The sequence below is a fragment of the Mirounga angustirostris genome, unplaced genomic scaffold (genome assembly GCF_029215605.1).
Source record: "Mirounga angustirostris isolate CCGP_5_RB_7025 unplaced genomic scaffold, mMirAng1.0.hap1 SCAF_8, whole genome shotgun sequence".
Lineage (NCBI taxonomy): Eukaryota > Metazoa > Chordata > Mammalia > Carnivora > Phocidae > Mirounga > Mirounga angustirostris.
In genome coordinates, this window is record NW_026991716.1 from 87,285,796 (window position 1) to 88,439,228 (window position 1,153,433).

At 35.2% G+C, this 1,153,433-nt stretch overlaps 2 protein-coding genes and 4 pseudogenes across 7 annotated transcripts; 5 read left to right on the top strand and 1 right to left on the bottom strand.

Moving 5' to 3' along the window:
* Positions 1-23,678: 23,678 nt before the first annotated feature.
* LOC123841850 (small ribosomal subunit protein eS19-like) lies at positions 23,679-24,296 on the top strand (annotated as a pseudogene).
* A 68,944-nt stretch (positions 24,297-93,240) lies between these two features.
* LOC123837050 (NADH dehydrogenase [ubiquinone] 1 alpha subcomplex subunit 5-like) lies at positions 93,241-93,900 on the bottom strand (annotated as a pseudogene).
* Positions 93,901-98,646: 4,746 nt separating this feature from the next.
* Positions 98,647-767,234, top strand: GRIK2 (glutamate ionotropic receptor kainate type subunit 2). Of its 6 annotated transcripts, none has more exons than XM_064597923.1 (18): positions 98,647-98,777; positions 104,789-105,193; positions 340,640-340,807; positions 345,343-345,600; positions 386,046-386,227; positions 400,160-400,213; positions 403,512-403,685; positions 495,574-495,717; positions 498,613-498,720; positions 519,909-520,022; positions 555,511-555,717; positions 596,122-596,345; positions 630,369-630,487; positions 634,380-634,597; positions 731,357-731,582; positions 753,952-754,202; positions 764,193-764,327; positions 766,678-767,234. In XM_064597923.1, exons 2-17 carry the CDS (start codon positions 105,079-105,081, stop codon positions 764,310-764,312), a joined length of 2,682 nt encoding a protein of 893 aa, XP_064453993.1. In that variant the 5' UTR covers positions 98,647-98,777; positions 104,789-105,078; the 3' UTR covers positions 764,313-764,327; positions 766,678-767,234. The 6 variants fall into 6 exon arrangements, with proteins under 6 accessions (XP_064453993.1, XP_064453992.1, XP_064453991.1 ...); XM_064597922.1 differs by lacking the exon at positions 98,647-98,777 and adding an exon at positions 99,294-99,549 and having other exon boundaries at positions 764,193-764,331; positions 766,678-766,806; XM_064597921.1 differs by lacking the exon at positions 98,647-98,777 and adding an exon at positions 99,295-99,549.
* On the top strand, positions 311,855-312,758 carry LOC123837122 (malate dehydrogenase, mitochondrial-like; annotated as a pseudogene).
* LOC123836285 (small ribosomal subunit protein eS27-like) lies at positions 372,132-372,520 on the top strand. Its single transcript, XM_045865229.3, has one exon. It carries the CDS (start codon positions 372,185-372,187, stop codon positions 372,437-372,439), a length of 255 nt encoding a protein of 84 aa, XP_045721185.1. The 5' UTR covers positions 372,132-372,184; the 3' UTR covers positions 372,440-372,520.
* A 221,484-nt stretch (positions 767,235-988,718) lies between the features above and the next one.
* Positions 988,719-1,012,359, top strand: LOC123836480 (nucleophosmin-like; annotated as a pseudogene).
* Positions 1,012,360-1,153,433: the final 141,074 nt, after the last annotated feature.

Here is a 1,153,433-nt window from a genome sequence, read left to right on the forward strand (position 1 = left end):
AAGGGATTGTTCTTTCATATTTATATCTTTCCCATATTTTTGGATTTCTAAAATCTATTAATCTATAATGAATATAAGTCTAATTGAGAAAGATTTGAAACCAATGTTTCCAAAATTCTCTAGGTCCTGGCACTATATACCATATGTGGGCATGCATTTTTCTTCTGGAGAGGATACATAATTTTAGCTAATTCTTAAAGTTCCCCAAGATGAAAATAAACAGGCTTACTTAAGGGTCTAAAAATCAAGATCTTAACTTCAACTCATACGAGGAAGAAGTGTGATTAGACTTTTAAATGAACTTGAAATAATTCATGTATAATTGATATCACTACTTTTCTTCCTTACTCTGCCTGGTTGGTATTAACATTACATTTTATTAAGTCACTGATCATATTCAACAAGACTTTATATTTGTGGACTGCCTTCCCACAATATTGGCTATTTCATAGTGATTTTGAATGCAGCTCTACTTAAATTTGTTTTTTGAAGAAAACTTTTGTTTTTTTCAAAGAACAAAGTCAGAAACAGGAAAATGGGAGCTTCTGGCAGTGTAGAGGCGAAGTGTGTAATTTTCTAGCCATTCAGCTGCCACCTGCCCTGCCACCAGAGATTCAGTCTAATTATATTCGCTGATCTGAGCCAGCCACAGAAAGAGACATGATGTATGTGAAAGGGGAGGTTCCTTGAAGAGTTAAAGCAATCTTTCTTTAAAAGCTGGTTCTGTTTTTGCCTTGATGCATGCTTTAACTGCTTCTTCCTGCCCACGGTGTAAACCCAGATTCCATAGAAGTAGGTGACAGAGTGGAAGCTGAAGGTACTATCATTAATCATGAGGAAGTCTAATTTTTCTAGCCTTCGGTTCCACCAAATGACAGGGTGATTTTTACTTTTCTCTTCCAGAATCCTAATGTGCTGGATGATATTTAGGCTTCACACTCTCCTCAAAGTATCTGGATGTCATTCTAACAAATGACCAAGTCTTCTGTAAGATGCCAGGGTTTGGGTGGTGGACACATCTGGCTTTTTTTCTTTCTTTTCAGTGAAAGGGAAAGCTTACTAAACTCTCACCTGCCCAGGTGTTATGGGGTCAGTGTTCTCGTTGATGCTGATGCTATGGAATCAAGGTGTGATTTTCCATTTCTGAATGTCGAAGGCTCCCATGGTGATCAACTTATCTGACATAGATATAGGTACTGCATGTTTATCTTGGTAACTTTTCAACTACTTTTCTCACTCAATATTTTAATTTGCATAGATATAATATCAGGAGGGAGATGTATCCGTAATCAGTTATGACTTTTGAAGCTCTTTTTTATTCAAAATCTAGGCAAATGTGATTAATAAAAGTGCCTCTCAAGTTGCAGGCATGGAGCAGGCCTTTTTAGTGAAGCCAGAATGGCCAAGTTCATATCTTTGTTTAATGTCCAAGTGTCTCTTGGGACAAATGATGGTGTCATTGCTTTAGAAAACAATGCCATCCTTTGGATTAAGTTTTAAAACTTCTTTATTACTAGGAAAATTTAATTTACTTGCTAAATACCTAATTTTCAAGTTTAAGGCTCGAATTGTTCCAATATAGAGACTTCAGTCAAAAGTCACTACAGCTTACTTCTGTCTCTTTTCATCATGCTGACTTAAATAAATCTTTTTCCTCAAAGTATTTCTCACCTCCCCGCCACACACTATTTTCCTAAAGTACATTGATTAAATAAATATAACTTGTTATATGTTTTATAAGAATACTTTAATAGTAAAATCTGGGGATGTGGTGGGCAGTGTTGGATGGTGTATCTGTCTTTTAATACCATGTAACAAATTACCAAACACTTACTGGCTTTGGAATGAGCACCCATTTATTAGCTTCTAGTTCTGTAGGTCAGAAGTCCAACACAGCGTGGCTATGCTCAGAGTCTCTCAAGGCTGAGATCAAGACAGCAGCTGAATTGAGTTCCTGCCTGGAGGCGCTGGGGGAAAAACAATCTTCTAAACTCATTCTTGTTACTGGCGGAACTCACTTCCTGTGAGGTTATAGCCTAAGGTCTCCACTTTCTTGCTTGCTGTTAGCTGGGGCCACTCTAAACTCCTAGAGGTTGCCACATTCCTTATCACGTGGCCTCCTCCATCATCCCAAAAGCAAAGGTGTATTGCATTCTCCTTGGTTTCTTTATCGCTGACATCTAGACTCCTCTTTAAAGAGGCTATGTGATTAGGTCAAAGACCACCCAGATAATCTCCTTTTTTTAAAGTCAGATTACTTGGGTCCTTAATTTCCTCTGTAAAAATCCCTTCCTAGAAGTACCTCTATTAGAGTTTGATAGTATAACCGAGAGGTTTCTATATACTAGAGGCTGTATACGAGAATGGCGGGTGGGGGGGCACATTCGAACTTTGCCTACCACCGAGAGCTAACCTGTCAGCCACTGTGAATCCCCTTCTCCTAGACCACATCAATACAGAAGGTGGAGAGCTGCTGCATACTGCTTTTCAGCCTCCTTTCCGGGGAGGGTGACTAACTGACCAAGGAAGCATTAAGAGGAGATTCCCTGGAAGGCTCCTGAGAAACCTTTTGCTCCGAAGAAATGCGTTAAAACATTTCTAACTGATGTAAGGAGAAAGGGTGAATTAACACGTATGAGTAGTAACTAAGTACCTGCCATGGGGTGAGAGGTTGTGTATTTTATTTCACTAATCTTCACAATAATTCTGTTAAATAGGAACTAGTATTACCCTGGTCCAGAGTTCTCCTGTCACAGAGACTACAAGTGCCAGAATAGGATTTCAAGACAAATCTATCTAGCTCCAAGTACCCATGTTTACTTCACGGCATTATGCTGCATCTCTTAAAGGTTAAATCCTGAGGACCTTCTTACTGCTTCATCATAATAAATTTGGTATTTTTGTGCTTATAGATACAGAACAATATTATATTCAGAAACCCTCTGCTGTGGATTGAACTGTATCTCTCCCAAATTTGTATGTTGAAGCCCTAAGTCCCAATATGATGGTATTTGGAGACGGGGCCCTTGGGACACCTTTAGGTTTAGATGAGGTCACGAGGGCAGGATCCTCATGATAAAATTGGTGTCCCTCTAAGAAGAGACACCAGAGAGAGTTCTCTCTCTCTCTCCTTCTCCTCCTCCTACTGCAGCTACAGCTCTCTCCTACTTCTTTTCTCTCCCTCCCACCCCCCCACCCCCAGCCCTGCTTTGTGAGGACACAATGAGAAGGTGGCAGTTTGTAAGCCAGGATGAAAGCTCTCAGCAGAACCCAACCATGCTGGCACACTGATCTCAGACTCCCAGCCTCCAGAAATGTGAGAAAAATTTCTGTTGTTTATGCCATCCAGTCTCTGGTATTTTGTTATGGTGGTCTGGATAGCCTAAGGCAGTGATATCTGCCAGGTTCTGCTTCTCCTAAACCAAGTTCCCTAAAGCCCAACCTAAAGTCTGGATATGGTAGATGTCGACCATAGTCTTCAATCTTTGCAGACTTCCAGGCTTTTATCTTTGCTTCACAGCCAGATGCATTTAAATCTTTTACTAGGTGCAGAAGAAATTGCTGAAGGCAAGAAAACATATTTAGATATCTATCCTTCCTGAAAATACATCTGCTTGGGGACTACCCTCTCAAGTTTGTCCCTTAGAGAGCTTTCTACCCATTGTGGGCATTTCAGAAAGATTGTAATTCACTTCTGTAAAATCCTGATCTCTGCCTCTTAGACCACTCTATTATTCCTATTTCATAGAAGGAAAGATCCTTGGGGTTGTGAAACTGCAATCTGGATCTTGAACTTATCATAGCTCCTGTCACCCATGAGCTATATCCTCAGGAGACACCCCAGCAATGTGCATTCACATTTTCACTAGCTAGAGCATTGAACTCCAATACCTATCTTATCTTTTATCCAATGAAGCTGGACTAAATCACAAGTGAGCCTCATCAACACTTTTACCTCCATTACATAATGGCCCAGCCTAAAGGCAGAAAAAGCCTTTTCTCTTTCCACTAAATATGCGTATGATTTTGCCCTTAGTTTCCACTCTAAAATCAGGAAGAAAAAAAATGGGAAAGAGACAAGGGGAACTTCATCTCACATGGGTTGCACTGCCCTAATTGTGTCTCCTGCCTTTAACCCCACCCTGGTCCCAGAAGGCTTCTTCAGTAGAAGGTACCCTTATCCCATCTTCCTTCTTACCCTCCTCAACTCCATTTTAAATCGAAGTGAATAGGGAGAGCTCGTGAGAGAAAAACGGAAATAAGCACCCCCCACCAAAAGAGTGGTTTCATTCAAGTTCAATGTATAATTCCATTTACTACAAGCTGCACTTTCCTACAATCTGGCTTCATTGTCTCCTTAGAACTACATTCGGCCATTTCTCCAAGAGGAACGCAAGTGTGGAAGTGAGGAGTAAAAATCTGAGCTCCCACTTCTACAATGATTTTCAAAATCTTAAGCCACATAACCTTTTATTCTAATAAAAGTTTACATGGGATCCTATTTATGTAAATCTAATAAGTTCAGAGATTCTCTGGTTGAATTGAGGAGTAGGAGACACCCTAGATATTGGAGCACTGTGGGCAACAACTGACTTAGAGGTTAGGAGATGTGGGCAGTATCTCCTGATCCAGGTCCATGCCCTTACAACGCAGATAGAAAACGGGCCATTTAACTTTTGTCTTACTCACTTTGGTAGAGTTGACTACATGCCATGTAAAGGGAGAAGCTAAGTCCTGTTGAGCTGGTGGGTGAAACTTTTCCCCTCTGCATAGAATTTCTTCATTCAGGAGCTTCTCTGGTATTCAGACACTCCTGGCCTGCTTCAGTCATCGGTGAAGGAAAAAAAGAGAAGTGTGAGACACTCCAAGTAGGCTGCAGTTCCTCCCTAGAAGGTATTCTCCTGCATACTATAAGGAGAACCAAACTCAAAGCCTTCTATTAGGATCAGAACTTTAGAAAGTCTGACTGCAAGTTTCTTAAGGTTGCAGAGCTTTTCCTGGTATGCAGGGCAGAGGATAGAGACCAGTGTTAACTGCTGAGTCCCCGTCCAGGTTTCTTTTACAACCTCTGAGGATCTGTTGATTTTCTCACTACCAGTTCTGTTCTTGCATCTGAGTAATTGGGGGCAGAGGCTGACCCCACTGTTGTATAAAAGTAACTGATGACAGGCAAGTTGGCCCTTTGTGTTGCTCAGGTATAGAAAGTCCTCTATTTCATACTACATCATAAATTATCTACCTACAGGCAGGTTCTGTCTTTCCCCATTTCAGTTAAAGTTCATGGAGTTTGATGCATGGGTTTAGTATGGGATTAATTCCAAAGTCATGAACTTAGACCTTCTTACACATGGTATTCTGTTTATGGCATTTTGTATTAAGATCGAATCTGATTAGAACATAGATACGTCTCCAGAGGTAGTGGTTGCAGAAGCAGTTCTCCAACACGTGTCTCAATTACCACTAAGCCATCTCCTTACAAAGTTCTGTTGTGGACTGTTTTTGCTTTGCCCTTTTGATTGTTATTTATTTAACTTTGAGTTTCATGCTACTTTATATTTAACAAGTCACATATAAAAAAAAATAAGCAAAAACAACTATGTGAAAATATACCACCAGTAAAGGAATGGGCACTCATTTAGAGTTGTAAATTCGAGAATACATAGATTGGAGCTAGTATTTATTTGAACTTCTATCACTGAAGAACCCACAATGAAGAACCAATTGCTAAAACAACTCCCTAACATGGAGCTGAATCTCAATTGTATTACCTGGCAAACAATATATTTTTATTGCATATACTATGCTAACAGTATAAAGAACACTGCACTAGAAACTGAACTCTTGAGGGGCACCTGGGTGGCTCAGTCAGTTGAGCATCTGGTTCTTGATTTCGGCTCAGGTCATGATCTCAGGGTCGTGAAATCGAGCCCTGCCTCACCTCTCTGTCCTGAGTGGAGTCTGCTTAAGATTCTTTCTCTCCCTCTCCCTCTGCCCCTTCCCCTTGCTCTGCTTGTGCACTCTCTTGTGCTCTCTCTCTCTCTCTCTCAAATAAATAAATAAAAGTGAAATCTTAGGGGAAAAAAAAGCAACTATTCCATGGTACCTTTTTCCAAGGCCACGATTCATAATTCCTAGGAATATAGCCTAGTTCTGACTAGACCCAGCTGTTTTACAAGATGCCCCTCCCACTGTAGCTGTTGACTCTAAGCCTAATCCCTATGTCTGGTTAGATAATTGGTGTGCTAGTTACTTTTATGCTCATCATTATGGTTTTGTGGACACACTGAAAAGAAGAAACTATTTGGGCCCCAAACCTGTAATCACAGACATGCTTGTTGCATGTAGACTCTAGGAATTTGAAATGTCCAAGTACATTCCAGGTATAGGAATCAACAGAAAATTAGAACTTTGGAGGTTACCTGGGAGATGTTTCTTTCTATTTGAACTGCTCTAACTCTGATGGGAATATTAAAGTCCTCAAAACAGAAAGTAAATCCACTAATAAATTGGAATTTTCAATTTGTATATGGACAATCTAGTTTTATATACTAAAGAGATTATAAATTTAGTTAGAATGTTCTATGAAATGCAATAGTTGGTGACAGCAGAAGATGAGTAATGGGCAAGGAAAGCATGTCTGCCAAGAAGTAACCAAAATAGACAGACAGAAAAGGAAATGCATGTTGCAAGGATTTAGGGACCCATAAGGAGAGATCTGCAGAAACTCCAAGGGCCTTCAAGGTCATAATGACCCAGGACAGAAGGAGAAAGTAGAAATAACTTATTCTAGATTGCAAGTCCTCTGTGGCATGAGGGAAAGGAGGAGTGAGAAGGAAGCAAAAAGGAAAGCTATGAAGTAATTACATACATCCACTAGTGGAATAACTGCTAGAAAAGCAAAGTACCGAAACGGGCTACATGTGGGCAGTGAGGCAGCCCAGTATTGGGCTTATGGTTTAAGTAAAATATCTCTGGATCCTATCTTTGTGCTCTTTACTTACCAGAAGTCCTTCAGCAAGTAGGTTCGCCATTGGAACCACCAGTGTTTTTTACCTATAAAATAGAGGTAAAAATGGTACCTTAACTTATAGGTTTATTTGAAGATTAAATGTTAATGTATATAAAGTGCTTCACATAGTACTTGGCCCGTGTAAATGTTCTATATATGTGGATCAATATTTATTAATAATCATTCTAACTAATTCTTCTAAACTTTGAGATCGATCCTATATCAAGGTATGGTAGTTGTCTGATATGGGACCCTCTACAAATAGTCTCAAGTTCAGTGTCAGTGTTACTGCAGAGTCTGCTTACGTCATTCTGTTCATTCAGGCATATATTCATGCAATTGATATTTACTGGCTCTCTGCTCTCAAGGGACTTCTATTCTAGTAGGGGATATTATAACAAACAAGAAATATATCAATAAACAATATAATTTTAGAGAACAATGGGTACTATGAAGAAAAATCCAGTGCAGGAACCAAGGGTGGCTGTGATAGAGAGACTGTGCCAGATAGTGTGGTCAGGGAAGGCCTTTCTCAGCAGGTGGCATTTGGACAGAAATCTGAATGAGGAGATGGAGATGTCACTGGAAGATATCTTAGGAAAACATCCAGGTAGAAGAAACGGTAGAGATAAAAGCAGAGAGGTAAGAGAGAGTTTAGTATATTTGAATTTCAGGGGATCAGAATCAATACTGGTGTCTCTAGACTATAGAGAACATGAATGTTTCTGGGATGAGAAGGGGCCGGTAAGTCCCAGAGGGCAGGTCACTGAGGCCCTGAAAAGCTGTGGTGAGAGGTTTGGATGGTTTCTATTCAGTTGCCTAAGTAACATTGCTGCTTAGTCTCCTCAGATGCAACTCAAACTGGGCATTATCTTTAAACAAGCCTTTAACAATATTTTTTTGGGGGGGGGTGAAAACTGGAATACCATTGTTGTTTTGACATATGATCGTCATTATTTTATTTAGTGCTTTTCAACAACCTACTATATTAAAAGGTAACAAATTTAGAAGCATTACTAGTTTTCCAGAATCCATATTGATCTCTCCCAAGTGGCCCAATGCCTCAGTCTCTGCACCTTTGAAACCGGCCGCTGCCTCTGCTGTTCATCATGCACACAGATCATCTGGGGTTTACACTTGAGTGGCAGACATAGATCTGAGTTAGCCCCTAGTGCCAGAAGGATTTCTGTTATTAACAAGATACCTCAATTCAGTTTCAGACATTCTCCTGACCTCCCCAAAGTGAGTTTAACCTATATGTTCTGATCCCAAGAATCCAAATCCAAAAATTCATTCTAAAGGAACACTTACATGCCATAGTAAAGAAGTATAATGATGAAAAAAAAAGCATTATTCTGTAGACCAGAAGAGCCCAAATGTGAACTTAAAATGTGAACTTAAAAGTCACTGCGTTCACTTTGTATCCAGAGGCCTTGTGATCCACCCTTTAGGAGTCCTTTTGACTGAGATGCAGGACTTCAGTTTGGGCCCTTGTAAGAGACAGTAATACTCTTTCTCATAAAAATTTCTGAATCCAGCTTCAAGTTTTTCACCTTGGTCCTCCAGGATTAGTAACTCCTTAACTCCGAGAAGCCTATCTCTAAGCCAAGGACATCATTCCTTCTCATTCAACACAAATGTACTTGGTACATGCTATGTGCCAGGTACTGTTAGATGTTCAGGTCATAGCACTTAACAATCCAGACACAGACCTGGTTGTTTCTGCAGTGAAGCAAGCGGGAGATTTTCAAAGATCAGGAAAGTTCAGAGTGCTATGAGAGCACACAGTAGCATATCCAACATAGACAGGATGTCTATTCTGGGATCTATATGAGGAATAGGATTTAGCCACATGCAGGGTATTGTTTTGGGAGGGAGCTAAAATTGAGGAGAGATTGTATAATTCTGTGTTGATGACTATAAATCTCTTTGTATATTATTTGAGGAATTATGTTTTTTCTTCTTTCTTTTTTTTAATGAGGGTTATTTAGATAAAGGTAAAACAATCTACAAAGTGACTGGGAGTCAACTTCTTCATTTTCTTCTGTAAAGTTACCCTCAAGATCTCAAAGGGCTTATGGTAGATTGTATTTTGGCCCCGATTGTTTACCACTCTCATATCTATGGTTTTTTCCATGTGACATTGTTGTTTTCCCCACTAAAGGTAGAGAGAACTCCCTATCTTGACTTTGTGCTCAACTGTGTGACTTGCTTGGGCCAATGGGATGTTGAAAGAAATGCAAACAAAATCTTGAAACGATTGAGCTTGCCTTCTTGTACTTTTGCTATCACTGTGAGAAAAGCCTCCACTGGATAAATGCTGCCTATACAACCTGAGCTCCACATGTACAGAGCTGACTTAATCCCTCCCACAACGAGGTAATAAGTCTAGACACAATAAAAATTTGAAGCAAAGATATCCACAGTAGCCAATTTAGCCACAGTCGGTCAGCAAACCCCTACACAGATACCTGAGTAAGAATAAATGATTGTTGTTTTAAGCCAATGAATTTTGAGTGATTTGTTACACAGCATCATATGGTAATAGCTGACTGATGCAGACACCAAGTGCTAAAAAGTTGGCACCAATGACAGTCTTACATTTCAGTGTTAGGATTCCTGACTTACTCTTCTTTTCTGTCAGGAACAGCATTTGCTAGTTTGTCTCCTGATTTCCCAATACTTGTGGCTGAACCCACCCTATCCCCAGTGACAACAACTTCTTCACATGTACCTTTTATGATTGCCCTTTGCCCAGATAACAGCATGAGTGAATAGGCCCCCTAGGTCATTAATTGAATCTTGTGCATTACTGCTATTCACTTGTCCTCCCTAAGACCTATCCTCCCTATGGATTTGGACCTACCTTCCAGTTCCACTTCTTCCATTGTTCCTAGAAGAAATTATTTGAAATCTTGCGCCCAAGGTATGCAATGGAGGTTGTGCTAGAAACTGGAAATGTATAAGTAACTAAAACAATCTTACTCTCAAAGTATTCATAACCTAGTTGTTGTGTGCTGAATTGTGTCTCCCCTAAATTCCTATGTTGAAGTCCTAACCTTAGAATGTGACTATATTTGGGGAGAGGGTCTTTAAAGAGTTAATTAAATTAAAATGAGGTAATTAGGGTGGGCCCGAATCCAATATGATTGGTGTACTTGTAAGAAAAATTAGGATGTTGACATGTACGGAGAGAAAACTATATGAAAACACAGGGAGAAGGTGGCCATCTAAAAGGCAAAGAGAGGGAACTCATTAAAATCAACCCTGCTGAAACCTTGATCTCTGACTTTTGGCCTCCAGAACTATAAGAAAATTAATTTTTGTTGTTTAAACCACCCAGTCTGTGAGACTTTGTTATGGCAGCCATCACGAACCAACACTCTAATCAAGGAGATAAACTAGGAGAGTGCATTAAAAAAAAAAAAAAAAAAAGTCATGCTCAAAACACTATGCAAACACAAAGGAGGTATTTTGGGGAGATGGTGAAAAAGAGGAAGAGGAGAAATCTTTATAGAGATGGTAACATTTTGAATTTTGATTGATGAATAAGATGGTATTAAGTCAAAAAGTAGAAGAAAAATATTTCAAAGAGTGGAAAGCATATGCAAATATAGGAAAACAGGCTACCTCATGGTATGTTTAGGTAAATGCAAATTATTTGAAAGAGTTGGAAATGTGAAGAGATTAGCAGAAATGACTCCTGCAGACATCTTATACAGATAGTTCATACTTAAAGAGAGCATGCACTCTTCCCCTAGAACATATGTTACCTACCATATAAAATAATTTTTGTAGCAAAAGAGGGATTTCTTCATATTCTATTCCAGTTGGACCCCTGGTGTCAAATTGGGTTAGATTGAAAATATCTTGACAGCTTGATTCCAATATCTAGCTGCAAATCTTTTGGAGGGAGATTGATATTCCTGAATTTCTATCAATGTATTCTTCCCACTGCATAATCATTTGCACCAAATGTTCTTCCATTTTATAGGCTATCTAACTAGCTCCCAAAGATAAAGCTCTGAAGTGGTTACACAGAGGTTGTAAAATCAGAAAACCTGGGTACCATTTATAATCAAACTGAATTAGAGTTGTTGGTTGTGTTGTTTTTGGTTTTGTTTTGGTTTTGTTTTGTTTTCTCTCACTCTTTCTCTTTTAGAAGGGCTGAGAATCTGTGATTGTTTGGGATATACAGATGAGGCTAAGAAGAGCAGCTAAAGCACTGAGCCCGTAGAAGAAGGAAGATGAGTGAATTTTTCTTATTGGGCTTTTCTCCAGAAAGAGTCATCTGGCGAGTTGGCAAATACAAACTCAGACAGCCTTGTGCCAGATGTGCACGGCTGCTGTTGGGCCATCTGCAGCTTGCTTTCGTGCCATACGCCACTTTAACATTTGGTTGACTGGGGTATCAGAGGAGAAACTCACAGTGCAATTGTTTTTGCGTGATTCTTGTAAATTTAATCAGAAAAAAATGAACTGATCCCCCGCTAGGCTAGGCAGTGAGTGCAGTGTAGTGGATGCAAAAATGAGTACTGCTAGGTTTGCTTAGGAACAACCTTGGAATATACTGTAGGAAAATAAGTGACAGAGTAGTGCTATGCTCCTGAATCTTTGGTGGCCTTGTTCAGTCATCTCTGAGGCAATCCTTTGTTTTTTTTCTTTTTCTCTCTTAATTTGTTCCATTTAACTTGTCCCCTTGTCTATGAACACCAACCCTACTACTCCAGATAAAAACCTAGCCAATGACTTACTCTTTATTAAAAATGGGCTGTAGTTGTAGTTTTATGTTTCTGAGCTGTTAGCCTACTTGGCACAGTACATTAGCAAAAAACAGATTGCAGTGCAATTTGAATTCCATAGGCTATATAATAATACCATGGATGGGTATAAGCAGAGGAAAAACGGATTATGGTATGCTTACATTCCATACCCAGAAAATAGTTCCTTGTTTTTCAACCCCATTTTTTCCAAGGCTGTCTGCCATTACTGACCATGTATAAACATGTTTGCTTTTTTGCCAATTTGGAGTCTAGTTGAGGCTGAATTTCAGTCAACACTTTTCTGAATCAAAGCCTAGAGTTTTGATTAAGCTAACAAATGACTATACTTCTTAACTGAAGTGGTCATGACACTCTGCTATTTCCTGCAGCTGGTATTCTTATTTTGGATATAGCCTGTGTATACACCAAAGCAGTGTGTAAACCAGTAGCATGCCTACAATGAGAGAGGGTGGCCTGTACTTTTTAAAGATTCTGTGAATAATATTATATTATTATGTTAAAGTTTGCATGGACTAAGTAAACCCAGGAGGCCCTAAAGGTATATGAATAGTTGACATAAGGGGAAGAAATTTAGAGGAAGTAGCATGGACAATGTATTAAGACCTATATTATTTAACTGGAGCTAATTTAATGTCTTAGCTCTCTTTTAGGGATTTTTTTCTGTTTTAATAAATGTTGTTGGTGACTTAAACCTTGTGAAATGATTGCAGTTTGTAATGTTTAGCATATTCGTATTGGTCTAAACTGCCAATGATGTGAAATTATATTTTAAACTTTAAAATGATCACCAAAAGTCCCTCTTACATGTTTTGGCATTTAAATTTTAAGTTGAGAGCTATTCTGTGACATCCAGATGGACTGGTTCTATAAGAAAAATTGGGGGTTTATAGATCATGATCCTAACCTAGGATGGTGAAGGGGTTCTCCATTAGTGGCCAACTTCATATTCCTCACCTAAAAAATTAGTAGGCTGGCGTAATTCACACCTAAGGTCCAATTTAGCTCTTAGAGATTATGATTATCACTTGCAGTATTTGGTTTTCCATCCCCTGGCTATCTTCTCTAACACAGAAAATTAAGACCAGATTATATGTAAAGGTCAGCATTATCCATGGAGAATTGAGGGGAAATATGAGAGACCATTGCTGTGGTTTGAATATATTCCAGGAAGTGTGCTAGATGCTCTCCACATACTATTTCTATAATCCCCTTGGCATACATATTAGAGTTAGTTTTTGGATGAAACCATATGAAATTGCCCTCTTTCTGGATCAAAAACTGTCAAATATCAGCAATTTTATATGGGTTATCCTAAATGTTATCCTCTCTATTTCACAAATCAAAACACTGAGGCCTAGAGAAGGTAAGTAACTTGGCCAGGTCCTTAGTTACTAAGTGCCCACCTGGGATTTAAACCCAGTTCACACTTTCAAATACAATATAAAACACTACTTCTATAAACTAGCTAAACATAGCTTGTTATTAAGTATTTCTATTTGCATGTAAATAATACCCTAAAACCTTTTCATCTTGTAAAATTGAAACTTCATACCCCGTGAACAGCAACTTTCTAGTTTCTTAAGAGTGTTATTTTGTTGTTGTTTGTGCATACTTAGTTTGACTTATCTATGATTAGCAGATGTTGGGTACAGTTTCACGGGGTAAGCAAAGCAGGCAGGCTCTAAATGGCTAAAAATAAGCTTGTTTGGGTTATATTTAAAGCCACTGCAGGTGTAAGAACTTAAGTTTGGCCGGCTTTGGCATAAAAATCCTAACCTGCTGTGAAGAAGTAAACAGCATAAAAGCCATTATGCGGGGGCCATCACTGGTCCTTTATACAGCACTGTGTCATCCAGGTAAGTAGCTGTGGGGAAGGAAACAGGGCAGTGCCTCTGCTGAGGAAATAACAGTTGCCTTCAGTGATCACTGTGCTGCCAGGGGGCAAAGAAGAAAGGACACTTCTCAGAAGTCAGGAGCAGTCCCTTTTATAGCTGCATGTCTATTCTCTCGGGATCCTATGAGGTGAGGACTACGCCCTTATTCACTCACCACCGGTTATGTGCCATGCTTGTTGCTGGACGATTTACCTAACGAGAACTATTCTTGGCACATAGCAGGTACTCAACAAATCATTTTTGAATGAATAAATCATCTTTAATATTCGCAACAATATTAGGAGGTAGATATTGTTACCTTTGTGTCACAGATTAGGGGCCCACTTTCCCATATTAGTTATTTTTGGTGGGCATTTGAGATACGATAGCTGTATTTTATTTTATTTATTTATTTTTTTAAAGATTTTATTTATTTATTTGACAGAGAGAGAAATAGCGAGAGCAGGAACACAAGCAGGGGGAGTGGGAGAGGGAGAAGCAGGCTTCCTGCCGAGCAGGGAGCCCTATGTGGGACTCGATCCCAGGACCCTGGGATCATGACCTGAGCCGAAGGCAGACGCTTAACGACTGAGCCACCCAGGCGCCCGAGATACGATAGCTGTATTTTAACAGTTCTTTGTCAAAAGTTAATGTGCAGCATATAGAATAGAAAAAGTAGAAGATTTCTTGTAAGAAATATTGTGTGCTGGGGCACATTTGTCCCACTAAAAATATAATTTGAAAAGATTTTAGGCTATTATTTATATGCAAATAGAAATAGCTAACAATAAACCACTTTTATCTAACTAATAGAAACAGCTTATAGTATTTAAAAGTGTGGACTGGGGGATACCTGGGTGGCTCAGTCGGTTAAGCGTCTGTCTTCAGCTCAGCTCAGGTCATGGTCCCAGGGTCCTGAGATCGAGTCCCGCATCGGGCTCCCTGCTCAGCGGGGAGCCTGCTTCTCCCTCTGCCTGCCGCTCCCCCTGCTGTGCTCTCTCTCTCTCTCTCTCTCTCTGATAAATAAATAAATAAAATCTTTTTGTGTGGACTAGGTTTAAATCCTAGGTTGGCTACTTTGGTGTCTCCCTACTGCAAACAGGTGAGCACTGACATAGAAGCACATGATGAGAAGGTGATATTTGTTTAAGTTGATGGCAAAAAAAGAAGACTGAGCCCTCTATACACAATCAACTCAGAAAAGCTAATTATTAATATGCTCCAAACCCGGCTTTGAGTGTCAGTCCTCACTTGCACCCATTATTCAAGCAGGTAACACTGTGTTGTGGAAAAGTCACGAATTTTGGAGTGAGACCTGAATTTGAATCCTGATTTGTCACAAAGTAGACAAATAATCTCTTGCATCTTCAGTATCAGAACCTGGAAAATGGGACCAATAAGATACATCTCATAGTGTAGTTTTCAGAATAAAATAGAAGAATACCTCTAAAACACTTAACAGAGGATTTGGCTCATATTTAAATGCTTAATAAATATTAGTTTCTGTCCCTACTTTTTGAGCCTACATTTTCTACATCAAGGCTTTCCTTGTTGCTTATTTTACTATGATTTTGCTAGCATATAAATGTTCAGAGTGGAAGTAGTCGAATACAGTGATTTGTTTCTTCTTATCTCCCTTCCCTTTTCTCAGGCATGGTCCTAGAAATGTGTTTAGTTTTACAATGTCCTCAGAGGCCATGATGTCCAGCAATAGATGATTTGGGATGATGGGTTATTCTTCTCACTGAAAAATACAACACAAGCTGTAAAACAAACAAACAAGCAAAAACAAACAATAAACTGGCATGGAGGAAGAGAGGTCCATGCATGTGGGGACCCAGAAATTCCGATCTTCCTTCATGTGACATAATAGGTTGTATTGGGGATGAGTAAGGAGCTGGGCACAAGATGAGGGGCTTTCTCCTAGTGAAAATATGCTCCCTGTGAGAAGGTGTGATGAGGTAGAGCTTATGGCTCTGAAAGAATATTTGCCATATATCCTTATCCTCTGTTAGAAAGTATTTGTAATATGAGTAATATTAATATTTATTCATTTGGAGAAATGTTTTGTTCTCTGTTTTTATATTTCTGGATGATACATTTATTTTTTCTCTTTGAAAGTTCTAATGACCATCTGCAGTACTGGGAAGTAGAGAAGTTATTATGACAGCTATGCTTCAGATTTGGTTAAGATTACTGGTAAATTGCATGCATTAGCTTTTAAAAATGTGGGGCAGATTCTAAACACCTATATACTAGCTTTTAAAACAAAATGTGTCCCTCTTAAATGCTGGGAAGTTCTCAAAAAAGAAAAGAACATAAAATCTGTTCAGCATGTTTTTTGAGACTATTTTTCAGCACGTAAAATCCTAACTTCACTAATTAACTTTGTTTGAAACAGAACCGTGTTTTTTGTTTCCAGTAGTTCGCTTCCTTCATCCTAACCACTCTACAGACACTAACACTAATGACCAACACATATTCTTCTGGAAATGTTTTTCTTCCCTAACTTGGGTTTCCTATCCTAGAATGACTGTTTTTCTATTCTTTAATTCTTTTTCTTTATATTTTCTTTGTTCTTTTTTTCTCCTGCAAAAATGTATCTTTCTGTTCTTAGTTCCATTCTTTCTATATTCTTTGTGCTTTAGTGAGCTCACATATTCCCATGACTTCAATGATGATTCCTAAGTATGTGATTTTCAAATATCACTCTCAAATGGCAACCATGCCTACAAGTTCTGTTTCACATTCCAACCCTTTGATCGACAACATCCCAGAAGTTCTAGTGGTACCACAATGACATCATTCCAATTTTTTGATACTAACATTAAGAAATAAAGCTAAGAATCTCAATTCCACATTTGATTCCTCCTATTCCCACTCTATTTTTGGTAATTTGGTTACCAGATTCTGTCAAAACTTTTAATCACTTCTTCCTTTTCATTACAACCATTATACCATATTTCATCAATTCTAAAATACATATTTGTTCAAATGGTAACATTTCTGAAACTGGAATATGTCCTACAATCAGTGATGTATTAGGATTGTGTCATAGTTTAATTAGCAGTCCTTTCTGTTCTTTGATTTTAGTAAATAGACTAATGATGCATCTTACAACTGATGGTGTCTTACATTTGATGTTCTGCTTTATGTTAAACTCCTAATTGCCACACTCTGATTTTGGTAATTGTTTTTTCAAGCTCCAGGTATTCCTTTCATTATTACCAGAATATTTTTCTTTAAGTATAATTCTGATCAATCCTTGTCTTGGGCAAGAACATTTGTTTATCCCCATTTGTAATTATATAAATCCAAATTCTGTGTCTTATCATTTAGAGCCCTCCTATAGTTTTATCTCTCACATCTCTCCTAAAATTTCCCACTCCAGGGGCGCCTGGTGGCTCAGTTGGTTAAGCGTCTGGCTTGATTTTAGCTCCGGTCATGATCTGGGATCAAGCCCCACCTCAGTCTCTGTGCTCAGCGTGGAGTCTGCTTGAAGTTCTCTCTCTCCCTCTCTTTCTCTCTCTCTCTCTGCCCCTCCCTCTGCTCTCACCACCCCCTCTCTCAAAAATAAGTAAATAAATTAATTAATCTTAAAATTTTTTTCTCACTCCATGTACAAACTGGTATAGCTGTCAAATACACCCTGTAATTTCTTACCTCTGTTCCTTTGCTGAGAGCAGTGTTCTGCTTCAAACGCTACATTCTTCATCCCATTTGTTGATAACCTACCTATGAATAAAGGAATTTTAAATGTCATTAACTCCATGAAGCCTTACTGATATACCCAACCTCTATGGATTCCTTCTCACTCATGAAAGGTAGTATTATTATTCCCATCTAATGAAGAGTTGAGAAATTAGAGGGTTGTCACACAAGTGCCAGAACAAGTGATAAAGTCAGAATTTGAACCCAGATCTGGCTTACTTGAAATAATACATTCTTTAGTTATACGTGAAGTGTAAGGAAAGAGCTGTGGAGAACAACTAGGAAGAGAAGTTCAAGCCTCTGCTCTTTTGTTGTAGAAGTAGAAACCTAGAAATAACTTTATTTAACCTTCATATCTACTTGTAATGAAATAACCTAAGATCTTCTATTTTCTTTTTTATTTTTTTATTGTTATGTTAATCCCCATACATTACATCATTAGATTTAGATGTAGTGTTCCATGATTCATTGTTTGTGCATAACACCCAGTGCTCCATGCAGAACGTGCCCTCCTCAATACCCATCACCAGGCCAACCCAACCTCCCACCCCCCTCCCCTCTAGAACCCTCAGTCCGTTTTTCAGAGTCCATCTTCTCATGGTTTGTCTACCCCTCCGATTTCCCCCCCTTCATTCTTCCCCTCCTGCTACCTTCTTCTTTTTTTTTTTTTTCTCTTAACATATATTGCATTATTTGTTTCAGAGGTACAGATCTGGGATTCAACAGTCTTGCACAATTCACAGCATTTACCAGAGCACATACCCTCCCCAGTGTCTATCACCCAGTCACCCCATCCCTCCCATCCCACGCCCCACTCCAGCAACCCTCAGTTTGTTTCCTGAGATTAAGAATTCCTCATATCAGTGAGATCATATGATACATGTCTTTCTCTGTTTGACTTAGATCTTCTATTTTCAACTGGGTGATTTATCATTTATCATGAGGAGAACTTAGAACCCCCAGATTTAATGTATTTTACATATCTGGACACAGCACCATAGTTACCCACATAGTATAGAAAACTACATTCAACAATGTTGCCCACCGTAGGCTTTGCTAATTAAAAAGTAAAATAAGAATTAAAGGACACATTAGGGGTGCCTGGGTGGCTCAGTCATTAAGCGTCTGCCTTCAGCTCAGGTCATGATCCCAGGGTCCTGAGATCGAGTCCCGCAACAGGCTCCCTGCTCAGCAGGAAGCCTGCTTCTCCCTCTCCCACCACTCTGCTTGTGTTCCCTCTCTCGCTGTGTCTCTCTCTGTCAAATAAATAAATAAAATCTTTAAAAAAAATTAAAGGACACATTAAAAGGATAAAATGACAACATAATGGAAATAAGAAATTAGATATGGATATACATACATACAAACCTATACAAAGGATAAAAGTGTACAATGTACAACTCCATTTTTCCATAGGAATAAATAGGACCATTTGAATTGAAACAAACAGTGGGTTTCCTATATGTCTGTATTCATCCAGTTTCTCCAGAGAAGCAGAACCAATAGTATATATATAGATATATATAGAAAGAAGTTTATTATGAAGGATTAGCTCAAATGATTATGGAGGCTGAGAAGCCCATGATCTGCCCCCTGCAAGCCGGAGGCCCAGGAAAGTATTGTTGTAGTTATAGTGCAAATTCAAAAGCCTGAGAACCTGGTGCACGAATTTCTAAGGGCAGGAGAAGATAGGTGTCCCAGTTCAAGCAAGAGCACAAATTCACCGTCCCTCTGCCTTTTTTGTTCCACTCCAGCAAGTGAACAAATTTACCCTTCCTCTGCCTTTTTGTTCTACTCAGGCCCTCAACAGCTTGGATAATGCCCACTCACATTGGTAAAGGCAATCTTTTTCACTCAGTCCAGACCCTTGTGGGCACACCCAGAAATAATATTTTGCCAGCTATCTGGGCATCGCTTAGACCAATCAGGTTGACACACAAAATTAACCACCACAATCTCTACAGAGAAATGAGGTACTATTTAAAGATCTCTGAAAGAGAATGCCTCAGACCAATTTCTCTGTCTTATGCTAAAAGCTTGGCCCTCTTTTATTTTTTATTTACAGATTTTATTTATTTGAAAGAGAAAGTGGGGAGGAAAAGGGAGGAAGAGTCTTAAGCAGACTCCACGCTGAGCGCGGAGCCTGATGCAAGGCTCGATCTCATGACCCTGAGAACCTGACCCTGAGATAACAACCTGAACAAAACTAAGAGTCAGATGCTTAAGTGGCTGCACCACGTAGGCTCCCCAAAGCTTGGCCCTCTTATGTTCAACTTCACAATTATGTGTGGGGAAAAGAAATCAATGAGCATCATTCAGGATGAGCTAAGTACTTTGCATGCAAACATTCAAACCCAAAGTCCAGAATCTACCCCCTTATAGAACTTCCTCAATAAAATCTCCCATTGCAAACCCAGTGCCTTACATAAAATCCATCACTCACATACAGAATCACCACCAATTCCAATATAAAGAATCAGCTTTCACTTTTAAAAAATCAATTTAATTGAAGTATTTTATGTGAAAAACCTCCATTGTAAGCATTCCGTGAATGTTGACAAACATAGCCATTATCACAATATAGCTTTTTGTCATCTCAAGAGGTTTTCTTCTGCTCCTTTACTGTCAATCCCCACCCCCACTCTGACCCCAGACAACAACTGACCTAATTTCTGTCACTGTAGATTAAATGTTCCTATACTCAGACTTTCATGGGAATGGAATCATATAGTATTTATTCTCTTATATCTGGATTTTTTGCTCAACATACTGCTTTTTAGGATTCAGTTATGTTGTTGCATGGTAATCAGTAGCTAGTTTTTCTTGCTGAGTACATCCATTGTAGGTATTACCACAATATCCTTACCCATTCACTGATTGATGGACAACATCTAGGTTATTCTAACATTTTGGTTATTATGAATAAAGCTGTATAATAATATAATATGTACCTATATATATATAATATATTATATATATATTATTTGTGTGTGTGCACGTCCATGCATTTGTGTGTGTTTAAATCAACCAATCATCACTATATTGTATATCTAAAGTAATGTTACACTGTATTTTAACTAACTAGAATTTAAGTAAAAACTTAAAAAAGTAAATTGGCCAATCTGTAGCTAGCCTTTTTATTTTCTTAACTGTGTCTTTTGAAAGGTCAAAGATTTTAATTTTGATTAAGTCCAATTATTGATTTTTCTTTTGTGATATAAGAAATATTTGCCTATCCCAAGTCCACAGATATTTTCTCCTCTCTTTCTTCTAGAATTTTTAAAAGCTTAGGTTTTATGTTTATAGCTATTTTAGTTAGTTTCCATGTATATTGTGACATAAAGATTGAGGTTCCTATCTTTCTATATGGTTATCTGGTTTTCCATTACTATTTGTTAACTAGTATCCGTTCCCTATTAAATTACCTTGGCCCCCTTTAATTCGAAATCATTTTGTGTTATATCAATGAATGCATTTCTGTATTCTGTTACATTATTCTATATATTTATTCTTATGCCAATACCACATTATCTTAATTATTCTACTTTTAAAGTTAAGTCCTCAACTTTGAACTTGTTATATAACCCATTAACAACTCTTTGTGTATAGACCTGCCACTGCCAGTCTATCCGCTTCTTGATTACCAGAGTTAACTTTGGACAGGACACTCCAGGGTTTGGCTTTTAGAGGTCCTTTCTTTTCAATGCAAATTTTAGAGTCAGCTTGCCAAGTTCTATAATGATGCTTCTGAGGTTTTGATTGATTTTATGTTGACTATATAGGTCAATTTGGGTAGAAATTACATCTTAACAATATTATGTCTTGATCCATGAATATGACATACCTTCCTATCAATTTATTTTTTATTTTATTTTTTTTAAAGATTTTATTTATTTATTTATATGACAGAGAGAGAGACAGCGAGAGAGGGAACACAAGCAAGGAGAGTGGGAGAGGGAGAAGCAGGCTCCCGGCTGAGCAAGGAGCCCGATGCGGGACTCGATCCCAGGACCCTGGGATCATGACCTGAGCCGAAGGCAGACGCTTAACGACTGAGCCACCCAGGCGCCCACCTTCCTATCAATTTAGATCATTAATTTCTCTCAGCAATATTCTGCAGTTTATAGTGTACAGATCTGGCATGTATTTTATTAAATTTATCCCTAATTATCTCATGTTAGAATACAGTTAAAGTGGTAATTATTACAATTTCAAGTTCTAATTTTTCATTGTCAAAGTACAAATGCAATTGATTTTTTATAGTCTCCTTGTATTCTGTGGACTTGCGAGTCTGCTTAAAATGATGAGTCTTTTGTAGATTCTCTAGGGTTTTCAATGTACATGATCATGATAATGTTGTCTTAGAGTAAGAACAGTTTTTTTCCATTTTTCCTGGTATCTCTCCTCACCTTTTGTTCCTTTCCTTATTTTCTTGTTTGCCTTATTTCCCTGGCTACAACTTCCTTTGCGTTGTGGAATAGAGCGGCTGTGAATGAACATTCTCTTTTTCCCCCCAAATTTGGGGAAAAAGTTTTTCATCTTTAATCATTGAAGATGATGTTAGATGTAGGTATTTTGTGCATACCATTTATTAGATTGAAGAAGTTCATTTCTATTACTAATTTATAAGTGAATATCAAATTTTGTGAAATGCTTTCTTTCACATGTATTGAGATCATCATGTAGTCTCCTCCTTTGTTAATATGTTGAACTACCTTTGACTGATTTTCAGATCTTGAACCAACCATTGATTCCTGAAAAAATAGATGGTCATGGTATAAAAATCTTTTTTAGAGATTGTTGGATTTGACTTTATAATATTTTGCTGAGGGCTTTTGTGTCTCTATTCATAAGAAATTCTTGTAATGTCTGTGTCTTATTTTGGTATCAGGGCAATGATAGTTTTATAAAAAACAAAAATGTCCATACTTCTACTTCCTGAAGGATTTTCTGTAGTTTTTGTATTATTTCTTCCTGTAATGATTGATGGAATTCACTATTGAAGCTATTCAGGCCTGGGATTTTCTTTATTATAGCTATAAATTGAAATGCTTTAATACTTTCAAGTCATCTCAGATTTTCTATTTTTTTCTTGCACCACTTTAGATTTTTTATCTTTCAAGTAGTTTGTCTACTTGATCTGAGTTGCCAAATCTATTGGCATAAATATACTCCTGGTATTTATTATTCTTTTATTACCTATAGTGATAATCCCTCTTTTTACACTTGAGGTAGGTAACTTTGCACTCTCTGTCTCTGTCTCTCTCTAGATGTCTCTCGGTGTGTCTTAGTATGCCTAGAGTTGATCAATTTTATCTTTTTTTTTAAACAGCTTTTGGCTTTATGATTTTTCCCTTTATTTATTTTTTTACTTCACTGAATTCAAGATTCAAAATATACAAAATACAATATGATATAGACAGAATTGTGTTGGTAGAAGGAGGCTTTAATTTATTTCTCAGGAAATTATGAATTAAAGGGTGAAAAATAAAGAGAGGTATAGAACTAAATATTAGTGTTATATTTAATTGGGTATAAATAGATAAATATCAAACTCTTTAAAGAAAACAGCATACACCTTCTTTTAAGGCGCTTATAGTACATTAGAAAAATGGCTACATATCATGCACATCAAAAACTAAACAAATATTTAAAAGTAGAAAGAGTAAAAGCAGTATTTTCTGCTCAGAGGTAAATAAAACTAGAAAATAAAAATCCTGTCCCCTGAAAATTAAGAACTGATTAAAAAAAAAATTAACAGTTAAAAAAAAGGGGGGGCACCTGGGTGGTTCAGTGGGTTGAGCATCTGCCTTTGGCTCAGGTCATGATCCCAGGGTCCTGGGATCGAACCCCACCTCGGGCTCCCTGCTCAGCAGAGAGTCTGCTTCTCCCTCTGTTCCTCCCCCTGCTCATGCTCTCTTTCTCTCTCTTTAAAAATTAAAAAAAAAAAAAAATCTTTAAAAAACAACAACAAACTTATGATTGAAGGAGCTCCTAACCAAAAATTAAGAATATTTAGAAAATAATAATTATATCTCTACCTAGCAGAACCAGTTGTATCCAGCTAAAATAGTATTCAGAGAAAATACATATACTTAAGAACCTGGATAAGTAAACCAGTAAGGATAAAACAAAACACCGAACTATATTATAAAAACAAGAAAGAATTGGTTAAATGAAAGCAGAAGAAAGGAAGTGACAAAAAAGACTGAAAACTGAATAACAAAAAATGCCATAACTAAACAAACTCAAGAGCTGCTTTACTAAAAACAACGGTATCAATAACGTGAAATGAAGACAAGGCAAGGGTCCCCTGGCGGGCAGCGCAGAGGCTGCAGGATGCGTGGAGTTTCTGTAGAAGACGCGAAGCCGCGGGAGCTCGTCCGGGCTGTGGCAGAACTTCCTCAAAAAGTCTGGGAAGCTGGAGGTTCCCTGAATGGGTGGGCACTGTCAAACTGGCCAAGCGCAAAGGGCTTGCTCGCTGTGATGAAAACTGGTTCTACGCACGAGCTGCTTCCAGAGCACCACACGGGGACCTCTGGGGCAGCGCCTCCCAGGGACGCCTCCGGGACCAAGACCTGCGGGGCACGTCCGAGAAACGGGGTTCTGACCAGCCACTTCAGCAGGGGCTCCAAGAGCCTGGCCCACAGGGTCCTCCAAGCCCTAGAGAGGCTGAAAGTGGTGGGAAAATACCAGGGTGGGGGCTGCAAACTGACAACTCAGGGACAGAGGGATCTGGACAGACTCACTGGACGGGTGGCAGTTGCCAACAAGAAGCATTAGAACACATGCTGGGGTAATAAATTGCCTCATCATAATCCTGAAAAAGAAAAAGAAAAAAGACAATAAAAGAGATAACATTTAGCTAAGCCAATCAATAAATAAGAATAAAGAAATAACCAGAACTTTGGAGGAAATTAGAGTCATAAGAAACCATAATGAATATGAGATTCTGTATGAAAATATGAATATAATTTATAAGTATAAATTTTTTAAAATGAATTTAGAAAGATGGAAATTCTAAACAAACAAATTACCATGATAGAAAGAAAGAAAGTTATTGAAGAACTTTATGACAAAATGTATCAGGATAAGATATATTACATGTGACTTCTACTGGATCATCAAATAAAAATACTTTTTTAAAAGATTTTATTTATTTATTTGACAGAGAGAAAGAGCACAAGTAAAGGAAGTGGCAGATGGAGAGGGAGAGAGAGAAGCAGACTCCCTGCTCAGCAGGGAGCCAGACGCGAGGGCTTGATCCCCCCGAAAGCAGATGCTTAACTGACTGAGCACCCAGGCACACCAATAAAAATACTTTTAAATGCTACAAACTCTTCCTCAGCCTGGAATGAAGAGTTGTGATTGGAGGTTCAATCACAAAGCAAGTTTTTTCTTGTCTCCTACTGTCCTCTGAAATTTGCTTAGTGGGCCTTTCTTTTTCTTTCTTTCTTTCGTTCTTTCTTTCTTTCTTTCTCTCTCTCTCTCTCTCTCTCTCTCTTTCCTTCCTTCCTTCCTTCCTTCCTTCCTTCCTTCCTTCCTTCCTTCCTTCCCTCCCTCCCTCCCTCCCTCCCTCCCTCCCTCCTTCCTTCCTTCCTTTCTTCCTTCATTCCTTCCTTCTTTCCTTCCTTCCTTTCTTTCCTGCCTTCCTTCCTTTCCCTTTTTCTTTCTTATCTCTGTCCATGGAGTAGTTCCATGACTTTCCTGGTCACACTGAAATAATAAAATACTGCATTAATTTAGCAATTAGAATGTCCACTTTTAAGTTGAATCAATATTCTGATTTTCTTCTATTCCCCTCTCCTTAAGAAAGGACTTACTGGAAAAACAGAGATTTTTCCAAAGAAGACATCCAAATGGCCAATAGACACATGAAAAAGTACTCAACATCGCTCGGCATCAGGGAAATCCAAATCAAAACCTCAATGAGATACCACCTCACACCAGTCAGAATGGCTAAAATTAACAAGTCAGGAAATGACAGATGTTGGCGGGGATGCGGAGAAAGGGGAACCCTCCTACACTGTTGGTGGGAATGCAAGCTGGTGCAGCCACTCTGGAAAACAGTAGGGAGGTTCCTCAAAAAGTTGAAAATAGAGCTACCCTATGACCCAGCAATTGCACTACTGGGTATTTACCCCAAAGATACAAATGTAGGGATCTGAAGGGGTACATGCACCCCAATGTTTATAGCAGCAATGTCCATAATAGCCAAACTATGGAAAGAGCCAAGATGTCCATCTACAGATGAATAGATAAAGAAGATGTGGTATATATGTACAATGGAATATTATGCAGCCATCAAAAAAAGAAATCTTGCCATTTGCAACAACGTGAATAAAACTAGAGGGTATTATGCTAAGCGAAATAAGTCAATCAGAGAAAGACATGTATCATATGATCTCACTGATATGAGGCATTCTTTTTTTTTATTTATTTATTCATGAGAGACAGAGAGAGAGAGAGAGAGGCAGAGGGAGAAGCAGGCTCCCAAGGAGCAGGGAGCCCGATGCAGGACTCGATCCCAGGACTCTGGGATCATGACCTGAGCCGAAGGCAGACGTTTAACCATCTGAGCCACCCAGGAGCCCCAATATGAGGCATTCTTAATCTCAGGAAACAAACTGAGGGTTGCTTGAGTGGTGGGGGGTGGGAGGGATGGGGTAGCTGGGTGATAGACATTGGGGAGGGTATGTGCTATGGTGAGCGCTGTGAATTGTGTAAGACTGCTGAATCACAGACCTGTATCTCTGAAACAAATAATACATTATATGTTAAAAAAAGAGAGAGAGAGAGAGAGAGAGAGAGAGAAGATAGTAGGAAGGGAAAAATAAAGGGCAGGAATCGGAGGGGGAGATGAACCATGAGAGAAGATGGACTCTGAGAAACAAACTGAGGGTTCTAGAAGGGAGGGCGTGGGGGGATGGGTTAGCCTGGTGATGGGTATTAAAGAGGGCACGTATTGAATGGAGCACTGGGTGTTATATGCAAACAATGAATCATGGAACACTACATCTAAATAAATAAATAAATAAATAAATAGGAAAAAAAGAACATTAAAAAAAAGGGCTTACTGCTGATAGAAACAGGTAGGCAATGATGAGGAGGTCAGCGTCTTTCTATTGTAGTTGATTTCAGGCCATTAAATATTTGCAAGTTCTTCTGAGTGTTATGTCTTACTACTCACTTTGGTAGTTCTTTGTCTCTCACCTTAGTGTCTTAGCCAAAATTTCTATTGTTAACACTGTGACATAAAAATGATTCAATAAAATTCACTAAATGAATAATTCCAATGAGAGAAATCATAAAATTATTTGTGAAAAATGAAAAATGCCTCTGATAAAATTCAGTATCTATTTAAATATTTTTAACAAAGTAGAATTGGAATGATAATTTCTTAGCTTGATAAAATATATCTATCTCAACCCTCAAACCAGTGCAATAATTAAAGTGTGGTGGTGTCCACTATCACCACTATTACTTAATGTAGTCTGGAGTTATCAGTCTCAACAATTAGAAGAGAGAAAGAAATGAGAGATATAAAGTTGGAAAGCAAAAGATAAAATGATTATTTTTCTCAACAAATGATATAATATACCTGGAAGATCCAAAGAATCAAATCTAAGAAAATCAATGATGTTGCTGTGGGTTGTTCTATAAAAAATAATAACCAAAAATCAATGATCCTTTTATGTAGTTACACAAAAACCAATTTGAAAATATAATTGAGAAAAAAGGATGAAATAACAGAAGTGCAATATTTAGAAACAAACTTGTAAGAAATATGAAAGATATACACAAAGAAAGCTCTAACGTGCTAATACCCAAAAGTATCACTGAAAAAAGAAAAAGCATTTTCTATTCTTGAGTGAGAAAACATATCATAAAAACATAATATTCTCTAATCCTGAAAAATTAATTTGATCTCAATAAAAATACTAATAAGTGTTTTTCAGAACTAAATAATCTGATTCTAAGTTTTATGTGGAAAAAAGAGTAGCAATAAATTGCTTATATTACAGATATTGGAACAGTATAAATACTACAGAATTTAAAACAGCAACTGCTTGGATAGGCAAGTAGATCAATGGAACTAAATTGAGAATCCAGAAAAAGATACAATTTATTAATAAAGGATTTCGGCATCTGATATAAATCATATTATATTCTAATGGTGAGTAGATGAATTATTCAGCAAATAAGGATGAAACAGCTAAATGGGTACTAAAATTCAAAGACTTAAATTAAAAAGTGAAAGCATAAATATACATGAAGAAATCATGAAAGACAAAAAACTTGTTCTTGGAGAGAAATAGTTTTTCTAGAGATAATATAAAATACTTAAACTATAAAAGAAAAGATGTGTAACTTCACATAAAAATAAAATATGAGAAGATAAAATGAGAAAAAATAAATACAATTGACAAAGGATGGGTATTTGGATTATATATAGCTTTCCCAAAAATAAATTTTAGAAAAAGGCCAGTAATCCAACAAATGTGAGATGAGACCATGAAGAAATAGTATATAGAAGGGAAAATACAAATTACTGTTAAGTGTATAAAAAGAGTCTAAACTTCACAATAAAAGATAAGAAAACTGAAAGTACAAAGAAAATGTTCATGTATAAGATTGTCAGAGATATTGAATTAAGTTGATGCTCTGTTGGTGAAGGTGCAGGGAAATAAACACTCAAAGGTATTGGTGGAAATGTAAATTGGTATAATTCTGTGGAGGGCAATTTGTAATATCTATCAAAATGAAAAAAATACACATATGCTTTCACCACCAATATTGCTTCTAGAAATTCATCCTAAAGGGCCACTCACACAGGTAGAAAATAATCTATGCATAAGGATATTTACTTCACTGATATTTACAACTGCGAAAAGGGTGGAAATAAGCTAATTTTCCAACAATAAGGCACTACTTAATTTAATTACACATATTCATGTGGCCTTTAAGAAAGATGAGGAAGTTTTATATGTATTGATATAGAATGATCTCTAGAAGTTGCTATTATATTATGTAATCATGTAATAGTATGACAAAACTGAAACCTACTGAACACTGCAAATAATGCCACGTTATTCATGGTGAATGAGAGGCTACTTTTCTCTGTATGGCCTTTTGCACATTCTGAATTTTGTAGGATTTGAATTTTGCAACATGTGATTAATTATATCTGTTCAAAAGCATTTAACTTAAATCTATTAAAAATAAAGAACCCTGATGATGATGATGTTGATGATAGCTACCATATATTGAATTCCTCAAAGAGGGGCTTTTATATATTATTGTACGGATTTATATTTATTTGAGAGTGAGAGTGCTCACATCCTCGAGCAGTGGAGGGGGAAGGGCAGAGGGAGAAGCAGACTCCGCTGAGATTGGAGCCTGAGGCAGAGCCCTAGGCGGCTCAATCTCATGACCCTGACCCTAAGATCATGACCTCAGACGCTCAACCAACTGAGCCACACAGGCGCCCCATATTATCTTTTATATATTATCAATTTTCATAGTGACTATTTAAGACCCATTATATAATTCCCATTTTAAAGATAAGGAAACTGAGGCTCAGAGGGGCTAATTAATGTGCTCAATATTATAGAATTAATAGCTTACTTACCATCTGGAAATCAGTTATGTCTAACTTCAAAACCAGAGATATCCAAGATTTGGCTAAGTTCAACTAATCATCACATTTAACTAAGTTTAAATAGATGTTAACCATTTCTTTTCCTCATTAAGCCACATAGCACAACTTTTTCTTTTTAAGTGCCAAGTTTGATATAAATTAGCTAAGTTTATTACTATAGTTTGTGATTTTATGTACTTAATCTTGTTCTTTTGAAAGATCCAATTAAGATTACATAAAGGTTTACAACAGTCCTGTTGTGTAAAGTTTCAACATTCCAACAACAAACTAGATAAACATTTTGCCAATCACTAATTAAAAAGCTGGCTCTAAGTACAATAACCTGGAGTCAGTTTGCATTCACATTTCTATTAAAGGCTAATGAATACACAGCTAAACTAATTTAGTCAAATTGTTCCTTCATTGTGTTCAAAGTTAAAACTAACAATTCAGCTTTAGCCCTGAGTCTTTTAAATTATTTTTTCCTCCCCTATTGAGTAAAAGTCTAATTAAAAGCTTTTAGTCTTTCACATTGTGCAGGCTGCTAAGTGATATTGTTTAGTCTGCAGGGATTCAATTATTACTCAGCTTTAAAATATACATTTCTACAAGGATTTTTTTTAACCTACTTTGCCTGGAAGGTTTTGCGTTCTAAAATTTAATTTGATAACAAGATTACTAAATTGTGAAACAAAGAAAAATTACCTTTGGTGTGAGATTTTATGTATATTTGCATTTGGTGTGCAGTTTTAACTCAGCCCTAAGACTTAACGACTTACTCTAAATTTCAAGTCAGGTGGCGTGGAGATGTAAAAAGTATCCCAAATACTATATAGCAAGTGTGAGTTTAACTCTACATCTTCATAAACAGAGACTGCTTATATAATTTGTAGGGCCTGGTACAAAATGACAACGTGGGGTCTCTTGTGCAAAAACTAAGAATTTCAATATGGCTGCATCAGAGCATCAAACCAAGCACAAAGCCTTTCTGACTACAAGGCCCTGTGTGGTTGTCCAGGCTGTGTGCTTATGAAGCCAGCCGTGCTCACAAGTGTCAAGTGTAGAAATCTCACATTATGTTACTATTACTTTTTAAATTAAAATGACTCTCCAAATCCCGTTCTACTAGACTGACAGACGTGTTCCCACTTTTAAGCCTCCTGGCTTAGAGGTCTGAGGGCCTTACAAACACCGAAGGCTCTTGGTCTTCATCTGCTATGATTGCCACCGAAAAGCTTCAAGTTTAAGGCCACTATTTTGCCTCTGTTGCTGAAGCAACCTGGAATGCTGGACTGGAATTTTGTGCCTAGCAGTCAACTTTTCTAGCTACATAACATTTATAATCCAAATCAATACATTTTGAGAGTAAAGAGTGTCCGCACTGACCTAACTGGCCTGAAATGGGCCTGCCCAAGAGAGCTGGGAGGCATCGTCATCCTCATGCAGGCACTTAGTCCTCAAGTCTCCAGGTCTCCGGGGCCATGGAGGACTGGGATGGGATTTCCACCCTTAGCAGAACCTGCACACTTCCAGCCTCTCTGTGGGCTTGGGGAGACTCTCCTCTGTGCAACCTGACAAGTAAAACCCGGGCATAGAAAAGAATCAATTTAAATGAGTTTGAACTGCCTATTATTTTCTTCCATTTCTGCTTCCAATGATTCAAAGATTGTCTCTCATTTTGGTTCTTCTAGCTATTTATTTTCCCAGACAGAGAATTGGCTATAGGTAGCCAGAATGTTTAAATACTACAAAACAAAACAAAACCACCACCACAACAAAAAGTGCTAGTATTATGAAAGAATGGAATTTTTTAAGTGTTATTTTTTTCATGTAACAAATGTATGAACATAAAAACAAACTAAAAAATGTGAAAATATTTTTGAAGGACGTGTTTCTTAAAAAAAAATTTCCATTTCCCCGTTTTCTAAAAACATGTACGCTGTCTATAATAGATTTGTTCTTTTGTTATGCAGGGCTATCACATTAATTAGAGTAGAGCAGTTAAAAACATATGCACTAAAGCTAATGGGCCTGGATTCGAATCCTTGCTTAGCTGTGAGATCTTGGATAAGTCACTTAAACTCTCTGTGTCTCAGGGTCTTCATCTGTAAAATGGGAATACTAATAGTTCCACATCATAGTGTTATGGTGAGCATTACATGCTAATATATATTTAAAGTAATTTAAACATCATTAGTCAATATGTGTGAATAACTATAATTAATATATTACACTTGGTAAAATAACTCATGAACATCTGTGCCTCCAATAAATGACCCAATTTTGAGTTTCTAAGACTGCTTTAAAATAAAAACCATGTGTCAGTATTTCAAAGATCAGATACCTCTCGTACTATCCTAATGTGTCCACCTCCTTTCCCCACACCACAGAGTCGACTCAGAGTAAAACGGAGGTGTTATCCTAATAGTAAAGTGAATACATTTTATTATATGGCTGTTCTAGACCTTGATTTGAGTTGGTTGAAGTGTTTTGTTTTGGGGGCACCTGGGTGGCTCAGTCATTAAGTGTCTGCCTTCAGCTCAGGTCATGATCCCAGGATCCTGGGATGGAGCCACCAAGTCAGACTCCCTGCTCAGCGGGGAGTCTTCTTCTCCCTCTCCCTCTGCCTCTCCCCCCACTCATTCTTTCTCTCTCTCTCTCTCTCAAATAAATAGATAAAATCTTAAAAAAAAAAGGAAATGTTTTGTTTTGTTTTCTTTGCTTCACTCCAATGCTCGATCATGCTCTTAGTAATTGAGAGGGCTAATAATGGGCCACTAGTTAAGTGGTCATTACAATAGCTCACAAATTTATTGTGAAGATGAAATAATATATTGTATATGAAAAAATTTAAAAGAAAAAAGAAAAAAATTTTAATAGATACTATAGTGATACATACATTGAGGGTTTTATTGTTGCTGATTTACATGCTAATATTATTGGATGTAGGACCTAAGGAATATTAAACTTATATGTAATATTCATTGCAATCATGAAAATTCTAATGGAATTTTTCACAGAAATAGAAAAAAATAATCGTAATTTTTGTACAGAATCACAAAAGACTGAATAGCCAAAGCCATCTTGAGAAAAAACAAAGCTAGAGGCATCACACTTCCTGACTTCAAACCATAATACAAAGCTATAATAATCAAAACAGTATGGTATTGGCATAAAAACAGATACATAGATCAGTGGAACAGTATAGAAATCCCAGATATAAACTCTTTCATATATCCTCAATTGACTTTTGACAAAGGAGCCAACAATATACAATGGGGTAAGGACAGTCTCTTTAATAGATAGTGTTGAGAAAATTGGACAGTCATATGCATAAGAAAACGACTGGACCACTATCTTACTTCATACACAAAAATTAACTCAAAATGGATGAAAGACTCAAATATAAGACCTGAAACCGTAAAACTCTTAGAAGAAAATATAGGGAGTAAGCAATTTAACATTGGTCTTGGCAATGATTTCTCTGGATTCGATACAAAAAGCAAAGGCAACACAAGCAAAAACATCTAAGTGGGATTACATCAAACTAAAAAAACTTTTGCATAGCAAAGGAAACCATTAACAAAATGAAAAGCAAACTTTGGAATGGAAGAAAATATTTGCAAACCATATATCCAGTAAGGGTTAATACCCAGATTATATAAGGGACTTATACAATTTAACAACAGAAAAATAAACCAGTTTTAAAAAGGCCAAGGACCTGAAGAGACATTTTTTTGAAGAAGGCATTCAGATGGCCAACAGGTACATGACAGGGTGCTCAGCATCACTAATCATTAGGAAAATCAAAACCACAATGAGATATTGCCTCACACTTGTTAGCAAATGCAGGTGAGGATGTGGAGGAAAGGGAAGACTTATGTACTGTTTATGAGAATGTAAACTGCTACAACCACTGTGGGAAAACAGCATAGAGGTTCTTTAAGAAATTAAAAATGGAACTAATATATGATCCAGCAATCCTACTTCTGGGTATAGCCAAAAGAAATGATACTGGGATCTCAAAGAGGTATCTGTACTTCTGTGTTCATAGCAGCATTACTCACAGTAGCCAAGGTATGAAAACAACCTAAGTGTCTGTCATCAGATAAATGGATAAAGAAAATGTGGTATAAATGGAATATTATTCAGCCTTTAAAAAGAAAAAAATACTGTTAATTGTAACATGGATGATCCCAGAGGGCATTATGCTAAGTGAAATAAATCAGGCAGAGAAATACCATTCTGCATGTGAGATCTTAAAAAAAAAAAAAAAAGTCAAATTCATAGAAACAGAGAGTAGAAATGTGGTTGCCAGGGGCTAAGGGGAGGGGAAATAAGGTGAGGTTGGTAAAAGGGTACAAACTTTCAAATGTAAGATGAATAAGGTCTGAGGATCTAATGTGTAACATGGTGACTGCAGTTGATAACATTGTACTGTCTAACTGAAATTTACTAAGACAGTAGAACTTAAGAAAAAAAAGGTGAGGGGCTCCTGGGTGGCTCAGTCGATTAAGTGTCTGCCTTAGGCTCAGGTCGTGATCTCAGGGCCCTGGGATCAATCTCTGCTTCTTCTTCTCCCTCTGCCTCTGCCTCTCCCCCTGCTTATGCTCTCTCTCTCTGTCAAATAAATAAATAAAATCTTAAAAAAAAAGAAAAAAGAAAGAAGAAAAGGTCAATATGTGAGGTGATGGATGTGTTAATTAACTCAGTGAAGGGGATCATTTCACAATATATACACATATCAAATCATCACATTTTACCTTTTAAGTATCTTACAATTTTATTTGTTAGTCATACCTCAGTAAAGCCAGGGGCGGGGGGAGCTGATTTCTCTCCTACAATTCCTAAATCCAGTTTTCCGTATGTAAGCTTTGTCTGGGGAGAGTGCTCCAAACCTCATGTAAAAAGGCTGTGCCAAGAGAAGAATAAGAGATTGTGCAGCTTTGGGAAGCTGAGCCCTGTAACACTGAAGGTGGAGACAGATATTCAAGCTGGTTTCACTGTGTCTTCTTGACTGAAAAAAAAAAAAAAAAAAGCTCTTAAGGCTAAAATTAAAATCCTTAAAAATATTTTTATGGTATAGATGTGACCCAAGTATTGGATATTTTATAATGAACTTCATTATGAATATTTCTTACTTATTTGATCGTCCTGTTTTTCATGAGATTGAGCGTTTAAAAGATTTTTCCCCATGTGACCAGATTCTCTTGACCCTCGTTGACATCATTCAAATATAAACTAAAGTTATATCTTAGAAATTGCCAAGTCAGAGAAATCAGGATAATTGGAAATTCTATGAAATAACTTCAGTTGCTTCCCCCTGACCCCCTCCTTTTCTCTGTTCAGCTTCCTTGACCCAGCCTCTCAATCTCTTACTCAGTTTTTCTTCAAACACCCAAATGATACGAAGGAAACCAGACATTCCTAATTATAGTGTGCATACAATTTACAATCTTATTCAACCAGTTTATATTAGCATAATGGATTCTGTAAAGACCCTGTCACCTCCCCCCCCCCCTCACCGGCGCCCCCCCCCCCCAGCCAGAGAGGAGCGCTCTCCCCTGTGGTTGGCAGGTCCTTAGACAACAGCTTACACAACCTTGCTTTCAATGTTAATCACTCAAGTTTCTCATTTAAAGCTTGTAATGGTAGTAATTAGGTAAAAATGACTTTATTGTAATAGTTTCCCTATCATTGCCAACGTTACCTTAACCAAATTTTCACAGAAAAGGAGAAACAGAGAATCTTCAATTTACGCTTACTGGAACTTTTTTTTGCACAACCTTTGTTTCCACTTCAATGAGATGCACATTCAGATGGAAACCTTTAGGGAATAGTTAATGGCCAAAATGAATTTCCCTTAATACCCCCACTAAATTGTCAACTTGCTAGCAGAAGACTATCTCAATAACAGCTAAATTAGAAGTGTAATTGAATGAGATGTGAGTACAGAAGAACAAACTGGTGAAACTTTCTATTTAAACTCAATTTTCAATAGTCTGCCGAGTCCTTAAGTCTTCAGAGCTATCAGTTTGGTTAAAAAAAAAAAATAAAGATCATATTCATGATTGTCTGGTTCATTTTCATTTACCACTTCAGTCCCTTAAGAGAACTATGTTTTAAACAATCCCTGTTTTCCTACCAGCCTAGTGGTCTCTGGCTTTTCCTTAATTGCCTTCTCAAAGTACATTCCTCCACTGGAGGAAGTCATGGCACCATTTGGGGATCTGAGATACTTTCGAGTCCACAGTAATGATGTCAGAGGGGAAGTCTTCATGAATATAAGCACATTTTTCCTGAACCACTCTCCCACTATCTCTCTCTCTCTCTCAATTAGTTTGCAATCTGGAAGGGCCTAGAAAATTTCTATCAGCTCACTGAGGGTCCAGTGAAGTTAATGAGGGAATGAGGTTCTGGTTCCAGCCAGAGGCAGAGCTGACACCACAGCCCAGACCTCTACCACTCTCCTCATTAAGCCACCTGTCAGGTGACTAATTGTTAATTTTATATCTCTACTTCCATGAGTTTTAGCTTTTCTTATTGTTCCTTCTCTATGCTTTTGTTCATTTCTTCTTTAACCCCCTGAGGCTGATTGTTTCTTATTTCACTTAAATTCATATTGCTGTTTTATCTTCGTTTTTTTCTCTTTCAAGACTTTTGGCTCTTCCATTTCCAAATACCTGCCGAGTGAATGAATGAATGGAATGAAATGACATCAGGATAGCTGTGGTAGTGCAGTGTCTAGGAATATGTATATAATGCTCTTTGGGCTGGTACTTTCTTAGATGGTGCTCAGTTTTACATCGGTTGAAGGGTAAACTATGAGTACTTCTTAACATTTTCTTTTATTAAACTGAAAGCTGTTTTCAAGTTGTGCAAAATCACAAGTTGCTCCTGTAAGCCACAAAATTAATGGCTTAAAACGACACAAATTCATTATCTCACAGTGGTATAAGTCAGATGACTGAGTGGGTTCAGCTTGGTCCTCTGCTCTGGGTCTCGCAAAGCTGTAATAAAGGTGTTGGCCCGCTGAATTCTTATTGAGATGCTCTCAGGAAGAATCTGCTTTCGGGTTCATTCAGGTTGTTGGTAGAATTCAGGTCTGTGGGACTGTAGAGGTGAGGTACCCATTTCTTTGATCAATGTCAGCAGGAGCCTCCCTAAGCTCCTTAAGGCTGCCTGAACTCCTTGTTACCCTTTCATCTTCAAGCTGGGAACTACATGTCCAGTACTTCTCACACTTTGAATTTCTGACTTCTCTTCTGCCTCAGCCAGAGAAAATTTCCTGTTTTTACCGGCTGGTATAATTGGCTTGAGCCCACCTAGATAACCCAGAATAATCTACCTATTCAAGAGTCTGTACCTTAATTACCTCTAAATTTCTTTTGCCACACATGGGGCTCCTGAGTGGCTCAATCGGTTAAGCATCTGCCTTTGGCTCAGTTCATGAGCTCAGGGTTCTGGGATGGAGCCCTGTGTCCAACTCCCTGCTCACTGGGGAGCCTGCTACTCCCTCTCCCTCTGCCCTTTCCCCCTGCCATTCTTTCTCTCAAATAAATTAAAAAAAAAAAATCTTAAAAAAAATAAATTTCTTTTGCCACACAGTGTAACATTTCCTTATGTTCCAGGAATCAAGATAGGGACATCTTTGGGGGACCATTCTGCCTACCACAGTCTCCAAATCAGAATTCTCATAAGGAATTCTGATCAAGAATTTTTAATTCCCATGCCATCGTGAATAATAAGCAGAATTAATAATTAGCAGTAATTAGCACCACTGAAAGCATGGAATTTTAAAAATCTTGTCAATAATCTAGAATCTTTTGTGAAAATAATATGAATGAGTTTTTAAAATTTGCATACACTATGGTTCACTTTGTGTTGTGAAATGCATGTCAAGTATCCACTATTAAAGTATATGCAGAATAGTTTCACCTATGTGCTTCATTTATTTATCCCTACCCCATCTTCCTGAACCCTTAACAACCACTGATCTTTTTACTCTCTCTGTAGTTTTGCTTTTTCCAAAATGTCATATAGTTGGAATAATATGATATGTAGACATTTCACTTAACAATAAACACTCAAGTTTTCTTCCTATACTTTAACTGATTGACAGTCCATTTCTTTTTATTACTGAATAATATTCCATTGTAGAACTACATCACACTTTCTTTATTCATTCACCTATTTAAGGACATCTTGATTGCTTCAGGTTTTTGGTGATTATAAATACAGCTGCTATAGACACTCGTGCACAGCTTTTGCTTTGTTTTGTTTTGTTTTGGACATAGTGTTTAATTCAATTGTGTAAATACCCAGGAGCATGATTGTTGGATTGTATGAGGAGACTGTTTAATTTTGTAAGAAACTGCCATCTGTCCCCCAAATTGGTTGTACCAATTCATAGTCCCACCAGCAATAAATAAAAGTTTCTATGGCTCTGTGTTCTTGCTAGGATCTGGTATTTCAGTTTTTTTGGATTTTAGCCATTATAATAGGTGTGTAATGATATCTTATTGTTGTTTTGATTTACATTTCCCTAATGACAAATGGTGTTGATCATCTTTTCATATGCTTATTTTCCATTTGTGTTTCTTTTTTGTTGAGGTGTCTATTCAAATCTTTTACCATTTTTAATTTTGGGGGGGGCGGTAGTTAAGAGTTTTTGAATTTTTTGAGTAGAAATCTTTTATCAGATAATGTGTTTTGCAAGTATTTTCTCCTAGTCTGTGACTTATCCTTTTATTCTCTTAACAATGTGTTTTGCAGAGCAGAAGTTTTATTTTATTAAAATACGATATCAATTTTTCTTTCATGGATCCTACTTTTGGTGTTGTATCTATAAACTTATCACCAAACCCAAGGTCACCTAGCTTCCTCCTATGTTTTCTCTAGATGTTTTACAGTTTTCATATTACATGTAGGACTGTTTTTACATTTACATTTTGACTTTATATGTAAAGTGTAAGGGCTATGTCCAGATTCTTTGTGCACATAGATGTCCAATTAAATTGTCCCAGCACCATTTATTGAGAAAACTATCCTTTCTCCATTGAATTTCCTTTGCTCCTTTGTCATGAATTAGTGTGACTATATTTGTGTGGGTCTGTTTATGGGCTTTCTATTATCTTCCATTGTTTAATATATCTTTCTTTCTTTCTTTCTTTCTTTCTTTCTTTCTTTCTTTCTTTCTTTCTTTCTTTCTTTCTTTCTTTTTCTTTCTTTCTTCCTTCCTTCCTTCCTTCCTTCCTTCCTTCCTTCCTTCCTTCCTTCCTTCCTTCCTTCCTTTCTTTCTTTCTTTCTTTCTTTCTTTCTTTCTTTCTTTCTTTCTTTCTTTCTTTCTTTTTTACTTTGCTAATACCATACTGTCTTGAACTTTGTAGCTTTACAGTACATTTTGAGATCTGGTAATATCAATTTTCCAATTTTTACTCCTTCAGTATCATGTTGACTATTCTGCATTTTGTGCCTTTCATATAAACTTTATAATCACTTTAGCAATCTCCACAAAATCACTTGCTGGGATTTTGATTAGATTGCAATGAATCTATTGATCAATTTGAAAAGAATGACATTTTAATGATACTGAGTCTTCTAACCATGAACAAATCCATTTGTTTAAACTTTCTTTGATTTCTTTCATCAGAGTTGTGTGGCTTTCTGCATATAGATCCTGCACATATTTTCTTTTTAGATTTATACAGAAGTATTTAATCTTTTTGGTGTTCATTTAAATGGTATTGTTTTAAATTTAAAATCCTAATTATTGGGGCACTTGGGTGGCTCAGTCTGTTGAGCGTCCAACTCTTGGTTTCAGCTCAGGTCATGATCTCAGGGTCATAGGATCAAGCCCCGCCTCAGACTCTGGTCAACACGGAATCTGCATGAGATTCTCTCTCCCACTTCCTCACCCTCTGCCGCTCTCCCTGCTCACTGACGCTCTCTTGCTCTCTCACTCTTTCTCAAATAAATAAATAAATAAAATCCTTAAAAATTCTAATTATTCTTTGCTGGCATAAAGGAAAACAATTGATTTTTATGTATTTACCTTATATCATTTGACAATAGAATTGCTTGTTAATTTCAGGAGGTTTTTTTGTTGATTCTTTAGAATTTTCTACATAGATAGTCATGCCATCTCCAAAGATAGATTTTTTTCTTCCTAGTATTTACACATTTGATTTTTCTTGTCTTATTTACTATTTATGATTTATAGTCTGATATCAAATAGCAGTAGTGAGAGGGGACATTTTTGCTTTTCTCCCAATCTCAGAGGGAAAACATCCAGTTTCTCACAAATAGATATGATTTTAAGTTTAGGTATTTTTGGCAAATATTCTCTATCAAGCTGAGGAAATTTCCCTTTATTCCTAGTTTGCTGAGAGTTTTTATTACAGATAGGTTTGGATATTGTCAGATGCTCTTCCTATATCAATTATGATCATGCGATTTTTTCCTATTTAGCCTAATGATGTGGTAAATACATTCATTGATTTTCTAATGTTGAACCCAGCCTTGCAAACCAGGAATAAATCCCACCTGGTTGTCATTATAATTGGTGATTAGATTTTAATATGTTGAGGATTTTTGTATCTTTGTTCATAAGAGATATTTGGCTATAGTTATTCTTTCTGGTAATGCTTTTGGTTTTTGGTTTGGGTTTTGCATTAATATATTTTTTATTGTGACAAAATATGCATAACATAATATTGATCATATTAACCACTGAAGTGTACATTTCAGTGAAATTAAATACATTCCTAATATTGTATAACCATCACCAGTATCTATAAAAACTTTTCATCATCCCTGAAAAATATTTCTGTACTCATTAAGCAATAGCCTTCCCCTCCTTCCTCTCACCAGCCCTGGCAGCCTCTATTCCACTCTGTGTTTCTATAAGTTTATCTATTCTTGGTACCTCATCTGTGTACTCTGTCATTTTATGTACACTATTTGCTCTGCTTCTGGTGAATTTTGCTGGGCATAATGTTTTCAAAGTCCATCCATGTTAAAGAATATATCAAAAAGTCATTCTTTATGGCTGAATAATATTTCACTATTCAATATTTCATTATACAGTATATAAGAGCACATTTTGTTTCCCATTATCTGTTGATGGACCCTTGAGTTGTTTGCACATTTTAGCTATTTTGAATAATGCTGCTATAAGTATTTGTGTACAAATCAAGATCCTTATTTCAGTTCTTTTGGGTGTATATCTAGGAGTAGAACTGCTAAGTCACATGGTATTTCTATATATTACCTTTTGAAAAACCACTGTTTTTGACGGTGGATGCATGATTTTACATTCTCACCAATAGTGCACAAATGTTCCAATTTCTCCATATGCTCACCAATATTTGTTATTTTCTGTTTGTTTAATTATAACCATCCTAATATATATGAAGTGGTTTCTGATTGTGGTTTTGATTTGTAGTCCCCTAATAACTAATGATGTTGAGCATCTTTTCATGTACTTGTGGCCATATGCTTTGGAAAATGTCTACTCAAGTTCTTTGCCCATTTTTGAATTGAGTTGCTTGTGTTGTTGTTTTTAGGACTTGTTTATATATTCTGGATATCAATCCCTTATCAGATATAGAATTTGCAAATACTTTCTCCCATTCAGTAAATTGTCTTTTATCTTCTTGATAGTATTCTTTGATACACAAAAATTCTTAATTTTGGTGAAGTCCAGTTTATCTATTTTTTCTTTTGTTGCCTGTACTTTTTGGTGTCATATCCTTGAAGTCATTGCCAAACCTGACACCATGAAGATTTCTTCCAGTGTTTTCCTGTAAGAACTTTATAGTTTTAGCTCCTAAAGTCAGGTCATTTATAGTTTGAGGTAATTTTTGTGTATGGTGTTAGTTAAGGATCCAATTTCTTTCTTTTGCATATGGATATCCAGTTTAGCTACCACCATTTGTTGAAAAGATTGTCCTTTTCCCATTGAATGGTCTTGGCACTCTTGTCAAAAATCAATTGACCATATATGTGGCGGTTTACTTCTGGGCTCTCTATTCAATTCTGTTGGTTCATATGTCTATCCTTATGCCAGTGCCATACTCTCTTGATTATGATGGCTTTGTAGGTAAATGTCAAAATTGGGAAATGTGAATCCTCTAACTCCAAACTTTATTTTTCTTTTTCAAGATTGTTTTGGCTATTTGGAATTCTTTTCAATTCCATATGAACTTGATGATCAGTTCTTATCCATAAATCTGTTTCTAAGAAAAAAAAAATACATCAATTAATCCATTTGCCTATTGAAGAGATTCTAGTAAGATATTACCCACTAAAAATTAACAGCAATGGATTGTACTACTATATAAATACATCAATCAGTAACTCTTTCATCTAAATAAGAAAACATCCCATTCTGGACAAAAGTAAATGACCTGAAACACTCAACAACTATTGCTGCCTAAGAAGGATTTTGTCTCTAACTACAATTTCAAATCATTCATATACTTTTGCTGTTCTCAAACTTGGTAACACATAAGAACCACCTGACAAGCTTTTAAGAAAAGTATGCAACCCCTCTCTCAATAATGGATGGATCAACTAGAGAGCAGTAAAGAAAAAGGTGACTTGAACAACAGCAACAAAATAAAACCACTAGATAGACCTAACAGACATATATAGGACACTTTAGCCAACAACAGCAGAAAAGACATGCATTTTTTTTAAAGAGTATATTTATTTATTTGAGAGAGAGAGAGAGCACACGCACAAGTGGGGAGAGAGGTGGAGGGGGAGGGAAAAGGAGAGAATCTCAAGCAGACTCGGTGCTGAGCACAGAGCACACCACTTGCTTCAATCTCAAGAGCCAATCATGACCTGAGCCAAAACCAAGAGTCCGATGCTCAACCAACTAGCCACCTAGGAACCCCCAGAATAGACATTCTTTTTTTTTTTTTTAAGATTTTATTTATTTGCGAGAGAGAGAATGAGAGACAGAGAGCATGAGAGGGAGGAGGGTCAGAGGGAGAAGCAGACTCTCCACTGAGCAGGGACCCTGGTGCAGGACTCGATCCCGGGACTCCAGGATCATGACCTGAGCCGAAGGCAGTCGCTTAACTGACTGAGCCACCCAGATGACCCAGAATAGACATTCTTAAGTGCACATGGAACATTCTCTAGGATAGACCATATGTTAGGCCACAAAAAAGTCTTAATAAATTTTAAAAGATTGAAATTATACAAAGTATCTTTTCTGACCACAAATAAAGTTAGAAATCAATAACTAATGGGAAACAGGAAAGTCACGAATATATGGAATTAAACAAGCAAAAGGTCAAAAAAATTATAAGGAAAATTAGACCAAAAGGTCAAAAAAGAAATCATAAGGAAAATTAGGAAATATTTAGAGATAAATGAAAATAAAATACAACATCTTGGTATGTCTCTTAGGTCTCAGTTTACCATTTAGAAACCTAAAATTTTCTTCATGTTAAAAATGAAAGAGTAGGGGGGCACCTGGTGGCTCAGCTGGTTAAGCGGCTGCCATCTGCTCAGGTCATGATCCAAAGGTCCTGGGATCGAGTCCCACATCAGGCTCCTTGCTCAGCAGGAAACCTGCTTATCCCTCTACCTGCTGCATGCTTCTCCCTCTGCCCACTACTCCCCCTACTTGTGCTCACTCACTCTCTCTCTGATTAAAAAAAAAAAAAAATGAAAGAGTAGGTATTTTAGCTGTCAAAGACTAAGTTCTTACTTGCAAAGATGAAACTAAAGATATATGGATTAATGTATGGATTAATTAGTGGATTGTTCTCCAAAAAAATGATTTCATTTTATTGTTATATCTCATCAGCCTAGAACAGAACTCTAAAATTGGTATTAAATATCTATCATAGATTCTCTGGGCTCTCTGACTCATGAAAGAAATATTGGCATTTTAAACATATATGGCTAACCCCTTGAATAAGAATTCTGGTTCTTTCATGGCTAATCTTTCAATCAACAGGAAATTATATTTCTAAATATTCAGTACAATTATTCAACCCTCAATATAAATCGAAGAAGGTGAAAAGAGTGCACATTTGCAGTCTAGGAAATACGATGAATTGGGTAAGAAAAGTTCATGTATTAAGTGAGGAAATGTAATAAAATATCAATATTCAATTTCTTTCTATTGATTAGGTCTTAATTTTAGGAAATGTTTAATAAAACTTTTATTTACTTTTATAATTAGCAAATCAGTCACCTGAAAGATGAGGTAGTATATATTTTTTTAAATAACAATAATTTGAAAAAGTAATACTTTTTGGTTCATTTTACAATCTGCTTGTATGTCTTAACTTAAGCCTGGAATATTATTTTATGTAATGAATGATCAGTTATGTTCAGACAAATTTAAATACAGCTGAAGGCTGGAAGAGAGCATATTCTGGAATGGGACTAAAATGTGCATTTCATGGTGGACTTTGGGACCTGAGGGTTTAGAGAAAGGGACATGAGCAAAGGTCAGTAACTGGAACAGATCATATTGTTGACACCAGTTAGAAAGTAGCTATCATAGTAAAGTCTGAGAGCAAGGAATAATAGTCAGAAATAGATCTGTATCTGGGACAATAGGGCCAGAGGTATGGACAGGGTTAGGGATAGATTCTGAAGTTTGAATACACTGAATGAAGTATGGTTGGAAATGTTGATAGGCCGATCAAGATTTGATAGGCATAGGAAATATTAATAATCCAAGATCACAAATATTTGCACCTAAATTTTCTAAGAGTTTTACACTTTGAGAAAGCCATTCCTGGGTTGTGAAACTTGTAAGAGGCTGGGGGAAGAGTTACATCTCAAAGGTGCAGAGAAAGAATTTACAGTTATAAGTTATATAAAGTAAATGCTCTAAGTAAGGGATGTCAGGAGACTACAGGGATGCAGAAGCCTGTCTAAAGTTTAGGGAGGCTGAGCGAAGTGTTAAGACCATCTTGGTCATAATTCCAACTCTTTTTTTGGTTACAGGTCTATTCAGATTCTGTATTCCTTTTTGAGTCATGTTGATAGTTTGTGTCTTTCTAAGAACTTGTCCATCTTATCTAGATTATCTAAATTTTAGAATACAATTGTTCATTTTATTACCTTATTCTTTTCATTTCCTGATTTATTTTAGGAAATAGGATAAAGTTGGTCCCTATTTCTCTCAAAGCACAAGTTGATATATTTTTAATGACTGATTTGTTTGTTTTATTCATGTTTCTCCTTCATTTTGACTCAGTTTTAGTAAGTTCTTTTTCGAGAAAACTATTTTGTTCAGTTTCACATTTATCAACATTAAGTCATTAATAGTATTGTTTACACTTAAATTTTTTTGCTTTTTCTGTAGTTATGACACTTCTATTAATACTGTCTTTTCTTAATAAATCTTATCATAAATTTGTTCATTTCCTTAGGCTTTTTTTTAAAAAAAAGCTATATTTTGGGTCCATTAATTCTATTTTATCTTTATTTTCTATTTTATGGTGTTTCGCATCATATTTATTTCATTTTGTATATGTTCTTTGAATTTAGTCTATTGTAATTTTTCTAACTTTATAACTGTAACCCTTAACTTAATAATTTTCATTCTAACTTGTTTTTCTAAGTAGTTAGGTGATCAGTAACCCTTTAAGGAACACTTCCATTCCACACTATGTTTTTGCTATGTTGTAAGTTTATTATCATTCTTTTTCAGATATTGTCTAATTTCCAGTACAATTTCTTTCCTTTTTTGCTCATAAATTATGTAAGACTGTTGTTATTTTTTAATTTACAGTGTCTTGCTCATCTGATACTTGTTATTCACTCATTCATCTAAGTTCATTCCTCCTGTGCAAGTTTCTCCTCCCTACAGAATTAGATCTCCTACTTCTTCTGCACACATCAGTCTCCTAGTCATCTTTGTGATTTCTCCAGTTTAAGTAGTTTTGCACAGATGTTAAGACCTGTGTCCATATGCAAACTCTTTCTTATCTTCCACTGTGCCTCAGTGCTTGATTTCCTCTCCTCTCTCCAATCTATTTGGTTACTGGGTTCCAATATTCCCATTCTTATTCCACATGTTCTCCCATGGGCATAAGGTTATTTCTTCTGACTGCCTAAATCTCAGCCCCACTCTTTTTCTTCCCTTTGTACCAATGAACAGTCCCAGGATGCCCTACCAATAGAGAGGAGATTGGCTTGTCAGAGGTCAGCTATTATCAACTTTCCAGGAATTTTCCAGTTCTGTAGATTTCTCTTTTAACAGCTCTTATCATCTTTCTTTTTAAGTTTTTATTTAAATTCCAGTTAGTTAACATACAGTGTAATATTAGATTCGGGTGTACAATTTAGTGATTCAGCACTTACATACAATATCCAGTGCTCATCACAACTGCACTCCTAATCCCCATCACCTATTTCACCCATGCCCCTACCCACCTCCTCTCTCATAGCCATCGTAACTGTCCTCATAGTGTTGCTTATCCAGCCTATGGAGTGAGAAGCAGTGACTCTCTTAATTTTTTCCTTTGTCTTAGCTAAATACTGAGTGGAATGCTGAACAGTGATCCCTGTTCTTGACTTCTTTTCCCATCTTCAAAGTATTTAATATTTAAGGGCAATTGAGGTTTATTTTCATCAAGTCCTAAAAAAAGGCATGTATTAGATGCATTGTGTCTTCTGTTCACAGGTAAAAGAATCATATTATCACATTTAAAAAATTTAGTTGGGGCGCCTGGGTGGCTCAGTCGTTAAGCGTCTACCTTCAGCTTAGGTCATGATCCCAGGGTTCTGGGATCTGCTCTGCCCCTGCTTGTGTTCCCTCTCTCGCTGTGTCTCTCTCTGTCAAGTAAATAAATAAAATCTTCTAAAAAAAAATAAATAATAAAAGAATTTAGTTATATCTATTTGAATGATCATCTTGGGGAAAAAAATAAAACGCTAGTCCGTGATTACTTTACTTCAGCAAGCTCAAATAATTCTGCTGCCAAAAGGTTTTAAATTTTACTCCTAATTAGAGACCATATGCTGAAAAATAACTCTCACAGAGCAAGGTCTGTGAGACTTCCCTTTTGTTCAATATCAACCTATTGGGTTTTCCTCCAGACTTCCTCACCCACAGAAGAGGTATTGATTTATCTCTTGCCATGTGTGTATGGTTACCCAAGACACCACCTTGGCAAGAGAGCTGAGGACAATTCTGGGTTATAATTTAGCTCTATTCTACCCCAAATTCCATTGACTCCCTCTAGGAGTATATTTTCAATGGTCTGCAAACAAAGCAACTGGAAAATGCATCTGCATCTTTGTTACTGAAACTTAATGTGTGATAAACAGTGAAACTATAGTTAGTTGGTATGGTCACCCACTATTGTTACTTGTTATATAGAATTCGGTTCTACTGTGCAGGTTTGGAGTGGATTCTGGTCAGCCACATGCCTGTTCCTTGTTAGTGACAACTACATTTAACACAGAGGTCCTAATCTGTGAGTAGAATACAGGTTTTCACTTTCAGTCAGACAGACTCACAGAAGCTTTTGGCCTTTATTCCATATTCTTTGTCTTGGTATAGCTCAATCTCTAAACCCTCAAAGTCAGGACCTGGGTAAATAAGGAATTACAGAGCATGGTCAGCAAAGGCTAAGGTGAAGCTCACACTAGACTATTTTCAGGTTCTTACAATCTGTTCACTGTCTACCCAGAACTCTAGGAAACACAGAAGGCTGTGGATGAGTTGGGCTGGGAATCCAATTATCAATGAGCCTCTCCTGATTTTCCTGGCTTTCCTCAACTATACATTTATAAAATAGAATTAGATTATTAAGCAGTTTAGTTATCTAGGAACAGGTTTTTTTTAAAGATTTTATTTATTTATTTGAGAGAGAAAGAGAATGCACAAGGAAAGGAGGGGGAGGGGTAGATGGAGGGGGAGGGGAGACAGGAGAAGCAGACTCCTTGCTGATCAGGGAGCCCCATGTGGGGCTTGATGTCAGGACTCTGAGATCATGACCTGAGCCAAAGGCAGACACTTAACTGACTAAGCCACCCAGAAACCTCCTGGGAATAGTTCTTCACAGAGCTAAGGTTACTGCTAAGCCTCCAATAATTTTTATTTCTTTATAATTGGCAGGGCATTGACAACTGGTGTTAGCTGGTAACTTTCCAGCACTGATGCTCATTCTGTACTTGAACACTCTGTGCCCAACATATTTGAGAAAAGTTGGGAAGAAATTGGAACTGGTAATTTCAAGTTTATCCTCTAACACTCTTCAGTAGTTTAAGAACTGGTTATTCATGTTTATTCTAAGTTCTGCAGAAAATGATTATTTCATATAATTAAAGCAATACTTCTGGCTAATATGGATCCCTAATTACCTTTTTTTGTTAATCAATGCAAAGTGGAAGTTGTCCCTGAAATACCTTGGACTTTACTTTTAAATTGATAGAATCCCACAGATCATAGGACATAAGATCTTTGTGCTTGAAAAGCATAGGTATTTTCCCAATTATTTTGGAGTAGAGAGGAAAGAGAGAGGGAGACTGGATGAAGATAATGGAAAGGGAGAAAGATTGTGTGTGTGTGAGAGAGAGAGAGAGATAGGTGGGGGAGAGGGCAGACAGAGAGATTGGATTCCAGGAGACTGGAGAAAAGAACAAAAGTAGCAAAGTTCCAAGACTACGTGATTCTTAGTCCCTAAGAGTGGCCCAGGTAGGGGGGCAAAGACCTCCAAGTCTGCATAGCTTCTGAGTCTGCTGGACGCTGAGCACAGGGACTCACGGCTTCCACCTGTGACCAGTGAAAAGCAAGGCTGCCAGATCTGAATGGGCCACACCCCCTGGGAAAAAGAGGTTTCAAAGATGAGCCAGGAGCAGTCCCTGGAGAGGACTGTGGGAAGCCCTGGTACTATGTAAGTTGCTGGAAACTTTGCGTATCGGGGGGGGGGGGGGGGGGGGAGAAAAACAGCAAAAAAAAAGAATAGAGATATTGATCAAAATTTAGTTGATTTAAAGAAAAAAAAAAAAGAGAAATGCTCCAGTTTTTGCATACTTGAGATCTTCATCAAGATTCATATCTGCTAAAGAATGGTAAAATTTATATACTAGAAATGAGCACAGAAACTGCTGACACTAGTATCTTTATAAAATTAGGCCTACTTGGTTATTGGCCGGCGATAAGTGACTTGTCAATTCATAAAATGTATTCCTCAACCTCCTGGTATTTTAGTTAGCCCTGAATATCATTGATGACACAAATAAGTCTTTGTTTTGTCAGTTACATTCAAATTTCATTAAAATTTCTCTATCCTTATCCACCATTTTGGGAATCAACTTGGCAATATCTATTAAGATTGAAAATGCAGAAGAACAAAAACACCCATGAACCAACAATATTGATTTATGCATATACTCTAGAGAAATACTTGAATATATGCAGAGGAGATAGATACAGGTGTGCTCACTGTTTCCCCACCAAAAAGCTGGGGGAAATTTTTAATATCCATTAATAGGAGAATGAATAAATAAATTGTGGTCTATTTATAAAGTGACATACATGGTGGTCAGTTCAAATGAATGAACTGGATCCTAATGTACCAATATGGTCAGATCTCAAGAGCATAATAATTGAGTGGAAAAAGCAACTTACACAGTGATGCCATTTACTTAAACTTTTTAAATGCACAAAACAATACTATCATTAGATTATTGAATGTGTAGGGGCGCCTGGGTGGCTCAGTCGTTGGTTAAGCGTCTGCCTTCGGCTCAGGTCATGATCCCAGGGGCCTGGGATTGAGTCCCACATCAGGCTCCCTGCTCCAGGGGAAACCTGCTTCTCCCTCTCCCACTCCCCCTGCTTGTGTTCCCTCTCTCGCTGTGTCTCTCTCTGTCAAATAAATAAATAAAATCTTAAAAAAAAATTATTGAATGTGTAAATAGTATTAAAAATAAAAAACTTGACAAACCATGAGAGACTCTTAACTATGGGAAAGAAACAGAGTTGCTGGAGGGGAGGTGGGTGGGGGGATGGGGTAACTGGGTGATGGGCATTAAGGAGGGCACGTGATGTGATGAGCACCACTGGGTGTTACATGCAACTGGCCAATCACTGAACTCTACCTCTGAAACTAATGATGTTTTATATGTTGGCTAATTGAATTTAAATAAAAAAAAACTTGAAAAACTCGAATGGATAAGATATAGAAAGAGAGAGAAGAAAGTGCACCTACAGACTGAATACTAAGGGGCCACAGCTGTATCAGAAATGCTTTGTTAGGGCGCCTGGGTGGCTCAGTTGGTTAAGCGACTGCCTTCGGCTCAGATCATGATCCTGGAGTCCCGGGATTGAGTCCCGCATCGGGCTCCCTGCTCGGCGGGGGGGTCTGCTTCTCCCTCTGACCCTCCCCCCTCTCATGCTTTCTCTATCTCATTCTCTCTCTCAAATAAATAAATAAAATCTAAAAAAAAAATGCTTTGTTAAATTAAAAAAATTGTGGCAAATAACACAAAATGTTAACATTTGTTATTTATTATTTCTGGATGGTCCATATTGTTATATTGTTATAATATTTTCTACTCTTTACTTTAGAATTTTATATATTTTTTTTAAAAAGTTATTCTCCTCCCCCACTCACCTAGAGCAATTCAATATAAGATTTCTAATAAGTCCTGGAACATCTGAGTGGCTCAGTCAGTTAAGTGTCTGCCTTTAGCTCAGGTCATGATCCCAGGGTCCAGCCCAGTATCAGGCTCTCTGCTCAGTGGGGAGTCTTCTTCTCCCTCTCCCTCTGCTGCTCCCCCTGCTTCTTCTCTCTTGCTCACACTATCTCTCTCAAATAAGTAAAATCTTTAAAAAAAAGATTTCTAATAAGTCCTTAAAGTTTGCTTAGATATTAACTGAGCATTTTCCATCTATCTTCAAATCTCCTTTGCTAAACGTGTGTGTAGACAACTAACATGCAGAAGCAACAGGCTCCATGCTGTGTGTGTAGAGGGATGTAGGAGAAGGGCCAAAGAAAGGAGAGATGAAATCTCATTGGCCTTCTGGAAGGCTTCTCAGAGGTGGGGCCATTTGTGCTGGGCTTTATTGAAATCCCATTCATTCTTCAAGTAGAACATTCCAGGGAACAAGATATGAAAACTGCTCAGTGCACTCAGAGAGCAATAAAACATCTGTCATCCCGAGAGAAGAATTCTCGCAGGGATGTCTGCGAAGTGAAGCTCGAAGCATGGCTGGGATCAGATCTTGGCAGAGTGCTTAATGCTAACAGCCATCAGCACTAAGGAGTTTAAAAAAGTAATGGGAAACCACAGAGTTTTCTAAGGAGGTGAATGATATGATGTAGCCTGTATTTAGGTAGATAGCTCTGAAAAAAAATTAAGAGTTAAAATAAAATACAACCTGAAAGCTGGCAAACAAGTCAGAAGGACACATTTAGAGATGAAGAACTACATCTAACCTACAAGGCAGTCCTAACCTATAAGGACTGACTATAAGTCAGAGATGAAGAGGGTGGAGCAACAGATGCATTTATAAAGTGAATCAAAGGGAACAAGGTGGGGCAGGGGGAGGGGGGTTAGGGGGATCATCTAAGGCTGGGAGCTGAGGGAGAGGAACGGGCAAAGGCCACCGTGTACCAGCCCCTGGAGGGGTGAGAGGAAATTGAGAAACAAATTTGAAATCAGTGTAGGAGAGCATTTCTAGGAGAGGATGTTAGTGTCAAAGGTTTCATGACCTTAAGATAGATGAGGTTCCAGCTGATGATCTGCAAGAGAGAAGCTTTAGTCCTAGTGATGGGGAAGAAGGCATGTGCTATGGTGATAGAATGAGACTGACAGCTCAGTGTAGAAGTATAATGGCAAAGAGAAAGAGAAACTTGGGGTAGTAGCTTTAGAAGAAAGAAAACTGATTCATAATTGTATCTGAAGTTTATTTTCAGATCTATTATATAATATATGCCTTTCAGATGTATAACATACGGAGCATCAGACTTATAAGTTGGGTTATTTGGGAGCTTTTAAAAAAGGGAAGCATGACAGAGTTCTGACTTTTAGCAAAGGCAAAAGACCAATGAAGTATCTTATGATAAATTATGCTTTTCATTTCATTTATCATTTATACCCAATACTAGATTAAAAGAAGCTTTCATAAGCAATTCTATAAGAGTGAAATTCAAGGGTTTGTAGGACAAAAAACACAGCGTTTTTAGACAAGGGTATCATTTTTTGTTTGTTTGTTTTTCTATGCTGAATGAGGTTCCCACAAGAAACCTTGAGGAAAGGCAGTCATGTTTTGGGTTAACTCTTTTAGGAAGACAAAAAGAGGTGTTAGTGAGAATTCTTTGGGTCTCCAAAGGCTTAATAATACGTCATATGAATAAAGAGAAGGTAGGCTGTCCAGGGAAATCACTGATTAAATTGCATGCTGGGGAGGAGTGCTTAGGGAGTACTGAGATGGCCAGAAATAGAACTGTTTGTCAAACTTTCTAGGCAGACCAGGTGCCACCCAATACAGGCCTAGGTTTTCTCTGGGCACAGCTGGCTGTGGGTGGAAGAGTTGTACCCACCCAAGCTGTCAATTAAAAACCAATTTCTTTGAAATTGCCTTAGTTAGAAAGTATTCTCTTCCTCCCTCACCCACCAGTTAGCAATAGGCACTGGATATTTTCAGTTTCTGGAACTAGTGAGGACAGTGAGGGTACTCTGCCATTCCTCTGTATCTGATCCATCTCACATTTATAGTATTTTATACTTTATGAAACACATTCATTTAACCCTGGAAGCAGGAATTCTAGTCTCTGTTTGGCAGAGGAGGGGGACACAAAGGCTCAAAGATGAATTCTCCTAACTGCTGAGAAGTGTCGTGGGAACTCAGCCCACAGGGAAGCTTTTGCCCCTTTACTGTTTTCAGTTTGGGAGTGTCAGTGGAATTATTTGGCTCCTTCATTACTTCTTCTTTTGGTCATTCTACCCAAGAAAGAGCATGATATTTTGGTCAAAATTTGGAGCACTCAGTGGTCTTTATACAAATGGTTGTAGGTCTCTGTGGCCATGGGTAGAAGCAGGCTGTGTTCCTCTTGATGCCTAGGTTCTTAGGAGGGGGGTCTCCAATGTCTTTGCTGTCATATACACATCTGGGTGAGTGGGACAGGCCAGTCATTCCTACCCTCCACTGCAGAAACTGTGTGAGATGTGGTTAAAGATGCGTCCTGGAGCTTACGGCACCTCAGTTCAAATCCCAAATCATCACTCCCTCTTCTACAGTACCTCTGCTCAGAGTTGTGTAGAAGAATCCACTCAAGAGCTACCACAAAGCGCAGTGGTCTTCATAGTGGCTATGCTCCTTGGGGCTTGCAAGTGCAGTCATTAGAGCAGAGAAAAAATAAGTAGAGCTTTTCTTTATATTACTTTTCAAATACAAAGTTATGCTTTTCTAATAATCAGTATATGGATTAACACTGGTTCCCATACCTGTTCCCATACCTAGACCCTTGAGGCATCCTGAAGAAAAAATGGAAGTTTCTCAGCATGGAGGTATTGACAGGGCTGCCCTCACTCATTTGATTTTAGTATCTCATAACAAACGTGCATTTTACTTACCATTTATTGCCACCAAGCTGATTATTTTCATAAAAGCAAGACCTGGAAATATTATAATTTTTAAATGATTTGTAAGAAGAGGTAGAATGACTGAAAATCTGTTCCACACAGAGGTTTGCCACTTGTCTTGTGACAAAATATTTAAAATAATTGCTGAAATTTCAAAGTTATATGTTTTTATTTCATAAAAAGATAAATATTTTAAATTTACTAAATACTTTTGTGAGAGAAATGGATTTCAACAGTAAGCTATCTAGAAGGTATTAAAAAAAAAATTCCCCCTAAGTCTGTCTCCCTCACAGGTAAAGGTGACATTTAAGCAATAAGTGAGAAAGTAAATGCTACATTAAAAAAAAATCTCTTCTACAGAGAGAGCATTTCAAAAGTGGATATTTGGAAATGTTTCCATTGCTATGTAATTTTATTGCTGAAAATAATGTGTCACCTATAAACACTCTTGTACTTATGAACTCTACGTACTTAAAAAACTCAGAAACTAAATTTCCTAACCTTTTTTTAAAAAAAAAATCTGAAGTTAGTGAATTTTGAACTAATTTATTTTAAAAATCAGAAAAAAATTGGGGCAGAGTGGAGGGAAAAATCAGAAAAACTGCCTTACAATTTATTTGTTAAGAACAACTGATTAATATCAGGGAAGATGGAAATTTGCTATCTGAATTTTGGCAAAAATTTTTGAAAATAATTGGTAGATAGGACTGAAACATGAGTTTCATGATTTTGTAGGCAGAGCTAGTGACATACACTTCTGTTTGAAACTCGGTGTATTTTCCAGCTATATTTTCAATTATGATTGCAAATAAAATCATGTATTCAAATAAATTGGACTTAAGATCAGTGGGAACATAATCAGATCATTTTTCTACAGGGTTATCATAGTGTAGCTATGCTGACCCTTGCTGCTAGAAGCTCGTGTTAGTAAACATTCCTCTTTTCAAATCCCTGATGTCATGATGCCTCTCTGACCACACTTTTTTTTTTTTTATCATCTTCAGTTAGCCAACATATAATACATCATGCGTTTCTGATGTAGTGTTCAACGATTCCTTAGTTGCATATAACACCCAGTGCTCATCACAATACGTGCCCTCCTTAATACGCATCACCTGGCCAGCCCATCCCACTTTCTTCCAGCTTTATTGGTGCATTTATTGGTGGGTCCTCCCCAGTTGCAGTAATTACATGGTGCCCTTCATATGTTAGTCCCTAAATGCCTGTTGATGTCCTCTACCTGTTTCTTTGATCTTTCTCCCTGAAGATTCCTCAAGCTGTTCCAAAATTTATGTCACAAGTTCTAGTTTGACGATCCTCCCTTGTGTTGATGCAGCAGCTCAGCACTGTAACTTACACACCCATTAACTGCCTAATCAGTCAAAATCCTTTGCCAGGGAACAAAGTAAATGACAGGAGCAGGGATAACAGCAGAGAAACTGTGTAGGTTGTAGAACTCACTCAATTTGGGATAGACTGTAGGAAATTCACTGGCTGAGTCTGTAGCTCAAGAGAGCACAGAACAATCTGTCATGCTAGTTCTAAATAACTATAAAAGCTCTTTTTATTAGCATGAATTAAAAACTAGAAAAGTCAATTGAACTGATCCAGCCTGCCAGTGAATTGCACTCTTCATCCAAAATCCCTCAACTAAGCTTTCTTTCTCGCCCACCCAGATGAGGGGACAAAGCTTCTTGCAGTCAGTAGCAAAACCATGGATGCAGACACCTCAACTAAAACTGTAAGTTTCTCTAGGGTCGAGACCATCTCACAGGTCCCAGGGTTTTTGTTTGTTTGTTGCCTTTCTTTTCGTTCTTAATTCCTCTCCTACATTTGTAGCTCAAAGCTACACGTACAGTGGAGCTTTAAGATAGACTTGTTAAACTGTGGGTTGAAGTTGGCTGCTGAAATGAAGCAGTGAAGCTTGTAATGCAAGATTGCAAATATTGACTGCCAAATAATTTAGTGTTATTTTTGGTTTTGCATATGACTGTATCTGACACTTCTGTAATATATACATTTTAAAAGCACATATTAAATTATTCTGTGAAAACATAATTCAGAGGGAGTTGGGGAAAAAACAAAACAACAAACCTTCAGTTTCTTACCCCAGTGCTTTGAAAAGCCTTTAACCTCTTTCCCTCTCAGTTCAGATCTCTAAAGTTGATGTACTTTGAGCAAAACTCTAAATTCTGCCTCAATTTACTGATTTCTCTGGAAGGAAAGTCATTTAAGTCCGTCTCTCCTCTTTACTCCCTACTACTTCCCGTCTCCTTCCCATTAGAGCTAAGCTATTTTATTGAAAGAATGTTTTCCTTTCCTTCCAGGCCTTTCTGAAAAGCATAAACAAGAACATAAACATTTACTGAAAAATTCAACAATGGTTATTAGGTATAGACTCAAAAGTATTAAAATTGGAACTCCCTTGAGAATTTAGTTAAGAGAAGTCATGATAAATGAAGCTCTGGGCAAGTATCTTTTCCCGGGATCCCCCTCGTTAACATTTTGGTTTTAAACACTAAATTGAGAGGACTGATTCATAGAAATCCAAACAACTACACTGACTCAATGTCGCAGAGGCTCCCAAGGTCCTAGTGCATTCCCTTATATTAATATAAACCCAACTTAAAAAAATAATATATGTATATGTGTATATATAACATACATATTATATATATGTGTGTATATATATACACACATATATATATATATATACTGTTTATTGCTTATTTTCCCATTTTAAAATGTAGGAGGATTCTCCTCCCTCCCAACTGTATCCCCCCAAGAGCATCACATTGAAGGAATGATAAAGATAGCACATGGCACCTTTATTACATTTCCTTACAGCAAAATACTCATCACGTTTCTTAAAGAATATTATTTTGTGCTAAAAAATATTATTTTCTAGACCAGTTTTTCCCAATTATTTTCGGTTTCTATAGCTAATCCTGGATTTAATTTAAAGAGGGGTGAGAATTGACATATTTTTAGTTAGTGGTCTAAACATGTCAATTTAAGTGAGGTTCAGAGAGCCAAGGTATTTATTATGTTTCTTGGGAGGAGAAAGCGTGCTGATAACAGATTTCAGGTGCTTACAGGAAGAAGGCTGCTTTAGGCATGCACATACAGGCCAAATACTGAGTCAGTGGTGCCAAAATGCACTGGAAAGATTTGACATTTTTATTAAAAGCAATGGAAAGAAAACATGCAAAATGTGGTACACTGAAGAAGCCTTTTCTTTCCTTCTCATAAAAGGGTATAAAATGAGAATACGCTAATGGGGAAGACTCCAGACAACTTAGAAATAAATTATGGAACTACGTAGTTAGGTTCATTTTAACTCTCATCTGAAAATATATTTCCCATCATTTCTTGGGCTTCTCGCCTTCCTTTTCTTTATCTGTGAAGCACCATGTTTTCTTTGGTTCCTTTGCAAAACCTGATTTGATAGTCTCTCTCCAAAGAACATTCTATGACTTAGAAGAACATGAAGAGTTCATGATAATAATAATTTTAATAAATTAGTACTCAATTTGAGAGGAAATCCAGGCACAATTTCTGAGGAAAGTAAAATCTTCGAAAATTGGGAGAGGAATTTTTGTTTGGCTTAATTAAGATAGGGTTTCGTTTATATATAATTATAATATAATTATAAAATATTATAAGACATTACTCTGCTAACCTGCCTGAGTCTTTATCTCACTCAGTCCTCTACAATCTAAGAAGGGATATAACGTAGGAGTGCGCTCATTTAAATGTCTTTATCTGATTAGCGATAGGAACTTCCAAATAGATTTTTTTAATTTTATTTTATTATGTTAATCATCATACATTACATCATTAGTTTTTGATGTAGTGTTCCATGATTTTCTTCAATCCTTTAGTGTTGAATATTACATTTGTTTATCTGCTTTACTCAAAATGCATACAATACATAGTAACAACATCATGAAGTTCTTTTTTTTCAAAGCTACAATTGTATATCTCCAGTGAAGTGAGGCTCAGGAGACCTTCTTCACACTAATCTCAACAAACTGCTGTCCTTATACCAATTGCTCTCTTTCTTGCACTTGCAGAATCACAGCTGGGTCTCCTTATGAAAAGAGAGTACATAGTAATTGCACTAAATATGCATTAAATTACTTTGCAAAATGATAGTGGCATCCATTATAAAGCCTGTGTTTGAGATGTTTAATCAGCTATTTAAGTTTTCATCAGGATGCGAGTCGACATGCGAATTCTTGGCCAAAGGCATTCTATTTACCACATAAATATTTGTTGATTAAGAAAAGCACAGGACCCTATACTCTCCTCGGGTTTCAGAGGCACACAAGCATTTCTCAGGAGCAATAAATAAAAACATGAAATTTTAAAAAATCAAACTTGAATTTTGATACATTGTTTAGTTGGCAACTACATTTCCTATGCATAATATGCCACTTCACAGTGATTTAATATTAATATTCCTCAGGAAATCAAGTTTAGGAGAGTGGAATTAGAGAATATAGAAATGCAAGTAATTGTATTTTTTAAGAACAAAGCTAATAAATGCAAAGCAAACTATTTGCTGATTATATCACAAGATTTTTAGTTTTTTTCGATGTTAAATCTTTTGTACATCAGAGCACTTATATCAAAATAGAAAGGAATGGAGTATTTGAGGTTGTGTTATTTTATTTTCTCATTTTCCCCCACATGCACCTGATCTGAGTTACATTTAGGGTATGGATCTACATTGATTAGCTTCAGAAAACATAGCTGGTACATTTTCTCTCCGTTGGGCTCCACAGAAGGGCTCAAGGGGAAAGTGACTTCTTGTTTTCATCACAGCAAGTGCTCAATTTATGGAGCCTTGGGTATCACACCAGTGCTGGGAGGAAGAGCAAGAGGAAGTGAAGGAAGGAAGGTTAAAAGGGAGTTGAGGTTGCCTTGAACTTGGCTCAGATTGTCTGGTTCCTAGATTACTGGGTAAGAATTTTTAAACTTTTCCCTGGTATAATTTATTACTCTGAAGTGAGGGACAGGAATGGTGATTATCCACAGAAAATATAAATGGGACTGCCCAATGGAAAAAAAAAAAAAAAGAGAGAGAGAAAGCAACATATTTGGATACTGTGGTTTTATACTTTGAATGGGAGTTTGTAATTCTCAGTTGTTATTACACTTCTAATATCTAGCAATGACTGTGACAGGTCTAAAATGGTAAAGCTGAAAAAGACAGTAGAAAATTATTTAGGTAAATCTCTCTTTCCCTTTGGAAGAGATAGTTTCAATTATAAATGTGAATCCTCATAGAAGTCACATGATATTCTGTCTGTTCTATTTTATTGTATGCACCAGAATTTAAGTTCAATGATAGAAAGGACTTTCCTGCTTTGTCACTGTACTTACTCCTGTAACCTAGAATGGTGTCTGGAACATAGCAGGAGCACACAAATATTTATTGGATGACAGGGTGAATGAAGAAATGAATGTGTGCTTAGGAGACCAATGGAATAAAATGCGGGCACATTTTTTTTAAGCCAGGAAGCATACTGCATTTGCAGGGGCTTCCCCTGAGTAGAGCAAAACTACCAAATTCAATTATTAGGGCTACTGTTGCTAAGTGAGAGATTTGAGTGAAGATGATACTGCTTATTATGTTTATGGATGGATGCTTGATGATCATTCTTCTTTGAAGTCGTCACTACTAACAGGAATGGATATCTATACAAATGAAAGGAGTTTTTAAAATTATGGCAGCCAATACATTTTTCCGTTATTTATACATAGAGACTTGCCCTTGTCTTCTAAATGAAAATCTTTTGCAGGCATTGGTTAGCAAACTGCCGGTAACACGGAGTCTTACTCACAGCCTTGGCTCCAAAAGTCTGAAATGTTGGTCGATCTGCCCTTGCTAACCAGGTGTATGACCTAAGACAAATAACCTTGCTTCACCGTGCCTGAATTTCTCCATCTAAGGATTACATGTTAGGCTGTTCTGGGACAGTACTCAAGAAGTTTCAAGTAAGATATCTCTAAGTTCATATCTCAAAGCTACATGGAACACCAGTTTCTCTTTATCTGCTGTGTGTGTGTACTTGTTGAATGAATGTGTAAATATGAGCCTTCACCAGCACAAAAGAAGATATGATCTTGAGATAGAAAAACATCAGTCCTTTCATAAACACAAACACTCTTATAAGCAAAATGAGAGCAAGACTTTCGGAACCACAGTGGTACCAATTAGTTCACAAAGCATCTCACTAGTTGGATGGGGAAAGATTAATTCAGAAATCTAGTCTGTTCTCTAGGGTGATGAGAAGTTTTGTCTATTCACAGTATCTTTAATCCTGCTATGCGCTTTTGTATACTTCAGGATAATGGCTCTGCTACCAAAATCTTTCCTGATTTTGAGCCTCATTTTCTTTGTCTTCTTTCCATTCATTTCATCTTAATCATATACTTGTAAAGCCTCTTAACACTTTCTCTTTTCAATGTATTTAATCAATTTTTTTCTCTAAGTATTTGGAAGATAATTATAAAAATTCTACTCATTTAAATAATTTTAAGTTAATCATACTGCACCCTTTCTCTCTCTCTCTCTCTCTCTCTCTCTCTCACCCTCCCTCCTTTTCTCATAATATTGAGGAGTGTGAGATTCCCCTGGCAAGGATGTGAAGTTTATCTGGCTAATCTGAACAGCTGTTTATCTGATATTTGGAAGCTCACTGGAGCATATCCAGTTTTCAAGGTAAATAAATTTACTTCTTTCCCTCAAAATTGTTAGACATTTTCAGTGTCCAAAATCAATGTCTTTGCTGGCTCTCCTTATCCTGTCTTATAAACTCACCATCAACTGCAAACTTTTATAGGTATGGAGTGGGTCATGCTCCTGGGAAATAAAGGGCAAGGAGATTAAAAATATTATCTCAGACTTTAGGGGAAAGAAAGATAATAAATATGAATATATATTTTAAACTACACACTGGTAGAATATCCTATGTGTCAGATAAATGAGGGAAATAATATTTCTTACAGGAGTTCAAAAGTCGAAGCTGGGGCAGGTAGGAAGTTCCATTGAGTAGGGCAATGGTCTTCTATGTTTCAATCCCGTATTTTGAAACTTGTTTGTGAAGTGATCTATGTACCACCAAAGGATCCATGGATGGAATTCATAAATGGCAAGAACATCCTGAAATGGCATGGGAAGTTCTGTTTTTATGTCCTTATTTTTCATGGGGGAGTCAGGTTTTCTCCTTTTCATGGCTGAGACTTCTGACTCCCAGTGTAGGCTGTCTTCTGCTTAAAGACTTTGGCCAATCTGATTCTTAGGAGTTTTGCCTCCACTCTAACCTCAGCACTCCATTATCTGAGTTCCTGTATTGTGAAACTGTGAGTGAATTCTTGTCTTTTGTCTCAAGTTCCTAGTAATCGAGCCTCCATTGGGCTACTGTTGTTGAGTCCCTACCTACTGCCTGAGACCTCCCAGAGAATGAATTTTCTGTCTTTGAGCCAACCTCTCAGAACTGGTTTTCTAATACCTGTTGCAAGATTTCCAAGTGCTAGTTATTTATCTTCCTGCTCTTTTTTGCTATCACTAAATGCCCTGGCTTAAATGGATGCCTTGAATTTCAGACAAGGTAGAGAATCTTAGACTAGTCATGTTTTGATCCTATGTGTTTTTTCCCCTGATTAACTCATCTCCAAATTTCATATCTGCCCTTGGACCCACAATCTCATGCTTTAAGTTACTAATATCCTTAATCCCTGCCATTGCCCAAACTTTCAGGACCCAACACTTGTCTAACCCTTGACAGGAATTATGTATAATCCTGAAATTTTTTATAGCTATCAAATTTGAGCAAAGTCTTATAAGACCTAATACAAATTGAGATGGGTAGTAGGGAATTACTGAGAAACAGAGAAAACATCCTAATAAGAGGTAAGAAAACTAATTTCAGCCATATTAGAGAGGTTGAACTCATCCAGCATGTTTAGGAAGGCAGAAGTAATTATGTGAAATAACAAAGGTCCTAATTTATATAGTGGCTTTGATAGGAATAAAGAGTTTTGATACTTTGTTTATAGTATCTTCTAAAATGGACCTTCTAGATTTTAAAAATTTCCCAGAATCATTAGAGATCCTTGGCAATGTTGGTTTCTCAGAATCATTATTTACAGCTTTTATTGAGTTTCTATTTGTAGATGATTCAAAACTAGGTTTATCTTTTATGCAAGAATAATCTTCATGGTGCTTAGCGTCCAATGGCTTCTTGCACTGTTTTCACCATGATATTATAATATTTTGTAGCCACCATATAGTGATAGAATACCAAGATTTCAAGGTAAACCTTGTTTTTTTTTTAAATAATATGCATTGTTAATCTGTAATTATCATACCAGTAATTTTCTACAATGCTATAAAATATGATCACGAAGAAACCATTTTACTTGGCAGTTTTATATTTCAAAATGTATTTTTGTTATTTAAAAATGGATATTTCAATTTTGAGCTACTGTGCCATGTGATGTTCTCATTTTATAAAACTATTATTAACAGCACAAGCCCTGACTTTTAATTTAGGGTGGGTTTAGCTTGTAATTTTTAAAGTACTTTTATGACTAAAAGCTATTTTTCAGTGATAATTAAAATTATATTAAGTGAATCTTGTAAAATGTAACACCATAAACTGTTACAGTGGTGTTAATATGATAAATCTCAAAAGCAATGAATGTCATTAGCACTTAAACACAGGGAAAACAAACATAAAGGAAAATACAGAAGAAACATCTCGGTAGTCCTTAGAATTCGAAATGATTAGCAGTAGCAGTGATTTATAAGTTTAGTATCTTCTGAGACTCTTGCAAAGGGGTTAGAGGTTCCAAATCATGCTGCCTTATTTTATTAGAAGTGGAAGAATGCCAAAATGATTTCATGAAAATATTTGCCTTTGAAGAAAAATGCAGCTATGAATTGGTAAACTGAAATTCACTTTACCTGCAAATAGAGAAGAAAAGAAAAAATGTGGCGGAAACACAGTAGGTCTTCAATACGTGTATATTAATTTTGCGAGTCTCCAACTCATGCTTCAGACCATCTCAAAGCTCCCCTAGGAGTTCCATTATAGGTCCACCTTGGATATTATAGTCCGAAGAACCCATAAAACATGAGGACAACACTGAAGTCCTTTGAGACCCAGACTGTCCTTTGAAGAGAAAGAACTAAGGCACCAAGGTTAGTGCAGCAGCAGAGATCAGAACCACATTAGGGTATCCTAAAATAGTCCACCTCTCCCTAGGGTCAGTAATGAGGTCCGGCCCCAAAGGAGATCACATCTCTAACATACTTGTGTTCACCAAATTGTGTCTAAGAAGGCCTTGAACAAACAGCCTACAGGGCTTCATACACAAAATAATATTTTTTTCTTCTAAAATCAAAACGTGAGGTTATTTTTATATCCTCACACTCTTAGAGATAACATTGACAAGGAATCAGTCACAATTTTAAAGTCTGCTTAAAGCTAGGGAAAGAACAAATGCTTCCATTTGAGGCTAATTCTGTTAAATTAAACTTTTACCTTATTAATGTACAGTACCATATGTGTAATGCAAAAAACACAATAACAGATTTTCAAGTTGCAACTTCTTAATTTAGTCTGTCCTCATATACGTTTCTTTCCCTTGAAAATTTGGTTCAAAAAGTACTTCATAACACAGAGAATCTCAGTTTTAGTCGATATAGATCTTGAAGCAATTTGGGGTGGAAAATGAGGGAGGGAGTGAGACTTGGGAAGAAAAGGAGCCCCGGGGGAAGTGTAGGGAGAGATCAGGGGTGGAGGATAGTCTGGTTGCCTCTCCCCAGTATCACAGTAGTGTCCCAGGTTCTGAATAAGACGAAAAAATGGTAACTCTTAGAAACATAATAGAATTGTCCACAGTACCTTCAACTATGAAAAATAAATCATCATCTGGAACAGTGTCTTAGTCTACTCTGGATGTAGTAACAAAATTCCATAGACTGGGGGGCTTAAACAACATACATTTATTTCTCACAGTTCTGGAGGTTGGGTAATCCAAGATCAAGGTATCAGATTCCTGATAAAGACTTCCTTGCTGGCTTCCAGAAGGCCGTCTTCTTGCTGTACTCTCACATGACAAGTGGAGAGAGATAGAGCGGGGGGGGGGGGGGGGGGGAGAAGGGAAGAGGGAGAGGGAGAGGATGACTGAAAGAAACTTATGTCTTTTCTTATAAGGGCACTAATTCCATTGTGGGGGCTCCACCCTTATGACCTAATTACCTCCCAAAGACCCCATCTTCAAATACCATCACACTGGGGAGTAAGACTCAATATATGAATTTGGGGGTGGGGGTGGCACATTCCAGTTCTTAACAGACAGGGTAAACATTTTTTTACTTTTTTTTTTTTTTTTGCCTTTTTTCCTTTTTGTTCATTTATTTATTTTTTGGTCAAGGCAGAAGATAAAAACAGAGATTGACTAGTCCATCAAATGTGGGAAGCACCTAACACCACACTCCAGGAAGGGGGCATAACAATAGATAAAACAATGGTGGTCAGCAATGTATGATAGAAGGTTTTGCAATGCTGAATTAAGGGAGAAATAGGAAAATGAAGCAAATAACAAATAACTTTAACCCTTCCCTGTTAGGTAGGAAGCTGTTAAAAAATGTCTGAGGTTTTCACAGAGCCAGGTTCAAGTCTTTTGCTGTGTTCTAATTTATCCTGGCTTTGGTTAGGTTCATGGATGAAGCTAATCCTAAATAACTCTGTCTTTGGTCTTCAGGGCATATTAAAGATGTGGGAGTTAGGCCTTGATAAGGTCTACTTTTCTGTAATACACTGAAGAAGTGATAAGATTACCCCAATTTTGTTGTTGTCTTCACCTTTTCCCCCTTAATCTCAGATAACAAGTATACAAATTATTTTGGTTTTCTTGGATCTCTGGAAGCAGAACTCAACAATTTAGGTCACAAGAGCAGAAGTACATCAAAAATTTTATAAGATACCAGACTCCTCTTCAGTATATTTATAAACTGTAACAAAACAAAAACAATTTATAAGTCACTTACGAAAAAAATGGGGACAGAAGATCCCGAAGTAGCCCCAGTAAAGAAGAAACAGAAAATAGAAACTAAGTATTAGTTATTCATGTATGGATATTTAATGCATTCTTGCTATTCTACTTACTCTACTATATTTTCCTTTTATTTTGGTTAATGTAAAAATATCTACAGGGCTTTCACAGGTCTCCTTATGTCATCAATTCCCTAAAACCTTTTCCACCTCATCCTAAATTCCTCAGTAGTGAATTTTTTTACAGCAGAATATTTCAAGAACATAGCAGAAGCTGGGGAAGGACTCCTAGTTCACTCCTGGAGTGTAGTATTTAAGATTAAAAGAGACCCATACTCATACTCTGACTTCTTTCCCTGACTATGGGGAAGTATTTAAACGGATCCATCTAGCCTTTTTCCTATTATCCTTTCGTATTTCTTTTTCTTTTTCTTTTTTTTTTTTTTATCCTTTCGTATTTCTAAGAGGTGGATGGTCACATAGGGATCTGGGGAAGAGGTTTCTTTGGATCACACTGTTGACTTATTTTTCAGGAATGTGGCGTTCAATCAACTGAAGTAATGCCCCATACAATAACATTCACTTGAGTCAGCATGTGTCAGATAATGATATTAAAAAATACATTGTGTCAGTATTCCTTGATGTTTTCTTTTGGAGGAGGGATGCCCTTTGTTTCTTGACTTTGTCAGGTCTTGTGATTCTTTTTCACCTACTTCACTATGCTAGAGCAGTTTAGAAAAATAAAATACATTCCACTCACTTCATTATTCCTAATTGTAAAGTACCATGTAGTAGCAGTAAACAGCTTGGTGTCTCTGCCTTCTTAGCTCCATCCACTAGTCACCCTTACACCCATCCAGATGTGAGGAGGAGTTGCTAATCTAGGTGGTCACATTTTTAAACCATACCCCTGGTGGACAGGGGCAACATGTGTTACAAATTCATTAACTCACATTTATTTTCTTCCTTCACCATGCTGAGTTCAGCTTTGAATAGGGAATTATAAGCCCCGTTTTGCCTTGAGGTTTAGTCTGACCATTAATAATAATAAATGTCTATGGAGCACTTCAATGCAGGTACCAGAGTAGGTACCAGCTACCATTCTTTTTGAGAAGGTAGGGCAAAAAAAAGTATTCTTATGGCACGGCAACTTAGAAAGATATGGTACTTTGATTTTTATTTTCTTTTCTTTCTTTGTGTTTAAAGTCATGTGTGAGCCTGAAATTCTGAGTGTGCCTGTGAACCAGAGCTCCCTGCCAACTCTTTAGGATATTTACCCTGAGCAAGAAATAAACTTCTGTGGTTTTTAACCACAAAAATTATCATGAATGCTGTAGCGTAATCCTATCCTGACTAATACAGACTTTCATGGTGTATATGTTTTACTACTATTCAGTTTTCCTTTCATACAATGTGTTTCTTTAGTTTTATCTTCAGTTATGGTATTAGTTATATTCCCAAAGTCCTTCCCTTTAATTATTAGCAGATGATTTGAGATCTGACTTCCAGTTATCTGGATTTTTCCCAGGAATGAAGAGAGTTGTATCTCTCATCATATCCCAAGGTGACCTAGATTAGTATCTTTTGTTTCAACATAAAAGCCAGGTCTTAGTCTTCTTGTATTCAAGCTGATTAGAATCATCCGGCAAGCTTTAAAGAAATATCTATGCCCAACCCTTACCCAAAACCAATTCATGGGGTAGGAGGGGTGGATAGGCATGGATATTTAAAAAGCTGGTGTTTCTAGTGTGCAGCTTGAGTTGAGAATCATCTTTTAGGAAGAAAAGGAAAGTTTTTATTACCCTGTAACCTGTCAGGAAAAAAAAAAAAAAAAAAAACCCTCTAGTTTTTGTGTTCTGGGAAATACTCCCTAAACTTTATAATCAATGAATGACACATTTATTGTAGTATTCTGGCAGATTGGAAATGATCAATACCATTTGAAGATCAATTTTATTACATTATTTATTATATTATTTAATTGCTTATTTTCTTATTTAATATCTATTTCCCTAACTAAACTGCAAGTTCTATGAAATCAAGGACTTCTCTGTCTTATTTACTTTGCAGAGTACACTGTCTTAGATCCCCAGAGCCTGGAGTAGTGCCCAGCACATAGGTGGTGCTCAATAAATAATTGTTGAATGAATAAAATATCACTGGAAACAAAAGTAAGACATAAATAGGAACTGTGAAGAAAAAATTGTCAAAATATGACAAAGGGTTATATAATAAAACAATATCATAATAAAAGACAAATAGTATTAAAAAATGATGGTCAAAAGATGTGAACAGGGTCTCCTGGCTGGCTCAGTAGGTTAAACATCCGATTCTTGCTTTCTTGCTTTCAGCTCAGGCCATGATCTCAGGGTCCTGGGATGGAGCCCCACAGCAGGCTCCCCGCTCAGTGGGTGAGTCTGCTTGTCTCTCTCTCCCTCTGCCCTTCCCCCTGCTCACACACTCTCACTCTCTCTCTCTCAAATAAATAAATCTTAAAAAAAAAAAAAAAGATGTGAACAGACAATTCACAGAAGAAATACAACAGACATTCAAAGGAACACATTAATTAATATACAATTTTTATCTATCAAATTATCAAAGATTACTTAAAGGTAATAGTTAACACTGATTAAGGTGTAATTCAACAAGGACCCTCAAACTCCAGCACCTGCAGTTACAATTAAGATATCTCTTTGGGAAAGCAATTGAGAGCTACATATAGAGAGCCCTGAGGATGTTAATTCCTGTTGACCAAGAGACTATAGTAAAACCACTAAAACCATTATTGACATTATTCATGACCGGAGAACACGCTCCCATTATAATATTAAGGGAAATGGGCATGATAAAATGTGAAACATCTGCCTTTAAATATGTAAATGTGTAAAGTGTTGCTTTGGTGGTTAATTTGATTTCTAATTTTTATACAGCTTGTTGTTTTGTATTTTCAAAATTTTGTAATTGAATATACCTTGTATAACCTGACCATTAACTATAATAGTTTGAATAAAGTACATTTTATTGTGAAGTACTATTCTAAGTGTTTCCCTTGTTAACCTATGATAGTAAGTATGATTATTTTTCCTATATTATATGTGGGGATGTGTAGGCAAGGAATGAATCAGTGATTTTCCAAAGGTCACCCAAATCATAAGCTCAAGAGTCCATACTCCTACGCTATCAGGAAAAAAAAAAAGAAGTCAACATAGGAAATAGCTTTAAGTTATGAGGAAGTAGGTATTAAAGATTATATATTGGGCAGAGCACACCCAAGGTCTGAAAGAATTAGAATTTTTTGGCAGTAAAGGGCTTTTAGAGATCAAATCTAATCTTCTGCTTTTCTGATGCATAAAAATGTACATTAGCTTTGTTGAAAAATCATTTCATATATTATCCTGCTTCAAAACAGAAGCCTACAGAGGTGACATGATCATGGTGACATTGTCAGGGAAGAGAGACTTGATTTGTTCCTTCTGACCACTTTCCCCTGCCACTACTGACTATTGGCTATCCCTGACAATTTGCTATGGATGAGGCTGCTGGTTCTATCCTGGGGAAGGTGCCCTTGGAAGTAGCCCATGCGCTCCTCAGTGAACCCCAAGCCAAGAGCACTGGTGTGACTCCCTGAGTCTGGCTTCTCCAAAGCAGAATAGGAAATGCCAATTTCTGTCCAGGGAATGTGTTTTTGCAGTGGGTGGGAGATCTCCCCTTTACTAGCTAGTCTAGGGAAAGGCCTCCACTTTCTCCTGTGTTCTCTCTCCACATGTCCTCTAGTAAGAGCATCAGAGAAAGCCTTAGGTAGAAGGGAAGGGGCCAGGTGAGAATTAAATCATATTTCTCAGGGGCAGGGGATTGGACAGACTACAGAATTTCTTGTCACAAGTGCCGTGAACACAAGTGTTCCAGAGATTGTCATTCAAGGATTTTGCCTGGCAGAGGGTGGATGACCAAATTCTTGTTAAGCTATCACACCAGGGGCCTGGGTGGCTCTGTTGGCTAGGCGTCTGCCTTTGGCTTGGGTCATGATCCCAGGGTCCTGGAATCGAGTCCTACCTCGGGCTCCCTGCTCTGCGAGGAGCCTGCTTCTCCCTCTCCCTCTGCCTGCCACTCCCCATGCTTGTGCTCTCTCTCTCTCTCTGTCAAATAAATAAATAAAATGTTTAAAAACAATACCCAAAAAACAACAAACAAACAAACAAAACCTATCACCTCAGGCCAGCCCTTTGCCCTTACTCTCAGTGCAAATAAATGTAAAAATCTAAACTATAAATGTGATGGTGCTAATATTTGCTAGCTTTAGGTTATTTATGAAACTTCCATTTAGGTATCATTTTGTTCTCCGTTCCCTAAACAAAATTGTTTTTGATATTTTAATTTAAAAATGTATCACTAGGAACTTCTCCCAAGCTAGTGGTGAGATTTTCTTCATAGTAGCTTCAGTTAATAAAGCATTTTGGGATAATGAAGGATGAAAATCACAATATAAATGTAAAAATTTTTATAGTAACAAAGCATAACATATTATTGGACCCTGCATGGAATTTTCCATTGCCAAATCAAGGCTCATTATTCTGCACCTGAGTACCACAATCCCTAGGGTTCTTTGGCATCTTTTAATAATAAGAGAAATGTCCTGTTTTGTTTTATAAAACCTTATTTTCCCTTTCTGACAGTCTTTTTCTTACTAGCTTTTAGTATGGCCTCAGAGATTCATGCTTTCAAATATAAATTCCCTTAAGACATATATTTTTCAATTGTGTGGGTTGAAGCAGGGTAGGGGGTTGTTCTAATCTGAGAAATAGTTTGGTAAGTCTTGCCAGAAAATCTGCATTTGAAGATATGTAATGAAATATTTCTGACTTTAGGTTTATGATCCAAACCATGACATCTACAGCACAGACTTCATGGTATTTTGAGACCAAATTTATATATTATGAGAGTCTGTCTTTTCTGATCTCTATCATAGGCTGTGTTGAGTAATATATATTGGAGACCCTGTTAGAGAAAGGCAATGATTCATTATTGCCTTCATTGATTCTCCTCTCAGAATTACTTTCTCCCTACTCTGTTCTCTCACCACACTTTGTGTGTGACCTTCTGTCTTTTTTTTTTTTTTTTTTGTAATTACCCACAATTTTCTTAATGGCTAAACCGTTTCCAGTGAGAGAGAAAGGGTTGTGGCTCATTTATGATTCTATCCCACATATTAGTAGATAGCCTAACACATTATTGGATTGGTTGGATTGATTGGATTTGATTGCATCATCAATGTATTAATGCCAAGTAGTAATTTCAGCTTATTCTTTGAATAAGTAGTGATTTCAATTTATTCTATGATTCTTATCAGTTCAGAGAAAGAGTGAAAAATATTTTGAATAGATTTCAAATGCTGAATTCAGGCTCACTATTAAGTCTAAATACACCTATTAATTTTTTGAAAGAATCTCATATTGACTACAAATGTAAAACTTAAAGGTCTTAGGGCATAAAAGCAGTAGAAACAATATTTTTATAAAACAATAAAATAGGAAGTTATAGCAAAAATAGGAACTGAAAATATTGATACCGGTAAACACACACACACACACCCCCAAACCTCTCTCCTATATAATTTAATTCATAGGTCAAAGAAAAGATCAAAACAAACTGTAGAACTTCTAGGACATAAAGATACCACATTATAAATCAAAAGCTATAGGATATGGTTAGAATTTATCCAGACGAAAATTCCAAGCATTAAGCATTTAACTTATTGAACATAAAAGAATAAAAATGAATTACTTGAATATCAAACTCAAGAAATTAAGAAAAAAATAACTCACAGAATACAGAAAACAATAAAAGTGTAAATTAAAGAATTAATAAAATGGAAAATAGCAACACAGATAAATCTGAGAGCTAGTTCATGAAAAAAAAACTAAGCTACGAGATAGCTTAATGAAGAAAAAAAAGGAAAGGGAAGCATAAATAGGGATAGAAAAAACCTTACTTATGAATTGAGGGAAAATATATGCTTTAAATGTCAAACAATTTCTTTGCACCTTTCCATGTTAATTAATTCGGGGAAAATCCTAGATGAAATAGATGTTATTGAAGAAAATAAACAATCAAAATTGATCTAAAAAGGAAAGACAATTTAACTGAACAAATAATGAGATAAATTATGAGATTAAAAAAATTCTATTCCCATCCCTAGCCACCAACAATCAAACCGACTAGCTAGTCTAAGCAAAGGAAAGCAGTAAAAATCCTTCAGATGGAGTGGGTTAGGAGGCCCTACATGATGTGAGTCCTCTTACTTCCCATGTAACCCTCCATCTCCTGGTCCTTTGACTCCAGCTCGCTCCTCTCCAGTCACACTGGCTTCCTTGCTCTTTTCTGAACACTCTAGGCCTCCTCTGCTAGAGCCTTTGCACTAGCTACTTTGTTTTCCTGGAATGCCCTTCCCCTGAAATATCTGTACAATGTATACAAAATAAAGATTGCATTTCACATCACTGGAGTAAAATGATTTATTCAATAGGTGATAATAATTATTTAGCCTTTGGGGGGATTGGGTTATATTTCCTACTCATTTTTTATACTAAATTAATTCCATGTGAATGAAAGCCTTAAATGTAAAAATTTGAACTATAAAAGAAATAAAGGAAAACATAGAAGCAGGATTGATACTCAGTTTGTGCAAACCAGTACAAGCATACTAGTAGCGTGGGATATACAACATATCTGAGTATCTATTTCTACCCTTTTAGTGCATAAATCTAAACTCAAGTTGGGATAGTGCTAAATATTTCGAGGCTACTCTCACCTTTGAATATACTTATGTTGTATATGTCTATATTTAGGGAAGATCCTACTAAGCATGTCACAAACCATCTCTATGGCAAAAATGTATAAATATCATGATCAAACTAAAAAATAAGCAAAAACATGGGGAAAAAATTGCTACAGTAAGACTGGCTAAAGGCAAATATTCCTAATATACAACAAATTCTTGAATAATCCACAAAGAAATAAACTACATAAACTACCCAGTAACTTTAGCAATAATTAAAATGTAAATTAAAATATTTATTATCTAAGTTATTTTCAGGTATTAAAAACATTAGTACTCAGTGTTGGAAAAAGTGTAATGAAGTTGTTCTGATTCATATCGGTGAAAAGGTAAATTGATAAAATCTTTTTCTAGAGAAATTTGACTATTAAAATTTTTAAAATATATATACTTTGATCCAGAAATTCCATTTCTAGAAAACTCGTCTTACAGAAATGCACAAGAAAGATCTGAGTTCAGTAAGATTTACTTGTAAAAGGGAAAAAAAGGAAAAAGTTTCATGTCCACAAGTCTGGTATTAGATAAACATTTTACAGTAGAGTCATAAAGTGATGCTGTTTTACAAAATGGATTTATCTACTTTTACTAACATGGGAAGGTTTACAAGATATGTTGTTAGACAAAAAAGGATACAATATAATACACTGTATTTTGTATGATTACATTTTTGTAAAAACATACAAGCATAGTTATCTGATACACAGCACACATTTTAGTACACAGAGTGAAAAAAAGGAAGTATGTTCATTACCTGTTAATAGTCATTAGTTTTGGGGTTTGGTTATTTTCAGTTTTTAAGGCACACGTTTTGCTAATGTTTGCATTTTCTTAGTGAGTGTGTTTTTTTTTAAACATAAGTAAAAGGAGAACTTTAAAAAGATTAAAAGGAAGCAGTAAATGTAAAGACATCTCTGAAACATATTTTGGGTCTTTGCTTCATCTAATAGATCCAAGACTACAAGTCAAGTTGAAGGATGCATACAGTATCTCTAAACATAGTTTCTGAGAAATAAAAAATGATGGATTATTTCTGGGTAATAGATAGCAAAATGTTCAATCTGATCTCTCTTATATGAGTTCTGAAATATATTGCCTTGAAAGAGATGAACTCCATGCAGTGTTCTACTTACTAACTTCTGTCAATGGGTATGCTAAAAAAAAGGGGGGGGGGGACTTTTTCTAATCTTTGTGATTTTCCTTATTTTATCTTTTGAAACATTACTGAAACATTTCTACTAATGTTTGAGAAATGTTCTCAGAGTAAATTGAGTATGAGGAGTTTTAAGAAAAGGATTTAGTAATATGTCTTTTTGAAATGCTAATCCTTCGAACATTTAAAAATTTCCAGCTCACATCAGTCTCTTGGTTACAGTGAATAAATTGGAACATTTGCACTTAGCCAGTTAACTTCCTTGAAGAGGAAGCTTAGCAAGGAGCTTTTTTTCCTTAAGTATACCCAAGTGACTTTATACATTCTAAAAGATACTGCAATTCAATATGATTAAAAGTGACATTATATAATAAAATCATATTTCTAAAAATAACAGCACACAATTATTGGAGAAAATATTAACTCTGGGACTGAGACAAGCCGGGACTACATGAAAAAGTCAAATTGTAGAGCCTCTCTCTTGCAAACCTTGCTCTACCAGAGAAAGGAATGAGATACTTTCTGGGAGTAGGACTAGGAATACAATGTATTCATTCAACATTCAACAAAGACTTTAGTACCCATCCTATGCTCAACATTATTCTAGGTGCTGGAGATAAAGTTCTGAGCAAAACAGACAAAGATGCCCTCTTGGAGTTTACACTCTAAAAAAAAAAAAACAACACATCAATACCGAGTCCTAAAATCTAAATTAATTTTAGATTAAGACAATTGGACAGGGGCTAGGTGTATCCTGTTTTGCTTAGAAAAATCTTCCTATTAAAGATGCAGGTTAATAAACTGGGACTTGAGTGATGTTTGAACTACTCTGGAATTAGTTTCTTAAATGCTTTAGAAATGCACATTCATAAACAACTTATGAGCTTAAGTGTACTATATAGGAAATGAATCTGATGATTAAAAGTAGAATCTGTATGGGATTAATTGACAGGTTTGTTGTGTGTATTTGAAATTAATTACAAAATTAATACCTTTGAAGTACTTTAATAGTTTTGATTTGTTACTCCTCAAATTTCCTTAATGTATTGAGTTCTTGTATTAAGGTTGGAATTTAGAAATCAAGGGTATTTAGAATAGAGGCTTATTTATTTTCTAACATATCCATTTGGTCAATATTCTTCAAATTATTTTATGTAACCATAACTGAATTTCTCAAGTTTCTATGTAGAGATTTTTTTAAATTTTCTTTTCATAATTAAATTAACACAAGTTTATGAGTATTAAGCTGATAGTTAAAGAATAAAATCCATTCTATTAAACTTTGGAGCAAAATGGTTTAACTGAAGACTCATATTTTTCTTACCACTTATTTAATGTCCTCAATTAGCCTCAACTCTTTCTAAAATAGATTTGTGTCTTTAAGAAGTTGAACAGCCTAGATGTTTTTTCGTCCTCTCCTGCCCCTGCCATGGATGGCTAATGATTGTTTGTTGATGGTTGTCTGTAAGTTCAAAGCACTTGACATATATAGTCTTCGAAGCATTAAATATTTTAGATGCATATTTGCGACTTGAAATCATTCCACATTTAAATCTATTTATACTAAGCACATTCTGAATTCCCTAATGTGCGTTGGGAGAAAAAGATTGCTCAAAAATAAATCTGTTATCCAGGTTTTACAAAAATTATTTAACTATTCAACTATCTTTACAAGATTTGGCTTTCACTTTTGGAGAAAATTTTTATCACATGTCTAAAGACTGTTCTCTTCTTGCAATGTGAGAGAACAATTCAAGCAACCATTAGTCTGTGACTCTTTCAATTTGTTTCTATTTTTGTTTTCTAGGATCTTTGTTCAAGACAAATCATAAGTTTCTGATTGACAATGGCCAATTTCATTGATCTGTCTTGATTGTTTTCCAGTGGTCTGTTGGTTTGCTGTACTTTAAAAGGGTGCTAAACTTAGGTAGAGGATTTTCCTATCCTATGTCAAAAAAGCAGATAGATGGGCAGCACTAAGCACTGCTTTGATGCCAGAATGGTTTCAAGTCAAGTGCATCTTATTCTATATAATTTACATTATCACCCATAAAGGGTAATAGGCAATGACAGAGAATAGAAGAGGTGGTTCGGGATCAAGCAAAGAGTAGGATGTTAATTTTTTTCACTCCCAAAGAATATGTGGAATGTAGTTTTATCACTGCAGATAAGTGAACTGTATGTGAAATAGATGGGATATTTCATGTATCTGACAAGCAGATTGTCCACAGTTAGCCTAATGGAATTAAAATCACTATGTCAGCAAGACATAGGCTATTAAATCACAAGTAGTGTTTTTTGAATGTATAAATTTTTAAAAAAGATTCTATATGTATGCTAATTATTAGACAGTGAAAAAAAATTTACTTCTGCCATTAAATCACAAAACCTAACACTTTGATCTTGTTAAGGACTGAATGTTTGTGTCCCCCCAAAGTTTTTATATTGAAACTCTAACTCTCAACTTGATGGTATTAGGAGATGGGGCCTTTGGGAGGTACTTAGGTTTAGAGGAAGTCATGAGGGTGGGAAATCATGCTGGGATTGGTGCCCTTACAAGAAGAGACCCAGAGAGCGTTCTTTCTTTCTGCCATGTGAGGCTAGAAAAGCGCCAGCAAGAAAGTACCAGGCTGTAAGCCAGCAAGACGATGCTCACCAGAACCTGACTATGCAGCCTCCAGAAGTATGAGAGATAAATATCTGTTGTTTAAGGCACTCAGTGTATGGTATTTTGTTACAGCATCCTGAACTAAGATAGATCCATACTTCCTTTGCACATTTTCCCTTTAGATTAATTTTACATAGCTTTGTGATAAAATGCATACTAACTTTTTAAACTATGTGATTGAGGTACCTTCTTTAGTTCACAGGTTACTGTTAGTACCAACAAAGATGTTGTCTCCTTTCAACTATTAGTGCTGAAAGGGCAAGGACTCCACCGGATTCCAACTCCATCAGCCAATTCAGTTAAAAATGAATTAAGTCAGATACACTAAATAATTGTGTGACAGTTTTACTTTTCCACCTGCTACTTTGGACATGTAGATACAAGCTTACTAGAAACTACTTTGTTCAGAATCAAAATTGCATCTTGTATCACAGACATGTTTATTGATTATATGGTGCTATTGCTTTGGAACTTTTTTTTTTACTAATATGGCATAAAAATAGGATATTTGTGATAACCAATGGGCTAACTAGTTCCACTTTAAAAGTCTTTGTGGACTTTTTTTTTTTTTTTTTTGTCCTTTGGGTAATTTTTACATGCCAGAAATTTCTCATTGGTTGTTAACTTATCACTGCTAATACTTTTTTACTAATTATAATAGCTTACCTTATTAAAAAATAATATTCTACCCTAATATTATAATGCAGCTTGAAAATCATCGTGTTGCCTTTCTCTGGTGTTTTATTTTTATTTATTTTTATTTTTATTATTTTTTTTTAAAGATTTTATTTATTTATTTGAGAGAGAGAGAATGAGAGAGAGAGCATGAGAGGGGGGAGGGTCAGAGGGAGAAGCAGACTCCCCGCCGAGCAGGGAGCCCGACGCGGGACTCGATTCCGGGTTTCCAGGATCATGACCTGAGCCGAAGGCAGTCGCCCAACCAACTGAGCCACCCAGGCGCCCTCTCTGGTGTTTTAATATCATTTTATTTTATATTTAAAATGTCATTACATTTTATTTTTTTCCTGTTTTTTTTTTTTAATTTTTATTATCAAAGTATAATTGACCTATTGGCCTTACATTTTAATTGTGAGGCTGCATGATACACTCTGAATATCAGTAGACTTAAAGATGTGGTCTCCAACCTTGGCCCTACCACTACCTACGATGTGATCTTAGGTAAGTCACTCTACCTCTCTGGAACTCAGTTTCTGCATAGAAATTTGGACTCTCATTCTGACACTTTGCTATAGCAGTCCTGTAGGTTATGTTTTGTGATTAATTTGTTTCTACTGATAGATGAAGTGCCAAATTTGCCAAGAAGGATTTACATTTTATTTTAGGGTGGCTATCCCTAGAATAGTATCATTCACACTAATTTTTATTCCTATATGTAATTTGGAGTGGGAGGAAAGAGGATAGATTTGTGGTTTGTGTATCAGGAATAAACTTAGAAAGTAGTTCATGCTTGTGAGAATCAACTTATACGTGGACTCAGAAAAAAAGGTTGAGAACTTCAGGGCCTAATTCAGATGGTCCCTAGGCTCTCTACTCCATAACATTCCATGATCCCATTTTTTTCCACTAGAGATATCCCTCATTCTCTGTATCAGGGACCAAAGGGATCCAAAATATTCTTTGAATTACTTCACCTACTACACTGGGACTTACCATTTTCTCTCATTTTAGCAATTCAATGACAATTTAAGTACTATATATTCTGAATAATTTGTCTTATTTAGAACAGCCATGTTCTCACTTATTTGTAGTCAGTTTTAAGCAACCACAAATTCAAATAGATAGATGATAGATAGATAGATCATAGATAGATAGATAAAGAACAGTGAAAAAATTGCTGAAAAGAATGACAGATACAAACATAAAAATGTGGCAACAGTCTCACTGAATGTGATAACTTAAATCTTAGCAAGACTAAAGCAGACAGAGACAGGGAAAAATAGGAACAGCAAAGAAGGAGATATTGGAAGTACCTTTGGGGATTAAAAATGGTGGTGGGACAACTTGCTGACACCTGAACAATGGTGGGAGTATCTGCAGATAACAACGGCGAGAGGGAGAGAAACATCCATTAGAGCACTACAGCATTCTGAGGACATTTAATATAAGGGCAAGTTAAGTTCTGTACGACTCAGTAACCCTCTAGGGATTCTTAGTGCCAATTTAAGACTAAATCTCACCAATTAGAACAGCACAGCATTCTGGAATTATACAGTGTTGGGGAAAGCAATCTTTCATACTCCAAAGAGCAGAAAATAGCAATATATTACTGCATGGTTCAATTTGTCAGTTATTCATAAAAAATTTTGATTCATCAAGAAAATTTTGAAATATTTTGAGAAACTTCTATTTTATAAAGCAGAGAACTAAATATATTTTCAAAAGACTTTATTGACAAAAAGAGCACTTTTGTTGAGTCTGAAGATTTCGATATTGTGTTCTTTCACTAAGTGACTTTGAAAAAAGTCATTTGGCTTCTCCGAGATTTAGTTTTTTCCCTCTGCTCAGTAAAAGCACTTGTTTTCCATACCTTGCAGAGTAAAGGAAAGGATTAAGATCTAACTGAATAAATGTATGTTCTTTGGGTAATTTAAATATATTTATAAGATTATGTTATGATGATTAACATTTTTAAAGTTTAAAAATAGAGTTTAAAGGAGCTACAAGCCTCCCTTTTCCAAAATCTCATGGCCGGTAAATAAAATATTACTGCAGAATAAATCAGTTACTATTGATTTCAAGGACCAGAATTCTTCAGAGGAAAAAGAAACCAAGTAAGTAAACAAATAGTAGGATGGCTTTATTTACATTTGAGAATGGAACTTGACTTATGTTGTAATTAGTTAAACTTGATGAAATTTTGGTTTTATACACATAAGACGGTGGCTTCTAAATGAATGCAATTATTCAGCCTTCTAAAAGCATACAGAAGTCTAATTGATGCTCTGTGATATTAGCTTTAAGCATGATTTTACAAAAGATCAAATTTGCATTTAATGGAAACTTAACTCTGACACATACTTGTCAAGATATGGAGGAGTTGGCATTTTCGTACATACGGTTTCTGCTTAATAGAAGTGCTTCTAAGTGGGAGCCCGGGGGACCCTCAGCCAGTTTGCCAGCACTTGGCTCTTTGAGATAGCTCTGTTGGTTTCAACACCCTGTGATTCCGTCTCCAGTTATGTAAGAGCATACTCATTGCCCATCTTTATGTGTACCTCCTTTTTACCTAACCAAAAAAGTTGTAGTTTCATAAATATAGTGGATTTCTTATCAGCTTTGTCAGTGCTAAGCAGTGGGCTGGGGCAAGGTAATAAATCTCTTTGAATAAATTGGTTACTGTAGATGAACAGCGTGATACATGAGGAAATATTGACTATTCATGTTTTCTTGCAGAATGAGATTTGTATCAAAATAAAGAACTTCTACACCAAAGTCATATTCTGTTAAAAAATGAAAGAGTATTATGCTTTTGTGATTGGAGGCAGAATGGGGTGAATTTGGGTCATATCTTGCAGGCTTTCAAAACTCGTAATTTTTTGATGGAAGGGCAAACCAGAAGATTTGCAAATTCATTTGGAAAGGGATGGGGACAATGAAGAGTTATTTCTTTCCAGTTTTTCATTATAGAATTTGCTGCAAAGCAAAAATAGGAAAAAACAGGATAGGAAACCTCTATATTTGGATACTTTCCACCATACGTTTCTAAAATATATTCTTTGCAATTGAAAGACTGTTTTTACTGTTTTACTAAGGGGGAACGAAGCTGTTTTCAAAGGTAAAAGGACAGCGGGGGAATGGCATTAGGCCATGTGACTGCATGAATTTTGCTGCCAGCTCTCCCAGTTTGTAAGGTGGTGATGGAAACAGCAGCGGCCCCCTGCCTGCAGCAGGAACTCTCCCACCCACTAGAGGGGAGATTCACTTGAGTCAGTAAGTTCTCATCTGGAGAGGGAAGTTTCGGCTTACTGTTCATTTACCACTTCCTGTAAACTGCCTTAGTATCTGTTTCAGTGACTGGACATTGTGATGGGAGCACAGTGGATAGAAAAGAAAAAGAGGTAAAGGAGGGGCGCCAGGGTGGCTCAGTCGTTAAGTGTCTGCCTTCGGCTCTGGTCATGATCCCAGAGTCCTGGGATCGAGCCCCGCATCGGGCTCCCTGCTCAGCGGGAAGCCTGCTTCTCCCTCTCCCACTCCCCCTGCTTGTGTTCCCTCTCTCACTGTGTCTCTCTCTGTCAAATAAATAAATAAAATCTTAAAAAAAAGAAAAGAAAAGAAAAGAAAAAGAGGTAAAGGAGATTGTGCCTCTGGAGACATGTAGCTCAGATACGTGTTCCAAGGTCTTGCCTCCATTTTTAAAACCCTATGTCTACTGTATATAATAGACTTTCACTTGGTTTTGGATTACAGAAACCTAGGGTAGGACTCCAGGATTTCTCAGCTGTCATTGCCAAATTTTCCCACCTTGGGAAAACATTCCTGTCAGGTAGTGATGGCCTCAACCTGGTTGGGAGTATCATGAGATAGAGATTCTGCTTGGATGATATCAGCAGATACTGAGGTCATTGGAATGCTCAGGAGAGCAGCTTCTTGTACTCATGTAGGCTGGGCGGTGAGACCATCTTAAAATAGCAGTCCGGAGAGTTGTTATGGTTCAAAGGAATGAAGAAGGGGGAAAGGGGTAGGTCCTGTTCCGGTAGTGCCTCAACAAGGAAGCACCGTAGGGGAGGAATCTATAAGCATGCGTCCCTGGCTCTCAGGGGGCGAAGTCATCTTCAGAGTTAGTGTAAAATGGGTTGCTGGCGGGATATTTGGAGCCCGATCGGGCGGTGTTCCTTCAGGTCAGGATGGCTGTGGAGCTGAAGAGGAGCAGAGCCAGGACCAGATGTGGCAAGTGTCCCTGAAAGGGGGCAAGGGATAAGACTGTTCAGATCTAAGCACAGTGGCAACTCAAGTCCACATCAGGCTGGCTATCCTGGTAGTTTTGTCTAGCACCCAGTAAGACAGGAGTGAAATGGGAACTTGAAGTTCATGTCAACCCAAACACAATGGATTCTAAATTTTATTTATTATATGTTGAAGCTCTTGTGGTTTTGTGAAGCATGCTTTCTTCCATTTGTTCTCAGAAAATTTATTTATAAAAGCTGAAATTCTGCCTGCTATAAAAGTAGTTTCATGGAAGAAGTATACCCTCCACTTTTCAACCCAACAACATCTAATAACACAGGAGAATAAAACTGGAGGAGGATCTGGGACATGGCCCAGAGTGGCCTAATGCACCTAGAAATGTCTTTGATGTCCCATGCCTTCCTAAAATCCTTATAAAATTGACAGTGTGTTATATAAAAAGCCATGCATACTTATTTTAATATAAAATGATGTGTTAAATTGCCTTCTAGTTAAAACCCTAATACAGCACCACAAACTTCTGGCTAAATGGGCTATAGTTTGAGAAGCATGGACTAAGCTTATGTCTCTCATCCTTGCTGGCATTGTGACCTCCGTCAAGTTGCTTCCCAGCTCTCAATCTCTGTGTTCTGTATAGAATGTAGAGAGAAAAGACACTTAGAGAGTTTGCTCTAAGTATTATATGAGAGAATGTGCTCTTAGTAGGCCTTCAATACATGGTACTAGTACAAGCATTTGTCATTTTAATAAATTGTACTGGGGAGAAATAGATGCCTCCAGAAGAGGATGTCTTGAGAGGGAAGAGTGCCTTTGGAGACCAAGCATGTGGAGACATAGCCTTCCCTGCGGGGGAGCAGTTGTAGAGCCAGGAAGAACTGTGATGGCCACACCTTTCCGTGTGGCGCTTTAGTAACATCACATCCTCGAAATAGGCTACCAAGGGGGGCAGGTGACCACTGACAGCTGCCTTAGCCCCTGAATGTTATTTCTCCCACTCCCCCTTCTCTAGAAGGTCCTCAGACTTCCTTCTTTTAATGTCTATGGAAATGTTGCAATTCTTTAGTTGAGATCAAGTTCATTTTGAGTTTCTAGTATTGTTATTGTCTTTTAGGCATCAAATCAAAAATGAATTTTCAGTTTTATTTTCTTACTGTGGCTGATGAAAGCACAGGGTGTGATTGCCTTACATATAGATTTCTGTGCATATGGATGGCTTCACAGAAGCAGGGTCTTGACTCCACACCCCCATCCTCAGTCCCTGACCACATTCAGGAGGGATACAGACAACTTTTATCAGTGACCCTTCACAAAGCTGCAGTGTGCCATTGCCTGGGGGCATATCACCAGATTCTAATCATTGTCCCTTGAGGGAAGAGCAAAAATAAAATGAGCAAACAAAAAAACCCCACTAGGGCAGCTTCTGAATATAGATTGAAGTGACAAGGCTGCGTTACTCTGGAAATAAGAGTAGGGAATGTCTATGATGAATGTGGAATTATTCAGCAAATCCATGAATAAGAAAAAAAACAGAGGGTAACTCTTCTTTGAAGTGATTTTAATGACAGGCCTTTTAAAAATAATAAAATAAAGCATCATATTTCCTCCTTTTTTTTTTGCTTTTACGCTTAACACAGAAAGGCCAACAGATCTTGTGGGTACCTTTACTACCATACTTACTTTTATATTCTTAAAATTTTTTTCACAGTTTTATACTGAAGAATAGGTATTCATCTAGAGTAACATAGCATTCCTTTGCAAAGCAAATTGGATTGTAGATATCTAAATACTTTCTCTAGCCTTCGGCAATTTTTTCCACACCTAGTGAAAGATTTAAATACATCTGGCTACTGACAAAGACAGAAAGGCCTGGAAGTTTGCAGTTATGGAAGACTATAGTCAATATCTACTACATCAAAATTTTTAGGGTTGGGCCTTAGGGACCTCTGTTTAAGAGAAGTGAGACTTGGCAGGTAATACTTGTCTTAGTCTGCTCAGGCTACCATAACAAAATACCATAGACTTGGTGGCTTAACCAACAGAAACTTACTTCCTCACAGTTCTGGAGGCTGGAATTCTGAGATCAGGGTGCCAGCACGGTTGGGTTCTGCTGAGAGCTCTCTTCTGCGTTTTCAGGTGGCCAACTTCTCACTGCCCTCACATGGCAGAGAGAGATTGGGGGGGTGGGGGAGAGAATGTGTGTGTGTGTGTGTGTGTGTGTGTTCTGGTATCTTTCCTTATAAGGACTCTAGTTTCATCATGAGGGTCTAACTCTCATGACCTCATCTAAATTAATTATCTCCTAGAGGTCCCATCTCCAAATACCATCACATTGAGAGTTAAGGCTTCAAAATGTGAATTTTGGGAGGACACAATTCAGTTTATAGCACCATCTAACTCTAGGTTCAATCTTGTTTTTTTATCCCTAATGTTGAGCCTGGCTCTGGAGAGCAAGATGCTTGGGATTCTTTCCACCTGATGTTCTGCGTCAGTGCTGAAGCTGTCTTACTACTGGTTCTACTCTGACTTTAATGGTATCATCTTTTTTTTTTTTTTTTTTTAAGATTTTATTTTTTGGAGCAGTTTCAGGTTCATAGAAAAATGGAGTAGAAAGTAAAGTTCCCATATACCTCTGTACATCCCTCCACACACACACACACAACACACACAGCTTTCCCCACTATCAACATCCTGCACCAGAGTAGTACATTTGTCACAATCGATGAACCTACACTGACATATCATTATCACCCAAAGCTCATAGTTTACACTAGGATTCACTCTTGGTGTTGTACATCCTCTGGGTTTTGACAAATGCATAATGACATATATCCAGCATTGTAATATCAGACACTGCCCTAAAAATCCTCTGCATCCTGCTTGTTCATCCCTCCCTTCTAACCCCTTGTGACCTGATTTTTTTACTGTCTCCATAGTTTTGCCTTGTCCAGATTGTCATTTAGTTGGAATCATAAAATATGTAGCCTTTCCAGGTTGACTTCTTTCACTTACTAATAGATATCTAAGATTCTTCCATGTCTTTTTATGGTTAGATAGCTCATTTTTTTTCTTATTTATTTTATTTTATTTTTTGGATGAAGATGGCACCATCTTTAATTGTCTGGATTCCTGCCCTTGACTTCAAGTCTCTTGGTACCTAGATTTGGCCCCACGTGCTTCCTCTAAATGTCTGAGTCTCCAACTCTGCTGCTTAGATCTTGATCCTTGGCTTGCAGAACGTGGGTTCTGTTTGCTATCCTTCTTTTTTTCATTCATCTCTCATCTTAGATCCATGTTTCTTCATGAGCATAGCCTGGTAGCTCACTGGCAGCTGTTGTTTGTGTAAAGTCCCTGGCTTTCTGTTCAACCCACAAGTTTGGCCTTCTCTTGTGTGAAGGCCCATTTTTGCTGGAATGCTGGTATGGTCATTGATAGGTAGGGGACAGTAGTAATGGTATAGAAATGTTTGTGCACTTGTTCCTGGTTAAATGTAAGCCTGTTCCAAGCAACAAACTGGATCTTGGTCCTGATGAGAGAATTCTGCAGTGGTCAAATGCATTCAGTAAAAAATTCACAGACACGCATACACCCTCTGCACCAAACTAACAAACAAAAACACTGAAATAGTAGTTGAGATGAGTTATTAAAATATCTTTTTTCTTGTTTTCATTTCTAAATGGGATTGATATTAGGGATTTTTGAAACTTACCAATTAACACTATTGTTCTTTTTTATTATGAAGATAGAAGCATTTTTTTGTCGTTGTGTTGTTGTTTTTATTTAATGCAATTTAGCTAACATATAGTGTATTATTAGTTTCAGGGGTAGAATGTAGTGATTCATCAGTTGCATATAACACCCAGTGCTCATTACATCAAGTGCCCTCCTTAATGCCCATCACCCAGTTACCCCATCCCCCCATGCACCTCCCCTCCAGCAACCCTCAGTTTGTTTCCTATAGTCAAGAATCTCTTACGGTTTGCCTCCCTTTCTGTTTTTATCTTATTTTATTTTTCTTTCCCTCATTCTTTATAAAGCAAAGGATTCACATGCAAAATGTATTACTTTCCCTTCTCCCATTCCCTCTCCCATCCTGATGTTAAATAGGTAGAAAATCCAAATAGTGGAGAAGGATGTCGGTAACTTCATGTGTGCTAATATTGTAGCAAGTTAGAGAGAATCTGAGAGCCAGGGCTTGACTCAATATCACTAATATAATACTGACTTATCTGGTTCAATTCTTTTATCACCATCTATAACTGCATTTTTTTCCTCACAGAGAAATAAAATGGTATGATGCAGAAAGAATTCTGTTAAAAGCATTGGAACATTAACCTTTCTTGGTTTCTCTGTACTGATATAAATGACATAATTGCATATTGTGTTTGAATCCATGTGGGAAGTCTGAAGAGATGTTGTGAGAATTTATATGCAGGTTGTTCAAGCCCTATGAAAATATGAAAAAGCCACTGTATTGGAAAAACAATGCAACAATAACAAAATGCATGGTTGTTTTACTATAGTAGATGCAAATAAGATGGATGGGGGAAGCCAGTCTTGAGAAAACACAACAATGGGTCAGATAGATAAGATGGTTGTAACCACTGGTATCTAAAGCACTCTCTTTGCATGGTCTTTGAAGAGAATGGAAACAATGCCCGGAATTATGAATGTATGTCATAATTATGTTTAACTTCTTTCACAATGACCTGTTCTTGACCCCATATCTGAGAACAATTTGGTAGTTGTTTCTTTTCCAATGGAGAGGTTGAAATCTCTTTTGTTTCTCTTTAAGTGAATGGCTAAATTCATGGTTACAGACTTACAGATGATTTAATTTAACATGAAATGAATAAAAAATGGACTTACTCCCACCTTGATTGCTGTCAGCATTTTAATAGTGGAAGAAGTGTCTTTTTGCGCCTGGGATTGGACAAGATCTGAGGGAGAAAAGGTTTAGAATGCAGGGCTGAAGAAGCATCATGTTGTCTGTCCCTGGGGAGAAAAATCTGTCCTCATTTTGAAATAGCTCTTGGCTATGGCTCAGAAACACTCAATGGGCAGCTTTAGAAATTGTAGCACTTTCTTTGACAAAGACAAAAATCACTGTCTGTGTACTCTTAAGGGAGATAGAGGAGGTTAAAAAGTAAATGCAGAAATTCTATACTTGTAAACAAGTACCCGTGTTATGAGATATTCTCGTGTGTGTGTGTGTGTGTATGTTTTCTAATTAGAAAACATGCATTCATCTGTAAATATAAGTAAAATATTCTCAAAAGTTTCTGATCTCTATTATTTTGTTCCGTATTCAGATCATGCATTCCAAACTTGCATTAAGGAGTATACAAGATGTATATAATCAATTACATCTTTCTTTCCCACATTTGAAGGTCTAATCTTAGATTTCCTTCTCCTTTATATTGTAGGCAATAGAAACTGCCAGACTTAAAACCAGTTTTACCTTGAAGAGTTTAATATAGGGTCAATGGAGTCGGAAGTTAGGATTTTTTCTGTTTAAAGGTATTTCAACCAGGAAAAAACAAACCCACAGTGGTTTTGTTGTTGTTGTTGTTGTCTGTATGAAACAGTATAAGAAAACTGACATATAAATGAGATATTTCAACAATATGCTGAGATAAGGCCCTGAAAATTAGTTTACTTTCAAAATGTTTCAGAGTTGTCCTTCTGGAATAAAACCACCTTTATAGAAAATAGGGAACACTATTTTAAAAATTCCTTGACACTACTGATGTGAAACCAAGCATATTATCAAAGCATATGCTCAGCCGGGAGAAGGCCTCCTATCTGACCTAATACATACCACTTTAAAAACGCTATTTCCTTGTTATCAAAGTCATTCTCAGAGAGCCCAGTGGAAAGAGTATGAACTTTGGAACTAAGCAGAACTAGGCCCAACAATCACTGAGTAGAACTAACATCTGAAGACGCCTCAGAGTTAATCTCCACACCTTTTTTGAAGGATTGTTTTAGCAGAATTTAATGAAGTAAAATATGCAAAACACCCAAGAGACTGTCTGCATATAACAGTTTTCAATAAAGATGTGTTCCTTCTTCAATCCTCAAAGTGATATAAGGACCCAGAAAAAACAATACATAGTTTTCTCTTTTCGATGCTCCCATCAGATATTATAGGAGAAAGTTGAATATAGATCACCTGACAGAGCCTTAAACAATCACAAACAAGTAATCTTGGGAAAAGAAGAAATAGAATATAAGGAACGTTCCCAATAATTTTGTTTTGTTGACAGTAAAAGGGCCAATGCACTGCTAGTATATGGCCTAAAAGCCCTGGTCCTTTTGAGCATAGATGGAATTGCTGTCTTCTGGGATTGCTGTCCAATGACCAGAAAACAACAGAGGCTTACTCTGAAAATTGGTCATCTGCAGTGATCACTTTATTCCTCATATTTAATTGTGAAATTCTATTTCTGGAAGAAAAAAAAGGGTTTGAAGTTTATAAGTTAGAGAAATAATTATTATAATATTTTAACTAGTAATTATGAATGGACATAATTCATAATTTAAATCGCATGTGATATGAAAAATATGAGATAAATATAATATAATGTGTTTTACATGTGAGAAATTATAATATCTATGTATCTAAGTCAGTTGTATTTTGCATAGTACTTGTGAGATAATAAGAGTTCATCAATAAATATATGTTGTCTACTTAATCTACGTCAAGTCCTGGGAAGAGAGTGATAAAGAAAGAAATCATGGTCCCTATTTTTATGAGGCTTATATTACAGAGAAGCAGATAGTGATACATGCTAAGAAGAAATGGAAACAGGAAAACATGATGGACGATAGCAGGTGGGGTTGGATGGCTAAGAAAGCCATCTTGGAGAAGGTAATGATTGAACTAAGACCTGAAAGATGGGAAAAATTCAACCACATGAATATCTACAGCAAGAGAACTCTAGGCAGAAGGAACAGAAAGTGTGGCAAAGTGAACAAATGAGCACAAAGATCATGAGGGCTAAAAATACATTGTGTGTTCAGATAAAAGGGAAAAACAAACAGTGTGCCTGGGGCCATTGTGACAGAGGGTGAACTCGATAGGAAATTAAGTTAGAGAGATGAGTACATTTTGTAGGACCATGGTAAGGAGTTGAGTATTATAAACTTCATTGAATGGAACAGGTATCAGAGAGTTTCAAGCAGGGAGATGGCATGTACAATAACTGGTGCTATGTGGGGAATGGATTGTAGGGGACAAGAGCAGAAAGTAAGGATACAATTTAATTTGTATGGCAGTCGGCTAGATGAGACATGATGGTGGCTTGGGTCAAGGTCATGTAAATGAACATGAAAAGGTGGATAGATTTTCGGTAGATTTTGGAGGGAGAGCTAACAGGACTTGGTGATGAATTTACAATGGGGGTGGTGGTGACAGAAAGAGGAGAATCATGAGTGACTCATGGTTTTGACTCGAACAATGGAGTAGATGTTGCTGTTATTTATGGTATGGGATAGACTAAAAGTAAAAACTTTCAGGTGGATTTGGAGTTCTGTTTGGGACATGGTCCTATTAGACATTCAAATGGAATTGAGTATGAGTCTAGAGCTTATGAGAGAAGTAAGAATTGAAGATAAAATATTTTAGGTCTTTAGCCTATAGATGGTGTTTTAAAGCCATGGCACTGGATTAATTCACTTGGAAGTATAAGAGAAGATCTAAAACTGGATCACTCCAACATTCAGAAGTCAGCAACACAAGGGAGATCCCATAAAGGAGACTGAAAAAGAAAAGCAGAAAAACATGGTACAACTAATATTAAAATAATTATAACAACAAAGGACATTAATAAAAGCATTTTAAGTCATCATCATAAAAGCGTTTGAAGAAAGTGATACTGGTCTACAAGTGTGAAATGCTTTTGAACAATCAAGAAGATAAAGAGAAAAACAGGAACACGGGACTGAGCAACATGGAACAGGATGGTGATCTTGTCAAGAGCAATTTTAATGGAATGCAGGAGATAGATGCTCAAATGGAGCAAGAAGGTGATGTAGGGAAATAGAAACAGGCTCAGATGACCCCAAAACTTCTGCTTTGAAGATAAGCAAAGAAACGGGACTGCAGCTGAAGAGAGATATGGGATGGAAAGTTCTTTCTTTTCTTTTTTAAGAAAGAGATGCTTAACAACAGGATCAAAATGTGTGAAGGTACAGAATCCAGGACACAAGTCACAGGATGACCTTCAAAAGATAAAGTAGGATCATGCCATCTTTTGGAAGATCAAATATATGCCATGATGTGGAAACTGGTGGCAACAGCAGAGTATACTTGCTGAGGGGTGAGGAGAGAATTCCTGTCCAATGGCTTCTTTTGTCTTGAGTAGGAACGAAGCATGTTATAAGCTGAGATGAGGGTTTGGAGGGGAAAGCAGGAGATGTGAAATAATTTTATAGAACAGTTGGAGAGCAAAATAGCAGGTCTGTGTTGAGAGTTCAATTGAAATGAGTAGTTATTAATACTGTTTGGTCAGACTGTCCACGTATTAGTTTCCTAGGTCTTCCATAACAAAGTGCCACAACAGGGGTGGCTTAAAACAACAGCAGTTTATTCTCTCACAGAATAAATCCTGGAGGGCAGAAATCCAAAATGAAGGTGTTGGCAGGGTTGGTTCCTTCTGGGATTTCTGAGGGAGAAATTATTCCATGCGCCTCCCTTAGCTTCTGGTGGTTTCTGGCAATCCTGGTGTTCCTTGGCTTGTAGACATATCACTCCTATCTCTGCCTCCATCTTCACGTGGCATACCTCCCTCTGTGTGTGTATCTGTGTCCAAATTTCCCTTTTCTTCTAAGATACCAGCCATATTGGATTTAGGGCCCACCCTAATCCAGTACGACCTCATCTTAACTTGATTACAGCTACAAAGCTTCTCTTTCCAAATAAGGTCACATTCACAGGTTCTAGCTGGACATGAATTTTAGGTGGACATCAATTTCAACCCAGTACATTCAGTTGTATAATTTCTTTAGAAATGTTTAGCTGCTTGTGTCGAAATAATGGGTGAGTTTAATCAGGGTGATGTTTATAAAAATGTTTATGTTATCATTTCCTGTATATGTTAACTTTAGGCAAAAATATATCAGATTAGTATTTTTAGTGGTTTTTGCTAAGTGAACAAAATTTACCTTTCTTTGGTAGGAAGATAGAGTTTCAAGTTAGATTGTAAGTTTTGTATGTTCCTGATGACTCTAAATGAAGGAAAAAAGCAGAGAACTATACATCTTCTGCAGCTTAGCTTTTGATTTCAGATACGTTTCATTATCTGGATAATAGTCAGTCTGGAAGCCTGAGTACTGCCCCTGTTCCACCAGTGACTTTAGTGAGATCCTCGTTCTGCAAGAAACTATTCTTTTTTGTTTGTTTGTTTTAATTGCAAGGACGTCATAGATTTCAAAATAAATTCCTGCTCCTGATTTTACAAATGAGAAACCAGAAGCATATAGGTGTTAACTGAATTACCAAAGACATTCTATTTAAATAGAAATTCAGTTGGTGGAACTCTTAGTGTAGTGTTGTTTTTGCTGTGCCATAAAATTGTTCTGAACATTTTGTTCTTCATTTATAAAGTGAGGAGACTGTATCCCTTGACTCTCTGTAATGGTTATGATAAGTATAGAATGAAGAGAAATAAGTGAAAAAGATCTGCAAATCCTATATTCACCCTCTTGTAACTGAGACCATTTTCCATAATTCTGGCTTCTGACAATTGGATCTTAATTCCTAATTCCCTTATTGTAACATAATAAGTATAATGAAGTGCATATAAATATGAACCCTATGTCTTGCTTTAAAATGAGTAAATATTGGAAAATATGGAAATTACTACATTTCTTCTGTTTTACCTACCAAAATACAATTTCTGATTATCAGATATCTTTCATTTCCATATCACAGATTCTTTTCTTCTATTTTCCTAGTTATATATGTATCTAGTTTTGTAGAAATAACTCCAAAGTTATCAATTTATCAGTCTAGAAGAGCAAATAAAATATCAAGGACAGTGTGTTTGACCACATTTGCAGTTTGTAAACAGGTCTTGGTTGGATAGCTCTGTTTGTGAAGTGAAATGTGGTCAACAGACCCTTAGTCCCTACAGTCCACAGAAAAGCCTAAATCGGCTTTTGATTTTTACATGATCAATTATGTAAAATGTTGATGCAGTTAAGTGATGCATTGCTACTGTTCATCTCTTTGCACTCAAATTTAACATATGTTTACAAAGGGACACTGATCTGTCAGCAGATTAAACAGTTATATATTAAAAGTTTGTCAGGACAACAGATTGCAAAATAAAAGTTTATTGTCTGCTTCTCACATTTTCCTTTAGTATACAGAATATGGGCCTACATTTCCATTCTAGTCTCCTTTCCTTTCCTCTTCATTTTAAACTTATTGCCTCTTCCATTAATTTACAGAATTAAAAACCATAACTGAATTCTATTACCTCTGTTGTGTGCTCTCCAACAGTGCACATCCAAACAAGGCCATGACAGCCCAGCTCCAGCAGCCCATGTGATCCTTCCGTGGGAAGGAATATGAAAGGTAGGCGGTCAGCAGTGTCCATATCCTTAATGAATGTCAGCCCTTGAAGCTGGGCTCACCTGCAATAAGAAACTTGAAAACTTTGCTAATTAGAATCACCACTTTAAAGTAAAGGAGGAAAATCTATTGGCACCCTAGTCAGTTTCTAAACTCCTATATAGCAGTTTTCTACAGCACAGATGACTTCTCCGGGCAGGGCCCATTAAGGGAACAGCTTTAATTCTGCATCCAACAACTTCTTTTATGATGAAGTGAATCAATCGGAATGTTTCAGTGTTGAATAAAAAAAAAATAACTATAAAGCCCTATTTGACATTCTGAACCAGTTTACAAAGTTTGCTTGAATCCTGTGACATAGACAAGTGAACTCTATCCTATCATTGATTGAAACAACCCATGAACACAATGTTCTTTGAAATAATCCCCAGTTCCCATTTTGGAAGGCACCAAACAGTTGTATAGTGAGAAAGTGAGAGTGTAGCTAGCAGGTATAGATTCTCCCAGAGAAGGAATAACCAGGAAGATAGTATCATTATGGATAAAGGATCATTACTAGAAGTTTTTGTCTTTAGTTCTGACTTACTGCAAGAAATGAGCTCTTGGTGAAGAATATCCTTTAGGTTCTGTTGAGAACACTCAAGGGATAAGATCAAGTTCTGGGGTTTTCCTTGGACTCTGATAAAGTCTGAGAGGAAGAGCCTTCTGCTTGCTTTTAAGCTGGCCTCCTCTCTGAGAGGCAGCTGTTTCTGATTTTTGGGCTCCAGTGCTCCCTTCGGCAGCACATATACTAAAATTGGAACAATTTTTGGGCTCCAGACAAAGCCTTTTCTCAGGGGTTTGCTGAGGGAGCAAATCTGCTCCATCCTAGTTGCTCCATATTCTCCAGCCCTGGGCATCCTCCACCTAATCTGTAGGGCTTTATCCCTAACAGTTTATAAGCAACATATGACACCCTTTGGGAAAGGAGGCAGAGAGCTGGGACAGATACTACTGTATTCTACCTGCTTTCTCCGATGTACTTGCAAGAATAATAAACTACAAAGGTTTGAATCCTAGTTTTGCATTTGCAAGCTGTATGCCCATAGGCAAGTTACATGACCTCTCTCTGTATTAGTTTTTTATCATCCTTAAAATAGGAATTATGAATTTGATAAGACTGTTCAAAGAATTAAATGTGATATTTTATGTGAAAGTGTTCTTACGATAGAGTGGGACTTATGTAAATAATAATTTTCTTCCCCTGAAAGCTGACATTAAGCCTCCAAGAAAGAGTAGAGATCAGTCAGGGTAGGTAGAGTATGATCCTGAGGATTTATATTTGGCAATGCCCTCTTGATCTGGCAGATTTGTTCCTTTGCTTTGGGGGAACGAGTACTTCTGTCCCTGTATGCCTTCTTATCCCACCCAGAGTGGGAATCCTTCTCCATTTTTTTCATACTCCTAATGATCTTCACTGACTTTATATGGCTTATTTCCTCCTTTGTTAGGGGTGGGATGGGGAGTCCAGAAAGAAATATTTTCTGGTAATGCCTCTCTAAAAGATGCCGCTTAGGTATATACTGCTGATACATTCCTGCCTTTATTATTTTTTAAAGATTTTATTTATTTATTTATTTATTTATTTATTTATTTATTTATTTATTTGAGTTGGCAGGGGCGGGGGTGTGAGGAGAGGGAGAGGGACAAGCAAACTCCATGTTGAGTGCAGAGCCCGATGTGGGGCCTCCATCCCACGACCCTGAGATCATGACCTGAACTGAAATCAAGAGTCTGACACTCAACCGACTGAGCCACCCAGGCGCCCCATATCTGCCTTTATATCAGTGCTTCCTACAAAGGGAGAAGCAAGAATGTCCTAGTCTTGCTAACAGAAATTACCATATGTCTTTAGAAATACCTTACATACAAAGTGTACTGTTTACATTTTTTTCTCACTGTTTTGTCCTCATTTCTCTGAAACACAGTATATAATCAATAAATACTTGCTAAAAAAATTACTTAGCTAGGAGTTGAGTAGGACTTGGAGGTATAGAAATTAGTGAGAGAAGGGACAGTAGTAATGAGGTGGATGAGGGGAGACGGCACAAAATAACCTCAGGAATCTAAAATTTATACTGATAGAAAAGGTGAGTGAGAATCTTTGGAACATTTAAAGATTTGTAAGTCATCAAAGTAGGGTACTTGAGGAGTATTTAGGTCTTGGTATGATCCCAGGAATCCAGGCAAAAATAAAGTGACTAAGTGACCAAATTTTGATTCTGATAAAGTTGGGATGCAGTAAATACGAAATATACTGAGTGGAAACAGGTTTACATATGAAGCAATGGACTGACTATATAAGCTAATGATTTAGTCATTTCAGGTGGTCCGGAGGTCTCATAGAATTGTTGAGTCTGGATATGTTGTTTTCCAAGATAAAGAGGATCAATTGTATGTTCTATATTCATGGTGAGAGGGAGAAAATATACTGGAGGAGGTGTTCATATCTCTCCCTGCCACCTCTTCTTCCCCAGACAATGGATGGACATCTCCTTTAAGAATAATAGCAGGCAGAAGTTTCAAGAGTTCTGAGGTCTGGCAACAATGACCTTCCCTGACCCATACCTTCACAGGCAGAAGTAAAAAGAGGATCCCAGAACAATCCCACTCATCTACCCCACAATAATGCAATCTCAGCTCTATATTATGCCTTGGAGACCATGAGGCTTAACCCCAACTTGACCTTCATTTCTATTTATATCAGCCCTTACAAGGAGCCCTTGGGCTTGGAGATCATCCCATATCACTTCTTATTTCCAAATTGCTATGTAGATCCCCAAATCAAAACCCTCCCCCTGTACCCCTGTGAATTTTTAGTCTGTTACCAGCTTCTTCTCTGAATTTTTCCTTCAGAGATTTACAGACCTCTCATGTGATGGCTGTTTCTCTTCCTCACCTCTGCTGCCACTGGGCCTGGAGATGGAGTAGGTGTTCTTGCTGCTTCCAGATATCAGTGTTCACTCTTCCTTCCTAAAACCCTTGAACTTTAAAGTTTATGCCAACAAAATTTACCACTTGTTAACCTTTCTTTCTGTACCAATGTTACTCGCAGTCCATTCCTTGAAGACATCTCATTGTCACTCTCACCAGAACTATTCCTGTGATCATTATTGATGATTTCAATATCCAAATCAACAATACTTCTAATATCCTGGCCTCTCTCCTCAGACTGTTACTCCTCTAACTATCTTGTCCTCTACCTACCTCCATCACCCACTCCCAGACTTCCCCCAGCACTATCCTACCAGAACTTCCTGTAATGGTGGAAATATTCTATATCTGATGTGTCCAATGGCCCAATATGGTAGCCATCAGACACATGTGGCTATTGACTATTAGAAAAGTGGCTGATTGACTGAGGAACTGCATTTTTTATTTATTTATTTTTTCATGTAACAGAACATTTAATTACATCAGTTTCCCATCAACACACTCTCACTTAATAATGATCATATTGGCCCTTTCCATTGGTTGGCAGGAGGCTCTTCCACCAAAGGGTCCCATGGTTTCCACTGTATCATTTTTCTTGTCAGACTTAGTTCATTTTCAGCCTGAAGAATCACCTCTTCTAGTTGGCCACCCTGAAGTTAGTCTTCTAATTTCTTAGCATCTGGTTCTTCTTTAACCATAATAAGCTTTTCATTTGTAATCTGTTCTGCGTACTTTCTATATGCTGAATTTTTAGGAATTTGCTCAAGATCATCAAGAATCTTTGTGTACAGGGGCGCCTGGGTGTCTCAGTCGATAGAGCAGTCAAGTCTTGATTTCAGCTCAGGTCATGATCTCAGGGTCCTGGGATCAGCCCTGCATTGGGCTCCCTGCTCAGCAGAGAGTCTGCTTCAGGATTCTCTCTGTCCCTCTCCCTCTGCCCTTCCCCGGGTGCTCACACACACACTCTAAAATAAGTAAGTAAATCTTTTTTTTTTAAAGAATCTTTGTATACAGTATTCTTAGCCTTTTGTGTGGACTCTCACATACAGCCAATCCTACAAGGCTGGTGATCTTTTTCAACAAATTCACCATGACAGCTAATTTTAATTAATCAGTGTTTAAATTTAAATAGCCACATGTGACTAGTTGCTATCTTTAACAATGAGGTCCTGGACTTTTATCATTATCCAAAGCTATATCCTCTCTATAATTTTAAATTCAAGTATACTAACAACTTTTAAACCATCACCTCCTACCTTTTCAACTCATTCACTCTCTTCACTACCCCAGCTATATCAAAACTTCTACCGAAGAGTGATCCCACTATTCTATTAGCTTTCTTGATCCTGTCTTGCTTCTCTGTATCCTCACCAAGCAAGCAGGCACTTTTATGAGAGTTAGGATGGTAGGAACCAGAGAATAGTTAAGGAAGGTGTCTATGCAGCAAGGCAGCCTGGGATGGGGCTTTAGAGCTCACATAGCAAAAGTAGGCCCTCAACACCACACTTATAAACCACTTTACCTATTACCAATTCCTCCTGTTACTTGAATTAATGGACCCTTCTATTCAAGGCTAACCCCTCCACTTGTCTACTCAATCCCATCCTCTCTTGACTAGTTAAGGACATCCATCCATCTCTTCTCCAATATCAGTTGATTTACTCCCATCAGAATACTAATATTCTGTTTTATCTTCTGTTTAAAAATAAAATCCCTTGACTCCACTTTGTCCTTTAGATACTGCTCTGTTTCTCCTCTCTACTTTAGAGAAAATTTCCTTGGATGAAAAATGGTTTTATTCTCCTCTTCAATTCCTCTCCTCCTATTCTCTCCTGAACTTATTTTAGGCATGCTTTAATCTCTACCACTACTCCAGCACGCTCTCATCAAGCTCACTAGTGGCTTCCACATCATTAAATCAAGTGGTCAATTCTTAGCACTCACTCCTTTCACCTATCAGCAGCATTTAGCAGAGCTGAGCAGTCACTCATTTGGGAGATTACTTCATTCACCAGGCTTTTGGGAAAAATCTTGGTTTTCTCAGCTTTACTTAAAAATAATCTGTAATCTGGGGTGCCTGGCTGGCTTAGTCGTTCAGCGTCTGCCTTCGGCTCAGGTCATGATCCTGGGGTCCTGGGATCGAGTCCTGCATTGGGCTCCCTGCTTGGCGGGAAGCCTGTTTCTCCCTCTCCCACTCCCCCTGCTTGTGTTCCCTCTCTTGCTGTGTCTTTCTCTGTCAAATAAATAAATAAAATCTAAAAAAAAAAAAAATCTGTAATCTGACCTTTTTTTTTTTTTTTTTTACCATCCTCATGCTACTATCCTGGTGCTGTCCACAGTTGGCTCTTCTCTGGATTATTAGTAACCTCCTAAATGGTTGTCTTGCTTACATGCTGCCTTTTATTAAGTGTAGGCAATCTTAATAGCACAGCCAGAGATATCCTTTTACATTTATGTCAGATCATACTTCTCCTCTGGTCAGTCCCCTCCCAAGGCTTCGGTATTGTTTTTAGTGGAAAATCGAAACTCCTCTAGGACCCAACCCTCTCTTGACTGGATTTTTTTTTTTTATCAATCTCCTTTCTCATCTCTGGGAATTGGCTTCACTGATTTTCCTTAGGGGCTTTACACTTGTTCCAATCACAGGACCTGACACTTGCTGTTTCCTCTTCTTCCAGCTATGTACCTAGATCTCTCCCTTAACTGCCTTCAGAGTTCTACTCCAATGTCAACTACTCAGGGAGACCTTCCCTGACCACCTTATGTAAAACAACACCTTCCCGCATGCCCGTGTTCCCAGCATGCCCTATTCTGCTCACTTTGCCTTAGTTTTCTCTGTAACACTTCTTGCTATCTGACATCTTATGTATTTGCTTGTCTATTTGTTTATTATTTATCTTTCTGCCACTAAACTGCCTTCAGTGAGGGCAGGGCTTTTGTTTAATTTGTTTACTGTCATTTGCTAGCGCTAGAGCACTGCCCGACAGAGAGTATGTACTCAGTAAATATACTGAGAGGTTTCAGAAATGAATAATAGATCCATTCTTCAAGGTCACGTATTAATTTTTCTGAGAGAAAAATCCATTAAGTCATTATGAGTTATTAATACCTCAGTGTAATTTATGTCCAGTTACAACTAAGAAAACTTGAGGGAGTAGGGACAGGTGGGAATCAGGACACCTAGCATCCGGGAATTGTCCTTAATGCACTCTGACTCTAAAGTTCTTGTTGTTGTTGCTTAGATTTCACCAGCTGTAAAATGATGTTGTTGGACTAGATTGGAGGTTTTTAGCCTAGGATCTAGGGACTGGATTCCCCCACAATGAGTTTCAGGGGATATGTGCATCTCCTATTGCTGTATGAAAAATTTCAAGGCCATGTAAACGTGTACATTTTTTTTTTTCCAGATGAGAGAAAGTTCTGTGACCCTGAAATAGAGTAGAAGTCCTTGAAGTCTCTTTTAGTCTTAACTTCATATGATTCTAAGTTTTGAAAGAGGATGGCAGGAGACAGCCTGATGCTGCTCTACACAGCTAGAAGGCAGTCTTCATTCTGCCACATCCTGAGCAAGTCACTCCTCTTCTTTGCTTTGTTTTGTGTGACTTGTAAGATGAAGGGTTGGGACTAAATGATCCAAAGTAATACCTTTTGATTGTAATTCAATATAAACAAAGCTGATGGAGAAGACAAACAAACAAACAAAACCTGTAGTGAGTTTGGGAATTCAGACTGGTCCTTGCTGGGCCCTCAGGAGGCAGAATTGTAGACCTGCTAAAGTTCTAAGAGTACTTTAAGAGGGAAGAAAGGGAAGATAGGTGGTTCCTGCATAGGACTCTAGCTGAGGGACTCAGTGACCTCCTCAGACACAGAAGATTAATTCTTATGGATGGATGACTGGGAATGGAGAAGAAAAACTTCACTGTTGCCCCTAAAGAGACCTGGGGTCTGATTCCTTAAAGTATAACCTCATAAACACTGAAATAAATTATGGAAAATGTCTCCTTATAGTGTTGAAGAATTTTATTTTGAAGGGTTAAATGGGTGTGTGTAGTCTAATGCTCCCTTGTTATTCTACTTTTCTCATTAGAATTCAGGTAACATTTTGTTATTGAGGAAATGAATTTGTCATAACATGCATAATTTTGATTTGTTTCATTCTCTTAGCTCTTTCCCCCTGCCCTCCAAGCCCTTGCTAGTGCCTGTTATTTCTTTCTTTATAAATGTGTCCTGGTTGCTCTGGAAAAGAAATTTATGACTAGGTTCTAAGAATACACACAGCACTTAGAGGAAGTTGTTTGAAGCCTCTCCTTTCCCAGATAAAAGGAGGGAGGGGACAACAGTGTGGAATGTGGAAGGTTGATCCAGTAATCCCCTCATTCTTTCCTTCAGCACCCACTGCATGCCAAACCCTATGCTGAACACTTAAAGTCAAATGAGACATACTCCCTGTTCTACTCTCTCACAGCCACGACAAAACAGAGCCGGATGCCCTCACCCAGGGCTTTGCTCTGGAATCTACTCTGTGCACAGCATTTTGCTCCTCCCTCCCTGGAAGTGGGAAAGCTGGATTCTATGATGACGAGAGTGTCTTTGGCCAGGAGACAAGTTGTCTCCATTCCTCCTGCGGGGGGAATGGGGCTGAATAGGGTATTTTTTCCGGGCCTGGCCCAAACTGGGCTGTGCCTCGAGGGCCCATTAGGCTGCAGGTCACAGCAGCTGGAGCCCAGGCGCCCAGAGCCAGTCACGCGTCTGTGCTGCCCGCTCCACGAGGCACAATGGAGTCATTGACTATTTATTTACTCCGTACAACAAGGCTGCTGTTGACTTAATTACAGGAGCCTCCCTGCCACCCCCTGGATCTTTAAATGACTAACAGACTCTCCATTGCCGCTAACTAATCTCTCCTTAACCTCTCTGAGTCCTGAGCCTCCCCAACCTGGGCGGGCGCAGGAGGCATGTAGGAGGTACAGAGATTCCGCAGTGGTGTCCAAGAAGCTAGAGGCTGGTGGTCTTGCTTGAGAGCCAGGTAGGGTTTGGGAGGACCGTTTCGGTTTGTTGCAGGACTAGGCTTAATCAGGCGCTAGCCCCAGGGCGTGCAGGGTGGCAATGCTGAGCCAGGCTCCGGCGGGGGCTTAATTGTAAGGGGGTTGCAAAGAAAGAAGCAACCAAAGGGCAAACTCTTGTCTCCAGCCAAGACAATCAGTGCCTGGAGACGCAGAGCCTCTCTACTTCCGGGCCTTCAAAATTACAGATTTGAGTGCCTCCGGGGAACAGAGCTGCTGGAGGACTCCGCAGGATCTCACCTGGCCACTTCCTCTTACAGCCCGTTTGCAAATTGTCTCCAGGCTCAGGGGCGGCCTGCGCCCGCTTAGCCTCATTTAAACCTTTTCGCGAATCCCTGCTCGCCAACTTCCTCCCGGGGCAACTTGCTAAGTCTCTGCTCTAGTTAATATCGTAGGGCCGAGGATAAAATAGCAATGGTATTGAATAGATGTTGACTTATCCGACCCAGAGGAGCAGAAATCAGAGATTGTTTGCAGAAGCTAATCGTTTCTGCTGAGAAGCAGGGGAAGCCTTTAGTGCTCGCCGCCAGCGGCTCCTCCCTGAAGCCGAGCCACGGGAAGATTCCTGGTTTTCGGTGCTCCTCCCCACCTCGGGCCCAATAAAAAATCCTCCAGGGAATTTAGACGGGCGGCCGCCTGGCCGGGACTGATCTCCAGGCTCCTTTCTCCGACCTTTGAGTTTGCGACCTCAGGTTCTGCGCCCACCAGATGTCAAACCCCAACTTCTTTCTGCAATTTGCTTGGGTTGATAGTTCAAGGACCTGGGCGGGGCGCGGGGGGCGGGTGGGGGGGGGGTCGAAGCCGTTTGTCATTAGGCACCAGACAGTCACAGAGACTTCTCGCCAACACCCCCTCCCCCTGACACTCGGGAGAAGTGATTGCTTTCAGCAACGGAGGAGACGCGAGGTGAGGTGCGCGGATTCCAGGCGTCTAAGTGGGTATGGGCAGCGCGGTGGGGAGAGCATTAGTAGTGTACACAGGAGGCGTAGTTGGAGGTAAGTCGCAGGTCAAAATCTTTACCGCAAACCTCAAAGGGAAATTACAGTAGTTGGACTAAAAGGGCCACTTTGGAGACTACCAGCTGCTCCCCAGATCCTGGCAGCAGAGAAGTTTCGTTGCTATGGTTTCGAAGAGGTATAAAAGCCACCACCCAGAACCAAACGTGCTCGGGCTCCTTGTTTGTGTTGGGGGGCGGGGGGCAGGCGAATTCCTTGGGGGTTTGCAGCACTCCCTGACCGAACATCTCAGTCCCCGTCCCTCCATCCCAGAGCAGGCGGGGGTGTGCGCAGGAGATGAAGTCCCGGCCAGGGGATTTTTAACGTCCAAGCCTGGAGGCACCCAGAATTATCGCACTTTCGCTCCTGCGGTCTAGGTCCAGGGGCGAGCGCTGCGTCCTGGTGGCCGCAGCCGCTGGGTGTGTGCAGGGGCCGCGGGGAAAGGAGCGCGGCGCCTTTAAAGCAAGAGGCGAGGAACCCCCGCCAGGAGGCGTGTCTGTCTCCGCCGCCGCCGCCGCCGCTGCTCCGCGGTCTCCGTCTCCGCCGCCGCCGTCACTCGCGCTGGGCGCCCGCGGCTGCGCTCCTCTGTCCGGGAGCCGCAGACTTCCCACCCGACTTCCTCCGGCTGCTCCTCCCCGAGGGCCACCCCTCCCCCTCCCTGCCTACCTCACCCGCAGCGAGAGGTAAGGACTCCCCCCGGTGGGCTCTGCTCTGGGCTGCCTCCCGAGGTGTATGTTCCCACAGGAGGGACCAGGGGTGGGCGAGGGGCTTTTAACGGCTGGAGAGGAAGAAGGCGAACAGCAGCGCCGCGGAGCCCGGTGCGCTCAGGGCACCCGCGGGACCGATTCGCTGCGAGTGGCTTTGTCCCGCTCGCCTCAGCCAATTCCCGTCAAGGATACAACTGGCTCAGTTGGCTGCGGGCGCTCGCTTTCTCCATATAAAATAATAAGTGGACGTGTCAGGAAGTGGCCTCAGCTACTGGGACTCACGCGAGGCGAAGAGAGACAGATGGCAAGAATGTGTGTATCTGCCTGCGGGTCTGAAGAACTCCCCAGCCTTCCTTCCATCCGCCCATTTTTCCATTAACCCTGCTCTTTAGTTCTGTGCTGAACTACAGACATTCATTTTAACCAGTGCCAGTGTTGAGAGCTTCTAAAAAAACTCGGAGGGTGTCCCATTAGGGTAGGGGGAGTCACCCACCAGGGTGGATCATAAACGTTAAAAACTTTTAATGACTCTCACCCCCTGATATTTTTACCTCCAAGGAGTTCTTTACTAAATACCACGACTTAGGCTGAGGCTCCCTGGGTAATGATTTCCAGTTTAGAGAATAGGGGACGGACGTTAGAAAACTTACTACTACTATCCTCTTGGTAACACACAGATTACCTTCTAGCATTTCTTCATCTTCATACTGTAAGTATTCTGTCATCAGAAATTACCTTACGGATTAATGATTATTTTTATTTCAAAAGAGGTGATTGATTCATTTGAATCTTAATTAGCTTGTAGTTTAGTTACTGGAAGATAGATGATAATATTTCAATTTTGATTTGCCTAACTTTTTATAGGAACCGTTCCTGTAACCATCGAGACAGGTTTCAGTGGCCTTAGAAACTAATTAAACAATCAAATAAACAAACAAACAAAATGAAACACACAGAAGGAAAGTGATTGAGAAATAAATGATGCCTGGAGTCTTACCTGTTTGTTTTCTTCTATTTTAAAATGCATTGGGGATTGCACAGACTAAAATTTTTAAAAATAAAAAAAAAGATTCCAGGACATGTAAAGCGATTCCAATTCAATTTCTTAATTAAGGTACACTTATTTTTGGCATCTAAAAATTAATTAAAGCTCTAAATGTCTTTAATCATCAGTGCAGCAGAATGTTGGTGGAACAGCTGGTATGTGTTCAGAATCACAAGGGATTGCATAGCATAGCATTCATAGTTAGAAAGAGCGAAGTGCAAGTATGCAACAGTGTGTTTTTAACTGATATCAGCTCTGACTTTATTCTCTGGCACCTCTAATGCCATGGATGAACAGCCTGTTTATTTTAGCTCAGCTTCCATACAACAGGCTACACACATGGAAGAATAGGTCAGGTGTTACTATTAGATGAGGTTTCTCAAATGTCACATAACAGCAGGACTTTGGTGACAAGTCAAGTAGAATCCTTAGAAAGAATTCCATGTGAAAAAAATTTAAATACAGATATGGCATGGAAGAACCTTTGAAACACCTTTGAAATTCAGGTTGTCCTGGGATATGTATTTGCTGTTTCTTGGAAAAGGTATAGGCATTGTCTTTTTAAATGTTATGCTGTAAGGATTATTACACATTTGTACATGCCCCAGCAGGTGGCAGCTAACTAGAATAAGATTCATTTTCACTGGGAGAATAGAAAACTAAAATTGCTTCTCAAGTAATAGTGCCCAAGAATAAGAGGTCATTAGTGTCAGTAAATATAAAAACACAGTGAAAGATGAAGGTAATGGCACTTTGTTGTTGTTGGAACAAGCTTTGCATGAACACGATATACATTTTGTTCTTTGCTAATTTATCACAGGCTTGATATCTCTTCATGTCAGCCTTCTGTGTGTGTGTGTTTGTGTGTGTGTGTAGGCTTACTTTAGATAAAGCTTCTCTCTATGTGTGCATATATGTGTGCATTTGCTGTTTGTCATCTCTGCTTTGACCTTGGAACCTACAGAGCTTTGGCTCCTAGAAATCAAGGTTGCCATATGGTTAAAATAGAGACAAAAAGCAAATGAAACTACGCAATAAGGTGTGTAAATCTCACTATTGGTAAATATATGATTGTCTGACACCAAATAGTATTTTTTTTCCCTTTGAGAAAGGAGCAAATTACAGAACTGACACAATTTTAAAAAGAGTTCAATCTGGTCAGTGAATACTATATAATGACTTTATCAATCCTTCATATAGCCTTAGAATTATGATGTGTGGTATCAGTATTGGGGAGAAACTTGCAATAACTTCAAAATTGCCCTACTCTGAGGTATCTTCTCTACAATCTATTCTATTCCATTCTATTATTGGGGAGGTAATCTTAGGATTTTTGTTGTTTTTGTTTTAGGTTTTTTTTTTTTTTTTTTAAGGGTTGTTGTTGTTTTTGTCCTGGGAGTGAGCAGAGTTTAATGAAAAAGAATGGGAATTAACCTGATTACCCTTGTAACAGATGAAAAGCTGAAGGTGGAGAATTCAAGCAATAACTAATTGTACATTTTAGAAATGTCTTTAGCCACTGAATATTGACAGCATGTTATTCAGTATTCTGAATTCTTGGTGGTCTTTCCGGCGTTTTTTTAAATACTGAGAAACAGTAGTTTAGTGCTCATGAGGGAACTCACAGTTAATGTAGATGGCTTTTGTAGTACTATGCCCTGGAAAGGGATGACTATTAGCACATCCTGGGTATGCTAAGCAAACCCAGTAAGGCACACTGAAATATACACACAACACAGTTGACAAAATAGTCCTCTTGACAATGTGAACAATGCAATAGTTCAAATTCCCAGACTCTGTGTAGTAGAAATATTCACATTGTCACTTCAAATGGCACATTACCCATTCAATGTACTACTTTCAATGTACTACTCCAGAATAAATCAATGCCTGGAGCGCTGTCCGCGGTCCTGAAGAAAGGTCTTCTCCTATCCTGCCGAAGTTCAATTAGGCAGGTGGAGTTGTTGTCTGTGATGCTGAAGTCTTTCGGATTAGTTGATGGATGTAAATGAACCTAATTTAGCATATGTGCAAAATTGGTTCTCTGGGGACCAATTAATAGTAAGAAAAATTTATGATAGACTTTTTACTGTTTAATATACTGGGTAAGAACTTCATGAATCTGGAAGCTTGATCTTTCACTTTTCCAACTAGAAATCCAGTAAATAATCCCACAAAAGCCAGATAGTTTAAAATATTAGTTTTAAGTAGAGAAGTTACAACTGTAATGTCAAATGCCATTATGTTAACAAGGAGTTATGGTACATTTTGTTTTCCCAGGTTTTATTAAATGCTAACTATACTGCAAAACTGCAGTATTTTGATTAGTCACAATAGAACATGCTCTTTTCAGGTAGTGTATATCAATCATGTTGACAGATGAAAAAACTAAGAATATTTATTGTTGCTCTGGCTGTCATTATTATATCTGCTAGGATCAAAAAGAGAAAGAACAAACAGAATAGGATAAATGAGACAACAAATACAGAACATATTGGACTATACATGTCTTAGAAGAGATATTTTAAACATGGACTGAAGGAGTCGCTAGATACCCTTGGTTTTAGCACAAGGTGTTCCTTTTAAAGTGCTCAAATAGTCAAATTATTTGATTGAATTGCCTGCTACACTGCAGAACTAGTCATTCATGATACTTATTTTTGACACTGCAGTTATGCCTCCACTTTTTTTAAAAGTCAATGTGCACTTAATGCTTTTGCAAAATGTAGCTTTATTCTCAAATCAGCATTTTATAATACCTTAAGAAAAAAGTAGAATGAAAAAAATCGCTATGATGGAATGAAAACATTACATCGTTTTCTTGCTATCTGGAATAAATAGTACTCATATCCCTCCTTATTAAAAAATTAGATATTCTTCAAATAAGGTAGAATCTTATAATTTTTTCATAAGGTTTAACCTATGCCCTGTGAGTTGGTTATGAAAAACAGATTAATTTTAAGAAACAAGTCCAGCAGTTTGCGTTTCGTGCTACTTGATCACTTAAAATACTAATATGTAGTAATATGCTTACTACTAACCATTTCAGTTTCACTTATGAATGTAAAATATTAAGACTGGGTATTTTAATCTCTATGCCTGGATGGCAGCATATTACTTATTTCAACAGCAAAATGTATTTTCATGTTAAAAGAATATATACTTATGTACTTTTCTTTTCATTGAATAAATTGCACGTGGTGAAAGCCAAGACAGTCCGTCACTGCTTGAAGACTCTAAATATTCTGACCAGAACACTAGGCAATAATAAGGCATTTTTAGACAAAACTGTGACACTCAGTGTCGCCCAAGCTATGATCCCATATTCTGCCTCTGAAAGAAAAACATATTCAAAAAACCAAAATGAGAACAAATTTGGGCATAAATTATTGAAGCTTTTCGAGTTTGTTATACCAACTTAAACATCATTGTCTTTTTATATAGGCACAATTATTTTAGATGAGCTAAAAAAAATGGGTGGGAAAGTATGATTCCTTCATTTTAACTCAACAATTTTCCTCCTAAAAAGACCACTTGAAGAAATCTATTTTTTATTCCTGGGTAGTAATCAAGGAATGTCCACTCAAGTTTTTAAAGACTATCTTGACTTCTGCAATTGCACTCTAATCTATATTCACTCCTGGACAAAATTTTAAGAATATAAACAAGACTTTCTTTCAGCCTAAACACAGGTTATATTTGCAGTAAATTCCTCTGCCTTAGACCACTTCCTTTTATACAACTTACAGGCAAAGTGACTTTGGTTTAACTTGTCATTTATTAAAATTCATCGGTGGATTGTAAGAAGTCCGCTTGCATACACCAGTCACTCTCTTAGCAAAGACTCTTATGGAAAATAAAAGCACTTTTCTCCACGTAAGTAAATCCGACTTCTTTCTTGAAACTCAAGGCGGGCGTTGAGATAGGTTGCATAAGAGATATTGGGGAAGCTCGCTGGCGGAGAGCCTTAACAGGCAAGCAGCTATCTCAATTTTTCTCACTTAATCTTGGCTTCACGTCAGAAGCTGTGCGGCAGTGCAGTAGAATAGGGCCTGGCAAAACCTTTGCGAGCAAAGCGCCTTTTGTGCTGGGACAGTGGCTCATTACCGACGCCTCGGAGGTTCCCAAGGCTGGATTTCCTATTGATTTCCTCCTCCTTTGCTTCCCCAGGCTCGCGCGGCCGGACATTGTGGGTGTGCGTGCTGGATTTCTCCCGGATGCTCCCCGACTAACATGGATGTCCCACCATCCCTTGCAGTGGAAGGTTGCTCCTTGGCGCAGTGAGTGAGGAACATGCAGCGATTGCTAATGGGTTTGGGAAGCGGAGACTCCTTCCTCTCTGTGACCATGCCGTGATCGTGTCTGCGGCCACCACTCGACGCATCCTCATTCCTATCCGCACCGGGAGCCTAACGCTAGATCGGGGAAGTGGGTGCCGCGCGTGTGGACACAGAAACACCATGAAGATTATTTCCCCGATTCTAAGTAATCCAGTCTTCAGGCGCACCATTAAACTCCTGCTCTGCTTACTGTGGTTTGGATATTCCCAAGGAACCACACATGTATTAAGATTTGGTAAGATTCCCCATCTCTTTCTCTTGCGGGGTATCCGGCTCCGAGGCAGCCGGATGTAAACAGGCGGGCTCACTCTGACGGGCGGGTGGGCTCAATGCGTTGCGACCTGTTCACTGCTCCGGAGCCTCCCGGGGTTTTAAAGAACCCCCGCGCGTCATTTTCATTTCCTTTTCTCTTTCTTTTATTAAAAAAAAAAAAAAAAAAATTAGCCCCGGGAGGGTGAAGTGAGTGCCAGTGTGGTGGTGGTGGTCGCTGCATTACCTCCACACAGTAGCCGCAGACGGTGATGATGCTGGGGCACCGCCGGCTTGCGCCCGCCTCTCTCGGCGGGAGCCTTCCGGGCTTGGCGGGCTGGAAGCGCGCGTCAGGGCTCCACGCCTCTCCGCTTGCGGGGCTGAAGAGTCAGTATCTGGGAACTCCTTGGCAAGTTGGCGTCTGTCCGCTTCGGTCTGGGACTCGGACAGGTCCGCGAGTGAAAGGCGCTAACCCTTTTGATTTCTTTTGTCATCAGAGAGCCTTTTAGGTTAATTTCACCGCTTTTCCAGCCCCTGGTGCCTTTACGGGGACGCGGGGCTTTGAAAAATATTGTTGTAAGGTAGAGGCTCTACTTAGCAGGAGGAGACAGCTGCTTAGCTGAAGAGAAATAGCGGCCTAAGAAAGGTTTTTTTTTTTTTTTGTTTTGTTTTGTTTTGTTTTTAACTTGTGAGTCCTCCACTCCCAGCTTTCTTACCTGTCCTGATCTAATGAATGATTAACAGTGGTGAATGGGGCGGAGAGGAGTTGTGTATGGGAGTCTAAGTATGCATCTTTATTTCACTGTGGCATGATAAAAGAGTCGAGTGGCAGTTATATATTAGAGGAATCTATTACTTTCCTAAGCAATCGGGGTGCCTTTAGAGCTCAAAGGGAAATCTAAACATGGGATTCCGTGAAAACGCTGGTCAGAAGGTCTGCTTGGAGGAAATGAAGCGTGGGCAACACTCAGCTGCTGTGGATGGCCAATGGAGTTTTAGTAGGAGAAGAACTAGTCAGGGAAAGTTCCCTTAAGTAGGTAAGAGGGAGAGAGGAGAAAGCCAACCAGGTAAATGCTCCCACTGTGGGCGCCTCCTTTGACAGTTCAAGTGGATTTAGACCAAAGAGTGCGAGAAACCATATAATCCTGAGCATGCGTCTTTGAGATAAAAACAGATACATTAAGTCAGTCAAATTTAAGTTGAAGTGATTGCCTGCATATCCTTTCATGTCAACAGCATCTCTTCTCTTTCCTTTTTTTCATGTGCTTTTTCTGTAATGATAAAATCTCTCATCTTTCTCAGGCTTTGTGAAACCAGGGTAGGAATGCTTTTCACATATTAAAAAAAAAAAAGGGGGCACCTGGGTGGCTCAGTCGGTTAAGCGGCTGCCTTCGGCTCAGGTCATGATCCCAGCGTTCTGGGATCGAGTCTCGCATCGGGCTCCCTGCTCTGCGGGGAGCCTGCTTCTCCCTCTCCCTCTGCCTACTTGTGTTCTCTCTCTATCTCTCTGTCAAACAAATAAATAAAATCTTTAAAAAAAAAAAAAAAAAGGGAATCCTACCTTCCCCTCCCCCCATTCAACACATAAACACCTGGAGTCCAGAAGGCTGGTAATGACAGAGACAACAGGTCTATCTAAATTCCTACTGTAGTGTTTTTTTTTTTTTTTTTTTTGCTTTCTTCATGCCTTTAGATGGTACTTAAGCACGTTGCTCTTAGCAACAAGCGTCCACAGGAATGCCTGTTTTTTTGGATGAGATTAAACAGGTCCCTGTATCATTAAAAATGTGTGTGCGTTCAGCTGTTCTCTTTCAAGCATGGTAAATGCTACAGTATGGTAGTTTTGCCCAATATTTTGAGTAGTACAACGTACTTATTTGGAATACTGAGGTATCTTCTGAAATGTGTTTGTGAATGAGTGTGCCTTAGTGTGTTTGCTTGCGGACTGGGTGGGGAAAAAAAAAGAAGACTTGGAGCTGAAAAACTGCCACCGATACTCTAAAGATTTAATTATTGCTGGTCTGGTCTTGCAGCACAATATTTGCTGAATCATTAGATTGTTACATTCGCTGATCATTTCATATCTTCATATTAAAAATCTTGGCGACTATAGCAGAGTGTGTAGCAGCTTTCTAAAAGAGCTGACACACACACAAAAATATATTTTCCTAGACCAATGCTTACTAAGAATGTCCTTAAGAAATAGGAGAGTAGGCAAAGACTTTCTTGCAGTGCCTTGATACCCTAAACCAACAGCTCAGTTTTTAGATAACCTGTTATTTTCTCCATTAACTTCAGACATCTTCCACGTGGAGATCTATTTTCTCTGATTTCTGACCTGAGTTATGGGGAAGGATTGTGTACATTGTAATCATTGGACCATTTCCCCTGTTGGGGCTATTTGGATGCAGTGGTTTATTTTATTTTTTTTTCCTTCTGGGGAAACATGTTTTGAGTGGACTGGATGGTTGGTTGAGAGTGTATAAGCCATTCTTGAGAAAGGTTAATTTCAAATTTGACTCCAAGGATCAACCAAAGCCTCATCCTTAGATCCGTTTCTTGTAAGGGTAGGGTTTGGATTTGCTGCTGAAGCAGCTACCCCTGGGCAGTGGCCTGCCAGGTGCTGGTGAGAAGCACTGCCTCTGCTGAAGAGGTGGCAACTAGTCCCTTCCCCACTTCCTCCACCGACTAGGCTTGACTAGGAGCCGCCAGCCACCCTGCAACTCTGCCTCGCCTCGGTGCTATGGCAACTGCTGAGCCCAGCCAGGAAGCTGTCCCGGCCCCAATTCCCGTCAGGTGGTGGAAAACCACCCTCAAGGGCTCTATGCTGTCCTTTCTACCCTTAACCCCCGCCCTCCACATCCCCTCCCCCCACCCAAGGGCCATAACTTGACCCAGAACCCGTGTCCTCCTATCAAAGTCTGTGGATTGGGGAGCTGTCTGCACAGGGCGCTGACCCTTGCCTAATCGCTTTCAGTCCCCCGCCCGCAGGTCTTCCGGGTACAAAGCTTCACTCACTTGCGCAGGGGCTTTCTTACCCGCGCTCTCTCATTTCGCTCTCGCTCTCTCCCTCCTCTCTCTCTCATACACACCCACACACCCACACACACACACACACACACACCCCCACCCACAGGCAAATGCACTCTCGCGATGCAAGTCTGACACTTTGGCACAATGACTCCTCTCTAGTGCTCAAAAAACTTAGGCAGCTACGCCTGGGAGCGCCTCTGTCCGGGCACACACCCCTCCCACCCCGACTGCCTCCTACTGAGCTTCACACCCGGGCCTGTTCCTCGTACCACGTAGCAAACATCTCCGAGAAAAGGTATCCGGAGCGCTGACCTTAGGGCGGTTTCCCTAAGCTTTAAGACAGCCCAGGACAGTGAGGGAAGGGACCTGTGGTCAGCTGAGTCAGCGTCTCGGAAATGAGAGGGCAGGTGCCTCTCCGTGGGTTGTGGCAGTTTCCGTCTTCGATCCTGGCTGTGCACATCTTGGCTTCTCCACAGTGCCCACCTAGTGAGAGGCTATCAGGGGACAAAGTGGATCCCGGACAGTTAGAGTCAGTTCCCCCACTCCAGGTCAGGTCCAACGTTCTCAGAGCCAGCTTTTCCAGGTGCGGGAGGAGCTCCCACCCCCGCCGCTGCCCAGGCATTGTGGGTCCCAGGGCTATGTAAATGAGGCACCTTTGTGTCGCCGCAGCTGCGTCCTGGCCTTGCGCGTAGTTGGAGAGGGCAAAGGCAGGATCCTTCCGTTCGCGGGGGCGTGCCCCCAATACCACAGTCTCCCTGCTAAACTACTGCCGCTCTCAGTACTTGAACACTGCTTCTGTTACAGTAGACTCCCTTTCTTCCTGTTCCGTTCAGACCTCTGCTCCTGGGAAAGCGTGGGGGTAAAAAGTGGCTCTGCGGGGGGTGGGGGCTATACTGGGCTAGCAGTCCCTTTTGTAGTTTGGGGGTGTTGGCATCTTCTTTGAGCAGTCACTCCTCAAGCTACCACTTGTTTCCGATCTTTGAGGTCGGGTTATTTTTCAGTCCTTATCTGAACTGGCATTTAGAACGCCAGGAGCGAAGACATCAACCCAAACTTTCTCCCAAACTCTTGGACAGCTTCTCCAAGCTAGTGGTATCCGAGGAGCTGAGCGTGTGAGATATAGGCCACTTCTTTCCTTAAGCTGTTTCGACTTAGCTTTTCTTTTGAGCTTGCCAGTAGAACGGCTTTTTTTAAAGGCTTCGCAGGCGAGGTCTCCCCCCGCGCAGATGAGCTCAGACCTCTTTGCTGGCCAGCACTCTATGGCGCAGCACGGAGCCACCTCCCAGCACACATGGCGAAGGTGACAGCTCAGATAATAAAACCCATGACGTGAGAAGGAGTGGAAAGAGTTCCTATGGAAATCCCCCTATTTGCTGGACATCCCATGTGCTCCCAGATAGAATAATTAGTAGCAGATGTACTACAGCATGAAGGAGGGTGAGTGAATTGACTGAGCTTAGAAGCCGCCACTCTCTGCTAGTTCTTTGAAACCCATTTTTCTTCTTTTGGGAGGTGAGGTGGGCGGGAGGGAGGAGTGGCCTTACATCTGGAAGCAGGAAAACTGGCTCTTGAGAGGCGGGGATGGGGGAGTAATAGCGGCTACTGTTTGCAACAGATAAAGCCCGAACACCTGCTCAGCTGAGCTCTGGAAAGCAGGGGAGGGAAATCTTTCCAAGAATTGCCAACACAATGGCCACTAAAAAAATTCTGTTTTTCACATAAGTTCTCACTTATTCTTAAAGCTTCAAAGACTAACTCTGATGTGATCCATCAACAGAGGCACACTCATGTCAGAAAATGACTTTGAAAAACGATCTTTTCGTCCTCTAGAAATAGCACCCCTTCTCCACCCAGACACATGGAACTCAACACATTTTCAGGCTTTGTGAGGTTGTCTTTCAGAAGTGAACAGAGTTTATATGTCAGTAGACAATTTTTTAGATAGACACCTTCTGCTCTTTGGTTTAATTCAAGTGATTATTGCAGTGTGTACATTCCCTGAATTCTCAGATGACACTGTTTCAACATTTACTCAGCACAGGAAAGTTAATGTGAATTGCTCCCACACAAAGGAGGAACATACCATAGACCAAACACGGGATGTATCATTGATTATCAGAGCCTTTTCAAGTCTATTCACCATTAAATAAAGTGTTGTCTGTGATAAAGATGACATAATCTTTGATTTTCTTTTAATTGTCAACATTTCTGATACAGAAAATGCTTTGCTCTTTTGTAGCAGAAATTCAAGGGTGAGCAATTCATTTTCTCTTTCTGTCCTTAAGATTTTACTGTGTTATTGTAGGTCTACTTATACTTGTTCCCTGAAAATTATCAATGTCCGTTTTTACACATCAGAGTAGAAAGCAGTTCACTATTTTTCAATTGCACTATATTTAAATCATTAATCCACTGCATCCATAATACCTGGGGTTTGTGGGAGACCTTAGGTTTTCCCTGGTAGAGTAGTCTGATGTATTGAAATGGAATTGTTGATTGTCTCGAATTTGGGTGATGATGTAGTATTATCTTCTATGGGCATTCAATTCATAGTCCAGTTATCAAGGTACTAGAAATGCTTCAAATGTATCTTAAACCCTAAATCTTAGCATGAAAGGTAAGGTCAAAAGCCCCTGAGAGGGAAGGAAGTAGGTGCACATCATCATTATTGACTGGTCTAGATTAAACATGAAAGAGGAAGATTTCAATCTGATAACGTCATAGGGCTTCCTGTTTTTCTTTGCTGCTTCTACTGACAATTTTGTAAGGTAATTAAATTGGCTAATTGAAGTCACGGTGGTCATGGGGCGATAAAGACCATTTGGATTTAATGGAATTTAAAACAACAGAGCACTAAACACAACTCTTACCGAACAAGAATTTTAATGGCCCATTCCTGGTGCTGACTGAATAGAATGCCCTTAACAAGTTTAATCGAAAGGGCAAGGCAGATTAGCACTATATAGTCTTTATGGTTGAAGATTGGGGAATTAAAATTATCCCTTTAAAAGACTCATTAATGCATTATCAAGATTTAATGTAGGTTAAATAAGCTTTCTTTAGATCTTCATCATATATGTGAACCTAGGTTTAGGAGCAAGTTTCAATCAGGAAATATTTTTAAGAGCTGACCTAACAAATTGAATTATGTCTCTTATTTCAAACACAAAAGGCATTTAAAATTCTTTGAGAGTATACAGGGTGTTGAAGGTAGGTGATGATGAATTCTTTCTTTTCTGTAACTGAAAATAACAAATTTCGTTGTTTAAAGTTTCATCATTTTTTTTTTTTTTTTTTTACTTATAAACAAAGCTTGTCTATAGTAGAGAAACTGCATAGGTAATAAAGAAGTTCTCAATATAGTCATAGATTTTTGATGTTTTATGTTGTCTTTTTAATCCTGTCCTTTTTTTTTTTCTTCTCACTGAAAGTTCTGCATTCAGGTTACCACACTTTAGTCCATTCAGGTCCCTTCCCCCCCCAAGAAGGGCGGTTCCCTGCTTTACATTGGAAACACTGAAGGACAGCCAGTCCCAACGTAAAAGTCAAGCCTCAATCTGTTATGAGATTGTTCACCCCGCCAGCTGTTTCTTTCCTTGTGGAATTGTCTACTGAAAGCTGTCCATTCCTTCGATAATTCCAAAAAGAAACCCCAAATCCAAGTTTTCATATAAAAACCTCCAAGATTTTAATTGTACACAATTTAAAAATTTGTTTTAAAAAATCTGAATTGAGGGCGCCTGGGTGGCTCAGATGGTTAAGCGTCTGCCTTTGGCTCAGGTCATGATCTCAGGGTCCTGGGATCGAGTCCCACATCGGGCTCCCTGCTCCTTGGGAGCCTGCTTCTCGCTCTGCCTCTCTCTCTCTCTCATGAATAAATAAAATAAAAATCTTAAAAAAAAAAAATCTGAATTGAGGAAATCAAAAGCAGCAAGCAGCCTAGAGGTCACCAGTTTTCACCCTCCAGCCCGCCCCACATTCCACAGGTTCTCTAAGGAACACAGACTTTTCTCACTCTTTCTTGATCCCCAAACAAGTAAGCCTCCTTTGTCTCACACCTTTAGGGCCGAACATTTCATATTGTATTTTCAAAGCAACAAGTTTAAAAGCAATTGGTTTAATAAAACCAATCTGATAAAACCTATGTGAGTAGGAGGTTAGAGATGACCATCAAAATCTATCTGTAAGATTTTTAAACATTTTTCATGTTATTTTTGTATTTGGGCTTTGACATACCTCTGCATTTATGGCAGCATTCAAATATAGTATTTGCTTATAGATTGCTTTCAAACCATTTATTTCCTAAACTAAAAACTCAACATTCTTCTCTGGATTTAGTGGAGAGCCAGGTCACTAGACAGTAGGGCTTATGTGTGAAGATCTGAAAGAGTCTGGGGAGGGGCCCTGGGTGGTGCAGTTGGTTATGTCTACCTTTGGCTCAGGTCATGATCTCAGGATCCTGGGATTGAGCCCCTGCATTGGGCTCCCTGCTCAGCGGGGAGTCTGCTTCTCCCTCTCCCTCTGTGCTTTCTCTCTCTCTCTCAAATAAATAAATAAAATCTTTTTTTTTTTTTTTTTAAAGAAAGAGTCTGGGGAGGTTGTGGCTTTCAGATATTTTCCCCACAGATACATGTAATTCTGTCAGTCTTCCCTTTTGGTTGCGCATCTGCCCTCTTCCATGGCCTTGTTGTAAGACAAGTATATTCTGGAAGGGAGGGCACATAGTCCCTAGACTGTAAAGTTAGGATGAGTTTATTAGATTGATGGATTCTGTCTGTGACAGAGGTGCTCAGATACAAAAGAGAATACCCAGTGCCTAAGGGAGTGCTGAGTGATTAGCACTGATGTGAAGGGGAGACTGAGAAAACAGAAATCAAATGCCATTGGATACAGTCTTTTCTAGATTTACTGCCTAGCATCTCAGTGCTTTGTAAATTGATCTTTTTGCTTGTATTGGCCCACATGTTTGAGCATATGTAATTATTTTAAATAAGATGTCAGTGATATTCTTACATTGACATATCTCTTCCCAATCAAAAGGATCTTTAAATGCTTTGCATACCCTTTAAAATCAACAACTACTTTTCCATCATTGAACTAGAGCAAGTATTTGTAAGGTGTTGCCTCTAATTCCCATTTCCCTTACTCTGAGTCCTTGACTGATCACGATGGGAATACTGCTCAGCTTAAATGATCAACGAAGCAAAGCAAATATTAAAGAAATGTCCTGTTTCCATATAATAGGGATTTGATCTATTTTATAGATCTATTTTTAATATTGCCCTTCTTTTTGCCAGCTGAAGCTTCTGTATTCAGATTATCATAGCTTGTAATGTAGAGGTCCTTCCCTGCCCAGAAGAAATGAATATTCTGTCAAGATGAAGGGGGCTTTAGAGATCATCAGATCTAGGATCCTCAGTTTAGAGATGAATTGCCAAGAGCAGTTAAATAGCTTCAGTCACAGATAATTAGTGTCAGATTTTACACCCAAACATGAATATCTTGACTCTCAGTCTAGTGATGTTTTTCAGTGAATTATGTTATTTTTCCAATGTAGCCTCTGACTCTGTGCTTTGTATCAATTTTAGGAAAAGCCACTGGTTCTGGTAGCTCCCTTAAACATTTGCCTACTTTGTTTTCTTCATCTTTCTTTCATAGAACATTATCTGATAGGTTATCCCTTCTTTCTTTTTCTCCTTCTTTTTTGTCATTCTCCTTTCCCCTCTTCTGTGCCTGCCAAGGTCCTTTTTCCCCCACATCCAAAGCTTTAACCACTTCTACTCATACAATGAATAGTAATTGAGTATATATTATGTGTCAGGCAAATAGAAATCTAAGACCCAGCTTCTGCCTCAAAGAGTTTGTAGTCTAATTAAAGAAAAAATATTGCCTATATAGAGGGAGAGGTGCAGAAAAGATATACAATAGGTGTTTAAAGGAGATTATTGTGGGTTTGAATATTTATAGAAGAGATGGGACTCTGGTTGGGGCCTATAAAAAATTGTGATGGGGAGGTGGGGGTGGGGGTGATAGGGAACAGGGGGCTGTATCATTGACAAAAGACTCAGCACAAGAAAAGAAATTTAGTTAGAAATTAAGAAGGTGAGCTTTGGGAGACGGAATGGACCAGCTCTGTCCTCATATCTATCTTTCTATCTATAGAGGATAGATAAGGCCTTGCTTTTTCAGAGCTTTAATATTTAGGTCATAGGATTTGGACTCCTGTATGTAGCTTCTGGAAAGCCACTGAAGGTGAAAGGATGAGCTTTATTTAGCGTGCAACAGTAGTCAAGTGGTTTCTCAGACTACTGCTTGTGTTTTATGAAGACTAAGTGGATCTCCCTTCTCTGTCTTACTGAAATGAAAGCAAAGGACCCATCCTTGTCCTCAATCATTGAAGCCTTTAAGAAGTTCTTGGTCTGGGGTCACAGATACCTCTGAAGTGAAATCCTGAAATGAAATGAAGCAATGTTCTTTTAACATATGGCCAGATGACGTGATTAAGCAAGGAAAAGTTTCCAGTTAATCCAAGGAAAAATGCACGGGAGGACAATTTAAAAGTACTATTAGCTTCTTTGAGGAATAAAAATAAATTGCCTCCAAGAAATTCTCAATGTTTGTTGTCTAACTTGAAGAGCTCCCCCTTCCTTGAAGCATTATATATGTGTATCTATATAATAATTATATATATATATCACTGTGTTATAGTTATATATAATGTAATAAAATTATTTTAAATCAGAATTAAAAGTTAAATTTAAAAATAATTTTAGTAGAGTAAGTTCATTGTTAATAATATTTTCTAATTCTACATGCATTTAGGACCTAAGACTCTGAGTTTAGTTGAGTTATGAATGTTACTCTTGACTTTGTCATCTAGTAATCATAAATTAGGAAAAATCATTAAATTGTGCTGGGCCTTGATTTCCATTTCTAGAGAATGGATATTATTTGCTATGTGTCTATCTTCCAAGGAAAATATTGGAATTAATATGAAAATGTATAGAACATTCTGCTTAATAGCAGAAAATAACTTTTGGAATTGAAAGTGTAATTGTTTATTTACCATGTGTTTGAAGCAAAGTAATATTTGTTAATTTCATGTACATTTAATTCAACTTCTTAAACTGTGCATAAACATTTAAGATAGTCTGTCTTTTCTAAATTACCCTCAAATACTCTTCTTCAGAATGCACTTGAAGCTATTATAAACACATTGAAAAAGGATTTATTGTCTAATAGAACAAACTTATTCTGAGTTAGTAGTTTTATAGAAGAGCAGGGCCATAGTTTCTGTTTCTTCTTTAACATCAGGAGTTTGGCATTATCAAATACCCAGAACACTAGTAGGAAACAAGTCATAGCTAAAATAAAAAATAATATGCAAAGATATTATGCTAAGTCCTTTGCTTTAAGATTTTTCACAACTGCATAGTTTTTCTATTTGTTTGTATTCACAAACATTTTCTGGAAAACTGTGTGTGATTTCATATATACTTCATTCTTCATCCATCTGCCCATGATGAATTTTTAGCTGTTATTCAAGTTTTGTATTTCAAGTCACACAAGGAACTGTATTTGATCCATTTGTGTTGATTCAGGAACATTACATAAACAGATTTGTTACAGCTGTTTGGGATAGATAAGTGGGACTTTTCTATGATTACACAGGTATCTTTATCAAGGAGCTGTGTTAGGCAGTCTTTCTGGAGCTTACTCTTTAAGGCATAGGATAGACTTCGGTGCCACCCTTACACCATTAACCTCACTATCTTTCCCAAGGTGTTCCTAACTTACCTTTGGCTATTTTTTTCCCAAGATCTAACCCAGTGTTGGGGGGCTCAGCATAGAGGTGGATAGAGACAGATGAAGATGCCTCCTTCTACCTCACCTGCCACATTGGAGAATCCAGGGGACCATTTGGAAAAGTGTGTTCAACTTATAATACACTTTTATGTATGGAATTTTTTTTAAGTTTTCAAAACTTCAAAATATGAAGTTTATTAGGAAAGTTTCTTGGATGTTGAGGATAATGAGGTTTTGGATCAGCGAATCTCAAGGATCAAGGAGAGCAGTCTTAAGATTTTTATGATAATCTGTAGGAGGAATGGACTAAATACAAGTTGAAAAACACTTTCCTATCTTAAGTCTAGTTTTTGGGTTTCCTGGAAGCAGCCTGCCCATCATGGCAGAATTGATGCTAGAGTAGGTGAAAATACAGTTGAGTTCTTGCCTCCAGGGGTGAAGGAAAGGGCAGTTTTCCATTCAGTCATCTTTCTCTGAGGATTCTAGGTTGATCCCTCATGAAGCCTACCTGGAGATAAGGGGTAATATTCCAGTCACTCATCCTCAGCTTGTTCTGTAACATACACTTCTCTTCCTTTTGCTCTTCCATACACTGATTGTCCTTTACAATCTAGATCAAGTTTGCTTCTTCCAAAAGGTCTGTGTTTAGATAGGAATTCCATAGGGTAAATTCAAGCATTGGCAACAAACTTTGATCAGACCAATGGCTCCCAAACCTCGTTTCACTCAGAATGGAAGGAGCTTTAAATAATTTAAATTCCTGGTTCCCAAACCTAGGTATTTTGTGGATTAAAATGTTTCATTTTTTTTGGTTTTATTTAGATTCAAGTTAGTTAACATACAGTGTATTATTAGTTTCAGAAGTAGACTTTAGTGATTCATCAGTTGCATATAACACCCAGTGCTCATTATATGAAGTGCTCTCCTTAATGCCCATCACCCAATTAAGCCTCCCCCCCCCACCTCCCCTCCAGCAACCCAGTTTGTTCTCTATAATTCAGAGTCTTTTACTGGTTTGTCTCCTTCTCTGTTTTTAACCTATTTAAAATGTTTCAGTTTTTAACAGCTGCATAGTTGTAGTACCTTTGCTTTTTTTTTTTTTTTGTTAAACTCCTATGTAGTGTACATAAAAGAAATAAAACTCCAAGACAGGCTGAGAATCAATTACTGAGCTAGAAACTCCAAAGAGTTTTGACCTTATAATTTACAATCCCTCTGTTTATAATGAGCAAATGCTTCAGCTTTCTGGATTGGCAGTTGATGATCATGATCAGACTGTATAGAAATGAGTAAGTTTTATAGGTGAGGATTGTGGCTTAGATATTTTACTACCCCTCATAACATACATAGTGTTGGGCTCTCGGCATACCACTGGAAAAGCTGACTGATTCTTTAAAACCTAAACATTTGAGTATTCATACTCATATAACTGAGCCCACAGCCCAAAGGGACCTTAAACAGGTATTATTTTACAAATAATGTCTAAGATGATGTATAGTTGTGGGACCTTTCCCTCTTAACCTCCTACCAAGGGAGCCCCTAACAGATCAATTTAAAGTTTTGTTTCCCCAAAATCTATCAGAAAATAATTCTGGTAGACAGTTGCTATAGTTGAGAGGACACTGACTCGGTTGCCATGAATATATGCAAATGGCCTAGATCTAGGCTAAAAATAGGAGTCTAACCTAGGTGGTGTTCATTGGAAACCTCTTGGACAATTCTATGCTCACCCCTACCCCCAGCTTCATTGCTCTGATTACAGTCTCTGGGTCATTGTTAGGTCATGGTGCCAAGAATTGAAATCTGGACATGATGTTTGAGTTAAAACCAGAATGCTCTTATGTATTTGTTTTAGACACTGTCAATCATTCCATATGCCACTTTAACATTAAAACTGATAATTTCTTTATCTGTCCAAATTATTGGTAAGTAAGTGTTTTTCATATTTATTGCCTACTAGGTAAAACATTAGTTTATTAAGTATATTCCTATAATTTAACTGGGAGACTATACAGAATTATATACAGAAGACACCTTATTGATGGTATAATTTAATATGCGTAGATTGGTTAGATAGTCTAATGTATTAAAATCATCATAATCACATGCTAATCATAATTTTAAGATGAATATTGAAGAAATTCATCAAATTAAGTTTACTATTCCTCAGAAGTTTTTTTTTAATTGGGCTCAACTATGTTTACCAATATGTATTCAAATATTATAAAGTCTTTTAATTAAAATGGTTCAGAGGGGATTTAACAATTGAGAACATGTAAATATGTAATTTCAGAAAAATGTATCTGCTGGTCTGCAGTTCTCTGGAAGACAAATTATGAAAAATTCTTTTATATGACATGAATTTCACAGTAGGTTTTATTCACATATATTCATCCAATTGTAGTTCCAGAATTATGATGTTTTTAACCTCTCCATTTGTGTAGGATGAACTTATATATATGTAGGGTATATAAAATGCTCACAGTAGATAAAAAATTAATAAATTTAGATTTATTCAAGGATATTCATTTATTGGCTCTAGGTTGGAGTCTCTGACTTTATTAAATTTGATATCCATAAGTAAATATTAAAGGAAGTGAATTTCTCTAAGTTCTTTGAATTTTGTACCTTTTATTTCCTAGCAGGTAGCCAGACTACATCAACATTTTTAATACAAACAAGGATAGAATCTTAGCTAAGATTTCGAAGTGTCATATTTTGTAAGCGAACTGTGAAGAGAATTTTAACCCTCCAATTTGTTTATTGTTTTTCTATACTGTATATATTATAAAGCCACTAAACTTGAATATAAAAAAAATCACTACATGTTAATAAGAAAAAGCCCTATTTAGTATAAGTAATCTCTCTTCCTCTCTTTTATTAAAATTATTCTTCAAGAAAGAGTGATAAAGCTAAATCGTTTATCAGAAGATAAAGTAATGCTTTATACTATGGTTGTAAGAAGGATGCTGAAAACTTCCCCTCAACTCTCAATTTTGATTCCATTTTCAATTTAAATTGCCATTCAATTCACCAAGCATTGGCTGAATAAATTCAGCACGGGTATCTGGTTCAGTTCTTTGATTATTGACATAATACAATAATTGGGAAACAAGATATAATTAAAGCTTCAGTAAATATGAAATTTTCCCTAAGATATAGTTTATTATTTAAAAAAATACATTATATGAAGGTTCCTAATGGTGCTGTTTTTTTACTGACAGGCAGCAAGATGTATGTTTTTCTTTTTTTTTTTTTTTAAAGATTATTTATTTTAGAGAGAATGAGAGAGAGCGAATGAGCAGGGGAAGGGGCAGAGAGAGAACTCCCTTCTGAGTGCAGAGCCCAACTTGGGGCTCAATCCCAAAACCCTGAGATTATGACCTGATCAAGAGTTGGCCCCTTAACCTACTGAGCCACCCAAGCACCCAAACTATATGTTTTTCAATTCCATTCTATAGGTTCTATTTCAATATTTTATTTCAGTACCTTGCTAGAATGAAGATTCACTTTATTGACTTTTAAGGAATTTACATTTAGTTTGATATAATTTATTAAAATGTACATATATGGAAATAACTTTCCTCTAATACTTAGAGTATACACTCTGATATATACCACATAATATATTGCATATTTCTAATGTATACATATCTATAATATTTACATCTCTGTGCAAGCAGTCAATACTCCAATTCATTATCTATTCATTCATTCTTTTAATCATTCATTTAACAAATGTTTAATTGATTACCATATGCCAGATACTGTGGTGGGCTCTAGGATACTAAGAATTTGAGAGTAAAAAGAACATGGTCTCTGCATCATGGATCTCATGTTCTTTAGGTGTAAGTAGCCAAATAAAGGAAAATTGCAAAACAATGTGACAAGTGCACACAATAATATGTAAATAATCATTCTAACATGAAGAGAAGCATTGAACTGCATCTACAAGGAGGGGTTTCTTTTTTTTTTTTTTAAGATTTTATTTATTTGAGAGAGAGAATGAGAGACAGCACGAGAGGGAAGAGGGTCAGAGGGAGAAGCAGACCCCCTGCTGAGCAGGGAGCCCCATATGGGACTCCATCCCGGGACTCCAGGATCATGACCTGAGCCAAAGGCAGTCGCTTAACCAACTGAACCACCCAGGCGCCCCAAGGAGGGGTTTCTAAGGTGTGTTGTTTGCACCTTTCCCTAAGACTTGTGATCCACTGAGGGCTTTATTCTGAAGTTCCATTGTTAATATCAGCTCCGAATGGCCGTACTGTTTGCTTTCCTTCTCTCCACTGGCCCCAGCACGAGGAGTCTTTAGCTGGGCCTCCTGTCTCAAATCATAGTGATGCCATTACTGTATTTGTTCTGTACACACCCACCCCCCCCCCCCACACGGGTGCACACACACACAGAGGAGTAGAAAGAGAGAGAAGAACTAGTCTAAATTATTTTAAGTATTTGAATACTTTATTAGTTAGGATGTAGAATCAGTGACATATCATAGAAACATCCCTCTACTCTCTGGAAAATCAAAATAAAACAAGATAGATGTTCACTTCTCTTTCACACACAAGTCTAGATTTGGGTAGTTCAGGGATGGTGTAGTGGATCTACAGCTTTCCGGGGTTCATGGTGTTTCCAGTTCTCTATTCTAGCATCTGTATCTATCATCTCGTGTGACCTTTCTCATGGTCTAAAGTGGAGATTTAGTGATCTCATGCACATTCCTAATAGCAAGATGGACGGACACCTCCTGGATATTGTACAGAGCATTTTACCTCATATCCTATTGGCAGGAACTGAGTCATGTGGCTACACCTGAGCAGACAGGAGGCTGAGAATTGAAGCCCTTAACACGAAATGTGCACAGCTGAAGATTTCCGGTTCTATTCCCATAGAAGACATGGAGAGTGAATATTGAAGCACCACTGCTATTTTCTCCTATGGGCATCCAATTAAACATTTTAGGAAGGAACTTTTTAGAGTTTTTAATTTTTTTGGTGTGTGTGTGTGTGGTCATAAAGCAATGCTTTGTAGCACATTTGGATAATATAGAGACGTGTAAAAATGAAAATAAAACTTCTCATAATTACGACATTCAGCCAAAACCATTATTATCATTTTGTTTCTATTTACTAGCTTTTTAAAAAATTAAAGCAAAATACTTTGGTTGATTATCAGAGTAATACATATTCATTGCAGAAAATGGAAAATATATAGAAAATCATAATGTGAGTATATGTCACCTATTAACTCACCATGGGTGACATTTTGAGATTTATCCTTGCATCTTACTGTACATGTTTGTTACTTAGTTTATTTTTCACTCAACAGTTTATTGGGATATTTTTCTGTCATCAAATATTTTTCTGTAACAATTTTTAAGTGTCTGGCTTTCCATTGTATAGATGCTTGTCATTTATCAACCAGTCCCTCTACTATAGGATCATGTGCTTGGGTTTTGGATCCAGACATACCTGAGTTTGAAATTGGCTCTGCTGCTGTGAGCTATGTGATGGGCATGTGCTGCTGAGTCGTCCCAAGTTTCCTTACCTGTAAAATGGGAATATTAATATTACCTACCATACACAGTTATTTTGGGAATTAAAAGAGATAATACACATATAGTGCTTGGTGATGTACCTGGCATCTAAGTACCTAATAAGTGTTAATATAATCAATCATTTAATTGATTTTGCCACACGCAGTACTTGATTTCTGTAATTGGTTCAGGCTCGTTTAGATTAGATACTGGTGGATCTTACGCTGTTCTCACAAGGGTGGTTGGACCCTACAGAAGTCCTGTGATGTCCTTCAGGCCAGTAGTGTCCCCTTTAGGAACATGAGGGGCCAGATGGTCAACCAGCACCCAGCAGACCATTAGACAGGTGACATATAAATATCATGGTGTTTCTCTGCAGTTGTAGACCTGGCCCGCTCTTCCTGCTTCCAGGACTGAGGCCCTGTAGCACTGATGATGAGATAGGGGTAGGGGAGGGGCAGCAATAGTTTCACAGCACTCCTCTCTTTGCTTTTTGATTTGCTAAGCAAATTCCAGGTGTTTTACTTGCTAATCACATTATCATCCCTGATGCTTAATTATTTTCTGTAGGGAAATAGAGTTGTTTGGGGCTTTCAGGAAATTAAATTGAACTTCAAAAGCCACTTCCACATAACAACATTTGGAAATGGGTAATTCCTCAGGGTTTGTTGCTAGGTTAGTTTACCCAGTATTTTTCTTTAAAGGGCATTCTTTTAAATAGATTGATTCTATTTATTTGAGATGATACTTTTTTAAAAACTGGACATGTCAAGGTTTCATAAATCCCTAGCAAAATGATAAAAAATGTGTGGTTGGAGCCTTTACGCCGGAATAATGCTGTGATCTACAGAGTGGGAAATTGTAGGTGATTATCTGGGTACTATATTTGAGAGGAGTCTTTGTCACTGGAAGGAGGTATCTGTTGGCCTGCTCAGAGAGAAAGAAGTGTTTTCACTGTTAGTAAAGCAACAATGCCTGATGGTGATTTCCAGATGCATAAGAAGGCAAATTTCCATGTGGATGGTCGATACTATCCCCTTCCTTTAATAGTCTATGGAACCTTAGCACTAATGTTTCAATCCCATTTTAATAAGACGGAGATTCTAGAGATTCTGTGTGTTGCCACTCTGTGCCCCCCTAAACATCCCTTCTCTAGCTACCCTGATGGGCTCTTCCTAATCTTTTAGGTTGCCTTTAAATTCAGTATTTTCTGATTGCCCATACATGGATACATCCACAGTGGAATCTTAAATCCTAATCACTCCACCTCCCGCTAAAAGGATGTGGGTGCAGAATTCTTCTTTGAATATTGTCATACATCAGCTTTTAAGAGTGTTTCCAAGTTACGAGAGCCACAACCCATTGCCAATAACCTACTTTTGCCAGGAGCCTGCTTCCAGACTGATCTGGAAAAGGCATGGAAAATGTGGTCTGAAAGATTGGGAATACAGAGCCAATTCCATCACTTAGAAGGTGTGTAACCCAGGGCAACTTACTCAACCTTTGAGTCTCACTTTTCTTATTTAAAAATTAAGGATAATAACACCTCACTTACAGGATTCTTGTGAGGCTTAAATGAAATTTGTTCTTGCACTTAGGAAGCATCCAGAAACATCTCTTTCCTTTTCGTTATCCTGAAAATCTGAGCGTGGAAGAGCTGTTGAACAATAAATAGGTTAGCTCTATATTCTGTAAGAGACTGTCTGTCAAATGCAGAGTTCTATGTGTTTATTGACTGCTAGTGTGCAGCTGAGATACAAACTCAGCCCTAGGCTTTTATCCCCAGATCTGAGAGGAGGAAGGCAGGCACCTGTAATTATAGCAGCACTGATGAGTTGCAGCTGAATTGCATAGTGTGTTAAGGCTTTTCTCTGTTGCTTGGCTTGGGTATTGCTATAGTGATTCTGGGAGTAACAGACAGTATTTTAGTAAGTATTTGTCTTTCTATTATCCATCCTAACATAATCCTAGAATCTCTATAGACATGCAAGAGTTCTTTTGTTGCTCTCTGGCAGAAGATAAAAGGGCCTATTATGATAAAGTGGTCTGTGCAGAGCTTAACAGCCCTTTTAGGGACTGGCACTAGATTACATAGGAGGGGTAGAGTGAAGACAGTTTTTTTCACTGATGTTTGTAAAATCTTAGATTCAAGTTTCCAGGAATCAAATACTGCTCTACAGAAGTTTAAGACTAAGCCTTGCAAATGCTTGTCTCTTGTTTCTTCATTTGCTTTCTTCATGTTGATTGGTCAAGAAGACAGCTGTCCGTTAGATCTTTCCAAGGAGGTATGATGGGGTGGTTGGATTTTCTATGAGGGTGATAGTTGGGCAGGTGAAGTTAGGTGGGAGGGGGACTCTTTTGTTCCCTCTGCTAATTCCCTTTCATTAATCACTCTGTTCCTCTTTCTCCAAATTCTCGTAATAGAACATTGATGTTCTCAACATCAATTGAATGAGAAATAGCTACTCTAAACAGCATCTGCAAAATGATGTTTATGAAATCTAAAAGAAAATGAGCCCTCAAACCCAGGTAATTTACTATTTTCTCTCATTTATTTGAGAGCCCCAGTAACTGGGTCACCTTGACATGCCAAAGGGATTTAAAATCTTTACTGGAACTTATCAAATGTGCTGTTTTAATATGGTCATATCTACATGACTTCCCTAGGCTTTAAGAGCAGAGAGAAGTCTCAACTAGCTATGCCCAAGATAGGAATGAAGAAAGCCTCTAATACAGCTTATATTGTTTTCTCTCTTACCCTTCTCTGACTCATTCCTTCCCTGTGGTGGACAGCTATGATGCCTTGTCTTTTTTTTTTTTTCCTTCCCCAATCAAGGCAGCAGACTGGCTTTAATCACTTCTCTTACCTTGTTCTATCACATGATCTATTCTTCATATGGGTGTAGGGTCTTTTCCCATCACCCTTCCACTATTCCAGGGTTCACTTCCATTTCCTTCTGCCCATAATCATCCTATTCTCAGTGTGTCTCTTTCCCTCTTTGTGTAACTAGTAGCTTTGTTAAATAACCAAAATCTCATGGAGGCCTATGCAGAGAGGCTGGGGTGGTGGTGGAGGTATTTGGGCCATCTGGTAACATAGAAAGATGGCTGAGGACCTGACATGCACTGTGCGGCTACATTGACCACATTTTATAAACTCTAAGGTAACACATAGGTGTGACATGTAGGGGTAGATTTATATATAGGGACAGTGGAATAGTGTGGTTGAAACCGAGACTGTTCACTACATACTACACAAAGGATATTTGTGTGTGCTTTACATTTTATATGCATTTGTACACCCAATATTTATTCAATCCCCATAATAAGCCTAAGAAGTAGGTGCTGTTAATTTCCTTTCCCAGTTGAGAGAACAGGCTGAGAAAGACTAAGTAACTTTCCCCAACTATCCCAAATACTGAGTTTGAAGCTGACTTAGACCTCCAACACTGTCTTCTGATCCTTTCATTTCAACAACTTTTTGTTGAATTTAGTTGAATTTTGCTACTGTTAGATTGGGATGTTGGGTTCTCTGACCATACTGTTGGAACTGGAGCAGCTGTTACGTGTTATAACAAGAACATCTTCCTCAGTAGCAAGAACCATTGCTGTTTTGAAATAATTCTCAAGTAGCCTTTCTCACTTTTGGTTTACTTATTACATAGAGAAAACACAGAGAAGAACATGAGTTGTTCTAATTTCTAGAGTGTGGGACAAATGAAACTAACAATAATGATGATGGTTACTTTTCACTGAATATCTACAATATGCCAGATACAGTGCCGGGGTTTTTCATATATTATTTCATTCAATCCTCACAGCTAGTGCATCACCCCCATTTTAGAGACAAGAAAACTGAGGCTCCAAGAAGATAAGTGGTTTATCTGGGGCTCCACACCTAGTAAGTGTTGGAGTGAGAATTTAAATGTGGGTCTGTCTGGTTCCACAGCTCATGTTCCCTAGCTTGTCATATGCACTTGTTATGTCTTCTGGATATGAATAAACTCAAAGAATTTAAATGCTTACATTATACTTACCCATTCCTTTATATATATTAACCCATAAACACATTAAGTCAAATCATATAAAATTGCTAATATTTGGCCATTTTGGACCAAGAAAAATGGTAGTTTTGTGTGGTTTAATGCAGTGTTTCTTAAAATACGGTCTCTGGACTGCTAGCAGCAACAGCACCTGGGAACTTGTTAGAAACGCACATTCCCAGGGGTACCTGGGTGACACAGTCCATAGTCTATTGAGCTTCAGACTCTGGTTCAGCTCAGGTTATGAGCTCTGGTTCAATCTCAGGATTGTGAGATCCAACCCCGCCTCAGGCTCTGTGCTCAGTCTACTTGGAGTTTCTCTTTCCGTCTCCCTCTGCTCCCCTCACCCCCCACACCGTGTGCTCTCTGTCTCTCAAATATATAAATAAATCTTAAAAAAAGAAAAAAAAAAAAAAGAAACACAAATTCTCAGATCCCGCCCTAGATCTAATGCATCAGAAACCTAGGGTGGCGTTTAGTAATCTGGTTTAACAAAACTTCCAGTGATTCTGATACCCACTAAAATTTGAGAACCACCAGGTAACATATTTATTGAGCAGCTACTCTGTGCCAGGTGCTGTGTTAGTCATTGTGTTTATAGCATGAACAGAAATGCACATGGTTTCTTGACCTCAGATAATTTATACTTTACTGGAAAGGACAAAGTTTTGAGAAGCATAAATATCATATTATTCTTTTTAGTGGTATTTACATTTTTATTAAGGTTTCTAGATCTCTGCCAAATAACTGGAGTCTTTGGAGGCAAAATTAGAATGACAAAAGGGTTATCTTCCCATGACATGGGAGGGCAAGGCCAAGCAAGACAAACACAGATCCAGGGATGAGGGTGTGGGAACAAAGGCGGGGCCATGCTCAGCACCATCAAATCCAGACAGCTTGGGCCCCTTCTCTGCCCTCTTCCTCATTCTGCTTCTAGGGGTGGTTTTGTTGCATTTTGAGGCCCTGGTGGGGGTGGAAGGAGTGTACTAAGTCCTCTTTTCAGCACAGGACAACTAAGAATGTTTGAGGTAGGACTCGGTCAACCTCCAGCCAGCTGGTTCATCAAGCTACAGATCTGCAGCTACCTCTTGCTCTGGGGAGCTTCATTTTGTGGGCAAATGGCAAGGTCTCAGAAAAGACTTCATTCTAGAATTTTGTGTCTCTCTCTTCAGTAAGCTATCAGCATGATATATAGGATGGGTTGCCTTTAACAGCCTAGAGGTTGGTCTAGGATATAGTCAACAGAAGGAAGAGGAGAAGGATGGGTATGAAGAGCAGTGACTGGGACCTTTCCATTGTCTGGGTCTCTACCAGTCTGAGGGGTGTGTTTCTTAATATATACTCATTAATACTTTATCATTCCAAAGGGAGACATTCCTAATACTTTTCTATTAACCAAGGCACGAGTCCTGAAAGTTTAAAGAACATTACTTTACTGAGTAATATATTTTTTTAAGATTTTATTTATTTATTTGTGAGAGAGAGAGAGAGAGAGCACAAGCAGGGGGAGTGGCAGGCAGAGGGTGAGGGAGAAACAGGCTCCCTGCTGAGCAAGGAGCCCAATGTGGGACTTGATCCCAGGACCCTGAGATCATGACCTGAGCCTCCCAGGCATCCCTGCTGAGTAATATTTTAAAGTTAGAATCATCCTGGGTTCATATTTTCTTAATTCTTTATTAGCCAACTTTTTATAAATAACACTTAAGCGTAAGTAATGCAGCTAGAGTAAATCTTATTTGTTTGTTTGTTTGTTTGGTTTTGAAAGCATTTCTAGGTCATTTGTGCCACCAACTCCACCCCCCCCACCACCAAAAGGGAATAAACATCTGCTGTATATTCTCTTTTTAACAAAACAAATCAATATTTTAAAACAGTCTCAAGTAAACGAACATTGAATCTCACTTGTATTCCCTTCCTTCCGTTGGTAACAACTTAGAAAATAATTTGACAGAAAATTTAATGATGGAATTAGAACCTGAATGTATGCACGGAAAGGGAGGATGCTTTGTGATGACTTATGTTTTAAGTACTGATGGCATTTTTTATGACATTAAGAAGGTTGCTCCTATTATTAATACTTAATTTGAGTTAAATTCCCAAATGTAATTCCCGCCTTGTTATAGGAGAAATAATTCATATACACAAATAGCAGCAATTGTGTGCTTAGCAAAGGCAAGCAGAATGCAACTCATGCATCAGGGATGGAAGTCCCACCTCTGAGAATTCAGAAGAATGCTCTACATAAACAGTGCAGGTTTTCACCCAGTTGATTAACTTATATCTCCTCTGCTTTTACAGAGTGGGGGGAAATTCCAAAGGTTATGAAATCAGTGCAAGCTGCTCTTAGATTGTATCATTTGCTTGAAATCGGGATCCAGATTCTTCTCATTTCCTGAAAGACAAATCATATTTTTCTCCTGGAGTCCTTCAGAATTCCCAGAGTATGTTCAAGTATGACATGAATAATTCATCTTACTCACTACACATTACAGCACTTAACAAAGACTGTGGCCAGAATCCCCTCCTCAGGGAAGCTAATGTGGAGCATCATTACAGCTCTGATTTCACAACGTTTAGTGGTTTTATGACCTACCTGATGAATTCCTCCTTTATTTTTCAGTCCTTTTAGAGAAACACTTCAAGTTTAAAATTCCATTGAGTACATTCTTGGAAGGAAATAATCCTAGACTTTTGTATTTACTCCACCACTACTCTCAACTAAGATGAAAAAAGAAAAAGAAAAAAATAGAGACACTTTTGAATATAAATTCAATCTACTGCTCACTAAGTTTTCCTTACCACTGAAAATCAAATGGCATGATTTTAATGTCATATGTATATTTTTCCCTGAATTATTCAACATTGGAACATGACCAGGAAAACTAATTATGTAAATATATATATATATATGTGGACATCTCTTAGAACTCTGTATGGAGTCTTTTGTGTATTTTCCTTGATTTACAGTACATTTCTATCTTATGGCTCTTGTGGGAATTCATATGAAGTTTCATGCTGCCATAATACCTCAGCACTATAATTTATTACCCAATGGGATGTGTCCTACCAGAGAGCAGATGGGCCTGTGAATTGTAGCACATGCAGAAATATAAAAAGTCCAAAGGCAATGCTGACTACTCAGCTGAATCCACCAATGAACTTCAATTTTGTGCCTTACTTTCTTTCTCTATCAACCCACAACCACACAAAACAAAACCTTTGGCCAATTTGAACACTCTCAGATACTTTAGGTTGGAATGAGGGAATTCCTCAATGATTCTATATAACACACAGCTGAGTATCTTTTCCAGACAGACTTAATTTCAACTATCTAGACAGAACCCTGTTTTACTCACATGGATGGGCCAGTTAAGCTTTTTCTTAGGGTTACTTTAAAAAGCCTGAGTAGGTTATCCCCAAAAAAGGAAAAAAAAAAAACTTCTTTATTTTTCAGGGCACTTGTCCAATATGCATATGAAAAGATGTTCAGTTTACTAGCAGTCAGGGAAAGGCAAACTGAAAATAAGTGATATATCACTTCACACTCATCAGCCTGACAGAACCAGAATAGAGTTGTAGAATCTAATGCTGACTGGGATGTGGGGTAAAGGGTACTTCATACAATGCTGTTGGAAATGTGAAGCATACAGCCTGTTTGGAAAGCAATCTGGCAGCATCTATTAAAATTAAATATACACATGAAAGCTATATACTCATAAGATCCTATTCCATAGAAATAAATGCACTACGTATAAAGATATAAGTAAATGGATGTTTATTTCAGTGTTGTTTGTTGTGGCAAAAAAAAAAGGAAATACAGTAAATTTCCATTAAGAAAATCATTGAATAAGTTATGTCATATTCATGTAATATTATACTACTATTAAAAAGAACAAATTAGTACTATACCAGATGACTTAGAGAGCTTTCCAAAAGGTATTGTTGAATGAGAAAAGCAATAAGTAAAACAAAACAAAACAAGAACAAAAATACATACCTATATAACACTATATAACATGCTGTATAATAACATGTAATATATAATAATGTATAATATGTATAATATTTTCCTCCTTTTTTTGGTAAAACAGTGATAAAAAATCCCTATGTAAATGTATACGCTTATGTTATATCTATCATACTGTGTGTTCTGTGTGTGTACTTTTGCCCATGTGTTGATAAGGGTAGCTCTGTGTAAGGTTATATAAATACAGAGAAAAACCCATTGGTTGTTTACATAGATGCCTGGAAGAGAAGAGGCATGGATATATATGAAAAATGTGGGTATAAATGGGAAGACCAAAGGGAGGAATCAAACAAAAAAGATAAAGGGCGGACAAGGAAGAAGACACATGAGAATACTTAATGCACCTCTGCGAACAGTTATGTATATGTGTCATTACATGTGGAAATGAAAATATTCTTGGAAAAACTCCCTGTTATTCAAAACTTAGTACATATTAGCTTAATCTTATTGCTTTCTTCTGCTTTTGACAGAGGATACAGGAGGAAAGAGAGGTGATTTTCAGGCATGGGGCATTGGGAGAAAGTGAAAGCAGATTAAATGGAATTTGGAAGCAGATGGGTTTTTGAATCCTGAAGAGACCATGAGGTGGAAAGTAAATAGACACCTTTTCTCCATTTTGGCATTTAATTGAGATTTGCCCCTTTTAGGAACAGAGACGAGCTGGCTCTAAGTCAAGTTGAAGAAATCCTGACTTACATAGTTCATTATTCCCAATTTTGTAGAGTGGCTCACAAATCCATGTTATCCTCAACATTTATAGGGAATTGGGTTCTTTACAAAATAGGACAACACTCGGCTATTATTGATCTTTAATGAAGTACTCATTAAAGCTTTGACCTGTTGGACAGTCTGGGTCCCTTCCCATGGGAAATTTCCCAAAATTTGGAGAACAGATTTGGGTAGCTGTGGAAGTGAAAAATGTCTAGAACCTGAGGAAAGATTACCCATGGGGCTTGGTTTCTCCTACAGAAAATACATGTGTATGGTGGTTTCTATTATTTTCTGAAAAAAAAAAAAAAAAAAAAAAGCAAAACAAAAAAACAAAACCCAAACAAACCTAAAGATCCAATTTGCATAAAGTATTTAGAATTAATATCAAGTGCTATAAATTTTACTGTACCCAAATTTTACTGGTCAAGCATAAAAATTAGTACAGACATTAGATGCAATCAATACAATTGATTATGTTATTAGTAGAACACTTAGGTATATTAATGTTGAGCCGTACTGGTTTGTGTCAGTGCAACTATGTTTTAATAAATGTATCTTCTTATGTAATTTATATGACCATATTGCATAAAACATGGAAAATCAAAATAGTAAATTAAAGTTTTCATAACAACAACACCTCACATAACCACTGGATAGAATTTCATACATTACATTCCTTTTTTTCTTTTCCAATAGGCATCTTTTTTCCCAAATTTTTACCCTGACTATATACAATTTTATGCTTTTTTTTTTACTTTGTATCATTAGTTTAAAGCATTCATCACATGAAGTATAAGATAAAAGTGTTAAATATAGCACAGTATGCATATTTGTAAGTAGTTAACTTTTCCTGCAATCTATCCCATATATCACAGACAAATTCAGATTTAAGATAAGCTTTGTTCACTCCTCTTCTAGACCTTTAAATCTAAGTGTCTTCCCGAGTTTTCATTCTGCTCTCTATCTGACCAGCACTCTCCTGACTTCTACTAACTCTCCTTGAAAATTATTCCAAAAGAGGGTGTAATCCTGTCTTCTGAACATTAGTGTCCCTCTCCAGGATGGCACTGAAGGGCACACTGATGGGCAAATCTCACTGGCACTGAAATCATCACCTATTATTCCCAAGCTAGTTTTTCCACCTGAGTTTCCTTTTTTTTTCTGATGGACCTTTCATTCTATCAGACTTTGAAGCTTAGAGGCATTTTTGATTTCTCTCTCTTTTTTTATGCACATGTCATATTGCAGTCATTAAAAATATTTTCTTTAAGTACATCTGACCCTTGAAAGCATGGGTTTGAGCTGTGCAGGTCCACTTATACACAGATTTTTTTTTTTTAATAAATACAGTGCAATACTATAAATGTAATTTCCTTATGATTTTAATAACATTTTTTTTCCTCTAGCTTGGTTTATTGTAAGAATACAGTATATTATGCATGTAACATACAAAATACATGTTAATCAACTTTATGTTATCAGGTAAGGCTTCTGGTCAACAAGAGGCTATTAGTTAAATTTTGGGGGATTTTTGATATACATGGATTTTTGACTGTGTGGGAGTTAGCACCCCACCCCTTGCATTGTTCAAGGGTCAACTGTAGTCTAATTCCTAATTCAAGTCCTCACTATCTTCTGCTTTGTCTGTTGAGAGATAGTGTAGCATTCTGCTTAAGAAGATGGCTCTGGAGCTAGATAGACTGGAGTAAAATCCCAGCTCTGCTATGTAATAACTGTATGAGTCTTCTGGACAAGATTCTTAATGCCTCTCCTTGTCTCTGGTCTATAATATAATAGTACTTACTGTACAAGGTTGTGGTGAGTACCACCGAGTATCTGTTAGCTAGTAAGCACTGAAAGAGTGTAGCGCCTGTTATATTTGATTCCTGCCTCTTCCTCTCAAATCTATCCTATGTACTACTTCCAGATCAGTTTTCCTAAAATGTAGTTTTATTCCTACCCATTGCCTTCTTCTTCCCTCTCACGGTCTCACTCCCATAATGCTTTCCAAATGAAATCCAAACTACTTAACTTGGTATATAAAGTCTACATAGGGGTGCCTGGGTGGCTCAGTTGATTAAGCATCTGACTCTTGATTTTGGCTCAGGTCATGATCTCAGGGTCTTGAGATCGAGCCCCACATCAGGCTCCCTGCTCAGTGGGGAGTCTGCTTGAGATTCTCTCCCTCTCCTTCTGACCCTCCCCCAACTCTCTCTCCCTCTCATAAATAAATAAAATCTTTTTTAAAAAAGAAAATAAAGTCCTACATAATCAGATTTCAAGAACCCTTTCCAGTAGTCCCTTGCATGCTAGACAATCCAAACTGCAGGCTGTTTTTTTTTTTTTTTCTTAAAATGCCCAGTATAAGGTTGATATATAATATATTTAAAATTTTATAGAGCAAAAGCACAGACTGAAAACTGGAACAGGGTCTTAGGGAGCCTTGCTGTGCCACAAATTAAAATTTTGGTTGCTCAATTGCAGGAGGTCCCATGAGAGGGTCCCCTGCCGTTGGGATGGTGGGAAGGCTCTGGGGAAAATTGGAGCAGAGCTGGTTACCACCAGGTATAGATATGTCAGTATTTTAACAACTGCTGTGGGTAAAGTGAGGCATATCAACTAAATGTCAGCCCAGGCCAGCTGCCTACCTTTTGAGTGCCTTCTTCTTGCTTAATTGAGCTTTAGTTGAAATCCCAACATATTCAAGAAGACCTAGATGAAATGTCACCTTCATTCTTATTGCTCTACCTTTCTGAAATCCCAGAGCACATCTAAATAACTCTGTTTTGGAAATTACACATTTGTCTGCCTCTTTTGTAGTTATTTTATACATGAATACATATAATTATGTATGATTAAGTAGCTGGAAAACCTGCTTGAAGGCAGAGACTGTAAGCTTTTCATCTCTGTATCCGTACGCTGATGATCTTATCAGTCAGTATTTGCTGAGTGAATAACATTGAACCAATACTATTCAATATTTTATTTGTTTTTCCTGCCAAGGAATATACTTGTGCTCACTAGTACTTTTGTGTACTGATTACAAATTACCAGGTTTGAATTATGGTAGTATTTTGTACCTTCAAATTCTGTGAGGAAATAAAAGTCTGAAATATTTTATAAAATTAAATGATTTGTTTAAGTGAATTGATCAGTCTGTTGGTTATTCTCCCTTTAGCTTGTCAGTCTGTGTATTGTTCACTTACTCATTATTCATTTATCCAATGAATGCCAACAATTCACAACTAAAAGATATTGGTGGTCTCTAAGATGTAAAATTTCTGGGATAATCTGATGTATCACAGAGGCAAAATGTAACCTTTTTTTAAGAATAAGTTTTAAGTGCTTTTCTAATTTTTAATCCTCAAAGTTATCTACTTAACAAGTGGTTCTTGGGCGCCTGGGTGGCTCAGTTGGTTAAGCGACTGCCTTCGGCTCAGGTCATGATCCTGGAGTCCTGGGATCGAGTCCTGCATCGGGTTCCCTGCTCAGCAGGGAGTCTGCTTCTCCCTCTCCCGCTCCCCCCTCTTGTGCTCTCTCTCTCTCTCAAATAAATAAAATCTTAAAAAAAAAAAAAAAAGTGGTTCTGGAGCCTTTTTTTTTTTTTTTCTCAAAATGGCCTACTGTGAGGTTTTTCTTTAGTTAGCTCATTAAGAATTAGTACTTCTGTTGGAAGTAATACTCAGTCCACATTTTTTATTTGTAAACAAAAACGTCAGTGATTTTTCTTTCCTTTGAACCAAGCCAACTAACAATGATAATTTCTGAATATGAATCACAGATGTTAAAAATAAAACAAAAAATATAGAGTTCTCTTTAGCCTGGCGATTGCCTTGTTGTCAACTCTGTTGGCTGGTTATCCCCTGAGAATTCTTTAGTACAACCTTGATATGTTAACATACAGCTTTTTTATGTTGCCCTCCATATCCAAGTGAGGGAAATATATTTCACCAAAGGTAGCTATTTTTACAGCATTAAATGAGAAGAACAAAAATGAGAATGTGTTTGGTCAGTCAGTTGTCAACACAAAAGAAAAAGCTTAAAGCTTTGGTCCTTAAAAAAAATTAACATTTGGGGGGCATCTGGGTAGCTCAATAGGTTGAGAGTCTGCCTCCGGCTCAGGTCGTGATCTCGGGGTGCTGGGATCAAGCCCCGTGTCGGGCTCCCTGCTACTGCTTGGCGGGGAGCCTGCTTCTCACTCTCTCTCGATATCTCTGTCGCTATCTCTTTCTCTCTGTCAAATAAATAAAGAAAATCTTAAAAAAAAAAGAAAAGACACTACTACATCATAGAAAGGTTTTTTTTTTTTTTTTTAATTAACATTTGGGAAATAAGTTTTAAAATCTTGGTAGGATGAGAATATCACTTTATATTATTTCTTATTTGGGTTTTAAAAGACCCAGGGTGACTTTGATAAGATACAGGAAAAACTGTATTGAAATCAAAAGGGCTTCTCATATATAGAAATTGTTACATATAAAGAAATTGTTAACATTGTTAAGCTATTTGAAAACTTCTACTTTTATAAAGAATCAAACATGAATGAAAATCCATGTATTTGTTTTTTAAAAAAGCAAATGTAATGAGAATCTATAAAGCCATAGAGTTTAAAAGCAGAGAGTAACCTAAACATTACATTCACTACCCTCATTCCCTCTTGTAAGGAATATATCAGAGTAGTCACTCACCAGCTTCAGTCTGCAGGTGGGGGTAGGGATTAGGCTCCCACCCATGTCTTCCTACTCCCAGCCCTGTGCTATTCTACTGTATCATATTGTCATTCTTTCAAGTTTATTTTACTATTCTCTCTCCTTTCAAATTCTTAGGTTTCTTAGTAGAATTTGCTACATTGGAATTCTAAGATAAAGCCTTGTGAAAAATCAAATGACTTCTTATTCACCAAAAATTAAACATGTTTATATTGGCATCTCAGCCTGAGTCAAAAATACTATTCTGTGTATGTGTGTTGCCATTTCATTGTAAGTTCTCTTGAGAACACTAAGAGTCTCGGTCTCTCCAACAGCATCTAGTGGAAGTAACTCGTGAACAGGGCCAGATCTTTTTTAGTCAAAATGCTTCAGAAGTAGTTATTTATCTGTTATTCCTAATTTGAGCACCACAAGAACCTTGATATTGTTAATAGCATGTTAAGAGGAGAACAATATTGCAGATGAAAGAATTCACATAGGACCAGGAGAAATGATAACCTTGTCATTTCTAAATGTTTCATTAATATGTAACTAAAGAGAGATGTAGGGCACACCCTAACTATATATGCATTGTCCTTCCTCCCTTATGTTTTGAGCAGGGCAATTCACAGCTGTGAGTCAGAATGATGGCATAAGGAACTCAGAGCTCCGATAATAGACCAAGAATTAACTTGGCAGAGAAACGAAGAGCAGTTACTACTGAGAGTCTAAAAAGAAAGTGCTAAGTAGATAATTAACATCTTTCTTCTCAGTGGCAACCTGGAAAAGTTCTTGGTCAGGAGCCATAAAAAGGTCTCAGGCCGATAAGAAGGGAGAAAAAGAACAAATTTCCACATGCAAGGGAGGGTTTTACCTTGTGTGTGTGCTTGCTGTGTTTGTGTATGTGTGAAGGGCAATGTGTGACCTAAACAAACTTAACTTACCCTATTATTCGCCAGAGCAGAATTGGTCTCTAACATCAGTTTGGCCATTTGAAAAATGAGGCTCCCTGTTATCATTTTGTTATGTGAGCTTCCATGAATACCTTTATAACTGTCATTCTTTGTACAGAGAAATAATGTCCAAGACTGAATTAGGTTGAGAGGCATGGGGCTTCCTGCACATGACCATGACCACACTCCTCTAGTGTAGTCACATGCAAGTTTTTTTTCAGACATGGACAATTGGTAGCAGGAATCACATATTTGTTTCATGTACTAGCTACCCCCCAAAATATAATTCCTTATTAAAAAGCAAGAATCTCGGGGCGCCTGGGTGGCTCAGATGGTTAAGCGTCTGCCTTCGGCTCAGGTCATGATCCCAGGGTCCTGGGATCGAGTCCTGCATTGGGCTCCCTGCTCCTTGGGAGCCTGCTTCTCTCTCTCTCTCTCTCTGTCTCTCATGAATAAATAAATAAAATCTTTAAAAAAAAAAAAAGCAAGAATCTCCATTCTTTTCTACTTTCCATATACAAAAAGCTAATAATCCATTTTGAGTAATTGTTAAAGAAAGGAATACTTTTATGCACAATTAAGAATCTCGTGGCTATGTAATTGTATTTCTCATTAGATCCCGTTGTGCTCTTCCCCATACACCTCAAGCCCTCATATTTCTCCCCATGTTCTCAGAGTTTCCTTCTAGGGCTCTCTACCCGTAATCATATCAGGTCCCTGTTCTAATAGTTTATCGTATTTTAGATTTTTCTCTTCTGCTTCCCCTAGGAAGTATTGCTTCATGAGTCATTCATTCAACTAATCTTTACTGAGATCCTGTTCTATCTCTGGCTCTGCCGTAGGTGCTTACTAAGAAGACAAGATCCTCATTCTAGTGGAATTTATATTCTAGTGTCCTAGTTCCTTGGACCTTTCTTGGGGTAATTATTCTACTAAACTAATTTTCACTGTGGTATCAGTTTTAAACATTGGATCAAGTGATATTTCCTATCCAGATAACACTCAACAGAAATCTACTCTGTAAACATTTATTGAACATCTAATGTGGTGGTGGGCATACAAAGATGAATAAGGTTCACTTCTGTATTCTAGTAGTCTAGGGAAGGAGATTGATGTCTGTGCATTGAGGATGATGATTAAAAATAATTGTGTACTTCTCCTTTGCCTTTTTGGAACAAATTCATCCTAGTCTCTCAAGGCACCCATCTGCTTGGGGTGATAGGAGGGGGTGATGATTAGAATTTGTTAAGAAAAGACCATGCATGATAATATTCAGTTTCTGTCATTCAAGAGTAGAATTAAAGAGCACAATAATATTCTTACAAACTGGGCTATTTTCTTGAGAAGAGATCTTCTAAATATCTTTTTCTTCTCTTTTGGCAAATCAACAAAAGGCAACTGCGTGTGGAAGGGAGAACCTTCTCCATTGTTATGGCTTTATAGAGCCAGAGGAGAAAAAGATGTGAAACAGAGGAAGAACCCCTCCCCCCCATTTCAGACAATGACTTTAAGGAGGTGGAGGAGGAGGAGAGAGAAATCTGGGCGACACAATGTGGTCAAGCCTAAGGGGACTCCAAGGTTGAGTGAGGCTCAGACACTGAGGTGAGAGCTGTGGGTCTTTCACAACAGGAGGAGATGACCTAAGACAGAAGCTGTGGAGGGCTTTGGGACTGGCAGAATCCCATGTGATCTTTTCTGTAAATTGGAGGTAATAATAACTACTCTGGGAGCTGTTGTGTAGATAACATAGAAAAAGTTACGTGAAGGGGCACCTGGGTGGCTCAGTGGGTTAAGCATCCAACTCTTGATCTTGGCTCAGGTCTTGATCTCAGGGTCATGAGTTCAGGCCCCACACTGGGCTCCACACTGAGTATGGAGCCTACTTAAAAAAAATACATATATATATGTGAGGTGTCCAGTAAAGTGCTTGGCATCTGGAAAAACCTGAGAAGTACAAGTTGCCTCTGTTTCTTTTCAGTTTGCCTTCTGGAAGGACTGAACAAAGTAACTTCCTCAATGTTTGGAAAGACTCAAAAAACAAAAACTGGCCTGGCTTGATACTTTTCTAGCTGTGTGACCCCGAGCAAATTGCTTAAGCCCTTTAAGCCTCAATCTCCTCATCTATAAAATGAGGATAATATTAGTAACTGCTTTGTAGGATGGTTATATGGATTAAAAGAAATATCATATAAAAATGGGCTTAGGGGCATCTGGCTGGCTCAGTCAGTGGAACATGCGATTCTTGATCTCAGGGTCATGAGTTCAAGCCCTACATTGGGCATAGAGCATAGAACTTATTAAAAAATAATGATAAGTAAATATTTAAAAAAAAAAATGGGTTTAGCCCAGTGTTTTATATGTGGTAAGGGTATAATAAATGTTTACTCTGTCTCTGACAATAGAGATTTATACTATTTGTCCCTTCTTCCTATCTTATTTTATGTGCCTAAAACTTAGCCTCAATTTTTTTCTTCATTGAAAGGTACCTCCCTCGGACACTTAATTTATTTTTATTGTTTTAACTCCATGTTATGTATGCTAAAGAGCAAGATATATAGTTTTGTATTTAGTATTCCACAACAGAGTAGGTGGTTCATGAGGATAAGAACTTCTTTTTTACTCTGAACCTAGAGGTGAGCAGTGTGATTAAAAAAGAAAGCTCCTATTGCCTACATTTGCAGTCACCCAATTAATGATCACCAGTTGCCCGTGCAAATTACTCCCAAGAGTAGCTTAAGGAACACTTTATGAGTCTTGCAGACCAGGAATAGATCTTAAAATAGTGACTAGGGATTCAAAGTCCTTCTTTACTATGCTAGAATAAACAGTGCATGGCTAGTCACAGTCACATGGTGACCCCAAATTTCACTGTGGCCCATTGGTACACGTGTATATATGTGCTTTATAGATCATCCTTAAATATAGAATAACATCTGGCCATGGGTCTTTTTTAAAGACAGGCAAATAGTGCAAAGTGGGGTTCAATGCTTGCTACTTATTCCTGTGGATAAGGTGGAACCACTGGCAATAGAATTCTAGAGGCTTGCAGCAGAAGCTCTACCTGGAGGCGAGGAAGAGCTGATGTACAATAGAATACGTGTCCTGGGGTCATTTCCTGACAGAAGATTTCTGTAATCCAGCCTAAGGGGAGACATGGCCTAGGTCACCTCCCGAGAAATGGATTCTCAGAAAGTTTCCCTCTTCTCAGGCAAAGTCAAAATAGTAGAATCTCAGAGATGGAAGGGGTTTTGAATATCAGCAGACCTCTAGTTCAAACTTCCAAGTACCTTGTAGGTGTCTGATTCAGTGAACAGAAGAGCTGACACGTAGACTTTTCTCACTAATATGAATCCTTTTTTTTTTTTTTTTTTTTTTTTACTGGAAGAGGCAAGAGAAGGACAAGTCATTTATATATTTTTCCCCCAAGACATTTGTGAATCTTGGGTAAAATTTTATAGCTCTGTTGAGTTTAATTTAATGGTTGGAATATCACCTTCTGGACAAGGATATTGAAAATGTTCACTTTTCCTACCACTTTCTGGAACAAGATAAAGCTTTCTATAGGTAAGGAAGATTTTCCTACTGTTTCTGTGGTTATCTAATATGTCCCATACCTGATCCCACATGGAGGGCTGCCCTTTTTTCTCAAGGATCTGTCAGACATGTTAGTGAGGACACTACTACAGATGGGGCACTGTTCTCCCCAGCTGGTCACCGTCATCCCTGAAGGGAAAACAAAACCACGAGGAATAAAGAATATTTTTTCTTATTTCCTTGTAGCTACCTGTGAGGACTCCGGGTACTTGGCAAATTTGTTTTTGCTCCTGAGGAGGAGTCTGAGAAGAAAAAGAAAATTGTGTCCATCGAGATTTTAGGTTGTTCAAACTGAGCTTGCATTTTCAAAGAAAATAATAGATCACATAGTCCCAGCTCTTAGAGTTAAAATTGTTTTTTTTTTCTTTTTCATTGGCATCATTTTTTTTTTACTATATAACAATTTCTAGATCAGATTTTTGAGCGCTTTCATCCAGTACCATGAGTGTACTTTTCTATTCTTCTTCTTTTTTAATATAGTGTGACTCAGCAGCAGTGATGATGTCTTGTGCTTCATTTCCCAATAGCTGTTGTGAGCCGTGGGATAACTCTGACCTTAGTCTGACGTGGGTACTTTCTACTGTTCAGAGCAGAGATCATTACCCTCAGGACTCAGTCTCTGCCTGCCCTGTTTGAACTGTGCAAAGAATTAGACAATTCCCCAATTAGCTGCTCTGTTATGAAGACACACAATGACTTTTTTTTTTTTTTCAACAGATGAGGTTTTAAAACCGACCTTTTATTTTATTTTTTTTTAAAGATTTATTTACTTATTTGAGAGAGAGTACATGAGAGGGGGGAGGGTTAGAGGGAGAAGCAGGCTCCTTGCTGAGCAGGGAGCCCGATGCGGGACTTGATCCAGGGACTCCAGGATCATGACCTGAGCCGAAGGCAGTCGCTTAACCAACTGAGCCACCCAGGCGCCCCTAAAACCAACCTTTTAAAGCCGGATGTAGCTACGGCTTGGCTTCCCCTTCCCCAAGTGAGCCACACCTCTAGTTTTCTCCTTGTATGTCTCTCTCCCAGTTTGCTGCTAACACCTCTAGGCCTCTCCTTCTACATTCTCCCTCTGCCATTGCCTTTGTACCAATGGCTCAAGCAATTTCCTTTCACACGTGGTTTCTAAATCTCTGTCTCTAGTTCTATCCTCTTTTCATGCCATCAAAATTTCCTTTGTCACCTCAAGAGTCATGTGCCCAAATAGCTCTCATTTTCTACTTCCCAGAATCCATGCTTTTATTTCTACTAACACCATTGAAATTCTTGTTACTTGAACTCAGAATCTTGGGTTTGTCTTTGACTTTTTCCTCTCCTTACTCTCATGGCTAAACATTTCCCAAGACTTGGAGACTCTTCATTCTCAGGGCATCTGGATCTGGCTTATTCTTATGTTCATAGCTAGGTACTCATTTTTCTACGTGGATGATTCCAGTGTCCTCCTCATTTATTTGTCTGTTTTCATTCTTCCATTCTTTTGTTTCATGTGGAAATATTAAAATGTGTACATGATTTTTTTTAAGTTAGGATCTATTGTTTATCCTTCTTAAAATTTAAAAATTTAAAAGTTTAAGGATTTCTATAAGTATAACATTGCTTAATGCATTGAAGGTAAATTTGGTTAATAGATTCTATCCAGAATTCTTCAGGAGTAAAACTTTTAAACAAGTTGATGTATTAATATATACGTTTAAATATTTATATAGCTGCATTTTGCTAATTATTAGTTTTATGAGCAAAACAGGCAATGAGTTGTTTTTTTTCCAAACTGTGTTTTTGAAGGTTCATGTATATTATAGTCTTACAGTATGTTTTTTTAGTATCTCAGAATATTCCACAAAACAGAAAGCTTGATTGAGATGATGACAGTTTTTTTTTTTACTGAACTCTTAGTGACATTGTTACTTTTTTTTTTTTTTTCAGCTGCAAGGCTATGTACAGAGACATTTAGCATTTGCCTTATGAGAAAATGTTCTGTGGCAAAGCTTGAATAGAGTGGGGGTGTGGTGAATAATTAGGTTTCTTCCATATTTAGATCCTATGATTTATGTTACCCCTGCTCTTACTGGAGCAAGATTTTTATGTGGGAGCAAGTACTAGTCTGGATAAAGAATATGTAATTTGGGAAATTGGTATTTTCTTCAAATTTTTAGGTTCTTCTTGGTTCATCATGTGTAATATTTTCCTAGAACTAAGTCACTAGACTTAAGATCTCATAGTTTTTTGTTTATAATTAAGGTTTTTCTTTGTTTTGTTTTTGGTAAAAATCAATAATGATATAGAATAAAAAGAAGTCCTAGATGATTTAAAATTATATTGTGAATTTCTTCTAAGTTAAGATTAGAAATGTCCTAAATCATGGTTTTAAAGTAGAGATTTTGATCTACTTCATAATTCTGTAATATATTGCATGTAATTGTTAAAATACTTTCAAATTTAACTACTATATATATATATATATATATAGTTATATACTATATATATATAGTATTTGTAAACAAAATTTAAAAAAAACCAAAAACACCTCATAGTGTCCTTATTGCAGCCAATAGTTGGCAAAGAAATCCCCCCAATTTTTTTTTTTTTTAGTGATTTTATTTATTTATTTGACAGAGAGAGACACAGCAAGAGAGGGAACACAAGCAGGGGGAGTGAGAGAGGGAGAAGCAGGCTTCCTATGGAGTGGGGAGCCCGATGTGGGGCTCGATCCCAGGACCATGGGAGCATGACCCGAGCAGAAGGCAGACGCTTAACGACTGAGCCACCCAGGTGCCCCAGAAATCCCCTAAATTTACCAAGGACGGAAGGAGAGACATAAAACTCCTGTCACTTGATGCTGGTAAGTAATCAACAGACCACATTGCTGGCTCATTTCCATACTCAGAAAAATCTTCAGTTTTCAATTCTCACAAAGGGAAAAGCATTAGCAAAAATGTCCCTTTGCATTCCTTCATGAAACTTATTTACTTAATGGAAATCTTAGCAAATATGTTTTTTTTTTTTTTCTTTTATTGATAATGGTCTAGCTACATAATAGAAGCATAATATAGTGGGCATCTAATGTACTTCACAACTGCCAAAAACGGTGCCAATTAGGACAGAAAGGATTGCTCTATTTCCATTTATTTCAAAGACCCTTTTTATATTTTTTGTTGCTATGCGGTAAATATTGTGATTAAAAATATCCTACTCTGAGGGCACCTGGGTGGCTCAGTCGTTAAGCGTCTGCTTTTGGCTCAGGTTGTGATCCCAGGATCCTGGGATCAAGCCCTGCATCGGGCTCCCTGCTCAGCGGAAAGCCTGCTTCTCCCTCCCCCACTCCTGCTTGTGTTCCCTCTCTGGCTGTCTCTCTCTGTCAAATAAACAAATAAAATCTTTAAAAAAAAAATTTCCTACTCTGTTTCTCTGTTATTTCTGTGATAATGCCTTTAAGAACTTGTAATTTTTATAGGAGATTTCTTAGGAAAAAGAGGGTGTTTTAAATAAATGGGGGTACATTCTTAACATCTGAGAGAGTAGGGGAAAGAGTAGCACAGTGATATCCTTACAGTACATACAGTATAATACTAATCATTTTTGCCATAGTATCGAAACTGTCCAACTTGCCATCTGAGTGGCCTTGGGCTACTAACAAAATGTCTCTGAACCTCAGATCCTCATCTGTAAAATATGGAGAGATATATACAGAAATACTGAAATGAGTAATAAATGATATAGGTAAAGAAGCTAAGAAGGTGCCTGATACTTACCCCTGTATCTCCTTTTCAGCGCACCTCACACTCCAACCTTCTTCCCTCAAAGATGGTATGTTTTCATTTTGACAGATAAAAACATACATCAAAGAAAATAAGAAATAAAGCAGTGGGCAGGGAACATAGAATATAGTGGAAACAAAACTTGGCATGAAACCCTCTAAACTCTAGGAGTCCTGATTTTGCCACCAAACAGCTATAAAACCTTGGTTTGATCACAAAGTCTTTCTGTGTCTCCATTTATCCATCAGATGAAAGTTTAACTGGGTATTCTTTGATTAAATGCCGACTTTGTTATACAGGCAGTAGGCTTATTCTAATTCTACTAAGTTAGTGGTCCTCATGGATTGAAGTAAGTGATTAGAAAGATATCATGGAAGAAGGGGGACACGAAATGAGCTTTAGAGGTTGATTAAGATTTGGTTATTTCAGGGGAAGGAATTCATTTGTTGTTGTTTTGATCTTAGCCAGCTGAAATGTTTTAATTTTTCACAGAATGACATAATTGACCAGAACAATTTGTTCTGAAGTGACACTGGCCATTAATTTAATTGCTTTAATTCTTTAGATGAGTTGTATTTGAGAGATTTAAAATCACAGAGAATAATGCATCCTGTGAATAGCTCCCTTATTGCACTTATAAATAAATAAATGTGAGGAACTCCTGAATGGAACATAGATCTTTCTAATATAGGGTCCTCTGGAAAGACCAAAATAATGCAGCCTCATTGTGAGATCACCATCAACAAACATGTGCTCAACATCCTTTTTGTCCCTGGCACACTCTTCCAATGAGTCCATATTTGTAATTAATAAATGTGTGACATCACTACTTTCCAGTAAATAGATATAAAGTAACATTTAAAAGTGACATGTCAAATATGATTAGTGTTTTTTCTCAGTAAACTGATAGAGAACAGTATACTTTAAAACAAAGCCACAGATAAGAGGACTTTAAGAGTCGTCACCATATAGATGACAATTGAATCCCTGGGAATAGATTTGATGGTCTAGAGGGCATATCCATGTCTACAAAACGACATGCACTTTCGTAAGCTCTATTAATTTTTATGACAATAAGAGCAATGACTACTGAAGTTTTTGATGAGTGTATAGAACTAATGAGGTTTGGCATATTTTAGGTCATCCTGGTTTCATTTACCTTGAGTCCTAATTTTATCTCAGAATTTCTAAGCCTGGGATGTAAAATAGGTTAATATGTATCTTAAACAACTGCTCAACTGCTCCTAGCATATCTGGAGCTTGATTACCCATTTTGTTGGGTGCATTGAGCATTCTTACTTCCTGAAAGTAGATCCCAGTTGGCCCACATATATTTATGTGGATTATTTCTACAGTTCATTATTCCATGGAACTCATCTCAGAGATAAGCTTAATTATATTTGCCTGTAGTTTGGCCACCAATCGCTTGCCTAGTTTAATGTTGTTCTAGAAAGCAGTGATGGTTTCACTGGATGCCTATGGATTAAAGTAACAACTTTATGCAGAAAAAAATATCTTGGGACTTTTAGCTTTAGAAGGAAGGCATAAATCTGGCAGCTACTTAATGCTTCATAGGCTTCACTACACATATATTATCTCATTTAATCCTCATAACAACCCTGTAAGAAAATTAAACCAAATCTCACCTTTCAGATGAAGAAACTGAATTTTAAAGCTAAGTTGCCTGAGTTCACACAAATGGACATTTGACCTCAAGATTTTCCAATTATCAAAGATTCAGGGTTTTTCCATTTTATTCTGGTGACTCCAATAAACGTTCCTCTTTTTGTCCACTTCCTTTGTTAAAGTCATTATTATACATATGAATATGTATATTGAATATTAATTTAAAAATGGAAGTGAAATTCACTGTAGCTGAAATAACAGAAATAAGAAAATGTCTCTGAGATGTAGGTATTGTAGGTAGTTATCTGTTGTAAGGTTCTGTTAAGATGAACATTTGGTTTAGAATTTTGGGTTACATGGGTATACCTAGTTGCTTGAACTTAAATACATTTTATAAAGAAAAACAATGTTCTGCCTTAGAGTTTTGTGAAAAGAAACTCTTAAGATTCCTAAGGGGATATTCATTTTGTTCATGATAATCAGTGAGAATCTGGGATTAAAAACTGAAATCATGTTAATAATGTTTCTATTGGCAGATGACCATCTCAGTGAGATTATGAAAATGCTTTGGAATGAACAAATGTTAGTGGGTGCCAGTGAAAGAACTAATTTTCAAGAAATATATACAAGATCCCTTATACGAAGTTGCAGAAAAAAATGATGGAATATCAAATAAAAATAACCTTTCCATGGCAAAGTCCTTGAAAAATAATCTATTAAAATAATAAAACACTAGGAAATAAGGTAAAATTAGAGAGAAATTCAACAGAAATAGGTATAAGATACAGCATGGACTAAATCTTATCTAACAAAGGTCAATTTGATGTCAACAAAAACTAGAGGGAAATACTAGATTTTATGTAGAAATGAACAAAGTTACAATTTGGCTCAGTGAATTAACGTAATCAGTAATTAAGATAATCCTGCTGTGGCACTTGAATCTCTATTTTTTTACCCAGTGGTTTGGATCCATAAGAACCCTAGGACAAATGCTTGCACTGTCGATCTAGTTAATCAGCCAATTCTAAGACTGGTCAACTTTGAAGGAAAATCATTTGAAGAAGATTATTATGACCAGTTGGAAGTTACTAGACTGAGGAACTGAAAGCTGTACATCTTTCTTCCTGTGTAATAGAACCTGAACCCATGCAGGCTATCTAACAACTATATTTCCTACCTAGTTCTTTTCAGTTTAAGAAATTAAAATTTAAAAAAAAAGGCCTTAAAATTTATGACCAGATTCCAACTGAGGGCCCCTCTCTGCCTTGGGGTATATGGACACATTTATTCATATTTCCATCAGAGGGCGGAGAGCAGCTCTAACCCCTTTTCCTAGATTGATAGTTGATAGTGTATTATTTCCTCCTGTTGTCTGTCCCCTGCTTCTAAATCTGCAAGCACCTTCAGGACCCAGACCTCCTAAAACTCAGACCTAAAGACTTGTCCTGTTTGCCAGATGCCATAAGAAATGCTATGTTTTGTTTGCTTTTGTATGTATGTGTGTATATATATATATATATATATATATATATATATATATATATATATATATATATTTCAGTTTTACTGAAGATTCACAAAGGGGAGAATGTTAGATTGTGGGACTTGTAGTTATCTTCCATTTTGCAGGCTTTAATAACCTTTACATTCTCTCCAAGCTCAGTCCTTTTCAAAAGCCAGCATCCCCACACATATGCTCCTCACTGAGGAATACTTTCTGTATAGTCTAGTTTCTATCTCCTGTCACTATAGGATTTCTGCTTTTGAGGGAATTGCCCCTGCCAGACCAGCCTGTACTTCTAGGATGCTGGTGAATCAGATATTATTTCCATACCAGACATTAAGAAAAAAAAAAAAAAAATGGTCAGTTTTCTATTTTTTTTTAGAAGGTCTGAAAGTTGTTCTTCAACTATCCAGGGAAAGAACAGTTTCTGTTTGTTGGTTTGGTTTGGTCAGTTAGTTTGTTTTGTTTTAACACTGGAAATACCTGTGCTACCCAGAAGATGGTGTTAACCACTTTAGAAGGTGATTTACCTGCTTATGACAGTGGATCACCAGTAATTCTGCCTTGATTGGCATTAAGGTCTGGGAAAAGCTTTGTGAAATAAGGACTCTATATTGCCTCATTTTGTTGTTGGTGCCACAGAGTGCAAGAAGGGGGCTTAGGGAACTTCCTGTAGTGAAAGGATTTGTACACTTTTGGGAGATGCAAGAAAAGGATGAGCAGAGTAGGTTTTTTTGGTTTGTTTGTTTTTTAATTCTTAAGAGAGAGAATTTCAAGGGATAGGAGTGGGTGATAATAATTTTAAAGAGGGAAGAAACATTGGCTGAGATTACAAGGTCTGCTAGCTGGCAGGAAAGGATAGAATGGAGTCCTGGCTTTGGCCACGCATGTGTCCCGAAACTTGACAGTTGCCTCATGTGCTGCCAGATTTCTTGAAATACTCACCAGAAACATGTTTTCTATGGGCTGACAGTGGGTTTAGAAGGGAATGTAAGATACAAAGAGTGATCAAAGGACAAATTAATGAAGAACCCCTTTGAACTACACCTGGGGTTGGCAAACTTTTTCTGTATGGGGCCAGATAGTAATTATTTTCAATTTTGTAAGACATATGGTATCTATAGTAACTACTCAACCCTACCTTTGTACCATGAACCTAGCCAATACATAAATGAATAAGACAGCTGAGTTTTCAATAAAGCTTTATTTATAAAAGCAGGCAGTGGACAGATTTAGCCCAGGGATGATAGTTTTCATCACCTGTCTAGACTTTTCCTAGATTTCTATAAATCAGATTATTACTGTGCATGATGTTAGCAAGTCATGAGTGAACTAGCAAAGAAACGACATAAGGTATTTTTCCAGTTTCAGTCTTTTTCTTGTAATGTTTACAATAGAATTGGAAATGAATACTTTCGATTCTAGTACCCACCTCTCTTTGCATTACACTGTTTATTTTCATCACTTTTTTCAGTGTAATAGAATGTATCACAGAGTGATCACTCTAAGATTGGCTGATTCCCTCTTTTAAATATCCAAAGTAGGAAAGGGGTCTTCAAGAAAAGGTGAAGATGTACATACTTATGGAACAAGGGGAGCTAATAACATTCTATGTGGAGGTTAACATACAGTATTGCTTTTTCTTTTCAAGAATCAAACAGCTCACTTGGGAGAAAATAAAAGGAGGATAATATCTCTAAATATGGAAAATACATATCTCAAAAAATATATAATTGAATTCCAATTTACATAGAGAAATGCAGTTGACCCTTGAACAATGTGGGAGTTAAGGGCACCGACCCCCATGCTGTCAAAAATTGGCGTATCATTTTGACTCCCCCAAAACTTAACTAATAATAGCCTACTGTTGACAGGAATCCTTACCAAAACACAGTCAACTGACACATATTTTGTATGTTACATATAAACTCTATGCTTAGATTAAGGAAGCTAGAGAAAAGAAAATCATAAGGAAGAGAAAATACATTTATAGTATTGTACATATATTTATTGAAAAAAAGATCCTTGTGGGCACCTGGGTGGCTCAGTCGGTTAAGCGTCTGCCTTCGGCTCAGGTCATGATCCCGGGGTCCTGGGATCGAGTCTCGCATTGGGCTCCCTGCTCCTTGGGAGCCTGCTTCTCCCTCTCCACCTGCCTCTCTCTCTCTCTTCTCCCATGAATAAATAAATAAAATCTTTAAAAAAAAAAGAAAAAATATCATTGTATAAGTGTACCCACACAGTTAGTTCAGACCTGTGTTGTTCAGAGCCAACTGTGCTATCATATAGAAAAGCACTGAAAATAACTGGTGACTAATGGAAAAAGCAGAATACATTAAATATCAAAATAAATTATGTGGTTGTATTGTGATTATTCCTCAAGACAAATGAGTGGATCCATGTTTCTAAGTTTTAATCAGGGAATTCAATTTTGTTCAGCCTTATCTTCAGAAGCAACAATAAAGTTAAACTTGGTAAGTAAATTTTGGATGCAAGGGAATAATTTTTTAGAGATCACTTTAAAAGTAATTATCATTTATTACAAATCAATGAAAACTATTTCTGAAACTTTTAGTAGGACATTTTCAATATGTGCATATACTTAGGAGACTCCAAACTAAAGCCAGATGATAATTTCTCTTTTTCTTGGTTACTTACTCTAGAAATATAATTACTACCTGAACTCATTTGCACTGTATTAAGTGTAATTTGCACTATCTCAGTCTGAAATTATATTCATTCTTAAATTACTTTCTTTCCTTCTCAAGGCAGAATGTATCCTATTTGTTGAGATAAGGTCTAGATGGAGTTTTTTCTTCTATTTTTTATATAGTTGTGACGTCAATATTTTTTAGAAATATTTTAGGTTTATATTAAATATTATACCCAATTTAGTCAAAATGTCTTATCTCCAAGTCTTGTCATTTTGACAATATGATTATTAAAATACTAATTGTAAAATGCATTGAGGTTTCTGAATTAGAAAACACTGTTTTACACTAGGCTGTGGTGACTTTTGATTCTAGTTTTCTTTTAAAGGTGGTAATTATCCAAATTTAACAAAATCTGTTCAATGTATATGCTGAATTCACCTTAATTGCATTTTGTTATAGAACCATACAATTTGCTCACTAAGTAAGAATTTCCAATTTGGGAATTGCTGTTCTTTTTTCTTATTGAAAATCCGTGCCTTTTTTAGATTAAAAAAAAAAAAAAGGTACCAACTTGACCCATGTGGTCGATGTTACTAACACCATCTTTATTAACTACTTTGTCTACTCACCACTCCCTATATCATTACTGAACCATGAGTATTTTTCTCCTTGGATGAAAGTTTCTCTCTTTTACTACCATATCGTCATGTCTTGTTAACCCTTACCAGGTCTGCCCTATCCACCCTCAGGGTCCCTCCACCCATCTGCTTCTTATTAGTTGCCTTTACTTTGCTGCATGCATGTCTCATTCGGTTTTGAACAAACTAATACTCAGACTTGAACTTCCTCTCAGACATTTTTTCCTCCTCTTTCTTATATTACCCAAAATGTGACAACATCCCTGGGATTCTTTTCCACTATAGACTGCCTCTCTTTCAATTCCTTAAAATCTTGGAACCAAGAGGCAGGTTCAGCATATGTCTTGATCTCTACGATTTTACTCTCCTCTTCCTCAATAATTTAAGTTTTGGTTTGACCTTCCTCAATGGCTTTCTCTTGACATTGCATTTGGAGACAGTACTCATGTTGATGACCTTTGACCACTCCATCTCTCGTTATTTCTATCTCCTGAAACCTAGTAACATTTGTCTCTTCAGTTTCAGCCAGTTTATGTTCTCTTTCATTACTTGAATGTATTCTATTTCCAAAATTTCTAACTTTGAACATACTTTCTGTGAACACTGCATCTTATCCCATCCTCTTTTCCATTCTCTACTCCCCCCTCCACCCCCATAATGAACTTCTTATTTATCTCCTCCCCCGAGTCCTTCTGTCCTTTTCATATGCCTTCTACATCTTGTTCATTCTGGTTCATCTGCTTCAGTGTTCAGCATGTACTCCAGGGATAGCCATTTCAAAAGCATACTTGCTACCACCTTAGAATCCATTGTTTCTTTGATCTTCTACCAATTTCCTTTCATCCTTCCATAGCCCCAGTTATTCTCCTGTGTCTGTTTTCTCTTTTGTAATGGGCCAGAAAATTTAGTTGATGTGGCCTGTGGAACAAAATGAATGCTAACTCTCAACAAATTCTTGCAATTTTATGGGAGTTTGGTCATAGCCACGTTGCCCAGCTCTAGCTGACTCATTTACTGATGTAGCTGTGATAAACCTCTCCCGATTTCAGGGCCTGTAAGATTTTTCCTGTCATGGCTCACATAGAAACTATTCCTGTATGATTCTTTGCCCATCAATGAGACTGAAATATTTGCCTTATTTACATTAATGGACATTGTAAGGACTTAGAGAGATAATGTGTATAAGCATATAGGTTTGCATCTATAAGGGCTTGGTATCATTGTCATTCCATGGACACAGCTCATGCTTTACCACCTCTGTGTCATTCATCCTGACCTCCACCTGTGATATCCTTCTCCGAACTTCAAGACTTAAATACTGTTCTCTTCTTTGTGACCTCTTCACAGTCCGCACTCGGCTTGTTCCCACTGGTTTTGCTGAGTACAATCTTTATCTTTTTTATAATCCTGCCTTCAGAATTCTGTGGTCCTAGTGTCTCTGGTAGTAGTTAATCCAGTGCTCTGTATCTAGAAGGACAGAATATATGTTTGCTGAACCAAGTTCAAGTGAATTATAAATTTTGCAAATTTAGAAGCATGTCCCTGATAGCAAAGGTTTGAATGAGTTTATGGGTTATTCATAGGATTTTTGTGAATTTTTCATCCTTTGTATCTATATAGTTCATTGCTTACACTCCATAACAAAGAGTAAAATCCTTATTGCATAGAATAAAATCATACAGCATTAAATAAACAGATTTAAAGTGGCATTGGTGCCTCTTTATTAGTAATATTTCTCTTTTATCCACTAACTTTATGGTTTTAGTTGCATAAAATGGTCATTTTGTAAAAGTTTGATCACATTTGCTAATCAAGCTCTTGGTAGTAAGATGTATTTCCGAACATCCCTGAGAAAGGAAAACAGATTGATAGATCACTTTTAAAGCTACCTCTTTGGGAGAATAACTTTATTCAAACTAACCCTATGTTTCTATGTTTTGAAAATTGTTCTTAAAAGTTCTGAATCTTGAAGGACAACTGGATTAAATATCAAGACAATTTTAAAAACACTCTACATACATGACTTCCTTAGTATTTTTGTTAGAGAATTTATGGAAATGCCACCTCTGCATTACTAGAGCCACTTGAATCCCCTTTTTTCTTTGCTTCTAAGACACATTGAACATGGAAAGGACTTTATGCAGATACCATGATGTTTCTCTACCTTTTTTTCCCCTTCAACTCATCTAAGTGATCTAACCCATTTTCTTCTGTAAGTTTTGCTTCCGGAAGCAGTGACTTCTCATTGCCATAGGAGAGAACCAAGGGAGAATCAGAATTTTGGAGACTTGGAGGGAAATTGTTTGAAAAAGACCCCTAAGATGTACAAATATGTTCTCCTAGGAAGTTGTGGCCCTTTACACAAATTTCCAGTGCAGGACGATAAGTTATGAATTTGATTTCTTCCCAGATAAATATATTTGAATTAATCTGACCCAACCAACAATTTATTCAACAAATACTTAGTGAGTACCTATGGCACAATCATACAGTTGGGTACAAAGTTTGTACAGTAAAGAAATAGTTCCAGCAGGTATTCACCGATATGTATGTAATTCTAATAAAGCTGATTTTTCTGGTTTATGAGCCATTTTGAGATATGTGAAGGGAAGGGAGGAAGCAGGTTCTACAGACAGCCACAAAAGGATTGCAAGAATTCACAGTTACATCCTGAGACATGGGAGAAGACATAATACTTCTCTTTCCCAAAACACGCGACCACACACTAAAAGCAAAAACAGAAACAAACAAACAAACAAACAAAAAAACAGACAAAAGACTCAATAGCTTGGACTTTGGCTGAGACTGTAAGATTAGAAAGCTCTTTGTAATCTCTGGAGGCCCTGAGAGCATACCAGGGTTATAATATGGTCCAACCTTTCAGGTTCCTCATGAGTTCTCCAAATAAACAAAGGTAAACTAGGGCCAATAGATGATCCAGGTGCAATGGAAAGTGGAAACTACATTATAAAAAGATTATCATTCAAATGCTACATTTTATTATTTTAAAGTTTCATTTTCTAAGAATTGAAGCTGAATAAAGCTTCTTAAAGCTTTGGTAGTCTTAGATATATAGCTTTCTTATTTATGCAGATAATTGAACCCCCTTCCTCCGTCTTTCTCTCCCTTCCTTCCTTCCTTCCTCCCTTCCTCCCTTCCTCCCTCCCTCCCTCCCTCCCTCCCTCCCTCCCTTCCTTCCTTCCTTCCTTCCTTCCTTCCTTCCTTCCTTCCTTCCTTCCTTCCTTCCTTCCTTCTTTATCTGACACACACACACACACACACACACATCCCCAAAGCAAACACAAATAACCAACTAAAAAACTAGATTTGAAATAGTTTGATTTTCACTTATGCTTAACTCCCGTTGCAACTATCTGACAAATAAGTAGATATTTGCTTACCTATAAAGTACCAAAAATTTTAACCAGTTTTTAATTATTCATTTGCATTAGACTGAACCATGTGTAATCACTAATATTTGGCCATTTTGACATACAAAAAGATAATTTTATAAGGTTCAGACTAAATAGAGAAAATGAATGATTTTTTATTAAATTATGTTTCTTATAGAGAGAAAAACTGACTTATGTAAAAATAAAAATACTAACAATTTATTCAATAAATACTTAGTGAGCATCTACTATGTGCCACATGTGTGATTCTAGTTATTGAGAATACAGGAGGAAACAAGTCAGATATGTTCTGATCCCCTGTTCTTATAAAGTTTACTTTCTAGTGATGAATATAGAATTAGAATAACTGAAATGTAGTATCAGATTTGATTAAATTCTATCTATCAAGAAAAATGAAGCAGGAAAAGGGGAAGGAAAAAACTAGGGTGGGATAATGCTGGTGGGTTAGACTCTCTTATATAGGGATGTCAATGCAGGCCTCTCTGAGGATATGGCTTTGGAAGAGAGACCTGAATGCATGAGGGAGAGATCTACCCCCATGTATACATGGGGCAAGAGCATTTCTGACACAGTAAACAAGTGCAAAGACTCTGAGCCTGGGAGGAACTTGGGTGTTTAAGGAATTGTAGGAAAGCCAATGTGACTAAAATTTATTGAGCAAGGAAGAGATTAATAGAAGAGATAGGAAAAATAGGAACTAGGCCATACAGAGGCTTGAGAGAATTTTGGATACTCTTCCAAGGGCGATGGAAAGTCACTGAAAAGTTTTGAGCAGAGAGTTTTATAAACTGATTTGTTTTAAAAACATCCCTCGTTGTTGTATGGAGGATAGATAGTGGAGGAGACATAGTGGAACCATGTAGCTTAGTTGAGAGACTAGTCCCAGTGAGCAATGATGGGAATGGAAATTAATCTCTACAGTTAAGAAATGAGGAAGGATGCGTCAATGCTTTTTCTCACATTTTAGGCTTTTTAAAAATCTTATTTGTAAGTTTTTAAAGTTGTATGCTATGTATATAAGACGTGATTCTTCTAAATCTTTGCTGTTATATTTTAATTGTGTTTTATTAAATTTTTTTTTTTGTTTCAATGTTTTATTTAAATTCTTTTTAAGGTTAGCTACCATATAGTGTAATACTAGTTTCAGGAGTAGAATTAGTGATTCATCACTTACATATAATACCCAATGCTCATCACAACAAGTGCCCTCCTTAACACCCATCACCCATTTAAACCATACCCCTGCCAACCTCCCCTCCAGCAACAACCCTCAGTTTTAAATAAGAATCTATAGTTTGTGTGTGTGTGTGTGTCTTTTTGTTTGGAAGATTATATTTTATAAATTTCACATATTTGAACTATGATGTCCAATGTATTAGAAAATATGTAATATGCTTAACTTAATGGCCATAATGTCCATGTTTCTTACATATTAATTCATCTTGACTTTTTGGTGATATATACAATTTGTTGTATACTATATATATGACATTGACAGTCAGGGTCTACCTGAAGAAACCTGAAACTGATAAATCCCCTAGGCCAGAATAGTTTGCTGATACATTAATATTTTTTACTCTGGTAAAAATAAATATCATTTTTGATATACAGAGAGTCATACCTATTTGTTGGGAAAGATAAGATTTTTATATTCGTGACTTCAATCACAATTCATACATCAGCAGAGAAATTATTATGAATTACTCGTTTAAATGGTTCCATTAGAAATCTAATACATGAAATCAAGTTTTGGTTTTCTTTTATAAAATTCAAAAGGGCTTATGGTAGAGTGGGGAAAATAATGAGTCTAAGGAAAAAGTGGTTCTGCTTCTGAAATTATTCTACCAGAGCAGCCACCTGGGGATTATGCTGAGTGAAATAAGTCAAGCAGAGAAAGACAATTATCATATGATTTCACTCATATGTGGAATATAGGGAATAGTGCAGAGAATCATAGGGGAGGGGAGGGAAAACTGAATGGGAAGAAATCAGAGAGGGAGACAAACCATGAGAAACTCTGGACTCCAGGATACAAACTGAGGGTTATAGAAGGGAGGGGGGTGGGGAGATGGGGTAACCGGGTGATGGGTATTGAGGAGGGCATGTGTGGTGATGGGCACTGGGTGCTATATACAACTAATGAATCGTTGAACACTACATCAAAAACTAATGATGTACTCTATGTTGGCTAACTGAACATAATCATAAAAAAATTATAAACTCTAAAAAACAATAAAGCAGTCTAGGCTTTGGAGTTTGCTAAAAAGATAAGAATAAAATGTACAGTTCTTACTCAGGTACATGATATAAGAAGGAAAAAACTGAAACAGTAGGTCAATATATAGAAATAGAAAGTTATGAGTAATAAGTTTGTTTTCATTATTTACTTTCTGGATTAATATTTGTGTTTCATCTATTAATGTAGTCACAACCTCAAGACTTTCATATGATAGAGTAATTTTATAAGTAACTAAGAAAAAAATCTTAGTAAAGTTGTTGGCAAAAAAATACCCAAGATTTGACAATAGTAATAGCAATGATAATAGTAACAAATGCATTGAAATATTTATATCCTAATAGAATATCTTAGTATGAATTTGGCTTCTTATGATAACTTTTGGAAAGTAGAAATAAGCTTTAAAATATATAGGAAATAAAAGGAGCAAGTATCTTAACCATCCATGCTTACATAGTTATGGTAATACATACTTATGGTAATAACATTTGATTTACTGCTGAGTCAACATAACTGTATAGAAAGTCAAAACTGATCTTAATTTTAGAAAAAAAATTAATATATAAGAAAGGCTGTATCTTCCATTTAGTGGGAAAAAAGAGGCTTGTTTATTAAATAATTTTTCGTAGGATATCCGAATGCCTATTAGATAAAAATCAAGCAGAGAAAATATTTGAAAGAAACATTTGAAATACCATTGTATATGGAGTTTTTGTGAGTTTATAAGAAAAATCTTTAAATGTTAATGGAAAAGTTGACAAAGGACATGAAGTAAGAGAATTCACATACCAAGAAATGTAAATTTTCTAAATAAGAAGTAAAAAGGGCATAGGTTTACTATAATATTTTAAATCTCACCTGTAGTTAAATAAATGCAATAACAAAATTAAACTATTTAATTAACCAACTGGTAAGGAGAGTATTCTTTGCAAGAGAACAAAATGATTTTTACTTTCTATTTTATATTATTCTGTGTTTTGCATTTTTTTAAATAAATATATTACTTTACATTTGAAATGAACACAAAACATAATTTAGCTCTCGATGTCCTGGAAGCCAGGGCAATATGAAACACTTAACAGTATATATAATAACCTGATAAAGGAAGACATTTTTTTTTGGTGTGTGTGTGTGTGTGTATATATATATATACACATATATATATATATATATTTGGTGTAATATATATATATTACATATATTTATATATATATTACACCAAATAAATACACCAAATATATATATTTATATATATATTACATATATATTTATATATATATATTACACCAAATAAATACACCAAATATATATATAAAGGGTATACATGAGAAACAGTAATAGCAGAATGGATGATGGCCTTAACAATGTCTTTATTGGGAACACTTTCAGTTATTTCTAGATCTTTCACTTTAATAATCCAAGGACTTTATATTAAAATGCAACATGGTTGGGCTTTTGTGAGAGCAATATTAATTATCTGACAATATAATGCTAATTATCAATTAAGAGTTGACTTGCCCACCCCTTTGACATGCCAACTATTTCAGCTGCACTTTTGACAAAGCTTGGATAGTAATCAGTTTAGGGGTAAATCTTCTGGTGCGTGCCTGGAATACAGATATTCTGATATTAAAGGAAAATCAATTTGCTTGTGCAGGATGAGGGGGTTTTAATTTTTAATTCTGTTAATGATTATAGATGAGTTGACATATCTGTCTAGTCCTACATTATGAATTTGTATTCGGTCATACACAAATGTATTTCCTAACAATATGGTGAAAATTTACTAAATAAGAATTTTAAAACTATGTACTGAATGTGAGTGTATGTATGTATATATGTATACATAACATATATTATTTATATACAAAATATTCAAAATTTCTTAATTTTCACTTTAAGCCTTGTACAAAAGTGGTTTACTACACATGGAAATGTTTTGTCAACATGATATCTCACATTTGAGTATTTTGAGCTCCTTAGGTAGTTGAATTTCTGTTTTTATCTGTATGTTTGGCATACCTACAATACCAAAGGGAGCAAATTTTAGGAATTATGTTACTTATTAACACTGACTACAACTTATATTTGGATTTAGGATAAGTTGATTTAATCAATATTCTTGGAATGAATCAAAGTATCTAATAAATTTACTGCAAAGTACAATTAACCTATAAAAATTACGCCTCTTTTAGTTAAATTATTTATACTGAGAGGTTCTGAAGGTATTTTTGTTTGAAAATTTATAATGCTAGTGTCAATAGTAGGATACCTTAAACATATAATCATATAGTTCTTTCAAGATATTACAGATAACTTTAGTAAATATTTCAAAATACAGAGGAGGAGAACAATCTGATAGAAGACATTGAATGTAATTTTCTTCAAGTACAGAGATTATAATACAAAATAAAATGTGAACATTTTCCAATTTCAGAAATGTTGAGAAAAGTAAAAGAACATCATGACTTCCTAAAGTATAAAATTTTCACTCTCTGTTCTTTATAAATTACTTCTGTAAATTTATTGTTCGGTATATTGACTAATAGACTCCAAAATATTACTGAGTCTATTGAAAACCATTCCAGAACTCAAAGTACGTAACAACTTTATGAGTATATGGATCATGCCTTCTACTACAAAAGTAACCCCCAAAAAACAAACAACAACAGTGACAACAACAACAACAACAAACACACACACACACAAAACAAATCTGGGAAATCACAAGTTGTATCCAGATGGCATGAAATTTTGTAGCTCTAGTAATAATAGATTCAGAGAGTGAAAGTAAAAAATGATAACCATCATAGAGTTTGTTTAAATAAATTCATAGTAAGTTGGGGGGTTAACCTTATTAAAATATGGTAATATATTATCATAATATTGCTCTCTTTGTTACTGTTATTGATTCTGTGGAGTTTAAGAAATGTGGCAGATTGAAAACAATGAATATGCCAGAGATTTTGGGGTGTCAAGACCATATCAAGGATGTGATTCTGGGCCAGAGGCAATTTCAGGATCAGCTTCAGGACTTACGGTCCAGACCCCATTGGCTTATGGTGTGGTGTATACAAGAGAAAACACTTATTTTGCTAGTAAGTAAATGACACCTTTGAGTGTGGCAGAAACTACTCCTTGCTTTTCATGATTGCCTACATAAATTTGTTTAACCTTTTTATTATGGTATTTACTGTACTTAATATAGGGTGTTGTTAAAAATACCCCCCAAAGAAACAAACAAGCAAAGACAAAGAAATGAAATGGAAGAAAAAAGAAAAATATAAAATATTGAAGAAAAGAGGGGAAGAGAAGGAAGAAGGGAAGGAAGGGAAGGAAGGGATGGAAGGGAAGGAAAGGAAGGAAGAAAGGAAGGAAGGAAGAAAGGAAGGAAGGAAGGAAAGAAGGAAGGAAGAATAATTGTGGGGAGCACACAGAAAAAAAGGCAAAATTAAGTATTATTTTTTGTGTAAAGCCATGCCAGTTAGTAGTGGGGCTCAATTTCCTCAGTGTAAACAGAGAACATCCTACTTGATAATCTTTAAGGTGGCTTTCGGATCTTTTGGGTTTGACCCCGTTACAATGCCCTGAGTCTCCTTTCCCACTCCATCTTTTCCTGTATTTTATACTTCAGCCAGATCTCACTACTTTTTACCAGTCTCTAGACTATTCTTCCCCTTTTGCTGATTATTCACTGCACAGTTTTCTCACACCCTTTGTCTTGTGGCGATTCTATTTAATCTTCATGGTGAGCTCAGTTGTCGTTCCTATAGCCTCCTTGATTCCTGATGCTGAAATTGATTCTTCCTGCCTCTGCACTGATGTAGTACTTCTTGGCTTATACCTCTCTTATTGTCCTTAATAATATTTTATCATCAATTATTACTTGCATGGCAGTATCGTTGAAAGGCAAGGGTCATCTTGGTTTGCATTCTTATAACTTTCATAGATACTAGCAGCCCCTGATTATTAGGAGTCAATAAATTTGTTGAATGGAATTGGATTGATCATGGCATTTCTTTCAAGATACTTGTTTATGTTGTCTTACATAAGTTACCCATACAAAAGCCCCCCTTTTGGACACAGAATATAGAGTGGTAGGAAAAAGTACAGAATAAAATCTGGATTTGCATCCCATTTTTGAACTTAATTATTATGTGAACCTGCACAAATTATGAATTTTTCTGAGATCACATTATTCAACTCTGATGGTGGGTGCTATCTACCTCTCAGGGTTTATTATTATTATTATTATTAGTAGTAGTAGTAGTATTTATTTTTTAGAGCCAGATGAAATAATACATTTAATGTGACTGGCCAGAGGATGTGCCTTCTAAATGTCAGTTTCCTTTTTATACCTTTTTAAGTAAATATTAGAAACTTTGTCTTGAACTGCTTATTTTGTTCTGTTATTTCACCCTAAAGAGGCACTCTTGATATTTAATATTATCTATTAAAGGGCAAAAAGAAATATCAACTAATACCTAATACTTTATCCCAATAGTTTTCAATGTATTATAGCTTGAAATAATATTGTAATTAATTTAAATCACTATATATATGTGTATGTATGTATATTTATATACATATACATAATTTAGATACTCTTCTGTAATCAATTCATAAAATATGGAGGGCACTTTTTTTTTTTTTTTTGGAGGGCACATTTCTTATGAAAGTCACACAAAGGCTAAAATGGTATTTTAAAAAGCATACATAGAAACAGAGCATATGGATATGCAAGTGAAGCATATGGATCTCCATATGTTAAACACTTTCTTTAAGAAACATGGCTATACTATTGATAATCAGTATGGTATGATGCCCTGATTTAATTAAAGATTAGAGTCCTTCATTTAGTAGTAGTAAAAACCCTACTAACATTTTAAGGATAACTTACCGTCAGAGCAGTGGTTCTCAAGTCTGGCCACATATTAGAATCTGCTGGGGACTTCTAAACACTATTAATGCCTGAGGTCTCACCCAAAGACATTGTTATTTAATTGCTCTGGGATTGCAATGCAAGCCTGAGGGGTTTTGTTTGTTTTTGTTTTCTTTTTTTAAGTTATTCAGTTAAGATTGAAAACTATTGCTCTCAAAGTATCAAACAAGACACTGCTTTCAAGTTCCTTTAAAACCATTCCACTCCGGGCGCCTGGGTGGCTCAGTCGTTAAGCGTCTGCCTTCAGCTCAGGTCATGATCTCAGGGTCCTGGGATTGAGCCTCGCATTGGGCTCCCTGCTTGGCGGGGAGCCTGCTTCTCCCTCTCCCTCTACTGTTCCCCCTGCTTGTGCTCTCTCGCTCTCTCTGTCAAATAAATAAATAGAATCTTTAAAAAACAAAAAACACTCCACTCTATGATTTTTTTTTCCCTAAAAAGGTGGCAATGATAATATGAAAGATATGTTTGCTCAACACTTAAGTTGAGTCAGTTCTAAGCATCAGAAATTGAAGTGCCTTCGAGCAAAAACTAAATAATGCAAATGGTATCTATTGGAGAGCAAGTTAGGTTTCCATTTCAATGTGCTCCTTTATTGCTTTCCTATCTTTAAAAACTGGTATTACAGTTCAGTGTAAACCATATGGGTTAAAAAGGGGTGGTAAAACATTGAGAGTACTGTCTGAATGAGGTCTGTAGGAATATCTCACCACTCAGTAGTCTCGACTTCAGCAAGGGATCAAAACTCAAACCATATAATTAATGGTAATAAAAGAAAATGACAGTTTTATTTTTTCAGTAAGTTTGCATCTTTTGGTTACTATAAAAAAGCAGTTTTTTTGTAACATGATAGTGCTAAGAGATTTTTCCTGGTTAGGGTATTGTTTGTGAAAATGATGTATTGACTTTCCACAAATTAAAGTTTTCAAAATGGATTTCCCTCTCTACATTTCAGTGACCTCCAATAGATAATGTTATTATTCAACTGTAACCTGCCATTAAGATCAGAATAAGAAATAGGAACTTTGGATTTTTTCATCTTTTTTGTTTGTTTTTGTTCCCTTCCCAGTAATTTCTTTTTTTATTCATCTTCAGATTTATCCATCCTTGACAATTTCGAGCCAGAAGAAACAAATTAAGAAAAAAAATTAATTGACTTTATTTGCTTTAATGCTGCCAGCCCATATTATCTGCTTTCTTAAATGAGTTTGGAATTGCCAGCTTTGAGGGTATCACACTACATTTTGGGTTGCTGCCAGCATATTCTGAGCAAATATATTTAAATCAAAGTTAAGCTGTTTAAATATTCATGTTATGCTCTTATTATGGTTTAGAGAAATGTGAAACCATTTAAGATTTGCAAACCTGTTACATGGCCAAAAAATGTATTTGAACTGTCAGAAATATGCTTTAAATTGATAACGTTAACCTACTTTAATAAGGAAAGGTTTCCACAGTCTTATTAGTTGTGATGCATTCAAAATGTTTAATTTGTTTGTGATTTTCCAGTCACAAGAGCAATACAAGTATCATATTTTTCTTCTGAATTATCTATTGGAAATGATATCCCCTCCTCAGAATGTTGTGTTATTAAATGTATAGACTCTTCCATTCCATGCACTTTATATCTTTATTTTGATTTTATAAGCACCCTTTTAGCACATATACATTCAATTTTATTGTATTAATATTCCCTTCTTCCTTCATTGGCATGTTTCCTTAAAATTGCATACATTTTAAGTTTTATATAAAACATCAACTTACTTCCCAGTGACAGGCTTTGAGGGTTCCCCATTGTTTGAACAAAGCATAATATATAAAAAAGGACATAATCAAGAAAGCCAAGCATCAAATAATCTGTACATGAAACAGTAAAGGAAGCAAAGGAAGCAAAGGAAGGAGAAACTGAGCTCACACTCTTAATACAAGGGGCAAAATTTAACTATTTCTACTGCAGACTAAAGCAAGCAGCCCTGTTTCATTGCTCCCGCTTCCTCCGCCCCTTCTCCTCCTTCTTAGTCTTCTTTTTTGATTGGTAGCATTACCAGTTGAAGATTTAAAGCATCTGACTTTGTATAAAACAAGTTTGTTCCCTTTACTTTCCTTCAAGACAAAGAAACTATTCAGAATTGTAAAGTTCCAGAATAGCAAAAGCTATTTATTTATAATCATAGATTCTAATGACAGTAGAATGATCTGTGCTTTTTGTGATGGAGCATTTCTAAAGCATTCTGAAAGATTCAATATAAATTCATGAGATGCCAGTGGGAATTGCTATCATCTAACCTCCAGCCCTCACATGAGTATGGCTAAGCATGCTAGACCTTCCCACTAGGGGAAGAACCTGGAAGGTCAGTGCAGCTGTCCCAGACAAGCCACTGGTCCTGTTTTATACCTTCTGTTTCAATGTTCAGATTTCAACATGGGAGACTGACTAGTAACAGCAGTAGGCCTGACCATGAGACTGTTCAGTATAACGTGCCCTATTCTGAGCTCTTTAAAAATAATTTCTAAAATAAAACCTTTGGAGTGTCTAGTCAATCCAACCGTTTGCTTCTACAAATTCCACTTTCTCTGTTGTAGTGTTAGAGAGAAGTTCTAATACATTTCTCCATGGGGAAACCATAGGTAGCTTTTTGCTTCAGTGAGAAATAAGCCATACTGGGGCAGAGCTTGTGAGGATTTCAAAAGCATCAGCTTCAGTCTCTGCTAAGAGAGGGAGTTAAATCCTATTGGTATAAATTTGATGGTTTCTCAAGATTTTCAGACATCGATCATGAACATGTGTATAATTCTTCGTACGAGAATAGCTATATTTTGTGAAATTCAGTGTTAGCTCTACCTGAAGATTCTAAATTAGATCAGCAACGCACAATCAGAACTATTTTTCCACCTTTTAAATTAATCTGTTTTTTAGGTTCTGAACTTGTGTGCCATTTATGAAAGAGAGTGAACAATCTATTTGCTCTTAAGATGATATGGTGACTTTGCTAAGTCAGAATGAAAATATTTTGCATATTATATGAACAGTGTTTTGAGTAAAAAGGAGTGCTCACTTTAAGGTAAACAAAAGAAAAATTTGGTTCTGATAACATACTAATAATTAAGTCTACTTTTCTAATTAAACATTTTCATTATGGAAGTTAAACAATGGTATCACAGAAAAATTGGAAAATAGGAACAAGAAAAAATTTCACTTATAATGCCCCTAACATATTTATTAGCAGTCTAGTTTATTTTCTTTCAGATCTTTATGCATTTTTTTTTCACTCATAAACAATTTTGTGTCTGGCTTTTTCATATAGGATGAAATTATATACATTTTCCCATGTGGATATCTTTATAACCATTAGGTTTTTTGTTTTTGTTTTACTTCTTAGGTTAAAAATATTGTGGTTGTTTTTAAATTGTGATCAATTCCAATTGATTAGAAATCCAGAATCTAATCCCAGGTTAGGATTTGGCTGTAACTGTGAAACCTCTTTTTTCTCACAAAAAAAGAATGATGAAGGAAGCTGGCTATAAAGCTGATAGAAAGCTAATAAATAAAGAAGGGGCAGCCCATGATATAAGTCAGTCCATCAGTAAGCAGGTACCAGTGATAATTGACATCAATATTTTAATATTAAACATTATTTCTCCAAATTCAGGTTATTGGATTCACCAGATATTCAAGGATGTTTGACTAACTGAATGATTTGTTTTAACCTTGGTTATATTCTGTTAGACCTTTCTATAGGCCTAAACTGAAGATTCTTTTCTTACAAATGCTTCAAATTACACTAGGATCCTGGAATTCCTTTACACATACTGTGCATTCAGTTTTATATGCAGCAAATGTATTACTTTTAACTATTCTTTCTTTCTTTTTTTTTCATATAATGCTGCATTTCAACTACTGTTTGAAATAATTTCACAAGACTCTCTAACTTATCTTCCATTTTGTCTTCCATATTACATCTGCTGGATTTAGTGATAACAGGAATACAACTATCATTTGGGGGAGGTACTGCATGGAGGGCCATGGGGATTGATGGGATATGGCAAGCTGGGGTAAGAAAAGAGGGCAGAAACTTTCTGGCAAAATGGGTTGATTTGCTTATTTTTGCTGTGTTTTATATGTTATATGAACAGTGTTTTGAGTAAAAAAGAGGAAAAAACAAATGGTGGATCATGTTTTTAGAAATGTTCTGTTTAGTCTCAGTGATTTTAGCAATAGATTGTATTTTATATGTTGAACACCTTTTCTCCAACTGTATTCCACAATTCAAGACAATGCTTTTGATGTGACTAGAATGGGAGGAAAGCAAAATTCTTCTCAAGACAATGGGGAGTCCTTTTTAAATTTATTTTCTTATTGCCCCAATTCTCTGCTGAATGGTTCCTGTCTCCCTCCTTTTAGCATGCCATGGACCAGTCTCCATTGTTATTGCAGTGTCATAGGTGCTGTGCCATAAAATAACTAGACCTAGGTTAGATTCATACTTCTCAAGTTAATTTCAATAGAATGTAGACATTTTGGGGAGTTGGAGAGTCTATAAATGGAGGGTTCAATAATTTTCCTAAATTCTTTTATAGTGATCCAACTGCCTGAATAATCTGAATAGATAATGGTTTGATTTGGAAATCTTCATATAAACATGGCAAACCTATATTAATGCTGTGGCCTCATTTAGATATATTAAGGGTTTAGTAGGAGAGAGAATAGTGCTATTTATTACTTGCTAGGGTAGTTTGTTTTGTATTGGTGTGTCATCTGCTTGCACTATAGTACTTCTGATGGTGGATATCATCAGAATCAGAATTGCTCCATAAGAACAGGGTCTGCTCAATATATAATTGAGTTAAACAGCTGATAGTTTACCCTGAATTAGAAGTGAAAACTCATAAGGCTGGGGTACAAGAAAACTTAAATATTGTTTTTTCTAGGAATCAGATGTAAAATTTTAGGGAGAGCATGTCACACTTTTGGGTTTCAGTAAATGGATTTTGACTAGATAGTCTTGAAAGTCCATTCCAGATCTGAAATGACCTTGATATATAGGCTTGTTCTGGTTCCTGAAATTTCAGCTAATGCAATAATTTCTACAGATTAAGGCACTATTTGCAGGAAACTTTTATTAACATGTAACATTACTGTGAAAGTAATCCATTATCTCAGTAGGACTCACTAACACATTAGCTCAGCTTATGAGATGAGCTGACTGGCATTCATCAGAGAAAATGTCTCAGAGGGGTATTGGTATAGGACCTGACAAGAATAGGCCCTCAATAGACACTCGTGTTATTTGAAAAAGGATATAATTTTGCATGTTTGATTTATGATCTTGATCTGGAATATAAGATAGTTCTAATATAGAGCTTGTCTTGGGGGGGCGGGGAGGGTGTCTAGATACCTTAAGGTGGTTGGGCCCAGGCAGGAATAGGGGCAGATTTTAAAAGGAAAAGAGGGATATTGAAAAGAATTTTAGAACACACTGAAGGAAAACTTCATTAACATGATAAATTTTGATTTTCATATGGCCTAAATTGATGGGAAAGGATATTATGAATGTGTTGAATCCAGGAATGCTTTAGTAGAATCCAGAATGAGGTATTGAAATATTTTCAGTTTGAGGTGGAATACTTTCCTTGAAATAATTTATACTCAAACTTGATTAGGCCAAATATTGTTTGTCCAGAAAGCTACTTGGTGGTGGGAGGAGATATATAGGATCCCTAGTTAGAGATTTTCTGAAAATCAAATTCTAAAATGCAGAGTATTTAAACTTAGCTAAATAACCAGTAATTATTTGAAATAAACATTGTATATACTCTATTTAGAGAACAATATTTGGCACATAGTAAATGCTCAAAATTTTTTTTGAAAGAATGAAAATAATGAGTCAACTTCAGATGTGTTTTTGATATGCGCATATATGCATTTGTATGTGAAAACAGACTTAATTTTGAAAAAATCGAGAAGTTAAAGAGGAATGTAAGCTATATACTGTATTTCTTACTTTATAAATCTTGGGTTCTGGCAATATTAAGACTTCTATTTTTAGCTATGTATATTTGTATATCTAAATCTTAGAAGTTTTTTTTTTGTCTTTTCAGATGTTATAATCAGGCAAAAAAATAACACTCATAGATAAAAATATACCAAAACATTCTCCAAAGAAGACAAATGGCCAACAAGTACATGAAAAGATCCTCAGCATCACTAATCATCAGGGGAATGCAGATCAAAACCAGAATGAGATATCACCTCACACATGTCAGAATGGCTGGAATTAAAAAGACAAGAAATAATAAGTGTTAGCAGGGATGTGGAGAAAAAGGAGCCCTCATGCACTATTGGTGGGAATGCAAATTGGAGCAGCCACTATGGAAAACAGTATGGAGGTTCCTCAAAAAATTGAAAATAGAATTACCATATGATCCAGTAATTCCACTACTGTGTATTTACCCAAAGAAAATGAAAATACTAATTTGAAAAGATATATGCACCCCTATGTTTATTGCAGAATTATTAACAATACACAGGATATGGAAGCAACCCAAGTGTCTATCCGTAGAGGAACAGGAAAGAGTATGTGGTATATACACAGTGGAATATTACTCACCCATAAAAAAGAGTGAGCTCTTGTCCATTGCAACAACTTGGATGGATCTAGAAGATATAATGCGAACTGAAATAAGTCAGACAGAGAAAGACAAGTACCATATGATTTCACTCATAGGTGGATATTAAGAAAACAAATGAACAAACAAAGAAAAATAGGCAAACAAAAAACCAGACTCTTAAATATAAAGAACAACCTGGTGGTTGCCAGACAGGAAGTAGGTGGGGGCACGGGTAAAATAGGTAAAAGGGGTTAAGAATACACTTATCATGGTGAGCACTGACTAAATGTATAGAATTGTTGAATCATTATATTATACACCTGGAACTAATATACCATTGTATGTTAATTATACTTTAATTTTTTAAAATCTTCAAAAAATATACCAAAACAAACACAATGCTAGGGGACAAACTCAGAGTTTAGATGATTATTTCTGGATTATTTGGGGGGAAACCAAAATGGAATGAAGTTCACCTAAATAAAGGAAGCTATGACAAAAAATCTAGCATTTAGTTTAGTTGAATTGTTGGGCTGATTGCTAAACAGTTCTAAAGAGAGCACTATGGTCTTTTTGGTATGTATATATGCTTAGGTGAAGCTAAGTACTGAATGAGTAAAAATGACATGCTGATTTGGCTGCAGATACGTAACTGTCAGTAATCAAGCCATTGCATAGGAATTTATGAACAAATTCTGAGTGTACATCTGTTTCTTTTTCATTGTGTACATAATTTTAATATCAGCATCAATATTATAAACTGGCAATCATAACAGAGGGTGGGAAACTTGGAGAGGCATAAGCATATGTTCAGACAGATATATTTCTTGAGGTCAAATATTGATTAAAAACAAATCTTGATATCTTTAATGTGTATTTAATGGAATAATTGCTTTTGGAAATTCTGGCAGGGTGGTATCAAATATAAATTAACAGGAGCGCCTGGGTGGCTCATTTTTAAGTGTCTGCCTTTGGCTCAGGTCATGATCTCAGGGTCCTGGGATCGAACTCCGCATCAGGTTCTGTGCTCGCGGGCAACCTGCTTCTCCCTCTCCTTCCCGCTTGTGCTCTCTCTCTGTCTCTCAAATAAATAAAATCTTTAAAATATATATATAAATTAACAGTATGGCAATATGGCATTTAGCAACCCTGGGATTTCATTTTGTTTTTGTTACACATGAATATAACCTTGATTAGCCAAGATAGTCTATCCACATTTCACTCTTATGGGATATTTAATTTTTTTTTTTTCATGGCTAAGTCTGACTTTATTAACATTTTGCCTTTCTATTTGTAGAAATAGATGTCCATTTTAGTTTCTAAACATAATCTTTGGTCTCTGAACATAGCCAAGTTATAATTGTTTGCTAACTGCTCCAGTGGGTTCTTTTATCCCTTTTCTCGAATTAGGAATTTCAACTATATTAATACTTAGAGTTTTAGTGCTTCACAGAAAGTTATTCCTTTGTGTGTTTTCTCCTACATGAGAAAGTTGTCCTGGAATTAGAAATTATAACTGCTTGATTAGACAACAAAATCCTTGGGCAAGGTGAGTGCTCACTTTGGCAGCACATATTCTAAAGTTGGAATGATACAGAGAAGGGAAAAGAAAAGCAAAGGTAAAAAGCATTCATTGTGAGCAAAAGGTTTTACAGGAAATTTAAGATCATTAAGTCTTTCTAAATACCTTTATTTAAATGCCAAAAACCGGGCTCTTGGGTGGCTCAGTTGGTTGGGCGACTGCCTTCGGCTTGGGTCGTGATCCTGGAGTCCCTGGATCGAGTCCCGCATCGGGCTCCCTGCTCGGCAGGGAGTCTGCTTCTCCCTCTGACCCTCCCCCCTCTCATGTGCTCTCTCTCTCATTCTCTCTCTCAAATAAATAAATAAAATCTTTAAAAATAAATAAATAAATAAATAAATAAATGCCAAAAATCATATTAGGCCTTGAAAGCAATTTATTTTGAAAGGCAAAAAGTGAAAGCACTCAAACCATCATTTTTAAAGACTATTGTGAAAGTAAGTATTCCATAAAAACGCACTGTGTATTTTAAAAACACTAAAATATAGATTTCAGTTAAGGTAGATAGTATTGTTGTACTGATATCAGATTAAATTATTTTTATTCTATATTCTACAAGTGTTAAAGAAAATTTCCAGGAAACGAAATATATAGAGAGTCATGGTGTTACTTCAAGAATTTTATGCAACTGACTTATCCAATCACAATATGCTTGTGAGAAGCTATGACCCAATCTCTTTTTTTTGACCAGGTTTGTTAAATATGTCCTTAATGGGGAAATTCATATATTTAATTCAGTGTTCCCAGTATTTTTCACATTTTGGCACGTGTAGAAAATGATCAGATTATCTATGGCCGAGTGAGGGTAAACAGAGGAATGAGGATGCTGGCAATGCAGGTTGCTGGCCCAGGCTTGGGCCACTTCGGCTGCCTGCAACGCACCCCCAATGTGTGAACTGCTTGGGAGGCTCTGATGTAATTGACACTGAGCACTGACTCAGCCTCAGTTCTAGGACCTCGGATAAAAAGCTCCATACAGGACCTTCTCTATCCTGTGCCTACCACAGAGACGTTCGCTTGGTGAAACGTGGCCCACCTCTGCTTTGCAGCTGCCCTGCAGAAGCAGCTTTTTAGCAAAAAGGGGGCACTTTTGCCAATTCTGTGACAGAGCTCCTCCTGAAGAGGCTCATTTATCCACATGGTGTATTACTATTTTAAATTTATTTCAAAACATAGGACTTCTCATTCCATAAGGACAGATATATTCATTTAAAAATAATTTTGGGGCACCTGGGTGGCTCAGTTGGTTAAGCGACTGCCTTCGGCTCAGGTCATGATCCCAGAGTCCTGGGATCGAGTCCCACATCGGGCTCCCGGCTCAGCGGGGAGCCTGCTTCTCCCTCTGACCCTATCCCCTCTCATGCTGTTTCTCTTTCTGTCAAATAAATAAATAAACAAAATCTTAAAATAAATAAATAAATAAATAAAAATAAAAATAAAAATAATTTTGAATCCAAAAGAATATGGTCAGTATTGCCTAAAAAAAAAAAAGCATCTGTTTTTGTGATTATGATCCCCAATTTTTTACTTTAATATTTTCTGAAAGTATGAAGTACCAAGATTCTCATTTTTGTAAAATTGGAGTCTTGATAATAGGAAAAATAAAACATTCCTGGTCTGCCACCTTCTGTTTCTGTGCTATTCTTGGGTAGGGGCTAAGACATTCAGCACACCTTCTTTGTAAGAAAGTTGTTTTTTTTTTTTTTTTTCCTGACCAAGAAGCAGGAACTGTCAGCTCACATGTAATGAAAACTATCCATGCATGATTTCTAGCCCAATTTGGCAAACTCCAAGGGTTCTTTGAAAGGCAGGTGACATTTCTGATGATTACCTAAATTGAATTGAACCTTTGAATGTTGTCATTTTAAAGCATGTAAGAATCAGTCTAAAGAAGAAAGAGTTATAGCCATTTAATACAATTTCTGTTGATGTGGAAGAAACCATTTAGTCTTCCATTTAGAAAGCACAAATGCATTTGCCATGCATTTTAAGAAATTTTATCATGATATACTCTTACTGAAATAACTGTCCCAATCTTTGTTAGTATATTCATAGACATAGAGAGGCTAAATACTTTTTTGTAGAAGGCACAATTTATTTAAACATGGTAGTGATGATTCTTCTGACAAGTGTGTCTTAACTATGCAAAAAATCTATTATCTATCTATCTATCTATCTATCTATCTATCTATCTATCTATCTATCTATCATCTATCTATCTATGAAATTTGAGATTTATAGTTTTTCAACTGTATTGGACCATTTGTGGTGGCCAGTGAGCAAGTCCCAAAATACAGAGGCTCACTGTAGGGCATCCTCAATGCATGCTTCTTATATTCTTGTACTATAGAGGGTATTCTGCTTTGTAACATGGAAATTTGAATACCACTTGCTCTTACCCTCAACTGTGTCCTCCAAAATCTGCCCCTACTTCTGCCACTCTAATCTCTCTCCCATTTTCTAGATGTGCCTTGACAGTTGTGAAGCCAGAGTGCAGATAGCCTCTCCTCTGTGAAGCCTTTCCTAGCTTCTCCAACTTTGTCTTCCAGGAAGTGTGCCAGTGTGCTCTCCCTGGAGCCATTTGGGTCTGTTTATACATGGACAGATGTTCAAAGTGAAAAAGCATTCCTCAAGAGTAACTATTTTATAGACCTGAGAGCCAGTATGGAACATTCTGGTGTAATTAAGGTGGGTGGGGGGGTGGGGGGAGGAGGTAAGAGCTGGGATAGTTGTTACTCCTCAATGGGAAGTTTGTTTCTTCCTGACTAGAAGAATAGCTCCTAAAATAAACTTTTATCAGTAATGTGACACTCGTTTAAAATCTAATTTGTAGCAACATATATTCTTAACATGGATAGAAGCTGTTGCAAATAAACTGGAATAGTCTTTTGCAGCATGGATTCCTTTTTTTTTTTTTTAAAAGATTTTATTTATTTATTTGACAGAGACACAGCAAGAGTGGGAACACAAGCAGGGGGAGTGGGAGAGGGAGAAGCAGGCTTCCCCCTGAGTAGGGAGCCCGATGCGGGGCTCGATCCCAGGACCCTGAGATCATGACCTGAGCTGCAGGCAGACGCTTAACGACTGAGCCACCCAGGAGCCTCAGATTACTTTTTTAATATAGTAAAAATGATACAGCACATTAACCCTTTGGCCCATTTTGTATAGAGAGGATATTTACAATCCCATCCTGGAGAAATGAGCATTTAATCTTTGAACAGCAGGGGGTTAACTCCATACAGAGAATCTTCAATTTTCACTGTGCAATTTCTTCATTTTCTCTGGAAGGACACCTGGAAGAATTAAACGGGGGTTCTCAAATATCAAATTGTGTGTCCTTAGAAGCCTGAGGGAAAGCAGAAGGACATTCCTGACAAGTCAATTTTTTTACTTTGATGAAAAGTTGTCTTTTTTATTTTGGCTTTATAACAAATTGACCCCTTGTAATGAAGTTTATGTAGGTAGTCATTTTATGATAAGAGTTAGAAGTGACATATAATTATTTTCAGTAGCAGTGTGTGTGTGTGTACCCCATGTGTGTGGCATTGCCCTAGATATGTAAGAGGATGATTCAACATGGAGATATAACAGGATGATACAATGTGGAGACAAAATGATAACTCAAGAGAGTTAGCTAATTTTTCACTTCCTAAATCCTAGAGATGAGGCCATGTAGACACTTATAAGTGTTGGCTCTGGGTACTTATATTAGTTTTCTATTGCTGATATATTATGACAAACTTCATGGCTTGAAGTTTTTCTAGTTCTGTAGGTCAGAAGTCTGTTACTGGTCTCACCAGACTAAAATCAAAGTGTCAGCAGAGCTAAATTTCTTCTCAAGGCTCTAGGGGAAAATCCTTTTCCTGCTTATGTAGTTGTTGGCAGCATTCCATTCCTTGTGGTTGTAGGACTGATCTCCTGCTCACTTGCTGGCTGTCAGCAGATGGCTGTTCCCAGGTTATAGATACTATCACATTCCTTGTCTCATGGCCCCCTTCTTCCATTTTCAAAACCAATAATGACTGATGGAGTCCTCATATTGTATTTTTCCAACACAATCATGAAAAATTCTCCACTTTTAAGGATTCATGTGATTACATTGAACCCTCCAGGATGATCCATGATAATCTCTACATCTCCTAGTCCATACTCTTAATCACATCTGCAATGTAACGTAACATATTCACAGGTTCCGGGTTTAAGACGTGGACATTTTTGGGAGACAATGTTTCTATCCAAAACAATGCTGAGGAAAATAATCTTAATAATTCTCAGTTGCCAAAAATTATTTAGCATTAGGTATTACCAGGAGAATATCATTTTGGGTTAAATTGGACTAATAAAAAGCATTGAGGTACAAACTTAGTTTTGTAAGTTCTAAAGCCCAAGTCTTTTGACTTCCAATAGTTTTTCTACAGAACCAGCATATTATAGTCTCTGACATTCTTACTATTTTAAGAGACATGGAGTGGAGAATTTCTTCACGGGGCTGTCTGCTCTTAAATCTCAGTCCTGACTTACTTGCTATGTGATCGTGGGGAAATCATGTAACCTTCCAGGGCCTAATTTTGCCTAGGTAAAATAGAAATACTAATAGTAATCTATTTCAGGATGTTAAATGTTAATATGTTAGTATGTATTTCAGTTAGAATTATTAGTGCCTAGCACTGCATAACTTATGTGTAATTATTGTAGAACCATACATTGCTACTAAGTACCCCCAATGTGCTTCACTTAATAAATCTTTTTCTAATATAACATTTGCTCCATCTGAACCTGGACCTAATATCTTTTTCTTTTCTTTTCTTTTTTTTAATTGATGGCCAGTTAGGTGGGTATCATGAGAAATTGTTGTCTTAAAGTTGACAGCCTATTTCCTATTTCTTTGGGAAAAAAATGTCACTGGCTTTTTCTTTCAGCAAAAGTTTAGAGTCAAAATGCTCCTCTAAGATAAGAGATCTTCTGGATATTGAGGAACAATTTTTTTTTTTTTGCTTTAGAGAAAGTGTGTGTGGGTGTGTTTGTGTGTGTGTTTAATTGTAGATATAGGTGCATATTAGAAATAATACTTCCTGTTAGGAAATAAAAAGGTTGTCTTTTCTGGAACTCTGGCTGAATAAGAAACCAGGATTTGGAAAAAGAAAATCATAGTGAAGGGCCTGTGACTTTGAATGGGAACAGGATGAGCATGGGGACTGGATAGCCTTCTATGCATCACTGTGGCAGGTTGGGAGTAAGGAGATAGCCAGAGACTCAGCCTGTAGATCTTGGGGACATTCATTCCTAGAGTTTAGTTTTAGTCTTTGCTTATGGTATGAAATTCCCCAAAGCCTGCAGAAATGCCTCATTATGTCCTCTGGTTTTCTTTTATCTGTGCTCTGGGAGTTAAAGTCATGCCTGTGCCAATGTTTGTAAGGAATTTGTAAAGAGGAAATTAGTTGGTGTAGTCTAAGTGAAGACAGAATGGAGAAAAGAGAGGTGGTATGCAGAAGAACAGGACAGGGGATTGGATTGGGCTTCTGGCAAGGGGACAGTTAACATTCAGCACTGATTTACCATCCATGCATATATCCCACAGGGCTTCCCCAAACTAGGGGGAGATGGGCCATGGTTAGTGAAAGGTAAGGTTGGGCTTGGATGACTACTGAATGGGTCTTATGGGAAAGAAGTCTTCTAACAACTTAGAACATCTAATACCATTAGGAAAAGACTCTCATAGACACTGCAGGAATGCAGTTGGTTGGGATGTTTTTATTTTGCAAGCATGACACTGACATTGCCTACTTGGTCAGCAGGAGGTGAGTAGGGAGGGTGGGGCAGCGGGAAGCTCTGGTGTGGACAAAGGAGCAGCCCTGGCTGTAGAGAACTTTAAATCCCTAGTGAAACCAATGAAACGTTGAAAAAAAAAAAAAGAAAAAGATTCTCACATAAGTAAGAATTTATAATGTTGAAGATTATTGTGTTCAAGAGAGCTAGTATCTTCCTTTTTTATCGATCCATTAAAATGCCATAGATTGATAGTCAACTTAAACATTTTAGATGTCCTTTTTGATAAATTATCTATCAAAATAGTTTGAAATTTCAGTGAATTACAGCAATATGATGAATCATCATTTCAAAGAATATTCTATTAAAATAATCTAATCATTTAAATAAGGACATTTTACAGGCAGTATTTTAGAGGCAAAGTGTCCATAGTCTGTAAGAAGCCACATAAAATATATGAGTTAAAAAAAAACTAAATGTGGATAGCTTTTGTTGATTACAGTATTACTTAATAAATGCCTTCTTATCATTGTAATGGATACTATTATTTCTGAAACAAAATTCGTGGTGAAAAAAATAATTTGTTTTCCTAATTAAGAGGGTCATTGACTATCTTGGTGCCAGATAATAGTTGGAATGGGACTGAAATAGGAAGACCCTAAAGTGTATTTCATATTCTACATTGAGTGTCTTTACATCAAACTAGAAAACTTAGTTTCAGCTAACTAAGGAATAATCTACCTGGTCTTTTGGAGAATGGTTTAAAATGGTATAGCTCTTTCTTGGGGAACCACTTCCTTGCACATGAGATAAGAAGGTTCTCTTCTTGTAGGCACTTCAAGAACTTTATCCAAGGACAATTCCAAGGTTCTAAACTCTACCATACAGATTGAATCAGGTCATGGGCACAAGGCAAATGGACTCTAACATGTATAGAAAACAGCATTTACTAAGGTTTGTTCTGAGGAGCACTACGATGCTAAATACGGTTGTGTTCATCCAAAAAAGGGTTCACTTGGAATACTGGATTAGAATATATTAAAGACTTTTCTTTACTGCAAGCATTTCTCAGCTCTTTCAATGCACTAATATATATAGTAAAATTCTAAGACAAGGTAAAATATAAGGTGTATAGTGTTTCTCAAAGTTACTTGATTAGGGGTGCCTGGGTAGGTCAGTTGATTAAGTGTCAAACTCTTGATTGTGGCTCAGGTCATGATCTCAGGGTCCTGGATCAAGCCCCACGTGGGGCTCCCCAGTCAGCAGGGAATCTGCTTGTTCCTCTCCCTCTGTCCCTCTTTCTTCCTCTGAAATAAATAAATCAATCTTTAAAAAAAAATTACTTTATGATTATATTACTTGATTATATATTATTATAAGATTTTGTGGCATATTTTCTTTATTGCTGGGAATCCACCTAGGTGAAGTGGCTGTGGATAGGATTAGCAAAGGAACACACATGGAACAGAGTATCAGCACAGGTTTGGAAGCTGGCAATGAAGACAGAAGCAGAAATCAGACTCACAGGAAAATGGGATATCCTGTACAAGACCCAGTTAGCCTAAAGGGAGGGCCAGTGTCCTTAGCAGTGATAGAGTTTAATAAGTGATGTGTGCAGCACAGGGATAGATGCATGAAGCAAAGCAGGCTGGAGAAAACGTGATTAATGAAGGAACTTACTACTTACTACTCTGGATTTCAGACGTTTTGTTCTGTCTTGTTTTGTTTTGGTTTGGTTTGTTTCCTCTTGGGCAGGAGCCAATTGCAGTGGAACAGGTATAAACCTCGCCTGTGGTTAAAGGCAATTGCGCTGAATTTTATTCTAATTTTTATCGTAACTTCTTATAAAAAGATTTTGTGGTGGATTCTTCAAGGCAGAATGGTATAGGCCTCTTCAAGGGATTATACCTCTCAGAGTTGGAGTATGTGGAGGTTAGATCAATAGTTCTTTGTAAGCCAGTCTTGATAACAGGACTCCTAAATTCTTGCTCCACTCTTTCATGACCTGTAGCACTTTAATAGTCCTGAAATGCAGCATGGCCAAGTAGGTGACATCTGAGAGCAATGGATCTTGACTTTTCTTGGAGAACTTACTATAAAAGCATGTTCTCAGACTGCAGATTTAGAGACTCTGACCCAGAAGGTCAGCAGGGGAACCCAGGGCTCCCATTTTTGGTGAGCTGTCTTGATGATTCTGCGCTAGGAGGCCTAGGGACCACCCTGAGAAAAATATCCTGAGACCTTGGTGTTAGCCAAAGTATCCTTCCTGTAGCTGGGGAATATCAAACAGAATACTTGTGTTATTTAAATCAAAGGAATTCAGATATATTAAGATTCCAGTCAGGTCAAGTATTTAGCAGCCTTTCTCAGAAAGAGAATTATCCTCAATTTGGAGAATAAGATTAGATTAATTCAAGTCTTATGGAGGTTGAGTGCTGTTTTGACTAGAGGGCAGCACTGTCTAAAAGCATGAGGTAAGATCATCTTCCCAAATGAGCTCAAAAACAAGAACAACAAGAACAACAATAAATCAAAGACAGGTTTATTTAGATCTTGGCCTCCAGTCAATGTTGTTGTCATTGACACTCTAGGCTGTTTTGATTCACACTTATTCAGTTGTTTCCAAAATATTTCCTTCTGTCATTTTAGTGTTCTTAATTTGTTAGAGGATTTCTTTCTGGGTCATGGTTTCATCACCTTGAAACTCTTCAAACTTCATCCATTCATTGAATCTAAACTGATCTATTATTAAACTCATTCCATTTACCTCAGAGAAGCACAGTTTAGTCTATGAATTTATAAGATTTGATACAATATTCATTAAGATGCCTCCATTTTATTAATTTCATTTTATATATAAAGTAAAACAATTAATATGCAATTTGTGCCATTTTTTATACCTTAGATTAACATTGGAATCTTACTATTGTTTGTAGCATTTCAATGAGTTGAATAACTGAAAATGACCAATACTCAATAGGAAGTTCTTCGTTGCAGCTTGCACTGTATTTTTACTTCACCATTAGTAGTCAGTTGCTGTGTAAATCAAATCATTTTGAGTTAGTGAAAACATGTTTGTTACTTCGAAATATTAATATTTCTAAAATAAAAGCTTCTCTGTACTTAAACTTGTCATGTAGCATATATCTTGTTTCATTTACCCGTTTTCCAGGACATAAATAACTATCTTGAGAAGTAAACCTTTCTTTGAATAAATGAGGCATCAGCTATTTCAGGCAACTACAAAAGCTCTGGTGTATTTTGAAAGAGTTCATGTGTTTTCATGAGGTTTAGCTGGGAATCCTTGCAGATGATGAAGGGTTACTCTAGAAATATTTGCTGTGAACTATTTAAAAATTTATATTAGAAACATCTACTTCTTGGGGTACCTGGGTGGCTCAGTCGGTTAAGTGTCTGCCTTCAACTCAGGTCATGAACCTGGGGTCCTGAGATCGAGCCCCACATCCCCCACATCCGGCTCCTTGCTTAGTGGGGAGCCTGCTTCTCCCTCTCCCTCTGCTGCTCCCCCTGTTTGTGCTTTCTCTCACTCTCTCCTGCTCTCTGTCAAATAAATAAATAAGATCTTAAGGAAAAAAAACATTTACTTCTTCATTGATTAGATTTCAAAGGATGGGTGAGATTTGAAGGTTTGATTTATTGCTTTCAAATAACTTGTAAAAATAATTTCCTTTCTTCTGAGATTTCAGTACCTGCTAATATATATAAATAGTGGTTGTATCGGTTGACACAAGAAAATGAAATGTCTATTCAGTCATTTCTGGTTTGGCAAGTTGCATATTATAAGATGCATTTCATACTCTTTTCCAGCAACAGAAATATGAGTTTATTGTATAATTTAAAGCCATTTTCTATTGTAAAATTTTAAACGAATTGGAAATTTGTTGAAATTGAATTGTTTCTGGATGAGAGAAAGTACTATGAATGGGGAATACATATAAATAATTGAAAAGTGTATAAGAGAAAAGCCAAGAATTCATTTGCATTTTTGAATAAAGCCAAACTTTCATTTAATTATATAGTAGTGGGCCTTAAATATATATTTTTAGTCAAGTCTGTAAAACTGCCAGATGCTAAAGTAACATAGGCCAATTATGGATTGTGTTTTATTAACATAATCAGAGATTTTTAAAAGATAAAAAGCTTTCAAGGTTTGGATCAGAGACAAAGGTTTTCAATGCCTCTGTATAGCCTGGTAAAAATGCACAATGATGCAAATGCAGAGTAGGGCAAGCTAGTCTTTCATCCTTATTTTTACCAGTTGAATAAACTTGGGCTCTAGCTCCCAATACCCAATATTGCCCTTACCTGATGTGGTGAGAACAAAAGAGGGGGAAAAATCCTGATAGGACATTGCTCAGGAGACACTTTTTATACCATGATAACATTTAAAAATACCTATCTATTCCATCCTGACCTTCTTGTATTATCCAAGTTCAGCAACATAAAACATCAGCATATATACATCATGCTACATTTTAGCTTATGTCCTGAATACACATATGAAACCTCCTACAGTGAAAAGTAACCTAGATTATATTTCATATATAAACATTCAGTATGTGCTGCTCCCATAGTTCTTTCTCATTTTTTTTTTCTAGATTCCATCAGTCCAGTTTCACTTTCTATTCCTCTATCAAAGCTTAACTTTAGGTGAAAAGATTCAGTGTTTGAGTTTTTGTCTATACTGGGGGCCTAGATCAAATAGGAACCCAAGTTCCAATTCCAGTTATCTTGCATGTCTTTTTATAGTATGCTTTCACTTTGGGAAGGACCAAAAGCTTCAGTTGTTATCCATGTGAACTACAATGGAAAATTCTAGGCAGATTTTAGTTCAGTAATTAAAAAAAAAAACATTGAAATGTTCTCAACAGGGGAGCAGGAGGAGAGGGAGGAACAAGCCCCCACAGAGCAGGGAGCCCGCTTAACTGACAGGCTCAATCCCAGTGTGCTGGGATGATGACCTGGGTGAGCCGAAGGCAGATGCTTAAACAACTGAGCCACCCAGGCGCCCCTACATAATCTTGTTAAAGTAAACCTTACTTATTTTGATTACTGCCATGTAACAATTCAGAGATAAGGTGATAAATATGTCTTACAGCTAAACACCAGAGTCATAAAATGACTTTAAACATTATAAATAGTAGCTAACATGAAACTGAGATACTTTAATTTTTGTGCAGGATCTATCTCTTTAAAATTAAGGTGGATATTGGTGTTTTAGTCTTATAGTTATTTATTTTAGAAATGTGATATATTTCCTTAAAATACTTTGTTTCCTTTTTTAAATAAAATATTTTAAACTAAAAATTATTTAGTTTCCTAATCCATTAACTGGATAGCTTAAAGATCATTAAACCTTTAAACATGCATATGTAACCAAACCATAAGCGTATCGGCAAGTTGGTATTGAGAGAAATTATTTTTCCATTAGTGTGCTTCTCCTTCATTAACAACACGTTTGGTATATACATATATGTAAATATATATAAAATATAAGTTCTATATAAGTCATGGTGTCCACAAAGAAATTTTCTTCAATAAAGAATGTTTTTCTATTGTCATGCCACATACGAAATATAGTTCTCTCAAGATACTTGGGTGTTGGATATGCAGTTTTAAGCATTTTTATTGTTATTTAGCATAGATTATTTAGTTACAGCATTTTTTTTTGCCATAGAGCAATAATCTTTCTAAAAAATATGTCTTCATAAATTATCTTTTTTTTTTTTTAAGTGTATATGATTGAAGGTATCTGGATTTCTCATAAGTTTCCTCTTTTGGGATAGCTTACCTTTTGGGAATTTTGGCACCAAAAAGATGCCTTTTCAAAGACATGCCTTCCTTCAAAGATGCCTTTCCTTTGTGCCTTATTTTTTGTTTGAATTTGTTTTCTCTATAGAGATATAAGACTATTTAGAGCCAGTGATACTGAAGATTACCTTTTGTTTTGGTATTTTTCAAAATGTCGAAGGTTATTTATTTTGACTTCAATATTCAATATAGAGTCCTAAGAGATACATCATAGATTTCCCATACTGAATATATGCATTTAAAGTAAATACATCCACAACATATTTACAGAAATATAAAAGTGCTTTTTTTTTTCCCCTACCCTTAAAATCAAGAAGGCCTTTTATGGCTCAACAGATAAAATGTACAGCCTAAAGATTATTCAAAATTCATGAAGTTTATGCAGACTGAAATTTATTTTAAGTGTGTGAATAAGAAACAATTTCCATTTCAGGTTCTTTTTGAGCAGGCACAATACATAATTACAATTAGCTGATTGGCAGCTATTCCTTCCAGTGATTTAAAATCATTATGCAGTTTGTTGCACTGTCCGCTTTCAAAGTTCTTTGATTGCTAATTTTAAAGAATGATATTCATTTCAAAATGAGAGAAATGTTATATATTCAGAATTGGAAAGCAACAAATTGTATTCATTTTCAATTTTTTAGTTTAACAGAAACTTTAGAATAGATGTGAGCAGAGAAGAAAAAGAGGTTTAATAACCAAAATTGAGACTGTCTCTAATTGATCATATCTTGCTGTGTTTATTCAGCCCATTTCAAGGAAATGCTCTCATTTCTGTACGATTTTTTTTAATAATACATCTTTTCCTTTTATTTCTGAGACTTCAGCCCTGTAAGAGAATTTTTTTTTTTTTAAGTTTCAGGCAGAAAATAAAATTGACTTTTTGGTTTTTTTAAAGCCCCTTATGTTTAATTCAGAATCTGATATGCTACTTTAGGAAAGTATTAAATAATTTATTTCAGCTTTGAGGTTTCATTCACTCATTGCTTCTTTTGGGAATTTTAAGGCTTTTAGGACAGGTGGCACCAGTTTTTCTTTGTATGTTTCTGTATACACAACCTAGATTTTGGGAACAATTATAATGTCATTCTTTGTTATTGAACAACATAGATAGCAGTCATGTAAAAAATTTAGTTGGACTTAATTTACAGTGCTAGTAATTTGCGCTTTATTTGGCCTGACACTACTTATTAGAAAACAAATACTTTCTTTCAGCAAACAAAATAGGAATTGAAGCTGAACTAAACATTTTCAATGACTAGTTCAAAGAGACTACACATCCCACCTTTGAGACACTTTGTATTTTTGTTCCAGAATCAAATAATAACTAAATCAATTGGTTGTATTACTAGTCAGGGGCTTGTTTTTGCCCATATTTTCAACATACTGGATGCCCTTAGGTTTGTAGCACATTTTATTTATCTGCTCTGTCATAAAGTAAAGCACATGTTCATAGCTTTGAGGAATATATATGATGATCGATCACAAAATGGAAAGCACAAAAAATGAGCAGCAGATGTTACTTTTTCTCATTTTGCCTTGTTTTACATATCACAAATTAAACTCATATAAAATTTTGTAGGAATATTGAATAGTATATACTCTCACTGTTAGATAGCTAACAAAACAAAACAAACAAGCCCTTCTGCCCAGTTTTTTTTAATTTACTGTCTCCTCTCCTCCACAATGTCCTACTGATGAATCCCACGTGGGATGCTTTCAGAGAAGTGGTGTAGAGTGGATTTGGGGTCAGGGGGTAGTGAAAAAGCAGCAAAACTCTCCTTCACTGGGTCAGAGAGCTTTGATCATTTGGGACTGAATCAAATGTTACTATTGGTCTGTTCATTTAAAATAATTGAATTGAGTAAATAATAAAAAAGCTTGAGATAAAGATTTTAAAATTTATTTACCATTAGAAAGGAAATGTCTTAATCATTTGGACTGAAGTTAAAATTGCAAGGGCATTATTTCTTAAGTCACAGAGTGTTAAATGTTATGCTTATTTGAAGAGGGCCAAGAAAGCCAGAATATGGGGAAATCTTTAGCATGTATTTCTTACCTAATGTCAGTCTTATTTATTTTTAATATAATAAATGTCCTGAAGTTTTATTTGGTCAGTTAAAATGTTTGGCTTATTATGAGAAGTTCAGACTTAAATATTGTGCTTTGCATTTTTGCTGCAGCTTTTTCTACTAATATATTATAAAAGCATTATGACTCTAAAAATCTTATTTCTATGATAATCATATTCCAAGACCCTTACCCTCTATTTCATATTCTTATTAAGCTGTTACATGTATCACTGTTATATCTAAATCAGTGAAATAAATTAAGATTCCATAGGAGAAAAATAGAAGAGTGGCATGTTTTCTTCACTTTGGGCTTTCACTACCTAAATTGCACTGTGCATATTGGATATTATATAACTCTTATAGGTAATGTAAGTATTTGATTATATATGATAGATAACTGTTTAAAAGAAAGCTCACATTTAAAAAAAAAACTCACATAATGCTATTTATCACAATATCTACAATTATAAATATTTAGGAAATCTGAAATGTGAATCTTTACATCAGTGATTTTTACTCTTGTAGCAGACAAATTTTTCTTCTTCTGGTAGTCCCATGCAAGAAAACAGTTGAATGCTTCATTACATGGATCATTTGTGCCTCCTAGATAACCAGAAGGTGTAACACTTGTGTTGATCAATTATAGGAGACTTCCCTTGAGGCCTTAGAAAAAGAATTCTTGAAAGAAATTCTTATCTGCTTTGCCTGACTCTCTCTGATGACTGATAACACATCTAAAGGCTAATAGTGTTAGAAGCTGACACACATTTAGGAAAGGTGTATTGTGCCCTAGAGATCTGATACTTTTCTTCACTGACTAGAATTCTATCATCCTCTTGTGTCTAGTGAATTTAGAAAAGTCAACTTGGTGGACAAACATGTAACTGAATTTGTTATATTTTTTTACAAGATTATTCATTTTAAAGAGAGAGAGAATGCAAGAGTGAACGAGAGCACAAGCAGGGGGGAAGTCAGTGGGAACGGGACAGTGGGAGAGGGAGATGCAGACTCCCTGCTGAGCAGGATGCCCTCCACAGGCTCAATCTCAGGACCCTGGGATCATGACCTGAGCCAAAGGCAGACACCTACTGAGCCACCCAGTTGCCCCTGAATTTGTTATATTTTTTAACATTACAAATATTGTATTTGTCAGAGTCCATCAAAATGATATGTTAAAATTGCATGTGAATGTGTTATAGAGAACATAGTTAAAAGAAATTATTTTGACTAAGATTAAAGTTGTATAGTAGACTTTAATCATTTTAAAAGTTGGATCAAGTTTTTAAAAGGTATAAATAGCTGTTTTATCACTTTAATGTTTTTCTCTTTAATGAGAACTTTTATTTCTGTTTTTGGTTGATTTTGTTTCTATTAGATTTTTATTGCATTTTTTTTGAAGAATTCAGGGTATACTATAATTCTTTTCTCTTTCCATAGCATAAGGAAGCATAGAGTTGCTTATATCTTCTATTGGTAATGTATGGCACCATTTGATATAAAATGTCTTAATGACATAAAATTTATATAGTCTTGGAGTTTAAATGACAAAAAGGCAATATTTATGTGGATAAGTGGAACCTAAGGAAAAGATAGATGGGAATGAAAATCATTAGTATCTATACAAATAGACTAAAACTTTATAACTGGCATAGATTAAGAGTAGAAGAGTAGTTGAATGTTATAGGAGCATATAAAAGATAGATACTTTTAGATGTACAGTGACATATACAGAAAAGAGTCAGGAAAATACCACATTTGATCTGCTTAATCAGAGAAATTTTGTGGAAGGACAAAATGGATACAAGCATATCATAAGTTGAAACATTTCATTTTTCTTTGTTGTAAGACATTAAAAAATATTAAGAGGGTTTTTGCCATCTTTTTCTTCCATTCAAGCAAATATACAACTAACCCCCAGAAAACACAGTACAATTAATTTAGAACATAACTGTTAATGGATTCAGCCATTATGTGTTCTCTAGTGCAGATTTAACTACTAGAGAATAAATAGCTATCTATATAGTTATTTTGTCTTCATCCCTCTTGCATTTGAAATATTCCACATTTACAGAATTGTTTGTTCATCTCTGCATCAATCTTCTGTTATTTTTACTTTTATTTTTATTCATTTTGGTGGGATAAGAAGGGGAGAAATGCAAATATTCTCAGGAGAGGTAGTCAACTCTTTAAGGGTAGCTAACTGGTAAGAACTTTGCAATGGACAACTAGCTGAGACAAGTTGGCAGACAGTGTATATTGCAGTAATTAAGGAAAAAGGCCCTGGAGTCCATTAAGACTTGGTTTGCATCTTGATCGTATGATCTTGGTTTTTTAATCCATAAAATGTGAATGATTATGGTATCTACCTTCTGAGATTGTTGGAAGAATCACAGAGATAAGACACATAAAAAGCTTGGCACATGAAAGAATTTACTGAATCTTACTATATAGTAATTATACTTTGGTAAGGGAAAAAAGAGGTGAAATTTTTGAGTGGTGGTTCTTAAAATACTCCTTGAGTCCCTCATGAGAATGTTTACTTTTTTAATGTTCATTTTAATGATCTATAAAAAAATCATTTTGCCTTATGTCGTTAACCACTGAGATGACCAGATGTTAAGCATAGGCTATCTCATTTGCATCATATTCAAACCAAGTGATGTCAAACCAAGGATCCACAGAAAGTTTTACAATGGTTACAGGAAGACAGAGTTAGGATCTTAGATCATCATGCAAAGTACAGTAGGATAGCCAGCCTAGAAGAAATTATCCCATGATTAAATATCAAGCAATTTATCATAGCAAAGCAGGAAACTATAGTTAATCCAAATTTATTAGTTGTAGAGGTTTTTAAATGTTATTTTGTAAATTTTTAAACTCCTTATGGACTAAAGTAAGAAAGATTCTACCTAGTTTCTCTATATGTATAAGAAACTTTATAAAATAAGTTAAGACGAGGACTCTGTGTAAATACATGTCCTTTGAAGAAGGTGCATGTGGTTTTTAAGTTTGAGACGCACCTTAAGAGCTTGGAATATAAACTGAAGGGAGCTGTTTAGGGTGGTATGCCCAGACCTATGATTAAGTATCAGTCATCACTGGGCTCTGGGTTAATAGAAGAGGATAGTAGGTCTGTATTAGGGAGAAAGGTAGCAAGAACATCACAAGTATAGTGAGGGGTACTGAAAGACAAATGTTTGATATTTCAGAATTTACTCATGACCAGCCTTTCTTCAGAGCTTAGCCCACCAAACCGTTCAACAGATTATGTTTCTCATTCATTATGATCTCCTTCCCTTTGTAGCTGTTCTTTGATTGGGTGGCTAATGATGAAACATGGGGCTTGGGGCAGGTTTCAAACATGTTGGCTACTTTTCAGTCCATTCTATTGGCAGGCTGTGGGCCTTAACCATATGGTGAGGCAGGGCACTTATATTCATTCTAGAGCTTTATTCATATCTGCCTGCTGCAAGAAATTAGCACTGTTCACACTTGTTTAGCCTTAATAAAAATCTTTCTAGCTGAAGCACAGGGATAAGGTCACCATCTGCCACATAGAAATGCCAATATTAAATGAGCAACAGGAGGAAGGTGTCTTTCATTCTTAGGGACTTTTAGAAAGAACTTCAAATAGATTAAGTACTAATTGATTCCTCTCTTCAGCAGTTTAGACCATAATTTACATTTTATATTGTCAATTGCATTGTAACAGCTGTGGAATCTATCAGCGTATCATGCTTGCCATTCCTAGAAATAGCACTGCAGGTAGCTTTTAAAAATATGAATGTCTTTAAAATCAAATATCTACTGTTGGTGCCAGACCCTGCATGAAACTTAAACTGAGACAGCTGAGCGAGCATCTTTGATTTTTTTATCACAAAGTTTAGGTAGATTATGGACTCTGAACTATCTTTATGAAAAAGTACATTTTTAAATGGGGATGTATAATATGAGTTTGATTTTATGATTAATATAACTTCATTGAAAATTAGGAAACTTAATAAATGTAGCTCTTAAACCTAAATTTTCATTTGAATGAGTTTTTTTGAGTCCTTGAAAAATATTAGGTACTTCAAAAATCAGATTCTATCACCAGAATTTCATTATGAGAGGATATCGAAGATATCTACATGACACTCTGTTGTTGTATCAATGCATCCTGTGTATTACAGTGAATGTTTACTTTGTTCAGAATGTTCTGTAAACAATTCACAATGATGACGGGATGAATGATTTTAAAATGGTTTTAAATCAGAATGTTGAGATTTAAAAAAAATACATTATATGCAAAAGAATGAACTATATTTTATCTGTGTTTTTATAACACCTGCTTTAAAAGGTAGTGTTAAAAATTGAAGCCTGGATCTAATGTTAATGAACGTAACATACATTTTCCCTCATTCCACCACTTTTACCTGGTTTGGTTGTATTTAGCCTTTTGTACATTACTTGTAGCAGTATGTTTTCAATTTTCAAACACGTACGGGCATTTTTATTGAAATAGATCCTGCTATTCATAGCTACAAAATCAGCGGACTTTTTCAGTTTAGGGGAAAATGAGACACAACAAGCATGTGAATACCAAACACACGCACATAAACAAACAAAAAGAATGTGTAATCATGAACACGGAAGTTGATAGTAACTTGCCCTTATTTTATTTTGGTTTTCAAAAATTGGTCTTACACAATTATACAAATTAAAGAGAAAATGTCTAGACAGATCCAAGCTTTCATTTGTATTGCTATCATCACTAATCTCATTTCTTTGACTATTTTTTTCTGTAACCTTTGTTTCCTAGCAGTCTGTACCACTTATTCTAACTTTATTAGCAATGATTATGAGAATATGTGTTTCAAAGGTGCTATACGAATAGTTATATCGCATAAGTATTACCTTCTCAGTGAGCGAGAATTTTGTCCTTGTATTTTAAGATTGACATGACTTTGGCATAGTTGAAAAACCAGCCAACTCATTTATCATTCTGGCCATTTACCATGTGTGCTTATACAGAGGCCTGCATGAAGATCAGAAGACAAAAAGTTTGAAGTTACCAGACAGTGCTTTGATTAACAAATCAAAATAACAAATTATTTGATTAACAAATCAAAATAATTAACAAAAAAATAAAATTCAACTGAGTAAATTTGAAGATCTAATTGGCTTTATTAAGCAATTTGTGAATTGGGCAGCATCCTATCTAGCAAGTAGAGAGGAACTTTGAGGAGTTGTACAAAAATGGAAGGTTTTTATAGGAAGGAGGGTAGGGTAAGAAGTTATTAGCAAAAGAAAATAAAGCATTGTTCTAGGCAAGATCACCTTCCCTTAGGGGGAAGGGCAGAGGATCTGATTAGGTGGATTTCCTCTTCTTCCTTTAGGGGATGGAGAGCCCTGGTGATGGATTACCTCACTGGCGCTGACCAGAAAATTCCAGGTTGATTGGTTTAAACTGCAATTAAGTCTTGGTTTGCTCTCCCAGGGGCAAGTGACTGTGCCTTGGACCTGTGGCTTTCTTTTTAACAGATTTTTTAAAAATTAGTTGAAAAAATTAATGCTTGTATTTTTGAGTTTTCTAAAACCTTTTACTGTTGAAATTATTATTTTCAACATATTTTATCTTTGGCTAACTTTAACTCTTTTCTTACCTGTTAGAATGATAAATAAGTTATTAACATTAATATGTGTTACCTATTTAATGAAATTATTGGTATTTGTACACACCAAATATAAAATGTCATCACTTAGATGTCCTTTTAATCTTTACCTTTAGGCACTGAAAATGCCTTACTTTGTGAATGAAAGTGAATGAAACTCAAATGTTTTTCATTTAGAATTTCCCTTTTTTTTTTGATTATTTTAGTTGGGCAATACCTTTAATTGTATATTCTGAATTGTTTTGCTGGAAAATATTCCAATTTTGAAAGGCAAAATCATACTATATTCAATAGGGAGAACTGTGGGACTTGCCAAGTCTATAAATTTGTAAAATAGCACAGATACCAGCAGAAAATGCAAAACACATTAGTTTTAGCCTCCCTTCCGTGCTCCAGGCAAGTCCAATCCCCTTCCCTCTCAGGGTTTCTGAAAATTTATAAAGGCTTGTGGTGGTGGGGAAAGGTTGTGTGGTTAGGTTATCCTGCCAAAAGAATTTCTGCTTATTCTGGGGAAGTTACTGTTCTGCAAAGCATCACTTCACAAAAGAAACCAAGCCTCTTTGTCAACATCCACAAAACAACCAGTGAAACCAATTATTCCCAAGAGCAGTAAACCTTGCTGATAATTTTAGGAGAGCAAAGTTAGGGGCCTGTTATATCATATCAGTGCAAATGACTTTATATTGGAACTTAAGTAAACCTCCTCTTGACATCTCTCTCAGGAATTATATTTGGCCCCAATTTCATAGCGTTTCACTGGCTCCCCTTTCCTCTTCCTCTCATCATCCTGTCTAATATTCTCTTTCTCTTTCACCAGGAGGAAAACAAATACCATTTTCATACTATAAAGGAAATCTTATTTTTTCTACTTCTACAAAGCCTCGCTATTGCTTTGTTGCTTTGCCTCCACCTCTGCAAAAGTATTGTTTTCTATAGCCTGGTAAGGCATTTTTTCCAGACAAAGAAAGTTTCATCCCTAATGGAATTTTTGTGCCAACTTTTAAGGTAGCACTTTATTTATTTTTTACTTTGTTACTGAGAGATAGTTAAAACAACTGGGTTTCATGCAAAATGCTCTGATTAGTGGTTCCTACTTTTGCTTTTCCCTCAGTTGTTTTGTTAATCTTGGAAATATTAGCCTATTCAAAAAAGGTAGGAGTATTCTGTAATTATAGATATTGGTAAATATGGAATTAATTATTGAGAGCTTGAAAGTAGGAAAAAGCATGAGTAAGCATAAAGTAAGTATATAATGAAAGGAAAATAGACCATGAAGAATGTGTTGACTAATAGGAATGATAGCCAAATAAATGATAGCCAAATAAAGATTCTCTATGAAAATGTCCTTTGGTGGGAGGGCACCTGGCTGGTTCAGTTGGTAGAGCATGTGACTCTTGATCTTGAGGTTATAAGTTTGAGCCCCACATTAGGTATAGAGATTACTTAAAAATAAAGAACATAGAAAGAAGAAAGAAAAAGAAAGAAAGAAAGAAAGAAAGAAAGAAAGAAAGAAAGAAAAGAAAAGAAAAGAAAAGAAAAAGAGAGAGAGAGAGAAAAAGAAAGAAAGAAAGAGTATATGGGGAATCAGAAGACAAAGCCTATTTTTAAACCCAAGGATAATTTTGATGTCAAAATAACTTTGTGCCTGATTCATTTTATTCTAAAGTTCATGTAATTGAAAATTAAACTTAGTGACACATTGATTTTCTTTAATGTAACTGAGGAAATATATTGTTCTTAAATTTTTCAGGGACTCCTTTTATTTAGGATTAGAAGCTAATAGCATAATTTTTGAAACCTTGTTTTTTGGAAAAAGTATATAGGCTGTTTTTGGTATTTGGAATCAATACAGAATGCCATTTTAGCGAGTAAACTCTGAGCGGATCTCAAAGGAATCTTCATATTTTGCTATCATTAGAGACATAATTATCAATTAACAATTAATTAGTTCCCATCCCACATGTGGAAGCTTGGAGTGTATCCTTGAAGTTAAAGAGATATGTCTCTAGCTGTTGGTAAAACTAAACTTTAGAAGGCATTACTTAATACTTCATAGAAGACAATCTACATAAAACAGTGCTTTGTCATAATTTATATAAAAGTTATTTGCTATTCAGTTAAAGTTTGTATTTATTATACCAATTGAAAAGGCAATTCCAGATCATTTTTGAGTATTAAATACATAATATTTTCAGGTCAATACAGTTTTATTTATTTTATTTCTTTCAATTACAAGTAACAGATTAACCTAAAAAGTGTTTCTAAAGCATTTTGAAATTAATACTTGGTTTTGGATTTAATAGGTGAGTGAGTACAGACACATGCCAGTGATTATTATGTACAGCAGTGTCACCAAAGTACTAATATTTTTATTCCCCTTAGTAAATTTTTTCCCTTAGATTCATTCATGTAACAAACACTATTGAGCACCTTCTACTGTCAGGTCTATGCTCAGCACTGGAAGAATAAAATCAATCATGCTCCCTTTTCTCAATGGATTTCCCACCTTATCAATAGGCAAGATAGGGGTTGTCAGTGATATGTCTCGGATTAGAATATGCTGCCCTGATTAAATGGGGTACAAAAGATGGACATCCCCAACAGATTGGACAGTTCAGGCTTTCCAAAGCAAGTGATACCAGCTGGACATTAAAGGATGTGTCATTGTGAGTGCAACAAATGAGAAAGGCATTTTCATGCAGAGAAATCATTGTGAGAAAGTTTGGGTGGGACACAACTCTGCATTGTCAGGGTGTATCAAGTGATTCAGTTTTTCTAGGAAAAAAAGGTATATGTGGGGCCAGAGCTGAAGATGGGGTTACGGAGATAAGCAGGAATGAGATCAGGAAAGGCTTGATGATTTAAACTAAAGACTGTGAATGACAGCATAAAAATAACAGAGAATCTTTGAAGTCTTTTGAGCAAAGGAATGGCGTCAGATCTGTATTTTAGGAAGATCACTCTGGAAATAGTTGGAATGTAAGTTGTGTGTGGGCAGGCCGGGGAGTTTAGGTAGATTTGAAATACAGAAGCCAAGTAAGAGACCTGTTAAGAGACTATATTAGAGTAATCTGGATAAGAAATGAGAGGTCTGGACCAAAGCAGTAGGAGTAGGAATAGTGAAGAAGTGATGAATAGTTGATTGACTCAATATGATTTGGGACCAAGTAGAAGTGATAAATGATGGGAAAGGAGAATTTTAAAATCATCTCCTTCATTATCCCTACAACTTGTATCAATCTTTTTTCAGTATTATCTGGAGATAAGTTTTTGCTTGATATTTTAACAAATTGTACAATGTAAAACCAAGAATAATTTTGTATTTGATAGTTTTAATAAGCACTTATTTGTATCCAATGTGTAATTTTTTTTATATTAGCTGCGTGATATAAAGATGTTTGAATGAAAATGTGTTTATAAATGAATCATAGCAGTGTTATATTATTCCCTTTGTTATGTATCTTTTGAAAGCAATAATCATCATTTTTAAATTTATTTTTTTTAAATAGATCTTAAAAAGTTGCGGAATTCATAGTGGGTGTTCAATTTTTTTATGGCGTTCCAATTTTTGATACCTGTCCTCCTTAGGGTTTTCACTGTGACAAAGGCTGTGCTGGGCAAAGGGCAATGTTGTAACTTAGAGTAATTTTTACTATCAAAGAATATTTATTAAATAAGCAGCTTCTACTTCTTTCAGATCTTCTGTAGTACAATTAGTAGTGGGTGCAGAAATGCCACTTCTGATTCTCTTGAGTCTGTGTCAGTGTAAATGCTTTCTTGAACCACATTCTTGCTTATCCAGATAAATCTTTTAAGCAGAATGTCACCTTTGAAAATATCATCCTTGCTGGTGTGCATGGGTGGCTCAGTTGGTTAAGCATTTGCCTTGGTCTCAGGTCATGATCCCGGGGTCCTGGGATCCCATAGGGATCCCTGCTCAATGGGGAGCCTACTTCTCCATCTCCCTCTGCCCCTCCCCCATACTTGTGTGCACTCTCTCCCCCTCTATCTCTCTCTCTTTCAAATAAATAAAATCTTAAAAAAAATATCACCCTTGGGATGCCTGGGTGGCTCAGTCAGTTAAGCATCCAACTCTTGATTTCAGTTCAGGTCACGATCTCAGGGTCATGAGATAGAGCCCTGCATCAGGCTCTGTGCTCAGCGGGCAGTCTGCTTGAGATTCTCTTCCTTTCCCTCTGCCCCTCCCCCCCACTCACACTGTTTCTCTCTCTCTCTCTCTAAAATAAATTAATAAATCTTTAAAATAAATAAATTAAAAAATAAAAATATCACCCTAAATAACATAATTTCTATGACTGTTTCTTCTATTATTGCTCTGTGTCAAGTTTTGTTGGTTTACTTTTCCTATCTCCTCAACCAAAGAGTTCTTTAAAATAGGAAATTAATATGAACATTTTGCCAACACGTTCCTTAGGTTACAATGAGAAATACTGGGCAGCTATTTAGAGCGTTTTGTAGACTTTTTCAAGTGAAGGGAAATGTGTCAGCATTGGCTTATAACCTGAGTTTAATTTGTTTATTTTCTTATAACTTTGCAGTCAACCTTATTTTCATTTACACCAGATACTCTGTGAGTCTACTGATTGCAAAAGACAACAAAGAACAAAATGAGAATTTCAGCAAAGCAGATATTAGTCCCAGTTGCTTGACTCTTTTGATAGCACATATGAATTTTTCACCGTCCATATTTAATAGCAGATGTTATTCTCCTTAATACATCTATAACCATCCACTTCCAGAGGGAAAACTGTCCTGCTGCTTATGGTTGTTTAGTTTTTCAATGAAAGCTGAAGAGAGCATTGATTATTTCCCCAAGGACCCACTACAGCCTGAATATTACTACTCTAGTGTATTATCCTGCATTGTGTTTTCTGAAAAGATTTCCTGGGGAATCCGATCAGATTTTTTAAAAAATTGAAAAAACATTCTATTGTGAAGGTTTTCTGATTGATTCTTATACTGTTTGACATTAAAAATTTATATATATAAGATATATACATTCATAAATTGTAAGTTCATATTTATATCACGGAAATGATGTGTGGTTAGATAATACTAAAATGATATTCAAACAGTTGTCTTAAAGGAGCACTGAAAACCTCAATTATTGTTGTTATTGTTATTATTATTATTATTATTATTATTATTAGGGGCTATTGGGATTTTTCTCAGACAGCAGAGAAGTTTGCAGCAAAGTGTGTTTCTTTAACCTAGAAAATATTACTTTTTTTTTTTTCTGAATTATTTCTGTTAATTTTCAGTCCTTAAATAGATTATACATTTTTAGGCAAGTATGAAATTATAAGTGCAGAATTTAGGAGTTCAAAATGCTTCTTCTGTTATTGACAAATAACTTAATCACTGGAAACATTTATCACTTTTATTGGCGTAGCTGACAGACAGCAGACTGCTGCTGTCTTGCAGGAATCAGGCAGTAGAAGCATGTCGTAATTCAATTGAAACACATTTCTCCTATCAGGGAAACTAAACAGCATCAAATACCCTTGACTTTACGTAGTGTGATGACAACAACCTTGACTAAACACAGATCATTTGCTACAGCAAAAAGAATAGGTCTAAATATCTGTATACTAAATCCTATATCTTACTCCCAATTATGAAAACTCGTCATAGTTTTAGAATCATTTATTTTGAAAGTACCTTAGCAATGAGATAATTTAGTTTCTTCATTTTATAGATGCAAACATTCAAGTCCCTTAGAGGTTAAATGAGTTTCCTAAGATCAAGCAGCTGGTTAGTGGCTGAGTAGGGATATAATGCAAGACTCATAATCTCATACCAGTACAGTATTCTTTTTGCATTGCATTGTACTTATTTTTTAGGCATAATAAACTAATATGAATGATTAGCAATTTTCCTTTAGCCTTTCAAACATGTATCTTTTATGGGAATTTTGTGTAACTTTGAAAACTCCCAAATTATTAGGTGCAAAATACACTTGTGACATTTTTGAGGAACTTACTCTATGATATTTACATGAAATATGGTGATAACTTTGTTAGTCATTTTGTTTCAGTCATTAATTCTGAAAAGTAATTCTTACGGAATTTAGAGAAGGATTTGCACCATAAATATTAGTAGATTTGATTATAACAGACAGGGAGGTTTTATAGGGATAAGGGCAATTATATTGAAATATACTTAGATGATAAAACATGAATATAAAATGAAAGTCTTTAATATGAATATTTGTTTTGGAAAAATAACACAATTACAGCTACATTTCTGCATAATAAGCAAAGAAAAGCTCTAGTTCTTTTGAACTATGATATGTGATCCAAAGGAGCTTTATATTTTCAATGTATGCTACCATTTTTCTGGTTGGTAGAAAATGTAATTAGCAGGTACAGTTATGCTATTTTGTATTTACTAAAATAGCTTTACTTTTTGGGGGGCAGGACTGGTGATATGTGTATAAAGCATTGTGGTTCAAAATCCATAGATTTCTAGTTATGATTTCTAGTTATGCTGTTTTATGATTACATGAAATTCAATCTATCAACCTTTTAGTGATATAGTTGATGAGTTTTGGTGGGTCTTAATCTTGTGTCAAGATTTTCCCTGGGAGAGATGTTGCCTGGGGAAAACCGTGCTCTAGTATTTTTCAGTCTCCTTCTCCCTAAAATTTTTAACAGGTAAAATTCAGGTAAAAGTAAAGAAGTAAAATAAAAACAGCCTTGAAGTGAAAGACAAGTGATGTGACCAAGGGAAATTTTTAGTTTGAGCGGGTATGGGAGAAAGTAGTCTGTAGATCAGTAATGACTGAGTGTTTATGAGGCTCGCTTCCTTGTGGGGTGTCCATGGTATTGCTGTCAGAGCAGTTTAATGGAAATGGAATTTGGGAAGGTGGCAAGTAAGTGAGCAGATTGTGGAAACCTACCAGATTAAAGGGTTTTCACTCCAAGCTATAGATGAGAGGAAGTCACCAAGGCATGTGAGCCAGGAACCATCAGGAGGTGGTATGCCCAAAAGATACTTTCCTGCTTGCGTTTAGCATTGGAGTCCCCTTGATCAACACTTTAGTGGGTGAAGGTACACCAGTCTGGGAAAGAATCTCAGTGATCTATTAGCTCTTTACTTATGCTTTTTTATTAAATCTAAAAGTGGGTCTCAAGGATCCATTCCATCAAATCTATTTCCATGAACTGACAGTGGTAAATCAGAGCCAGTGTTTCATGCAAATGAATACCGGTCTAAAAGGTTGAAACCACTGACCGTTCTAGGACTTAGTCTGCTTCTGACCAACATTATGGATGTCTCCCTCCTCTCATTTATAACCTCTTCATTTATAACCTGGAAGTAGTAGTATCAGTCCTACCTCAACCATAGCATTTTTTTTTAAAGCATTTATTTATTTATTTATTTTAAGATTTTATTTATTTATTTGACAGAGACAGAGAAAGCAAGAGCAGGAATACAAGCAGGGGGAGTGGCAGAGAGAGAAGCAGGCTTCCCGCCAAGCAGGGAGCCCAGTGTGGGACTGGTTCCCAGGACGCTGGGATCATGACCTGAGCCGAAGGCAGACGCTTAACGACTGAGCCCCTTAACCATAGCATTTTATACAGATAAACTGAGATGATGTTTATGAATGGGAAATGTCATTATTTTTCATTTGATGGGAACACTGTTGTTTTACAGTATTTTTACAAAGAGCTTTGACAGCCATCTTATAAGATATATAAAAGTCACCAACATGTAAAATACATATACAATGTGACTTACACATAGTAGCAGACATAATATGACTTATGTATAGGAACAATATCATGTGGCTTATACATAATAACACCTGCATTGTTTTTATCAGTCATTTGTTTACTTAACAAATATTTATTTGTTAAGTTGGGATATGGAATTAAATAAGAAAGATAAAAATATTTAGTTTCATGGAGCTTGCCTTTTGGCAGGGAAATAGCAAAATTAGGGAGAACTTTTTCAGGGTTTTATAGGAAGTGACACGTTAAAACTGAGTAAGTGTTATTATTTCATTAGTAGGAGAAATACTACCCATTAGAAGGAAAATCTGTATTTTTTCTTTTAAGATTTATTTTAGAGAGAAAGAGTGTGTGAGTGCGGGGAGGGGTAGAGGGAGAGGGAGAGAAGCAGACTCCCCATTGAGTAGGGAGCCCTATGTGGGGCTCTATCTCAGGACCCTGAGATCATGACCTGAGATCATGACCTGAGGAAAAAAATCAAGAATTGGATGTTTAAATCACAGAGGCACCCAGGCGCCCCAAATCTGTATTATTTTTTAACTATCAAGAAGTGTACAACCACTCTAATCTCTCTAAGGTTAAAAAAGACAAAGTCTAATTCTTTTGATTTTTGATGAAAATGGATATCAACTATGAAGGTATATATTCTCATCTTTGTCCTTTTTATTTAGGCTGTATTTAAAAACTGAATATAAGGAAGTTCTAAATAGACACAAGTCTTAAAATTATTAGTGCTTCTAATGATATTTTTATAACATCTTCTACTTTTCTTATGAGTAATCACCTGCCCTCTATTTAACCAATTTATTCTGACCTGTTTAACTGTTACCAAAGAATGTAAAGAGTGCTTATGAAAAGCTGAAAAGTCCTCTCCACCAGTAGAAGTATAGCTTCCATAGTCTGTGATCCTCAGATTAATGCAATCTCTTCACAGGCCATGTGGGTAGAGGATATAAAAGGAGGTCATGGATTGTGATTTTTAGAAAACCTTTGATTGCATTCTGTGGGAGAATATCTTTATTAACAGAAGAAAACAGTGCCTGTTGTTATAGTATGAACATGTTAAAGGTTCTCACAAGTGGAATTTGGTGTGTGGTTAATCTGAGAGTTTGCTGAAGTGATTTTCACTTTGGGGGCTTGTTCCAGTTATTTTATGTAATAATGGATGTACGTCTCTATACATTTTGGGGAAACCTGAGATCTAATTTAGCTTTATTGTATGTGATTTAGAAGCTACTTTTCTTCTCCGGGCTTGTGTTTCCTCATGTAAAATAAAGTGGCCAGATCAAATGATATCTAAATTCTTTTGTTTAGGTTCTTAAATTTCCACATACACACAGTTTTTTGTTTGTTGATTTGCCTTGTTATGCTTCTGCTTAATTTTTAAAAATGATTTTCTTGATTTTGCATTCCTGATAACAGGTAGATTTATCTTTACTACAGGGGGTGAATTTATATTTATAGAAAATATGTAAATATAACTACTGGAGTTTCCTTTATAATGCTGAGAGTTACAGGAAGAACTGGCAGGCTATAGGAAAGAGAAGCTGAATAGTATTTCAAAAGGTGATTATTTTTTAGAAAAATAAATTCAATTCTGCTTAAAATAGTTTTGTCTAAAGTAATGATAGAGTTGAACATCTATATTTTTTTTAAAGATTTATTTATTTATTTATTTGAGAGAGCGAGAATGAGAGAGAGAGAGAGAGAGAGTACATGAGAGGGGGGAGGGTCAGAGGGAGAAGCAGGCTCCCCGCTGAGCAGGGAGCCCAATGCGGGACTCAATCCCGGGACTCCAGGATCATGACCTGAGCCGAAGGCAGTCGCCTAACCAATTGAGCCACCCAGGTGCCCCAAACATCTATATTTTAATTAGAATTCTAATACTGTTGCTCTTTGAATATTGTGACCATTAGATTTAATTTTTGAAGATAAACCTACTTATAGAATGCCCCATTCATCTGTGGCTCCAGATTTTGCCAAAATGCATAAATATTCAGGGAAGAGTGTGCCTTATTTGCATAGGAAGGTGATACATGATTAGCTTTTATTTCAGTAGTAAAGATCACCATGACTGTCATCCTAGATAAACACTCTTTTCCATTAGTGACTGTCACTAGAGAGCCATGAAAAGTGAAAGTGGGGTACTTTATGTTCCATGGGAACTCTCCAAGAAGAGCCAAAAGAAATGTCTGGGAGGCCAGTTGATTATTCTACTGTGGAAACCCATTCATTTAAAACACAGGTAAAGTCCAATTGGGATTTTTGTTTCCCCAACATTGATTTTTTCGTTTTTTTTTTCCTTGAGAAAATGGTGGTTTTTTTTTTTTTTTTTTTTAAAGATTTTATTTATTTATTTGACAGAGAAAGACACAGCGAGAGAGGGAACACAAGCAGGGGGAGTGGGAGAGGGAGAAGCAGGCTTCCTGCCGAGCAGGGAGCCCGATGTGGGACTCGATCCCAGGACCCTGGGGTCATGACCTGAGCCAAAGGCAGACGCTTAACGACTGAGCCACCCAGGCGCCCGAAAATGGTGGTTTTTTGAAACACATTTGTAAGAAGCTGAATTTGTGAAATCACCATTTTGCCTATTATGGTGATACAGTATTTGATTTTCATGGCAAACTTACCAATTTATTCTCTTTCATAATTGAACAGTGGATGTCAAAGAAATCTTAGAGGCTGTTCAGTTGACTAGCCAGGATACTCCAGGCAAGTGGTGCTCTTCCACAGAATTTTCATTTTCTAAGTGTGTGATATGATTTTAGAGGATTCCAGGTAAGCCCAAGTATCCATCAATACTTCTCTGACAGGTATTATGGATTATGAAATCTCATCCTTAGAGAATTTGTTCTCTAAATGAAGGTGGTTCTAGAAGTATATTTTATCAGTTTTAAAAATATGATATCTTTTCCTCTGAAAGACAGATTCAGGTTCAGTATTATAATATAGTTATTAGGGAAAGGAAAGTGTTAATATAGTGGAGATAATCTTAAATAACTATAGCTGTTAACTGAATATAAATATGACTTAATCTGATAAAGAGTATGCTCAGCAACGTACTCTCCTGTGAAGAGATGGAGGAGTAGCAGTGGTCTTTATTTGCAAAGGACCGTTTGCTCTGCATGGAAGAATGAAACATGGATGTTTACAGAGATAACTATAGGCATTGAATAATAATATACTTAGAATTTACTACATGCTAGGTGCTATGCTAAACATCTTTCATGGGACTACTGATATTTCTAGTTTGCAATTGTTAAGACAGACACAGAAAGCTTAAGAAACATCTCCAAAGTCATAGGGCCTATGCACATTGCTGAGAGAGTCAAAACCTAGGAAATCCGACTACCGTCTGTGCTTTTAATCTTCCCATGAACCTGAATTCATCAAAGGCTATTGTCTAGACAAGAATTGTTGTAGGGGTCCAGAGGTGGCAGTGATAGTTAAGGAAGAGATCATGGAAGAAAGGGACTTCAGCTGTGTTCAGACATGTGTCTTGTATTAGCTCAGGCAGCCATAACAAAATGCTATAGACTGGGTGGCTTAAACAACAGACATTTATTTTTCATAGTTCTGGAGACTGGAAAAGCCAAAATCAAGGTTCTGGCAGATTTAGTTCCTGGTGAGAACCCTATTCCTGGCTTGTAGACCGCTATCTTCTTCCTGTCCATACATGGAGGGGAGAGTGGGGGAGCTGTTCTCTCTTCCTCTTTTCATGAGAATACTTGTTGCACAACCCATTCTGATGACCTCATTTGAACCTCATTACTTCCCAAGGCCCCATATCATACTTCCAGATATCATCATACTGGGGAGCAGGGCTTAAACATATGAATTTGGGGGGTGCACAAACCTTTAGTTTGTCTTGAAGAGGCATTACTATAGGATAAATGTTTTTAAAACTCAAGGATTCTAATGTAAATATTTTTAAAGAATATGTTCTTATACAAGCAAGAACTATAACCTGCTCAAGCTCCTTGCCTGAGCTTCTGATTATTGCTGCAGGTCCACTCTGCTCATTTTCCCCTAAATACTTATTTCTATTCTTTTCACGGTTACTCTAAAAATTATAGTATACACATTAACTTAACATTATCTAACTTTAACCAAAAGAATGGAAAGATAACAGACTGTTTTAATTCCAATCACTATTCTTCAGATCTACATGCTACTTTTGTCTAGTATTTTAATTCTTGTTTATAGCTTTACAAATTACACATTTCAATTTTCTACAATCCATGATTGTTTATATTCACACATATATTGATCATTTTCTTTGATAATTCTTTTTGTATCCCTGACTTCACTTCAAGGCTCTTCTTTCTTCTTCCTAAATTATATTCATTAAAACTTTTAGGATGCAGCAAAAGCCATCCTAAGTGGAAAGTATATAGCAATATAGGCCTAGATCAAGAAGCAAGAAAAATCTCAAACAATCTAACTTTATACCTAGAGCTAGAAAAGAACACCTGAAAGAGCTAGAAAAAGAGTAACAAACAAAGCCTAAAGTCAGCAGAAGGTAGGAAATAATAAAGATTAGAGCAGAAATAAATGATATAGAAACTGAAAAAAAAAACCAACAATATGGGGCACCTGGGTGGCTCAGTTGGTTAAGCGTCTGCCTTAGGCTCAGGTCATGATCCCAGGATCCTGGGATTGAGTCCTGCATTGGGCTCCCTGCTCGGTGGGGAGCCTGCTTCTCCCTCTCCCATGTGCCCTGCTCATGTTCTTGCTCTTGCTATTTCTCTCTCTGTCAAATAAATAAATAAATAAATAAAATCTTAAAAAAAAAAAAAGGCAATAGAACAGATCAAGGAAACCAGGAGCTAGTTCTTTAAAAAAATTAATACTTGATAAACCTATAGCCAGACTTATCAAAAAGAAAAGAGAAAGGACCCAAATAAAAAAAAAAATTTACAACTGAGAGAGGAGAAATCACAACCAATACCAGAGAAATGCAGAGAATTATAAGAGAATATTAGAAAAAACTATGTACTAACAAATTGGACAACCTAATGGATAAATCCCTAGAAACATCTAAATTACCAAAACTGAAAAAGGAAGAAATAGAAAACTTGAACAGACCAATAACCAGCAAAGAAATTGAATCAGTAATCAAAAAACTCCAAACAAAAGTTCAGAGCCAGGTGGCTTCACAGGTGAATTCTACCAAACATAAGAGTTAACATCCATTCTTCTCAAACTATTCCAAAAAATAGAAAAGGAAGGGAAACTTCCAAATTCATTCTATGGGGCCTGCATCATTCCAGTCCAAAACCAGATAAAGACACCATAAACAAAGAGAACCTACAGGCCAGTGTCTCTGATGAACATACATTCAAAAATCCTCAACAAAATACTAGCAACCCGAATCCAACAATACATTTAAAAAAATCATTCATCACTATCAAGTGGAATTTATTCCTAGGTTGCAAGAGTGGTTCAATATTTGCAAATCAATCAATGTGATAAATCACATTAATAAAGGAAAGGATAACAACCATATGATCATGTCAATAGATGCAGAAAAAGCGTTTGACAGAGTACAGCATCTATTCATATAAAAATCCTCAACAGAGTAGGTTTAGAGGAAACATACCCCAACATACAACATAATAAAAACCATATATGAAAAACCCATAGGTAATATCATCCTCAATGGGGAAAACCTGAGAGCTTTTCCTTTGTGGTCAGGAGCAAGACAGGGATGTCCACTTTCACCACTTCTATTCAACATAGTACTGAAAGTCCTAGTCACAACAATCGGACAACAAAAAGAAATAAGAGGCATCCAAACTGGTAAGGAAGAAGTAAAACTTTTACTATTTGAAGATGACATGATACTATATATAGAAAACCTGAAAGACTCCACCAAAATACTGCTAGAACTAACAAACATATTCAGTAAAGTTGCAGGATACAAAATTAATGTATAGAAATCTGTTGCATTCTATACATCAATAATGAAGCAGCAGAAAGAGAAATCAAGGAATTGATCCCATTTACAATTGCACCAAAAACCATAAGATATCTAGGAATAAACCTAACCAAAGAGGTGAAAGACCTGTACTCTTAAAACTATAAAACACCAATGAAAGTAACTGAAGATGACACAAAGAAATGGAAAGACATTCCATGTTCATGGATTGGAAGAACAGATGTTGTTAAAATGTCTATAATACCCCCCAAAAATCTACATATTTAATGTAATCCCTGTCAAAATAACAACAGCATTTTTCACATAGCTAGAACAAACCATCCTAATATTTGTATGGAACCACAAAAGACCGAAAGTCTTGAAAAAGAAAAATCTGGAGGCATATTTCCAGACTTCAAATTCTATTACAAAGCTGTAGTAATCAAAATAGTATGGTACTGGCACAAAAATAGACACATAGATCAATAGAATGGAATAGAAAATCCAAAAATGAACCCACAATTGTATAGTCAATTAATCTTTGACAAAGCAAGGAAGAATATCCAATGGGAAAAAGACGGTCTCTTCAACAAATGGTATTGGGAAAACTGGACATGCAAAAGAATGAAACTGGATCACTTTCTTACACCATACACAAAAATAATCTCAAAATGGATAAAAGACCTAAATGTGTACCTGAAACCATCAAAATCCTAGAAGATAACATAGGTGATAACTTCTTTGATGTCAGTCATAGCAATTTCTTCCTATATATGTCTCTTGAGGCAAGGGAAAAAAAAAGCAAAAATAAACTGTTAGGACTACATCAAAATAAAAAGCTTCTGCACAGTGAAGGAAACAATCAACAAAACTAAAAGGCAACCTATGGAATGGGAGAAGATATTTGTAGATGACATAGCTGATAAAAGGTTTATATCCAAAATATATAAAGAACTTATAAAACTCAATACCCCAAAAAAGAGTAACCTGATTAAAAATTGGCAAGAGACATGAATAGAATTGTTCTAAAGAAGACATCCAGATGGCCAACAGACACATGAAAACATACTCAGCATCATTTATCATCAGGGAAATGCAAATAATCAAAACTACAATGAGATATCACCTCACACCTGTCAGAATGACTAAAATCAGCAACACAAGAAACAACAGGTGTTGGCAAGGATGTGGAGAAAAGGGAACCCTCTTACATTGTTGGTGGGAATGAAAACTGTGCAGCCACTCTGAAAAACAGTATGGAGGTTCCTCAAAAAGTTAAAAATAGAACTATCCTAAGATCCAGCAATCACACTACTAGGTATTTACCCAAAGAATACAAAAATACTAATTCAAAGGGATACATGCACCCTAATGTTTATAGCAGCATTATCTACAATAACCTAATCATGGAAATAGCCCAAGTGTCAATGGGTTGATGAATGGATAAAGAAGATGTGGTATATATACAGTGGAATATTACTCAGCCATAAAAAAGAATGAAATCTTGCCATTTCAAAGACATGAATAGAGCTAGAGGGTATTATGCTAAGCAAAATAAGTCAGTCAGAGAAAGACAAATACCATGTGATTTAAGAAACAAAATGAACAAGCAAAGGGGAAAAAAGAGAGAGAGAAAGAGGAAACAGTCTCTTAACCATAGAAAACAAACTCATGGTTGTCAAGTTGAGGGTGTCTACATAGGTGATGGGGGTTAAGGAGTGTGCTTGTGGTGAGCACAGTAATGTGTGGAAGTGTTGAATCACTATATTGTACACCTGAAACTAATATTACACTCTATGTTGACTAACTGGAATTTAAATTAAAAAATTAAAATTAAAGATGATGGAAAATTAAAAAAACCTTTAAAATTATTATTTTACTGATTATACCTTTTATAAAACTAGTAACTTTGTTATAGAGATTTTGGAATACCAAATTATTAGTTCACTGTAAATGTACATCCTAATACATTTAAAAACAAATAATATATTATTTAATACCTTACAAATATATGTATACAGATATAATAAAGAAAATTATAACTCCTTCATTTAGAGATTGTCAATATTTTGATGCATCCTCTTCAGCCTTTTGTCTATTTTATCTATTATGTTATCTACAATATATAAACTTACATTAATATACTTGTACATGCTACATAGTATATATTATCTATGTTCCTATACTACCTACCTACCTATATAACTATCTAAATTCCCATTTATTAATTGTGTCATTTAGCCTTTAACATACAGGTAAGATTGGATGGTTTCCATGCATTATGGAGAATTCATTGACTCCCCCAAGATGTTTGAATTCTTGGGCACATAGATATCTCTGATTATTTTTTTATGATAATATCTTAATGTGGAATTATTTAATTAAATGTTAGGAATGTTTTTAAGGCTTCTGATTCACATTGCCAAATACCATAAAGGTCGTATCAATTTATATGTCAAACAGAGTATATGGGAGTATACATTTCACTTACCAATACTGGGTGCTATTATTACAAATATATATATATACAAGATATAATATATAACTTCAGACTTTTCTAAATAAATATTTACACTGATTTTATGGTTTTTTTTTCCAAAATTATATACTATGGGGGGGGGGAAGATGAGAAATGAAAGATGTGTGCTGGTATTTTGTGTTTCTGGAGTTTTCTAAGGAGAAAAATAAAATAGCCAAATGCCTGCAGGACCAAAAATATCCAACCTGAAAATAAAGCCTTTTTTAGGAGCAGTGATGTGACATAATGCCTGTGATTTACTTTGGAAGTATGCCCATAACTCCCATTAGTAATAATGAAAGTTAATGATGTGCCTTATGGGATCAGACAATGGTCTTCAATATTTGTAACTACTTGCTGGGGTGGAAGCTATTCTGTATTGTCAGTGGGTGTCAGTTTGTAATTACAAATTGCACAAACACTATGCATGGTATGTATTTTGCCAATAAGGATTAACTTGGCATCTAGAAAAATGCTTCATTTTCAGGCCCAAGGAAAACAAAATCTGTGCCTTTTAAAGTAACAAGGTTTGGAGAATAACTAAGCACCTGTGAAATATAATTTATTGCTTTCACGTTTAGTGAAGAAGAGCGTGTTTTTGGATTTTTTTGAAATTTAAGTGGTCATTTACTAATGTTAGCCCCAAATAATGAGTTACAGTGAGCTTTCAATTAAAAAAACAAATCTGTAGTTATCCTGAGCTTGAAGGTCTTTACTCAAGTTAGCTGATAACCTAAGGATTTGAAGAGAGACTGATCAAATAAACCTTTGAAATAGCTTTGATCTTGGTTTTGAGAAATAGCTTTGTGACTCGATAGCTCCTGGTTTCATTTGGTAAAAGGGACTAAGTAGGCTAAAAAGTTTTTAAATTAAAAAATACACACTTTTCATGAGGCTAAATAGATCTAATGTACTCTCAACTCCTCTGCGCTTCTCATTCACTGTTCCAGCCACCCTGGTCTTTCCAAACACACTGCATTCTTTCTACCTCCAGGCTTTCACACCTGCTGCTTTGTTCTTGATGTGTTTTCTTCTGTTCCTCTTTTTGATTCTCAATGATCTTTCTTCTTTGAGTAAGCCAACTTACAGCTATGTTTTCTGTTCTTTCTCATCACACTTTTTTCTTCCGTTATAGCCTTACCACAACCTGGGGTTCTGTAGTCCTCTTTCCATTTGCTTATTCAACCTATACCTCCTGCATTAGATGATAAGCTCCACAATGTTAGAGATCATGTCTGATTTTTTAACCATCTGATTCCAATGCCTCCCATAGTGTCAGGCACATAGTGATGCTCAATAAATATTTTGTTGACTTCGTGTAAAATGAATGACTAAATGAATGAATCATAAATATGCACAGTTTGAGGGGTTGAATCTATTCACTTTTTATTGAGCTTTGTTGAAATATGATATTTTGCACCTTTGATTTTCACATTTTAAAATGAAGTAATAACATTTTTGTTCCACCAGATGGGAGTATGAAGTTAAAAAGAGTACTGAATCTGTCATCATTTATTCTTTTTTTATGTACCTAATTTCATGAAATGTCATACTTAGTACATAAGATTTATCCTTATCTTAAAAGTTCCATATGTTCACATTCATAGCTAATTTAAAGTTAACTTTATATTCTGCATTTAAAAAATGTTATGAAATTTTACTTTAAAATAAGAGAGAAATTTATGGTTAAAATGTTCTAGATTATGCTAATTAAAGATTCCAATTTAAATGTTAAACATTAATTATTTTTACAAACTCATTTTTTATTAATAAACGCTTATAAATACTGTGAAGATAGGATGTGTTTACAAAAGATATGCAATGATAAAGTTTGCTTTAGAAAAAGTTAATAATATAGCAATGCTATTTTCTTTCACTTACTAGTACAAATATCTTGGTCAGTTTAAAATAAAATATTCTATTTTCTTCAGCAAACTTTATGCTTTTTTGGTATTTGAGTACATTTTATAGCTGTCATAATGTAAAGACTGTTTTAGAACATTCAGTTAATTCTGTAGCAAATAAAGCTTGGGATTGATTGTATTGGGTTATGAAAGTGGCAATGATATTTAAGTACATTTTAATGTACTTTGATATTGTGATTCCTTTAAATCCCTGCTTTATTTTTATGTTTTTCTTTTTATTTCTTTCTTTTTTAAATTGAGGTATAGTATTATATATAATATAATACAATATTATATTAGTTTCAGGTGTATAGCATAGTGATTTGACATTTATATACATTATGAAATGATCACCATGATAAATCTGGTTACTATCTGTCACCATACAAAGTTATTACAAATATTATTGACTATATTCCCTATGATATATTTTCATCCCTGTGATTTATTTTTTTTATTATCAGAAGTTTGTACCTCTTAATCCCCTTCACCTATTTGCTCTTCTCCCACCTCCCTCCCCTCTGGCAATCACCAATTTGTTCTCCGTATTTATGAGTATCTTTTTGTTTTGTTTATTTTGTATTTTAAATTCTGCAAGTAAGTGAAATTTTATGGTATTTGTCTTTTTCTGACTTATTTCACTTAGCATAAGACCTTCTAGGTCCATCCATGCTGTCACAAATAGCAAGATTTCATTCTTTTATGGTTGAGTAACATTCCATGATGTGTATGGATATCCATATATATATATATACACACACCTTTTTATCCATTTGTCGATTAATGGACACAAGTTTCATCTCAGTCTTGGCTATTTGTAAATAATGCTGCAATGAACATAGGAATGCATATCTTTTTGAATTAGCATTTTTTTGTTTGGATGAATATCCAGTACTGGAATTGTTGGACTGTATGGTAGTTCTATTTTTAATTTTTCGAGGAATCTCCATACTGTTTTCCATAGTGGCTCACCAATTTACAGTCCTACCAAGAATGCACAGGGTTTCCTTTTCTCCACATTCTTACCAACACATATTTCTTGTCTTTTTGAAGAAAATTATTAATTTTGCTGAAATGTACATTTGCAATATTTGACAGTTCTTATTTCTGCCACTAAAATTTATATTTTCAAATTGGACTATTTTCTTGCTACTTGTAGGTTTGTTTATAGGTATGGTATGAGCATATATTTTATTGTAGGAGTGTTTTAGGGTAACAACTGTACTGCAAAGCCTGTGACCATGCTTGGCACTTACTTAGTGCTCCGTGAATATTTACTTCCTTATTTAATTAATGGATGAAGAGACAAAATGAACTGATAATTTCCTTTAAATAGCAGGGAAGGACCAGGTTGAATATTCTAGGTTTTTAGTATTGCATAGATAATCTCTATTTTATATAATATAACATTTATATATTATATAATATATAACTTTTGGCTCTTTGATTCTCTAGAATACTGTTGGAAGAAAATGTCATCCTCACTTATGGATATAGGAAACTGAAACACTGTGAAGTGAAATAATTTGACCTAGGAATGAATTAAATAGTGGTAGATCCTAGATCAAAGGCCTTCAAGTAAATTCTATCCCTTATCAAACTGTCAATATTGATTATCTATATATGCATAGAAAGAATTGTGTTTTTTTCCCAAGAAAATCAATTATCTTTGCGTAGTGAGTCTAGGAATTCTAAATTCTCAACTAAGTGTAAGTGTAATTGTAAGTCTATCACAATAATGATAAGACAGAATTTATGATTCATGGATATATGGGATTTACATTAGGAATAAGAGGTTTTTTTGTTTTTTTTAATTTTTGTTTTAAATCCTTATTTGTATTGCTGAGATTTGGAGTGATCTGTAAGTTTTCTAGATAACCATACTGTTCTTATATTGAACTAAATTTATTGGAACAGACAATTGATTAATTTTTAGGTTAAGGTGACTTTACAGAAAACTACTTTTGGTGAATGGCTTTTAACCTGATCTTGATAAGTTTTAATATACTTAATGAATTTTCCTCTGTGTAATATTGCATGAATTTAAACAGGTAAACTAGATGTTAGGAAAAGTGTGAATTTACTTTTCTTGATAGTACTCTTGTCCAACATGATTGATGGAAAATAAACATAAAAGCATATCTCTGAAAGACTAAAATTATTGTTTGGAAACCATTCTCTCTCAAAGACTTATTCATATTTATTAGCAGTTAATGATATTGGTAATAACTCATTCTGCATCTTTAATCAATACAGTATAGTGGAAAATGTCCATTACCAAAACCAAAACTAGGTGTGGATCACAACTCAGTTCTCCAATTTCATCAGGTTGAATATATTTGTAAACTGACTATATCTACCTTTCAGTGTTTTAATGTAGAATAATATAAGGTATGTCAAATGTTTAGATCCATTGCCTAGTGAGGTACTTGATAAGTGCTAGTTATTGTCATCAATAGTTTATAAGCTCTGATAACTTTCTTCTAGATTGTTCTTTTATCAAAAAATGTAGAATGCCACATATCTTGAGATAATTATAATGCTACCTTCTCAATATTAGTGACAGGAATGTTTTCTCAGATTAAAGACCAACTCCCTTGACAATCATATAAGTACATAGTTAGAGGTAAACAAAGCTTTCAGAACCTATTCAGAGTCACAAAAAAGCATCTTGAATAAAAGAAGAATCTGGGGAAAACTCTCAAGCACTTCAGTCTGTATTTCAGCATTAGTATGTGATTCTATGTAAATATATTTGAGATTTTTTTTTCTTCCATTAAATAGGAAGGACTACTTTTCTAGACATCTGTTCTTAAACAATTTTTAAAACTAACTAGGGAGGCTGAGAACTGAAGATAATTTCATTTTTTTTCTAGAATAAGCCATTAATTAAAAATTTAAAGACCAGCTTTAAACTGGTCTTTATTATTATGCACATAATGGAAAGTTTGAAATCATTACAGTAAGCAGTGATTTTGATCAAATTACTTATACCAATTATCGTGCTTTATAATTTTAGATGGCTTAGTTGCTGCATAGATTTTCAGTGGCAAAATATGTCATATTTATCTACTCAGTGACCGGACTTCATTGTGCCCAGACATATTCTGATGGGCTTTACATTCATATTGACAAGTAAAGCAATTATGAGTCAGAATATCCTGTAGATTCTACATCTGGCTTACCCATTTGTATTTTATCAAAAGCAGCAAAGTCTGTAGACAGAACTGGAGTAATCTCATTTGAAACCTGGCTCTAATGCTTACTAACAGTGTGACCTTGGGAAAGTTTCTGAGCATCTCTGAATTTTAGTTTCCTCATCTGTAATGTTGTGATAATAATTAATATAATAATAAAGTATTACTTATTGGTAAAAATTAATGAAATTGATATAGCAAAGTAAACATTCTCATTTACTGTTGGTAAGAATATTCATTAAAACATATCTATAGGGCAATTTGGCATTACCTATTATACATTAAAAAGTATATCTATTCCTTTGTTTTAGTAATATCATTTCTTGGAGTATAATCTACAGAAATGCATTGGTACAAATAGCCATGTAACAAGGATGTTCATTGCAACATTATAACAGTTAACTTTGGAAACCCTTAAATATCCATTATTAGGGAAAAGTAAATGAATCATGGTATAGTCAAGCAGCACAAAAAATAGACTGAAATGAAAAGATCTCTGAAATGGAATAAGTGAAAAATAAATTTCAGGTTATGGAAAGTATAACATATTTTGCAAAAATGTAACAATAAAGGTAATTAATATATAGTTACATATTATATATGATTGATTAACTCAATATATAATTTTTCTGTACTATTGTAATTACGTTGAAGAGCACTAAAATGATACACAATTAATGACAGTGGTTTCTTTTGTGGGGAGAGTGCTAGGACAGCTGGATGTTGGGGCCTGGTGAATGCATTCATATGTAATGTGTGAATTGAAACACAATTGATAAAACAAATAATTATAATTTTAAAAAAATGGAATAATGCCTTCTTTCCATTGTTATTAATCTTCTTGCCATCATTATAGTTCAAGATTTTCATTATCTTACTAGATTCTCACCCAAAGTGGGAAGGACAGATACTCTAGAGTGTAAATAAATTCTATGTAGGAACTTAGGGCTTTTTCTAGCTACATTTCCCATGTGCTTCCCTATTTGTTGCCTGCCCTTCCTATAGCCTGGATGACTGCTCCAGTGAGGTGTGATTGTTAGGAAGGCTTGTGTGTTATCAGTGATACTGCTTAGAGAAGAGAAGAGGGCCTAAGAAAAATTAAAACCCAACATCCAAGGGAAAAGCAGAGGAAAAAGATCCCCAAAGAAGACTAAGAAGGAGTAAACAAAAGGATAGGAAAAAGCCAAGAGATTGGAGCCTGGAAAAGACAGTTTTCAGAAGGAAAGGAGAGGTCAACCCTGTCAAAACCTGTAGAGAAATCAAATACACTGGGTATTGAAAAAAATTTGTTTGTTTGTTTTTAGCACAGAGTGGTCATTGTTGACCTTGGTGAGAACAGTTTCAGTGGAGGTGCAGGGAGGGGGAGTTAGGATCCAGTCCAGACTAAATTGATAAATAGGAAGATAAGAGCACAGGTATAGTAGACTATTTTCAAGACGTTTGACTATGAATGGTAGGAAAGAGGGAGGGGAAAAATGAGGAGAGGCTCTTTGATCTCCTAAATCTAAATGAGTTTTTGAAGGAGGTTTAAAAAACTATGTCACTTATCCAAAGTCATCATTTTTGGTAGACATCCCAGCATCAAATGATTAACTGAAAAGCAAATTAATTCCATTCCCTAGGCATACATTTTGTAACTAGTTTTTCTTGGAAGGTACCCAAAGAAGTTATGTTATTCTAATTTTGACATTTTTCTTGATAATTTGCTGAAATTTTTGATGGTCAAAGGAGGTGTTTAGTACCTTTACAAGTTTCCCAGTCTAAATTTATTATATCTATGTTTTATGATGTAAGTTTTAGAGTGTTCCTCTCCGCCCTTTCTGTGGCTTGAACAAAACTCCTCATGTGCTTTGATACTCTTCTCGGTTTTTAATTAGTAAAATTTTGGTCTTGCTTATGGCTTTCTTTTAATCAAACTCTATGCCTCCTCATATTCTAGGCTGGATTTAGAAGCAGGGAAGATAGTGCAACAGGAGGGTGTGGGAGGAGGAGGGGAGAAGATAGGCTTATCTAAAAATGCTCTGTGGAGGATATCGGGAAGGTACAAACCATGGAGAAAGCAACTTGTAGCATCATGGTTTAACTGAGAGACTTCTCTAAATAGTATTCCTTTTATTTTATAGACAAACTGAGGCTATATATCTATATCATAGAAATTGGAAAGTGGGTAATATTTAATTACATATTTATCTTTGGTCCCACTCAAGTAATTGAATTAATCCATGGAACACCCCAAATATTGCATGGCATTTTATATATTTCCTGAGATTTAGATAAAATATATTTAAAATGTTGTGCCTTACAAGGGATCATTTGTCATTAATAATACTCAGGTACAAAGGTATGAATTATGTTACCAGGTTAGTAAGCTACATTTTGATTCTTTTTTCTGATTTAAGACGTGACTAAGAATATGGAAACTATGGAAAATTAAGAAAAAACCCACTACCATAATTCAGATTTTGCCACTATAAAATTTTTAGTAATTTTTTTCTTTCAGACTATTTTTTTCATTTGAAATACCTTTAAACTAAATTTTGTGTTGGTGATACACAGGATAAGAGCAACAATATAAATTATACTAGGTTGGTTATTATACCCAGAATTAAGAGTTGACAGCTTGTATTTAGCAATAGAATCTTCAGTGAAACAGGTATTATATAAAATACTCTGTTCTATTATTGTATTCATTGTAAATTATTTTAAATTTTTTGTGGAGCTTGTGAGATTATACATAAAGAAATAAGGCAAGATCTTATTCAAGCAAGAAGTCACCTATTAGTTTTCTGGCCCAGAATACCCCTTGTGGTGAGCTGTGTATTTCCCCACATACCATCAGAAATTTGCATGAAAGAATGTGTTCCTAGACACAATCATGGTGAGTTGTAGAGAGGAATGAGAAATGGTTAGTTTTGCAATTCAGATGTGCTATTTGTTAAGTCAGTATTTTTTGAAGTAGGTGTACTAGGCAAATAATTTTTGTTTGTTTTAGGGAAAAACCTTACTTGGTAAAGTGCAGCTCTGGCATTGTTTAAAAAAATACTATGTTTATTTAGTCTTTGGTGGATTTGATGTCTTAGATTGTCAAAGATTGCATTGTTTTTATTTTCCACATTGTTCAGTTAATATATATTTCCATGTTTCATTTCCTTCATGAGTTTTCCATGGCACTGCTTTCACATCTTCTAGGACCTGGCACATTTTGTGCTAAGAGAAGTTCATTTGTTGCTTACTTTGAAAATGTTGCTCGAGCTGATAACCTTTGCCAATGACTTGTGGAAGTTTTCCTATGTTGATCAGCTGGCTATAGCCTGGTACTTCCTTAGAGAAAAGTGAAGAGTGTTTCCACACCTCGTCTCAGACCTGCTGACTCTGTCCTTCAATGCTTCAGTTCTGTGTGACTTCTGTAGTTATTAGCAGCAACACTCAACTAAAAATGTGATTGGTCCTGTTGTACTAGGCATGGAAAAGTGAGATAATGGCACTAGAACAATACCATTCATATTACATAGACATTTCCTTAGTGAATGCATAGGAGTCCCCTCGGTCTAAGCTTCACAGTCTCAAATGTATTAGCTAATGTACCAATTTAAATTGAGAAGTAAGGGAGGGGAAATAGGACAGTTAACTCTCAATTCTAAGACAAGACCATAAAGCAGAGTAGACTTACACAGTCTCTTGTACAGACAACAACTACCTGATAAACTTAAAAAGCAGAAGACATTTTATTTTTTGTCTGAAAAGTAGAGCAAAAGGAGTGGCAATCTCTAATCATTCCCTTGATATTTTTTTAATACTAAAATATATTAAAAGTAAAATTTTAAAAGGCACATAAAAGTTTTAAATTAGGATAGAATATACTGAATAGGCTAACAAATTGCAAATTAATAATCAAAATACAAACTTTTTTGAGTACTCACTATGTACTAGGCATCACTATAGTGCTTTGCATAAAATAACCAATTTAATGCTTATTATCATTCAATGAAATATATACTGTAATTATTCTCATTTTTCAGATGAGAAAGATAATGCATACCAAGGTTCATTACCTTATCCACAGTCACACAGCTATGGGGTGGTGAAGCTGGCTTCCAAGCCCAGGCAGCTAACCCTAGCACCCACAGGCTGAACACCCTACTGAGCCACTCTCTGGTTAGGAACATTCTTCTTGGGAATTAGGACTCATTTCAGAGAGTGTGATTTCTTTCTAAATGAAAAAAAGTTGGACTAAATGTTTCTTTCTTAAAAATTTTTATTTTCATCTGAAATTTAAATATCCATGTCCTTTCCATTGCTTTAATCCTTCAATATAATACAGAAGTATAGAGAATATGTGTTCTATGCCTGAATGATTCCAAACAGATTTATTTAAAATGGTTTTGAAAAAACTACAAATATGGATATGTCTAAATATGTGATTTTAGGACTGAAATTTTCAACTTCCACTTAGGTATTTGGCTTTATGTGTACTAGATGAATACATAGTTTAGAAAGATCCGAGTTCCGTGAAGATGCAATTAAAATCATCATTTACAGGTGTCTTCGTTTTTATTTTCATTTCTTGACTGGGTAGACTAGTGATTGGGAAAGATCAATAGAGCTTTTCTTTCTAATTTGGAAAGCAGCTGCCAATACTGTTAGCTCCTGACGTATTTTAAAAGACTAAGAGTTTTATAAATTCACAGGTCTTCAATTGTACACCTATGTGCATATTTTGTGAGAGTTATGAATTGGGTAAAGATATAAGGGACCTTTGCAAAAATTAGTCTGATACAAAGTGCATTTTAGGTTTTCATACCAAATAAATCATTATACTAATTTGAGATTTATCTAAATCAGGTTGGAAATGCTTCACTGATGAAAATCCTCTGTTCTTAGTATTATTAGAGTGATGTTCTCTTGAATTATTCAGACTATTCTCTGTGGAAAATAGGGATAATAACCATGTGACTTTCCGCAAAGCTTGGAAACAGGACCACTGTGTTCACATCAGTTCTTTTCTGTATTTAATTAAACATGACTGTTAGGGGGTCAAATGTTTTATTTTTCATGGTCTTTGAAAATTTGATTTTAGAAATTGATTTAGAAATCATATACTGACTTCTAGAACCTCATTCAGAAATTCACATTCTTTACGTATATAATTACTATTAGTTTGGAAAGTCTGGTCTTTAAAACTACACAAAATAAGTGCTTTAATTAGAGAGAACTTTATTTTAATAAATTGTGCTACTCCAAAGAGAAGAGTTAATTGGTTTTAGAGAGATAATTGGCTATTGCCTTATAGATGTATCTATTTGTTGCATGTATGCTTACACATATCAATGACATTATTTTATGCATATATTAGAAATATTTCCTACTACTTTAGGTTTTCATCAGAATTTTGAGAACTTATGTTTAAAGAAAAAAATCCAAAAACTTTAAAGATAAAAAAGGTGAAGATGTATGTATTTGCACAATGGGATATTAGTCAGTGGACGTAAGTATGAATGGATTATAGCTAAAATAAAGAAAGATGAATTATAGAATCATAATGTGGAATGGAAAATATAAGTTGTAAAGGACCACATATAGTCTCATTTTTACAAAGCTCAAATAGAATAAAAAACTAAGCTATGCAATACTTAGCAATATTTTTCTTGCTTCTAGTGCACTTTATTTAAAAAAAATAAAGTATTATTTGATAATAATATGTGTTGAAACTATTTTTAAAAGGAGGCAAGAATTCAACAGTCTTACACAATTATCTCTGAAACAAATAATACATTATATGTTAAAAAAAAAAAAAGAAGAAGATAGCAGGAGGGGAAGAATGAAAGGGGGGAAATCGGAGGGGGAAACGAACCATGAGAGCCTCTGGACTCTGAGAAACAAACTGAAGGTTCTAGAGGGGAAGGGGGTGGGGGGTTGGGTTAGCCTGGTGATGGGTATTAAAGAGGGCACGTATTGAATGGAGCACTGGGTGTTATACGCAAACAATGAATCATGGAACACTACATCAAAAACTAATGATGTAATGTATGGTGATTAACATAACATAATAATAAAAAAAAAAAGGAGGCAAGAAGAATGGTAAATATGAAAGTCAGGATAATGCCCCTAGCGGGAAGACAAGGGGCTGAGTTTGGGTAGAAGGTAATGGTAATAAATTCTAAGATTTAACTTAATGATGAGATCACAAGTGTTAGTTTTAGCATCACGGTTTATAACTCACATAAACATACATTATTTTGAATTTACTGTATTTTACAATAATAGGAAAAACTGGAAAACAATAGTTAATTTTTTGTTTATCATTGCATATACCTTCAAAGAAACTAGCGAAGTGGGAAATTTAAACAATTAAGTAGTTGTTATGTCCACATTGGATCAAATAATAAGCTTACTGATATATATATATATATATATATATATATATATCAGTAATATATAATATATATATTAGGTAGGACTAAATCATCCTGTCTGAAAGCTTCATATTTTGTTTCACTATTTAATCTTCATTTCAATGGGAGGATAGCTTTAGAGCAATTAAAACATATAAGAAAAAATTAAATTTAACAAAGATTTATTGAGTTCTTAAAACTTGTTAGATGGCATGCTGGGTACTGCTCAAGTCCCAGAGAGAATAAGATGAATTTCTGCTCTTCAAGATCTTGAAGTTCAATGCAGACAAGAGACCATAATTCCAGTTAGTACAAATTCTGAAAACATGAAGGGTTAAGTAAATTTAAATGAAGAAAGTCCTCGAGACTAATCCATCCCTTAATATTATAAGAAAATAGAATAAAGCAAAGCTTTAGGTCACAGCTTATATAGAAAAACATGAGACTTATAGATTTTGTCAACTCTTACTTTGCTTTGATTATTTGATAAACTTGTATATTCCCAATCCTTAGGAGTTTCCTTTTCAAGATATCAACGTATAAAGGCAGATGTCTCAGTTCCATGAAATAATTGTGATATAACTTATTTCAAGATGTGTTTATACCAGACACTCTTAGCCTGGATGGTATTATAATTTATTTTTATTTAGCAAGTCCTATACCTTCTCTTGGAATCAGTTTGTATGTTGAAAAGAACATCAAGTTTTAGAGAGACTTTGAATTCCATCTCTGACATTTTCTGTCTATATGACTTTAGGTAAATTTTTAAACTTCTTCAAGCCTCAATTTCTTCACCTATAAAATGCATTTGGTAATATCTGCCAGACAGAGCACCTGTTCCAGCAATTCGGTGAGGATGAAATTTTATGATGTATACAAAGCACCTAACCAACCTGACCACTGTGGATGTTGTTTATACACACCATAGTGCCAGATAAGATTTAAGGTCACTTAAAGATCAGGCCGTCAGTACATGTAAATTGGATTTTTTTAAAACACTAAACTATTGATTCCCTAGTTCTGGAAGGTTGTATGTGGTGAGTGACTGAATATATACATGAGTTAACCATTAAAAGCTGAAAGTCGAGGTTGTTTGAAGACTACTCTCTAGTTCAGCTACCAACAGATATCTTTTTAAACACAAATGAGCAGGGGCACCTGCATGGCTCAGCCGATTAAGTGGCTGCCTCTCAGGTCATGATCCTGGGGTCCTGGGATTGAGTCCCTCCTCAGGCTCAGCAGGGTGTCTGTTTCTCCCTCTCCCTCTGCCCCTCCCCCCCGCTCATGCTCTCTTTCTCTCTCAGTGGATGGAACTAGAGGATATTATGCTAACCGAAATAAGTCAATCAGAGAAAGACATGTATCATATGATCTCACTGATATGAGGGATTCTTAATCTCAGGAAACAAACTGAGGGTTGCTGGAGTGATGGGGGTTGGAAGGGATGGGGTGGCTGAGTGATAGACACTGGGGAGAGTATGTGCTATGGTGAGCACTGTGAGCTATGTTAAGACTGATGAATCACAGACCTGTACCTCTGAAACTAATAATACATTATATGTTAAAAAAGAAAAAAAAAAGTAGGAAGGGAAAAATGAAGGGGGGGAAATTGGAGGGGGAGACGAACCATGAGAGACTATGGACTCTGACAAACAAACTGAGGGTTCTAGAGGGGAGGGCGGTGGGGGGATGGGTTAGCCTGGTGATGGGTATTAAAGAGGGCACGTACTGCATGGAGCACTGGGTGTTATATACAAACAATGAATCATGGAACACTACATCAAAAACTAATGATGTATTGTATGGTGATTAACATAACATAATAAAATTAAAAAAATAAATAAAATCTAAAAAAAAACACACAAAAAAAACAAAAGCAAAAAACCACAGATGAGCAGTTATCTTCTTGCCTGAACTGAAAGCTTATGGAGAAACTCAGACTACCTTGTCTCTGTAGCTTGGGAGGGAATGGGCAAAGAGAAAGAAGAGTGAATGATCCAGGTAGAGAATGAAGAATCTGGGAAGCTCTCCATCTGCTTCTGAATTAGATATTAACCTTGACTTTGTTATTTAGTTTGAAGCTCTGCTTATAAATTCCAAAATATCAAGAGTATTTATAATCAAATAGAAAGCAACACATGCATTCCAAATGATATTTGTATTATTTGCAATTTGGTATTTTCTCTTCTATTGCTTTGCTCTCTTAGCATGAATCATTGGAGTTAACTGTTGAAATGTCACCACTTTGTGCAAAGAATGTAGTTAACATTTCAATCTCTTTCATCTATTCTGTTCAACCTTCTTTCTAAGAAAGAACCAAACGTTCATGAGGTATTTTAAATATGCAATGAAAAATAAATAAATATGCAGTGTTTTGCTACTTATTTAGAAATGTATGTAAATCTCTTCCATATATATGTTAATTAATTATGAATAACTAAATTTTCTGTCATATATTTTTTATTAATATAGAAATATACATTTAATTCCTTTTAAATAAGTGGCTATTTCAGTTTTTAAAGAGGTATAAGTAAACTTATTTCAATGACATTGAAGTGCGATTTCATTTATTTTTTCTTAAATAAAATCAATACCCATAACCTAGTAATTAGAAGCTTGCAAGGTTAGTGGCACCTGGGTGGCTCAGTGGGTTGAGCGTCTGACTCTTGATTTCGGCTCAGGTCATGATCTCAGGGTCCTGAGATCAAGCCCCACGTGGGACTCCAAGCTGGGTGTGGAGCCTGCTTAAGATTCCCACTCCCTCTGCCCCTATCCCCCACCCTCACCCCACTCTCTCTCTTCCTCAAAAAAAAAAAAGAAAGAAGCTTGTAAGGTTATTTTGAGACTTTGTAAACAAAGGATTGGAAGGTTTTGATTCTAATAATCAAGCACCTGTTCCAGCAGTTTAGCTTTTTTTTGGAAGGGAGGATGAGGATGAGAGGTAAAGATATTTAAAATGAATTCATCATATATTTTGTTTTTTACAGGTTAAACAATAGTTTTAATTCCAATTAGATAGATACATCTTGGTTTTTGACAATGTTTTGCTTCTTTAACAGCAAAATTATTTCAGAGGTGCTTAAGCAGACCTAGAAACCTTAATCTTAGGTCATTTGGAAAGCAAGCTCTAAAGATTTTAAAGAAACATTGATGGAAGGCAAACTGGGATTTCAATTAAAGAAAGTGATTCTGCAGTTATTCTGAACTTAGCCAAGTGTGCACACTTACATATCCTGAGGAATGGTTTAAATCTTTGCTCTTTGAATCTGTTTTCTAGGAGCAAGAAGAGACCCAGATCATCACCATTAAGTAGTAGAAAATAGAAAATTGGGACTATTTTTTTCTATTCTCTGGTACATCTTAGCTGAATTTAGGAAATTGTATAAATATCATTTCTTTGTAAAAGAAACATGATTACCTGTGGAATTGCTATGCTGGCTTACAGGATTCCTTTGGGTTTCAAAGTTTCATTTTTAATCCTATGTTGTTTTCTGTAGATCACTTACCTTGGCCTGAAGAAAATGACATTTAGATGTCACCAAAAAATTCATGATCTATGGACATGTGCATGTGTGTAGAAAAAAAATGTGTGTTCAAATGAACTTTCAATGTACTTATCAGGCTATTGGTCGCATTAATATAACACATGGTATTAATCATTTCCAACTTGAGGGAACTTGTATATATATCTAAGCTTCTTACTGTTAAGAGGAAGGACTATTTAGTTCAGCTCTAGATTCCAAACACAACTATGATAGTAAAGTTGTCTAGAAGTACAACTAGTATTAGTTTCATAGTCTACTAACTTACTGTTCAGAGTGTGTTCCAAGGACCAGCAGCATTGACATTTTCTTGGAGGTTGTTAGAAATGCATATTCTCTGGCTCTAACTCAGATCTGCTGAATCAGAATCTACATTTTAACAAGATCCTCAGGTAATGCATATGTGCAATGAACATTGAGAAGCACTGATCTAATAGGTACTTAGAGGTCTTGTGGCCCCAAATTGTTACTAACTCAACATGTGAAGATTGTATAAATGATGAAAGTATAATATTCACATTAAAAAATCTAGATTTATAGGTTCTATTGTTTACAAACTGGAAAATTACATAAGATGGGCTATATGAACAAACTTTTTAAAAAATTGATGCTGTGTAATAAAAACGTATTTATTTATTCAAAATTGAATACTGGTAAAATTTGAAAAGAGACTATGGACTATATGAAAATCAATAATAAATTATTTCTTATTCATCACTAATAATTCCAGATATGAAAACCAAAACTTTAGCATGGTACCTCTTTGTTTTAGTATATTTTAGCCAAAATTGAAAGGTAAAACTTTATCTAACCTATTGATGAAGCAATGTATGTGAGGAGAGATGGAAAGACTTGTTGCAACAATTGAAATTTTATCATTTCATCTAAGTATATCAATAAGGAAATGAGAAAAACGGGTTGGTTGTATATGCAGCTAAAAGAAATTGTGCACACAAAGAAGTGAACATAACTAACTTTTATGACATGTTAACCCTTCTGTGTTTTATACAATCCCTGGCATGACAGAGAGTGCTTTTTTTCAGATTTAACAGGAAATACTGTCAAGGATTCTGCCATGGGAGGAGACTTGTGGCTTATCAGGAAAGGAGGAAGGGGGTGGTGGGAGGGGGTGGAGGGTGGTGAGTATTCTCATTTAGGCGGTGGTAATGTTGCTGCATCCGGCGCCAATCCCATCATCCTCTCAAGGTCTTCTTGAGCTGCCTTTGTTCTCATATTTGTAGCAAAAGAGAATATTGTGTCTTTTTGTTTATCTAGGTAAGAACATGGTCTGAGAGTTGGGGAGGAGTAGATCTTTAAACAAAACAAAACAAAAAATAAGGTTTCTATTACCAAAAGAAGGTGTAATGCATTGCAGGCAAACGATCAACAAAAAATATCCAGTAGAGCAGAATTCATAAAAATAGAACAAAATATTTGACCAAAAGATGATATATTCTTTTTATAGTGGAAATCATGTTAGAAACCTTATTAAATCAGCTACCAGCTAAGTGATTACAGGAAACTTGCAGGACTTTATGTGAACATCCAGTTACCTGGGCTTTAGGAAAGTTGCTATGGCACCAAGTAAATATCTTATGGGGATACTCATTATAATTACCTTACAACAAAGGGAGTGTTTTAAGAATTTATTTATCATCAGAAACTCTCTATCCCAATAACAGATTATTATAATTTAATTCACCAGTGGGCCCCATGCATTCATGCACTTTAATTGGGAAAGTACTCGATAAAGATTTATATGTCCTGGTTTCTTTACCCTTAACTAGCAAGTTTCTTGGGCCCTGGTCCCTTATTTGTTAAGTGAAGTTATTGCAGAAGATATTTAGTATCCCTCCCAATTCTGTAGAATATTGTGATCAGATTGTTCTGAGTGGCACAAATAAAATGAATATTAAGTACAGCAAAATCCTCTATATAGAGAGAATTATTAATGTGATTATTATTTAATGTTTACTTTAAATTTATATGACAATGTGCAATTGTACATTGCTCATTGTATTAAACATTTTGGATCCCAAGAAGTTTATAAAATATATAAACTTTCTAATAATTTAAATTTATTATTAGAATGATACAAATATATAAAACAGGTTATTGTCTCAAGATTTCTCTCCTAGAACATTAGCAAAATACAAATAGAAAGAGGCAGTGCTCATTTATGAGACTGATTTTAATCATAGTTATATTGTAAAACAATCTTGAGATAGTTTAAAGGAATCTTAGTTATGATTTGTTTATATATTGGTTAAAAATGATCAGTTTAGGGGCTCCTGGGTGTTTCAGTCGGTTAAGCATCTACTTTGGGCCCAGGTCATGATCCCAGGGTCCTGGGATAGAACCCCACATTGGGCTGTCTGCTCAGCGGGGACAGTTCTCCCTCACCCTCTGTCTACTGTTCTGCCTACCTGTGCTCTCTTTGTCAAATAAATAAATAAAATCTTTAAAAAAAATGATCCGTTTAGAAAATGTACTGAATCTTTTATGAAACTACCTCTGATCAATGACTGGATTTGTAGCATAATTCTTGATATTTTGAACACGTAGAACACAGAAGGGTACATACCACTTTTTGGTTGAACAATAAAGTACAACTAGATAACTACCCAAAGAAAGAAGTTTATACAAAGTTGGGCCCTAAAAGTATCATTTGTGAAAGCCATAGTTTTAAAAAATATTTTTGTTTAATATGCCTTTTTATAAAAAATACATGCATATAATATCTTTAAAGACATATCTCTATTATATTTATTTATGAATTATATATACATGTCCTATATTATATGTATTATAAAATATGCAAGGTAGAAATTTAAAAGGATAAGATAATGATGAAATAATTCATAATTTAAAAGAAGTTTACTTTCATTCATGGTAGAAGCATTTTTGTTCTGGCTAAAATATAGAAATGGAATAATGGCTAACATTTTTTGTGATGTAAGGCAATTGGATATGAATCATTATGTTTATTAAATTGGTTTAACACTGGAGTGCCTGGGTGGCTCAGTCGGTTAAGTGTCCGACTCGTGATTTTGGCTCAGGTCATGATCTCATGGGTTGTGAAATCGAGCCCTGCAGCAGGCGGCTCTGTGTTCAGTGGAGAGTCTGCTTGGGATTTTCTCCCTCTGCCCCTTTCCCTGCTCTCTCTCTCTGTCTCAAATAAATAAATAAACCTTTTAAAAAATAAAAAAAATAAATAAATTGGCTTACCACTTCAACTTGCAGGAATTAAAAGTCTGGTTCTAAAGTTTAGTTTATTGGTTTTAATTGCTATTATAACTGAAAAATTATTCCTCACAAAAGTATATAGATCCAAATGTAGAAAGCAAATTGTCAGCCAAAAATCATGCCAAAGATCTTATTGCAATCCAGTTGATGAATATCCATCTCAATTGAAGTCAATCAGATATTCTAATAAACTAATCACAAGGTGTTAAACTTACACATTTTTAGCAGACGGGTTTAAAATTCTGTAAAACAGTTTTCATAATGAAAATGTTTGTAAACATCAACTTTGACCATATTCTCTTCATAGTATTTACATTTTTTTTTCAATAAGCCACTCTTTCATTTTGCCATAATAAAATCAGCAAAACTTTTTGTGTGATTTTACAAATAGCATTTATGGTCACCCCCATCTCAATACGAAGTATTATAAAGATTCACTGTGTTTTAAAAATCTTTTCGAATAATTAACTACTTTTTTTTTTTTAGAGCGGGACAGGAAGGGGAGGGGCAGAGGGAGAGAGAATCTTTTTTTTTTTTTAAAGATTTTATTTATTTATTCATGAGAGACAGAGCGAGAGAGGCAGAGGGAGAAGCAGGCTCCCTACTGAGCAAGGAGCCCGATGCGGGACTCGATCCCAGGACCCTGGGATCACGACCTGAGCCGAAGGCAGACGCCCAACCATCTGAGCCACCCAGGCGCCCCAGTTATGTTATTCCATAGAACCCCATTTTATTTTATTTTATTATTAGTTTTTAAAGATTCTATTTGTTTATTTGACACAGAGAGAGAGAGCACAAGAGGGGGAGCAGCAGAGGGAGAGGGAGAAGCAGGCTCTCCGCGGAGCAGGGAGCCCGACGCGGGGCTCGATCCCAGGACCCTGGGACCATGACCTGAGCCGAAGGCAGACGCTTAACCATCTGAGCCACCCAGGCGCCCGGGAGAGAGAATCTTAAACAGGCTCCATATCCAGTGTGGAGCCCAAGGCAGGGCTCGATCTCACAAAACTGAAATCATGACCTGAGCAGAAGACAAGAGTCTGATGCTTAACCGACTGAGCTCAAATAATTGCCCCTCAACTAATTAACTACTTTTACAATATCCTGACACACTTGGAAACCTTGTGACTTCAAATTCTTTGTCATAATATTTTGCCTATGGTTGATGTAAACAACGATTTTCATGTCTGGTAGTATTACTCTATCTTTGATTTGGTATTTTTTTTATTCTAGTCAAATTATAACCTATCATTTGTTATACAGTCTTTCCATTAAATATTATTTTTTTAAGGAACTCATTTAATGCTAAGGTTATAAATTATCTAATGCAACTTTTATTATTAACTGGTTAATAATAAAAAGTAGAACATTTATTGTATTGAAATAGTCTAAAGCCCAATCTGAGACATGTTAGAGACACTTATGTCTGAGTCGGCTGCGTAGCCATCCTATCACTTAGAAAAGAATGAAAGTGATGTTGATGGAATAAAGGTCTTTTTCAGTGGGACAAATTTATGATGGTACACTATGCCCCTAACAAAAGGTATGCAGTATGGAAATGTATAAAGCAATGATCAAATAGCGTTTTCAGTATTTTTTTGAGAATAAACTCAGGTTTTTTTGTCTAGATTCATGGAAACATTGAAATTCTGAAATGACATGCATAATTTTTGAAGACATCTTCAAATCTTTAGTTCTGGAAAAAGGTAGAACAGGGAATGTTTTCTTAGTGGTATACTGATCCCTTATAGTTTAAATAACCTGAAAGGAGGCTTCCTATATTTTATATACTGTTCATTTACATGCACATAGCTATAATAAAATACAGACTTTCTTAGATTCAGTTAGAAATTTGGCTGCCTTCCCAGCAAAAGGCAAGTTTATGAAAACTGAATATCCTCATCTGTTAAACAAGTTGTCCTCTTCAGTCCTTGATATATATATATATAGATATATATATATATATATATATATATATATATATATATATATATATATATATATATATCTATATATATATATATTTTGTGATAACATGGCATCTTTTTACTCTGTTTGGTAATTTTCCAAGCAGAAAAACAACCTGTGTTTTTGACTGTGGTAGTTCACAGAAGGTAGTCTTGTGTTCCAAGTTAGGCTTCATTTATGGAACAAATTGGCCAAATTTTCAGGTCAATGTATAAGCATTGGTTAATTGCTTTTTTCTGGAATACATTTTCTGTCCCCTGCCCTTTCTTATTGAATAAGTTAAATTAAGGTGCTTATCTTCATCATTTTCACTTTTCATTTAACATATCTGTATGTTTTATAGGACATGTTAAAATACTAAATGGGAGACTTTGTGTGAGGGTATGAAAATCTGGAGAAGAGCCAGCATATTGTAGAGGAAAGAGGGCTGGTTTAAAACCAGGCAGACTCTAAGCTTGAAACCCAATCTTACTACTTGCTAGCTGTGAAACTTTAGGCAAGTTGCTTACCTTGTGTGAGTCTCAGTTTGCAGATCTGAGAAGGGAGGTTAAGGTTAAGAGAAGTAAAATGTAGTGTATGAAAAGGAGTCCTCATAGTAGATGATCAGTAAATTGTATGAAGATGTTATTGTTAGACAAGATCCAAAGAAAATTTGAGCCAGTTTATTTTTTTTACTTTTACTAAAATATTAAATATGGTATTTATCTTGTATAGGGAGTCCAAGCATCCCCAAATGTAATATATTATACTTTAAAACTGGTAGCATGATGTATTTTACTTGGGCAATAGGGAAGTGGGAAACCATTGGTTTGACTTTTAAACCTCAATTTTAATTATGAAAAATGTGTTGCCTTCTGAGCAGATATTGAGTATTTAAAATCAACAGTTGTGTTTTTACTCAGTGCCTTTCTGTTCCTCAAGAAATATTTGGTTACTTAATAAAGAATCATATTAATAGGCTAAAGTTATCTTAAGATCTTTGTGTACAGAGAGAGCAAATGTTGGTTCTAATACTTATAGTGTATATTAACTGTTTTTGTTTCACACTTCTCATAGTTAGGAATTGACTGTCTGGTATCACCATACGATTATGTGATTATTTTAAGCTGCAGTCTTTTCAACCTAAAGGTAATCTTCTTTAGACATGGAGAAATGTATTTTTTTTTTTTTATTCCTCACAAAAAGAGCCATTATGAATGTTTTGGATTCCAAGTGTTTTTGAGTTATTAAGACTACAAGATGAAGTGTTTATTGGAGTGTGTCTTGTTGTTAAGACAAATATGTTGGTGATAAAGTTTTTAAAAAGTGCTATAGCTAGTGTTTGTTTACTTGTAGTTAGAGAGAATACAGTCATTCTTAATGCACTGCAGCATTTAATGACACTTCTGTGTATAATAAAAGCACAAAGTACTTTCATTAGTTAAAAAGATGGAAATGGCCTTGGGTTCTACTGCCTTAGGAGCATTCCTTTCTCCTGTACTCTGTTTGAGCTTCAAGCATATATAATTTTCTTTTGTTCAATATGTAATTTGTCAGCTAATAAGCAAAGATTTATTTCACACCTTTTCTGTGGTGGATGTTCTGTTAGTTATGCAGAATACAGAGATTGTAAGACAAGGTAAGTAAGTAGCTTCCCATCACATTGGAGAGATAATAAATTGTCTACCTGAAACAGTAATATTTGCTGATACATGAGTAAGTGACAAACAGTATTTCCCAAAGTATCTATGAAACATTATTTCTTCGAAATGCTCTGAGAAAAAATATTCTATGGCCAAATGTATTTGGGAAATGTCTGATATATATTTCTTTTAGAGATTTACAGTAGACTCTAGCATATTAAAGAGTCTGAGAAGGCCTGCAGTAATGACGCCGGTAAAAATTGTTTGGGCTAGAAAATTTCCAGGCTTATTCTATGTCCTGAGTATCTCCCATAGAATGAATCCACTTTTAGAAATGCTCCTTGATTTAAAATCTAAATAATCCAACTGAGCATCCTTTTAAAGGATGTGAAAGCTTCCTTTCTATGATAAAATGCTGATTTAATAATAGGGTCACTTTAAAAAATACATTATTGAGGGCAGTGGAGACTGTTACAACTTTTCAGGAGCAAAGTTTGGCAAAACATGCAAACATATAAAAAAATATAAATGCTCTTTGGCTTAGAAATCATACTTCTAGAAATTTATGCATATTCCAGAGCTTTTAATGGCTAAGCCTTGCCTCTGAACTAAGGATAATCTCATCAGCATGCTATACAATATCCTTTGCAACATTTCCCAATACACCTTGGGATATACAATATGTGTTGCTGAGATGAAAAACAGAGACAGATTTATGGAGGTCTGAAAGGTTGGGAAAAGATTCATGGATCAGGTGGGACTTAAATCAGCCTCAGTGGATGGGCAGTATTTTGATAGGAGAAGAGACATCATTATACACTTGATACTCCAAATTCTAAATCCAAAATGAGTTACTTGGCACATTGTGGAGTTAATTAAAGACTAATGCACACACACACACACACACATTTTTTTTGGTTAGTGGTGCTATTTTGTCAGGCAGTGTTCTAAGCACTTTAGTATATCTCACTTAGTCTGCAAAACCATTCCATGATATGAATATTATTCTTTTCCTCTTTTATGGACCTAAAGAGACTGAAATTTCATGTTATCTTTCTGGGTTATACTGCTAGTGAAAGTTAGAGATTCGTAACCCCATTTTAGAGCCTTATTTTAGCCACTTTCTTACCTTTTTGTAAGGGAATCATCTAATTAAGTCAAGTACAAAATACCTTCTCTATCTCATTCTTGAGGAAAATGTGATTTCTTCCTTATCATACTGAAACCCTCGATCTTTAATTAAGTTATTGATGAGATACTAAAATAGAAAAGATTATGAATGACCACTGTTACTTGAGTTGCAATTGTACATATGCAAAAAAAAAATGCCCAACTATTTATGAAAATTCTGAACTTCTCTTGCTTTGAAATGAAACCAGTCAGGTGCTTATTTGGGTCTTTATATTTGACTCTCTTAAGAAATTTTATAAATTCTAATTTCTGTAGGGTTCATATGGGATAGTTTTGGTAAGTTGCCTCTTTTTTTTTTTTTTCCTCTTTTAGTACCATCAGCCAGAATTAAGACTAAAGTTTGGTTTTTATTTATTTATTTATTTATTTTTTATTTTTTTAAAGATTTTATTTATTTATTTGAGAGAGAATGAGAGCGAGCACATGAGAGGGGGGAGGGTCAGAGGGAGAAGCAGACTCCCTGCCGAGCAGGGAGCCCGATGCGGGACTCGATCCAGGGACTCCAGGATCATGACCTGAGCTGAAGGCAGTCGCTTAACCAACTGAGCCACCCAGGCGCCCTAAAGTTTGGTTTTTAAATGAGCTAATCTATGCACTATCCGTAGCAGAATGTATGAGAAATGTATCTGCCTGCAAATATTGACTGGAAGACATAGATTACCTCAAAAATTACAGGGAACCTATGGGGATTCCAAAAGTATTCTAACTTTTTTTAAAGTCCAATTTATTTATAAACTGTTAATAATGAGGATCATGTTTAGAATACTAAAGTAGTGAGGATTCTTAAAGTCATTATTTTCTACATTATTATAAAGAGAAGAGAAATATTTCCCATCCCATAAAATTCTAAATAACTATCCATATTTTTCACACTTTTTCTGAATTTTTGTAGTAAACTGCATTTTGTAGTAAACTTCTATCCTCCAGGAAATTTCTCTAACTTTAAGCACTTTCTTTAGTGTTTATATATTCTTTCATACATCAAACTAATATGTGAGATGTTTGATAGAGCTCAATAAGCGTCAGAAATAATAATGTACAGAGGATAGAGTAGCTATTAATAAGCAGCTATTGTATGTTTAATATTATAGATATTGAATAGTCAAGTAAGAACAGGAAGGAAAAAGTACTTAAGGAAGAGAGTACATTCAAAACACTGATTATTTTATGCTTCTAATATTCTCAGATTTTTTTTTTTTTTAAGATTTTATCTATTTGAGAGGGAGAGAGAGAGAAAGAGAGAGCACAAGAGGGGAGGGGAGGGCTGAGGGAGAAGCAGACTCCTTGCTGAGCACAGAACCCGATGTGGGGCTTGATCCCAGGACTCAGGGATCATGACCTGAGCTGAAGGTGGACGCTTAACCGACTGAGCCACCCAGGAGCCCCTCAGATCTTATATAGTAAAAGGACCAGGGACTTTTTGTTTATCTGGTATCCATTTTCATTTGGCACTTTGTTTGCAACTCTGTGTATGTGTAAAGTGTATGTGATAGTAAACAATATGAATGAGAGTTATAAAAATACAAAACACCAAGTGATCACATAGAGTAAAGCACAACCTCCTAAATATTCTCAGTGTATACACTGTGCAATGAGAAATGATGTAATTACAGCACCACAAAGCAGAGTAATGTCTTGAGGTCTTAGAGAAAAATCTAGTTTTGTTTATGATTGTTTTCATGGAAAATATATCCAATTATATTAAAGTTTTCAGAGTTACTAATTTATATATGCAGGACATACCATGTTTTTACATACACAGGAAATTGAGTTTCTAGAAAAAAATTCCCCAAAATTAAAAGACAGTTTATCAAATAAAAGAAACAAAATTGTAATGTTTGACTATGTTAGCTTTCCTCACTCACATAATTATGTTTTTCCAGAAAAAAATAAGATTTCTAGATTAGAAGGTTTATAAGCAATTTCTATAATTAGTTTTTCCAAAGAAATGAAAACATAAAAATTACTATTTCGAAGATAAATGCCAATTTCAATGTTTAGTAACTAAAATTGCTATATCTATTCTGTCTGAGAAAAGAAAACTATCATATAGACTAAACTCCATCCAATTTTAATAGACTTTGAGTTATGTTTTATAGCAGGCCACGTTCTTGGAATTTATTAACAATGAAAGTATTGAGACAAATCATTAATTTTACTAGCAAATCAACACCTAACAAGCTTTTTATTTTCCTGTATGTTTTTAGATGTATTATTTTATGGAATCATTCATTCAGGGAATTGGCCATTTAAAGCATCTTCATGCAGACTTTTATTTGTGGTTTTTTTGTTGTTATTACTATCTTTGTGTCCTTGAATTTTATATTGCATTAATTGGCAGCACAAAACTGTGTTCCAAAATGATGGAAATTTTTGATCTTCAATTATTCAAATTAAAGTTTTGTCCAAGGTTAAAAGACTGGTAAAAAATTAGTATTAATCAGAATTTGAGTAGAGTTATTTTATTTTAAGGTAAGATGAAATGAAATAAAGTAACAAGGTAGTTTTAATTAAGAATTATTATTATGCAAGGGATAAATGTTGTCTAGTTTTCTTAATAGTAAATTAGAATTATTTTGAAATAAGTTGTCATGTGTAGTAAAATAACTACTGCCTCTGTCTCTTTTTTTCTGCATTTTTTATGCATTTTATGCATTACATAGAGAAGATAGGAAATAACCTAATAGGAAATAACCTAATGCATTTTATGCATTACATAGAGAAGATAGGAAATAACCAAATATAAGGAGCTCAACTTTATTTTAATCCACATATAAAAAAAAGAAAGTTTAACTTTCTGGAAAATCCATTGGTTGGATTTCATGAATTTCAATCAAAAGTAAGACTTTTAAAGTGGGACAGAGTATTTGTTTATCCTTAATGAAGTTTCAATGACTATTTTGGGCATTTGTTTTCATGAATAGTTTGAAAGTATTATGGATATAGTGTCTCCTTAGAAATTGCATTACTATAGATTAGATATATGCCTCGTATCTCCTTAGAAGTTATTAGAATTTTAATGCTATATGACTATTTTCAACAATTTCCTTAGAAACTAATCATTTAGGTTCTTTTGCAGCAATTTAAGCCATGAAGTTAATTTTAGTGAGTTTCTCAAAAGCACCTGTCATCTCAAATGTCAGGGCTTTGCCCCACCTGATTTTTTCTTTTCTTTTCTTTTCTTTTTTTTTTTTTGCTTGACACCAGGTCCTTTCCCCTTTCTTGCCCCTTTCATTTACCTAATCACTGTTCATCCTTTTGGTCTCTGTGTATTAGTCCAGATAGGGTAGGTTTTGATGCATTATGAGAAAAGACCAAATCTCAGTGGTTTAGCATAACACATTATTTCTCACTCACACAAGTCTACTATAGATGGAGATGGCTGTCAACACCTGTTGGACATATAGCATGAGCAAAAAATAAACATTTGTTCTTTAAAATCACTGACATTTGAATTTGCTATGTATGTATATACATATATATGTATATACATATATATGTAACAGATATTTAAGTTTTTAAGAGAGTTGGTATTAGAAAATTAAGATAGCAATCAATTTTATCTACTAGAGGTGTGGCTGGCATCTGTGTTCATCTCCCTCTCTGTCAACTTTAAATCTAAGATTATGAGGTTTAATAAATGAGATACTTAGAAGAAGCCTAAGGCCCGTATAGTATAATTCCTAAATGCAGACAGTAGTGAACAGTAAGTAGACTACCAATTTTTTGGCTAGCATTTGACCACCTCACACTATATTTTACAAATTAATTATTTAAATTAGTAGGAAACTTAAGAGTTGCAGGCTCTTGAAGGCAGTATAAAATATTTAGCTCACCAGGGGTGCCTGGGTGGCTCAGCTGGTTGGGTGTCCAACTCTTGATTTTGGCTCAGGTCATGATCTCAGGGTTGTGATATTGAGAGAGATTCTCTCTCTCCTTCTGCCCTCCCCCTACTCTCCCCCTCTGGGGGAAAAAAAAAATGATCTCACCCAGTTAGAATGCATTTTTTTGCTTTGTCCACATGATGCCAAGTGTGTAACTTGACAGTTTTCAAAAACTAGAGACACTGAAATGTGTCTTGACAAAAAGCTGATGAGAAGTTAGGTTATTTAAAGAAGGCTATACATACATGTTCATTTTAACCCAAGAAGAATACAGTTTGTTTTTTTAAAAAAGATTTTGTTTGTTTATTTGAGAGAGAGAGAGCAAGCAAGCATGAGTGGGAGGGAGGGGCAGAGAGAGAGGGAGAAGCAGACTCCCCCTCTACCCTTGCTGAACAGGGAGCCTGATGCTGGGGCTCCATCCCAGGACCCTGGGCTCATGACCTGAGCTGAAGGCAGATGCTTATCCAACTGAGCCACCCAGGTGCCCCAATTTAATTGTTTCTGATAGAATTATTTACCTTTTGTTTCTCACATATTCAGTCATGCAGAAATGCTAGTTTATGTTGAGGGTAGGTCTATATTATCAGCAGGATGAATGTTTGTTCTGGAGGTGAGGCTGGTGTTTATGGTCAGCTCCAGAAGTTAAGTCAGCCACATGAGTTACTGATCCTGGGGTTTCAGTATTCTACCAGTTATGGTAGTGTGTAGATTCCTATTAATGACAACGAATTAGAACCTCTTCACCTTTTGGAAGATCCTACTACCAGATATGTAGGAAACTAAGGGAAAAACATGTTTTTGTTTAAGATTTAATTTATTTGAGAGAGGGAGAGAGCACAAGCAAGGAGAGTGGCATGGGGAGAGGGAGAAGCAGGCTCCCCGTTGAGCAAGGAGCCCCATGAGGGACTGGATCCTAGCACCCCAGGATCGTGACCTGAGCCGAAGATAGACACTTAACCGACTGAGCCACCCAGGCACCCCTGAAAAACACATCTGATACAGAAACCTATAGGAGTTTAATTAATAGTTCTCCTCTTACTTTAAAAGGTCTGACACCTTTAAAGAACAAATTCCTGAATTTCAGAGAAGAGCAAGCTGTTGAAATCCTTCATATACTTTCGTATTCTGGTTTTAATTTCCTATGCTTCAGGATAAGTCAAAATTCCCTGTTATCCAGCACCCACTTTATAAAAACTAAGAAGTTTACTGTGAACTTCAGACATAACCTGGGTGAGCAACTTTATGAAAATAATGTGCATGTGTAATTATACACTGTCAATTCTGTTATATGAGGAGAATGATCAACTTTGCATATTAATCAGGCACAGTTTCCCACTTTCCTTCTCTGAGTATCAGTGCTGTTTTAAGACCATATAATGTAACAAATAAAAAAGAGAGGAAAACAAACAGCACTACCAGTGCTGTAGAAAGTGTGATATAATGAAGAATGGAATGGGAGTGAAGTACAGGGGGACACATTGAGACCATGGAGTCAGCATGCATACACTGAAAAAGCCAACGCTCTCTGGAAAAGTAGTAGATTAGAAGAAATTCCCTAGATGTGTACACAGACCAACTCTTCTCTCTTGGATCCTGTCTCTGCAGATGGCTCACTTTGTGTTATTCTCTGTAATCACACTTAGCTTCAGAAAAGAGAACTTTCATCGCTGTGATCATTTTTAATATTCTTAATAGGATAATAATTTGCTTTAATTTTCACCCTTACAATGCATTTCATGATTTAGTAAATATATGATACTTTTAAAAACTGATACTTATTGACAGATGTAAAAAAAAAATAGAAAATTAAATGGGAGAGTTGTTAGAATTTTTAATAATTAGGGTAGATCTATAAAACTATACAAAATTGCTTGTTGTTAAATATTAAAACAGAAAGAAAAAACATAATCAGTGTGTTTCGATTTGTTTGTTGAGATACTTGTTGGATAATTGAAAACTACAAAGGTAACTGCTAATTTACATTCTCTCACCTTAAATATGGAAGATCAAATAATGGCTGATATATTGGCTAGTACTAGTTTTCTAATTCTAGATGTGTATTTGGAGAAAGTCATTTTTCTCTAGTTGGGTGGGGCTTTATTTAGGGGACATAGTCTCAGAGTTTAATGCTGCCTGCAGCTTCTCATGACACCTAGAGAGGAAGATCACTAGCCAGAGAGGAAGGCAATTTCTCATCTCTGCACACAGATTTTAGTACAAATGGATGGCATAGAGAGGGCAAATGGAGTGACCCCTCAGGCCATGGGTCCTTAAGAAAACCGGGTTTTCCTGGGGTTCAGAGAAGGCAACACTTCTCTTAGCAGGTTCCAGTGGGTACACACCAGTGTCACAGATCTGACCTGTGTCCAGTAGCCTCAGGCTGTCCCACAGTGAAGTCCCAGATTCTCTTTCTGTTGGGTCCAACAGAATGTGGCCTCTATTCTTCAGAGTAGACAGATCAAAGGCACAAGGTATCTACTTTCATCAAAGATGGCAGGTGGCCTAAATCAGCCCCCAAGCAAAAACAATCTGCTTGTCCTTTTAGGAAAGTTAACTATTAACCTATCACACACACACACACACACACACACAGTACTGTCATGCAAATTAAAATGGCTATATTATGATCAAACTCCATTAGCTGATTTCAGATTACAGGCCCATAGGCTTTATCTCCTTCAGGAACAAAAGAAAGGAAGTCTCTTTACAAAATGGTATTTGCTTAAGAATCCCTTAAAGCTCAGCAAAAGAGGATGGCCTCGGGGGACCTCTTAGCAAGACAGATATATTATGGTGATAATAGAGAACTGAAATTTGGAAGAAAACTTGACTTAAAAAGTCAATTTCTAATTAAAAAAATCAACTGTCATTTACCAGAAGGGATTTTTTTTTTTTTCCGGAACACGTCAACCACTTTTTGATTTTGTGATTTTGATGAAGGCCAGTCTTGCCTGCTTTTTCCATCACTTTGAGGGTAACCTCAAGCTGTGCACAGAGGTATTCCTGTGCTCTTCAGATCACATTAGGAGCAGATGCTAGCAGTGACTATCTTAACAGTTCATTTAAGGGAATGACGTCTCATACTTTAGAGGCACCGTCTAGTATGCATACTTCAGTAACATTCTGTAAAAACATTTTACAAAAATAGGTGCTCTTTTCTTGTCCACCCACTCTTCTCTAAGGAAATTTTGGCAAGTGATGACTAGTGGGTGATTATGTGTTTAATCCTTCCCTGTAGTGTAAGGCTTTATCACAGAGTCCCTCAAATAGTTAATTCTTTTCAAGAACAGGTTAATTCAAAATGTCTTCCAACAAAGCATGGAGGCATGGCATGGAGTTGTGGGAGGTGTATGGGCTATGGTGTCAGACTGCAGGCTGTGCATCCCCGCTGTACCACCTAGTGTGATGGGTAACGCTGGGCAAATTACTGAACCCACCTTTACTTCATTTTCTTCAACGGTAATATGTGGATAATCATAGAGTTCCTGCAATGAGAATTAAATGAGTTAATTCATATAGAATGGCGAGAAAAGTGCCTGGTACTCACTTAGTACCTACTAAACATTAACTGTGATAATACCAACTAACTACATTTGAAATCTGTGGGGCCATAGATTTTGGAATTAAGAATATTTGAGATTTTATGGGGTGCCTCGGTGGCTCAGTCAGTTAAGCATCTGCCTTGGGCTCAGGTCATGATCTAAGGGTTCTGGGATCAAGCCCCAAGTTGGGCTTCCTGCTCAGCAGAGAGTCGGCTTCTTTCTCTCCCTCTGCCACTCTCCCTGTTCATTCTCTCTCTCTCATTCTCTCTCAAATAAATAAATAAAATCTTAAAAAAAAGAATATTTCAGATTTTAGAAGTTGTCTGTACTCTATATTATGTAATAACTATTTTAGGGTCTGGCGCAGAAACTTTTTTCAAGGATTTATTTAAGAGAGAATGCGCATGTGCCTGAATGGGGGGAGGGGCAGAGGGACAGACTCTTCAAGTAGAACTCCTGAGATCATGACCTGAGCTGAAACCCGAGTTGGACGCTTAACCAACTGAGACACCCAGGCGCCCCTGGGGCAGCAAGTCTTAATCAAACGCTTTGGTATTTCTGCAGTCAAATCTAGAAAATACACTATAGAGGATGAATAAAAATTATAAATAGCCTCGATCAGTTCAGGTTAGCTTTTGCTGCCAAGCAAGTGACTAATGAAACAGAACAAAATAAAAATCTTTTTTTTTTTGTTAGAGATTTTTAGATTTTTAAGTTTCAGATAAAGAATTGCAAACCTCTATTATGTTTTCTTATGTCCCTAAGGCAAACTGGACCCTACAATAGGATGGCAAGAATTCTTGAAACAATAGCGGCAGACCCATTCTCTTTAGTTCTAAAAGTATTGCTGACTCAGGCCTCACTATAGAGGAGGTTGGCTTCATCTGAGGGTCCTTCTACTCAGTTAGGAGTGAACAGACATCACACATGGATTCCTTACTAAAATCACTCTGCTCAATTTTCAGAAAACATGTTTTCATATTTTGGTCTTGCTTCACTACTTCAGAAATTTTCCTCTATAAAAGATATTCAGGGTGCCTCCAGCTAGAGCTCTTGTCCACAGAAGCATTTAGCTTTGGATCATCCTATTTTCTTTCAGAAAGCTCCAAGGTTCTACTGATGCCCAGAGATAGGGGCCCACCTCCAAGGTTCCAAAGGTTCCACATTTCTCTGTTTGCTATCAGTAGATAAAAGTAATCCCTATGTGGACAATGAGGTTTCATTGAAAGGTTGATTTAAAGTTTTAGATAAGAAAATGCCAAACCATCTACCTAATTATGTATGTCCAGAAATCATAACTCATTTTGTGTGTTTCCCCCATTCTGTATATTCACTACATGATGGTGTTACAAATTCATGGCATTCCTTTTTATCTTTATTTTTGTTTATTTTTATCCCATTCACCCATAGCAATTTTTTTTTTTTGGTTATGAAATTTAAGGTAAGATGAGAAAAGGACTTTTTATGCAACTTAACTGGCCCTGAGAAAAGTTAATTTGCTAAAACATGAGGTTGATGCTAAGACTTAGTCTATGAATATCTTCTCTTAAGGGCAAAATCCATGCCTTTCACTCCATCTGATTAGTGGTCCAAATGGAGTGTTAAGTTGGATTTCTTTCTCATCCACAAAAAACTGGAGTGTCTAGGAGCCCTATGTCTGCCCAAACTGAACTTGCATTATTATTCATTTACCTTGTTTCTTCATAGATTTCAAAATTCTTTTGGGGGTGTACTGATAATGGCAAAACACAAAATACAGTTTATACAATTCAATTTATCTATCTCCTTCTGTTTTTTAGCTTCGTTACAGTATAACACCATCAGCGAATTAACTTTGTAGAATTTCACTTGACATTTAGAAAAGTGATGGCTAAATGAATGCCTTTCCACCCAATAATTCCATTATAGTCTCCAAGGCTCACCACTCATTAATTGCTTTGCTAATTACTTTATGAGAAATTGCTATTTGATAGGTTTTTCTCCTTTTTCTTTCTAAAGTCATTGACAGTTGCTATTTGCTTACTAGATAATTTAGGATAAGTTACATAATTTATTTGAGCATTTGCAAATAATTTCAACATAGTGAATTCTGAATTGCCCTTGTGATACGATGTTCTCTGTTGTTCTATTTTTGACATTTATTAATTCAACCATTTATTCCACAAACGAGTTCTGAATGTTTATAATGAGCAAGGCATTAATCCAAATACTGTAGAATTTATAAAAGCATTGTTGTGCTAAAGGAGCTTATAACCTATTAGGGAAAAAAAACTAAAAGAATTCAAGGTTGAAGTGATAAATGCAGGGAAGTAGCAAAGTCCTATGGGAATTCAGAAGGATGGAGATCACTTATTGCTGGGGATTTAAAAAATGGTTTAATGGAGGAAATTGCTTTCAGTAGTATATTAAAGGATAAATGAAATTTATTTTTTATTAAAAATTGATTTAAATATTACCTTTTTTGTTGATCAGGAGACGACTAGCTAGGTAAATAACAGTACACTTCTAAAATTAGGTTGATATTAAAAATCAATAGATGTCTGACTTCAGAATGAACAGATGGCAGCCTATGCACTATACTGGTACATACTGGTTGAATATGAACTTTACCTATAAATAATGACACAAACCTACATTTCTTTACATGGAACATGCTATTGCATTTTTAAAAAGCAAGTTAAGCAGGAACATGCATAATATGATCTATTTGTATAAAATTGTACATGTAAATAACTGCCTGAAAAGATGTTCAACATAGGTTGAATAGCATTTCAAATGATTTTGACCTACTTCTTTGTATTTTTCTATTTTATTTGAACTGTGAGTCAATTTTACAAAAGAAATCAAGTAATTTAAAAATAATTATGTCAAAAGTCATTGTGAACAATATTTTAACTGTTAGTCATAAATTAATGAAGAACATGACAATTATAAGAAAATTATAGCTATGCTTGTGTATTCGTGAAAATAATGCAGTTTGGCAGGAGCAGAGAATAGGTGAAAAAAAATGAGAAAAAGACAGATGAAATAAAGTTGGAAAACTAATTGTTAGAAAATCCTGGAAAACCTTAAAAAATATAAATTTGACCTTATGTGATTGGCAAATGCAGAGAGGGGCAACTGAAGTTTTTCAGCTGAGTACTGATTACTAAAAATATCCTCAGACAGAAGTTGTTTTAGATATAATCTTAAGAAGAGATTTTTGGTGACCAAGACTGGAATTAAGGGGACTATTTAAGAGGGTAATGCAATAATCGGCAAGGAGGACATGGAATTTGACAGTGGCAGTAGAGATGCAAGAGAAACATAGAAACAATTTTTTTTTTTTTTTTTTTTTAAGGGAAGATAAACGGAACTTACGCATTGCCAGGGTAAGGAAAGCAAAAGAGAGGGAGGAACCACGGACTAATACCTGTCGTATTAGCCTAAATAAACCAGTTATAATAGAGCTACAGGTTTATAAGAAAAGCTCAGAGAAAGCAGAGAGTGTTAGATTTGGAAGTGACCATTTATTTTTATCCTTTCATTGTATGTAGGAAAATGAGAGAGAAGTTAGGTGACTCATCAAGTTTTACAGTTAAATGTTGAGTTTAAATACATTGTGCATGAAGTGTGATAGAATATTCCATTGGGATACCTGATAAACCCATTAGAAATATTAGTTGAGAGCTCTCTCAAGACCCATCTTGCCCTTTAGTCAAAATTAATAATTCCTCTGTGGTCCCATAGAATTAGACATACTTCTAATACAGTATTTACAAAATTGTATTTCATTTGTTCGTATTATTTGTCTCTACCGAGACCTCAGGAAGGAAAGGACCATGACTTATTCATTTAAAAAATATGTATACAATGCTTAGTCCAGTGCCAGTACTGAAGGCACTCAAAATTGTTTGAATGAATAAACAAGAAAGGTGGCAAGGAACATACATATTTAAGAGTCTTCCTGGAAGTAGTAACAAATCTATGGGAGTGAAAGTCCTCAAGGGAGACTATATAACTGCGAAAGAGCTTCCCCCGGTTGAGCTCATTCACCCACATAGGTATAGATACAGTTATAGATAGAAAGGAATATTACCCCTTTGCTGGAGAGTTCCAAATATATATTTAAAGCTCTAATCTCTTTCCTGCATTACAGATAAGCCAACATCCTAGGCCATTCCCTTAAAATCAAGGATTCCAACATTGAATGAATCATGGCTCTCCCCATGTAGTCTGTTTCTCCTCTCTAAGTCCTATTTTGGTTAATTGTGCAACTATCTAGTGTATCAGAAATCTGGGATTTGAGATTTTCTCATGCTCCAAATCTGATTGTTGTTCTATTAAGTTTAGTCCCTGGGATGCCTGGGTGGCTCAGTTGGTTAAGTTTCTGCCTTCAGCTCAGGTCATGATCCCAGGGTCCCTGGGATTGAGTCCCTCATTGAATCCCCTTGCTCAGCGGGGAGCCTGGTTCTCCCTCTCCCTCTGCTGCTTCCCCTGCTTGTGCTCTCTCTCTCTGACAAATAAATAAAATAAAAAATAAATTAAAAAATAAATAAATTTACTTCCTGAGCATCTCATATATGTATGCCCTGCTCTGCCCCTGCGTTCTGCCACTGCTTCTCATGATTACAGTTCTCCTAATTGCTCGACTAGGGACATTGCAATAACTTACCAACTTGTCCCTTGGCTCCAGTTTTATCTGTGTCCTCAAGCCCCCACCATTAGAGAACAGAATTACCTTTATAAAACACAAATATCGTTTTATTTAGTTCTTTAAAAATGCCACAATGGCTCTCAATTGCTCAGGTTACAACTCACATGAGTGGGTGTGGCAGGGTGCCTGCTGTGTTTTGAACTGTCTCTAATTTCATTGCTATCCTTTACTCACTGCTCCAGCCATACTGACCTAATTACAGCTCTTCAAACACTCCATAGCATTTTGTACCTTGTTAATTCCTCTTGGAATGCCCTTTTTTTCTACTCTAAATTCTAGTTCATCTTTTAAGAACAAACTCAATTACTACCTCATTTGAGTAGCATTCTCTGACTTCTGATAGAACTGACTACTTCTATTATGCCCTGAATATGCCTTATGCCATGTATAGTTTCTATCACACATTATTGCATATACATGCCTATAAAAAAAGGGTTTATGCCAACAATTCCATGAGAATAGAGACTGTCTTAGCCATCTTTTAGTCTGGCACCAGATGCAGTGCCTAGCAGTTAGTAAACACCAAATAAATATTTATCAACTTCTGCATAGAAGAACACTGATGACTGAGAAAAGATTATTCTTTCTTTTTAGTTAGTTAGGTTCTTATTTGTGACCTCACTTTTAGGAGAGAGGTGGGAATGAGGATAGATTTCAGAAGTTTAAGGAATTAGAGAGTGTAGACTTAGATTTGGTGAATGTGGATAAAGAAAAATGTATGGAATCTCAAAGGTGTATAGAGACCCAAGAGATTTTAGATGGGAAGAGATCTAAAGAAGAGTGTGGGCTGTCAAAAAGGAATCAATGCAAACAAACAAACAAACGGATCTGAGTTTTAAGAATATGATTCTATATGAGGAAGAGAGGATCTATATGAGGTCCTCCATGAGGAAGAAGAGAACAAGGTGAATAGGGAGAGGACTTTGTCCTGTGTGTCTTTATATATTCAATGTTTTTCACAAAGGATTATTCAATATGTTTACATAGAACTTTAGGAAAGGAGTAAGGGTAGAGATGAGGAAAAAGAAAAAAGCCTGGAAAAGACATAGGGAAAAGATGTTGAAAGTGGATGAGTTGAGTAAATTAATATTTAAGACAAAATGAACAATTAGATCCGGCTTATATCAAACTTTTCCATTTAATTGTCAACATAGGTCTTTCCTCAATCCTTGTCTTTTAGCACACTTACCATCCATAACCACATTGGGAAACGAACTTGAGACCAGGATGTAGAAGGTTTTATTGCCATGATAAGCACTTCAACTTTGGTCTTTTATGCAGAGGAAAGCTTTTTCTATGCCCTGAGTGTGTTTTTGGAAGTGGTGCTCTAGCTCGATTAAGTTTACCTGGCTAGAAGAAGTGATAAAGTCTCCAAGAAGAGCAATTATGAGGCTAATACAAGTATCCAAGCAGAAATAACAGTGTGGGGATTAATTTATCAGTGAGAACAAAAAGAAGCACCAATGTGAAGTATATCAGAGGAAAATTGGCAGAAATTGCAAATCAGTTCACTTGGGGGTTAGAGAAGAGGCTGAGAAAAGTCTGGGAGAAGGAGAGAGTGGTACCTTTTGTACCTTGTTGTACTCTCTTTGGAACAACCTTTATTCATTCTGAAAGGTATCTTTGTGCATTTGAAAGGATTTTTAGTCTGCACAACTGTCCGGAAAAGGCAAGACCATTTGAGGATTTTAAGGCTCTTTAAAAATAGCTGAAATGCCTCGCAAGGCTATCACACCTTGCATGTTAACAATGCTGTTAGACCATTCATGCTGATAGGGCACTGTAGAGACACTGAATTGTGCTCTGGTTTTGAGTATGAGTTCCTAGCTGCAAGAGTTCAGTGATTTTACTACATGACAGCTGTTGAATCACTTATTTTCATTATGAAAGAAATTAAACATCTGCCCTCATGGTTAATCACAGTCCATGACTGTCCAGTTGTTGCTGTCACTGGAACTTATTTATCACAGTTTTATAGCATTTCTACATTTATTTATTTTTTTATTTTTTAAAAGATTTTGTTTATTTGACAGAGCACAGGCAGAGGGAGAGAGAGGGAAAAGCAGGCTCCCTGCTGAGCAAGGATCCTGATGTGGGACTCAATCCCAGGACCCTGGGATCATGACCCAGGCCAAAGGCAGCCGCTTAACCGACTGAGCCACCCAGGTGTCCCGCTACATTTATTTTTCATTTGTCCTTTCCTACTTATGAAGTTCTGATTTTTAATATCATAGATCTTTTCTTTCATACCTTCTTGACTCATTGCCATTAAGAGAAATGAATTTACAGATTCAAGAAGGAATCTTTACAAAAACTGCACACAGACTAAGGAAATGAACACATTTTTCCTGATTATCTAAAAAAAAATTGAAGGTGGTAACTAATCAGAGGCAGAAGCTGTTCTATAAATCAGGTTTTAGCTTTTTTTAAAAAACAGATAATTTACACAACTTAGCTATATTTCAGGTCTTCAGAAAATAATCTGAGTTGAGAAACAGATTCTTACAACTTTGTGTCTCTTGTTACTAATGACTTTACTTTGTTTGATATTGGTTGATTAGACACTGGTATTAAAGGGTACTACTGAATGCTTTTAGTTTCTGCTTCTAATATGGAAAAGCTTCAGCTAGGTTGTGGTGTTCACATATTTGAGAAAGGAATCATTTTTTTAAGATATGCTGTTTCTGGATAGACTATTTTATTTTCTTACACTCCAAATATTAAATCTACATGCTAATACTATAGTGAGTGGTTTTGAAGGCATCCCAAATTATCTGAACCATGTGTGAAAGATATCTGTATTTTATGCTGGTCTTACTTTTATGTAAGATGCACTCTCGGTGCAATAGATGGAAATTTTTGTGAACATTGTCACGGAGAGATGACTTTATGTATAAAATTCCACTTAATGGTTTTACTTATAAATAAGGGCTATTTTTAATAAATAATGTTTGAGGAGCACAGTCTTTCTTTGTTTATAATTCCTTTGAAGAATATTATCCTACAAAACAAGAAAAATGGTAACTTATATCCTTGAGCTACTAAATAAATCATTCTAATAACACTGAAAACAAAACAAAACTTGCCAATTAAAACATCAACAAAATTTTAGTATTTTTCTCTGAGGAAGAATAAAAGATTACTATCATAGTGATTTTCCTCAAGGCTTTTGATTTTTCTTTCCTTTTTTTTTTTTTTCCTCCTTACTCTAAACCAGCAGATTTATAAGCCGTGTACTTGAACAGCAAAACCATTTGCCATTTGGTAGAATTGGCTGACATTTCATTTTTTCTGGGCAGATTGTGGATTAGTTTGACATTATTTTGCTGGGTTCTGAGCTACATCATTAACATATTGCTTATGACTAAACGCAAAGTAGTTTCATTTTGTGACATAATACTCCACATTTTCTACAAGTAGTAAAAAGTATGATTTGTCTGAAAATAACTAGGTATTGCTCCAGTCTTATAAAAAAGACCCCAGAATTCTATTAATGTAACAAAATGTATCACTAAAATGGTATGTCAGAGGGGAATGAAAACCCCCATAAAGGCGTGATGTGTTTACTGTTGATATCTCTAAATCTTGGCTAGATATGAGAAACATTCATGAAATATTGGGCTTAAACTGAGATCACATCAGTATGGTAGCAATATCGCACTTGTCAACTTAACGGAATGTTACTGCCTGGTTGTACCACATGAAAATGAAAATTCACTTTTTGATTGAAGTTATAATTCTTTCCTGTCCATGTTGGATAACTTTTTGTTTTTAATGTAAAGAAAATAAGAGCCAGGCAACTGTATTACAAGATGGCTTTGTTTGGAAAACCAAGGGAATAACAAACTGCTGATCATTTTTTAATTGAAGTGGTGATTAAATAATAACCAGTGCTGTTATTTGGGTTCTTAATATGTTTGCTCACATCCCATCTTTCCTTCACTGAGTTAACTCTAGTCTATAAAATAAATGAGGCCACATTGTACAGTTGCTGGCTCCTCTTCTATTTGAAAAGCAATTGCAGTATTATCCTTGTAGATGATATGGATGAGCTATGTTGAACAATTCACTTGCTATGATTTTTCCCTTTTCTTTCATAATGCTGACATATTTCATGACAGAACATCTCGTTGCTGCAAAATGCTGCTTTTACTGACAGTAAGCACCTAAATGAAGTATTGTGCAAATGTTTTGGTCACACACACTTTCGTGTTGAAGCAAAACATCAAACCAATTAGCAAGCCATGCTTCTAACATAAAGTATACAAACTGCTAGCAGGTTTTAATGCATTTTTTTCTCTAGTTGCATTAATGGATTTAATTCTTCCTAGTTGCATGATAGAAAAATCTTAAGGGACAAACTATAATTTTATGGTCATCTAAGATGATTATTGTACTAATTAACTATTATTAATTCCATTTTCCATTTGTTTCCTTGACATCTTGAAAAGATAAAGGAAATTGTTTTTCTGAACTTGTTTTTAACTGCCCCCCACTCTTTTTGGTACTGAAAGGTGTTCAGGAATGGTGTGCGTTGCTCCAACATACTCTATTTCTGCTGTACATTGGAGATGACCTGGTTTTTGCAATACCTTAGATAGAATGCTATTAAGCCAGGAAAAAAATGCATTCAGTTTTCAAGAAGGATCTTAGGCATATCAGGCACATTTTTTCATTCTAGCATGTTCATCTTCTTCTAATTCACCTTCTATGTTAGGTTTTATCCAAAGGAAATCTGTACATTCAATTTTTTCCAGGTACAAAATCCAGCAGGGTGGTAGTAGGGATGAGCAGCACACAGACAAATAAGAACAGTACTTAGAAAAGACACTTGCAGGAATTACATCCCTTTAATTCTAATTATCTGCATATTATTATTTTTATTCTGATTTATGTTATGCTTTTAGACATAACATGACTTTACTTTGGCTCCAGAATTGCCTTTGATATTTTTAGATAGTTATTTATCAACCAGTTTGGGTTGTAATCAGATTATTATTATTATCAATATCAAAATTTCCCTTAGTGAAAAATTGTTCATATGCATTCATCCAGATTCTTCCAATGGGTAGTAATTCTTAGTTAAAAGGCCAGATTTATTCTAGCTTTAATCAATACCACATTATTGCTATCTAAATGAGCTTAATATTTTCCATTTTTATCTTCATACTGAGGAGCAAAAAGATAAAAATTCTAAATATATGGCTTTTGAAATGAGTGGTATGCTCTTGGTCTATTGTGGAAGTGGATCAAAATACATTGAGGCATGCTAGCTCCTTTAGGTGCCTGGAGTTTTATTTAGTATATTATTCTGATAGAATTTGAAATGATACTCAAGTAGGCAAGAGGAGTTAAAGTACTTCTGAAACCGATCCACTTATTCTCACGGAGCACTTTTGGCTCTCCACGTTTGACACCTTGTTATTTATAATTCCTTTAAATATGAAACATTCTTTTCAATAAAGACTAAAAAGGAATTTAAAATATATTTTATTTCCCTTTTGTTGACAAATCAAGAGGCAATCTTATTTTGTTTGATGAATATTGGTTCCAGCCAGAGTAGGCCCATTGCTGTGTCCTCCAAAGCCAGTTGATAAAAACGAACTAGCATTTTAATCAGTTGTTTTGTGTTACAAAGTGAGAATGGCAGTTGTTTTGGTTTGATTGGTTTTGGTTTGTTTTTGTTTTTGAGCAAACCGGGGAGACAATATTTCAGGGAGTGACAGAGGCAGAAAGCCATGACTTTTTAGTGGTTTCTTCATCTGTGTTCCAGGATTTGTGGCCAGATGGGCCTCTGTGCCACAGAGAGCAGGTGATCATCTTGGCAAGGTGGAATGGCTTGAGAGGCTTTCACGTTGTCCTGTAAACTTGGGAAAACTATTAATTTGCTATTTAATTAAAGAAACATGCATAGAGTCATTAGCTGACCTCCACAAGTCATCAGTGACACGGCAGGAAAGGGAACAAAAGACTCTTCTTTTCAAGTGCACTGCTCGACATATGCCCCTGCCATCGAACAAACCAATTCAGCAATGCTAGAGGGGATGCCTCAGGGTGAACAGTCATCTCTTAGCATGTGCCTGTCACGCAAAGATTTTCCTAAAACCATCTCCATTGCACTATTGGCTTAAAGAAGTCTGAAATATAATGGAGATGAAATATCCAAGATTGGACTGACTGCAATGGAAACTGCAGTAAAGGGAGCAACTCATTACCATAGAAACAAGAAAGTATGCCCCAGAACTGTTAGAACTAATAAACGAATTCACTAAAGTTGCAGGATACAAAATTCATATACAAAAGTCTGTTGCATTTCTATACACTGATAACAAATTATCAGAAAGAGAAATCAAGAAAACAATCCTGTTTACAATTGCGGCAAAAAGAATAAAATACCTAAGAATAAATTTAAGCAAGAAGGTGAAAGACCTATACACTAAAAACTTAAAGACATCGATGAAAGAAATTGAAGATACAAATAAGTTGAACGATATACTGTGCTTATGGATTGGAAAAAATTAATATTGGTAAAATGTCCACATTACTCAAAGCAATCTACAGATTCAATATAATCTCTACCAAAATTCCAATGACATTTTTCACAAAACTAAAACAAATGATCCTAAAATTTATATGGACCACAAAAGACCCTGAATAGTCATAAACAATCTTAAGAAAAAAGAACAAAGCTGGAGATCTCATGCTATCTGATTTCATACTATACTATGAAGCTATAGTAATCAAAACTGTATGGTATTGACATAAAAACACACACACTGATCAATGCAACAGAATAGAAAGCCTAGAAATAATCCCAATCATTATGGTCATTTAAGTTGCAACAAAGGAGTACAGAATAAAAAAAGGGGAAAGGACAGTCTCTTCAGTGAATGGTGTTGGGAAAACTGGGCAGCTATATGCAAAAGAATGAAACTGGACCCATTACCTTATACCACACACAAAAATAAACTCAAAATAGATTAAAGACTTGAATGTAAAACCTGAAACCATAAAACCCCTAGAAGAAAACATAAGTAGTAAGCTACTTGACACTGATATTAGTGATGCTTTTTTTCGATCTGATTCCAAAGGTAAGGGAAACAAAAGCAAAAATAGACTACATAAAACTAAAAAGCTTCTGCACAGTGAAGGAAACCATCAACAAAACAAAAAGGCAACCTACTGAATGAAAGAAGATATTTGCAAATCATGTATCTGATAAGGGGTTAATATCCACATATATAAAGAACCTGTACAACTTAATAACAACAACAAATATCCCACAAATAATCCAATTAAAAAATGGGCACAGGATCTAAATAGACATTTTTTTTTCCAAAGAAGTCACAGAAATGGCCAAAAGGCACATGAAAAGATGTCCAACATCACTAATTATCAGGGAAATGCAAATCAAAACCACAATGAAATATCACCTTACATCTATCAGAATGACTATTAAAGACAAGAAATAAATGACTAAAAAGACAAGAAATAACAAATGTTGGAGAGGATGTGGAGAATAGGGAACTACCCTTGTGCACTGTTGATGAGAATGTGGATTGGTGCAGCTACTATGGAAAATGGTACAGAGATTTCCTCAAAAAAATTAAAAATAGAGCTACCATATGATCCAGCAATTCTACTACTGGGCATTTGTCTGAGAAAAGGAAAACACTAATTTGAAAAGGTATCTGCAACAGGATGTTAATTGCAACATCATTTACAATAGCCAAGATATGCAAATAATTCAAGTGTCCATCAATAGATGAATGGATAAAGAAAATGTGATATATTTATAAAATATGATATATATATATAAATAAATGCTGTGGAATACTACTAAGCCATAAAAAAGAAGGAAATCTTATCATTTGCAGCAACATGGATGGACTTTGAAGATATTATGCTAACTGAAGTAAGTCAGAGAAAGACAAATACTGCATGATTTCATGTATGTTTGGAATCTAAAAAACAAAACAAACTAATGAGATGACAAACAAAACAAAACAAATCCCAGATTCAGATACAGATAACAGATGGATGATTGCCAGAGGGAAAGGAGATTGGAGGTGAGGGCAAACTGGGTGAAAGGGATTAAGAAGTACAAACTTCCATTTATAAAATAGTAGGTCATGGGGATATAATGTACAGCCTGGGGTTTATAGTCAGTAACATTCTATTAACTTTGTAAGATGACAGATGGTAACCAGATTTATTGTGGTAAACATTTCACAATGTATATAAATACCAAATCACTATGTTGTACACCTGAAATTAATATGTCAATTATATCCCAATTAAAAAAAAATGTATGCACAATGTCAACAACATTTGAAACCAACATGACTCTTGATAACAACACATTATAACCTATCATCTTTTGCTTACTGAATAATTTTGGTTTTGTGTTTTCACTATAAAGCATGTGGCTTGTATTTGCAGGACTAGCACTGTCTCAAGATGCTATGATATTCAGTGGGATTATTCAGAATATATTCTATATTCAGAATATAGAATGAATTGATCTAAGAATAGTAATAGCAACTGGACTCCCAGGTATACAAATAAATTAGAGAGTAAAAATTACACTGATCTGTGTTTTTATTGTGGCATTGTGTATTTGACAGTGCTAGAGAGTGTTATCTCCCCAGCCTAATTCTTCATATAATTAAAATTACCATTTTAAGCATTAGTAATTTTTTAAAGTTTTTACCACTTTTAATAGAAAATTTTATTATAGGCACTGCATTCTTACTTAACTTTCTTATACATAGTACATTAAAAACATTTAAATTTTTTCTAGACAGTCTGGGCTCATAATTAGGACTATCAATTATAGTATTTTGCTGTGACCCATAGATATCCTCAGTAACTTTTGTTTATTTAGCCCTGCTTGTATTTACCCCAAATAATTCCGATCTAATATGGTCTGTCCTGCCTACCACCTATAACTTCACTGGTGTTAGTGCTCCTTCTTCATGTTATTCATTTAATTATGATTTCCTATCTATGTGAATAGGTTAAAAATGTCTAAAGAACAAGAACAAACAGGCTTGAGTAAGCACATGAGACTTTTCTTATGATTAAAATGCGGGTGCCTTGGGGCGCCTGGGTGGCTCAGTCGTTGAGTGTCTGCCTTCGGCTCGGGTCATGATCCCAGGGTCCTGGGATCGAGCCCTGCATCGGGCTCCCTGCTCGGCGGGAAGCCTGCTTCTCCCTCTCCCATTCCCCCTGGTTGTATTCCCTCTCTCGCTGTGTCTCTTCTCTGTCAAATAAATAAATAAAATCTTAAAAAAAAAATGTCAGTGCCTTTATGAATGTTTTATGAAATTAATTTCTACTACCCAAAGATGTCTTTTATCAACATCTAATTCTAGCCAAATTTCATGTGGTTGCAATTCTGGATGGCTAACTTAATGATAACTGGAGTTATTATTCTATTTTGAAATTATTAGATAAAATATGGCACAAATGAAAAAACCTGTCATGTAGAAAAAAAGTTTCAGGGCTCATCTAGCAAGTCAGTTAAATAATATTGAATCAATCAACAAATAATCATTACTTAGAGGCAGAGATTGAACTGTCACTTCATACCATTGGTTAGATAATGATTAACACAGACCCTTGAAATAAAAAAATTAGCATTTCTGAATCGTAATTCACTTCTGATACAGAGAGTAAATCTAACTTTTTTGGTTTTATTTACATTTTTATAAAGATTGAGGGCCACTCGGGTGGCTCAGTCAGTTAAGACTCTGACTCTTGGTTTCAGGTTAGGTCATAATCTCAGGGTCCTGGGATTGATCCCTGTGTCAGGCTCTGCATTCAGTGGGGAGTCTCCTTGAGGATTCTCATTCTTCCTCTCCCTCTGCCGCTCCTCCCATTCTCTCTCTCTCTAAAATAAATAAATAAATCTTAAAAAAAGAAAGATTATAACATACCAGATTGTGTGTAAAAACCATACATCCATACATAGCAGAGACACATAAATATTTGGTGAAATAGGCTCTTTATAAAGAAAATATATCCCTAATGGGCACATATAATAAATATGAATTACTGGAAAGTTACCTCCAAATTCCAGGACACTAGTGAAGCTATCATGGAAATGGAGGAAAGGAAATAACTGGATTATTTGCAAGCTTTTCTTTTAAAATTTTAAGTGATTAAAACAGAAAATTAAAATTTTGAAACAACTAATTTATTATCTCAGATTAATTATGATACGTTTTAAAGTTAATTTTTGGGTGTCTGTAACAAGTCATCTGCTTAGGAGGGGTAGTACTAAGTGACAAGCAATCTCCATTTCTTTTTGTGGGTTTTTAATGGACATTCTCTTGCTTTCTTTGCTAATATGACATCTCTCAAGTACATTAATTTTTTTGTCTCCTATTTTGCATTCTAGATGAGTGAGTCATAAACCCAACTTTCAATGGCCTAAGTCATGTCTGCACAAGAAAAATATTCTTTAGTTGTAGTTTTTTCTCACATCTTAAAACACCAGGAATTCTGCCTTAGATCTCTGGTTTTTCAAAAGGTGGCAGTAACTTTATTTACAGAATAGAAGTAAATTTCCATGCCTCAGTTTCTTAAAAGTAAAATGATGGGATTTTAGCTGCGTGATTTCTAAAGTTTTTCCCAACTCTAAGATTCATTGAATCATATTAAAGATTGGAGGATGAGTGTGCGTCCATTGATATTTGGCCTTTGGATCTGGTCTACCTGCCAAGAAATAATTATTTTCTTGGCAGCTTCTCATGAAAGGTCAGAGTTTCTTGGCATTTTTTCATCTGATCTTTTAATATTCATTCAAGCATGGCTGTTTTTCTGTGGTCAAATTTGTGGTCTGTGAAGATGTACATTCTTTTGCGATTCCATTTTCTAGGATTTTGAGTCTATTCTGACAATTTATATCAAAACATATAAGAAGACCGGTTGATGGTTCAAGTGTCAAATTAAGTTCAGCCTTTTGTAGGAAATGGCAAAGAATCTAATGTTCATTGGAAAATTATGATGAAAATTTATGAGAGGCAAACTTTAGCTAAATGCCAAGTCTTTCTGACAACTAGAATCAGCCCAAAAGGAAAATAAATGCCTTGCACAGTGTGAGTTCACCATCAATGGGTGTATTCAAAGAGTAGTTGTATAGTTTTACCATGGAGATTTTCAAAACCTGTGACTGGTTGACCTTGTCTCAAGGTTTTTTCTCATTTCAGTTTCTATGAGTGCCAAATAAAATATAATTATATTGATTTTGGAAATTTGCTTGAGTAAGGATTCCATGAAGAATTAGACTCAGAACATCTGTCTTTCTCAGCTAATGCATAGGAAGGAAGTCCTGATATTTTACAGTGATATATTAGAGCCATTAAGCCTGGATTTCAACCCCAATCTGATTAGCATAAGCAAGAAAAAGAGAAAAAGAGATATTTTGGAGGATATTCATAGTTTGCAGAATTGAATAAACAATTGAAATCAAGCTTTGGACAAAGATGGGGACCATGGCAGCCCTAAATCTCTCCAGCAGAATTTGTGGACTGTGAGTTGATGACTCAATTTCAAAACCCTTCTATCCCTGGGTGTCTGAGTTTAGTATTCAAATTTCCAAGAAAAACTGATGGACCTACATGAAGTAATAATACTCCTATGGCCAAAGCAGGGAGTATGAAAGGAGGTTGGTGGGAGAGGAGCCCCTGCATACTGTGACCACCAGCCCCACCAGAATCAAAGTCTAGGAAGAATACTGGTTAAGAAGGGTCCAGGGTTGGGATCTTGAAGAAGGGATGGGTTGGGAGTTGCCCAAAGAAACATTACAAAAAGAATGGGATGGAAGTGATGAGGGGTCCTGGGAACATGAAACAGTTTGTAATTTTGTATTCTATTTCTTTCTCCCTCGTGCTCTTTCATCTCCTTGAAGTCAAAGATACATCTTGCTTGCTGTTAGATCTGCAGCCTTTACACCAGTCATTGGCACATAGCTTTAGTGTAGTAAATATTCAATGATCAAACAAATGAGTAAAGAACTAAATAAATTTAAGTGATATAATTTAAAAGTTTACTGGACCACATTCAATAGATACAAAGAATACAATTTAGCAAACTGTTGACCCAGGGACCCCCCAGAAGCTATTATAATACATGCCCACCACTGGGTGATGAAGGAGGTGTAAACTTCCATCTTTTTCTTCTTTTTCCGTTCATCTCCATTTCCCCTCTCTCCCTTCTCCTTTGTTCCTTCCTTTCTTGCTTTGTTCTAATATGTATTAGTTATATAGTTATAGGTCGCAAAGACAATGTAAAATCTTTCCTTTATTAAGAAAATATGATTATATACAATGATATTTGAATGTTAGCTATTTTGTTTGTATTCTCATAATAGTTGAACACAGCAGATGGACTATATGACTCTTTGCCAAAAAGTCTTGGATCCTAAGGTGTTTTTACTGTTTCCTGTGTTTCTAAGGAAACTGTAATAATCAAGTTTCTCATCTTTTTAAGCTTGATGAAATCCAGTTTAAAAGCAGACCTAATCATAGTTTATAATATAGCTTTGAGAGATTTTCCTTATAAATTTGAAGAAAAAAAAGAATCATAAGAGAATCCCTAATGCTATTAATGAGGCCAAAATTGTTGAAATCAGAAAATAACTATCTTTTAAAAATTACATCTATATCATGCTCATTGTATCCATGTTTGAATAAATATTGCCAGCTAGTCAGTGTTTTTTGCATTTTACAGGTACATAATCTATATAAATGCTTCCATATCAGTAACAAACATACCTAAAGAGTAGTCACCATACCAGGAAGATTGTGTTTGATGCACAGAATCTAGAAGAAGCGGTAGCATCTTCCTTTAAAATGCATTTCTTTCTGCCAGATAGTATACATAAAAGATAATAGCTTGTGCTATTTCAAATATTGTGCATAAGTTCAAAGCATTTACAAGTCAGCAATTTTTAGACCCTACTTATGAGTAACTGTTTGGGAAGACCATGAGGCATTCACACTTTTTTATAGTTATAATATTATATAATAACTATAAGAGTATAAATGACCTCATAGCTCAAGCAGGAAATTAACTAAACTATGAAACATTAATGTTTTCACATAAAATGAAAATTCAGTGATAGTAAGAATGCTACATTAGCTAACTGTGGCCCATTCTACTTTTAGAATGTCATCAATGGCTATTTGATTTAAAGGCTGTCATGTGTTTAGATTACTACTGATTTATTCCAAACCCATTGTTATCAGGGAGTGTAAGAAAATGCAGTAATCATTGAGAAGATACCTTCTGTTAATGGAGAACTACCCATGTGTTAAGACACACAAACACATACACACACACAAAATTGTCTTTTAGGGAAAATCGGATGATCTGCTGTCTGTACTTTTGGAATATATTCTTAGGAACAGGTAAACTCAAAGCCATTTAAAAAACAAGCAACAAACAAACAAAAGGACAGACCCCGAAATGATAGATTTTCTGCTCACCTGGAATAGATCAATTTTGTAAGCACATGGAAGAACATTTAATGCAGGCAGAAATCAATGTGACTCCATGAGGAACACTTCTTGTTGGATTAATCTAATTTCCTTCTGTGCCAGTGTGACCAACTTAGTAGATCCATCTGAAGTCAAAGTCTCAATATAACTTGACTTAGTGAGGCTTTTCTTCTATTCTGAACCATATCCCAGTTAACAACCTGGAAAATGTAAACCTTTCTATCAAAACACAAAGGGTGGGCCGTAGTTTTGGCCAGTGGGGATATTTCAATAAACCCTAGCTGAATTAACACCCAATATGTTTATGCATGATCTCACCAGCACCATCATAAAAACAATAAAGAACACCTAACGGTTATTTAGCCCTTATTATGTGCCAGGCATCATTCTACAGTTTTATCTGTATTAACTCATTTATTCCAAATGAAGAGCAGCTTTAGGTATTGCTTAAAGACACGGACTCCTGAACTTGGGTTCAAACACCAGCATTATCACTTAGCTCTGGGGCCTTGCGCAAGTTACTCAACCTCTCTGTGCCTAGGTTTCTTCATGTATAAAACAGGGACAATCCTTAGCCCTTGGTGTTTTTATGAGAATTAAATGAGTTACTGTTTATAAAATACTTAAACAGTGGCTGGCCCTCAGCCAATACTACAAACATTTTGTTAGATAACTAAAATGCAATCGAAACAATAAATTGTCAATTACAGAATAATGCTTACTAAGGAGTTGGCCAAAATATTGCTTTTAATGATGATTTTCACACAATGCCCAGTGATAGAAAATAATTGAGTAAGCAGAGTATAATAAAGCAGAAGAAGTGCTGTGATCGCAGTGGGACACTGGTTGAGCATATGTCAAGAACACAATACTGTAATTACTTAAACAGACACTAGATTGTGTTGATGGAAGAGTGTCCAAAACAGCACTGACACTAGGTTTAGCGCTTTCATCTCTTTTCAATTTAATTTTTCTCTTCCTTTCATCCCCTGTCCCTCCCCTTCTTCTTCCTTTCTTCCTTTTTCCTTTTACTTAAAAACAAATGAAGAAAAAGGATATTACCCAGAGAAAAACAATAGCGATGTTTTTATTATTGAAAAACATGCTGGAGAAAACTAAGAGTTTAGACTGACAGATTATGTCTACAGAATATCTTCTATTCTAAACAGAATTTTAAGGCATTCTTGTCACATGTCATCATTTCAGACAAAGCAAGATGGCCTGTGCTTTTTGATTCACTAAACCTCTGTGACAGTTATGCTGGGCCTTCAGTGCACCGAGAACGGAAACCAGACCCTGGTTGTGCCTTGGAAGTGTGTGTGTCTCGGTTGTGCCTTGGAGGTGTGTGTGTGTGTCTCGGTTGTGCCTTGGCGGTGTGTGTGTGTGTCTCGGTTGTGCCTTGGAGGTGTGTGTGTCTCGGTTGTGCCTTGGAATTGTGTGTGTGTGTGTGTGTCTCGGTTGTGCCTTGGAAGTGTGTGTGTGTGTGTCTCGGTTGTGCCTTGGAGGTGTGTGTGTGTGTCTCGGTTGTGCCTTGGAGGTGTGTGTGTCTCGGTTGTGCCTTGGAAGTGTGTGTGTGTGTCTCGGTTGTGCCTTGGAGGTGTGTGTGTCTCGGTTGTGCCTTGGCGGTGTGTGTGTGTGTCTCGGTTGTGCCTTGGAGGTGTGTGTGTCTCGGTTGTGCCTTGGAAGTGTGTGTGTGTGTGTGTGTCTCGGTTGTGCCTTGGAAGTGTGTGTGTGTGTCTCGGTTGTGCCTTGGAGGTGTGTGTGTCTCAGTTGTGCCTTGGAAGTGTGTGTGTGTGTCTCGGTTGTGCCTTGGAGGTGTGTGTGTGTGTCTCGGTTGTGCCTTGGAGGTGTGTGTGTCTCGGTTTTGATTTGGAAGTGTTTGTGTGTGTGTCTCGGTTGTGTCTTGGAGGTGTGTGTGTCTCGGTTGTGCCTTGGAAGTGTGTGTGTGTGTCTCGGTTGTGCCTTGGAGGTGTGTGTGTGTGTCTCGGTTGTGCCTTGGCGGTGTGTGTGTCTCAGTTGTGCCTTGGAAGTGTGTGTGTGTGTCTCAGTTGTGCCTTGGAGGTGTGTGTGTGTCTCGGTTGTGCCTTGGCGGTGTGTGTGTCTCAGTTGTGCCTTGGAAGTGTGTGTGTGTGTCTCGGTTGTGCCTTGGAGGTGTGTGTGTGTCTTGGTTGTGCCTTGGAGGTGTGTGTGTGTGTGTCTCGGTTGTGCCTTGGAGGTGTGTGTGTCTCGGTTGTGCCTTGGAAGTGTGTGTGTGTGTCTCAGTTGTGCCTTGGAGGTGTGTGTGTGTGTCTCGCTTGTGCCTTGGAGGTGTGTGTGTGTGTGTCGGTTGTGCCTTGGAGGTGTGTGTGTCTCGGTTGTGCCTTGGAGATGTGTGTGTGTGTCTCGGTTGTGCCTTGGAAGTGTGTGTGTGTGTGTCTCGGTTGTGTGTGTGTGTCTCGGTTGTGCCTTGGAGGTGTGTGTGTCTCTGTGTGCTCTAAGACCTGTGCCATTGTTGTGAGTCCTATATAAATTATCACGATGGCTATTTGATTTAAAGGCTGTCATGTGTTTAGTGGCACATAGCTTTAGTGTAGTAAATATTCAATGATCAAACAAATGAGTAAAGAACTAAATAAATTTAAGTGATACAATTTAAAAGTTTACTGGACCACATTCAATAGATACGAAGAATACAATTTAGCAAACTGTTGACCCAGAAGCTATTAAAGTTATATTTATATATATAAATAGATATATTTATTTTAAATATATTTTAAATTTATTTAATTTAATTGCCTGTCCTTTCAGTTATTATTTTATTTTGGATTTCATACCTCTGATATTCCTTCCTCCTTTTCCTGCTACCTCAACATTTTGTTTTCAAGTGAACTAACCCTCTTTGAGTGCCTCCTCAATCCATGCTCTGTGCTTTTACACAATTTAATCCTCCAAATAACTCTTTGATACAATTATCATGCCGCTCATTATTCAGTTGGCGATATTGAGATTCAGAAAAGTTAATTTGCTTAAGGCCCTACAACCAGATAGTGGCGGAGCTGAAATTCAAACCCTGGGTTGTTCTACAATCCGCAGATTTCTTCTGAGCCTCATGTTGAATTGTACTCAAGCAGTAAATATGGGAAAGTGCCTCCAAATAGAGTGTTTGTCTGCTCTTTTGTAGAATAATATAGACCACCCTAGGTTTTCTCTTTCTTCCAGTAATATATTCAAAGCTAAACAAACATTTATTTCTTCATCCTTGACATTCTTTCCTGCTTTCCCTCTGAAGTTTCTCTTCTCTTGAACCTTTTAAAGCACACTTACTAATTGTTTCTTAATTTTAGGTTGTGTGCATGACTTCTTAATACTTCTCTGGGAGTATTTAGCTATGTCACTGGGGAGATGCTCACAGGAGGTTGACCTTTTTCCCAACTCTTGAAGCAATTAAGTGCTTGTCTGATCTTCTGCCTCCCAGGTGTAGAGAAGGCTCCAGTGTACCACCTGGCTAATGTTTCTTTCTCACAAAACAAAGCCAACAGTGCTTCTTACCCTTTGTCTTCTAAGAGTCCCTAAAAGCCTAGTAGGCTGTGTGCATATTTTCAGTTTGAGTAGCCTCTTTATGTGACCTATTTTAAGAGCAAATTTCTTGGGAGTCTACGGTTTTCTTTTTTCAAATTTTATGCACCTTTTGCATTTTCCTCTGTAATACAGAGGTTTTTGTTGAAATATAAAAATAGTGCATTCCTCAAATCTTCAAGGAAATGTTCCTAACCAGATTAGTGTACCATGCTTTTTCCTGTGGGTTTATGTATCCCAGCACTAGGCTGGATGTTCTAGGGGATAGATGTACCCCACTCAGAAACACAGACCTCAAGAAGAGCTATGTTTCATCTGAGAATCTGCACAATTATATTATGGAAGCCTTTCTGAGAACACATGACAGTGTATAATGATAAAATATATAAGTGTTTCTATTTGTGTTTCATAGATACTTGGCTTGGTTTTGGCGGATATAAAAAATAGACTATGAATTTGTTAAATAAGCCAATATAGTGCCAATATGTATAATCTTCTTTCATAAAAGCAACATTTTTTCTTGGCTAAGATTTTAATTTTGAGTTAATTTGAGGTACTAGAACCATAATTATATCTCTCACTTCGTAAGCAACAAACCTTTAAGCCTTTCTCATAGAGACTTCCTAAAGATGTATTTAGATTTTATAGTTTTCCTTTTTATAGTTAGCCTTATTACATGTCTGAATTTTTCACTCCTTTACCTCTTCTTTCTTATTTCTATGAGATCAGAATTCTTGCTTCTTTGTGCTGCCATTTAATTCTCAATATTATTTTCTAAACAGATCCCTTTAGCTTTCTCACTCGCCTTCAGCTAGTGCCCCCATCCCTCTCTCCCATGCAGTTGAGTGGAGTACAATCTCTATCCTACTTATTTAAATGTATTGCATGCACTTTTCATGGTTTTTCACTTTTGGATTACAGGCACTCAAAGGGCATGGATGATTTCTGTTCACTTATGCTGTAGACAAGAGTAATATAAGCTGTGTTGACAAACAATGCAAGAAAAATATTTTCTGGGCTAAGCAACTTTATTGTTAAAATGAGAATAAAAAATACTGAAATTCTCTCAAAAATGATTTCAGAAATCTGCTTACTTAAAACATTGCATAATAATCACCTCTAAGGATTAACCTGATACCCTTGGAAATGTTGAAATTTTATGTTGGCATTTTGTTAAAGAATTTTCCATATTTCCACCAATAATTTTTCTATTAAGTGTTAAGGCTCTTGAAAGATCTCCTTCATATACTGAGGACCATTGTAGTAGAGCAGTTAAAAGCAAACATCAGAGACAAACTAAAGGTACTAAATCCTGGTTTCACCACCCATCAGCTATGAGACCTTGAACAAAATATTTAATCTTTCTATGCCCTACTTTCAGAGGATAATAACAATTCTTGCACACAGGATTGTTGTGTGGATTACATTAGTGATACATGTTAAAGAATATAGAACAGTGCCTGACATGTTGCACATGCCAGATGCATATTAATTAATAATGTTCTGTGATATTATTTTATTATCTCCTGAATTAAACTGTTAATAATGCCCTGTGGCTTTTCTGTTTTCCTATAGCTATCATCTATTTTTGCTTCTCTAGCTCATGTCTCATTATGAAATAAATATCTGTCATCTGTAGTATTGTATTTCCTGTTTTCTCCTACAACATGTGAAATCAGTGAAAGCAGAGGATGAGCTAAATATTCTAACTATACTCTCTGAATTGCCTTTATTAGTCTGATGCATGGTGTTAGGTCCATTGCTAATTAGTAATTTCTTTCATCAGCATCAGCATCACAATCATCATCATCACTTGATCCTGATTATGATCTCATCATATCTAACATTTACTGAGTGCTTAGGACCTGTGAGGAACTAGTCTAAGCACTTTACATTTATTGAATCATATAATCTTCACAAAAATCACATAAAGTAGGTAATAGTATCCTCAATTACACATGTGGAAATATGGAAGGAGAGTAGTTACTCTTCTTGCTTCTAAGTCTTACTTTTGCACTGACTCTGAGTACTATTATAGCTGAAACATTCCCTTATAGATGATCCACTGTCCCTTCCCTACTGATGATGACACAAGGCCATTAAATGGATGATACTATTTTCATCATTTCCCCCATGACAATTTTGAAGATTATTTTAGGAGATTAAGTGTCCAATACTTGAACACATGGATTAGTTTGACTGGTTTTGGCAGGTACTAAGTATGTACAGCATAATTGTGACAAAGAATGAGAATGAGTTGCTGTGTGGGGTTGTGTGTCATGCCTCTTGGGATGATAAAATGGAGGAGGTCTAACAATAATAAATTGAAAAAAAATGGCCTCTAGTATTGCTCTGTGGTAGATGGGGCCAGCCTAGTGGGGTGGGAGGAGAAGGCTTGGCACTTCACAGAGACAGATGCTTGAATGGATTTTGCAGGTGGTTTTATGTTAGTTCATGGTGGGCTCATTGGCAGATCTTTCCCTTGGCTCTTTTAGTTCAATCCCAGTTTGAGGTGACTCTGTGTATCTCTGCTGGTGATATACATACAATGACCTTGCCAATATTTTACCAATTCACATTAGAATATATTTCTATTTTCATCTGATTTCAATGCAGCAGGTGTTTTTCTTTTAACTTAGATTTTTAGAAAGCCATGTTATGGATGAAATTTCCTTGATTGCTATTTTGAGTCTGCCATTAAAATGCAGGTTAAGAATAGCTTCTTAGATATCTGCTCTTGTTGACTTATTTAAAAATCTCATATGGAATATTTTGGACTGAAATAATGAAAGCTGACACTTGCTGAGTAGTCAGAGTGTCAATGTTTCAGCAGCTTTACCTGGATTATAGCTTTTACTTCTCAACGATGGTCCAATGAGGTAGGAACTATAATTATGCCCACGTTATCCATGAGGAAAACACAATATGGAGGGGTTAAACCTCAGGCTACTCAGGAGGTAGCTGAGTAAGATACTGCCCTCAGGCTTCTGTCTCCAGAACCCAGGTTCTTAACCTGACACCACCTCCTTTTGGACAGCCATCCTTAGGCAGGGGGCTTCATTGCACAGACTTTTCCTGTAGCTGTCAAGCACAAAATGAGCTAAAAGCTCTTTTACAGAGACATACAAAATTATAAGTTGAAGTTGTTTTTCTGTTCTTTCCCAGCTTGAGAACAGGAGCCCTAACTTTTTATTTTAATTAGTAACATTGAAATACATTAAATAGAATCTGTGGCGGCAGCTGTGTCTTCTCACTTTGACTTGAAAACTACATTCATTGATATCTTTTTAGTCTTTGGAAAGAAATCTATTGTCCATTATAGCTGCTACTGCTCTGAACCCTTTAGATAATTGTCCATGCAAGAGTCTGTTCTCTCTCCTTTGGAAAAATAACAATGGCATACTGTACTTCACAGGTGCAAAAACGAAATGATTTGCTCCATCATTTAGTTTGCTTAATTTACAGCTTTTTATGTTTAATTATGCCTATTGTTCATAGATTGGATATTGAGGCTCCAACAAAGATGATATTTTGAATCAGCTTTGTAATGTCATTGAGTAGGTCTTACACTGCAGGATACTTAAATCTTTTCTCCAATTGCGACAGTTTGGATATCCTCAGGGGTTCCGAGCTGTCTTCAGTTACACCAGCTGTCTGAATGTGGAATGTAAAACTACTGTTACAGTGGGGAATTAAATATTATTTGGCCCAATTTTACCTTTCTAGTCAAAAGTGAAGAGCATGTGCCTGCATATGCATGAAAGTAGACAGATGTAGCATGTGCAAATATGCTGTGGGTACAGTTTCCCTTTCAAAGCATTTATGATTTGGAGAGAACACCCATCTGCCACTAATAAGTTGAGTAACCTTGGATGCATTTCTTTACCTTTCTGGGTTTCTGTTTCCTTAACTGTAAAGTGAAAAGGTTATTATAAATCTTTTGGAAGCCATTTGGGATAGAATCATGAATGTTTTGTTACCTTCAGAATTTTTTATCCTTACCTCTGTGCTGCTTCTGCTCCAACAACCTGAAGAAGCCTCAAGTCAGCCCCCAGATAGGACACACCTCTTGACTCTACAGTTTCCTTAAGAATGGACATCTATAGATAAATCACTATGATCGCAAACTTCCTTCTACCTCGTTACCCTTAGAGATGCATGTTTCCTGAAAGCTTGTCCAGAAAACATTGAGAATGAAATTTATAATAGTATGGGATTTTTCTTTAAAGATTTTTTTTTATTTATTTGAGAGAATGAGCACGGGCACACACAAGTAGTGAGGGGCAGAGGAACAGGCAGACTCCCCGCTGAGCATGGAGCCCCCATGCCACACGGGGCTCCATCCCAGGACCCTGAAATCATGACCTGAGCCGAAGTCAGACGCTTAACTGACAGAGCAACCCAGGTACCCCTGGGATTTTTCTTTTTGAGCCTGGGTCACGGTAAGCTTCCAGCCAACTCTTCAAGGTGTTGTTCTTATTTAGAATTGTCTCATATAGCATTTTTAAGTAGGTGGCTTAGGTGCTATTCCTGGCTGTGAAGAATCGAGGGTTGGTGGTCACTTTTTTGAGTGCATAAAGACTGTTCTAGTTCATCTTTGAATGCCATCTTAGGTTATGCATAATTTATCATACTATTCATTTTTACCACCACCCATAGGCATGGGAGACCTAGGGGAAAGGTTAAAGGAAACAAAATTTTAGGGGAGTAAGAAGATACTGTGGGACATTTATGATCAGAAGCCTACATCTATTTTCATTTAGTTATTGGAAATGACCATATCTGGGTCTGGCTGAATCCTAAATATGTTCATTAATTCATCTAAAAACAAGAATTTGTTGTGCACCTAGCATGTATCAGACATTTTTCTAGACCTTGGGAACACAGATGTGATTAAGACAGACAAAACCTTTGACATCATAAGACTTTATATGACAAGAAGAGTTCAGCACTGAGGTGGGAGCCAACTTTTACCCAAGTATCATCTTTATGCCCCCTTATATAATTCTCCCCTTCAGTCTGCTTCTTTTTTGGTTGTTGGAATTCTATCTTGTCACAAAAACCAGATAGTACTAGGAAACAGTGAAGTATTAGTGTAATAGATTATGTGATTATGTAGTGTGATTATATGGCCTCTCACTTTCGGATCTGTGGCAAGGACTCTGAGATGGGAAGATTGGCATAAAGCTTCAGCATCAAGCACAGTGCTGACCTAAGGTAACCAGTTAATCATAAGTAAGAAATGTTGGGTGAATTTTAATTTGGTCTGTCATCAGGTTTGGTCGCAGTGGGGAGTGATTGGAAGAGAGGGAGGCATGTGTGGTTTTCTCCCAGTGCCATTCCTGGGGGGTAGGAGAGAAGGACTATCCATCTACTTGTATTTTAGGAAAGAGAAGACCTTGGAAGTAGGAGTAAATTTATAGGCATAATGTGCAAATCACATATTCCTGTCATTTGGCAGTTGAGAAAATTTGAACTGAAAGGATTCAAATGAATTGTCAGAATTATACAGAAAGTTACTCAGAAGTTTTTGATGCTGAAAGGTTGAGGTGGTGAATTTAGCATTCTCTGCTTTCTGGTTTTAAGAGGGCAGTCCTGAGCTTCTACCCAGAGGCTCTCTATTCCTTGTTTTTTTTTGTTTTTTGTTTTTTTTTCTGGAAATATATTATGGGTCTGATGCTACACAGTCTCCTATTTATGCTCGGGCTGGATTTTTTTTTTTTTTTTTTTTTTTTTTTTTTGAGTAAAACTTACAGATTCTCTCCCATCCCCACATTATCTCCTTAATTTCTAGGGGGGCGAACAATAAAAGGGTTAGAGAAGATAATCATTAAGAGTTCTTGAAGAGTGGTTCCTACCCATCCAAAATTTGGCCCTGCTGCTTTTTGGCATTATGTGTGGGTGGGAAATCTCAGTGTGTGCATTAGTTCCACTGGCCTTTGGGACAGTTGACTGCTTACAACGTGGCACTAATCATGATACTCTGCCCAGCACCGATGTGTCTAACCTGCTGTCTATACACCTGAGAATTGGAAAGGTAATGTGCTCAGCATTCTATTATAAGCTTATTTTTCGAGGCACTTCAAAAGCCACTAATGAAAAAGCTTCCCCTGCCACCTGAGGCTTCCTCTTCCTCTTTCTTTGGTGTTCAGAGATGATCAATAGGAAATACTCTCAAAACACTCTGCCTGAAACTATTGGACTCTGATAAGTTTCAGTAGTTCTGCACAACAGCATGCTCTTTAACTCCCACTTCTAACCGTATTGGAAATGTACATGATCGAATTACTCATCCCTCAGTGCTATCCCTGCGAATATTTCATCCTCACTCTTTCACTAGTTGAGGCCAGTTCTCTGTCAGGCACTGAGAGAAAATATAAAATGTTTCCCAGGAGCTCATATTTTTGGAAAGAAGACAGAAAAAACATTTGACATACAATATCATAAACACCATAATAGAATTATATACAGAGTACCATAGGCATTATATGATACACCGATAGATATTCAAAGTGATTGTCCTTTGTCATTAAGAAGTAGTTAAAATGTTTCCAAGATTCTAGATGAAAAGGTTGTAATTTATCAAATTAATCATAGAAAGAGTTAGTTCAAAATGTATTAATTAAAGGGATATGTTTCAGTTCTGGAAACTATCATTATTTAAAATATTTTATTTTCTAGAAATTTCTGATCAGTAAAGACTTATTTTGTTTGTACCCTGCTATAACCTCAGCATTGACAACAGTTCCTGGTACATAGTACAAGCTAACTAAATATCTAATGAATAAGGAATGGTCCTTAAATTTAAAAAAAAAATCACCATCAGAATTTTATTATAGATTCATAGCAGAAATGACCACAGGGAGCTTATACTCAAGGGCTTAGCCTGTGAAGGGAACTAATAAGACCAAAGTCAGTTTCCTTCCTTGTATGAGCAAGTTGAATTTGTATCATGGAAGGCAGCAGGGAAAGGTATTTGGGGATTCAGTTAAAACAACCAGGTTCTGCAGACCATAGATGAAATTTTAGAGAATTGGAAGGAGCCACAGTAGTCTAAAGTCAAAGTAATAAGAACGAGAGCTAAAATAGAAAAGAGCCAGAATATGCCGTAGGCCTTATCAGGAGACATCTTAAATCTCAGTGCATAGTCCATGCTTCCTTTTCTATACCACCTTCTAAAAAGCTGCCTACTGACAGGCATAGCTGCCTCAGTGGACTGGTATTGTTTGGGCCACTTTCCTGTCCGTACCTGGTGAGATCTGGAGGGGCTCCTGACAACTAACCCATTCTTTTATGCCTGACCTGGCATCAGAATTTGAGGTGTGTCTCTCTATGTAAGCAGAGGCTAAAACCATTAGCAGGGAAATGGAATTAGGAAAGTCATGGGTGAAGTTATGAGGGAGTAGAAGTCAGAAGGAAAAGAGCAGAGTTATACAGGATGAGAGGAGACCCCAAGTGAAAGAGACACCAATCAGCCCCAGAGGAACAAGAGGGAGAGGTTGCCAAGTCACCTGAAGACTTTTTATTCCCTGTTCCCATGTCCTTAGAATTCACCGCCCCATGATCCCGACACACTTAGACACCCATACACAAGATTTGTTCTTTGCAATCCATCCACAAAGCTGATTAAAATTTTGACAAGTGCTGATTTGTTGCTTTTGGAATATTAGGTGGAATTAATCAAGAGAATTGTGTGGCTCAGACCACTTCCATCATTTTATTTGGAAGAAAATTCAAATCTCTTCTTCTAACTGCCCCCATATCTACCCCTGTTTGGGTTAGGTGGCCTTCCAGATCTGTGCATCAAACTCTGTACACATCACTATCACAGCCATCAATATAGCTTTGAAATGCTCTCTTAAGGGGACTCTATGTCTATTCTTCACTAGAGCGAGGTGGGGGGGTGCTCCTGGGAGTAAGGTTGTGAATTATTTTTTTTCCTATTTTTGTGCACACCACAGTGCCACAAAAATGCCCAGCACCGGGTATGTTCTTGATACATATTTGGTAAAAAAAATCTGTACCTGTACGTAGAAAGGATACTCTTTGTTGTTAAATATACTGATTTAAATTTTGAATCTTTTCCCAAATTAACCATATTTATATGTAACCACTCAAAAATGAATGGATAATATATGATAGGGTTACAGTGTAACTGGGTAATCTTGTAACTAGATAGAAAAGACAAGAAAAGAATACAACAGTGAGTTGCAATTAAATTTAATTTCCACATCATTCCTGATCATTTTTTTGTACTGATAGTTGAAATATTTTTGAGAAAAATTTCATACTGAATACTGAAAGTATGCTATTTACATGCCTTTTACCATTCACTAATTAGATTTGGAGTTTCCTTCCACACTTCGGATTTTACTGCTTCTGTTGTGACAATGTTTTTTATGCTAGTGACTCAAAACAAAAATTGTGTTAGTCTTCAAAATAAATGAGGTTTTCACACAGTGATTGGGTATGCAGAGGTGTGCTGTGCTCTGAGTAGAATTAGTTTCCAGGCACCCCTCTGTTGTAATGATAGGGTCCTAGGAAAGGTGAGTGGAACATAGCCACTTATCTCAAGCAGCATGCATATGATGGCTCTCTTGCTTTTTAGAAAATGGCTGGCAGTATCTTGGCTCTTCTTTTCAATGTCAAGTTTGACATATCTGCATTATGAGGCATGTAGCTCTTTTAGAGTAACTTCGATATCCAGAGGTATTTGGCCTCCAAGGTTAGTCAAGAGAAAGACACATCCATAATTGAACATTTTTATCCATAGTTTTATGTAATTGTCTTTCTGTTGGGTACGTTCTTTCACGTACAAGAAACATTTATAACATATACTTACTTAATCCACAGTTATAATATTTTGTAAAACTTTTAAATATGAATTGTTTCAGTAATTGTTACTTTTTAAATTCCATTTTCATATATGTGGAAACAAACACTTTTAAGTTCTTGGTCATTTTGACAGCATTATTTAATTTTTTACCTAACTATTTCTGTTGAAGTAAATACAAATATAAACATTGGTCATTTTGACAGCATGATTTAATTTTTTATCTATTTCTGTTGAAGTAAATACAAATATAAACATTGGTAATGAATGGAGAATTTTGAAAAAAAAAAAGTCTTTTATATGAGTAATAAACATCTAGCTAAGTACTGGAACACTATGTATTAATATAAGAAAGAAAACCAAAATAAATTAATTAGTAATGAAGGAGAAGGAGGACAATAGGAACAATGTTGTGAATGGAGTATTAAACACTGAGGTTTTCAGTAATTGATTACACTTATTTAATGTTAACATTTAATCAGAAGGTGCTGGAACAAGTACATTTTTATTTTATTTTATTTTATTTTTTTTATTCTTATGTTAATCCCCATACATTATATCATTAGTTCTAGATGAAGTGTTCCATGATTCATTGTTTGTGCACAACACCCAGTGCTCCATGCAGAATGTGCCCTCCTCAATACCCACCACCAGGCTAACCCATCCTCCCACCCCCCTCTCCTCTAGAACCCTGTTTGTTTTTCAGAGTCCATTGTCTCTCATGGTTCGTCTACCCCTCCGATTTCCCCCGCTTCATTCTTCCCCTCCCGCTATCTTCTTCTTCTTCTTCTTTTTTTTTTTTCTTAACATATATTGCATTATTTGTTTCAGAGGTACAGATCTGAGATTCAACAGTCTTGCACAATTCACAGCGCTTACCAGAGCACATACCCTCCCCAGTGTCTATCACCCAGTCACCCCATCCCTCCCACCCCACCCCCCACTCCAGCAACCTCAGTTTGTTTCCTGCGATTAAGAATTCCTCATATCAGTGAGGTCATATGATACGTGTCTTTCTCTGTTTGACTTATTTCGCTCAGCATAATACCCTCCAGTTCCATCCACGTCGTTGCAAATGGCAAGATCTCATTCCTTTTGATGGCTGCATAATATTCCATTGTATATATATACCACATCTTCTTTATCCAGTCATCTGTCGATGGACACATTTTTATTTTTGATGATATGTATATTGCAGATTTATCTCCAAATTGCAAATGTCTGTATATCTCCATAAATGCTAATCATAAGGACATGACACTTGAAAGTTACCCAAAGGCCTTTTTTTATATAAAGCATTACAATAGTAAAAGTTTAATCTCCTCATTTAGTTTTCCTACTTTCATTAGCAGATTTAGCTAATATAATAGCTTTCTTTTTAAAAAGTTGACTTGTCAAGAAATGCTACTATCACTCTGTGATAGATATTGGAAATACTTTAAGATTGTTTCACAAATTTAACAGCTCTTCCTTCATATGCATTTGCTGTTTTTTTAAATTTAATTATAGAAGAAACATGTCAGAAGGAAAATGATTGAACTATAGGAAGCCATCCCAATAGCTGCCATTTGTTGAGAGCTTACCCTGTGCCAGGCACCCTATTAAATGGTTTATGTGCAGCAGGTTGTTCTGTCTTCACAACAAACCTGTGAGATTGGTGGTATTATCCTCATTGCACAAAAGAGGTAGCAGGTGTGGATAGTGTAAGCCTGTTGCCAAGATCACTTAGCTGGTAAATGGTGGAATGAATAGTTAAACGGGTCTGTTTAATGCCAAGCCTCAGGCTCTCAAATACTATACTGTATTTGAGGAACCTGCTTCATGATGATATTTTGAGGAAGATGAGTGATATGATGAATTTGTGGTACTTTTTAGTGGGTTAGAATAAGAAAATTTTAAGTATCATTAGAGTTTGAAAGAAAGTTCTATAGAATTTTGAAATTATTTTTGACTTATATAAGCACTTATGTTTTTAAAATCTTTGTTCTGTATATTTAAACCACATTTTTCTAGAGGAGATAGTTTTAAATTCTTGAAAAATTGGCTTTGGAGTTAATACAGTCTAATGTAGTAAAATTATGTATATAGTATAACATGACATGCACTGTTAATTATTTTTCTAGATTCCTACTGACTTGAAATTTCTTGACTTTTCTTTTTAGACAATTCAAGTACCATGAAAATTAAAGGTGAAATCCCTGATTCTCAGGCAGAGTGAGATCCTTAAGTATTGTCTACTGCAAAGTCAAAATTAAAATTCATCTAGTTTGGTACTAAGAGCAATTAAAAATATATATGTCAGTAATAGTTTTCAAAACAGCTCATGATTTATATAACTCTCTATTAACTGAGGTGTTTTTGTTAACCAGACTCCTATTTATTGTGTGTACCAAATATGTTAAGGTTTATTACATTGCTACTTAACTATGGGACTTTAAATATTTAGCCTCAGTTCAATAAAGTGTTTTTTGTTTGTTTGTTTCTCTATTATATAGTCATGCAGCCTTCCTTAATTCTGCATCCATTGTTTGTTTGTTTGTTTTCATATTCCCATTCCTAACTCCTGTTCACGGAAGGTGACAGAATCATCACCACCTATTCACAGAAGCCACTCACTAAGAAATGAAGGCTCTTAATTTTTCTCATCTACAACAGAAAACTTCTAGTGTGACACTTCCTTTCTTTTGCTTTCCAATCTCAGAAGAGGGACAGTAGTTCCTCCTCACTTTCAGCTACCTGTGCCCTTCGCATCTCTTCCTCTTCATCTCTCTCTACATCAAACAAGTACTCCCGTTATTTGGTGTCTTCAATATCTACTTCCCCCTTATAAATTTACTCAAGATTTCCTTCTCCTTAAATTTCTTCCCTCATCATTGCTTCCCCCTCAAGTTACTCTCTAATCTCTTAACTGCCCTTTAGTAGCAAAGTGTTGTGAAAGTGATGTGCAGTTTTCCTATCTAATTACCACCCACTCCTTCCTTAATCCTTTTTTATCTGGCTTCTACCCACAGCACTGCAGTGAAATCATTCTTAAAAAGGTCATCACTTCCCTCTAAGTAACCGAATCCAACTTCCTATGCTCTGTGCTCATTCTGCTCAACCACTTAGAAGCCTGTAATGTTCCTATCCACCCAAGCCTTCCATATTCAATAAGCATTTCTTAAGTGTCCATTATGTGTTAGGCCTTGGCTTTAGAAGATGGATTAAGGCCCATGTATGCCCACCTGGAACTCCCATTTAAATGAGAGAGACCGATGCAAAAACAATTACCATAGAGGGAGATGACAACTCTAATGCAGCTGTTTGTAAGGATGACATCAGTGGGGTCAAGAGTGGTGAAATTCCACAGAGGAAGTGGCATCTGAAAGGATTGATGGGTGGGAATTCCAGGCAGATTAAAAGGTACAAGGCAACACGGAGTTGAGACCCAGCACAGCACGTTTTGGAAATAGAGTATGGTTCAAGCTTACAATGCCTGAGGATGGAATGGGAGTGAGTATAATGGGAAGTTGGAAAGAGTTCAGGGCCAGATCACAGATTTGAAACTTTTTTTCCCATTGCCCCTGTTCCTCCCATTTAGTTCTTGTTTTCCTTGGTTAATTCCCCTTTTTTCAGGCTGCCTCTCAAAAATTGCTTTTCCATGATATGGCACCATTTTACACCCAGTCCCAGGTGATGTTCTCTACTTCATGTCTTCAACTATTATATTAGGCACATGCAGTTTACTAGCATCTATCAATCTCTGTCCCTGGCCTCTCTTCTGAACTACAGATGTGAACTTTCATCTTTTGCTATAGTCAGTTCACTTCATAACAAATATGGTCAAAGTCAAAGTATATTTAATCTTAAATCTTTTTTTTTTAATTTTATTTTATTTGAGAGAGAGAGAGAGTGAAAGAGAGAGCACAAGAGGGGGTAGGGTCAGAGGAAGAAGCAGGCTCCCCACCGAGCAGGGAGCCTGATGCGGAACTCAATCCCGGGACTCCAGGATCATGACCCGAGCCGAAGGCAGCCGCCCAACGAACTGAGCCACCCAGGCGCCCCTTAATCTTAAATCTTCGTATGTTTCTTTAGAATTCTTGATCTCTTCAGGGATTGCCACTTAACTTTTGGTTACCAAGGGAAGAAGGTATTATGTGAGCTTTTCCTTCCTCCCTCTGGATAACCCTGATGAAAGGAAGGGAAAATTCTTTTCTACCCTTCCAAGTCTTCCAGCTGGATTAAAAATTAAATTTACATGAGACAGATTAATGGGAGAAAAAAAGAAAAGCAAAGTTTTATTTATGTGCACATGGTGGTGCAATTATGAAATTGAGACCTCAAGAAATTACCAAGCAGGCAGTTTTTATACTTTTTAGATAAAGAGGCAAGTGAGGAATTGACAGGACAAAGAAAACTTAAGTTTGGGAGCTTCAGTTAGTAAGGAATTCTAAATAGAATTTGGTCTGGGGTATTAAATTAGTAAAAAGTAACAAGGGTCGTTTATATAGCCTTCTTGGCTCTAAATTTCCCATCTTTGGGGATAAGTATGTCTCTTCACCTCCTAGTACAAGGGAGGGTACCTTTCACATGGGAGATTTATCTTCTGCTTTTAGGGGGACAGAGGGGGATCCAAGTGTCCTTGCATAGGCTGCCTCTCAAGTAACTTTTACTTTAATCAATATATCAAGTGGCACATTCTGGGGCCGTTTGTCCTCGGCCCCTACATTGACATCCAGTCAGTATTCTACTAAAATACTTGCTCTAACTCATTTTTATACTCACCTTGTTCATGCTATCACTACTTTGACCTACACTATTTGAGTATTTTAATGGTTATTTCACTCCGTGGAGCCTCTTCTTCAATTTGTCTTTTACACCAGAATTAACAAATCAATTAACTTCCCCCCCCCAAAATCTTCCCTAATCCTCGATTATGTACGGAATAAAACCCAGCTTTGACATTCCAGTTCAGAGAGCTTTATAATCTTGCTACAATAGTCTTGCTACATCTTCCTGAAATTCCCTGCATGACCACCCTACTCTGTGTTCCATCAATTCACTAAATATGCTTGTGCATTCCTCTGAGGATTCATTCAATATTATATGTCCATCTCTTTGCCTCACTTCCTCTTCATGAAATGCACTCCCATTTTCCTCTAAGCCTCAGTGTTCTTAAGACCTCTTCCATGTACTTTATTGTGTAGCTCCAATGGGAACTAACTGGTCTTTGGTGTTTTCTTAGCATGATTTAGACCTCTAATAATGTCCATGTGTTCTACCTTGTTTCTATTCTACCTAGATAAAATAGTTAATTTATCTGTTTATCTAATTAGATTTGAATTTTTTAAAGCACTTTATATGTTTTTGCATCAGTTTTTATTATTAGAATAATACTTTGTATTTTTACTACTTGAACATTGTAATGTGAGTTCAAGTCAATCTCCTATTCAAGTTTTAGTGTTCTTTTTGTTGACCATAGGTATCTGAATTATTTGGAGATTAAGATTGTATGTGATGTATTTATTTGACTGTAAGTATCTGAAGGACAGAGATTTAGCCATATTTACGATCAGTTACTCCCAACAATATTGGGCACATAATTATGTTCAAATATTTATTGTTTAATGCCTATATCCTTAACTGCCTTATAATTTTAATAACAATGAAGGAGAGACAGCTTTTAAGTAAGCCATGCATATTTATAATTCCTTTAAATCTCCTTCCCTCTTTCCACCAAATAATGTACCTGATTTAGCTGACTCTACTACAGGCTTTCAAAAAACTCTGGACTTTCTTTTGTCTTCACATTCATTTCAGAATTTATATTTGTATTTACCTGTTTACTTCAGAACCTTCTTCATTAGACTATGAAGTCACTAAAGTCAGTGGTTGTGCTGTTATAAAAGATGCTTAAGAATTGTTACTTTAGGGCGCCTGGGTGGCTCAGTTGGTTAAGCGACTGCCTTCGGCTCAGGTCATGATCCTGGAGTCCCTGGATCGAGTCCCACATCGGGCTCCCTGCTCAGCGGGGAGTCTGCTTCTCCCTCTGACCCTCCCCCCTCTCATGTGCTCTCTCTCTCTCTCTCTCATTCTCTCTGGTTCAAATAAATAAATAAAATCTTTAAAAAAAAAAAAGAATTGTTACTTTAGTGTGGAAGGATAGTTCTCACAGCCCAATATCTGTCTCCAATAGTGGCAACAATAGATAGTTTGTGGGATAGCCTGGCTCACCTACATCAGATGAGTATCGAGAGACTGGGATGTATTCCTTCAATATTCTATGATAATTTTACTTTATTAGTCCAATGTGAATTTTATCTTCAAAATATTTCTTTAACTTATAGCTTATACTACATGTTAATGAGTTGGATTTTTAGAAATTAATGAATTTATGGACAGATTAGTACTTACTCTTGTTTTAGTAAAACCTACCTTTTAGAGTTTTAGGGTCACTAAAAAAATTCCATCTGACTATAACTATTAAGTATTTTAGGGCTTAAAATTAAAGGTCGCATGTTATTGTTTCCAATGCAAAAGTAGCATTTCCATGATCTTGACAAGTTGGTTTGATTATCATTTGGATGCATACTGTAGATAATTTGGCTATTAAAAACCAAAAAATCTTAGGGGAAATTAAACAACCAGATAAACTTTTAAAACCAAACACTGTGATTATTGACAAATAATTTAGAAGACATTACTTAACTCTAATATAAGCCATTCAGGCATCTCTAAATTCTGTAAGATAACATGATGACCTCTGTAGTAGTAAACATATTTATTTTCTCAAAGGAAAAAAAAAGTAATTCTTAAATGGTAAAAATACACCATGAAATCTCACTATTTGTAAAAGTTTATTTTAAGTCATGTTGTTATAACTAACAGTCCAAAACTATCATTTCTATTCATTTTTTATCAGTGTGCTAGCAACTTGAAGATAGGATTTTTGTGATAAAAATAGAATGGTTATTTGGATGCTCTTCAGCAATGCTTTTTAAGAGAAAGTACTGTTCTAAGAATGCACTGTTTTATTTTCTTTAAACAAAAATGGTAAAGATATTTGCAAAAATATCTAACATAGTTAATGTTCTGAAGAATGTAGACTTGGGAACATAAATGTTCAATGATAATGTCTATACTACAGGGAATGGGAAATAAATGGAAACTTTAGTTACATCTTTATCATTCATTGAGTACCTCAGCTATGGGCCAGGCATCGGTCTAGGTGATGAAAGAACTGAGATAGCAACCATGGACCCTAGAAACAGGTTGTTCATATGTAATTTCAATAAGGTTTGGAGTATTTTTTTGCCGAAGAACATGAAAGCTCTAAGGGAGGCTATAGCTTGTGTATCTGAGATAACTAGGCCCAGGATGAAGGTCAAGGAAACCTCATTTAAGAGATGCAACATCTCAGCTCAGCCTTAAAGTATGAATAGTTTGCGATGGGATTAAATGGATTCCATCCAAAGGAAAGCACCTTAGAGGAACTCTAAATGGCTAGTATGGCTGGAACATAGGATGCAAGTAAAGTGATAGGAGGTGAGAATGAATATATAAGCAAGGGGCAGACAGAGATGCAGACCCTTAACACTTTCTGCTAAATAATTAAACCCTTTTTGAAAACCTTAGGGAGGCATTAAATGCTGAGAAACAGGGAACTGTCACAGTCAAATTTATGTTTTAGAAATTTCACGTGGGCAGCATTAAGAAGGATATAAAAAGAGCAGTAAGATGGTTTAGACAGACCAGTTGGGAAGCCAGTATTGTACAGACAAATAATAATGAGCTCATAGACTATAAGAGCAGTGATGGGAATGCAAAATAAAGGATGTATATGCAAATATACAGGTGGAAAAAATCTCCTGAATTTGGGTACTGGAAGTGAGATAAGTAGGGATGAGGGAGAGTCAGAGGAATTGGACTTGGATATTTGGGACTTAATGGGTCATGGTGATGCTTTATAATGCAAGGAATTTAGAAGAAAAATGTTTTGAGCAAAAGTGAGAGTTCAGTTTTGGGTTCATGTAGCCTTCAACATGCCTGTGGGATACCAGGTGGAGATGTACAATGGGCAGGTAAATATTAACAATGTTAAAAAAACAAAACAAAATTCAACTGAATAAATTTGAAGATCTAATTGGCTTTATTAAATACTTCATAAATCAGGCAGCATCCCATTTAGCAAATAGGGGGAGGGGGCTCGAGGAATTGTGCAAAATGGAAGGTTTTATAAGAAGGAGGATGAGACAAGAAATTTATAAGGAAAAAAAAAAAAGGAAAGAGGATTGTTCTAGGCATGGTCACTTTCCCTTAGAGAGAAGCTCAGGGAGTCTTATCATGCAGATCACTCATCTTCCTTAGAAGAATGGAGAAGGCCATGTGACAGACTCATTTGAATATTTCTGCACACCAGAATATTTGACTGACCAGGTGAGACTACATTTCTAGGGGAGGTTGAAACTGCAATTAGATTGCGTATTAAGCCCTAGTTTACTGACTTGGGTCCTTAACCTAAGTGATGCCATTTTGTGTCTATGCTTTTATTTTTTTAAATGATCAGAACATGATAGAGTTATTTGAACGAGAGAAAAAGATCTGAGAGTCATCCCTGTAAAGGGACAGTCAATGTAATGACTTTAGATTAGTTTAAATTAGTTGCAATACAGAAAAAGGTCAAGAAATGTTCTTAAACCATACTGATTGGATTCAAATCTCAAATTCCTCGGTTACTAACTATGTAACATTAGAAAGTCAATTAACCTTTTAATATCTAAATTTCTTCATCAGTAAAATAGATATGGTATAATAATAAAAACTTGTGAAGATTTAAGAAATAATATCTGTATTTCCTGGGAAAAACAGTAGGTAACTATGTCATACCATGGAGCACAAGGTGTAAGACAATTTCAAAAATAAGAAAATGATCAAGAAGGTTAAAGGATTTGGGAAATTCAGTATTATAAGCATATGGTATATCTACCAGATTTGATAGCTAGAGGTCACCAGTGATTTTTTGGAAATAAAATAATTTTATTAGAAGGTGGAGACTAGAAACCAGAGTAAGGTATGTTGGGGAATGGATTAGAAGGGAAAAAGTAAAGATGATTTTCAACTATTGCCAAATTCATTCCTTTAACACACATTTGTTGTAAACTTATGATGTTCAGAACATTGTGTCTGGGATACAGCCATGAGGATAATCTAGTCCTCACAAACATGGAGCTTTTAGTCTGGCAGGAATGAAAGTCATTAAATAACTGTTTGCCCATTTAATTTCAATTATAAATTTAATGTTATAAAGGAGAATTGCCTGGCACCATGAGAGTGGGTACCCCAGGACCTGATCTAGTCTTAGGGGTGAGGAATGCCTAACTTGAAGAAAACTTTCAGAGCTGAGCACTAAAAGGAAGGTAGGAATTGGAATTAACTCTATAAAGAAGCAAGAGGAGAGACTGCCAGGCAGAAAAAATAGCTTACACAATGGCTCTAAGAGAAGGAGCATGGCACATTTGAGGAGCTGGAAGCAAGCCTGGGAGCTGAAACAATGAGCCTGAGGAGGGTGTGGTATGAATCAGGGACAGGGTAGGTCAAATTATTCAGAATGTGATTGACCTAATGCCAGGAAATTGGTTTCCTATCCTAAGATCAGTGAGGTGCCAATGAAGGATTTAAACAATAGAGTGACATGATCATATTGCATTTTGAAATGATCATTCTGGGTGCATTTTGTAGAAAATATTGGAAGGAGGAAGGATAGATGTGAGGAAGCCAGCTTAGAGGCAATTAAAGTATTCCAGGTGAGAGATGATGGTAGATTGTACTGGGTGGTGGTGGAAGAATTGGGGAGAAATTGAAGAATTCAAGGTATATTTTAGGAGACAAAAATCCATAGGACTTGGTGATTTACTGAGTAAGAGTAACTGGGGGCAAGAAGTGTTAAGGATGACTTCCAGATTTCTCACCAGCACAACCACTCAAGTTTTGAAAGCGGACCAGACTTTTGGAAGAAGATGGGGAATTCAGTTTCTGACAGAGTTTGAGGTGCCTCTGTGATACACAAGTTGCATAGACAGTTTCACATACTGGTCTGGTAACTCTTCAGTTGTGAAGCTATGGGTGTTGATTAGATTGTCTTTGTGTAAAGGACAGATGAAGACCCTAAGACTAAGCCTTGAGAACCTGTGGCATTGGTTATTTTTGAAGAGATGTTGCAGTGAATGAGACTTTGCCATAGAGGATAGAAGTGTAAGGTGAATGAGATATTATAGTATTTTCATGAAGGAAAGTACTATCAACAGCAACATACACTGCTGTACAGTCAGGAAAGAGACCTGAAAACTGTCCAATGACTAGCAGCTTGGTAGACATTGGTAATCATAGTGAAGATGAATTTGAATTGTAAGGAAAAAGAAATTAGACGGGTGTATTGTTAGAAGACATTTGGCTGTGAAAGGGAGAGAAATTAAGTGGTAGTTATAGAAGGATGAATGGTGAAGGAAGTCATTTTTTTTAAAGATATGTTGTTTGTGCGTGTATTGTTTTCTTTTGTTAATTGTCTTAACTGTTGTTGAACTAAGTTTCACTGGTAGGGGGTAACCTTACCTTGAAGTGAGTGGAGATCATTCCCACTAGCCTAGCTGAAGTGCAGAAGCCAATACCATAGCTTTGTGCCTGTTCTTATTCTAATTTCAGCTCAGTGTATGTTTGTGGAAAGGGGGAAAATCTAATATATTCTCTCATGTTCCTTACAAGACAGCTTTCAGAAATATCCACAGACTAAAATGATTTAGATCTGCCATAATTCCTTCAGAAAAACATTTATGGAGGCTATTATTCTGATTTTTATTTGATGCACAGTGCCTTCTTCTCTAGCAGGAGAGCTCTGGCATAATGGAGAGGACCTCCTACAACCTGAGTACTTAGCAGCTATTTGATCTGGGGCAGGTTTCTTCTCCGAGCCCATTTTCTCCTCTATCAAGTGGGAATTATCATATCTGTCTTTCTGGATTGTTCTAGTGTTTAAATGAAATAATATATGTAAGTTGTCAAGGTGAATGCCATACACTAAATAAAAGATATGTTCCATCTTGTTTTTAAGACAATGCTTTTTGTAGCAAAAGAATAATTTCCTTTTCATTTGTTTGAATTCAAATACCAGTCTGTGGTCTCTGTACTTTTCTTTTTGATTCTATGTCATGATGACTAAAAACAAACAAACGATAAAACTAGTAGAAACAAGAAAATGTGAGTGAAGCTTTATGAACTGCCAAAGTTGTAAATACACCACAAATATAGGGTGCTTGGGTGGCTCAGTTGGTTAAGCGTCTGCCTTCGGCTCAGGTCATGCTGGGATCGAGCCCCACATCGGGCTCCCTGCTCGTTGGGGAGCCTGCCTCTCCCTCTCCCTCTGCCTGCCACTCTCCCCGCTTGTGCGTGCGCGCTTTCTCTGACAAATGAATAAATCTTAAAAAAAAAAAAAAAAAAAAAGAATATATTTAATAGGGAGCTGCTCTTACCACATCTCTGAGGCTTGCATCAATTTTCATCCTCGGTCCTTTCCTCTTCCCCAAACAATACCATAGCCTTAATTTTCATCTATTTACATACAATATAAATACTTTTAAACACTATAAACTAAACAATAGCAATTTAGGCATGAGGGAGAGGGTAGTGCAGTAGTAAGCAGGGCATCTTTTGTTAATTGTATTTTTTGGTTCCATTAAGTATCTTAAAATGTCATAACATAAATGATTATTGCTGATTTTTAAAAGCTTAAAACACATGTTCTGAGAGAAGAAAATGTAATTTGTTTTTGATTGACATGATAATTTTATTTATAAATGAAGGGAAGAGCATATTTCCAACAAACATTTTGATAATTCTATTTAGATTTGTTGAAACATTGTGTTGTTCTATATTGTAACATGTAGAACATTAGTTTTAATAATTTAACTTCAGTTGGATGCTTTCCAGTGCTTTACTTAGGTACTTACATTATTAGAAAAAGCAGTGGTTTTTTAAAACATTTCCCCCCACATAATTTTCTCCCATACAGTCTTTTCATTTTAAAATTAAGAAGAAAGACTAAAGATCTAAATTTCTAAAGTTAAAAGAGGTTTTATAAATTATAAAAATATAAGGCATTAAAAAATTTTAATAAAGTTTTAGAGCTTTAAAATGATAGGACTATCCTGTATTTATATGATTTTTAAAGTTTAGAATGCCTTTTTACCTACATTATCTAAACACCCTTTCCATAAACTCTGTGAGCCTGACTTGGACAGCCATTATTTTTGACTTTCTGATTTTAACACATTTTAGTCTTCCATTATTTCCTTTTATCAGAAGCACAAAGCATAAGCTTTAACAACTAAAAGAAAAGTACAACCAACGATCCAAAACTTGTAATGCAGGAGATGTAATATTCAATATTTCTGTTTTAATATGCTATTTATGAATATTACCCTAAATTACTTCATTTTATATATGTGTGTATATATATCCATTATATATATCCAATATATGTTTATTACTTGAACATATATATCCTGGATCCCTTACAGCCTGAACACAAAATAAGACACATTTATTTATATATCCAAATTATTAAAGCTCACCCCTCATTGGGCTAATTAAATCCCCTTAAATCACCCCTAAACTCTTTTTCAGAGGTTTCTTTCCAGTTTTCTGCTTCATGTGTCCTCAGTGTAGGTACTTTAGTATTTTTCTTATCTAGTCATAACGATGCTGCCTCCACTATCAGTGAGCCCCAGAGGATTGCTTTCCTGGTATAGTTCTCTCTCATTGGTGACCCCTGATGGAAGCTGGCAACCAGGTGGGATGGGTGTGACTTTCTTCTTGGACACTTCAAAAGTTTGCATAATGCTTTCCTGCTTCTTCACAACAAAACTGAAACTAAAGTCATAAACTTCAATAAAATTGAGTCAGAGCCTCTAGAATAACGTAAGAAAGAATAACCAGATACAACATCAGCTGGTACTGGGAATGGTTTTTCTTGGGGGCCAGACACGCCAAGTTGACCTCAGCTTTCTTCACTGTGCCTCTTTGTCTAGTTTCCATCTGGCCTTCTCTGGCAGGAGTCAGTTTTCCTCTTAGTTCAAATAGTTCTCAAACATCTACTTGCCTTGGAGAATTGACCAAACTGTCACCCCATTTATTACCAGCCACTGGGAAGAGATTAGGTAGCGCTCCCTTGCCCCTTCTAAATCCCATCACTTTACTCATCTGGATTACCTTCTTCCTCTGATGGTTCCTTCCAGGGGAATTTCCTGGTCCATAGCTCTTTTAGTATGTGATCTGGTACCATGCCTCCAACATGATAGTCCTGGTTCAAAATAACATTTTTCAAACTCTTGATTGTTCAGTCTTTTTTTTTTTTTTAAGATTTTATTTATTTATTTGACAGAGAGACAGAGAGAACAAGCAGGAGGAGCAACAGAGGGAGAGGGAGAAGCAGGCTCCCCGTCCAAGCAGGGAGCCCGATGTGGGGCTCGATCCCAGGACTCTGGGATCATGACCTGAGACAAAGGCAGATGCTTAACCGAATGAGCCACTCAGGCGCCCCTTGATTGTTCAGTCTTGAGTAACACATGTACGGGAAAATAGCATGCTGGTCCATGTTGTACTTTACCCAACACTTCATTCCATTCACTCTATAGGGGGAGGAGAATATCAGGACTGTACTTTTCCCTCCTGCAGTTGTTTTATCTCCATTCCTAATATTCTTCTACTAATGCTTGATATTCTCTCAGTAATGTTTCAGGTAGGAAGCTACCTAAATCTAGATTTTTAATATTCAGGAGGAATATATCTAATATAATTTATGGAGACTAGATTATTCTGAAAGATACACCAATTACATTACGAAGCAGAACACTTTCCATCTCAGTCTGAAGTATCGGCATTTGATTTACCTCACTGTTTAGGCCATCCCCAAAAGGACTGTATATGAATATCAGAATAAAAAGTAGGGCCTCTAGCATGTTCCCTCTGACAACAAAGGATTAGTTGGTTCTCAGTATAATTCTGTCAGTCTCCATCCTAGAAGGCAGAAAGTACTGGTAACTTTTGCACATACTTTTCCCAACATTTATAAAGTGTTAGTTTCAGGCTTTACCAGTCAGCACAATTTATTTATTTTATAACTCCTTACTTTTTCTGCTTTGAAGAGCTTCTAAATGGGCATATTTCTGAAAACATTATGCATTATATATATATCATATATATATACACACAATACATATATACATATACATATATATTTTTTCTTTGGAATATTCAATTCACCTATGTAACAAACATGAAGATGGTGATGTAAATTTAGTCATGCTACCTCTTTCTACAGTGAGCAAATCATTTAATAAAGAAAAGTGTATTGAAGGCATAAAATGTAATGAAAGAAACTTCTAAAAGGAATTCCATGCCAGTAAATAAAATGTTTATTATTTTAGGGGTTATATTTAATCAATTTATAACTATTGAAAAGCAAACACAAGTGTCCTGTCTCCTTAAAATGAGCCAAGTTTTGTAACTGTTTATAATACATATGATAATCATTCAATGTATATTTGGAAATATTAAATTTGATCTGATGGCAGAATGATTATTAGATTAAGCTTAAAATATATTAAAAGAAATACCTTCTGGGGGAATAATGTTGCATACTATTTGGAATTGTAGTTAATACTACAGATACTTCTCATATGTCTTTGACAACCACTTGTTTGTTTTTACATAAAAACATCTACCTTTATACCACTTTGTCCCTCACCAAGTGTACCATTTGCCTTATACATTTGAATGAATTTTTATTTTCAAATGTTTAAAAAAGAAAACTATGCCTTAAGATTTTTTTAGTACCACACATAATTTTTTTATTTAAAGAAATTGGAAACTGAATTTTTTTTTAAAGATTTTATTTGTTTATTTGACAGAGAGAGACACAGAGAGAGAGGGAACACAAGCAGGGGGAGTAGAAGAGGGAGAAGCAGGCTTCCTGCAGAGCAGGGAGCCTGATGCGGGGCTCCATCCCTGGACCCCAGGATCATGACCTGAGCCGAAGGCAGACGCTTAATGACTGAGCCACCCAGGAGCCCCAGAAACTGAATTTTTAATGAAAAGTCAAACTAAAAAAAAAACAAACAAAAACTTTACTAAGGTATCTTTCCACAGTATAGTCTTTCAAACTAAAAATGAAGGTATTTCAATTATCTTTGGCATAACCAAAAGACCTTTTGTTACTTGTTTCCTCTGTTCTTATCTGCCACTTCAAAATCAGTCTGTTTATCTATCAATGAGAATAAATAGCACAAGAAAAAAATTATTATAGATTTGTGAACATGTACATATGTTTATTAAATAAAAATTTCCTTGGGAGAGTCTTTTTAAAAAAACAAACAAACTGTAGTTCTGTGAGTTTTAGTGCATTGTCAATTTGGCAGAAATTGTTTTACCTATGAACGTATATTTCATTGTACTTCCTGAGTGAGCATGGTGCCCAGTGCATAGTAGTAGGTACCCTAAATATTTGTTGATGATAATAGTGATGGGATCTGTTCATTTTACACTTTCTTTATACCTAGATTCTTGTTCATATTCTTATTTCAAGCTTCATTAAAGTTCATAAATACAACTCTATCATGTCACTACCTTTCTCAAAAGACTCTTCATTGTTTTCTAAATTTATGTCAAATCTCAACCCTGGTATTATTTTTTTATTGCTTAGTGGTTTTCTGTTTTCCTTCTTATAACATATGTTTTCTTCATCAACCTCATATTCTGGGCAAATGGAATAACCTGTTTCATCATCTTATTCTCTGGAGTCATTTTAAGTCCAGCTTTACTGCTGCCATCTTCAGGGAGTATCTGAATTTTTTAAGTAGGATTCAAACTGTACCACTTCAATCCCTCCTGAACTATAAATATATTTGTTTCATTGCATTTATCACAATTTAGAAACACAGCAGATGTTTGAGTTGGCTATCTATTTGGAAAGAAAACCTTATTCAACAGAGTTACAATTCTGCCTCTTAGAAAGGTACCCAGAGATATTTTGTGGAAGAGCATGGTCAGTTCTTTCCATAACATCAACTTATTGTGTACACCATTCTAAATTAATTGTTAATTCATCAATTATGTATTTACTTTAGTTCTTTCTGAATTTGCTTCTACAGTTGTCACTTTGTTCTTTATTTTTCAAAATGATTTTTCCTAATGGAATTCAGTTAATTGCAATTATAAGATAATATGTAAAATGAATAGAAGAAAACAAATCCAACATTTTAAATAAAGTTATTATTTACAGATGCAGAAAACAAAGGCAAATAGTTATCTGTGAAGCATAATTTAAAAAGAATCTGTATGTCTTAAAGGTTTAAACTCTTATGTTCTTGTTATTGAAAATTGCAAAGAAATCTAGAGAGAATTTTATAGAATATACATTATCTTAGCAAACCAAAAAGGAAGTACTTTTGTATCTAAGTATCATTTTCTTATCAAATTAATAAAACTATACATACATGTTAATCTTTCAATTTCAGACTATTTTACACTACTTTTAAATCTATTTTTCATATATCTGTACTGCATTGTGAGGCACGCTGCTGCTCAACATTCTAAAGTGAGTTTGGCAGAAACAAGGACTAATGCCAAGGTTATCTAAATCCTTTGTGGTTCTCTGCACACTAAACATACTTACAATCCTGACTACCTTTCCGTTAGATTTATTTAATTGCAAAAGTTATGGAGAATCTGATGACTGAGAAATGCAGATGTAATCAAATCTCACATTTTAAAAAGTTTTAAACTTTTCACTGAAAAATTGTAAGCCAGATTTCTCTCCTTTTATAGCATTGGTGTAGGATACAATATAGGAAGATGAGACTGGGGTCAGAGAGTGATATTAGCCCTAAAGATTATGAGTTTTATGGTTCCTTGAAGTCTGTTAGCTTTTTCTTTCATCCCTCCCTCCCTTCCTCTTTTCCTCCCTTCCTTTCTTCTCCCTTCCTTCCTTCCTTTTCTTCTGTTCATTTCCTTAAGAAAAGTTTACATCTCTTCACTTCTGGAACAGGAAGAGATAGGTCCAATGAAAATCCAGATCATCTTTTCCCTCCTTCTACTATAGATAATATATAATAAATGTGGAAATAGAGTTTTTTTGAAGGAAGACATTCTCATGAGTATGAGAATCCAGAAGTAGTTTATTCATTTAAGATGAGGGTATCTGTTTTTTTTTATCTTTATAAGAGGAAAAAAGTAGCTCATCAGATGCAAATGAATGGTATTTAATGTCTTTGAGTTACTGCAATTTCCAGCAGTACATAACTTATAGCTTCTTGAATATATGAAGCATAACGATATTTCTATGTTTAAAGGTATCATGTTCAATAAAAAGCTAAAAAAAGTATGATTGCTAAAAATGTTTCTGTAGTACAGTGCTCACTTATTTTTACTTGTTAGTTTGTATTACTTACATACAGGACTAGGTTTAAACCAAATATGTAAGGTTATATTTGTTATTGGCCATCTCCTAACATTATTATTTTTTGTCACTAGGCCATCTGTCCTATGTCTCACTCCTACATAGACATTGTTTTTATCTATTTACCAAGAAATACTGATTGTAGTAATAAACCCTGGTTTGAGCCCAGCCCTGTTCATATGACTTTCTTTTGTTCATGTACTTTATTAAACAATCTTCTCTAAAACAGGCTACACCTGTGCCCCATATTACACAGAAATCTTAGCATTGCATATATTTGTAAGTAGATGCTTAATAAATGTAATTGAAGATGTAAATGATGCTACTGAGGATTTTAATCTTCTGGGAATCTTCAAAGGCAATGCAAATGCCCACCATAAATTTGTTCTATAACCTTGTGACCAGATCTAAGGATATTCAAATTTGCTTTCAGGACATTTTTTTTAGGTGATTTCTTTCAATCATTTAAAATTATTTTTAAAGATTTGTTTGATTTCTACTCTGATACAAGCCCCATTCATTCATATATAAAAGTCTACAAAGAATAGTGCAGCATGAAAATACATTATTCTACAACAACAAAAGTCCTCGTATATCAACTATGTTCCTTCTCACAATGAAAATCAATTTGCCTGGAATCCTGTGTTTCAACAGACTCTTACAGAGCTGGAGTAGGAGGTAATTACAAAGACAAGGACCCTCTGTGGAAAAGGCCTTGTATCGAGAACCTGAACATTCACATCTATTCCTAGCTATGAGTGTATACCAAAGAAGGAGAAGCTTCTGAAATTTGAAAGGAACACATATTCTGTATGAAATCTATAGCTTTGTTATTTCTGAGCCTTTTGCAATAGATACACCTTACATGAACTTTAGTCTCTCAATATAGTTTTAATTTTTTCTTAAAAATCTACTTTTGGGCATTAGAGGAAATTATTAAAGAAAAAATATTTAAATCGTTTAAATTACATAAGGGAAAAAAAGAACTAAGCAAAGTGGCCAAAGCTCATAATAAGGTAATTTTTTTAAAAAAGTTACACTTTTAAGTTATTATTATAAATAAATCTCTTAAAAGTAATTAAGTAGATATTAAACTTTATGATTCAAATGGAATTACATTGCAATCAAAATTTATTTTATGGGGTGCCTGGGTGGCTCAGATGGTTAAGCGTCTGCTTTCGGCTCAGGTCATGATCCCAGGGTCCTGGGATCGAGTCCCGCATCAGGCCCTCTGCTCCTTGGGAGCCTGCTTCTCCCTCTGCCTCTCTTTCTCTCTGTCTCTCATGAATAAATAAATAAATTCTTTAAAAAAAATTATTTTATGGAGACTACCTTGAAATATATATAGCAGGTAATATCCTTAGTAAATTCATAAAATATAAACGGAATAGAACTGAGTGGCTTAACTTTATAGCTGATTTCTTATAAATATATTTAGTGTGTTTATAGATGATATATAGTGATATACAACCACATTGATCTAATCTGTATGTATATATATATATATATATATATATATATATATATATATATATATTCTTAGTATATCCCATATATGTTACTCACAATTAATAGTCCGGTGAATTCTTCATATTTCTGTTGTATGTTGATATTTCTATCCAAAGAATCATCAAATATTCATGCATTTAAGCAAAAGCACTAATTGGTTATGTAAAAAAACAAAAAAAACCCTGATGTTAGAGTAAATCGTTAGCCAACTGTATCCTTGCAGAAAGAATAATTCTAGAAAGATGAGTAAATCCTAGATAGTTAAAGGTGTAATCCCTTAAGCCTGGATATACTTATTTTAAATACCATTGCTTGAAATCTTTTTGAATTACTTTGGTTTTTGCCTTCTTAAATAAATAATACTTTAAGCTTGATGCAAACATTTCTTATCAAATCAGAGCCATCTTCATGAATTTATTGTGAATCACTCAAGTTTCAGCTACAGATAGTGATATAGATGGAATATAAAGTGGAGCCATATGGATCCGATGCCCAAAACTTGCAGAAACAGCTTAATCATGTTCTTCCTCGGTCACTGAATACAGTGAAGTGGTCCAGAGCACAGCCTATGGAAGCACATGGGCTCGAGCTTGAATCTTAGACCTTCCCCTTTCACAATCTATTGTGGTTTGGGAAAGGCTATTCAACCTCTGCAAAGTTTAGTTTTCTGAATGGTGAACATAGGGTAATAGTATCAACCTCATAAACTAGGTATAAGGAATAAGTGAGATGATCTGTGTAAATCACTTAAACACACCCACTGGCAATGTAATAAATACTCAACAAATCGTGGTGACGCTCTACAAGCAGCTGATAGTGACAGCAGTGTGAAAATTAGGAAAGGACAAGCCAGGGTAAATGAAAGTGAAAATTATACTTAGGTGTTTAAAAGCCTGTTATTGTCTTTTCTATATCTGGTTTTCTTATTTTATGATGCCAGACTATACATTGTTACCACTTCAATCTTTACCGCCAATAGTAGTTCTCAACACTGCTACTTGATTACTAATTTATACCTATTTTTAAGCTTTCTATTTCCTTCTAGATTTATTCATCTTTTTGAAGTTACTTTTTTTTTTAAAGATTGATTGATTTGAGAGAGAGAGAGAGAGAGCACATAGGAGGGGCGGAGGGAGTAGCAGACTTTCCGCTGAGCAGGGAGCCTGATGCAGGGCTCCATCCCAGAACTCTGGGATCATAACCTGAGCCAAAGGCAGCAGCTTAACCGACTGAGCCACCCAGGCACCTAGAAGTTACTTTTTTAAAAAAATGAAAAAGTCTTATTAGCCAAGGAGGGGCATTTTAACCTATTCAGCAAACAAGTCATCATACTTAGTAGCGTGTTCTTCCTAGCTACTTTTTTTTTTTTTCCTCTATGGTGCTTTTATTTATATATATATATATATATTTTTTTTTTTTTTCTAAAAGTTTGTACTCTTAGACCAATATCTGCTCTATTCCCCCACACCCCAGACCCTGGTAAACACCATTCTAGTCTCTGTATGAGTTCTTTTAGATTCCACCTATCAGTGATATCAAACAGTATTTGTCTTTCTCTGTCTGACTTACTTCATTTAGCATAATTTTCTCCAGGTCCATCCATATTTTTGCAAATGGCAGGATTTCCTTCTTTCTTATAACTAAATAATATTCCATTGTGTGTATGTGTGCGTGTGTGTGGTGTGTGCACACACATGTGTTCCACAACTTCTTTATTTATTCATCCATAGAAGAATACTTAGCTGGTTACTATGTCCTGGTTATTGTGAATAATGCTGCGATGAACATAAAGGTGGAGGTATCTCTTTGAGATCCTGTTTTCACTTCCTTTGGTTATATAACCAGAAGTGGGATTACTGGATGATGTAGTAGCTCTATGTTTAATTTTTTGAGGAAACTCCATACTGTTTTCATAGTGGCTGCACCAATTTGCATTTCCACCAACAGTACACAGGGGTTCCCTTTTCTTCACGTACTTGCCAACCCTTGTTATTGCTTGTGTTTTTGATAATAGCCATTCTAACGAGTGTGAGGTGATATCTTACTGTGGTTTTGATTTGCATTTTCTTGATGGTTAGTAATGAGCAACTTTTTATGTATCTCTGGGGCATGTGTATGTCTTCCTTGGAAAGAAAGAATGTCTATTCGGTTCATCTGCCCATTTTTAAATTGGATACATATTTTGCTGTTGTGTTGTATGAGTTATTTACATACTTTGGATGTTAACCTCTTATCAGATATACAATTTGCAAATATTTTTCCCTGTTCTGTAAGTTGCTTTTTCGTTTTGTTGATGATTTTCTTTACTGTGTAGAAGCTTTTTAATTTGATGTAGTCCCACTTTTTTATTTTTGCTCTTGTTGCCTTTGCCTTTGGGTGTCAAAATAAAAAATCATTAGTTAGACTGATGTCAAGGAGCTTTCCCCCTTTATTTTATTGTTTTGCGTGTGGCTGTTCAGTTCTCTCAACACCATTTTTGAAGAAGCTATCCTTTCCCCATTATGTGTTCTTAGCTCCTTTGTTATAAATTAACTGACCAGATACACAGAAGTTTATTTCTATTCTGTTCTATTAATCTATGTGTCTGTTTTTATGTCAATATCATACTGTTTTGACTACTCTAATTTTGTAATCAGTTGTGAAATCAAGAGGTATGATGCCTCCAACTTCGTTCTTCTCATGATTGCTTTGGCTATTCAGGGTCTTTTGGGGTTCAATACAAATTTTAGGGCTTTTTAAAAATTTCTGTGAAAACGGTGGCTCAGTCAGTTGGGTGTCTGCCTTCAGCTCAGTTCATGATCCCAGAGTCCCAGGATTGAGTTCCAGCTCAGCAGGGAATCTGCTTCTCTCTCTGACCCTCCCCCACTCTTGGGCTTTCTCTCTCTCAAATAAGTAAATAAAATCTTAAAAAAGAAAAAAAAAAAGGAACCTACATTAAAAAAAATTCTGTGAAAAATCCCATTGGAATTTTGATAGGGATGCATTAAATCTATAGATCACTTTAGGTAGTATGGACATTTTATCAATATTCTTCCATTCCGTGACTGTGTCTTCCTCAATTTCTTTCATAAATGTCTTAATAGTTTTCAATATACAGGTCTTTTACCTCCTTGGTTAAATTTGTTCCTAAGTATTTTATTCTTTTTAATGCAATGTAAATGGGATTATTTTCTTAATTTCTTTTTCTGATTTTTTGTTGTTAGTGTATAGAAACACAACTGGTTTTTATAAATTGATTTTGTATCCTGAAACTTTACCGATTTTGTTTGTCCTAACAGTTTTTTGATGGAGTCTTTAGGGTTTTCTAAATATAATATCATCTTATGTGCAAATGCAGACTTTATTTTTTTTTCTTTCCAATTTGGATGCCATTTATTTATTTGTTTGTTTGTTTGTTTGTTTTTCTTGCCTAATCACTGGCTAGAACTTCCAGGACTGTGTTGAAAAAAAGTAGTGAGAGTGGGAATTCTTATCTTATTCCTGACCTTAGAGGAAAAGTTTTTGGCTTTTCACTATTGAGTCTGATGTTAGAGGTGGGCTTGTCATATATAGCCTTTATTATGTTGAGGTATATATTCCCTCTATACCCAGTTTGCTGAGAGTTTTTATCATGAAAGGACGTTGAATTCTGTCAAAAGCGCTTTTTGCATCTATTGAGATAATCGTATGGTTTTTGTCATTCATTTTGTTAATATGGTGTGTCACATTGATTTGCAGATGTTGAACTATTCTTGCATAAATTCCACTTGATCATGGTATATGAGCCTTCTAATATACTGTTGAATTTGGTTTGTTTGTATTTTGTTGAGGACTTTTGCATCTATTATGTTCATCAGGGATATTGGCCTGTAATTTCCTTTTTTTTTTTTTCTTTTCTTTTTTTTGTAATTTTTTTTTTTCTGATAGTGGGTTTGTCTGATTTTGGTATCAGGTTATTGCTAGCCTTATAGAATGAGTTTGGAAATTTTCTCCTTTCTGTTCTTTGGAAGAGTTTGAGAAGGATTGGTATTCATTCTTCTCTAAATATTTGGTAGAATTCAGCAGTGAAACCCTCTAGACCTGGACTTTTCTTTGTTGGGAGGTTTTGATCACTGATTCAATCTCCTTACTAGTAATTAGTCTTTTAAGATTTTCTACTTTTTCATGATTCAATCTTGGTAGGTTTGTATGTTTCTGGGAATTTATCCATTCCTCTAGGTTGTCCAATTTGTTGATATATAATTGTTTACCATAGTTTCTTATGATCCTTTGTATTTCTGTGTTATCAGTTATAATATCTTCATTTCTGATTTTATTTATTCAAGTCCTCTTTCTTTTTTCCTGGTTAGTATAGTTAAGTGGTTTGTCTATGATGGTTTTATTTTTCTTATATTTAACTCTGAAAGAGTATATTGCTTCCCCTGCCCCATACCAACACTCTCTTCCCTATTATTTCTGAGTTTTTGAGATCATTCTAATATCTAGTTGTGGGTTTTTTTGTAGCCAATGTTTTACCTTAAGTTTTCATAATACAACATGATATAAACATTTTAAATATTTTTGTTAAACTAAAGCTGAATTCATTTTATGATTAAAAAGATGGAAGCAAATAGGAGTAGAACAGGAGATGCTTTGCCATCACAATGAGGCCAAGGTTAATTGTTTTATTTTTTGCTTAGAGGTGACAATCTATTGTAGATATATGTCTCCTTTAGAATCACTCAAACATAAACAGAGGTAGAGATTCTTTAAATATAATTCAAAATTTACTGCAAGATATTTCCTGTCCCAAAGCATCTGCATTATTTTCTAGTATAGATACTTCATCCTTGTACTTGGCCTCAGTTTCTGTCTTTAGAATCATTTTAAATTAGATAATTGGTGTGGTAGTGGTGATGTTCTGGCAGGTGGTGGTGGATGTATTGCTACTAAAGTTCTTTGGCATGAAAGGGTATAGGAAGAGGTTAGAATTTGTTCTTATCCTTTCCTGTAGCATATTTTCCCATTATAAAGTTTATCCTAATGAGTTCGGGGCTGGTGGGATTTCTGGTCAGAGATAGTCCAGGAGTAGACATTCATGTTAAACAACAAGGAAGCAGCATGCTGATGGGGACGAAGACAGTCCAAGAAAACAAAGCTAATTGTTGAAAGAAGCCACCGTTCTGAAGATGTATGTTTGTCTTTAATAATTGTGCTGAGAATCAGTCCTAGTATTCACTTTGTTCAGTGATCCAATTTTTTTTCTTCTAGAGGATTTCTATCATCTTCACTCATATGTGAGCAAATTGCAGCCATAATTTTATTTATTTCTAAATCTCTGGGGCTGGCACAGTGCCTGGCATATTGTGCCGTAATATGTGATAATCTTGTGATAGATCTGTTTTGCCAAATGTGACTTCTACGTGTTACATACTTATTTTTTGAGGGGTGTTCATTTTTTATATGCCACTTAAAACCTTTCTGTCAGAAATGCTCAAGTAACGTATATAAACACAAATTAGCAATCAGTATTTATCAAATTTAAATTGGAAATTAGGAAATACAAAAAGCTAAGGAATGTTTTTTTTCCCCTTTTTTCTTGTAGAGTTTAAGAGGTTATTCTAGAGGGAATGTCCTTTAATTTATAAAAATATTGTGCAATAATATTAAATGCTAACTAGAGTCTAGTTAGTTGGCCCCCCTCGCTGCCCCCAAGAAAGTTTATGTAACTTACATGCGGTTTCCCAACATGTTGTATTTGCTCCACTGTAATGAATTCAAAGTTTTAGTTTATACTGTGAAAAGATTTTAGTCTTGATTTCACTTCTTATGGTGATCATGTTCAAAAATGTATCATAGTACATAAAATGGAAGGAGATATTATTTTTGAGGATAAATTATAGGTGTTATACAAACCATTTATTAAAAAATAGGGGGTAATGAAAAATAACTGCAGATTTAAAAACAGCAAAGATGAGTATCTACTCCAATTGAGGCAACTGTGGTGTGAATAAGTTGTTAATATGTATATTTCTGAAGCTCTCTAATGTAATGTAACTTACTTACTTTTTTAAGAAGAAAAGGAAGACATGTAAGTGAAGAGTTCCATAACCAATTTTTAGACAATGAAATTATGCCATGGCAGAAAAATGAGAAATTGGAAAGTAGTGTTTCACTGATCATTTTTAAACCTTTGTCTTCATGTCTTAGGACTGCCTCATATCATAGATATGCAGGGCTTACTTTTGTAAACACAAAGCAAAGCAGACTGCTAGTATAATGTGTCATAACATCTGGTTTAGTGGATGCTTCAGTGGAGAAAAGCGTGAATCTGGAACACTGAGCTTAAGACTACATTTAATTTTTTTTTAAAGATTTATTTATTTATTTGAGAGAGCGAGAATGAGAGAGAGAGAGAGAGAGTACATGAGAAGGGGGGAGGGTTAGAGGGAGAAGCAGGCTCCTCGCCGAGCAGGGAGCCCGATGCGGGACTCGATCCAGGGACTCCAGGATCATGACCTGAGCTGAAGGCAGTCGCTTAACTGACTGAGCCACCCAGGCGCCCCTCATTTAATTTTTTTTAATCTAAAATGTGCAATATCAGATAATTGTATTAAAATAGCATCTTTTTTCAAAACTCGGCTATTAGCTGATGTCAGGTTTTTAGACAGGTAATTTAAGATAATATTTATCTTTAATAAACAGTTCCTATATTCATTTTTTGAGGAATGATGCTCCTTATTATATGCTGGGGAAAATTAGATTGAAATAAGCACTTCTGTGAAATTATGAAGAGTTGACTTTTCAAATGCAGATATGTTGCGCCTGATATTATTTAATATTATCATACATTTTACTCATATTTTAGAATAATTTTACTACTTCTTGCTTGCAATATATGTCACTTTATTTTCATTATTTTCAAAGATAAGAGAACACAGTGAAACTGTCCCCAAGGCTCAACCAATTAAGTTCTCCTATTATATAGATGGTAACATTGTAATAGCATTGTACTAGGTATACTACATTAATTCAATATATATAATTCATGAATGTAATACTTTTCTTTTTTTTTTTGCTAGTAGACCAGCATTTTAAATACAGGTGCACAAATTAGACATTAATTTCTGAAAAAGTGATTCAATTAAATAAAATTTAAGAAAAAATAAATGTATGCAAGAGTATGAAGTGTAAATAATTGTATTCTAAGTCCATAAGCTTTATGTTATTTCTATTTAGTAGTTTTTGAGACATTTTGGGGCAACCATTTCACATCAGGAAATATATCTTTTATTTTGTTGGTAACCTGGAAGCAAACATACTTGAAGATGTCATCATTGTCTTCTTCTCTTTGCATATTGGGTTGTTTGTGTTTAGTTGAACCACGATTTCACATAGAAAATATAAATGTCATTCTGTTGCTTAATTCCATTAATTGAATATAATTCCGAGGCTCTCTCAAGGACATGGAATTTCATTTTCGTTCTTACTGAAACCATTAAACTCTAGCTTTATAAGCTTCACATAGTAAGGTAGGAGATTAATTCATGGGCTTTTGCAGGTGGTCACATGCAGTCTTTAGTCTCTACTATAATCATGGTGGTATTTATTATGTTTATGCAGTGATCATTATTAAGCTATCTAAAGCTGATATTTCTCTAAGATCAGTACGAATTATACAATTTTAAAAATCACCTTTTTTTTTTCTTTTTTCTTATTTTTTGCCCAGAGGAAATTGACTTTTTTGGGGGGTGGGGAGGTAAGTATGTTCAGCCCCTGTATGTGTGTGTAGAAAATCGACATATTTATCAAGATTTTTATAAAATATCCAGGGTGATACACATTGGGCAAATAATGTCACATTATGTAGCAAAATGAATTTTTATATTGATTTCTGAAGCTAAATTAATCTCTTCTGCTATTTCCTATCAGGGCATAAACATAATTAGATATATGACTATTTAAAAAAAATAGCATTGACATATTGCTTCCCTATGCAAAAGAGGGAACTTGCTACAAGATATAGGATACCTGCACTTCAAATTTTTTACTACTGCCTCATCTGTCTTAAGTGTATGCTTTTATCTAAGAATTGTGTTGTCACAAGTCCTAGAGAGGCATTTCGGGGTGGGGGAGCCCTTCTGATACATAAATGAAGCTACATTCTACAAATATATAATGAACACACTGTGTTTTTATATCTGGCAATCTAACCAGCTTGTTTTTAGAAGCAAATAATGAGGATTTCAACCCTGCTTAAGAAAGTTCTTTACAGTTGTGTTTGGGTGTTAGAAGGTATCATTAGAAATTAAGTAATTGTTGTTTAGATCTGGTTTGCTTTCTTTGACAGCTGGGTTATAGTTGGTTACTTATGAGTAAAAAAAAGAAAATCAACATCAGGCTAAATGTAACTTTGCATCTGACACAGGAGTTCTGAAAGGAAACTAACTGGCCATTTTGCACTGTAAAGAAATGACTTTATATTGTTGTATTTGGTTTCAGAGGTCAAGAATATGTTATTTTAAAAAATCTATATAAAGGATAGTTAATAACACAATAACAGCATTCCCTGAATGCTTTTAAACGGTGTCTCCAAGCACAGCATTTTTATGAAAACAATCACCAAATCATAAATATTAACCAGAAAGTATTCAAAGTAATCCCACATATTCACAGAGACCATTATTTTTTCTTTAAATAGGAAAAAAAATATACAAGTGAACCTCAAATTAACACATATAATTACTTGATAAGCCTTTAACTAAACCTACACACTACACTTTTAAGCCACAAAATAAAACCAAATGTTTTATAAAAACATTTAATAAAATAGGAGCATTGACTATTTAGAGTGCATATAATATGTTTGTCTTAAATCACATTGTGAATTAAGAACATAGGTCAGTGCAACTAATCAGAAGAATGTATGACTTATTAAACTTATTTTCCTTAGTGTGATAAAGCAGTTAATAAAGTATTAATTAGATCTCTCATTACTTTTTGTCTTAAGATAAATCAGTGTAATATATAATCTCTTCTAATGAAACAGCCTTGAGAGAGAAGGACCACATGGAAGCTACTATTAATCTGATGAATAGACAAAGAGCTCCAGTGTGGGGGTGGGGACAGGAGGGGGAAAAGTAGAGTGGGGACACTTATAAAAGGTCTATGTTTTGATCAGAAATGCTTGCTGAAGCTGACACATCCATGCAGTGTGGATAAATGACACCTTAAAACCCCACTGTGCACCTTAGGTGCTCCCTAAGACTGGGACCTGTGAGTTTTGATCCAGGAGGAAGCATCAATATCCCAATAGCCATTGGCTATTTTATATCCAACAGTGCATTTCACTAGGGCCAGAGATACACTGGTTCATTTCCTCACAACACTAAATGGTTGCCCTTTTTTTTTTTTTTTTAAGATTTTATTTATTTATTTGAGAGGGAGAGACAGAGACAGAGACAGAGAGAGGGAACACAAGTAGGGGGAGTGGGAGAGGGAGAAGTAGACTCCCTGCTGAGCAGGGAGCCAGATGTGGGGCTCGATCCCAGGACCCCGGGATCTTGAAGGCAGATACTTAACTGACTGAGCCACCCAGGCATCCCCGCTAAATGGTCTCCTTTCACTCTCTTCTTGGCTTATATAAAATTGTGCTTAATTTAGAAGAAACAAGCTAAAGTACTTGGGAGAACTGAAATATGTCCTCTATGCATTACCGAAAGCATCCCAGGAACCATTCTGCAGCACCCGGTTAAATCTAAAGTCCGTCTATGTATTTTCTATATTGTTGACTAAAATGGGAAGATCGGAATAGTTTTGGCAATGAACTGGTTCATTTTGTTTGAGTCTCTGCTCTATTACAGAACATAACAAACCAGAAAGCAACCAGCCTGGATTAGTTCATGTACTGGTGCCAAAATAGCTAATCAGAGTCCAGCATATGGGGTATTTGAACAAGGAAATGGGTGTTAAGTATCTGGTCTGTATTTGGACTATTTCTAAAGCATGTGGGTTTTGCTTGGTAATCTTAAGAGTAGCCGGGAGGGTATACAACAGCTGTGACCACTCTACCTGTAAGTGGTCTAAATTACTCCCTTGGCCTTCCCACCTTGCCCACATGAAATTCCTCTTTGGCTTCATGGATGCTTTTCCAAACTGCCTAAGAGCTATTTGAGGAAGGCCTACTTCTAGATTTAGGAGTGAAATTGTTGCTGATGTACTACATTCAAATTCAGTGAAAACCTATTGCATATCTACTAGGCATCAGGCAACGTGCAGATTATATTCACGGAGATGTAAAATAAAACAGTAGTTAAGAGCAGCTCTGAAGCCAAATCACACAGGTTTGAATTACAGCTCCTGCCATTTTCGGGTGTCGAAAGTGCAGTTAGACTGCAGACATCTGGGTTTTATGAACTTTGTGTTCCTCACCTGTAAAATGGGAAGTTTAATAGAAGTTAGTATGATGCATACTGTTAAATGAACGAACACACGTCTCTACATTTCGGAAAGTCTTAGACTTCCTCATTTCTTTCTCTACATTCTTTTCTCAGGTGATCTTATCTAATCCTTGTGACTTTAAATACCATCTATAATCTGATAACTCCCAAATTTGTATCTCAATGTTTGGCTCTCTCCTCCGAAATGTACATTCTTACACCCAGCTCATGCTGAAATCCGGATTTTATCCCCCCCAACAAACCTGTTTTTTTTATAATTTTCCCTGAGTCAGCAAATGGCAACTCCATTCCCGCCAGTTGCACAGGCCATCACATTTGGAAATCATTTTTAAATCTTCTTTTCCCTTACGCTGCCTATGTGATCTGTCAGCCGAATCTGTCAACTCTACCTTTAAATTATATCCATAATCTGAGCACTTGTCCCCATTTCTACTGCTACTTTCCTGGTCTAAGCCACATCATCTCTCACCTTGGTTGTTAACAGGAGCCTCCCACTAGCATCTATTTTGGGCCCCATTTAGTTTCTTTTGAATGTAACAAAGTGATTCTTGTGAGTAAAATCGTAACAGTCTAATGCTGGGAAAAAACAAAACCCTTACCACCACTTCTAAGGCCCTCTCTGAACCCCCCACCTACTACACTGACCTCCCTGTTCTTGGCTCCTCCTACACTCTTTTTTCCCCTCCTTCTGCCTCCATGACCTCCTTGCTCTTTTTTGGACATGTCAGGCATGCTTCTGCCTGTGAGTGTTTGCACTTTCCTATTTCCTCTACCTGGAATGCTCTTCCTTCAGATAGAGCCCCCTTCCACTTCCCCCCATCACGTCTGGGCACAAAGGTCACCTTCTCAGTGAGCAGTTCCCTGGCCACTCTATTAAAATTACCACCTAACTCCTAGCACTCTGAATTTTCTTCCCTGCTTTATTTTTCTCCATAACAATAACCATCACTCTCATACTATCTATTTACTTACCTGCCTATTTTCTCCAATAGAATGTAACTTCCAAGAGAGGAGGGATTTTTGCCTCTTTTGCTCACTGCTGTATCCGCAGAGCTTACAGTAGTGCCTGGTACGTATTAGGCGTGTAATAAACATTTGTTGTCTGGTTGAATGAATTTATTCTGTAAGGATTTCCTGAGAACTGAATATATAGCATTGGATTAGGTGGTGCTTAGGATAAAGAGGGGATAAAAATTCTCCATACCTTCAAGAAAATTAAAATTAAGTTAGGAAATGAAGTAAACAAATATCTGCAGGATAACCCAGGATATAAGTGGCATAAAAATTAGAAGTAAATGCTAAGGGAAATAAGGTGGGCTTCTTTGAGAAATTGGCCTTTAAGATTGGACCCTGAATATATAACTGGATTTCAACCAGGAGAGATGAAATGAGAATTGGAAGATTGATAAAACCAAAGCAATAGGAAGGAAACCTATGTAGAAATGGAAAAGGTAGGTTATGTAGAGAGAAGAGTATCCATTTCAGTTTGGGAAGAGTATGGATCATACACATAAAGGGAGTAGAAGATATTGCTTATGTATGATGGACACTCCTTCACATATAGTTCCTGACAAATGGAAGCTTCTGTGCACCCATTCGTTAAGCAGGGGAAACTATTTGGTTTCCACGTTACTCACCCCCTTTTCTAACCTCTCCTTTGTCCATAGCCAATAAAATCAGTAGTGGGCAGAGGCCTATGAATTGCCAGGTGTGGAAAGCCTGAATTCTGCTGCTTTGCTCTACATCAGGAAATATTTTCTTAGCATTAGGAGACAATAGCAAAACTAACATTTTAAAAATGCCACAAGAAACCTAGATACAGGGAAACTGCTTAAACAAAATCTGGAAAAACGAAGTCAAAGAGAGGATTCATTTGTCTTTGGCAAGTGAATCAGCATCAAAGTTACTGCTGGCCACTTCTGCACTGCACTGTTGCTTAAGTTTTTTAGTATTTTAAAAGAAAATAGCAGAAAAAAATTGATTATCAGCATAATCATCTAATGTTATAGTAATGTTACCTAGAAGACAGGGAGAAAAAACTGACATAATGGATCATGTAACAAGACATTCGCAACCATCGGATGCAATAATTATCTATAAACATATAAACACATATGGCAGAAGTTGCAAAAATGCAAGATTATGCGACGTGGCATTTAGTTACATGCTGAAATTCCAATAAATGGGGTTCTTACTACAGGAAGGAGGATTATTATCAGTAAACCAACATTTTCATTTTCCTGAGCTCTGAGTAAGGATCTTTTTTTCATTTGAAAAGTAAAGTAGAGGACTCCTCCGCACTTGCTTCTCAGCTATGTGAATAATTGAACAAGTTTATAGTAATGTGCTGAAAACCCTCAGTCATGATTATAATCTAAAAATTTGAGCTTTTTCAAAAGTAATTAACATTAATAAATTGCTAAAATCTTTGAATCTCAGAAATTTGCCCAATAATTACTATTGCATTTTTCAAAATAACTTGTTGATTCTGGGACAATGTATTTAACTCCAAACAGTTTTTTATAAAATTAATTTTAAAATGTAAAAATTGTATATATGTATTTACAGATGTATGTGAATATGTGTGTATGTATGTTGAATGTGGAAGAATGTGAGTCTGCTGGTCTATTATGATAAAATGATTTTATGTATTTATTCATTCAATCATTTAATCATTCAACAAATTGTGTCTACAGTGTCCCAGGTACTGCTAGCATGTAACGATGAGTAAATTACACACCCTAATCTCAACCAATTTATACTCTAAAGGAGGTACAATACAATTAAGAGACAAATACAATATAATGAGGTAAATATTATATAGTATACTCCATTTGCAGTAAGAATACACATGGGTGGTGTTTGATGTTAAGAACTAGTGAATTGGGTTCTCAGGCAGAGAGTATAAATGACCGGATCCAGTCATGTTGTGGACCAAACTAACAAACTTTTGCCTCCACAAACAAAAACTGATAAATAACTTTTAAACAAAAAAGAAGTCTTTTTTTTTTTTTAATTAAAAAATAAAATTAAGGGGGGGAGGGAAGCAGGCACTTGAAACCAAAGCAGTAACAATGTTGTTGCTGTAATAACGCAGTGCAGGGTTTTGGGGTTGGGGTTTGGGACATTAGGCCTGAAGCTAGGCCCTTGCAGCTAGGCACTTGGGCTTTAATTCCCACTCAAGAATAGGAAACAATAGGTCAGAACAGAGCATGAATTTGAAGCTGAGATCTCCGCATAAAGCTATAAGCAATAATCTGGAAAGGCTGAATCTTCCATGGATCAGGAACTAAAATCTCTAGCTACAAGGTCACAGAAAGAAGTAAAAGGCATAATGCTGCCCAGGGCTCTGAATGGGAAACAAAACAAAACCAAACAAAGCAAGAAAGAAAGAAAGAAGAAAAAACATGTTTCTATAAGAAATCAAAATTCAAAACTTGTTTCATGTAGAGTATGATATACAAATTTCACTCTTTTCATAGTACAGGGATCTCTAAGTAGACACTGTAACATAAAAATTGATCTTAGGACAGTGAAATCCTTTGGACATCTGGCAGAAGAAAATGCAAATGCAAAACTGCTCTGAAGGAATACTTCCAGCCCAGCTGTACACAGAGTCCCATAGAGAAAAACAATTCCCAGTCAGGGTGAGCCCTACCCCCACCCCACACCATAACAAAAGTCAACCAACTTGAGAGTTAGAAATCACAAAAAATAGGACAGTCAGGATCCCTGAGAACTTGATTTAATAAGACAGTCTGAAAAAAGACTGTAACATATGAATATAGGCTTAATGATGAGAAGAATCTTGTTGTCTGTTATATATTTTTTTCCAAAGATTTTATTTATTTACTGGGGGGAGCACAAGCAGGGAGAGGGGACAGATGAAGAAGCAGACTCCCTGCTGAGCAGGGACCCCCCCCCCGCCCCACGGGCTTGATCACAGGACCCTGGGATCATGACCTGAGCTGAAGGCAGGTACTTACCCAACTGAGCCACTCGGGTGCCCCATTGTTGTCTGTTATATTTGCTGTGTATCCACTGTGCTGAGGATAATTTTAGAATTTGTTGAATGGACTAGTATATTTAAGACAAAGAGTTTCAAAGAGAAATAGAATTTATTAAAAAATAAAAAATAAGGGGCGCCTAGGTGGCTCAATCTGTTGACATCCGCCTCTTGATTTCAGCTCAGGTCATGATTTCAAGGTCGTGAGATGGAGCCCCATCATGCTCACTCAGCGGGGAGTCTGCTTGAAATTCTCTCCCTCCCTCTCCACCCATCCCCCAGCTCGTGCATGTGTGCACATTTGCGTACACTCTCTCAAAAAAATAAATACATGCATACATAAATATCTTTAAAAAACAGACAAGACAAAAAATGAACAAGCAAAATTGGAAAAAAAAGCTAAGTGTTCTAGAAATTAAAATTATAGATATCAAAATTTAAAAACATAAGATTAGGGTTATAGGGCAAATTTAAAGATAATTAAAATTTTCTTTAAACTTCCCATGCCCAAGAAAAAAAAATCTGGGGGCAATTCCCCAAATGTGGCACAAGTGAAGAAGAGACAGAAGATATGGGAAAAAAATTAAAGATATGGAGAATGAAATGACAGAATTTACCCACCTATTCATCTGAAATAGGATTTCCGGAGGGAGCTGAGAAAATGAGGAAGAAGTAATACTTAAGGAGCTAATGATTGAGAAATTTCCAGAATTAATGAAATATATTAACCCTCAGATTGAAAACCACAGTGAGTTTTGAGCACATAAGAGTCAATGTATAAATATTATAAACAAATGAATTATAACTACTTGAACAATAGATTTTAAAAGCAATATTGGAGGCTAGAAAACAAGAGAATGGTATCTTCAAAGTGCTGAGAGGAAATAATTGTCAGACTAGAATCCTAAATTAGAATTGTTAAATTGTTGATGAAAATTGAGGTTAAAATGAGGACATTTTCAGAAAAACAAATACGGCAGAGGTTTCTATGCACAGCCACTCTCTGAACTACTAAAGAATGTACTTAACAAAGGAGAAATTGAAACCAGGTAGAAAAAATGCGAGACATCATGAACAATGGTGAGCAAAGAATTAGTAAGCATATAGCAAATGTTAATAATTAGCTCTAAAAATAACTTTGGGGCAGATAAAATGAAGATGGAAATAAAATACAAGAGTATTGTCAGGGAAGATCTGTACATAAGCATTCTCAGGTCTTTGTGCTAGGGAGGAGAGTAGAAATTTCATTAATGTTCTGTTTCATTAGGCTAAATATGAATGCAACTTAAAATATAAAAGTAATCAGAATATAAATGGATACAACTTTGAAGCTGATAGAAGAACAATGGGGGAATTAAAAATTGATCAGGTCATTGATAAGAAAAAAAAGGTACAAAAAGTATAAATTAAAAGCAAAAAATACAATCTAAGCACACAAAGCTCTAGATGTCAATACCTGAAAACCAGAGAAAGCTCCCATTGGGAGCTACAAGTAGATCAAGGTGGCTGAAGAGGTGACAGGCTGAGGTGTGCAGGGGGAAAAGAATTAGGGTGTAATGCAAGATGAGGCTAGAAAGGAGATCAGGAGCCACAAAAAAATCATCTTATTTCATACCAGAAGCGGCGAAAGTGTTTTAAGAGAAGCGGAGCAGCGAGACTTACGTGCACTGGAAGATCAACGCTGCCATGTCCAACAACATAGATGGACCTTGAAGGCATTATGCTAAGTGAGATGAACCAGACAGAGAAGGACAAATCCTGTATGATCTTACTAATATGTCAAATGTAAAAAAGCAGATCTCATAGAAACAGTGTAGGATGGTAGTCACCAGAGGCTGGGGGCAGGGGAATGAGGGAAATGTTAAATGGTATAACGGCACGACTAGAACACGGATGAGTTCTGGAGATCTAATGCACAGCATAGTTATTGTAGTCAGTAATACTTATTATAAACTTCAAAGTTGCTAAGAGACCAGATCTTTAATGTTCCCACCACACACACACACACACACACACACAAATTATAATTATGTAACGTGGTAGAGGTGTTGGCTAAGGCTATTGTGGTAATCATATCATAATATATAAATGTATCATATCAAAAGTTGTACGCCTTAAACTCATACAGTGTTTTATGTCAATTATATCTCAGTAAAAAAAAAAAAAAAGGAAAGATGATTTTGCCTGCAGTGAACAGTATGAGGGAAAGACAGACTTGACACAAGAACAGCAGTTAGGCTAATGAAACTCAAATGGCATGATATAAGATGGTGGCAGTGGGAACAAAGGCAGTGACAGACTGGAGAAACAAAACTGAAAAACTGCTATGATTTAGAAAAGTGTAGGAGTGGTGAAGGGGAAGAGAAATAGATGAAAACAAGGTTTCTGGCTTGGATATTGGAGTGGTGAGGAGGGCTGAGATTCACCGAGACACTGAACAGGTAATAGTTTTAATGGTGGTGAAGTTGTCCGAAGCTTGAGAGAGCCCATGTTGGGAGTATTTGCCCTGCAGAAATTGGCAAAAGATACATTCCAGTTTGGTTTTTTATTTTTGAGTGCTAGTTTACCAGCATATAACAGATTTAGATGTTGGTGTTAGAAGTACCAATTGGACATCCAAATAGTAATGTTTAGTAAATAATAGATTGAATGTGTCTGGAGCTCAGGAGGAAAGTAGTTTGGAGACAGAAAATTTGGTCTGAGGCATTTTGGGTAACTGAGTTATTTATTTACTAACTCAATTTGTTTACATACTTGGAGAGAATATTCATAATAACCTGGATAATAACTTTTTAATATTCTTTTTTTTTAAAGATTTTTTATTTATTCATTTGAGACACAGAGATAGAGAGAGAGAGCATGAGCAGGGAGAGAGGCAGAGGGAGAGGGAGAAGCAGGCTCCCCACTGAGCCAGGAGCCTGATGTGGGGCTCGATCCCAGGACCCTGGGATCATGACCCCAGCCGAAGGCAGACGCTTAACCATTTGAGCCACCCAGGCGCCCCTAACTTTTTAATATTCTTAAGTACTTCAGAAAGGTGGACTGATTTTTGCCTGGCTTTGAAGTTTATATTGTATGTAGAACTAAATGTGCTTTTCTGTCTATATAACATACTCAGGATGCATTTGGGCATCATTCTTCATTTTTAAAACATAGTGTATTTGAAAAAGCTCTGGTTCGTTTTTCCTCAGTTTGTGCTTCTGTTTCTTATTATCTCATTTAACAAAGTTAATTCTATGACTGACTGCATCAGCTGTCAGTTTATTTTCTCTCGGGTCTAAATCCACCCTTCTTTTCCCCACTTTTGACATACTGGAGCTGGACCCTAGAGACGTTTCTCCTTTGTCAGATGACTCAATGTTAGGTTTTGTCAACAGAGGACCCTGGAGGGCAGTGTAAGCTATAGCAGAGGAAAGGGCTTCTCTTTCTAGTTCTGGTGTGACTCTTCCTCTTAGCTTGTGGGGATAGGTAGGTAAGAACCCTATGGTGCTGGCCCTTCAGGAAGTTTCTCCACTCAACTCCTGGAGACTTTCTGCAGCACCCAAACAGTTGCGGACTGACCCCAGCCCACGCCACCCAGCAGGTAGCTCCCTGTGTACCAGCTCCAGGCCACAGTGCTCCAGTGAACCCTGAAGGCAACCCAGAGGGGGGACTTTCAGTGAACCAGCTCTGAGCCAGGATACCTGGGGAAAGGTTTTGGCCATCCAGTGGGCTCCTGTCAAACCCTTCGCAACAAAGTTTGAATATTAGCTTTGTGGGAAGGGGATGGGAGAATGTAAAATTTGGCCCTTTCCTAGGTTTTCCCTGTTAGCCCTAGAGAATGAACTTTCTCTCTGAATTTGCTATTCCTGTAGTTTTTAAAGAATTGTTTTACCCCTTTTAGACATTAACTACTTTTTACGAGTTAATAGTCCTTTATACTAAAAATTTTCCTGTTTAAATTATTAGCGTAGTTTGTGTCCTTTCACTGGACCCTGACTAATAAATGGACTACAGAAGTTAATTGGAAAGCAGAAATTTTCCTAAGCAGAGAAGTAAAACATTATCCTTTTGTAGGAAACAAAGATGATGATCTGACATCTGTTAAAATAATGGTGCCTTCACATGACATTTTTGCTGACCTTCATTTTTTAAAAAATTGTACTTTCAGAATTCTTTATCAGGTTCTATATCTGACTTTTGGATGTGGCATTGATTTCAGAAGCAATGGGCGATCTTTTTTTCCAGCTAAGATGCCTTTTAATTCTTCCACATAAGTCTACATAGAGTTCATCTCTGTAACTTAGATTTTCTGTAATACAACTTAGTACTTCTCTCTCTCCTTTTATACTCTTCTAATGCTAGTCATCCTTTGTGGTATAGCTCATGCTATGGGGCCACCAATCTTTCTAGGCTTATCTACCCCTCCCCTTCTCATGCAGATCATCTGCTACTCCTTTAGGTGCCAACTCCAATCTTAAGATCCATCTCATATTCAAATTATTTAAAGATTCTTGTTTTGTTATTTTCCTGATAACTATAACCAAACATTAAATATTCCTTTCTTGAAATTCTGTGGAATTTTGCATTTCACTCATAGGGAATTTTTTTCTCCTCCTAATATTATTTTTTTCTTTTTTCTTTTAAAGATTTTATTTATTTATTTGACAGAGAGAGAGAGACAGTGAGAGAGGGAACACAAGCAGGGGGAGTGGGAGAGGGAGATGCAGGCTTCCCGCCGAGCAGAGAGCCCGATGCGGGGCTCGATCCCAGGACCCTGGGATCATGACCTGAGCCGAAGGCAGACATCTAACGACTGAGACACCCAGGCACCCAATATTTTTTTTTTCTGTACTTTAAAAAACATTTTAACAACTGATTTTGATAAGAAAGATATATAATAGATACTTGTTAAAATATAAGAAATGGATTAACAGTGAAGCAAGGAGATGGGAATGACTGTAAATTAAACATGATAAGTTACCTTAATTGAGCATTAAATTTACCTAAGAGGTCCTGGTTGGTGAACAAAAAAGGCAACATGAGATGAGCTTTGTGTTCATTTGTGTTTATTTCATATTTTTGGTCAGAGGTTGGGTTCTTTGGGAAGGAGACAAATGTATATTTGCATGTAGTAAGTTCTATAGAAAAAATAAGAGAGAAGTGGGATTGTGCAAAGAGAGAAATTTGGCTGCACTGGAGTCACAAGAAGGACTCAGCTGACCCCTCGGGGGTGCTGTGAAGCTGAGGTAAACTTCAGAGACACCCCAGGTTGGGGAGAGGTGCTGGGACCTTGTTTGCTGGCATTGATGAGGTCTTGGATGTGATGTGCCCTGAGAAAGAGATGAGAATGATATTGGGGGAGGGACTCTTCAGCAGGACTGCTCCCGGGAAGGCCAGCAGACAACCTTCCTAACAACTGAGGGAATTAACCCTTCAGTCTTGAAAAGGGATCTGGGAGGCACAGGACAGAATTGCTAATATCTCATATTTTTTGCTTTTCATAGACAAGAACTATATCACCTCTCTTTAGTAGGAAGAACTGAACTTTGCAGAATTGTCCATCAATAAATTTGTAGATCAAAGCAAAACCATACGCATGACCCTGGGGTGTGGTATGGAGGGAAGATTAAAACATGGTGTCAGTATTTACCAGCAGTTAGTGTCTAAATGGAAGACCCCCCCCCCAAAAAAAAAGTTTAAAAAAGGAAACTGTATAAATGAAAAGAGAATATAAGTAACAGTTTGATGCAACAGTAGAACAGATGCCACAAGGAATTATATTACATGATTAATTGCCAAATGAGCCATGTTAAATCTATGCTGGAACAAATAAAAATAAATTACCAAATTAATGATACAGGCAATAGTTGTTGCAAGAGTTTAGTTGGCGTGGAAAGTAAGGAAAACTGAGCAGTGGGAAATAAGGCTGAAATGCTTCCAAAGAAGGAATTTAAACTATTTCTTCCCAAATTCTATGAGTGTTTGAAGGTGTTGACAAAAGGATCAGGAAAACTTGGTAAGAACTTTTTGGGAGTGGTAGCAATGGATTAGAGTAAGAAGAGACTGGAGGAATGTCGGGCCCTGATAGACAATTTCCAGAGTCTAGGTGAGGTGGCAGGGGTGATGATGGAAGGAAGCAACCTCCTCTATAAAGATATCTCTAACTCTCTGCTCCATGCCGATTCCTCCCCCTCGTATCTACCACAGGCCTCACTTCTTTACACATTTTGGTCTCTGATAATTTGCTATCGTGTAGTCAGCATAAAAATAATAATTAAGAGTTGTATAATTATTTCTATTTTACAGATTGCTTTCACTGCTCATCTGAGTCCTCCAAGCATACAAGGAGCTGGGCAGGACAGGAATTTTTATCATCATTTTTAGATATGAAAGCAAAAGCCCAGTTGCATAATGTTATTATTCCCTTATTATAACTTCTTCAAGCTACAGAGTTTATTTCTATCCTTATAGAACCTAGAATAGTGCCTTGAATATGAAAAGCAGTCAACAAATTTTAATGGGATGAGGGGGAGCTTATATTTGAGCTCAATCTCATAAAATTAGGTGTTATAGATTATGCTGCCAACAGGAGACTCCAAGTAATATTAGAGTTGACTTTTTCATTTTTTTCTTCTGAATGAGCAAGATTTAGTTTTTGAATAGATGACAGCTTCATATGTTACTGTAGGTGTAATATCATATTTGGGGGACCTTTGTCTCATGCTATTGAAAAATGTTACAGAATTTTCCGATGGAATGTGTTATAAGTATTTCTCTAAAATGAATATACCCCCAGTGAAAAATGTATGTATATTTGGACATACCAACATAACCTGAACCAAATCACAGGGAAAAAAAATATATAGAAGAGTAAAATGATGAGGTGCTGGGTGTTGGATAACACATTAAGTTCACAATTTTTGATAATCACAGTAGGTGATTTTCTTCATTCAGTATGTCATTACTTGTGTTGAATCACAGACCTGTACCTCTGAAACAAATAATACATTGTATGTTAAAAAAAAAAAAAGATAGTAGGAAGGGAAAAATGAAGGGGGAGAACGGAGGGGGAGACAAACCATGAGAGACTATGGACTCTGAGAAACAAACTGAGAGTTCTAGAGGGGAGGGGGGAGGGGGGATTGGTTAGCCCGGTGATGGGTATTAAGGAGGGCACGTACTGAATGGAGCACTGGGTGTTTTACGAAAACAATGAATCGTGGATCACTGCATTGAAAACTGATGATGTATTGTATGGTGATTAACATAACATAATAAAATAAAATTTAAAGGGGCGCCTTGGTGGCTCAGATGGTTAAGTGTCTGCCTTCGGCTCGGGTCCTGATCCTGGGGTCCTGGGATCAAGCCCCACATCGGGCTCCTGGCTCGGTGGGAAGCCTGCTTCTCCCTCTCCCTCTGCCTCTCCCCCTGCTTATGCTCTCTCTCTCTCTGTATCTCTGTATCTCAAATGAATAAATAAAATCTTTAAAAAAATAAATAAAATTTAAAAAAGAAAAAAAAGATACCTTGAAAAGGGAAAGTTTTCCATAATAATTTAGTATATAATAGAAGCCGCATTAAAATGTAGAAACAAATACTGGAATGAACTCTAATGTTCCAGTTTTCCCAGTAATTTTTTTTTTTAATGATGCGAAAGTTGAAGGGGGCTTGAGTAGATGATCTCTGAATTTTCTTTCAGATATTAAATATGTTTATTCAATTTTTGTCTAGTATTTAATGTGTAACTGTTACTGGAGACACAACAGAGAATTAAAAAGACATTTGTGCTCCTGGATCTTATATACCACTATCATGTATTTGACAGGTTGTTGTATCACAACTTGGAGTAGATAGAGCTTGTATCACACAAAAAGCATGTTTATTTCAAAGAAAGCAGAACTAAAAAAAAAATTGACCTGAGGTTGTAAAATATAGCCTATGTTTGAGGAAAAGTTAGTAATGTATTTTACTTGGGCACTAGTGGAATTTTTAGTGTCAGAAACCATGTGAGAAAAGAGTTTCAATAAAGATATGACAAAATCCAATTCCAAAGAGATCTTAAGGAGGAAGAAAACAGCAAACTGATTATCAGTTGGTCCTTGGTGACTTCCAAGTAAAATTCAAAGCCAGATTGAAGGAATTTATGGTGTGGGTGGGTGGTAATAAAGTAGAGGCAGTGACTATGGGTAATGTTTAAAGAAATATTTGTAGTTTAAAAACATGGGTAAAGGTAGATAGGGTGGTGAATTACAGGGAATAAGAATTGGAGGAATGTTTTTATGTTGATTTTAAGGGAGAACAGAGAACATTAGTAGACAAGCACATGGGAATAACTTTGGGCAGGGTAATGAAGTCTGGAAGCTATTGGATCAGGGCAGAGTTGGGTGATTAAGCTTGAAGAACATAGAAGTGAAAGAAGGAGGGAAGTATAGATACAGAGAAACTTCAAGTTGAATATTCAGACTTTCCAAAATCCTGAAAAGTTTGTAATGGTTACTTTAAAGAACATGATGGGGAGTCAAAAACATGGAAACAAAAGGGAAAAAGAAAGGAAGCTCAAGAGAGTGAGAAGATAAGCCACAGACTGAGAGAAAATATTTACAAAAGACACATCTGATAAAGGACTGTTCCCAAAATATAAAAAGAACTCTTAAAACTTAACAATAAGAAAACAACTAGATTTAAAAAGGTGTCAAAGACTTTAACGGATACCTCACCAAAGAAAATATGCAGCTGTCAAGTATGAAACGTTCTTTCACATAATATATCATCAGAGAAATGCAAATTAAAACAACAATGAGGTATCACAACATACTGATTAGAATGGCCAAAATCCAGAACATTGACAGTACCAAATGCTGGTGACGATGTGGAACAGTGGAAACTCAGATTCATTGCTGATGGAAATGCAAAAGGTACAGCCACTTTGAAAGACAGTTTGATGGTTTCTTACAGAACTCAACATACTCTTAGTACATAATCCAGCGTTCACACTCCCTGGTATTTACCCAAAGAGGTTGAGAATTTATGTCTACACAAAAACTTGCACTTGGATAATTATAGCAGCCTTATTCATAATTGTCACAGCTTGGAAGCAACCAAGATGCCCTTCAGTAGGTACAATAAATGTACAATAAACCATGGTACATCTGGACAATGGAATATTTGTCAGTGTTAAAAAGAAATGGCCTATCAAGCCATGAAAAGACATGGAGGCAACTCAAATATCTATTTACTAAATGACAGAAGCCAATCTGAAAAGCCTACATACAGTTTCATTTCAATTATATGACATTCTGGAACGGGCAAAACTATGACAGCAAAAATATACTGGTTTTCAGGGGTGGGGGGCAGGGAAGGATAAGTAGGTGCAACACAGGATTTTTAGAAGCAGTGAACATATTCTGTATGATATTGTAATGATGGATTTATGTCATTACACATTTGTTCAAACTCTTGTACAACCAAAAGTGAATACTAATGTGAATGATGGACTTTGAGTGATTTTGATGTGTCAGTGAAGGCTTATCAATTATAAAAAAAAGTGCCACTCTGGTAAGGGATGTTAATAATGGGAGAGGCTGTGCATGTATGGGGACAGGAGGGATATGGAAGATATCTGTACCTTCCTTTCAAATTTGCTGTGAACCTAAAACTGCTCTAAAAGTAGTTTTTAAATATAATGACAAAATAATAATAGTAGGCACTCAGTAAATGAATGTTCTTTAAAAAAAAAAAAAAACTGGGCGCCTGGGTGGCTCAGATGGTTAAGCGTCTGCCTTCGGCTCAGGTCATGATCCCAGGGTCCTGGGATCGAGTCCCACATCGGGCTCCCTGCTCCTTGGGAGCCTGTTTCTCCCTCTGCTTCTCTCTCTCTCTCTGTCTCTCGTGAATAAATAAATAAAATCTTTAAAAAAAAATTAAATTAAAATAAATAAATAAATAAATAAATAAAAACTAGGAGGAAGGAAGGAAAAGAGAGAGGGAGAAGGGAGAGAGAAGAGAGGTGGGAGATGGAGGAAAGATAGAAGGCAAGAAGTCAGGAGATTGGGAGGGTGATGGTCCAGGTCAAAGGTAAGCAAACTTTTTCTGTAAAGAGCCAGGGAGTAAATATTGTAGAATTTGAGTGCCATGAACCCTGCTGCAATTATCTCACTCTGCTTTGTAGCACAAAAACAGTTTTAGACAATATATAAGCCAATGGGTTTTATTTTGTTCCAATAAAACTTTATTTACAAAACTAGGTGGCTGGTCAGATTTGACCTAAGGGACTAGTTTGCTGACACCTGATCCAGATGATGCCAGAATCTATTTGGTTAGAGATAAACGAAACTAGCGTGGCTTTATGACATTCCTAAATGTAAGAACAGGCATTATGTACACACACACACAGACATATACATATGCATATGTATATATGTAAATATTTATATGTATGTGTGTATATATTTTCATACATATATACACATACCAGAAGTCATCCAAAATCTCTAACTTCTTGAACGTAAGATCAGCCTGTCACAGACCCAATTTTTCTGGGCCTTATGTTCTCTTGGTCATTTCTGGTTTTGATTTTTTGTTTCTACTGATATTTTCCTCTGTGTTTTGCACCCCTCTCTACCTCTGCCCCAGGGTTAGCCTAACTATGATTTACAACTTCTTGTCCTTATTTCCCCATACCTCGACTCCAAACCACAAATATAAAAATGTTGTATGGAACACTACATTTCTTTTACTAAAGGTATGTGGATCTCCAAGAGTCATCACTTCATGAATTATGTAGCAAACAACTTCAAACTTTACACTGATTTTTAGACATTCACATTCTTACAAGGCTTTTCAGTCATCACGTCACCAGGAGATTCTCAGGTCAGTGGTTAACTGACCCACACAGAATTAGCTTTTAAACTGGTGTTTATTTTTCTGTCTGTGTCCTTTTCTTTTTCCCACTCCCAGGCAAAATAACTGAATGAATAGTGTGTCATAGAGAGAGATTCAGTTATCTTTTTCATTATTTTCATTTCTACCAACACCCTTCTTCTAGAAACTCACCTTTTTACCTAAGAGGCCTAATTTGTTCTAAGCAATATCAGTTTTGTTTTTTGGGTTTTTTTTTTTTTTTTCCACTAGGGTCTGGATTGCTAGATCATCTCATTTATGTCACTCTGTGTGATTTCAACTCTGTATGGTTGGTATTGTCCTTTCCACTTAAAGAGATGACAGAAAGAATTGAGGAGGGTCAAGAGATACAGTCAAAATGAAGAGCAAAAGCAGGTTCTTTAGGAATGAGTGAGGTGATTTAGAATTCAGTGTCTTTGGGAGGTGGACTTGATAATATTCTAGGTTAAGATGAGAGATAATTAATAACACCTGATTCACCTTCTACCACCTTCCCATAAAAGTAATCAGAGAAACCCTTGAATAGAGGCAATGTTTTAACTACATGGGGAGATAGGAACAATAATTAAGGCTGTTCTAGATCCCAGGAGACATTTCTTTAATAAAAATGCAGGTGATCCCTGAGATAGTATAGCCAAAGTGAATAACTAAAAAAAAATGTCTTTATGTAAGTTTGAACAAATCCCTATCTGCACTTTCATGTTGACTTCAGTATATGTAAAAAAGACAATGGTTGGATCACTATCATTTAAGCCGGCCAGTAGTAAATCCTGAATCAGAATATTAGCCCATTGGAATGTAAACCACACGAGCAAAGATTTTTCTTACAGTGCTCTATTCCCTGACACTAAGTAGATCCTGCATCCTAATTTATTGAATTATTTAATTTAGAGCATCCTCAATTCTCAAACAATTGTGAGTTATTGGTATCTATTTTGTTAGAAGCGTCAGGAAGCATTCTAAGTTAGCTTCCAGTCTCAGAGTGAGTTTGGTTTCTGCATGATTTCCATGCATGTCCTGTATGCTGTCCCCTTGGCAATCATTATAGCAAGGGTTTTCCATATCATAGCAAGGATTTTCTTTGTTTTTAGTATGAATTGTTAAAGAGCTTTTCGATAGAGCATTGAAGTAAAACCAAGATGTCACTGGGGCCACTTGACCCTTCCCAGTCCTTTGACGATCCTTTGGCAGTGGTGAGGTTGGCATTTTACCCAATCACCTGTGGCTGTAATTGTTTCCTCTGAATTCTTCAATCTCAGTAAGCACTTGCAGCTGTTTTCACATCCCTCAAAATATGAAACAAAGTCTCTACTCCTTGATTTCCCCAAATACCATCCACCCAAAGACATGAAGTAGGACAGAACTTATGAGTGGTTGTATGGCTAGAACACACGTAGTAACTTTTAAATTCAATTGAATACTAAACCTATCTAGTTTCAAAAGTTATTTGGACAATGCTCTTTTTTTCTCCTCCACATTTTCACTTTTTTCCTCCTGTTTGTATGACATCAACCTGGCTTGTTGCTGGACTTCCCAGTCACTGTAAACCCCCTCTATAACTCTTCTTCCTAGTTCACTTGTCCCTGTCTCCAACCTGCTTTACTCCTTCTTAAGCAGAACAGTATGTCTTTCCTTTGTCTCAACATATCCTTGGGGCAACAAAGTTCAGTGTTTAAGTGTGTGAGCTCTGGACTGAGCCCTCATTGGTACTCACCCTCCTCTGCTTTTTATTAGCTATGTGGCCCTAGGAAATTTACTTAACTTTTCTGCGTCCTGATTTCATTTCTTACGTGTTTTTGCAGGAATACAATGAATTGATAAACATAAAGCATCTAGAAAAGTATAGTATGGTAGAAAGTTCTCATTAAATGTTAGTTATTAGTATTATCTTGCTTCAAGGGTTCTCATCCTAAAAGAAAAAAAAGGAAGAAAAGAAAACATTTTAAAAAGTACCCTATCATTGTTTCACTAAACAGAGATAAATATACTCACCACAAGGAATTCAGTAGTCAACATTAAAGTAAAATTATTTCTTCCCGGCTAAAGAAAACAAATTGTAGTTCTTTACTCTAAAACTAGAAGCCATCATACCCTAATTTTGATCATTTGTTTTTCTCTCCAACTATGGAAAGTGATCATCCTACTTTTATTTTTTATGGTGAGTTCACTTTTTTAGATATGCTATGGTATAATTGTGTAGCCTCACTTTTGTTGTAAAAATGTAGCTTCCAGGATTTTGGTGATAACTGAACAGAATAATGATTCCTTTTGCAATTCTTCTAACAATGATTAAGACACCAGACGATACCTCTTAGGCAGAAATTGTTTCATGCTTTTTCTCATTTAAAAAAATTGAATGATATGGGGTGTCACGTGCCAGCTGCCAGCTCCTTTGCCTGCAGTTCCGCTCCCCGCCCGCTCCAACTATGTTCTCCGCCCTCGCCCGCCCTGCCCGCGCCGCTCTCCTCTCCGCCGCAGCTTCAGCACCTCGGCCCAGAACAATGCGAACGTAGCGGTGCTAGGGGCTTCGGGAGGAATCGGGCAGCCCTTTGCACTTCTTCTCCTCAAGAGCAGTCCCTCGGTGAGCCGCCTGACCCTCTACGATACTGCTCATACGCCCGGAGTGGCCGCAGATCTGAGCCACATCCAGACCAGAGCAACGGTGAAAGGCTACCTCGGACCTGAGCAGCTGCCGCATTGCCTGAAAGGCTGCGATGTGGTGGTTATTCCAGCAGGAGTCCCGAGAAAACCAGGCATGACCTGGGATGACCTGTTCAACACCAATGCCTCCACTGTGGCCACCCTGTCTGCTGCCTGCGCCCAGCATTGCCCCGAGGCCGTCATCATTTCCAATCCGGTGAACTCCACCATCCCAATTGCAACGGAAGTTTTCAAGAAACACAGGTCTACAACCCCAATAAAATCTTCGGGGTGATGACCCTGGACATTGTCAGAGCCAACACTTTCATTGCGGAACTGAAGGGTTTGGATCCCACTCGAGTCAATGTTCCTGTCATTGGTGGCCATGCTGGGAAGACCATCATCCCCCTGATCTCGCAGTGCACTGCCCAGGTGGACCTTCCCCAGGACCAGCTAACAGCCATGACTGGGCGGATCCAGGAGGCCGGCACCGAGGTGGTGAAGGCCAACACTGGAGCAGCCTCAGCCACCCTGTCCATGGCGTGCGCTGGAACCCAGTTTGTCTTCTCCCTTGTGGGTGCGATGAACGGAAAGGAAGGAGTTGTGGAGTCTTCCTTTGTTAAGTCCCCAGAAGCAGACTGTGCCTATTTCTCCACCCTGTTACTGAGCTGAAGGCCTCCATCAAGAAGGGAGAGGAGTTCGTGAAGAACATGAAATGAGAGGGGCAGCCAACAAATAGTCCCTTTCCCTAACTTATGAAGGCATCATGTCCCTGTAAAGCCATCTCCTTCCCCCTGTGTTTGAGTTGCGTTAACCACGAGTGTCATATTAGTGTCGCCATCCCTTCCAAATCACCGGTCTGTCTGTGGGCGCATCAATAAAAGCAGGCTTTGATTTTCAAAAAAAAAAAAAAAGAAAAAGAAAAAATTGAATGATATGGATTCTCAGAGGGGGAGATTCAATGAATGATAGATTTTTTTAGAGATGGAATATAACTTTGGATAATACAGTATATCTCCCTACATTTTGACAATGAAGACTTTGTGCCCATTTAGTTAGATGACTTGAAGAGAGTCTTGTGTCTCAATGTCAGGATTGGAGCCAAGCAACTCTAAATACTACTATTCCTGCACTCTTCCATGTTGGTGTTAGCATAACTCTAGAATAAAATTCAACATCAGTAGTGTTTTGAATCAGCATAGAAAAAACAATTGTTTTCATACTTCTTTCAAGGTGAATGGTCAACAATAATGTGGATTCATCACTTATTTGAATGTTAAGTGAGTCACACCACATTGGTTTAAGCCCTAATCAAAGAAGATTATCTTTAAGGGTAAGATAGACATCTTTGTATCTCCTATATTCTCTTTTATTTTCTTATACTAGGATCTTACACAGCTCTCAGTCTACTTCTTGTTGAAAACAGTCTACTGTTGCATTCATTTATGTAATATATTCCAAAGTATTTTAATATATTAACTTCTTTTTAGTCAGCATATCAGACACAATCCCTGGTTTTGAAGACCTTAACCAGTCAACTGAAAATAATGGGTGTGAAATGGACACAAGAGGGCAAATAATCAACAAGTACATCATCAGTGTCAACTGAACAGAAATTTCTGCTCTCAGAAATTTCATAAATTCGAATGTGTTCACGTCAAGCCAAGGTGAATAGAGTAGTTGGCTTGGCTGGCTTAATGATAGCTAACAGGTGAATATTTTGTTAAAGGTTTGAAGGAGGTGGTTAGGAGTTTGTGCTTCTGGATAAGACATGGTCTTGTAGATCATTCTAAGGGTGGAGAATAGCATAACCTCAATTTTGGCAAGCTGGGTTTTTGGTTGGGATATTGAAGTTCACATGAGGAGAAAGAATTATTGAATTTTAGGGGTGAACTGATATGGGGGCTGGAACTGTTTGTGGAGGAACTTAAAAACCATACTCAGCAAAGTCTGCATTTAATTTTATGATTTAATATGCTTTGCTTTTTACTCTCTTTTAGCAAGACCTTCCTTCATAAACTGAAAATAACTCATGAATGAATTATAACCAGTATCTCTTCATGTTTTAGAAGCTCCATGAATTTATAATGAGTTCTATTCTTTGTATTCTCTGTTTGAGTGATGAAAGGGTCAGAAGCACAATTTATAGGTTAAATGATATTAGAGAACTATGCATTGTATGACATATTTCATTAAAGCAGAGGCTATGAGCTGGGTCTTTAACAACTAGGAATTTCACACATCTGACCAGCAATCTTGTTCATAATTACTTTTATAATTGCTAAAAATAAGAAAAAAAAGAACTGGGTGCATGCATTTTCTTTAAATTTTTACACCTGTAGTTTCTATTCAGATTGGATTTTAGGTGTAAGGAGATACTATGTCATATAAAATATAAAGTGTAATGATTACTTCTGTAATGCTTTAATGCTTATATAAAGTATAAGTTTGTCTATATGTGTTCTGAAAGTATACAGTATCATAGTAGCAATGTACTAAAATTAGAATTGAAATTCTTTTAAGGATTTATCTTTGTTAGGAGTAGAAAAGGATATTTACAAATGATTCTAAGAAAATTAAAAAGCAGATTGTATCCCTTGCTTCTCATTAAAAGGTTAATTGTTCCCATTTGAAAACTTGGCTTAAAATCTCCCTGCTCATAAAATATATAAGTATTTAAAGTAAAAATGTAATGTAATATGTAATGTGCAATTATAATATGATAAGAGAGGCATGTATATGGATATATCCAATGGATGATATTAGTAACTAACAGTAAGTCAGTTTTTAAGATTTTTATTTATATTTTTGAGACAGAGAGAGAGAGCACAAGCAGGGGGAGCGGCAGGCAGAAAGAGAGGGAGAAGCAGGCTCCCCACTGAGCAGGGAGCCCCATGGGGGACTCGATCCCAGGACCCTGGGATTATGACCTGAGCCGAAGGCAGAGGCTCAACTGACTGAGCCACCCAGGTGCCCCATAACAATAAGTCAGTTTAAAAAAACAATCCAGACATCTTTCCATTTGCCCTTCTGGATCCATGAGATTTCATGGGAGCCTAGTTTAGTATACACAAAACTGTGATGGAAATAAAGAACAAGGCAAGACAATGTATAATTAAGTGATAAATGGCACTGCCTGAAGTGCTGTTAGAGTTTAGCAGAAGTACATATCGCCTTTAAGAAACATAGAGATTTTCCAGATTTTGTAACACTCATTTTATTCATTTTAATCAATGGCCAAAAGGAAGTTTCAGACCCAAGAATGATAAACTGCTATTTGAAGGGCCATTCGAAGATAAGAAAACTGGTAAATTATCCACATAATGATAGTTTAAAAAGCCAATAATTTATTTAAATATGTAATGACCTATTTGATGATGAACACTTTTTTCTGCTCTTTACTAAACAAGATAATGATATTTTAATTTCTTTATGGTAATACATAACACTTAAAAAAATCATATTGAATAGCTTCCTTTTTTAGATACAGTTAAATGTACTAAGTCCTCAAAACAGTGGGTGGCTTGAGCCTTGAGATTTAAAGCAGGCCTACAAATCTGTAGAAATAACAACAACAAGATAGTGAAATGAGGGGGTTCACAATTGTTAATAATTTTTCAAATTTTATGTAATTACTGGATGAAACAATCCCATTGATTTATACCTTCCCCTTTTCATTGGATACCATTCTATGAGAGATAAATTGTCACTATTTACATTTTTTACTGAATTCCTGTTTTCTGCTACCTCTCAACAAAATACATGCAGTGTGGCTGAAATACAGTGGAAAGGTTTGATGCTTCTATACATAAGACCTGAATCCTCCCTGTATCACCTTCCTGCTGTGGTCATTACCAAGTACTTTGCAGTCTTCAGTTCTTGTATTCCCATCCCTTTCCCTTCCTTCCATCCTCCTTCCCTCCCTCCCTTCATTCCTCCGTTCCTTCTATCTTTCCTTCATTTTCCTTTCAATCCATAGAGGGAAAGTGTCTAAAAATGACAACAATAGCAACAACAAGAAATCAAATCTTAAATACTTGCGCTCTAAATTGCTAAAAGTTGGGTATGATTTTAAAAATATTTAAACTCAATTTTTGGCTTTTTATGCAAATATTTAAGTGTCCTATAGGTCCAAAGTGACTAAATACCTTCTGTGATTACCTTGGTTTAAGCTAAATCAGTGTTATTTCTTCCTAACCTTTTCTTCCAAGCTTGAATAAAAGTCATAGAAAATGGTTTTATAGAAAGTATCTGATTAGCATAATAATTTCATAGGGTAGAAATATAATGATTGGATTATTTCAAATACATAACCTATTTCTAGAAAGTAGAGCCCACTTCCTGTTCTTGGATAAGATAATAATTTTCTAGTGGATGTGGCATGAATAGAAAAGGCAGTAGGCTGACAGAAATCCACAGTTATGATTTCTGCTGTTCAGTGCAAGGTCAATGGTTAATTAAGTCACCATCGGTGGAAATTTGATCATGGATGAGGTCTTCAACTTTGCCTGTATTACTGAGCTCTCACTAGATGACTCAGCTATGTCATTATATTAACTTTGCTTCCTCCAGATAGGTACATGATTCAGACTAGATTGACAGGGGATTTAGGTTGTGATGCTGTAATATTACTTTCTAGATACCATCACGCATTTCAGAAAACACACATTTGCCTGTGAACGAGGATTTAATTTTAAAGGTTTTGTCATGCAAATTAACTACATAATGTTATGATGGTTTAGATTGGCTAGGATCTTATGGGTGCCTTTATTCACTGACTCATTAAATAATTCATTCATCCATTTCCACAAATACTCATGGAGTATCTCCGGTGTGCTAAGTGCTGTGTTGGGTACTGGAGTTAAGAAGGAGATGATAAAGAACAGCATGAGCCTTGACATCACCTGAGTCCTTCAAACTCCTCAGTTCACCGCAAGGTTAACTGAAGCCCAGAACACTTAACTGACTTTCTTAAAGTTCAGTTAGTTAATGGCCAAGCCAGGACTAGAATCTCAGTCTCTAAACTACCACCCTGCTTGGCACTTACCGTAACTATGAAGCTTTTTAATTTTTTTCCCTATAAATTCACATAAGCATGGTGTAGTATGATTGAGCATCATAGATTTGTATCAGCACTTAAATATATATAAGTTAAACAACAGATGCCAAAGAAAACTCAGGTGGATTTAGATGCGGGTAGTGTATATCACAGCCCAAGAAAAGTTTTTCCACTTTAGAGCAAGAATATCTTTGTCTAGATTTGTATCTTTACATTTGTGTACATTTATATCTTCATTCTGTGAATTTGTCCATAAATAACCCTCTCTCTCTTTCCTCTAAAGTGTACTTTATGCCACATTTTCTGTGTTACAAGCAGGTATGTGAGAAGGAAAACAAATGGCACTTTTACTCACATTACAACTATGGGATATTTGTTGTCCTCTGACAAAAGCTAAATACATATTCATGGAATCCTACAAATGTAGTGGAAATTCCATCTTTGTCTCTAGGCTGCCTTCAACTAGGTCACACGATGCAGTTAGGGATATATATTGGTTCTTATATGTCTACTGGGAGAAATCCATTTCTGGAGGTTGGGCTGGGAAACAGTTTAGGTTGTGGTTTATGTATATTTATAGTGCTTACATGTACTCTCTTGCTGTCCCCCGGTGTGAATTGTTGTATTGTTTCATTTTGACAGTATTGGATGAGGCACAACATTTTAACCTCTTTTCTCTTGTAATTATATAAACATGTACACTGTACACAGTGACCTGGGAATGCTGATCAGAACATCTGTTATGATAAACGGAACGGTGAATGAAAGTTGATTTTTGCATTGTAAAGTACTAAAAGTCACTCTGCTGATCTGTGGCTTTATGCAAATCAGAGTGTTTGAAAATGTTGCTAAACCTGTCATTCTTTAACTTACCAGAGGTAGAAAGACAGCTTGTTTTTTATTGTTCTCGCATAGTGTCTGCCCAGTTAGGGAGTTATCTGTCTTTCTTGGAAACAATTAAGTTAACCTTTATAGCAAGTTGGGTAGCAGTTTAAGTACTCTAGATCCTGCAGGAAAGCGCCAGCTTAGAATAACCAATAATGTCCGGATAACCTCAGGACCTCAGCAAAGGTTCTTCAGTATGCAATCAGCATCAATTCCATCTGTCCTTGGTAAATTTTGGGCTAAGGAGCCAGGAGCCATGGGGTAAGAATGGATAAAATGAATATTACTTATCATTCTTCTCCCAAAATGAATGATTAGTTGCAGACCCTAGATCCAGGAGCAGATGATGAGCTCACCTTGCATGAGAACCTCTGCCCATTCTTCTGATTTCTTGCAAACCCTCTTCACTGCAGCATGATAGCGAATCTCAGGAGAGTTAGCAGTGACCTTTCCCGTTATTGGTGTGACTGCAAGCAGAAGACATTTTTACATACTATTTTAGAATTACTTTTCATGTATTCATTGATTTTTAAATAAATAAACAAAATATATACCAACTTATATTTGGTTTCTAATTTAAACAGCAACAATTTTGATTTTTGAGTGGCTTAACACATCTGAGACTTGGGAGAAAATTTTAACCAAGTTACTCACATCTCAGTGAATATTGAAAAGTGGTGTTCTGGGGGTTGATGCTAAAGTGACATTATCTCTGCCTGATCTGAATTGCTTCTCTCAAACTAAGTCATTTTTTTTGTTCAGTTTTCAAGATCATTATTCCATAAAGGTAAAGTGATTCATTTCTTTCTTTCTTTTTTAATTGAAGTATAATTGACACAGAATATTCTATTAGTTTCAGGTGTACATCAAAGTGATTCAGTATTTTTTTATAAATGTATAGGGATCCTCATGATGTCTAGTTGTCATCTGTCACCAATATTATTGACTATATTCCCTATGCTGTACATTACATCCCCATGACTTATTTTTTTCTATAACTTTAAGTTTGTACTTCTTAATCTGCTTCATCTATTTTACCCCCCACCTAAGCCCCTCCCTCCTCTGGTAACCAAAAGTTTGTTTCTTGTATGTATGAGTGTTTCTGTTTTTCTTTATTTATTCATCTGTTTCTTTTTTAGATTCCACATGTAAGTGAAATGATATGGTATTTATCTTTTTCCATCTGACTTGTTTCATTTAGCATAATATCCTCTAGGTCTATCCATGTTGTCACAAATGGCAATATTTCATTCTTTTTTTTTTATGGCTATGCAATATTCCATTGTTGGTGTATATAGATAGCACACAATGGCATGCCACATCTTCTTTATTCATCTATCAATGGACATTTAGTTTGCTTCCAATTTTTGATTATTATAAATAATGCTGCAGTGAACATAGGGGTGCATCTATCACTTCTAATTGATGTTTTCATTTTCTTTGGGTCGATAACTAGAAGTGGAGCATATGGTAGTTTTATGTTTAAGTTTTTGAGGAACCTCCATACTGTTTTCCATAGTGACTTCCCCAATTTACATTTCCACTAACAGTGCATGAGGGTTCCCATTTCTCCACATCCTTATCCTAAAATTTGTATGGAGCCATAAAAGATTCTGAATAGCCAAAGCAATCTTGAGAAAGAAGAACAAAGGTGGAGGTATCATGCTTCCTGATTTCAAACTATAGTATAAAGATATAGTAATCAAAACAGTATTGTACTGCCATGAAAACTGACATATAGATCAATAGAATAAGAACAGAGCCAGAAGTAAACCCACACATATATGGCCAAATAATGTATAACAAAGGAGAAAAAAATATACAGTAAGAAAAAGATGGTCCCTTCAGTAAATGATTTTGGGAAAACTGGACAGCTACATGCAAAAGAATGAAACTAGGAAACTACCTTACACCATATACAAAAATAAATTTAAAATGGATTAAATGCTTGAATGTGAGACCTCAAACTGTAAAGCTCTTAGAAGAAAACATGGGCAGCTCTTTTACAGCAGTTTTAGCAATATATTTTTGGACCAGTCTCCTGGTGGCAAGGCCACAAAAGCTGAAATAAACAAATGGGATTATCCCAAACTAAAGTGGTTCATTTCTATAGTGATGAGCTAAATTTGCTGAATCTATATTTAGATATTTCCCTAAGATTGGAAACATTCTCCCTTTTGCTTGGGTTCTATGTATACTAAGAATCTAAAATCATATATAATGTTCTGTCCCAAATTACTCTATCATCAAAAACTGTTTTCTGCCTGTAAAGGTATCTCAGATCCATAAAATTCTTTTTACTTCAAGAAGTTTAGAAAATAGTAATTATCTATAATTCAGTTATTCATAACTGTCCTCCATTAATACTTTGATGTCTATCATTTCATACATATTTCTATATATGTATATTTATTTTATATTTATATATCTATAAATAAATATTTAGACATAACTAAAATGAAATAGCTAAGTTTTATTGAAATTGCACTGTTGTTCTAAGACTTTTAACTTATTCTTGGGGCGCCTGGGTGGCTCAGTTGGTTAAGCGGCTGCCTTCGGCTCAGGTCATAATCCCAGGGTCCTGGGATCGAGCCCTGTGTTGGGCTCCTTCCTCAGCGGGAAGCCTGCTTCTGCCTCTCCCTCTGCCTGCCGTTCCCCCTGCTTGTTTTCTCTATCTTTGTCAAATAAATAAATAAAACCTTAAAAAAAAAAGAATTTTAACTTATTCTTTTATTTAACCTTCACAACAATCCTATGAAGTTGGTACTTGGTAATACAAATAACTTGGTATTTTCTCCCATAGGAAACTGAGGTATAAAAAATTAAGTGATTTCTTTAAGGCTGCTCAGCATAAAGGCTGAAGTGGACTATGAGCTCAAGCAGGCTGACTTCAGAGACCTTTTTTTTTAAGTTTTTATTTTAATTCCAGTGAGTCAACGTACAGTGTTATATTAGTTTTGGGTGTACAATATAGTGATTCAACAACAGATCTTATTCTTAACCACTACACAATATTGTCTCTTAAAAAATGCTGATTTTGACCTGCTATTTCATTAGCAATTTATTTTGAATATTTTTACATGATAATAAATGTACATCTATGCAACTATTTTAATAATTGCACACTCTTCCAGTGGTTTACAATGCTATTTAGAACCAATCCCCAGGTGATACACATTTAGATTGTTTTTATTTTGTTTCATTATTAAAAATAGTACTGCTAGAAATGTCTTTGAACATGCATAATTTTTAGTATAATTTGTCTAACTCTTCAACATCTATGTAGTGACAGACAGCTAAAAGGTGGGAATTCAACATGGGGCAAATTCACAAGAGTTTATAGGCTAATTATTCTCACTAATGAATTTTAGGAGCATTTTTTTAAATAAAGGGGTTTTTTGATTACAGATCTACAGTTTACTCTCAGGAGCTCTTTATGAGTAGTATCAGTTTTAAATGAAAATCTGTTGTGTGTGTGTGCACATGTGTATGTACTCTCCACCCTAAACACACAGAGACTGATAATCTACAACTGGGTCATTTCACTTGACTATAGGATAGACTCAGTTAGGTTGTGTCTACACAGAGTCAGTGTAAACATTTTTGCCAATGACCTATTGCTTTGTTTCATAGTGTTAGGACACTGTATTTTTCTTCCCACCTTTATCTCTGGATTAACTACTTGGTCATTTAAGTTTTCTTTAGCTCTTGCTTATGTATGAGTCTCTGTAGGTGTATACCACTTTTGCATGCACACTCACATGTACATTAGTTCTATATTAGATCTCTACTGGCTTAGCCACATTATCGCATTTAAAATTTCCACATGCTTGTTTGAATTAGATGTTTGGAAAAGGAAAGCTACTAACTTTAACACTTTATTTATATATTTACAGTTTCCATGACAAACAGTTTTCTACAATATTTTCTTTTCACACCTGTTCTGGATTCTTTCAGTTTTTAAATTTCTCAGCAAATAATATCCATTATTGAATCTTAAAACTAGTTCTGAAGAGTAGGAATTTTTGCATAAATTCCAATTAGCCTTAAAGATAAAGTCCCCTATTTTACAGACTGTTCCAATTATAAAAATAACTCATAATACTTTGTATTTTACAAAAGGCTTTAGCAAATAAGTTAGGCTTTCTGGATTGCTGTGAAGAAAAATACAGAGGAAGGGACACAGTCTGACCCACATGATTCTCTTAGTTGCCTGGGAAAAGAAAAATAGATAATGGTAATTTGATCAATTTCTACAATATTTATTTTTATTGATATAAAAATATTATAATTTCCTTCCTTTTTTTTTGAGAGAAAGAGCTCACACAAGTGGGGGAGGGGCAAAGGGAGAGGGAGAGAGAATCTTAAGCAACCTCCATACTCAGCATGGAGCCCAATGCGGAGCTTGATCTCAGGACCTGAGGTCATGACCTGAGCCAAAATCAAGAGTCCGATGCTTAACCAACTGAGCCACTCAGATGCCCCTCCTTCCATTTATTTTGTATTAATACTTGCAACATTGTCGTATTCCCTCCCCATACTAGTGGTTTAATCTTCAAACATTCATTAGACACACAAAGTATGCCAGGTACCAAATTAAGTCCAACAAGTGAGAGATGAATAAGTTATCTTCTCTGTCCTCAAAGGGTTTTCAGAGGAATTCTGCATGGTAATAGAAGGTTATGCCAGGGATGCTGTTAGAAGTACCAAGAAATAGGAATGAAAAAGTTTTTAAGTGGAAGGCATGAAATCTGTCTGGGGAGTTTGTGGATAGGTAGGCTTCACCAAGGAGATGATGACATATTATTAATAATCACATGAATGCTAACCTTTTTAGCAATCTCAAAATACTTTATGTCTGATTAATACTACAATTGTTAAAAAGGTCAAACAAAATTTTTTTTCTATCTTAAAATTTTTTTTTCATTTTTTAATTTAAATTCAATTAATTAATATATAATATGCTATTAGTTTCAGAGCTGGAGGTCAGTGATTCATCAGTCTTTTTTTTTTTAAGATTTTATTTATTTATTTGTGAGAGAGACAATGAGAGAGAGCACATGAGAGGAGGGAGGGTCAGAGGGAGAAGCAGACTCCTTGCCGAACAGGGAGCTCAATGCGGGACTCGATCTAGGGACTCCGGGATCATGACCTGAGCTGAAGGCAGTCGCTTAACCAACTGAGCCACCCAGGCGCCCTCATCAGTCTTATATAATAGCCAGTGCTCATTACATCAGGTGCCCTCCTTATTGTCTATCACCCAGTTACCCCATCCCCCCACCTCCCTCCCTTCCAGCAACCCTCAATTTGTTTCCTGTGATTAAGAATCTCTTACGGTTTTTCTCTCTCTCTGGTTTTGTCTTCTTTTATTTTTTCCTCTCTTCCCCTATGATCTTCTGTTCTGTTTCTTAAATTTCACATATCAGTGAGATCATAAGATAATTGTCTTTCTCTGATTGACTTATTTAATGTAGCATTATACCCTCTAGTTCCATCCACGTCATTGCAAATGGCAAGATTTCATTTTTTTGATGGCTGAGTAGTATTCCTTTGTGTATATATATACCACATCTTCTTTATCCATTCATCTGTCGATGGACATCTGGGCTCTTTCCATAGTTTAGCTATTGTGGACTTTGCTGCTATAAACATTGGCGTGCATGTGCCCCTTCAGATAACTATGTTTGTATCTTTGGGGTAAATACCCAGTAGGGCAATTGTTGGGTCATAGGGTAGCTGTATTTTCAACTTTTTGAGGAACCTTCATACTGTTTTCCAGAGTGGCTGCACTAGCTTGCGTTCCCACCAACAGTGTAAGAGGGTTCCCCTTTCTCTGCATCCTCACCAACATCTGTCATTTCCTGACTTGTTAATTTTATCCATTCTGACTTGTATGAGGTGGTATCTATCGTGGTTTTGATTTGTATTTCCTTGGTGCCAGTGATGTTGAGTATTTTTTCATGTGTCTGTTGACCATTTGTATGTCTTCTTTGGAGAAATGTCTGCCCAATTTTTGATTGGATTATTAAAGAAAAATATTTTTAAGGGTTTTAAGAAAACTTGCCTAAAAAGAGGTGAAAGTAAACAGTTACTTTTTTTATTTCCCTTTATCTCCTTAGTTAAAACAAAATAATAAACACACAAAAATACACAGCTCATATATGATAGTTAATTGTCCAACTAATAGCATAATAGTTTTAAAAGAAATTCTGCAAAATAATTATATAAGAGGGAATTAAAAGACTTTCTTGAAGTAATAGTCCATATAAGTAATATAAATTCTATTGTATATAATATCAAATTACATTTTTAAGCTGCTTTATGGATTACACTATTGCTATTAAATTGATTTCTGATTTTTTAAAATATCAATTTTCTAACCATCTTTTTAATTACTCTTTCTGGATTAAAACTTAAGAAATTTACCCTCCTAACATCTTTGCATAGCTCTTTGCAAACTCAAAATGTATTTCCATCTATATTTTTATTAATTTTTTTTTATTATTATGTTATGTTAATCACCATACATTACATCATTAGTTTTTGATGCAGTGTTCCATGATTCATTGTTTGCGTATAACACCCAGTGCTCCATGCAAATTAAACTCAGTAATATTTGGACACATGGTTTCTCAAATCTATATATTTTTTGGAAACTAATGTTAGGGTGTTAAAGAGTGTGCCATATTTGCAGGAGATTGGCAATTAACCACATTTTAAATTCTGACATAATCAGTGATGCTCCCAATTTACTTTGCAGTTCTTAAGCCGTCTTAGAATTATGAAAATTTTCTGACTCTTGGATCTTCAAGATCATTTCACCTATTCCCTATATTTTGCAGAAGAAAAAAACAGAGGTCTGGATTGTGAAGGGATTTGCTCATTCAATCACTTTTTGCCTTTTCTTTTTATTTAGCTGACCTATTTTTTAAAAATCAATATAATTAAAATGTGTGCTCTTGGCCTCAAATAGTTGGTGTTATTTATACTGTGTATATGGTGATTATTCATGTGGCTGCCTTCCCTGTTATCTCAGTTTGATCTGTCCTATTTATATCTTGATATTATTCAAGCATCTGCCTTCCCAATCAGTATGCATTCCTTCTAGGTCTTAAATTGCTAACATTTAAGTACCCATTTCCCAATTTTCCTCACAGTATGTAGTGCATCTGCTTTAAAAGTAATATTATTTGAATGTGTATCTCCATGGTTCTCTCTATGATTTCAAGGGTCCGTTTGTAGAAGGAAAAATCAACCCCTATTTTCTATCCACTGGCAAAAAATATGTTGGAAACAGTAGGAGGTTTGTAAAGTTAAAAGCTTATTTATTTTTATAATAAGAAAGCACATTTACATGCCTGAGCACAACCAATCTTTGTTTAGTGGGACTATGACATTATTTCCTACAACTTGATTTTGGTTTATATAATGCCTTCTAACAGGTAGATATTCTTTATTTTAGACTGCATCAGCAGCTCCCTTTTTCCAAATGCCCAGCACAAGTTTGAGTTGCACGGAATAGGATAGATGGAGGAGGAGGAGGTATACAAGAGTAGCTTTCATACCTTTTATAGATGAAGAATTTCAGAGTGCTAGAACTTCAAAAAATTCCAGGACATTCTACAGACAAAATTTTCATTAGTCACATGTTTGTATAGTATTTAGTTTACTTGAAATATTGACAAAGCTGCTAGTTTGTATGTTTGGATGAGACTTAGTAACATTAGAGTGAAGAACATTATTGTTACTAGAAATATGGTTCAAAATACTGGAGTCAGTCTATTCATTAAATTAGAATTACCTGTTGCTTCATGGCTGAGGGGATTCAAAAGCAAGTGGGAAGAACAGGAGGTATCTCTCAGTATACAGTAGAGATGGGTCACTACTTCTTTCCTTGGAAAATTCATGCCTTATACTATGTGCTTCCCACACAATCCCCCTTTGGGGAGCTGTGACCTGCTAATTCATTTTTTTCAAGGTGTGTCAGTCAACCAGGTCCATGTGCACATGAGATTTTCTACCTGCATATACCTAGGTCACTAGGATGGCATCCATCAAATTCACACAAAATAAGCTTCAGAATGTTAGTCATACTTCATATCAATATAAAACTTTAAGACTCTTTTTCAAAGTGCTTACCATTCAGAAAAAGGAAAGTTGCTGAGAAAATAACCAGAGATTGAAAACAGAGTGGCAGTATTACTTAACAGGAAGCAGTACAGCATAGTGATTAAAAGATGGGGCCTGGATTATGGTCTCCTGTGTCCTAATCCAGCATCCATCACTTACTGACTGTGTAACTGTCCTAAGGCAAGATACTTAGGGTGCTGAACCGGCTCCGAGATCTTGCTGAAGCAGAACACAATAGACTCTAAAGCAAGTTATTTGGCCTAAGAATTAAACTGCCTTAGAGACCATGGAGCATAAAGGAGCAAAGCAATTCATAGACTCAACAATGCAGACAACTTAAATGTCAGAGTTATATTCAGAATTAAAATATAAAATATTATAACAATGGGAAATACATTAATTAAAGAAAATATGGTTCAATTACATTTTTGATGACTTTCTATTAATGTTTGTAAAATATTTATCTCAATGCCTGATAGAGAGTGTGCTCTCAGTAAATGTTGACTATTAGAAGATTTCATTCTTCAGAGTGAGCTCAAATTTAACATGTTTCATATTGATTTAAATTTCTTAAGCTTCAGAGTGCAGAAGTATACATTATGATGTTTGGAAGTGATCTGGAACTGAGGGAATGCAAATCAGAGACACAACTTAGGTGGGGGTTGGGGCCAGTGAGGAATGTCTTCCCAGAAAAAGTGACTATGCCGAAGGCTAATGATATATTAGGGGAGAGAGAAAGTTGCAGATGTGTGTGTCAATGTGTGTGTGTCTTGTTTGCATGTGTATCTGTGGTAGGAACTAGGTTCCTGGGCAGAGGAACATCACTTGGAAGGAATGGTGGCATTTGATTCTGGTTCACTCAGGGAAAGGTAGGTGGTTTAATACGCTGTGGCACTGGGAATGTGGGAATGGCAAGAAAGGAACCGGAGAGAGAGGCTGAAGATAGACTGTGGAGAACTTTGTAAATGGCACGAGGCTTAAAAATTAGGCAGTTATTGAAATATCTTAAGGAATTAAATGACAAGATTAAAGTTGCATTTTAGAAATATTACTTCAGTTGCAGAAGAAAGCCAGAGTAGGGAGAAGTCTGAAAAATCCAGTGCAGATGCATTATTACAGCATGGAAGATGTAGTATTTCTGAACTTAGTCAAGCACGTGGAAAGGTTTACAGTGATGTTCCAGCAGAAATGATGAGGACCAATTAACTGTTAGCTAGAATAATTAAGAAGATCATTAGGTAGTTTAATAGTAGAAAAAGCCTCCAGTGGGGTATCCATGGGGTTAGGATCTGAAGTTTTGTCTTTAACTGTGTCTTGCTCATCATTTTTATCACTGACTTGGACATAGAAACAAAACTGAATGTGACCATTCACATGGCAAAAGAAAAAGGAACACATTTCCTGTATCTCTGTAGTATTAGTAACTTGTCTTGATGCATTAGAATGTTGAATAAACTAATATTAATAAAGAGTTGATAAGATCAGAATCCAAATAGTCTTCATTAGAAAATTAGACAAGCAATAAATAGATGATATTTATCCGAGACATATATGAAAAACTAAAAAAAAAAATAGTGCATTAGAAACAGACATTTTTAACAATAAGCTTAAGATGAATCAACATTATGATATTGTATTCTAAAAAGAATCTATTTATATTATGTATACAACATGAGTTTAGGAAATTGACAGCCGCATTGCATTTTGCTTTGCTTGGACCCACTTGGAATATGGCTAAAAAATTGACCCACAATGAGCTGTGGATACACTGGAGTATTTTCAGAGAAAAAATAACTAGAAAAATGAAAGATCAGAATACTCATGTGATAAGCAAAAGATTTGAAAGTTTTAACCTGGAAAAAAATACAGTAGGAAAATGGTATCTGTTTTCAAATTCTGGATGATGATCGTATGAAAGTTGGACTTAAGTTTATTCTAATCAGAGCAAATGGGGCACCTGGGTGGCTCAGATGGTTAAGCGTCTGCCTTCAGCTCAAGTCATGATCTCAGGGTCCTGGGATCGAGTCCCGCATCAGGCTCCCTGCTCCTTGGGAGCCTGCTTCTCCCTCTGCCTTTCTCTCTCGCTCTGTCTCTCATGAATAAAAAAACAAAACAAAACAAAACAAAACAAAAACTTTAATCAGAGCAAATGGTTAGAAGGGTCAGAGAAGCAGATGATGGATAAATATGGAGAAGAACTTGGTGCTAGAGCTTTCCCAGGAAGTAAGAGAAAACTTTAAATGGCAGCAAATTTGCCATTCCTGGAGACCCATATGTAATAGTAGAAGCAATCTAAGTACCCAAAGGATGGGTAGACCAAATGATTTCTTCATTATGTCATTCTTAGACTCCTCTCTCTATTACACTTACAATAATAGCACAATTTTAGTATACAGTATTTTTATAAATGCTTGCAGATTAATTTAATGGTCTTTTTGAGAAATCTGTTAAAAACATGCAGTAATAAAAAATGGTAAGTATAGAAGTTTTATTTCTTCTCTCTGCCCAAACTTTTATTATGAACTTTAAAAATACACAGAAAATATCAGATGGTAGCATATATGCTCATATACTTATCACCTTGATTAAATAATTAACATTTTTCCATCTTTGTTCTTATGACACCCAAACACTTCATCATGAATCTCCTAAGAACAAGAGTATTTTCTTATGCAACCACTATAGCATCATTTTGCCTAAGGAAAAAAAGAAATAATTCCCTAATGCCATTTAATATCTAGGGCATTTTTAAAAATAGCCTTTCATATTTACAAAGAAGCATGAAGATTTTATCCTTTGGATAAGGATTTGTACAAAATTAAAGTGAAGAGAACATGTTTTGCATTTATTTAGATAGAAAATAAGATTATAACAGTTGGTGGAAGAAAAACTAGCATATCTTCTGAGAGAATATCATGTTACTCATAGCATTGATTTCTTTATTAAATTAAACATCTGTAAAATGCTGATTTTTACCTACTTTAAGAAAGGACATATTTGAACAGTCTCAGAAGTTAGATGTGATGTTGGTTGGCACATCTGTCACAGGTTTATGAGTCATAAAATCCTCAGGAGTAGTTAAAATAGGTCTAAAAGAGAAAAGATTTGGATAGGCTTCAGTAGTTAGCTAATATAAAACTTTTATTTCAGGTCTTGCTTAATATTGCTTTTCTGTGATGGGGAAAGTTTCAGTGTTTGAAGTTTTGTGTAAACAAGGGATTCCTTGCCATTTGTTCTTTCATATCTACAAAACAAGGTTGGGCAAATAGACCTGTGGAAAGGAAGGCTATTCTCCTCTGTTTCTTTTCTTCTTTCTTTATCAAGCTTATTATAGAGTGATGAGAACTATTAACTTTTACAATAAGCTTGGAGAAAGAACTGCAGGCATTTTATTGTTTGATATAGAGGTTATGTGAGATGTGGTGTCTCTTTCTGGATTAAACCACACACACACAAAACAAAACAACTAAACAAAAAAAATAAAGCTGTGAGAATGATTATCACAGCTGATTTCTTTTTTAATTTCAAAAAGCCAAAGGTAAGTATAAGAGAGCGGTGAAGTGTTGCTTGTATCCAGTAGAGAATAGGGAATTTGATGATAATGAGAAAGTAGGCTTTAGGTTCTTGAAAATGCGAAATTGGGTGAATCTTGGTGCAAGTCTCAGGAAAGCCCATAATTATAAGTTACTAAGATGCTGCTGTAGGATCATATAGTTCTTCTGTGTTTATTACTTTGGGATGTACTTTACTCACAGAACATGATCTGTGAACTCCTTAGGGTAGCAATTCTGTCTTCATGTACCACATGCTTATGAAATGCTACATGCAATTCTGACACTTCATAATAAAATTAATAAGTCTAGAAGCACTTTTTATAGGAGGTATGTAGTGCAAACTGAGTATTATTTTTCTCAAGCTATATAAAGAGAAAAAGGCCTGTTCAAAATCATGTGAACAATTATCCTTTGTAGGTTTATGAACAAGTGGACAAAATGCTTTGCCTTTCAATTTTTTTATTAGCAATTTTTAAAGCCAAAGATATACGTTTAGGAAAAAAAACAGCTGATTTCTTCCTCAGAGAACCAAATTTATAGGCCCTTATTTTCTACTTCACAAAGAAAATACATAAAATATGTATTCTTTTAGTGTCCTGCCCAACTTCACACCAGCAGATCACAGGTAATTGCCTTTTGCATCAATGAATGAAGTGTCCTCCTCCCCAGGTTTACCTACCATTTCCTTTGGATTTGATCTTCTCTGGTTCCTGAGCCACCTGGCTTCATCAGTAATACCTTCTTTTCTGCCTTTTACCTTTCTCTTTCTATTGTTCTCTCCCTATTATATAAACATGCGGTCTTTCTCATCATAAAAGAAACAAATGCATAAACACCCTCAGATTTCATAGTATCCTCTAGCTACTCTCCTGTTTTCTGCTACCCCTTAATAATAGTCTAGCTTTATTTTCAAACACATTTTATTCATTTTTTAAAAAGTATAAAATTAATACAGATTCATTGTTAACAATTTAAAATGTACAAACAAGGATCGCCTGGTTGGCTCAGTTGGTTAAGTGTCTGACTCTCGATTTTGGCTGGGGTCATGATCTCAGGGTCATGATCCCAGGATCATGAAATGGAGCCCCGTGTCTGGCTCTGGGCTGGGTGTAAAGACTGCTTAGGATTCTCTCCCTCTCCCTCTGCCACTTCCCACTCTCACTCTCTCTCTCCCCCCAAAATAAGTAAGCAAGTAAATAGATAAATACATAAATAAAATGAACAAACAAGTGAAAAGAAGAAAATTTAAGTTAATCAGATGGCTATCATCTGAAATAAACCATACTTAATATTTTGTTATGCGTAAGTACATATTGTAACTGCTTATAAAGCATTTTTGTCATCGAATAACTTCTATTGAATTTAAAAATAGCTAGATACCTATTATTTTATTAATTAAATGTACCATAATTTATGTAAATAATTTTCTACCACTGGATGGTTAGAGCATTTCTAATCATATTGTTCTTATGAACAAAGTGAACGTCCTTGAAGCTAAATCACCCACATTTTTCTTCAGGTTACACCCGACAAGTAGAATTAACAGACTTAAGTGTATAATGTTTTTAAAGCCTGATAGATTTAAAGAAAGGTTTTCAAGAAAGTTCATCAATTTATTTTTCTTTTCAGCTGTGCTTTTTCTCTTAACAAATTTAATCTCTAAAAATTCAATTCTTTGTTTTAGTCTTTCCTTTCCTATTTTTGAACATTTTAATATGTTTATTAGTTATTTGCCTATATTACTTATAAATTATCTATTCATATTCATTGCCAATTTTTTCTGTTGCAGTGATCATATTTTTTATTGTTAATATTATTTATATATTGAAGATACTAACTCTTTTGTTAAGATTTTTATTTTTTTATTTGAGAGAGAGAGAGCAAGCACAAGCAGGGGGAGCTGCAGAGGGAGAGGGAGAAGCAGACTCCCTGCTGAGCAGGGAGCCCGATGTGGGGCTCGATCCCAGGACCCTGGGATCATGACCTGAGCTGAAGATAGACGCTCAACTGACTGAGCCACCCAGGCGTCCCTCTCTTTTGTTTTTTAATGATATGTTTATATTTAGTTAATATACTTTCATATATCTTGTCTTTAATCATATTTATGTGTTTGATTGTGGATTATTTTTCAAACTTTCAAGTTACATTTAGCAATATTGCCTTTATTTTTACTGCTTGTGCTATCAAACTTAGAAACGCCTTAATGCTTTTATGCAATAGTTTTTTAAAGTAATATTTTATTAAAGGATGACCTATATATACCGAGGGGCACAATTATACAGTAAAGCCTTAATAATACATATCCAAGCACTGAGGTTAAAAAACAGAACATCACCAGCACCTCAGAAGCACATCATGTACCCTCCCTACTGCCACCACTCTTTTTTGAAGTTTTTGAAAAATGAATTCATACAGCAGTATTTTTTTGTGTTTGACTTCTTTCACTCAGTATTTTGTTTATGAGATTCATCTTATATTGTTACATGTGGTTATTGAATACATGATTTTTGATGAACATGCATGCACTTTTTGTTGGGTATATATCCTGGAGTAAAATTTTGGCCACAGGGTTTGTGGATTTTCAATGTTAGAAGACTCTGATGCACAATTTTCAAAGTAGGTTGTACCAGCTTCCAGAGAGACCAGCAATGTATGGGAGGTCTACTTACTCCACATTTTCAACAACACTTGGTACTACTCGTCTTTTTCATTGTAATCATTTGAGTGTATGTAAAATTGTTTTGAACTGTAATTTTTCATTTTTATTGTCCAGATTACTATGAAATTGAACTCTTTTTCGTATGTTTATTGTCTCTTTGAATTTTTTAGGGGGGAGTGATTGTTCAAGTTTTCTACCCACATTTCTATTGATTTGCCTGCCATTTTCTTTTTATAAATATTTTAAAGAGATGAATCTCTTAGACACACACACACACACACACACATCCTCTGAATTTTTTCTTGAACTGGGAAATTCTTAATTTTAATGTCTGATATATTACATTTCTACCTTACGGTTAATACTTTTTGTCTTTTTTTTTTTTTTTAAGAAATCTTTTCCTAGCCTGCTTTTCTTTTAACAACATTATTGTTTAAATTTCACATTTAGCCATGTGATTGAAATTACTTTTTAAGGTGTGATTATTGAATTGATCCAGACACATTTATTGAAAATACAATTCTTTTTCTTTGATACTATAATATTATCACTTATATGTCAGTGACTATGTAGGTGAAAGTCTGTTTATGGACTGTATGTTCTATTCTATTTATGTATTTTTTGTTGTTGTTTTCTGTTTTTTAAGAGAGAAAGAGCATGAGCAAGGATGGAAGGGGCAGTGGGAGAGGAAGAGAGTGAATCTTTTTTTTTTTTTAATATTTTATTAATTTATTTGACAGAGAGTGACACAGCGAGAGAGGGAATACAAGCAGGGGGAGTGGGAGAGGGAGAAGCAGGCTTCCCGCCAAGCAGGGAGCCCGATGCGGAACTTGATCCCAGAACCCTGGGACCATGACCTGAGCCCAAGGCAGATGCTTAACGACTGAGCCACCCAGGCACCCCGAAGAGAGAGACTCTTAACCAGGCTCCATGCTCAGCTCCAAGCCCTATGCAGGGCTCGATCTCACCACCCTGAGACCATGACCTACTTCAAAATCAAGAGTTGGACACAACTGACTGAACTACCCAGGCACCCCTCTATTAGTCTACTTTTATACTAATACCAAAATTGAGTAATTTATAATTGAATTAATTATTACAATTCTTGAAATATGGTAGTGTAAGTCCTCCAGCTTTTGTTTCTCTTAAGATTGCTTTTACTATTTTAGGCCCTTTGCATTTCTGTATGTATTTTAGTCTGCTGTGGTTTTGACTGGGATTGTACTAAACTATAGATCAATTTGTGGAGAATTAACATCTTTAAAATCTTGAGTTCTTTATTTCATAAATGTTTAGTTAGTTCTTATTTTCTCTCAATAATGTTTTATAGTTTTCACCACAATATTTTGCACATCTTTGTTATATTTCAGAGTATCTCAAGTTTTTTGATGCTATTGAAAATTATACTTTATAATTTTTTTTATTTTGGTTTGTTGTTGATGTGTAGAAATACCATTTATTTTTGTACATTGATCTATTTTGTACATTGATCTATTTTGTACATTGATTGTACATGAAATCTTGCTAAATCCATTCTTTTAATTCTAATGATTTATCTGTATTATTTTTCTACATATATAATCATTTCGTCTGAGAATAACCATAATTTTGTTTCTTCCCTTTCAAACCTTATTATATTATATTTATTTATTTTAGTTTCATTACTCATTGCACTGAAGAGGACCTTCACTGCAATGCTAAATAAAAGTGGTCATAGTAAGCTCCTTTATGTCATTACCAGTTTTAAGAGGAAAGATTTCAACATTATACCAGTAAGTATGATGTTTGATGTAGGTTATTTATAGATACTGTGTATCTGCTTTCAAGTTTTCTTCTATTCCTAAATTGCTCAGAGTCTTTTTTTTTAAAAGATTTTATTTATTTATTTGACAGACAGAGACACAGAAAGAGAGGGAACACAAGCAGGGGGATTGGGAGAAGCAGCACTCCCGTGGAGCAGGGAGCCCGATGCAGGGCTCAATTCCAGGACCCTGGGATCATGACCTGAGCCGAAGACAGACACTTAACGACTGAGCCACCCAGGCGCCCCTAAATTGCTCAGAGTTTTTAATCATGATTTGAAGTTGAAATTTATCAATGATACTGTCATAACTGTCAAAAGGACTGTTCAGTTTTCTCCATTTTCTGTTAATATTTTAAACTATATAGAATTATTTTTAAATGTTAAGCAATCTTGAATTCCTAAAATAAACCTATTTTTTTCTTTTTAAATTTTTATTTAGATTTCAGTTAGTTAACATACAGTGCAGTTTCAGGTGTACAACGTAGTGATTCAACACTTTCATAGACCACCTGGTGCTCATCACAAGTGTACTCCTTAATCCCCATCACCTATTTCACCCTTCCCCCCACCCATCTGCCCTGTGGTAACCATCAGTTCTCTATAGTTAAGAGTCTGTTTCTTGGTTTACCTCTCTCTCTTCTTTTGTCCCTTTGCTTGTTTGTTTTGTTTCTTAAATTCCACATATCAATGACATCATATGGTATTTGTCTTTCCTTGACTGAGTTATTTCCCTTAGCATAATATTCTCTAGCTCTATCCATATCATTGTGAATGGCAAGATTTCATTATTTTTTATGGTTAATATTCCATTGAATACATATATCACATCTTCTTTATCCATTCATTAGTCAGTGGATACTTGGGCTGTTTCCATAATTTGGCTATTATAAATAATGCTGCCATGAATATGGGGGTACATGTATCCCTTTGAATTAATATTTTTGTATTCTTTGGGTAAATACCTAATAGTGCAATTGCTGGATCCTAGGGTAGTTCCATTTTTAACTTTTAGAGGAACCTCCATACCCATTTGGTTTTGATGTATTATTGTCTTTATACATTGCTAGATTCAATTTGCTGTATTTTATTTAGGATTTTTGCATCTATATGTTCATGAGGACTTGGTGTGTAACTTTTTTTTTTTTGTAAGTTCTATCTTCTTATTCTTGATTAGACTTGTTAAAGTTTTATACATTTTGATAATATTTCAAATAACCAAAGTTTGGCTTTGTGTGTGTGTTTTCTATGGTATTTTATTTATTATTTTATTTATTTCTGCTCTGATCTTTATTATTTTTTTCTTCTATTTCCTTTGGATTTGATTTGTTCTTTTTTCTTTCCTAGCTATATGAGATGGAATCTTAGATCATTGAAATTTAGTCTTCTATTTTTTTAATTTTAATTTTGATTTTTAGTCTTAAATTTTCTTTTAAGCATGGACTTAGTTGTATTCTACAAGTTTTAAGTGCCAAATTTTCAGTTTTATTTTGTTCCCCAATTTTGTAATTTCCATTTTGATTTCATTCTTGACCCATGGAATACTTAGGCATATATTCTTTAATTTCTAAATTTGGGATTTCCAAGTTATCTTTTTATTTATTTCTAGTTTAATATCACTGTGGTGAGGGAATATGCTCTGAATTAATTTAATCCTTTTAAATGTGTTGAGATTTAGGATATGGTCTAGCTTATGATCAATTTTGGTAAAGATACACTTGAAAAGAAAAAAATATTTTGTCATTTTGAGGTACTGTGTTTCATCCTTGTTAATTAGGTCAAATATATTTATTTCGTCTAAATTTTAACTGATTTTTTTGTCTGCTTCTTCTATGAGCTACTGAGAGTGGTATTTTAATGTTTCCCACTATGATCTGTATCTCCTCCAATTCTGCAATATGTTGGAGGGTTTGTTTTTTATTATTATTATTAGTGTATGTTGAGTCTGAATTTTATCATTCTTGTGTATTGACTTCTTTATCATTATGATATACGCCCTTTATTCCCTTCAAGTCTACTTTATCTAACATTGGAATAGCTTCACCAGCTTTTATTTGGCTAGTGTGGTTTTAGAACAAGTCTCTGCCTTTTTCCTTATTTTTCACTATTTCTCTTGCAGGTAGCTTACAGTTTTGTGCCTTTTTATCCTGTTGGGTAATCTTAAACTTTAAAATGTGAACCTATTTCATTTACCTTTAATATAATTACTGATACCTTTGTTTTAGATCACTTATACCACTAGTTCTTTTAGTGTTTTCTCTATTTTACTTATGTTTCTCATTCTTTTTGAACAAATAAACTATTTTTATTATGCCACCCTTCCTCTGTTAAATTTTTGATCATATGCTATTTCATTATTTTAGTCTTTATCTTAGGAATTTAAATATGCTTTGTTGCATTATTTATTACAGTCTAGAATAATTATCTTTACCTTCCTACCAATATTGCTAGAACATTAACATTCTTTAATTTTATTTATGCTTTCTTCAACTTTTGTGTTGTTATTAGAATATACTTTGATTTAAACACATTACAGACTTCATAAGATGTTACTGTTCTTGCTCGTTCAGTTAAAATTTATTGATATTCACCCACATATTTACCCTTTCTTTATACTTCATTCATTTAAGCAGTGTAGTGGTTCCCTCTGGAATAATTTTTCCTCTGTCTAAGAACTCATTTGTTTAATATTTGTTTTAGTGGAGGTTTATTCGTGATAAATTCTCTCAATTTTGTTATTTTCATTGTTATGATTAAACACCATTGGCAAAAGATATTTGTGTCTCTCCTATATATATAATGAAGTAAAAATGAAACTCTATGTTTTAATAAGTAATTTTTATTTCTAATTACATTTATTAAAATTTCCAGAATAGTAGTAAAAGTGGATATTGTAGACATTCTTATCTTTTTCCTGACATTACTGGGACTTCCTTTCTATTTTACTCTTAAATATAACATTTACTATTAATATGTGATTTTTTTTTAAGATTTTATTTATTTATTTGACACAGAGAGAGAGGAATCACAAGTAGGCAGAGTGGCAGGGAGCGGCAGAGGGAGAAGCAGGCTCCCCACTGAGCAAGGAGCCCGATGTGGGACTCGATCCCAGGACCCTGGGATCATGACCTGAGCCGAAGGCAGACGCTTAACGACTGAGCCACCCAGGTGCCCCTAATATGTGATTTTTATCTTAGTAAAGTTTCATTATGACTCCATTATTTTTTCTAAAAATATTTTCTTAATCAAGAATAATTAGTGATATCTATCAGGTGTCTTTATATCATCTAATATGGTGATTGTACTTTTTACTTCTTTGATCAATTACTATGTTAGATGTTACTAAACTGTCCAAAATTTTAAACAGAATTACAAAAACTCTGTTTGTTTCCCATGTAAGCTTAAGGCACCCACCCAATAGTTTTTGGAAAGTAATTCTTTACTAAATTCTTTTACCTCCCTGTCCATACTTGCCCTCCACAAATCAGGAGTAGTGATCTCTGTTTTTCTTTTTCTCTTTCTTTCTTTCTTTCTTTCTTTCTTTCTTTCTTTCTTTCTTTCTTTTTTTTTTTGAGTTAACATGGCTGAAAGGTGTTATAGAAGATATTGTGCCTTGAAAACTTGCATTATCTGGACATTTTTGATTTTTATATACAAAATTTTAAATTCTGGCTTTGGATCAATAAAAATTAATTATTTATTTTACTAAGATAAATATGTGTTATCTTGAGGAATTACAAAGATTTCCTTAAATATTCAAACCAGTAATAAATATGTAAACTTGAATTTGAATTATTTATTTTCAAGAGAGATAAAGAATAGGAATATTTTAGGGGCACCTGGGTGGCTCAGATGGTTAAGCGTCTGCCTTCGGCTCAGGTCATGATCCTGGAGTCCTGGGATCGAGTCCCGCATTGGGCTCCCTGCTCTGCGGGAAGTCTGCTTCTCCCTCTGCCTCTCTCTCTCTCTCTCTCTCATGAATAAATAAATAAAATCTTAAAAAAAAAAGAATAGGAATATTTTAACCCACTATCATCAAATATTGATCATTTTTGTATCCTTCTTTTGTATTTATATCACATAGAAACTCTAATTTGAACTGAGGAAAGTAGAAGATTAGTTTTTCATTTTATTTTGCCATTAAGAAACAACTTCAGGTTTGTATTTCTATAATTGACTCTTTATTTCTAATTAACTTTAAGAAGTACTTTATAATTGCTCAATTATTTTTCTGTTCCATATGTAGGATCTTACATTTCTAATTACATATTATTATTAAAGTCATTATGTCTCGCCTTTAGGAGGTTTTGTGTATTTTACCTGAATGAAACTTTGAAGAAAAATACTAGTTTGTAGTAGAATAAGCAAGGGCTTTGAAGTTTTTGCATGAACAGATTGTAATGTTGGCTCTATCATTTGACAGTTATATGATCTTTGGCCAAAAGAGCTCTTTCCTATAAAACACTACTACTTGTGATTACTTTGAAGATTCACTGAAACCTTAGAACACTTATGGGGTTCTTACTCTATGGTAGCCACCGATCTAAGTGCTTTATTATGAGATAACATTTAATTTTTATAACAACTCTGTGTAGTCATCTTCATTATCATCCTTTTTTTAGAGATGAAGAAACTTAGACTGAGGATTTAAGCAACTGACCAAATTTACGTGGATGGCAAATGGCAGATACAGAATGTAAACCCAGTTTGGCTTCAGAGGCTAGGCTCATACCACTATTCTCCTCCATATATACAAGATATCTAATTTGGTTCTTGATACCAATTAGACATGTAAATATTTATTGTTCTGCTTAGCCTAAGTCTCCAAAGATTTTAAATGTATTCAAAGTACTATTTCACAATAAGTTGCTTGCTCTGGTAATTATACCATCAATTTAGATGAAAGAGTAAGAGAAATATTTCAAACTAATATGGTGTCAAATAACAAATTTTCTAATTCTTCCTGAATATAAATTTGTCTGAGTACTCTGGTATTTTCTTGAGTCCTAATTCCTCATATTTAGAGGAATTACTACCATACCATGGCTTCTTACTAATTTAAAATTGTTACCATACCATGGCTTCTTTCTAATTTAAAATTGTTACCATACCATGGCTTCTTTTTTTTTTTTAAAGATTTTATTTATTTATTTGAGAGAGAGAATGAGATAGAGAGAGCATGAGAGGGAGGAGAGTCAAAGGGAGAAGCAGACTCCCTGCCGAGCAGGGAGCCTGATGCGGGACTCGATCCCGGGACTCCAGGATCATGACCTGAGCCGAAGGCAGTCGCTTAACCAACTGAGCCACCCAGGCGCCCCATACCATGGCTTCTTACTAATTTAGAATAGGTAGTTTGCTGATTGTATAGTCACCTGACATTTATGTGTCAGAAGACTTTAGATGAGGTATGAATTGCAAACTATGGAAATGGCTTATTCAAGGGAGTTTAATTTGTGAATGACTGTGCTGAGAGTACATGGAATGAAATCTGAAAGGGAAAAAGATAAATGCTCTCTATTGTTAAAGTAGTACTAGTTTTCCAAAGACAGAGGTTGGACAGTGTCAAATATCAGATGCTTCCACTTTCATTCCATTTACCAGAGTAACAATAAAGAAAAGATTCTGTTGGAGGCAAATGTCCCATAGGTCACTCAGAACTGAATAGAGAGAATATTAAGAAGAAGCAAGGCTGGGACAAGAATGAGGAAACTGAACTAAGACATAATTGGTAAAAGTGACAGATGGAAAGGACATGTTTTTGAATTGTACTCTACATTTTATGGCCTAAATTATATGCTTCCTTGTTATTCACTGATTAAGGGATTTGCACTGTTTGGGAAAGTTATCTTTCACAAATATCCAAGTATCTTCTAAAAAAAAAAAAACCTGAGAGTAGAACAAATAGAGAAATGGCTACTTTGCTGTCTTTTCTTGCAAGCTCATTTGTTAGAATTTGCAAGTGAATTTGTATTTTGGGCTTTTAACACAATAAGTGCCATAGAAATTATGCTAGAGATTTCTGATTTCTCAATTAATAGAGACAAATTTAATATAATTTCCCTGGTGCTTAACTTCATAGCTTTATATCAGTATAGAGGATTGATTATTCTGGAACTGTGCAAAAGTTTGAGGGATAATGCTCGGTACTTAAGGCAAGATCTATATATACCTAGGCTCTAAAAGAAGGAATTACTAAAAGAAAAAAAGCAAAATCATATTTAAATCATGTTAAATTATGGTAACAATAGCAAAGAAATTTTTACGATATGGATTTATCTAGAAGGGCACATCTCGAATATTCAAGTTCATAGAAAAAGTAAGCACAAACTCCATGTACTTAAGCAAATCACACATACATATGTGTGCGCACACACACACATAAATGCACATGTACATAAAAGTAAAGAAAACTATACATTTTCTCTATCTTCTAAGAACTGTATGATTATTCTTTCTTTTTGCCAGGGGGCATTTTTGAATATGTGGAATCTGGCCCAATGGGAGCTGAAGAACTTGCATTCAGATTTGCCGTGAATACAATCAACAGAAATAGAACGTTGTTGCCCAATACCACCCTGACTTATGACACCCAGAAGATAAACCTCTATGACAGTTTTGAAGCATCCAAGAAAGGTAATTGACAAATATTTAACATTACATTTTCTGGAATTCAAATTTCCAGGTATTCTTGAGAGATTTAATTCCAAATGTAATTAATAAGTCATTAGGAATATTTTCATGCAAATGTTTCTTTTCAAAATGCACATAAATTTTATCAGGGAAGGTAAGGTGGTATGATTACCTATTACAAAAAAAATGCTTATAACATGAAATGCAAAAAAAAAAAAACATGAAATGCAATTAGGTCTATGATTGTTGTGAAATGGTTTTTTCCCCAATAATTCTGTTTTCTTATTTAACTATTCCTATTTTTAAGAACCCACTAAATAAAATTATACATCAGTAGATTTTACCAAGTTTGGAATCTATTCTTACATTTTTATTTCTATTATCTGTCACTTCCACTACATTATTACTGTTGTCTCAATTTACTGACTACCTTGAGAGTCCTGTAGTTCCAAGTGAGTTCACAATGTCAGACTAATCTTAAAACTTTATTGGAAATTTTCAACAACCTTTCATTTATGTGAACTCCATGCTCATTTTTAAGCTAGTTGATGTTTCTTCTTGTAACTGAAAATAAATGGCTAATGATATGAAAATTGAATTATAGGAAGATATAATACTTTATAAATTTTGTTATTTCTTTTATTATGTTGTGAAACTGTGTTTTTCATGATAAGAATAGAAACATAACTTTGTGGAATATGACTTTAACATTTATAAAGTAAGGAAGGTAATAGAGAACTATTATCAAGGTATTATTTTAACCAAACAACAGTCTTGGTAGTAACTGTATTTTGTGTTTCCATAGTCCTCCTTGTCTAAGTGGGTGATCTTTCCTTTTGCATAGTTAGCATTCATCTAACAGGAATTAAATTTCATAATATAGATTTTTCTCAAAGGAATGGGCTTACAAAGCATTTGTTCTAAATTCATATTTTTAAAACAATATTTACTTTTCTGTAATGCTAATACTGTCTTATTAGCTACCGTACTTGATAGAAATGTACATAATTACTTATAACTCTAACTTGGTCTAGATTTCTTCTAATTTCATTAATATTAATGGCAACTGATAAGGTACAATATTCCATAAGATGAAAATACCCTTTTTATCCCCCAGCTAACTAGTGTTTATCAAGGCCTATATTCTGCCTGCCCTTTGAATTCATATCTTTATGAATACGAATAAGTTTCCACATTTCAGAACCATGTCAGGGTGATGAAAGGTTTTAAAGCCTGGAAAAAAAGGGTAAAGGTTATTGTGAAATACTACATTTGTCATCATAATTGCAAAATAAGTCATTAACTGCAAGACAAGTGCATTTGATTAGTGACATAGTTCATGATTATTTCCATTAGGAAGAAGAAGCTCTGTCTCAAATGAAATCATTTAGACCAAAGAATGTGGAATATGAGTGAAGTATAAAAAAATATTAATAGGTTTCTTAATGATGAATTCAAAGGAGCAATGTAAAAAAAAAAACAGACTAGCATGTTCTTTTTAAAATTTTTTAAAAAGTTATTTATTTATTTATTTATTTATTTATTTATTTGAGAGCGAGAGCACGCGGGAGCACTAGCGGGGTGGGGGGAGCGGCAGAGGGAGAGGGAGAAACAGACTCCCTGCTGAGCAGAAAGCCTGACTCAGGACTGTATCCCAGGACCTGAGCCAAAGATAGACACTTGACAGACTGAGCCACCCAGGTGCTCCCAGACTAGCATCTTCTAACAACAAACAGGTTACTATCTTGGGAATTATAAGGTGTTAAACTCATTTGGGTTCCAAAATATTAAAAGAGGTTTACAAATTTTGTCACCCACTAAAATCCATTGAGAATCAAATTCATTAACTGACATTTGCCTGAAGGTAGGGAAAGCTCAAATAAGCCTAATAAGTAACTTTCTCTGTGAGATATTGAAAGGGTAAAAGTCATGGTTTGGGTCTTACCTTGTGAAGCTCTTGCTTCTGGGCTATTATTGGTTGGAGGCCATAGCAGTGATGCGGGAGAGCTAGGTTCTTGTCCCATGGAGTCGAAGAATGAATCTTGCGGACAAAGGAGAGAGTAAAGCGATAGACATTTATTAAGCAAGATACAGAAAAAGATCTCAGAAGTGAGAAGGGTCCCAATAGGGTTGCCACTGAGGGCTTTTAGGGGTGGTCTTTTATAGAAAGCTAACCAAGGAACTTAAATCTTTTTAACATCTCTATTGATAGCACCATTGAGTAAGGACTAGTGATAATACCTTCAGTGGCTTACTTCTTTTTTAGGGTCTGGTAATTCAAGGTTGCTCTCAAGTGGCTGTTAAAACAAGACCTCACCTCTGACACCTAGGACAGGATGGTCTAGTTTGTTCCCTTTCTCTGGCTTCCTTTCATCTCCCACATTTTGAATTTTGTGAGCCTGATCCTATGGCCCCCTACCTATCTCTCCCTACCTAGCCTTGCCTGTCCCTTTCTCAGCAGTATGTAAAAAGATACTATAAGAGAGAGATCTGATAAAACTTTTGAACCTGGGATAGCTCAATACATATATATAGATATAGATATTAATGATTAATTATAAAATGATTTAATTACTTTGGACATTAAAATTTTTTAAAATTTTTTTTCCAAGGAGAGACAATAATAAGAAATCAGATGTTTACATTTTAACATTTTTTTCTGATATATGGTCTTATATTTTTAGTAAGTAATAATGTTTAGCTCAGTAGATGCTTTGATGTATCAGAGCTTGAATTTTTATTTGAATCATATCGCTTTTAAATGATTCCTCTGATAACTGAAAACTGTTTCTTATTTGAAACACATTTTAGAACATTGTATATAAACTACTATAATGTTTTTACCTTTTTTTGATCTGTGACTTGTCAAAAACCTGGTAAAGGAAGATCTTTTATTCTTAATGTATACGAATTAAAATCCATGTTAGTGAAAAATTTCAAGCTCCAACCTTACTACGGATTCAGAAATCCAATCACTATTTAAAAAGTAAGAATCTACATATTCAAAAAATTTACTAGATCATACTGGAATTTTTGAAGAAAATTTAAACAAATGAGTTTTTTTCAACTATCATTTATTTACTTATTAAATATGTCTATGCTTCAGAATCCTTCCATCACATTGTGTTTTGTGCAGCAAAATCTCTGAAGGAAAATATCAGAAGATTTCACACAGTAGAATTATAAAGTATTTTGGAGAGATTTAGTCTAAACACCTACCTGATGCCTAAATCCCAATAATAACTCTCCTTATTCCTGTTTAAGTATTTGCAGGGATGGGTAAACTATTGCTTCTTGGAACAGACTTCCTTTCTTGGATATTTTCTACTTCCTTTTTTTTTTTTTTTAATTTAAATTGTGTCAACATTTATGAGACACTTCTAGCCATTTGTCCTAATTCTTCCTTTTCTGGCCAAATGAAACAAACTTAAGCCTCTTTAATAGGCCAGATCTTTAAATATTAAAGGTGATTTTCACATTTCCAATAATTATTTACTTTCTAGGCTCAAATTCCCTAGTTGCTTTGGAGGACCTTATAGAAATTGAAGTCCTATCTGGGGCTCCTGGGTGGCTCAGTCGTTAAGTGACTGCCTTCGGCTCAGGTCATGATCCCAGGGTCCTGGGATCGAGCCCCGCATCGGGCTCCCTGCTCGGCGGGGAGCCTGCTTCTCCCTCTGCCACTGCCCCTGCTTGTGTTCCCTCTCTCGCTGTGACTCTCTCTGTCAAATAAATAAATAAAATCTTTAAAAAAAAAAAAGAAAAAGAAATTGAAGTCCTATCATAATTTATCCTCATCTGAATAGCTTCTACTTTGTTTATGCCTCTCTTGGTAACTGTAATTATTACTGATGTGAATAAAATTTCTTATGAGTGAATGAATATAAACTTCAAAAAATAATTTAGAACAATATAAAAGACCTATAGTATACAAAAGCCAAGTAAATAAAGATGCTTAAATACTTATCTAATGATTTTATTCTCTCTACGCAATGAGATTAATCCATATGAAATCACCCTTGATGAGCCATATCAGGTTTTGAATGGGTATTTGTACACATAGCTTGACCTATATCATCAGATATGTGCAAATACTTAGCTTAGCAATGTGTGGCCCTGGCTTCTTAGATGGTGAGGAGGAACCAAATTGTTTCTGATTAAGAATTTGAAGTTGTAGAGGATGGTCAGTGAATTTGGGAAGGAACACTATTCTTCCAACTCCCTACTATAATCTATTTTTGCAAGACGAACACTCTGCTTCCTTCTTAAATTCTAGAATATTCTTCCTTTGTCACTCTTTTGATGTTATTTGTAGAATTATTTGAACATTGAGGTGCAGATGTCTGGAAGAATTTCCCTTCTAACAAACTGAAAATGTTTGGAGTTCGACAAAATATGAAAATTATCTAAATGTAGATGTGATTTGTAAGGAAAACAAAATCTTTCTTCAGGATAGACCTTTAGGCTTACAATAATAATGTGAAAATGTTGGCAAGCCGGCATCTCTCCTCATTACTGACAGACTTCTGTCTCCTCTTCAGCCTGCGATCAGCTGTCTCTTGGGGTAGCTGCTATCTTCGGGCCCTCACACAGCTCTTCAGCAAATGCTGTGCAGTCCATCTGCAACGCTCTGGGGGTTCCCCACATACAGACCCGCTGGAAGCACCAGGTGTCAGACAACAAAGATTCCTTCTATGTCAGTCTTTACCCAGACTTCTCTTCCCTCAGCCGTGCCATTTTGGATTTGGTGCAGTTCTTCAAGTGGAAAACCGTCACGGTTGTATATGATGACAGCACTGGTAAGAAAAATCAGTAGCCTTCAGGGCTATGCTTTAAATACGCGTGATGTTCTGAAACTTATTCAAGGTTCTTACTTGTTCTCATTTGGTTTTTTAAATTAAGGTAAGGAATGGAAAGACATTTGGAATCAAACATCAACACTAATTTCACACATCCAAAGAACAGCTAAATCACATACTTTCTCTCTGTATTTGTGAGATAAGCACTCTTCTTTCCTGTGAAGGATCAGTTAGCATGAACTATAATACTGGATGAAGGATAAAGATAGCATGGAATATAATATTGAAATATTTATTCAAAGAACCCTTCTGTTAGGTTCAGGATAGTTTCCCAAAGTAAATTCTTATGATTGTCCATTAGTGAAACTTATCAAGAAATTCAGGATTTTGCCTTAACGTTTTCTCTGGTATTTATGTGCAAAAAAATGTGTATGAAAAATAATAATTTTTATATCTGTATAGCATGTTAAAGTTTAAAAAAATTTTTTTCTCAAATTTGAAAAAATGTAATACCTATTAAAATACTCAAAGTTTTTAGAACTATTTATGTGTAGACACAGTTTAGGGACTTGGAAAATAGAGTTTTCTAAGTGGTATTTATTATAGTGTCTTTGATGAATATTTCAATGAATTTTTGCTGGCTAGAGGTTGTGCTTTCTTGTTTTAATGTATGTTATTATTTTTATATATAAATCGTTGTTTTGAATTAAAAACAAGTCTCATAGATAAATATATGAAAGTAAACATTAAAAATGAAGTATTTATTTTCCTTGGCAGTTATATTGGTAGAAGTTTTTCATACTATTTTGGTTATTATACAGTGATAAGAATTTTGCATTAAGATGTTTATCAATGGTCCAAATAGTGCTCTTTAAAACAGAATGTGAAAATAATATTTTATTCTAAGACATTTCACTATACCTTCATGTTTAGACAAAAATTGAAATTCATTTGAATTTAAATTCTCCCAAAGTAATCTAGTAGCACACTTTGTTCATGCATGCAAGATTTAGAACTATGTGCAGGAATTAGTCCTTTTACCCATAAAATTGACCAAATAGACAGATAGGAATTCTCCCAGGAGGACAAGGGAACAGGGAGTTATAGTATATAGTTATAATATATAGTAAATATATAGTATATGGTTATAATGATTATAATTTGAAAAAGATTTTCATTAGGCTAAGAAAGAGTGAGTTTCAATACACATTAATAGAGTAATTTCACTTTTCTGATTTTAAAAAAATGAAATGTTCAGGCGCCTGGGTGGCTCAGTTGGTTAAGCGACTGCCTTCGGCTCAGGTCATGATCCTGGAGTCCCAGGATCGAGTCCCGCATCGGGCTCCCTGCTTGGCGGGGAGTCTGCTTTGCCCTCTGACCCTCCCCCCTCTCATGTGTTCTCTCTCATTCTCTCTCTCTCAAATAAATAAATAAAATCTTTAAAAAAAAATGAAATGTTCATAAACAATTTTAACTTAGAAATATAAATAAAAGCCCTTAAAAAATAACTTAGTAAGTACCTTTGATGTGTCTTTTAACTCAAATAAGACTTATTAAGTTTGTTGTATGATGTTTTACTCCCAAATCATTACTTTTCTGTCATTGATAAAGTTCTCTGTGTCAGGTTATAAATGGTAATGGCTTTTCGGGGGTGTTATAATGTGATGGTCCAGGGAATCCTCAGTTACAAATTGGTCCATAACTCTTTATGAGTGGTCATATACAGAACTGTGTAAATATGAACACACACACATTGTGAATTCATGGGTTATTTACTTCCCTAATCCCTCTGATTTAATTCAGTTGAATGTTGTCCAAATATCACATATTTTCATATATATACATGCATACACACATAGTATATACACACATATGAATGCATATAGGTGTATGTTGTACATGTGATATTTATATTTATTTCTTATTATCTTAAAACTCCTCATGGTAGAAAGGATATTGGCAAGTGTTCAAAATGTTTATGGATATAACACCTTCTTCACTATTCTGTTTTTGTGTGTATTGTGACATTTTTATTTCATGTATGTAATGCTTGAGTGATTGGCTAAAAAGATAATGGGATTTGTGACCAAAATAAAATCACAATTTGGTAAAGCACAGCTTCATATGTAATTGATCTTTTGCTCTAAATAATATTCTAAACATTTATATCATTGAAGCAAATTTAAATAGAGAAATAAATGTAATTAGTTAATTCAGTATATATACTTTTTTTTTATTTTAAAGATTTTATTTATTTATTTGAGACAGAGAGAATGAGAGAGAGCACATGAGAGGGGGGAGGGTCAGAGGGAGAAGCAGACTCCCTGCCGAGCAGGGAGCCCGATGCGGGACTCGATCCTGGGACTCCAGGATCATGACCTGAGCTGAAGGCAGTCGCTTAACTAACTGAGCCACCCAGGCGCCCCTGGTATATATACTTTTAATGGAAACTTGACCTCAGATTAAATTTATTAAAATAGTTTGTTACTATTTAAGAGAAACTTTGCCATACTCCTCACTTTGAAAGTGACATAGATACTTGGAAGATTCTAAAACCTGATTATTTAAATATTAATACTAAGAGTCACTACAAAATTATTCGTAGAGTAGGTGTACTTTAAAAGTACTCTGAGGAGAATATAAGCTTATAATTGCTCTCTTTCATGCAATATGCAATTTAAAATATATTGATAAGGCATCTACTACATGCCAGGGACCAGTGCAGGCGTGTTTATGCCAATTAAACAAAGTCATGGCCCTGGCTGAGCTTCTAATTCCTATTTAGGGATATGTGATTGTTCATGTTTTTACTATATTTGTAATGAGCTAATTCCATCTGCAACTGGCCACTTGTAATCCCTTTTTTTTTTTTTTAAAGATTTTATTTATTTATTTGAGACAGAGAGAATGAGAGACAGAGAGCATGAGAGGGAGGAGGGTCAGAGGGAGAAGCAGACTCCCTGCCGAGCAGGGAGCCGGATGTGGGACTCGATCCCGGGACTCCAGGATCATGACCTGAGCCGAAGGCAGTCGCTTAACCAACTGAGCCACCCAGGCGCCCTTGTAATCCCTTTTAATTTATTTGTTTTTTATTTTTTGTAAGATTTTATTTATTTATTTGAGAGAGAGACTGAGCAAGAAAGAGCACAAACTGGGGAAGAGGCAGAGGAAGAGGGAGAAGCAGACTCCCTGCTGAGCAGGAAGCCGGATGCAGGGCTTGATCCCAGGACCCTAGGATCATGACCTGAGCCAAAGGCAGATGCTTAACTGACTGAGCTACCCAGGCACCCTAATCCCTTTTAATTTAACAAAGTTTTGAGAATGTGTCTATTCTTGATATTTTTATAAGATAGAACTGACCCTAAGATTCCCTTTTCAAATGTATTCATAAATATTTGGAAGTAGACTTTTTTTTTTTTCTTTTCAGGTATGTTTAAAAGTCTCAAGGTGGAATTTTAATAATAGAATTCAACAGAGAGGATTTGTAAACTTCCCAAGTGAACAAGATGTCTATTTGATCATGTGGGAGGAAATCTGGTTATAGCAAGGACTATGAACTGAAATGGGGAAAAATCCACCTCATACTTAGCAAGATAAACATTATTGACTCCATAATGGACTTAGGTATCTGCTATTTACTGCAGGACACACTGTGCCATTTTATTTACATTTCTTTTTTCCCTTTCCAGATTTATTTATTATGTATGCTATTCCTCCCATTTATACTCATTTCTATTTTGTTGTGTTGTCCAGTTTGATACATGATAATTATACTTTCATCCAGTCTTTGTTCCCACCCCCAAAACAGATGGGATGATAGATGAAATATAGTGCTAGAGTAGGAGAAATTCTTAGAATGATGTTAACAGGAGCTGTTTATTTTTTATGATAATTAGCATTTGTTGTTGTCGTGGATGAATGCTTTTAAACACCCTGAAAGTCTGTTACAGCTCTGAATGATGTCCAAAAATGATGGAGAAGAATTGGCTTCAGAAACAAAGCTGTGTTTCTGTCAGTCATTTTGGAACATATGATTCACTTTAAATATAAACTAAAAATAAGTTGGATAGCTGTCAGCTAGTAAGCAATTCCAGGATAAGTTCTGAATATTTGCTTTAAAATCCCTGTGTTTCATCTTTGTTTATAGACCAGCAGTCCATTAACAAAGAACTCTGGACTGGTAAACAGAAGCCTGGAATTCTATTCCCAATTTTGCTACTAAATGACTGGTACAACTTTGGAAATGAGGAGAATAGAATGAAAATAACTACAGAAAAGAGCTATAAGGCACTAGGCATTGTGATAGTTGCTATTATATAAACTATTTCACTTAATCATCAAAACAGTTCTATGAGTCCCAAAGGAAGTAAGTTATCACACCATTCCTGCTTCCTTCAGTGACTGGCTCTTCTGTCCACCAACAGCCTAAGACAGAAACCTGAATATCTTCCTTCATTTCTTCCCTTCTTCAAGCCCCTCAATCAATCAGGCTCTAACAGTTGTCAATGCTACACCTCTATGATCTCTCAAATTTATTTCTTCTATCCTCTTTAGCACTTCTTAGGTCAAGATCACCATCATCTCTCACCTGGATTATTACTAACAGCCTTCTAACTGGCCCCCCTGCTTCAAGTCTGCATCCACTAATCCAGTCTCCACACTGCAGTTAGAGTATTTTTTTTTAAATGCAATTGTGATCCATTCTTATTATTAATAGCTTCTCCTTGCTGTAAGGATAAAGTCAAAACTTTTTAAAGAGCCTTGTAAGACCTGACATGACCTAGTTCCTGTAGCTCTCCTGTGACATTTGAGTCTGAATTCCTCGCTTATGTCTTTTCAGATGAGCCATTAAACTTCTTTCAAGTTGCCCAATATCCTATTCTGTTCACCTAGGAAGTTCTCATTCTGGTCCCCACTCCTCCTGTCCACTAAATGCACACACATACATGCTCATGCATACCATCTGCCTTAGATGTCACAAAGAAAGTCTACCTCAATTCTGGGTCCCAAGGCTGGAGTAGGTTTCCTCCAACACATCCCAGCAGCTGGTACTACCCCTGACCCTCACCCATGAGAACCTTCATCACATTATGAATGACTTTCCTTGGCTATATTTTACACTGGATCAAATACACATCTGAGCAGAATGAGCCCTAAAGCTATGAACTATTTTGTTATCAGCACCTAGGTATTACCTGGCTCATGAATGTACCTTAATAAATATTTAAGGAATGAATGCTTAAAGAGGTATTATTATATCCATTGTTTAGAAAATGAAACTCAAATGGATTAAGTGGTCTGCCCAAGGTCAGTTTAGGTTAAGTTGCTTTTTTTTTTTTAAAGATTTTATTTATTTATTTGAGAGAGAGAGAATGAGAGAGAGCACATGAGAGGGGGGAGGGTCAGAGGGAGAAGCAGACTCCCTGCCAAGCAGGGAGCCCGATGCGGGACTCCATCCAGGGACTCCAGGATCATGACCTGAGCTGAAGGCAGTCGCTTAACCGACTGAGCCACCCAGGCGCCCTAGGTTGCTTCTTAGTACTTGCATTGAATAAATAGATTCAACAATTTTCAGAAATAATATATAGACATGATTTCTTCTATCATTTAAAAAGTTTTATAAGACAGGGGCGCCTGGGTGGCTCAGTCGGTTAAGCGACTGCCTTCGGCTCAGGTCATGATCCTGGAGTCCCAGGATCGAGTCCCGCATCGGGCTCCCTGCTCGGCAGGGAGTCTGCTTCTCCCTCTGACCCTCCTCCCTCTCATGCTCTCTCTATCTCATTCTCTCTGTCTCAAAAAATAAATAAATAAATAAATAATTTAAAAAAAATAAAAAGTTTTATAAGACAGCTAGCATGAATTATGCTTATATCCTATTTCAAATATAATTAAATATATATATTTATTCATTTACTTATTTAAGCAGTCATTATCAAGCATCTTCTGTATACCAGGTGGTATGTTAGGCATAAGGTCAGTATTATAGAAAAAACTTTGTGTCCATGAGCTCAGAGTAGAGTGAGGGAGAGAGAGGACATGTAATCAGGGCATTATTACAGTGTAACAAGTGCAGTTAGAGACAAGAAAACAATATTGTGGTAGCTCAGGAGAGGAAGGTATTACAGTGCCTGGTAAAGGTAGAGGAGAATGTTGGAGAAGGTGACATTACCATGAAGTTTTCATGAAGGACAAGTATAAATGGTTCCGATAGAGAAGAGGCCAAAGGGAGCAAAATGTATACACGTGATGGTGCTTGAGGGAGCTAGTGTTCAGGGACATGAAAGAACTTAATTATGACTAAGCCTCAGAAACAAGGATGATGAAGAAAAATGAGGGAGAATTTATAAAAGGCCCGCATAGGAGAAATCACAAAGAGCTTTCTTACTAACCACTCTGACTTTTCTTCCCCCTCTGCCCTGATATCTGCATGGCTATAGCAATATCTATCATGTTTGCACGATATGACCCTGCTTCCCAAACCACCATTGAGTGTGTCTTAGAGATGGGCATATACCTATTCAGTTTCCTTCCTATGAACTCAAAAAAGAACATAGAGAGAGGGACATCTAGTAGCCTGGTCTATCATGGTTACTATGGTCTTTGATGTCAAAACATTCTGCATTGAAATCCTGGCTCTGTTGTATACTTTTCAGCAAGTTACTTGATTTTAAAAGTGTGAATTGATGCATTTGTAAAGTGAAGATAATACATACTTTAGAGGACTATTGTCGTGCCACATAGAGCCCACATAATAGTGGCTTAAAACTCACAATAATGAAAATGTCATGGCTATGTGCTATTTACTCCTTACTATACTCTAGGAAAAAGGAATTATTAATCCCACCTTTTTTTAATTTTTTAAAATCTTTATTGTTATGTTAATCACCATACATTATATCATTAGTTTTTGATGTAGTGTTCCATGATTCATTGTTTGTGCATAACACCCGGTGCTCCATGCAGAATGTGCCCTCTTTAATACCCATCACCAGGCTAACCCATCCCCCCATCCCCCCTCCCCTCTAGAACCCTCAGTTTATTTTTCAGAGTCCATCGTCTCTCATGGTTCATCTCCCCCTCCGATTTCCCCACCTTCATTCTTCCCCTCCTGCTATCTTCTTCTTTTTTTTTTTTTCTTAACATATATTGCATTATTTGTTTCAGAGGTACAGATCTGTGATTCAACAGTCTTGCACAATTCACAGCACTCACCCCACTTTTTTTTTAATATGAGAAAATTTAGATGCAGAGAGTTGAGATAATTTGCCCAAGGTCACACAGCAAGTAAATGGTAGATCTGGGTTTTGACCCTAGGCAGTCAACTTCAGAACACACTCTGTTTAATTAAATACTGTCATATAATGTTAGTTGGTTTGGTTTGGTTCATTTTGTTGTCTTATTTGAAGCAAAGGAATGACACAGTCAGAACTGTTTTTGGTAAAGGCTCTCTGGCTATAGTGTGGAGAACATATCAGGGCTATTGGAATATGGTGGGGAATAAGGCAAGACCAGAAGCAAGAGAATTTCTAAATTAATCAAGTTAAAAAAAAAAAGATGACAATCTTACTTAAGGAATTTTTGATGGAATGCTATTGAGGTAGAGAATTTTAGGAAGTTATAGGAGATACAGATTGTAGGATTTAGTAAGTAAGAGGAGGGAGTGATGGAGACAGAGAAATAAGAATGACCTTTATGTTTCTGGTCTGGGCTCTTAATCATTGGCATATTTATCTAAAAGGGGAAAACAAGAAAAAGAGATTTCAGAGAGGGTAGGGTACATTTGGTGTTGGAGGTATCGTAAATGCATCTTGGGAAACAGGAATTTTCAAATGTGCATATGGGAGTGCCTTGGTGGCTCAGTTGGTTAAGCATCCAACTCTTGATTTCAGTTCAGGTCATGACCTGGGGGTCTTGAGATCAAGCCCTGCATCTGACTCCATGCTCAGCAGGGAGTCTGCTTGAGATTCTCTCTCTCTGTCTCTGTCTCTGCCCCTCCCTGCCCCTCTCTAAAATAAATAAATAAATAAATCTTTAAAAAAATGGACATATGATACTTTCATTGCCGTTTTGTTCTGCCCGTCATTTGTAATTCTTTGTGGTGGGAGGAAATAAAAAAATTGCCAAAAAACAAGGTCATGGTTCAAGAAAATTCAGTTATGTTAGTGAGTAGGCAGTCATGGAGATCAATATAGACATGGGGAAAATTTAAGGAAGAGCCTATAAATTAATTAATGAAGGAAATCATTTTTTTAATAAAGGTCTTAAGGTTTTTTTTAAGTTTTTTATTTATTTGAGAGAGAGAGAGCGCATGAGCAGGGGAGAGGGGAAGAGGGAGAGAGAGAAGCAGGTTCCTGCTGAGCAGGGAGCCCAAAGCGGGGCTCAATCCCAGGACCCTGGCATCATGACCCAAGCCGAAGGCAGATGCTTAACCAATTGAACCACCCAGATGCCCCGAAATCAGTCATTTTTTAAGGGATTATAATATTTAACAGGCTGATCTTTGAGTAATTTCTATGATATGAATATAGAAAAAAAAGTCCTTATCCTAAAGAAAAGCAGAAATACTTTCTTCACTAAATTTATTAACTTGGATGAAGTATATGTATAGACTATGTTCCAGATACATCTGTGTGTGCTTTTGGAGTTAGTTTAATAAAATGTAAAATCAATTAATAGTAATTTTTTTTTATCTTGGACCTGTGTTTAAATAGGATAAAATAAAATAAAATAATTCAAGAGAATAAGTTAATATGAAAATATATATTCCTGGAAGACACTAATTTTCAATACTATGACAATTTGTGTATTATAAAATTTATAACCAAATAATTTTCAATTTTATTTCAGGAAGTGGGGTAATTTGGATCTAAGATGATTATACGTTGTACAATCTAAGTACAAAACTTCAAGTTCTTTAATTCAAAGTGCACATGTAATTAGCAATTATGAGTTAAGCCTAATTATTTGGACATAGTTGATTACATAGCTTGGTATATTAGAGTTTCCACAAAGTTGGTTTTGCTTGAACATAGTTTCTTTATTCCTATTTAAGCAAGCATAAAAATTATTTGGAATACTATTACTTGGGCTCTGATTATATGACAGTGAATATTTTTAAACATGTTCAAAGAATTAATTTTTCTTAGGTTTTAAGATCTATGCCAACCCTAAAACATGAAAATAAAATTTCTAATCCACAACAATCACACAATTCATATTCCTACATATATGCGGGTCTAACGAAATAGAAGGGACAGGTCTTATACCAGACCCAGTGATCAGCAGAATTTGCTTTCATTGGAAGAGAAGAAAATAATAATAATAAAGTGAGAATAATTCCCTGGTGATAGACACTGCTAATTTTCCTAAATTTAAATCTGGAATGTGGTAAATCTGGCTTGAGCCTCTTGGTAGTTACTTTTCCCCTAGCCTTTTCCTGTTGTTTGTCTCCTTCTCTATGCAGCATAGGGAGAAGGAGAGTGCTTGTATTATCTCTCTGATGCACTTGACAATTCTGACTACTCCATCTTCAGGGGAAAAAATAACTCTCATACTTTGGTTTCTGTGCTATCATTCTCTCCTTGTTACCTCCTTCCTTTTAGCCATTTATTTCATTTTTATATTCATAAACTCCCTTTTCTTTTCCTGCTCCTTAAAAAACTAATATTTCAAGTTTTTTTCAGTCTTGTTCTCTGCTTATTTACTTCATTCTCCCTAAAGCTTTTCCTCTAACCCATACCTTCCTCTGCCTCTATTCTATAGCTAATTGATCTACACCTTCAGTTGTTTCTACCATGTTCCATACTCATAGATCTAGCCACCATTGATCATCTTTATTTGGATGTCTCAGAGACACATCTAACCCAAACTCATTGTTTTACTCCAAAACTTGCTCTTTCTCCTGGTTTTCTCTATTTCTTGGGTTTCTCAACCACATCCATAGTGATCATGCTAGATTCTTGTCTTTCTCTCATCCCTCATTTCCTTTTATTTTTTTAAGATTTTATTTATTTATTTGACAGAGAGATAGAGAGAGAACACAACTAGGCAGAGCGACAGGCAGAGGGAGAGGGAGAAGCAGGCTCTCTGCTGAGCAGGGAGCCTGATGTGGGGCTCGATCCCAGGATCCTGGGATCATGACCTGAGCCGAAGGCAGATGCTTAACCGATTGAGCCACCCAGGCACCCCTCTCATCCCTCATTTCCAATAGATTACTTAATCCTTCTCATTTTTATCTTGCAATTCTCAAATTTAACTCTATTCTCCATTCCCACCACCTGTCTTAGTTAACACACTTACTATATACAGCCTTGACCATGTTCTACCTGGTACCCTATTTAAGTTCATCTATCTGATGCAGACAAAATGGTCTTTTTTGAAATGACAATCTGGTGATGTCATTCCTAGACTTAACACTTTTTGGTGACTCCTCGGTTCTTGGAAGAATGAGTTCTAATTTCTCAGCATGACACATGCAGCCTCTGTCACTGTCATTCTCATGCCTCTTTGATTTTGCTTTCCTGGTATTTCTTCTCTCAATACTTATGCCACAGCCTTCCTTGAGTAATTTATTTCCCCCTTACCAATCATACTTTGCTGTTTCAAGTCTCTTTGCTGTGCACAAACTGTTCTCTCTGCCTGATATGCCCTTCCCATTTGGTGATCTATTCACCACCTTCAGGATGCACCTTAAAATATTCTTACAAAGTATACATGTGAAGCAAACTTCCCTCACTCTTACCCATGTGAGTTGATAATTCTGTTCTTTGTATGATGCAAGACTTTGGTTGATAAAATAATTCATCATCAATTCTGTAGTAAATCTTATTTTCAGCATATTCATGCAGGAGTGATGCTTTCCTGGGCATGAGAATTTTAAATATTTTATAATTAATTCATCTATTTTTTTTGTCTCTTCTTGCTTTATTTTGTTTATTCCTTTATTTAGTTTACAAATAATAATCAAACATTTACTATGTGTCATCATTATTCTAGGTACTGGAGATACAAGAGTGAACAAATAGATAAAAATTTTTGAGTTGTAGAGTTTGTATTCTAGTAAAGGGTGATAAACAATAACAAAATAAATATATATATTGTATTGTATCAAATGTAGTAAATGCTATGGAGAGAAATAAAGCAAGGAAATGTATAGGGAGTACAAGGGAGTGAGTATTACAATATTAAGTTGGGTTGTCAGAAGAGACCTTACTCAGAAGGTGACACTTGAGCTAAGACTTTAATGAGCTGAGGAAATATGCCATGGGAATATCTGAAGCTAAGAGTGTTTCAGACAAAAATCAAGGAGGAAAAAAAGCATCAAGGGAGAAAGAAATAAAGAATTTCAAAGCAAGGAAGATTTTCATTGCTGTTTGTTTTGTTTTTGTTTTTTGTTTTTTGGGGTTTTTTTAGTTTAGAGAAGGATTTTTGGGAAGCTGAAGATTTTTGAGATATTTAGCACTTATTTTATATGTGTATATGTGTTTATATTTGTATATGTGCATATGTAGTTTTATATGTATATGTTCCATTATTGACTATTCTAGGATGCCTTAGAAATTAATAGCAAACTAACAACAATGTTATTTCTTTAAAAATACCTCACTCTAAAGACTTCAACATAGGTGCTCATTTTAATATGAGTTATTTATAATAACTATGGTCTAAAGCACTGGCCCCTAAAAAAGACAGCATTCATTTTAAATTGCAATGAGACTTGAGATAAAGAAGCAGAGAAATAAGTCTAGTACATATCCATTTCTGCAAGATGTTTTGGATCATTTATTGGATACTTGATTAAAAATGAATTGACCCTGTATCAGAAACACTTTTTAAAAATTTAGATACTGAATGGATTAACACAACTGCCTTCTAAAACAGTTTTCTGTTTCCTACTCAACATTGTTTAAATGTTTATCTTGTTTTAAATGCAAGGTATGTAAAATGTATTTGGGGAAAAATTATCTACATTGCAAATGAATAATCCAAATGTTCTTGCCAATATTCGTTATCTCTTGTCTTTTTTGGTGATGGCCCTTCTAATAGCTGTAAGGTGATAAAATTGTGGTTTTGACTTGCGTTTTCCTGATGACTAGTGATATTAAGCATTTTATCATGTGCCTGTTGCCATCTGTATGTCTTCTCTGAAAACTGAACAGTCAGGTCCTCGGCCCATTTTTTAATTGAATTGTTTGTGTTTTTGCTATTGCCATGTTACTTCTTAATATATAATAAGTACTGTTTCCTTTAAGAATAGATAAAAATGATGTTTAAAGATTATGTTTAAAACATTAATTTAGGGGGCACCTGGGTGGCACAGTCGGTTGAGCATCTAACTCTTGGTTTCATTTCAGGTCATGATCTCAGGGTCATGGGATTGAGTTCCATGTAGGGCTCCATGCTCAGCACAGAGCCTGCTTGAGCTTCTCTCTACCCCCCTGCCCCTCCCTGCTATGCTCTCTCTGTCTTTTGAAAATAAATAAATCAATCTTAAAACAAAAAACCCACATTAATTTAGTTCCTTGGCTGAGCTTCCAATGACATCTGATAGTATTTAAAAGAAAAAATTTGCATCATTTGTTTGGTCTCTCAATGCCAATGAGATAGCTCTCTGACCTTCAGCCATACTTTAGGAAAGGGAATTATTGCTTGTCATTCCTCATTGTGTAATTAATGGGGGCAATTAACAAGTTAGTGTTAAGATTTCAAGGGCTGACTTAATTTTCTTTCTTTAATGCCAACCCAATTATTTCAACTGGATAAAAGGATAAAAAGTTCATTGTAAAAATAGAACAGGAAATTTTTTAAAATGCTTAATTGACAAATCAGAATCATTAGTCATGCAATTAATACTTTTTGCAAAATTCTTTAAAGTTAAATTAAAAAGTAAAACTATAAATTTGCTGAAACAGATATTATAAAACATTATATCAATGCTAGATGATTTTAAATCTTATTAATATACACTTGACAATTTTTTACTATATTTATGGTAAAATGTTCTTCCTCCATATTAAATCTAATTTGAGACTGTTTAAAATACTCTAAGGACAAGAATCTTCAGCAGAATTAAAACTACTCAGTGTGAAAATGTTCAGACAACTGAATAAATATTTTTCATAAGTGATAATTTTATCAATATTAAATCACTATAAAATCATTGTAGGTTTGCTTAAAATTTTTAATTTTGTTTTTATCTATAAATGTATGCTTTTGTCTATTATATTGACAAGTTTGACTTACTGTCAAGTATTTTTCAAAATGTGATAATTTGCATATTATTTAAGATTTACTGGATCAGTGATTCTCAAAGTGCGGTCACTGGACTAGCAACATCATGATCACTTGGGAAATTATTAGAAAGGGAAAAACTCTCAGGCTGCATCCCACACCTACTAAATCAGAAACTGGGAGTAAGGCCAGCAAGCAGTGTTTTAACACATTTTCCTAATGATTTCGAAGTACACCAAAGTTTGAGAATTACTAGATGAGGTTATGCTATAGGAAAAATCATTCCCCAAATCACAGCGATTTAATAGAACAAGACTTTATGTCTCGTAAATGTAAGGTCTACTGTAAATCTAAATAATTCTCCAGGGCAACTATCTTTGACATTTTGGCTCAGCATTTTAGGATGCATTGAACTTATAGCACAATTGCTATGGCAGAAAACGGGTAAGCTGGAGAATTAAGTGCCAGCCAATTAAATTTTTCCACCTAAAAAATGAGCAACACTATTGCTCACATTTCACCAACCAAAGCAGTTCACAGAGTCACACCTAAATTTATGATCTCTTGAAATTCTGAATGAGTATTAGGATGGATTTTTCTATTTTTGCAAGAAATGCCATTCAGATTTTAATAGGGATCGCCTTAAATCTGTAGATTGATTTGGATAACGTACTTGGATTTTCTAAATCCAGTCAAACCTGAGTTATATTAAAGTATACTTTATAAATAATACAACATTGATTTTTAAATTTCTTAGCCTAGTTGATAGGAAGTCAACTAACAGAGAACCTTTATTGACTTTAGATGCCAAAGAGTGCATGTGGTACTTCAGCTAGATTTTACCATTCTTCATTATTTTGGCCTCATTTCATCAGTTCTCAATGGTAGCTGAAGGGAGGCCATCATTTATTAACTGCTGCAATATCATATTTAATTTGAAAACATAGTTAAAGTTAAGTATTATTTTGAAAATTATTTCCCTCTTCAAAAACTTATTACATATTGATGAAATATACTGAGTCCATAAACTAATTCATTATCAATCACTTTGTTGTTCAAAGAAGAACCAAACGTTTCCTATTCTCAGAGTACTTAAAATGTGATGTTGCAAACAAATTGTGATACAGTATGCTAAGCACTAAAAGAGTAACATAAAAATGTTATGGCGAAACAGGAGGTGAGAGGGGTGCCTGGGTGGCTCAGATGGTTAGGCATCTGCCTTGGGCTCAGGTCATGATCTCAGGGTCCTGGGATCGAGCCCCGCGTCGGGCTCCCTGCTCAGCGGGAAGCCTGCTTCTCCCTCTCCCTCTACGGCTCCCCCTGCTTGCACTCTCTCTCTCTATCATATAAATAAAATATAAAAAAGAAACAACAACAAAAAAAACAGGAGGTGAGAGCGAGGAAATCACATGGGTAGAGAAAGTAAGTATAAATGACATTTAAAGTGTGTCTCAAGGCATATTAAGTGTAGGTAGGAGAGAAAATGCAAAGAGAGAGCTGTGAAACAGTGTGGTGAATTGGTAGCATTATGACATGTCCACTGTGGCTGAAATACAGGGTATGTCAGCTAGGGGCGCCCAATAATAAGAACAAGTAGTTTAAAAGAGATCATGAAGAGTCTGGCATGTCCTGAAATCATACCAAGAAACCATTTAAGAAGTAAGAGAGGTGAGGCAAAGCAACTCTGTGGAAAGAGCTAACCCTGGAACTTGAGACTACAGACTGTCGCTGGACAAGTTGGAGGCATGAGCAGGTTCACCCCTAGGGAACACTAGGAATAATTTTGGTTTGGGCTTCAAAATGTTGGTTACCAGGAATCAGTAAACTGGATTAAAATTGATTTAATTCATTTTAAATAAGATTTCCTAAAAATTATATAACACATTTTAGAAAATTATACAGTTAATTAAATTTTATAGTCATTAGTGCTATTTTCCAAATATTTCTGGGTCTGCTTTTAGGCACAGAACAAGCTTGCATTTTCTCATCCTCTTTGAAGTGAGGCAAAGTTATGTGATTTTCTTTCACCGAGGAAATGTGAGCAAAAAGTACTGAATCACTTCTTAGGGGATGTTTTAGGAGCCACTGATGAATGTCACATTTTCTTCTGCATGCCATGATGGTGACAAGCATGTGTCCAGAGGTCCTGAAGTAACTGCAATGTGCAGAGCTATCCTCCCAATCCATGTTAAACAAGTTATAGGAAAAAGAAATGAACTTATATGTTGTTAGGCCTCTGAGATTTGGGGCTGTTTTTATCACAACATAATTTAGCCTATCTTGACTGGGTAGAGAAAGTAAGACATATTGGCTCTAAAAAGATAACAAAGAGAAGAAGGAAAACATTAAAATCAACCATAATCTTACCCCCCCCAAAAAAGTAAGGGCCATTAACTATTTTGATATTTACCTCTCTCAAACTATATTTAATTTTACACAGAAGTTTAATTCATCATGTCAATTATTAACTGTGACAGATGTTCATCTGCTGAAGTTATGCACTCTTGCTATCTCTCTCAGGAGATTAGCTTTTCTGTCACTAACTGCTATATTATGACCCACCTTGTAATGAAAAGACTGTAGATTTCTGTCCCAAAATGTGTCACCTGGCTGCCATCAATTTCTCCCTTAAATGGGAAAACACGATACGTAACAGAGTTGTTTTAGACTGATGTAAGACATTATGTAAATAAGTATCACATGGTAAGCTAAACAATAAATGCTAAAGGGTCTGTTTTGTCTTTAAGGTTTGCTTATTAAAATTTTTAAGTATCTGATACCTTTAAGATATAAACCACTTTTGTTCAACAAAACTGAAGCATAATATAAAAATTCCCCATCTCTCCTGAGCAAGTAAACATGTTGTTCTTTAAAAAAATATATATGGACTTGTTTAACTGGTTGCAAATTTTCTTTATAGAACTGATTTTATAAGTTGATGAATTTTTATTGCACTATTATCTAAAAAGTCCTGAACTTCTTTGTTTTTGATTAGTCCTATTGTCCCTATAAGAATTTTGATGTTAATATAATATTTTAAAATTGGTTGCTATACACTTACTTTGAAGATGAGTAGCACTTCTGCTCTCTCCTCTGTCTCTACCACTAGGGTCAAATATAAAAATCTGGCTTTGTTATTGAAGCCTGATTACATACAAATGATATTAATGAACTCTTTTTTGTGTGTATGTGAAAAAACCTATCACAATTTAGTGCTTTGGGGAGTATTTTCTCTTTCTGCCATTTCTTTTTTCATTACATTAGAGAAAGAAGTAATGTGGAAGTTTCTACTCTTCTCATAAGACTTTTAGTTTATTGCTTTTCTCCCCAGTAAGCCATTCCAGGGAATTCATCTTCTTTAGCACTGTGTCCTCATCTTTTGGAACAGTACCTGGTTCATAGTAGATGCTTCATGCATATTTGTTGAGTAAATAAATGAGTAAATATTACACAGTTATGGGTCCAAGAACCTATGTTCTGATACAATTACATGTCCCACTTGGATTTCAAAGAAACAGTTTTTGTTATTTTCATGGTGATTTAATTATAATTATGATTAAATTATAATTCTGTATATCTAGTAGAAAAAGTGCAAGATTTACTTGTGTTGATCTATATCTAATTAATTTTTACCTCTTGGCCTTATGATAAAGTAAAAAGTAAACATAATTACAAAGAGACATAAGGAAATCTTAGTGGGTGATGGAAATATTTATTATCTTGATTGTAGTGATAATTTCATGATGTCAAAACCCATCACATTTTGCACTTTAAATGTGTGCACTTTACTTTATACCAGAAAAAAAAAGGAAACAAAATACATATCAAATTGCTTTCTCTTACAACATTTCTGTAAATATGCTGCTCCTACATCACTACATATCACTACAGAATATCACCGATATCACTACAGAAATTTGAAGATGACTTTTGAGATTCTTAGGTAATAGGATATGCTAAATTTCCTGCCAGGTAATTAAAACTGCTACATTTCTGTCTCTATCAGCATTATCTTAAAGTTTGCAATCTTCAACCAGGAATATATGGGAAGGAGAGAACAGAGACATTTGGAGAGGAAATCATCCCATTACTAATAACACAGAGAAGAAAGAAAGGAAAGACATAAATAATGCATGAGGGATAAATATCAATATTGATCATCATGACATTAACTGCTATTGAGAACTTGCTGCATGACAGTTACAATCTAAGTACTTAGCACATTCCTAATTTTTCTATTTTCACAACAAGCCTGTTATTGTTCCCATATAAACAAATGTGGAATCTAAGTTGTAAAGAAACGTTCCACGGTAAAATACTACTAAGTATCAGAATCAGAATCAACCCCAAATGTTGAATCTGGGACTCATGGTCTTCATTACAACTCTGTACATTCTCACAACAGACACAAGGAAGGAAAATCCAACAAACTTCAAGTAAGAGGTGATGACAAAAATACATAGATTCCTACATGTATTGACAGGTAAGGAGGGACTTAGCATCTGAAGACAAACTAGGATCCAGGGTCTTTATTTATCTGTGTGTATCTCTCCATAACTATGCTCTGATGTAGACAATTAACTCCAGGTGGGGAAGTGCTAATGTCTGCAGAAAACATTAAACAGAAGTAATAGTATGATATGATCTTTGCAACTTTTGCACTATATATGTTTTTGAAGACCCAAAGTTTTCTCCTGGGCTATAGAAGTGCACATTAAGCCATGGTTTTGTTTTATGAGATTACAAAACGGCAGCCAGACAAACAAAAATAGGAGATAAGCAGAGATGAGTAAATGACATTTAGTATCTCCACTTTTCCAGAGATAAAGATTATATCTGAACCAGCAGACTGTCACTGTAAAAAGGATGCATAATGCCCCTCATACAACTCACTAAGTCATTTGCTTTTTTTACTAGAGATGAAAAGCTTCTGCCATATTGTAAAAGGGAAGGCAAAGTGAAGTTAGATAATGGAAAATCTACCTGAATGGCTGGAATACACATCTTATGGATGAGTACATAAAGCATTTGGCATGGGAAGCAGAAAGCAGAATTATATATAACAGTGATGTGCTAAGAGCCAGTCTCAAATATCCAATGCTTAGGTCAGAGTTTTTCGTCTTTGATACTGCTGACATTGGGACCAGATAATTCTTTCCTGTGGGGAGCTGTCCTGTACATTGTAGGATGTTTAGCAGCATCCCTGGCCTCTACCCACTAAATGCCAGTAGCATTCCCCACTCCTAGTTCTGACAATCAAAAATATCTCTATATATTGCCAAGTGTCCCCTGGAGGCAACATCACCCCTGATGAAGACCCACTGGCTTCTCCTAGTATGTTCCTAGGCATTGTTTTTTGTTAACTACTTTGCAGATTTACAATAAAGATACACCATAGCTTCAGGGTAAGTATGGCTTAGAAGTCTATCTGTAGCTTAGAAATTAATATACATAGGCTCAATACAATTAGGATTGGGGAGCAGTATCTCTATTATGAGCATTTTTTAGTCACCTACTAAATGCCTGACACTGTTTCAGCTTCTGGAGGTACAAAAATGAAGAACATATTTGAGATTTGAATTAGACCAAAGATACATAAACTATTCATCAGATTCTTTTCTTTTTTTTTTTTTTAAAGATTTTATTTATTTATCTGAGACAGAGAGAATGAGAGAGACAGAGAGCACATGAGAGGGGGGAGGGTCAGAGGGAGAAGCAGACTCCCCGCCGAGCAGGGAGCCCGATGCGGGACTCAATCCAGGGACTCCAGGATCATGACCTGAGCCGAAGGCAGTCGCTTAACCAACTGAGCCACCCAGGCGCCCTATTCATCAGATTCTTAAAGCTCTATTCTGGTGTTCTATTAGATCATCAGAAACCACAAATTTCAGGCTTTATTACCTCATATCTGAATAGAGATAGTTTCACCGAGTTATCTCGATTTCTCTGGTAGGTAGATGTGAAAATTTCCTTTAGAATGATTTTTTAGTGGTTTTTTTTGTTTTTGTTTTTTTTTTAGTTATGAGTCAGGATACTGTGTACCATTGCTATTCAATGTCCTCAATGCGGAGATTCACCTGATAAACTAAGGCTTGAGTTTAAAGCTATAAGGGTTGTTTATCAACCTATGATTCTATGTGTTTACTGTTTGAGATAATAGTAATTATACTTTTAAAATTATAGGAACTAAAAGGACTGCACGTTCTGAATAATCACCAGAACCACTCTTTTTCCAGAAGCTCCTTTCTAACTACTTCCCCCTCTTACTTCCCTCCAAGGAGATCAGGTTCTGGAACAAAAACAAATGAACAAACAAACAAATAAATAAATAAATGAATAAATAAGCAAAATAAAAATAGCTCCAGAAGCTGTGATATATATTTTTTTATTCCTGTCATGTTATTTAAGCCTTGCAGGAGGCACAGAAAAACCACAGAGAGCATAGAAGTAAGGAAGTTATGTAACTTGGCCAAGGTCACACATTTCATTATTACCGTGTCTGGCTGAATCTAAAGTCCATGCTTTCCCATTCTACCACCTTGCTTCTGGGCCACAGTAAGTTGGAGTAATATTAAAAATATTTCACAACCAATTTCCTCACAGGCATCCACCAACAGCTGATACAACTAAAAGATGTTTACTAGCTGATAATCAGTCCTGACTTTCAGAGATCACTTTAGTCCTCATATAAGTACAAGCCATACCTGAGCTTCTACCTGTATTCTCATAAATTATTAGAACTGTATCTCCTTCCTAAACTACTCTGGACATCCTCCCTCTAATGAACTTGAAGACTTAAGATTTACAGCAAACAGGCAAATGAGTTTACAAAATGTTCAAGGTACCAGCAGGGTCAACATGCTTCAGGGTAGAGTCAAAGAAATCAAACCAGTTATCAGCCAAGAGTCAAGGGAGAAAGCCTGGAGTATGAGGCCTGGATCCTTGATGGCTGATACCAGGTGGCTGAGGAAGGGAAGAAAAAGAGGTTATATAATATGGGAGGAAGAGGGTGCAAGGGGGTCCTCTGTACCAAGTCTGAACAGAGACCACACCTTAGGGTTGCAGATGAGAGGAGTAAAGGCCAGGAGAGCCTTTCTGCCATCCCTAGATCTTCCAGGGATGTCTCATACAGTTAAAACTGATTCAGTGCTCCTTGATAAATTCTTTACAACAGAACTTCTTGGGAGATCCAGACAAATTACCATTTCCTTTGACCAAAGCAACCTGAAAGCAGGCTGGACTCTATTGTTAGAATTAATTGAGACGCTTAACTTTTCTTTAACCTTCCAGAGTAGGCAGAATTTTTTTAGATCTCACAACTGAAGAGCAAAGGTTTAAAACACTAATAATCCCCAAGAGAGGAAAGATTAGAAACCAATTAGTAAAGATGTCAGTCTAAATGATCAGAAATATATCTTCCTCTCTTTGGCTAGGAGAAGGAAAAGTCTGCAGTCCGCTTGGTTCCTGAAGCATTAGAGTGGTCTCGGATGAGAAAGGAAGGGCAAGAGGGGAGCCTTGAGGCAAAGATAAATTTTGTCTGCTTCCACTTCAGTTTAGCCCTCAACTGCCCCTGAAAAAATCCTCAATGGACAAAGAAAAGCTGTACCTCAAATGGTTTCACTTCATAATTGGCTGTGCCTAGGAACAGCTGATGCAGGCGTGGGGGTGCTTTGACAGAAAGTCAACCCTGGCCCCAGCAGAAAGTGACAGTCAGGAAGCCCAGGGTCTCTTTGAGGAGACTTTAGCCTGCACCTCACAGCACCCACTGCCCCTCTTTGCTCCATTAGAAATAATCACTCCTAAGTAGCCCATCATCAGTGCCAGTGTGATTTTTTTTTTCACATTTGCTAAAAGCTTTTCCCTTGGCCCACTTAACATTTTTTCTTTTGTTTCGAAGTAACTATTTAATTCCCTTTCCTCTTTGTTTTGCAGTTAACTGACTTGAAAAAAAATCTGATTTGAAATGGGGATTATAGACCAGTTTTTTTCTTTCCTTCTTTACACCCACACCCAGCACCTAGTAACAGCCACTGCATATGCATTAACCAAAAGACCCATTAGTGGGGTATTGTTTTGCAGTTTTGTAGACAAAGAAGAAAGAGACCTCCAGTTGGAACAAACTCTTTTTGTATTTTTTTTTTTTTGGCAACAAATAGCTTCCTTTTAAATTCAGAAATGCAATGGCATTGAGGCCCTAAATTGCTCTCATCTAAAATGTTTTACTCCCATCTCACTTCCCTAGATTATGATCAATTTTCCCCCAGAATGAATTATTCAAATTGAGTCCAATCTTCTGAATCCTTAGAAAAAACAATGTCTTAGCACTTTGGGTCTATTCTACTCACTTATCACTTGGCACATTCTGCCTGGGAAACATTCTTTTCTGCAACATATAATCTCTTTCCCCAAAACGACTGCAAACTTCTTGGGATTAAAGATCATGTAATTCATTCATCCATTCAACAAATGGTTTGAACATCTATCATGTACTAGATGTGCTCTAATCATTTGAGATGCATCCAAGAAATAATGACAAAAAGCCCTGCCTCCGTGGAGCTTATATTCTAGTGGAAGAAGACAGAGAATAGGATGGTCAAAGCAGATGAGAGAGCAAAGCATGTGGAGAAGAGCATTACAAGCAAAGAAAACATTTTGAGGTGGAACTTGAATAATGGAGTTGCCACCAACTGACTCTGTTCCCAAAATGGGAACAGGGAACTGGGAATGGAACAGAATGTACAGCTCTGGAGATGTTAAGTTTTGGGTGTCTCAAATAGAGATGTGATGGAATAAGCAGTTGGAGATAGTAGTCTGGAGATCCAGTAGAGTCTGGGCTGAAATATTCATTTGAGAGTAGTATTAAAACCAGAAAACTGGGTGAGATCACCATAGGAATGAGTGTAAAGAATTAAAAGAAGACTAAGAGATGAGATGGCTGTAAGAGAAAGTGAAAACCAAGAGTATGGGGTATCCTGGAAATCAGTGAAGAAATCCTATCAAGGAAGCAGGGAGCTGTATTGCTGATATGTCAAGAGAAAGGAAGGCTGAGACTTGACCATGGAATTTAACAACCTGGAGATCATTGGTGATGTTGAGCAGTTTCAGGGGAGTGAGTAGAGAGGCCAAAATCCTGATTAGAGTGAGCTTAAGTGAGAATGGGAGGTGAGGAATCAGATACTGTGAATATAGGTAATTCTTTCCAGAACTTTCTTACAAAAGAAAACAGAAGGATGAGGGGATAGCTGGTGGGGAAATTGGGGTCAAGAGAAAGTTTATTTAAAACTAAATAATAATATGCTTATATTCTGAAGAAAATAAGCCAGTAGAGAAGAAAGACTTGATAGTGCAGAACGGAGAGAATTGTGGCCAATTCTAATAATATGAAGGATTTTTCATAGCAGGTAGCATTGCAGTCTCCTTGAAGGAGAGACCCAATTTGTGATTGCTCTAATAAGCCCACTTGGTGGATAGACCTCTGGGGCTTCTCTGTCAGCTGGTCCTTAAGACTGAGAGAGGTGAGGTGGAGTTCATGTTTGCCACAGGAAAGAGGGACAGACTTAGACAACGTATGCAGTGAAGAGCCAAACATGCTTTGGAAGGAGATTATGTGTCACATAACCAAGAAGAGAGACTTGGGTATGTCTTCTGATATAATCTTCTCTCCTGTCTCTTTCACTAACTTTTCAGTAGAATCTCTGCTTGTAGGTTTTCTTTTGGAAAATGTCAAAATGTGCTGAAAGTTGCCTGAAGGTTGTAAACAGATTTAAAGAGTGAAAGCAGAGCCTACCCGTGGAAGGACACCACACTGAGATTATGTAACTGACTCCCTCTACCAGACCTCTGTCATCATTGCTTGCCCTAGGCAGCTCTCATTTATTTTATAGCAAATTACCCACTCAGAACATTATATCTGCTTCATTCTTCAAAGTTTCTCCTGGCGACATATACCCCAGACTCCTAATTTACTTACTTACCTGGTTCTGATTTTCTGAGCTGTCATTCTAGCCTACCTAGGAGCACAGCATCTGCTTACCTTTCCTTCCTCCTCTCTCACCACCCTGTTTCCTTCTTGTTCAATGCCAGGCAAACTGAACTCTTTGAAATTCCCCAGACTCACCATGCTGTTACCAATACCTTTGTGCATTAAATTCCCTCTAAGATATTTTTCTTCTTCTCCAAGAGTTAAGCCCCCCTCTTTGCCTGTTTTACTCATGGTTCTTTAAAATTTCATTTAACACATTTTTCTACTAGAAAAGTGTCCCTGCCTCTCCATTTCCCGCTTGGTAGTACTTACCATAGTGCATTGCAACTGATGGTGTAACAACCATCTCCCCCATTAAACTGTGAGGTCTCAATGATCCTCAGTTCATGGTAGTCTGTGCACTTAGGATAAGGTCTGTTACATAACAGCTGCTTAATAAATGCGTATCATAAATCAAATAAATATCTAATATTAAAATTTGTGAATAGCAAGCCTAGTAGCTTAACATAAGCCTTGACCTTGTACAAATTGGGTTTAGAGTTCATCTCCTGTTTTTAATCAAGATCTTTGTATCTTATGGTGACTCTCTGGCACCTACAACTATACCAAGTTACAACTGGGATCCTGATGTTTATTTGTTTATTTTGTTATGTTTTACATTTTTTGCCAACCTTCTGCTGGAATTAAAGACTGATTGCTTATGAATTACAACTAATTTGACTAGGATACTAACCTCAAGCTTTATTCTCACTGATGTCTACTTCTATATCCCCAGCTAAAAGAGCCTTTCCCCAGGTTGGGTAGCTGGCCTAGGATCTCTAGTGTCTGAATGGCTAGAAGAGTGAAATTATATACCACCCACTGCTACTGGACTTTTTTCACTCCTATTTCTCACTCAACTCTGTGACTCATGTAAGGTCGACATCAGCCCACATTAGAGCAAAGTTTATGATTTGGATTTAGGTTTCAATTTGGGAGGAAGTGCTGTCCTACTACTGCGTTATCTCAGCCATGCTACTTCCCACTCATACTTTGCTTCCTTTACACCCACATATTGTCTCGTGGATGAGGCCTGGTTACGGATTCATTCAGGCTTCCATACCACGTGACCTACAATGGCTCTGCCATCACTTCTGCCTTCTGAACCATTCTCCATGCCCAGCCAACTCCTCTACTTACCTCTTCTTTGAAATCTTTCTCATTTCTACTCTTCACCTTGCATGTACTACTTGCAGCCCTTCCTTGACAATGGAAAGTTTTGTGAAGAATTAGTAAAACAAATTTTGTATATACTAAGTGATCTAAATATTATCAAATAGCATTATCAAAAATCCTCTGGGTTGCAAAAGAATAAAAATATGAACAACTTGTTTTTACTTTCTTCTTTTATGAAAGAATTTAGAATGAATCTCAAGGGACTATGGATGTAAAATTAAGGGATGAATTAGTGGAGCTGGCAAGATTGCATCATACTGATAAGCAACAGGAGCAAGGAACAATGCATTGTGGGGGGAGGCAGAGGATTGCCAGCTAGACCCTATATTCAGAGTTCCACATGGAATGACAATTAAGGACTACTGCTTAATATTAGTTATGAGAGATCATACAATGCATAAGCTTATTGCTTGAGAAGGATTTAGTAGAAAAGGATTCCTCCTTCATCTTCCTAAGACTGAAAGATTCTTAGTTGACTTATGGGAAAGTGGAGAGGGCTTGAAAAGCCATAGAAGTGGAAAATGATAATCAGAAGCAAAAAAGGAAAATATGCAAGATATATACAAGATATATATGTATGTGTTTAACATGTATTTAAACATGTATATGTTTAATCTCTAAAAATATTTTAGAATAGAAATTTAGAAATAAGATTTATGCTTAAATGCAATGACAGAATTTATGTTTGTATAACAAATAGGTAGCAAATAGAATAATTTTACTTCCCAAACTCATTATGAACGGATATCATACGACCTACAGCACAATTCAGTGGACTCTATATGCCATTGTCACTGTTGGAGGCTGGAGTAAAGTACTCTGGAAACACCTGGAAATTAAGTCACCCTCTGAGAGTTAAAATAGTGAAATCAAAACATAATGAATGAAAATGAAAACTTGCAAAACTACCTTAAAAGAATGTTTTCCAACTAAACACGATGTGATTATATCCTGTCTGAAGGTACCAATATAACCAAAAAAGAATATGTTCATCAGAAAGAGAATTGGTTGGATATTTGAGTTTCTTTCTTTTTTTTTTTTTAAGATTTTATTTATTTATTTGAGACAGAATGAGAGAGAGAGAGCACATGAGAGGGGGGAGGGTCAGAGGGAGAAGCAGGCTCCCCACCAAGCAGGGAGCCCGATGCGGGACTCGATCCCAGGACTCCAGGATCATGACCTGAGCCGAAGGCAGTCGCTTAACCGACTGAGCCACCCAGGCGCCCCAGATATTTGAGTTTCTTAAAAACAGAGATTTACACAGGAAAACATAGATGACACATCTAAAAATTGTTAATGAAACATAGATTCTTAGCTGATGGGTTACCAGTAAGACCAAAGTTATTGCATTCAGGATGCAAAGACTCAGTACTGGATTTAGAAAAAGACTCCCAGGGTTTGAATGTGGCTTTGTGACTTTCTAGCCATGAGACTTTGAACATAATAACCCAGATATCAGTGTCTTCACATCATCTGCAAATTGGGGCTGACAACAGTACCTCTTCACAGAGTTCTTATGGATATAACACAAACCCACAACAAATGATTATTACACTCATTGGGCCAATTCCCTTTGTTCTGATGCCAAAATAATATTAAGGAATCTTCAGATTATGATATGGTTTCTGATGTAATTTGAGAATGTTGTGGTCCTGCAATTCAAATATTGCCACGCTTGTGATAGATATAGTCCTCATTACAAACTAGTAGATTTGGGTTTCTGGTGTTACACGTCACTCTCCTGATCTTGATTAATGTAAGTCTATTATGTTAGCCATGTGGCATGTGTTTCAGAGCAACCTAAAAGTCTTTGGAGCTGAAGTCGAAATTCAAAAAATCAACACACATTGCCTCACTTAAGGATGTAGTTAAATTCAGTGACGATTCTTCTTTATACGAGATATGTTTCCAGAGAGATAAATAATAGAGGATGCATCCAGACATGTGGTAGGACATTAGTCAAACCAAGGATGAAGCAGAGTAGAGGAAATGCCTCCTGCTATTCTCTCACTTATGCTGAGAGAGGCTAAAACACAAGACAACCTCCTTTTCATGATTATCTTTCACTGTCAATGTCCCCTAGTTTACTACGCACAAATCCATCCTCAGAAATACCACCAGAGTCCTTTCCGGCGGTGACGACCTCCCCACGAGAACATGCCCCTCGCGAAGGATCTCTTGCACCCGTCCCCGGAAGAGGAGAAGAGGAAGCACAAGAAGAAGTGCCTGGTGCAGAGCCCCAACTCCTACTTCACGGATGTGAAGTGCCCAAAATGCTACAAAATAACCACCGTCTTTAGCCACGCACAAATGGTAGTTCTGTGTGTCGGCTGCTCCACTGTCCTCTGCCAGCCCACAGGAGGAAAAGCAAGGCTTACAGAAGGATGCTCCTTCAGGTGGAAGCAGCACTAAAAGCACCCTGAATCAAGATGAGTGGGACACTATCCCAATAAACAGATTTTGGATAAAAAAAAAGAAAAAGAAAAAAAGAAATACCACCAGAGTGATTTTTTAACAGGAAAATTTGTTCATCTCACTCGCCTTAACTTCCTTAGTGATGCCACAGTGGGCAGGAGAAGCACGTCTAACTCCCTAAATCCCCTAGCTTCCTCACCTTCAGAGGTGGGGCCCAGGCTGATTCTCATAGCTTAAGGTAAGTCTGTGTCTCTGGTTACAGTTGAGTAGACCAAGAGTTAACATAGCTGGGCCAATTAGATTCCCTATCCAGGAATTTGGAATTGGAACCAAGAGAGATGAGTTGGTCTCTGCCAGCTGCTGGACCTATAACAAGTAAATTCAGGAGTGAATTTGAAAGATGGCCATGTCTCCTATTTGAACTGTGAATCAGAGAAAACCAGTCTCATTAGGAAGAGAATAATGACGCCAGCACACAAAAAAGAGCAGAAGTGAAAGATAGTGATACCTTTCTAACCTTGTTCCTACTTGTTTCTGGTCTCTAAGGAAAGACTGAATTCCCATGCTGGGGTTTCATGAAATTACCTGAATGTTTCTAATCAATTCTCTCTTTCTGCATAAGCCAGCCTGAATTCTTTAAGTACTTGCAACTATGAAGTTCCTTCCTTCCTATACTTACAAAGTATAATCTAAGGAGATGTCCTTCATAACCAGTTCTTGCCTGCTGCTGGTCCAGCCTCACTTCCCACCATATCACAGCTTATACTTGATTTTCCAGCAGTACCAACCAAATAGCTCACAAAATTTTGGAACTCCCATACTCTCATATCATTATGTTTTGTACATGCACTTTCCTCTTTTTTCCAAGATCATCCATCTTTTTCCATGTACCAAATGGTTACCCCTCCTTAGGCATTCTATCCCTACCACTTCCACTGCACTTTAGAGACACTCACACTATTACATAGAATTCATTGTAGAAAATGATTTGCATACCTATCTCCCCACTATGCTGTAATCTCATAGATGGCAAACATCTACTGTTTATGTTTCATATTTTACTTCTGCATTCCCAATTCAAAGCACATGTTATGTGCTGCCACATAATTCTGATATATTCACATCTTTCAACCATTCATATATGCTGAATGAGCATAATTGCTGAAGGCATTGGGGTTAATAGTATTCTTTTCTGGAACAAAAATATGAAATAAAATCTGAGCTCCTTAAGGGTCACGTTTTACTCAGCAATCCCACCAGCACGTAGTAGTTCTGGCCTTTATTGTTAGTCATGGGCCCACCACATAAAACTTCTCACGCTGGGGCGTCTGGGTGGCTCAGTTGGTTAAGCAACTGCCTTCGGCTCAGGTCATGATCCTGGAGTCCCGGGATCGAGTCCCGCATCGGGCTCCCTGCTCGTCAGGGAGTCTGCTTCTCCCTCTGACCCTCCCCCCTCTCATGTGCTTACTCTCTCTCATTCTCTCTCTCTCAAATAAATAAATAAAATCTTTAAAAAAAAAAAAAACTTCTCACGCTGTTTCATCAGCATCAATTTTAAATCATATTTGATGTATGAAGTGGCAGGATAAACCCAGTAACAGCAGCCTCCTGGGACAGAGCCAAAATAAGAGCTGGGAAGGATCATTTGTGGCTTCGTAACTGCACTGACCTGGACATAAGTGGGGATTAAATGACAGCAGGCTGGCTAATCAGCCCCTGTCTGGAGGGTGGAAGTTGGGTTATTGCAAGCTGAGAGGGCGGGTAGAGTGATAGAAAGACAGGTGTGCACCCGAGCAGGACTGTCTTGAGACAAAGAGCCTGCAGCGTGACCATCAGAATTGAACAATGGGGTGGGGCAGTCCCACTCAGGATGGGTCAGTAACAATGCCAAGACAGCAGGTGATGAAGTGACTATGATGAAGGACAAAGAATGCGGTGAAGTGGGAGGACCATAGAGAACTACTGGTTTGCCTAGAATGTTCCTGAGTTGTGCTTGCTGTCCTGGTCTAATTACTATGTACTTAATATCTCTATCTCTTAGACTCCTGAAAGGGCCCCAGTCTGATGAAATATAATAAAGTAACATTAATGGAAAACAACCATTAAATCAAAATATAACCAAACTCTGGTCACAAGTTGAAGTACTTTCTTTGTAGAGAGTTTCTAAAACATTGTTGTGATGCATTTCTGGGTGGCATTTACGTGTTTGTCCAGAATCTCTTTGAGGGGATCTTTTGAGTCTCTATGGTTCAGGCAAGCCTCACTTTCATGTCACACAACCCACTAAGGCATCTAACTTCAGCCCTTCTACTCCCACCACATAATCCCAATCTGGGCCAGATGCAGTCCTTCTTAGGATTTTGACAGAATTTGAGACAAAAATCTCTGTTGTTAGAGTGGGAGTCTGTTGGTCATCTGTGCCATCAAATGGGAAAATGTTGAGGGGTAGCAAAGGCAACACAGAGGAAGAGAGAACAGCAACGGAGAAAGAATTGTTGTCTCCAGCCATGCCTGGAGTTTATAGGAGGCAGTGAGTTCCATTTTTGTTCAGCGCAGTGTGAATAAGGTCTGCACGTATTACCAAAAGAGTTCTGGCAAATACAACTGCCTTATTAAACTGTCCTGCTGTTTACTTGCCCTCTCTCATTACACCAGGCATAGGCCCACATTCAGCAGCTCTATGAAGAGGACAAAGAGAAATTAGATGATAGGGTGGACCTGGGGCTGGGTCAGCCTAGAACAAGCCGCTCGACCGTGACTGTGGCACCCCTCAAATGCACAGCCCTTAAGTTACCTCGGCTGGAAACCAGTCACTAACGTGCTTATCCTCTCATGAATCAGATGCGAACAGGTTGTAATAACAGCAAGCAAGATACAAATACAACATTTATTCCATTGGCTCCTCACAAATGGAGCATTCTAAATAGAAAATTGACCTTAGCACATATTGAACTTAGACCCTGAGGCTATAGCAGCCAAAGAGTTTCAGCCTTGGCATGGTCAAAAGCACTGTTTGCTTTCTAATAATGACATAATTACTATTTTTTCATAACAGTGAGGGAAGAAATGGGGACAACATATTTTAGTATTGACTTCAGGAGTAGTAATCAGGTTGGCATCCTCTGCCTTCCAGGGATCATAAACACACTCCATGGAACACCCCAGTTCAGTCCATTTGTGAGGCAGGCTGTTGTGAGATGGTGTGGAGCTAGTCTTGCAGCTTGAACCCAGCTTCAAGCACATGGAAGGAGTTCTGGTATTCTCTACTTTGTCCCCATTATCCCTGTTGCTTCCCCCATTCTGAACTCAAGAGCTCTCTGAGACCCTATCCAGCAGGATGGCATTGTGCTCTCTGTATTGTTATTGGAATAAGTTTAGATGGACTAGTTGTCTGGAAGCACAATATCTCCCTCCGCTTGTCCTAGAGAACCATAAGCCACTCTCATAATGTATCTCATGCTTTAGAATTTGTTGTGAATTGACTCAGTTCTTTGCAATTGAGTTGAGCCTCAGGACTCCATATTTCAGTGGCCACTAAGCATAGTTCCACCTAACCGCTCTTATTGTATCCAGGCCTGTACTTAAACTCTTCTGTGTCTTCCTGCCATCTTCATCCCCAGCTTACTATTTTAAAAGCTCCCAATCACTGCACTCACCAGACTTATGAAATAAGCCTAACGGGTTATGAATTGCTACTAGATATACATGGACATAAAAATGTGTAAGGGCAATGCTAGTTAGGAGGCTTTTACAATAATCCATTTGCGAGATCGTAAAACTCAATCCAGTGTGTTAGAAGCAGTAAGAGTTGGTAGAAAAGGATTTTCTAATAGTCTGGATGTAAGGTATGCTAGCAAGAGCTGATCAAAGGTGACACCAAGGTTTTTGGCCTGAGTAACTGGAATTATAAGAGTTGCCATTATACTATGTGGGGAAGACTGAGTGGGGAGCAGTTTTGGAGGCTGGGGATGTGAAGAGCCAATTTTGGAATGCTGTGTAGTATTTACTATACATCAAAGTAGAGATGTTGCATTATTCAGGAGTCCCCCAAACCACCCTAATTTCTGACTGATTGCAATTTCAAACATCCCCAATATCACCCTCAAGTTTGATAATTCACTAGAATAGCTCACAGAATGACTGAAAACTATTATACTCACTGTTATAATTTATAACAAAAGGATACAGATTAAGATCAACCAAGAGAAAAAGCACATGGAGCAGAGTCCAGAAGGTCCACACTCAGAGGTTCCAGTTGTCTTCTCCCAACAACTCAACTTGTGGACATTGCTAACTTTCCCAGGCAACAGTGAGTGACACTATGCATGGAGTAATGCCAACTACGAAAGCTCATGTGAGCATTGGGGTGTCCAGAGTTTTTATTGGGGTTGATCACGTAAGCATGGCTAACTAGGCACTTGGCCCACCTGTAGTTTCTAGCCCCTCCAGAGGCTGAGCTGCTCCTTCATGACTCAAAACCCCTACCGTAAATCACATTGTTAGTCTATCCTGTGTGGCCCAAGGCTCCCAGATAAAGACACTCTGATCAGACAGGACATTCCAAGGGCTTAGAGATTACCTCCCAGGAGCCAATAGCAAAGGCCAGACCTCTCTTTGACAAGATTAATTTTTTACTACACAATTGTCAAATAGGAAAATGAATTTAGGACTCAGTTCAGGGAAGTATCTGGCAAGAGATACAAATTTGGGAGTTAATGGCATGTAGAAGGAGTTCCTAGCAGGAAGCAGGATTTACTTAGATGCTTAAATGAAGAGATTTTGATAGAGACCAGGCAGAGTTTGGGGAGAAAACAGAGCCTCCTGACACACACACACACACACACACACATGCACGCACACACATATACACACACAACAGTGATTTTTGAGTTCCGGGGAGAACTAATTACCAGAAACCAGTAAGGAGGGTGAATCTGTGCCAGGCACAGTACTAACTGACTCATATGCACTAGCTCATTTGATTTTTTCTGTATTGTAATAATTATTGTGATCACATTTTTACAGGTGAGAAAACTAAAATTTGGAAAATTTAAATATTGTCTGTAGCCATTCAGTAGAAAGTTAATGAGGTGGGATCGATGCAGACTGCCATGCTACAATATGGTTCAGAAATTTGGCATCATGATGCAACGTATAAGACTGACTTATGAATAGGTTGCAAATATGTTTGAAAGGTCTCAGCCTTTCTCCATGACTAACCTGCTAAAGGTTATTCAGGTACCGCTAGTTTATGCCTTCCCCACTTAGGCCTTCCTAGGAGGCTTCTGCCTTTCTAGATCAATATTGTGAACATGTGTGGTATGGACTTTAGAAATGGAAACAGAACAGAAAGAACAGAAACACCATGGCCAGATTATCCTGTGGGGAGAAGTCAGGGCAGACATAAATAAAATTTCCCAGGGAAATAGAGACAGAGGAGAGGTGTGTGTGTGTGTGTGTGTGTGTGTGTATGCAAGTGAGCCTGTGTGTGTGCACAAATGTACACACGTATGTGCATTATGTGTCAATGCAAGTGTTCAGAATTTGAGGAGTTTGAGGAAAAAAAACAATATAGAATTTTAATGAGTTTGCTTCAGACAATTTATACACATTTTTAATGTTTTTAGGAGACTGTAAGAGTCAGAATTCCTGTTTGGATTCTACTTATTTGAATGCATCATGGTTCAATGTTGAACCATGGGTCTTGCCTTCACATAAAGAGCATGGTGCCTAAAATGTATGGTCTGCACTATAATATTTTCCATTCTGAAGCATAGAAAGGCTTTGCCATCAATAAAACAATATCATGGATAGAATTTGATGACACTAATAAGTAAGGAGGAGATTTTAATATAAGGATGACCAATACATGATGCCACTATGCCTACCCCATACCTCAGGTTCAAATCCCTTATTGAAACATGCCCCTGAACACAGAACTAGTCTCAAAAATTTTTTTTACACAGTGCTCTAGGGAGCCACACATAGTCAATTCACCTTGGCATGTAAATTAAAACTCATTTGTGGCTTGGTTTCTAATATATAATGCTAAAGTGTTTTACATGTTTTGAGTTTTGAATATATTAGGCTCTATCCTACTTTAAATATACAGCAAATTTCAAAAAGAGAGAAGGCATTCCCTCTCTGTCAGGTTATTGTTAAAATCTGAAGATTTTCCCAGGAGACCAGCCCTCCAATTTTACTCCACATAACTTTCTCTCCCTCTTCTAAGAAGATGAAAACCACTTTGGAAGTTTCTTCTCATTTTCCCTTCCTCTTCTCCCTTTTTATTCTAGACTCCAATTTTCTTTATTTTCTATTTTCCCTGTACTAATGAACAAATCTATCTCATCCCCAAAGGGAGGAGGGCAGACAAAAATTTGGAGACAGAATTTTTTTCAATGGAAATCTTCTCTTGTCTAAGCCACTTTTGATTTTCTTAATACGATTAGCTCCCTTGTCGGTATTTAATGCATTAGGATAGACTACAAAATCCTGGTGTAGATATTTTATTCAGTTTTCTTTAAAACACTCTGTAGCACAGGGGTGCCTGGGTGGCTCAGTTGGTTAAGCATCTGACTCTTGATCTTAGCTCAGGTCTTGATCTCAGGGTCATGAATTCAAGCCCCACATTGGGTTCCATGCTACACATGGAGCCTACTTTAAAAAAGAAAAATAAAAAGTCTAAAACACTCTGTGGCACAAATAAAGCATTCCAATAAAAATAATTCCTTGAGATGTTCAGTCTCTCAATGAATTCTCTTTTCTCAACTGAAAGAAAAGGGGGTAGGGTTGATGATGAAACACTGACTGTGGATGAGTCATTTTTGTATAGTTTATTATACAATGCATTTGGAGGGTAGGGGAGAGGTCTGGCCTGCACAAGGACCCCATTCACTAAAATGATAAATAGCCCTGATGAGTGAGCCAGGTGGCAAGACTCTAGTTTGTGTAGCTACTGAAGTGGATACCTGGATATAGGAGGAACCTTGGGACTCCCTTCCTGGGGCTGGGGGAAGCTGGGCCTGCAGAGAGGGGGGTGTGATTGATCTCTTTAGAAGAAAGTGCCAGCTGGAGTGTGCATAAATGGCTCCTTCTGGATTCTCCTTATTTGCTGAATTGATGGCACCTTCTGAAAAGAGCAGGTCTCTGTCCTGCTGTAAGCTGACGATAAACCTTGATTTCAGCTACTGTACAATATCTGAAAGCAGAAAAAGGTTAAAAAACATGCACTCTCAGTGAAGAAATTAGAGGGAATAGAATGTTACTCATCTACCAAAATAAAGGGATAATTGCAATGTGGTGCTCTTTTTCGTTAGAAGATTCTCAGGAACCCATCTGTGCAGATTGTTTCTCTTTTATTATCATTACACCAACTAATTACATTAGGGAAAGAGGGGGCATTTTAACTAAAAGATTGTTTTAAGGAGTTATAATTCTACTCTTCCATTAAATAAATTAATCGGGTACCAAATTTGTTAAAGTATACTACATTTCTGAAAATTGTTGTTTGGAAATTATTTGTATTAACCACATTTTCAACAAAATAAATTTCACTCTTTTATTTCATCTCATAGATGGGTCTTTTTATTTCTCTATTTTGACCAAGGAATCATAGGAAATGACCACATGTAAATCATCTCAATTATTTTAAGAAGCTTACTTTTTTCCTATTATATTTTACAAAGCATGCATATTTAAGTATATATGATGAATTTGATTAGGGTAATCTTTTCTGAGATAGGAATTTTTTAGAACATGATAATTTTCAGAGGAATACTGGGGGAGGTAGGAAGATCGCTGGAGATCTACAGAGGAAAATACATACCCAGTATTGTAATTAGACATTCCTGCTGTTTAAGCCCATTTCCCTTTGGATAAAATCCCCATCCACATATATTAAATTGCAAGGATGCCATCAAATAACTCATTAAATAAAGTGGGTAAACATGCATTCTTTGAATATTTTGAGTCCATCTTCCTTTTTGTCAACTCTCTCTTACTATAAATAGTTGTTTTAAATAACAAAACTCAGAGATTTGTATGTAATTGCCAGATAATGGGGAAGGCAAAGGATCTAGAGTGAAAATATGGTTAAAAGAGAAACAATATCGCAGGACAGAGCAACGAAGACTTGGAAGCCAAGAGAGAAGTCTAAGCACCTGGTGCAGGAGATGGTGAAAAGCAAAATTTACAAATCATGTTTCTACTTTCAGTATTCAAAAGCTCTCTGGATTTCTTTCCTCTGATTGGAAAGCTGAACTAATTTTATTCCAAAAACTGAAGGTGAGAAGCATTACAGAAATAACTTTTGTATTAAAAATTAAAGTGTCAGGACGCCTGGGTGGCTCATTTGGTTAAGTGTCTGCTTTTGGCTCAGGTCATGATCCCAGGGTCCTGGGACTGAGTCCTGCATTGGGCTCCTTGCTCAGCCCCAAGCATCTTCACCCTCTGCTCAGCCCTGAGCATCTTCTTCCTCTGCCTGCTTGTGCTCTCTCTCTCTCTGACAAATAAATAAATAAAATCTTAAAAAAAAAAAAGTGCCAAAGTCAAACTATATCTCATGCAGTTCAAGACTGAATAAATGCTATGATTCCAATCACTATATTTATCCATGAAATGATGTCTTGCACATAGTAGACATGCAGTAAATACATGTTGAATGAATGAATAAAAGCAACATTTTACTCTAATTCTTAAGTAGGAGATGGCAGTTCCTACTAGCAGCAGTTGTTTTCATTTTTTTTTTTTTTTCTATTTTAGCTCTTCAATATTACTCCTCAGGGAATCTGGCAAACTGAAATCTGTTACATTAATGCCAACAGGGATATATGTGTGTGAAGAGAATAAGTAAACATTTATTGTACCTGATGGCTCAATGGACCATCCACATAAGCTCTTAAGAGACTTGGAAATACTTGGCAGTATTTATAGTTAGGGTGGACTCTGCAATTACTATATGTGGATTTTATGCTTTGAAAATTTCTATTTTTTTGAATCATTTGGGATTTTTCAGTTCAAAACTGTTGGACTAATCTCTAACTATGTAGCTCCTTTTTCTTTGGTAATGAGTTAATCTCTTAAAATTTCAATTAAAATTTTGATGTTATTAAGTTTTCAGTCTAAATTAGTGTCAAAATAACTTCCAAGGACAGATTTAATAACCAGCACTTTTTAAAAATATATATTTTTCCTAATCTTAGCAAAAATAACAAAAACATTGACAACTGCCACTTTTTGAGAGTCTGATATGTGACAGTTCCTTTTTTGGTGTTTTATATATTAATACATATATGGTTTTACCTTATTATAGAGAAGAGGAAGGCAAAGCAGAGAGAGATATAATGTCTTACACAAAGTCATGCAGATCATATGTTTTTGAACTGAGATTCAAACCAACACTCAAGCTATTTCTACAATGACAAACTAAATCCCCAAAATTTATATTTAACTTGTATAAAATCTTCTGAGATAAGTAAGCCTTTATTTGGCAGAGGTTAGTATTAGAACATTCTGCATCTATATAAATAATTTTATGAGAATAATAGAAATTCAGAGCTAGGAAAAGTTTAAAGATAATCCAATTTGGTAATTCTTAGACATTTTGGGTTTTATATCATCTTACATTTTTAATAATAATTGAAGATCTCTAAAAGCATTTGTAAGATATTTTCATAGGTTTTCTTTAATATTTGATTTAATGGGAGGAAGCGGGATTTTCCTATCTGTTTCTTCACTATCTGATTAGGATGGGCACTAAGTTACATTATGGAAATACATGGAGATGGTTTTGAAGGGGTCTATTTTTTACCTCCCTCCTACTCCTATTAATGGCACAATAATCTACCTCCACCTCCCTCCTTCTCCTAGTAATGGCACAACAATCTACCCAAACCACCCTAGTAGAACTGTCCTTACCTAGGTCATCAATGATTTTGTAGTTAAATTTAATAAACACATTTTAAAGTGTTTACCATTATTTCTTTGTTAACTAGCAACCCTTGACATGGCTGATCACTCCTCTCACTTTGAACCCTCAGCTGACCTGATCCTCCTATGATCTCATGCTCAATGGAAGCACTGTCTCTCCCTAGCCGCCTAAACCAGAAACCTGGGACACTTCCCTGACTCAGCCCTCTCCCTCACCAAGTACTGTCAGTACTTTCTCAAAAATCTCTCTCTGGTCCATCCACTTCTATCTCTCCCTACCATCTTGCCTTGCACACACATCTTGGCCTTTCCTAACCTGCTTTATTATAACTGCCTTCCAACTCTTTCTTCCTCCAGTTTTAGCTCTTCTGATCTGTCCTCCATATTGAAAATGTGAGTGATTCCTTTTCTTTTTTTTCTTTTCTTTTCTTTCCTTTCCTTTCCTTTCCTTTCGTTCTTTTCTTTTTTAGAGAGCGAGGGGGGAGTAAGAGGGGAGGGGTTAGAGGGAGAGGGAGAAGGAAAATCCTAAGCAGGCTTCACGCCCAGTGTGGAGCCCAACATGGGGTTCAGTCATGACCTGAGATCATGACCTGAGCTGAAACCAAGAGTCGGACACTTAACCAAGTCGGGCATCTGAGTGATTCTTTTGAAATGTGGATTCCAAGTGGGCATTTTCCACTACCCTTAAGACCTTAACTCTGAAATAATTTACATGGGCTTCTTAAGGAACCCATGCCCTCTGAAATTACACTGGTCACCACTTCTTCCTTGTTTCTTAAGATTCTTTGCCCACGGTCTCTCACCTCCCTACCAGTATAAAAAAACTTTTTTTTTTTTTTTTCCTATCTATTCCTTCCACTCTTACTCCTTTTATTCAGGTATTAACTGAATGTCACTTCCTTTGAGGTAATTTTCGTGAGCATTCTCATTCCAAGTTCAATGATTCTGCTGTATTCTTCATCAGTAATTGCATTTTCCCCACCAAAATATTATTTGCCATTTTTCATTTATAATTGCCTGCTTAATAGCCTTTACCTGCCCTCCCCCACATATTTTTAACATGGTATGGGCAGGAAATTTGTCTATTTTACTTTTCATTGTATTGCCAATATCTAGAACACTGCTTGACCCATAGTAAGAATTTAATAAACATTTGTTTGATGTGGGAGTAAATGAATGGTGTCTTCTTTTCTTTCTCTTTTTCCTACAGTCAGCTGTATTTACAGTTTTCTGATTCATGTTTCCTAATGAAGTTGGAATTCATTCTTTGAATTATTTTATTGTCTTATGCTACTAGCTAATATAGTTCTTATCTTATAATATCGTTATGCCAAAGTGGTTCAAAAGTGACTCCCATATGACACTTAGCTGAAACCAGACTTATCTTTGGAAATTGGCCTCATTTTTTGATGACCAGGAAAATCATCTGGGAAGACTGTAATCCTCTGCAGAGTCTGATTCAGCTATTTAGATTGTAACCAGCTTCATAGATTACTGTCATACCTTCCAAAGTTTGGGAGCCATTGCCTTCCTGCAATTATATTCTAGTTTATTTATAAAAAGTAGTTAAACAATGCATTCCCATGTGCAAATAAATATATAGACTTTTATACATGTTTTGGAGGATTTTCTAAGTCCAGTGTTAAACAACTACAGGTATTACAAATTCAAATATTTGTTTTTATGTTTGTTTAGCTTGTTAACATCTGTACTCATTATATACATGTTAATTCTCTAGACTGAATTGTATTATGTTTAATGGGTACCTTTAATATCAGTTAATTATGTAATATTAATTTTACTAAAGTTAGTAAATATTTAAATTTATAAAACAAAATGAGACAATTGTAGTATACTGTGTAATTTATGTAATATTATTTATAGAATTTTAAATGGCAAAATTATAAAATAAATAAATTTTATGAAACAATATTTTAAAAGCAAAAGATACTAGGTATATTTGTGAATTTACATATTTTTTAAACTGTATGTCTCATTTGAGGATGCAAATACTGAAAACTAGTCATGTTAATTTTATTAACTATGTTGAAACATACTGAAGTGTACCATTATATGTATGAAGGTCTATTTATTTAAAAAATGAATGAAAAAAAGTCCTAGAATTAGATTTTACTCTCTGGATCATATGTTATTTTAATATACAGTTTTTTTACTCATAATAAGATATATTTTTATTCCTGTTATTCCAGTTTCCATAAAGTAACGCACACACACACGCACACACACACACACACAAACTCACAAAGAGAAAGCTCCAGATTAGTTATTCACAAATATATTCCTTTATTATTATTTGTTCTACTAATATTTATGAAGGTAGTTCTTCAGGGAAGACAGAAATTGAGAGAAATACAGAGATGAGATGGGATAAAGGGTAAATAAGAAAGAAGAGGAGGAGGAGGAGACAAGGAAATTGCTTAATTTGATTCAAGCTAGGATAGAATTAGATGATCCTTTTTTTCTTATCACATTTTTTATATATTGGGTCTTTTATATGAGTTCTTGAAGAGGTTTCATTACTTGAAGTTTGTATAAAAGAATAAATCTGATGATTTGTCTCTGTTAATTAAAAATATCTTACAGTGGGCGCCTGGGTGGCTCAGTTGGTTGAGCGACTGCCTTCGGCTCAGGTCATGATCCTGGAGTCCCTGGATCGAGTCCCACATCGGGCTCCCTGCTCGGCGGGGAGCCTGCTTCTCCCTCTGACCCTCCCCCCTCTCATGTGCTCTCTGTCTCTCATTCTCTCTGTCTCAAATAAATAAATAAAATCTTTAAAAAAAAATTAAAAAAAAATAAATAAATAAAAATATCTTACAGTTCTATATTAAACATGTATCTACTAATTTGATATAATTTTTGAAACACATACTTGGGAGCTACTTCTCTAGGAAAATATTTGCTTTACTAATAATGTGTGTGGTTATATTTATTTCTGAAGTTAATGTTATATCTTGCAAATAGTACAAAAAAGTTTTATTTCTTTAATTTAATTATGGTTCAGGCTACTACTTAGAGTCTATTTTATTAAAGAAAGTTACCTTACTCTTACGTATATACCAAATTACTAGCCCATTACTTGTAACCAAAAACAAAAAAGTAACCAGAGTTTCTAACACCAGAGAATAATAACATAAATTACGTCTGCTATAAAATACAGTGTGAAATGGATGAACTAGAACAATAGTTACTGACATACAACAACTTTTAAGACATTGTCACAAGCTACTATTCTTGTAAAATACAAAACAAAACAAAGCTCTATGTATATATGCGGAAATGCATAGAAAATGTATGGAGGAATAATATTTGTAAGCTATTAACTGTGACAACGCTTTGGGAGCAGAATTGGGGTACAGAGGGAGATTATTTTGCTCTATATCCTTTTATTTATTTAAATTATTCACATCAATTTACAATCATGTATGTCTTCCATAATTTGTAAAAGAATTTCTTAAAGAATTTTGAGAAATGATCATTTTAACAAAAATAACTGGGGATGTGGAGTTAGGAAGTAGGAATTTCAGTGGTCATACCATGAAATGCACATATACATGGTCAAGAAAATCAGGTGTTGAGGTGAATATGTTCTATGATTCTATGACCTACTCTGTTTTTTCTCTAATATTCTTTTTCTCCCCTTTTTTCATTATAGGTCTCATTCGATTGCAGGAGCTCATCAAAGCTCCATCAAGGTATAATCTTAGGCTTAAAATCCGTCAACTACCTGCTGATACAAAGGATGCAAAACCCTTACTAAAGGAAATGAAAAGAGGCAAGGAGTTCCATGTAATCTTTGACTGTAGCCATGAAATGGCAGCAGGCATTTTGAAACAGGTAATCTTTAACTTACCTAAATTCTTGGTTTCTTTATTACATTTGCATTTAAAGCATGGTTTTTTTGTTTGTTTGGTTGGTTTTTTTTTGGGAGGGGAGAGAGTGAGCACAAGCAGGGGAGGGGCAGAGGGAAAGGAAGAGAAATCCTGAAGCAGACTCCCCTCTGAGGGCAGAGCCTGACTCAGAGCTAGATCCCAGGACCCTGAGATGGTGACCACAGCCAAAATCAGGAGTCGGACCCTTAACCCACTGAGACACTCAGGTGCTCCTTTTTTTTTTTTTTTTAAATCAAAGTGTTATTGTCACACAGTTAAAATGAGCCAGAGAAGTCACTTTGATGTAATTTTCTGATAAAAATCTGACATTTGCTTTTAATTAATTCTTAAAGGAAAAGTAAGCAAATATTGATGCTCTTCAAAGCACATTGTTTGAAGTTCTGAGATTACTTTCAAATGGATACAATGCTGTTTGCTATAATGAATGTTGGTTATTGAGATATTTCTGTTTCGTACTGAAATGAAGGAATAAACTGAGAGTCAATGACTGAGCATCTCAACCATTACAATCAACCCATTGAAAAAAGAGAAAAAAAGATTTGCTATTTAGCTGGCATCTTCCAGGAGATGCCTTACACATTTGATCTTATTTAATCATGACTGCAACCCCATGAAGTAGAGACTATCTTCACTTCAGAGATGAAGAAATGGAGTCTTAGAAAGATTGAGTAACTTGATCAATGACCAGGAGCAAGAAATAGCAGAGGGATTGATATCTCACCTACGATGTTAAGTATTCATTCCAGAACAAAGCGTTGCCTGACTCAAAAGATAATACTAAATTGATCAAATGAAATAATTCATAGCAGTGAAATCTTTTAATGTTGTTTCGGCACTATTCCACCCTAAGAGCATACTGCAAAGCAGCAATTATTATTCTCCCATATATTACAGATGAGGCAAGACATGGATGTTGGTAGTTAAATGGCTAGTATGAGCCAATATACTTACTATGCATAAAGTCTAGATTTGGACCCAAGTCTTTGGACTTTGTTTTTTAAGCTCTTTTATACATACTGGCTGATATCACAGTGGCTTGGGATTAGTCAACTGTCCTAAAACCTCTCATGTATAAGATAAATTTCTCTACTAGAGAATTATACAGATTCAGATGTCAAATTATACCCCATAAAATGTAACTATCAACAGTAAATGCCTGTTACAACATGGTTAGTTTACTAAGCAGATGTTTGTCTAATCTTCCAATATGAATGTTGGTTTCACTACAGTAAAATCTTTAATTGGATTTGGAAAATTGCTCTAGTGTTATATTTGGGTAGTAAAGCATATGAAATTTGGGTGTGTTTTTGTTTCTTGTGGGTCTTTTTTGGTAGTGAATAAAGTGATACAATAAAGTAAGCAGTGAAATCTAGACTAGGGATTTATTTTTCATATATACTAAAAACAATTCTTGGTCATATTTAAAATATACAGACTTGGAAAGGAGAGCTTTACTTTATGCCCAGAGTGAGAAGCACTCTAGGATTTGTCAGGACAGAGCTTTGATAGGTTTTCTCTAGGCTTCCAGCAAGTATGTAAATGATCAGTTGTCTTGTCTCTAAAGTAACTGACTTATTTTGCATATCTGAAAGTTTACAGTATCCATCAACTTTAAAAATAGAATTGCCATTCTGCCTTCTATTTGATATATCCATTATTTTATAATTGTTTTCTTATATGTAACCTGCTCTGTTTGCAAAATAAAAACAGAATTAAGATAATATTTAAAATATATACAGGGGCATCTGGGTGGCTCAGTCGGTTAAGCATCTCCCTTCAGCTCAGGTCATGATCTCTGGGTCCTGGGATAGAGCCCCACCTAGCATTGGCTCCTTGCTCAGCGGGGAGACTGCTTCTCCCTCTCCCTCTGCTCATGCTCTCTCTCTCTCCCAAATAAATAATCTTGAAAAAAATAAAATAAAATATATACAGCAAAAGAAGTTAATAGTTTTAGCAAGATTAGTAGATGAAATATCAGAGCAAAGGTAAAATGATAATATGAGAGTTAAGATGAATTCAGAGTAACATTAGTACACAGAATGCATGTGTTTAGATTCTGTAACACTAACAAACCACATATATGGTGTTTGTTTTTTTTTTAATTTTACTTTATTATGTTATGTTAATCATCATACATTACATCATTAGTTTTTGCTGTAGTGTTCCATGATTCATTGTTTGCATATAACACCCAGTGCTCCATTCAATATGTGCCCTCTTAAATACCCACCACCAGGCTAACTCATCCCCCCACCCCCTCCCATCTAGAACCCTCAGTTTGTTTCTCAGAGTCCATAGTCTCTCATGGTTCTCTCCCCTTCCAATTCCCCCCCTTCATTTTTCCCTTCCTACTATCTTCATTTTTTTTTTTAACATATAATGTATTATTTATTTCAGAGGTACAGGTCTGTGAGTCAACAGTCATACACAATTCACAGCACTCACCATAGCACATACCCTCCCCAATGTCTATCACCCAGCCACACCATCCCTCCCCACCCCCACCACTCCAGCAACCCTCAGTTTGTTTCCTGAGATTAAGAATTCCTCATATCAATGAGATCATATAATACATGTCTTTCTCTGACTGACTTATCTCGCTGAGCATAATACCCTCTAGTTCCATCCATGTCGTTGCAAGTGACAACATTACGTTCCTTTTGATGGCTGCATACTATTCCATTGTATATATATATACAAAATCTTCTTTATCCATTCATCTATTGATAGACATCTTGGCTCTTTCCATGGTTTGGCTATTGTGGACATTGCTGCTATAAACATTGAGGTGCACGTAACTCTTTAGATCACTACATTTGTATCCTTGGGGTAAATACACAGTAGTGCAATTGCTGGGCTGTACAGTAACTCTATTTTCAAATTTTGAGGAACCTCCATACTGTTTTCCAGAGTGGCTGCACCAGCTTGCATTCCCAACAGTGTAGGAGGGTTCCACTTTCTCTGCATCCCTGCCAAAATCTGTCATTTCCTGACTTGTTAATTTTAGCCATTCTGACAGGTGTGAGGTGGTATCTTATTGAGGGTTTGATTTGGATTTCCCTGATGCTGAGCGATGTTGAGCACTTTTTCATGTGTCTGTTGGATATTTGGATGTCTTTGGAAAAATGTCTGTTCATGTCTTCTGCCCATTTCTTGATTGGATCATTTGTTCTTTGGGTGTGGAGTTTGATAAGTTCTTTATAGATTTTGGATACTAGCCCTTTATCTGGTATGTCATTTGCAAATGTCTTCTCCCACTCTGTTGGTTGTCTTTTGGTTTTGTTGACTGTTTCCTGTCCTGTGCAAAAGCTTTTTATCTTGATGAAGTCCCAATAGTTCATTTTTGCCCTTGCTTCCCTTGCCTTTTGGTGATGTTTCTAGGAAGAAGTTGCTTCAGCTGAGGTTGAAGAGGTTGCTGCCTGTGTTCTCCTTTAGGATTTTGATGGACTCTTGTCTCACATTGAGGTCTTTCAACCATCTGGAGTCTATTTTTGTGTGTGGTGTAAGGAAATGGTCCAGTTTCATTCTTCTGCATGTGGCTGTCCAATTTTCCCAAAACCATTTGTTGAAGAGACTGTCTTTTTTCCATTGGACATTCTTTCCTGCTTTGTCAAAGATGAGTTGATGAAAGAGTTGAGGGTCCATTTCTGGGCTCTCTATTCTGTTCCATTGATCTATGTGTCTGTTTTAGTGCCACTACCATACTGTCTTGATGATGACAGCTTTGTAATAGAGCTGGACGTCCGGAATTGTGATGCCACCAGCTTTGCTTTTCTTTTTCAACATTCCTCTGGCTATTCGGGGTCTTTTCTGGTTCCATACAAATTTTAGGATTATTTTTCTATTTCTTTGAAAAAAGTTGATGGTATTTTGATAGGAATTGCATTAAATGTGTAGATTGCTCTAGGTAGCATTGACATCTTCACAATATTTGTTCCTCCGATCCATGAGCATGGAATGCTTTTTCCATTTCTTTGTGTCTTCCTCAATTTCTTTCATGAGTATTTTAACTTTGCCTCTTTGGTTATTTATTCCTAGGTATCTTATGGTTTTGGTTGCAATTGTAAATGGGATTGACTCCCTAATTTCTCTTTCTTCTGTCTTGTTGGTATATAGAGATGCCACTGATTTCTGTGCATTGATTTTATATCCTGCCACTTTCCTGAATTCCTGTATGATCTCTAGCAGTTTTGGGGTAGAGTCTTTTGGGTTTTCCACATAAAGTATCATATCATCTGCAAAGAGTGACAGTTTGACTTCGTTGCCGATTTGGATGCCTTTGATTTCTTTTTGTGGTCTGATTGCTGTGGCTAGGACTTCTAATACTATGTTGAATAGCAGTGGTGATAATGGACATCCCTGCCGTGTTCCTGACCTTAGGGGGAAAGCTCTCAGTTTTTCCCCATTGAGAACAATATTCACTGTGGGTTTTTCATAGATGGCTTTTATGATATTGAGGTATGTACCCTCTATCCCTACACTCTGAAGAGTTTTGATCCAGAAAGGATGCTGTACTTTGTCAAATGCTTTTTCTGCATCTATTGAGAGGATCATATGTTTTTTGTTCTTTCTTTTATTAATGTAGCGTATCACATTGATTGATTTGCAGATGTTGAACCAAACTTGCAGCCCAGGAATAAATCCCACTTGGTCGTGGTGAATAATCCTTTTAATGTACTGTTGGATCCTATTGGCTAGTATTTTGGTGAGAATTTTTGCATCCATGTTCATCAGGGATATTGGCCTGTAATTCTCCTTTTTGATGGGGTCTTTGTCTGATTTTGGGATCAAGGTAATGGTGCCCTCATAAAATGAGTTTGGAAGTTTTCCTTCCATTTCTATTTTTTGGAACAGTTTCAGAAGAATAGGTATTAATTCTTCTTTAAATGTTTGGTAGAATTCCCCTGGGAAGTCATCTGGCCCTGGGCTCTTGTTTGTTGGGTGAGTTTTGATTACTGCTTCAATTTCCTTGGTGGTTATAGGTTGTTCAGGTTTTCTATTTCTTCCTGGTTCAGTTTTGGTCGTTGATACATCTCTAGGAATGCATCCATTTCTTCCAGATTATCTAATTTGCTGGCATAGAGTTGCTCATAATATGTTCTTATAATTGTTTGTATTTCTTTGGTGTTGGTTGTGATCTCTCCTCTTTCATTCATGATTTTATTTATTTGGGTCATTTCACTTTTCTTTTTGATAAGTCTGGCCAGGGGTTTATTAATCTTATTAATTCTTTCAGAGAACCAGGTCGTAGTTTCGTTGATCTGTTCTACTGTTCTTTTGGTTTCTATTTCGTTGATTTCTGCTCTAATCTTTATTATTTCTCTTCTCTGGCTGGGTTTAGGCCTTATTTGCTGTTCTTTCTCCAGGTCCTTTAGGTATAGGGTTAGGTTGTGTATTTGAGACCTTTCTTGTTTCTTGAGAAAGGCTTGTATTGCTATATACTTTCCTCTTAGGACTGCCTTTGCTGCATCCCAGATTTTGAACAGTTGTGTTTTCATTTTCATTTGTTTCCATGAATTTTTTAAATTCTTCTTTAATTTCCTGGTTGACCCATTCATTTGGATGCTCTTTAGCCTCCATGTATTTGAGTTCTTTCTGACTTTCCTCTTGTGACTGGGTTCTAGTTTCAAAGGATTGTGGTCCGAAAATATGCAGGGAATGATCCCAATCTTTTGGTACTGGTCGAGACCTGATTTGTGACCTAGGATGTGATCTATTCTAGACAATGTTCCATGGGCACTAGAGAAGAATGTGTATTCTGTTGCTTTGGGATGCAATGTTCTGAATATATCTGTGAAGTCCATTTGGTCCACTGTGTCATTTAAAGTCTTTATTTCCTTGTTGATCTTTCCTCAGATGATCTGTCCATTTCAGTGAGGGGTGTGTTAAAGACCCCTACTATTATTGTATTGTTGTCAATGTGTTTCTTTGATTTTGTTATTAACTGGCTTATATAATTGGCTGCTCCCATGTTAGGGGCATAGATATTTACAATTGTTAGATTTTCTTGTTGGATAGACCCTTTAAGTAGGATATAGTGTCCTTCCTCATCTCTTATTATAGTCTTTGGTTTAAAATCTAATTTGTCTGATCTAAGGATTACCAACCCAGCTTTCTTTTGGTGTCCATTAGCATGGTAAATTGTTTTCCACCCTCTCAGTTTCAATCTGGAGGTGTCTTTGGGTCTAAAATGAGTCTCTTGCAGGCAGCATATCGATGGGTCTTGTTTATTTATCCAATCAGATACGCTGTGTCTTTTGATTGGAGCATTAACCCATTTACATTCAGGGTAACTATTGAAAGATATGAATTTAGTGCCATTGTATTGCCTGTAAGGTGACTGTTACTGTATATTGTCTGTGTTCCTTTCTGGTCTATGTTACTTTTAGGCTCTCTCTTTGCTTAGAGGACCCCTTTCAAGATTTCTTGTATGGCTGGTTTCGTGTTTGCAAATTCTTTTAGTTTTTATTTGTCCTGGAAGCTTTTTATCTGTCCTTCTATTTTCAGTGACAGCCTAGCTGGTTATAGTATTCTTGGCTGCATATTTTTCTCATTTAGTGCTCTAAATATATCGTGCCAGTCCTTTCTGGCCTGCCAGGTCTCTGTGGATAGGTCTGTTGCCAATCTAATGTTTCTACCATTGTAGGTTACAGACCTCTTGTCCCGAGCTGCTTTCAGGATTCTCTCTTTGTCTCTGAGACTTGTAAATTTTACTATTAGATGTCAGGGTAATGGCCTATTTTTATTGATTTTGAGAGGGGTTCTCTGTGCCTCCTGGATTTTGATGCCTGTTTCCTTCCCCAAATTAGGGAAGTTCTCTGCTATAATTTGCCCCAATATACCTTCTGCCCTTCTCTCTCTTTCTTCTTCTGGGATCCCAATTATTCAAATATTGTTTCATCTTATGGATTCACTTATCTCTCGAATTCTGCCCTTGTGATCCAGTAGTTGTTTATCTCTCCTTTTCTCAGCTTCTTTGTCGTCCATCATTTGGTCTTCTATATCACTGATTCTGTCTTCTGCCTCATTTATCCTAGCAGTTAGAACCTCCATTTTTTATTGCACCTCATTAATAGCCTTTTTGATTTTGACTTGGTTAGATTTTAGTTCTTTTATTTCTCCAGAAAGGGTTTCTCTAGTATCTTCCATGCTATTTTCAAGCCCAGCTAGTATCTTTATAACCGTCAGTCTGAACTCTAGTTCCGACATCTTACTAATGTCCGTATTGATTAGGTCCCTGGAAGTTGGTACTGCCTCTTGTTCTTTTTTTGAGGTGAGTTTTTCCATCTTGTCATTTTGTCCAGAGGAGAACAGATGAATGAGAGAACAAAATGCTAACAGGTAACAACATCCCCAGAAAAACATACACTAAACAAATTAGAAGAGACCTGAAACCAGGGGAAAAGAATGGGAAAGAAAGAAAAAAGAAATATGATCAAATACGATCAGGCTGGTGAATAGATCAGTGCCACACACTAGATTTTGGGCATATTTTGGTCTGTTAGAAGAAACTGCCTCCCAAAATTTTAAGGAAAGAAAAACTTATATATATACAAAAATAAGGGTAAATATGATGAAGTGATAGCATATGAATGTAAAAATGAAAATTATAAAAGATTTTATAAAAGGAATTGATAAGAAGTTGGTTGAAAAAAGAAAGAAGAGAAATTTAAAAAAAAAAAAAGGGAGAGAATGTGATCAGGCAGGAGACTCGAACAAAGCCATACACTAGAGATTTAGGGTATATTTTGGTCTGTTAGAAGAAACTGTATCCCAAAATTTAAAGAGAGAACAATTTATATATATATATACCAAAAATAGGGTTAACTACAATGAAGGGATAGAATATGACTCTAAAAATCAAAAATAAAAAAGATTTTTTAAAAAATGGATTGATAAGATGTTGGTTGAAAAAGGGAAAAGGAAAAATAAAAAAAAACTAGAAAAAGTAAAAAAAAAGAAAATTAAAAAAATTAACTTTGAAAGACTAAAGAATCATGGCGAAAAAAGCCATGAATTCTATGTGCTGTATTTCCCTACTGATGGAGTTCTACTGTTCTCATTGATTGTTCTCATTGATCGGTAAACTTGGTCTTGGCTGGCTGTTCTTGCTGATCTTCTGGGGGAGGGGCCTGTTGCAGTGGTTCTCAAATGTCTTTGCCGGAGGCGGAATTGCCCCACCCTTGAGGGGGCCTGGCTGAGTAATCTGCTCGGGTTTGCTCTCGTTAGCTTTTGTTCCCTGCAAGCTTTCCGTACAGCTTTGGAGGACGAGAGTGAAGGTAGTCTCCCAATCTCTGCCCCAGAGGAGCCGAGAACTCGGGGCCCCACTCCTCAGTGAGCCCCCAGAGAAAAGTAGTCAATCACTCCTGTCTCCCTGGTCTCTGGCCGCACTCCATGCTCACCCAGCCTATGACCAAGCATTTCTATCTCTGGCACATGACCCTGTTTGGAGTCTCAAACCCAGCAGATTCCTGCGGTACACTCCCACACCGCTCCTCCTGGGGGAGGAAGGGGAATCTCCCTGGATCTGCCGCTTTCTGGGTCCCTGCTGGAAGAGCAGTGGCCCTACTGTGCTGTGGATCATGGTTTATGGCAACCCCGAGCTGAAAGCCCACTCCTTGGCTCTGTCTTTGCAGCCGGTTTCCCCACTCCAATACCTGGGAGCTCAGCCACACTCAGGCACCCTGGTCTTCCTGTGACCCTGAGGGTCCTGAGACCACCCTGTCCCAGGGAGGGTTCCACCCGCTGCTTAGCCACCGGAGTGACGTCCCTCAGTGGAGCAGACTTCTCAAAAGTTCCGATTTTGTGCTCCGCTGCTCTATCACTTGCCAGTATTGGCTACAGAGGCTCCCTCTCCCCTCCATCTATCTTCCCATATATCGCCTCGGATTCACTTCTCCACACATCCTACCTTCCAGAAAGTGGTTGCTTTTCTGTTCAGAGAGTTGCTGCTACTCTTTTCTTTGATCTCCTATTGAGTTTGTAGGTGTTCAGAATGATTTGATCCCTATCTAGCTGAATTCCTGAGACCAGACAAAATTTAGGTCTCATACTCCTCCGCCATATTGCTCCTCCAAGGCCTGGTGTTTGTTTTTTAACTTACCTTGTCCCAGAGAGAACTTGTTCCACATTTGGATCTCAGTTATTCTAGAAACCAATCCAAGAAGAAAGCAAAAGCTTCCTTCTTGTAAATGAAGCAGTCCATTTAATAGGAGTCTATTTTATGACTTATGTAATTTTTCTGAGATTTCTCAACATTGGTTAATGACAGAAGTCCAAAGAAATGGTATAAGAGTTGGAGAACAGGCATAGATGGGCTTTCAGCTTGTCTGGCTTAATCTAAGAACAAATATTAGGAGTATCCAGAAATATGGATCAGTTTATCAGGTTAGCCTTATTTGTTTCATTGTTTTATTTATTTAAACTAAGTGAGCTCTTCCTAAATATTGAACAAAAGAGGATTTGAAGTTTTCTTCCCTCAAAACTTTAAAAGTGATTGAAACTTGGGGCTGGCCCTACTTTGAGTGCACTAATTGGCACACATGCCTTAATAACAAAAGATCGCACTTCTGCCCAAATTTGTCAAAGAGAATCCCCTATGGCAGGGTCAAGATAATCTGCAATTAAACCTCACAAGGTCATTCTACCCCAGAGAAAAATTACTAATTAAGACCTTGAAAGTCTAGAATAGAGAGGGTGAAATCAAAATTTTTAGATTGGAAAAATGTATAATCAGATGCAAATAAACTACCACATCAGCAAGAAGAAAATTAAATTTTAAGAAATATGTATAAAGTCCACCTCTTCAGTTGTTAACTTTGAGCAATATAACTTCTGGATATAACCTGAAGGATAAACTGATTACAAATTATATGCCTAGATGTGTTCATTTGTCATATATTTGTCATATAGCATGGTTAATGCTACGTTAGTTAATGTTGGGAATTTCTAATAATATTTTCTTCCTTGAAATATTAAAGTGCTAGAAAATTCCATGAAAGACTATAGTCTTTGAATAATAAAGAAATCAAGCCAAACTAGAATATTATTATATTAATGATATAAAGCTTTGACCTACATAATGAACTATTTTAAAAAGTTATCAGTTACCAAATATAAACAAAAAGCCTGTCTGTTTGTTCTTAAGCAGTGAGGAGCATTTAGTCAATCATTGTCTCCAAATTTCCGTGTATTTTGTCCAGTCTTTCCTTTCTCTAATTATGTGAACTAGACCAGGAGTCAGCAAACTGGAAAACCAGAGCCAAATCCTCCTCACAAATTTTTGGCAAGCCCTCAAGCTATTTTGTTTAGAAAACAGGTGGAGATATCTTGATGTTAAGGAAGTTAAATCACTTAACCCCCAAGTCATCATTGGTCTAAACATGTACAGGTGATTCTATTCCACTGGGCAATGTGATGTAAGATTTCTTTTGGTAGCTTCTAGGAAGATTTTCCTACTTATTAAAAAAGAGTGGCTTTGTTTTTGTGATACCACCTACTGATTGGATACTGGTGTGGGTCCTGATGCCTTTTTTTGCAACCAGTACCCTGTAGATTCCCGACATATTTTGATTTTGGAAAAATGAATCTGTGGTATTTCTTTCCAGGAGGGATAATACAGTACAGCCAATTTTTCTATTGTACATCCAATTTTTCTATTGTAGCTACTCTCATATTACTTATACACAAGAAGATATTAATTTTATTATTATTAATGTGGTTTAAAGTGTGCATATAGTTCATTTAAAAACAGTGGCAAGACATAAATGTTATAATTTAGAAAACATCCAGAACAAGTTTGTGGTATCTAAATGTGGTGTCTCTCCAGATCAGATGGGTCCCCAAATGTGGGGCAACAATTGGTTGGAAGCCAGTGGTGCGGGGGGCAGTGAAAAGAATTCAGCTAAGCCAGAACAAAGGAGATAGACGTTTATTGAATACCGGCCAAGGGAGTGGTAGGCAAGACAGCAAAGGAGAGGCTACCTGCTATGCGGCAGTGGGTAGGAGCTGTTTTTAAAGAGGGAAGGTGAAGAGGTACAGTGATGTATGGAATTTTCCCTTTTTTTGTTACCTGGGCCTAGTTGTAAGTAGCCCATTGGTCAGTTTAGGCCTAGGTGGATATCTTGAGGTGAGTTGCCTGTCAGGCCTGTCTGTATTCATTCTGGTGATCATCGCTGTGGGTCCCTTTGCCTTGATCAAGTTTCCATTGCTCAATCCTGTTGTCTAATTTCCACAAAGTTCTTTTTTTAATTGCACTGGAAAGTATTTATTTATCTTTCAAGAGAGTATCCCTGTTGTCCATTTTTGTTAATGTTATAGTGTAAGTACTCAATCAAAAATAACTACCCTTTTCTATTTAGATCAGATATCATAGTCCATAATTGATTCTTGTTTTCAGAATCAAAGGCTGAAGGAAGGTCAATGAAAGGCATAAGCAGTCCTCAGTTATCCCCTACAGATTTCTTCTCAAGGAGATGAAAAAGAAACCTGTAGCTAGTGCAGAATACCCGTGTCAGAAGCAAACCGCTCTCCCTACCACCATCTCCTTAACCCCTGCCATCCCTACCTCCAGAACACAATTTTCAAACTGGCTTGAGATGCTTGAGGTTTTCAAACTATCAAGGAAAAAGACAAGCAAAAATTTTAGATTATATAGATTCTACAATGGATCTATATTTTTGGGAATATAAAATATGCCATTTTACAAAATGGCATATTATACCCAAACTTCAAGAGTTAGAGACCTAGAGTTCATGTTTACTCACTATCTCAGTTTGTTGGCCAATATATTCATCCTTATTTTGTCCTACTTTCCTACCTATAAAATAAGTGTAATAATAGGACCTACCTCATAAGGTTTTTAATGAGGCTATCAGGAAGCAAGAATTCCTTCCTCTTCAAGGGTTCTTCTGGCTGGACTAAGAATCAAATTGACACGAGAGAGATTAACAGGAGAAAAGCAAATTTAATAGCATACATATAGGGAATCCACACATATATGGAAATTCCAAAGACAGTTTGGCAAAATGAGATATATATGTCGTGATGAACTAAGAGGAAGGGGGACTTCAGAGGAAAGGAATGTAATTCACAGGGCGATAAGAAGAGCAGATGTTTGGTAATTAGATGTTTGTCCTGCCATACTGATGGATCACTCAGATAAAATTTATCTCTGCTAATAACCTTTATTCTGGGAAAGATCCCCAATTTAGATTTTTCTATGTAGTTAAGGGAGGGGCAAAAGTTTCTCTTGAGCCCACAGGATTTCCGTTGCCTTCAGCTGGGAATAATGTTCATGCCAAAATGACCCATCTTGGGTCTGCTTGCCTTCAGCCTCTACAAGGCTGATTAAAATGTGCAATGTGCTTAGAATAGTACTTAACACATTTTAGGCATTATATGCTATTTATAGTTGTGCATCTGAATCACTGTTTCTTTCAATTATCTTCAATTATCTTTATCTGTATCTCTATACCTATTGAGTTGACAAAAACTATTGACAAGGATAATGCTGAGCTATCATTGCACATTTCTGGAGTTGAGAAACCTTTGGTACATATCCATCAGGAACAATAACTACCTTCTATAACGATAATCTTATAAACCTTTATCTAATAAGAGAAATTTTCTCTTATTTCAATTAAGATTCAGACTTCATCAGAGTGTTACTGGCTCATACAATCTTTGTCCATTCAGGAAATATGATTTGATAATTTGATTCCTAGGTGTTGTGCACACAATTCCACTGCGCGTGTGTTGGGCGGGGGTCAGGGGGAGGAGTTCACCAATGAAGACCAAATATATATTCCTATTATAAATCACAGTATCACAATTTCTAAATTCCTTTCTTCTGCTTAATTCTTTGCTGCTGCCTTTCATTTACAAATGTTCCTCCCTTTTAAAAAAGTGCATTTTATTGTTCCAAAAATTTTCACAAATATCCATTCTTTCTTAACTGAACAACTCGCTTCTAGATATACAGATTCTATTTTAGCTAATTGGTTAATACCTACCTGTGAGCATAGAATACATAGGATAGAGCTGGGGCAGCTATTTAGCAAATGAATTTGGGTAGTTGGTATTTTATGGAAGAGTATTAGATGCACCTGAGAATACTTGTTTCCTACCAAGAGCTCTTCATTCAGCTCAAAAACGCATCAATTTTCAATTATCATCACCAACTACTGTTCATTGATAAACAGCTATTTCAAAAGTGTTCTCATTTTCAGAGGAAAAATTGACAGTTCTGTGACTGGAAGTTCTAATCCGAAAGTCCTTATTTTAAGATTGATAGTCTAAAATTGACAAGGACTGTATAAGTATGAAATAAAACAGTAATTTACGACTGGTCTATTAGTAAAAAAGTAAAAAACATTTCTTTGTACTTTTCGAATAACTGTGGTGATTTACAGTTGCTTCATCAATGCTAAGGAAAGTTTCTAAAGTGCTAAAAAAAATTCCTACTGGCATTGCACTTTATAGCATTTTTTTCCTAATTGAATAATAGTGATCGTCAAAATAAAATGATGTTCCTCATTAGGGTATTTGTAGTGGAGATGTTACAAATATAATGAACTAAGATGTGCTAATTTCAAGTTTGTTTCAAATTTAATGCCTCCTTTAATATGTAAAGCCGTAAGCTTTACAATTGCAAACTTTCAGCTAATAGCTTTTCTATCAAGAGAGTTGGTTCAGAAATTCCTTCAGTAACCACTAATCTTCCTTAACTATGGAGAGAAGATTTAGTTTGACCCAGTTTTAACGTAACCTGAATGTTATACCCAGATTCTTCATTACATCCTACTATTTTGTTATTGACATATTTCATATGATGTGTACCTTAAATATTATTTTTTTTTAATTTTTTACTTCCTAGGCATTAGCTATGGGAATGATGACAGAATACTATCATTATATCTTTACTACTCTGGTAAGTAACTTATTAAAGCATAAAGTTAATGCTTTAAATTTTATTATTATGACCTTCAGTATGGAAAATGGGTTTTTGAGTGAGAAGCATTGATAGCTCCTTTGTACTTATCATTTATTTTATTTTGATAAAACTCAGGAGGAATTGATCCTCATGGGGAATAATTTTTGGTGGGAAGCTGATGATTTTGAAATATTATTTCAGAATCAATTCAAAATATCATATCTTATTTATATATTGCTTTAGAGAACTTACATAACATAATAGATTTTAAAATTAGTTTGCTGAGAAATCAGTGTTTTAGAAAACCACACATTTTTATGTTGTTATCTCAGTTCTATTTACAAAAACCAGATTCATTGAAACTGCTCTTTTAGTAGACTAAATTTTCTATCCTGTTTCCGCCCATGTTTAGTTGGATTTTTAAAAGTTAGTCTGACTTAATTTACAATTAGCAAATTGAATGTTACCTTTATCTTTTGTCTTTACATACCCACCACACAGTTTTTTCTTAAATATGCATGAAAATATGACCTTACCTTTCTGTCAAACCTACTTACTCTTGGCTCTATTTCTTTGCTAATATGTTATACTGATTTTCCTTCTTCTGTGAAACGACCCTCTGTCTCTGTCACTAATTCTTCCCTGATGTAAGGGTAGAAAATTTGTCCTTCCCTTCTAGGTTCTTTGGCTGGTTTAATAATTAAATTGACATAAAACAGATTAATGGGAGAAAAAAACAAATTTAATTTCATATGTAAGGAGCCCCAAAGATATGAGACTCAAGGTCAGGTCAGGTAATTGAGCTAAGGAATGGGATGAGGGCCTGGGGCTTCAAAGGGGAGGAGGGTAATTCACAGACCGATAAAGAAGAGCAGATGTTTGGTAATTAGAAGTTTGCCCTGCCGTGCAGAAAGATCTTTCAGATAAATAAGTTATCTCTAGTAATAGCTTTTTTTTCTGGTACTGGCCCCCTATATAAATTCTTTTAGGTAGTTAAGGCAGACATAAAAGTTTTTCCTGAGTCTACTGGGTCTTGATTGCCTTCAAATCAAAGTAATCCACATGCCAAAGTGGCATATTTGGGGGTGGCATATTCTATTCCCCTTTATTGCCTGTTGCCCCAAGTATGAGAGTATCTTCAAGTTTGAGCCGTTATTCTATTTTCCTTTATCCCCTTCAGTTATTTTCTTCAGAACTGGTATGTATTTAGAACTTCAATTATTACCTTTATTGAAATGAAATCTAAATTTCCCTCTATAACATTTCTGAGTTGTTATATACTGTTACATTACAGAACAAATCTAACTGTTGTCACATTAATTTCAAATTATTTAAACCTTAAAGTACTGTCCTCTAACTTGACCCCTCTTCTGACTTCCTTCAAAGCTTCCATTGTCTGACTCCTACATCATCACCAAAATTCGACAGTTTTTTCCTCCATACTGTCTCTAGCATGCATCTCCGTCCCCACAATGACCAGTCTAACCAATGCTTTCTGTTAACTCAGAAGTATTCTGATTGGTCTCCTTGATTTTAGGAGTCTTGAAGCTACTAGATCAAATTACTAAAATGTACTTGATCACAATAGCTACCTGTAATAACAACTCTCTTCCAATAGAGGTTCTTCACACAGTAGTCTGTATTTTACTGATAAATACTATGGTTCACTCTAATAGAGATACTACTTCCCACCAGGTCACTTTTTGCAGCCTGTAAGAAACTTAGTGATAGGCTGGAGGTGAGGGCTTAGAAGACTTTACTCATCAGCAAATTATATTTCAGTGCAGTTACAACTCAGTTTCACCATAATCATAAGATTTTAGAGGAATCAAAAGTACCTCTTAATAAGAAAAAAGAAATTAAAAAAAAGAAAGAAAAAGTAGTTTAGGATATATAGAATTCATTAGCCTATAATTGAAGGCTTTTTTTTAGTTTGATTTTAACCTAACTTTCCTATTTTCTTTTGTTGTTATTCTTCTTCATCAGTCCTCTTTTATAGCAAAACTGATCTAGATCAGTCTACCGAATAGGTTTTATGTTTTCTAATTTTTGTGCCTTTACTGACACTTTGAATGACATCCTTTTTCCTTTTGCCTATCAAAAACCCATTCATTCTTTAATGGAAGCTTAGATCCCATCTGCTTTATGAAGTTATTTTTGACTACAAAAATTCAAAGTTATTTGTCTTGCTTCTGACTCCTTGCACTTAACACTTCTACTCTTTTGCCCCTTAGTGTGTATGAGTGTATGTCTCCTTGGCTAGATTGCAAATACTGAAAATAAAAACCTAAAAAAATTCTTTATATTTTTTCACAGCACAGAGCACAGTGCAGACCAATATCATCTGCTCTCCGTTGAAATTTATTTCTAGTTTGTAGCCTATGTAGCTGTATAAATCCAAGACAAACTTCACAGGACCAATGGCATTACTGTTGGTCTGGTTCCCAATATTGTCTGTAAGATCTGAGGATTAGTTAATGACAACTTGAAAGAGTGTAGGGGTCCCACATGCTGTATGTTCTTGTGGTGACATCCAACTCTTCTGGATGCTTTGGCCTCCTCTTTCCTGGGAAAACCAAAAGGCAAAGCCAGAGCATTAACTACAGCCTGGAACCCACAACAAAAATATGAAGGGTTCCCTATGGTGAACTTGTTGGGTAAGGTATAAAACAAAGGAACTGCAAGGGTTCCACAACCAAAAAAGGCCAGTTGTGTTGCCCTCAGCTTTAATATAATCTTCATTAGTTAGAAGCCATATTTCATGAACTGTTTCTTTAAAAAAAAAAAAAAGGTAAGACAAAATAAAAAAGTGGCAGTTACCAGTCAAGGAAGCAGAGCATAGGAAAACAAAACAAAACAAAACAAAACAAACCTAGTCAGTTAAAAAAAAAAAAAAGTGATAGTGCATAAAATTTAAGGTAGTATTTTGGTATTAACCTAAGATATATTGGGAAACTTTATTGGGAGGAAAATATCTAAATAACTTTAAAATGAAGCTATCCTTAACATGGAGAAGAAAGCTCATGCAAATCTTAAATGTAGGTTACAGAAAAGCCTGTTTTTCCATTGGTAGAATTAGAATATGACATATACATGCATATTCATCTAGAATATGTATGTTTGCATTGGAAAAGCATGAAAATAGTCTATTTGAATCTTGGTGATTTCTGATGTTTAACATCATTTGAGAAACAATCATGTTAACTATTCTAAGGAAAGTAATAATTGACTTTTAATTATACATATCTGTGAACATACTCTATTGGTACTAACACACAAAAAATTTGTCTTTCAGGACCTCTTTGCTCTTGATGTAGAGCCCTACCGATACAGTGGTGTTAACATGACAGGGTTCAGAATATTAAATACAGAAAATACACAAGTCTCCTCCATCATTGAAAAGTGGTCAATGGAACGGTTGCAGGCACCACCGAAACCCGATTCAGGTTTGCTGGATGGATTTATGACGGTATGAATTCCCACTTACAGATTAGTTTGTGGGTTTCTAAGTAGTTTTGCATAAATTATTAAATCTTCTGGATACAAACTTGGGTTTAACTGACGTTAAAGGCATGGTATCAGAACTACTATTGCAAATAATTCTATTAACAATTTCCTAAATTAATTTATGTGGCAAATTTATACTTTTATACAAGTATCTCAAAATACATTACAACTATTGTTAGTTGTTAGAATACTACAATGTAGGGATTTCTCTAAAATTAGTGAGTGCCATATATAGGATAAATTAGAGACTGAGAAGAAGACGTTAACCTGATAGTTATATTTTTGATCTTAACTAGCAATACATGATTATTCTTCATCATGTTGGTTTGTGATGTCATATGTATGACCTACATCACACAAAAATCTCCTTAGAGTTATTTATTCTTTAAGGCTTAAGACTAACCAATAATCACATTTGTTATTTTTCAAGTCCTTTTTTAAACTCAGAAATTGGATTTAGGCAGAAACTATAAAAGAAGGGAACATTCTGGTATAAGTTTAGCTGTTTATACCACTGCTGCCAATGAAAACCTAATGGAAGACACATATATAATTTAAAAAATATCTGATATCTCTGTTAAAAAACATAAAAACAAGTAAAACTCAATGTTATTAATTATATTACTTAACTGATTATATTAAAATACTATTATTTGAGCAGATAATCAATATAAAAATTATGACAGATATTTGCGTTTTCTTTTTGCTACTAAGTCTTTGAAGGTTGTCTCTGACACCATACATATTAATTCAGACTAGTCACATTTCAAGTGCTCAATAGCCAAATGTAAGTACTGGCTATCTTATAAGACCAGGTAGGTTTACACTATACTATTTTTATACTATAGTTATTTAAGCAAATTATATATGTCTGATACATTCTCATCAAATCTGTTTTGTATAGAACAAATTATTGCTACATTTTAGGAAATAGCTAAGCACTTTGGCAATATTTAGGTTTCCTAGGTCATTGCAACCTACTTTTATTAAGTGTCAGTCTAAATGGAACTTTTATAAGCATAACATTCTCTATCCTGATGTGTGGAAAGCTTTTTCTATTATGATAATAATTTTTCCATTAATTGCTTCAATAGAGATTCAAAGTATGTTTTTAATGTTGTAACAAAATAAAGGAAAAGTTCTAATATTTTTTTTTCCTTAAAAGTAGATTCAATCATAAAAATTGAGTATCTTCATAGAGACTGAAATCATAGTTGCCCTCATGGTACCAAACTTCTAATAAAAAAAAAAAAAGGACAATTTTTTTCTTTTAGTGAGAAAACAATCTCCTAGAATTTGAAAATGTCTTATACCCACATTAATTTTTTTAAAGATATAGTATGAGGGGAATTTTATTCTTTTGCCTAAAAATAGAGATCGTTGACTAGTTCTAGTATTTTGGTATTAATCTAAGCTATATTTGAGAAACTTTATTGGGAGGAAAATACCTAAATAACTTTAAAATGAAGATACTTTTTTCTCCAAAGCATATCCAGATTAAAAATAAAATACAACCTAAAAAAATTACAAATATTATTCTTTATTCTCAGTGTAAAGATGTTGAATTAAACTTTTGGAACTTAATAAGAAAAATGTTATTTTTTAAAAATAAAATATGTACTATTCTTTAAATTATTATTTTAATCATGTATATATTTTTTTTCAATATATGTTTTCTAGCTGTCTTTATCATTCTTTAATTTCAAGATGGATGTCTTATTATTTGTTCCTCAAAACCATTTTTGAATGATTTTAAGAAAAGTGAATCAATAGGTATCATGACAGTATTAACACTTTTACTTAGCACTTAACTCTAAGACTTCTACTAATATGTCCAAGGATTACTGTTCTCCTTTATATATCAAAACTACAAAAATTATCCAACTTTACTTAGGTATTCTCTGTGTTTCTGTATGATTCCCTATATGATGTTACATGTCATCCCCTGAAACAAAGTGCTGTCTGACTTCTAAGTAAGTTATAGAGACTATTGAAAGACAGTTAAGTACAAAGGAAAGGTTATTAATTTCTTGTCCAGGGAGGCAGGGGCTCTTAGAGGGAATTAACCTTCAGAAGATGGAACAAAAAGACAGGGTGTTAGGAGGAATACAGGTTTGGGTTCTTTTCTTTTCTAGCCATGAGTCCATTCCTCCTCAATTCTGTCCTTCTGAACTGGCAGGTGATTTAGTAGGAATGGGTAAGTGATGGAAAAAAATGCATTGATAAGAAAATGAGAAAATTAGCCTATTTATTGAAAACTCTGGGCATTGTGTATAGAACAGATTCTGAAATCTTTAGAAGAATATTCAATGCCAACACTCTTACCTTTGTTATAGTCATGAAGTGCTTTCCAAGTGTCATATTACATTTAAAAAATGAAAATGTTCACATATAAGAGATAATTACCCCTTCATTTGTATATTTTTAAGTTACTGCAAAATATAAAAATTTCACCAGAAAACTTGAGATGAGATTTAAAAGTGAGAACATTTTTAAAATGAGTGAGCTGAAGATAAATTTACTTGTATGAGCACTTTTTGAATAATATTTCTTATCTAAAAATGTGTACTAGCTATTTATTTTATTTATAAATAGAGCATGGAACGCAAACCATTTTGGAAGTAAGCATGAAGTTTGCCATTAAAATAAAAATGTCTTCAAGAGTGGATACAGATTGATTACTTTTTAAAAATTCTCTTTTGGAAAATGATAATATCTTTCAAAATCTTCTCATTATATAGCATTATATAATGACATAAATATTATATGTAAAATATTTCATTATAAATCATTAATTCTTAATTATAAAATAGCACATGATTATTATAAACATAAAACCAGCATAGGATCTGTATAAAAATGTTGGTATATTTATGCCTTGCATGAGTATTATTTTTCTTTTTCATTTAAGATCATATTGTAAGCATTTACCCAGTCATTAAGTGTTTAGGAAAAGGAATTAATAGGCTATTTCCACCATGAATGGAGTCAGGAAATTAAGAGGAGTCTAGTTAGAAAAGAAAGGAATTATAGCCTGGCATTGTGGTGTTGGCACCATTCCCTCCAGTCAGTTCATGAGATCTCAGTGTTTATATATCTCTTGTTCTTTTTTCTCCCTATGATCCCATAAAGAAATGGGTGCTTGGAGCCTGGTGCTTGGAGCAAGACCTATTATTATCAGTATCATAGTCATTTGTCAGTATGTAAGATCATAGTGCTTAGACTTTCACATTCTTTCTTCACGTTGAGCTATAAAAGGAAACAATGAACTGGATTCATAAGAATTTTTCTGGTTGAGTTAGCATCTTAACTGACCCCTGGGTTAAGTGTTTGTCTGCTAAGTGACTATTGAATACAAGACCATTTCTCCTGTACTTGTGGTTTCTTCTATGGTTTGGGGTCATCATAATAAATATATTAATGTCATTAGCTCAGTAAAATTTTTATCTCCATTTGGTATAAATCCAACCAAGAAACCAAGTTGCACAATACATCCAAGCCCGATCTCTTTAAGGAGAAAGTTAAAAAAGAAGTCCAACCCCCTTCCTTCACAAATAAGGGTTATTGTTTTTTTTTTCTAACTCATGATAACACTTTTCTCACACTTTCCCCACGCCTGCACACTACCATCCAGTCAGTGTGCTAGACTCCTCCCCAGACATGAGCCATTACTATAAAACCCTTTCTTTTTTTTTAATTTTTTTTTAAAGATTTTATTTATTTATTTGAGAGAGAGAGAATGAGAGAGAGAGAGAGAGAGCACAAGAGGGGGGAGCGGGAGAGGGAGAAGCAGACTCCCCGCCGAGCAGGGAGCCCGATGCGGGACTCGATCCCGGGACTCCAAGATCATGACCTGAGCTGAAGGCAGTCGCTCAACCAACTGAGCCACCCAGGCGTCCTATAAAACCCTTTCTTTACTGTGAATTGTCTGCTGAGTATAAACATACACGTTTCCACGTTCCTGGGAGTATGGAAGTCCTCTAAGTGGACATTACCACTGTTCTCTACTGAAAGATCAGATGACATAGCTCCCAGTCTTCTGCCCAGATGTCTGCCTTCTCCAAGCACAGTTCCCAAGGGCAGGAATTCACTTTTTTGAATCCATCAGAGCTGACAGTGGTTGTATTTATTATTGATATATTGAGTTTGCAATAATCTCAATTCAAGAGAACAAAACCCAGTAGAAATACCTCAAGGTAGTTTTTTTTTTTTTTTTAAGGTTTTATTTATTTATTTGAGAGAGAGAGAATGAGAGAGAGCACATGAGAGGGGGGAGGGTCAGAGGGAGAAGCAGACTCCCTGCCGAGCAGGGAGCCCGATGCGGGACTCGATCCAGGGACTCCAGGATCATGACCTGAGCCGAAGGCAGTCGCTCAACCAACTGAGCCACCCAGGCGCCCCTACCTCAAGGTAGTTTTAAACAGTCTAGCTATGTCTTAGAAATCTTTCCCAATTCCCCCATTATGCCAATGTATATTAATACTAACGGACCTGTACTTTATCTGGTAGTTTAAAAGTACCATTTTTTCTTATATCGATATGTAATACCACACATATTCCTTGATAATGTAAATTTAAAACACAAGTCAATAATGACTGTGTTAGTTGGCTATATTATTTGGATTTCTACAGGGAGGTTACTCTTTGGGAAATATAAACTCTGGATGCCAACTGCTTTCTCCATTTCCTTCCCCATCTCTTCACATCCATCAGTCAGTCGTCAAAGACTTTCAAGTCTGCTGTCTCAATACTTTTCTTCACTACATTCTTCTTTTCGCCCCCAGACCCATGCCTTAGTTAAGGACCCCATGATCTCTCCTCTGGCTGTTGTAATAGTCTCCTTCTTGAAGTCTCACTCCTAACATCCCCCCTCTACATTTACCTTCTTTCTATGTGAACATTGCTAATGACTCCTCGTCATTTACCAAATAAAATTTGTATCCATTTGCCAAGACTGCAAGACCCTCCATGATCTGGCTTCTGCTGCTTGTCCAGCCTCCTATTTGCCTGCTCCCTGCTCTTTGAAGTCACCCATCTCACCACAGTGCTGTGTCCTCCTCATTTCAGCACAGGCTGGCCCCACAGTCTGAATGCATAGCATATTCCTACTTGTGCTCTAATTTTCAGGTCATCTGTAACCTGTTGGTGATTTTACCTGTGTGCTCTTTCATTTGTGCATGTTTTGTTTAACTGCATGTTGAAGTTTAACACTGGTAGTTTTGTGTTCACATCTCTTTTCCAAAAGACTTGTAGTTCTTTGGAGGCAAGACCTAGGTTTCTTCATCCTTGAAGGCCCTGTACCCAGTTAAGTGCCTGGTGCAAAGTGAATGCATTGTGAGGGTGTTCATAATGAAGGAGGGCCTGCCTGACTGAAAAAAACGTGTTAATTTATTTTAATCACACTACATCTGTGCTCTAATCACTAGGTTCTCTCATTTTCCCAAATATGTTCTGGAGAGCTTTTTTTAAAAAAATTTATGTACTTACACTTAATTGTCAAGATATCTAATCATTTGGAAAATGCAATTAGGCTACTGTCAAATATTTGTTAGAAAAATATCTTAAAAGGCAAAAGCTTAGAAACACTGTTGATTAAATAGTGAAAGTTTAGTGAGTTAGAAAAGGAGTTTCTCTTCTCCTTTACAAAAAAGTGAACATGTTTATGAGAGAAGAGTCTTTATGTATTTAAGTTCCAATGTCCTCTTAAAAATTATTCTTTTGTAGGGGCGCCTGGGTGGCTCAGTTGGTTAAGCGACTGCCTTCAGCTCAGGTCATGATCCCAGGGTCCTGGGATCGAGTCCCGCGTTGGGCTCCCTGCTCTGCGGGGAGCCTGCTTCTCCCTCTCCCACTCCCCCAGCTTGTGTTCCCTCTCTCGCTGTGTCTCTCTCTGTCAAATAAATAAATAAAATCTTAAAAAAATATATATATATTCTTTTGTAACAACAGACCATAGCCCAGAAATTTTATAATTTCTTTCATCATTTGATTAACTTTAAAGATCAATGTCTTGTATACCCAATTCATGACAGGGAGTTAGCTTATGTACTAAGAGGGGACTAGTGATCACTCTGCTACTGTACAAAGATTTACCTTTAGGAAATAGAATCACAGAAAATTAAAGTATGACCAGGCAGGCTTTCATGTTCTCCTGGAACTACAAGTCTGTCCTTGCCACTGTCTTCTTAATTAGCTGGAGCTATTTTCTTCAATTCCGTTGTAAAGAGAATATAAGACTTTGCCAGACAGTGGATCAAACTAATTCTCCACTTTTTAATCAATAGAGGCATTTTGAAAATGTTGACTTTATCCTATATTCCACTAAAACACCAAAGGTGTAAAAAGTAGCAAATGATGAATTAATTACTTTTTCTTTGATCAATTTTAATTGTGCGTATGCTGTGTACTCCAGACTTGATACCAGGCACTCAGGGTTTGGTGATGAAGATAATATATCTATTTCCTCACAGATCTTAGGGAATTGACAAAATTAGAAGATAGTGTATTACTGATCACATCTCACATCTTAGTAGTACAAAAAAAATATTCAAACTTTAATTCTTGACTTCTTCCCAATTTTGTGTTTCTTTGGTTGATTTAGTTTCCTAAGTCTTCTTTCAAAATTGTTAAAATTCCCTGTTTTCTATTTCATTTTTTGATAGCAAGAGACAAACATATATTTACCAGGAGTTTTGCGTAATTTCTTAGTGTTTTGATGAAAAATGTGTAACATTTCACAATATTTATCAACATAACTGCTAGTTTTATTCTTGTCTTTACCACAGAAGAAATTTTTAGGAGTCTATATCGTAATCAAATGTGACAGAAGTATTTGTAGAAGATATTTCAGAATATGTTATGAAGTCACAAGCACAACACTCATTATATTTGCATATGATTGATTTAATGAATAGTAAAAGGACATGGAGTTTGTGGCATGAATAACGGGATGGCACTATATTCCTTCACTGTATATACCTACTAATCTTCCATGATGTGCTGGGCTGCAAGTTAAATATGAATATAAATAATTGAGATGACCTAACAACCTCCATTGTTGCATTAACATACAACATTCCATTTAATTGCCTTTCCTCATTGACAGATTAAATAATCAGCATTTATCTAAAGCTGATAAAGAGTTGGAATTTCCATTTTAAGTAATTATTCCTTACATGAAAAATGACAGTTGCAATGAATCATTTCCCTCATAATCATGTTATTTTTTAGGCCAATTTTTAAACTTTTCACTTGGAAAAAGGAAGGTTGAATCAGGAGATTCAAGAACAAAATTTATCTGTAAAGTACTGATCTAAGATCATGCAATACACACTTGTAATGGATTAATACATTTCTGTTCACAATTTCCCTCAGCTTCTTATTTTACATTTAATAGCTATATAGTTACATATAGATATAATCAATCACAGATGATATAAGGAAAGTCAGTACAGGGCACAATATAAAGGGAATACAAGGTGGTTAAGAAAATAAGCAATAAGTAATAAATTCTTTTACTAGAGCAGGCACTCAGGTTAGAAGGGGGCTAACAACAAGTTTGACATAATGATCACTCTCCTGGATTAGAGGAAAATGGATTGGGAAACAATGGGAGAAAAGGTGGGATAAAATTTTTGCATAGCAACTAATTAATAGACAATTATAAATGTGCAACATTTAACATGTAGTAATACAGAATAGTTAAAGTCAGGTGGTTGAAATTATGTAAAAACAGAGAGTAAGTGATGGCACTGAGGCATATAAATAATAAGAAATATTATTACTCAGATACAGATTCATAATGAACTACAGAAAAATTCTGGCTAAGAACGATTAACAATTGCTATAAACCATAGTACTTTCTCTTTATAGGATCTGTTTTTAAAATAAAAAGAAAGAGTGGATCTATTTCTAAAATGCACAGAACGTGTTTTTTGACTGTTTACATTCAGAATAAAATACATAGAGCTAAGCTACATTCTATATTTGGAAATAGGGGATGGACTGACAGGGAGTGATAATTACTATGAAAACTATGTTTTTTCATATTATTCCATTTTATTCACAATTTTAGGAATTTATTTTAGGAATTTTGTTATTTTTATGATTTTGGAATTTATATTAAAATATTGAAAAATAATAGATAAAAGATATCTTGGCCTCATATAGTCTTTAAATAAAATACATTTTTAATTTTTTTAAAGTTTATTTATTTATTAATTTATTATCTCTACATCCAGCATGAGGCTTGAACTCATGACCCTTAGATCAAAGTTGCGTACTCTTCTGACTGAGCCACACAGGCGCCCCAAATTTTTAAATAATAAACAATAACAATAACATAAGTTGCTATTTAAATACTTATGTTTATATACAGTTCTATATGAAAACAAATAATACAAAAGTATATAATGTTTATTATATTTATACAGATTTATATTACTTTTAGATACTATCATGAAAGGTAAGCTATATCCTTATTTATTTACTAGAAAGACAATGTTAGTGGCCATAATATTATTAGGCTAATTAGCATTTATAATATATGGCCTCAGGACACTAAAACTATAAAAGATTTTGATAGATTTTTTATTAAATATTAACTCTTAACTATAAAATATGTACGTATAAACAGGTTAACATATTTAACTGTAGATATTGTTAATTTTGGGCAGTGTATGTCTGTCAAATTTTAACAAATTTTCCTTCTTCACTACCGTGATTCATAACAAATTTCAGCCTGTTTTGTCATGCTCAATTTTAGAAGAATTATTAAGATAGCTAGAAAATATTGCAAATAAATCAAGAACATGATATGTAATGAAATTTGTGTTATATATAATAAGCAACAATCATAACTATTTTTTTTTCGTGTAGATATATACAACAGTAGATATTTTCCTCTTTTTTGTTTTTAAATTACCTTACCAATGCAGAAATTCTCTTGCCTGTTTGATCCAAGAATTATCTGACTCTGTTATTAGAAGTAGGAGCAGACACATATATGAAGTGTGAATACTGAGGACATTTGCATGTATAATAGCCCTAGGAAGTTTGATCCAAACAAACTTTGAATCTGGCTCCTGATGCATGTTACCTTTTGTATTGACAATTTCTACTATAAAATGACCTAACCGTGAAATGTATTTAACACTTACTACATCCTAGTACTATTATTGCCTCATGACAACATCATGGAGCAGTTATAATCCTCATTTTATAGACACAGGTATATAGAATAGGTAGATTATATATAAAGGAAGATCCTGGGACTATAGTCTGAAGCAAATATAAAGGAATCCTTAAGCATCCAGAGGTAAAAGTTAAGCACAATGGATTAGAAACCAGCAAAAAAATGTTACATTCATTGTTTCTTCTTCAACTTTAATGTATAGGGTTTCACACCAATTTGGGGTGAGTTGGTGGATAGTTGGTCTACTAAACCCTCCTATTTTCTTCCCAAATAAATTAAACTAATAAATAGGGATCCGAAGCCAGCATCTGAATCCCATTTTCAACCCTTTCCAATACTGTTACCTTAGGCAAGTTACTTAACCTCTTTGGGCCTCACTTGTCAAATAGAAATAATAAATTTTAGTGTGTTGTTCTAAAGATTGAAAGGGATAATGAATTAACATATAAAAATATTGGAAACCTACCTGGATTTTTATAATTATAAATTATATTATTGATTCTTCTTAAGCTCCTCGTGCCTTCCAAATATAGAACAAATTTTGATATGGTGCTTATAATTTAATTAATTCAATCATGGGGGTGCCTGGATGGTTCAGTTAGTAGCACATGCAACTGTTGGGCTCAAGGTCGTGAGCTTGAGCCCCATGTTGTGGGTGGAGATTACTTAAAAACAAAATTCAATCATATTATTCCAACATCACTTGTTATCTCTTATATGTGTTAACACCATAGTAGATGTATATGTGTATGTATTGGATGATTAATTGACATAGAAAACTTAGGAAGATTCATACAGAATCTACTTAGTACTTGAATCTAGTAGTCTTTTTTAAAAATGTACCCAATCACAATAATTTGAAATGTGCTATTGGAATGACATATCCCTATTTTGAACAAGTTTCTAAATAGTTAGAAGTTTACAAAAACTTCTGTTTGTATGTGTCACTTATTTCCTCCCAATGTCAGGCCCCTTCTTTTTTAGATTAAAAAGATGGCTTTTTGGCATAGAATTAAAGGTTGGATTTTTGCTCATTTTTTTTTTATGTCAGTTATCAAAGACTGTTAAATCTATTTCTATCTTAGAGCAAGAACTTTGGTATCAGAATCATCCGACAATTGAAATTGAGATCTACTTATTACTTACTTTCTGAAATTCTGCTAATTACCTAACATCTCTGAGCCTCAATTACCTCACCTGTTTAGTGGAGATAGTAATGCCTACAACAAGGTGTCACTGTGAAGATTAAATACATAACTTTGATACTGCTCAAAGACAGTGTCTGGCACATAGTAAATCCTCCCAAAATGGCATCCATTTGCTTCAAGACAAATATCATTTCTGCCTCGTAGTGTAAGTGATATTTCTGTTCAGAGTAAAATTCATCTTTCTCAAAGTCTTATGATACCCTGTTTATACAAATATGACAAGTGAATAAGCACACAAATATGTATGCTTAGTTGAATAGGTAGTTGCTTCCTCTGATGCGCTGGATGAGGTTAAGTAAATGAATGAACAAGAATCATTGCTAGTTTTACTATCAAATTGTTGATGTTAGTTTCATAACACTGGTACCTAAGTAACTATATTTACATTAGAAAGACTTCTTTTTTAAAGTGTAGCCTATGCAGTTTTATGATATAAAGTTTTAAGAAATGGTCAAAGACCTACTCTGATGCACTAATATCCAAGATATGCTTGGCTAGTACTCTTTAAATCCACATTAATAAATCAAAAGAATATTTCAGACAAAATGAAATGAAGAGTTTTAAGGTGAATTTGCCTAAAGGATATTAGGAATTCTCTTACTTTATTATGCAGAGAGGAAATATTATGTTGATCTTTCATTTGCCTTTCTAAAAGAATTCATAAATATTTTATTCATTAATCTTCAGAAGACCCTGTGACCAAATTGAACCAGAAGGGAAAAGCAAAGTTATTAAATAGACACAGATGTTGAAATGGTACCAGATCAGTCCTTCATGAAAAATCCCTGTGTATTGTTACTCATTAATTCCTTCTCCAAATATTTATTGAAAACCTATTATATGGTTTTCTAATACCACACGGTATTAGATCATATGGATGATAAGAAAAAAAATATATAAACATAATGAATTATCAATTTGGTAAGGGAAGTAAATTACATCCTTAAATAATAAAAAAAAAAAAACACTGACATGTAATGAGGAATATATGTAGAAAATAGTGTGTTTAGATAGATGGGAGTTTACCCACTTTTTGTTTAGGACGTATTTGCAACTTCACATAAAATCACAGCTTGAGAATGTTACATGCCCAAATTAACAGGAAGAACAAGGTGAATATTAATTCTCACTTTACAGATGATGGAAGTGAGGCTCAAATATGTTTAGTATGTTGTCCAAGGACATTCAAATCAGAAGGTGGAGCTGAGCTTTATGTTTAGGCCTTTCTAATTTGAAAGGCCTTGGGCTCTTTCTGCTCCACCCTGCTCCCAGAAAGTCTTGTCTGGTGACTCTCTGCAGGTGCATTAGACTCACTCCAATGGAGGCAGGAAGCTGTAATTCAAGCCTACAGTAATAATGACTGGAAGTAGAGCAGAGAGGGCTCAAAGGAATGATTGAACAGGGAGACTTTTTTGAGATGGGAAAGGAGAATAAGGAGACAAGAGAGGCCTTTGAACTTTCCAGCTTAGGTAACTGGGAGAACACTTAATCTTTTAATAAAAATGGGGCCATCTGGAGGACTAGGTGGTTTGGAAAGGGGATGGTGTTGATTACAGACATGTAGGATTTGAGATGATGACAATCCCTAAAAGGAGAGGGGTCTGGCAAAAATTTAGAAGCTGGAATATTGTTTCTCATTGCAGTAATGTCTCCGTTTCCTTGTCAGAAACAGAGGGAAACATCCCAGATCCGAAGGGTGTATGTTTACAACCCTTCATAGAAAAGGATCTAGCCAACATGTTTGACCTCCTAGACTAAGCCACCCTGAAAGTGAGAAAAGTTAAGCCCTACTGAATACTGGTTAAGGAATTACTGTGTCTTTTAGTGCCTTTGTTTCTCGGCAGTTGTATTCCAACAGCCTGAGGCTCACCAAATGCGTCCTGGCTCTTGGGAATATGCCTTGGGAAACGAGATGTTCATTTGAATTCTGGTGCTGTCTTTCAAGGAAAATATTACTGCTGCTAAATGTTGCTTTTAAAAATCAACTTCTCAGACTCTGTCCTTCAGCTTTAAATATTTATTCCTCTCTCCAAATCCTTTAACTTTATCAAAGGGAAAAGGGAAATGAATAAGTGAAAAATTAGAGACGGTGAAATACCTTTAAAATATGAACTTCTCTAGCCCCTAAGGAATGTACACATAAATTTAGCTGACAAAAACCATGCATAGTTTTCTAGATTTGAGAGTTTGCTGGGCTACAATTTCATTTTAAGTAAATTTGAAATAACCAAAATAACAATAAGGTGAAAATGGATGTTACTCATTTGGTCACTTTTTAAAGTATCATAAATATGTTGAATATTTAATATTATTTAAATTTTATTATATGGATGATACTGTAGAAAATTTGTAAACTAAAAAATTTTGTGGAGGAAAATTAAAATTTTCTAATTATTAACATGACAAGTCAAGAGAATGACAACTACCATTTTAGGAACTAGTAGAAGCTCTCTTAACTTGCCTTCCCTTAACTGATTCTTAAGAGTAACCAAAGCTCGCTCTCTATCCACTGTTTAAAATAAACTAATTGATGTCCATAAGCAGCCCAAGAATTAACTGCTAGCAGCCGACTCTATCAAGTTTCTGTATTTTTCTCTCACAGTTGTATATTCTTTAAAAAGGTCAGTAATGATTCTTCCAAAACCAGTTTATACTTGTTGTATTTATTAATGACATAATTCAGATAAATATTGCATAAAATAGTGAATTACAAGGGTAATTCAGAACTGTGCCCATGAAAACTAAGTTGATTACATTGAAAAATTTGGCAAAGCCAAGCCATCTAGATATATTTTTTTTTATATTAGTGTGAGCAAGACAGCTCTAAAAGGTGGATTCTGCACATAGTTTGTTTTGCAAGTCTCTTTATTCTTCTTTCAATTGAAAGAAACCAAAGCTGAAAATCGTGGCTAACCCATTATGTTTGGGGTTTATGCAAAACGGGAGAGGGGTTCTAAGCAGCAGACCCATGAAAAGGGTCTTGGCTCTACATTAATATATTAAGGGATAGATTTACAGTTAGATGTTTTACTTTAAAATAAAACTTTTAAAGTATATATGCTTTAACCAACCATCTTAATTAACTGGCCAAATATTAGCTTTGCTTACTTTAGAAAAGAAGTCATCCATGCATTTATTTCTATTAATTTTTTGTGCCCTTGTACATATTTCATTAGGAATGGGATCATATGGTATATAGTTTGCATGATGTTTTCTTAAAGTTAAACTAACATTTTTAAAAATCTATGTGTTAAGCACTGTTCTTGCTATAGAGTTATAGTGGTAAGGATGGAATTTATCTTCTATTTGGTAAATGGAAGAATAAGTTAAAGAAAACTAGTGTAAGAAAATAGAGAGTGATTAGGGGTGGGGAAGGCTCTTTAGCTAGAGTATTGCTAGGAGCTGATGTGTGGGATAGGTCCAAATAATAAGAAATAGGTAGCCTTGCAAAGATTTATCAGAAGAACATCTAGGCAGAAGGAAAAAGTACAAAATCCCTGAAATGGAAACAGGTGAGTTGAGTTGATCAGTGTACTAAATAATTTGGAATAAGAGGGAAAATGAAAGAAGAACAGAAAGTGGTCATGAGATATGTGATTTAGGTCTTTGAATGACGTGTAAATTTGTATTTTGATCAAAATGCCGGGAAAGGCCTGGAGGGATTTTACAAATGAGTACTGGACTTAACTGGTCATTGGTTGTTAGGACATTTTCTTTTTACGTCCATCTCTTTGCATAATAGAACAATATTACTTCAGGAGGAATAGAAAGATCTTTATGAACAGCGTACATATGTTTCTAGTGGTGACAAACTGAAGGAAACATATGTTTGGTAAATGTATCAAATTTTATGAAAAAATAAAACCAGTGACAGTTAAAGTAAGAATTCACTGTTTTAATATGCTACCAGTGTAAGACAGTAATCATTTATAATTGCCAGCAAATGACAAAGTTAAATGTGGTAAAAAATATTTTGCGTAGCAATTAATTTCTCCATCTGCTTTGATGCTTTTTAAATATTAAATACTGAACATACAGTTTTTTAAATGGCATTGTTTTTGTGTCTTTAATGAGTTATTTAAAATAAATTCTTTAAGAAGTGCAGTGATACAGAATACATCAACAGTGTTAGGAAATATGTAAGGAGACATGCAGAATTCTAATCTTCTTGCTGGTATTGTATTCAATATTTTGCCTTCATCAGTACATACCCACAGGAACACAGCTGGACAGAATATCTTTCTCTGATCTTTAGCAGCTCTGTATTGCTCCATAAATGACTCAGCTATGAATCAGTGAATGTGCTTCAGGCTTTGATTTTTGTTTTTAGTTCAAAGATTGAACACCATGAGGGCACCACCCAGAGAGAGATTTATCATGTTTTGTTTCAGATCTCTTATGGTAAAAACGGAATTTTCTTGTCTTTGTTCTACCAAATACCTTCTATGCATAATTTAAAAAATAAGCTCTTTTAAAAAAATGTATTAGGGAATATTAACCAGAATAAGATAAAACTAAAGTAGGTTTCCCCACCCTTTAAAACATGTACTACTACCCCAAGAAATGCCTATTGGCATATTTATTATTCAGAAATTTTGTTTTCTCATATTGTGTATTTGCAAACATCTTTGTATACTATGCAGTACATTAGTTTTAAATTTTATAATTCAGAATATATTGAATATAGTGTCTGTTTTGGTCCTCCATGAAGCAAATCCCAAAATGAGATTAGATGTACAGCAGATTTATTGGCAGATGTGCCTGTGAAGGATAAAGAAGGAGGAAGCTAGAATAGGTAGTCTTCAGTCCAAGATGCAGGTCTGAAATCTGTGAAAGGAGAGAGGAGGGTTAGAATTGGATAGGAAGAGCCTTAGACTGCGATGCAGAAATTCTTAGCCATGCTGAAGGGGATTCCTTAAGCCAGAGCTTCCACTAAGGAAATTTTGTTTCAGGAAGGACGGAGCTGGTTCTAGCAAGCCTACCGGCTCAGTCATAAACACAGTGGTGTATACGAAGGTGCAGAAGTTGGAGGCTATTAATCAGCTAAATTTCCTGTAGTAGTTTGTCTTGAAGGAAGATTCAAGTAGTAGGGCATCTCTATGGCCATCACACATACATATTCTGGGCCTTTTAGTGGAGTTATTGTCAAGAGATACAGATTTTCTTTCTTGGTTTCCTCAGTTTATAATGGTCACCCTTAACTGACCGGGTGCTGTGTTATCAGGTGAGAAAAAGAGGAGGCACTGTATAGCTGCCTCGTGGGCTCTGGATTAAAAAACAACAAAAATAGAAAATCAATTAATCAGTCTCAAAACATATATCCTGATTATAGGATAGTATAGGCTTATATGTGTTTACAAATGAATAAACATGTTTTCATTTGACACGTAATACTATTAAGAAGCTAATCCAAAATTGTAAGAGGGTTATTATATTTCAATGAGGAATGCCCAGCAGTGTCCAGCAAAACAGGGAGAAAAACCTGGAAGTAAGCATGGAAAATCGTATAGTCAGACAACGAGGCACATAGATTTAATAATTGAGTTAACTGAGAATAGTCATGTGACCTACACATGCATTATATAGTTTTAAAGAATTGTGATAGTATACTTCCACTGAAACTAAAACTCTATAGCAGAAGCAGTGAATAGGATCTCCTACTCTGATTTCTGAAGGGTGCTCAACTTACCTTATTAATTAATAAATCATAATTTAGTCTTTGATTATGAAGTCTTTGATTCACAAAATTAATCACAAAGATTGTTGGATTTTTCAGTATTTTTAGATGACAATTTATTGTAGTTATTTTTAAATTTATTATTGTATATTAATATAGCTTAAAACTCTTAAAACAGAGTATAGTGAGTGTTGATCATGTGTCAGGCATTGTCCTGGTTAATGCTGATACATGAGGCAAGCAAATCAGGTGTTCTCCCTTTGATGGTTAGTTAAAATTTCATTCATTCACCCCTTAAGCAGACCTATGTATCAGGTTTTTTTTTTTTTTTTTTGCTTTGTTTTATAAAAGGATTTAAGAAACTGTTATCCAGCTAGTATAGAACAATGCTCTAAAATTAAAGAAGGGAAATTTCCATTAAGTAAATAGGTAGCTTAGCTCAGGTGTCATCCTCCCAAGCTGCATAACTGGGCTTCACAAGGTCTAAGTATTTAAGCTGATGGCTCTAGTGGTAACTGGATTGTGGGGTTAAAACCTTATGTTTGTGATTTCTGGCTAGCTCTTATCTCTTAGCTTCAGGTTTTGGCACAGGCCTAGGATGGCAGAGAATCATCTGCTTTTTCTGTGGGATAGAAGGCAGAGAATTCTTGCCATTAATGTTCAGCCTCGCTCTCATAGGAGTTTGTCTATGCTGCTGGAATAAGTAAGAATTGGTTCTGGATGAGAAAGGGCTTCTTGACAGTGTCAATGCGGGGATGTTCTGGGTTTACCCTTAGCCTCTGGGAATTGTTTCCTGAGAGGCAAAACCTCGTACAAAACATTCATCAATGCCACTGTCAGAGATAGTTGGTCTCACGTTGATTTAATCAGGATGACATTTACTGTTTTAAGTAAAAGAAAAGCCCACTGATGAGCCCTCATTGTGAAGTCTTTTCAAATAGGAAGCATTTAAAGTGTCATCTCCTGGGATGACAAGCTAGTTGCAGAGTGTGAGAGGCAGGAATGGTGAAATGGGAGAGCAGGGGTTTTGTAGTCACATGCAGACCTGCATTCGAGTCCTGGCTTCGCTGCTTACTTGCTGTGTGTCTTTAGAAAGATAACCTGAACCTCTGTTTTCTAGTCAATGAGTTGGGCTTATAAAGTTATATCACAAAAGGTGATTGTGAGGATCCAATGAGACCACATGTATGCAAATGTTTTGGAAATGCCTACTGCTAAAAACATATGTAAAATGTTTTCGTATGTAGCATTTTAGTTTGAATCAAGAGTGATTGGACTTTGTGATCTAAATTATTGCCCCTTTTTAAAATAAATCTCTGAGGCATACTTAATCTACAGATTAAAAACAAAGTAAACACTAATATGAAAATTTGTTTGATTGGGGCTGGCTCTAGAGAACTGTCACTGAAGATTGCTCATAGTCCCTGCTGTGGCTCACTTGCTCTCCTAATCCTAAGAATTCCTTACTTTCCATGTGGGCCCATTATAAACCTGAGGTCTATGTGTTCCAAAAGAGACAAACTGATAGCTAATAATCTTGATAAACTATCTTTGCATAGTTGATATTTGGAAAAACTATTTAAGATATAAATCTGCCTTGATCCACCTCTTCTCAACTAGGGCTCACTCTGTACACTGCTTGAAAATTAAGAGGCATTTTGACAGCTGAGTTGAACCTTCAAAACAATCCTGGTGACACTTCACCTTCTCTTCCAAATGTTAAACCAGGAAGAAAAGAAATGAGTCACAGCCATCACGGATGTAGACTTCAAAGTGGAGGCTCAGTTGTGTTTATGAGAGTGAGAGCTCAGATTAGTTGTGAATGGGGGAGATAAAAAAGTTCCTGATGATATGGCACTTATTACTGTAACAATTACGAAGACCCTGTATCAGTAACTCTTTTAATGAAGATCATTGAGACTTTCTATAACTATTTCCCTAACCTAGAAACCAGACTGAAACATTGGTAAGCCATTAATTTTTATATTTTAGGAACCCTGCTGCTTTCTTTATGTTTTTTCTTTCCTTTTGTTATACAAGTAAATGATCAGTCAGTCTCTGGCATTTGGCTCAGAATATTTCAGGAGAATATTTCTTCTCTCAGGAGATGATTTCCTGTGATGAAATATTGGAGTATTACTACTCTTTTGCATCCACATCTATTTTGGTGGACCCCTTCTTGTCTTCAGGGTTCATCTTGAGTATCACACTTCCTCAGGGAAGTTAATGTCAGGGAATGTCCATGTAATTCATTGCAGACACACACACCCCGAATCACCTGCTTCCCCACCCTCACAGTTTTCATTTCTGTTTATGTGTTAATTGTCTAATTGCTCTTCTTCCTATGTAAGGTCTGTAAAAGCAGAGATCTTGCCTGGCATGGTTTTCACTGTAGCCACTGCCTCTAGAACAAACTCATTTACTAAATGAATAAATGAATGAACTTCAGTTTCATCCTCTGAAAAAATACATATCATAACATTTACTTTATAGGGTTCTTGCAGTAATTATATGAAACAATGAATGTAAACATGTGTAAACTATTTACCACAGTGCTTAGTAATGACTCTATAAATACTGATTGTTAAGGGAAATGAATACTCGTATTTTAAAAATGCCTATCCAAGAGTGCCTGTGTGGCTCAGTCAGTTAAGCATCCGACTCTTGATTTCAGCTCAGGTCTTGATCTTAGGGTCATGAGTTCAAGTGCCACGTTAGGCTCCACGCTGGGCATGAAGCCTAAAAAAAAAAAAAAAAAGCCTATCCAGAGGAGGAAAGTTGCAGCACCAGGGTAAAAACATTATTTGATTTTCTGTGGGAGAGATCAGGGAAATTGAGATAGAAAGGGAAAGTGTAATTTAAATAAGTGTATTTAGATTTATATCTGATTTCTTAACCTTAGCATAATTGTTGCGAAGAACTATCTTGTTTTACTCAGACTGTTTGTATCTTGCTCAACTCTGCCACCCACTTGGGGTTTTAGTAATCTTAACGTTTCTGTTCAATGCATGAAACCTTGCTAGTGTGGCTGTGTGGACACCTTCAGATAGCCACCTACTCCTTTGGGGGTGTTACATTTGTAAGGATTCTCTAAAGCAGTAGGAATTACTGAGACAGTGATAAAGGAGTACCTAAGAAAAACTCACATCTTTTCTAAGCTGGCTTTTGTGATTACACCTGTCTATCCCGGTTAACATTTGCTGTGTTTTACATTGTCAACTTAATTGGCTGCTGAATTTTAGAAGATAAACTGTGAATGTTGATGACTAAAATTAGAAAACTTCAAACATTCTTCGAGTTAAATTCAGTGTGATGATAAAATTCGCCAACTAGATAGTAAATACTTTGCCAAATATATTTAAAAATCATCCTGAGCTTACATTCTGTCCATCTGTGTCCTAAATTTGGTTCCATAATTTGAGATACAAAAAGTTTGTAATTTTAATATAAATTTCAGAGAGCAATATTCATGACCATATGCTTATACATGTTCTTTCTAAATATGTGGTAGTAATATTAACTGTTAATAAACTACATGATACAGTAATTTGCACTAAAAGAGACAATTGAATTTAAATAGCTTTTTCATTACTTATACTTTCCTTGGGAAGCCAGTGACTTACATCCAAACACTCTGAAGCAAAGCATCAAGATAAAATTTCTTTAATGCTATGATGAGAATTTGAATGTCAGAGGACACTATTGACTTACATGTAAGATCAAAAGACGAAGTGTGTTATGTTAGGTAAATCAGAATCATTAGAGAATTCCCATCTCAGATCCTAACTAAAAACATATAGTGGCATTTTCATGTATTCTGGGCACACAAACCAGCAACAACTGGCCAAAATAGTATGTGATAAAAGCTAGCAAGCAGGACTTTTTCCTCAAAAATGCTAGACTGTGGCATTATACTTGACATTTAGAAAAGCATCTTATAGTAGTTGTTTCTATCAATATTTCTACTGCAATTTGATACTAAAATTATATTTATTTTGCTTTCCAAATTTCCTTCAACTGCTAAAATATGAACTATAAGTTATCCCCTAGATAGGCCAAATTAATCACTCCAAATGACGGAGTAAATTTGCAGCCAAGCTGAAATTAGAATTTTCAGTCATGATTAGAAACATAATTAAAATTGAATGGAGTCAATCATAGAAAAAATTACATTTAGCTTCTCAACACTTTAAAGTTCTTTTGTTTGGACCATAGGATTGTAGTTGACTGCTGTCATTTAGAACCTTTTTATTCTATGTGTGGTCCACTGAATAGCAGCATCAGTACCAGTGCAGAAATACAGAATATCAGCTTCCATTCAGACCTACCAAATCAGAATCTGCCTCCTAACAAGATCCCCAGTGATTTGTCTGCTTGTTAAAGTAGGAGAAGCAATGATTTAGAACATCACTATAGACTTCCTCATTTTTTTCTTACAATAATGGATGTACACCACTTACTAAGGTGGACTGCAATAAAAATATTAATTTTGTCATAAAATGTCAAATATCCATTAGGCTTTCTAGATCTATCTGAGGGTGAGAAAAGCCAGATTCCCAAGAGTGAGCTATGCAATATGTATTTTATTTTCTGCTAACTAGGTATTGATATTTTGTTACTAATAAAGATTTAAAACTATCTAAATGCTTCATTCAGGTGACAAAGTGTTTGTTGGCAATAAAGTAGCAGAGCTAAATTTTCACTCTTACCACCATTGAGGGACACAATATTCTTACAGTCATCCAATGTCATTAACTGACCAGAAAATTCCTGTTCAAACCACAGTGCTAAACAACACACTGTTAAGACCTTATTTATAGATTCCAATTGGATTTTAGGTACAGGGCTCTTGTATGTTTTAAAATTCATACAACAGACACAATAATTAAATATTCATATAATCAGAACTTTTTTCCTCGGATATTTTATATGCTTTCTCAATAAAAGCAGAGTTTTTCAAGACGAGGCCTATCTCCATACTAATATTGGGGCACGTATATAGCTAAAATATACTTCTAAGATGTTTGGTGGAGATCGGGGGAAAAAAAAAAACCTACAGTTTTCCCTTTTATAATAGAAACTTGTCACAAAGAATAAAGAAAAAGGAAAGCATGAATGCATTCCTCTTTGTGAGTGTAGAAGGGAAGGGTGTCCGAAAGAAGATGGCTATGACTAAATGCCCAATATCCTTGAGGTTGTGAGACTGTTCATTTTAAAAATAAAAATTATACCAGTTTTCTACCTAGAGCCATGATTTCTGTCATCAATACTGACTTATATACATGAAACAACAACAACAATCTCCTGACCTTTTTTTCTTTAAATTTTATAACATATGAATAGGGTTCCTTAAGGACTTATTAAATGGCGCTATTGCTCTCCTGAAGACTCAGAATGGTGAAATTTCCTTCAGGTAACTGGGTTAGTGGAGACCCAAGTCAATTAGATACTTTGTTTATAAATAAATAATGTCATAATATGAGTTCTAGTTAACAAAAATAAATAGATGTTACTCAAGAAGTATATTTATCAAAGGAAAGACTCAAAGTGAGCTTTACCATCCTCTAGAATGAGGTCTATTAAGCTATAAAGATACTCAGTGGAAGATAATGATGAATCAGTTTCTTTTCACTGTAGCTATTTTGGCACTTCCTTTCCAGGAAGGAAAGGATCTTGATCTGCAAAATCAAAAGAGAAGTGTGTTATGTTAGATAAATCAGAATCATTAGAGAATTCCCATCTCAGATCCTAACTAAAAACATATAGTGACATTTTCATGTGTTCTGGGCACACAAACCAGCAACAACTGGCCAAAATAGTATGTGATAAAAGCTAGCAAGCAGGACTTTTTCCTTTAGTTGAAGTCTGCATGATGAGCAACTATTTCTTGCTAGCCTCTGTACTGGTGTTTAATCTCTTTGATCAATCAAGACCTTTAAAACTCTGTTTTTTTCTAATGACTAAGATTAGAAATAAGCAAATATGCCTATATTTGTGACAGAGAAACTTAAACTTTCTAATCCTTGTCTTTTGAAATATCTCTCCATTTTGAACCAAAGAAAACAACGTAGCTGTCCTTTGTCTCCTTGTCATCTATTCTCTAAAAAGTGAAAATGGGATAAGTATAGTATCCTAAAACCCTAAGCTTGCCTTGGGATTGCTTTCTTTCCTTTATATTACATTAAGTTAAAATTAGAAACCCTTTTTTATTTAAGCTGTCAGATGAAGTTTATTGCTTTCAAATAAGCTTTCTTCTTAGTGAAATAAATTCCCCCCTCCTTTCTTAAATTTAATTACAAAGGAATATCTAATGCATTTTAGAGTAATATATTCACTTGTTATTTAAGGGGGTCATACAGAATGAAGAGAACACTCTTCCTGACCTGATAAAGCTCTTTAGCATTATACATTTATAGGAAGTGTTTCTCTTAACTGTTGGAAGGTTCTTTTTTAATATGAGGAGAACCAAAATGATCGTACCTCCAAAATTAAAATTTCACTCATACCCGCAAGAATAAAATTTAAATGAATTAACAAATCAAGTTTTACAATAACTATTGGTTATTAGACTTTTATGGTCTATTCTGATGGTTGGTAACCAGAAATGAACATGCTTTTTGATGCCTTGACTCCCATGCTTTTAATAAATTGATTTATCTTACTCTGTGTCTGTTTCTCTAAGGAAAGTGTTCAACTAATAATTCAACAAAACTTTTAAACCTAATTTAACAAAAATTAATTTTTGAGTTAATTAAAAATTTGGCTTTAATACTTTATTCTAGAGAAATTCTTTCAAAAATTCTATTTTGACATTAACTTTTAAAATGTTTATGTTTTCTCTTGAATTACCCATTTGGGTTTTTCTCTTTGGAGACTCACTTTAGAGATGATCACACACACATGCTCATTTGTTTTTGATACAGTAGCTGTTCTCAAGTTTAAGTTTTATCATATACAATGTCTATTTTCACTTTTAACACTTAATTCTTTTGCTCTGTCACAAGTCCTTGTTTTGTAGCCATTTTATTTCTTTTTATCTTTTATCCACTTAAATTCTAAAAAATGATTGTCATTTTGGGGCGCCTGGGTGGCTCAGTTGGTTAAGTGTCTGCCTTCAGCTCATGATCTCAGGGTCCTGGGATACAGCTCCCATGTTGGGCTCCCTGCTCATCAGAGAGTCTGCTTCTCCCTCTGCCCCTTCCCCCAACTCATGCAGGCGCGCAGTCTCTCTCTCAAATAAATAAATAAAATCTTTAAAAAAAAACGATTTTCATTTTGAATTCCAAATCAGAAGAATTGATTTTAAAATATAATATAAAGCAAACAAAATATTATAAAATTAAACACACTAAGGTAATATGAAGTGTTGCCAAAGTCTAAATAACAATTAAAATGTAAAAAAAAAAATGTAAAGAAATACATTAATATAAAAATGTATAAGCTGTGTGGCTCTAATATTAAGAGCATAGTTGGAATGGTGTACTAAAAAAAACTGTTCAAATTCAGGAAATGAATCATATAAAATGAATTCAGATAAAAATACCACAAATATGGGTTTTGAGATGTTATAGCTGAAATTTAGAATTTCATTAAGATTGTAAGTTTTGTTTTCAGTTTCTGTTCAAATTCAAAACATCATTGAAAATCTGCCTTTTGCTAGATTCTTTGGTAAGCACAGATTAAATGAAAATGAAATAATAAAGTGCATATCCAGGTGTCACAGACTAGTGAGTAAACAGTTCTGTAAACAAATAAATGTCATTCATGGTGCTAAGTGCTTATGGAAATTGAACAAGTAATAAGGAGAAGCAGTCTAGAGCATGTAGTCTGGTCTGAAGGAAGCCCTCACAGAGCATGTGAGGCTGCGCTGAACCATGAGGATGAACTCACTGGCAGAGAAGGGGGAAGGCAAGGCTGATGGGGAGCTTTTTAGTCAGAGAAATTGATTTCTCCAAAGTCATGGAAATACATGACAGTACAGAATACTTAGGAAACTATGAATAGTTTAGTTTACATCTAGGAATTTAAAGATCAAACCAACATCTTTAATTATACCAAGAGTAAAATATAATAATAATAAAAAACTGCCCAAACATGTTTAAGTTATGCAGGAGGTTTTGTTTGTTTGTTTGTTTGTTTTTTAGTGATTTTCATTAATTCCTTTATGAAAGAGAATAATTTCTAACATAGCTGCTGAACTAGCGTGCTTGCAAGTTGAGGAAGGAAGAAAGAAGAAAGCTGAAAAGAAACTTGAGATTTAGGGACGCCTGGGTGGCTCAGTCGGTTAAGCGTCTGCCTTCAGCTCAGGTCATGATCCCCGGGTCCTGGGATCGAGTCCTGAGCAAGGAGCCTGCTTCTCCCTCTGCCTGCCTCTGTCTCTCTCTCTCTGATAAATAAATAAAATAAAATAAATAAAATCTTAAAATCTTAAAATCTTAAAAAAAATGTAAAAAAAAAAAAGAAACGAGATTTAGTAACAAATGTGGAAGAACCATTGAAAGGGAATGCTGGTACTTGTTTGTTTTGTTTTGTTCTTTTCTTTTTTAATTTTTTTTCAAAGACTTTATTTATTTAAGAGAGAGAGAGAACTTGAGCAGGGGGAGGAGCAGAGGGGGAAAGAAGAATCTCAAGCAGACTTGAGAGTGGAGCCCGATAATGGGGCTTTATCTCACGTTGCAGAGATCATGACCTGAGCTGAAACCAAGAGTCGGAGGCTTAACTGACTGAGCCACCCAGGCACCCCCTGGTACTTGGTTTTAATACCAGTTCAGTTCATAAACGTGCTTTGTATTCTTAAACAAGTCATATACTCTCCTATGTTTCTTAAATATAGAACAATATTTGACCTAAATAAGTAGTGTATGTTAGTGCGTTTTCACAAAACTGTGTTTCTTAAGGGATAAAAATTGATTGTCTCTGTTGGAAATCCTGAAAGAAATTTTGAAATCCAACTCTTTCTACTCATAGTCCATCATTCTATAGCTCTTCCACCCCTGTCCCCTCTACCTGCTCCTCTTCTCCATCCCCAGTTTCGTTTCTACTTTTTCTTTCCTAATCGACTCTTGAGTATCTATGGATAAACCTAAGGCTTCATGAATACAGTTTGAAAATTATTTGCCCAGATAATTTCTAATATTCTAAGACAGTATTTTTTCATACCTGAATGGTTTTTAATTAATAATTAATAGTAGGGCACCTGCGTGGCTCAGACAGTTAAGTGTCCAGCTCAGGTCAGGTCTTGATCTCATGGTTGTGAGTTTGAGCCTATGTTGAGCTCCATGCTGGGTGTGGAGCCTACTTAAAAAAAAAAAAATAATAATAATAGTAACGAGGAGAAAAGGAACAGAGCAAAGGGGGCAGTGACAAAAAATACAGTTGGTTCAATTAGACATTTCCCTTCTGCAGAGGCAGGATCTAATGAATAATAAAGGTATACTATAATGGAAGAAAGCACTAACCAGGGAAGATTCTAGAAGTTCTGATGCTCTGACTGATTAGAAAAATCATTAAGATACAATAAAATATGGAACTAAAATTGTAATTATAAATACTTATTCATTGATTATTATGTTTCAGATATTTTAAATATTTTGGTCTTATTTAAATATCCAATTGCCCCAAGGTAGATACATTAATTCCTCTTTGCAGAGAAAGTAATTCTATAAAAGGGGTTAAATAATGGCTTCTTATTGACTCCATTAACAAACAATAGACAGACAGTCCTCTGTATTGGGCCCTCATGCACACTGAACTTAATTCTCACAGCATATGAACATTTAAAATAGGCTCAAATATTCCCATTTTATAGCTAAAAAATTGAGATCCCAAAAGGTTAAATTTATTGCTCAATGTGAGGATGTCTGGCTCCTTCTCCAATGCCCCTTCATCTCCATATTTTACTGCCTCCTTAATCTCCACAGGAATCATTTTTCCCTTTCTATCAGCCTTCAAAAGCTTGTTGATTGCTCTCTAATTATAAATACTTGGAGAAAAGTGTGTAAATTGATATGCAAATGATCTTTTCCCCTTAGCAAATTAGCACTTTACTTCCATCTAATTAAGTAGCTTTGTGGAGGAAATGGATTTTTGAAAGAAGAATGGAAAGTGTTTGGATTTGTTCTAGGGGTGTTTCTAGTTTAGCAAGCCCTGTGAATGAGGTATAGAAAAAGAAGTTCTGAGTGGGAGCAAACAATGAAAGCAGAGAAAATAGGCAAGGGGGTGGCATAAGATGAGAAAACTCAAGTGTAATGGCTGACAGACCTTCATGGGAAAGTAAACCACCTTTCATCTTTCATTCTTTCCTGAATGGTAATACATTTTTAAAAGTAAAATAAAACTTTAATAATGAGAAAGATCTTGTTTCCTTTCACACTTCTGAGTATTAACATTGACATAGTATTCATGGAAAATGGATATATTCAAACTTAAATTACTAACTTCATGAAGGGTTCAGAACTTATAGGACATTTTTTTAATTAGGAAAAAATTGACTCTCTGAATTATGTTACAAGAAGTTTCCTTAGGAAAAAAGTCACTTGTTGCAATGAGAATTGTTAAAAGATAAACTGAGGCATATTAAAAATTTTTAAGAGTTCACTGGAGCAAAAATCAATTCAGATTGCCTGGACAGCATCCAACCTAGCAGATAGAAAGGAGCCCTAAGGAGCTGTACTAAAGAGAAGACGTTTAAAGGCAGAAGGGAGTGAGAACAAGAAAGTTATACTAGGCCAAAAAAATGGGTTGGTTGTTTCAAGATTACTTTACAGGATGGCATTTTCTCTGAGGGTGATTACCAAACTACCAAATGGCTTTTATATATTTTATTAAAATAGAATAAAAACTGCACACTGATATTAACTGAGTACCCCAACAAGACTCAACTCTTCTATTGGCAAATTCACTTATCTTATTTTAGGTGCCCTTTAAGAAAAATGAAGAGAAATCATATTTGTTATTTTCTAGGAGATTATAATATACTGGGGGAGGGAGAATACACCAGAAAACAACTAGGAAACAATTGAGTGTCAGATGCATGATTATGATAGGAATTAGAAGAACCATTTTATTATAAACATTTTTATGGATAATAGTGACAAATCTCACACATCAGAGAAAAAAGGTCAGACATTCAGGTCTTAATTTGGTTGTGAAAAAGTCTTTTTACTATTACTGAATACTGATATTCCAAGAACAATTGAAAATATACAAGTACTGCAAATTATCCATATGCTACAAGATTTTTAGGAAGAAAGACAAAAGATTATAAATTTTATATCCCCAACTATGGCCATTTCTCCCTTATTTAGGTTGTGACTCTCTTAGCATATTGTGAAAAATCCTTGTGAGACCATGCTGCCAATAAGGAGAAGACTCTACTCTTGTAATAGGAAGGGGGCTTTTGAGATTATCTAATTTATCACTTTTGCTTTTAGGTGAAGACACTGAGGCCCATAGAGGCTAGTTTAGTTTATCCTGTTGTAGTGCTTCTTAGAAATGGAGATTTGATACCAAATCTAATATGTGATCCTCACCCAAGGGAGGGTTTTCAGTGCTGACATACTGTGTTCATGCTCTGAATACAGTCATCACTTTATTATATAACTTGTCCAATAACTCAGTCCTATCTATCGCTGAAGAAAAAATACAAATTGATGAAAATTTCTGCAATTATTAGGCATGCAAAATATAAGCCTAATGCTCTGCAAAGCATATGTTTCCTTCAATGTTTGCATTCCCTCTCCCTCAAATTTGTGATTTTCTCATTCTACTTCCCAAGAACAATATGTATGAAATATTTTTATTTTAATATATTTTATAGAAGCCATATAAATATATGTTCTGAAATGTGCAACATACTGCAAGGGCTTTCTTTTCATGACTACATAATTGTCCTAAGTGTTTTTAATTTGTTGCATGGCAGATTCTCTGAATCAAATAGCAGCTGTTTAGGGAAAGTATTGGGCACATTCCCTTCAGGCCCATTGGTTGCTGTTATGCTTTTTATTTCATCTCACCATTAGCTTATACAGCATCTAGAGCAAAATATGCTTTCACTGCTAGCCAAATATATACATGACCTAGTGGTAATATTTGATTTTATATCATTTACTTAGGTCTGTGTATGTCGTATAACAAGGGACTAACACCCAAAATGAGAAAGAAAAAGGGGAGAAATTAAGTAAGTAACTGTGGACCATCAAATAGGCCCAGATTAAAAAATGAGCCTCCGATAGGCTGGGATAGAATAACATTAAGTCTTTGGAGTTCAGTGGGCAGTTAGATGTCCTAATAGCAGTGCTTTGCTGAGAAAGCATATACTTTAGTTGGAATTCTTGTGTGGAGGTGATTGCACATTACAGTATGAATAACTGTACTAAATGCATGGAGGTTTTCTGCCAGCATAGGAGGCGATTAAGGCCCCCTTTACCAGATAACAGCTCACTGGAGGAATGTAATGGTGGTAAAGCAAAATCTGAAAACAGATGATTTCCCATTTAATAGTCCATTGACTCTCCTCCTAGAGCCACTGTGGTGATGACATTGCTCTTTATTTTCATTTCACAAAGAAGCACAAGTTGTTGTGATATTTTTGAGCTCATACATTTTCTGAAAGAGAGAGAGAGGAAGGAAGAACACTAAGTTTTGCATTACAGATAGATGCAATTAATTCAATTATTCATTTTAAGAGAGATGTTTTTATTTTTATTGAATATTTGCTGTAGCTCAGAATGATTTTTTTCTTTCTCTCTCCCTTCCTCCACCCCACCTGGGTCATTCAACATCTATGGAGCTATAGCAAAATTTCAGAAAAGGGTATTGTATCTTAAATGTGTTCCCAGTGTAATTATGAGAGTCTCAGCCTAATACCCTCAAAGAGTTTGTGTTTTGTCAACTCAGACTGTCATTTGTGTATTAAATAGCTAATGAATTTTTACATTGAAAGCATTTTCATATTAATTATTTTTCTCTTTCTTATGTTCTATATTCTCATAGTAAGTCGGTTGAATATACCTGAATATCTTATTAGTTCATCATTTGTTAAAGCATAACAATTAATTTGTCTCTTCTTAAACATTCTACTCAGCTAACAGAATTTTGCTTAATTTAGATTTAAATTAAAATATACATTTGGCATTATCTATTAATAATTCCTGGTATTTCTGCCCTGGGTCTTAAAAGCAACTTGAGACACTGGTATTTTTCCCACTAAAACATTCTAAACTCTTCATCTTTGTTTATTTACTAGCATCATGTTTCTCATATGACATATATTTTTATGTACTTCTGAAAATAATCAGACAAGTAATGACTCAGTCATCTAAGATTCAGTCATCTAAGATTAGATATGGAAATGTCAGTCTTCAAATAGCCTTATAGTAAAACAAATTTATAGTAAAAAAAATTTGTAGAGCCTGGAAGGAAAAAAATAATAAGTTTGAGTTGAACTCACTTTACACACTGGTAAAAAAAAAAAAAAAAGACTAATTAAAATTCAAAACTGTACTTTCCTTTTTTTAAAGATTTTATTTATTTATTATAGAGAGAGAGGGAGAGAGCAGTGGGAGGGGCAGAGGGAGAGGGAGGATCTCAAGCATCGAGTGAGATGCCCAGTGCAGGGCTTGATCTCATGACCCTGAGATCATGACCTGAGCCCAGATGAAGAGTTGGATGCTTAACTGACTGAGCTACCCAGGTACCCCTCAAAACTGTACTTTCATCTTTACTTTGCTGCTGGATGAAATCATTATATTAGGAGTTATTTTTAACTTACACAGTGTAATATGTCAATTACATCTCAATACAACTGGAAAAATATTTAAAAAGAATTATTTTCAGATCACTTTATAAAACCTTTAGGGCCAGAATCTTAGCATTTGTATTTCTTGTATCAAAGATGAATTATTTTCACATCTAGATTCCTTCACTGTGTAAAGATAGTAAAGATACTACTCATGCCAGGATTTAAGAAATTGACCATAAGTGATCTTGTAATTTCTCAGTTCACTGGCAAAATTGAATAGTTGTATTTAAACATTTGGATAAGGTGCATCCATTTGTTTATCAGGATGAGAAATTTTTAATAATGTTGCCATTCCTTAAAACAGGGAGCTTCTTTTAATTTATAGGTACTTAGGACTAATTTAGTTTATTGATTGTTGCTTCTTTTTTTGCTGTCAGAACATATGAATGTCCCTTTTTCCATTTTTTATTTTATTTTATTTTATTTGAGAGAGAGTTTGAGAGAGGGAGAGTGAGGAGGGGCAGAGGGAGAGGAAGAGAGAGAATCCCAAGCAGGCTTTACACCCAGCATAGAGCCTGACGCAGGGTCAATCTCACAACCCTGAGATCATGACTTGAGACAAAATCAAGAGTCTGACACTGAACCAACTCAGACGCCCCCCCCCCTTTTTTTCTATTTTAAAAGGCAGGTTTTATAGCAACGACTTACATGGAAATAAACTGTTAATATTTGTTAATTATTTGCATATTCTCTTCTTTATTCAGTGTTATTCTACATTTTGGTTTTATCATTTCCTTTTTAAATTATACTTCTTTGCTCACGTCTTTCCATATTTTCATTTCATACTTCTTTAACTTTTTGTAACCCACTATGGAATTCTGACATTTTTATATACAACACATATATTGTCAAATATACAACATGCATGTATCATCTATTTTATTAGTCTTAAAGAAATTACTTCCAAAATCCAATATTTCATGCTTCTCAAGGAATTCAATATTTTCACTCATCTCTTTTCTCCAGATTTACATTTTCACAAAAAATTTCGTCTTTGTAAACTCTAAAAATATTATTTTAAACCATAGTATACTATCAGGAGGGTCAGTAATGTTTCTACTTTATTAAAAGCACCAGTCGTGAGGATCAAATATGGTGGTGTTGTAGTTGCTATTATTATTTACATCCACATCTTAAGTATTTCTGAAAAATATAGTCATTAGTAGCATTTCTCTTTTAAATAAAAAAAAAAAACAAATTATAGTATGAGGAGATTAGTGACTATCTCAAGATTTTACTGGTTATGGCAGAACTAGACTGGAACTTATATCTAGTAAATCTCTCTAATAGTCCATTTTAAAAATAACTTTCGTGATTCAACTTTATAGTGCTACATTTGAAATGTACTAATTCTTGCTGTTTTTTTCCTTCTTCTTTTTACTTTCAGATGATGTAAATCTTTGTTTTTGACTCTACATAATCTGTTGTCCTTATATTTATTTATAAGTCTTTCACCATTTTTATTACTGATGAAATTGTTTGTATATATAGTTAAAGTGACTAGATCTGATAATAACTCATGCCTCTAGAGTTTACAAGTGATGTTAATGAGTTCAAGTCCAGTGACTCAAACTCTATTTTTTAGTTCCATTTTATTGGATTTTGCCTCCTCCTTGGCCAGATAGCCCAAGTGGATGATATGCATGGTGGAATGGATGCCATCTGTAGAGCTACTTTTGGATTGATCATTGGTAGGCAAATTGAGGACCAAAGGAGTGAAATGCTATGAGATGGTGAAGAGAAGGGAAACTCCTTATTCCTAGTTCAAGGAAATAAGTAGGATGGTGGCATCAGTCAGAGACCCAGAAAATCTGAGTCCAAAGTTGACAGGACAGAACAAACAGACAAGATGTGGGAGCTAGCTATTTAAGATGTGATCAGTATAGAATAATTTGGAGGGGGGCCAGTTGTTTTTTCTGGCAACTCTTCTTTTAAGGTATCAGAGCTTCTTACTCAGGAATACATACAATTTTCCCATTTTAAAGATACCATCTTCAGAAATTGCATCCTGATACCAAACATCTTACAGAAAGGCATAGTTGGTCATGTCCGGATATAGGTAAGATAGAAAGATTGGATAAGTAGTTAAATCCATAGCCACTTAAAAACAAATAAATGGACTCACTACTTTGAGTGGGTCAGTAGTATTATCTCAAATACAAAGAATAACAAGATAGCTAAGGTTGAAATAGAAGTGACTCATGTTCAACATTTATCTTTTTCTTTACAAGTCTATTGTTTCACAGAAACTAACTCTATAAACTGCAAAAGTAAAATTCTCACATACACACAAATAAGAGAAAGTGTTTATCATTCTGTTCTAGACATAATAGAACTCAACTGTGAGTCATAACAACAAAGTGACAAAATTTTCCACTGTAGCATCTAAGATAGAAAATTATTTTAGAAATCTCAAAAATTAAGAATAGGTTGCAAAATGCCAAGCAACATTTTTTGAGTAAGCCAATTACTAGAAACTTGAGAATATATTTATCTCATGAATATCTTGCAAGCGCCTGTGTCTCTGGCTGCAGATATATTTTGTACCACCTAGAGTATCTGTAATTATAAGATCATAATCCTAGAGTTGAATGAAACCTTAGTGATCGACTGGTGTGATCCCTTCTTTTTACAGCTGAGGAATCTAAACACTAAAGCATTTAAGTGAATAAATAAGTGAAATCCAGTGAAACATGTGAGAAACTCAACAGCCCTTATATAGTAAATAATAGTTAGACATGAACTCAAAATATGACATCATTGTTGGGCAACAAAGAGAGCTAAGGAGAGAAGTTAGATTTCTCCCTTTCTAACTGAATTTAATATCTTCTGCAGAAAATTCCCACAGATGATTATAACATTTATTATTATAAAGCCTCTCTCCTTTAACTCTTCTTGCTGCCATTTTCTCAGTTTACATTGTATAGAGTTACTAAATCTGTCTATACCACCACTGATAATATTTACAATACTTTCTAATGTTATCTCTCCTCTTTCAACATTATTCCTTTATTATTATTATTATTATTACTTCACTCAATTGTGTGTGGATGTGTAGGAATTGGGTGAATGTGTCACATTTTAAGTAAATCTTTGACTTGTAATATTAAAGACAAAACTCTGAATATACCACAGAAAATAGGTATGATTTGAGAAGAGATAGTGAGGACGAAATTAAAAGGAGGAAGCCAAAACAGAAAAAGAGTGAATAATCAGTGAATGTTCACATTAAAATTAATACTATAAATTGACTTCCAGAAGACTTTTCTAAATTACATTCCAACTACCTGCATCATTTATTTGTAATTTTCTAGGACATGGTCATTATTGACTTAACTTATAATTTAGTCTTTGCTTTTTAAAAATAGAAATGATATTATTTTCTGTTAAATTAACATTCTAATTCCACTAATTATTTCAAGCTGAAATGCTTGAAAGGAACTTATAGCGATCATGAAGATCATTACCATGTCTGTTGCAAAAACTCATTTACAATACTTTGATTCTCTTGAGAAAAACCAGGACTGAGCCAATGTCAACTTGAAAAAACTAGAACAGCTTAAATGCAGTTCTAGGATCATTTAATACTTAATATGTTCTAGGGGTCAGAGAATCAGTGCCATTATTTAATGAGTTTTAAGGTGGTATTCAGTGGAGAAAATCTTCCTACCATTGGAAGATCACATTCCTGCTGAAGTTGAGAATGGTGTGGTCTCAAAAATATTTAAAGCATATATACCCTTCAGGTAGGTCAGTAAATGTTGTTCTGTTTACATTGTCTTGACTTTATATTAACCTTCAGTGAAGTTGCATGGTGGCCATATTTATCTTAGGTTGGATGGTCATACATTCTCTTGTGTCCTGGACATTCCTGATGGTCAGAGAATAATAGTTAATAATGTGCCCTCCTACTCCATTCTCAAAAATGCTTCAGCTTGGATAAAAAATTATATGGTCATTCTTTTTTTTTTTATTATGTTATGTTAATCACCATACATTACATCATTAGTTTTTGATGTAGTGTTCCATGATTCATTGTTCGTGTATAACACGCAGGGCTCCATGCTGTACATGCCCTCTTTAATACCCATCACCAGGCTAACCCATCCCCCCACCCCCTCACCCCTCCCCTCTAGAACCCTCAGTTTGTTTCTCAGAGTCCATAATCTCTCATGGTTCGTCTCCCCCTCCGATTTCCCCCCCCTTCATTCTTCCCCTCCTGCTATCTTCTTCTTCTTCTTTTTTTTTTAACATATAATGCATTATTTGTTTCGAGGTACAGGTCTGTGATTCAACAGTCTTGTCTTAGGTACAGTCTTTTTTCTGACATGCAGTCAAAATGGATTTATTGGGCACATAAGATGTGCATAAGAGCATTTGGGTAGGTGAGAAGGCATTAACGAAAAATGATCAAGTCATAATTCCTGTATTTAGAAATTGGTCCCTAGTTGGGGGAAGAGGAGACACTTTAAATGGTTAAGACAAATCTAAAGAGGTGACAGAATAAGTGATACGATCAATTGATGTAAGAGCTCAGGGAAGTGGGAAATTTGGGGGCTGAAATGATGAGAAGTTCCCCCTTTCTCTCTATTCTGACATTTCCTATCCTATAGGTATCTCATTGAGGGACCCCTACAATCTGGACATGGCTTTCCTATCTTTATTTTATTGCTCTCTCTATATTGGTATCTCTGCTATGCTGCCATCTCCTTCAGCATTAACCTCCATAAAAGCTATTTTCACCTTTGTGAATTCAGTGTATCAAGCAGCTATTTTGAAATGGTGATCCAGGCTTATGGCTTTTCACAGATAACAATTATTCATATATTAAATGGCTGCTCTTATACCCAACATATGTGGCCCTTCAAAGTGAACTTATACAGCTATTGATTTCTTTCCTTTTGTCTGACCTTTTCCCAAAGCAGGATTTCCCAAAGGAATCACCATTAGGAAGAACATTTGAGTGGTTGGTTGTCCCATATTTTGAAGGTTGTCTGATTTTAGTTCTATGGGATTCCATAAATGTAAAACCTAGAGTCATCACTATTGTAATTTCTGAAATATTTTATCCAAATCATGAACTGACATCTATGGACACCACTAGACACATTGATTATTTTTTACTTATTTCTGTGCAGAAGACATTTTTTCTTTTATACTCATGAGTGAATCATCTGGGAAAAGATGTAATATTTTTATGTTGCTATATAGGTAGTATAATCAGAATAATAACTCAGTGGTTAATTTTGCCTTTAATGGATGTTTACCTTAGCTATACCATTATTTCTTAAATGTACAATTTTCATCTTCAATGTTTACAAAGTCCCCAGCTCTCTGGACATAATTCAAGAGATCATCACTTTACACTGGTCATTGACAGCCCAAAGACTGTTTTGATTTTGATATTTTTAACCTGGCACATTGTATTCACCTGATTGTTCCACCCAACAAGGAAAATGAATATTTATTTTGTACATTCTTAAGATAAATGATATTTGTCTTTGGTTTTCATAATGTAAATTACATGATGATTACATAACCAGTTTTTTTTTAATTTTTTTTTTTGTTTGTTTACTTATTGATCAGAGAGAGACACAGCGAGAGAGGGAACACAAGCAGGGGGAGTGGGAGAGGGAGAAGCAGGCTTCCCGCTGAGCAGGGAGCCCGATGTGGGCCTCAATCCCAGGACCCTGAGATCATGACCTGAGCTGAAGACAGATGTTTAATGACTGAGCCACCCCGGCGCCCCCATAACCAGTTTTTATTGTAGTTTATTTGCAGCAATACTTTTGTAAGAATTTGATTAATGAAACTATCTAAATCTTAAAGTCAACCACTCAATTTTAAATAGAGCCTTTGGTTTTTCAGGATGTTTAAAACCTCCTAAAGATTGGGGCGCCTGGGTGGCTCAGTCATTAAGCGTCTGCCTTCGGCTCAGGTCATGGTCCCAGGGTCCTGGGATTGAGCCCCGCATCGGACTCCTCGCTCTGCGGGAAGCCTGCTTCTCCCTCTCCCACTCCCCTGCTTGTGTTCCCGCTCTCTCAGTGTCTCTCTCTGTCAAATGAATAAATAAAATCTTTAAAAAAAAAAAAACCTCCTAAAGATTGAAAAATGCACTTATATACATAATGACACTAAGACAGCCCTTAGATAATTATTGTAATTTTCTCTTCATAGGAGGATATGAAGAATAATCCTCATGTATTGGATAACCTCTTATGCAGACAGTGTCCAGACAAAAGATCTAATCCTCATTAAAAGTGGTTATGCTTGGTTAACCTCTATGTTTAATAGAAAATCAAGACTCGCTAGTGCAAAGATAGTGTCTGTTGATTCAGAAGATTATAGCAGTGATTTTCTAGATGCCAAGGAAAGGTACTAAAACAAATCAATAATCTAACTGGTGCATTTTTTAAATGCTTAAAGAAAACTTGAATGCATAATATCCTCGTGAATTGGTTATAGTTCCGTTTTGATAATGAACTTGTAATTCAGATATGCATACAAGCAGCAATCAACTATGACAGCAAGGAGCATAAACATTTATAATCACTTGCTTTGGTAGGAACCAAACCTGTGACAGTTTAATGTCTGCAGTCCTACAAAGATAGGAATTTATATTGGTGGGAATTATATCATATATCCAAAGTAGCATATTGTCAAAAATACCAAGTAATGATTGCATATTTGAAAAATGTACATAAAGAGACTATAAAATTATGTGAGTGCTATGTATTTTTAGCATTTTATGTGCACAACTGTCTTTGCTTTGGTTGAATTGTATGTCTTTTACATATTTTAAAAACAAAAAATACAGATGGAACAAAACACTGAGTTTGTGTTTTGAAATGGAAGCCTGTACTTTTTAATCATTTTATGTTCATAACATTTCCACAACATAGGAACCAAATCAGAAAAGCAAAGTAATATTAGATTTTGAATTTGTTATATTTATTGGTCTGCCTGCCATCTTGCCTAGATGGAAACTTCTTGAAAGTATCAACATATTAATTTTTCACAATATTTGCCTTAAACTGTATTTTGCTCTTTGTTTTCAGTATCTCCTGTTTTATATTAAATATTAAAATTATCTTGTATATGGTAAAATATAAGCACGTTTTTTATCAATTCATTCAAATATATACAATTAATTAAATATTTATTGAACACTAGGCACTAAGCTATATTTAACAACTGAACCATGAATTCTTTCCAAATATGCCTTATTTAATAATATGAGGCAACTAATTCTGATTTACATGCTCTACATATTGATACATAGTAATAGGCAATCCTTTGGGGGAATATATCACAGAAAAATGAATATTATTTCCTATTTCAAGTAATACTGCTCTGAATGATGCAGAGCTAGTAGAAAATAGAATGGGATATTTGATATGAGAATGTATTTTAGAGAATAAAGCCCAAGGGCACCTGGGTGGCTCAGTTGGTTAAGCATCTGCCTTTGGCTCAGGTCATGATCCCAGGGTCCTGGGATCCAGTCCCACATTGGGCTCCTTGCTCAGCGGGGAGCCTGCTTCTCTCTCTGCCTGCTGCCCCCCCCCCGCTTGTGCTCTCTATCTCTCTGTCAAATAAATGAATAAAATCTTTAAAAAAAAAAAAAGAATAAAGCCCAATACTGGTATATCTGATGTTCTTGGAGTACATAAAAACCTCACCAGGAAAGTGATCAGGGAAACTTCCATGCGGGTGGCCTGGCCTGGCTCTCCTTTGTGACTGTTCTCGCTTCCACACAGCTCGCCTGATGTTGCTCACCAAACTGGTACACGATAGGCACATCGCTTGTTGTAAGCGCTCTTTCAACTTTTTATCTTTTAATGGTTTGTCTGGCTGATTTCTACTCTTCCTGGGAGGAAAAGGAAACTATTTGAAATCTTGGTTTTAGGGCTTCTCCTTGTGACTGTGCTATAATGAGGGCCCAGTCCGTTTCCCATTGAGCTGTGCACAGAATACAAAATACACATGACCAGAGAGGAGATGAGAGTGTGAAGTGACATGGGAAGGGGAAAAAGGTCCTGTGACTCCACCTCTAGAGACGAGGGCTTAAAAATGAAAAGCAAAGTTATAGCCTATAGATAATTGAGAGTTATCTATGTGCACATAAAGTATGCATGCGCACACGCGTGTGTGTGTGTGTGTGTGTGTATTTTAGAGGTTGAGAACTGTACACAAAGTAATAGCTAAAACAGAATGATAAAATGTGCAGATGGTTGTGAGTAAATTACCAAATGGTACTTGCCCAAATGCAGTAACATTAGGTTTAAAAATGATTTCAATAAATTATGTTGTTGAGGTAATAAAAAGCATCTAATCTGAAAGCCAAAGACATTTGAAATTAATCGGACTAATTTACCATAGACATGGCAGGTATAAAAATTAAATGATGTGAGTCAGATAGCTGTCATCAGCTAATAATAATAGATCAGCCCATTGAGTACATACTATGTGCTAGATACAATATGCCCCTTATTTCACTGAATTATATAAACAACTCCCCATCGTAAGTATTTGCATTTCCATTTAATACATGAGGAAGCTGACATTTAGAAGGTAAAACAACTTACCCAAATCACACAGTGAAATGACTCAGCCAAGATCTGCATCCACATTTCTGACTTCAGGAGTTGTTTTTAAAAAGAAAATGAAATTAAGTTAATTAATTGAATGGTTGACAGTATTAGGGCTTTAAGGAAAGCCAGACTTACTTTTTTTTTTATTTATTTGAGGGAGGGAGAGAGCATGAGCAGGGGGAGGTAGCAGAGGGAGAAGCAGACTCCCAGCTGAGCAGGGAGCCCGATGCAGGACTTGATCTCAGGACCCTTGGATCATGACCTGAGCCGAAGGCAGACATTTAACTGACTGAGCCACCCAGGCACCCCAGACCTGGGTTTGAATTCTGACTACCACTGGTGGTAGTAGCTGTGTGGACTTGGGTGAATTAGTTACCCAAGTTGTGCCTGAGTTGCCTCTTTTGTAAACATGTGGATAACAGTGCATATAGTGAACACTAAATACCGTTAATAGTAGGATGGATATGTTGCCCTTACTGACTCAGTTATCCATGACATATACAACACTTGACATTCATCCAAATATTTTTTTTATAAAAATTTTATTTATTTATTTGAGAGAGAGAATGAGAGAGAGAGAGCAGGAGAGGGGGGAGGGTCAGAGGGAGAAGCAGACTCCCTGCCTAGCAGGGAGCCCGATGCGGGACTTGACCCCGGGACTCCAGGATCATGACCTGAGCCGAAGGCAGTCGCTTAACCAACTGAGCCACCCAGGCGCCCTCATCCAAATATTTTAAGAGCTATTTTACTTGCCTTCAATTAGGAACATGATAACCTATCCAATCTTTTTTTTAAAGATTTTATTTATTTATTTGAGAGAGTGAGTGAGTGAGAGAGCATAAGTAGGGGGAGGGGCAGAGGGAGAGGGAGAAGCAGACTCCCCTATGAGCAGGGAGCCTGATGTGGGACTCGATCGATCCCAGGACCCTTGGATCATGGCCTGAACCAAAGGCAGACGCTTAAATGACTGAGCCACCCAGGTGCCCCAAGCCTACCCGATCTCTTAATTGTGACCCCAAACATATAGCTGAGGCTCATAAAATGTGAAAGCTCATTGTTATTTCCTTTTATGCAGGTTCCTGTGTTGAAATACATACTTTGTGACTATCGGGTAGTAATACTGCTAATGGAATACTGATGCATTAAAAGCAACTCTTTTTGACAACCCTTTATTAATAGTTAGCAATTAAATATATTAAGAAGCCTTGTTTTGCACACTCTTTCAACCACAGAACACCAAAGATGTATATGTTATAATTACAATTATCCTTTCTCTTCATTGTCCTGCTGAGGAATGCACTGTAATTCTGGCAGCCAGACTACAGAGTTGGCTTGCTTTCCTTGGATTGCAGATGTCTAATTGCAGGCAACCATTTCATTTAAAATGGCTCATTAAAGTGGAAACCATTTAGCATCAGTAAGATGGATCAGCATCCATGATTATGCATTTAATTAAAGTATGCTTTTCCCCACTTTTCTAATCTTTCTATCCATCTATCTATGCACCTATCTCCGCGCACGCACACACACTCACATGCACACACAGAGACACTCCCACAGAATTATACAAAGCATTTCTTAGATATTAATTTTATTGCTTTGAAAGAGTTAAAATTCCTTGGCTAATTGTTCCATGGAGTATGTATAGAAAGTAATAATTATAAAATTATAGAATTTATGTTAAGAATAACCTAGGAACCAATTTCCTGTTTCATTGGCTTTTCTAGATGTATTATGTTTTATATTAGTAAATGTATTTAAAATACTAAGATATTATTTGTTGATTATCATTCCAAAGAATTGAAAAATGGAAAGATACCATTTGTCAGATCCTGAACTACTGAGTTTACCAATGAATGAAGTAATATTTTGGAAATAGAAAACAAAACAAAACAAAACAAAAACAATTCTGATATTTCTCATGCATAAAAGACCAATCTTTGAGGCATAGTTTTGATGTGATGATATGTTCTGTTTTTCATATTGTAAAAATAGGTTTATCTAATGACATTTATTCAGTAATAGGACATTTGAAATTTAAAGTCATTTTACTTTTAATATAATAATAATAGTATTTTAAAAAACATTTGAAGAAGACAGGCATTATCTATATTTTAATTTTACTATCAGCAGTGATGAACCGCATGAACTGCAACTGGTTGACTATTGAGTCAATGTTTACATAATTATTTGCAAGTTATTTGTAAATAGCCTTAGGTTTTTTAGATCCATAAATTTTTTTTGTTTTTTTTAAAGATTTTATTTATTTGACAGAGAGAGACACAGCGAGAGAGGGAACACAAGGAGGGGGAGTGGGTGAGGGAGAAGCAGGCTTCCCGGCGAGCAGGCGAGCAGGGAGCCCGATGCGGGGCTTGATCCCAGGACTCTGGGATCATGACCTGAGCCGAAGGCAGATGCTTAACGACTGAGCCACCCAGGCACCCCTAGATCCATAAATTTTAATAAATGGAATGTCAGAGGCTTCATAAGAATAGCTAAGGATAAACTAAGCTATCTTTTATTACCTTCTTTTTCATTTCATTATGAGAAATAAAAAACTGTTTACTTCTGCAGAATCTAGATGTGCAGATGCACCAGATCATGTCTACATCTGAGGCAGTGAAACATTTTGAGAACTACTGATCTTTATTTTTTTTTTTAAAGATTTTATTTATTTTTTTGACAGAGAGAGACATAGCGAGAGCAGGAACACAAGCAGGGGGAGTGGGAGAGGGAGAAGCAGGCTTCCTGCCAAGCAGGGAGCCCTGATGCGGGGCTCGATCCCAGGACGCCAGGATCATGACCTGAGCAGAAGGCAGTCGCTTAACGACTAAGCCACCCAGGCAGCCCGAGAACTCCTGATCTTTAAAGAGCAGAATAAATTAACAGTCACACCAGAGTGAAACTCACATGTTAGAGCATATTTAACATGTATGTGAGAATGTGATGGACACTATATATAAATTAAAAATACATAATATAAATCCTGCTCCAAGTCTCTCTTTTGAGGCAGCCAGAGGTAGCCTCGTGAAGTCAAGTTTGGTCTGTCTCGATGGGAGTTTATTTACCTCCTCCCTGGATGGTTAAATTGCATTTTCTCTTCTCCCACAAGGACTCCTGGAAGTAAAAACAAGTGCTCAGAGGTGTGCTATTTGCCACCCAACAAAAAGAGTTATTATAAAATAATTGTCATGAACATACACTAAGCCCTTCATATGTACAGTTATTGTGTAGCAGTTGGCTTTCGCCCCTTTCCGGGTTTTTTCCGCATTCTTTTTTTTTTTTTTAAGATTTTATTTATTTATTTGACAGAGACACAGTGAGAAAGGGACAAGCAGGGGGAGTGGAAGAGGAAGAAGCAGGCTTCCTGCTGAGCAGGGAGCCCTATGGGGGGCTCCATCCCACATGACCTAAGCCTAAGGCAGACGCTTAGAGACTGGGCCACCCAGGCGCCCCTCCCGCATTCTTAATATGAGCCAGAAGCAAGTGAAAATGAGAGTCGGGAGAGAGGAAAAACAAGAGGGGAGAAGAGAACAGAAAGGGAGAGGAACACAAGAAAAAGGAGAGAAAAACAGCTACCCCACGGAGGGGAAAGAGCCACATAAAAAGAAGCAAGGATGAGAGGATCCACCAGAACTTGAGAATATTGAATAGTTAAAAGACTGAGGGAAATAGAGAGGAGGAAAAAGCAGTTGGAGTCTGAAGTGTTAGTAAACCATGCTCCTCACATACTGCAATTTACTTCAGTGTTCGTCTTCAAAGTGTTATATCTTATCACTGCTTTGAAATGCAAAGTAGATGATTGATTACTATTCATAGTTCTTCAACTTTCTTTACAAGCAGATCCTCAAGTACTTCTATGTGGTTTCAGTCCCAGTAGCTAGCAAGTCTTAGAAATTATCCCAGCAGTGAAGAGAGCATTACACATCTTAAGGAAGGAATGGGTTTAAACTAAAAGGGAAATGTGACTCTTTTATAAATAGGCAATTCCCACCCTAACTCCGTTGCCAGAGGAACTGTTCTGCTTCCTTCACTTAATTCTCATCCCTGCCCTCAGTTACTTTATTGTTTTTCTGATGAGTGCTGAAAGGGGACCACCAGAAAAATCTCTTTGTACTGAGAACTTGAGGAAGGAGTGAACATAAAGTGTGCACAAAGTCTACTAAGTTCACTATAATTGGGAAAACAAGATAGACACAATGATACGACTCATGAATGATTTCAAAGACTATGTAAATAAAAACAAATACAGTGTAAATTTTAGCATGAAAAAACTGGAGAGACTCATGACAAAACATTCACACTTAAGGGTTCTTTTAGGGAGTTTGGTAAAAAAAAACAAAACACCCATATTTTATATAAGCAGCAAAATAGATAATGACGTTTAAATAAAAAGGTAAAAATCATGAGTCTCACACAGATATAAAAATGAACACCGCGTTACACATATTATTTAACTCACAAAAGAACCAGGCAGATGTTAATGACAGTTAAGAGAAGCCAAAGAACAGATTTATAGACTAGGAATGTAACTGAACCCAAGTCCATCTGCCCGATATACAACCAAGCCAATCACTGAGCATCAAGTATGCATCAAGGAAAGGGTTTATTCCAGAGGCATCCAAAATCACCTTGTCTCTCTGAAGGAGGAGAGAACAGGGCTTTATAATCATATAATCATTGAGATTTCATACATACTGATGAAAAAGGTTAGGAAACTTACTATTATTCAAGAGGAAAGATGGAGCATGTGCATGAAGCAAACATCTATGTAACATAAATCCCATGGTTCACTTTGGGATGGAGACTTAACATCAGAACTGTGTAAAATTCAGCCCCTGATGTCAGGAGGTTATGTCAGGACAAGGAGAAGGGGCTATGGGCATGCGCTGAGAGCCCGTACAAACTGAACGGGGTCTCGGGCTTATTATCTCTGGTAAGGAATGCAGGGCCTTGCTTATTCCTAGGCTGGAATCTTGAATCCCGGCTTCTGCAGAGACGGCTAGTAGATTTGTCAGTGGGGTCCAAAAAGAGACAATAGCTGATCAGGGGAAAATAATTCTCTGAAAAACAAGCTTTAAACTTTCTACTAGTTTCAACCCTATATGGCACCGTTTCAAGAATATACAAAATGAGGCAAAACTGGTTTTTTCCACAAAGAGGGGGAAGGAAAGTCAAATGGATCCTCTACCAGACAAGACAGAATTTGTATGTCTCTCAGATTCCTACAGCTTACCAGCTTTTAAACTATTTTCCATAGAATCATAATCTTGGCCTGCCAATGTCAAGGGTGCTATAGTTAATACATAATTTTCCTTTGAATTACAAATGTTTCCTCTCAAATAGTAAGATCAAGAACCAAGAGAACCTTAATAATACTCATTGCATCATCTCTAAGTGAATATGAACAGCATCTCATGAACATTACAAAAGACAGAAACCTTGACTACACAAATTATTGTATTATATAACACATTTTTCTCACACCCACACTTTTTTTCCCCTAATGTGATAATTGCTTTATATTTTGGTTATGCCTTTTATGGGGAATTTAACATTTCACTTATTCTAATCAATTGATCTAGTCCTCTGGGATGATGTATTTTCTTTCTTCTGTGGATAAAACAAATTAACCTCCTGTCTGGATCTTTAAAAGAAATGTGTAAAGGTTTGATTAATGGTAGAGTTACAGGATCTGTTTTGAAGTAGAGGAAGTGGTATAATTATTTAGTTAATTAGGCTCTATTTTGGGGAACTATCATTTACTGAGACTGCATTAAATAATTATAATCTTATTTCTTCACTTTTCTATAGAGAAGATACTTGGTTGTTTTTCCCTAATATTTTAAAGATTCTATTAAGTATCCAGTTTTGTGTCAATACAACAACTACACATATATCATTTTTCTATGGTTCAATTTCTTTTAACCCCCATTCGGATAATTCAATACGGAATTTTCCCAAGACAAAAAAAAAAATCACATATCATAGAGAATTGTGAATACTCTATTCTGATGGTCTCTGTGTTTTCATTATCTTTATGATCGATTCTGATTAGAATATAATAGTTTATTTTTGTATTTTGGGAAGAAACATGTCTAAATCCAAACATATCTCTCAAATTATTATTATTTTTTTTAAAGATTTTATTTATTTATTTGAGAGAGAGAGAATGAGAGACAGAGAGCACAAGAGGGAGGAGGGTCAGAGGGAGAAGCAGACTCCCCGCTGAGCAGGGAGCCCGATGCGGGACTCGATCCCGGGACTCCAGGATCATGACCTGAGCCGAAGGCAGTCACTTAACCAACTGAGCCACCCAGGCGCCCCTCTCAAATTATTTTTTAAAAGAAGTCGAGCAAATCTGAGCATTCACTTCCCTGCTGGAAACCCTTCAGTCACATGCCTTACCGAGGTGTACCAGGCTCTGCTTCCTCTGCCTTCTGCAGACTCTGGTTCCCTATCTCCTCATCCTCTCCTTGCTTTTGTCCTGTAGAAATACTGTCTGCCAGCTGTTAAAAGGCTCTTCTCTCACCTAATCTTGGCCCACACCCTTTACTTACTTAGTCAACTATTCATCCTGCATTTGAACTTTTAGAAGTTATTTCCTGAGGTCACAACCTCCCTGATGTCTCAATCTAGGTCAATCATCCCAAGCACATCTTGACCTTCCCTTCCTAGCCCTTATTGCAGCTTGTAATTCTTTTTTTTTTTTTTAAGATTTTATTTATTTATTTGAGAGAGAGAGCACAAGAGGGGGGAGTGGGAGAGGGAGAAGCAGACTCCCTGCTGAGCAGGTAGCCTGACGCCGGACTCGATCCCAGGACTCCAGGATCATGACATGAGCCGAAGGCAGTCTGCTTAACCAACTGAGCCACCCAGGCACCCGCAGCTTGTAATTCTATCTACTTGTTATATTACTTGATAATTCTTTACTTTCTCCATTGGACTATAAACTACACGGAGAATAGACACTTTATCTGTTCCTCTCATGTATCTATCTTCAGTGCTTAACACAATCTATGCCATATAGTAGGTGCTTAATAAATATTTGTTTAATAAATGAATGTAGTGTTTGACATTAATTCCCATTCTGAATGTGATATGACAATTAAAATGTCTGTTAGTAATTTAATGTCCAAAGTAATGACTGTTACTGTCCCACAAAAGAAAATTGTCAAGAGTTCTTTTCATTATGCCTTTAGAATACATGGCATTAATTAAAATAACTAGTGATTACAAATGTTAAAACTTTTATTGACTTAGATAAATATTTGTTTTTAACTACTTCACCAGGTAAACTGTATTTCTGTGGAATAACTAATTTCTGAAGAACTTTTACCGGAAATCTTTATATCTCTTATACCAAATTATTTTCTACCTATTATATCTACAAATTATTTATTTTATATTAAAAAATTCAATAGCACATTAGCCATCTGGAGGAAAATGATGCTAAAGATTTTGGAAAATGAACAAGATGAGCTTTTAAAGTTATCATTTTATATAATGGATTAGTTATAGGTGTATTTTAAATTTAATATTTAGAAACAAATAAAAATATCTCAAGTGAGGTGCACCTGGGTGGCTCAGTCAGTTAAGCACCCTACTCTTGATTTCTGCTCAGGTCTTGATCTCGGGGTTGTGAACTGGATCCCCACTTCCAGCTCCTCGCTCAGCGGGAATCCTGCTTAAGATTCTCTCTCTCCCTTTCCCTCTGCCCTCCCCACCCATGCTCATGAGTGTGCTCTCTCTTCCTAAAATAAATAAATAAATATATAAAAAAGATATCTCAAGAGAATTGAAATAAATGAAATGTGGGAAAATTCTACACAGAAGCACCATGGCTCCTGTATTATTATACTTTCTTATCTTTAACTCGTCTAATTACCTTTGAGTAAGAAGAGCAATGATATATATAAAATCTTTGCAAATAGTAATCTGCCTGTGACATGTTTAAGTTCATATTTCTTCGCATGGAAGAAATTTCTTTTATTTAAATGATGCCCAGTTGTGTCTTGGCAATTTATTTGAATAACATGTGTCTTTTTCTCCATTTGGATTATACTTTTTATTTTTCCAAAAGGGATGCAGTTATTAATATTTGATTCCACTTAAATGAAGAGGGAAGAAACATTTAATATTTAATAAATATTTAATATTTAGGCTGCATCATGAATAATGGGTTGAAATTGGCAATGTAAATGGAGGAAATCAATTTCTGTAGTATTTTGAGGTAGTAAAGAATTTAAGTTTTTGGGAAAATAGAGGTTTAATGTAATTGGGGAGTGTCCTAGTCTGCTTAGGCTGTGTCAGGGAGCAAGAATTTCTTGTCCCCTACAAGGGTCATAGGTGGACTAAGAATCAAATTGACATGAGACGGGTTAACAGGAGAAAATCAAATGTAATTTCATATGTAAAGGGAATCCACACAGACAGAGAAATTCCAGAGACAGTCAGGCAAGATGAGGTATATATGGCATTCTGAACTAAGGAGAAGGGGGTAGGGGTCTGGGACTTCAAAGGGCAGGAATGTAGTTCACAGGAAGATGAAAGGAGTGACTGGTAAACAGGTGTTTGCAGGGCCTCGGAAACAATGGGACATAGAGGACTTTGATCAAACAGGCCTTGCGAGGTTCCTCCCTGTCTATTACACCTAGTTCATATCATAATGTAGTTATCTGTGGTAATAGCTCTCCTGGAACAGGTTCTCTGAATTCCTTTTAGGCATTGAGCAGGGGAGGAAAAGCTTTTTCTGAATCTGCCGGATTTGATTGCTTTTTAATTTGAAATAATCTTCATGCCAAAGTGGCCCATCTTGGGGAGGCCTGCCCTTGGCCCCTGTAGCTGACATAACAAAATACCATAGACTGGGTGACTTAACAGATACTTATTTTCTCAAAGTTGTGGCAACTGTAAGTCCAAGATCAGTGTGCCAGCATAGTTGGATTTTAGTAAGAGCCCTCCTCCTGGCTTGCTGGCAGATGGCCATCTTCTTTCTGTGTTCTCACATGGTGGAGAGAGAATGAGAGAGAGAGAGAATGGTGGGGAAAGGCAAGGGGGGAACAAGTTTTCTGGTGTCTTCATTTATTAGGGCACTAATTTTATCATGAGGTCCCCACCCTCATGACCTCATCTAAACCTAATTCCTTCCCAAAGGCCCCATCTCCAAATACCATCACATTAGGGGTTAGGGCTTTAATACATGAATTTGGGAGGGGGGCACAATCCAGTCCACAACATTCCTCTCTGGCCCCCCTCCCCCAAATTCTGGTCCTTCTTGCATGTAAAATACATTCATTCTATCCCCAGAGTCCCAAAAGGCTTAACTCATTTTAGCATCAACTTTAAAGGCTAAACTCCAAAGTCTCATCTAAATATCTAAATCCGATTTGGGTGAGACAAAGTCTGATTCATCCCAATGAAAAATTTCTCTCTAGCTGTGAACCTGTGAAACAAGACAAGTTATATGCTTCCAAAATTCCGTAATGAGTCAGACATAGGGTAGGCATTCCCATTCCAAAACGAAGAACTACAAAAGAAAGAAGTGACAGTACAAACCTAGCAGGGGCAAATTCCATTAGATCTTAAGGCTCGAGTATAATCATCTTTGGCTCAATGTCCTGTCTTCCAGACCCAGTGGAACAGTTGTCCTGCCCCTGTAGCTCAACTGGGTGGAGGTCACTCTCCCGAGGTTCTGCAAAGTGGGGATCCCTCCCACAAGGCTATGCTAGGTAGGTGTCCTGTCCCCAAGGCTCTGGGCAGGCTTGCCTCCAAGGCTACAGATAGAAGCCCTCTGGCCTGTTGACATTGACATGATGGTCCCACCCTTTGAAACTGAGGAGGAAGCCCTGATGATCTCTGAATTGCCTTTGGGATTGTTCTTACCTTTTATTGGAGAATAGCCCTCTTTAGTAGCTGAATAGCTCTATGGTCCAGATGTATAGAATCCAAGAAGTCCAACAACCATACTTGAATCTGTCTCATGTTCTCTGTCCCTTTTAGTTCAAACTAGCAGTGTCTTGGCTAATACAATTTTATCTCTATTCCTGGTCTCTGCTGAGGTGGCTGATTAAGTCCATCAGTCCCACTCATGATCTCTTTATCAGATGGTTGTTCAGCCACACCCTTAAGTGTTTTCTTCAGAATAAGTTTTCTCACTTTTTTGCAATATGGATAGACTGAGAATTTCTCAAATCTTCAAGGTCTGGTTCCTTTTGTTAATAATTCCTTCTTTAATTCATCTCTCCTTTTGCATTTTTTGTAAGCCGTCAGGAGGAACCAAGCCACTCCTTCAACATTTTACTTAAAAATCACCTCAGCTAAATATCCAATTTTATCTCTCACAAGTTCTACCTTCCTTAAAACAGTAGAATACGGTTCAGCCAAATTCTTTGCCACCTTGTAACAAGGATCACCTTTCTGAAAGTTTCCAATAATACATTCCTCATTTCCATCAGAAATTGCCCTTGATGTCCATATTTCTGGCATACATCTCAAAACTCTTCCAGTCTCTACCTATTACACAGTTTCAAAGCTGCTTCCACATGCTTAAGTATTTCTTAGAGTAGCACTCTCAGTACCAAAATCATCTGTATTAGTCAGGGTCCTCCAGAGAAACAGAGGATGTGTGTATATATAATATATAAAATATTAAAATATATAATACATGTTTTTATATATGTATGTCTATATACACACACACACACACATATACATATATGGAGAGAGATTAATTATAAAGAATTGGCTTCTGTGATTATAGAAGTTGAGAAGTTCCCAATATCTATCTGTACTAAGCAAACTGGAAACCCAGGAGAGTCAGTATGTATAGTTCTAGTCAAAAAGCCAGCAGGCTCAAGCTTTAAGAAAAGCTGATGTTTCAATTCAAGTCCAAAGGCAGGAAAAGACTGAAGTCCCAGCTTAAGGCAGTCAGGCAGGAGGAGTTCCCTCTTATTCAAAGGAAGGTATATCTTTTTGTTCTATTCAGGCTTTTGCCTGAATTGAGGCTTTTGCCTGAATTGAGGGCCACCTACCTTAGGGAGGGTAATATGCTTTACTCTGTCTTCTGATTGATTTACATGCTGATCTCATCTGCAGATACCCTCACAGACACACTCAGAATAATGTTTGACCAAATATCTGAGCACTCTGTGGCCCAGTCAAATTTGATACATAAAATTAACCATCACAGGGAGACTAGAGATAAAAATCCTGAGGGAAAATGGTAGAAAGAGGTTGGAGCAGATTTTATAGGGCTTTAAAGTACACATTAAAGAATTGATTTTTGTCACTGGAGAATTTTAAGGAGGAGAGAGGTAATATGACTAAAATAGAGATCATGAGGTGGGGTGGGGTTGTTGTGAAGAAAGGCAGGGAACAAGGTAGTAAATATTATAGTTCAGAATTGTGGTTTGGTCTCAAGTTGTCTCTCTGAAGTGAGTAGAGATTGACATGATGTGGAATATAAGAGAGAGGAGTCAAGAATGGCTGCCAAGTTTTCAGTTTTAGCAAATATATTTATGGTGTGCCATTTACCAAAAAAAAAGAAAATGAAGGAAGGAGTAAGTTTGAGGGAAAGATGCTGATACCAGTTTTAGATAGATGAAGTTTGAGGAGCTGGTGAGCACATCGGAGTTGTGCTGGTATGAGGTCCACATGTGTAGCCTGGGGTGATCTTCCTCATTGTGAGTGGCCGAGAATCCCTGTGGAGGGGATGTTGAGATGAAAAAGAGTATTTAATGAAAAGATATCCTGTACTCAATGGACAGAGCAGGAGGGCACTGGAGGCACCCTCAGTTGTCCTTTGCTCCTATTCAATAGGTCAACATTCATACATTCATATCTCAGAAATATCAGGGTCCAGAAAAAAAATGGCATCGTGGTGAAAATTGTGTAGAAACCATGACTCTATTTGATCTCTAGGTTTGGGTCATGTTTTAATGAGTTTCTACTTTTATGGCTGTTATGTTAATTTTTTGCACCTGACTGCAAAAGGGTTTATAGGCTGAAGGTCTACTTTCTCTGTAGATTGAAAGTGGATGGCATGCATGCTGTGGAAGAGGTTGAGCAAAAATCAATCTACCTCAGAATCGATTAAAATCAGGAAAATTTTCCAATGTCAACAGGGTATTTAGGATGAGGATAATTAAATGAGTTTTAGAGGCAAATGAATTATTGATTACGCAGAAATATCAGGTCCAAGAAGATAGAGGTTGAGATGTATGACTTCCTCTTCTTCCCCTAGTGAAAAAGAAACAGACAACTCTTCTCATTTGAAACCTAGAAATAAACTGTTGGGTGGAAGAATTGGAAAATCATAACATTATAGGCAAAATACAATACAATTGGTACTTTGAATACACATATATGTATACATTCAAAAAATCATCTCCCTTTTTATTTTCAAATTAGTTTAAAATTATGTGAGGTAAATTTTTAAGAGATTGATAGCACATTTTTTTTCTCTTTAGAATTTGCACTTCGATGATGTAGTGCAAATTTCAGTTTTGTATTTTTTCCCTGAGAATTGTTCTGGTGTTCCCACCTGCTCTATCTTCACAGCTCTTTGACCCCCTACCTTCTTTATCCTCTGAGACACTGGCACCCTTCACTCATTCACCCATGCATTCATTCATGTGGTAAATATTTATTAAGCAAAAGGGGAAGTCTCCACTCTCACAGAGCTTACATTCTAGAGCAGGGTTTCCCAAACTGTTGACAGTTTGGGCTAGATAATTCTTTATTGTAGGGGGCTGTCCTGTGAAATATCAGATGTTTAGTAGCATCCTTGGCCTCTACCCAATAGATGCCTCTAGCACCTCCCACAAATGTCTCCAGACAGTGCCAAATGTCCCCTATTTGGAAAAAACACCCCTATAGAGAACCACTGTTCTACAGGGAGGAAACAGACAATAAACATAATACCAATGCTGGGAAGTGCCGTGAAGTAACATAGAAACCAGGACTGTGATAAGAGAGGTAGCAGGGGCATGAGCTCTAAAGGTTTCTCATCAAGGACAGCAGTGGGCAGAGTGCACAGACACAGGAAGCCCTGTATCTCTTTTCACAGATGCTTATCATTCACTGAGAGCCTGTCTATGAAATTGTCAATTAAGGCGAGAGCCCTGCTATATTATTTATATGATTAAATTATTTCTGGTTCTTGACTATTTACAAAATGCCACAGTCACAGTAAGATGTTTTTTGAATATGTCAAGTAAGTACCTCAACTGAATAAAGCATTTATAACTTCAAATGGACTATCACCTGCTATTGATTTGGCTGTCCTGTTTCTGCCACTGGGAAACATGAGGATCAATAGGTCACGTAGGCCCTCAGTGGGTGGTTGGAAGGTATATTTATTTGAAAGCACTTCGTTAATTTTTGTTTATTACATTATTTAATCTCTCTGGAGGCAGGTCTGCCGGTTTTTGATTTCAGAATTGTCAGAACTCTGGGAAAGACTGTAATACCTCAATAAATCAAAGAACAGTGGGTGTGGATTCTAGTTTGGGCTCTGTTCCTGACTGGTGGAGGGGAAGGGGGCAAATCATTTTCCCCTTGGGCATCTTCTCTTAAAAGGGGACTATTACAGGGGCGCCTGGGTGGCTCAGTCGGTTGGGCGACTGCCTTCGGCTCAGGTCATGATCCTGGAGTCCCTGGATCGAGTCCCGCATCGGGCTCCCTGCTCGGCAGGGAGTCTGCTTCTCCCTCTGACCCTCCCCCCTCTCATGTGCTTGCTCTCTCTCATTCTCTCTCTCAAATAAATAAATAAAATCTTAAAAAAAAAATAAAATGCTTTTCTTGCCTTCAATTTTTTCTATCCATATCAATAAAACTAGGATCATGTTTAATAAATTAAGTTTTACAGCACTTAACCCTACATAATGAACATTCTTAAGTTATTAGTTATGCTTCAAAGGATTTTTTTTGATGGCTAATATTCTATTCAGAGCTAAGCAAAATGTGTCACATAGGAGACGTTCAATAAATGTTAGATGAATGGTTCCAAGTTTTTCCATTGTACGGACATACCATAACTCAATCATAGGCTGATTTTCCTACATTTTTGTTCATGTCAATATTTGCATTATCAAGAATGCAATAAATTTTGCCATAAATTTTTGCTTAACTGTTTCCATAAGCCAGGTTTTTCCCCGCTCTTGCAACACACACTCTCTCTTATATAAATTAATTAATTAAATCTTTAAAAAAAAGTAAACAAACTGGAAAGAGACATTTAAAAACTATAACCTAAAATTCTCCTGTGAGGTATTAGATGAAATAGCTCAGGCCATTTCTGTAGGTTTTTGTTTCATGAAGGTCTGAATATGAGTATCACAATATCAACACTGATGGCAACACTGTTCTATATGACTTTGAAAACCTGCTATATTTTTTAATCAACATATTCTTAGGGCAGACATAACATGATAACATTTTTCAGTCTAAATTAGAGAAAACTACTGGGGCGCCTGGGTGGCTCAGCTGGTTAAGCGACTGCCTTCGGCTCAGGTCATGATCCTGGAGTCCCGGGATCGAGTCCCGCATCGGGCTCCCTGCTCAGTGGGGAGTCTGCTTCTCCCTCTGACCCTCCCCTCTCATGCTCTCTCTCTCATTCTCTCTTTCTCAAATAAATAAATAAAATCTTAAAAAAAAAAGGGGGGGACTATTACACTTTATTACTTCATGGTTTTCTATGAAGAAATGATGTAGTAAATGTAAGAGCATTTTAAAAAATATTATGAATAAAAAATACTTATGTGTATATATGTATTTTGTAAGTTGGTAAATCTGTTAAGGACAATTTTGTATTTCTCAGATAGTCTTGAAGCCCAGGGGGAGCAATTGTCAACTATTCCCATCACTCCGTGTTTTTTTCTCATCTAACCTGCTTAGCCTTTTAGGTTCCTGTGCTACTCTGGTAAATTTCCCTCCAGTTTGACATATTTAGCATGTTCTATTGAAAGCTTAACATAATTTTCTGTAAGGTGTAGCTTACCCAGCAAGCTGGGGTGAGACTGTTAAAAGCTTTTGTTCTAGAGCGGTGATTCTCTTTTTCATTATTACTCACCAACCCCCAAGGAGCCCGTTTAGACATTGTTTTCCTAATTGCTCACCCCAGGAAATGTTAATGCCACACATTTGTTCCTGCTCAAGAACCAATTTTGCCCTCTGGGAGTGATGTGGCAAAGCCTTCCCTCCCCCGTCAGTGAGAATGCAGGGGTTAGTGTCTCTAGACTCTTTAGCTGGAGTCTACATCCCCAGCAGGTTTTCAGCAGCTTCCTCTAGTCCAGATCTACCGTGGCTATGTGGGGTGAGACCGTGACTCAGCTAACAGGATCTCATGGTAAGCCCCTGCTCTCCAGGCTGGTTTAATCCTTCTGAAGTCACTTGATATCTGAACAGTTCTTTGGCTATAAAATGGCATTCTATTTTCTGCTCTTAATGTTGTGAGGATTAAGTGAGGGGATACCTAGAAAGCACTTAGCGCCTGCATGGTACATGATAAACACAAATGTTCTTTATTATTGATACATAATAACAACAGGCAAAAATAGAAAAGGAAAAGAAGGGTGGGGGGACTGCTGCTCTTACGTCACACCGCTGTGCTTTGTACTTGTGCGGTGGTTATTTTCCTTTTATTTTTAAAGCTATATTCAGAGCTTGACCTTTGCTTCTGTTTCTCTTTTATATTATTAGATTTGACTCCATGTTTCAGCCTGTCATCTGCAAACATAATTGGCTTTTACGGTTCTCATCACAGATAAAAAAAACAAATAAATTAAATAAACCAAGTGCTACGCTGGGGAGGACAAGGTCAGGGAGAGCCACGAGTATGCCCGTATCCAACTGGTGATTTCCCCTGAGACAGTGGTTCTCAGCCTTGACTGTATAAGTTGGACTAAGGAATGACCTAGGTGTTGGCATTTTTAAAAATTCACCAGGTGATTATAATGTGAAGCTGTCAATGGCCACCGTATATTCAAATAGTAAAGAATCCATTAAAATAGACCATCTCTCCCAGATTTCTCTTTACCTTTACAAGGATATTACTAGACTTTTCATATAGTACCCTTTTGAAATCCAGATACATCTTGTCTACGGAATTCGTCTATTGGAAGGGAAACTTTTCCTCTGCGGTCTTAGGTTCGAGGGGTTGGGCCCTGCAAATTAACTGACAATAGACACCTTAAAAGGAGCAAGGACTGGGCGCCTGGGTGGCTCAGTTGGTTAAGCGACTGCCTTCGGCTCAGGTCATGATCCTGGAGTCCCTGGATCAGTCCCGCATCGGGCTCCCTGCTCAGCAGGGAGTCTGCTTCTCCCTCTGACCCTCCCCCCTCTCATGTGCTCTCTCTCTCCTCTCATCCTCTCTCTCAAATAAATAAATAAATAAATCTTTAAAAAAAAAAAGGAGCAAGGACTCTGATGTGCGTACGTATGAGGACACGGACTAGTACTCAGTGATGAGTAACTTGATGAATAGCCAGAAGTAAAGGTTATATAGCATCCTAACAAAAAAGGGGGCTAGGTTTCAGGCTTCAGTGGGAAACTATCAAAGACTCTATTGGACTTTTTGAAGCTAATAGAATGGGCAGTCTTTCTCCACAGCAGCTGAATTCCTAAGAAACTTTGTTGGAGCAGGATTAATGGCAGCTGAGTCCAGTTTAGTCAGATGAGGCTGATTCAGATTTCTTTCTGTATCTTCTATAGTTCAGATGTTTCACTTTAAAGTAGTTTGTATGCCAAAACTGTGATCCCTTCATCTGATAACTTTTAAAACCAGTAAGTATAGAATGGCCCATAACTGCATCCAAAAACCAAATTATATTTGCACGGCATAACTGAGTGCTCACTGTGTCCTAATTTTGTTCAGCTAAACCAAATAATTTGCCCATAGTCAATAGCTGATAAATAGCAGAGCCAGGATTAAACCCAGGTTTACCTGACTCCAAGGTGAATGTTCCATTATACCCTGCTGTTCTTAATATTCCCTAGTGATCACTGCTCTCCTTAGAGTTCTAATTGCTTTAATAAGGCATCATAAAATTTTACTAGGGATGATTATCAGAAAATACCTTCTCCTGTATCTGGAAATAGCAAATTTAGGCCTCTTTACAGTTTTTAGCATCTTAGAGGGGCCTGATCACTTGATTTGAAAATTTTCTCAGCACACCAGAATGCAATTCACTTGAGCGTAGAAATTTAAGAGCTGTCTTTCTAATGCTATTTTGGCCTTCAGAGGCCTCTTTCCGTATCTTTTCCTCCTTTCCCATCTAAACTGTGTTCTCTTTGTCACAGAAAAGGGAATTAAGATTGGAGTCCTATGGTTTCTTATTTTCCTTCTGGTCCCTAACACACACACTGTAGGGGAGGAAAAAATTTTCTTTAACCGTCTTAGGGTCCTTGGTTAGGTCTGAAAATTAAACTGATAAAGACGGATTAAGAAAAGTATACAAATATATTTAATATAAGTTTTATGTGGTACAGCAGTCTTCATAAAGAAATAAAGGGCAGAAGAAGCAGACCTGAGTATATTTATGCTAGGTTTGTTGAAGTGTGGATAGTTGTGGAGGAATATGATAGGTTAAGAAGTATGAGGTAATTGTAATAAACTGGGAGAAATTTAGCAAGGCCTGTTTGTTAGGATTTTCTTGGCATCCCTTTGGCTTCTGAGTTAAGGATGCTCCTTTCCTTCCGGTGTAGAGAAGTCTCCTCTCACACAAGGGTTTTGTGAGGTGTTTCAGAGAAGAAAGATGGGGAGTTGAGGGGAGGAAGTCAAAGTGACCTTCTTGCTTCTGCCATTTTTTCCAAACTCCTTCAGCTTAAGCTATGCAGTATGACAAGGTGCCATATTTTGGGGTGGTGTGTCCTGAACCTCATCAACACCAACCTTCAACATAGGATGCCAAGTACCCTATATGGTAGGTTCTATCATTTCTATTTTTTTGTCCTTACTCAGAAAATAATTAAAAAGTAAGTGCTACTTAAGGAAATATTAGAGTAGACATTATAGTTGCTTTATCTGGAACTAAGTTAATTTTGAGTCTCCTTATAGGTAAGGTGAAAAAGCAAGCAAAATGATTTATGCAATTCTCATAGCTAAAGGAAAAAATATTTTATTAGTTCATTTGCAAAGATTTTTTTTTTCACATTTTAAGAGAAATTTCTTAAGTTAATCCTTATATAAGGAACATTAAACAACATGATCTTAAAAGACTGCATATAACATTCTTCAGAGTTATTTCATTTTTCTTTCAACTTTTGATAAAAGCTGAGGGTGTAATATCAACATATTGTTCAATGAAAGAATAGTCTCTGGTAGCAAGGAGTATTATAAACAAGACTAGGTTTTGGAGATCTAAATTTTAGGTATATACAACAGAGTGAATAGCTGCCATATGCCCTCTCCATTTGAGAGCACCAGCATAGCAAACAGTTGAACATGGTGGGTCTGCTATTCAAGTGCTGATTACCAATAGTGTCAGTGTTTAAAAAGCACCTGGCAAAATATACACTTATAAAGGCTGATTGGTATTCTTACCCAAGTGGACAGAAGAACATTTTACTTATGAATAGATGTATGAGATTATATTGCAAAATTTAGTGGGTTTTTTTTAATGAGTCTCAAAGTTTGATGCCACTTACAAAACTAAAAATAAGGAAAGAAAAATTTCTTAGCTCTGTCCTTTCTTTTCTGTCTCTTGTAAATTTCTTTTTAAATCCTTAGCTGTTGGGTGCCTGGGTGGCTCAGTCGATTGGGCGTCTGCCTTCGGCTTGGGTCATAATCCCGGGGTCCTGGGATCGAGTCCCTCGTCGGTCTTCCTCTTCAGTGGGGAGTCTGCTTCTCCCTCTCCCTCTGCCCCTCCCCCCTGCTTGTGCTTGCTCTCTCTCTGTCTCTCTCTCAAATAAATAAATAAATAATCTAGGAAAAAACAAGCAACAACAAAACTTGAGCTGTTCAGGGTGTTTCCCATGAAGCTACATTTTTAGATGTTTCCCCAGTATCCTTCCTCATCAGGATCACTTACCACTGTAACATTTTAATTTAGATTTTCAGAAGACTTTTTATTTCTTTCTGATTGAGTTATCTCATCATCAGAATCTTAGATCTTTCTGTTTTCTGAAAGTTTTGAAATCTGATTTTTTTTTAAAGATTTTATTTATTTATTCATGATAGACAGAGAGAGAGAGAGAGAGAGAAACAGAGGGAGAAGCAGGCTCCCAAGGAGCAGGGAGCCTGATGCGGGACTCGATCCCAGGACCCTGGGATCATGACCTGAGCCGAAGGCAGATGCTTAACCATCTGAGCCACCCAGGCGCCCTGAAATCTGATTTCTTAAAATATGGACTAAATTATAATTTAATCCCATAATTCTCATCTCCTAACTACCCTTCCTCAATATTATCCTGAATATTAGGATGGCAAGTCATATGGAGTCCCATCATTCCAACTTGGCCACCAGTTTCTTCTTATTGATTCAAAGTCATTGTACTGCTTCCTCTGGCATCTGAGGCATTAAATTGCCAGCCAGCCAAGCAAAGAAATAATTTCTTTAATTGAATAACACTCCAAGGAGAGTTGAGTGCTCTTTTTCCTCCCTCCTTCCTATCATTTGTATAACTCATCATTCTAGCGTTTTTGTATGTGAACATGGAATAATCATCCATTCCAATCATGTACCCGCATAGTCTATATTATCCTTACAAATGGCTCCACTTTACAATCCTGTCTTTTTATTGTCACCATCCTGCTACCTTCAAATTTCTATCTCAGCAGGTAAGATAGATTTCATTATACTATCCTTCCTTCTAACAGACTTGTTTCTGCAGTTAAACTATGCACTTGCACTGCTGCATTCTAATATTGAATCTCTCAATTTCCCTTGGCAAATACACATGCACACAAGTGAATGGACATGCACACACATATCCTTTTTATTGTAATATTCTGGCCATTCATATATAGTTATCTGAGGACACAAGTATTTTTTATAATCCAGTGATGTTCTCCTATGAACACCTTGGGAAATTTCCTAATGATTTTCTTTCTGTCATATCTAATATAATTTTTATAAGCTTTGTTAATATTTTTATGTATTTTTTCTCTCCATAAATTTTACTTTAAAATACTCTGAATTAGATCAGCAGTTCAGCAGAGAATTAATATTCTTCCATATGAAAATACATTCTATACTTAGCCAATGCCCACCTATTTTGGTACCTTAAAACATGAATTTGCTCCCACTATTTAACTAACAACTCAGCATTTGTTCCTTTCCTAAATCACATGTTACATCAGAGGAAAGTTTAAAAGAGCACTTGGCTCTTGGGAGCCCTTTAGTTTCCTGCCTAGGACATCATAACTTCTAGAAACTGTTTGTATGTTTATCATGATGGCATCATTCATACCCGCATGAACCGGCAGGCATGAGTGGTTGTAAGCAGGTGTGATAGATAAGTCTTCACGTTTTTTCAATCATGTCCCTGATGTATATTCTAGAAAGACACTGTGCTTTCTATTTGGCCATGTCAAGTCTACATAAAATTCACTCTTCCTTCTTGGTGAATGATAGGCTTTATCCAATTAGATGGCCTTCATTCTTTCTTGGAAAATAGACTGTTACTTCCTTCTAAGTCATTGACATTTGGTTTCTTAGATCTTTTGGAATGTCTGTGCTTCTGTGAATTCATATACATATGCATGTCTTAATTTATTGAGCCAATAATAATACATTTGAAAAACATAATTCAAAAATTAATAATACTATTTTGTAATAACAATATAGACATTAATATTGGTAGACACATCATTCACTATTATTTGGGTTGTTTAAATTATATCTGGATACTGGGGCGCCTGGGTGGCTCAGATGGTTAAGCATCTGCCTTCGGCTCAGGTCATGATCTCAGGGTCCTGGGATCGAGTCCCGCATCAGGCTCCCTGCTCCTTGGGAGCCTGCTTCTCCCTCTGCCTCTCTCTCTGTCTCTAATGAATAAATAAATAAAATCTTTAAAAAAAATTATATCTGGATACTAATTAAATTCAGTTGAAAGTAGAGAGAGCGACCATTTCTATGGCTTTTGAGGTCACAGTGCATTTAAGAGAGAAAGCTGCAATACAGAATTTATCTTTGGATATTACTAAACAACAATTATATCTTACTTTGTTCTGTGGCTGGCAGGCCATGTGCTGTAGAGAGCACAGCCAGAGTCTCTGCAGAAGGATTTCAAATACTGCCAAGTCAGAAGGAGATACCAGCCAAAGGGATCTGGCATTGCAATTGCTAGAATTTCTCCTGAAAATGTTCATATTTTAGGCAAAAATAAACAAAATGATGTTACCATAGTACCTACCATATAAAACCAGGGACAAATCCTGCTTGAAATAATGTAAGTTATAGCATGATGTAGAAGTGGAAAGCATATAAATGAAAAATATTCATATAGGCAAAATAAATGAATACTTTGGAGTTAGCTATTTCTTATTTTAAGTGTTGTTAGAAATAAAATAGACCAAGATGTATTATCTATTAGGTAATGTCATAGAATACAGTCATAATTTGGTTCTACCATTTCTTTGACCAATTCAGCACAAAGCAGATAATTGAATAAAAATTATTTAGTGGTGATAAAATGTGTATTCTGGGAGTTAATCATCCCTGTTCAATTAAGGACAAATTAATGTTAGGGAACTCTGGTACAACTAAAGACTTTAAGAAGGACATTAAATATATTCATTAAACCATATGAAATTGCCATTTTTATAAGTCAAAAATGGTTGAGTTCTATAATTTCAAATGCTTCAATCTAAATAGTTTTAATACATTATTTACATTATAAATACTTATATAAATTTCTCCCATTTCACCAGACTATGAGTTCAGCTAGGGCAGGATTATTGATGTATGTGCCCCCAGGATATATCACAGTATCTGATACCCAGTAGGTGCTAAAAAAAAAAAAAAAAAATGTGGAATTGAAGGGATTAGTTGGATAAGAACCTGACACTATTTTCCAGGATAATCATCTCCCGCATTTTGATTTATGGCATAAATGTATGTGTATTTAGTTATGAATTATCTTCTAATTCATCGGAATGCTATGTACATGATAAAACATATATGTAAGTATTGAAATTTTTAACTTTTTTTTTTTTTTGGTCTAAGAAGAGGAGAATGGCTTAGAAAAACTCCCAAATTTAGTCTAAAAATAATTGTTAAATTTGCAACAATTGTTTAAAAGAACCAGTGACCTAATTTAAATCTGGCTGTTTTGCTTTTCTTTATTTATTTTAAAGAAGATGAATGAGAGCAAAGAAAAGGGACCAATGTTTATTAAGTGGCTGGGTAAGAAAGGCAAATTTATTTAAGTTTATAAATTTACACATCACAATACAAGAAGTATTATTTCTGCTAAACAGATTTCAAAGCAGAGTCTCGAGAAGTTAGATCCAGAGCCAGGCTTAAAACCTGCCTGATAATGAAGCGCCTAACATGTGGCTTCCCTTCAACTGAGAATGATGATAATATTTGTTCATAGTTGTCTATCAGTGAGGCTTAAAAATTGAGCTTGTTTCATATATTTAGGCATCTTGTCTCTGTATGATCTATATAAAGAAAAATGGTGGTCTTTTCATGGTGAAAGAGCAAGGCTAATAAAAGCAACTGTTCAAGGTGTATTCACTTGTTTTTTTTCTAGAGCAACAGCAATAGCAAGACAAGACAATATTATTTATTGGATACTTATATATGCCAGCTTTTATGATAAATATTTTATTAAAAATGGCCTCATTCAACTGATAATTTCCTGGTTGAGATATCATTTTTACCATTTTGCAGCTGTATATACTTAGGCTTAGAGAGATGAAGTTGGCTAGTTTCACACAGTAGGTAAGTTTCAGGGCTGGGATTTGAACATAAGTTTCTTGAAATCTAAAGCCCATATTCAGTAATCACAATAAATACTACTTTCCTTCTCCTAAGAGCCAGATTTTGTGATGTGTATATGATGCTTTCTCTTTCTACCCTGCTCACAGAAGCTCAGATAAATGTGTTTGAAAACTGCTCAATCATATCCATTGGAAATTGCGTAGAAATAAAAATATCAAACCTTGTAGCAGAATCCTCTCTCCTCTCAATGGCATGACCAGTATTTCTTCCATGGGTGCTGATTAATGGCACCCCAAGTCGCAGGGCTATTGCACACATCTGTAGTACTAGCTGTAGTTATAAGATTCATCAATGTCTTGATGCTATGGCAAGAAAAAGCATTCAAGAAGAATGATGCAGTTATTTTCCTGTAGTTCCAAGTGTCTTGTTTTTGGACGCTTAGCAGCCGAATGGTCAGAGGGAGAGAAGTATTGCAACTGCATATAATTTGGTCAAGGCTCGTGGATTAGTTGCTGCTGGACATAGGATCCGTAGAAGAATGGTAGACTCCACATGTTTTCTTTCACACACGCCTGCTGGCTATTTCTTCCCTGCTTTTTCGCTTACTTCTCATGTCTTTTCTAAACTAAACAGGGCTGATTCAAGACTATTCCTCTGAAAGTATACTGTCATTTAATGTCAAGTTCTCTGAACATGATGGACTATTGTGGTATAGGGAAGAACATATTGGATTTGGAAGCAAAACACTGAGATTCTCTTCTACCATGTACTAACTGTAAATCTGTAAAGTCATAAACTTTGTTTATTTTTCATTTTTACTTTTTATTATGGTAAATTTTAAATAGGTGTAAAAGCAGACAGAATATTCATAGCAAACCCTTACGTACTCTACCTGGCTTCAAAAATTACCAGTTCACCATGCCGTTTCATTTTATTTCTATGCCCTCCTGTTTTCTTCTCCCATGTTATATCATAGTAAATCTCAGCTATCACATCATTTTATTCATACATATTACATTATGTATCACTGAAAAATGATGTTTTAAAAACACATATAACTGAAATAATAGTACAGTACCTAAAATTAACTAATAATTCTTTATCATCATATATACAGTGTTTTAATTTTAAGTCATCTCATAGATTTCTTCTTCTTTTTTTTTTTTTTCTTTACAGTTGGGTTTTTAGAATTGGGATCCAAATAAGATCTACTCATTATGATAGGCTGACATTATTCCACTGTCTGGATTTTGCTGAATGCATCCCCATGGTACTCTTTAATGTGTTCCTCTGACCTCTGTATTTTCTGTAAATTGGTGGTTAGTTCTAGACTTAATCACATATAGGTTTTGCTTGCTTGTTTTTTGGGCAAAACTACTTTTTAGATGGTATTGTGTTCTTCTATCAGAAGGCACTTAATGTTTGGTTGCTTCTATTGATATTAAGAATCAATGATGATCAATGTTCAGACCCATTAATTCAAAGGGGCCAAATGGAGAGATTCTATTTTTTTCATTTCTTCCTCATTTGTTAGCTGGGATACTTCTGAAAGAAAAATCTTGCTCTTTTGTTTCCCAGTTATACAATTTCATGTAGGAAAGATAAATGCTTATTTCCCTTTATGTACCAGTTTCCAAATAATAAATTGACTCATTATCATATATCAACTCTGGTCAATTAGTTTATTTTTTGTATTATTACAAACTATAATGAAATGTATTTATTATGTTTAAATCCATTTTAGCTATTATTTTTCTTGATTTGAAAGCTATTTTATTTTGTCCATTCTGAATCTCTTCAAGAGAGCCTCTAAACAGTTTTGACTCAGACTTATTTCTCACCAATAGTATTCCTTTATTAAGCACTGACAAGCTTTTCCAGGTTTATCTTATATATTATTTTGCATCAGCCCTAGAATCAGCAATATAGCCAAGGAATCTATTTCCTTTTATTGGGAAGTGGTATATCAAGATTATAAGATGAACATTGGGGTACTCATTGCTATTGAGTTGGGCTTGTTTTTAGGCCTTTTCAGTAGAGCTGGGAAATATTTATTTTCTTCTTAATTATAATAAAACACATCATGAGTTTATTTTGAAAATTCAAATTTAGAGCTACAGAAATTTTATTTATTCTCTTCGGTTTTACATCTACATCTCCTTTTCCCAACAGTGAGAATTCAGTTTTTCAGTGATACCAGAAATGATACAATTAGAATACCACCTAGTAAGGCATTTGTTTTATCCCACATACGTACACATTAACTTTGGAATTACCAATACCAACACTACACATGAAATGGTAATAAATATGAGGAATGATATTGTATATGTAAAAGTACTCTGTAAATACAAGGTTCTGTACAAAGATAAGTTGTTTTTAAATAGAATCATGAACATACTTTGGACGTATTTCCCGGAGTCTCCAAAGGGAGAAGATTGTTAGATATATATTATATTAGCAGGTGAACTTTTCATTGTAAATCTGCAACATCGTTTAAGTCAACACAGAAAATAATAAGACGATCATCATCATCTCACTTACAAAACCTTTTGTTGGGATATTTCTATGAATATTATAAGATTTCCAAAGAAAGATGACATTCTATTTTAAGGGGAGAAACCATTTTGTTCTTCTTTCCTAAGATCAAGAACTTAAATTTACAATACAATCTGATATGTTCCTTACATGGTGTTATTGATGGTCCAAAGTCTGTGGGGAAACTGAACTTGGTATATAATTATGAATCCACCCATGAAAGATAAATATTTGTTTTCAGACATAATACTTTATTATACTTATTTTCTTACTATGTATTCGCTTTTAAAAGACTCTGGCCATTAATAATTACTAATCAGTTAGTTTTGTATTTATATGACAAAGAGAAAGAAAAAGAGGGACCAGAACTCTTGAAAATTTGTGGCTTGTATATCTACTGCATGATAGTTGATAGTTTCCTTACATATTGAGTATTGCTGGGAGTTTCCACTGTCTGAAATGATATAGAATATTGATAATGTAGAATACATTAAAATATTAGTACAAATGAAATCAATTGAAAAATAGTCCTATGTTCTTGGATATAGTAGTTTTGTTAATTAAAATTTTATTAATTTTTAAGAATGTTTTGCATGGTACCTTTTAAACTTTCAATTAGTATATTTGCTTTCATAAATTGAGGCTATCAAATATTATTAAAAATTATGTCAGTTGAGTTAAGAAATGAGAGTTAATAATAGAAGAAACTATCAAATTAACAGTTCAATAGGGAATATTCCTTCCATAAGCATATGATTTTCATGATACAAAATTTATGTTGATAAAGTCATCCATTGTATATTTTTAGGATTATTTTTAGAATTTAGGATTTAGGTAAAAGTACTGAGTACTCTAATTAGCCTATATAAATGTTTAATGATAATCTCACCCCAAAAACGTACTTTAATTTATATCAAAGTAAACTTTTGTTGAAAAATGAATAGAATTGTCTTTCAATTTGCTATTGAACATTTAGCTAGCACTTATATACACCAGACTAGTGATACCCGGCCATGATGTAAAGGTAACTGAAGGAGCCATAGCCCTTCTTCTCACAGCACTTAAGGTCTCATGAAGAAAACAGACAAATATTTGATTAATCTCTATATAGTATTATGAGTGCTGTGAAACGGAAGGACAGGGTGCCAGGTGGACACAGAGCAGAGGCTCCTATTCCACATCCTGAGTGGTCAGGGAGGTGAGGCCTGTGCTACCTAGGAATCAGGCTGTAGGGAGAAAGGATGAGTGATCCAGGTAGCAGGAACAGCATATGCAGAGGTTCAGAGGTAAGAAAATGTGGGTCCTGTGAGGAAGTGAAACATTATTCAGTATGGCTGGATCATAAAATCCAGGTGATGGGGCAGGGCAACATGAAAAGGGCCAGATGAGAAGAGGTGAGACCGTGAAGTGCCTCCTGAGCCACATGGAAGAATATGGACTTGAGCCTGTCAGCAATGAGGCACTTCTGCAGAGTTTTAAAATTCACTCAAGCTTAAATGTGTGGAGAATGGATTCTAGCAGATTGATACCAGAAGCAAGGGACAAGCTGTCATTTAAATTTGCTGTGCTTCACAACAGGGTTGGCATAAATCATCTCTGAAATTGCTCCTGACACTATACGAATCCAAAGTCTCTTCTAACCGGTGTAGATGCTAGAGAGTGTTCAGGAAAGTTTTCTCCATGGAGACATGATGAGAAGAAATTAATTCTATCTTCCAGATAAACTAGTGTGTTATCTGCCCTCGCTTGACAGATATATCAGAAATCACACTGCACAGTAATAAAAACCTAATTTGAAAGTGTTATCTACCAAGTGGGTATGGTAGGTTTTCAGTCATCTGGAGCAGAGTAGTAGCAGATGTAACACTAGAATAACATTAATAAAATATGATAAAATAATGGCTAAATATTGTGAAACATTTTCTTATACCTATAGGTATATTCAGCTTATTGGCAAAACTGACATATATAGTGCATTTCACCCTAGGAAAGCAATTTATGAAACATTATTATAATGGAAATTGTGTTTTTTCAATTAGTTGTTGAGCATGAAGATTTTAACACTTGGGGGAAAATGTTTATATGGAATGCTGTTAAGAGAGGACCTGTAGGCACTTCATTTGAAAGGTTTTATACTAGAGGACTTTTATAGGAGATGTAAAACTCCCTCCCTCCAGGTTTTGTGTTCCTTAATAACATCTGAGGCCACCGTGATGCCATTCCTTGTTAGTACCATTGCTGCACAGTTCAGACAAGACTAGCAGAAGAGGTAAGTTTCCCTAAGAGAGTAGTTAGGAAATTAATTAAATGGAGGGAGGCACTGGGATATTTAGAAAACAAATTAGAGTCAAGACCAAACACAGGCAAGAACAAAAAAGAGCAATAAGAATCATGGGAGAACCAAGATTGCTGTGTGGCCTTCCCATCACTCTTCTAAAAGAAACATGGATGATAATTTTTCTTAGGAAAATAAATTTCGTCTTCCCACAGTAATGTACATTTATAAATGGCTACATTTATAAAATTTAAACGTTTTATTCAGTATTGCTTAAAAGATATGTTTGTGCCTAAGCAAAGACTTCATGCCAATCATGAATCTCAGAGACTGCTCTAATCCTTATTTGGAAGGTTGCTACAGACTCTTAACAAAGGACAGGTTTAGGAGGGCTTGGTAGGAAAATAAATACTCAGCCCTCTTTGAAAACAATTTCTTTAGTTAGCCAACATTTGAATTTTAAGAGTTGTCTTTCTTTTCAATTCTGAGTTAATTGAAAATACCAGAGTACTAGAGTTTGTTAGGCAAGTAGGCTTAATCACAGTATTAATTTAAAATACAGAGTTGACTTGTCTGACAGTCACTATTCATGAGTTTATCTGATTTTCATGAAGCTTAGTCAACCAATTGACATTAATTTTTTGCTATTGCACTTACTAATAATTAATTCCTATAATTCTTAAACAAAATGGAGGTTCTTAAAGCAAAAATGTCTTTGATATATATAGTATTAATATATAACATAAAATTAATGTAATGTATAATATATATTTACATATAACATAATATAATGTAATATAATGTATATATGCACATTGAATTTTGATCTTCCGAAATCTTCTAAATAATTACTTGCTAAGAGCTCCAGTGACTGAGATTCGTTTCAAAAAAAATTGACTTAAAAAGCTGATGAGACACATTGGGCGCCTGGGTGGCTCAGTCGTTAAGCGTCTGCCTTCGGCTCAGGTCATGGTCCCAGGGTCCTGGGATCGAGTCCCACATCGGGCTCCCTGCTCCACGGGAAGCCTGCTTCTCCCTCTCCCACTCCCCCTGCTTCTGTTCCTGCTGTCGCTATCTGTCTCTCTGTCAAATAAATAAATAAAATCTTAAAAAAAAAAATTATAAAAAAAAAAGCTGATGAGACATAGAGTGTTGGCAGGGAAGGAAAATAGAAAACATTTGTTCAGCTATTGATATCATGTTGGGTTTTCGTGCTTTTATGGGCATTGAACCAACATATGTTACATTATCTATCAAAATAAATATATTTTTGAACAGGGGAGCTGAGGCTTAGGCCACTGTTTTCTGATTAAATCAATAAATGTGTAGTATTTAATGTGTTACGGGAGAAATAAAAAAGTTTTTCCTTGAACATACAATATAGTAAGTATATGAAGTCATGAATATGAATTTTTAAAATGTAAACATTAAATAAAAATCAGACAATTCTTCTATTACACATAATGACAATAATTATAGCTAACTTTTCTTGAGTGGATGATCCAGTGAAGCATACTACATGCACTATTTCATTTAAATTTTCAAACGGGGACTAAATTTCACTTATTTCCCCTCATCCAGTAGAGGAAAACACAATTGTTAGTTTTATTTCATGGGTCAGCACACCTGAAGTTCAGAAGGCATGAGCGACTTGCCTATAGACATATAGCCCAAGATTTAAACAGTGAAGCCTGTCTTCCCTCCTGTCTCACAATCTGAGTTCCTAAGGATTCTTTCTTCTAAGTCCAGGCATTAATTGTGGAGACCTTGCTATAGCAGACTTGTGATTCTCCTGGGTACAGATTGGAAAGTCTACTCAAATGAGGTCTGCAGATGGAAAATAATATTTTCATGCATTTTCTTTTTCAAATGCATTTCCTTTAAAAGTTTTGTTTTTTAATCACTCAATTCTATACCTTTAGTAGAATTTCTTGTTTACAATTGGCATCTGAATTATAAATGTTAGCTTCATTTCTGGCATTAAAAGCCAAACACATTGTAGGAGTATGAAAAAGTAATTATAATTAAATCACAGTAGGTTACATGAAAGTATGTATAAGTGATGTAAAGTATTTTAAGATATTACAATGCATTTCAGTAACTATCGTGTTTTAACTAAGTCAGAGCCTGTGATGCAGGTATTATTATTCTTTTGATGTACTATCCTCTTTAAAATATGGTTTATGTAGTTCAAGGCATATGCAGATTATTAGGTGCACATTGTTTATAGTTAAATGACCTGCTGTTGTTCATATATTGCTCCCTGCTGGAAGACACTCCAATGGTGAAAACAAAATCTCTGCTGTTTGTTTAATTGTGCCCCAGGGTAGAGATGGGAATGTGTCTAGAAGTGAGAGAACACCGGCTTTAATAAGCATACAATGCAATTTAACAGTTCATAAAACAGTAAAATTTAATCCTGGACTGAGAGATTTATTAAATTTCACTCAGCAAAATGGAGTATGTGATATGAGAGCAAGTGAGAATTAAGTGAAATGATTTCAGGGGTAATAGATTTTATTACCTGATAAAATAGGGGAATCATTCTCTTTTTTTCGAGCTATTTCTTCTTAATTCATTCTTTAGAAATAATTGGCTTACATAGGAAAGCTTTTTGCAAACAAAATAAATAAGTTGGAAAAAACTGAAAGCTTTTGTTTAACTTTATTTGTTTAATTTCAAAAGCGTAAAACTACCCTACTGAAATCTTACGAGATTATGGCTGAAATATTTTAAATGCAAGTTAAAGTATTTTGTATTCAAGGAGTATTGGCCAATTTTCGTTTTTTTAATGCATTTACAGTGCCCCCAAACTAAATGATGCCTGACAACATTGCAGTTTTGAATAGTGTAATTTTTGCATATCAAGTAGCATATTAAAAAATTCTTAGGCATATTCTCTGCATCTGTAATGATCAGTTCCATTAAAGCTTTGCTAAAAATTGACAATACTGTATTTTAAAACTTGTTTTGTTTTTCCCTACCTTTCATATTAAAGAAGTATTAAGTGGTTTAAACATGCTATTGAAGAGTATAATAAGTTATAATTAGAAGATCTCATCCTATATAGCATCTAAAATTGCTCCTTTTTTTTCATTTTGGGGGGTTGAAAAAATTTTTTCTGATTAGAAGAAGCCTTCCCCAAAGCTGGATGTCTCCTGATTTGCAAAACAAAAATAGCAGCTAATGACTGTGTAAAGATTTAACTGGGTTTTTACACACATTGTGTCATTTGAGCCTCATTACACCATGGTGCAGTAAGTGGGGCAGGTATCATTGCCCCTATTTTATAGCTGAAAAAAATGGAGTTTGGAGAGGTTATGATTTACCAGAGGACATGTGCCTGTTAAGTGTAGAATAGATTCGGTCCTGGTCATTTGAGTTCAAGTTATAAAAACATTATTAAGGCTCTTTGCTGTATATTAAACAGCAACGTTTAATATCATTAGTTCTTGAGGATTTAAATCATTTTATTTGAGTTATAATTTTATTTTATAATTATTCAAACCTCTTGAACAATTCCAGTAATCACTTTATTAGAATAAGGTTTGTCTTTCAGTGATCGCTAGCTAGATAACCACAGCACTTTACTTTTAAACAAAGACATATTTTAAATTGTTTAACCTTCTTGAGTTGATATACCTGTGAAAGTAGGCTACCTAAATATGATCTTACCTATATTTAATTACACGAGTGAAATGTTAGAATTAAAAATATATGTAACAAGGTTAACAAAAATTATGGTGGTGCTGTGTATCATTTTATTTTGAGATTTTTGCTTAGGAAGTGCAATTTTTGAGAAAGTTAACAGTCAGTCAAAATTAATTTTTCATCTCTTGATGTTGACAGTCGTATTTTACATCATCAGTACAATATCTGTCCCACATGAGATACTTAATACCTGTTAAACACTAATGAGAATCAAATGTGAGCTGTTAGTGGACGGACTACGTGAAGTCTCAGTGATACGTGAGTAGTGAATCTGAACAAAACTGTTCAAAGCCAGTCCAAATGTTCCCAAGAACTCACATAGTCAGTGTCCTCTTTTGACTCCAGTTACAGAGATCATGGCGCTCAGCCAGGAGGAGTGCAGATCACACATTAGTCTTTCAAACACACCTGCACACACAAGTTGCCTCTAGGGCCAGTGTTGTATTCCATGGTCACAAACAGAAATAGTGTCAATTGTTGGGCAGCCTTTTTGGTTACATCTGGTATTGATCACTTATAGGGAAAAAAAAAAAAAAAGGGAAGCAGGAGCTCTTAACATCTGTGTGTCTTGTGGTTTTATTGACCATTGGTTTTTTGTTTTTTGTTTTTTGGTTTTTTTTTGTTTTTTCTAGCAGCAAGCTAAGTTAAAACAGGTACCCTCAAGACAAATATAATGGACCCATTAGAAAATGGGGGAGAAAACAAAATTGTATAATTGTGGCCCCTACATTTCTCCAGAGGGTTCCTGATAGCCCACATGCTCTATTCCTGTTGGTTGTGCTTCTTTTTCCCCATCATTCTGCGATATTCCTTTCCTGACTACAGCAAAACTCCATAATGTAGCAGCAAACTTCAATCTTACAAAATCATTCACTAGAATATGACCTTAAGCTTTTGCCTTTCCTCATCCTCATAGTAAAAGCTTTTCTGGCCAGGATAGTTCAGGGTTACATTTTTAACAAAACCAGATGCAAAGGTTTTACTTAATCATATCTTACCATAATGTCCCCATTTCCTGTTTTAATTAGGTGTCTCCTAATCTTCCTCAGAATTAGAGGGGATGACTTAGGTTCATACTTGCCTCTGAATCTGGGTATTCAGGGTGACAGGACCAGCATTTCCCTGGTCTCGTTTGATAAATGACTTAGTCTAAAATGGTGTCATTAGGTACATGTCCTGACAGGATTTGAAGTTTGTCCAAATTCAAGATGCTAATTACAACTTTCTTGTCCAGTTAATATTCAGCTAAAAAGTAGATATGTCATATGGGTCAGTTTCAGACACCCGTGAGGTTAATCTAGAAGCAAACCAAAGTCACCATCAAAGTATAATGTTTTCAGTGCATTCTGCTCTTTTTATTTGGGTAATCGTTTGGCTGAGAAACTTTATTATGACTGGATCATCAGACATAAAGAGCTTGCTTTTAACTGTGTATCTCCTGCAGTCAGACCGGCCTGTGTCAGCAGCAGGTACAGATCCTGGGGCTGTCTGCAAGAAGCTGCAGCACCAGGACAAATCATGCTGGGTGTTCCTTGGAGACGCTCATGTACAAATGAAATAATGTTTCAGAGAACATCAAGGCCATCCTCCAGAGGAACAAGTAATGACAAAAGGACAATGTATAGATCGAGGGTCTTGGCAGAAAATCAAAGGGGTTCTCCCTACTGCTTTGATTCAGTGACAGTGTGGTAAGAACATTGGAGTTGCAGGATTTGTTTTTAACAACTGAATGATTCCCCCGGCGCCAAAGCTCTGGGCTGGTGTAACTGTCCTAATTCACTTGATCCTGAAAATGACTCTGAGTTGGAGGTTTCTAGAAATGGAATATTGGCCTTATATAGTCACTGCCTATTATTTGCTCACTACCAGCTATCTGACTAAACAACTCAAATTAACTGGCAGTTTGGATATATTGTAAATGCTTATGTATCCCAGAAGATAAACATCCTTTTTCCCTTTTTTCCCCGCTTAGTATAAGGAAGTTACCATCTTATAATCATGTGTAATTTATTCAACCATTCAAAATCATCTGTGTTTTCTACTCAAATCAATTCCCTTTTAATGGAGCTATATTCCTGTGCTATTAACTTTAAAGTAACCAGGGGGAATTCTTTTCCCCTTTTCACTCAAGGTTTAAGAAATTTGGCCAGATGAAATAGTATAAGTATTTTATAGAAATTAACATATTCTTCCTTAATTGATTTAAACCTGACTGAAACTGAAAGAGAAAGTTTGTATCCAGGGCTGCGTCATAGGCATGTGACTTGTGCAGTGACACAGGATCCCAGGCTTAGAAAGGACCCATGCTGAGATGCCTGGGTGGCTCAGTCGGTTAAGCGGCTGCCTTCGGCTCAGGTCATGATCCCAGGGTCCTGGGATCAAGCCCTGCATCCGGCTCCCTGCTCAGTGGGGAGCCTGCTTCCTCCTCTGCCTGCCGCTCTCCCTGCTTGTGATCTGTCTCTTTCTGACAAATAAATAAATAAAATCTTTTAAAAAAAAAAAAAAAAGGACCCATGTTCATTTTAATGCTATGCTGTTGCCATCTCGAAATTCTTAATATTTGAATAGAGGCCATGCATTTTTCTTTTTCACTAGGCCCTACAAATTATCTAACCGGTCCTGACTGCTGCTAATATTTAAGTAGAATCATCATTTGCACAGTTAAGTAAGTTGAAGAGCAAAAACTTACGGATTTTTTTTGTCTGACTTGACAGCGGGACAGTTAAACATTTGCCTTTAAGGAAGGGCAACACAAACACAGAAAATTGAAAAAAAAATAATAATTCCTGTGCCTTGGTTTCTCTGACACCACCATCTCCTGGTTCTCTGTATTCATGGTCAGACCATAGAGGACCCCTCTATGGTCCTCTTCCTGTCAGTCCTTAGGTGTTGGCTCTCTTCTGATTCTACCTTTACTCCTGGGTATCATTTGCTTCTCTGCTTCAGTCTTTCTCCCTGAGCTGATCATTTCCAACTTAATATCCCTGGCTCACACCTGTCTCCTAAGACACGAAGTCATACATTCAGCCCACTTACCAGACACTTCTACTTGCAAGTTTCAGAGACAACTCAAACATATCATCATCTTCCCTCCTGGAACCCCTTGTCTACTGATGGAGATACAGCAATAGGTAAAGTCTCTATACACCTTGAGATTATGTTCTAAAGGAGGGGGGAGATAATAATCCTTTGTATGTGATAAGTGCTCTGAAGAAAAGTAAGGTAAGAGAATAAAGAGTAATTGAAGGCATATTTTTGATAGCATTGATCTATGTTATTTTATCTCCATGAATATCATGACCATCTTCTCATTAGCCCAAATACTAATAAACCTGAGTTACTGTACCCTCCTTTCTGTTTGTCACCACTCCCTTCATCTCCCCAAAAATCAATGATCAAGTCTACTTGTAAATATTTCCTGAATTCATCCATTTTTTCCTCCCTGTTCTTAATTTGCTCATCTAAACAACTGTCATCACTCACCTTTTATTTTATTTTATTTTAACAAGTCTCTAGGTCCCCTTGTCTCTAGTTTCACACCAAAGTACAAGTCATTTGCCACAATCACAAGAGTAGTCCTTTCTGAAAGTAGATCTGATCATGTGTCTCCCCTGAAAGCACTTCAATGGCTTCCCTTAGCCTATGGATAAAACCTGTATTCGTGGATGTGGCTGACAAAATCCTCAATTTTTTGATTTTTGCCAGTAACTCCATCTCTTCCTCATCACTACAAACCCCCATCCTCATGGTGCTTCAGCCATAAGGAATTTTCCTCAGGTTCCTCAAAACTGTCTTGCTCTCTCTCATTTCGGAGCTATCGTACATCCTTTTCCCTTTCCACCTGAATCTTACACCTCCTTAGTGTCAATATCACTTTCTTCTGAAAACCTTCTCTGAGTCACCCAGTTTAAATTAGGGTTTCTTCTATGTGGCTGCTATAGCACCCTGTCCCCCCGTTTCAATTTTAGGATGGAATGCATCTTATCTTTAGTGCATCTTCAATTACATTTTACTGGGCATAAAGTCTATAAAGACATGGCATTACATCCATCTTGCTTATGTTTTTGTCTCTAGCATTAGCACAGTGCCTAGCATGGGGCAGCTCATTATGGATTGTATGTGTGCCATTTATTTGTGTCTATCTCGGATTTCTTTCTGAATCTAAATGATGTTATGTATATGTTAGTGTAGTCTTATCTGAATACAAATGCTGACAGCAGCTGGGCACATCAAATTGGATTTTTCATCATTGGTATTTTTTTCGAGGAAGAACAGTGAAATGATCCAGTTGCACTTCAGTTCTAGAGAGTACATTTACTGCCTCTTTTGCAAGAGCTACCCAGGTTTGTCTTGAAGTTGATCAGCCTAACACAGAGGCAGAGATCTGAGGGCACAAGAAAACAAAGGCAAGATATTTTGTCCTTCAGGAAGTGTTTTCTGATGAAATCAGTTCCTCTCTCTCCACGAAGCAGAAATTAAACTTGTAATCTATTGAAAATCTGTAGAAATGGCAGACACTATCTTTAAATGATGTTAATTTGGGTGCATATAATTAAATGGCCCTTTATTTGGAAATTAGGAACATGGCAAATTTGGATTTTCCTGTGCATCTACTGAAACTTAGTTTCTCAAAAAAATGCTGTGAGTCATTTTTATGAAATTCTTTTTTTTGCATCACAAATAAAGGCTAAATTTTAAAATGTACATAAATTTAATCCTATCAAAATTTAAATTAAACATTTCTTGATTAAAACAACAGTTTAAGTTACCTTTGTTTTGCAAGTTTCATTGATTAGAATAAGGAACCAAATACCCATTTAAAATATTTTTAACATGAAGAGATTATTTGTTTAAGAAAGTGATAAACATGGACAGTCATCATTAGAACACTATTTGCCTGATATACTCTATGTACTTATTCCACTTATCCTTATATAACTGCTCATGATTTGGAGACTTGCTTTTAAAGACTGAGAAAATCAGGGTGCCTGGGTGGCTCAGTTGGTTAAGCGACTGCCTTCGGCTCAGGTCATGATCCTGGAGTCTCGGGATCGAGTCCCGCATCGGGCTCCCTGCTTGGCAGGGAGTCTGCTTCTCCCTCTGACCCTCCCCACTCTCATGTGCTCTCTCTCATTCTCTCTCTCTCAAATAAATAAATAAAATCTTTAAAAAAAAAAAAAGAAGACTGAGAAAATCAATCTTAATATTTAACAGATGTTTTTAAAAAATGAAACAGCCATGTCATTAATTACATATTTCTAATAGTTACTCATGAATATTTTTTTCTAACTCTTATGGCTAATGATTTGCTATCATTGAGGGTATCAAAATAATATCCTCAACAGTTCTTGAAATAGTTTAAACCTCCCTAGAGTCATATTTGACATAAATGAGCACATTTTAGATTTCTATAGCCTTCAATTGAGAGAATAAGATCTGCTATGTTTACCTCAAATTCTTTTTTTATGATAAAGTTGGGGATAAATAAGATACATCAAACAACTATGTTTGAAAACATCTAGCCATGACATGTAATTGTCAAACTGTGTTTTAGGTAAATACAGCATGTCTTCATAACCAAATGACTTCTGGGAGAGTCATCCTCTAGAACTGAGCTGCCTGCTAACAACTGTGCTCAAGACAGAAAGAAAGCATATTAGTGCCTTTCCAAATGAACCCCATTCTTAGTGAGCACTGCTGTAATTTTATTTAATAGCTCAGGGCTTCATTTGCAGGAAGCAGACACCATGTTAATTAACAGAACAATGCTTGCAGAAAAGCTTTAAGATACTGCTTGATTAATCACTTATTCCTTTTGATGTCCCTGTCTCTATGTTCCCTGATGCAGGGGATGCCTGGCTGGTGGTAGACATCCCAAAGGGCCTGTCTTCAGACTAATGTGCCATCCAGGCACATTTTTTAAACTCACCTGGCAATCTTGGGGCCTGACTCTTACTTCTGGTTGGGTTTACGTAGGAGAAGTTGGACAATTTGGGACCTCAGAGAAATTAGAAGTGACTCAGGTAAACATGAGGATTACCTAGAATTCAGAAGAAACAACTGCTACTTTTAATTAGAAATTCAAATTTGCCTTTGGTCCATTAATTCTGCTGTTTATAAGCACAGCACATAATACTTAAATATCAAACATGAGTAAAATTGTGCTTTATTTATTTTTATGTTATGCCAAAGAATAATAGTTGTAGCCCTTTTTTCCTACCTAAAAGAGTATTCTCATACAATATAAAAATATAAAGAAGAAAGATAAACTTTCCTATAATCCCATTATTTCTCTCCCTTTATGTATTTATGAAATTAAACAGCTATAGATATATTTAGATTAAAACTAGGGGCATAAGCTACATTCTGTTTTATACTGAAACAACATGTATCTTAAAAAGGTTCATAATCGAAATTTGTTCAGTTGTTAAAAGTGAGGTGGGTCTATTAATACTAACTTGAAAGGGCATATTTGTGAGTTATTTTTTTTTAAGCAAATTGTAGTATATCACACTTTTGATTAAAACAATAAAAATAAACACAATATCTATGTATATGTATCTTTTTAGATCTATGTTGTTGAGAATAATTACCTTTTAGGAAATTTAGAGCACAGATAGTGGACTCTCAAATATTTTACCGGATGTAATGCTGTACTATTTTAATAGGAATATATTAGTTTGTAATGTGACTGTGTAAATTTTAACATCCATCTTTACGTGTCAATAAATATACCTCTGGGCAATAATTTTAATAGTGCTACAATATATTCAGTTATATAAATATAATGTAATTTGCTTAACTTTATGAGGATCCTTTAGGTTGCTATATTGTTTTAAAAATATAAACCACATTATAATGCACATATCTGTATATAAATCTATGTGCACTTATCTTTTCATTCCCATGAAGTAAATTCTCCAAGTAAAATTAGAGTGTCCCAGTTTGTGCTTGCCACATATTTCCAGAATGTTCTCCAGAATGGTTGTACCAATTGTTTCTAGTAGCCGACTGTGGATGTTAGCATGCCATTACTGACCTATGTCTGGTAAGGAAATTATGATTTTTCCTACTTAGAAATTTTACTGATTCTCTCTCACCTCTGAATCAGGAAAGTGAATGCATATCATCAAAAAATGAAAGCTGTCTTTTCAATGATTTTTTTTTTTATTATTTTTAAAATTATTTATTTGAGAAAGAGAGAGCACAAGCAGGGGAAGGGGCACTGGAAAGGGAGAAGCAGGAGAGGGAGAAGAAGACTCCCCCCACTGAGTAGGGAGCCCAATGCAGTACTTGATCCTGTAACCCTGGGATCATGACCTGAGCCAAAGGCAGAAACTTAACTGACTGAGCCACCCAGGTACCCCTCAATGATCTTTGTTTTATAGAGTACTATGGATTATCTTAACATAAGTGGAGCTAATCTCTAAAGTAGATATCTAATTTATGTTTTTAAGCATGTTGTATATAGCAGCAATTTATGTTAGCATAAATTATCATGGTTATTAGAAAAAATAGAATCTTTGAAATTTGATATGCTTGGGTTCAGACTTTAGGTGTGTCCTTTACTGGGTTGATTTGAACCTCAGCTCCTTGGGATCTACTACTTACATGATTAGATTGCTAAAGAAAATTAAACTAAATAATATCTGTAAATTTTCTACCACTGTGCCATATGGTAGGTGTTATAGAAACCAATCTTTTGACCAAATAACTTCTTTATGAAATATTCATTTTCTTTCTGATTTAAAAAAAGGGGGGGCAATATTATCCATATAGTTAAAAACAGATCTGATAGGCTAAAGTTATAGCTGATGTGCTTATTACTCTGGTTTTTCACATCTGTTTTGAAACTTTGCTCTTAACTTTTGGTCAAGAATAGTCCTTTTGTGGGGCGCCTGGGTGGCTCAGTCATTAAGCGTCTGCCTTCGGCTCAGGTCATGATCCCAGGGTCCTGGAATCGAGCCCCTTATTGGGCTCCCTGCTCCACGGGAAGCCTGCTTCTCCTTCTCCCACTCCCCCTGCTTGTGTTCTTTCCCTCGCTGTGTCTCTCTTTGTCAAATAAATAAATAAAATCTTAAAAAAAAAAAAAAAAAGAATAGTCCTTGTGATTCAGCTAATTTCAAAGAATAATGAAATTAAACTTCACTCTTCTTTACATGATGGATATGTGCAAAACCTTTGTATTGGTTGGGAACACAAGTAGGTGCAAATGCCTAAGTATAAAACGTGTTGAATTTTGTTCAGCATTTAACATAAAATGATTCTTATATTTGCAGTCATTTCTCCTTCAAAATGCAACCAAATGTGAATATTCCTTAGGGCCCATATTGAAGTGGAGAGAAAGGAAAGAGAAGACAGTGAAGGATATATAGCTGTGTAAGAGAGAAATGGAGAGAGTTAGTATCTGGAATGCAAAGTAGCAGAAGAAATATCATCTGATGCCCCAAACTCTGGAAACACAGGAGTCTACTCAAGTTTACAGCCTTGTACTGAGGTTCCTTGGACATATTCAAGTGTCATTAGTAAGATTTGAGTCAATGCCTACTTTATAAGACTCCTTTCCATGAGACCCACAAATCTAGCTCATAAGCAAAAAGCTCAAGGATAAAGTTGAACACATTCTGAATGTTTTTTAATTTAAATTTCTTTTTTTTTTTGCTTTTTAAAATTTTATTATGTTATGTTAATCACCATACATTACATCATTAGTTTTTGATGTAGTGTTCCATGATTCATTGTTTGCATATAACACCCAGTGCTCCATGCAGTACGTGCCCTCTTTAATATCCATCACCAGGCTAACCCTTCCCCCCACCCCCATCCCCTCTAGAACCCTCAGTTTGTTTCTCAGAGTCCATAATATCTCATGGTTCGTCTCCCCCTCCGATTTCCCTCCCTTCCTACTATCTTCTTTTTTTTTTTTTTTAAACATATAATGTATTATTTGTTTCAGAGGTACAGGTCTGTGATTCAACAGTCTTACATAATTCACAGTGCTCAAATTTTATCAAATGTCTGTGTTTTAACAAGCAAGGAAAGAATACTGCCTCATCATTTCTTAAACTGTTTTTTGTTTCTTCTGATGATTTTTTTTAATGCCTTTTAAAACATTTCTAACATCCTCTTGCTGCTAATTTCTCTGTGGAATTGCTATTCCTTCTGGCTTTTCCCTGAGTCCCTGCCATATATCACCCTCCATTCTTCTTTTGGCTGCAACTGTTCAGTTGTCAAATCCAGTAGGTGAAGATTATCAAACTATTTTCTCTCCCGAGTGAAGTTGCATCACCCTCACCTCCTGCTCTTTGCCTTCTTTGAATTAATTTCCTGAATGGCATGGGATTCAGTTAAAAAAAAAAAAATGTTGTAATGAAAGTTTTTTATGTCCTGGTTTGTGATTTATAATTTGTTTGATCAAGTATAAAACTCAGAAGTATAAATGTCAAGAGTTAACTGATACTGCTTAATCAGTCATTTCCAATTTTGATGTCAGTCTATTAACCTGCTGACTAAAAGGGCATCATAGAGTATTAGTTTGCATTTGGTTTTAGAGTCCTCTATGATTTCTTCCTTAATAATATTCACAGCAGTGTACCATTACAGTTTTTTGCTTCAGTTCACATTCTTATTGTCCCTGAACCTGTGTAATTCACAGTGGGAAGGGTAGTGTTGATTCAGACAAAATTTTGATCCATGTATTTTGGCAGGCATAGTGTATACTTCTATGTCATATCACAGTTGCCCCATTTTGTGCTTTTGTAAGTGGAACCAACTGACAATCCTATACAGATATCTTAGCAGTTATCTACAAATTTCCTACCGTATTAAATGTTTTTCTACAAAGTAATAGTCTTAACAATTAGAAGTAATAATGATATATTTGGTGAATTTATTTAGTATAACAGATCTTTTTAGTATTTTCATATGTATAATTGTATATGGCATGCTTTTACATACATTTTTTTATTTTTTTAAATGTGTATCCCAACTCTATGGGGAGGTAAAAAATCATGATCTCATTTTGCCCTGAGGCAAACCAAAGCCTAAGACTGTATTGTTCATGATTCTTTCAATTCCAGTTGTCTAAAATTCCTTTAGTAATAGCAAAAAGAAAGCACATTGGTCTTCTAGCTTGTAACGTACGGGATAATCTGTCTTCAGATACCTTTGGATTCAGGTGCACAAAGAAAGTCATAAACAGGTTCCTCTACATCTTTCACCTCCTCTTTTGTTTATATTGGCTTCATTCTCAGGCAACAGTGCAGAGGTGGCATCAAGGTTTATAAAAATCACTGACACAGAACTCCGAGAGAAAGAATGTACCCTTTTTCCCAAATGGCTCCCTCAGAAAGCCTTGTCACTTGGCCATGCCTGAAGCAGTGCTTGTTATCAGGTCTGGAACACTTGGAGCTAAGCTATTGGGTCAGAGAATGGACTCAGGGGGAAGAGGTTCTGCTTCAAAAGAAGAGATGCCAAGCAGGCAAAACAATAGATTCCATCAAAGATGTTGCATGACTTAATTGGAATCCTGTTTTTGGTCTTCAGTTCCATGTTATTCTTTTAGTCTTCCACTTAGATCAGTTCTCACATGAAATGATATATAAAGACTCAACTTTAGGGAAGTCCTTTAATATTTATCCTGTAAAAGGACAAGCATATTCTAATGTCTGAAAGGAGATGTTCGGAAGCTCAGAATGTGAACACAGTATAATCTTAAAAAAAAAACAAACAAACTTATGAGAATTCTGATTGATCTTTTCCCTTGATCCCACCATTCTTTCCAACTTTTGTTTTCTTAGCTTTTTCCCACGCCTTTGTTTTTTGAAGCTATGGATATTGATAGAAAACTCTTCCAAATGACGACTTTCTAACATAGTAGGTACTACTGCATACAAAACTAGATAGCCCCATATTGGCCTGCATATGGCATTATGAAGAATTTTGGTTTACTTGTTTGTTCCACTCACCTACGATGAATACCCCAAGGGTCTAAATCATCTTTGATTTCTCAGTTTTATTGCTTAAGCTTATAATTGTGTTTGATGTCAGTAACACGATAATAACATTAATAAACGCTGTTGAATGAGTGAATCAAACTGTAAAGCACATAGAGACAAATGAAAAAAGACAATTGGAAGAGTATATGTTCATATAGGAAAAGAGATTCAAGTGACCTAAGAATGAGTAAGCAAAGGCATTTCTTCGTGGTACTAAAACAATAATTAGTTAAATCAACGTATTTTCCAATGCAGAAAATAATCATGTTAACTAAAATAGTGAAGAGATGGGAAGTCTTCAAATTAGGGATCTAAGGTACACTGTAAAATATGAGTATGCAAATCAATCCCTCTGTTTTCCTCAAAGATGTTTGCCTCATCTAAATTGATATGAATTGCTAACATAGTTGAGAGTCTCACTCTTCTCTATAAATTATGACATAAAGAGCTTTATAGTTCACACTTTTGTAAATTTATCCAATTCAGTCCTTACAGCTCTATAAGGTAGATTATTATTCTATTTATTTTAAAGATGAGGAAATAACACTAAGGAAGATAACATGACTTCCCATAATGACTAATAGGTTACAGAATTAAAGTACTAAGTCCCATTAGTTTAAATGTTCACGTAAATACTAAATGAAAATTTTATTTTTTCGCATTTCTGTGAGAAGCTAACTATTACAATTTTTTATAGAATAATAAGCACAATACAAAAAAAAAACAAAACACACAATAAGAACATGAAAAGTTATAAGGGACATATATGAATATGATTTATTTGCATATCTGTTGTTTTATTTTTCCAGAAATGTCTTTATTAATTTCTTCGCTATCCTTCAAATCATGCTTAAAATAGATCTTTGCTATAATTTGATTTTTGGTTTGAGTAAATGATATATGAAGTTTAGGTTCTCAATTTTTATTGGCATTTGGATTTAGTATTTACATGAAGGTTTAAACTCATGTACCCAAATTTCTGGTGTATTTTTGGTGTGCATATTTCTAGATCTCAAATTAGAAATAATTAGTCTGTTAACAACATAGAAATCAAATTTAATTCATCATATTGAAAAGAGAAAATATAAACAATATCGATGAATATAAATTTTTAAGTGCAAGAAACTAATTTGAGCTCCGAATATCAAAATAATTGGATATATTGGAGATCAGCTGGAAGGACAAAGAATACTTCCCCTTGATATTGACTCTTCTCTAGATCAACAGTAGTTCCAAATGTAGTAAAAAGCAGATGAGATTTAACAGGGCCTAAATTATTAAGGTTAGTGCATTGTTGCTAGAGAGTTCATTAACAATCCTATCAATACAGTGTTCTTCATGGACGTTAGTAAGAGCTTCATGGAACATTTTAAAAGAGAATGAGGTATCTCAAAGGACTGATCTTGGTTGAAAAAATTTAATTAGGTAAGAATAATTACATTAGTTAAATGAAACTTTTAATTGAAAACCTGTTGGCATTTTCTAAGCTGCTTCACAGCTTTCCCTAGTCATTTATATTTAAGAAGTGAAGAGTTTCTCTACATGGCATTTGAGAAACATCTAAACATCCTGGAATTTGTATATAATAGTTTAAAGGAATTTAGAAAGTGTGGCAGTAAAAAAAAAAAAAAAATAGGATTTTCTGCTTGGGAAATGGTGCATTTTAAAGATATATGTAGGAAAGAAAGAAAATTATATAGAAATATTCATGGTAAATACATATAATTCTTGGAAATAATGCAAAATAGTCATCTCCTAAAGCTTTCACAATTGTAATGTTAAAACTCCATGGACTGAATTTCAGACCTTATAATGCTCTAAAAGCTCACAGGAAAATACTGCTGTTTGTGAAATTATTTTGTTGAGTGTTGTTAAGGAAAATGTCATCCAGCAAAAGTTCTTGCAAAATTAAGGGCCAAAAATTGAATAATATAAACATCAAGGGCCAATGAAAACTCTTACTGTCAAAATTAGCGTAAATCACATTTTAGATTGTATTTTACTAGTTGCTATTCAAAACAGGTTAATTAACTGTCACTACTTTCTGGTAGCTTTTAGCTTAGCCAGAGAACATTGGTTTGAAGAGACATAAGCATTTATTCAAATTCACAAATTCACAGGGACATCAAGCAAATGAATCTGTTAATCATTCTTGGCATTAATCCTGGCCCAGACCTGTTTCTTTGCTGAATCCCAGCAACACTATCTTCCAGTACCATCTTCTTCACTTCATCTTCAGAGCATTGCTGAAACTTGATTTTTGTAACTCATCAATTTGGCTGTGAAGCTGAAACCCATTCTATTCTTTTCCCTTCTCTTTTTTAATATCTTCCCCTTTTTAGCCTTCATAGGTGCTGAATACCATACGGGTATCTACAAAAATTCATATTCCTTTTAAAGATCTCTCATCCTGCAGTTTTTGGCATCTCCTTTTATTCAACTAATCTGCAATAGAGGAATCCCTCTGGTCAGCTAAAAAACATGAAGTATTGGCATATCCATATTCTTACTGTGTAAGAGGACACAAAAGAAGATAACAACCTGGGATCTTAGTGAATGAATTTGGATAGGAGAGAAAGGGTGTTGGTTTTCCTCTGCAGAGTATTGGGAAGCCAGGGTGGGCTTTAATGTGGATGGATACTTTAACAGGGAAGTTAAAACAACAAAGAAAATATAATACAAGTATTAGAAGACTTTATTGGGTCACACAGGAATTAGGTAGAGTATGGAGCACAGACAATGGATAAAGAAAAGTGACTTTTGATTGCCCTTATTTATAAATTCATAGGAAATGTTGATACAAAAGTTTATCAAACAAGCACATAAAGCATAAATAATTTTGGGGAGAAGATAGATAAATTAAGATTACGATTGTATTACAAAGGCCAAAATAAAATTGGAATGAAATGTAAGTTTCCTAGGACTACACATGTAAGCCACAAGACACCTTAAAATCCAGCTGGTTCCAGCCCCTCTTCTTACGGGTGACAAGAAAGACTTACTGAAGACAAGAAAAAATACGAGACAGATTTGTTGGCTGTGTAAGTAACTATCCTACAGCAGTCCTTCCTTTAGTAACAAATTCAAGACACAATAATACTTTACCACTTACATTTATTCTTAAATTCTAAATTCGTCAGGTAACGTGTATGTATGTAGTTTTAGTGTGTGTCTTTTTTTAGCTTTGAATTGTGGCATTGTGTGCATGTCACATTTTATAGGGATCACATTGTTGTTGTATGGTAATTTCCTTCTTGCTCCTTTCCCTTTCAGAACTTGGTCTGCTCTCTTGAACAGCATGAGTTCTGTTCCCTCATTTAGGGTAACAGTGGGTGCAGAAGGGTTGAAACATTATACTTTCTAAACCAGTTCCTTGTTTTGGATCGTAGCCATCTTGAAGAGATTACCGCTCTTCTGGTGATCATCATCATCATCGTCTAACACCTGCCTGTGCACCATGGGCCAGAGACTGTGCACACTGCTTTAATGTATTATCTCATGCAGTCTGTGCGGTCCACGCAGCTGCTGGTAAAGAACTCTGTTTCGGAGTAGTACAAAGAGCCGGCAACAGAGAAAGCATGACGGCAGCTGCAGCGTAACTGGGAGAATTGTCTCTGACAATTGGCTCCCGACTGGGTCTGAGGGCATTTCTTCTCCAGTCCCCTCCATTCAGTTAGCAGCCTCTGCGCACCTGCTCTGAGCCGGGCAGGGTGCTGGGTTCAGTGCGCCAGCTGAATGACTGAACACCAGCCTGCCTTCCATGTGGGATCCTCACCCTTGCCCAGAGGGGTGGATGATTCTCTGTCGCATTTAGGCTTGTGCTGACTGCACAAGGGAGCTCCAGAGGTCAGAATCCACCCTTTCTCCCCTGCCCTTAATGTCCTTAATATCTTCTAATTGAAGGATAATATTTGTAATTGTTTATCTCCTGGAACTATCAGGTTTTTAAAAGTGATTTTCCAACAAGGACGAGAGAGGGCAGATCATCATTTTTTATGTCCAGTTATAAAAGGTGGAAACAAGGCAAAGTGGATTTAATTTTTTTTTATTATTTCTTTTAGCTAAAGGATCAAGTCAATGAAAGAGCCAGAATTTATAAACTTAAATTCCATTTGTTAGCCCATGGTGCTCTTTGTGCTGTGCACTGTACTTCAGATGGGAATTCAGACATGAGCAAAATCTGAGACCCAGGGGTTTCAGAATGGATCTGCCACCTGCCAGCTAGCGTTCAGATCTCAGAGGGCACCTGCCTGCACTTATTTAATGGAAAGATAAATGTGTTCATGGAACTGTTACTATAAATTCATTTGGAAACGGGACAGAGGCTGAACTCACATTCCTCCCAGGTCTGAGCTGCTGGTGGGTTTGGTTCACTGGACCTCTGGGAGGTAATGCATTCTAGCTAGGTGGCCAAGTGTGATTACTATTCAGGGCTTCCTAATACCCATTTCTTTTACAATTCAACTGAACTTTTGGGTTGAATTTGTCAATTTGTTGAAAAATGCTTTTATACACTTACTGTGGGCACAGCAATGTATGGAGTACCGTCCAGGGTATTACAAAAATAGGCATGGTTATTACCCAAAAGATGCTTGTGGTCTAGAAGGAAAGAAAAAAAGTGAGGAAGCATAAACAGTTTTATTAAAACTAGAATGTGCAATGAAGAAAGAAGATACGGATCAGTGATGCTTAGTTTGGGCGGATTCTAGATACTTCTAGAATAAAATGAAATCTAGGAACCATCTTTTCAGAAAAATGCATGATCACTCTCTAATTTTAAATAGCTGTGCCGGAGTAAAATCGACATATATAAACTTCCCATATTTGAACTGTACAAGTTTATAAGTTTTGACATACGTTTGTACCCATGAAACCATCACTAAATCAAGATATAAACGTGTATCACATCGCTCTTAAGAGTGATTACATTTAAATGTAAATTATTGCATACAACATTGGGTGTGTTTGGAACCTAGGCCAAGAGCCCAACTATGCAAAAACTGCTTAAGCAGAATGACATTGTCACAAATGTAACTCTGCTCAGCATAATAGAGAAATAAATTGTGAAAGGTTATGTTCTGTTCCCTCCATGAAAATTCAGTCGGGGTACCCAAAACACACACTACTTGGGAAACAGAGGAATGCTCTTCTCATTGGAAAGAAAAATAAATACTTTTGGTAGTTTTGTTTTGTTTTGTTTTTGCTAAGAGAAGTCTTTCGTATTTCTGAGAGATTTTATGTACCAATAGTCCCTTGTATGTTTATATGGAGTTCAGGGATTGTTCATTTCCAGCTATTTGCTTCATGTTTCACATAAATAAAACCTGTCTTTAAATTTGTTGTAACTCCTGTCTCTCTCAGAACTTCACCAAGGAGGTGTTTAATGATGATGATTAGAGTGATCAAAACCAGAAATAACATATGCAGTCGACATGGACATCCTTGGTAACGACTGCTTTGTACTAAATGCTTCTGTAAATGAAATCTAAATATATGGAAACCTTTTGACCATTCACAGCATCTATGATTATTCCTGCTTTTATATGTTGGGAAATGTTTCAATTATACATACCAAATCAAAAGTAGTAAACAATGGTAATTTTTGTCATTTGAGACTTTTGAGAGCATCTAATTCCCCTGATTCTTCAATTACTTAAAAATGCATAGTGGACTTTTCCACAGCGTAGAAGAAATATGAACTGTTCTTTCAATACTTGCAAGTCTCATCAGACTTGAGGTTACTTGAGATAGATGAAATCATCCTGGGTGACTAAACCAATATCTGTGCCAATAGCTCAGCCATAGAAATTAGCATTTGTCACTCTGCCACCTGCACTTCCTGCACACACTCCATGCCTGGAAGTAATTAGACTAGGTATAAGATAAACCCAGCAGTAAGTTAGGGAGATGGTTAGTGCATATTTAAAATGTACGTGAAGGCACTTCTCATGATCTTTTCAAGCCACCCGTTTAGATCACTAGTTTAATTGAAATGTGTAGGACTACCTCACACAATTTTAAAGGTTTGTAAAGCAAGTTTTTGGCTGACAGACATTCTTTGTAGGTTAACTAACTTATTTTGGAAAGAAAAATAAAGTTCCAACTGCAGTCTAGTTTGAGGTAGTCTCTCAAGGGTGTTCCTATTACTATCGATAGATACTTGACCTAGCAGTGAAGCATGGAGGTTTGTACTTAGATCTGTCTAGACCTACCTGGTCTGCACTGCCTTCTGAGCTGTATTCCCAGGGTGAAGAGATATTCTATCTTTCCAGTAAGTGTGATCTATTTATATATAAGTGAGTAATTATTCTTAAAAGTGAGAAAATGGGACAGATTGTTTTATCTTCATTGCTGACTTTTTTTTTTTTTCTCTGCTTAGCTTTTGTCTTTGTAATTTAGGGTGCGAGTGACTACAATTTTATCTAAACCCCTCATATGGATTTTTTTTGTAAAGATTTTATTTATTTATTTGACAGAGAGAGACACAGCGAGAGAGGGAACACAAGCAGGGGGAGTGGGAGAGGGAGAGGGAGAAACAGGCTTCCCGCCGAGCAGGGAGCCCAATGCGGGGCTCGATCCCAGGACCCTTAGATCATGACCTGAGCCGAAGGCAGACACTTAAGGAATGAGCCACCCAGACGCCCCCCCATATGGATTTTAATGACCAAATTGTAAACATATTCCATTTTAATTTAACCAGTTAAATTACAGTTATGTGTAACCCTGAAGCTTTCTTTAGAGGTAGCTATGCTGTAAAAGAAAAAAATGTGACTTGGGAGTCAAAGGAACTTTTATTTGTATCTCAGCTCAGAGACATACCCTCTTTGGGACCTGGGGACATAATTGTCTCGTGTTCAGCAGAGCCTCCAAATATATGAGACCTGCTGTCATCAGCTTATCCTCCATTGCCTTTCATAGTTTCAGTAGGAATAAGCTTAAGAGAGGTAGTTGATTATGATAGTTCAGATAGTGGGTCTAAGAATTAGGTCTTGCCGGTGTCTTGTTTCTAAGTCTTATTTCTGCCAGAGTCTTGTTATGATAGTTTGGACAGTAGTTCAAAGAGCCAAGCATTGCCTGAGTCTTGTTTTCTGAGTCTTTTTTCTCCAGGTGATGAGACCTTGAGAAAATTACTTTAACCTTGCTAAGCTTCAGTTTCCTTCTTTCTAAAATCATAATAGTAATATCACCTAAAACATATGGTCTTGGTAGAATTAAATGAGACAATGCAGGTAAAGAAATTGACACAGTTGTGTAGTATAGAGTAAGCATGCAATATAATTTGATGGTAATAGTAATATTATCAAAATGATAAAGTAATTAACCTGTGTGTCTCCTGTACTTTTTTCCTCTTCTCTTCCACCCCTCCCTTTTTTCCCTCCTATTTTCCATCAAGAGAAAAGTCAAGGCAAGGGACTATAAAGCCAGTATGAGAGGGTGGAAGACTTAGCAAGAGCAGCTCATTCAATCTCTACAATTTAGAGTTGGGAGTGAGAGACGCCCCTTAAACCTGATCTTGAAAGACATTCTAAAACCTTTACCTTTTGAGAACCCCCTGAGCGCAACTGCATAGAAGAAATCTACTTTCATGAAGTCATTCCTGGTTAATGTCACTTCCTGACTAACCTCTTATTGACCCAACCCCATACATTGATGTATTCCTTTTTTGTGAGGTTGTATTTATCCATTCTCCACAATCTATACATTTCCCTACTTTGCAGCCCATTTTTGTTATGTATTTACCACTTATCAAAACATGATGTAGATTAATACATTCAAGTACTTACTGATATTTCTCATATTTTGTAACTTTAAAAATCATTTAAACCATTTTGCTTTATTAAATGTAGAGCTCTGAGCAAAAACCAGAGAGAAAGCTGTGAACTGTGGGTAGATTGTCTGGATTCAAATCTAACTCCACCTCTACATGCTAGTTGCTTAGGCCAGTTACTTAACTGTTCTCTGCCTCAATTTTCTACTTGGTACAAACTCAGTGGATTTTCACCTGGATGATGGTTGCAAAAATTTAAAGGGAATGATTTAAAGAGAATGCCTCATATGTAGTAAATACTAAATGAGTGTTAAGTAATACTATTACTAGTATAAGACAGATTTTCAAGCATATGCATTCCTGTGAAAATAAGAAAAACACTTTTGAAACACTAGGGTTTTCTCACTACTTTTCAAAGGTGAAAGAATTTGCATATGTATGGTTTTGCAAAGAAGACAGTAAAGTTGAGTCTGACAGGATAGCAAGTATAAATGGAAAATAACTCCATATTATTACATAAAACGACCAGTCTAAAAGTAGGACAGAAATAACACTCTAAACTGGTGAAAATATCATAGAGAGTAGTTTCAGAAGTTCTGTGTATCCCCTTATCATAAATCAACATATTTTAAACTGGAAATTGAAGAAGTAATTTGCTCAGCAACTTTTTAACTATTTAGAATTTTTTTCTCTAGTATTTACCTTCTATTTAATAAATACTATCTTTCTTTTATAATTACATTTAAAATCACAGATCTCAAATAGTTTTATTATCAACTAGTGTGTCCTCTGCTCTTGATGCTGAAACTATGTACCAAAAACAATTTTTCAAATGCTTAATTTGACAAAATTCTTCCTTAACATTGTCATTTTAGATAAGATTACTCTTCTAGGATTTTCATATAAGTCATATAAGATCATGTAAGTCAGTAAATCATGGCAGAATAGTAACAAATATCATATTTATTTTAGTTATTTTGTGGAACTAGATCAAAATTTTCATCTTGAAAATTATCAAATGGTATTTAGCAAACTCCTATCTTAAAGAAACTGTAGAAAATAAATAAAAAGAAAAAAAATTAAATTCTATTAATAACTAACTTTCAAGAGTAATCATTGGTTTCATTTTAGTGTATTTTCTTCATTTCAATCTGCTGTTGCTGTTGATATAACATGTTATATGGTGGTTAAGAATACTAGCTGTGAGCAGAGAGGCTGAGTCTGGGGCCTCTCTATTTGTTAACTGTATGACTTTGCTTAGTTCCTTAACATCTATCAAACTTGGTTTCATCATTTGTAAAATGGGAACAAGAGTAGCGCTTTTATTAAACCATTATTGTGAGAATTATATAAATTAAGTAGTACATATGAAGTACCCATAAAGATATATAAAGGCTTATGCTGGACATACAGCTCTGTATAATCAATTTTTACACTTAGCATCATATTCACATGTGATTTCTCGTCTAACTGATTATTTTTCAAAACATGGTTCTTAGTGGTTATATAAAACATCATTGCGATTTTACTCTATTTCCTTAGCTTGAACATTCAGCAGGTTTCCACTTTTTAAAAAAAAATAAATCATGTATATAGCTTTTGTTCTTATCTCTGATTTGCTTAGGGCAAATTCCAGAAAGAAATTACTGGGTTAAAAAGAACATGGATATTTTTAAGGCTCTTTTGTGGTTTTGCAAAATTGTCCTTTACCTTCCCCCGAGTAGTGTGTGAAAGTGTTCATGCCTCTTTACCTTTGTTCACAGTGATTTTTTTTTAATTCATTTTATTTTGAAATCAAATGTGTCTTTCATATCTTGGTAACTGTTTTTATGACCACCTGTGTGCTATCTAAGATATGTCCCCTGAATGTTACCTCAGGCCAAAGACAAATATCAGTCTAATCCTCAGGCTCATGATGTATGCCCGTATCAACTCCATGATCCTAGTTACACTCTGCAGCCATCAGAGGATGCGAAAGTAATCAGCTGGTATTTACAAAGTGAAGGTTAGGAATCTGAGCTATGTTCCCCAAAGATTTATGAACTATAAAATGGCATTCTTGTTATGTTCTGTCACTGCATTGTGCTCTTTAGCTGTCTTCCATTTTATGTGGTAAAGCTCCCTAGGATCCATTTGCATGAAAGCGACTGTGTGTACTCATTTTGTATTGTGTGGTGGCAAACGCTATAATCTACAGGGTTCCTATTCATTTTGGAATTCATTTCACAGCTCACTAATTGTGTGAATGAGAAGAGGAAATATATGCTTTTATTCTGAAGCATGCCAAGCAGATGGCCCAAAAGTTCATTGCTAGCATTACAGTTAGAGTGGTCCTCTTCTGTAGGTTGTGAGCCTGGCATTGATCCGTCAGACACAAAGCAAGGGTCCATTTAACACAGCAGTTAACTGTCACTGAGCCTCTGGTTTGTTATGACTTATAAACATTTTGTTTTTTAACATCAACTTCTAAAGTGGTCAGTCATTTGAGCAGGTGCAAACAGTAGAATTCATATCCGTCTTACTTGAGAAGACAAAATGAACTTTTATTCATATGGAAATTTGGGGAAAAGAAAACAGTACAGGGGATTAAGCTTAGTTTCTTAAAATTACTACATGTATTGAGATTCAAAACTGTAGCATCATTTCTGAGATTGAACCTTTTGAAAAATTAAGTTGAAGAAAAGATCGGGGATTATAGCTAAGCTTTTTAGGTGAATCTCCTTTCAAATCTCTTTTGTTTTTCCTGTGCAAGGAAATTGTTTATTTACTTTTATATACAATATGTCATTTATGTAAACATTCAAAATGTTTCCAATTGCATTCAGCCTATGTGTGTGCATGTGTGTGTGTATGTGTGTGTAGTGAGACAATCAAACAGAGCTAGAGGGGGTGACAAAAAAATAAAATAATGAATGTCTTCACACATTGCCTACTTTAACGGAGATCCTAGGACAATATGAACCTGGGTTATTACCTCAGGAAAGGGAGGGTAGGTCAGGTGTTCTAAGGGAGCTGATGTAGTAATTTGATCACAGTATCTTATTTAAGAGAACCAGAGCATCGGAAACACTGTTGTCTCCCTTATGTGAAGATAAAATGAGTATATATTTCTCTCACTCCTTCCTTCCTTCCCCTTTCATACCTCCTACCGTGGGTTTCGCTTGTTGTGTTGACTCCATATTTCCCTTTTCTCGGCTTTCAGACTGATGCTGCTCTAATGTATGATGCTGTGCACGTGGTGTCTGTGGGCGTCCAACAGTTTCCCCAGATGACAGTCAGCTCCTTACAGTGTAATAGACACAAACCCTGGCGCTTCGGGACCCGTTTTATGAGCCTAATTAAAGAGGTATGTCAGAAGAAGCACATCTGCCTAGTCTCTTTTGTCCTCAAGGTGAATGCATTGAGATTATTTCAGTTTTCCTAACAGGTGACCTTTTCCCTTTATCTTTTGAATTAAACTTACTGTCTTCCTCCATACAGGCAAAATTAACAATTTAACTAAATGATGTGGGACAAAAGGGGGAAAATTACATGACAAATAAATGGGTATCTTTCAGAATATCTATGATTGTGTAAACAGATGAAAGTGACCTATGATTCATGACATTGTTAGTTTTCACCTTCCTGAATCTTTATGTGTATTACTTTTCATTTATGTGGAGATACAGTTTAAAGAATGTTCATATTTTAGGCAACAGTTTTTAACATGAATGCCATTTGCACTCCAATAAATCATATGTCTTAAAGAATTGTTATTTAGATCTATGGTTCCTAAATATAATGTCTAGTTATTTTAATTCTATTAGCAGTTAACATAAAACAGATACCTGGATTCACAAGAGTGCAAAGTTTACTTCATATTGCCTAATGCAATCATTCTTATGGCCATTTATCATTTCTGATTACAACTGTTATGGTTATAGACCAAGAATGCCCACAGTGAAGAAAAAAAAGGCAAAATTCTGAAGATCACACACACACACACACACACATACACACGTTATTCCTAGTTATCCTATCATGAAGGAAATCTTATGTCAGCTTAGGATACATTTCATTTGATTATAACAGGAGTTTTTCTATGAAAATGTAACTGGAAAAATTTAATCTTTGCTAGGAAAATCACAGGGATTATCCCCATATAAGATTTTTCTTAATGGCTTTAAAGAAATCATCAATTCAGCATATAATAAATTATTCATCTCGAAAATAAAAGTGAAATTGGGTCATAATTAAGAATCTCCAGGTCCTTTGCCAAGAATATCCAGGAATTTTCCTTGTGTGATTTTTAATGTCCTCTCAGATGGGTGAAATGACACTCCCTGATGAATATGTAGTTCATTTATTTGTTTCACATTCTACCTTTATGTCTGGTTTAAAACTGAGCATCGGAGAGCTGCAGACATAGTGCACGGGTTTGGCTTCTGAAAGAACTGCTTTCTGAGTGCAGCACCTGAGTATTGAGGTGTGTGTCACACGGTCCTATAAGAAACAGTTGTATGAAACTCACTACTGGATTCATCATAAGTTGTTGTCGAGGACGTTGTCCACTAACTCACATGGTGAGCCTCTTTATGAGGACCAACAGGAGACATTCCTCGCAGGTTTTAATGCCAGGAAAAGCTGAGCTTCTCCTGGGCAGTTGGAACGTCTCAAATTATGGACCCTGTATATTGTGTTTATATCATATTTTCTTCATTGCTTTGGTGTCTAGAAAGTTCAGAATTAAATTTGTGATTGTATTTTGTTAGTTGTGCATTCTTACCCGATAAACATTTCTTTATGCTGCCTCTATCCCAGATTGTTTTTTTTAACTATTGTCTACTTATACTTCTGTATTTCTTGATCAAATTAACTATTTTTATACTAATATGCATTTTTGTTAATCACCTTAAATTATTTTCTTTGGAAAAGGATGGGTTAAAAATATCTTTTGCTTCCTTATTGGAGACCAGTTAACACATGTTTAAACTCAGTGATGACATGTTGCTGTATGTATATAGATATGTATTATAATTGTTTCTGTTTTATTTGTAATTTATTAGCCTAAAACTATTTTCGAATCCTTATACCTAAGAACAGAAATACATGTAGACTAACAAATGTAGCAATAATGATATCCATTTGTAGTCCTTGTTGAAAGGTTACCCATAATCTATTTGGTTTCATTTCTTTGGATCTTGGTGTAGATTCTTTCAAACATTATAGTTGTGAGTATGTTACATTATTTAAAATTTTCATATGTAACTATTTTCCTAAGCTATTTCCAAATGGCAAATAATGGAAAACATTATTTTTTTTTATATAGCCAGGAGAATGAGAAGACTTTTTGTATTTAAAAAAAAAAAAACCCTCAGAAATTTGCTCACCTGTGATGGGTTCAACCCATTATGTAATTAGATTATTATATTTTTACTTCCTTCTACATAGAAATCTCCTTTTACAGGAAGTATAGCTTGATATGAAGTAATTTTGATATATTTCTCCCAATCTCACTTAAGGGAAAATAAAGTAATAAGTTAATTATTCTAAGAGGAAAGTGTATAATTGAAGTTATATAATGTAGGTTTTCCTAAATTCAGTTTCTTTCTCTGTAATAAAATAAGTTTATGTTCGTATTATATAACAGTAATTCTGTTTGCAATCTCCAGTCACACATTCACTGTCTCATGTATTATAATAAGTGACTAAATTATTCTGTTTGCAAAAGGAGATTTGCTTCTTAAAACAATCTTCAAATTTCTCATAAAAATTATACATACAAAATGCATTATTTTAATATAATAAGTTTTATACTGAGACTAAGACAATATCTGTAGACAAAAATCTTCCAAAGTTTAGAAGAGGAAAAAATGTTTTAAAAATCAGTAGTGATGTCAAGGGGCGCCTGGGTGGCTCAGTCGTTGAGCGGCTGCCTTTGGCTCAGGTCATGATCTCAGGGTCCTGAGATTGAGTCCCGCATCGGGCTCCCTGCTCAGCGGGAAGCCTGCTTCTCCCTCTCCCACTCCCCCTGCTTGTGTTCCCTCTCTTGCTGTGTCTATCTCTGTCAAATAAATAAAATCTTTAAAAAAAAAAATCAGTAGTGATGTCAATTTATGAGAAGTAATGAAAATAATGTTTCTTATTTTTTGTGTGTGAAAAAAATGTTTTATCGTCCTTTACTTGTTAATCCTTTGTATGTATGTATGTATGTATGTATGTATGTATTTATTTATTTTATTATTATTTTTTTTTCCTATAGGCACATTGGGAAGGTCTCACAGGCAGAATAACTTTCAACAAAACCAATGGCTTACGAACAGATTTTGATTTGGATGTGATTAGCCTCAAGGAAGAAGGTTTGGAAAAGGTACTTGAGTCATTCAACTTATTTACTTTAATTATTAAATGAAACAGATCCCAATGAAGAAATAAGGAAATATTCCCTCTTGTAGTCACATTTCGTTAATATTTAACTTTATTGACTAACTCTTAAAATACATATTCAGTTCATTATATTGAATATAATAATTGAGGATTAGTATTCAAGCATAAAAAATGTCTTAAGACAATTAAATATTTTATTTTCTCACCAAGTTTTTCTTATACTGTGAAATGCATATAATCTTTATTAGCCTTAAGATTTAATATAATAATTAAAAATATTTATACTTGTATTTGCATAGACTTTCCTATTTGGAGCAGGTCATAAAGATTAAATACAGAAGCATATTTCCATTGCTGGGCCATATTCAAATGAAATGTCTGACTTAATGTACACAAAGTAAATTAGGTAAGAACATAAATACATTACACTGGTCTATCTTATTTGATTCTATATCTAGGGTAAAGTCAGACAATGATTACAGAATTTGGGTATATGCTTACTTTGAAAATATTTTAGTGTAAGTTATTTAAATACAAATAATATAATATAAATATACATAATAATATAATAATATAAATATACATAATATAATAACATAATAATATAATAATAATATAAGTATAAATAATATATGCATTAATATATTTTTCTGATAGACTCATTGAAAGTTTATTAAAATATATTTTTATAAGAACTTAAGAAAATAATTATATTTGACTGAGATAATATTGTTTTCAAGATAATAAGGTGTCTTATATTTCATCTAGCTATTAAACATGAAGCATTACTTATAAATGGAAACTAAAGAAGGAAATTGAGTCAGAAGAAGGGGTCTTTTAACCTAAGAGACAGTAGCATATTTGAATGTTGATTCAAATGATTCTGGAGAGAGAAAACATACATTTTTGATAATGTTGCCAAGGTAGGGAGAAATACATCATGACCAACTGACGACTAAAGTTGACAGGAATATTACCTCCACCCACTGAGAGTTTTAGATTGTACCCTTTAAAAGACCATGCAAAATAACAAACTGCAAACCAAATATGCATGCAGCAGTCACTTCCTAACTGCCTTTCTCCCATGATGAGAATATTATTCTATACCCAAGACTGGAATTGATAATGGTGTGGTTTAGTCAGCTCTTAATGGGTTTTATACCAGTATTTACCGGAGTTGTTATCTTATTTTCTTGGACGTTTACAAGTCACTAAGATGAGCTTTGGCCATTGTTTGTATTTCAATACATCAATAAAGAAATGGCAATGACTTTCTTGTTACTGTAGGCCCTGTAAAGGACACATTAGAGAAGCTTTCTCTAAGCAATAGTGGGGATTATAGAAAGACCCTGAATATAATGGTTACCAAGTACATGGGATGATCAACCAGACTGATAAGCAAGATACAGTGTGAATTAGACACGTTGCCTTGAGATTTCAAAAATATTTTGTATATTCCTCTGGCATTTGAAATTTTGTTTTGATAAATTAATTACACACAATCTTTATCTTCAAGGGGCTTTTTATATAGTGATTAGATAACACACTTGAGAATAAATACAATGGAAAATTGTTTCAAGCTTTAAAAGAGTAATAAAAGAGTATTTCTGAAAAAGGATATAATTAAGTAAAGAGTCACGGTATATGAGGTACTTAGAACTAGCCTTTGAATAATGGAGAATTATTGATTGGTAGAGATTGAGTCATTGCAGAAAGCGGTAACAATATGGGGAAAGACATATCATCGTATTTTATTTGATCATTTTATACACACACACACACACACGCAAATATGCACATAGAAGTGGGAGATAGAGCATTTTAAAATGCTAGATTTAGGTCATAAAGTAAGCACCATGTTGAGATGTTTGTGATGTATTAGTATACAATATGAAATCAAAGAGAGAATAGCCTGGAGGTCTATGTATGGGATGTGTGGAAATTTGGATTAATTTTAATATGGAGCCATGAATCTCAAACTATTCTGAGTAGAAGTGAGAGATGAATAAACAGTGACAGAGGCAGCAACTGAATCTTCAGCAGTGTTGTTAGTTCAAGGAATAGCAGAGCATTGGGATTATGCTTTTAAGGAGTAATGGAGGAACCAGGTGATAAAAGTAGGAGAATAAAGGCATCCGTCAAAGATTGATGAAGAAAATAGTGGGGAAAATTATCATTAGAAAGAAATTGGAACAAATCTGAAGAGGCACATAAAGTACTGAGGTTGGGTGAAGGTAAGTTAGAGAGAAGGGGAATTAAAAGTTTGAATCAAATGCTTTCAGTATCTTCAAAAATTATTACATAAGGGGGCGCCTGATTGGCTCAGTCAGTTAAGCGTCTGACTCTTGAATTCTGCTCAGGTCATGATCTCAGCATTGTGAGATCCAACCCTGCATGGGGTTCTGCGCTGGGCAGGGAGTCTACTTCAGATTCTCTCTCTCCCTCTTCCTCTGCACCTCCCCAACCCTCATCGCATGTGCTCTCTCTCTCAAAAAAAAAAAAAAAATAGTACATAAGTCATCAGCTAAAAGAGGGTGGTTGGATTTAGTTTAGACAGATCTTAAGAATAATGGGAATTTTTTGGCAATGCCATTGTGACAGACTTGGCTTTGAGTCGTAGGAATAAGGTGCTGCTAAGTAGCAAAAGGTATGCATTTTTGTAATCTAGTAGAATGGTTAAGAGATCCAGGTATGGATTAAGGCAGAACTGGGCTCAAATCTTTGCTCTGCCATTTACTAGTTATGGACAACTTTCTTAACCTCTCTAAAACACAGTGTCTTAACTGCATCAGGGGGTGATAGCAGTATCTAATTCATGAAGACTAATGAGTCTTGCCAACTTTACTTTTATTTTGTCCTCAAAATATAGTTACCAAACCATAGCTGTAAAGACAGAGTTCCTACCTTGATAGAGTTCACAGTTTGGAAGGTTCAACAGATAATGATCCAAGAGGCTTAAATTCCAATTCCAATTCTGTCACAAGTGTGTGAACTTCACCCTTCCACCCAAGTTCTCTGTGCCAAATTCCTCATCTCAAAAAATGTAGAGTGCAAAGGACTTCCCTCTGGGACAGGCAAAAGTGAGAATACCATGGCCTCTAAGAGAACCTGGAAATGCAATCTTTATAGGTGTCAAGGCTAAGAATTTAATTATCCTATTTTATCATGATTAGGTGAGGAAAATGGATAAAAAAATGTATAAAATGCTAGTTTTATCCATTACTTCTCCTCATGCCTACTGCCTTTTCCTAGCTTTATCTTGGTCATCTTTGTCCAGCACACTTCATTTATTCATTTGATCCTCTAACAAATATAGAGTGAACCTCTATTTTGTGCCCTTATGAAGGTTATATCTTAGTGAAGGGAACCTGCCAATAATAAATGGATGTACAAAGGTACAATATAGGGTTAGGCAGTAATAAGTGCTAAAAAGAAAGATGACTTGTTTATATGTTCAGGGAACTGAGTTTGGGGTTGAAATGAGACTATGAACACATCTTTTCCACTTAGCGCCCCGAGATCAGATTGAATCTTTTCCATTCTATCTTGACAAGAACCTTGGTTGGAACCCAGCCCACTTAGCGATTGTCCAAGAAGAGTCACTAATACTGCAGATGCAGCCAGTCACATCTGTCCAAACAAGCTCCCCAGGCCGTGACAGTGCCTTCTCTGGAGCAGAGGAGGAGGAATAAGGGGGTAGGAGGAAACTGCAGGTGCCATTCCAGATTTTGTCTACCTCCAGCAATAGGACAGTTTGTTTTCTTTAAGTCCTGGTGTTCAGTACCCAAGACTTAGAAAAGGAAAATAAGAATAAGTGGTTTTCCCAGCTTGAATTCTTCTGTTCAGTTCAAAGACCATATTGTGTATTCTACTTCCCAAAGTAGAATTAGATGGATCCTAAACACAAAATGTTTAGGATGCATCTATTTCTCTCCACATCCATTGTTGCAATCATAGCCAGGGTACCTTTCGCCTGGACATCTGTTTGTTGGAGCGCCAACAAACATCTCTGTTCTGTTCCCCCTTACAATTCATTCCCCAGATGACAGCAGCCAGACCAGTGTCTTTTAAAGCAAATCGATCCATGTCATTGCTCTGTTTAAGTCCTTTCACTTATTTCCACTGTATTTTGATTAAAATCCATATTTACAAATATGATTATTGCCTCCCTTCCCCCTCACCTTTCACTACCATCTCAGATGTTTTCTATGCTTTAATTACACTGGCTTTTGCTGCTCCTTTATCCATAGACACAAAGTTTTCTCTATTACTTTGGTAGTAGAATTTTCCCAGCCTGGAAAACCCACCCCTAGCCCTTTGTCTGGCTAACTCTTACTCTTCCCGGGGGGGTCACAGATTAAATCTTTCTTCCTTAGATAGGCGTCACATAAGCCTGACCAAATTTAACTTTCTCATAGAGCCTTGTGCTTTTCCTTCCTGGCACTTATCACAATGTGTAATTATATATGCTCCCAGTCCCACTGTTTACATATTCAAGGCCTAGCAAAGTCTCAGGCACAAAGTATATCCTCAAGAAATATTTATTGACTAGCAAATGAAGGAAGGGTCACCGTAAGAATCATAAGAAATACTTCCCATATTCAAGTGTCTGGTGCAAATTTATTTTCCTATGGCACAGCATTTACTTTATTTTATTTTTTATTTTGTTCCCAATTTGTCCCCTTACCTACACAGTGGGAACAGAGAAATCCAGTGCTTAGTCAATGGGCTGGGGTTGTGAGTCAAGGCTTCAAGGGGTACAGGATTTTAGAATGCCCAAGAAGGCAACACTGAAGTCTGAGCTTGCAAGGATGCACAATGCACCCTCCATAGTACAGTGTAATCCTGATACCCCAGTTCTTCCTCAAAGAGGAAAAATAATTCTTCTATTTATAAAAGTTCCGTTTTTTCATCTTATAAGTTTATGGTACAGAAATAAACGAAGACCACTTAAACGAGAACACACAAGTTATTATTCAGAACTTGCTGTAGCACTTGCATTTGGCAGAGATGCAAAGGCTGGTAGGTCAGTGGGAAAGCTTTACAGTGGAAAAGAAGAAAGGCCTCAGATGCGGTCTGATTGGAGATGGTTGGCAGGAGGAAACGTGGACCACTGGCAAAAAATAGGCAAGTTGGGGGTTATTGAGTAGATCTTGACCATTTGGCAGATTGCCGCAGAGGTTGTGGTTTGGCTTCCCAGATGGTTTTCTCCAGAGGCCCTGGGTCAAGTTCTATTTCATACATGGTCAGACTGTTTTCTTTTTATATACTCAGTCTGTCAATGGAATTACTGAAGTCTCTTGGAAGGAGAGGAAGAAATAGCACAAATAGTAAGGTCAAGAAAAATTGACATGAGGAAAGTAAAAATGTCATCATAACTGACAATAAAATGAAGTTTTTTTATTTTTTTTTCTTTGAATATGTAATTAGGGTATGATTTACCACTGGAAATGGTTTAACGTTGCTTACCTAGTCCTCTGAAGGTTAGCTATGTGCTTAGGAAAGACCAGCTTTAGTTGGAACTAAACACTTGATTAAATGGCATAAGATGTTAAGAAATATTGAGAAGATGCTTAGAATATAGCTTCACAAGGATTCTGTGTAGAGCAAAAACAGTTGGAATCTTTTACATAAGAGAGGTTTGAATTGAGTTGATGACACTCCATGATAATGGTGTATTTCCATCACAAGGTGAATTATCTAGAGGCCATTTTTGGGAAAATAACAACTTATACTTAAACAAGAATTTTTTTAAGGAGCTATAATGCAATAATAAAGTCACTTATTCATCTGAAACTAATATAACACTGTATATTAATTATACCTGAATTAAAAATAAATAAAATAATAATAAAATCACTTATTCCTACCACATGATTGAGTTTTCTTATCAAATGTGTTTTGTAACCACTGTATATGTCATGTGCTTTCCAAAAAAAAAAAAAAAACCCACAAAATACAACAACAACAAAAGTCTCTGTTCAAATGGATTTTTATTGTACTAGGAATATTAAATTCTAAGTAGAGGTATTAAACTAAAATCATTCTTGTATACCTCTCCTATCTTTTTTCTAGCATCAAAATTAGCTATTTGTTTTGGTTATTTTGCTGATAGGTTTTTGAATGTGATATTTATATTAAAATAGGACTTGGAGAATAGAGTTTTCTGTCTCCTCGGTGGAAATTGTTTAATTAATCCCTATGCAAATTGGCTTTGTGTGTTAATATTATATTAATTTTGAAAAAAAAAAAAGTAAGGATAAAACCAGTACACTTCTCTGTCCAGAGACAGTACTAAGGACCTTGCAAGTGTTTAGGACAATGAACAATAACACGGTGTTTGCCTCAGCATATTTTTATAATAAAATCAGCTTCTAACTTACATATCCTTAGGGGAATTTTTGAAAAAGCAAAGTGGCTACAAAAAGCAATTTTATGGAATATATGTTTGCCAATTTCTACAAAGTTAAGAATTTATATATATAATATAAAGCAAGATAATTCATATTTGCAAACTTTTCTAAAGTGTAACTTTATCATATTTTACTTTTTAAAAAAATTTTATCATGTTATGTTAGTCACCATACAATACATCATTAGTTTTAATGTGGTGATCCATGTTCCATTGTTTTCGTATAACACCCAATGCTCCATGCAGTACGTGCCCTCCTTAATAACCATCACCAGGCTAACCAATCCCCCCTCCCTCTCCCCTCCAAAACCCTGTTTGTTTCTCAGAGTCCATAGTCTCTCATGGTTCATCTCTCCCTCCGATTCCCCCCCACCTTCATTTTTCCCTTCCTTCTCCTAATGTCCTCCATGCTATTCCTTATGTTCCACAAATAAGTGAAACCATATGATAATTGACTTTCTCTGCTTGACTTATTTCACTGAGCATAATCTCCTCCAGTCCCATCCATGTTGATGTAAAAGTTGGGTATTCATCCTTTCTGATGGCTGAGTAATATTCCATTGGATATATGGACCACATCTTCTTTATCCATTCATCTGTTGAAGGGCATCTCAGTTCTTTCCACAGTTTGGCTATTGTGGACATGGCTGTTATGAACATTGGGGTACATATGGCCCTTCTTTTCACGACATCTGTGTCTTTGGGGTAAATACCCAGGAGTGAAATTGCTGGGTCATAGGGTAGCTCTATTTTTAAATTTTTGAGGCACCTCCACACTGTTTTCCAAAGTGGCTGTACCAACTTGCATTCCCACCAACAGTGTAAGAGGGTTCCCCTTTCTCCACAACCTCTCCAACATTTGTTGTTTCTTTCCCTGTCCATTTTTGCCATTCTAACTGGTGTAAGGTGGTATCTCAATGTGGTTTTGATTTGAAATTCCCTGATGCCTAATGATGATGAACACTTTTTCATGTGTCTGTAGGCATTTGTATGTCTTCTTCAGAGAAGTGTCTTTTCATATCTTCTGCCCATTTTTTGACTTGATTATTTGTTTTTTGGGTGTTAAGTTTGACAAGTTCTTTATAGATCTTGGATACTAGCCCTTTATCTGTAGTGTCATTTGCAAATACCTTCTCCCATTCTGTGGGTTGCTTCTTTGTTTTATTGACTGTTTCCTTTGCTGTACAGAACCTTTTTATCTTGATGAAATCCCAAAAGTTCATTTTTGCTTTTGTTTCACTAGCTTTTGGAGAAGTATCTTGAAAGAAGTTGCTGTGGCCGTTATCAAAGAGGTTACTATGTTCTTCTCTAGGATTGGATGAATTCCTGTCTCACATTGAGGTCTTTCATCCATGCTGAGTTTATCTTTGTGTATGGTGTTAGGGAATGGTTGAGTTTCATTCTTCTGCATGTGGCTGTCCAATTTGCCCAGCACCATTTATTGAAGAGACTGTCTTTCTTCCATTGCATGTGTTTTCCTGCTTTGTTGAAGATTATTTGACCATAGAGTTGAGGGTCCATATCTGGCTTCTCTATTCTGTTCCATTGGTCTATATGTCTGTTTTTGTGCCAGTACCATGCTGTCTTGGTGATCACAGCTTTGTAATATAGTTTGAAATCGGGCAGTGTGACGCCACCAGCTTTGTTTTTCCTTTTCGACATTTCCTTGGCAATTTGGGTTCTTTTTTGATTCCATACAAATTTTAGGATTATTTGTTCCAGCACTTTGAAAAATGTCATTGGAATTTTGATCGGGATGGCATTGAAGGTGTAGATTGCTCTGGGTAGCATAGACATTTTTAACAATGTTTATTCTTCTGATCCATGAGCATGGAATATTTTTCCATCTTTTTGTGTCTTCTTCAATTTCTTTCATGAGTGTTCTGTAGTTCCTAGAGTATAGATCCTTTACCCCTTTGGTTAGGCTTATTCCAAGGTATCTTACAGTTTTTTGTGCTATTGTAAATGGAATCATTTCTCTAATTTCTCTTTCTACAGTTGTGTTGTTAGTGTATGAGAAAGCAACTGATTTCTGTGCATTGATTTTGTATCCTGCCACATTACCGAATTGCTGTATGAGTTCTAGTAATTTGGGGGTGGAGTCTTTTGGGTTTTCCACATAAAGTATCATGTCATCTGCAAAAAGAGAGAGTTTGACTTCTTCTTTGCCAATTTGAATACCTTTTATTTCTTTTGTTTTCTGATTGCTGTTGCTAGGATGTCTAGTACTATGTTGAACAATAGTGGTGAGGGTGGGCACCCTTGACGTGTTCCTGATCTTAAGGGAAAGGCTCTCAGCTTTTCCTCATTGAGGGTGATATTCGCTGTGGGTTTTTCCCAGAGATGGATTTTATGAGCTTGAGGAATGTTCCCTCTCTCCCTATACTCTGAAGAGTTTTAATCAGGAAAGGATGTTGTATTTTGCCAAAGTCTCTTTCTGCATCAATTGAGAGGACCATATGGTTCTTCTCTCTCCTCTTATTAATGTGTTCTATCACATTGATTGATTTGCGAATGTTGAACCACCCTTGCATCCCGGGGATAAATCCCACTTGGTCATGGTGGATGATCCTTTTAATGTATTATTGGATCCTATTAGCTAGGATTTTTTGAGGATTTTGGAATCCATATTTATCAGGGATATCGGTCTGAAATTCTCCTTTTTGATGGGGTCTTTGCCTGGTTTGGGGATTAAGGTAATGCTGGCCTCATAGAATGAGTTTGGAAGTTTTCCTTCTGTTTCTACTTTTTGAAACAGCTTCAGTAGAATAGGTATTATTTCTTCTTTGAATGTTTGGTAGAATTCCCCAGGGAATCCATCAGGCCCTGGACTCTTGTTTTTTGGGAGGTTTTTGATCACTGCTCCCATCTTGTTACTGGTTATTGGCCTATTCAGGTTGTCCATTTCTTCCTGTTTCAGTCTTGGCAGCTTATAGGTTTCCAGGAAGGCCTCCATTTCATCCAGATTGCTCAGTTTATTGGCATATAGTTGTCGATAACAATTTCTAATAATTGTTTCTATTTCTTTGGTGTTAGTCATGATCTCTCCCCTTTCATTCATAATTTTATTAATTTGGTCCTTTCTCTCTTCTTTTGGATAAGTCTGGCCAGTGGTTTATCAATCTTATTAATTCTTTCAAAGAACCAACTTCTAGTTTCATTGATCTGATCTACTGTGTTTCTGGTTTCTAATTCATTGACTTCTGCTCAAATCTTAATTATTTCTCTTTTAATGCGTGGCTTAGGCATCGTTTGTTGCTTTTTGTCTAGTTCTTTAAGGTGTAGAGTTAGTTGGTGAATTTGGGATTTTTCTATTTTTTTGAGTGAGGCTTGGATGGCTATGTATTTCCCCCTTAGGACCGCCTTTGCAGTATCCCATAGGTTTTGGACCGATGTGTTTTCGTTCTCATTGATTTCCATGAATTGTTTAAGTTCTTCTTTGATTTCCTGGTTGACCCAAACATTCTTGAGCAGAGTGGTCTTTAGCTTCCAAGTGTTTGAATTTCTGCCAAATTTTTTCTTGTGATTGAGTTCCAGTTTTAAAGCATTGTGGTCTGAGAATATGCAGGGAATAATCTCAATCTTTTGGTGTCGGTTGAGACCTGATTTGTGACCCAGTATGTGGTCTATTCTGGAGAAAGTTCCATGTGTGCTCAAGAAGAATGAGTATTCTGTTGTTTTAGGGTGAATGTTCTGTATGTATCTATGAGGTCCATCTGATCCAGTGTGTCTTTCAAAGCTCTTGTTTCTTTGTTGATTTTCTGCTTAGATGATCTGTCCATTGCTGAGAGTGAAGTATTGAGGTCTCCTACAATTAACGTATTGTTAGCAATATGACTCTTTATTTTGGTTAACAGTTGGCTTATGTAGATGGCTGCTCCCATGTTGGGGGCATAGATATTTACAATTGTTAGATCTTCTTGTTGTATATACCCTTTAAGAATGATATAGCATCCTTCTGTGTCTCTAACTACAGACTTTAGTTTAAAGTCTAATTTGTCTGATATAAGAATTGCTACCCCAGCTTTCGTTTGAGGTCCACTGGCATGGAAGATGGATCTCCATCCCTTCACTTTCAGTCTGGATGTATGTTTAGGTTCGAAATGATTCTCTTGTAGACAGCATATGGATGGGTCCTGTCTTTTTATCCAATCTGCAGCCCTGTGCCATTTTATGGGAGCATTTAGACCATTCACGTTGAGAGTAATTATTGAAGGATATGAATTAATTGTTATCATGTTGCCTGTGAAGACGTTGTTTTTATAGATTGTCCCTGTAAATTTCTGTTGTAGATCACTCTTGGAGTCTTTCTCCTTTTATAGGACCCCCTTAATATTTCTTGCAGGGCTGGCTTAGTGGTCACATATTCTTTCAGTTTCTGCCGGTCTTGGAAGCTCTGCATCTCTCCATCCAATCTAAATGACAGCCCTCTGGAAAAAGTATTCTTGGTTGCATGTTCTTCTCGTTTAGTACCCTGAATATATCTTGCCAGGCCTTTCTGGCTTGCCAGGTCTCTGTGGATACGTCTGACATTATTCTGATGTTCCTCCCTCTGTACGTAAGGAATCTCTTCCCCCTAACTGCCCTTAAGATGGTTTCCTTGGTTCTAAGATTTGCGAGTTTTACTATTACATCCTGGGGCATTGGCCTGTTTTCTTTGATCTTGGGAAGGGTCCTCTCTGCCTCTAGGACACGAATGTTTGTTTATTCCCCAGATTAGGGAAGTTTGCAGCTACAATTTGCTCAAATATATCTTCTAGTCCTCTCTCTCTCCACCCCCTCCAGGATTCCAATAATTCTGACGTTGGAACACTTCATGGTGTCACTTATTTCTCTGATTCTATTTTCATGGATTCTGAGTTGTTTTTCCCTGGCCTCCTCTTTTCCCTTTTTATCTATTATACTGTCTTCCAGGTCGCTTATTCGTTCTTCTGCCTCAGTTACCCTAGCTGTTAGATTATCTAGATTGGATTGGATCTCACTGATAGCATTTTTAAGTTCTGCCAATTCAGCTGTCATTTCTGCCCTTAGAGACTCTATGTTGCCATTAATTGATTTCTCCATTCTAGCCACTGTCTTCACAATTGCTAGCCTGAATTCCATCTCTGACATCTTGGGTATATATAGAGTCCAAATTATTGACCAGAACCCAAGCAAGATGCACCTGTTTTCTAGGGACCTTAGGGTTGCTGGCCTCTTGTTTTCCTGGCCTTTTTCTGGGGGAGGGGCCTGCCATGCTGTTACTCAGGCAACCCTGTTTGGGGGGAGTTGCCCTGCCCCCTGTGAAGGGGGATGGGCTCAGTGGGAACCAGTCTTTTGGGGCTTTTGTTCTCTGGTGGCTTTCCCTGGCGGCTTTCTGCATCTCTTCTGAGAGTCAGAGCAGAAAAGACCATTTCCAACCCTCTGCCTCAGAGCAGAGAGACCGCAGTCTGTTCTTCAGTGACCTCTCCAGGCCACACTGTCTCCATTTCTGTCCGTGCTGCTATAAACTGCAGCGGCCTGGGTTGTGCACCCCTCCGCAGCGCTCCCAGTCCTGCCTCCAGGGCGGGGCACGTCTCTGCCCTTTGTGCTTCTAAAACTGCCAGCCGCTCCCAGTTCACACACGTGACCCCGCAGCTCTGTGTTTCTGCCCTGGGGGCTACCTTTAAGTCCTTTCCCCGCCGCTACCCGTCTGCGAGTCTGTGCCCTGTCCCCAGCACGCAAGGCTGTCGCTCACCGGCGGTGTAGGATCCCCACGGCCAGGCACCCTCCCGCTGCCGTTTATCCTCTGATATCTGCCTGCAGAATCAGGGCTCCCCACTTCGTACCTCAAAACCAACCGCCTGCAATATTCTGTTTGTAGAGATCCAGATCTTCTTACATCTCAGGCTAGTTTTGTGGGTGCTCATAGTGGTCTGGTAGATATCCAGCTCAATTCTGGGGACCAGATGGAATAGGGTCCCCTACTCCTCTGCCATCTTTTCTCTGCTCCTATATTTTACTTTCAAGTGAAGCTTCATTTCAACTTTTGACATAATTTTTTTTCTGAATATTTACTGCCTGCATTTGGACCCACTAGTAGAAACTGGTGTCAGTAATGTATAGGCTTCCTACTAAAAACTCAAATATTTTTATAATGTATGGAGAGGGTGAGAATTAGTAGTGAAATCCTGCCTGCCTGAGTTTACAGGCATAGATGGTCCAGGATCAGAACATGTTTCAAATTGCTTTTTGAAAACCATTTTGTAGAACATACATATTTTTAGAACAAGTAATTTCTGTAGAAGTCTTTGCTGTTGACCTTTCTCTAGCCTGTAGAATCCTCTACTCATTAACTCCCTAGGAAAAAGGTGTCAGGATGGAATTTACAGTTTTCAAAATTTATCTAAGTGTGAAAATCCACACTAGATAGGTGAGAACTATTTCTTTGATAGATTTCTAGATACCTGATGCATAACAGTTTTTAATCGTTCCCTCTTTGATGGCATTTGATACATATATTCTGGTCCCCATGATAACAGTGACCCCCAACTTTCCCAGGAACTGAGATTTCTTTTGCTTCTCTGTAGGAAAGCAATGCTAATGGTGATGTTGACTAGTCAGAAATGTGTTGTTTGCTACTTAAAAGGCAAAAATGCATCCTAGTCCAGATCTGAGCCTGGTATTTTTCTTTGGAGATGTTAACCATTTAATTTGTCTTACTCTTATATAGAATTCATTATATGCCCTGTCTTACATTTGCACTGACATTTTTAGGTTGTGTGTCAGTATGTTTATAATTGTGATTTTGCTTAATAACTTTTAACCTTCATAAGGATGAAATATTTAAGAAAACTCTTTACATATGATATTTATGTTTGGAAATCAGTAAATTTGAGAGCATACAATTTCTTATTTTGTCCCATCAGAGAATACCAAATATTGACTTTTTTTCTTTCAACTACTGAATTTGAATTAAACATGTATACTAAACATAATTTTTAAAGCATTGCTTTGATTTTAAAGTATTATCTGAACTACATTTTTAATCTTGGAAAAATGGCCCTTAATTAATTGAATGTTACCACATTTTTATATTTGAGAACAGTTAATGATTTAAATTTTATTTAAAAAATCAAAACTACCACCTGTCTCTCTTTCTTAATATTTAGGGTTGACTTTGCCCTAGACAAAAATAAAAATCATAAAGGTGAAAAATTTATGTTTGGATTATTCATCCTTTTCTGTTAGATGATTGCATACTTATTGATTTATTGTCCTCATATTAACACTGTAGTTCTCAATGGTGAAATTCCAGATCCTGTGGAAATTGGTGGATAGCTGGTTTTAGGAAAGTAATTAACTGAGGGGTTCTCTGCATGGTCCTCATGGCCAAATTACTTAACATATGAAGGTAGCTCAGTTCCCAGGTAATTGTATTTTACTATGAATTCTTCCTATCAGGCAGCAGGTAGGCATTGCTATGAAATGGTTCATGTTTATCTCTGGGGCATTAGGTGTAAATTCCTTCCAAAGTGATCTGTTAATATGTGATCCAATGGCAATAAACAACTATTAATTATTATTAGACAGTACTTTTATTGGACAGTAATACAAATAACTATCTCTACTTTTCATTTAAAAATTTAACATTGGAAGGGGGAGGTAAGTGAAGAGAAAAAAGTTTCTAATTTGCCTGCAACACTTAGCAAAACAACTACAATGTTGAAAAAGTTCTGTTTTTACTATTATATATCACACCATATAGGCTAGAAACCTGACTTTGTAAATTATCTAGAAAGAATGGGTATACTAGTTAACAGAAAAATATACATTCTGCCAGTGTACATTTGATCAATTGGAGAGAATCCTCATCTCCCAAATATGAGTTAGCATTTAATATCAATACCTTCCTTGTGATTTCCATTTCTCAATACCTTCAAATAGTACTATCAGGGATGTCCTCTCTTCTAAAAGAAATGGTAAATACCCTTCAAATCGAAGTATACTTAATGTGTCATATGATTAGAGGCAACTAATTATTGGGAATATTTTTTTGAACATTGTGCTAAGACTGCTTTAAACATAATATACAGAGTGGTTTCTTGTGATCGCCACACAGATCTTCTTTAGAAAAGTATCACTTAGGCTCTTTGCTCAAGACATATATATGCCACAATTACTTTATTCATACATTGATGGACACTTAGATTATTTTCTTATCTTGGGTATTATAAATAATGCTGCAGTGAACATGTGGGCATATATATCTTCTCAGGGTATATTTGTTGTTTTGTTTTTGGGTAAAAACCAGTAGTGAAATTGCTGGATGCTATGGTAGTTCTATTTTTAGTTTTTTGAGGAACCTCCATACTATTTTCCATAGTTGTTGCACCAATTTACATTCCCCCCAGCAGTGCACAAGGCTTCCCTTTTCTCCACATCCTTGCCAATACTTGTAATTTCTCATCTTTTTAATAACAGCCATTCTAACAGGTGTAAGATATCTCACTGTGGTTGTGACTTGCATATCGCTGGTGATTAATGATGTTGAGAATACTCTCATACTTGTTGGCATTTCTATATCTTCTTTAGAAAAAAGGACTATTCAGATTTTCTGCCCATTTTTATTTGGATTGTTTGTAGGACTTCTTTTTGCTGTTGAGTTGTATGAGTTCTTTATATATTTTGGCTATTAACTTCTTATCAGATGTATGATTTCAAAATATTTTCTCTAGTCAGTAGGTTGCCTTTTAATTTTATTGATGGTTTCCTTGGCTGTGCATAAGTTTTTTAGTATGATGTATTCTCATTTATTAATTTTACTTCTGTTGCTTTTGTTTTTGGCATCAGATTAAAAAAAATCATCACCAAGACCTATGTCAAGGATCTTACTGCCTGTTTTCTTCTTGGAGTTTTAAGGTTTCAGGTCTTATAGTCAAGCCTTTAATCCATTTTGAGTTAATTTGTGTGTAGGGAGTAAGATAGTGGTTCCGTTTCATTCTTTTGCATGTGCCTGTCCAGTTCTTATTGAAGAGACTATACTTTCCCCATTGTATATTCTTGGCCCCTTTGTCGTAAATTAATTGGCCATATATATGTGGACTTATTTCTGGACTCTATTCTGTTCCATTGAGCCATGTGTATGTTTTTATGCCAATACCATACTGTTTTAATTACTATAGCTTTGTAGTATAGTTTGAATTCAGGGAGTGTGATGCCTCCAGCTTTGTTCCTTTTTCTCAAGATTGCTTTGGCTTGTGTGTGTGTGTGTGTGTGTGTGTGTGGTTCCATATAAATTATAGGGTTATGTGTTCTATTTCTTTGCAAAATGTCATTGGAATTGTGATAGGCATTGCATTGAATCTGTTAATAGCTTTGTGTAGTAGGGACATTTTAACAATATTGATTCTTCTAATCCATGGTCATGGAATATCTTTCATTTATTTGTGTTTTCTTCAATTTCTTTCATTAATGCCTTGTAGGTTTATTTTGGGGGGGTTGAGTATACTTGATGTACAATGTTACAATAGTTTCAGGTGTACAACATAGTGATTCGACTTCTGTATACATTATGCTATGCTCACCATAAGTGTAGCTACCATCTGTCATCATACAACACTATTACAATATCATTGATTATATTTTCTATGCTGTGCCTTTTATATCCACGACTTACTCATTCTATAACTGGACGCCTGTATCTTCCAGTCCCCTTCACCCATTTTGCTACCACTCTACCCCATCTCCCTCTGGCAACCACCATTTTGTTCTCTGTCTTTATAGGTCTGATTCTGCTTTTTGCTTCTTTATTCATTTATTTTGTTTTTAAGATTCCACATGTGAGTGAAATCATATGGTATTTGTCTTTTTCAGTCTAACTTATTTCACTTAGCATAATACCCTCTAGGTCCATCCATGTTGTTGCAAATGGCAAAATATCTTTTTTTATGGCTGTGTAATATTATGTGTGTGTCTATCTATCTATCTATTATCTATCATCTATCACCTATCACACTTCCTTATCCATTCATCTATTCTTGGATACTTAGGTTGTTTCCATATTTTGGCTATTGTAAATAATGCTGTAATAAACATAGGGGTGCATATATCTTTTTGAATTAGTGTTTTCATTTTATTTGGGTAAATACCAAGTAGTGGAATTATTGCATCATATGGTATTTCTATTTTTAATTTTTTGAGGAGCCTCCATACTGTTTTCCACATGGCTGTACCAATTTACATTCCTACCAAGAGTTCACAAGAGTTCCTTTTCCTCCACATCCTTGCCAACACCTATTATTTCTTATTTTTTTGATTTTAGCCATTCTGACAGGTGTAAGGTGATATCTCATTGTAGCTATGATTTTCATTTCCCTGATGATGAGTGCTGTTGAGCATGTCTTCATGTGTCTGTTGGTCATCTGTATGCCTTCTTTGGAGAAATGTCTGTTCATGTCTTCTTTTTTAAATTGGATTGCTTGGGGGTTTTTTGATGTTGAGTTGTATAAGTTTCTTTATTCATTTTAGATATTAACCCCTTATTGGATATATCACTTGCAAATATATTCTCCCATCCAGTAGGTTTATTTTTTATTTTGCTGATGATTTTTTTCATGCAAAAATTTTTTATTATGATGTAGTCCCAATAGTTTATTTTTTTCTTTTGTGTCCCTTACTTTAGGAGAGGTATCTAGAAATATATTGTTACAGCTGATGTCAGAGAAATTGCTGCCTGTGTTCTCTTCTAGGATTTTTATGGTTTCAAGTCTCACATTTAGGTCTTTAATCTATTTTGAGTTTATTTTGGGGCATAGTGTTAGAAAGTGGTCTAGTTTCATTCTTTGGCATGTAGCTGTCCAGTTTTCCCAGCACCATTTATTAAAGAGACTGTCTTTTCCTCATTGTGTATTCTTGCCTTCTTTGTCATAGATTAATTGATCATATAAACATGGGTTTATTTCTGGGCTCTCTATTCTATTTCATCGATTTATGTGTCTGTTTTTGTGCTATGTCTTATAATTTTCAATGTACAGATCTTTCACCTCCGTGGTTAAATTTATTCCTGGTTATTTTATTCTTTTTGATGCAATTGTAAGTGGGATTTTTAAAAATTTCTCTTTCTGGTGGTTTGTTATTAGTGTACAAAAACATAATACATTTTTATATATTGATTTTGTATCCTGAAACTTTACTAAATTTGTTTATTGGTTTAACAGTTTTTTGGTGGAGTCTTTAGAATTTTCTATATATAATATCATGTCATTTGCAAATAGTGAGAGTTTTACTTCTTCCTTTCCAATTCAGATTATTTTTTTTTTCCTACCTAATTCCATGATGAGGACTTCCAATACAGTGTTAAATAAAAGTGACAAGAATGGGCATCCTTGTTTTGTTCCTCATCCTAGAGGAAAGACTTTTAGCTTTTCAGCATTTAGTATAACATTACATGTAAGCGTGTCATATATGACCTTTTTTTATATTGAGATACATTCCCTTTATACCACTTTGTTGAGAGTTATCACTCTACTTAAAACATCTCTGTGAAGTCAAGAGTGCTTAGATATCTTTATTCCATTTTAGAGCTGAAAAAAGTACTGTAAAATTTGATTAAATCATTTAATGAGAAAATTATGGTTCTGAAAATAGGTTAAAAGAAAAAAGATCATCTTGACTTAGCTTATGGTTCTTGTGATTAAAACAAAACAAATCAAAAGACCCACTGGTGACAATTCCCTCAATCACTAAAAAGTTTTGAATTATACATTTCCTGTAAACTTAAAATCTAGGGATCATACAAAATGTTTTTATTTAAAATTTCATGTCACTGAAATTTCTGAAACTTATAATATTCTGTTCAGAAACCTAGACTTATAAAAGGGGATGTTTAATATCTATGATTATAGGAAATTATTGATTCATATACTATGAACCAGAATCCCTCCATCCAAATAGTACTAGAAAAGCAAGTGACAGAGAATGAAACTAGATAAATATATTTAGATGAGTGGACATCTAGCTAAGTTATTCTTTATAAAAGTAATCTTGGAGGATGATGGTAAGTGAAATTGGCAATATTTTGTATTAGTGATTTGGGTAGAAAGTTAAAAAACTAATTGATCAAGCTTGAGGATGTCATTAGGCCAGACGACAGTGGGCAAATGATGTTTGCCCATGCTTTAGCTGGTAGAATTATACATTTGAAAAAATCTAGCTATTTAGCTAATGGTGAAAAAAAAAAAAAAGAAAATCTGAAGGGACAAATGTGTAATAGGTATTAATTATAGACCAGGGGCAGAAAAGTGGCAGTCCAGTGCAAAATCCGATCTGCAGATGTGTTGTGTCTTGTTTAGCCAACAGAGTGTTTTTTTAATGATTTTGAATTTGAAACACTTCAAGCAGGTCAGCAGGCATTCTGGGTTTTACAATATCCTTTCTGTCCTTCCCCATCCAGGTTCCTAATGAGGCCTCTATTAGCTCTAGTGATGCCTTATTAAGAACTTGAAAAAATCACCTGCTCTGGGAGCATGCAGCCCCAAGGTACACAGCTGTGAGAAGAGGAGGGTCTGGATTGTGGCTATTACTTGCTATTTTGCCTTGATATTTTGTAAAATTTAGAAACTGCATACCTTTGCCTGGAAATTCTTACTACTGGCTTATGCCCTTTTTCTTCACACATGGATGTTACCTCTCTGGGCCCCGAAGGCCTTTCATTATTGACCCTAAATTACAATTAGACTCCATCTTTATGACATCATGGTCCTCATAGTCTAAAGTAAATAAATTTAATTGACCAGTAAATAATTTACTTTGGAGAGAATGTTGAAATCAGTATTTTTTTCTCACTGTATTATCTGACTTTTTCCTATATTGACACAAACATCAGGAATATATAGTTTTTAATGGTAGGAGGAAAATTAACTCAATATAAGAAATTATGGTAAGAGATTTATTTTATTTTATTTTTTATTTTTTAAAAAATATTTTTTTTATTTATTTGAGAGAGAGAGAGAGAGAGCACTCATGAGCAGGGAGGAGGAGCAGAGGGAGAAGGAGAGGCAGACTCCGCACTGAGCAGGGAGCTTGACCGCAGGGTTTGATCCTAGGACCCTGAGATCATGACCTGAACCGAAGTCAGATGCCTAACCGACTGAGCCACCCAGGCACCCCAGGAGGTTTTTTTAAGACATCACTAAAAAAACATTATATGGAATCCCTGATATAGTTAATGCACTTTTTTTTTTTTAGATTTCATTTATTTATTTGAGAGAGAGAGCGAGAATGAGAGGGGAGACAGTCAGAGGGAGAAGCAGACTCCCTGCCGAGCAGGGAGCCCGATGTGGGACTCGATCCCAGGACTCCAGGATCATGACCTGAGCTGAAGGCAGTTGCTTAACCAACTGAACCACCCAGGTGCCCCTAGTTAATGCATTTTTTGAAAAAAATATACTTGGGTTTGCACTTAACATACAACTATTAGAATGGCATATCTATTCTTATGAAGTACAGAAATTACTAATGTTTCTATATTTGTGTTTCTCCAATTAGAGGGAGATAGACATCTTAATAGGTTACTAAGAAAACTATGGAAATGAAAAAAAAAAGGATCAAAAGTAAATGTGATGAAATATAAAAAAAATAAAAATAAAAAGGATCATAATATTTAATTGGATAAGGTTACGCTGATTAGACCTTTGTTAGCATAGGTAACTTTGTTGTTTAGGTAGACCAGGGTAAATATTACCTGCTAAATCAATGTCACTTTAAAATTATTTAATTTATATTTGAAGCTTTATTTTAAAGATAAACTGATAATTGATAGTTTTCCTTTCCTTTGAATAAGCATATTGGGTAATTGGCTAGAGGGATATGGAAAGCAAAGTTTATTATCCATGACTCCTAGGTTTGAGAGGGTGGAGAAAAGAACTACTGACTTGAATCTTCTTTTGCCTCTGTTCTTCTTCAGTGCTGACCATCATTATATGGCAGGGTGATGGTGCTGGAGTACATAAACCACCCAGCGTATACATTCAGTGGCATTCTATGCTTATATATGTCCCCCAGAGGTGTGCTGGTATCATCCTATAGGCTGTATTCAGGGGGGTATAAAACATTTGAACACTGAGAATATATGGCCTAATTATCGGAGAGTTTTAGTTAAATTAAAGTACATATTAAATAGCAAACAGGTAGAAGTATTAGAATAGGTTGCTCAGATGAGATTGTGCTGTAATGTTTCCTTGGAGTATTTTGAATGCTCAAAGGTGTATTTGTAAAAGCTCCAAAGGTAATTCTGGGTATGATTTTGCCCTATCGGAGGTCATGCAAAAAACCAATCAATGCCGCTCTTAAGTTTGCCTTCACCTATTAATTTATCCTGGATCTCCAGGGTTTGCTCTGTCTTTTAGCTTTGTCTATATAACATGGCATGTTATCTTTGTAATGAGAGGATGAGGTAGATCCATTACAGCAAAAGATATGCACTATTAATGAGTTTCTAGCCAGCTATCAAGGTATCATCAAATGTGGTTTTTCTTGGTGAATGAAAGTTTGAATGGAAAATTAAGCTCCCATACTGACTGTAGAGGTCCTGTGGATCATTTTGTTCTTTAATGTCACACTTCACTGGACACACTTCACAGAGCAGTGAATCATGCTTAAAACAAACAGCCTTTACTTTAACGACAGCAGATAATGCAGCAGAGGTGAATAATAAGTGTTAGCCGTCTTAACTTTCTCTTGCAGTACTTTCTCCCAGGTGCCTGATGGACAATTTACAAAGTCCATATGCTATTTTATAGATTGGAACTTGGGATCCAGCCAGTGGCCTGAATATGACAGAAAGTCAAAAGGGAAAGCCAACCAACATCACAGATTCCTTATCTAATCGTTCTTTGATCGTTACCACCATTTTGGTAAGTATTTGCTTTTCCATTTTTTTCAGATAAATGTAGATAAACATGGAAGTGGATTAAAAAGGACATTATAATTTGAACAGGGAAGAACATAATGTAATGTATTTTGCAGTTATTTAGCAATTACTGTGTAACAGAGGAGTCAAGGTTAATTTAGCCACAATTTTATTATGTTAGTCTTCAATGATGTAACTTATATTAATGTTTGGGCTGTTTATGTTGATTAATAATACAGCTTTATGTATTACTAGAAATCATTACATTTCTGCAAAATTAGGTACCATTGAAGAATTTTCAATGTTAAGATTTGAAAAATGTATTGACTTGCAGATGTATAAATAAGTTATGTGAGGGACTGCATGTGAACTTTACTTCTGCTTTCATCTCCTACAAATATATGTTAGAGGGCATGTCATTTATTTTTCAGGATTTTTTTCTATTATCATTATATTTCAACCTTGCTTTCAATTGTTTTCATTGTGGAAAATCACTTTTGGTTTATTTATCTCTCTAATAAAATTAAATATGACAAGTACTTTTTTAAGCCAGAAAAATTTTCACCAGTAACAGACTTAATACCAATGCACTGGGTATTTTTACACCTTTTATAATTATATATCTTAAGTAGATCACACAGTAATATTTACCTATTCCTACAATGCCATTTGAAATGGGAATTTTAATTTTAGAATAATCAAGGAGCTCTTCTGTTATTAAGTCAGTACTTTCTACCTACAGAATAAGCTTATCAATGCTAGTTCTTGTGTCTTCCCAGGTAGTCAATAAGAATGTGAGATTAATGTTCAGAACAAACCACCACACACTTTTAGCATTTGTATAATTTCTAAATTTGATTTATGGTGGCAAATCAAGCCAGGAGGAATTCATAATCTTGTCCTTTTATTAACAATGAGGGATGTCAGATCTCTGGGCATGTCAAAATAAAATAACTTGGGTTAAAGACTCTTGATAATGAAGCAAAGCTGGTAATCATGAAATGACAGTGATGGAAGTTCATGAGTTTTTTTAATCACTCCCTTGCTGAGAACCTCAGTGAATACTTGCTCCCTATCCATCATATCCAAACTTCCTAAGTTCTCTTTATATCTCCCTCTGTTTTCAAAGGTTACTCTCATACCCACCAATTTACTGGCCTTGTTCTTCAGTTGAAATGCTTCCACAAGATGCTAATACATCTCTTTTCTGCCTGTATGTCCTGGACCACATTTCCTCCTGCTAGGACTATTGCAGTAACCATGTAACCATTCTTACTGCTGACAGCCTTCTCCCTCTACAATGCACCCCACTCTTCATTATAATAATCTGTCATTTTCCTGTTACCCTCCTTATAAGTCTATAGTGAATCACTATTGACCATTAAAAAGTGACCCAAATTTTGACCCCGATGTTCAAGACCTTCTATAATTTTGTCTTCTCCCACCTTTCCTTCATCATTTCCTATTGTTTCCTTTCAGTTAACCTACTCCCGTGATTGTGTTAGCCCTGTTCCTTTTGTCTGTAATATGTTTCTCTCCATTTCTGAGATATTTTTGTACTTGTCAGTATTTTATATTATTTAGAATTAATATTACACTATTCTTTGCTTATTTCATGTGTGCAATATTTCTCCAAACATCACTGAACATTTCTTTGAGGCATAGGCTCTGACTATGTCTCCTATTTTTACATCATATGTGTCTCTACAATGCTCATAATGAGCGCTATATTAAGAGATATCTGTAGTCTTCAGCAGTTGACACTTCTTTTGGTGTTCTCCTTGATCCAGCCAAACTCCCAGATACATCACTTATCTTATGGCTCCAAAACTTTGCTCAGTTCTTTACATTTCCCTGTGAGAATCCTATTCATCCTTCCAGACTCATGTCAAATGACAACCACTCCATGAAACTGTCTGATCTCTCCATTAAGTTGTGTGTATGTCGTTGGGGGGTGTGTGGGGTTGGGGGATGTATACTTTATGTATCATAATACCCTATTATGGCACTTACTAGGCACTGTTTTTTTTATCTTAAAAATATGTATATATCTGTATGTCCATTTGACATGAATCTATATAAGGCCAATGATCAAATTTTATACTCTTTTGATATTTTAATGTTAGAGAAAAGTGCTTTATGCATAGCAAGCACTCAAATATTTGTCAAATTAAATTAAATAAACAGTATTTAATTAAATGGAAAATTAGAAGAAGTAAGCAACTTTTGAATGATTATACTTAAATATTTTTCATCTATGAAGGTTAATGCAAACTTCTTGTCCAAACAAAGCAGGTGATTAAGACTATCCATATAATTTCTCAATCTTAATTACTTAGGGTTGTTTTATAAGAAGTATTCAGGTATTTTTCTCAATCATGAACAATTTTGTGTCTATTGATAAGCAAGTGGTATTTTTTTTTAAAGATTTATTTATTTATTTGAGAGAGAGAGAGCATGAGAGGGGGAGAGTCAGAGGGAGAAGCAGACCCCCCGCTGAGCAGGGAGCCCGATGCGGGACTCGATCCCAGGACTCCAGGATCATGACCTGAGCTGAAGGCAGTCGCTTAACCAACTGAGCCACCCAGGCGCCCTAAGCAAGTGGTATTTAACCTTAGTTTCATATTAAAGCCAGGTATAAAGTTTTTAAAAACGTATTTGTACCCAAAACACATTTCATACCTTTTGAAACAGTATTTCTGAGCTTTGGACTTTGGAAATCTTCATTTTTTAAAAAAATTCCACAGGTAATTCTGATCTATAACAATGATTGAGAACAACTGCTCAGATCATTACTCTGTGTAACTAAGATGTAAGATCGACTGTGGAGCAATACACTAAGCTTACATTTTGAAAGAGACATTATTTCTATTTTATTTTATTTTATTTTATTTTATTTTATTTTATTTTATTTTATTTTATTTTATTTTATTTTATTTTTTGTTTTTTAAAGATTTTATTTATTTATTTGACAGAGAGAGACACAGCGAGAGAGGGAACACAAGCAGGGGGAGTGGGAGAGGGAGAAGCAGGCTTCCCACGGAGCAGGGAGCCCGATGCGGGGCTCGATCCCAGGACCCTGGAATCATGACCTGAGCCCAAGGCAGACGCTTAACGACTGAGCCACCCAGGAGCCCTGAAGTTATTTCTATTTTATTTTTTATTTTTTATTTTAATTTTTTTTAAAGATTTTATTTATTTATTTGACAGAGAAAGACACAGCGAGAGAGGGAACACAAACGGGGAGTGGGAGAGGGAGAAGCAGACTTCCTGCCGAGCAGGGAGCCCGATGCGGGACTCGATCCCGGGACTCCAGGATCATGACCTGAGCCGAAGGCAGTCGCTTAACCAACTGAGCCACCCAGGCGCCCAGTTATTTCTATTTTAGAGTATGTCCCTCTGTTGGTCTTTAAGTGATTCTCATATTTATTAAAAGGAAAGTCACTTTGTTTTTATATCACTTAGTGAAAAAATTCTTATTCTGGATACTCTGATTACAAAATATCCACAATCGAGAAAAGAACAGATTTTAAGAGATTAGTTACTTTACTTAGTAAGCATTATACTTGATGTAATTTACTGATGTTTAATTTATATTTTATAAGGAGGTTATGATAATTTGATTTATGTTTGGTTATTTTGTTCTTTTTTCTCTTGGAAAAATCTCAGAGGGGATTCTGGCTGTGTTGTGAATAATGGTATCTCCACAAAGAGAAGTTGTGGAGATACCAAAGAGAAGTTCACTTATGCTTCTTTTTCAATATATTTATTGTGTGTCTTAAGAAAAAACAGTAAGTATTCTAGGATTTGGCATTATCAGTGTGCTAATCATAATCAGTTCCATTTCTCTTGAATTTATTTTTATTCATTCTTTTATTTAACAAATATGTATTGAAAGATGATGACATGCTAAAAGCCTTTGTTTGATGAACAAAATAGACATGGTGTCTGCCCTCAGGGAGCTTAGAAAATGGTAAGGATTCATAGGGAGGATTACACACACATTTACACACACACACATGCACACCAAACCTTTTGATTAGGATATAAGGAAAAGATAATGGGTTAATGCCATTTACAGGATAATCCTGAGATATACTGGGAGTCAGGAGTGAAAGGACTAATCCGGTAGGCCTCCCTGTAGAGGAGTAGATAGCAGATACCTGAAGTTTGAGAAGGAATTAGCAAGGTAAAGAAAGAGAAGAAGAATGTTCTTGGCAGAGAGAATAGGATACTCAAGGACCCTAAAGCAAGAAGGATCTTCAAAAATTTGCAAAATGCAAAGAAGACTAGGATGGCTGGGGCTGGTGCCTTGGTCAGCTTCTCAGCTTTATAGAATAAGATCACATAGTCCATTACAAAAAAAAAAAAATAGCAGACATTTATTTAATGCCTGCTACGTGCTAGACCCTGTTCAAAGCACTACTCATGTATTTATTTGGTTAATTGTCACAATAACCTTTTGAGGTAGACACCATTATTAATATTATGACAATTGATATAGCTAATGTCCTGATTGCCTAAATAGCCTACTCATGGGCACACAGCTAAAACGTAGAGTAGTGTGATTTCAACCCATGTGTTTAGCCAACTTGAACAACGAGTACTATGAAATGAAGTCTAGCAACTATAGTTTATGACCAAAATAACATCTTGATTGAGAATTGTTCCCCTAAAGCAACACTTCTTATCCAGAAATTCCACATATGCTAGAGCACTGTATTACTATCATGGGTGTATCCTCAAACATCTAGACATTCCCCTCTGTAGAGGCCAAGATTAGACTATGCTTGGTTGGATATTTTGCCCCTCTTATTTCTCTCCTCTTTTAATGTAGCACTCAGTTTTCTTTCAGCCTCTTTAAACCATAATTTCACATTTTTCTGGACAATCTGGACACCTTATTTTTTCTCTTTAGAATTGAGATTAAGCAACTTATTTATAAATATCTTTTACTCCCCCTCAACAACAAAACCTATGCCCAATACCTTGTATGGGTGCAGTATATGGTTATATCATGGAATAATTCATTTTAGAAAGCCTGAAACATTTAAAAAAATGTTCATTATTTTTTAAAATCTTGAATGAAGATTTATGATATCATATAATTTGGAAATTTATATAACTTTACCTGCAGTTCTGGACCTAAAGCTTCAGTCTACTCATGTCTTCTCCTTTTTTTTTTTTGAGATTTAATTAATTTATTTATTTGAGAGAGAGAGCATGAGCTGGGACGGTGGGGGGCGTTGGGGGAGAGGGCCAGAGGCAGAAAGAGAAGCAGACTCCCCGCTGAGCAGGGAGCCTGACATGGGGCTTGATCCCAGGACCCTGAGATCATGACCTGAGCCTAAGGCAGATGCTTAATGACTGAGCTACCCAGGCACCCCTCATGTCCTCTCCTTAATATACTTCATATTATCTCTCTGATCTTCAAATTTCAAGTTCAGTTGCTATTAAAATTCCCTTGCTTAACTAAGGAAAGAGCCAGGATGTCCATCAATAGATGAATGGATAAACAAGATATATATATATATATATACACACACAATGGTATATATATGCGATGGAATATTATGCAGCCATCAAAAAATTACAAAATCTTGCCATTTGCAACAACATGGATAGAACTAGAGGGCATTATGCTAAGCGAAATATGTCAGAAAAAGACAAGTATCATATGATCTCACTGATATGAGGAATTCTTAATCTCAGGAAACAAACTGAGGATTGCTGGAGTGATGGGGGGTGGGATGGATGGGGTAGCTGGGTGATAGACGTTGGGGAGGATATGTGCTATGGTGAGAGCTGTGAATTGTGCAAGACTGTTGAATCACAGACCTGTACCTCTGAAACAAATATAACATACATTATATGTTAAAAAAAAAAAGAAGATAGTAGGAAGGGAAAAATGAAGGGGGGAAATCAGAAGGGGAAACGAACCATGAGAGACTATGGACTCTGAGAAACAAATGGAGGGTTCTAGAGGGGATGGGGTGGGGGGATGGGTTAGCCTGGTGATGGATATTAAAGAGGGCACATATTTCATGGAGCACTGAGTGTTATACGCAAACAATGAATCATGGAACACTACATCAAAAACTAATGATGTAATGTATGGTGACTAACATAACATAATAAAATACAATTAAAAAAAAAAAAACACTCCATGTAGACCGTTACTTTTCCGAGAAAAAAAAAATTCCCTTGCTTTTATGTTTGTTGTTATTAATGGATCTAAAAATTTAATCTTTTTATTTATGAGGATTTTATTTATTTCATAGCAACATTAAAATATAAATTCCTAATCACCAAAAATAATAACAAAAATACTCATTGTGAACAAGACAGAGAGTGCTCTTACTTACTTTTTGAGATTATTTATTTATTTATTTATTTATTTATTTATTTTTACATAGAGTGCTTTTAAAGAATAGTATGTGCTCTTATCTTCAGTTTATAATCTTATTTTGTTGTCCTTACTGTTATGGACCCACTAGCTGGGGCAGTACCAGGTGACTGAGTATTTAAGTTCAGACAGGGAATGCCTGTTTTCCCTCCGAGTTCTTGGTTTGCAGCAGATTTCTTCAGTCCTATCTAAATATGTTGAGTGCTTCCCGCTATGCTGCTCCTGTATAATAATTGATTTTTGTCCATCAAAAGATTACTAACACTTAAATGCCACTGCACATGTTCTTTCCCTTTGTGGCTAGTAGCACCTCAGTGTACAAATGACTATGAATTTAGTTATTTTTTTTAGAAAACTCACTTATTCTTATGGAAGTTCTTTCTTCCTGGTTGCTCAATGAATTTAAAAAAAAATGTGCTTGCATCTGCAACTTAGTCTTTTTTTTTTTTTTTTTTTTTTTTTAATGTTCCCAGCACTTCCTGGAGGGTTATATAGTTCAGTCTCCAGTTTACTTGCTTAGGCTTGTAAAGCTTTATTGTTGCAGCCCACAGATACAGAGGCTTATCTGGGAGCAAGCTTCCAAGGACAATGGGAAGGTTTCACGGTACAAAAGATGAAGTGACCGAATCATCTCCTAAATGGTTCTGCAGGTTCTTCTATAATGTCAACAAAAGCAGATTTCTAGGGCTTCAAATCTGCCACTGCAATACATTTTCCCTTCGATTCTTCTCTTTCCATTGTTACAGAAGGACTGTCAAGCACGTAGTTCTTCTTTAAGTTGCTAGCATCCGGGCTTCGAAACCCAGACACTGCAGCTTCACAGATAAAAAGATTTTCATTCTTAGCAACCCCTCCACCATTTCTAAGCAGTTTTAAACATGTATTGTGGAGATAATAAGATCAAAATAATTTAAGAAACATATAGTAAATATCCACACTCAAGTACTACTTAAATGTTAACGTCTGAGATGAGAGTGCTTCATTCAAACTCAGACTCCTCTGACCCGACTCCTGCAACTGGCTTGTTCAAAGGCAACCAAACCTTTTCTCACTGTATTTTTTCTTCTGTTTCAGGGATCCTGCTGGCATTACATTTCTCTCTCTCATTCATTCTTGCTTTAACAGCTCAATGTATTTTATTTCAAATCACTATTAATATTCTCTTAGACCTCCAGATCAGCTAGATAAACTTATAAGACTACTGGTGGTGGTAACGTAGAGAAAGAAAGCTGTGTTTTAATGTGAAATTAGGCATAATTTTTTTAAGACTTTATTTTAAAGTAAACAACCAATGTGGGGTTCAAACTCACAGCCCTGAGATCAAGAGTTGCATGCTCTACCAACTGAGCTGGCCAGGCACCCCAAGGCATAATGTTGAAAACCTAGGGTCTTAGTCTTTAAAGGTTTTATAAGGGATCAGCATCTCCTTTTTTTAACCACATAATATCTGATACACACACACACATGCTTCTTTCATCCTTCTTATTAAATCTACTTTACAGATGCCACCATAATAAAGATCCTTAAGTATTTTTATTTTGTTCTATTCTTTTTCATTGCCAACAGTATTGTCAATACTGTAATTTTGTTGAAGCTTATTTTACTATGAACAGTGTATTAAGTTTGAATCTCTGGTTCAGCTTAACTACAGCAAGCTACATGGAAATGCAGTATTTTTGCTCTAGTTTTCCCATTGTCAAAGATACTGTCATGATAGAACCATGTAAAATTATACAATCTCAATTTTAGCTGCCGCTTTGATCTGAGTGGATGTCCAATATCAAACTCAACGTGCATCAAACCTCCTTCTTCAATTCAGGCCTTACCATACCTCTTCCTCCTCTATTTCCAAACTCTATTTATGTGTCCAGTACTTTTCTATTCACTCAAACCAAGGATTTGTTTCTCAGATACCTCAGTCTCTTTAAACCCCATATTCACAATTTAGATATCAATAATAATAATAATAAAAAAGATGGATTATTCTAAGATAATTTAACAAAAGAAGTGAGTCAAGGAACAATTTGAACTAGTGAGATATGGTGTGTTCAAGGGTACTATGGAATGGGAGATTTTAGAGTCTGATCTGAGAGACATAGTACCTGTGGGGAAGAGGACGAGATGACAACATTGAAAACTTAAGTATGAGATTTATTGGGGGTGGATTACATGAGGGGCAAAACAATTGAGGAATGTGGATGAGGACTTCTGGTTAAAGCTAAGGGATGGGCATTAGCCTTGTCACAGAGCATAAGGGTGTTGGGAAGGAAGATAGTGAGCTCTATTTAGTCATCTATGAATGGAAATGTTGGCAATAAATTTTGTGTAGTCAAACCTTGATTATTCATGTGAGGAGCTAATAAATTAGATTCAGAAATGAGATGCAGTTTAGAGATTAGCTAATAGGTACAGTCTCCTTTCCCATCAAACCTTTTACTGGAAGAGCAGTGAAATGGCATATCTGAGTGATTTGAGCTTGAGGTTTTCTTTTTTTTTATTTTTCCTTTTCCTCTTTCTTCTTTCACTTAGGAATTAAGCTAATGAAATATTTAAAGGCCAAAATACAAATACCAGTAGAAAGACAGTAACAGCCAAAATCTCCAATCTAAACTGATAGTTCAGTCAAGTGACAGAATTAAGTGACAGATCAAGTATTTACTAAAATATGAGTGATAATCACTAACCCAAATCCTCCCTTAAACACTTATTGCTCTGACATCAGTATCTTTCCTGAAATATTGGTGAACAGCACAATGAACAAAACTCTAACCCTTTCCTTAAAAGTTAACTTCAACATATTACCCAGTTATTATTTCTATAAGATTCGCTACAATTTCAAATAATTATATGTTACATTTCAGGGAGAAAGATGTCCTTTCACCTTCCCAAATCCCAGCAGATTTTCTGTAGATATTGAGTAAAAACAAAAACTCATCTTGGAACAATAATTATGGCCAATAAAGACTTAGATTTTTTTTTGTACATTATGTAAATTCTTTGTAGTTACATGTCCGAAAGTAGGTAAACACAGTTGGCTGCAACTGAGAATGTGGTGATTATGCCTCTGCAGTAGTGTCCTAAAGGATCTGTGTGTGTGTGAATCAGGAATTCAAAAAAATGTCTTTGCTTAATAATCTTGCACAGCAAAATCAAAGAAAGGAAATGAAACTTCGTCGATTGCCTCAGAATGCACTTAAATTCTGAAAAAAAAAAAAAAAGTAAAAGGTAAATAATAAACATGGTGTATTAAAAAGGGGCACCTGGGAGGCTCAGATGGTTAAGCGTCTGCCTTTGGCTCAGGTCATGATCTCAGGGTGCTGGGATCGAGCCCCATGTCCGGCTCCTTGCTCGGTGGAGAGCCTGCTTCTCCCTCTCCCTCTGCCTCTCCCCCCGTTCATGCACTCTCTCTCTCTCTCTCTGTATCTCTGTGTCTCAAATGAATACAAAAAAAGTTATTAAGGTGGAACTGGAGGGTATTATGCTGAGCGAAATAAGTCAATCAGAGAAAGACATGTATCATATGATCTCACTGATATGAGGAATTCTTAATCTCAGGAAATAAACTGAGGGTTGTTGGAGTGGTGGGGGTTGGGAGGGATGGGGCGGCTGGGTGATAGACATTGGGGAGGGTATGTGCTATGGTGAGCGCTGTGAATTGTGTAAGACTGTTGAATCACAGACCTGTACCTCTGAAACAAATAATACATTATACGTTTAAAAAAAGAAGAAGAAGAAGATAGCAGGAAGGGAAAAATGAAGGGGGCGGAAATCGGAGGGGGAGACGAACCATGAGAGACTATGGACTCTGGGAAACAAACTGAGGGTTCTAGAGGGGAGTGGGGTGGGGGGATGGGTTAGCCTGGTGATGGGTATTAAAGAGGCCAGGCTCTGCATGGAGCCCTGGGTGTTATACGCACACAATGAATCATGGAACACTACATCAAAAACTAATGATGTAATATATGGTGATTAACATAACACAATAAAAAAAAAAAGAAAAAAAGTTATTAAGGTAAAACTTTGCTCTCCAGGTCCACTGCATGGTTTTGTGGGTGCTTTAAACCATAAGTTCCGGATTCTAAGAGTTATTCATTTTCTATCCAGGAAGTTCATGTGAAAGTGCCTTTTTAGTAACGTCTTGAGATATTGAAATGGGGTTTGTTTTCCAGTCAAGAGAACAATAGATAAGCACATGTGGAGATTCTCTCGATGGTAGTTTTTGATCCTAACAAACCAGTCATCCTTAGTATTGCCTTTTCTATTAAGTTGTACTGATGGTAGCTGCTGGGTTTTTTCACTTTTTTTTTTCTCCTGGTGTTCTCACTTCCCATGGTGATAACCTGTAGTGCACCCAAGGCTTCTGACATGAATGTTAATTAGTGATAGCAGAACTCAGACTTGAAGAGCCACAGTGAATAGAAGGAATTTGAAAGACCAGGACTCAGACAATGGCAAGTCCTTTCTTAGCTCTACAGCAGTAAAAGCACCACAGTTGGAATGGCAGAGGCTAAGGGAAGAAAGAAATAACACTGTCCTGTCAGTGGGGTAATAACAATCAACTGTGCTGTTATTTGTGCTGATCTTTTGCTTATTTTTGTTGGTCATTTCTTGGGACTGTGAATTGGAAAATATTGTTAGCCTGTCCAGTTAAGTTTCTACATATGTTCCCAACATTTAGAATAGTATAAATCATTAAAATGTAATGAAATACTAGTACTTAAACTAATTCCCTTAAATCTATGATCCCTTTCCATTTTTAAGATCAAAGTTTACTACATACATTTTATGAAACTTCCTTAATTTAGCTAAGAAAAAAATTACAAGACTATTTTAGAATGATTAAAATGTAGTTTGGACAGTGGTGGTAAGGAAGTAAAATTACAAGCTTGAAATTGTCTGCAGACCTTGGATAGTATAAGAAGTTATAAAACCAAATAGTCATTGCTCTTTACAAATGTTAATGATACTAGATGCTTGTTAAATGTCATCAGGTTTAAATTTTAAATTGAAGCAAATGAATACCTTATAAATGAATCATTTATGTATAATATAACAATTTTCACTTCGATTTTTTAAAAAAATATTTTATAAAACATGATCATCTAAATAAGCACGTAAATATATTTCATTCCATAACATTGATAGAGAATTCTTTTATTTTTTAATCATCTTCCAATTATAAGATTCCGTTTCCTTCATCCTCACTAACCAAAAGTTAGCTAATTAAAAATAAGCCTCCAAAAATCTCTATTATTTTTCACCATCATAATAAATGCTTCCATGAAATTTTCTTAAATAATAAAAAATATATATATATTTTTGAAGCCATTTAGGGTGAATATAATATCAACCATTTTCAGAGGAAAAACATGCAAACCTTTTGAAGTTAGAACGTGAGAATATCGCTTCTTTATTCTACTTGGAGGTGTTTGACTATGGCTTGGCTTCTCGCCTGGCAGACGGCCTGGCATCCCTGTACCAGCTGTGGAGCAGACACAAGGGCTGGACTCTTTAGAAGAGCTGCTTACAATGTTCTTGGGTCAGATCTAAATAAAGCAAAACAGAAGTTGAAGGAACAAAGCATAGCATTCCCCTTCATTAAGAACCTGGTTTTCTGTTTAGGCTTGTCCTCTATTTTTCATCTTTAATTTTCTCTGTCAGTATTGGAGTTCCTTTTCTAAATTCCAGTGTTGGTTTTATAGTGTAAATTATTATAATTGTCTGCAAATTTGTAATCGAAGTACTCACTAGATATTTATAATGGAAGCGATCTTCATCACCACTGTAAAAGATATACTTCCTCTTAACTTTCCAATAAAAGTTTCAGGAGGATTCAGGGGAAAAAATCAACCTAAAAGCAACAAAACCATAGTGATACACAAACTAAAGTTAAAAGGAGACATATGCCATAATTTCAGGAGAACATCCATCAAATAGAGCTTATGGGGACAGATTGCTGATCATTTTCTAAAATAGCATGTTTGTGGACCCTACTTAGGAGTTCAAATGATGTGATTTTATGTTTTTATGCCAAAATTATAGGAAAATAGTTTATTTTACTTTTCCCTTACCTTGAGTCACTTTGTGGAAATATTTCTATATTTAAGAGATCTATAATTATCTTTAGTAGTTTAGAAATTTAATCATACATCTTATAGATAGCTAAATTTCATCTCCCTTTACTAATTTTTAATTGCTTTTGTCTGTTTTATTTTTATTTGCATTTGGTGAGAACTTCATTCTCTGAGACTGTTTTCCTTATTTTAATGGTATTTTTTCTTATTATTACATGATAATAGATTTATTCTCAAGAAGACTTTACATACCTCATTTTCAAATTAATTATTTTTCAGGAATTACTGAATACATTGGTTGTCTATACAGGTTATCATTAATTTTTCTAGTTGTACTTACTATTCTGATGAATGTATTAATCAATTTCTGAATGGTAATCATAGTTGTATTCCAGAGATAAACTATATTATTGGTGGTGACTGAAACATATTTCAGTGGATAGCTCTGTTTTATTTGCTATATTGCTTTCACGTACTATTTGGTAGTGACTGCTCCATAGTTAGGGCATCTAACCATCTTGTTAGCTTGTTATGTCAGTGTTATGCTAACTTCACTTAGGAAGACTGGAACTGATTTCTCAGCATTTGCTATGCTCTAAAGCAGCCTGCATATCATGAGATCATTTGTTTCATATTAGGTTAAAAATAAAAATTCCACACTATTTAGATATTTTCTGGAAAGATTTCTGAAATGTTAGAATTTCTTTTATAGCTATTGACGTATTCATTTTATTACTTTTTTTTGAATCAATGATATATTGTAGATTGATATATATCAAGGTATTCACATTTATCAACATATTTTCACATAATGTCATCATACCAGTTTTATAATCTCTACTGAGTCCCTTTCTCATGTGAAATTCTGTGTTTTTTTTTTTTTTTTTAAGATTTTATTTATTTATTTGACCGAGACACAGTGAGAGAGGGGAACACAAGCAGGGGAAGTGGGAGAGGGAGAAGCAGGTTTCCTGCTGAGCAGGGAGCCTGATGCGGGGCTCGATCCCAGGACCCTGGGATCATGACCTGAGTCGAAGGCAGACGCTTAACGACTGAGCCACCCAGGCGCCCCGAAATTCTGTGTTTTTAAATTTTTTTTTTCCTTAGAGTTGGTTAATTAAGAGAGCTTATTTTATTACTGTTGCTTTTACTAAAAGATGTCTATAATTTAGTCATTTCCTTTCTTTCCTATTTACTGCTTCACTTTTTTCTATTTCCTTATTTTCCTCCTGCTTTTCTTGTGTTTCTTAGTTGTCAATTTTCTAGCTTTTTATTATTTAAAGGTTCCATTTATTTATTTTATTTTTAATTATTTAATGATAAATTCATATAAGGGCTAATTTTTCTCTGAAAAGTGCTTTGAAGATTCTTCTCCTTTTCCTCCTCCTCCTTTCTTCTTTTTTGTTAAATGAAAGTAGCATAGCTTTATGGTTAGCAGAGTGCTATGGAGTCAGGCAGAACCTTCATCCCTCAAACTGCACCAGGCTTTGAAATTCAGGTAATAGTCATTAGATAATGCATTTAAATAATATGTTTTCTGAAAATTCTTTTTAAATTCTACACAGTTCTTTACCTGTATTGAGAGAAACTTAGATTTAACTTAGTTTTACTAAATGCAGTGTTTATGGTCTTTTTAAGTATCACCCTTGCCATTTTTAGGGCTATTATTTGATTGGTGTCAGAAAGTACTTTTTCCTCTTTTTTAATGAAGAGTACATGTTTGCTAATTTTCATTCCTTTCATAAGTTACATGGCAAAATGGCTAGAACATAAAATTCTTAAGTTTTTCAAGATTTTTTTCTTGAAAACACTTTTGATATTTTTTTCATTGGTATAATTCTCCTTTTCTGGTTAGCCAGTTTTATTTTCCACTATTTAATGCTTAAGAAACTGTTTCTTCCTTTATCTTTGTGATTGATTTTTATAGATTTATTTTGGCCAGGGTGGGCCTAGGTAAAAAAAATTATTTTAGGGGCCCCTGGGTGGCTCAGTTGGTTGTCTGCCTTCAGCTGGGATGGAGCCCCACATCGGACTCCCTGCTCAGCGGGGAGCCTGCTTCTCCCTCTCCCTCTGTGCCTCCCCCTGCTTGTGCTCTCTCTCTCTCTCTCTCTCTCACTTTCAAATAAATAAATAAAACATTTAAGTTTTTTTAAATCAATTTGCAGCTTTCTATGAAAATATCACTAGTTCATCTTCAAATGTTCTTACCACGCTTCAAAAAACTTCTGTTAGTATAGGCAGAGGTATCAGATTACCTAGGAGTTTCTTCTATGTCTTTGGAGGCATATTTTGAAGTCATGTGTTCTGCTGCAAACCGATCTCCTTCTGCGTTAGGCCTCTTACCCAGCTGTCATCCTGGGACTTCCTTTCACCATCATCCTGAAAATTCTATTTGCCTTTCTTCTTTATTGGAACCCCACTTCCTGGATCCTAGGATTTTTATTTTTTAATTATTTTTTAATTTTGTTAGAGTATGTGCTGTAATAACATCCTGAGAAAGGTCACATGAGAGACACACATTTTAGCCCTTGTATATTGAAAAACATTGCCTCCTGTGGATAGAATTACAGGTTGAATTCTGTGGGTGACATTACTCCATTTGTCTTCTCCTGTTGCAATCATGCAGATGTGCATGGTCATTCTGATCCCTTCCGGATCCTTTGTACTTTTCTCTCCTATGGACAATTTTAGGATCATCTCTTTATTCCTGAAGCTTGGAAATTTCACGAATGATATGCTCTGGTGTGTGGAACTTTTTTAAATTAATCTTTTTGAACATTGTCTAGAGTTTAGATCCAGGCTATCCAATTATAGTAGCTAAGAGTCACACATGGATGTTGAACATTTGAAATTTAGCTAGGTTGGATAAAAATGTGTGGTTAGTACAAAATATACACTGGCTTTCAAAGATTTGATATTAAAAAAAGAAGGAAAAGATCTCAATTTTATATTGATTGTATGTTGAAATGTAATATTTTAGATATATTAGGGTAAATAAAATATACCATTAAAATTAACTTTACCTGTTACTTTAACTTTTTTTTTTAATGTGGCTACTAGAAAATTTTAAATTACATGTGTGACTCCTATTTGTGGCTTGCATTATGTTTCTATTCAACAGTGCTGGTCCAGAATCTTTCTAGGATCATTCAATCTGGAAACACATGTTCTTCAGTTCTCAGATATTTTTAAATATTATTTATTTAATAATTTCCTCTTTGCCTTTTTCTCATTGTCTCTCTCCCTCCGGATGTGGTTTAACTGAGTACTACACTTTTCAGCACCACGTAAATGACAGTTTCTGGTTTTTTTTCATTTTATTTTTATTTATTTTAAGATTTTTTATTTATTTGTCAGAGACAGAGAGCACAAGCAGGGGGAGTGGCAAAGCAGAGGGAGAAACAGGACCCCCTGATGAGCAGGGAGCCAGATGTGGGACTCTATCCCAGGACCCTGGGATCATGACCTGAGCTGAAGGCAGAGACACTTAACCGACTGAGCTCCCTTGTTTTTTTGTTTTAAATGTTGATGCATAGGTCCTATACCCAAACATTCTATTTTAATTGATGAACTCCTTAAACATTAGTATTGTCTGGAATCTCCCCAGATGATAATGATCTTCTAATTTTATCATGTAATTTCATCTTGTTTTTTTTTTAAATTCTATTTTCTGAAAGACTTCCTCGACTTTAGCCCATCAATTGTTGATACATATAAAAATTTTATATATTGTAAAATGTAAATTTTAATTAAATGTTTATTTATTTATTTATTTATTTATTTATTTATTTAGAGTATGAGCAGAGCAGAGGGAGAGGGAGAGAGAGAATCTTAAGCAGGCTCCACACCCAGTGCAGAGTTCTTGTGGGGCTTGATCTCACAACCCTGAGATCATGATCTGAGCCAAAACCAAGTCTGATGCTTAACCAATTGAGCCACCCAGGCACCCCTGTTTATATTTTTAAGACAATTTTTTTAGAGCAGTTTTAGGTTCCTAGCAAAATTGAGAGGAAGGTACAGAGATTTCCTTTATACTTCCTGCCCCCACACATGCACAGCCTCTCCCATTATCAGCATCCCCCACCAGAGTGGTATATTTGTTCCAATTGATGAACCCTCACTGACACATCATAATCACCCAAGTACATAGTATAAATTTTAATTCTTTCTTGGTGTTGCACATTCTGTGGATTTGGACAAATGTAAAATGACATGTATCCACCATTATGAGTATCATATAGAGTATTGTCACTGCCCTGAAAATAAGTGCTTTGCCTGTTAACCCCCTTACCCAACTCCTGGCAATCATTGATCTTTTTATTGTCCCCATAGTTTTGTCTTTTCCGGAATGTCATATAAGTGGAATCATGCAGTATGTGGTCTTTTTAGATTGGCTTCCTTCACTTACTAATATTCATTTAAGAATCTTCCATGTCTTTTCATAGCTTGGTAGCTCATTTGTTTTTAGTGCACTTTATTTATGTTCACCTCTATTTTTAATTTTGAGGAACTTTTATACATTCTGATTTTTTAGTAGCATTGATTCATTATATTTCCTTTTTTTGAAGTTTTTTTCTATTCCTTGTTTCTTTATTTTGTTTTTATTTTTCTGTTTTATTTCTATCTTGATGTTAGAGGCTCCACTCAAATTTTCTCAAATGTCTATTCACACTTTAGAGTAAGGCACTATAATGGGAATGTTTTGGGAGGGAATCTGGCCTTCCATCTGGAGGGTCTGACAGATACCTAAATCTATGTATCTATTCTCTATGTTGCATAATTTCTGAAAGGAATCCTGCAGATTGGCAGCTAGTATTCTCAATCAAGAAGGGAAAACAGGCTAGAGAACTTACTTTTGACTGGTGCAAACTTCTTGGTTTTCTGTTGTCTTATATTTAATGTCAATTCTTTCAAAATGATAGGTGGAGTTTCTTCATCAATTGCGTTATAACTCTGTATATATATATTTTTAAAGATTTTATTTATTTATTGGGGAACAAGAGAGAGAGAGAAACAGCATGAGAGGGTAGAGGGTCAGAGGGAGAAGCAGGCTCCCTGCTGAGCTGGGAGCCCAATGCAGGACGTGATCCTAGGACTCCGGGATCATGACCTGAGCCAAAGGCAGTCGTTTAACCAACTGAGCCACCCAGGTACCCCAACTCTGTCTATTTTCAAGAAATAAAATCAAAAAGGTTATGAATTCTAGCTGGATGAGTAGACCAACTTGACTACCCTTCCCTGCCATTGTCAATACACTATGACAATGATGGAACAGTGGTGCCACCTACATCTAACAAGAAAGCAGACTGAATTTTGTATCTATAGTTTTCCATTGCAAGAGGCCATTCTTCTTTTTCAAATAGAATTCATTACAACATTTGGCCCTCCTTTTTCATTCTGCTTGACAACTTATTTCTTAAGAGCCCTAATATAACAAGCTTTATCTCTTAAGTAAAACGAAGCCATTTTTTGATGACATGGTTATGCCTTTTTTCCAGTGTTTTTACAATATTCCTACACTACCGGTTAACCTCCACACATAATTGTCTGTACATATGTGATTCCATGCCCTCAACTTTTGGCAAGACTCTTATTCTTTTTTTTTATTAACATATAATATATTATTTGTTTCAGGGGTACAGGTCTGTGATTCATTCTCTTAAAAAATTCACAGCACTCACCATAGCACATACCCTCTCCAAAGTCCATCAGCCAGCCATCCCATCCCTCCCACCCCCCACCACTCCAGCAACCCTAGTTTGTTTGCTGAGATTAAGAGTCTCTTATGGTTTGTCTCCCTCTCTGGTTTCATCTTGTTTCATTTTTCCCTCCCTTCCCTTATGAGCCTCTAAGACTCTGTTATTTTTACTGTTCACTGTTGTGAGGTTTTATATTTGCCCATAGCCTCAGAACTACTTTAGTAAGGAATTAGGAGAGGTGGAGCTAATGCTTGCTTTTCACAAGTCTTTGAGCTTTATAAATAACTGCACGTAGTCCACTACAGATAGAGAGCAAAGAATGTGGAAGAGAAATTATGAATGAGGGTGAGCAGACAGACAACAGAATTGAAGAGTGGAAGTTTTATAGGTCTTATGAAGAAATTTAGATTTTAATCTATTCAGAATGGGGCAATTTTGAAAGATTTTAAGTACATAAACAATATGATCAAGTCAGGACTTTAAAAAATCTCTCTTAGAATTGGAGATAGAATTGTAGTCTATGAGATAGGATTTGGTGAGACCAACCAAGAGAATATTACAAGAGTGAGAGCTGTTAAGGTCCAAACTATGGCGATATCTGAAGGGTTGGAAGGGAAGGACATCAGATTCAAAAGATATATGGGGTGGAGAATGGGGGCTATATAGTAACAGTTTACAAATTGAAGTTTAAAAAGAGATCAGAGTTTAGGAAGATTTTTATTTTCCTGATAAACATTGCTGGAAACATAATCGACATAAAAAAGCAGAATTGGGGTAATAAAAGATGAACATATTACATTTAAATTTCCTATGGTGTATTTATCTGGTTGGCAGTTAGACATATAGTTCCATAGCTGAAGAGAACGATCTGGACTGGAGATGAGATTTGGAGTTACCAAAATAGATCATGGTTGGCATCATGAATATAGGTGATATTGTTCACTTAGAGAGCACATGTGAATTATCAGTGACTCTACACCACTGCACATTTCTTTCTTTCCTGATATTTCTATGGATTATCTCCTAAAACTTGCTGTATTCTTTCTGGCTAAATAGCTATACATTCAGAGCTTCCCAGGAAGATAAGAGTCTGGGATAGAAAAAAAAAATACACTGTCTTTTGAGTCAGGCTCAAGAGTCCTTTATCCATATTGATAAAGGGACAATCATGAGACTTTCAAGACCCATAGACCTAAATTATATCAGGTACCCCCAACCTAATTTTACTTTCTGATCAATATCTGATTATCAGGTTCTGATCTTTACATTTTCAATCACAACTTGATTACTTGACATTGATTCCTAATTGCTTCTCTTTATTTGAGATTTAACTGGTATTTTAATGACAGACTATATCCTAACCCCACCACAATGACTCAAAAAGGAAGGTACAGACCTCTTCTCCTGGTAGAAAATGTATACGAGTTTTGCTTTACTAGCATCACTAAAGTGATTTCCCCTAGAAATCCAGAATAACAGATGAGTCCCCAGGTCCTTATCCATTCATCAGTCAATGTATTTCATTAAGTGCATTCCTCATAAGACATTCATGCCATTAATTTATGTCATTAATCAGATGCCTAAACAAAAGTGAGTATTGAGTCCTATAAATTGTATGTTCTGAGCTCTCTTAGCTTTGGTTCTATGCAGTAATAGTTAAAAAAAATAAACTCATGAATTTGTTTTCACCATCTTGTTTGAATAAACCAGTATTGGACAAACAAGCAAACAAAATGTTTTTTACCACTTCATTTGAGAACTAATAGAAAAGAAATGTCTTTGCCACATGGCTGTTTGGACATTTCCTATTATATGCAGAATATTTTATACTTCATTCAAATGTGACTAGAATCACTGACCATAAAATATTTGCTTATAATATGTCACAGCTTTGCGTTCTTCAAAAAAAATCAAATTTATATCTTGCCTTTTGAACATCTAATTTTGCAATTTTTGGCAAATATGATACTCTCTGACATTACAAACAAAATACTACTTCCATAATACAGTGAGCACTTTCTATGCTCTATAGCAATATTCATCATTTGGTTACATCAGAATTTCATAGTATGCTCCACTGTTCTGATAGGTATGTGATGAGGGACACACTACAACTATTGTGTGGTTAAATAGTTTTTGGAAAATATTGTGTTAAGGTAAATTCATTGGGTTTCTTTATCACTGAGTCTTCAGTAAGTTCATATGTATTGTGGATATCTTAAAGGAATGAAAATATGTAATTTTCCAAATATTTTTAATTGAACAATGTTTTGTTGAAATCAAAACTTGTGGGATAATTTCCCAGAAGAATATACTGTGGACAACATTAGGTTAGGCCATATTAACTTTGAAGTCTATTGATAAATATGATGAAATTTACTTACATATGCAAATCCATGAATTGTTTAACCTACTAATGAACAGCAGATGAGCAGACTGTTTCTAAAATGAGTTCGTATTTGGTATCTGAATTGAATACCTAATTGAGAAAGAGTTTTTCTGCAGGTTGAAGGGACAAATGGCAGTCAGAAAGTCTAGGTTTGAATCTTGAGTCTGCCACTTAGTAGATGATTTGCCTTGGGCAAATTACCATAACTTTATAATATGGGTAATAATATGCAACTTGAAGTATTATAAATAAAAACTTGAAAAATATATAACATAGTTCCTGGTACAAAATTATCAGCAAATGATAATATTAAATGGGTACAAAGTAATCTAAAAATTAAAAAGCAATGAATGGTGCTCACATTTACTATTTTCCCCCAAGGCTTTATAACATCTTCCTCTTATGAACCATCATTCTTCTTCAGGCCATGCACCAGTAAGATTCTTCTCTACAACTTTTCTCACTTCATTTCTCTTGCCTGAACAACTCTTACTTCTCCCCATTTATCTAATGTATACTCATTCTACAACCCATTTCTCGGGTGGCCTTTTCTCTAGGATGATTTATCTAACTTCCTTGGGACATCTTGACTTTCCTTTTGCTCACATCTAATGGTCCTTTTACCTATATAATTTATTTCTTAGGCACTTACATGAAAACTTGTATCATTAGTTTGCATTTTTTGTGCAAGTTCTCTATTTTCAACTAGATTAAAAGGTGGTTAGGAGAAGCAACTCTGTTTTATAGTAGGTATATTCTTTTAATGATAGGTACTCAATAAACATTTGTTGATTTTACTGATTACAAAAGGGCAGCAGCTGAAAGCTCACCATCCATTATGTAAAAAAGAATTTTCAGCAGACACATGCTGCTAACTACCACTGACCATTGATGGATAATTCTCATTGCACAAGGACTTTCTCATATTTCCACTCTTTTTGGAGAAATGTAAATAGAGCTTGAGGATAGGTAATGTTGGATCCTTTCTAAGACAAAGAGCCTTCAAACTCAAATTGTTGCACTAAATTATAAGGAACAGAATCCTAATGATTGACTACACTTTGCAATCATGTGACAAATCATGTCCTCCTTCTTTTGGCTTGCTTTCTCACTCTCTCAAGCATGCATTCAGATTTATCCAATATCTAAACAGTGAGAAAATACCTAAAGGGAGAATATTGGAGAAGGAAATTCTAAACCTCATTTCCTACACCAAAATTGATTTTTAGGCAAATGCTTAAAAATAATCTTAGGAAAGAGAATGTCATTCTAAGCAGGATATGAATGCAAGCACTGCTGATCCACAGTGATTACATCTAGATGGCTTTCTCAGACTTTTATAGGAATAAAGTTTATTTCTTAACTTAGATCCTCATGATATTATCACCCCCTATCTTTTTTTTGTTCCACGCTTTCTTATCACTTAAATCATACAGAGCTGTTCATTCTTTCCAACATCCATATGAATCATTTTCTCTCTCCAAAATATTTTCATTTACTCTTTGTTTAATTCAGTAGTTCTCATTGCTGACTGCATGTGGGACTGACTCCATAATTTCTGCCCCCAGTATAAAATGAAAATGAGGATCTCTTGTTAAAAAGTTAAGAATTTCAAAAGGATACCAGCAGAGTACTAAACCTAGCAAAGTTTCCGTCATACTGTTGGGCCCTCTCTTCTCCATTGTATATTCTTTCCTCCTTTGTCATAAATTAATAGACTATATATGCAGGAGTTTATTTTTGAACTCTATTCTGTTCTAGTGACCTGTGTGTGGGGTTTTATGCTAATATCATACTGTTTTAATTACTATAGCTTTGTAGTATAGTTTTAAATCAGGGAGTGTGATACCTCTGGCCTTGTTCTTCTTTCTCAAGATTATGTGGCTATTTGGGTGATTTGTGGTTCCACACAAATTTTAGAAATATTTATTCTACTTCTGTGAGAAGTGTCATGGGAATTTTAATGGAGATTACACTGAATCCATGGATTGCTTTGGGGAGTATAAACATTTTAACAATATTAATTCTTTCAGTCCATGAGCACAGAATGTCTTTCTATTTATTTGTGTCTTCTTTAGCTTCTTTCATAAATATTTTTAGTTTTCACTGTTTAGGCAAGCAGTTTAGAATTATGCCCTATCCCTCCTTTCCTGCTTGTACAGAGCCTGAAGTCCAGCCAGAGGTAGGTGCTTAAGGTCTTCCCAGGTCTTTTCTGAGCATACTTCCTGCCATAGGCCTGTGCATGGGCTTCTAGAATCCCTTGAATATGCGAAGCATTTTATAGCCCTAATTGTATTTCTTCCCCAGCATCTTCTGTCCAGGCATTTTGCTCTGTTTCTTGTCTCTGCTGTATCTTGCACAGGAGGAAGTGGCCAATATATTTGCCTCTAAATGTTTATGAAAACACCACCTGGGAAGCGGCTTCCTCCTGAGGAATTCCTATGTAGGGGAAACAAAGGCAAGCCCTTGAGTCAGTCTCCTCAGGGAGCCATTACACAGCTCAAAACACAGAATTACCTTCTTTGAGAATTAGGCCCATACTGTTCCCCCAATACCCATGATCTGCACCAGGAATGCAGGCTGCCATCTTCAAAGCTGTTACCGAACTGGGGGTGGAGGATAGTCCTAACAGAGTAAATTGATATGCCACCAGAGCTCTCTGATCAAAATTCTAGTTTTTCTCTTTACAAAGCATCTCCCTGGTTGTTGTAAGTTTTTTTGATTTTTTTTTTAATTAGATTCCAGAGTTCCTAAAAAATGCATTCCTAAAAACTCTAACAGTTTTACCAGCCTCTTCACTGCTTCTAGGTTTGCTTTTGCTCTACAGTGGCGGCTGGGTGGTTGCAACTTTTGCAAAGACAAAAATATCCACTATCTAGTTTTTAAGAGAAAATTTGCTGACCTCTATTCTAGAGGTCTATTTATACAGAATTCACATAAAAATATTTGTTTAATGAATGCATGGATGGATAAATCGGTGGATGAAATATTAGGTGGAAAACAAAAATATTTTATATTTATATTTTATCATGAAATTATCAAATGTAGATATTTACAAAATTTTACCTGTTGCTCACTAAGCATCAGATAAGCTTAGAATTGTACTCTTAAGAGGATGGTAATTCATTGACGCTTTTTAGAGTTGCTGTTTTTACCTATATGTCACTACTCCATACAGAAATGGTGGTGGCTACTTAAAATTAAAACATGCCAATTGGAAATATGTATTAGTATTGGGGAAGCATTCTGATTGTTATCATACGCTTGTTTCTTTTGTTTCTAGATCACATCAAGCATTATGTATTCTTAATCTACCCAGAAGTATTGCCAATTAGAGCAATAGATTGCCATGGTCAGATAGGTACAGTGAGTTGATGACTTGTTTGTTGAAGAACTACCCATCTTAGTATTGCTGTCCATGGTAATGTCCTTTCACCCTTAATCTTCCTTTTAAAGGTATAATTCTCCACTTTGCATTCTCTTAAGTATGCCAGGGCAAGATGTTGAGGTCTGTTTTTTTCTCCCTCATGTTAATGTGTAAGTTCTGTAGTTTTACAGAGCTGACTCACCTTCCTCAGGAGCCAATGTCAGCAGCACCATTGCCCCTGCCCTTCATGCTGCCCATTCATTAGCCTTCCACTTCCAATCAACTTCATAGCACCCACCTTGATCTCCTTGAAAACCGAGCTGCTCTATTATAGTAGTATTTATGATTTAATGCTTGCAGTGTGAAGGCAGTGATAGGATACACAGAGTGTGTATACAAGACTAAGAAGACTGAGGGAGATAAGTGATTGTCAGGAATACATGAACTGCTCAGTTTTAAACTTAATCTCCATAATTTCATTTTAATCTGATGTTATTATTGTAACCATGGTGCCTTTTTCATTTGACCTATAGGAATGCTATTTTTTTTTTTAAAGAGGTGTGTGTGTGTGAGAGAGAGAGAGAGAGAGACAGAGAGACAGAGAGCAAACCCTATCTTCATTAAGGAAAAATTAATAACCATGAAAAATATCTTTTAAATGCTTTGATACTGTTCTTAGTTGAGAATATTGTTACCCATAGCAACTGGAGTTTTAGCTGGTTGCCATTTAAAAGTTTTCTTGTCATAAGGGTAAATTCAGAACCAGACTAAGGCTAACTGAATATTCATTTCTTTTTTTTTTTTTTAAAGATTTTATTTATTTATTTGACAGAGAGAGACACAGCGAGAGAGGGAACACCAGCAGGGGGAGGGGGAGAAGGAGAAGCAGGCTCCCCGCAGAGCAGGGAGCCCGATGTGGGACTTGATCCCAGGACCCTGGGATCATGACCTGAGCTGAAGGCAGTCGCTTAACCGACTGAGCCACCCAGGTGCCCTGAATATTCATTTCTGTTTTCCCAAATAAATTATTTGAGGGTCACCATGTCATAGGTCCTACTCTAAAATAAGGCATAGTAGTATGTCTCAAAAATGTACACTATGGCAATATTTCCCCTCTGGTAATTAAGGAAGAAAAGTAGCCATGTGAATAATACAGAATGCTATAAAATAGATAAAAATCTCAAATTCACTACTAGATTGGGAGTTCCAGAAGGGCAGAAAATTTTCTGTATTGCTTTGTTTTTCATTGTTGTATATCTGATACCTAAAATGGTAGGTACATAATAGTTCAATACATGTTTAAATAAATAAATAAATTAGTTAGGTTAGCCTTATCCTTGAAATGGCAAGGGATATATTTTATACATCTCTAAAATTAAATTACATTTTTATGACCCTAACTTTTGAATATCATGAGTAGGGCAGTGAAAGTTCAGGGGTTAACATATGAAAAAATAATTTAGCTCTAGGTAAGGGCTGGAGGATATGTGAGTTAGAGCTTAAAAATTATAAAGTTTTATTATATTTAAATAAAACATTTTGTTCCCCTCAACCTTAAAACATATTTTACTTTTTTAGAACTTCATTTTGGTTATATTCTTTGCCAACTCCCAGTCTAATGCAGATAAAAATACATGAATTATTGGGTTCCTTAAAACTGGGGTTGATAGTGGAAATGCTGACAAATCCTTATTACAGATGCCAGTGGAATGAAGTGCCTTTACTTCTAGCAAATGCTGATGTGGAGATTTAAGACTATATGAGAAATCAGTAAAGTTGCCCAGGAGAGTTTTATCATATTATTCATTGAACTCAGTATGTGGTACAGTAATTGCTTCTGGTACCATTTTTCTTTTCCTACATGAGGTTATTATTTATCCTCATGCTCTGTGAAACAGAGAAAGAGAGTCTAAAGGAGAGTCATAACTCGATGTAAACTATTTTGTGACATAGTGTTGCTGGACATAGGAAACACAACTGGAAAATGGTGTCTTACTTATCAGAATTAAATATAGGAAGAATGATATTTTACATTGTGGAGATCCATAAATACTAGAAAGGTGCACTTAGATCACATTTTTTTTCTAGTGATATTAAAAGCTGTTTAAAATATATACCTAAATAGACTTTAATCTCACAGGGATCAACACATTTATTTGCCCATGAGAGAAGTTTTCTTATTAGCTTATAGGTGATGAGATTCAAGTTAATAGGTAGGATGGTTACTAGGAAAAGCTGAATTAATGAGATTTAAATAGCTTAATAATTTTTAAAAATTTTTTTGCTCTGCTTTTGTACCTTTTGCACAAAATCCCTCACATGCCTCAAATATACTTCAGTAATCACTAACTTCCATCATATTTTTCCTGATGTTCATGTGAGTTTGTGTAAAAAATATACTGTAAATATTTCGGAACAAAAATTTTAAATAGAGACAATGATGACTTGATAGTGCAAATGAGGGGAAAAGCATTTTTTAGAACTCATATATTACTACCTAAATCTGTTGGGTTTAAAATAGGCTACTTTCACAAATTCTTGAAGCACTTTTATGTTAAAAATGTGTTCTTACTTGGAAAGGAGATCATTTATGATGTAGAAAATGAATTTTTTGGATTATATATTTACTTATTTTCAGCAATGTTGTTTTGACTGCATTGTTCAATTAGTAAATGCATTACCATTCTGCATGCATTACATTAACCTAGTGGCTAATCTCAGTTGATTGAAAAAATAATAAAGTCATACAATATATATTAAGTTATCTAACGAGGTATGTGCAATTATGCATTCACATGGAGTTTGGTAATGATCACTAGAAGCCATTTAATGTGGAAAATATAGTGTGGAGGTAAATAGCCCAATAGTCTGACTCCCTAGGTTGTATGCTGGCTATTGACCTTGGGCAAAAGCACGCTTGCCCTCAGTTTCTTCATCTGTAAAATAGAAATAATAATATTAGGGGCTTCACATGGTTATAGTGAGAAATAAATAAGTTTATCCAAGGAAAACACCCAGAACAGGGTCTGGCACAAAGTAGGTGCTTGGAAAATATTCGATAGTTCTATTACTTAGTGTATAGAGCCTGAAAAATGGTCACCTTTTGTGACTTAAAAAAACAGCAACACATCCATTTGTTTATAAACCAGAAACTGAATGAAATCAAAGAATGAATTCGATAGGATTAATATATTATGCCGACATGCTTCTTTTGATTCCCATTCCACTAGCCCCAAATTCTTAGGCCATCCCCTCTTCTGCAGGGGAATATGTTATGTTCTTCTCAAATCTCTAACCTTCTGCCCAGGGGTTAGAGACCTAAGGATAGGGCAATTTACTTCATAGGGCAATTTACCTGTCTTATAATGTTCTGTTTCTAGTTCGAGTTCCCTTGGCTTCCCCAGTTGAAGAGAGCAATCTATTTCCACTTAGTTCAGTATAGTAGTCATTTTATTTGTAAGCCTGCTATGTGCTTGGTGATAATATTTGGTGCTTTTGATGGAAATTTACGTAATTATCATGCCATATAAATTGCTCAAGAAATATCTTCTGAACTATACATACATATATATATGATATATATATGTATCTGCACTTACTACTCAATAAGATAAATACTATAGTTAACATATTCAAAAGTTTTCAAAATGTTTCTGTGGGGAAACCAGAAAAAGAGACACCTGAATATTCCTGAAATGTAAATACCCAGCAAAGAAAGCTGTTTAACTGCAAGGCTTCTTCCTCTTCCAAGGTAACAAGGGCATTTAAATTGTCATCCTTGGAAATGTGTTTTCTAACTTAAAAGGCTAGCATGCCACTAAGAGTAGAGAGGAAAAAGGGTATAATAACTGCAGGGATGGAAGAAAACCGTATCTGTCACATTGGTAGTACTCTCTGTACCCCTGGAGAATAAATTTTATATGTGATAACATATTACTTAAAAATTAAGATTCTTACTGTCCTTTACCTATGGTAAGCCCAAATATCTAGCTGTGAATTTACAGTTAATTAATTAATTAATTTCTGATACCTATGTGCTTGACCTAATTCCATTTAAAAATCCAGCACATATAGATTTTCTACAAATGTTCTTCTGGTATAGAAAGCAACATAAAATAATGGGAAAGTATGTATTTTGGAATTTAGAAAACCTGAGTTCTTAGCTTTGCCTCTTCTTAGCTTTTCTTTATCTTTTCTTGGCTATGTGACCTGGGAAAATGATCTAGCCTCTCTGAAAAATGACAATGAATAAAAGAAGCTAGTGAAATAGTCCTGCTAGTAAATAAAATAGTCCAACTAGTAAAATAGTTTAAATAGTAAGATAGTTCTAATAAAACTCCATTCAAGCATATGAAAAGATGCTCAACATCATATGTCCTTGGGGAATTTTGAATTAAAGCAACAATGAAAAACCACTATATACCAATTAGAATGGCTAAAATCCAGAACACTGACAACACCAAAAGCTGGTGCGGGTGTGGAGCAATAGGAAATCTCATCCATTGCTGATGGAAATGCAAAATGGTACAGCCACTTTGGAAGACAGTTTGGTGGTTTCTTACAAAAGTAAACATACTCTTATCATATGATCTAAAAATGGAATACCTTGGTATTTTTCCAAAGGAGTTTTACCAAATTTATACAAAAACCTGTACATGGATGTTTATAATAACTTTATTCATAATTGACAAAACTTGGAAACAGCCATATACTTCAGTAGGTGAATGGGTGAATGGATAAATAAACTGGTACATCTAGACAATGGACTATTATTCAGCACTAAAACAAAATGAAGTATCAAGACAAGAGAAGATATGGAGGAAACTTAAATGTAATTACTAAGTAAAATAAGTCAATATGAAAAGGCTACATTCTGTATGAATCCAACTATATGAATTCTGGGAAAGAGAAAACTACAGAGACAATAAAAAAGATCAGATGTTAGAGGGGAGGGAAGGATGAATAGACAGAGCACAGAGGATTTTTAGGGCTTTGAAAATGTTCTGTATGATACCTCAATGGTGGACTATAATGTATCATTATATATCTGTGAAAACCCATAGAAAATACAACACCAAGAATGAACCTTAATGTAAGCTATAGACTTTGAGTGATAATGATGTGTCAACATAGAGGCACCTGGCTGACTCAGTTGGTTAAGCAACTGACTCTGGATTTTGGCTCAGGTCATGATGTCAGGGTCGTGAGATCTAGCCCTATGTTGAGCTCCACACGTAGTGGAGAGTCGGCTTGAGATTCTCTCTTCCTCTCCCTCAACACCTCCCTATGCTCACACATTCTCTCTCTCTCAAATAAATAAATAAATCTTTTAAAAATGATGTGTCAATGTAGATTTATCAAAAATAACAAATGTATCACTTTGGTGGGGAATGTTGATAGTGGGAGAGGCTAGGTATGTGTGGAGTCAGGGAGTATATGGGAATTCTTTTCCACTCATATTTACTGTGAATCTAAAACTGTTCTAAAAAAATAGTCTATTGAGGCACCTGGATGGTTCAGTTGGTTAAGCGTCCGACTCTTCATTTCAGCTCAGTTCATGGTCTTGGATTGTGAGATTGAAACTCCTATTGGTCTCTGCACTGGGCGTAGAGCTTGCTTGGGATTTTCTCTCTCTCTCTCTCCCTGTGCCCCTCTCCCTCCCTCTTTAAAAAAATGAAAATTAAGAAAAAATTAAAATTAAAAAAAGAAATTAAAAGTCCATTGAAAATTGTTCGAAGCTAAAATAACACTAAGAAGCTGATATTTACTAGGTTCCTTTTATTTAATTCTCAAAACAATTTTAAAAGAATTGTTAAATCCACTTAGAGATGAGAAAATTGAGTCAGAGAATTCACTAATTTAGCAATCATTTGTTCCACTAATATTTACTTAGCATTTACTATGTGTCAGGCCATATTAAGCATGGGAGATACTAAAATTAATCAATATGGATGTTATATTCCAAACAAGTGAGACAAACAAAAAGCAAGTAAGCCAACAAATAAAATAACTTAAAAATGAATTAATTGAGGAAATAAAGTGTTGAGATAGGGAATAACAGGACTCCTTTAAATAAGTTCAGGAAAGATTTCACATTTAATTTGAACCTTAAAGGAAGGAAGGGAACTCACCATTTGAAGAACATTATAGACTCATAGTACAATATGTTAAAAGACTCTGAGGCAGAAAATTGCTTTTTATTTGAGAAACTGAATGAAAACAAAATATTTAGAATTTAAGGAAAAGATGAAGTCAAAGAAGGAAATGTAGAATATAAGCCTTCATCATGATGAATATTTTATTCATTCAGCACATTTCCTGAGCGTGGTTGCCAGTCATTTTTATAGGCACTGAGATATATTAATGAATGTAATCTCTAATGTCCTTACACTCATTATTTATATTCTATTTTTTTAAGATTTTATTTATTTATTTGAGAGAGAGAGAATGAGAGACAGAGAGCATGAGAGGGAGGAGGGTCAGAGGGAGAAGCAGACTCCCTGCCAAGCAGGGAGCCCGATGCGGGACTCGACCCCGGGACTCCAGGATCATGACCTGAGCCGAAGGCAGTCGCTTAACCAACTGAGCCACCCAGGCGCCCACTCATTATTTATATTCTAAAAGGGGGAGAAAGAAACACACATCCCCAAAAAAGATAATTTAAATAATAATAAATAAACAGATTAAATAATAAAACTTCATATTAAAGTAAATGCTATGAAGAAAACAAAACATTTGCAAAGAAAGAAGTAACTTAGAAGGAAATACATATATGTATATATGTATGTATGTATGTATGTATGTATACACACACACACACACACACAATTTATATCTAGTGCTGAAGAATCGACATTTGAGCAGAGACCTGAATGACAAGAATGAAACAGCCATGTGAAGATCCTAGAAAGATCTTTCCAGTCAGAAAAGGGGGGGGCAAGGAAGGCAAGACAAAGACCTCAAGTCAGGAATGAGTTTGGTAAGTTTGAGGAGCAGAAGGAAAACCAGTATATCTGGGATATAATGAGAGAGGAATGAAAAGCTAGGGTCAGAGAGAAAAGTGTGCAGGCCTGTGACCACCAGGGTAAGCAGTTTTGCCTTTTTTTTTTTTTTTTTTTAGTTTTAATAAAAAGCCACTGTTGGGTTTTAAGCAGATGCATGATAAAATCATATTTAATATTTAAAAGATCACCAAGACTTTCTATGGAGAATTGACTATGGGAACATAGAAATGGAAAGTAGAGATAAGAGGCTACTATAGGAATCCATAGGGGAAATAAAGATTACATGAACCATGATGGAAGCAGGGAAGATGGAAGGAGCTTGATAGATTTGGGATATGTATTGATAGAATAACTTGCAGGATTTCCAAAGGATGGGATGGAGAGGTAGAGTGATTTCCTGGCTTTAGACTTGACCAATTTTATGAATGCTGGAGCCATTTGCCAATTTGAAAACAAGTGGTAAAACAGATTTCAGGGGTCATGGCAAGGAAGTCGAATATTATTCTAAATGCATTGGTCATCTATTAGTTGGTTTGAAGTAGTGGTGGGGATATAATTAAATACATACTTTAAGATCATTTTGTTACACTTTAGTGAATGAACTAAAAGAAAGGGAAGCAAGGATGATGCCTCAGTAACTGGCTTGAGTAACTGGGTAGATGATGGTGTCATTTTTTGAAAGCAGAGAAAAGGTATACAAGTTTTAAGAAAAAGATGAATTCCATTTGGGGCACATTAAATGTGAGATGTCTGTGAGACATTAAGTGATACTGACAAGTGCTGTTGGATATGTGGGCCTAAGGCTCACTACGAGAGGTCTGGGTCACGTATATAAATTTTGGAGTCATCAGCTTAAGATGTTACTGAATTTAATGTGTGTGGGTAAGATCATTTAGGGACAAATTAAAAAAAAAAGGGGGGGGGGGGAGAGGGGCTATAGCCAAGTGCTGAGGATCAACATTTAGAATAAGGTAAAAAAAAAAAAAAAAAAAAAAAACCAACAAAAAAAAACACAATAGCAAAAGACCGTGTGAGGAGTTCCCATTGTGGTAGGGGGAAGCCAAGAAGAATATGAAGCACAAGCTAGAGAGGGGAGTGTTAAAAAGTACGTGTGTGTGTGTGGGGGGAGGTGATAGTTCATTTTGCAAATGCAGCTGAGAGGCTGAGTAAAAAGAGAATAAAGCCACATCTCTTTGATTCAGCAAATTGGAAGTTGTTAGTGCTGTGTCAAGATCAGTTAAGTGGAGTGAGTCTAGAAGTCACTCCAGTGGATGGACAGATAACTGGAACATTAAGGTAGCATGTGTAGACAAATCTTTCTGGATAGTTGTCTATAAAGAGAAATACAAAAATTAGGCTGTGGCAGAAGGCGGTCATGGGACTAAGTGAAAGTTATTGGAATAAGTATATATACTTTGAAAATGATTCTATGTAAAGGGACAGATTGGTTATGAAGGAGATACAAGATAACTCAGCTAATCAGGACTTGGAGCAAGTGAAAGGTGGTGGGAATATACTATGTATCATCCTTTTTGTCCCCAGATCCATCCTCCACTTTTCTTTGTTCTATTGTCTGTCCCAGGTATCTGATTTGTGTGGATTATATCAATAGATTCATGTGTCCCCTGGCTTTTGATTCGGTTTGACCAGTGGGAAGCTCCAGCAAGAGATCAAAGGGAGGGAGACAAATGAGGTCATGGTTTCTATCTACATGGAAATATTCTGTAGTTGGGTTAGACTGGTTGTATTTCTCAGCTGAAATCACTTCTCTGCTCTAAGTGGCATCCTGTGTTGGAACCCTGCCTAATACAAGAATCGGAACATAATTATTAGAACTGGCCCAATAAGCAGAGTTCTAGTTCCTCTATAGCAGTAGACAAAGGAAGAGAAAATGAATACAGGTAGATGAGTTTGGTGGGGTTTGCAGTGGGCATGTAAGGGCATGACATGTGATTGCTTTTGTTTTCTTTCAGAAGTAATCAACTAAGTATTAGAGCAGGAAGTTGTGAGGTTAAAGAAGAATGGATAAAATGTCCATCTCATAGAGTTGAAAATAGATCCTACCATCAAACATTTGAGGGTATTAATTGTAAGTGTAAACAATTAACATTGTTCAGCTCTTTGGGAGTTGGCATGGTGAAAAAAAATGTCATGTAAGGCATGTTTTTTGTAAGGCCAAGTACGCTAGCACAAAAGTGGTGAGAGACTTGAAGATGTGTATAGCATAGAAATTATGCTAATGGACCATGAGACCTAGGCCAGACAAGGTTTGGAGGTCAGAAGTGAGGTTAGAAAGGGATTGATGGATAGTGGGAAAGTGTAGGGGGTCACTGGGTTAGAGGTCTTTATAGGACCAAAGAATTATAGGCATGGGTGTGATTGAACAATGAGCTAGATGAATGAGATTTTAGAAATCTTAATATAGAGATAGATCATTTTCTGACAATTGCAGAGTGTAGCTGTGTTCATGGGAGAGAGAAGCTAAATCCTAGTGAGGGAAAGGATTTGACAATGAGGAGGTAAAAGGACGGAGACACCATGTTGGATGCTTCATGTAGGTGGATTTTGAATACAAAGAGAATAATGATAAGAGTTGGGAAAGAAAGCAAAATTGTCATCCAGTAGGTAAACATTTGAAAAGTAAAGGCTTCCCTTCCCACTTAGTACATCTTCTGATTCAGATTTCACTGGATAACAGCAACTGTAAAGAGAGAGCGTGGTATAGTAAAATGGCATGAGCCTTAGAGGAGCAGAAGCATGAAAGAGGGAAGAAATGATCTGGGGGTAGCAATGAGGGTCAAGGAAGACACCAAATGTGCCTTTGTGCCTGAGTGATGGAAGGGTGACACTAAAGAAATCTCCATGAAAGAGGGCTGAAGGAGAAGCACTGTTATTGGGATATGGTCCAATAAAGCAGAAAGATGGAAGGGCATTCCAAAAATTAGTTGAAAATGTGGAACAGTGTGCTGATCTCTAAACAGGAGTTCTTTAGCATTCAGTGGCAGTGTGTGGGAACATCAGAACAGCAACTGGTCAGGCTAGAGTGTGTATGAAACAGTAGAGGGATAAGCCAGGTCAATGGGGTGGGAAGAAAAATGGAATTAGTCTTATTTCTGAGGTGAGTATAGGCAAGAGGACACATTACTATCATATCCAAAATGCCCTTAGGTGTGATGACCCTCATGGGATGATTGTTGTTCTCCAGGGGTCAGGAAGAGGGTAATCACCTTTCTAGACAGACTGGCAGGGCAACCTCCTCTAAATTTTTCCACTCTGCAGTATCTTTCTCTAAGAGAGCAAATTCCAGAGGCTTTACCCATGGTCAGATAGTAAGTATTAGAGCCAATTGCACTCTGGTTTATTCACAGGATACCCTGTTCCACCTGCCCCACAAAAATATGCTAACACATAGATTCTCTTAGTACTTAATTAAACATGAATTTTTAATAGGGCCTGTTGTGCAGAGCCTTACAGGATTTGGCTCCTCACTCTCTCTTCATTCGGACCTTATTCAACTGATTCCCTCACTTCCTGGATGTGACTTCAGTCACTCTGATGGCAAGAGTCCTCTTTCTGGAACACACCAGTATCATATTGGCCTCAGGGCTTTTACTTGCTGCGTCCTTGACCTGAAATGCTCTTCTTTCAGATTTTCAAATGGCTAAACTCTTTCTCATCTTTTAGGTTCTACCTCATCTCTCATCTCCTCAGTAAAGACTTCCAGACATATTACTCAATATTGTCTTGTCCTCTCTTATCTTGCCAAGTACCTTAAGGTTGTTCTGTATCCTATTGCCCTATTTTATGCTTTCATGCCATTTATCAGCATCAGAAGTTATGTGTTCTATTTCTTTAGACATTTATTATTGATTTCTTCATCTATATCATGAACTTTATGACTCAGAAATTTCTCTTTTATATAGAGGAGGGCTGGCTCATAGTAGGTGCTCCATAAAATGTTGTTGGATGAATGCATAAACACTTGATAAATGTTGTTTCTTTTTCTATATTCCAAAGTAAGTTACTATTTTTTTCTATAAATATAGTAGTTACAATTTTTATATTTGTTAGGACGAAATGTGGTAATATGTAAAAGTCCCTACTCCAGTTTTCAGTGCATAGTAGGCAATTAGGTAGTGAGTTTTTTTCATTCTTTCATCAATATATCCCACTGAAATAGCACAGCAGATATTGAATAAGTGATATGATTCAAATTGGGATATTGTAATCATGTGAAATTGGATCTTAATGTATTACGTATTTTATAGCATATATCACATTATATATTACTTCTTACATATGATATAAGATAAAAACATATTTTTATTATATAGTCATGGTGAAATTATTATAGTTAAATATTCTCTTTTGAAGCACAAATATTCCCAAAGTAGTCTGCCTTCTTAGGATTTCACCCTATATTAATTACAATTAGCAAAAATAAAATTGTTGTTCTAAATTAATGTGAAATATTCTATCTTCTAAGGCAAGCTATAATTCTCATAGTTTCATGATTAACTAATACCTCCTACCTTCATGTTTACTGTTTCCAGGAAGAACCCTACGTCCTGTTTAAGAAATCTGACAAACCTCTCTATGGGAATGATCGATTTGAGGGCTACTGCATTGACCTCCTCAGAGAGTTATCTACAATCCTTGGCTTTACATATGAAATTAGACTTGTGGAGGATGGGAAATATGGAGCTCAGGATGATGCCAATGGACAGTGGAATGGAATGGTCCGTGAACTGATTGATCATGTAAGTCTCTTTTCTCATTATTATCATTACCTCTGGTTGACTTCTAAAAGGTTTACTTTTTAAGAATTTTTTGATGGTCAGGGGTTAATGACACGAGCAATAATATATTTCAAGTATGTATATCCTTAAATAATTCTATTGAAAATATATATTATTTTTGCCCTTAAATATAAAGAATCTAAGAGGGATGTGTGGTTCTATTGGAGACAGTTGTCTGTTTTAAATTAACTAGTATTTAGTGATTTAATATCTTAAAATATTTAGTCCTAATTAGCAAATTACAATGTGGATGCCCAACAATTTATTTCTTTTTCACTTTTATAATGCTAAGTTCATAATCAACAGAAGGAATAGTGATGCAAACTCTAAATATTATGATAAAAAATTTCCTAGACTAGGATAGGATACTTCTTATCTTTATTTTTTATTTTTGATATTTCTTATCTTTAGAGGATAGGATAGTTCTTATCTTTAGAGTAGAGATGAAAGAAATCTATAAGGATAGAATATGATACTGTATCAAAATAAAGCAAGTATATTAAGCATATTGAAGCAGGAGGATAGACATTTTATTTTAGTTAGTTGAATAAGCCAGACATTCCTTCTTTGGCATTATTTCATAACTTATAATTTTATAACTGATAATTTTCATTTATAATGAAAACATTATTTCATAATTTCTCAGTCAGTAATATCAATTAACTCATCCCTTTGAAATATGCTCTTATGTAAAAAAATAATAACATGGCCTTTGGTTTTGTGTTTTGTAATATTTAAGTTTCTTTTGACATTTTGCATAATATTAAGGCATGTAATCCTTGCTAAATATTCTACAAAATAACAAAATATATTTTCCTTTAAAATACAGTGTGAACTAGGGTGCCTGGGTGGCTCACTTGGTTAAGCGTCTGCCTTTGGCTCAGGTCATGATCCTGGGATCCTGGGATCGAGTCCCACATCAGGCTCCCTGCTCATCTGGAAACCTGCTTCTCCATCTCACCCCCACCCCTGCTCATGCTCTCTCTCTCTCAAATAAATAGATAAAAATCTTAAAAAAAAAATACAATGTGAACTGTATCCTAAATGAAAGTTCTTACTAATGGAAGTAGCAAATATAGGCAGATTTTGCAGGATTTTGAAATATTTCTTTTTTTTTAAGATTTATTTATTTATTTATTTGAGAGAGAATGAGATAGAGAGAGCATGAGAGGGGGGAGGGTCAGAGGGAGAAGCAGACTCCCTGCTGAGCAAGGAGCCCGATGCGGGACTCGATCCTGGGACTCCAGGATCATGACCTGAGCTGAAGGCAGTCGCTTAACCAACTGAGCCACCCAGGCGCCCTTGAAATATTTCATTGCTATTAATTATGAAGTTCATTATCAAGAATAAAGGAATAAGAGAGATCTGAATCTATCTATATGTATGTATTGTGTATGTATGTATGTATCTCTCTGTTTATCTATCTATATATCATCTCTCTATCAAGAAGGAGATGTTAGGCTTTGGTTGGAAGCAGAATAACAACACAAACAATCATTTTTAAAATTTATTTTTCTTTAAATCTTCAACATACTTCTTTTAATGATTTGAAATTTACTCAGTAAGGTCCTAAAATTCTAGACTCGATCAATTATTTTTAAAAAATTCTGCTTAAACGGTCCATTTATATTTTAACTTTGTAAAATCCATTAATGATGATGACAATGTATATGATTTGGAATCAAATATAAAACCTTAAGCTTTATGTTCATTTCTATTAATATAGCAGTAACCATCAAAAATCTTAATTCAAGCGTTTAAGCAAAAATGTTAATTTTTTGGTTTGCATATTTGAAAAGTCCAGAGGTAGTGTGGCTGGATTTAGATTATCAATATTCAGTTTTTCTGATATTTTGCCTCAATTTAGTCTTTGCTTCCTTTTATTTGTTTTACTCTTGGACATGTGCCTCCCAACAGGTGGCAAGAACAGTTGCCACCAACAGTTCTAGATCAAACATCCAGGTAGAAGTAAAACACCTGGATGGTGTTTCATCAAGAGACCCCAAATTTGTTTTCATTGGCCTGAGGTAGGTCATAAACTAAATCCTGAACCAGTTATCCCATTCAGAAGGAAGTGTTATTCTCACTGGATAGTGTGGGACCATATATATATTCATTCAAGAAAGTAGGAGGTGGGGTCAACCTCTTTTTAAAACCATGTAGATTTAGATTTGAGGAACTATGGGTTTTTAAAGGAAAATTAGAATTTTTATACCTGGAGAAAGTAGAGTGGATGCTGCACAGATCAATACAATGGATATCTACTATCAGACCTTTGCGTAAGTAGCTTATAGGAAGCTTTTATTTTAGTCAGCGCACAGGAGTTTTAGATCACCATTGCCTTTATGTATATATTTGTCATAGGTGTTCAATTAATGCTCTTTTAATTAAGCTTTTTGAGATTCAAAATGGATTGAAGGTTTTAGTTTTCTAGAATTTGTTCCTTTTTGATTTCTTATCTATATTTCTTCAAGGAAATTAAAAGTAAAAAATGAAGGTTAGGAAATAATTATTTAGATCTATGGCATAAAAGATGATAGAACACCAAATAAGGGAATAGTAAGGGGGATATTATCAGTTAATATTGGTTTCTCAAGAAAATTACCTGTGGTATTGAGTTGAGACCACTGATGAAGGCTTCAAGTTACTGAATCATTCTATTCTTCTTGGTGCCAAATCTGTCACTTCACCTTCCATTTTTCCCTTACTAGCATCCCCTTTCTTGGTGCCCTCCTCATGTCTCATATTGCTGATCTAGCCTTGGTTTTTCATATTTAGCACGAGTCATATTAAAATAGAATGATGATTACAGTTGGTATATTTTTCTTTGTACAACCTCAACCTGGTTTGCATATTTATGAATATGTTAATTTCAACACAAGATAGTAACTCCTACTGATAACCAGATAAATACCCTAAACTTCTTGCTCTCATTGCTTTCCTTGGATAAGCTTACCTTGTCTCATAGTTTGATTACCTTTCTCCTACTGAAATTTTATCATTCTGTATCTTCAGCCCTGAGCCTTAGACCCATATATCAACCCACCTCTGTTATATTTTTTGCTTAAATGTTTCATAAGCATCTCAAAGGTAGCATATTCCAGACTGAATTTATTATTTCTCTTTCTTGAAGCTTTCCTTTTTGAAGAGTTTCCTAGTACGTGGAGCAATGATTCAATAGATTGCCCAAGCCAAAATTTAGTAGTAATTTTTTAATTGTCATTTTTAAATTATTTCTCACTCCACCATGTTCTATTGAGTGTGCTCCTTAAATAATTTCAAAACTTGCCTACTTATCTCCATCTCTGCTGTCATCTGGAATAATAACCCAATATGAGGTCCTTTCCTTTCTAACCCATTATCTGTGTGTGTGGGTGTGTATGTGTGTGTATTACTGAAAGATTTTATGCAAGAAAAGGGCATGATCAGAGTTTCCTGTTTCAGAAGGAAAATCTGATCATGCCCTTCTCTTGCAATAAAATCTTTCAGTAGTTTCCATTGTTCTAAGGATATAGGACCAACTATATATTTATAAAAACCCTTCCATATTTGGTCATTGTTTATCTGTTATGGAAATCTTCTTTTTACCCTGCAGATCTAGTCTCAGATCTTCTCCACCATACTTTCTATATTGGGAGGTTGTCTTACATGGTGTAAATCAACAGGGTTCCCAGCAAGAGATCCAAGGGAGGGAAGAGAGTGAGGTCAGAATATTTATTTCCCTCCTCACTCCCTGAGATGTTGCCTTGAGCTGGCTGCATCCTTACAAGGAACTTCAGTTTCTCATTATGATGCCTGCTCTGCACAAATCTCTCTCCTGTTCTCAGTTCCAGTTTACACCATACATAGCTTTGTTTCTTCAGATCTTAGGAGTAGTTACAGTTTAGCTGCTGTTAGCCTTAGGATCCTGCACTACCCCTTAAAATTTCCTGACACCAGTGGTCTTTGAAGTGTGTTCCACAGACCTGCAGAATCAGTATCAGTTTCAGACTTGCTAGAAATGCAAATTTTCAGGCCCTACCCTAGAACTACTATATAAAACTCTGGGGTGGAGACTGGTAGTCTTTCTTTTAACAAGCTTCAGTGGTGATTCTGATATTCTCTGAAGTTTGAGAGTCAATGTCCTACCCACCACCCAGACTTGTGTAATTAACTAGTTCCTTTGTAAATAAATCCTGCTCAGTTATTATCATTTGAGTGTGCCATCTGTTTTCTATTGAGACTCTAATTGGCACACCTTTCTATATTTTCATCTATTCTGCCCTCTCCAGCCAAACCCATGTGGACTTTTTAAAGTCTTGTTCTCTTTTGCTTCTAGCCTAGTTCTCTGTGCATCACTCTCCTCAACCTCCACCTCAATCACTTCATCTGAATTATTTCTATTTAACTTCGGAAACACTTCCCCAGTGATGCTTCCCCACCCCACCCCAGAAAGCCCACCTGCTATGAGTTTTTACACTACCCTTCTTGCATAACATCTGTCACACTTTAATTACCAACTTCATAATATCTGTCACACTTATTTATATGTAAGTTGTATGGTAGTTATACAATCAATCAGGACAATTTCAGGTGCAGGTGTCAGAAACATGTCTAAAAATAGCTTACAAAAATATACTTTTTTAAAAGTCCCATAATACTAATGGTGGTTCTCACTTCAAGTGTAGTTGACTCCAGGGTCTTACAGTATGTCATTAATGATTGACCTTTCTTTTGCTGCCTTGTTATCTCTTGGCTTTACTCTCCTCTCTGTATGTTTTATTTATTTATTTTTTTAGATTTTATTTATTTGAGAGAGAGAGACAGAGATAGTGAGAGAGAGAGCACAAGGGGGGAGGAGAGGGAGAAGCAGGCTCGCCACAGAGCAGGGAGCCCGATGTGGGACTTGATCCCAGGACCCTGGGATCATGACCTGAGCCGAAGGCAGACGCTTAACTGACTGAGCCACCCAGGCGCCCTCTGTATGTTTTATTCTTAAGTACTATCTTCCATATGGTAACAAAGGTAAACTATGGTGGCTCTAGGCCAATGGTTATCAACCTCGGGGAGGTTTTGTTTTTGTTTTTTTCCCCAAGAGACATTTGGCAATGTCAAAAGACCTTTTTTATCGTCTTAAGGATGTGAGGGAGATGCTGCTACTGCCTTCTAAGGGTAGAAGCTAGTGGTGCTAACCTCTAAACAATGTGCAAGACAGCCCCTCACACACAAAAAGAATTATTTGGCCCCAATATCAATCATGCTGAACTAAAGAAACTCTATTTTGGGCTTACCTGGTTCTTAAGTCTCTCCTTTTGAAAGAGACAGAGGTCTTCTTTTGCCAAAGTTTCAGCAAAATCCATGGTGGGGTTTGGGTTAGGGTGGGAGTGGTATCAATTGGGTCAACTTGGACAAGATGCTCATTCTCTGAACTAATCCAAAAGGCTAAAATTGGGGAGGTGGTAGTTGGAATAGCCAGACTTGGGTCATGTGTCCATACCTGAAACTATGGGATAGAGTCAGACCCATCTAAATTATGCTACTTATTTTTATATGAATTTGGGCACAGAGGTAACTAATATTTCTCTTATATGAACTATGTGCTAGTCCATTTTCTAATTTTTTTTTTTTTTGGCTTTACTAGGTTAAGTAGAAGGGAGATAACCATCAAGAGGCTATATTTACACAAGTGTTGTGATGAGGAAATACAGATAAAAATAAAATCTCTTTCTAACCCAGAAAACCTTTCCATGAAGGTAGATGAAAAATAAAATAATTTTATTAATGAATAAGCATTAAACCATAATGAGATGCACAGCGCAGGTAATTCACTAAGAGATTGGAAAAACAAAGAAATCTTACTCTTTTTTATAGCCAAGAAGGCACAACCCATTGCATACATGTTCTCAAGTTAAATAATACCTAGTCCTCAAGTAAGAAGGCTTGAAAGCACCATTTATCACATATAGTTACTCCTAAATTCATTTGGAAACTGGAGTGACCATCTGTGTTAGCTAATTGGTTTTATCCAATAGAAAAATAAACTTCTCAGGTCTTTATGAGAAAGGTGGGCTTTAGGCTCCCACCCACCAAAGTTAGGCTCCTCCTCTCCCACAAAAAAATAGGGTGTTATCTTCCATGGTGATTAGATTTCAAAAAGATACTTCCCAGATCCTTGGGAAAGGCATTCATGGGTCATAAAGCTGGCAAGAGGCTTAATTAACTTTTTATCTCAGAGAGAAAGGACTTACAAGTTTTCTAAAATAAATGTTCTAAGAAAAGGGGAGAATTGAGCCTCCTGTGTTTAATTTGTATTTAACTGTACAGTTGCAAGTCTTTGTTATTTTAGTAAAGTTGGTCTTAACCACCTTCTTCTCCATATCTCCTTTTTGAGAAAATCCTCAATGTACAGGGCTTGGTATAATCTCTCAAATTTATTATGATCTAATGAGAGATGATTCCTTGATGATGTAATATGAGGATACAAGAAAGATATTAGGAGAATGTGGCTCCCTGAGGCAGTTAGTCCTTAAAAAGTGACAAGCCTTCCCCCTGAAAGCACCTTCCTCTTCTTTTTTTTTTTTTTAAAGATTTTATTTTATTTATTTGAGAGAGAGAGAATGAGAGACAGAGAGCATGAGAGGGAGGAGGGTCAGAGGGAGAAGCAGACTCCCTGCCGAGCAGGGAGCCTGATGCGGGACTTGATCCAGGGACTCCAGGATCATGACCTGAGCCAAAGGCAGTCGCTTAACCAACTGAGCCACCCAGGTGCCCAAGCACCTTCCTCTTCTATCATCTCCACAGTAAGCCTGCACAACATGGCATACTAGTAAGTCCCTGTGAAGGCAGATATGGGTTCAAATCCTAATTCTTCTGCTATGTAGTTTTATGCCTTGGGCACATTGCCTTAAGCTCTTTGATCCTTATTATTCTCAAAAATAAAATAGATAATATCATATTAATAATTAGGAAGATATATATAAATTCCCTAATGCAGTGCCTGACAGATAGTAGATAAGCAATACAGACACATTAAGTACAAAATTTGTGTCTTCTTACTTACTCTTTCTACTATATTGTTAATAAGGATTCTTATTGAGGACTAAAAAGTAAAACATGTCAACACTCTTACAGTGTGAAAAAAGCAGGGATTAGGGTTGCTATTGATATTAATTTTGAATCAGAGTCGTCAGTAATATCGACATTGTTTTAATAGTAAAACTGTTTATTAATTGGAACCTTTGGTGTTCAAATATCTCATTACTTTTCTACCCAAATGATCTATGTCTTGGTGGTTTTATATTAGAATTAAATATAAGGAAGAATTAATAGAGAGTCAAATTTAGTGTGAGATTAGCAATGGGGAAGATAAATGGTGGTTGGGAGGGATGGTATTTAGGATACCGGCAAAGCAGAGACACCCAATTTAAAAAAATTACTATTCAATATATATGTTTTTTTTTTTTTTTAAGATTTTATTTATTTATTTGACAGAGAGAGACACAGAGAGAGAGGGAATACAAGCAGGGGGAGTGGGAGAGGGAGAAGCAGGCTTCCCGCCGAGCAGGGAGCCCAATGCGGGGCTCGATCCCAGGACCTGGAATCATGACCTGAGCCGAAGGCAGACACTTAACGACTGAGCCACCCAGGCGCCCCAATATATATGTTTTTTAAATCAAAGTAATCATTATAGGTAAAATCAAAACATGTTTGGACCTCTTTGTCTTTATTTTATGGTTTGGTAATGTGTCATATTTGAATTCTATTAAAACTGAAAGTGAAGAGCTATATTATCCTTGCTTAAATCTTTTAAAAATCTCAATCCAGCACTTCTTAAATATATTTTTAAAATAAAAATCACTCAGAAACAAATGATTTGGTAAATTTCAAAAAAAGAAATATTGGTAGCATATGTCCTACTACAGAGGAAGTAGAGGAGCAATCTAGGCAGTTTTCCCTTTATATAGGTGACCTGCTTTTTTAGGTCTTTCCATCAGGCTATCTATTGAGTTTTTATGTTGATTGGTGCTATGGGCCATTTTATTTGAAGTTTGTTGGGCAGCTCTAAAAGTCGATATTTTTTGTGAGTCATCAGACTAATTAAAATCTAAATCAGGACACTATTTTACCTTATCAGTTCACTGCATCTGTGGTCCTCTGTATAGTGCTGTATACTTAGTTGTATTCATTTGCTTCCAATATCCTGAAAATAATCGGGAGATACAAATAATACAATTGCAGGAAGTGTTCAGCATTAAAGAATATTTACTGAAAGAATGGCATAACTGTTCAACAGTGTTCCACAACAGATGTTAAACTCAAGCACCACTCTCCTTAGAGAAAATGCTACATATTTTCCAAATGCTTTTATTTTTATGTTGCCTTCCAAGGCCCCAATGAAAGTTTCCATTCAAGGACCAAGTAAAGAAATACACAGTGACCGCCTTTCCTTTTGAAATTAAAGCATCGGAACTTTTTATATAAATTTTATGAAATACGTTGTAAAGTGTTTCAGTCTTAAACCAAAGTTAGCTATTGAGCTATTCCAGGTGGCAGAGTCTATGTTGTGTGAATGGAGGTCTCAGTTTCTTGGATTCCCCACAAAAGATCTACGTGAGGACCCGTGCTCGAATAAATACAGCCAATAAGGAAGTAGCAAGGCCAAAGCAGTTTATTAAGGATGGTACATGCTCAAGATGGGAGAGTGGGCAGGCCTGGAGGTGGCAAGTGTAGGGGCAGGGAAAGGGTTAGGAGTGTCTTTTCCTTTTATGTTTGCATTGGTTAGGGGTCATAGCTGGGAGTGTCTCTGACTGAGGTTATTTCCAATCATCTAAGAGACTCCTCCTATCTCCTGGTTGGGAGGGGTAGTTTTTGCCCTAGATAGTTCTTGCCCAAACTGTCATGGCCATCTTCCCTCTCTGGGGGGAAGGGGTTGAGACCCCAATGTAAAGATATTATAATGAAGCTATAGGCTGCCCCGGGGGGAGTGGATGGGGGCAGAGGTTGAAGAGCAGAACACTTGTTCTGCACTTGTGGCTCTTGGTCTGTCAACCCCAAGGTATTGGAAGCCACTAGGCCAGGATGTTGAAAGCCACAAAGTGGGGATATTGTGCCCTCAGGTTTCTAATGTGTAACCTATTTATCACTCCCCTTGCCTCCAGCTTATGTCTAACTTACTGCAGACTCTATCAGAGCCTAACTTAGTAGAGGTGAGAACACAAACTTGCTAATGCAACCATTGTATTAAGCTAGGCATAAATTTTACTTGTAGCTTTGGGTTGTGTATTCTTTATAGCTAATAACTCATTTATGGGTTCATGAGACTACTGTTGTATGTTATTCATAAAGCCAACTAGAGTTTTCGTAAGCATGAGGGAAAACACCTAAGCTGCAATAAGCTAGCAGCACATATTATTATGGGACTACTTAAAGGAGACAAGGGCGGTTAAATTACTTTCAAATCTCTGGTGATGTTTGCCTTGGCAGTGGAAAACGTCAGGAAAATTTATACTTGTAAACATCCATACAGTGGTATGCAAAGTCTCTGTATGTGCAGGTTAAAAATAAACCAGAGATCACAGACACTCCTTGTTATTTGAAATTCTTTGCTTTTTCATCTTTCCAGCAGAATATGCCCCAGCTGGAGGCAAATTTCAGCACACTCTTAAACCAGTGATCTTCTGGGCCTTTTCTGACCTAGTGTCATAATGCTGATAAACTGTGTGAGGGAATATTATGTCAGCAAGTCCACAGTTACTTCTTACCTGGGCAAATTTGGGAATTTGGATGCTATCTATTTTTTATAATTACAACTAAAAAATGAGAGGTTCTTAAAACCATATTCAGGGTCCCTTTACCTCATTAGAATTGTATAGATTAGGGGCTCCTGGGTGGAGCAGTTGGTTGAACGACCAACTCTTGGTTTCTATTGAGGTCCTGATCTCAGGGTTGTGAGATCAAGCCCTGCGTTGGTGTATGCGCTCAGTAGGGAGTCTGCTTGAGTTTCTCGGTCTCTCTCCCTCTGCCCCTCCCCACCTTTATGCTCTCTCTCTCTCTCTCTCAAATGAATGAATAAAAATCTTAAAAAAAAGAGAATTGTGTAGATTAAAGTATTAGTCTATTAGAAGTGTATGTTTTCTTTTAAATGCATTTGACACTTAGATCTTTTAGAGGGGCCAACTTACCTTCCAAAGGTTACAACTTCTCTGTGCTTAAAGATACTTGCATTTTGATATCATTAACCATTTGTGGTTGGTAAGAGTGTATTGGTCAATAAAAGCTTTTTCTTTTTAATGGGGCTCCTTTTTATAGCTTCAAGTGCTGTTGAAATTTTAAAAACAAACAAAAGCTTGATCATTTGACAGATTTCTTAAAAAAAAAACAGTGAGAAAGAAATTCAGTTTCAGTTTATAAAACAACTATGGCAAAGTGGGAAGTCTATTGGGATCTATTCACTCTTATTTTACATTATTTTGAAGAAGACCCGTGATGCGATGGATTTCCAGCTGCATGAATGCTTCCCAGCATGCTGTCTTAGCATTGCAATTGGTATTTAACATTATCAAGGCTTTTATGATTCATAAATGAGCCTAACAGGACCTCGTTATACTTTGCTTTTGTCTCCTGATTGCTCTTTTATTATATTCTAGGGAGGAAATCAAATATTTGTTCTTCAGGGAACTTAAAAAGGCTCCAGGTATTATCACAAAAATGGAAAGGCTAAATCAAAAAACAGTTTCAAATAAATGGGAATTGACTTGCACTGTAGCTTTGAATTTTGATGGTATGTTGTCTCAATTTTGCACTCTAGTGGAAGCATTCTAGTATTTTCAGTTAAATACACTGAAGAGTAGTAATATTATGATCACTACTTTTTTTAATTTTAGGAAAATTAACTAAAAAATAAACATGCAAATTTATTTATAATTCCCCATGAACCAAAAGTGACAACTCTTAGCATGTTTGTTTTTTTGTTTCAAGTTTCTCTCTTTTAATATAAGACATTGGTAGACCATGTTGAGGTCCCTTAGTCACCATAAAGTTTCTCAATTTAGTAATATTCTAAGTCAAGCACAAAAGATTGAATTACATTTCCCTCATCCCTCTCCACATGTAACCACTATCTTAAGTTTGGTGTTTTTCTGGCCCATTTTATGTAAATTGCTCAGTAGTACTCTATAATAAGAATACACTGCTTTTATTTAACTAGTCTTCTACTGAGAGACACTCAAGTTAATTTCAGTCTTATGTTAACAAAAATCAATGTTGTTATGAAGATCCAGTCTTGTTGTCTTGTCTCCTAGAACACCTATGTAAGAACTTATCTAAGGGGTGTACTGAGAAAGGAATTGTTCAGATTTCATTTCGAATTTTGTAAGATATTGAAAATATTGTTCTCCAAATTATTTTATTAATTTACACTTCCACCAATAGAATAAAATTTCTGTTTGTCTGCAAAATCACCAACTTCAGGTTCTCACTATCTTAATTTAGTTAATCTGAATGCAAATGAAATCTCATTGCTTTAATTTGCAATTCCCTGTTAGCCTCTTTCTCCTCCCCCTATATTTATAGACTAGTTTCTCCTCAGAATTTCCCATTTACTTCCTTTGACTTTTATGACTGATACATAGTAATTTGTTATATTTTCTGAATATTAATAATGCAAATATTCCAGTTAGGATCTTGTTTTTTTATTTGTTTAAAGTGTGTGTGCATGTGTGTGTTTTGGTTTTGAAGTTTTAAAGTTTGAGTTTCTCAAATTTATTAATTTTTCCTTATGGCTTGTGATGTTTTTGTGCCTTGTTAGAAAAATTCTTCCTTAACTGGAGCTCATGAAGATATATATATATATATATTTTATTTAAGAGTCTAAGATTTTTGTCTTTCAAATTTAGCTCTTTTGTCCACCTACAATTTGTTCATTAAGTCTACATGGGTTGGACTTCAACCTAAGTAAAAGTCTCAATTCCTTCTGCTCCCTTCATGAGAGATAGACCCCAAATACTCTAAGCTACAACATATTTGTTAATAATTTTCCTTTGTTTGTAAAAAAAAAAAAAGCAGTTTGGAAAGCAAATGATTTTTGCTTTTAATGAGAAATCCTGTGACTATTATCTCAGATATTAGAGGCAAGGAATTAGGAAAAGTACATGACATGTTAAAAAGGGCTAATGCATTCTTTCTGACTGAACTTTTTTCTCAAAGCAGATTTAAACAGCAAGCTGTCACAGTCAAAATGTACTGTCAGATAGTTCAGAGGCAAAGATGAGAGTTAATACAGAAGTTGGATATCACAGACCAGTATAATTCTGATTTTGTACCATATAAGAAATGATGATTCATTGGAAATTATCCCACAGTTGATACTCAACAACCATTTATTGAATGCTTATTCTGAGAAAGATACTGTTAACTACAGCATTAACAATATCTCTTAAAATATTGATTACATTTTGTAAAAAAGGAAATAAGACATGATAAGTGTTTTCATTTTTTTTAAAGATTTTATTTATTCATTTGAGATACAGAGATACAGAGAGAGAGAGAGCATGAGGAGGGGGAGAGGCAGAGGAAGAGGGAGAAGCAGGCTCCCTGCTGAGCCAGGAGCTTGATGTGGGGCTCCATCCCAGGACCCTGGGACCATGACCCGAGCCGAGCAGACGCCTAACCATCTGGGCCACCCAGGCACCCCAAGACATGATAAGTGTTAAATATTTCTTTTAATACTAGTGTAAAAAAGAATTTTCCATCTATGTGATTGCCCAGTAACATTGAGGTTATGTTGAGAAATACTTGGTTTTTCAACATTTTTTTTTTTTATCATGTACTCTCAAGATTTTTAATTTTATTTATTTATTTATTTATTTATTTATTTATTTATTTATTTATTTATTTGCTTATTGGAGAGAGAGAGTGGGGAGAGGGTGTGGAGGAGCAGAGAAAGAGAATCTCAAGCAGGGTCCATGCTCAGCACAGATCCTGACACAGGACTTGATTCTAGGACCCTGAGATCATGACCTGAGCTGAAATCAAGAGTTGGATGCTTAACTGATTGAGCCAGCCAGGCACCCCAATAGTCTCAAGATTTTTAAAAGAATTCATTCCCTAATTGCAATCTTTTGCTAATTTGCTCTTTAATTGTAATTTATAGCAAACAAACAGAGCTAAGGATTGTTTTATTTTGCAATTATATAATAAATTAGTGAATAAATATCTCTCACGGATACTACTTAAGTTCTTCAAATATGATTCCTGAATTTAAGATGCTTCAAATATCAGCAAAGTAAATGTTTTGGACATAAATATTACCAGAAAAATATAGTACAAAAACATAATTTGAAGTCTAAGAGGAAGTACAATGCTAAAGTTGATATTTTAGAGACTCCTATAGATGTAGAGAAATTCCTGTATACTCCTCTACATTCTATGCATAATTTTGCCTCCTACAAAACAGTATACGGTGTATCAGTCTCACACTGCCAGGCATTGAAACTTTTCCTTAGGTTTTTCCCTAACCCTTAGGGAAGGCTTCTTAAAAAAGAGGGGTGGGAGGTAGTGCCTGGAAGGCTCAATCGGTAGAGCATGCAACTCTTGATCTTGGAATTGTAAATTTGAGTCCCCCGTTGGTTGTAGAGATTACTTAAAAACAAAATGTTTTGGGGGCACCTGGGTGGCACAGTTGGTTAAGCTTTGGACTCCTGGTTTCTCTTCAGATCATGATCTCGCATGGTGAGATCAAGCCTCCTGAGCGGGCTCACACTGAGCATGGAGTTTGCTTAAGACTCTCTGTCCCTTTCCCCTTGCCCTTCCCCCATGTGCTCGTGTGCACCTGCATGCACGCGGGCACTCTCTCTCTCAAATAAATAAATTTTTAAAACAATAATAAATCTTTTGAAAAACCTCAAAAAGTAGCTGAACCCCAAAAGATTCATAAATGAACAGAGGAAACAGATTGGAATGGAGAAGGCTTGAGTTGGGAATTTGATAACTCAAAGAGTTACATAAAAATGAAAGTAGAAATATAAATTAAAGGCAAGCGTATTTTGGGAGAAAATTACCCACATGAGCTGATCTAAAATCTAGAATTATTTGAGTTCAACAATAAAAAGTTTACATTTGACTCAGAGAGTGAATTTTCAGTGGCACTATTGAAGCAGGGGGCTGGAAAGTTTGTTTATCTATGGTATATGGAACATCTGTGTGTTATTAAATAATAAACACTGATTTGCATCTATTATTATCAGAAAAGAAAAATAAATGTAACTGAAAACAGATATAAACAAATGTGGTTTTTCAAAAACGACATTTGCTTTAGAACATAAAACAAATCTAAACAGAAACCAAGTCCCTAAACAAAAAAATAAAATTTTAAAAAGGGAAACCACAGCATAAATTTTCTTAATAGAACAGATATCATTCTTTGTTAACTGTGATTGAACTTTCCTATCACATGAAATTAATGTGGGATTTCTTTTCAGAGTAAATTCGAACAATGGAACATATAATTTCTAAAATAAGATATTCTTCACGATGTCCCCTAATGGAAGTATAATTCAGTATTAGTTCAGCATTTTTGTGCCTAACACAAAGTTAGGCACTAAAAATATAAAGATAAACTTGAATCCTAGGTGAGATAGGCACTTAAATAATTTTTATATACTTCAGGTAATGCAATAATAGAGATAGTCCCAAGATATTTTGGGAAACCTGAAGGGTATATATCTAATCCTGGCTGGAAGGAAAAGGGTCAAGAAAGCCATTAAGCTTTAATTCTAAGAAAATGACAGATGCTTTTCCAATATACTATTTTTAGTGTTGCAGTTAATTTAATTTCAGCATGAAGTTTTACCTGAAGGATATTATTATATATAACATCACACGTGACTAAAGGAGTGAACTATAACTTGGTCAGGTTCATTTAAATATATTGAAAAACAATTCAATTTAAGATAAACTCTGATCTGATTCAGAAAATTGTTCAAGAAGATTAACATAAAGTAAAAAAAGGTTTCTACATCTTTTTTCCTGATTTATTTTTATTAATTAAGAACAATCTATTACCAAAATATTTGTTTGATAGTATACCATTACACTAACATTAACCACTGTTGTTTTATGCCAAAATCATGTGTCTTCACCATATAATTTCCTGATCATTTCTAAATACATTTTAAGGTTTCCTGGCCCCCTAAGAATTCAGTTTTTGCTAAAGATATAGTCACTGAACTAGAGTTTTTTTTGTCTGTCTTTGCTTTTTTAACATATTTAATTATGATATTTCTGATCAAGTTTTGTTTTTTAAACATTATCCAACTTGGATCACTGGACGATCAAATGTATTGTCTGTGGGATTTATTCAAGTGCAAATTTATTTACTTGTTTATGTGATAGTATTTATCTTAGTATTAGATAATACAAAACTATCATTTGTACCCTTGTATTTTCTTCTCCATGGAAGTGATTAATTTTGATACCTGATAATACACTCAGCTCTCTTTGTTCACTGTTGATTAATTTTTTAGCAACCTTTAGATTAAAAAATATTCTCTCTGGTGTCTCTTTCTGTTTTCCAATGCATACATCTTCAGGCTTTTCTCCAAGTCAGAATATAAACTCTAGGGAAAACTGCATCTCCAGGACTTAAAACTGGCTAACACATAAGAGATACTTAATGAGGGTTTGTTAAATAAATTAACTATTCTTTATCTATGCCAATTTAGCCAACTCCACTTACAAAACTACTTACAAATAGGGATATGCCTCAAATGAATTTCCCCAACCATCATATTTTAGCTATTAACACACATGCCTTGTCTCCTCTGTGCAGATGTCTTGACTGAGGCAGAAATGATTTCATGTTCTTCTTAGCATCTCTCACCATACCCGCCATAGGGTCCCACACATGGTGAATATGGTCAGTAAATGTCTGTAAAATAAATAGATGAATATAAAGTATCCACCCAGCCTCTTCTACTCTCCACAGTAAGGAAATGCAATAAACTTTCCTTTATACCTGTGATTACCATGAACGATAGCTATGTATCATTGCATTCCTTCTGAAAAAAGTAAAATCAGGTAAGATTGTTGAACTCATTAGAAGTTTCGAATTTTAAAGTAGAGAAATGAATCGTACCTATGGAATAAAAGATAAAGACATTCTGAAACACTTACTATTCCTAATGTAGACACATAGGAAAGTCATTTTCAAAGGTTTCTTAAACAGAAACCATCAGATATCAGACAGTAAACAATGAGAGAACAGGAGAACATGAGTTAAACACTCAGGGTAAGACACTTAACAAAGTGACTTTGTCCTTAAATCCCCCCAAATAATAGTACACAAAGGTCAGAATGGTCACAATTATATTTGTATAAGTCAAATGAGACTTGATTGCATCTGACGGTATTGAATGATAGCATGTCTTCAGGGCAGGAGCAGAAGAGAAATGTGTGCTCTGTAATCAAAGGGGCATCAGTATAAAAGTCACAATTCTAGCACCAGCACCTTTAGAAAACAAGTCATCCTGGTCATCTGAAAGTTGATCTTTTAAGCACCTTAATTCAGTCTTTTTGGATGGAAGCATTTTTAGACTGCATTACAAATATTTCACTCTTTGAAACTGCAGTGCACTTTTTTTTTTCAAATTCCAGTTGAAAACTTCATGTGTGTCTTGATGCGTTCATGATAATTTTACACTTTACCCTTGCCATCACCCATGAATATGAAATTCATGTCTACCAAAATTTCTTTGTGATTTTGTGAAATGGTTTGTGATTGAAATGCTGCAAACATTTGCTCAGTAACCATACACTTTTATTCTCTTACCTCTTCTATAGGTTCAAATGGGCCCTTAATTCACCCTGTCCCGACTTCCCATCACCTTTAAAGAGCTGTGTGCTTGCTTAACATTGTATCTCAGCTTATTTCCTTCCCCTTACTACCTAGTATTTTGTATTTATCCCAAACTTCCTCACATACATTTTACCTGCTTTCCTACACAAACTGTTACACAGACTAGGTAACTTTTATGTGTGTTTTCAACCAGCATGTAAATAATTGAAGGTTGGTCTTTTAAGAAATGTGTTGATAATAAGCTGATTGATGAGCTGTGCCTGGTGAACCGAGGATAAGATCGAGTTAAATATGTTTAAAACTGGCATTGATGGCTCGGTAGAGCTACCCACACATGGTAAGGATTCCAGAGCAGAGATCTCATGAATCTGGGTTTGGACCATAGTTATGCAAGTCCCCAGTATTTATTACACAGTTACTCAGGAATTATTGAGCTAACTAAACACATAGCACTGATTTTAAATCCGAATATTAGTTTTCATGTGAGTGTACCAGGGACCAGTGCTTTGCGGCGTTCTTATTCCTATTCCAGAGATGCAATTAGAAGCCAACTTACAAATCAGTGGACAAAGAGACAAAGGCCAAAGCCCCGGTAATCAGATCTCTTGTCCTGTATTCTGGTGATGTCTCCTTCTAATTACTACTGCAGGGCATTGAGAATCAGAGCATCCTTTCTTGGTGATAAAAATCTAGACGTACTATTTTATCTCTCATTTGGCTAGGCAGATCATCACACATCTGGTTGGATAAAATATCTTATCTCAAGGATGTTACAATACAATTAAGTGGGCTATCATTTTTTAAAGAAACAATTGCTTGTCTGATTAGATTAATAAGAGAGTGGTAACACATCAGTAATCTCTTAAAACAGTTTCATTTTTATCATCTAAATTCACTTCCTTTTTTTTTTTCTCTTTTCTTGATCTCTTTTGGATTAAATGAGTTTTCTTTGGACTCATTCCTTTTTTCCTCTATTAGTTTGCAGTTATAAACTTTATTTTTACTTATTATTTTAGTGGCTATTTTAACAAGAATACTTAATAAAATGCCAATTAATCAATACTTTGTCTTTCTCCAAAACAATACAAGGACCTTAGAAAACTAAACTGATCAACCCCCTGCTGGCATCTACTATTATTTTAGCTATAACTTGATTTTTAGTTAATATTAAAAACACTCCATTAATACTATTTTTTTAAAGATTTTATTTATTTATTTGAGAGAGAAAGAGAGAGTGAGAGAGAGAGCCCAGAGGGGGTAGGGTCAGAGGGAGAAGCTGACTCCCTGCTGAGCAGGGAGCCCGACGTGGGACTCGATCCTGGAAGTCCGGGATCATGACCTGAGCTGAAGGCAGCCGCTTAACCAACTGAGCCACCCAGGCACCCTCATTAATACTATTATTTCATATAATTTGTATTTGTTTAGCTTGAACACATTTAACACAATGATTTGCTTTACTCTCAATTTTTTCGTATGTCACAGACATTATTCTGTGGGATCAGATTTTCCTCTAGAATAATACACTTAAGTAGTGTCTCTCTGTTGGTAGTAAATTCTTTCTCTTAATAACTTTTTTTTTAAATTGGAAATGTCTTCATTTTGCCCTCATTCTTGACAGTTTTGCTGCTATGCAATTTTAAGCTAATTTATTTTTTCTCAGAGTTTTGAGCATATCGGCCCAATCTTTTTTGACTTTCATTGTTGTTCTTGTGAAGTTTGCTATATGATTATTATTCCATCATATTTCCCTATTTTTTCCTCTGTCTGCTTTTAAAAATCTTCTCCATGTCTTTGGTATTTTTAGCTTCATTTGAGTGAATCTCAGTTCCCATTTATTTATCTTGCTTAATTTACATTGACAGAGCATGTGAGGATTCATGACATCTATCAATTCCATAAAAATTCTCAGCCATTACTCATTATATGTTACCCGTTTATGGAAATCTGATTAGATTTATTTTAGAACTTCCATGGCATTTCAACTCTATTTTCCCATTGCCCTCTCTCCAGGCTGCATTTCATATAATTACTTCTGACATATCTGCTTTTTCACTAGTTTATACTTTAGCTTTTCTAATCTGTAGTATAATTAATTCATTGAATTTCTGATCTTATAGTAATCTTTATTTTAAAAAGACATATTGTTTTTTCCTGCACATCTCCCTTGTAATTTCTAATAGTTTTTTATCTCTTTGTGTTTCACATGTCTTCTCATTCCTTTAAATGTGATATATAATACTTATTTTATGTTTATGTTATATATAGATAACTTTAATATCTGAATGCTTGAGTATCTGATCCTGCAATTTGTTATTTCTGCTGACTCTGCCCAGAGTGACTTGTTTTATTGGGTGCTTTCTGATATTTTACTGTTGGGGTACACATAACCCTTGAAACATCATTTGTTGGAAGACCTGAGACTTTTGTTAATATGAATTTCTTCTGAGAAATTTTATATGAGCTTCTATTAGGTCTTCAGTGACACAACCAAACCAGAATCTATTAAAAGAAATTTTGTATTTGACCTTTTTTTTTGGGAGATCACCATATGAGTGTGGATTAGTAGTTAAGAATTCCCAGAGAAGGCATTTTTTCCCCCTTTTTACTCACATTTAATTAAAGCCAAGACTAAATCAGGAATGAGTCCCCATCATCTATTTCTGTTTGGGCTTTATTCTATGTGGCCCACTGAGTATGGGTGTGCTAGGGTGTGTTGGCTTTATATAATAAAGTCTCAATCTGATCATTTTGCATGGGATCCAGGATTTACCTTCTGCTTTGGGCTTTTGGCCCATCACATGTCAAACTCTAGCCTATGAGGATTACAGGATTTCAGATGCCCTCAGGGCAAATGTCAGCTCAAAATCTTTGGATTTATATTTTCTTCTTTCGAGTTGTTATGAATTAAAAGTGTTCTTCTGGTCATTTAATCTTTCGGGAAATGTGTCTGGTGGGATGTTTCTACAAATACTTAGTTCTTCACATTACATATTGGATTTTGGTATTGTTAATGTCATTTTCAGGGAAATGACATTTACCTGACCCCAACCCCTAAGTGGGAGGACATGAAAATTAAAAATTTAGTATTTAATTTATTAAAAAAATGGGACTAAAAAAGAGCGGTATGGTTAATATCACTGTATAATTAATTATATTAAACAAGAAGCCCAAATTACATTTACTTCTTTTATTTATTGAAGGGACTACTTCATGCAGTGTTCTGTGCAAGTCCCTGACAATGACATAAAGACCACTTAGACTTGGACTCCTCCCTCCCGCATATTTAATACAGTACAGAAACTAGATATGATTATAGAATCACCATAACAGATTGATGGAAGTATCATGATGCACACATGAGGGATGGAGAGTAAATCTCAAGCAAGGAGAGAATATATGTAGTTTGAAGGAGGCATGTGAAAAGCTCTGTGGGAAGGTGACACTGAATGGACCTTGAAAGGTCGACCTAACACAATCAAAGTTGTGTATCAGAAAAATATGCTCAGGCAAACCGTTTTTTATAAACACCAATCAGGCCATGGAAGAAGGCACTGCATTGAAATTAGTATAAATGCTTTCTAATCACTTCCTCCGAAGATATTATTCACTGATCAAGAATATCTATCAGTCAACAACTGTGATGAATCAATTGCAGGAATATGCATGTGAGTGCGCAAGCACACACATATGAACACACACACAAATATTTTATTATGTTCAATTTGTCTAGCTTAAAAAAGCAAATTAGTGTTTAAAAATATAAGATAATGATCTCCCACCTTGGGATCAACATTACAAATAAAAATGTCATTTGAAACACATGTAAAATCTGAAGTCAGTTTTTGAGAAGTCAAAATTTAAGAAAAAAATGTGTAGGCAAATAGTTAATTATGTAAATAATAATATTAGGTTGAAACATAAAATTGTCATTTTTGCAGATTAAGATGATATATCAAGAATTTCACCTGCTCCATCCTATACATTTTTCCTATTCATGATACCATTAAAAAGTTTGCAGATTTTCCTACCTTGAAATTTAAATATATAACTTTTAAAGGTTCATCTAAGATCACTTGTAGATCCTTACCTTTAGAGGACAGTTGTGGCAAAGATTTTTTTTTTCTGATAATTAACAAGCTTTCTTAAGACTCCAGATCTAATTAGAACCAATAACTAGTCTAAATGATTAAAATGTGGTTTCACACAAAAACGAAAACAGACAAACAAACAAACAAAAAACCCTCATCCCTGAAGCGCTCTTCAAGGCCTAAATTTTCTGCCAGTGCAGTGCCAGGGCCCTGTCACCATTGTCTAAACCTTGGCAAAGTTCAAAGAGAGCTCATCAATGCACAGTGAGAATTAATGTGCTCCACTCATTACCCTGCTGAGACCCTTTGTTAAACAGTCCATCTCTCTGCTGTTTGTAAGGTTGTGCAGTTGTAATCCCTGGATAACTGCCAGGAATAGCCATAGTAGCAAAACAACCAGTGTCCTTCTGTTTTCAAATCAATCTGTCATTGTGTAAGGAATTTTTTGAATTATGATGAATCTTGCTGCCAGTCAGTATTTGTAGGTCATTCCAAAACTCTGAGTGAAGGATGTTACTTCTATGCTCTCATAGATGGATTCATTCCCATACATCTCTTTACATAAATTATTTATGCTATGGTTTGTCATAATAGGTGAGGTTGAATTTTCTAAATAAAACAGAATACCGTAATATGCATATAAATAATACCAGGGTTCTGATGTGTTCTCTTATTGCCTCTATATAAATCATGGCGCACTTAAAAAATAAATAAACTTGGCTTTCACAATTTTTTAAAGTAATTGGTACAATATTACAAATGCACACCCACATACATGTTTATACATATTTATATATGCACATAGTGTGTGTGTATATATATACACACATATATATGCACATACTGTATATATATGTCTATTAATGCACACAAACAGTATACATATGTGTATGTATATACTAAAAATAGTTTTAAAAGAATAAAACTGAGTAAAAAACAGGTATCACTTGAATGAACTAAGATTCAGGGTGTTGTCAAGGACAGGGCTTCTTGTTTAAATGTCAATCTGAACTTGGATAATTTAGTGAAGACTCGATCACAGATTTATTTGCTATTCTCACTGAAATTTACTTTCAATTCATTATTACTTAATAGATTTTTATTCTATGTTGAAAGATAATCAGTCCACTGGTATATTTTGATATTAAAAAAGCTTTGTAATTATAACCAGTAGAATAACTTTGGAGTTCAGCCAAATTTCCAAATCCCCCTCCATTTCTTATCAGAAGTGTGATCTTGGGCAACTTGTAAGTATCCTGAGTCTCATTTTTCATAACTATAAAGAGCATTGACAAAAGCATGCACTTCATGCTAAAGATTAAATGACATAAAACATATGAAGTTCTTAGAATAATACCAAGTATATTATAAGCATTCGATAAGTCTTAGTTGTCATTAGCATTTTTTTCTTGATAGAAATAGCAGCAAAATATCTGAAATGAATGAAAGCCCAAACTCAGACATCTCACTTCCTCTTCCATTCACCCTACTTCTCATTGAAATTATCAGTAGAATAAACAAATAAGGAAAAGTCTGCACTTACTCTGGAATCTAGGGTTGGGGCCATCCAAATGACATTCTTTTTTCTTTTTCTTCTTGTATATGAGACCAAAGAGAAGAAAAAATAGAAGGTTGACATGTGAACCCACTCTCACAAAACAGCCGTGTGTTGAGAATTTAGTGGAAAGCCATGAGATTGCAATTTGTATCTTCAGTAGTGTATTTTTAAACATGAAAATGAGTTCTTAGTTAATCTAAACAAATTGTATCTCACAACTTATTACTGGACATTGTAAAAATTTTAAGACTATCCAGTCTGTGTAATTCTCCCTGTGTCTTTACTTCCAGAGTGTGCTGTATTCTGTTGACTTTGCTCTGATCCAAGTTACCACCCTCCCTTTCATACAAGCCACTCATTATACCTTCTGGATCCCTATTCCCTCCATCACTGATAATCTCCTTTCATTTCTAATCTCTCACTTGATTATTTTTTATCCTGGTTGGCCTCTCTACTGCTGAAATTTCTCTCCCTGTCAACGATGGCTACTCTATCTCTTTCACTTCTACTTACTTCAAGAGACTGGGTCATATCCTCTTGGCTGCCTGAATTATGCAGCATGAACTAGGTTCAAATATTTTAGTGATTTGTACTTACAGAAATTTTTTCTTACTCCCACTACATATAGATCGAAGGCCAGCTGAGGGCTCTGCTCCATGTTTTCTCACTCAAGAAACCAAGCTGATGGAGATGCCCCACTGGAGCATTGCTGATTATCTCACTGGGGAAAGAGAGGGGAACACGGTGACCTGGACACTCAAAAAGTTTCTTCCCAGAAAGGAAAGCACACCATGTCTGCTTATATTCCATTGTCCAAAATAAATCATATGGCTGTGGTCAACTTTAAAGGAGAGAGAGGGTGCAATCTACCATGTGCTCAGAAAAAGACAGACTGCAATACAGTTGAATAGCCCTACTACCATACTCCCCATTGCTGTTCCTAGTTCATGAATCCTCTAAGCTCCAGAAAAGAGAAAAAAAAAAAAAAAACATGCTTCTTTGAGGTTCATCTCTCTGGATATTCTTTCTTTGTTTATGCTGTTTTCTACTCACTTCTAAATCACAGTTACTCTTCCAATGTTGACTTCAGCCACTGGATCATGGCCTTTCACTTTAAGATGGTTGACTTCATGTTCCTAGATAATTCAGTGTCCTTACAGAAGACTCATCCATCACCATGGGCTCTAAGCTTCTTGAGTTATTCATTTCTAGGAACCTCTCAGCCACCTAATACTTACAGATGCTTATAATTACATCGTAATCATTATCATGATCCAAAGTACACTAACTCTTAGATCAATAACTCAGAAATTCAACTCTTTTCCTTTTTGTTTATAAATTCATTTGATTCTACTACATTTGTTTTTGACCCTATTAGACCCAGGGGTTGATTATCTGTTTGTTTCCATATATTAATTCTCTTCTCTCCTCACATTTATCCATATCCAGCTTAGTTTGTATGATTTATTCTTAAAACCACTCTTTTCTGGTACCAAATTTATTTTATCTCTGTTGCTAAGCACTTACCTCCTCAAGATTTGTTCCTGTATTAATGTCATGATCTTCCTCACTGTGCCTGATTTAGAAGAATAAACTCAGATGGAGAAAATCAACCAATTATGAAGAATGGACCCACTGTTAACTGATAGTCAGTAATCCCAAATGAGTTGTCAACACTGCCACAACTGCTATAAACTCTGGTCACCACACTCTTCTATTCTGCAACACTTGTTTTCAAATTTTTCTTTCTACTTCTTAAGTTTAACAGTCCCTCTTTAACTTGGAGCAGAAAACCTGGTCTCCTGCTTCTAAGAGAAGTAGAAATGACTAGATGAGAATGTTTTGCCTTCACCTCCATCATCAAAATGACAAGCACTGCTTCATTAACACCCGTTCTTCTCTCTTCTTCATTTCATGGAGAAATTGCTCTTCTCTTACTGAACATATTCTCTTCATCTTTCTTTTCCATTCCAGCTTGCCTGTTCAGGAATTTTTACACCCATGTCTCTTTCTTTCTCTAGACGTCTGGGCCTTTCTCTTCTGATTTATTTGCATTTGTATTTTTAAAAGATTTTGATTTCTCAATTTAAAAAAATCCCTTTCCACCACCACCCAGTGTTTCTTTTTACCCTCTGAGTTAAACATCTTTACCAGTTGGCTGCACTACCTACTCCATTGTCTCACATCTTACCCATGATAATCTTTGAAGTAACATGTCATCAAAAATGTCTTAGTAATGTCTACAAGTTGTTAAATACAGTGGGTATTTGTTAGGCTTTATCTTATTTGAGCTGTAAGAAGCTCTTTTTTCAGCTTACTGCTCTGTTCTTGAAGCACTCTTTTCTACTGGCTTCCATAACATCCTCTTTTTTTTTCTTTTTAGTTTTATGTATTTATTTTTAGACTAAGAGAAGAAGGGAGAGAGACAGAGAGAGAGGAGGGGCAGAGGGACAGAATCTTCAAGCAGACCCTGCTGAACACGGAGCCTGAGGTAGGGCTCGATCTCACAACCCACGAGATCATAACCTGAGGGGACCAAGAGTCCAATGCTTAACAGACTGAGCCACCCAGCTGCCCCCATAACATTCTCTTCATTTTCCAATTGCCTCTCTTAAGTAACTGCTTCCCAGTTCTATTTGCTATCTTTACCTCTTCTGACTAATTTTTAAGTGCTACTAGAAAGAGTGTATATTATAATAAACTTAGAAAAAAATAGTGCTTTATTTCTTGTCTGGATGACGTAGTAATATCAAGCTTTGACAGACTCCTGTTTGATTAATACCCATAACAAAATCCATGCAAAAGAAGCAGAGTAAGACTGACTAAAGCTATGGGACTCAGGGCTTCTGATCTCAAAGCAGGGCATGTTGGTCTAAAATTATCCATGGATTAAAAACGCTCCATGTAATATCCAAGTCTGAAGGCAGGCTTACTGCTTGACACTAGGGCCTTGAATGTGGCTTCCTTACTTGTGAAAGCAGCATGAAAATACTGGTGCTGGAGGCTTTGGCTTATTTGAAAGTTGTGGGCCTAGATTCAGCCAGGTAACTGGGAACTTTCTCAAGCTACCTAATTGTTTAGCAATTAGACTCAAAATACTATCAATATCATCAGGAGATGTGAACCTCAAATCACCCGTATAAAACATAGCTATGGATTGGAAGACTGGGGAGGAGGCACTGTGTGAAAGGAATAATAGAAGCCCTAGAAAGGTACCTGTAAGAATAGATGAGAGAGAGAGAAGTAGAGAAAAATGACAAAAACAAGCTTGTATTGAAAAATATCATTGAACATGAATTTTATCCTAATGAAATACATTTTATAGATCTATCTGACAGACTTTATTTTTTATTTCTTTTTTAAAAATATTTTATTTTTTTAAGTAATCTCTATACCCAACATGGGGCCTGAACCCACAACCCTGAGAGCAAGAGTGTATGTGCCACTGACTGAGCCGACCAGGTACCCCATATCTGATAAAGATTTTAAAATAAAAACTAAAGGCAAAATATCTTTTAAAATTCTATAATATTTGTAAAAAATAAAAGTATGTAGTAAAAATAGTGAAATAAAGTATGAAAAATAATGAAATAATGAACATTTTTAACGTATCATGAAAAGGTATTAAAAAGAAACCTCAATAGATAAGATATACTAAAAAGGAAGTTAAATGGGAAAAATACACTGATTAATCAGCACACAGCACAAAAAGACAAGAAAATAAACTTCTAAAAGAAGAGCTAAGAGGCATGGAAGAGGATTAGGTGATATATTCCATCATGTCTCTAGTAGGAGTTCCAGAAGAAAATGGAAGGAGGTAATATTTAAAAAGATGATAGCTGAGGATTTATTGGAATTTGTTCAGAGAGGATCCTCTCAATCATAAACAGTTACATGTAGAAAAGTCCTAGTACTTTTGGGACCGCTTAGCTCTAAGGACCCTTCTGTGATGATTTTGCCTCTTGTTATCCTATACCTGAAGTTCTCCTTCAGATTCTGTACTAATCACTTTTTAGACATAGCTACCAAGTAAACCCCTTTTAAAAAGCAGCTGTTAGCTTGCTGCTACCCTTGTTGAAATGGAATGACTGGGCGCCTGGGTGGCTCAGTTGATTGGGCGACTGCCTTCAGCTCGGGTCATGATCCTGGAGTCCTGGGATCGAGTCCCACATCGGGCTCCCTGCTCAGCAGGGAGTCCGCTTCTCCCTCTAACCCTCCTCCCTCTCATGCTCTCTGTCTCTCATTCTCTCTTTCTCAAATAAACAAAATCTTAAAAAAGAAAAGAAAAGAAAAGAAACTGAATGCCTGATCCACAGAAATCTTGTGATTCCATGGCCTGATGAGCCTATTTTGAGGTAGGTCAACTTGGAATTTATAACTAACAATGTGGGAAAGACCTCAAAAGTTTCTCTTGTCAAATTGAAATAGTATATTTAAGAACTCAGCTAGCCAGGCAGCTGGGACATCTTGGCTTTACACGAAAAAAGGTAGCTACACCTTTGGTGGCAATTTCATCCCCCACCCTACAGCTTGAAATGCAGCTGCTGACTCAATAGGAACCTTGATTCATAGAAGTTCTTCTAAATGCCTGGGCTTGGTTGCCTGACAAGTTGAAACATGATGGTGTTCACTGGGCTCCTATAGCTATCCAGCTATCAGTGCTAGCTATGCAGAACCAAAACTGGGCCAGATCATTCTTACTGGTGGGCAGAGCTCAAGGCCATTAGCTAGAACTCTAGCTATGATTCCAGCTGTTGCCAATGGCTTGGGTTTTAGTCTTTCCTTTGGAAAGCTAAAGACTGGCAGATAGCCCTCTTTTGGGCCACCAACTATCGAAACAAGCTGTGGCTCTTGATTGGCAAGTTTGGATTGCTAATGAATTCAGAATTTAGGCCTATTAACTGTTATATTGTTTTTTCTCATTCATAGTGTAAGTCTCAAATATTCCATGAATCTTCTCCTAACCACTCCATTGATCTCTTCCTCATACAATTCATTGTGTTTTTATAGTTCCTTTGAATATTTCTTGCTTCAAGGACTCTTATATAAGCTCTGGGAGGGATCATGCCTAACTGTCTTTGCATCCCTATTCTGTCTAGTCTACCAGTAAATACTGATTGATAGATCCTGTCATATTATTTCACAGCTGAGAAAATAAAAGCTGATTTTACTTTACTAAGGGATATATTTATGCAAACTTTTTAAACTGGTGAAGGAATAGTAATTACCTTCTAAAATCATGGTTGTTACTTTAAAATTTACTCTTTGACATTTTTTTTTTACATCTACAGAAAGGTAATCTGATTGATTATTGCTCCCTCTTAATCCTACATGGAAAAACTACATGAATGTATGAAAAAGATAGGAATCAGTAGCCTTGAAATACGGTAGCATTTTCTCCAACATATTACTTAATATTTGATGTCAGAGGTTCCATTTGAATCATTCAGATTAAAATACTTATGCAAAGGGAACTTAGGGACACCTGGGTGCCTCAGTTGGTTAAGCATCTGCCTTTGGCTCAGGTCATGGTCGCGGGGTCCTGGGATAGAGCCCAGCGTCAGGCTCCCTGCTCAGCGGGGAGTCTGCTTCTCCCTCTCCTGCCTGCCGCTCCCCCTGCTTGCGTTTGCGTGCTTGCTCTCTCTCTGTCAAATAAATAAATAAAATCTTTTAAAAAAAGGGGGGTGAAGCTTATTTTTCCTTATCCTCAAAATGCAAAATATATCATTTGCTTTTCAGAAATTAAATTAAAACAAAGCAGTACCTTATTTCCGCATTTCTTGTTTTAATAGTTTATTTTCAGAAAATAGTTGTATTTGTCCTGAAGTTAATCTATAAGTTTAGATCAAATAAAACTCTTTGCATGTGTATCTCAAACTTTATATTCTTAAATATAATGACCACAGAAATTCTGTGGATTTACTTTATTGCTTATCATTGTGTTTTATTTGATTAGTGATGTATTTCATACGTCATATATTTCCTTATACAAAAATTACAAAATTTAGGTAAAACCATAATTCTACAACTATTGACAAACACTACTAACATTTTGCTCGATTTCTTTCCACTATTGATTTTATACTTTTAAAAGGTTATAGAACTTTTCAAACATAAGCAAACAGAAAAGGAAAGTGGGGGGCAATGTACCTATCACCAACCCTTGAAGATTAGAAAACTCTTCACCAATCTCATTTCATTTCAACTCTCATCAATTTTCTTGCCACCTGCATTATTTTATAGCAATTCCTAGACTTCATATCATGTCATATTTTTTCATAAGTTTATGTATAAATAGTATTTATCACTAAGAAAGGGACTAAAGTTTTTTTTAAATGGCCACTCTGTCATTATCCCACAGGAAAAAAAAAATATGATTCCTAATGACATCAAGTATTCAACCAACAGTATTTATTTACACTTTTCTGATTCTGATTGCTTTATAGTATTTATTTACTCATTCATTACAATTTACTTGTTTAAATTGGGATCTAAAAATTCTCTTTAATTTGTGATCAGTTGATATATCCCAAGACCCATTTTAATCTGTAGATTCCCTTTCTTATTATGTTTTTATTCAGTTGAATTTGTGTTTAATATTGTATGTTTCTATACTCACTGACATTATTGGCGTTCATTCCCTTTTATCAGAGACATCATAAAATTCTATTTTAAACAGTGGATAGTAATTCTTTATTGTTATACCCTGATTTATTAACCATTCCCTTTTGAGGCACGTAGGCTACTTACAGTTCCAGATTATAGGTGATCTTGGGGGAATACATTTGTGTATTAGCCTATTTCTGAATTTAGAATTATTTCTTAAATAGTCTAGGTTTGACATTCCAGGGTTAAGTATTAAGGATATATTTAAGGCTCTTGCATCCTGGAATTGGTGGTCCACTTCCATTCAATAGAAAAATTTCCTTGCTTATGATCTCTGTCTTAAATCCTTTTATGTAATCCTTCTATGAAATCCTGCTATTTGACACTTTATTTTATTGTAAATGCCCTTCAAAAAAAAAAAAAAAAAAACCTCATTCTCTCTGGTTTTAGCAGAAAGAAAGAAGAGAAAGGGAAAAAAAGGAAAGAAGGAAGGAAAGAAGGGCAGTTTGGATAAAATAATAGATGGAATATTCTAACCTTTTTCTTAGAGACCTTTTTATTATTATCTGTATCCAGTTTTCTACTATCAAACACTATTGCAACTGCAATAGTATTGGAAAGACTCGTTTGCTATTTTACGTTTTTTTTGTTTGTTTGTTTTGTTTTTGCTTAACCTTTATATTCAAATTTACCTGTGAGTTATGCAAGCCTCCTTAAATACATGGTGATGATATATTGTTAAAATCTCATGAACAAATATAGAATGACCTTAATTTTTATTAACAAACATGGGGAAGTGGTCTAAATTCAGTTACTATACCTGAATTATTTGGAAAATCAAATAATCTAGAAAGAAATTGCTGTTCCCCAGTGATATTTACAGAGGGCATAAAGTCATTCCTATTAATCAATGGGTGATTTTTGTACAGGCAGGAGATCACATAGGTGTTGTGGGAGCAAGGTCATGTCACGGGTTCAGAAATATTGTGCACAATGTAATCTTTTTTTTTCTTCTATTATTATTATATAATACTGAATTACAACATCATGGGATCAGTGTTTTGATTAAACTTTTAATCGGTAGTTAGGTATTTTAACAAATTCTAAGGCACAAGTACTTTTCTTGCAGTTGAATTTGAGCACAATAATTTTTAAGGATCACATTTATAGAATAAAGATAAGAGAACAAATCAGAATGGAATTTTAATTTTAGTGGAAAAAAACACTGAGAATGACATGAGAGGTGCAGTGACACAAATTTTCTCTTCTAAATCTGACGCTTTTTGTTTACGGTTGGAATGCATTTTCATGTGATGTTTCTATAATCAGTGAGATTTTCTGGAGAGGATCGACAGGATGATTAATGTGGGAGGAGGTCTGGAGGGTTAGAGACATGTTCGCTGTTCCTCTGGCCTAGTCAGCTTGCTTCCACCGCCAGAGCCTTTGTAACTCACAATCTCCTCCACCAGGAGAACTCTGCTCAGATCCTCCCAGGGCTTTATGTCTGACTTGACTGAAATCTGGACTCAAATGTCAGGACCATGGAGAGGTTCCTCTGTCCATTTTATAAAAAAAGAGTGCCCTCCTTTCTCCCTAGTCATACTCTGATCCTCTTACTGGCTTTACCTTCACTCATTAACATTCATTCACTACCTGAAATTACATCCTCTGATTTTTTCATGCTTAGTGTCTGTCTTCTTTTTCACTTTGTCTGGCCCTATGGTACTATGAGCATCAGAACTGTCACTCGAGAATAAATATTTGTTGAATAAATTAGTAAATTTGTAATAACAAATTGTTTAATAAATTAGTAAATGAATGACTTAAGATAGAGGGCAGGATTTTGAGTTCCTTCATACCTCAAAAATTTTAACAGATAATGAATAAATCAGTATAGTTAAAACTTTACAAAACTTAATGATTAAATAGTACAGATTCAGGGAATTTTATTAGTCATGGGAACCCTGTTAGAGAATTAATTGTAAAGATATCGACACGCAACACCAATGATGACTAGCTGTTATATCAATATAAATATTTTAATTACACAAAGTTCTTTCTTACCCTGTATATTAACAATTTACCCATTTAACAAATACCAATATGTTCTAAGTATGAGCATATGATACAGATTTTGAATGTAGAGATTTAAGTAAATTTATGTTTTAATTTGACCCACTCAAAGCTAGGTTTGCTTAGTAATTCAGCATATGATGTAAATCTATTTATAAACCAAGGTATGTTCTATGGAATAAAGAGTTAAAAATCCATGTTCTGTTGGAAGATATACTGAAGATCTTGTTATAATTTATTCTCTACAGTATTTAAATGAGTGTAACAAATGCCTTCAGGTGAGACTAATGAGACTATATAGGAAAATCAGTGTTTATTTTTATTTTAACTGGGAAAGGGAATAGAAGAGGTTGAGCTAGGTGTGCCTTCCAGTTTACTTACGTGGTTTACAAGTGTTACCATTCGACTCTTCTTATTGCTCTCATATTGATTACTCTAAAGATCACTTTAATTTTAAAATTAGAAGTTTAATTTAAATTTTAAGTCATAGTTTTAAAAAATCTAGTAATAAAGAATAGATAATCAGAAGCTATAAGACGGGTTATAATACTGTCATTTTTCCCTCTTGAATCCATTGCACTTTTTATAAAATACTAACAACAAGTGTTTGTGTATAGGTCCCATTTCAACTCTGGGTTTTTGCAAAATTAATGTAAATTCTAATAATGAATATCATTTTATATTAATCCATTAAAGCAACAAGTGGGCAAGCCAGTAAAATTATAGCATAACTGTACATAGCTCAACTTACTCATACACACTTCAGCTGAAATACTTTTTTTTTAAATATTTTATTTATTTATTTGAGAGAGACAGAGATAGTGAGAGAGCTCGAGCAGGAAGGAGGGGGAGAAGCAGGCTTCCCGCGGAGCAGGGAGCCTGATGCGGGGCTTGATCCCAGGACCCTGGGATCATGACCTGAGCCGAAGGCAGAGGCTTAACCATCTGAGCCACCCAGGCGCCCCCCAGCTGAAATACTTATTAGACCTTTCCAGCTGCTTGTTTCCATTGCCATGGTGAGCACCTGAGAAATGAGACTGTCCTAAATACCTTTGTATCCTATACTTTGCCCCAGGCCTGGTGCAGAGTGAATCTTGATAATATTTTGTCAAGGAATATTTGTTATTGTTCTAAATACATTGATTCTAAAATTATTTCTAAAATTATTTGAAATTAATTAACATCCAGTTTTAAAATAAAATGATCATAATAAAACATTTTATATCATTGATTACTTACAGCTGTTATAGTATACCTATTATTTTAAAATAGATCCTGAGAATTCAATGTGCTTAATCCCTTATCCACTGAAGAACAGTTTACAGAGCAGAATTACAAGTTCACAATTCCATTAGGAAGTTTCCCTATAGTTCATAGTCATCTTAGTGCTGGTTGTTGTTTCTTGGTCCACTGGTAGTGATCCCATAGCATGTAAACTGGGAAATGAAAAAAGATTTAGCAGAAAATATATAGGTGAAATAATACCTTCAATCAGTAACAAGAAATTGTGTAAATGTTTTATAGGTTCAAGGAATAACATGAGATTTTAATACTATTTTGGGTTGTTTCTATTTTCTATTTGAAACTTTTAATATAAATTTATTTCAAAGAAGCCATTCATTCTCTTCTCTCTTTTCAAGAGATTCTTATTTGCTTGATAAATATATAATAACATGAAGTTTGAGTAATATTGTGGATTTTTCCTTGTTTTATGTATGTTTATATAACTATAAGGATTATAGAATATAATCCAATATTTTTCGCATTTGGGTGATTCTCTTGAACAGAATAAAGTGTTTTCATTTATATTATAATTTTAAAAGATATGAGTTATTTTAAAATCAGGAAATCTATATACCCAAAATGGAGAACAAAAAATGTCAGAGACACCATCTTTCAGTGCTTTGCTCATGAATAACAGATATAGTAAATTCCACTTTGAATTATTGATATGAAGATTTCAGATTATTTTTCATTGAAATTTAGTTTTCTTGAAATTATCAATGTGGGAAACACTCCTCAATTTCTGTGTACCCTATTTTTTCAAGGGAACTAAATTAATTAAACTACTACATTAGAAAACAAGTAAGTCCCGTGGAATACTGAAGGGAGAAAGGAAGATATCATAACAGTTCTAGTACAGAAATATTAATATTTATAAATCATCCAGTTGAGAGTTCACAAATCAGAACTGAATGTGAAGAACACAACACAAAACAAAAACCGTTAAATCCCCTTCAACCCTCACTACCCCCCGCAAAAAAACCATCAAACTCTAGAAATATTTTGGAGGCATGGATCTTCTGAAGAATTACCAGTTGAGAAGTTTATTTTTTATTCTGGCATTAATGGCAAGCTTGGTAGATGTAGTCAATATCGCTTGAAATTATCAGCAGGCTTACTTAAGCATTAATAAAGTAACAGCTGCGGCTTGTGTTTAATACTGCCGTCTGTGTTTAATTCTTTCTTAATTGTCCCTGTTCAGGCCTTTCATGTGTAAAAGAAATCTCCGTATTTTATAACTAAATTGCCCACTGTACACTATGTACAATGTAGTTAGTGCTTAGTTTGGTGAAAAGCAACTGAAGACATATTTCTAAAATATAAGGTTATGTTTTTGTAAAACTACAAATAGATATTAGTTTGTATACTGTATATAACATATATAATTTGAAGTTAGGTTTTCACATATTGAAACACGTAACTTTAATCTCTACATTTTTTTCTTAAACACAATCTAGTGAGTACTAACTAACATAATGGTATGAGGGAACTTCTTGTTTATTATAAAAACTGAAGCCCAGTTTATCACAGAAACATGAAATAGTTTATCGGTTTTTTAATTATTATTTTTGTTATATAAAAATAGAAATCATGCACATGGAAAATCTCACTGTTGTAAGAAGATAAACCTCAGGAATATTTTCTTCTGTAAAGAAGTTTAGGGAAGTACTGTGGAAAGAATTAGCAATAAGGATAGTTTTATGCATTAATTCAATCATTTAAAAATATTTAAGACCCAGACACTGTAGTAGGCACTGGAGATGCAGAAGTGGACAAAATGGAGAAACTCCTTACTCAAAAGAGACATACTATTGGAAGGAGACCAACAAGAAATGACATAATTTCAGGTCATGATAAGTTTTATGAAGAAACTGAAAACATGGTAAGGAGGTAAAGAATGATAGATTGAGTGGTCAGCAAGATCCCTTTGAGTGACTGTTAGAGAACAGACACATAAGAACATTTGAGTGAGTGAATAAGCCATGTAGATGTATGAGGGACAAGCTTTCCAGGCAAAAGGAAAACAAGTACAAAGCCTTGAGCCAGAAATGTGTACACGTTTAAAGATTAGCCATGTGACCAGAGTTGTTAGAACAAGAGTGATCTTCCTAAGACCAGAAGAGTGATAGGAACTGATGTTGATTAAATAATTAGGGGCCATCTCTCATAGAGCTTTGTTAGGCCAAGATTAGGTTTCATTCTATGTGTGCTAGAAGTCATTGGAGAATTCTGAGCCAGAAGTGATAATCTGGTATGTGTTTTATAAAGAACTTGTCTTTGGATGAAGAACAGACTCTAGTTGGGCAAGAATGAAAGCAGGGGACCAATGAGGAGGCCACTGCAAGCTTGCAGGTGGTGTGACTAGGTGGATAGTGATGGAGGTGGTAAGCCGTGTGTATAGAAAGCGAACTACGTTTCCCTAAAAGTGCACACAGAGGTGAAAGCATGCGTTCACAGCACTATGAAGAGTTTAGGAGAGTGTGGTGTCACTTAAAAGTAACATTAAAATTAATATCATAATTAACTAGCTTAAATGTCTTAGCTAAATCAGTTAAAATATTTACAACTTATTCAAATGCACTTACCACTATATTTTATCCATTTTCCTAAGCACATCACAACATTATGGAAATGAAAAATGTTTAGAACTGGTTTCCCATTGTTAAATTATAAGAACTTTCAGTAGCATGCATAAGATGTCTCACCAGAGCTTGTATTATAAAATAATATCATAAGGTTCTTTGAATACTAGGACTTCATAAAGAAGGTTTTCTCAACATGATCAAATTTGGAGTCATTGTGACATTCATGAAGATTATGCTTTGTTATCTAATTTTTGTATTAGGTAATTGGAAATTAGACCAATAAATGTTACCATTGTTCTATAAAACTTTAATCAAAGGATTGCTATTAGCTATATAACTCCATATAAAGAATTATTCTGATCTCCCCTAGATGAATTAGTTCACTAGAAATTACATTAATGTACAAATAAATCTTATTTCTAGAGTAAGATCAGTAAAAAAGTTTAATTTTGAAATTCTCTGAGTGATTTACTTTGAAAATTTTAGTAATTTAAATTGTATTTTAGTAAGTTGAAACTGTATTTAGCAAACATTTACCAAGGAGGTCCTTGGTGTCAGATTTTGTCCAATGCCCCAGCGATGTTAGATTGATTATTATGATTGTAAAACAATTTGGAAGAGTTACCCATAGAATGATATAATATTAAATTAAAACATATTAATAAGATAGCTGCTGGCCAGCCATCTTTGTGAAATTTCCAGGGAGGGATACTTTATGATTTTCTCAATTCAGAGCTACATGCTTTGATTGAAGGGCATATCTGCAGGTTCCCAAGTGCCTACACTCTCCATAACAAGGACAACACAATTACAATATGTATGTTCAGGTGTCTCATATTAGTTGACTTGTATGTGAAAAAATTAGAAACAATACAATATAAATATAGTTCCAATTATATGGTTAAGTTTAAAAGTGCTATAAAAATTCACTCAGGAGAAATTAATGTGTATGGATTGTTCAAAGAGGGCTACATAAGAGGAAAAGACCTAGAGATGTGTCCTATAGAATGCGTATAGTGAAGGAAAGGGAAGATTATTTTGGTCAGGGAAATATAGAAACAGTAAAGCAGAAGAAATAGTAATGAATTTGCACAGAAAAATAGTGAGAAATGAGTATGGTCAAGTCATCTTTGGAGCCATATATCCCTTAAGCTCTCACAACTCTGGATTTTCATCTGTAAAAAAGAAAATCACACTACAAATTTGGTAGAACTGTTGTGAGGATTAATGGAAGTGATATGAGCAAAGAATATGGTCTTGGCCCATAATGGACACATTTAATTTAAGCCACTTCAATGAGATTTTTTTTCCCTGCTGTTGCCACCCTCTCAATTCTGACCTTTGTCATCTCAGACTCTTTCTTCAAAACACAACACAAGTGTAACCATTTAAGCTTCACCGACCCGATCAGGTAGAAGTGAGCTCTTCTTTCTTTTGTGCTATTCATATGACACATAAAAGTTTACTTATTTATTTTTCTTTGGCTGAAATAGATTTTTTAAACAATTTTGACCATTGGCTTTTCCTAATGCAAGATTACTTTATTTCTGTATTCTTTAAAATAAAACATGAGTGGGGATAAGGAGTGCACTTGTTGTGATGAGCACCCGATGTTGAATGGAAGTGTTGAATCACTATATTGTACACCTGAAACTAGTATTACACTGTATGTTAACTGGAATTTAAATAAAAACTTAAAATCTTAAAATAAAATGAAATGCCAGTTACTAAATCTATGTTCATGAAATCATAACCTTTACCTATGGAGATAAAAAATTCTTGGATTATGCAATTTACCATCAGGCTCTTTTCTCCAATGGCTTAGTCTTTAATAGCATGGCAGTTGATGGGAAAATATCACATCTGTCATTATAAGCATCTTTAATACAGCATCTTGATTATATTTCAAAATTATTATATTATTGATAGACTTGCAATGAAGTTAGATTTTTTCATAGACAGCGCTATTATGTATAAGTAATGTTCTTTACTACAAGATAATCTGGACGTCTGATTGTTTAAATGAATTTAAAAAACATATTTAGTGTGTAATTAGAGACTACTTATTTTTGACGATTGATGTTTGATAAGTTTTGTGTGTTCTATTAATAGTAACAACTAAGTTCTAATTAATTTAATCAAAATAACATTAAATACTACTAACTGAGGATATGGTTAAAACAACCTGTTACTTTTTAAAAAAATAAATATTTTTAGAGCAGTTTTAGGTTTATAGAAAAATTGTGCAGAAAGTAGAGTTTCTATACCTTCTTCCATTCTACCCCCTGGCCCACAGTACCCCTTATTATTAACAGCTTCCATCAGTGTAGTACATTTGTTACAATTGAGCCATTATTGAGACATTAGCTAAAGTCCATAGTTTACATCAGGCTTCACTCTTTGTGTTGTACAGCTTTATGGCTTTTGATAAATGCACAGTGTCATGTACCCATTATGATTTCTTACAGAATGGTTTCACTGTCGTAAACATCTTCTCGTTCCACCTATTTGTCACTCTGCTCCCTGAGTCCTTGGGGCAGCTACAGATCTTTTTATTGCTTGTATAGTTTTGCCAAAATGTCATATAATTGGAATCATATCATATGTATGTAGCCTTTTCAGACTGGCATCTTTCACTTAGCAATATGCATTTAAAGTTCTTCCATGTCTTTTCACACCTTGATAGTTAATTTCGTTTTATTACTGGATAATGTTCTGTCATAAGAATGTACCACAGTCTGTCAATGCATTTATTTTTTCTTTGACTAAATGTCTAAAACTCTATCTTTTGTTTCAAATGACTGATTTCTTTTATCATTGAAAATATTTTACTGTGTAATGTTTTGTCTTTTTTTTCCATTTTATATTTGGAAGAGAAATTTTATTTTAGGCAATACTAAGTAAATTTTAAAATTTACTGGGCATCTGGGTGGCCCAGTCAGTTGAGTGTCCGGCTCTTGGTTTTGGCTCAGGTCATGATCTCATGAGATTGAGCCCTGTGTCGGTCATGAGATCGAGCCCTGTATCTGTCTCTGCACTCAGCGCAGAGTCTGCTTGAGATTCTCTCTCTCCCTGCCCCTCTGCCCCATTCATGCATGAGTGCGTGCTCTCTCTTTAAATCTTTAAAATTTGGTGTATGTTGGGGCACCTGGATGGCTCAGATGGTTAAGCGTCTGCCTTCGGCTCAGGTCATGACCCCAGGGTCCTGGGATCGAGTCCTGCATTGGGCTCCCTGCTCAGCAGGGAGCCTGCTTCTCCTTCTCCTCTGCTGCTCCCCCTGTTTGTGCTCTTGCTCTCTCTGTCAAATAAGTAAACAAAATCTTTAAAAAAATTAAATAAAATTTGGTGTATGTCTAGTCAGTCATATTAATACATACCTATTAAACAACTTTTTAAGAATAATGTAGTAGTTTTGTCTTAACATATGTTATTTTAATTGTTTCCTAAGTTTTGTTGACACTGATCATGAATTTTAAAATATTTTACCAATTTAAATCATATTCACTTACATGCTTTACATGTGGTAAAATTTTGCTTTTCATGTGCCTAGGATGAGGGAGGTTACAAAGGAACAAACCACCATTTCATGTTGTCCGTTTTTTACTAGAATCTTTGTTTCTTAAATGATTACTTTCTTTCCCTAACAAACTTGTTTGCTTTTTCAAACCATCTGTACTTCCTTCCCTTCTGTCTTAGAGGAATTGCTATCTCTTCCTTGTGGAAAATATTCTGTATAAACTTTTCACCTAACCCTCGAAATTCTCAGTGACTGTAATCTATTCATCTCTGTCCTTGCTTCTATATATTCCCCTTTCCATCTCTACGAACTCCTTAATAAATGAATGAATGAATGTTTCCATGATTCCATTTCTGGCTTCTGAGGTGCATATCATGGTTGGTTTTGGGTTTAGTTTCCAAAAGCTCGGTGTTTATGTCCTGGTTCCAATGCTCAATTAGCGCTATGACCATGAACAATTTTTTGACTTCTCATACATTCAGTTTCCTTACCTGAAAATGGGAATAATAGTAGGATTATGTAAGGATTAAATGTGACAATGCATGTAAAGTTCTTAGCACAGTGCCTGTTGCATAGCAGATACTTAAAGGACATTAACAATTATGATTGCTAAATTGATATTTTCTTTGATTTATGAATATGAAATATGATGATATCCTCTCCAGGGCCCTAAAGACCTGTTTTTTTTCCCCCTCCTACTTTTTAGAGAAATGTTTTTCTCTCTCCACTGCTACTCAAAGATACTCTATTCAGGCATCTGACTGCTCCCTCTTCCCCATATACACCCAACAAACAGATGCTCACACACACACATACCCAGAATAATATTGTCAACAAAGTTAGCTTCTTCGAGAATTTCTTTTTTTAAATTCTCCAACAGTCCTTGCGGTAGGAAACTGTGGAGGCCCAATTTCGTTATTTTGTACACTTTTCTGTAGCTCACTACAAGGAGCACTTCTTATTTATTCTCTGAAATCCCAGTGTGTTTATGAAAATAAAAGGAATGTAGAAATATAGTTTCCTGTCATATATGGGAATAGATGCCTTTATTATTTTAAAACATTATAATTATTTCTTTCAATATATTGGAGTTGAAGTTCATCCTGACAGATGGTTATAACATGATGAGTGAAGAGCATTAGTAATTTAACATATTTAAGCTACCGTGGAAAATTAGCAACTTTGTGAAAATTGAAAAACTCATTTCCTGATGCGATTTAGGCAAAGCTGCAAGGACTTTCATTAAATAATAGAAAACAAATTAGAGGGATAGAAACAGAACTCAGGGGCAGTAAACACAATCACATTAAAAGTTGATTTTCAAAATGTTAACTATTTAAAGACTAAAATCTTTGAACTGTACTTTATAGTTTTATAACCAGGAAAACATGTTTCTTGATTATCACCTAAATAATTTGAAGTAGATATTATTATTATTACTATTTAGAATCTGACCAAGGTATTTAGGAAGTAATAACTGATATTAAGTGTTTTTTTAAGTTTAGATTCAAAATAATTATAAGATCCCATAGCATAATAATTCAGGTACTGAATGTACAATAGTTTCTTCAGTTTTTTCATTCTGTGCGCTTTTTTTCTTTCTCTATTATGGCAATAAATTCTGGTTTGCTAATCTAGAAGGACAAAGAAATGAGTAGCAGAAAAAGCAGATGCTTTAATTGAGTCAAGAATGCTTTAAATGTTAACGTAATACTTAGACAATTTTCAAGTGTAAAGTATTTGTTTTGTTTGATTTGGATATTGACTTCGTTCTTGAGACTTAAAACCAATTTTCCCCCCTTTTCTTCTGTTTCTCTCTACAGAAAGCTGACCTTGCAGTTGCCCCACTGGCTATTACCTACGTTCGAGAGAAGGTCATCGACTTTTCCAAGCCCTTTATGACACTTGGAATAAGTATTTTGTACCGCAAGCCCAATGGTACAAACCCAGGCGTCTTCTCCTTCCTGAATCCTCTCTCCCCTGATATCTGGATGTATATTCTGCTGGCTTACTTGGGTGTCAGTTGTGTGCTCTTTGTCATAGCCAGGTAACATGCTCACTTTTGTGATTTTTTTGGCAATTGTTACCTCCTTTTTCCAACTAATAATTGTCAAAAGTCACAATGATTTTACTTTTCTTTTTCTTTATCTCCCTTGGGGTACTGAAGAATAATGAACTTTGAAGAGTCACATAACTTATTAAAATATACTACGCTGCCTTTTGGGGCAGAATGCATGCTGGTTGTGTCAGTAAGCTATAGGTTTGGTAGAGTTTACTCTTTTTAATCAGCATCTAAAAGCAGTCCAAATAATTAGTCCATAAAAATTATTTCCTCATTTTGAAGATTTCTCTTGAGCCAGAGAACACAATAATGTATTTTACTAATTTGAACTAATAAATCAGTCATAAGAAAAAACCTAAGTGGTAAAATTTAAAAGGAGGCTTTTTTTAATGAGCCAGGGCTAATTAAAAATAAGCATTTTAACTATAAAAAGACTACCATTATTTTCCACATAAAATTTCTCATTTTTTTCACAAAATAAATATAATGTATAACTACAAGTATTTTTTGCTCTATCATCAAAATTAAATATTAAGTAAGAGGGTTATTTTTTTCAATGCTATTGTATAGGTTCTTCTGATAAATTTACCACTAAGGATATTTATCATTTCTTGAACATATCCTGTTCTCAATGAAGTCATGTATTTGTTACTAGCAGTAAAAAAACGCTTAGTTCATTCAGTTAAAAAGGGAATGAAATCACTTCTAGAAGTAACATAGTATTTTTGATATATGTACCTTTTTATAGTTATACACCGATTTTTTTTGATACTTACGTATAAATGCCATGCAAATTCATAATTTTCTACCTAATTGGTTTAATATTAACACATGAGTCCTTCAGATAATTATCATTTGTGTTTGGCGGAAAATTTGTATTGGAACAATGTGTACACATAGCATTTGTAGCTGAATGGTAGATCATGGTAAAATTTTTATTTGAAGTTTAGAATTTTCCCCCAAAATTGAGAATTTGGAGTATGAAGTTCATAAATTTTTAGCTCTCCAGCTTTTTCCATATCTGTGAAGATAAAACAACCTTTTCATTTTTGAACATCTTTGCATCGGTTACATATTTTTTTATAGTGACCAATATAAACCATCCTGTTTTATATGTCTTCAGATAAACAAGTTCAAGGACTACAGTTTAAATAATTCAATGGCTGGAGAACTCTACAGCCTGCCCACAGGCAGACAGAAAAATAAATACTCCAAAGTATACAAAAAGCCTTTCTTCCTGTCTGCAGGTATATCTGCTCCTTCTTAATCAAATTAATGAAAGTTCCCAGGAAGGATAAAATCAAAACTTAAGGGTAAATGTCCTGAGACCATTCTGAGGCAATTGTGTAGGCATCAATCAAGCTGAATTAAGTCTACTGTAGTTTCCAGGGGACCTTAAGTAGAGACTATTGAGTTACCTCAAATTCGTATTAGGAATTTCAGATATTACTAATTTTCTGAGCCCAAATCTTCTGAGATTACATTCAAAAGCAAATACTGAAACATCTGAATTCTTTCCCAGCTTAAAAGTACATTTGCAGATAGAGGCATGTGGTTTGGCTATGCACTCATCTAATTTTCAAAATATTTATTTAACTCTCAGTTTGATAAACCATCAAAAAAATAATAATATAACATCTGTATAATTATTGTAACCCATACTAATTTTACACAGAATAAATACTTCCATGTCATTCTTTTTGAGAATATAACATTAACTCGTGTGCCATTTTTTAGTGTCATTAAATTCTAGAGTATTACTGTTATATTTTATTATTAGTTATTAAATGAATGGACTTGAAAGTGATTCTATTTCAGCATCTTATTCAATGATGTGAAAACAGTCTCATACAGTTTCAAAAGTTAAGTATAATATCTTCATTTATGGACAAATGCTCATATATTCTACTAAATAATAAACAATGTTAGATATCCTATATTAAGTAAGAAATAATATTAGATATTTTGGTAAATAATACACAATATGAAACATATCATTTGCAGATTGTCTCTGAAATATTTTGTTCAATTCTCAGTATTAAAATAATCTTGTATAAATATTGCTAAATTTAAAAACCACACACTAAAAACTCAAGTTAAAAGAAAATTTCTTGAATAGAGTCCATTTAACTTCTAAACTGAACCTCCAAAGCTAAATAACTTTATAAAATTAAAATCTACTTTACTTCAATAAAAAAATACACTCTGATATGGTATTGAATTCTTATTACCATGAAAGAAGTTCATGACGTGCAAATGCAGACAAAATGGCCAAGTTTCAACTGCAGAACTTAATTACCTTCCTAATTTAAGTGGCATTATGATCTTTGTTATCAATTCAAAATAAATATAGTATTTTGATTTTTAACCTATGATGAGGACTGCATCTTATGTCGTATAGAGATCACTGATGAACTTATTAGCATTATTATTGATGTCAAAATAAATGTGGCATCTTCTTTATCTCTATGTATATTTTTGTCTTTATTCTCCATAATGATTACAGAAAAAAGACAAATTACATTAAAAAAATTCTCAGATATGTGTTTCATTCTCACTGAAAATCATGAAGTTCTAAAATAATACCATGCCAACAAAATTTTATAATAAATTAAGTACTGATCATAATTGTTGGAATTTATGTTTTCTAAAATTAAATTTAAAAGCAGATTGTTATTGTGATGGCTTTTAAAAATTTCCCTTCACCCTTATTGCATAAGAAAAATTACCTAACAAAGCCTTAACAAATGTTCTAAGTTTTTTTTTTTTTTTAACCAGTATTGAGAGATATGTGGTCTTATTTGTCTTGGTATGGTTTTATAAGCTATGGTTTTTTACGAACAGTTGCATTATTGTTTATAGCATAATGACATAATCAGCATGCTTATCTGAATTAGTGGAGAACTCTTACTTGACAGTAAAGATGAGCCTGAGGTTCGGCATTCTGGACATGGAATGGCCTTATCCCGGATATCCTAACCATAGCTCTTGGCTGACAGAGAAGTAGGAAGAAATCTTGTACGTGACAAACTTGCACTTAATCATATTTGTCCCTAAACCTTTTCCCTCTCTCTTTCTATTATATTTTCCTTTGATCTAGATATATTAGTACAGAGATAGCATTTAGTCATATAAAGAGTCTGGTTAGGAAATCCACCCTTTATACTCAGAAGGAGAGGTATTTTTCACCTTGCTTCAAATATTTCCTTTATTAAACAACAGATAAACTGATGCAGTAGACACTCTTTAAAAATGAATCAATTTAAATGCCCATAATGTTAGAGCTGTTTTTTTGGTTTTTTGGGTTTTTTTTGCTTTTAACAAGACCAGAGCTATTTTGAAATTCAGCATGTAAATCTTGGTCTACAGTTCTTTGTAGTTTGGTATAGAGGTGCATAACTGAGGACCAGACTTAAAAGAAGCGCATAATGCTGTACATATTTCCCTCCAACAGGATTGATGGAACCTTAGTAATAATTCACTAAGCTTATACTAATATTGCATATTTTATTCTGAGATTGACATTTTAAAATTAAATACAAATAAACTGGAGAAGAAAAGTAATATTATACCAGTTTTTTTTTTTTTTTTTAGTAAGAATACTATTACACAGAATTTTCTTAGGCTACTTAAATGAGCAAGTGAATATGATCAAATATAAGAAAAGAGGAAAAGAAGGCAAGTGATATTGACTAACCTGGCTTTCTTAGTAAAGATAAATCAAAGAATATTCAATGTGTTAAGTACATAATATTAGTTTTTCCAGGTTAAAAAGAATATAGGAGTTTCTTGTATTTTGTGGGGTTGAATTACTTTGCATAATTTTTTAGAATATTAGAGTATCATCTATTGTATTACTGGATTAGAGAGCAGGAGATGGTCTACCTAGAATCTGCTCGAGGGTTTATTAATACAGTGACCACCAGGACTGTTTTGACATACATTTTGAGACTAACATGGTCGGCGGTCACAAGATGACAAGGCTATTGTCTTACTGAAAGTTCTACTTATAGAAATATTCTGTATTTCTCTTGGTACTCAGAGGTAAAGATGTTCTCAACATAGTGTTTTTGATGGTTTAACTGAGTATAGCAAACCATGTCCAAAGTGCTTGCATCAACAGCTTTGATCTAGGCTCCCGACTAGCGTGCAATAGCTTTTATATTCTTGTCACAGTGATGGGTGACATTTAATGTACAGTGAAGAGCAACAATGAATTATTACACACTTGGAAATGGATAACTGTTTTGGTGGGATGTTCAATGTTAAACTAATATGCTGTCCAAAAGACTGTTGTCACACTGAAATGAAATGCCAACTTTGTTGTGTGCTTTTGCCACCAATTCCCCACCTCTTACTAGAAAACCATTTCAGTTTTACCTTTACATAATTTTAGATATATGTTACTTTTATTTTTTAGTCATTTTTTTACTTAAGTAAATTACAGGAAACCCTATCTGTTATTACTCCTTCCATTTAGCAATTTTCCTAGAATTTAATGAAAATTTGGTTGGAAATATTATTTTGCTAGTGTGCCTTTCACACATATGAAAGTGATTATCAAAATTGATTATATTAACAAATACCTCAATTATGGACCTAAAAGTCACCATTGATTGAAACTAAATGCACTTTCAAACTACATTTCCTTAGGAAATGAGGTTACTTCTACATTAATAGTTTTTTTCCACAAGTTTTACTTGGTAAATCTGTTAAAAAATAATTTACCTCTTTATTTGTAGTGGTTCCACTGATGTTCATGGTTGTAAAATAGGCATGGAGTCACTAACCCAGAAAAAAAAATTCCATTTGTATAATTAATAGAACCAAACTAAGTGAAAGTAAGTTGAATTGGTGATTTCTTTTTAGCTTATGGAGAATATTGTATCTAGATAATTGAGACAATGGAGATTTTGACTAAAATTATCTGTGTAGGATAAAGGACAGAATCTCAATCATGTTAAGAAAAAAATAAACATATTTTCCACCTCTCAATTTTATAATTATGCTAGACATTTACAAGAATAAAAAATTTGGAAATAATTGAGTAAGAAAAAACAATTTAAAATTAAAGTGCTTTTTTTTTGGTAGTCTGTAATCAAATGCTTGTTCACATTTTCTTTTAAAGATGAATTGATTGTGCTTGAATACCTTTTAGAAGTTTTGATCTCTTCCAAAAGTATTTTTTGACATAATTTTTTTTGATTGTTAGGGCAAAAGTAAATACAACAATAGCAGAAGTTTGATAGCCCATTTTTATTTTTCAGACCCTGTGGATAAATTATTTGCCTCCTTGTCTTTCCTCGCCTCCATCGCCAAATTGAATTCAAAGACTTCTAGAGGCGAAAAAAGCTGCCTCTCTGTCTAGTCATTGCAAGTGTGTCCACTCAATAAATATCTTGGCCAATGAACTTCTGAGAACTATAATATGTTTCAATTTGGGAGTTCCACAGTGTCTAGCTCAGTAAATCACAGTTACTAATTTTAATAAATTACAGCATATAGAGTCACGTTAAGAAACTTGAGAATGCTAAAATCTTGAAGATGAATGTTTATTAACTTTTATATTTGCTACCAAAAACGACACCACTGTTTTTAGTGAATCCTTTATGGAATATGTAATTCCGCTTTACACACACACACACACACACACACACGTCCTGATGAGAAGCGGTATTCTTGTAAAAAATTACTTTTTTTCTTTGGAAGATTTGGAAAAGCAGTGTGGTGTCATCAAGCAGTTGCCACCACGTCTCATATACTTCTTATTAGCTAATTCAGATTGAAAAGACAAGAACGATACTGTGAATGGCTGTTTCTCTTGCTCTGTTTTTTTCTTTCCTTTTTTTAGGGTTTTCTTTTTAACCATAAGAAAGAAATTCTTTGAGATGACTCTTAAGAATCAACAAGATAAAGAGAACCAAGCATTTTTTATCAAGTGATACACTTATTCTTCCCTATTTTGCAGTCTCTAGATAGCTACTTCTCCCATAGCAGCAGAGTACTGTGAATTCTTTGTAAGAAGCCATCTTCCCAACTTGTTTTTTATGTGTTAATTCTCAAAACAAAACTGTGCTTCTCTATTTCTACAGTCCCCAGAAAAATAGTCCCCTCAGACTTTGGGGGGCTCAGTCACCTAAGAAAATTCTTTGCAATCTGAAACTAGGGTTTATATATATATGTGTATATATACATACATATATATAAACATAAACACATATAGAAACATATGTGTGTGTGTACATATATGTCTTTGTACAATGATTGAGGGCATTCTGCTCAAAAAAAGGCAGTTGTCTTGAAACTTGTAGAGAAATAGGTCAATTTTTTTTAGTAAAATATTTTTAATAGTAAAAATTTAATAGTAAGCTTGACACCTAAATTAATAACTTTTTTTTTTTTAACCTAGATAAAGCTGTTCTTTTGCTGTAGATTCTTTGGTGTAAGAGTTCTGTCAGATGGACATTTTCCTATGTAGTTTTGTACTGGGTTGGTGGGTTATGTGAAAGAAATCATTGAAAGATAAAAGGAAGGAAACTAATACAAATTGCATGTCAACAGTGGCCAGATTTTATCTGAGAACCATGGAGACATTAATTTATTAGCTTCTTTTTTCAGTAACTGTGTGTTTTTACATTTTGATGTAAGGAATGAATAGGTATACGTAACCACACCCCCTTACTCCTAGCAAATGAGGTTAGAAATATTTTCCCTTTGTTTAATGCTAGCATTCTACTTTTTAAATTCTAATTTATTATAGGGAGGAAGTTTCTTTAAAGAAAACAGATTTAGAAGAAAACAGGAAAGAAATCTGAATCACTTTGTTCTTTTGACTATCATGTTAAATTCACCTTTCATGTTTCCTTCTAAGATTTTAGGAAAAACAAGAGCTTGGCTACCTTTTTAATTAATATTTTTTTAAAAAATCCCATATAAAATATTTGTACTACATGTTAGCAGTATGTTGTTTTATAATAATTTGAAAGAATCACTTCAGTTAGCTGCACTTAAGAAATGTGTCTTTCTCTTTAGATTTGCAAATAAGAAAGCTTAAAAAATATTTCCAATCACTTAGGCACCTAAACAGAACACATTAGCAAGCCACACATGAGCAGATTTGCTTCATAAACATATAAACCTATTTGCTTTCTAAGCCAGTTCTCTAGGAATGCTCACTTTCTTCCCCCGAAAATTACTAGCTGCATATAGTCAAAGAATTGCACCACATTATGAGCTTTTCTAGAGACTCAAATGTTATTGATATTTTTTTTGATTTTTTCATAATTCATGGGTGTGGGAAAAATGTCATTAATATTAAATGACAATGTATGGATGTAATTTTTAGTAGTACTTTATGACTTATTTCTTCATGTTATGTAAAATAATGCACTCTATCCAAATAATTAATGAGTAGGAGGTATAGTGTCATCAACCAGTGTAACTTCATTCATTAGAGCATGTCACAGCACCTTAATTGCTATAATTTTTTACATTCCATTACATAATTACATCCTTCAAGTTAAATTGTTTTCATATCAATCCTGTTGGGTATATATACATATATATATTTTTTAGGAAAAATATCATCTGTCTCTCAAATTGCTATAGGAATTTCAATATGATATTTAAATACTAAGTGCTTGATATCTATCTTGTATATAAATAGAACTAGCAAAATGACAACACAAACTATTCTATTGATTTTCAACACCTGTAATTTTGAATATTGCTAGTTAACTCTTACATAAAGAGGAACACTATTAAAATGTGAAGTTATCTCTGTTAGAGATACTTTTAGAGTTTTGTATGGAAGCCTAGAAATTAACCTGACAAACTTTATGACAAAAGCCTTATTAATGAAGTAATTATACACATCTGCATTTAAAACTATAGTAATTGTTTCTTTTTAGTCCAATGTACATTGGTTTGAAACATAATTTTAGTTTCAATGCCTTATAAAATATGTAGAAGGTAATCCTCTCTGCCCCTCCCCAGCCTGGATATAACTTAGTTTCCTGCTATTCTTTATGAAACATGTTTAACCTTTAATTAATTATTTAAAAATATTTCCCATTTTTATGTGCCCCTGTCTGATTACTCTAAAATGATAAAATGAGGGGAATGAATTTACAATAGATTTTCCTATTAAGTTAATGGACTTAATATTTGAAGCAAAGGTGAAATTATAGGTTTGAATGTTACTGGCATGATAAACATTATAAACAGAATAGGGCTACAACTGTCATCTAAGTTGGTTCAGAATATGCACCTGAATATTATTTTAACATAATAAAATTAGGTAAGTGTTTCCCTGCTCTCCTTACTATTACTGGTACTGAGAAAGGGGGTGCTGGGAGGTGTGTTTGAATATGAGTTTAGCAATTCACCAGACTGACTGAAGATATGTTTTGGAATGGTATTACTAAAGTGAGATTACCAAAAAAAAAAAGAAAGAAAGAAAGAAAAGAAAATAGTGAAAATTTTGTTTTTGAAGGAGATACAAAATCAATATTCACATTCAGGTAAATGTATGTTGGTTTCAAATTTTTCATATCACTACCATTTTCAACTAAAGCTTCAAATTTTCTCAATCATGAAGATGTTAAAAATTATACTTAAAATATTCCTCCTGCCCCAAATTTTAAAACATTCGTGTTGATGTTTCTTAATTCAGATATTTGAGTTGAAAACAAAAACGGTGAATGCTTTCCAAACATACTTCAGTTGTTTTAGATACTAAACTGCATATGAAGTACATACACTTAATTTTTAAATATTTTATTGGTATATTTGATTCAATAGAGTATAATTTCAGAAGATATTTAGTTGGAAGAAAAGAAAGCCCAAAAGTCATTAAACCTCATGAAACTTATTAAAATTAATTTTATAGTTAAAAGTTCAGTGAGTAAAAAAAACCTTATGTGCCTTGCATGTTCATGGTAGCTGGTTTGGTATTTTTTTATAATCCAGATATTTGCATATTAGCTATCAATTTAAACATCCAAGTGATGTTAGAAATTCAGATGCTACCTTTCCAATGCTAGCTTCAGGTTCTTATTGATAACGTCATTTACTTATTGAGCATCCATTTTTCTAAAAGCATAGTCTGTTTCATTTTCCAGTATTAGAAACCACATAACCACCTGACTGACCTAAGGACAGTCTGCCTTGAGCTTTTTAATACTGGACTTACTGCTCTAAAATGCTTAGCAAGTGTGTTGCCAACTAAACACTTGCTTCTGATATCGAAGTCTAAGAAAGAATTCTTTTAAATGTAAAGTATGTTCCAACCAATTTAAAAATAAACTGTTTTTAATGTTTGGTTCTTCACTTGCAAACAAACAGCTATATTGGTAAGAAATTATTGATAGGACAAACCTATGCTTTCTTATGCAATGTTGCTATGTGGGACATTTTCCTTATTATTCCCAATTTAAAGCCACTCTTAATTTAATCTGGACAATTAGTTGTTTAAAACACTGTATTAGTCACTATTTAATGAGATTATATAAAATCTACTGCATAGTTTAAAAAATAGATTCCAGCTTTAAATACAGAATTATGTATTTTTATTTTATCTTTGTAAAATTAAATCCTAATTTTATGGCAACAAAAATAATGCCTTTCCTTCAGGAGTCTTAAAATGATCAGTAGATGATTATAATAAGGACTTTTTTATTCCATAACAATAAACACAATCCTGGGTAGTTTAAAATTTGAATAAGTTACAGTATACCATTATGACTTAATGTTATTTAAAAAATCACTTAGGATAAAAATAGGTCATATGGATCTGAAATCAACCTATTGTTGAAGTTAATTTCCTATGTCAAATATAAATTTTAAATGGGAATTAAGAGGAAGTCTTACATTTTGAAAACACTTATATTATTTCTAGTTATACATCTGTAGCTGATAGTAATGTTTAGTTTTCCTCAAGATTATATTTTTAATGAAAATTGATCACAATTTAAATTTGCCATTAATAAATTTACAAATCTGTGGAACTGATCATTGCTACCATCTCATTAAACCCTTTCAACCCATTTAGATCTATTAAATAATATGTTCAATAGCATATTATTGTAGCATTCATATACAGATAATCCTTGTATTTCATTCTGTGTAAATCTGGTGACCTTCTGGTACTAAAGCTACCAATTAAACAATGCTAAGGTTAATTAATGAGCAACATATGGCATGAAAATTTAATATAAATGGTGTATATTGTTCAGTAATGTGATGGTAATGGCTTAATGACTGCTATAGCAAGGAGAGAATCTGATTTGCAGCAATCGACAATTTTTGTGGTATAAATATTACCAATATAACAAGTATCAAGCTACCAATGGAGTCTTACTGAATCTGGAGTTGGAAAGATAGGTGCAAAATGGGCTCTTAGAGCATATCAGCTGGCTCCAGAATACTGCTAATATATAACATGTTCAAATGAAAGGATAAGCATATATCATAAAAGTGAATAGCAGGTAGCCCAATGGATGTGCTTATACAGATATGCAGGATGTATCAGAAAAATATGTGGAAGGTAATGGCAAGGTTCTGGAGCCTTAAAGCAAAATTACAGAGTTGGATTTTTATTAATACAATTAGAATCTTTGAGGTAATTCTAAACTTAAAGTAAATACCAAATAATCCTTTCACTCGTGAAAATAATTTGATATCTAAACAATTAGCATGACTTTTTTGAAGTTAACTGCATATTAAAATTTCTAGGGAAAAGAAAATATACACTAAGAAAAACTTAAGCTAAGTGACAATCTCATGGAATGAGTCCTTGTGGATTCTAGTATTTTCTGAATTACTGAGATGTTATCATTAAATTTGAAGTCTTCAACTCTTTACATGGGAAGTTTTTAACTATGAAATGGTTTTCCTTGCTTGTAATTTTTAATAAAAAATTTTAATGAAAGGAATAAAGGAATAAAATTTTCCAAGATCATTCAGTAATAATATTTTATACATGAGTTAATGTCCCCTGAAAGTTCAGTAATAGTTTCAGAGCCTACGTCAGTAGGAATAGGTTCACATGTAGGTAACAGGAAACCTGACTAAATAGTTATTAAATACATAGGAGGTTTACTGTTCTCATGGAGGCTAAAGGTAGGCAGGGCAAGACTGAAACCACGGCTGAAAGGTGATGTTAAGGAACTTGGCACCTTCTATCTGTGTGCTACACTGTTCCTAGACTGAGGCTTTTATCCTCAACACTGCAAAATGGTCACTGCAATGCCAGGCATCCTATCCGTGTCTCAGGCAGGAAGAAGGTAGAAAGGAAAAGCAAAAGACAAAAGACAATGCCCTTTACTTCGGAAAGGAACGTTTCTTCTTATCTACATCTTACTGGCTCGAATTATTTTATTTCCTAGCAGAAAAAGAGGATGCAGATATGTTTCTTTTATCTGGGTATACTGCTGGCTCAGTTCTTTTGTAAGTAAGAGCGATGTTATCACGTATGAATTAGCTGTGCCTGCCACAGGGTTTATTAAATTGTGAAGTAATGTTTAGCCACGCATGAAATTCTCTCAAAGTTCTTATTTCAAATGTACATTTCTGAAGCTTTCTTTCTCCCTTTTCTTCATCTGTTATCAGGGTGCCTGTTTCTGAGTAGCCTGACTATTTCCTTCCTGTTAGTTATTTTCAACTGGCATTCTCTTTAAAACAAGTTAAAGATGCTTGTTTAAAAACGTATGAAAAGTTAAGTGTAGATATTTCATATGTTAGCGGTCTTTTGTACTTTCTTTCTGGCCAGTTTTGCACAGCCACCATTTCTAGAATATTGACTATATTCTTGAGACATGAATTTACCAAATTAGTTTTGTGCAGGAAGCATGAATTGTTATTCTAGTATCATCAAATTTTCAATCCCATAGAAAACATTTCTGGTTTATTTCTGATGTGGAATATCCAGTACAACAATGTTTTCCCTAATTTTTATAAAGTAATGAAGAAGTTGGTGCAAAAAATTGTTAAATGTAGTAGGCTCCGTAATACTTATATAAGATAAATGTATGATAGCATATCATAGGGCAGTATTTACAAAACATCAGATGCTAAACTGTTTCTAGGGGGAAAAAATGAACCCAAGAGAGTTCTATGATTAAAGAAAGTCAGGAGAACTATGTACTAGATCCTCCTCTTAAAGATTCACTATTAGCAGATTAAAGGCTCTGAAAAGTTTTACAGTAAAGAAATTTGGGTGTTTGTTTAACTCAGCATTTTCTACACATTTTTTGGCCATGGGACATTTTTTCCTCTTTATTTAAAAATAAAATAGTGAATGTGAAAAATTGTTAACTCCGTTATGGAATTTCAAAAATTAACCTTCATTTAAAAATGCCTGGTCTCAGGACAACTCATTATTACTTATTTGTGAATTTGGTTATAAAATCAAGATTTACAATTGTCAGAAAGACGTTGAATATTTTAAAAGTCCCCTGCATTTATTGAAAGTTTTAAGAAAATTAGATATTTGGAAAAAGCAAAAAGACCTTATTTTGGAATAATGATAAACCTAGCAATAAAGCTTTTTTCATACTGACAAGTTATGATTTGAGAGCAAGCACATGGCTTCAATAAATTCCAGTTTTATTAGTAATTTTACCTTATTTGTTAAAGGAAGAAGTATTTTATAAAATGGTCGATACTTTATCTTGTATTTATTGTAAGGATGAAATTAGTTATCTATTCTTCTATAAATGATCAGCACTCTAGGTAGAGTTTAAACTTATAATATTTTGAAGCTACATATTTTATGAGGTTGTAATCTTTTCTGTTAGAGTCATATTTGTCTACCTTATGACCCACACTCTGTAAGCAGGACTGAAGGAGGTCACTGTATTTTAAATCTCATTTACATATCGGACAACCTCAAATGATAGTTATTATTGTTCTAGTTCTATATAGAGCACAAGTAGCATAATTGCGAAAAGCCAGAAAATAAGCATATTCAGCACACATGTAAGCCTAGAGTGTCTAAAACTCAACTATAGTGATATAAAAATGGCCTGTTTGGGGACAACCAGCATTTTTATTTCCATATTTCTAGTTTGCTCATTTTATGCAGGTTGGACAGCTAGCAATTTTGAATGGCTCATCTTAAAATAAATGCAATTATCAAAGGATTATATGGTCCATCCTGCGAGGCATTCACTCATTTTAATCTTTTGTTTGCAGCCTTCTAGCTCCTCTTATACATTCTCATTTGTAGTTAATGGAAAGTATTATAGCTTAGGTCTTAGCCTATTGCAAATAAAAAATGTTGTTAGATAAAAGCTTCATAAATGGCAGCTACTCTCTCTCAAATTTAGACCAAGTGTTGCTTATTCCTTTCTTAGAATCAATGAAGGTATCTTATTTATGTCTTTGTAATCATAGGATAATATGCACCCAGAGTGTTGTCAATGATCATGGCTTATAACAAAATTGAGATTATATAAATTCTGATTGGATCCTAAATGATAATACACCATGATTTGTGTTGTTGTTGTTCGTTGTTTGAAATTTATTCCAGCTGGGTCTATCAGTTCTCTGTCTCTTTCTCTCCCCATCCGTCCATCAATGTATCACTAAGTATTAGCTATATAAATCACAATATGATAAATATGTTTCCTTATGTATTTCCCATTCATAAAACCTAATATATATTTGAGATAACCTGCTAAGGAACTATACTTAAGCTATTTCAGAAATATAAAAGTAGAATTTTTATTTTTCAAGTTTGATTAAGTGAAAAGGTATTACATAAGACAGTTACTTATGTGGATGAACATTGTGGATGATAAAAAAGATTTTTAATAGAAAATACAGCAGCTGGAGACAATAATTGGATCTCCTTGATTCAAATATGAAAATCTATTCAGAAGTTCCATTGTACAATAAAATATACAGAAAATATTATTTCAAAAATCCAATTTGTTAGAGAAGCTGCATTTTTTTTCTTTTTCTTTTTAAACACGGTATTTTAAAGGAATTTTGTGTGAAAGGATTTCCTACTGATGCTTTAGCTTTTGAATTTTACTCGGAAAGCAAGATCCTGTGTATGTTTGTGTGTCTTTTTTAAACCCTAGGGTTAAGAACATAAACTCCAGAGACTTAAATCCACCCCTCAATTTTTGAGCACCCACTATTTCTAGAATATTAACTAAGCAATGTGGAGAAATGCAGACTTAATGTGCGTTCAGTCTGTATGGAAGGATTTAAAATTTAACTATGCAAAAGGACAAACATACATGGGAAAGTACCAGAAAATAAGAAATTAGTCCATCCAGAGACAGTATTCTAAAAGGCATGAAAGGTGAGGCAGCATTCCAAAAAGGCACAAAATCTGCACTGTAGTTTCAAGAAGTTAAAAAAGAATTACTGGTGTTTCAGTGTTAAGCATTGCTTATAGAGGATGTCGTCCAGTTGATATGATTGTAATGTATTGAAAGGCCATATGCTAGACTACAACAAACAGCGACTCTATTTGCAGTCTCTGACTCTATGAACCACCTGTTACCTACCTGAGATTTGATTTACTGACCTAATAAATATTAGTGACTGTTAGTCCTCACTAGGAGGTTGTAGCATAGCAAACAACAACACATTGCTTTTGATTGTTGTTTTTCCCTCATTTATTGTTTTAAAAACCAAGCACTTGTATACTCATCAAGTTATGAGCAATGGCATAGAGCATCATGAACAAAACAATAAAATGACTATCTTAAAACGCTTGCTAAGAGATTGCCAGAGATTTGCAGTATAAAGGAAATGTAGTAACAATACAAGACTATTAAAAAATTTAATTCAGATATATATGTAAATAAGACATTGAGACACATGTATGTTATTTTACAGTACAAAGTCAAATTCTTGAAGTACTTTCAAATAGAACAAATTAGATTAGTGGAATGACAGGAATTGTCTGTGTCATTTAAATGTATGATGACATTTAGGAAAACTGAATTATATGTTTAATAACAATAAAAGTACAAACACCATTTTAAATAAAATGACCTTCTATAATATTCTAGGTCTGTGACTGGTAAACAAAATTTTGACATATAATCAATAGAACTTCACGCCAATAAATGAAGACATCGAAGTCTAAAGAAACAAAGCAACCTGACAAAGGTCCAGTAGTTAATCATAGTTAATCATAGAACTGGAGCCAGAGTGTTAACAGCATGCAGGGCACCATAGAATCAGGACAAAATTGAGGCACCTGTAAACAGAACTCCACTTTCACAATTATAATTAAAGTTCAAAGTTTAAAGTTTCAAACCTGCAAGACTTGAAGAGGTGGTATAGCTAACAATTTGTTTTGCAATTTTTAATAGAAATCTGTTTCCTGAAAATTAATATTTTAGGGATTGGGTTATTACATTTTGGTTACTTTTTTCTTTCTCTACCGGTTAACATGTTTCTAATCTTTGACACATGACTGTGGCATAAATTCAGAGTTCTATCAGTTACATAGCATTAGGCTATAGATTACATTTTAGCTTGTTTTACTTCTTCATTTATTTTTGAGGCCATTAAATACATCCTAATGAAATGTGCATCTTTCATTGTGCTCAGGGCCATTGGAATTTTCTTCTCCTCCTCTCCCCACCTTCTTCTGCCTTGTTTGTCTTCCGTTTAATATAAAGTACATGATTCTGAATTTCTCCCTTCTTTCTTCCCTTCCTGACTCTCAATCATTGATTGGTCAGAGCTTTTCAGCACCATTTGACTATTTTTTCTTAGTCTTTTATTGTTTGGTCCAAAGTGTTGCTTGGTACAGATCTAATTTAAAATCTCTGACAATTTGATTTATTACATTGTCTTTGGTTATTTTAAAATATCAATAAAATATATGCAGTGAGGCTAGATTCATCAGGAAATCTTAGTGTCATCTCATTATGTGCAGCTTCCTTACATGCCAATATTGATTACATTTACTCTTTATTATCTTTCATGTAGTTTTGAGGATGTGTGCATGCCCTATCTAAGGTAATTGAAATGAGGTAAGATTTTGTTTCCACCTGTTTACTAATTCCTTGATTATCATCTCTTTTCAGCATGTTTGAGTATGACTAAAAGTAAATATTGCTTAGTTATAACATGACACTTTTGTAAAGATTCCAGGAACTATAAGTCAATGTTACCTCAGGAGAGGTCAGGGGAGGAGCACAAGAGAAATAGATAATAGGATTTAGTAGAAATAACAAATAATTCTATAAGAAGTATAGAATAATTTATTAAATTCACTATTATTCAATTAATACATTTGCATAATAGACTATATCTAACAAGTGAGAACATTCATTCAAGTAGAAGCATTCCTATGAAAAGACAGAGCTAAGAGAAAAAGAATAGAAATGGAGACCTAATGTTCCCAAAATGTAGCAGATACAGACAATGAAGGTAAATAAAATAAAACAACCATATTAATAGCATTATAAAATTATTTTGAAATGATAAGATGATTATATGTGATTCCCTTATTTTACACATAAGAAAACAGAGACACTGAATGGTTAACAGACTTACTGGAAGTCACAGAGGGAAAGACATAACAAGACTAGTATTGGTCTTGAATATACTTTAGAAATTAAAGTGCTCTCTTAAAAAAAGAGACTATAAAGTAAGAATGTTTTAAATTACCAGTAAAACCAAATTCAAAGTTTAAAAGTTTATTAAATAACCACGAGGTGTTACAAAGGGGATAAAACATCACTAATAAGAATCTTATTGAATCATTGACTCTGTCATAAATGCAGAAGGGATTTTGATGTTAAATGAAAAATTCTATTAAAGTACATCAAATGATAAACCAACTTTTTATAAAAGTTGATTATTGAGAAAATGTCCTGGAAATCCCTATAAAGAGAGACAGGAAGTAGTAATTTAAATGTTTTCAATACATGCTAAGATAGTTTCAGAATGAATGGAGAATTTTTGGATGCTGAGGGAAGAAGATAATTTCTTTTATAAATAAGTTCATTTGGGATTTAGAAAAAAAGGTTCCCACTGCTAGAAGTTGGAACAATCTCTGTTTAGCGAAGCAGATAGGCAAGCTTGAGAAGAAAAAATATTTTGAGAAATTAAGGAACTGATAGCTCAGAGAAATGAACAGACACAGATGGACTTCTTGGCCTTCTTTCATGAGCACATTTCCTATTTTATTGGCTTGGGATAAGTAAATCTATTTAAAGAATCAAAATGCAGAAGAAAAATGCATCTTTTAGAAATGCATAAAATATGTTCTTGCCTCTTTGAAAAAAGTAAATATATACACATGTGTGTATATGTATATGTACTTACACACACCATATATGAACTCCCGTTGACCAGAAGTCAATTCTTAATCGCATAATAAGAAAAAACCCAATTATATAAACATAATATAAAGAAGCAGTGACAGAAAAAATGTATGATAAAATTAGAAATGCTTAGTTTTGAGAACACAAGCTAATATAAATGTTATAATGTACCTAAGTTCTTATTTAATTATTCTATAAATGCATATATTCTAAAAACTCTTTTGTTATATGCAATTATAAAACTTGAGCATTAAACAAAATCACTTGAAGTTATCTTTAATATTTTGTAAAGAATAAGAAACATTTATCAGTGGTATATTTTTCTACAATAAAGAACAAAAGACAAAATCTACTTATATGTGCAATCTATAAAAAACCCCACCAAACTCCTAGGAAAAGAGATCAAGCCTGTGGTTACCAGAGGCAGAGAGTGGGGGGCGGGGGAAGAGAATTAGAGGAAAGTGATGGAAATGTGCAGACTTCCTATTATAAGATGAATCAGTACTAGGTGTGTTACGTACAACATGATGACTATAGCTAACACTGCTCTATGATATACAGGAAAGTGGATAAGAGAGTAAATCCTGAGTTCTCATCACAAGGAGATTTTTTTTTTTTTCTTTTTTCTTCTTTCTTTTCTTCTTATTGAATCTGTATGGGAAGATAGAGGTTAGCTGAACCTATTGTGACAAGCATTTCACAATATACGTAAATCAAACCATGTGCTGTAGGTCTTAGACTTACCCAGTGATGTATGTCAATTATTTCTCAATAAAGCTGGGAAAAAAGAATCTAAGAAGTAAAAAAAGAAAAAAAGATGTGATTATAATCTAATGCATAAACATGTCATATACACTAAATAGTTTAAAGTCATTATTTCCACTCTAAACTATTACTTGCAAGTTAAAATATTGTAAGTAAGTGGTAATTTCATGACTATTGACCAATGTAATTCTATGCCATTTTCAAAGTCCACATAATCAGGGAAATTTTTTTGGTAAAAAAGATAGTATAATTTAGAAAAAGTTAATTTTTCCCTTAAAATTATTAAGTGTATTCTAAAATTTTACATTTGATGTAGAAGGAAATAATACAAATGGAAATAATTTCATAGGTTAAAGTGATAGAGAATTCATGTCTAAATTCATGTTTAAATTTTAGTGAATGATTTCTAATCTATTTATTACTGTTTAGTATCTACTCATCTCTTTTTGAGTCCTAAAACTGCAACTCTTTTTATCATCTACTTTTCTATATTTTATGTTAATCTGAGTAAGTGTTAGATAACTTTTTAAAGCTACTTCATAATTTCCCTATAAATTTATCTGTCATGATTATCAGTTGATTTGGTTGATTGACTAAAATAGAAATACTGGAATCAGTTATTGACTTTTAAGTATAAAATGTCCTTTAAATACTTGCTTTCATGGTTAAAGATAACTAATATTCCATTTTATCTTCCTGACCCCTAGTGTCCAGTGTAGCTTATACAGTTTGAGAAATTAAAGCTGCTTTCTTTGTGCATCCAATAAACCAAATATTACATACAGGATTGGTGATCACAGAGTCTGTGTGGGCTTTATACAGGATGCATCTAATTATATATGGTTGTATTTGGTGTAACTTATTTCTAACAACAAACATTGCTTTGCTAAAGATGCAAAAATAAGAAAAATATGGTAGAACTAAAATAAGCATTCAAGTATAAAATTAGGCATAGTTATTTTCTGATAGTATGGTTGAAAGAAAAAGATTTTAGGGAACAACTGGATAATCTTGGTTTCAAATGTAATACAGTGATTAAGGCATGGATTTGACCAAATGAAATATATCTGCAACCTGAAATTGTCCCTCCTGTTTATTACCCATGGCAAATCATAAGAAATCATTAAAATAATTGCATGGTCAAACTTTGCATAGATTTAAAAAATAGTAGATACCCATATATGATCTTCCAGATCAATATAGCTTACTGTAATTTCCAAGATGGGAAGCAAGCTTTGGGAAATAGGTAGAGTTGGGTGACGGGGAGAGCTGCAGGGTAAAATTTTAAATGCTATTACAAAGCTTTTTAATAATGGTGAGGTTCACATGATGTCCTATGTGTAAAAATAATCAGAAAGATGATCTTTCTTCCAAATATGTGTCAAATTTTTAAAGACCTGCACCAAACAAAGAATATTATTATATTTTAGAGCTTGTTCCAATGTTAATAAAATAATCTCGGGAAATAATTCTTTTTCTGGTGTTAAGGAAATATGCCAAATGCTATTTTTACTTTCTGATGATCAAACCACATAACAAGTCAAATCATTAATGTTTAAGTTTTCTAAACCACCACCTGCATACAAATCCATTATTACTTTTATCCCCGTTTTTATAATATTCAGATAATCTTCACAGTGGCTATGAATCAAAGTTGCTATGTACTGCTAATACTAAGTTCTTATCTAACTTTGTTCTAATATGAGGAACTTTTAATTCATATTTGCAAAAAGGAATTTTAATTGAATCAAAACCAATCTGTTTTACAGTGAAGGTAAAAGCTCTAAACATATTAGTGATTCATGCATTAGAGCATTAAAATAATTTAACCAGGTGCAAAATCCAAGCTAATCTAATGTTTACTTTGTTTGGGCCTTAAGTGAAAACATAACAAACACAATTTATTCTTCCAAACTTAAACTGATAAAAGTTAGAAACTAAGTAGATAAAGATAGAATATCATCAATTCAAATCAAGCTTAAACAGTTTGTAATTTTGTGAGGTGTTTTTAGTGGTAAATATGTCGCATGTAGCCTGTATTTATAAGGCACAGAGTTCTAATCATATTATGTATTTGAGAGTGTGGTACATTTAAATCATATGGCTTTCAGATGTATTCCTTTTTTTTTTTTCATTTTGTAAAAATTACAGTGACTAGCTAATAAAACATACTGTTTTTTAAATGTTAGATTTTACCATTTATCTCAAAATTGAAACAAACAAGATAGAGGGCTAAAGAATGCTGTAGGTATCCTAACAAAATAATCAGATGACCATACCCAAAGGGCTTCAAAGTAAATACTACACACACACACACACACACACACACATACAGTTGGCCTGGCTAATAATTCTTCAAGTAACTTTGTGCATTGTCAAATATAATGTTTGTTTTACCCTTCAAGGAACTTATTTCACAAATATGTGTAGTGGTCCTTTAGAGAGAGGCAGCTAATCACTGTATTTGTGTTATTGTTTTTTTGTCACTGTAATTTAAATATAAGGGCTGTTTTATCTTCTGACAGGGATACAGTAAATACAGAAGAAAGCCAGAAAGGAGACAATAAACTGGAAAAATCATAGCCAGTTTGGGGGGGTGTTGAACATGCAAGGAAGATAGGATAGTAGAAGAAATAATTAATACCTGTCTGGAAGTTAGAGCTATAGCCAAGTGCTTTAACTACAACTTCCTCACTCCCCAGCATGGGCTGCCTGCCACAACCCAGAACCATCTGCCTCTTTACATATGGCTCAAATGCTCAGACCTAATTGATTATTACATTTCATCAATAGATTCTTGATTTGTATTTATTTGGTTGAAAAACATGTTTCGTTATTGTAGTAAGAAGTGTCCTATCTCCTTTATATATATTCATATCTCCTTTTTAAAAATAAAATTTATTTTATTTATTGATTTATTTATTTTTGGCTTTAGGAGTAGAATTTAGTGATTATCTTCATATCTTTCTATATCTATGTTTGTGTCTCTGTCTCCATCTATCTATATATTCATTAAGTAAACAAAAGAGAATCAACATAATTTGGTCCCAATGAAAAATTTTGCAAGCTAAACCCGTTTTCCAGTTCTCTAAGATACAATAGTAAGGAATAAAGGACAAATCTGCACTAAATTATGCTCTGAGGGTGATAAAGTTTTCTAACTTCTTACTAGGGGCAAATTTATACAACTATCTTCTTTTTCAATCATAACTTGAATATGTATGTTGAAAGAGATGAGATTTAATTGCAGTATTTTGTTAAAGTTTTTACAAGGACCTACTTACAAATGTAAATTTTGTCCTGTTTATGCTATTTAAGTAATTACCCATCTACATGAAATCTTGGATTGTCAATGTTAGAAGGAAACTTTAGTGTTGCCCCATGGCAGCCTCCTCACTCTACAGATAAAGAAACTGAGGATGAGAGAGGAGACAGGTGGTGACAGATGATAGTACTAATAGTAATGGAAAACACCTCTTGAGAATTATTTCTTTATCTCTCTATTTGCTCAACAGTGTACACACATATATATTCTATGTATAGAAAATACATTTTAAATTTAGAGCCTTCATGGATTTGTCCATATTTGATAGACAAATATTTGAGGATGATAAAATTGATTCTTAAACTTTGCTTCAATTTTTTTCTTAAATTTTTGTGTGTAAAAGTGTCTACACACATATGTATCTTATACATATGGAATATATTTTAAATTTAAAGTCTTCATGGATTTGTCCATATTTGATAAACAAAATATTTGAAGATGATAAAACTGAATGCAAATTGACTAATTTTTCGGTTTTTCTTATATTTTGCTATGGGAAATCAACAGCATATTTTTAAAGTTGCAGAAGATGACTTGATTCTTTGAGGTGTTAGTATACATAAGGTTTTGTACTCTTGTTGCAGTGTCTTATAAATATTTCAGTGAATAGTTTAATGTAGTGTAAAGGAGAAAAGCACTAGCTGTATCAAATGAATGAAAGACCTATAAATATACATAAAATTTTCTTTAAAAGTTTAAGGAGTTCAGGAAAAAAATGTATCTTTCTATAAATGTAATAAAAATTATCCAGGTAGATTTAGGGCATCTGCTGCTGGTTTAGAAGGTTTTATTTTAGGAGATATTGAATTGAAGATTAATCTAGACATTCCCTAAACTTTATAGGTAATCATTATTTGTAACTCTTACATTTATTTGTTCAAACATTTTAATGTTTAAATATTGTTAGATAATTACATATTTTAACATTGACCTTCTTCTACCTTATCTTGAATCTAACCCAATGGAAGTCCTTATTCTTCAGAATCTGACATTAAAAGTAGTGCAAACAATGGTCCCATCCAAGCTTCTCACAAAGCATTCTTTGTTCCATGTGTAGAAATCATGACATTTGGGAAGTAGAGAGAATTTGAGAACATTTAATTGAGTACAAGAGAAATGAGTGAGGCAAACTGACGTGTCTTATTACACAATTAGAGGGAGAATGAGAGAAAGAGAGAGAAACAGGGGGCACCATAGACAAAACTATGTAATCTGATTTACCAAGGCGGTAATCAATTATGTTCTCTGTTGGGCATCCACCTAGCTTGCACAGCTATCCTAAAGCATTATTTTAAGAAGTGCCAAGCAAATATAACGAAAAGGTAATCTTAGATAATCAGAGAAAGATTAGAATCTTTTTTCTTTCAGTCATTTTCAGGACAATAAAAAAATAAATAAACTTTCTAAACAAATGTTTCAGCTCTCAGTACTTAGAATTACTAAGTGCAGAAGGGATTCCCAGGTTCAGTCCTCCATCCCTGTCAGCACTCAGTATTTCCATGCACCTCTTTAAGTCATGCTCAAGGATTATGTTATCAACAATGATCACCAGTGGTGGGAAAGCTGTGCCTGAAAGGGGTGAATAATGGCTAAGACTTCTTGCCGTGCCCATTTTAAAGCAGTGCTTTCATTCATAGCCAAAATCCTAACCAGGACAGGAGGGGCATTATTGTGCCTAGGCTTCAGTTTCATGAAGAGATCTGTTGTTTCTTAGTATTGCTGAGCTACCTCCTTTAGTTTCATGTTGTTTTTTTCTTGTGTCAATAAAAACATCTCATGCCCACTTTTTTGGTGTGCTGTTTCTACTGGGCTGGCCATCTAGCAGCTGCCTGGAGGTCTTACTATTCTCTACTTTTAAAAGAAAATGAGATTTATGAGGTAGTGTTGCAAAACAAGTCCCACCAATCACTCTTTTGAGGAAACTCAAGCTCATGATGAGAGTCATAGAAAGCTTTTTTCCGTTTTTTAAATGTCTGCCCATTTTTTGCATGCATAAGCTTATAGTCATTCTAGTGTTTTGTTTATTGTTCAAAGAAAGAGTTAACTGAATAAAATAGAGAAGTGATATGATTTTAAGTACATATTATTATCTCTGTATTTAAGGCAGTAGGAGTAATTCCATCAAGTAGTGTAAATGTGAAGCAATCCTGCTTAGGAAGTATATCACAAAAGACACAGGTAGGCAGAGTAAACAGGAATTAAGACAAATACTGTTTGTCCAAAGTTGCTACTAGCCATCTATATTACCACATTGCAATTGCTTGATAACATGGAGATTGAAGACCAGATAATTCTTACTAAAATTGTTTTGTAAACTCCAGAATTCCTTTATACCTTATATACCTTTATATCTTAGTTGTAACTAAGAAATTTCTTTATGCTATTAATTGAGAAGCATTGTTATGCTAATTATTCACTAAGAAAGCAACTCTGCACTATATCTTCTATATCCAGTTATATCACACATTCAAATAACAATGAACAAAGTGCTGAAGAATTTTATATATATATATATATATATGCAATAAAATGATAGTATTTACTGAGTGCTTATCCTATTTCCAGTACTATTCTACTGCTATAGGAGATATAAAATTAAAATGACATACTTGCTTCCTTTAAAGAGTCTATTATCCCAATAGGTGAATTTGGCTTTAAAAGATGACAGGAATTATATTAAATAGAGGAGAATGGAGAGAGCATTTTGGGTGGAGATTAAAATAAACATGGTATATTCCTTCTTGTCAAAGACCTTATCATCCAATAGGTAAATTATGATTTAAAATATAAACAGGATATTAATTAATGTACTGGAATAAGGAATATTTTGGCTGTAAAGAACAGCATTAGGAAAAGTATGGGAATGTTACTATGAATATCATGTATGAGATATTTATTGGTTTATTTGCATAAATTATGATTTGGGGGTCACAGTAGGTAACATGATGAGATGACTCAGCTTTCTAAAGCCTTGAAAATTGGGCAGAAGAGGTTGTAGTTTATCAGAAAGAAATGCTGTTTTCTTGTAGGTATTTGATGAAGGAATAAACAGCATTACAGTATGGGAAGATTTGCCTAATAGTTATATGTAGGATGGACAAAAGAGATGGGGTTGGGAGAATCAAAAGGCAAAGAAACCTGTTGAGTTAGAGGTAAACAAAGACTAAGCTAAAATTATAATAATAGGAGATTATAAAATGTGAATTTAAAGACAAATCCAATAATTATTTTGAAGAAAAAATATAATAAACCTTGGTGATATACTGGATACAGACATTGAAGGAGAGGGAAGACAGATGACTTCAAGAATTCTCATCTCAGTTGTCAGAAAATGCCTAGATTATCTGCAAAATTGATCATGCTTTGACATGGGGTCAACTTAGTATGGGGTGGATGACCAGTTTGCTTTTGGTCATGCTGAGCTTGAGGTTTGGCTGTACAACCAGGTGGAAATCTCTTGTAGAGAGCTGGAAATATAGGATGGGGGCACTGGTGAGATTCGGGTGAAATTCAGATACATAAATGTTCAAGTTAATTAAATGTCAGCAGGGACTATACTAAAAAAAGAGCACAGAACTAGTTTTACAGGATATGAATAATGATAACAGCATGAAGAATCTATTGATACCATAGTTCTTACAGTATTGGCATTACTTTGATTTGGAGTGTGAAGTCATGTTATTTCTCTCAATTAAATTTTTTCAATGGTCACTCTATTTGGACATCTTTTGATACAGTGCTAACTAGCTAATATGTTGCATTAGAGTTTATCTACTCTTATTAAATGGGGTCATGAGTGTATGATAGATTATTCTTAAGCTTTGAACTATGTTTAAGTGAGCTAAATATATTTATGTTCAATTGTGTTTTTTAAAAAAATTATCTTTCTAAATTGCAAACTCGTGTATTCCTAGTTTATATAACAATTTTTCCAAATGTTTTGTTCCTTTCATTTCTTTCTTAACCACAGTTTAACTTCATCCACCTTCAAAACCTCACCACATTATTTTTACATTATGAAGCCTTTTACGTTTGAACATAGAAAACACAATACAACCTTAACTAATATCCTGCTCATTAATGATTTGGAAGGTAACTAAAATTAACTATAGGGAAGTCTTTTTCTTAGAAACAAGTTCTCAAAGTACTTAATATATGCTCGATTAAAAAAATTCCAACGTGGGCTGGTGTGACTCATATTCTGATGCACACACAATTACTTTTTAAGGAAAGTGAATTTAACATACTGAACAACTGAAATTATTTTGGGATATATGTTTTTTATTGATAACTAGCAGCATAAAGTACAGAATATCAAATGCCGCAGAATATCAATCATCCTAATTTCTGATAAAAAAAAGTGTTACTTAAATTAGAGAAACTTTATTTGAAATGATCACAATATGAAGTTTCTGGCTAAGGATAATTGTTAGCATTAATTATGCACTGGAAGTGGTCTGCTTGGTAGTATGGATTCAGAAAGTAAAAAGCAATCAAACGAAGAAAAACTGAAAGGTAAATGATACTTGCTGAATATAAATAGATCATGCCCATAAAGCAATTGGTCAGAGTCAGATTTTATATATTGGTGGAACATGCTGCTGAAGACAGTACTGTTTTGTTTGCTATCAAGTAAAAGTAATGGAGGAAATGTCTGCATTTCTTAGACTTTGAGTAACCTCAGAGATAACTGGACAGACTAAGCTTTGCAATGGCAAGGGCATTTTTAGAGAACTTTCTCGTCATGAACCCCTGGTCTTATACAGGTGTTAGGAAGAGAGCTGAACAGCACCATGTTTGACAGCACCATGTTTTACATGGTGCATTTCCCAAAGTCATGTGGTACTATCTTTGATTATTATTTTTAATAGGCATATAAAAATCTTTTAAGGTTACTTCTTGATATTTCCTTTTCTGAAAGCAAAGATAATTAAAAATGAACAGTTTTGAAAAATAAGCATTCTACCTGAGAAGGTTTTATTTTCTTTTCCCAATATGTTGAGTTAAACTCCTTTAACTTGATTTATTTCATCTCGAAGATACTGTGATGGTTCACAAAAATTGCTGAGACTCTTGCTTTTTAGCCTCTTTTCATGGATTCAAAGAGATAACTTTTCCTGATAGTGTAAGAGAAGCAATATTATATTCCATGTACAAAATAGTTAGAATTGAAGTGGCAATGGCAAAATATAGAGCAAAGATAATAGTGTGAAAATATTTCAGACTTCAGATAAATTTGAACATCCTTTAAGGATTTTATATCTATGCATATATTAAATAATTTTGACATTAGAAGTTTATATTATTAAGCTTGGTATAGTGGTAAATAGAAAAATAACATTAATTTTGTAATATTTCTGAATAGAAATCAGATGGCAGTTAATACATTTTTAACCAAAACATGATCTTTTGTTGAACATTTGTGAATATTTCTTTGTGCTCCAATGACATCAAGTCATGACCAAATCTTAATTTTTGAGTGTTTTCAGTGCTCAAAATTTAATTCTATGGAGCACAGGGTATAAGTGTGCTAAAAACAAAAGTGATAGAAACAAAGAGTCTTTTTTATTCTGCATGAGAATTAAGCAATTCCTCATTGACCAGAGAGCAGGCAAACTAGAAATAAGATTCTTCTATTACTGGGAACTGAATTAGATCATAGAAATTCCCTTTTCTTTCTTTTTCTTTCTTTCTTTCTTTTTCTTTTTTCTTTTTTGTGGCAGATGATAAAGACTGAATGCTGACTAGAATGAGAGTAATAAGAGAGCAGGGACTTGCTTGCAGGACTCCTTCATTGCACACCTGGTTCCAACTTTCTATGCACTTGAGCAGATCCCTGAGTCGTCTGAATCTCACTCAATCTCAGTTTTTAATAATAATAATAATAATATTTCTCTTATCTTGGGCTATTTGTTGCAGCTCAAGATAAGATCATATATAGCTGAACTTGTTTTTATAATTGGCAAGTATGACACAAACATAAGGAAATAGTGTAATTTTTAATTGTATGCCTCATTTTCCATAGGCAATTATTTAAGCTTACCTTACTTGGAGTGCCTCAACTGGTCTTTTCATGCCTTGTTTTAAAATCTTCCTTTAGTAAAAGGCAACCCTGGTTTTTAAAGGCTTGAGAAGTCCCCACTTTATGTCTGCTCCCACAAGTGATGCCATCAAAATGGCATAATTTTAGCAGAACATGCATACTTTATCCTTTCTCTTTCTGGATTTTAATCTACTTTGCTACCCAAGTATGATAGCTCTTATAACTATTTCTCTTCAGGGCATTCCTGAATTAAACTAATAGCACCTTCATCTTCTAGAAGTAGAGTTACCCTTGTGACTCTCAATCCATTTAGATCCAATTTCTAGAAATACTCTTGTATTTACAGCTATGTGCTTTTATGCTGAAGTTAGTTATAACACCCACTCCTATACTCTGCTTCTCAAGTAAATTCTCAACATACCAGTGGCTCCATGCTAACCTATATTAGCACTAACCTGGCCTGATCACTATGCTGACAAACTCTACAGCTCATTTAAGTAATACGAACAATTAAGCATGGCTGAAGTGGAAAGTGACAAAAGAATTCCAGAATTAGATTAGCAATCTGTCACCAAGTACAAAACATACATGTTGCTAAAGCTTAAGTCCTCTAGTCCCCAAACCTATAGGCATTTTATTATGACATTTTTAGACAACTGAAGTAATACAAATATATTAATAATGATGATAATAATGATAATAAAAATCCCATCTCTCAAGGACCTCATAAAACTGTGGGAATATAAAATTGCTACATAAAATATCAATTATAGAGCCCAAAGTAGTAGATCATATATAGAGATTTGAAACAAGCAAGCTTTGGGGAAAAAGTAAACACTGTGGAGTTTTTTGTTGTTGTTATTTTTTGGGGGAGGTTTCCTTTTTTTAATTTTAAATTCAATTAATTAACAATATAGTGTATTATTAGTTTCAGAGGTAGAGTTCAGTGATTCATCAGTTGCATACAACAGCCAGTGCTCATTCCATCACGTGCCCTCCTTCATGCCCACCACCCAGTTACCCCATCCCCCCCCACTATGGAGTTTTAGAAAAGTGTAGGATAGTAGCTAGCTGGGTGAAACAACTGAAGAGAAGATGACTTCTCATTTAGAAACAGCATAAGCAAAGGCATAATGAGACAATTGGCCAGTCTACACAACATTCTTGAAAAGGTTAAAAATACTGAGTCATATCATATAGAATCTGGAAATCCAGAAGCATAGAATGTTAAACCAGTTCAATAGCTAAAAGAAATCGACTGGTTCTAGAGAAGGGAAGTTGCATGGTGCAAACCTAAATATGAAGATAGTTTGCAAGACAAAATGGAAAAAAGGGGGAACCAAGTAGGAATTGATTTTTGAAAACCCATGATTCAGAACTGAGATGAAAATGCACTGGAAGTTGATGGGACAAAGCAAAGAAACATCATCAAACAAAAGTTGATATGGCTTATACATATTTGTATTTAAGGAAGGAGGTTAAGGGGCACCTGGGTGGCTCAGTCATTAAGCGTCTGCCTTCGACTCAGGTCATGATCCCAAGGTCCTGGGATCGAGCCCCGCATTGGGCTCCCTGCTCCACAGGAACCCTGCTTCTCCCTCTCCCACTCCCCCTGCTTGTGTTCCCTCTCTCGCTGTGTCTCTCTCTGTCAAATAAATAAAAAATCTTTAAAAAAAAAAAAGGAGGAGGTTAAAAGAAAGATAAACTTTAAGCCTCAAGAATTCAGAGAAGTGCCATGCTTTTTAGAAATTGAGACATTGGGAAGGAGAGCTAGTATGGGAGAAGTTGTTGGGTTCAATGTTAAAGCCTTTGAAGTATGAGGTAATGATGAGCTGCCTAAGTAGGAATGGAAATACTTTGAGTAAGAATTGATGGCTATAAATTGAGAGGGTTTTGAAATTATCAGCACAGAGGCTAAAGCCATGAGTGTGTTAGGTCATCAGTAATGGAGGAAAGATCTGAGAGTCAAGACTTAGCCAAAAGGGATCTCCCTTTAGTGGGGCATAGGGTAGAGAAGCAGGAGTCCATGTCACAGAAGTTAAAAAGAAGGTATCATAGGGCTGGTGTTTAATAATAATTTTATTAGAACCTGAAAAATAATTAAAAGATGACATTTAAAAATGCAATGAGTTCAAAAACAATATTTTTATAGGGATGGAAGCTCAGGGTTAAGGAGGAATTAGGTGTGGAAAAATAGGATTATCATTTTATATGTATGGCCAGAAAATGAAAAAGAAAGAGAGGAGAAGTAGAAGGAGCATCAGAATAATTCAAAATGCTTTATGTGCCAACTAGGTTTAAAATTTTGTGCTAGATATTCTAAGATACACGAGATAAATCAGAAATTGTATTTGGATGTATTCATTTACAATCTAATAGAAGAAGGGAGATATACATGTACTAATTTGCAGTGAAGAAGCCAGGCTACAATAAGTATGACTTGAAGCTCTTAGTGCTATAGACATGAAGAAAGAAAGAGTAACCTAAGTCATTCAAATACTGGTTAGGCTTCTTTAACAAAGATAGCCACAAAACAAAACAAAAAACCCAGTGCTTGGAATCAGAAAACATGTCTCTCTCTTACTTCACAGTCCAGAGGAGTACAGTTCAAGGCTGGTGGAACAGCTCTGTCATTCTCAACATAGGGCTTCTAATACATCTCTAGTCATCACCATCTCCTAAAAGATGCATAGGGAAAAGAAAGTCCAGGGCAAATATCCTTATGGAGAATTTTGAGAAACTGTACACATTATTTCTGCTCAAATTCCAGTGGCTCAAATTTAGTTGCATTCAAGGGAAAATAAGAGGTATAGTTTTATTAGCTGGACAGCAATATTCCTGCTAAAACCAGGGAAGGGCAGTGAATCCTAGGGATAATCGCCAGTCTCTACATTAGATGGCCTCCGTGAAAGAATCAGGACAACTACAACTAGATGGTGGTCCGGTTTTGGAATTGAGGGGTGGGTATAGGATTTAAATATCTACGGAGTGGAGATTAGGGAATTATAGGCTGAAGGATAATACGAGCAAAGAGATGGTTAAAAATCAATATAGGACTCTTTTTTTTTTTTTGTAAAGTGGCCAGTAGCCCAAGGGTTAGGAGAAAAAGTAATGGAACATAATCATGGAGTGGTATTTTGGAGCATGGTGTAGAGGATCGTGAATTCCATGCTTAAAAGTGTAGGTATTTTGTATATAGACTGGGCATGATTGAAGATTTGTTTTTAATAGAGATGTGGCATTATGGGAATTTTTCTACATGAAAAGTAACTGGGAAGCAATATGTCAAGATGATAAGTTTAGAATAGAAGTGGGAAGACCAGTTCGGAGACAACTGCTATAGGAAATGAGGACCTGAACTAACCTTAATGCCAGTGGAAATGAACAGGGAAAAGGGAGGCAAGAAATGAAAGGGACATTCTGGAGGCAGACTGATACAATTTGACAAATGTTTGGAGGTCAGGGTTGTGGGGCAAAGGAATGTAAAGAACTGAAGTTGACTCAAAAAGTGTGAAGGCTGAGTGAGCTAAGGGCTATCGACAGGACCACTGCAGTTTTTAACTGAGGGATGCTTCCAGGTGATGCTATTCGACAGAGATGGAAAAGACAGTAAGAGGGCAGGATTAGGAGAAAGATTGCACGTTCACATTGGGCATATTAATATTGAAAAGTCTACTGTCAGACTATTGGGAATTCACATCAGGTCAAGAGAGTGATTAGGGTTAAATATATAGACTTAAGGGGGCTGAAATATATTTTATGAACAGAAAAAATATTACGGGGGCCAATAGAATTTTTAAAATTGAATCTGAAGGAGTTGGAAGGTAGCGACAGATACTGAAACAAGACCTGTTGAAAATAGAGAGGATAGAATTGAGCATGGCAATTACTCTTAGAGGTGAGAGGTAATTTAATTTAGAAAATAATAGAGAATGAAACTAGAATCAGAGCTGTGTTATTTAAATGTGAAGGAGATAAAGCTGACCACAGACTAAGCAGTGCAAGGCCAGTGAGTGAGTGAGGGAGTGAGCATGAATGTGTGTGTGTGTTTCGGGGTGAGGGTGTTGTTTGGGAGTAGGGGTTTAAAGAGGAAAGGAGTGATTTACATTAGGATCCACCATTAGTATATGCTAATGAATCAAATGGAGACTGAGGAAAAGCTTCCTCGGGGTCACCATGAGGAGCAAATTGTAAATTCAAGTTAGACAGCGTTTTTCTTGGCTAGATTTGCATCTTTTGGGGACTTTGTCCATCCTAAGGGAAAAAGCAGAGGAAGGAAGTGGACGATGTGAGAAGTGCACATAATTCAAATTTAATTATTAGTTTATCATAAGTTTTTCCCTCTTTCAAATAAACTATGTGAGACTCCCTCATTGAAGTAGATATTAGTCCGTTGAAATCAGTGCCATCATTTCCAGATTCCTCCTCCCTAACTCCTTTTATTTTCTCATTTCTTCTTTTCCTCTTTCCTTCCTTCCCACCTTCCTTCCTTCTTTCCTTCTCAGAATTAAAAAATGTATATATAAATTTGGGATGGGAGGACAGAATGTTGCATATTTTTATTTCCACTTCTCCAATCCCTGCCACCCCATTGCTCGTCCATCCTTTCATGGCATCCTTTTAAGTACCTATATAAAACTCAGTGGCTCATGGAATTCTATGTGAAACTAGGGATGTCAATCAGTCAAATTATGTGTTCTCACTCTGTTTCTATAATCTGCCATGTGAGAACACTAAACCCACCTTTACAGACCAGCTCTGTGTGTATGCTAACAAACTTGCAGGAGTAGGGAAAGAATGGTTTAATTATTAAGAAATAAAAATAGAAGTATGAGTATATAACTACAGGCAAAGTCACAACATTTAACAATATTCAATAATACCATTGTGTCAAATTATTGAATGATTGCTGTCTGCCAGCACTATTAACTTATGCAGTCCTTACAGCACCTAGAAAAGTTAGGTCTTACCACTGTCTTTCTTTTTCAGATAAGGACACAGTACAGGGAGGTTATGCAATTTGTCAAGGGTGTGGAGCTGGGTGATAACGGCAAGATCACGTTGTCTCTGACGAGCAATGCATTCTTTGGATAGTTAATTAAAATGGGTAATATTTGAAAGAAGATACTATTGTGTGAACATTGATGGCTACCATTCTGATACTTGGAAATACTTTTAAAGATGTATATAATTATTTTCACTAGGGTAAAAGTAATAAGGGAATTTAAATAAAAATAAAATATCTACAACCAAAGCCAGCTCTCCTGTTGCGTCAGACACAACAAATCAGATCAGAACGTTTAATTACTATCCAGTCAACCGTTCTGTTCAGTGTATCAGTTTAACTTGGAGAACCAAACAAAACATTTCTTTGTTTGTCAAGGGTAGGCTATTAAACAGGGCTGTTCTAAAATTGCATTAGAAAGATGAAAATGGTTTGTTTGATCCTCTGAATTTTAATATGTAAAAGATTATTGTGAAGGAAATTGGGCTCTCTGAAGTGACAGATACATTATTCAAATAACTTTGATTGAATGTAAGATTTTTTAACGCTTTCATAAAGGGCATGCATGCTAATTTGGTTTATAAAAGAGTGGCTTTAAAATTTGAGATATTAGGGAAAATATTTTGTTAGTTTAGTAATTAGACGAAGTATTTTTAATTATGGTGGTGATATTTTTGGATAGTACCATTAATTAATAAATATATCTGGATTATAATTAGAATAAATTACTTTATGTGTACAAGTTAGCAGTTCCTCAGTTTGAATTATTTGAGAGACGTTACCAATATTTCTAAAACCGTCTAGAACTAGCCTCAAAAATTAGATTCGATTTTCTTTGTCTTAAAACAGTGATTCAAAATGAAGTAATAGACTTGAAACCAAGTAATAAGTGGAAACCAATCAGCCTCAATATGTATTCCTGCTTCTAACACTGCTTTGATATCATGAATATTTCCATACCCTCTGAAACCTATAATTATGTCAGAGGCATGTATTAGAATGCAGTTCACTCTGATTTGGTTTTCTGTTTAGAGCTGAGTTTGTTAACACAGAAAGATGTAAATTCATAGCACTATTTTCTTAGATATATAATTATTCACTGATTATTTTAAACTCTGTCACTTTGGTAGTTTCTATTATATCATAAAAAAATCTTAAGCTGATTTTATATTGTTTCTTCTGTCTTTAACAATTTTTCCACAGTTTTAAAAATGTTTATTTCATAACTAAGTTTGTTTTCTTCCTTAATGATTTTTTAGACTTTTTATTTTTATTTTGTACTTGAAAAAACCTAAGTCTTAAAGGATAATCTTGGTTTTCTGATATACAGATTTTCCTCTCACAAGTAGTATATAATAAAGAAATGCCATTTATCATCTTAGGACAGGGATCTTTAAAACCTCACACTTGCTGTCGTGCATATGAAATTGTACTATAGAAATGCTTATTTCTGGTTTCTCCTTAATCTTACCTGTCTTTCTGTTTCTTTTGCAGCAAAAATGCTGGATAAAATTTCTTCTCACTGCCATTTAAATATATTCTTTTCTTCTGTCAATTACCACAGGTTTAGTCCCTATGAGTGGTATAACCCACACCCTTGCAATCCTGACTCAGACGTGGTGGAAAATAATTTTACCTTGCTAAATAGTTTCTGGTTTGGAGTTGGAGCTCTCATGCAGCAAGGTATACGATTCAGCCTGCTATTTCCCTTGGGCACCATGTCCCACTCTTTGCTGGGGGTGACAGCTCAAGTCGCTTGCATGGGTGCCTCTGTGCATGTAACCATAATCCAGCTTCTCCATCTACCTAATGCATTTAGGTATTCTCAAATCCCATCCAAGAGAGATTCTGAGAAAATAACTAGCTTTTGCAAATGCACATACAGTATACTCATCTAATTTTTTTTTTCTTAACCCACAGTAGGTACATTATTTCATAGTTAACCAAGCTAACCTGATCCATTTAAAGTACTACTAAGATTACATCTCCTTGAGACAGGAATACAGTGTAATGCTTCTGTTTCCTGACTCATTTTGATGTAAAAAATTATTTTATATCAATTCTTGATGATTAGATGCATTTGTGTTGCATGACTAATAAATCTACTGTGTATAAATTTACAAAATTAAAATATTTAACCATTTAGTTTCCTTTACAAGTAAAATATTAGCTGCATCTGATAGCATATAAGAATATAAAATAATGCATGCTCAGATGTGCATGCAAAAATACTTTCATAATTATTTAAAATTTATAATATTAATGCTAAAAGTAAAAGGCAATACTTCTTAGAAAATGACATAATACATGCAATATGTCTTAAGGGTTTATATATAACTATGAATTCCTTATTTTAGTCTCAGTTCTCCCAAGTGGAATTTATTTTTATTTTTGCTGCTATGTTTTTTTAATTAATCTTTTAATATTTAGATAAAGTTCAATTAAGTGATATTTCAGACCTTCTATTCAAAAGATTCCATTAGCCAGGATCTAAGACTATTTTATGCTTTAAAAATGTAATGTTTTTAAGTTTTAGAATTAGCAAATAAAGCAAAATACCCCAAATTTGAACAAGTGACAATGACTGGATTAGGGAGAAAAATGTACTCCTTCATGAGAGTTACCACACCTATTATCAGAGTTTACCTTAAGATTTAGTTGTGTACTTATTATCCACTTTGAAGAAATTATTTTGGTAATTGCATTACAGATCTGAAGAGGTGAAAATTTATGGTTAAATTATAAAAGGCTGTTTATAAAAAGGTACTTTGTTCTTGCATGTTTAATCTTATGCATAGATCTATTAATTCATTACTGTTGCTTTATAAACTATTTCCTAAGGTGAGAATAAATAGCTACATATCAAAAAATTAATTTAACAAATACATGTTGTAAGAAAGGCCTATCAAGTTGAAATAAATTTTTTCTTTTAAAAATATGAGCATCCAGGGCGCCTGGGTAGCTCAGTCAGTTAGGCATCTGACTCTTGATTTCCACTCAGGTCATGATCTCAGGATGGTGAGATCCAGCCCTGTGTGGGTTCTGCGCTCAGTAGGAAGTCTTCTTCTCTCCCTCTCCTGCCCCTTCCCCTACTTGCGCGTCTGTGCACGCTCTCTCTTTCTCAAATAAATAGATAAATCTTTAAAAAAATTTAAAAAATAAAAATATGAGCATCCATATATATAGCTTTATAAATATTTTAAACCTAAAACTTGAGAAATCAGAGAACTCTTACATGAACTAATCTAAGTTTGTGGCATCTATTTCTAAATAAAATGAATAGTCAACAGTTATATTTTCCCTTTCCTACATTTTGGGTCCAATGTTTTTTTTTTCCTTAGACTTACTCAACACTTGGAAGACAATACTGGAGTTCTTAGGAAATATTAGAAGTGAATAAAAGCCTGTCATAGGAGACAGACATCTCTTACAAGCAGTATTGGGCAATACGGTTCACCCAGGCAAACTGCTAGTTACGTGCTGATAACTAACTTTAACAGTCTGCAGTAAATTATCCTGATAATAAGACCCAAACATAACAAAGATTTTTCAAAATTATGTTTGCTACTACTTTAAAAAATAAAATTCTTTTTTTCATTTCTATTTTCTAAAATATTTGGAGGATTTTGAGATTTGTTTACTGATAAGATTACCTTGATATCTATACAATCTATCAGTTAGAAATAAGACAATATTTGATATCTCTGAAATTGATGACAAGTGATCCAAGGAATGAAAAATTCAAATATACATTTGCTTTGCCACATAACTACTTCACTGCTGGTGGATACATGAAAGAGGAACCCATACTAAACTGGCTGATGCCCAGCTCCCCAGGAATTAGTGGGATATAGTGCTGGACATGACGTTACCTTGAGTACATGACAGTCAGCCCCTAACCAGGCTCTGATTCACAAGCCTAGGAGGTACTTGCTTTAAGTCCTTGGGTAAGATATGAACTTGTGGTAATTGGGCCATTTTTGTCGAATGTCTCCACTGTTCTTTTCTTTCCCAGTCTTGGTTGACTTATTGGTGGTGGTGTTTAAAAAAAAAAAAAAAAAAAAAGTAGAACGGGCAGCCAAAGCTGCCGCTGATCATCTTGGGAGTATTTTAGTATTACAGTGTTCGAGTGTGTCTGACAGGGCCTAGGAGCAACTACATCAGAAAGGTACTTTTCTGTTTTGTTTTGTTTTTTGTTTTATTTTCCTCACAGAGTGGTAGGCAGAGTCTGGAGCTGGAGTTGGCTGTCATGTCCAAGTCTGTCTGCTTTTTAAAATTTTGTTTGTTTGTTTGAAATTACAGGAGTAAGATGAACTGCAGTGTAAGGTGGGCTGTTTTGATATATTTCAGTTCTCTTCACATTCAGTTAACATTGAAGAGATACCACTTCTCTTCAATGTTAACATGAATGATTGTAGTTTTCTTTCCGTCTAAAGATGTGTTAACGTTATTGCATCAGTGATTATGTTAAAGACATGACTATAAAACAAATCAGCAAAAGCAGTCCATCTTTGCTTCATTCCATTTTACTCAAACCCTTTAAAAATTAAGTAATTTGTAATCAGTGCTTTCTTGATTATAGATTCAAAATGATTAAAATTGTATAGTAATATATTACATAAATCCATAAATTTAGTATACTTCTCTTATAAAAAAATCACACATGCTGATATGTATTCATTTTAACATTAAGACTGTAAATAGTGTGTTTAATGTAAACAATGTGCTAAAACTGTAAGACTTGATTTTAAAATTGTTAGGATTTTATTTTATATTCTAAATTAATTAAAATTAATAATAATCAAAAGTAAAATAGAATTCTCGGATCCCATTCTCTTACTAATACCATGAGCAGGCAACTCCAGCCATGTTTGTAATATATTTATGAAATATTTGTATATATGTAAAAATAAATGTGACAATTTAACTCTTTACTCTTATTCTGATTCTCTCATTGAGGCTAACTATAGTGATGGGAGACATTTGTTTATACAAAAGGAAATAATTTACTACCTTATTTTAAAACAAACCTGGACTAAAACCCTGTATCTCAAGGAATGTAGGTAATTGAAATGTATTTTTGTAAAACATAACTTTTTAAAATGGCAAGATAGACAAAATTTATGAGCTTTCATGTACATGAAAAATGAAACTTTACGTAAAGCTTGTTAAGAAATGGATTTGAACATATGTTAAACCATTTCTTCTAAAATTGAAGTAACTAACAAGAATATGAAAAATTATACAAGTAGGTTATAAACTAGAGAGATTTTTTTCTCCCTTCTAATGTTATTTTTGTAAATGTTATTACTAATTAATTTATACTGTCTCAGGTAGAACTTGAGTCTCCTGCCACTATACTTAAAGTGTCTCAAGAGACTGTTTTTTATTATCTGAAATTAGCCTCTGCTCTCCCAATGGTTGTTGCTTGCTTACTAAAGCAATATGTGAACCTATGATTTAAGCTTTTACGACACAGTGATTCCATTCTGCCACTGTGACCAAAAGTATCTGACTGCTGATCAAATTCTCTGTATTCGTTTCACCTTTCCCCTCCCTCCCCAATCTCTGTTAGGTTCTGAGCTCATGCCCAAAGCGCTCTCCACCAGGATAGTGGGAGGCATTTGGTGGTTTTTCACACTTATCATCATTTCTTCGTATACTGCTAACTTAGCCGCCTTTCTGACAGTGGAACGCATGGAATCCCCTATTGACTCTGCTGATGATTTAGCTAAACAAACCAAGATAGAGTATGGTACAGTGGAGGATGGTGCAACCATGACTTTCTTCAAGGTAAGTCCTTCTGATTATTTACAATTTACATATTAAAATGAGAGTGCAAATAAACCTTTCTCTCTTAATGAATGTAAGTGTGTAGCAACACTGTTATTTGTGCAGAATAATCAATAATGTATACCTCAGGGAATAGAGAGGTATACAACTAAATACATGGTGATCAAGGCAAAACATTTCAATACTTGCAAATGGCAAGGAGTTTTTTGCTTTACAAGGATTCCCTTTTTGTTCGAAGGAAAATCTGCCCACAGGTAACGTTCTTTTTTCCTCAATAAGGTTTTATCTTTGACTGTAAATATATATAAATAAATGAATATATATTAGTGTATATAAATATATAATGTATTAACATATAATTAATGTAATGAGTATATTAATATAGTGTATTAGTTATATATTCATATATTTACTAATATATGTATATTAAATAGTAGTAGATTCAGACTCCACAAGGCTTAGCTATTCCAGAAGAATAGAATGATTACATGCAAGAATATTTCTCATATATACATTTCTTTCTGTTAAGGTCAGACAAGTTTTACTTGTCCAAAAGCCTGCAGAAAAGAAGGAAAATAAATGCTAGAAACAAGTAGAAACAATGCTTGTTATCCATATATTCATCTGCCTAATATTCTATAAGGCACAGAGTCTGAAAATGGGTTATGCCACTGAACTATCAATGGTTTCCAGAGGGACAGCCCTGTGGGACACTTAAATGGAAACAGAGCTTGTACCAAATTCCAGGCATATAGAGTGCTTTCCCCTCCTCTTTGTTATTCCTTTCTTCTTACTCCAGCTGATCTCACTGGACCAAAGTAGTTTAAATGGGGAGATTTCACTTTCGGGAGCCAGTCTCACTTCATAAGTCTTTTTATATTTTACCAAGTCTTTTTAAATTCTTTGTAGGTTGGGCAAAAATTTTAAGCATTGGGTATTTTCCTTCACTGTTCATACAGATGGAATTGGCAATTTAAGTATGCAGAAGTGTAGAGTTTTTAAAAATAATTGACTCAAGCTATAAAATAAATTCTTTCATCAAACATTCATCAAGTACCTATTGAGTACCAAAAGTTACACTACACGTTGGTATTCTAGAGCAAATAACATCTATTTCTCACTTTCAAGGAGATTATAGTTTAGTTGGACACACGGAGGACTAAATCAACAATCATGGAACTGGGTTTTATGTGACTTAAAACAGCAACTTTGCCCAATAATTATGTAGTTTTCATTGTAAGAATTCTTACAAAACTAAATTAGCTCTTATTTTAGAGTTTAAGAGGACACTGAATATCCAAAGAATGAGATAGAGTATTTAATCAAATCTATGTAATTCTTAACATTTAATTATTTTCAAAGTGAATTTGTCATATGGCTAGATGAAAACTTGAATGTGTATTTTACATTTAACTGGAAAATCATTATTATTTAATCACATTTATTGTATAACCAAATATGAGCAAAGTATTATGATCAGTATAGTGCTATTTGACTATATTAATTGTAATTGATCAATTTTTCCCTGATTGGATATTCAGAAATAATAGAGATAGCTTTTCTTATATAACTTTTTTGTTTTCAAAAAGAAATCAGCTGTTGAAAATGCTAAATGCACATTGTCAGTGTCAATAATTTTGTAGGGAGTGAATATATGATGCATTAAAATTATTACAGTATCTGAGACTTTCGAAGAAGGTTTGTAAAATAACACAGAGTGCCTAAAGCAAGTGATTTGATACCAGAAGTTGAGTATTTCTGTTTCAAAAATACATCAGAGTTTTCATTTCATTATTATTTTCCAGAAGAGTCAAATATTTTAAGTTTTGAAGCTCTTTTATACTATGAGCAAGTTTATCTCTGGAAAATCAATTTGAAAATTCTTTTTTTCTTATCTTTAAGCTTATTTTCTCCCTTTTTTGTCTTTTCAGTCTTTTCAATTTTCTCTTCTTTCTTTTTAAATTTTATTTATTTAAATTTTTTTTAGCTCAATTACTCTGCAGTGTTAGTGTCATTTTTCCCTCCTTTCACTTCTCCTTGCTACTGACTTTTCTTCTCCCTCTTTCATCTCTTGTTTTTGCTCTCACATGCAGGGTTACCTCTAGCACCAAGAGAAAATTGATATAGAACAATTTTCTGTTTCCAACAGCACAGACTTTCTTTCTGTAGAATTAAGGCCTTCTGGAATCTACACTAGTCACAATAAAAACCACACAGTGATAATCACTAAGTTGACAATTACCCTATGTTGATAACTTGATCACATACTGAATTCTTACTGTTGAAATTAGAAAAAATTAAAAAAAAGATTTTAAAAGAATCATTAGATGTTGATTTTTCTTTAGTTATTTTAGTATACCCCTAAATGATACTAATTTCAACCTCATACTTTAGCTTACTAAACTATACACTTATACCAGCCATGGGTATAAAATTAAAAAAAAATATTTCCTAGCAATCTGGAATTGAAGTAATTGCATGCTCATTTTGCAACTCTGCAATGAACCAGGGAGTAGTGTGTGTATTCTATTTACATTTGATACCATTCTTTTATTTCTTAATTAACAGCAATGCATACAAACACTCTAGGAAGCACCCTTAAGGCATTGATTTCTAAAGGAATTTCCAACTTGTTTTTACAAATTTAACAAGACCCTGCTGTTAGTTAATTGTTCTGGAATGCTCAGTTCCAGAAAATTATTTTAAAGAATGGTATAGTTTTGTTACTACAAGCAAGAAGAGCTGGCTCAAGATACCTGGTCTTAAAGGGGTAAGTCCTCAGTATTGCAAAAGCTGAGTCATGCCATTCTACAACGTTAAATAATTATTTTTCCAAAGAACATGCTTGACTTTGTTTATTGAGCTTACATGTATATTGTCTTCCAGAAGAGTTCTTTCTTCTTTTCTTTTATATCCATTACACTCCATATAAATTCTTCCCAAGGATAAATGTAAAGCCATGACTGGTAAAATAACTCAAAATTGAACAGACTGGTAGTTCTTCAGTGTCATTCCATGTAAACAATAGAAAACTATATGACATAAACAATAGGTTCTTAATCATATTTAAATGATAAAATAACTGAAGGCCTAGGGATTTTATTGAAAAACAATAAAGGAGTTGCCAAAACTTCCTTCTTGAAATCTGGGAACTTGGGTGTAGTACAACTGAAATCTCAACCCAGGGCTGAACGCTATACAAAATATTACCAAGCAACAAGCACATTCTTTTCTCCCTGAAGTATAAAGGTTAAAAGAATGAATACTGATAGACTGCACGTTCAAAAATACCTCAGCTAGAGCCTGTGGGTGTGATGGTTTCTTTTGAGAATCCCTGGATTTTTCAAAGTGAGTTATATGTTTTACAAAATGATGCTGAATCACCTATATTTCTATGCAACCCATGACTCAGGTTTTCCAATTTCTACACATTCTCTCTCTGGGTTTGGTCTACCTGAAATCTCTGGCTTGTTGCATGTACTAATACAGTCTGTCTTCCAAAAAATGTGGTATCAAAGGAGATGTGTGTTCTCTTTTGTGGTTATTAAAAAAAGTCCTGCCACATATTAAAAGGACATCAAAATAGTATCAAATATCTAATGTAAATCACTTAATACTTCTAAAAACATAGAGGCTACAGTTTAGAATAGTTGTTACCAATGAAAACAACGGTAAATCAGAAAAGCTGGGCTTAATTCCTGGCTCCACAACCTATTGGCTGTGTTTTGATAAGATACTATTCATTGTAAACCTCTGACTGCTCATCTCTAAATTGGAATGACTAATAGGACCATTCTCACAGTATTTTTTGAATATTAAATGAAAGCTCTACATGATATGCTAACCATCCAGTTAAAGCTTGACAGATGTTATATGTTAGCATTACTAGAATACATGGCTAATTAAAAATATTCAGAATTTAGGATGATTTTAAACATAGTCAAGTCAATTATATTTCTATGACCCACAGTAGGATAAATCATTTCAAAATGGATTTAAAAAGAGATCACATCATGTTTATCTAATTGAAATTGCTTCAGTTTTCTGATTATTGTTGTCATGAAGAAGATGTAATTTGATAAGTAAAATAAAAAGAAACTATGAAAGCTCTTTTCTAGACTGCGTATTTTGAAATGGTATATTGAGGTGCATGTAGCAATTCTTTGGGAAATTTATTGCAAATCATAGGTAAAGGGAACTATAAAAACATTTAATTTAAAAATGTTTATCCTTAATTTTAACTTTTTTTTAACCCAATGATCAAGATGTCCTACTTTAGCCAGTGTTGCCATGCATCTTATGTTCTCAGTTACATCATCTGGATGTTCATTTGTAAGATATCAAGTTTTTAATCAAGAAATATTTACTGATCATCTCTTATGTGGTAAGAATTGTCTTAAATCTTAGACATATACCCTACATCTCCAGGCAACTCCCTACACCTGTCCATTCTATCTCCTACATATCTGTTTCCTTTACTACTGTCTTGGTTCAGAAGACCTAGTGTCATCTCTGACCAGGGTCTTGTAGAACCATTTAACTTTGTTTTCCCAATTTTGTCCCTGTTGTTCTCACTGGTGCTACCAAGAGTGACTTCAGGTCCTCCAAAATTACCCTCTCCCCTTTGCTTTAGGATATAAACCTAGCTCCTCGGTGTGTTTATAAGATACCTTATGGACTGACTTCTTATTTCATAGCCACTTGCTCTCACACTTGCAACTATAGCCAAACTGTTGTGTTTTTAGCCCCAGGTTGTGCCACAAGTACATGATGCACCTGCTTCTCCAATGCCTGTTATGCATTTTTTTTCATCCTTATCCCTTCCTATCAACCTAATTGGTTTTATTCCCTTTATTCCTTAAATCCTAATTTATACTTCACTTATTCCAGATAAATTTTCCTGATCCTTCCTGTACCCAAACCTACCCAGTTCGGGTAAGGTGATCCTCCTTTCTATTCTCTGAGCACTTTTTACTTCAGTTCTCATTAAATTTTCAACCCAATCTGTGTGCTTAGTTCCTCTGTTTCTACACTACACGGCATAGCAGGGGGGCAGGGATTGAATCTGTATCGTTCACTTTTGGATCTCTATTTCCCTGCACAGGCTTTGCATATGGTTTGGGCTTTGTTAGTTACCGATTGCCACAATGATGTTGCTTAACAAACAACAAAAAACTCAGGGGCATGTAAAATCAACCTTTATTTAGCTTATAAGTCAGCAGTCCTATTTCTAGAAACTTGGAAGCCCAGAGACTTTAGTACATTTTGAACAGAATTATAAAAGCAGTAACCAAGGGATTTGTAGTATCAACAATAAAAGTAATAGCCAAAGATATCATGGCATGACTATCATTACTCAGAAGAGCTAACGCATTAGTCATTTGGCTCACCCACATGACCTCAACTGTTTGATCATATTAAATTTCTAAAACATTTGCTTTAAGCCATTGGGGCAGATATAGCTATCATGTGTTCTTTATGATCTGCTACTTATTCTGAGTTTACCAATTCATTGGTCTTCTAAAATTAAATCCTTTTACACCAAGATGACAGTGCTTTTGCCCATACCATTTCTGCTAAACTTTCGTGGCCTTTAAATATGTCCAGTTGAGTCCACTTATAATCTAAAAACCACACCCACAGTTCTTTTTAAAATGTGCCTCTCTCTAGACTAATTTTTGCAACGGGATAGAAGCTTTTTACTGGAGTAGAAAATCTACAAGGCATTGCCTTAACTTTCTCAGAGGTCTTAACGAAGCAGCTCAAGCGACATGCTTAATTTGTTCTTTAACTAAGGACTGGCACCATGTTGAAACAATCTGGAGAACTTTTACTGGCTTGAGACATTGAAGATTAGGAACACTTAAAATTACCCAACCATGCAAATTCTAACTCTACTGTATCACCTCTAAGTACTGTTTGCAAACAACTCGGTTCTTTTAAATTATTTCTCTCCCACCTTCTTCTCGTCCTTGCTCTTCATGTTAATGATTGTTAATATTCTGTATCTTTCTAGTACTGTGAATATTCTATATCTTTCTAGATGGTTTGTTAATGATGATTGTTAATATTCTATATCTTTCTAGTACTACCTTATCCTATGTAGCTAAAAGTAACTAACTGATACCTTGAATATTTTGTCATTTTGTCTAGAATTTTTTTGGCCAAGTCCAAAAGATCATTAGTGCATTTCAAGCTTCCAACTTACTCTAAGGCACACTTTAAAAATATTATTTCCCCCTATATTCATAGATCCTCATTTCCCCATTTTCTTCTAATAATTTCATTACAATCTACTATGTGACCTTAAGTCAGTGTTACATATTTAGGTTCTTTTTATGGCAGCAACTCACTTTTTTTTTTTTTTTTTAGGATTTTATTTATTTATTTGACAAAGAGAGACATAGCGAGAGAGGGAACACAAGCAGGGGGAGTGGGAGAGGGAGAAGCAGGCTTCCCACGGAGCAGAGAGCCAGATGTGGGGCTCGATCCCAGGACCTTGGGATCATGACCTGAGCTGAAGGCAGACGCTTAATGACTGAGCCACCCAGGGGCCCCAGCAACTCACTTCTTTTACCAATTCTGTACAGTAATCCCTTGGCACAATGAGTATTGCATTCATTGATGGAAAACCTATGACAAAGGATTTTAGGTAGAATGTGTGATTATCTTCAAAAGTTTGCTAATCTGTAGAGAATTAAAAATGTTTTTTCAAAATACGTAGCCCTCTGTGGCATTTTCATTTTTAACTTTGGGTTAAATGTCACTTTTTCGGAAGTATAGGTTATAGTGTTAGGAATGCAAACAAGTGGATTAATCTATCTGGAGAGAAAGATTTATCTTTTGGTACTTAGCCACAGAGAGGGTTTTGTTTTGTTTTACTTTGTGCATAGTCTCCCTCTTTAGGAGAACTCAAAGTACATTCTAAATGCTAGCTCATTAATCTTTACTGCAACCCCTAAGGATAGGGAGCAATTATTATGCTCATTTAACAGATGAGGAAACTGGGCCATGGAGAGGTTAAGTGACTTATTAATTATGAAAGCAATAACCAAGGGACTCTTAGTACCAACAATAAAAATAATAGCCAAAGATATCATGGCATAACCATCATTACTCAGAAGAGTTAAGTGCATTAGTCATTTGGCTCACCCACATGACCCAACTGATTGATCATATTAAATTTCTACAACATTTGATTTAAGCCACTGGGGCAGATATAGCTATCACATGTTCTTTATAATCTGCTACTTATTCTGAGCTTATCAGTTCAATGGTCTTCTAAAATTAGATTATAATCAGTATAGGTTTTTAAGCCTGAATTGCTTGTGTGGCATGCCTGTAATGATTTTTTTAAAGACTGAGTGATTTTTGCTTCTTAAATGCCAAAAGAACATAAGTAATTTTTGAGTTGAGAGATAGAATATAAAAAAATTGGCAGTTTACGGCCTACACTTAATAAATGGATTTAGAAACATATACCATTCATTAGACATTTCTCATATTTGTCTTCATTTCTACAAAACATAATTTTTGTTTGTTGTTTTTATTTAGAACAGCGGTTAGTTGTGAAAGTATAATATATTTACTATAAAGTGATCTACACATTGGAGAAGTAAATTTTCAGAATGACATCTATAATTACTTTTCACATTGAAAAAGGGTTTTCCAAAATGAGTGTTTAGTTTCTTCTTAATATATTGGTGGTAAAACATCTTGAAAGTCCATTTGTGTATACATAAAATTGACCTAAAATAGTTTACAAAGATGAGAAAGATAATCTGAAATGACTTTTGAATTCACTTTATTTTTTTATTGAGATATAATTGACATCAACTTGTGTAAGTTTAAGGAGTACATGTTGATTTGATAAATTTATATATTGCAATATGATTATGTAGCATTAGCTAACCCCTCCATCACATCACATAATTATCATTTCCTTTCTGTAGTGAGAACAATTAAAATCTAGTCTCTTAGTGAGTTTAAAGTTTATACTACTGTATTGCTGACTATAATCACAAAGCTGTACATTAGATCTCCAGAACTTATTCTTTAAATGCCTTTCATATTCAATGTAGCAAATTCCCAGTTAAGTATGGTCATCACAAAGAGAAGGTTCAATAACTATCTGCACATGGATAGTAATTGAGTATGTCTTTCATTGTGTACCCAATTTACTATTATGTTTTCTAATCATTTTCCACCACATGTCTGGGAGAGATTCTTTGACAATATAATAATTAGAAATTCATTATGCTACCTCAGTGAGTTCAGGGATTCTTTCTTAATTACTTGCTTGTGTAAGAGTTGCCGTGTCTAATTTGCCACAGAGTTTTGCTTTCAAGTCATTTTTATTTATTTCAGGTCAATTTATGCTTAGTAAATGACACTGCTCTTTTCTCCTCAATAATTTAGATCTCAAATTTCAGCTTTGGGTCTCACCTGGGGGATATCGTCTCTGTGCCTAAAAACGTTTTAAAATGGAGTATTAATACGAGCATATGTATACTGGCATCAAAATTTTTTATTTGTTGATTGGCTGTACCTCCCTATGTATGCGTCATAAATTCTAGACCATAGCCCAGCAAAGTCAGTAATACTATTTTATCAGGATCCCCAGTTAAAGCTTTACTTCAACTTACGGGCCAGTCTTTTATCCATCAAAATGGTAGATGTAGATGTGCTGCAACCAGTGGGACTGGATGGCATGGATGCTACATGGGAATATGGTCTTATCTGTGATAGGCAATCACATTACTTTGACAAGCAAGAGTATAGCCTTGGTTTTCACATCAGTTTTTCTTTTTCAAGGGATAGAACCATTATTTTGTCTTATTTGGGTATATCATTCACTAAGTTTAAAAAATCTTTGAAATATCCATTTGTTTAAATCAGTAGTCTCAACCTGTCTGCACATTAGAACATTAGAATTTGGGGGTTTTTAGAGAATACTGAGGCCCAGGCCCCTCTCTCTAGGCTAAATAATAAAAATATCTTCAGGTGGGATTCTGGGCATCTGAGTTTTTTATAACCTCTTCTGGTGATTCCAATGTGCAGGAAGAGTTAAATTAATTTGAAATATAAATAATCCCTTCATTATTGGCATTGATAGTTAATAACTAATTGTATTTACTTCTGCTTCTTTCATATTAGTTTGGGCATTCTTCTTTTCTGAAACCCAGACCTCACAAAATATCAGACAGAAGAGTGAAATGATGATAAATCTGTTGATTAAAGTCTTGCTTCTTTCAAATTATTTACCTGGGTTGTGTTTAAAGCCTTTTTTTCAAAAGAGATCTGCTGAGAGTAAATAATCTAATTACATCTTCATTTCTAACACCATTCTTGGAAGTCTCCAGTTGGTGGGCATGAGAATTACCATGTAACAGGATGAAAACAACTAAAACTTTCTCCTTTCTCGGGGAATTATGGGGGGGATGTAAAACCTGACTTTTGTTTGTGTCTCTGAGTAAAAGTTGAGAAAATATATATTCTATGGGATCTAGGGAGTGCATACATTTCTTTGTAAGCCTTTATTACAGGTTCTTCTACCATGGGGGAGGGAGGAGAAAATAAAGACCCATGAGCAGGCATATTAAAGTCTTGGAAGGATTGTACATGTGACTTTTGTGTTTACATTATGGGGACCAGATTAAGAAGAAATGAAGTACCTTACTCTATAGTTTTATATCGAGTTAGATTCTACCCAACAGTTCGAGATTTGGGCTCATGTAGTTTTGTTTCCTGAGCTTAGTGTACTATTCTGTAATATTTGGTGAACTACTGCCACTCTTCCCTTGTGGAAAAAAATGCACTTATATTAATTGATGAGGACAAATTATCACACAATTCTAATTGATATCTTTTTGTGTGTGTGTTACTTTGGAATTCCTCATTATCCCTCTGAAATCTCAGCTGAAACCAAGTTCTCCTCAAACATGGCATTCTGCTCTGATGTGGGTGATCGAAAACCAGATGTACTAGAGCTTCCAAGCCAAAAACTGTTCTTGCTCACTTGCTTTGCAAGTTACCAATTAAGTAATAACTCAATGACTATGTAGAATCAATAGAAACTTTATTGTGAATTTTTTATCTCATGTTTCAGGTTTGTATATAATCTGGTTTATTGTTTTGATTTTTCTGCATGCTTAAATAAATAAAACAAAACCTGAAATCTTTATGTGATTGAACACTATCTGGGCAGTCAGTTTAGATTAGTGATTAATACTGTTACTGAAATTTCATCTGTCCAAGTTGATGTTTTCTTCATTTTTAATTAAACAGCTTTTCTAGAAATCTAAAAGAAATCTCTCAGCAAAGATTTTTGTAGCTGTACCATTTTTCTTTTACTCCCAAATAATTTTTTTCTTCATTAATTGTTTTAAGATATCGGTTGTGGGTAATGGATTAATGTTGACATTAAGTTAAGTAGCAATATTTTATTTAATAAAATAAGGTTGGCATTTTACAATTATTATTGTATTTTTATTAGTATCTAATATTAGTCTTGAAATGAATATTTAAAATAATTATTTATAATGTATTTAATTTATTGGCATAGTAAGGGGGTTATTTTCACTCAAGGATATTGTCTCCCTCCCCCATTCTCATCTAACATACAATTTATTGTATGTGAGGCCTGATCCTATGTTTATTACAGGGATTTGCATAAGGCCTACAGGAAACCAACACCATTTTACTCTGTTCCCATTGCAAGAAATAAAATGGTGCCTTTGAGTAAAGCTGCTTCATCAGACCCTAGTTTAGCATGCCAAGTTACAGCTATCAATGGTGAAACAGCAGATGTGAAGGCTAGTTGGCATCAAAGCATATGAGTCGAAGACTTTCCTATGGGAAAGAAAGTGCTTCATTACACTTTATCTATACTGAGAACATTGGTTCTATCAAGCTGTCTGAAAATTAGACTATGATGGGTTTTATTACCTTAGCTCTGCCAGAGTGAATTCAATAGTTAAAAAGTAAGAGAGAACACCATTTTGGGAATTATAAGAAGTGATCAGAGTTTCAACATATTTAAACTCGGAAAGAGCAGCAACTTTTATCTTAGCTTCTCTAAAATGTCTGAGGGACAAAAGTTTAATCCCTCTCTAATTTTCAATATGTACCAACGAAGCTTTGGGGGACTTTAATCGAAGAAAGAAGTTTTGTGTTTGACAGAACTGTAAAATCTGAGAAACACTGTTTTAATTGCCTTGAAAGGCAAGTGTATGAGGCTGTTGTCGTTCCAGGATACACTGTGGTTCTGTCTCTCTTTTGCCTTCCCTCCTCCACTCTGTGCAGGGACCACTCTTGCTGTTTGTCAAGTCAGCATGGCAGCTCAAACACCACATTGCACCTCATCAATCTTAGGAGAGAGGGCCCCACAGGGAGTGAGAAAACTTGAAAAGTCAGTTAATATAGCAACGTTGAGCTGGCATGTCAAGTACTGGATAATGGATAATAGTTGTCACTGTAAGAGTTTATAGCCACTGGTTAGGCAACAATTTGAAAGGGATTTGAGAAAGGCATATTTTTGGACCTAAAAATATAGGCTTAGATAAATATAAAAATTGTTACTTAAAATGTGTAATGTTTTATTTCTCAGATAAAAATAATTAAAATGAAAATTTCTCTTCTTCTATAGAAATTGTAACATAAAAGCATCACTTGGTATTTCTAAAACAAATGTACAAACAAAAACCCAGTTTCTCTGCTTTGTAAATTCTTTGAGAAAATTATCTTAATTGGCACTGTGGCTAAGAAGTATCTATTAATCACGCTTAGTGGGTTTATTTTTTGGTAGGGGGAATCCAACTTTATAGAGTGTCAACAAAAACGTATTATCTTTTTAGATTGTCAATTAATTACAGATTGAATACTGTGAAACATGTACTTAATCCAGAATACCCTTGGCAGTTAATGTTCTTGATTTTTCATGCACCATGATGCCTTTTTTAGGGGGGAGCTATTTTTTTGTTGTTGCAAATGCACTTTAAACTAATTAGCATCTTTGGTCAGCTGAATATTCTTTTGTTCATTTGTTTTCCCATTTCTTTCCCAAAAGTGCTAATGGCAATAATACCACTTTGTTCTTTGATACTAAGAGCTGATTAAAGACATCATATGGTCGTTAAGTTGGTTCTTTGATTATACCATAAAGCAAAATGAGGCTTACTATTACTTACTGCTACTGCCATCTTTGATGTTTAGACTTTCATTTAAAGACAAAACAGAGCAGTTTTCCCTCTTGGCCACAAGCAAAATGTAGGGTCTTCGGCCCTTCTAATAGTCAATGACCTTCTCACTTCATCACACATATTCACAAGTAGCAAACATAACTCATAAAGCATCCTTTCTTTTTTATACCCTTTTCCTACACTGACATAGATTGGAAGAAAAACAAAATAAACCTTAGAGCTTATTCATAGGTGTTGATAATTGCAAACTGAATATAATAGATTCCTCAAAAATATTGCTTTTAAAAATATGACTAGATTAAGCTTAAGACATTTAGCAATGTCTTAGTAGTAAAGAAGTCAGATTCTGAAATAATTCAAGGTCTTTTTGCTGTGATATTATTGACTGTGGCAGTTGGTAAATATCCAGTGCACACTGGTGAGCACTTTCATTGACCTCCTGTATTCAGAGAAATTCCTTAACGGTTTCATAAGTAAAGAACTATCCAGATGAGTGAATGTGTCTGCATGTGTATGCGCATACATGAGTGAGTGTGTCCTATAGGAAAAAGATATGCTACCTTAATTGGAATTAAATTATGAATGATTACATAATTTATCTTTCTTATACCCAGTTTCCATATTAAATCTGTTTTAGTGGAAGAATAGTTCAGGGTTGGCAAAAAATAGTAATTTATTTTTCCTGACAGCATTTGAATAATACTTTGATTGTTATTAGCCTATTGTATATACCATAGCACTAGTGGAGTTCAGTGAAAAGACTTGATTATCTCTAACGGTAGGTGTTCCCTTTATTAAATATTGTAATTACAGCTAATTAGAGGTTACACAATAAATTAGTGTGCTCTGTAGGTCCCTTGACTGTTTTCAGAACACTAGGAGTTTATGCTTCATTTTAATTTATTACAAAAACAATTAAATAAAGACCAAATAATTAGAAAGCATTATTAATAATAGATACAAAGATTGTTGAGTCAATACAAAGCAGTTTAACAAAATGTTTAAATGCATAGACTAGGTTGGGTCATGAATTAATATATCTGTCACTCACTGGGGATTTATTTAATCTCTCTAGACTTTTTGTAGGTAAACTGGGGTATAATTATATATCTTATAGATTGTTAACATAAAGCCCTAAACATGTGATAAACTCCCAGTATGTATTTACTGCTTTCCTTATTTTAAGGTCCTTAATAGTTGAATTAAGGGAGAGGGAAAACAGACTCCCTGCTGAGCAGGGAGCCAACGCAGGGCTTGATCTCACAACCCTGAGATCATGACCTAAGCCAAAATCAAGAGTTGGTCGCTTAACTGTGCCACCGAGGTGCCGCTCTCTATGGATATAGTTTTACCTCGTTTTTTTTTTTTCTTTCTTGTTTCAGTGTTAAAGACTTTTAGGCTTTATATAGTTTTACAAATATCATATTTTCATTGAACACAGGTACTTATGCTCTTTTCAGGAATATGCTTCAAAGATTATCAGTAAAATAGGGTCATAAGAATGTTCTTATGATACTGTCAGAAATAATTTTTTTTCTTGAGATAAAGTCTGAAACAAAAGCCTTTTGATAATTTCCAAACCCATTCACCTAGTCATTGCAAACTTTCAAAGTATGTTTATATATAAACACACATGTATAGCAAAGAAATAACTTATAACTTAAATACCTAAGATACCAATTGAGAAATTCATTTTTAATGTTCATTGCATTAAAGTATCAGAAAATTTAATGCTTTAAAAAATTAAATTTTTTTTAAAGATTTTATTTATTTATTTGACAGAGAGATAGAGAGCACAAGTAGGCAGAGTGGCAGGCAGAGGGAGAGGGAGAAGCAGGCTCTCTGCTGAGCAGGGAGCCAGATGTGGGGCTCGATCCCAGGACCCAGGGATCATGACCTGAGCCGAAGGCAGCCGCTCAACCGACTGAGCCATGCAGGCGCCCCTAAAATATTAAATTTAATACATGTTTTTAATCAAACCTTAAAGGAAAATTGGTAGAGAGATGATATTAAGGTTATCTGTTTAGCTTCCTAATACAATCTTGTCTGTAAGTGAAAGAGAAAAAAAATCTGGTAATAGAAATATATAGGAGTAGTCATTAACCTTTTTCAGTGAAGCTATATTGGTATATATTTAGAAGAATGATTATAGAGATATCTTTTTTTAATCTACATTAGCTGCAATTTACCTAGCCTTTCCATGTCTATAAATGAGAAAGAACATTTGCATGGCTGTACTCTCATAAAGAGTTGACACTGAATGCATTTGGGTTGGAATACAGTTTCTCAGTTACTGGGATGCCCAAGACACACTGGTATCATGTTAGTTCATATTCTTTAACTATTCTTATACAGATATTTTTGTTATATCAGCCTTCTCTTCAACACTAGAAGAAAATAACCCAGCCTAACTCTAACAAATAGAATTTAGTGGAGTGCATTAGGAATCCATATTGTCAAAATGAAAGGAAGTGACTAAGATGGCCATGACTAAGAAATGATCATGTTTAAAAACAACCATTTTTAGGTCTACCTGATACATTCTAACCTTTAGGAAGACGTTTCATAAAGGATTCCCCAAATTTGATGATGATGATGATGATGATATTGAAGATGTTGATGTTCGTGACACAGACCCCCCCTGGAATCCAGGGAAAACACTAGAGCTATTTATATCTATGAATTAAAAGCAATAGAGATGACTTGAAAACCAGCAAAAATTATTCTCAAGGAATCAAATAAACTAGCATTAGCAAGAGGATAACTTACAAAGTCAGAAAGACATCTTTATTTGAAGGTGTCTGAAAACTAATTTTGTGGAAACAGGAATCCTAAGATCATGGGATGTAACTTTGTCATGATGAAGGAGCTTGTGCATAAGCATCAAGCCTGCTAGGCTTCTCTTTCAGAGCTGTTTTTTCTCTGGGGCCCAATCATTGCAAATTGCCACTTCCATTGACTTTACACTGATGCCATAACATGCATAATTCTTAGAGTAGACCTCTAATAGCTAGAAGAACAAAATTAATTGCATTTTGAAAATAATAATGGTAGCTAAACTCTTCCTTTATCTTTTTGTGTGTGTTGTCAGTAGACATGCAATAGCTATCATACCATCCTTCTCACTCACCCTTATTAGCAACTGTTTCTTCCCAAATCTCAGGCCTAATTTATTGCCCCTGCTATATCTTGAAAATAAGGTTGCAATGATTTACTGTTACTACCTCAAGAAACACTTGAGCATTTTGCTTGTGCTTCTTTCTTTGAATTTGGGAACACTTTCAAGAGTGTCAAGATCAGTAATTTGCTACAAAACTCTTCAAAGAAATATCACTATCTCAGGATAAGAAATAAGACTGGAGTTCTGCTTTGTTATGGCTTTTAATAAAATATGCACGGCTGTTAAATACATGAAATGTGGCTAATGCAACCGAGGAACAAAATTTCTTTTTTTTTAAATTGAAGTGTAGTTGACCCACAATGTTGCAGTAGTTTCGGGTGTACAACATAGTGATTAGATGAGTCTATACATGATGCTATGCTCCCCACAAGTCCAACTACCCCCTGTCACCATACAATGCTATTACAACACCATTGACTCTACTCCCTATGCTGTACTTTTACCTCCATTATTTATTCTTTCTGTAACTAGTACACAATTTTAACTTTTATTTAATTCATTTAATTGGAAATTTGAACTTGAGGCAGTGTAGACATTTTCACATTAAACACAAAATTGTATATTTATTTTAAATTTTGCATCATGTTAAATGTTGTATTGTAGAGCATGTGATCAGTGCCTGTGTCATTTTTAGTATTACTCATAAACAAATCAGCGACGGCAGCGGCAATGGATTGATCCAGTTCAAGTGATTTCTTCTGTGTACTGATATACCATTGTAAAGTGTTTGTTTAGCAGTTTATGCATGTGACCTAAGCTACAGTGATAACTATGTAAGCCATAACTGGTAATTAAATTGAAATATAGGGACACCTGGGTGGCTCAGTCAGTTAAGCATCTGCCTTCAGCTCAGGTCATGATCCTGGGGTCCTGGGTTTGAGCCCGGTGTCAGGCTCTCCGTTCAGCAGGGAGTTTGCTTCTCCCTCTTCCTCTGCCTCTTCCCCTGCTTGTGCACATTCTCTCTCTCTCTTTCTCTCAAATAAATAAGTAAAAATCTTAAAAAAAAATTGAAATACATACTATTATTTTAAACAAAATATAATAAAAGTATTTTTCTAGTTTAAAAAGTACATATGGCAAATTTTCAAATTTAAAATGAAGGTATACTGTTGAAGCAGAATTGAGTAGAAGGGGAGAAGCTAGTAAGATAACTGGAACAGTAAAGAATAAGTGTCTGGATGAAGCTATGTTACAGATTTCACCGTAAATGGCAATTGCAACTTGCTGAGGCAGAGCAAAGTGGAAAAGCTGTTTATTGCATAAACAGATTTTTAACAATCATAAAGTCATTATCAAGAAATATTCTCAGGGGCGCCTGGGTGGCTCAGTCGTTAAGCATCTGCCTTCGGCTCAGGTCATGATCCCAGAGTCCTAGGATCCAGCCCCGCATCGGGCTCCGTGCTCAGCGGGAAGCCTGTTTCTCCCTCTCCCACTCCCCCTGTTTGTGTTCCCTCTCTCTCTGTGTCTCTCTCTGAATAAATAAATAAAGATCTTTAACAAAAAGAAAGAAAGAAAGAAAGAAAGAAAGAAAGAAAGAAAGAAAGAAAGAAAGAAAGAAAGAAAGAAATATTCTCAGAAAATACATAGTGAATTTGATAAATAGTTTCTCTTGACAGTAAAAGAATCAATGAAATTAGTTGCCTGAAATCAGAGTCAACTGTTCCAAGAATTTAAAAATGATTTTTAATAGGATCTGAGGTTATACCTTTGGACTGCTATTGAACAACATAGATTATTAAACATAGAAAAAAAGTAGATGAGAAGAGGATAAAAGATATTATTTCAACTATGGAAATGTTAGAAAATTATGAAGAAAAGATTAAAAGGAATATTGTACTATAAGTAAAAGATCTTCAAATAAACCACCAAACAATTGCCCATAGTATATAAGAACTCTCTAACAATAGTAAATATCAGTTGATTTAAAATTTTAAAAATTGCAAGCACTTTTTTGTAGATGTAGATGAATTATGCTATGTAAGAGACACTGCTTAATTACTACTTTGGGTACGTTTTTTCTGAAAGGACTTCCAAATTTAGGAAGAGATGTCAAGTTTTGAACTAAAAAAAAGAACTAGTGGCATAGGTATTTTTGAATCTTTTATGGATATCAAAGAAGAATTTCAGCTAAAACCAGGAAATTTGGTTTCTTTCACAATGATTGATGCACCAGCTATGTTAGGTAAAACAACCATGGTTTATTAGAATTTTAAAACAAAAGTGATGTTTTCCTTATGCTTTATGATATTAAAATTATCTGTGCTTGGTTTTGAAGCTGACTCTATGACAAGTGTTAAGGCACAGTTGTTAGTATCTTTTAGCATACATGTTGATGCTATGACTCATTGCAGTTTATAGAACTCTTGAAAGAAATACAAGACAACAATTTTGTGGCTTAGTGATGATTTTGCAGTTTTTTGGCCAATGTCCTTTGAGTCATGGAAGTCTTACAAACATGTACTGAACTGTTAACTTCAACTCAAAATTTTCATGAAATTAAAGAAATGACTGCCAGATTTTTAATAATCAAAGATTAAGGAAATGGCAGTATGTTTAGTTTTTTCACTAATATCTCACATTACAAAAACACACTAAAATTCCCAACCTGTTTCACTTTATGAGTTTCCACCAGTTTTATAAAATCTTGTAGTCTCACATCACATTGAGACTGAAAAAATGTGTTTCCAAATTCTTCTTCTGTTGATAGTGATAAGTCATTTTCAGAAATATGTTTTTCCCTTTGAGTAACCAAGATGATACTTCTTCCTACATTCGTTGATCCTACTTTGTCAGTTTTAGGTTTTTCTCACTCTTAAGTGAGAAGAATTTGATGGGGATTTGATGTTGACCACAAACCAGTTGAACAAATCTCTCTATCCATTACAGCTTGAAAGCAGGATTGCATGCATAATTTGTGGCCCGATTCTCAGTATCTAAAGTTGTTTGTTTTCTTACAGAGTTCTTCTTATGTCTTACCTAAGACAGAATTGATGTTCTCTTACCATCAGGGTCTCTAGCTTTCTGATGCTCTGAAAGAGAAGTAGCTCTGCTTTCTGCTTTTCTTATCTGCCCAACATTTCTATGAGGAAGAACCAAGCCCACATAATTTTAATATCATAAAGCATTTCTAATCAGGAGTACTCTACCATGCCCCAGTCTCCCCCTACCCCTATTTCCTACAGATAATCCCCCTTATACTGCTTGTCCAGTTATTTTCTAGCATCTGTAGCCCCTAAATTAACACACAAGTCCAGACAATAGAACCAGGAAACACTCTGTCTCAGAATTAGTATCTACAAAGGCAAAAAGGGGCTACTAAGTTTATTGGACAAAGAGAATTTAAAAGGAACATAGTGTATAGGTGGAAACTGGTGTACCTATGTCATTTCAACCCGGCAGTAGTGTTTTATTCTAACAAGGGTGGGTCACTGATTTTATTTTATTTTATGTTATTTTATTTTTTACTTTTTTTATTTTATCATGTTATGTTAATCACCATATATCATATCATTAGTTTCTGATGTAGTGTTCCATGATTCATTGTTTGCGTATAACACCCAGTGCTCCATGCAGAATGTGCCCTCTTTAATACCCATCACCAGGCTAACCCATCTCCCCACCCCCTCCCCTCTAGAACCCTCAGTTTATTTCTCAGAGTCCATAGCCTCTCATGGTTCATCTCCCCCTCTGATTTCCACCCCCTTCATTTTTCCCTTCCTACAGTTGAAGCATCATTATACTTAAAAGAAATCTCTCAGACTCCAGCAATAAGATGTCTATCTGTGTTAATTTTCCATGTTGTGAAGAGTCATCTTTTGGTGTATCTTACCATATTAATATATTGTACTGTAATGTTACTAGAGAAATCATTCAGTGCAGTTATTCAAATGCTTTTTAAAACTGGAAATCCATAATCTTTATTTACTTTTAAATGTTATTCTCTGTATTTACATGAAACAGCCTTCTAAACTATAGTCATTATAAGCCTTGAACTATGAAGAAAACTTTCTACATCTCCTATCCAGTCTTCTTTAAAATGATGGATATAAGATACTGAAAAGGGTTGAATATATAATTAACATTATGGTTAATAATACCGTAATATATACTTGAGAGTTGCTAAAAGTGGAGATCTTATATGTTCTTACCACACTTTTTGGATATATAAATAATGCTGCTATGAGTATTTATATACATGTTTTTGATGGACATAGGTTTTCATATTTCTTGGGTAGATACCTAGAAATAGAATTGCTGGATCATATGATAACTCTATGTTTGACTAACTGAGGAATTCCTAGACAGATTTCCAAATGGCTGCACATTTTGATATTACCAGCAACAGTGTATAGAGGATTCTAATTTCTTCACATCCTCACCAACACTTTTTATCTTTTTTATTATAACCATTCTATTGAGAATGAAGTGGTGTCTCATTGTGGTTTTGATTTGCATTTCCCTGATACTAATGATACTGAGCATTTTTTTATGTGCTCATTGACCATCTGTATATCTTTGGAGAAATGTCTAGTCATAGTTTTTGCTCAATTTTAAATTGAGTTATTTATCTTTTTATTGAATTTTAAGAGTTCTTTACACTTTTTAGATACAAACCCCTTATCAGAAATATGATTTACAAATTCTTTGTTTCATTCTTGGGTTTTCTTTTGACTATCTTGATTATGTCCACTGATGCACAGAAGTTTTTTAATTTTGATGAATTCTGATTTATATATTTTTTCTTTAGTTGCTTGTGATATGAATATTACATCCAAGAAGACTTTTCCTAACCTAAGGTTCTAAAGGTTTACTATTATATTTTCTTCTGAGAGCTTTATAATTTTAGCTTGTACATTTAAATCTATGATCCACTTTGAGTTAATTATTGTGTATGACATGAGGACCAGGGACAACTTTACTCCTTTGCATGTCAATAACCAGGTGTCTTAGCACCATTTGTTGAAAAGACCATCCCTCCCCCATTGAATTGTTTTGACTCTCTTGTGAAAAGCCAAATGTCCATAAACGTAAGGGTTTATTTCTAGAAAGTTAAGTCTATTCCATTGATGTACATTTTGAAATTAGGAAGTGTGAGTCCATTATTTTTTTTTCTTTTCAAGATTGTTTTGACTATCTGGGCCTCTTGTATTTCCATATGCATTTAAGGATAACTGGTCAATTTCTGCAAAAAGCCAGGTGGAATATTAATAGAGATTGAGTTGAATTTGTATATCTATTTGGGAAGTATTGTTATCCTAACAATGTTAAGTTGTCTGATCCTTGAACATGGAATGTTTTTCCATTTATTTAGGTCTTTAATTGTCTTTCAGCAATGTATTGAAATTTTATGATATAAATCTTGTGCTTTTTTTAAAAATGTATTCCTCTGTATTTTTTAATGCTATTATAAATAGAATCATGTTTAGAATTTTATTTTCTAATTGTTCATTGCCAGTTTCCAGAAATAGAATTGATTTTTGTGTACTGACCTTATATACTGCAACTTGCCTAAACTCATTTATTACTTCTAATATCTTTTAGTAGACCGCTTTGAATTTTCTATATGTAACATTATGTCATCAAAAAAGAGAGTTTTAATTCTTCCTTTCCAATCTGAATGCCTTTTATTTTTTTCTTGCCTTACTGCCCTGAATACAAAAAAAAAAAATCCAGTATAATGTTGATTAGAATTGACAAGAGTGTACATTTTTGTTTTGTTTCTGATCTTAAGGAGAAAGCATTCAGTTTTTCACTATTATTGTTATTAAGTATAGATTTTTTTATAGTTGTTCCATATCAGAATGAAGATAATCTATGATAGTTAAATTTATGGGCCAACTTGACTGGCACACAGATTGCCCAGATATCTGGTTACATATTATTTCTGGGTGTGTCTGTAAATGTGTTTCTGGACTGAGTGAAGCAATTGCCTTCCCCGGTGTGGGTGGGTACAATCCTATCTGTTGGAGGCCCAAATAGAGCAAAAAGGCAGAGAAAGGTTGAATTCTTTCTCTGTCTGCATATTTGAGCTAAGACATTAGTCTTTTGCCCTTAGACTGGGATTTACACCATCAGTTTCCCTTGTTCTCAGACCTTCAGACTCAGACTGAATTATACTGCTGGCTTTCCTGGGTCTCCAGCTTGCAGATGGCAGATCATGGGAGTTCACAGCATCCATAATCATGTGTGCCTATACACACACACATATATATATATTTCCTATTTTTTTTCCTATTTTTGAATGTTTTTTTATCTTGAGGAGGAGCTGGATTTGTCAAATGCTTTTTCTGAGTCTTTGAGATGGTCATGTTGCTTTTCTCCTTTATTCTATTGATAAGATGAACAACATTAATTGGTTTTTGCATTTTAAAACAATCTTATATTCCTGGATAAATGCTATAGGCTGGGAAAGAATTAGAAAAATTGAAAGAAGTGATGCCCCAATAGATTTTTAGATTGACAGAATGAATAAGGATTTGACAGGACTGAAGGGAGTTTGTGGAAGAAGATAAGCACATTACTAAGTCCACTCTATTTTAATTTTTTTTTTTTTTTTGGATCCTAACTCCTCCAACAAGATATTTTGAGGGTGTGGATGTTCTAGTAACCTGATTTTCCTGAGCACATATGGAACCAATGGCATATCATAGGTGCTCAAGAAACTACCAATGCATAAATGATTCAGTGAATGAGAGACTGAGATAAGTGATTTATAACTAATATTCAACTGAGTCAGATAAGCAAGTGAAATAGTAAAAGAATTCAAGAGCTTAATTCAGTACCTAATCCATTGAATAAATCTTTTGTTCTATGAGTTTGTTTGAATATTTATAAAAGAAAAGCATATAGCAGTACTGGATCAGTGTTTTAATAGAACATTATATTTCTTTTATTCTTTTATCCACTTATTTCACAAGGGATGGGACAATGTTTACTGTATGAGCTCTTCTACTGACTTTGTATTTTATATATTTTTTGAGGAAGGAATGTGAGACTGTGGGTTGAGGAAGGAGACTTCTAGATATAGAGAATATAACCCTATTATTGTTAAAATATGTATTGTCGTGATAGAAAGTAATGTTATAATCAATATATATATGCAAGATAAACTGTTAGGAGAAATCAAGAAAATTAAATAACTCCACTTTTTAAAAATAAAAACTTACGCAATCTTCATGGGGAGAACATGACTTTCCAGCTGAGTACCAACAGACGTGCAAGATTTGGAAATGTGGAGATGAGGGGAATACTGTCCTTAGAGTAGGATAAGAAGAGGAAAATAGAACATATACAGTCAAGAGTGTGTGGTTTGGTTTGGATTAAGTGTTGAATTTGGGAGGAACAGTAAGAGTTACAGCTGGGTGACTTTAGGTAAGGGGGGTGATTTTCAAACTTCTTAAAGCTATGAAAGCTTTTCTTTAAAAAGTGTCCAAATATAAAACTCCTAAAAGCAGAGCAATTTGTGTTGAAACAGGGGAGAGGAACTAGTATTTGACAGGCCTGTCCCCTTCCCCTCTTTTCTCAGCGGTGGTCCAAGATGATGCTTGAAGGAAATTCCTCAATCCCAGCTATGCCTTAAAATCACAAGGACAGCTTTAAAAAATATAAATGCTCAAACAAATTGAAACAAAATCTCTAGGAGTGAAGCCAAAATAGTTTTTATTTTTGTTCATATTTTAATCTGCCAATGATTCTGAAAAACATACAAAGATTGAAAGCTATTTCATAGTGTATAGTGAGGCACTGTTGAAAACTGACTCTTTTATATTTTCAGTTTCCAAATTTGGGTAAGCATATACTTGGGGGTACATAGCCACTTTCCCAAATATTTGTGGTGCTAAAGAATAATTTTTTTAAAGTTAAAAACATGACTTTTATGAGAATGTAAATGAACATGTATCAAAGATTTTATTGTTAAGACTCATTCAAAAGAGAATTTGAACCAATTGGGGATACAAAAATGAATTTGCTAATATATGTAAAATTAGTTTATTTCTTATAGTCTAATAAAATATAATGTTTGGAGTAACCTTTCTACAGGTTGTAAATCAGTCCTCTAACATATAAAATTAATTTGCATTGTTATGGACAAGAACTGTGTATATCACTATCAGTTTCTATAAGATAATATCTATGTCTACAGGGTTGTTAATAGCTTAGTCAGTATAAATTCAGTCAGGGCACACTATTATAGAATCAGATAATCCCCAGGTAATCCACTAGACAATACCTCCATTGAAAGAACACCTAGGAATTCTTTTATCCATTTCTAAGTCTTAGACAATATTTTCTGAATGTCTCCCCCATTGTTATCCTACATAAATTCTAAAGATTGTTCTTGATCAGAAAACACTGGTCTCTTAGGTTAGGCTGCATTATTTACATAGTGTAGCAAAAGTCTTAATTAACTATGTAGGCTTCCTTGATTTTGCTTTGCAAATCTAAAGCTAGGCACTATTTGCCAGCTGCTAAATCATAGAAGTAACTTTTAACTGCAAGTTTTTATAAATAGACTTGTATCACAATTTTAAAAGCTGCTAATTTCCCTCCAAATTTCACCTACTGTCTCAATGAATTTGTATGAATTCTTTTGTTCTTAAGGTTCTCTGAATTTTTTAAGTCTCCTGCCCTGGGAGGAAGTAATTTTCCTTTCTACTGGTAAGGCTAGAACTTTTAAGCCAAAGAACAGGCCTGTTTTCCTAAGAGAGTTTTGTAGCTATTGGCTGCACGTTTAAAGTCAACCCTTATTTTAAAATAATAGGCTTGTCATACCTGCTTAAGTGAGAATTATTATCAAATGTGACACTCCAGGTATGGTCTTGGTTGCAAAAATGATTTGTCCAATTACATACTAGTAGAAATGAAAATATATTCTTATAGAACCTACACAAATAATTCATTACTATAAAGAATAAGATGACTTAATAAGAGTTTCTGAATTTCAGAGGATGAGTCAGAATCATTTAAATGTGTTCATTTCCGTTTACAAAACCAAAGTCTACAAAATTGAATGTTAGCAATATTCATGAAAGAAAAAGGGTCTCTTTGTATGGGCATGAAAATAGAACATAAAAAACAGTATAGATAATATTCTGAACTAATAGCCACAATAAATTTCCTTCACTCATCTATAATTATTATTATTATTATTTTTTATTTATTTTTTTTTTAGAGAGCGAGCGAGAGAGAAACAGCATGAGAGGGGAGAGGGTCAGAGGGAGAAGCAGGCTCCCCGCTGAGCCGGGAGCCCGATGTGGGACTCGATCCCAGGACCCTGGGATCATGACCTGAGCTGAAGGCAAACGCTTAACCATCTGAGCCACCCAGGCGCCCCACTCATCTATAATTAATTCTTGTTTTTTGTTGTTGTAAGTAGGCCCCATGCCCAGTGTGGAGCCCAATGCGGGTCTTGAACTCATGACTCTGGGATCAAGACCTGAGCTGAGATCAAGAGTCGGTTGCTTAACTGACTGAGCCACCCAGGCACCCCCTGATTCTTATTCTTTTAATCAAGGAACAGCAATCCGTTTCCATGAAGTATGTCTGTTTTTGGGTGAAAGAGACCTGGAAATTCTGATTCAGTCCATTGTTACAGTCTGAATATTTTCTTTTTCTTTTTTTTTAAAGATTTATTTATTTATTTATTTTTTATTTATTTATTTATTTATTTGCGGGGGCAGTGCTGTGCGTGTGAGTGGAGGGGGGTGCAGAGGGAGAGAATCTTCTAGCAGACTTCCTGGACTCCCTGTAGAGCCTGATGAGGGGTCTAATCCCACGACCAATGAGATCATGACCTGAGACAAACCAGAGAGTCAGCTGCTTAACCATCTGAGCCATCCAGGTGCCCCACAGTCTGAATATTTTCTAAGTAATGTCACCTCAAAACCTAGATTCTATTCTTTAAAGTATGAAGAATTCAAAGTACTTGGTAAAGCCTTTCCATAAGACTTTAAGAAGGCTTTGTTAAAGATACAAATCCTGTCCTGTAACTTACAGTAGAGGCTTTAGACATACATCAAAGTCTGAATAATTTTTTCAGTTAACCAATAATATAGAAAAGAAGAAGTATGAAATTCTCTATTAGAGTATAGTACATAACAGTTTTATGAAAACTTGATCAATATTTCCCCTGAAGGTAAGAATATTATGTAGATAATGAGGACACTGTAAAACCTCCAGGGCTTTTAGTAAAACTTAAAATTACTTTAGTAGTTATACTAATAATATGAAACCTATACAACCTAAGGAAGAGTGTCTGTAATTTGAAACCCCTTCTCACTCAGCTCTTCCCATTTAGCTCAGTGCTTAGTAAGTAATATGGAGTATACAAGTGAACCTAATCATTCCTCACATTTTAAAAAATAATGTAAAAGAACAAATCTTCCAGGTTCTCTAGGAATCATTTGGGAACTCTCAAAGATAATTTTCTTATAAAAGATTCTGATAATTTATTAAAACATTTTTTTTAAAGTTTACAATCTGTCCTAGTGAAATCAAAATTAAAAGTTGTCAGAGAAGATTTGGTCTTTTGATAAAGATAGGATCATGGATATCTGAGCAACAGTACCTAATTATCTATTTAATAATAATTTATTTTATTTTAAAAAAATATTTAATTTATTTATTTATTTGTCAGAGAGAGAGGAAGAGAAAGAGTGCACAAGCAGCGGGAGCAGCAGACTCCCCGCTGAGCAAGGATCCTGATGCAGGACTTGATCCCAGGATGCCCAGATCATGACCTGAGCTGAAGGCAGATGCTTAACTGACTGAGCCACCCAGGCGTCCCAATAATAATTTATTTTAAACGAACCTAAAGTATCATTGTATCTTAACTCTTCAATAAGAACTCTTTTTTTCTATTTTTTAAAATAAGGACATGTTAAAATCAAAATAAAGCTAAGAAAGTTACTCTTGTAAGATACAGTATCTCTGTTATTTAGGCAGATTATACATCTGAAGAATAATCCTTTATATCTTTATTTAGAATTATAAAATGAATTTGTGTCTGTTGGACATCTGTATGTCTTCTTTGGAAAAATGTCTATTCAGGATGTCTGTCCTTTTTTATTGGATTGTTTGTTTTTTTGGTTCTTGCGTTGTATGGGTTCTTTATATATTTTGAGTATTAATCCCTAATTAAATATATGACTTGCAAATGTCTTCTCCCATTTAGTAGTTAGACTTTTCATCTTGTTGATGGTTTTCTTCACTGTGTAGAAGCTTTTTAGTTTCATGTTGTCCCATTTGTTTATTTTTGCTTTTGTTACCTTTGCTTTGGAGTCAGGTCCAAAAAATTACAGCCACCAAAGTCAAGAAGCTTACCATCTATGTTTCCTTCTAGAAATTTTATGGTTTCAAGACTTAAATTCAAATTGTTAGTCCATTTTGAGCTAATTTTTGTAGAGGTCCAGATTTATTCTTTTGCATGCGGCAGTCCCATTTTTTCAATGCTATTCATTGAAGAGACTATTGTTTCCCCATTATATATTCTTGCTTCCCTTGTAATAATTCAAACGACAATATATGAATGGGTTCACTTCTGGGCTCTATTCTGTTCCATTGATCTAAGTGTCTCTTTTTATGCTGATACCTTCCTGTTTTGAGTACTATAACTTTGTAGTATAGTTGGAAATCAGAAAACATAATGCCTCCAACTTTATTTGTTTCTCAAGATTGCTTTGGCTATTTGGGGTCTTTTGTGATTCCATACAAATTTTGATTGTTCTAGTTCTGTGAAAAGTGCCATTAGAATTTTTATAGGAATTGCATTGAATTTGTAGATCACTCTAAGTAATGTAAACATTTGAATAATATTAATTTTCTCAATCCATGAACATGGAATATCTTTCCACTTATTTGTGTCTTCCTTAATTTCTTTCCTTGATGCCTTATAGTTTTCAGTGCACAGGTCTTTCACCTCCTTTGTTAAATTTATCCCTAGGTATTTTTTTTTTAAGATTTTATGTATTTATTTGACAGAGAAAGAGAGAGAGAGCACAAGTAGAGGGAGTAGCAGGCAGAGGGAGAGGCAGGCAGAGGGAGAGGGAGAAGCAGGCTCCCTGCTGAGCAGAGAACCTGATGCGGGGCTCGATCTCAGGACACTGAGACTATGACCTGAGCCGAAGGCAGACATTTAACCAACTGAGCCAACCAGACACCCTGATATCCCTAGGTATTTTATTCTTTCTGATGTAATTTTAAATGGGATTGTTTTCTTAACTTTCTTTTCTGATAGTTCATTATTAGTATATAAAAATTCAACTGAGTTTTGTATATTGATTTTGTACCTACAACTTTACTGAATTCATTTATTAGTTCTAATAGTTTTTGGTGGAGTCTTTAGGGTTTTCTATAGATAGTATCATGTCATCTGAAAATAGGGACAGTTTGACTTATTCCTTTCCAATTTAGATGCCTTTTATTTCTTTTTCTTGCCTGATTGTTCTGGCTAAGACTTCCAAAACTATGTTGAATAAAAGTAGTGAGAATAGGTATACTTGTCTTGTTCCTGATGTTAGAGGAAAAGCTTTCAGCTTTTCACTGTTGGGTATGTTAGCTGTGAGCTTATCATACATGGCTTTTATTATGTTTAGGTACTTTACATCTGTACCCATTTTGTTGAGAGTTTCCATCATAAATAGATATTGAATTTTGTCAAGTACTTTTTCTGCATCTATTGAGATGATCATATGATATTATCCTTCATTTTGTTAATGTGATGTATCATGTTGATTTGCAGAAGTTGAATTATCCTTGCTTCCCTGGAATGTATCCCACTTGATAATGATGTATGATCCTTTTAATGTATTGTTGAATTACATTTGCTAAAATTCTGTTGAGGATTTTTATATCTATGTTGTAAAATGTGTACAGGGATATTGGTGTGTAATATTTTGTGTGTATGGTGTCCTTGTCTAGTTTTAGTATCAGTGTACATAGTGGCTTCATAAAATGAGTTTGGAAGCATTCCTTCCTCTAAAATTTTTTGGAAGAGTTTGAGAAGGATAAATATTACATCTTTGAATGTTTGGTAAAATTCACCTCTGAAGCTCTTGGGTCCTAGAGATTTGTTTGTTCAGAGGTTTTTGATTACTTATTCATTCTCCTTACTAGTGATCTCTCTATTCAGATTTTCTATTTTTTTATAATTAAGTCTTGGATGATTGTATGTTTCTAGAAATTTGTCCAGTTCTCCTAGGTTGTCCAATTTGTTGGTATAATTGTTTATAATAATCTCTTATGATCCTTTGTATTTATTTGGTATCATTAATAATGTCTCATTTTTTTATTTTGTTTATTTGAGCCCTTTTTCTTTTGGTGAATCTAGTTAGAGACTTATCCATTTTGTTTCTCTTTTAGAAGAACGAGCTTTTAGTTTTATTGATCTTTTCTTTTTTCTTTTGTCTTTTTTCTCTATTCCATTTATTTGGATGCTCCCATGTTGGGCGAATAAATATTTACAGATATTATATCTTCTTGTTGAATTGACCCCTTTATCATTATGTAATACCCATCTTTGTCTCTTATTAGTCTATTTTTAAAATGTCCATTTTGTCTGCTATAAGTATAGCTATCTCAGCTTTCTTTTGGCTTCCATTTGAATGAAACATTTTTTCCTATCCTTTTACTTTCTGTCTTTGTGATCTTACTTCGGATGTGAGTCTCTTGTAGACAGTATATAGATGGATATTATTTTTTATCCATTTAGACATTCTGTCTTTTGAATGGAGAATTTAGTCCATTTGTCTTTAAAGTAATCATTGATAGCTATGGGCTTATTGCCATTCTGTTAATTGCTTGCTGACTGTTTTGTAGTCCCTTTCTGTTCCTTTCTTTTTCTCTTGCTCTCTTCCTTTGTGATTTGTTAACTTTCTGTAATGATATGTTAAGATTTCTTTCTTGTTATCTTTTGTGTGTCTACTATAGGTTTTTGCTTTATGGTTACCACATATAATAGTATATATATATATACACATACTGTATATATGTACGGTATACATATGTATACACACACATATGTATATATGTCTATTTTAAGTTGATAGCAAGTTAAATTTGAATGCATTCTAAAACTCTACGTGTTTACTCCCAACACCACTTTTTCTGTTTTCAATGTCACATTTTTCATCTTTTTATTTTGTGTATACCTTAACTAATTATTGTACTTATAGCTATTTTCACTACTTTTGTCTTTTAACCTTCATAATAGCTTTATAAGTAATTTACCTTTACCATATATTTACCTTTGCCAGTGAGATTTTTACTATTATGTGGGTTTTTTTGGTTGCCAATTAGTGCCCTTTCCCTTCAGCTTAACGAAGTCCCTTTAACATTTCCTGTAAGACCAGTTTAATGGTAATGAACTCCTTTAGCTTTTGCTTGTCTGGAAAAACTCTTTATCCCTCCTTCAGTTTAGAATGTTAACCTTGCCAAATAGAGTATTCTTGGTTGGAAGTTTTTAACAGTCAGCACTTTGAATATATCATACTACTCACTTCTGGCCTGCAAAGTTTCTGCTGAGAAATCTGTTTATTGTCTTATGGGGGTTTCCTTGTACATAACATATTTGTTTTGTTTTGTTTTGTTTTCTGCTTTTAAGGTTCTCTTTTTGCCTTTAACTTTTGAGATTTTAATTACAGTGTGTCCTGGTGTGGTCTTTTGGGGTTCATCTTCTTTAGAAGTCTCTGAGCTTCCGGGATCTGAATATCTGTTTCCTTACTCAGGTTAGGGAAGTTTTTAGCCATTATTTCTTCAAATAAGTTTTCTGCCCTTTTTTCCTCTATTCTCTTTCTGGGACTCTTATAATGTGAATGTTATTTCATTTCATGTTGTTCTGTTGGTCCTTTTTCTATCTTCATTTTTTAAAATTCTTTCTTTTTTTTGCCATACTGTTGGGGTGAATTCCACTGATCTGTCTTCCAGTTCATTTATTCTTTCTTCTGCTTCATCTAGACTGATGTTGAACCCCTCTGGTGTATTTTTTTGGTTCAATTATTGTATTCCTCAGCTCTATGATTTCTGTGTGGTATTTTTAAATATTTTTATCTCTTTATTGAATTTCTTACTCTGTTTATCCATTTTTCTGACTTCAGTGAGCATGTTTATGACCATCACTTTGAAATTTTTATCAGGTAAAGAGTTCCATTATCTCTGAAAAATATCAGAGTTTCGTGTGCCATGATTATGTAAAATGCTAACATTAAAGGGCAGGGGGTGAAGTATACCGAAACCCTCAGAGCACATAAATATATGAATAGGTATTGTTTTGTAACACTTGTTTCCATTTTACTTATGTGTGTATGTATTTCTTCTTGTGGGCTGCAGTCAAAAAGGATTTAAAAGCCTAAAACCCAACATTATATTGAATTCTTTTAATCCTCCAGATAGTTCTCTGAAGAAGTTATTATAATCTCCATTTTGCATATGAAAAAGCTAAGGCAAGATGAGCTTAAATAGCTTGTTTAAGTTCACACAGTTAGGTTCTTTTAGAACAAGTGCTGGCAAACTTTTGTGTAAAAGGCCAAACAATAAATATTATAGCTTTCTGGGCCATATGGTTTCTGTTACTAACATTCAACTCTGCTTTTGTAGCATGAAAGTAGCCACAGACAATACATAAATGGCTGAGTTATAGTAGAACTTAATAAACTAAAATTTAAATTTTATATAATTTTCATGTGTCATGAAAATTTATCCTTTTGATTTTTTAAGCCATTTAAAAATGGCTAATTATTTTTAGCTAGTGTGTTGTAGAAAAATAGGAGTTGGCCAGGACCACAGGACAAACCATTTCAGTGCTGATCCCTGGTACATTTTTAGATTGCGGAGTCCCTTCTGTGGTTATTTGTAAATGCTTCATAGAGATCATTTTAAATGATTTTGTGCTCTTCTAAACCTACTCCTCCATGCTAATGTACTTGTACTTAATGTAGTTTTGCAAACAATTTAGGTTTTTGTTTCAAGTGCAGTAGGCTGGCTTAAACAAAATAAAACAAAACAGGGAACAGTACTGCTGTAGTTAGTTTAAAACTGGCTGAAGGTGCTGCCTGTTGCCCAAACTGTAGAAATGCCCAATGAATGTGATCTGAGCCTTAGCTACTGAAAGCCAAAACAATTAGAATATTAAGATAGCTTAGATTCACATGGCTTTCTAATTATACTCTATTTATAATTAATTTTGTAGTTATGTTTATTCTCTGTCTCTGGCATTCCCAGTCTCTGGTTCTGGAAAATAAGAAATTTGCAAATTGTTTGAAATTATGGCAGATGTAAGGATTAATATCAGGGTATGAATGTGCTTTCTGTAGGTACCGATCATCCAATAATAAAAGCTTTTAGGATTCTGTTTTTGAAAAAAAGAAAAAGAGGGATGCCTGGGTGGCTCAGTCAGTTAAGTATCTGTCTTTGGTTCAGTGTTCTGGGATCAAGTCCCACATCAGGCTCCTTGCTCAATGGGGGACCCTGCTTCTCCCTCTTCCTGCCATTCCCCCTGCTTGTGCTCTCTCTGTCTCTTATAAATAATAAATAAATAAATAAATAAATAAATAAATAAATAAATAAATAAATAAATAAAATCTTAAAAAAAAAGAAAAAGAGTTCCATTATCTCCATTTTATTAAGGTTTCCAGCCCTCCCCCCAGCCCAGGGGTTTATCTTGTTCTTTCATTTGGAATATATCCCTCTGTTCTTTCTATCTGCTTGACTCCTCATCTGTTTCTATGTCTGAGGCAAAACAGCTACCTCTTCCAATTTTGAAAAAGTGGCCTTGTGTAGGAGATAAACTTTATTATTGAATCTTTCCCTAGCTCTTGGTTGTCTCTTGAACCTTTGTGGTTGTCTAGGCAGCCTGATTTATTCTTGATAGGTCCCAGTTTAGGGTACGCCAAGACCTGTTAGTATTCCAGGCAGAGAGATCTCAATCCGCACCTACTTTCAGGCTGCCTAGTCCTTCAGGCAGCAGTTTTTAAGATATGCAAATATATATAGTCCTTTGGGGATACAATTGTAAACCTTGTTGGCCTCCAGACCAAGAGATCTAGAAGTATCCCTTTGGTGACTGTTGCAAGAATTGGGTTTCCAGATGAATGTATTAGCTCCTTTCCGGGAGGTACCAGTGAGCTATAGTGAGGCCCAAGAGAGCACAAAGATGTTGTACCTTGACCTCTGTTACTTGAGAGCACTTCTGTAGACTCTAGATTTATGGTAAATCTGAAGCCTGCTTGTCAGGCTGAAGCTACAGGACAAGTAAAGAGGCCTGCACTAGCAGGTTAGAGGAAGAGTGAAAAAATGGCACCCTACCAATGGTGTCACTAATAAGGTAGACTGTAGTTGACATGTTACACACTACAAAACAAAATTATTGTTTATATAAGAAGTTTGAAAAATTTACAATTCAACTTATTTATTTTTTTTTAAAGATTTTATTTATTTATTTGAGAGAGAGAGAATGAGAGAGAGCACATGAGAGGGGGGAGGGTCAGAGGGAGAAGCAGACTCCCTGCCGAGCAGGGAGCCCGATACGGGACTCGATCCAGGGACTCCAGGATCATGACCTGAGCCGAAGGCAGTCACTTAACCAACTGAGCCACCCAGGCACCCTCAACTTATTTTTAAAATTATTTTTTGGGGGTGCCTGGCTGGCTCAGTTGGTAGAGCCTATAACTCTTGATCTTGGGGTTGTGAATTCAAACCCCATGTTGGGTATAGAGATTACTTAAAAATAAAATCTTTAGGGGTGCCTAAGTGGTTCACTTAGTTAAGCATCCAACTCTTGATTTAGGCTCAGGTCATGATCTCAGGGTTGTGAGATCAAGCCGCAAGTTGGGTCTCTGTGCTGGGTGTGGAGCCTGATTAAGATTCTCTCTCTCCCTCTGCCCCTTCCCACCCAAATAAATAAATAAATAAAATCTTTAAAAATTTATATTTTAATAATACTAATATTTATATAGTAATTTTAGTTTATTTATTAGTAAACCAGCATAATAACTTTCATAAATTTAGATTAAATAGATTTTGTATGAGAAACCAAATCTAAATCAAATGAGATTTTTATATGCTGTTGTGTATTATATAATATTGATAATTTATTTAAAGTAATGTAACTGCTTTTTATTCTTTAAATCATAATTATTAAACCAGGCTCATTTTGATTTTTATAAAAAATGGCCTTTGTGCAAACATCTTTTAGTAGTTATCATAATTCATTTATTAGAAATTTTATTTGTGTTTTCTGAGTATTTGGGAATATTCAGCTTATATAAGCACATATGTATTTCTATAAACTAATCAGAACAGTGATTTTTTTTAATTTAAAAGATGCTATAATTTATTAATACCCTCTGGAAGTAGAAGTGAAGACCTTTCTCAATTGCAGACACAGAGATTCATAGTCAAAATGTACCTTAAAAAAAAAAAAAAAAGGCCCTATATAGCTACAGTCTTTCTACCTCAGTCAGTGGTCAAAATAAACTCAGAAAAATAAAAACTTCCTGGTTCAGATATCAAATAAGTGTTTTCCTTCCCAGTGGGCATGAAACATTTTCCTAGTGAATTTGAACTCACAAGCAGACAAATAAAAAGCAGATAAACCAGATTCTCAATCATCTTTCATCCAAGAGAGAATAGACTTCCATTATCCATACGACAGAGATCATCAAATGGACAAAGCAGATAACCAAATCCGCAATCACTACTGTCATCAGTGGGGATAATTTACTGGTCAGGCAAGATCTAGAAACAGAAACAAGACATAAAAACAGCAGAGGGAAAGGGAAAAAGAAGAATTGAGAATTGAAGAGTTAGAAAAGTTAAAGTTCTGTTGATACTTGGAATCACTCTGGTAACCAAGAAGAGATGTGCTTCAGTTTAAGTAGCCCCATAGGTACACTTCTCCAGCAATAAAATTTACTTGGCTCTGTCAGGTGAATCCACTTGGGTATCTTGGTAAATGAACTACAAAAATACTAAAGTATAATTTCCAAAAAGTTAAAAACATGAGTCTCATGTAAATAGAAACAGAACACATGATGAAGACTTTACTCACATATTAATTATTCAAAAGAGGATTTTTGAACACAAACATAGGTACACACAATTAGGAATGCTGAAATGCATTTGCTAATAAATGTAAAACTGGTTAAAATCCATCGAAGCAATAAATTTAAATGGGGTTAACTTATCTACAGGGTGGAAACCAATTTTTCCTCTAGGACATAAAACAAATTTGCATTGATATGGGCAAGAATAATTTGCCTTACTATTAGTTTTTTACAAGATAACTTCTATCCCTACAAAATTGCTAATAGTATGGTCAGTAGAAAATCAGTCAAAGGAGGATGCCAGATAGAATCAGATAATTCTCAAGGTTCTGCCAGATAACATCCAGCCCTCCTTAATATGAAACGATAATTTTAATATTTCTAGCTCCTTACCTTGTATGTTTCCTAACACTGATCTCTCTGAAAACTAACATATAGGTACAACTTTTACGTTTATTCTTTCTTCTCACTTCCCTTTCACACTTGCATTTCTAGAACTTTAAGTATATTACTTTAGGATAAAATCTTATGGCAGATGTGGAATAACAATATGATTTCAAATAAAAAAGGAACTATATATAATTTCTAACTGTTAAAGGGTTTGATTATGTATTTTTGGTTTTTGCTCATATATATTCAAAGCATATTATTATGGATGGCAAGTTGCCATAGTATTAATATTTCACAGCATGCATTTAAAAACATATAAAGAAAATACTTTTCTTTAAAATATAAATAATTATAGGATGCTAGAATTTATATCAAATGTAATTTTTTAATCCCATGATAAAAATTTTAGATTTTTGTAACTTCTAAAATACTTACTTTGTAGCCTGTATTATATTTATAGGTTATTTCTCAAAAACATACTTTTGATTTTATCTGCATTTTCTCATAAGTTGTTACTTGCTATTTTTAAGAGAAAGATCTATGAGAATATTAACAATGGCCTCAATAGTTCATTTGGACCATAAAAGGGCTGAAAGGCAGAATTAAGGGTACTTTTGAGATAATTGTCAATATTTGAAATCTAAGGGGTAATGTTGAGATAATTGTCAGTATTTGAAAGAATATAGTCACTTCAATGGCATGAAGAATCATTTGCAAAAAGATAATTTCAGTTTTTCTCACTAATAGAATTATTTCTTTTCTTTGTTTATGGGATATATTTGGCCTGAGTATATAATATTTAATTTAGAACAATAATCTCTGCAGATAAAATTTTAATGCATTTCTCAGATAAGCCCAACTGAAGTATAAATTAGAATAATGGTAAAGAATAACAAAAAGGGTTTGGCCAGCAACTGCTTGGTTTGAGAACTGGAAGAGAGAGATTTGAGTTATAACAATACCTCTATGCTTATAATCATCTTCTTAGAGCATAAAAAAAGGTTCATTGGCCACAAAATTACCTGGAATTTTTTGTTTAAAATGTAAAAATCTGGGCCTTTTCTCCAATTTACCGATTCAGAAACTCTACCATTGGGTCTACAAGTCTCCATCTTTAACAAACTCTCCAAGTGTTGCTTATGAATGCTATATTTTAAAGCCAGAACTCTTTGATAGACGACACCTACTTTTAAATACATTTATGCTTATCATTGCAAATATGCATTATAGAGTAAACTCAATCTCACTATTAATCTATAAATCCAATAACATAGGTGTCTTTTATAAAGGAAGACTTATATTCAGAAATATTCCTGCTGTCATCACCTTTCTGGAAAGATCTTTTGTTGACTTTTCCTTAGAAATTTAGAATCATTAAGATTTTTCAAAAGGTTTGTGAGACTCAAAATATGTCATTTTTTCATCTCTTTTTAAACATATTTACCTATTATAAGATTATTTGTATTAAATAATAATTTTAAAGGATCAGGCATGCAATAATATTGGCACATATAAAATCATCTCTCAGAGGTTTATAAATCATCAAATTATCAATGTTACCCAAAGCAAATCCTTGGAACACTATTCCTTAGGATATAGTATGAACCAAAAGTTTTAGGGTAATCAAGTAGTGTGAGAAATGTTGCATTGTACAGCACATCTTGTACAGTGAGTCACAATGCACATTAATATATCAAGGGTCTAAGAAAACTTAGAGTGCTGCATTCTGTTCCAATACTGTTTAACTTAAAAGGTATTTTGCCATAAGTAATATGTTATATAATGAGGAAATATACTTTTGGATGCACTAAATTATGTGAATCATAGAATTAGTGTTTTTTAAATGACACTCAGCATATTCTATATTAAATTATACTAATTCAAATTCTGAAAAGTTATTGTTCATAATTGAATCTGTATATATGTAACAGTTAACCAGTCAGTCTGGGAGGTGTAAGATAGGCTTCCTTTAAAAATAGACATTTAGGGGTGCCTGGGTGGCTCAGTCGTTGGACGTCTTCCTTTGGCTCGGGTCATGATCCTAGAGTCCTGGGATTGAGCCCCACACCGGGGTCCCTGCTTGGTGGGGAGTCTGCTTCTCCTTCTTTTGCTCCCCCTATTGTGTTCCCTCTCTCGCTGTGTCTCTGTCAAATAAATAAATAAAATCTTAAAAGCAAAAAAGACTTAAAAAAATAAATAAAAAATAAAAATTGAGGGGCGCCTGGGTGGCTCAGTCGTTGAGCGTCTGCCTTCAGCTCAGGTCATGATCCCAAGGTCCTGGGATCGAGCCCCACATCGGGCTCCCCGCTCTGCGGGAGGCCTGCCTCTCTCTCTCCCACTTCCCCTGCTTGTGTTCCCTCTCTCGCTGTGTCTCTCTCTGTCAAATAAATAAAATCTTTAAAAAAAAATAAAAATAAAAAAAATAAAAAAAATTAAAAAATAAAAATTGAAATTGAAACAAGTCAAAAATAGAGTTAGCTAAGAAAAAATTAAGGGTAAAGTGTAGGATAAGGTTGGTTCAAGAAGAAAGGAAATTTTAGGTGGAAATAGTCCAAAGTGGAAAGAATAGTGCTGATTGTGTTGTATGCTTGTTTTTACATAGGAATGGAAAAAAAAGAGGAGTCATGGATTATGTCTTGGTTCTATACACTAATTTATGGAAGCCCAGAGAGATGGAGTAGAAAAAAATCATTACTTAAATGTGGGATCTATTAACTTTAAAATGTTTTTGAGACCTCCATATGGAGATGTTTAAAAAAAAGATAAGAATGGGGGTCCAGGGAGCCCAGGTGTAATAGGTATTAACTCGTGTAATTAAAACTTTAGGAATAGATAATATCACTTAGAGAGTTGTAGGGTAAAGAGACAGTGTTTAGGTAATGATCTGTGGCACTTTACAAGCCAGTATTTGAGAGGACAGTGACCCAAAAAGGAAACTTTGAGAAAACTATCAGAGAGGTAAGAAGATAATGTGGAATGTATGGTGTCTGGGAAACCAGAAGGGCTTGTCCTAAGAAAGATGTTGTGATCAACAATGTAAAGTGCTGCTTAGAAATCAAACAAGTCAGAGATAGGGAAGAATCCATCAGACTTTTTGACATGGATCCCATTTCAGAAGCACAACTGGAGGTGAGAGAGGAAAAATGGGAGCTGAGAAAACAGAGACATAGAAATAAATAGAAAATAGTATGAGTGGAGAAGTGGTTTGGTTAACTGCCGAATAGTGGGAAAAGAGTGCCAGTGATGAAGGGGAAGAGGGATTAGTTATTTGGTCTTTTAATTACAATTAATTATATTATCTATGTTTTTATCTACTGTATTTTTTCTCTTGGCTTAAATGACGAAAGAGAAAGTAGAAAAGCGATTGAAAAAGTAGAGACAGGGGCGCCTGGGTGACTCGGTTGGTTAAGCATCTGCTTTCGGCTCAGGTCATGATCCCAGAGTGGAGTCCCGGATCCAGCCCCACATCAGGCTCCCTGCTCAGTGGGGAGTCTGCTTCTCCCTTTGCCACTCCCTCTGCTCATGCTCTCTCTCTTTCCTTCTCTTGCTTGCTCTCCGTCTCTCTCTAATAAATGAATAAGATCTTTAAGAAAAAATGAAAAAGTAGAAACAGGGAAATATTTGATAACATAAGATCCCTTAAAAAGCTGAGGAGGGTGATATACAGAACAGAAACAAATTATTTAGCTTTGAATAGAGGGCGGGAGTAGGGTGGTCTCTCACTGTACTGGAAAAAGAGGAGGAGGGAAAAGAGGTCAAGGTGAGGTGGAGGGTAGGAAGATCAGAGATTTCAGGGAAATGGAAATTGCGTTAAGATCCACTGTGAAGAATTGCAGAAGAGCTGACTGAGTAACAGCAAATGAGGCAATTTTGAACACTGTGGGGATGGGTGACATTGAAGTTATCTATCTTCTGTTCCAGGATATTTTTTCCCAGTGGAATTAAGGAGCCTAAATATAGTCATGGAATAAATAGTAATGGATTTATACAGGTTTTTTAGATGACTGTTGTGAAAGGATAATGAAGCAGAGGAGTTTAGACTCTTCTAGAAAAAGAAAAATAAAGTAGTTGCAAAATGGTCTGTGGAATCTGAATTTGGAATAGAAGTAAGCAATCTTAGAAGATAGAGAAGACATAAGGCGTAAAAAGGTCAGGTCAGACTGACCTCCTCTCCAAAACAAAAGGGGAGTGGACTATACTAAGCAAATAAGCAAGAAGGATGAGAGTTTGTAGTTGTACAGTAAGATGACTTACTACAGGAGTGGGGAGTGCTGAGGAACAGCAGAGGATTTTTGTAGAAGACAAAGAGATTAGGCCTTTAACCAGCTGTCTGTATGGGCATAACATTGCCAATATTGTATCAAGAAATGGAGTAGAAAACCCTGTGGCCCAGTTGCTAATGTCTTAAATGAGTAAAGGAGCTGTGGATTAAGTATGACAATAATGAGGTGACAGAGGAACTTGTAAAGCCATGTGGTGTGAACTCTTTTATAAGAGAGGGTGTAATGTGGAATGAGTAGAATATAATGCATTCCAGGACCCCTGGGTGGCTCAGCCGGTTAAGCATCTGCCTTTGGCTCAGGTCGTGATCCCAGGGTCCTGGGATTGAGTCCCGCTTCGGGCTCCTTGCTCTGTGGGGAGCCTGCTTCTCCCTCTGCCTGCCGCTCTCCCTGCTTGTGCTCTCTCTTTCTCTCTCTGACAAATAAATAAATAAAATCTTAAAAAAAAAAAAGAATATACTGCGTTCCTATTAATTTGGGCATGTATTATGTGAGTGAGTTTGAGTCCTCTGTGAAAGACACCAAGATGGAATTAGAGGTGTCAAGATTTGTTTGGAAATGTCTGTGAGGGATAAAAGAGAAGGAGAGGAGCAAGAGTGGGCAAGAAATGCCTTCAGGCAGCAATTCCAGCCTGGCCCCTGTGAAAGGATAAAAGGAAGGAAGGAGGACCAGGTGGGGAGAACTTAAGACCATGCAGCAATTCTGGAAAAGCCATAGGCTGGCCAACGGAAAGTCCCCAAGCCAGTGCTGCTCATTGGAAGAGTCCCACATCAGGCAGGCAGGATCCAGACATAGAAGCCCCACTATGTTCAGTCATTGTTTATGAACAAAGCCTAGGAAATGTGGCTTTGGTGTGAAGGCCGGGGTGGATCTAAAGGTGCAGCAACTGGAGGCCATCAGCCAACTCTGCTTCCACAGAGTTCTCTCGAAGAGAGATCTGAGCAGAAGACCTTTACACTCTATACATCCCACTACATCCACACAGACATTTAGCTCTTAAGTCTTTCCTCGTTTCATTTATTTTGTGACTTATTTTACTTTGCTAGAAATACTTTTCTAGAAAAAAAAATCTGCTAAATAAAAATCTTTGAGTAAATTTCCTGGAAGTGGACTACATGATAAACACATTTGAAATGGCCCAAACATTTATTCTTGTGCGTTCAATGCAGCAATGTATTTGGTTATTTGTAGAAGAAAGTTATTTTAATTCCATTCTGGATGTAAACATCTTTTTTAAAAATGACAACTGCATTCCTGCTGATGTAAAGTTTTTTTCTGAGCCCCAAATATTTTTGTCTCAGAGACTTAAGACCATAAGCCTAACTACCAGTTAGCTTCTTTTCTTCATGCAGAGTATGGCTTAGATGTCAAGGTGTTAAGGATCAAATCTGCTGGGTCAAAATTCTGTACATCCTGGTGTTTCAATATTAAAGTGGGGGGAGTTCCTAATCAGAGAAATACTGGTTGATGTATGTACTGGATTGTACATTTCTACCGCAATTGTGAGGAGTTTAAGAAGTGTATATCCATATCTCTGTCATATATTACCTGGATCTTTTAAAAATGGCATTTGTTACAAAATGACTGAATCTAGAAGTTGTCCTTTTTTTTGACTGTCAGATAGTAACCTCATGGTATTTTTTTAATTCTGATTGGCAGCTGTTGGGTACTTATACTCATCTTACTTTTTCTCTTTGAATACTGCTCACTTAAAGCGCATTATATCTTCAATATCTTTATGTCAAAGAGTTGAAGCAATCTGGCAGTTTCTGACAGAGAGAAGTTAGAATATAGAAGCCAATTTCCCTTGGGTGTTTTTTTTTTTTTTTTCTGGTACTATTGCTGATACTTCTACAACCATATAAACGTTATGAAAGAATGGTTGAATTAAACTGTGTCAATGGGCCATAAATATTAATACTCAGTTCACTTGTATGGAAAGCATGTACATAACATTTAGAATCATTTACTAGCAACCTGTTTTTTATTTTTTAGAAAACTGTATTTATTTACTGTTAGTAAATCTCTCCTCCATTCTACTTCCTTATACCACTTAATGGTATAACTATGGATATATCTCAAGTGCTATTTTGTTCTTACTCCTATATGTTAATCATGAGTCAGAACATCTCATTCCCCATGGTCAGTTTTGGATAACATCATATTTTCAACCAATTAGTTGTATCCAGTAGTCATGTAAGCAGATGTTTGCATAGTAAAAATACAAACAGTAATAATTTTCCAAATTCAAGGAGTTACGTTCTCCAAATTCAGATAGCGTGAGCAAAATTTTACTTCTCCTGAATACCATTTGGGAATTATAAAGTTTAGTAAAGTGAAGTTTAAATTCAAATTTATTCCATTGAAGCTAAATTATACTCTTTGAAAAGTCTTTTGATATATACTTTTATTTAAAATGTTGTGTCAGTAAAGTGGCTGGATTACAAATGTAATTCCTGGTCAGAGGTAATCAAAGGATGAAAGACCTTATCAGTAACTATCAATCAAATCCAGCAGACAACTCCCTCCTCCCCCACAACCCATGGCTCTTGTTTCCTTATAAACCATTCCTTCTGCTCTCCACATTTCTCCCAATTTTGGTATTCACAGTTAGAATATCAACAGATTGATGACAGAAAGATTGAGAGATGAATGACTAAGATGAGAACCAGTAGCCAGCGCAGAAAGAACTGGATTTTTGGCAAGATTGTATTGGTTGGAAATAGCATTGACATTTTTATTTTTCCTTGAGTAATGGTGAAGAGGGGTTAAGGCAAAGACACGTTTAGACATATCCACCATAGCTGGATACCCAAACTTCATTGAGATCACAAACATAAGTTGTCTTGTGTTAATATGACTTATTGACATAACATTACATAATTTATTGGCACAATAAAGATAAAGAATAGCTTTATTTTGTTCTATTTTATTTTTCAGATGGAAGAAATATCATATGTATGCTAATGGAAATAATCTAGTAGAAAAGATAATATGATGTAGAAATGGGAGGAACTTTTGAAATAATGTCCTTGAGTAGGCAAAAGGGGATGATGTCTAGAACAAGTGAAGTGACTGACTTTCTTTGGGAGCCAGTTAAGGAAGAGAAGGCAGAATGTGTTGGTGTAGATGCAAGTAGGTAGATGAGTAAGTAAAATTTACCTGAGGTTTTTTGGTTATTAATTTAAAATGAGACTTGCTCTTGTGGTTGTGAATTTTTCTCTAACCATGTTCAGCTGTGTGGGTGCAAACAGGCAGAAAGCTAGATATAACCTGGGTTGTGTTTTTGCCAAGATAGATGAAGAAATATAAAAAGGGTAAGTCAACTGTGGTCTATAAATAGGTAGTAAATTTTATAATTGAGCAGGAAATTTAAGCTGGGTAAGGAGGAAAGAGAGGGTACTAAAGGATAAGACACAGTAAGAAAGTGTTAGGGTTGAAGGATTTTTAGAAAAATTAGAAGTATCAATATAAGAGTATCATGCAGGAATTTGATTATGGAAGGATTGCATTTTTTAGTGATGGCAAGGTTTATGATATTATTATGGGAGAGAGAATGCCTAAGCTGCAGGAAAAAAAAAAAAAAACAAGTTCAAGAAATTTGAGGACAGGATATGGGTATTATCAACTACGAGTGAATATACCAAGAGTTGAGATAGAAGTAACATAAGAGAGAGAGGCTTAGAACAAGGAGGCCAACTCACTGAAAAGTGGAAGTTGGTAAAGGTGGCATCAAGACAGAGAATGTGAAGTGACCTGGTGATATGAGATTTTAAAACATGGCATAATTAGGGAGGAATAACAAAAATAGGGGAAAGGGCTGATAGGAAAAGAGAGTCAATAATCCACCCCAGTGGCACAAGGAGTGTTGGGAAGAACAGGTACCACTGGAGAGGACCATGGCAGAAGTTCCATCATTAGGAGAGAACTAGACATCTGTTAAAGCTACAAGATGAATAGAATGTTCATGGAAGTAATGGAACATGGATGGGCTTTTGCTGAGTGCCAGAAGGCACACTGGAAACCTCATGAGTGTTGGGGTATAAGAAGAGCTGGGTCAGAAGTAGCTTCCTCTTTGTCCCTCTTGATAGAGATAAAGTTGTCCAGGATTCATGTTTGCTATGGGAAGGGATGAATTAATACTGCATGGGAGGTTCTGATGAAGCTGGTTCTTACTTCTAGCATGTGAGCTCCCTCTTCACCTTGGTGATAGAAGGACCCTAAAGAGTATAATTTCTTTTTTAAGTTAATATTCTCTACATCTTAAGCCCCTAAGTAGTTGTCCCTCTCTTTATTCACTCAGTAAATGTTCATTGAATCTTTCCTAAGTCTGGGTACTGTAGTGAGCGCTTAGTCTCTGCCCTACTACAGCCAAGAGCATAGGAAGAGACCAAGCCCATTATTTCACATATAATGACCAAATTAAAGCTTTGGGAATTTCCACAGAGGACAATTGCATTTGTCAGGAAAGCATATAACCAGGGATCTAGATTTGTTTTTATTGTCAGAGGGGTTTCTTTGAAGAAATGGCATTTAACATTTCTTGAAAGGATGATGATGAGGTAAGCAAGCACATCAAGAAGAACATCCATAGATAAGGAACTGAAGCAGCTCTAAACTTGGTGTTTTTCATGCATTCTACATAATTCCCCACCACTTCCCATTAAATCTCATATTCTCCCCAATACACATAGTTTCTGAGATTACAAAAAAGAACAAAAGCCTTCTGAAAGTTTTTAAGAGAACTTGCCCAAGTAGAAATGATTATTTTCAGCAGGACGAAGGAAGAATTTACCATCATTCACATTTTTCCAACTGCTTTTCTCGAGTCTGAAGAAAAGGGAGAATTCTTTTTGAGTGAAGTAGTTTCTTAGAGGTCCCTAAGTAGAACTGAAGATTGCTATATTTCTAAAGTAATTCCTTATGTTAGTGGCAGAAGAATTGAAGAGCATGGAAGGGATGTAAGAGCAGTACTATTACTTACTCAAAGCCTTTTAAAACTATTTTCTCTCTCTTTTTTAAAATAATAGACTTTGCACAATAAACAATCTTTAAGGAAATTGTGAGCAATATTTACTAATTCCTTACTGTGTGCCACCAAAATATGTATATTGCTTTGATCAATATCACTTTTTAAAAGATATGATATGTATAACTTAAATAATATCAGGATTTCTGGGTTTACCTCATTTGGATTCCTAAGTATATAAATATGATCTTTCATATCTCTGATAGCTTGTTGATGTTTTTCTGAAATAATTATAATGCCACCTAGAGTTGCTTAAAAGATTTGCATTAGTGACAAGAAAGTAAATAGAGTGTCTTAGTCGACTTGGGCTGTTGTAACAAAATACCATAGACTGGGTGGCTTAAACAACAGACGTTTGTTTCGTGCAGTTCTGAAGGCTGGGAAGTCCATGATCAAGGTGCTGGCCAGTTCAGTTCCTGGTGAAACTTCTCTTCCTGGCTTGTAGACAGCTGTCTTCTGGCTATGTCCTCATATAGAGGAGAGAAAGAGAGAGAGCTCTGACCTCTCTTCCTCTTTTTATAAGGGCACTAATCCTGTCATGGGGACCTCTCCTGCATGACATCATCTAAACCTAATTACCTCCCAAAGGCCTTAACTCCAAATACTGTCGCACTGGGGGTCAAGGCTTCCTCATATGAACTTTAGAGGGACACAAACAGTCCACAACACAGGACATATGGTAAATAAGTGAAAATTAATTTTCTTTGAAATAGAATATTAGAAGCAGCAAATTAATCATGACCCCCCTCTCTCCTTTTGTTTTTTTTTTTTTTAATTAAAAAAAATTTTTTTCAGAACATGCAGCTTGGTTCTGTTACTAGTCAGTCGGTTGTCTCTATATCTTCCTGAGTCCCCACTCAGGCAGCTTTTTATAAACCCTATCCCCAGGCAATAGAATTCTGCTTCAATCTGTCATGTAGAACAATGAGCCAGGTTCCATTCTGCCACCTGTCCTGGAACACATGTGTTCTGTTTACAACATGAGTCTGAATTCTCAGCTACCCATGTTTGACTCCTGATGCAGACCCAAGCAGGCTGGTGGCATTATTCCATCCACCTTTCATATTTTGTTTTGTTTTATTTTGTTTGTTTTGAGTTTATAAATATATTCATCTTTTCTTAGCATCATGGATTTAAAATTTTCTCTTTTTATAATGCTGCCTTTATCAGAAATTCTGATATATTTCTTAACTTATGAATTAATCTAGGGAAAATACATGATATAAGACAAATTGAGGGGCACCTGGGTGGCTCATCTGGTTAAGCATCTGCCTTCAGCTCAGGTCATGATCCCAGAGTCTTGGGGTTGAGCCCTGTGTTGGATTCCCAGCCTCTCCCTCTGTCCCTCCCTCCTGCTCCTTCTCTCTCTATCTCTCATTCACTCTCTCTATCTCAAATAAATAAATAAAATCTTTAAAAAAAAGACAAGTTGACTAAAATTTAACGTCTTAGAAACCTGGGAAAGGCTAGTGCAGGCATTCAGTTAGAAGCATAGGGATATGGAAAGTTAAAAGGTAATATGGTGCATTGTCTACATCATCAACATCATTCAGCTCAAATATCATTGGCTAGGCATCTTTAATGCTCCAAGTCTATTGGACATTAATAGCCAATTTGAAGAGGTAAATGATTCTTGAATTCAAAGATTTTATAGTTTATAGAGGTGTCAGCCATGTAGAATATAATACTATGAGGGGAAAAAATAGTTACTACAATGAAGATACACTCAAAGTTCTCTAGGAATTCAAAGAAATGGTGATTAAGTCTAACATGGGAAATCAGGAAAAGAGGGAAATTGGGGTAGATTTACAGAGGAACTATCATTTGAACAATGCCTTGAAGAAGAGAACAGATTCAAGGGAACCATGAAAAAGGAAATGCTTTCTTCTTCCTCTGAGATGAAATAGGAAGAGGAGAAGTAAAGTGGAAGTTAAAAAGTATTTTAAAATGGAAATGAGAAAGTAGAATTCACATAGATAGCCTTGGTTTTATTAGGTGAGCAGATGGAAGGCAGAGTTATATGTCAGTGAGAATGAGGTAGCAAATCAAAGGTAGGATGGTAGCTGAGTGGATGTGAATGTTGATGGACAGATGGAAAGAAAGAAATACAGAAAAAATGGAAACAAACATTTATTGAATTCTTAGTCTCTTCCAGGCAGTGTATTTTCGTATCACTATTTCAAGTCAAATCAAAGATAAAAGGAGACTGAAATCTTACAATTTTGGAGGAGCTGGGAAGATCCATTTATATTAATTTGTCATCAAATTTCAGCAAAGAGAATTGGTTGGTGGTTTTTTTGACCTTTAACGTTGACAGTTCAGATATTTTGGGCTTAGTCTTTTCCTCTTTTAGGAGGAAAATAACTCATGTTATTTCCCCATGTCTTCCTCTAATTACTCTGTTGCCTCAATGGTCTCTTCAGAAATAAAATTTTCTGGCGTGGAGTTAAGCTAAAACATCATGATGTTTGCATTTATGGTCACTCTACCATGCATATACGGCAGTTAAGTTGTCCCGATTTAACCTGGGTGGTAGACTGAATGATCAGCCATTTAATCTAAAGGTGAAGGAAGACAAGCTAAAGGGTGGCTTCTCTTCAGTTTCATATAAATTGTATACATAATTTAAAGCAGAAAGGAGGAAAGCCTTTCTGATCCTGGATAGTAAAACTTAAGAAAATGAAAAACCAGGAATGGAAATGCAAAAGCCGTGGCCTTTTTCTCATCATTAACTGATGCGATCACACCTTGTGTTGTATACAGGAACCCAGAACTTTTTCAGTGCCACATCAGGGATAAAAGGTGGCTGGATAGACAAAAATTGCAGGCTACAGCAAATGCTTAAAATGTACAAATGGCACCATTTGCACATACCCTGACTTACCAAATGAATGGCATCTCGATCGTGGCATGTAAGAGCCCAGAGACAGTAGGAAAATCAGACCTCAAACTTCATTCCCACAGAGATAAATTTGCTTTCTTCTACACTCAAATGCTGGATTTGGAAAAAAGGAGGAAGAGAAAAGTTCCCTTGAGAGGGGAGAAACACCTTTAAAAGGTGGAGTCCAGGGGCACCTGGGTGGCTCCATCGGTTAAGTGTCTGACTCTTGATTTTGGCTCAGCTTATGATCGCAGCGTTGTGAGATCAAGCCCTGTGTCAGGCACTGTGCTGGGTTTGGAGCCTTCTTGAGATTCTCTCTTTCCCTCTGCCCCTTCAGAACCCCTTCCGCACCTCCATCCTGTGACAAGCGCATGCTCGCGCTCTCTCTCTCAAAAAAAAAAAAAAAAAAAAAGGTGGGGGGAATACAAATACCCAGTTTTCCTAAGATAGTCCTGATTTTCACCTGTTTAAATCAGTTAAGTCCTTTAAATTATTTTAGCACCCTCTCTTCATTCTCAAAATTGCTCCAATTTGGACAATAAATGACCACCTTGGTAACAGGGAGCTTGAATTTTTAATTTGTTTAATATATACACTAAAGTGATGGTTTTAACCTAGAAAAGAGAAAGTTGGCAAATTTAGTCAGCAATTGGCTTTTGGTTCGTTTTCTATCCCTCTTCCAAGATTTCCTGCTTAGCCCACTTCTACTGGAAACTCAAACTCACAGCATAATGAAGTTAGCTAAAGAAAATCACGGTTATTTTTGCATATTGGTTTAAGTGTTTACATTCATGCCTGCTGCATCAATCTTGGATAGATAGGTCAGTGTGAGGTGAAAAGACAGCATTGCTGCTAGGTCTCTAATTGCTGTTTTCTTGTCATCATCTTATAGGGCACAAAATCTTTAGTGCAACCATAAATGTAGTTTTCCTCTATTCCTTAAACATATTGGTGCACTAATAAGTGTCCTGTCAAAATCTTATTGAATTTCCAACATTACATGGCTCATTGGCTTAAATTATTACTATCTTGTATATTAATGTAATTGTTGATTTAATGATCAAAATATTTTGCTTGATGGGAAATTTACTTGAAATCACTCTTTCATTTCATATAAAATATGTGCAAACAGAGATATTAATTTTTTTCACCTGAGAGCACCCTTCAATTTCCTATCAGTCTCAAAGAGAATATGTTGTGTTTGAGTAAGACTATGTGAGCAATGTATAGTTATCATTTACCTATAATTCCTTAAACTGGCTTTGTTGATTTTTTTAAACCTTAGGTTTTGAATTCTTGAAATCCACATGCTGGTTTTATTTTCAGAAGGTGAGCTTGAGAATCTCCATACTTTTTGAAAATTTGGAAAACATGTTTGCCAGATTGCTTATAACAGACATCTGTTGTCATTCTGAGCAAAATAAAAGCAAATTAAATATTTTTGCAGACAGATCAAAACTGGGCTTTAAAAAAATCTTATATGTTCTACATATAGAGTATAGCTACATGAAAGTAACCCTTCATAGGTTAGATTTAATATTCATATGGCAAATAGGTAAGATTACTAAAAATGCCCAACATGTTTAAAGTTATTAATTAACTAGGGGCATCTGGATGGCTCAGTCGGTTAAGCGTCTGCCTTCTGCTCAGGTCATGACCCCAGGGTCCTGGGATCGAGTCCCACATCAGGGTCCCTGCTTGGCGAGGAGTCTGCTTCTCCCTCTGCCCCTCATCCCCCGCTCCTGCGTGTTCTCTCTTTCTCTCTTGCAAAAATAAATATATAAAATCTTAAAAAAATAATTGATAGGTGTTTATGTAAAGGGAATGTTATGTAGGGGAAAGAACAGAACTAGGAACGCAGAGCTTTGGCTCATGTTAAATTTTAAATGATATTCTGTCATTCTAAACTGGAGAGTTTACCATCCCCAGTAGAAAAGTCATTTGGAAATGTATGCAATGAGATTTATTGTTTGGATGTTATCATAGCACAGGGCACCAGGAATGCTATACTCCCTGTACCTGTGTGTGGAGTAGTGCCTGCCCAACAAAGAACTGTCGCAAGCAAAATGTATCTTTAATAGCATTTCCCTTGACTAGAACATTGGAATTCAAATTCATTTATTTTCTCTGGGCCTCAGTGAATCTTCAAGGATATTTCTAGTTCTGCAATACTTCAGCAATTATTTAGGAAGAATTAAATTGAAACAGTTACCCTATAGAATCACAGATATATTTGTGGTTTATACTTATACGAATACCCACACCACACACACACACACACACACACACACACACACACACTCACACGCATGGCCCCTCCTTCATTTTTAACAGTATCTTCTCTGTAATGGAATTCAGTAAAAAAAAAAAAAAAATCTATTCCATTTCAGAATCACCCCAAGGACAATTAGTATGGAAGCAAAAAAGGGCCTTCTCACAAAATTATTTTCCAGGAAGATGATTCACAAATCAGACCCCAGTAATGAAATTAAACTACGTTTTTAGAGCAGTGATTTTCTTCTTTAACAAAGCAATATACTCTTCTCAAAATAATACATAGATATCCAATATATAAAATGTGTGGAGGTTGAGCTCTTCTCCACACCCTGTCTTCCTCTCCAGAAACTCTAGGGACCTCTCTATTAAATCCCGGGCTCCATAGAATATTGCTGTGAAGTAGAGGTCATCAAACTCAGTGAATGGTCAGATGATAAGCAAATTAAGCCAATGTGCCAGTCCTGGACAATCAGCAATGGTAAGATTGAAGAGAATTGGGGATTTGTACCATCCTGGAAAGCATTCAAATTCAGTGAAAAAATTTTGCAGGTCAGAGAAAATACTTTTATAAACCATATTTTGTCTCTGAGGGGTACTTTTGTGATATATTCTAGACCAGACATTATTACATTGTTAGAAGAACCTTGCTCATTCATTGTAAGTAGGACATTTTTTTTCCAAAAAGCCATCATTCTCTTTAATATTTCAGGTCCAATAATATGATAAAGTCCTAACTCCTTTCAAGCTGTCTAGAGAAGTAGTTCCATATAGTTCCATATCTCTCTCAGTGATATTCTGGCTTTTTTATATGCCCTCTGAGTACAGAGTGTGAAATATTCCATTCCATGCATTTTGGAGAGTGTTTGCCTTCCGATATAAATCTGCATGTCTTGGACCTTATCCTGAATGTGTGTGTGTTAGCTATGTTTAGTGGAGGAGAGGTGGTCAATAAAGGAGGTTCATTTCTATCAGACAAACTATGGGACTATAAATATGCATTAGATTCTTAGCCCTTATTTTTTTTTAAAGATTTTTATTTATTTATTTGACAGAGAGAGACAGCGAGAGAGGAAACACAAGTAGGGGGAGTGGGAGAGGGAGAAGCAGGCTTCCCGCTGAGCAGGGAGCCCAATGCGGGACTCAATCCCAGGACCCTGGGATCATGACCTGAGCTGAAGGCAGACACTTAACAACTGAGCCACCCAGGTGCCCCGGATTCTTAGCCCTTAAAAAAGGAAGCCAAAATGTAATCATTGGGTGGCAAAAAAAATGTGAAGTAGTAGCCCAGGATGGCCTTGAAAGGAAGTTCTTAGGATTGTAGCAGAGAACATAGATTGTAATACAAAGGTGTGGAAGAGAGGGAAAAAAGTGGTAGAGAAATAGAAAGGAGAATAAAAGGAAGTCAATGAGAAGGTTCGTATTGGTTTGAAACTTAATTTATAAAAAATTGTGAGGTATATGTAATATTTTTGCCCTCATGTAGTCACATCATATTTTTTCTGTCAAGAGAAGATATAAAACCTATGGCATATTTTATACTCATGCTATTAAGAAATCGTGTCTCTCTTACAAAGTTCATGCCATATGCATTTTATAGTATGAAGAACTGTATTTGAATATGAATTTATGCACTTTTATCTCAATGTCTGGATTTCAATCTCTTTCAAATTAGCAATTAAATTGAACTAAATGCACTTTTGATATGATTTAAATGCCATTTGATTCTTTTTCAGAGCACTCATAAATATGATGATTTTATTTTAGTGAGCTACAATGAAAACTTATTTTTTATTTTTTCAAGTGACAAAGGAATACTGAACTCAGAACCAGAATAATGGAGATTTATCTTTAAATTATTCTTTTAATTTTAAATTCATTATATTTTAGAGTACGTGTGAAAGTTATGTCTCACACTCAAACAGAGAAGAGTGATTTAGCAATTGGCAAATATATTGGTGTGGATTGACTGGATACTTTACCTGAACTAACCACACATTAGTTAATCATATTTTGACCTTGACAACTCTCTCTTGTCATTGCAACAGCCCTGATAAAAGTCATAAAGAGATAAAAGCATCTTTTTAAAAATTTTTATTTATTTTTTTAGAGATTTTTAAATTTATTTTGTGAGAGAGAGAACAAGCAGGGGGAGGGGCAGAGGGATAAGCAGACTCCCCGCTGAGCAGGGACCCCCCCCCCAGGGACCCTCCCACCCCCCCCACCCCCCCCCACCCCCCCCATGCGGGACTTGATCCCAGGACCCTGGAATCATGACCTGAGCCCAAGGCAGATGCTTAACCAACTGAGCCACCCAGGCATCCCAGGGTAAAAAGTATCTTAAATGATGTCACAATGAAACATTTGGGGGATTAGTTGCTTTTTCTGTTAGGTAAACTTGAGCATGGATGTCCATGTTTTCCATCTTGTTTTGATGCATTGGTACTTCACTTCCTGATGAGCTGGTGAGGCTGTGGAAGAATATTATGTCTAGGCTTGAGTATGATACTGCATCAGACCATTAGCAAAGAATCATTCTATTATAATTCATGCCTGAAACAGCACCTAGCACTCACTGAATGAATGAATTGGTAAAAAAAAAAAAAAAAAAATCTTTTACATATATGAAAAAATTTAAAAGCCACTCAGCTTAAGAATTATAGTCTACATATCACTACATGAGAAGTATATTGTTATTCAATTTATACTAATTTTTGGAACACCTTTATATGCATAATGCATTCGTGAAGTCATGGATGGCTATATTCAGAATGGCTTCATTAGTGGTTCTTTAGAATCACAGCAAATGAACTCCTAATAGTAAGCAAACACAACAAAACCAAAAAGATAGGTGGTAATCCATTATTAATTCCATAGGTAATTACCTTATTTTGCTTTAGTAATTGTATTATGTCTAAATTTTAAAGCCTAATGCTGATGGATCTTTGACTATTTTTAACAGTAACTTTACATTTGTATAAATGTAATAAAAATATAACTGCTTGTTAAATTCCTATTATGTGTGTGATAGTTAATATAAGACATATGGGATTAATTAAATAAGTGCTAAGTTCTATTAATGAATTCCAATTAAACATCATTAGTTTCCTCTATTATAATCAATAAATATATTAATTAGCATAAATATATATAACTATGCATCATTATATTTAATTATATTAATATATTTATACTGATCAGATGATACTTAGATTTACATTTAATATCTTTATTTTTCTAAATTTCAATAAGTGTAAGTTGGTGAAGTATATATAATGTGGCCTATATATAATCAACATAAATACATTTTTTGTAACTTATTTTTTCCTGTTTTCTATGGGCTTCATCTCTCCTTTCATTTGATTTGCATTCATTTTTATGAAATGGTAGCATTAATTTCCCTTTTTTTCTTGGGCTTAAAATCTTCTGTACCTCTTATAGATTCCAAGTCCATAACCAGTTACCTTGGAAACTGTTTAAAGAACATCTTCTCTTTACCATTTGTTTTATCAGATCATAAAACTGCCTTCTTTCCTTCATCTCCTGCTTCAAATAGCTCAGTGCTGTGGGAATTGATAAGCTCAGGGTTTATGCCAGTGTTAGACCTGTGTGTATATGTGTATGTTCGTGTTTGTGAATGATTCATAACAACTTAATCATAATGATCTTGTACGTTGCTTCACACCATTATTATTTGGTGCGGAGGCTACCTGTGTGATTAAAAACTGGATTCTGAGATAATTTCTTTTATGAGTATTCTAACATCTGAATCTGTAGTATGTGGTATTTCACCAGTAAGATATATACAATATTATAATAGTTTGCATTAGACAGTCTGTTTTGGGTTATTTTTAACTCTAATCTGTTCTATAAGGGATTGCAGACTGAAATCACAGATTGCAAAAGAGATTGCAAAATAATATAATAACAAAGAATAGAGGTGCTGGGCCACACTGCCTAAATTTGAATCGCATTCCTACCACATTACTAGCTGTTTGACCTTGACCGAGCTACATAGTGCTTTGTAATTTATCTACAAAATGGGGATAATAAAAGACCTCACATCACAGAGTTAGTATGAGTTAATTCTTGTAAGTACTTAGAATATATGGTTCATGAATGTTGTAGATCAAACCAACTGACTTGGAAAGAATTGATCTTAAACTTTAATTAAAACCTATGGTAATACATTGCTGATGATCTAAAGAGAAATTTAATTTACATCTCTAAATTCATAATCTGGATGTTAAATGTCAATAAAATCTGATACTGAACTGCCTAAATACCATACATTTATTTTTTAGCCCCAATTTCAAAGTATATTGAATTTATGTATTTTTATGAAAGAACCTTAAGGAACTTAATTATTTTTGGATGTCCTTGCAAACATTCCATTTCTATTGCACACCTCAAAGCTTTTTGTACATGAATACTTCACAGTGGTTTTGATGTTTTCAGATTCTTACTTTATCAAAGACATTTCTTAATTAAGTTAGAGTCTTGGAGTATGTTATCTACATTATGGATTGAGACATGCATGCTTGGATAGAACATTAGATTTTTAACTCGTCATATCATTTAGGATTTTTTTTTTGATATCACTTCTTTCAATCAATTCATTTGGGAGAAGAAGGCAAATGAATTGTGAGTTGGAAAAATTAGTAGATTTGGGACTAGCAATGGTTTTGTCCAAATAAAAAAAAATCAATTACCTTAAGAAAGTACTTTTTATTTTATAAGAACTTGTGACTCTTTATCACTTGTGCTGCCTTAAAAAATTGCTTCACCTAAGCCTCAGCTTCCTCAGTACACCACATGTCTACGTTGCAGGATAAAACATAGCTGGCTGTTATAAAACATACAACAGAAGGCTACACTCCTCATTGATACATAATAAATGGTTTTGTTGTTATTGTTGTTTTTTAAAGATTTTTATTTATTTGAGAGAAAAAGCATGCATACACATGAGCGGGGGAGGGGAGGTGTAAAGGGAGGGGGAGAAGCCTTCTCTCCTGGGAGCAGAGAGCCCTACACAGGGCTCCATGCCAGGACCCCTGGATCATGACCTTAGCTGAAGGCAGAAGCTTAACCCACTGAGCCACCCAGGCGCCCCCACAATAAATGTTAATTTTGTTATTTCTTTAGTGGAAACCATGAAATTTAAAGAAAAAAGATTTTACTATTTTAGGACATTTTAATAATATTAGATTGTAAAAGCAGGCATTTACTAAATATTATTACAGCAGACAAAGGATTTAATACGAACTTAGAGTTTGTTTCATGAAAGCTCCTGAGTCACTAGAAGAAATGTGAGATTGATTCAAAGAAATAAACCATTTTTCAAGAACATTCTTGTAAATATATAGATATTTATTCTTTATATTTGTTATATATAGCTATAATAGGAACCTATTACCTTTCATTTTAATGTGTATAGTACATTAAGCAATGGCAGTATTTTAATTATATGGGGTCACCAACATGTGCATTTCCTTTTATTTGCAGGAATGATTTATTTCTGCCACCCTAATATGGCAGTGAGTGTTCACTATTTTATTTTTTTCAACAGTGCATGTTCACTGTACACCCAGGCACCATGTTAGGCACTTTTCATGCATTTTTGTTATATAATCCTCACAACCAAGCTATGATCTGGATGTTCCTATTATCCACATATAAAAGTAATGCAATTAAAATTTCTAGAATCAAAAGTCTTGTTGAAAGTCATATAGATATAATGTGCCAGAGCCAAGAATTTGATTTATAGTATAAATATAATGGATTTAGTGTAAATATAAATATATTTATATATACAAAAATTTACATTTATTAATAGATTTATTTTTAGTATGAATATATTTAATATAATATATGCCATATTTACACATATAATTTTACAGTTATTAGTAGAAATTATGCTGCTTTTGAATTTGTAGAAATGGTAAAATTTGTTTCCTGTTAAATCAGTTATAGTTGGGTTACATAGTATTTGCAATAATTGGAAATTTTTTTTTTTTTGTGCAGGTGTCCTTAGAGTTAATAGTGTTAATATTTATGTTAATTGAGATAAAAATAAAGATCAGTCAGTTGCAGAAATCAGCTGTAAATAGCTTTTACACAGAGAGTCAGGATGTTGTTCCCAAGGAATGACACAGTTACATGACCTCAGATTAGTTTCTTCCCTATTATTTGATATTTTTGAATAAATAGATTGCTCTATGTTCTCAAAGTAAAAGGGGTGATACATTCTAATGTTGCTGTAGCATTTGAAATGGTGTAGATAAAAGCCTATTTAGGGGGGCATAAGATCACCATAAGCCTCTTGTCAGTTTCCAATGAATTCATACATATCAAAAAGGACTCAAAGAAAAATAACAAAGAGGAAAGATAATGAGCCCGTCACAGCAAATGCTTAATGCAGCTCCACTTTGGTATTAATCATACAGTATGTGGGTGAGGGTCAAAGCAGCTGAGGTCAATAGAGAGGATTTTGGTAAAGGCAAAAAGAAAAACTAAGCTAGTGATTTCAGACAGATTGAAATTTTAAAAGTGAGACATAAAGGTCACAAAATCAGATTCAGTTTGCAGAAGCACAGTGGGCAAGTTTTAATGACTTCTCAGCAGAGCTTTTTAAGGAAAGCACTCAAGTTTGAACTATTCAGACAAACTAAACTTTTTTTTTATCAATAGGAAAGAGATGGAATATTCTAAAGATTAAATGAAATTATAAAAGTTGCTTTTATTGAGGGAATGTTACTACTTTGGATGATTAAAGTAGCTTCTTTTAAGAAAGGATTTAAAATAAAATAAAATGTGTGCAGTTTTATTCAGCACAGATAATTTAGATATTGTTTTATATCACAAAGGAGCAATATGTATATATGTGTGCATATATAATTTTAAAGATGTATTTATAAGATACTTTCCAAAATTAAATATAAGTACTTTTCATATTTATAAGTATTTTAAAATATTTCTGTAAATTGTATCCTTGAGCTTCCTAAATCCCTTTTTGATAAATGCTGAGTGAGAGAACCAATGAAGTTCATTCTCTAACCCATTCAATTCATCAAACCATTTGTAGTCTACATTTAAAAACAAGGAGGAGAAGGAGGACCAGGAGGACCAGGAGGAAAACAGAAACAGGAATACAAAATCCTATTGTGTATAATACAAATAGTTTAATTCTCCTGAGCATTAAACATGTTCTGTTTTTCTCAGGATTTCTTTTCAAATATATTTACTATTATTTAAATCAGTTTGTTTACCTAGTAAGGTATCTTTCAAAGACTAGAGGGCTCCATGATCATAAAATATATATATTCTATGTTTTCAATCTAAGGTGATTTTCGTAAGTAGCCATAAATTTGGATATTTTGGGTACTAGAACAAAATATGGAAATTTGCTTATGCAAATTGTACTTAAAGGTTAATGCCATAGCTCTGTGCTAAAATAATTTCACAATTCCTGGTCCTTTCCCTTTAGCAATGGGAACACATTTATTTATCTATACATAGATTGTAGTTCTCTTTTTTTGTTTGTTGTTTTGTTTTTGTTTGTTTTTAGTATTTCTTGAACTATAATTGAATCTATTGATACTGGCATGTCTTTGGATCATATTAGGTACTACTATATAAATATTTATTGTCTTATTTTACCAAGCTAATGTTGCAATCTGTACATTCACCATGCCAACCAATTAGTTCAATGAAGCATCCTGGATTATTGTAGTCTTCTATTGGACCTTCTGCCCATAGTCATTCCTAACTTCTCAGTGATTTCAGGTTCAATATCCAGTTTCTACATTTAATTACATTTCAAGCCTCAATTATTTGCTTTTGCATTTTTAGTGCATAATATTTTACATAGCTTATTAGATAAAATAATTCATAAAGAATGAAAAGATGTCTTATTCTACTTCATGCATATCTACAGTTTTTAAATATTGATAATGAAATACCCATTGTTCTCTTGTTTCAAAATCACACAAAATTACAGTAAAAATTAACTAATATTTTTAATACATTTTTGGTTTATTTGGAACATAGAAAGAGCTCAATATGTATTAAATCTTCACAGTATTCTTGAAAATTAGACACAGAAAGAATAAATATTCTAATTTATAGAGGGGAAATTTTATGATAAAGTGACTTAGCCAAGATTTCTCCCCTAGTGAATGATAAACTAGTAATGCCATCTGGCACCCCTGACCATGAATCCTTCATTTTTTTCCATTAGAGATAGGTTGTACATATGCTACAATTTTTCCAGGAAAGTCTCACTTAGTACCTGGTATCCTGAACTGATCATTAATTGACTTTTTTTTTTTTTTTACTCTCAATAGCATCAATAAATGATATGGTCACCATGACTATAGCTCACAGTGAGAAGTAAGGGAAAAAAATCAGAAAGAGGTTGTACCAAAGATAAGATACTTTGATGTCAGTGTTGATCAGATCATATTTGTTTATGACCATTAATGATGTAATAGTCTTCTTTAAAGGACTCATAAGATAGAAAACTTACCATATGAACAATACACTACTGTGATATAGATCCTTATTATTTTATTTATTATTTAGAAATAAAATTATGAGAATCTGTAAATATTGTCTAAACAATTTTAAGATGTTAGCTCGATCCAAACTAGTCAAGTTCAACATGCCACCCAGCAGCTGGGATGGGGAATCTGAGTCAGGCTGAGTGAATTGAGAGAGGCTACTTCTGATTAATCAGAATGTAAGTCTGATAAGAGGAACACAAGTTATAATGGACATTAAGCTGCGTTCCCTATATAAATTGATAATTGGCTAACAAAACAACTAACATTTTTCCAGTTTTCTTTGATCTAAAAACTTTAAAAATGGTGGTATGAAAACTGAGTGTATATTGAGAGATGCTTATTTTCTTTTGTAGTTCATCTATTTCTCTTCAGAAATGAACTCTTGATGTTAATGATTTTGGCTCCTTTGTCCAGTTCCAAAAATCTATTTTGTTTAGAAAGTTATAATTTTTGTTACTATTCAATAGCAAAAAGCAGACTACTTAAATGTTCCTCAATATCTTTTCAAAATAGGTTGGTTTTTGTTGTTGTTGTTTTTTAAGATTTTATTTATTTATTTGACAGAGAGAGACAAAGCGAGAGAAGGAACACATGCAGGGGGAGTGGGAGAGGGAGAAGGAGGCTCCCTCTATTCCGTGAGCCTGGGATCCTGACCTGAGCCACCCAGGCGCCCCTCAGAATAGGTTGTTTTAAAAATCTATTTCCAAATGTGAAAAGATTTTACAGAGATTGAGATATGTTCCAATTTATTAAGCACACAATATGCATATGATATATATGTGAGATATGAGAGAAGTGTGTGTGCATGTGTGTGTGTGTGTGTGTGTGTGTGTGTGTGTGTGAAGGGAACATAACCCTTGAAAATAGAACAAACCCTTGAGAAAATTGCTCCTGACAATCTTGTTATGGAAAACACAGGACAATAATGAAAAATCTATGAACATTTCTATTCACAAAATCATTTAAATAAGTTTGGTTTAAAACAAGACACCAACATAACTATTATTTTATATCATCCCAGATAACTATTTTGGCTTAACATTTATACACCTATTTAGATAAGTTTGTAGTATGTTTAAACTGGAGTTATTTCAAGGAGATATGAACTATAGGTTTCCTGTAGCATTACTGAATGTGACTGGAGTGAAAATCTACAATGAGCTCCTTGAATAAATTTTTTTAGCATTGATTCCCTCAACTATTATTGAAGATTCTACCATATATAATACTATACTACTACTTGATTAATTGTGTTCTTAAGATTACTGGAAATTTCCCACTGTGTTGAAGTTTAAAATCCAGTGTAATAGAGACAGTGAGAAGTTTGGTAAAATTATTTTAAAAACTGTTCTCATTCCCTCCTTTTTTTTTACATTAGATTTTCTATCAAGAGAGGTCATTATAGTTTGAGCGAAAATGCTTGACAACAGAATGGGTAGGGCTGAATATTTCAAACGGTGAAAAGTAATTTTTTTACAACTACTATAATCAGGTTTCTTTCTTTCTTATTGTATTTGATAATTATGGTCCAGTTATTCACTAGTTATTTTTGTATGCAGCCAAAAAATATCCAAAAATGCTGTTTCCACTAAAATCTTTCAGCAGGACAATCTTCATGTGCAGGATGAGCACAAAGGTATTTTCATTTGCTTTGAGTGTTACCTTGACAGCACTATTTTTTGTAATTGCCAATATAAAATGGAGCCTCACCAGTGACAAGAAAGAGGTTATTATTGCTGAAGATTAGGCATCATAATTTGCATCTGCTTATGCCCTCATGAGAATGCCCTTGCTTCAGAAAGCAGACGCAGAGGAATAGAGTTCTTTAGTTGGCCTTAGTGTTCTTTTGGTTGCTTGGAGATGCTTCCCTACAGATCTGTGCCCCTTACACTTCTTCATCAAGGCATGACCATGGATTTGTTGCATTGAATCATTACTTAGAAACTGAATTTCCTCCACCATTGGCCTATTTTGATGAGTGTTGGCAATGGTAGAATTTTCTCATTTTTTCAAATAACTTGATTTATTTTAAGCCCTGGATTTAACTCTGTTAAAAACATAATTTTTAGATATATTTTCGTTTGTCCATATTTGAGCTCCATTAAAAAAATACTAAGCATAGTCAATTGTGCTTTTTTCCATACTATCTTGTAGAAATGTTTATCACTTGCTAAAATTGTTAGTAGTTCCATTCTTTTATTTATGTAAAAAGCAAGAACTCTAAAGGAAAACTATGCTAAACAACTAGGGTAAGGAGTAGGTCAGTTTGTTTCTTTTATTTAGAAGCATGGTGCATTAGATTGATCTTACTCCCTGGTTACATTATCATTACACTATGCAAGGCCCCTATTTTATTTTAGTGTTTTAAAAATATTTTTAGAACTTTATTTTGTTACCCTTTTAGCCCCACTGAACCCCAAGCCCTACTCCCTTTTATTCTTCCTGTAACAAGCCATTCTAATGTATATAATGTATATCTTTAACTATGGCCATATCCTTAAAAGATATATATTTTAAAATGTTTCTTTTAAATTTTTGATATATGTGCTTTCAAATTTAAATTTTAAATTTGTATCTACCATTTTGTCTTCTTTTTCATTCAATATTATTCTTGTTTCTGATTTCTACATATTTTTACATTCTATGTGTCCATCACATACTATTTATTCTTCTGCTAGTGATAGGAAGATACACTGTCTTCAAACTATCTTGCTATCACAAACTATTCTTCAGTAATTGTCTTCATACATTGATAGATGTTTCCTGACTGCTTTATGGTGCCAGTTATATTGAGTATCAAAGTATCTGTCTGTCTATATCTTTCTATCTCGATCTATCTATCCATCCATTTATCATCTGTTATCTGTGTCATCCAAATAGATTTATTTCTGAAGTTTTAATTAATTACATTCCATTGATCTTTTGATCTATTTCCCCCAACTTATTTTTACTAATATATATTAGTAATATGGTTGGCCTCTGAACAGTATAGGTTTGACCTCTGTGGGTCCCATACATGCAGATTTTTTTCGTAGGTACAGTACAGTACTATAAATGTATTTTCTCTTCCTTATGATTTTTTTTAAAGATTTATTTATTTATTTGAGAGAGAGAGAGAGAGTATGTGTATGAGCAGGGGGAGAGGCAGAGGGTGAGGGAGAATCCTCAAGCTGACTCCCTGCTGAGTGTGGAGCCCAATGTGGGGCTGGATCTCATGACCCCGAGATCATGACCTGCACTGAAATCAAGAGTTGGGTGTTTAACCAACTGAGTCACCCAAGAGCCTCATTCTTTATAATTTTCTTAATAACATTTTCTTTTCTCTACCTTCCTTTATTGTGAGAATACTGAATTTAATACATACAACATACAAAATATGTGTCAATAGACTATTTATGCTACTAGAAAGCTTCCAGTCAGTTAGTAGTTAAGTTTTTGGGGAGTCAAAAGTTATATGTGGATTTTTTACTGCAAGGGAGTCAGGGCCCCTAACTCCCACATTGTTTAAGGGTCAACTGTATATACTAATGTTTGATAGGGTAAATAATTTCTTCTCTTCTTTTTAAAAATTAGCCTTTTGATAGTAGTTTATTATGATATATAAACTTGTAAGTCTGCTGAAGAAATAAAAAAAAAAATCTGCCTGATTTTCTCTTTATTGAACTAACATTAACATACAAAAAACTGCGTGTGTTTAAAGCGTAAATTTGGTATTTTGACATATGAATATACCCATGAGACAATGCCATATTTAATATAGAACTTATTTATTACTCCCCAAAGTTTCCTTGTTCCCTGTGGTAATTTGTTCTCCCTAACTCTCCTCAATACCATCACTAACTCCTGGCCACTACTGATCTGCTTTATTTCTTTGTAGATTAGTGCATATTTTCTAGAATTCTATGTAAATATAATTGAGAATATGTACTCTTTTTTAGTCTTCTTGAATTCTGCATAATTATTTTGAGATTCACCCATGTTGTTTTCTCCTACTCCATGATTTGTCCATTTAACCATGTAAAAGTGGCGCTCAAATAGCAGAAATAATTAATTTTAGTAAAATCTTATATTTTTTAATGGATTGTGTTCTTTTAAATAAGTCACTTAATTTTCCTGCTATGTCTTCTTCCATAAGTTTTTGTAGATTTAAGTTTAAAGTTAAGTCTATGATTCGTTTCAGTTAATTTTTGTATGTGGTAGAAGATATACCGTGTCAATGTTTTCTTTTTCTTTCTGCATATGAATATTCAATTATTCCATCACCATTTATTGAAAAAACTATTCTTTTTTTTTTCACTGAATTTCCTTTGTGCCTAGTCTGAAAATCAATTTACCATATATGTTAGATTTTTTCTGTACTCTCCTGTCTATTGCATTTGTTTGTCTATGCCAATGCTATACTCTCTTGACCACCATAGGTTTATAATAAATATTAAAATCAGGTAATATAAAATCCTCCAACTTTGTTCTTCTTTGAAACTATTTTAACTATTCTAGGTCCTTACATTTACATATGAATTTTAGGATCAGGATGTCAAATTCTACAAAAATGCTTACTGATAATTTCTTTGGGGTCACACTGAATCTACAGATCATTTGGTAGGGAGTGGAAAGAATTGATTCAAAATATTGAGACTTTTGATAAATACAGTATATTTTCCCATTTATTAATATTTTATTTAATTACTCTCAGCAATACTTTTTAGTTTTAGTGTCTGGATCTTACATAAATTTTGTCAAAATTATCACTATGTATTTCATAATTTTGATACTGTTGTAAATAGTATTTTAAAAAAATATATTTTTTCCATTGTTAGTATGTAGAAACAAAATTGAAAAGCATCTATATATACTAAGATATTCAGTAAACTCACTTATTAGTTCTAGTAGAGTCCATAGGATTTTCTACATAGATAGCCATGTGATCTGTGAATAAAGAATTTTACTTTTCTTTTCTAAGCCAGATAAATAAGCATTTGTGTGTGTGTGTGTGTGTGTGTGTACTTTGCTGTATTGGCTTGAATCTTCACTAAAGTGTTGACTAAGAGTAGTGAGAGCAGGTGTCTTTTTCTTGTTCCCTTTTTAGGGGAAAACATTTTGTATTCATCAAATATGACATTAGCTTTTGGCTTTATAGAAAACTTGTAGTGGGGTGAGGAATTTACCTTTTTTCTAATTTCCTGAAATTTTCTCTTTAATATAAGAATGGAAATCGAATTTTTCCAAATGATTTTTTTGCATCTGTTGAGATGATCATATGTATATATGGTAAATGATATTGTTTTCTACTTTCATTCTTGGGATAAACTCTACTTTATCCATTTTATATATTATTGGATTCTATTTGCTAAGATTTCTTAGGAACTTTTGCATATATATTCATGACAGGTATTGGTCTACAGTTTTCATCTTATATTTTCTCTGGTTTTAGTATCAGAGCAATGATAAGCTTATAGAATAAGTTAGGAGTATAACATCTTCAATTTTGTGAAGAGTTTGTTTATTAATTCTTTCTTAAATGTTTGGTAGAATTCTCTCATAGAGTTACCTAGGCATAGAGTTTTCTTTATGGAATTAATTTTTGGAAATTTGTAATGACAAATTCTATTATTTTCATAGACATAGATTTACTCAGGTTATCTATTTTATTTTTAGTGAGCTTTGGTAATTTGTGTCTTTCATGAAATTTATCCATTTCATTTATGTTGTTGAACTTATTGGTATAAATTTGTTCACAGTATTGTTTTATTATTATTTTTAATCAATAAAAACTGTAGTGGTGTCAATGCTCTTATTCCTGATACTGGTGATTTGTCTCTTCTCTCTTTTATGCTGATCAGCTGGCTTGAAGTTTACAACTTTTAATGATCTTTGAAAGAGACTGATTGGATTTCATTGACTTTATGGTTTTTCTGTTTCTAGTTCACTGATTTCCACTCTCATTTGCATTATTTCCTTGCTTTGCTCACCATTGGTTTCATTTGCCCTTCTTTTTCTAGTTCTTAGTGTGGAAATTGCAGTAATTAATTTGGTTCTTTTTTTTCTTTTCTAAAATATGTATATGTAGTTTTACTTTATCTCCAATACATTTTGATACATTTTATTTTCACTCAGATTAATATACTTTTCAATTTCTCCGTTCATTGATTTCTTCTTTCACTCATGGGCTGTATGGAGTTGTTAGTTCTTGAAAATTTGATGATTTTAGTCTCTCTGTTAATTTGATTTCTAATTGTATTTATCAGGAATTGCTTTTGGAGATTTTCAACTTACATTTTGCTTATACAATATGATAGCATTTAATGTTTATTATACGTAATATAATAAAAGTTCCATATGTAGATAGATAGTTCTATCAGCTTTTCCTTTATATGGAGGCTACATTTTTAGATACGTGTATAGGATTATACTTGTTATATTCTTTTGATATATTTTCTCTTTACTACATTGCATCCAAGTACCTCTTTTATGATTTGCATACTTAAATTCTATTTTTAAGTATAAAATAGCTTACATGGATTTCTTTGTTCATAATTGTTTTATATGAATTCCTATCCTCTTATTTTTAATCTTTCCTTATAGGCAATAGACACCTACAATTTGGTTTCTTATTCAATATGAAGTTAATGCCTTGGCCATAACTTTAGCCTAGTTAAATTTACTTTAATTACTGTTAAGTTATGATTTACCATTGCTTTTTCATTTTATATTCATTTATCACTATTACCTTTTTCCCTTCTTTTTTTAGCCTTATCTGGAAAGTGTAAAGAGATTTTTTAATTGCCTTGATATATATGCATTTTATATTTATGAATACATATATATATATATATATTCATAGTTATGTGTTTTATTTATTCATTGCTTAGCATCATATTAGAACTCTCTGGTTCTTAAATGCAACACGATTAAAAACACATATCTTATTGATATTGTTAAAATTTAATTCTCTACTATAATGGATATACTATATTTTAAAACAGTTTCTTATTTCCTGTTCATTTGACAGCATTAGTCTCTACCATAATTTATTGATCCTTATTGTTCATATTCCAAATCTATGAAACACTGAGGCAATTTCTCTCAAGTGCCTTAAGAAAGAGTGTCCTTATATATCAAAGACTGCTTTATTTTGTCATTGAATTTATCTGCTCATTTGCTAGACAAATATTCTTAGATTTTTTTTTTTTTTTCTGTCAACTGTTTAACACTTTACTCCTTTGGCTTCTTATATCTAAGGTTGCTTTTATGAAGACCAATAAACAGTAATACCTTTTCCTTTCAATTGATTTGATTTTCTTTTTGGAAATCTACACAGTGTAACTAGAAGCAGATTTTTAAATTTTTATAATACTTAGCATTCTAAAAGCTCTATTAATCTGACTTACTGTATTTTCCAATGACAAAGTATTACAATTTTGTTTTTGTTTCTCTTATTTTCTGCTCCCACTTCTTTTAGTTCAACCAACTTGTTCTAGACGAGTTCTAATATGTAAGCTTTCTTTAAGTTGTAGCTATACATTTATTTTAGTGATTATTTTAACTATCATGTGTGATTATATAGGACCTCCCATCTTCTTTATATTTGCATTATACTCAATCAATTTTCTTTTGCTTTTTGCACATCATCAATTACTTTGCATAACTCAAAGGAATAAATATCTTTACTGACCCATTTTTTTCAGGTAAATAAGTTTAATCATTGTTGTATTAGACTTCCCTGGTGCATTAATTTTTCTATTGGATTATGGCTTAAAATGCTAAAGCATAGCATTTTGTCCAATAAATTGACTATACCCAAAGCATCAGATACAATAAGTGAATATATGTTTTATATCTTACCCAAATGTATTAGTTTGTTAGGGCTATCACAATAAAATGCCACAGACTGAGTGGCTTATGAAATAAAAGTTTATTTTCTCACAGTTCTGGAGGTTGAAGTCCAAGATCAAGTCTCTAGTTAGGATGGTTTCTCCTGAAGCCTTTCTCCTTGGCTGCCTTCTTGTTATGTTCACATGGTCTTCCCTCTGTGCTGTGACCTTTGGTATCTCCTTGTATATCCAGATTTCCTCTTCTTATAAGAACACTAGTCAGATTAAATTAGGGCCCACCTGAATGGTTTCATTTTAATTTAATCAACTGTTTAAAGGTACCTATCTCCAAATACATTCATATTTTGAAGTACTTGGGGTTAGAGTGTTAACATAAGAATTTTGACAGGACACAATTCAGTTCATAACATCAAAGTTGCTACTAAATAAAGATTTTGCATAACATTAATGTAAAAAATAGAATTATATCATAAGGAATAACACAAAATTTAAAAAAATTAATGCTTTTTGGACTGAATATTCCATCTAAATAGCGGGATCTATCTTTTATTATTTTTTGGTACAATCAGTTGGGAGATTTTGATAGAAAGAGTGTTTGACTTATAATCAATAATAAGGCTTCTAGACACAATATCATTTCTGTAGACTAATGATCCTTATTAAGTCCCTTAACATCTCTAGTCTTATCATTCTTTTCCATAGTATGTTCAGTAGAACAATGTTTGAGAAGACAGAATGAGTTATGTATATTCAAATTGTAATTGTAAATAATTATATATTATCATTTGATGTTACTTACTCTCAGAATTATCTTTCTGTCTGTGCAAAATATTCTTGCTAAAAGTAATGGATATATGTTTTCTCTGTCATTTTAATTGAAAATAAATAGTATTAATTTTGTTGGGAAAATTTATAGGAATCATCAATACTTTGAAAATTTTACTGTATCTGAATTCTGTGGAAATCAATGAATATTTGTTAAGTGCCTGCTGTATATAAAAATACTACCTTGGGTGCTGTGCATGTTAAAATGTGAGCAAAACTTACTTTCAGCTTTTAAGATAATTGTTTCTAGTGGGGCTTGTATACCAATTTGAATATGGAAGTTTCCTTAAAGGTAACACTCCATGGAGTGTGGTTACAGCCTATGAGGTTTTGTGGAAATGCATGATTTTAACTGTTTGGGGCAGAGTGGGTGATCAGAAAATATATTTTTACAAGGTAATTGAAAAGGAGAGAAATGGGAGGAAACTAGATCAATTTAAGAATTCACAGTATGAGTTTTAGTGAGAGGTAATAAGGTCCTGAAATAAAGTAACATTCAGGAATAGATAAGGGAAAGGTAAATGATAGAAACATTTAGAAACAGGGTTTCCAATCTGTTAGGGTGTTATTTTCCTGCCACCTTCACTCTGTGGTTCTACACCTTTTACTTTGTATCACCAAATTTGCATTCCTCTTTTGGCTTGCCTTCCTATTAGAATCTAAGCTTCATGGAGGCAGAACATTGTAGCACATGTTTCGTTTCTCTCACAGAAAATAGCATGAAAGAATTTACAAAAAAACATTCTTAGGAAACTTTAAAAATTGAATTGTACGGAAATGAGTGGAATCCACAATTGTGCTTGTAGGTGATAGTGAGGGAGCAAAGTAGAGATAATATCATTTATGTAAACACAAGCTGGAAATAAAATTTTCTTGGGGTAGATGAATTCACTCTGAGCCAATTAAAGTGTGAGGGGCTGGAATTACAGGTAGATGGCAATGTTAAATAAATTTTTAGACTTGTTTTGGTGCCTCCTAAGGGCGACTTAGAGGAGAATAACAATGCCATTAGCATATTATTATTCAAATTTTAAGTTAATAGTTTCACTAAAGGTGAGGTGGGGGGGAAGAGGTGATGGCAGAACTTCAGAGAAATCAAATGTTAGAAGGCAGAAAAAAAGAAAAGAGGCATCTGGTGGCTCAGTCGGTTAAGGGTCTGACTCTTGGTTTGGGCTCAGGTCATGATCTCAGGGTCGTGAGATCGAGCCCCATGTCGGGCTCTAGCCCAGCAAGGAGTCTACTTGAAATTCTCTCTCTACCTCCTCCTTATCCCCTCCCCTGCTCATATGCTCTCTTTTTCCCTAAATAAATAAATAAATAAATAAATAAATAAATAAATAAATAAAATCTTATAAAAAAGGAAGAAGAAGAAGAACACCTTAAAGTGGATTAGAAAGGTGGAACCAGGGAAATAAAGTGTTGTTATATAATGCGAGAGAGGAGAGTGTACATGTCAATAAGACATGGTGAAGAACAGAGAAAACTATTCGTCTGTAGCTGTAAAGGCTCAGTGTGCAAAAAGGAAGGAGTCATTTGAAAGGTAGAGATGGAAAAGACAAGGAAGAGAAAGCATACTCTTTGGAATGAAGACTTGTAGAGGCAGAAGAACCATGATCAAGCAACAGCACAGAAGGATAAAACATGCAGGAGGGAATAATTCTGATAATGTACAAGGTGGACATAAGGAATTTGAAGACACTGACTTAAATGGCTTCAGCAAGATTGGAGGCAAGTTCATCTGATGACAGAGAACAAGTAATAAAGTATATCAGAAAAACTAATTCTCTACTAATGTAAATTATGAAAGAGTAGGTTTAGATAAAATTGTCTAAAATTGACCTCACAAGTGATTATTTGTTTAAATTAATTGAAATAAATTAGTCTGACTAGTTATTTTGAAAAAATTATATTTAAATATTTATTACATTTGTTTTTGTTTTGATTATTTCATGATCATGTAGATATATACTCTCTGTTCTCTAAATGCAAAAAAAAAAAAAAGAAAGAAAAAGAATTGGCAGATTCAATGAATGAAATCTTTGTGTATGTGTTTATGTTTGTGTGTATGTGTGTGGTTTAGTACCATGGACTTACTTTTGTTTGACCCATTTTGAACATTGTCCCACTTTACTTTTATTGAAATGGTATTTCTGGCAGGGCTTTTATATAAACTCCAAGTTTATTCCATCTCTGCTTACAGTTGTTTAAATTTAAGAGATTGTGTGCCTCTCCAGAAACTGTAATTCTGTAATTCTGTACTATTGCTATTCCTAGCTTACTGAAGCTTAGGTCAATGTGATTTTTTTTTTTTAAAGATAAAGTTCTTGATTTATTTACATGTCACTCTCTGTGAAATGCCTTCAACAGGCATTGTTAAAGAGGAGAAACTTCTCTTTCCCCAAGCGGCAGCAGTGAAGCAAAGTTATAGAATGATGAGGCCTTTGAATGGAAGACAATGCCTTAAAATTACTACCTAAAACATCATATACAGAAAAGTTCATACATATTTGATGCCCTAAGTTCTTTTGTTGAGTTAATGAGCATCCTCTTTTTTTTTAAAAAAAGATTTTACTTATTTGAGGGAGAGAGAGCACAAGCAGGGAGGAGGGGTGGAGGGAGGAGACTCCCCACTGAGCAGAGACCTAGATGTGGGACTTGATCACAGGAGCCTAGGATCATGACCCGGGTGAAAGGCAGACACTTAACCAATGAGCCACCCAGGCACCCAATGAGCATCCTCTTACCCACATATCCCCCTATCCTTGGCTTCACTTCTCTGAACTTTTTCTGTATAACTGTCTAATGTCTGCTATGTATCAGCTACATGGATGCACTGAAGAACACTGAATACTATTTTTGGTAGGGAATCATATCCCTGAGTGTCAGATGCCTAGTCAAATAATTGTATGCAACCTCTGAAGGGAAAATGATTAAAAATCATTATTTTGGAGACTTTGGAAATCATGCAATATAAGAGCAAGGCATATTTGCTTAACTTGAGTGCAATAAATAACTACAACTTTATGACAATTAAGCAACATTTTTTTTAAATGGCAATATTGCTAGGAAAGATTTCAAATAAAATTTTATTTCAATTATTTGAATAACAATGCAACCTGTTTTCCTTTTTATTGTTATGTTAATCATCATACATCATTAGTTTTTGATGTAGTGTTCCATGATTCATTGTTTGCGTATAACACCCAGTGCTCCATGCAGTACATGCCCTCTTTAATACCCATCACCTGGCTAACCCATCCCCCCACCCCCTCCCCTCTAGAACCCTCAGTTTGTTTCTCGGAGTCCATAGACTCTCATGGTTCGTCTCCCCCTCCAATTTCCCCCCCTTCACTGCAACTTGTTTTCTAAAAGTAAGCAATACTTAAAAATATTCTGTGAGGCATTCTAATGGAATTTTTTGTTGCTTGAAATAAATTTTCAAATATTTTGTTTTTTTCTTATAAAAGGAATTTAAGAATTTTTTTTTTTTTATGGTTTTCAGTTGACTACCTGTAGTTTTTCAAACAAAATCTGACTTGGCTTCATTTAAATAGATATTTTGTTAGTAGCACTTACTTAGGCAAATTAATTGGTTATGCTAGCAGTTCTGCTTACTTTTATCAAGTCAAAAAGATGTTATCAGCCAAAATTTAGGGCTGGAGTTAGTCAAATTGCCATCTCAAAACTTGTCTTTACCATCTGGTTTGATGCCTTCTTGACATAATATCTTTTTGATGGATGGTGTAACAGAAACTCTCCATCAGCAAAGACAGCGTTTCTCAACATCTGTGACTTCTCTAGAATCAACAAGATTCTGGTGAAGGAACTATGACACCTACCTCAGAAATCGATGACTTTGTGCTAACTGGAAAGCAAACTGCCTTTTCCCTTGCTAACTGCCTTCTTGGGCGAACTTACTATCACACTGGCCCCAGACTAACATTCTTGCTCAGATGCCTGCATTTCATCCTGGGGGTTCAAATGCCTCTCTGCCACCCTAGAAATGGATGCAGTTCCTTCTCCAGGCATTTACTCTTTAGCTTTCCTAACTGTGTGAGGGGCTCCAGTTTTCTGTGTTAAGCAATGAATGGGATTTGGATCCATCTCTTCAGGTTGATGCCTCTCAACCAGTTTGGGATTATGAGGTACATGCCACGCACACATCCTCACTTGAACCAAGGCAAAAGAGTGTTGAGAATCACAGTCAGAGAATAGCTCTTTCTTAACCTGTCCTTAAAATATCCATTCTTAATCTTTCATTATATTTTTTATATCTCTTTGTGGATCAATCATCAATTGCTTCTAGATCGCCTATGAAATGTCTTCATGGTTATCTATTTCACACTTAGTATTTTATGTCAATTTTTTCTTGGCACTTCAAGTGAAATGTCCAGTTTAACATTATGTTACCCATACAGATAAATGTTAAAAGATTACAGGCTGATCTCCTTTTTTATAAATATATTTTTTGCTAGATAAAAAATGTTTATAATAAAAAAAAAATTTAGGTTAAAAAGACTACATTGTGTACAAATCCTGTAGATTATGTACAGGAAATGAATACCATCTCACTGAGGAAACACCTGAAGAGACTGCCTTTATGCTGTGACTGCTAAGAAAATTTTTAGAACTTTCATTTTGGAATTGGTTTTAGGATACACTTACAACACAATAAAACCCACTCCTTTACTTTATAGTTACCTCTGCTTTCAGAACAATAACAACAAAAATAGTGAATGGATTACACATGCATTATTTTACTCCAAATGCCTTGACTTATTTTCAAAATGAAAATCTACCCTAATATGATTAAAATAGTTACTAATAAGGATAGTCAAAATAATATAACATCTGAAGGCAATTCCAGAAAAGGTATTTCTAAAAATGCAGCAAATTTAAAGTGACTGTTTTATTTTATTTATTTATTCTTTTAAGATTTTATTTATTTATTTGACAGAGAGAGACACAGCAGGAGAGGGAACACAAGCAGGGGGAGTGGGAGAGGGAGAAGCAGGCTTCCTGCTGAGCAGGGAGCCTGATGTGGGGCTCGATCCCAGGACCCTGGGATCATGACCTGAGCCGAAGGCAGACGCTTAACAACTGAGCCACCCAGGCGCCCCAAAAGTGACTGTTTTAAAGATGCAACAATCATTTGCATGTGTGAATTTGACAATATCCATATAAAAAGTTATCGTTTCATTTTCTCTTTACAGAGAACTATGTGCTTTCTGGACATGGTCCCAAGCAGTCACATGGGAAGTAAAGAATGTAACAAACACATTCTAGTGAAAAGACTAATGTTTTTTTAAGAAAGACCTCTCCTTTTTTGTTTGTTATCTTAGGCAGGATAGAAAATCTGGCAGGTAAAGATAGCTAACTAAATAGTAAAAGTAAAAAAAATATTGCATGATTGTCTTAAGTATTGTTATTGTTACTATTGTTTCCCTGGCTACTAAATATCAGAGCAAAGAAGTATGTTGTTTTCATAAAATTCTTAAATGCATAAGTGAGTACCAAATTATTATTACATAGAAATACTGAGGGTAAAATAATCTTTCATTTTTACTTTTGCTGATAGTATTTAAATGGTTAAAATTATACTTTTTACAGGATGAATAATTATGTAACTCTATTACAAATAAAAAGTCTATGTTATATTTATTGAATTTTAGTTTATTTTTGGATAATTTTATTCATAACATAATTTTCACTAGTGCTATTCATTAGCTCTCAGTTATGAATTTGTTCATTTATGTTTTTATAGAATTATAATATTCATTAATAACAGTGGGGGTGATGACCTAGAATTTTACTGTTTTAACTCTTTAGAGATTTATTGGTATTTTTACTCATATTTCTAGGTTAGTTTTATTTCATTTTGTACCATATTTGCAGTTCTTGTTTCTTTTATTTAACTAAATTCATCCATATCTAATTTAATGCATTTTGAGTCAGAATGGAGCTCCCGTGGGATTAAGAAGGTTGAATTATTGTTATAATTTTTTTAAAGTGACCTTGAAAGTTCAACCCATTCTGAAATGATTTTTGAATTGCAAAGAGGTAATTTTGTGAGTGTGGATTAGTTTGTGGTAAATAGTTGATTATGCTTTTCTTCATTTGTTTCAATCACAATATGGCCAGGCTGATGCTGACACATTTAAAGATGAAAGTTATGGATATAAGCATGTCAGAAATTATATTGGTTTTTATAAGTATAGGTAGATTTAGATATTCATCCAAGTAATCCATATTGTTTTTTAAGTTCATTGACATTGTCAAAAATAATTCTCCTTTGGTTCCACCTTTTATGATGTGATCTTTGACAAGTCAGTTTTCTCAGCTTTGATTGGAGTTAAATAATATCATTATTGTATTGTTGTGAGGTTGAGGAGAAAGAGAAAGAAAGAAAGAGAGAATAATTCTCCTCTCTAATTTTTAAAATTAATCTCTTTTCCTTTTCTTTTTAATATTTTTGTTTTGGTTATAATTTGACAAATCACTTATCACTTAGCTAGGTAACATTTCAAAATAAAGTCATTAATGTATGATAAAAAGCTTTATGTACTTTGTTAATGAATTAGAGGGAAGATGGATTTTTCAGTTATGGATTTTTCTTTCCAAAATTTGATAAAATTGGCTGATTAAATAACATACACACATCACACACATTTACTGAACCATACTTTGGAAGCCTTGCTTATTTGTTTTATGGGTTTTTTATTTTAATATTTATTTATTTATTAGAGAGAGAGAGAGCACAAGCAGGTGGAGGGGCAGAGGGACAAGCAGACTCCCACTGAATAGGGAGTCCTATGCGGGACTTGGTCCTAGGACCCTGAGATCATGACCTGAACCAAAGGCAGACACTTAACCAACTGAGCCACCGAGGTGCCCCTGTTTTATGGTTTTTTTTTAATACTATTGTATCTTGTATTTTTTTAAAAAATTTAACTTAATTTTATTATATTATGTTAGTCACCATACAGTACATCATTAGTTTTTGATGTAGTGTTCCATGATTCATTGTTGTCATCTAACACCAATGCTCCATGCAATACGTGCCCTCCTTAATACCTATCACCAGGCTAACCCATCCTCCTAACGCCCCTCGCCTCTAAAACCCTCAGTTTGTTTCTTGGAGTCTATAGTCTCTTATGGTTATTCCCCCCCCCCCTTCATTTTTCCCTTCCTTCTCCTAATGTCCTCCATTCTATTCCTTATGTTCCACAAATAATTGAAACCATATGATAATTGACTTTCTCTGCTTGACTTATTTCACTTAACATAATCTCCTCCAGTCCCATCCATGTTGATGTAAAAGTTGGGCATTCATCCTTTCTGATGGCTGAGTAATATTCCAGTGTATATATGGACCACATCTTCTTTATCCATTCATCTGCTGAAGGGCATCTCAGCTCTTTCCACATATTGGCTATTGCGGACATTGGTGCTATGAACATTGGGGTGCATATGGCCTTTCTTTTCACGACATCTGTGTCTTTGGGGTAAATACCCAGGAGTGAAATTGCTGGGTCATAGGGTAGCTCTATTTTTAATTTTTTGAGGCACCTCTACACTGGTTTCCAAAGTGGCTGTACCAACTTGCATTCCCACCAACAGTGTAAGAGGGTTCCCCTTTCTCCACAACCTCTCCAACGTTCATTGTTTCTTGCCTTGTCCATTTTTGCCATTCTAACTGGTGTAAGGTGGTATCTCAGTTTGGTTTTGATTTGAATTTCCCTGATGGCTAATGATGATGAACATTTTTTCATGTATTTGTTAGCCATTTGTATGTCTTCTTTTGAGAAGTGTCTTTTCATGTCTTCTGCCCATTTTTGACTTGATTATTTGTTTTTTGAGTGTTGAGTTTGAGAAGTTCTTGATCGATCTTGGATATCAGCCCTTTGTCTGTAGTGTCATTTGCAAATATCTTCTCTCATTCTGTGGGTTGCCTCTTTGTTTTGTTGACTGTTTCCTTTGCTGTGCAGAAGCTTTATCTTGATGAAGTCCCAAAAGATCATTTTTGCTTTTGTTTCACTTGCCTTTGGAGATGTATCTTGAAAGAATTTGCTGTGGTCAATGTCAAAGAGGTTACTGCCTATGTTCTCCCCTAGGATTTTGATGGATTCCTGTCTCACATTGAGGTCTTTCATCCATTTTGAGTTTATCTTTGTGAATGGTGTTAGAGAATGGTCGAGTTTCATTCTTCTGCATGTGGCTGTCCAATTTTCCCAGCACCATTTATTGAAGAGACTGTCTTTTTTCATATTGCGTATTTTTTCCTGCTTTGTCAAAGATTATTTGACCATAGAGTTGAGGGTCCATGTCTGGGCTCTCTATTCTGTTCCACTGGTCTATATGTCTGTTTTTGTGAAGTACCATGCTGTCTTGGTGATCATGGCTTTGTAATATAGCTTGAAATCAGGCAGCATGATACCCCCAGCTTTTTCTTTTTCAACATTTCCTTGGTGATTCAGGGTCTTTTCTGATTCCATACAAATTTTAGGATTGTTTGTTCCAGCACTTTGAAAAATGTCATTGGAATTTTGATCAGGATAGCGTTGAAGGTATAGATTGCTCTGAAGAACATAGACATTTTTACAATGTTTATTCTTCCAACCCATGATCATGGAAGTTTTTCCATCTTTTTGTGTCTTCTTCAATTTCTTTCATGAATGTTCTGTAGTTCCTGGAGTATAGATCTTTTACCTCTTTGGTTAGGTTTATTCCAAGGTATCTTATGATTTTTGGTGCTATTGTAAATAGAATCGATTTTCTAATTTCTCTTTCTACAGTTGCATTTTTCATGTATAAGAAAGCAACTGATGTCTGTGCATTGATTTTCTATCCTTCTACATTACTGAATTGCTGTATGAGTTGTAGTAATTTGGAGGTGGAGTCTTTTGGACTTTCCACATAAAGTATCATATCATCAACAAAAAGAGAGAGTTTGACTTATTCTTTGCCAATTTGAATACCTTTTATTTCTTTTTGTTCTCTCATTGCTGTTGTTAGGACTTCTAGTACTGTGTTGAACAATAGTGACGAGAGTGGGCATCCTTGTCATGTTTCTGATCTTAAGGGAAAGGCTCTCAGCTTTTCCCCATTGAGGAATTTTATGAAATTGAGGAATATTCCCTCTATCCCTATGCTCTAAAGAGTTTTAATCAGGAAAGGATGCTGTATTTTGTCAAATGCTTTTTCTGCATCAATTGAGAGGACCATATGGTTCTTCTCTCTCCTCTTATTAATGTGTTCTATCACATTGATTGATTTGCGAATGTTGAACAACCCTTGCATCCCGGGGATAAATCCCACTTGGTCGTGGTGGATGATCCTTTTAATGTATTGTTGGATCCTATTAGCTAGGATTTTGTTGAGAATTTTGGAATCCATATTCATCAGGGATATTGGTCTGAAATTCTCCTTTTTGATGGGGTCTTTGCCTGGTTTGGGGATTAAGGTAATGCTGGCCTCATAGAATGAGTTTGGAAGTTTTCCTTCTGTTTCTATTTTTTGAAACAGATTCAGTAGAATAGGTATTATTTCTTCTTTGAATGTTTGGTAGAATTCCCCAGGGAATCCATCAGGCCCTGGACTCTTGTTTTTTGGGAGGTTTTTGATCACTGCTTCAATCTCATTACTGGTTATTGGCCTATTCAGGTTGTCAATTTCTTCCTGTTTCAGTCTTGGCAATTTATAGGCTTCCAAGAAGACATTCATTTCTTCCATTTGCTTAATTTATTGGCATATAGTTGTTGACAATAATTTATTTTTTTAAATTTTATTTTATTATGTTATGTTAGTCACCATACGATATATCATTAGTTTTTGATATAGTGATTCATGCTTCATTGTTTTCGTATAACATCCAGTGCTCCATTCAGTACGTGTCCTCCTTAATACCCATTGCCAGGATAGCCCATCCCCTCACCCCCCTCCCCTCTAACACCCTCAGTTTTTTCTCAGAGTCCATAGTCTCTCATGGTTCATCTCTCCCTCTGATTTACCCCCCTTCATTTTTCCCTTCCTTCTCCTAATGTCCTCCATGCTATTCCTTATGTTCCACAAATAATTGAAACCAAACCATAATTGACTTTCTCTGTTTGACTTATTTCACTTATAATTGTTTCTATTTCTTGTGTTAGTCATTATCTCTCCCCTTTCATTCATAATTTTATTAATTTGGGTCCTTTCTCTTTTCTTTTGGGTAAGTCTGGCCAGTGGTTTATTGATCTTATTAATTCTTTCAAAGAACAAGCTTCTAGTTTCGTTGATCTGGTCTACTGTGTTTCTGGTTTCTAATTCATTGATCTCTGCTCTAATCTTAATTATTTCTCTTCTAATGCATGGCTTAGGCATCGTTTGTTGCTTTTTCTCCAGTTCTTTAAGGTGGAAAGTTAGTTGGTGAATTCGGCATTTTTCTATTTTTTTGAGTGAGGCTTGGATGGCTATGTGTTTCCCCCTTAGGACCACCTTTGCAGTATCCCATAGGTTTTTTTTTAAAATATTTTATTTATTTGACAGAGAGAGACACAGTGAGAGAGGGAGCACAAGCAAGGGGAGTGGGAGAGGGAGAAGCAGGCTTCCCGGTGAGCAGGGAGCCACATGCGGGCTCAATCCCGGGACCCTGGGATCATGACCTGAGCCAAAGGCAGACGCTTAATGACTGAGCCATCCAGGCGCCCCAGTATCCCATAGGTTTTGGACCAATGTCTTTCCATTCTCCTTGGTTTCCATGAATTAAGTTCTTCTTTGATTTCCTGGTTGACCCAAACATTCTTGAGCAGAGTCGTCTTTAGCTTCCAAGTGTTTGAATTTCTTCCAAAATTTTTCTTGTGATTGAGTTCCAGCTTTAAAGCATTATGGTCTGAGAATATGCAGAGAATAACCTGAATGGGTTGAGACCTGATTTGTGACCCAGTATGTGGTCTATTCTGGAGAAAGTTCCATGTGCGCTCGAGAAGAATGAGTATTCTGTTGTTTTAGGGTGGAATGTTCTCTATATATCTATGAGGTCCATCTGGTCCAGTGTGTCATTCAAAGCTCTTGTTTCTTTGTTGATTTTCTGCTTAGATGATCTGTCTTTTGCTGAAATGGAGTATTGAGGTCTCCTATAATTAACATATTATTATCAATATGACTCTATTTTGGTTAACAGTTTATTTATATAATTAGTTGCTCCCATGTTGGGGGCATAGATATTTACAATTGCTAGATCTTCTTGTTGGATAGACCCTTTAAGAATGATATAGTGTCCTTCTGTGTCTCTTATTACAGACTTTAGTTTAAAATCTAATTTGTCTGATATAAGAATTGCTACCCCAGCTTTCTTTTGAGGTCCACTGGCATGGAAGATAGATCTCCATCCCTTCACTTTCAGTCTGGATGTATCTCTAGGTTCAAATTAATTCTCTTGTAGATAGCATATGGATGGGTCCTGTCTTTTTATCCAGTCTGCAACCCTGTGCCATTTTATGGGAGCATTTAGACCATTCACGTTGAGAGTGATTATCAAAAGATATGAATTTATTGTCATCATGTTGCCTGTGAAGTCCTTGTTTCTATAGATTGTCTCTATGAATTTCTGTTCTATATCACTCTTGGGGTCTTTCTCCTTTTATAGAACCCCCTTTAATATTCCTTGCAGGGCCAGTTAAGTGGCCATATTTTCTTTCAGTTTCTGCCTGTCTTGGAAGCTCTGCATCTCTCCCTCCATTCTAAATGACAGCCTTGCCAGATAAAGTATTCTTGGCTTCATTTTCTTCTCATTTAGTACCCTGAATATGTCTTGCAAGCCCGTTCTAGCTTGTCAGGTCTCTGCAGATAAGTCTGACGTTATTCTGATGTTCCTCCCTCTGTACGTAAGGAATCTCTTCCCCCAAACTGCCCTTAAGATGGTTTCCTTGGTTCTAAGATCTGCAAGTTTTACTGTTACAAGCTGGGGCATTGGTCTGTTTTCCTTGATCTTGGGAGGGGTCCTCTCTACCTCTAGGACATGAATGTTTGTTTCAGTCCCCAGGTTAGGGAAGTTTTCAGCTACAATTTGCTCAAATATATCTTCTAGTCCTCTCTCTCTCTCCACCCCCTCACGGATCCCAGTAATTCTGACATTGGAACGTTTCATGGCATCACTTATTTCTCTAATTCTGTTTTCATGGATTTTGAGCTGTTTCTCCCAAGCCTCCCCTTTTCCCTTCTTTTCTATCAATTGGTCTTCTAGATCACTAATTCAGACCTTAGGGTTGTCGGCCTCTTGTTCTTCAGCCTGTTTTTGGGGGGAGGGGCCTGCCATGCTGTTACTCAGGCAGCCCTGTTTGGGCAGAGTTGTCCTGCCCCCTGTGGGGGGGATGGGCTCAGTGAAAATCAGTTTTGGGGGGCTTTTGTTCTCTGGCGGCTTTCCCTGGTGGCTTTCCCATCTCTTCCAAGAGTCAGAGCAGAAGAGACCCTTTCCAACCCTCTGCCTCAGAACAGAGAGATCACATTCTGTTCTTCAGTGAACTCTCCAGGCCACACTATCTCCATTTCTGTCTACATTGTGAAAAACTGCAGCATCCTGGGTTGTTCGCCCCTCAGCAGCACTCCCAGTCCTTGTCTCCAGGTCAGGGCACGTCTCTGCCCTTTGAGCTTCTAAAACCCCCAGGCACCCCCAGTTAGCATGCATGGCCCCGCCACTCCAGGTTTTAGTCCAGGGGCTGCCCTAAAGTCCTTTCCCCACCACTACTGGTCTGAGAGTCTGTGCCCTGTCCCTAGTGTGGGAGGCTTTTGTTAACTGGCAATGCAGGATCCCAAAGGCTCCCTTCCCCTTCCCTTTATCTTCCGATATCTGTCCGCGGAATCACAGCTCCCCGTTTCATACCTCAAAACCAACCGCCTGCGATATTCTGTTTGTAGAGATCCAGATATATCTTCTTACATCTCAGGCTGATTTTGTAGGTGTTCAGAGTGGTCTGGTGGATATCCAGCTCAATTCAGGGGACCGGTTGGAATAGGGTCCCCTACTCCTCCACCATCTTTTCCCAAGTCTGTATCTTGTACTTTTCTAATTCATTCTAAATATGCAGACACTCCATCTGGAAGAAAAGTTGAAAGTTCAATGCATTACATAGAAAGTTATCTGTGATCAAATAAGTTCAAGTTTGGACCTATTTGGAAAACAACATAGGTACTGGTATAAAAAGTTTGGTTTGGTTTACTCTTCTTTAATGACTGTGGTGTGGAAAAAGAGAGGTCTGGCATAGAAATCCCTATTATGGAATCTACTGACCAAAAAGAAAGCTTACGTTTTTGCAAATAGGAACAAAATGGAATCAGACCTAGTCATTCAGGTATGGGATTCTAACTCAGAGATGGAAAGTTATTTTTTTTTAAATAAGCATATACCAAATTGAATACCTGGATAGAAGAAGCAGCAAAATTAATTGCCAATATGACTGAGGAGGTACATAAAAGGTGACACAAAAGTCTGTTTACCAAATTGTAATGATTATCGGATGATAGGAAGTGAATGCTAGTTAGGGGCATAGCCACATATGACCTAGCTATCTTCACTCTATGGTGCAGACGGGAGAAAGAAGATTCCAGTAGTCTAGTTTGTGTTAAAAGAGAAGATGAAGTCATGAGGAAAGTAATTTCAGTTAAATATAAAATTGTTAAGAGTAGAACACATACAAATTGTTTCTCTTACTGTCTTTGGTGGATACCAGTGCAAAGTGATAAACCATATAATTGTATATCCACTTTGCCTCACCTGTTCTCATTGGCATTGCTGCCTGGGAGAAATCCCATGCTGGCACAAGGTAGATATTTTCTCATGTTTCTTATAAGTTGGCCTGGGATTGGATCAATTTTAGGCTCTAGCTTCTTAAAATAGTCTTCATGCACTCTCCAGTGGATTTAATCCTGCACAGAGCATATAAAGGGAGTTGAACAGGTTGTCAACATATCACGCACACACTCACACACCCACTCACACACCCAAACTATTCTTACCATGCTCTAAAGATTAAATTTAGCTTTACTTAGTAATCACTTAACACATACTAGGAATTATCATTTTTGGAATTAACTTCAGAGGATGGTTTTTAAAAGCTATCAACTCAGTTGTACTATGCATATAATTCTGGGTTTTGTTTTTGTTTTTGGTATTTCTATTGGATTTTTTCCTTTGGTATTTCTCTGCATTTCATTACATCTTTTATTCTTCAGCATAAGTATTTAGGGTGTTTCTTTCTAATCTTACTGTTGAATCTATTGTCTTGTATCTATTTTACTTCATCTTATAGTAGTTATTTTGGAAAGTATATTTTGGCCTATCTCTAAATCACTGCCTTAAATAATACCAAAGACTAAATACAGAAAAGCAATTTCAGCAAAATTGTGCCTACTGTTGTAACTCACAGCAACTTACTTTAGCATATAAGTTAAGAATCTACCTTAAATCTTGGACTAGGTGTTTTATTACCCTCATCTTACTTTGCTCATTTTTGTGATGGATATCACAAATCCTATCTCACAGGGATATGAGAATTTAAATAACATCATGTTCTTAAAATGCTTAGCATAGCATTTTGTGTATGAGTTCACAATTAAGTTTTAAGGAAAGCAGCTAAGAATATAGGGTGTATATATTATCAGTAGCAATATTGACCCATCTTCCTTTAATGGATTCTAATGGTAATTAGCCTATTATTTAAATTTTTCTGCATGAAAATGAGATTTAATAAATTCTCACCATTGATCTGCATATTTTCTTCAGCTATTCTATAATACCTTTGTGTATAGTTAATAACTTTTAGAATTTATAAAATTAAATTTTAAAATTAATAATATTGTATTATCTAATTTTTCCTTAGGATTCATTTTTAATGAGTTTTGTAGCAAATTGTCTATCAATTCATTAGTGCATTCCATTCATTCCTTCAAATATTTATGGATGTCTTTCTGTCAGTACTTGTAATAGGTGTAAAGTTATACCTAGACACCATAACTCAGTAAGAGTCATGAAGAATACAGAAATTAACCAAATAATCATTAAGTAGAATGTATAATTAAATCTACAAATGTTGCCTTCAATGTATTATGAGAACACAGAGTTAGTCTAGAAAGGCATGGGAAACATGCCAATTGAATCATCCATATTGAGAAGAATTCACCAGGAGTCCCATTAACAACTTCTGAATATTATCATTGGGCAAAACTGGGTCACATGGATAACTTGCAAAGAATTGAGAGGATAGGAAATGTATATTCTCTTAGAAAGAAGTTTGTTAGAAAGGAGTAAGAAGAAAATATGTAGACGACTAGTTTTGCCTGTTAGAATTTATAGCCTGTGTTATTATTATCTTTTCAGCTTGGGAGTAACAGAGAGCATTATCAGTGGATTAATAAAGTGTGGGTGTGTGGGTTGACATGACCAAGTTTGAGATTTAGAAAGATCATTCTGGCTCAGTGTAGAGAACAGGCTGAAAGGTGCAGCAGTGGATGTGAACAGAGCTGTTGGGAGAGGATGTCAGGAATGGTTAAGAGCATTGCATGTCGGAGGGTGACAGGTAACCTGAAAACAAACAAACAAAATTCATCTAAATTAAAAAATATGGAGGTCAATAGTATATTTCATCAGATTTATTAAAAGGATGTGACTGGAAGACAGATTGGAGTGGGTAGAGGACCAGGCTGGAAATCAGGAAATGGGGTAATGAAGACAACTCTATTGTAAAGATGAGAAAAGAGAAAGTATGGTAACTGTCCGGTGAAAGAAGGTCAATTATTCAAAGGAAAGCTAAGATCTAGAAGACTCAAACATACTTAAGTGTTATCAGTTAAAGGGGAGTGATATGAGTAAAATAATTATGTAAGATTCTTGAAAAAAATAAAAGGACATGGTGGAATCTAAACCATAAAATGAAGGATTCACTCTGGGAGAAAGGGGAACAGAGCAGAAAGAGAAGAGGAGAGATTGCAATATAAGATACAAGATTTTTGCTATAAGGGGGATTAGTCCTTGAGTCAGTTCCCATGTGTGATTTCACTTTTCACTATGAAGTAAAGGCAAGGTCAACCACCAACAGTGAATAAGTCCACAAAAGGTTTTGAGTTTCAGGAAAGAAAGTTGACATTGGCATTGTAGAGAATTAATTGAGAAATTTTAAACTTTGGACAGTATTGAGCATGTACTTTAGCTTCACACTTTGTAATATGACTTTTTCCAGCAATGCTGTGCTGCTTTGATAGAAAACTTAGAAGAAGTAGTTGGGTTTATTCAAGATTGAGGTTAGGTTAGGTGGTCCAAAGAAAAGAGGGAGGTTGTTGTGTTTAGGATATTAGCAACATTAATTTTGGAATTACAGATCATGAGCACTCACTTGAACAAAGTGGAATATAAAGAAGTAGAAAGTACTAATGAATTGGAATGTAGGCCATTAATGGGCATGAAGCACCAATGAGCTTGGAAAATGCAAACAGTAAAGAAATTGAATAAGCACTTTAGGAAAGGAAGAGCTTATAATCATGGAGTAGGATATTTGAGTAATTGATTTTAAAAGTAAAGAAAATTTAGGTGTTGATAAACTATATGACCATGGATTTGGGTGGCTAAGGCTCTACTAAGTAAGTCATTGGAAATGATTGTCAAATAACTGTAAAGTCACTCAGAACTTTCAGTGAAGGATGAGGAGGGGTGTACTGGAGCTGGCTTGTACTGACTTGCAGGAATTAATTTTTCAAGAATTTTATGGTTTGGTTGACATCATATCCATAGCTTAAAATGGCAATAATAGGAATATTTAAACTATAAAAACCAGGAAACACTACAAATCCGGGCCTTTTCCCCTTTTGTAGGAAGCCAGTTGTTAAACATTTGCTAGTACATCACTGATAGAAACAAACATCTGGGTCCTACAATATTCTAAGAATGATGGCAATACCCAGAAATGAATAGAAGACTGTAGTAGGAGAGATTAGGTAGTAAGATTATAGGGCATGGGTCTTGAAAGAGTAGGGTTTTGTACCTTGGTTTGTTTTCAAAAGGGGTTAGGACAGTGATGACTTAGAACTGGGAAAAGAACAAAGAGGACAGGGGGCGCCTGGGTGGCTCAGTTGGTTAAGCGACTGCCTTCGGCTCAGGTCATGATCCTGGAGTCCAGGGATCGAGTCCCGCATTGGGCTCCCTGCTCGGCAGAGAGTCTGCTTCTCCCTCCGACCCTCCTCCCTCTCATGCTCTCTGTCTCTCATTCTCTCTCTCTCAAATAAATAAATAAAATCTTAAAAAAAAAAAAAAAGAACAAAGAGGACAGTAATCCTACTTCCCACTCTTGAGATATGTGGTATGTGAAATACATTCTAGAATTTTTTCCTTAATACATTATTTATTTATTTTTTTATTCTTATGTTAATCCCCATACATTACATCATTAGTTTTAGATGAAGTGTTCCATGATTCATTGTTTGTGCATAACACCCCGTGCTCCATGCAGAATGTGCCCTCCTCAATACCCACCACCAGGCTAACCCATCCTCCCACCCCCCTCCCCCTAGAACCCTCAGTTTGTTTTTCAGAGTCCATCGTCTCTCATGGTTCGTCTACCCCTCCGATTTCACCCGCTTCATTCTTCCCCTCCCGCTACCTTCTTCTTCTTCTTTTTTTTTTTTCTTAACATATATTGCATTATTTGTTTCAGAGGTACAGATCTGAGATTCAACAGTCTTGCACAAGAATTTTTTTCTTAATACATTAAAACTACATTTCAACATTGAAATGAAACTTAAATTTCTGTATGCAGTGCAATGATGGGGCTTTATTTATGCTTTGCTTTAAAACTAGGCCAGCGGTATTCTTTTCTTTATTAAATTAAGGCATGGATAGAATATGAGAGAAGCAAATCTACCTAGTTATTCTTCTAAATACACATAGTTATGTAGACCTTCTTTGATGGAAGAAATATTAACATTTATATGGTTTAACCCATTTATTTTGCATATGAGCAATTTGCGTTCTAGAGAGATGAAATTACTCACCAAATATCACTTAGCTTGGTAATACCAGATACCTTCTTGTCTTTTAAATTTTAGCCCAATAGAACTAATTCCATTGTATGCATTTATTCATTTATCTATGCATTTTTTGTTCATTTATCCAAAAAATACCCAGTGGTATATGCAAGACACTGTTCTAGGTCTAGGGGCATCAGGATGAGCAAAACAAGACAAAGATCTCCATCTTCATGGAGTTTATCTCCTAGTGGATGGAGATAGACATTGAACAGATGCATAAGTAAAAATAGGAAATAAATAATATACTACATAGTTATTGAGTGCTATGGATAAAAATAAAGCAGGAGGCATATCTGTAGTAAGTGAGCAGTGGGAATTATAAATAAGATAAATGGTGGAAGTTCCCTTGAAAAGGTGATATTTGAGCAAAGATCAGAGGAAGTGAAGGAGTGAGGCACCCAAATATGCAAGGAAAGTAGGTTCCAGTTGGAGAAAATGGCAAGTTCAAGCCCCTAGGTTAGAGTCATATAGTCATTAATACAATTAATACAATTACTTTATACATATTAAATTCATGAATATTAAATCAAATAGGCTTGTCCAGTCAGTGAATGGAGATGTTAATAAGGCTGTTTATCTCTTCTCCCTTAAGTCCCTGGGACCCAACTGAGGCCATTTATTTACTGTTTAGAAATAAAACATTCATTTTGGGTATATTTTAATGTATAAAGGTTATAGCAAAACAGTTATTATACATATCTTTAAGGTATTTTGGTGAGGTTTGCCTCATCTCCCAATAAAATTAAGAAACCCTAGGAAAGGTGCTGGCTAAAAGTGAGAATGATGACTCTTTTAAGAATTTCAAATGTTGGGGCACCTGGGTGGCTCAGTCAGTTGGGCACCCAGCTTTTGGTTTCAGCTCAGGTCATGATCTAACGGTCATGGGATCTAGCCTGGTGTTGGGCTGCATGCTTAGCAGGGAATCTGCTTGAAGATTCTCTCCCTCTGTTTCTGCCCACCCCTGCTCATTTTCTCTCTCTCTCTGTCAAATAAATAAATAAATAAATAAATAAATAAATAAATAAATAAATAAGTAAGTAAGTCTTTTTTAAAAAAAGAGTTTCAAATGTTGAGGGATTTTTTGTGGTGTATGTGTTTGTGTGTGTGTTTCCCACACCTATTCAAAAGCTCAGTGTTTCAATTAGAGAAGAGTAAGGACCCAGAAAAACTATGACTGATCTGAATCTTGAAGGAAATTACTTCCTCTGACTTTCTGTCATGTCTTCCTTCATCAATTTAGGTTACACCATATCTGTCATTTGACATGGCATTATTCACACCATTTAATAATTCTTAGTTTACTTGTCATGTATTATGGGACTTTAAGCTTTACTAGGACAAGGGCCATGCTTTGTTTTTGGCTAATCTCTGCAGGCACAATGCCTCAGCATGATCCTTTACACTCAGCTGGTGATCAATAAATATCAGAATGAAAGAACAACTGAGTAAATGAGTAAGCAAGTGAATGTCTCCATATTTCTAAAAATTATAAATTACTCTAAAGGTAAAAGCATAAATAAAATAACATGGTGGTAAAATGCTGCAGTCATAGTATAGACTTACTATGTTTCTCCATTGATTTGATTACATGAAACTTGAGATAAGAATAAAATCGTGATATCCTGATATCTTTAGAGAGCTTGATAGCTTGTCAAAGTGACTTCAAATAATTTTTTTTCATTTATTCGTCATAATATTTCTGTGAAATTGGTAGGGAAGCTTTTTATTAGACATAGCCAAGAAATTGTAACTTATTCAAGGTCCTTTATTGACTTGGTGAAGTCAAGTTTCCTAATTTTATTTAAGTCTAGCCAAATGACAGTAAAATATACTATTGATTACTATTATTTATAAGAAAAGAAAACATTTGACCAGAGCTCAAGATATCTCATTTAAAGAATAAAATGCAATAACCAGAAAACTCATTATATCAGAGATTCTGAATAGTGCAGAATGAGTTATCAAATACTGGTTCAACCACCTAAAAACAATAACTGCCTTTAACTGCACCAGATCATTTTAAACTTGCTGGCCATCATATTATGCTCAGTCATAAAGCTGTCTCTTATTCCTCTATTAGCTCTCAGTAACACGGAGAAAAGTGTTCTGTTTCATTGTCCTTCTCTTCAAATATCCTGTTTTAAGAGATTGCAGATGCCTTGAGATAAAACTGCCAGAATTATTCCAAGGACTGACAGGTTTGCTAACAACCAAATGCTTTCAGATCACTGCACTAGCCTCAAATCCACCTTTAATATGAACCACATATGGCTTCAGTCCTGTTTTCCTGAATTAACTCTAATTTCCTAGTGACCAAGGTCAGATGAGTCCAGATAGAGCTCAGCTGTTCTTACCTAGCACATATGTTCCAGTATTGTTGGTAATTTATTTACTGTAATAAAACATTAAAATGCAAATCTCAGCCAAATTCTCCTTTACCAAGGGAGACCTTGGTCGGGGCCATTTTCAAACCATAAACCATGCATTAGGGACTATTACATGTGACTTTTTCATAACAAAACAGGAAATATTATTATAACATGTATGTCCAAATATTTAGGTTAATATTAGAAACAGAATTGGTAATGTGGGATTTATTGAGAGGGAATAATTTGAGTAAGTGTCCAATATCACCAAATTTACTTTGGTAATTATGAAAAATGATCAGAAATTCCTGTCTCGTCTTTTAGTAATTTCACCATATTCATCCATACACTAAAGTCCAACAGATTCTGCCAGACATTATGGTTTAGAAGGCAAAACATCTTTTCCTGAGTGTTTTTTTAAAAATCAAAATAAGAATATTCTTAACAGGAAGTCTTTTTTAGGTTATTTCAAGATGTTTTGGTTGTCGAACCACTTGATTAACATTTTTAAAGAATCTGAGTTGTAGTCAATACTTCTAATATAATGTGAAATAGACCATATCAAAAATAGTACTGAATTGTCTGTGTTCTTGATACTTTGTGGCTATGACAGTTCAAACAAGATTAATGTTAAAGATTTTGCATTTCATTCATGAAAATAAACTTTCCACTAGAACGTACTTAAAAAGTAAATTTAAATTCTTGCTTCTGGAGGTCACACAAATACTGATAATGTTATTGTCTTATCATTTTTATGTTTACAGGGTTAATGATCACAGTATGGTTTCTAAATTTTAATTTGTATTTGAGAGCAAGCAAAACGAAGATGAAGAATTCATTTGTAAAAAGAAAGATTTCATTTGTGTGCTAAAGAATTTAAGCTAAAGATATTTTTTTAAAAAGATGGCTTTGTATTTGTAAAATATGTTTTTCCCAATAAGAAAAGATCTGTACAAATGGTACAAGAGTAATCCTTACTTTATTAGCTTTCATAACGTTTTACAAGACACAGAAACAAAATTTCAAAGCACTATCCTTACAGTAATATCTTACCAGTTCTAAAAATCTCTCTCTAAAATGATCAGGAAAAGCATTGCCTGAAACCATTAGTGATTTGAGATTTGCAAAGAGCCAAATAATTTCAGGTTGCAAACTTAGAGTTCTGCCAGAAACCAAAACCAATATGTCCTTAAATTTTAAATCATGAAATAATATATCCTTAAATTTAAATCATTAGCTATGTTTAAAATATTTACACTGAATGCTCTTTTTAAAGCACAAATCATTTGGCATCTGTGAATTTTTAGGAAGTGTTGTATTTCTTGTTCTTTTTAAGTTTATTCTTGACAAGAATCTTTTCTTTTATCCTTTGTTGATGTTTCATGGCCCATAAAACTATTATAAAAAGACAGTGCCTTATGAACTAGTTTTATTTTTTTGCGTGCTGATGTAGCAAAAACCAAGTCAGCTTACAAATCTCAGCATTTTGATAAAATAAACACTGCTAAACATTGACATCCTAAATCCATCCGATTTAACATAGAAGAAAAGGTGTCTTTAATGTGAGGCACAAAAACAACAACAAAAAAGAAACTGATTCTGGTGTTCAGAATGACGGGGTAAGCTGCTTGAAAAAATAAGATTTTATTTAGAAAATTTTAAATATGCTTTTCCTCTTAGTGCTTTGACTTTCATATGCATTTCAAAAAATATCTGAGTCATGATTTAATTTATTTGCTTAACTTTATTTATCTAAATGATTATGTACAACATAACTGTATGGATAATACTTAAGAATGTTTCTCATTTTTGCTAAATAAGTATCTTATTATGCAATTAAAATTCTTCTATAAAATCACGATCTTATAAATCCTATCATCACTTTTCTCTTTATAAATCTATCTTCACTGCCAATTTTTTTTTCTTATGAAGTAACCTTAGTTCTCTCATCTGTGTAGTAAAGGAGTAAAACAAGATTTCTTTTTTCACTAATTGAATATTTATTTTATTTGACAAACCTCTACCTGAACAGCTTCTCCATGATGCTCTAATTTGTCATTATTTCAATGCTTTTCTTACAGAGAATTATGTTATTTCATGCTTATCTCATTATCTGACTTTCATTTTTCATATTTCTCTTAAATAATACATTCTTCTGGAAAGTCTTTCCTAATCAGATTGGCAGCAGTGATGCACAGGGCCAAGCTATGTCCCAATTCCTGAGTCTTTCCTGGTGTTCTATGTAGGTCCTTACCTCTCTGTAACACTAAAGCTAGAAAACCTTCAAAGACTGTACATTTTAGTTCAGCAGCTTAGTTCCCATCCATGATTTTATCTTGTCCCTTGATGATGGTCAGTAGCTACTTCATTGAATGAAACCAATCTTAAACACAGCAGATTAAGCAAAACATAGGTTCTTTCAACATGTCCCATCATCTTTCACCTCCAATCTTTAGTTCACATTGCAACTTGATATGTCCTTTCTTAAGTTTACATATGACTTTCACACTTAGTATGCAAATATTTGTTTTGTTGATTTCAGTTTTAATTACTTGCTTAGTAACTTTAAATGCATATTTATTCCTAATCTTTAATTTGTATAGCTTCCACCTATTGATTTTAACCTCAAAGATCTTATAGTCTATTTTACATTGAAAATGTTCAACACTTTTCTATCTTATTAAAAATAAATCCAGCTGGGGCTTCTTGTTTTCTCCTTACACAGTACATTGTAGAGTATCAATATAATTCCACATGTGTTTAATATAAATATTTTGAAATCAAAGATCAAGCTAATTGCAGTGTTTTAAATCCTCTGTTATTCTACTTGAGATTCACCTTATTAGAAACTTTGCATTATTACTTGTCTTTCTTTCTCTGACTTTTTAAACCTCTCTTTTCTCCTGGAACTTCCCCCACTGGCATTTAAACATGCTTCAATATCTTTAATCTTTGAAAATCTTACTTAAACCAAAATATTCTTCTAACTACTGCCATGGATCTCCTATTCTTCAGAGTCCTACTTACTGATATATATATATATTTTTTCTTTTTTGACACTTACTGGCTCCATTTAACTTTCTCCAAATCCTTCCTTAATCCACTTCTATGTGACTTCTAAATACTTCACTCCACTAAATTAGCTCTTGCTAATAAGGAGCTTTCTCTCGCCAAGTCCAAAGAATATTATTCAGTTCTCATTGTATACATTTTTTTTTTTTTGCAAATCACTACAAGTGAGCATTCATTCACTAAACATTTTCTTGCCTTGATTTCTGCAGCACCAAATTTCCATATTTTCTTCTTTAATCTTTGTTCACCTTTCTGTGTGTCTCATTTGCAAGCTGTTTTCTCTGCCAGCCACTGAAATTCAAAATTGCACTAAGTTTGATCCTAGGATTCTTCTGTGATCTTCTTTCCTCATCTATCCACTACTTTGCCTTGTATACCCAAGAGAACTCCAGAATCTATATTTTTAGCTTTTACCTTTCCCCTGTACTCCAGACTTAGATATCTAATTTCACATGACAGACCTATTTAGGTGTTTCTTAGGTACCTCCAACCTACTAGGTATAGCCTTTTCCCCCAACCTTGTTTTTTTTTTTTTTTAAAGATTTTATTTATTTATTTGACAGAGAGAGAGATAGCGAGAGCAGGAACACAAGCAGGGGGAGTGGGAGAGGGAGAAGCAGGCTTCCCGCCGAACAGGAAGCCCGATGTGGGACTCAATCCCAGGACCCTGGGATCATGACCTGAGCCGAAGGCAGACGTTTAACGACTGAGCCACCCAGGCGCCCACCCCCAACCTTGTTTTGATATTATTTTTTTCTTTCTCAGTTTAAACCAGAAACCAATGAGTCTTTCAATCTAACCCTCTTCTTACTTCCTATAGTTTAACAATGACCAAGCCTTAGCCATAACACACACACACACACACACACTTTGAAGTCTTAGTTTTCTCCTTATCTCCAACACCACTTGCCTAGTGCAAGTACTGTTTCCCACCCAGATTGCTGCTGTGTGTTCCTAAGAGCTGTGGTGGGGGCATCATAGCCATCTGTATTTGTTAATTGGTCTTACCCAAAGGAAAAATAAACTTTTAGTGCCTTCGTGACAGGAGGTAGTTTTATAACTTAAACTGCCCACATAGATTAAGCTCTTTTCTTCCCAGAGAGACTGGATATTAGAGGTGCTCCTCTTCTTTGATGATTATATTTCAAGGATGGCTCCTTAGTCTTAAACTATAAAGCTGATGGAGAGGCTTTTAAAGATTTGCATCTGAAAGATGCAAAAGAAGAATTTACAATTACATATTTTCTAAAGTGAATAATTTAAGAAAAAGGAGAGAAGGGACCTCAGTGGTTAGACCATCTGGTTTCTGGAAAGGCCAGGGTAAAAGTGAAGTCAGGGGCCTGGACACAGGAAGAGGCTCATCTAAAGTTGAGAAAGCTGAAGGAAACAGGCCATCTTGGTCACCCCTTATCTATTTCTCTGTCATCTTCTAGTACCATGTTCCTTGACTCTATGTGCCCCAGTCAAAGCATACTTCAAGTATGCCAACCCATCAAATTCATGTCCAAGATGGCATCTCTTAACTGCTTTTCCCCCTGTCTAGAAAGTTCTTCACCTCTCATTATGTAGTTGACTTGGACTCAGCCTTTAGATGTCAGTTCATGATCCTTCTTCAGGGCAGTCTTTCCTTCTTTCTGTCTTTTTAACTTTTTTTCCTACTTTTCTGGAGATTTCCTTAAACTTTGTTTTCTAAAATTTCACTTGAGGATTTCATTTTTTTTAAAGATTTTATTTATTTATTTGACAGAAAGAGACACAGTGAGAGAGGGAACACAAGCAGGGAGGAGTGGGAGAGGGAGAAGCAGGCTTCCCACAGAGCAGGGAGCCCAATGTGGGGCTCGATCCCAGGCCCCGGGGATCACAACCTGAGCTGAAGGCAGACCCTTAACGACTGAGCCACCCAGGTGCCCGAGGCTTTCATTTTTGATACGAGATTTTTAATATATATGTGTTCCCTGAATGTGTTTTCTTTCAACAGAGTCTATTTATTTATTTATTATTTATTTATTCATTTTGATTTATGCAGTATCTTTTACCTCTCTGAAAACATTTATGCCATTTTGTTTTTTTTCTTTATATTTCATGTTAGAGGCTTCCTTCAAATATCTGGTTATTGTTGGTGTTTGATGATATATAGAAGACTCTAAAAGGCTCACTGGACACTCTGGGTGCTTGCCCAAGGCTGAAAAACTGTGAGCTTTGCTATAGCATGATATGTTGGATCATTTTGTTTGGAATCCATGATATGTGTCTTTACATAGAATCAATGTAGTGTAATGATTAAGAATATGAATTCAGTAGCTAATCTGCCCATGTTTGATTCTTGGTTTTGCCCTAAGTAGCCACATGAATTTGAGCAAATTATTAACCTCTCTGTGTTTTGGTTTCCTCATTTGTCAGATGGCTGGAAAGATACTATCACCTAATAGAAATCTTGTAAAATTAAAATGATTTAATATTTATAAATAATTTAGAATAATGTCTCACACATGTTGAACTTTATCTGTGTTAACTGCTCATCATTATCTCTCTGGTGAAGTTCAGTTGGTGCTTGAAAAAAACTTCTATTGTTTCTACTGGAGGAATTCTAAGGAGCAGGACAGAAACAGGGCTGGGTTGTAGACTCCAACTTATTTCTTCTGGTTTCAGTATGGGCTCCCCTGGCTCACCTGTGTGCAGTGTGCTCGTTTCATCTCTAGAGAATAAAATCCTCTAGTCCTCTGTTTGGGTGGGATGGAGCAGTTATTATGCTGCTCAGAGAAAGAAAGGGGATCAAGGATCTAACTTTTTAAAAGACATTCTTTCAATAAATTTTACTTTTGTTAGATCTTTGATCATTCTGGCTTTGAGAGGGATATAAAAATGCCAATCTCTGAAAGTTTTGTGGGCAGGAAAGGGTTCTAAAGGTTACTTAAATCTAAGGAAGTTACAATTCACCTATCTTCTTTCCAGCTTCCAAAATTTTGTTTCTGTTGTACATTGTCCCATTCTTTTTCACCTTGTGGTTTCATACCATGGGAGAGAACATGTACTCAAAGATTGTATTCAACTTGCCATCTCTGCCACAGTTCTTGGTCTTTTTTTTTTTTTTTTAAGAAAATTAACATATAAGCATTTGGTGGTATGCTCTCTGTTTAAAAAATAATTGGAATTATAAAAATATCTCACTATCATATAGCGTGCTTACACGTAGTGTCTTATTTGATCCTCACAAAAAACACTGAGAGGTTGGCAAAGTTATTTGACTATTATGAAAACTGAAATTCAAAGATATTAAGGGGCTTGCATAAGAATGACTTGCATAGATTCCATTAATAAGAGATACACAACTAGTGATCATTACTTCTGACTCACCCACATTATTCAGAATCTATATATTACTTAAGTAATAAGTAAGTAATTATTTCTGAATGGTCAGGTTTATTAGAAAAACAAAATCCTAAGCTTCATATTCAGCCTATGAGTTTGTTCAGATACTTTTTCAAATACTTTGTAAGTTGTCTTAGCTTCTTTAAATTTGAGGGTTTCAGTGAAATTCATGTTGTGCAGACCTTTTGTTTTTAAACCTGATACACTAGATTCTCTTCACTACTAACTATAATAGAAGTAATAAGATTGCCCGAATGGCATCTCCCCACTACCACACACACAGAGCCCACAGAGGCAGTGATGATTTTTAATAATATCTCTTTATAGCCATAAATGGGAGGTGCAAAGAAGTGACTCTGCTAAATTGGAAATTGAGGTCGAAGAATGACAACAAATCAAGCAAAAAGCCACATAGAATATCTGTGACCATCAGATAGTCAATTTTTCTAAATTGAAATATTCCTTATTTGGGTTTTTTATTTTTATTAAGAGAAACAAAACAATTTGGGTGACTTTTCTATCTAAACCTATTCTACAGTTTTAAGAATAATAGAAATATCTATATCTTCTGCAGGTAGGAAAGATGAGTGAAGCTGTACAAAAATCATAGACAATAGATTTCTGAAAATTGGAAGTAAATCAGTAGGAGGTACTTGTGTAGCAATGGAAGATTGGAAATGATTAGTTTCAAAATGAATGTCAATAGTAATTCTAGGAAGTACTCACAGAAATAAAATATCAGTGCAGGAAAGCAGTCAAAGAATTTCGTATGAAAATATATTTTGCAAAATCCTTATTTCATCAATTAAAGGTCATAGATTAGATATTTCAAATGTAAAATAATTCTACATTCACATTAATTTAAAATTAAACTATATATATCTGCAAAGGAGATTAGGATTAGTTTTTAATTTCTTGGTTTTCAGTTGTTAAAAAATTTGATCTGTTTACACAGCAACATATTAATAAGGGATATGTTATACCTTTAAAAATGTAATTCTCTTTTTTAAAATTTCTTGTGATACATAGTCTTTAAATTAGAAAATACTACTTCTAATATAATTTTTTATAATATATAATATGAAATTCTAATATATAACAAGTTATAAAAAGAGAAAGACATAATTATGTATCATTTTATAAATATATAGACATATTTAAATGATTAGTGCCATTGTAAATATTCTGTTCCCCCCTCTTTGAGACAAAAATACTAGTGCTCAAGTTTTATTTAAATTATCTTTTTTTTTTTTAAGATTTTTATTTATTTTTTTGAGAGAGAGAGAGAGAGCATGAGAGGGGGGAGGGTCAGAGGGAGAAGCAGACTCCCCGCCGAGCAGGGAGCCCGATGCGGGACTCGATCCCGGGACTCCGGGATCATGACCTGAGCCGAAGGCAGTTGCTTAACCAACTGAGCCACCCAGGTGCCCTTAAATTATCTTTTATCAATGAATGGAATGTGTTATCAGAAATTGGAAATCATGTAACTAAAGCAATAAAACATCGATTGTTAATGTTCTCATAACTGAAACAAAAAAGAGAATTTAGGCAATTTATGGCCAATACAAGTAAAAATAACTTTTTGTACACTTTCTTATCTTTCTGCTTGGTTTTGGCCTCGGAGAGTATGCCCATATTATGATATTACACTAGCCCTCTCCTTTAAAGAGTTACCTTTTAAATTGCCAACTGAAAGAGAGTGCAGTTTTGAAGACATACATTTTTAGAATTATTATTTATGGGACTGTGTATCTATCATCAGCCACAGATTTACTAAATCAAAAACTGTCCAATTTATTTTTTTAAATATAAAAGCTCCTTAATCTGCAGGTGAGCTTTAATTTTGATTTTATTTTGTATTTAGGTCTCTCTTAATGCAAAGTCTTAGGAGATAAGTTCTTTACCTTTGAAAGGAAGTGAATTTATTCTAGCTATCCTCGTATGTTACTGACTTGGAAAGTCAAATGAATCTATGCAAAATCTCACTATTGGTCTTAACTATTCCAATAAGGATTTCATCATAACCTTAAATATTCCTTTCATTTTTCTTTCCTATTTCCAACATATACTTATTTTACTTTAAAATAATTGAAATGCCGCCATAGCTTCTCACATTTGTAATCCTATCAATCTTATTCTAGATGTTCTAGCTGCTATCTTTTAAACTTTGAGCTGCTGGCCTTTTAGCATGCTTTAGTGTTTCACTGGAGAGCAAAGGTTTGCATTTGAACCCTCTCTTAGCCCTAATGCTATACTTGTTTTTAGAAAACACTCATTGTACATTTAGGTCCCCCCCCTGCCCCCAGTAAATGTAAGGTTTTTCTTCTATCATCATTGAAATAGTGTCTGAATTTTTCTAAATATTATCGTGCACCTTTATTTTAGTGGAAGGAGTGGTAATATCTCATTTATGACCTGGCACATGTAGGACCTAAATACATGCTTAAACTGTAGCAAGATTGCATATGTATTTATTTGAAAACAGTTTTAAGTTTTTATGCCAGTGAAACCAATATAGTGTATATCCTCTTTGTGTTTATAGCTTCAGTATTATTTTTCGTATTTGTATAAGGATTTAACTAGGGTAAGCGTTTACAGATGAACTTTTCATAAGCAGATGCTAACCTTGTCCATGGTTATGTTTTTACCAGTGCCTTCTGAACAAAACCCATTTCTTTCCTTCACTAATGAAATCCTAGTGAAGCCTTATTGAGAATTTTCAGGTAGACATAAAAACTATTCAATTTTATTGGTCCAGGAATATTTAGTTAGTAGATCTGAATGGTAGATGTCCTGTTATCCTGAGTCAGGCTAAAAGAGGTTCTGTGGTGTCCAGATTGTGTCCCAGTGGAGATTTTTATTTGTTACAAATTGCTTTTTTTGTTCAGCCTATATCTTTGTGCATACTTGGAGGATAATGTGACATCAGTCTTATAGTCAACCATACTGGGAAAAACAAAAACAAACAAACAAAAACTCAAAGTTTTGCAGTGTCATTTGGTGTCCAGTGTCTGTGTCTTCCAAATTTGATTTTATAGTTATGGTGAAAGATACAATTATATACATGAGATACTCATGTGAGATACAAGCATAAAAGTTCCTCCTATTAATCTTGTTATTTTTAATTATTGCCTTCTATGATTTACTAGCTATGCATTTTTGAACTTTAAGTTATTTTTTATATGTTTGTTAAATAACTCAGTGTTAAACCTGGAAATATGCGATATGGAATTGCTATGAGAAACTTTTTTTATACAGATTTTAATTTCTTTGTGTAGATATCACTATTATTAATAAGACAATTATAAGGTAGTATGAGTCAATGAAATACAGTCAGTTCCATCTAAATATTGTAGGATCACATGGAAACTAAGGAATATCTTTCTTACTTATTTTATTTTTTCCTAGAAATCAAAAATATCTACGTATGACAAAATGTGGGCCTTTATGAGTAGCAGGAGGCAGTCAGTACTCGTCAAAAATAATGAAGAAGGAATCCAGAGAGTCCTCACCTCTGATTATGCTTTCCTAATGGAGTCAACAACCATTGAGTTTGTTACCCAGCGGAATTGTAACCTGACACAGATTGGCGGCCTTATAGACTCCAAAGGTTATGGCGTTGGCACCCCCATGGGTAGGTTTTATGTCAGTCACTGGTTCTTTGTTCATTAATCTTAGTTGCTGTGAGAAGGAGAAAAAACAGTGCCTCCATATGTGATTAGGAATTCTGTTTTTAACAAATCTATTCTGTTATGTTCTGTTACTGTATAAAATCAGGAAGCAATTTGGACATCTGCTTCTAAATAGGTAAGTAACAAAAGAAAAATTGATTTCTACCAAAATGGTCAGTAGACATTTCTACTGTATCAGTGTTGAAAAAAACCCACATCAATGTAAAAGACCCTCTCAGTTCTACATTTAAAAAATATTTTATGAATAAAAGTTTTTGTATTTTATTTTTTCAGATTTGTGCTTTATGAGTATAGTATTTGAGTTATTATAGTATAGTATTGAGTATAGTATTAGAAAGTTAATTAAAAGAATGAGCCACAAGTGGTTCATTGGTTTCTATGGATATTTGTTTTACTGTTCTATTTTAGAGATGGTATTTGTTTTATTTAAGAGAAATTGCAGACTATTTACCAGTAACATACCAGTAACATACCAGTAACAATTACATAATGAACTCAAACAATAATTATTTTTGACAACCTTTTTCTTTCACATGACAAAATTATTTTCAATAATTATCATGAAATGAAATAAAGGTTAAAAAAAGAAATGGGGCACCTGGGTGGCTCAGATGGTTGAGCGTCTGTCTTCAGCTCAGGTCATGATCCGAGGATCCTGGGATCGAGCCCCACATCAGGCTCCCTGATTAGCAGGGAGCCTGCTTCTCCCTCTCCCTCTGCTGTTTCCCCTGCTTGTGCTCTCTCTCTGTGTCAAATAAATAAATAAAATCTTAAAAAAAAAAAAGAAGTAAAAAGAAAAAGGATAACAACTGTCAGAAGAGACAATGAAAATTTTGATTTATTGAAATTAATATATGTGTATAATATATATGAATATGTCTATATATTCATATGACAAGTGCAATCATACATAACATTACAGTACATGTGTACATGTGGTGGGCATAATAATGGCTCCCCAAAGCGTCTTAATACATTCAGGCACCTATACCAAAATACCAGAGATGGGGTGGCACATAAACAGCAGAAATTTATTTTTCAGTTTGTAAACTGGAAGTCCATGATCTAAGGGCCAGCTGACTCCTTGTCTGGTGAGACCTGCTTCTTGTTTAATAGATGGCTTGTCTTCTCGCTGTGTCGTCACATGGCAGAATGGTCAGGGATCTCTCTGGAGTCCCTTTTATAAAAGCGCTAATCTCCTTCATGAGGGCACCATCCACTGACTAATCGGGCCCCACCTCCAAATACCGTCATATTGAAGATTAGGTGTCAGTATAGGAATTTGGGCTGTCACAAACATTCAGACCATGGTGTTGGGGAGTTGAGAAGAGAAAGAGACTGAGAGAGATTTGAAAATGCTACCAGCTGAACTGTACATGGAGGAAAGGGCCACAAGCCAAGGAAAGCAGATGACTTTTAAGAGTTAGTTTAGAATGCAAGGAAACAGATTCTTTCTTAGAGGTCGAAGAAGGAATGCAGCCTTGCAGACATATCACTTTTAGAACTTCTGACCTTTAAAGTTATTAGATAATTCATTTATGTCGTTTGAAGTCACTAAATTTGTGGTGATTTTTTTTTTTTTTTAGATTTTATTTCTTTATTAGAGAGAGAAAGAAAGAGAGAGAGCAAGAACGGGAGGAGGGGCTGGGAGCTGGTGTGGGGCTCAATCCCATGACCCTAGGATCATGACCTGAGCCAAAGGCATGTGCTTAACTGACTGAGCCACCCAGGTGCCCTGTGATGATTTGTTATAGCAGAAAGAGGAAACTAATACTATATAAAAGGAAAAAAAAAAACATTAACATGTTTTAATTACATCAATGTATTTTTTGAAATAAAGGGGAAAACAGCTATTCACTGGCCCATCACAGTAATAAATAATAACATTATAATTTTTCTGAGGCTTAACTTCTGCAAATTTGTTGACAGGTCAAAACTGATCTTCAAGTATTCATATTCAATAAATAGCATAGCTATATTTATCAATTTATCTTTACTCATAAATTTGATTAACTTTAATTTAGAAAAATTTCTTTCAAATGAACATACATACAATAGTTAGAAAGTTGGGCATAGATTTATGAAAATCCAATTTCATAAACAATTCCAGAAATTACAATACTATAAATGTCTTTGTTTCTTTGAGATCATTTCTAGCAGCTTTCAAATGTCTGGGAAGTCCAAGACTTTTCCACCATAATGACTTCACCAAAAAATTTCTACACTAAATTCTACTATATTTGGTAGAGTTTTCTCAAATTTATCATGTAGTTCAAAATAGCTTGGACTGGCTTTGAGAGAATTTTGAGACACTAGCTCTTATAACACGACATATTGCTATATATATATTCTAAAGATTTTATTTATTCATTTGAGAGAGAGAGACAGAGAGAGCACAAGCAAGGGGAGAGGCAGAGAGAGAGGGAGAGCTGGGAGCCCAACTTGGGGCTTGATCTCAGGACCTGGAGGTCATGACCTGAACCAAAGGCAGACGCTTAACCATCTGAACCACTCAGGCGCCACAACATCTTGCTATATTTATATAATAGACCCAAATAATGATTCCACAGTCACTGTAGAAGTGAAAACAAGCAAACAAAAAACCCCACAAAACCTTGGATTCTTATTCTCCAGTTATGCAAGTGTAGCTGAGATCACGTGTCAGGCCGTGGTGGGGGTAAACTATATAATGGACATTCTCCAAATTAGTTTCCAAGTAGAATACAATGTTTATTAAAGAATAAGAAATGACATGTATGTTAATTCAAAGCTTAATTAAAGTTGGGTTATTAAAACTCAATGGTAATAATTTAGAACTTAGGTGCACAGAAGATATTTTTGAGGTTATTTTTGACATGTTTGACTTGCTAGTGTGTGGTAATAGTTGATGTTATTGTTGTTCTTAAATTCTGCACACAAAACGAACCCATTTATTGCCTGAACCGGGGGAAAACCTCCTAAACAAAGCCTTATTGGCAAAATGCATATATTAATTCAGAAGTTTTATATTTAACTCTAATATATGATAAATATTTATTAATGATTGAGTGTTCATAATTACTACTTGAGGAGCAAAGTTTTTTGTTGATGGAGTGCTCAAACTGTGGCATGCCATGGTTAGGTCTGGTATGATCTAACCCTCAGAAGAATTACATAATGAACTCAAACACTTCATGTACCTTTATTTGGAATTTGTGATGAGTGACTTCTTTGCCATTTTTTCAAGTATACTTCACTCATCTATGAATTGGAGTATAAGCAAATTTATATTTTAGACAATAGTCTGATAATGTGCTATTAGAAAGTATCATCATGTACAACAACCTTGCAGTTCCCTAGAGGGTGTTATGGTAAGTGAAGTATGTCAGACAGAGAAAGACAAATACTGTGTGATTTCACTTGTATATGGAATCTAAAAAACAAAATGAAGAAGGAAAACAAAACAGAAACAGACTCAGATACAGGAAACAAACTGTTGCTTCCCCCAGGGGAGAGGGGCAGAAGGGTATGTGGGATAGGTGAAGGGAATTAAGAAATACTAACTTCCAGTAATAAAATAAATGTCATGAAGATGTAATGTACAGCGTAGGGAATCTGGTCAGTAGTTGTAATAGCTTTGTATGGTGACGGATGGTATCTAGACTTTACATGGAGATCATTTAATGTATAAAAATATTGAGTCACTATGATGTACACCTAAAGCTAATAGGATATTGTATGTAAATTACACTTCAATTAAAAAAAGAAACTGTCGGGCGCCTGGGTGGCTCAGTTGGTTAAGCGACTGCCTTCGGCTCAGGTCATGATCCTGGAGTCCCGGGATCGAGTCCCGCATCGGGCTCCCTGCTTGGCAGGGAGTCTGCTTCTCCCTCTGACCCTCCTCCCTCTCATGCTCTCTGTCTCAAATAAATAAATAAAAATCTTAAAAAAAAATAAAAATAAAAAAAGAAACTCTCATATGTAGTATTCACAATGATATTCTAGATTTAGCCTTGTCATTTATTGTAATCTTGGACAAGTCACATGAAAGTTATGACTTCTAGATTTCTTTTTTTAATTAGTAAAATTAGAAGGTTATAGGAAAACCTAAGGTCTCTTTGATTTAAACTTAAAACAATTTTTCTGATACTGTTCTTGACAAATTCTGAGAGTTTGTTCTAAACTGGGCTAAGAACTACATGGAGAAATATGGTTAGCTGATGTCTTAGAACAAATTTCTAAAATCAAGCAAACTCTGCACTTATGAAGGGTAGGAACAGTGACTTGTTAGGCTCCCATTGCCTTATAGTTTCATCTGGAAAGAGCTGGGACAAATAAATGCATTTCTCAGTGTTGTCTCCGAAAGGAGTGAGATTCTCATATGTCCTTACCATCTTTTGCTGCTTTACATTATCTGGATGAGGGCATAGATCTTTGTTTCTTTGTTGTAAGCCTACACAACAGCACCTGCATTCTATGGACCCTCTAGTATTTGTTGAGCACATGAATTGTACATCTGAAAATATGATGATGCGGTAAGTTTATAAACAGAGAAAACACATAACTTTTTTTTTTTTAAAGATTTTATTTATTTATTTGAGGGAGAGAGAGAATGAGAGACAGACAGCATGAGAGGGAGGAGGGTCAGAGGGAGAAGCAGACTCCCTGCCAAGCAGGGAGCCCGATGCGGGACTCGATCCCGGGACTCCAGGATCATGACCTGAGCCGAAGGCAGTTGCTTAACCAACTGAGCCACCCAGGTGCCCGAAAACACATAACTTTTAGAGCAAATAATAAATATGGCATTTTACATTATTAAATATGATGACCTCATTAAACAAGCTTGAGTAATCCAGGGTAATGAGAAGTAAGATTTGAGAAGGATGTGTGAGAACTTTGCAGTATAGCACAGGTATATTATTTTATTATTATTTTTCTGTTACAAATTTCTATTTAAATTCTAGTTAGTTAACATAAAGTGTAGTATTGGTTTCAGGAACTAGTGATTCATCATTTACATATAACATCCAGTGCTCATCACAAGTGCCCTCCTTAATGACCATCACCCATCTAGCCCATCCCCCACCCACCTCCTCTCCATCAACCCTCAGCTTGTTTTCTATAGTTCAGTCTCTTATGGTTTGTCTCCCTCTCTTTTCTTGTCCCCCTTTCCCTATGTTCATCTGTTTTGTTTCTTAAATTCTACATATGAGTGAAATCATATATTTCTTTCTCTGACTGCCTTGTTTTGCTTAGCATGTTATACTCTAGTTCCATTTTCGTCATTGCAAATGGCAAAATGTCATTCTTTTTGATGGCTGAGTAATTTTCCATTATACACACACACACACACACAAACACACACACACCAGTTCTTCTTTATCCATTCATCAATCGATCAGTGTTTGGGCTCTTTCCATAATTTGGCTATTGTTGATAATGCTGCTAAAAACATTGGGGTGCATGTGTCCCTTCAAATCAGTATTTTTATATTCTTTGTGTAAATACCTAGTAATGCAATTGATGGATCATAGGGTAGTTGTATTTTTAACTTTTTGAAGAACCTCCATACTCTTCTCCACAGTGGCTGCACGAGTTTGCATTACCACCAACAGTGTAAGAGGGTTCCCCTTTCTCTGCATCCTGTCAATACCTGTTGTTTCTTGTGTTGCTGATTTTGCCATTCTGACAGGTTTGAGGTGATATCTCATTGTAGTTTGTTTTTTTTAAAGATTTTATTTATTTATTTGACAGAGAAAGACACAGCGAGAGAGGGAACACAAGCAGGGGGAGTGGGAGAGGGAGAGGCAGGCTTCCCGTTAAGCGGGGAGCCCAATGTGGGGCTCGATCCCAGGACCCTGGGACCATGACCTGAGCTGAAGGCAGACGCTTAAAAACTGAGCCACCCAGGCGCCCCCCACTGTAATTTTGATTTGTGTTTCCCTAATGATGAGTGATGTTGAACATCTTTTCATGTGTCTGTTAGTCATTCTTTGTTATGTTTGTTGTGTCTGTTATGTCTTCTTTGGAAAAATGTCTATTCACGTCTTCTGCTCATTTCTTAGTGGGATTATTTGGTTCTTGGTTGTTGAGTTCGATAAATTCTTTATAGATTTTTGGATACTAACCCTTAATCAGATATGTCATTTGGAAATATTTTCTCCCATTCTGTAGGTTGCCTTTTAGTTTTGTTGAATGTTTCCTTCACTGTGCAGAATCTTTAGCACAGGTGTTTTAATGATAGTCACATAACACTCATGATTTCAGAATTTCTTAATAATTTTTATTTCTACTTAATAGAAAACCTTAAACTTGAAGTATTTTGTTTGTGCACTTGTTTGTTTTGTAAATACAGTGTACTAGTGTACCAGAAATATCCCTATCATACTCTCACTTTGAAGAAGTGCTTACTAAAAATAAATCAAAATAGTATATTATACAAATCTCAAAAACCCACTGGGTTATTTCCGATTTGAAAACTAAAAAAGAAAGATAATAGTTGAATCAGTTCTAAGGAAGCACTCTGTTATAGTTTATTGAAATATACAAAAAGAAATTTTCAATCCCTCCCTATCCCTGACACTCTTTACTAAAAGGAAGCGACTTATTAATAAAATATAAAACAATTCAAAATATTAATAGATATATATGCTATATTTTTAATGTAACTTTTTAAATTGCAGAGAATACCAGACATAGCACTTAGAATTTCTATTTCCTCTAATTTTAAGCTTATCTTATAGATAAGATGAAAGAACAAAACAAATTAAACTATAAGCCTTAGGATGTAGATTTTTTTTTCTTTTATCTGTTCAGTTTAGATAATCAGATTAACTCTTGTCCTTCTAAAGAAAGCTGAGTTATTGTGGAAAATATTCATTGATATTGGCAGGGGCAATGCATGAGATATCATGTATTATATATCTAAGTGGAATCATTTTTTGTAGTGTGTAGATTAGTGGGGTATGATAGTATATTAATGTTTTCATTAAAGTAATTTTTTAAATTAGGCACATGATAAATTTCTAACTTTTATAAGGACAGTCTTGGAATTTGATTGTAAAATTATCAGTATATAGGAATAAAAATTCTGAAAAATACTATGATATAGCAAAATGATAGACCAAGAGGAATATTTTAGCATATTCTTCTTTATTTTCACTGCCAAATATTAATTTAAATTTATCAAATTCTCATTATCACTAAAGGTTATTTAATGCATGTAGCATATATTTTATTTTTAGTCTAATTCTGAATGAGATATATTTGAAAACAGTAATGTAAAGGAATAATATTTAAATCACTCACCTTCAGGTATTATAATATATATTTTGTTTTTCTTATTCAGATAACTTTGCTTTGACATGATAACGTTAAGTTCTTTAGCAAATTATGTTTTATTCATTCATAACATGTCATAAAATTAAAATAATTTTGAGACTCAGTACATTATGGGTGAGTCTTAACTCTCATATAACTTCATCAGAGAAGTATAATCTAGAAAGAGGCATCTCATACTTCACTCCCTTAAATACTTTACTTCTGAGAAAAAGATTCCAGGCAGTAATTTATGATTTGCTCTGTCATTACCTCTACTAGAAATATGGCTTCATGAATTATTTATATTTACTTAGTCATTAATAAACACAAGGACATGTAACTCTAGTACTTGAAAGAGATTCTGACTTCCCATAAACTTTCAACCAATATCATAATCTGCATTTTTCAACTAGTTAATTAGCATTTGCCTTTTATATCATTGTTGTTCAAGCATATTGAAGATAATTTTAATACATATTTACTTAGTTTCAAAATTTTGTTTAATCATAAACCAAAAAAAAAAAATGCATTCAGGTGTGAAAAAAATGTTGTTTGAGGCTCTTGTTCTTTTTGCAGCAAGAATTAATGAGATAAATATCTTCACAGCAGAGCAATATGGACTCAAGTTCTGGAAATTCAGATCAGTACCAGAAATTCCTGAGGATTTTGAGTTTATATTCTGCAGAAGCCATAATCTATAGTGAAAATTTCATCTTTACTAATACTGTAAATGTGATTAAAGAGAGGAACTCCCTTTGCTTTTATTGTTGTTCAGATTATCAGATATTGTCATAGAGGCACATGTGGTTAAGTGCAGGAGGTTGAAACAGAAAATACTTTGTCTCTTTTGGAGTGGGAAATCAAAAATATTTCAAAAATTATATATATTTTCCTTTACCCCCCGAAAGCCCATGTAGTCTCTTGTTCGCCTGCTAGGCCTCTTCCAGTGTGACTCATCTAGAGGCCTGCCATCACCATTCATCATTCTGAGTATGATGAGAACTGCCCAAGTGTGTTGTGAAATCTCTGAATGACTCCAATATAAGCTATTTAATTAGCGAAGCTCTGTTTACACAAAAATAACTTTAGTGGAGCAATCAACAATGATGTGAAGGTAAATGCTAAATAAGCATAAGCTGGTTTAATTAAGCTTGGGGTGACATTATATCCCTTTCAGTTTTCCTGACTGCAGCAATGTTATTTCAACATGATATTTACTGTATGGTAGATTTTTGAAGTTGTAGGTGTTATTACTCTTAAGTTAACTGAACTTTCTATTTCATTCAAAAGAATTTGAAAAAAGAAGAAAAAAAGAAACAACAACTCTAGGTGGGGTAAAGCATAAAAGCAAATCACCGCAGTTTTCATTAGGGAGTATTTAAAAGGTGTGAGCAGTTGCAGTCTCTTGCCTTTTAATTCACCATAGGTGATAATCTATTTATCTGAAAAGGGAGCTTTTCTCTCTAATGGCATTTTCTACTGCATCATCTCCCTTCTTACTGCCCAGACTAAAGCCTTCTTGGTTTCTCTCTTTCGAATGTTGAGTGCACATTGCATTTCGAGGACTAGGCAGACTCAGCAGTCCATGAGCTGGTAGGAAAGCAGCTGTCTAGAAAAAATCATTATGGCCAGTTGGCATTATTTTGCTTTGCTATGTTCAATTTGGTAGAAATATTGTGAAGTGACTGAAGGGTATCATTAAAACTATTTCTATTTTTAACGAGTTAGTGGCATGCTTCATTCGTTAGTCCCTCATGACTTTAATAACATATATGAAATATGTGTCAGCTGAGAAGAGGGAGATGGAGGGATTGTGTTCATGACTGTGCATATTGTTGATGCTAAAATTTTCTATAATATCATTTGTTCCCATTTTACCTGTTGGGTTAAATCGATAGTAAGTTTCATGCAGTCAGTGAATAATTATTTCTGTAAACAAAATGCAAAGTAACTTAGCCATATCATAATCATACGACCTACATGAAGGTATACATGAAGAATATAAAGCAGAAATATGAAAATGAAGTAGAGATTCATGTAAAGTGGATGTATTTATGTGATTTTTAATACCAAGTTTAGATTTAAAGATAATTTTTTTAAAGATTCATTTATCTATTTTTGAGAGAGAGGGAGAGAGTGTAGGGAGGGGCAGAGGGAGACAATATTTAGGCAGACTGCCTGCTGAGCAGGGAGCCCAATGCAGGACTCGATCCCACGACCCATGAGATCATGACCTGAGCCAAAACCTAGAGTCAAGCGCTTAACCGATTGAGCTACCCAGGCACCCCTAAAGATAACTGTATCACACACAAAATTATTATATACATTTTATTTCTGTCATATTGACTTGTTTAATTTTTTTTTAAGATTTTATTTATTTATTTGAGAGAGAGAGAATGAGAGACAGAGAGCATGAGAGGGAGGAGGGTCAGAGGGAGAAGCAGACTCCCTGCCAAGCAGGGAGCCCGATGCGGGACTCGATCCCGGGACTCCAGGATCATGACCTGAGCCGAAGGCAGTCGCTTAACCAACTGAGCCACCCAGGCGCCCCTTGACTTGTTTAATTATAAATGTTAGGATATATTCTTATTTCATAATAGGATTTTAATGTTACCTTTATAAACTGTTCTATAACATATTTTATGTTAATGAATACAAAATAGCAGTAGTCCTATTAATGATTCTCAGGTAGTGTTTATCTCCTTATAATGATTAGCCTAAAGTAAAAAATGTTGCAATAGGTTGCATCATTGACTCTTTTATGGTAGAAGTAGACCACCTTGACATGTGAACAATGTGAAATTTCTTTCTTCACTTCTCTATTCTAATGTTAAATGCATGAGATCTCACTGCTTCTTTATTTCTTGTTCTTTGATGAAGTGAGAGATATAGAATTGGTACTAGGGGAGGCATGTTGTTTGTTTAAGCAGATGCCAGTGTTTATAAAAATAGAAATCAGTATGAGAAGCATGTCTTTTCCCTGTTTTGCTCACCATCCATTTCTAGAATTCCCAATTCATCATCTAATAAGTACTGTAATATTTATCATTATAGATGCATAAAATTGCTGGCCTTCAGTTCTTCAGCTTTACTGAAATGAATGAATACATTTGTCTTCATTAGTTGAACATAATGCACAAAAATTGATGCAAATTATTCATCTTTCTGCAGGTCAAACCTTCCATTAAAATGCATTCTATTTTTTCATTTCATAAACAGCATAATTTTAATGTTGGTGAAGTGATTTTGCAAGGCTAAATCAAGATCTAATGATTTTCAGATCCTGAATTAAAACAAAAAAAGTCAAATTATACTTGTAGAAGTTGTATATTCCTGGCATATTGTTAAAGTCTAGATTTCATGTCACTGAAAACAGATGAGAGTCTCAGTAAGCTATGCCTGCTCCACAGACATCATCAATAGACTCCACGTGCTAGAATCTAGGAAGCTTCCGGAGGGAATTTGATGATTTATAAGCACCAGTGTGAGCAGTCCTCATTAGTATTGTAAATACTGACCAAATGATGCCCAAACAATGCATAAATGGATAATTTTCATGAAAACAGAGTTAGTTCTGATGATTTTTTGTGCAAACATTAGATCATTTCATTCATTTAGTTAGTGTCTTATGCTTAGTCCAAGGCCATGGGTTCAAACTCTATTATAGATTAGTTAACCAGATTGACTATGCCAGATTGTTATCCTTTGGTTAGTAGGACTAAGTAAGATCACTGATCACTCTTATTAGAAAAAAGAAAAAGTCAAGGCACAGAGTTGAAATGTGTAAATATTAAATTCCAAAGATGGTTGCCTTGCTTTTGCTGGCCCTCATGTGAAAGGCCTTTTCTTAACATGCTATATAGGATATGTGACCTTTGTAGTCAGATGACTTATGTACAAATCCTCATTTCACCAGAGTGTTGCAGATGTCTTGGTTGAAGTTACTGAGCCTCTCTGAGTGAGACTCAGCATCCTTATCTGTAAATGGAGGAATCATGTCTACACAATTGGGTTGTAATAAGGATTAAACATATTATATTTATAGTATTTGCATCAGAAAACATGTACCACAAAGAATTACAAAGGATGTATCTGTGATTTTTGAGTTATTTGTATCTTACTTTTGTGCTCTCTACTCTTTATATACTCAGACATATTAAATATGTTGTAGATAAGGCAGATTGTTAATATGACCCATTCCTAAGCAATTAGAAATGTTTTTCAGGGTTCCTGGGTTGCTCAGTAGGTTAAGCATGCAATTCTCTGCTTCGAATCAGGTCGTGATCTCATGGGTCGTGGGATTGAGGTAGGGTTTTATCATCACTTAATCAGTATCCTGTAGTCAGCTAACCATCATTTTGAGAGAAGAAGGTGATTGATAAAGATGAGGCAGTTCCAATTGTAGAGCATTATATAAATAAGTACAATGAAGTTTTTTCTTCTCCAAACATTTCCTGAGTCTTTAGTGAACTGAGTCCCAAGATGTTTTCAGAAAAGAGTATCTCTAAAGACATTTATTCTTCCTTAGTATTTGGTTAATCTATTAGAAATTTTATTACTCTTCAACCTGCTTGGCTCTGTAAAATAATGAACACAAAATATAGATATGAATCATCCCCTTTCTTAAGGAGACAAATGTGAAAAAACAAATTTAACACCAAATGGGGAAAATACAACATGGACAAGTGGTCTGTTATATAATGCAGAGACTCAGTGGGTAGATTTCAGTAAGGAGAAAGCAGTCAGACCCAAACTGAAAACAGACTTGAGCTCTACCTTAAAGGATAGGTACTTACTGTCTTCAAATGTTATCCTCTCTCCCAATTTGGTAGTTCTTTTTTTTTTTTTAGACGTATTTATTTATTTTAGAGAGAAAGGGAGAGAGAACACATGTGTGAGTGGGAAGAGGTATCTTCAAGCAGACTCCCTACTGAGAGCAGAGCCTGACCCAGGGCTCGATCCCACGACCCACAAGATCATGACCTGAGCCAAAACAGATGCTTAACTGAATGAACCACCCAGGTGCCCTCCAGTTTTTGGGTTCTTGATGATTAACTAAAATGATGACTTTATTTAAAATGGTGCAACTTTGGTAATTTGTTCATTAGAGTTTGATATTAGATTTGGAATGAAAACAGCAAAGTTAGAAAAGTATTCCTGACATTTCCATTCTTACTACTATTCAAATGATTACTATGCAGATGAAAAATTGTAAAGAAGATAGGGTTTCTAGGATAAAACTATTTCTATTTTCATACTTAGTGTCAGAATTTGATGATTTAATACCCAGAGAAGAAATGTGACTACAAATCTACTTCACCAGCTATTTTTAAATAATACATACGAAAGATGTCAGAACCAGTGAAAATAGTTTACTTTTTCATTATATGCTGATAATATTCGTCATTCTTTTCACATAAGTTAGAGAATATTCAGAATATGAATAAAAGGCAACTGGCTAAAACTCATCCTGTATAATTTGAATTTTTTATTGATATAGTTTGTGTGCCTCATATAAACATCTCCTTTTTTGATCTTAAATACTGAATATTCTCCTGAGGATTCTTCAAATATCCCTTCAAGTAGAGTACATTTACATTGCTTTTCTGTGGAGGTCATAAAGACATTGCATTTTGAGGTCTGCAGCAGAGGAAAAAAACACAACCTCTATCCAATTTAAGCCAGTTATTGATTTTGAATTTAAGTACTTAACTTGAAAATTTACTATATCCACACATCCTTGGGGGGTACATCCACTTGATATCCATATATATATTTGCTCTCTAAATCCATACAGTCTCTGCCTTACAGTTTTTTACTTCTCCTTTCTCATTTCTACATTAACAATGCCATTTATTTTTGCCTCCATTCCATCATGACCCTGACATCTTGTACCTAGTTCTATCTTCTATATCTAGAAGAAATGAACTAAGTGGGTTTGGGATGCTTTTACTATCATTTTTCTTTCCCACATATACCTTCCTAAAACAGGAATGTGATAGAAAGAAAAAAAAGAAAGAAAAGTAGGCAAAAAGCAGCCAAAGAGAGTTATTTTCCCAACCCTTTTGTGTACTTACTCAGCAGACCTAGTTCCATCTGTTACAGGGTTCTATAATGTTGTGTTCTTTATTATAATTATCCTCATATTTGTAAAAAGTTATCCAATGTGTGTGGGTTTTTTTGTTGTTGTTGCAGTGAAAACTCTAGAAGGGCAGGGCTCATGTGACATTGTCCATTACTATATGCCTAGAATCTAACACCTGTGTAAGTAATATTTGTGTGTGTCATATAGTAAAGAAAAAACAAACAACAACAACAACAAAACACATGATTCAGACATGTTCCTTGCCCCCAGGGCATTCATATCATCATCTAGGAGAGAAAGAGATATCGAAAAACATTAGAATATGATGCACCAAATACTGTTTTAGAATATCTGCAATGTGCTATGGCACCAGAGAAGAGGGATCCTGTATATATCCATGGTAGTCAAGAAAAAGTGTGCAAATATAGGGAGGGATGAGCAGAAGTTTATCTGAATGAGATGAAGTTCAACCAGAAAATTGGACAAGTGTGAAAATGGGGCTTTCCAGACAATGGGAGGTACAAATAGTGTATATTGCTAGCAGATCAGGTGTAATGAGAAGAGGTAAAATCAGAGAAGAAGCCTGTGATAGTTTGAAGAAAGGGATTGCATGACACATTTAGGAATGGAGATTTTATTCTATAGCCCTAGAGCACCAATGAAAAATTTTAAACAAGGAAATAATGTTCCTAGACTTCCAATGTGGAAAGACTACAAGGTATCATGGAGAATGGATCACTTTTATCTGTCATTTACTATTCTGTGATTAAAATGTTGATAATTTGATTTCAAGATAAGATTACTCTTCTTCTATTTCTGTGATACTCATTAATAGACTCCTTATACTCCTATCAAATTGAAGGTTTTTGATGGGAGACCTGCAAAAGAAAATGCAAAGAGGGAGATAGTAACCAATTTAGCTGTTATCTAACAGTAAATGTGAAATGGGCCCCATGAAAGTGTTTAGTTGCCACATATATTAAATGCTTCATTTGAAATAAATATATTATAATTATCAGATATAGATTAAAGGTCTAGACATAGTTTGGGTTCGTAAGAAATGACTAAAGATAACATTGCAAACATGAATGACCAATTATTTAGTAATTAACACCTTATTTTATTTATGCGTGTGTTCATTCAACAAATATGGTGTCCTTATTGTGTCTCAGGTGTTATACCAACAAAGCAGATAAAACCCCTGTCCTTATGGACTTTATAGCTTGTTAGGGTCAATGGGCATTGAACAATCACAGAAGTTATTTTTTAGTTACAAACTGAGACAAGTTCAAAGAGAAAATGAACAAGGATGCTATGGTATTGTATAACAACATTATTGACTCAATAAAACATAAAACTGGAAATACAGCAATATAAAATTGAATCTGAAATGTAAGTGTAAAATTTGTCCTAGCACTTCTTAAAAACAAATATGGGAGGGAAAGTGTCCTTTGAGATAATAAAACCCATCTTCTGCTGAGGCAGAGGCTCTAAGAAAATGTGATTTGGTTCCATCTTTATTGGAAGATTTTATCATGGAAAGAATGGTAAAGAGAGATACAGCTCTAAAAGCACCTGAAATTTATTGTGCATTTATGGCACCTTGCACTCATCTCAGCATAGGAAGCAGGGAGCCACTTCATAAAATGTAACGTTGCCAGTAACACTATAATTTAAGAATGGAAGTTGAGAGGGCCCCTGGGTGGCTCAGTTGGCTAAGTGACTGCCTTTGGCTCAGGTCATGATCCTGGAGTCCCTGGATCGAATCCCGCATCGGGCTCCCTGCTCGGCAGGGAGTCTGCTTTGCCCTCTGACCCTATCCCCTCTCATGTGTTCTCTCTCATTCTCTCTCTCTCAAATAAATAAATAAAAAATCTTTAAAAAAAAAAAAAAGAATAGAAGTTGAGGGTTCCAGCAGACACCCTCAGATCTTTTGGGCTAATCAGACTTTTACTTATTAAGGCACTGGCCAAGGGAAACTGCCAGCTGGTGATTAAATGCAAGGACTGCATAAGAATTTATAAACTTATTTGTTGCCCTAACTTATGGTCAATACTAGATGTGTGAAATAAGTCTGTTTATGTACTCATTCTACTAGATTTAACAAGAGCCTGAGAAATATCCAATATCAGAAGTTCTACCCTGAATTATTTTGGCTATATCATAATTGATATATTATAATCGATTCAGTATTTCATTCAAAAAGCATTTGTTGAATGTTTGCTGTGTGATAGGCACCATGCTAGATGGTGGATGAAATAAGGTGAATAAGGAATGGTTGATTACCAATAAGTGACAAGTAGCCTGGCCTTAGGCCAACACTTAAAGGGCTTCACGTTTTGGGGTATATGCCTTAGAAACGTTGATCAGATGAAACTCTTTCAAGAAGAGAAATAATTCAGGAATGATTAAAGTTCTGTGGGTCAAGTCCTTGGAATAATATATGCTTATTGATTATGGTATAGTCTCATACCCACAAGACATGTACATAACTATATTACAGAAAGTGCACAATCTCTTGGAGTAATGACCAGCTAGAAGAAATCTAAAATTATGAGTAATTTACTTCATAGAAATATCTTCCCAGATTCAAAGAGAGCAGCTACCAGGATGTTACCTAATTCTGTGTCATTCACAGCATGTAATATTATCATGATGACCTGGATAACTACAAAATATAAAACAAAAGAAATGAAGTCCTCTAGGAAGTGGACAGAAAGGGTTGGTCATTATGAAAAACAACAGTACTTAGCGAGCCCCTCAGAACATTTAACAAATGTTTGAAAGATTTGAGTGCAATTAGGAAGAATGAAGACAGTGTACTCCCCCCTTTTCTTTTTATCAATTTGATATACAAATATATTTAAATAACTCTTGATCCCCAAAAGTATGTTATAAAGGGACTTGAAAGCCAGGTGTGGAGACATGTCTTAAGGTGAGCAGTGTGATGTGAATTTTTATGAGCTGATGTTTCATGAAGCATATAGAGCAAAAATGAAAAAGAGCATACAAAAAAAGAAAATGCAACTGGATGAGCTGTGGTGTAATGATGTGTAAATTCAAAGACAGGGAGGAAGATTCCTAAGCAGGGACAAGCGAAAGATCTAACAAGGAAAAATATTTTTGACAGAGTACTGATGGAATAAGAGTAGTAATTATTGGGGTGCCTGGGTGGCTCAGATGGTTGAGCATCTGCCTTTAGCTCAGGTCATGATCTCCAGGTCCTGGGATCAAGCCCCACGTTGGGCTCCCTGTTCAGTGGGGCGTCTGCTTCTCCCTCTCCTCCCCACCCCCACTCATGCTCTCTCTCTCTCTCAAATGAATAATTAAAATCTTAAAAAAAGAGTAGTAATTATTTTTCTCTAAGGCAGTACTTTTCAAATTGAAGTTAAAACAAAATAATTGAAGGGGACATTAATAGATGTGCAGGAAAAAATTCTTTCCTTAAAAATAGTTTAATCATTTTAAATAAGCTTTTTGAAACTTTTTCCTGTTTTTAATGGGTAGATGGCAGCCTGTGTTTTGCTATTGTATAATGTGAATTTATAGGAGATGCATTTGTTATGGAGTATTCTCCAAGCTTATCTGACCAAGGAATCCTTTAAAAATGAAACATAGGTGTACATTTACCAAAAAAAAAAGAAGTCTGTGGGGGGAAAATCCAGTTTGGGAAATATTGGTGTAATGAGTTTTAGAACGAGACATTTATAGAAAGCAAAGGTAATCTTGTTTCTGACCTTTGTAATTGATTAAAGCATCAAAAAGCCTGATTTGAAAGTAAAGAAAATTTTGGCTGGATGGATGGGAGATTGCCAGTATATGGATAATGTGATTTTAGCATATTTCACTAAAGCATGTCAAGTATTAGACAACTTGCTGTGCAACCTTTAAAGAAAAGCTGTTTATCAATCAGTTTGCCTCCCCAGGAATTACACATAATGCTGACTTCATTTGTTTTATCATTTCTATACTGTCTGGATGTTCTGAAATAGGAGAAGGAAATGTTGGCACATACTTAAAACTGCGAGCTTGTAAAGAAGATGAAAAGGACAATCAAATGAGCAAATCAATAAATTGTGTATCGACTTAGAACCAAGTATATACAATAACATGTGGCTTTCATCCTACAAGCAAGAAATTTAGAATGGTAGAAAGGAAGGCAAGGAAGAACGGTAGGGAAGAGAGGCGGATGAGAAAAGGAAAGGAAGGGTTGCAGGGAAGAGAAAGGAAGGAAAAGAATGAAAGGACACAAGAGGAGAGGGCAAGAAGAACAAAAAGAGGAAAGTATGAGAAAGAGAGGAAGAAAGGCAAAGGAATGGAAGAGTCATGAGAAGAAGGGGAAAGGAGGGAAGGAAGGAAGGAAGGAAGGAAGGAAGGAAGGAAGGAAGGAAGGAAGGAAGGAAGGAAGGAAGGAAGGAAGGAAGGAAGGAAGGAAGGAAGGAGCTCAATTTACTAAGCCCAGCCAGCAAATTAGCTCTGAAATACTTGGTGAGATTTGTATTAATTGTTTATAATAATCACAGCTTATTTTCCTAAGGAGCTTTTAATCTATCTGTTGGGAGGGATGTTAATGAAATTATAATTTTATGTAAAATTATTTGATCAAAATTTAACATTTAGGGACGTTTAGAGACAGTAATTCTTTTATTGAGGACATTCTGAATAGGTGAATTTCTAGTTTTTATTTATGCCCATGCATATACTATTACTATGTATCACTTAAAACTGTCTCTATGCCTCCTTGGTGCTCATTTTGAGCCCCAAGTCTTAGGCATCTGACATATAAGAGGCTTCACTGTATAATAATCATGTTTTGTTTGATCTTCGTCCTTCCTTCCTTTCCTTCCTTCCTTCCTTCCTTCCTTCCTTCCTTCCTTCCCTCCCTCCTTCCTTCCTCCCTTCCTCCCTTCTTTTTATAAGCTACAACCTTTTCTATCTGGTAAATAGGGTTTTTGGCAACTTGTAAAAAAATTTTTTTAAACATGATAGTCATGTTCTGTCAGTATGAACTATATGTTTAAACAACCAAAGAAAATCTCATTGCTAGGAAGAATATAAAAGAACCAATACTCGGAGATGGATGGCATAGTGAAAATCAAAAGGCTAAATTCAGCTCTAAGAGGTATTTGGCATATCCTGCATGATTTTTTCAAAAAATGATTTATTTGCCAACATTTTAATGTAGAGAATTTTAGACAGACTGTTTCATGTGTTCTCACCAAAAAAAGAAAAAAAAAAAATCTGGCAACTCTGTGTTGAAATTCTCAAAGTGGAGCTGAAAGTTATCCACTGTGGATGTTGCAGTTTTTCAGATATTTTTGTCTAAAGTGTTTCTTCACTTATTTATGGCTATCTGTCTGTACCTTAAGCATTTGAGGATTGACTTTTAGGTACAATAGTATGTGTTAAAATAGACATATTGACAATTTCCTCAGTAGTTCTCCAATCAATCTTAGAGTCCTCTTGCAAAAATACTCATATTCCTTGGAGGCAGCTTCTCTCATTGCTGGCATATGGTTTGAGGCTGGGTTGGGGTCTGGGCAAAGCGTAAGCTCTATCTATCTAACTAATGGCTGTTCACTTCATTAGAGCTAAGCGCATGGCTGTTCATGTCACAAGGAGGATGAAAGTTACTTTTCTTCTTTGATCTCAATGTGCCCTTGAGATTTTTCAACGAGATGAAATTTCAGTCCATGTTGGACTTCAACTAGTATCTGTATAGAAATGCTTCCCCAGGAGCATCAAATGATGTGCCAAAGAAGTAATAATTTATTCTTGAATTGCTATTTCTTTAAAAAAAAAAAAATTACTGGGCGCCTGGGTGGCTCAGATGGTTAAGCGTCTGCCTTCGGCTCAGGTCATGATCCCAGGGTCCTGGGATCTAGTCCCGCATCAGGCTCTCTGCTCCTTGGGAGCCTGCTTCTCCCTCTGCCTCTCTCTCTCTGTCTCTCATGAATAAATAAATAAAATCTTTAAAAAAAAAATAATTACTTAGGGCGCCTGGGTGGCTCAGTTGGTTGAGCGACTGCCTTCGGCTCAGGTCATGATCCTGGAGTCCTGGGATCGAGTCCCACATGGGGCTCCCTGCTCAGCAGGGAGCCTGCTTCCCCCTCTGACCCTCCTCCCTCTCATGCTCTCCCTATCATTCTCTCTCTCTCAATAAATAAATAAAAATCCTTAAAAAATTTTAAAAAAATAATTACTTAAACTAAATCAATGACAGAATGACAAGTAAAACATGGCAAGGATTTACTTTCATCAATTATGTTCCCTATATTGTTTTATCTTGTTAAACACCTCAAAATAAGGTATATTAATTTTGTAGCTTTGGTTTAAACCAAATTCCATTTAAACATTACCATATTTATATTGGAAAACAAGTTTGGGGAGGTTTGCTAGCAATGGGAAATTTTTATGTTTACTGTAAGTGCTAGAAATAGGAAGCTCAGCCAAGCAAGAAATCAAGGTGTATCTATCATTTGTTGAAAAGTGGGTTGCTTCTGTTAGTCTGTTTCTTATTTAAAGAATGTAGGGAAGAATACTGTGTTTGAAGATATTAGAATAAACATTCTCATACAGTTTAATAGGTATGGTGAGTTGGCAATAAAATAATGTTCTTTCAGTATTGTTCAGGATGAGAAATAAGCTGACTCAAAATATTACTTAGCTGTATCAAGAATTTTCCATATTTGAAGTCTACTTTTCAAGTCACTATCACCCCAAATTTTACTTACAGTTGAAATTCCAAAGGAGAAACCACATTTTATATTAGTCACATGTAGCCATTTTCACAAGTACTATCAGCATAAAATTTGCTTCAGCTGCTGTATTTCAAATTAAAAAACATATTTGACGAACTGCAATTCTGCTTAAAGAGGATATTTTTTCCTCAATCAAATATTTATTTACAGAGAATATACATGGTTAATCAGAATGATAATTCAAAGTAAGAGTGACCTTGAAGCTGGTGTTAGGTTAGGTGCAGTGAATTAATGAAAACTGGATAGCCCAACAGATGGCCTTAATTTATGGTTTTGAAATACATGTCAGACAGACCAAAAGGACTAGGTTATTACTCTTACATTATGGTAGGAATGCCTCAGTCAGATATTATGCTCCTCATAATATGAAACATTTGTTGAGATCCTGTTATGTGAAAAAATATTCAGAAGTGACAATTATATAAGAAAATATTGAGATGATAGATGATAGAGATAAATGATATATATACATAGATAAACATCATCTATTCCAGAGAGTTTATAATCTACATAGGAAAATAAGTCACATTCTGAAAGGCAAATAATAAAAATAATGATAATACTAGGTGACCTAGACTGAGTGGCCAGTTAGTGACCAAGGTAGAAGGTAGTCTGGGCAAGGCTTATCCATTGAGACCTGAAGTGGCTGAGGGGCAGATTTTAAATTGAATATTTTCATCAGATAGCATTTGGAAGAGAAGAGCACAGCAAAGAAGCTGAGAAGCAGAAATTCTTCTATTATCATGAGGATTAATTGTACAATGAAAATAAAATATTTGAGTTCTAAATATAGGAGTGGATAATGCTCCTTTTAAGGAAAACTGGAAAAATGTTGTATAGAAGCCATATGCCTACACATTTCTGAGTAAGATTAAGGATTATGTTAAAGAAACAGCTCTCCAGCTGGATTAGGTAGACCATCCCTCCAACATTCAACAGGTTACTTAATTCCTATGATTCCCCTTGTCTTTCTGCTTTTAGCTTGACTATTCTAAGAGAATGATGCTAAGTTGGTCTTGTTATATTAAACAAGTAAAAAACGAAATATATAGTGGTGTCCCTTATGAGGCAGAAAAGTTTCTTGACGAAGTTTTTAATCACTTTTAGCAAAAATAAAGTTTTAGTATAGGCCCCTGTAGGTATATTTAAGTAAAAAAAAAAAAAATCACAGGCATTATTGAATACAAACTGAAATTTGAAAATTAGTATTTTTCTGTAAGCAGAACTTATGAATGAGAAGATGCAGAAAAATGGAATGTGCAATATAGTGTTTTAGGAAAGAAGATGAAACTTTAGATACAGGCTATTTCTGGGTGGGAAAAAGAGGTAACACCCATCCCTTGGATTAGGTGTTGAAAGATGCATGCAGTTCGGTATTATTCTATGCTTTTGGGCAACCAATTAGAAAAGTTATTACTTATCATGTAATAGCTAATACAGATGAATATCTGCCCCCATCAGCATAAATACTAAATTTAATTTATACTGTTGCCTCCACTGGAGAGAACATTTCCCCCCAAAACATAAAATAATAAACTATCAAAAAAACCCTTACAATGCATTACTATGATTATATTTGAAGGATCCAAGTCTGTACAAGCCTGTTATTTCTGTTACTCAGATTAAATAAGAAATAGGAGTGATTACCTATTACTTGCAAAGTATGAGCTACCCCTGAATGCAGCCTGTTGATCATGATTGCCTTAAATTATTGCGCTTAATCCTGGGAAACACAATTTTTCCCACAACTTTCCTAAAAATAGAGATTACTGGTTTATCAATGCTCTGTTTCAGTGTGGAGTGATTCCTATATATTAGCTAAATATCCTTGCACTCTATTGATTTCTTTTTTGGGTTTCTACTTCCTATTTACTTATTTTCCAGTGCTCTGAACTGCCTGCCTTTTAAAAGGAGACGTTTTCTTCCTCAAAAACAATTTTTATTGTACCCTTCAAAATCAGAACGGCATTACTTCATGTTGTTACTTAGTTCTCTCATTAAATGTCTATCCTTCATCATTTTCCAGTTGTTTTTCTCTACTGAAAATAAATATTGGCATACCCTGGAGTGTTTGGACAAAGCTCTATCCTCCTCTCATCACGTTAACCCTTAATTATTAAAACTCTGGGTTCCTTGAAAGAGTTAACATACCCTCTCTTTTCTTAGGTTCTCCATATAGAGACAAAATCACCATAGCAATTCTTCAGCTACAAGAGGAAGGCAAGCTGCACATGATGAAGGAGAAATGGTGGAGGGGCAATGGCTGCCCGGAGGAGGAGAGCAAAGAGGCCAGTGCCCTGGGGGTTCAAAATATTGGTGGCATCTTCATTGTTCTGGCAGCCGGCTTGGTGCTCTCAGTTTTTGTGGCAGTGGGCGAGTTTTTATACAAATCCAAAAAAAACGCTCAATTGGAAAAGGTAAATGTCACTTTTTTACGATTCAAAGCAATTGCTGTTATACTACAACAAATTCTTTTTGATCTTTCCAAGCAAGGGTAATGCTTAGAACGGTGACCGCTAATTGTCCTCTGCCATTCATTCTCTAAGGGAGGTTCACAAAAAGAATCGGGATTAAGTTACAAGAATCTGTTTAAATTAAAGCTAGCTTCAGAACAAGTGACTATTTCTCCTGTTATTGAAGCCGGAGGCAAAGAGACACTTTTGCGGTGTAAAGTTCATTGCAGTTAGTTTAATGGAGAAATGCAATTAAGGAAGGAAGCAAATATCGGAAATTGTAATATGAAGGAAGAAATACTTCTCTATAGATAAAATGGGTTTTAAAATACAATCCTTAAGAATGGTTTCAAGTTAGAGGGTAGATGAAATTTTTATTTGAAGATTTTTAGTCTGATAAATTTCTAATTGAAAAAAAAATCTTAACTTGCATGGTGGAAATTACAGTTAATTTTCTAAATTAGTGAATGTGTGAAAATATTGTCGTTCCTTTCATGCCATTTAATGCTATTCTTAATAAGTCCTGTATTCCTTTGCACCAGAGTCTTTAGAAGAATATATATAAACCTCAAAAATATTGAGACTATAGCACTTTTACCCGAGATTTTAATACATTTAGTCTTTGGTACAAGTGTCTTTATGTTCCATTCTTGAAAAATTTGTGAATCTCATTTAATTATATATTTCTAGTGCTATAATTTCCTCGGTTCTATAAATATGAAGAATATTTATAGAAAAATCTCTCAGATGGTATATGACCCTTTTTGTATGTAAATTTATAGCTCTGAACATGAACTACTGCTTTACCATTTTTAAGTCTTCTGGCACCTCATTTACTTTTTGTATATAAACATCTCTTTTGTTTTTAATTAAAAAAAAAAGTTTTTTAGGGCTTAACCTTTAGACCCTGTGTCACAGTGAGATTATATTCTCTTTCATATTTAAGAGGTTTATGAACTTTTACTGGTAAATATGAGGAGCAAAATATGAAATTAAAGATAATGTCATACATTAATATAAGGTAAATATATATTTGCTAATGTTCTTTGAACACTGACATCTGTAAAACTATTTTTGAAAAACAAAAACATTTTCCCTCTGTCTTTGGTAATTTTTGTTGCAATTACTTCTCCTTTCTGAAACCAAAATTTTGGATACAGCGTTTCTATATTTTTACTTGACTACAGTATTTAACACTTAGAAATAATGTTTTTATAAATGAGTATTTTGATAGTTTCCTTTTGTCCTTGAGTAAAATAACCAATTCAGAAGTTTGAAAAATTTAGAAATCATATGATTTATTTCCCCACAACATTCAGGATGGCTGTATCTGCTGACTTGGCTAAATCAAATATTTGTTGCACTAGTGTGACTGACGAATAAGTCTCAATATGCTTTTTATGTTATGATCCTTTTTTTAGTGTCAAAATCAGTTTTGAAATAAAATCCAAAGAACAAATCAAAGACAAAAAAACATTAGCTCATCAATGTCCGTTTTTACTATAATTTGGCAATAAATGTGTCATTTGGGTAGTTAATACTTAAAATGAGTCCAGAAATTACAGAAGGAATCTGGGGTTTTCTAATTGGAACCCTAAATCTCCATATGCAATGATTTTCTTTCAGTTATAGCTCAGTGTTAAAATAAAACCAATGAATTAATCTCTTGATATATGTGGTATTCTATTGCCCTTGTCTCTTTGTGTCCTAGCCATATGATTTGCCTAGGCCATGTCTTAAGGCAAAATTAGTCTGTAAGCATTCTGTTAAAAAAACAAAACAAAAAACCCAAAACAAAGAACGTAGGGATTTAATTCTCTAAAATAACCTTCTTCATACTTACTATAAAAAACTAGTTTAGTTGAAATTCAGCTTTCTTGAATTTCTGTGGACCTGTATGACCTTCTAAAACAATTAGGAAAAGGAAATTAATGTACCTTTTTTGACTGAAGCAGATGAAACAAAAGAGACAACTGTGTTGATATTACATGAGGATTATTAGTCACATTCCCCAATGCTTTCACACTCTGTCTCCACATAACTTCCATAATGAAATCCAAATTCCCTAGCTTAGCAGACGAGGCACTTCAGGAGCTGTCCCTGTCTACCATTATAGTTCGATTTTTTGTTTCTCCCCAATTTGCACTTTTACTCCAGTCAAACTAAATTACTTTCAATTTTCCAATGTCATCCAGTTTTTCAAATTTTCTTCCATTTGACTTGAGCAAATCTTGACCATTTTTCTACCTGGCAAACTCCCACTAGTCATTTTAGACTAGTATCATTCAAGACTAGGTATCAACTTGCCCAGAAATCTTTCCCTAATCAATAGAGGTAATGGACGTGAGTACAGGACACAGCTGTTTCCACAAGGTTTTTATTTCCTATTCTGGTGGAAAAAAAATATGATGTGCATATCTTACTTCATTTTTACTTCGGTGATTTCAGGTACTGCCATCATTCCAAAAACATTTCCTACCCCTTTGAGGAAGTTGGGAAAGTTTTTTGCCCATTTTAAACCACATCCATCATTATGTCTAGATACCTTTTCTCTGTGAAGCCTATGCACATCTCCATTCTCCCTTAGCACACTATTTTATTCATATTTGTTGGTTTCTCTGTGTGGATGCCTCTCCCCCTACTAGACTCCCAGTTCCTTTAGGACAAAGACCTAGTGTTTTTGGTTTGTATCTCCAAGGTCCCAAACAGTGCCTGTTGGCGTAAGATAGATTGATCTATCATCTATTTATTTATTTATATCTTTCTTTCTATCTATTTAAATTAATAATGAAGTTGGTTCCAGGAAACTATTTAGAAAAGTATATCATAAAGAATAAAAAAAGAACTATGTTTCTATATAGTTCAAAAGAACTGTGTTTATAAAATAAATACTTATGGATTTATTAGAAGTGACCCATTTTATGTATTGTGATAAATTAGGTTCTTGGACTCCATTCTTTTTTATTTTTCTTGAGGAAAAGATTTTATTTAGTTGAGCTATACAGTTTGTTTAACACCTTACTTAATTTATTAAAATTAACCATAAAATATTCCTAGATTGTATCACAGTCAAGTTTATTTACACTTATAATTGTGACTTTAATTATATTTCTTAAATTTTAAAAGTAAGGTAAATATTTGTGATCATTCATTTACTCAATAATTATTTATTGAGAACTGAACATGCAAGAAATTATATTTTGCACATTGAATGTAAGCAATGATATAGTATTCATAATTCTAGCCCCAGTGTACTTTGCTATCTCTTTTCCCTTCTCTTTCTTCATTCTTTTCCTTCTTTCTGTAGGCTATAGTATTCAAGGATTTTTAAAAAAAAGAAATTTCCCGTCTTTATCTAAATAGGCTGCCAGACACGATATACACACAGTTCTAGTTGAATATGAATCTTACGGATAAAATTTATGAATAGCAAATAGCATGCATTTTGTAAAATATTAGTGGAGCAAATAGGTCTTGTGACTATAACTTTTTTATATTTTTGATAATTAGGAATAGTGTAAGAAAGTATCATTTTTAAATGAAGGAAGGTTAAAACTGAAAACAGAAGAAATTGCTGATATATATAGACCCTAGAACTTCAAAAACCATAAATTGCATTCCTTTCAGATAGCCACAAGATGGTGTATTACAATTTTGATAATATTTCATGGTTTTAATTTTGATGCAAATATTAATACATCAAAGATACATTGCTTTTCATTTATTTGAACTTTTAAAATAAGTAGGTATTTATTTTTCTGATTTTTCCAAAGTATAACCTGACCATTTGGAAAGATCCTCAAAATGTTTTTCCTTTCTGAATGTGTCTGAAAAAGTAACTAATCAACATGTACATTTTCTAATTGATTTTTTTCTTGTCTTACCTATTCCCTGATTTAAAAAATATTAATACTTAAGTTTCATTTGGTAAGAATCCAAGAAACTGTTATACATTTGAGGCAATTATCAGCGAATTTCAGGTTATGTGGATTTGCTTAAAAGGTCCTGTTTCTCCCTCCTAAGTCTTACTTATAACTGAAGAAAGCTATTTAAGATACAGAGTTTTGTTTTGTCTAGTAATATTTATGATAATATATTGGTTTTGTCAGCATGAATTAGAAGTGATTATAATTATTTTAATTTTAATTAAACTATTTTATGACAGAATTATGATTCATGTTTAAAATTGTTCAACATTTCTTAAATATTTTAACATGTCCTCTTTTAAAAGATGTACATAATTCTGACTTCTTTTGATTTCCAGCAAGAATAGTAATGTAACTTACACAGTTTAATTTTTTGTCTGATTTATATACAGAAATATTTTCTTTCCCATGCAATTGAAAATGGATTTGCCTGTAAAGATTGTTTCCTTGAACAGTTTGAACATGAATCTTTGAGTTTCCTGACATGAAAAGACTTAGCAACAAAAATATTCTTTCTTATTACTTAAGTATTAACAAAATTTAGTCAAAATGTCTGAGAAATAAAAAAATGTAAATTATTGCTCAGATATTGAATTTGTTTTGATTTGAGCTTTCCTTTAAGGTGATTGGAGGACATTTTAAGAACTACTTGGTATTGTTGTTTTCCAGGATATAGTATATTTTAGTCAATGTTGTTATTTGTATTATAGAACACTGGTCTATCATACTCCAGATAATCTCTAAATAATGATGTTTTTCCAGACACTGAAAGTTAAAAAAATTTTGGAGGGCACATAGAATGCTCTACAGTCTATAGTTGAATAACAAATGTAGAAGGAAGCTGTAACTCAGAGTAGAAGGACCAATGAATGAAACAGTACAATTTGGGGGAATGACAGAGAAAGTCAAAGTGGGTTAGTTTAATCCTGCAAGACTAGGGATCCTGGGTAAAAGATTATTTACAAGGAAAACGCTTTTCAAAGCTGGCTGAATCTGTATATCATGGAATCAGAAGAATGAAAACAGGTTGTCACTTTCAGAATGCTGAAGAAATTTGTTCTATTGGGACCAATGCTTTTTAAAAGAGGCCGTTTATTGGACAAGGCATAGGAATGCAACACTGCTATAAATCATCAGTAAAGATTTTATTTCAATATTTACCTTTTGCAAGTAATACCTATTAGCAAACCACAGAAAGGTGTGCTTTGGAATTTTAACAGCATTTAACTTTTTAGAAGTTAGAAGTTCTAAGTATATTTTCAGTATAATAAAATTTAGCCATAAAGCATGTTGCTATTCAGAAGTTAAAAGCTGCAAATAGACTTTGGACAAATAGTCCATTTTGTATTGTTTTTATGTTACTGCCTTTCTCTGAGAGCAGAACATCTCTCAATTTCTACCAATGACCTATATAAGGATTAACTAGATGGCTTTTAAAAATGTTTTTACATATAAATATAATATCATACTTAAAAATGAGATGCCAATCTTTTTTCATTCACTAATTTAGTTCCAAATCATCCAAAGGATTTTTAAGTCATTTGTTTATGATTAAGCCAGCCTCTATTTATGCACATAAATGATGTTTTAAAATTAAGATTGTAGCTGGATAATAATAATTTTACTACCTTATTTTTATAAATGACTTTAGAGTTTCTAAAGAGTAATATCTCATTTGAATACAAAGTTACCCTGAGAACTATGCAAATATCATTATCCATATTGTGCACATGAGGGTAAGTATCTCAAGGGTCAAGTGTTTCCCAAAGTCAAAGATGCCTACTCTCACACTTTTAAGCTATAGCATTTTGCACAAAATGGAGGTAGAATATTTAGCTAGTCTTCCTGGTAGTTTTTCTTCCTGAAGTTGCATTGATGCAATATGTGGAGTGCGAGTTTGAATTAGATAAACAGATTGTGGGCTTTGATCTTAAGCACTGGCTAGCTATTTCACTTTCCTAGACAATTAAGCATGAGTTTTGGAATTAAAAAAAAAAAAAAAAGAAGAAGATTTGGGCTCCTTTCTCAACTTTGTTCAACTTTGGATAAAATTACTTAACCTTTCTATACATCTCTTAAAATAAACAAATAAATGGGTTAGGAATATACCATAAATGAAAGTGTTTTAAAAATTAAGATAGTTAATATACACTGAGTATTTTGCATGTGTCTGGCATATAATAAGCAGCTATTGCTATAATATACTTATTTTATTCATAAAGCTGGTACATTTTAACTGCTGGATCTTAAAAAGAGAGAGCTTTCTTGGAATTCAGCATTAGATATTTGGATGTTACATGTTTTGTTGAAAATTGTATCATTATGACTACTAGCAAAAATGTGATGATTAACGTTGCTTTTTTCTTAAAATGTATTTCATAGCTGTATTGACTAAAGTGGTGTTGAAGCTTGTCAGACCTTATTCACTGATTTTTCGAACTTAAGTAGGGGAAGTGTAAAAATGTATAATGATGCTTCATTTTTCTCTGTCTCACTGTATTTGCTAAATGCAATATAAAGATATTCAGTAACCGTTTCTGTAAGAGCCCAGGTTTCTGAGAACATTTTAATCTTTGGTTAAGTTTATCATTGTAAAATAACCGCAGCTAAAGCATAGGATGCTTTGTCATTTTATTCATTAAAAAATGTATTTCTTTTTGTCCCATATTTTTTTTCTGTCTGATTTATTACTTACTATTCAAAAATTAACATTGATTAAGAGCAGAGTCCAGGTAAAAGGCTCCACTGAAATTCAAGTACCTCTTCAGGAGGCGGGCTGAAATAATAAAAGCATTCAAAGAACTGTGGTCAAGAGAATAGCGCTCTTCTTTGAGCTCTGATACCAGTTGTCTGCATAACCTTGGGTAGATGATTTCTTGAGTTTGAGTTTCTCTAGCTGTAAAATTAAAGTGATGAAGCAATAAGATCACTGCAGAACTTGCGCGTAAAATGTCCTGACAGCCGCGCAGCTAATCTAAATAACTTTTTTTTTTTTTCAAAATGAGAGCTGCTCTGGAACTGAATATCAAGATCAAAGTTGCTATATACATTTTTGACATGAGTGTCTTAACTAGTCATTTTCCATCTTTCATTGCTCACTGTTACATTCATATAGCCTGAGGTCAATTTATACTTCTGATGTATATAGCATTAGCACTTTGATATTTTTAAAATCCTGTCAATTAAGAAGAGTATAAATCAAAAGGAATGTGTCATATTAAATGACAACTACTTTCCTCATTTAATACACCAATATTTATACAAAATATCACATATTATGTTCTATATACTTTTATGCCATTTTAGTTATTATTGAGTTGATTTAGTTTTATCTAATGTGGGATAATTTTATGCAGGGATCACAGTGACTGTTTGGATTTGTCTTTATGACATGCAACTTGGAATTCTTGGTCAAATGGCCTATGGCATCAGAAATTAATTAGAAAAGCATCTGAGAATGGGCTGGTTATCCATAATCAGTTAACAAACTGAAGGACAAACTCAAAACAAGTTTAGTTAATATATGCTAGAATATTGAGCTATAAATCTGATAGAAGTAGCTTGAAGATGTTTTGGTGGGATTTCCGATAGGAACTGTATGCATAAATGGTTGGAAATTATTCTGAATGAAAATGGAGTATCATTTAGTTCATTTTATACTATCAAAAAATAGGACAGCAAGACACATAAGATAGAGTTTTCTCCTTAAAAAATAAATACAGAGTGCATAATATCTTGATTATTTTGCCTTTGGGTGATAAATGACTACATATATTCAACATGCAAGTGATGAGCTTCAAAGTTTAAAAATTCAAATTGGTTATTTTTCATCAGTTGCTGTTTTTAAAAGAGACATTGCTAAATATAAAGATCTTAACTTAAAAATGTAGTTTATGTCAGTGTTCAATGTGGAACATATTTACACCTAGATTTCTACTCTTTAAAAAATCATGTGCTTCACCAAGTGCTGTCACATCATGTGATCATATAAACACATCTATAAGTTAGAAAGTTAAGCTATTAAGAATAAATTTTTCTATACACCAATAATGATATTCTTGAGAACAATTTTCTGTGGACTATTAATGTTGTCTTATTATACTCAAAATAAAAAATACAGTCTTTATTAAAAAATAATGTAAATATAGCCAAATTTATACTTTTAAGGTTTCCAGGCCTTCATCATTTCTAGAATTAGTGATGTGTAAATACAGGTTGCCTCATTAAATATAGTGAATTTTATAATGAGTTTTACTAATTTAAATGCAATTATACATGCTAACAGCTCAAAGATTTAAATTTTCATTTTCAGGAATCTTCTATATGGTTAGTGCCACCCTACCATCCAGACACTGTTTAGTAAACTTTTGAAACTTACTAAAAGAGGTTTTTAATAATGGTTAGTATCCTTGTGCCTTTCTTTTTTCTTTTTGTAGTCTGTTATATTAATGTGGAGAAACATTTTTGTGGTTGTTTTCACCCTAAGAAACTTACCTTATTTAATGACACAATTTGTGGTTTTCCATTCCTAAGGAAAAGTGATTTGAAAAAAAGCAACATAGTTTTCGTTTCCTTCCTCCCACCCACCTCCCTTCCTGCTTTTCCTTCCCCCACTTCCCTCCCTCCCACATTCCCTCTTTCCTTCCTTTCTTCCTTTTCTATTGCTCTCTTTTTCTTTTATTCTTTCTTCTGCTCTCCTTTCTCCTCTCCTCCTCCCCCTCCCCCCGCCTTTTCCTTCTTCTTTATTACAAGCCAGGAAACTCCTGTTAAGTGCACTTGGGTTTTTCAAAGCCTGATTTCATAGTTCAACAAAAAAGACATTTTTCAAAATTCCAATTACTATATGAAGTAGGAAAGATATTGTCTCTTGAATGATAATGTTAGAACTTTATTTAAAAGTGAGACAGTAATTTTTGGGCAACACAAAGCACAGAGAAGCAACTATAATCCACAAGCATATCTATAGTTTCAACTTTAAATTCTTACATAGATTACAATATGGAATTTGCATTCTAAAGCTTTTAAAAAAGTAAAGAACATGTGTTTGCCTGGTGCCACAAGTGAACAGTACTTTATGATATCATTAAATTCTTTAAATTTCCCGTTTATTCTAAATTCCTGCTCAGATCTTAAGGTTTTCATAGTTTTGTGAAGGATTAGAAATATTCTACATGTGAGAAGAGAACCTATGGTCTCACAGTGACTTTATTAGTAACCTAAAGTAAAACTACTTTTTAGGTAAACTGACAGTGATAGATCAAAAGAGAACTGGTAAAATTTAGCTCATTCAGAGAAAAAAAATTTAATAAAAGTAGTAATTTGACAATAAATAACCAAAGCTATTGGTTGGGTGATTAAAGGCTGTTTGATTAAAATGTTCACTTTCTAATAGCTTTGTAGGTTAGATAAAGCCTAAAATGGTATTGGTGGGGTTACATGTTTATAATTTTCAGAGTTTTTAAATTTGTAAATATAATTCATTTAAGATAATTTAATTTATGAAAGATGAAAGTATTGTGATCTTTGGTGCAGGTTTTTTACCTACATTTTATATTACACAGCATTATAAATGTTATATATTATATAAAATTGTCTAAAAAGAGCTTTATATGCCTTTATTTGTAGTCTGAAGTTAAGTCTAGGGTACTAAGTTCAGTTTACTCTTTAACTTACTAGAAATAAAATTGAGTCATTTCATCTTTGAATGGATATGTATATTTATAAGACCTTTTTTTCCAAAGGAAATCAATTGTGTAGGCCACTCTCTTAGTATGCACAAAAAAATAATTAATATATCTATTCCATTATTTTTTGAAACTAATATATTCAAAATGTCTACAAATCGAGTTTGCCAAGAAGAGGGTGTGATCAATTATTTAACATATGGGAAATTTATTCATTTTAAATGAAGGCTTATTTCAAACAATTCAACGTTATTCACATCCTATAACATTTTAAAGTGTCAATGGCATCAAGTTCTGACCTTGTTATATTATCTAATCAATTCTTCTGTTAAATGTTTCAACAGAGAGCCAAGACTAAGTTACCTCAAGACTATGTATTCTTCCCCCTTTTGGAGTCAGATTTTTCCATTTCTACAGTGTTGTCATCATCACCATCTTCATCATCATTATCATCATGTTCTTAATAAGTACATCTAATAGTAGGTATTAAGCAATGAGAAACACTGTGTCCATATACTGGCTGTCAGGTGTCATATAAATCCTTTAATAGAAATATAATTCATGAACTTCTGAACTGTATAATTTAACACATTATAAATAATGCATGGCAGTAACTGTAGTTAATGGGGAATTCATGTGTAGCATTTAATCACCACCCACTATAAATACTAATAAATTAATATTTTTACTAATTTAATGTTATTAAACAAATACCAAAGTTTTACCTTGATTAATCAGGTATCTTGTATACATGCTTACTAAGCTTCTGAAAAAAACTTTTTTAAACAGTTGAATTAAACACATTGTTAATTAAGAGTTCAAATATTAGGGTCATGTGTAGCTACAGTTAAAATTCAGTCAACATTTAAAGGATACATGTGTGTTCAGTCAGTGCCATGAGAACTTGATTTCTGCTCTTTACAATTTAGTGAGAGGGATACATAGAAGTCCCAGGCCAGATAGAAAAAAAACATGACAATGAGTGCAAAATACTAAAGGGACAAAACCAAATTGAGTGAAAATAATGAGCCTGGTCAATTGGAAAGTGATTTCTGAATAAGTTAAAGAGTGAATCATGTCCTGAGGTAAAGGGGTAAAGTTGGATTGTTATGAAGGATGAAAGAACTCTGCAGGGTCCTAGAGCAAGGGGAAGCAAAGGAGAAAAACCCTGGAAGTCCAAGCAAAAAAGAGTGTGTTAGAGAAAAAACAAATGGGGAGGGTGGAGAGCTAAATCATGGAAGTCATGATGGGGGAAAAAACCGCCAAAAAACAGATTTGGATTTTACCTGTTTCTTAGACAAAGAAATGCTATTAATAAGTGGTTTAAAAATAGATTTTTCTGGTATCTGTGAGCCTTTTGGGAGGGAATAGCCTAGACATACAATTGAGAAGACCACTAAGGAAACTGTTCAGGAACGCATTAAAGAGAAATGAGCATATAGCCAGGAATGGACAAGAAGATACTAAGATGGGGTCAAAAATCACAAAATTGGGTTATCAGGATATCTTGCTGGCATCTCAGGTATGAGCTGCAGAAAGTGACTTCCCTTTTTTCTGAATCAGTTTTTGTCAAAGAGATGCTTACTTTAATTCAAAGTATTGGTTTGACTGTCACAAAAGATTATGTGTGCAAAATATTTTTTAAAAAACCACATATATGCTATTAAATATTGTTTGGAATTAGCCTAAGCTGATAAACAATAAAGCAGCAACATCTAAAGCAAAAAATAAGTCTTCACATGCAAATTTGATTAGGTTTATTTCATTATGTTTTCATATCACTTTTTGGAATTGTGTAAATTTTTCACATTTGTCCACATTTTTGGTCGTTGTCCGCATTTTTAGTTCTTACACAGAAAGAGCCTAAGTCTCAGCCCATCTGAATTCCAACTACAATATGCAACTGGTTCATGAATCTGATTTATATGTAACTAACATACGTGTATCTCAATTAGTTGGGGAAGAGGACTGATAAAATTTTGTTTCACATATATGACTCTGTAATAGGAATTGTGAGGAGTGTGTAACAATGAGCCCCAGATACACAGAATTTCTAGCAAATCTATTGCCAATGAAATGGGAATTAAAAATAATATTTATAGGGTCATTTTATCTTGATGGGATGAAACATTTGCCAGCTTTCAATTATCAAGCTGATGTTGACCAAAAAAAGTTAATATTTGTTCATGTATTTTTAACATGCTACAGTTTGTCATTTCATGATTAAATCATGTTTGTTTGTAATCATCATCAATAGTTTTATAGGCATAATCACACAAAGATATAATGAGTACCAGAAATTATTTTCCATGTTTTTATGTCTAAATGTGTGAGTACTATTTTTGTTCTGTTTTGAGATGCACAATGGAAGAATCCATGTTTAAAGAAAATTTTCATATTTCATGCTGTGATCTAAAAAAGTAGTACATTTCTTCTAATCTGTTAAAAGATCAAGAATGGATTTCTGGTTACTGATTTGTGTACATGTGTTTGTATTTAAATTTTAAGGTAGATCTATATTTTATGATGTTAGTCAATTTTACATCTGAAAATCTTACTCAACATAGACATCTTCTATGCATTCCTTGTTGGCAGTTTATTTCACTATCAGCTGGAGATTTTCTTTAAACTAGCCCACTTGGCAAAGATACTTTAATGATCACGAGTTGTGTATTAAAAGTGCAACACCTGCTCTCACCTTTATAATGAAATTTTTCAAACCTTCAAGGCTGCAGTGTTGACAAGCCTCTTGAAAGTGATTTTAATATTATTGCTGGGTGGTTGCAGTTGGCCTGTGTTTTAATATCTCACTCTCTGTGTTATTCTTAGAGGTCCTTCTGTAGCGCCATGGTGGAAGAGCTGAGGATGTCCCTGAAATGCCAGCGTCGGTTAAAACACAAGCCACAGGCCCCGGTTATTGTGAAAACAGAAGAGGTCATCAACATGCACACATTTAACGACAGAAGGTTGCCAGGTAAAGAAACCATGGCATGAAGCTGGGAGGCCAAACACCCAAGCACAAACTGTCGTCCTTTTTTTCCAAACAATTTAGCGAGAATGTTTCCTGTGGAAATATGCAACCTGTGCAAAATAAAATGAGTTACCTCATGCCGCTGTGTCTATGAACTAGAGACTCTGTGATCTAAGCAGTTGCAATGATCAGACTTGATTTACAAGCATCATGGATCAACCAAGTTACACTGGGTTACACTGTTTATCATGGGTTCCTCCCTTCTTTTGAGTGAATGTTACACGCGCATTTTGTGGCTGGTTTCAAATGCAGTCCAGTAAGAAATTACAGGTTCCTTTTGAAGTCCAACTGTTGCCAGGAGGTGGAATATCAATGCCCCAAGGGTAACCAGTAAAAAAAAAAAAAAAAAAAAAAATCATTAGGAATAAAAATACTTGGAATCAGCAAAAACTGTAGTGTTACAAGAAACAGTACAGTCTTCTGACACCCAGATAATATAGGTGGTGATGTTACTAGCCCCCAACTACTCAGTATAATGATCATCTGAATAGTGATACGTGTTTATAGGATGTGAAAAAAATGTAATGCAAAACAAATCTGAATTTCATGGCAAGTGGAATATAAAGCAGATATTCATCAGTGTTTTTCTTTCTTTCTTTCTTTTGACAGTCTGTGTCACTGATTGAGATAGAAATGTCAAATACCAAGGCAATAATGTTTTTTGTTAACTTTACCAAGGCAGGAGATTTAACATACAACTCTACCAGGTCCCCACCTATCCCCTTACGCCTTTTCCCCAACCCCGTACCAAGAATAAAAAAGCAACAGTTGGTTCAGAGATTCTGAATTAAAAAGGATGATGTTTTGCAATCGTTGTTGTAAGTTGTAAAAGAGGGCTGGATATCGATGGCTATGTGGAAGACTGAAGCTTTCATTCTAACATTCAGATATGTTAATCTAAGCCCTTGTTCCTGCTATAAACGAACTTGATGGAGCCTGGGCAGATCTCGGTGAAAGGAGAAAGGGGACTGACTGGTCAACCATAGAAAAGGATGTGTGGAGAACTTTGAAGTGGACTGCGTTTATCAGTACAGTCACAATGTTAAATGAACAAAATTCTTGAGCAGTTTTTTTCAAAAACATGTTCAGGTTTATTTGTGGAAATGCAAGATTTCTATGAAAATAGTTTTTGTATGGAAATTTTTGTAATACTTTTTATCAACAAAATAAGAGCACGTGTTCCTGTCAGGGGTGTGATGTCAAGCATGAATGGTAGTGCGTGTGCACCACCAACGTTTGGTGAAAACTATTTTTATCAAGAAAAAAAGGAATCATAGAAGAGAAATATTTTCAAGTTAGAGAATATAAAAGCTAGGTGCACTACCGTCACTGCTTACCATGCCACACCCCTGGTTTCCACGAGGCTGATAACATACTGTAATGAACAGTTGTGTGTAAAATGGTAAAAGACACAGACCTCTTGACAATATTGTGATAACAGTTGAGTGCACACAGTTTGCTGTTTGAATCCAATGCACAAAATTAAAAAAAATCATTAAAATTATGTCCATTTTACTTTCAGCTTTGACTTTCATTTTTCTCTTGTATGTGTATAAGAATGCACAGTATGTTCATTGCTTGAGGAGAAGTCCACTTCCTGAAGCCTTCTAGGTCATCAAGGATGGCCACTGCCCAACCACCTGGAGAAAAGAAGAAAAAGGCTCAGTGATGAACTACGCAGATGTAGGAAAAGCTGGACTGGGATAGAACCTGTAATCTTTCAGTTTAGGGCAATTTAAATGAGAAAAAGAGCAGTTCTAGAAGTAGCAGTCATGATCTTGCTTCTTCTCTGAGTAGATATTGACTATATTTGATAGGGTTGTGTAAGACTGTATCATGTTTACTATGTGATATTTGAAGTTCAACTTATGTCCAATTTAAGAATTGCCTTGTGCATTGGTAATTCAGTGTAATTCAGCAAAGGGAGAGGAGAAGACAGGCTCAATACCAACAATTAGTAATGATGTGGTTTAGATGGTAACATCCTAACAGAATTTGTTTAAAACAAATAAGGTAACCATCTTAATTACAGGTGACCCCCCACCCAAATAAATAAATAAATAAATAAGAAAAAGCTCTGTATTTTTTAAACATGTAGAACTTGCATAATCAAATTGCTAATATCTGATTAAATTAAAAATTAAATGCCCAAGTATTTTAAAAATTTCTAGTGTCAGTTATTTTCAATTAAAATTCATATTTCAATGATAATTTTGTCCCCAAATTTAATGTTAGAGAGTTACACAAGCCACTACTAAAAATCTCAGCATTGTTTTTTTTTCCATGGTAAATAGCTTCAATATATCTCATAAAAATGTTCAGATTTTGGATAATATTAAGTTTCTTATCAATCAGGTTCTAATCAGATTTTAAAGCACTTTTTAAGATCAATTCTTCCTTATATTAAACAAACTTAATAATAGGCTAGAAATGACAATTTTAACTTTTTTTTAAGTAGACAGGAAATAATTATTTTGATTTTTGGTAAAATGTGGCAATTATTTTAATCAAGTATTAGATTTAACAATTTTGAAAAGTGTAAAAAAACTGCTGCATTTTTTACTCTAATGGTAATTTAAAATATATAAACAATGTATAATATTTAATTTTTATCCTTTTCCTAAAAGGTTTTCTACGTCATTGCCAAAACAGATTTTTCCGTACTTATTAGGTACTTATGCATATATGAGATACTATTCTTTTCTTTTTTTTTTTTGAGATACTATTCTTAATAAAATCTTGATTACTTTCAAAATAATTTCAACCAGGGGTGCCTGGGTGGCTCAGTCGTTAAGCATCTGCCTTCAGCTCAGGTCATGGTCCCAGGGTCCTGGGATCGAGCCCCCACACCGGGCTCCCTGCTCAGCGGGAAGCCTGCTTCTCCCTCTCCCACTCCCCCTGCTTGTGTTCCCTCTCTCACTGTGTCTCTCTCTGTCAAATAAATAAACAAAATCTTTAAAAAATAATAATAATTTCAACCAGTGAAAAAAATGTGTCCTCTCTTTGGGAAGGTAGTATATTGGAGTAAGGATCATTCTCTAGCATAACACTTAAATTATAAGGAACGGAAGAGAACACATGTTACAATCAACATAAACTGACAACTTCAGGTAATCAGTGGAGGTACATATACCACAAATAACTCTAGCACTATGAAACACGAGGTGGATATATTTACATATGCCATAACTAAATAACCTTAACCAGATGAAAATACCAATGATTTATATTTGTGTGTATATATACACACAAATCCATATTTGTGTGTATATATATATATATATATATATATATATATATATAAAACAGCTAAATAACCCTAACAACTATGAGAATACCAAGGAGGTATTCACATATTTACAGATGAACAACCCTAACCACTATGAGAACACCAAGTGGATATATTTTATCTTACAAATATAATAACTTGGATAAGGATATTTTATTAATTAAAATGTTTCTAATATTTTGCAACTCAGTTACATTTTTATACAAGTTTCTTGTTATTGAGTGAGTATATATACTAAACACTAATGATTTAAAAGTATTTTAGCATAAGATACTTTTTAATATCTGTTTATTATGAAATATACATACAACAAATTGTATACAATGCATATGTACACAGCAGAATCACACATCTGGTTGTTGGGCGCACCAGAAATTGTTCCCAGGGAATAGGCTGTTCTATATATTCTGTGACTAGGCTTATTGCCGCTCACCTCCAACTCTGAAATGTAAATTTAAGCAGAGTACTGAAATAGAGAGAAGAGAGTGCCTGGCTGTTTCAGGGAAACAGGGCACAGAATGTACAAGAAGAACCTCATCAGTGTCTGATCAAGAGAAACAAAGTATAATGACAATATGGACTAGGTTCACCTGAGAATTATCTTTTCAGATTTAAAAAGTAGTACAGTAGCAGTGAGGATTTTGGTCATGACAGTGCTGAATATATCTGTCATTTGAATCACACTGTTCCAATGTGGACTGCTGATTAGCCCTCTGTGTCTGCAGCATAATTATTATTGTGAGATTCCTCCCTTCTTTTGCCTTCTCAGGATCCCCTTAGTCTCAACCGTATTGAATATCCTGTTGCCTCTAACATATGTCCTCTCTTTTCTAAGTTTATCTCTAATTTTGGTGGCTTCTTGAGAATTCCAGGACAGGTCCATTTTTTGAGATATTTCTGAAAAACGCTGTATATGTCTGAATGCTTTTATTTTACTCTCATAGATAAGTGTTAGTTTCGCTGGGTGTAGATAGAGTTCTAAGTTGAAAATAATTTTACTAGATAAATTTCAAAGTATCCTTTCATTGCTTTCTTAGTTTGAGGCTACTGTGGAAAAACCTAAAATCATTCAGATCCCTGATGCTTTGTGATTTTTTAATATGTATTTTAGGTTTGTATTCTCAGCATCCTGAAATACCCAAGTGATAGGCATGTATCTACTTTTATCCACCGGGCTGAGCTCTTGCTAATTTTTTCAATTTAGTCACTGTTGTCCTTGAGTTTGGAGAAAACTTTCTGACCCATTACTTTGAGAATTTCCTTTTCTCTGCTTCCTGTGTTCACTCTGATAATGTCTCTTAACATTGAATTATTTTAATTTTTATGAGTTCTTATTTTATGGCCACCATATCTTCTATCTCTGAAAACTAATAGCAATCCTATGAAATTCCCTTCTTCCTGAAAAGAATTCTGTTTCCTCCCAGTTGCTTTTTTTCTGCTTGCTTATTTGGATTCCTACCTATCTTCTATTTTAGAGGTTTTCTTCAAATGTTTGTCTTTAATTCTGAGCAACCTGTTAATGATTAAGAAAAGGTGACTAAAATCTGAGTTGGAAGTTCTACATGCACAAAGGTGTAACAGAGAATGTTTATCTAATTTGAGCTTTGCCATAGATTAATCTAATTGGGCTTTTTGTTGATGAATCCTTCAAAATCTCCATATCTTTTGATCTTTCCTCTTGGGCCTATTAGATTCTCATGAAAAGTTTCTCGCCTAGAGATTAAGGCCCTGACTGCCAGTGTTCTGGTAAGCATTGTTTAAGAGAACCGGAGTTCTCCACATTCTGAATTCAGAATGACTAAGGTCACTTAACCACCTGTTTCAAATATAGTAATTGGGCTTTCAGCTGGACCTGGCATCCTCTAGCCTGGAGTACTTCACTTTTTTCTCTTTTGAGAATAACACACTATCACTTCACTGAATTGGTCGAGAACAGGCTCCCAGAGGTGAAGAAAAGGGAGGGGAATATAGGGACCCACTGTTTTCAAAATACATTAAGTCCTTCTTATTGTGTTCTCCCTTCTCTATTACAAGTTATTAATGTGGTTTGTACAACTGGTTCCTGTGCCTTTAAGAATTCTGTGATACAGGGCGCCTGGGTGGCTCAGTTGGTTAAGGGATTGCCTTTGGCTCAGGTCATGATCCTGGAGTCCCGGAATCAAGTCCAGAGTCTGGCTCCCTGCTCAGCGGGGAGTCTGCTTCTCCCTCTGACCCTCCCCCCTCTCATGCTCTCTCTCTCTCTCTCTCATTCTCTCTCAAATAAATAAATAAATAAATAAAATCTTTAAAAACAAAGAATTCTGTGATACAATCTGGTTGGTTGACAGTTCCTCACACTGCCCACTTGGGATTCTATTTTTTTTGAATCTGCTTAGTTAACTACCATTTGTTCATATGCCCATCTCCTTCCAAAATTTTGTTGAAATTTTCACCTCTCTATTCTTATTCTTGGAGTTCCATGTATTAAAAAAAATCTGTCTACTGTAATTTTTATGGTTGAATAAGGAGCAAAATTTGATGCATGCATTCAATCCTTCACTCTTACCTGAAACAAGACTTCCTTTTAAAGAAAATATTATGCAGAAATACAATATAGGAAGCAAATCAAAATTAGAAATGCTTTGGTTCACATACAGTGGAAGCAGAACAGACCTTGTTTTTCTAATTGTAAAGAACATATTATCGCCAATGTTTTCTTCTTACTAAATAATTTTTCTAACTTTGTATGTAAAGGGGATACTTTCACCATAAAAAATGAATTTCACAAAATGGAGTCCAAGAATATTTCTGAAATGGGGAATACTCCTATTTTAGTATCTGTCAAATAATGCTAAATTTGGAAGCCAGTGTAATTTATACCCTAAGGGCTTAGATCTAATTCAAAACATTCCAATTTCTATTATACAAAGCTCAAGAAACATGTGTTATAATGTAGATAAGGAACACTTTGTTAGTGAACCATGCTGAACTGTAAGATTTTAAGAATTCCTTTTTAATATATTGCCTTACACTATATCTTGCTTTCACATTTATTATGGGGGTAACTTAAAAAAAATATTTATAACCAAATATATCCCTGCCTGTTTACAAAGGAGAATTGCTGTTTTCCTATATTTCAACTGGAGATTTCTATAATATTATACTTCCAAAAATATAACACTCTCAATTACCAGTATAGTTTATCTTAAAGTCAATCTGTAGAGTTTACTATCTAATCCAACATTGTTAATGCACTGAAAAATCTATCATAAATCATATATTCCACTCATTTTGATAAAAATTCATAAGGTAAGGGAGAAATAAAAGACACACTGCACATATGTTCCTTCTATAATATTATATATATATATTTTTAAAGATTTTATTTATTCATTTGAGACACAGATAGAGAAAACACTAGCAGGGGGAGTGGGAGAGGGAGAAGCAGGCTCCCCACTGAGCTGAGAGCCCGATGTGGGGCTCGATCCCAGGACCCTGGGATCATGACCTGAGCCGAAGGCAGACGCTTAACCATCTGAGCCACCCAAGCGCCCCCCTTCTATAATATTTTAAAAGTATTTTTTTAACATTTACCTATATCTTGCTTCTAACCTAAGGTTTTCACATAGTTTAGTCTGGCTGCTGTATCTCCAGCCCTGTATCCACATTTCTATAAGGAGGGAGGAACAAAAAGAAACAAAAAAGGTCTTGTTCCTTTCTTGTAAGGTAACATATCACACACAAGTCGCATGTTACATTGGTCAACTTAGTCATATGCCCACAGTTAGTTGTAAGGTAGGTTCAGAAATGTAGACTTGAATTCGGAGAGCCATGTGCCAGCTAGAAGTCAGGGGTTCGACTACTGAAGAAAATGTATAAACAAGCCCGGGAAACAAACCACAATCTCTGCCATCCCTGGTATTTTATAGTCTCTCACCCAGCCCACCAAACCCGACCTTATTCTTTTAACCCCCTATTTTGCTCACTTACCATTCCTGTGTCATCTACCACCACCTCTCTCTCTCGCTTTTTATCAGATACTCTCATATCTTACTATTTTCCTTTACATTCCTGTATCTCTTTCCCTAATGGAAACCTGGGTTTTCCATTATTGCAGTATTTGTTTGAAACTCAACAAAAGAAGTAGTTTGCAATTTCTTTGCTCTGCAGAATAATTACACTTATATTAACCATTACTTTGATTTCCAAGATATGCTTTCTCATTCTTTAAAAAATTGGACACCTTGGTTAGAATTGGCCTGTTATTCTGTGCCCTCCCAACATTAATTGATTATATGTGTGCCCATTTGTTTATATTAAAAAATAGTGAATTCACATTATTAACCAAGTTTTGTATTATATACTGTGTATGCAGTGCTAATTGAAAAAGAGACATGTTGCTCACTGTCATTGTTTAGAGCCTAGAAGAGGATGCTGATCTTAATCAGATGTGCTAAATACATAAATAGGAATTATAAGATGATGTCAGAGAAGTGTTCTTTTTTGTTAGATTCTGATGAATGATGGGACTTTCCTCAGTAGCTCTTAAGCAGCACAATTTAAGAGGTAAAAATAAAAAAAAATTGGTTTATATTTATAAAAGATTCACAGAGAAGCAAATATTGGAATAATGAGACATATTATTGATTTGTATCTTCTTCCCAGGAGTATATAACTTTTATTGACTTCAAACCTTGCCACAAGGTAGGAGTCTTCCAGGTGTGGAAAACATAAACTGAGATGTTAATGGTACTGTTAGGACATTACTGCCATTCTATTACTCAGGGTGGCAATTTCCCATTATATGTAAAATATGACACCGAAACTTTACCTAAATTTTTCTTTGACCTTTGCTATTCCCATTTGTGTGGATTTTTTCCCTTTGTCCTCACATAGGTACAAGAAAAAATTTCGCCAGTACTCCCCTCCCCAATTTTAAAAAGGTCATTACTTTTCTTCCAGGGTAGAGGTAAGCAGTGACCCAACAATTGACTTTATAACACTGACAACATCCTTCTTGAAACAGGATGAAACAGAGTCAAATCCCTATTATTTGGCCCCTGTCTAAAGTCTACCAAAAAATGCACTTGAGTTTTTCTCACACAGATGGTGGAAAATAAAGATATAGTGTTTTATCAGTTTTTAATAAAGGAAACTTATTTTCGACTAGAGGATTGGGATGAGCTTCTGAGTAAGTGATGTTTGCACTGACAGTGAATGATGAGAAGTAGGCACTCAGCAAAGAGAAAAAAATTCACAAGCCTCTGACAAAGTACGTGTAAACGTCCTGTGACAGGAGGGACCATGGTATGTACTAACAGATGGTGTTGATGGAGTGCAAAGAAGACATGGGAATATGCAACTGGGATACATTTAAAATATAGCTAGGAGCCAGACCTTAGCAAAGCAGTACAAGGGACCTTAATGATTTGATCTTTATCCAAAGAGCAATGGCAAACTATTTAAATCTCTTAAGCAGAAACAAGATTGTTGGATAAGACCTTCATTTTGTAAAAACCATTCAGGCTGCTATTTAGAGCACAGTTTAAATAGGTACCAGAGTGGAAATGGGGAGATTAGGGAAAAGGCCCTACCAATAAGTAGTCTGGTTAGTTTAGATTAAACTAAGTTGGTAACAGTAAAAATGAATAGAAAGAGACAGATTCAAAAGATATTTAGCAGGCAAAAATTCACATAATTTCCTGATGATTTCAATAATAAATATAAAAGTTGTTAATAATTGTTGTGTCATAACTTACAATGAGTGCTTCATACGAATTATCTCCTCCGATACTTTGAGCAACCCTATGAGATTAGGATTAATACTATCAACATTTTATGGACAAGAAAGCTACTGACAGGAGAACTTAATTTAGAAGTCTTACAGCTACCAAACTCCGACAGGATGACTGCAATGTTGTTTGCTACTATATTTGGTCATAGTAACAAGCAACAATGACATCTCATTGGCTTATCATAATGAAAGGTTATTTCTTATTCATGAAAACTCTGCTGTGCGTTTTGGTTTCATTTCTGTTTCTGTTTCTGTTTTTGTTTTTGCATGTCTTTCTATGGTCATTACCTTCCCTGTGGTAATTCATTATCCAGATTGCTTCAGTCTTTTAGTACCCTCATGAAGCCTTCTCTTACAACACCTTCAGAAAGGCTTAGTAGGATCTATTCACATAGTCCTGACCTATTTTAAGGGGCTCACAAGTGCTGTAGGGCATTGCAGTCCGGAAGGAGAGAAAATTGGTTTTGTGAGAACTAGTAATATTAACTATGCTATTCAAATCTATATCAGATTTATAGTTTTCCCAACTAATTTTCATCAACTCACATAGAAATAGAAGGAAGTATAAGAAATTTCTAGATTCATAAGGAAGAGAATGCATGTAGTTTTTGACACAGGTGGAGATACCTCTGAAAGACCCAAGTGGAAATTTCTTGTAAGAAATTTCAATTCATTATACATGTATGAGTTAGAGTTAGAGTCTGGAGTAAATGCATAAATAGTAAGGTCAGCATCAAAAACATATTAACTGAAACAGTGAATGTAAACAAGAATGTCTCAATAAAGAGCACTGAGTAAGAAGAGATGAGGGTCTGGGACAAAGCTTAGCCTACTTCTAAACTTTAATTATTGGATAATGGGGGTGGGTTTATAAAGGAGATAGTGAATGCGTTGCCAGAGAAATGGGACTGTGATGTTTCACAACTTTATCATCTTTCCCAGCAACCCAGGGAGGGGTCTATAGAGCCTTGTCTTAGGTTAATGTCTGCAGCCCTTAATGTCTCAAATGGAAAATGAGAACATCCTCAAATTCTTAGCTGCGGAAATGTGATTACTTGTACCAGCTCTGATGACCAGAAGAACAGTAATGATATAATGTTGTAAATAGGAAGAGTACTTGGCATCTGCTGGCAGCTCAGGCTGTTATTGGTATTGGAAATCAAACTGACATCAGTGGCACATATTCCTGAAACTCTGGCCAGCACGTGGTAGTCAAGTTGGTTGGGTGCTTCACTTCTGGAACTGTCGCTAAACCAAATTCAAGCAGACAGGGTTTTTATCTCAGTCTTCCCACCGTTGCTCTGGGTAACATTAAGTCTGTATGTTATTTGAACCTTGCCATCCTGTAACATAAGGAAACTCACTTAGTGGGTCTCATGTAATTAACACCATCCTAGGAAGTCTTGCCCATAAGTGGCGCCATTTCCTGTGAGCATCCACCAATGTCATGCCCGATCTCCATGTCAAGGTCCAGAAGAGGTTGAAAGGAAGAGCAGGACCCCGCTGAAAAGGCTGTGTGCAGGAAGGGATTCATAATGAATAGACGCTCCAACTCTTAACACTTTCTCTTGCCCAAGCAAGATTGCATATGAATTTAAAGGTGTGCAGATACTTTCTGTGCCTTTTTGGCAGTTCCCTACAGAACACTGGAGTGTTCACCTTGTGGTAAAACACTGGTGTGCAGCAACCACTCGTTAGGCTATTGACTAAGTACACATAGCTGTAGCATATTCTTGAGTTCTCAGACAAGCTCTTAAACAGACTATAAGATTGATAGAAAATACACCCCCCCTTTTTTTTAAGGCAACAAGACATCAATGAGAATAAACTTCATCTACAATAGGGAGCCAGTAACAATCCTGAGCCCCTTTACTCCAAAGCAATTTTAGTAACCCACATGTCTAGCCGCATCCTTGCCTTCAGTGACACTAGGAATAAACCCTCACTCTTGAGTATCAAACTCTGAAATTACTGTCTCTGAACGAAAGCTCTTTTTTCCCCCACTTTGTTTTACTCCCATTTCGCCTATACCCTCATCATTCCCAAGCTTTTCAGTAATTTCAGTAGTTTCCTTATATCTCTCCTCCCCTCTACTTACTTCCTCCAAACAATAAACAGTGGAAATGAGAATTTCCAGAGAGGCAGAGGGATGTATAGAGAAAAGAATTATGATAGTCTATGTTTTCTGAAACTTCCTTTTAACTTAAAATTATGTTACTAAGATTTGCTCATGTTTTTTCTGATAGCTCTTGTTCACCATTTTTCACAGTTGTATAATATTTCTTGACTAAATCTACCATTACTTATTTATTTGTTCTCTAGTCAGTGGCTACTAGAACTTTTTTATGTCATATATTGTACTAGTATGTGTGTGTGTGTGTGTATATATATATATATATATCTTTTGGTATCCATGTATTAAAATATTTATTAGATATACATACTCTGAGCTTTGGAGTATGTCAAAGTTCTACTCTCCAACACTGCCAAACCTGCACAGGGCAGCACCTAAATCATCAATATGTAGGAGAACCTTTCCTCTCCAAATTTTGGTCTTTCTCAGATTTTTTTTCTAATTTTTTCTTATCAAATGTGTCAAATGCCATTGTGGTCTTGATTTGCATTTTCCTGTTGTCTAGTGCTATTGATCATCTCCCATGTGTATTAGCTACATGTGTTTCATACTCTTTCAAATGTCTACTCAGGACTTTTACCCAGTTTTCTATTGAATTTTTTTTTTTCTTAATGATTTCTAGGCGCCTAAATACTACTGATATTATCTAAACTGTTATTTGGTTTTATTTGCTGCAAACATCTCCTCTCCTGTGTTACCTGTGTGTTTTCACTTTTTAAAAAGTCTATTAGATGAACATAAGTTGCTAATTTTAATGTTGCCAAATGTATCTTCTATTACTTTCTTGTTCACACTTTTGATATTCTGTTTAAGAAATGCCTCCTTTATTGATAACAGAATGATATTCATCTATATGTTTTTCTAAAAATTTTAAAGTTTTACTTTATAATTTTAGTTTAATTCAAATGTGTACTTCCTTTTTCCCCCACCTGTATAAACATCTTTTCCCCCTCACTTAATTTGTCGAATGGTATCTCCTTCTCTCAGTGATCCGCTATGCTACATCTGGAACCTATCATACATGTGTGGGTCTGTTTCTGGGTTTTGTATTTAATCTTTTCTTATTCTCTGTCTTCAGAAGTATCTTGTTATATCACCTAAATTTCATAATCAATCATTTAAATGACACACACACACACCAAAACGTAACTGCTGGAATTTTAATCAGAATGAAGTCAAATCTTTGTATCAATTTGGAAATAATTTTTGTATTTATTTGATATTATCTTCTTACTCATGAACACTCACTTGCCTTCTTTAATGTCCTTTGCAATTTATTTTGCATATAGTTCTTGCATATATTTGTTTCATTTGTTCCTAGGTAATTTATAATTTTTGTAGCTATTATAAATGGTGTCTTTCTTAAAATACTGTTTTTATACTATTTGTTCCTTGTATATAAAGGTATATAAGGATATCATATATTCAGCCACCTTGCTAAGCTCTCCTTTTATTTCTACGCATTTGTCTTTAGATTATTTTGGATTTTCTATGTAAACAGTCACATGATATGCAAATAATGAATGTCTTATTTCCTCTTTCAATCTTTTGTTTTTAAGTTTCTTCTTGTCTTATAGAGCTGTCTACAACCCTTAACGCAATGCTGAACCTCATAGGTGCTGGTAGACATCTTTGTTTCTTCCTGACTTTAAGGGAGATGTTTCCAACCTATTTGGCATTTCTCATTTCACCTCCCTCTTTTAAACTTACTGCTGAAACCACCAGGTCCGTTCCCCCTCAGCACTTGTCTAGATCTCCAAGTATGTTTCCGAGACTGTGTTGACCTCCAAGTTAAACGGATGTATTTGAACTACAGTCTGTCCCAGGGATAGACTTTATGTAGGGGTGCAGAAGCAAACAAGTACATATTTTGGATTCTTCCCATACACCTATACAGAGCCAGACCTTCATTATCTTTATCCCAATGTTAGCACTTTCTATCTTTTCCTGTTTCCAATAGTTTGCTTTTTAATCTACTCCTCACACCCCCAATATAGTTATATGTTTACAAAATGGAACCTGATAAATCATTTGATCGCTGCAAAGAGCAAAATGGTCATTAGTTGTTTTTTTTTTTCCTATTACCTGCAATATAAATAACAGCTTTTTGACAAGTCATTTAGAGACACTTTGAACTCCACGTCAACTTGTTCTAAACTGTCTTTTTAGCTCCCATTTTCGTTACTACACTCATATACTCTATATTTCAAACATACCAAATAATTGATTAATAATTTTGCCAAGAATTTTCCCATTTCATGCACTTGCTATACCTGAAAGGTTGTCACCCCGTCTCTCTATCAGAATTTTCTGCTCAGCTTTCATGGTCTAATTCTTAGGTGGAAATGTATCTAAGATCTCTTTTTGAAGTCCTCCAGGACTCAACACAGTCTTTAATATAATATAGTAGGTGAACATTATTTGTGATATGTGAATTTTTCTTTTGAAAATAATTTTAATTTCTATTTTATAGCTTGAAAAATGTAAGCAAGTTAGTTTTAAAACTAGTTAAATTCCAGTAGGGGAAGAATAGAAACAGAATTTAAGGAAAAATATTCTTGTGATTGCAGTGGCAATAGACATAGAACTGATATACATGATTCGTTTATGATAGTTTCAAATGTATAATGATATGTTTAAGGATCTGCCCCTACATTGTCACGCTTATGGTTTTACTATTTGATCTCTACTGAAGTAAACCTTATTTGTTACATGTGTCAGTAATATTTTTGTTAAGACTAGTTGAGAGTTCATAAATTATGATTTATGATTAACTTCCTTCTAAAGAAAATATTTTGAAGAATGTTAATTCCACAAATGTTCCCTAAACACCTCTTGTGAGCCAGATATTATGGTATTAGCTAAGGATTAAATGATTATGGCTAGCAGGCTGGGTTTTCCTGTAATACGGCTTACAGTATAATATGTAGGCAAACATTACACAAATAGTTACACAAATCAATATATTGTTACATATTAAACCAACTACCCAATGTAGTGAGTAGAGAGCATTATAGAGAGAGCAGCTTACATTCATGAGTGAAGGGTGACTGAGTAAATGAAATTCTAGGTTAAACTATAAAAATTGGAATTGCACCAGAAGAGAGAGAGGAAGGATGAAAGTTCTAGAGAAGAACCACTCAAAGAATAACATGGATGAAAACACGGTCAGGGAAGAGAGAAGACTGGTAGAGCCAAAACAGTGAGCAAGGACAAAAGGACTTGAGAGTAAGATTAGCATTTCACTATAGACTGAATCATTGGAGGCTTTGTTGCCCACATAAAAAATTCTGTATTTTTAGTACAGTCAGAAGCATTAGAATTTTTTAATTAGGGGAGTTACATGATCAAATTTGAGTTTTTCATAGGCAATTTTGGCCATTGTGACTCTAAGAAGAGCACCCAGAAAACCCTTAGGGCATTCATGAGCCTGTCACCCTAAGCAAAATGTTGGAAATGCATGGACCTACATTTGCAAAGACTTACTTTGCTGAGTTTTCCAGTAAAAAAAGAAAAAAAAAATCTTATATCTACTAGTAGGGAAAAATCCTTCTTGATTATTCAATAGGCAGCTGGGGAGGAATGTCCCATTTTCCTTCACATGACTTAGTTTTGTCTATTCAAGGTTTAGAGTCTCGATAAATATTTGCTAAAAAAGTGAACAGCGATATCTCAGGAAAATAACAGGTCACCAATTAATAGCTAAAACTCCATTGGTAAAAAATGAATGGAGAGTGGCAGAGAAGGTCGTGCTGGTCACCTCGTGATGCTCAACTGTTAGGAAAATCAAGTTCAGAATTAAAGAAATTATAATAAATAGTATAAAGAAAATACAATATGAAAAATGTCATTAATATTACTAAACTAGTAACAGAGGCAGATAGAAAGATGGAAGAAAGCATGGGTTACCAGTATAAATGAATTCTTTAATTTAGCTTTTAATATTAAACTTTAAGGTGCACCTGGGGTGGCTCAGTCGGTTAAACGTCTGCCTTGCATCAAGTCATGATCTCAGGGTCCTGGGAGAGATCAAGCCCCTCATTAGGGTCCTTGTTCAGCGCGGAGCCTGCTTCTCCCTCTCCTTCTGCCTCACCCCCCGCCCCCAGGTCGTGCTCTTTCTCTCTCTCTCTCAAATAAATAAATAAAATCTTAAAAAAAAAAAATTGAAGAGGAAATCAAGAAATCATCTAGAGACATTGCCTTTCTTGCTTTTCCCCATGGGTGTTTTATACAACCTCATTCCTTAAACTACTAGCTAGATTTCAGTGACTTCACATTTATGTTGAGCCTAGACTACTTCTCTGATTGCCAGACACCTCTATGTAACTACTGAGCATTTATAAATTTCCCCCAAATCTCTTCTCTCTGTATTCCATTTCCTGGTAAAAGTCATTGCTAAGCACTCTGTTAGATGCTGAAGAACGTAAAGCTAATATATTACAATAAACAGATTAAAATCCTTTGTAAAAAGTACTATTCTAGGTTTGTATAGGATTATATGACTTTGTGGAGAAGGTACTTAATCCAGATGGGGGACCAGGAAAAATGAATGGGGAAAACCTCCTCAGGAGATGGTACAGAAAATGGCTTGGGAGAACCAACATAAACAACCAAAGGATGGGGTTAAATACGGTTCAAAGTTTACATTTGAGGTTGTGAATATACATGGGGAGAAGAAATAAAGCTATGTTCTAAAGTAATGCCATTGTTAGGAGTTTCTACTTACCTCTTAAGGAATGAATACTCATTGAAATATAAGAGGGGGATGATTTAATTATAATCATATTTTAGATTTAAAAAAAAGTCACCTCAGGGACACCGGGGTGGCTCAGTTGGTTAAGTGTCTGACTTCAGCTCAGGTCATTGTTTCAGGATCCTGGGATCAAGCCCCACGTGGGGCTCTGCACTCCCTGGGGAGTCTGCTTGTCCCTCTACCTCTGCCCCTCCACCCCCCACTCATACTCTCTGTGTCTCTCTCTCAAATAAATAAACAAAATCTTTTTTTAAAAAAAAGAGTCACCTCAGTGTCAGGGTGAGAATCAGTTTGAGGGGACCTAGATTAGAGTCTAAAAAAAATGGTGGCTGTTATTTAACCCTTGTAAAGAAAAGCAAAACGAAAAGAAAAAACTAAATCAATAGAAATGGGGATGAAGAAATTTGAACAACTTCGAGAGAAATGAGTAGGAGTCATGAGATATAAGTGCTTGTGGAGAAGAGACACAGGAGGACAAAAAGGTGACTCCAGAGTTTCTGGCTTGGGCAACAGCATGGGGGAGTATATCTTATAATAGGGTAAGAGAATATAGGATGGAATTGATGTGTGAGAATTCTTTCAGACCTCATTCTCCATCACAACTACACTCAGTTTTCATTAAATTGTATCAACTTTTCCTCCCATTTTCTTAATTCAACAAGTGATAATTTAGTTAAGTAATATACTTGAGATAATATACTGAGTTAGTACCTATAATCAAGGAGTTTATAATCTACTGTCCTTCTGAGTATTTTTGAATTTATCTTCTATTACCTCTACTACTGCCTTACTTCAGACTTGGTACATTAACTTACTTTCTCCAATCTTCATCTTCCCTTAAATCACCCTCAAAATTGCTGAAAGAATTGCCTTTTTAAAATCAGTTAATCCCTCCTCAGTGAGGAGCTTGCTGCTCCCCCTGCTTGTATGCGTGCTCTCTCTCAAATAAACAAATAAAATCTTAAAAAAAAATAAAATAAAATCAGCTAAAACTGTTTCCATTATAACATTAATGACATAATATATTGGAATGATTTTCTTGCAGGCATACCTTCACCTTTGGGCTATGAGATTCTTGTAGGAACAATGTGGATCTTCCTTTTTTTTTTTTTTTTTTTTGTATTTCTACTCCTTACCATAATTTATTACACACTCAATGCTTTCTGAATGAGTGAATGAATGAATGACCCCATGACTAACTTGCAGAAATACACCCCTATGTGTTGAAGTTTTAGAGAGAGATGTCAGGGAGGACATACATGTGTTTCCACAAGACCTTGAAGTTTGCATCACAGTTCGAGATCTAGTCACAAGTTTAAAGTCCGTAACTATTTTTTTCATCTGTATTGAGTTGGCCTCTGTAGAATTGTCTTTTGGGAAGCTGTACATTTAAACCAGATGATTTATCCATGCAAATGCAAGTTGCTATGCGATTTACAAATGTTTGAGGCCATTACTTTAGAGCAGCACTGTCCAGTAGAGTGCTCTGTGATAAAAAAAAAAAAAAAATACTCTAGACTTGCTCTATGCAATAAAGTAGCCATTAGCCACATGTGGTTATTGAGAAAGGAAATGACAATCTGATAAACAGAGCATTTAATTCTATTTAATTATTTTAAATTTATGTGTGAATAGCAACATGTAGCTAGTGGCTACTTTATTGCACAGTGCAACTCTATAATAAGGAAGGAAATTTTTCTCCCATGTTGATTTATTGAGTCTTAACTGACTCTAGTATAGAATTATATATTACTTTTACCTTAGGTTTTGCATCTGCCTCTTGTTTGCCTGATTTGATTGTCAACTTGCCTTCTTTTATTGTACCTAAGAAACCTATCTTGGATCTCTTTAACTGCCTCTCCCAATCTCAGTTGCAGAGAATCCCTGGCATTAAGTATTGCCTAGTCTGAGGTTCTGTACCTGGTTCTCAGTTGCAGCATCCTACCTCTGGCAGCCATGTCTTTTCTAGAAGTGGATTCAGATTGTGCCAATTATCATTATCCCAAAATCACCATATACTTATGTTTTAATCTGAATGAAAATTCAGATTACCTGAGATGACTATAAATGTATATTGGTTTGTAGGTATTCTCTACTCTTTAATAAAGGTGAGAATTGGGAAGAAAAATGAGAAATCAATTATTATTTTCAGAAATGGTACAAGACTTGCTAGTGATATGAAAATCAGACTATAGGTAGTGAGTTTTATGACTCTAAGCAGCTTGGAAAAAGTTACCTTTTTCCTGAACCATCATCAGGGAACCCACTCTGTGTACCTGCCTAGGAAGGAAAGATCTCTCCTACTAGTGAACCACACATCATCTACTGGGAGAATGCTGCAGGCATATGGATTTTAATTTAACTGGAAATTTCCTTTTCCACGCTTCAGATGGACTAAGACTCCTTCCTCTTAAACTTTCTTTCTCATTCAAGGAAAAACAATTTTTGCATCTTTTTAGTTACAGACCCACTCTAGTTTCTCTGTCAGATACTAAAAATACTCAGAATGTATCTATTCACAAGTTCCAAGTTCTTAAACTTTTCGATGGCTTTTGTCATGCTTCCGTATCCAAGATTTCTCTATTGTTTTTGCTTAACTGATCAAATCAGGGAGCAATCATTAGATTTAATTCATCTGACCTGTCAAGAAATCTTAAATGATTTAACAAATAATTTAAAAAGCATTATTTAAACTAATATTGCTTATAGAAAAACATTAAAAAGATATAATGATATTCACATTGTACTATTACTAAGCCACTAATGAAATCAGCTCCCTAAATTAATGGCAGCTTTATCAGAAAATAAAGCAGATGAGTTATTGAGAAAATTCTAATGTTAAATATTATGGTTGTCATGTATCAACAATATTATGTGTGTAAAAGCAATTATTGTCTTGTTGACATGCCACAAAATATTTTGCTTTTTAGTTGGTTTAAATCATATATTCATTAAAAAATAACTATTAGCATATTCACAATTCATATATAATGGAAAAATGCTTTCTGACTTTTTGCTTTACTTAATATTGAAAATTTGGAAACAAGAAAGTAGATTCTATTAAATAGAGATGATTTTGTAAGCCACATTGTATATGTGCGAAGGTGCCAAGTGATCAGTTATGATGGGACATTTGATAAGAAAGTATGTTACTATGTGGAAAAAAGTTGTTTCTTAATATCAACACAAAGAAATTAGTTGATGGTCAAAAACATCCTCCCTTATTTTGATTCTAGAAGATACACAATGAATCAGATTTCATACAAATGAAATCAGATTTCATTCGAGTGGTGATTTGCTTCTGTTACTCAGTGATTTTGTAGGTTCTTGTGATAGAGCTGTGGCTTGAAACTGCACATGTCTATTAGAAATCAGGAACTTTCGGGAGATGGGTATGGGAATACCAATATGGGCAACTCTAAATTTGAGATTATATTTGAGTTTTTACAGAGAACATACATACTACTAATTAAATATAAAAGAAAATATGGATTAATAAGACTTCATCAAAATTAAAATTTTCTGCTCATTAAAAGACACCACTTAAAAATGGGAAGACCAGCTACAGATTATGAGAAAATTTGCACAACAGTGATATCTAATTCAAGTTCTCCTGGGCAGAATATATAAAGAGCTTCAAAAATCAATAATACAAAGTAACTGAAAAAAAAATAAAGGTATGAAATATGTTCTTCATAAGTAAAAATATAAAAATGAAAAAAAAGATGAAAGATGTCCAACTTCCTCCAGAAATTAAAAGTTTACTACTTTATACTCACAAGAATGACTACAAATAAAAAGAATTTAAAATGTGACAAAAGCAAATGATAGTGGGATGTTGGAGCAATTGACACAAAACTTGTTGGTAAGACTGTAAGAGAACGTGACTACTCCAGTAAAGTGTCTGACAATTTCTTAAGTACTTATACATCTACCCTATGAGGCAGTGATTCCACACACTGGTATAAAGAATAAAAGTATAAAACACATTTTCAAATAAATACTTGAACAAGAACGTTCGTAGCAGCTTTATTCAGAATAGTCCAAAATTAGAAAGAACTCAAATATCCATCAATAAGAGAATCGATAGACGAGGTATTATGTATTCATACAATGGATTTTAAAGCACTAAAAAGAAAAACTACTGATATGTGCGAAAATATGGTTGACACTCAAAAGACTAACAAACAAAAGAAACCAGATACAAAATACTATATTCTATATGCTTCTCTAACTAAAATTTGATAGCAATGAGAAATAATTTATACTCGGTGAAGATGAAGAGTAAGACATTCCCATTCAATAGGTTAAATGATTTTCAAATAACTTAACTGTCCCAGAACAAATCTCAAAAACATTTATAGGAATATAAAAAATAGCCAATGTCTAAAAAGGTAAAATTCACAATGTATAGTATCCAATTAAAAAAAAATAGCAAGTATGTAAAGAAGCAGCCAAATGCAACCCAAGTGAAAAGAAAAATGACTCATAGAACTAGACCCACAAGTGACTCACAGTATGAAAATATTACAAAGGGCATTTAAAACCTTTTTTTGACTATATACCATATGTTAAGAAGCTAGAAGAAAGGTTGAAGATCTTAAGATATGCCGGAGATAAAAATGACAATGTCTGAGATGAAAAATAAAATATCCTGGGTGGAACCATGTTAAATTAAACATTTCAAGAGAAAAGTTTAGTATACTTGAATATAGCAATACAAAGTTTCCAAAATAAAATACAAAGAGGAAAATCACTTAAAAAAAAAAAAAAAAGAACTGACAAGCAGTGATCTGAGAAACAACTTTAACCTGTCGGTTAGATATGTATTGTCCCTGAAGTAAGAAGACCAAAGTTATTTGAAGAAATAAAGGCTGAAAATTATCCAAATTGAGTGAAAGCTATTATTCAAACAGCTCAAAGAACTGCAAGAGCAAGAAATATTAAGAGAACTACACCAACATACATTATAACCAAATTGCTTCAAGTCAGTGATAGAAAATCTTTAAAACAGTAAAAGAGAAAAAGGATAACAACAACAACAAAGTAAGGACTTCTTCAGAAGCAATGCTAGATAGAAAACAGTGGAGCAACATCTTTGAAGTAATATAGAAAACAACTGTCAATTTAGAATTTTTGTCCAGTGAAACATCTTTAAAAAAAATAATGCCTTATGCAGACAAAGGGAGACATTCATTATAAGAAATTTTAAAGAGTCCTTTGAAAGAAGAAAATAATGTAGAAGGAAGCCTAGTTGTACAAAAGGTAATAAAGAACAGTAAAAAATGGTAACTACATGAGTAAATATAAAGAGTTACTATTATTTAACATCTTTAAATAAATTGACCAAAGCAAAAAATAATAAAAGTGTATTTCAAAGTACACAACGTATGTAGGAAGTAAAATGCATGACACGAATAATGCCAAATCTTGGAGAGAAGAAATCTAATTAAACTACTCTAATGTTGTGATACTAGCAACATAGAACATTTACCAAGATGGACCATATCCTGGGCCATAAAACCAGTATTATTAAATTGAAATGTGTTTAAATAAAACAAAATGCATTCTCTGCCCACATGGAAATGAATTAAAATTCAAGAATAAAATTTTTAGCCAAATATTATAATATTTTGGGAAAACACCATACTTCTAAGTAATTTATGAGTCCAAGAAGAAATCAAAAGATAAATTTAAAATATTTAGTACTGAATGAAAATGAAATACAATATGTCAACATTTGTGGGGTGCAGTTATAGCAGAACATAAAAGGGAACTTATAAAACAAAATGCCTTTTTAGAAACAAATACATCTCAAATCAATGACCATGGTTTCCACCTTAGGAAACAAGAAAGGGAAAAGAAAACAAAAACACAAAGTAGAAGAAAGAACATAATACACATCAGAGTGGAAATCAATGAAATGGAAACCAAACACAGTGCAGAAAATAAGTGAAATTAAAAATTTGTCCCAACATTCATTCCTGATGAAAACCCTCATCAAAAAGTAAATGGAAGGAAATTTATTCAACTTGGTAAATGTTGCCTGAAAAATTATAGCTAATATCATACATAATGATGAAAGACAATGTTTTCCCCGTAAGATCAGGAACAGGACCAGGATGACTGCTCTTTCTAATTCTACACTACATTGTTCTGGAGATGATGGATATGTTCACTATTTTTTTTTTGAGCTAATGTTTCACAAGTGTTCACATATGTCAAAACTTGACAAACTGTACCCTTTAAACTTGTACATCAGGTATATCTCAAGAAAACCGTCAAAATCTGTGCATTAACATGGCATCTAAATTATATAATAATAAAAATATTACCAGAAAAAAAATAATATGAGTGATTCCTATCTCAGGAATTTTGAGATTTTTTTATTCCGTGCTTTATATAAAGAAGTGAAGAAATAGCAAGTCTTGGACAAGGAGAATATCAAGTCTGATTCTAGTCCAAAATTTCCCACCACCATTTGCTGTAGACTGAATGTTTGTATATCCCTCCAAATTTATATGTTAAAACCAAATCCCCCATGTGATGGTATCTGGAGGTGAGGCCTTTGGGAGGTGATTAGGTCATGTGGGTGGAGCTCTCATGAATGAGGATAGTACCCTTTCAAAGAATTCCCTTGTTGTTTCCACCATGTGAGGTTATACCTTATAGAGAGAAGACAGCCAGTATGAGCTGGAAAGGAGGCACGCACCAAATACTGAATCTGCCAGCACCTTGATCTTGGACTTGCCACCCTCCAGAACTGTGGGAAATAAATTTCCGTTACTCATAAGCCACCCATGTGATGGTATCTGGAGGTGAGGCCTTTGGGAGGTGATTAGGTCATGTGGGTGGAGCTCTCATGAATGAGGATAGTACCCTTTCAAAGAATTCCCTTGTTGTTTCCACCATGTGAGGTTATACCTTATAGAGAGAAGACAGCCAGTATGAGCTGGAAAGGAGGCACGCACCAAATACTGAATCTGCCAGCACCTTGATCTTGGACTTGCCACCCTCCAGAACTGTGGGAAATAAATTTCCGTTACTCATAAGCCACCCATGTGATGGTATCTGGAGGTGAGGCCTTTGGGAGGTGATTAGGTCATGTGGGTGGAGCTCTCATGAGTGAGGATAGTACCCTTTCAAAGAGTCCCGCATCGGGCTCCCTGCTTGGCGGGGAGTCTGCTTCTCCCTCTGACCCTCCCCCCTCTCATGTGCTTGCTCTCTCTCATTCTCTCTCTCAAATAAAAAAAGAAAAAAAAAATTTGTCTGCCTGGAGAATTCATCTTCCTTGTTCATGTCTTTTATAGTTCCTCCAGAGATCGTACTTTGACCCTTCAGATTATATTAGATTCCTTTGCTACGTTTGCTAAATGGAATAAATAGATTTATATGCACAAAAGACGATTTTGTACCAAGAACATTAGACAGAGTTGAAAAGGGAAAACAAAACTCTAAATAAAAAATAATAGACCAAAGAAGTATTTTAATTTCAATTTCCACTCATCTGATTGTGGGTTAAAATTGTGCATAAAGTTTAGTGACATTGAATATTTAAAGGATAAAGGACTGCATCCACCCTACCAGCTAGGATAATTCAAATGATGGTTAAGATGACTCTGAATCCCAAAATCTGGTAGCTCCAAACTTATCACTTTCACTTCCATTGATAACAGAGAGTTCGGAGCTTAGAATCTCTCTGGAGCTATATTTTGGCATCCTTGAATGTGAGTGGATGTGACATTCTTTTACTGCCTGCACCTTCATATTCATCTCAAACAACTGGAGGTAAGAAATCAGGGATACCGAGCAAGGAGAGCCATAACAAAAATTGAAATAATTAGATTTCAACTTTATTTTTGAGCAAATAAAAATGAAGTTAAAAAAACATAATTTAGAAAAAGATGTATTTATTTGTGTGTTTAATTTTAGAAGCATGTAATGAAGAAATAAATGTAGAATGTAGTCAAACAACATCCGGGGGGGGGGGGAGCAGAAATCCACAAGCGATATTTTGTATTTTTTACTCAGATTAAAATATGTATAACCTTTATGAAACTTTAAAGAATACAAATATTAAAAAAAAGAGAGCAGTTTTCCTAAACATTTGTCTACCTGAAAATTACCTAAGAAATTTATTAAATCATACATTTCTGACCTATTACTTCATAATTTGGGGTCAATTTTATAATGTGTGCCAGGGGTCTGGATTAAGAAAAAAGAAAAATCAGATGATTTGTATGTAGGTGATCTTGAACCACATTTTTATAACCACCAAAGTTGAGATCATTCAAAATTTTGTGTTTTGCAAACGAATCCTACTAATATTTTAACATATGTTTTAGCACATATTTTCCCAGGGTTTTTTGGCCTGCATCTATTTAGCTATTTTGTTTGAAGTCTTAGCATATAGTAAAGCATTCAAATATGTGCTGTGGGAAGGACAGAACTGATTTTTCTACAGGCCTAGTGGTTAAGAACAGACTTTGCGATAGCTAGAGGTCTGGGTCTAATCTTGGCTTCACTGTGGTCTGAATTTAATTGAGTTATTTAACCATCTCATAGCTGTTTTTCCTCATCTTTATAATAATAAATAAAACATCGGGACACCTGGGTGGCTCAGTCGGTTGAGTGTCTGCCTTCGGCTCAGGTCATGAGCCCCGCATTGGGCTCCTTGTTCAGTGGGGAGTCTGCTTCTCACTCTTCCTGCCACTCCCTCTGCTTGTACTTTCTCTCTGACAAATAAATAAATAAAATCTTCAAAAATAAATAAATAATAAAACGTTACTTATTTTTTGTAATAATTAAATCATATGATATATATATAAAGTACTTGACACAGTGAATATAATTAACACACAGTATACTAGCTATCATTATCTTAGTAAGAGTGGCCGATTTTCTCATATAAAAACAAAGTGTATACTTTAAGTGATAGATTTTAGGCCACTTGATTTAAAAAAAACATAAGTAATAAACACCAGTATGTTAGCATTACTCTTTATGTAAGGCATTATTTGCAACCAATGTCTAACTTCCAATAATATGAGTAAAATTATACTTTGCTTTTAAACTACTAATATTTGACTTTGGAATTATCATCTAGGACCAGAATTTACAGGACATGTAACTAAGAAAATAACGAAATAAAATAAAATAAAATAAATACAGTATTGCTATATATAAACTCTTAATGTGATTAATCGAAATATTTTCCTACACAAAGCTTAAAAAAATACCTATTTTCTTGTGCAACAAACGTACATTCTTTAGTTAATATTAATAGTATTAAACGTTAGTGTACTTTTCACCATTATTTATTTGTAAATACTACATTAAAGTTGCTGATGGAATCTAAGCGGAAAACAAATGACATTCAGGTCAAGATAAGCAAAATCACCACAGGTATGGAACTGCCAGTGTCCGGGAATCTAATTTCAATGTAAATCTATTGGCTTATCAATTACAACCATAAGTATAAGAAGTAGAGTCAATATAAGAAAGGCTATCCAATTATAGAACTATGATGATACATTCCTAAATGCACTTAAAAGATGGATATTTCTTTTAGGTAATTGAAAAAGAAATGAAGAGCTATACTAAATGCGTGGTTTCACAGCAGTTTGAAAATACAAACTTTATGAGGGAAAAGGAAGAAAATTGCTTTTATATCAGATAAGCCCTGGGGAAATTAGTAGAGTATGAGCTTGTGTGTGTATGTGTGTGAGCACGCGCGTGTGTGCGTGCAGATGTGTGTGTGTGCATGGGTGGGAGCGCGTGCATGCATGCGTGTGTCCGTGTGTGTGTGTAATGCATGTGTGTGTGTGTGTGTGTGTAATGCAGAGTGGTGACTTGGAAGGGTTTATGTTCTGGCAGACTTTATAGCCATTTTTTTTTTTTTTTAAGAGCTAGGGCTTACCTGAAAAGAAAAAAAAAAATCACAAGCTGTGCTTTTGAATAAATTTCTGTTTTCTAGGTTAATTCTTTCTTTAGTTGAGGTCTATTCCTTAATCTGAGGTGTTACTGTGAACATAAACCTGACCTCTCTGGTGTGAAATACAAACAGCTTTCAATTATTGAACAATCTGTAATAAAGATTAAACCTGCTTAAGCAATTAACTTTGAGAAAGTAGAAACCATTCATGAATTTTTAAAATTATTCTTCTCTGCTATGGATTCAATCTTGTGACCATAAAGATACAATGTGACTTTCAAATCAACATCAAGTATGAAAAGTTATTTTCTATAAATTCAAAAATTTAATATAGAGTTCATTGTAAAATGAAGAAAACAACTATTAAAGTGATGGAAGAATGTACATCTTAATATATGTGTACAAGTGATCAGTTAGAAGGACGTTTTGTGTCCCTGCTATGTATTTAATTTAATTAATTAACTTAGTTAAAAATTGATTAATAAAATTAATTTTTTTATTCAGCAAGAATAATAGTTGACCTACATGGAGTTTTTTTTAAATTTTTTTTAAGATTTTATTTATTTATTTGAGAGAGAGAGAATGAGAGACAGAGAGCATGAGAAGGAGGAAGGTCAGAGGGAGAAGCAGACTCCCTGCTGAGCAGGGAGCCCGATGCGGGACTCGATCCAGGGACTCCAGGATCATGACCTGAGCCGAAGGCAGTCGCTTAACCAACTGAGCCACCCAGGCGCCTGACCTACATGGAGTTTTGAGAAATATCTTTCATACTAATGATTCCACCACAGGCAAATACCTAAATTTATGAAATCAAATGCTTTGAAACTCTGAAGGAATGTGGTGTTAGATGGCATGAATTCCTTGAAATTATCAGAATGAACAATAGCAATATCCCAGCTAATTAGCCGAACTCCCAAAATGTAATTTTTTTTTAAATGGCACATTTTATATAATGAACAGTTTTGGTTTTTTATCACAAATACATCTGTAAATGTGATATGTTACTGATCCTCAACCTTGTCAGATAGCTTGACAGAGGGACACCAGGAAACAGGCCAGAGATCTTGAGCAGTTCACAACTAATTATAGAAATAAGGCAATATGGAAAAAGGAAATGAGAATGGGGCCGAGTGGTGGGGTATTAACCAACAACCCTTCAACTCTCCTTTACACTGTCAGCTCTTGCCCATTGCTTCACTTCTGCAGTGCTCTTAACTTTGTGGGTCACAAATACCCCTGACCTTGTGGTTAAATGTACTGTGAAAAGCAGCTTGGCAAACAGGCAAACATGAAGAAACTCGCATATCATAGTTGGATTCTCTAAGGGCTACTCATCCTCTGACTTGATATTTTAGTGTCAGGTATATAAATTCTGTGCCCAAGTATATAAAATATAAAGAAAATTACTCACTCATGAAGAAAGAATGAGATCTTGCCATTTCTAACAATGTGGATGGACCTAGAAGGTATAATGCTAAGTGAAATAAGTCAGTCAGAGAAAGACAAATACTATATGATTTTACTCATATGTGAAATTTAAGAAACAAAGCAAATGAACAAAGGAAAAAAGACACAAACAAACAACAACAACAAAAAAACCCCAGACTCTGAAGCAGAGAACAAATTGGTGGTTGCCAGAGAGGAGGTGGGTGGAGGGGATGGGTGAAATACCAAAAAAATGTAAAAAAAAATGAGTTCCAAGCACCAGAAACCCATCTTTCCCTTGCAGTTAATTAACCCCAGAGAAATAATTATATCATTCAAAGCCAACAAGCAGGGAACAATATGAGAACAATGTAATTATTAGAAGAAAATTTCACTATTACAACAGAATCTACATTTCCTCTGGAACCTCTATTTACCTGAATTGCATAAAATTAAGATTTTATTTTGTTTCTTTCTTGGGATCCTGAGAGCAGTATGCTGTGAGGAAGTCCAGTTTAACCCACTGCAAAGTGGGAAGTGTAGGAGAGAATTAAGGTGCCCCTTCGCTAGCCAGGACCCATTTTCAGGCACATAAATGAGAACATCTTGAACCCTTCAGCCCCGGTAGAGCTGTCAGATGACTACAGATGCATAAGTAATCCTAACCTACAGAATTGTAAAAATAATACAGTGTTGGCTTTGGCTCTTATATTTTCTTAAGTGTAGCAAGAGATAACTGAACAACTCACAGTGGACAAATCCATCATTTCTCTCTGGCTCTGCGATTTGCCACCGTCCACAATCCACACTCAAACCAGTATCACCACCACACATGGAGGAACTTATAGAATCCTTCCATACTTCATGGAACGGAAGTGGCATAAGAGGACCAACTTCTGGAGTCCAATTGTCTGACTAGTACTTGTCAATTTACTCTTGGACCTTTCTGATTTAAAGAGCCTTTTATAATCCTTTGATTTGGGGGGGGGGGTAAGTGTTTAGTTTTTCATATCTTTTCCCTTTCATGTCCTCTTCCCCAAGATGGCGGTGAGGTATTGAGAAAGAAGATATGATGGTGTTGTGGCAGGAGCTGTTATCTGCCCTCTCCCCTTTTTATCTTCTCTGATCCCTGGGTGAGGTGGCTTGTCTGCCCTGTAGGATTACCGTAGCTGGGAAATTTGTTGTTTTTCTCCTGGTTTGGTAAAGTTTACTCATCCTTTTGTGATCACTCAGTACCACCTTTCTCTGTTGTAAGCGATATAGAAATTTTTGATGTTTTACTGCTATTTGATGCTGATCCTGAGTCTGGTTTCAGAAACACTTTTTCCCTACCAGACATAATCCTATTCTTTCTATTAGCTATCTTCTTAGAACCTCATGGAGCTTCCACAAATCTGAATCTCTTCCATACCTCCTTGGAGCCAAAGGAGCTATAAGAGTGGTAAGAGTGTAGGACTGAGAGGGCTTAAGCTCTTCACATTGTCAAATCAGGGCATGTTGCCCCTTTTGTCCTGATGTGACTGCCCTATATTGATTCAAAGCAACTCTGTACTTTTCTCTCCCCAGATATTCAAAATTGGGAACCAATATTAAAGACTTCTTGCTTCTCCTTTTCTGGCACCAAGTCCATCTCTAGAAGTTCATCCCAGATGTGCCAGTAAGGATGTCCATATTTAGACACTCCTTATTTTGCTTTTAACTTCTCTTTCACAAAGACCCAGGATTTTCCTTACATTTACCCTTCCTATCAGTCAGTGATTTTGCCTACATTTTGTAGTCCTTCTTTCTTGTATGTTATTTGTGTCTTTTATATTCTAGGTCCATGATGTTGGAATGGCTGCCAAGGAACATGATCTAAGAAAAATGGATGGGGCACCTGAGTGGCTCAGTCAGTTAAGCGTCTGACTTCGGCTCATGTCATGATCCCAGAGTCTTGGGATCCAGCCCACCTCGAGCTCCATGCTCAGTGGGGAGTCTGCTTGTCCCTCTCCCTCTCCCTCTACCCCTCCCTCTGCTCATGCTCGCTCTCTCTCTCAAATAAGTAAATAAAATTTTAAAAATGGATATATTTTCAAAATAAAACCATAATATGCATATTTAGCCTTTTCCCATTTTGAGAATAAAATTCAAAATCTTTTTATTAATAAAACTCTAATCAGGATGGCAGTCCCTTTAGTCAAAACTCCATGGGAATGCAATTCACTTGTTTTTTTGAGAAATATTGTTGCTATCCTCCCTGGACTACATAGATCAGTTAGAGAATAAATCTAAAACAGTAAAGACAAAAAATAAAACAAAAAGCCTTGCTACTGTATCTTCCAGTGTAAATTTCAAACCCCTTAACTGCTTTTATTGTTCTCCTCTGCCTATAATATACATTCTCTTGTTCCATTTGACCAACCTGTTTCCATTCATTTTATTTTTAACTTCACTTAAATGCCACCTCCTTCAGGAAGCCTCCCGTGACATTCCTTATTCCCTATTCCCAGCTCCCATAGTTAGGTGCTCCCACAGCACCCCAAACAGTAATTATCTCTCTCTCCCTCCCTCTTTTCTTCCTTTTTTCTCTCTCTCTCTTCCCTCCTTCTCCCTCTTCCTTTCTCATCTCCTTCTCTCTCCCAACATGGCCTGTGAGCTGTATATGAGAGCAGGATCCATCTTAGTATCCCCAGTGTCCATCATAATTCTTGACACATGGTAGGTGTTAAATAAAAGCTGAATAAAAAAGAGAGTATACATATCTATACATGAAAAGTCAAAGATAACCAGACGGCTGACTGATAAACACAAAATTAGAGCAAGAGAAGGAAGTTGTAGACTCCAAATGATTAATATCGCTGGTTGAGATTGCCATATACATTCATCTTCACAATACAGTGAGGACTTCTGTGGGCTTAAAATGCTATAAAAATGTCCTGATCCAAGGCATTGTGGCACGTGGGTCATGCTTGCACAAACGGAATCTGTGACAATGATTTTTCTAGGCTTCTATTATTCAATAATTCTTTCCTAATTGAAATTGAATTTCTTTAGATATGCTATTACCTTCTAATTACTTTTTTTCTAACTTTCAGATGTACCTATCTGTCTCTGATTTGATCCATTCTGTTAATTTTGTACTTTAGCTCCCTGATGACGATCTTCTCACTCTCATTTTTGAGTTCTTTTATTTATCATCCAAACTAGCATACTTTTGAGAGTGAGCAGATGCACTATTAATAATTATGACAGAGCAATAGGAATAAACCTATTTATGGTTTATGGACTACTTGGCAAACTGAGAGGTTGCCTTACTTATTTCCATCTCTTAGAGGATATCCACAATGGTACAAATTGAATCCCTGCCCAATACCCTAGTCTAAGTGCAGGCGGATATATTTATTTTCTCATTATAAAAGACACAGATTATTCAGGAGTTGATGGTGACACTTAATTATAAAACTGAACTTCAGTTAAACAACTTTAGAAAGCATAGAACATATGAACAGGCAAATAGTTAAAACAAAGTAAAATAAGTAACCATAATATTAAGTACTTAAGCTCTACATGTCTCTGAGACAGGTGGTATCCCATCATAACCAAATACACAAAATGCAACATCTTTTTTGAACTTATTTGGATGTCTTCAGGAAACTATAAATTCTATTGATAATAGGGGAGAGTACTGATCTGCTTCTACTTGTGATTTTTCCAAGTTCCATGCTGATCTCTAGTTTGTTTGTGTTTCTCTGATTCCCATCAATTCAAAAGACCTTTTGTTGTAAGAGATTTTTTTCTTCTTCTTCATCATGGAGTTCAAATTATTCAGTTTCTAAATACCCTCTAGTTCACCTCTGCTTGCTCTAGTATGATTTTACTTTCCTACACTTTGGGGAAAAACAAACAAATGCACATCCCTACACACATGCACAGACACACACAAGTATATATAACTATACTCTGATGCATTTCCAACTCCTTTCCTCTATATAAATAGCTATTTATCTTTCTTCACTGTTTGAGATTCAAATTTTTAAAAAATTGTCTTCAAGTAATTAAACTTTGAGAGTGAAAATACCAAGTGAAAGTGGAGAGAAATTACATGGAATATGTCCAGTTCACTGAATTCTAAGAATTAAAATAAAAAGCAAGTCAAAAGGAAAGAAAGTGATGCTTATTTTGGCTTCCTCAATTTTCCATTAGGAATATGAAGGAAGGAGGGAAAGAAGGAAGGTGGAAGGAACGAAGGAAGGAAAGCAGGAGGAATGGGAGAAGAAGGGAGATAGGGAGAAGGAGGAGAAGAAAAGAGAAGGTGGAGGAAAGAGAAGAGAGGAGAGGAGGGCAGGGGGTGGGGGGGGAGGGAAACATAATTAGGGTCAATTCTTGTTGAAATCCTTTAAGGGGCACTGATATTTAAAGTTGGAGTGATAAAAAAAGACAGATTAAAAATAGGGTCAGTTTGATTTATAATTATATTTATAACTCTTTTAGGAGATTGTAGCTGGCCACCACACTGAAGGATTGGACTTTCTCCTCCTTTTTTGTATTCCTGTTGTGGTATAAGACATGACTCTGGTACTTGATTTAGCTGCTTCTGTTGCTCAGGCTGGTTTCGCCATCTGAGAGCCAATTTGTCACATCTCCTAAGCTTGGGGCTGTCCCAGAGGCTCCTCATGCCTGCTGTAGTAGGGGCCTGAGGAGCTCTGGCACCCAGGCTTGCCTTCATAGGGCTTGAGGAAACAAACTTCTCCCTTATTCTGGACGTGGATCTGATGATGTATCCAGCAGCTGACTGAAGGAGCCAGGAAACAATTCTGGAAAGCACCGGAGAGTTAATGCTCCGTGGGGAAGCTTTGTACAATGAACAGCAGAAGCTGGGAAAAAGAGGATAAGCCCTTTTCCTTCTCCCCAAACCATGGTGTTGAGGTGCAGTGTCTCCTCCACATATCCCCTGCAACTGAGCAACCAGCCATGTGTCTGTGAGAACTGGGGCCAACTCAGCCACTTATCGCTTTGTATTTGTTTTCTTTCCAACCTCTTTCTTCTTATTTTCATCTTTCTTGCCTAGGATCCCACCTCCTAGTAAAGCCTTCACATTGCATCTGGCTGTATTTTCTAGGGAAACCATCCTAAAACAGTGGATCTCTATTTTTTCATATTGCTAGAAATGGAAGTTTCACTTTTATATGGATTTTTATAGATTTCAATGAATTTCTTTCATTCAGTCATATCAACTTTTGGTCATTTTTAGTCTCAATTTTTCTGAAATCCATCTCTTCCTGTACATTCCTACCTACACTGCCTAACATCAACTATCATCATCTGTGGCCTGGAATATAGTGTTGGGCTTCTATTTACCAATTTCTACTTTAGTTCCTAGATTCATCCTCCATGCAGCTGTGAGAGTGATCTTTCTGATCCTAACTGAATATGCTTTCCTTTTACTTTTAAAACCTTTTAATATCCTCCCCCTTAGATGATAAGGTAAAGTCTTATCTCTAAGATAAGCACACTGTGCTCTGGGATGTATTTCTTGTTCTCTATGTCTTTGTATCATTGCTCTCTGCCTAGGACACCTTCCTTCTCCCTTCTTCCTTCTTCTAACTTGGGTTAAATTTTATTCTTCCTCTAAGGCAGCAGTTCTTGACATGTTGGGGGTCATCGACCTTTTGCTATTCAGGTGGAAGCCATGGAATTACTCTTACAAAACAAAACAGAACAAAACAAAACAAAGTATACATACGCATTTTGCTCAAGATTTAGGAGAATGATCTTTCCCCTTGCCCCCGAATCTACTCTCATTCCAAAGTTCATCTCTTCTATTTAATTACCCCTAGCCTGCAGTGCCATCCTCCTGAGGAGTCTTCCTGATCTCTTGATATTATTGTTTCTGACAATGAGATCACCTTGAGGGCCCAGATGTGCTTCTCTCATTTCTGATTCTGCAGTATGTGTCATGTAAGGGGCAAATAATCTTTATGTGTTGAATGAATGAAATAAATGCATTTATTTGGTCCTCCCACTGGATCTTTGAGACTCTGAGGACACAAATGATGCAATTCACCAGACACACATAGTAAAAATTATTTCACAAATGAAGGACTTGTAGGATGGCTGAGTGATGGTTCAATGACAGAACTAGAATGAAAACCACTTTTTCTTGATTACAAGTTCTTGAATTCATGTTTATGTTTTATATTTAGAATAAAACAAAACAGCTTTAGCCTGTTTCCTTGACTATTTTTGCCTTGACACTTTCAGATTACTAAGAGACAAAATTTTATCCTGAATATATATCAAGTCTGTTTTGTAATCTGACCTTCAGAGCAACTTTACTAAAATGTAATTTCTTTTTTTTTTTAAGATTTTATTTACTTATTTGACAGAAAGAGAGAGACAGCGAGAGAGGGAACCCAAGCAGGGGGAGTGGGAGAGGGAGAAGCAGGCTTCCAGCAGAGCAGAGAGCCCGATGTGGGGCTCAATCCCAGGACCCTGGGATCATGACCTGAGCTGAAGGCAGACGCTTAACGACTGCCACCCAGGCACCCCTAAAATGTAATTTCTAATATAAAAGATATGTAAGTGAGAGAGTCTAATCCAGATGCTTACCAAATCATCAGACCATTAAAGTTGGCAAACATTTTAAAATGGCTCCATAGAACCACACCTTTCCATTTGGGAATGTAGGCAAACAGCTTTGTTTTTGTTTTTGCAGTTGACACCATCGTTTACATTAGGATTCAGAATCTATTATCTAGGCTGTCTGGCTTTGAATACATTTTCCCCAAATTTATATACTGCTAATGAGGTTCTTCTTGAAAACATTCCGGGGTCCTTCACTGAGGGCTTCTATGAAGAATTTAATTATCATTTTATTTGAAATATGGAAATCATTTTTGCTTTATATCATAGAAGTGAGATTATTTTATTTTTTGTTTACTTTTATAGGTTCTTACAACTCTGTCAAAAGCAAAGACTTTATGATATAAGCAATTAACTTTTGTTTTTCCCAGTAATAGATCATCATACACTTAATGTTTTTAGCTTATTTCTCATATAGTTGCCTGAAAATCTATTCATGATAGGCACCAGCCAGTGCTTCGCTGTTCAATGGCCAAATACATTATCCTCAAATGATTTCCTGGGGGAGGACCAAGCAAGCATTTCTTTTCTTTTTTTGTCAGGATTTAATAATTTCACAGCCACTAATAATTTCCTGTCATTCTGCATACAAACAGAGGCAGAATAAGCATCGACAACATAGAACAAAACAAGCAAATTAAAATATATTTATTGAACTAATAATATACATCAAAAATATTTTAAAAATTAAGACAGAACAATGTGTTTTTCCCTATTCCAACCACTAATGAAACAAAATCCCTGGCCATTATGTATTAAAAAAAAAAAATAAGGGGACTTTGAAAAATGGAGAGAAGAAGGTAGACTAGCTTGGGAACTTGAGACCCAGGAAATGACAAAATGTGAGTTTCCCAGGTTTTCCTATTCCTTCAAATATCTTAGACTTGGAATTAAAGATCTAGCATACCAGAAACTGTAATAGAAATTGACACAAAAACTCCAAATAAAAGCTGTGCTCTTTAGCCAAAGGACCAGGAAAGGTTTAACCTAACAAAACAGAAACCTTTTAGAGAATCACCTCTGTACTCCAGGCAAATACCACAGGAAAAAAAAAACAAAAAAACCAAAAACACCTGTGGTTCCATAGTGCCAGCAAATGATGAGTAGAGAGCTTAGATTTCCACCCTCGCAAGGTTATAATGAGGTCTCCCAACATAACCATGAAGTAGTGTCAGAGAAGGCCAAAGAGGAAGCTGGGACTTTCGTCTCTGCCAGCTGATAATAGACCACCCTGTTCACATTGGTTGACACTATATGAGGAATGTGCATCTTCGCTCTCACCCACAGTTTCAAGATGCCTCTTCCCTTCACCTATGGGCATGCTATCAAAGGAGGCCTAGTAGAGAGTTAAGACTTTCACCATTGTCCAGTTGTAATGAGGAGACCTTCACCAGAGTATCAGCAGAGACCATGTGAAGAGTTGGAACCTTCTTCCTGTTCTAGCAGTTATGAGTTCTGCCCTGTCCCCCACTACAGAGTGTCACTGGAGGCTGATTGGTGAAACTGGACTTTTACCTTCACTAGACATTTCAATGTAATCATCTGAACACTCCTAATAGCTGGATAGCTCACTCTTCACTCACTCACACACACATTTACTGAGTGGCTTCCATGGGCCAGTATGTGCTCACATGAGAAATATAGTGGAGGACAAATGGCATCTGTCTCCTTGAAGATTTTTGAGAAGATCGTCCCCCTTCCCCTGTGGGCATGGTGTCAAGAGAAATCCAATGAAAACAAAAGGTTTAAATAAGACCCAGAGTCTCATAACATAATATTAAAATGTGCATGTTTTAACTGAAACACATCTCTTGTATCAAGAAACAGGAAGACCTCAAGCTGAATGGGAGAAGACCATCAGTAGATGCCAGCACTGAGATGACACATATTTGAATTACCTAAAAAAAATTAGCAGCCATGATAAAAATGTTCTCACAGCAATTATGACCATTCTTGAAACAAATGAAAAATAAAGGTCTCAGGGTGCCTCTGTGGCTCAAGTTGGTGAAGCATCTGCCTTCGGCTCAGGTCGTGATCTCAGGATCCTGGGATCAAGCTCCACATCGGGCTCCCTGAGGGGGTCTGCCTCTCCCTTTCCCTCTGCCTCTACCCCCAGCTTGTGCTCTCTCTTTCTCTCTCAAATAAATAAATAAATAAATAAATAAATAAATAAATAAATAAATAAAATTTAAAAAAAAGAAAAGCCTCAGTGAAGAAATAGAAAATCTCAGCAAAGAAATAGAACATATAAAGGACAACCAAATTTTGCCACTAAAAAACACCAACTGAATGAAAGCTCAGTGGGTGGGCTCAACGGTGGAATGGAGGAGACAGAGGAAAATATTGATAAACCAGAAGACAGAACAATAAAAATTACATAACTTAGGTAACAGAGAGAAATATTAACTCCTTTTTAAAAAAGTATTTTATGTACTTATTTGTCAGAGAGAGAGCACAAGCAGGAGGAGCGTCAGGCAGAGGGAGAAGCAGGTTCCCCACTGAGCAAGGAGCCTGACATGGGACTCGATTCCAGGACCCCAAGATCACGACCTGAGCTGAAGGCAGACGCTTAACTGACTGAGCCACCCAGGCGTCCAGAGAAATATTAACTCCTAACATCAGTCCTTTAAGTGGCAGAAAAACCACAAAAACAAAAAAATCAAATATTTTCCCCAAAGTTATTTTTATCATTGTGTTTAAAAGATTCAACTAAATATTGAATTTTAAATATTCAGTTTGTTATGTTGGCATTAATTTATTACTGTCTTACTTTATTTCTGGTACTTTCTATACAACGAAAAAAACTGAGAATGAAGAATATATCCAGATTTTGAGAAAGTTTCACTATATAGGAGTAATCCTGAAGAAATTCTTTTTCTACTCTTTAATATACAAACGGGAAACATTGCAGTTATGCTTCTTTTAAACACTTAAAATAATGAAGTGGACTCTGGGATCTCTTGGGTTACCTTTTGTTCCTCCAAACCACAGGGTAAGTATATTTAAAAATAACATATTGACGTTTTTACAAAATTGTTTATAAACTCTGGTGTTGTAGCCCCAAATTTACAGACATAAAACTAAATGTTAAGGGGTGCCTGGGTGGCTCAGTCGGTTAAGCGGCTGCCTTCGGCTCAGGTCATGATCCCAGAGTCCTGGGATCGAGTCCCGCATTGGGCTCCCTGCTCAGTAGGGAGCCTGCTTCTCCCTCTCCCTCTGCCTGCCTCTCTGCCCACTTGTACTCTCTATCTCTCTCTGTCAAATAAATAAATAAAAATCTTAAAAAAAAAAAACCTAAATGTTAAAATTCCTTCGACCATGACTGTATCATTTTGTATTATCTATTAAACCATTCTCAATACACCATAATCACAACAAATTCCAATCTTCAGCTTTGATTAGAATCCCTAAGGCAGTTTTCTCTATCAATTTTCAAATAATCTCACAGCATGGCCTTGAGGATAAAATTGGAAAGTGTTTGGTAAATTGAAAAGGCCTGTCTGTAATGTGACAATCTGTACATCTCAGTTCCTCATCCAGAGATAAGCAGGCTCAAAAATACACAGGACAATGTGAAATGCTAACGTATAAAAGCGCCTCATGGGTGGAGACAGATTCTTTTTAATTCGAGAAAAACCTTTTAATTGTCATTTCACCTCTCAGTATACCAGTTAGTTTCTCAAAAATCTTTAAGACGGCAGAGATTACCCTTCACTGTGTCTTCCGTGGCACACGTCAGTCACTCAGTCAACCTATTATGTGATTGAAGAGTGAGCTACTTAGGTTTTAGGTATTTGATTCAGATAATCAAATTAAAAATGGGATAATATTTAAAGCATGTTGTAAACCACAGAGTACTATTCAGCTAGTTGACCTACTTCTTATCCCTGCTTCTAAATCTAAATCATACCCCCTTTCTTCTCTCTTAAAGCACCCAGATTTTTGTTTGTTTGTTGTTAAGCCTTATTTTTGAAGAGCGGCTTTATTTTTTATTATTATTATTTTTTAAAGATTTTATTTACTTATTTATTTGAGAGAGAGCACAAGAGGGATAGGGTCAGAGGGAGAAGCAGACTCCCTGCTGAACAGGGAGCTGGATGCGGGACTTGATCTCAGCACTCTGGGATCATGACCTGAGCTGAAGGCAGTCACTTAACCAACTGAGCCACCCAGGAGCCCCAAGAGCAGTTTTAGATTTACAACAACATTGAGAGGAAGGTATAAATATTTCTCATATATCCCCAGCCCCCTCACATGCATCGTTTTTCTCATTGTTAATACCACTCAACAAAATGCTACATTTACCAAAGACGAACGGACCCTACATTGACATATGATAATCAGCCAAAGCCCCTCGTTTATCTTAAGGCTCATTCTTGATGTTGTATATTCTACAGGTTTGGATAAAAGTATGATGATATATATCCATCATTATAATATTATGCAGGGTATTTTCACGGCCTTAAAACTTTTCTGTGTTCTGCCTATTCATTTCTCCTCCTCTCCCTGTGGCAACCATTCATCTTTTTATTGTCTCCATAGTTTTGCCTTTTCTAGAATGTCATATAGCTAGAATCAGACAGTTTGTAGCCTTTTCAGGTTGAACACTTTCATGTAGAAATATGAACTTAAGATTCTCAGCACCAAAATTTTAAAGTCCTCTTAGAGACTTTCCACCTGCTAAACCTCTTTTTTCAGTCTTCTACTTCCATGGAATTATTCTCTTCCTTCCTTACAGATTTGAGTTCCTGCTGTCTCACTGAAATCCAATTTTTTTGCTACTCTGTGCTTGAATATAAACATGACTGCAAAAAATAAAGAAAAATATTGATTTTCCTAACTTTAAAATTATGATTACTAACTTCAGTGGGCTTTTTTTAAAATTTATTTAAAAAAATGAAATCTTGCCATTTACAACAACATTGTTGGAACTAGAGGGTATTATGCTGAGCGAAATAAGTCAATGAGAGAAAGACATGTATCATATGATCTCACTGATACGAAGAATTCTTAATCTCAGGAAACAAACTGGGCGTTGCTGGAGTGGTGGGGGTTGGAGGGATGGGGTGGCTGGGTGGTAGACATTGGGGAGGGTATGTGCTATGGTGAGCTCAGTGGGACTTTAAAAGATGTCTTCCCATTGTTCCTAGATCCACTCATTTTAAATCCTGCTTTAGGAGACCGTGTACTGTATCAACAGAGGCCCTTGACCCTTTTAACTTCTGTTTGGATTTGGCCCAGGAGGCAACTGCAGGGAAAAGAAGAGCATGTCATTGATACTTTCAAGGCAGTATGCTCTGAAGAACCCATTTCTCTCTTTGGTTAAGCGACTGGTTTTAGTAACTTTTTCTGTCTCTTTCAGACTCAAGGTGAATGCTTGACAAATACTAGCCCTGACCTATTGCACTAATACCTACACCTTTGTAAATAACCTTGTTGAGTGTTAATTCTCTTTGAATTATGCTACACTGATTGTGCCATCTGTAACAGAAAAAAAATCCTGAATGTTGTTTGACAATGATACTTTTCTCCCATTCTCATACAATTAGTTTCTACCTTTTCCAATCTTCTCAAATGATCTGGAATTTTTTTTCTATCCTCACTCCCACTTCATGACCTTATTTCCTACTTCTCTGAAATAAAAACGAAGAAGAAATCTCAATAGAGAGTTCATCATCTCCTACTTTCATGTACATTTACCCAATATACCTGAATCCATACATTTATTCTCTATGGTGTTGATACTTTTATCATGGCTTATATGCATTAATCAACATGATGCCACTGAGGCTGGGACCATCAGTTCTCACAGCTATCCTAGCCTGCTCTGGCACAGCTCTGTTTAGGCAGGGATTTGATCTGTTTGTTTGTTGCTTAATTAATAATATTAATTAATTAATATTTTCTGAATGGGATAAAAATAGCAATCACTATATGTATTCAGTTGATAAATAACTTCTGAATATGGCTAAGTAAACATAATTTTGTGTAGGAATTTAGTATGTAATTTAATTTAAACTTATCTGATTAGCTATTGTTTTAAAAACACGTATGCTTTAAAATTTTCAACTTTTTTTGAATCAGAAAGAAACTTCACTTTTCAAAGTTCACTTATTTGTATTGCCAACTTGGAATGTGTCTAAGAAAATGAAATATTTTCTTTCTCTATTTTAGCATATGAATTTCTATACCTTACAGAGTAAATATTAATAGTAAGAGACAGAGAATATGTTGAAAATTGATTCATACCAAGAATATACATGTCATTGAATTAAAATGGGGACTGTGTTCTGTGAAATGTGATTAATTGTATTTATTCCCAGGTTCAGAGCAGAACAGAGTAGAATAATGCAGAGTAGAATATTTAAATAACAGGACAGGTAAACACACAGTTGACCTGACAGTATTTTCATACAAACATTTATTTACTTATTTGAAATATTGCCTATTTCTTAAGAACCTTGCTGATAATTTTCTTTCAAGGCCAAGTGGAGTGATAAGCATGGGCAGAGGAAATCCATGAATTCTATATTAAGGTATTTTCCTCACACTTTGTGAACTCTATAGATTATAAACTCTTCTTTAAAGTACACTTTACAGTCCTTCTAGTAGTAAAGATAACCTTCAAGCCAAAAATCAGTGTATACTATAAGCTGAGGTAAATTTCCTTCATCTGCTTATTTAAACTTAAGCTTATTTTTCGGTATATTTGAATGTATGGAACAGAATAATACATATTTAGTAAAAAAAAAAAAGCATGGAACAAAAATAGATCAATTATAAATCTATCAAACTCTTCTCAGGGTACTAACAATACTTCGGTAGTTGTGCTTGTGGGTAAAAAATAAGTTACATTACTGATTTCTACCTGGTGCAATGTGCAGTTCATATGGGTTTATTGCAGGGAATATAGACTCCTCTTCCAAAAAGCAGATAAAGCTTTACTGATTTCTAGATAGCAGTTTATATCATATTTCCTCATTTTAAAAGATACATAGGTGCTTCTTGTAGTAGGTTGAATAATACCCCTGTCCCAGACTTGTCCACATCCTACTCCTTAGAACATATTACCATATGTGTGATAAGGGAGATATGAATGTCTGATTAGGTTAAGGATTTTGATACGGGGAGATTATTTAGGATAATTTGGGTGTGTCCAATGTAGTGAGAAGGATCCTTATAAGAGGAAGGCAGGAAGTCACATAGAGGAGAAGGTGAGGTAATCGAAGAAGCAGATATCAGAGTGATGTGATCACAAGCCAAGGAAAGCCAGAAGCTTCAAGAAACTGGATGAGGCAAGAAACAGATTCTTTCCTGGAGCATTTAGAAGCAAAGAACTCTGCCAAACTCTTGATTTCAGCTATGTAATGTTCTTTTTGAATTTCAGATCTCCAGAACTATTAAGATAATGCATTTGTGTTATTTTAAACCACTAAATTTGTAGTAATATGTACAGCAACAACAGAAAACTAACACACTTGTTTTTTTTTAAGTGATAAATTTATTTTTTTATATAAATGTTTTAAGTAAGCTAAGGTGAAAATCTGTAAGTGCAGCTATTCTATGTATAATATATATATATATGCTGAAAATATATATTATATATATGTTGAAATATATGTATGATGAAAGCATTTATAATCTCTTTGGAACGTTACGAGTAAGAAAAACTTTGAAATTTTTTAAAGTTTATTTCCTTGAATGATAAAAGTATTTCATAAAACAGCGGACTTTATTGAGATAGAACATATACAGCTTTATTTAAAATCCAGTATATACAATTTATTTTTAATGGGATTAATAAGCATTTTCATTGAAACATGCAACTATTTTGATTTGCCATCTCATAGATTAGAATTATATAGATATACTAAATCTTAATAAATAAAGTCAAATAGTTTGTTTACAAATATTTCAATTTTGTCTAAATCCTTTCTTTTTTTTAACTATAAGCGTACCTGAACTGGAAAAGAAGAGAAACATAGAAAAAGACTGTAATAGAAATTATATGAAGATGGTGAATTTCTTAATGATAAAATATGTCAATATTATCATATATTAGCAAATATTAAAACTTAAAAATAAGATATGGGAAAAATCTTACAATATTGAATTGCAACATTGCTAAAATTATATAGCAATTCTTTCTACTAAGGTTAATTATGCATTTTATCTTTTGAACAATAACTTCTAGTTAATAAGTATTTTTAAAAGAATAAATTATGAACCTTTGTCTATTGGTAATTGCCATAGTGAACAGTTATTAATTTAATAATACAAAAAATTTTTTAAAGGATTTTATTATTTCAAATATATTAATGTGGATCCTACTGAGAAAGCCAAAAATTTTCCTTTACAAGTTACCTTTTTAGAGAAACCAAAAGGAAGTTGTTTGAGCAATCTGTGGAGAATCCTGTGTGAAGCTCAAGGTAATTAAATTAAAAGCAAGTGTTTTAAGATTAGGTGAAAACATGAATTCGTTCAAGGAAGAAGAAACAATAAATGACTAATAATTACATGAAAAAATAGCTAACAGCCTTATTAATAATGACAAAAATATAATTAAAATATTTTAAGATCAAAATGTGTTGCTTATCAAACTGGGAAATTATTTTTAACATGATAACGAGCAGATTTATTATAAATTTATGAGAGTGACACATTTCCATCTGACGGTACAGGAGGGAGTTCAGACTGGCACAAACTTTCTCTAGGGTAAATTGGCAATACTTTGTGTCTCCAGTTCCTGGCAGATATTTACTTTGATATTTACTAAAAATTAACATGCAACAATACTGACATCTTACTAGGGCAAGGAAATTCTGGGAAGATTCTTTTAGCCAAATAAAACCATATTCAGTTTCTATGAAGAGTGGATGACCAGTTCAATAGTGATCTTTCCAACTACTGTATGAGATTATTTGTAAAGATGATGGTTGAGTGACAAGCAGATTTGTTCTTTATTGTAACCAAAGGACCAACAAAAAAGGAGGTAAGAATTGTCACAGTATTTGTAAAGAAACAAAGGTAATGGAGAGTGTGATGCCTTTAATAATAATCATAAATATCCCATTGGCATTACCATGGTGTATATTAAAATTATTTGTTTTCCACTAACATGAAAGACAAACCAGGTCTTTTACGTAGCTGGATTTCCTGTACCACCTGCCATGCTGTGTATACCACAGGTCCTTTGAAGTGTTCTCTCTCCTCCATGTTGGAGTAAGTCATTAATATTTGTGAGAGAAAAAGATGAAAAATTTGTGGAGGGAAGAAGTATTAGAAGAACATTTTTTATTTATTAAAATATTGAACCAGAAGATCTAAATTTTATGAAATATTTTAAACTCTTAAGATGTAGAGTGTTAGAAAAGCACCAGTCATTTCAGTAGTCTTACTTTTATTTGAGAGCTATATCTTTATTTTTTTAGTTTAAGAATTTAGCATGTTCTTTCATTTTCTGCAGAATCTATGTGGGTAAGATTTAGGGGACTCAGACATTGCATATAAATGAAAGGGTGATGGAAACACAGCAATCTCAGAAAACTGTCTAAACGCCTTATGTCAATTGCATGAACATGTTGCAGTTAATACTAGCACTACCTGAAACAGAACAAACCAAAAAACCTGGCTCTCAAGTAAACTAGAAGCCCAGGTTCTGTGTGTGTGTGTGCGCATGTGTGTGCAAACAATATCCTCCTACCTTACCCAGATCACCAGTATCAGTCATCTTTCTTATTTAGCTTTAACATTGACTTCCTATTGCTGTATAACAAATGATCACAAACCTAATGGCTTATACAAATTTGCTATTTCACAGTTTCCTATCCGGGCCTGGGTTCACTGGGTCCTCTGTTGAGTGTCTCCCAAGGCTGAAATTAAGTTGTTTGGATATCCTTCCTTTCTAAAGTTTGGATTCTTTTTCTTTTCTTTTTTTCTTTTTTAAGATTTTATTTATTTATTTTTATTTTTTTAATTTTTTTTTAAAGATTTTATTTATTTATATGAGAGAGAGAATGAGAAAGAGAGAACACATGAGAGGGGGGAGGGTCAGAAGGAGAAGCAGACTCCCCGCTGAGCAGGAAGCCTGATGCGGGACTCGATCCTGAGATTCCAGGATCATGACCTGAGCCGAAGGCAGTCGCTTAACCGACTGAGCCACCCAGGCGCCCAAGATTTTATTTATTTATTTGAGAGAGAAATTGAGAGAGAGAGAGCACAAGCAGGGGAGCAGCAGCGGGAGAGGGAGAAGCAGACTCCCCACTGAGCAGGGAGCCTGACGCAGGGCTCGATCCCAGGACCCTGGGATCATGACCTGAGCTGAAAGCAGCCACTTAACCTACTGAGCCACCCAGGCGCCCTAAGGTCGGATTCTTTTTCATGCTTACATGGTTGTTGGTAGAATTCATCTCCCTGAAGCCATAGGCGGGTTAGATGCCTCCATTCTCTTGATGGCTGTCACCCAGGTCCTTGCCACATGGTTCCCTCCAATCTTATGACCTCATGGGCTCACTTGATTAGATCAGGCACAACCAGATAATCTCCCTTTTGATTAGCTCCAAATTAATTGATAAGTAACCTAATTATGAGAGTGATAGCTTATCATATTCACAGGCTCTGCCTGCACCCTTGTGGTGGGATTATACAGGATGTGCACACTGGGTGTGCGTGGTGGGGGGGAGTATCTTGAGACTATTTGAGCACCTGCACTCACTCTCTTTCTGTCTCTCTCTATTTTTTTCTCAATAATTCAATCATTTAGCGGTAAGTTGGAGATATTCCACTTTATCTCTGAAAGGCAATATTTTCTAAAGCTGATCTAGTATTTAAAAATTATTCTTTCTCTAATTAGGCACAAATAATATTTTTGAACATTCATCATTAACTGGATTTTTTTTTTTTTGTTACTGTGAGCAAGCTGAGTAATAATGCTTCTTCCACAGACAACTGTATTAATTTTTAAAAATCTGTATCTTAAAAGCCTTCCTTGGGTCTTGTTACTGTTCCCCAGATGGCTTGGAGTGAAGATGCAGCTCCTTTTCTGCACCTGTGACAGATTGCTGTTATCCCTACATTTGTTATTATCCCTAAATTTTTACCACCAAGTCCTGATAAACATGTTGTTCTGCAAACTGGAATCTCTTCTCCTAGCCATTGTGCTGCACTTACATTCCTGCCTGTCCAGGATGGACACATAGTCAATTTTAAGAGCTAATGATAAATTATTTCCCTAAGGGTCTGCAACAGTATACATTTGTACTATCAGTATATTAGTTATTCCGGCTCCGCAGTCCCAACAGCACATTTTGCATTTTGCAAACCTGTTAACTATAAAATATTTTTTCATTGCAGTTTTAATACGCATTTCCTGATGTTGACATCATTCCTTACATTTATTATTCATCTGTGTTTTCTTTTGAATGAAATGTCTTTTCATATGGTTTCTTCAGTTTTATACTAGACTGATTCTTTTTATGTTGCCGATTTGCAAAAATTTGTATATATTCTCCACACTAATACTTTTCTGTTATAGATGCTGAAATATTACCTCTTGGTTGGGGGCTTGCCTTTTCACTTAACTTTATAGTGTTTTAAGACAACAGAATTTTATAATTTTATTATAATTTAATTTATCAATTTTCCATGACATTTTGCCTATCTTATTTATAAAATAATCAAAGCAAGTATATTTTCTTTCCTCAGAATCATGAATATATTTCCTACAATGTTTGAAGCATTTTAAACATTTGCATTTCACATTTCAGCTCAAAATTTATTTGGAATTATAAGTACTTGTAAACTAATTTATAATTTTCCTTTTTGCTCTTTTTAATTAGGAAAACACCTTAATTAGGAAAGTGTTATAGTACTTTTTAAAAAAATGTTTTGAGTATAGTTGACACACAAGGCTACATTAGTTCCAGGTGTGCAACATAGTGATTCCAAGACTCTATAGGTTATGCCGTGCTCACCAGAAGTGTAGCTCCCGTCTGTCACCATGCGACCCTATTACAATACCATTGACTGTATTCCCTATATATTTTATAGCCTTTTATTCCCATGACTTATTCATTCCATAACTGGAAGCCTGTATCTCCCCCTCCCCTTCACTCATTTTGCCCATCCCACACCCATCTCCCCTCTAGTAACCATCAGTTTGTTCTCTCTATTTACAGGTATGATTTTGCTTTTTGTTTGTTTATTTATTTGTTTTGTTTTTTTTATATAAGTGAAATCATGTGCTATTTATCATTCTCTGTCTCACTTATTTCACTTAGCATATTACCCTCTAGGTCCATCCATGTTGTCCCAAATGTCAAGATCTTATTCATTTTTTAGGCTGAGTAATATTCATATGTATCTATACCACATCTTCTATATCCATTCGTCTATCAGTGGACACTTGGGCTGCTTCTGTAGCTTGGCTATTGTAAATAATGCTGCAATAAACACAGGGGTACATCTATCTTTTTGAGTTAGTGTTTCTTTTGATACCCTTCTTTGCTACTGATCATAAATATGGCCTTGTTACATAAGTATCAGGTTTCCATATATGTCTGAATTTATCTCTGACTTCCCTATTCGTTTCTCTTGATCTATGTGATAATCCATATGCCACTGAGAAGCCACCGCTTGCTCACAACATCAGACTGCAGCTACAGAGACCGCTGTAAGTGCCCGATATGGCACTATTCACTGAGGACACCAGTCAGAAGGGAACTAGCTATTGGATTATGCTGCAGTCTTTCTACACAATCTTCTCTTCTCACTCTCACTTTTCACAGATGTCAGACCTGTATGACAATTTGAAAACTCCTCCTAACCACTTATTCTCCTAAGCCTTTTATATTTCACAGGTGTTGTCTCAAATAAAACCCTTGCTGAATCTAATCTAGTCTTGACGTTGTTAGCTTCTCAGATGTCATGAACTGAAACTTAATGTTCCTTCTGAGAGAATTTGCTTATATTTCTCCCAAGTATCTGAAATCACTACTGTTGGACAATATTTTTAGACCAAATTCACAGCTTGGATTATTTTGAACCATAAATTTTAGGTAATGGAAACAATCTCAGTTTTAATTATTTCCTTTTCATCTAAGAGACAATAGCTGTAAAAGCAAGTTTCCATACTGTCTCCCTTGCAGATACTATTTTTTTTCTTCTTCACCCTTCCACAGAGGATTTGCATTTAGGCAGAAGTTTTCATTCTGACTTTTCACCTTGTATAAGATCGTGTCTCTGTCCTTTGTCATCTCAATTAATCAACTAAAAAATTCTGCATCAAATTCTGCTTCTGGTCAATATGGGATAATGTGACCATATTGTATGTTTTGATACATATGAAAATTCTAGGAAATGAGAACTAAACTATAGTGGCAGATGGCATATTAATAGTTGCCTGGAATGTGGGGAGGGATGTAAGGAAGAGACTACAAAAGGGTCACAGGGAAACTTTTAGGGAGATAGATAAGTCCATTTTCTTAAATGTGGTGAGGTTTTGTGATGTATACATTTTTCGAAAGTTATCAGATCATACACTTTAAATATGCACAGTTTATTGAATGTCAGTTATAACTCAGTAAAACTATTTAAGAAAAACTGGGTCTGGCTCCTGAGGGAATTAATTTCTTGCCTTACAGTCTTTAAATTAAAAGTATGTTTAAAAATATTTAGCCATGGGACATCTGGGTGGCACAATCAGTTAAGCGACTGACTCTTGGTTTGGCTCAGGTTGTGATCTCATGGGTCATGGGATTGAGCCCTGTGTTAGGCTCTGCACACTCAGCTGAGTGCTGGGAGGCTGCCCCACCCCAAACATGAGTGTGCATAGGCACATGCTTTCTCTCACTCTCTCTCTAAAATAAATAAATAAATCTTAAAAAGTATTTAGCCATTATTTTAATTGCTTTTTAATGATGATTTTTTTTTTTTTTTTTAGGATTCCCGGTCTGTAATACAGCCAGAAATGGAAGCCTCTTCCTAGATTTTTTTCCACACAATCTCAGCCATGAGCTACTGAAGAAATACTGCTTTCTAAAACTAAAATATAAGAACACAATTATATCTGTGAAAGCTCCCTAGTTTTGTTCCATAACAAAAAAAGTTTTGCTATAATTTTGAAATCTTCGTTATGTTTTTTTAAATCACAACTCACCAACTAAACTTTCACTCTTTTGGAAACTGTCTCTATACCAGAAATCCCCCCTACAAAATGTATCCTATTCATTAGAAAAATACTAAACAGGAGAAAAATATGGCAAAAGCCTTTGGTAACTCCACCAAATATTACTCTGAGTTGACATTGAATCATCAGTTTAATTCCAACTTGTCTAACACACTATTGACCTATTCTGTATAGAAATTTACTTACCAATGTCATTATTTTGATGTACAAATTTATTAATTCTTTAAAAAACTGAGGGGATTCAATTACTACTTAAATAACTTCTAGTATGCCCTAAATGCATCTATTTAATAATAAGTTCTAGAATTTTGGAAATTTTAGATGCTGAGCCAGTTTTCCAAATTCATAAATATTTTCTTCCTCCACTATTCTATATATGTTTTGTTCAAGATAAGATAAACACTTATCATCTTAAGGTTCTTTGCCTAGAACAAAATTAACCAAATCCACCATGTGTTCCCTTGGGGTTAACTCATTGCCCCAGGTTTCAATTTCACAACTTCTTGAAAACTATCCAGTAGCATTTAATGGCAGTCACTTGTCATTTGAAAAACACTGTTCTATCTTACTGCCAAACTCTTAGTCCCTTCTGTGCACTGAATATGATATGAGATTTTCAATTTAAAATTAATATTTGGGGGCACCTGGCTCAGTCAGTAGATCATGCAACTCTGGATCTCAGTGTAGTGAGTTCAAGCCCTACATTGGGCATGAAACCCAGTTAAATAAATAAATAAATAAATAAATAAATAAATAAATAAAATTAATTTTTGTTTCTCTCAAGTTTGGTTTGATAAGTTGTTTTTTTTTTTTTTAATTTACCTTATAGAACGTATCAGGCATACATATTTGACTATTTCTTTTTATTCCAATTGATACTTTGATGTGAAAACTTGATCAGGGGCGCCTGGGTAGCTCAGTCTGTTAAGCGTCCATCTTCGGCATAAGTCATGATCCCAGGGTCCTGAGATAAAGTCCCGCATCGGGCTCCCTGCTTAGTGTGGAGTCTACGTCTCCCTCTCCCTCTGCTCTGCCCCTCTGCTCCAGCTCTGTCTCTCATTTTCTCTCTCTCTCAAATAAATAAATAAAATCTTAAAAAAAAAAAAAACCTGATCAATTTTCAGCTTGCTATATAGAGATAAGAATTTTCATCTTAAATGATTGAGAGTGGGTGATAGTTTATTTTATGTGTCCACTTGTTCAATCTATGGGGTGCCCAGAGAGGTGGTCAAACTCTTCTGAGTGTTTCTGCTAATGTGCTTCTGGAGGGAATTAGCATTCTAATTAGTAGAGGAAAGCATATTATTCTCCATAATGTGAGTGGGCCTCATCTAATCAGTTGAAGGTCTGAATTGAACAAAAAAGCCCTCCCCTCACCCAAGTAAGAGAGAATTCTCCAGCAGACTGTATTCAGAGATCTGCAACATTGGCTTTTCCTACTAATGGCCTTCCAACTGGAACAGTTCCTCCTGGGTCTCCAGCCTGTCCAGCCCGCCTGGCAGATTGGATTTGCCAGCCTCCACAAGTGTGTGAGCCAATTTCTTATTTTATATATATACATATACAAGATATATAATAAGGATATACATATTATATATAAATATATAAATACATATTTTATAAAATTTATTATATAAATCCATATTATAATAAATTATATATATATGTATATACCTTATTTTGGTTCTGTTTTGTTGGAGAACACTGATTAATACAAGGGGATATTACCAAAATATGGACACAGATACAGAAAATACTGCAAGCTTTTCATCACTTGGGATAATTCATTTTATCATGTATCTAATTTAAATTCCTGAGTAGAATTTTTATTTGCAATGGATTTGTCCAGGCTTTCCTCTTTATTTTGTCTTTCTTCTCTAGATTGAGAATATGGGCTTTAATGATCTAAAAACCTTTATTCATACTAAGACTCACATTCCATGAGTTACAAGTTATGGAATTTGAGTTACAGCATTTTTATGCCTCTTGTCTGAGAGATTTATTGAATAAAATAAACCATCTAGAAAATAACATACAGCATCTTTTGTTATTTTATAAAAACTATTTTAATGCTCAGCCCCAAGCAGAGATGGTATCTGCATTTAATAACAGCTACTTCAAAGATATGCAGAAATACATTTGCATATGCTATGACTAGAAGAATTTATGTGCTTAGTTCACGGATATTAAAATTAATTGTAAAATGCCACTAAGGGAATTTGTCTTTTGATGTTCTCTGTAGGGGAAAATTTACGTTTTGAGATTAAACATTAAAAATGAAAAAAACAGAAAGAATGTATATTTTCGTCCTATGATTAGTGGGTAGGGCACAGATACATCTTAACACATTATTAATTGAGTGTTTTCAAAGATCTGTGTTTAGAATATGCCAGAGGAATGTATTCCCAGTACTTTATGAAGAACTCAATTTCTCTTCCTAATAAATAATGCCATGTGGCTTCCTTTTGCTCTAAAAGAAATTATATCAGATCAGGTATGTGAATATTATGGAGCTATTTATTGGTAATTCATCATTTAAAGGTTACAAAAGACTTTTAATTAGTAAGTATATAATAAGAAACTTAATGGAGATGCCTAGGGAATTTTATTTCACGTAAAAAGATTTTTTCCATATTAATAGGAGTAAAAATCAGAGGCAAGTTGACCTCCTGCCCTTGAATCATCTCATGCTTTTTCATAATTAAGTTTCCAAGTAAATTCATGGCCCTTAAGTAACACAATCCTCTGGGTTCTTAGTTCATGTGTAATTTTCTCCATCCAGTGTTTCTGGAGAATTCTTCTTTCTCAGCGGACAGGACTTGGTAATGTCCCAGTAAAGTACCACGACTGCTCGTCTCTTGAAGTGCAGTTGACTCATGCATGGTGCTAAATTAGCTTCACTGAAGTGTGTTGATAGAACAGAGACAGCCACTTTGTTGCCAAGTAGTTGCCTTAATAACAAGGAAAACAAATAATAGAATATTTGAGATGGTGTTTACGAGATGCAAAATCATCTAGTTGAGAATTGGGAGGTACAGCTAACATCTGGGCTGAATGTAGGTGCACAGCTGCTTGATTTTAAGAGCCAGTTGCAGTTCCCTTGGGTTTCACCATGAAGGCATAAATATTCACAGGGGAGGGAGAAAGTGAGGACGGTAGAAAGCAAGAGGAAGGGAGGGAGCGAGGGAGAAAGAGAAGAATAAGAGGAATAGGTGCACAAAGGAAAACCAGTAGTATGGCCCAGGTAGTGGATATTCTGATAGAAGTGTCTGGTCCTTGTGTTACCAATCAGATTAAATATTTGACTCATGCCAATAAGAATAAATATAACCTTAGTTTTGCTGGGGTCTTAACTTGAGTCCTCTGATATGAGAACAAGTTATGTCAAATTTCATCAGAAAAAGGACAGTAAAAAATTGATGAGGATTGTCTCTGACAATTTGTAAACTCTTTCAAAGTCCTTCTATACTTTTGCTAATAGATGTCAAGGGTGGGGAATTAGTTTCCTAATCTAATCACTTAGATTGCTACTCTAGGGTTTCCATATACACTTAAAGATATATCCTAACATGAAATACATGAAATAAAGTATGTCTGGGGAACACCAATTGATATGTCATCTTCAGGCAGGCACTCCACTCCTCTCCCGCTAAAGGCCTTCTCTGGTAAGTTTTTATGGGAAGTGGGATGGATTCTTGGAAATATAAGTAAGATCCGCCTTATCTCCTTCCTCTAACTTAAAGTTCATCTACTCATGGAAGAGAAGCTAGGAATCAGGCCCTAGGAAGGGGATACTTACTACAAGGGAGAACAGGAAATGGATGAAAGCTCATTGTGTGTAGATTCAGAAAGATAAATATAGTTAAAACATTGAACTGGGCCTAGCTTGATGCATAAACCCTTTCTCTAATTACTGGGGAGCCAGAAGACAGTGAGGGGGGAAAAGGGAAAGAAGGATAAGATGAAGGCTGGAATAGGTGTTGGAAAGAAGCAAATTATATAGAAAAGATAAATTATGGATGATTGGAATTGAAGGGCCAAATGGAGAAAAATTAAAAGATTAATCTTTACTAGACAAGGTGATATGAATTTAGAAAGTGTTTTTTTTTTTTTTTTAAGATTTTATTTATTTATTTGACAGAGAGAGACACAGCGAGAGAGGGAACACAAGCAGGGGAGGTGGGAGAGGGAGAAGCAGGTTTCCCGCCGAGCAGGGAGCCCGATGCGGGGCTCGATCCCAGGACCCTGGGATCATGACCTGAGCCGAAGGCAGACACTTAATGACTGAGCCACCCAGGCGCCCCTAGAAAGTGTTTTAAATGCAGTTTTGAGACATTGCAGCCAGCGAAGCTAACGGAGTTTCAGCTGGATACACAACTGTCCGACTAACGACTACCATTCTCAGTCTCATTTGCAACAGTGTGGAGCTACACAATTATATTTTTCCCAGTGAAAGGTGAGTGGAATTAACATGCACAATTTTCAGGTAATTTGCTATGATGGGTCTTTTTGTTATATGAAATTGCTTAGACCATCATTTCCAACTATTTAAACAAACACTAAGGGCTACTGTGAAGAGACTTCTCAGATATAAATAAAGTCCCTAATCTATTGACTTTATGTAAGGGAGATTATTCTGAATAATTTGTGTGGGTCTGATTTAATCAGTTGGAAAGCCTTGAAGCAGAGCTGAGTCTTCCCATATGTGAGAGAGAGAGAGACTTGAGAGATAAAAAGAGAGAGAGAGAGATGAAGGAGAAAGGAAGAGGGAGGAGAAGGAAAAGTAGGAGGACGAAGAGAAGAAATGACAGAATGAAGAATTTCAGCTTCAGCCCATACCCATGGAGTTCCATCCTGCCCATGATATTCTTCTCCCAGTGGATTTTGTATTTGCTTAGCCAGTCTCCACAACTGCATAAGCAAATTCCTTGCAATAAGCTATTTATATGATATATAATAAAAAAATATATTACAACATATATATGTATGTGTGAGTGTTTATGTGTACATACATGTATCGTATTGGTTTTGCTTCTCTGGATGAACCATTACAAATACACTTGCTTAATGTGAAAATATTCTCCCTTCACTTCTTCACTTAGCCCCTACCCACCTACTACCTACTACCTGGAATAGAAACACAAAGGTGAAGTGGGGCTAACTTGGATCATACAGACAAGGACAACATACTAGAAGATGACAGAACAAGGTGTAATTAAGCTTCATTCCTGAAAAAATCCTAAGAAACCAAGTTGTCTACCTATCTTGGACTGTATACCTAACCCTAGAGTGTTATAAAAAAATAAACTTCTACTTTGTTTGAGACACTGTGTTTTGCAGATCAATTTCCTTATTATAGAAGTTTATTTTGTACCTAATTATTACAGGAATGATGTGCGTATAATGGATGAAATGGCACTTTGGAAAGGTTTGCGCAGTCATGTATTGTCAATGGATCAGAAAGACTGCAGTGGGATGATGTTGCCACCATGCTAGTTGGCTATTCTTTGTAAGGTCTCTTTCAACTACCACTCATGGCATCTTTATATAGGACACTGAAATATTTTAAATATTAAAAGCAAAGACATAACAAATATGCTCAGAAACAGTTGTATAATCTTACCCCCTCTATAGTTCTGGATAACTGGTATGGACCCTGGGCAGGGGAATGGGTTGAAACTCTGGCTGTGCTGTTGTGTTACCTTTGAAAGTGAATTAGGCTCTCAGAACTTCAGTTTTGTCATCTCAGAAATAGAGACTGACATCCCTTTCCATGTTGTTTTTCCTTGTAGTGATGTATAGGAGACTTGGGAGGAAAAGGTGTTGAGGACTGAGTGCTTATAATTATGATCATTGCTAAAGTAAAACAATATGTCATATAAAATGCTAACTTCCTCCTGGATATACTCAAATATTGCTAATGTGATGGAGGTATAGAAAAGACATTTAATAAATCATACTTAGTATTGTCAGAAGTAGTAGAAGTAGTTTTCGGTGTGGAACTAGGATCTGAACTCTAAATTAGAATATATCACAGTCCATCAATTATTATTCTTGGCTAGTCTTTCAATATTTGAAATTTTTTAATGAATTCAATTATCAAAATAATTAATTTTGCTTCTTGGATTATAATGCTTAGGATATACCTTTAAAATTATCTACCTCCGAAAATCCAAGGAAGGCAAGACCAGGCTATAGCCATATTATGCAGTTTCCTGATTCGCTCCACATGTTTCCTTTATTCTAGACTTTGTTCATGCTATCTCTTTTTCTTAGAACATAATTCCTCCAGGGTAAGATAGCTTTTCATATCTTTGAGACATTCCTGAGGTAAGTTACCTTGGCTTTTCCCCAATGAGATTAGATGAGGGACACAGGCACTAGACTGTAGTTCTCTGTTCTCTCTGTTTTGCATGAAGCATATACCCGACTGGGATGCAATCACTTATTGCATGTCTATGATTGGATCACCCAGGCCTCTCTGTTGAAACATCAAGTAGAAAGTGACATGTTAAGAAATGGAATGCAAATGTGTAATTGTGGTACATCAAGATTTTCCTTAGATAGACTCTTGAGCGTTAATGAAGTCTTTCAGTCTATAGGGGTATGAGACAGGGAGTCCTCAGTTTTCGGCGGCTCTGTCTGGAGGGTTTCTTACTCCTTAGTCACACACTTAGAACTTTGAACTCATCTCTGTAAAGAACAGGGAGGTTTTGATGGTCATTTTCTCTCACACATCCTTTTATGACCTCTTGTATGTTCTGCTTTGGTTTAATAATAAACAAAAGTGAACAACAAAATAGAACAAAAACAATTAACAGAACCTAAGCTGTCCTTTGTTATCATTTATCAATGATAGCCTGTGGAGTTTGTTCTGGCTCATGCTGCTAAATTGTAAGTAGCTAGCAGGAGAGGGAGAGTGGATTTCATCTTACTCATTGTCATAGCACAGATCTTGGTTCAGTATCAGTCACACTGTATGTCACATTAAATATTTATTAAATAAATTGCAAATTCATATGGCCATACTCCTCACCTTCTTTCCAATAGTTTACTGCCTATTTTATGCCCAACTGGTTTACCAAGTTTACTATTTCCCCAAATTGACTTATTATCAATCCCCAAACTTCTGCACCTTCTTTATGATTTGTTATCCTATTAAATGGTAACAAAGAACTCAGTTACTCAAACTAGAAACACAAGAGGCCTCTCTAACCCCCAGCTTAGCGACCTTCTCATTTAGTCACTAATTTCATCCACTGAGCTTCATCTGAAAGGATATCTATCTATCTATCTATCTATCTATCTATCTATCTATCTAATCTATAATTTCATCTAGTTCACTGTGAAATTCATACTGGGTATATTAATGGCCTCTTGGCAGGAAAGTTAATAAGCATCAGAATTGCTCTCTTCCTAGGGAGTGTTAAATGTTTAGCACTATAAATCATTTGCACTTCCTTCTATTATTCTTGCTCTTTAGGAAAGGAACAAAACAAAACAAAAATCTGGTATCTCAAACCCTTACATAATGGACTATCCCTTATAAGGAACCTTGGTTAAAGTTGAATCTAACTAACCACACTTGCTACTGCCTCTTCCAAATTCCCATTAAAATACCTTTAAAAACACAAAAATTTAAAAACTCAGAATGGAACCCAAAACTAGATATGAAATTTAACCTATTACTAAAATTCAGGAAACATTTCTACTAATGATAACTATGATGGTCTGGATTTCAAAAATCAACAAATAATCATAAAAATATCAATCGTGTAAGTGTATAATAAGGACAAAAAAGTAGTGTTTCTGTTTCTTAAAAAATAATAAGTGGATCTACTTCTTCCTCATGTCTAGTCCTTGGCTCAAAATAATGAAAAGCAGAAATGAATATTAAAAAAATGAATAGCATTTCTATAGTGTGTAAATTGCATTTTAAGTAACCCACAGTGCTTTGTCCTCACACCACCATCACTACCTATATTGGTATCTCTGAATAATCACCTGGAAATATAAGTCACAAAACGCTCCTGGATAAGACAGCACAGTGGGTAAAAGAGGGTTGGGTGAAGTGGCCTGAGAGTGAGTCATTTCTCCAAAGGTTTGATACCAACAATTATATGCTATAAATTGGGACAGAGTTCAGAGAAGTCCAAACAAAATGGTATTATATACTTGAACCTATCCTTTTTCTTATTTTTTTCTATGATTAGTTTCAGAGAGTCAAGGAATGGTGGTGGGAGGGAGGAATCCCAGGTATAAAAATAGTAGCCAACACTTCTGTAAAACTTCTTATGTAAGAAGTGTTATTCTAAACACCTCATGCACGGTAGCTTAGTTAACTTTCACAACAACCAATAGAGTAAGTGTTATATTATTTTCATTTTTAATGAGGAGATGGAGTCACCAAAGGTTTAAATAACTTCTCCAAGTTCAATTTGTAAATGGACTCAAGCTCTGGTTTCAAAATACATGCTCTTAACAACTACACTAGGATGATCTTGCTCCAAGACACTCACTAGATACTAGAAATCAAGCTGGGAATGGTGCACTTCAACAGGTTTTTAATCTGTGTACGTGAAGGAGACTTGATCAAGACTCACCTGGAAAAGGACTCAGAACAAGTCTAGTACACATTCCTCACTTGTTAATAAGCAGAGCATCATGAGAGAAAAACAAATACCATGAAGAAGATATACATTGAGATGAAAAAATACTACTAAAATATTATATGTGAAGTGGGTGACTGAAAAGAGACTAAAAATACCAATATCATGGCAGTAAAGATGAGTAAACGATGTAGAATATGGAATGATTAGTTTGGGGGTAAAATTGATTTCTTACAGATTGCTTAAGAATGAATAAAAATAACCAGTGAGAAGCTAGTACACTTGGAGTAAAAAAAAAAAAAATCTGAGCTGAGAATTCTATGTGTTCCTGTGGAAACAGAAAATTTGGGATGGAAGCCATAGTCAAACACATGATTGAAGAAAACTTCAGTGAAATGAATAGCCTCAAAGTATGGAGACTAAAGACTGCAGTTCACATAAAAACTATTAAAAGATGCCTTTTCCAATCTGTCCTAATGCAGAAAATTTGCAAATAGATAAAAGCATAAAAAAAAAAAACTATGGAAGTATTACCCAGTGAAAATTGGTTTAATATATTACATATATTAGATTTACATATAATTTATCACTCACTATTCATTTTCTATCAGCCTGGGTTTTTTACCTAAATAATTTAAAATATGTTCCTATCTATTAAATATACATCTACAAAAATAATTTTTAAATTGTTAGGGTATAGGGGCCCCTGGGTGGCTCAGTCATTAAGCATCTGCCTTCGGCTCAGGTCATGATTCCAGGGTCCTGGGATCAAGTCCCGCATTGGGCTCCCTGCTCAGTGGGAAGCCTGCTTCTCCCTTTCCCACTCCCCCTGCTTGTGTTCCTTCTCTCGCTATGTCTCTGTCAAATAAATAAATAAAATCTTAAAAAAAAATGTTAGGGTATACAGTGAATATCATTCTCAATGGGGAAAAACTGAGAGCTTCCCCCCTAAGGTCAGGAACACGGCAGGGATGTCCACTATCACCACTACTATTCAACATAGTACTAGAAGTCCTAGCCACAGCAATCAGACAACAAAAGAAATAAAAGGCATCCGAATTGGCAAAGGAGAAGTCAAACTCTCACTCTTTGCAGATGATATGATACTTTATGTGGAAAACCCAAAAGACTCCACCCCAAAACTGCTAGAACTCATACAGGAATTCAGTCAAGTGGCAGGATATAAAATCAATGCACAGAGGGCAAAAATGAACTATTGGGACTTGATCAAGATAAAAAGCTTTTGCACAGCACAGGAAACAGTCAACAAAACCAAAAGACAACTGACAGAATGGGAGAAGATATTTGCAAATGACATATCAGATAAAGGACTAGTATCCAAAATCTATAAAGAACTTATCAAACTCAACACCCAAAGAACAAATGATCCGATCAAGAAATGGGCAGAAGACATGAACAGACATTTTTCCAAAGATGACATCCAAATGGCCAACAGACACAGGAAAAAGTGCTCAACATGGCTTGGCATTAGGGAAATCCAAATCAAAACCTCAATGAGATACCACCTCACACCAGTCAGAGAGGCTAAAATTAACAAGTCAGGATATGACCGCTGTTGGCGAGGATGCAGAGAAAGGGGAACCCTCCTACACTGTTGGTGGGAATGCAAGCTGGTGCAGCCACTCTGGAAAACAGTATGGAGGTTCCTCAAAAAGTTGAAAATAGAGCTACTGTACAACCCAGCAATTTCACTACTGGGTATTTACCCTAAAGATACAAATGTAGTGATCTGAAGAGGTATGTGCACCCTGATGTTTCTAGCAGCAATGGCCACAATAGCCAAACTATGGAAAGAGCCAAGATGTCCATCAACAGATGCATGGATAAAGAAGATGTGGTATATATATATACAATGGAATATTATGCAGCCATCAAAACGAACGCAATCTTGCCATTTGCAACGACGTGGATAGAACTAGAAGGTATTATGCTAAGTGAAATAAGTCAATCAGAGAAAGACATGTATTATATGATCTCATTGATATGAGGAATTCTTAATCTCAGGAAACAAACTGAGGGTTGCTGGAGTGGTGGGGGTGGGGAGGGATGGGGTGGCTGGGTGATAGACATTGGGGAGGGTGTGCGCTATTGTGAGCGCTGTGAATTGTGCAAGACTGTTGAATCTCAGATCTATACCTCTGAAACAAATAATACATTGTATGTTAAAAAAAAAAAAGAAGATAGTAGGAAGGGAAAAATGAAGAGGGGGAAATCAGAGGGGGAGATGAACCATGAGAGACTATGGACTCTGAGAAACAAACTGAGGGTTCTAGAGGGGAGGGGTTGGGGGAATGGGTGAGCCTGGTGATGGGTATTAAAGAGGGCCCGTATTGAATGGAGCACTGGGTGTTATATGCAAACAATGAATCATGGAACACTACATCAAAAACAAATGATGTAATGTATGGTGATTAACATAATATAATAAAATAAAATTTAAAAAATTGTTAGGGTATTATTTATTTAATGGACCCTCAAATTTTCTTTAATATACACAAGGGAATAGTAAACATTCTTGTAGTTACATTTTGGCATATATCCATTAGTCTATCCTTAGAATAAATTGAAATTAATAGTTCATATTGTGTGTGCATTTGTAGGGATTCTGACATTTATCCTGAATATATTTACATGGATCAATTTTTTAACAAAAGAATTGTCTTAGCATCCTCTTTTCATGTGAAATATAAATATAGATGTATAAAAGAAGTCAAAATATAAGTACTGTTTTTGTTATTTTTTGTTCTGTTGCTTAAAGACAAAGAGTATTGGAATGCAGGTTAAGAATAAATGTTTATGTTTATTTTAATATTATAAGTTCTCTAATAATTGGTATAATCAATTTCTATATACTTCACTATAGTGCTGGACCTCATAAAAATATTTTTCCTGTACTCCTATTGTCAGACCATAAACACTCCATTTATCTTTCTCATAAATCACTTAATCAAATGCAAATGTGTATTACTGTGCATTATGCATTCAGGAAATTTTTCTAATACATTTGTATAAATCCTGAAAACATTAATAAATCTGATATATGATTGCTGTCTAAGTGCCATTGGTGTAAGTAGCACTTGTATATTTTAAAGGGAGCTGGAAGCACATATTCATTTATAAGCTAGGTTTTTAGAATTGAATATTTAGCAAGTAAAGCATTAGACAATTTTTATATTTTGTGATTTGAATTCATTAAGATATACATTTCTTTTCTTGTAACCTCATATTAGGTTGTAAAAAATAAAATCAGAGCATGTATTCTCTGTCACTCCAGAAGGCAGAAATAGAATAAAGAAGATAAAAAAAAAAATGGGGGTGCCGGGCTGCTTAAGTTCAGTCAGTTAAGCATCTGCCTTTGGTTCAAGTCATGATCCCAGCATCCCGGGATCGAGTTCCGCATGCATGATGGGCTCCCTGCTCAGCAGGGAGTCTGCTTCTCCCTCCCCCTGCTCTTGGGCTCTCCTTGCTCTCTCTCTCCCTCTCAAATAAATAAATTAAATCTTTAAAAAAAAAGAATATAAAAAATGTACGGAAAAATACGCTGGCTCATGGTAAAACAACAACACTTTCATTGTCCCTGACACCACTGAGCCTATGTGCCTCTCCAGCTCTGTTTCATTCAACATTTTCTCAAACTTCTCCAGAATTAATGTTCCTGAAGTTCGCTCTCATTATGTCATTTTTTTTTTTGTCCTCAAAAATTTAATAGCTCCTCAATAACCAACAAACATCTTAGGCTGGCTTTCCAGGTTCTCTGTAATCTGGCTGCGGTCCACATATTCTACCTTATTGCCTCTTGGTCATCTTTCTTGAAACTGAAACACTTTTATTGTTCATGATCTAAGCCTTTTTCTGTGAGCTTTTGTCCATTTTATTCTTTCAATATGACTTTTTTTCCCCACCTCTAACTCTACTAATCTTCCTTTTTCTTTAAGATTGCCAGAGTAGCCAGGGTATCATAGTGTGGAAGTGTTGGTCAGAAACAGACTTTGGTTTTAACTCCAGACCCACCACTAACTCACTGTGTGGCTTTGACATGGCCTTCGACATGCCAAGCTCTGACTTCTTCGAGTGTTATTTAGAGGATGACAGTCTCTGCCTCCCTGGGCACTTTTCACTCTTCCATGGACAGTGTCTGGTAGAGAGAAATGACTCAAGAAATGTTAGTTACTTCATCTAGATTTTTTATCAAATGTATCAGTTTTAATTTGCATTATGCTTATGTGCATTCAAGGATTATTTTTTGTCCGCCTCTGCACTGTAAATTACTGATGTCACCAATTGGCATGTATATCTCATGATTTTGCCCATGGTAAACCTAGATTAACTTGAATAAAATAACCACTGAATGTCTTAGAGTTGCCTAATAAAGGAAACTTTGTGAGACAAACTGAAAGTGTTCAAGGAGAGTAGATAATTCATGCATTGGAAGGATGTGTGTGTAGGGTTACAAAGTACAAGAAAGACAATCCAAGATGACTCTTAGGGCCTAATTCTAAGACCCTTAGATAAATGTAGAAAACTATGGTTAGACAAAATAGAGCAGAAAATTACTGCATGGTTATTCAGTTATTGTGAGGGCACAATGGTAATTTACATGAGGTGAGAGGGTTAGAGGTAAGGAAGAGTCATGACTTTTGCATAATTGTATTAAGAAAACACCATTTTCAAACGTGATTCTTGCTTAATAATGCCTCCTGACATGGTCTGGCGGTCATTAGAATAAACTGGGAATCCTGAAATTCAGTTTTGCCATAAACTAGCTGGTGATTTTGAGAATATCCCTTAACTTCTCAGGATCTGTCTTCTTATCTGTGAGATTTCTGCTTACACTAAATTTTAGAACCCAAAGTTTATAAGACCTGTGAGAAATCTCTAAGGTCTTCAATATACAGACTGTTAATAGATTAAAAAAAATGTATTTTTAAAGAATTGTAGAAATTTAGAAGCACATAAATATTCAGCAGAAGATGTGGCCAATTCCTGACAAGCAAACTCTGGTGTGTTTTCTCATCAACCTAAATTGCACTGCAATTGTACCCCAAATAGCCTTATATATCAGTGGGCTCCTGCCAATAAGCAGTTGGATCTTTCTTCTGCAGCAGTCTGTGATTCTCTGAAAAAACAAGTGAATACTGTTGTCAAATTAAAAGTGTAGAAAATGGCATCATTAAAGCAGAATGAATAAATGACGATAACCCTGTAAGAGCATCTTTAACAAATGAACATAGGCAACAGCTAAAGTACAAACTTAGGATTTTGAACAAATACACCTTTAAAAATTAAAAAAAGTTATTTTGATTCAATAATAAATAATCTTATTTTACTTCTATACTTCAGCTTTGCCATTATCAAGCAGTCATTTTATTAAGATACATTTTGAAAATTAAGTTTAATGAAAATATTCCTGATTATGAAGTTGAAAATCTGGAATTTTAGTTCTTTCATTGAGGGATTGTGTTATACAAACTTACCAGGTCTTGATTTTTTTATGTGTAAATTAAGACTAGATTATATCCAAGATTCTTGAAAGTTCTATGATTTTCATTTAGTAAATATTCCATCTGTATTGGATATATATGCCAAAATACTTTTTTTTAGCCTTGCATGCATGACAAAGAGATGTGTATTATTATTTTCATATAATGTAAATTAAATGAGGTTAATTTGAATTATTAATGGGAACAGCTTGGTAAATACGGGCAAGTGAAATATTTCAAGGAAGTGGCTGGAGTCACTAGAACAAATTAAGCATTTTTATGTTTGTCACAAGTGTATTTGAACTGTATATTCACCTCAGATATTTAAACGGAGACTTGGCCACACCAGCGATTGTTAATAGCAAGAATATGGAACCTGGCGGCAACAATTTCGCAGGTAGGCACTAGTACAAAAAAGCACCTAATTGGCACTTAGCATTCACATGAACAGGCACATGAACTGTGCCTTTCAAAAAAGCTGTTAGGTTGTCTGTCACACCTCAGACTACTTCTGAAGGTTATTTTTACAGAAAAGAGTAAAGAACAGGGTGGCAGGTGGTCAGAGTAGGCAGCAGAAATAGTTTTTTTTTTTTTTTTTACTTGGAATGATGAATAAACAGGCAGCAAAGTTGGAATCTGAGCCTGTGGTGCAGGTGCTAATTATTTTTTCCGTGGCATCAACAGAGGTCAAGGAATAGAGCCTGATTTATAGCCTAGCTAGGCTACTACTGACCAGGCATAAGTAACTCCTGATGCCAAGTGCACTGGGGCATTGGAGGGGCCCAGCGATAAATAGCTGTGATAAATTTTTAGATGAAAATTGTTGCACCTCTGTCCTATTACTCTTTCTGCTAAGTAAGGATTATTCTGAGTTATAGAATGTGGATTTGTGCTGACATTGACTTTAAAACTTGTACTGAATTTTAGTATAGCTTGACCAAATGTATTTGTCTTCTTTCCACCCACACCCTACCCAAGTATCTCACAGTTTAGATCACTCAGTGATAAACAACTCACAATAAAATAAGCCTTTAAGAAATGAAGCAATTATAATGTGCATCCTTCTTCTAAGAAAAATCAATACCAAAACAAAACCAAAAGTGTGTTTTAGAAATGTCTTCCCTACTTGGCTCACTTCTTGAATTAGTACTTGAAATGGAAGATTTGACTTGTGTGTACTCTATGAGGTCAGTAGGAGCACTTTTCCCTAACCCTATGCCCCCAGGTTAAACACATTTATATGACACTGAAATTTTGTTTGTTAGTCTCCCTCAATAGGCCCTGAAATCTTGATGGCAAGTAATTTATCTCAATTTTAAGTGTTAAATGAATGGATGGATACATGGATGACTTGATTAGTGAATGGATGATGTGCTTATCCCTACTACCTTGACAACGAATGATAGCAGGTATAGGCTGTGGGTTGAAAATGGTGGCACAGAATGAAGGGTACAATCAGTAGCTTTTGAAGCCAAAGAAAGGATAGCATAGGGGTTTCTTACCCTTGGTATGCATCAGGATCATGTGAGAACTTTTTATAAAAACACTGACATCTGAGTCTGACTCTTGAGTGCAGTGGTTCTCAAAAATGCTCCCTGGACCAGCAGCATCAGCATTACATGAGAATTTGTTAGAAATACAAATATTTGAGCTCTACTACACACCTACTAAGCCAGAAACTTTGGGGATAAGTCCCCCAAATCTGTATTTTTTGAAGCTCTCCAGATGATTCTAATTCATGATAAAGTTAAAGAGTAGTTGTGAGATTCTGATTCAATTGATCTGGAATATATTTGCTCTAGGGCTCTTCAGATGATTTTAACATGCAGCCAGAGTTGTGAACCATGAAAACAGCAGAAGGGAATAAGAAGAAATGTATGTATATACAGAGTCAAATTCATAAGGAACAAAAGCAGAATGGATAAAAATAAAATGAAAATAAAAGAAGGTGTGTAAGATTTGTACCCTGAAGAGAGGAGCACATTATGGAAGAACATGTTTTCTAGAGCCTCTTACTAGGAATGACTTGATTTTTCTGTAAGATTTGGTGTCAATTCTAGATAGCATGTTATCCAACTTATGAAACAGTTAAACCATAGGACTATTTCCATTGAGAATCATCATCTATACATTGATAAAAAGAAAACTGAAGGATTAAAATAGTATCATTTAGACTGAGTTCCCACACTCGGGCTTAATACATAATCTAATTGCTGTTCCAACTTCCCTCAGAAATGTAATCTTAACCAGTCAGTCAGGAGTTTTTAGGTCAGTGCCACAGTCTGCCATGTGGGCCCTATCCATCCCCCAAAAGGAAGATGAGGTCATCTGCATGATCAGACCTCTTGCTTTTCCTAGGGGCCTTGACTAGAACAATCCTTTTCTTTTGCTAATAACTTTCTTGCTCCACCCTCCTTCTCTAAAAACTCTCCATTTTGTACAACACCCCAGAGCTCCCCTCTACCTGCTAGATGGGGTACTGCCTAATTCATGAATCATTTAATAATGCCAGTTAGACCTTTAAAATGTACTCAGTTGAATTTTTGTTATTTAACAACATGCATTGGTATAACTATGCATCAAACTCATTTAATCCTCAAACAGTCCTTTGAGGGGTAAGCATTATTACAGTGTTTACAGATATGTAAACTGAAACTCAGTTTAATTAACTTGCCCAGAGTCATACAACATGGGAGTGACACAGCTGGGATTGGAACTCAGGCTTCTTTCACTGTATCACCTTGTTTTCACAAGCAGGACACTTGGGATATTGACATAATTAAGTATGATTCATAAAATAATATTCTTAATGCTATAATTAAAGCCTGGTGTGGGAATTTTGCTCTATGTGGTTTATAATTAAGTTTACCCATTTCTTTACTTGTGCTGGGACATAAACAAGAGGAAGAAGAGATGTGACATGTTTCAATGTCTTTTACTGGCTGAACAGTTAACATACATTCATGCATTTAGCTTTAAAAATTCCTGAATGACAAGCACTATAGTAACTATTATAAATGAGGCAATTTTGATAAGAGTGGTAACTTAAGACCACACAGCTAGGCAACATCGGATGCAAAATTCAAACACAACTCTGTCTGCTCACAAAACAATTTGATCATATTCATCCTCACTGCAATGGAACTTTCCTCCCTCAAACATCAGGGAAGAAAAACATTATAAGTGAGTGATTCCTGAATTATTCTGAAATGGAAAAAGATGACCAAAAGTGGGATGGAAAGAGGTAAGTTGGGAATGAAAATAGCATGAAACAGCGAATATAGATTTAATGGCGCAAATTTAAACATTTATAAAAGGGCAGCCTTTTCCAAAAGCAAAGCTTTTTCAAGGAATTCTAAGCAAATTTAATGCAAACGAAAATAGAAATGGAAAATTAATTATAGTCCTGTGGCCCCTAAGAAAATAGGAAATATAGGAAATTATAGGTGAGGGAATAAAAGAAGTGGTCATGAAAAAATTGGTTATAAAAGAAAAGCAAGATAGAGGGAAGAGATTGTGCATCTTAAGTAGAAGCAAAGGTATGAAAACACATGTTCTGAGAAGGAAGTTTGGTGGATGTCAAGAGGATTGACAATACATATAGAAAGGAAGATTAGGTCCAAATTTTTCAAGGTACGGAAAAACCTCTGGAATTTGTTCTGTCCTAATGAGTGCTCTTGTGCAAAGGAGTGATTTAAAGGCTGGAGTAGGGAGAGGTGCATACCTTCGGGCACCAGTGGAGGGCTAGTGCATTGGTCTGATGGAGAGGTAATGAATGCTTAAAATAGATAGTGGGAATCACAAAGGAGAAAATAATTCACACAGTTTTTTAAGAAAATAGAGTCAATGTTTTTTTGTTGTTTCATTCTTTTTTCTTTTCTTTTCTTTTTTTTTTTTGCTTTGGCACCACATATGGGAGAAAGGGGGAAAGAGAAGAAACCAAAGGTACAATCTTGAGAAGTATGCTTTATAAAGATGGGTAAAGGAAGGAAGTCATCATCAAGGAACTAGAGTAAGGTGTATATGAGTGTTGGGATGACCCCAAAGAGCACTCTACTTTGATATATTTTAAAATGAACTTCATAACATTGCTATGAATAGAATGCCCATGTTTTTCTAATTCACATTAAAATAGATGCATAACTGTGTTGGTCCAGAAGAAGGAAATGGTTAAGAAAAATATTCCAAAATCCCCAGGCAAATATTTTTTTGAAGATTTTATTTATTTATTTGACAGAGAGATAGAGAGTGAGAGAGGGAACACAAGCAGGGGGAGTGGGAGAGGGAGAAGCAGGCTTCCTGCCGAGCAGGGAGCGGGGCTGGATCCCAGGACCCTGGGATCATGACCTGAGCCGAAGGCAGACACTTAACGACTGAGCCACCCAGGCGCCCCTCACATGTTTTGTGGGGAAAGAACACAGAGGGCATAGCAGTGCCCCCTGTGGAAGGTCAAGCTCCCTGGCCTCCACATCGCACTACTTTTGATGTCACCTAATCTGAGTGAGGATCCCACCAAACTGGCAAAACCTTCCCTTGTCATTCCTCCCATGATCTTCCAACTGCTTGGAGGCTTCTGGTTTTCCATCTCTCTGCCCACCCCTTGAGCAAGTCGGTGCTTATAACACCAGAGACACTGTGGTTTTTCCTTAATGGTGAAATATTCACATTTATCATTCTTCTAGGTTTCTAGAAAGGGAATGCCTGGTTCTCTTCTTAAAATAACTTAAAAATTGTCCTGTGTATCACAAAGCCACACATAGATTAGAGAAATGACTGATATAAAATTGATAAAGTATTAAAGGGAAGGAAAAATTCTTCTGCACTTTCAAGGTCTTCCAGTTGGACTAAGAATTAAATTTAAATAAGACAAACTTACAGGAGAAAAAAAAAAAAAACAATTTTGTTACATGCACATGGAGGCCCAATAATGAAATTAAAATCCAAACAAATGACCAAGGCAGGCAGTTTTTATATTTTTAGACAAAGCTATAATAAATCTGTGAGGAATTGACAGGACAAAGAAACTTTGGGAGCTCCAATGAGTAAGGAGTCTAAACAGAATTTGGGCTGGCGTGGTAAATTTGTAAAAAGTAACAAGGGTTACTTGGCTCTAAATTTCCCATCTCTGGGGATAAGATTGTCTCTTTACTCCCTGGTACAGGGAGGACATATTTTACATGGGAGATTTATTTTCTGCTTTCAGGGGACAGAGGGGGGGCTGATTACCTTTCTTGTATAGGCTTCCTCTTAAGTAACTTTTATTTTAAATAATCAATTTGCCAAAGTGGAACATTCTGGGGCAGCCTTGGCCCCTACAGTACCTAAAATCAGAAGAAAAGTAGTGCAAGGCTTTTAAAGAACTACATCCTGGACAAAGCTCTGCTTTAGTTAACACAGGTTCGTTTTTGTTTTTTGTTTGTTTTTAATTTAAGATTTTATTTATTTATTTGACAGAGAGAAAGAGCACAACAGGGGGGAGAAGCAGGCAAAGGAAGTAGGTTCCTTGCTGAGCGAGGAGCCTGATGTGGAACTTGACCCTATGACCCTGGGATCATGACCTGAGCCGAAGGCAGACGCTTAACGACTGAGCCACTCAGACGCCCCAACACAGGTTCGATATTAAGAACTTCATATTCTAAGGGAACACTTAGACTAAGTTTACAATCTTGGATTAAGTAGCTGTTAAAAACCTTACAGTTTCCTATTTTATCAGCACTTATAAAAACAAATGATGCGTTTCTCCTAGTTATTTTAAAGAAGAAGCTTGTTTTGAAATAAGTAATGTAAATAAAATCTTCAGTTACTGGTATTAGCATTGATGTTGTTTTTATAATTATGAGTAGTACTATGATTGTTTTCACTTCCCGATCATCCACACTGGAACATAGACAAACTTACAGAACAGTTAACTCTCAGTAACACAAGGCATTACTAACTACTGGGTAGCATTGACTGGGATTGAAGGCCTTGTGCCTGAAACAAAAAACTGTGCTGTTGGACTGGAGTGACTTTTAGGGGATTGCGGAACTCCTCAAACTGCATGCAAATTATAAGGCACATTTGACACATTTTTTTAATTAGGGTCTATAACTTTCATCAGAATTGCAAATTGACTTTTTTGGGGGGTGCATATCGATATTTATTGAAATACTGAAAAAAATTCCATTTTGTTGAGAAATTCCTGGCAAGAACTGTCATGACAGTATGGATTTCACTGATACAGTAAGAAAACCTCACCAAGTAATCAGCTTCACACTTGAAACATCGCATGGATTCAGGTCCAAGGTAGCTACAGAAGGTCTGTAACACAAATGTTCAGCTACTGCAGATTATCTGTTTACAAACAGACCAATTATAAGAAACCAGGCTAAGCCAAAAACGTTCTATGTGAGTCTGCTTTGACTAATAAATCCTGTAACTGATAAGGCAGTTGCTAAGGAAATGTCTGGTTACAAACTGGTTAATGATGAACACTAGAGGAATTTCAGCAAATTGACTTGTAAATAATACACACACGTGCGCATATGGAGAGAGAGAGAAATGCTTTTGGATTAATTCCTGTAAGTTTAACTCATCTGAATATGATGAAAGGCAGAATTTGTTGGTCTCTGGAGTCAGATTTTGAATTGATGTAGTTGTACAGTGCTTCATCATACAGTAGGTTGATTTAGATTTTATTTTCTGTAAGTTTTTAGAAGAACAGCTGTTCCGTTAGAGAACTGAATTCATAACTTTGCCTAGGTAGTGTATCCCAGGACAGCCCTGTGAAAATTGTCTTTTGGTTGATGTTGCCATGCCCATCCTGTTCTCTACAGTTAATGAAGTAAAATGGAATACTCATTTTTCTGTTTGTTCACTCCTTTTCTCAAGGGCACTTGAAGACTCCTAAGAATTGGTGTTAGAATACTAGTATTAGATCATTAGAACATGGTCCTTGGAGAATTTCAACAGGCCATGAATATGATCAAGTGTCCTTGAGTCAGTCACCACATACAAATGAATTTGAGATTAATGTGGCCCTGCTTCCCCAATTAGTGTAGATAATCAAGAATTGATTGCAACATTATGAGAACAGAAATCTGGGTTTTTGTAGGACAGCTGTAAATAGTTTTTATTTTAAGATTTCTTTCCCTGGAGAAATCTGCTCATGCTTTTTCTATCATTTTTTTCTCTATAATGATTTAGTTCATCACCTCCACAGCAATTTGACCTTTGCCATCTCCACCTGCCATTGTTATTGGCCCCAAACTCAAGCAAGAAACAGAAGCAGAAGATGCACTCCAGAAAAGGCAGTGAACTGTGAATTTCTCCTATCATTTGTTGGAGACCTCTCTTGCTGTGAAACTGACCTTCTTTTTTTCCATTAAAAACTCTATTATAATGTTCCTTAAAGAACTTTCAAAGCTTTTAGTGCTTATGAATTTGCTATATGTAAAGTAGGATAACTAATATGATGTTGATTTTTTATTACCTCTTCTGACATTTCTAAAACACTCAATATTTGACTTTTTAGAGTTTACTATAAAATATCCAGTTTATGTGAACCTGAGTATTATTTTATATGAAATTACATTCTCCTACATTGAAACTCATGAAAAATAATAATTTTTTTAAAGATTTTATTTATTTATTTGAGACAGAGAGAATGAGAGAGAGAGAGCACATGAGAGGGGGGAGGGTCAGAGGCAAGAGCAGGCTCCCTGCCGAGCAGGGAGCCCGATGCGGGACTCGATCCAGGGACTCCAGGATCATGACCTGAGCCGAAGGCAGTCGCTTAACCAACTGAGCCACCCAGGCGCCCGAAAAATAATAATTTTTTAAAAGTTTATTAATCTGGACCTTTGTAGTAGACATCAAATTAATTTATATGCATCCAGTTTCTTTCTTTTCTACCTAACCTGCTAATGATTGTCAGAGTGACCTTATGAAGCCACTTGGATCTGACTCTACTGTTCATAGCCCTTCAGATCCTTCATACCATTTAAGTGAAAATTAAGAATCATTTACAAGACGCTTCAGAATTTGACTCCATTGTAGCTTGTAAAAGCTTTTTCTATGACTCTACCCATTGTTTCTATACTTTATGTTCTGCCCAACCATAGCCCTATACTAGAACCCGTAGATGCCAGTGTATATCTGCCTATTCCATCTCACGTGCTCTCTTGCTCATAATCACATGATAGCTTTCACATTCCCTTTTGGCCTCAAGTGATTTCTCCCTCCTTTGAATCTTATACCTGTCAGTTATTTGCATTTATTGTGCCTACTTAGAAATCATAAGCTCTCTGGCAGAACTCTGTACTCTCTGAGGTCAGAGTTGTATCCATTTTACTTTGTGTCATCAATAGAACCTATCAAAATACTTGAAATACTGTAGGTACCAAAGCAACATAGGCTCAAAAAAAAAAAAAAAAAAGATTGAGTGTAATGGATTACTTACAATGGTGAATGATGACATCATTAATTTATTCACTAATTCAACAAGCTAATGAGGTACCCACTATGTCCTCGGAATTGTTTTCCGTGTCATTTGGAACCTGGCCATGATGCAGATTTTATTTAGAAACCTTGACCTCTTCACACTCTTCTCTGCTTTCTGGGACCTTTCCTATTGTTACTGCCATCTTTTAGTATCCCTCTAATTAAACCAGATAACCTCCCAAATCTATAACTTGGAAAAATTGCTGTTGTGGCAAATGGCTGTTTTACAGTAATCTCTCCACACGTGTTACTCTCTATAATCTCAGAGTGAACATTGTTGGCCATTAGTGTTAGCCTGGATGGTATTTGAATTCTCTATGTCTTACTCTTGAATTAATGGCCTGATCCTGCAGGAGACTAATATCCTTCTCCTGCTTCCTCTGATTCCCATCTTGTGGCAATCATCACTTAATCTGCTCTCTTATAGTAAATTTTAGCATGGCATGCTATCAATTTATGTCATACGCTGCAGTTTTCTGAACATATATTGCGAGTAATATTTATGCCTTTAGAATTAGATGTTAGTTTGAATTAGGAGTCATAGCCTCATCGTGTAGGTAAAGCCTGATTTAACATAATCTTTGTTTCAATGCATGGTCACGCAGGTTTTGTTTGTTTCAGAAGACAAATACTTCAGCAGACACTGCATTTGCTAATACTTAAAAGAGTGCCTGGTATATAGTACGTTCTTAATACATATTTACTGAATCAATGAAATTTGGTGTTTTGGTACATTAAAGAGCAATGAGAACAAAGAACACCAGAGAGTGGGGATCTTGTGTGTGTGTGTTTCTCTCTCTCTCTCTGCTTTGTCTCTTTCAGCTATAAGACTGTACTGAACTCCATGGCTCCTTTGTGGTTCTGGCTTCCACTTTCATTGGAATATCTTTGTTTATTCCTGGCTCTATATGTGGAATTAACCTATCTGGTTTTTTCTTAACTTCAAAATGAGAGAAACAATCTCTAAATTCTCTTCTCACTCTAAATGTGAGTCCATGGATTAAGTCTCCTTATCCTATTCTCTTCCTTTCTTATTATTGTTATTTTTGAATGTATTATGTGTCTTTTTTCTACAAGGCACTAAGGCACTATTTGAAATGTATATTCATAGTAGAAAGCATAGACACTGATTAAAAATATTCTGCTATATAAATGTAATGATGCATGAATAAGGAAATGTTTTTTAGGAGTTTTTATTTCAAAGTTTGCTTTGAAAGTAGATTATTAACATACTGCTCTTACCAGCTAGCTACTTAAGTGAGGAAAAGCAGAAGCTGATGATAAAATAGTCTCATTAAAGTGCGATTTGGCTTTACTCTGAATGTCAAGTGTATAGATTCAGGCTTAGAGTAAATCTAGGCCCTTTGGCAGTTGCAGTATCTATGATTTTGCTCATCCCTCCAGAGTTTTTTTTCTTCTCTACTCTGTTCTGTTATTTATTTCCTCACTGCTTTACATAACCTAATTATGAGCTCCTCAAAGATATGAATCATGTCCATATTTTAATTAAAGCTTTTGGTAAATTCAGGATGCTCCTATAGAATAGCAATCATTCAAAAATGATATAAACTATATCAATTAATTTTAAACTTTATAATCCTTAAAAGTTTGCTTAAGGATTTAAGTCCATTTGCTGGTAACCACAATTCAGAAATCTTGTGAAACCCTGCTGTTTAATTTGGCCCCATTATTTGGCTCTGTTTCTTAGTAACAGGTGTGGAGACTCAGTCTTTCTGTCTTTAAATGTATTGTCATTTGTCTCCTGGAAAGGATTCACAGCAATTGTGTTGTTTTCAAACTTAGAATCCACACCACCCCCCTTCCCATGTCTTTCCTGATCTTGGAAATCTCACACTGTCTCACATATATCTGAAGGCAGACAAAAGGGTCTCCTTTTACTAAGTTAGCTTGTACTGTGGAGTCTATGGAGGACAAGTAGCTTCTACTTGTACTTAATTACTCTTATGCGGGCCATACCGAAGAGGGTAAGATTCCATTAAGAACAACTCTTTACCAAAATACAAGCTTCTTGTTGAAGTGAAATATTTATTTTTATCAGTTTAGTTTACTAGTATTTTCCAAGTCCTTAGAGCAGATACTTGATATATGAGCTAGTAACCTGCTATTTTCCACCAATCACATTAAATCTTTAGTTCCTGTGATTTTCTAGCATGTGCCTTAGAGAAAATAGGCAATAGCAAAAAGACTGGTGTCTGTCACCCCACTATAAAGGAATCCTTTCTTGGATGCACCAGATAGCCAGCTATAGGTTTGAGATCTGTTATAGTTGAAATATTTTAATTTCTCATATTTGGAGTTGCATTACAAACAAATAACCAAATAGCACAACCACTTAAATTAGCCTGAGAAATAGCGATGTTAAAATAATGATTCCTCATCTGTCTAATGGAAGTCAGCAATGAAATCTGACCGAGCTTTAAGGAAAGAGTGGACTCAAGTACTTGAATAATGTCAAGACTTTTTCCACCTCTTGTCTCTATCCTCCCTATGCCTCTTGATCTTCTCTTTTTCTGTAGACCCCACTCCTTCCAAATTTTGGTCCACAAAAGTATTCATAAGAACAATAAGTATTCAAGAACAATTCTAGAATCTTTATCGTCCAGCTGCAGCCATTTGAGAGTTTCTCCTATCACCTAGGTTCTTCGGGGGCATGGCATTTTAAATTGTCAAAGTAGACTTTTCAAAAAATTGAAGGCATAATTCTCATAGAGATGTAGAATAAACACTTGTCAAAATGTATTAAGCTCCTTAATGAGAAACCTGCAGAATGGTAAGATTGCTTTTAAAAGTTTAAGAAAAACAAAGTATTTCTATTCAAAGTATTTCTTTTCTATTCAGAAAGATAGATGCTGGAATAAGATTTCTAATCATATATAAAACTGGTTAAAAAATAAAACTTTGGTATGACATCTTTATCATCCTTGAATCTCTATTTACATCTCAAAATCAATGTGTGTTGTTATTTTACATGAAATACTGACAGTACTATCTATTTAATACAGATCAATAGCTTCCTTACAGAGTATTTAAATCCTCGATCAATAGTAATTAGTAAATAAAATAAAATAGAGTAAAGTAAAATAAAATAAAATGTATATAGCATTAGACAATTACAGAACTCTTGGCTAGTCTTGTTAGACAATACTCTAGTGTGACATTGAATAGATATATAGTCATCAGTCACCAATTTCCAAATTATGGATGTTTTAAAACAATGCCATGAAGATTTTCTACTTACATCGCATGGATTAAATGAGAACATGTGTAGAAAATGCTTCATGAAAATGCTTGGTACAAAATAAACTCAAAATGAAGTTTACCTCTTTTAAATATTATATTTTATTAATATTATGTTACAAAAATACAATCCTGTTTGAGTTTAGATTTTACTTGAGATTATTTTATATTAATATATATTAAATCTCTTTTAAGTAGTACATTTGTTCTTCCTTTCTTTCCTTCCTTCTTTCCTTCCTTCTTTGCCTCCTTCTTTACTTCCTCTCTTCCTCTCTCCCTCCCTGCTTCCCTTGTTCCCTTCCTCGTCCCTCTTTCCCTCTGTCAAAAATCCAGAAACAGTAAATTTTAAAACCAGATCAGTAAAATAGTATTTAGTAAGAGTCTATTGTGCATATAAGAACAGTTGATAAACTGGGAGCCTTCAAATTCAAAACTGATATGAAGCTCAGAGGCTTAACGTTACAGGATGGCTTATAAAGTGAAAATGAGGAAATCGTTTAACATTGATTAGTTACATTGATTTGATTGTAACCAATTGTTACAATGATTATTTATTAGAATGGGGGTTCCAGACATTAGAGGATTGGTTAAAAGTGATTATCTTATACCACTTTAAAGAAGATGATGTACTTTTTTTTAATGATTGTCAGCAGCATTTGGAAGAAATAACCTGTTAAGTTTTACTTGTTCATGAAATAAATTAGATTTAATTTTGCTTACATGGCTTAAATGGTTTTCTCTGTTTGGGAGATTTTCAAGCCTGATCTACCTTTCATTTTATTTTAACACTTTCCTACTCCCCCCCCCTTCTCTTCCTCTCTCTCTCCTTCTCCTCTTTCTCTCTCTCGCTGTTTCTCTTTCTTCCTTTCCTTTCCTTTCCTTTCTTTTCCTTTCCTTTCCCTTTCTCCCTTTCTCCCTTTCTCTCTTTCTCCCTCCCTCTCTTCCTTCTTTTCTTCCATTCTTCTTTTCTTTCTTTCTTTTCCTTTCCTTCCTTCCTTCCTTCCTTCCTTTCTTCCTTCCTTCCTTCCTTCCTTCCTTCCTTCCTTCCTTCCTTCCTTCCTTTCTTCCTTCCTTCTTTCTTTCCTTCCTTCCTCTTAAATTTTGACATCCATTTGTTTACTTAAGCTATTTGTCTCCACAGAATTAAATCAAAACAGTCTACTTCATCCCTCTGTCTTCAGTTCTGCTACTTTTGCCCAATCTTACTCTGCTGCAGGCACACTGACCTCAGGACCTTAGAGATCTCACACTGACTCTTATCTCTCCTAGGGACTCTGAGTTCCCAGCTTTTTTCAAGCCTTGTTCCCTCTCCTTCTTCAAATCTTCCCCCGCCCCCCAAATCACCTTTTTAGTGAGATCTACTCTATCTGATTTAAAATTGAAATTTCCTCCAACTCCCTTTCTCCTGTCTCTTTTACCTTGATTAAAAGGGCATGTAAGCCATCCTGAAAGAGCTCTCAATGTCCAAAGACAGAACTTGAACAACAAAATAAATAAAAATGGTATTGAATTCTAACCCCCCAAATTAAGTAGAAATTAATAAGTCTATATGATATAATAAATAATAGAATAAACCAATAAGTAGAGGAAAATAGACAAATATCTCCTCACAAAGGAATTTCAAATATTAGTGGTGGAAGGAAAGCAGTAAATGGAAAATCACCAATCCAGCCATGGATGCCAAAATTAGTGGGTAAAAGTTTAAGTAGAAACAGGGTATTTGTATAGTCTCAAGATATCACCTAAAGAATATTTAGTAATTAAAAAGGGGGAAAAGTAACTGTACAGAATCCTAGCAAACACCACTCTTGCTAAGTGGTCAAGGTTAACAGCACCAGTAACAGGACATATGGACATCATGTATCCCTGATATGATGCACTGAGAAAGTCATATGATCTCTGAGATATCATTCCTAATAATGCATAACCTCAATTTAATCAAGAGAAAATATCAGGCAAATCCAGACTGAGGGACACTCTACAAAATGACCAGTATTTTCAGAAGTGCCAAGTTTTTGAAGGACAAGAAAATACGGAGGCACTCTCCTAGATCGGAGGAGACTAGGGAGACATGCCAACAAATGCAGTGTGGAACCCAAATTGGCTCTGGAGAAGAAAAAGTACAGTAGTAGAAAAAAAATGATGAAATTCACATAAATTCTGTATTTTAGTTTAAATGGCATTATATCGGTGTTAATTTCTTAATTTTGATAAATATTCTATGGTTACGTAAATTGTAGGCATAAGGGAAGCAGGTTGAAAAGGATGTAGAAACTCTGTGTACTATTTTTGCAATTCTTCTGTGGATCTAAAACCATCTACACACGGAGAGTTTTAAAGACTGTTCCCTATTACCATCTTCTTTGTCCAAAAAGGCCCCAACAGTACTGAGCACGATGACAGTTATTCCATGGTTCCCTGTTGAGCAGGCAGAGAATGGAAAAACCAGCCCAGATAACACATAAGCTGCTTTCTAAGCTTCTTGACACTTTCTATTCCCTTCAGGAACTGACATAGCCAGAAGAAAAAAAATGAGCAGAAGGAGAAAGTCAGAGTGGCTTATCCTCTTTTTATGCCCAGAAGGAAGAAGAAAGTCAGCTTTTAGAAACCAGAGGAGAGAAAAACTGAATACAGGCTATTATTCCCACACTTTCTCTATTTCGTTTTAAATAATAATTATTTTATTGCCAAAGGAATACTCTTCAAACAATAAAATCCAGGCATTGTATTAAATAGCAATTCAAACAAGAAGTTTAACATATTTATCATTCTACTCTTGCTCCTCATAGATGTTTAAATAGAATAAAAGCAAATGGCAATCTGATCCCCTCATGTAAAAGGCATTGATAGGAATAACATTGCCTGTAATATTAATTAACGAAAGTAGATTTCCAAAGAGCAGAGATGATATGATTTTTAAATCATCTTATTAGAACATAGGGGAAAGTGTTTTGATTTACATGTATATTTCAGGCTACAAATTATCAATGGTTCCTTTATTATTTTCATCTAAAATCAGAGAAGATGGGAGTGGGCATGCAGGTGAAGAATAATATGACTATTTGCATTCTGACCTACTGCTATCATCAGCACATAGTTTAAGCAAAAGTAAAATTCACTAAGCTGCAAAGTAATTAATGACAAATCTCCACCTAAATCACTGACAATTTCTTGTCATCTGAAGTGGATGAGTCTTTTCCCTCTAGGTCCCACAGCAAGGATAACAAATTCTGAAACTTACAGGGGCAAGCAGATAAAATAATGGAGTGAGTCAGGCTGTGGTGGGCACTGTGGCCAAAAGAAGAGGACTTGCCTCTGCAAAACAGCAGCTACTAATGGGCAAGAGTTCATTGTCACCTTGCAAGAAGGTGAGCACCATCTTTCCAGATTTCTCTTTGTTTCAAGAACAGGCAAAAGGAGGATTTTTACATAAAATCTCTCCAACCTGTCATTTCTTTTCCACAGGATTGTTAGTGCTGCTTGGCATATGTAGTTCTTGCTTCTCTTCCCACGGCAGAATAGGCAATGGGGACTCTGAGCTCAAGAGAGTAAGAGGTGGGTGTCTGTCCCTAGTGGCAGATGAAACACTTGCTGTAAATTAAAAATAAAATCTTCCTTCAAATAAGAATGGGTAATGAAGGCTTAAGACAGGTTTTGTTTTCTGTAGGACACCTTAAGGATAATTTGTACATGAAAATACATATAAACCTCCAAGAGGAGACTATAATAATTAATTTTTTCCTAAACGTACCAAAGCATTAAAAGATATCTCATGGCTTTGGGAATACTAAAATGCCATGTGTATAAATACATCTGTATATACATATCTACATATGGGAGTGGGCATGCAGGTGAAGAATAATATGACTACATATGTATATACAGATGTATTTAGATCTGTTTGTGTGTGTATATATATGTGTATCTGTATGTGTGTGTGTGTGTGTATATATAAAACATATATTTTTGAAAATTTGTTTTCTGGGTATTTCTGTACATTTGAACACACATACACACCTATGCATTTTCTTTGCCTTGTCATGTTTCAGAATTGTCGTTTAAGTGTGATAAAGTGCGACCAGTTGGTTTTCCTACCCTGGGTAAATGGGAATAGTAATCTTGAGTTGCGTTAAAGCAGATGTTTGCAGAGCCCTTGTTCATGTTTCTGATTCTGGTACTCCAGCCTGTTCTTTATGCTATGATTATGTCTCAGCACTCTATAATCATGCCTCATCAACCATGCTGGTTCAATGTGTCCTTAACATGTTTCTTCTGTGAACCTCACTTGTCATTGCCCTACTCCAGCTGGATTTGCTAGCCTGCTGAGATCCAATTCCCTGCACGTGTCCTTACAAGAGCAATTGTCATTTCAGTGTATTTAGATAAGTTTATACATGTATATACACTTTTGATTCTGTTTGAAACAAAACTTATATGCTATTGACAGTCAAAATGTGACAAGTGCTACAAGTAAAAATCTCTCACTAAGATGCAATGGAAGATTTTAACTGAAAATCAGGATATCCTGACTTTAGTTTTCACTTTGCCACTTGTTAATTATAAGAACTTCAAAAGGGCAACCATATCGAAACCTCTAGTTTCTTTATTGGTGAAAAAAGAAAATCATACTAAATGAATGCTACGGTGTCTTCTATCTTTCAAAGCTTGTAATATTCAAAGGCAGTGGTTTTAAAATTGAGATTGCTTTAGAGTCATCTGTAGGGATTGTCAAAGAGGACAACTCTTTGAGTAAAGGAGATCAGTTTTTTTTTTTTAAAGATTTTATTTATTTATTTGAGAGAGAGAGAATGAGAGAGAGAGAACACCTGAGAGGGGATAGGGTCAGAGGACGAAGCAGACTCCCTGCCGAGCAGGAAGCCCGAAGCGGGACTCGATCCAGGGACTCCAGGATCATGACCTGAGCCGAAGGCAGTCGCTTAACCAACTGAGCCACCCAGGCGCCCAAGGAGATCAGTTTTAAGCTGTTACGATTTTTTAGATACCAACGCGTAAGAACTAAAGTTGGGAGAATAGTTGTAGCAAAGAAAGTGACAGAATGGAGTTAGAGGTGGGACATGAATGGATTAGTTTTTGGAGACCTCTACGGAAAGCAGTCTGAACAGACCTGGTGGTGAGGGAGGAGGGCAAGCTGTGGGAAGATGATGTATTTAATTTTGGACATTCAGGTTTAAAGGTGAATGCGAGATTTTGGAGATGGTCCTACTATTTTGAACTCAAACTGAGATTTTGGAGATGGTCTTACTATTTTGAATTCCTGTTTCGTAGGCAGATGGTCCAGAAAGAAAATATAACCATGGAAAATAGTTTATTAGTAGTGACAAGTTAAAAGAGATTTCTTTTTTTTTTTTTCAGAAAAGAAAAGTCCATAAATTATGGTGTTAAATTTCTGAACAGATAGAACAGTTAGAATACACCTAAGTATAAGGATTAAGAGAAAATATAGTACCTTCTCTATTTATTAAATGTTAACTGCTAATTAGCAATTTATGAATTTACATTAATCTATTCCCAGGAAACGAGTGTGTATTCTTGCAGAGACTTCTGTGTCAAAGATTCTGTGGAGGTTAGTACCAATGGCTAAGTTTATTGCCCTTAATTGGATTGTACATCTTAGATGGAAGAGATAATCAAGATTCCTCCCTTTGCTCTGTCCTTCATGTAGCCACAAGTAGTTTTCTGCTTCTTCAACAATCAAAACAAAGGACTGCTATTGACCCCCTTTGATTGATTTATTTTTAAGGAAAAAATTCACATAAATTTGTCACGTGTCAAAATGGGTTGATCCCTGTTGTCTTTTAATCTCTCTTAAAATAGGAATAGAATATTTACATTATAGAATTTCCTTTCTCCCATACCCCCTTTTATACTGCAAGTATTCCAGCAAAAGATCAGCTATTTTTATCTTAAATATTTTATATATTCTCTTAATATGTCACATGTACATATTAATAAGTTAAATCTTAACCATAAGAACTTCCATAAAATCCAAGACCCTCCTGCACTGCCTTCCTCTGACTCCCCACAATTCTTACTGGATTAGCTGTAAGGATGGACCCACTTACCTGAAATAAATTCACGGCCTGTTTGAATATGGTTCTTCTAATTTATATCTCCAAAATGCTATTTTTGCTGTATTAATTTTTCAAGCTTGATTGAGATAAAATTGACATATAACATTGTGTAAATTTAAGGTTATACAAAGTGATGAATAGATATGTGTATATATTGTGAAATGATCACCACACTGAGGTTACTGAACACATCCATCGCTTCACATAGTTACCTGTGTATGTGTTTGTGTGTGTGTGTGTGTGTGTGTGTGTGTTGTGAGAACAACTTCAAGTATAAAATACAGGATGTTAACTATGGTCATTGTGCTGTATGTTATTACATTCCTGGAACATGGCCATCTTGTACCATTTGACCACCTTCACCCTTTTCCTCCCCTTCTGGCCCTGGCAACAACCAATTTGCTCGGTTTCTGTGAGTTTGATATTTTTGGATTTCACATATAAGGGAGATCATACAGCCCTTGTCTTTTTTGGTCTAACTTATTTACTTTGCATAATGCCCTCCAAATCCATGTTGTTGTAAATGTCAGGTTTTCTTTATTTTTTTTATGGCTAATTTAATACACACACACACACACACACACACAATTATCTATTCATTTGTTGACTAACTTAGATTGTTTCCATGTCTTGACTATTGTAAATAGTGCTGCAATGAACATCGGGGTATGGATATCTTTTCAAGATAGTGATTTCATTTTCTTCAGATATATACTCAGAAGTGCAATCTCTGGATCATATGATAGTTCTATTTTTCAGTTTTTAAGGAACATCAATAATATTTTCCATAGTGGCTGTACCAATTTATATTCCCCAAAGAAGTGCACAAGGGTTCCATTTTCTCCACATTCTTGCCCCCATTTGTTATCTCTTGTCTTTTTGATAATAGCCATTCTAACAGGCGTGCGGTGTTCCCTTGTTTGTTTTTGTTTTGTCCCTGTGTTTCTGGTGTCATATTAAAAAAATCATTGCCAAAAGCAATGTCAAGGAGATTTTTACCTTTTTCTTTTCTTCCAGGAATGTATGGTTTCAGGTCTACATTCATGTCTTTAATCCATTTTGATTTAAATTTTGTGAGTGGTGTTAGGTAGGGGTTCAGTTTTATTCTTTTGTCTGTGAACACGCAATTTTCCCAATACCAGTTGTTGACAAGACTGTATTTCCCCACTGAGTACTCTTCTTTTCTTTTCAAATATTAATTGACCATATATGTGTGGGTTTGTTTCTGGGTTCTCATTCTGTTTCATTCATCTTTGTGTTTTGTTTTGTTTTCCAATGCCAATGCCACACTATTTGATTACTATAGCATTATAGTTTAGGTTGAAATCAGGAAGTGTGATGCCTCTAGCTTTATTCTTCTTTCTCAAGGTTGCTTTGACTATTTAGGGTCTTTTGTAATTCCATACATATTTTAGATTTGTTTTTTCTATTTCTGTAAAAAAAAAAAAAAAAACCAACAAACATGCCATTGGAATTTTTTTTTTTTTAAGATTTTATTTATTTATTTGAGAGAGAGAGAATGAGAGACAGAGAGCATGAGAGGGAGGAGGGTCAGAGGGAGAAGCAGACTCCCTGCTGAGCAGAGAGCCCTATGCGGGACTCGATCCCGGGACCCCGGGATCATGACCTGAGCTGAAGGCAGTTGCCCAACCAACTGAACCACACAGGCGCCCCCATGCAATTGGAATTTTGATAGGGTTGAATCTGTTGATCACTTTGGGTGGTATGGATATTTTAACAATATTAGTTCTTTTGAATTATGAACACTGAAGGATATTTTTCTATTTGTGAATCTTCAAATTCTTTAATCAATGCCTTGTAGTTTTCAGTGCACAGTCTTTCACCTCCATTGTTAAATTTATTCCCAAATTTTTAAATTATTTTTGGTGCCATTATAAGTGGGATAGTTTCTTTATTTCTTTTTCACAGAGTTCATTGTTAGTGATTTTTGTATGCTAGTATTGTATCTTGCAATTTTGATTATTAGTTCCAATAGTTTGTGAGATTTTCTTTTTTCTTTTTTTTTTTGGTTGAGTCTTTAAAGTTTTCTCTATATAAGATCAGGTAATCTGCAAAGAGAGACCGTTTTACTTTTTTTTCTGATAGATGCCTTTTATTTCTTTTTCTTGCATGATTGTTCTGGCTAGGACTCCAGTACTATGTTGAATAGAAATGGTAAGAGTGGGCACCCTTGTCTTACTCCTGGTGTTAGAGGAAAAGAACTCAAACTTTCACTGTTGTGTATGATGTTAGCTATAAGCTTCTCATATACACCCTTTATTATGTCGAGGTCCATTCCTCTATACTCAATTTACTGAGAGTTTTTATTGTGAACGGATATTGAATTTTGTCAGCTGTGTTTTCTGTATCTTTTGAGATATAATCATCTGAATTTTATCTTTCATTCTATTACTGCAATGCACCACATTCATCGATTTACATGTTGAACCATCTTTGCAACCCAGGAATGAATCTTACTTGATTATGGTGTATAATCTTTTTAATGTGCTATTTAATTTGATTTGCTAGAATATGTTGAGAACTTTTTTTTAAGATTGATTTATTTATTTGAGAGAGAGAGAGAGCAAGTGGTGGGGAGGGACAGAGGGAAAGAGAGTCACAAGCACACTCCACACTGAGCACAGAGCCTGATATAAGACTCGATTTCATGACCCTGAGATCACAGCCTGAGCCAAAACCAGGAGTTGGATGCTTAACCAACTGCACCACCAAGTTGTTCCTGTTGAGAACTTTTGAATCAATATTTGTAAGGCTATTGTCCTGTAGTTTTATTTTCTTGTGGTCTCCTTATCTGGCTTTTGTATCATAAAAATATCAGATGATATCATTTTACGGTCTCATAAAGTGAAATTGGAATGTTTCTTTCTCTTCAACTTTTTGGGAGAGTTTGAAGATTGATGTTTATTCTTCTTTAACTGTTGGATAGAATTCACCAGTGAGTCCATCTGGCCCTGGACTTTTACTCTTTCGGAGGTTTTTGATTACTGATTCAGTCTCCATATTTGTGATTGGTTTGTTCAGATTTTCTGTTCTTCATTATTCAGTCTTGAGAGGTTGTATGTTTCTAGGAACTATCCAAAACTTGTGGGTTGTTCAGTTTGCTGGTGCTTGTTTATTGTTGATAGTAATATCTTATGATTCTTTGTATTTTTGTGGTATCTGTTGTAACATTTTATTTATAATTTTATTTATTTGAGTACTTTGTATTTTCCTTGGTTAGTCTAGCTAAAGGTTTGTCATTTTCATCTTTTGAAATAACCAAATCTTAGTTTTTAAAGTATTTTCTATTTCTTTTGTATTCTCTATTACATTTATTTCTGTCCTAATCTTTATTATTTCATTTGTTCTACTAAGTTTTGGCTTAGTTTGTTCTTTTTATAGACCGTCAGGTGTAATATTAGGTTGTTTGTTTTAGGTCTTTCTTTTTTCTAGGTATATGTGTTTATAGCTATTAACTTTGCTTCATAGATGTTTATAGGTCTTGCAGTGTTGAGTCCATTAGTATTTACAATTGTTATATCTTCATGATGAAATGACCTTTTTATCATTATGTGATGATCGACTTTGTCTCCTGTGTCCATTTTTTCTGAAAGTCCATTTGTCTGATATAAGTATAGTTACCCCTGCATTCTTTTGGTTACCAAATGCTTGAAATATAATTTTCTGTTTCTTCATTCTCAGCGTATCAGTGTCCTTAAACTTAAAGTGACTATTTAGCTATGGATTTTCAAATAATATTTAGATTTCAGTTCCCTCCCTTATTACCACCTGCCTCTGAAGTCCTAGGCATCTCAGGTATCTTTTAGCCTTTCTGGAGGTTAGAGGTTCCAATTTCTTGAAATCATGTTCATCAGTAACTCTCCATCTTCCACAATTTTAATAAAATTACATATTCAATGATTTCACATCCTATTCTAATTTTTGTGATCGTCTTACATGTTTTGTTTTATTAACCTGTTTCAATGGGGTCTTAGGAAGGAGAGGAGATGAGCATGTGTGCTCACTCAATCTACCAACTTGACTTCGTTCTCTTTTTTCTCTATGGACTTTGTTAATATAAGTGTTCAAATATTTGTTAAGCAAGATTAGCTGCTCTATGCTTGATAATATAAGCTCAATGATAATTTTAAATCTTTTTTTTTTTTAAGATTTTATTTATTTATTTGAGACCGAGAGAATGAGAGAGAGAGAGCACACGAGAGGGGGGAGGGTCAGAGGCAGAAGCAGGCTCCCTGCCGAGCAGGGAGCCCGATGCGGGACTCGATCCAGGGACTCCAGGATCATGACCTGAGCCGAAGGCAGTCGCTTAACCAACTGAGCCACCCAGGCGCCCATCAATGATAATTTTAAATATGAGATAATACAAGTTCAAAGATTACCTTAAATAACATGAATGTAAAATTCTTTGAGAACTTTGTAGTCTAATATGAGAAACAGATATATAAATAGGTGCTTATCATTTACTATAGTACTAATTTGAGCATCTGATATGTGTTAAGTATTGAAAGGCACATTATCTTTGTAATCTCTTAAACCTCAGAATGGTGATAGCTCACCACACATTTTTCAGAATACATACAGACCTGTGCATATTTTGTAATCAATTTCAAGAGGTTCATTGAACCCGTGAGGTTAATCTATGGGCCCAAGTTGGGTCAATAGATCCAAGTTTAAAAGTCCCTAATGTATTTCATCCATTCATTGTTTACTGGAAAATATTTATTGAGCACCTGCTAAAAGCTGGGCATTGTTCCAATATGGGGGAGATTCAACAGCAACGAAACAGACAAAAGTCCCTGGTTTCTTGAAGTTTGTTGTCTGGGGCAAATTATATAAGATGGTGGATGCTATGGAGGAAAACAAATCAGGAAAGGAGTTTGCTGCATGACTGAGAGACTCAGTTTTAGAAAGAATACTCAGGGAAGACAAAACTGAGAAAATGACATGAGTAAAGACTTGAATGAGGTGAAGGGGCCAAACTTGTGGCAACTAGAGTGTACTGGGAGATGGAGCAGCAAAGGCACACTTGTTTTCTGAGAAAAGAATATACCTGGCATGCTCGAGAAAGGGCAAGGTGGCTAGTGTGGCTGGTGGTGAGTGAAAGGGAGACAGCAAGGTATGTGATGACAGGAAGGCAGACACACACAGGTCTGTCCAGCAGAGCCTTGCACATCTGCACTGGTGAAATGGGAAGGGTTCATAGAGATGGCACAGAGTACTGACACAGTCTTACTTCCCTGAGGAAATAAAGTTTAAACAAATGCATGCCTGATAAACATTAGCTAGACAAAGGAGGGAGGAAGAACATCCCAGGTAGAAGGAAGAACATGTGTAAAAACACTGAGTCTTTCCCCTAAGGAAATGATCTTCCCTGGTGATTTCTCTCCATTTCTGTTAGGTGGGGGCAGCAATGAGATAAGCTATAAAGGTTTTTTGTTGTCTTTTTCCTCTTAATTGTGGAGGTTAGCAATCTAGCACAAATTTCCTAGTGAAATTATTAAGACAAGCCCCTCATTAAATGATGGATATTTTTGAAAGAGAACCAGCTGAAGTTCTAAAAACCTAGGCCTTATTACTTGGATCAACATAAAACTGAGATTTTTTTTTTTTTTTTTTGGTGAAATTGGGGCAAGCACAAAAATGTGATGGATTCCAAACTTCTCAGAGACAAAGCAGTTATGAAGATTTCTAATGACCATGCTGTAAATAGCTATAGGGTATCTACATTTAGGCCAATGCCCAGAGCTGACCTTTTTGTTTTGTTTTTAATTCTTAGTTTTAGTCTGAAGTCTTAGTGACTTCAAACTGGAAAACAAAAAGCTTTGGAATAATTCCTTTTCTTTTGTAAATAAACCACTAAAGTCTCAAAAATTATTGTTGAGTGAATGAGCAAAAAAAATTAGTAGTTTATTTTTAAAAATAAATCTCTAACAGAACTTTTAATATAATCACACACTAATATCTTTTCCTTCTTTCTTTCTTTCTTTCTTTCTTTCTTTCTTTCTTTCTTTCTTTCTTTCTTTCTTTCTTTCTTTTTCTTTCCTTTCCCTCCCTCCCTCCCTCCCTTTCTTCCTTCCTTCCTTCCTTCCTTCCTTCCTTCCTTCCTTCCTTCCTTCTCTTCTTTTAGAGAGAGAGAGAATCTTAAGCAGACTCCCTGCTGAGCACAGAGCCCTACACAGGGCTTGATCCCAGGACCCTGAGATCAGGACCTGAGCTGAAATCAAGAGCTGGCTGCTTAACTGACTGAGCCACCCAGGTGCCCCACACACTAACATTCTAATACCAATAGAAGCATTTTTTTCTTCACATGTGTTAATATTCATATCTTAGGAAAGCCTTTTTCTATACTCTATGGCATAGCATCTGTTATTATTTCATGAAAGCTCTCTTAAGGAGGATACAAAATTGCAGAAAGATGAAACAAAACCAAAATGAGTATGCCAAGCAGATGAAATTATATTAAGAATTAAAAGTACTGGGCCTCTGGGTGGCTCAGTTGGTTAAGCGACTGCCTTCGGCTCAGGTCATGATCCTGGAGTCCCTGGATCAAGTCTCGCATCGGGCTCCCTGCTCGGCAGGGAGTCTGCTTCTCCCTCTGACCCTCCCCCCTCTCATGTGCTCTCTCTCATTCTCTCTCAAATAAATAAATAAAATCTTAAAAAAAAAAAAGAATTAAAAGTACTAGAAGAACATGTTGAATACTGACTTGTACTTTACTTCTTGACTTTTATTTTTATTGAAAACTCTTCTTCCTCAGCATTTATGTATATAAATATTTTCTTCTCTACTTATAAGAAAGCAAGGATATTTCAGAAAATATTTCAATTATGTTATTTGTACTGAGACAGCAGGTTTCCATTTTATTCAATCACAAAAAAGGGTGCTAAGCACCCTATAGATACACTTTTAATCTTATTTTTATATAGATATATTTGAAGTCACAATAAAATTTAATTGATGCAATGTTCTGTATGAAATAATAATAAGCTTAAAGTTCAGGGGAATTTGTCTTCTTTGGTAATTACTTTAGTAATCACTGAATTTATATTTTCATGTGCTATATACATATATAAACACATGGCACACATATATACATATGTACACATATATATTTACATATAGAGAGAGAAAGACATATATCTACATGCACATACATTATATATATAATTTGTAAGAGATCATAAAAACCTATTAAACATGGTTACCTCTGGAAAGATAAAGATTCTATAGTTAGGAATGCAGAATTTTTATTGTATGTTTCTTAGTATTTGAATTTTTTGTTTTTTTGTATAGTGCGCTATATATTTTATATATTATTTTATTATTTTTTAAAGATTTATTTATTTATTTAGAGAGGGAGGAGGGGCAGAGGAAGAGGGAGAGAGAATCTCAAGCAGACTCCTTGCTGAGTATGGAGCCTGACATGGGGCTTTATCCCAAGACCCATGAGATCATGACCTGAGCTGAAACCAACATTTGGATGCTTAACTGACATACTTATTGCTTGTTGTATTACATGTTGTGTATTTTTTTTTCAACAATTTGAATATCTGTGCTTTTTCTTTTTTCTTTTTTTTTCTTTTTTTTTATTCTTATGTTAATCCCCATACATTACATCATTAGTTTTAGATGAAGTGTTCCATGATTCATTGTTTGTGCGTAACACCCAATGCTCCATGCAGAATGTGCCCTCCTCAATACCCACCACCAGGCCAACCCATCCTCCCACCCCTCTCCCCTCTAGAACCTTCAGTTTGTTTTTCAGAGTCCATCGTCTCTCATGGTTCGTCCACCCCTCCGATTTTCCCCGCTTCATTCTTCCCCTCCCGCTACCTTCTTCTTTTTTTTTTCTTAACATATATTGCATTATTTGTTTCAGAGGTACAGATCTGAGATTCAACAGTCTTGCACAATTCACAGCGCTTACCAGAGCACATGCCCTCCCCAGTGTCTATCACCCAGTCACCCCATCCCTCCCACCCCACCCCCCACTCCAACAACACTCAGTTTGTTTCCTACAATTAAGAATTCCTCATATCAGTGAGATCATATGATACATGTCTTTCTCTGTTTGACTTATTACACTCAACGTAATACTCTCCAGTTCCATCCACGTCATTGCAAATGGCAAGATCTCATTCCTTTTGATGGCTGCATAATATTCCATTGTATATATATACCACATCTTCTTTATCCATTCATCTGTCGATGGACATCTTGGCTCTTTCCACAGTTTGGCTATTGTGGACATTGCTGCTATAAACATCGGGGTGCACGTACCCCTTCAGATCCCTACTTTTGTATCTTTGGGGTAAATACCCAGTAGTGCAATTGCTGGATCATATGGTAGCTCTATTTTCAACTTTTTGAGGAACCTCCGTACAGTTTTCCAGAGTGGCTGCACCCGCTTGCATTCCCACCAACAGTGGAGGAGGGTTCCCCTTTCTCCGCATCCCTGCCAACATCTGTCGTTTCCTGACTTGTTAATTTTAGCCATTTTGACTGGTGTGAGGTGGTATCTCATTGAGGTTTTGATTTGGATTTCCCTGATGCTGAGCGATATTGAGCACTTTTTCATGTGTCTGTTGGCCATTTGGATGTCTTCCTTGTGTAGTTTTATGCTTATTTTGTGTCCTAGAGATTTTAGGAGCCACATCCTAAGTTCTATCGCTTTGTTATTTTACAAAAAATACCTATGTTTTTACTGGTATCTGCATGGGTAAAACTGAGATTACGACTAATAGTTCTCACGCCAAATGTTGTGCATTCGACCTGCACGCCATTTGGACAAAATTGAACTATTTTCTAATAACCAAGCACAGGGAGATTTTATGTGAAAAATGAAAGAGCCACATCCACCCAAGGCAATAATGAGCCAAAGCTCAGTGGCAGCCGCCTTCCTTGAGAAAGGATGTGCTATCCTGCCCAACATTACTCCAGCCCGGTCCTTTCATGCAGTGACGCTATTTCCTGGTGGGGCTAGGCATTTGAGTTTATGATCGTCAAGTGGAGAGATTCATTTAGTCATTTCAGTATGGAGAACAGTCTGTGTAATCAGATTTGTTAAATTGCTTAATGTTCATTGAGAGTTGCATAGAGCTACCCAGTTCTCAGAGGGCAAAAAAATGTAAGCCTATAAATCTAGGTGTATTCTCAGAAAACATATAGTGTTCAAATCCATGTTACATTTAATATACATACGTATATCACAGAGTCCTTTTAACGTGTGTAGGTTCCCAATGCTGGAGTAAACGTACCATCTGCCAGCAAGCCAAATGTTCAGCGGCTGCTATGGCAGCGATGCACTCATCATCTCAATCCACTGTCCATCATTCTTAGATTACCTTCACAAGGAAAGAGCTGAAAAGGTTGCTTTGAATCAGTGCTGCTAGGAAATAGTGAAGAGTGTGGTAAGAAAAGCTTACCTAACCAGTAAAGGAATTGAAATATCATTGCCTTTATCAGATGTATTTCTGCGCTTGAAAGACAATGATACTATTTAGATTAATAGTAATCTCTTCATCCAGTCTTCAAATTATAGAATGAAGAAGTCATGGAATACAAGACACAGAAAGAGAATATAGTCAAGGCTATTGTATTGGTGTTGTATGGTGACAGATGGCAGCTACACCTGTGGTGAACATGGAACACTCTAGAAAGAAATTGAATCATGATGTTGTACACCTGAAACTAAGGTAACGTTGTGTGTCAACTAGACTCAAATAAAAAAAAAAATTGTTAATTTTTTTGAATCTACAAGAATTGCTTTTACATTAAACAATAACATTCTCATTTTTAAATCCTATATTGACTTGAACTTTAATTATGTTCCTAAACAAGGATTTTTATTGTTATCCAGTTTTTGTTTGTATCCAACTTTGAAAGTTTCTGAGGTGGAGACCTTGGATTTATATTTTATGAAACATCAGTTATGTTTTAGTTTGGGCACTGGTAAATCATAAAAGAAAATATTTGTGACAAGAAGCTTCATGATCAGTTATTATTATTTGGTAAACTACAGAATGTGAAAATGTGTTAATAAATATCTATAGAATATGTAATTTTCCCAAACCAAACCTTGAAACTTTTGATGTTTATTGGGCTTGCTCAAGAGATACTGTTAAAATCTACACAGTGATAATTTTATTTCCTTCTTTCTAACACTTAATTTGATTGTTATTTTCCTCCTCCATTTGTATTAACAAGAACTACTAGAAATGTTTTAAATAATAGTAGTGATACAAAAGCTTAGTCTTATTCCTAACTTTAAAATTATCTGTATCTTATTCAACCTAAAGTTCTTTTTTTAATCAATATACATGGTGAATTTTATTAAATTCATTTTCATATCCATGAAGATTTTTTTGTTTCTTGTTGGACTTTGACTAATACATGATTTGCTTTATTTTTAGATTTTATAATAGTAAGCTATTGCAGTACAGTTACTATATCTATAGCTGATATAATGTTATTTTTGTATTTGATTGACATCTATTCAAAACAATTACAATAGTAATCACTGAGTGTTATATGCAACTGATGAATCCCTGAACTCTACCCCTGAAACTAATAATACACTATATGTTAATTAATTGAATTTAAATAAAATAAAATTTAAAAACAAAACAGTTACACCAACATCCACAAATAGCATTGCTCTAAAACAGTCTTTTCTAAACATTTTTTGGTCTTTGAAATCTTTGTTCAAATGAAATGCTCTGAGAAAATCCAGCAGGTAAAGAAGACGATCCTGGGAATGTTATAATGAAGGAGTCTTGTGAGATGGAAGAGCCTTCTTCACTTCCTTGTTCTCTTCATGCACTGTCTATGGTCTGAGAGACATTTGTCCTTCTTGGGTCTCTAAATTTAAAGGTGAAAGTATTTTAATCTGAGCAGTTTTATTTGAATATAGCTTTGGATTCATTCCAGAAATTTTGACATGTCCTTATTTTTTGTAAATATTGTTCAATCACAATTTTATGGGGGGTTTGGTAAGAAATATTATTTAAAAGAGTTAAAATGGGGCACGTGGGTGGCTCAGTTGGTTAAGGGCTGCCTTCGGCTCAGGTCATAATCCCAGAGTCCTGGGATCCAGACCTGCATCGGGCTCCTCGCTTGGCAGGGAGCCTGCTTCTTCCTCTCCCTCTTCCTGTCACTCCCCCTGCTTGTGCTCGCTCGCTCTCTTTCTCAAATAAATAAATAAAAATTCTTAAAAAAATTAAAAAAATAAAAGAGTTAAAATATTTTCAGGTGACTGGATTCTTTCTGTTGATATGTTTAATAATAATTTTAATGTTCATACATTCCAATTATGAAAAACAACTATGTACTTTCCGTTACTTAAAATGCTTTAGTTTAGCAGCCTGAAGTGGATATTATTTCTGCAAATTGCTCAAGGATATTTAAAAGGCAGTCATATTCTCTTTTGCAGGATTCAGAATTTGATAAAACACTAGATTTTTATTTGAATAATTCAGATTTGGTGACTTCTTATTTAGTTATTTATTAATTCATTTATCCAGAGGGAAGGAGAAGTGTGATGAAATCTTATACCACAGAATTTATGTTAATTTCTTATTACATTTCTAAGGTTATTACTTTTTAGCTGTTTGCTTTTATTCTGCCAATTCTTTGTTCAGCTTGTAAAGGTTGATGGTGTTATAATATATCTGCATTGTAGATTATACCCTCTATAAAAATCAAACAACTGTACCTTTTAATGAGTTTTGTCTTCATCTTATTTTTCTTGTGACGGTATTGTAGTAATCCAGTTTACTTTTAGTTGCACTTGCCCAGTATATACTTCCTGTTATTTTATATTTAATCTGTTTTAAGTGGGCCCCTGGTAAATAATAATATGTGGATTTTTATTTTTAATTATTTATTTATTTATTTATTTTTGAGAGAGAGAGACAGACAGAGACAGAGCGTGAGTGGGATGGGGCGGAGGGCAGAGGGAGAGGGAGACAGAATCTTAAGCAGACTTCATGCCCAGTACAGAGCCTGACTCCGGGCTCCATCTCACGACCCTGAGATCATGACCTGAGACAAAACCAAGAGTCAGATGCCTAACTGAACCACCCAGGTGCCCCAATACATGGATTTTTAAAACTAATTTGTGAGGCTTTGTCTTTCAATGTTGATTTTATTCCTTTTGTGTATTTTGTAGAAAATGATGTGTTTTATCTCACATTTATTATCATGTAATTTATATGCCTGCTTTTAAGATATAGTTTACACATATTCTGTATGCTTTTAAGTTTTCATCTTACTTTTTTAAAGATTTTATTTATTTATTAGAGAGAGATTGAGCAAAAGAGAGAGAACATGAGTGGGGGGAGGAGCAAAGGGAGAGGGAGAAACAGACTCTCCATTGAGCAGGAAGCCCGAGGCAGGGCATATCCCAGGACTCCGGGATCATGACCTGAGGTGAAGGCAGATGCTTAACTGACTGAGCCACCCACGTGCCCCTTTTCATTCTATTTTTAAGTCTACTAGTAATGGCACTTAATAAATACATAGTTGATCCTATTTTTAATTAATAATATTAAAACAGATATCTTAAGTCTCTACTGTATAAATCAAAATATTAACCATGCTACTTATTCTTTTTCCTTGGTCACAGCCCACATTCTGTTTTTATTGACATAATATGGAATTCCAGATCCTTATTACTGTATGACTCTTTTCATGTTCTCATTGCTAGATACTTTTATTTGCAAAAAGTTATTTATTACATTTTCAACTTGCTTAAAAACTATAGTTTACTGTCAGTGGTTTTAAAAAAAAAATATCGGGCGCCTGGGTGGCTCAGTTGGTTAAGCGACTGCCTTCGGCTCAGGTCATGATCCTGGAGTCCCAGGATCGAGTCCCGCATCGGGCTCCCTGCTCAGCAGGGAGTCTGCTTCTCCCTCTCCCGCTCCCCCCTCTTGTGCTCTTTCTCTCTCTCACTCTCTCTCTCAAATAAATAAATAAAATCTTTAAAAAAATAAAATAAAATAAAATAAATATCTATCCTTCTTGATAAGCCACGACTCCCTAATTTTATCTCATTTGGCTCGGATCTGTATCAACTGGCACGTGATCATAGGTAGACACATAATCAGAGTTAGATTATATTCTTTTTGAAACTTTATTAGAGCATTTTTTTGGAAGGTAAATATCTGCATCAATAGTTTTTATTTCACATAAGTCACTTCCAAACTTGGTGGCTTAAAACAACAACAAGTTATTTAGCTCACAGTTCTGCCGGCTTTTGCTCTGAGCCTTGCTCAGTTCATCTAGGCTTGTGCTGTTCACCTGGCTGGCCTTAGATGGCCTTACTCAAGTGACTTGCAATTGCTTGGCTGTAGGCTGTGTACCTGGGATCACTTGTCTCTCTTATCCAGCAAGCTTGCCCATACGTCTTATAGGGCAGCAGGGCTCCAAGAGAGGCTAAGCCCCAAAGCACAATCACTTCTCAAGTGCTTAATCATTTGCTGATGTCCCAGTGTAAAGCAAATCACAGGACAGAGCAGAGCCAGATGGAGAGGGCTCTCAAAGTTTTATAATAAGGGTAGGTAAGGATACAGGGATAGGAAAAATTACTGGCATTTTTGTAACTATTCTGCACAAAAGCTCACAGATTTATTTCACTTCCTTTTATTTTATAGACTCTTTTATTGATTAAACTGATTGTCCATTCTTCCTTCCCTTTTCCCTTCTTTAATTTCTGTTTATTTTCTCTTGAATTTATGTATATACCCCATCTTGCCTATATTAATAATGTGTAACGGTGTGTTCTTATTGAAATTTCCTCACTGTTTGCCTAGTTGCTATTTTAGTCCTCTCCTCAGATTTTAAGCTGGAGGGCTTGTTGATATAAATTTACATTTCCTGTACAGCAATTTAACAGAATGACTCTAATAGCAAGGGAACCATAGCTTTGGGCAGTTCCAGCAGAGGAACTTCATTTTTGGATTGTTTATTCTCTGTGTGAATGAGGTGGTTGCCCTGGGAGCAAGGCTTCTGCATTTAGCTTCATGATTGACCTGGCTTTCTTGCCGGCTACCCTGTATCTGTTTCATAGCTTAGCCCAACCTCCCCTCTGGTACATCAGGGAAAACCCTAACCTCTCTGTCAGTCACCGCATAATCTTAGGTCTTCCCTATTCAGCGGCTCTTGAATGCTTTTGATGCTCTGCAGGTGAAATAAATTCCTATTGTTGTGTTCCCTGTCTAGCCTGTGGTCTACCCAGGCCTCCAGGCATATGTGTTCAAAATTAGGAAAAGTTACTGGGATTCTGCCCCGCAGAATATCCTATGCTTCCCTGAATGACACACTGCTTCCATAGAAAATACGTTATAAGTTGCTTCTCCATGTCTCCACTCTAGCCCTATCTCTACCGTTTCAGTAAATATTGGCATGTGCCTCCTTGCATCAAGTTCTGCTGTTTTTTTATTTCCTCCTCAGGTGATTTTATCCACATTAGTGGATATCCCTCATAGCCAAATCAATCATAAATTATTCCATTCATTCAATACTCTTCTTATGAATGAAGACCTGACAACTTGGCATTTCTTTTGCACATTTTATTTTTTTAAAGATTTATTTATTTATTTATTTATTTATTTATTTATTTATTTATTTAGGCGGTGAGAGAGAGTGAGAGAGAGAGCAAGTGGGTGGCAGAGAGAAAGAGAGAGAATCTTCAAGCAGATTCCCCACTGAGTGTGAAGCCTGACATAGGGCTCGATCTCATGACCCATGAGATCATGACCTGAGTCAAAATCAAGAGCCAGGTGCTTAACCCAATGAGCCACCCAGGTGCCCCACTTTTGCACATTTAAAAACCATTACTTCCTGCCTATGTTTAGAACCATATTTGTTCTGTCCCCTCCTATTTATTGTCCTTTCCCCATGTCCATGTAACAAGGAATGGATAGTGCAAGGCACCTGCTTTCTCTTTTCGAATTTCATTTTTATTTCACAAATAGAAACTTAGAGGACAAGTACATTCTTGACACTTGCCTCTCCACTTAGATGCTTCTTATGTAACCCATCATTATATTCTGTAGATCTTTATGCTCTAAGTATTTTTAAAAACTTTCCAGTTTCCTTCATGTCTACCACCCTAATGCAAATAGCTGATCTCTATTCCCTTCACTCTATCAGTAATTTCCTAAGTGCTTTACTTGAACTTAATTTGTTGTGGATCTTATAGTTTTCAATCATTTCAATTAGAATTGGCAAGAGCTATTAATAACTTTTGCTTTAGTGTCTCTAATTTTTAATAAAGCATATGATACGTTTTTCTAAGGACCACAGTTTGCTGGACTCTACAGTTTCTTTTTTTATGACTTGACATTTGTATATATTGCAAAGTGATCACCACAGTAAATCTAGTTAGCATTTGTCATCATACATAGTTACAAAAATTCTTTTCTGGTGATGAAGACCTGTAAAATTTAGTCTTAGCCACTTTCAAATATGCCATCCAGTATTACTGATTATAGTCACCATGCTGTACATTACATCCATGACTTATTTATTTTATAATTGGAGGTTTGTACCTTTTGACCACGTTCACCATTTTGCCCCCCGCCCCCCACCACCTCTTGCAACCACCCTTTCTGTATCTATGAACTTGTTTTTGCTGTTATTGCTGTTTTTTTAATTCCACATATAAATGAGCTCTTAGAGTATTTATCTTTCTCTAACTTATTTCACTTAGCATAATGCCCTCAAAATCCATCCATGGTATTGCAAATGGCAATATTTCTTTTTTTTAAATTTATTTTATTATGTTATGTTAGTTACCATACAAAACGTCATTAGTTTTTGATGTTGTGATCCACGATTCATTGTTTTCGTGTAACACCCAGTGCTCCATTCAATACGTGCCCTCCTTAATACCCATCACCGGGCTAACAAATCCCCCCTCCCCCCTCCCCTCTAAAACCCTGTTTGTTTCTCAGAGTCCATAGTCTCTCATGATTCATCTCTCCCTCGGGTTTCCTCCCCTTCATTTTCCCCTTTCTTCTCCTAATGTTCTTCATTCTATTCCTTACGTTCCACAAATAAGTGAAACCATATGATAATTGACTTTCTCTGCTTGACTTATTTCACTTAGCATAATCTCCTCCAGTCCCATCCATGTTGATGTAAAAGTTGGGTATTCATCTTTTCTGATGGCTGAGTAATATTCCATTGTATATATGGACCACATCTTCTTTATCAATTCATCTGTTGAAGGGCATCTCGGCTCCTTCCACAGTTTGGCTATTGCGGACATTGCTGCTATGAACATTGGGGTTCATATGGCCCTTCTTTTCACTACATCTGTGTCTTTGGGGTAAATACCCAGAAGTGCAATTGCTGGGTCATAGGGTAGCTCTATTTTTAACTTTTTGAGGCTCCTCCACACTGTTTTCCAAAGTGGCTATACCAACTTGCATTCCCACCAACAGTGTAAGAGGGTTCCCCTTTCTCCACAACCTCTCCAACATTTGTTGTTTCTTGCCTTGTCCATTTTGGCCATTCTAACTGGTGTAAGGTGGTATCTCAATGTGTTTTTTTTTTAATTAATTTATTTTTTATTCTTATGTTAATCCCTCATCATTAGTTTTAGATGAAGTGTTCCATGATGCATTGTTTGTGCATAACACCCAGTGCTCCATGCAGAATGTGCCCTCCTCAATACCCACCACCAGGCTAACACATCCTCCCATCCCCCTCCCCTCTAGAACCCTCAGTTTGTTTTTCAGAGTCCATCGTCTCTCATGGTTCGTCTACCCCTCCGATTTCCCCCGCTTCATTCTTCCCCTCCCGCTACCTTTATGATCTCACTGATATGAGGAATTCTTAATTGCAGGAAACAAACTGAGGGTTGCTGGAGTGGGGGGTGGGGTGGGAGGGATGGGGTGACTGGATGATAGACACTGGGGAGGGTATGTGATCTGGTAAGCGCTGTGAATTGTGCAAGACTGTTGAATCTCAGATCTGTACCTCTGAAACAAATAATGCAATATATGTCAATGTGGTTTTGATTTGAATTTCCCTGATGGCTAATGATGATGAACATTTTTTCATGTGTTTGTTAGCCATTTGCATGTCTTCTTCGGAGAAGTGTCTGTTCATATCTTCTGCCCATTTTTTGACTTGATTATTTGTATGGAATCAGAAAAGACCCCGAATTGCCAAGGAAATGTTGAAAAAGAAAAACAAAGCTGGGGGCATCACGTTGCCCGATTTCAAGCTATAGTACAAAGCAGTGATCACCAAGACAGCATGGTACTGGCACAAAAACAGACATACAGACCAATGGAACAGAAGATAGAGCCCAGATATGGACCCTCAACTCTATGGTCAAATAATCTTTGACAAAGCAGGAAAAAACATGCAATGGAAAAAAGACAGTCTCTTCAATAAATGGTGCTGGGAAAATTGGACAGCCACATGCAGAAGAATGAAACTCGACCATTCTCTAACACCAGTCACAAAGATAAACTCAAAGTGGATGAAAGAGCTCAATGTGAGACAGGAATCCATCAAAATCCTAGAGGAGAACATAGATAGTAACCTCTCTGACATCGGCCACAGCAACTTCTTTCAAGATACATCTCCAAAAGCTAGTGAAACAAAAGCAAAAATGAACTTTTGGGACTTCATCAATTAAAAAGCTTCTGCACAGCAAAGGAAACAGGCAACAAAACAAAGAGGCAACTCACAGAATTGGAGAAGATATTTGCAAATGACACTACAGTTAAAGATCGATAAAGAACTTCTCAAACTCAACACCCAAAAAGCAATATTTCATTTTGAAATACTGAATAGTATTCCTGTGTGTGTGTGTGTGTGTGTGTGTACACCATATCTTTATCCATTCATCCATCAGAAGACACTTAGGTTGCTTCCAAATCTTGGCTATTGTAAATAATGCTGCAATGAACATAGGGGTATATTTATCTTTTCAAGTTACTGTTTTTGTTTTCTTCAGATAAATATCCAGAATTGGAAATACTGGATCATATGGTACTTACATGTATAATTTTTTAAGGTATCTCCATACTTTCTTCCATAATGGCTGTACCAATTTACATTCCCATCAACAGTGCAAAAGGGTTCCCTTTCTCCACATCCCTGACAACAGTTGTTATTTATTGTTCTTCTGATAATAGCCATTCTAACAGTTATGAGGTGATATCTTATTGCAGTTTTGATTTGTATTTCCCTGATGATTCATGATGTTGAACATCTTTTCATGTACCTGTTGACCATCAATATGTCTTCTTTGGTAAAATGTCTACCCAGATTCTGGACTCTACAGCTTTTACTCTATTCTTGTCCTAACACATCGTTCACATTCCACTTTCATATTTATTGTGCATTTAATTAAAAATTAATACTGTTGTAAACTAAAGTAGTAAACTGTGTTGTTACATGCTCCCCTTCAGTTCATTCTCAACACTGCAGTTACAGTGATCCTTTAGTAATCACAAGTCAGTTCATGTTATCTTCTGCTTAAAGCTCTCAATATTCCATAAATCATTCTGAGTGAAACATAATATTGACCACCACCAATTACAGGGATATGCATGGTTAGCCCTTCATTGTCTCTCTGAACACATCTCCTGTTAATCCTCTCTTGCTTCCTCTGCTCCAACCATACTATACTCTGGTGTTCCTTGAACACAGCAGGCATGCTCCTGCCTTGAAGCTTTTTACACACTTCCCTCCTGCCTAGAATTCTCTCCCTCAAAATATTAACAAGGCCTCTTCCCATGCCATATTTAGGTTTTACTCAGCTATCTCTTTTTTAGTTAGGGCTTCACTAGCCAACTCTCTAAAACTACAAATATCTCAACCCCATAATCCCTCTTCTCATTCCCCATTTTAGTTCCTCCTTAGCATTTTCTGACCTGTTTCATGGGGAAGGCAGGTTTTTTTTTTTTTTCCTGCTTGTTACTGTTCTTTTAACTAGAATTGTGCCTAGAACATAGAAGTGGTTCAATAACTATTTCTTTGATCTCACCTTAATAGAATGAGTGAATGATAAAGTGTAAATGAATAAATGTTAAAGTAAAATAGCTAAGTATTTCAACTTGAATAAATGTAGGTTTAAGTTTCAGGTCCATCACTTTGAAATTTTAGGTAAATGATGACCTAAGCTTCAGTTTTTTTCTGGAAAATAATTATAGTATCTTTTATAGAATCATTACAATGATCAAATGATGCTAATCTATAATATTCTTAGCATAGTTCCTAGGACATTTAGCAAGAGCTCTAAATTATTGACAATTTTAATTTACCTCACGGACTTAATATAAACATGCTTAGACTGATTTTTGTCTCCATTATTATATATTTTGTTAGGGTTACTAAATTAAGAAATGTGATCATTTTCTAAAATACATAAGCTTTTGAAAATTGTACAATACCAAACAATTTCCCTCAAATTCTGACTTAACTGGGATTTTCCTATTGATAATATTTTTAAATAGAAATATCTTTTGTTTCATTGAAGCTTTTAGTCTATAAAATATCAGAAAGATATATGTTCCTCTATATAATCCTGTCAAATTTTCTTAGGGTCAACCTTCACCTTTGAGCTCTTTGAGCTCCCTATAATGGAGCACTGTAATCACTTTAACAAGGCATATAACTGCCTTGCCCTTTTGTACAGAATATTATGTTGCTTTAATTTACTGGAAATAAAAATATTAGAATTTTTAAAATTGTTCACTTCATTGCAATTTAGCACACGATTAAAATGCATTTTATTTGAAAAGAGTATTATAATTTCTTGGCACATATTTAATTTATAAATGTAAAAAGTGCTATGTTTAGATATAAGGGTTAAGAAAGGAAAACTTACAGAGAATTTGTTCCAGTAGAAGCAATGATCACATAATTAGTATTATTTAGATTCTGCAGAGGCAAATGTATCTTCCACCACCCTAGAAAAAATCATTTGTGCATTTACATTCACATATTTTCATAAAGGACATTCTGTAATAAATACTGAATTTTCATTATGTGGAAAATTGTACTAGTCTTCTGTTACTGTCATAGCCACAACAAATCTGCAAGATTCATAAAACATATCACTCTTAATCAACAGGTTTTGCTGAGCTAATTTTTCTATATTCTCAGTCTTTAACAGATATTAAAATTGGTTTGTTCTAAATAATGACCATTAATACAAAGAAAAGTAAATAAATGTACCATGATAGACACTAAAAGAAAATTCAAAGAAGTATTTTTTTCTAGAATATAATAGCTTGTATCTTATCTTGTTGGTCTTTAAAATAAAATCTCAAAAATGGGTTATCGTTTTCTTTCTTGGCTGTGGGCAAGACTGCACACAGAGGTGACCTCTTTTACTCTCTTTCCTGCTCCATTGGTATTGTTTTGAAGCTATCTGCTTTGATATCTTTTTCTTTATATCTTTTTTTCTTGTAAGCCAGGATTTCTCAGTATCTTTTCATACTTTCTGCATCTTTCTTATAATCACCTTTCATTTTCTTTGATATTTTTTTACAAAAGAAAACAAGAGGAAAATAATTTCTACTCTCATATATATATATATATATCATTTTCTGAGTTGGTTTTATTTTTTTATTTTTTATTTTATATTTTATTTTATTTTTCAGTAAGAAACTGTTAAAACTAGTTCAATTCGAGATCTTCATCTTGGTCCTGGGGCAAGAATTAAGTGTGCTGAATACAAAAGGTAGAACATGGAATGATTCCCAGGTAGAGAATATAATAAAGGCACATATAAATAAAGGCACAATTGCCTGAAATTTTGGACACATTAGGGCATTCATTCTTAACTGACTAACCTACATTGCATGTATTGGAAAGAACAAAGATGAGCACAGAATCATAGGTTGGAACCATTCTGTGAAGAGTCCTGAATGTCAGGCTAGAGTTTATAGCAAACAACAAAATAAAACGTTTTCCAGGTGCAAAGATGGGAAAAAGTATGCATAGGTTATGTAAAATATTGTAGAGGGTGTAACTGGGACACTGTAAACATAGATGTGGGAATTCTCGGTGTATGAAGGCAAAAGCAGCAGAGCAATGCATGGACCAACACTCAGTTCTCCCTTACAGGTAAAAAAAAAAAAAATTAACTCACTAAGTTTTTAAATATATCCATGTTCAAGTATAGCTAGAATATATTATCATGGCTAGCTAATTGTTTTAAAAGAGAAACTGATTGGAGGTCAGCTAATAACAAATAACCCCAAAGTCACATTGGCTTATGATGCAAAAAATTAATGTTTTCTTACTCGTGAGCTGGTAAGCAGCAGGGGTGGTTATAGGTTCAGATGTAGGCTAGAGTGTCTTTGCTCTGGGATCCGTGACTTCCCAGCACGAGCCTTCGTACAGCGACAGCGGACCATTATACGCGCAAGCGGGAACAGGTGATGTTTATTAAATGCCCCGCTTGTTACTAGTGTTTTGTCTCTTCTACCCACATTCTCTCGGCTAAAGCAAATCCTATGGGCTCACCCACAGCAATGAGGTGGGACTTGTGTTACAATCCCAGCGAATCATACTAATTAATGGTAAAAAGGGAGGAAGCACTGTAAGCAAATTATATACACTTTCGCAGTCTGTTTGAGGGCCAGTTCGTTCTTGATAAACCAATATTCTACATTTTCAAATGTACGGGTTAAGATTTGTACAAAAGCCAGTACCTAAATTCAGTTATTAGGCCCCATCCAGCGAACTTCATTTTCTATCTTTCTAGTTTCTTCCACGGAAACTTAATCATACTCTTACAATGAAGAAAAAATTTCAAGTGTGATTTGACTAAGATATATTTCTCTTTAATCTGATATAAAAACCTTAGGCTTAAGAAACAAATCTCTAGTTATTAAGTTTCCAGAATTATTATTACTTTTTAATTCATGAGAACATCTGGAAACATGATTTAAGTGGTCCTCTATTACACATGCCTCCATGCCAACCCCTCTGGTGGTGTTCTTTACGGCAATGGTTTCCAAACAGTGGTGAGTAAACAAGAAGGATTTCTTTGACTATCTTTATAAATGTTTTAAGTGGTCATTATGGCCATGTTTAATATGTGTATATTTCATCACTTCATTTTCAAGTCATTTGTTGAAACTTCAAACAATTTGAAATTCCAGAAAAATATGTCCTCAAAAATAAAAGAGCCATTGTTTTTGACCCACTTTTATACTTCAGTATACATTAGAACTAGTCTTAATAAACAACTTAGCATGTATTGTGGTTTCTGTCAAAATATATTGTCTTTTTCAATACTTTTTAATAATACATATTAAAAATGAATGTAATTTTTGTTCCCTCTTAGATTACTTCTTCTCTGAACTTTTAATAATATAGTTTCAAAGCTAAGCAAATAAAAAACAAAAGAAGCCTGCTAGAACTTTCCAATTCCATCACAAAATCATTCTGTGATATTAAAGAATAGACCAAAAAATTTCTCTGAGTCAGTGAATTCCAAGTTAAATGTTTTTGTGGTCTTCTAATGTTAAAACACAGTGAAGATAAATGTAGAATACATATATACAACGTAAGTTAATATGTTCATCATTAGAGTAATTTTTATAATCATTTTGAACACAGTATAGAAAATTAGAGAAAAATAGTACAATGATCTGATAATTCTTAATTCATAACTTTTTATACTATTTTAATGTAAATAGTAATGTATATGAATAAATACGCTCTTGCCTAGTCCATATCAACTAAGATAAAAGAGAGCAATTATTAAAGAGACAAGTCTATTATTTGAGATTAGCATATCTACAAAGATATCTCAATGCAAGTAAAAATATAAAATAATCAAGATTAAGATGAAGAAGGTCACAATTTCTTGTTGCAGATAAACCTCAGCAATCCTGACATTCTAATATTACTCCTAAATTGGTGAAAACAAAGTCAATTTTGAATGTTTATAAGATTTCACAGCGTTAATTATACCTCATTTAAAAGAGAAATGACTCTCTCACTCTCTCTCAAATAAATAAAATCTTAAAAAAAAAAAGAAAAGATTTCACAATACATTAGCTCAAAGAAGAAAAAATATCAATTCTCAAATTGGTGCCAAAACTAATAATCATAGAAGCCTACAGTCTACTGTTTTATAGTCTCATCTGGCTTTGCCTGGAAATCACCTGAAATCAATAGGTGAACATATATGAAATAATGATGAAATTTTCATTATTTAAGAAATTTGCACAAATTTGCGTGGCAAATTATTTCCAAAAAGATTTACTCATTCTTAAGTTATCACATATCATGAGGAGTTTGTTTATAAGCAGTGTACAGATATTTAAATAAATATAACATAGACAAAAGTAAAGTAGAAATTTATATTAGTCATAATTATGCATAGATTTGCTTATTTCAATTTATTTATTTTTATTTAAATGTATCTATTTATTTATTTTTGTTTACTTATTTAGCTAATAAGCTGGTAGGAATATTTTCTTATTAAACTACCTCAAATTTAATTTGAAATACCTAATTCTCATAATTCATAGTACTCATTTTACTTATTTATAGTTTCACTTTACAATAGTTAGTTTTAGACGACAAAGAACTTTTAGAAATTCATTTTTTAAAATAGATACTTGGGTTAATGAGTGTTTTTGTTGTTTTTGTTTCTACAAAGCAGTAGCCAAATTATGAAAGAGACAATGCATATTTTTAGGAAAGCTATACGTATTTGTTTAAACTATTATTAAAATGATCACAGTAACATTTTTTTTAAATAAATTAAACTGATAATATGAAGTATGGCTGATTGTGGCTAATACTTACGCTGTTTAATAAAATATAGTAGGAATCAACTACTATTAAAACAACACTTCTGTCAGGTGTATTTATATTTATCACAGTGTATACATTTTACTACCACTATTAATTTTTGTAACATATTTCTGAAAGCTTGAAAACAGCACTATTTTTTCTGCCAGCTTTATTTATTTTTATCAGCTACCCAAAGAGAATTTATATATTTTTATTAGAGCTAAAATACAAAATTTGATAATGCTGAAACTCGTCAAATTTAGCTTACCTATGAGAAAGTGATTAAAAACTTTTTAGAGGTTTAAATTAGAATATATGAAAGCTAAGTTGAATCTCTAAACTGAAGTTTTTTGTTTCAAAAATCACGGATGTCTCTGCTTAAAAAATCCAATTCAATAAATATTTACCATGCTTCTCTTTTGTGCTAAATCCTTGAGGAGTTCACAGTGAAAGGAAAGGTATTTTGTACCTTACCATAGTTGCAACTGGTTCTTTCAAGTTAACAGTTTAACATCACTATCTAGTGATTCACTGCTACTTGTTTGTACCTGAAATTGCTACTGATAAGTCTCTTGCTCTGGGCTCAGCCAATGTCCAGGTCAGGTGAGTGACCAGAGAAAGTTAATGGTCTGCTGTTACTTCAAACTACATTTGTTAAATTGTACGCTGGAAAGAAAGAGGTTAAGGAACAACTTGCAATCCATTTTGCTCCCATTCCTGAGGCTGGGGGGCTCACTCAACAGGAAGAGGGCAGTTGATTCTGTTGTAATTTCTTTATGAACATAGTAATAACTGAACTTCTGGCAAACAAACTAAGGATATATACCAGCAAAAAGGATCTCTATGACCGTAAAATATATGCTCCCTTAAGTATATTGAATGCTGGATGCCCATGATCTAAGATTGCTTATGATAAACAAACCTGGAATGAATAGATGAATAAAGCATAGCTCCCTGGAAAATGTCACATAAGCTGTATATCTAGCTGAATAAAAAACAGGGATCTTTGTAACTGAACTTGATCCTGACTCTGTAAGTTAGGAGATTACACACTTCCCTAACTTGAGACTTCAACTTTTAAGTTGGGCAGGAGGATACATCCAGTGTGGGTAGAAAAACACACTGAAAATACTGGACCTCTTTCTGTATCACCTGTGCCTCTTAAAGGCTTATACTTGAAATTATTAACAAAGCTTGAAACTGAATAAAAGATTTGATTTGTGTGAGTTGGATTTCAATTGGATCCTTTCTGTTAACTCATGCTTAACAAGTGTTTAGTGGGATTGGCATGTTTCTTTTCTTTTCTTTTCTTTTTTTAATATTTTATTTATTTATTTGACAGAGAGAGAGACAGCGAGAGAGGGAACACAAGCAGGGGGAGTGGGAGAGGGAGAAGCAGGCTTCCCGCGGAGCAGGGAGCCCGATGCGGGGCTCGATCCCAGGACCCTGAGATCATGACCTGAGCCGAAGGCAGACACTTAACGACTGAGCCACCCAGGCGCCCCTCTTTTTTTTTTTTTTTTTTAAGATTTTATTTATTTATTTTGACAGAGAGAGACACAGCGAGAGAGGGAACACAAGCAGGGGGAGTGGGAGAGGGAGAAGCAGGCTTCCCGCGGAGCAGGGAGCCCGATGCGGGGCTCGATCCCAGGACCCTGGGATCATGACCTGAGCTGAAGGCAGACGCTTAACGACTGAGCCACCCAGCCGCCCCGGCATGTTTATTTTCTAATAATGAAAAGTACACACAAAAGGAGACTAGTTTTTTGTCCACCTTTCTTGTTTTTAAGAAAATCTATAAAACACTTCTGAATTTTCTATAGTTTTGCTTTTTCCTTAGATTCCTTTAGAAAATTTTCAATTTAGATAATATTTTGGAAGAATAGAGATGTCTATGATTTAGGTAATAAGGCTGTTCACTTTTTCAGTTTAACTAAAATCTACCATGTGACATTTAGCTTAAAAATTCGTTAGAGAATTTGTATGCTCATTGCAAAATTAATCAGGCAGAAAGGAGTTTTCTCTATGAAGATTTGCTCTTATTTGTTTTCTCATGCTTATTTTAATTTCAGTCTAAGAACAATTTCTCCATTGTTGAAAATGTGAATACTTAGAATGTTTGGTGAATGTATTACCTGGGTTTAAGTGCCCCCGGGGAATACTGGGCAGCTGCCTTCCTTTTATTAGTTCTGTAACTGCTCTGGGCTTTCCTCCCACTGGAAGAATTTTCATTGGATATCTATTTATATAATTATCCCCATGTGATAAAAGACAAGTTCCATGTTTGCCTCAACCCATACCTACATTCCAAAATGAGAAACCTAAATTTATCTAAATATCTTTGTAAATCTTTATCAATGATGTATGAGCATGCAGTGTGGTAGAGAAGAAAGATAAATCTTCATGAAAAATAAAATGTATGTTTTATAGTGTAAGTTAGCCACTAACTTAGGAAATGATTGCAACACGTATTTAAGGGAGATGTTTTGTTGGATGAATGACTGGATAAAAATCATATTTTTAGGTCAATAATTATCATTAAGCTACCAATTTCTGAAAAAACAAAGCAGCACAAAACACAACTGCATCACTATATAAATGATGCAAGTGACAGTAATAGCAGGTTCTTTTCTGTCCGGTGTGTCAAGTATTGTGACCAGATGAGACCATTTGGTCAGTATGCGCCGATGTTCTATCAACTGTCATGGATATTTAACCAGATAGTTGTTCAAGTTTCCCAGCTCAATTTTGAAATTATGAGTGACATTTTAAGAAAATGCTACTGGTAAAATTTTATTTCCTCAAATGTTATTAAAATACATTTTGACTTTGTAATCAGTACTCTGATTACTTTTGTAGATCTTTTCCTTTGAGATGAGCCAGATGGTGGTGTCATTTTCATTCAAAATGTAGCTTTGAACTTTATTATCTAAATATTTTGGTTATTTCCATAACATTGGATTCCGAAGGGTGTTTTTATGTAGATTTCAGTTTAAACAAATTTATCACATGTCTACTCTAGTCCAGGCATGTTGCTAAGAGACAGAGATAAAAAAAATGAATGCTGTCTGTCCTTGAAAAACATATCTTGCTGGGGGAGTCAAAACTTTTAGACAAATAATTCAGATTATGAGTTTTATTATGCCTTTCTAGAAATATGTAGAAGCCACAAAATTGTTACAAAGTACAGGGATTATCACCATCTGTTTCTGTCAGGGAAATATGGTAAAGCATAAAGAGAAAATGACACCCGACGTGGGTTCTAAGGAATAGGTGTTTACTAAGCAAAGGGAAAGGATATTTTGGATAGAGATGAAAGTTTGTGTAATGCCGCAGAAGGAAGCTATAATGCTGGGTTGAGTTAACATATAGAAAAGTTTTGTGAAAAATGAGAATAACAACTGTGAATATGATATCAAGCTACAAGGTCAAATAAATGGTCAGAGAACACACACATCAAGCTGGTGGAACAAAAATTATTGGGAAAAACAATGAAACTGGATCAGTGACAAGAATGTGGATCCCCTGTCACCCATTACATTCTGGGGTGGAGCCCAGGAATAGAGCAGGACATTGCCAGTCTCTGGGAGGACTTAAGCATTGTGCTGTGAGGATACTTAAACTGCAATCATAAGAAATCAGCCTCCCCTCCCTGGCCTGACAAGGAGCTGGGATTGTACAACACTCTGAAGGGAAGAACCTTGGCTCCAGTCCAATGTCCCAGCCCAGCATCTGTGGTTGGAGAAATACCAATGTGGGGACCATCATGGTATGTCAGCGGGCTGGATTCCAAGCCTTCTGTTTGCATCTGTATCACATGCCAGACCAGCATCATGCTCCTTCATTTCAATCTCATCCAGGTTTGGCTCCCTAAGAGCTCAGTGGTAGTTAGTTTTCCATGGAAATTTGTAGGAGACCAACCTACAGAGGATCCATCTTAGACAAGTTAACCCTTAGCTCTCATATATCCAAAGTGTTTAAGACAAATCCTGGCATCTGAATATTTTCATTATTATTTTCTAATTATACTCAGTTTGTGGTGGTGCTGGCATTTTAAAATCAGGCCTATTTGACTTTTTGGCTGTGCCATGATGACTTTAGCATCACTCTGTGTATATCCATTCATGTTCAACATTATCTCTAGTCACTATGGAAGAACAAAGAAGAAAAAGGTGAACCTTCCTGTTTTCTATTTCGTTAAAGCAGTAGAACTAAATGTACCAAGATGTAGAAGAAAGGGATTATTTTTCCTTTCTGTTTATAATACATAAATGAAAGACTCAAACAACACATTTTCTAAATATAAGTGTCGACTGAAGGTAATATTTAAAGTTAAAGACTACAAAACAAGTTGAGTATATTTTTGTTATAGAATGTATTTATTGTAACTACCAGAATTGCTGCTAATTGTGTCTGCCTTTTCTATTCTTTCTTCATGTAACAAAACTTACACTTGTAGCCCTATTAATTAACCTATGAATGTGGTCATACAAGCTAAGTCAGTGAATCAAGGATCTTCCTAGCATATCTCTAAGCATGGATGATAACAAGCAATCTTTTTGTGTTGCTCTTAGAATATAAACTCAGGATTCTAGAAAAATGTTTCCATAGCCATGTAGAATATCTTTATCATGGTTGGAAAATTCAGTCGAATGACAGGAAAAAAGACAAAAGGGAAGTGGAAACAGAGTAGAGAAACCTTGGTTTTGGTAGTATGTTGGGTCAGTTTCCTACTTGCTCTTTTAAGTTACGTTAGTCAATGATTCCAATAATTTAGTTGAGTTTTTTTTTCCTACTTGTAACTCTATTCCTGACTGTCACAAATATATTTTTGAAATATCTGGGCTAAACTTTGAAGAAAAAAATGAAGGCTAAAAAAATGTAGTGGACATGAAGTAGTTATTTAACAAAGTCTCAGAAATCGTAGCTTAGAAGATTATTTGACAGAGTTCATGCAATTGAGAGACATTTTTAGTTCAGAACTAACCTGGGAATTACTCCTACATGAAAATTCCAAAAGCATAACTATTTTATTATGGCAATGGAGATGAGAATGAACCAAAAAATGGAGTAGGAGCTCAGGATAGACTCCATTTCCTAGCACATGGTATTCAGAGCATATGGGTGAAAAAATAGTGGAAATACATTTTATACCATCTTTGAACTGAGTTTACAATTCTCTTTTGTTGTTGTTGTCATTGTTGTTAAAGGGAATATTGTCAAGTGAAGTGGAACAGAACACGATTATCTTAGAATAGAAATTATAAGTGAATCATAACCTCTGACTAAAAGAATGGAGAAAAGATAAAGGTATCCAAGTTTCTGGATGCAGTGACTGGGTACATTCTGAAGACATTAGCCTAGATAAGAAATGGATAGAAAAAAAATATTTTGTTATGAAAATGATTGGTTCCATTTGTGATATTTTGTGATATTTGTAGTAATTTGAGGCAGTCAGATGGAGAAATTTAATTATATGTGTAAACCCAAAACTAGACAAAGAATCAAGACTCAGCTTTATGATTAGGAGAACATTTAGAGAACAGAGAAATAATTTAAGTCCTATCCAAACCTTAGAAGTGCATGAATATCCAGGAAAGACATAGGTTTCCACTTCAGGAAAACACAACATGCTGAGATCTATATATACATTTTAGATGATTAAATCTCATTATTTCAAAATATTCTTGATTTCCTACTCCTGTCTGTAATTTGTATCTCAATATGCTCTAAAATATAGCAAACCCAAGTTTATCTATAATTACCACTACTTAGCTGCACCAGCTACTCCAAGTTTCTGAAATAGTTTGTACTTATTAGCTGAAATTTGTCTACCTAGTCCTAATCTTTGACTATATATGAAAAGATTGAAACTATATAAAGGCAAAAAAATTAATTAAAAAAGACTGAACATTCATAAAATGAGAATCTGGTGTACAAAGTTGATATAAATTTAGTTAATACATATGTATGAGTATAGCTATAAATACACAGATAATCTGTATCTATTCAATATTTAGATATATACTATGTATCTATAATATATTAATGCATACAAATGCTAGATAGAACTAATATATACTGTAATCCTGTAATTAATATTAAATCTTAGACTAAGTTATTAAAGAAATGACACAGGAAGCCAATGGAATTCTTTCTGTTCTAGGTAATTCTGTATGCGTCTGTTACTGCTTATTGTCTTGCTGTTCTTCTTTCCCATCTCTGATAACACTGGCTCTTGTCATTTCTCTTGCTTACTGCACTCACCTACTGGTACTCTCCCTAGCGTAGTCTTCCCTTGACTTAGAAATTTCCTCTACCTGAGGAAGAAATTACCTAAAACACAAACCTGACCATGGAGTTATTAAATTTAACTCCTTAACAATGTTCCTTTCCCTCTCTGAGGGAAACATTTGGTAAATAACTGCCATGGGTGAGAAATACAGAGGAGTCTTGCATGGATTAACTGAACTTCATTGACTCATTTAGGTGAAATTGTTGTGGAAAAAAATATAAATAATAGGCAAACATGGTGCCAGAATCACCTGTAAGTAAACATATTTTGTGTGTTTAGAAACCAGATGTTCTGATCGCTTCATGATAGAAAAACCAAAACAAACCAATGAATTGAAAGATGACTCAGATGGTGTTTAAATCACAGAAACTCTGGTAAATCATATGAATCTATCTCAGGTTAATCTTTCCATTTTTTGCTTTGTTTTATTTTCTTTCTTTTCTCAGGACTCTACAGTATGGATTATTCTTTCTCACTCTTATATACTCATCTGTCTGTCTTCTCAACAAGATCATTTTCCTTCAAGTTAAATTCATTTTATTCTTTCTAAAAATTTTTTAAAAAAATAGGGAGGGGGGAAAGATGGCGGAGGAGTAGGGGACCCTATTTCAACTGGTCCCCGGAATTGAGCTGGATAACTACCAGACCACTCTGAGCACCCACCAAACCAGCCTGAGATGTAAGAAGATCTGGATCTCTACAAACAGAATATCGCAGGCGGTTGGTTTTGAGGTACTAAGCGGAGAGCCGTGATTCTGCGGGCAGATATGGGAGGATAAACGGCGGCAGGAGGGTGCCTGGCCGTGGGGATCCTACACCACCGGTGAGTGACAGCCTCGCACGCTGCGGATGGGCACAGACTTGCAGACCGGTAGCGTCGAGAAAGAACTTTAGGGCAGCCCCTGGAAAATCAGACCGGCGGGGTCGCGCGCACGTGAACTGCAGCCTCCGAGACGGAAACCCGGTGCACCGTGTCCCGCCGGTGAACTGCAACCCCCGGGGTGGGAACCCCGAGTGGTGGGGTCACGCGCGCACAGCCGTTTTAGAAGCACAAAGGGCAGAGACATGCCCTGACCTGGAGGCAGGACTGGGGGTGCTGTGGAGGGGCGCACAACCCAGGACACTGCAGACAGAAATGGAGACAGTGTGGCCTGGAGAGCTCACTGAAGAACAGACTGTAATCTCTCTGCTCTAAGGCAGAGGGTTGGAAATGGTCTCTTCTGCTCTGACTCATGGAAGAGACCGGAAAGCCGCCAGGGAAAGGTGCCAGAGAACAAAAGCCCCAAAGACTGATTCCCACTGAGCCCATCCCCCGCCACAGGGGCGCAGGGCAACTCCGCCCAAACAGGGTTGCCTGAGTAACAGTGTGGCAGGCCCCTCCCACAGAAGACAGCCTGGGAAAACAAGAGGCCAGCAACCCTAAGGTCCCAAGAAAACAGGTGCATCTTGCTTGGGTTCTGGTCAATAATTTGGACTCTATACATTCCCTCAAACACCCATCAACAGAATGACTAGGATGAGGAGCCCCCAAAACAGAAAAGACTCAGAGATTATGACTTATGCTGCAGATTTACAAATGGATGCAGATATAACCAAGATGTCAGAGATGGAATTCAGGCTAGCAATTGTGAAGACAATGGCTAGAATGGAGAAATCAATTAATGGCAACATAGAGTCTCTAAGGGCAGAAATAAAAGGGGAATTGGCAGAACTTAAAAATGTTATCAATGAGATCCAACCCAGTCTAGATAATCTAACAGCTAGCATAACTGAGACAGAAGAGAGAATAAGCAATCTGGAAGACAGTATAATAGATAAAAAGGGAAAAGAGGAGGCCAGGGGAAAACAACTCAGAATCCATGAAAATAGAATCAGAGAAATAAGTTGACACCATGAGGCGTTCCAATGTCAGAATCCCATTGGAATCCGGAGGGAGTGGAGAGAGAGAGAGGGCTAAAAGATGTATTTGAGCAAATCGTGGCTGAGAACTTCCCTAATCTGGGGAATGAAACAAACATTCAAGTCCTAGAGGCAGAGAGGACCCCTCCTAAGATCAAGGAAAACAGGCCAACACCCCGGCATGTAATAGTAAAACTTGCAAATCTTAGAACCAAAGAAACCATCTTAAGGGCAGTTAGGGGGAAGAGATTCCTTACGTACAGAGGGAGGAACATCAGAATAACGTCAGACCTATCCACAGAGACCTGGCAAGCCAGAAAGGCCTGGCAAGACATATTCAGGGTACTAAATGAGAAGAACATGCAGCCAAGAATACTTTATCCGGCAAGGCTTTCATTTAGAATGGATGGGGAGATGCAGAGCTTCCACGACCGGCAGAAGTTGAAAGAATATGTGACCACTAAGCCGGCCCTGCAAGAAATATTAAGGGGGGTTCTATAAAAGGAGGAAGACCCCAAGAGTGATCTACAGCAGAAATAAAACAACATCTTCACAGGCAACATGATGACAATCAATTCATATCTTTCAATAATCACTCTCAACATGAATGGCCTAAACTCTCCCATAAAATGGCACAGGGTTGCAGATTGGATAAAAAGACAGGACCCATCCATATGCTGTCTACAAGAGACTCATTTTGAACCTAAACATACATCCAGACTGAAAGTGAAGGGATGGAGATCTATCTTCCATGCCAGCGGACCTCAAAAGAAAGCTGGGGCAGCAATTCTTATATCAGACAAATTAGATTTTAAACTAAAGTCTGTAATTAGAGACACAGAAGGACACTATATCATTCTTAAAGGGTCTATCCAACAAGAAGATCTAACAATTGTAAATATCTATGCCCCCAACATGGGAGTAGCCATCTATATAAGCCAACTGTTAACCAAAATAAAGAGTCATATTGATAACAATATGTTAATTGTAGGAGACCTCAATACTCCACTCTCAGCAATGGACAGATCATCTAAGCAGAAAATCAACAAGGAAACAAGAGCTTTGAATGATACATGGACCAGATGGACCTCATAGATATTTACAGAACATTCCACCCTAAAACAACAGAATACTCATTCTTCTCGAGCGCCCATGGAACTTTCTCCAGAATAGACCATATACTGGGTCACAAATCAGGTCTCAACCGATATCAAAAGATTGAGATTATTCCCTGCATATTCTCAGACCACAATGCTCTAAAACTGGAACTCAATCACAAGAAAAAAATTGGCAGAAATTCAAACACTTGGAAGCTAAAGACCACTCTGCTCAAGAATGTTTGGGTCAACCAGGAAATCAAAGAAGAACTTAAACAATTCATGGAAATCAATGAGAATGAAAACACATTGGTGCAAAACCCATGGGATACTGCAAAGGCAGTCCTAAGGGGGAAATACATAGCCATCCAAGCCTCACTCAAAAAAAAAAAAGAAAAATCCTGAATTCACCAACTAACTCTACACCTTAAAGAACTAGAGAAAAAGCAACAAATGATGCCTAAGCCATGCATTAGAAGAGAAATAATTAAAATTAGAGCAGAAATCAATGAATTAGAAACCAGAAACACAGTAGATCAGATCAATGAAACTAGAAGTTGGTTCTTTGAAAAAATTAATAAGATTGATAAACCACTGGCCAGACTTATCCAGAAGAAGAGAGAAAGGACTCAAATTAATAAAATTATGAATGAAAAGGGAGAGATCACTACCAACACCAAGGAAATAGAAACAATTATTAGAAATTATTATCAACAACTATATGCCAATAAACTGAGCAATCTGGATGAAATGGAGGCCTTCCTGGAAACCTATAAGCTGCCAAGACTGAAACAGGAAGAAACTGACAATCTGAATAGGCCAATAACCAGTAACGAGATTGAAGCAGTGATCAAAAACCTCCCAAAAAACAAGAGTCCAGGGCCTGATGGATTCCCTGGGGAATTCTACCAAACATTCAAAGAAGAAATAATACCTATTCTACTGAAGCTGTTTCAGAAAGTAGAAACAGAAGGAAAACTTCCAAACTCATTCTATGAGGCCAGCATTACCTTAATTCCCAAACCAGGCAAAGACCCCATCAACAAGGAGAATTTCAGACCAATATCCCTGATGAATATGGATTCCAAAATCCTCAACAAAATCCTAGCTAATAGGATCCAACAATACATTAAAAGGATCATCCACCACGACCAAGTGGGATTTATCCCCGGGATGCAAGGGTGGTTCAACATTCGCAAATCAATCAATGTGATAGAACACATTAATAAGAGGAGAGAGAAGAACCATATGGTCCTCTCAATTGATGCAGAAAAAGCATTTGACAAAATACAACATCCTTTCCTGATTAAAACTCTCCAGAGTATAGGGATAAAGGGAACATTCCTCAAGCTCATAAAATCCATCTATGAAAAACCCACAGTGAATATCACCCTCAATGGGGAAAAGCTGAGAGCCTTTCCCTTAAGATCAGGAACACGTCAAGGGTGCCCACTCTCACCACTGTTGTTCAACATAGTACTAGATGTCCTAGCAACAGCAATCAGACAACAAAAAGAAATAAAAGGTATTCAAATTGGCAAAGAAGAAGTCAAACTCTCTCTTTTCGCAGACGACATGATACTTTATGTGGAAAACCCAAAAGACTCCACCCCCAAATGACTAGAACTCATCCAGCAATTCAGTACTGTGGCAGGATACAAAATCAATGCACAGAAATCAGTTGCTTTCTTATACACTAACAACGCAACTGTAGAAAGAGAAATTAAAGAAACAATTCCATTTACAATAGCACCAAAAACCATAAGATACCTCGGAATAAACCTAACCAAAGAGGTAAAGGATCTATACTCTAGGAACTACAAAACACTCATGAAAGAAATTGAAGAAGACACGAAAAGATGGAAAAATATTCCATGCTCATGGATCAGAAGAATAAACATTGTTAAAATGTCTATGCTACCCAGAGCAATCTATACCTTCAATGCCATCCCAATCAAAATTCCAATGACATTTTCAAAGTGCTGGAACAAACAATCCTAAAATTTGTATGGAATCAGAAAAGACCCTGAATCGCCAAGGAGATGTTGAAAAAGAAAACAAAGCTGGGGGGCATCACGTTGCCCGATTTCAAACTATATTACAAAGCAGTGATCACCAAGACAGCATGGTGCTGGAACAAAAACAGACATACAGACCAATGGAACAGAATAGAGAGCCCAGATATGAACCCTCAACTCTATGGTCAAATAATCTTTGACAAAGCAGGAAAAAACCTGCAATGGAAAAAAGACAGTCTCTTCAATAAATGGTGCTGGGAAAATTGGACAGCCACATGCAGAAGAATGAAACTCAACCATTCTCTAACACCAGTCACAAAGATAAACTCGAAGTGGATGAAAGAGCTCAATGTGAGACAGGAATCCATCAAAATCCTAGAGGAGAACATAGGCAGTAACCGCTTTGACATCAGCCACAGCAACTTCTTTCAAGATACATCTCCAAAAGCTAGTGAAACAAAAGCAAAAATGAACTTTTGGGACTTCATCAATTAAAAAGCTTCTGCACAGCAAAAGAAATAGTCAACAAAACAAAGAGGCAACCCACAGAATGGGAGAAGATATTTGCAAATGACACTACAGATAAAGGGCTGGTATCCAAGATCTATAAAGAACTTCTCAAACTCAACACCCAAAAAACAAATAATCAAGTCAAAAAGTGGGCAGAAGATATGAAAAGACACTTCTCTGAAGAAGACATACAAATGGCTAACAGACGCATGAAGAAATGTTCATCATCATTAGCCATCAGGGAAATCCAAATCAAAACCACACTGAGATACCACCTTACACTAGTTAGAATGGCCAAAATGGACAGGGAAAGAAACAACAAGTGTTGGAGAGGTTGTGGAGAAAGGGGAACCCTCTTACACTGTTGGTGGGAATGCAAGTTGGTACAGCCACTTTGGAAAACAGTGTGGAGGTGCCTCAAAAAGTTAAAAATAGAGCTACCCTATGACCCAGCAGTTGCACTCCTGGGTATTTACCCCAAAGACACAGATGTAGTGAAAAGAAGGGCCATATGCGCCCCAATGTTCATACCAGTAATGTCCGCAATAGCCAAACTGTGGAAAGACCTGAGATGCCCTTCAACAGATGAATGGATAAAGAAGATGTGGTCCATATATACACTGGAATATTACTCAGCCATCAGAAAGGATGAATACCCAACTTTTACATCAACATGGATGGGACTGGAGGAGATTATGCTAAGTGAAATAAGTCAAGCAGAGAAAGTGGTTTCATATGGTTTCACTTATTTGTGGAACATAAGGAATAACATGGAGGACATTAGGAGAAGGAAGGGAAAAATGGGGGGGGGAATTGGAGGGAGAGATGAACCATGAGAGACTATGGACTCTGAGAAACAAACAGGGTTTTAGAGGGGAGGGGGGAGGGGGGATTTGTTAGCCCGGTGATGGGTATTAAGGAGGGCACGTACTGCATGGAGCACTGGGTGTTATATGAAAACAATGGATCGTGGATCACTACATCAAAAACTAATGATGTAATGTATGGTGACTAACATAACATAATAAAATTAAAAAATAAAAATAAAAAAATTAAAAATTAAAAAAAATAAATACATCAATCTCCCACTTGACCTCTCATGGTCTTGGAGCTACTGCACTCTGTCTCCTTGCTTTCACAACCAAGAATTCAAGGAGCTACCCATAATGCTGTGCCCATCCCCATCCCTCCCATTAGCTCTACAAACCTCTCCTTTCTAGCCTTCACCATTAACACTCTCCTGAAAGTGGGAAGTCTCAGAAATTATTTCAAAGGCCTCTGTTACTAAACCCTCTGTAACTAAACCCAGAATCAAAATATCTCTCTCATTTTACTTAGCTTCTCAACAGCACTCAAACCTGTTCACAGTTTTCTGTGTTTTGAAGCTTTTCTTCCCTTAGATTTATGATGCCAATTTTTCCTGGCCTTTGTAATTAGCTCTGTGCATTGTTTTCCTCTCATTAGAGGATGGAAGTCTGCAAGTTGCCACTTAGCCTATTAATCTTCATAATGTCTGTATTTACACTTCTCTACAGACAAATCACAAACTGAATTTTTCTCTAGATCACACAGAATATTCCACTGTCTTGGAATTGTTCTCTATCTCTACTGACCAAAACAGTAGCCACTAGCTACATGTAACTATCAAGGACTTGAAATGTGGCTAGTGAGACTAGATTTTTTATTTTGCCTAAATAATCACATGTGGCTAGTGACTACTGATTAGACTGTGCAGCTCTAGACCTCTCTCAGTGACCTACTTGGTCTTACATCTTAGAATCTCTTAAAATGTCTTATGGAGCCTTACATTTCTTGGACCATCTCTACTCCACTGGAGTCTTCTCTAACCATGCTTCCCTTTGCTCAATGTCTAGGCAATATTAAACATATAATTATTTTCAATATTTGCATACTTTTTGGCAGCTTGTAAAGCATTTTTATAAACCTTATCTAAATTAATGCTCACATTCGCCCAAGCTTTCCTTACTCCAGCCACACAGATTTTTTTTTTTTTTTTTTTTTAGTTCCTTGAATACATCGTATTGCCTTCCATCACAGGGTCCTGGAACACATTTTCCTCTTTTCCATTGTATCCATCTAACTCCTTCTAATCTACCTCCATTTTTCTCATTAATTTTTTAAGAAGCAAATGAAGTTTTGGTTTCAGGGACTCTCACTTAGGCTGCTTCTATGATGCCCTATGCCTAATTTGAATTTTTTTTCTTTAAAGTGAGACTGTAAATTGTGTAAGATTTGGGTTATACCAAACCTGGATTTAACAATGGTCATAATACATATTAACTTTACTTCTAAACTTTTTTTAAAAGCCTGATGATGATTGCTCATTTATGTGAACTCTGATAATGAATTGGGTTAGAATTATGTTGTATACTTAAAACTAATACCATGTTATATGTCAATTATATATATCTCAACAAAGAAAGAAAGAAAGAAAGAAAGAAAGAAAGAAAGAAAGAAAGAAAGAAGAAAGAAAGAAAGAAAGAAAGAAAGAAAGAAAGAAAGAAAGAAAGAAAGAAAGAAAGAAAAAATTTCCCAAGACAATCAACTAGTGATTCTCTAAGTAGAATCCTGTTCTCTTGCCTAGCAGAGTGCTATTTCATACTTCGTACCTCAGATGAGAAGCTTTGAAAGTATTAATAACATTACTATTTTATTACAAACTGTTATCATTAAAATGTTTCTATTGCCAAAATTTTATTTCTCATAAAATAATTTCTGCAACAAAATTTTGATAAGTAAAATGGAATATGTATTCAATTTGCTGATAAAATGTAATAGTGTGTATATTTCCATAGTAACAATTGTATATGTGTTTGAAGTAAGTAAAAAAGAGAAAACATGCCCACTGATGATCATCAAATGATATAAGAATTTTACTCAGAATATGGATTCAAATGTTAAAAAAAGAAAGATCAAAAATATTTTTTCTATCTTGTTTTAAAAATCTTTAAAGTAGCTTGCAAATGCAAAGCAATAAAATCTGCTATCCTTTAATCCATTAGATTACATAGTCATGACAGTATTTATAATGTTTCAATTAACTTTTTCTTCCAGTGTAAATGTTGAACACCACTTCTTACATTTTGAGGAATGTTCAGCATATAACTATTTTTTAAAAAAAGATTTTATTTATTTATTTGAGAGAGAGGGAGAGAACAAGCAGGAGGCATGGGAGAAAGAGAAGCAGACTCCCCACTGAGCAAGGAGCCCGATGTGGGGCTCGATTCCAGGACCCTGGGATCATGACCTGAGCCGAAGGCCGACACTTAACTGACTGAGCCACCCAGATGCCCCTGGCATATAACTTTAAATGTGTTCTCTACTGAATATAAGAGACAGTTTTGAAGAACCGATTTTCAAAGAGCAAAGACATAGGTTGATTTATCCACTATGAGAGTAAAGAGTAGAACAGGAGAGCTATACGTTAATAATTTGTTTAAATCTGGGGTGCCTGGGTGGATCAGTTAGTTAAGTGTCTGCCTTCGGTTCAGGTCATGATCCCAGGATCCTGGGATTGAGCCCAGCATTGGGCTCCCTGCTCAGTGGGAAGTCTGCTTCACTTTCTCCCTCTGCCCCTCCCCCCAGCTTGTGCATGCTCTCTCTCTCTCTCAAATAAAATAAATAAAATCTTTAAAAAAATGTGCTTAAATCCTTATGCATCTGTGAAAGGTGTAAAAATGCGCAATGCAATTTTTCATTGGCAGAATTCTTTGAAGGTATAAATTTAAAGTACAAAATAAGGTAAATCCTCTCCAAAGATTGCAATTTTATTCAGAAAAGGAGGTCTTCAATTGTTTTGTTAAAAAAAAATATGGCAACATTCCTTAAAGATTACTTTTCTAATATTTATAGTTTTTTGGCTCATTGGCTATGTCAATAAGAAGATTAAGCAAAAAGGAGGAAAATAGTTTAAAATATGCTGCAAGAAACTTTGGAGATAAATTTAGAACTTTTAAAAATAAACTTTATCCTTCAATGTATTTTAGTTTCTCTTTGTATGATATAAAAGACTATTCTAGTTGAAAGCATTACCCTATATAAAATTTAACCAATCATCAGCTGCCTATAATGAAATCTAAATGGTAACATATCTAAATTAATAAAGGAAATGAACATTTGAGGAAAAAATATAAAACAAGACATGATGTATCATTCCTTTTTGGGGTCATCTATATGCTTACCCAAGAAAAACAATTGGAGTTTTCACTCACAACCAATTCTTAAAACTAAACATTACTGGTGAGTACTCAACTTACTGAATCACTTATTATTGAACTTACGTTTTTTGTTTCTTAAGAATCAGTACAAGAATCAGCTTGTTTGGTGCTAAGGAAGCTACTCATGCTTCTAGTAGTGGAGAGAGGAACACAATGTAAAATATTTTTTATTGAATGTTCACCCAGAATGAGACGTTCATTACCTAGATGATGGAACTTAAGAACAAATGTGTCAAGTGGCTTGCTTCAGGACCAAAGTTTTCCAGTTGCCACTTCAGTAGTCTTCTAGAATACATGTTGCCAAAGGAATGAACAGTAGTAGGGCTTTTTTGATAATAGTTATTTTGTTGACCACCAGTATCTATGAAGATAAGATAAAGTTAATATACCACTTGGTATATTAACTCCGAGACATCAAAATAATAGCCCAGGCTGAACCTTTGTTTTGGTAAAGAGGACCAATGATGTTATCATGATATAAACTTCTCTGTGTATTTAGTGACTAGCACAGTGCCATGAGGTACAGAGTTGATGTTCATCATTTGTTGAACTAGATTGAATATATCTCCTAGGAAGTTTGGATATCTCTTTTAAAGTAGTTATTTATGAACATGACATTGGATTTATATTGTAAAGAATAGAAAAGATATATTCTATTTCAGCTCAGATTTTCAAATTGTCTTAAAGATTTTTTTTTCCTTTGGCAGGAAAAACAACTTTTATTTGGCAAAAAGTTTTTTTGTGAAAGTAACTCAAATGTCAAGAAAATGAAAAGGAAATTGCTTGGAAAATTGCAAAAAGATAGCATAGATATGTAAACCTGAATAAGTTTTTTTTTTTAAGATTTTTTTTAAAAATTTATTTATTTGGCAGAGAGATAGAGAGCACAAGTAGGCAGAGCGGCAGGCAGAGGGAAAGGGAGAGGCAGGTTCTCTCCTGAGCAGGGAGCCCGATGCGGGGCTCGATCCCAGGACCCGATCCCAGGACCCTAGGATCATGACCTGAGCCGAAGGCAGCCGCTTAACTGACTGAGCCACCCAGGCGCCCCAACCTGAATAAGTTTTTTTAAATGTCATAAAACTTTAAATTAATGCAAATGTGCGGGTTTTGCTAAATTTTGTCTCACTATATACACAAAAGTTAATTTTTGATTTAAGTTTTGGTCAATGTTTCATTATTAACTCTTTTTTTTCTTTACTATCTTTTTTTTTTTTTTTTAAGATTTTATTTATTTATTTGAGACAGAGAGAATGAGAGACAGAGAGCATGAGAGGGAGGAGGGTCAGAGGGAGAAGCAGACTCCCTGCCAAGCAGGGAGCCCGATGCGGGACTCGATCCCGGGACTCCAGGATCATGACCTGAGCCACCCAGGCGCCCTTTTTTTAAATTTTATTTTATTATGTTATGTTAATTACCATACATTACATCACTAGTTTTTGATGTAGTGTTCCATGGTTCATTGTTAACTCTTTATTGTTTCTTCCTCAGAACATTTGTGTAGCTGTTTCTTCATTTAGTTTTCTCCTGGTATATACATCTCCATTGTTGTAAATGAAATATTTGCAATTTGATTTGTTGAATTTGAGGCAATACAAATAATAAACCTTTCATTTGGCATACTTTCCTGGCTTGTTTTTAGGTTCAAATGAGGCAAAATGAGTTAACAGCCTTTCTGAAATATAATGTAAGAAATGTTAGAGAAATTATTTTTATTGAGAAACCTAAATATTTAAATTCAAATTGTGTAATTCTTCAATGGTCATTATGTCGAAATTGCCTTTTAAGAATACATAATATCCAAATTGTTCTTTTCATTGTATTACCTTATTTTTTCTAAAAGATTAACAAACTGTTACATCCTCTAAAGGGGATTATTTGTGAAATATTAAAACTATTAAAATTATAAATTATTAAAAATTTACATTTACTAAAAATTATCTTTTTCAAAAGATACAGATAAAATACAGTAAGATACAAAAGATAAGAATACAGATAAGCTTAACATTAAATTACCTTGTTCATAAGGTTTTCTATTCTTAATTTTCCCCAAATCTATTCTTCCAGGTCTTTTTTTTGCCTATATTTCTTTTTTTTTTAAAGATTTTATTGATTTATTTGACAGAGAGACAGCGAGAGAGGGAACACAAACAGGAGGAGTAGGAGAGGGAGAAGCAGGCTCCCTGCTTAGCAGGGAGTCTGATGGGAGATTTGATCCCAGGACCCTGAGATCATGACCCCCTGAGATCATGACTCAAGCCGAAGGCAAATGCTTAACGACTGAGCCACGCAGGCGCCCGCCTATATTTCTTTTTTGTTCTTTGGTTGTTTGTTTTCCTCTTCTTTGATTAAAATTGAGAGATTATCTGTTCACGTACAGATTTTAGAGATGACAAACCCAAAACATGTGTTTTTTATTCAATATTCTACTCCTTTGAGCAAATAGGCAACCAGTAGGTATTCTTGATGTCAGGCTGAGCATCCATTACACATTTGATTTGAAAACTTCCATTTGCATGAATTTCACTAAAGTCAGTTATAATGTAAACAACTGATAAATTGTACTGATTATAAGATGCTTCCAGTGTTTATAGAATCTTATTTAACTTGATATTGCACAACAAGAAGAGGCATTCTAAACATTTTAAGAACAACATAGGGTACTAAACTTCCATAAATGCAATGTCTTTGAATAAACCTTTTTCTCTTAATGCAGAGTTAAACTTTATAAAATGCCAAGAGCTACCTTCATAAAACCTAGACATTAATATTTTAAAAGATTGAAGAAATCTAAATAATTTACTATTATCACAAAATATTTTGGAAGTTTAGATTTTAAATTTACATGGACATTAGCTCATTTGTTATTTTAAGGACAAAATCTAGGTCCCATAACAGAGTAGATAAAGTTGGTATATGGTAAATATAGTTATCAAAAAGTGTGTGGTTAAATTTTTTTGATTTATCAGTTTTAATTACAAATGCTATGATGAATAAAAATTTAAATCTTCATTAATACTGAGAAAATTAATAATAAGCATAATAATAACAATAAGCGCTAATAGTGATATTTATTGTAACTGTGGAATACACTAATAAGTCTTCCCTGAGACTCCAGGAGCTCCATCCAACTCAGATGTTGCCCGGTCATGAGGAGGGCTGAGGGGATATATATTCAAACACTTGTCACCCAGTTTTGGCAAACTAATTGGGAAATTCTTTCCATTGTGTGATTCTCTGTTTCTTTCCACTCCCTTATGGAAACTTATCTACTTTCTTAACTTCAAAAATACCTTAAAAATGTGTATCTGTAAGCTCTGTTCTTCCTCTTTTATTCCGAACCTCTTAGGGTGGGCTAACTGCTTTTACAAACAATGAACAATGCTGAAATTGCAAAGCTTTATTCAAATAAGTTTTATTTCACACTATGTCATAAAGCAGCATGCACTGAAGAGGAGGATGCTCTGCTGCATGTCATCATTCAGGGACCTGTCTCCTTTCTTCTACTGGCTCAGGTTTCTTTATGGTCTTCAGAAAACTTCCTGGGACGCTTTGCATTCAATAAGCAGAAGAGTAAGGATAGAGCATTAGAGAGTAATACAGAATTTTTTAAAGGATTTGATGAACATGTCCCCACCAAACTGCAGAAATATCTGGGGAGTATAATTTAACTCTGGGCCCGGGAAACATAAGAAAAATGTCTAGCGAACGAGAGTTGCCTCTGTCTCAGTTCACCTTTCTTGACACCAAACGTATCAGTATGGTTAGATCAGAAAAAGAGAACCACTGAGAGTAAAAAGGAATTAAAAGTAAATTATTAGATTTAAACCTTACACAGTCCTTGGAATAGTTAGAAAGTAATCTCCCGGAAAGTAACATCCAGCAGGTACGGGAAAAGGCACTAATCAAGGACTACTGAGAGCAGCTGGGGAAAAAGTCTGTAGAAGGCTGTTGGCCTGATGTTGTAGATCAGCAGAAGAGTGAAACAAGAATAAACGCTCCATCCAAACATAGAACAGACAGGAACCCACAAGAACCAACTGGAATCCACAAAGTCGAAGTGGGACCTGTGAGGATAGACCAGACTTTACTTCTGCCTCTCACCACATTTAACCCCGGTGACATGATCTGTAAGAAAAATGTGCCTATTTCACAAACCTGCACACATGTGTCGGCTAGGACTCAAACTAGAGGAAGTGGTCTTGCATAGAGGACCCGTAATCGAGGTACCTGCTGCACTGGGAGTGAGGAGATCGGCAGCCAAGATGCCTGTAGCTCTGATCACCAGGGAAATGGGCTACAGCTTTGCTTCTCCCTTTCCGATCTAGCACAGATTTCTCTCATGGCCAAGCCTAACCCAGAAACATTCAAGGAAGGGAAAACTAGACAATATATTTCCAACTTAGCTTCAACTTATCATAAAGCAATGTGCAGTTCCTTGAAAAACCCCACTGCACTGTGTAGCTCTATTATTTTGATTGTGGGCTGACAAAATTATATTGGTAAAAAATAAGAAAAATATTCCCTGAGGTTCTGCATATGAATGCATTCTTATACTATGGACTGAGTAGGGCGTGTCAGGTATATAATTACATGCTAATTAGATTGTCCAAGGAATGAAAACAATGTACTTCATTTTTCTTTAGAATCAAGGAGGAGAAATATAGTTGACATGGATAGAAAACCGTAACAATATCTTATTATTTTATTAACTAAAGGTTGCCGTTATTTAATACTAATTTAAAATTTTCTCAATTTTAAAGACTGTAAGACTGTAGGCTCTTTAAACCTTAAGTTCAGCAAACTTTTGCTAAGTTTGCTTGTCAAGCAATTTTTCACCAGTTCTCACAGCTGTCTAAACATAGTTCCTTTTTCAGTATCTGACCTAAATATATTTTCTTTAAACAAAAAGAACCTAAAGAACAAGGCCTCAGGGATATGGTACTACCTGAGTCATTCACTCTGAGCCAAAAAAAACATAAATACATTCTTTTCAAGGTAGTGGGGTTTTGTGAGGCACTGTAAATTGTTTTGTGATAGATGAACCCTAGGAAAAGACATCGATTGTTAAAACAATCAAAGAAACAATATTCGAGGAAAGAAATACACCCTTGAGTACACAGAGACATTGAATTATGAACCTAGTGGGTGTTGACCCTTGAATCTATGGCACAACTGAGACCATAGTTAAAAGACCATCTATGGGGCTAAAGAATCTGAAAGATGCCAAACTCATAACCGGGGAAATAGCAAAAGACAAGAAGTGATCAGATGACCAAAATACTACAGAAAGGTAGGATGATGAAAGATTGATTTAAGATATAAATGAGCATATCAAAATCTCACAATTCTAAGGAAAATATATAATTTTATGTAGTGGCTCTAAAATGATCTATTTTGCCACAAATCTGCTGTTGGAAGGAAAAGAAAACATTTGTCATTCACCCCCGGTTTCTCTTTCTGGATTTGTAGGTTACTATATTCATTACATCTGATGGAAATAGAAGGAGGAGAGCCTGTTTCTCCCTCTCCCAGTCCCCGTGCTTGTATTCCCTCTCTCGCTGTCTCTCTCTCTCTCAAATAAATAAATAAAATCTTAAGAAAAAAAAAGGAGGAGAAATGTTTTTCTATACATTTTTCCTACGTTTTCTCTTTGAAGCAATCACCTACTTCTGCTGTGAAATTTGATTATTTTTTATGAATATCTTACCTAAGTACAGTTGTATAATATAGTATTTGAGTAAAAAGGAGAGAAAGGAGAAAAAGAGGATGGTACAGAGGCAATAATATTATATAGGTATAAATTTATATATACATATATACAGAGAGAGAATAATATACAATGTAATATAACTTTTACAATTATATAACTTAATACATATAGTTATTTATATGTAACATAAATAGATGAGTGTATAAATTTCTAAGTATATAAATTATATATTTATATAAACATATAAATATACTGGGTACATACATATATAATACAGAAAATATATATTGTCACTCTTCTTCAATTATGTCTCTTGACCTCTCTTTCCCTATATTCACCTGGCTCAGTTTGGGGTTATATAATAACAAAAATGAAATAAACAGGGTAGTTGTGACTACATTTCTGCCTTTGGATTGATGGTGTTGAGGTAAAGGAAAGCCAACTGATCCACTGCAGAATGGTTTTTCAGGGGTCATTTCGCTCTGATTTGGTTTCCACATGAATGGAACTCAAGAGAAATGACTTAATAGAAAAGAGATTGATAAACATATTTGAGTAAGAAAGACATTTCCTCTTTACTTTCTAACTGTGCTAATCAATGTTATGTAACAGGAAGTAAAAGAAACAACTTCTCCTCAGAAAAGTACCAATGGTATGATGTTGTCATAGCCAGTAATAGATAGCATAGATTGGCTTAATATTCCAGAAATAAATCTTAATTCATATAAAATTTTAACATGGTGATAAGAGAATAATTATTGAACAAGTGAGTCAATAATTTCAGAAGGAAATAGATATCCAGATCATCAGGCCAAAACACACACACATTTACAAGTACAGACAAAATACAGGATGGGGGGAGTTAAATTTAGAATATATACATATATATGAATTTAGAAATGTTTTGTTTAAAAACAAAATCCATCTCAAAATAAGATATTGACAAATTTGTCTCTATAAAGCCATAAAAGTTCCTGTCAAAACAAAAACCATAGAACCACAACAAGCTTAAAATTGAAATAAAAAGGCTAAACAAATTTAGATGAAAAACATTTGCTACAACTATAAAAATAGATCAATACTCTTAAGTAAATATAATATCAATCAATAGAAATACTATATAGGCTCAACTGAAAAAAAAAATGGCAAAAAGCAAGAGAACATTTAGATTTAAAAAAAACACAAGGGGGATGCCTGGGTGGCTCAGTTGGTTAAGCGGCTGCCTTTGGCCCAAGTCATGATCCCAGGGTCCTGGGATCGAGTCCCACATCGGGCTCCTTGCTCAGCAGGGAGCCTGCTTCTTCCCCTCTCCCCCTCTGCTTGTGCTCTCTCTGTCAAATAAATAAAAAAATCTTAAAAAAAAAAAAAACAAAAAAACCCCAAAAAACCCCCACAAGGACTTCCAAGCATTTTCTCAATGTTTAACTACAATATAAACAAATAAATATATAAGTACATAACAACCCCAAATCCCTTAATTTGCCTAACAAATTAACAATTTTTGAAAACATTTTAATATTGCGATATTCAATTCCAGTTAAGATTGTTGAAAAAAAAGAGTCAAGCAATATTGGCAGAAGTGATACTGGCACAATCCTGTCAGAAATTTCACATTCTATTAAAATTAATGAATTTATTCTGTTTAGTTGGACAAAAATTTTCATACTATTGAACTTAGTAATTTTATTCCTGAGAATTTCTGTAATCAATTGTTGAAACTAACTAGAATTGTTAAAAAGAGTCAAGAACACCACATTAATATAACGAAGGATAGAAATTATACAAGTCTTTCAGTGGATGCAGAAAAAGCATTTGACCAAAGTCAACAATCTTTTATGATAAAAGCTCTCAACTAAAGGAAATCTATATTTATTTTATAATGAACATATGCCAAAAGGCATCACAATTTAGCAGTAAGTCTAAATTTAATTAGAACATTTTAATGCAAAATAAATAAAAGTAATTTTTTTAAAAAGCAAATAACATACCACGTAAAATGTATATGAAGTTGGTCTATATTCTGTCAGATTGAATATTTACCTGGAACATGTAGAATTCAAGGGAAAAATTTCCATTTTTGACCCTTATTAATTAGAAATTATCTTTGTATATTCTTTGGTATTTCTTAAAGAAAATTTGTGTTTGTGTGTGACTTTTTTGTGACTGTTTCTTTTTTGTGTGACTTTTTTGTATGATTGTTTTGTGTGTGTGTATGTGTGACTACTTTCTTTTGTGGCTTTTAAAAAAGGATTCTCTAAGCCCAAAGTGGGGCTCAAATTCACCACCCCAAGATCAAAAATTGCATGCTCTAATGACTGAGCCAGGCAGGCACCCCAGGAAAATTTTTATTTTTGTTTTCAGGTCACTAATAGTGATGACTTGAAAGAGGAGACTTTGAGAGTATCTTAATCTGTTTTTATGCAAACATCATAATTTTTGTTCAGTATCATTCTTTAGTTATATTTTTGAGTATGTGAATACTAACTTGCCAGGCTTCTTGAAGAAATCACTGAGCTGTATCCCTTTAAAACTTAAGCATAGACTTTTTTCTGTCTACATGAAAAACTGTAACTTTGTCTATTATACAAGATTAGAAATTCATTTTCCAAACTGTGTCTTAGGCTTCCAGTGATTTTTCTTTTCTTTTTATAAGACCAAATGGGAGTTATAAAAAATCAATCATTTAAGACCACTCTGATAGGAGAGTTATAGAATGAGAACAAAGAGAATTACAAAATAATTTTGATAAAACTTGATAAAACCATGCATTCTTATGCATGTTGAAATGAAAGTAATTGATGAAGTTAGTACATTTTTATATATGAAGTTGGGGTTTTAGTGAAGCATGGAAAGTGTTAATGTCATATGAGCTTTGAAATCATGGAATTACTATAGAATTATGTATATAACTTATCATGATTTTATTTATAATTATTTTATATATAAATGCATATATTATAAATGTATACATGCACAGTGCAATTATTTATACATATACTGTTGTATATATGTTGCATATGTCATATCTACACACACACACACACACACAGAAGCATTTATTTCCATATATACACTGTTCAGCTTTCCCCAAAATACCTTCCATGAAATAGTAGCTTACGTGTATTCAGAATCTGGGTAACTTTTTGCTGCCCTGAGACTCTGTGATATAGGTTAATATCATCACACCTCAGTTTACTTACAAGGGACCTGGATATGTTTAATATTGCCTAAAATTATATCTACAAAGTAATGGAGCTGGAGTTTAAATTTGGAAGTGGGCACAGCAGAGTCTATGCACATTTGTCAATTACACTGATCCTCTCACCTGTTGGTAGAGGTTGAGATAAAAAGTGTCCATAATAAAATTAGTTTGGCACATGGGCAGAGTTAGACATTAGACATGTTGCTTTATTGCTGAAATGTTCAGTCTCTGATATGCTAATACACATTGTGAGTTAATGCACATTATGTAAGGATATAATATTCAGACTTGCTTAAAGTTATTGACCAGTGCCTTTCCTTCTCCAAAATATTTTCAGTACCAATATTTCAAGGAATTAATCTTTAAGCTGCAACTATAATAACACTTATAAAACCATGACTATTGGAGTACATTTATTCCAAAGCAACAAATAGAACAATTACCACACATTTTTAAATAATAGTATTTGATATACCGTCTGTTCATAAATAAGTTGGGTAGCTCTAAGAACAAAAATACAACAAAAGGAAAATCAATCTTCTGCATAATTTTCTCTTGCTCCTGACCTTATTCCCACTTATATCTCCATTGATTCCTTATATATACTGCTTTTTGGGAAAACCTGGTACATTCTAGATCGAAGTTTTTCAAATTTTACCATTCATAACAGTCACCTCAAGGAATAGTTAAAATGTGTATTTGGATTTGGCAAGACTGGGGTAGAGCAGAAGACTCAGCGTTTCTAGTAAGCACCTAGGTGATGTTTATTCTTCTGTCTGAACCACACATTTAGTAGCAAGAAGTTAAGACAATAGCCTCTCCTAATTTCTCCAAATGTATTTTGAAATGATTTTCAGAGTAATTAAAGTCTGTCCCTACAAAACTCTGATCTGATATAGCGGTTCTACAAAAAAAAAAAAAAAAATCTGAACTGTTTCATAATGTAGTGAAAATATATGATACTAATTGCTTTTTCCTCCCTCTGAATATTTGTATTTTAACAAGAAAATAAACACATTTTAAAAAGAGATCTTCTAATTGGAAGTATTTCTCCTATTTTGATACTAATTGCATTGCCTTTATGCTTGTGTAAAATAATAATTTTGAGCTATATTAAAGGGAAAAAATCAGGTAAGAATAACTTGAAAGCAAAAAAAAAAAAAAAAAAAAGAATAACTTGAAAGAACTTGATGAGCTGGTATATATGTTGAACCATGCCCCTGCCCCCAGTAAATTCATATGTTGAAATCCTAAACCTGAGTACCTTGGATTTAGACAATATTTGGAGATAAGGCCTTAAAAGAAGTAATTAAGGTTAATGAGGTCATTAGTGTGGGTCCTAATCCAATACGACTGGTATCCTTAGAAGAGATAGACACAGGCATGCATGTGCACAGAAAGATGACCCTGTGAGGTGGTCATCTCCAAGCCAAGGAAAAAGGCCTCAAAAGAAATCAAACCTGCTGAAACTTTGATCTTGGACTTCGAACCTCCACGACTGTAAGAAACTAAGTTTCTGTAGTTTAAACCACTCAGTCTGTGATATTTAGTTATGGCAGCCCCAAGAAACTAATACAATTGAAGTTCATCCAGAATTGGTGGATATATTTTTATTAAAGCTTAATTAATTCTGTCAAAGTGTCTGCAAGATTGCACCTGGCAGATATAATGTGTATCTCACTAAACAGTATGTGGCATAGAGAAGTTCCAAATATAAAATTAAAAATCAGATGTGTTGGGGCTCCTGGGTGGCTCAATCAGTTAAGCGTCTGCCTTAAGCTCAGGTCATGATCCCAGGGTCCTTGAATCGAGCCTCACATCGGGTTCCCTGCTCAGCGGGAAGCCTGCTTCTCCTTCTCCCCATACTCTTGTTCTTGCTTGCTCTGCTCTCTCTCTCAAATAAATAAATAAAAAATCTTTAAAAAGATCAGATTTCGGGCACCTGGGTGGCTCAGTTGGTTAAGCGACTGCCTTCGGCTCAGGTCATGATCCTGGAGTCCCTGGATCGAGTCCCGCATCGGGTTCCCTGCTCGGCGGGGAGCCTGCTTCTCCCTCTGACCCTCCCCCCTCTCATGTGCTCTCTGTCTCTCTCATTCTCTGTCTCAAATAAATAAATAAAATCTTTAAAAAAAAAAAGATCAGATTTCTTTGAAAAATTGGTTAAGTTTTTTGGAAAATATGTATATGTGAGTAAAATATCACAGTTCAAACTTTTATCCTCAGGTTGGCATATGGTTTGAACATCCTGTTCAATTTCTTCATCTGCAAACTGATGGTAATAATCAGGCTAATAAATTTTGGGGGAGATATAGAATAAATATAAAAACTACGCAATCAAGTGGAATTCTTATTGCCCCTCCCCACCAAGACTACCCTGCTTTTGTTCCGAATTAAATTCTAACTGGAAAAAAAGACTCATTTGTTTTGAAGATGTTCCCTTGCTAGAGCCCTTGTAATGACATTAAGCCAGTTTCTTTCCATTGTCTCCTGTAAACATGTTATACTTCCTTCCTTCATCCTTTTGACAACACAGCATTAGTAATTATGCTAGTTAAAATCATTGTAGGGGATGGGGCTAAGAATGGGGAAATGAAAATTAAAAGGCAAACTGAAAGAGTAACAAGTATACTCTTATAGGTCCACTTCCATACAATAAATATGAAATAATAATGATAGTAATAAGGCAGCCATAGATTAATTTAATTTGTCCAACTATTGGTAAACTAGATAGGAAAATGGGTGCATCACTATAAAATAAAAGTGAGAAATATTACAAATTCTAGTGCATCACAAAAAGAAAAAATAATGATATGGAATAATAATAATAATAATAACAATAATATAGACATCTCTTCAGTAAGAAATTTAAAGAAATTCCTTGGACCAATCTCCTATTTTTATGCATAGAAAAGAAGGTTCCTCAATATGATTTTGAGTTATTAAATGACGTTATCCTGGTTTGCATGGAAATGATGTAACTCCAGTGTAATTTAACTATCACCAGTTTCACTGTAATTTATTTGTTCCTAAGATTCTTATCCTACTGAATTTTGATCATAATGATAATGTTTCTGCTTCACACCACATCGTGAATTATTTGAAGCAGGCTTAGTCATTTTGTAGAATCACAAATATTGGACTCTTCAATATTCGCCTCTACAGCACTTATTTGCAGATGAACATTTGTGATGAAAAGGAATAAACCATTATTCCTTGCCTGGAACAGTTCTAAAATTTAGAGTTAGTGAGCTGAGATCATTTAACCTAGATAGCTTTACCTGCAATATAATATCGTGTAATTGTGGAAACATGAATGTGATTATGTGGAAAGCCTTAGATGGATTTTTCTTGTATTCAGACGGTGGCGCAGCTGGCCATCTTGAATGAGACCTCATTTAATATCTTTAATTAGGGTTTAACTGTAAGTTTAAAAGTCATTTTTAAAAGGTTAGTCTTATATATTCATATGCTCTTATAATACACCCTAAAAATTCAAATTCATATTTGAAGTCACAACATAAAATTTAATTGTTATCTCATGGACACTAATTTTCTCTGCCATACCTAGTTGTGTGAGCCTACATTTCAATTCTAAAGCTTTTTTCCCCCCCTTTTTACTGTACTATATCTTGAAAGATTTAAATCACATATTCAAAAAATAATTGCCATTTTAAATTGAACTCAGAGCAGAACAAACCAATTACTGTAGTTGCATCAGTGTAAAGCATTTTACTCTTCTCTCAGCTCCGCAAGTGGGCATACCTCCTCCATCACAATTATTATCACATTACTACTGCATTGGTATTCACCTCCTGAAGTAGACCAAAAATCTTCCGGGGGAATGAATATCCTTGAAGTTCATATTGGATTGTAATGGTCTTATTTGACACAATTTAAAATATGAGAATCTATAGTCAAATTAATTTATATTCATCCTCAAAATCTTTGACTGAATTCTGAGAGTGGAAATAGTACAAATCAAAACACACACACACACATTTCGTGGTACCATTTGGCCATAAGAAGTACAGATATTTAACTAGAGAGATCAAAATCTATATATGCTTAGACCTACTGTTGAAGGAGGACATCTTGATACCTAATGCCTTATTTATGACATAATCAGTGAAAAGTACAGAGAATCTGACTAAACTATTTTTAGTTTAACAAAACAAAAACTATTGTTTTGTTATTATTTTTAAACTTTTAAACCAACTTCATTGAGCTATAACTTATCTGAAACAGAATGCACCTATTTTAAATGTATAGTTTGATTCATTTTGGCAAATGAATACAACTTTATAACCAGCAATGCAACCAAAATATAGAGTATTTCCACCACCCAAGAAAATTCCTTTTGACTCTTTGCAGTCAATCCCACTTCCACCTCCGGCTCTTAGTCACCACCACTCTATTTCCTATCACCATGGATTAGTTATGTGGATTTTGGAATTTACAGAAATGGAATCATACATGTGGCTCCTGGGTGTCTCAATTGGTTAAATGTCTGCCTTCTACTTGGGTCATGATCCCCAGGTCCTGGATTGGGCTCCTTGTTCAGCAGGGAGCCTGCTTCTCCCTCTGCCTGCCACTCCTCCCTGTTTGTGCTCTCTCTCTCTCTCTGATAAATAAATAAATAAATAAATAAATAAATAAATAAATAAATAAATAAATAAATCTTAAAAAATAAAAATAAAAGAAATGGAATCATACAGTAGGTACTCTTTTGGGTCTGGCTTCTTTTGTTCAACATAATGCTTTTGAATTTATTCATGTTGTATTTGTCAGTAGGTCATTCCTTTTCATTTTTACTTTAATTGTATGACTCTACCAATATTTGTTTATCCATTTACTTGTTGATGAAGATTTGAATTGTTTCTAGTTTGGAGCTATTAATAATAAAAGTGCTTTAAACATTCACATACAATTCTTCTGTTGAGCCTGTGTTTTCATTTCTTTTGGGAAAATACTTATGAGTGAAATTCCTGGTTCATAATGATTAAGTGTATGTTTAACATTATAAGAAACTGCCAACCAAAGTTGTTGTAAAATTTTAGTCCCGTCAATAATGTTTGAAATTCCAATTGCCTCACAATCTCACCAGTACACAGTAGATTCAATTCTAGTGGGTGTGTAATGATATTTTGTTCTGGTGTTACTATGCCTTTCTCAGATGACTAATGTTGGTTAGTATATGTATTTATTGGCCATTTGTATGTCCTCTTTTATGAAGTGTTAAAATATTTTGACCACCTTATTGAAATGTTTGCATTATTATTATTGAATTATAAATTTTCTTTACATATTGTGGAGATAGGTATCACACTGGCACCAAAAGCTATCAGAGAACCTAAGAAAGCAATTATCTGGCCTTTTGTAGTCTGTAAAGTGGAAAAAATGGCAAGGCAAAAATTACTGGTTATTATAGCAGTTGCATTAGCCAGTCAGCATTGTTTTCCATGGTTAGTGATCCATATTTATAACACTTAACTGAATTAAATATTATAATATGACATGCAACAATATGTGTGGTCATGAAGGGTATGTGTACAAATATGCATATATAGTTATATGTAATAGGCATTGGGTGAGGAACTGAAAAGAATAATACCCTATTTGCTTTCTGATTAAAAGGAAAATGAGCAAACAAGAGAACAGAAAATATTATTTAGGTTTACTATTTTTAGTGATCCTTAATGAGGAAAATGTTACACTGTTCTCATTTATTATATTTGCAGTATATTGAGATAGAGATAAGTGTTGATAGGTACACAACACAGACTTCACATCTACTTAAGAAATGTGACATTGTATGATTCCAAATGCTAAGTGTTATACAAAATCACAAGCAATAAGATTTACAGTCATTCACCGTGAGAGACACAAAATAAAGAATTGTAAAGTAGGTGTGGCTTTAAATAAAAAATTAATACATGCAAAAAAAAAAAGAAGCAGAGTTTTCTTTGTAAAACAATGAGTATAAGCAAAGAGAAGCACAGGCAATTAAAAAGTTAAGAATAAGACGTGTCTGGGTGGCACAGTCAGTTAAGCGTCCAACTCTTGATTTCGGCTCAGATCATGGTCTCAAGGTGGTGAGATCGAGCCCCGCATCAGGCTCTGCACTGAGCATGGAGGCTGCTTAAGATTCTTTCTCTCCCTCTCCTTCTGCCCCTCCCCCCGCCACTCTCCCTCTCTCTCACACACAGTCTCAAATAAATAAATCTTTAAAAATAAATTAAGAAAAAGATACCACATTTCTCCCAGTTTGTTATTGTGTGTACCAAAGTGATTCACATACTTTTTTAGTATATTTTGGTATCTGTCTAGCTATATGATGAAGAGAAAGGTTTAGGGAAAATTACAGAACACTTAGCATTTGGATCCATGCAACATCATTGTATTAGTCACTATTCTCCAGAGCAACAGAGCCAATAGGACACACACACATAGATATAGATATATCAAAAGAGATTTATTGTAAGTCATCGGCTCAGGCAATATGGAGACTCCCAAGATCTGCAGTTGGCAAGCTGGAGACCCAGGAGAGCTGACAGTGATTTCCAGTCAGTCTGAAGGCCTGAGAACCAGGAGAGCTAATGATATATAAACTCCGGTCTGAAAATCAGCAGACTCAAGACCCAAGGCAGTAAAAGAAAGATGTCCCAGCTTAAATCAGTCAGGCAGGAGAAGTTCGCTTTTCAGCCTATTTGTTGTATTTAGGTCTTTAATAGATTGGATGAGGCCCAACCACATGAAGCAGGGCAAGCTGTTTTACTGAGTCTACTGATTCAGATGTTAATCACATCTGAACCCTCACAGATATACCCAGAATAATGTGTGACTAAGAGTCTGGGAACCCTTTGACCCAGTCAAGTTGACATATAAAATTCATCATCATAATCACATTCTTCCTTAAGTAGATGGTAAATCTCTGTATCTGACCCTCACTTATCTCAGGGTCAGTGTATAAAAAATGTAATAAATGTGCGTAATGCAAACTTTTCCTTATTTAGGACATGTAAAATATGATGGGATTTGTTTATATCTGTTGTCTCCTTGACTTTCTTGGTTAAAGAGACATATGTTACTCTGCTTTATCTTTTACTCTCTATTTAGTTCTCCCACATATTACATGTGTGCTTTGTTATATATTTTGGTCCATCTCCTCAGATTTACAGGTTTTTTTTGAGGTTCCAGAACATGTCCCAAAATGTGTATGTATTTTGTTCAGTGCCTAAAAGAATTCTCTGGTGTCACTAAGTCACTCTCTCAGGATGGTTACTTTGGATGGCAAGTCAACATAGAGCAGTAGAGGTGTCAGTTAATGTTACTTCTGTATGCTATGGCTATTGATGACTCACAAGGGATTTTTGGTGTAATTAGTATTATCAGATATTGAACTTCCCATTTGGCTTTTAAGAATCCAGTACCATGTTAACTACTCTCTTCTCTTCCTTTAAATGATTTCTTAAATTTTTCACTTGGGATTTTTCACTAATCCCTTGTTCTCTTTCTGGTTCCTATGAAAGAAAAATCAAAAATCAAAGATGGGTTTGAGGGTCTATCTTGAACCTGAGATAATTTTATTAACTAAGATAGACAATATAAAAGTAGAAGTAAATTTAATAATTTGTTGGAAGCAAAAGAATAAGGTAACATGAGATTAATGAAGTGTAAATTTCAGGCCCACGTGTTTTCCCAGACCCTTCCCAAGACACTGGGTGATAGTCTTAGCAGCAATGTATTCACAAGAATATGTTTTTTTTTTTTTAATTTTTAATTTTTGTAAGATTTGCTTGTTACTTAGATCCAAATTAATTGCAATTGGTATCTCTTTCAACTCAAACTTCCTCTCTATCACACTTCATTTTGGCTTCTTTTAGTGCCCACATATTGAACCAAAGATTATTGAGATTTGGCTAAGGAGACTTTGAATTGGGGACACAGTTTGTTTTTAGTGGGATTTGTGACACTTCTGTATTGATAACCTTCTATGTTCAGGTAAACTTACCATTAACCCTCCTCTTGTAGGAATGACTTCCAGAAATACTTCCACTGTCCACTGTGTGCCAAGCCACCCACAATGTGACCTAAAATCATAGAGCTGACTGTCTTATACTAACATATTCTATGTTTTTTGACACCGGCAATATATAGTCATGAATGAGAAACAGGATTTGAGATGTGCTGAGTCAGAGGGTAATCTATGGAAAATTTGTCCAATCATTAGATATATAAAATTGTAAATCGGGGCTTCAGGAATTATTTTTAAATTTTTAACTAAGGTATAGTTGATATATATTAGTTTCAAGTATACAACAAAGTGATTTGACAATTCAGTTCTTACTGATGCCTAATTAAAATGTATCACTTTTCATGTCAGGAATACACTCAATAATGTAGCATAAAAACTATAAATATGCTATATTTCCATATACTTTTCTCTTTCTTGATTGGTAAAAATAAAATTGAAAAGAATTCCTGTGTTTATAGAGCACCAAACTGTAGCAGTCCTATGATAGTTTCATCTCTATGTAATAGTTTGTGAATGAAAGAAACTTGATATTTTCCAAAATTAGTATAAAAATTCTAATAAAAGTTATATGCATTCAAATTGTCCCTGAGAGGCATCCTTTTGGAAGAGGTCCGAACCAGTACCTCTGCCAAGCTCTATCACTGACTAGGACCATCCTAGGGAAAATGTATCCTCAGCATAAATAAAGTGGTAAATTAGAGGGATGAGCTGGAGCTATCACTCAACTGGACTCTCCAAAATAGTAGATCTGATTGGCGCATCTCTATGGACACTACCGTCTACCAAAATACAGCATATGATGCAGAATTTCCTGTTCAATGTGAGTTTGAAGAATAGTTCCTCCATTTTCCCATGAACCTCTCTTACTTAGTGGGAATTTAAAAGAGAGAGTTTAATAAGAAGAACTACAGATCTCAATACTGTAGTTGACATTGGGGTGCAATTGATACTCATCCTCTTCCTCCATGACTATGCATTCAAAATTCCTCTGACCCTCTGCTGTCATCTGGTAATGTGATCCAAACCAACATTCCTGGGAAGCCTGAGGCAAATCATATCCTCTCAGGCTGGAGATCCTGGACTTGTCTACTTACAGATATATGGGAAAAGTAAGTACCAGGAGGCACCTAAATCAATCCCATGAGCTCCACATATATTCTTCTGTGTACCCATTGTGTATAAGCAGCCCTGCTACCTCCTGATGGTCAAGATAAATTGCTCCTGCAAAGATGGCAACTTTGTTATCTATCTGCTAGTCTTTGGGTTTCAGAAATCCAAAGTATCCTGGTGGCTGCCATAGCTTGTAGTTTAATGTGAACTTCTCCTTGCTATATTCCCTGGAGGGAATTTCCCTCTTTGGAGACAAAAACTACAACCCTGCATAACTCAGAGTTTTGGGGACTGGAATTTTCTCACAAATTTCCCCCATGGGTTCAATGGAAGGGATAGTAAGAGAAGCTACTTATGCTTTCAGCCCTTTGTTCTCGGGCCAGTATATTATTCCTACTAAGGACAAACACCAATTAAGATCTCCGATTTAATGAATGCACAACATCTTGAAAAGTGGCACTTTTTCCTTTCAGAGTATTGCCTTCAAGCTGTCACTTCAGTTATGCCTTCCAAGTTTCTCTGTGTCTGGCCGCTTCTGGATGGAGTAGCTCATGGGTCATGGCTGACTCCCACACACCCTTCACTGTGAAGTCAGTAGCCTACCTTAGATGCTATGCCTGCACCTGTGAATCAGGTGTTCCGTAAGCACCCTGAATGGTTGCCTGCTAAGGCTCTGAAGACTGGAATGAAAACCTATACTTAAAATAGATATTTATCCCTATGAAGAAAAACTTTTGGCCCTTCCAAGATGGAAGGGACTCAATTGAGACAAGTTACAAGTTGATCTCTTCAAGGGAATAGTTTTGTATTGGGGGCTCAGTATTCATCTCTGTTGCTCACAATGTGGACATTCATAGACCACAGTAGTTATATTGGTATTGGTAAGATGGAGTCCATACTACTGGGTCTATATATAATCTTTATCTCTGTGGGTGTGACCACCCTTTCATGTACTTATCATGCTATTTTTGAAGCGTTTTCTTCTTTGTTGTAGAGGATGCAGCACTTATTAATTTGGTTTTTATATCAAAAAGATATCTATCTGGCATGCCCTTGAATATTATACTCTTAAAAACTGGCCGAATTGGAATGCTTCCTAAACTTTGTAGATTTATCATGTGTTTTCTGGATGGTATGTATCTTACCAAATTCTCCAGTGTACTAATCACCTCATGTTTCACATATCATAACAACACGGTATCAGTAAATACAATGGATCAGTGTGATGCTTTATGAGATACCCAGTCTGTACAGATTTCTCTTTCTATATTATCATAGAAGGCAAAATAGGTGACATAATCCTCAGGCAAAACAATAAATGACTATTATTTTCCACTCCATATGAATGAAAAGTGTTTCTGATTCTCTGTTGTACATGGAATAGAAAACAATGCAGTCACTGAATCAATGGCTGTATGCCCTGCACCGTAGTAATCTTTCTAGCAATGAAGCTACAACCGGCCGAGTAGCTGCAATCTATGCTTCTACTTGGTTGAGCCTGTCATAGACTACAGTGATTCTCCAAGGTTTCATTCTGTTTCTGCAGGGCCAGAATAGTAAGTTAAACAGCTGCATAAGAGGAACCATTGATCCTGAATACTTTAAGTTTTTAATGGTGGTGCTAATTTGATGCATCCCCCTGGAATGTAATTTTAGTTTTAATTTTGTCTCAGAGGTTTTTCACTTGACCTTTCCCACTATCAAACTTATTCCCAAAGGTCAAAGAAACAATGTAGTGGCTACTCCAATTGCCAGGTATATCTGTTCCAGTTTTATCCCCAGGGACTGAGAAAATGATCATAGAGCAAGTCCAGGGAACAGTGGGCCTACTGAGATAGACTTTAACAAGAAATCCATTTATTGTTTGGTGCTTAAATTCCCACTCTGCCAAGTAGGCCATGAGGGTAGTTGAGTTTCCAGGGTCAGCTCAGTTGCTGTGTCCTATAGTCCATATATACCCATCTGAGTATTTATCTTTCCTTTGAGTATAGAGTCATAATTGTCATAGACCCCTTTGGGGAAGGACTGGGGGGATCAGTACTTTATATAATCACTCTGCTGTTGCAGGGTCCTTTTTTCCTGGATAATTCTTCAATCAACATATTTCAAATCTAAAAACTGTTTCATATCTAGGAAGTGAGAAAGGGATTTATGACATTTTATTGGGATGATTGCTGTCAGCCTTTTGCCCCTTTGTTCTTATTTCCTGGTTATGAATGTTAAGTAGCATCCTTATCCTCCATTCATCTAATTTGTTTTTAAGGGTACCAGACTCTGTTAACTGTATCTGAAAACTCCTCCAGACCTAGGTCCCTTTGCTTCCCCTCTGAATTTGCCATTTATTATTGTAATCGTGACCTTCTAGCTTCTTGTGTTTCAGTGACACTTATGGTCATTATTACTTCAGGATTCTATCATCCCCCAGGATATTAAAGAGCCCAGCTCTGTGACTGCTTGTCCTGTAGTCATCACCATACTGCAGAGAAGAGACATGATGGAACTTTTTATGGTTTAATAAAACTCCCACGAACTCATTCCTAATGGCCTTTGTGAGTGTCATGTCCACGGGTCCTCTCATGGAACATAACCCCCTGGTGGGTCTTCTGACATGACATCATATATCTATTACAGCATATGCATGTCCCCTTATTCCTTCCCATATAATCTTCCAGGGCAACTTGGACATTCTACTTTCCAGTATTGACCATCACTTTCTCAAGTCTTCTTTTTTTTTTTTTTAAAGATTTTATTTATTTATTTGACAGAGAGATAGAGAGAGAGAGAACAAGTAGGCAGAGAAGCAGGCAGAGGGAGATGGAGAAGCAGGCTCCCCGCTGAGCAGGGAGCCCGATGCGGGGCTCGATCCCAGGACCCTGGGACCATGACCTGAGCCGAAGGCAGATGCTTAACGACTGAGCCACCCAGGCGCCCCACTTTCTCAAGTCTTCTAAGAGCCACGCTGGTGGTGTGTTTGCCTTATCTCTTGGAATTCTTGCCAGAATATTTAATCTCATGTCATGAAAAAGTATCCCTAAATCAATGCCTTCCTTCTCCACTCTTAAGTTCAAAACACCCCTCTCAAACTAGCACCCACATAATTTAATCCCAGGATCTTTCCCTAGCTTCTGTCACTGAATATAGTCAATTCTTGCAGCTCCTTTGGTACGTAATTTCTTTCCTGCCCCGTAAGATCTGTGCTTCCTGCAACAGAATATCTGAGCAGTGCATTTTCATGTTCACCATAACTTAATATTCACATTTAAAATTTGCATTCTTTCTTAACAGGTACCTCCTAAATCATATATGCTTTATTCCATAACACCTTGGTTAACCCCTATGCAAGAAGATATATTTACAGTGTTATACTTCCATCATATTGGTATTTCTTCCTACAAATTGGAAAAAAACAGACCTGGGCTTTGAAGAATGAGTAGGATTTCAAATATTCAGAGAACATAAAGAACTTTCTAAGAAAAGAGAAAACAAATAAGAGAAACCCTATGATGGAAGACATAAGGAGAAGGAAGGGAAAAATGAGGGGGGTGGAATCGGAGGGGGAGACAAACCATGAGAGACTATGGACTCTGAGAAACAAACAGGGTTTTGGTGGCGGAGGATGGGTCAGCCCGGTGATGGGTATTAAGGAGGGCACATATGGCATGGAGCCCTGGGTGTTATAAGCAAACAATGAATCATGGAACACTGCATCAATGATGTACTGTATGGTGACTAACATAACATAATAAAATTAAATTAAAAAAAGAAAAGAGAAAATATTTAACAGAGATAGAGAGCACAAGTAGGCAGAGCAGCAGACAGAGGGAGAGGGAGAAGCAGGGGCTCGATCCCAGGACCCTGGGATCATGACCTGAGAAGAAGGCAGCCGCTTAACCGACTGAGCCACCCAGGCGCCCCAAGGAAAAGAGAAATATATAACAAAAATGATAGCACTGGAAAGCTGACCCATTTGACTAGAGTAGAGGGTGGGATGCAAAGAAACGGAACATTGAACAGAGAGTTTCAGGACAGAGTTAAGATAAACAGAAGTATCAGATAAAGAAACAGAAAAATTATATGCTGAAAATCTGGTGAGATGTATCTGATGGCTCTGTGAAGAATAATATTTTGGGATGTGGAAAGTGGCCTTCTGTAGAGTGACAGGAGTAGAGAAGTGAGAGTAGAATTTTGTAAGAAACCAATGGTTCATTCACAAAGAAATTCACCAGTCACTGTATTTACAGTCAGGGCTATTTAAAAAATTTCTCACATATATGAGCACTGGGAATGATAAAACCACTAATGTGCTGATAAAAAATTAACAACAGTTTCTCCAGGAGAAAAACAGGAAAAAAAAAGAAATGAAGGAAGAAAACTTGATTTGTCGCAAGTACGTGGTGTAAATACTCATACCATGGCTGATTTCAAACTACCAATGTGCTCACAAAATTCCTGAACACTAACAATCAGCTCTCAAAATGAAACAACACAAAAAAACAAAACAAAAAAAAAATCAGCTCTCAGATGTAATAGGAGCCTCCTTTAGCACTTCATTGCTAAAACGTCAGAATGACTTAATAAGTTAATAAGACACCAAGAAACACAGAATATCTAAAATTCCCTGAAATGTTCCTAATTTAAAGTGAGCATAGAAGAAATACAGCTACTGACTATTTAATGTGAGGATGATTTTCAGATATTGGTTAAACTTCAAAGTGTTCTTTATTTATAGTCTAAGGAATGTTTTCTGGGGTTCCTAAACTGCAAAACAGCTATTCTGGCATTATAAAAGCTATGTTTCTTATAACATTATAATCCTCAAAATAAATGAATCTTCCTCCTTATAAATGAAATACTTCCATTTTCATCTTTTGAAACTGTTTTTCCTCCATATGAATGAATTCAGCCATCTAAAATGCTTTGTCTGTGGCCCATGGCAGACCCAGTTATCTGGAAAATGAAAATCCTATTATATATCCTTATAATTTTTGTTTCATTCAGGCACAAGAGCATATAATTCAATACAACATCTGTTCCTAAATACATAACTTTCAACTTTTGAAGTAACTCGACAGTTAGAAAATTGAATTCTGTGAAACTAACACCTAATTCTGAAAATTCTATTTCCAATTTTTTGATTAAATAACTAAATATTTTAATTTTATCTTTCAATAATTTGAACTTTTATTATAAGTTCTTCCTTTTTTTTAATTTAAATTAATTCTATGCCAAATGCACTGAGCTTAAAATCCCTCTAGTTGAATTTTCTTCTATTAGAGATGAATTTAGCAGTTATTTAGTTTTACTTTCAAATGTCTTTTCTATGCAAATCAATCACTTAATATCAAATTTATATTTGAATCTCTCATACTTTGGTGAGTGTTCATAAGGATTATTTGATTCATATGTGGATCAATGAATAAGAACTTAAAAAATAAGATACACTTAAACTATGTAGATTAAAACATAGGTGCCTAGTTTAATATGAAATTTCATTAAAACATAAACTATTTAACAACACTTCTGCTAATTATATGTGATCACTTTCTTTGTAAACTATCACTTTTTGGGGGGATCATTAGTGCTAGCCTAATAAACATAAGAATTTTATTACTTTGCAAAAGCATAGCAGGATATATAGTTTGAAAACTAACATTAGATAAGATTAATCTTTGCCTAAGTTGACTAAGTATGCTATTTTCCTTTTTTTAAAAGATTTATTTATTTATTTATTTGAGAGAGAGAGAGTATGTATGAGCATGCGTACACACACGTGTCGGGGAAGGGGCAGAGGGAGAAAACACCCAGCAGTCTCCCCACTGAGAGGGAAGCTGGACATGGGGCTTGATCTCAGGACACTGATATCATGGCCTGAGCAGAAACCAAGAGTGGGACGCTCATCCAACTGAGCTACCCAGGTGCCCCCTTTCAAAAGAAAAGCTGTTTAGAAATTTTATATCTTTTACTATGGACTTGGGTTTTGCCTAGATGCAGTTAATTTAACTTACATTTTACAATTCTCAAAAGATTTAGTGGACCCTAGCATTTAAGTACCTACAAGTAACATAAAAGAACAATTTGGTATTTAAAAATGGTAGAGTTTCATGTATGTGTGTGGAGTTGTGCACATATATTGTATTTTGTTTGATTTTGTTTGATGTGGTGTGATGTTTGCACAAACGCATGTCTGTGTTATTTTAGGTTTGGAACAAAGACTTAACTGTGAAACAAAATCTTGCTTGGTGAAATATCCCCGCTACTACGCCAAAATCTTCGGTTGTTTTGGGTTCAGATCGACAAACTATATTTTGTACAAAAAAAATAATAATTCAAATCAAATCAAATGAATACTAGGTATGTAGTCTTCAGAAATATAGTATCACCACAGTTTTCAATCATCAGAAAATAAGAAGTCAGGGCATTCTTGAGATTACTTCAGAGGTCAATATTAAGTTTGATTGTCAGAGACTTTCAAATTACTTAGACAAAATAGTTCTTATTTTAAATTAATTTTCAAATGATATTGTTAAGCTTTAAAAATCATATTAATCTGGAGGTGAAGCAATTATAAACTAAGCAGGATGTTAAACATTTATAGCAAACTAAAATCCATCTATGCTCTGATATAGATGAAAACAGTACTTCACTACTCAAATGATTACACATATATTTTGAAGCTCCATTCTAAAATATTTATCCATTTATTAAGGTAAATGAATTATATTAGCTTAATATACTGAAAACAATCTATTATACTATAGTATATTTTTTATTAAAATGACCAAAGATATTAATGAAAATGTAATCCTTAGCCTCAGAAGTAGAATGGGTAAAATATTTCTCATTAAGAATTAAGAATTAAGAAATTTCTATTTTTTAACTTTCATATGTATAGGAGTAGCTAATTAGAAATTCATCCAAATTTGGTCAAAGAGAGTATGTATTTACATTTTCATGATAAGAATCTATATTATTAAATAAAATAAGAGGTAAATTATCTGCACTGGCAAAAAGAGTCCTGGTTGTCATAATCCCAGTAGTTTTTTCCTACATCAGCAGAAACAACTGAGAGCCAAGATGAGAAATAAGACTGGCTCAGGAAAGTTACTTCAAGTCCTTATGGTATAACTCTGCTCCTTGACCATCCTAAACCTCCTCTCCATAGTAGAGCTAATACAAGGCTTATCATCTGACAAAATCTGTATGCCCTTTATGTAAAAGAAAAAACAGACAATTTTCTATAGAAATAGCTCTATTGTGGCTATGAATGCCTCAGAACAAGGTTCAGGTTTCCCAGCATTTGAAGACCTTACAGCATGTTCAAGATCACTTACTGTCACGTGAACACAACAATCACACAATTACACAAAACCTGTTCCTGCGTTTATCACTCCAACTTTGTGCTAAAGAGAGGTACCAACTGGGAGATGGAATTACTATATGCTGGCTAATTGAATGTAATAAAAAAATTAATTAATTAATTTAAAAAATAACTAGTCATCCAACAGCAGAGGAAGCCCACCTCCACTTTCTTTCCCACTATCTTTATTCATAACCTTGATGATATTACTAGAATCAGTTGATGTATTACCCATATAAATCACTATATATGTCACTATATATGTGCTTTATCTTGATTTGCTTTGTGCATCCATTAACTAGATGCGTCCTAAGGTATCAGAAAAGCCTACAAGAGGTTATTTTTGGGGTCTGGCAGTGCTAAAAAAAAAAATCTTCCATATAAATTAATGGTAATTTCTTGTTTACCTTACACCATTTCAACTTATGAAAGTTTTTTGTAGAAACATCCTACTTTGGGGTAGTTGGGGAAACCTGTAGTTTATTATCTTACGATGAATGTTCCAATTACTATTTTTACCAATCTAATTATTGCAAAACTTAGGGGCCTAAAGCAAGCCTTTTATATGACACTGACTATATTAATTAGAATTTGTTTAAAGTTCTCTTCTGTTTTTAAATTATCTCTTTTTTTTCCTAGGTTGAATTTTTGTTTTATCTTTATCTTTCTCTGTTATTTTAGTGACATATAGAGTGATTAAATGTATTTATTATATAATATATTGAGTATAAAATATATATACATCATGTATATTTTATATATACATGATATATATATATTAGTGCCATGGTTTTTAGGATTTTCAAAACATCTCTTTGGTGTATTCCATATTATGGTGCTGGAGCATTTTCTTTAATGAGTGTTTCAGAAAACCTATGATATATTTTGTGCAAAACCCTAGAGTACATTTTTAAACATATTTCTGAAAATCTCTGAGATATTTTATATTTAAAATTGTCCGTTCATTTAATTTTGTGTGGTATAGAATTCTAGCTTGCAAATATTTTTCCCCATAAATTTAAGTGACATTTGCAGGCGCATGCTCTTTCTCTCTTTTGCACACAATGTTGCTGATGCACCTGGTTCTGTATTTTCCTCTCTGGAATCTATTTGATTATCCAAAATTTCACCAAAACAGGCCTAGATATGCTTATTTTTTCATTCACCCTGCTTCTCCAAATTTAAGTAAGGGAATATGTCATTAATATAGAGCTACTATGTGTTTTCTTTGTAACTCTGTGAATCTCCAATCTGTCTCTCCACAAATAGAAGGCATACCGTAAGCAAAAGGAATAGTGCCTTACAATCGTCATTTTGAAATACTTTGGTGGGGGAACTGGCAAGCAGGCTAGAGAACCTACTCATTCTGAATGCCAATTTTAGAATGACTGCATAGTGTAAACAGCACTTTTGCATTTCCCTTATGGAAAAAAAAAAAACTGCTTTCCCCTTTTTCTCCCTCCTAATTTCAAATATGAGTTTACCCATCAATGTGATGATCTGATATGGCATCTATGTGGCGAAGTCTATTGATGGCATTTTCCCCCGATATGTGTTGTGTTGCAGGATTTTTCCCTGTTAATAACATTTTCTGTTGTTACAAGAAGATACTTGTTTATTTGTTTATTCAAATAGAAGGTGGGCATGTTTCTTTACTCTCTCGTTTTGAAGCAGAAGCCCAGTTTATTTTATTAAAATTCCTTCAATCTTTTTGAAACAAGCAATGTCTAAGAAGATAACACAGTTTTATTTAATGGCAGATGTATCTGAGGGCATGAGAATTGAGAAGTAACTAAGACATTAGCACCTTTGCTCAAATTGTTAAATCCATTTTCATGGTGGTGAAGGGAAAGGTATGTCTGAACCAGCCACGTGAATGTTGATACTACAGGATGGTGTTGAACGCACAGCTTCCTCTCAGAGGCTCAGTGGCGCACTGCGGAGACAACAGATGGAGCGGGGAGGATGCGGCGGACACAAGCAGGCTGTGCCGGCTCTAACTCTCCTCTTCCTTTTCAGCCTCCACTGCACACCAGTGTGTGGTGACAGAGCTGTTGACAACCACTGGTTTGGAGCCCTGGCTGTCACAGAGGCATGTCCCTTTCTGCCAGTGGGTGTAACAGGAGGTATTTAAAGAATTGTGGCAGCATCGAAAGGAAAATGAGTGTGAGTGTAGTGTAATGTGAAGAATTGTCAAATCACTGTTGGACCTATGATACTAATATAACATTGCATGTTAACTATATTTCAGCTAAAAATTAAAACAGTAAAAAAATTATTTTTATTTATTTTATTTTATTTTTTAAAAATTTTATTTATTTATTTGACAGAGAGAGACACAGTGAGAGAGGGAACACAAGCAGGGGGAGTGGGAGAGGGAGAAGCAGGCTTCCCGCGGAGCAGGAAGCCCAATGTGGGGCTCAATCCCAGGCCCCTGGGATCATGGCCTGAGCTGAAGGCAGACGCTTACGACTGAGCTACCCAGGTGTCCCAGTAAAAAAATTTTAAATAAAAATTTAAAAATGTGTGTGCAAGCATGTGTGATAAAGAATTCTGGTCCATTTTTCAAGGATCATGTCTATAAAGATTTTAAAAATTCTAGTTGTATGTCATGTAGTGACTTTATTTTATTTTTAATTTTTTAAATTTTATTTTATTATGTTATGTTAATCACCATACATTACATCATTAATTTTTGATGTAGTGTTCCATGATTTATTGTTTGTGTATAACACCCAGTGCTCCATGCAGAACGTGCCCTCTTTAATACCCATCCCCAGGCTAACCCATCCTCCCACCCCCCTCCCCTCTAGAACCCTCAGTTTGTTTCTCAGAGTCCATAGTGTCTCATGGTTCGTCTCCCCCTCCGATGCCCCCCCTTCATTTTTCCCTTCCTACTATCTTCTTTTTTTTTTTTAAGATTTTATTTATTTATTTGACAGAGAGATAGAGAGAACAAGTAGGCAGAGAGGCAGGCAGAGGGAGAGGGAGGAGCAGGCTCCCCACTGAGCAGGGAGCCCGATGCAAGGCTCGATCCCAGGACCCTGGGATCATGACCCGAGCCGAGTTGAAGGCAGCCGCTTAACCGACTGAGCCACCGAGGCATCCCCCCCCTTTTTTTTTAACATATAATGTATTATTTGTTTCAGAGGTACAGGTCTGTGATTCATCAGTCTTACACAATTCACATACCCTCCCCAATGTCTATCACCCAGCCACCCCATCCCTCCCACCCCCCACCACTCCAGCAACCCTGTTTGTGTCATGTAGTGACTTTATTTTGTGGGCTTTTTTTTTTGTATTTTATATATTTTTTTCCAGCTTTATTGAGTTATAACTGACAAAGTTGTATACATTTAAAGTGTAGTACGTTGTTTGTTTTTGTATACATTGTGAAATGATTACTACAGTTAAGTTTATTTTACCCATTCATCACCTCAGATGGTTACCATGTTTTTTTTGTATGTGTGGTGGGAACACTTAAGATCCACTCTCTTAGCCAATTTCAAGTATACAATGCAGTATTATTAATTATAGTCACATGCTGTATATTAGATCCCCAGAATGTACGTATTCATGCTATAACTGAAACTTTGTACTCTTTAACCAACATCTTCCCATTTCCCCCACCCCTCAGCCCATGGTAATTTCCATTCTACTCTGTTCTATGAGTTCAAAGTTTTTGTTTGTTTGTTTGTTTGTTTGTTTGTTTGTTTTTTAAGATTCCTCATATGAGTAATATTATACAGCAATTGTCTTTTTTGTCTGGCTTATTCATTTAGCATAATGTCCCCCCGCTCCCGGTTTATCCATTTTTTTGCAGGGTTTCCTTCTTTTTTTATGGCTGGGTAAAACCACATTTTCTTTATCCATTCATCCATTGATGGACACTTAAATTGTTTCCATATCTTCGTTATTGTAAATAATGCTGCAAGGAACATAAGGGTGCATGCATCTTTTCAACTTGGAGTTTTCATTTTCTTTAGGTATATACTCAGAGTGGGATTATCTGATCATGTGGTAGTTCTGTTTTAAATTTCTTGAGAAAATTCCATGCTGTTTTACGTAATGACTATCCCAATTTGCATTTCCACTGACAGTGTTCAAGGGTTTCTTTTTCTCCACAACCTCACCAACACTGTTGTCTTCTTGATAGCCATCCTAATACAAATGGGGTGATATCTCATTTGTGGTTTTGATTTGCATTTCCCTGATAATTAGTGATGTTAAGCATCTTTTCATGTACCTCATTGGCCATTTGGATGTTTTCTTTAGAAAAATGTCTATTCAGGTCCTCTGCCCATTTTTAATCTAATTTTTCTTGTATGTGTTCCATATATATTTTAGCTATTAACACCACATCAGATATATGGGTTTGCAAATATTTTCTCCCAATCCATAGACTGCTTTTTTTCAATTTGTTGATAGATCCTTTTGTTGTGCAGAGCTTTTTAATTCGATGTAATCCCACTTGTTGACTTTTGCTTTTGTTCCCTGGACTTTTACTGTCATATCCAAAAATCATTGCCAAGATCAATGTTTCTCTATGTTCTTTGTAGGAGGTTTATGGTGTCAGGGCTTACATTTAAGGTTTTAATCCATTTCAAGTTAATATTTGGAATTGGTATAAGATAGGGGTCCAGTTTCATTCTTCTGCATGTGGATATCCAGTTTTCCCAATACCATTTATTGAAAAGACTTTTCCATCCCCATTGTATGCTCTTGATTCCCTTGTCAAAGATCTGTATATGACGGGTGGGTTATTTCTGTTCCTTTGCCTTATGTGTCTATTTTTATGCCAATACATACTGTTTTGATGACTACAGAATTGTAACATATTTTAAAATCCAGAACTGTGATGTCTCCAGCTCTGCATTCCTTTCTCATGATTGCATTGACTATTTGGAGTCTTTTGTGGTTCCTTTCAAATTCTAGGATTTTTTTTTCTATTTCTGTGAAAAATGCCTTTGGAATTTTTTTTAAGACTCTATTCAATTATCTGACAGAGAGAGACAGCAAGAGAGAGAGAGAGAGCACAAGCAGGGGAAGGGAGAGGGAGAAGAAGGCTTCCTGCTGAGAAGGGAGCTCGATGCGGGGCTCGATCCCAGGACCCTGGGATCATGACCTCAGCTGAAGGCAGATGCTTAACAACTGAGCCACCCAGGCATCCCACCATTGGAATTTTGATAGGTATTGCATTGAATCTGTAGATCACTTTAGATATTCTAACACTATTAAGCCTTCCAATCCATGAACACAAGATATCTTTCCATTGGTGTTCTTTATAGACCATTTTTTAAATCTTTTTCAATGTATTTTTAGAGATTTTTGCCATTTAAAATTTTACTCTGCATTCCCAAAGACAGATATGTTGAATATTACTAGATTTTGAAAGGATTATAATCTTCCAGTGATGTAAACAAATATCAAAATTTCATATTTTTGATTATTACTTCTCTTGAAACACATTCGAACACATGCTAAAAACATTCTTTCCTGCTTGGATGTCATCAGTGTTCCATGTGTCCAAGTCAAATCCAGACCATGCCTTGGATTCAAGTATCTGGGAAATGTTTGGAAATATTGACCATGCTTCTCGACAGCTGTCCCTTAATTCACTTCTCCCTTATATTTCCCACAATGTCCATATCAGTTTTATGACAAAATATTATGTCTTGTTTTTGAGATGAGCTTACATTTCAGATGCAATTCATTCATTTAACAATCATTTGCTTTGCATATTCACTACATGTATAACTCCATATTAAGGGCTAAAAATAAAAAGATTATCGAACTATGACTAAGACATCAAATAATTCATAAAGTTCATAAAATAGTGGTGAGGCAGAGAAGTAAAGAGACATGTGGACATATAATGCTTACAACTGTATAACAGATACTCAAGTGAAATATTGGCTTATATGGTGCAATGAGGTACAATTACTGAAAACTACAAGAAGGCAAATGTTGGCTTATAAAGATGAACTTTGTAATAGTCTTGATGGAATGGGCTGCCTCGGGAATGATGGGGTCTCTGTCACAGATTTTCACACTGCCTGTGCAACCACTTGGTGGGGATCTATTAGAAGAAATTCAAATACCATGTAAGTACTTTTACTAAAAACCTTTAAAAGATTCTTCAAACCCTGAGACTTTATGAAGTCTATTCACAAATCTGCTTGAGGCTTTTGCCTAATATTTAAAACCTTTGACTTCTAAAATCTTGAGTTATCTGTAGGTATTGCTAAGTGATTATTAGAGCAAAGATATTAAATGTCACCTTAACATGTCCCTATTATTCTAAAAAGAGTGTTTTATCTACCTACTCCAATATATTTTGTGTGCATGTGTAATGGAAAATGATTCCTTCTGCTTTTTCTCTTGACAGAACAGAAAACCATGAAGAAAGATTGTGTTGTATATTTTTGGATCATATATATATTATTATATAATTATTATATATAATAAGATCATATATATTATATCAGATCATATACATTACATATTATTATGTTATATATATATAAAGAAATGAAAAAGTTGATTTGAGATAATTAGTATTATACTTCTTCCTTTTAATTGTGTGGCTCTTGAGCAAATTTGAACGTAAGAATTGATATGGCTAAATGAAAGCTAGGAGTGGAGAAATTTCTTCTAATTAATTAGAAATATTCCTATTAAGATTGAATGGAGCAGTACGGCATTTAGAGCCTTGCGTTATTCAGTCTAAATCTGGCTTATAGATTGAGAAGGTCGAGGAATTCATGGCAGCATTTGTAGAATATGGTCATTGAAGTACCACTTCCTGCTGGCAATGGATATCCCCAAATTGATTTAAAAATAAATTGCTAGAGGTGATTTTCTAATTCTTTGGAATATTTTAATTGATTGTATTCTTTTTATCTTCAATTATGAGTTAGAGTTTTCTAGTATTCTTATATTGATATAATTATTTATCCTTGGAAAGATTTCTTTTTTGCTAAAACTAAGTCAAAGCTTGTGTTTTTTTTTTTTTTCAATAATTTTTAATGAAAATACTAGTGACTTTCTGGAATTGAGCCATTGCTTAATAACCTGAGGAAAGTTTTAAAAAATAAAATGAGTTACTGGATGATGTTCTAAGTTCAAAACTGCAATACTGATTATATTATAATACTGAATTCATATTCTGAGCACTTTTACTTGAATTGATGAAGTATTCTTTTACCTCTAGTATTCCATTATTTCTAACATGGTACTGCTACATATAAGAAGCATAGCCTCAGAATCAATGGCAAATGGTATATTCTTTGGAATAGATTTGTTATTAATTCATTAGCTGATCAAATTATAATCAGAGTTTCAGTTTGGAAAAATGAATGAATTTTCTAGAGATGTTGATATCATTATTTTCTGTTACAATGATCATGTAATAACTAAGTATAAAGTCAAGTGGCAAAATCACATTCAGAAAGAAAAAAATAATTAAAATACAAATTACAGAACCAGAAGAACTGACCTATTTATATTTCTTAGTAGAAAAATTGTATTTGCTAGTAGTCATGTTTTTAAAGATTTTATTTATTTATTTGAGAGAGAGAGAATACCTGAGAGGGGATAGGGTCAGAGGACGAAGCAGACTCCCTGCCGAGCAGGAAGCCTGATGCGGGACTCGATCCAGGGACTCCAGGATCATGACCTGAGCCGAAGGCAGTCGCTTAACCAACTGAGCCACCCAGGCGCCCAGCTAGTAGTCATGTTTTTAATTTGACCTCAACTGAGCAAAATATAATGCCAAGAGAGAGAATATTGAAATACATACTCTTTCTTTTTAAAATTAATTCTATTGTACTGTCCTTTGATATTTAACATAGACATAAATTTCAAATAATCTAAATAAGATTACACTATATTATTTTCAATCATGTTATAATTTGCACTTTCCTCTAAAATTTATTCAATATCAAAATAAGTAACTTTCAAAATCATGCAAAAATTTGAAATTAACTGCATATGTTTTGAAATTAAATGTCTATATGTTTAGGTAAATATTTCACATATAAGTATTTAGAGGACTAACTTGGGTAGTATTATATAACCTCTTAAATAAGCTATTATGTTTCCATAAGTAGAGTGAGAAAAAAAAGGAGAGGGAGTGAGAACTACAATTTTTGTTGTTATAAACTCGCCAATCTACTCTTCTCAGAATTCTTTATGTTTTATATATTTTTTGGCTCTTCTAAATGTACTCCTTTCATCCGGTCTAAGAATTTGGCTATCTCCTTGTAGCAAATACTCCTCCTCATATTAATGCAGACTCCTAAATAAAACAAACTTGTAAAGAATTACTCACAACATAATGTAATTAGTTCCAAATAAGTGTCTGTGCATAATACTGTGGGATATTTCCTAATAGGCAATTTTTATAATCAGTGAATCACATAACTGAACCATAAAACTTATCCCCTTATTTGTCTTCAGTAAGTTTTTCACTCAGATTCTATGAGTGAACTTTCTAAAAATATTTTAAAAATTTGTCCATTTATTGAAAGAATTACACATGTAAGCATTCACATTTAGTTTTACGATATAATTACTTAGGAAAATTAAGATGTTTAGAGTTCTTTCCTATATGTTAATATTTATTGAATATGAAGGGATTATTGACAAATGCAACAGTGTAAATAAGAAAAGCTACTGGTGTATGGTGCATATTGATACCCATTTTTTAAACCATATTTAATTTTTCAGAAGATTGAGCTTTAAAAGCCAATTCCCATTTTGCTTATATCAAGCTTTGCCACATTTATGAATAGTTTAATTTCTTATGTTATTTGGTTTTTGTGTTTATTTGTTTTACTATTTTTTCTCATTTTCTACTTCACTAAATTCTAAATGTTTTAAGAATAATGCAAATTGTGGTGGTATTCTGTGGGTTGCTAGCTCATTGTTTTCCCCTTTTTATATCTTTAATCTCCTTTGATTTAAAAAAAAAAAATCCCTAAAAGAAAGACATCTTGCATGAAGATTTTATGATAATCTGTAATCTTCTTATTTTATTTTTTCACTTCATAAATTATAAAATCACTTGTATTCTATTTTAAGAACGAAAATGTTTTATCTGTAAAGATTTTGAATATAAAATCATAAATGCTGTCAGAAACAGGTGAATTAACAGAAACCCATGCTTCGAGAAAAATAGGCACTGGTCCTTTGGAGTTGGCAGCTAGGTATGGCTGTCTCTCTTAGTAACCAACTGCTTTTTCCAGGAAGGAAGTTTTTTAGTATGAATTCAAATTTCTAAGGAAGTATAAGCTTCTTAATGACCATAGCAATTCTTATTAACATGCTTCTAAGAATGTGTTATAGTCAGTCTATATACACATTGATTGACTGGGGACCAAGAATCCAAACACCAATGCTCTATATCAATTAAGCTTGGCTTTATTTTTTAATCTCCTTATCAGCCTTCATGTATATTAAATTGTGAAACAATTCTAATAAATGTGATTTATTATATTTATCTTTATTGTATTTATACTTGCTTTCATATTTATATTTGCACAATTTATATTTGCTTTTGTCATTGTTTTCCAGAGCCTTATTGTTGTCCACCTCTATTTGCAATATCCCCACTTCCCAATAGTTTGTCAGTGTGGAGGGGAGGGGGGGCCTCCCTGTCCCCTGCACCCAGGCACCATCTCTCAAATCCTACCAAAATTCTCAGGTTCTTTTCCTGCCCTTGAGAGTGTGATGTTATCAGTTCTGTGTGATAGAAAGCTTATGATCCCTGCAATGCAAACCCAGTTCTTCTACTTCTGGCCATGTGAATGTAAGCAAGTCATCTCACCCCTGGAAGCCTCAGAAATGTAAGACTCATTGTCTAACTTAAATTAATGTATGGACTATTTCCTATCATACTTGGTTAAATTGAAAAAAATTAGTAAATATTGGGGGAATAGAACCTGATAATGAAAATAAATTTGGATTTCATTGTTTGTGATAAATGAAGACACATAGTTAACATATTCTGCGGTTGGGAATAAGTTTTGTATAAAATGATGTGTGTGTGTGACTATGTGATATCTATGTGCATATATATGTGTATATATGAATGTAACCTACATTAATATATATTCCTTCATCTCATCATTCATTCTTTTTTAGGCTTCCTCCTTTCAATCTTATCTTGGAAACAGGAGGCCATGTAACGGGAATTAAAACCTCAAACTGAACAAGAACAGGGGAGTTAAGAGACCAAATCTCACATACATCACTCCTTCCTCATCATTCAATCTTTCCCATGAGCCTGCAGGATGTAATAAAAGAATAGTAAATATGATAGTTTTCCTAAAAGTGGCTATTTTTAAAGGGGAGGGTAATCTAGTTTATGGCTAAAAATGGTTTTTTGCTCTTATGTTTGCATTTTATTTCGTTTTTAGAGGAAACTTGTCACTGAATATAATAGATTGAAATAGTTTTATATAGTTGTTTTAGCTATAGTGACCTACGCTGGACATATAGGTTTCCTTGTCTTTTGTTCAGAAGGCTTTCAACCCTTATCAAAATTTCGAGGTTATCCCTTTTAGAAAGAACTTGTGACTTAGCCCTCAAAGAAAAATCATTGCAAATGTGAAAACGTTTTAGTTAATTCTTTTGCTGTGGATACTGTCTGGTTAAACTCTTTAGTGTTTGTCATTTTATTACTTCCAAGAAAAAATTAAAGAGACCTAAATGAGATCGAGCTGGACTCATAGAAGTGAACACATGGATATACTGCTGGCAGACCCTGGTGTCAGTGACTGAAGGAAAGAAACAGGGATCCCCTTTTAACACCATTTTATAAGCTATTTTTTAATGGCCAGTGAGAATGACAGCTCTTTGCACCTGACAAAGTTATCTGATTAAGAATCCAACTGGGTCTCAAAATTGTCACTTTAGTCGAGGCTGAATGCATGAGACATATGTCTCATCCTCCCACTTGCACTTCATGGTTTACAATTTTATTGTTTCTTCACTTGAAATATAATCTACTATTCAGTTATTAGAGCATTACTTTTCCCAGGCCTATAATTAAAGCTGTCTTGGCACCTCCACAGTAACCCCTATTTTTCAAGGATTTTAAATTGTACTATGAAAATTTGAAAATTGGCATTTAATGTTTAAAGGGTAACTGTGTATTTTTTCCAATTAAATTAGAAAAATTACAGGGTAATTTGGACCGATGAGCCAGTTAAGAATAAGAAAGTATTTTCATAATTTTTAAGCTACCATTTGAAGATTTTATATATATATATATATATATATATATACATATATATATATATATATAAATGTAGCAGCACATGCACAGTATAAGTAAAACTCTGTGGAAGATTCAGATGTAATGAATAGAAAATTAACTTATAAATGCACAAATCTGGTTTGCAGTTGTAACAGATCCTGTTAAGCCCCTCCTCCCCATCCTCTCAGCAGGACAGTTATCTCATCTGGGTTCTGGTGGGTATTGCTGCTCATACTGTTATCTGCTCCATCCTTCTAGAGAATAGCTCTCAACAGGCAGACAATAGCTCTGCCTGTCTTGCTGAAAAACATTACCCTCTCCACCAAAGGAGTTAAAAAATCTAGCTCCCCGGCATTACATGGGACAGATCCTTGGTGTGATTTGTGCTCCAGAGTTTCCCTTAGGGCCAGGCTGACATTAAACCCCTGCCAAGACAAAGTCCTTGTTACCTTTCTTCCTGTGATCTTCCCTGCTTTATACACTCCTCTCCTGAGAGCACTCCCTCAGTCAATCCCTTTCTCAAGAGCTGCCTCTGTTTTTAGGAAAGCCAATTTAAGGCATCGGCATACTCCCTTTTGCTTTTCAACGGATGTTCACCTGATAAGCTCAGAGCCAACGCTGCAGAATGGAGGATAGTCTCAATTTAAGATTTTTCTTTAAGGTGTATAAATATTTCAGATCATATGTTTGCACAACGAGGATATTTTTGTCGTAAAAGACACAAAAAGATACAACCAGAGTGCTTTCTTCAACATATTTTTGTGAGACAAAACCATCAAAATGTTACCTAATTACCTAATAGAGTTTGCCAAATTCCAGTGTTGAATACCTAATTACCTAATAGAGTTTGCCAAATTCCAGTGTTGAAAAATCATAGCCTATTCAATGTATCCTATTTACCCAATTAAATATAGGAATTCCATACTGTGGTTGTTCCTATATGTGGAGAATGTGATAGTGCAGATAGGGAACCTCAGTCTGTATTTCCTACACACATTTCATGTTCTCCTAGGATAACTTTCCACATTTCCTAGTGACTCCATCGAAGCCAGGCCTGGTGAGGGGTCAACTGCATGTGGTTTAAGCCACTGGCCACTCTCGTACAACTTATTACCCTGCCAAATGGCAATGATGCGTCTCCCACCACCATCTCCCACTCATTCAACCATTGAGTCCTTGCTACCTGCTCAGATCTCAGTCCCTTTCGTGTTTTTTAGTGTGCGCCCTGCTACCTGCTCTTGAGAGAGTTAGGTGTTACACCGAGTCACAAGAGTAGGGGTAAGAGAGAAGGGCTGTCTTTCTGATTTTACCATGTGTAAATGCAGGGGCTCTTCATTGCATATGGGTCTCACCCGTTACCAGAGAAGACCATGTTAGAGCCGGAAGTACCGAGTACCAAACCCATCCTGGCTTATTTTAATAAAACTATTCATCATAAGGCCTTGATAAGAAAATAAATAAGTTTAGCCAATTTAAAACTGTATTGGATGCAATATCTGAACCATATAAGAATGCTATATTTATTAAAATATAACTCGTACCTCGGCTTTCAGTCTTGTTCCACTCCTATAAATTTTGCTGCTACAAAAGGGATATTTATAAAATCCAAATATGATCATACCAGTCCCTGTAATAAAATCCTTCTGTGGTTCCATATGTTTCAGAATAAAGAACACAATCCTTCGTCCTGTGTTCCCTCTCAAGCTCAACCTGGCCCATACCTTTACTTCCCCAAATGTACCAGTTTGTTACGGTGTTGTTATATTTCCCTGAATGGCACTTCATCTCTCTTCCCTGCAAACTTTATTTATCTGTGTTCTGCTATCCTTCATAACTCACCTCATGTGTGGCTTCCTCCAGAAAACTTTGACCTTGCCACCCCAACATTCCTTGTGCTCCCATAGAACACTGTCTAGACCTCCAGCCCAGTAGTTATGAAAAGACATTAAGCTGATTTGTTTAATTGACTTTCTTTGAGAAAGGAGACCGTAACACCCAGATGGAAGGGTATAGCTCCTAGGAAATTGCTTAATACAACACTCTTTAAATATTTGACATAAACTACTGGGTAGATAAATTTTGAATGTATAAAAATGGATAGAACCTCATTCCTTGTCCCTAAGGAGCTGGCCATCTAGTGTAAACAGATGCTTCAGATACTTTTCAACTTATTAGCCTACGTGCAGCAATTATAAATAGATTTCATCCATATAAGAGCTTTTTTAGATCTTAATCCAGGACCTAACTGATTTTTTTGTTTTTTTAAGAGGGAGGGGGGAAAACAAGGTTTGAAGAGTCTGGTATATTTGTGACAATGTTTCTTAGGTTTTTTTGGCTGAAGTTTAGACTTTGAAGTGCCAATATGTGGATCAGGTAACATTCCATTTTGCCCTGCCCAGAGCTTCCATCTGTTCTGAGCAGACAAAGCCTTTTCAACTGTCAGGGTACTTGAAACATTTCAATGGGCATCTAGTCAAATGTTCTCATTTAACAGTTGGTTTGACATACAAACAGACAGACTGGAGAGGGGCAATAGAAGTCAAATTTCAGTGAAGGGCAATGGGACACAGGACAGAAGATGATTTTTGTGTCGTGCAGGAAGTGGGCCAGATGCCGTTGTAGATAAAGCATAAGGTGAGCATAAAGCCTCCTCATAGTTCAAGACTCTCTCCGCATGCTTCTGCCATTGCCTGTTATCTGTGACGCTAAGCCAAGGACATTTATCAGAATCATAGTGGTGGTGGTGGTGGTGGTGAGGTGAATTTTTCAACCATTGCACATCCCCTGGAGATATGAATATGACCTTTTAAAAGTTGTTCTCCTTCTACACATCTATTTCTCATATTCTCACCAGCCCACTCAACACACACAGAAACTCATACACTTGTCATTAAATTACTAAATGGTGATTCATTGATAAAAAGAGGAATATGCCATATTCCTCAGATGCATAGTTGTAGAAAAAAAATGGAGTTTTACTAACTTATATATCCTAAGAAAGAGGAGTGTGGTAGTAAAATGCAAGAAAGAAAGAAAGAAAGAAAAAGAAAGAGAAAGAAAAAGAAAGAAAGAAAGGGAAGAAAGGAAGGAGGGAAGGGAGAGAGAGAAAGGGAGGAAGGGAGAGAAAGAAAGGGAGGGAGGGAAAGAGAAAGAAAGGGAGAAAGCGAGAAAGAGAAAGAGGGAGGGAGGAAGGAAGGAATGGGAGAGGAGAGGAGGAGAGGGGAGGGGAGGGGAGGGCATGCAGGGGAGGGGAGGGGAGGGAAAGTGAGGGGAGGAAGGAAGGAAGGGAATTGCTAATTTTTTTAGCTATCTGCCTATGTAACCATCTAAAATTACTGGATGTTACAAGGGTAAGGTGTTTTTTGTTTGTTTGCTTTTTCAATTGTTTACAGCTGACGACATTGTTAAATTATGGGTCTAAAAGATCAGGAGTGGGCCATTCCACTTCTTCACTAGGCAGGAGAATCTGTAGGGGACTTACAGTAGGGCACCAAGCCTTTGTGAGAAGGTCTGCAGAACTGCTCGAGGCATATGCAGTTACTGGGATCCATTTTTCTACCTCATCCTCATCCTCATTTCTAACAAGCTACAGTGTGAGGAAGGGAAAGGCCTAAGGCCTTCAAATAACTGGAAGGTTTAGGGATGGACTATTGAGGCAACTCTTACTGGAACCACACACTGATGAGCTCTAGGGGGCATTTTATACATAAAGCCAGATAAACTTGTAATTGCATTCAGCACTGCTTAAACACCTAACCTGCGCTTTGTTACATGCCCATGATAATGTAAGAAATTATGGATTTTTTTAACCTAGTTCATGAAACTGTTGCTTTATCCTTTTTCCTTCCTAGCTCAAGAGGTTGCTATATTTAAAAACAATCTGTGATATGAAAGCAACAAACTTTATTTGTTTGTTTGTTTGTTTATTATTGTGTGGTAAGTTCCATGATAAATAACAGAACCAGCTACGCATGTAGAACTAGGATAAGGAAGGTTCCCCCGAACACCTAACATTGGCTACTGGCGCAAGCGACAAATTATTTTAATTTCTCTGCGTAGTTCTGTAATTTGCCAGCCGTTGAACCGTCCTATCAGATGCAAGTAATTGGGATGAGTAGAAGGATGTATACCAACACGGGTAGAAGTGGAAACAAGAGATACCTAACTTAATTAAATATGAGTTTGCTTATTTAATTGTGCTTTTTAATACATAAAAATACCAGTCTTGCTTTAGGTAATGTCTCCCCACTTGCTTAATTCTGTTTTTAAACAACTGATGGAAGATGTTAGAATTAAGTATTAAAAGAAACACAAATCTAATTTGAAATTGAAGGACTGTATTATTAGCCACAGCGCTCACTCCCATTTAATCTCTTTTATTGCTTGTTTTTTGTGGGGTTTTTAAAAATCTTTTCTATTACCCATGATAAATCTCAGTCCATTCTCCTTTTCTAACCATCGTTTTTGCTTATGCTCAGCTAACAGTTGGAATAAAGGTATTAAGTAACTCATTAGTACGCCTTTGCTGCTGATTCTGAGCTTTAAAGGCTCTCAAACGGCTATTAAATTTTCTCAGAATAAATGATCCCTCCAGCCTTCTTAATTTATTTTTTAAACCTCCGGTGTCTGCTCAACTTCTCACATTACCCAGCTCTAAACTTCGGTATCTATAATCAGCTTCTTCTCACTTGTGGGTTTCAACTGTCATAAAAGGCAAGAATCTTTTTTGTTGCTGTTGTGTTTTTCCATACTATGTGAGACAAAGTTAAAACTTTTCCACAGATTGCCAGCCTGTTCACCCGGAACTTTGTGTTTTTAGTTTAGAGTGAGGAATCATTAAGCCATTCAAATAAAACACCATTCCAAACAATGAGAGTCTATTACTTTTTCATGATTTCCAGTTAAAATACACAGTTAGATAAACTTTCATCATGTAGAAAGTATGCCTGTGTCATCTGGGAAAATATGGTTGTTTAATTATCAATTTCAAAAGGACTACATCACGGAGTAACATTTGACCCGGGAGTCTAAGTTTGTATCCCACAGCTTCCTTTACCATCTTGTAAAGTTTCCAAGTATGTAAGTGTTTATTACTTAAATCCTTTGAATCTCTATTAGTTCACTGAGAACAGACCATATTAATTTCTTTAATATCTTAAGTATCTCTTGTCATGACTATGTGGTTTCATAATATTATTATCTTCTAAAACCATTTACCCAGCTCACGGCTAATCTTTAGTTCGAAGTTAATTAACTTCAATATGGGTGATTACAGATTTCAAGAAAGACTCCTTTATTATTTGGCTATAAGAAAAATTATAAAGCTTGAAAATTATGCCAAAGAAGTTATGCCAAAGTGACTTCTGTATTTTATTTATTTTATTATCACATTTTTAAGAGTTATCATGCCCATTAATAACACTGAACATTCATGAATTTCTCTCATTTTTAAATCAATTGCTTGTCAACATAATTACTTTTTATAATCAAATAAAAATGTTTAAATATATGTTAAAAATCACCTATGTCTTTGTATCATATGATCTCACTGACACGAGGAATTCTTAATCGCAGGAAACAAACTGAGGGTTGCTGGAGTGGGGGGTGGGGTGGGAAGGATGGGGTGACTGGGTGATAGACACTGGGGAGGGTATGTGCTCTGGTAAGCGCTGTGAATTGTGCAAGACTGTTGAATCTCAGATCTGTACCTCTGAAACAAATAATGCAATATATGTTAAGAAAAAAAAAGAAGAAGAAGAAGAAGAAGAAGGTAGCAGGAGGGGAAGAATGAAGTGGGGGAAATCGGAGGGGTAGACGAACCATGAGAGACGATGGACTCTGAAGAACAAACTGAGGGTTCTAGAGGGGAGGGGGGGTGGGAGGATGGATTAGCCTGATGATGGGTATTAAAGAGGGCACATTCTGCATGGAGCACTGGGTGTTATACACAAACAATGAATCATGGAACACTACATCTAAAACTAATGATGTAATGTAGGGGATTAACATAAGAATAAAAAAATTAAAAATAAAATTAAAAAAAATCACCTATGTCTTACACATTTTAAATGTATTAATAACTAGGGAAGAATTAAAAATATCCTTTTGGGAAACAACAGAATTTAAGACTACTAAAATGTATCATGATTAAGAGAACATTCTGTTGTCACAAATTGTATTTTCCAAAAGAAATGGCCACAACAACATCCAAATTCTTAACCACTTTGATATATTGCCTCTAGAAAATGGCATCCAGAATATAAAAGAGTGGTCTGTCAATTCAGACATAAATAAATTAAGACATACTTGACCCAAGAGGTCCCTCAAATATAAATATAAAATTAAATGCATATACATATCACAGAATCCAAGGCATACATTGGTAAATGTATATGATCACAGGAAACATTGTCATTTTACAATCATTATGGGGGAATGTTTTAGAATAGCCGTGTTGCTATTCCTCAGTGTGGAATAATACAATATGACAAAAGAAAAATGACAACTGTCTTCTCATTTGTTTCAGTATCAGTTTAGGAAATAATATTTATTTCTGTTGTACCACCATAGAATCTTGACAGAGTCCATCTCCAAAGCAGAGGCTAGAGTCTGTGAGTGTTATTGGAGTGTTTAATTTAATTATATCCGTTATTTTTAAGTGGATTTCTTTTGGGTAAGAGGAAATGTATCAAGAAGGAAGCCATGTAAATTATTTCCTTTGTAGACTCATCATCAAAAACTATATAGGAATATAAAACCGTTTGTAGTTCTTGGCACAATAAACTAAGACCTCAGAACAAATAGAAGACTTCTTAAGCCTTTTGTCTATCCCCTGAGCTGAGACATAAGCAGGGAGCAAGCTCTATGTGCTAGAAAAGCATTTCATAGCAGCCAGAGCTTTATGCCTTCCCTAATACATATGGAAGAGGCAGCTTTTCATGGAGGGAGTAGTGCTGCCATTGGTATAAGAGAGGGAATATGTTACCTAATTCTAAGCGAAGGCCAGGAAGGTCAGCGAGAGGAACATACTTCATTTCACTTTTAGGACGAGCTCGAATGGTGGCAACTGTGGCTGGAAGCTTAGGCTTCAATTCAAGCATGACAAGAAAAATATGAACAATAGATAAATAAAAGTGAGACAGCAAAAACATGGGGGAAATCAATAGACTAGATGAGGTAGTGTTTGTTTTTCATTTAGTTTTGTGTATTAAGGGAATTGATTTGTCATCCAGACTATAAAATCCATGAGAGCTAATTAAATGCAAAACTTTCATTACCTAAATTTTCTCTCAACAAAGGATGGTATTAAACTGTCAATAATAGTAACAGCCTAAGAAGCCAACAGAAATGGAATCAATGATCCAGATGCAGAAATAATATTAGAGTAGCTTAGGTGTTCAGAATTTCTTCTATTATTGAAGGATATTATCTCACATCTATTATACATTATTTTAAAAACAACTCAGGAGGAAAACACTGACGAAAGGGTCTTTCAAAATATTTGTGGTTTTAGCATAAAATTTCTATATTATTACCAAGGCATTTTGAAATAAAAAAGCTTACACCTCTCTGAGTATCAATTTTCATAACTTATGTCAAAATATATGTATTAGGCTGTATCATGTTTGATAGTAACTTTTATGTAGATATTGCCAATATTTAAAGTAATATACTAGACCTTTAAGAATTTTTTTTATTTTTCAATATATATTATGAAACTTATGTTTCATATTTGATACAATAGCTAATAATGACTTTTTAATTAAGTTGTATTTTTGTTTGATTCAATACTTAAAAATAAAATGCTAAAATGTTTAAGAAGATTTTATTTTATTTTTTATTTTTTAATGTATTTATTTGAGAGAGAGAGAGATTGAGGACAAGCAGGGGAGAGGGGCAGAAGGAGAGGAGAAGCAGGTTCCCCACTGACCAGGGAGCCCGACATGGGGCTCGATCTCAGGACCCCAGGATCATGACCTGAGCTGAAGGTAGACACTTAACTGACTGAGCCACCTGGGCATCCCAAGAATATTTTAGATATGCTTATAACAATGTGCTTATTATTTTTAATATATAAAATATGAAATGGTAGTTCAACAAATTAAACACCTACATATTAATATTGAATAACGTCATAATTGTTGAAATTTCTAACTTCATAACCTTGGATATTATAAAACTAAATGTTGAGTTTTAGCAGACAAAATCTCAAGTGTTCAGTTGCATACCAAAAGATATTAATTAGAGTTGGGAAAGAAAAATTTAAAAACTAGACTAAGGATATCAACTATGTAGTTGTTATGACACAAAATAGAGGGGATATATTTTTAAAAAAAAGCAAAGCAATAGATTATTCCTGAGGAGTTAAATAAAACTTCTCAGAAGAGGTGCTATTTAAGCTAAGTCTCGAGGAACAAATAGCTTAATCAGACCTATGTTTTAGTAAGTTAATTCTGACAGCAAGGTGAAGAATTTAATGGAGACTGAGAAGCTAGAGGCAATATATTTTATTTTCAACATTTTTAAATAAATAAATTTAAGCATCCTGATAATTACAAACTTTATTTTAAATATTTAAATAAAAATAAAATTTCAGTGAACACCCATATGCACATCAAAAAGATTCAGTCATTTTTAACACACTGCCACATTTGCTACATATACCTGAAGCACCAATTCTAGCAGCATCTACTAAAAATAGGGATATTTTCTAAGTAAATGATACCATTTAAGCAAAAAAAAAATAAATAAATAAATTCTCTAAACAGTTGACATCCAGTCCATATTTAAATTTTTGTAATTATCTCAAAAATACCATTTTTATGCTTTTTTTCAACATGCACACGTTGTATACTGGATATCTTTTTAGCTTTCTTGAATCTAGAAAGAGACCATCCTTTTACATTTTCCTCATGGCATTACCTTTTGAAGAAACAAGGGCTTTTGTCTTGTAGAATGTCATGTAGTTTGGATTTGTCTGATTGTGCACCTGGGTATTAAACTGATCTCTCCATGTCTTGAATTTTCGAGGAACTGGAAGTTAGGTTTAAAGAACTGATTAGGTTCAGGTGAAACTTCATCTGGAGTGGACTCTTCACAGGTGACGTGACATCGGGAAACACATTAGGCTGGTGGACACTCTATTAGCAAAGCTACACTATTGTGTGTTTAAGGTAAGTACTGAAAGATACCTTAAATACTTTAAATTTAATTTCAGCTTGTGAATAGCAAAAAAATGTATACGGTTTTATTCTAGCACTATGTGACTATCTAATGATTTCAACATCTATTGATGATCATGGCCTGAATCACCTACTTATCAGGGGCTGCAGATGTTTGCTTTAAAAAAAAAATCTGTTATCTTTTCTTTATTAATTAGCTGGCATTCTTCCATTAGAAGAGCTGTTCTCATCAACTGAGGATGAGAATTAGAGTTTGATTTGTTTCTTTTAATTAGCAATTTCCAGAATAAGGACATGATATTATAATCGCTACAAATGCTATCAGGTAAGTTTTTTCTGTCCTTTTTCTCTTTTTGTATGTAATCAGTATGGACTCAGTGTTTTTTATATTTATTCCTACGTGACAGTCAATTGAAGACATTAGTCTTCTTGATGCTCAAATTGTCCCAAAATTTGCACATATGAACTCCTTCAAACTGGATCCTGTATCCTTTGTATATGTACTCACTACTCTTTGCTCTCTTACTTGTTCTCAAGTAAGAAATATCCCAGGACCTCTTTGTACCTTACCTGCCGCAGATCCCGTAATCAGTTATTATTGCCCAGTGTCCCTTTTACTAGAGAATGGACACTGGATTCCAAACTCTAGGCACTAGGTGAGATTCCTAAGTAAGGGCTCACAGGTACATTATTCCCTGTGTTCCTGCACATTTAAATGTGGTTTTCTGTAACCTTGATGACCAAAGGCAAATTCAACTAAGTGTGTAATCCTTAGCTCACTCATTTTATGAGTTTTGGAGATGTATTGTTAAACTGCTGTATTTTTTGTGCACGTTGTCCTGGAGATATATACTGTCATTGTGATTTTCTTTCTTTTATCTATGATTTGGGTGTATGTATTTTTTTAATGTGGAGGCCCAAGGTATCTCATTTTATTATTATTTTCTTTAAAATATTTAATTCTCATAGTTTAATACCTTATATATCTGAACTGACCAATGCCAGTTAATACATTTTTTTTCTATAATAGTGTTTCTGAGTTTTGTGAGTTCTCCTAGTAAACCATCGAACCCACACCACAGGTATTATGCCCTTAGCACATAAATCTGAAATCAGAGACAGACTGAGGGGATGTGGCACAAAGCCGTATGGTGTTTTTAACATAGGACTACGTCTTTTACTCTCCGTCCGAGAAGGGGTACACTCTATATCTCCTTTACCTGAACCTTTAGTCTTTGCCTTGTTTGCATGAATACTCACTCTTGAAGCCCTCAGCCACCCTGTAAAACGTTCAGCCTCTAGATGATCACCATGCTGTGAGGAAGCTCAAGTCACATGTAAAGACCACATGTAGGTCACCATCCACAGTTGACTGTGGCCTATAAATCATCTCAGCCTAAATGATAGAAATGGGAATGAAGCATTAAGATAACTCTTGCCCTCTGTTGTGTAAGTCACCCACAGCCATCTGAGTCTCTCCACTGAGGTCCCAGGCATGAAATAGAGATGTCTTCCCAGATGTGCCCTATCATGATTCCTGCCCAACACAATAAAATGGTGGTTGTTTTATGCCACTCATTTTGGGATGATTTTTAAGCCAAAAACTGAAATAAATAACATCTCCTGCTACCATTCAAACTGCTTCCTTGTAGTTTTCTTGTTTGCATGCAGTAGTAAAGTGATGTAATGAATTAAGAGAGGATTTCTCCTTTTACTTTCTCTGTTAGAGTTTCCACATGAGTTCACACATGAACTCTCTGTTCTTGAACCACCTTACTTACTCAGGAGAGAGAGAGTTATATCTGGCCTAAATCATCTTTTCTTGGTTCTTTATTTTTTCTAAACCTGCTGTCTTAATTATATTTTCCCTCAATTATGAAGTTTCATCTTTCCAGTGCCTAATCTTCTGAGAATCAAAAAAAAAAAAGAACAAAAGACTTGTAACTGCAGCCAGAATCCCTTCACTTTTTTTTTAATGTTTCATCTATGTCTTGAACATTCCTAATCATAGGAGACATTTTTTTTTTGAGATTTGGCTATTTTTTTTTTTTTGTCTTTAGACAGGCATTCAGTATTGACAATATATGCAGCATAGTTATAAACTAATATCCTTGCTTATATAATTTCCCTTTGAATAACCCTTAGCAATTGGCTTTTTTTGAAATTTATTTTAGTTTTAACATTTAGAGTAGCAGCAAATTTTAAAATAAATATAAGTATTGAAACTATTGAGTTTTAAAAATTAAAAATTAACCAGGCTTCACCCTATTCCTGCAAATTAGAAATGCTAATTAAAGAGAACCCATTTCTTACCAGATATTTCCATGTGTATTGTGTCATTTAATTTAGACACCACACTTCTTGCTATTTGCTATTATCACCACACTTTAGAGATGAATTTTACAAGGATTAAGTTATTGCCTCAGATCATATAATAAATGGCACACGTAGTTTGAATCTAAAATCTTCTGATTTTCAAGACTTACATATAAAACAATTACCCCAGTTCCTGCTATATAAAAAGCAGTCAAAATGTGTTAACTATCATTTATAATGTCATTATTCAAAACAATATAGCATTATGCATATTTTAGTGTCAGCTTTTCTAATTTTTCTAGGATTCATATAACAGGAAGTACATCATCACTCAGCCAGATGGTATTTCCATGTTAATCTGCTTCTTTAGAAATTTCAACCAGTTTAGTTTCTCATACAGATACATATGTCTTTTATACTTTATACTTTTAACATTATACAATTTAATGCTTTATGAAATATTTAGAAATTTTACAATTTTACTTTAGTTAAACAACCAAAACTTTATATCAGTGTTCCACATTTTCATTTTATTAATGAGCAACATCCAGAGCCCAACTTCTTCTTCTTTCTTTTTTTAAGTGTGTAGAGGAAAAAAAAAAATAAGCCCTTTATCTTTCCTGAGACATTAGTTGTTCTTACTGATTGTACTTAGACGTTTCTTTTCTTTCTAGAGAACATGTTTCTTTTCTTTATGTACAACTGCATGTAAATTTGTTAGTTTTCTTAGAAAATTTTTTGAATCTTTCAATATTGCTTTCATTCAGAAATAAGGATCTCCTGACACTTAAATTTGTCATTATAAATCATGTTCACTTTCCTAGTTACAGTGAGATACTGTTTTTTTATGATTTTAAAATTAGAAGGAAATTTTAGCAAGTCAGTATACAAAGATAAATTCGGTGCCATTGCCCACACTGGTGAGAGGAAATAAAGTTTTAGGTAATTATTATTTTTTGTTTATAGATTAGTAATATTTCTGTGTAAGAAAACAAGGAATGTCAGGGAAAGAATGATTGATATGCATATGGAATCTTGAATGAGGAAAAATAAAATTATTTGGAAAAGTAAACAGAAGATTAAGAAAGTTTGGAAAAGGACAGAAGAGAGAGAACTGCCTTTCACAGAACTCTCTCAGACACTTGTGGAGAGGGGTAAAATCCTCTGAGGGGCGAACCTATCATTCTAGGCAGTGATCAGCAACAACGTCAACAGTGGACTGCATTAAAATGGAAGAAATAGGACAAGATGTAATGCTGAAGAGAATCTTCCAAGAGGACATTTGAAGAGAAATTTATGATCCAAGTATTGGCTCTCTACCCCAATGCTGAAGGAAGTTCATCCTTGAAATGTATGAGGGTTGTTCTTACTTATTATATTCCAATTCCATGATCTTTAAAAATGGTATCCTAAGCTGACTTATATTTTCCTGTCTCATGCCCTATGGAAGTTCTTTATTGTTTTAGGAATATTTACACTATACCACCTTGGATTTCATTATTTCTCTCTGATTCTCTGAGTGTTTTTATTTTTTAGTTGTGTTCTTCATAAGATAATCTTCCAAGGTCTCTTCTAAAAATTATGTTTATGAAGAGATTTAAGATGTTTCATATATATTTATCCAGTAATTCTATACATAGGAAATTCTCTTTAAATAACCTAAAATATGGAAGATAAATCTCTATGGCATCTGTCTATCTATCTATCCATCTATCATTTACTCTACCAAACTTTCTCATCAAGGTTTTACTTATGATACTGTAGCAGGAGGTTACACAGGAATATTTTTGTCTTAGTGTTTAAGTACCTCCTCCTTCTAAATAGAGATGCCATATGCATCTATAAGAATACTCTGAATTAGGAAAACTGATTTTGCTCTCCTGACATATCAGTCATCATTCTTCTATGTATATAAATATAAGAAATTAAAAATAATTTGGTTCTTAAAAAAAAAGTGGATGTCTTACTCCATGGGGAATGCTGTGGTATCTTCCCTTCTCTCCCTGTGTTCCAAATAAGGGATATTTTAGGAGAATGATTCATAGAGACAGCTGATGCACCAGATATCACTCAGCTGCACGCACATGTAGGACCACCACATAGTGCTAACAGAGAAGAGTGCAAAACATGGTTTTGGAATGCGGCCGGCATTTTCGGAGTTTAGAAAGGCAAAGATGCCAAGTGGACTACAAGGAGAGTAGTACAGCTCAGATTGGCTCAAAAGGTAACCTGGCAAAGTGTGGTGACTTGAGCAGAAAGAGGCTATGTCAGGGGAAACTGCCAGGGAAGAAGCTGAAGGAGAATAATAAGTAAAACACATTAGACCTTGAGACAGGGCCACCCCCAGAGTGGCAGGGGCACAGGTAAAAATATTTGTGCGTGGTGTGTGTGTTTCCCAAGTCTATAAATACAGTTTGGTTAAAGTGGTTTTACAAACTACATGATGTCATTGTCTTGTCTGAAATATTATTATTTCTGGCTTTGTCATGGCTCATTTCTGCATTGGCAGTAAGACCTCAGCTTATATGCTACTGTGTTAGGCAGGCTCTAAGGTGGCCCTCAGTGATATCCATGTCCTGGTATTCGTGCCACTGTAAGAGATATGAGTGAGCCTCTCTGTGTTTATATTTGAAAAACAACACCTTGGAATTTATTTGGAACTTTTGAAGATGCAATTTTTTCCAAGTGTGAGTCAAGAAACCTTAAACATTTTTTTTTAATCTTAAACTTTTTAAAATGAAGTTAGAATCAGACAGGAAATACAAATATAACTCCAACTTAACTTAAAAAACAAACAAAAAATCAAAACAAACAAAAAACTTATACTCAGATTGGGGCAAGATTATAAAAAGGAAAAAAAAAAAAAAGAACAGAGCATAGACCAGAGTCAACTATTTTGTGGGGAGATTATAATAGAAAACTCCTTTCTGTCTTAAATTTTTTTTCACATATATCAGAAAAATGGGATAGATTACATCACAGAGTATTCCATTGTTAAAAATATTTCACTAGGTAATTGCCATTCATCTTTTAAGATATAACCTTTCAGTCAACTGTTCACAAAGCCTTTTTGGCTTCAGATTCCATGTTGCATTACTTGTATGCTCTATATTCCTTGAACATTTCTTTACCATGGGCTTATCATTTTTATCATGTTATAACCCCACTAGTTTGCACTAGGTTATACTAGGTTAAAAGAAAGGACCCAGCTAATTCACTTTAGTGTCCCCATGTCTACTATATCATAGATACTAAATTAAAAAAATGTAAAAATTGTCAGTCCTTTATCTTTCTAGTATGCAAAAAGGCAGGCCTAAGTGCCTAATATCAACTGAAGATCCAGAGAGTAGAATCATCTATGGAGAAAAAAACCACCCCCCACCCCCGGATAAGGTCTTGCAAGGATGGCTGTGCCTTAGAAAAGCAGGACCTTCTAGGGCAGTGGTTCTTAAGCATATGGGTCCTGGACCAGCCACATCCACAGAACCTGGGAACTTACTAGAAATGTAAATTCTGAGAGTCCACCCAGAAATCCTGGGATTGGGCCACAAATCGGAGTTTTAACATGTCCTCCAAGTGATCTGATTTGATTCCTAACGTTTGAAAACTAGTGTTCTAGGGCAATGACTCATGGTATAGAAATATTGAAACCAATGTGAGGTTTTTCAAAATTGTCTGTGTGCCCTGCTTTCTCCAAGGCCTATAGGTTTATAGGTCACAGTGACAACTCATAAAAATACCCTGTCCTCTCACTGAGTGGGTTCTTCTGATAATTCCCATCATGTAGGTCTATCACATTCAGTTCTTCTCTCATCAGTAATACAATTTGTGCATTTTAGTCATGTCTTTTCAGTTCAGTACAGGTGGCCTTTGGCAGGCAAACATAATACAAAGAATTTTCTATAAAACAAATATGCAAAGACGTTTAAAATCAAGATTTGACCTTCACCTAACTATTTTAATAATATATCTGACAGCTGGTTTAATTTTAGAAAGACTGATGGACATAGTTTGTATGTAGGCACAAACAGAACAAAAATAATATTGAAATTAGTCGTAACTTAAAGGTATAAAACATTTTTTCACCTATATGGTTGCCTGAAAGGCATAAATGAGTTTCCTCAGATACAACTATCCTCCACAGCCATTAAATAGTGGTTCCAACATCAAGAGGCTTTTCCATTGATGGCAATGTGATAAAATATTTATGCTTCAAAATGTGTGCTTAAAGTTGGTTTACAGTGAAAAAGAATATCCAGGTGATTTATTGTACCACATAATTTTAAATGTCATCCATTATGTTTAAGTGATGAATTTACCAATATGTGTTAATTTCTAAACTTTTACCTTATTAACAAGAGTTATTAATTACCTTAGAAATGTTGATAAAAGAAAGAGTTCGGAGACTACTTTAATTTATTGGAAGCATTCTAAGTGAAGCAACAACACATGTATATCTTCGTACTGTTTTAGCAAAAGCAAATATTTAAAAACTACCATTTAAAATATTGATGTTACTGACTAATGGTTTTTTGTTGTTGTTGTTGTTAGGGAAGAAATAAGTTTGCTTCACAATTGTAGATTTCTTTTTTAAAAGATTTTATTTATTTATTTGACAGAGAGAGACACAGCGAGAGGGGGAACACAAGCAGGGGGAATGGGAGAGGGAGAAGCAGGCTTCCCGCTGAGCAGGGAGCCCGATGCGGGGTTTGATCTGAGGACCCTGGGATCATGACCTGAGCCGAAGGCAGATGCTTAACGACTGAGCCACCCAGGCGCCCCACAATTGTAGATGCTTTTATCTTCTAATGTATTTTGACAGACTATGCTACCATCCTTTAAATTAATCATGGAATTGTCTTTAATTTTTGTAGACCAAAAGCAAGTGGTACAGGCAGAGGAAGTTATTTAGAGACATTATTAGAATCGACATCTACTGTAAGTTAACCTGGGATGTTTACACATATCTCATTTTATTCATCTTTTTCTCTATATATTTTCAGTGTACAGTGACTATATGGAATTAATTTTGATGCGGTGTCTGTGCATCAACTCAACATATTTCTTTGATTCTCTAAGTATTTGTTTCCTTTTAGATCAAATTTACCTAGAAGACATATTGGAAAGTATTGAAATTGTATTTAATGCCACATGGATTTTTTAAGCCTGAAATGAATTTTCACTTTCTCATACAAAATTCAGAGAATATAATATGGAAGAGTGTCAATGTAAAAGTAAATCATAATATTTTAAACAGTATGAATTCTTTATTCTATACACCTAGGACCAATATTTTATCACAGTAAAATTTTAGACACACAATAATCACCTACTGTTAAATGAACATGAAGATTAAATCCCTCATGAAAAAAAACCATTAATTTGCACATGCATTTCCCTGTTGATTGTATCTTGCTTCACATTTCAAATGAAATTCTGCAAAGTTACATTATTTTAACTACAAATTAAAAATAAAGCTCTTGGCAAGGTGGTTAGTACTCCTAAAACAATGGAATTTAGTTAATATGCTTATTGTCTATCAGTGAATTCAATATGAACTAATTTATAGAGTCTTAACTATTTTATCATTTCACATTTAATGCCCAATTTTATCCACTTTTATTTTTAATGCACAAAATGTAGACATATAAATATATTTCCCACAGCCTAGTCTATTAAAATATTATTTTATGTACTTTTAGCCTTTTATAATTAAAAATGCTTTCATGTGTAAACCCTATGTGCTTATTGCAGTAGTGATTTATACAGAAGTCATAATTACATTTTTTATATGTAAACTCTGTTATATCTTATCTATGGAAGTTGAGTTTTTAAAATTTAAGTATATTGTATAAGTTAATGTGGCTAAAAGTTTCACAGTTAAAAGGCAAACTCATTTCACTCCAAATGTATGGCTCTTTTCTTATAGGGCATTATGTCTCTGTGCCTCCCCTTAGCAATTATACAGGTCACTAATTTAAAAAAAAAAAAGCTAGGGGTGCCTCGGTGGCTCAGTGGGTTATGCATCTGTCTTGGGCTCAGGTCATGACCCCAGGGTCCTGGGATTGATCTCCAAGGAGGGCCCCCTGCTCAGTGGGCAACCTGCTTCTCCCTCTGCCTGCAGCTCCCCCTGCTTGTGCTCTCTCTTTCTTTCCTGTCAAATAAATAAATAAAATCTTAAAAAAAAAAAGCTAAAGTCCCAATAAATGCAAGGAGAATTGATTCTTTAAATTAAAGCATAAAAAAAGAACAAGTTTGAGGACGATGATAACATACAATATTTGGGCTGTTTCAGCTGGATGTATCTACGTTAGACCCCACTTCCAAATAAATATTATTAAAATGGTTGAAATATATTCACTACATTAAAGGTCAAAAATTGTTTGGATGTACAAATCTTAGAATATCTAGGTGAAGGAAGAAAACAGACTAGTTGAAATATTAATGTTTCATGTGCTTTTATAATGCTTCAAACTTTGAAGACCACCAAGAAAATAAAAGTTAGTAAAATTGTTGTTGTCATGATCTCTATTATAAAGCAATGAACAAGTATCGGGACTAACATGCAAAGTCTTGATACTAAGACTAGGGAATGCATTTTTCCATTCTGTACTTTTGAGTTGGGTCATATTATAAAACAAGGTTCTTGGGATTTTTAATATTGTGAAGCAACACAAATAGAGGGGTAAAGTGTGGAGGAAATTAAAGTTGTGTTGACATGTTTTTAAACTGATATACTTCCTATAATCCTATGGTTTAAAAAACTGTTGATGAGTAGCTGCCTACATAGAGATCAACAATCTGATGGAAGTTAATGCAGGGAAATTTACATGGAGAAAAGAACAGTAAAGCACATGCATTTGGACCAGATTCTTCAAAACACGCTAGTTGACACTAAACCACATCATAATCTAATCTCAAACACAGATCTCAAGGTATACTCAAAGGATTTCTTCCAAATTCATGATCCTGAATAATGTATTACCAATCTATAACTTTGCATCCTCTTTTCCAGAATTTAAACAGCTCTGAAAATGCTGTTCATCCTTCAATGGAGAAATGTGATATGGTTGACTAGAGTGCTGAGGTACACTGGGACTTACACAGAATACATGTATTTAAATTAAGTTCATCAGAGCCCAACCGACTGCTTTATATAATAATAAAAATAATAATAATAAATGAAATATTTTTTGTGCTAGTTTCCTTTTCAACTTCAGCCATACTGTCCTGTGGAGGAATTACCCTTTCCCCTTCCCCCCTTCTTTATTTTCTCTTCCCCCACCTTTTTTTTTTTTTTGGCTTTGAGGTACTAAATGTTCTAAACTGACATTTTCCTTCAAGTTTCCCTCATGTGAAATGTTTTGAAGTTTTTATCAATGTACAACATCTAATAAGAAATTTGGGTATATTTTTAAATTCAACAAGCCATTAAACAGAAGTTATGAGAATAATTATGCTTCTATTATCTTACATTTGTGTCTTGCTTTCCCAGTTAAAAAGTGAACTCATATACTTCATCTCATTTCATCAGTGCACAGTCTAGTTAGCTTGATTAGTTTTTGCATTTTGCTTATACACATTCTGTACTAGGAACACAGATTGCCTTATATATATTGCCTTCATCAGGAATATTAGTTCCTCTGCTGCATAAGTGGATGCCTAGTGACTATGTCTGGTAATTCAGAAGACAAATAGGCTGTAAGCACAGAATAACTGTGTTTCATTCCCAAAGTACCTGTTAGAGCAAAATAATCAGTAAATGCTGCTTGTGGAAAAAAAAGGCATTTCATTTCATAGTCATTTTCATCTTTGAACACGTTCAATAATTAAAATGGTGAAATGTAATAACATGAGAAAAATAATCTATTTAGCTTAAAAATTAAGAACCATAAATAAAATAATTCCACTTTGCATAGAGGATTTTTAAAACTGACATTTTAGTTTCCCAAGTAAGTCATTTCTAAAACATTAACAAGTTAAATGATGTCATCATAAAGAAAAAGATTATTAAAGATTAATTTTGAAAGCCTGATACTGCCGTAAATACTAAGAATATTTGCATTTGTTCTGAAACTGTAATAATGTGACACTAAACTGTAATAAGGATCCTCGTAAAAGTTGTATTTGTCAATATATTTTGAATGTCTACTATGTGCAAATCATGCATTAAACACTTTAGGGTTTCAAAGAAACGCAAATACTCAAGGAACTTAATTTCTTTTTGGGAAAACAAATAATTTTTAAAAAGTAAAGAAAAATGCTGGTAAGTAAATATTTGTCAGATTTGAGGTGCACGCGATACACATAAAAAAGCAATTGATCAGAAATTGTATAGGATGACACAGAACACAAATTTTAAAATCTTGGTTGTATAGAGGTGAAATCACATAATGGAAGGAGTTTTAGGAGGCACAGACTCTAGAGACTGATCAGACAAAGAATGCTTGGGGGAAAAATAACAAGAAGAAGGGGGGGAAATCGGAGGGGGAGATGAATCATGAGAGACTATGGACTCTGAGAAACAAACTGAGGGTTCTAGAGGGGAGGTTTGTGGGGGATAGGTTAGCCTGGTGATGGGTATTAAAGAGGACACGTTCTGCATGGAGCACTGGGTGTTATACGCAAACAATGAATCGTGGAACACTACATCAAAAACAAATGATGTATGGTGATTAACGTAAGATAACAATTTAAATAAATAAATAAATAAATAAATAAATAAATAAATAATATTAAAAAAAGAAGCGGTAAGAGCTAAAAGAGACAGTTGGTCAACAATTTCAAATACTCTGGAAACTCAAATAAAATAGGGACGGAAAAGTGTCTTTTCAAAAAAGTGATGTTGTGGTCTTTGACAATTTTAATTTTAGTTACTGTAGCTTCAAGTTCTAAAATATACATTTGGTTCTTCTTTTATATTTTCCAGCCCTTTGGTGAAATTTTTTATATTGTCCTTTATTTCCTTGATCATCTTAACCATACTTATTCTAAAGTCTGCTTATGATGATTGCATTATCTGGGTTACTTATAAATCTGTTCTTACTGACTGTTGTTCTTCATATTCTTTTGTCAGATAGTTTTGGCTTATGGCATTTCTGGTTATTTTTGTTATTGTTCTTGTTTTTGAACACTTTAATTTTGAAATAATTTTAGATATGCAGAAGAATTGCAAAGATAGTAGGGAATGATTCTATATACTCCTCACTCAGCTTCTCCAAATGTTAACATCTTACATAAACACTACCTTTATCAAAATTAAGAAATTATATATATATAAATTATATATATAGTAAGTGCCATATATATACAATACATATATATATACACATATATATATATGCCATACCACATTTTAGTGGTTTATAGACACACACACACACAAAATATTACACAGCCATAAAAAGGAGGAGATTGTGCCATTTGAGACAACATGGATGGACCTAGAGGGATTATGCTAAATGAAATAAGTCAGACTGAGAAAGACAAATATCATATGATTCCACTCATAAATGGAATCTTAAAAAGTGAATAAACAAACAAAAAACAGAATCAAAACTGTAAGTAGAGAACAAATTGATGGTTGCCAGAGGGGAGGGGGTTGGAGGTTGAGCAAAATGGGTAAATGAGAGAGGCAGATACAAGCATTCAGTTATAGAATAAGTCATGAAAATAAAAAATGGAGCATAAGCAATATAGTCAGTGATATTGTAATAGCAATGTAATGGGACAGATGGTAGCTATACTTATGGTAAAATGTATAAACTTGCCAAATCACTAAGTTGTACACCTAAAACTAATGTAACATTGTGCGTCAGCTGTACTGAAATAAAAAATTTTAAAAGATGGTGTTTTCCAGATTTCTCCTCTCTAAAGTTACAGCAATTCACCAAGTCCAGCCAATATTCAAAGAAAGGGTATTTAAAATTTATCTCCAGAAAGAAGAGTATTAATGAATTTGTAAATATATGTTAAAGTTACCACATCAATTAATATATATTTCAAGATTATTTGAGGGTATGCAGATCTTTGGTTAGGCTGGCTAATGTAGTATTCATCAGTGGATCTTACCTGCAGTACTCATTACTACGAAGTACCAATGGTGATTTTCTATGACCACATAGCTTCTATAATATTTATTTAAATTTTTTCTATAATGAAGATTTGCCCTTTTTCTCCAATTTCTTTATTTTTCAATAGTATATTTATATTATTTTGGACCCATGAATAGATGTGTATTTATTTGGTTCTTTGAGTTATAATGAGCATTATTTATTTTGCTGCTCTAATTGTTCCAACTTTGGCCATTGGGAGCTCTTTCGGGGTTGACTCATGTGTCCTTTTGATATGCCACCAATCCTTTTTTATTTATTTATCTTTTTAAACACTTCTTTATGACACTACAAGATTCTCCATATTCATCTTGTCTTTTCCTTTCCCTAGCTAGAGTGAGTCATCTTGTCAAGGAATCCTGGTTCTTTTTGTTAGAGAAAAACATTTAGAAACCAAGATATGAGCACTAGATGTGTTCAATGTGTTCATCACTATTATGTTGTAACTGTTTGTTGGAGCCCTTCTCAAGAGAAAGAGCTAGCGCATATACATACATATACATAGATTCATATATATACATATATATTCATTATATGCAAAAAGGCAAATATGGTCTTTTGTTGAGGATTTTTGCATCTATATTTATAAAAGTTATTGTTCTGTAGTTTTCTTCTAGTGATTTTTATCTGCTTCTGATATTAATCTGTTTTCTAGAAAAAAATTATGTAAAATTTATATTATATATATTTTTAAATATTTAACAGTATTTTTCAGTGCAGTCATTTGAGCCTGGAGTTATATTTTTTGGATTATTTTAGATAAAAATTAAATTTCTTTAATAGAGAACTACTCAGTTTATTTACTTCCTTTTTGGTGAGTTTTGATAGTTTGCACTTATCAAGGAATTGGTTCATTGTAGCTAAATTTTCAAATTGATGAGCATAGATTTGTTAACAGTATTTCCTATCATCTATTGAAAGTCTTTGAGATTAGTAGTAATATACTTCTTTCATTCTTGATATTGGTATTTTTATTTTCTATCTGTTTTTCTTGGTTAGTCTGGCTAGAAATGATGAATTTATTTTATTTTTTAAAAGATTTTATTTATTCATTTGAGACACAGAGATAGAGAGAGAGGAAAAGAGAGAGAGAGCATGAGCAGGGGGAGAGGCAGAGGGAGAGGGAGAAGCAGGCTCCCCACCGAGCCAGGAGCCCAATGTGGGGTCAATGTGGGGCTCGAACCCATGACGCTGGGATCACGACCTGAGCCAAAGGCAGACGCCTAACCATCTGAGCCACCCAGGTGCCCCTAGAAATGATCAATTAAATTATTCTTTTTAAATAATTAGATTCTGCTTTCATTGACTTTCTGTTCTGTGTTTTCATTTTCATTGATTTCTTATTATTTTATTATTATTTTCTTCCTTCTTGCTTTTGGCTTTTTTTTTTTTTTTTCAGATTTGTCCTATTTTCTAATACAAGTATTTTTATACTACAAGTTTCACTTAAGTCGCTGCTTTAGCTGCATTTCACAAATGATACTGTATTTTTTATATTTGGTTGAAATAATTTTAATTTTCTTTGAGTCTTCTCCCTTGAGTACATGAACTGCTTAGATGTGTATCATTTAATTTCCCATTACTTAGAAAGTTTCCATGTATCTTTCTGTTACTTGTTTATAGTTTAATTAAATTATGTCCTGAGAAATGCTTGATATGACCTATATTCTTTTAAATTTGTTCAGGTTTATTTTACAGCTCAGAATATGGTTTATTTTGGTGAGTATCCCATGTGCACATGAGAAGAATATGTATTCTACTACTGTTGGCTGAAGTGTTCTCTTTTTGTTTGTTTGTTTGTTTGAGTGTTCAGACTTTCAATATGGAAATTTACCTGCATGACTTGATACCTAAGAATGATATTATATTCCTCCAGAGAAAAACTGTATTTGCTTCTAGAAGGCATTTAAAGAAAGTTAATCCTGGATCATTGGACCCAGACCTGGGACAAAGAGATCTATAGTTGGAACTTGAAGGATCCTTGAACATAGATGGGGGATATTGTGTTTTTATTTTCACTAATCTCGAACAAAATTTTAGCACTTCATTATGATTGTTACAAGTTACAGTAGTAGTTTTAAAACCTAACTGCTTTGTCACCAATAGAAATCATAGGTATTTTGATGTTACAACACATATGTTGCAGATATCTAAACACATTATTTACACTCATCACTACTTAGAAATGCACTAATAAAGAAGCATGGATCATTATGTATTTTCCTTTCTTTGGAAAAAACAGCCTCCTAACCAGTCTCTTGATCTCTGTCTTGGCTGTTCCCCACAATACTTGATTCTCTATATTATTGCTATCGATACATTTACACTATATATGCAGATATAGAGATAGACTATAGACATACTATTTATAGATACATGCTATCATATATCTGTACTACCATACAGATACGTGTTTGTTGAATAAGTGAATGAATTTGTTTCTCAATTTTTTTTCCATTTTCTTCTTTTCTTCTTTTTATTCTTAACATAATTTGAATATAATAAAATTACATACTGCTCAAGAATTGTAATGAGATTTATTGGAGAGATGTACTAACTTTCTATAGTCACTGTGATAAATTATAACAAATTTAGTATCTTAAAAACAACATAAATTTATTATCTTACAGCTCTATAGATCAGAAGTCTCATATAGATCTCACTGCTAACATTAAGGCATTGTCATGGTGCATTCCTTTCTGGAGGGAGGCTCTTGTATCCATTTCTCTAGTATCCATTTGTCTTTGTTATTATTATTCCAGTGGTTCCATTTTCCTTGACTCATGGCCTTCTCCTTCCATCATCAAAGTTAGCAACATTGGGCCAGTCTTCATAGTGCCATCTTTCTGACTCTCCCTTCAAATTTCTTCTTCCACTTTTAAGGACCTTTGTGATTACACTGTGCCCACATAGATAATTCAAGATAACCTCTATTTTAAGATTAGCTGATTAGCAACTTTACTTCCACCTATGGCCTTAATTTAACTTTGCCATATAACCTAACATATTCACAGATTCCAGGAATCAGGTTGCAGACATCTTTAAAGAAAAGGTATTATTTTTAAGTACTATAATAAATAATGTAGGTATTTCTCTTTTCCATGCGCTTCTTTCATGCAAGAATCAAAAAAATTAGAAATGTATCTGAAGAATATACTTTGATATGGCAATAGCACATGGGTGAAAGATTTTATTATCCTTATAAAATTTTAAAATACTGACAAATTTTTAAGACATTAAACCTATATTTTTCTTTTCTTTTTTTTTTTTAAAGATTTTATTTATTTAACAGAGAGAGACATAGCAAGAGCAGGAACACAAGCAGGGGGAGTGGGAGAGGGAGAAGCAGGCTTCCCGCAGAGCGGGAAGCCCGATGTGGGACTCGATCCCAAGACCCTGGGATCATGACCTGAGCCGAAGTCAGACGCTTAATGACTGAGCCACCCAGGCGCCCTAAACCTATATTTTTCTATTTAGAAGACTACTAAGTATAAAGGTTTACTTAGGATTTTTTTTAATTAGCAATATTTTTTTATGATTCAAGGATTTAAGTCATACATGCAAAACATACTGCTAATTGCATTAGCAAACAATCAATGTAAAAACACCCCACAATTCTACAACTGTCAGTTTAAAAATTTTGTTCCAGTGCTTGAAAGATCCAATCTTGTCTTCTTTCCAGTGTGTTTTACAGAACTTTGTTAACCCGAGCAGGGGCTTACAGAACCTCACAGACCCAAAGGAACATGGTTAGGCAGAGCAATAGGAAGGGTGCTTCCATCGGGGTGAGGCAAAGAGGAGGGTCAGCATTAGTCAAGGTACAGCGTAGGTGATCTGGCAAGACAGTGATGTTAAGAAAGTTCATAGTTTAGGAATATCTAAAATATTTCAAAAACTATAAAGCTGCCACACACGATTTTTACACCTAGTTACTAGAAAACGAAGGAAAGCACTTATTAGCTTTGAATAAAGTAACAAAGAAACAGGAATGCACTTTTACTAACCTACAAAAAAATGTCTGATGCATTATCAGAAGGATTTTATAATACAAGGAGGCATATTGCTCATTAAGAAGGGGTTCTATAAGAAGAGCACTGTTAGCAACTATGGGAATGACCAGTTCAAAGATGATTTAAATGACCAATTTCAGGAAGGAAGGCAAGTCTAAGAATAAAGGAAAAGCTTAAAACTACTTAGTGATAATACTGACTTTCCTTTGTCATTTACTGCATTTAACAGAGATTGACCTTTTAAAATTTCACCTATGACACTTTTACTCATTTTAATTATGGCGTGTCCAATACAGTGTAAATAATCTCCATATTTTGTCAAAATACTGTCTTCATTCTTTGATCAGGACGCGTGCTGCATACACCCCACCGTGGTGCGCCCAGGGCTAGAGCAGACACTTCATCGGAGGGACACGGAAGTAAGAGGTGTGTTCACTATCTCAGCAAAAGCAAATACACTGCTTTGTTGTTTTGTTTTTTTGTTTTTGTTTTTGTTTTTTTAAATCTCACTACAAAATAAAAAAAGATTGATCCAAAGAGTTGAGTCATTACACTCATTCCATTATGACATACAGTACAATGTTAGGGAATGGACAGGGGTTGATAAGTTAGGGGTGCGTTAGATAGCAACATTTCAGGAAGGAGGCTGTGCTGCTTTTCTATCAGAAACTACTTAAGAAGTGTGTCTGCATTTCCAAAGAGATGCTGCAGTCTCTTCTTAAAGACAAAGGTCTTGAATGGTTTAGTGCTTAGTGTTCTCAGCACAATGCCACTTAGTTCACAAGGTATTTTGGCAACTCTTATTGTGAACAAGAATAGGGACTTTTGAAAAAAGATGGCTTTAAGAAATATTGCCATTTTAGGGCTAAATTTTAATATAATGTGAAAGTTTGTAGTCTTACACTTTAAACCAACAAAGCCTAAAAATTACTGGTTGGTTCAAAATGGTTTTATGGAAAAACTAAACCTGAGGGTCAGTGATGGGAGTCAGCTTCTTCTTCAGTTTCTTGATCGTGTCTTTGTTCTCCCTGAGATCAAGTTTTGTCCTCACCAAGATGATGGGGGTGTTGGAACAGTGGTGTCCCACTTCAGGGTACCACTTTGCTCCAACTTTTTCAAATGATGCAGGACTCACAAGAAAAAAGCAAATACATCTATTTGTGAATGGGATGGGCTCTGTAATCTGTTAATCTTCTTGTCCAGCTGTATCCCATTAACCCAGAGTCACCGGTTTCCCATCTACCATAACATTGGCAGAGTAGTTATCAAAGGCAGTGGGTTTATATTCTCCAGGATATGCATGGGTTGTGTAACTGATCAATAGGCAAGTTTTACCTACAGTTCTGTCTCCCACCACTACACACCTAATGGCCTGCATCTGGGCGTTTCTTCGGGCTCCGCGTGCCTCGGCCTGGCAGCAGGGCGCAGGGTGGGGGCTGCTGTCCAGTCCGCCTCGCCCTCCACTGACCTGAAGCCAGAGCCCAGCCTAATCAGCAATATTTCAATGTTTCTTGTATTAATTCTCTTTATATAAAGCAAATGAATACAGTGGTTAGATCTACATTTATAGAGCTCATTGAGAATAGTATTTTGATCATATATTTTTCTAACCAATCTGGAAAAAATATCCAAAATGAACTTTAAATGATTTCAAAATCGTTGCTAACATTTGCTCAATGTTACTTTCTATGCTGCATCTGAGTAAGGTTTAGAGTCATAGAAAGAATTCTGAAATTGATTACTCAAAATGTCATTTATTCCTTTATTACAATCTATTACTAATCAATTCTTATCATGAATCATTGACAATCACAATGCTAATGACAATTTTGGGGGATGATATTAGGGAGTTTATGAAGTAAAGAAATTGTCAAATGAGTTTATTTCAACCATCCAATTTTAACAATTTAGTATGTGGTATTTTGATGATCACCAAATCCAAATAGTTAAGTAGTATAAATTTAATTACAGTCAGCTGATGCTTCTTACTTTCATCTGATGCATTAAAATATCAAATATTAATTTTACTTTATGTTCTTGTGTCAGGCTGAATTAGTTTATTATGTTCAGATACATGCACACATATATTTTGGGGGAGGTTAAATTACATAGGCTTATGTAATTTAACAATTTTCACAAAATGAGATACACACATGAATCTCCTTTGAGATGTAAGTTATTTAGATGTTGCTATGTAGAAATCTGGTTTCCAATATTGCTTATTGAACCACTGGAATTCATGAATTGATAACAACTCTAGTCTCAGTGACTTTCAAAACAAAGATGTATTTTCTCTCATCACATGTAGGCTACAAGTTTGCTGTGCTTTTGTACTCTGTGTCTTCAATGGGATCAACACTATTGAAACATGCTGGCTTTGGAACAGAGGGAAAAGTTCAAATAAGCTACTGAACATGTAATGGCTCTTAAAGGTTTTCCTCAAAACTGTCACATGTCACTTCTACTCAGATTCTTACCCCAAACAAATTCACATGGCCAAGCCAAACAACAGCTCCACCCACAGGAAAGCACTGCAAGTTACACGGCAATGGGCAGCCGTGTGCAATCGTTACAGAGTCTCAGAATGAAAATAATAGAAAATAAAAATATAAGCTAGCTGCCTCTCTTGGTCCCAGATTTTCCCTTTTTCCTTTCAGCATCAAAAATATATACTGTGATATAAAATGCATTACAAATCTCCCTCCGAACTAATGTTGTACTCTGTGTAAGGTGTTTTGGTACAAAGAATATTTGATTTGTAGGGGAGCTTGGATGACACAGTCGGTTGAGCATCTGACTCTTGTTTTCGGCTCAGGTCGTGATCTCGGAGTCATGGAATCAGGACCCACTCTGCACTCAGCTTGGAGTCTGCTTGGGATGCTCTTTCCATTTCCCTCTGCCCCTCCTGCTTGTGCTCTCCCTCTCAAACAAATAAATAAATCTTAAAAAAAAGAATATTTGATTTATAAATAGGTTTTGATATCATCTAGTCAATCCCATTTATTGTACGGATTAAGAATCAGAGAATTCGGGGCACCTGGGTGGCTCAGTCGGTTAAGCGGCTGCCTTCGGCTCAGGTTATGATCTCAGGGACCTGGGATCAAGCCCCGCATCGGGCTCCCTGCTCAGTGGGGAGCCTGCTGCTTCTCCCTCTCCCTCTGCCTGCCTCTCAGCCTACTTGTTCTCTCTATCTCTCTGTCAAATAAATAAATAAAATCTTAAAAAAAAAAAAAAGAATCAGAGAGTTCAAATTTCCTTGATGTCCTAAAGTTAAGAACATAGGTCCTCTGTCTCTAACTTTATTATTTTTTTTTCTTTTGCATGAGATCTTTACCCTTGGAACATTTTCCAACCTGAAAAGAGCAGATTAGACGTATATGTGAATAGAATTTGTATGAAGAGAAAACAAACAATCTAACACTTCAATAGAAGATTAGAAGCAGCATCTATGGGAGCCCTTGGCAGAAAGGAATTGGCTTTATGTATTTCCAATTAAGTCAAGTGCATAAGCTTGATAGGATCTGAAAAGGAATGGTTAAACAACTGTCCTATAGATTTTCCTCTAACATCAAGAATGCCTGAGAATTTGACTCTCCCTATAATCTTTCTTGTATCCCTTACTCAAGCAATATATAGGAATATATCAGCTACAAAATAAATGACAATCCTGCTGAGGTTGCCGTGTAGCCATCTGGCTGCTCAGATTGATAATTTATAATGTAGAATTGATGAGTAACCATTAAATGATACAATGTTGCTAAGCTAGAGAATAGGGGCTACTCATGTCATTCTGAGAAGGTTGTGTGACCAGCAAAGTAAGACCTAAAGGGGTGCCAGCGATGACAATTCCCTAAACTGAAGAGTAGTTCCTCATCTACTTGGCTGAGTCTCTTTTGACCATGTGTGACTCAGTACCAAGTAATGAAGACAATCAGAAGCTGCCCTGAAAGTCAGGAGACATCTGCTCTTCTGATGTGTGTGCTCTATGGGCTGTCATCTGTGTTTCATTAAAGCTAAATAAACCTGGTCTACTGTGTGCCAGGACTGTGAACATTTGTTCAGGACCAAGACTACTGTTGCTGGTTGAGAATAGTGGGCATTTCAGCATAAATGCCCATTAGTTTTGAAGGCAATTTTATATATATTTCTGGCTTTCTCCCTTAAACTATATGAGATATTCATTGCATAACAGATGTCATTAGAATATCACAGAAAATTCAAATGTTAGTGATCTCTGATTCACATTTAAGCTAATCCACTTATTAGATGAATTTGAAAGTCACTAAGCCCACTTGATCCTCAATATCCCACCCTACAAAATACTACTTTTGTTTTTGCTGGTGAATAGAGTTTATTCATTTTTTTTTTCTGATGCAGAGTAGATGCTCATCAAAAGGTAGCTATTATATATTATCCTTATTTCCTGCAATTTTAAATAAAAATATATACATGTATACATAAATATTTTCCTATCTCCCATTTTATCCATTGGGTTGGATTAATTTCAGTTATAGTTTATGGTGCACAAAACTCAATATTTAGTTGATGATCCTCATATTGAAGATAGATGGCTAGTGTCAGATTCAAAATAGAAAGCTGATTCAATTCAAAACAAATCGAATTTATTTTCCATGAGAGCATACTGCCTTGTTTTGGGGAAAAAAAAATAGCGAAACTATTTTTGTAAGAATTAATTTTAAAGGATGCATATAACTGAATAATGAAGGTTTTGTAAAATTTTCTCATCAATTATCTTAATAATCATGATGATATAATTGGAAAATTTATTACAACTAAAAATTCAGTTATCTTATGATTACTTTTACTTTTGCATATTCCTCCTCATAATTGTGATTGTCAGTTGAGAGTTATTTATGCGGAACACTTCATTATGGTTGCTGTGTGTTTAGAGAAATCCCGTCACAAAAAAGGGGAAATAATTTTTTTTTGTAGATTTGACCTTGGAGGGAGTTCGAGAATGAAATATATGACATCTGTGAAGCACTCTGAGATCTTTGAAGTAGGAGTTGTAATATAATGTGATATCACAGAAATCTAAGAGATTATGAAAGAGCAATGTGTTAAAGACAGTTTATCCTCAGCAGATTAATCTTTGACAGAGCCCCCCAGGCAACTGCTGGAATGCTCGCACCACCGTCAATTGTACTGCCGATGAGAGAGACGGAACAGCCACAGAACTACGTCTTATAAGCTACTTTTTATTTTTTATGACTCATGCTGATAAAAAGAGGGAAAAAGTGATGCAAATAAATCAAGAATTAATATGCTACTTTCCTTAGTCTTTTTGAACACTTGACCATTTAACTATTCCACAAAGTAAAAAAAAAAAAAAAAATGGAGCCAGTCATTTTAAAATGGAAAATTGTATGCGTAAGTTTATAGAATATTTTTCTGAGCTACATTTTACACATGAATGCTTCTATAAACAATATATATTTTTTTTATCCCAGAAAAGAGCCCCAATGTAAAACTCCAGTATAAGTGCCCCAGAGAAGCTATTCTCAACTTGGAAGTGCGATATAAAATTTCATATTAGTGTATCTAGATATCTGGATTGGTGCTGAAACCAAAGCTTGTAGTTTGGGGATTTTATTTTTATCATTTGTGCAGTTCTAATTAATTTTAGGATTTCTAACATATAATAAAAGGCAATAGACTTAGAAATGAGGGAGTATGTTTCAATATGCATTTTGTCTAAAATTTACTATAAGCACCTACTTGTTTATTATAAGAGCTTGTTTTTCTCTTTGTGATACAAAGATAGTGCTGTGGGGTTTGATTTTGTTTTTTGGTTTTTTTTTTTTTTTTTTGCTACTGCTATGATATATGATTCATAAATGTTATAACTAGTATAAGAAAAAACAAACTTACACAAAAGGGTAAATTTTACATTTTTAAAAATATTCAGAAAGGGTTTTATATGGGTACCAAACTAAATGCAAAATACTATACAGATTAAATGCGAATAGTATACAGTATATACTATAAAATAGGTAAACTCTGAAATCCGAGAGAGTTAATTTGACAGACATTTATTTCTTGGTCCTGGTGTTTCTGATAGAAGCTTGCAGGAATCAGTATGAGGGGAAGTTTTCTGGTTCACATAGACATTCTGGAATGCAGGCTGATGAAAACTCTGACTCTTTCAGCTTTGGTTTCTGAGTTTTTCCTGTGTATTATTATCCAACCAGAACATTAAGCAAGGTAGATGATGAGGGAAAATGCATGGGAAGCTTTCACTGGGTGGCACTGGAAGAGCTGTATATCCCTGCTGCCCATATATTTTTTTTAAGATTTTATTTATTTATTTGAGAGAGAGTGACAGAGATAGTGAGAGCGAGCACTATCAGGGAGGAGAGGGAGAAGCAGGCTCCTGGCTGAGCAGGGAGCCCAATGCGGGGCTCGATCCCAGGACCCTGGGATCATGACCTGAGCCAAAGGCAGATGCTTAATCGACTGAGCCACCCCCGCACCTCACTGACCATGTTTCATTGGCCAAAATTTAACCACATAGTCATAAGAAACTACAAAGGATGTTAGAAAATGTATAGTCTAATTTTATGCCAAGAATTTAAGATAGTTTGAAGGCAAATATGCTCTGTCACAGGAAATGTAAGTACTTTATGCAATGCCATATAACTAATATAAACAAGACTCACAACTGATGTCTTCTGAGCCAATAAAAAATACATCTTTCTTAATAATTTGTTTGTTTTTTTAGTGCTTTCCAGCTAGTAAAGGATTCATTTGTTATTCTGTTTGATTTGCACCATAACTCTGTGTGAAAGTAATATTATTATCACAGAAATTTGTATTAGGAAGTATCAATGACACAGATTATTTAGGCAAACAGGCAGGACATGAAGCCTTGTTCCATCACTTGCCAGTTGTTAATTTTGTGCAAATTACTTAGACTTTGTCATCTATACTTTCTTTAGAGGTTAAAATACCACCAACATAGGTACCTGGGAAAAAAAATACAGTATAACAAAGCATGTACAAAGCATATAGACAGATGGACTACAAAAAGATAATTGAAATTTTAGAAATAGACCTGAACATATATAGTCACCAGATTTATGCCAAAAGTTCCACTGAAATTTGGAACAGTTAAAGTTTTGTATGGAATGAAGTGAACCTTTATTCCTGCCTCAAATTAAATAGAAAACATAATTTGAGTGGATTGTAGATCCTAATAAAATAAACATAAAATATAATGTTTCTAGAATTAAACTTTCTAAAATATTTGTATGACCCTGGAGTAGGTCACAAAATTTCTTAAATAGAATATAAAAATACTAGATATAAAAGAAAAAATATTTTGGATTTTATTGTAATTCGGAACTGTTTTTCATAAATGGACAACATTATCAGGATGCAAAGACAAACCACATACAAGAGTGTATGAGAGAGATATATTTGATGTAGAATATGTATTTCAAATATATAAAGAGTTTCCTGCAAATAAGAAAAATAAATAAAACAAAGTAATAAAAAAATAGGCACAAATTTAAATAGACCACACAGTCAAGTGGTCACACTTGGAGTTCCTCAGCAAAATACTCATTAGGAAAATACAAATTAAAATCTCAATAATATGGCTATACACACTCACCAACATGGCTACGATTAAAAGTACTGAAAGTTTCAAGAACTAATGAGGGTGTGGAGGGCCTGGAGCATCCATATATTGATGCATCTGTTTTGGAAAACTGTTGGGATGTTTACAAGAAGTAATATATTTGGTAGCTGGTCTCCAAAGATGGCCTCCCAATCCTAGCATTCAAACCTTATCTTATTGCTGTTGACTCAGCCTGCCCTTTGCAACTGGCTGGAACAACTGAAGAAGGCAGATGTGATATTTTGAGATATCTAATCTTGGCCCTCAGAAGCCTTGCAACATCCTGTTGGATCTCCTGGAATGCTCACCTTTGACATTCCCTCATAGATCCCAGTGTCCATTTTTTGAGAATCCCAAACAACATGCAGAAGCAAAAGCAATGAGTAAGTGATTTATTTGAAATAACTCCCAACTGGCAAACAGCATTAACTGTCTGTTATGGGATTGAGTCATTTTCAATTTCTGGTTCAGTTGCAACTTTAGACGATTCTAGACATGATCTAAAGATGGCAGCAATAATCAAACAACACATTTAAATCAGGAATTTCATACCTAAATAAGTTCCTAAGATATTACGAATATATCTCACAAAGTTCATGTACAAAAATATTTATAGTAATACTACTCATTACATTTTAAAACTCAAAACAACTCAAATGTCCATTAACGTGGAGAAACATGAAATGGAGTGGGAAGTTGGAGAATTAGTAAGTTTGTGTTTAAGTTAGTACCATGTGTAGTAGTAATAGATCATCCAGTGAGATGTCAGGTATACCACAGACATTGAAAGCTGCAGGATAGTAGTGACGTTATAAATAAAGTGACTGTTTTTGCAGTTAACTGCATATTTGACAATTTTAAAGCCGTAATAATGGTTGGGATCTTTCTATAAGGAGAATAGAAATAGAGACTTCCAGGAAAACATATTTTATATGTTCTTCTTTCCCCAGTCTTATAAATTGGTATTAGAGGAATAAAAGTGTTATACTGCAGGGCGCCTGGGTGGCTCAGTTGGTTAAGCGACTGCCTTCGGCTCAGGTCATGATCCTGGAGTCCCTGGATCGAGTCCCTCATCGGGCTCCCTGCTCAGCAGGGAGTCTGCTTCTCCCTCTGACCCTCCCCCCTCTCATGTGCTTGCTCTCTCTCATTCTCTCTCTCTCAAATAAATAAATAAATAAATAAATCTTTCAAAAAAAAGTGTTATACTGCAAAGACGAGAACTAGAGAGAGGAAAAAAATGAATAAAATATTTAAAATTCTTTGAAAGATAAAAACTAGGAAAAAGAACGTGACTTGACTTCTGAGAGCCAAAGAATTTACAGTCTAAGCAGGAAAGGGAGAGACTAACATGGAAATCAGTTTCTTTACAGAATCCCTGAGATATTCAAAACTTAAAGAAAACAGAGAATCGTGTACCAAGTAACCAGAAACTAAACTTCCATGTCCTCCATAAGAAAACAGAGGTTTTCTCACAGGGGAAATTGAACCAAAGGACCCCAGACATCACAGGACACCAAACTCACAGGCATGGGACATGGGGTTTGAAGCTATACTTAATGGTATAATACCAATGTAGCTATTAACTTTTGGTATCCTCTTCTCCATTGTACGTTCTTAACAAAGTAGACAGACATAGGTAGTTCATGGTCCCCATCCCCAAATCTTGCAAAAACTGAACTGCCCCTGGAAAAAGACCATCACATCTGAGACATGGGAATCTCCAAATGAGAAGACTGAATCACACGTAAAATTGTGAGCATGTCTTTCACACATTCTTGCACAGATACAGTCAGAGCTTCTTCACTTTTCAGTGACCTTAAACAAGAAGAGTCGGAGATCACCAGATATTTAAGTAGATCCTTAGGGATGAAATACAAACTAAAATAAAGAGACAAACCACACATTCAGAAGGAAGAAGGGGGCGCAGGGAGCAGAGCAAAACTTAATGTACTGATCCTATTCAGAGAAATAAGATATATTGCTGCCATAAGACATGAAAGTAATGCTATGATGAAGGTTTTGAGGATAAGAGACACCTTTAAAGATTTTAAAACATGACAACTAAAAATTAGAAATCAAATTAGCAGAAGGGTTCAAAGGGAGCAAAGAATCAAACATGTGGAAAATAAGCAAAAGAAAAACACAAAAAAACCCAAGGGAACAGAAACAGGAAACAAAAAACAAAATAAAGACATTTATTATATTTAATATGTAATGAATGTAACAAATATATTTTATAAACTGACGTATTAAGCCAAACAATTAATTAATAGCAAGAGTTGAGTAAAAATACTTTTAAGATGTAAAAAGACTAACAGTGTTATATACTATGTAGTCTTCCTTGTGAATCAACTGAAGGAGTCTTCTTCAGAAAATAAAGCATAAAACCAAGAAAAAATAGGACATTGCATTTAAAAAGAAATAAGCATCCAACACAGGAGAATAGTAGATAGGAGTCCCAGAACCACAATTTAGCATCAGACTTTTAAAACTACTTCCGGTTGCAGATTACAACAGGAGACTGGTGGGCCTTGCAACTGGCAGATTATCGGATAAATTTAGGCATTTGTAGAAAAGTAAGGTATTTCTATGTATTTGAAAAGTTGATGCAGCAAATTAAGGGGAAAAAATAGTAATTGATAAAATTAAGTAAATGGAAGTAACAGAATTATTACCTCCCAGAAAAAGATATGTTGCCAAGAATGGAAAGATCAGTCCAGAAATGAATATTAATATCCTCACCATGTTTTTCATAAAAAAGTATATATACACATATACTTAGTTAGAAAAACAAAAACAGAAAGCAAAAAGCAAGTAACATATATTTTATCTTTTTATCATATAATTTAATATAACAAGAATATATTTCATAAGTTGGCATTATTTGCCAAGCAACAGTTACAAACATAGAAGTTGAATTTTACATTGCAGATGTTTGAGAAAGTCTGGGAGGGAAAATGTAATATATACTATAATTTATTTTTCCTTTACATTTAAAGAAGGATATCACACAAGAATAATGTGCCACTTAAGAAATGATAGATAGAAAGATGATAGATAGATAGATAGATAGATAGATAGATAGATAGATAGATAATAGATAGATGTTTGCTCAACTGCACTTTATTTATAGTTTTCTTATTACCTCAGGGAATGGTATTTGACAGAATACCATCAATCCAAATAAAAATATCTACAATTCCAAGGCATCAGTGTTATCTCTGAGTATGAATTTTTGTCTTTGTGTTTTCTTCTTTTGAACAATAGGCACAAGAAAACATATAGAAGTTACTTGAGATAAATTAAAAACCCAAATAATTAGAGGTTAGAGAGTTTCATAGATTGGAAGGCACATAGTAGAAAACTCAATATTGTGAAGATGTCACTTCTCCCCAAAATGTTCTAAAGATTTGATTCATTAATTCATTAATAATTATCTCAGTAGATGATGTGTGTGTGTTTCCTCTTCCACATTTAAGGACTTTTGTGATTACCCTGGCTCATCTGGATAATTTGGGATAATCTTTCTATGTTAAAGTTAATTGATTAGCAACTTTAATTCCATCTGTACCTGGCATATACAAATGTCAAAATAACACACAACAATCAAAAAGAATGAACTACAGGAAACACAGCATGGATGATTAATACAGATATAATATTGAGTAAAACATTCCAGGTAAAAAAAGTACATACTATATGATTCTATTTATGTAAATAAGGTTTAAAAACTGGGGCACCTGGGTGGCTCAGTCAGTTAAGTGTTGGACTCTTGATTTTGGCTTAGGTTATGATCTCAGCGTCGTGGGATCAAGCCCCACTTCAGGCTCCATTCTCAGCATGGAGTCTGCTCGAAATTCTCTCTCCTTCTCCTTCTGCCCCTCCCCAGCTCGCATACACTCTCTCTCTCTCTCTCTCTAAAATAAATAAATAAATAAAATCTTTAAAAAAAATAAGGCTCAAAAACTAACAAAACAAATCAAAGGTACTATTCAGAATAGTATTTACCTTTGGCAAGAGTATCGTCTGGGAAGAAGAATGTAAAAGCCATCTGAGTTTTCTGATAATATTCTAAATCTAGCTGAGATTCTAAAAAACAGTTAATGCTCTAAATGATTCAAAATTTAAGTATTGATTGAATGTTAACTTAAGATTTATGTAATTGATTATGCAGATGTTATGTATTACACCTCAAAATTTTCTTTTTAATTTCATGTAAACTAGAAAATGTGAAACAGTAGGTTTATCTTGAGTTTTTCCGGAAAGTTCTGACAGAGAAGGTCAGAGTCTGAAAACATGACTAGATATAAAAATACATTTGGGAACAACCTGATAGATTAAATTTTTTATACTTTATTATATATATATTTATACAGAAATAAAATTAGAGTATAAATTTGGCTCATAGCAAACTTTTTCTTTTCTTTAATATCTATGGTGAATGTATTAGTTTCTTATTTCTGCTATAACAAGTTACTGTAAACTTAATGACATAAATTTATTATCCTCATTATCTTACAGTTATGTAGGTTAGAAATCTTACATGGGTCTTTCTCACTGGGCTAAAATCAAGGTGTCAGGAGGGCTACATATCTTGGTGGAAAATCTAGGAGAGAATCCAATTCCTTGTATTTTCCAAGTTTTAAAGGCTGCTCACATACCTTTGGTTCCTGATCCCTTTCTAGCACCAAAGTCAATAATATCTGGGGGAGTCTTTCTTGTTGGGGTTAATGTAGAGCATGAAATCAGCCATAATACCTGGCTTGCTAAAATGTAACACAGAGGCTGCTGGGGGCAAGGGAGGCTTTCAGAGTAGGGTGTAGGCCTTTGGAATGCCAAGGCCCATGTGTGTGACCATTCTGCCATAGGAATGCCGAGGGGCGTTACCTTCCCCGAAGCTCTCTTAGCCCAAACAGCTGCCCTGTGATCTAAGAGACGTATGCATTGTCCCTTAGGCTATGTTTAGTAGAACACGCAGATTAGCATATCTTATCTTTCCCGTAAATCCTCTCAGTTTCAGTAAGACCCCTTGTCACACATCAGTGCTTGAGACACAGTGATAGGATTTGTGATTATCCTGAAGGACCAATAAAAACAGGAGCAAAGAAGGGCAGAGGGTCTTCGTCTCTGAACAATGACCCCCTTACCTTCTCCTCTTTTTCACGGCAAAGTTTGGAGTCATCTTTCATCCATCGGTACAGGGATTGCTGGCCATTCCCGGCACTTTCTCATATAGCATTATTCAAACACTGAAACTTCTGTCTTCCTTTTTCACATTAAACACTCTTACCATTACATTGGACCCACAAGGATAATTTCCCTGTGTTAAGCAATTGATTAGCACCCTTAATTCTATCTGGTACCTTATTCTTCCTTTGCCTTGTAGGGTAACATTTATAGGTTCCAGGGATTTGGATGTGGACCTCTCTGAGAGGCCATTAATATGCCTACCATATTGGGCATATGAGGTTGCTCCTTGAAATTTAAGTCTAGAATATCAAAGATGAACATGTCATAGTTCATTTACAAAATCTAATTTCATTGTCAACTCTATTTACTCTCCATGGTTTAGGTGATTTGTTAGCCCATGCTTGTGGAAGACAAACTCCACTATAAAATTTTAATATGAATCACTCTGACTTTTTAACATGAAAATATTTAAACAAATTGAGTAAAAGAATAAAAGATCTTAATATAAGTAGCCAGAAATGCTCTTTTTTTTTTTTTTAAGATTTTATTTATTTGACAGAGAGAGACACAACGAGAGAGGGAACACAAGCAGGGGAAGCGGGAGAGGGAGAAGCAGGCTTCCCGCCGAGCAGGGAGCCCGATGCGGGGCTCGATCCCAGGACTCCGGGATCATGACCTGACCTGAAGGCAGACACTTAACGACTGAGCCACCCAGGTGCCCCCAGAAATGCTCATTTTGACCTTTATATTTCTGCTGCTTCATTTACCAACTTGTTCATTGAGATTTATCTCTATTTTTCCAGTTTCCCTGGTTTCCACAAAACAGTTCATAAATACTGTTAATCATAAAAATATACTATTGGTATTATAAGAATATAATAATTATGTCAAAACCTTTGGTTTCTTTATAAAGATAATATACATTTATTTACATAAAACCGTATTAATGTTTTTTAATACTATATAATTTCATTCAGGTGCTCTTAAGAAAAATATATGTTTCCTGAATTCCCTGAAAATATTTATTTCTTGAAAGCCAGACACTTGCCAGTCTTACATTTAACTTTTATTTCCAATTTTTGTTGGTTTTTCCTCAGTCCTAACCTGGAATTGCTAGAACTTCTCAATGAAAAAAAATATCAAAAATAAGACAAAATATAGTTAATTGAGAGAATTCTAAATTCCAGAAAACTTACAATAAAAAAGTACTCTATTTACATATTTGTCCTGGAACTATTATTACCCAGAAAAGGGCTGAATAATGTTAGTGTGGGCAATACTGAACAATAGCATGTGGATTAACTCACAGAAAAAGCTGTGATTATATCTGAAAATGATAAATGAACTTTCCAACTTGTTAAATAATTCCTCAGTTTTTGGAAAAAATAATTTACCTCTGTTATATATTCCTACGCACTGTATATTGGTGAATAGATATGTGTGTGTGTGTATACACATGTATTTATATATTTTCCTACTCTAAAAATAAACATATATACTAAATATAAATAAATAAAAATATATTTATATATATTTATATTTAGAGTGGGGAAATACTTGTGGTGTCAGAAACAGTGTAATAGCCGTGGTAAGAAATTTCACAGCCTGCTTTCTTTTTCCTTTAATATGGTTCATTCCTTCTGAGATGTAAATAGAAATGAAATAAAACCTTCTTTTCTATTTTTAAATTTTTAACATGTCCTATTTTAATATTTACCTAGGCAAACATATATGCGTAAACCTCACTCTTGGTCCATCATTTACAGTGTCTTTCTCCTTGTAGGTTTACATGTTTTACTTGGAAGTAGATTTTCTTGGATCCTGGAAAACAGAAGACAAGCAAAACGTTTAGGGATACTTGCATTCTTCCTCTGCTCTTCTCACCTTTCCTTCCCATGCCTAGGGAAAAATATGTGTCCTTGCTGGTAAGTTCCTACTATTGTTAACATTTTATTTAAAAAATATTATGTAGATTGTTAGTGTCAGTTCTTCCAAAATACTGATAAAAGAGCAATGACACAGCCAGAACTCATGTTGGGGCTTGGAGGGAATTCACCACACGGCATGCAGCAGCTCTATGACCTTGTAAAAACCTTGGGGGACCTGCAAAGTGCATCTCTGACCAGGGCTGTAGGGCATTGTTTCCCACTGAGTGGATCCATCCCCATGCAGCAATGTTAGCTCCTTTAAATCATTTGTATCTCTCTATAATTACTCCACCACTGCTGATGACCATGTAGATAATCACTTCAAGGGTTTAGAGAATCTGGTCATTTTGTAGTATCTAAATTAAACTGGATTGTAAGAATGAAAATGGGATGTATCAGATTTAGTTATTCACTAAAAGAATTGAGTTTTTTTCTTTCTGGTCTAGAAAAGGTATGATAAATCTTTCTGTAGTATTGGAAAATACGGAATATGATTTCTTGCATGTCAAAATCTGGCCCATAGAAAGCAACAGCTTTGAGCTTCATGAAGGACTTAGGAAACAACTTATTTCCTTTACCATATTTTCCTCTACTAATTCATGAAACACATGCTATTCATTCCACTTTTAAAATAAGTGTTCTAGGGGCGCCTGGGTGGCTCAGATGGTTAAGCGTCTGCCTTCAGCTCAGGTCATGATCCCAGGGTCCTGAGATCGAGCCCCATGTCGGGCTCCCTGCTCAGCGAGGAGTCTGTTTCTCCCTCTCCCTCTGCCTCTCCCCCTGGTTGTGCTCTGTCTCTCTCTCTTTCAAATAAATAAATAAAATCTTAAAAATAAAATAAAATAAATAAGTGTTCTATCCCACATTTTGTTTATATACTTTATGTACATGTTTAATGTTCACCAAAATATTATATATTTTTTAAAATGCTTCTATAAATCCTCAAATTATCTCGCCCTTGCATTGACCATAACTAGCACTTGTTCATATATTGAACAAATGCACATAAAGCATTTTGAATTCCCATTGGATGATTCATTATTCAATCATTCCTGCACAAAATATTTATTGAGCACCCATAATTTGACACTGTTATAATTGATGAGGATGCCACAATGAACAAAATATATTTTGTCCCTATTACGATGCTCAAATTCTAATGTGGAGAGAAAATAAATATAATATTACAGTAAATGTTAATAAGCGACACTGAGAAAAATAAGGCATGGCAGGGGTCTAAGTGAGCCTCTGGAAAGTGATTGCTCTGTTTATATAGGGTAGTCGTGGTAGATTTCATTGATAAGGAAACATGAGCAGAGACCTCAAAGAAGCAAGGGAATGTGCTGTTGGCTATTTGGGGCAAGTTTGTTCCCTGCAGAAAGAACAGCAAAGGTGAAGACTCGGGATAGGGAGAGTGCCTAGAGTGTTTGAAGTAAGTACTATTATAAAATTTGACAGTTCAAATTTCCCTTAATCATATGCATTGCCTTTAAAATAAGAAGTAAAAATAGTAAACAATGAGGAAATAGGTGGTATCAGATTAGAGATCAGCAGTCCAAAAACATGAGAAAATACTTTGCATGTTATAGGGAACATTAAAGAAGGAAATATAGGTACAATGCAGTATTGTTATGTGCCATATGGTCATCCTAGACAATGCAATAAGGCACCAAAAGAAATGAAAATATTAGATTGGAACAGGATAAAAATCTGATTTTTTTTCACAGAGGATATAATTGTACATTAAAAAAATTTTAACTAACCTAAAAAAATGCCTCTAGAAATAATAAGTGAATTTAGCAAGGCTGCAAAATACAAGGTTATTACACAAAGGTCATTATTTCTATATACTAGCAATGAAAAATTTGGCAAATGAAATGTAAAACCCAAACATGAAATATTTAAGGTTAAATTAAAAAAAATATGTGCAAGATTTATATACTGAACACTATATATTTCTGAATTACATGTTTTATTTATTTTTTTTTTTAAAGATTTTATTTATTTATTTATTTGAGAGAGAGAATGAGAGAGAGCACATGAGAGGGGGGAGGATCAGAGGGAGAAGCAGACTCCCCGCCGAGCAGGGAGCCCGATGCGGGACTCGATCCTGGGACTCCAGGATCATGACCTGAGCCGAAGGCAGTCGCTTAACCAACTGAGCCACCCAGGCACCCTGAATTACATGTTTTAAAAGCCTAGATAAATACGGGGAAAGAGATGTTACATTCATGAATCAGAAGACTCAGTAATATTAAGATGCCAATTCTCCCCAAATGCATCTACAGATTTAACACACCACCTATAAAAATTCCAGTAGGTTTCTTTTTCTTTCTTTCCTTTTTTTTTTTTTTTTTTTTTTTTAAAGCAGTTAACCATCTTACTCTAGAATTTATATAGAAAGGCAAAGAACCTTAGGGCACCTGGGTGGCTCAGTTTAAGCATCTGACTTCAGTTCAGATCATGATCTCAGGGTCTTGGGATCAGCCCCCAGTTGAGAGAGAGCCCTACAAGGAGCCCAGCATAGGACTCTGTGCTCAGCAGGGAGTCTATTTCTCCCTCTGTACCTCCCCACCCCATGCACGCACATTTTCTCTCTCTCATTCTCTCTCTCAACAAAATAACAAATTTGAGGGGTCACAATACCTGATTTGAAGGCATAGTATGGAAAGGTATGGCAATCAAGGCAGTGTTGTACTGATATAAAGATAATCATATAAACGTATGCAACAGATTAGAACACATAGAAGTGTGAGAGGGCTTTTCTCACTTGTTCTCTATCTTAAGGAGAAAGCATTCAGCTTTTCACCATTCAGCATGGTGGTAGATTTTATGTATGGTCATCATTAATGAGATTCAGGAAGCTCCCTTATATTCTTAGTTTGCTGAGATTTTATAATGAATGAGTATTAAATTAATCAAGATTTTTTTCTTTTATTGATATGGGCATCAAGTTTTCTTTTTTTTTTTAATTTAGTATGGTGAATTACACTAATTTTTTTTTAAGTTAACCCAAACTTGCTTTCCTTAAATAAACCCCACTTTGTCATCATATCTGATCCATTTATATATGGCTGGATTTCACTTGCCAATTTTGATTTCATGGTTGAGGTTTATGAAGGCTATTTTTTGTAGTTTTCTTGTGATATTTTGTCTGGTCAGAGAGAGATTGTCTCATAATATTAGTTGGGAAGTGATTCACCTTTTTCTAATTTATGAGAGTTTGTGTAGATAATTCTATACATATATGTATTTTTTTTTCTTAAATACATTCATTTTTCCTTAAATGTTTCATGGAATTTTTATCAATGAAGCCATCTGTGCTTGAAGTTTTTTCTGTGGAAAATTTTTAAATTATAAATTCATTTTATTTGATAGATAGAAGACTATTCCAGTTTTCTATGTATTACATTTGTTTGGTAATATGTATATTTCAAGTAATTTATTTCATCTTTGCCAGAGTCAACATTTTTTTCTCTAAGGGTCCAGAGCGTAAATATTTTAGGCTGTGTAGGCCAAGACTCAACATCAAAGTAATTAAATACTTTCATAACAAGAGAAAAATTCAAAATATATTAACAATAGATTATTATTTTATAATACAGATCTATTACACTTTTTAACACAAATTGACTAATGAGAAGTATTAAACTCTTTTCTGGAAGATTACTTTTCACTTAATTGGAGTTCAACTTGAAACACTATGAAGTGTCAACTGTTTCATTGCAATTCGTGTTGTGCGGAAGAGAACAAAGTGGGAGCATCATCATCATAAATTAGGAGGTCACTTGAGTATTTGTAATAACTGGAACTTATAAGGGACCCCTGGGTGGCTCAGGGGGTTAAGCGTCTGCCTTCAGCTCAGGTCATGATCCCAGCATCCTGGGATAGAGTCCTGCATTGGGCTCCTGGCTCAGCGGGGAGCCTGCTTCTCTCTCTGCCTGCCGTTCCCCCTGCTTGTGCTATCTCTATCTTTCTCTGACGAATAAATAAAATCTTTTTAAAAATTTTTAAAAAATAACTGGAACTTATAAGAACTGAGATGAATTGTAAGAATTGTGGAAAACCCAAGTGTAGATGTCCCTTAGGTATATATCCACTGGATATATATGTCTGGAACCCATTAAATACATCTGGGATGAATATATGTATTTAGAATTTAACAGTATTCAGATACAATAATTAAAATAGGAGACAGACAATACACCCAGAGAAATGGTATAAGCATGAAGAGAGGAAAAATAGTATTTTACACAAAGAAACATACAAGCACTGAAGGTGTAGTAAGAGAAAAACAAACTTATTAAGAAATTAAGAAGTTCTTGGAGAAAAACAGGAAAAACAGAGTGGTGTAACTGGAGTAAATGGAAGTGAAAACATCAAGGCAAAATTAAAACTATCAAAAGCTAGAATCTGGTCCGGTGATAAAATATAAAAATACAGGGACGCCTGGGTGGCAAAGTCAGTTAAGGATCTGACTCTTGATTTTGGCTCAGGTCATGCTCTCAGCATTCTGGGATGGAGCCCTCTGTGGGGCTCTGCACTCAGCGGGGAGTCTGCTTGAGATTCTCTCTCTCCTTCTCCTTCTGCCCCTCCCCCCCCGCTCACATATGTGCACGTGCTCTCTCTCTCAAATAAATAAATCTTTAAAATATACATATATAAATATCAGCTATACCAATCACATTTACCATAAGTAAGTGACTATTTCAATAAAGAAGTGGTTGGATAGGGAATGAAGGGAAAAAAGAGAAGAAAAAGTATTTGAGGAGTTCATTAGAAGTGTGGAAGTAGAAACCTCAAGTAAAGAAGATAATTTCTGAAAGGAGATAGAAAGATAGGCTGGTACTTCGAGAGGAAGAAAGAGTCTGGTTTTTTTTTTTTTACAAAATTTGCAAGAAATTTGTGTTTAAATGTTGAAGTGATGAGCCAACAAAAAGTGAAAGGTTGAAGAATGAGACATTTGGAATAATTTCTCAGATTTTTGTAGTAAAAAGGCTGGCATAGATGGTAGGTTTGATCTGGAGCAAATGGTGGAAGACACATTTTCATCTGTTAGGTTGTGAAAAAAGGATGGGTGGACAGATGGATGGAAGGATAGCGACAAATTTCCATAGGACCACAAGAGCACAGCGGATTGACAAAGAGCCTGATAGATTCTATCTTTTCAGTCATTTGGGGATCATCTATCCAGAGTGGTAGAAAGGTAATGTGTAAAGGGAAATAAGTGAAGAAGGTTTGAAGTAGCCTTGGAAATAATGGGAGATTGGACTTATTGGGAAAACAGAATGATTGTCTGGTAGCTCTAAAGGGCCATGAAGATCAGAGAATGAGAATTTTGGAGCTAACAGTTCATTACATATTCAATGACATGTTTCTGTGTTCAGGTTTAGCTACCTTAGTAAGGGGTGAAAATAGCATATATCTTGGTTACTCTGTCCTTGCAGTTTTGCATATTGAGGTTGTAGGTATAGATAAGGGCTTGGTTGAAGTGGCTCACATGGAGAACAGCCTATATTTTAAAAAGTGCCCATGGCAGGGTTTATAGTTTGAGAGAAAGGAGAGGAGTTAAAAACTGGATATCTGAAAAAGTTAAACAACTGTAGAGTGAATAATTGGTAAGAATTCAAAGAACAGTGTTCTTGCCAGATATTAATTTTAATTTTAAGATTTCTATATAATATTTCTATATAATAAGATTCACTCAGAAATATTTATTGAGCGTGAGACATTGTTCTTAACCTTGTGGAAATGAAGATGAGACAGGTTTTCTGTTCTTACGGAGCTGAGATTCTAGCCAGGTGGATAACAACAAAATAAAAAAATAATTGGGTTTGATAGTCCCTAATGAGTGAAAGAGAGTGCTTGCAAGCTTCCTGCTCCAGGGCAGGTATCTAACAATGCCATACCGACAGGGTCAGCCTTTCTGTGCTGTCCAATTGAGAAAGTCAATCATTAGCTTCTGACACAAGGAGGTACATTTCATGGCTGACCAGAATGAGAGTTAATCCCGACCATCCCCACAGCATAGGCAGGACACAGTATCCTGACCCTGGGCTTAGAAATAAGATCGGAAAGCTGCCAGGTCACAAAGATACAAAGGAGGGCCACCCTAAAGCTAACTGGCAGTAAGTGGTCAGCTATTTCACAGAAAGTGTTGGAGGCAGTCAGTCTGCTTGCAGTTAATTGATAGAAGCTGTATTTTTAGTGAATTTTGTGATGTTTGGTAACAAAGACTGAGAATATGGGTCTTAGACACGGGAGGGATAGCCCAATATAAATTTACATGTGGTAACAAAAATCAAAGAATGGGGGTAAGAAAAGGAACAAAACTTAGAAAATACTTGAATGTGATCAGAATAATATTAGGGATTCTCTGCTAATTCCTTATTGAGAAGATAATTATAAATTATTATTAGAACACAAAGGTTTTTTTTAAGTTTAATTTTTTTATTTGACAGAGAGAGAGAGACAGAAAGAGAGAGACAGAGAGAGAGAACACCGTGGTGGGAGCAGCAGGCAGAGGGAGAGGGGGAAGCAAGCTGAGCAGAAAGCCTGACGGGGCTCCATCCCAGGACCCTGGGATCATGACCTGGGCTGAAGGCAGACACTTAAGGGACTGAGGCACCCAGGTGCCTCAGAACACAAAGCTTTTGATTGTGTCGATTTGGGGTATGTTTATTCTTACATTATTGATATTGTAATGTGTTTCTAACCCAAGTCCATTGTATATGTTATTCATTCTCAACACTCTTTACTGATCCCATGATATCGCTAATCTTTTCTTGATATTTCTTTTTTTTTTTTAAGATTTTATTTATTTATTTGACAGAGAGAGAATGTGAGAGAGAGCACATGAGAGTGGGGAGGGTCAGAGGGAGAAGCAGGCTCCCTGCCGAGCAGGGAGCCCGATGCGGGACTCGATCCAGGGACTCCAGGATCATGATCTGAGCCGAAGGCAGTCGCTTAACCAACTGAGCCACCCAGGCGCCCTTTTCTTGATATTTCATAAGTATCCAAAGTGTGTCAACCTACCTGGCTTTTTGTGTCTAAAATGGGTAGATCAGTATTTCTGGCTACTTAATAAATTATTCCAAAGCTTAGTGGCATAAAACAACCTTTTATTATGCTCAGATTTTTGAGGGCAAGGAGTTCAGGCAGGGGATAGCACAGTTGCTTGTCTCTTGCCACAAGGTCTGGGGCACAGATGGAAGACTTGAAGCCTGGAAGCTGGAGTCATGTGGTTTCAAGCTAACTCACAGGTCCAGCTGTTGATGCTGTTGGCTAGAGGTCTCCAGTGTCTCTTCTCATGTGCTCTCTCTGGGAGGGCTACTTTGGGCTTTCTCTCAGAATGCTGGCTATTCTCCAGTAGCAGATGTTCTCAAAGAGAGAGAGTACGGAGAGAGAGAGAGCGAGAGTAAGAGAGCAAGCAGCCATACCATCTTTATGACCTAAAAGGAAGTAATACAGCATCGTTTCTATGTATTTCTTGAGGCACAGAATTCTGCACAGATTCAAAGGGAAAACAGATTCTGCCCCATGTCTGTAAGATCGTGTAAGATCGCAATATTCCTGTAGCCATTTTTGAAAAATGTAATTGGCCCCAGTGAGTAGTATTAGCAGTATTCTTTAGATTGAGTTGTTTTAAGAGGTTAATTTCTTTTAGGTTTTGCCACTAGTTACTTATGCTTTGTGTTGTAGGAACACAGTGTGGAAATGCATTCATTTATCTAATGCCACTGAATGTTTTAGAATAGGTAATAGTTGAGTGGTCTACTTAAGGGAAATTTAGAGTTTATCAAGTAAAGAAAATGAATTCATTCTATCATCCTGTACATGTAGGAGAGAGTAATGGCCTGTTCAGAGAAGGGTGACTGTCCACAGTAAAGAAAGATGAGGCTGGGAAGGTCACATTTAAGTACATTTAAGCACTATTTAAAAGAATAATCAATAACTTCTACTTTAGTCCAGATATGCTAGGATTCACATATATTTGCATTTTAGGTGGATGTTGTTATTACTATCTGATAATCTGAAATTGAAAAAAAATGTTTCTTAGTTTCAGTTAAGCTTTTTGGAATTTAAATACACTACAATTAGTAAAAACTAAATGTTTTTTAAGGGTTGTTTGCAATTATCATGCATATCTTGGTATATATTTTTAATGGTAGAGATGTCTAGTTTTCTATCAATTTGCAATCTTCCATTCATGGTATACAATTGTAGCTAAAAGGTGGCTGTCCAGCCAAGGACTACATTAATAAGCTTACATTTCCCATGGCTAGTCCTGTCCCATGTGAGTAGCTCTTATCACTTAATATGAATAGAAGTCATAATGTGCTCTTCCAGTCTAAAACTTTTAAGGGACAGCTGTGTCTCTTTCCCATAGCTGCACGCTGATAATAAGCCACCTGGGAATAAAAAAACTGCATGGAGAAAATCTATATCCATGTATGAGTCAACATGTGGAATAGAGCCACCTACTGATCAGTAATACCAAAACTGGATGGCAATATCAGTAAAAAATTAATATGTATTATGTTTAAGCCAATATGCATCTTGAATCTATCTGTTATAGTAACTTTATCTAACTAATATAACTGAACCATAACACAAACTGAAGATTGTTCTAACAATGGCTTTGTTAATTTATATTCAATTTAATTCTTAACAGTTAATTTTTATCTAAATTGCTGATCGAACATTTTTCTTTCCAAAGAATATTTTCTTCCTTGTATGAATTATTTTTTCAAACTATTTCTTTTGAAGATAAAAGATATCATTAAGATAGCATTATTTACATTAAACAAAACTGAATATAAATGGTGATTTTTCCAGGGAAATATAAGCCATGGAATCCTTCATAAGCAGGTAGGGATTTTCATTCCATAAAATGATAGATGTCAGGAACAAAATTCCTTAGAACATCATGGTATTTATGTAATCAAACAGTGATTAAAAATTCATATGTAACAAAAAGAAAAGAAAAAAATGTAGTGACCATTTCTCTTGAATGTCCTTCTGGAATTTGAGTTAAAAATATGAATAAAGAAATATTGTGAAGGAGGTAAACAAAAAGTTACATTTGAATTAAACACATTTGCAGATACATAGTAAGTCTTCCTTATAATTGTTTTTGAATGGATTCTTAATATTCACCCTTTTTTCTTGCTGTCTTTCTTAGCCTCCATCTCCTGTTTATCTAGCAGGAAAGGCATTTTTGTAGGATTAATATTTGAAATAGGATGATAGTCTATGAACTTGTGATAATTCCTAAAGCCTGTAGCAAATATAATAAATACTTTTTTTTTTTTTTTACAAGTTTAACTATTTGTCCAAGTACAATAAACCTTTTGGTGTGCTTTCAATTAAATATCCAGGATTTAGATTTTTGGGAACTACTAGAGCCGAGTACTAAGCATTGGACTGTATCTACAGACTATAAACCCTAGGCTCTGTTCTGTGGGGCGCCCGGGTGGCTCAGTTTAGCAGCTGACTCTAGATATCAGCTCAGATCATGACCTCAGGGTTGTGAGATCAAGTTGAGTGTAGGGCTCCAGGCTGGGGGTAGAGCCTGCTGGCGATTCTCTCCCTCTGCCTTCCCCTCCTTCTCTAATAAAATAAAAATAAAAGCCTCTGTTCTAGTTCCTATTCCAACCCTGATAATGTAATCTCAGGCAGGAAACCTCATTCTTAGATTTAAGTCATCTCACCTACAAAATGAACAGCTTATAGTAATATTGCTCATACTACACCTTGTGCTACCAAAAATTATGAGTGTTAAACAAAGACACATTTGGAAAATAATCAGTTAAACAAAGTTAAAAATCTCCAGTTTTTTAGCCTTTAAAATTCTAATGTAATTATGAATCTCTAAAGTTAAAGGATACTATGTGGTATTTCCTGAAGTGTTACATTATATAATGACATAGCAGTGTTTTCAAGAACACTGATTTTATATGGACTTAAGTAGAAGATCTATATTGTTTTCTTTAACTATAATATTTTATAATTCCAAGAAAACAATTCTATAAGGATAAAGGTTGGATTAAAGACAATTTAAATAAAACTTAAACACAAGTTTTACAGTGATTTTTAAGAGTGATCTAAGTTTAAAATATTTTTCTGATATTGTATTTATGTGATATAGATAATTGAGAAAACATACACACTTTCAAAATACAGTAAAACTCACTCCAAAATCTCACAACACAGAGATAAACATGCTAACATTTTTCTCAACTTCAATATATTTTATATTTCTCTCTATTCTTTTAGAAAATTAAGGCCTAGTGCAAATACATTTTATATCATGGTTTTTAAAAATATAATGTCAATGCACTTTTGTTTTTATAAAAATGTTATGTTAATTATAATATCCCATTTAATAAACTATTACACAAACTTTAGACATATTTTCTTAGGAAGAAAAATGAGAGCTATGGAAAACACTATCACTTAGGCAAGTATTAAAGTTTATTCTGCAGAGCTTTGAAGTGATTTGAAGAGTTTGCAGGTGATAGGAATTGGGAAGGGCTGAAGAGGTGGGGCTTAGGACAACTACCAATGCTTTACCAGAACATAGTAGATTTCATCTATTTTATCTTGAGTTCCATGTGACTTTTTTTTTTTTTGAATGAAGGATTCTAGGGAAACATAATCAATGATCTACATTCAGCATCATTTTGTTATTTTTCTTGCTATTTAAATTTTCTTCTATCAGTTATATCCATAATTGTATATATGGTATGTTAGCCAGACTCCTATTTTTATACATAATAAACTTTTTTGAACTTTTTTAAATCTGTGTGAACCAACATCTATTTTAATTATGCTGCTTTCTAAAGCAGTACTTTTCAGTTAAAAATTATAAATATGTTTAAATATAACTATTGATAAAAATATTGGACTGGCTTAACAAAGACAACCTAAATACGAACTAAAGTCAGATTCTCAGCAGGCGCTAAAACCTGAGCTAAATAATGAGAGGTAGCATAGAGGGGTCAGCTTGTTCACTCCCATGGATATATTGTTGCCCCCTTTTAGAAACATTGATTCTAAAAAAACAAATACAAGAATCCCCAAAAGCTCTAAAGGAGGAACTGCCTTTGTTCTCTGATGTTTTCTCTCAGACACTAGAGCAGAGAATCAAACAAAGAGGGGAAAAATGGAATATGTGAGAGTTCTTCAGTCCTCTACTCCACTCTTTGGGAGCCACAATCCTATATTGTCCTGCAGGCAGGAAGAAGCTTTGTTAAGTGGACAGCTGTAAAAACTAAAAGCAATTGAAAAGCTCTGAACTAGACGCATGTCAATAAGTAAACTGACTTTCCACTGGGAAACAAAGTGCACATTACACAGCTGATAGCAGTTATTAGGGAAAAATGAAAATAACAAAACAACCAAAACCAACAAAAAACTCATCTCATCCAAGCTGCAGCTCAATGATCTGAAACCCCTCCATCGAATCAGGTTTTACTAGAAATCAGTTAATGCTTCTCATGCAGCTGGAGTAAAATCTAAGCCCAGACCACGGGCCACAAAGCCCTAGATGATCCCTATTTATTTCTCCAAAGTCATCTTGGCTCTTCTCCATCTTGCTCAATCTTTTTCCTTTTATATTTAAAAATTTTTATGTGTTTACAAATTTTGTTATTTCCAAATTTATGGAACAGTTGCAAGAATAGTGCAAGAAGTTCCAATACCCTCTTTCCCTGATTCAGACATTGCTTTCATTTTGCACCGTTTGGTTTTTATTCTCTCTATGGCTCTTTCTCTTCTGTTCTGTTCCTTGGCATGTGTGTATACATATACACATTCACATTGTATTTTTTTTCTGAAACACTTTATGGTATGCTGTAAGCATCAGGCTCAGCTGACAACACCCACACCATTTTAGGATGGAGACCTCTAAAATAACTTATTTTCAGAAAACCTAGATAAAAGAAAAGTCAATTCCCTTTACTTGTCCCTTTTTATTCCCTCCTTGGGAGACCCTGGAAAACAGGCAGTGTGTTTATTCCAAAATGATTTATATCCTTTTGATAGATTTGGGCTCATATAGAGCTTACATGCAGGTAATAAGAACATAGAATCCATATTAGGGTAGATTTTTTGCTGGGCAAAATGCCAAGTTATTTTTTTAATTATTCAACTGGCATATCTGTAGTCACCTAGAAGATAAGGTACATCTCTACAACCCTGATTGAATTCTAGCTCCTATGAGACAAGTACATTATCCTCATACTATTTTTGCTAAATTACCACTCAAAAATTCCAGCAATAATACCAGTACTATACTACTCTTTTTAGGATATATGCTGTTTTTATTTTAGGAAAAAAAAAAAAAAAAGAAGAAGAAGAAAGAAAAAAGAGAGAGAGAGAACAAAAGGGAAAGATTTAAACCAGCTTACTATTCATATGGGATATATAAACACTGGTAAGAATAAAGTTGATCGACTATTTTGATCAACCTTAGATCAGAATATGAAACGTTGAGTGAGATAGAAGCATCTACTGTAAATACAGCAAAAAACTAGGAAAATATGTGTACCCAAAGCCAAAGTAATGATAAAATCCATGGGAGATAGGCTGATGGATTTCACTGGACAATTATACATGGGAAAAAGAAAGGAATTGAAAGAAGAATGGAGATATTTAAAATAAACCATATTTTCCCCAAAACTATTAGCAGTGAGAAAAGAAAAGTATACCATTAGCAATGGGATTGGGTACATTCCTTCTTTACCTTCTTCCCTTTCCTCTCTCACCTCTTCCCTCCCCCCCCCCTTTCCCTTCCTCCTCTACTTCCTCCTCCTCCTTCTCCTTTGCTGGTTCTTCCCCTCCTCCTCCTCCTTCTTCTTCCTCTTCTTTTTCTTTCAAATTCTTGTGCATTTATCAAGGCTAGTGGCTCAGGGAACGGAGGGATTAAACATACAGATAGAACAAATCCCAGCAGTGCTAAGAGGGACAGATATTTTTTGCTGCTTTCTGGACAGCAAATTTCTGCTCTAGTTTTGTTTTTATGAAAGAAAAGGATTAGAAAATAATCAACAAAGATGTAAAAATGGGCACTGCTGCTGGCCTCATATATAGATAATGCTGTGGTTCCAGAAAACTGATTTATGGTTGTTATAGTATTTTAAGGAGAGATCAATAACATATCATTGTAACCCATTCCAGCATCATACTGATTTTAAATATGTATGACAATTGATTTTCTGCAACTCTTATGACAGTATGTGCTGCTGTCTTTACTGTCAACATTGACACAGGTCCACACAAGTTAATATTCCCATATTAGCAAAATTATTTTATGGGAACAGGCACCTTTTAGGTGAATAAAGAATAATGTAAAAAATATGGGACATGAATTAAGGAAATAGGACAGAAGATATTTATCAAGATATGAAAAAACAAATTCATACTTTACCTGCCCCTCAAAAAATTACATTATTTTTTAAGTTACATTTTTTAAAGTTTGGGAACTAAAGTTTCAAGAATCTGGGTTTTAAATAGGATATTTAAAAATGTTGCTTGAGGGGTGCCAGGGTGGCTCAGTCAGTTACAGGTCTGACTCTTGGTTTTAACTCAGGTCATGATCTTAGGGTCCTCAGATCAAGCGCCACATTGGGCACTGCGCTCAGCACAGAGATTGAGATTCCTTCCCTCTCTGCTCCTGCCCCCATCTCTCTTTCTCTCTGTCTCTCAAATAAACAATAAATAAATAAATAAATAAATAAATAAATAAATAAATAAAATCTTTTAAAAAATAAATAAATAAAAATGTTATTTGTAGTCGTGCTGTATACTTAAATATCAGCATTTTCCCAGTGAAATTTTAACCTCTTTGGCTTTAGCATATCCATATGAAGTTGGAAAATGACCAGTTTTTATTCCTTTTCATCTCTGTATTTTAAATTATATCATTCAGATATTATATACTATGCCTATTTTCTTCACTCTTGGTTTAGGCTCTCTCATAACTCTGCCATAATAAGACAGTACTAGAATTTAGGTCTTCTCCTCCTGTTCAGAATGGACTGCTCTCTCACACAGACACACGAATAAGTAAAATGATTGAATGAAGTCCAGGTTGGTTTTTCATTTCATCTTCTCTGTGCTTTAGCCATAAAATACAGTTCATTTAAAGGCCTCTCTGTTGTTTCACTTCATTTATTTGGCATAATAGCAATAAATGTTCTAGTTCGTGTGTTTCACAATAGTGAAACAGCTCCCAGCTTTACAATAAAACCGGAGGGGTTTATTATATAAGAGTAGCTTATTGTGCTGCTGGAACATGCACTAAAGTCGTCATTGTTTAATATATTAGTGTTTGATAATCGCACACTACCATTACCTACCAGCTGGAAATATTTTATAAGCTCACAATAGAGACTTTAAGTGGTACAATATATATATTTGTGCCTTGATTTCATATCATAGCTCTCAGTAATTTTCCCAGAGGTGTTAGCACTTAATTAACTTATGGTTGAGTATATTTATGAAAAATGTTATAGAATAATAATAATAAATCATTCTTTGTGATTATATGGCATAATATGAATAAAACACCTAGCGGTGCCTGGCATATATTTACAATCCACCTTTCTCACCTTTTTTGTGTTTTATAATGTTCAAGCTTTCTGTGTTTTCAAGGGCAACAAAAGCTGAAATAAACAAATGGGATTACATCAAACTAAAACGATTTGCACAAAAAAGGAAACTATCAACAAAATGGAAAAGCAGCCTATTGAATGAGAGAAGTTATTTGCAAACAAGGAGTTAATACCTAAAATACATAAACTATTTACACAACTTGCTATTGAAAAACAACCTGATCACACAATGGACAAAGGACTTGAATAGACATTTTTCCAAAGAGGGCATACCCATGGCCAAAGGCACATGAAAGATGCTCAACATCACTAATCATCAGGGAAATGCATATCAAAACCACCATGAAATATCACCTCATAGCTGTCAAATTGGCCATTATCAGAATGACAAAAAATAACAAGTGTTGGTGAGGATGTGGAGAAAAGGAAATTCTTGTACACTATTGGTGGAAATGTAAATAAATGGTGCAGCCACTATAGAAAATAGTGTGGAGTTTCCTCAGAAATATAAAAATAGAAGTACTATACAATCCAGCAATTCCACTTCTGTGCATTTATCCAAAGAAAATGAAAACACCAATCCAGAGAAATATATGCACACCTATGTTCAAGATATGGAAGCAACCTATGCCCATCTATAGTTGAATGGATAAAGAAGATGTGGTACGTATTTTTACAATAGAATATTACTCAACCATTAAAAGAATGAAATCTTGGGATGCCTGGGAGGTTCAGTCGGTTAAGTGTCGACTCTTGGTTTTGGCTCAGGAGATGATCTCAGAGTCGTGGAATCAAGCCCTGAATCAGGCTTCCTGCTCGGGTGGAGTCTGGGATTCTCTGCCTCTCCCTCTGCTCCTCCCCCAGCTCATGCACACTCTTTCTCCCTCTCAAATAAATAAATAAATAAATATCTTTTAATGAATGAAATCTTGCCATTTATGACATGGATGGACCTAGAGAGTATTATGCTAAGTGAAATAAGTCAGAAAGAGAAAGATAAATACCGTATGATTTCACTGATATGTGGAATTTTAAAAACAAAACAAATGAACACATAAGACAATACAGACACAGACTCATAGATACAAAAAACAAAACTGTTGTTTACCAGGTGGGGGAAGGGCTCGGGGTCAGGCGAAATAGGTAAAGGGGATTAAGAGGTACAAACTTCCAGTTGTAAAATAAATAAGTCATGGGTATATAATGTACAGCATAGGAAATATAGTCAATAATATTGTAATAACTTTGTATTATGACAGATGATAACTAAACTTATTGTGGGATCATTTCATAATGCATAAAAATGTTAATTTTTTTTTAAAGATTTTTATTTATTTGAGAGAGAGAATGAGATAGAGAGCATGAGAGGGGGGAGGGTCAGAGGGAGAAGCAGACTCCCCGCCAAGCAGGGAGCCTGATGTGGGACTCGATCCTGGGACTCCAGGGTCATGACCTGAGCCAAAGGCAGTCGCTTAACCAACTGAGCCACCCAGGCGCCCCTAAAATGTTAATTTTTTAATATCAGGTATATGTACCTGATATTAATAGGATATTCTATGTCAATTATACTTCAATAATAAAAAATACGTGTTTCATTTTTACTTATAATAATCAGTCAAATTAATGGATCAGTTGGTTTATGCCCCAATTTATGATATAGTTAAAATATTTATTATAGAAAAAAAGTATTTTAAAATGATGAATACTACAAATAAAAGGTAGTATTTTCTAGTGACTTGTATCATGATATATTTGCTTTATTATTTCTGCATCTTACTATTTTTTTTTTATTTTTGACCACTTAATACCCACCTGTAGTTGAGATGCATCCCAGACTTCAATAAGCTTTTTTAGAATTGAGATATAATTGACATATAACATTATATTATTTTCAGGTGTACAACATAATGAAATGATATTTGTATATATTTCAAAATGATCACTACAATTAGTCTTTTTGACATCCATCAATACACATAGCTACATTTTTTTTCTGGCGATGAGAACTTTCAAGATCTCTCTTGGCAACTTTCAAATACACAACACAGTACTATTGTTTTAAAAGATTATTTATTTATTTATTTATTTGATACACAGAGAGAGTGAGAGAGAGAGAGCACAAGCAGGGGTAGCTACAGGCAGAGGGAGAGGGAGAAGCAGGCTCTCCGCCGAGCAAGGAGGCCAATCTGGGGCTCCATCCCAGGACCCTGTGATCATGACCTGAGCTGATGGCAGACGCTTAACCTACTGAGCTACACCGGTGCCCCACAATACAGTACTATTAACTATAGTCACCATACTATACGTTACAATCCCAGAATTTATTTAGTTTATAACTGGAAGTTTGTACTTTTGACCCCCTTCACTTATTCCACCCACCTCCACCTCTACCTCTGGAAACCATCAATTTGTTCTCTGTATCTATGAGTTCAATGATAACTTTTAAATTAGATAATGAGCATTTTAAAATGTCTTATCAATAGCTTAACTTTTAATTACCCTTGCTACATTTCCCTACATTGGTTATAGTAACTAATTTACTGGTCTATGACAAATATACTGGATGAGCTGGTACCTTCATTGATTATGGCCTTATGTAATTCCTGCTAACCTGAACCCATGCCCTGATTCTCTTCCTGCCATCCTTGTGGCTCTCAGCCTGTATAAGCTTTTGGATGCTGGAGCTTTCTACTTGAGTTCAGGTTCTGTAAGTGATTGCTGACTCACTGTGAGATCTTGCCATTTGCAACGACGTGGATGGAACTGGAGGGTATTATGCTGAGTGAAATAAGTCAATCAGAGAAAGACATGTATCATATGACCTCACTGATATGAGGAATTCTTAATCTCAGGAAACAAACTGAGGGTTGCTGGAGTGGGGGGTGGGGTGGGAGGGATGGGGTGACTGGGTGATAGATACTGGGGAGGCTATGAGCTCTGGTAAGCGCTGTGAATTGTGCAAGACTGTTGAATCTCAGATCTGTACCTCTGAAACAAATAATGCAATATATGTTAAGAAAAAAAAAAGAAGAAGAAGAAGATAGCAGGAGGGGAAGAATGAAGGGGGGGAAATCAGAGGAGTAGACGAACCATGAGAGACGATGGACTCTGAAAAACAAACTGAGGGTTCTAGAGGGGAGGGGGGGGAGGATGCGTTAGCCTGGTGATGGGTATTAAAGAGGGCACGTTCTGCATGGAGCACTGGGTGTTATGCACAAACAATGAATCATGGAACACTACATCTAAAACTAATGATGTAATGTATGGGGATTAACATAACAATAAAAAATTTTAAAAAAAAACTTATACAATTCCTCACTTTTACTACCCAAACACTGTTATGGACATAATTACAAAGATTAAAATTGTTCAAGGAATTTCATCATTATTCTTCCTGCTATCTAATCTTTTTTAACCATTTTCTAGAATTTTTTAAATTATCTTTTGTATTCTTATAAGTATAAATGATCAATCATCATAGAGACTTTCTCAACTTAGTTCATTCCATAAAAAACAAAGATAAAGATATGGTATCTGATGTTTATGGAAGAGGTTACCTTACCTTACTGCAATTTTGATAAGTAATGGTCTCTGTGTAATGCATTAAATTTAAATTCAGCAGTTATTAAATAAATCTTTAAACATATATTTCACACTGTTTTCTTACCAAAAAATCAGGTCACTTGAATAATGTATCTCTTAAGAAATAAGGGTCAAAATTAGGAAAATTGTGAGTAGGAAAATAGCTGCTGGAAAAACATTTTGGAAATGGGAAAAAAAAGGCAATCCACATAATACAGTGGCAAAACATTTTACAAAACTTACTTGAGAGAATTTAAAAGTCATAAGATTTCACCTTCTGACTCTCTAGCTAGAGGAAAAGAGTTCAGAAAACAGAAACCAGTGATATTTTTATTATTGGCTGTACTAGGGAAGGTGTTAAAGAAATAAAAATAAGTCAAGGAAAGAATTGGTAGGTTTGAAAGAAGAAATGAAATGGGATAGAAAAATGCAGAAATTGCAAGCTTTTCAAAGCTGAAAAAGCCAGTTGATTTGAGACCCCTAAGCTCCCCCAAAATTACTGAGAAAGTCTTTGAGAGACAAACACCCAGTAAAATTTTAAACAAATAAAGTTGAATCAGAGCTAATATCAGACCAAAAGTGTGACATCTGTTAGATCTTTTTAACTGAAAAAAGTATTTCAAGGCAAAGTCCTGATTAAACCTCTCCCACAGAATCCCAGGGCTTTAAGGTAGTCCTGTTTAAACAGAAAGAATAAAACTTCAGCAAGAAAATAGAAGGAGAACCACAACATTCATATTCGAGGACTAAGGCGTGAAAACAACTGTAAGGGTGGTTCCTGGCAAATGGAGTTGCTAGGCGTCAAAGAGACATAAATTCCACAGTATTTGTGTGAGAGTTGTACTTCCAAGAGAAAACAGGCTAGTGGTTGTGGCTGTGACTTTGAGACTTGGAACTTTGGAACGCAGATCTCCTTTAGGCTGAAGTAATCTTAAAAATATCAGGCTAGGGTGCCTGGGTGGCTGAGTCAGTTAAGTGGCTGCCTTTGGCTCAGGTCATGATCCCAGAGTCCTGGGATTGGACCCCCACATCGCATCAGGCTCCCTGCTCAACAGGGAGTCTGCTTCTCCCTCTCCCTCTGCCTGTCGCTCCCCCTGCTTGTACTCTCTCTCTCTCTCTCTGTGTCAAATAAATAAATAAATAATCTTAAAAAAGTATATATGCAGGCCATTCAAAGCGTGTATTTCCCAGTGCCTATTTCATCCTGAGTTTTAGAAAGGTAATGGAAAAAGGAGTTCTCCCAGAAGAACCACAGAGAAAAACGAACAAAATAGTGCAGAAAGTGGAAGCTGGATGGAATCAAGGATCGCTCTTCTGCCACAGGGTTGCAAACTTCACTGTATTTTCCCAGTAGGAGGATTTCAGAACTGTCCTATTTCCCACAAATGAGAGTGTTGTGGTTATTCTGTCCTTGTCTGCTACCTTTGTATGAGTGTGTAGGAATTGGGAGCAGACTGTTCATAGGTTTCTGTACAAAGAAGACTCATATCCATACATGATGTACAAATTATCACAACATAAAAATCTCTTCTTACTACAGTTGAAATCTTTATCACTTGAGAGTACCCTTTTTTGCTTAGAACTCAATAGTACATAATTTCATACACTGAAAAGTCTTTCTACATACTAAGTCCTATGCTCCTTCCTTCCTTCTCAATCTTACCAAAACTTTTGCTACAAATATTTTTGCATCCAAAACAGTAAATATGGAATACTATGTATTATTATTTAAAAGAGAGGAAAAAATTAAAGGTACATAAAAAGATGCTCAACATCATTAATCATCAGGCAAATATATAACTTTTTTTTTCTTTTTTTTTTTTTAATTTTTATTTATTTGAGACAGAGAGAATGAGAGACAGAGAGCATGAGAGGGAGGAGGGTCAGAGGGAGAAGCAGACCCCCCCGCCGAGCAGGGAGCCTTATGCAGGACTCGATCCCAGGACTCCAGGATCATGACCTGAGCCGAAGGCAGTCGCTTAACCAACTGAGCCACCCAGGCGCCCCTTTTTTTGTCTTTTTAAAGTAGGCTCCATGCCCAGCGTGGAGCCCACATGGGGCTGAACTCATGACCCTGAGATCAAGGCCTGAGCTGAGATCAAGAGTTGGACACTTAACCAATTGAGCCACCCAGGTGCCCCTATATCATATTTTCTTTATCCATTCATCATTTGATGGTCATTTAGATTGTTTCCATGTCTTGGCTATTGTAAATAGTGCTGCAGTGAACATAAGGATGCAGATATCTTTTTGAGATAGTGATATTATTTCTTTCAGATAAATACCCAGAAGTGGAATTGCTGGGTCACGTGGTAGTTATACTTTCAATTTTTTGAGGAACCTTCACACTTCTCTCCATAGTGACGGTACCAATTTTCATTCCTACCAATAGTGCACAAGATTTCCCTTTTCTCTACATCCTTGCTAACACCTGTTATCCCTTCTCTTTTTGATGATAACCATTCTAACAGGTGTGAGATGAAATCTCACTGTGGTTTTATTTTGCATTTCCCTGATGATTAGTGATGATATGTGTCAATTATATCTCAATAAAGCTGGAAAAAATTAAACCAAATCACAAGAGTGAGTTGGTAAATCCATGATTCTAATTAAAACATTTAACATGCCTCTATTGTTATATATTAACAGAAAAATCATGAAATATAGGGAATTTAAGTGACGTGTTAACATGTTTGCTCATAAATGTGTATTTATTAAATTGATCTTATATTCCTGATTACATTTACATTGACAATTTTCCAAAACAGTCATATCTTAGGTCAATGAACACTTTCCATTTTTTGAAGTTTAGAAATAATTATCATAATTATCATGGACCCCCAAAAAATGAAAATAAATAATAAATATATCAATTAAATTGCAAAGAGTGTTAAACACAGGAAGTAAAATTTTGAAAATAACAAAATGAATGATGGGTAGAAAAATATATTATAATGGAAATTAAACACTATTAAAACTAAATAACAAAAAATGCCTAATAACCAAACTCAAGAATATCAGAAATATTTAGAGGCAAATGTGTAAATTTGATTTAAAAATGTATGTTGAAAAATAAATGACAAATCAAGTCATTAGTAAAACAATAGAATTAACAAACATAATCACTGATTTTGTTTGTTTAATATCCATAGATTAGGCAAACCTGGGTATATATAATTAGAAACAAACAAAAAATAGAGTTATAATGAATACTTTGTAACTATTATAATCTGTTGTGTACTCCAGCTATAACACATTGAAGTTATTTTTTGTGGAAAGTATAAGCTGCATTCTACATCTACGTCATTTTTATTCTTGAACATGGACTCCAGTTTTCCCATTACTATTTGTTGAGAGTGTCCTTTGCCAAAGATCAAGTAACTAAATTTGTGCCACTCAATTTGGGGGTTATTTATTTGATTCTATTGATCTGTATGTCTATTTTTTCACCAATTCCAACTTGTATTGATAGACTATTGCTTTATAAGTATTGAAAGCAGGTAGTGTTAGTACTCTTAGTTCTTCTTCAATATTGTGTTGGTCATTCTCAATCTTTTGTGTTTTCATATAAATTCATATAAATTTAAATACATAAATATAAATTTTGAATCCAAAATAGCAGGGGTATTGATTTAGGATACTCCTCCCCCCTTCAAAACTACATTCCTTTTGTTAGAAGCTTGCTGACTTCTCCATCTATGAAGAATTATGAAGATATGTCCTTTATTTCCTCTTCCCATGTGATATAGTTCCATCTCCTTTATATTTTGCTTTTATTCTGGAACAACTATTTGTTTCTATTAAAGCCCAGGTATAGGGATATAAGTCTCAATATAGACTTTATGGGCCTCCTACACTCACCTTGAAAGTGAAGAAGAAAGTGAATAGTCATTAGGTTCTAACTCATGCCCCCTTCACTGAAGGTCAGAATAAGAAATTATGACTTTTGAAATGAAAGGGAACTTAAAGAAACATATGACTTAGAGTTAAGAGAAATGTTTTCTTGCAAATTGGTTTAATCAGAACAGGCTACCCATGTTTCTTTGAATATTCCAATACAGAACAAATTATAGTTATGCTTGTCATGTGCATGAGCTAAACTAAGAAAATATAGTATAAAAAACAGCAAGTTGAAAACACTAAAAATAGGAATGTATAAAAAAATGTTTTAAAACATCAAGTCCTGTGAAGATGTTTTTGCTTCTAACATTGTATGTATGTTGATTTGTTGCCATGGAGGATACAGTTTTAAGATGCAATAGCGAAGTAAAGTTAAAATGGATTAATTTTATCAATCTGAATTTTGATACAATTAAATGGCCAAACTAAAGAGCTGTCACTTATCCTGGACAGGTAACATTAATTATCTCCTTGAAAACATTTGTAATTCAAGACAACACACTTGCTTCCTAATAAGCATCACAAGTTTGGTTAAGGAAAAAAGAAATCTTAAGTACTGGAATCTCAAATTTATAGATGCTAAACATTTCAGCTGCAACTATTTAATATTTAAGCAATGTAGTCACTCTTTAATAAAAAATCTTGCTAGTTATAATTATCAAAAATCAGATTTATTATCTTCATGCTATTTATAAATTAATTTACCCCAAAATTCTCTTGAAGCTGCTTGTTCTCCTATATCTTCTTACTGTGTTGTCTTTTTATTGCTTATTTTTATTTCTATTTCCTAGTAGTTGTAATAAAAGTCTTTAATGAAACAATTTTCTAAAATTTCATGTTGATATTTCCAGTGAATATCAGTTGTAGCAGTTTAGAGGAAAATAGTAATAATTCAATATTGCATTTATTAAAACATTTGACATTTTGCACATATAAACTTCATTAACATCAAATCAAATATTTTAATTCAGATCATTTCCATAGTATCCTTAGATTACCACCCACTATTTGGAAAATATATTTTAGATTTCTGCCATTTGTGATCTATTCTCCTCTCCAAAGCAAAAATTGAAGTTCAGTCTTAGCCAATTTATTTTATGCAGGCATATTTGAAAATGCTACAATGAAATTGGAAGCAAATATCACACTGGAATGTTTACAGGCTCAACATGTGAAATATCCTTGGAAAATCATTCAGAAACTGCTAGAAGATAATGACTTTGCTATGAAAGTGACTATAAAATTAGTCATAGCAGAAGTTATAGACCATTTGGCAACCATCCTAAAAGGAAAGTGAGGTCAAATATTAAACTGCATGAAGCTAGGAAATCTCACCAATAAACGTTTTCAAGGATATGAAAATAAACTATTAAAATAGACTCCTACTATTGCAATGGCTGAATATTCCAGTACATATTCATAGTAAAAGCTCCATATAAATGCTGAATTGTGCCTCCCCCTCCCCCAAATTCATCTGTTGAAACCATAACCTCAATGTGACCATATTTGGAGATAGGTCCTTTAAGAAATAACTAAGCTTACATGAGGTCATTAGGGTGAACCTCTGATCTTTTAAGTGGTCTTGTAGGAAGACTGAGAGAACTCTCTCTCCACCCATGCAGAAAGAAAAGGCTGTGTGAGCACAATGCACGATGGCAGCCTTCTACAATCCAAGAGAACAGGCCGCAGAGGAAACCTATTTGCCAGCATCTTGATCTTGGACTTTCCAACCTCTAGATCTGTGAGACAATATTTCTGTTGTTTAAGTCACCTCGTCTATGGTATTCTGTTATGGCAGCCTGAGCAGAATAATAGAATAAATTATACTAAACTTGAGTTTTAAAAATTAAACATATTAGTATGTAAAACAAAAACAAAAACAAAGCCTTGATTTCCAGCTAGGATAAATGTACTCAGAATTTTTGTGCTACCCATTCTAGAAAATTAAACAAATATTGCTTAGTGTATTACATGCACTTTGAAAAGTATTTCAAACAAATTTTTGCTCTTTTCATTGAAAATATAATGTTGCATGATTTATCTATCTATCTATCTATCTATATGTATAGATGTTCTGCATCTATGAATCTAGAAAGAAAATGAGAAATTTTCTTTCTCATTAGTAATAAAAATGGCAACAGGATGAAGGAGCAAGAAATAAAAAAGATTGTTAGAGTTCTAGAAAGAAACTCAGAGATATTGTTTCTGGAAATCCAGATTGTGTGGTTCTGAGCTGAATGACATTATGAAAGCAACAAGTAGAAAGAAATAAGAATTTGCCATAAAAATTGCCAGATATATCTGATCCCAGGACTAAGGACTCTGTCTTCTTTCTTGCTTCTCTCAGGGTGACTATTCTACTCTACTAGTGAGGCACTGATTGGTGACGGCAGTCCTGATCTCCGCTTGCCCCTCCTGGATTGGAACTCCCATCCTAAGAGTCAGATAGACCGAGAGCAAACAAAGCATGGTATCCTTGACCTGCCATGTCTAGGTTAGGCTTCTACCTTACAAGTAGAAGCTGAGTGAAAGAAGAAAGCCTAATACATCTCAGCTGTACTTTCCTAAAATAATGCTTCTACAACATGGGGCTGAGGGTGATGAGCCATGCTGGTCACCTGCCCCTCCTACAACAACCATCCCTGCAGACTGGGAGCTGTGGGGAGATGGGAGCCCCACATTCTTGGCTATGTCTGCCTAGGTAAAGTTTCCATCACACTGAAATGAGGACAGTGCAAATCAAAGAAGGAGCATGCAAGATGGACTTAAGGCAGGAAAAAGTAGAGAATGTTTTTAGTATGTCTGAAACTATATTGGCAGAGAAAAATGAGCTCAAATATTCAGGTAAGGTAGGTAGGTCTGGTGGTTCAGATGAAGGCAGGTCCTGTTACAATATTTGAGCCAAGATGTGACTGACTAAAACTGCCTTCCTACCCAGAATTTTAAAAATATTAATAAAATCCGACTAATTGAATATTATAGTAAGGGAGAATTCTGGGTTGCTAATAGCAATCAGTAAATAGTTTGAGTAAAAGAAAGGCCTTTGACCATTCTAAAATAGAACAGAAAAATTTTCTCATTCCATAAAAATACTAGCTAGTTTTTTGTATAATCAAATATAATGATCAATCCAAAGGATGGGAGAAGGAACGCTGGACAGGGCTGAAGATAAATTTTAAATGATTTGTTCCAAATAGGTATTTGGATTCAGAATATATATTGTATCTAGCGGAAACTATATAGATTTATATGGATTGCCATATGTCTTGCCTCAAAAGATGATGACTTAGCTACATACATACTACTATATGGCAGCCCTATATTATGTTGCTTTCCAGAGGACATTAATTTTTTCTATTTGCTAACTAAATCCCTTATTTACTTTCTAATGTGATATTCATTCAACAAACATGTCTTCACTGCTTAACTAGTGCAAGTGTTATATAGGATAAAAAGATCTGTCCGGTATGCATAAAGAAATTTATAAATAACATACTCAGAAAATCTCATAAAGATCCAATATGTGGAGTATTGCCTGGGTACAATTACATGTTTGAAAACAGTAAATACATTCTAAGATATTGAGAGACAGAAATTAGTTAAGTTGTGATACTTTGTGCTAACAAAAATGGACATGAGTCCCTGTATTTGCATTTTTATCATGTCCTTTTCACCTCAATATCATTTTGAGATAAATTAGGCATGCCACACATGTGCGAGTATTAAGAATTATAATAAAGGTGATATAGGACAGCTAGTTCCCTTTGTAACTATGAGGTGGTGAATGTAGACCTTCAGTTGTTATGGCAACCTTCAATTAATGAAAGTATCATCAAAGTCATCTCTCTACAATATTTAGTAAGTTATTTCCATTAAACATGATTGAATGTTCCTTTCTGAATCCAATGACACAATTGAAGTTAAAAGCCATAATTTAAAACCTGAAAATAGATATATCCTCAATTGTTTAATGGAGAAAAATCTTTCAAAAACTTTTCTTAAAATCAAATTTTTGTAAAAACAGCTACAGCTATGTTGCTAATAAAATATTAATAGCTTCTACATAGTTAGGCTTTCATGTAGATTTATGGGTCATTATGGATTTTCCATTAGGCTAGGGGGACAGAATTGATGATGATGATGATGATGATGATAATGTAGCTTACTGACAAAATTATGCCAATATTAGAAATGTTAATTGACATGTAAAATACTAACAGATAATTTTATTTTTATAAAAATAATCCTCTCCAACTCTCTCACAAGCCCATTAACATAAACAAAAAGTTGAAAATCCAAAGGTTAGTAATAACAATTGATGTAGTGTTAAGAAATATAACTTGAATTTATAATGACTACTATTTACAGAATGACTTTTCATATAATACCTCTAATCCTCAACATATGTAAGATAGACTTTATTAATCCCACCTTATAGATTGGGGAAAATGAGACACCAAAAGCTAAAATTAAAGTATTATTTTAAAGGTCACACAGTGAGTATGTGGGTAAGACCAAGTCTGTCTAATGCCAAAATCTGTCCTCTTTCCATCAGACTATCCTCTCTTCTTATGGCCTACAAACTACTGTCATAAAGTTCCAGTGTTTTTATTTTACTACCTGCTGAATGATAAAAATGAACATTTGAGTTTATTAGCTGTAAGCTAATAATGCTTCAAGTTTAAGGCTCAATTCCTAAAATCTCCTTGGAGCACAACCCAGGATGATGTAAAAAGTAGCTGGAGCATGATTAGAAAAGAAAATATTCTTTGATTCAGTGATCAGCAATGTGAACCTTGGGAAAGAAACTAAAAGCTACAAGTTGAAATAACAGGATTGTTTAGTGGCACAGATGTAAATAAAGTCTAAGAGGAAAGTTCTTGCAAATGATGGCAATTGGGATAGACTCCTCTTCTGCTTGGGACTCCCAGAGATTCCAAAGTATCAGGCAAGTCCACTCAGCCCTTAAAAATTTGCTAAATTTTTAGTTATTTTTTTCTTACATACTTTTTATGGTAACTACTTCTTCCTTCCATGATCTTCCCAAAGTGAAACAGTCTGCATGTCTCTTTCCATACATACAGACACTTGTCATCCCTTGGAATTCAGTTCACCTAGTAAACTTGTGACTTTAGCACTCTGATGGACTCAAAAAAATATGATTTTGAAGGTTTTCTAGTTTTTTAATCAATTTTAGGTTAGGACTGATGTTCCCTCGTGCCCTTTTAAACCCTAAACAAAAGCAAAACCACTTGAATCCCGGAAGGCAACTATGCTCACCACTATATCACCAACGTACCACTTGATTTCTTATGTTGCATTTATATAGTATTACATCTCTTCAACAGAAGTTCATAAACATACATGAACTAAGGAACTCCTAAAACCTAATAAATCACACTACATCTTAAGCAGTTAAGAGTTTCAATCAAGAATTATTACATCAAATAGAGGGCAACATAATGGCTTAATCAGAGAAAACCTTAGGAAACCAGATTTTAGATGGATTTTAAACTTTCAGCTTACAGTATGTTACATTAAATTCTATTATCCTGCTGCATAAAGATGGCAGCATGTCCAGACATATTTAGTTAAAATTGAAGTGAGATTTGTTGAATGATTACTATGTCTAAGGAACACTGTATGCTTTATTCTTTTTAATTTTTAGTACAAATAGATTGTTTAGATAATGTAATATATCACTTCTATTGATATGAAAACTGAAGCAACAAGAATGTAAATAATACCACAAATCATATAGCTAGAAAATTGTGAAGAAAATATTCAAATTCATACATTTTGATTCTACAGATGTTTATAACACTCTGCTCTACTACAATTGGCGGATAAATCTGTTTCCTATGTATGTGTATGTGTGTGTGTGTATCCATAATATATAATCACATATGCAGTCCACGCCTATAGTCACATATATATGATATATATTGCTTATCCATATCCATGTATTATAAAATATATTCGTAAAGGAATCTGGAAAGATTAATTTAAAATTTTAACAGTATGAACTTATGGCTTGTGGTACCCTTTTATTACTTTTATAGTAAGAGCAATTATTTCTCCCTAAACCAATATCCCATTTTCTTTCATCAGAATCCCTTATCATTCAAACTCTCCCAATCTCTTACTTCTCATACCTCTCCCTACATGTCCATCTTCATTCTTTGTGTGTATGTCTCCTGCTATCTACTGTACCCACCATCAGTGGTCTCTTAAGCGTGGGATTCATCTTAGTTCACTTTATCAAGTGAGCTTTTTTCCAGCCTTTCGCTTCTCTGTCTTATAAGTGAGCAAAAGATTTAAGGAAGAAACAAAAGGAGTGATGGGCAGGAAAGAGACAAATATAAAGACTTAAGAAAGCAAAAATAAATCAGTTTTTTAAAATACTTCTCTTATCAGGGAAAAAATTACTTTTGCTAGTAGGAACTTTTTATTCCACAAGAAATGTAGATTATTCAACTAAAAAGTCAGAAGAGAAGAGTTATCATAAGGATTTATGTGGAGCAATAATGAAAACAATCTTGGGCTAATTCAATATAAATTTTATGCCCCAAAGAGTATGAGATTAAAGGGTCATTCTAAAATTTGAAGAAATTCTGGAACCTCAGTAATTAGGATCTGCCAATGTTCATTCAAGCAATACTGTTCTTAATCTGATCCAGCCGTTCTTTTCACATCTATCTCTAGCTTGGTCTTTCTGTTCACACTTCAACTAACATGTGACTTTACCTCTCTCTACTATATATATGTTATTTACTGTGATATAACTTATTTAAAATTTTTCTTAATTATTACTTCAGCTAATGTGTGATTGGATTAAGTGACCACTCTCCTCCAGTATTATTTCATCTTAATTTAATAATTACATCTTCAACAATTCTATTTTCAAATGAGATCACATTCTAAGGCATTGGGTTATTTAGGATTTCAACATATCTTTTTTGAGGGGGACACAATTTAACCCATAACACCATAGGAGTTTGTACATTATGGCTTCCCATAGAAGGAACCGTAGTATTGGTAGGATCAATAAGTGAATCATGTTAATAGTTCATTGTTCATAGCATCATGAAATATTTGCTATGGATTACTTCAATAAAACTGGACTTCCCATAAGCCTTAATTTATACCATCATCCTTCTTGGTGCAATTAAAAAAGTAATTCCAGGATTTTTAAAGTTATTTAATAATATGGGACCTTTTATGTACTTATTTTTTAAGTGCATCTTTTTGATCGGCATTGGGCTACCTTCCTTATATACACTAATTTTACTTAATTATCAAAATGAGCCTATAACTACATAATCTTATTTTCCTTGTTTTGATATATTTACCCATTAAGTAACTGATAAACAGTGGGGCAAGATTTAGAACACATATTTTTTATTCTATTGTTCATGATTCCTTTTGCCTGATGAATTCTTACTTATCTTTTAAAATCTAAATTAATGTTTGTATTTTGTTTGTAGCTAGCTTCAACTTTAATAACCAGAGTCCATTGCTTTGAGAAACAGTATATATCAGTGCTACAAGAATTGGTGTCAATGTCATAAATTTGTGTTTTAGTTCCATATCCAACCACTTAATAATTTTGCAATATTAGACAAATTACATAATCTTTCTGAATGTAGATTCTCTAGTTTGTAAAATAGAAATAAAATCTCATAGAATTAAACAGAGATTTGCAACTACTAATCAAAGTGTCTGTATGGAGAAAATACAAAATACATAAGAGTTCTTCTTATTGTTATTATTATTCCCTGTCCATGTATTACAAATTATACATAACTTATCAATGTCATTATAATCCTATTTACATGGTTTTCATTCCCAAAGAACAAGTTGAGTGTTAAATGGCCTGGAAAATTATCAGTAAGTTGAGCCCAGTATAATGAAAGTTAATTTTAATAGTTATTAATGTATGTTACTCAGATTCAAATTCCGCCATCAATTACAACCATCTCAAAACATGATTGCAAATTTTGCAGTAACTTGAGCCATCTTGCTACAAAAGTCTTAATATAAATTAATGATCAAAAGCAAATCCATTATATGTACATAAAATACACAAATATACATATGTAGAGATATTCATTATATATATAAAGCCATTTGAAAGTATATAATAGAAAAATACTAATTTTTAAATTTTTGCCATATTCTAGTTTCTAAGTAAGCTGTTACTAACATAGGAATTAAAAATGTTTTACTGCCAATTTAAATAATTTAATTTTTTTCACTTTTAGAATGAAAATAAAAGATTTTATATCAATTTCAATATCTGTGGTACAAGAGGCAAGCACCACATCCAATGGCATTATTGGATAATAATAAGATTATTAAGAACAGAGTCTGGGAAATTTTGCCACAGCCTCATGGAGTGGTAGCCATAGGAATGTCTCCATGACAACACTAACCACGCTTTCTTTTTTTCTTTTTTTTAAAGATTTTATTTATTTATTTGAGAGAGAGAGAGAATGAGAGACAGAGAGCATGAGAGGGAGGAGGGTCAGAGGGAAAAGCAGACTCCCTGCCAAGCAGGGAGCCCGATGCGGGACTCGATGCCGGGACTCCAGGATCATGACCTGAGCCGAAGGCAGTCGCTTAACCAACTGAGACACCCAGGCGCCCACTAACCACTCTTTCAAATTGTACTTGTAGATGTTCATATTTTGTGATGAGAAAATATAATAACATTTTTACCTTGAAAGATTGTTTAAAAATTGTCAGTCTTATCCATTTCCACTATTATCACCTGAAATTTTTTTAAAAACTTTACACTGGGGCACCTGGGTGGCTCAGTCGTTAAGTGTCTGCCTTCGGCTCAGGTCATGATCCCAGCTCCTGGGATCTAGTCCCACATTGGGCTCCCTGCTCCACAGGGGGCCTGCTTCTCTCTCACACTCCCCCTGCTTGTGTTCCCTCTCTCGCTGTGTCTCTTTCTGTCAAATAAATAAAATCTTAAAAAATACAAATAAACTAAAAACTTTACATTAAAATAAATATACTTTAATAATAAGTATATAGGCACTCCTACAAAAAACTGTGCTTAATATGGGTTCATTTTTGTAGCTAATAATAGATTGCACATAATTCTAGTTATTCAAGCAATAAGTGTTATTCCAGAGCCTAAATTAGGACTTGAAACCTATAATCCAATTATTGGAGAGATGTTGTTTTTTCAAGTTACAATTTCAATGTTATATTTGTTACTATTTTGCCATATCATCAAATTTTAACTGATCGGGCATTCTGTTTAAAAATCTAAATTAGGATTGTTTCAAAAAATAGCAGTATGGAAAGATCCTGAACTCACCAAATCCCATGGAAAAACCACATCTATAGTACATAAGGAACAATTCTCCCTGAAAAAGACTAGAAAACTAGCTAAATAGCTAGCAGGCTTCATGTTTATCACATATCTAGAGGCTACAAAGGTTCTCTTAGGGTATGCAGGCTGAGGGATGCCATCACTGTGCTCTCCCTTGAACTTGCTGCAGCTCACCAGTACCCCCCCAAAGGAGCTTATATACTTGTCAGGAGCTTCAGTTTTTGCATCTATTGCTCAGGAGTCACTTTCAGATTATTTGGTCTGGAGACCAGCAGAGTTTATGATCCCACAGGACTCTATACATTTGTACACTTTAAAAGCTTTAGCCTGAAGTTCTGGCTTCCAATTAGCCTGAAATGAGATGCTGAGATCCTTCTCTTTAGAACACTGACAGGTCTTGGCACACCTTCAAAAATTAGGGCCTAACAAAAATAAATCAGGCTACTTAGACAATCATGAAGGTTTGGGAGACAACAAAGAGCTAGGGCAGTCTTGAATAATAAATTCCATCTCCTACATGAGGTCATTCCTTCATGACTGGAAGACATAACTGTTTCATTTCCTACATAAAAACAAGCACAGAGTCAAGCAAAATGAAAAAACAAAACAAAACAAAGAAACAAACAAAAAACACAGAGGAATATATGCCAAACAAAAGAACAAGATAAAACCTCAGAAAAAAAAATACCTTCATGAAACAGAGATAAGTAATTTACCTAATAAAGAGTTCAATGAAATGGTCATAAAGATGTTCACTGAACTCAGGAGAAAAATGGGTGAGCACAGTGAGAACTTCAACAAAAAGAGATATAAAATATAAGCAAATGCCAAACGGAGGTCACATAGCTGAAGAATACAATAGTTGAACTGAAAAATACAGTAGAGGGGTTCAAAAGCAGACTAGATGAAGCAGAAAAGAAGGATCAGTGGTCCAGACCACAGAGCAGTGGAACTCACCCAAGCAGAGCAGGAAAAAAAGAGAGAGAGAGAGAATTTTAAAAAGTGAAGATAGCTTAAGGCACCTATAGAACATCATCAAGTGGAATAGCATTCTCATTATAGGGATCCCAGGATGAGAAGAGAAAAGGGGCAGAAAACTTGTTTGAAGAAATAATGACTGAAAACTTTCCTAAGCTGAGGAAGGAAACAAGATATCTGGATTAGGAAGCCCAGAGAATTTCAATTAAGATGAACCCTAAGAGATCCACACTAAGACACATTAGAATTAAAATGTCAAAAGCTAAAATAAAGAGGGAATCTTAAAAGCAGCAAGAGAAAAACAATGTGTTACATACAAGGGAACCCCTTTTAGACAGATGTTTCAGCAGAAATTTTTGCAGGTCAGAAAGGAGTGGAATGGTATATTCAAAGTTCTGAAAGGAAAAAAAAAAAATCCACCAAGAAAACCTGGCAAGGTTATCACTCAGAATTGAATGAGGGATAACTAGTTTTCCAGAAAACCAAAAGTTAAAGGATTTTATTTCCACTAAGCCTGTTTTTTATTCCATGTTCATGGATTAAATGAATTAATGTTGTTAAAATGTTCATGCTATTGAAAACAATCTACAGAATCAATGCAATCCCTATCAAAATTCAAAGGGCATTTTTCACAGAACCAGAACAAACAATTCTGAAATTTGTATGGAACCACAAAAGACCCCAAGTAGCCAAAACAATCTTGAGAAAGAACAAAGCTGGAGACATCACACTTCCTGATTTCAAAGTATATTACAAAGCTATAGTACTCAAAACAGTATGGTATTGGCATAAAAACAGACACACAAATTAATGGAACAGAATAGACACCCCAGAAATAGATGCACACATATATGGTCAATTAATTTATGACAAAGGAGCCAAAAATACACAATAAAGAAAGGACAGTATTTCAATAAATGGTTTTGGGAAAACTGGACAGCCACATGCAAAAGAATGAAACTAGAATACTATCTTATACCATACATAAACATTAACTCAAAATGGATTAAAGACTTGAAAGCACGCCCTGAAACCATTAAACTCCTAGAAGAAAACATAGGCAGTAATCTCTTTGACAGTGGTTTGGCAATGATTTTTTGGATCTGATTCCAAAAGCAAAAGTAACAAAAGCAAAAATCAACAGGTGAGACTACGTCAAACTAAAAAGTTTCTGCTGAACAAAGGAAGCCATCAATAAAATGAAAAGGTAGTCTACTAGATGGGAAAAAGTATTTGCAAATCATATATCTGATACAGCGGGTGGGGGGAGGTTAATATCCAAAATATATAAAGAACTAATACAAATCATAACAAAAATCCACATAATCTAATCCCACTTTCTAAATTTAGTTGGGAGTAATGGGTGAGCACAGAACAGTAAGAGATTATATTAGTTTCCTAAGATTGCCATAAGGAAGAACCACATATTAGGTGGCTAAAACAACAAAAATTTATTGTTACTACAGTTCTAGAGGCCAAAATCGAGGTTTTGGCAGACCTGGTTCCTTCTGAGGACTATGTTGTTCCATGCCTTTCTCCTACCTTCTGATAGCCTTGGGTATTATGTGGTTTGTAGATGACAATCTTCTTGTATTCTTTTATCATCTTTCTTGTATGACTCTTTTTCTTCAAGAGCATTCTTTATATGAGGACACCAGTGACACAAACTAGGGGTCCATCTACTTTAATATAGTCTAATCTTAACTAATTCTTTTTTTTTAATTTAGATTTTATTTATTTATTTGACAGAGAGAGAGAGCACAAGCAGGGGAGCGGCAGGCAGGGGGAGAAGCAGGCTCCAGCTGAACAGGGAGCCTGAGGTGGGCTTGATCCTAGGACCCTGGGATCATGACCCAAGCCAAAGGCAGACACTTAACCGACTGAGCCACCCAGGTGCCCCTTAACTAATTCTTTATGCAATATTTCCCAAGGTACTGGTGGTTAGAACTTCGACATATAAATTCAACTCACACAATTCAATCCATAACAGGAATCTGATTTCATTTCAGGTGATACTTACTAATCAAATGTTGCAATTAATAAAGCTGATATTTTCATCCTTATATACCCTCTTTGACCATTTCACAAATTATATCACAACCTGTAGAGGCAGAGGGGAAGGGATTAGTATCCACAGCACCAACCATGGATAATTAAGTTCATGAAGATCTGAAGACCTGCAATTGTTCGAGTCCAACAAGCACTACCATGGTCTTGGCATATCTGATATTTCAAACTTTGTATAAAATTGATAGTTTCATTACATCAAATGTGGCTGTTAAAAAAAGGGTATTTATAAAATTGGTAATGGGGCTTGTTTTCAAATAGATGCTCTATTTATTCAAATGCATCTTCAATAAACATTATTATTTCTCCCAGTGGGAGGAACCTGTCTATTGGCAGTTTCTTTGTACTCAGTAAAGATGTCTTCCAAATGCCAGAATTATGGCTGATTTGTTCCCTGTGCAGTAAAAAATTTACCTTTCAATGGCAAACACTTTGGCCACCATTTTCCAATTGTTTTGAAAATTCATCATTTCTTTTTTATTGTGTACTGCACTAGCCTACTACTATTCCTACTAAAATGAGAAATAAAAGATGCTGCTTATTGTACTTTTCATAGTACTTTGTTAAGTATCAGATTTGAAATGTGATGATGATTTGAAATAGATATATTTTAACATGGAAACTTGGTCTTCAACTTGTTTCCTTGTAACAAAAATATTATATATTTTAACTGTCCTTTCAATGTTTATTAACAATTTTCATATTGTCTTATATTGTCTGTTAACGTAATATGGTATATTATAATAATATCTTCATGATACAGTCTTTCCTTAATTCTAAGATGTGCATTTTTAGCATTTTCAATTTTCAACTATTAGGATGTATCTTATAATTGATACAGAATTGCAATAGGAGACTTTATTTTCTTTCTCCTTGTTCCCATAACGGATGATATTATTAAATCAATCCTATATCTCACAAAAAACAGCTTAGTTGAAGCAGGGTGTTATAAAATTATTCTTACAGTCCTTGCTTGGAAGTGATGAATTTTTCCTTTCAATTAATATTCTAACACTTCAAAATCATATAAGTATGGTGATCATATGTTCTGTTTTGCTCAGAAACCCTGAATTTTATGTCTGTTTTCCTATCATAATCATTAATAGCACATAATTTTATTCTCAAATATATCACAGTTTGGATGAGAAGTTATATGTTTACCCTACACATAAGTAAAATTAACCTATAGTTTTTATTCAATATTATCCTTGTCAGGTTACATCATAAACTTATACTTTGAACTGGGTCACTTTCAGTTTTTAGATGACAAATACATTTCTCAAATATATAACTTCCCACTGTTTATACAATGTAGACTAAATTAGAGAATCATTAGCTCTTCTCTCAGAGAAGCTTAAGATTGTCACCAAGAACATTATAAGTTTGAAAATATCATGTAAAACTGGTTCTTAAAATACAATTCTGAAAAAGACATTTTAGAATAGTCTTGTTAAAAAATCTGTGACAAATTGATCATTTTGAGAAGATACACTAAGTTATAACTATGTCAGAGTAATTTATTTGGCTATATCTCCAATCTAGAGAATGATTTACCAAAGAAAATGTCCAATAAATCTCTCCTCTATAAATTCATACAATCTAAAATAAGAAACGTGTAAATGCAGATTCTCAAAAAACAGAATAATAATGTCCCTTGTCTAGTTTTTCTTAAGGAAGAAATAAAGTTTTATTAAATGGATAGATTATTGTATAGACTAAAGTTTTTATGAGGTAAAAAACATGTCAGAGTCTCATTAGAGAGAGCGGCAAGTGGAGAGGACTGGAAGAATGTAAAGCATAGCATTAATCAACATGTTTATTTCAGGACTCAGAAACTGTGATCAAGGTATGCCACTGTAGGGGGAGGGAAAAATAATTTTCCTTTTACTTTTCTAGGGTCCTGGCTGAGACCACCCTGTTATAGAAGACAGATTATAGGAGAAATATAAACAGAAGTTTAATAATACATATACTTCCTGTACACATGGGAGATGCCCAGGAAAACTGAGTAACTCCCTGAAATGGCCCAAGTCACCACCCTAAATACCATCTTCAGCTAAAGGCAAAAGAAAGATGTTGGGGATGGTGGGTGGGCAGAGGAGGGCATTAGGGGCGGGGGGCAGGTTAGGGTTAGGGTTAGGGGGTTGGGGCACTTGGTTGGCTCAGTTGGTAAGCATCTGCCTTCGGCTCAGGTCATGATCCCTGGGTCCTGGGATCTAGCCCCAAGTCAGGCTCCCTGCTCAACAGAGAGCTTGCTTTTCCTTGTCCTCCCCACTCTTGCTCTCTCTCACTATCTCTGTCTCTCTCTCTCAAATAAATAAATAAGATCTTAAACAAACAAACAAATAACAACCAGCTCAAGATAATCCTTATGTCAAGGATTCATATACTTGAGTGGCAAATTCTCCTACCCTTCACCCCCAGGAGGCTTGTTTGCACCAAAACCTAGGACTTTAGTGACAAATGGTGACAAGTGCATTTTCCAGTAACATGGGGAATAAACATGAAAAGGAGAACACAATTGCTTAGTCTCTCAGAGGGGTAGCAAAGAAACTACTCTGAGTGTTAGGCAGCCCAAACTCATGTGACTCAACCTGGGACATCATTTAAGAACAAAGAGGAATGTGCGGGACTGTACTAACAGATGTGCCTCAAATATCCGAGGGAAAATCTTTTATGTATCCTAATAAACAGAATTTTAAAATGAGAAGAAAGATTACTTACTTACTGAAAACAAGACTCACTCCCTTACTGATCTGTAATCAAAAGAAAAACTCAATGCAGATTTGATTAAAAGTCCTGCAATCATTAGAACAAATAACTGTTCTCCAATTCTAGGGCACTGCAGAGAGGACAGTAAGGGGTGGCAAGAGACATAGTTGTTCTGTGCATCCAAGCAGAGGAAGCAAAGTTATATAGCTATATCGGCACACATTGTGTCATCAGCAGAAGATGGATCAGCAGCAGTAAAATGTCAGTGATAAGCAAGGAAGAGATGTTAGTTAGGATCCACTGTGAAGAGAAATTAGCTGGAGGACTAGCAGGAATATTAGGATGTAGCAAACCAGGTAGGTAGGGACTTGGGATTAGATCCCAAATAGTATTTCAATACTGTTCATATAGTTGACCAAGTTCCCTATGGCCAAACTATATAGTTGTCTTGGGACTATAAACCATATATATGCTTTCAAAATGCTAAGAATAACTCTAATTTCAAAGTTCTAATGCCCACTAACTTACCTACAATAAGATTTAAACTTAGCTGTATCAGGGAACCCATTAACATTTTAATTTACCTACATGAAAATCTTTTAAATCCAATATTTCTTCTTATTTTAATAATTTATCCTTGTTAAAAAGAAACAGGTCCAAAATATAGTCACTTATGATAAGGGCCACCAAGGCTTAATACCTAACCTAATTGCAGAGTCAGCCTCTCCTAGGAGTGGATTTTTAAACCAATTAGTCTGGAATTTGTGATCAGCACTTGTGAGGTAATCACAGGATAAGACCTCTGCCCTTCCCTCTAAGGGTAGGTGAACTTTCTTTTCTTTAGCTAATAGCTTCCTTGTCCTGCCCCATTTCTGCCTATAAAAGCCTCCATTTTGTACACGTCCTCAGAGTACCCTTCTGTTTGTAAGAAGCTTCGCTGCCCATTCCATAAGTCATTGACTAAAGCCAATCAGATCTTTAAATTTACTAGGTTGAATTTTCGTTCTTTAACACCTTTTGATGCACAGTAGAACAATTTTAATTTTCTTTAATTTGCATATCTATCTATTAATCTATAACTCTTTTAATTGTATCTGACACACTAACTTTTATCTTATTTATTGTTTTTTACTTGAATTTTCCAAACTGCTAAATTGGAATCCTCAGATTTTTTTAGTCAGTTATATTAATATATACTACCACATGTCACTTAAATTTTTTGCAGTTTTTATTTGACAAGATAGTGCAGATAATAGTTTTAATCATTAGTAAACTATTATAAAATTTTGGGTTATACAAGAAGGAAATTTATGGAGTAGCTTGCCAGGAATATGCTTGATTCAATTAATATTTATTACTTAGCAAAATCCCAATCCATATATCTGTTATTAGAGGTTATTAAAACATTTAAGTTCTAATTTAGCCATTTAGCAACTGTGTTTATAGAAAAGTTTATCTATGAATGGAAGCAAAATTTACCACCCCAAAATATGTCTCCTGGGCATATGGATTATTATAGGCTGCCCACTTAAGAAACAGCAGACAGGAAAGTTTTGAAAACTGTATATAAGCTATCTTTTTATAAGAGACATTTACATTTAGAAGGGAAATCTCCATTTGTAAGGGTGTCTCCCTCTCTGTATCAGGAAGAGAATCTATAGAAACTCTCATCAGTGGAGAAGGCAATGGCCTAAATCTGGGTACAACCTTATCTTTGTTTACTGTGCTTTTACTGATATCTTGCCATAACTGGCCCCCCTGCCACACCCCAACCCACACCCCATCCCCCAAACATCTTCTGACTTTGGCTGGAGATAGTTTTTAAAGTGGTGGCTTGAGCCATTTTGGGGGCTAACTCAGTTTTTCTGGGTATGTCCCATGTATATAGAAGGTATACCTGTTATTAAACTTCTGTTTTTCTCCCATTAATGGTCCTTTATTGTAGGGGTGGGTCCCAGCCAAGAACTCAGAAGAGTAAAGGGAAAATTATTTACCTCCCCCACATCTACATAAACAGGTTGATTTCTTATGAGACGTGTCCATATGCCTAATGGAAATCCTGTGAAAAACCTGAGTTAAATATGATGAAACAAATAGTATAAGAAGCAATATCATATGAGTTCTAGAAGTAATATACTTTCCCAAATCAGTATGACATTTTCTGCTGTCTTTTCACTGTCACAGTTTCAGGCCATATACTTTTTTTTTCTTTTTTTTAACTTAAATTCAATAAATTTACATATAGTGTATTATTAGTTTCATAGGTAGAGTTCAGTGATTCATCAGTTGTATATAACACCCAGTACTCCTTACATAACGTGCCCTCCTTATATGCCCATCACCCAGTTACCCTATCCCCCCACCCGCTCCCCCAGCAACCCTCAGTTTGTTTTCTATGATTAAGAGTCTCTTATGGTTTGTCTCCTTCTCCGATTTCATCATTTTATTTTTCCCTCCCTTCCCCTATGATCCTCTGTTTTGTCTCTTAAATTCCACATGAGTGAGATTACATGATAATTGTCTTTCTCTGATTGCCTTATTTCACTTAGCATAATACCCTCTAGTTCCATCCACGTCATTGCCAATGGCAAGATTTCTTTTTTTTTTTTAAAGATTTTATTTATTTATTTGAGAGAGAGAGATTGAGAGACAAAGAGCAGGAGAGGGAGGAGGGTCAGAGGGAGATGCAGACTCCCTGCTGAGCAGAGAGCCCGATGTGGGACTCGATCCTGGGACTCCAGGACCATGACCTGAGCTGAAGGCAGTTGCTTAACCAACTGAGCCACCCAGGCACCCAAGATTTCATTTTTTGATGGCTGAGTAGTACTCCATTGTGTGCATGTATATATATGTATATATACACATACATACCATGTCTTATCAGATAAAGGACTGGTATCCAAAATTTATAAAGAACTTATCAAACTCAACACCCAGAAAACAAAATAATCTAATCAAGAAATGGGCAGAAGACATTTCTCCAAAGAAGACATACAAATGGCCAACAGACACATGAAAAAGTGCTCAACATCACTCAGCATCAGGGAAATACAAATCAAAACCACAATGAGATACCACCACACACCGGTCAGAATGGCTAAAATTAACAAGTCAGGAAATGACAGATGTTGGCAGGGATGTGGAGGAAGGGGAACCCTCTTACACTGTTGGTGGGAATGCAAGCTGGTGCAGTCATTCTGGAAAACAGTATGGAATTTCCTCAAAAAGTTGAAATTAGAGCTACTCTATGACCCAGCAATTGACCTCTAGGGATTTACCTCAAAGATACAGCAATGTCAACAATAGCCAAACTATGGAAAGAGTCCAGATGTCCATCGACAGATGAACAGATAAAGAAGATGTGGTATACATATATATATATATACCAATTACTTCTTAATTCCAACCTAATTTTCTTTAAGCTTCAGCTTCCTTAATTTCTTGTAGCTTTTGAATATGTTAAATATTACCTTTTTTCCTTAAATATTTTCCTAACTTTTCCTTCACCTTATACTGGGCTGCTTCCTTTTTTTTTTTTTTTTTAATCAATGATAGTTGAGTATTTTTTTTTTCTTTTTGTTACCAAATGTAGCCACTGTCCTAGTTTTTTCCCTTAACTTCTAAAGAGAAAAGTCTCTCCAGGTTCTCTCCAGGTTTCAAATATGATCACTATGTAAAGGCACTCAGTTTCTCTGAATTTGAGATTCACTCTTGCTGATAACTGCTTTCTATTTGTTTTTTTCTCAGTTACTAAGCCTTTTAACAGGTGTTGGCTCCATCCCCCTCTCTCTCTGAGGATTAATCATTGGCTTTTCACTTCCTTTCTGCTTTCAGTACTTTTTCCTCACACTGACATTTCCTAATTGGTGGTCTCGTTTTAGCTGCATTATGCTTCAATTTTTCACAGTGTTACTCTATACTTTAATTCTATACTTCTTTTTTCACCATGAAGTTAAATTATTTTTCCACATTGCCTCTGAATAATAAGATTATATAATATTAGAGATCCAAAGCACATTAAGGCAAATATTAGCCAATCCCCTTACTCTTTGATGAGGAAATAAAAACAGCATTTAATAACTTCATGATATAAATACACATTAGTGGCTTAGCCAGAATTAGAAGCCAGAGTTATAGTCATTCCAGGTTAGTATCTTTCTATTCCTACAAACAGGAAACTATATTTTTCTATTTATTTATTTATTATTTATTTATTTATTTATTTATTTATTTATTTATTTATTTATTTATAGAGAGGTGGGGAGGGGCAGAGGAAGAGGGAAAGAGAATCTTAAGCAGGCTCCACGCCCAGTGCAGAGTCCAACATGGGGCTTCACCCTACGACTCTGATATCATGATCTGAGCTGAAATCAAGAGTCGGCCACTTAACCTACTGAGCAATCCAGGCACCCCTGAAACTATATTTTTCTAAAATAGTCAAAATGAAAAGTTCTAAGTCCGGGATTATATACCTGAACTGTTCAATAGGTTGACCAGTAGCTACATTTGGTTCCTGTGCAAGTGAAAGGTGTGTTGTCTGAATTGAAATGGCCTAAGATCATACCCTATTTAAAATACTTAGTACAAACAAAAGAAAGCAAAATGTCTCTAAGACTTTAAAGGTATTGATTACCCATTTAAATAATAATATATGAATATTAGTATAGGGTCAAGAAAAATACTTTTCACCTTCTTTTTACTTTTTTAATGATTTAAAATTTTATGTTTGGCTCACTTTTATAGCTTAGACTATAATTCTATCAGATAGTGTTTTTCTAGAAACTCCGTAAGTTAATACTTTATATAACTCAAGACTTCACACAAAAATTTCCACTCTAAGCAGACCAACCTGGCTTAACATTTCAACATGCAGTAGTTCATATTATTGTCATGTATGCTCTTCTTTCCTGTCATTTGCAATATCCCCTTGAATGCACTTTTCTCCCATCCCTATATGCATGTACTTACTTCTTCAATGAGACTTTTTTTTTCCCTTCAAGAAGTAGAACCCGTTTCTCCATTCTCTTGCATTATGACTTTCTTTGACCAACAAAATTCAGAGGAAGCAAAGTTGTGGGAATACTAAACGTAGGTCTTTAAAAGTCTTACAGATTCTATTTTCTCTTTCTTGGAATGCTGCCCCAAACACTAGCTGTGCAGATGCCTGGTCTAGTATACTAGAGGGTGAGAAACTGAGTGGAGCAGAGACAAATCAACCCAGATAAATGTCCCTGTATCAACCATCTGACAGCAAGCCCCAAGCATCAGACATGTGACTGGGGACATTTTGGACAACCCAGTTGCAATCAAGGCTTCATATGTCTGCAGCCACACAAGTGACTCTAGGTGATATCAGGAAAGAACCATCCAGCTGAACTCAATCCAAATTGGTAACTCACTGAATCATAAAGAATTTGAATGATATTTTTGTAGCCTGTGGATGTTTTGTTATTCAGGAATTGATAATTGGTACCACTTCATTCCTTTTCATACTGCAAACACAGCACTCCATTGTAAGCTATTTAAAGGGATGAACTTCATGCAGACTTTTCTAATTACTGTAGACCTCTGACTACTTTCCTTTAAATGGATTGATATGCGGGTGCCTGGTTGGCTCAGTTGGTAGAACATGTGATTCTTGATCTCAGGGTTGAAGTTTCAAGCCCTGTGTTGGGTGTAGAGGTTACTAAAAATAAAATCTTAAAAAATATATAAAAATAAATGGATTAGCATAATCTTTGAATATGTAGTTTTTTTCTATAATTTTAGAGTTATTTCACAAATACAATCCTTGTCTTCATAACTATGTAGTTTAGCTCTTTCCTGACAGAGAGTGTGAGATTGGTAACATAGTTCTAGAATTCAGTATGGCAGATGTTGTAGCTACTGCTTTTTGTCAGCATCAGCATTACTATATGTCAGGTGCATATTTTAACTCTCAAAACTCTATGTCATAAAATCAATTATTATACTTAAGAGGAATGGAGACATAAAGAGATTTATAAGTTGTGGAAGATCCCATAGTGCAGTTAGTAGGGCCAAGGTCTGAGAATAGCCCAGTTACCTGATGCTAGAACTCAGGCTCTTAACCACTTCAGGCTAATGCCTTCTTGTAAAACTACTGCATAACAAAGATATTGCCTAAGGGAAACAATGTATTCCAAAGGAAATAGTTGACATTGTCAAGATTCCTAACCAAATTTTTGCAGTCTTCCCTACCCTACCCCCCCGCCCCCCCTCCCCGTAATATTTTTCTTTGTCATCTCTTTGCATAGTGGGAATTAGCAAGGCTCAGATCTAAGTTCCCAGATTTCCTCAATCAATATTAGATTTCTGAAGGAGCCCATACCTATAGTCTTAATTACTTACAAATGTCAGTATTTCTCAAATTTATACTTCCTAATTAGGCTTCTCTAAGTTCCATCATCTTGCCAACTAAATCAATCATAAATTCATGTGCTTCTGTCAATTTTCATTATGCCAATCAAATAAAAGTGATTATCATCCTGGGCTTGACTGCCTTGTTCACCAACAACACTTCTAATCTATTATCCATACTGTAACAAGATATAGCTTTTAAAAATACTGATCTAATCATGACATCTTTGTAAATATTTAATACATAGACTGTGTAGACTGGTCATTGTGTATTCCTCTAACTTCAACATTTCCATTTCACCCATGCTGTCTTTTTCTCTGCTTTCTAGTCACACTGGACTTTTATTTCCTCAAATAAACCATGGTCCCCACCAATTGAGTGACTCTGGGCAAGCTGCTGCTTTTGCATAATAAAAATTACCATAAAGTAAAAAAATAATAATAATAATAACAGTACGCTAAAATAAAAGTGTACCTAAGTTTTGTCTATTTCCTGTAATTTTAGTTGCAAAGAGAATAGGAAAAGTAGCTGAAAGGAGATAGCTGAATTAGAGGAATGGACTGGTTGTCCCTGGCAGAAGTAAAAGCTTATTGTTGCATTCACTATTAATGTGTACTCACAATGGCCTTCCCAAGGGACTCTGACAGTTGAGAGAAGATTAAAATAAGCATATATGTCCCATATCCCCCGACCTGATATCCCTTAGCTATATAGAAAGGAAACACAGAGGGGCGTCAAGGTGGCTCAGTCAGTTAAGCAACTGCCTTTGGCTCAGGTCATGATCCTGAGGTCCTGGGAAAAAGCCCTACATTGGGCTCCCTGCCCAGTGGGGGGTCTGCTTCTCCTTCTCCTCTGCCCACCCACCTCCTTCTTATAAACTACTGCAAGCCCACACTATCCTCCCCTCCCCCCGTCACTCAAGCTTGTTTGCTTGCTCACTCTCTCTCAAAATCTCAAGAAAAAAAATGAAACACATAATAAAGACCATCAGCCCACAGTCTTCAAACTGGTGGGTTTTTTGTTTTTTTTTTTTAAAGATTTTATTTATTTATTTGAGAGAGAGAGAATGAGAGACAGAGAGCATGAGAGGGAGGAGGGTCAGAGGGAGAAGCAGACTCCCTGCCGAGCAGGGAGCCCGATGCAGGACTCAATCCCGGGACTCCAGGATCCTGACCCGAGCCGAAGGCAGTCGCTTAACCAACTGAGCCACCCAGGCGCCCCCAAACTTCTGTTTTTAAGTAATTGTACAAATAACAACTTGTTATGGTAGTAAACACAAGGAAAGAGAATACACCAAAGATATATTTGGTGAGAAAAAATATTGAATTAAATTAAAAACATGTGAAAAGCCTCTGCTTAAAAAAATAACCAGAAAAAGTAGCAACTGCACAGAAACAGTACAAAATATTAAAAAGTAAAAAGTAATATAAACTATACGAGACAGATAAACAACATTTTTTTATATAGAGAAACAAATAACAATAAATATTTTATACTCTCTTAGTAACATTAATGGTTGAAAAGATAACAAATATAAGATTATTTAAGGGCTATGAAATGTGACATAGATGAATAAGATCCAAGTTGAAGAATAGTTAAATTGAAGCAAAACTGTTACAGAACTTAGAAATAAATAAAGAAAAAGAAAAAGAAAACCGAGAAGAATAGAAGAAAATCTAATAGTGAATCAATGACTTGGGAGAGAATTCTGAAATAAACATGTGGACTATGGAGACGAAAATCATGTAGATGAGAAGTTTAAGTTATAGGGATGGTTATGACAAATGCAATACCACAGCAACTCATATAACTCAAGTAAAGAAGAAAAAGATGACTGATTGATAGAATAAAAGCCAAAATAGAGGAAAGATAATTACTTTTCTTTTTTTAAATTTATATGTAATAATTAGAGAAAGAAATCTGTCAAAAGAAAATAAATGTTCCAGGAAAAAACCACACAGAAAATCAGCAATATGTAGATATATTTGGGTGAAGTTAGAAAGCTTTGAAATATTGGGACAAAATGAAAGCTATCAGGGCAAGAAAAAGCATGCCAATGACACAGGTAATAAAATTGATTGGCCTCAGACTTCTCTACAATTATATTTAAATCTGGGAAATAGTAGAGTCATGTATATGTATTTTTTGAGGGGTAAAATGTATACTCCAAGAAATTAATATTTAGCCAACTTATAATCCATAGAAAAATATTCTAATGTGTCTAGCACCTCAGGTAATACAGGTAGAACTCATAAGGATTTCTTAGAAATAGTAAAGATCTTAATAAAGACATAGAATCTGCCTTGTTTGTTTTATGCATAATGTAAAGGATGTTTCAGGATTCCAAGAGATGGGGTTTCTGTTTGTAGTGTTTGAAACAGACCACTTGTTTCCTCTTCAGGTAAATGCTAATTAGATGTTATTAGCACTGCTTTTAGCCCTCTACCACATGAGAGATTTTCCAAGTATTCATGGCAACCAAACTATCAGAGCTGACTTTAATAAATGGGTGGACAAAGAGGGATTTATCTATATTTAGTAGACAAGCTCTCAAGGTAAGGCTGGGATCTTGTTTCAAATTGGGTACATTTTTTGATACATTCTTATCATAACCCTTGAGACAGAAATGGCAGACCCCAGGTATCACATACATTAATATTTGGAATGGATATATTAGTGATATCCTATCACAACCTGCCTATCTCATTTGCAAGATTAAGTGGAACATCCTACTCTACTATCCTACTACACACACACACATACATACATTTTTACACCAGAATTTTGACATTATTATTATTATTATTCTTTCCCTTGTCACACAAGTATTTGTATATTTTACTTAATATGTATAATTTATTAATCCTATATTTTCCTCAAGGATAAGAAATTAAGTCATTATTTGAATGGCAAGTGATAAGAGATAGATACCCATGGCCACAAAATGAAATTTGCCCAACTATCTCCAGTAAAGCTCACAAATTTGATACCTAGACATTCTCCTGAGCTCCATCCATAAATATTAAACCATCTACTCAAAATCTCCACCTACATATCACAAAGATACCTCAAATTAAACATGTCAACTAGAATTATTACCTTCTAAATCTTTCCCACTTCGAATGTTCAGTTTAAATAAATGGCACCATCATTTATCCAGTTGCTCAAGCTTGAAACTTTGGAGTCACGCATGATTTCTTCTACTCCATCAGCCCCAAATCTCACAAATCCGCATAATACAGTCCATCTTTATTGCCACAAGCATGGTCCAGGTCACCATCATTCTCAATTTATTGGTAATCTTCTAACATCCATTTACTAGCAACATCTTTCCTCCTTCAATCCAGTCTCTACAATGCAGAGAGAATAAACTTCAAAAAAATATGATAACAGAATTTCTCCATTAAAAACTAGGCAGTGGCTTCTCATTGTCCTCAGAATAAAAGACAATCTGTTTCAGATGGTAGAAGATCCTGCCTGAACAGGTCCCAGCTACCTTTCCAGGAACACCTTGCATTACTCTGTCAATGTCATCTTCATTCCAATGCTGGGATTTTACAGTTCTTTAAACGCTCACTATTACAACTTTGCATCTTAGCTAAAGCTATTGTCAGTTCAAAATGTTTTTTTATTCTACATCTATTCTATTCATTTATTGTCTCAGCTCAAATATTTTTCTCTGAGAAGGCTTCACAAAATAGTCCCTTCCTTCCATATGTGGGTAGGTATACTTGTTATGAATTCTTCTATACTTGAAACTTTTTGGTAACACTTTGAATACTTGAAAATATTTTTAAACTAAAAAATGTCTACTCTTCACCATAGTACATAACCTATGGGATATACCTGTTTTTCCTTTTTTTCAATAACCACTGAATTCTTATCTCTAGCATGTTATAGAAAATTGATATTTCCATGGTTAGTATTGAATTTGAGTGTGTACATTTTAATATTCTGAAACTTTGTACCTGATCTTTATATAAAAAAAATTGTGCAATCTCTTAATTTTTAAGTCAAGACTTTACAGATCTGCTGGTCTCATAATGTCATTTACACAGTTCATATAAATTCACAAAATATAAATACTTTGATTATTGTACAGAACTATCTTTTCAGTTGTGAACTAAAGGCTGAAAGATGATCACTTTAAGGTGGATAATGAAAAAAATGAGCACCAGTAATCTTTAAGACTGGTCAGTTTGGGGGCTGGTGCAAAGGATGAGTTGTACATTGTTGAAGCAGAGGCAGTGAATTAGGAAGGCAGTCCAATTAAAGTCACACTGGCAAATTTGAAAATGTCTGAATGGTTTTCTTTGGAGACTTTGAAATAACCCCACCTGTGGTCTTAGGTTGAAATGTGGTTCAGGACCCCTGCATATTAGTAGACAGCACTTAGTAGCTGTGGAGGAAGAAGCAGAGTCAGAAGATGAAGAGGAAGAGGATGTGAAACTCTTAGTTTATCTGGAAAGAATTCTACCCCTGGAAGTGGTAGCAAGTTTCCACAGAAAAAAAGTAAAACTTGCTGCTGATGAAGATGATATGAAGATGATATGATGATGATGATGATGATGATTTTGATGATGAGGAAGCTGGAGAAAAGTCTTCAGTAAAGAAATCTATATGAGATACTCTAGCCAAAAATGCACGAAAATCAAACTAGAATGGAAAAGACTCAAAACCATCAACAACAAGATCAAAAGGTCAAGAATCCTTCAAAAAACAGGAAAAGACTCCCAAAACACCAAAAGGACAGAGTTCTGTAGAAGACATTAAGGCAAAAATGCAAGCCATTATAGAAAAAGGTGGTTTTCTTCCCAAAGTGGAAGCCAAGCTCATCAATTATGTGAAGAACTGTTTTCAGATGACTGCCCAAGAGGCTATTCAAGATCTCTGGCAGTGGAAGAAGTCTCTTTAAGAAAACAGTTTAAACAGTTTGTTAAAATTTTCTCTTATTTCATTTCTGTAACAGTTGATGTCTGGCTGTCTTTTATAATGCAGAGTGAGAACTTTCCCTACCATGTCTGGTTAAATGTTGTCCAGGTTTCACTGTCCAGAATGTGTTGTCCCAAATGCCTGTTTAGTTTTAAAGATGGAACTCCTCCACTCTTTGGTTTTAAGTATGTATGGAATGTTATGATAGGACATAGTAGTAGTGGTGGTCAAAGGAAATGGTGGGGACACATAAACATACCTGTGAAATAAGCTCAGTATTTTAATAAAGTAAAAAAAAAACAAACCGAAAAAACAATGTAAATATTTTCTCCATGTGATTTAATAGACTCTTCTAAAATACACATACGGCCACATAATGCATTATATGGATAATTGTATTTAACCATTTGGCTTATTTACAATTTTTCACTATTAGGAATATCATCAATATGTGACTCACCATATTTGTATATAAATCTTCTTGTGCATCTCTGATTCTGTCCTTAGGATAAAATCCTAAGAATTGAATATCTGGATCAAAATATGATTTTATTTTACTTTACTATTTTATTATTTTTTAAGGGGTGTGTGACTTTATTTTTAAGGCAATAATTGATTTATAAATGGACTAAATTTCATCTCAGTAATTTCAAAATAATTTTAAAAAGTTTAAGTATCTTAAAAGAATTTTAAACACATACAGTAACCAAATTCTCAACAAAATTAATATCGGTAATCCTATGAATGTATGAAGGAAAAAATTCCATTAATAATTATCACATTACTTTAACTAGAGATAAAATTTAGCTTGTAATTTTAATATCTCATCTGAAAGAGATGTGAGTAGATCTGCAATAACACACAAAAAGATGTGGCATTTAATTTTTATTCTGTAAAATATCTGTGATTATCACTGTTGTGTACAACCCATATTTGCAAGTATGACATGATGGTAATGCTTCAATGAGTTTTGAAATGTTTTCTCTATTTCACCAGTGATCTAGAGTGTACATTTAATAAGAATCTTTTCTAAGTGGGTATGCATAAAGCATGAAAATGTCTGAATGTTCAAAGGAAACAAAACGATCTCTCTTCCAATTCTTGAAATATATTCGTGGGTTTTTGCTCTAGCAACTGCAAAATCAGGCATCTGTTACTGTTTGGTGTGGTGTTGAATTTCATGGTTTGTTAATTTTCAGTTATATCTACAAAGCTAATAAAAGGAGAATGGGTAAGTCTTTTATACTGCAAAATTCGGACTATCCCTTGGGTAATTTTTCTTCATGAAATTAATTTCACATTTCTCTTTTAAGTGAATGAGATAAGTTTCTTGCTTTTTTAAGTTATCAAAAACTATTATGGGTTACTCAAACTTTAGACCTGTTAAAAATAATAAAACTATGGTTGCACACCGTTAATTCTCCAATACTGGTTACAGATATTCTTTTACAATATAGAGGACAGGATAATATAAAATTTTATATAAAACATATCTCTATACTTCCCCAGTCCATGTAGATACTGTCATAACACCCTATTTATTATTTTCAAAATATATAGCATAGTAGTTGATCCCTGGGTAAAAATAAATTTACTTAATGCTATAAAGATTTCAATAATCATTCAATAGGCACTAAATGAATGTTTGCTGGTGCCAGGAAGAGGCCCAGCAGTTCCAGGGACTGAGATCCAAAGGTAAAGATCTCTGTGTTTAAAAATTGTGGGTCTAATAAAAGGAGCTATATAGATAGATAGATAGATATTTGTTTGGATTTGGTATATATATATATATAGAGAGAGAGAGAGAGAGAGGTGTGGGAAAACCCAGGGGGAAACACAGTAAAAACTTAAGAATTCACCTGAAGTAGTCTTACATAGTCTGATAAAGTCTGAAAGTAGATCTCGAATTGGGGCTCCACCAGGAGGAGCAGAAAGTATTATTTGCATTTCAAGTATACAAGTTGCATACAGGGGATTAGAAACTTAACTCACCCATTATATGGGTTCGAGGGAGTACAGATCAAGGAAGCCAGAAGCTATCATTAAAGGATTCTTCCTGCAGCAACAAACAAATCATGTGGTTTCACAAGGGGTCTTCCACAGCAGCTGTTTTAAATAGCAAGAATCTACTGGAAACTCCCCCCATTACCCGCAGACCAATGATTCTGAGGGAGCTCCTGCTAGCCCCCAGCAGCTACAGCATCAAAGCAAATACTTCACAGAGGACTGCTCAGAGGTGCTTTGAACATCCCATAGGCCTGCAACTGCCTCTGGAGAACAATGGTCTCTCCTTTTCTTCCACCTTACATATATCCTAATAGTGCCTCATTAGCAGACTCTATCCAGGAATCATATCAAAAAGGGGTTTGGGGAAATTGTAGTTCCTGAAAGCAGATGGTATTGATACTAAGTTGATAACTGAAATCCACACAAATATTAATGTGTTTGGATTTGGTATTTGTTAGAATCATATAACCAAAAACATGGCTTTCATTACATTTTCTTAGCCAGGTAGTATGAATAATGTAGGATCTTAATATAACTTAAATTAATTCCAAGATAGAGTTGAGATTAAGTGATATTTCGAGACTATAATTTTAATATATTCAGAGACTCCCCAAAATTGAACAAAGGTAATTAATTTTCTTATTAATAATTTTATTTGCTCTAAACAATGAAAATACTTTCTCATGTTCTCAGAGTCACGAGGATATGTGTGAGTGAGATTTCTTACCAATATATTTTGGCAATGTCCATTTATCTTAATTTTTACTGTCGTAGTCCAGACGGTAATTGTTTGCTGGATAGAATAATGAAATTATCCTCCTATCTGGTCTTTTTACAATGATCTGTTCCTAAATATCCTTTCTATCTGTTTTCCACATTAAAGCTAAAATGATATTTTCTTTTTTTTTTTAAAGATTTATTTATTTATTTGAGAGAGAGAGTATGAGTGGTGCAGGGAAGAGAGGGAGAGACTCTCAGGAAGATTCCCTGCTGATCGGAGAACTGAACACTGGGCTCCATCTCAGGACCCTGAGATCATGACCTGAGCTGGAATCAAGAGTCACACGATTAACCAGCTGAGCCACCCAGGTGCCCCTAGAGTGATATTTTCAAATTGCACATCTGATGGTGTCATATCCAGACATACCAAGTACATTCTTAGGTAGATACACATTTTATTAGAGAAGTTAATTCAGCAATTTTCATAAACTTTCCTTTGACATTGTTTTGTAATTTGCAGTGTTACCTGCAATTACAAATTTCTCTGAACTTCTGACTCTATTTCTAAAATAAAGTTACTGCCTCAAAGGGTACGAGTAAGGATTAAGTGGGAAAAGCACCAATACACTGCCTGACAGATATTTGTTCGATAATAGTTTTAAAAAAAATATATCTTTCGTATGCTAAAACATCTCTTTCAATAATTGATTATTATTGGATGCCATAAACTAAAATAATAACATGAAATATGCTTTTTTGCCATTATTATTTAAAAAATTATAGATTGAAGTATAATTGACATAGAATAAACTGTACATATGCCCCAAGAAACCATGCCCCTTAAAGTATCAAACACCTACATCTTCCCCCAAAGACGCGATCTTTTTTTCTTATCTCCTAATTATAAGACAATGATTTATTTCTTTTCTGGAAATCTAGATTAGTTTGTAATTTCTAGAATTTTATATAAATGGAATCAGCAGTACTTGTTAAAATTACTATACCTTCTCCATTGTTATGCTTTTGGACTTTTGCCAAAAACCAACTGACCACATTTGTATGGATTAATTTTTGGACTCTATTTTCTCCCATCAATCTTTTTGACCATACTTTTGCCACTATCATACTTTCTTGATTACTGTAGCATGTAACACTGTAGGTTGTTTGATATTTGTTAGTGTGAGTCATTCAACTATATTCTCCTTTTTCAAAAATGTTTTAGTAATTTTGGTTCTTATGAATTCCACATAAATTTTGGCATTAGTATGTGGATACTTAAAAAAAAAAATCCCTAGGTGATTTTTATTGTGATTCCACTGAATTTATGGATCAATTTGCGGACAACTGACTTATTCAGTATGCTGAGTCTTCCAATCGATGTACATAGTATATTTATCTGTTTATTTGGGTCTTTGATTCCTTATTTTCAGCCCACATTTTCTGCACATATTTTGTAAGATTTGTAATTCAGCATTTCAATTTTTTAACCTATTATAATTAGTATCTATTTAAATTGTGGTTTCTACATTTTCAGTTCGAGATATAGAAATAAGATTTTGTAATATTTTGTAAGTTGTATTATGACTTTCCTAAACTTATTTATTAATTTCAAGAATTTTGTAGATTATTTAGGATTTTTTAGATAAATCTTACCATCTGTGAATAGGGACAATTTTATTTCTTCCTTCCTTTCCAATTTGCTTGCAATTATTTTCTTTTTCTTGCCTGAGAGCACTGTTAAAACTTTAAATATAATGTTGAATAGAAGTGATGAGAATGAACTTTGTGCTTTGTTATTGATCTTAGAGTTAAGACAGTCAATCTTTTATCATACAGTGTAATGTTGACTGTGAGTATTTTTTAGATTCCCTTTATCAGAATAAGAATGTTTCTTCTATTCCAAGTTTGCTGATAATTTTTAACATGAATATTTGTTGAATATTGTCAATTTTTTTTCTAGACCAAATAATATGATCATAGTTTGAGATACACAGAAATATTGTGAAGATAATATAGAGTTTCTAGATGGCCACACTCATTTTCCTTTATTAACATCTTACATTAGTTTGCTAAATTTGCCACAGCTAAGGAATCAATATAAATACATTATTATTTAATAAAGTCCATCTTTTTACAAATTTCCTTAATTTTTATCTAATATCCTTTTTCGGTTATAGGATCTTATCTCCATATTACATTTAGTTATCGTATCTCCTTAGGCTCCATTTGGCTATGACTTTTCTTGTTTTTGATGACCTTCATAGTGTTGAAGAGTACTGATCAGACATTTTCGAGTGTGTCCTTCAACTGGGATTTGTCTTATTTTTCCTCATTAGTAAATGGAGAGAAGATCAAAAGACTAAGTTCTATTCTCATCATATCCTATCAAGGTACATACTATCATGATTTTTCAGGTTGAATTAGTTTTGTTAGATTTCTCCATTATAAAGTTATTCTCTCCCTCACCTCTTTCCATACTGTTGTTTTTGAAGAGAAGTCACTATGCACAGTCCACAATTATTGGATGGGAAGTTATACTACACCTGCTTGAGGGAGGGATAGTTACATAAATTATTTGGAATTTTTCTGCACAAAATATCCGTGTATTTTTCAGAATTTTATTTAATCATTTTTATATCAATATCGACATAGGATATTTATTTTATAGTAATGTAGTAATGTAATGTAGTATAATACAATACCACATTATTGATACTGTTCCTCAAATTGTTCCAGATTTGGCCATTGGCATCTCTATTAGTTGGTGCTTTGGCATGATCTGGTCATTGTGTTTTATTTTGTTTTGTTTTTGTGAGGGGTGGGACACTTTGTTTTCTGGCATTACGCAAGAAGTCCAAACTCATCTTGTATATTCCATATCCCAGTCCTAGAGTAAGCCATTTATTCAAAGACCCTTGGTTCCTTTTATTGAAGAATGATTTTTTTATTTTTAATTTTTGAACATTGAACCAGCCTTGTTTTCTGTTATGAGTCCTACTTAAATGTGAGGTTTTATTATATACTGCTAGATTTGATGGACTAATTTTCTTTCTGAGAATTGTTGGTCCATACCTGTGATGAATATGGGTCTATGGTTTTATTTTCTTATGCATTCTTTGTCTGAATTTGGTATCATGATAAGTCTGGCCTCACAAAATGAGTTAAGAAGTATTTCCTTCTATTGGGGCGCCTGGGTGGCTCAGTCGTTAAGCGTCTGCCTTCGGCTCAGGTCATGATCCCGGGGTCCTGGGATTGAGCCCCGCATCGGGCTCTCTGCTCCGCGGGAAGCCTGCTTCTCCCTCTCCCACTCCCCTTGCTTGTGTTCCCTCTCTCTCTCACTGTGTCTCTGTCAAATAAATAAATAAAATCTTTAAAAAAAAAAAAAGAAGTATTTCCTTCTTTCTATTTTCTGGTGAATCTTGTATAGAACTGGTGTTATATCTGTATTTTAGTGCTTTGTGGAATTCACCAGTGAAAAATCTGGACCAAGAATTTTTTGGAGGGGAAAGATTTTAACTGTGAATTTTATTTCCTTAATAGATATAAGTCCAGGGATGCCTGGGTGGTTCAGTCAGTTAAGCGTCTCTTAATTTCGGCTCAGGTCATGATCTCAGGGTTGTGAGATTGAGCCCTGCATCAGGCTCCACACTGGGTATGAAACTTGCTTAAGATAGTCTCTCTCCCTACCTCCCCATCTCTCTCCCCTCCAAAAAAAAAGAAAATAGATACAAGCCCAGTCATATATAAATATTAAATATATAGTTAAATTTATGATATATAATACATAAATATATATAAATTATATAATATTATATATATATAATTGTATCTTTCAAAAAATTTGCTCATTTCACCTACGATTAAATTTATGGGCATAGAATTGGTTGTACTATTCCCTTATTATTCTTTTAATGTCTTACAGAATCAGGAGTGATGACTGCTTTTTCATTCCTAATATTGGTAGTTTGTGTCATTTCTCTTTTTCTTGTTTAAACTGATTAGAGGTTTATCAATTTTATACATCTATTGATTCTTTCAAAAAATGAGCTTATTCTCCCTCATTTCTGCCTTCTATATCTCCATTGGACAAAATAGAAAAAAAAAATCCTAAACAGAAATCATATTTGCTGAAATTCGACACCATTTTATTTCAGCAAACATGATTTCAAAATATATTGAGAAGATTGCATGGCTTTTTTCCTTTTTAAAAAAATGTTAAATTATCCACAAATTTGAAGAATAAACCTTATTGGTCATGTTGAATTATCTTATTTTACATGTCAAAGTTTTTCATAAATCACACTTTGTATAATACTTCATTTTTTTTTAGGATTTTTCCATCTTGGCCCATGAGAGATATAGATCTTTAATTTCTCTTGAAATGGCTTTGTCAGATTTTGATTTCAAGGTATGCTGGATACACAAAATAGCTGGAAAGTATTCCTCAATATTTTATTTTTTATTATTATTTTTTATTACTGGGAGGTTTTTAGGTAATATTGGTAGTACCTTCTCCTTAAATGTTTGGAATAACCTAGTGGTAAATTAATTTCATCAGGGATTTGTTTATGGATAAATTTTTAAGAATGTGTTCAGTTGCCTTAAATGGTAGAATATGCAGATTTTCAATTTTCTTTCTGTCAGTTTAGAAACATTATATTTTGGAGAAATTTTCCATTTTAACTTCATTGACAAATTTATTGCCAAAAACAAGTTCATAGTATTATCTTACTAACTTTTTAATGTCCAGAGATTGTGTGGTAACTGTCTTTTATGTTCTTGATTATAAAAAATATTTTATTATTGCTTTCATTCTAAAGTAATATATCTAGGGAATTTTATTAATCTTTTCAAAGAAGTAAGTTGTGGCTTTGTTGATTTTATATATAGGAATATATATTTCTGTTTCACTGATTTCTGTTTATAGTTTATATTTCCCTTATATTATCCATTTTATTTTATTTATTATGTTTCTTCATCTAGTGTCTTATTAATCAACCAAGATCACAGATTCCTAGTCTTTTTTTTATTTTCATATATACACACACATTATATGTCTATAAGACTGTACATTTAGTTAATAAACATATGATATAAAAAGACTCAGAGAGGTAGTACCTTTGTTAAAAGCAAATATATCTACATCTACATAATTAAATACAATGATAGTATATTTAAATTCATGAAAATTGAACATAATTGGAGAGGAGGCATTGCTATTTATTTAAAAAATGGAAGATAAGGTTATCGCATTTCTTGAAAAGAATTGTCACTGTTTTCCTTACCATTTTATATTGTCTCTATTTTTCAAGGTTAATAATGCTTGACCTCCATGTTATGGCTTGAGAGAATATGTTTAAGAAATTATATGATAAGTTTTATTTTTTAAGAAGCTCATATGTCTAAAGCATTCTATTGTAATATGACATATGAAAGCTCTCTGGTGATATATAAAAAGAATTATGCCACCTATGATTTAACTTTTCTCTATACTAATGCTAAAATCTAAAAGTAGTAACCTTTTGGGTGATTTTTAAAAGACAAGCTCCAGATATTGCAGTAGGTTATGACCATCAGTAATTTGAGATTTTGCACTGTAATTAACACCTGTGATTCTTCTTTCTTGGTGTACTTTATACACTCCAGAACACTCCCACAGGAAGCATCGCTGATGGTCACTGGATTGATTTACAAAGGACAAAAGTACAATGAGCAGAGGAGGAAATAAGTACTTCTAGGGTATAAAGAGGCATATAAAAACACACTGCTGGGAAAAATATTTCTGTGAACAAAATATGGATACAGAATTGTGAAGATCTTTACAACAGCAGTGTTTTAAATTCTAGATTGTCAACATGAATATCATTCCAATAATCTTTTACATTTTATGAGTTTCCTGGTCCACTTTATTTATACCTTCTCATTCTATTAAGTTTCAGTTATTGTTAGAAAGGATGTCAGGCCTAGAGAAAAATTTTTACTGAGCAAAGATTCATTCATATACAGTCTATTTTCATAGACCTTGAAAATCAATATTTTAACTGCAGCTTTCTGTTATTTTAATCATTTTCTCATTACTTAGATTTATTCCATTAATAATTCATAAAATGGTACTTATGGATTGCAGCATGATATGCGTGTAGCCCCTCCTCTTAATTTTACATTCTGTGGCACTCTGTCAGACAACAGTAGTGATATCCATATTTTCATCAAAAAAGGTGTGTGTGGGGGGGAGCGATGTGTGTACGCCTATGTAACATGTATCTAGATTTATTTACTTAAAATTCTCAATTAGGGCGCCTGGGTGGCTCAGTTGGTTAAGCGACGCCTTCGGCTCAGGTCATGATCCTGGAGTCCTGGGATCGAGTCCTGCATAAGGTTCCCTGCTCGGCGGGGGGGTCTGCTTCTCCCTCTGACCCTCTTCCCTCTCGTGCTCTCTGTCTCTCATTCTCTCTCTCTCAAATAAATAAATAAAATCTTTAAAAAAAAAATCTCAATTAGTGACTACTTCTCCAGTGGGTGTCCTCTCTAAGTTGGACTCCTACTTTATTTTCAACACACTTCAAGCATATTTGAAAACAATTTTGTTTTCTGACACAACAAAATTGAGAGTCATCTTCTTTTGTCCTTATTTGTGGTGGTATGCCAACGTACCACCAAAGCTCTGATTTCTATCGGATGTAAAAGTGAGTTGGCCAGAGTCTGGATGCTACGCATATATTGATAAAATGACCAGAGGAATTTCCAGCAAATATTTTCTTGTGTCACTGATGGAGTATTCTCACAAATTCTTACAGTCATTAGATCATGTTGATGGTCTCGATTGATTTATAATGGCTCCTTACACACACCCACATACAAACACACACTCCATAAAATTTGGTATTGTGCATTATATACTGTTGTAAAACATGTAATTAAATTGCAACATAAAGGACCCAAACTACTTGATTTAAAGACATATTATAAAGGTTATATAATCAAGACAGTCTGGTGCTGGCGAAAGAGTGGACACATATATCAATGGATAACAGTAAGGAATCCAAAATTATGCCTCTGCACACGACCATTGATTTTATACAGTGTGCCAAGGTAATTAAATGAAGAAAAGTTAATTTCAATAAATGGAAATGGTATTGGAACAATTGGGAATCAATATATAGGAAAATATAACAAAATATAACTGAAAATGGAAAATAGATATGAATCTAAAATATCAAACTGTAACATTCTAAAAGAAAACAGACACAAAACGTTCCTTAAGAAACAAAAGTAACAACTATGGTTATCTTAATTGATTCATAAACAATCTTGAAAAATAGAAACTTTATTTTTACCCTGATAGAAGATGTCTATAAAACCTCCACAGCAGAGTACTTGATAATAAAACATTAGAAGTATTACCATTATGGGGGCGCCTGGGTGGCTCAGTTGGTTAAGCGACTGCCTTCGGCTCAGGTCATGATCCCGGAGTCCCGGGATCGAGTCCCGCATCGAGCTCCCTGCTCAGCGGAGAGTCTGCTTCTCCCTCTGACCCTACCCCTCTCAAGCACTCTCTCTCTCTCATTCTCTCTCTCAAATAAATAAATAAAATCTTTAAAAAAAAAAAAAAAAGAAGTATTACCATTATGATCAGGAACAAACAAGTACTCCCAGTATTATCATTTCTACTCAGCATTGTACTGTTTAGGAAGCTATGAAAAATGTATGAAAATTAGGAATATTAGAAAAAAGGGGGGAAAAAGGCAATGCTGTGGATTTCCCTACAAATCCCAAACAATTTTACAGAATAGCAATATCAGACAGAGTCACTCTTTGTTCATGATGGAGTGAGACAAAAACATAATCACTCTGTAGTAATGTTTATGAAGACAAATTTAGAGGACTAGCTCTATCATACATCCTGATGTATTAGAAATCTATAGTATAAAAAAAAGAAATGGCATTTATTATGCAAATAGAACAATTAAATAAAATATCAAGCCAGAAGAAAACCACCTACATATGGACACTTGTGATGTGACAGATGGAGTTGCAGAGCAATCAGAAAACCTGAACTTTTTTTTTTTTTTTAAAGATTTTATTTATTTATTTGACAAAGAGAGATAGCGAGAGCAGGAACACAAGCAGGGGGAGTGGGAGAAGGAGAAGCAGGCTTCCTGCCGAGCAGGGAGCCCAATGTGGGGCTTAATCCCAGGACCCTGGGATCATGACCTGAGCCGAAGGCAGACGTTTAACGACTGAGCCACCCAGGCGCCCAAAAACCTGAACTTTTAAATAAGTGATGGAACAATGGCTAGCCATGTGGAAAAATAAAATACATTGCCCTACCTCTCGTCATTCAAAACAAATACATTCCATAAATAATATATGGTTAAATATTAAAAAAATAAAAGTTTAGAAGATAGGACAATTTCTTTATGATATTGGTGTGTGCAGTGATTTTTTTAAAAATAAAATCCGGGGCACCTGGGTGGCTCAGTCGTTAAGCGTCTGCCTTCGGCTCAGGTCATGATCCCAAGGTCCTGGGATCGAGCCCCGCATCGGGCTCCCTGCTCCACAGGGCGCCTGCTTCTCCCTCTCCCACTCTACCTGCTCATGTTTCCTCTCTCGCTGTGTCTCTCTCTGTCAAATAAATAAATAAAATCTTTAAAAAAAATAAAAATAAAAAATAAAAATAAAATCCAAAAGTGTAAACAATAATGGAAAATACTGATAATTTTGGTGATATCTGATTATGAAATTATGTTCATTGAAATCCATGTTCAAACAATGAAAGATATTTGTGATATGAGTAACCAACAAATGGGGCTCAGTCGGTTAAGTGTCTGCCTTTGGCTCAGTTCGTGATCTCAGGGTCCTGGGTTTGAGCCCCTTGTCAGGCTCCCTGCTCAGCAGGAAGTCTGCTTCTTCCTCTGTCGTTCTCCTCCACTCATGCTCTTTCTCTCTCAAATAAATAAAATCTTAAAAAACAACAACAAAAAACCACAAATAGCCAAGAAATGATAAATGTCTATAATATATGGAAATACAGAAGGCATGAATCAAAAAAGATATGACCTAATAGAAAGTGAACCAATGAAACACAGATTTTTTTTAAGATAAGCAAACTACCAGTAAGTATTTGAAAAGAGAAATGCAAAATAGTCACAATATAACAAGTTTTACAAGCAAGTGACAGGCAGAAAGCAGATAATTCGGAATGATGGTAAGAATGAAAACTAGTGTACTCTCTTCCCCTGCCAGCCTATATGTAAATTGATATATTCATCTTACAAAATAGTTTGTCATTCCCTAGTAAAGTTAAACATTTGCTTACCCTAAAAGCTGTAGTAACACATGGACATAGGAAGACATGTACAAAAAGATTAATATCACTATTGTGTAAAATAGTAAAAACTGGAAATGATAAATATCAATAGTAGACTGGAAGAATAAATTGGGGTATCTACAGGAGAGAGTAGTCTGTAGCAATAAAAAAAAAAAAAAAATGGACCACAACCATCAATCTCAAAACAAAATAAATGTAAGTCAGAAAAATAGGTGAAATAGATTTCATGTATATGAGCTTCAGAAAGAGATAAAATAAACAATATACTTGGGAAGGAATACACACAGTGATAATAAACACTATAAAGGAAAGCAAGGGAATAATTTATAGAAAATTCAAGATAGTAGTTGTTATTTGAGGGAGAAAGAGGTATCCTGATGGGGAGGACACCTCTCAGGATTTTCTGAGATATGGTAAAGTTCTCGTTCATAGGTCTGAGTATAAACAGTAGGAGTCCCAACTATTATTATTCTTTAAGTTGCATAAAGTTTTTCTTGTGTGTATGCTATGTTTATTTCAGTTTCATAAGACAGTATAAAGCAAAGTACTGGTAGAAACAGAGATCTGGGATTAATTCTATGTATTTGGCATAAATATCATCTTGGGCATAGGTTCTGAGAAACTACATTTTGGAGATTGTTTCTTAGAGTTAGGGTAGTTATTAAAATAACTATGTAATATGAGAATTCTTGCCATTATGCAGTTTTGGGACAATCAGATATAAAGATGAATATTACATTATAAATCAATGACATAAAAATCACTAATTTATTGCTAGTTTTATGCAGGAAAAATCTTACAGAATAGGAAAGCTGAAAAAAAAGATAGATTTAGGAGCAAGTTTAGAGATTATAATCAAGGGTGATTTGACAGATTATGGCAACTATGATAAAATATGTAGGAGACTTTGAAAACATCATTTGATATTGCATGATCTCTCCATAACTTCTTCTTATTGCTCACATCCCTTGCAACAGAAACACAACTTCTTTTCCTTTCAACTGGGCCAGATATTTCTATGATAAATTCAGAATCTTTTTTCTTAGTAATTTAATGAGGAAATTTGGACCCACTATCAAGGGATTAAATATGTGTAAACTGAATTACTCTTAATCATAGTAAGATAATTTTAACAATTCTTGTGGGTTTTTTGAAGGACACAATATGTGTGACATGATATGTTTAGTTATATGAGAATTCTTAATATTTGCTTTATATTTATACATTATTATTCTCAGATATTTTTAAACTATACCCAAAGTGCTTTACATAGACAGAGAAAGTTTGTCATGTTTGTTTTCCTAAGCTCTCCAAAATATTTGCAGGCCATAATGTAGCATTTTTTTGGTAATAGTACTGTTACCCCGAGATAAAAAATATATATTTACTTACACAACATTAAAGACCCCCAACATACCACACAAACACAAATTTAATTATCAAACATAAAATTATGCTACTGTAATTGAGATACTCAGGTGAAAAAATTCCAAAGGTTAAAAATAATTTTCCTGGTTAAAAATGTTTTGCATTATTTTCACCTTTTATTTTTAATTTAAAATAAAATCACTTATTGAGGTTATTATTTCTAAAGAAGGGAGGAAGTTGTTTAGTCTTCTGTCCTTTACTCCTTGAGCTACCGTGCAAGATTCTAAGAGGTGTAAAAGTATTTACCTAACTACTGAGAGATAGCAGTTAGATAGCAGATAGTATGTGTTTAACGTTGCTTTCCAACTCTACAGATCAATAAATTCTGTTTTTAAAATGAAAAAAAAAAATTCCTAATTGAAAGGCAGAGGAAATTATTCTTGAAACACAAATGATGATAATGCTAACAGTGGTAGCATCAGCAAATCAACTCTAAAATCAAGAAATTATGTTTGAAATGCAAAATAAGAAATTGCTACCAAAAAGGAAAATTATGATCGGATAAAAATTAATGAGTGATTAAGCATATTTAATTAATAAAAATTTGGTGGAAGTCAATTTTTTTCTCCAGCTAAATTAATCCACTAATGATAATAATCATATTAGTGTGTGTAAATTTTTACTGATCAAGTCATAGCCCCAGAGGAAAGTGAGAAATTATAAATGCACACAACAGCTGGGGAGAACATGCAGAAGATTCTGAGCAGGAAACACATGAACCAAACACATGCCCAGTTCATGGTTTCACAGTGAGAAAACTCATAATTTTAACAATGAGATTTTCTTTTTCCAGTTAAGCAGCGTTAATCATTCATTTGTAGGTAACTTCCCCAAATTAAACAGTTTTTAAACTCTTCAGTCTCTTACTACTGGATTTTGTGAACCAATTTAGATTTTTTTCAAAGGTAGGGTTTCTCTGAGAGAAACATATCTTGCCATTAAGGGAAAAAAAAAAGTTTAATTCACAGTTTTAAGCAGATTCTTATAGAATCAAGGAAAATTATATTACTTGCCACTAGTCCAGGTACCACGTGAGAGCATTTTTAAAATTCTCTTCCATGTTCTTCTCTTTGTTAGTTAACTACATCAAAAAGGTTAGTGAAACATTCCCTTCTCTAATACACTTTCCACTTTTTTGCCCCTGATCATTTGATCCAAGATTGGCAGATGTGAGACCCTGAGGCAAAGCCATTGACTTGGAGAATCCAACAGAGCTTAAGACTCATACATTCTATTTTTGGAATGTTAAACTTCCCAACTGGGTCATTTACTTTGGTGACCGTGATCTCTGACACACAGAGTTCACCCTGGCAGAACGTGAGGCAGATTTTCTATTCAATATCCACCAGGGAATCCCAATTCTTCCTCTATCGTGTCCTATCTCCTGGTTTGCTTTTCTTGCTTATTCTCAGCAAAGGTTACCTGCTATCGCCCCTTCTAGCAGCCACCAGCACCTTTTTTTTTTTTTTTTCCCTCTGTCTTGGGTGGTATCTATCTGTTATAGGATTTTCCTAGTTCATTTTCAATGATAATTTCTCGAATAGCTGTGATTGGGTCTCAAATGGGTTGTCTGACCCCACCCCCAAGAGGAGTATGTTCTTTGCCTAAACATACACAAACTAGTCACCCTTTCAGAAAACTCCCACACTACTTCATTCCCAGTCTCCCTAATTGTCTATTAAATATTTTTTTTTCAACGGAGGAAGTAACTTCTTTATCATTTTTAGCCTTCTCCTACTTATTCCTTAGCATCTTCTTGTCTTTCTGGCATATTTTAATTCTTCAAATGGCCAGACCATAAACAAGGCTAATCCTCTTAAAAGGCTAAGGCCACTAACTTTTGTTCTCTGGGTCCCAATTTTTTGACAGTTCCTCTGGGAAAAATTCCTGTTAATCATGAGTGGGATTTCATCTCAGTTATAACTGACCAAGTATTAAATATAGAGCATAGTTTCAAGAAACGCCGATGTGTACTAATGATTTGTTCTGGGAGTAACACTCTCTGAAGTTCTGAAGGGACACCAAGAAAAGATAGCTGCTCACAGCTCCAGGAAAAAAAAAAAAAAAAGAAAAAAGTACAGAATCTACTTTTCAAGGTTCAAGAGCATCTCTCATGTCCCTACTCAACAGAAACAAAATATCAGAGGCTTTTAAAAACATTCCTGAGTCAGTGCCAAGTACACACCATCCCTGCCCAATGCAGCCAGTCAAGGCAGTGTAAGCTTGGATCACAGAATGCACCTCTGAAGATCAGGCTAAGAAGCCTTTGACTTTTCAAATATTGCCAAGTCCCAAGCTTTCTTTATTCCCACCTATATTTGGCCAAGTCACTCCAAAAACTTAAAGGACTTTACTAAGATTCTGTAGCTACCAAATTCAAATTCAGAAAGTCTACTTAAATATACTTCTTGAATTTACCTACGTGACAGAGACCCGAATTCATCCCATGTAGGAGATAACCTGTCAGGGACCTTAGCCGAAGCACTAAAAACTTTAAGACTGATATTTTATTTCATTGCTTGCTCTTTCGCTATGATGTGCTCTCCAAATGGTTATGAACCTATATCCCCACATTATGTACTTTATTGTTAGGGGACAATGGCAAGACATGGGACGGCCACACGACTGGCTGAGGTTTAGACTATGATGCAATTATGAAAAGTTAAGAGCTATCTGCGTGGCTAGATTCTTCTAACCTTATATAAAATGTTTCTAAAAATTATTTACTAGAAATCTGAGTAATTGTTAAAACTTGAGCATGTTCAGTTTCAGATGGGTAATGGTTGGCATGGCAACTTTATGATTCATGTTTATGCTATTATTTTGTTTTACCCCAAGCCAGAGATGATCCTTGCTTATTGCTTCTTAGACATTTATACAACAAATATTTATTGAGCTCATTCTAAGCGTATGGCACCATAGGTGATGTTAATTTGCCTTAGATGTGGACTCGATATTCAAGGAGCATGCAGTCTAATAAGAAAAATCAGATTGGTGCATTCTTATTAACAGAAGGTAAAGTAATATAAAGCTGCATGTGTAGTGCTATGGATTTCAAGTCAGGAATTCCTTCTAGTGTTATTAATAATAAAATCTCACTTGTTAGTTTTCTTGATAGAAATCACTAATCTGTCCATAAACTGTCTAAATTAAAATACTCAGTATAGGGGCGCCTGGGTGGCTCAGTCGTTGAGCGTCTGCCTTCGGCTCAGGTCATGATCCCAGGGTCCTGGGATCGAGCCCTGCGTCGGGCTCCCTGCTCAGCGGGAAGCCTGCTTCTCCCTCTCCCACTCCCCCTGCTTGTGTTCCCTCTCGCTATGTCTCTCTCTGTCAAATAAATAAAAAATCTTAAAAAAAAAAAAATACTCAGTATAATTTTGCTGTTCAGAAGTTTGAAAAAAGAGGTTAACAATTTATAATATTAATACTATCAATTTCATATGAACTTTACCTTGAATATTTCAGTTGTCTTTTAAAATAATGACATCCAATTAATTCTAAATAAGAATATATGAATAAAGCAATCTTAGAGTTCATTTTAAGAATGTATTTTTGTATATGTGAATCTAGTATAGTTTTGTTCACTGTTTTTGTTTGTTTGTTTCTTTCTTTTTTGAGGAGACTATAAGAAAATCAAGATAGTCTACTGGCAAAAATGTGGAACTGAATATAGCAAAGGTAAAGATTAAAAAAAAAAAAAAGATACTGCCATCATTGCATTACTTGTAAGTTAAACATCTCCTTGGAATTTATCTCAAGTTTTTCTTCTTTTAAGAACTTCAAAAGTTTTTATATGTTTCTTAAAATTATTGTTCCCTTGGCAGCTACTAAATGAGATGGTTGTAGACAAGTGCTATTATCGTTACCGTAGAAAATACAGTGTGGAATATTATCCTAATCTCTGACTGCCTCTTTTTCCCCACTGGGTGAGAAATTACTCAGATAACGTGCATCTGTATACAGCATTTTTATCTTTTATCTAGAGTTCCTAATGCTCCATTACATAGGTGAGGAAGGGGACAAATGTCAACCAAACATATGAGTTTCAAAAGAGCTGTCACAGTTTTAGTCCATAAAGAAAATCTAGACAATAGTCAAAGTCAAAGAAATGAATGCATTGATAGAAATTTCTCCATAGCAGGAGATAATTTCTAGGCATGGCATGCTCAGGCTGTAGAAAAGAGATGATGGCTGGAAAGCAAATAGATATCGTCCTTGGTGTCAAAGATATCCTTAGGCCTCTAACACATTAATAAAAAAGATGAGCCCAATATTGGATCATGTGTACAAATGTTTCCATTGTCTAAGAGAACCCGTCAGCAGTATCAATATGACAAAGAAGATTTTGCTTGGTCGAAGAAAATAGTGATCAAAGTTGGTGAGATTATTAAATACGTGTTCATGGTTAGCCCATAGATACTAGAAGCAAAAGCCAGCAACTGGTTTTTAGAAACCAAAACCACAGGTGTCTAATGTGTCTGCCTTACTAGGATATAAGAAGGTGGATGGGGAGCTTATATGGTAAAAGTAGGATATAAAGGATGAAATTTATAACAAATATATGGTAATAAGCTTGAGGCACCTCTGTCTCAAGAGACTAATCTGAGACTCAGACTTGTAGACAAAACAAGGAGTATATTTGACCCAATTTTCAAAATGTGATATTTTGATCTGCAGGCTTTTGGCCAGGCTATTAGCCTCCTGCAGGGAACTAGCCAGAGAGCCTGAGACTTAGAGAAGCTAAAAGGCTTCAATAATTCATTGCACTTCAGTGCAATTTCAGAATTTCAGAAACTAGGAAGTAGTACTTTACTAAAAGTTTAGGGTGAAAGCTCAGCCTCGGTTAGGTGGCATGGTTGTGCAAGTTACACACTAAAAATCTCTTTTCTACATTGCTGCAAGTTATTTTCATCAATAAAGATCTCCTAATCCAAACACTTGAAGAAGGGGGTGCTTTTCCTTTTGGGAGATAAACAAAATATACATTGTTAGAAGACACAGATAGGTCTGTAACCTGAGTGGATAGTACTCTAAATAAAATTACTAACATATCTAAAACAAAGAGAACATCAGAAGCAATGCTGGCACAGATAAGGGAGGGTTAGAAAAGTAAAAATAAATAAATAAACAAACAAATAAATAAACAAGTAAATTAAAAAAAAGGTAGTGTCCCTCCAAGCCCTGACTAGGGTGGAAGGTGCTCTAAATATGAGTATGTGGCCCTTTCAGCAGCTCTACATCTTCTATAGGATCTGTGAATACAATAAACTTTGTTTTCCTGTCGGTCCTTGGCTGTACCTGACTGACCATTACCTAAAAGAACATGGAAAACCATTGCTTTGCCTCCAAGTTCACTGAGAAATCTTCTGATTAGAATTACACTTCCTACCTGGATATGCCCACAAGGAGAAAACTGGTGACATGGATATCCAGTGCACTCGATTATCATGTTTAACTATATATAAATGCAGTCATTATGAAATTTTTATCAGTCTCTCTGAGTTTTGTTAATGTAAATGAGTGAGTACTCCATGATATTCTAATAATCTCTTGATATAATAATAGCAGAAATCCTGAGACTGCAGAGATGAGGTCCAGCTCCTGGATTCTAATAGCCCAATTCAGCACTAAGGTAATGTCACAGGGTTGAACTAGACCAGTGGGCAGCCAGCTTCCGATAGGCAATGCTCTCGTCTTGGTTAGGCATCATCTTCAAATAAAACTGTAGTTCTAAAACCCAGCACAACAAAATTTGACTAAGCAAAATGTCATGCAATAAGCTATTGTAAAAAGACCTAAGTTCAAGAAGGAAAATTGAGCAATAAAGGTCCGAGAAATTCACAGAAAGAAAGAATTAGTCCTGGAGCTGGAGTCAAGAGCTCAACTTAGCCAGTCTACATTGAATGTAGACTACATTGAATTAACTCTATTAGTCATTCTTTCTTTCTAAATGTTCAGTATGCTTTAAATTGCTACTAACAGAATTATTTAATTGTTACTTATAGAATTATCTTAAATATGTTTGGAGAAAAATAATAATATTTATTTTAAAATAATAATAATAACCTTAAAGTATAAGCTATAGTTATAAATGTGCTAGAAAGAATCTATGAAAGGTATAAAAAAAGAAGGGCTATAAGCCTTCTTAAGAAGCTCTTTAAGGGCGCCTGGGTGGCTCAGTTGGTTAAGCGACTGCCTTCGGCTCAGGTCATGATCCTGGAGTCCCTGGATCGAGTCCCGCATCGGGCTCCCTGTTCAGCAGGGAGTCTGCTTCTCCCTCTGACCCTCCTCCCTCTCATGCTCTCTGTCTCTCATTCTCTCTGTCTCAAATAAATAAATAAAATCTTAAAAAAAAAAAAAAAAAAGAAGCTCTTTAAATGACTGCAGGAAACATTTAAGGTCTCTGAGATTTACTAATATACCTATAAAATAACATGTGGTCTTAACTTCTTAAAAGTGTAAATTATCATGGAAATTCCTTTCTAACTACATGATAAAACTTTATGAAAATATAGTGGAAATCCAAGTTCATAGCTGGGAAGGTTTAGGACAATAAAACATTTCCAGCATATATCAGGCTATCCTAAAGCAATGATTTAATAAAAATGTTTTTGGTTCCAAATTGTCTAATTGACTTAGTTTTCTATTTTAACCTGTATTGGGTAAACCTAACCAAATTATAGAGCCCTTAAATCCTTCTATCCTCAGGAGAAAATATGATTATTTTGGAAGCATACAGTCACATTTAACCATATCACTTTCAAATATTAATCCACCCACATTTTGCAACCAATTTTGTTAATACTGTCACTAAGCACAAGAAATATATAAACCTGAGGTTTCTTCACAAGGATAACAAGAAGTGCAAAACAAACAAACAAAAAAGAGGATAAAAATGAGGTAAAAGCATACAAGTATTGGTAATGAAAGCTGGGCAAACACTGGATCCTATGGCAAGGTACATCACAGTTTAAAGGGGAAGTTAATGCCACAAAATTATAATAATAATTTAATAATTTAATAAATAAATTTAATAAATACAAATTAAAATAAGTACAACTAGATTGATAATAAGGAGTCAAAGTTTTACAGTTTGGAGTAATAACAAGGAATAAAAGTTACGCTGGGAGGAAAAAATATGAAAGAGACAGATGGTAAAGAATAAGAAAAAGTAAACAATTTAGAGTATGGTAAATCAGTAGCTGGAAGATGCACAGCACCTATCCTAAGGAATACGACAGAAAACTGGCTTGTAACTGAGACAAGGTATTTAAGAAGTTGAGTAGGAAGTTGACCTTAGTAATTTCAATGTTTCATCAGAGGGAAGGTGACTTTAACATCCTCTGTAATTCTAAGAACTCTTAAGATACAAGTTTGGCCTCAATTTCATTTAACTGGTATCTGGACATACAAAATCATAGGTGTAAATAAGAGGTGTGATGTATCTTTAATTTACACATATACTTGAAGAAAGTATTTAAAATTTATGTAAGGTTGAAGTGCGACACTTTCTAATTTTTTTAATATACACATATTTGGTGTGGATCATTATTTCGATATTTGAGGATGGGAATCTATCCCATAATAATTAAACCTGGTTGTCATTCAGATCATCTGGCATGCATGTCCTCAGGCCCATCTGTTAGGCTGTCATGGTGCCATACTGAGGAAGTGGCAAGCTAGTTTCAAGTAGACGTAAATGCCAACCAAAGATTAATTTAGCAGGAGAGCTTGTTGAGTGCAAAAAGTGACATCTCCTATAAGAGGAAACTCTTGACTAGCAGTGCCAAATTGGGGCCTTGTGTTTCATTACATGTGAGTGCATCTGCTGCCACTTGCAGGCCTAATGCGAAGAGAATGACTTTCACTGTGAAAGCTACTTTAGAAAAAATAGAAGCATAGGTAATTGTATAGTTCAAGAAAGCCCTAACTGTTGCATATCTAATGAAGTTGCTGAGATGGACACTTCTGAAAAGCTGATGAAATAAATGAAAGTAAAATATTTCCTTACAGTTTAAAGCATTTGATCAAGAATTTAAAGGGACTGTTAGAAAGTGTACAGAGGAATGCAGTTACTAATGCTGTATTAGAATTAGAAAAATGGGTAATATATATGGAATGGATGCTAGCATTATAGAATTATATAAACACCGTGCTAAAAAGAGAAGGATACAACCAACAGTAGAACTTAAGACATCACAATCTGTGAAATTTGTCTGATTTGGAAACTGATATAAATCATTTAAAATGCCAAATGAGTGAAGAAAAAGGGTTGGTTGGAAAATTAGACCCAAGAAATATATAAAAGTAATAGATGTCTATTTTATTCTGTAAAATGCAAGTATAGTAAAGTATTTAGAATGAAATTAACAGAGTAAAATTCAGAATGTCATATATTTTATGAATAAGGCAAAGTTCAGAAAAGTTACCTCTTCAATTCACTGGTGATAATTTATTGACAGATTCCTTCTGAAATATTTAATGAATACCTAGAAGGAAGGTGTCAAACTCAGTGACTGAGTTATCTTAATGACTGACTTGAAGTAAATCTAAATTAAATTTTTTTTTTTTACTTCTAGATGACAAGTTTTCTTAAACTTAGACTTTGTAAAGATAGGTAGCTATTGATAAATGACAAAATAAGTCATAATCAAATGGAAATTAATAAACTATTTTTTCCTGCTTTGGTTTCTATAAACTGATGCTTTTGACATTTGCATTTTATATTATTATTCTCTTAAAATTACCTTAACTGTGTCTTTGACTTGAAATCTCAAAATAGATAACTAGAGAGATCTATTGGTTCCATATCATCATAATGCTCTATTAACAGACATGTATCACGTGACAACTTTCCAGATACGAACACGATTTCTAAACCTGGCATCAAATTCACAAAAATGCTTTTTTTTTTTTTTTTTTAAGTGGTCCTTAGGAAATATGCCATAGAAGTTGAGGCTTTTCATATGCATAAAATACCTAAACTAATCATTTTGAGAAATAAACCAAGAGCCCTGATTCCAAACTTTCCAAAGTCATAAGCAACTTAATAATTATTTAACACTGGAAAGCTTCATCCCAAGTATTTGACATTAAGAATCCTATTTTTTCGTATGATGTGTTTAAATATATTTGAGGGCAGAATTATTTCCTTTAGTAATATGACAACTCTCCACCATGCCTGCTGATTAAAACGAATGTGTTCTCTGAAATCAAGGCAACTCTACATAAGGGACTAATTTGAAGTCATCCTTTTCCTGATCTCAGGAGAATTGTTTCTACTTCCTAAAAATCTCATGTTGGATTCCAGTAGTTTATTTTCTAATTTTGATTCTAAAATCTGATTGTTTTATTATATTGAAAAAAAATAACTGAATCCATTTCCAGCAATATTGATTACCAAGTATTCCAACAATATCAAGATTACGTATTTTATATAATTTAAATCAGGCATTTTTCACATTTAAGCCATGATGCAGTTACTATTATTTTTCTCTCTCTAAGTCAAAGAATTAATAAATCAGATGAAGAAACCGAGAAACTTGGAAGTTTTATAGTTTGTTCAGGGTCTTATAGATGATTATTGGAAGAGGGGGTTTCAAACCTAAGCAATTTGGGTCCATACTGTTTTAAATTAAATCTTAAATGATGTGCTGAAAGACTTTTGCAACCACATTAGATAAAGTATGAGAATCATGGTTTTGACTGTATTACCATGTTGTAGAGAAAGCACAAGGAAATCAGAGCCCCAGAGCAGCATGAAACCAGAAGTACAGGGAAAGGAACTTGTAAAGAATTTGGCAGTTGCCCTGGGGGCATCTGCTAATTTCTGGTGACTATCCCAGACCATTGTTTTCACTGGGAGCAGAGGACAAAGCCTAGGGTCAAAACAAGGACTGAGCTTGCTTCTGAGGTTCCCAAATCATAATTTACCTTGGTGTGTAAATCCACCAAAACACACACACACACACACACACACACATCCCTGCTTTGCTGAGAGTGATACTTGTCTCACACTCTAGGTGAGGATGGAAAAATAAGTCTCTCCCTATAATTTCTAAGAAAAAGCTTATTCTTATAAGGGTTTCAGACCAGAGTACATAATACCTTATGGTTCTAAAATGAATAAGCTGATGACTAATTTAAGTTGGTCATAGATTTTTAGTTCCCCTCTAGTACCTGGAAGAAGCAAAACCACAGCCTCTCTGAAGTATTATAGCTTATAAGTGGAGCTCAAAAAATGTGCAGTGTTAGAATTACAAGTAATGTGAGCTCATGGTAAAATATGAAGCTCATGAGAAAACAAGCCAGTATTTATAGCTGGAAAAAACAATGAATTTGGAATTATACTTGCCAAGACTCTGGTCACTATAAGTATCAGCTACAGAATATTAAGTCTATGTCATATATCATATTATTAAGCAGCAAGAAACCATGAAAGTGAATTAAGCAGATATAAAAATGCAACTAATTTTATAGAGATAAATATATGATAAAAAATGATAAATGAAATAAGCAACATAAAACATACATTAGAAATATAAAAAATGAGAATAAGTGGACCAAAGATAAATTGTAACAAAGCATAGATAATTCAGTATAGAGAGGAAAAAAGATGAAATACATGTGAGAAGTTAAGGGATTTAGAGGAGAGAATGAAATGGCTTAAACTTACCTAACCACATTTTCATAAGGAAATAATAAAGAAAAGAAGGGAAGCAGCAATTGAGATTATGAAGAATATGAGTATTTTGGGAATTCTCAGGTTCAAAAATCTCAGTAAATATCCAGAAGCAGTAATATAAAGAAATCCAGGGCACCTGGGTGGCTCAGCCGTTAAGCGTCTGCCTTCAGCTCAGGTCAAGATCCCAGGGTCCTGGGATCGAGTCCCACATCGGGCTCTCTGCTCGGCAGGAAGCCTGCTTCTCCCTCTCCCACTCCCCCTGCTTGTGTTCCTGCTCTTTCTATCTCTCTCTCTGTCAAATAAATAAATCTTTAAAAAAAAAAAAAGAAATCCACACCTAGACATATATATGAAAACATCAAATTCCAAATTCCAAAAATAGAACAAAAAATAGATTTGTCAGAGAAAATAACAGATTTCTTAAAGATAATAGACTTCTTAAAGGTAAGTTATAATCAGATTGATATTTAAATGCTCACTATCAATATGGAAGCTATCAGAAAGTAAAAATATATTTTAAGTACTAAGAAAAAATAACCACCGACCCAGAATTTCATTATTTAGAAAAAAATGTCTTTTCTAAGAATGGAAACAAAATAGACTTTCTCAGATAAATAAAATCAAGCAAGTTTCTGCCAACAGATCTTTATATATATAAACAAACAAATAAATCAAAGGAATATACTCTAAGAAGGAAAATGATACCAGGAGATGATACAAGATGTGTTATGTAATTTTTCAATGGGCTTTATGGCTCACTATATTTAAAAGAAAAATAAAGGGGCGCCTGGGTGGCTCAGTCGTTAAGCATCTGCCTTCGGCTCAGGTCATGATTCCAGGGTCATGAGATCGAGCCCCGCATCGGGCTCCCTGCTCAGCGGGAAGCCTGCTTCTCCCTCTCCCACTCCTCCTGCTTGTGTTTCCTCTCTTGCTGTCTATCTGTCAGATAAATAAATAAAATCTTTAAAAAAAAATAAAAGAAATAAATAAAAGAAAAATAAAAATTAAATTATTTGTAAACAATTGGCAAGCTGGACCCTGGAATCTGTTTTAGCAATCTCTGCATTTTCTCTTATATATTCGGTTGATATTATGCAAGGATATCTGATTATGAAAATGGAAGACTAGGTAATCTTACAACCTTCCCTTTAAGTGATAGAGTAGGCAGTTAGCTAGATAGGAGCAGGAAATGGGACTTTCCAACTTTTGAAAAAGACAGAAACTGCCAACCACCCCTGAAACATGACCAGCCAGGGAAAACCAGAGAACACTCATGAGCTCTTCCCTATAACAGCTGCCCTAAAGTAACCTATAGCTTCATTATAATACATTTATATTGCGGTTTTGGCCTTTCTTGTGGAGGATGGTTACCATAACAGTTTGGACAAGGACCATATTGGGCCAAAACTCCCCCACCCCATGGTTAGGAGGAGTCCTTTAGATGATTGGAGGCAACCTCAGTCAGAGACCACTCGAGCTATGACCCATAACCCATGCAAGTATAAAGAACAAGACAACCCTGACCCTGGTAGTGTTGCCACATCTGGCCCTGCTGGCTCTCCCACCTTGAATGTGTACTTTTGCTTTAAGCACCATTAAATGCTTGCTTGCTTAAGATTTGGCTCTGAATTCTTTCTCAAGAACCCAGGCCAGGGAACAGGACTTACCTCTAACATAAGGAAAATGAAAATATGAGAATTTAAAAAAATATATAAATGGAAGCATTGTCTATTTAAAAGGTAGTGAGGAATTACAGAACCAAGAGCCAAGAGAAGATAGTGATCCAGAGAGTTAAGTTGGCTAATGTGGGCTGTTTTTCCTCTAGAGCTATTTTTAATTCTGGATGAAGTAAAGAAGCCAAATCACACACTTAAAAGCATCTCATTGATAGACAGGCAAACATTGGAACTTGAGGTCTTTCAAGATTAGGAGGTATACCTGCAAAGCCTGTTTCTGATTGGAGTCCCATTGGGGGCAACACTCTGGGACTAAGAGTGAATCGAATCCCTAGCTTCCCTTGAGGTTTGCTGGAGGCAAGCAGAAACCTCTCAAGAGGGAGATAATACAATTCTAGGCCTCAAATTATATTTACAATTATTTCATGAACAATATCCAAAACACAATAAAAAATTACCAGGCACAAAAGGTGGAAAGAACACATAAATGCAACAAAGGAAAAGTAAGGACAATAGGAAGAAAACTAAGGGATTCCAGGTGATGGAGTCATCAGAATCTAAAATGTTCTTACTTAGGTTACTTACCTAAATAATATTTTGAAATATTCTCAACTGCATGGATATCCTACTTCTACCTAAATTATTCCTTGTATGCTAGCCAAGTACTGTAATCTTAATCTGAACTGAAAGCTTGGATTACACAGGTCCATGGTCCCTTATTTAAAAACTTGGGGCATGATGTGTTTTGCTATTCAGAATATTTCAGAGTTGAAGAAAGGTAATATAGAATAGATTAGGTAACACTGCCAGGGAGCAGTACTCCATAAGCAAGCACTTTAATATTTCTTCAACAAAATGATGAATATTCACAGCCGATGAGATTTTCACAAAAGACTATAAATAATCTAGGCCAGTGCAGAACATATTTTACCACCAAATAAATGTACTCCAAACCTTTGAAACAAAACTTCTAGTTTTCAGAGCTTTTGAATTTCTGAATTGTAAATAAAGGATTTGAGATCTGTAATATACCCACTGTGGAAAGAATGAAGCAATATGAAAAAGTTCTGTTTTGTGAATTTCTTTGTTCTTAAAATGTATATGCTAAGAGAAAAAAATGAAGTGAATTACATATATTTATAAGTCCACAAAATTTACAATTTTAAATTAAAAAGACCTTTGTACAATTTAAAATCTTATATAATATGCATATTTAAAATTTAAAATTTCAAAGTTCAAATCCAATTCTGATTTTAGGCCATAACATTTTTATAACCTAAAGGGACATTTGGGATTCATTGTAAACATGTGGATTTAGAATAAGGAATTTATATTTGCATTTATTTATATTTATATTATCCCACAGAGAGGATACTGAGTATTTTGAATGCTGGAATATAACCTTAGGACATTACAATAGCATTTCAGCATGCAAACTTGATTTGCAGAGTCTTTTTTGACTGGGGATTATAACAAAATGCATTTTGTTGTTTGGTTGACAAGCGCATAGATTCCAGTACATTTTATTTTGCTATTTGACATGAAGCACCAATGGAATATGTGTGTAGGCTTTGTGTTCATTTATCCTCTTAATGAAATCTAATATGACTGTCTCTTCTAATTTAAAATTTTAATATATTGAACAAATTTCAGGTCTCTTGTATAAAACCTTTTTAGAGATGTTTGAAGATTTTCCTTTCCCATTCAATTATTCTTGTATGAAAAATTTGTAATGTGCTCACAAGAAAAACATAAATTAAAAAAATTCGAAGAGGGATGCCTGGGTGGCTCAATCATTAAGCGTCTGCCTTTGGCTCAGGTCATGATCCCAGGGTCCTGGGATCGAGCCTCACATTGGGCTCCTTGCTCAGTGGGAAGCGTGCTTCTCCCTCTCCCACTCCCCATGCTTGTGTTCCCTCTCTCCTATCTCTCTCTCTGTCAAATAAATAAATAAAATCTTACAAAAAATAAAAAATAAAAAAAAATTCAGAGAATCAAACACTTAAACCATCACTCTTTACTAATCAATGCTTTTCTTTGGGCTTTCATTCTCCTTTTACATTATTTGTAATAAAACAAAGCATTTTCCACGTGATGTAATTTCTAAGGATACATATTATTAAAGACTTTGGAATAGGGGTAAAACCTTGTTGGATGATAAAGAAGTTTTATCAGGGCCTTGAAGTAGGGCTGAAGTAAGACAGGATCACACAGCTATAAAGAGATCTTCTTAGCAACTTTGACAAAAACTCTCTGAGGGAGATATGGTAGATTCAATTTTTTTGCCTATATTTTTAGCTATGACAGATGTTGGCAATAAAGTGATTTTCCCAATATTCTAAAGCATTTTAAAGTATCAGAACCAAGATTAAGCTCAGGATTTCTCATTGTACATTCTCTGCCATTTTAGCAAAACTGCCAGAAAATTAACTTTGGACAGGGCTTTCCAGTCTTTTATTCTTGTAATAAGACTCCTAAAAATGCACGGGACAATTGCATAACGCAATGAAGACTTATATGTTTCTTTGAGGTTTTTAATTGTTTAACTAATTGTTTATTGTGAAGTAGAAGACTGAACCAACTGAGCATATATGACTGTTGGGAAACAGAGCTGTTCCATGTTAATATCAAAAAAAAAAAATAAAAAATAAAAAAAGGAAGTGTTGCACCTCCTTTGATTTCAGTTATATTGATTGCTGTCACTGCGAGGAGCCGTTGCTAAAAATGCTGCTGATCCTCTGACCAGTGAATTAGACATTACAAAGTGTAAGTTGATATTATCAGAATTTTAATACTTATCTTGTTGGCCAGTGGAAACCCTTTCAAGCTGGTTCCCTGACCTTTTGACTAGCCTTTATTATTTTTTTAGCACCTACTTTAGTTTCTCCAATAGCAAGATGTTGCTAATTTATAAGATGTTTTCTAATGACCCAGCTCTGGAATCATCCAAATCTTAAGAGTCAGATTCCTTATTCTAGGAATGTTATTATGAACCATGGTACTCATGCTAGAGTACTCATTAATACTTCTATACCTCTTAGGTCCTCTTAGCAGACAGAGTAATTCGAGATATACATATATCATGTCAACTATTATCTAATATATATCCTATATATATAAAATATGTATATAGTATATGTTTATATAATACACATATGTATATATTTACATATTTATTTATAAGTTATCTATGTATTTAACTATCTACATTTTTTTTTTTTCTGGAGATTGAGAGTATGGGAATGGAAGGGCAGAGGAGAGAGAGAGACTCTTAAGCAGGCTCTACGCTCACCACAGAGCCTGACGCAGGGCTCAATCTCACAATCCTGACCTGAGAGATCATGACCTGAGCCGAAATCAAGAATCAGAGGCTTAACTGACTGAGCCACCCAGGTGCCCCTTAACTATCAACATTTATTTATTAAAATATTTTATTTATTTGTCAGAGATCAAGAGAGAGATTGGGAGTGCACAAGCAGGGAGAGCAACAGGCAGAGGGACAAGCAGGCTTCCCACTGAGCAGGGATCTTGATGTGGGACTTGATCCCAGGACCCTGAGATCATGACCTGAGCTGAAGGCAGAGGCTTAATCTCCTGAGCCACCCAGGCATCCCAAATATCCACATTTAAAGCCATGAATACCCTAACCCTAACACTAACCCTAACCCTAACCCTAGAAACAAACTGAGGGTTCTAAAGGGGAGAGGGGTGGGGGGATGGGTTAGCCTTGTGATGGGTATTAAAGAGGGCACGTACTGCATGGAGCACTGGCTGTTATACGCAAACAATGGATCATGGAACACTACATCAAAAACTAATGATGTAATGTATGGTGATTAACATAACATAATAAAAAAAAAAAGCAAAGTTCATTCTAATCTTTTTTTTTTATTTGTGGCCCCTTTCCCCAACAATGAGAAATCTGCATCTCATTTTCTTTAAAGTACTTACTTATTTGTTCAAACTTATACAAAAATTTCAAGATTGCTAACCCATACCACAGGAAATACCAAATTAAATAACTGAAGAGCAATATTTGTTTACAATTATTTTATACTTAGGTATTTGTTTATTATTTAGTATTTACGTATGTATTGTGAATTACACATTATTTATTATTAGGTATTTATATGTGTTAAGTATAATGCACAAAACTAAAGCGTGCTATTAGGTGAAATTTGGAATATTCATTTACCTATGTAATCCATACCCTTAGTAACATTTAGAATATTTATACCAACACTGAAAGTTCCCTCATGCCTTTCTCTGTCAACCCATGCTCTTACTTATTCTTCAGAAGTATACAATGTAGGAATCTTGTGGTTCTAGTTTCTTTCATTCATCCTAATGTTTTTAATATTCACTCACGTTTGTGGAGAATATCAAGAGTTTATGTCTTTTTATTGAAGGAAAATAGTTCATTGTCTGAATATATCATACTTTTTATTTATTCTTGTGTTGCATAATGTGAAACTCATGGGGATAAACTACACCCAAAAACATATCCTGAGCTCAGTTTAACATTTTACTTTTATTTATTTATTTTTGAATATTTTATTTAATTATTTAAGACAGAGAGAGAACGAGTGAGAGGGGCAGAGGCAGAGGGAAAGTGAGAAGCAGACTCCCCGCTGAGCAGGGAGGCAGACACCTGAGCCAAAGGCAGATACTTAACTGACTGAGCCACCCAGGCGCCCCTCAGTATAACATTTTACTTTTAAATAAGCCCCAAATAAACACCTTGAATGAACACAGCTAAATTGTGTACAGGTTCTCTTAAGAGAATAGTAATATATAAATAATTCTGAAAGCAATAGATTATTTGATTCATGAAACAAGTAAGCTCCTCTACTTAATACTGTATTCTATAGTGTATATTTCATTCACAATGTGACTTAGAATGAAGAATTTCTCTACTTGAATAGGTAAGGAAATTAATTTATGTAAATCTTAAAATGTATCATATTTTTGTTTTGTTGAGGGAAATTTACTGGAATTAAAGCTCAAAGCAGGTGAACTATCCCATGATTGAAATAGCTTTCTGCTTATCAAGTTATCACTGGCTCACTAGGAACCTCTCATTTTCAAACTACCTATATACCTATATAAATAAAGGCACCTGAGGGATCTCAGGTTGTGATTATTTTGGGCTAGTTTTATAAGAATGAATTTAAAAAGCATGTGTACTCTTATTTGCTTTCTATTTTAACTCATTTGCTTATCAATTCTCTGCATATTGCTTGACACAATTTGATGCAAAATTGCAGAAGTGGTGGATTGTGTTCCCATGTCTTTAAAGTCAATTTAAATCCTTTTACAGGGATTTAGTTATATCTTTGGTGAATTATTTCTGCTAAAATCATTCTTTCAGTTTGCCAGAAAGAACTTTTTCTACTTGTATCTTTTTTTGTTAAGGCAAAATATCACCACTAACTTGTATTTACTCTTTCTAATATATGTTTACTTGTGTTTTCTTTTTTCAAAAACTCTTCCTACTAAAGACAATAAACTTAATTAATGAGCTGTGTCCATTTAAGTACCAGAAGATCCATTCTCTATCCAAGTCCTGTAATTTTATATTTCACTTCTGCCTTCTCTTTAAATAGTCTGGATGATTTTAAATTATAACCTTCTTGCTAATTATGCTTATAATTAACAATATTATAATCTATTTATCTAAACTCTTAAGAGTATCTAAACTCTTAAATAATCTAGAGATTATTTTCTAAATATTTTTAGATGGTATTTATGGTTTTAAAAATTACGTGACTGGTTGTGATAGATTGGCTTCAAACTGGTTCCAGTTCTCCACATTTCCACTGATCAAACCCTCTGTAATGTGATTTTGCGTCTCCTCACATCAAGAGATCAGGTCTCTTAGACTGTCCTACTCGTAGAATCTGGTCTGGGCTTAGAGCTTGCCTTTACCAAAAGAATGTGACAGACATGATGGTGTTCCCATGCCCAGCTTAAAGCTCAAGAGGTCTTATTAGCTTCTAAAAAGTATTCTACTGCCCTGTGAAGAAGCCTGGCTAACCTACTGGATAATAAGAGATATACTGCTAAGTAATTCAAATCAATCCAACAGCAGACATATCTTAAGGTAATCATAAGCCATTTATCCCCCAAGCCAACTGATAAATTAGCAGTTGACATATGAGTAACTCTGGCCAAAATCAACAGAAAATGGCTCACATTATCAAAACCTCCCAGATAAGCTATAGCTTCATGAACATTAATAATGCTTATTCTTTTAAGCCACAGAGTTTGGGAGGATAGGTTATGCAGCACTAGCTAACCAATACACTGTTATTCTCAAAAACATGTTTTTTAGGGACACCTGGGTGGCTCAGTCGGTTGAGCATCTGACTCTTCATTTCAGCTCAGGTCATGGTGTCGGGATTGTGAGATAGAGCCCTCCCCTCCCCCCCGTGTCAGGCTCAGAGCTGAGCATGAAACCTGATTAAGATTCTCTCTCTCCCTTTCTTTCTGCCCCTCCCCCCTCTAAGAAAAGAAGAAAAAAAGAGAAACCTGACAGATAATGTGTGAAAATAAAATGTATTTACAGATATAGAAATTTTAACAAATAAACATTTTAAATAAATTAATATATTTAGTAATACTTCAAAATGTAATGATATTGTAAGGACTTTAGTATCCTTTACATTCAAGGATCAGATCATATGTATTTACCATAGTACTATTAAATTTTATGAAGAGATTGACTCTCTTAAAGGGTAGAACAAGTATATGCTGATAGTTGGGGATCCTTCTTGGATTAGTTACTTGTAGTTACAAGCTATGATTTTATAATAATTAATCTCTATGTCTTCTGGAATAAATGAAATACTTAGTTTTGGGCATTGTGAAGTGTACTAATTATGCCCCTTGAATGACACTTTACTGTATTTTTACTAAAACCCCAATAATTTTCTCCATTAATTGTCTATTGTGGTATTACAGTCATAATAAAACTGTATATCTCTGCTAAACATTTTATTTAAAAAGGAAGTAAGGTTAAGAGAAGAAAATGATGTTGAGACCTAAAATGGGAGACAGGGAGAGTTTGTACAATAATAAATTCTGTGATGCTCAAGGATAACTTTTAAATGCATTAATTTTATTGTAATCTTTTTTCTTAGTTGACAGTTTAATTTAGAAAAAGTTAGATATCTCTGGAAGTCTATACATACTCTATTTTTTCCAAATGATTGGCCCATGATTTAGTAAAATTGTACTAAATAATTATTTCATGTGAATTGCCTTTTGGGGGGGTTTTATAAGAATGTATACTATTGTGTTATAAAGATAACAAAGTTTGTTCAAATATATGTAATCCAATTCCTATTTTAAATATATGAGTAGATAACACACCTTTCAAAGGAATTGAGTTCACTGTATTTTCAGATTTTTACTGAATTTGTGCAAATGCAATTATTTTTAGTTGAAAATATTTTTAGAAAGTAGAGTGACATAAAAATTATGTAAATATGTACAATATATTTACCATAAGACAATGGAGTAAGAACACCAAAGTTATGTGGTGAGTTGAACTAATCCATTAAAATATTTTAAAATGAATCATGTGTCTTTGATTCCAAAAGAATTTAGCCTATAACAAAGTAGATCATTTGTATGTTTGATTAAAAAAAGATTCAAATGGGTCATGACATGATTTTATCTATCTTTATGATGTTTTCATCAGAGCAATATATCCATGATACATTCCTATCAAAAAATTATGTGACACTTTCTCTTCCTTCTTTTGTTTTCCTCTTTCTTTTTTTTCTTTTTCTCCCTCTCTCTCCCTCTGGCTCTCTCTTCCTCCTTCCCTCGTTCTTCCTTCCTTTCAGAGATGTAAAATACGAAAAAAGTCTCATTACTGTTTAGAGTTCACTTAAGCATTTTGTTTATCTTGGTTCAATTCATTCTCAACCAGCATTTGCAACATGACTCACCCACTTACTGAGTGCTACTAAATACCTGAAGCAAGGACAATAGTAGTTTACTTATTCAAGCTCCATGGAACCACTGAAATTTAAGTAATCTAAGAATTGAAGATTGTATAATTTAACATGTATGTTTTCATTAAGTGAAATTTTAAAAATAAGTTTAATTATTTCTTCATTGAATAATTTTGCAGGTGTTCTATGGAAAAAAATATGTCTCCAACTGCTCATTGGAGGAAATGTTAAATCTCTGAAGAGTAGTGTGATGGTTTTTCCTTCTACCTTTCTCTCTCATTGCCTCTTTCTTCTCTTTTCATTTTTTATTCTTATATGGGTATAATGAAAAATGTCTAAGGTGGCTTACATTTGTACTAGAATAAATTGTAAATCAATATTATGAAGGCAAATATATGTTTCTTTCTTTGATTACTACAATTATTTATGCTTTACATTTTTGAGTCCAGAATATTCTGGTCACTTTAAAGAACAAAATTTGACTAGTATCAGTGGATTTTAATTGAAAGACAGATCATCAAATAACAGAAAAGAATAGTAATGAATTGATGATGATGACCAACACAGAAAATGTTAGTACATATTACAATTTATAAGAAGTGTTTAAAAAGGCTTTTGATGGCTTCATCAAGAGCTTTTCTTTGCAAGGTGAGAGAAAATTTTGGGAGGTATAGTGCAGTTTTTCTCCAACTATGGTGAAAGATTGTGTTTATTCTTTTACTGAAATCCATTGAAAATGGATACTTTTGTAAACTGCTGTAAGATGAATTTTTAGAAAAGTGTAATAAAATCCCCATTTATGTTAGATTCAATGCTCTTTAATTGAATTGCTCATTTCAATTTAATTCTTTATTTTTACTAACCAGTAACAAGAAGTCAATGGACTGTCATAATTTATTGTATCTGTTTTTATTTATTGTCCCTTTTTCTTTTTTATGATATCCAAAGCTCTCAGTTACTTGGGATATTGACTCTCTCCCAACTTACACTACTCTTATCTCAATCCAGGGAGGAGTATCTGATTCAAACTGACCAATCCAAATACCCAATCCAAATACCTCTTCCACCTCCGTATTTAGCTTGCAGATTGGGAGAGAGTATGGAGAAGAACACTGGAGATTTATTTCAGTCCCAGAAATGCCATATATCACTTTTGCCTAAATTCTACTGGCCAGAACTCAATTCCATGGCACATGCTAAGAAGACTTAAAAATGATGTCTAGCTGTGTGTTTAGGAGGAAATGAAAATATGATTTCTGATCACTTTGTAGGTTCTGCCTCAATGCTTAAGAAATATACAAATGAACAAGCAAAGCAACATACAAATGCAAGTGAAAAGTGTTGAGATAGCCAGTAGTATGAAAATAAAAGGAATTGGGTTATTGGGGGTTTTTTCCCCCATAAGAGTGCATGAATGAAAATCTTAATTCATCAGTGTAGAATGAAGAGGACATGTACTTTACATCCTACTCCTGAGATTCATGGTCTGTGAAAAAGCAATTTTCTTCCTCTTGATAGAAAAACCATGAAAACTGTGTCCTCAGAATGGAGACGATTTTGAGTTAAGTTGTAGTAAAGTGAAGCCTTCAACAAGATGGCTGAAGATGCCAGCTGTTGGTTTATAAAATAATAGGGGTTTGATCTAGCACATTAGACAGTGATGGGGTAGCAAGGGAAGTTTGGGTTGGAAGAAAAGTAGTAAAAAAGTAATATGGCAATGAGTACATGAGGGGATACATCCCCAGGGTGGCTTCTGTCTTGTGTTGTGACCATGGATAACAATGAGATGAGGATGGCACACTTAGTTTAATGATGTAATATATCTGAATTATCTAATGAAAAAAATAAATGATAATAAAAGATTAAATGATATCTTCTAAGGTTATGTAGATACTTAGGTAGTAAATAAGTAAGAGAAAACACACTTTCTTGACCATGTGAAAACATTAATTTCAGGGGCACCTGGCTGGCTCAGTTAGTAGAATATGCAGCTCTTGATCTCGAGTCATGAGTTTGAGCCGCATGTTGGGTGTAGAGATTGCTTAAATAAATAAACTTAAAAAAACACATTAATTTGTACAGTGATATATATATATATACACACACACACAAATAAAATCAATGAAAGTTTATCAGGCATAACAGTTAGATGGATGAAGTAATAGCAAGACACATTTGAATGACCGAAGCAAGAATGTACCATTTTGAAATAGTGCAAAACTGGGGCACCTGGGTAGCTCAGTCAGTTAAGCGGCTGCCTTCGGCTCAGGTCATGATCCCAGCGTCCTGGAATCCAGCCCCATGTTGGGCACCCTGCTCAGTGGAGAGCCTGCTTCTCCTCTCTCCCTCTGCTGCTCCCCCTGCTTGTGCTCACACTCTCTCTCTTTTTCTCTGTCGAATAAAAGGAAGGAAGGAAGGAAGGGAGGAAGGAAGGAAGGCAGGAAGGAAGGGAGGGAGGGAGGGAGGGAGGGAGGAAGGAAGGAGAAAGAAAGGGTGCAAAACTGTGCAAGGAATTAATGAGAAGTAAGTGAATGAAAGTAGAGAATCGTAGTATCAGTAGAAAGAGAACTTAGCAAAGTTTAACAGATAAAGTACACACTCATCCAGATGGGGGTAAGTGGCAGCATCAGGCTTTGAAATTAAGAAGACTGAGAAAGTAATCCTCTCCCTTCAAATTCTGCTGAGATCTTTTAAGTTTCCACTTAAATAAATAGCCCACCAATATTTGTGTGCAGGTGTTTAGCCTGAAGAAGACAGAAAAAGAGTAAAAGAAAGACTTTAGGAAAAATGTACCAGGGCACAAGGTGAAAACAGTGCTAGGGATCTTTGTCAGTTCTCCTCAGATTGCCAGGTGAGAGGACAAAACTTGGAGAGAAAGCTTTGATTGCACAACAGTTGAATAATTGAATATATTCATTTGACTGAATTTTTGTGCTAAAGAGATAAAGTTGCAGAAAATTAGTCTCAGAGAAGGGACAGTGAGGAATAAATTATATTCAAGATCGTCAAACTAGTTCATGGCAAAACTGGCATGAGTACTTGGTCTCTTCTGTCTTGAAATATTTTGGTCTAAAAAAATCATTAAATCTTGTCTCTTCCCACATCTCCAAAGAAGCAGCTACCCACTGATAATTCCTTTCCTTATGCAACCTAGACTTGATGTTTCCACCCTTACCAAAGCAGTCAATTAATTTCACTTCCTTTTCATTATAAAATATCTGGCAAAACACTGAACTTAGATTAATTTATCTGTCCTATACAATGTTTGCTGGGAGCTGTTGGGGAAAATATACAAGTTTTCACACCAGTACAAAGGAAATATATTCTCCTCTAACTAAAACTAGGCTTTGAAATCTTTCTATAAGTTTCACTTGTATCCTTAGGCAATTATTTCTCATATGTTGTAAATTGATTTGTTCACACCTTCTATACTGAAACATCACATTTGTGTACACTTGGGAAATTTGCCTCTTGTTAAAAGCTAAACTCTCAATCGCTGCTTTAACCCTTTCTTATCTTTCTACGTTCTTACTCTACAGCTATCAGCTCACCCTTCTATGTCTTCAACTTCTCTTTTTCTACTAATTTCTTCTCATTAGAATTTGAAATGCTTCAGGTGCCTGGGTGGCTCAGTCGTTGGGCATCTGCCTTTAGCTCAGGTCATGACCCCAGGGTCCTGGGATTGAGCCCCACATTGGGCTCCCTGCTCAGCGGGAAGCCTGCTTCTCCCTCTGCTTGTGTTCCCTCTCTCACTGTGTCTCTCTGTCAAATAAATAAATAAAATCTTTAAAAAAAAAAAAAGAATTTGAAATGCTCAAGTGTCTTCTACCATTGTAGCAAACACATTTTACCTGAAATATTTTCTCTTGGTTTCCTGAACTCTCGCAAATTGTCTACCAATTTTCTGGCTACTCATGTACAGTTTTTATCTTTTATTTTTTTAAGATTTTTTAAAATTTATTTTAGAGAGAGAGAGACAGAGAGCATGAGTGAGAGGGGCAGATGGAGAGAGAGAGAGAATCTCAAGCAGACGGCATGCTCAGTGTGAGCCCCACGCGGGGCTCTATCCCAGGACCATGAGATCATGACCTCAGCAGAAACCAAGAGTCAGAGGCTTAACTGACTATGCCACCCAGGCACCCAGGAGCCCCCTCATGTAGAGTTTTTAGATAATCTCTAAAGTTCCTAAATGCATGTTTGTGAAGAGGATGCACTAGAATTACCTAATTTTAGTATGAGAAAATATAGGTTCTGTGGCCCCATGCCATATTTACTGTGTCCTGGGGCATAAGGATTTGTTCATTAAAACTCCTCAGGGTTCTGCTGTATTGCCAGGCTTATGACCATTGTTAAAGGCTTTTCTTCCTTTGCCTATCTCTTCTATGTTGGTATTCTTCAGGATTCTGTTCTGAGCCCCCAGTTTACTTTTCTCTAGGGACCATTTCACACATTCCTCTGCCATCAATTATGATTGAAAGGTGAAATCCCACTTTTCTATAATTATAGACAGATTACATCCATTATTTCTTTTGTGACTTTGGGCATGTCTCTAATGTGTTTGTTTCAGTTTCCATTGCTCTAAATAGGAATAATAATAAAACTACATAAGAGTTTTCCGGAAGAATTATAATCATTGCAAAGTTCTTAGAGGAGTACTCAGCATGTAGTAAAAATAGAAAGATCATAGATAAATAGATAGATGAGCAAGCACTTAGGTGAACTTAGCCTAGGTGGCTGACTAGAGAATAGTGAACAGGTAAGTTGCTTAATGTTTTAAGACATTACATTTTGGGGTAGTTTACTACATAGAAATAGATAACATACAAAGGTGCATGTTTATTTTTTTTTTCTTTTTACCTAATGTGTTCTGTGATCAAAAGTTCTGTGATCTTTAACCCATAGGTTAATGCCATACTCTAACTTAGAACTGAATGCCCTCCATAATCTGGAGGAGATATTAAAATATGTCACTAATTTGTTGATAGATCAAAGATATTAAGTTATTTTTCTAACCTATTTTGTTTCCTATATATCCCATCTTCTTGTCACCCCTATAATGTTTTATACATTACTCTTTCTATAATATTTTAATATCTCATATTATTTTCCCATTTCGATTAGCCTTCCACAGCCTTTTTTTACCTAACTGAATTCTATAGTCCTTTAGGAAGCCAGTTCAAAGTTCATCTCTTTTGAGAACATTTCCCTTCAAGGCACAGAAATATTTTTTTTCTGTGATCTAACAAGGATAATTGTCAGTTGAATCTACCCCAAGGCTTACTTTTCCAGAACCTCCAGAAAGTATTTGCCTTAAGAAATCTCTCTGCTTCCTTTGCCCCAGGCTCAGGCCATGACCCAACACTTTCAGAGAAGCAGAGGTGAGATTTCTGACCACTTCACAAGAGAAAAATAAATCATGTAGCTGGGGAAAAAAAATTATGACTACTGATTTATTTTGCCCCTAGTATGTTGGTGAGCTTGTAAAGTTTTAAAATCCTCTACCGTAAGTAGAATATACCCCAGCACCTATAACTGTAGGTAATAGTTCACTGTTGAAATTTATTTTTAAAATGCATTAAAACTCTCTTAAAATAAGAAAATGTTACAAAAGTATTCTGATTCAAATGCATCTAGTAATAGAAAATTTTCAGTCTTATTAAGAAAAGAGGCAACATGGAAATCTTTAAATTTTTCTAGAGTTAACATAAAACTATATAAAAGCATATGTTTATAGTCCATTAATATTTCAGAAATTAATATTTGTCAATGACTGCCTAAATAGCATGACCATTAAAGTGTATTTGTCTCATATTACATTGTTAAATGTTTCAATTGATACTTGGTAGATTTTTTTTAAAGTTAGACAATTAAGTTATCCATTAACACAGACCCTACTATAAAGCCAAGGTTTTGGTGTTTAGACCAGTTCAGCACTTTTGAAGACATTTTGCCTCCTAATATAGCCACTAAGGCAGTATCTCACTTTTCTGACTGCATATACTTCAAATAACATTAAAAAAAGGAAATGTATTAATTTTTAAAATTGAGTTTTCTTGGGGCACCTGAGTGGCACAGTCCGTTAATCCACCGACTCTTGGTTTGGGCTCAGATCATGATCATGGTATGGAGTATCCCATCCTGCTCTGTGCTCAGCGGGAAGGGAAGTGTGCTTGTGGATTCTCTTTCTCTCGTTTTCCCTCTGCCTCTCCCCGTGCACACATGCACTCTTTCCCTCTCTCTCTCAAATAAATAAATAAATCTTTAAAAATAAATAAATAAATAAGATTGAGTTTTCTTAACAGAAACAAGATCTATTAAGTACAGGCAATATTCTGTGTTACTCTCCTTATCAGTTGAAAACCTTGTAATATTGTAAATGATAAAAATATTGTTAATTTCAGTTGATTCCTGATTTGGTGATGCTGCTTTGGTGATTTTTTTTTTTAATAGAAGATTTGAAGTACTTTTAAGTGAAAGAATTAACCATGATTATGTAAGAAGAAACTCACTAAATGACATAAACCAAACTATTTCATGCTGCTTTTATTATTGCCTAGAGTTCTGAATTATATAAATTATGAAAATCAGAACTAGTACTAATGATACATTTTTTAATTCTCTCGTAAATTTTATAGAATTACAGATTGGAATGAGCATTGGATGTGTCTTGAGTCAAAAGCCCCAGAGAAATTGGTTATCTGCCCTGCATATATTTTTTTAATATGGAAACATCTCTTTTGCAGAGGTTTTAATAACTACTTCTTGTTTTGCCGTATCTTCCAGATTTAACTGCACAGAATTTAAAATGCTTTCATATCAGCTTCTTCTGCTGAGTATCATATAGTTATTTATTTAGCTTTCATCTAGGAATTGGTATTTTATAAATGATCAACCACTTTATCAAAAATCTGTATGTTATTTTATATTTTAAAAGCCTCATTTCAGGTAAGGTCCATGTTCTAAAATGGACTAAAGAATTTTTTTTTTCTTCTGGATAAAAAGAGTTTCCTTTTTTTTTATTCTCCCCCAGATTTTAACCCCATGCATGTAAGTTTGACAATACACTCTATTGTATTTGCAATTTTCAGGGGTAAAAGATTTAATTTTATACTGCAGGTCACATTGAAGGGGACACCTGTACTTTCATTTGACAGTAAAAAAATGATATTCCTCAGGAAATTTAATTAACAACTTGGGGTTATAAAGTACTTAATGGCATTTCTCATCAAAATATTTCAAATTGCTTTTCAAACATTAACTCATTAATTCTCAGAGCACTCATAGGAGGTAATTATGTACTCAAGAATATTTCTTCATTTGAACTCTATTCATGGTCATTTGTAAAATCCTTTCTTATATAAAATAAATATCTGTGATTGTGTGATTACACAATTAATTACTTTATATTCTCATATTATTTTCCCGATGTATTCAAAGTGCTATGTTAAGTTGAAGAAAGGGCATTGGTATAAAAATAAGTAAATTGTGGCATTTCTATTTTCTAGGTTTAGACCTTGTACTGATTCAGTCTCTCCCTAGGTGATATCTGTGTTTTATTGTGCTTTGAAGGAATAAAAAAGATAATGAATTTGGCATTTGAAAGATGATAAAATGTCTGGGTTCTGGAAGATAACTGGATAGGACTGAAAAAATGTGTTGATTTCAAAGAAGGCTCATGTTCAAATACATCCCTTATGCATTTCACCAACAGAGATCTCATTAGATTAAAACACTGAAAAAGCAACTCTACCATGTGTAACAGTTTGAACATTTATAATTTAATATAAATTATTTTAACACAATGACTCTATTCAGTTTTAAGATAATGTGTTCATGGAGTAAGATAGGATGGATTAATAAATGTTTACTTAATGATTGGCTGAAATCAGTAATAACTAACTGGTAAGTTCAAGCGAGACACAGGCCCATTTTAAAGCTGGAGAAGCAGTATGTTACGGAGTAAAAAACTGGAAAAATACAGGGTAGGAGAGGGAAATCAAAAGAACTGAAAGTATTTTTTTTTAAAGATTTTATTTATTTATTTGACAGAGAGAGACACAGCGAGAGAGGAAACACAAGCAGGGGGAGTGGGAGAGGGAGAAACAGACTTCCCGCCGAGCAGTGAGCCCAATGCGGGGCTCGATCCCAGGACCCTGGGATCAAGACCTGAGCCGAAGGCAGACACTTAATGACTGAGCCACCCAGGCGCCCCAAGAACTGAAAGTATTAAAAACCTTTGCGTTATGCATTTCTACTGAAAATGCATACATTCAAATAAGTCAGTATAATGTGATGAATAGGCTCTCTTGGGTCATATATATGATTCAGAAAGTGTTTTTGAGAGCATACTCTATACTCATTGTTCCATCTACATGTACTTCTCTTCCTCACTCATTAGTCTGTCTTTTCTATCAACACTAGTAAAACAGCACTCATTAATATATTCAAAACTTCAGTCTTTTTTTTTTTTAAAGATTTTATTTATTTTTTTGAGAGAGAGAGAGCATGATGGGGGGAGGGTAAGAGGGAGAAGTAGACTCCCTGCCGAGCAGGGAGCCTGATGTGGGACTCGATCCCGGGACTCCAGGATCATGACCTGAGCCGAATGCAGTCGCTTAACCAACTGAGCCACCCAGGCACCCTCAAAACTTCATTCTTAATATGCTCTTTTCTGTACTTACCTTACTGACTTCTCTATTTTATCGCTTTCACTTGACCATACCTGCTGCCAATTTCTGTGACACTAAACCCTTTAAGTATTCTTAAACGTCTGTAGAGGGCTATCTATTCTTAGTTACAGTCAATGGGGCCACCACCCTTTAAACAGCCCTTGAATACTGATATTCCTCCCAAGGTCTTATTCTTCCCTCTCTCCATAAAATTTGCAGTAAACTTCATCTATAATCAGCATTCCAACTACTACCCATATTCTCAAACTATTACTCTTGCCCGTCCACAACCTGGGTACCTGAATTTGGATGTCCAGAGACATTTAACACTCAGTAAATACAAAAGGAACTTGATTTCTTTCTCACAGTATCTGCTCCACTTTTTGTATTTTTTATGTTGTAAATGGATTGACTCTCATTCATTTATCAACCCACAATCATGACAAACATCCTAGATTTCTTCTTATTATCTCTTTATCCACTACTTATTATCTGGTCATTTATATATTCAATAGATATAATCCTTAATATGTCTTAACTATATTTTACTGACTTCAATCATATTTTTACTATTCATATCTCTGACTTTCAAGACTTCTCACCTAACATCAGTCTGGCATCCCTTTATTTCATCCTTCATATTCTATAAGAATGATCTTTCTGTAATGCAAATAAGATCATATGACATTTTGTTAGGGGTATTTTAATTTTTTGCTGTATTTTAATTCAAATTCTTTAACTTACTCTAGAAAACATCTCATGGCATAATTCTTGCTTAACATTCTAGTCTCAGGTTATACCACTCCAAACATCTCTTCTTTGTTCACCTACATAGAATTAGTTATAGATTTACCCAGGGCTCATGGTTTTTCTTAAAAGTGGTTCTCTCCTCCGCTGTTCTCTCTCCACTCCCTGTATACACTTAGACTACACCCTGCTTGACACTAAAAATGAAACTTAAACAATACCTTTTATTGGATTTTTTGATTTTTCTTCCTATGCTGTAGAGAATGAAGATGGCTCATACGCATCAATTCCCAGTTACTTTCTCTTTGTCTTCCTCTGCTATAACGGATGAAAATCGAAGTTGTAAATATTATATATGCATCAATTTTTAAAGTTATAAACAAGATCTACCCTTTAACATACCTGGGTTTTAAATTTTTCAATAACGTAAATAGGTCCCAGGTTTTTAAACATGCCTCATTTAATGCTATAACTATGGCATAGAATTTACTACTTTGACTTTTGGAGAGAATAAATTAAAGACATTACTTTATAATATAACAAAATAAATACATACCCCTAAAGACAGTGAGCTTAAAATACTATAAAGGATTTCTCCAGGAATTTTGAAAAATCTTAAAAAGACAACTTATCTCAATTATTTTTTCTAGATCACACAATGAATCTTCAGTTTGGAATTTATTATTTTTGAGCTATACTCTTTGGTTCATTAATTCGGATCTTTCTAAATAAACATTTATGGAATTCTAAATATTTAACACTAAGCCAGGCTTTTGAAACATGAAAATGAATAAAATATTTTTCTAAATTTCAAAGAGCTCATGATCTTTGGTGGGAGGGTAGAAGGGTAAGAAAATGAATCATGATGTGATTTGATTAAGGAGGGTGTTTTGTCAGTATAGATGTAACTTAATTTAGACTGAGGAGGTATAAAGAAAGGCTTCTCAGAGTTAGTGATATCAGTGGAATCTTGAATTACAAGTAGAAGTTATCCAGGAAGCCTAGGGGATGAGACGAAAGTCAAGGAAAGCTAGCATAGAATATAGTAGTAGAGAGAACATAGCACATTTGGGAGCGATTCAAACTTAAATCCATGAGGCTGAGAAGTTAAGAAAGATCAAAACACTAACAACTTGTCTGCCATGCTAAAGATTTTGGATCTTTCACTGACATAAGGGTGATTCATAAAGGGATAATACTTCTGAAAATGGTCATAATAAAATTTACCAGTTTCCCATAGATTTTACAAGCTGTTCACTACCAAACTGATAAAATAAATGAAATTTCCAGTATGTGTCCTCATTAAGAAAATCTATTTTAAACATCTTTGGAATTAACTTGTTTACAAATTAAGATTTCTACTTGATGTGATTTTTAGAAAGCATCCCTTTATTTTTTTAAAATAGATTCCACACAAGTATATACAATGATTCTGGATTATTAATTCATATGGAAATGATGAATACAAGTAATTTGAAAGCATTCTAAAATTAGGGTATTCTCTACATAGGTAATTAAATTCTATAATGAGCTACAGTTCAGGATAACTAATATTTAACTGTCACTAAAATGACTAATCTCCAAAATATAATAGTTCTTATTTAATTTTTATAAAACAGTTTTTGTAATAAAAGTATTAAATGTACCTTATGAATGTGTAATTTGTTAATAATTAATCCTTTCTATTGATATTAAAATTATTAATGGCCTAACTACAGTCTTGGTTTGACTGGAATGTACCTGAAGGTACAAGATAAATAAGAAAAATGTGTGTATTTAAATCAAGAACAATAATCAATAATAGCCTTAAACAGTGGTCTGCAGGTAGGTTTTGCTGGTAAAAAGATTCTTGGTTTCTTTCTTTTTTTTTTTTTTTTAAAGATTTTATGTATTTATTTGACAGAGAGAGACACAGCGAGAGAGGGAACACAAGCAGGGGGAGTGGGAGAGGGAGAAGCAGGCTTCCCGCCGAGCAGGGAGCCCAATGAGGGGCTCCATCCCAGGACCCTGGGATCATGACCTGAGCCGAAGGCAGACGCTCAACGACTGAGCCACCCAGGCGCCCCAGATTCTTGGTTTCTAATGCTCACATTTTATAGATATTTATCTCTAAAAACTAATAATAAAAAATAAACTGGATGATTCTGGCTATTGCTATAAGAAAAAGTATGGGAGCACCTAGGTGGCTCAGTAGGTTGAGCATCTGCCTTCAGCTCACGTCATGATCCCAAGGTCCTGGGATTGAGTCCCTCATTGGGCTCCCTGCTCAGTGAGGAGTCTGCTTCACCCTCTCCCTCTGCTCCTCCTCCCTACTCATGCTCTCTCTCTCTCTTTCTAATAAGAGAGAGTAAATAAAATAAGTAAATAAAACCTTTTTTTTAAAAGAAAAGGTATGTGTTTTGCCTACTTTAATACATTTTAAACAAAATGATGACCAAGACAATTCTCAAGTGTCACCCTAAAAATGAATGTTTACATTCCAAAAGACCACTAGCATGTCTAGCAAATGAATGTGCTTCATGAATTTGGCTAGTGGTAAGACAGGCACTATAGGGTAGTGGACTACATAGACTCAATGATACCCATTCCTGGTACCAAAATCTGCATGAGGGTTCTCCAGAGAAACAGAAACTATATATATATATATATATATACACAGGTATATATACATAAGTGTTTGTGTGTGTGTGTATGTGTGTATTGGGTAGATGTATGTATACATACAAGTGTATAAAGAGATGTATTATGAAGAATTGGCTCATGCGATCAGGGTGTCTGCAAGCCAGAGGAGTACAAGTCCAAAGGCCTGAGAACCAGGAGAACCTAAGTTATAAGTCTAAGTTCCAGGGCAGGAGAAGATCCATGAAAAGTTAAGGCAACCAGGCAAAGAGATTAAATTCTCCTTTTCTCTGACTTTTTGTTTTATTCAGGCCCACAACATATTGGAGGATGCCCACTCACTTTGGAGGGCAATCTGCCTTACTCTGTCTACCACAATGCTAATCTCATCTGCAAACATCCTCACAGACACACCCAGAAATAATGTTTAACCAAAGACCTGGGCACCCCATGACTGAGTCAAGTTGACACAAATAATTAACAATCACGAATATGAAAGTGATATGTTGAGATGACTTTTATTTAAAAAGGATGCAATATCTTTCATCAGATAAGGAATTTACAAACATAAGCATAGGTATACAAAGGACAACTTTGAATTTTTTTACCCTAAATGGTACATCACCTTCCCAGAAGATTTTTCATAGCCTTCCTTTTAACAGCATCAAAGCAACAAAGATGATCTACTAATTGCTCTGAGTCTGAGAGTTTGCTTGAAATTAATCCTTCATGGCATGCTCCTATGCAGCATCATCTTCCACACCCATGGCAATCACTGCTTCTATTCTTCTCCCTTCTTCCTTAACTTTCTGCATCTTTATCGTCCATCTTACTTGGTGAGGAATAATAAATTGCATTGCTTTTTACTTAAATATTTGACTTGTTTTCTAATGTATTTATATATTTCTCTGTGTGATGCTTCATGACACAGTGTGCAAACTGTATGTGTTAAAGCACACAAGCCAAAAGTTTAACAACCCATTTTAATCAGTCATCAGGAAACGAAGTTTTAGGTATTTTACATAATAAATTGCTACACAGGTGCTTTATTGTATTTAATTACATTTTAGGAAGTTAGTTGGGGATTTTAGGCTAATGGGGAATTAATAATAAATGTCCCATTTAGAAGAATGGGAATAGACCATCTGATAGCATCTTTTGGCATAATTATTGCTTTTCAGTAATGGATTATTGAAGTTATGTGGGAGATGTTTCCATATTTATGCCAGGAAGCTATTGTTATTTTTCTTGACACACTAATGGCCTTTTATTACATATAAGATTTTGAGCAAGCACACAAAATGATCTGATTCTCATTTTGAAAAGACATGTGCCCCCTTGAAACCTTTCAAGAAACCAGATTTAGATGAATATTTTACAGTGATAGTGGGACATTATTAGTGTACCTTTAATAGGTATTCTACATGCAAAGCATAAAATGGTTCATATTTAATCCCTGTAATTCAGTAACAATAATAATATAAATACTTGAATTAAAAATTGATCATCACAAAACTAATATATTTTTTAAAGATTTTATTTATTTATTTGACACAGAGAGAGAGAGGGCACAAGCAGAGGGGGGTGGCTGGCAGAGGAAGAGGGAGAAGCAGGCTCTCTCGGGCAGGGAGCCCCATGTGGGACTCGATCCCAGTGCCTGGGATCATGACCTGAGCTGAAGGCAGAAGCTTAACCGACTGAGCCACCCAGGTGCCCCACAAAACTAATATTTTGAATACCACTTACAATTTACCATTCCATTCTCCTATTTTATTACTGATAATAATTACAGTATAACTATTTCAGAATTCCAAAAAAAAAAAAATACCTGTCTCTGAAGTGTCTTGCAAATTTTCATTTATATATTTATTCCCCCCTTTCCTTCTGGAACTTGAAAACTAATGCTCTTGCAATATATAACTCATAACTATTTTTCAGATATTTGTGTTAGAAAATGAGACCTCTGAAACGAAGAGTCTCTCTTCAATTCATTCTACATATAATTATCATTTTAATATCTGTAAAAAATGTTTATCATATATTTGCTCTGTTTTCTAAATCCAAGTATCTCCATATTGTAAACCAAAGTTTCATACTGAATCTTACTCCAGGTTTTCTATCCAAAACACGTTTCTCTAATGTTGGTTCTATGTCAAACATTATTCTCCAATGTTTGGCTTCTATTTAGAATACACTTACATTATTCATTCATTCCTGTAATCTATGCATATTTATTTATTAATAATATTTTTATTCAAGATTCAAATAGTCTAAAGGTAGAAGAGTAATAGTCAAATTAACCATTAGCAATATGGAAGGAATATCTATCTATCATTTATCTTCTATTTAATATATAGATATAGATATAGATAAAAGCATCAAAATCACCTCTAGAGAAAAAACAAAACAAGACAAAACAATATAAGATAGAACATAAAAGGAAAAGGCCAAACTTGGTCAGTTGGGGTGAGTAGGCAGACCCCAAAAAGGGTGCCTAAGGAAGACAGATGATAGTTTGGCTAATATTTGGACTTTTGTTTTGCCAAGTCACATGTGCAAGATAAAGTTGATAGCTGAATTAATAGGACAATAGAAGGTACTATTCAAAGACCCAGTGTAGGAAGGGAAAATGTCTGAGCTGTCTGTAGGCTAAGGGAATTGACTGGGTATTGTGTTTTGTATATCCTGCTTCATATATCCATGACACCTTTCTTAAAATATCCATTTGGTGGTTATTCTTTGGGGTCTGAATCTTTGTTTCTTTCATTTTTGTTTTGTACTTTTTAGATGTGGGTCAAAGTGTCAAGCCCTGTTTCAAGGGGGTTGCCACGCAAATACTGCCCCAAGTATTGAGTCAATTTTTTGTTTATAGTCCTATTGAAAGATATGAAATGCCAGGGCAGAGAATATAATAAGTGTTGAGGTATAATGGTGATGTTCAGCAAAAGAGGGATATAAGAAGTGTCTACTGAACATAATGGAAGGGATGTTTTCATTATCAAAACGTTCTTTTGAAAATTTAATTTTAAAATATTACACCGCCTTGTTCTTTTTTTTTTATTGTGTCAATTTCTTTTGGTGTATGGCATCATTTCAAATATATATATTTTACAAATATTTTACATATTGTTTTGTCATGTAGCTGGTCTTCTCCTCTTCTTATTGTTTTTCTGCTGTCTAATAATTATTAAGGATCATCTTCTCATGTATTTTTGTGAAGAAATCTCTAGGAACAGGTATAATGATATGCTTATATAACGTGGTTTGGGGATTCCTAGAGTTTTGAAAGTCTTAGAACCTGGATTATTCTGACTAAGACTACCTTAACATTCCCCTTAGACAGGTTTCTTCCTGACTATAGTCTCCTGGCCTTCCTTAAACTATTTACTTTAGAAAAATTATATAAATTATTTCTCTGCCTCTCCAAGATATAAATATTCTCCAAAATTTTTGCAAGTTCCATGACCCAGAAATATCTTTCTCCAGGACCCAAGAGCCGTATCTTTGAAATGTAACCACCAGGAAAGAGAGTACTGTTACTTTACTGTCTTTGTGGGAGGGTAGGAGCCCAAATTCAATAAGTCCCAGTTAGCAAACACAGATGGCTATTCACATTGTTCAGTCTTCCCACTGAAGTCCTCCAGTACTTTGACACTAGCTCATCCCAGTGCTTAAAATCTCTTCTGTAGCATTGAGTTCAATCTTTCTCCCCTATTGCAATAGTCTTGAATAAATCCTTCCTTCCCTGTTTAACTTGCCCATTTTTTCTTTGACAATGTTGACTTTGTGAATTACAAGAATTATAAAAGTTTAGGCACAAACCTGCTTAAGCTATAGTTAGGGATTTTTAGATTCTGGGTGTCAGGGGAGGACTGTTCTTCCAGTTAAAGACTATTGCCAATAGGTAGATTTTTCTTATTTATCTTTTCAGTGAGTATCACTTCTGAGGATGTAAGCTTTATTAAGGAGTATCATAACACAAAAATATAAGGGTTTTCTATTTTTGCTGCCACTGTATTTGTCACCTCTGACTGCTCTCAGCCAGGTTTTCATTTTCTATCTCTCATCTGCTTTTAAGTTAAAATATATTTTAAATCCACAGCTAATCTTAAATGAAAATCTGCTAATAATATCTATGTGTACGCCTAAGGCTGATTTATTTAGAACAAATTGTTACATGTGTCTCCACTTCACATAGAAAAATTATGAAAACTGTATACCCCTTCATATATTCAGAAAATTTACAAATATATATGTTTTCAAATCAGATTTTTATAAAGATTTTTTTACTTATTTGATGGAGGAGACAGAGGGAGGGAGAGAGAAACCCAAGCAGACTCTGCACCCAGTGCAGAGCCCAGTATGGGGCTCGATCTCCTGACCTTGAGATCACAACCCAAGCCAAAACCAAGAGTCAGATGCCTAACTGACTGTGCCACCCAGGCGCCGCTTATAGTCAGATTTATTAAAGTATAATTTAAATACAGAAAAAATTCACTTTTTTTAGTTGCACAGTTCTATGAGTCATAACAAATGTATACAGTCACATGTCCAACCAGAATAATCAAGAATTAGAATATTACCATCATGGCAAAAACTTTTCCTTCTGCTTCTTTATACTCCATTTGTTTCTCCCACACCAGCTTGTGAACTCTACTGATTTGTTTTTTTTCCCCTAATTTTGTCTTTTTCTAAAATGTCATAAAAATAGAACACATACTGCATATACTGTGTAGACTTTGCATTTGGCTTTTGAGTCTGGCTTGAATTTGAGATTCATCCACCTTATTGAGTCTATCAGTAATTAGTTCTTTTTTATTGCTGAGTAGTATTCCACTGCATGGATATACTATAATTTGTTGACCATTCACCAGTTGATAGGTCTTTGGGTTTTTAGTTGTTGGTGATTACAGATAAAGCTATCATAAACATTCACATAGAGGTCTCTGTATTGAGTAAATAATAATGTAAATAATAATTATAATTAAATGTGCCCTATTTTATGTTGTTAAAACATAAAAATGCAAATAAAGTTTCAAAAGAAAGGCAATTAATGGTGTTTCAGTCTTAAGTCTAATGGCTTAATCTTAGATTTCTCATGTTCAAGTTAAACACATTTGGATAATTCTTTAAATTTTATGAACCTCAGTCTTCTAATTTTTTTAAACTGGATTAAAACAAACTATTTCTAAGAGATGCTGAGGAAACCAAATGAGATCATGTTTATAAACATACTTTGTAAAATCTCTTGTTCAGGCAACATAGATATTTTCTGGGTTAGGAGTAACCATATACAAGTCCATAAAATAATCATCTGGAAAGTTAATCCAGAATGTTTATCTCAGATTTTAGGCAGATAAACACCTAAACCATCATGTAGATTATTGATAGCCCTTAAACATTTTGCCTAGACTGTAAGAATGAATCTTTTGTTTGCAGTGGCAACACTACACAAATATGACATATATCACAATAACACAGGCTTTCAGTGGAACTACCACATCATAATGACTAGTAGAATAAGTTAGAAACAATTATATTTATTAAATGTTGAGCCAGGTTACTATGCCCTGGCTTTTAACATTTTCTAAACTTTAGATCAGGGCTAAGTCTGTGACCTCATCATGTTCAATGCTAGTTGCCACACTACAGATTTTTGTTTTTAAGGTTACTTTGGCTTGCTGAAATATCATGCTAAACCAGATGGCAGGAGAAAGGAAATTATTTTCCCAAATAATAATTCTTGGAATATCAATGTAAACTGTCTAGTTAATGACCAGGTATTAAGCCAAACCAGCCAGGCACAAGGTCATTCATATTCTTTCCAGCTCAACTTGTTTTGGTCTACTAGTTTAAACACAATTCTATGGAGAAAAAGTCCTATGAAAGTGAACATAAAATAAACTAGTAACAAAAGGGCAATCAATCTGCAAGTATAGCCACTATCTAGATTGAATATCTTTTCTGCAAATTTTCTAAAGATGATAAGACACCAAAAAAGAACAAAGTCTACATGGTTAAAATAATGGATAGAACAGAATTTAATCAACGGCTGCCAAATGGGCTTTTTAAAAATGGCTTTTACTTTGCTCCCAGAAAATTGCAATCCAAATATAGTATTTAGAATCTTTTAATATTTATTTCTACTGTGATGAAGACTGTGAAAATAGCAGTAGGTGGACATTAAATGAGAGAAAACTTGGCTTTTGGGAAGTAGTGCCATGGTCTTAATCATACTTGTAGTAGATTCTCAAGAGTATAATGAGTATGTGGATCCTTATCTTTTGACCACAGAAAATCTCTGCCAAGTAGCCTTCTGCCAGTCCTAACATAGAAAAATCATTAGATGCTAATTGGGATCTTACTTTTAATCTATGAAAAATCTTTTTTTGCCAAACAAAATGTTTAAATGGAATGTCAGTCTTGAGTATTGCAAGAGGCCTATTGATAGATATTTTATCTAACATTTTTATGTTTCTGGGAGTAGAATGTGCATGCAAATTAACTTATTTATTTTAATTCCTACTGGTTTGATAGATTTAATTGATGTGGACAATTTTTTCTTGCTGTGTTATTGATAATTGCCCTTTTATTGCCATCTGGTATCTGTTTGCTTTTTTTTAGGCCATTGTGCCTACATAGTATAATTAGATCTGCTCCAGATTGTTCATGGGTAACAAAATAGTTTTTCAATAGTGATGCAACAAAATCTTTTGTGGTTTTAGAATACAATGCAGTTTTCAGCAAATGTTTGGAGTTTTTGTAAAATTTTGAAAATTAGCTTAGCAATATATTAGAATAACTTTAGGGGAACTATAACTAATCTACAGATTTTAGAGATATGGTTTAACTAATTTATTTATCTTCCAAATTATAACGGATTACATGTACTTTTATATTACCTGAATTGTTGGTTTATTTCTCCCCTACCTTTAAGACCATATGATTTTAGCTTCCTTCTGCACAATTTGACATAAAAACAATGGCTATAACCTTTCCAGATTGCAGGCCAAATCCTTATTTCTTATGAAATAATTATCTAAGTTATAAATTTCAAAATGTAAGACAATCCATAACATATTATTTTCCCTCATTTATTAAATGTGCATTTGGAAAAATAAATTTGAAATGATAATTAGATGTTGTTTTTAAAAATATATTTCATATGTATATTGATATTCATTTATTGGTTATAGAAACAATAATGGGAAAAAATGAAACAATTAAGAAATGGAAGTACTAGATCTTAACACATAATAATAAAAGAAAAAATATTTGGGTAATGATATTGCAAATAACAAGGTCCATCTTTTTTTTAAATAACAGAACTGAGAATACATTAGGCTCTCTGTAATTCAGATATTTTGACTAAATGAGGTGTTTGTTAAATATGGAAAGGAAGAACACAGTGGATAGAGCAGACTTAAATGAAAAGAAAAAAGGCAAACACACATGCAAGAAGATACACTCAGTTTACAAGGGCTGTAAGGACTAGAATAAGGATTATACCCTTTAATGGGCTAAAACCATGCAGTAGCAGTGTGTGGTATTTGTACGTCACAGAAGATTGAGATTTTTTAAAAGATGTTCTGGTAAATAGGTATCTTATTAACACAGATATCTGATGAACTGTAGAGGATAGCTAGAATTCCAAATGACTATAAGAAATTATATAGTAAAAAATGGCCAATCTTCATATTACATATATATGGCTAGCGATGATTTATAATGTTCCCATGAGTTTCCTCTAAGACAAAGGAAAAATAAGTAATAAAATCAATTTTTATTTATTAGGGTCTCTAGAAATCATTTCAAATTTACATAAGAACTAGAAGAATTGAAAAGGACATATCACATACTAAATATTCCATTTAAAATTAAGAAATAACTGACTTTTATTTTGATCTAGGAAAAATGAAAAATTTCTTTGCTTGGTAGTAAGCTTCCTTTTTTTAACTTTCCTAATTTAAATTAATTTCTTTAAAAAATATTTAAATTAGAAAGAAATCTAATATTATAAATATAATTTAAACAATATATAAATTGTTCAAAACAAAATAAAACTCCGACATCATTGAATCCCCAGTGCTTATTCCAACACCTCAGGTATAACACTGGCAGAATTTGATGTATAGCTTTCCAAATCTTTTTCATTATACATATATATATATTTTAAAGATTCTATTTATTTATTAGAGAGAGAGAGAGCACACATAAACAGAGGGAGTGGCAGGCAGAGGGAGAAGCAGGTTCCCCGCTGAGCAAGAAGCCCAATGTGGGACTTGATCCCAGGACCCTGAGATCATGACCTGAGCTAAAAGCAGATGTTTAACTGACTGAGCCACCCAGGCATCCCATCTTTTTCAATATATATTGAACATCAGGTATTTCTATGCACACACACACACGCATATATAAGGTGCAAAAATACATATTAAATTTTATGTTAAAAGTAATCATTTTTCTATTTTTGAAACAAACTTCTCAGAAATAACTTCTTATAATACATCTCTATATGATGTACATATAATATACACATATATATACTTGGATTAAAGAACACAAATGCACTGACTATCTATGTACTCAACACCCAGCTTAAGCAGTTGAACATATCTACATTTACCTGCTTAATCTTATCACTAGAAGAAAATTTCCTATATTTTTCCTTTAATTTCTTTGCTTATACAATAGTTTAACAGATGTGCACATTGCCTTCAAAGATAAATGAAACTGAACTATATGCATTTTTCTCTGTGTTATTTTTTCCACAATAGTATATGTAAGTTTTATTCATTCTGATTTAAATAAATTATATTAATTATTTTTTTAAATAAATTAGTTGTAAATTTTCCCTTGTTCTACGACATGGCACAATTTGGGGGCAACATTTTTCTTTTGAAGCAAACGTTGTAGCTCTATCCTTTAAAAAAATTCTAAAAATGTAGGACTTTGGCAGAGGGGGATAGAGGTATGTTTTTTATTACTATTATTTTTATTGGCCACTAGTCAAATTACATCTTCCATTTCTTCTTTTACTTTGCATTTTACATTTTTTTCAAGTCATTATTTTATAATTTGTTACACTGAAAATGTAAAATTTTATAGTATTTTATTATTTAAAAACTCTTTTGTCTAAAATTATTCCAATATTTCATTTTAACTTTGTGTCTTATATTTTTCTTAATCAGTTTTAAAAATAATTTCTGTAATAATCAGTGCTCATGATATTATGCATATGTTACAATATATGTAAAATTTAATCATACATCTAAAACTACATCAAAAACTAATGATGTAATGTATGGTGATTAACATAACATAATAATAATAAAAAAGCCTAAATAATAAGGTGTTATTATATAGCATAAAACTGTACTTTGTGAACAAAAATAGAACTTTAAATATGGGGAAAAGGCAGGAACATGAGTAAATATATCATAATTTTTAATGTGTACTTATTATACCATGTCTCCAATTTTGAACTGAAATCATTCAAATTATTAGTTATAGTATATTAATGGGGACTTAAGTTTTTTAAGGTAGGAGTATACATAGTTATCTAACATTCTAATCTACTCCTAAATTAATAATTTAATGGTATCCAGTTAATATTCTTGATTTTCTTTTTGTATTTCTTTCTATGGCTCTCCTAAGTCAATTCTTCTATTTCCTGAATCTCAAGTCTTTTTATTTCTTGGATAATGTTTTCACTGTATGAAAGTATCAGAAGTATTTGTCCATGTAATCCCATAACCTGATATTGACTGATATTTTGGCTGAGCACTCCCTATTTTGAATATTATGATCTGTTTAAATTTGACTCAAGCACTTATCATAATTGGGATGAAAGGTTTGAGAGTTAAATTAGCATATGTGTTAGAACAGATTGTTGTTGGTTTTAACATTTCACATTAAAAGCTCTGGAAAGAGTGAGATTTCCAATTACAGAAAGATGGAATAGACATACTATCCCCATCCTCTCATCATGTAAGAGAAAAAAACAAAAACAACCCCCTATATATATATATATATGCCTGTATAAACAAAAACAAGACCCCATATATATATATGTATATGCATATATATATGTGTATATATATATATATATATATATATATATATGCAAGTATGAAGAAAAGAAGATTCAAAAAGAAAGAAAGAAGGTACACTAGCTAGGGATATGAGGACGTAAGGAACAGAACAGTGATGGGTCCCCCAGGTTTTCTTTTTGCCTCATGTTTCTCAAACTTGGAGCTGAAGAAGCTGACAAACAGGAAACACCAACAGATACAAAAAAGAACCCCCCCCCCTTCCAAAGCCTGCTCCTTCTAGCAAAAGGAAAGGAGCAACCTATCAAAACAACAACAAAAAACTTTTAGACATAAGCACTCCACTCCACCAAAACACAACAGAAAGGTGCCCCCCACCTCATACCATCATAGGCTGAGTGTGGAGTGAAACTATAGGAAGAAAGTACAACAGCCTAGCTGGAGGAGTGTGAGAAAAGGCCATGTAGATTGCTGGGATTCCATCCCCACTGACTGGAGAATACTATCAAACACTGAAAGAGAATCAACATTTTTTCTACACAATCTCTCTCAGTAGAGGAGGGAAAATTTCTTAAATCATTTAATGAAGCTAGCACTACCTTGATACCAAAACCAGACAAAGACAGGACAAACAAACAAGCAAATAAACAAAAGCCTTTGCAGACCATTATCCTTCATGGACAGAATCACAGAAAAATTCTTTTTTTTTTTTAAAGATTTTATTTATTTATTTGAGAGAGAGACAGAGATAAGGGAGAAGCAGGCTCTCTGTGGAGCAGGGAGCTCGATGTGGGGAGCACAAGTGGGGAGAGGAGAAGCAGGCTCTCCACGGAGCAGGGACCCCGATGTGGGGCTCGATCCCAGGACCCTGGGATCATGACCTGAGCTGAAGGCAGACGCTTAACCGACTGAGCCACCCAGGTGATCCACAAAAAATTTTTAACAAAATATTAGCAGATGGAATTCAGCAAGGTATAAAAAGAAGTATATACCACAAACAAGTGGAATTTATTACTGGAATAAATCAATCCATGTAGTAGAATATTAATAGGCTAAAAAAGAAAAATATGATCATATCAACTGATAGAGAAAAAAAGCATTGGACAAAATTAACAAGTCAGGAAATGACAGATGTTGGAAAGGATGTGGAGAAAAAGGAAGCCTCTTACACTGTTGGTGGGAATGGAAACTGGCACAACCATTCTGGAAAACAGTATAAAGGTCCTCAAAAAGTTAAAAATAGGGCTATCCTATGACCCAGCAACTGTACTACTAGGTATTTACCCAAAGGATGCAAACTTAGTGATCTGAAGGGGCATCTGCACCCCAATGTTTATAGCAGCAATGTCTACAATAGCCAAACTATGGAAAGAGCTCAGATGTCCATCAAAAGATGAATGGATAAAGAAGATGTGGTATGGGGTGCCTGGGTGGCTCAGTCGTTAAGCGTCTGCCTTCAGCTCAGGTCATGATCCTGGGGTCCTGGTATCGAGCCTCGCATTGGGCTCCCTGCTGCAGGAAGCCTGCTTCTCCCTCTCCCACTCCCCCTGCTGTGTTCCTTCTCTCGTTTTGTCTCTCTCTGTCAAATAAATAAATAAAATTCTTAAAAAAAAAAAAGATGTGGTATGTGTATATATATAATGGAATATTACTCGGCCATCAATAAATGAAATCTTACCACTTGTAGAGGATATTATGATAAGCAAAATAAGTCAATCAGAGAAAGACAATTATCATATGATTTCACTCAAATGTGGAATTTAAGAAATAGAGGGCCATAGGGGAAGGGAGGGAAAAAGAACATAAGATGAAATCAGAGAGGGAGACAAATCATAAGAGACTTAAGTATAGGAAACAAACTGAGGGTTGCTGGAGGGGAGGATAGGGTAACTGGGTGATGGGCATTAAGGAGGGCACTTGATGTAATGAGCACTGGGTGTTATATGCAACTGATGAATCACTAAACTCTACCTCTGAAACTAATAATACAGTATATGTTAATTAATTGAATCTAAATAAAAATTAATTAATTAAAAATTAAAAAAAAATTGGACAAAATTCAATACCAATTAATGATAAAAACTGTCAAGTAAGTGAGAAGAGAAAGGGACTTTCTAAATTTGATAAAGAACATCTAACATTAACCTATAGCCAACATCTCACTTATTGCTGATAGACTAAACGCTTTCTCCCTAAGTTTGGGAACAAGGCAAGGATGCTCACTCTCACCCATCTTACTCAACATACTACTAAAAGTTCCAGCTAATGTAATGATGCTAAGCAAGAAATAAAAAAGCTTATAGATCAGAAATTAAAAAAAGAAATAAAATTGCCCCTTAGTTGGGTGCCTGGGTGGCTCAGTTGGTTAAGCGACTGCCTTCAGCTCAGGTCATGATCCTGGAGTCCCGGGATCGAGTCCCGCATCGGGCTCCCTGCTCGGCAGGGAGTCTGCTTCTCCCTCTGACCCTCCTCCCTCTCATGCTCTCTGTATCTCATTCTCTCTGTCTCAAATAAATAAATAAAATCTTTAAAAAAAAAATTGCCCCTTAGTTGTAGAATGACACTATTGTTGCTATAGTCAATTCCAAGGTACCTGCAAAAAAGCAAAACTGGAATTAATAAGTAATTTAGGCAAGTTGTGAGATAAAAATATACATACTATTTATGGGTAGTAGGAACAAACCCATGAACACCAAAATTGAAGATATAATACTATTTACAATCTCTAAAAAAGCTGAATACTTTGGTGCAAATCTAACAAAGTACGCACAGAACTTCTATCCTAAAAAATACAAAATACTGATGATCAGAAGTTTAACAATAATATAAACAGTCTAATAACATATATTTTGTGTGTTATATGTATTATATACAGTATTCTTACAATAAAGTAAGCTAAGGAAAAGAAATGTTATTAAAATCATAAACAAGAGAAAGTACATTTATAGTATTGTACCATGTTTATTGTAAAGAAGATCTGCATATAAGTGGACCCACACATTTCAAACTCATACTGTTCAAGGTTCAACTGTCTTTAACCAGAAGTTATTACAAAATAAAATCTTTTCTTTCATAAGTCTGCAGAGTATCATAATTTTATTCAACAATTCTAAGAATGGGCATTTGGTTTGTTTCCAATGTTTTGTAATTACAAATGATGCTGTAATGAATTATGTGGTGCATAGGCACTTTTATATTGTTGCATATATGCCTTTAGGGTGAATTCCCGAAAGTGGGATGCCTGAGTCAAAAGGGAAATGCATATGTAATCTTGTTAGATATTTCCAAATTCCTTTCTGAAACAGTTGCACCAGTTTGCATGCCTACCAGCAATATTTGAGAGTCCCTGTTTGCCCAAAGCCTCCCAAAATAATGTGTTATAAAATTTTTAAAATTTTGCCAATCTGTTAAGGGAGATGTTGTGTCTCACTACATTATACATTTGTATTTTTTTAACTGCAAGTGAGACTGAACATCTTTTAATATGTTTGAGGGGCATTTTAACACTTTTTTATATAATTATAAATGAGGTTTTGTATCATTTTCACTATATATGTACATATGTAGAGTATATATATTGCATACGTATAAATGTACTCATGTATACTGTATATATTGCATATATATTTAAGTATGTTGTATATGTATTAATGAATATTTATAAATAAATATTTCTCCTGGTTTGTTGTTGGTGTTTATGCACTGCACATTAACTTTTGGGTTGCATATTTTTAAAAACTTTAATCAACTCTATCAACTTTCCAATTTTATCTATTTTGTCAAAGTTTAATTGCATAGAAGGAATAGGCATGTGAAGGCCAATTAAAAAACTGGGTAGAAGGGAGGAAGATTTTCCTACATGTAAGAATGTCTGGCACTTGCCACACTACATATCAAAACTAGACTAAAAGTTTTCTATTGAAAAGAGCAAAAATACAGTCAACAAAACCAAAAGACAACCGACAGAATGGAAGAAGATATTTGCAAATGACATATCAGATAAAGAGCTAGTATCCAAAATCTATAAAGAACTCTTATCAAACTCAACACCCAAAGAACAAATAATCCAATCAAGAAATGGGCAGAAGATATGAACAGACATTTCCGCAAAGAAGGCATCCAAATGGCCAACAGACACATGAAAAAGTGCTCAGCATCACTCAGCATCAGGGAAATACAAATCAAAACCACTTCAAACCAGTCAGAATGGCTAAAATTAACAAGTCAGGAAATAACAGATGTTGGTGAGGATGCAGAGAAAGGGGAACCTTCCTACACTGTTGGTGGGAATGCAAGCTGGTGCAGCCACTCCAGAAAACAGTATGGAGGTTCCTCAGAAAGTTGAAAATAGAGCTACCCTATGACCCAGAAATTGCACTCCTGGGTATTTACCCCAAAGATACAAATGGAGTGATCCAAAGGGGCATGTGCACCCTAATGTTTATAGCAGCAATGTCCACAAAGCCAAACTATGGAAAGAGCCCAGATGTCCATTGACAGATGAATGGATAAAGAAGATGTGGTGTATATATATACAATGGAATATTACATAGCCATCAAAAATGAAATCTTGCCATTTGCAACAATGTGGATGGAAATAGAGGGTATTATGCTAAGCGAAATAAGTCAACCAGAAAAAGATAATTATCACATGATCTCACTGATATGCAGAATTTAAGAAACAAGACAGACGATCATAGTAGAAGAGAGACAAAAATAAAACAAGACAAAACCAGAGAGGGAGTCAAACCATAAGAGACTCTTAATCTCAGGAAACAAACTGAGGGTTGCTGGAGGGGAAGGGGTGAAGGGATAGAGTGGCCCAGTGATGGACATTGGGGAGGGTATGTGTTATGGTAAGCCCTGTGTGTTGTGTAAGACTGATGAATCACAGACCTGTACCCCTGAAACAAATAATACATTATATGTTAATAATAAAAAAAGGGAAAAGAGCAAAAATATTGATACCTCTGTCATACGGCAGTTGATTGAATTAAATTAGTTAAAATATTAAGGCAAATATTCATAAAGGGACATTATAAGCACTGAATTGGGGTTAGCTGTTTTTATTCACATTGCTCTCCAATAATTGTAGCAACCAAATGAACCCAAATATTTTTTAATCCTTATGAATGCCACTTAACCACACTCAAAAGCAGAACCTTCTAGTCAACAAGGCTAACCCTTTTTACCTAATGTTTACAGCAGAATTTCTATTGCCTCATCATTAAATATGTTTAGGTAATTGAAAGTCATAGATACTTGAGGAGACCTCACAATGTGAAAAAGAAAGATCAAAATATAAAAACAGGAAAGGTGATCACACAGGAAACCTAAAACTAAAACAACAACAACTAGAACAAAAAAAAAAAGGAAATATCAGATAATTATTTTAGGGTAGATCATGTTAATTAAAGATGCATATAGTAAAATCTTAGAAAACCACAAAAAATAAAAATTAAAGTGTTATATTAACTAACTCAATATAGGAGAACTACATAGTGAAAAATGAGCAATTAATTAAAAAGGCAAGAAATAGGGAAAAAAGAACATGAAACTAAAATAAATAATGCAGTGGTAGTCTTAAAGTCAAACATATTGTTAATGACATTGAAAGCAAATGGATTAAATACTATAGTTAAAATAATCAAACACTAAAATATTGGCAAACTAAATACTGCCTAAGGAAATACTTATAAAACACAACTATACAGAATAATTAAAAGTACAAAGATGGAAAATGATATACCATATAGACCTAATGGTGAGAAACTGAATTAATTCTATTAATACGAGACAAGAAAAACTCCAGGAACGAGAATAATATCAGGAGTTAACTCTCAAAAGAAATGTTTAGAAATGTATCATGTAGGACATGAAAGTTTGATTGGGAAGTGGTAAGGCAGAGTTCTATTTCTTTATTATGAACTTTTCTTAATCTTTGATTCTTTTTTTTTAAAAAATAAAGATTTTATTTATTTGAGAGAGAGAGAGAGAGATTGGGGGGAGGGGCAGAGGGAGAAGCATACTCCCTGCTGAGCAGGAAGCCCAATGTAGGCTAGATCCCAGGACCCTGGGATCATGACCTGACTGAAGACAGACCTTTAACCAACTCAGCAACCCAGGCACCCCAATCTTTGATTCTTTCTGATTGTGTATATGCTTTACATTAATAAAATAAAGAAACAAATGCATAAATTAGAATATATAGGAAATTTCCAGAATAAGTATAATTTTTAGAGATCTCAAGTCAATTCACTGAAGAAATCGTTGAGCTAAACTTAGATTTAGTGATGAGAGAGAAGTTCATTTTTATTTGTATTAGTCTTTGCATAATACCTATTTTTAAAGCATACATACATAGTATTGATAATTAAAAATTGTTAAAACTATTTTCTTTCGGGTGGAGATAGGCTAAAAAACTACTGGAAAGTATCCCAAGAAGACTTCAGCAATATCCATCATTTTTTTAGAGACATATGGTTTAATCATACAGTCATGAAAAACTGCCTAGATGTGGATTTCTACTGTAAACATAATTCTAAGAATTTACAGTTTATTCAAAATATTGCTCAAATTGATTTGTCTGCAATTGAATACATAATTTACAGATTTTTTTTGAAATGGAAATAATCTTTAGAATATGGCCCCAACTTGGAGAGCACAATGTCTTACTCAGTAGCTTTCAACAAGTGTTTATTGGATTACTAAGCGACTGGAAATGTAGTAAGTCAATCATGTTACTATATGCAAAGGTGAATTTTTTTACACATCTTCAAATTTTATTTATTTTATAGAATTTATTATAAATATTGAGGAAAGAGCAAAATAGATATTGCAGGGATAATTCTGGATTTCCTTTTTCTGTTTTTAGATTTATAGCTAAATTAAGTAGTTGCAATCTCTTCAATATGAAAATACATCTGGTGGGTCGTCTGTTCAACCCTTCTGTGAGTGAGCCTTAGATGAAATCAGGTACAGCCCATTTGCTCATTCTAGTAACAATTTGGTCAATAAACACTCAGCACTTGGTTAGCTATTATTTGCTATAAAAAACAAATGGTTTAGTAGGATTTCAATAGAAGACTTTAATCAAGCGATGTTATCATGTGAAACTTGTAAAAAAATATTCATTATGCCACTGGTAATATATTAAATGATAGAAACCTTCATTAATCATTTGCTAACTTCATTAAACATCTGTTATTTTCATTTAAATCATGAGATAAACTATCAAAAATGTGTGATTTTTTTTTCTTCTGGAGAAATTTGGGGATAATTATTTTTAAATCCTTAACAGTATTTTCCAGAATTTTTTCAGCTTGATAGACATTTCTCTTCTAAATTACAAAATGTTTCTTTCCTGTATTAATGAAAGCTGATAGTTAATTTTCTCATTTTTCTTCCATAAATTTCCATAATGCCTTACAATATATTCCTTATATTAATCCTCCAAATAATTTAAAGTCCTTAATGGTTTTACTTTTGTTTTTTGAATGATTCTAACCCAAATTTCTGGTATCTTCTCTTTAACCATATATTCCCTATCTTCTATATTTTTCTGATGCAATTAAAATTGGAAAATCAATAATGGTTGACTTTATAACGTACATTCTTTCTTTCTCTAAAGCCAGCCTAAACACTATGTGCTTTAGTTAGATATAGTAAAACAGCATCTAGTTTTGAACTTGTTTCTAGCTTACCTGGGGAAAAAAAAAAAAAATCCCATCCTTTGGCAGTTCACATTACACCAGGGTATAGTCAAGGGACTATAACAAACCATCACATATGGTGAACAGACTGTAAATGGAACAAGTATCCAATCTCTTCCAACTTATATGAGCTACTATTTAGATTGATCATAATCCTGAGGTTGTTAGAGGATAACAGTAGTATCCCTAAGGTCAGGATCCTAAAGATCAGTTAAATTTGAGGAGCTGGCACTTGAGAAGTTCATTCCCACATCTGGGTCTTTAACATTATATGTTCAGAGAATTAGTGAGGCTAGCCCTAGCTTTAACCTGTTATTGTGTCTTTATTATTTAAAGTGATCCAGGAAAAGAGCACAGAGGTACCCCTGAGAAATAGCTAACATCCTCCACTGCTAAGAAAAAGCAATGTGGAAGTGTTTGGAATTAAAAGAAAAATCTATAATTATCAAATTGCAAAAGAGAAAATCCCTCTTAAAAACTTAACAGCTTTCCTTAACACTTAATCCTGGTTTGGAGCCAAATAATTTGAGTTGTATTTTAGAAAGACTTATCAAAATAAGCATTCCAATACATTCATGCATATATACTAACAGTAATCAGTTGGTTCCAGGTGAGTTCATGTTTGTTTGTTTGTTTTTTTCTTTAATTGACACAAGAAGAAAATCCATCTAAACATACATGGTGATGGACTTGTTGACCAGCCAAGTTAAAAACTTTTAGGTTCGGTTGAAAAATTTGTATGTTAATATAAATGAAAAACAAATCTCATAATTTGAAGGGATTAGTTCTTGGCTAGTTGCATAAGAATTTGACAAAAACATTCACTGAAAATATCTAGAATTTGATGTGTCTGTTGAACAAAGCAGACTTTTCTTAACTTCATTGTGCATTCTCTTTGTTTCCTTCTACCCTGTTATGCAAAATATTGGATAAAATAGGAGGGAATCATCAAGAAGCCTTGCAAACTGATGTCTACTCCTATTCTTTCTTATTTCATATATGAATGCATAATGCTCATAAACTTTCTGTTGTTTTATTTCCTTTGTTCCTTGAAGGTGTGGTACCCAAGTGATAGCCTCCTCGAAATGTTCTTTTCGTAGGCATGGTCAGCAGTTGTCCATTCACAGTATTGGAAAGATCTCTCTAGACCCACAGCAGTAAAATCTCTGTCCTCACTTCTAATAATGATTTATTTTCTCTTAATGAAGCAACAATGTTATTTAAGATGAAAAAGTTAAAAAAAATAGAAGATATGTTTTCTCTTTTTACTCCCTACTCTTCTCTTGGTTCAAGCCATTATCATCTTTCTTCCTTTGACTATTACAGGCATATTTGTTAAGTGGCCCTAGTTGTTGCATCATATCTGCGTCATTCATTCTTCCTGCCTATATGCTCAACATCTTTCTAAAACAAAATGTAGTATATGTTTCTTTTCTATTTAAGCGTTCTCTCATTTTCCAACTTGCTGTAGAGCAAAGCCCAAACTTTTTGATTTAATATAGAAGACCTTGCAAAGATTAGTTCTCACTTACCTGTTCATATTCACTATACTGTCTTCTCTCAAAATATACATTTATAATAACCACACCACTTGGGAATAGTTTCCATGTTATTCGATCTAAATCACAGTTCTGTCCTCTTGGACAAAATGGCTTATTTTGTTGAAATATATTTTCCTTTCATTTTGCCTGGTTAATTATTGTGCATTCACTTAAAATCTATTCAATTAGTAGCTCCTTTGTGAAGCAATGAGGTTTTCTGTAGATAACTAGTCTCTGTGCACTCACAGGCACTCCATATGTGATTTCTTTATACATACCTACCCAGAGGCATTAGAATTTTTTAAGCCTTATTTTTCTCTATGAAACTTTGAAGTCTCAAGAACAAGAACTCTACCTTACTCTTCTCTGTATATATAGTGCCTAATATATCACCTGTGGTATGTGGTAGATTCTCAGTGTGGTATATGGTAGATTTCCTCTTACATATGCAGGTTGGCACAGCCTTAAAGCATTTTGAAGCTATTGATCCAGATCTTTTATGATGAGGGAGACGTGAAGCCATTGGATACTCAATAGTGGCCGTGTAGGCTTAGAAAGAGGAAGAATGGAAAGAGGTAGCATATTAGGGGGCACCCAAAATAGCACATGGGCTTTTTTTCTCTATTTGGAAATTTGCTTTAGTGACTTTCACAAGAGAATAGTTAATTACTTGAGAACTATTTTGACAGTGAGTGAGGTAAAAAATGTGAAACCCCTTATTCTTCTGTGTGTGGCATTTTAAACCAAAGGGAATAAAAAAATATTATTTTCCTAAACAGGACTGAGTTAAATATGGAAGAATTGATGCCAAACATTGAGAACACAATGTGTGTGTGTGTGTGTGTGCATGTGTGTATATTGCAATATTTTTGGCATTAGATAGTATGAGAAAATAACACATAAAGTAACTAGATGGTTAAGGAAACATTCCCATAAATATTTCATCAGATCTTCTTAGTTAAGAATCAAATAGCAGTAATTAATAGCAGTAATTAAAATGTTATAAAATATTATAACATTTGAGACAACCTCAGAAATAAGAACATAAAGGCCTATCTAATATATATTTAAATACTTTTGGATGCTTATGTACTTGATTCAGCATTTCTGCTGCTAGGCATTTATTCTGAGGGACTATTAAAATGTTCACAAAGTTTTACATAGAATAATTTATTTGAAGCATTATTTATAAAATTCTTCAGATAGAATATTAAACCTAATAATGGAAGATTGATTAAATGAAATATGTATTATTTAGTACAATTGGTTATTTTATAGCCATTAAAATTCATATTCTATAAGAACATTTGATGACATGGAGAATATATATGTTATTTTTATAGCATATAAATTCTAAATCAGAGATGAGAAAACATGGTCAACTAAACACAGGTCTGCCAGCTCAAACCTCATAAAATGAGAAAGCATATTCTTTATAAATGTTAAGTCAATTAACAGGTTTGGAGAACAGCATAATGTACACTAACTGTCCAGGGAATTGGGAAAACCCTTGAAAGATAAAAAAAAAAAAATAGGTAAGAGAAAAACCATGAATAAATAGCTGAAAGAAACCACACAACAATATGCACACAGAACATCATTACAGAACACTAGTATGGGACTGGAGGTAGACAAGACTAGTGTTGAGCCAGTGATAAACTCAAAATCAACTCAAGAGTAAAAAACAAAAAGTGGGAGTAATCTCTTGGGGAAAAAAAATGTGTATTTTATAGTAGCATTAGCCAAACAAGTACCACTCCACCTCATAGACACAGAGAGAAAGCCCTGTGTAATGAACAACTAATAGTGGTTTTTGTTCACAGGCTATGGCATTGAGTATGGTTTCGGGAGATTGAATGTATCCAAAATGTCCATCATTGAGTTACTGACTTCAGGGACTAGAAAGTACAGGGAAGAACTTAGCAAAAATTAATTCTTTAAACTTTTGAAATAGAACTCAATTCATTTAACTAAACAATGATATCTATAAATTCTGGCAGATGTAATAGTGAGAAACCACACCAAAAAAAAAAAAAAAAAGCTCTGTGGAAAAAAAGCACAAAACAAATAACAATTACAGAGTAATAGAGCTAGAAATATAGGAGAGATTAAAAACTTAAAAATTACTATGTTCACTTTTTCAGATAATTTTGCAATCATGTTGAAATGGTTGTTCCTTAATGCTTCATGTTTCATTTTTTTTAGGTGCTTGTGTTACTGATTAAATATTTGTGTTGCCCCAGAATTCATATGTTGAAATCTTATCAATGTAATAGCATAAGGAAGCAAGGCCTTTGGGCAGTACTTTGGTCGTGAAAGTGGAGCCCTCTCTCCTTCTACCATACGTGAACACACTTTGAGAAGATGGCCACCTATGAACCAGGAAACTGGCTCTGACCACAATGGAATCTGCTATACCTTGTCTACATTTATAGATTTTCTGTTTAATTCTGGGTTCACATAAAAATTTTTGGTGTGTAAATAATAGAGTAAGTCATGTGTATGTGTTAGCTTCTGGTAGTAGATTAATAATAATAATAAATGTATTTTGCATTTCAGTGTAAAAAAAGTTGGGTAACTATAGTAGATACTTTAGTTTTTAAAAATTCAATTTTGATTCTATTAGATTCACCAGTTAAATGTCCATTAAGTCCTTGAGTATTCCCACTGAAGAGCTATAATTTTATTAAAAAGAAGAAAATTGTAGACAAACATCTAATCATGATTTCATGAGAAAAATGTTCATTATCTGATGAGTAGATATTAGAGGAAGCTGAGGTATTTAGGTTTTAAAACTTTCTCATCACAAGTAGATTTTTTTTTCTTTTCTTTTTATTGTATCTGTATGAGATGATGGATGTTGACTAAGTGTATTGTGACAATAATTTCACAGTATATGTAAATCAAACCATTATGCTGTACACCTTAAACAGTGATATATGTCAATTATTTCTCAATGAAACTGGGGAAAAAAGTTTCAAAAGGGCATTAGTAATTTTAATACATAATATTGTAATTAATGGTACTATTGTTTCTAAATTTACATAAATGACCTTTACCCTGCTTACCCTTTTGCAACTTTTCTTTTTTACTCAAGATTTTTGTGATTTCTCTGTATTTGTGAATATAAAATGGACCCATTTATTTCTCATTGTTTTTATTGGTCTTTGTGTTATATCACATTTTAAATATCCTTTTAATTTTTTTCAATTCTTTTACTGCAGCAAACAATTTTGCAATGGACATTCTTGTTCATGTCTTTGTGCGTACATGTGAGGCCTCTATGGCAGTGTTTTGATTGGTAGATTGATGGTTGATTGTTGTTGTTGTTGTCTTGACACAAACACAAAAAACAGACTTGATATATTTATATCATATTTGTAAATTGTGTTTGGAAGTTCTTCTCTGAGATTCACATCCTCAGAAGTGGGATATCTGAGGCCTAGATGCTAGTTACACCATGGTTATAATAATCTACACCTCATTCCTAGATATTTTCTGAACATTTGATATTACCGAACTTCTAGATTAGTGGGTATGAAAGAATAAATGATCCTGTAATTTTTGCAACTCTGATTAATAGGGTCTTAAATATTTTCCAGATATCTTTTCTAACCTGACTTATTTAGCTAATATTATTTACCTTAGTGGTATAGGTTATAGTTTTAATGTAGCTAAGTGTGCTAGAATTATTGCTTATATTTTGTGCTTCTAATTTCAAGAGGGCTCTCCCACTTGAATGTGATGATAAATATACTGTCATATTTTATTTGGTATGATGGGCATGGATTTTTGATGACTACATACTTAGGAGTGAATTACTTGGTTATAGGTTGTGGTAGATTGTATTTTCAAAACATGACATTGACAATCCCCCTTCAGAAGCAGAGGCTATATTCTCTTCCCTTGAGTATGAATAGACTTTTGAAATTTTCTCAACCAATAGAATGTGTTAGAAATTATGCGGTGTGACTTATGAAGTTAGATCATAAAAGGCAATATGATATCTACCTAGTTCTTTCTTTTGGACCATGCATGTGAGGACTCTGAACCGACGTGTAATAGGTCTGCTTACTCTACAGTTACCATGTTAAAGAGATTATGGTTACGTTAAGATAAAGAGAAAAGCTTCATTTTCTAGTTCTTAGCACTTGCAGTCCATGCACAAAACATTTGAGTGAAGAAAACCTTGAGATGATCCTGACACTGTATGTCTGCAAAATCATGCCAAATCACACTTAAATCCCTTGCCCCACAAAAACACAAAAGAAAATAAATGAGTATTGTTTTAAGCCACAGAGTTTGGGGAGACTTACCATGCAGTAATAGATAATATACACAGTACGTATGTGTGTATTATTTGATAAAGTCAGACTGTTTTCCAAAAAATGCTTACAACTATATGCCCCAACCAGAACTGTTAAAGGTTCTGTTTCTCTACATCTTCACCAACACTTTTTTTCAAATGTATTTATTTATATAAGTAATCTCTACACTCAATGTGGGGCTCAAACTCATGACCATGAGATCAAGAGTTGCATGCTCTTCCAATTGAGCCAACCAGGCGCCCTTCACCAACACTCTTAATTTTAGCCATCTTTGTGTATATACCTATGTGTAATTGTCAATTGTTTTTTAAAGATTTTATTTATTTATTTGACAGCGAGAGAGGGAACACAGTGGGGGGAGTGGGAGAGGGAGAAGCAGGCTTCCCGCTGAGCAGGGAGCCCGATGCGGGGCTCGATCCCAGGACTCTGGGATCACGGCCTGAGCCGAAGGCAGACGCTTAACGACTGAGCCACTCAGGCGCCCCTGTAATTATCGATTTACTTTGGATAACTTTAATCATTATTGAGGCTATGCATTTCACTGTATGTGTGGTAGGCCCTGTCACTGACCTTGCATCACTTTATTTCCATAGATTTCTATTATTTTATTATACAGTTAATAATTATTAAAAGATTTTTCAGCACTTTATTTTTTCCATTTTTATTTATTTGTTTGTTTACTTATTTATTTATTATTTGAGTATAGTTGACACATAATGTTACATTAGTTTCAGGTGTACAACATAGCAATTCAACTTCTCCATACATTATGCTATGCTACCCACAAGTGTTAACTACCATCTGTCATTATACAATGCTATTACAATATCACTGACTCTCTTCCCTATGTTGTGACTTTTATTCCCATGACTTACTCATTCCATACCTGGAAGCCTATATCTCTCATCCCCTGTCACCCATCCGCACTCTGAATATATTATTTTTTTCACCTATTACATTTATTAAGGACCCAGCATTCAGTTTTATTGTGTTTCAGTGAATGTAATGTGTCTTTTATTTTCCATCTGCTTTTTGGTTAATGTATTTAAATTTATGAAATGCCATATAAAGTATAACATTTGAGAAGAACTAGAAAGATTTAGTCTAATAAATTCTGAATAATATATGTATCTAGCTCAATAGTATATGCGGTTTATTCTTTTCCATACCTGTATTATCCTTTCTTTAATCAATATGCTGTTTTTTTATTATTACATAATTTTTGATTTATAGAAAGGTTGTAAACATAACACACAGTCATTATTGCCTTTCATCCAGCTTTTCCTTATAATAACACCTTACATAACGGACCATTTATAAAAACACTCTCAATTGGCTTGGAATTGTCACTAAGTTCATTCTCAAGGGGTCCCAGCTTGTCATCTTCCTTTCCAGATTGTCTGCCCTGTGGGCTTTGGGTTTGCTTAACCAGGCCCACAATTGCTGTGAAGGACAATTCTCTATAATAAATCTCTCTCTTTGTCCATCTTTCTGATTCTTTCTCTCTCTTTCATTTTTCATATATATGTATATGTACATACATATATGTGATAGATAGATGATAATAGATGACAGATAAATAGATAGATAGATAGATAGATAGATAGATAGATAGATAGATAGATGATAGATAAAAGCCACAATGGGAACTGTGTGGTAGGTGAAATAATGACCCTCAAAAGATGTCTACATTTAAATCACCAAAACTTATGACTATGTTATGTTACATGGCAAAGGGAAGTAATAGTTGCGGAAGAAATTAAGGTTGTTAATTAGCTGACCTTAGCATAAACAAGTTATCCTGGATTATCTGGTAGGTCCAGTGCAATCACAGGGACTTTATAAAAGTTTTGAGATGTATAAGACTCAACTGTCCATTGCTGGCTATGAAGATAGAAGAGGGCTAGGAGACAAGAAATGCAAGGAACCTCTAGAAGCTGAAAACACACACACACACACACACACACACACACACGGATTTTCACCTACAGCCTCCAGAAGAGAGGAGTCCAAACCACACCTTGATTTTAGCTCAGTTGACCTATTTTGAACTTTACCTTCAGAACTGAAAGATAACAGATTTGTTTTTAAGCCACTGAGTTTGTGGCAAGGTAAGTTTTTATAGCAACAATAGAAAACCAATACAAACCACAGTTTAAAAAAGAGATTACAATATTAAGAGGGTTTATATGTCTAGGATAATTAACACTTATAAATCTCTGCATAATTCATCACATAAGTGAACAAAATTATAAAAAAATTACATATCAATTCATTAATACAGATAAAACATGTTTTATATTCAAAATACATTAATGATAAAGTTATTTTTAACAGGAATTCAAGAAATTGTGTTCTATTTGATAAAACCTATTCAACCAAAACCCAGGAATTCACAACATAATTAATGGAATACCTTGGATGCATTTTCTTTAAAATCAGGAGTAAAAAAAATACCTACTACCATCACTATTTTACAATATTTACTAGATCAACCAAGAAAGCATGATCTGAGATGTAAAATCAATTATATCATGCTAATCTGGGATTATTCCACACTATATTATTTTTTGAGAAGGACAGTTTAAAATGTTCCATTTTAGACAGTTTTAATATTTTAGGCCTATTTTATAGATTATGGTTATTTTCAAAATGACAGATTCTTAATGGAATTATATTTTAAATTAACTTATGAGTTTTTTCAAAGGATACAAAAATAGTGATTCGAAGGGGCACATGCATCCTGATGTTAATAGCAGCATTATCAACAATATCTAAATTATGGAAAAAGCCCAAATGTCCATTGACTGATGAGTGGATAAAGAAGAGGTGGTATGCACATACAGTGGAATATCACTCAGCCATCAAAAAGAATGAAATCTTGCCATTTGCAACAATGTGGATGGAGCTAGAGTGTATTATGCTAAGCAGAATAAGTCAGTCAGAGAAAGACAAATACCATATGATTTTACTCATATGTGGAATTTAAGAAACAGAACAGATGAGACTAAGGGAAGGGAAAAAAAGAGAGAGGGAAGCAAACCATAAGAGACTCAACTATAGAGAACAAACTGAGTGTTGCTGGAAGGGAGATGGGCAGGGGGATGGGCTAGATGGCTTCTGGGAACCACACTTTATATAGAGGAATTCCTGCGTGCTTCATCCCTTATCCTAGTCTGTAAGGTAATAAATAACTTTATTATTCCCACTTTTGCAAATCAAAAAAAAAAAAAAAAAAAGAGGTGTAGTACCTCAGTTTGTGTTTGCCAACTTTGGCAAGTATAATTTTTAGTTCATAGCTCTGCTGGCTATTTCTGAACCTGAATCAAGATACCTTCTGTACCTTGATACTTTTCTGTTTCCTCCCAAAGGGACACTGCTCTGTGATTTGCACTGCTTTTTTGAGCTTTCAACCTATGTCACAGGTTTGGTTTTAACTATTTCTTTGCTTCACTGAACATGGAGCTGTGATTCTTAAATTTTCCTATAACTTTAGGATTATTTCCAAGAATGTAACTTTGGAATTTTCACTTTCTGGTATCATTTCTGACCTGAAAGCCTGTGCGTTGATTTTAGATTTTCTTCATATAGAGTAAAATAAAGTCTCTTTCATCTGAAAATTGTTTTTCATAATTTTAAATTAAATTATAGATACATAGAAAATGATAATTTTGAAAAGCATCCAGTTTTGATTTGATCAAAATATATAACTATAATTGTTTATTTTGAAGTTTAAAGAATAATGAAATAGAAATTTTAGATTAGGAAATGGATTTATTGTTACCTGATTGAATAAGTGAAAGTGAAAATAGCATTAATATTTTAAATTAAAAATAAAACAAAAAACTATACTGTAGGGCTACTAGTCTTTCCATTTTAGAACACATGCACGGAGCCAAACTAAAATAATTTTCCAGATGGTATAATATAAGCAAGTGTCATTAGTTTGGGATGGCCAGGGGATATGTATATATTAGTAAATGAACAGTTAAGTTGACACTAGTAAATTATTGTTCCATTTATAATGTAGAATTTCAACTATGACTAAACCTAAATCATAAGCAATAGCAATAAAATGTTCAAAGAAGAAAATCATGTATTCTAGATTAGTGGTTGAATTAGTACTCCCTTGAGGAATAGGCAGGCTTTGGTATAATCCCAAGCAAGAAGACAGTGAATGTGTTACTCAGATTTAAGTGAGATAATGCAGGGTTATTGGCCTGTAATTCTCCTTTTTAGTGGGATCTTTGTCTGGTTTTGGAATCAAGGTCATGCTGGCCTCATAGAATGATTAGAAGTTTTCCTTCCATTTCTATTTTTTGGAACAGTTTGAGAAAATAGGTATAAATTCCTTTTTAAATGTCTGGTAGAATTCCCCTGGGAAGGCATCTGGCCCTGGACTTTTGTTTGTTGGGAGATTTTTGATTATTGATTCAATTTCTTTGCTAGTTATGGGTCTATTCACATTTTCTATTTCTTCCTGTTTCGGTTTTGGTAGTCTGTATGTTTCTAGGAATTTATCCATTTCTTCCAGATTGTCCCATTTGTTGGTATATAATTTTTCATAATGTTCTCTTGTAATTGTATTTCTGTGGTGTTGGTTGTGATTTCTTCTCTTTTATTCATGATTTTATTTATTTGGGTCCTTTCTCTTTTCTTTTTATAAGTGTGGCTAGGCGGTTATCAATTTTATTAATTTTTTCAAAGAACCAGGTCTGAGTTTCGCTGATCTATTCTACTGGGTTTTTTATTTATATATCATTTACTTCTGCTCTAATCTTTATTATTTCCCTTCTTCTCCTGGCTATAGGCTTTATTTGTTTTTCCTTTTCTAGCTCCTTTAGGTTTTTTTTTTTTTTTTAAAGATTTTATTTATTTATTTGACAGAGAGAGACACAGTGAGAGAGGGAACACAAGCAGGGGGAGTGGGAGAGGAAGAAGCAGGCTTCCTGCCGAGCAGGGAGCCCGATGTGGGGCTCGATCCCAGGACCCTGGGATCATGACCTGAGCCGAAGGCAGGTGCTTAACGACTGAGCCACCCAGGCGCCCCTCTAGCTCCTTTAGGTTTAAGGTTAGGTTGTATATTGGAGACTTTTTTCCCTTCTTGAGGTAGGACTGTATACGTCCCTCTTAGGACTGCCTTTGCTGCATCTCAAAGGTTTTGGACTGTTGTGTTTTCATTTTCTTTTGTCTGTGTGTGTGTGTGTGTGTGTGTTTTGATTTCCTGGTCAACCCATTCATTCTTTAGAAGGATGTCTCATGTATTTGTGGTCTTTCCATAATTTTTGCTTCTGGTTGACTTTAAGTTTCATAGCATTGTGGCCTAAAAATATGCATGGTATGATCTCAATCTTTTTTGTACTTATTGAGGCCTGATTTATGACCTAACATGTGATCTATTCTAGAGAATGTTCCACGTGCACTAGAAAAGAAGGTGTATTCTGCTGCTTTAGGATGAAATGTTCTGAATATATCTGTGAAATTCATCTGTGTCATTCAATACCATTGTTTTCTTGTTGATTTTTGCTTAGATGATCTCATCCATTGCTGTCAGTGGGGTGTTAATGTCCCCTACTATTATTATATTATTATCAATGAGTTTCTTTGTGTTTGTTATTAATTGATTTATATATGTGGGTGCTCCCAAGTTGGGGCAAAAATATTTACAATTAGATCTTCTTGCTGGGTAGACTTCTTTATTATGATACGGTGCCCTTCTTGATCTCCTGTGACAGTCTTTGGCTTAAAATATAGTTTGTCTTGTGGTACTTGGCTTGCTCAGTTGGTTAAGCATCTGACTCTTGATTTTGGCTTAGGTCATGTTCTCAGGGTTATGAGATCGAGATCTGCATTGGGCTCTGTGCTGAGTGTGGAGCCTGCTTAAGATTCTCTCTCTTCCTCTCCTTCTGCCTTCCCCCATCCCAAAAAAAGTAATCTAGTTTGTCTGATATAGGTATGTCTACTCTGGCTTTCTTTTGACATTGGGTATATAGCCAATGTCAAGGATATGGCATGATAGATGGTTCTCCATTCCCTCACTTTCAATCTTGAGGGGTCTTTAGGTCTAAAATGAGAATCTCTTGTAGGCAGCGTATAGATTTTTTTTTAAATCCATTCTGATATGCTATGTCTTCTGATTGGAACATTTAGATTTACATTCAGAATGATTATTGATAGATACGAATTTAATGTCATTGTATTTCCTGTAAAGTCATTGTTTCTGGAGATTTTCTCTGTTTCTTTCTAGTCTTTGTTGCTTTTGGTATTTCTTTCTCACTCAAAGAGTCCCCTTTAATATTTCCTTCAGGGCTGGCTTAGTGGTCAGAAACTCCTTCAGTTTTTGTTTGTCTAGGGAACTCTTTATCTCTCCTTCTATTATGAATGACAGCCTTACTGGGTAAATTTTTTTGGCTGCATATTTTTCCCATTCAGCACGTTGAATACATTATGCCAAAGAGGTAAAAGATCTGTACTGTGCAAACTATAGAACACTTAGGCAAGAAATTGAAGAGACACAAAGAAACGGAAAAACATTCCATGTTCATGAACTAGAAGAAAAAGTATTGTTAAAATGTCTATACTACCCAAAGCAATCTACACATTTAATGCAATCTCTATGAAAATACCACCAGCATTTTTCACAGAGCTACAACAAACACTCCTAAATTTTGTATAGAACCGCAAAAGACTCTGAATAGCTAAAGCAATCTTGAAAAAGAGAATCAAAGTTGGAGGCACCGCAATTCCAGACTTCAAGGTATTACAAAGCTGTAGTCATCAAGACAGTATGGTACTGGCACAAAAACAGACACATAGATGAATGGAACAGAATAGAAAACCCAGAAATGGACCCACAAGTATATGGTCAACTAATCATTGACAAAGTCGGAAAGAATACCCAATGAAAAAAGACGGTATCTTCAATAAACAGTATTGTGAACACTGGACAGCCACATGCAAAAGAATGAAACTGGACCACTTTCTTACACCATACACAAAAATTAATTCAAAATGGATGAAAGACCTAAATGTGAAATAGGAAACCATCAAAATCCTGGAGGAGAACACAGGCAATAACCTCTTTGACCTTGGTGTAGCGAGTTCTTACTAAGACATATTTCCGGAGGCAAAGAAACAAAAGCAAAAACGAACTATTGGGACTTCATCCAAATAAAAAGCTTCTGCACAATGAAGGAAATAGTCAATAAAACTAAAAGGCAACCTACAAAATGGGAGAAGTTATTTGCAAATGACTTTTCTGATAAAAGGTTAGTATCCAAAATCTAAAAAGAACTTACCAAACTCAACACACAGAAAACCAAGTAATCCAGTTAAGAAATGAGCAGAAGACACAGATAGACATTTTTCCAAAGAAGACACCCAGATGGCTAACAGACACACGAAAACATGTTCAGCATCACCCACCATCAGGGAAATACAAATCAAAACCATGATGAGATACCACCACATACCTGTCAGAATGGCTAAAATTAACAACACAGGAAACAACAGATGCTGGTGAGAATGTAGAGAAAAGGGAACACTCTTACACTGCTGGTGGGAATGCAAACTGGTGCAGCCACTATGGAAAACATTATGGAGGTTCCTCAAAAAGCTAATAGTAGAACTACCCTGCAATCCAACAATTGCACTACTAGGTATTTACCCAAAGGATACAAACATAGTGATTCAAAGGGGCAGATGCACTGCTCAAGTTTATAGCAGCATTATCAGCAATAACCAAATTATGGAAAGAGCCCAAATATCCATTGACTGACGAATGGATAACGAAGAGGTGGTATATATATGTAATGGAATATCACTCAGCCATCAAAAAGAATGAAATATTGCCAATTGCAACAATGTGGATGGAGCTACAGTGTATTATGTTAAGTGAAATAAGTCAGTTAGAGAAAGACAAATACCATATGATTTCACTCATATGTGGAATTTAAGAAACAGAACAAATGAGCCTAAGGGAAGGAGAAAAAAAAAAAGGGAGGGAGGCAAACCATAAGAGACTCTTAACTATAGAGAACAAACTGAGGGTTGCTGGAAGGGAGGTGGGCAGGGGCATGGGCTAGATGGGTGATGGGTATTAAGGAGGGTAGTTGTTATGTTGAGCACTGGGTGTTATATGTAAGTGATGAATCACTAAATTCTACTCCTGAAAGCAATATTATGCTATATTAACTACCTAGAATTTAAATAAAAATTTGAAAAAAAAATGAGATAATGTAAATAAAAAATGTATTTTCATCATACATTCAGGTAAGTAACTTTTACTAAAGTAATGATGTATATAGCCATTATTCTTAACTCTATCACACTGGTTTTTCTTCATTTATGAATATTTCTCACTTATGATAGCTTAACAGAAAATAACAAAAAAGTGAATTAACTTGAATCTGCTAACATTTAAAATAGTAAGTCTTTACAGTATTTAGCATTTTAATTAGTAATAACAACAAATTATTTGTGACATGGCTCATAATTTATCATAACACATAAATATGTTTGTATGTTGTGGGAAAAGTATTAAGGATCTTTCAAATTCTGGGCATCAGAATATTAATTTTAATAGTTATAGGCAGAGTCCTTTCTGGCCAAATGGTTCTCTCTAACAGTAGTTGTAATAATTATTAGGATGCATACATATTATAATATTATAAATACTATTAAGTATACACACATCATGAATGAATGACAGACATTTATTTTCCATTCTATAACTGGTGAAAACCCTAAAGCCATTTGACTAAAGTAATATTTTCTATTTTGACATAGTCTATTTTCATTTTACAAGTCTCCCTCATATGTTTTGTTCCTATTCCATATCTTGTGACAGAGACCTTATTAGTCTAGAAGGATAGCCCTGGCTGGTCCTAAATTAACACTGGTTATCAACTTGCTAGGATCTATTTGCATGACTGATTTGCATAAAATGAAGAAATCTTCCAGGAAAAAGTATATTGTACATGTTCTGAGAGTGAAAGACAAGAAAGAAACAAATATGCAAAGATTATCCTAACATCATGGACCTATGAGTTTTGAGTTTGACAGAAGAGAAACACATATTTGTGTTAAATACAGGGTGGCCCCAGGGTTCTAAATACAGAAAGAAATGAAACATTATTTTTGATTCTTTAAATCTTTTGCAGGTTGGTCCTGAGAGGTGGCACTCTGGGCATCATAGCTGCTTTAGGGGAAGTAATGACAGAGTAGCAGTGGAAACTTTGGTGTCCAGGATATTAAATAAATGACCATCAGAAAATTGGCAGCCAAACAGCAGTGGCCACCTGTTTCTGATTTAGGATATAAATACTAATATGAAATCATTACCACCCACAGACTCATAATGACTGAGGAAATTTGAGTTACATTATTTTTTTAAATTCATTCTTTACTTTCAATTGCTCTAATATCACATTAAATACCACTTTTACTGCCAATTTTTCATAAGCGATGTTTTTAAGTTTGTTTATTTTCTTCCATTACATTAATCAAAATATTTGCTACTAATTATACATTTGTAGAAAGACCTCTCTCAGTTTGCATGAGGCTACATATGTGCTTTATTACTCTCTGATATATTATAAAAAAGCAATAATATGGCCTTCGGAAAAGAAGAGCTAGATACTAACTTCTCCCTTTTCTCTTCCCTGTGTATGGAGAAAGATTACATCCCAGCTTCCTTTGCTGAGTCATCTATATTTGTATCTATATCTAGCAACATCATCTAGATATTATATAATTAATTCCAGTCAATATACATTTACAGAAGTGATTTGTACAAATTTCAGGACTAACCTCTAAGATTATCTGTTAGATTTTGCTTTGCCACTCCTATTCATGCAGCTGAAAGAAAAACCCTAGATGTCAGAACTAAAACAGAGTTTAGAATGAAAATCCTCAGAGGAGACATATTTTGTGTGATTTTCATTCTCAAAACTTTTTTAAAAGTTATTTTAATAAAGTTAAGTATTCACCTACTGAATTATCCAGCAATTTCATTCCTAAAAAAATGAAGTTCACACAAAAATTTGTAATAAATATTTATAATTGTTTTATTCATAATATTTAGAAAGTGATGAAGGAAGGTCTTTTTTTTTTTAAAGATTTTATTTATTTATTTGAGAGAGAGAGTGAGAGAGAGAAAGAGCACAAGAGGGGGGAGCGGGAGAGGGAGAAGCAGACTCCCTGCTGAGCAGGTAGCCCGATGCTGGACTCGATCCCGGGACTCCAGGATCATGACCTGAGCCGAAAGCAGTCGCTTAACCAACTGAGCCACCCAGGCGCCTGATGAAGGAAGGTCTTGAACAAAAGATTAGATGAACAAGAGTTTATCGATTTTGGAGTAATTTCCTGGGTCGCAGAATTTAACATTACAATAAGGACCTTTCGTTGTGATGTGAATTCATTACTAAGATAGCTCTGAGATGCATAAAATAGTGATTGCCACACTTTGTGGTGGTGAATTACTGTAGCAGTCAGTGGAAGAAGGGATTAAAGGCTCAGGGTGGTCAATATAGAGTGATAGTCTATGTAAGATTGGGAGACCCACAAGATGACTTTGTTCCACAAAACTACCAAAAGTACACAATTTATGAAGGCCATAAGAAATACACTAAGAAGAAGAGCACAAGCATTACTAAGAATTTCAGTGGTATCTTACCTGTATAGATTATGGCCAGAGGTAGGAGACATCATTGCATAACTAGGCTCATAGACAACAATGGGTCTAAAAGGACACTGAAACTATGAAAGTCAGATGATGGCACCTAACTGACTGAATAAATGAAAATATAAAAATATAATTATGATAATCAAGGGTGAGAGCAGATGAGCAGTTGGCAAAGGGTGGGGGGAGGATGCTACATATGTATAGAGGGTCCTAATTAGCATTCTTATAAGCAAATCAGATGGACCTGCAAGGAGACTACTCAATTTGTATCATCAAAACAATCAAGGATGAAGGCTCAGTAGAATGAGAGCAGAGCTCCAATTAAAAAAAAGTTATAATCCCTCACCCAGTTAAACCTGAATCAGTTTCAAAATCTGAAACAAAATGATTTATTAAAAAGCCTCATCTCTTAGAGGAAGAAGTTTGTAATTCTACAAGTCAACATGATAATGTTCACTTAGTCCTTCTCCGAAGGCATCTATAGTCATTTACTTAGGGAATAGAATACTAGGGAAAGGGGGTAATCCAACTATTTTAAGGACTTATGGATAAAGAGTCCACATCAGCATTGATGCCCAAAGACTCAAAACGTCAAACTTATCTCAGAATAAGTTAGGGGTGGGAGGAAAAAAAAGTTCTGGCCAGGATCTGGCATCACAGTGATTCCATTGGATATTCCCTCAAACGTAAAATTAGAATAAACATATACTCGGTAACTGGTAAAAACCTTATACTGAGACCTTGGTTTTTAAAATGAATCATTTCACTTGGATGATTAGACCATCCTTAAATTAGGTTATTAGCTTTATTTGCTATTGCACTGTAGATCTTTATATATTTTAGAGATTAACCTCTTATGAGATATATGTTTTACAAATTTTTCTTTGATCTCACAGGTTAACTTTTCACTCTTGATTATTATTATTTTGATTATTTTCTTTTTAGTTTGATGTAGTCCCACTTTTAAATTTTTGTTGCTTATGCTTTTGGTGTTATATCCATGAAATTATTGTCAAAACCAATATTATGAAATTTTTACCTTGTGTGTTCTTCTAAAGTTTTACAGTTTTAGGTCTTACAATTAAGTTTTTAAACCATTTTGAGTGATTTTTGTGTATAGTGTAAGATGACAGTCCAATTTTATTTTGTTGCACCATAGTTTTCAAAAGACTTATGAATGGCCAACAGGTATATGAAAGTTGCTCAACATCATTAAGAACCAGAGAAATGCAATTTAGAACCATAGTTAGTTATTACCACACACCTGTCAGATTACTACTATTAAAAAAGATAAAAGACAACAAAGGTTGACCAGGAGGTGGAGAAATAAGAACCCTTCCACAATGGTAGTATGAATACAAAATGGTGCAGCTGCTATACAAAACAGTATGGGGAGTCCTCAAAAAATTAAAAATAGAATTATTATATGATTCAGGATCCCACTTCTGGATATTTATCCAAAAGAATTGAAATCAAGATCTCAAAAAGATGTATTAGCACTCTCATGTTCATTGCAGCAATATCTGCAATAGTTAAGATGTAGAAACAATATAAGTGCCCATTGACAGACAAATGCATAAAGGAAATGTGGTATATACATACAAATACTGTTCAGCCCTACAGAAGAAAAATCTATAGTATATAAAAACGTGGTGAATCTTAAAGACATTATGCTAAGTAAAATAAATAAATTATAAAAAAGAGAAATACTGCATGATGTTATTTAAATGGGGTATCTAAAATAGTCAATCTCATAGAAGTAAAGAATAGAATGGTGGTTGCCAGAAGCTGGGGGAAGGAGGAAATGGGGAGTTACTAATCAAAAGGACAAAAGTTTCATTTTTAGCAAGATGAATAAGCTCTAGAAATCTGTTATACATTATACCTATTTTCAACAATGAGTTGGACACTTACAGATTTAAGAGGGTAGATCTCATGTTAAATGTTCTTACCACAACAAAATACAAATTCTTAAAAATAGTCACATTTAGTATTTCCAAGTGAAAGTTTGTGACACTTTTCAACCCTCCAGTAGCCAAAAGTAAATAAAACTGTATTGTATCCCTAAGGTTTGGCCAATATTAAAGATCTAAAGGATACATGGTGGTGACCACTGTCATATGCCAATTTTATTCACCAGCCTCACTTCTGCAAAAACCAAAAAGATTCTGGTGAATGAAAGTAGGTTACCCCAAACTCAACCAAAAAAAACCCCAGAGAGTAGCCGCCATGATATCTTTACTAAAGCAAAGTCTCATACATATTGTATTGCACCACTGATTTGATGAATGGATTCTTTTTTCTTTTTTTTCTAAAGATTTTATTTATTTATTTGAGAGAGAGAGAGAGAGAGAGAACAAGCAGGGGGTAGGGGCAGAGGGAAAGGGAGAAGAAGACTCCCCGATGAGCAGGGAGCCCGACGCAGGACTGGATCCCAGGACCCTGGGATCATGGCCTGGCCTGAAGGCAGACACTTTATATTTTATTTTATTTTATTTTTTATTAATATATAATGTATTATTTGTTTCAGGGGTACAGGTCTTAACTGACTGAGCCACCCAGACACCCTGGATTCTTTTTTCTATTACTGCTCAGAACCAGTACCAATTACATGGAAGTGACAATAGATATTTATAGTTTTACTCATGTGTATTGCTGACTCTTTTGCTTTCTTTCATAAATAGCCTAAAGATATATGGGTCATCTGGATATTCCAAAGAACATCACCTTGATCTGTTACATTGATGGTATCATGTTAATTGGACCAGAAGAGGAAGAAGAGGATATTACATTTCAGGCCTCAGTATGCACATGTAGTCCAGATGGTGGGATACAAACAATAAGATTCAGAAGCTTGACATTTCTGTAAAATGTTTAGGGTTTGAATGGTTATGGGCATGGCAAGACAAACTAATGAAAGAATAGAATATGTTATTGCATCTTGCACCTGTCACTATTATGGAGGAAATATAGTACCTAGTAGGCCTCTCTGGATTTTGGAGGCTGCATACCACACTGGAAATATTACTTTGATTTAGGTACTGCCCGACACGAAAGCCTGCCAGAATAGGAAAATGTTCTATAGTAGGTTAAGGCTCCAGCGCAAAATTCCCTGGACTTGAGCTATAAGGCAGGAGTTATCCAGTATTAGATGTATCAATACTGTGAAAAATTGCCATGTGAAAGGAACAGCAAAACTCTAGGGGAATATCACAATCCAGACTCCTAGATTTCCAGGGAAAGACTAAGAATCTATGGAAGAGAATTACACATCTTTTGAAAAACAACCCCTAGCATTGCTACTGAGTCTCAGTGAAAATGAGATGACTGACCATGTGGCTTATCATGACCTAACTCTGTCAGACTCACCAAGTCATAAAATTAGCCAAACCTGGTGACAGTTTACTATAAGTTAAAAGTGACAATTATGGAATTTCAAGATAAATAGGACCAGAGGGTACAAGTGAGCTCCTAGAGTATGGAGCCCATCTTCATGTCATCCATTCATATGTTAATGTATTTTTGTTACAAATAAAGTTATATGGGGAATATTTTCCAATTTATTGATGGAGGAGGGAGAACTCAAGCTTGGTTCACAGATGAGCCAGTTTGATATACTAGTGCAGGCCAAATAGACAACTGTACAACCATTCTACTTAGGGATGACATTGAAAGAGAATGACAAGGGAGAACGGTAGACCTGGCCAATTAGCTGGTGTGGAAAGAGAAGTCACTGGAATTTAGAATATATGTGGATTCAGAATCACTTGTCTATGTCTTGGCTGGATAGTCAGAGGCCATAAGGAGAAGGATAGGAAGATTAGAAAGATTGAAAACAGAATTCCTAATTTATATGCATATATATTAAAAAATGTTAAAATCTTGGTACCGCATGTTAGCATTTGACAGAAAATGTTCTCCATGAAAGAGGCATGCAAGTTAGTAGAAAAAATGACTTGGTAATTTTTTATTTAATTTTTTATCTTAAAAATGTAAATAACATAATATAGGAAGTATGGAAAATGATACAAACTTAAGAAAAAACAGAGATGACTACTAAATACAAGCCTGAAAGTTTGCAGACAATTCTCAGGTTCCATGTAGCTTTAAAATCTGGCAAATATTTTGAGATGAGACAACCATGGATTTGGGCTCCTCATTTCCAAATTTATTTCCCGTCAGGCTCAAGTAACTGCTGAAGTTTATTTGTTGGTTTTATTTCCTTCAGTGTATTTCCTCCGTTAAGGCCAGCTCCAACTTCAGCTGGCATCCATAATTGGCAAATGAAATCAGGGAAGAGAATGGGGCAGGTCAGTTCACTCAGAGGGTATTCCTTTCTTGGAAACTTTGGTTCTTATTGCTTTGCAAGCCTGAGATACATTTAAAATACAATTTTTTGTAATATGCCTAATTGTTCCTAATTTTTTCAGAAAAGCTTTGCCTTGTCATGATAGCCCATAGTATAGACAGAAGTGGAAATTTCTATTACTTGTTATAATTTCAAAGTAGTAGCTTGATTAGCAGATTTTTTTTTTTTGATATATTAAAACATCTTTATCTCACCATGGAACTAGAATGGCTATTTTTTTTTTTCTGCATTGAAAAAGGCATGGGCTAAGGACAAAGTCAACAAAATAGCCTCTATCCACAGAGGTTATTAGGTATAAAGGGACTTCACTGCTTTCACTGAAACTCTGCATCAATACTAGCTATCTAAGGCATTTCAGGAGTAAAAATGTTAAAAATTACACTGTGAAGTATTTTATTTAGATCTGTACACAGATGAGATGGTCCACATTCTAGAAAATTGAATATAATGAAGTTCATTATTTATGTGCTCTGAAGTTGCTCAAGAACTGATACATTGAAGTAGTTGAGGCCTCGAATTTGAGGCCAAACAAGTTCCAAGGAGAAAAAATATAGAAAAAGAAAAGGACCTAAAAGATCATGAGGTAGAAGACAATATAACAGGTTATTGATGTCATCTAACTGTATAGTCAGGCCTACCCCTGTAGACCACTTGCAGTAGGAATGGAAACTAAGACAAGCTACTGGAAGGAAAAGGGGCAGAGGGAAAATGAGTGGGAGTAGTGAGAAAAGGACACACAGGAGGCAACGATGTCAGTATTTGTTGCAATTTAAAACAAACAGGAAACAAGCTTTGTGAGGAGGCTAAATTTCCACAAATGTAAAAGCTGATTCAAAATAACAAAAATGGGGGTGCCTGGGTGGCTCAGTTGGTTAAGCAACTGCCTTCGGCTCAGGTCATGATCCTGGAGTCCCGGGATCGAGTCCCACATCAGGCTCCCTGCTCAGCAGGGAGTCTGCTTCTCCCTCTGACCCTCCTCCCTCTCATGCTCTCTGTCTCTCATTCTCTCTCTAGCAAATAAATAAAATCTTAAAAAACAAACAAACAAACCAAAAATGGATTACAACTAAGACTTTTAAAAAGTGATACTGTCTTCAGTGTTCTAGAATAAAATGCTTTAATATTCTTTAGCTGTCTCATGTCCACAAAAATCTCAAAAACCTTGATTGAGTACTCAGAAGAAATGGTTGAGAAAAACGGTTTAAGTCCTCACAGAATAAAATGGGATTGATAGATTCAAGGGCAAAATTAACAATAATTTGTAATAGGCACAGGCTTATTATGTTAAATATTTTCAAATTATGTCAAAATTCAATGAAGGTTTTGTTTTAAATTTATTATTTAAAGGTTATTGGTGGAAGGAAAGAAGATAGTACTTATTTTTCAAGGATATTGATTAAAAGTTTAATTTAGAAAATGATCTCAATTGATGGAATAAATTATACAAACCTCTGGAATTATAGAAGACAAATGTACTATATAAAATGTATGTTAGAATCCATGGTAAATTATAATTTTGATTCCAGTGTAATTTCCTAATGATGGATAGTTCATACAAAAATTTCATATAAGACCGATAGTTCATATAAGACTGATTTATATAGTTGGAAGAAATGAAAATAAAAATAAATAGAAGAAAAAATATTTTTCAGTGAGTTTACTTCTTAAATATATTTCATAGTGAATTTTAAAAATTAGAAAATAAAATAATAACAGTGAGAAAAAATATAGTGAAGTTATATAGACATATGGAAACAAGAGAATTCTTGAATCCTGGATGCACAATATGTATATATAAATCAATTGCCTTCATTTCTACACTCAAAATAAAAGTTTAAACTTATGACAAAATACCTATAAAAAATAAGCATTTTGCAAAAGAAAAAGGAAAACATAAAATTGTGATTTAAAAATAACCCATGAGAAGGGGTGCCTGGGTAGTCCAGTTTATTAAGCATGGGACTCTTAGTTTCAGCTCAGGTCGTGATCTCAGGGTTGTGAGATCTAGTCCCACATTGGGCTCAGCAATCCCCATTGGGCTTTCCCTTCTCAGAGTGGAGTCTGCTTAAGTTTCTCCCTCTCTTTCTGCCCCTCCCCACTGTACACATGCACACTCTCTCTTTCTCTCTCAAATAAACAAATAAACCTTTAAAAAAAAAAAAAAGCATGAGGAAAGGAAGCAAAATTGTAATGACTTAAGAATTCATGAGGTTTCTATATGATATACTTTGTGGCTACTGGGGGACACCAAGGAAGAATCAAACAAATTGAAAGCCCTCCATGTTTTTGGATAAACATATTTTAATTAATAATATTGTTTTATTTCCCTAATTTAATATCTACATTCCAAACAATAATAAAAGCATGATTTTCTACAAGTAGATTCTAATGTTCATAGAAAAAAATTATATATAACCAGAAAAATTCATTTAAAAAACCTAATGGATAACGGATAACTTTCCCAGATTTTAAAAATGTTATACATCTAAAATATTTTTTATTTATTTATTTATTTATTTTTTAAGATTTTATTTATTTATTTGAGAGAGAGAGAATGAGAGACAGAGAGCACAAGAGGGAGGAGGGTCAGAGGGAGAAGCAGACTCCCCGCCGAGCAGGGAGCCCGATGCGGGACTTGATCTCGGGACTCCAGGATCATGACCTGAGCCGAAGGCAGTCGCTTAACCAACTGAGCCACCCAGGCACCCTAAAATATTTTTTAAATGTATTAGAGTGCATGAATAGCCAAATATGTTGATTCACAAAAAAAAAAAAAAAATCTAAAATTAGGCCAAAATACGTAAGTGGTGTAACTTAGTGAGGAAAGATGGATTTTTCAAAAACTTTGAGATGACTAGGTAGCCATATTGGAAAAAAAAAAAACTGAATTTGTGAAGTCAACATATCTTAAAACCATTTTAAATGGATTGAAGATTAATTTATTTTATTTTATTTTATTTTATTTTATTTTTTTTTTTATTTTATTTTATTTTTTTTAAAGATTTTATTTATCTATTTGACAGAGAGAGAGAGACAGAGAGAGAGGGAACATAAGCAAGAGGGAGAGGGAGAAGGAGAAGCAGGCTTCCCACCAAGCAGGGAGCCCAATGTGGGGCTCGATCCCAGGACCCTGGGATCATGACCTGAGCCAAAGGCAGACGCCTAACGACCGAGCCACCCAGGTGCCCCTGAAGATTCATTTCTTAAAATGAATTCAGGAATACATTAGAAGAGAATACATAAAAAGAATCTAAATGTGCAATGTCTTTGAAAATATGACCAAAAACATCACCTAGAAACAATAAAAAATTAACATTTTTATTACATCAAGTTTTTAGATTGTGTCTATATGAAACTAAATAGAAAAAAAATTCAAGGGAAAAATAATCTTCAGAAAAAATATTTATAAGTGTTAATACAAAGGACCAATGTAACATATAAATAATTTTTTTACATCATCGAGTAAAAAACTAACAATGAAATGAAATTTAAAATATCAAAAAAGACATGAATAAAAGCAAATCAGCAATGCATATAAATGTATAAATGCATATAAAACTACAATTAAATGTCATTTTCAAACTATCCAACTAATGAAAATAAAACATTGACAACTGGCTTTGTTGATATTGACATACAGTAATTTTACATGTTAGTAGTAAGAGGGTAAATTTGTATAGCTTCTATGGAAGGCAATTTGGCAATATTTATTAAAATAGAAATATGCCAGCAATTATACCTCAAGAAATCTATCTTACAAATTTGCTTGTTAAATGTGTAACCTTTGTGCATGAATGTTCATTGCAGCTTCTTTTGCAACAGTAAAATTGCAAACAATCTAAATGATTTTAACAACTGATTAAATCATTGTAATACAACTATAGTACATGATGGAATACTAGACAACTGTCAAAGAATGAGGCAACTCTACATATCTTTATTTGGTATAAACTTCTAGACAGTGTTATTTGCAGAGAGAAAGGTATAGTATACAAACATTTGCTTACATTTGTGCATATGTTTGGGCTTGTGTTTTTTTTTTTTATAATTTTTTGAGCTTTGTACCATAAGTTCAATTTTGTAATATGCATAAGGTAACTTTGTATTACTGTAAGCTAATAATCTATTTTAAAATATCATAAGGTTCTGTAGGCTTCGAATCCCAATTAATACTTAAAATTGAACCTCTTCATTTTATAACTGAGTATTTTATAGTTTTATAAATGACAAGTTGCTATGATCTCTCATTTAAGTTTTCTTAAAATATGTGAAAACTGTTGAAGACCTGATGTTTATTTTATTGAATTATATCAACCACATACTTCAGATTAGAATGCTTTTATATTAACTGCATCTGCTATTTAGGCAGCACATGGTTGTTTACAAAGTGCTTAACAAAAATATTATTTTCTCATATATCATGACTGCTTAACTAATGAATTCGTGTATAAGCTTTTCATTTAATATTTTTATGCATATATATTTTATATGAAGGCATAAATGTGATGCTAAATTTTCTTAATTCTAAATCATGATAATAATGAGTACAGACTGATATTTTTGTGGTCTTTTATAATAAAACACAGCCTTTGCAAGTCATTAAAGCTATTTCTCAGTTTAAAAAACAGGAAATTGTGCTGTTTCTCAGACCAAACAATTTCTTGGGTTATGATGGCTCTCTGCTGACCAACAGATGGATCAGTAAATAGCAGATGGTTTTATGAGCAGTTCTGTCATCTTAGCATCTAAAATGTTTTACATGCCAAAGCTGTAGAAGTTTGGATCAAAATATCTGCTCTTGTGCAATAAGCCTGCTGTTAGCCTGGTTCTCTGACTAGGTTTCTCAGCCAATTGTGGCCTTCTGATAGAGCATTATGACTGTGCATATACATATTCCCTCTATATTCACATATTTTCCAGAATGCTTTCTTGTTCAAAGCAAAAGTCTTCATGGGACTTTATCTTAGTCGACAATGCAAATTAAGTCTTTGTATGCTATTTTATAGTTACTTGCTTTTCATCACTCTGGTCTTTATGATTGTGCCAGTTTTAAAACAGAATGTTAATATTTTTTCTTTTAAGAAAAGCTACCTTTTCAAGTAGCTGTCTTGTGAATTTAAGGATTTCACATGCTCATTCTAAACACACAGAAACACATAAACACAAGCACACACACACTCACAGAAGGATTATACTGTACTGAAGATGTTACATGCATTAACGAGTGTATTCTTCTCACCAAATCTGTTAAATAGGTAGTATTATTATTTATTGACGTTGGTAAAGAAAGTGAGTCTTACAGAGGTAAAGGTATAATTCAGTTAATTGGGATATAAATTTTGTAAGTGGGGAAACTCGATAATTGGTTCTACATTATTACTAGTTCAAATTACCATCAACCTCAGGGGGTTGGCCAAGTTTAGCATCTTGTTGATACATTTCTGAGTACTTTCTCCTCAAAGAGTTTTCTATTTTTTCATATTAGTCTGCCACAAACTACCACTTCATCTGTCAAATTTTCTGTTTAAAATAGCCTCTATTTCTGGTAGACATTGTAGCACTTTTTCACATTAATGTAGTTTTTGCTCAGTGAGTTGGCCTAGTGACCTTTGCCATTTGGCAGAGATGCTCTTCTGGTTCCAGACTGCTTTCTTGTTTAGGGGCAAATCAGCGGCATTGGAGCGAATTTGGGTTCAAAAAATGTCTGATGGCATGAAGTTACTTCCAAGTAAATGGGTCTCCTCTCTATATCTCATATACATTTTGACCTTGTTAGAAAAGTTCTAGCTATGAAACAAACAAACAAAAATATATTGTGACTGTATTTTATTCTTTCTAGTTCTGTCCGTGTGCATCAGTATGCTATTTTATCATATAAAGTAACATGCTAGCAGATAGATGTCAAAAATCTCCCTGACTATCCCATCCCTCCAGAATATGTTCTTTCATTTTTATTGAGTGCTGTCAAGAGTGTCCTCCATTTATTTCTCACAATATTACAACCAGAAGAGGGATTGTTTCTCCTCCAAGTGGATGGGGGAAAAATTAAAAATAGAAAACTAAAAAAAATGTATTTGTATCTAACAGTATACTCCCAAGTTTCCTATATGACTGGCAATATCCCTGAATTTTTGTCTTGGTAAAGCTCTACCTTTGATTCTGCCTGTTTTGTTTCTCAATAAGAATTTCTATGCATGTATTTATTAAACTTTTCTTATGCCACTATCTTTCCAGTTTGACTTCTGGATGTTAACTCTGAAGAGTATTAAAAACAATGTTTTGGTATCTAAAGTCTGTGTGTAATTCAAGTTGGTTTCAAGAGAAATAAAAGGTAACAGAATACTATACTAGTATCTCAAAGCCCATGAAGTACCTAAGGGAGCCTAGTGAACAGTGACCATAAACATCTTTAACAAAATTATGCCTGAAAAAAGAAAATGAGTAAATCACATTGCTACTACAGTTATTCTGCTCTTCTATAGCCTCAATGAAATTTATAAATGATACAAAGTAGGAAGAACTTACTATCCATATTGTATGAAATTTCATAAATATGTTGTTAGATATAATTTGAATTGGATGGGACTGAAAGAAAACTTCAAAGTCTTATTGTAGTTTCCTCCCTATAAAGTTGGTGGCATCGGTATGTGGTTTGTCCAGAATCATCAACTAATAAGTGATTATTCCATAAAAATTTTCAAAAACCCATAGAATTTATGATGTGTCATGTTGCCCAATTATAGGGGTATCAATCACATCATGTTAATGTGAATAGTGTTCCCTGGAGCACCAATCAGGTAGGAAAAGTTAGTACACATGAAATGGGAGGTAGAAGAGATTCCAAGGCAGTTGATTGGGAAGAAAAGATCTGATGCCAGTAAAAAATTAATGAGATTGACTTGAAAGTGAGATCAAACTGTTTCCACATAAAAAAGGAGATTCATGAAATTACTGTCATTGCCAGAAATTGCAATTATTTATAAGATTTACAGGAATTATTAGCAAAAGCTCATAATTACATGCTTATGGTGAAAGATAGGGTACAATTACTGCTTCTATATTTATATTAAATTTGAGTAGTATTAAAGAAGCACAAGGTGAAATAGAACAACAAATCATCAATTTCTATACATTTAGTTTATCCAAGAGTTCCTGATATGACCGAGATATTTTTCCACTAGTATTGTGAAAGATATATGTGAACTAGGACTCTAGTTCACAAAAGAACAAATTGCTCAGGAAAGTCATGTATATCATGGAATATCAATACACCAACCCCCAGCTTATGCAAGAGCAGAGGAATGATCTCTTGCTTTTGAGTTAGTAAACATAGGTTTGCATATCAATCAGCTAATTTCTACCAATATAGAACAGTTACATTACTTAACTTTCCTCTACCTTTGTATTCTCTTAATATAAGATAGCAATCCTTGTACACCTTTGTTATAGATAGAAAATAGTGTATGTCGCAGAGCCTTGAGCATTATTATTTCTCAATAAATACTACAAAAAATATGTCACCCATTAAAACTGTATACCTATAAATCTGACATGCCTCTTCAGGAGGATCAGCAATGACCACTACAATCACAATCAGAGCCACAGTAACCTCAATTAATTCAGCCAGAAAGGGTAGTCTATGATTCCAGAAATAGCACAGTGCAACTGGGAGAGTTCATGCCTATCCCCACTACTTTCATTTTTATCAAATAAAGGAAGCATTTTGTAGCATACCCATTGTTGCCACATTGATTCTGGAGAAATTCAATTTTGATAAGTATCTTTTGATTTTGCAGTGACTTTTTCAAGAACATAAACTTCCTTAATTTGGTAACTACAATAAACTGTGACTATTTCCAATATGCAAAACCCTCAATTATTTACAGATAAATTTTATAAGTGTTAAAGTTGGAATATTAAAAGAGAATATACTCATTGACTAGGCTTTTAAAGGTTTTAACCATAAACTTTAAGTATCACTAATGGTTATGGTCATCATGAATTTAATGTGTTCTTTTATTGCTTATTCTCTGAAATATATTTTGGGCTGGGTCTCTGAAAGTTGATTCTAAGACATAGGCTTGGATAGAAATAGTTACTTGAAAAATCATTCCAGGAAGCAGTAGTGACAGAGGAGGTAAGCAAGAAAGGATAGAGAACTAGTTCTAAGACCAGTGTTCCCCTCCATGAAATCTTCTGACTAACCCCATGAACATTTCAGAATGATATACCCACTAGCCTCCATTCATAAGTTGGTCAAGGGGGCCTCAAAAGTGGTTGTGAACTTCCAACCTATTCACATATTAGTCCTGAGTGGGTTATCCTAGGTTTCCTACTTCTCTAACTCAAGGAAGCGCAAGAGCAAAAAGCCAGGAGTTACATGGCTCTGGTCCAAATGCAAAGAACTGTTGGGTTGCTTTGAAATTGGTTGAAGCTGAAGCAGTGGTTGGCAGAATAGGAGGAGGGAATAAGAGGATTTGAAAGGATTACAAGAGCTGTCCAATACAATCATTAGTTTCTCATGCTAATCAAGGATATTAACCATAATATAGATTATATTATTTAGGCTAGTTAAGGAAAACTGTTTTAATATGAAGGTTAAAACTTCTTCTATAATTGGATTCATATGGAAAATTATCATCTAAATGCCTATTTATATTCTTCTTGAAGCATTATAATTCTTCATTTTTTTTCTGCCCATGGGGCAATTTCTAATATCTCTTATCAGCCACTTTCCATCATTGGTTTGTAGTTGAAATTCTGTACATGTTCTATATGGGGTGCAGTACATTCATTTTAACATTTTTAACCATGAGACAGCTTCCTTTGTAACTCTGTCTTAGATTTGACTTAGAATCTAATTCAATATTCTAATTAAAATTAAATGTTTCAGTTTTGCTTAATATACTACACAGGGGTTGCAAAGAAATGTCTACCCTTGTAGCCAATTTAAAGCTTACATCTGAGTATTTTTCAATCTCACCAGCAGCGCAAATTTATAGTGGGTGATCTTTCATCCTGAAAAATGAATCCAGCTGTGTTGCCACTAAGAACTGGTGGTGTGCAGTCTGTTAAATAGCTTGCAATTCAACTGAATCCTGATTACTATGTGCAAATAATGAGATTACTATAACTATGTTAAGCATGGTAAATTTATGGGATACATTTATTAAAAACATATTTTGTGCATTTTTAAAACAAAGTTTTCTCCATTGTGAGATTGTTTGTCAAAATGGAAATTTGTTTGAAGAAAACCATAAAAGGCCCTTGGCTCTTTTAGGAGAGATAGCTCTCATTTTGGAAAAAAAAAAAAAAAAAAAAAATATATATATATATATATATATAGCGGGTTTTGGAGAAGCACAGTCTGTGGTTATTGGGCTCATTTTTAAAATTACGTGATAATTATGAAAATAGATGTATGACTTGGATTAAAAACTAGCAGGTATGTAATCTTAAATTTAGTTCAGATAAAATACATACAGAACTCTATATATCATAGAATTAGTATTCTAAGTTTCTCACATCTTGCATAAATACCTAGGTGCTGGGGCAACCTCCAATTCTAAACATACCACTATATTTAATATTAAGTTCCAATTCTGTCCACACTGAGAGTTTAATGTGATATGCTAATATGCATGAAGAATAGCCACCAGCAGAAGAAGCTGCACTCCTCATACTCTTCATGCCAGTTGCACTTACAATGCATTTTTTTTTTTTAAGATTTTGTTTATTCACTTGACAAAAAGAAGAGTGTGAGCACACAAGCGGGGCGAGTGGCAGGCAGAGGGAGAGGGAGAAACAGTCTCCCCACTGAACAGAGAGCCCAACATCGGGGTCGATCCCAGGACCCCTGGATCATGACCTGAGCCAAAGGCAGATGCTTAACCAACTGAGCCACCCAAGCGCCCCCAGAATGCATTTAAATGTTTCACCGGACTGAGTGGTAATGACAAAATACTGATAGCAATATGGAAGTAACTGGGCAACTTGCTCATATAATCATTTGTATATTTAAGTCATGATTATGGGAATAAAATCCGTATGTTCAATATGAATGTAAGGAAATAAATGAACTTGGTTATGTGGCATTTGATTAATTGAATCTCTATGAACAAAATCTCCATGTCTCCAATTCAATTAGAATTATATTACCCTATATCTATAATGATGGCCCTGAAGTAATCTAAAATGTGAAGTCTGGCAGGTTTAAATCCCATAATACTTTATCAGATATCAACTATGAGTGAGTTTCTTTTATTTATTCATTGTTTATTCTAAACAATACTCTATAGGGGCACTATTATTTTCATTTTGTTAATGGAGGAAAGTGTTAGGGCCACAAATAAAGACTTGTCCAAACATGCATAGTATTAGAACAAGTTCGTGAAATCAAATCCTCTTGTATTCACCCTCTACCCTGTTGCCACAGTATTACAACCCTTGGCAATTTTAAAAGTAGTAAACTATTTGTTGGAAACTTTGGAATAAAATGAATTAAGGAATTGTCAAAGAGAACAAGAAAATTGGAGTATAATACAGTAGGAATAGATATCGAGACAAAGCATTCCGTCACTGGCAACATATATCTAAATGTGTAAGAGCAAGTGTGAGAAGTGCTTTCTGATATAGTCAGATCTACTGTGGCACAAACCAAAACAGGTGGAACAATACCTAGTAGTGTTAAAAAAGAAGACTAGCTTCTGTCTCTTAATGGCCAAAATAAAATGTTGAAAAAAATTACTATGTAGTATATTTTCATTTATATTGTTTCCTAACAGTCTTTCAAAGAAACAGAGATAATACTATATTATTATTATGTAATGTTACATTACATAAGTTTTTGCTGAGGAATGAGTGTAACATAGGGACATGGGATAAAGCAGAAGGAAACATTAAGAATTGCATACCTTGGGGTGCCTGGGTGGCCCAGTTGGTTAGGCATTCAACTCTTGGTTTCAGCTCAAGTCATGATCTCAAGTCATGGGACTGATCTCCCCTTGGTATCCGCGCTTAGTGTGGAGTATGCTTGAGAGTCTTTCTCCTCTTCCTCCCTTCCTCCTCTACTCCTCCCCTCACTCGCACAAGCTCTCTCTCTCTCTCTCTCTCAAATAAATAAATAAATAAATAAATACATACATACATACATAAAATCTTTTTAAAAATTGCATATCTTAATTCTGTCCAAATGGAAACAGGTATTAAGGGAGAATTTAACAAAAATTAAAAACAAAACACAAACAAAAATGCAAAGTTTAATCTGATTTCATGAGAAAGAACAGGAATAATATAGTTTCACTATAAGATCAACTTCTGTACAGAGTTGAAGAAGTACTGCATTTAGTATACATCATGCAAAGATTAAGACTTTCCCAGCCTTGGGGCGTGTGAATGGCTCAGTCAGTTAGGAGTCCAACTCTTGATTTTGCTTCGGGTATGATCTCAGGGTCATGAGATAGAGCCCCGTGTGAGGCTCTGCACCCAACGGGGAGTCTGCTTGAGATTCTCTCTTTCCCTCTGCCCATCCCCCTCAACATGCTCTCTCTCTCTCTCTAAGTACATAAATCTTTTTTTTTTAAAGATTTTCTTCAGCCTTGAAAAAATTATTACTTTTGGTAGAAACTTTGTCTTGGATACTTTCAAAGAAGAAGAATTTGTAATAATTAAGCTAAAGATATTGCAAAGGGCAGAATGACATGTTAATTCTGTGCTTAAAAAAAGCAGTCTTCTCAGGTACTGGGTGGCACAGTTGGTTGAGTCTCTGACTCTTGTTCCACTCAGGTCATGATTTCAGGGTCTTGGGATCAAACCCTGCTTTGGGCTATGAGATTAGCATAGAGTCTGGTTGAGATCTTCTCTCCCTCTCTCTTTCCCTCCCCCATCTCCCTCATGTTCTCTCTCTCTCTCTCTCTCTCAAATAAATAAAATCTTAGAAAAAAAAAGTAGCCTTCTCTTTGGGTGGGATGGTGACAAAAAATAATTTAAAATAAGCCCTTGAAAATCTAGAGAGACAGAAAAGGGTCCTCAGCCTGCTTTTTTCCTCTTATTACCAATATATAACAAATAATTAACTATTTTTTAAATATTTCCTTTTCAGGTATTTTATTAAATATTTCATTTTCAGATATTCAAAAAGTAAGAAAACAAAATGAAGCTCTAACTACCATTGAGGATCCCCTAAGCTTTCCCTCTAAACTGATAGGATTTTGTAAAATATCATTAGAAAATAAATAGCAATCTGGAGCTAGGAGGAAAGCTTCTGGTGCTCACATAAAAATTATAAGATAATGTTCATTTGCCTGTAATCATCCACTAAAATGATGCCTCAGGGATAGCTAAACAAAATAATATATTCCAAATTGTTTACCAATTTTATTGAGATGATTCCTTTATGAATCATCCAACACACAGTCTAACTCTCTGAAAGAGACCTTTATCATCAGCTTGTACCAATTCTTTGGGAATTCTACTGGAAATAGAACTTGTGAAAATAGATAATTCTGTAAGGTGAGTTTGGTGTGATAATTTCTAGCAAATATTTCAATCTGGAAGACTTTCTAGTTCTGTTTAAGTTACAGTCCCTCTTTGGGGACTTTTCTTAGAAAAAAAAAAAATGAAGCAAATGAAGGGCCAGAGGTGATTGTTTTATTGTTTTGGTTGCGTAGTTCATCCGTTCTGGTAGCATTAGCTTGTTGTTAAGTGAAATAAACATAGTATTTTGAATTGCATCTGATTCTTGTGTCCAAAGAGCACTGTTTCCATCTGGATACAACAAAAGCTTCATGCAGAGGGACCAGGGTTTGCTTATTAAGGTTATTTCTATCTTATAAGTAATGCTTTCAAAAAAAGATAATCATGTCTGCATCACTAGTCTAATGGGTAAACTTCATTTTCTAACCTGCTTACTACAAAGCAGCACTTAGCAGAGCAGACTACTCATCTTTAATCACACTGTTCCCTACTCTATAGGGTCAACATAGGCTCCGGGTTTTCCTCTTACTTCTCTTGATGATCTTTTCATGTCTCTTGCCAACACTTCTTCGTCAAGACTATTCTCTAGTCATGGAACAGCTCAATTATTTTTTCTTGGTATCCTTTTCTTATCATCACAGAGTTGATTCCTCTTCTTGGTTTTTATTAGAATTCACATGTGGTTATACACAATCCTATATTTCCAGTCTATACCGCTCTTCTGAATTTTAGATTTATATATCTAAGTGCATACTCAAAATTTCCATTTGGATGAATCAGAGGATCTCAGCATACTATATTCAAAACAAATGTCAAATCATTGCACAATGCCTCTTCCCCAAATTACCATTCTCAATATTTCCCATTTCACAAATTCTGTCAGTATTGAATTTTGCTTCATCACAAAACTGAAAATTTTCATTAAGAACTTCGTTTAGCTCTCCCTCACCTCATGCCCAACTGTACTGCTTCCCCATTAAAATATCTGTCTGTCCATCTTTCCACTTCCATTGCCAAATTGTAGTTTTTAAAAACCTATTCCTTGTTTGATGTACCATTTAGTCATTTAATTGGTCTCTATACATCCACTGTATCTCCCATGCACTTCTCCATATAGGAGTTTAAATGATATTAAAAAATTAACATTCAATCATGTCATACTTAAAGTTCAGGTCAATAAAATCACTAGTGTCTCCCTGACTGAAGTAAAAATTCTAAAATTTTTAGTAAGGCCTGTAATGACTGGTATGATTTCATCTTTATATCTTCTGCATAACTTGTCCCCAATGTTTATATCCCAGCCTTTCTGAAAACCATTCAACATTTCAGACACACTTCTTATGATTTGTACACACTATACTTACTGCTTAAAGACTTTGAAACTCATATTATGCACAATTAATATTTTCTTAAGTGTCTGCTAAAAACCCTATACATGATCTAGTAAAGTTAAAATTGCTTATCTCCTAACACCAAGAAATTTCACATTTTATACATGTGTGTGCCAGCAGAATATTCAGGTAACATTTCTAAGAGCAATTAATTAACTGACATTCCTTTAAATGGCCATAATCTATACCATAAATTTGTACTAAAATATCATAAAACAATAAAAGTGAATGAACTAAGGCAACATGACTTAGAATAAGTGCAAAAAGCATCATACTAAGTTTAAAATAAAATTACAGATACAGGGGCGCGTGGGTGGCTCAGTTGGTTAAGCGGCTGCTTTTGGCTCAGGTGATGATCCCAAGGTCCTGGGATTGAGCCCACATTGGGCTCCCTGCTCAGTGGGAAGCCTGCCTCTCCCTCTCCCTCTGCCTGCTGCTCTGCCTACTTGTGCGCTCTCTGTGTCTCTCTGTCAAATAAATAAATAAAATCTTAAAAAAAATTACAGATACATACTTAATTGCATGATCTTTATGTAAATGCTAAATTAAGCAAATTAAATAAAGTATATCTTAATGATTCATCTGTATGTGGTTAAACTGTGAAAAAAAGCAAGTTGTATTAAAATAAAAAATCAGAAAAAGTTTACTTGTTTGAAGCCAAGAGAGGAATATGATGAGTATGAGGAAAAAAACCCCACTTATATTAAAGTAAGATTTTTCTTAAGCTACGTGCTTTGTTTAAACTAATAAAAATAAGTCATTAATTTAAAAAATGAAAGGGGTTCTATGTGAAGTTAAATCAGAAATATCATAGGGCAGGGCACTTGGGTGGCTCAGTCAGTCAAGCGTCTGCCTTCATCTCAGGTCATGATCCCAGGGTCCTGGGATTGAGCCCCGTAATAGTAATGGGCTCCCTGCTCAGCGGGGAGTCTGCTCCCTCTCCCCTCACTCCTCCCCACCCTGCACATGCTCTCTCGGTCAAATAAATAAATAAAATCTTAAAAAAAAAAAGAAATATCATGGGGCAAATAAAAGACAAAAGCAAAAAAAAAAAAACCAAAAAACTAAAAACTAAAAACCTCCAGAAACCTGATGTATCAAATTAAAAGAAAAATACATCAAATTGTAGCCATGTGTCAAAAGTAATCCTTGACTAGACACTTGGAATTCATCTCAGAAAAACTCAGGTTTTGTTAATCTTATTATAAATGTCCTCTCCTCCATTTTATGTTTAGAAATGTAGAGTGGATATTTAAATACTTTCTGGAAATTAAAGTATTTGTTAATCTTGCTCTACTTCCAATAAATAGCTGTTATTAACATATTTTACTGCAATGTTTTGGCAAGATATTAAAACTAAGGATTTATGTGATGTATGAACATGTGGGTGTATGCATGTGCATGTATGAGTTATTGTGTGTGTGTGCATGCACACGTGCACACGAAGCAAAAACTATGGTGGCTTTATAAATAGCCATTTAATATCCTATACTTTAATTTCTGCCAGAGTTAATGTCTTGGTATACTGGTTACTAAACTTGTCCAAAGAATAACCTTGGATTTTCAAATTTCTGTAATCATTGTCTTTGCTGTGTCATTTCAAAGTCCTGAGAAGAGGATCTATTAACAATATTACTGTTTTAAAGAGATGAATATTTAAATATACACTTTAAGGTAAATAGAACATACAATATTTTAGCAGATGTAAACATAGGCAGACATTAAAGAATATAGTCCATTCTTTGCTACTTCTATGGTACTTAATACCTATTTTCACTGTAGGTCTTCTCACACATTAATGAAAATTTTTAACTCATCTCATCATTACAAAAATGTGAGATTTTATGAGTCATGATAGTGGCTTTCATAATTTTCTTCCAAGTACCTGGTGTCTGGGACATTAGAATTATAATACTTTGAGCGCAAGGAGTTTGTGTGGGAAGTGAAGCCAGAGACCCTGAGCAGAGTAATGGAGAAGTGATTCAAGAAACAAAGAAATAGAAGTCGAATTATCAAAAAAAATTCACTGTGGACAAGTGCCGCTTGATGTAGCTGATAAATTCTGTAAACTTTGTGAAATCCATGATGCAGAGTTATCTCACATGAAAATCAATAGATAGGTCCATATGAGGAATCTTCCTACAGTATTATGAAAGATCAGATTGTTAAAACTAATTTAAAAACCTCAAAGGTATTGCTCAAATATAAATTTTATTAATATTTATTTATTTATTGACTTTAGGGGATTGAAAAAATTTATAGATCTCAAGAAACCATAGTACAAGTCTTTTAAATAGATACAGAAGAAAATGATCTGGAAAAGGTCATGATGGAAATAAATTTGAAATAAACTCAAAAAAATCAATTAATGATAAAAAGTTTATTAACTGGATCTATATATGCATGTAATGAAACTAGATATTCTAATCAATATGAAAATGGTCTTCTATGAAGTATGCCAGAATCTTCTTCTCTTGATTTATGCGTAGGTCTATATCATTTCTACAGATTTTTGTTTAACAGCTGACTTCTTCCCTTATTTCCTATGAATCCAATGTTCCAAGAATGTCTAGAAACTAGATAATAAATTTAATTATCATAGGTGCTTGTGGTAATCATCTTCAAAGTGCCTTCTGGTGATTCTTGACTCCTAGTATTTGTGCCCTGTGTAAGCCCCTCTCCTTGTGTGTGGGCCAGACCTAGTGACCTGCTTTTAAAATAAAATATGGCAAATGTGTCACTTCTGAGATACTTCTCATAGCTATAAAATACTGTGATGGTATTTCAGTTTCTTACATTTCAGTACTGTTGATAGATTCAGTGTCAGTTATGAATCTCTTCCCTTTTTAAAGTCCAATTTTTCCCCTCTGGAAGCTTATAGTATATCTTCTTTGTTCTTAGAGTTTAGCAACTTCACCAGAGTTTAACGCATGGTATCTCTTTCATATATATTTCAAACTCAAGAGAATTTGCTTTCTTCTCCAAGGACCGTTTTCAGCAATTGTTTTCTTTGAACTTCTTTTTTTTTTTTTCAAATTTTTATTTAAATACTAGTTATTCAACGTATAGTGTAGTATTGGTTTCAGGAGAATTTAGTGACTCATCACTTACATATTATGCCCAGTGCTCAACACAAGGATACAAGGAAGAAGAGAAAGAGTTCATGACCACAGCCTGATTTCCCACTTTTTTTCTTGTAGCATCAGATGTGCTCTGGGACCAAAATAATATATGAAATCTCTAAGCAGTACTTAAGTAAGGGCTTTGCTATTAGCAAATATCATTGTCTTGTTTGTTAGGAGGTCTGTATATTTATTAGCATATTTATGAGGGAATTTGATAGATCACATCAGCCATCTTCTTTATGGGCATCTTTCCAAAAGGAGGGAATGGAATAAAGATCTGCTACTTAATCTCTTTCTTCCCAGTACACCCTTTGTCCTTTGTCAATACAGCCTTTCCATAAATTTCTTAGGTATCTTCATTATTTTTCTTAAAGCATTTTCTGCAAAATATTATACAAAAGAACAAGCCTGCAAAGACTCCAACAAGCATTAGGAATGAATAATCCAATATGGAATAAGAATTCCCTCTACAAAGGATGTTAATCATGATTGTATCTCTTTACTGGTCTTTTGCTATTAACTTGCTAGGTATTAACTTTTTAAAAAAATCATCAATAATTTGAATATTTTAATATATTCATTACAGATGTTTATAGCAGCATTATCAACAATAGCCAAATTATGGACAGAGCTCAAATGTCCAAGGACTGATGAATGGATAAAGATGTGGTATACATATATATACAAGCGAATATTATTCAGCCATAAAAAGAATGAAATCTTGCCATTTGCAATGACATGGATGGAGCTAGAGTGTATTAGACTAAGCAAAATAAGTCAGTCAGAGAAAGACAAATACCGTATCATTTCACTCATATGTAGAACTTAAGAAACAAAACAGATGAACATATGGGAGGGGGGAAAAAAGAGAGAGGGAAACAAACCATTAAGACTCTTAACTATAGAGAACAAACTGAGGGTTGCTGGAGGGGAGGTGGGTGGGGGGATGGGCTAGATGGGTGATGGATATTAAGGAGGGCACTTGTTAATGATGTGCACTGGGTGTTATATGTAAGTGACGAATCACTAAATTCCACTCCTGAACCAGTATTACACTACATGTTAACTAACTAGTATTTAAATAAAAACTTGATGCAAACTATATATATATATATATATATATATATATATATATATATATATATAGTATACACACATTCAGTACATACATCATTTTTTTAAGATCTTATTTATTTGAGAGAGAGCAAGAGCGAGAGAGAGAACCTGAGCAGGGGGAGAGACAGAGGGGGAGGGAGGAGCAGACTCCCCACAGAGCAGGGAGTCTGACATGGGACTCAAACCCAGAACCCTGAGATCATGACTTGAGCCAAAGGCAGATGCTTAACTGACTGAGCCACCCAATCGCCCCAGTATATACCTCTTTCATGAACAATGGTTTTCCACAAATATTTCAACAATCATGAGGTTCAAATACATTTACCCACATATTTTCTTGGAAATCATGTCTATATGACTTTACTTTTCACTTATTTTTATCAGGAACAACAGAAAATTTTATTTCAACAATGTATATTTCTGGCAGAGAAGTTAAAGTTTCACTTACCATACATCAGTTAAATATATCACATATTCCTGATGGCAGATTGTGACTAGAGGTCAATGCTCACTAAAGTCTGGATTATTTTTTGTTAGTGAAGGTAGCTATATCAGCTATCATAGCATAGGTTTTTATTTTTATTTTTATTTTTTTAAAGATTTTATTTATTTATCTGACAGAGAGAGACACAGCAAGAGAGGGAACACAAGCAGAGGGAGTGGGAGAGGGAGAAGCAGGCCTCCTGCTGAGCAGGGAGCCCGATGCGGGGCGCGATCCCAGGACCTTGGGACCATGACCTGAGCCGAAGGCAGGCACTCAACGAATGAGCCACCCAGGCATTCCCATAGCATAGGTTTTTAAAGATACTGGCTTCCCGCTGTCATTATATAGTTCCACCTATTTATTTCCCATAAGGCACTATGGTTTTGATCTTTATCTGTCCAATGCCAACTAATTGTGGAACAGGGAAGATAGGCTTTTTTTTTTTTTTAACATGTATCTGGGCTGTTAAAGAGCAACAATAAAAATCATAATAACCAGTGCTGCCCTTCTAAAACTTAGCCTTACCATAGTGTGTTATCACAAATGCACTTTTTAGGTTACTTCTTGACTATTCTTTAGCCACGGATCTTCAAATCATGATATTCATGATTAGAATATCTAATAATTCTTCATCTGTGAGTATATAGGCCTTCCCCATAATTTTTGATGGGTATGGTTATCCATCCATTAGAGCAGAAGTTCTCAGGGGTAATTTTGTCCTCTAGAAACATTTGGCAATGTCTGGAGACATTTTGGTAGTTACAACTGGAGTCTTGCTATTGGCATCTAGGGAACTGAAGCTAGGATTATTACTAAAAATCTTAAAATGCATAGGAAAGTCACTCACAACAAATAATTATTTAATCCAAATGAAGGTTGATAAATCCTGCATTAGATTAATTATTCAGAGTTATTATTAATCCTTTCACTTATGGCCTTATTATCCATCCAGATAATAAGCTGATTTTGAGCTCTAACCCATCTTCCTTATTTTCTAGAATATAGATTCCTCTGATATTCTGAAAAATGGTAGTTTCCTTAACATGGTTTCTTGCCTCCAGGAATATTATTACAGCCTGACGCAATAACCCATGAGCAATTCATAAAGCCCTAACAAAGTATCTGGAACTATTGATTAAAGCTCTACATACAGTGTTGCCTTTGAACATTAATGAGAGTCATGTAGTTAGAGAACATGATCTGGATTCCAAAATGTTGTGTGCTAAATGAGACTGTCTGTGTGCACCACAATTTTAAAATTGTCTTTTGCATACCTCTGAATGGTTGTAGGTAGTATTAAGCCACAATTCATACCCAAATGCACCCACTTCAAGGCTGCTCAAGTTCCATTTTTACTGTCCTTCAGTAAATTTCACCCAAATTCACAACTGATGTATTTAAATGAGCATACTAAATTGTAAAATATAAGGACAGCAGCTGCAATCTGCTTCTCATTATATTCAGGCAGCTGTCTTAAAAATATATAATTTTGATCTTTGGTTTTATATAACGCATAAGCTTTGCTCTTCACTACTGTCTATCCTATGTCATTCATTGGTAGTACTTCACAGGATATCTGATAAATAGAATGGTAAATATAGGACCCTAACAGTGAACAAAGCAGTAGTTGAGGCCCATAAATCAAGTCATCAAGATATCTTTTGTCTCTTCTATACTCCAAATTATGTAAGTGGAATCTTTAGATAGAGTTTATAAATCAATAGTTTAATTTCCCTTCTCTATAGGAACCAGATCTGAAAGCTTCTGGCATTGCCACCACATTTGTAGGAGAGAGCTATGGGTTTTATTCTAAGGCTCTGACGTTCTCTCCTGGAAATAGTATAATTGCATCATAACTGGGAGGGTGATTTACTTTTAAGCATCATTCTTATTTGTTATGATCTGTGCTTATTGCTATATATCACCTGTTTTGACCACCTTTTCACCCCCACCCCACTTTTCCTCATGATCAAGCTTTCTAGTTCAGAGGAATAATTTACTCATGGAGCCAGCCATTCAATAACCTTACCAATGTTTCTCCTCAGCTCTCCTTGCCTGGATGACACAATAGGATTTGACAGATTCAAAAATCAAATGACTGCCCCAGCTTGAATTTACATTTGATTCTTATTTGTCTACATGGATTATTATCACTTTTTACATTTGATTCTTATTTGTCTACATGGATCAAATATTGATAGTGTATCAATTACAGGAGGTATATGTAAATTTAAACAAAAGACCAGGTACCACCAGATAAAACAAAAAGAGATTATTTTTTGTTAGATGGGAAATATATGTAGTTGTATAAACTGCATCTTTCCTTACTCCCATGTTCTGACCTCCCACACTCAGAAATCTTTCAGTTGACTCTTGGCCTTACTTCCTTTCATACTCAATCCAACAGATTTAAATAAAATCCTAATCCTTAAAAATTATCTTTTATTATTAATTGGCAAGTATTTTTGTTAAAATGTAGTATTTTCAAGTAATATGGAATTGCCATAGATGTTGTTTCTTTGTCCATTTCCTTACCTGAATGATAGATAATTCATCATTCTAAACATTTAATTTTATTTTGCAAGATTGCTTCTGTTATGGGATACATAAAGTCTAGGGTAGAATAAATCTATCCCAGAGGACATCAATGTATAATCCACTGGGTTTACTAAAAGAAATCCAATGTAATCCATTTACCTGATGTGCATTGACCTTTGTCCTTGAGAGATTTATTGTATATCCAGCTTCAAACAATTTATTTCCTGTTGATATTAGTGCAGTTCCCATTCACTCACCTGTTGGTGAATTGTCTATGTCTCCCTCTGCCTTCTCATGTCCTGAACCCAAAGAATTAACTCAGAAATGAGAAAAGAGCATCTTAACTTTCATTCCAATTTCCTAAGAGCCAGCACATCTTGTTTATTCTGTTTTTGCTTGGTTTGGGTGATTATCTACATAACTTATGCCAGTACTTCCTCTAGATTTATATAGAGATTTTTGAAGCTGGCTTCTTTAACTTAGTAACATGGATTTAAAACATATCTAAGTTTTTCTGTGACTTTATTGTTCATTTCTTTTTATTTCGATCTGCTTTTGGTATTAGGGTAATGTTGGCTTCATAAAATGAATTAGGAAGAGTTCCCTCTGTTTCTGTTTTGAGGAAGAGACTGTAAAGAATTAATATGATTTCTTCCTTCAATTTTGGCAGAATTCACTAGTGAAAACATATAGGCTGTTGTTTCCTCTTTTGGAAAAATATTACTGATTGATTTATATTTTTAAATAGGAATAGGTTTATTGAGATTATCTGCTTCTCCTGTGTAAGTTTTTGTAGTTTATGTCTTTCAAGGAATTGATTTTATTTAAATTATTAAATTTTAAGGCAGAGAACTGTTTGTAGTGTTCCTTTATTACCCTTTTAATTTCCAGCAGATCAATATAGATGATGTTATTACCATTTCTGATATTGGTAATTTGTGTGTTATTTTCTTGATTAAACGGGCTAGAAGTTTATCAATATTCCTGATCTTTTTAATGAACCAGGTTTTGGGTTTGTTGATTTTGTTTTCCTCTTAGATTTCATTGATTTCAGCTTTAATTTTTATTATTTCTTTCCTTCTGTTTGCTTTGGGCTTAAATTGTTCTTCTTTTTCTAGTTTCCCGAGGTAGAAGGTTAGGATATTTTAGATCTTTTTTCTTTTCTAATGTATGCTTTTCATGCAATAAATTTCCCTCTAAATCCTGGTTTTACTGCCTTCTACTTATTTTGATAAGGACTGTTTTCATTTGCTTTCAGTTTCAATGTTTATGAAAGATTGTTTGAAACTTCTTTGACCCATGTGTTATTTAAAAGTGTGTTACTTAATCAAATAATTGGGGATTTTTCCAGCTATCTTTCTGTAACTGATTTCTAATTTAGTTCCATTTTAGTCTAATATTCTTTGTATAACAACATCTTTAATACATTGTTAAGGTACAGGTTATTGCTCAGAATGCCGTCTATTTGGTGAATTTTTCTTGTGGGCTTTAGGAGAATGCATATTATGCTGTTGTTGGATGGGATATTGTATACATTTTAATTACATCAAGATTATTTATAGGGCAGTTTAGGTCAACAAACTCCTTGTGATTTCTGTCCACTTGATCTATCATTTACTGAAAGAAGGGTGTTGAATTTGTGAATTTTTCTTGGAATTTCTTTCAATATCAGTATCATGTATTTGATGCTCTCTTATTAGGTACATACATGGTGTATAGGTATAATTATAAGTATATACACATACAAGTACACATACACACAGGTATAGCTATGTCTTCTTAGAGAATTGACTCCTTTATCATTACGTGAAGTCTCTCTCCCTGAGATTTTCACTTGCACTGAAATCTGTTTTGTCTGAAATTAATATAGGGATCCCAGCTTTCTTTTGATTAGTGTTAGCAAGGTACATCTTTTGCCATCCCTTTATTTTTAAGAGGTAAAAGTAAAAGATTTTATTTACCTTTATTTCTTCCTTCTCTACGCTCTTGCATTTTTTATGTAGATTGGAGTTTTTGACCTATCTTATTTCCCTTCTCCCTGAGGAGTTTTTTGTTTGTTTGTTTGTTTGTTTTAAGCATTTTTTTTTCAGAGCAGTTCTGTAAAAAAATTCCCTCCATTTTTATTTGTCTGAGAAACTATTTTTTTTTTATCCTTCACTTTTGAAGGATCATACTTCTGAAGAATTCTAGGTTATTGAGGGTTTTTTTTTTTTTTTTCTCAACAATTTAAACATTCCACTTCACTCTCTTCTTTCTTACGTGGTTTCTGAGCAGTCTCCTGTATATTTTATTCCTATACTGTAGGTAAGATGTCCTTTCTCTTTAGCTTCTTTGAAAATTTTATTTTTGTCTTTGGTTTTCTGCAATTTGAACATAATATACCTGAGTGTAGAATTTTTGGTATTATCTTGCTTGGTCTTCTCTAAGATTCCTGGATTTTTGCCTTTGTGTCTGTAATTAATTTTGAAAAAATTTCAGCCACTATTACTTAAAGTATTTCTTCTGCTCAGTTTTCTCTCTTTTCTCCTCCTGGTATTCCAATTACGTGTATGTTATACCTTTTGAAGTTTCCCTACAGTTCTTGAATGTTATGTTTTATTTATTATTATTACCATTGTAATTATAGTTATTTTTAAAGATTTTATTTATTTATTTATTTGAGAGAAAGAAAGAGAACACATGCAAACGTGAGTGGGGGGAGGGGCAGAGGGAGAAAGAGAATCTCAAGTCGACTCTGCACTGATTGTGGAGCTCAATGCCGAGCTCCATCTCATGACCCTGAGATCATGACCTGAACTGAATCAAAGGTCTGACACTTAACCGACTGAGCCATCCAGGTGCCCCTATTATTATTATTATAATTTAATTTGCTTTTCAGTTTAGAAAATTGCTTTTGCTGTATATTCAAGCTCAGTGTTTCTTTCCTTAGCAATGTCCAGTCTTCATTGATGAGCCTATCAAAGGTATTCATCACTCCTAATACAATAGTCCATAAAAGCTTTCGTAATTTTTTTGGTGTTTTTGATTTCTAGCATTTCCTATTAATTATTTTTCAGTTTTCTTCTGTTCTGAGTAATATCCACTTTTTCCATTATAAACCTTAACATGTTAGTCCTAACTGTTTTAAATTCCCTATTAGATAGTCTGAAAATCTGTATCATACCTCTCCCTTTAAATGATTACTTTATGCTTCTGACTGCTTTGTTTTTTGTTTTTTACCTTTTATCAAGGCTTGTAAATTTTTGTTGAAATTCAGATATGATATACTGGGTCATAGGAATTGTGGTAAATAGTCTTTTAATGTGAATTTATATTAATCTGGCTGTGACTTCTTTAATGTGCTGTAGATGTATATACCAGAGGCTTTAAATCTGTATCTGTACATTGCCCATATTTTTTATTCTTCCTTTGAATTTCCTTCTCTCAGGTTTCATTACTCATTTGTTCTTGTTATCTTTGGGTTTCCTTAGGAACTTCTTCTCAGATATACTGTGGCTTGCAGATCTTTTAGCTACTATCCACACTTATTACCCTGGAGTCCTGTCGGTATGGTAGTAAGGTGTAAGGGAAAGAAAATGTCCTGTAATATTATGATAAATTCTCAATCTTTTAGTGGATCTGTGTCCCTGAGCTGCGAACTGCACATGTATTTCATAGCTTATTTCTTCTCCTCAAATGTAATAGGAAGCCTAGAGTAGGCTGGATTTGGAGAAATGTCTTTTCGTTAGGTAGAATAATGCTCTGATAAAATCTTTTACACCATGTTTATTCTTCCCTTTTACAGAGACATGAGAGAATCTTTTTTGGCTCATCACCATGAGAATCTGGTGGGATTCCTGGAGGTAAAATCTACGAAAGTGTGGGATGTTCCTAAGATTATGGCCCCTGGGAGGTCCCTAATCTCAATGTAGCCCACACATAGAATCAATCCAGAACTTCATCAAAATTAGCATTTAAGTATTAGAACATGTTTATTGGTCTAGCTGATCTCTATTATGACAGATCTGCCAGTGTCTCCAGGTTTATGGATGGTGGTTTGCCATGTCACTTCAGGTCTCTAAAAAGTCCAAGAAAAGACATTGATTTTCAACTTGTTCAGCTTTTTCTCTTTGTTAAAATGGGAATGACAACCTCCAACCTCTTTACATGTCAGAGCTGAAATCAAAAGTCTTTTTCAAGCATTTTTCATTATAAATCATGATCCTCATAATTTCATTTGAAAATCTCCAAACTGGGATAAATAGAACAAATTTTCTGACACTTTAATAGTCGGAGTGCTGATGGAACACCTCCATTTCCCTCATATTTTTTCATGTGCTACCAACTTCATAATAAGAATCCTATGCACATCCATCTTTTTTATCTCATTCTTCAAAAGTCACCTGAAAAGTCTACATAATAGCACCAGTTATTTTTCCTTTTCTATCTTCTCATTTCTCGCCCCTGTCCCCCTTTCATTTTGATGGCATGCACCCTTTAATTCCCACCATGCAGCTGCTTATACAGCAAGCTGAGATAGCCTCAGTATGCTCTTGGCTTCCCAAGAGCAAGTTTACATAAAAAGCACATGATTAGAGAATCCTTCTGATCGCAACATCCATTATCATCTGCATCAATAGCATTAAATTGTTTCCCCGCAGTTATTAACATTCCAGTTTAAGTTCACTTGGTATTCATAGTACTCCAACCATGTAGGAAGAAATAGTTAATTTATACTTTGGGGAATTATTCCTGCCAGACAACTCTTTCTTAAACCACAGCAAAAGGTTTAATTTTCTTACCATTAGAAATTTGTCCAATTAAAAAAAATTTCCTCAGAATTAATTATTTTAATCAAAATGACAGTTTTAGAAACATGAGTGGTTTGGAATTTAACAACTATTCACCCTTGCTATTTTACAAAGCTAAAGAGGATTTAGGAAAGAAAAGAGAGTTGTAGTAGTATCATATCCTTAGAATAAAGTGTTCTCACTTATAAGTATATCAAATGGTGTTGAATTTCCAGATGTATGTCAACCTTGACATAAAATCCACAAGATCCCAATTACCATTAGTCTTAACTTCTTTTTGCTTCAGGCAACGAGAAGTCCTGGGTCTTCATGAGCAAAGCTGTCCACTAATCAGCCAAAAATATTGCAGTGAAGAAAACCAGTGACATGATTTTTAGCAGAATAAAAAAATAGTAGTGGAAATAATTCAAAAAGTAATTCCATGCTTGAATTATACATTGATTGCTTTTGTTTTATTAGAATAATGTCATTATTTTATGAATCTTGTAAAGTTTTCAGTATAATAAAAAAAACGACACAAGAATGTTGAATAATAAAAAGCATATGACAAAAAATGGAAAAAACTAAAAATATCTTGAATAAGAACAATATATTGACTAAAATATGTGTGTTTATTTAGATTTTGGAAATTGGTTAATTTATTCCATGACTTAAAATCTCTATATAATACATGCTTATAATTTTGCTCCGCTATAATTCCCATCATTCAGTACGATCTATGAAGGATTATTTCTGTGTTGGTATACAGGTTTGTAATGTGCGTGTTTATGTATGTGTGATTATGTGTATACATTCAGCTGTTTCTGGTCAAGTATTTGATAACATAAACATTTTATTTGAATGACTTTACATTCACAAACATGGCATTGAATATGCGTGTACTGCCTTAGCTTTTGGCTATAGCTTTTTACTTATAACACAGAGTTTTCATTTTATAGAAACAAATAAGCAAATATCATTTTGAGTGGGCTGGTTATTACCTCAACCAAAGCTAGAGGCATCAGGTAATAGCATCCATACCAGCAGTGTTAAATCTTTTAAAATCACCTTTACTTATTTGACTGTAATATTTTCTGAAAGAGTCCCTACCTTTTGTTATTTCCCATTCACCTATGCCTTGGTTATGTCCATTTTCAGGAAAAAACTATATATATTTAAGAAACTGTAAATGCCAGGAAAATAACCAAAAATGGTAAGAAGTTGTCTAAGTTTTTATTAAGACATTTTCTCATAGATTTTCAGCAACACTGATTTAGAGGATGAATCCTGAGACGAGAATGTTTCCCTAAAATATAGCTTATATCAACATGAGGCTACCAAGATATTGTATAAGTGAGGGTATGGCAAAAAAACGCATATTTTTATTGTATTTATAGATGATGATGTCGTCACATTAAAGGCTTCCCTTAGGGTCTCCTGGGTGGCTCAGTCGTTAAGCGTCTGCCTTCGGCTCAGGTCATGGTCCCAGGGTCCTGGGATCGAGCCCCACATCCGGCTCCCTACTCAGCGGGAAGCCTGCTTCTCCCTCTCCCACTTCCCCTTCTTGTGTTCCTGCTCTCACTGTCTCTCTCTCTCTGTCAGATAAATAAATAAAATCTTTAAAAAAAAGAGGCTTCCCTTATGCAGGTTAGTTAATCAGAAGTGATATCGAATGTGGGATATTTTATGTGAAAAATGAAATATTAATGAATTCCGCATCATATGTGTGTTTATTTTGCTGCAGTTTTTGTTATTTGTGAAACTTAGATTTTCCATTAATAAGTTCCATTTCTAAGAAATACTGAGATGTTAATATCATATGCAATTTAATGTAGTATAAAAAATAAAAATTACACTAAAAATTTTTTTGCGAATGCAGATATTTTAGCAGTAAATATGAGATGATATACTTACAAATCAGCCCTATGATGCAGGAAAGAGTTCAGAATGAAACTGGTTATAGCTGTTACAGAAAACTGTTCCTTCAGCCCTGCTTTCATTTTATTCCTCTTGCTTCTTTCCAATCACACTCCTATATAAAAGTTGGTACAAGACTAATCATTCATGTATAAACTTGTTTATGTTTTGGCTAGAAATCAATTTAAAGCATATCTGTTTCAGAGTAAGCATATCAAATCACTAATAATTTAGGTAGAACATCAAATTGCTGATTTTTTTCAGTACAATGAAATCTGTTCATTAAATACTAAATTATCTACAAAGTTTAAGCTGTTTTAGGGCAGATCATTGTTTATTACCTAAAGTCATTAACATTGTACTTCTCTCAGAGTAGGCATTTAATAAATATTTTTTTAAGAAATAAATATAAGAGCTTCTTCAGAATTAATCTGATGTAATAACTTACAATTCTGATTACATCTTAATTTCCGGTAAGTTTCTCTCAATGTTTTAGAGCTGAATTGAATATTGGCCATGATCATCCCCTCAAAAATGTGCAAGCAGATGCATTACAGGAAACACAATATAAGACACAAGGCAAAGAACAAATGGCATTATGTGAAGAAAAAATATTAAATTAGTATCTAACTTAGGAAATTAATATCTATATACATAGTTTAAGGTTAAGCTGTTTTGGCAGGTCTGACTCAAGTTAATGGAAGAAGATAATGGTTCCAGCATCTGATTTAGTCCAAATAAGGCCACTTCCTATACCAGGTAGCTCCCGTTGTTACATAGTCAGCTAGAAGCCATCCTTTAACTATAAATATATTGAAGGTTATGAAAATTAGATAACTTCTGTCAGCACCCTTTTCAAAACAGATGTAGCTTCGCCTGACCTGAGTACATTTCTGTGCAGGTTTTCCCCAAGAAAATGTGTTTTATATTTAGCATGTATGACATAACTGGTTTGTCTGTCTCCGCTTTAGTTTTGGGTATTCTACATGATTATATAAATTGAACCATAGAGTATGCAGCCTTTTTAGCCTAGCACCTTTCACTTATCATAATGCTGTTGTTGTTTTAATTGTTTTGTTTTATTTATTTGCTTGATATTTTTCTGATTTGTGTTCTCTGGGTTTCTTGGATGACTGGATTTGTGTTTTGATGTCTTTCTTTTTGAACATTTCTCTGCCGTACTGATTTAGGTATTTCTTTTGAACTTTTATCTTCCTTTTTTCATTCTGGAAATCCAATCACATGTAGACGGTTAGTTTGATGTTGTATCACAGCTTTTGGAAACTGTTAGTTTTTCTTACTTATTTCTTTGTGTTTCAGTTTGCGCAATTACTATTAGTCTATCTTTAAGTTCTCGGATTCTTTCCTCAGCTATGATGAGCTCCCTAAAGCTATTCTCCATCTGTTTTACTATACTTTAGAGTTCTTACTTCTACATAACTCATTCTTATAATTTTTATGTCTCTATTGAAATCCCCCATCTGTCCATGAATTTTGTCTATCTTTTCAATATAATTTCTAACAAATCACTTACAGATAATTAATTTCCTTGATAGTTCCAACATCTATGTCTTACTAAATCTTTTTTTTTTAAGATTTTATTTATTTATTTGACAGAGAGAGACAAAGCGAGAGAGGGAACACAGGCAGGGGGAGTGGGAAAGGGAGAAGCAGGCTTCCTGCCGAGCAGGGAGCCCGATGTGGGGCTTGATCCCAGGACCCTGGGATCATGACCTGAGCCGAAGGCAGACGCTTAATGACTGAGCCACCCAGGCGCCCCTACTAAATCTTGTTCTGTTAAATGATTTGTCTCTTGATATTATTTCTGTCTTGCATTTTCATATGCCTCCCAAATGTTGGATTAAAGCCAACTGTATGTGTAGGATAACAGAGACCGAGGCAAATAATACTCAGTGCTTCACTTGCTGGGCCTCAAGTAGCCAGTGCTTGCATCCCATCTCTTCTGTCATTCCCTATATTTCAGTGTAGTTCATTGTCTTACAACTTTAGCTCTCTGCTTGGTTCATAAATATGCTTGCATTTTACATTACCTAGGTTTTTTCATTGTTACTGTAGGAATATATACATTTATATCATATATCTTTATCACCTATCTATTTATATAATTATATTGGTCTTTACCTATCTCTTTTTTATTTAACTGAATATATTACTAATCTGATTTTCTTATATTGCTTTTGTCAGAACATATCAAAGCAGAATGTGTCACTCTGTATCAGAGTGCTTTATGTGACTTAATTATAATTGTTAGAGATAAATATTTTTATCCATGTGTATAATACTTTATCATTTATTCTGCTCTTACAGACATCTCAGCTATTTCTATTCTAATAACTTACTGACATTAAATAGTAAAAGAAGCAGAACTCAATAAAATGGAATATCAAGAGACAATAGCCAAGCCCTGTTTACACTAAGATTTTATAAGAATTATGAGTTGGCTTTGCCTTTATGTTTGCTAAGCAGACTGCTGAATGCTGGAAATTGAAATGATTACAGAGAATGAAAACTGTTTAAACCTACTAAATATTTACTCTTGTTCTTCCTAATTTGTATTTTTTCCTCATTTCTATTTTTATATAAAAAGGGAAAAAAGGAAATTCACACCAATTTTATCATGTTGATGACATTCTTTATACTAATTAGTAGTTGTTATAGTTCTTATTAATTGCATATTTTAAACAATGGCAACACTAAATTAATCCATCAATTCAGTCATAGTTAAGAAATAGACTTATCTGTTTAATGTAAAAAACTGCATAGTGTAAAAAACTTCAGAGTAAAAACTTTTAGTGTAAGAAACTGTTTAGATGACAAAATTTTCAAAGTGGTTATTTTTTTTTTTTTTTTTTTTTTAAGATTTTATTTATTTATTTGTGAGAGAGAATTAGAGACAGAGAGCACGAGAGGGAGGAGGGTCAGAGGGAGAAGCAGACTCCCGGCTGAGCAGGGAGCCCGATGCGGGACTCGATCCCAGGACTCCAGGATCATGACCTGAGCCGAAGGCAGTCGCTTAACCGACTGAGCCACCCAGGCGCCCTCAAAGTGGTTATTTGATTAAATTTATCTGTTTGGCCATAAACTTGCCTATACTTCCTATTTTTTTAATGCACTTTAGTGATGCAACAAAACAATATAAGGAGCTAATAATGTTCACAGAGTAATAAGAATGAACAGTCCATTTAATACATAATAATTGAATATGCATTACTCTGCATATGCCAGATTTTCTAAAAGTATGAGCCATTTTTTCCTAACAAAATAAGAAAATGTGCAGTTAATATAAATGAATGCTGATTTTTATAAATGCCTGTTAGAGGATTTCCTTGAAGAGTTCGGAAGGTATGCCCTGAAAATGTAATACCTGACAGAAATTATGAGTTCATATTTATATGATATTGTTAAATTTACAAAAAAAAAAAAAGGATATTAACCACTGGAAGTTAGCAAAATCTTTTCAATCTCATTAAACACATTTGTTTGCATATGCCTTTCTCTGTATTCTTTAATTAAGATCTGTGGTTTATAGAGAAAGTGACAATTAGTGCTCCATAATTCTGTGGCAATGATTTAGGTTAATTACCATTAAACATATTTCAGTAATCTTTACAGATTTAATTAGAAAATGGTATCCACTCAACGTAAGCATTTATTCCCAACTGAAATAATTTTTTGATAATATTGTCATGTCTGCATTTAATTCTGAGAAATATTTATTGCATGTGAGATAATAAGAGAAAGCAAGAATGCAATATGCTTTTGGGGTGTTTGAGTGGCTCAGTTGGTTAAGTGTCTGATTCTTGATTATAGCAGAGGTCAAGATCTTGGGTCCTGGGATCAAGCCCCAGGTTGGGTTCCCTGCTCAGTGGGGAGTCTGTTTGAGGAGTGTCTTCCTTTGGCCCTCCCCTGCTCACACACGCTTTCCCTCTCTAAAATAAAGAAGGAAAGAAAACAATATGCTTTAAAACTTTAACTTTCTGAGAAGATGTTGACCTATTCCAAAATGTTTTGCCATTATAAATCACTTGTCCTTTTAATTGCTAACATTTTTAATTGAAAGAAGTTTCATTAGCCCCCTTGAATTATCAAATTCATTAGGTGTCCTTTGAATTATCAAATAAACTCTTGCTACATCCTTAAGTACCTAAGAATTAGGCAGAAAAAAATCTCACTTTTTAAATGGATTAGGGTTTACCTCAAATCTCTAAAAAAATTCCCACACTCACGTGTAGAATTAAGTAACATGTAAAGTAGGAGTAACTTTGTTATCCCTTTAACCTAAGTAATGGCTAAAATGGAAAAGAACCACAAAGGAATATACAAAATTATGGATAAGTCTACATCACCAATATCTTTTCTCACAATTCTAAAAATCTTGCATCAAAATTCTGCAGGAATGATAAAATGAACTGAGCAAATGTAAAAGTTAGGCATGAATTAGATCATGTAAACTTAGATATTTAGGTTATCTTGTAAGTATATCATATATCCTTTGAAGAGTTTTAAAGAAACATTTATGTACTTTACTCATGCTTGAGAAATATCACTATGATTTCTGTATAGATTATGGAAAATGGAATAGAAGATGCTAATAAAGACAGGAAGAAATATTAGGAAGAGTTTGACATAGCTCAGTGAACAGTGATGGTGTTTAGATTTAGGCTGTATCAAAGGAAATAGATATGTGGTCAGATTTGGATATACTTTAGAATTATGGCCAATAAGACAAAAAATATGTATTCCCCATGTTTTCTGGGAAACTTGAAGTTTTCTCCAATAACCAGATGTGAGCCTTGTGGAAGAAAAAAGAAATATGAAGTGTTCTTGTGTTTTATCAAATTAATAGTTTTTAAATTGGTGGAAGAACTGATGAGGTGAGAAGCTTAGGTTACTAGAATGCTGCAGAATGAGACACCTCATGTGTGTATATACACATACATACACACATACATATATACATAGATATAGATACAGATATATATTTAAATATATACATGTACATACATACAGATACAGATATATATACAGAAATAGATGTATCTTATATCTATATACCTGCATAGGTCAAGAGGATTCCAAAGGAAAGTTTCTCACAGGAAAACTCTAAAGAAGCAAATAAAGTGTCCAATGACAGGAAGAGTCAGCTTTAAAATCTGCATTATAATAGAAGCTAATCAAAATCACTATAAGTAATAATTTTCCTATCACTGACACTGCTTACTCTTCCTGCTCAGACTTGGCTCCTTACTCTCTATACGTTTTGAGCTTGCAGTAGGTCCAACACTATGACAGAGAAGGGTTTCAACCAAAATTTAAATATTATACTGGCAAAACTTTGTAACTTAAAGTTATCATAAGAGATTCTATTTCCCAAGGGTGAGCAGAGAAATTGTGAACCATTTCATAGTCTTTTTACTAAGGACAGAGGAAGATTAACATTGTACCTTCTGAAGAAGACCAAAAATGGGTGAATTATGGAACAAGCCATGTTTATTCAACCTACCAATCATAGCTGAAAACAAAGTGAGCTAACAAATCATTGAGAGCTAATATTCACCATAACATTCTGTAAAATGTTAAGATAATTACTTTTAAAAATGTTAGAATAGTATAATCTCAATATTAAGTGAACATTGAAGATATTATATGTACAATGATAAAACTGAAAGTATCTATATTATTTAATAATAAAATCTCTAGTGATTTTTACTCTTTTTTATTTCTTTACTTTGCAAAAGTGATAATGTTTTCTAAATAACTATATGAAGGAATTAAGAGAAAAAACATTTAAAACAATGAATACAAAAAGAAAATTGCTTAAAAGTAAACAAACTGGTGGAGCGGCTGGGTGGCTCAAGCAGTTTAGTCTCCAACTCTTGGTTTCAGCTCAGGTCACAATCACAGGGCTCCTTGTTCCCAGAGTCTGCTTGAGATTCTCTCCCTCTCTCTCTCTCCCTCTCCCACTGCCCCTCCCCCCCGCTCTTGCAACACACTCTCTCTCTTATATAAATTAATTAATTAAATCTTTAAAAAAAAGTAAACAAACTGGAAAGAGACATTTAAAAACTATAACCTAAAATTCTCCTGTGAGGTATTAGATGAAATAGCTCAGGCCATTTCTGTAGGTTTTTGTTTCATGAAGGTCTGAATATGAGTATCACAATATCAACACTGATGGCAACACTGTTCTATATGACTTTGAAAACCTGCTATATTTTTTAATCAACATATTCTTAGGGCAGACATAACATGATAACATTTTTCAGTCTAAATTAGAGAAAACTACTGGGGCGCCTGGGTGGCTCAGCTGGTTAAGCGACTGCCTTCGGCTCAGGTCATGATCCTGGAGTCCCAGGATCGAGTCCCGCATCGGGCTCCCTGCTCAGCAGGGAGTCTGCTTCTCCCTCTGACCCTCCTCCCTCTCATGCTCTCTGTCTCTCATTCTCTCTGTCTCAAATAAATAAATAAAATCTTTAAAAAAAATGTGAGGGTAAATAAGTGTGATTAATATATAGAAGAATACAAGGCAACAAGTGTTTGCTTCATTAAGTGGAATGCAAATAAAGAAGGTGAAAACTGTGGTTTAAAATAAGTAAGATTGGGGACACCTGGGTGGTTCAAACTAAGCATCAGCCTTTGGCTCAGGTAATGATCCCAGAGACCTGGGATTGAGCCCAGCATCTGGCTCCCTACTCAGTGAAGAGCCTGCTTCTCCCTCTCCCTCTGCTGCTCCCCCGATTGTGCTCTCTCACTCTCTCTCTCTCTATCAAATAAATAAATAAATAAATCTTTAAAAAATAAAATAAAATGTTAAGATTGGAATAAATAACGAGACACTTGAGAATATCATTGCTGTTTGTAAAAATTATTCATTATTAAAATTATGAACATTTTACCCAGTAATAATACTTTTAGGAATCTAATCATGCAAATTGTTTCACTTGTGTACAGCTATATGTAGTCAAATGTTCATTGCAATATTGTTTATAATAACAAGAAAACAAACAAAATATTATAAATGTCCATAAACGTCCATGTTAAGGGGAGTGGTCAAATGCTCAATTTATAATGTACAATTCTATGAAGACGCGAATATAATGAAGGACGAAAAGCTGTATATGTTTACAGAGAAATATTCCTAGACATGTGGTTAAGTTGAATAAAGACAGAAAACTTTCTGTGGTAAAAGGGAAGAATTTTTGTATGTGATCAAAATGAAGTTGTTAATAACTTAAAACAGACTGTTATAAATACTTCATGTAAGTCTCACGGTAACCACAAAGCAAAAAAACTAAAGTGGAATAAGAAAGATGAAGAGAAAGGAATCAAAGTACACTACTTTGAAAAATAGTCAAATCACAAAGAAAGACAGTGAGGTCAAGGAAACAAAGGAACTACTGGAGCTCCTGGGTAGTTCAGTTGGTTGAACATAAAACTCCTGATTTTGGTTTAGGTCATGAACTCAGGGTCACGAGATCAAGCCCTATGTCAGCTCCACACTCAGCATGGAGTCTGCTTGAGATCCTGTCTCTCCCTCTTTTTCCCCTCCCCACTCTTGCACTCATGTTTGCTTTCTCTCTTTAAAATAAATAAATAAAATCTTTAAAAAGAAAAAAAAAAAGAAACAAAGGAACTGTAAATGGCCATAAAAAATTAACAAGATGGCAATAATTACTTTTATTATAAATGGATTAAATTATACAATTAAAAAATGGAGAATTGATAAAAATGGATTGAAAAACAAGAATGGATAAAGAACCAATAATGGATAAAAATGGAAAAATAAAATAAGAATGGATTTAAATAAAAGACTCAATTATATACTGCCTACAAGAGATGCAATTCAGCTTTAAAGCCATACATAGTCTGAAGGTAAAGAGATGGAAAAAAATACTTCCAGTAAATTGAAACCAAAATGAGTATGACTAGCTGTATTCCTATGAAACAAAATATACTTTAAGTAAAAAACGATAACAAGGGACATAGATGGTCATTACATAATGATAAAGGAGTCAGTTCATCAAGAGGATATAACAATTATAAATATATATGTACCCAATATAGAGCAACTAAATATATTAAACAAATATTAACAGATTCAAAGGGAGAAACAGACAATAATGCAATGATAGCAGGGGACTTTAATACTATACTTTCATCAATGAAAAGATCATCCAGGAAGAAAATAAGTAAGTAAATGTTGGAATTAAACTATACTTTAGATTGAATGGACCTAACAGACATATACAGAACAGTCCACCCAACAATAGAAGCATAAACATTCTTAAGTGCATATGGAACATCATCCAGGACAGATTATATGTTAGGCCAGAAAACAAATCTTAAATTTAAGAAAATTGAAATTATATCAAGATTTTTTTCCAACTTCAATAGTATGAAACTAGAAGTCAATTAGAAAAAGAAAACTAGAAAATTCACAAATATGTGCATTAGACAACATGCCCCTGAGCAACCAATAGGTCAAAGAGGAAATTAAAAAAAAAAAAAAATCAAAATATGTCTTAAAAAAATCAAAATATGTCTTAAAAAATAAAATAAAAACACAACATACCAAATTTATGGGGTGCAAGAAAAAGCATTTTTAAGGGGGATATGTATAGCAATAAAACTCCTACAAGAAAAAAAAAAAAAGGAAAGCTCTCAAAAAAAACAAAAAACAAAACAAAAAAAACCCCCTAACTTTACACCTCAAGGAACTAGAAAGAGAACTAAGCCCAAAGTTGTTAGAAAGAAAGAAATAACAAAGAACAGAGCAGAAATAAATGAAATATAGACCAGGAGGAAAAAAAAAAAAAGAAAGAAAGAAACAGTAGAGAAGATGAAAGAAACTCGGAGCTGACTTTTATTTATTTTATTTTTATTTTTTTTATTATCGTGTTCAGTTAGCCAGCATATAGTAGCTGATTTTTAAAATGATAAATGAAATTGACAAATCTTTAGCCAGATTAACTGAGAAAAAAGAGAGAAAACTCAAAGTCAGAAGTGAAAGACATTACAAATGATGCCATAGAAACACAAGAATCAAGCTACAAAGCTGTAGTCATCAAGACATTATGGTACTGGCACAAAAACAGACACATAGATTGATGCAATAGAATAGAGAACCCAGAAATGGACCTACAATTACATGAACAACTAATCTTTGACAAAGCTGGAAAGAATATCCAATGGAACAACAGTCTTTTCAACAAATGGTATTGGGAAAACTGCTCAGCAACATGCAGAAAAATGAAACTAGAAGACTTCCTTACACCACACACAAAAATAAATTCAAAATGGATGAAAGACCTAAATTTGAAATAGGAAATCATCAAAATCCTAGAGAAGAACACGGGCAGCAACCTCTTTGACCTTGGCCATAGCAACTTCTCCAGATGCAAGGAAACAAAAGCAAAAATGAACTATTGGTAATTCATCAAGATAAAAAGCTTCTGCACAATGAAGGAAATAATCAACAAAACTAAAAGGCAGCCTATGGAATGGGAGAAGCTATTTGCAAATGACATACCAAATAAAGGGTTATTAGCCAAAATTTATAAAGAACTCATCAAACTCAACACCCAGAAAACAAATAATCCAGTTAAGAAATGGGCAGAAGACATGAATAGACATTTTTCCAAAAAAGACATCCAAATGGCTAACAGACACATGAAAAGATCACTCATCATAAGGGAAATACAAATCAAAACTACAGTGAGATACTACATCACACCTGTCAAAATGGCTAAAATTAACAACACAGGAAACAAAAGGTGTTGACAAGGATGTGGTGAAAGGGGAATCCTCTTACACTGTTGGTGGGAATGCAAACTGGTGCAGCCACTGTGGAAAACAGTATGGAGGTTCCTCAAAAAGTTAAAAATAGAAATACCCTGCAATCCAACAATTGCACTACTAAGGATTTGTTCAAAGGATACCAAAATACTGATTCAAGGGGACACGGGCACCCCAATGTTTATAGTAGCATTATCAACAATAGCCAAATTATGGAAAGAGCCCAAATGTCCATTGACTGATGAATAGATAAAGAAGAGGTGGTATATATACACAATAGAACATTACTCAGCCATCAGAGAAATAAAATCTTGCCATTTGCAACAATGTGGATGGAGCTAGCATGTATTATGCTAAGCAAAATAAGTCAGAGAAAGACACATACCATATGATTTCAGTCATATGTAGAATTTAGGAAACAAAACAGATGAATATATGGGAAGGGAAAAAAAGAAAGAGGGAAGCAAATCATAAGAGGCTCTTAAAAATAGAGAACAGACTGAGGGTTGATGGAGGGAGATGGCTGGGGGATGGGTTAGATGGGTGATGGGTATTAATGACGGCAGTTGTTACGATGAGCACTGGATGTTATATGTAAGTGATGAATCACTAAATTCTACTTCTGAAACCAGTATTACACTATATGTTAACTAGATTTTAAATAAAAACTTGGAAGGAAAATAAAAAGAAACACAAGAATCATAAAAGACTACTATGAACAATTAGAACCAACCAATTGGACAACCTAAAATAAATGAATGCATTCCTAGAAGCATATTAACTATGAAGACTGAGTATGAAGAAATAGAAAATCTGAGTAGATCTATTGCTATTAATGAAATTGAATCAGTAATCAACCCCCATCTCCGAAAATAACAACAAAAGCCCAGGAAAACTGGCTTCACTGGTGAGTTCTATCATACCTTTAAATAAAGAAGGGTTAACACCAATCCTTCTCAAACTATTCCCAAAAAAATTGAAAGGGAAGGAATACTTGCAAACTCATTTTATAGGCCAGTATTACCCTCATATCTAAGCCAAATACAATTATTACAAGAAAAGAAAAATCTCCAAGCTAATATCTAGGATGAATAGACCGGCAAAAATCCTCAAAATATCAGCAAACCAAATTCAACAGCATATTTAAAAAAAATCATACATTATGATCAGGTGGGATTTATTCTGGGATGTAAGGATAGTTCAACACACACAAATCAATAAAATAAATATGATTTACCACATTAACAGAATGAAAGATAAAAATCATATGATCTTCTTAATATAGAAACAGCTTTTGACAAAATTTAACATCTTTTCATGATAAAAACTCTCAATAAGTTCGATATAGAGGGAATATACCTTAACATAATGAAGGCCATATATGACAAGCCTATATCTAACATCATACTTAGTGGTGAAAAGATAAAAATTTTTCCTCTAAGATCAGGAAAAAGACAAGGATGCCCACTTTCACCAGTTGTAACCAACATAGTGCTGGAAGTCCTAGCCAGAGTAATTAGGCAAGGAAATGAAATAAATGATATCCAAATATGAAAGGAAGAAGTTATATTATCTCTGTTTGCAGATGACATGCTCTTATATATAGAAAACTTTAAAAATTACACCAAAAACTGTTAGAACTAATAAATGCATTCAGTAAAATGGCAGAATAAAAGATCAACATGCAGAAGTCAGTCACATTTCTATACACTAATGAAAAACTACCTGAAAGAGGGATGCCTGGGTGGCTCAGTCAGTTAAGCATCTGCCTTCAGCTCAGGTCATGATCCCAGGGTCCTGGGATGGAGTCTTGCATTGGGCTCCTTGCTCAGCAGTGAGCCTGCTTATCCCTCTGCCTTCCACTCTCCCTGCTTGTGCTCTCTCCCTTTCTCTTTCTGACAAATAAATAAATAAAATCTTAAAAAAAAAAAAAAAGACTGAAAGAGAAATTAAGAAAGAAATCCCATTTATAGTAGCAACAGAAACATAAAAATACTTAGAAATAAATTTAACCAAGGAAGTGAAAGATCTATACACTGCAAACTGAGACACTGATGAAAGAAATTGAAGTAGACACAACTAGAGGCAAAGACATCTTGTGTTCATGGATTGGAAGAATTACTTTAAAGTGTCTATACTACCAAAAGTGATCTACAGAGTCAATGCAAAATCTATCCAATTCCAATGGCATTTCACAAAAATTGAAAAAGAATTTCTAAAATGCATGGAGAAACACAAAATACCCCAAATAGCCAAAGCTATCTTGAGAAAGAACAAAGCTGGAGCCATTACACTTCTTGGCTTCAAACTTTATTACAAAACTATAGCTCAAAACAGTATGATACTGGCTTAAAAACAGACATAGACCAAAGGAACAGAATAGAAAGCCCAGCAATAAACCCAGCTATATAAGGTCATCCTTTGTGTTTGGTATTCGTTTTGATCCCAGAAACACAAATGGGGAAAAAATAGTCCTTTAATAAATGGATTCTCAAACTGAATTAAAAACTTAAATGTTAGACTTGAAACTATAAACTCCTAGAAGAAAACACAGGGAAAAACTCCTTGACAGTGGTCTTGATTGTTTGATAGGACAATATCAATAATTGTTTTGATATGACAAAGTTGAAGCAACAAAGCAAAAATAAACAAGTAGATTGTATGAAACTAAAAAGCTTCTGTACAGCAAAGAAACAATCAACAAAATGAAAAAGTAACTTATGGAATCAGAGAAAATATATACAAACCAGATATCTATTAAGGGATCAATATCTAAAATATATAAAGGACCCTGACAATTCAATAGTGAAAAAATAATTTAATTGAAATAGGCAAAGAATCTGAATAGACATTTTTCCAATGAAGATATACATTAGGTACATGAAAAGGTGTTCAATATCATCAATCATCAGGGAAATGCAAAACAAATCATGGGTTACACCATTAAAATGGCTACTTTCAAAAAGAGAAGAGATAACAAGTATTGGCAAGGATGTAGAGAAAATGTAGTATTGTGCACTCTTGGTAGAAATGCAAAATGGTGCAACCACTATGGACAATAGTATTTTAGAAAGAGAACTACCTCAAAAATTAAAAAATAAATTAAAAAAACTTAAAAAAGAAAAAAGAAAAAAAGAAAACTACCATGTGATCCAGCAATCCCATTTATGGGTATATATCTGTAGGAAATGAAGTCACTATCGCAAAGACACATCTACACCCCCATATTTATTGCAGCATTCCTCACAATAGCCAAGATATGGAAATAATTCAAGTGTCCATCCAACAGATGAATGGATAAATAAAACTAATATAGATAGATTGATAGATAGATAGATAGATATAGATATAGATATAGATAGATGTATATATTCAGCCATGAAAAAAGGAAATCCTACCATCTGTGACAATATGAATGAACCTGGAGGGCATTATGCTAAAGTGAAATAAGCCAGAAAAAGACAAATACTGTATAATTTCACTTATATGTGGAATCTTAAAAAAAAAATGGAACTTGTAGAAATAAGGTAGCATGTTGGTTGTTAGGACTAGAGGAGTGGAAGAAATGGGGACACGTTGGCCAAAAATACACATTTCAGTTATAAGATGAGTAAGTTCTGAGAACCTAATGTATAAAATGGTGAGTATAGCTAATAATACTGTATTGTATACTTCAAATTCACTCAAAGGAGTTCTTACATGTTTTCACATACACACACACACACACACACAAAGGTAACTATATGTGGTAATGAATATGCTAATTAACTTGATTGTGATAATCATTTCACAATCATCACATTGTATACCTTAAATATATACAATTTTTGTCAGTCATACTGCAATAAAGTTAAGAAAAAAAGAAACTTGACAATTTGTAAATGATTGAGTGTGGCTCTGTTCCAATACAACTTTATTTATGGACTCTGAATTTCAAATTTCAAAAAAATAAACTAAAATTAAAAAAAAACAATTGTGTTGTTTTATAATGCAGATGTAGATGACAACATCATATTATATATGAGAAACGTAAATTAATATAGGAAGTATAATTCTATATTTTTGTTTCATTCAGTCATCGTGTTTCTTTTTGTTTTTATTTAAATTATTCTACTTCAAAATTAAAATATAGATTCACTAGTATCACATTCATTGACTTTCAACAAAGTTTTATTGAGCGCTTGCAATGTAATAGGCTAGCACTAAATGCAAAGACTTAAAGATGATACTTAAACGGTTTCTGACCTCAAATAGCTTACAAATTTGCCAGGATGGAGAGAATATAGGTCCCACAATAAAACAATGTAGATAATATCCATGAAAAAGAACCTTCTGATTCTGAATAATTAAACATCAGTTTTATTTTGAAAGAGAAATGGATTAAATATTTTAGTAAGGTCATCCAGACAATAGCTATTAGTGGATAGCCGTAGAAACTGTATGTACACAGGAATAGGCAACATGATGATAATAAATATACAGTATTTCTAATAATTAGGTGTGTTATGTGGAAGGAGTGTTGTGATGGATTAAAATCATGGAGGCAGCAGACTCAAAAGGGCTTTAGTATGGAATCTGGCCTTTGTCCTTTAGGCCCAAAGATTCTAGCCTCTGTGGGGACTAATGTTATTTATCTTTTGAGAGGCACATCATTAGCAATTACTTACAACAGTCATTAAATTATATGTGAATAATTTACTTTTAGCTTTGTTGTTATAAATGAAAAATGATTATATTATTGCAATTTGAATAGTTATAAAACAAAAGGGCCTTATGTTTCACAAGTTAATAAATGATTTCATATACTTTTGATATTTTAATCAACTATTTTCTTGTTCATCAAAATACAAGGTGAGAGGAGCAAGCATAGGAAGGAAGGAAGAAAGGAGAAAAGGAAGGAAAGGGAGAGAGGGGGAAGAAAAAAAGAAGAAAGAGAAAGAAAGAAAGAAAGAAAGAAAGAAAGAAAGAAAGAAAGAAAGAAAGAAAGAAAGAAAGAAAGAAGAAAGAAAAGAAAGAAAGAAAGAAAGAAAGAAAGAAGAAAGAAAGAAAGAAAGAAAGAAAGAAAGAAGAAAGAAAGAAAAAAGAAAGAAGAAAGAAAGAAAGAAAGAAAGAAAGAAAGAAGAAAGAAAGAAAGAAAGAAAGAAAAAAGAAAGAAAAAAGAAAGAAGAAAGAAAGAAAGAAAGGAAGAAAGAAAGAAAGAAAGAAAGAAAGAAAGAAAGAAAGAAAGAAGAAAGACAGACAGAAAGAAAGAAAGAAAGAAAGAAAGAAAGAAAGAAAGAAAGAAAGAAAGAAAGGAAGGAAGAAAGAAAGAAAGAAAGAAAGAAAGAAAGAAAGAAAGAAAGAAAGAAAGAAAGAAAGAAAGAAAAAGAAAAAAGAAAAAGGAAGAGAAAGAAAAGAAAAAGGAAGGAAGGAAGGAAGGAAGGAAGGAAGGAAGGAAGGAGGGAAGGACGGAAGGAAGGAATTCCATTGTATGTATATGTCACATTTTGTTTATCCATTAATCTATCCAGAGACACTTGGGTTGTCACAACAGGCAGGAGTTAAGAAAATATAGAAACCTAAAGTATTTACTCTACAAAACACCCCTCTCCCCATTATGAAGCATTATAGGTCTTTCTCACCACCTGTATTGTCCCTTTGAAGTATGTAACACTTATAATAATACATTGAGCAAAACCAAAAACAATTTTTTTGATGCCAAGAAGTTTATTCAGTCCCTTTTGATATCACTAAATTGTACCTGTTTACTTACGAGTATAATGCCAAGTAGTTCACATAACTCAAATACTTGTCAATTGTTTCCTCTCACTTGACATAACTTTAAAAATTGTCAAACCTGTAACACCTAGGTTTTTTTCATCCCCTGGTTATCTATGAAATCTCAAATAATTAAAAGGAATTCCACAAAGACTGTTAATAATTTTCTTCTTTGTTTTCTTTATCATATGCAGTAATTTTTATATCCTGTCCAATGTCTAAAGATTACTTTTCAGCCTTTCTCCTAGCATATTATTCAGCAAATGACACAACACAAAAATCTGAAGGACACTTCACAATCATAATAGAGCCTGCAAATGCCATGCCTTGACAAGGATTCTGAGCTGTGCAATTAGGACTAGGTCAACAGGGGAGGGTTCACTTTTGAACAAGCGAAGGAATGGAAAAGGGTATGAACCTTTCATCAATCCAAATGAGAGAATAGTTTTGAATCCCAAATGAAAAGCAGACATTTTTCATATTAAACTCAAAACCACAGAATTTATATTCTCAGACATATGCACTCTTAGCCCATCCACTTGTGGTATTTAATAACATGTTAACTAGGGGTGCCTAAGTGCCTCAGTCAGTTAGGTATCTACCTCTTGATCTCAGCTCAGGTCTTGATCTCAGGGTCATGAGTTCAAGCTCCCAATTAGGCTCCACATTAACTAATCTTAACAAATCATCTATTACCTTGGCTTCCTATTCCCTACCTCATATTCCTGTTTTTTAGTTCCTTTTTGGTGAACAATTTAAGTGCTTGATGGACTGACAGAAGGCAGAGCAGTTACCCTTTTAGAGTGTAGTTTTGTTGCAATAGAGAATAAAGCTTTTTCTTTCCTCATAGACTTATTTGAGGACACATCACGCTAAGGAACATTTCCAAGGAAACCACTTTGGGAGAAAGTAATTTTGTATGGAAACATGATCTGCATTTCTTTGGAATTTTTTCACCAACATCTGGCACAGTCCCTATCACATAATGTATCCCAAAAATGAGGTAGAGAGGAAGAGCTATTTGTCATTATATATGATAAACTGAGGTTTAAACTGCTTTTCTAAAATAATATATATTAAAATTTATCTGAAGTACACAAGGAAAAAAGTATGCAACCCTTAAAAATAGGGTAAATCATGTTTAAATTGGTAAATCTTCTTTTTCCCTTGAAACATAGTACATCATTACAGTTACTTTATTTTTTAATTTTTATTTTTCAATTACTTTAAAAATCTGCCTGTAAAAAGCATAATAGTGTAAACATCTTGTCTAATAACAAAATGTGTTATGAAATGGTTTCAAAATTTAAAAGGCAAAATTGAATATTTTTTATCATATGGGTGACTCTTTGGGATTTGGGATACATAAATTCTTTTCTTCTTTTTTTATTATGTTATGTTAATCACCATACATTACATCATTAGTTTTTGATGTAGTGTTCCATGATTCATTGTTTGCATATAAACTCAGTGCTCCATGCAGTACGTGCCCTCTTTAATACCCATCACCGGGCTAACCCATCCCCCCAACCCCCTCCCCTCTAGCACCCTCAGTTTGTTTCTCAGAGTCCATAGTCTCTCATGGTTCCTCTCCCCCTCTAGTTTCCCCCCCTTCATTCTTCCCTTCCTGCTGTCTTCTTCTTTTTTTCTTTTTCTTAGGCAGTAAATACGTGGTCTTGGGAAGATCTGCATGATTGTTGTCTACTAGTTACTTTGAGTCAAGTAAGATTCTGGTTTATTAAAGATATGTATTATTTGTTTTTTTATATTTTAATTATTTTTCTTTCAAGTTTTTATTTAAATTCCAGTTAGTTGGCATACAGTGTAATATTTGTTTCAGGTGTAGAATTTAGTAATTCATGACTTACATACAACACCCAGTGCTCATCACAGCAAGTGCATTCCTTAATCCTCATCATCTATTTAACCCATTCTTCCTATCTTCTCCCCTCCAGTAACTCTTAGTTTGTTCTCTGTAGTTAAGAGTCTGTTTCCTCATTTGCCTCTTTTTTTTCCTCTCCTATGTTGATCTGTTTTGTTTCTTAAATTCCATATATGAGTGAAATCATATATTCATATATATATGCCACCTCTTTTTTATCCATTCATTATTCAATAGACATTTGGGCTCTTTCCATAATTTGGTTATTGTTGATAATGCTGCTATAAGCTCTGGGGTGCATGTGCCCCCTTTAATCAGTATTTCTGTATCCTTTGGAATTTGTACCTAGTAGTACAAATTGTTGGAATATAATTTTTCATAATATTTCCTTATATTGTTTGCATTTCTGTGGTATTGATTTTATTTCTCCTCTTTCATTTATGATTGTATTTATTTGCATCTTTCTCTTTTCTTTTTGATAAATCTGGCTAGGGGTTTATCAATTTTATTATTTTTTTCAAAGAATAATCTCCTGGTTTTGTTGATCTGTTCTATGGGATTTTTGTTGTTGTTGTTTCTATATAACGCTCTAATACTGTTGTTTCTATATAATGCTTTATTATTTATTATTTCCCTCCTTCTGCTGGCTGTAGGCTTTGTTTGTTGTTCTTTTTCTAGCTCCTTTAGGCATAAGGTTAGGCTGTTTATTTGAGATTTTCCTTGCTTTTTGATGTAGGCCTGTATTACTATATATTTCCCTCTTATGACCACGTTTGCTGCATCCCAAAAGTTTTGGACTGTTGTGTTTTCATTTTCATTTGTTTCCATGTATTTTTTAAATTTCTTCTTTAATTTCCTGGTTAACCCATTCATTCTTTGTAGCATGTTCTTTAACCTCCATGTATTTGTGGTCTTTCCAAATTTTTCTTATAGTTGACTTCAAGTTTCATAGCACTGTGGTCAGAAAATATGCATGGTATGATATTCAATCTTTTTATACTTGTTGAGGCCTGATTTGTGACCTAGTATGGTGATCTATTCTGGAGAAAGTCCCATGTGCACTTGAAAAGAATGTGTATCCTGCTGCTTTAGGATGGAATGTTCTGAATATATCTGTTAAGTCCATCTGTTCCAGTGTGTCATTCTTGTTGATTTTCTGCTTAGATGATCTGTCCATTGATGTAAGTGGGGTGTTAAAGTCCCCTATTATTATTGTATTATTATCAACAATACCTTTATGTTTGTTATTGTTTTATGTATTTGGGTGCTCCCAAGTTGGGAGCATAAATATTTCCAATTGTTAGATCTTCTTGTTGGATAGACCCCTTTATTATGATATAATGCCCTTCTTTAATTCTTCTTACAGTTGTTAGTTTAAAATCTAGTTTGTCTGGGGGTGTTTGGGGGGCTCAGTCAGTTAAATGTCAGACTCTTGATTTTGGCTCAGGTCATGATCTCAGGCTCGTGAGATTGAGACCTGCTTTGGGCTCTGTACTCGTGTGGAGTCTACTTGAGATTCTCTCCCTCTCCCTCTACTGCTACCCCCTGCTCATGTGCTCTCTCTCTCAAATAAATAAATAAATAAATAAATAAATAAATAAATAAATAAAATTAAATCTTAAAAAAATCTAATCTGCTTGATATAAATATGGCTACTCTGACTTTCTTTTGACATCCATTAGCATGATAAATGTTTCTCCATCCCCTTCAATCTGGAGGTGTCTTTAGGTCTAAAATGAGTCTCTTGTAGGCAGCATATAGATGAGTCTTGGTTTTTTATCCATTCTGACACCCTATGTCTTTTGATTGGAGAATTTAGTCCATTTACTTCAGAGTGATTATTGATAGATATGTATTTAGTGCCATTTTATTACTTGTTTATCATTATTTCTAGAGATTTTATCTGTTCTTTTTTGTCTTTGTCACTTTCGGTCTTTCCTTCCCACTCAGAATTCCCTTTAATATTTCTTGTAGAGTTGCTTTAGTGGTTACAAATTCCTTTGTACTTGTTTGGGAAACTCTATCTCTCTTTCTATTCTGAATAATAGCCTTGCTGGATAGAGTGTTCTTGGCTAAAGATTTTTCCCATTCAGCACATTGAGTAGATCATGCCACTTTCTTCTGGTTTGCCAAGTTTCCATGGAGAGATCTGCTGCTAGCCTTATGGGTCTTCCCTTGTAAGTTAGTGACTTCTTTTGTCTTGCTGCTTTTAGGATTTTTTTAATCATCATATTTTTCAAATTTAATTTTAATATGTCTTAGTGTTGACATGCTTCTGTTGATTTTGATAGGAGTTCTCTAGGCCTCCTGGATTTAGGAGATGGCTTTGGGAAGTTTTCATCTGTTATTTCCTCAAATAAACTTTCTGTCCCCTTTTCTCTCTTTTCCTTTTCTGGGAGCCTGATGATACAAATTTATTATGTTTGATGGAGTCACTGAGTTCCCTAAGTCTACTCTCATGATCTATCATTCTTTCTCTCTTTTGTTTAGCTTCATTATTTTCTGTTTCTATCTTCTATGTCACTTATTTGTTCCTCTGCTTCTTGCATCTTTGTGGTCATTACATCCAGTAGGATTCGAATCTCAGTTATTGCATTTTTCATTTCTGTCTGATTGTTTTTTAGCTCTTTTATCTCTCTGGCAAGCATCTCCCTGATGTCTTCCATGCTTTTCTCAAGCCCAGTGAGTATCCTTATGATTATTGCTTTAAATTTTGTATCAGGCATATTACTTATCTTTTCCGATTAGATCTTTGGCCGTGAACTTTTCTTGTTCTTTCTTTTGGGATGAATTCCTTCATCTTGGCATTTTGTCTAGGTCTCTGTCTTCTTCTGTGTGTTATAAAATCCTGTTATGTTTCCTGCTCCTGCAGTAATGGCTTTATGAAGAGGAGATCATATAGTGTCTAGGATCTGATGCTTCAGGAAGTCTCTCTGGTGTGTGCTGCATGGACTCTGCTGTTGTGTTATGGCTGCTCTATCCCTCAAGTTAGTCATCTCTAGAGTTTCTCCTGCTGGCAGTGGGCAGTGTTTGGACCTTGGTTAGAGTGTGGTGAGTTTTAACTAAGTGTGTTCTGGTCTGCTTGTTAAATGAGCCCTGATGCTATTTCCATTAGAACTAAAGCTTTGTAGAACTCTATGGTCAGTGGGTGTGGTACCTGTGGGGGGTTTGTGCTGGTCTTCTGGAGAAGGGGCCTCCTGTGCTGGTCCTTAGGCACACTTGAAAGCAGTACCAGCAGAGCATAGGTGGGCAGGACTTGGTATAAGCAGGTTATACAGCTAGTGTTGGCACTGTGCTGTTCACTTAAATTGTTTTATGCTGAGGATTGGGGGAGGGAAATGGTGCCAGCCAGCTCCTTTGTCCCTGGAAAGGGGAGTGGATGCTTGCAAATAATTTCCCCTCATGTGTCCTAGGTGTTTTTCCAATCACTCTTTTCACACTGTCTGTCTCTGGGTTGCTTGCCTACCTGGAGCAATGCAGCACACTTTGGGTTCTATCCCAGCCAAGCCTACTAACTTTTAAAACTCCAAACTTTAGGGGATTGGTGTGGTGGGAACCTGCACTGGTCTTTGGGAGGGCAGTCATGCCAGAGCACAGGGGTGTGGGATTTGGAGCAAAGTAGGCTAAAAAGCGAGTTCTGGGGTAGCCACTCTCAGCAGGTGTCTCTGTGCCAATGCCAAGGGGCAAGGGAGTGAAATGATGCCCACTGGTTCTTTTGTCCCCAGAGAGACAATGCCACCTCTCACAGATGCTCTCCAAGAGGAGGGACCAGTCTCTCCCCATGCACCTTAGGAGATCCTCAGATTACACTGTCTGCCCTGGGGTTGTTTGCCTGCTTTCTCTCCAGGAGTAGGGCAAGCACCCTCAGGTCTCTATCCTAGTCAAGCCCACAGACCTCTAAAACTCCAGTCATTGAGCCCCACTGGTAGCAAAAAACTCACGAAAATCAGCCTCTCTCATTTTTCCAGCCAGTGGCTTTGGAGAAGTGTTCTCCTTGTGTCTATCTCTGTGCTTTTCACTTTCTCTCGTCTTTGTGACCAGGGCTCTTTCTACCCCAAACCATGTCTCCACACTTCCTACTTTTCTTATGTGGCCTCCTCTCTCTCTAGTTGTGCCGTTTGGTCTATTAGTCTTCAGGTCAATTTCTTGGGTGTTCAGAATGATTTGATAGTTATCTAGCTGTGTTCAAGGGACAAGGCAAGCCTAGGTTCCCCCTACTAGGCCACCATCTTAGCTCCTCCCCTGTATTTTGATTTTTTAATAACATGGTCTCAGAGTGCAAAACAGCTATTTAATCAAGCTCAACATTAAAGGATATATTGTCCTTTATCAGATACACAGTCATCTCAAAAATGGCACATTACTAAGGGATGTTAAGACTAAGTCGTTATGCTAAGTGAAGTCAGACAGAGAAAGACAAATACCATATGATTTCACTTATATGTGGAATCTAAAAAAAAATGAATAAATAAACAAAAATCAGAATCAGACCTATAAATACAGAGAACAAACTGATGGTTGCCTGGGGAGAGAAGGATGGGGTGATAGGCAAAATGGATGTAGGGGAGTAGGAGGTACAGGCTTCCAGTTATGGAATGAGTAAGTCATGAGAATAAGAGGCACAGCATAGAAAATATAGGCAATGGCATTGCAATATGGTTGAATGGTGACAGATGACAGCTACATATGTGGTAAGCATAGCATAATGTATAGAGTTGCTAAATCACTGTGTTGTGTACCTGAAACTAATGTAATATGGTGTGTAAACTATACTCAAATTTTAAAGGAGAAGAGGAAGAAGGAGGAGGAGAAGGAGGAGAGGAAAGACTAAGTTTTTGTGGGAAAAAAAAATTCTTTTCCATAGGACATTATCCCCAAGTAATATGAAATTATGTCATACATGCTTTGTTTTGCTTTGTTTTATGTGTAATTGCTCTTGGTTGACCTAAAAGTTAACAGTTACACATTAATGATAACCTCAAATTTATTTTTTTGGAAAGGTTTGAAGAATATATTTAGAACTGAAACTCTGCTCCACCATTCCCTTTCCTACCTTGCTAACTATTCTCAAAATTTCAATTCTCAAAATTTTTAACGGTATGGTTCAGTCAAATAGAAACTTATTACTTTATCAGCAAAAATATATGGGAAGTGAAATCAACAGCAAGTAAATATACAAGAATATATTTGTATTTCCTTCTAGCTATGAGTTGGCTATACCTAATTATTAATGAATTGTTAGATATATTTACAGAAAATGTACTGACCAAAGAATGGAAATAATATCTTATGTTTTTCAGGATATTGAAAAAGTGACCCTATTGATAAAATGAGTTTTCTGGCTATCATTGAAGAGTATGAAAATATGATTTTAATTTTGGAGCGCTTTGTTATCTAAAACTGTCTGATCACACTTAATCTGTCAGAAAAAGGGCAATGTTGTTTTTGTACTTAAACTGCCAACTCCTATTTGGAATATCTTTCATGCATACATGCATCTTGCACTGTGAAATCATGGTGATGGTACATGATTAGAACTGTCAAAGTTTTATGTGTTCTTTTGAATTTATAATTTACCCCTTTTTAACTTGACAGGCGATGATTCTTTTTCATATCTTAAGACACTGATGAAAATATTTATATATTAACAAAATCCCACATTTCCCCACACTTTTTACAAATGATGAATACACAAAAGTGACATTGTGTTTGAAGTCACACATCATAGCATTTGATTCATCTTTTTTCAGTCCTTAGCCTTGACAGGTGCTGATGGTTTGCTTCCTATCTTAGTAACTGCTGCAAGCTGTCACATCTACTTCCAATTAATGCATATCTGTTACAGTCCAGCAGCTCTAACAAATGCAAAACTACAAAATATTTCTTCAACTTTCACTAACCAGGTGTTGCCATGGTATCTGGTCTAGCAGGCAAAGTGATGTGGCCTGTTTCTAACAAGCATATTGTCAGTCATTAGACCTACATATTTTACTCATAGACAAAAGCTGTCAATTTAATAAGAGAACTTTAACTTATAATGTAACTCATTGAAAAATAAAAAAATCAGTAAACATTTTTATATGCTTCTATACTGACATATTAATTTAAATCAATTTTTTTGTGATTCCTTCTTCAGTTTGAAAACCTGGTCTTCAAGGATAGCATTCAAGCTTTCATAAATTCCAAATGTTATACTACTTCATCATTATTTCAAGAACATTAAAGCACTAAAGTTATTGGAATTTTACCAGCATGTATTAAATTATGACTAAAAAATTAGAAAAAATAGCCTAAAGAAGAATATTTTATTTTTTTGTCAGGAAATTTCAAAGTAATATTTCAGGAAAAACAATGGCGAGAGCAAGAGAGAGAGAGAGAGAATGATAGATCAATACTGGATATTTTTAAACGAGCGGATTTTTTTAAATAAAAGCTCTTAAATCATTTTTTTTTAAGATTTTATTTATTTTTTGACAGAGAGAGACACAGTGAGATAGGGAATACAAGCAAGGGGAGTGGGAGAGGGAGAAGCAGTCTTCCCGTGGAGCAAGGAGCCCGATGCAGGACTTGATCCCAGGACCCTGGGATCATGACCTGTGCCAAAGGCAGACGCCTAACCAATAAGCCATCCAGGCGCCCCTTAAATCATTTTGACTGATGGTGTATGTTACTCATACTCAATTAAGGAAATAGCAACTAAGCTCTTTATAATTTCAGAAAAAAATTTAAATTAACTAATGGTGACACTGCTCATGTTGATGTGAAAATAATTATTTTTCTTTTAAATTATATTGAAACAGCACTAGGTCTGAGTGGACACTTTTGTTTTTGTTTTTTAGCACTTTATTGTACACAAGTAAAAGAGAGATATATAACTGTTTAGTTCTTCTCAGAGCAAGAGAACCTCAATTTGATGGACATAGCAATATTAATTAAATTTTTCTTTCCATTTTGTCAAAATAAGTGGATCCATTAGAGACTAGGATCTGAACAGGTTGTTGGTTGTTACTGTGCTTGGGAATGTGAGGTTTGGCAAGATAGTACCTGTCTGTGTCATTTTGTAATTGATAATATTTGATTAATATTGATAATAATATTGCTTAAATGAAATGGAATGGAAGAGAAAACTAAACAATAGAAAGAAAACAAAAGAGAAAAAGTTCATCTGATTTAGAATATGAATACAGATAGTTTTAATAGAGTCAAAAAGAATACTAAATTCTGTGATGCCAGAAAATAAATTTCATAAGGGTTTCTGTACCTAAGTACATTTTACTCAAGTGGAGTACAGTTTAGAATGGTCACACACTTCATTGTATTCATTCACTCATGTTTCCATAAATACTTCAAATCACTGCTGTATTTTCTTTTCTTTATCTTTTTTCCTTTTTTTAAATTTTATTATGTTATGTTAATCACCATACATTACCTCATTAGTTTTTGATGTAGTGTTATATGATTCATTGTTTGCGTATAACACCCAGTGCTCCATTCAGTACGTGCTCTCTTTAATACCCATCACCAGGTTAACCCATCCCCCCACCTCCCTCCCCTCTAGAACCCTCAGTTTGTTTCTCAGAGTCCATAGTCTCTCATGGTTTGTCTCCCCCTCTGATTTCCCCCCCTTCATTTCTCCCTTCCTACTATCTTTCTTTTTTTTTTTTTTTAACATACAATGTATTATTTGTTTCAGAGGTACAGGTCTGTGATTCAACAGTCTTACACAATTCACAGTGCTCACCATAACACATACCCTCCCCAATGTCTATCACCCAGCCACCCCATCCCTCCCGCCCCCCACCACTCCAGCAATCCTCAGCTTGTTTACTGAGATTAAGAATTCCTCATATCAGTGAGATCATATGATACATGTCTTTCTCTGATTGACTTATTTCACTCAGCATAATGCCCTCCAGTTCCATCCATGTCATTGCAAATAGAAGATTTCATTCCTTTTGATGGCTGCATAATATTCCATTGTAAATATATACCAAATCTTTTTTATCCATTCATCTGTTGATGGACATCTTGGCTCTTTCCATAGTTTGGCTATTGTAGACATTGCTGCTATAAACATTGGGGTACACATACCCCTTCGGATCCCTACATTTGTATCTTTGGGGTAAATACTCAGTAGTGCAATTGCTGGGTCATAGGGCAGCTCTATTTTCAACTTTTTGAGGAACATCCATACTTCTTTTCCAGAGTAGTTGCACCAGCTTGCATTCCCACCCACAGTGTAGGAGGGTTCCCCTTTCTCCGCATCCCCGCCAACATCTATCGTTTCCTGACTTGTTAATTTTAGCCATTCTGACTGGTGTGAGGTGGTATCTCATTGAGGTTTTGATTTGTATTTCCCTGATGCCAAGCGATGTTGAACACTTTTTGATGTGTCTGTTGGCCATTTGGATGTCTTCTTTGGACAAATGTCTGTTCATGTCTTCTGCCCATATCTTGATTGGATTCTTTGTTCTTTGGGTGTTGTGTTTGATAAGTTCTTTATAGATTTTGGATACTAGCCCTTTATCTGATATGTCATTTGCAAATATCTTCTCCCATTCTGTTGGTTGTCTTTTGGTTTTGTTGACTGTTTCTTTTGCTGTGCAGAAGATTTATATCTTGATGAGGTCTCAATAGTTCATTTTTGTCCTCACTTCCCTTGCCTTTGGCGATGTTTCTAGGACGAAGTTGCTGTGGCTGAAGTCGAAGAGGTTGTTGCCTGTGTTCTCCTCTAGGATTTTGATGGACTCCTGTCTCACATTGAAGTCTTTCAACCATTTTGAGTCTATTTTTGTGTGTGGTGTAAGGAAATGGTCCAGTTTCATTCTTCTGCATGTGGCTGTCCAATTTTCCCGACACCATTTGTTGAAGAGACTGTCTTTTTTTCATTGGACATTCTTTCCTGTTTTGTCGAAGATTAGTTGACCAGAGTTGAGGGTCCATTTCTGAGCTCTCTATTCTGTTCCATGATCTATGTGTCTGTTTTTGTGCCAGTACCATATTGTCCTGATGATTACAGCTTTGTAATAGAGCTTGAAGTCTGGAATTGTGATGCCACCAGCTTTTCTTTTCCTTTTCAACATTCCTCTGGCTATTCGGGATCTTTTCTGGTTCCATACAAATTTTAGGATTATTTGTTCCATTTCTTTGAAAAAAGTTGATGGTATTTTGATAGCGATTGCATTGAACATGTAGATTGTTCTAGGTAGCATTGATATCTTCACAATATTTGTTCTTCCAATCCATGAGCATGGAATGTTTTTCATTTCTTTGTGTCTTCCTTAATTTCTTTCATGAATATTTTATAGTTTTCTGAGTACAGATTCTTTGCTTCTTTGGTTAGATTTATTCCTAGGTATGGTTTTGGGTGCAATTGTAAATGGGATTGACTCCTTAATTTCTCTTTCTTCTGTCCTGTTGTTGGTGTATAGGAATGCCACTGATTTCTATGCATTGATTTTATATCCTGCCACTTTACTGAATTCCTGTATGAGTTCTAGCAGTTTTGGGGTGGAGTCTTTTGGGTTTTCCACATAAAGTATCATATCATCTGCAAAGAGTGAGAGTTTGATTTCTTCTTTGCCAATTCAGATGCCTTTTATTTCTTTTTGTTGTCTGATTGCTGTGGCTAGGACTTCTAATACTGCTGTATTCTAAACCTGTGTTTAACATTGGCTGAATAGTAACAGCATAATATAAATAACAATTCTATCGATTCATTAAATAGATGATATTCATTGACTTCTGTTTTAGACATTTGGATATATCAGGGAACAAATCTAACAAAGATCCTTGTCCTCTCTTAGCTTATATTTTTAACATGGAGATATAGACATTAAAATTTATCAACAAAGAAGTAAATAATCAGGATATTTACAGGTAATGCATGCTATGAGAAACAAAAGGATGAAAAGAGTGAAGGTAGTCAGATTCAGGAAATACTTTGAAGGCAGTATTTACAGGATTTTCTGCTTGGTTGATTTTAAGGAGACAGAGATCAAGATGGGGGTGGGGGAGATGTGTGGAGAAAATAAATGACTGACTGACTCACAGATGAGTCCGAGGTTTTTGGACCAAATCCCTGAGACAATTTACAACTGTAAATAATTTTGTAGACCTACAAAACTATCTATGGAAGAAGCAGAAAGGATTAACTTAAAGTATTCTAAACAACTTATTACTTATATCACTTACTCATTTTCCTTACAGCCATACACACTTTCATTTATTGTGTATGTAATCACACATTTCTAAGATACTAAACTCCTTAAACTTTCTTTTAGGTTATTAGCTTTATGTTATTATGTATATTTTATGGCATTTTTTTGCATGTCCTAATTTACTTGAAAAGTATTTTGGTATAATGGAGCAACGTAGTATGTAAAAATCATAAGACCTGTTTCTTTCTGCTATATGTATCTAGAAAAGTTCCTTACACTTAGTGCTCATTTCTGAATCGTTACCACAGAGATAATATAACCATCTAATTGAGTTGTTGCTGGAATAGAATGCCTTTTAAATTATTTCTTAAGCAAGAAAATATTAGACATTGTTATTATTCATAGATTAAGTTAACCTAAGAAAATAGCTGTTAGTTGTCATTCCACATACTAGTTTGTGTATTTTGTTATATCTTTTCAACGTGTTATATCTTAAGAATCATGAGTTACAATGGACAAGAGGAAATTTGGTAAAAGAGAAATAACATAGGCTTTGTGTAAAATCAATCTGCATTTTAGTCTCCATTCAACCACATATAAGTATGGGCTTTGGAATATCCTTCAATCTTTCTGATTCTCATTTTAAGTTGTAAAATGAAGAAAACAATGTCTATTTTAGAAAGTTATTGAAAAAGCTTGACCTTTCTTAGAAATTGTTAAAGCTCAAGTAACCTGTGTAAAAGTTGTGAAACACATGAGTGCTCACATAAATGAGAATCAAAACTGATTAGAATGGAAATGTGGGTGTGTGTATAAGGAGTGAGGTTGATTTATAAAATATACATAATTTTCTTCATATATAATAAAGTTGATTTATTCTACCATGTTCCCACTTTCTCACATACCTGCCCAGCTTGTGTAAAATAATTGTATCATCAAACATTTGTGTATATCCTTTGCTCTTTTGGTCCTTTTTTATTTCTACAAACCAGCGTGTCAAAATTACAATCCTAATGAAAATAGATTTTCTCTCTATTCTACATCTATGCAGCTGATTAAGGTTAGAGAAATAAATATACCATGGAGGCTGTTCTCAT

What these genes read in the sequence shown, in the direction of transcription:
- GRIK2 (XM_064597923.1), top strand. Translation starts at nt 105,079, where the DNA reads ATGAAGATTATTTCCCCGATTCTAAGTAATCCAGTCTTCAGGCGCACC. An exon ending in CACACATGTATTAAGATTTG is followed by an intron (nt 105,194 to 340,639) that starts GTAAGATTCCCC and finishes TCTTTTTGCCAG; the next exon opens with GGGGCATTTTTGAATATGTG. An exon ending in ATTATATCTTTACTACTCTG is followed by an intron (nt 400,214 to 403,511) that starts GTAAGTAACTTA and finishes TTTGTCTTTCAG; the next exon opens with GACCTCTTTGCTCTTGATGT.
- LOC123836285 (XM_045865229.3), top strand. Translation starts at nt 372,185, where the DNA reads ATGCCCCTCGCGAAGGATCTCTTGCACCCGTCCCCGGAAGAGGAGAAG.